We start from the raw sequence: 1,086,035 nt of genomic DNA, 5'->3' as shown, positions 1-1,086,035 counted from the left end.
CAGTAGCTGCGGGCCAGCGCGCCCACCCAGGCTCCCTCTGCGTCTCTCCAGGCAACGCGGTTCCCTGCGTCCTGAGCTGCGTCCCGCCGGCAAACACAGTGGGCTGCTAGCTTCTGGTCCTGGGCGTCCATTCCTTTGGGCTGCGCCCTGGTTCACCCCTGTAAGAAAGTGGTGCTGGTGTGCGCTTCGGATCAGTTCTTTTGCATACACCGTTCTCAAAGGGGTGCCCGTCCCGTCCACCTCCTCTCTGTCCCCAGACACAGACGAGCATCTGACGGGCACTTGGAAAACTGCCAGCTGAGGAAGAGGTTCTGAGAATCCTAAGAGGCCTGAAGGCCCTTCCCAGGAGCTGCTGACTGCCAGCTGGGAAGGCTGCCAGGGGGGCAGCGCCCTGAGCTGACCGGTAGGAAACCGAGGAGGAGTGAGCGCAGGGAAGCTTTGGGCCCAGCGCTTTACCCTGGCGCTGTGCTGAGCGAAGGATTAACAGTTGAGGGAGAATCCAAACAGGTGGGCAGCGACTTGTAGGCAGATCGCACATTGTTATCGATGAGCTTCAAACGCATCTGAAGGCTGCCCGACCCTGGACACAGGTTCCCTCCAGGGCTCAGGCCTCACGCGGTCGTCCGGAGAACGAGCTGCACTGAACTTGAAACTGCCAGGCCAGAGTTTCTCAACCCATGTCCTCGGTCGAGGGGCAAAAAAATGTCCCTACCCACTCCTGCTGTCCCCATGAGATTTTATAGGAGGCCACCACCACCATATCTGCTTAATTCACACCACACACGCGCACATACGCAGTCACATGGGCGCGTGCAGGAGAATCAGCTTAGGCTAGACAGGCTCCTTGATACCACATAGTTCTGGAAAATGACCGGGACTGAAGCAATGTTCCTCTTACCATGAGCAAGACAACAGCGCAATGAGATGTGTGGGGGCAGAAGGAGCTTGAAAGCACTGTTAACAAAAAAACAGAACACTTTGATGTGAACTGCCGGAAAAGGAAAGACCAATTGGGCAGTATTTATGAAGCAAATGCTCAGACCATAATCGTTCACAAAGCTATGCTCTTCAGACTTCAGAAAATTGTCTTCACATTGGCACAGATGAGCCCTGTACTTATTGTTTTCTGCTCAACAAAATCCAGATTATAATCTCATCTAAAATTTCCCCTTGAAAGTGCAGTAACTACGCTTAGATCTTGAAAACAAAACGTCACAGAAATTAAATCTTAGTAGTTCTGTTCGGCTGATACTGTAGTACAATTAATGCTGAAAGAACTCAGCAGAGAATGCAGGATCAAGAGAATGGAACAGCAGCGCTGCAAATCAATTCAACAGGCTTCTGGAGGACGGGACATGGTTGCAAGGCGCACAGGAGCTGCCCCACGGACAGGGAGCTCTTTCCGTCCCTTCATCCATTTCCCTTCTCTGCCAGCTGTAGATTCATAATAATAATTGTGACACAACATCCCAAAACATGTCTCATACACCAGTGACAATACCCCTGTGATAGTTACTAAAACTTCTATCGTACAGATGAGAAAACTGGAGTTTAGAGAGTTTAACTATCTTGATTGTGTTTCTGGGTCGTGTTTAAATAAAACACGTCTGATTCCAGAGCCTCGGCTCTCAGTCATTATGCTGCATGTCCTCCTCTAAGCAAAGCACTTGTCCCTTTATCAAGAGGCCTGTCCGCACACCGGGTACAGGCCCATGACCCAGGAGAACAGGGTTTACTGCTGCGAAATGAGGTGGCAGGAGCCACGCTACAGACACTCTGTCTCTCCCGTGTCTGTGAGCAGGAGCGTGAGGCTCGGTATCAAAGTCAGGTTTTAATCTTTCTCTGAAGTCCTCAGAAGGCCCAGGGCTCATCCTGATGACTGGTCTGCAATTAAAGGCCAGACAAAAAAGATGTGAACAAGATTCTGGCACGTTTCAGGAAGGCAGCATGATCCTAGGAACTGTGAAAACTCAGCATGAGTCATGTGCCAGCCCAGACCCAGCCGAAGATTCTCAGACAGCAAAACTGAATTAAAACAGTCCTCACAGTTTACAAAGCTATAGCCCCTCTAATGATACATTCAATGCAGATTCAGCAAAGATAATCACCAACAAAACCAAAGGAAAACCTCCACAGTGATATAACCCATGTAAAAAAAATGACCATCTCCTAATACTAATATTTGTGCAATGATATTGGATGTTCAGAGAGCAGATTCATTTCCATCTTCCTCTTTGATCCTCCCAACACCTCAAGGACACTGGAAAGGTAGGGAGGGGTCATTACCATTTTTATTTTATTACTATGTCCTCATCATTTCGATTTTTATTCATAAGATACTGATTTCTGGTCATTTGCAGCCAGTTTATACAGCTGTTAAACAGCAAATGCAGAATTCATTCGTGGCTTTTCCATTGTTCTGCTTATTATGCAGAAACTTTAAACTATACCAGGCATTCACCTTCAGGAAAACAGCAGAAATTGTTGCCTGCATAGGACATTAAACTCCATGCTTAGTATTTGGGAGTTACTCGGTAAAATAGCCTAAATTGGCCCACAATGGGTATCACTCTTATTTTTTAAGCAGTTTCTTTAAGCATTAACCACAAACCTTAGGCAATTTACATTTTGCAATCAGTGCTCCATTTCTTCACATCTTAGCCCCAACCAGTGTACATGTGCTTGGAATGTATATTGCTGCCTACCTTCCGAACCTATTTTCTAAGCTGGAGACCACAGCTGAACACTGCTTTTATATTTGTACATGTTGAGAAAAATGAGGAAATCGGTGTAACTGAGTGCCTACCAAATTTAATTATTACTGCTGAGTATTTTTCCCTAAAAATACTGTATCATTTAGTTATTCAAGAGAAATCAACATGAACCATCTTAGCCTACTAACCTCTGTACATATGTTAGGGACATGCTAATATGTCCAAAGACAAATGAATCCAAAATAATCTTCCAACCTCTGAAAGAAACCATCAGTTGTGAGAAATACAAAGCAGAAATTAGTCACTGATAAGTGAATGTAGAAATAAAGCCTAACAAATCTCCATTAACTAAAAACGCTCAGAATAATATTTTTAAATACGACTGTACAACTTCTAAGTGGTCAGGACTGGAACCTAACACCTAGAAGAGGAACAGACAATGAAAATGTAATGAACACACTGTAGAGAAACAAAAACCAAACAAGCAAAAAGACTGGCTCTGAAAACCAGTACTGCCTTTTACCGGTTTTGTGACTCTGAGCAAGTCAATTAACTTCATCAAGCCTAAGCTTCCCCCCTGTAAAGTGGGAATAAGAATTACAATCTTTTATTGCTGGCATCAGGGCTAAAGGAAAGATTATGTGTGAAATAACCCATCACAAAGTAATTGTTCAAAAAATATTAACTAACTCTCCCTAGCCGAAGCTTACCCTTCATGAGCGAATATTTTATTTTAACTTCAGTCTTTTAGGAAGATGCTCCTAAAATGCATCCCTGTGTACTTAAATGGAGTTAATGATCACAACTGAATTTCTACTGATGAATCAGGCATTGCTGGGAACAAGAACCCACACCATAGCCCTGTGATGTCTGGGAGTCCATTGACAACGTCAAGTTTGTCCCTGCACTAAACGATCCCGAAGAGGCCAACATTCTCCATGACTGTGTCTACTTTCTAGAGCTTGTCAGTCTCTTCTCCTGCTCTCATATTTCAGCTGTCGCTGACTAGCCTGCTGTTTTGGTTCTCCTCTGATCTGAGGAATTCTGTAGATGGCTTGGAATCACTAGGACTTGACTTTGGCTAAGTGCCTAGGAGTTCTTGAAGAAGTGAGGTATTTCAGTTTTAAGTAAACTCCATGCTGCCTGTCTAGGATATTCAGAGGCTTTTCTTCCCTCACGTCCTGCTTCTTTGGCTCTGTTCCAAAGTTACTCTTGCCAAAGAAGCGTCCTATGAATGATAAAGTGTGATTGAAGATAATGTTTGAGGATATATACTGTTAGGCAAAAACCTCTTTGCTTATGCTGCCAGATTCTCTGGACGGCTGCGGTAAACAAAGAAATCGAGGTCAGCCTAGCCTGATGCTGCTGAAGCCTTTGGGTGCCCTGAGATGCTTGGTCCCCGCCCGCCCCTCCCCTGCTCCAACCCCTCTGTCACCTTAGGTTCCAGGGAGCATTGAGCATTAGCCTTTAACACCAGACCTTGTATTCAACTTGTGAGCCACTTGAAATCTCCCTCGACTCCTGTACTTTTACCTGACCCCTCACTCAGCCTCTGCAGCCTGGGCCAGCGTCAGCGCTGAGCACAGCGATGTTTTGAAATGGATGGATGACTGGCTCCCTGGGAAGCAGTGCAGCCAAGGGGATTCCCGACTCTCCTCTCTTCTGAGTCCTCACGATCCAGCTTGTTGTTCACAGCCTGTGTGGCCTTGAGTCAGCACGTTAGGCTCCCGGCCCTGAACCCTGAGCGTCCGGGAAGTCTGTTATTTATAGGACCAAAGTAGGTACTTGCTTCTGTTCCCCTGGACCTTTTCCTAATGTGCCCTTTCTGCAGTGTTCATGTCTAAACAGTTTTCCATCATTATTGGTCAAATCTCTCACAGTGTCCTGTAAACAGCTGAGATGGTCACAGCAGAACACTAGCGGTCCTCGTGTCAATCGCCAGTCTCCAAGAAAGGAACAGCAAGCTTAGTCGGCCACAGGACACTTCTTGTGTGCCTGGCACAGTCCCCAGAATCAGGGCTCTCCAGATTCACTTGGGGGAAACAGCACTTTTGCTCAGGGAAACTGATTCAACATCCAGCAAATACTTGCTGAGGGGCTTTTATGTGTAAAGCGCTCTTCCAGGGGCTTGGGCCACACATCAACCACAAACAGACAAAAACCCCTCCCCTAGTGGGGCTTGCACCCCGGCAGGGAAAGACATGAAGAAAAACACAGAAAATAATATTACTATTTCAGAAGATAAGTGCATAGCATAAAAGAAAAATGCAACAGGGTGGATGGGAGCAAGGTGCATAGCCTGCAGCGTCTAATAGGGGGGGTCATGGTGGGTGGGCCTCATTGAGACGGTCACATTTGAACAAGGACTTGAAGGAAGCATACGGTTAACCGACATTTCTGGGCAAGTAACATTCCAGAATGGGGAGCTGTCCAGAGTGAAGGCCCCAAGACAGAACCAGGCCTGGTGGGGTGGAGAAACATGAGGCTGGCCCCAAGGCTGGAGCAGAGTGAGTGAGGGGAGAGGGAAGGAGACAGGCAGAGAAGGGGAGCCGGTCCGTGGGGACCTGAGGGGCCTCTGAAACAACCATGGCTGTTCCTAGGATGGTGATAGGGAGCCACTGCAGGGTATAAGCAGAGGAGAGTCCAAATTCTTTAAACTACTACCTTTAGCCCTGGTAACCACCATTCTGTGTTCTATTTCTATGGCTGACTACTTTAGACACCTCATGTAAATGGAATCATGTAGGATTTGACTTTTGGTTACTGGCTTATGTCCTCAGGGTTCATGCATGTTGTGGCATGTGACAGGAGTTCCTTCCTTTGTAAGGCTGAACAACACTCCATTATATGCATATGCCACACTTCATCCATTCATCCATCCATGGATATGTGGGGTGCTTGCACCTCTTTGCTATTGTGAACAGTGGTGTTATGAATGTGGGGTGCAAATATCTCTTTGAGACCCTGCTTTCAATTCTTTTGACTACATCCCAGAAGTGGGAATGCGGGACCCTATGGTAGTCTCATTTGTAATGTTTTGAGGAAGCATGATACTGTTTCCCATTGCAAGTGTGCCATTTTACAATCCCACCAGCAGTGCACAAGCCTTCCAGTTCCTCCGCATGCTCACCAACACTTGTGATTTTCTGTTTGTTTGTTTTTTAATAGCAGACATCTTACTGAGTGTGAGACTCTATCTCACTGCGGCTTTGCTTTGCGGTTCTTTGACAGTTCGTGATGTGGAGCTTCTTTTCATGCGCCTGTTGGCCATTTGCATTTCATCTTTACAGAAATGCCTGTTCAAGTCCTTTGCCCATTTTTAATCAGATTATTTGATTTTTTTGTTGTTGTTGAGTTGTAGGAGTCCTTTATATATTCTGAATATTAATCTCTTACCAGATACATGATGTGCAAATATTTTCTCCCATTCCACAGGTTGCCTTTTTACTCTGTTGATTGTATCCTTTGATGAACAAAAGTTTTAAGTTCGATGGAGTCCCACTTGTCCCTTTTTACTTTTGTTGCTTGTGCAATTATTTCAGCTTATAATGAAAAATTTTAGGTGTTAACTTTAAAATGTAGGAGCAAGTGCATGGTTTTTCAAAATTCCTTAAGGGAATAAATGAACAAAATATTTGAAAGCCAGTATATGTGCCCTTCCATGCATCATCCCCTCACAAAGGTAACAATTATTACAATTTTCTATGTATGTACTTGCTCCTTTTTGTACTTTTACCATATATATACACACATATATACATATGTTAGCTGGTTTTGACATCTAAATAGGAATTACTGCCATTACTTAATGAGATTTTTTTCACTCAGTATGTTTTTGAGGTTTAGCCATATAAACATGTGTTAAAAAGCTCAATCATTTTCACTGCTATAGAGCAGTCCTTTGCATAAGCCATACACAAGTTCTTTAACAATTATTTGGTCCATTTGACATCTGGAAACAATTGATTCCAGATTTATGCTTTCCGAAACACTAACATAACAATGCATAACAATTCTGTTATGAATATTCTTGACTCCTAGTAAATACGTATAAGGATTTCTCTGTAGCACAGACCTGGGGGCAGATACTGCTGGGTCATTAGCTGAATGCGCATTCGACTTAACAAGTTGTATCCCAAAGTGGTGGTACCAATTTGCCTCCCCAACAGCACTGGGGCTCCCAGCTCCCCACATCCTCACTAATGCTTGGTGTTGGCAGCCTTTTTAATTTTCATCAAACTGGGGAGCAGAGGTACTTCGATTATTTTTTCTCATTAGTGATAAAGTTGAACATCTTTTCATTTGTTTAGAGACCATTCATGCATCCTTTTCTCTGAAAGATAAATTCATGCCTTTTAATTCTTAGGCATGTTTCATATGGTCTAGGTACAAATACTGAACATTATCAGTCAATGATTGCTGCAAATATCTTCTCCCAGCCTATAGCTTATATTTCATTCTCTTTGTGGTATTTTTAAATAAATAACCTTAATTTAAGTTTAGTCCCACTTATCCATCCTTTTTATTATTGTATCTTATTTTCAAAAATACCAGAATTTTACCTAGACTTCACAGGTAAGCTTATTCTCTCTTGTCTTCTAAATTATTTTATTAGATTTTTTTAGAGCAGTTGTACATACACAGAAAAACTGGCTGAGAACTACAGAGAGTTACTACATACCTCCTCTCCCCACAGCCCTCAGTTTCCCCTTTTACACCTGGCATTAGTGTGGTGCATTTGTCACAATTGATGAGCCAATACTGATACATTATTATTAACTAAAGTCCATAGTTTACATGAGTTCGTGCCTTGTATGAATTCTATGTGTTTTGACAAACGTATAGTGATGTGTATCCATCACTACTGTATCAAACAATACAGTTTCCCTGCTCTAAATATATTCTGTACTCCATCCGTTCCTCCCTCCCTCCTCCCCCAACCCCCAACAGAAATCCCAGGACCAAGTCCCACTAGCTCTGGGTGGGTCATGTGCTCACCTCTCCACCCAGCAAGGACTGTTCCACCCCGAATGGCCAGGCCTGTACCACCTGCCCATCCATGCAGCCTGAGACTGAATTTGCTCAACCCAATCCTCCTAGCCTGAAAGTGGGGGTGGAGTAATTTTCTAAGAAAAAAATAAAATAGGGTCCTATCACCAAAAGAAGGGAGAATGGGTTTCAGGCTTTCTGTAAAAATAAATGTCCACTTCAGTACTAAATTTCAGATCAACTGAACCATTTTTCTCATTCCTATGTTGATATCTTCACTAGTGGCACAGCTTTGGTGTGATTACTCAAGCCCTTTGAGTTAATTCGTTCATTATGAACTGAAGGAGAGAGGGAGGTAAAATTGTCACCAAAGCTGTTTCCATTCTTACTTCCCTCATTTCCTGATGTATATGTTAGGTGAGTGGAGGAAAATGGTATTCTTTCAATGTATTCTCAAAAGAAACCAATGGTAAACTTAAAATTCCTGTGGCTATAAGGTTTCTCAAGTACGCTGGCTCCCTGGGAATCCCTAAATTAAATTCTAAAAATCTTCATTGAGTGCCTGCTATCAATATATCAGCAAGTACTCCTCTAAATGGAAAAAGGGCTTTTGGGAAACATTCGAGAGAGCAATTCCAATTTCATGATTGCAAATGATCCCAAAAGGGGTGGAGTTGGGGTGGTGGGGATCTAAAGAAATAGTTTCAATGCGTGCTCTATTTAAGGCATATTTTTTAAGAAGATATTCAGGAAAGGGGGAAGGAAGGAAACAACCAAGCACAACCAAAATGTGACATTGACCTATAAGAAATAACAGGAAGCCCCAAATTCAGAATTATTAGAGACTTGCCTTATGCGATGCAGCATGTAGTAGAGAAGAAACACAGGCGCCTCTAACTTAGAATGAGATGTAAAGGCCATCTCTTCACCATTTGCTGGCTTAGGGGTTCTGAGCAACTCACTAACCCATCTGAGTCTATTTCATTATCTGTAAGATGGATATAATGATTTTTCCTCAAGAGAGTGGGATTATATGAAATGAAGCTTCTGGCAGCAAGGAGTGGCTCAGCGGATTCCCCTTTTCCTCTAACAGGCCTCGCCTTAGGAACATTTTCATCAGTGAGTTGTCTGAAATTATGGGGACATTCACTTGACGTCACAAACGGTATCAGACTAGAGGGACAGGAATCATAGGATGAACGTCAGAGGGCAGAAAGCTTTCCCACTGCGTGGCTGAGGATCTTTTGCATCTGCTCAGCGACATGAACATCAGTTGCTTCATCTATAAGCTTAAGATGATTATGTTTACCTAGTTTACAGACCGCTGTGAAGAGCAAGCCAGGTCACTTCTGTGAAACCTTGTCTAAGTGGAGCCCTGTGTCCGTCGGTGATCACCAAAGGGCGCCATGTGCAGTGATCACCTGGTGGGCTGCACAGAGGGCAGCAAGTAAGGGTACCACTCCCTGCATGGACAGCGTAGATTTGCACATCTAGCGCAACAATTTTCCGACTGGTGGCAACAAAGAATCTTGTACTACAAAAATTGGCACATTATAGCAACTTTCCAACAGAAGAAAGTGATGTGCCTTGAAAAGAGGGAGTCTTTTATTCTCATTTGCACAAAAGCACATTCTAGGCTAGCAGTGTCCCTGTGACTAGCTATTCTACCTCCAAAAGACAGAATAAAACTGGTACATAAAACCCAAGGAGAAGAGGGTTGTAACAATAACTTTGAAAACAAAATTGACACAGTGAGCTTCCTGTCCCTCGGAGTATTCAAGAAAAGGGTGACTCACCATTAAGAAAGGAATTATATCAGAAATCCCTACATCAAGTAAAAGAATTGATCATCTCTGTAGAAAAGAGAGCTAACATTTATGAAGCATCAGCTATGTATTGCGTCTCTGCTAGAAGTTCAGACACTATTATTTCATTGAACCTGAGAAGAGCCCTTCAAAATTGTATCATTATCCCTGTCTTGAATAGGAGGAGGTCAAGTAAGTTGGCAAAATCCCCGTGAAGCTGGTAAGTGGCAGTGCAGAGACTGTCAGGCCCCGTAGTAGTTTCCCACTGCTTCTGTACCAAATTACCACAAACTCTGTAGCTTCAAACAACAGAAATCTGTCCTACAATTCAGGGGGGTCGGAGGTCCAAAACAGCCTCCACTGGGCGAGAAGCAGGGCGTCATCGGGGTCGCGTTCCTTTCCAGGGACCCCAGAGGGAAGCCTGCTTTCCTGCCTCCTCCATCCTCAGTGCGTCCCCCCAGCTCCAAAGCCAGCAGCGGCTGGGCAGGTCTTTCTCCCATCGCGTCGCCGTGCCGCTGACCCCTCCACCTCCCTCCTTTATCTTTCAGAGTACCTGTGATTGTATCAGGCTCATTAGCATGACTCCCTACTTTCAGGTCAGCTGACCAACAACCGTAATTCCATCTGCAGCCATAATTCCCCCTTGCAAAGTCACCCAGCAGAGTCACAGGTTCTGGGGATTAGAACGGGGGCATCCTGGGGGCACCGACTCCAAGCCCTTCTCTTTGTATCACATGCCCTTCCCTGCACACCTCTCTCGTCTTTTCTAATGTCCAACGGCAATTATGGAAAATGCAGGAAAAAGTCCAAGACGTGGTTCCAGCTCTTGAGGAGCTTCCGGTGAAGCAGGGGTGTCAAGACGAAGTATTGTAAAGCGCCGCACTCAGTTTGGGTCGGCAACCGGCAAAGCCTAGAGGACGCCCCAGCGAAGCGTCAGTTCGCGGGGTCTCTGGCCGCGGAAGGCCGGCCCTGGCGCTCAGTTGTGTGGCTGCTGTGCTCATGAAAACAACACTGCGATTTCCTGAATGTGACTGGGGTGGCATGAAACTGGTTTGGGGCAGGGAGGCGCAAAGGAAGGGGTATCCCAAAGGCAGGGGGGAAGGGCCATGGGCTGGGGAGAAGGAGGCAGGGCCAAGTCCCAGAGGCCGTGGAGGCCCAGGGGAGGGAGGCTGAGGGAGGCAGAGGGCCTCGGGGGGCCAGGGGAGGGAGGCTGACGGAGGCAGAGGGCCTGGGGGGCCAGGGGAGGCGGCAACAGGAGGCACGTGGGGGCAGAAGCGCTTCCTAGAGGACACCTCGTGGGCAGCCAGGGCCTCGGCTCCCCTCCTGACACCACGGGCAAGAAGCCGGCCCCGGGGTGCGTCTGCCTCATCCGTCAGGATGGCAGCAGGTCTGGAGGAGGGCGCGGGGCAGGTCAGGTCGGCCAAGGTGGGCAGGTTCTCGGGGGCGCCGTGCGGACTGACCGGGGAGGCCTCCGTGGCTGCCAGCCGGGCAGAGCGGGCCCCAGGTGGAGCGACGGGCATGGGTCAGAGGGAGAGGGCAGTGAGGGGAGCGCCCCCTCCTCAGGTCCCACCCCGAGGGCAGGCGCCTGGGGTGCTTCTGCATAAATGCCCATCACGGGGACTCTATGTCGGACCTGCTGACCAGAAGTCTTCATCGTCAACAGGGTTCTCCAAGGCAATGAAACCGAGGTCCAAGGCAGCCACGTTGTTCTTGGCTGAGAAGAGATGAACGCCAGCCTCCGGGGAGGGTCAGGGGCCTAGGGCAGGAGGCAGAAAATGTGAGGAAAAAGGTTTGTTTCCCAGCGCCGGGGCCGCTGCAGAGAGCGGCCTGGAGAAGCTAAGTGCGGCTGCCCACAGACACTGGGCCTACGGACCCATTTGCAGACCCAGACTTCTGTGGCACCACCTACTGGGTAAGCTGTTGAGGACAGAAGAAGACTGTATTTTCTGCTGAAATGGTGTTGTTTTCACCATTCTGTCTTTTTGAGAGCTCTAGAAATAATGTGTTAATTGCAGTGGCAGGTGGAGGGGCTTGTTGGAGGTGAAGATCAACATAAAGGGGCAGATCTTCCCTCAAGTACATACTCACATGGTTGCTCTAAATTATAGGCAAACTGTAAAAAAGAAAGAAGGAAAAAGGAATAACATTGATGCTCACTGGATACAGCTAAAAGGTTTTTCAGTGAAAAAAAGGAAATAAAACAACAAATGTATTACTCTATCTGCCATAATTGATTTTATTCCAGATGAGCTTCTTAATGTGGTTTAGGATTCAAAATACCTTGAGCTGACCCACCTGGGAAAATCCTTTAAACCTCCAACACTTCTTTTTATCACCATCTGCAGAGAGGAAGAAATGCTTCTACATCACTAAGTGGCACCACACACCACACCCTTCTGGAATATTTGCCTCTAACAGGTGTGGCAAAGGCTACACCTAAGTCAATTGTGTGTTCAAGCCAAGCGAGAATTCTGTGGCCAGAGACCAATTCTTACCATTCTTTGGAGCTTCATCAGACTAGTTGAACTACTTTTTCAAACCTAGGACTCCCCTCCCCCGATGCATTTGATGAAAACTACAAAGCCATTAAGAAATTGCTATTTTTCTCTCCTCCTTTCTTTTCTCTAAATTTCATTTCATGGTCCATTTCCTCAGAAGATCCCACATCGTCTTCAAACATTCAAGCCAACGCTTGAGTCTTGTATTCTCCAAGGGCAATTTTTGGTTAGGTGTGTCTGTCTTTAAACCAAAGTTCACAACCTTGCCTATATATCAGAATCACCTGGGGGCTTTTATAAATTACTGATGCCAGGGCTTTATTCCAGGCCAATTAAATCAAAATTTCCTGAAATGATCCCCAACAAGACACAGACAAGCTTATTTTATTCTAAAATTTATGTGGAAAGGCAAACGACCTAGAATAACTAAGGCAATTTTGGAAAAGAAGAACAAAGTGTAAGGAATTACTCCACCTGATATGAAGGATTATATAGCTACAGTAATCAAGACAGTGTGGTACTGATGGAGGGATAGATACACACAGCAAGGGAACAGAAAAGAGAACCTAGAACTATATCCACGTAAATATGCCCAACTGACTTCTGACAAAGACAGAGTAATTCACTTGAGAAAGACAGCCTTTTTAAGAAATGGTGCTGGAGCAACTGGACGTGCAGAGGCAGAAAATGAATCGGAAACGAAACCTCAGACCTCACACAAAAATTCACTCAAAGTGGATCACGGGCTTAAATATAAACTGTAAAACTATAAATCTTTCAGAAATGAATGCAAGAGAAAAATCTTCCGTATGTAGGGCTTGGTGAAGAGTTCTTAGAGTTGATCAATGCCAAAAGCATGAGCTATAAAAGGAAAAAATGGAAAAAATGGGTCTCATTGAAATAAAAAACTGTTACTCTGTGAAAGACCCTCATAAGAAAACTAAAAGGCAAGCTACAAAGTAAGAGATGTATGTGCTAAACATATGCTCAACAAAGGACATGTTTCTAGAAAACATAAAACACTCAAAACTCACAGTAAAAAGTAAACAAGCCAATTTAAAAATGGGCAAAAGCCATGTAGGGACATTTAGCTCAAGAGGGATATACAGATGGCAAATAAGCACATGACAAGATGCTCTATATCATTAGCAGTCAGGAAACTGCAAATTAAAACCATGAAATATCACCACACTATCAAAATGGCTAATAAAAAAAGTAACACCATCAAATGCGGGCAAGGATGAAGAGAAACTGATCACTCATCTACTGCTGGTAGGTATGGCCACTCGGGAAAAGTTTGGCAGCTTCTGATAAAACCATACACACAGTTACCACATGACCCAGCAATTCCACGCCTGGTCACTTATCCCAGATAAATGAAAACGTAGGTTCACACAAGAACCTGTTCGCACATATTTATGTCAGCTTTATTTGAAACAGCCACAAACTGGAACGACCCAAATACCCTTCCGTGGGTGAGCGGTTAGATAAACAGCGGCACATCCTCACCAGGTGTCTTGCCAAGGGTTTCAGCTCCGGGCAAGTTCACTATGGATTCAGTGAGAACGAGGAATGACAGTGGAACATTCTTGGGGTAAAAGGGTTTATACCCAACTTTGTTTCCATGGTGGGAAGTCAATCTCTAGAATCCCATCCACTCAGAGCGAGTCTGCATGCAAGTCGGTCTCTGGCTCTGGGCCCCTCTGCCCCTGCAGCCGTCTCAGTCTCTGTCCTTGGCACTGCCACCACTCCAGCCTCTGCCCTCCTGTAGCCATGCAGCTGACCAGAGCACTAGGCGGAGCTCTTTATACAGTCAGTAATAACGTACTGTCCACACAGGGATAGTGAGCAAGCTGACCAGGGCCACGTGAGAATCCTGGCCACAGGAACCTTCACTTTCTCCACATCATGGCAGCCACACAATTAAAGGGAAGAGATTCTCACACATGCAGCAACCTAGAAGAATCTCAAGGGAATGATGCTGAGTGAGAGGAGCCAACCTCAAAATGTTACATACTGTATGATCCCAGTTATGTAACAGTCTTGAAATACCAAATTATAGGGATGGAGCCAGATTAGTGGTCCCCAGTGGTTAGAGACGGGAGGAGAGGATGAGGAGGCTTGTGAGGATGGTTCTGTATGCTGACTGTAGGGGTGGTTGGTGAATCTACACATGTAGTAAAAATGCATAGAAACACGCACACACGAGTATACGTAATACTTGGTGAAATCTGAACAAACTCTGTGGACTGTACCAGTGTCGTTTCCTGGAATTGATACTGTTCTATATGCAAGACTCTCATTAGGGGGGAACCAGGGGAAAAGTATGCACAGGGCCCCCTTGTGCACCTTTATTTTTTGCAATTTCCTAAGAATTTATGATTATTTCAAAGTGAAGTTTTGAAGCAAAAAAATAAATAGATGAAAGTTCACTAACAAAATACTGATGCCTACGTATTCCAGGCCAAATAGATGGAAATCTGGGATGGGACAGGACACCAGGGTTGAACCAGTCTTTTAAGCAGAGATTTCCAAAAAAAATATGTAAATTAAAAAGATGATAACTTGCTTTATAAAAAGATATTGCTCTAAAATACAAAACTGATCACAACTAGTCTTTCAAATAGTGAGCCTTCTCACATTTTGACACATACCTTTTAGGATTGCATGTATCTATTGTTCATGCTGAAACACATGACCAGTGACATGGAGGCATTGCTATCAAGAAGAATATTTTTTTAAGTAGATGTACCTCTGCAACTGGGCGTTGCCCTTGGTGGTTATCTTTGGCAATATTACCCTCATGACGACAGTGCTCGGAACAGTATTAGAACCTGTTCGTCATGAGCTCCAGACCCATTCCCACCACGTGAACGGTCTGGAGCCAGAGCGCAGATTGAGACTCACATACTGTATCTCTAAATAATTATAACTTATAAATCAAAATAACTGTTAAATGAAATACGTTTCATCCTTCTCACTTGATAAATACACTTTCATAATAAAAGAAAAAAAACCTACATGCAAAGCCATGGTTTTTATATGATTAAAAGTCAGCAACATAGCAAAGGCAACTTATTAGTTATTTTATTAGAGTTTAATTATTATTGCTTAAGTTTGGATATTTGCTGACGGGTTGGCAAACTTGGATGAGTTAACAAAAATAAGACGTATAATTTATAAATTATTTATTTCAGAAAACTTTTTCTTCCCTACCTGTCAGAAAAAAAAAAACACTGGTTACATTGTACTAACCAAGATTTTCATGTAATTTGTTTTCTACTGATGGCAATGATTTAAAGGATTAAAAAAAATGAAATTTTTTGTATTCAAAGTCCATATAACTTGAATGCATTTTCATGAAAATGTAAAGTGAGTCAACATCAAAAAGTTATTATTTACATATGTACTTTAACCAAATGTCACTTTTCTTCCAAACTTTTAAAATTATCTATTAAAATAAATGACATATCACAAACTACAATTAATGAGTATTAAAATGTATGTCAAATTATTTAACGTTGAAATTTTGTATTTTTTGAGATCTTAATTGAACACTTTTAAATATTTATGAAAATATAACCACTCACAATTTTAGTCTTCAGTGTCCATTTAGTAGCTAATGTAAAGACTTAGAATCATACCCCACAGCTAGACCTACATAGGTTTTTAAAAGTAAAATGAATTGCTTCCTATTGCAGAACCTTTCTCAGCTGCTGTGTGTAATTCTCAACTGCTTCCTCGACCACAAATTGTCACATGAACAGAAAGGTGAATGCAGAAGCTTGATGCCACATGGGAAATTATAATTGCTTAGGTGAGAATCCATTGCATTCAGCTCATTGAGACAAAGTATTTGATGAGTTGATTATCATTTCTCTTATCTAGGCACCTCCACTGCTCAGAACCGCTTTGCTCCCTGAAGCAGTGGTGGAGGGTGCCTCACAGCACTCAGCCGTCCGTCTTTTGTTTCAGGGATGCCAGGGTGCTGCGCAGAGACTGCTGAGAACTAGTTGCCTGGGGCCTGCATGCTGTTAATCATGAGGGCAGGTGTTCTGAGGACACACGTTGTAGGGGCCAGTGCTGGGCACTAGGCCCTGAGTAAGCGAGATTTCTTGTGTTCTGGCTTCAGTACTTGTGTGATATATGCAGGGGCCTCCAAATCATGGGCCCGATATCAGGGCTCCTCTTACCCGGGACGAAGTAGGGCATACATTCCGTAATGTAAGTCTCGTTTCAGTGTTTCTCTCAGTTGTGTGTGATCCATTCAGTTACTGACTTTATTTACCATACTAGGCTCAGAGTAACTTTTGCTCTAAAAACTATGCCTGTCCACAAACGACAGTCATGGTAAGATTTTCAGTGAATATGCCAGAGACTCAAGGGGAGAATCCAAGACAACCTGAACAGTGACAGCATCCCCCGGAATTCCGGGGTTGATTCTCCAGGTAAAACATTACAGAATAAAAATACTGATTTTGTATTACATAGAGTATCGTGTAAAAATCTGATCTTGAAAGCTCACGAGTGCCTGGCTGCAACCCTGCAAAAACCAGATGCTGCTCAGAAGTTTCAGAAGAGCAGAGAGGCTTGAAGGTCATTACAAACGTCCGCGCAAACTCCCAATGTTATTGCAAAGCTTCCAGATAGAAGAAAGTGGAGCTGTGGGAACCCTGACGCACAGGGCCACAGGGCAGGGCCACAGCAGCCACATGGTTGCAGCTACCAGCTGCAGGGAAATGCAGGGTCCTCAGGGAGCTTCACAAAGATGAGAGACCTGCACACGTGCACTGAGGGGTGGACAATGTCCCCAAGGACAGATGATGACATGGGATGCAGAGGAGCAGCCTTGTAGAGATGGAGGGACACCTCACTCCAAGGCTAAAGCTGCCACCTCGCCCTCTACTCCACCCCCACGTCCCCACCCCAGCTCCCTAAAGAAAGCACATAGGTAGTTAAAGTGTCCAGAGATGCTTATGAAGGAAGGGGAGGCAGCATGGAATATTTCAAAGAATATAACCTGTGGCTCAGACAGCCCTGGGTTTAAATCCTGGCTCTACCATTTGCTCAGTGACTTGTCAAGTTACCTGAGCTTCTGAGCCTGTTTCACTGTAATTAAAATAGGGAAGAAGAAACTCCCTACCTTAAAGAACAGTGTGAGATTAAATAAAATAACGCAAAGGAATGCGTGGCACTGGAACTGTCTCATTAGAAGCACTCAGCCTCTCACACAGATGCTAAGAACAGTCCTCACCTATCTTACAAACGTGCCTGAAACTGAACCTGGTAGCTCTGAGGAACTCCAAGCCATGCATATAATAAACAAATTGTGCTGGGCGGAACTGTCAAATCGCAGACACCAGTGGCAGACAGAGGGCACCCTGGGAGATGCGGACACCTTCTGAAGGGCCTTCTCTTTAACCACTGTCCTTTCAGGGAAGGCCTTCTGCAGCCCAGTCTCTTGCCCCCACCTCCAAACTGTCCTGTGAGACAGGAGGACAAGCTATTAGTAAAAGGTGGCCAGGTGTGCCAGTTTGGCATCATTCGTTTGCCCTTTCTTCCCTGTATCTCTGAAAACCTAAACTGGATGTGACATTTCACAAAGTGATTGACAGCTGCCTCCCCACCCCAGGCCTGTGGTGAAACACGGCTGCTTCCCTGGTAGCCAAGTCCCCTCAGAAGGAGCCTGGCCAGCACCCTTCAGTTGGAGAATCTGCTCTGGGGGAAGATGACCACACAGCCCTCCCTGGCCTGCCCCCACCACGCCTCTCCCCACACCACCAACACCCTCCACAGCCTTGGGGGCCTGAAGAACAGAGCCCTTGCCCCTCCAAACTCCCACCCCACCAGCCACTCCCCTGCCTCCACTAAGGGGCTGGGAATTCTGGCCACCACTGGCCATCATGTTTGCGGCATCATTTCCCCGGTGGTAAATCAAAACACTGACATAAGACCAGGTGTGAAGGATGGTTTGATAACTTATGAAAATAATCAGGTCTTCCTGCAGCCTGTGGGCAGGTATTTTATCCTGAGTCATTTCAACAGTAAAGGAGAGAGAACAAAATAACGGACTCCCAGTCGCCACCATCAAGGCCGTTCTCATCCCCCCACCAGCACCCCCTATTTACCTCTGATGCTTTTAAGGAAATAAAATGCCACCAACACAGTTGAAATCCTCTTTACACTCTTCTCAGAGTTGCCACTATTATTCTTATTCTTGTAATTTTAACCTAAACGTTAGGTTGTGAGCATGGTAGTAATAAATAAATGAATTTTCAAAGGCAAAGTGAGAATTTTCGACTCCTGTTGCTATCGGCTTCAATATAGTCTTACAACATGTTTCCTTGTCATTTATAGAGCTTTTTAAATTTTTGATTTTTCATAGCATCACAAAACCAGAATTAGAATTCATTTTGCTATTAATTTGTGAACAAAAAGCAGATCTAAATTTATTCTGAAATTCCTACCTGCCTTCAAACCAAGTTCTTAAAGTTTAAAAAGCCTAAAGATCGTACGGAGTTTCTCCGGTTAAGATACTAGATTTTGAATTTATGTCCCAGAGGGCAGCCATTTAAAACTGCAAAAATCCATACAAAAATAACTGAGTGTGGCTCCTCCCGGGGTGAATCTCTTCCTATTCAGCTTTCATTCATTTCCATCAAAATATGAATGTTACGTACCTTTTCATCCAAATTTACATAACTCTGGGTGCGAGCGCTTCAAATGCCAGAACTGTGTTTTTAGTTATTAACTAAATTTTTACATCCTAGAAGCCTGGACTGTTCAAAGGTCTAGAAATTTTTTGTTATTTTCCAAGAATCCAAATCCCCCAACTTCCCCTCAAGTTCATTGATCCAAGTCATTCTTTGATGAAGCCTCAAGCCCACCTGGAGAGGGACCCTGCCTGGATGGGCTCTCTTTCCCCACCTACAGGTCAGAGAGTGAAACAACTCGGAACCGTCCCAAGATCCTACCCTTTCAGAGTTCTTAAACCTTCTACACTACAAAATTAGCTTATTTTCCTCCAGCACAGGAACTCCTGTAACGCTTGATACTTCTCTTTATCTGTCACTACACTAGAGTCACTTGGGAACAAGCCCGTGTCCCCTTTTAAACACTGGATATCTTCAAGCCAGGTCTGTATTCACCCACTCTTTTTATCTCGCCTAGCACTGACTCAGTACTTTACACAGAGGAGAAGGAAGGAGCGAATGGTCAAACAGGACGACGACAGCGTGGGGCCAGGCTCTCGCTCATCCTCATCTGGGCTTGGTTATGTAAGATGACAGCCGTAGAAGATGCTTCCTGGCAGCGTGGGGGAACGGGAGGCTGAGAATGGAAAGAATGTGACCTTGAGGATCGCCTTTTTCAACCGTGGCTCTCCCACTAGCCAGTCAAGGAATTGTGGTTAGTAACGATTCTTCCTGGCCTTGCTTCCCTCTCTAAAGAGAATAATACCTAACTTCTGAAAGTGTGTGAATAAGAAGTAATACGGCATAAGGGAAAGGGCTTTGCTCTCATAATAAATAATAATTATCACGATTGTTCTTGGAGAGGGTGCTTGTTCACAGAAAGACAGAAGATCTAGACCCCAGGCCTGGCTCTGCAACAGGCTGACCACTGTGCAGCCTGGAGCAAGTCATTCACCCTCTCTGAGACTCCCTTTTCTCATTAGTGAAACTGAAAAATTGTATGCATAATCGTTGAGGTTGTTCCCAGCCCTGAAATTTAGAAAACAAGTGTTTAATGTAATCATTCATTATCATACTATGTCTGGATTAAGGAACTCCCTAATTTATCTTTAAAAAAAAAAAACAGCAACACAGTTACAAAATTTGTAGTAACCACTACTTCTAAGTTTTGTTTCGCCCATTAAAAAAAAAATGGGAATCCAACTTTAAAAATAAAAGCCGATGCATCTTTCAGAAGGACTGACTCCCTAGTTGCCTTTATATATGACACCATCCGTGAAGCATGTTTTATGCTTCAACAGTTTTGCTGAATGAATTGGTGAATGACGTTTTAGTGGGTGTTTGCCAAAAGCTCCAAGAATAACGATTCCTATCCCCTACTAGCTCTGATTCCTTTCTAGGCAGCCAGCTTAACTCTGTTTTTCTCCCAACATTGGCTTTGAGTCACTGATATGATTCATGACTTTAAAAAACAGGCTGAACCTGGAATTGCCCTGGCAGGAAAGGGGCTAAGGAGCACAGTGCAAGTGAAAAGCATATGCCCCCACCAGAGAAGAGAGTTCTTGCCTTTTTCTCATGCCCAAAAGGAAAGGAGGAAATTTCAGCAAAAAGCCTGTTTTCATCTGGCTGCAGTGGTTGGAATAGTAAAGCCAAAGGCGAATTGCAGAGTGATTAAATCTCCAGAATGCAAAAGGCACGGTTTTTCAGGTGTAGCCGGCTGGCCCAGAGGAGTTAGTCCACAAGAGTGAAGCAGCGGAAGACGAATGAACAGTCTGTGGGCAAAAAGGTACAGACCAGGTTTCAGGTGATCCAGGTCAGTCCGTGGGCAAGAAAGGAACCACTGATGGCGGGCAGGGAGATCCTGATGGCAGCAGCTAAGAGAGGACTATCAGACCGAGCTGAGGATGGCCTCGCACAACCAGCCCTGCTGGTATCCTCTGAAAGGGAGGAGGTGGCAGAGGAGCACGGTGCACAGGCGACATTGGGAGTGGGTGGGAGTGGGGGTCTAACCAACTTAGTGCAGGATTGTTACAGAAAGTTTGCCACGTTTTGAAGAAGGATCCTAAAAGGTAAGAGGATGGTTTCAGGTCCCTACTTGCAATATCCTCCCTGCAACCCAAACTTCCAGTAATATCTGGAAGCCACTTGGTCTTTCCCTGGGACATTTTCCCACGGATACTGGCACATGCTAGTGTTTGTCCAGAAGCCCGTAGAAGCAGTCATGCGAGGGAAGCAGACAAGAGCTCTGGGAGAGCGTGACCTGCCAAACAGGACGAGGAGCTTTCAGCCCTTGGTCAAATGCGAGGAAGTGTCCCAGTACCACCCTGTGGTGTGGGCAAAAGAGCCTCCTGCCCTGGCCCCGTGCTTTAGAGAGCTCACACTCGCCCTTGTCCGATCATGCCCTCCCTTCGTGACCAAAGGCACACACCAACCTGGAGCTCATGGCCTCTTGCCAGGACCTTGCTCCAGGGCCCCGCGGCCCTGAATTCCCTCCTCCAGGGCCTGCACTCGTCTCTTCTCCAGGTCTGGCCCAAGGGCAAAGAAAAAGCTAGAATACTCATCCTACCCTGCGGGTGGCCCCGGGCAGCTGTCAGTAAGGTGACAGAGGGTGGACAGAGCGTGTGTGCGCAAGGCTAGGCTGTCCACACAGGCCATGAGCACTGTCCCCCACAGCAGAGGACAGAGCTGGTAGTGAGAAAAGAAGAGGGGTCTCCTGGGGGCTTGTGGGCAAACACTAACTGGTCCAAGAATTCCCAATTTGGCCTCACCTTCCAACCATGAAAGTAGATGGAAATAGAAGGATAGAACATACTTTGTTCAGCAAGATGGCTTGGTTTGTAGCATTGAGACCTATGACATGTGGGCCTGCCTCCATTTGTACTCTCGCCTGGGCCCAGCAAGTGTTGGAAGTGGGGTAAATTCACCATGCATTTCAACCCAAGATGAACTATTTTTTGCTTTTATGATAATCAGAGTGATTTGAATTTGGTCAGTAGTGATGGATTGTTCTTGGATACAGATCAATTTTTCAGTCAGTCAAAGAGATTGTTATGCTCTGCATCCCAGAGCAATTTTTAACCTAATGTCAGTAACTCACAACAACACAGAAGAGGGGTTATAATTTTTAATGTAAAGGAAAATAAAGGCGTCAGTTTGGATTATGGTGTCATGAGTAACTCTAGTGACAGCTGCTCATTTTATTTAAATTCTTAGACACTTTACTAAGCATCTTTATTTTTGAAAGGACACTGTGAGGTCTGAGTATTTAGCAAATTAATAAAATTTATTTTGGTAAATTGCATTTTGGTTTATTTTAGTGAAAGCACTATCAAAATATTTAAACATCTCTAATTCAAAAAAGTGTTTAGTATATCTCAAATTTTGCACCGGTCATTGCTATGGAAACTCTCTCAGGCCGTTGTGCTCACACACCTTGCTGTGCTACAAACTATAACTGCGGTCTCACTAAATGCACCCTGACAGACTCTAAAATTCAGTTTTATAGTCTGTCTCTAACCCTGTCTAAGGGGCTTAGCTGCCGGGGAACCTTGTTATCACAGAATCTTGCTTGTGCTCCGGTCCTAACAGCAATCCTGAGGAAGAACATCCTTGTAAAATGCCAATTCCCATAAATAGAAATGTTTTGAAAGTCTTCATTCAAAGGGCATAGGATATGTCTGACGCTCTCAGCCTCACCGCCCTGTTACCTCGGCTTTGTGCATTCAGTTAGTGATGTGCAGCGGACACCGCATTGCATCATTTTACTGGTCTGGCTGTGCTGTGCAAAGCATGATGGTAAAGGAATGTCCTACGGGGAACACAAGCTCACTTGCTCCCCAGGCAAGGCCCAGCTCTCTAAGGGCGATGCCTTTCCAGGGACAAACACTCACAGCACGATCCAAGGTCTTTAGGAGAAGGGGACAGATGGCCCTCATTTCTCCCCTTCCGCTGGAGTGCATGTACCCACGTGACTCCCTTCCAGGCCCAACTGTGGTTCCGTCTGCTCCTCCCTGCCTTGCGCCCTCTCCTGGCTGCCAATTTGATGCCAAGCTGGCATGGAATGCCAGAACAGGGGTGCGGCTGTCACAGCTGGGACCACAGTAAGGCTCCTCTCCCTGACCCTTGCAGGCACTGCTGAATTCCACCTGCACTGGCTCTTTCTCTCTCATCACACTAGCTCCTTGGAGAGGCCAGGGAAAGAAGGGACCTGTGGCTGTAGACTTCCTGTGGCCTCATGCGGATCCTGGGCATTGCCCTGTCACTGGAGCAGTACGAGCCGAGGCGGTGATCAGCCCTTCTCCTCAGAAGGCCGGAACTGTTCCATTCATTTTCTCTGACTAGCAGGCTGTGGTGTCCTGCCCTCCAGGACGGTCTTTTAGTATCCTCAGTCCCTTATAACACTCATCTATATCTCTTTGTATTTATAGTCCACAAGAGCTATGAGGGCAGCGGGTGTACCTACCTTGCCAACTATGATATCTCGAGTACCCAGTCCTCCCCCACCATGAATGCCCTATAACTGTTCCTTAATCTGAACTGAACCTCAAAAGCTCAGGGCAGAAGCCGCACAGGTGTCTTTCAACACTACAGTTGTAGTGCTGCCTGCAGACCCTCTTCCCCAGCCTTCACCCACCTTCCAGCCCAACGAACCATGATCACAGAGGAACCCCATTCCCCTGAGACTCTTGGCTCGGCCTCTCACAGCGCACGCAGGCGCTCTGCATGGCTGGGGTGCGTTTCAGTCTTGGTGGCTGAGGTTTTAAAACTACTCAAAATGAGGGTGTGACTAGGAGAGGAGGAGGCAGCACATTTCTGTCTGGATCTACAAGGGACACAGCAAAAGCTCCCCGCTGCAAAAGCCATTCTCTCCATTGCAAGAGCTTCAGCCCCACTGCATCGACTCGGCTGTCTTGGGTAGGTGGTGGAAAGGGGATTGGGAGAGATGGGTACCCAGAAGCAGAAGAGAAGAACAAGATGAGAAGAGGTATGCTTACATGCTCATTTTTAATTCTAATTCCAAAAAAGTTATAATTAACTAAACCATAGCTCCCCCTGTCTCCTGATGGGACAATTCTGCTCTCCTCTGGCATTTGGCATTTGTAGGGACAGTCAGGGACCCACTTGCCCTTGGCAGAACCATCTTGACTGTTTAGAAATCAGCTTCTTTAACACAGAGCCTTTGTGAGTTAGGCTGCTCTCTCCTAACAGTGTCAGGCATGGACTCAGCTACAGTTTCTAGCCACCAATAAGTAGCATTATTTTAAAATTTTCTTCAGAGAATAAAGTTTTTCTTTTGTCTTTCACCTTGGTGTGTGTGGGGAAAATGGAGGTTCCTGTGGCCAGAATCCTCACCTGACCCTAAACTACTCGATGATGTGACTGGCCTGCTGCTGGGCTACTGCTTTGACACCCTAGGCAGTGAGCTCCTACTGACTGAGTCACTAGATAAAGAGCTCTGCCCAGCGCTCTGGGCGGAGGCAGAGACAAGGTGAATTGCAGACCTGCAGACAGCTGGATGCAGATGTGATTCTAGTACTCAACCTACTGCCAGGAGAATAAAGCTGGGTATAAACCCTTTCATTTCAGAATAATTCACTTCAGAAAAATTCAGTATCACAATAATAGCAGGAGAGAACAGATTAGATTCTACTGATCTAAGGCAGAAAGGTATTGACCTTCAATTTATCATTCCACAACAGCTATGGGATATTTAGCTGGGGTCGTGCCAGGTGGTAAAGGTGGAATATAACAAGACTTAGTTTTTGATCTTGAGTAGCAAATGGTTTAATATGGGAGAAAGACTCAAGTAAATCAGCAGTTACAGCAAGTTTATCTGGTAGATGTTCCGATAGGCTTGTGTTTGTGTAGGGAGGAATATCTGGAGTATAAAAGAAGGGCATCCAGTCAAACTGAGGGAGGTGGTGTCAGGAAAGATTTCCAGGATTCATGCATACAAAGAATAGTGAAGGTCAGGTGTGATATGGCGAAGGTGACTGGGGAAGGAGAGAGCAGGGGCATTCTGAGGAGAGACCTTAGTCTCACAAGCAAAGTCATGGAGGTACAAAAGCTTGATATATCCTGGGAACTACTAATATGGCTATAAAAAGGGTAAGGTTGGGGGGTGGTGGGGGATGGGCTAAACAAATCATGTAGAGCCAGACCATGAAGAAGCTGGGGTACTAAGCTCGATTTAGAGGACCAGGTTGGTTTAGGCTGTCCATTGTACTGTACATGGCATCAAGGGCAGAGAACATATCTTTCTTGTGCATTTCTATATCCTCAGTGACTGGTCCATGGTAGACTCTAAATAGATGTGTGTCAGGTAATTAGGTGAATCCATTGATTAAATCTTGCCACTGGGAAAAGAATATGTTTTTATCAATAACATGGACAATTTTTTTACATTAACATATAGTTACTGAGGAATGAAGAAAAATAATGTAAAATACAGAGATACTTTAAATTCAAAATAAATTATTTTTTGTTTGAAATGGCAAACAAGATTGACAAACTTTTAGCTAGACTTACCAAGGGAAAAAGAGAGAGAACTCAAATAAAATCAGAAATGAAAGAGGGGACATTACAACTGATACCACAGAAATACGCAAGCTCATAAGAGACAACTATAAAAAATTATACTACAACAAATTGAGCAACCTAAAGAAAATGAGTAAATTCCTACAAAAATGCAATCTACCATGACTGAATCATGCAGAAACAGAAAAACTGAATGGAAAATTACTAGTAAGAAACTTGACTCAGTATTCTAAAACCTCTGAAAAAACAAAAATCCAGGAGCAGATGGTTTTACTGGTAAATTCTAGCTAACTTTTAAAGAAAAATTAACATTAATCTTTTACAAACTCTTCCCAAAAAGTTGAAGAGGAAGAAACAGTTTCAAATTCATTTCACTCTGATACCAAAACTAGACAAGGATGTCACAAGAAAAGAAAATTATAGGCCAATATCCCTGATGAACATAGATGCAAAAATTTTCAATGAAATATTAGCAAACTAAATTCAACAACATGAACAGAATAATGAACAAAACTCATATTATCATCTTAATAGATTCAGAAAAAATATTTGACAAAATTTAATGTTTATAATAAAAATTTTAACACAGTGGTTATAGAGGGAATGTACCTCAACATATTAAAGGCCATATATAAGAAGTCCACAGCTAAAATCATATTCATCAATGAAAAGCTGAAGGCTTTTCTTCCAAGATCAGGAACAAGACAAGAATGTCCACTCTCACCAGCTTTATTAAGATGGTATTGGAAGTCTTACCCAAAGCAAGAAAAAGAATTAAAATACATCCAGGTCAGAAAGGAAGTACAACTCACTTTTTGGAGATAATGTGATGTTATATACCAAAAAATGCCAAAGGCTCCACAAAAAGACTGCTAGAACTAATACATGAATTCAGCAAAGGTGCAGAATACAAAATCAACATAAAAATCCATTGTGTTTCTATACACTAACAAAATATCAGAAAGAGAAATTAAGAAAACAATCTTATTCACAATTGCATCAAAGAGAATAAAATGCCCAGGAATAAATTTAACCAAAGAGGTGAAAGACCTGTAGTCTGAAAACTATAAGACATTGATGAAAGAAATGAAGAAGACGCAAATAAATGGGAAGATATTCCATGCTCACAGATTGGAAGAGTTAATATTGTGAAAATGTCTGTTCTACCCAAAGAAATCTGCAGATTCAATGCAATCCTTCTCAAAATACCAATGGCATTTTTCACAGAAATAGAATGAACCAACCTGAAATTTGTATTGAGCCACAAAAGACCCTGAAAAGCCAAAACAATCTTGAGAAAGAAAAAATCTGGAGATACAATGCATCTTAATTTCAAACTATATTGCAAAGCTACAATTGATCAACAGTATGGTATCGGCATGAAAACAGACACATAGATCAATGGAACAGAATAGAGAGCCCAGAAATAAACCAATGCACATATTATCAATTAATTTATGATAAAGGAGACAAGAATATGCAATAAGGAAAGTCTCTTCAAAAATAGTGTTGTGAAAACTGGACAGCTACATGCAAAAGAATGAAACTAGACCATTGTCTTACACCAGACACAAAAATTAACTCAGGATGGATTAAAGACCTGAATGTAAGAACTGAAACCATTAAGCTCCTAGAAGAGAACATAAGCAGTAATCTCCTTGACACTGGTCTCGCCAGTGATCTTTTAGATTTGACACCAAAAGTAAAGTCAATAAATGCAAAAGAAAAAAAAAACAAGTGGACAACATAAAGCTCAAAAGCTTCCTGCACAACAAAGGAAACCATCAACAAAATGAAGAGGTAATGTACAGAATGGGAGGAAATATTTGTTAAACACATATGTATCTGATAAGGGGTTAATATCCAAAATACAAAAACAACTCATACAACTCAATAGGGGTAAAAAAATGGATAAAAAATGAGCAGAGGATCTGAATAGACATTTTTCCAAGGAAGATGTACAAATGGAATTTGCTGTCACACAAAATTCTGATGTATGAAGATTTATTTTTGAATATATGTTCAACAACTAAGAATTTTTAAGTTTTGAAAAGTTGTATATTAAAAGTGATTCCCTCTATCCAGGGATCTTGGTATGAGAGAATTAAACGCAGAGAATGAAAAAGCGAATAAAATGGGTGGCTAGTCGGCTTATTCCCTGTATTGGGGATGTATTAGAGCCTCATGCAGTGTCTGCTGAGTCGAGTTGGACCAAGATAGGGACACGAAAGTTTCTGTAATGAAGCAAAGAAGAAAATGTATTAAAAAAATTTTTGAGGGAAAGAAAACACAGTCCTTAGAAACTATTAGGAATGAGAAGCCTTGGATTTAGTGGGTTTTCTTTGTAGTTTTATTCTAGTGACATTTACATTAGTAATAGTGACATGAAAGCTTTCATATTCCAGGCTTGTTCTAAGGGTTTTATGTATAATAAGTCATTTAGTCCTATTAACAACTCTATGGAATTGGTGCTATTATTATTTTCATTTTATAAACAAGAAACAAAAGAAACGGCTTGGTAGTGAAGGGTGGGGTAGCCCCTTGGTGGGGAAGGGTGGGGTAGCCCCTTGGTGGGGAAGGGTGGGGTAGCCCCTTGGTGGGGAAGGGTGGGGTAGCCCCTTGGTAGTGAAGGGTGGGGTAGCCCCTTGGTGGGGAAGGGTGGGGTAGCCCCTTGGTAGTGAAGGGTGGGGTAGCCCCTTGGTGGGGAAGGGTGGGGTAGCCCCTTGGTGGTGAAGGGTGGGGTAGCCCCTTGGTAGTGAAGGGTGGGGTTGCCCATTGATGGTGAAGGGTGGGGTAGCCCCTTGGTGGGGAAGGGTGGGGTAGCCCCTTGGTAGTGAAGGGTGGGGTAGCCCCTTGGTGGGGAAGGGTGGGGTAGCCCCTTGGTGGGGAAGGGTGGGGTAGCCCCTTGAACCTGGTCAATCTGACTCCACAGGCACACACGGGCCCCTGGGGTGGGGTTCTCCCTCCTCCTCAGAGAGGCACTAGAGACAACCAAGGTGAGAAGGGGGTGGAGAGGGAGGGAGAGGGAGGCACTTCTCAAAGCTTAGCTTTGCAGACACGTTTTGGATTCAAACTGCCACCTCTCTAGACATCCCCACTTTAATTACTATTGCACAAATCTAAGGAATGCAGAAATGCCGAAGTGCTCCAGAATTTGGGCACTTTTTCTTTCCTATGATGGAAAGCTTTAATCCTGGTCTTTGAGCAGAAAATGAGTCACTTACAGATAAAGTGCAGGCTGGAAAATGTTGTCCTAGAGTCTGTCCCTCTTTAACTGATAGTCTATGGTGTGACAGCTGGGGTTAAGAGTTAGCTACCTCCTTCCTCTTGGAATTCTGTTTTTTAACTATTTCATCTCCACCATACGTGAAACACAGTAAATATTTTGCCTACAATACAGCTGATTTATAGCTGTGCAGGTCTTCTCTCCCTCCGCTTAAATTTTAGTAGACCACATTGTCTCTACATACACAAAATGTGATGTGCTTGAAAGTGTAGATTAATGAATCAAAGACATTAACCAAGAAAGGCTGAGACTTAACACTCCTGCATTATTTCTTACCATAGTTTTGAAGTAAGTTAAACCTTGGATTCCAGCCAAGTTCCACCTCATCAGGCCTCACTTCTTCGTGTACATGACAAGCGACAGAAGCCCTGTCCTAACACAGGCAGCCTCCCTTCAGGTCGACTTCCAGGGCTCTCAACACGGACACAGGACGCCCCTGTCCCCCTGCTCCCGGGGGCTCTGAGGATGAGCCGCCACCGCGGCCGTCGGGAAAGTGGTTGCAGGAGAAGACCTCTCAGGATGCTGTGACCACGCTGTCAGTCGGTAAGTCTGTCCTGAGAGCCTCTTCGGGGCCTTCAGGAAGGAAACCAATGCCGAGGACGACAGAGGAAGCCAGTGCCTAGGGGTTCGGCTGCCCCACCAGCTCTAGGGGAAACTGCAAAATGGGAGAAATACATCTGCCTTCTCTTCTGTATGGTCTCCCCCACTCTCCGTACCTATTCTTTTTCTAAAGTAACTAAGTGTTTTTATGCTATCCCACCCACACCCCCAGACCTGCCGTTCACTCATTCCTACAGGCACACATTTACTCATTAGATAAATACATATTAGGTACCCACTGGGTACTAGGCACTGCTCTAGGCAAAGGTGACACAGCAGGGAACCCACAAAATTCCTTGGCCCTCAAAGAGTTTATATCCTGCCAGTGGTAGCTAGAGAGAAAGAAATACATAATAGATCAGGTGTTGAGGAGGGCGGTGGGGAAAGTTCACTCGATTAAGGGCTCTGGGTGCTACTTTTTAAATTCACTATTTACGATTATTATTTTTAAATTTCATTTTTGGTCAAAGAAGGTCCTACTGAAAATGTGGTATCTGGGCAAAGACACAGCAGACGCAAGGGGGCCGAGCCACGTAGACATGGGTCAGCCGGAGGGACCCCAGAAGCGAAGCCCCTGAGGCAGGTGTGGGAACAGGGGGACGGTGTGGCCGGGGCCCCGCAGCCGGGGGAGCGGGAGAAGCAGGCTGGAGCCACCTTTACATTCTAGTAAAATCACTTAGGCTGCTGTGTTGGGAAGAGATCGGCTGGGGGTGTTGAGGAGGAGACTGGGGAGGGAAGGGGGTGCAGGCTACTGCATAATCCAGGCAGAAAATGGAGGTGGCTTTGAAGATCTGGAGCAGTCAGATTTGGGGTGTCTCTTGCTGGTAGTGCCAATGGGGTTGGCCGATGGAGGAGAAAACCACACACGCTTTATTCTATTAAGAGAACAATTACAATGGTGGATGTTTACCACACACAGTGGAACCGTAGGAAAATCTGTGCCTAGATCTCTGGCTAAAATATGAGTTCTCCACTGAAACATAAACTGTTCAACAGTGTCCTAAGCTTCTAGAAAAGGGCCAGGTATATAAAAGGTGCTCAATAAATGCTCATGTTGAATTCCATTGGAGTAGTAAAGACTTTACAGAGGAGAGGGGTTTTGAGCTGAGGCTCAGAGGGTAAAATTCATTTTCCAAATGACAAATGGCCCATGAGCTACATTTGTCAACCATCCTGATACCTGTCCCCACCCCCAAAATAAAATGGTTTCTCCTAACTTAGTACAAACTTGGGGAAGGAGAGGAGAATTTAAGTCAGAGATCTCTAAGGTCTAAGATGTTTACGTCAGTAAGTATATAAGAACAGGTGTTAAGAGAAAACAGGAAGATGTATTTTTTACTTCAGAGTTAGGAAGAAATCCATAAACAAAACCCAAAAGCAAAAACCACAAAGGAAAAGACTGATTAATCTCTTGGGTATATTAAACAAAGTGGAATGACACAGAAGGGAAAAAGATATTTTGAAAATAACTGAAAAGGGATATATAAAGATGACTAATAAGTCAATGAAAGACAACTCTATATAAACTGAGCAAAGGATATGTTATAAACTGTCAACATCCAAAAAGGAATTCCACATGACAGATAAACATGAACAGATGCTCAGTTATTGGTTATCAAGATGATGCAAATTTAAAGAAGAGGCTGGTACTATTTCTTACCCATCCGAAAGGTAAAAAATTCATTTGCTGGCACCAAGTGTTGACAACAAAGTGGAGCAGCAGAAATTCCTAACTTGTCGCTGATAACATGTCACAAGCATTCTGGAGCCCAATTTGGAAATGTCTCATGAGGCTGACATATCATTCCTAGGCTCCAGCAATCTTGCTCTTAGTCATATAGCCTAGAGAAAGTATATAAATATTTGCACAAGGAGATAAGACTAATAATGTTATAGCAGGATTAACATGAATTTGAAATACCCTAAACATGCAAAACATCTAAATGTATAAGTTGTAGACTTTCTATTTACAGTATAACTATCTAGGTAGTCTAAAAAGTCATCTCATTGAAAAATACCCACATACTGGATTAATTACCATTCTTTTTAAATGCATTGCTACTTTCTGAAAACAGAAAGAAATTCTCATGGCACCCCCATATCCCAGAAAAGAAAATACACAGGTTTCTGAAACCAGAGTTAAAATATGAACAGAACTAGGGCTTCCCTGAGGGCAAATGCTAATTCCATATGTAAGATAAATTCTAGCCGGAATAAGCAGGCAAAGAGAGGCAGCAAAGGGCCAGGTAATTTATTTAAATACCCCCGGGTGAGGTTCTATGGCCTTCTTGCCTGAGGCCAGAGAAGTCACTCCCAGTTAGGGAGGTGGGGCGCTTATAAGGGGTTAGGAGGGGGAGGAGTGGGGGTGTTGAGAGGAGGTATGATTGGCTAAAGGTGACATAATAGTCAACTAGAAACTTTTTTCCTTCCAAGAGGGAGGAGGCTGACATCCGGGTCCCAGTTGGCACATCAGGATGGAATTCAGGGAGAGCTGTGCCCTTTCCATATACAGCATGGACTTTGGGGTCTGGTCTGTTCTCCCCCTATGGCATCTCTCTGTTCTGTTTGCATGTCCTTGTTTTTCCTTCCTCCAGCCTAACATTCCAGGCTTTTGGTCATAATGGGCGATGACTCAATCTGGCTACTTCTGGCTGACAAGGGGCGTCATGGGGGTTTGAGGCTGGTATTAGGCTGAAAGAGGGGGTCCAGTGGGAGGAGGTGCGTAACAGTGAAGTAACATCTGGTTGGTGGCGACCCGGGTCATCTGGGTTAGCTGCTGTTGGAGGAACCTGGGGACACAAGGGGCAACTAAGAGTAAACCACAAACTGTTATTAAGGTGCCCAGTAAGGGCATTAGCCAGGCTATTATGCGGGACTGGAATTCTGGATTGAGTTTACATCTCAATGACTAGTATTGGGATTTAGTATAGATAAGACTGCATTATTGAAACAATACTTTTCTCTAAAATCACCCTTATTTTTATTAGAAGTAGTTAGATTAAGAAAATAATTAACAGTTGGCTTGATTATTTGCATAAGTGCAGCAAGAAGAGCAATTGATTACATGGGCTCTTTTAAATATGCTTTGCTGGAATTTTTTGTAAGGAATCTCAGATTGAAATTTTAAGGGCCTCTTGAGGCCAGAAAGCCAAGCCAGACTTGCCATCAGGTTGTGCCTGCAGTACCTGTTCATTTGGGTGAATTCCTCTCTTCTTGAGGTTCCTGCACCTGCCAGGAAGTGACCTTCCTTACTCACCTGGTCAGGCTGCTGGGAACCCTGTAAGCAAGGTACCAGGCCAGTTCTTCCAAGGGGCTTTGTTGGCTTTATAAAGTCAATCTTAGTTCCTTAAAGCCGTCTGTTCATATCTGAGTTTACACATGTGTCTCTCAGGTATGACGTTCCAGTCAAAGCCTTGGTAATATAACCAGTGATTTTAATTGGTTCTCTTACAAGGAAAGCAGATTCTTATTGAACTTGTGCAAATAAATATACTGCCATGAAATATAAAAATAGTTACTGAGAGTTTTTAAATTCTGGAGGGATCAGGTAGAAAGAAAGATAAAGTTTCAATTCTGCTTATAAAGGCAGTCATTTACTAAACTGTTGTCAGCTTAAGAGAAAAAGCTTAAAACACTTTATCAACAACATTTGAAACAAAAAGCCACAAAACCATCTTCTTTAGCTTACTTAATCTTATGTAACTAATACCTGTTCTGCTGAAATCTAGTTCTTTACTAGCTTAAGAGTAATAAAACAGTGACTATAAATGGCAAAAGACTTACAAATGACTGTGATTAACGATCTGATGAGAGCTTACTGTAAGACAGTTGACATAAGGAAATTCAGATATTTCTGTAACACAAAACATTCAGTAACAAAGTTTAGCATCATTCTCTTTGACAGTACTTTCTAGGTAATTAAGCAGGTAATTATATATCAGATAAATAAGCCAAATTAGTCAAACATTTTCCTTGATGAGGAGAAGAAATTCTACTGATATGTTCCAGGGGCCCTCTGGAAAATATCAGTTAATTGAGAGGTAAAAATACCTTTTTAAATTTGGTCTTGGGAAGTTGTCAAAAGTTTTTAAGGCACTTGCCTAAATAGAATTATTGTTATTAAATAACACTTATTATTTAACCAGAATGATAATAAGTTTAAAAACAAATACAGAAGGTTACATAGTTGTTAACACTTAGCTTACAGTCCTTTTAATATTAAGATCTCATTTTCTTAAATACTCAGACAATTCATTAAGACTTTAAGCATAAGAAACTGTTTTAATAAAACAATTAGAGAACCCTTTGCAATCTTTCAACATTAAGAGCAGACTAACAGTTAAAGAAAACTGACTTTCCAACTGAAAACAAAACTCTAATTTTGCTGTATACTTGATACTGAGACTCATTTGCTTTAACTTTATATAGCATGACCATATTAAATTCTTTTACAAATTTTTTACAACTTTCTTTTATCAAAAGACATTTTTTAGCATGCAGAAATGTTTTCCTTACTACTTTAAGTAGTTTTGATCAGAATTTAAAACTATTACTTTAACCTTCAGTGAACACTGAAAAATAGGCTACTGTAAACTGTTACACTAGCATTCTTCAGATTGATACATTTATGAATGTATATTATCATTTTTGGAAATGTGCGTTATAGCACAATTTCTTATTAGGCACAGAATATGTCTATATAACTTAGCAAACTTTAAGAATTTTGGTTACTACAAAAATTCTCAGGCTGTTTGCATATATGTATATATATACTGTTATATATTAATATAGTATTATTATTAAAATTTATTTGCTAGGCTTGTTTACTTATTTTTAGCAACTATGCTAGATTACTTACAAAACCTTTACTGAATGTTAGACAAAGGGAAGCCTTTAAGCATTTTATTCTTAAAAGATTTAGCAGATAACATGACTTAAAAGACTTTAGGTAAACTTAGGCAGCTGATAACAACAAGGACATGCCCGCTTCAGCTAAACTCAAATTAGCATTCATGCTTAACATTTTTTACTAGATTCTCTGGAAGTTCTAGAATGCTCAATCTTCACAAGCGCTTGTTTTTAAATAAAATATTTTTCATTTATACACTTAGACACACAAACATACAAACTGTGATACAACGACTACAGTCAGCAACACTTTTCATATAAAAACATACACAGACAAACCGATACAAAGACTTAAGTTACTGATATCCAATTGCCGTCTCTCTTCTCAGCTTCTTGTCTGTGGCTTCTGGAACTAGAGGGCGGGAGGGGCGTGTTCGGGTGGGGGAAGAGGGCGGTGAAGGTGGAAGGAGAGGGGAGGGGGTGGTGCAGCCACGGGAAGAGGAGAGCAGGACGACGGCATGGCTGGGAATGCAGGACTTTAAGATGGAGGCGACCCGTGTGAAGACAAAGGACTTAGAGATGGTGGTGGAGAGACGGGGAGGGGATTGCGAGCTGAGGGAGGCAGAGACTGAGGTTTTCTGGTGAATCTGAAAAGGAAGGACTGAGCAGAATAAGAGGCTGACAGTCTTTAACTGGAGATCGGGCCAGGAGAACCTGAGCTGTAGAACACTTAACATAAAGGTCTTGACGGGAGTGCAAAGTCCAAAAAGCCTGCACATGTGGGATTTCATTCTACTTTCCGCTCCGGTGGCAGTAATTCATTAAGCCGGTGAGGAGGCTAAAATCAAAAGTTCCCTCAGGGGGCCAGCGAGATTGGTTGCCCAAGGGATACTGAGGCCCGGCCTCAGAGCACAGGAAGACTAGCTTCCGTGTGCGGACTTCCCGGGACAAACAGAGCAGCCAGATTAGAAATGGGACCCCGCAGCGGGGTCTGAGCCTCTGCTCTCATGGGCTGGTTCCTCACGTCTGCGACCACTTCCCAAAAAATATCCCGCTGAGAGGAGCGCCCAGCGTCCCAAGCGCCCCCAGTCAGGGGAACCGGCCTGGGAGCCTGGGTGAGGGTCGTCTCCCCCACCGCAGGGCCAGGGGCGGGTATCCCGGCTACTCGCAACGGATGGGCTGAATGCCCGGCCCTGGACGTAGCTACGATTTCAGACGGACCAGGTGAAATGGAGTTAGGAAGGGAAGTTGACCGGGGAAAACTGAGGGACTCACTGGAAAATAGTCCACGCAGTGGAGAGCAGGCTGAGGTCCCAGGTGGGGAAGGAGGGGGCGGGGCCACCGGTGGCCGGTCGGGGCCTCGCGCTCACACTCCTCCCGCATTTCGGCACCATATGTAAGATAAATTCTAGCCGGAATAAGCAGGCAAAGAGAGGCAGCAAAGGGCCAGGTAATTTATTTAAATACCCCCGGGTGAGGTTCTGTGGCCTTCTTGCCGGAGGCCAGAGAAGTCACGCCTGGTTGGGGAGGTGTGGCGCTTATAAGGGGTTAGGAGGGGGAGGGGTGGGCAAGCTATCCTAGGGGGTCTTGGGAGATATGATTGGCTAAAGGTGACATAATAGACAACTGGAAACTTTTTTCCTTCCAAGAGGGAGGAGGCCGACATCCGGGTCTTAGTTGGCACATCAGGATGGAATTCAGGGAGAGCTGTGCCCTTTCCATATACGGCACGGACCTTGGGGTCTGGTCTGTTCTCCCCCTATGGCATCTCTCTCTTCTGTTTGCATGTCCTTGTTTTTCCTTCCTCCAGCCTAACCCCATAAATGTAAAGTTTGAGAATCAACAGTCAGCTGCATGGGGGACAGAATACTAGGCCATGTGCTCAAAAGGTAGTTTGAGGGGTTCTGAACCTGAGACCCACAAACACACATAGATCTGGGAACTGGAAAGGGCCTTCTCTCTGTGAAAGTGTAAGCCAGGACAAACACTCTGCTTACAGCAAAGAGAGTCACTAAGAAAGTCTATCTGTACCAAGACAAAAGGGAAAAAAGGAAACCCCCATGAGAAATTATATCACTAAATTTATCTACACATGGATCTGGGCTTTGAATTTAAATATTTGTGCAACTACTAAATTTCAAATCAAGAAATTAAAGTGGTCTCAGGCGACCAGTACCACCCAGAGCCAAACTAAACAGATGCGAATCCTCTCTGCAGGAAAACACCTTCATCTGAGGTTTCCCAGGATTCCCACAGATTTGCTTCCGCCAAATCCTAGTTTACAGCCAGAATGCACGACCCCCCTGGGGGAGGAAGCCTCCTGAACAGGAGTCACGGAAACAAAGGGGAGATGTGACACCCCCGAAGGCTTCCAACGCTGGAACTACGAGATGCTCTATTGTCAGAGTACAAAATAACTGTGTACAATGTTTAACAGCATAAAAGTCAGAATTTTAAATTGTGCAAAGAAACAAGTACCATTAAATAATCCCTGAGCAGATTTGAAAAAGAACGTTAATAGAAATTCTGGGAAAGGAAAGTTAATCACTGAAGAAAGAAACTGAGCAGATGATGCAAAGCAGGTGAGAGCTGAAAAGAAAACCGGTGAACGCGAGGTTCTAGGAAACTGCCCACAATTTAGCATAGAGTAAAAAGCAGATAAAAATACAAAAGAGAAGCTAAGAGACATATATTTTAGAGCAAAAGAGCCTAAAATATATGTAATGAGAGTTCTGAAAAAGAGAAGAAAAATCATAGTCTTGTCTTGAAGACATAATAGCTAAGAATTTCCTGTCATTGGTAACAGATGTAAATTCTCAAACTTGAGAAAAAAATTAAAATACACGTGGACATAGTAGAGTGAAACTTCAGACAACCAAAGAGAAAAGATCTTAAAAGCACCCCTATTGCTGGAGGGGATGCAAACGGGTACAACCATTTTAGAAAGCATTTAGCAGTTTCTTGGAAAGGTAAACCATACACTTACCATAAGGCCCACCAATTTTGTTCCTAGTTATTTACTCAAGAGAAATTAAGATACATATCCACAAAAGCCCTATATGTAAGTACTTATAGCAACTTAATTCACAGTCGCCAAAAACTGGAAACAGTTCAAATGTCTTTCAACAAGTGGAAAAGCAACTTGTGATACATCCATATGATTGGACGCTACTGAGCAATAGAAAGGAACAAATAGAAAATACACAGAACATGGAAGACCCTTAAGCCATTATGTTAAACAAAGGAGGTCACACATAGAGGGACTCCATTTATATGATAACCAGGAAGAGCAAAACCATAAGGACAGACCAGCCTTGGCAGGAGTTGGGAACAGGGGAAGAAATGTGATTCTAAGAGGGCGCCAGGGAGCTTTGGGGGGGTGATAAAAACATGCTGCATCTTGACTGTGGGGATGGTTAAGTTATATTTGTCAAAATTCATAGAACTTTATGCCAACAAAGGGTGGACGTATCATATGTTTATTATACTTGTTAAACCTGACTTTTTTTAACGTTTAAAGAAGGTGGGGGGAGCCTCCAGAGAGAAAAGATACATCAGTGTAAAGGAATTAAAATCACATTTCCAGAAGACTTTTCAATAATAACAGGAAAATCCAGAAGAAGATACTGGAAAAATAAATGCTGAGAAAAAAATAACTGTATGTAATCTAGAATTATGTATCACCCCCTCAAAAAGAGAAAAAAAACATATCGCAATTGATGGTAAATTTTCAGATTAAAAAGAAGAATGAATCTTCAGAGCATAGAGAGGGACATGTGTGGAGTGCTGCAGACCCATTCCCCAGCAAAACTGGTGAAAATTATTACTTGTGAAAACCCAACTGTTTAAAGTCACTTTGGTCTTATTTCCAAATATGTCTAACCTGAGATTCCAGGGAGACATGAATTCTAAGGGGACATTATTCAACTCCCTACAGTCCACAGGGAGTGACTGCTAACAGGTATGTGCTTTCTTTTTGAAAATGTCTTAAAAGTGACTGGGGCGATGGCTGCAAATATTGTGAATATACTAAAATACATTTAATTGTACGCTAAATGGGAGAATTATATGGCATGTGAATTACATCTCAAAAAGGTTATCTAAAGAGCAAAAAGAACCAATTCAATGAACCACCAGTAAAGGAACTTCTACAAGATGTACAGAAAAAAGGAAAATGACCCCAAAATTAAGATATGAGGTGCAGGAAGGAACAGTTAACACGTGCTGGAGGTCAGACTTCATGTCGGCCATTTCTTGGGCCCCAGACCTAGAGAAGGTGTTCATAGAAGTATGTGTTGGATAAATGATGAGCAAAGAAATGAGTAAATAGGGGCATAAATCTAAATAAACATTTTCATTAAATAATATCTAATTTTATGGTAAAAATCAGAGGAACAAGCAAGATAAAAATAGTAGGCGATGGCATGTAAGCTGGAGATAGCGTGTTCAGAATTTAAGCAATGAAATGTTTTGGCATTTTTGAGGCATAGGCTGAAAATAACTGATTAATTTTGGACTCTGTAAGTTGAATATGCATGAAACTATTTGAAAAGGGAACAATTAAGAGAATAAAGAGGGTATAACTTTCTAGCTAATTGGGCAAAAACTTGGAAGAAAAAAAAGAAAGGGAAGTTTAGTTAACCCAGGACAGTGCTGGGAGGAATATGTAGATAACGTGGGACAATAAGAAAGCAAAAAAGATGAGAGGTCAGGAAAAAATCCAGGTACATCAGAAGTAGATGTAAGTAGATTAAGTCTTCCATTTAAAAGATAGATTGTTATATTGGATAAAAAAACAAATACTGTTAAATGCTTCTTGAAAATACATGTCTAAAATACAAGAACACAGGGGGGAAATATAGAGATATATATATCTATATATACCCTTAACTCAAACCCTAGAAGCAAATGTTTCCAAATTCAGATTAATTTTGACTTAAAAAATTAGTGCAGGGCATATGTTGTATATGACATATGCCCTCAGTGGTGTTTGAGAAAGCGTATCATAATCAAACAGTAATATTTCTGGAAGACACATAAATATTCACACCAAGTAGAATAAGTGAGGATTACAAATAGCTTCATATCATCAAAGATCAGGTTTTGCTGCCAAGTGGAAGCTTGTTTTCTGAGCTTCCTGGTTTTCAGAACTGCAGATATGAAATGACATACCTGAGCCTGGCAGATATTAGCTAGAACTGACATGCCTGTAGTAATTAATATCAAACAAAACAGACACCAGGGCAAGCAACGTTATTAGGTGTCACCAAATAATTTTTTAAAGCTTCCATTCACCAGGAAGATGTAACAACTCTAGATTTATATACATCAAGAAAAATTGATAGTACAATAAAGAAACTTTGGTGTACACACCAAATAATTTTCAATTTATTATACCTTCTGTTCAATATTCCAGACAATGTGTCTTATCCCTGCCAGGTTACAGTAAGCCATCGGGTGGGTGTTTTCATGGCGGGGCGCCTTCCCAGTGAAGGCGCTGGGGGAGGCTCCTTGCATTCATGACCTCCTTGTAGCCACACGGCAACCCCAAGTGGGGACTGGTGTCCCCTCGTTGCAACAAGGCAGATTAAATAAGTTACCCCAAAGCACACTGCTGGGTATATGAGTTTGGATTCAAATTTAGTTCTGTTTGATTCCCAAGATCCGAGAGCTTTTCAACGTATCGCGAAGTATGCATAAAACATTGCCTCTCGAGTCAATGAAATTAGAATGGCAGCCGTTATTCAGAACTAAAATCGGGACTAGGCGTGTATACATAGTCTATTCTTGACCCTTGTCCAACATTGGTTTGAACGGTGTGGGTCCACTTATATATGGTTTTTTTTCAACAAATATATTGGAAAAATTTTTGGAGATTTGAGGCAATTGGAAAGAACTTTCTCCTCTCCAGCTTACTTTATGGTAAGAATACAGAATATAATACATACAACATACAAAATATGTGTTAATCGATTGTTTATGTTATTGGTAAGCCTTCTGGTCAACAAAGGGCATTTAGTGGTTAAGTTTTGGGGGAGTCAAAAGTTGTACTCAGATTTTTAACCCCAGCATTGTTGAAGGATCAGCTGCATTATCCTTTTCCAGGAAGCATCCAGGGGTCCATGCGTGACAGACACATGCTGAGGCCTTCTCCTATGTCTTCCCAAATCTTGCCATTTTCTTCCTGACCTTAAGACAGCTTTGAAATGAGAACAGCTCACAATCTCAAGACAAGCTGATATTTCCCAGCCTTAAACTCGTTATTATGCTTTTAACACAAAAATGCAGGGTTGTTTGCTAAGGACTGCATTTAGAATTTGAAACTTAAAGCCTTTTTAAACCTATGTAGAATGTTTTTCTACTCACGTTCACCGATTATCCTCCGTGAAATGGAGACAAAAATTGCAACTAAAATCGGTCACACGAACAGCAGTTGGCATAAAAATATGGTGAAAAATGAAGTCTATAAATAAAAACATCTTTGCCCCTCTGTTGAAAGAACACGCAGAGCCCTCAAGTCAGATCGCACCGGGCGCACGTGGGTGTCCCGGGGACCTCGGAGGACGCCCCCCCAGCCACCCAGGAACACGTGGCCGTCGCTGACAGACAGCCCTGGAGCAGGACGGAGACGTGCAGACTCGGGCTGCGCCACCAGAGGGCGGCACCCACGGGGCGTGCGGGGCTCCCCTGCCCTAAATGCGCACCGGAAGGGTAACCCCCTGCCTTGAAGGGGCTGGAAATAGTTTTACAATCAGGGCCCGCCGCTAGGTTGGTAAAACATTTATCCAAATTAAGATTTTTCTCCGGTGCAGTTTTGTCAATCCCATTTCCACAGTGAATTCTGAGAGATGCTATAAAAAGGATAAATCGTCCTTTCTGTATGGTTAAACAGAAACCCAGTGAATTGTCTGCCTGGAACAATTCCAGTAAGCATCAGCATTAAGAGAATTTTATTTTAGGTGGCCTTTACCAAAAATTGGACAATAAAAGGGAGTCAGCCTGCATTTCCCTTTTAGAAAGGAATATGTGAATTTAAACTTATCTCTTCTAAACTTTAAAGAGTGAAAAAGTTCAAATTCCAGTTTTACTACCTTTCAGCTGTTGCCTTTCATGACCTTTACTCCCAAGCAGCTGTCTCAGCCCCATTGTCCCTCCGGAGCCTGAGTGCAGGGCTGCTCTCCGTAACTCATTCCTTTGAAGGGCCTGCCTGACAAATCCACCCTGTAGATGTGATGTGTCAACAAAGAATCTGCTGGGCTTCCGGGTGCCTCCCAGCAGAGGGGTGGTATTGACCGGCCTGAGCAGGCTGCGGGGTGAGGCATTTCTGAGCTGAAATGCTGGCTCGACCTCTCAGCAGCTATGCGTGACCTTGGGCAGTCTTTTAATCTCCCTCAACCTCTCCTTATCTGTAAAATGGGAATAATAGCAGTACCTACCCCAGAAAGCAATTGGAAGGACTCAGTGAGCTAAATAATGTGAAGCATAAAGTGTTTACCCTAAGAATATGATCAATACAATTATCATAATTCATTTATTGACAGATATCTGTTAAGCACCTAGTCAGGCCGGTACCGTTCTAGGTGCTTGGGGTGCGTCTGCGAGCAGAGCTGCCAAGGACACGCTGTGGTGGGCTTGCATCCCAGCAAGGAAGGCAGCTGCCAAGTTCAGCATCCTGAGTAAGTGGGCTGGAAAAGGGGCGTGAGCAGTGTTGAAAGACAAGTGCTGGAGCAGAACAGAGACGCTGGAGCAGCCAGGCACGGTTTTAGACAGGGGGGCTGGGTGGGCCCCACGCAGAGTGGGCCTGCGTGAGGAAGTGGAGAAGGCGGGGGAAATGCCATCTAGCTGCCTGCATCCCGGGCAAAGGGAATAGCCTGCTCAGAGCTCCGCAGGCTCAAGAGAGCAAGGGAACCCGGGCAGCCCGAGTGCCTGCCTCCGAAGCAGACGGCCTCCACCCAACTGTGTGGGTCCAAATGAAACGCAGCGCCCACCCCCCTTCCAAACCTTCTGTATTTATTTCCCCTTTTTATTAATGTTGCAGTCTTCCAAGATTATAACTCTGAAGTCATTTTTCATTCCTTCTTTCGTTCTTTATAATCTCTTAATCTTTTCTCTTTTTAGTGTCTTTGGATTTCTCCTTTTCTTTCCATCTCTGTTGTCATACAGGGAAACAGACTGTGTCCCAGACCTAACGCTGAAAATGTAGTGTCCTCTGTACGTTTCAAGGGTCTGTACAACTTTATGAAAGCAAAGGATCCTCATTTTTAGGTGCCCCTGCGCTGTCCCCGCATGTGTGCTTACTCTGACTCTCAGGCATCCAAAACTGCCACCTCCCAGTCTGCATTCTTATCCCCCACCTCACTTCTAGATTAGTTTGATTGTTTCTTAACTCATCATTCCCTTCAGTACCTTCCATCTGTAATCTATACAATACAAAACTTTCTGATTGACCTAAGATGTTGCATCATTAGTCATCTCCACACTTCAGGACTTCTAAAGACCATGTACCATTTACCAGATAAAGCCTAAATGGCAATGCCTGTCTTGGAATTATGAACAACTTAAGGTTAGAAGCCTAGTTTTAAACATGTGTTGCAGTCCGAGAAATGCTTACTTAGCATGGTGGGTGATACATATAAACACTCAACACTTACAAAATTGATGTGAGAAGATTAAGCATTAAATTCACATACTGCCAAGTGCTCCTAGCTCTGCGGACCCTATTGGTTTTTGGGGGTCAGGTTTATTGAGGTTTAATTTACATAGAGTAAGAACTGCTTTATATAGTGTACAATTCTGAGTTTTGACAAATGCATATAGTTATGTAACCACTATCATAGTCAAAATTTTAGGACAGCAAGGGCATGCTAAAGCATTCCGTGTCCCTCTGCAGCCAAGCCCCCGCTCTGCCCCGGCAGTTATCGATCTGTTCCAGTGCCTAATGGCTTTTCCTTCCCTGCATGTCATATAAGTGGGGTCATCCAGTGTGTGACCTTTTGAGCCTGGCTTCTTTCACTTAGCATAATGCATTTGAGATGCATCCATTCTGTCACATATATCAATAATTTGTCCCTTTTTCCATTATATGGATGGACCGCAGTTTGTTTATCCCTTCATCAGCTGAAGAACATTAGATTGTTTCCAGTTTGCAGCTGTTCCGAATAAAGCTGCTATAATCATTCACACACAGGTTTTGTGTGAGCATATGTTCTCATTTTTCTAGAATACATACAAGTGGAATTTCTGGGGCATGTGCTGTGCTTAACTTTTTAGAGAGATGCTGAACTGTTTTCCCAAGTGGCTGTCACCCTTTTCCACTCCCACCAGCACCGCCGGAAGCCCCAGGATTCCAGACCCTCACCAGCACTTGGTATTGCCAGTTTTTCTTTTCTTTTTTATTAATTTACCAATTGTAAAAGATACAGGTTTTAATTTGCATTTCCCTAGCGACAATGTTCAGCATCTTTTCAATTTCCAAAATATCTATTCAAATATTTTGTCATTTCTAATTGTTTTCTTACTGAGTTTTGAGAATTCTTTATAATTCTGAATATAAGTCCTTTAATAAGTACATGTTTTGCAAAGATTTTCTCCTAGTCTGTGGTTTGCCTTTTTTAAAAGATTTACATAAAATAAAATTCACATTGGTTTATTTCACATAAAGTAGAATTCTAGGAGTTGCACCTGCTTAGAGTCCTGTAATCACTCCCGCAAACAGGACACAGAACATTCCAACACACTAAAGAATTTCCTCATGTCCTCTCTTTGGTTAGACCCTCTCCCAGTCCCAACCTCTGGCAACCTGTTCTCTGTTTCTATAATTTTGCCTTTTCCAATATCTTGAATAAATGAAATCATGTGCTATGTAATCTTTTGATACCGGCTCCTTTCACATAGCGTAATGTTTCATAGCAGTACATTGTATGGATATACCACTGAGTAGTGTGTTTGTTTTATTGAGGTACGGAAAATAAAATGCACAAATCTTAGTGCTCGGCCCAGTGAATTTGGGTGTGTATATACACTCAGGTAACCATCATCCAGATCAAGAAATCAAACATTCTCACTGTTTTTTCCCCTTCACCTATTTCACCCATTCCCCCCAGCCCCTCCCCTATGGCAACCGCCAGTCTGTTCTCTGTGTCCAAGAGTCTGTTTCTATTTTGTTTTGGATATATGACAGGGTTTTTTTTCTTTATCAATTTGCTCACTAAAGGACATTTGTTTCCAGTTTTGGGCAATGAGGAGTTTTGGAAAATAAATGCAAATCTTATGATAAACAAACAAAATATTAGACACTGTTGAAGGATGTAAGCGGCACTGCTAAATCTGAGAACATGAGTGAAGAGGGGCTGTCAGGACGGTGCAGAGAAAGGCACTCCCAGGCCCAGCTTGGTCAGCATAACACACCCATGGGGATGAGAGAAACCAAAAATCCGTCCAGGGAGCCCGGCGGCCAGGAGAGAGCCCAGGTCAGCGCTGGACCCTGGCTTGCACTTAAACGCAGGCAACCTGTTGCAGACATCGTGAAGGTACAACCGTATTAACTATTTTACTTACATTTTGTAACTTCACCTTACTTCTCAGAAAGTATTATAATAATAAAAAGCTATTTGCATGAAGAAGAGCTAAAACCTGAATCAGAAAGAAAGTTCAGAAGGCAGTCCGAGGCAGAGACAAGGAGAGGAACTCAGCTGAGAACCTGAAATGAGATGCTAATTTGTTCTCTGAGCTTCTTACATATATTCCAGGGCAAAAAGAGGCATTTTGTATTCTTCTGGTTGTTACTTGAAGGAAAATCAGTTTTTCAGGAGAGGAAAACTTTTTTCCTGTCACTCAATTCTCAGATAAATTTGTCACATAATTTCTTATATAAATGACACATAAATATTAAATAACATCATGAAATCAACAGTTTTGCAAGAGATATAAAAATGTCTTCCCAGGAAATTGCATCGTATCCACCTTTAGCATTATCTATCAGAACAAAGCATGTAGATGTTGATATTTTCAGTGTCTTAAACGTGGTCAGTGGTATCATCTGGGGCTACTTGATACCATATGCAAATTCCTAAACCCTATCCCAGAGCAACGAAAGCAAAATTCAGGAAGGCAGCCTAGAAAAGTTTGAGAAACACCTCCCTAGAAAAGCCTGGCTGCCGTTAGGTCATGTCGCAGTGCAGAAGTCCAAAGGGGGAGATTTAGGAAAACAAATGATTAACTCTTTAAATCGCTTCTCTCGGTATTAGTCATTTCCACTGCGCTTTGGCGGCCAGTTGAGAGCTGACTTCTTTGGAAAATACCTGGGCTGCAAACCTTCAGTGGCATTACCTGAACCTGGGTAATTTAAACACTTTGAAGGAAGTTTACAAAAGCTGTACAATTGCTCATCTCTTAAATAACTTGATAAGCATATTAATAAAGAAAAGAAGAGGGGCGTCGTAGTTTTGTTCCCTTTTGCCAGCAGTCTGCCTTAATTAAGCACACCAGGACCCTGCACACTGGTGTCTGCACTGTCCATCAAAAATGAGACATAAACACAGACCGGGGGCCCTGGACTTGGAAACCCCTTGCCTGCAGCTTTAGTTTACGGATGTGCCTGAAAGTCATAAACTACACTTCTTTAAAAACAGTCTCGGTTTTAAAAAAAAATGTGCCCCCACAGTTAGTTGAGGTTACCGAAGTGTTACAGTCTACGTTTCGTGAATCTCCTTATTCTGACTTCAGGAAACCACTAAAGGATTTGGCAATTTTCTCTTTAAAAGTAGGATAAATGGAGGAAGCTGGCCAGTGAGACATAAGTGGAAGTTTCAAGACAAGAAAACATATTGCATTTATTTTATAATCCCGTCTATGATTAGTTCTAACACATGCCCCAAGATCCTGATATCCATGTACTTCCTGGGAGAAGATGCCAGCCTGTATAACAAAATCCACAGTCAACATCTGTGTCTGGCAGCAAATAGCATTTGTTAAGCTCCTGTGGGCATGTGTGAAATGCTGTGTGTATTACAAAGCCTCTATAAGAGTTTACATTTTGGGGGGGGAAATAACACTACACGAACATTGAAAGGCATGTTTGAATAACTCAGATTTCTAAAACCCAATAGGAAGAATACTTCCACTGAAAGTAACACAATAATGAACTTTAAGTCCATAAAATTAAAAGCACCATTTTGCCTATCAGAACATGCAAAGAAAGTCAGTAATCACCATTGTTTGCTTTGGAAAGATTAGAAAAACAAAATATCTGAACATTACATTGGCCTTGCTGATTAAACTTTCATTTCCAGTTAACCTGATCCTTTTTGTCTGAAAAATTCCAATTATGTTTCTCATTCAATGTGGGCCACCCTTTCTGGCCCCCACGTCCACCTTCAACTCTCCAGGAATGTATTTCCTTCAGGAATGGTGGTCTGCGTTCCCATTTTTGCACTGTACACTGTGTTATATAGACACAGAAATACTCACTTTGTGATGTCGGCCCCTAAAAAAATTTAATTCGGTGGGTTACCTGAACACTGGATCCCTTTTCAATCATGCGGTGGGTGAGAGCTGGAAGTTCCCCTAGAGTTCCCCGATTTTTGAACATTAAATCTTTCAGACTCATTCCAGACCATTTCCTTGCCTAGTCCTCGACTCTTTCTTGAAATGACCCCTTTTAGTTCAGCCAAATGTAAACAAAACTGAATTTCAGCTCTGCTCTTACAAGAGCTGTGTTTAGACTAGGATTTGCTCCAAGTCATTGCATTTCAAAGGGGAAATTCTGATCCCTGGGGGTCTGTGAAGGTGAAAGACCCCAGGGAAACAGAAGGCAGGATTTTAATACACATATGTGTTTGTCATTCATAACTGAAGTTAGAGGGAAAAAACAAGATTTATGAGTAAAAATGCACCTCAGTGTGGAGGACCATTTACATAATTCAAAAAGACAAAACTGCCCTACAACTCTTTAAAATAACTATTTCTTGTACCCTCATCTGTTTCAAAATGGATCTTATTACCTGATTCCATTTATACGAAATGTCCAAAATAAGCAAACCCATAGAGACAGAAAGTGGATTGGTAGTGCCCAGGGCTGGGAGGGGGGATGGGAAGAAATGGGGAATGGCTGCTAATGGCACAGGGTTTCTTTCAGGGGTAGTGAAAATGTTTTAAAATTAGGTAGTGGTGATGGTTGCACAACTCAGTGAGTATACTAAACCCCACTGCGTTACGTATCTTAAGGTGAATTTTATGGTTATGTGCATTATATCCTAATAGAACTGTTGTTTTAAAAAAATGGATTTACATAGTTCCCATCAGTCAGTAAGATAATAACAATCCAATAGAATATGAGCAAAGGATATGCATTGGAAAATCACAGAGGGGGACCCACAATTAGGCAAATACGTATAGAACCAGACACATGGGCACAAGTGGCTGGGAAAAACACCAAACAAAATCACAAGCCATTTCAAACCCATTATGTTGGCAAAAATTATAACAACTCCCAGTGATGGCAGGATGTGAGAATGAGAATCTCATGCATAGGTGGTGGGAAGGTAAACTGGTACAACAGCTTTGGAGGGCAACTAGGCAACATCTCAAAATTAAAAATAAGCACACCCTACGGCGGGGCAGTTCCGTTCCTCAGCGTACTCTCACCCGCTGGGGTATGAGACATGCGCACAGGGACATCCACCAGCACCATCTGTGAGAGTGAAAAATGGGATCAACCCAAATACCTATCAGTAGAAGGATGGAGAATTAAATTATAGGACATACATACAGTGGAATGCTACACAGCCCCCAAAATACGTACGTTCAGTTCTCTGGGGAGGGAAATGGATTTGCAAAACACAGGCCACAGGATTTTTTAAGGGAAGCAGAAGAGGAAAAAGATGAAGCGAAGGGTTTTATGCACAGAATGAGGCTTGGCTCACGCACTAGCCCCAGGTCACATTTGGCTCTAAAGGTTTAGCAGCCGGTGCAAAAAGGGAAATCTGATCGACTACAGAATTCGACTGTGAGGTAAAAACAGAAAACTGTTCCTGACACTAAGATCAGAGAGAAATTTCCTCCAGCACTTCCAGAAAGAGGCCACCACGTGAGGCATGTGTTCTTCCGGTACCCACCCCTCCCTGAGACCTCTAAGTGTCCGGCTTTATCAGAAGACTTGCTTTTGAGAGCAGGGGTTGGGAACTGAGGCGCCAAAATATTTTGCTTGGCCAGCACCATATTTAAAGTCTTTGGATTTGAATGCCTTGGATTCAGGGGACTGAGGGCATCCATCCCTTAGACGAACACGGCCGACAGAACTTTCTGTGATGGTGAAATGCTGTATGGCCCTGTCCCATGGAGCAGCCAGAAGTCATGTGAGTACTTCTTTCAATGTGGCTGATTTGTTGGCGGAACTGAATTTAGATTTTATTTGACTTTAACAAATTTTAATTTAAACAGTCATGTGTGGCTAGTGGCGACCCTGGTGTGCAGCGCTCTAGAGGTGCAGTTCTGGATGACCAGTGGGTCTCACCGTTCTCTATTTCACTAACCTTTGTCCCTCAGCACCACCCAGTTAGGTTATCTGGCCCCTGGGGGTGTTTTTGTCTTGAGCAATGGCCAGATTGTAATTTTGCTGTATACCCTCCTTTGTTCCCTTATGCAATAGATACTCTCTCCTCCTGTGAGGCATTAGGTCTGTGTCACACACAGATCTTACCTTCCCAAGGGCAACACAGACCCACCTATGACAGCGTGGCAAGGCCAGGTGATGCACGACGTGGCAGGGCTGGCAAGGTCTGCGGAGCGTGCAGGGTGGCAGTAGAGAAGCTCGCCTGAACTTGGTGGCAGAGAGGTGCCCCGTAGAGGAGAACCAGGAGTAAGTGCGCGTCAGCTGGGGAGGGGGCAACGCATACATAGTGTGGCCTGCTCTAGGGATTCAGAGAAATTCACGCTGAAATGTAGAACATGGGGGCAGGAGATTGTGAAATATTGGCAAGGCTGAGGTCATGCAGTAGTTGGAATCATGTTAAACTGACTTGGACTTTGTCCTGAGGACAAGAGAAAACCACTGAAACCTTTTAAGCAGGGAAGTAGATTCCTGTCACCTCTACATTCAAAATAAACTCACAAGAATTACCATTGAATCCAGCAATTCCACATCTGGGTAGATACACAGAAGAATTGAAAGCAGGGACCTGAATAGCTATTTGCACACTCATGTTCATAATAGCTCTGTACACAGTAGCCAAAAGGTGGAAATAATCCAAGTGTCCGTCAACAGATGAATAAACAAAATGTGGTCTGCACATACAGCAGACTATTACTCAGCCTTAAAAAGGAAGGGAATTCTGACACGCTACAACAGGGGTGACCCTTGACAGCATTATGCTAAATGAATAAGTCAGACACAAAAAGACAAATACTGCATGTTTCCACTCCTATTGGGCACCTGGAAAGGTCAGATTCACAGAGACAGAACGCAGAGCGGTAGCTGTCAGGGCTGGGCAAGGAGAGATGGGGAGGTGCTGTTTGGTGGACAGCATTTCAGTGGGGGAAGATGTGAAAGCCTGGAATGGATGGTGGGGATGGCGGCACAGAGATGTAAACGGACTCCAAGTCCCTGAACTCAACACCGTACTGAACACTGGTTAAAATGGTCAAGTTTATGTTATGTGCATTTTACCACAATCCAGAAATAAATCCTCCATCATCTCTGCCCAACTGTGCCCAGCCTCCTAACGTACCTCCCTGTGACCGTTCCCGATGCCTCACACAGCGGAGGGACGGTATTGGGAGCAAGGAGCTTTCCGAGGCCGCACAAGCCTCCAGTACCGGCCCCTCGTCTCCTCCCTGGCCTTACCTCCTCGCCCTCCCTCCAGCCCAGCCCTTCTGGCCTCCTTGCTGCTCTTTGGACTCACTGAGCAAGCTCCGCCTTTAGGGCTTTCTCACCCTGGAATACTCTTTCCTCTGATATTCCCTAATTTGCTTCCTCACTTGATTCTGGTCCAGAACCACCCCTCAAACACCTTTCTTGGCCATCCTATCCAAAAGCATGCTCGCTTGCTCTTCTTTACAGCACAGCATTTAGTCTCCTGTACGCCCATCAGCTCATTTGGTCACTGTCCGCCTCCCCTGCAAGGTAAGCTCTGCCAAGGCCAGGGCTTTGTTTGCTACTGATCCCCAGGGACGGAAACAGTGTGGTCATGCGGGGAATGTACTGATCCCCAGGGACGGGAACAGTGTGGTCATGCGGGGAATGTACTGATCCCCAGGGACGGGAACAGTGTGGTCATGCGGGGAATGTACTGATCCCCAGGGACGGGAACAGTGTGGTCATGCGGGGAATGTACTGATCCCCAGGGATCGGAACAGTGTGGTCATGCGGGGAATGTACTGAATCCCCAGGGATCGGAACAGTGTGGTCATGCGGGGAATGTACTGATCCCCAGGGACGGGAACAGTGTGGTCATGCGGGGAATGTACTGATCCCCAGGGACAGGAACAGTGTGGTCATGCGGGGAATGTACTGAATCCCCAGGGATCGGAACAGTGTGGTCATGCGGGGAATGTACTGATCCCCAGGGACAGGAACAGTGTGCTCATGCGGGGAACATACTGAATCCCTGGTGACCAGAACAGTGCTGGTTATGTAGGGAACTTTCAGTATGTATTTGCTGAATGAAGAATAGTAACACTTGTGTTTTAGGAAGACTATGCCAACAGATTGCAGGGGAGAGCAGACAAGGAGAAAGCAGCTGGGCAGTCGCTGCAGGAATCCCACAAGAAGTTGTGATGCCAGGGTGGAGGCAGCGGTGGTACTAAGAGAGCTGGGGACACGAGATGCTTAGAAGAGATAATCAGGATGCTGGGTGGAGGGCTCCTTCACTGAGCTAGAAAATGCCGGCAGAGGGGCGGTGCTGTTCCCTGGAGATGTCCAGCGGGCAGGTAGTAGGGTTCAGCAGAGATGTGAGCTAGACATGTAGTTTCAGCAGTTCACAGTAAAATCTTGGTGGAAATTTTGGTAACTGCTGAACAGCAGTCAGTTGGAGGCTATGCTTTTTGAATAAGACTTGAATGCACATATTCAATGCTGCCAATTCACTTCTGACTCATGGGCTGCCACAGTGGGACAAGTTGGTCGTCTTTTTAAAGCTGTGTATGGAGCGCAGGAAGTGAAACTTCTATTTAGGGAAAGGTTAAAGTATCGCTACTCTTCATTTTCACTGCAGCCGGGCCGATTTCAGTGGATGATATTCAATCCTCAAACTGTGTATTCTGTAATCCATCTTAATTAATTAATGTCCAGCCTTATTGGGAACACCGTTTTCCTTTATACCTAAAAGCGATCTCCTACTCCAACTTCATCATTTCACACTTGTGGAAATAAAATCCCGCAGATATTCCTGGCTTGCCTAAGTCACACAGCTGCCCAGTGGCAGAGTCAGAACAAACCAAATCTCTCACTCTGTTTCTAAGTGGTTCACAATTAGGGGCACCATGTTTTGATTTCTGTTGTGGTCTCTCCTTGGAAGGACTCCTTCAGATTCATGCACTACGACGGTGCCCCAGACATGCCCCCATCCACCTTGCACTCCACCCTGGGAGGCTCTGGTCAGACATTCTTTAGCAAGTCTAACTCGCTCTTCAGTGTGCATTGGAACTGCTTGCGAATAAGGATGTGGCCTCCAAGACACGTTCAGAATTCACATTACTAAAAAATATAGTCAGTTATGCCTTCTAGATTTAAAGTCTAGACAGAGACCATTCTAAGTTGTTCTTCTTGAATGAGTTTCTTATTCATGGGAAAGAATTGCTGGACAGAGTCCTAAAGGACCAAAATTCAGCAACCACTTTCTGCCGTGAAAATCTTATGTTAGAGGCAGAATAAAGTACCATCTCAACTGTGATGGCCAACAGCCAGGGCTAGTAATATTTCTGAACATCCCAGAAACTACCTGTGGCAGGTTCTTTGAATGGCTTCCCAGAAGCCTTCCCAACCTCTTCTGCTCATCCCTTCCTAGCAGCTGGAGGTGGACAACTGATCCAGTTCAGACCCATGAGACCTATGCAGAAGTCTTCTAGGCAGCTGCGAAAATTGGCATTACCTTCTTCCCCATTCCCTTTCGTCCTTATGGACAGGAGGGCTTTAGCTATGGCGATTATCTTGCATTTAATAAGGAAAAGTCCATGCCACGTGGGCCTTGCCACTGTCTAACTGAGGAACCAAATCCACCGACTCTGGATTTCTTGTGGTGTGAGAAAGTTATTCTCTTCCTGTTTCGGCCTCTGTAGATGTATTTTCCATTCCCCACATCTAAATACAATTGCAGCCAAAACACCCATGAAATAATTCAAGTTGAAAGCGCTAGGGGATGAGATGGGCCCCACCCCAGCTTTACATACATAAAGCATACACACACACACACACACACACACACACACACACACACACACACACACACACAAAGGCCCCAAACACTTCCTCGCCTGTTTGGGAATTACTTGTAAAAGGCTTTCTTAATTGGTCCAATTTTATGTCTTTCACCCAGACACAACCAACTCAGAAAGCTCATACCCAAAGACGACTTCCAAACTCATGAAAAATTCTCTAATTTGGAAAGCTCTGAATATCACCAAAAAATTTCAAAAAATGTCCCAGGAGCATGAAATTCTACAAACCATTAGAGAGACTCCCAGGGAATTTGTGGAGCTGTGTAGGGCTGAACCCCCGTGACCAAGTGCCGCGGAGATTAGGGGAAATCTGCTTAGGCAGCCCAGGCTTGGGCTCCACGCCCGTCCTCACACGACCCTGCTGCAGCCCACTCCCTCGTCTATGCAGAACATGGGGCCTCGGCTGACTAAGCATTGGGGAGCTGGGCTCTGTCACTATTAGCGCCTTGGCCACGTCACTGTGAGCCACCTGCTGGCTTTCCCTGCATCCATCATTCTGCAAAGATCACAGTTCAGTCTGAGTCTCCCTGATTAATAATGTTCGTCAGCCCATAAGCCAAGATCCTGCCAGCCATGGGTTGTTTCTTAGACCCACTGTGGTTCCCCCAAGTCTTACAGAAAACACTGATAGGAAGCCTTCAAAACCGAGAAGCATTTCCTTGGTTCGTCGACTTTGAAGAAACAGCCGGGCAAATGTCTGAACAATATTCTGTCCTCCTTGAATTTACCACTAGCCCAGGAAACACTGACACGGGTGAAGCTGGCCCTTCCCAGCACCTTCAGAGCCCCCTCTTCCCCCAGCTGCCACGTGGTGGTTCTCTGCCTGCCCAAAGCCACCCCTGGGAAGTCTACACACTTCTGTTCCCAAGGCGGTCATCTGCCACACTGGCGAAAGTGGCACCTCTTGAATAAGCTAGCCTAGACTTAAGGTTTAATACCATCCGGGCACTGGCCCCTTAACAACCACCCCAAATCCAAAGGAATGCACCTAGTGGTACCATTTCGGGCACCAGGCACAGGCTGCCGGAAGACACTCCATGGCAATACCAGCCGCACAGCCCCGGCACACCTGGGCCCAGCCTGCCTTCCTGGGGGATTCTGGGCATGCCCACTCTTGGGGCCATTTTGATTACACTAGTGCTTAAAACTAACAAAATAAAAATAAGTACAATCTGTACATGTTTAATTTTCCTCTTCCTACAATCAGCCAGTTCTTAAATCAAGTCCCCTCTCTTGTTAATCACAAGAGTTGGAACATGGTGTTGATGCAGTGTTCACTGTGGTGGAAGCCCTGGAAGCGCAGACAGCATTGCGGTCACACAGGCAAAACTTGCTGTCAGAACAAGCCAGCAGGCAGCCCACTGGGTCACTTTCCTTCAGACTAGTGGCTCTTCCCAGTGGTCACTGAGGTCTGGCTGGTCTCTCAGAGCATGAACATTCTCTACTGTGACCTAGTCTATATTTTTGTTTCACGAGTCAATTTCTTTGTTTATTGTTGAATACAAATAAAACATCACCTGGTTGTTCTCTCATTAAGTGCATCATTAGACTCCCCCGCTAATTCTGCAAATTATTTTTTCAGTGGTATGTGGAAGCTGGCAGAGTCAGCGATCTGTTCAGTATTTGTCCTGTTGCAGTGGCTTATGAAGGAAAAAGCAGGACAGTCAAAAGTAAGAGTGTTTTGGGTACTTAAGGCTGATGTCATAACTAATTTCAAAAGTCCTTATAATCACATCCCCTCTTATACCTTCCGTCAAACCTTTTGTGTCCTGTTAAGAGGGCCTCTAAAATCATGGGAAGTGTGTTCAAGTAATTTAAGGAAACAAACTTTACACCTTTGCAAAAATAGCCCTCTGGGAATAGTTGGTGTCAGTTCCCAACCCCGACAGCCTGCCTGGTGTGACGTTCACCTGCCACCTGTCAGTACACCCCGATTGATTCAGGGCAGACTGGAAAATAAACAGGAGAACTACAGGAATATAATCAGAAGGGGACCCCTTGTCCCATGAGTATTTTTCTATTCCTTCCTTGCTTTCTGCAGAATGGGCTCCCAGCCTAAGAATGCTACCTCCCACGAGCTTAACAAGCGACGGGCAAGTGCATTCTTGTCTGTAATGCAAACAAGCCCACGCTGTTCATATTACAGGATAAAAACCAACCACCATGCAAACAAAGTGCATTAGCAGGCATATGAAATCATGGATGGAAGTTTCACCTTGGAGGATGCTTCGGTCATGGGGCGGCAGGTGCACAAACGCATCAGTCCTGTTACCCAATCCTGCTGTGTGCCCGTATCTCCCTGGATGAGACATCAGAGGAAGCCTCTGCTCTTCCAGGTGGGAAACAAACAATCATAACCTCACACAGTAGGCATGCCACTGAGGACCAGCCGTGGCCACATCACTGTATAGTGTCACTTCACTTGCCTGCACCTGCAAGCCCCACACGGGACGCTGTCTCTTTCCCTGTGTCACAGCCGCTTTTCCTATTCATGCTGCTAACGTCATCTCTCTAGTTCCACTGACTTCATCTGGCAGCCAGTACTTTCGCACAGAGCCAGCCCTGCACGGTTTGAATGGAGGTCACCTACTTGTCCTATACATCTCTCTTGTACTTTGATAAAATGAGAATCTCTGAACATCATAAAATGATTACTTTTTAAGGTTACATGTTCAAAGGTCAAAAAGAAATACAGGGGAAACTTTTCCAGTTTCTTTTCCAAGCTGTATGCTTCCAAGCAATCTGATGGCATTGGGATTACATAGTTAACTTGGGTAAGAAATAATTCTGCATTGCTTGCCTGCTAACTGGGGAAAATATAGGGGGGATGGTAGTGCTAGAATGCAATGGATTAGTTCAGACTTAAGTTTGTGCAATGACTGCTGTTAGGTAAATTATATCCTCCAGTACTTTGAGGGTTAGGAAAACCCTGTGCTGGAGGGACGAAATGCTGCCAAACAATGCCAGCCCCGTCAGCATTTTCCCTTCTCCTTCTGAAGGGAACCAGACTCGGTGTTCATTTAGTGACAAGGTTTTTAAAGCTAGGATCAAATCATTGCTCCTCAAAAAGTCTTTGAGAAGCAATCTATTTAACAATACAATATTCAGAGGCAGCGTTACCTGGTGGGAAACGCTGAGCAATCAGGTATCAGACTAACAGAGATTCAGATCTTGACTCCGCTTCTTTCCGGCTGTATGCACTTGGGCAAATTACTAAGCCTCAGTTTTCTGGCCTGCAAAAGACGTGTGAGACGACTTCGTTTTGAGGTTTAAATGGCATTATGCACATAGAAGAGGCAAAGTATAAACAGGGGAGTCACTGGCTTGGGATCAGATCCTGGCGCTGTTGCTCCCTAGTTACACAACTTTGAGCAAATCAGAGCTTACAGGGTGCTGGGACACACATCTCACAGGGCTGCTGTGGCATGGAATCAGGCTCAGTTGCACAGTTAAATTAGGGGTCAGCTAACTTTTTTTAAAAGGTAAGATAGTAAATGTGTTAGGCTTTGCAGGCCATACGGTCGTTGCAACTACTCAACTACGCCCTTGTCCCACAAAAGCAGCCATAGGTAAGGAAGGAGCGTGCTGTAGTCCCATAAAATTTTACAAGCCATGAGTCAGATTTTGTCCAGAGGCCATACTTTAGTAATTCCTGGTCTACTGGATGACTGGTAAATGATAAAACTCTCTTCAGAAAAACAGTCTTCTTAATTGAGATGATTTGATAATAGATAAGAGAGAAAGAGAAAGGACTGACATTTCTGGTCTCGCCCCTGACGTCTGTATGCTTTCACCCGGTTACCCCAGGTTAGCTATTATATGACTTCAATGAACAACAGTGCAGGTCACATTTTTTTTTTTTTGACAAATTCCTCTAAAAAGCACACATAGTTATAATTTCTGGGAAACAAAAGGAAAATAACAGCAAAAACAAACACAGAAAAGACAAGCTTTGTTTCAATTAAACAAATCTAAATGTTTTAATTACAGGAATCAAAAAGAACTTCAACACTGAAGGGGCAGCAGTCACGGAAAACCAAGTATGTACAACGGTGGCACTGGTGAGACCCCCCAGAGACAAGCTATCACCTGATGCTAACCAGGCGAGGAGAGGCCAGAGGGCTACAAAATAAGCCCTACAGCAATACCGCAACACTGCAGTGAACTTGTAAACACTGAAACAACAAAACAAATCCCGGAACTTGTAAAGAATAATACTAATGAAGCCATGGTGGTGCACTTAGAAATCAAAACACACAGCTAAACAGCACAGCAGTGGACAAGAATGGGACAATGGATGGCAAACTGAAAGAATCAGAGGATCCGACTGAAGGATGACAGAGGAACTGAAACAGCCAGAGAAGGCCAGCCATCGGAGAGGCCACTGCGTGCGGCGCCGCTGGCTGCCAAGTCAACGGCCACGCCTGTAAGCATGCAGGAGCCACGAGGGGCCTCTGAGTATGATGGAAGGTGCCCGGGCGACATCACGCAGCTGACATCACGCAGCTGGGCCACCCGCCTGGGGCTGCCTCCATGCCCCTTGGCACTTGATAGAAATAAATACGTTTCTGAAGCCACTAGGGTTCAGTTTCTCTTACATGCAACTGAATATAATCCCTAACTGATGTTCATACCACATATTATCAAATTTAGTATTTAGCTGGAGAAAGTGAGGCACCATTATTTTGTGCACAGCATACTAAGAAAACAATGTGGCCAGTTATACTGTGACACAATGCCGTGACAGCGCCGTTAGGGGAATTGGCCATACCTGTCCTTGCTTTGAAATTTCTTTCATCTATTGTGAAGAATTTTCCAGTTTCTCCTGCTATGCATTTCACTGCAGGGGGATGATAAGCAGTCTTTTCACACACATTCCAGTGGCCAACGCAAACCTACTGGTAGCTGTATTTTGTCCAGAGGACCCACAGAGCACCTGCTGGTTGTTTTTCAAGGCTGCTGGGTATGTCTGTGGTCTGAGTTTGCACAGAAGTACCTGACCAAGTGGGGTGAGTGAGGGCCTCAATCTTGCCCAAATTCTAATCTTCTGGCACATAGCTGCCACCAAAAATAAAAACACCTGCCTGGAGAGGGGCCTTTTTTGGCTTTGCATAGGGTTCCATGCATAGGTACTGCGGCCCTGGCACTGGGTGTGCTGGAGGGACCTTCCTGACCTTAGCCCTTCAGGTCTCCTGGAGAAGAAAGGCAGCCACAACGAGGGTGCAGGTGGGGAGAAAGGGGGGCCACTGAGGCTCTGGGGCACCAGACACGTGTTCCTGCAGAGCTGAGGGCCCAGGGCGAGTTAGCTAGGCATCGGGGAGGAGGAGGGGGCCGCACGGGGGTAGGGCAGGAATGAAAGGTACATGTTGAAATTGAGGGGAAAGTGCCTTTCTAAGAAGAACGTGGAGAGGGATATTCAGTAATGGTGGGAAAACGGTAGATTACTAGGCAAAGTCCAAATAAAGTGGAGTTGTGTGGGCCATGGTAAGGATTTTAGACTTCATCCCAAGGCCAGTGAGCCCTCCTGAAGGGCTTAAAGCAGGAGAGTGGCAGATTTGCAGCTACAGTGTGGAGAATGGTCCAGAAATGTTAGGAATCTATCGCATCGTCCAGGTGTGACACAATGATGGTGCAGACAGAACTGGTAGCAGAGGGGACTTGAGAAATATTCAGAAGGGACCCTGGACAAAACAATGTTAGATTGGCTTCGGGGAGAAGAAAAGCAGGTGTGATCGAGGGACAGCAGGCTGCCGTCCCACACGCTGGGGCTGAGGGACCTCCAGCCCCTTTGGACGCACACTTCCCACTCTCCTCGGGTGCCCACCTCCTGCCGTGCCCCTCTGGCCCGCTTATCTCTTCCTCCTAGTTCCCTTAAGTCCCATCAGAGGAAGCAAAAAAAGATAAAAACAAAAGAAACAATAAGGATGTATAACACAATACTCCCTGGAGAAGACATTAAACAATTTAATATCAGAGTCTATAGCATCTACGTCAGTTGGATTATGTCCACTGGCCTGGAGCTTCCCATGAAAAGATGGTTAGTGTTCATTTTATATCTACTGATTAAAAATGGTCTCCGAAGGGATCTTTCTCAGAACACAGCAAGAAAAATCACTGAAGGGTGAATTCTGTCCTTCCAGGTGGCACCAGCGCCCATTCACCCTGGCAGGAAACATCCAGAACGAACTCCATGATGCTTACACGTGGTGTTGTCATGGGCCCCGTTTGGCTGAGGACAGGTTCCCTACCAACAGGCCCCGAGATGAAGATTCTGGTGCCAGTGATTTGTGGAGGCAGAGCTCCTAGAGGGGTGCAGGAAGCCGAACAGGGCAGGTGGAGAAGCTGAGCAAGCCTGTGGATTCCCAGGGGCCAGGAGCAATCTACACAATCTACACGACAAGGCTCGTTACCACTGGGCGACCGGCAGCCTTCTGGATCCCATCAGCTGCTCCCTATCAGCAGCTGGTCATTGGCCGAGGGCGCCTGAGAGGGGTTGTAACCTCCAGGCAGCTGCAGCTCAGGGCAATTCTTTGGTCAGGGGGCGGCTGGGGTCATAAGCAGCCAATGATCCATCAGCCGGGGGATGAGCACACCAGGCCGGGTCAAGGGAATCTGGGCAGTGAGGTGATGGTGTTGTTAAAACAAAATCTTGTCCGGAAGCCTAACAGATGTAAAGTAAGAGCACACACATACACAAACACACCCACACACACACACTCACACACACCCACACACACACTCACACATACACACACACACACACAAATACTTCTGGTGAATGGCACCTTTCACAGAAAGCCCTTTGACTCCTTATCACCCCCAGAAAGAGAGGGCTCACCAGTTTGTATGAGACACCTACAGACAGAAATGTAAACACTGTTACATAATTCATGTTTTAATGTTGGAAAAGTAACCAAATTAGGTAAGATCTTCATCATCTTAAAAAGATATAAAGAGCTCAAAGCACACTTTCAAAACCCTATAATCAAAGGAGAAATCACACAGACACATTTCACAAGAAGATGAAAAAAAAAAACACATGCCTGGTTCAGTCACTGAACCCAAGGCACACTGAGCGCCTAATACAGACTCGGCAACTGAACAGAATAAATTGAGTATCCCCAGAAACCACTATTCACTGAATATTTAACTTTTTAAATTAATGTTTTGAAGTGACATATGAATTAACCCATCTCAGAATGTGACCTTATTTGGAGGCAGGGTCTTTGGCAAGATAATCAACTTAAAACAAGATGGGCTTTTACTCAGTACAACTGGCGTCCTTAAAAAGAGGGGAAATTTGGACGCAGAAGAACGATATGAAAAGACAGGGGAAGATGGGCACCGATGCCAAGGAGAGAGGCCAGGAGCAGACCCTCCCTCACAGCCCTGAGAAGGAACCAGCCCGCCATCCCCGGATCCCGGGCCCAGCCTCCAGAGATGCCTGTTGTTCACGCCCCCTCCCCTCCCCCAGTGGCAGTACTGTGTTTTGGCCGCCCCAGGAGATCAGCGCATAGGCTAAGATAGATGCTTGGCAGGGAGTCCTGCAGAAGGGGGTAACAGGGCTTACCTGCTTGATCAAAACAAAAGTAAGAGCTACTATTTCACTGATTTCAAAGTGAAGCAAATAAAGTCATTATATAATAATAGAAGGTACAATAAACAACAAAAGCTTGAGAACACCAGAACACCACTCAAGGGAGGGGGAAATAGAATTGCTATTGGAAATGTCAGTGTTCCACACAACACATTGGTAGGTTCCAGACTTAATGAAGCAAGTGCGGAGTTGATTAGTATAATAAATTAAGTGGAATTAACAGACATGTAGAATCATAGAAGCTAATACATCTTTTCCAGTGTGATGAATCATCAAAAACATCAATCAAATAAGGCACAAACATTTCCTTCAGATAAAGAAAACAACAGACAGATTCTATGTAGCACATTTCCCTAGGAAAAGGCAGGGCAATCTGAAATAAGGAACAATGGCAGCATTGATTAAAACTTGTAGCTAATCTCTTAAATGGTAACGAACATCAGAGAAGAAAGCCACTTCACAATTCTAATATATTGTAAACAATACATTCATATTGTATGATGCACACATATGATCAAAACTACGTAAGCTGTACATAGGGCTGACACATAATTATGCAAACAATATGCAAGTAAATGCATCAAGATGACCGCAGTTGTCTTGGGTTGTGGGATGGAACATAATTTTTCTTATTTTATCTATTTTCCAAATTATTTGCTTTTTAAAAAGGAAGAAAAATATCAAGCGAAAGTAGAAAGAAAAGAACTAATAAAACTGAGCATAAACAAAGAAGGGAAGAGTTGTAGAATTAGTAACAAGAGGTTCTTGGATGACTTTTACAAAGTATCAATCATCTAAATAAGAGAAAAACCCAAACAAGGAATATTTGGCACAAGGGAAAAGCCATTATAATTCAAACCCAACTTGTTTATTTCACTAGAATGAACGAATATTATTTTCAATTATGTTAAAACACTGGATAAACAAAATGAAATGGATGAGATTTCAGAAATAAAAGCTAACGGAACTAGCAGGCTAAATGTAAGGCCTTCACTGGTACAGCCTCCTTCAGAACATCTCACGAGGTCTGCTGAGAACTTCTTTAAAAGTGATGTCCAAGCACCCTTGAGTGAAAAATAAACAGGAGGTGATTTATTCTATCTACTAGGCGTATGATAGTAGAGAAAAGAAAAGCCAACAGAGCTGGGGAAAAAAAACAACAGGAAAAGCTGCTATAATGTAAGGAAAAGAAAGGAAGAAGAAAGGGAGAGGCACCTGCCCCTGTGTGACTTGCAGGCCCCTCAAATGAATGATTCTGTCCTATGTTGTTACAAAAAATGTTTCCGAACTGTCTTTATAAGTTAAATATGGAGCCTAACTCCAATATAAAAAAGAACAGACCCACACAGAGAACAGAATTATCAGCAAAGATGCCAAGAAATAAAGGGAAGCAGTAGCGAGAGGATAGGGAAGAAAAGGAGGGACAGAGGAAGGAAGGAAGGAAAAACGAGATCATTCCAAAAATCTAAAGACAAATTTTCACTGATGAACAAGTTAGGTTTATTTCAGGAAAGCAAGGTTAATATAATATATAAAACATTATCAAGGCAATTCACTGTATCAATAGGAAAGAGCAAAGAACATGTAATTGGATGAATGGGCACAAAGAAAGAATTAGACTAAAAACAAAATATTTTCTTGATTAAAATTCTAGTTTTCTTTCTTGATTTGATAAAGGTGCATATTTAAAAGTGATAGCAACAATCAGACTCAGAACAGAACATTAGAAATGTCCAGCTTAAAAATAAGTCAAAATGTCCCTTCGCCATTAATCCTACTTAATATTGTACTAGAAAAGTTGTCCATTGTTATTTAAAATAAAATCAGAGATGCAAATATAGAAAAAGGAAAAAAAATAAATGGCTTTTTATAAAACAAGTGAGTTTCACATAGAAGTAGGTTTTAAGGAAGACCCGTACATTTTAATTGAATCGTCATAAATTAGTGACATACCTTAAAAAACAGCCAATGAAGTAGAAGCAGAAGTTTCTTCTAGAAACCAGAAAACAATGATAACCGAAAAGAACACATACCAAGAAAAGGAGTCACTACTTAATGAATACTCTTGGGATTAATTCTTGGGATTACTATCAATATGAAGAACTATGTGAATTACTGCCTATGTTGTACAATGAAATAAAGCCTTTCCTGAAAATCTGAGCCTATGAGAATATTACCATTCTGGAAGGATTGCAGTCACCGTTGTCTCAGAGATAAGGTATCAGAGGAGATGCACAAGTGGCATGAGAAACACGGCAAAGCAATACATATAAAACTCACAGGCTTGCCATTCCTTACGGAAACCAGAACTGAACTCTGAGTGGATACCCTTTGAATTAGCTAAAATTGAATTACATAATAAAAATCCAGTACATAGGGACTCTATGCTGATAGGTGTACTAACACCAGCTGGTAAGCTACCAAGTGGTATGTCTTTCCAGAAAGCAATCGGACAATATCTGAAAGCATTATTAAATTGTTTTTTACATGTTGACAGAACAGTCATGACTTGGAAATATGGTCTCAGTCCCCACAAAACTCCAAATTTTAAAAACAGCAACTTATATGAGAATATTGATGGCAGCACTTTAATAGCAAGATTTTACAAACAGCCCAGATGCTCAGCCGTAGGTAGATGTTTAAGCGGACGGTGTAAGGTATCCTTTCTCTTTCATGCTCTCTTACAGGGAATAACAGCACAGCCCACACAGTCCCCCAGCAGAAAACCCCAAGGCTTCTTCCTGAAGAAGTCTCTTCTTCCAGCCCTTCCTCCACCTGTCAGCTTCTGAACTGGTCTCTGCCTTCAGTGTCACTGTGCTCCAACTCATTTTCCTCAGTGGTGTCAGGGTGCTAACTCTTGAAACTTGAACCTACGTCACGTCCTATAATGCCCCATCCCCTTCTCTACACGTGCCCATGAAAGCAAGGCATCCCGAGTCCTCTGAGACCCGCCCCGCCCTCCCAGGTCGCCCGCCCCCCTGTCCGCACGCTACCATCTCTCACCAGCAGTTTTACCGTCCATCACGCCTCAGCAACACTACGCCTCTGCCTGGAACGCCCTCCGCTGCCCTCCTGTCCTCTGACAAACACTCGTCTTTAAACCTTAACTCAAGCTTCGTTTCCTTATGAATCCTTCCTAATACAGCAAGGTTGAAATGCATGTGTGTCAGCTCAGACATGCGAAGATACATTACTATGTTTATTTTATGCAAATCTTACTATTCCTGCTGATAGGAGCAAAAGAGGAGGGGCACCCCAACTTGCCAATTAAAGGTGATCCAGTCTCTTCAGGTTGAAAACTGTTGCTTTCAGGATTTCTTTCCTTTCTAAAGAACGTATGCACCCCTCCCCCACGCTTCTCAAGAAATACCTGGTTGCAGGGGAAGTACCAACTCACTGCGGTGAGGTGACATGCTTCTGTCTCCTCGACGGCTTTGCTGATGTCCCTCGCCTCATCAGGGTTCCAAGGGGCACTGCCCTGGGAGCTGAGATACAGCTCGTCCCCTTGGCGGTGGGGCACCGTGACCATGCCAGCGGCAGAAATCCACGGCCCCGGCATCACCTGCGTCCTGCCAAGCCTCCTCGTTCTGGGCCCAGAGGCCTGTCCAGTCCTGGGATGCGCGGCCCTGCCACAGCCCTGCTCGGGGTTGCGGGGCGCCTCCGGACGTACTCAGCACCAGGTGCAGGCTGCGGGCACAGGGCGTGCTCTCAGACTCATACACGCGCCCCGTCCTCTGCCCAAGCTCTTCCGCTGTCCTGGGGTCACTGCACAGAGAGGAGATCTGCCCCCCGCAGTGCCTGGAGACCGGAGCCTGTCCCCCGGGCAGCGCCGAGAGAAGGGCCCCCATGCTCGCGGTCGCCGCAGCGTCTCTGGCTGTTCCTACACCCTTTCCGCACCCCGAAGAGTCCCTCGCCACCAAACTCCTGCCCGTCTCCTCCCTCCTCAGCACCTCTTCGTACTGGAACTTCCTCCTGACTTAGAGGAGTTATTTACACCCACACTTCTCAAAAGCTGATGTGAACGCAAATCACCTGGTGACGCTGCGGGACTGCAGATGGGAATTCAGTAGCTGGGCCATGGGGCCTGAGAGTCTGCGTTTCTTAACAAGCTCCCAGGTGACCCCAACCAGGCTGGGCAATGGCCCCGCCGAGAAGCCAGGCTGATGAATCCGCTTCCCTGATGTATGTGCCTCGCCCATCCCACTTACCTGGGGCAGGAACCGCAGATGAGGAGCCGGGCAATGGGAAAAGCCATCAGGCGGTGTGTCCCAAGGATCATCTCAGTCACACTGACCACCACCCGCTTTCCTCACCCACTGGAAGCCCACTGCTTTTTGGAGCCCCCCTGTATGCTATAAAAATTTCAGCCCTTGCAAAACCCAAGTGTTTGATCATACAGGTTTGAACTGTGCTGTAATTTTCTTGAAAGTGTGGAGCAGAATTCCCAAAGCGGTGGCGGCAGGCTGCATGGGGCTCCACAGGTGTTTTGTTTCGCCATCACAGTGTTTCCAAAGTACATGGATTGGTTGCAAATGCAAAGCTCTGTCGCCCTCAGCTGCGCATCACACCTGGAAGACTTTCCCAAACCTTGGTACCTGAGTCCTACCACTTAGCGGCCCTGCTTTAATTTGCCTGGGAAGGGCACCAGACATCGGTGTCTGTTTTGAAAAAACTTTCCATTCTAGAACAGTCGGAGATTTACAGAATGATTGCAAAAACAGTACTGTTTTCCTATCCCCCACACCCAGGCTTCCCTCTTGCCATCATGCGTTACTATAGTCCACTTGGCACAATCAGTGAAGCTTATTGGTACATTATTATTATTAACCAACAGACTTTCTCCAGATTTCCCTGGGTTTTCCCTAATGATTAGTTTCTGTCCCTGGACCCCTCCAGGTCACCCCATTATATGAGTCTACGTCACGCTCCTCTCGGTCATCAGTTTCTCAGACTTACCCTCCCTGTGGTCCCGAGGAATCCTGACAGGTTTCTGCACAATGTCCCTCACTCGGTATTTGGGGGATGTTTTTCTCACTGTTAGACTGGAAAAGACATCAGTCTTTTTAAAAATCCTGTTAGTGTTAAAAACTCGTTAAGAATGTGGAGCGTCCACATGAGCCCGGTTCTGGCTTCTCCTGATGTGTGAGAGTCCTGAGAGCACAGAGACTTCAGTCCTTCAAGGAAGCTGTTGCCCTCACTGCCGGCCCTCATTTCACCCCAGTTAGACTTTACCTGTGTCCTTACACACGGCACCTATGTGGGAAAAGGCACAAAACAGGCACTTAATAAGTGCTTGCTAAGTAAATGAATGAATGCATGCATTGATAAAAGAAGGACCACAGAGTTACTGAAAATGGCAAATTTGTGCTTCATACGATCAAGCTAAAATATTGGGGCAAATATTGCCAGTTGATTTTCTCAACAGTCATTCTAACCTACTGTCTATGTGACAGAGACTTGAAAGCTAAACACTGTAATTCCTACACCTCCACGGAGCTAGGTTTCCTCCTGGGGGGTAGTCTTGACAAGCTCACCTTGCCAAATGTGGAAGGAGGGATGAAGCCATGGATGGAGGAAGCCACACATAGGGATTTTTCCAGAAAGCACATTGGTGGAGCCCAGCAGTGTCCTGGGGTTCCGGAGTCTGGAAGCAGCAGCCCCCTGAGCAGGCCAGTCCTGCAGTGTGCTTCTTGGGAGTTGTTGCTTAACCATCATCTCCTTGAGTCTGCTCTTTCACCCTCCCAACAATTGCTCCATAAATTTATAGGATAAATTGTTATCTTCGTTTACTCATCTTGAACGATACAATAATTGGTCAGAAACTACTAACCACCTAGCTGGCATCCATCCTCCTCCTAACACCTACATTTGGGAGGTATAATGACATCATGCTTTAGAAACTCTACTTCCATAACCCCCCTGCTGAATGAAGGGCCAAGGAGATGAAGTGGAAGACTTTGGACAAAGGCGTCTGCTCAGCTGGCAAGCACTCATTCGTCCTCGTCTGTCCTCCGACTGGGATGTGATGTTTCCAGCACCCACAGCCCCTTGTGGCCATGGACGCCTCATGTTAAGGATGGTAGTAAGCCAGAGGGAGGCTGGGTATTGGCGCCCCTGGGGAGCCATCTCACCAGCCCTTGACTTCCTGCCTCCAAATTTCTTGTTATGTGAGAGAACAACAAAATTGTCTTAAGATACTTTTATCTGGGGGTCTCAGTTCCTAAGACTTTAAAGCAGTTCCTTAATAAAATACAGTGTAACAAAATATCCAGCGAGAAATTAAACTTTTGAGTGTTTTCAGCTCTAGGGAAAGGGGTACTAGAAAAGTCACCTACCTAGTCTGATCTCCTATGAGCCATCAAAAGTGTCTCCCTCCACGTGGCTTCAGAGCCAGTTTAAGGTCCCTGGATGCTTACCTGGGTGTTCAAGGCCAAGAGGGTAAAGGACAGGACCTGTCATCTGGCAAGGGGATTCATGTTTCCACAAATCTAGTCAGAGCCCTAATGGGAAGCTCTGCATTTGTTCATACCGTGCTTCCAAATATTCATGGTGTGTCTCATATGCCAGACACTGTGTAGACATTGAGCAATGCATGAAAGATCAGGTCTCTGCCCTGGAGGAGCACACACTCTGGCCAGGTCTCTGCAAGGAAGCCGAGCTGGGTTACAGTACCAGCTGAGGGGAGGTGAAAGGAGAGAAGAAATCTGCCACCTGACAGCCAGCTGTCACTCTACAATCTACCCTCCCCACTGTGAGCTTGGAGAAGAGGATGTACAGATCTGGTTAGATACTTATAATTCTGTCTCGATTTTTAGACACAGTATTCAAACATAATATATGCCTGACTATAAACATTTATTTTAAAAGAAACATAGAATATGACGAGCAATGTGTGAGGCACTTGACCTCATTCACTTTTCACAGAAACCTTCGAAGTGAAGTACTATTATTTTCATTTTATGATGTGATCAGTGTTCAGAGAAGTTAATTGTCATGATTGGGCGCAGTAAGAAATCAAAATAGGTCCACCTGACCCCAAGATTCTGTTCTTTCCACTTCATTATCCTGCCTCACAAAACATTTGTAAGGGCTGATTCTTACTGTGGAAGGGGCTTCCCTAAAGAGAGAAAAATATTTTCTCATGCCATTCTCTCCTGCTCCGTCTTTGACTAAGCCTGTAGGGTCTTCGGCAGGCAATGTCCATGGAAACGCACAGACTAGGGGAAATTGGGGAAGAAAGGACTTGCTGGCATTTTTTTCCAGACCCCTGGGTCCTCCCACAGATCATCGGCCCGAGGCACGTGGGTGGGGTGACCGCATGTCTTGCGGCCGGTGGGGTGAGGACTGCTGACCGCTGCCCGCCTCCCCGGGCCGAGGACCCGACCCCCGACAGCGCCAGTCCTCTGTGTCCCACCCGCCCCCAGGCAGAACGTCCTCTAGATCCGCACTTATGCAGATGCCACCTCTGAATCAGGAACCACGTTCTTCATTTATGTCTCTAAATCCCACGGCCTTAACCCGGGCGTGGGAGGTGGAGGTCACGCTCCTCCAGGGGAAACGCCGGTCTGCACCCGGAGGCTTGGAGCACCTTCCAAAACCCGCTTTTCTCTGTTAGCGCCGCCTCCCGGCAAGGGGCGCACAGGCAGGACACTGGTGGAGCGCCCACCGCACCTCTGGGCGGACAGTCCCCTGAGGGGCCCACCCAGCCGCACTTCCGGGTTTGCAGTCTTCCCCCCGCCCCCACCAGGGGCCTCCCCAACTGCACTTCCGGGCCGGCAGCTGCCCCTCCCCTCCGCCAGGCCTCCCGGCCTCACTTCTGGGTCGCAATCGGCAGGCCTCCCCAGCTTCCCGCGCAAGTCCTGCCTTCGCTCTGATTGGAGGACCCTGAGCGGCTCGGCTGCCTCTGAGCCAATCACCGGTGAGGGGCATACCGTGTGGTGATTGGCCAGCCCTGATGCACGTGGTCCTCCCATCCCAGAGCCACGTGCAGAACCTGTAAGTCACCCCGAGTGTGCGAGGCCGCGTGGAGTGGTTCCCTAAAGATACTCAGGGGGTTGCTCCCCAAAGAAAAGGTGGAGGAATAGCCAGGAACCAAAAGAACACATGTCCCTGCGGCCTCCGCGCTGCCTAAGGGCAAGGCCTGTGCCGGAGCACAGGAGGCTGTTCAGCGAATGGTGTGCAGGCTCGTTGCCACTCCCCGGGGTCCCAGCTCCCGCCTGGTGGGCTGCACCTGATGCTTGTAATAACCCCATTCCACAACACGCCGTCTGTTTTACACCCTTAACCAGTCCACCCTCTTCCACTGAGGTAGAGCTCTTTGGTAGAGCATGATTTGGGAGGCAAGGCCCGAGTTTCCTGCTTCCCTGGTCTACACATTTCAGCTGGCCTGGGGCAGGATGAAGGCCAGAACTGAAATCCTAACCTCTAGGTCTCCCATTCCAGCCTCTTTCCAAGCCCGTGGCCTCTTTTCCACAGTTTATCCAGCGATCCTCCTGACAGTAAGGCCACGGGCCTTTCAAGGTGGCCACGGTTAGTGCCTAAACAGTTACAGCGGCACTGGCCAAGTTTCTTCTCAATGTTGTTACTAATTGGCCAGGAAATAACGGTGCCCTTGAAATAGTAAGTCAGTAGCTAGACCCGTCTAACCTGTGAGAAGACACTCGTTTCCAGGCTGTCATGATTTGGGAGGCAGGCCTCTCCTATTCCCAGGAGAGCCTGGAGTTGACGAACTGCCCTTACATTATAAGACTCATATGCTAAATTAGCATAACAGGATGCTAGCAGTCCTTTTTGTTTTCCTACAGTAATAATTTTGCCTATATTTCTACCTAATCAGTGCACTCATTAAAAACATTTACAGTATGTATAACAACGATTGAACTTGATCATAAAAAACGTGCTCCACAAAACAAAGCTTCCAGTTTCCTACTTTCACCACCTGTATTCTTTTAAATAACCTGAAATTCAAAACACTAAATATAGATATGTATTTCATTTCAGGCATCATATATGAACCATAGAATAAATCATAAATTTTTTATTTCTTATGCATTCCAAATAACTTGAAAAAGAGAATGGGGAAGTAATCACCCAGGACAGGGAACTTATAATAAGTGCTTGAAGATTTGTCTGTTTTAGAGGAAACCGGAAGTAAAACATAGCTTATAACCAGAGATGTAGTCCACATCTGTCCAGAGATTTCTTCATAGCATTTGGTAACCCTTATCCTGGTGATCTTTATAACCAGAAGAGGAATTGAGTAGGCGGTCAGTGACTCCATTTTACAGATAAAGAAACTAAGGCACAGAATAATGGAGTTTCTCAAAGTCACATACATCAGAGATAAGCTGGGAATCAAACCCTCTCCTAATTATCAGTCAGTCTGGAACTTCAGATACTCATATTTTTAGAAGCAAAGACACGCCCAGCTTGGTTATTAACCTTTATTCTACACACTGTTGTTCTGTCTTATTTTCTTCACAGATACCATTTTTCTTCCCGACACCAGAATTTTTTTTTCTAATCTTCAGTTGTCTCTCAGTATAACTTGACCTCTTGTTTGTGTCCCTGAATCTCATGAGTGCATTTATTTTACTAAAAGATGGGAGCCAAAATCTTTGTGACATACCTTGAAATGCAGTTGTTGAGGGGAGCACAAAATGTTGCAAAATCAAAATACAAAGGCTTATGGGTCCCTAGTGTATGGATTTTGGGCCATTCATCACTGATTTCCAGAAGGCACATGTCTGTCCTTCCCAATGAACATCTAAATTTGACCTTTTTTTTCCAGCCATTGTTAAATAACTATTAATTTCCTAGGAACATAATTTGCCTTAGGAATTCTAGTGAAATGTCTTTGCAATGCTTGGTCATGGTGAGGTGGCAGACAAGTTGAATCTTCAGTTTTTAAATATGCTTTGGACAGGCACTAAGTGAATGCTTCCTATGACTGCACTTAATACCAAACTCTTGATGGTATCATTTGTTCTTAATCACAGTGCAGCTTCCAATAGGGGAAGCATTTATGTAGTATGTAGGGCCTTCTAGACCCTGTCTTCTAGATGCAGGGCATTCTAGATGCTAATTGAAGATGTTATGTTGAAAATTCAGTACAGAGAATAAAGAACCAATATTTGATTTGGCCTTCGAGAGGAAGGTAGAGCATGGTGACTGACCGTGTGGGCTTCAGAGAGACATGGATTCAGAGCTTAGCTCTGCTGCCTTGGGAGAGTCACTGGATCTCCGCACTTGTCTCCTCATCTACAAAACGATGCTAAAAATGTCCACTTCTAGCACCCAGGTGAGGCTGAAATGAGATGATGCATGTCAAGTGCTCATTATACTCAATGAATAGCAACTACGTGCAGGTATATTCAAATGGAAATAAGGCTGTTAATTGCCCTCGTGTGTATGAGAGTATTCAGGTCCTCTGGCACCGAGGATTGGGATAACGTGAACGCTGCATGCCGCTGTGTTCACTTCACCTGTGTTGGTGTGGAGCCGACACAAGGTAGCAAGCCACCAGGTATCCGTTTATAGTCTGAGGGAGGACAGTTTGGTTCTCTGAGCTGCATGGGGGAGAGCGTTATGCTTCTCTAAGAAAGGAGAGAATTGGTTTTCTGTCCTGACAAAGAGGAGGGAGGCGGAGCTCTCTCCATTCCCTCCGGGGTCACAGAGAGGTAGTTGTGTATCCTAAAGACTGGTCACCTTTTTAAAAAAAAATCTTTGTAGGTGTGATAGTATTGAACTTGTCTATTTTTGCAAATGATCTAATTGGAAGCTCCATGGTTAAAGCATAGAAAGGAAGAAAACCTTCACTAAAAACTGAACTAGAGCTTATTATGCGTCCTTCAACACCGCACTGGCTGTGAGGCCACTGAACCACAGGGCCTTGGATACAGCCTGCACTCAGGTTCCCCTCCGTGTCCTTCTATGTCTCTCATTACTGGGAACCGCCATGCCAAGTGTGCATTAGGAACAAGCCAGGAAGCGTGGGGATGTGGGATGACTGACGAAGCAGGAGGCAGAGAAACCGACACGACATAGTGCTGGTCAGCTCTTATCACTTCATTTAAACCACAAAATGTACTTGTGTGAACAAGAGGTCAGAAAAATTACCTAGTGTCTATTGAGCGATGGTTTTGATGACAATACTGAGCTGATGTGATTGGAAGTGCAGTAGAAGTGTCTAAATTCCAGCCTGACTGGAGTACCATGGCTTCAGAAAGCCCACCGACACCAGAGGAATATTCCCCTGGTCCCACCTCCCACTCTATTTATTGCCTACCGAAAGGGTTCATACCCCTTACAGCCATGTGCTCTTTACTGAGGACAGAAATTCTGCAGAAGCCAGTATGGACCAGGGATAGTCACGGGGGCTCTGGCGGCAGTGGGTGTGGCAGCCTGGTGTCCCTCCTTGATAGCCTGAGGTACCCTGGGGTGCTGTGGAACAGTTTGAAAATGACTTGCTTGCATCATTTATTTGGCAGTTCGCTGGCATACACTATCATAAGTTTTTTCCCAGATCCTTGTAGATTTGCCAGTTAGATCGTAATGCTAATAAACTAGATTTGCAATCTAGTTAGATTGCAAATTTCTAAAGGGCAGAGATTCATAGGGAAGACAACAGAAACAGCAGGGGTGGGAGTCTGGCCCTGGCATTGCCACCAGACAGGCCTTGCACATAAGCCCACTCAGTGTGCTGGGCTGCAGAGGCCAAACCAGACAACATATAAGAAATGGGAGCATAGTTCCCAGTTCCCCAGGACAGTCCTAGCTTATACTTGCTATAGACCAACTAACTTAACATTACTTTTAGGACATAAAAATGTATACGCTTTCACTCTCAGAAATCTCCCCTTCGGGTGATTGGTCCCAGGGCCTCCCTGCATGTAAGGCCCTGTATGATGCTGTCCTTGCCCAGTCACACCACCCCAGAATCCAGTGTGGGGCTGGGGACACAAGAAGGAGGCAATATATATTAAATGAATTCAAGATGGGACACAGTCACTAACCTAAAGGGGCTCGAAACCTAATTGAGAAGATGACTTACACATATGAGGCCTCTAGAAACCAACGCAAGCCAGTGTGTGGTGAAGGGGGGCACGTCGGAAGACAGATGAGAAGGGCCGTAGACGGATGCCATGTTCTCGGCTCAGCACGCAGTCATTGCCACCAAGCACAGTGGAGTTTGAACATCAGAGCCAGGGAGAGAGGCCAGGTGAGGAATGGCTGGGACCAGATACCCAGCAGATGGCGTGGAACATACCACCGGGGCCACGGGGGTACAGGGTGACGAGTGTGAAGGAGGCAGGGGTCCAGCCCGCTGGCAGTGCTCCACAGAATGAGGCCATCAGAACAATCTAGGCAGGCGGTTGGTGCAGATGGAGCAACAGCAGTGGGGGTGCTGGTAGGGGAAAGCCAGACACTGGGTCCCGCCACCCCCATGCCACATCATCCTGGAGAAAGAGCCCTGAGCAAGAATGGGGCTCAGCAGCCCTGGCAGAGAGTTTCCGAAGGTCAAGGAGTAGGTGCTGTGATTTGGGCGGATGTGGCTGCAGAGCATGCTGGGATCTCAGTGATGGTTGAACACTGAAAGAATGAGCTGAAATTCGGCAGTGACTGAGCTAGATTAGTTTGGTTTGGGGCACGGCCCCAAGGAGAGGAGCCAGCTGTCCCAACCACAAACTCGGGTCTGACATGGGTTATGCCAGTGCCCATGCCCACCAGCAGGAGCCCAGTGCTTGCCTTCCCTGTTAGGTGGGAGTCAGACAGGTCCCCCCAGTTATGGCAGGCCACTGGGCATGCATGCCTCCTGCGGGGCGATGGGCACACGTGGGAGGCTGAAGGTGGAGAACAGAAATTGTCATGTCTTAGCAAATCCAAAACTGGGCCATCAAACAAGAGTTCGATCCAGGATAGTTTCTGAGTTCAAGAGCCCGGTGGGAGATCGGGAAATAGGAAGAAAGGGATGAAGAGAAGAAGGTCAGGACCCAGGACACAGCAAGAGCGATTTCATGACAAAGCGTGAGCCCTGTGTATAAAGTGGACGGCTCTATATACAGCAGTCCCTCCGTGGGCTGGAGCACATGCGCCGGAGCCACATGAAGAGGAGCCGTGGTGCAGGGCAACAGCCATCTCGAGGGGGAGGTCATGCACAGGAGGGGTTCACAGTCCGGGGGGAGTCCGGCCAGCCAAACACAAGATGCCATCTAGCAACTGGAGGCAACAGGGCAGGTGCAGCCCCTGAGAGAGGCAGGAGGCACGGCTCACAGCAGCATGTGACGGCCTCAGCAAGGCAGACCGGGAGCAGTGGGGCATGTCAGCCCCAGGACTCAGGCGGAGGCGCACTCACATAGGCAAGGCACATAGCGCGAGGTGGGATGGGAAGCTGGAGCGTGTTGGACGCCTCCAGGCCTACCAGGTAGACCAGGGGCAGCCAGATTGTGGGGATGGCATTTGGTCTATGCTCTGGACTCAAGACTAATTGGAGTTTTAATCTTGACTCTACCCTTTGCTGGCTGTGAGATCATCTGCTAGTTAATTAACATCTCCGAGTTGTGGTTACCTCATCTTTAAGATGGGACAGCGACGTGCACCTGGCTCTGTGGAGATCAGGTGATGGAATGTGCAGGAAGCACCAGGCTCATTGGTGCCTGGCATTACAGAGGCTTCATAAACAGAACGATTACTACCATTAAGACAAAAGCCAGCCCCACCCACAGGGAGGGCGGCAGATGGGGCTCTGACGCGCTGCCAGGCTGCTCCACATTAAAGCATCCTGTGCCTTTTGGCCGTGAGGAGCTCAGGTTCTGGGCTAAAACCCTCTTGTCTAGATCAACAAACCTGTTCCAGCTCCACCTCTGGGACTAGAAAATTAGTCCTTTATTAGATTAATAAGGACACAAACTACACCTTGTTTCTTTAGTCATTCAACATGCATTTGGTATCCTAGCACTGACATGAAGAGCTGACAGAACAGACCTCTGGTTCTGTCTACCAGCACCATTTGATGAGTCTGTCCGTCCTTCCTTCTCGAAAAGCCTGCTCCACGTAGCCCCTAGACAGGCCTTGGTCTGTTTCTTCATACTGTGCTGCACACTCCCCTGTCTCCTCCGCCAGCTCCTAATTGCCACTGTCTTTGAATATTGGATTGTGTCGGCCTCTGACCTCTTCTTTCTTATTGTCATGGGCTCCCTGGGTCGCTACTCCAGCCCAGTGGCTGTAAATACAATCTGTGCACTGACATCTCTTCTCCCCGCGATCAGAGGCCTCGTCCCAACTTGCCCTTGGACCCCAGACTACAGAGCCAGCCCCCTCTCCAGCATCCCCACTCAGGTGTCTAGCAGTCACCTCAAGCACAAGAGAGCCAGAGCCACATTCCACTTTCTCCTCCAAAATCTGCCACAACCTAGAATATTGAGAATCTGTGCTCCCAGCTGCTTAGATTTTTTGCTTAATTTTGGAATCATCCTTGACTTGTCTTTCTCTCACATCCTACTTCTAAACAGCAAATCCTACCAGCCCCACTTCAAAGTATATCCACATACTGACCGATCTTTCCACCTCCACCGCTCCTCCTCAGGCCAAGCCGCCGCCGCCTCGTGTGGTTGCCGCTGCACGACTCACTGCGGTCTCCCCGCGGCTGTCCTCGCCTTCCTCTGCAGTCTTTCCTAAAGCAGAGTGGCCCTTGAACAATGTAAGCTGTAAGTCGTAGCGTATCTTCCCCTGCTCAGAAGCTTCCGGCAGCTTTGATCTCCTTCTCAGTGAAATCGGAAGTACCGACCGACCCACCGGGCCTGCATATCCTCCCTGCCTGTCCAGTCCCGCCACGCTGGCCTCCGCGCTCTCTTCAGGCCCCCAGCCAGGCTGCCCCCACGTCACAGGCTCTGAACGGGCCGCCATCTCTATGTAGGAAACTCTTCTCCCAGATACCTGCTTGGCTTCCTTACGCCCTGCAGGTCTCCATTCAGATGTCGCCTTCCCTGGGAGGCCTTCCCTGACCACGTCTTAAAAAGGAACCCTCTGCACCATATCTTTCTATCCCCTTGTCCCGCTGGGTCTTTGTTCCTGGTGCTCATGCGCTGTCCACGCACCTGCAGGTGTGCTCTCTGACAACAGCAGGTCCATCGTCTTGTTTATGCTGCCTCCCAACCTCTGGTGCCTCATAAGTGCTCACTAAATATCTCTTGAATACACACAGGCAAAGAAATGGCTTTCCTTCATGAAGATTCTAAGAGGCAGACAATAAACAAATAGAATGAATACATATCCTTACAAAGTGGGATGTGAGTGTGAGGAAACTAACTTATACAGTGATGGAGAACGTACTTTACACAGGGTGGCCTGGGGGAATCTTCTGAAAGAAATGACACCTAGCTGACAATTCGAAGGATGAAATGAGGCCAGCCCTGCTGGGAGGGACAAGTGGCATATGCAACCAATCTGGGAGGGACAAGTGGCATATGCAAAGGTCCTGGGGTAGGAATGAGTTCAATATCACCAAATAATTAAAAGGGGGTGGGTAATGAGGAAAATGATAAGAGATGATGTTGGCTTTCCAGTGGCAAAATCATAAAGGACCTGGTGGGCTCTGGTAGGGTTTAGACTTTATTCATGGTTTTGTCCAAGGCTAGTCATGTTAGTAACAAGTAGAGACTAATATTGGAGATGGTGTCTGGAGGTGGGATTTGGATCTTTGGACCATTAGCTTAAGCTTCCGCATGAAGCTTCCCTGATAGGCATGGTGGGGCCTTCGCAAGGAGAGTGCAGGCTAGTCCTCCGGCGGCACAGCTTCCAAGCAGGAAGTCCTGCTTTCTCCCTCTGTCAGAAACAGCCCCCAGCGGCTCCAGCTCTCCTGTTGTTTGGTCCCCTTAGATTATGCAGCCTGTTCCATCTCCCACTGTGACAAAATATCGCACATGCCATTTCCAGTGCCCTCCCCATTCTCTTCTCTACGTCCTGAACTGTTCCCCTGGGAAGAAATGCCCTGTATGTCCTCCGGGTCTCCAGACCCAGCTCTAGTTCTCAGCTAACCAGCAGGATATTTATAGGCCTGGGCCATGATTCAAATTTACTTTTTAAACTAAAAAATTACTACAGCAGGCTGAAGAATGCCTGCACCCCGCCCAAACATGTCCAGACCCTGACCTCCAGAACTTGGGGATATTACTTTATGCGACAATAAAGGACTTTGCAGATGTGACTGAATTAAGGATCTTGACATGGAGAGACTGTCCGAGATCATCTCAGTGGATCCTAAAGGCAATCACATGTACCTTTATAAGAGAGAAGCGGAGAGGGAACTCAGACGGGAAAGGGGAAGGCAGCGCGGCCACGGAGGCAGGGGCTGGGACTGCGCAGCTGCACGCCAAGGGGCTCCAGCAGCCCCCCAGGGCCGGAGAGGCAAGAGACCACTTCCCCGCACAGGCCCTGAAGGCATCGCCGCCCTGCTGACGCCCGGGTTTCAGCCCACTGACAATGATTTCAGATTTCACATCTCCAGAACTGTAAGGGAGTGAGTTTCTGTTGCTGTCAGCCCCCAGATTCGTGGTGGTTTGCTACAACAGCACAGGCAGCTAATGCCGTTACCCTACCCGTTACCCCGGTATCTCGTCCCTGCAGGCCAGCACTGCTCCCCACTGGCTGTCCTGGGGAGCCCCCAGGTGTTTTCTGCTCCCTTACCCCTCTTGTGTTGCACCCACTCATGCGGATCAAGTACTAGTTTCACAGGCTTGTGTAGGCATTTTCTTCCTCCTGTTGTCTTCATCTCAAAGCCCAGTGCCCGAGCCACGCAGTCCGCAGGCGCAGAGCTTCTCAGCGTGGAGGGCAGGTGGCGCTGGGCAGGTCTGGGCGAGTGAGGAGGCTGGCTGAGCAGCCTGTGAGTGAGGTGAGGGGTGCCAGCTGGTCAGTGTTTGGAGCTCACTGGGGTGTTTTGGTTTCCTCACCTTTGACAAGGTGCCTGGAGCTCTGATGACTAGAGGCGACAGAACAAGGCCCTGGGCACCACCAGGGATTTGGGGGCCCGAGATTCAAGGACAGAACTGACAAGGCTTGAAGGCCGAATGGTCCTAGGGGATGGAGAAAATAGAAACAGCAGGCTTGAAAACTAAATCATCAGGCAAATAAATAGCATGTGGAAACATTAGGAAGCAACGAATGTTTTGTAGAGAAAATCCTGAATTCTGTATTTGAAATGCTGAGCCTTAGGTAAGTGGCAGTTTAAGGTCATCTCCTTAAAGGACCACTCGAAGGTCCTCCCCTTCCAGGAAGTCCCCTCACCAGCTCCGCGGCTTCCAGAGCCCTCTGGCCACGCCTTTCCTGGAGCCCTGATAAGGGCACCGTGTGTGCTAGCTTCCCCTTCTGTGTCTCCGGGGAGTCTGGGAGCTCCTGAAGAGCAGAGATGGTGTCTTAGTCCATCTCACACCAAATAGACTACCTGGCTCCCAGCAGATGCACAATACACAGACTTCAAATGAATTAATGGGATGGAGCTCGGACAAGAGGTTCAGGCTGGAGACGAAGATCTTGGAGTTTAGAGCCCACGTTCACAGGGGAGAGACGGCGCCCTGACAGACAGCACGGCTGAAGAGAGGGCGGTTTGATCTGTCACCAGCTGGGTTCCACTCTAACAGGAGGTAGTTCTAGCTAAGACTTCTAAACTTTGACCTAATATTCAGATGTCAGGGATCAAAATAATCAAATACGGAAGAAGACAGGAGTCTGAGTCATCTATCCAGGGCTTTCACAGAACTAAAAGTGATTTTTCACTTGCCAGCCGGTTCAAGGTTCACTCACCCTTATCGCTGTTGTCATGCAACATTATAGGAAGTGTCGGTCAGAGCACAGAGATATTCTGCACGCAATGAATGCGTCTGACTTCCAGACACTGGTGATTCTGTTTCATGCCCGGTCAGAGGTCTGCTCAGGTGGGAATATGCCTGTTGTTGGCTGTTGTTACTCCCAAAAAGTTGCCAAAGGCATAGAGTGTTCTTCAGGCATTTCCAGGGCTACTGCGAAGTGCTTTCCCTCGTATTCCCAGCCAGGGCTTTCTCTTACCTCCTATAGGCGTCAGAATATGGGGGCAGCTTTGCCTGGAGGCCAAAAGAGAACAGTAGGAACCCTGGCTGCTCTAGATGCTGCTCTTACCTTCAAAGCCTGGACCTGCACTTGAATTTCCCTGGGAAGTTTATGATACACTGGGTGAACCTGATTCCGTCAAGGACCCATTCTCCATCATCTGCCTTAGCAGACTGTACACAGAGCTGTTGAATTCGAATTACATCCACTAAGTCACTAAGGCTAAAGCCCTGTGTCAGGCCTCTGCTAGACACGAAGATGCGCGCAGTCCCTGCCCTCCACAGCCCGCCGCCTTGGAGCAGTCAGGGCGTATTCACGTGTAATCCAACCCAGGAAAACTGAGAAGAGCCCTGCAGATGAAATGTGAGGAGCTATCAGCCTTATTACAAAGTTTGCCGTGACTTACGGGGTTGAAACAGGAAAGCTTTGAACGGCTTGGTTGAAATCCTAATGACTATCTGCGATCTTGAAGCACTTGTTCTTCGAATAGAGCAGGAGGGTCACTGACTCACTTGCTACTGTGCACCTCAGTCACCTCCTTCATGATTGACCCTGACGCGTTCTCCTGGTAACCCCCATTCTCGTTCCTCCACTTCTGGACGTAGTTTGAACGTACACAAGAGGACCGGGGAGCACTGTTAGGATGACCTTGGGTGGCTTTTCTTTCTTTAGCTGCAGAATCCCTTTTCCGCGTTCTTTACTTGATTTCCAGTTCCAATGATTCAGCACCACGTTATCCGGAAACTTGTGACCATTGCTCGTATGGCCCCCCTCCACAGGGCTCTCCCCGGAACCTTCGCAACAGCACGTGTGCTGAGGTGTCCTCCACAATTACCTCCCACTCCTTCCTCGTGAGAGACTAATGTTCTCATATGTCTCTGCCATGGCCAAGGCTCGAAGCCAGGTGTTCAAGAACTGCATGAAACCAACTTTTCTAACAGACTTCATTCCACTCATTACGTTTGAGGAAAATCATAGCTATTCTCTGAGAATATCATTTATATAATTCTTCATATAACTTCAAGGTAAATGGTACTTGATTTTATATATATTTGTGTGGGGGTATATGTGTGTGTCTGTATCCTAATACCTACATTATATATGTATATATGTACATATATATATATATATACACATACACACTGTGTGTGTGTGTGTGTGTGTAAACCTGTAATTTTAAACTTCATGGTTATTATCAGAAACTGTGCCCGCAGTTACAGCGGACCGCAGCTGGGCGGTGTGTGCTCTGACTGCATCTCACAGGCTGCCAGACTTAAATTGCACGTGTGGTTAATTTGGAAAGAGATTACCATGCCTTTCCTCACACAGTAGTTTGAGCAAGTTGCTTAACATAAGTCTTAGATACTTTTACAAAATGAGAATATCTGCCCTTCTGAATTTCCAAGGTGGTCCTGAGGAACAAACCAGAGGCTGACTTTACACAAAACAGGGAGTTGTGATTATCATTATTCAACAGTGTCTCCTGGACCTTTGGGTCCTTTGCTGTCTGTAGATCACCAGGCAGCTTACCTATTGCGGGTATTGAAGGTGGACTTCTTTGTGTCTTTCCACTACTACTGCTTGTAAACTTGGATCCAAAACATCTAAGACCTTAAGTTATTCTGCTTGGAAAATTCTAGAACCTTAATTGTCATTTATTCAAGGAGTGTTTTATTCAATGTTTCTCTGGGCCAGCCCCAGCAATAGACCTTGGAGATGCCGAGAAATAATGTACAGTCCACGCCTATGAAGGGCTTGGAATATAGCTGAAAGAGACAAACAAATGCAATAATTTTATAGGTGGTGCATAGGAGCATGTATGGAGAAGAAACGGCAGGGAGGAGGGAGGGGTCGAACCCAGCAGTGGGTGGGGAGTGTGACGGACGTTGCTGATTGCCTGCCTCGTGACGATCCTTTCTCTTCCCCCACACCACCTCCCACTAAGTAGACTTGAAAGTCAAATACTCCCTTTCTTACCCTGGCCAGCAACCAAGCATGCAAGTGGCATAGATGTGTTCAAACAGATGTAAGTGTACATTTGCTGGGTGGGTTCTGAGAAAGGTCGCTTTCTTAATAAAAGGGCTTGAGGCAGACTGCAGTTTTCAGAGATGGCCACAACAGTATCTCCCACATTGTACGTGTGCTCTTCCTACAATGTGACTTAAAGCTCCTCCCATTAAGAGATGGGGTCAATGTCCTCTTCCTTGATCCTGGCATGAACTTTGCAATCATCTTAGCTAATCGTGTATAGTGGACATGACACTGTGACATCTGCAGCCATATCACAAAAATGCCATATGTTTCCACCTGTGGAAGCCAGCAGCCATGCCGTGAGGAAGCCCAAGCTAGTCTGTGCCAAGAGACCACACGGAGAGGCCGTGTCTAGCTGTTGTGGATGACAGCACAGTGGAGGTCCCAGCCCACAGGCAGCACCAACTGTGAGACATGAGTGAGGACATGTGTAAGTGATTGCAGCCCCCACCATTGCACCACCCAGCCTTCCCTTGATCCCATGCGACCCGCTGAAGTACTCTTCCCACAGTGATCATGAATCTCTCATACATCCTTCCCTCTCTACCCCAGAACTGCAATCATGCCTGCAGTGTAAGCTCCAGGTTAATCTCTGGGATGCACTTCATGGGGCAGAGGTTTGGTAGGACCTCCTAGCTGAGACCCCAGACATTATGAAGCAGAGCCAACCTTTCCCCACTGTGCTCTGTACAGATTCCTTCAGCAGTAATTGTTCCAGTTCCACCCAGCGCGGCCCTCTCTGTCTTCAACTAGTTTCAAACTCTTGGAAATTTTTTAAATGGGCTGGTTTCATGCATGCAACAGTTGCACAAGGACCTCATGCTTGGAAGGGCTCCATGTTTGATTTAATGCCCCCCATCTCTGTCCTGGAATCCGTAAGAATTTTTGAACAAGGGGCCTCATGCTTTCATTTTGCACTGAGTCCTGCAAATAATGTAGACACTGCTGCTCAAAGTGTCCTGCTCCCACTGTCCACTCGAGAGACTCAAGAGACAACTTGGACTCTTGTTACCCTGGAGCTTTGGCTTAGGGGCGCTGTATTCTTCTGTTTTTAAAAAACATGGCATGTGTTGTCATACAGACATGTCCTCAGATGGCCATCAAGACAGTGGCCTTTTCCATTTGGGAAACTTTCCAACCCCATGGAGTTCTGGCCAGATGATCGCAAACCCAGTGAGCTTCCTGTAGCTCCTTAATAACCCTGCCGTTCAGGTGCCTGGATCCTCTGCCCAGCAGCTGCACCGTGATGTTCAAAGGTACTGGTGGGCCTGTGAGTCAATTCTTCAAGAACTATGCCTCTGATCACCCAGATGACAGACAGCTTAGTGGCCCACCGCTGAGTCACACCTCCCATGCGACCCGCTGAAGTACTCCTCCCACAGTGATCATGAATCTCTCATACATCCTTCCCTCTCCACCCCAGAACTGCAACCATGCCTGCAGTGTAAGCTCCAGGTTAATCTCTGAGATGCACTTCATGGGGCAGAGGTTTGGTAGGACGTCTCTAAAAAAATGCAGCTGATTAGATGGAATGACCTTGGTTGCCACACTCTTCATATATTTTCTCCCTCCAGCTTACCAGAAGCCTTAGGATGTCTCTCTGAGGAGACGGATAGCTAAAAATTGTCAAGCAAGTGATTTGGTCAGCTCTCCCTGATGTGGGTGAACGCAACACCGTTCTCTCCTTTCTGTGTCGAGACTGCCAGGACCTGGGCTCTCCAGCAGGCACTGCTGAGGTGGGTGCAGGGAAAGCAGAACATTCTGTGAGCTGTCATTTGCACACCACTGGGTAGGTGCCGTGACTGTAGACCAGCCTTCCAGAGGCAGAATTCATTCCCTTTCTGTTGCAGGCACGGTGATCAGGCTCCAGCCACCTACCAAAAATAAAAGCCAGGAATGGCACAAGCGATCTGTTGGGTACATTGGTCACATATGGTGAGGGTTTGGTTCAATGGAGAGAGGGCTGTGGTGGGGTCCATGAGAGTGTCCAGGGCCTGTGTTCCCCAGAAATAAAGCAGCAGCCGATCGCCAAGCTCCCTCATCCTCCCCACCTGAGCAGGTCGCTGCTGACACTCAGCGCCGGAGTTTTTTCCACTGGCTCAGGGCCCGGAGAGAGGCCGATGGCTATTTCCAACTGGGTGTGTATTGCTGTGAGCTGGGGGCAGTGGGCACAGGAACTTACCTCCCCTTCCCTCACCTCTTCCTATGCTAAGGAAAAAGGTGGGGGTGAATTTATGCTTCCACTTTTATAGCAGGGCTCAACCACCATTTTTAAGAAATAAAATTTGCATTTGTTTTTAATTACAAATGGAGAAATATTAGCAGAAAACCAAAAAGCAAGAAATGGAATTCTAGTTAGAAAAAGAGCTGGTAAAAGCCCTGGGTGTCTGCTATATATGCTTAGGACCTTTTTCCATGTCCAAGACAGAGAGGCCTCATCACTCAGTGCCTGCACGTCAGAGCAGCCTGAAATCACTTTGGCCCAAATATCTCGAAGAGGCCTGTGGTCCACAGGCATACTTTCCTACATTCCCTTTTTTCTCCCATCCACTGTCTCCCACCCAAGAGTTCAGCTCTCGCTTCTCAGATGCCTTCAGAAAATATGCTAGCCACTGGACCTGTTCCTCTCCCCCCTTCTTCCTTTCTCTTAATTCTCATCACAAAAGCCCAAAGTGATTCATCTGGCAAGGTGGGTCCTTCCGTAGAGAATGGGGAGAGAAAGAAACCCACCGGGCAAAGTTAGAAATGCAGGTGGAGAGAGGGTAAAGCTGAGATTGTATCATGGTAGTCATTTTCTTGTCTTATATATGCACTTCAAAAGATGAGTGCTTTTCTACATCAAGAGTCTTCTGTGTAATCATTTTGAATGACTTCATAGTATTCCATTATATAGATTAAACTATAATTTCTTTAACCAAACCACTATTCTGTTCATTTCCAACGTTCACATTAGGTCTGGGCTGAATTTCATTGTTACTTAAATCTGCCCATAGCCTTGATTATTGATTTAGGATAAATCTCCAAAAGTAAGGACTCTGATGCACTCATTAGGATGCTTTTGGCCTAATCTGTGTGACATGCAGGGGCTTAAATAACATAAGAGTGTACTTATATCCGCAATAAAGTCAGAGCTGGTGTGGTGAGTCTACTCCATGACGTCAAGGACCCAGGTTCTTTCTGTCCTGTGGCTCTGCAGACCCTAGATATTGCTCTTACCCAAGTGATATAAATGCACATCTGTACTCCAGACAGCAGGACAAAGAAAAGGAGAAACAGGAGACCACACCCCTGCCCTTTTAGGGCTCTCCTCTAAGGCCAAATGCGTCCCTTCTACTCACACCATTAGTCAGAACTTATTCCCGTGCCTCCCAGGCGCAGGGGAAGCTGGGAATGTAAACTTTATTCTGAGTAGCCTGGCTAAAAATTCTGTCACCAAGAAGGAGGAGCTAATGAGCATACATATTTTTAAAGTTTTTGATATATACTACCTTACTGATCTACAGAAAGACAGTGGCAATTTATGCTCTTATAGTCCTTACCAACACAGGACATTTAAAACATCTCGCCAAATTCATAACTGACAAAAATGATCATGGCATTATTTTATTTTGCATTTTCTTAATTCCTAGTGATATCCACACCATTTTTTTTCTTGTAGAAATCCATCTCAGAAGTGGCTTCAGCAGTTGATTCTAAATGCAGAGTTAAGTGGGAAGCCCATATTTCAAGATTATAGACTTCGAGTAGGATATGCCAGTTGGCCTGTCATCTCCAGGGCCATCCCGTCACAGACAGCTCCGACCCTGGGTAACAGGGGTGGCCCCTCCTCCTCCCCCAGGTGTGAACCTGCTGTTGCCAAGCAGGTCTGCCTTTGGGTTTTACTGTCTCAAAGATGTCCATGGCGTGGTGAGGCAGCCCTTTTGAAGTTCAGGGACTTATTCAGCCCTTGAAAGGACTCTTCCTTCTGGGAACCCCAGCAAGATTAAGTTCAGTACTATCATTTGTTCATTCAGTGCTGCAGGTCCCCCAGGATCACCAGTCTAGACTAGGTAGCTTGATCCAGGGCCACAAAAGCTCTCGCCAGGTCTGGGAGACATGCAACTGTACTTGTCAGGCGGGGCTAGGGTACGCTGAGATAACAAACACTCCCAAATTTCAGTGGTTTAAAACAAAGTTACATTATTGTCAATCTTGGGTGGGTGCTGGGGGCTCTATTACAGGTCACCCTGATCCTGGGATCCCAGCTAATGGAGCCTCACCATCTGGAACACACCAGTCATGATCATGGCAAATCATGCATTCACTGCTAAAGGCCTTTTCTCAGCAGTGACGTAGGCCAGAGCCACTCCCATCTTACTGACCAAAGTCATATGACTACAGTTACCTTCAGTGGGGAGGGAAGGACAATCCTACCATGGGCCCTGAAGGAGGAGAACCAGAAATATTGGGGAGTGGCACTAATGACTACCAGACCCCGGGTCCCATGGAAGTGGGGTGGGGAGGGAGGACCTCAGTCTCAGGAGTCTCCAGAGCCATCTTGGTCAGTTTTCTAAGGAATACAGCCATGTTTTCCATGTCCTTATGCACCCATAGGCTCTTTAAAGACAAAATCTTGTCTTACTTGCTTTGGATCCCAGCACCTGGCACATAGTAATTGCTCAGCAAATTTTTATGGAATGGGAAATGAGAGAGGGAACAATATCCCTGGAATGACTTTTATATAAATAGTGCTGGAGGCTGGAGAGCATAAGACCACAATGCTAGGAGGGGCGCTCCGTGCTTGGGGCACTCAAGTCACCATGTGAAAGGAGCCGGAAATAACAAGTCCATATAATAAAACTAGAAGGTGAGGGTGAAAGGGTGGGTGGCTCACAAGGATGGAGAGATGCTGACCTACTCTTCTCATCATCACACAGCCAAAACCCTGCAACCCTTGACTCACATGCACAATCCCAGTGTGACTGAGTTAACGTGTGTCAGCCTAAGTGCCAGTTATCATGTACCACCACGTGTACACATGCACCTGCGCGCAAATACTGCTAGCACCAGCTGACTATAAATGCCTTGTTTATTCTCAAAAGGAGCTCAGTAGTAGGCACCTAGAAAAAAGTGAGAAGAAGCTAAGAAGTTTCCATGAACTAACTCTTCATAGGCAAGAGGACAAAATAAATTCATTCTTTATGTTTTACCTTGTTGATCTTATAAACAAAACAAGTAGAAATGTTCTGTCAGTAAAGATATTTTTGTTGCAAACCCCCAAATCAACTCAGGCTAACTTAAACCAAAGATAAAACAAATAGAAGAAACTGGGTAACCCTGAAATCAGAGTCACTTCTAAAGCCTCAATAATAGCAGAAACCGAGGAAGTTCCAGAGGTCTTCTGTGACACTGCCAACAAAAGAGTCGACCCCCCAAGCCATCCTATATCTCTGTACCAACATTCAGATTCCAGGAGAGTATCCTAGTGGCCAGGCCACCATTATGTTGGCGGAGGGGGCGGAATGGGGACAGGAGAGGTGAGGAGGGAGGAATTCTCTCGGTTCTCAGAATATCCAGGACCCAAACGAAAGGACACTGATTAGAACACAAGTAATACATGTTTATGACGTGCTTAAATTTTCTTAAGTAGACAGTAAGTATACAGAAAAAATTAAAATCTTCTCTATTCCCACCAGAAAACATATTTTGGTACATAGGCTTCCAGACATTTCTCTAGTTACATATGATTTTTCTCCTCACAGAAAGTGAGTATATCCTGCATTGTAATTTGTCTTTTTTTTCCACTTAAAATAACTATATAAATAGTAACAGGATCAAAATATAATTTTTAATTCAGGGTAAGGAGATTTAAATGAATTATAATCAAAGACAGTAATCAGCAGTTGAATTAATCAACATTATAGTAAGAATCTTGGAGTCATGATTTCTAGACCTATAGTCCTACCCATGAACAGCTACTACCAATGTATCTGAATTTCCATCTCTCCATCTATGTATCTGTCCACCTGCATACACACCTATCCATCATCCCACAAGCTACCCAGTGTACCAGTCATGATGGACCTAGTCATGCTCCAGTAACAGGTAACTCTGAGTCTCAGTAGCTGAAGAGTGTACTTCTCTATCCTACTATGTGTCCAGTACAGGGTGGGAAGACTGTTCATCCAGGAACGTGGGAACCAAAGTAATAAAAGCTCTATTACAGCCCACAGAGGCACAGAATATCGCGGATCATTCCCTGCTGTTCTCAAAGCTTTGCCCAGAGGTGACACATCTTTTCACTGCCACTTGCAAGTCATTGGCCAAGTCAAGCCTGATGGCCAAGCTACCCTGAAGCAGCAATTCTGCCGTGTGACCCTGTGGTCCCCAGAGGAACTAGCATTGTTTGTGTGGCCAGTGGCAAAAATGACATTTCTTTTGTTTGAGTTTATAAACAATTTAGTCATAGAACTTGGGTTGGAATGGAGAATAAAATCTTTCCTGATTTGCAAATCCTTTAAGAGGATCAAATGATTTAACCATATTAGAGCTTGCATCATAAACCATCTCCATTTCTACCGTGAACTATATTTCCTGTCATATCAAACAAACCAGAAAGTAGGGACATAGGCAGCAGGTGCTGGTCACTCACCCGGAAGCTGATTTTGTGATATGCCAAAAAGCGTGGTATTATTCATTGCAGGTGATCTATAGCAAAATAAAAATAGTTTTAATTACTTAACCCATTTTTAAAATTTTCCTAAAGAACTGAATATGAATATTAGAATTCTACTATCTATGATTCAGACCAGGAAACTATTATGAAAATACCAATAATAATATGTAGCCTTAGAACCAGTTGATTTAAAGTGTTTCAAGTGCTGCCTATGGAACGTATTAGTTGATTAAATGTTTGAAGCCTTTTTAAAAAAGTCATAGATAGATTATGGGAAAACTACATTTCTAGCCACAGTATAGTGTCCCTGGGGTATACTAATTTGTTACATTTATTGATGGGTCCAGAGAGACCATGGCCTTGGGGAAAAGAAAACTGGAACAGGTCACCCATCAGAGGGTACCGGGGCCCAGGACAAGCGGGGGGCCCCCGGAGCCACAGGGCGCAGGCATCTGATGTAGGTGGAGGCTGAGAAGGAGACAAAGGCAGCCTTCGGGTCCTACTGAAAGTTACAGACTTGGGGCAGCCAGGTTCCAGGGGTGACCTTTGAGGAGAGGGGACACCAATGCTCCTTTGTGACAATCTCAGCACCTGGCAAGTGTGCGTTGGGCACAGGAAGAACAAAAAGGGAGAGATGACGGGACTCCAGGGGCGACAGTCTGCAGCCCTTGGAAAGGGGAGCTGAGCCAGTGATGGGCGCAGCAGGGGCCGCCGAGGCCAGGCAGAGGCGTGCAGGGAGCTGGGCAGGAAGGGGCCGCTGCATGTGGAGCAGAGGAGGACGTTTCCTTAGAAAAAAGCCATGAAGACTTACGGAAGAGCCAGAGTACATTGCAGAGGAAAACTGTCAGCTGGCGGTGGAGGCCGGGGCATGGCTCCCTTGTTCTGCCTTCTGCTGACTGACCACCTAGGGAAGCTAACAGTGTCCGTGTCACACACACTCTGTCCAGTCCCTAACCACCCTGAGTGGAGAGGAGGAGGCCTCCCAGCCCTGAAAATGGAGGGGACGGGCTGAGGGAAGAGGTACAGATGGGGCAGAACTGGATTCAGAACAAACACCACCAGCCCTGTCCCTGTTCCGTTAGTCCGTCCCCCTTTGGAGTCCAGAGGGAGTCTGTTTGGTGATATAAATGCAAGTTTGATCAACTCAGTATTTTTTCAATTCTATATAGCAGGCAAAAGTATTTTTTCAAATGCACCAAATATGTTGGAATTCCCCCAAAAATTGTAATTACAAGAAAATATTTGCAAGTTGTAAAAATCTTTGGAAATCCGGAAACTATAAAGAAAAAAAAATTATAAGTATCCATAAGCTCACTACCAGGAGATGGCTACTGTTACTGTTTAATATATTTCCTTCTTATCTATGCAACTTTCAACAATTTAGATTTATAAAAACCTTTTAGATTATGTTATATATAATATGAGTCTACATTCATCATTTTACATCAAAATGTGAACACTTTCCTGTGTATTAAAATGGCTTTTAAAACGTATGTTAATGGCTTTATGGCATTTACATAATGGTTCACCAATGTTTATTCATTTTCCTATTGTTCATCAGTATGTTTATGTCTAATATTTCATTATGATAAATTATACTGAAATATGTAACTGTTAAATGTGATATAAATATATATGAGCACAAAACATCCACATTTTGAATTATTTCATTAAGATAAATTGGCAGAGGTAAAATCACTGGGTCCAAAGGCATAAAAACAATGAGCCAGTTTTGAAATGCCCTCCGGGTTCTCTGACACCCCTCCCGTGGACAGCCGGTGTCTGCTTCCCCTCCCCCGGCATCTGGGCAGGCCTGTGACAACTTCAGCTGACTGAGTCAGCAGAACGGATGCTGTGTGTCTGTCTCTGAACTTTGATGGCCAGAGAGTCCCATCAGGAGCCTGAGCCACCATATAACCAACCCGGCCCCCACAAGCCCCCGGGCAAAGGGAAAGCCAGCCCACCCGGAGGCCCGACGAGGTGCTCCTGGGACCGTTCAGGCTTTTGCACCTCTCAGTCCAGGCACCAAACTTGAGCAAACAAACCTTCGAAAGCTTCCAGTCCCCGGCTGCTGAGCCACCCCCAGCCTCCAAGTCTTACCAGCTGAGACCCTGCAAGTCATGGAACAGACCAAATGCCCCTACTGTTCAAAATCCTGATGCACAGAATCTGTGAGCTTAGTAAGATGGTGTTTTAAGCCAAGGTTCTGGGTAGATTTCCGTGCAGCAATAGTAACTGGAACAAACATTTCTAGGGTTCTTGATACACCAAATTGTTTTCCAGGCAGCGTGCAGCAATCTGGCCTCCCACCTGCAGCTGGGGAGAGCTCCCATCCCACTGCATTGTATCCACACTGACACACCTCAGGGTTCCTCTCTGACTTTTAGATTTTTACTATGGAAAATGAATATTCACAACAATGAGAAAATAGTAGATGAACCAACACCATGCACCCATCACCCAGCTTCAATAATTCCCACTCTTATCTCATCTCTCTCCCTTCCTACTCCCATCTCTTCTATCTGCAGAGTTGCTGTATTTCTACATCACCTAAAGCATATTTGCTTCTCTTGGTCAGTGAAGACCAGAACTCGGAAATAGCAAGATTAAACAATAAGCAGTAATGCAGTAAGAACAGGAGCTAATAGCTACTACATATTAAATAGTCACAACAGGCCAGGTACTATTTTAAATACATCACACATACCCGCTCATTTAAACTTCACAGGGACTCTAAGAGATAGATGAAATTATTATCATCATCCCATTTTCCAGATGAGGAAATAGAGGCCTTGCTCAAGTTCGCACAGGTAGCTGCAAAGAGGTGGAGACAGAAAGTGAAGCCAAGCGGTCTGGCTCCAAAGCCCACGTGGATAATCCCTCGACACCCCCTGCTCTTGAGGAGGCTGATTCTTACAGCAAATAGGTTTGTACGACATGCTGAGCTGATTCTCTGATCCCCAGTACCCTGGTTAATGAGGAGAATATTTGAAAGTTGGAGACAATACATGGTGCCATTTGACCTGATGGCCCATGTGGAAGTTTCACTGGCTTATGTGTGGGGCCTTGTGAAGAAAAATCCAGGCCAGAGAAAAGGCAAACGTGTCACAGCCCAGTAAGGCCAGGTTCCTACTGAGGGTGGAGTGGAGCCATTCATAGTCAAAGGAAAAAATACAACTTCTAGATTAATATGAAGGAATAAGGCTGTCTCCCAGGTAATTCCTACAGAAAAAATGCAAAACAAGTCAAAGCAAGTGTTCCAAAAATGCACCAGCCACAGTCCAGCGGGCAAAGCAGCGCACTCTGCCACCCTGGGCCTCCCGAAGGTGGTCCAGGAAGGAACAAGGGCCGGAGCCGCACAGCACAGTGTCCTGACGAAGCTGCCACCCTCAGCTCCTCCTCCCAGGAGTCAAAATCCTAAGCATTCTTCTCAGTACTCAGATCTGCATAGTCCTTCTGTGTGGCCATCCTTATTTTTCCTGTTTTCTGATTACAGATGGAAAATGACTTGCTGGGGTGAAACGGGGTGAAATGGCACCCGAAGTCCCACAGAGGAGAAAGCTTCCCTCCGAACTGCAGAGCGGCCCAAGCCTGTGGAGATGGAACCACCAGGTGAGATGGGCTCTGAGGCAGCGGCTGCAAAGAGCTCCGGGCTGCCAGGGAGGGGCACAGCCAGCCTTCCCCGGGCCCCCTGCCGTGCCCACAGGGTGCAGGAAGACAGGAAACCGTGAGCCCACCAATCCCAGCCCTGGGGGAAACACACTGGTCCCAGGCACAGTGGGAAGGCAGCCACGAAGGCACCCACACTCCATCAGAGCAAACAGGGGGCTTGACGGAGCTGCCCCGGCTTGAGCAAGATGCCAGTCAGCTCAGGCAGGCAGGCGCCAGCGGGGACGGGGGCGGAAGGAACAGGCCGAACAAGAGACACACGCAGCCAGAGTGAACGTGGAACTCAAGGAGAGGAGAGTTGTCCCTGCCAGAGTCTCTGGGACAGGGCAGAGCACCCTGGGATCAGGGCCTTCAAGAGAGACTGCCCTGTCGGGGAGGGACTGCAGGGAAGGAAGCCACTGAGAATCGCAGGCACACCCGCCCTGGCCCAGCTTGGGAGGCTGCAGACCTTCTGCTCTGGTGCAATTCAGGGCAGGGAGCCCGCTCGGCCTTTAGGACCCTCGCCGAACCCGTCAGCAAGAAGACAGCTATGGAGCTCCTCGGCGGGTGAGGTGGGAGGCTGTGGTCCTGTATTAATCATCTAGCTTCTTACAGCAACCCTGCAGACAGACCCAATCATGATCCCACTTCACAGACGGGGAACAGAGCCCAGGGCCCCCGGGTACACGGCGGTCTGGGTGCGGAGGCCGTCCTCTTAGCCATTATCCCCTCTGGCTCTCCTTTACTCAAAAAGGAAAAGAAAGAGGTTTACTGTTCCTCTGGACCTGAAGGAGCCCGCTTGGCCTCCCAGGTAGACCCAAGTCCCACGTGGCCCGGCCAAGGGGAGCTCGCAGGCTCTTTGATTCTCCCCCCCATTCCTGTCCAGGGAGCAGCCGAGGGGGGAGAGGGGCGCTGCCACTGGTGACACCCTCTTGGCTCACAAACCTTAGTTTACATGTTAATAGCTGGTTGAAAGTAACATGATCTCTATTAAGTGTTAAGTTCTTTCTCTTCAGTAAATGAAAATCCCTTCACCAGCAGGTACAGCCTCCCCCGCTGGAGACGACACCCCGCGTGAACACCCACTCGGGCACACTGAGCTCGCAGCGGTGTTTTAGCACAGACATAATTATGACTCACAAGTAAGCATGGCTGGAGCATAAAACGCTCAGCCAGAAGTTACATAAACGTGGGTGACATCCATTTTCTACAGAGCAGTACTGACGTGACACTCAGCAGACTGGAGACTCAACTCAGAGACGGCGAAAGAGGCCGTGTATCATGGTGCGTTTCTGAGGGAGGGTCTGTTTTGTGCTCACGAGTCCTCTGCAGGGAGTGTGATGTGCCACCACTTAACCGACACTCAGGGATGAGCCCAAATGCTGCTTCCAGAGAGGCATTGGGCCTGCAAAGCAGCAACTGGCGTCCTCTCTGCACCCCGTATCTTGTGTTCTAGAATTGATCACCCTGAAATAGTTCCCAGGTGTGAATACGATGGGTCTGATGACTCTGAGAAAGCCCCTGAACTGCATCAGACACTTCAAGTCGAGAACAGGGAAGGAGGGCAAAGCCAGGATCGCCTGTCCAGAGGCCCCAGGGAAACAGGCGAGGCCTGCAGCACGCAGGGTGGCGGCGTTTGGCCCAGGCATTCCCGTCTCCTCCCTGTCGAGCCCCTTCTGTCTTATTTGCTCCTGGTACTTCTTTAAAATTCTCGATGTGTGCATGTATGGAAAACCTGTGAGAATCGAAGGGGTAGAGGAATTGATCCTGGCCTGCCTCCAATGGAGCGTGGTCTATAAATGCTTACCTAGCATTGCTACTAGTATTGCTTTCTCTGTGTGCCCCACCTGTTGGCACAGGGACAGGCGTTCGTGGTGCAGGGAAGACGGAGAGCCCTGGCCCCGGGGGGAAGATCACGGCTGAACGCTGCCTAGGGTGCAGGCTGGGCGCGGGGGGCGGCCCCCTGTCATGCGGGGCTCCGGGCCTGTTCCTGAGGCGACCACGGGGATTCAGATTCTGCTTAGAGCAAGTCCGCAGGAAGCGCTGCCCTTCGGAGCCCCCTGGGCGCAGTGTGCTCTGCCCCCACGTCACGGAGGCAGGAGGAGGAAGCGCCTTGGCGGGGGGGGGGGGGGGGGGGTTAGGAAGATGAGCGGCGGGCCAGGGGGGGCAATTCCACGGAGGCCAAGGAAGCAGAGGCTTCCAGGAGGGAAGAGGAAGGTTTAAAGTGTCCAAATACTAGGATTCTTGAAACTTTTACTTCTTAAAAATGGTCCTTTCTGGATCCTATATGTTCCCCCCAATCTCCACCCCCAGCTTCTGTCCAGCCACAGGCCTCGAGAGGGGTCCCCCGGCCTCTCCCCACCCCCACCCCATCTCCAGGCAATCCCCCCTGCCCTCACTGTGCCAGCTTCCTCTCACCTCCACGCTCGGGACCCCCAGGGCCACCCCTCCGGTCCAGCCCCTCTCCCTATGGTTAGGCCCTTGTTTCAACCACGTGCTAAACAACTTCACCTGAATGTCCCCCCCCCTCCACCAACCCTTCATTCTTCTCTTCAGCCTGCAGCCCTCAGCTGTGCACCCCATTATGCAGCAATCACCCGAGCTGGGAATGTGCGGATCATCTGGGCAAACCCCTCCTTCACCCTCATTTCGGATCCCCGAGACTTGCCACCTGGGTCTCCTAAACATTTCTCCAGTTCATCACCCCTTTCTAGCCCGAGTTCCTGCCACCTCTGCCCTCTCCGTGGTCTCCCTCTTCCCTCTCTCTGTGATCCTCCCTTAGTTATCTCCCATCTCTGGTCTTGCGCCCCTCAAACCCACCTTTCCCATATCCTCAGAGTCACCTGATTGCCAGGTTCACCATTTCACTCTCCTTTTGAAACCGTCCATTTGCTGCCCCTCATCCATCAACACTATGGAAACGACCTAAGTGTGCATCTGTGGATGGATGAGTAAGGAAAATGTGCTATGTATATGCAATGGCATGTTATTCAGACATAAAAAAGAATGAAATCTTGCCTTTTGCAGCAGCATGGATGGAGCTTGAAGGCATTCTGCTAAGTGAAATAAGTCAGAGAAAGGCAATACCATCTGATCTCACGTATATGTGAAATCCAACAGAAACAGAAAACAAAAAGAGATACAATACAGCAAACAGATCAGTGACTGTCAGAGGCAGGGGGTGAAGGGTCGGAGATACAGGCTGTCCTGGGTCAAAAGGTACAAACTCCCAGTAATAAAGTAAATGAGTCATGGGGAGGTAATGTACAGCATGGTGACTATAGTTAATGGCACCGTATTGCATATTTGGAAGTTGCTAGGAGAACCGATGTTAAGAATTCTCATCACAAGAAAAAAATTTTATAACTGTGTGGTGACAGATGTTAACTAGACTTTTGTAGTAATCATCTCCAATATATAGAAATATCAAATCACTGTGTTGTATACCTGAAACTAATATAACATTACATGTCAATTACAGCTCAGTTTTTTAAAAAACTGTCGCTACTGATATGAGAGATGAGTTATGGGAGATACAGAAAAAAGTCCATTAGCAGAGAAGGCTGAGTTGATGTTAGCATTTTTTGCATTGCACAAGTTTCTGGTATGCTAAGGCAGCAATTCTCTGACTTGGATGCAAGAACAAAGTCAAATAAACATTGTCCTGAGCACTCTCACATGCTAGGCCTTGTGTGAGATCTGCAGACACAGTGATGCTTGAGGCACAATTCCTATCTCTGAAAAGTTCACAGTGGAGAGAGAAAGACAAGCACACAAACAGATCATTTCAAGGTCATCTGGTAAGTATTATGATCTGTGGGGAGTGCCAACAGCCTGAGGAACAGTTCTCCAGCCCAGCCTGGGGGACAGGGTGTGAAGGAAGTCCCCGAGGACTTCCCGAGGAGGTGATCTCTGGGGGTCCTGAAAGAATCAGCCAGATAAGGAAGGGCAGCCTGGCCTGGGGGTAAGTGCAGTGAGCAGGGGAGAAGGACAAAAGGGTGCGAAACACAAGATCCATACAAGCTAAGACAGCAATTCTCTGACGACACCAGGCCCAAGGTCCAAACAGTATGGCCTGCTTGGAAAACTCTGTTGTCTTTTATCATTAGTTGTAATTACAAAACACACCATTAAAACATGTCTGTAAATCATTCAAAGAAACCAAAATTAGTTTTCAGAGTAAAATTAGAAAGTGTCCCTCCCCCTTACCTTCCCCCTTACCATCAGCCTGTCCCCTTCCCTCTGTTCCTCAGAGGTGAACCCCAGTAACAGGGAGGCAGGTGTCCCAGTTTTCTATGTGTGGTGGAATAACATTTTGGTGTATTCATAGGTGTGGTTTTGTCTTCCATATCTGTCCTTTTTGTTTCTGATTCCTTTTTCACTCCTGTAGTCATATTTCCTGCATATGCCCACCCTTAAAACAGGACCACAAATCAGGGGCCATTGTAGGAATCAGGGCGACTCACAACCAAAGCCTTAGATTCCAAGAACCTGAAATAAAAATACTCTTGGTTCCCGGGTCTTGATGTTATGTATCAAAATCAGAGCCCTGAAATATTTGGGGCTAGAGGCACAAACAGTAAGTAGTTTGGAAATAGAGCGGATGGAGAGCCAACTCCCTCAGTACCAGGGACCAGCCAGGAGGTGGAGTAAGCGGGGGCCAGGGCCTGATGGGGGCCCATGCAGCTCAGGCTGAGGGCAGAACGTAAAATACCACGCTGACAAAAAACGACACTCCACCTTCGTCCCTTGTAAGCAGCGAGGAGCCACCAGAGACCCAGGCGATGTCTGCAGAGGGTCCAGCAGCCATCTGGGGTTTTTTGATTTTTATAGTAAAATAAATGACATTTTTATTTAAAATTGGTGATTTGGAGTTTGTTTAAAAACAATTCCTGACCACCAACTCAGGAAAATAGTTGCCAATCTTATCTTTTTTTTAATGTTACAGATCTACTGACTATATTCTCTGTGCCGTACTTTCATCCCCATAACTAATTTGATTGAGATTCTGTGCCTCTTTACCCCTTCACCTATTTCACTCACCCACCCATCCCTTCCACCTTACTCATCGCTTCTCAGTGTCTATGAGTCTACTCCTGTTTTGTTCATTTCATTTTATTTTTAGATTCCACATATAAATGAACTCATATGGTATTTGTCTTTTTCCACTAGGCTTATTTCACTTAGCATAATACCCTCTAGGTACTTCCATGTTGTCTCAAATAGAAAGACTTCTTTCTTTTTCATGGCTGAATAACATTCCATTGTGTATATGTACCACATCTTCTTTATCCATTCACCCATTGATGGACACTTTGGTGGCTTCCATATCATGGCTATTTCAAATAGTGTGGCAAATAGCTTAGGGATGTGTCTATCTTTTCTAGTCAGTGATTTTGTTTCCTTTGGGTAACTTCCCAGAAGTGGAGTTACTGGTATTTCTATTTCTAGTTTTTTGAGGAAGCTCCTTGCTGCTTTCCATAGTAATAAGCAAAGTCAAGGACACATTAGCTCTTCTGGTTGCCCAGTGGTGAGGGCTTCCTATAAACAGCACCCACCTGGGCAGCCATCAGTTTTTCAGCAGATGTGATGCCCATTCATGTCCCAGAACATTGCCCTTTTCAGAGGGCTGTGCCATTTCTAGGCCTCCAAGATGGACAGTGGAGCCGGGATGCGTAAGAGGTGGTGATGTGCTAAGGAAGCCGCAGCATGGCTGCTGGGTGGCCTGAGGATGGCCAGCTTGAGCGCCTCCCCGCCCGGACAGAGGGGACCAGAGCCCAGCACACACTCACACACAGGTGTACCTCATTGTCTGACACTCACTGATCATATTACGTAGACTATTCCAAAGTGTAATAGTTTCAACTTTCAGCACCTGGAACAGTACGGACAAAGTAAGTCCTCAGGATGTATTTGTGGAATAAATGAATACATATGGATTATCTTTCCATGGAGCGCATACAGGCTTCTGCTATTCTTGTTAATTGGCTACACAGTACTGTGTCACATGATGTAATCTATTTAACTATTTCCCTGCTGCGGGAGTTGAGCAAGTGCATTTCTGTAGACTGGATACAGGGTGCACCTGCCAAGACGAAGTCTGCAGACATCTGACAGCCACTGCCATGCCGTCCTCCCACCGGGACACGCAATCCGTGCTCTTTGCAAAGGTGAACTGGTGATAGCAAGGTTGACGGAGTTTACTGTACCCAAGGCAACCTCCTGAATATTCTACATGGATTGATTGGCTTATTCCTTAAAACAGCCTTATAAGATAGGTTATTTTTGTCTTCATTTTACATTTTATTTAGAAGCTGGAGCATAAGCAAGTCAAATAACTTGACCAAAGTCGCAGATTAGTAAATCGGACTCCGGAGTGTATGTCCTTAACCATGGGCCTCCCTAAGGAATGGTATCTATTTCCGCACATCTTCACTGATAATAAAAGTTTATGATTTTTGTCAATCTCTTATGAGATAATGTGGGTGAACATACTTTACGAGCTCTAAATGGATATAAAGGATAAAAGATTAGGAAGTTGACTCCATGTGGCTACTTCTCCAGTTTTTAAATATTTTTTGTGACCAAACAAAATGTCCTAATGTTCTTGCTAACAGTAAAAAGTACCATTTAGGGACCTGAGCTGCAGGCAACAGAATCTACTCTAGCTTTGACAGAAATGGGAAGTTTATAGAATTTCCAAGAGGGCCAGAAGCAATTTAACAGCCGCACAGCCAGGAACAGTGCTGCCAGGAGAGCCACTCACCCACTCCAGGAGCCTGTCTGGCCCCAGGAAACTTCTCAGCTACTGCTGAGACCCCTGGACGTCAGACAGCTGTGCCACCATCCAGCTGCCTGGGAACAGTCCCTGCCTCAGGGGCCTCTGTCCCCCTGGGCCGCCAGCTCACACTGTTCGCTCTGCCTTCCAAGTTTCTGGTGGAAGCTACTTGTAAAGGAGTCTGAGACATGAATTCTTAGCTTGCTAGCCTCTGAGGTACAGTCCAGAAGGGTTTTGTGTGAGTAGATTCTGCTAACATATATTTTTATGTAAACATATATTTTTCTCCCCATGGATTTAACAAAGTCTTGCCCTCTGTGAATAAAGAAAAAAGAGATGTGACCTAGAAATATCTTTCTGCTTCCCCGCTGGCCCTCTTAAAGTATTTACTAAACATGCAGACAGGGCTGTGAGCAGCACCAGAGGCTTCAGCTGTGAGGAGCACAGAGCGCAGCACTGGAAACCACCGATGGTCCGGCATCCCCAAACCAAGACCACTGGTCACCTACTACTATAGATATGACAGTGGGGGCCATCAGCGGCGTTGCCCTGCAGGATGGTCTTCTCTGCCCCTGGGAGTGCGCTCCCCACCACCACTCCATCTACGTGGCCGTTAGAGAACCCTCCTTAGTCATGTATGTCTGTATCGTTCCTGCACAACTCCATCTCCCCTGCCGACTGTGACCAGCCCAGGCGTGGGTGCCTGCCTCGAGCCAAGACAATGAGTGCTTTTACTGGTGCTTTGGAATGCGTGACTCAGCGCTGGAACACGTAAGATATGAAACTAAGGAGCTATTGGTAGCTCTGTTTCTTGCATGTAGCGGAAGCCAGTCTGCAAATGAAGCCACCCCAATGAGGGAAGCATGGTCACAGAGAGTTCCAGAAGTGTTTGAGTCTGTGGTTCACTTGGTACCCGAGACCCAGCTGCATTGCCACCCTTGTGTGAATTTCCACATTGAAGACACCATCAATTAAAAGATGCACCACTGTGTTACGTATTATATGGAAATACACTTGCCATTAATCTACAACATGCTTTCAATTAGACTCATTTTGTATCAGAAGTTTTTAATTGTAATGCAAATTTTAGAATCAATGAAATAGAATAGTTATTCAATTCCTCCTTGATATCTAAGCAAATCCAAGTTGCCTTGCTTGAGTTACAAGAATAGCTGATGCATCATGCACAGACTTACATATATCATGCACAGACTTACATATATCATGCACAGACTTACATATATCATGCACGGATTTACATATATGAAGATGGTGCAAAGATAAGTTCTGGGCTGGGAATAGGATAATGTGAAAAAGATAGAGAAGCAAGTATTTCTTAAGGGAAAAATTATTCCATGCGAGAATTATAAAGAACATAAATTACTCTGGAAATAATGATGATAGCTAATGTCCTCATTTGCTCTGGTGTTATTTGGAAGCACTCTAGTGACCTATCTTGAGATGAAGAATTAATGACAGTAACAGCAGTTTCAAGTAAGTCAATTAAGATGTTTTCCTATAATTATCAAACATAAACACAACCTTCAGTATTGATTAATATCGCCTCTCGAGTTAGGAAGTCCCCAGAACCCATCCTCCTGGCATAATTAAATCATATTTTAGGAATTCACAATGATACAATGATTCAAACTAGAGAAAGCTTTGAACCTCCACAAATGAGAAAACTTTTTTGGTAACAAAACACTATGGGAACTCAGATATACCTCTGTCAGTGTGAGTAAAGGGCCCTCTGGAAGAGCCCAGAGGTTTCCACACTGCTAAAGGTGGGAGCCCCACCACAAAAACGTATGGCACTGAATGAGGATTCATTCTTACGGGTGCAGTAGTCCCGGAGCCCAATTCTACCTTACATTTGGCTTGCGGCCTGGCTTCTGTCACAGTGGGAGTTGCGAGCTCACAGGCAGCTGCCAGCTAGCAGTGGAGAGCCCATTGGCTATGCATCACACATCCTGATCAGAACTGAAAGAAATTATGCTCAGATTGAGGAGAGATGCTTGAAAGTAAGGCAAGGATTAGAATTTTCTGGATTTTTACAAAATATTTCACATAATCATTGTCTGTAAGTAAGCCCATTCTTAGGATCTGTGGACCTAAATCTGGAATAACTTCTAAAAGGACTTCTTTCACAGTTTGGGTCAAAATGTGTACCTTCCTATGATATTCACTGAGAACACCTTAGAGCTGGTGCTCTGTCAAGGTCATCTCGAAAAGTCTGGGAATCAGGGTGTAAGCTAACACACTAAGTGTTGTGCCTTTCTGAGGAGGTCTGTTCTTTGAGAGGTACTGGTGAGAAAATTTGAGAATTCAGTTACAAAGGAAGTTTATTAGAATCTTCAAGAGAGCACGTTTGATGAAAATAAATGGGAAATGCACTGTATAAATACTGCTGATGAGGAAGATTTTAAGTAGTATTTTGAAAGGAGTGAAGGACCCAAAGCTTGTAAAATATTAACTGTGAAGTTTATTATCTTTGAAATAAAATATAAGATTGTGTTTGTTGCTCTACAAAATCATGAGATTGTATTGTAACCACACATGGCTAGTTTTCCACTAAGTAGAAGACATTTATAGAAGGGCTTGTTCTAATGTACTTTCCTGAGAAAAGATCTTCCTTTCTGCCTATTCAAGAGAGCAAATCCCTGTAAATATTTCCATGGAAGCCATTTGCTTTGAATTTCTCAGTTTCCCCATCTATAAAGTAAGAATAAAAATGCACATCTTTCCCCACCCACTGGGCAAGCTGTGAAGGAAAATGTCAGAGAGACATTTTAAAGGGGGAAAGCTCTGTCTCAGAGGAAAAGAAAGAAAAAATCTCTTTCCGCCCTCTCCCCACATTTTCTGAGAAAGCTAGACTAAATTAGCAGCCATGTGCTGAGCGTCTATGATGACTCTGACAATCCTTGTAATCCAAAATCAGCTCGGAAGGAAGCTTAGACGACCGTGAACACACTGGGGAAGACGCTGGAGCCTAAGGTGAATGCAGCCCTCTAGTTATGAGGGGCACAGCATGTAGACCCCCTGCTTTCAGGGGCATCAAGCCTGGTGCCCAGGGGACCTCTGGAGCTGTGGTTTCCGAGCCTGGCTCTGCGTCAGAATTGCCAGTGAAGCGCTAAGGAAACCCAGTGGCTGGGTGCCTCCCAGACCCCCCGCCCTGGGGCATCTGGAACTAAAGGCCTAGACTGGCAGGTGACTGGATGATGTGACTGGACTTCCCATTTGAATTTGCATCGGTGCAGCTCTGCCCTTATTGATGTTCTGCATAATTTTGTTTGAACAGAGAATTCAGCATATAAAGCAAAGCAAAACAAAACAAAAACCAAAAAACTGTTGATTTTGAAAAACCATGGGTTTTCTAATGGGTCTAATGGGTTTCCTCAAAGGCAGGAAATTGTCTCTGGGTTTTATTTCATTTACTTATTCAACTAATATTTATTGTACGACTGTTGTGGCACCAGGGTGTCACTGCATCCACACCCAGCCCCCAGCTCCCCTGTGGGGGAGGGAGTTCTGTCCCACAAGGCTGCCTCCACCCAGCCCACAGGTGTCAGTAGGAAGCCCCGGTCCTCGCCTGTGCGTCTACCCACTGGCTATTTGCTGCGGGGTCCCACGCCCCTCTCCTTGGGTTGGATTAGTTTGCTAGAGCAGCTCACAGAGAAACATTTAACCTAGTAGATTACTAGTTTATTATGAAAGAGCATCTCAGGAACAGTGGATAGAGAGATGCATAGGACAAGGTGTGGGGGAAGAGCTCGGGCTTCCACACTCCCTCCAAGGGCACTGCCCTCCCCAAATCTCCAAGTGTTCACCAACCCCAAGCTCCCCAAACCCTGCCCTTTGGGGTTTTCAAGGAGGCTTCATTACATAGGCACAATTGATTAAGTCATTGGCCACTGGCAATGGATTCAGCCTCCAGCCCTCTCCCTTTCCAGAGCTTGGGGGTCGGACTGACTCCTCAGGCACAGTCCAAAAGGCACCTTTGTCACTGTCATCACTGAGCAAATTCCAGCAGTCTCAGGAGCTCTGTGACAGAGACGGGGACAGAGAGCGCATACACACCATGTTCCAAGTCACTCGGTCGCAGCTCTGTACGGCAGAAAGGACAAAGTCCCAGCTCCTGGGAAGCTATCGCCAGCATACACTGGATGGCCTGGGCCCAGGTTTCATTCTTTAACTGAACCAGATGTTCTTTCCACAATTCCCCACATTCTTTCTTACCCTACCCCCTTCCTGCCTTACAGAAAGTCACTTCTATTTATCCACAAACACAGATTTTAACACTGGTCATCTGAAGTACATTGGTCCCTGTGTGCCTCTGCCATTGGACCTGACCCGGGGGCTGCGTAAAACAAGGGCATCTGTGTGACATGTGCTTGTCCCCTTGCTCACGGTTCTTCTGTTTTATACTCAACATGATGTATGGGATATACGTCTTGGAGCAGGGTATTTACACATACATATCTTGGGTGGGTGTGACTTGATGCACCTTGGACATAATCAATCAATTGACAAATATTTAGGGAGACAGTCCTAAACATAATAAAACAATGTCCTTATTCTTCAGAAGCATGTTAAGCTTCCTGTAAGGGGCAGCTCTGTAAAGGTAATGGGCCAGCCCTCTCCCTTCAGTAATCTGAGATAAGAAGGAAGGATTTTCAAGGTGCAGGCAAATTATCTCCTGCTGGAGTCCAAAGCCAAAGTAATGACTGCCTCATAGTGAACAGCTTCACATAAGGTTCCACCAGTGTGCGTGCATGCGTGCCTGTGGGTGTGTGTGTGTTGCAAGATGATTAAGACTAATGAGTAGCTAGAGGGATATCACTATTCCCTGTTGATATCTCACCAGCTTTGGGCAGGACGAAAATAAGGTCAACTCTAGATAAAGCAGCTACAGGGAAGGTCTGAGTACCCTTTTCTCCTTTGTTCCTCTCGCTCCCCCTCAGCTGAGCTTTCTCATCATGGTCGCTGATTCTCATCTTTCTGCTCCTGGAACACTGTTGCCCAAGGCCCCGCTGGGTGTCCTGCCTCCTCACTAGGCATGAGGACACAGCTTCAGTGCCACCTCCCACCTCTGCCCGTCCAGGGGCCACCCCAGCTGCTCCTTGGGGGTGGACCTTCTTTCTTGCCTGCTCCAGAATGGCCCTTCTAAAGCTGGCTGGTCAAAGGGAGAGGATGACCTTCCCAGATAGAGGAGGACCACTGTCCACATAAGGATGTTGTCCACGTGAGCGGTTTGCTGGTCTCCCAACAACCCTCCAAGCTCTTGTCATTGTGTTTTCCCCACCACCGCATTTAGCCTGTTGGAGTTGGATTCTTTGATATTGCTGGTAAATTTTAGCAGATCAAGTAAATTATTCCATGCCAATTGCTAATGGGAAAAGAGCTGCAGAGAATCCGAACACTCGCCTTTTACCTCTCAGGTAGCGTCTGTGAATTATTACAAACTCCAAAGATAATTGTCCTGACCTTTGTTCCCTAGTGCAAAGAAATGACTCGAAGGGAAGGAATTTTAGGCCAGGGTGAGAAGGATGGGAGATAATTGGCCCTGGAGGGACCTTCACCTCATACTATTACATACAGGTCGTCCCCACCATGAAACTAGTTCGACAAAAACAATTCTGTGGCCTCTTGCAAGCCCTCTTCTGCAAGGAGAGAAGAAAATTGATATATACTTCAAGGAGACTTCATGCTTTATAAATTTTCTCCCATGGTTTAAGTTGAAAAGGTTTTCATACAACCATATGTTTGTGTATTTCTCTATACATTTCCAATAAAACAGCTTCAGAGTTTAAAACATTTTACAATAAAATGTTGGGGAAAATAACCTTAGGGATTACATACTGACTATTTGCTCTTACCAAGGACGTATTACTTTTCTTTGAATTCTCAAACTATCATTGAGTAACTGAAAGATAAAAATCATATTTCTGACTTTTTAGAAGTTTTTGTTTTGCTTTGAGCACTTACGATATAAACAGAAGATGTTATTATAACCAAAAGAATGTGCCCACTCTTTATGAATGAGTTGTTAGCAAAGGCATCTACCTTTGTTACGGATCACTTACCTGAGGGCATCAGTGTCCTAGATTGGCTGTAACTGGGGGGCTTAAAATAACAGAAATTTATTGTCTCACAGTTCTGGGGCTACAAGTGCGAAACCAAGGACCAGATCCTTTCTGAGCCTGCAGGGAAACCCGCCCTTCCTTCTGCCAGCTTATCTCCTGGTGGCTTGCTGGTGCCCTTGGGCAGCCCTTGCTTTGCAGCCGCTCCACTCTGCACCCATCCCTCTGTCTCTGAGTCTTCACACGGCCACCTTCTTATGAGGACACCACTGGACTAAAGGCCCATGCTACTCAAGTATGACCTCCTTTGACTTAACTATTTCCACATCAGGGCAGATTCTGAGATACTGGGGGTTAAGACTGTGACATATCTTCTTTGGAAGACACAATTCAACCCGTAACATCTGGGATCTGCAATTTTATTTGAGACTGACTTCGAAACGGAATCTGGCTCTTGGGAAAAGCTGGTTACTCAGTTTAAATGAGTATTCCATGTTCAGAGCTGGGTCATCTACAGGTCCCTGGGTTCCCGCTTTATAGAACAGTGAGCCGTAGAAGGATCGTTGAATCAAGAGCGCAAACATACAAGTCAGAAATTCAGCTCTGCCGTCCCGCAGGTGTGGGGCTCTGCGCTCGGCATGTGGTATCTGTGACCCTCCTGTGTTAAGGAGGACAAACATACCTAGGTTTCTCAGGTCAGAAATCACCGAGCAGAAAAGCCCTTAGACTCATTGCTCACTGTGAATTTAAAAAAATTTTTAAACAATATATTCATATCTTGTAAAGTCAAAATAACTTAATGTAAAAAGCATAGGGCTTTATAATCTGTAAAACACTCACCAGTTAAGAAATTACTACGTTTAATGAATCATACCCAATATCTGAATGAGTTAGCGTCCTTCCCAAACGCCTACCGCTCACCCTGGATTTCCCCTGCGCAGTGACGGCGTCTCAGGCGCCTGTCCACGGCGCTCCCTCAGCTCCAGACTCTCCCCCCTTCGTCCTTCCCCTTGCTTTTGCTCTCTGGCTTTTTCCCTGGTGTTTCCCTGAGGGCTTCCCTCCCCACGCCAGGGCTTTCCTAAGAACGCACAGGATGTCCCAGTCCAAACACCCACCCTTGACATTAGGTTCCACCTCGTGTGTGTGTGTGTGTGTGTGTGTGTGTGTGTGTGTGTGTGTGCGTGTGTGTGTGTGTGTGTGTGCGTGTGTGTGTGTGTTGGAAGAGCAGGACTAGCGGGTACCAACAGAGGTAGATTTTCACTTGTTGTCAGACATCTTCCCAGCTTTGGGCAGGATGAAAGGAAGGTCAGTCTAGACACCCAGCTAAAGGGGAAGATGGCCCTGTGAGCCTCCAAGCACTACCCCCAAAGGTGACTTCCTGGCCAGGCCTGGCTCCCAGTCCCTCCCTTAGAGTGGAGGTAAAGGGGCCCAAATTCATCTGCATCACCTGGATCCTGCAAGTGGGGCAGGGCAGCCAGCTAGCAAAGCAGCTGATGCTTTCTGTATGTCTACCTGTGAGCACCATGCCCACGTAAGGCTACAGGCATCTATTCACCCAACAGACATGCACTAAGCATGTACTATGTGCTAAGCACCAACAAGACAAAGTTGACTAAAGGAAATAAATCTACTTTCAAGATGTTCACAGTTGAGTGGAAGAAAGGAAAAGTGAAAAACAGTAAGAAATCAAAAGTATCATTTTAATTCACATACTGTGGAAAAGGAGAAGAGACATCTGCGTGCCTCGGCTGTCTGGTCTAATTCACTTTGACGCCTCTCTTAGGTGGATCAGAGGCTGGTAAACTTTTTCTGTAAGGGTCCAGACAGTAACTATTGCAGCTCTGTGGGCTGAACTGTCTGTCACAACTGCTCAACTCTGCCCTTGCGGCCTGAGAACAGCCATAAACGATATAAACAAACATGCGTGGCTGTGCTCTAATAATGCCTCATTCACGGAAACCAAACTTTGGGTTTCATTTAATTTTTCACATGTCATAGGATATATTGTTTAGATTTTTTTTTCAGCCATTCAAAAAATGTAAGAAGTACCAAAATCACTCCAGATTATCTACAAAATCATCTACATCTCGCCACTGTCCTGGCCCCTCCAACACATTTGCCATACTGTGGCCAGAGGATTCCCTCTCAGACCAATCTTCCCATGTCATACATCTGTCTCCTTGACTTTTTATTGTCTTCAGGATAAATTCTAAATGTCCTGTTTATTTATAAGGTTCTTCACAGTCCTCTGCTGCACCACTTTCATTTCCTTCCACAAACTGAACATTCATTCTCCCTGCTCCCATTCTATATGGCCTAAATAATTACTACTCTTTCCTCCCCCTTTTTCCTCCTCCAGGAAGCCTTCCCTAAACTCTGCTCCAAGCCTGGGTTAGGTGTCCTTCTGCAGTGTTTTGAAAGCACCATGTATTGCCTCACATCATAGCACTTACTGTGTATTATAACTAATATTATAATATATAATTATAATATATTATTATTGTAATTCTGTTTCTTAGCCTGTTTCTCCAAGCTTGATGAGGACACCCTTACATCTGTTTCTCATTTACATGCACAGTTTCTAAATTGGGATCTGGCACAAAGTAGATGCTTAATAAACATTTATTGGGTAAATGAATAGTATTGGGAAGGAGTGATGTGAGGAGGCTTCACAGAGAGGGTGTTCCCTGAGCTGCATCTTAAAAGATGAGTAATAGCTATATTCTGACAGGAAGAGGAAGTGATTGGCATTTTCAAGCAGAGTGACAGCCATGTCAGATACTGAAGTGGGAGAGAGCCATTGAGGAGCTCCAGGTAGTTTGGTAAGACTGGTGTGCTCTTTACCTCCTGGAAAATGATGTAACCTAAGACTACAGAGATAACCTGAGAACTGGCAGGCTAAGATGACACACTCAGTCTTAACTCTTCAATAATGGGGAGAACCCAGAAAGGCAAAGTTTGTCAGATTTCCATTTAAAATTTCACTTAGATCTCATGGCCCATGTACATAGTCTAGATTCAATTGAAGTGTCTTGGAATAAAGTAGACAAGATTGTTTTGGCAGTAGAGTTGACTGGAGCTTGAGGCCAACTTCACATTAGGAAATAAATTTGGAGCCTGCAGCAACTGTTTGTATAAGAAATGATGACCACGTGAATTAAGGAAATGTTAGTGGAAACATAGTCAAAGTATGTATTTGAAACTCAGGAAAAATGGCCACATTGGAAATACAAAATTAGAAGAAGTCACAACCCCAGGAATTCCACTCCTAGGTATTTATCCTAAGACTGCAGGATCCCAATTTAAAAAAGACAGATGCACCTCTATGTTTATCGCAGCACTATTTACAATAGCCAAGAAATGGAAGCAACCTAAGTGTCCATCAGTAGATGAATGGATAAAGAAGATGTGGTACATATACACAGTGGAGTATTATTCAGCCATAAGAAGAAAACAAATCCTACCATATGCAACAACATGGATGGACCTAGAGGGTATTATGCTCAGTGAAATAAGCCAGGTGGAGAAAGACAAGTACCAAATGATTTCACTCATCTGTGGAGCATAAGAACAAAGCAAAAACTGAAGGAACAAAATAGCAGCGGAATCACAGAACCCAAGAATGGACTAACAGTTACCAAAGGGAGAGGGACTGGGGAGTGTGGGTGGGAAGGGAGGGAGAAGGGGAATAAGGGGCGTTACAATTAGCACATATATCATGAGGGGGGCACGGGGAAGGCAGTACAGCACAGAGAAGACAAGTAGTGACTCTATAGCATCTCACTACGCTGATGGACAGTGACTGTACTGGGGTGTGTGTGGGGACTTGATAATGGGGGGAGTCTAGTAAGCACAGTGTTGCTCATATAATTGTATATTAATGATACCAAAATAAATAATTAAATAAATGTTAAACTGCAGTTGAAAAAAAAGAAGTCACAACCTATAGGCACATGGTGTCTGATTCACGAGCTCACAGTTTAAATTTGAACTTAAACTAAGTGGGTGAAAGAGGTCAAAAGGTACAAATTCCTAGTTACAAAATAAGTAAGTTCTGGGGTTGGGATGAACAGCTTGGCGACTACAGTTAATAATAAGAGCATATTGCAATAAATAAGTAAATACATAAATCTGAAAAAGTCAATTCCTTAGTCACACTAGCTACATTTCATTTGATCATTCGCCACATGGGTTTGACAGTGAAGAATTACAGAACATTTCTATCATTTTATAAAGTCCTGTTGGACAATACTACATGAACCACAGTTGAAGTTGTAGCTAAGGTCAAGATTGTTCAAGTAGTTCTTCAAGAAGTTAAATGTACAATACTACTATATGACTCAGAAATTCTATTTTTTGGTATGCATCCAAATGAACTGAAGGTAGGGACTTTAAAAAAACACCCAAATACTTGTACACTAATGTCACGGCAACATTATTCACAAGAGCCTAAAAGCAGATGCAGCCCGAGAGTCCGTCAGCAGGTGAAGAGATCAACAAAATGCAGTCTGTATGGGCAACGGGGTATATTATTCAGTCATAAAAAGGAATGAAATTTTTAAGTATCTTACAACAGGACAGACTCTGAAAACATTATACTAAGTGAAATAAGTCAGATGCAGAAGGACAAATACTATATCATTCTACTTACGTGAGGTACCTAGAATGGGCAAATTCATAGAAACAGAAAGCAGAATGCTGATTCCCAGACAGATGGAGAGATGCCTGGGGTGGGGAGGTATTGTTCAGTGGATACAGAGTTTTTGTCGTGGACAATAAAAACCTTTTGGGTATAAGTAGTGGTGATGGTTACACAACATTAAATTTAATGCCACCGAACTGTACACTTACAAGTGGTTAAAATGATAAATACTGTTATGTATATTTTACTATAATAACAATAATAATAATAAATATTGCCTAGAGGGAATGTAGAGAACAGGGAGAGGAGAAAATGGGCAAGAAATTTTTAAGAGAATAAAGAAGAAAATGAAGCCATCAAGGGGATCCAGCAAGTCGGAGAGTTTGAATGGGAAACAAGAGGGAATGCTGTCAAGAAAACCAAGAGGGGAAAGAGCACGCGATTTTCTGCCCCCGCCATATGCTGCCAACAGTCTGCCCTGCGTCCAACCCGCAAGAAAGAAGCAAAACCAGATTGCCAAGTGTGACGAGGGAGCTTGTACTCCTCCGCTTTCTCCCACCCTAGAAATCCCAGTCATTGCCCAAGTGAATTAACTGCCTCAATTCTCTTCTGCAGCTCACCTTTCAAGTTCTATCTCATAAACTGGAAAAAAAAAAAAACTAGCTCATAACTTTCCTTTCCCTTAATGCTTTGTGGAAATGTGTGCCTACCTGATATTGTTTCGATGACAATCCAATATGGTAGATTCAAAATCAGGAAAGGAAGGTATAACACTGAAGATGGAGATGAGGCAGCATCCTTCTTCAATCTCCCGTCACCCCTACATGGAAACAGAAAAACCAGAAACCCACAGGCAATATGTTCAACAAAATTTTGTGACAGAGTAACCCCACAAGTCCCCAAATACAAACGACTGGGAACGAACCACCAACTGCCACGAGAGCTGTGTGGTACCGGCACCTGGGGGTGAGGAGGAAGGGAAGAACTGGGTGGTACCTACTGACCCTAAGAATAGGAAGAACCCCAAGGAGCCAGCAGGCTGTCACTGGGGAGTGAGTAGGCTGATGGGAAGCCCTCCGGAGCAGGTGGGAGCAGGCAGGTCTGAAGGGACTGCACCTGCCAAGCCCATCTCCTGCTCAGAACTGGCCCTGGGAGCCCCCTTTTATGACCCAGAGACACCAAGGAGGAACTGCTGGCAGTGGAATCAAAACTGAGTGGGACAAGGACAAGACAGGTGAAGAAAAGGGAAGGTCTAGAGTGGCCTGGAGTAGGGGTGGAGGGAGCACAACAAGGAAATATCAGAAAGTAAGCCTCTGTGTTCACGACAGCCACAGAAGACGGAGCTCTGTGTGGATGGACAAGTTTGTCTGAGCCCTTCTCATTCTTAAAGTCCAAGAAAACTAATTTAATACACAAAGGAGCAACAGAAACTATTGAGCACTAATATCCTAGAAAAAAGAAAACAAGGAGCATGAATATTGCTAAGATCAAAGAACAAGGGACAAGCAGATGTTGCCTGCCCCAGGTTTGCCAAAGGAATCAAACCTGAGTTGGATCTAGACTGAATTCTGCAAATCTGCAGGCAGTGCAGAGGACAGAGGAACATAGTAACCTGTACCATGAGCGTGCAATCTGCTGAATGCATGAGGTTAAATGACCTGGGTTCTTTGAATGAGTTTCCTGGAGCTGCCATAGCAAAGAACTACAAACTTGGTGGCTTAAAATCACAGAGCTTTGTTCTCTCATGGTTCTGGAGGCCAGAAGTCTGAAATCAAGAGTCAGCTGGGTTGGTTCTTGCCAGAGGCCCCTGTGAATCTGTCCCATGCCTCTCTCTGAGCTCCTGGCAGCTGCAGGCAACCCTTGGTATTCCTTGGTTTGCAGACATTCTCTGCCTCTGTTGCCACATGATCTCCTCTGTGTTGTGTTTCTTGTCTCTTCTCTCATAAAATAACTGCCATTGGATTTAGGTTCACCCTGACCCAGGATCATCTCATCTTGAGATCCTGACCTTAGTTATTCTCCCAAGATCACTTTTCCCAATAAGGTCACATTCATGGGGTTCTTTAAGAGGGGCCACCATTTAACCCACTACATTCTTCAAAATAAATTGTAAGGAAAATAAAAGGATGGATGAGGAACCATAGGTTAAAAGAGACTTGAAAAGAAATAGCAACACTTTTTTTTAAATAAGCAAGGCTAAACTGTAGCTCCTGAAGATGCCTATATATGGCTGAGGAAACTTTTTAAAAACACAAGGAAGTGAAGACTAAGAATATCAGGGTAATGGTTAATTTTGGTGGGAGTGAAGGAACTGTCAGGGCATATGAATGGGGCTTCAGGGACACACATTCTGTTTCTTGACCAGGGTGATGGTTATAATGGTGTTCACCTTATAATAATTCATTTATCCACACATTGGTTTTGTTTGGTTTTCTGCATCTGTATTTTTTTTGTTTCAATAAAGATCTGTTTCAAAAAGGGAAGAAAACACACACCTTTGAGATAATACCTTTCTTTTCCATCCCGTATATTTTGTCTGAATCACATTACTTGTTAACTGAGCAGGAAGAGCTTTAGTAAAAGAGGCAATTTGCAATCACAGAACAGTCTAAATAAATAGTTATGGCAAAAATGCTAACATTAGTTGCTCAAAAGATACTAATACAACACATGAGAGAGTTTCTATACCATAATTGCCTAAGAAGCCAATTTATATGGCAGTGACTGTTAGGTTGTGGATGCTGGTGGCAGTATTTCTCAAAGGGTGTTCTGTGGACCACCTGCATCACAACCATTCTGCTTATAATGCAGATTTCTGGACTCCAACCAGAGATTCAGATTCAGTGGATATGATTGAGAGCAATGCTCTATGCCAAAGTTTGTCCTAGATTTATTTAAAAACACAAGAGCTCTATCCAAACAGTACCTTCCTGCTCAAATAACTGAAGACAAGAAACTCTATACTGGTATCTAAACCACTATCCATAATAACTATAATGGTTAGTTTTCTAGGATAAGCACCTAGAAATTCTATTAGTGTTTAATGTGATTATGGCTTAAGGATATCCTCTCCTTTCTTCCTAAACAAGAAGATAAATCAGAGAATGTTATTTCTATGTGGGTAACTAATTGAATTGCAGTATAAAACACTTAAACTCTTTTTTCTTATTTTGGTATCATTAATATGCAATTACATGAGCAACACTGTGGTTACTAGATTCCCCCCATTATAAAGTCCCCACCACACACCCCACTGCAGTCATTGTCCATCAGCATAGTAGGATGCTATAGAGTCACACTACTTGTCTTCTCTGTGCTATACTGCCTTCCCCGTGTCCCCCACTACTAATCATATGTGTGCTATGTGTGCTAATCATAATGCCACTTATTCCCCTTCTCCCTCCTTCCCACCCATCCTCCCCAGTCCCTTTCCCCTTGGTAACTGTTAGTCCATTCTCGGGCTCTGTGATTCTGCTGCTGTTACGTTCCTTCAGTTTTTGCTTTGTTCTTATGCTCCACGGATGAGTGAAATCATTTGGCTTATTTCACTGAGCATAATGCCCTCTAGCTCCATCCATGTTCTTGCAAATGCAGGATTTGTTTTCTTCCTATGGCTGAATAATATTCCACTGTGTATATGTACCACTTTTTTATCCATTCATCTACTGATGGACATTTAGGTTGCTTCCATTTCTTGGTATTGTAAATAGTGCTGCAATAAACATAAGGGTGCATCTGTCTTTTTCAAACTGGGCTCCTGCATTCTTAGGGTAAATTCCTAGAAGTGGGATTCCTGGGTCAAATGGTATTTCTATTTTTTTGTTTTTTGGGGGAAGCTCCAAACTGCTTTCCACAATGGTTGAACTAATTTACAACCCCACCAGCAGTGTAGGAGGGGTCCCCTTTCTCCACATCCTCACCAACATTTGTTGTTGTTAGTCTTCTGGATGTTGGCCATCCTAACTGGTGTGAGGTGATATCTCATTGTGGTTTTAATTTGTATTTCTCTGATGATAACCGATGTGGAGCATTTTTCATGTGCCTGTTGGCCATCTGAATTTCTTCTTTGCAGAAGTGTCTGTTCAGATTCTCCGCCCATTTTTTATTTGGATTCTTTGCTTTTTGTTTGTTGAGGTGCATGAGCTATAAGGTGTCTTTTTGTTCTACTGATGGTGTCCTTTGCTGTACAGAAGCTTTTAGTTTGATATAGTCCCACTTGTTCATTTTTACTTTTGTTTCCCTTGCCCAGGGAGATATGTTCATGAAGAAGTTGCTCATGTTTATATTCAAGAGAGTTTTCCTATGTTTTCTTCTAAGAGTTTTATGGTTTTATGACTTACATGCAGGTCTTTGATCCATTTTGAGTTTACTTTTGTGTATGGAGTTAGATAGTAATCTAGTTTCATTCTCTTGCATGTAGCTGTCCAGTTTTGCCAACACCAGCTGTTGAAGAGGCTGTCATTTCCCCATTGTATATCCATGGCTCCTTTATCGTATATTAATTGAGCATATATGCTTGGGTTAATATCTGGACTCTCTATTTTGTTCCACTGGTCTATGGGCCCATTCTTGAGCCAGTACCAAATTGCCTTGATTACTGTGGCTTCGTAGTAGAGCTTGAAGTTGGGAAGCGAGATCCTTCCTGCTTTATTCTTCCTTCTCAGAATTACTTTGGCTATTCAGGGTCTTTTTGGTTCCATCTGAATTTTAGAACTATTTTTTCCAGTTCGTTGAAGAATGCTGTCAATATTTTGATAGGGATTGCATTGAATCTGTAGATTGCTTTAGGCAGGATGGCCATTTGACAGTACTAATTCTTCCTACCCAAGAGTTTGGGATGAATTTCCATTTATTAGTGTCCTCTTTAATTTCCTAAAGAGTGCTTGTAGTTTTCACTTCCTTGGTTAGGTTTATTCCTAGGTATTTTATTCTTTTTAATGCAATTGTGAATAGAATCGTTTTCCTGATTTCTCTTTCTGCTAGCTCATCATTAGTGTACAGGAATGCAACAGACTTCTGTGTATTAATTTTGTGTCCCACAACTTTGCTGGATTCAGATATTAGATCTAGTAGTTTTGGAGTGGATTCTTTAGGGATTTTTATGTACAATATCATGTCATCTGCAAACAGTGACAGTTTAACTTCTTCCTTACCACTCTGGATGCCTTTTATTTCTTTGTGTTGTCTGATTGTCATGGCTAGGACCTCCAGTACTATGTTGAATAGAAGTGGGGAGAGTGGGCATCCTTGTCTTGTTCCTGATCTCAGAGGAAAAGCTTTCAGGTTCTCGATGTTAAGTATGATATTGCCTGTGGGTTTTATCATATATGGCCTTTATTATGTTGAAGTACTTGCCTCTATACCCATTTTTTTTGAGTTTTTATCATGAATGGATGTTGAATTTTGTCAAATGCTTTTTCAGCATCTTTGGAAATAATCGTGTGGATTTTGTCCTTTTTGTTGATGTGGTGGATGATGATGGGTTTTTGAATGTTGTACCATCCTTACATCCCTGGGATGAATCCCACTTAATCATGGTGTATGATCCTCTTGATGTATTTTTGAATTCAGTTTGCTAAGATTTTGCTGAGTATTTTTGCATCTATGTTCATCAGGGATATTGGTCTGTAGTTTTCTTTTTTTGTGGTGTCTTTCCTGGTTGGTATTAGAGTGATGCTGGCTTCATAAAATTTCTTTGGAAGTATTCCCTCCTTTTCTATTTTTTGTAAAACTTTAAGGGGAATGGGTATTATGTCTTCTCTAAATGTCTTATAAAATTCAGCGGTGAATCCATCTGGTATAGCAGTTTTTGTTCTTGGGTGGTTTTTTGATTACTGATTCCATTTCACTGCTGGTAATTGGTCTGTTTAGATTTTCTGTTTCTTCCTGGGTTAATCTTGGAAGGTTGCATTTTTCTAGAAAGTTATTCATTTCTTCTAGGTTATCCAGTTTGTTAGCATATAGTTTTTCATAGTATACTCTAAAATTCTTTGTATTTCTGTCGTGTCTGTCATGATTTTTCCTTTCTCATTTCTGATTCTGTTTATGTGTGCAGACACTCTTTTTTTTCTTAATACGTCTGGCTAGGGGTTTATCTATTTTGTTTATTTTCTCAAAGAACCAGCTCTTGGTTTCATTTTTTCAGTTGTTTTATTCATCTCAATTTTATTTATTTCTTCTCTGATCTTTATTATGTCTCTCCTTCTGCTGACTTTGGGCCTCATTTGTTCTTCTTTTTCCATTTTCAGTAATTGTGAATTTAGACTATTCATTTGGGATTGTTCTTTCTTCTTTAAATAGGCCTGGATTGCTATATACTTTCCTCTTAGAACTGCCTTTTCTGCATTCCACAGAAGTTGGGGCATTGTGCTGCTGTTTTCATTTGTCTCCATAAATTGCTTGATCTCTATTTTAATTTGGTCATTGATCCATTGATTATTTAGAAGCCTGTTGTTAAGCCTCCGTGTGTTTGTGGGCCTTTTTGTTTTCTTTGTACAATTTATTTCTAGTTTTATACCTTTGTGATCTGAGAAGTTGCTTGGTACAATTTCAATCTTTTTGAATATCTGAGGCTCTTTTTGTGGCCTAGTATGTGGTCTATTCTGGAAAATGTCCCATGTGCACTTGAGAAGAACGTGTATCCTGCTGCTTTTGTGTGGAATGCTCTATAGATGTCTGTTATGTCCACCTGTTCTAGTGTGTTGTTCAGTGCCTCTGTGTCCTTACTTATTTTCTGTCTGGTGGATCTATCCTTTGGAGTGAGTGGTATGTTGAGGTCTCCTAGAATGAATGCATCGCATTCTATTTCCTCCTTTAATTCTGTTAGTATTTGTTTCACATATGTAGGTGCTCCTATATTGGGTGCATAGATATTTATAATAGTTATATCCTCTTGTTGGACTGACCCCTTTATCATTATACAATGTCCTTCTCTATCTCTTGTTACTTTCTTTGTTTTGAAGTCTATTTTGTCTGATACAAGTAGTGCAACACCTGATTTTTTCTCCCTATTGTTTGCATGAAATATGTTTTTCCATCCCTTCACTTTTAGTCTGTGTATGTCTTTGGATTTGAAATGAGTCTCTTGTGGGCAGCATATAGATGGGCCTTGCTTTTTTATCCATTCTGTAACTCACTGTTTTTTGATTGGTGCATTCTGTCCATTTACATTTATGGTGATTATCGATAGATATGTACTTATTGCCATTGCAGGTTTTGGATTTGTACTAACCACAGGTTCAAGGGCAGCTTCTTTACTGTCTAACTATCTAACTTAATTCACTTATTATGCTATTATAAACACAGTCTGATGATTCTTTATTCCTCTCCCTTTTTTTTCTTCTTCCTCCACTTTTTATATGTTAAATGCTTTATTCTGTATTCTTTGTGTTTCTGTTGACTGACTTCGTGGATAGCTGATTTTATTTTGCATTTAGTTAGTATTTAGTTGGACTACTTTCTTTGCTGTGGTTTTATTTTCTCTGGTTACAGCTATTTAGCCTAAGGCATACTTCCATCTAGAGCAGTTCCTTTAAACTACATTGTAGAGATGGGTTGGGGGAGGTAAATTCCCTCAACTTTTGCTTATCTGGGAATTGTTTAATCCCTTCTTCAAATTTAAATGATAATCTTAGTGGATGGAGTATCATTTGAGGTCCTTCTGTTTCATTGCATTGAATACATCATGCCACTCCCTTCTGGCCTGTAAGGTTTCTGCTAAGAAGTCTGATGATAGCCTGATGGGTTTTCCTTTGTAGGTAATCTTTTTTCTCTTTCTGGCTACTTTTAATACTCTGTCCATGTCTTTGATCTTTGCCATTTTAATTATTATATGTCTTGGTGTTGTCCTCCTTGGGTCCCTTGTGTTGGGAGATCTGTGGACTTCCATCACCTGAGACACTATTTCCTTCCCCAGACTGGGAAAGTTTTCAGCATTTATTTCTTCAAAGACACTTTCTATCCCTTTTTCTCTGTCTTTTTCTTCTGGTACCTCTATAATGCGAATATTATTCCATTTGGATTGGTCACACAGTTCTCTTAATATTCTTTCATTCCTAGAGATCCTTTTTTTCTCTCTGCCTCAGCTTCTCTGTATTCCTCTCGTCTGATTCTATTCCATAAACAGTCTTTTCCACTTCATCCAGTCTGCTCTTAAATCCTTCCATTGTTTGTTTCATTTCTGTTATCTCCCTTCTGAATTCATCCTTAGCTCTTGAATATTTCTCTTTAGCTCCATCATCATGCTTATTACTTTTATTTTGAATTCTTTTTCAGGAAGATTCGTGATTTCAATCTCACCAAGCCCTCTTTCTGGTGTTTGAGGGATTTGGGGTTGAACAAGGTTATTCTGCCTTTTCATGATGATAGGAGTGGTTGCTGGTGAGTGGCGTGTGTGTCAGCTGGGAGAACAGAGTCACCTCCTGCTTGCCGGTCACCTTGCCTGTCTCTACTGTTTGTAAGTTAACTGTGCACAGGGAGCAGCCTCTGATTAATCCCCTGAGCTGCCATGTGCAGGGCAACCATCGGGATGGCCTAGGGCACTGGCGGGGGTCGCAGGCCAGCAGCGCAAGGACAAGGCCCCTTCGTGCCTCCAAGTCTCTGTACCTGTCTTGTCTGTCTGTGCCTGTCAACCGTGTGCAGGGAGCAGCCTCTGGGTTAATCCCCTGATCTGCCGTGGGTGGGGCTACCCTTGGGATGAAAAGCCTTAAACTCTTAAACCCATCTTCTCCAGACCCTAACATTTAAACTGTATACCCTAAATCCAATATGGTAACCAGATTTGGCTGAACTAAATTAGAGGCACATTTTAAACTTTACATGTTCCAAAGACTTTCTGGGCTTGTGAGCAGTTAATCTCCTAAACCTATAATTTTTCTAAACATGTAATATTGAATTCCCATAACTTGTTTAACAGTATTATTTCTTGGGAGATATTTATTTATATAAAACTTATGGATGTTGGCAAAATTGTATTCTGAAATTGAAAGTGAAGACTTTTAGAGATTATAATAGTAGTACCAAACTTTATATACATAATATGTATGTACATACATATGCACATGTGTATATGGGCATATGTGGTTATGTGTATGTGTGTGAATAGGAATTCAAAGCTTGTTATAACTGGCAGGATGAGGAGCAGGAAGAAGATTAGAAACATCCATCGAGGCATTTAGGCACCAGAGAGGCAAGCCTAGCTGTAGCAATGGGAAATAATGGGAAGAAGTCCCAACTCATACGGCTGACTCTGGCCCTCAGTGTCCAGTGCTTAAAGAACTATCTGGAGGGACTTGTTAAATGAGATTCTTGGACCCTGTCTCAAGGAAATCTGATTCATTCTGCTGGGGTAGGGCTCGAATCTGCATTTTTATAAGCTTCTTAGGGGAGTCTGTAGTGGGTGGTCAACAATCATGCTGTGAAACATCTTCAGCAGGGGCAATAGCTCAGGTTGGCAATTAGCATCATCGGTGTCCAGCACGTTATGGTATTTTGGCAGCAATACAAAACAAGGAAAGTAACAGCTAAGAGGTTTGAAGTTCAGGGAGGCAGGCTAAAGAGACTGTATTAATTTCCTAAGGCTGCCGTAATACATTACACCACCAACTAAGTAGCTGAAACAACAGAAATTTATTCTATCACAGGTCTAGAGACCGGAAGTCCAAAACCCAGGTGCCGACAGGTCTGTGCTCCCTCCAGGGGCTCCCGGGGAGCATCTGCTCCTTGCCTCCTCCAGCTTCTGCGGCTGTCAGAATTCCTTGACTTGCAGCTTCTTATTCCAGCCTCCGCCTCTCCCCTCCTGGCCTTCTCCTCCTGTGTATCTCTACTCTTGGTGTCTCTAGTAAAGACACCAGGCAATGGATTTTGGACCCACCCAGACAATCTGGAATGATTTTATCTTTGGATTCTTAATTCCATCTGCAAAGGCCCTTTTTCTAAAGAAGGTCATATCACAGGTTTAGAGATTAGAACGAGAGACATGAATTTCAGAGGGCCACCTTCAACCAACTATACAGGCCAATTCTGGGACAACTAGCTGCCTTGGGCCGCTGGCAGAGCAAGGGAAAGGGGGGTTAGTGATGGGCAAGAGCAGCCTGGCTCCATTGCTTAGAGTAGTCTAACCTTCAAGGGCAGGGCAGGGCAGGAGGGCTCAGACTTGGGAGCTGGCAGAAGCTGGCCACTAACAGGTGAGCAGGTCGGGGTGGGATGAGCAGCGGAGCCGGCTTCATTACCCTCAACTTTGGAGTCAAGAGTCTGTGATCCCTACTAACTGGGATATGATTGTGCTCCTACTTTGGGACAGAGCTAACTAGCCACAATTGGACATCAAGGGGCAGCAGGAAGATTAGAGGCAGGCTAGCAGTCAGATGGGACTGCAAAGTGCTGCAAAGCATATTCCACAAATAAACAGAATCAACAGCCACCACTTGATCTCCTGATACATGCCTGGCTCTTTATATTCATCATGGCCTCTTTTCATCATAACCTTGTACTATGGCTATGGCAATATGAGTTCCCATTGAACATATGAGAAAACAGATTTTTAAAGATTAAAGTTATATAGTGAAGAAGTGGCAGAGAGAGAATTTAAATCCAGATCACTCTGGCTCCAAAATCCATTACCTTTCTACTAAAACATTCTACCTCGCCACAAGTTAATAGTCAACCTCAAATTGTAGCATCCTATTTTCCTCTAGGAAGGTAAACTCTTCCCTTTACCTCCTCACCCTGGGGTTCACTAGACATAAAAGGTAAAAACATTTGTTTGCTACCAAATACCCTACATTAAAAAATGTAACTTGTTTAAAGTAGAATCAGCGTTTTGAAGCTCTCTAGACCACAATTACGGGCGTGCACCTGGATGTGGGCATGTGCTCGGTTATGATGGTGTCATACTCATCTCACTGTAATCACTCATGGGGAGCTCTCACAGGGATTTTGTGCACGTCTCTAGTCCTAGGCTTGTCTCTAGTCTTAAACTGCAGGTCTGTAAGGACTGTGTATGTTGTACCACCCTGCCCCCACAGCCCTCACCCCCACCACCAAATGCACCCGCCAGTGCTGTCCTACCGGCGGTAATACCCAAGTACTCCCCGTGCTGGGTCTCCTCCGCAATGACCCACAGCCCCAGCAGCACCGGTGGAACAAAATCAAGGAAGTCGCTAATACATTATGTCTTTGGTCCAACCAGGAACTGAGCCTTTTAAGTACCACCGAATCTGCCCTAGAGATAGTGTCAATTTTTTGATAGAATGCCAATAGATGTTTGGATACTAGGCTATGAATCCTCAACTAGCTTGAATGCAAAGCCAACATATTCCTGAGCCAGGTGCAAGGTTTAACAGTGCTTTTCACTCATCCTATTTCCAACAAGGTAACGGGGCTGAAGTATTAAGGACTCCTAGCCTGAATGACAAACCTTGTCCGGCCTCTCCTAAAACTGAGTGTATGAGTCAGGAAATTATTATTAATGCCGATGGTAATAATTATAATAAAGTTTTGCAAAAGAGGTTGAGGTACTGCGATCCTCATCACCCAGTAAGCACCAGTTCAGTAGCTATTTTGTGCAATGCTCAGTGACTGGAGCTGTCAGTGGCGACCTGATGTACACCTTTCCCCACGTTCCTCAGGATCCTTTTCCTGCTCAGTCTCACAAGAGCAATCTTCAGTGTCAAGACCCACGAATACTTGCACCAATACAAAAGTCAGTTTGGCAATAATTTAATATTTTTTTGGTGGCAGCTTCTAGTTAAGTAAAAAAAGTTTTTATCGTTACGTATAGGTTTGGGGCACCGTGTTTGCTTTTAACCAGAGAACGCGCTAGGAAACCAAGGTTGCGAAGTGCTGGTGCCCTGGAGGGTGGCTTTTGCAGGGAGCAGGCTTTCCTCGTGGGAAGCGCACGCTTCTTCGGGTACGCGCTGTGGGATTAGAAACCCGCAGATCACTCCTCAGCCCCCATTAAACTGCCCTGGGTGCTTCTGGGCCAGTAGGGGTGTCTGCTGGGCTCAAACCGACACTCGTGATAAGATTTCACTCAGTGAATTTTTACTTAAACCCAATCCCGGCCAATAAGGAAGCCCCCGGGAATGCTCTGGAGTGTCAGCCGAGCGGCGCCCGCGAGAGCGTCAGTCGAACCTTCCGCCCCACGGTTCTGTTCGCCCACATGCTTCTGTCTATCAGGCTCGGCCTGGGATCGGCGCTCGCCGCCACACGGGCTGCATGTCAGGAAGGGAGAAGCCCACGATTTAAAGGGCTCAGCCGCCACTGCCAGGAGCCGATCCCAGGTCCAGCTGGCTTTGGGTGCATACTCGGGAGAATCTCCCGCCGCTGTTCATCTATTACACCGACTGGTCAAAGTAAAGAGAATAACCGAAACTGTCCCCTTGGTCACCTTGACCATTTGCAAAAGCGAAACTTGCGCTCCAGCCGAGGGCCGCACTGAGCCTGCGGGGAGCGGAGCCCCCACCCTGAGGGCAGGCGGGAACAGGGCGGAGCCCCGGACAGGCGTGGCCTACCGTGGGAGAAACGCGCCGGCTTGGCCCACCTCCTAGAAACGTTTCTCTCTCGCAGCCAATCAAGGTGGCCTATGCAAATAGAGCCCCTGTCGCCCCGGCAACCGTAACGCACTACAGCCAATAGAAGTCAGCCAGTCGCGGCCCTGCTCCACGATTGGGACTGAGGTAAGGAGATAGCGGCCCAATGGGCTGTGGGAACGGTCCGCGGCGGACTGAGGGGCGGGGATATGCAAACATAGTTTGAAAAGCCGGCGGGAAATCCGAGTTTCGCGGGAGGACCTTGGCGCGTAAACCGTATCCCTTCATTCATTGTCAGCAGCAGCTTCCTGGAGCCATTTTTCAGCTGCCGGCCGCAGCACCCAGGCTGCCGCCGCCGTCTCGCAATCCGTTGCATCGGCCGCCCCCGACGCCTCCATCCCCCCTCGAGGCCCGACATCCGTGCTGCCGGGACCCCCCTCTCTCCAGGGCCCCGACTATTTTTGGCCCCCGGGGCCCGTGCGGTACGGAAAAATTAAGGGAGAAGGGGCTCGGAAGCGCCGGGCGGGGAGGAGAGGAGACTCGGAAACTCCGACTGCAAATAATAAAGAAATTGAAAACAATACATTAATATACCATAGCAATAAAAAGAGCAGGAGCGAGATGAAAAAGGGGATCCAGCCCGCCCTGGAGCAGTACCTGGTGACCGCCGGGGCTGGGGAGGGGGCGGCCGCCGCCGCAGCCTCCATGGACAAAAGGGCACTGCTGGCCGGCCCCGGCTTCGCCGCCGCCCCCACGGGCGCGTACATCCAGATCCTCACCACGAGTGCGTCCACCACCTCCTGCTCCTCCTCTCTCCAAGGCGGCGCGGTCGCCGCCGGCCCCCTCCCCAGTGCCCCCGGCGCGGAGCACACCGCCGGCAGCCTCTACGCCACGCCGCACGGACCCTCCGGCAGAGCCGCGCTGCTGCAGCGGCCGCCAGCGCCGGGACGCGGCGGCGGCGGCCCTCCGGTAATGCCCTCCCGTCCCCACCGCGCCCGGCCAAGGCGGGGGGGGGGACTCGCGGCGCGGGCCGCGTGGGGGGCGCTGGCCGACCTCCGGGCCACGGCGGCTGCCCCTCCGGCGAGGGTTTGCTTAGATGCGAGCGCCCCCCTCCACGTCGCCCCAAGGGCTGGGGGCCGCGCGGGGCGCCGGCGTGGCCTCGGCGCGAACCACGTCCCAGGCTCCGAAACTTTTCGCGGCCCCCCTGCTTCCCCTGCACTTTCCCTACCCCCACCTCCCCACCCCTCCGGCGCGAGGCTTCCTCTTTCGGGCGTAGGAAGGGGTCACGCCCCGGATGGAGAAGGGTGGGGGAGGGAGTAGCGCCCCGGGGAGTGGGGGCTGCGGGCGCCGGGGGCACCCGCCGGGGTGGCCGCTCCCCGGCCCCGAGGGCCCGTGGCGGCCCAGGGTCTAAGGCGTGCTCGGGGCGCGGGGACCCTGCCCCGCTGCGCCCGACCCGTTGTGGGGCCGCTGACGCCCCGCAACAAAGGGGCCGGCGGGGACGTGCGGGCCGGGTGGGGGCCGCCGGGCGCCCCGGCCTGGGCGCATCCTGGCGGCGGCGCCCGCGTGGCCGAGCGGCTGGGCCTTCTCGCCGGCCCCGGGCCTGCCCTTGACCCGCCTCTCCCCTGCCCCCGCCCGCCCGGCCCCCTCCCCGCCCCCGGCGGCGGCGGGGGGCGGGGGCAGCCGGCTCCCGTCCCGCCGCCCGGCTCTGTCCCTCTCCCCGGGACCCGCCGGTGACGTTTCGCACACGTGCGCGGAGGACGCGCCTGTGACTGGGGAGGAGGCGGCGGCGGGAGGGGGCGCTGGAGGGGAGAGGGGCACCCACTTCCTCCTGCTCGCCGGCTCCCTGCCTGGGACGGTCCCGGCGCCCTCGCAGCCGCCCCGGCCCGGCCGCGCTCCCCCGCCGCCCCCCCAGGCGCCCGCCCGCGCCCCGCGCCGCCGGCCCACTCGGCCCTCCGGGCCCCCGTGCTGCGCGCCCACGTCCCCCGGAGCCGGGCCGGGCTCGGAAATGCCCTTACAGCAGCAGGTTAGTGGCCGGGACGGCCCGGGGGCCGCTGCCGCCCGCGGGGCGCGGGTCCTGCCGGGCCCGCAGCCGGGAGGGGAGGCGGCTGAGCGGGGTTCCGAGTGGGAACGGGGGGTTGGGTGCTTGAGGGAAATGAGTAAGCAAGAAAAATCTAACTAAGTAAATGCCCCGGCCTCCGGCGCTGGAGTGCCCGCCCCGGGGGTGGGTATGGTGGGGACGCGTTTTCTTCCGAGGGGGCCGGTGGGTGGGCGCGTGAGAGCCGCGGGGGCTTCTCGCCGGTGGCCCGGTGGGGCTGTGTTCTTCCTTCCCTTGGGCCGGAGGGGGAGGGGGCGGGCCGGAGGGGAGCGTGTCTGCAGGATTCCCAGGCCACCCGCCACCCCCTCCCTTTGTCCCTGTAATTTATAAAGCGCCTTTGAGGGATGGTTTAGGTCCGTATGCGGCTTCCCTTTTTGTTGATACTAGAAAGAAGTGTGGCCGGAGGTTTATTCCCCTTCCTCCCCTTCCCCGCTTCACTCCCTCCTCCATGCCTCCTGTCTTCATCCTCGTGGCGAGGCTCGGCCCCCACGAGGGAGGCTAGAAACGACCTGGACTCCTTTGGATAAACGGTTCATGGGTCATACCAGTCTTTGACCTCACCTTGTCTCAGCTCTAACTGGGTTTAGTTTTGGAAGAACCAAGATTTTGCAGGGGTCTTTAGGAAGTCAGCACATTGGGTGGCACTTCGGGAAATAGATGGGTTTTGGAATAATGAAAATTTTTGTTTCCTTAACTCTTCCCAATTTCTCCCCCGTCTCGATCTTAACTGCTTTCCAGCCCCAGAGATACTTGCTGGAGATGTGTGATAGAGCCTCAGAGGCTCATGGTTTTTAGTGACTAGGGTCTGCCAGCAGGGGGGAAACAGTACAGTACCTGCTTGCACAGACAGAATCCAGGGTGCTGGAATCTCAGTCACCAGAATATTCCACGCTTTTATTTGCATTAAATACTATTACTGGCTGGACCTAAACATGCATGGACATATTTTAAGCATATTTGCCCCCTACGCAGTACTGTTACTGTATCATAAACCCAATCTGAACCCAGATATTGACATAACGTCTTGGATTGGATTCAGATTTACAGGAGAGGAGGTTTGATAATGGGAAATTCTGAGACCACCAGATCGCCTTTTTTTTTTTTTTCCCTATTTTTATATATCAGCCTGTTTGGGGGGCCAGGTCTACAAAACTGTCTAGCCAAACTTGTATGTAGTTCCATGTATTTTAAAGTATAAAAACTTGCCCTCACCCTCTTCCAAGTTATTTCAAGACTTTATCCTCCTTGCAGCTTCATAATAATCATGAGCGCTAAATATAAAGGTTGATTTATTTTTTGTTTTCTGATCAAAATTATGTTAGACTTCTCTTTAAGTCTTGAAATTTTCTTGATATTCTTTTCCTAAGCAGGAAGGCAGCATGGTGATAGCTAAGTGATTGGCAGAGCAAAGAAAGCATTTAAACACTTTCTGTCCAAGAAGAGGTTGCCAACCTCATATTCAGGTGGCCAGAGTTGCAGACCGACCTGGTTCTGATTCTCAGGAACATCTCAGAACTTAACCAGCAGCGAATTCTTCACCTTTTTCCAATGGGAGAAAAATATGTGAATCTTACCTTACCAGCTCTATTGCCTGTATCATTTACAAGTTGCATGATCTTAGGCAAATAATTTCTCAAAACACAGTTTCCTCTTCTGTAAAGTAGGGACAATAACAAGACTAACTTTAAGGCATTTTTAAGAGTTACATATGATAGTGCATGTAAAACACTTAGCATAGTGCCTGGCAAATAGTAGATGCCCAATAAGCAGTCAGATGTTATTTTTTATAACTTACAGAAATAATGTAAGACCATATACATACTGCCCCTTTGTTTACATGGGTAAAGTGGTTAAAAGTTTTCTGAAGTGATGCGTGACCAGTTATTTATACCCAGTTCATTTGGGTTTATATGTCTACAAAATATGGCTATCCTAGCCATGGGTAAAATAGGGACATGTCACTATGACAGGACTATGTAGAGATGGTGGTGGTAACCTGCCTGAGCATGACCTTGTGCTTTGAGTTGTGACAAATTTAGATCAGTTCATCTGCACTTTTTGCCTGTCTTCCATTCCTCTCATGACTCCGTGGACCTGTCAACTTTTGGGTGAAGTCTATGCTTAGTGGCTTTTGTAGAACTGAACTCTGAATATTCACCAAGTTGGACATGCTCTAGAGAAATTCAGTTTTAAGTGGTGAACTGTTGGAAGTGGAAGAGCTCTAGAGAAACCACAGTCAAAAGTGCTATTTTCTGGAACAAATCTGGGCTTCATCATTTTCTGCATCTTCTAAAAAGAAGCTGAAATTATTTCATTCTAAGAAAATGTGGGATCTATTAATGTATGAGACAATCACCTGTCACATCTGATTTAACTTAATCCAGTCAAAGCAACTTCTGATTATATTTTGGGAAAGAATTTGCAGTTCTTGAAATTTCTGTGTAAGGATGGAGGAACTATCGGTGGTATAGTTGGGTTTCTTTTTTTCCTGTAGAAGTATAAAAGAAGAAAAATGCCAGGTTCCTGTGGTTCTGTACTCAGGAATCTTGTTGCTGCTGAGATGTATGGTGGATGCCAAGTTCAAGCTAGGAGAGAATTTTTAGTCTACATACCCCAAAATGGAAGTTTCAATATAATGCAGTGACCAGACTGGAGCAGTACAAATAGATCCCCTATAATCAGTGCCATGGGTGCCGTTCTGATCATCCTCTGAAACAAAGCGCCCTTAAATGTGGCCCTGTGAGCCAAGGAACCCAAGCTTGTGAACAGAAAGGATTTTTTTGTTTTTCTGTAAGTCGTCACCTTGTGTAATACTTGGAAGAGTAGATTCTGAGATTAATGTGCTGTGTACAGCTAACTTGAAAGCAGAAAATAATACTCTAAGCTTAGACATGAATAAATAGCACCTGGAGGTTTAAAGACTAGGGAAAAGTTGCTTTTATTCTCATGTTGCAAAAATATAATGAAGTAGTTTTCTTGTACCTCTTCTGTCTTTATTGCTGTCCCCGAAGACAATACCATCCACGCTTTTAACCTCTTTCCAAGGGACTTGGACCCATTTCTCAAAACTTCAAATATTCAGTGTTAATATTCTGACTGGTTTTCTAATTTAATTAATTCCATTTGTATATCCAGTTTACAACCACTTTCCCAAGCTAATCGACTCCCATTCCTTTTTAACCACCTATTTTCTACTAACATTTTTAACTAGCATGAATAAAAATCAGCAATTGCTTATGCTTGTCAAATCAGTCAAATCCATGAAACTACACCAAATAGTGCAAGGGAAAGCAGGTGATTTCAGTTCTCATCAGAGTCTGTTTCATTTGGTTTTTAAGGAGAGAAACTTCCCTGAATTATTTGAGATACTAACCATGTGACTTAATGCATATTTTCATGCTTCTTAGCAGCTTAAAAATAGTTTTAGGGACTGTATTTACAATTGCTAAGGAATGTTTTTTCTACTAATCATTTTTCATGGAACTAAGAAGGGAAGATAACTGGCAAAGCAGTAAATGTAGGAAACCACTAATGGTATCTCCTTCCTCCTACTCTGATCCCCTCTTCGGCTTCATAGAGTGACTTGGAAAATGTATCTTAACACAAAAAGTAATAAAACAGAAGGTACACAACAACAGCTAAGATGGGGACAGGAAACTTGGGAGGGTTGGGGGGGTTTAATTTAGAGGGATAACGCACATAGCTTTTGCTTCAATAAGAAGGAAATTCATTTTTTTCTCACTTTCAAACGCTCTCCCCCAAAAGCAGTGTGTATTTAGAACTCACTGTGTAAGTTGCAAAAATGCATCCTCTGTCTCCTGTCAACCTTAACTGGGAGTCAGACTTCCACAATCTTCTGCAATATCTACAATATCTGTTTAAATAAGAAGAGAAAAAACAAAGCCCACGGGTTGCTGGATTGTTTCACAAAACCCATGCACTTTGCTTTGCTGGAGAATCTGAACCACTGCTTACCTTTTTGTAAACTAAGGCAGTTTATGTCAGCAGGAGTTGATGGCTGTGAGCATTGACAGCTGATGGTGTAGGGTGGGGCAAGAAGAATAACAAGGGATGGGAGTGCCTCCTCCCCCCCGCCATGTATAACTTTGACTCCCCAAAAACTTTGCTAATAACCTCCTGTTGACCGGGAGCCTTACTGATAACATAAACAGTCAATTAATGCACATTTTGTATGTTATATGTATCTTATACAGTATTCTTATGATAAAGTAAACTAGAGAAAAGAAATTTGTTCTTCAAATTGTCACAAACCTCTTAAGAATTTTTCCAATGTATTTATCAAAAAAAAATATGCATGTTAAGTCAGACCCATACAGTCCAAATGTGGTTGTTCAAAGGTCAACCATAATTGACTTAAATCCACTTTCCATTGCTATATCCTAGCTGTGTGGGGCCAGTTGTAGTGTCCAGGCAATGTTCTTATAACTTGACAGTCCCTGAAAACTATAAGTTAGCATAGACAAACAACTATTTCGGATAGCTTCTGAATCATAACATTTGAGCATGTAAAGCAACAGAGTCATCATCTGACCCCAAACCCCTTCATTCTGCAGGTGAGGAAATAAGACCCAATTCAGTTAAGCTGCTTTCCCAAGGCCACAGACCAGCTTGATGGCTAAGCCAGGGCTGAAACTGGAGACCGGAATTCTTAGAAGAAACCACATTCACCAAGAGAAAGTTAGCTATGTCTCATGTGTCCCTTATGAGAAAATTGGGATGTTGACAGTACATCTTAGATTGCCTTCAGGAGTGGTTACATTTTAAAAACGTACACATGCAGAAGTGCCCTTTGAACAGTTGGCTTTCTGAGTAACAACTCATCCTCAATGATATAAAATAAGCCAAGGGACTGTAGATGTCAAATGAACGCAATTTTTTTAAATCGAAGGAATGATTGACTCATAAAAACATGATAGTAATACTTTTAAAGCTTTATATGTTCCTTGCAAATTTGGTTGTTTTCTGGGGATATGGTAGTTCTGGTGTTCAAAAAGCAAAGCACACACTTCACAGAGAAGAGAACCTGAGAGGATTTCTGAAACTTTGTTCAGGAGAGGGGCCAGTACTGGAGGCTTTGTGCGGGGCCTTCCACATCCTGAGAGCCTGTCCTGGTTTTCCAAGGTCCCTGGGCCTTTGCCCAGTACCGCTGGACTGGGTGCTCTTTCTCCAGAAAGATTTCTGGCTTAACAAAGTGGCTGATGAGTTAACTTTCAGTGGAAGTCACCATCCCCTACTAGCCAGTACTAATTTCCTTAAAATGTCCTCTTTTACTCTTGGAACTGAGAAAGCTTAAAAATAGAATCACTTCAAGCCCTGAAGCCTAAAAGTGAAACATAATCCAGCGTGGCTTCAGTTCATCGACTTGTTCGGGGCAGGGATAGATCCATGCCCGGAAAGGTGCCTCGTGTGGCTCTGGGTGTTCGGCTGGTGAGCAGTAGGCAGCAGCCGATGGGCGTTGTGACCAGTGAAGCTCTTCCCCTGGATGGCATTTCGGTGGATGCAGCCGTCCTTTGGGGAGCGCAGGGGATAAATGCGGCTGGTCCCCCAGCAGGTTTCCCCAGCCACCCCGGAGACCCTGGCCTCCTCCAGCGGGCTCTGGGCTGCGACTGAGAAGGGCTTCTCCACACCCAAATGTTGTGGCTCTAGTCACTGAGGGTCATGGGAAGTGATCTCAGATCCTCTAGATTTTCTCCGTCCCTTGCCCTTTTCTATTTTCAATGCCTTGGGGCTCCAGAAATTTATGACCAGAGCAGCAGCCCTGTGGCCCCCACCATCCCTGCTGAGTGAGCCTTCCTGGTCTGGCACCCTTTGGAGAGGAGGAGGCTCAGAGGCACCTACCGCGCACCCTCCCCTGTAAGGCAAGGGAAGGTCAGCTGAGTACGAGAGGCAGGCCGTGGAGCCTGGACCACACCGCTTGATTCTCCTGTGCTGCCTGCTAGCTCTGAATCTCACATCCTCACCTGTGAGACGGGGGAATAACAGTGCCTACCTCCCGGGCAGTTAGGAAGATCAAACAAGTCCCTTTTTGCAAAGGGCTTGAACCAGTGCCTGGCAGGAGGGAAGCGTTCTATGGCAGGTGGGTGTGGATAGGACTGCCCTCCCCCTCCGCAGCCCTACCTGGGCTGTCCTTGGTGGCTTACCAACTAGCCCTAGCGTTCATTTAAACCCAATCACACCTCTAAAAACGGCGGCGATGTGGAATAACCAGTGGGGAGTTCTCTCCTGACATAACCTTTAGGGTCCTTGCATCTTTTTATCGGCTGTCCGATGACTTGGGAGGAGGAACCAAAGAATACGCTTATCATAGTAGCAGTATCAGTAGTAGTGTCATAACTAAAATCTTTACTTCTGTGATTAAATGTGTTAAGTTGCACTGTTAACATGACTTCTGGGCAGTAAACTGTGGCTTCCAACTGCAAGGCAGATTGGGGGGCCCTGGCAGGCTTGGAGGCCCCAGTAGGCAAGGGGCACAGTGAGGGCCTGGCTTTCTTTCTGGAGTGCATCTGTCGCTCCTCCTCGTCCCTTGCCTCTCCTTTTCCCTGGCTTTGAGGGTGTCGGAATCGCAGCCTTCACTGGCTGCTTCTGTGGCTTACAAATTAATCACAACCTTCTCCCGAGCGTCCGAAGTACTGTGAAACCTCACCTTTCCCGTTTTGCTTCCTGTTCCTCCCGACTCAGGCGCTGGCCTGGCACAGTGGTGAAGGTGGCTGTTGGCTTCCCTCCTGCGCATTTATTCACTCAAGGGTTCTTTCTCTTCCCACACAGCCTCCATGCCACCCACTGCCACTCAAGGACACCTCCTGCAGGGAGTCTTCCCTGATTGCCCAGGGGCTTGGGCCCCTCCCTTCCTTCAGGTCGCTGCTGCCTTCCCTGTAGCACGTCTTGGTCAGCCTTTATCCTCGTGCTTGGTGCTCCTGCCTCCCTCCTCCAGACCCACAAATTGCCTGGGCCTTTCACCGTGTGGCACCCGCGATGCCTTTGACATTGGAGACTCAAATATTTACAAAGAGGTGTTTTCATTAGACACCTGCAGTCTGCTTGGTGCTCTAGTTGTCCAGTTGGGGCTCAGAAGAAATAATGAGGCATGATCTGCCCACTCACACTGAGTCCGCTTGGGGAGACAGGCGTGAACGCAGGTGATTCTCCAGCAAGACTAAACAGGAGGCGGGAGGAAAACAAGGCCCATCTAGTCCTCAGCAGTCGCGGAAGTGCGGCTGGGCCGTGAGGTGAGCAGCGTGACTTCCGGGCTGTCACCCTTGGAGCACAGGAGGGCGCCCATTAGAATCCTCTGTGCACTTTCAAGAGAATACCAATACCTGAACCCCACCCAGACCAACTAGGATCTGTGGGAGTGGGATCGTGGTGTTAGGTGTCCTAGATCATTTTAATGAGCACTCTGATTGGAACCACTGAGCTAGATGGAGTGGGAAGATTCAGGGGACTGTCCGTGATGACGAAGGCCCAGCATGGGTATGGGGTAAGATCGTTCTGGAACAGAGATTGCCTTCCTACGGGGGCTCTGCCGGTGCGTGTTGGTGGGGATGGGTATAACTGGTGCGGGGGCTGTGCTTGAACAAAGAAAAAATGCCCTATCAGAAGGGGGCCGTGGGACCCTGCTCCAGGTGGTGGCTGTCAGGTGGGAGGGCAGGCCCCATGTGTTGCCTGATCTCGAACCCACTTAAAATGCTGGAAATCTACTAGTTTTAAAATGTTGGCTCAGTGAAAGAGGGAAATGTGCAGGCCAAACAAAATAGGTCTGTAGGATAGATTTGGCTGAAGGGCTGCCACTGAGCGGTGTCTGGTCTGTGGGATAGTAACAGCTAATGTTTCTCGACCATGTGCACATGGAGGGCACAGAATCAAGTGCTGTACACGCATTAGCACGTTGTTCACAGCAAGCTGTAAAGTGGGCATCATTATGCTTGCCCTGCACAGCAAGGGACAGACGGTGAGGGGTTGAGGGGCTGGCTCAGGGCCCCCCATGGGGAGTGGGGCAAGTGAAATTGAACCCGAGGGGCCTGGCTATAAACTCTCAGCTTATTCTGGGCCTTTATCCCCTGTGGTCCCATATGAATTCCGTGGTGGGGACCCGAGGTGCCTTTTTCCGAGCTCACCTGCCGATAAGAATTGCCTGAAGCACTTGTTCCAGATGCATTTTCCCGGAATCCACCTCCACGGGAGGAGATCTTCTGATGTGGGAAACACTGCTGTGGGGAGATGGACACAAAGGGTCTTGAAGCTGGACTGACCAGGCGAGAGTGGAAGCTGCCTGCAGAATCCAGGCACACTGCTCTCACCCCCTTCCTGCTGGGAGAACAGCCCTGCAGAGCCCCGGGACCTGGGCCAGGTGTGTTGTGCCCCGGACCCACCCTTGTGGTACCAACATCATCACGAAGACACACTGTCCAAAGGTGGTCGCCCAGAACCTCGAGGAGGTGAAGCAAGGACAGGGTGAGGGTCTTAGCTCAGGAGGCCCAAGTGGGCACTCTCACTGCGTGCCAGCCCCAGCCCAGCCAGGTACAGGGCCCTATGCCGGACCGCTGCCCTCGGGGTTTACTTTGCCCTGTAGCAGAAAGGCTTTTCATTCTGTTGGGTCTGGGCCTACCTGGGACAGGTTACCAAGTGGACAAAAAGCCAGGGGTGTCCGGGGGAGAGAACCAGGGCTTGCAGTTCAGTATGTTCTATAGAGCTGATTGTCTGGATGCTGGATAGCAATCGTGATGGCGTGAAAAGGCAGGTGGACGTGCCGCTGCGGGCGGAGGAGATAGAAGGCCTTTGGCTCCCCAGGCGTTTGGCTCCTGGGGCCGAAAGCAGGGATGAGGCTGCGCATCTCCCCCACTGGGGTGTGTGCCATGGAGGGAAGGGTAGTTTGGTAGGAGCTGGTCGGGAGTGGCACTGCAGGCCACTGGCTTCCTAAGAGGCTAGGGTTGCGCCCTGCAAGTGCAGCGAAGGCAGAGGTCACAGTGGAAGTCTTGAACAATAGTGAGCCAAGAACTGGTCTCCCTAGCTTAAAAAAGAAGAAAATTAATGTGGTGCCACAAAAACCTTTCATCATTTTCACTTCTCCCTCTGTAATATGAAAACGAGACAGATTCATCAGGTTGATTTTTAGCGATCGATACTGTCAGGGCTCCCAGAGACGAGCCATCAGATGTTATTTATTACAGGCCTTACCAGGTCCATGCCCGGCTCCTGGCTGCTTGGAGAAAGCCGCCCCCAGTTTGCAACCTGAGAGCCGGCTGGAGACTCCTGTGCATAAAGGAGGGCCACGTGATGACGCCTTGAACTAAACATGACGTTCTCTGGACCATTATTTCCTATGTTCTTATGATTTCCTATGACTTTGCTGATTTAAAAAGAAAGATCTTGAATTTTCTTAACTTCTGGCATATTAATGTTCAAAAGTGAGAGTCTTTGAGTACTTCTCTGGAGGAAAAAGCCTTGTAAATTTTAACTATCTTTATAATTGATTTTTCAACTTGGTGACATGTGTTTAAGCCTGTTTGCAGCACTCCTGGAATTGGCCGATTTTGTTGATGTTTGGAGCAACAATACTTGTGGAAATTTTCTGACCTTTCATGTTGCTGTTCTCCTTGTTAGCATCTTAGACACCCTGCTTCTGGGACTGGTCTTCAAGAGGCGAGGTTTTCGGCACTGGGGTCCCACGGCGTGTCGGTGGGCTGCATAGGGAGGACCATGGACTGGAAGATCTTGCTTTAGGATCGCGCTCTGTCATTTACCTTCTGCAGATTGTTTCTGTGAGCTGCACTTCCTGAACATGGTGTTCCTGTCTCCTTCAGTGGTTGGAAGGATTAAATGAGATGTGTTTATGGATGTGTGCCATATGTTCCCCATTCAGTGTGTGCCCCCCTCTCCGTCACCACTGCCATGGAAGGATCTGCCTGAGTGTTGGTCGAATCTGAATTCGCAGCATTTTTACCCCCTTTCAGGGAAAATGAACTGTCGGACAGACACTGGCCACCCACCTGGTGCGGAATGCAGCAGCCAGTATTCTGCAGGTTTTACAGGCGGCAGGGATGCTCCTGCCCTCACCATGTTCGCCAGGACTTGGGAGAGGTGAGACGTGTTCTTCAAGACCTGAGACGATGAAAGACAGCAGAGGCCACAAGGGAATACCGGTGGGGTTTCCTAGGCATGCATCTCGGTGAGGGGGCCAGGGACGGCCTCAGGAAGTTTGAAACCAGAGCCGCAGGGTTTTGGCACGCTTCCTCGTGGGGGAAACGGCATGGCCATTGTTGAGTGGTCAGCAGCAACCCTGGGTTCCGCTCCCAAGGAGCCAGTAGCAGCCTCCAGGTAGACAATCAGAGTCGTCTCTGGACAGTGCCAGGTGTCTCCTGGCAGCAATCAACCCCATCCCTACCTGCCCTGCCCCCCCGCCTTTGAGAAGCACTGAACTGGACCTTGAAGAAATGCAGAAACGGAATCCTGTGTATGCGTTTGCTATACAATATACATTTCAAAATAGGGTATGAATTTTTCAAGCAAATGATTTCTTTTAAGTGGATTTTAATCTTGGCACACGTAACACCGGCATGGAGCCCCAGCACTGGGCCCGCCGCCCCCCCCCCCATGGCGCCTCCTCGCCTGGGAGCGGGGAGAGCGGGCCGGGCCGGCACCCAGCGCCCGATGCGGGGGAATGCTGACTGCGGCCGGCTACGTGTGAACACTCCACTGGGCTCGCCGCGGGCATCCCCGGGGTTATCCTGCCGTCGCCATGGTTGCCCCGTGGCTGTAAGGTGGGCCTCCCCTGCAGGGCAGCACAGCGGTGGGCAGCCCCTGCATTGGTGGTGGGCGCATCTAACCACCTGCCCTTGCTCGCCCATCCCCATGCCGGCCGCCGTGTGCACCGCGGAGCCCACTCAGGTGGCACACCCAGCAGATGTGGACGGAGCCCCTGGCGTCCACCAGTCCCTGCTTTGGCGCTGGGGACACAGCAGCGTCAGCCCAAACTTGCCTACCTTCGTGTGATGAGGAGTTCGCCACATGAGAAATACCCTGTGCTGTCTCTGATGGACTGCGGTCTGTTTTCTTTAGGACAGTGGTTCTGAAATGTGTGGTCCCAGACCAGCAGCGGGTCTTGGAAATCTTCATTGCAAAGTTTCAGGTCATGCCTAAGACCTGCTGAGTTAGAAACCTGGGTGGGACCAGCCATGTACTTAGAGGTGTTGAGAGGAGTAAATGAAATGGAGACCACGGGAGAGCGGCCAGCCTGGAGCTGGACACAGACTGGCCGGCCACAGTGTTGGTGCAACTCCCGCCTCTATCCCCAGCTTAGAAAAACCGCCTAGGGCATTAAATAGATACCACACTTCTTTGTAAGAAGAGCTTCTGACTACCCACAGTTTGCATGGGTGTGGATGACATCACAAACATTAGAACCAGCATCATGGAATCAGAAGTTTTGATAAGTTAAAACATTCATGAAATATATATGTAATGAAGTAAACAAATTAGAAACCAAAAAAGAAAAAGATGTTACCTGAAGTTTAAAATTATTTTTCCACATGAAGATGAATGAAGAAAAGCCCACATCAGAAATTCTTACGCACTAGCCCAGACCCCGGTCTGCTTGTGAGTGACCCGCCCGTGTAATGTAACGGCCACTGTCACCTGGCAGGCACCGATTCATTCCAGCCGTGTTACAAGGAGTGTTTGGGAGGGCTAGTGGCTCCTTGTGTCCTGGAAATGCACGTGGCGGGGCATAAGGCTATTTAATGGCCCCAGTCTGTCATGGCGGGTCTCTTCTACAGTGCCTCTCTGGCCACCGGTGGGCACTTCCTGCCCCTGTCCACCCACCTTCAGCCAAAACAACTCGTGGCGCCAGTGACGGTGTTCAGTTGGCCATTGATAGTCGATTGTGTTGCAGGGTCTGGAAGTAAAGGCAGACGGCACTGGTGAGGGTCAGCTTTCCTACGTCCCTGGCTTCTGGAGCCACTGCCCTGTACAGTAAGGGTGGCCAAGGTGTGGCCTCAAACGCTGCCGCCTCTGAGGCTCTCGCGTGGCTCAGCGCCGCTCTCCTTGTGGAACCGGGGACCTGGGCGTGGGCCTCCCTGCCTCTGCTGTGGGGGCTCAGAGCCGTGCTGCCTACGTAGTGAGCTTCATGGATATTGTTTAGATGGGCCCAGCCAGACCTTGTTGCCGAGCGTAGAGCCCCCCTGAGCCGTGCTGTCCGGTTGCTGTGATACAAGAATGGCGTTGGGGCTGCCAGCTGTGGGCTGCCGCTTGTAGGGCAGGTAGGCCTCCTGTTGGTTTCACTTCAGAGAAGAGACCTCAATAGGAACATAAAGAGGCCCCAACCTTGCATGATCGGGAACTCAGATTTATCACTTTCAGGAGGGTTTTGCGTGAATCAGAGTTCCGAAGGCTGGTGAACTAGTCTGAGAACTTACTGATTTACCCTGAGAAATACGACTGCCAAGTGGGCAGCTGCAGAAGTTGGCGTTGCCTTGTGTTCCCGGTCAGAAGGTGATGAGCTGAGTCAGAGACAGAGTGAAATGATCCCATTAGCATCCTCCCGTGCCACCCCTCCTCTCTGAGCATCACGCCCACAGGGGCGGAGGCCGGCTGGCCATCGGGGGGCATGAAGGACACTGTCACTCGGGGACCCAGCGATAACTATCCGGAAACTGACATTGTTGCCTTTTTTGTAAAGAAAGTACTTGTTTTTAGTACAGGCTTGTTATTTAAAGAAATCAAAGACTGTATATGCCAATGGGGTAGAATTTCAAAGAGCCGCTCCACCCTCTCCTGGTCCTGCTTCCCTTCCCAGAGGAACCTCCACAGCAGCCTGGCCTTTCCCCTTTACATTCATTTGCAAATGTATATTTAATATAAAGGTGCAAATGGTGGCTTGTGGTGTATCCTTAGCAAGTACCAGACACATGTCCGCAGTGGTGTCACCGCTCTTTGTGATGGCTGCGCTGTGGCATTATGTGGCTCTGCCAGAATGTAGTTTATTCTCCCCATTTACTGTAATTTCTGTTATTTCTAATTCTAACTTAGTATTATAACTGTGCTACATTGACTATCCTTGTGCATGTCTGTATTCCTACAGAGGCTGAATTTCTGTCTATTGACGTTCTGTCACGGCACAAACAGAAAAATGCCGACAGGTGAGCCAACTTGTCCTCCTCAGGCTGGACGGGTTCTTACCCCTCACGCTAGCGAGGAGAGGGTCCGTTGTCTCGTGCTCTTTCCATCGTGGGACATTAGTCTGTAGACTGGCTGGTGGTGCTAGAGGGCATCTCCTGATTTCTGTCTCCTGTTTCCTTAATTATCACTGTTGTTCACCACCACTCTGCCACTGTTTATTGAGTGTTTTTATGTGCCAGGATTGTTTCACGCACTTTCCGTGAAAAGTACTACTTTATAAACGTTAATGTCCCTATGCATTTTGAATGATGATTGTCCTCATTTTACAGATGCTGAGAGATGGGTTAGTAAATGTAAGCATCTGCCCTGATTTCTATTTCTGTGAATTGTCTCTGAATTCTTTACCCTTTTTGTTTGCAAGGCTATTTATAATTTTCTTATTGAATTATTGGAACTTCCAGTGAACTTGTAACAGATTTGGACTCTCTCTGGGGTATGTGTATGTATATTTTGCCCCAGTTTGTCATTTTTATCTATGAGATGTATTTCTCTCTATGGAAGTTTTGCTCAGATAGACAGATAAAACTATAATCCTAACATTTTAGGACTGGTGACTTATTTTGAGAAAGCTCTTCCTAATCCCCAAATTATAACAATATTCTCTATTCTCCTGGCTTCATAGTTTTATTATTTTGATCTCTAGCTTCTTTGGAAGGGTGTGTGTGTCTGTGTGTGTCTGTGTGTGTGTGTGTGTCTGTGTGTGTGTGTACTGATTTCTATTTTTCCCAGATGGATAGCCAATTACACTAGTGCCATTTATTGAATGGTTCAGCCTTTCCCCTGAATTTGAAAGGCCACTTTGATCGTATTAAAGTGTACGTGTGCATGCACACACACACGAGCCTCTGTCAGTCTGTATCTGGACCTTCTGCTCAGCTCCGTTTCTTTCTAAGGAAATAGCACCCGGCTTTAATACAGTTGGCTGTATGGTATGTTTTGCTATAAACAGGGAAAGTCCTGCCTCCTCTCATCTTACACTTGTGTTTTGGTGGGGTTTTCTTGTTTTTTGTTTTCACTAAAAATTACAGTTTCCATCATTGCACTTCCTTGCCATTTTACAGATGGTTTCTATCTCCCCAGTCCACTGTGAATTTAGGGTAAGAAGAAAGCTGCTATTTGCCTACCTTATGGAATAGTTCTGTATACCAGACGTGGCAGTGAGTATTATGTTATTTCATCTGATGGTGCAGCACTTCCACAGCTGGGGTGAACCCCGTGAGGTTCTGTGGCTCAGCAGTTTGTCCCCAGCTACGTGACTAGATGATGCTGGAACCAGGACTCCAGACCGAGTGATTTCAAACTGCTCTTTCTGACCCAGGTGCTACCCAGACGCAGGGAGTTTCCTGACGGTTCATGACAGGCCTGGCCCAGAATGGGTCCTTAGGCTTCTCTCTTCTTTGGGGCAGTCAGCGGCATTTACAGAACGTTTATTGTGTAAAGCGAAAGACTTGACAAGACCTCTCCTAAGGACTCATGCCCTGGCACAGCACAGGTTGAAAAATTCAGCTCTGCCAGAATATTTGGTCCTATTCAGAATGTGAATCAAGGTGGGACCACAGTGCAAAATGCAATGAGGAGAGAAATCGTTTAGCATATGTTTCTTCTTAAACAGACACCTGTTTAAGCCGCAGCTCTGAGCGGTGGGTCTGGGTATGGTTTTGAATGCAAAGGTGAGGAGGACACAGCCCTGGACATTCAAGGGCGGGGCATTCTGGTGGGCATCAGCACACCCTGGGAGTTCCTACCTTTTGAAACAAAAGGCAGCACAAGTTGTCTGGTGGGGGAACAAAGGTGTGTGGGTCTGGGAGCACTTCGCTGGAGATGAGCCTGTACACCCGGGCCTCTTCCTCTGTGCCTGGATCGATCTGCCCGCCTGTCTGAGCCACCTTCCTGCAGGTGGTTGCCCCTTGATGTGATTTATTCCTGGTGGCTTGTGTTGGTTCTTAAGGGTGAATATCAGGAAAATAATTTTCTTTGGAGAACTTTGAAACTGCCTCTGAAAGTGGAGTCCTGCTGAGCCTCCCACCGGGAGCCTGGGAAAAGTAATCCTACTTATTAATGGTAGTATATGGATTTTGTGTGTAAAATAGGCCCAGAGGCCTGTGACAATGAGTCCACTCGAAATTATAATTTAAAATATCTAACAGAAGGGCTGTGCAGAAATGCTACCCCAGAACATAAACGATTGGGTGCTTAATGAGTTTCTCACATGCATGTAATTACATGACAGTTGATAGGTCAAGTTTGTTTTCATACCCGAAATCCTTTAATTTACCTTTTCTTCAGTCACTGGTTCAAGAATAGAGGAAAAGCCACTAAATGTTACCAGTCTTAACAAAACCATATACTTGTGCTTTGCTGTTCATTTATCTGTTTATTCAGTCCACGTGATCTTGTGTACCCATCGAAGAATTCTCCTTCTCACTGCATGACTACATTCCTAATTTTGTGTAAACCTACAAGATTTCCCTCTAAATTGAAAGGTGAGTGTATAATCATTTTTATTGTTCATGTAGCCCATGCCTGCCTGGCCTTGTTTCTTAGTCTGGTTTTGTGTGGTTGGTATGGTGGCCCCACTCCCAGCCCCTGGGTCCCTGGTCTCTCTCTGGTCATCACCTAGTGTTGCTCTGGGATTGTGACCACAGGTGGGCCTGCCAGGGCTGTGCCAGTGGTGAGCTGGTGCCAGTCACCCACGCATCCTGGCATTGCCTCAGCTGACCGGGGCTTAAGCTTTAACTCTGTTCGCCCTGTTAGCAGTTTTTCTCCACATTTCCTTTAAAATATGCTTCCACTTCTTCCTTGCCATGCTCCTCAGCACAGCTGTCCAGGCATCCTGGATTTTTCCATTCTTGACAAATGATCTGGCTACTGTAACTGTAGCTCTGCTGTGCTGGTATCTGTTGAAATTAGACCTAGAATCTAAATGCGACTTCATGCAATGGTCGATGAGACATTTTTCTCTTCAAATAGCCTGTGGTCAGCTGGCACTCCAAACCCCTTATCTGTGCCTTCTCCACAGTGATGTTGCAGGGAAAATGGAGTAATTTGCAGTTGAAAGTGATTTAGAATTAAAAGTTCTAGGTAAGGTGCAGTGTGAGCTGTTTTTGCATCTGTAATAAAGTGGAGAGCTGTTCACCACCACTGCTGTCTGCCTCCCCTAAGTGTGTTGAGCAACTTCAACCTAATTGCATTTCTTATCACATAATGGAAATCAAGGGCCTGCCTGTGTTTGGTTCTATAGCCACTTCTTACCCTAATAAAACTTGTAACCCAAAGATTCACCATCTCATTTATGCTTCATGGACTAAGCTCCCCAAACACAGTATCTGGTCCTTTTCCTCTTAGCAGTTCAAAATGATAATTTGGTCCTGAAACTTGGCCTGTAAAACAGGTACGTGACAGGTGTGGCTCCGCTTGTGCTGGAGGTGGGCTGACTGCGTGGTGGTCATGTACAGGGAATGGGGTCTGCTTGGGACGGGGGTTGGCCTGGGCCTGGGCAGCAGCTGGCTTATTGGGTCATCAGACTTGGGGACCCGGGATCTGGCAGGGACAACGGCCTGGATGGTTCAGGCCCTGGGTTCTTACTGTCTAATGTGAGTGATGTTTGTGGCCCCCTTCCACTCAGCCCTCCTGTGACTTTGTCCCCTAAGCCATAGGGACTCAGCACTGTGGCCCTAAGGTTCTCGGGGGCCTTGGGATGTTTTGCCGCTCCAGGGATCTATTGACCTGCAGCCCGCCTTTGGGGTGCTGTGGGAGGAGGCCCAGGCCTGGGCCGCGTGGGAACCCACCACGGGCAGCCTTCCTCCTGCCACTGGCCACACCCTCGCCGTGCCGGACTGACACCTGGGGCTCCTCCCCTCAGAGTCCCAAGGCTTAATTAGGATGTTTACATTCGCACTCCTGACGGCGCTCTTCCAAAGTGAGTTGGCGCCAGTTGGTTTCCAAGGCCTAAGTAGGTCCCAGAGCTGGGCGTGGGGGTTCTGGCCTTTGCATTGGGTGCAGGAACAGATGAGTGCTGAGCAGCCTGCCTGCTGGATGCCGGGACTTTGGTCCTCCAACAACTCACTGAACTGCCTTTACGATCTTGCCATGATTCTGAGAAATACTGAGAAATGCTGTTTCCGGGTTACAGGTGAGGAAACAGAATGGTCAGAGATGGTTGGTGACACTTTTTTCCCTTAAGATGAGAGAGGTAGTTAAAGGGGTAGGACTTTGGAGTTACATGCGTTTAAAATCTCATGAGCTGTGGGGGGCTCAGGCAAGTCACCTCACTTTTCTAGACCTTGATTTCTTGAATAACATGGCACAATTAATGACCTACCTCTCAGGGCTGGTAGAAGTGATCAGAAAGGTTAGCTCTTACCATACATGGTGAGCAAGGGGGAGGGATGACTAAAACCAGGTCTTAGGACTAACCTGTATTAGCACGCAGCTTCCCATGCGTAAAGAGAACCAGAAGCGTCTGCAGATAAACCTGTTTGCCTGCATCAGACTGTGAATTCAGAGCAGCTTTGATCAGCATGGATTTGGTGCAGACTTTGTTGTAGTTTTTTTCTCTCTTGTTCCTCTAAGCTGCCCTGTTACGGCATTTTAAAAAATTGCCGTGAGCTCGGGCCTGTGTAACTGCCAGGCGAGAGCCGAGATGCTGAAGGTCCTCGCAGGCCAGTGGTGGTCACCTGGGGCATTTTTGTTGTCGGATCTGGGGGTAGGGAGGATGCTGCTGGCATCTAGTAGAGGCCAGGGCTGCCGTTAAGCTTCCTACAGCTCGCAGGACTGCCCCCCTCACGACAGAATCACTGCGCCCCAAACGTCCGTCTAGAAGCCATGCTCTCGGGTAAGCCTGCCCTGTTGCAGCTGGCCTTCGCCTCACTGCTTTCATTTTCTAAGCTATGCTGGTTTTCCATGTGATAAGTCTTCGAAGTCCTGAAAATCCAGGACCGCTTCTCAAACTGTAAGGGGAGGAGGAGGCTGGAGAGGAAACTGCCTCACTTTTCCATTTAGCTTCAGGAACGCAGAGCTTTCAGATCCAAGCATTGTTTTTCTCAATAGCTTTCTTTTTTGTGTTGTTTTTCCCCCAGTATCACATAACCCATATTGATACTAAGTTTTTTTCTTTTCATTTTTTATTAAGTTATGATTGATATACACTCTTATGAAGGTTTCACATGAAAAAACAATGTGGTGACTGCATTTAACTGTATTATCAAGTCCCCACCCATACCCCAATGCAGTCACTGTCCATCAGTGCAGCAAGTTGCCACAGATCCACTATGTCCCTTCTCTGAGCTACACTGTTCTCCCCGTGATCCCCCCACCATGTGTACTAAACATAATACCCCTCAATCCCCTTCTCCCTCCCTCCCCACCTGCCCTCCCACACCCCTCCCCTTTGGTAATCACTAGTTCATTTGTGGAGTCTCTGAGTGCTGCTATTTTGTTCCTTCAGTTTTGCTTCATGGTTATACTCCGCAAATGAGGGAAATCATTTGGTACTTGTCTTTCTCCGCCTGGCTTATTTCACTGAGCGTAATGTCCTCCAGCTCAGTCCACGTTTTTGCAAATTGTAGGATTTGTTTCTTTCTTATGGCTGAATAGTATTCCATTGTGTGTATTTATATGTACCACATCTTCTTTATCCATTCATCTACTGATGGACACTTAGGTTGCTTCCGTATCTTGGCTATTGTAAAAAGTGCTGCAATAAACATAGGGGTGCATATGTCTTCGAATATGAGAACTTGTATTTTTTGGGTAAATTCCAAGGAGTGGGATTCCCGGGTCAAATGGTATTTCTATTTTTAGTTTTTTGAGTACTCTCCATATTGCTTTCCACAGTGGTTGAACTAGCTTACATTCCCACCAGCAGTGTAGGAGGGTTCCCCTTTCTCCACACCCTCGCCAGCATTTGTTGTTCTTAGTCTTTTCCATGCTGGCCATCCTTACTGGTGTGAGGTGATATCTCATTGTGGTTTTAATTTGCATTTCCCTGATAATCAGTGATGTGGAGCATCTTTTCATGTGCCTGTTGGCCATCGGAATTTCTTCTTTGGGGAAGTGTCTCTTCATATCCTCTGCCCATTTTTTAATCGGGTTATTTGTTTTTGGGTGTTGAGGTGTGTAAGTTCTTTATATATTTTGGATGTTAACCCCTTGTCAGATATGTCATTTACAAATATATTCTCCCATACTGTAGGATGCCTTTTTGTCCTGTTAATGGTGTCCTTTGCTGCACAGAAACTTTTTAGTTTGGTGTAGTCCCATGAGTTCATTTTTGCTTTTGTTTCCCTTTCTCAAGGAGATGTCTTCAGGAAGAAGTTGCTCCTGCTTATATTCAGGAGATGTTTGCCTATGTTGTCTTCTAACAGTTTTATGGTTTCATGACTTACATTCAAGTCTTTGATCCATTTTGAGTTTACTTTTGTGTATAGGGTTAAATAATAAATAATCCAGTTTCACTCTCTTGCATGTAGCTGTCCAGTTTTGCGAACACCAGCTGTTGAAGAGGCTGTCATTTCCCCATTGTATGTCCATGGCCCCTTTATCATATATTAATTAACCATATATGGTTGGGTTTATATCAGGGCTCTCTAGTCTGTTCTATTGGTCTAAGGGTGTGTTCTTGTGCTAGTACCAAATTGTCTTGATTACTGTGGCTTTGTAGTAGAGCTTGAAGTTGGGGAGTGTAATGCACTCAGCTTTATTCTTCCTTCTCAGAATTGCTTTGGCTATTTGAGGTCTTTTGTGGTTCCATATGAGTTTTAGAATGATTTTCTCTACTTCATTGAAGAGTGCTGTTGGTGTTTTGATAGGAATTGCATTAAATCTATACATTGCTTTAGGCAGGATGGCCATTTTGACAATATTAATTCTTCCTATCCATGAGCATGGGATATGTTTCCATTTATTGGTATCTTCTTTAATTTCTTTTACGAGTGTCTTGTAGTTTTCAGGGTATAGATCTTTCACTTCCTTGGTTAGGTTTATTCCTAGGTGTTATATTTTTTTTGATGCAGTTGTGAATGGAATTGTTTTCCTGATTTCTCTCTCTGCTAGTTCATTGTTAATGTATAGGAATGTCACAAATTTGTGTGTATTAATTTTGTATCCTGCAACTTTGCTGAATTCAGATATTGGATCTAGTAGTTTTGGAGTGGATTCGTTAGGGTTTTTTATGTACAATATCATGTCATCTGCAAACAGGGACAGTTTAACTTCTTCCTTGCCAGCCTGGATGCCTTTTATTTCTTTGTGTTGTCTGACTGCCATGGCTAGGACCTCCAGTACTATGTTGAATAGAAGTGGGGAGAGTGGGCATCCTTGTCTTGTTCCCGATCTCAGAGGAAAAGCTTTCAGCCTCTTGCTGTTAAGTATGATGTTTGCTGTGGGTTTGTCATATATGGCCTTTATTATATTGAGGTACTTGCCCTCTATACCCATTTTGTTGAAAGTTTTTATCATGAATGGATGTGGAATTTTGTCAAATGCTTTTTCAGCATCTATGGAGATGATCATGTGGTTTTTTCCTTCTTTTTGTTGATGTGGTGGATGATACTGATGGATTTTTTAATGTTGTACCATCCTTGCATCCCTGGAATAAATCCTGCTTGATCATGATGGATGATCTTTTCGATGTATATTTGAATTCGGTTTGCTAATATTTTGTTGAGTATTATTTCGTCTATGTTCATCAGGGATATTGGTCTGTAATTTTCTTTTTTTATGGTGTCTTTGCCTGGTTTTGGCATTAGAGTGATGCTGGCCTCATAGAATAAGTTTGGAAGTATTCCCTCTTCTACTCTTTCGAAAACTTTAAGGAGGATGGCTATTAGGTCTTCACTAAATGTTTGATAAAATTCAGTGGTGAAGCCGTCTGTTCCAGGGGTTTTGTTCCTAGGTAGGTTTTTGATTACCGCTTCAATTTCGTTGCTGGTAATTGGTCTGTTCATATTTTCTGTTACTTCTTTGGTCAACCTTGGAAGGTTGTATTTTTCTAGAAAGTTGTCCATTTCTTCTAGGTTATCCAGTTTGTTAGCATATAATTTTTCATAGTATTCTCTAATAATTCTTTGTATTTCTGTGGTGTCCATAGTGATTTTTCCTTTCTTATTTCTGATTCTGTTTATGTGTATAGACTTTCTTTTTTTCTTGATAAGTCTGGCTAGGGGTTTATCTATTTTATTTTCTCAAAGAACCAGGTCTTGCTTTCATTGAGTCTTTATATTGTTTTATTCTTCTTGATTTTATTTATTTATGCTCTAATCTTTATTATGTTCCTCCTTCTACTGACTTTGGGTCTCATTTGTTATTCTTTTTCTAGTTTCATTAATTGAGTTTAGACTGCTTATATGGGATTGTTATTCTTTCCTTAGGTAGGCCTGTATTGCAATATACTTTCCTCTTAGCATGGCCTTGGCTGCGTCCCACAGATTTTGTGGTGTTGAATTATTGTTGTCATTCGTCTCCATATATTGCTTGATCTCTGTTTTTATTTGGTCATTGACCCATTGGTTATTTAGGAGCATGTTGTGAAGCTTCCATGTGTTTGTGGGATTTTTCATTTTCTTTGCATGATTTATTTCTAGTTTCCTACCCTTGTGGTCTGAGAAACTGGTTGGTACAATTTCAATCTTTTTGAATTTACTGAGGCTCTTTTTGTGGCCTATTATATGATCTATTCTTGAAAATGTTCCATGTGCACTTGAGAAGAATGTGTATTCTGCTGCTTTTGGGTGTAGAGTTCTGTAGATGTCTATTAGGTCCATCTGTTCTATTGATACTTAGTTTTTGTAAGCACTAAGTAAAAAGTGCCAGGCCATACTGATAAAAGGTGTTCTTACTACATTTTAATTGCTCTTTTTTATACAAATAAGCATTGCTTTTGTTCTAATGCATTGTTTTCTGGGGAATTTCTAATATTTATCTCTAAACTGTTTTATTTCTTTCAAATCAAGCTACCCTAATTGTTAGGCAGAACCATCAGTACTAAAATTAATTGTCTGTTAGAACAGCTTCTAACAAGTCAGGCTTTGAGCATTCTGATATTGTCAGTTGAAGTTAAAACAGGCAGTTTATATTTTGAGTAGAAATTCTACTTTTAAGTTCTAATTTTGCTAATTTCCCATTCTAGAATATTAAGACAGAACTGCCATATAAAATACAGAAAGCCAAAATCAATGTGAACTCCAGATAAACAACACTTTTTGTCTACATATGTCTACACTATTTGAGGTTTACTTGTAATACAAAATTATTTGTTCTTTGTCTGAAATAATTTAACTGAGTGATCGGCGTTTTTATTTGCTAAATCTGGCAACCTTAAAGATAGGACTCAGAGTATTGGAAAATAGCAGGAAACACCACTCATGTCTGGCACCTCCCTGTACAACTTCACCTTGGATATGGTTCTTTATGGAAGCGTCAATAGTAAATCTCAATCGTTTACCAAAGAGAAGGAACTAACTGTCTGAAGATAATTGAGAAAATTTGTTCTGCAGTCACATTCATTGGGCTTTCAGGTTTGCTCGAATAAACTGGTGTTAGAAACCTCATACCTTATGTTCAGAAGTGCCAGATATTTGACCAAAACACGCAATTCAAGCGGTGAAAACCTGGGTGGGAGAGAGCACCCTTTTTCTGGTTTGGCTTTCAAGGGTCACCTAGACCTTAAAGGCAGCGACTGTGTATAGCCGAAGTCTTCCTGCTGTGCCGAAGAGGTGGGGTTCGTGCTGGAGCCGAAGGGCCAGTTACAGTATGTGGAACAAGCTGATTGTCAAAAGAATTAGAGGAGCTTCAGGCAGCAGCCGAACTCCCAAACAGTTCTCACTGGAGCCCCCAGTTGGAAGAGCACCGCCAGCCCGCAGTGGCTGTGACCCTCCGCACTCAGCACCATGCCGTTTGGGGGGTACTGCGGCCACTGGCATCGCTGTGCCTGAACACCTGTATGTCCCCGGGGCACTGCATCGGTTACAGCCATTGATTGTGCCTGTCAGCGACCCTGCCTCTGCAAGCCCCCATCAGCACCCCCACCACCCTCCCCAGTCAGGCCCACCCCAGTCAGACACCCCTCGCCCCCAGCAGTCCCCCCTCCCCCCTCAGCACCCCTCCATCAGCCTCACCCCCACCACCCACCCAGGCAGCCCCGTGCCAGGGACCCGCTCACTGCAGTTGCAGGCAGTGCCTCCCCTGCCTCTTCCGGGGGCTCCTCCCATGCCCACCCCGCACACATCGCAACCTGCGAGTCAGGGTTCACCCACCCTTGGGCATGGGAGGAAGCCAGTGGCTGTGGCCCTGCCTCCTAGAGCAGTTCTAGAGGGCATACTGGTGCCTCCCAGGCGGCCTCGGCATAATGGAGCCCCCATTGCCGAGAGCCAAGACTGGCTCCCCGCCCTTCAGTGATATATCCCTGCCTCGTGCTCCCTGCTCCTGCTTCCCAGGATCATGCCAGGTGAGCTATGGGCACCCAAGTCCTTGCCTCAGTCTCTGTTTTTGAAACTCAGTTGAGACCCCTGTGGCTCAGGTGTCCAGGGCTGCAGCGACAAATCAACACAGACGGGGCGGCTTATGGAGCAGGACTTTGCTTTTCAGTCTGGAGGCTGGTGAGTCTAGGATCAAGGTTGGACTCAGTCAAGGCCCCCTGGGCTGGTTTCTTCAGGGCCTCCCCTGCCTGGCAGGTGGTACGCCTGCTGCCTGCCCACGGTCCCCGTGCATATGCACCCTGGTGTGTCCCTGTGTGGCCACATCTCCTCTTGCAAGGACACAAGTCAGACTGGCTTAGGCCCATGCTAGCAGCCTCATTTAACTTGGCCACTCCTTGGCGGCCATGTGTGTGGATACAGTTACATCTGAGGTTGGGGGTTGGAGAGGCATCATGCAGATTTTGAGGTGGTCACAATTTAGCCCATAATACTTAGGAAGAAAAAAACTCAGTCTTGCATCCAGGTTACCCCACCGTAAATATTTGGTCTCCACTTTGTGGCTGTTTTCACCCAGCTTGTCCATCTTATCTACTATAGACCTTGTAGAGGTGGATCTGTGAACTTGGAGGGGAAAAAATTAGATTGGTTGGCTGTCTTCCTTTAAATCTGTCAGTCAGCCTGGGCATCCACTTCTGTGTATGTTTTGGAGAAGACATGCCTGGCGAGGCTGCTCTTCTGAAGGAGCTTAATGTCTGCAGAAGAAAATAGGACCAGCAGACGTATCAGCAGAGAACAGCTATGTCTGAGACAAGCTGTGGGACAGCCCGTACGCTCAGAAGGTCAGGGCGTGCTGCTAAAGTGGGCTTGCACTTCCTGTCCCCGAAAGAACCTCCAGGTTATTACAGGTGTGCTTGAATTAGGGGCCTCGCTAATGGAGAGATTGGTGTGGCCTGCAGTATGTGGAAATGGGATCGGTGAGGTCTGAGAAGGGAAGGTCAGGAGGGAAATGACAGAGCTTCTCCTGGTGTCTTGGAGGAGACTGAGGGTTTGTGTGGCAGGCCTGTGAAGGGAGGAAATGTTGAATGAGATGTGGTGTGGTAGGTGTGTTGAGGAATGGGGACCTTTTCAGATGTTTGAGCAAGGGAAACCATTGTCCACATGTGTTTAAGGGAGATGTATCGGGCAGTGCGTGCAGGAGGGGAAACAATCAGTCAGTTAGGAGGTCGGCGTGGCCAGTGCCAACCCCCTTACAGCCTCAGGACCTTTGGACTTTGCCTGGAGGGGCCATGGCCCCCAGCTTCCCGTGAGACCTTGCCTCCCTATCGTTGCCAACTCAGGTGACCCTTCAGAGGGCCCTTGCCGCCCTCCAGTCTAGAGTTCCCCTCCCCCATCAGTCACTCTTCATAGTATTTTGGGCTTTCATTTTCTTAGCATTAATGACCTTCTGAAGTTAGGAGCTTTTGTGTTCAGCCGGCACGTAGAATGTTGCCTGGCCCTTGGTGTACCATAAGTATTTGCTAAATAAATGAAGAACATGCCATAGGCTGGCTAAGATTTAGGAGTTTGCGAAGTCACCAGAGATTTCCTCAGCCCCTTCCTAATGTTTTCTGCTTTTGTTTCTCAGTCAGACCTACCTGTTGACTCAGTTCTGATCAGGCATTTACTGGGGACCTGCTTTGAGCTGTGCCTTGTTAGATCTCAGGAATCAGAAATGAAAATAAGGCCTTAAGAAGATGATATTCCAGTCCAGTATTTAACCTGGGTCTCTGAGCAGAATTCCAGACACTACCTCTCTATTTCTACAGTCCTCCAAGGGGACATCAGGCTCCCTTCCATTGTGAATGTAGGCGCAGCCCATAGGAGTCCCCACCAATAGCTAAGCCCTTGTTACCCACAGAAATCAGGGGCATTTCCATGTCGCATCACACTTGATGGCAGACACCTTGAAATACTGTGGGTGCCCAGCACAACTTCGGAATCACAGTAATTTTCTGACCTGCTACTGGATCTTTTTATTTACTGCATTAATGGAAAAGTACATACATTACTGTACCACAACTTTCTTCTTAACATTTTGAATAGCTATATTTCAATATGAAGTAATTTTACCAAAATGAGTCCCATGTATGAAATAAAACCCTACATATTTTAGTTTAGGTGTGTAAGAACATTCGTCTGAAAAGGGGCCTGAAGGCTTCACCAGAAGGCCTAAGAAGTCCATGGCACAGAAAGGTCAAGCGCCCTGGGTGGGACTGTAAAAAGAGAGGTGCTGTCATCTCAGCTTAAATCATGTCAGTGAAGATTCCTGTCCAAGATCTCCCTCCTCCTGCTCTGGGCTCCTGGGCTCCCTCTGAATCTTGTCTTACTTCGCTTCCTCTTGGGAATCTCTGTAAATTTCGGGACAGACCCGCGAAAGGCTCTTTTTTTCCCTAGTTCGGTGGGAAGAGGCGCTCCTTGTCAGGACTGTAGGAGGACGTCACAGGCCTCGGTGACGGAGCAGGAAGAGCTTAGGACAGCTGGCCAAACAAGCTTGTCGTGCCTTGTGGGAGGGACAGCGCTTTCCAAATGATCTTTTGCTTAAGACCTTAATTAAAAACAGCCTAAATTCACTTGTGGCAAGAATGTATTAAAGGAAAATAACCACGAGTGAATCTCTGTTATGGAATAAAAATAAGAGCCCTCCAGTGGGAGTCGGGGCTTGACTTTTGCTGAGCTTGGCGCAAGGGAGCCAGAAACCTCGGACTGGTTGCTTAACAGTTCGTGATCCATATAATTAGGGGGTGGGTTTGTGGCTTAATTAGATACAGTTTAACCCATATCAAGGTATCTGAAGAAAATATACAAGTGATATGTCTCAGTTTCGCTTCTCCTGTGCTGCTTTAATCTTAGACCCACTATAAGTGTCTAAATGCATCACTGGATTTTTTCAGTGTACTGCGTTCTCTTTCTCTAGCAAGTACACAGAGAAACAGGTTTCTCCCAGAATGCCCTTACTAAGGTTTACCATCAGGCCATGGAGTTTCCCCGTGTTGCACTAAAGGCCAGAGGGTCCATGTGGCCGAGTCTCCCTGCCTGGACAGCACACTCACTGCTGCAGCTCCGAATCGCTCGTGGTCATCCTTGGTGTGAGTGAGCACTGGGGCCCGACCGCAGGGCGTGGCTTCTGCTCTTGGAGATTGCAAAGGTTCATGGTATAATCAGAGCATGGCAGATGGCCGGGGGTGGGGATCCAGAGTGGCCAGTGCCCGCGAGGGCAGTGAGTGGAGAGGGCACAGCAACACTGTGGGAGCTGGGGCAGCGCACCTGCCCGGGCGCCCTGCATAGCGCTGATGTGCGAGGGGGTGGCTTTGGGTGGGTGAGATCCTGCTGGGTTATTTCAGAGTATTTGGTGGTGATTTTCATTTGTCCTTCACAGCAACAGCTCTTTGAGGTAGTTGGTGTTGTATCCATTTTACAGACGAGGAGCTCGAGGCCTAGGTTGGTTATAACTTGCCCAAAATCATGTAAAAAAACTAATGTTCAACCCTAAATATGCGATGACCCGAGTATGGTTCGGCCTTTTGATCTGATAGCCAGATCGGAGCACTTTGGCATAGTAAAGTCATACAAGTTCAGGAAGCCAATCTGTTAACTTCAAGAGAATGATGAACAAGACTAAAATTCACCGACGTGCTGAAGCCCTAATTAAAGGACACGGAGTCAGAATGGGTTCTTGTGTGAGCACAGAACAGCAGCGGCAGCGATCATCCTTACGGTCTGTCCTTGGTTTCCTGTCCTCTTGACCCCCCTGGGGAGCAAGAGAACCTTACCAAACTAAGGTCGTACACTGAGGATCTGTCTTATGAAAAAGAAATGTTTAAGTTTCCTCTTGGACGTTTACGGTCAAACAGCGATTCTAGATTTTCCTCCTCTTTCTCTGTCTGTGAGATGCTTTCCCCCACTAGGGACCCCATTTCTCCTCCACCTCTAAACAAAAGTAACAGGCAGGCTAGGACAGCAGAGAGCTGGAGGGGACTCACTGTTTGTTGTCTAAGCCCTGAAGTCAAGTAAAGCTCAAACACAGACCAGACCTACATGAATGTGCAACAACCTGAGGGAGTGGGAAAATGTTTCCTACTTTTTATTTTATTTTTTTCCAAACTGTCTTCCAAAGTGGCTGCATCATTTTACATTCCCACCAGCAATGTGTGAGGATCCCAGCTTCCCCACTTGCTCTTCAGTGTCACTTATTATTACCTGTCTTTTATACTATAACCACCCTTGTGAGTATAGTACCTCATTGCAGTTCTGATTTGCATTTCCCTAATGACTCATACTGTTGAGCATCTTCTCATGAGTTTATTGCCCATTTGTGTGTCTTTTTTAGAGAAATGTCTACTCGAAATCTTCGCCATTTTTAAATTGGATTGTTTTTGTTGTTGGATTGTAAAAGTCCTTATATTCTCTGGGCACTAGAGTATAGATAGGTTGATACCTGATACCCGAGATAGGATTTGCCAATAAATGATCTACAGATATTTTCTCCCAATCTGTGGGCTCTCTTTTCACTTTCCCATAGTATTCTGGGATGCACAAAAAGTTCTGATTTTTGTGAAGTCCCGTTTATCTATTTTTTCTTATGACTTGTCCTTTTGCCTTTTTTCTATTTGAAATGTTTTATTTTAGAATCTTTTTAAATTGAGGTACAAAAATGTACCAGTCTTAGTGTACAGCTTGACAAATGTTGACGTGTGTATAATATGTAACCAGACTAAGATATCCAACATTCTTACTTTCTCCCCCCTGCACCTGTTTCACGCATCCCTCCTCTCCGTCTCCTGTGGCATCCACAGGTCTGTTCTCTGTGTCTGTGAGTCTGTTTCACTGTTGCTTTAAAACATCCAAAACCAGTATTTCCACATGGGATGTGTTACTAAGAGGTAGAAGTCTATTGGTTGGACCTACGTTATGTGGAAAGTAAAATATCAGTCATTGCCAAAGGCAGGTGATTGGTAATTTTGCAGAGAACTTACCAATTCCTGAAATGGCTTCACTTTAAAAGGAGTAGTTTTTGTCTCTAGGACAAGGCTATTTTCTGGCCTCTAGTACCCTTTGTCTATCTGAAGAGTATAAAAATTGGCTGATGCAGATCAAGTTTGGAAACTCAATTAAGTAGCGTTAAATCATTCTAAAAATGTTCTGTAGTGTTTGTGTGTTGTTTTACTTCTTAGGTTAGGCAAAAGGTGGTGAAATGCATTTTAGAATGCTGTTTTCATTTCATCAGGGAGAGCAGAGAGCCGCTGGCTTGGAGAAGCGCCCGATACCTAGGAGGGCGCAGGTCGGCCCTGACGTCTGAGTAGGAGCGGACACAAAACACTGAAGCCACTTAGTTTCAACATCAGCTTGACCTTGAAGGGACTTGAAAGATTCTCTTTCTCAGTCCTTTGGCCTTACGAGCTGGGAAGCCCCGTCCAGGCAGAACCGTTCGCCCGCGGTCGGGTAAAGCCAGTGGAGGGCCCCCTGCATCACTGCTACATTTCTGGTGCAATCTGTGTTCTCAATCTGTGCTTGGTTCTAAGATGTATTTAATGACATGTGTTGACTCCAAGACTACTTGTGATGGCAGGTGCCGCAGATTTGACGCAGTACTCTGATCTTCTTTATGTGCTTTTAAGTTAACTTTAGCCTTTAGCATGGTGAGATGGAAGGCCACTAAACTTGGATTCTGAAGGCTTGGGTTCAGGTTGCAGCTTCACGGTTAGCTCTGCTTCAGCAAATCCGGGGGCCCAGTTTTCTTAACCCACAGGATGGGACTGCTTCTGCCAGCTCACCTACCTGGCACAGCTGTGAGGTTGTGAAGAGTTTGTAAAAGCAGACAGTGCTGTCTGTGCGTAAGTGTATTAACCTCACGTCTTTGGTGATAGGCTGAAGAAATCTTTTCAACTTTGGCTACTCTAATTTGCATAGTTTTACAAATTATCTCTTTCTACTCTGAGTATTTTTCCCTTTGGAGTTTCTTTATGCTGGGGGTCAGCATCTCTTCCTCTGGGCTTTGTCTTGAGGTCTATAAATGTAAAGCTGTACCTCCAGTGCCTTTTATCAGCCCTCTGGCCTACTTGAAATTTTTGATACTTTATTCGGTAAATGGTAACCACATGCTCTAAGGCCATAGGATGCTTAAGCACACGTTCAGCCTTCCATTGCAAAGACCCTAGTGTGCTCTTCCCTGGGGAACCGGAGGCTTGGGCACAGCCATCGCCTGCAGACACGCCGCGAAGGCACGGATCGGCGGGGCCTGTAGCCCTTCTGTGAATGCGGCCCGTCTGGGCAGTTGGGTACTGGAGTGAATTTTTAGGCATGAATTATCTGGTTAAGTTAGGCAGATAAATGCCAGCTGTCTCCTTTGCTCTGTGCCCTGTAGACCCTGGCCTCAGTAATTGTCTTGTGTTCACTCACGCAAGCAAGTTGCTGGTTTCCATTTTCAAACAAAAACGAACTACATATGAGAGTGGTGCTTCGACTGAGCTATTTTTGCTGCTGGTTCCAAGACTCCCCCGCCCCTTGCCAGAGGAGTTCCCTGGATCAAAACCATTGATTCAGTAGATCGGGGGGCTTCCCTGTTGACTTGGGGGAAGACTTAAATACGGTAAAAGAGATGCGGAAGTTAACGGAATATGGTTTTGTGAAACATTCAAAACTTACCTCTAATTCTGACCAAACATTTTTCTCCTAATTTTCTTTAACTAAATGGAAACTCCAGCTGTATAAATAATGATTTTGGTTTGAAAACATTTCTTCCCTTGTTTTTAGAAGCATCAGGGGAATTAAATTATAAATAAGTAGCAGCGAAGAACCACTTCGTTGATGTGAAACCGAGTGCAGACTCGCCCAGACTCTGCTGCTGCTGGAAGGAGGGGTCGCCCTTCGGCGCGGGCTGACAAGCGGGCCGCGCTTCGGGGAGGACGAAGCTCACCCAGATCTTTCTTTCGCCTGCTCATGCCCTTCTTTCTCTTCTTGATTGATTTGCCCACGTCTCTCTTGGACCTGGTAGTAGTGCTGCAGTTCCTTCCATACACTGTGCACCGGGAGGAGGCGCGCTGACTGTCCCTCTACAACCATCATTTTTTTTCCGTTCCATTTAAATAAAAAGAAAAGGAGTGTTCCCTTCATCGACCTCACCAACCGTGTCCTACTTAAGCTTACGTAAGAGAAATAATTAAACTTATGGTCGATACTGATACTTTTCTTCTGCATGTTTGTGTTTGGACTGTAAATGACAGCGAAGCTCACCAGCCTAGGCAGGGCCCCTGCCTCCTCCTCTGGCCCCTGCGTTGTGCTCGGTGTCGAGGATCTACCCGTGTCATCGACCTGTGCGCGTCATAACATATTTTGAACTCATCTTTTGCTTAGGGGAGTTGTATTTACTATATTCTTAATTCTACAAATATGTAACCAGTGTGTGTTTTGTGACAGGTACATTACTACCAAAGAAATCATGATAGTTATTTAAGTTGGTGTGGGGAAAATAGAACTTTCTGAGAAGGATTCCTGCCTGGCCATTGTGTATATGATAAGAGCATGTTTGCACATTTATGGGATGTTTACCTTGGTTATCCAGAAAAATTACAGTAACTCGGTTAGTAGTGTTAACGTATCTTATATTGAACATTTTTCCAGAATTAATGGAAACAAGTGGCTTCTGTGAATTCTTACCTTAGCCCCAGCCTGCTTCTGATCAAGGCAGTTCTAACTAGAGAGACGTGTCCATCACTCCAAAGAAGAGAGGAGAAAGTTTGGCCCGTGACTCAGGGTCTCCACGTGGGAGTCTTGGCCCCTTTCCAGCTCCTGTCCCCAAGGCTTCTTGTCAGGAAGTTAATGCTACCAGGAGAAAAAGCCCGTGAACATGGGTGTAGAAGTATCTGTGTGAATCCTGCTTCCAGTTCCTTTGGTATTTCCTACGATTTGCTCTGCTCTCTGGAACCCACTGGAGAAACTGGTTTTCTTTCCACGGTGATCTTAAGTGTTGGCATCACTGTCTCTGCAGGCACATCAAGAATGGCTTACTTCCCTTTGTAGGGGAGGTCCCCTGTGTCGCTCACAGCAGAGTCTCAGGACCAGCAATCATCAGCCTCTGGCTGTAACTCTGGCTCCAGGATTTATTTGCGCCTACTGCTGCCAGGAGTCATTTCAGGGACATCTTAAAGGAAGAAATGAACAGATGGTCCAGGGAAGGGGAGGTGATCAGACCAAGGATGGGAAAACCCCGCAATCCAGTGTGGACAGACAAGGAAAGGACCTGCCGGAGTGAGGGCACCCTTTGGGGCCTCACTTTGTTTATTTCATTGTGGTAAAATATACATAATGTGTAATTCAGGGATAATAAGTATATTTATAATGCTCTGCAACTGTTTCCAGCATTTTTTCACCATCCCTAACATTATCTTTGTCTCCATTGAATGGTAGGTCACACACCCCCAGCCCCTGGCCCCTGGTAATCACTGTTCTACTCTCTATCCCTGATCTGATTACTCCAGTGCCTCGTAGATGTGGAGCCACAGAATACTGGCCTCTTTGGGTCTCCCATTCCCCTTGGCATAGTGTCTCTGAGGTTCATCTGTGTTGTGGCATGTATCAAAATTTTTGTTCCTCTTCATGGCTGAGTAATATTCCATTGTGTATCTGTGCCCCAGTTTGTTCTCTGTGCACCTGTTGATGCAGTCTTAGGTTGTTCCCACCTTTGGGCTACTGTGAGTGGAGCTGCTGTGAACATGGATGTAGAACTCTGTGTGAGTCCTGCTTCCAGCTCCTTTGGTATTTACCCAGAAGTTGGAGGGCTGGATCATAGGGTAGTTCTGTGTTTGACTTTTTGAGGAACCACCACACTGTTTTCCACAGCAGCTGCACCATTTCACTTTCCCGCCAGCCTGTTCCTGAGGTGCAGGGAGGCTTCCTGGGGCTCTGAGTGCCCAGGCACTCTGCTTCGTGCTCTTAAGTGTCAAGGGAGCCAGCACAGGAAGGTGTGCACACCGGCCGCCTCCACAGACAGCCTGCCTTTGCGTCTTTTCATTCTGGTTACCATTGTCTTAATGAAGCCTGGTTAATCCAAATGAAAAATTCATCTTGTGCTCTTCACCCAAAGGACAGACTTCTCAGATGTCAGATATTATTTTACCAATTATCTTGGTAACTCCTGCACTTTTCATTTCGGAAAGCAAAGTTTAGAGTTATTTGAGTTTCTGTAACATTCACTTTTTTGTACCATATCGCTGTGTAATAATACATTAAGCAGAGTTTAGAATTATTGAAATTCTGTAACATCTTCAATTATGTATGTGTTTGTGTGTGCATCTATTTATATCTGGACATAAGTCTTTTCATTGACCAGTGTAGACAAAACTTTTAGTAACACTTAGGTTTCTTGACTAATCATCTTTATAGAAATCGCAAATCCATGTTTTAATTTAACCTTTGAAACATTTGTGTGCAGTAGGTGGTTGGGAGCACCATTGTCTTCTTCTGTCCTCTGGCAATAAAATGAGTGTGTCTGTGAACCAGAAAAGCTGGATGTGCCCAGGAATCCCACTGGGGTGCAGTGCGGGGGGGCTGGTGCCGAGGGGACCGCTCCGGGGCTGCGTGCATGGCCGGGAGGCAGCGAGGGGGCAGAGATGTCTGCGTTCGCTTCTGTGTCTTCTCGGCATGGCTACACCCTCCTCGGGTGTGTGCCCACAGGGGTTTCCCTTCTTCCCCATATAGGTGTTGTGTCGGATGTGTCCCAGCTCATAACTTCCCCACACTTTAAGCCCTTTCCACAGAATACACTTTGCTAATCTGAGATCCCAGCAAGTGGTTGTAATGAGGTTTTCTGAGAACTAGTCTTCAGACAGTGCCTTGGCCTGTGTGAATTCCAGCAGCTCCCTGCCTGTGGAGATGATTTGACAGTTAATTGTGTACTGATTTGCATGTCTTCCATCGAATTAAAAGTTATTTTATTAGTTTTACTTTAAATTCCCATCAGCTACTTTATCACTGCTAAACACTTCCCAGCTAGGTTGTAAGCTTTTTAGAGATAAAAGTTACAGATGAGTGTCCCCAGGTTATCCTGTACATTGTAGACACACCACGTTATTTATGACTTGACACAGTCCTTCTTGGCAAGGGTATTAGTATCAGCTACTCACGATCGGTAACAAGTTGAGTCTTGATGAGATGAAGTTCATTTATATCCGTGAGACCCCATTTACCAGTTTGGATAGATTACGGGTTTGTCTACGTCTTAATTCATTCCTTCGTGAGACAAGAACACCTTGGCTCTCAAGTGACCGAGTGAGCTCTCAGAAATGTCGGTCTCCCCTTCTGCCTGACACTGACTCGTGGATCTGTCCTCTGTGTTTGTTATGTGCCTCTAGACAAAAGTGAGGGTGGCCCTTGTGCTGGGAACAGGCCGTTTCTATCCTCACCCAGAAGCAGGGGCCTTGGAAATGAAATGTTACATCAAAAACAAACAAAACAAGAACAGAGAAAACCTATTTTCTTTGCCATTCAGTTCATGATTTCATCAGGTCGTGGGAAACAGTGCAGTCAGTCCAGGGGCTGTGGGAAGCCCCGAGTCATGAATGGCCGTGGTGGGGTCCGATGTGCTCCTCTGGGCTTTGGTTCTGGTGCTGAGTTCCCCGGAGGTGGTAATCACATCGTGGACCTGGGCTAGCACAGTGCCTGTCCGTCACAGGTGCGTGATTCCTGCCATTCTTGGTCCCTGGACACACGACAGTTTTCTGAGCCTCAACTTCCTCCTCTCTGGGGTGAGGAGTGGGGAGCAGGTCACAGTGAATCATTCCTTTTTTGTAAGAATCAGTATATTCTCTCCATTTTCCAAGACACATTATTTTTTGTGTGTCCTATGTATCTTACCATTTATCTCCCTACAATGGTTTATAAAATGAGGGTATATCTTGCAGTCAGAGACTTTGTTTTCTCATCGCTCATGGAGGCAAATCGGATATTAGAAAGATGGGTTCAAGTCTCCGCCTGGCTACTTTCTAGCTCACGTTCCTCCTCAGTGACGTGGAAGTGTAGGGAAGGTGAGATTGGTTAGCACAGCAATCAACTTTCAACAGAACTCGGTGTCTACGAACTATAGTTCTCTCACCAAAAGACTGAGCACTCACACTTGAAGGCGTTAGGTGTCCACTACTTGACTTTGACACGTGCAGGTGTGTGTACCAGCACAGGCAGCCCCGAAGGCTGGAAGCCTGCTGACCCATGGTGTAAAACACCTGTTCCTGGGTGTGGAGATCAAAAGTGAGATTTGTAATCTGCCCTCTTTATTATTTTTGAAGGGCTAGACAACTCACACACTTAGGTTCCCCAGAAAGTTAAAAACATAAAAAGCAGGTTCATGAAGGGTCCCTGTTACACTGAATCTTTACAAAGAAAGGTTGCCACCTTGAACCCAGAAGATGACAATTTAAAAATGTCTTTCTAGGCTACTTTCAGAATGTAGTGTAGTAAGTCAGATGAACACATCAGGTGTTGATAAAGGTAGGTCCTCAGCGCAGAGGAGAGGGCCCTCCATGCTTCCTGTTCAGTGTTGTGTTGAGGGGCGGGGGACCCACCAGTGCCTGCTATCCGTAGCTTTGGACACGGGTGGAGGAGGGCACTGTTCTCAGGAGGATTCCTGCCCAAGGGACAAATGAGCGAAGCAGTACTGTGGGTGTTTGCACATGTGTGTGTGAGAGAGAGAGAGAGAGAGAGATGCACCCAGGCAGAGCCAGTGTCTGGCCATTTTGCTTTGTGTCTGACAACCCACCCCGGCCCCCAGGGAATCCTGACCCCATGGCCCTGCTTCTCTGCTTGAGCCTCTAAACTTGAGCAGGTCTTGGACTAGACCAAGACCCACAGCCATCTCTGGGATCTTGTTCTGAATGTCAGAGATTTGTACTGATCCAGCCTCCAAGGACAGGGAAAAAGATGAAATAGAGAAGTTATTTTCCTATGACGTCATCTTGTGCAGAGATGGTCATACAATCAGGAGTCAGAAACCCAAAGGATAAGGCTGTGAAGTCACTTATTGTAAGTCTCATTCATTCATTGTAAGCAGTTGCCAACAGAAAAACCACAATCATAGCAGTAATTTATTCTTGCCAGTAAATCGGGCTTTGAAGGGGCAGAGTGTGCCCACCTGGAGCCCCAGGCTCTGCTCATGAGTGCGGAAAAGAGCTTTACGAGATCTCGCCGCGTCTCAGAGATGAGCAGGTGGAGGCGAATGTGACCTGCCCAGGGCCACCCGTGTCGAGGTCCTGTCGAGGACCAGAAAAGGCCGTTCCTGATGCTCCATCCTTGGGTCTTTCCATTCCACCTCCTGGGGACAGTGGGTAGGATTTTACTCGTGTCACTCCTGCGGGTTGATAGGAAAGGTTTTCCATGTGTGCAGCCCATTCCCTTTTTCCAGGCAGATTACAGGTGGTGATTTCAGCAACTGATCACTGGAGGCTGAGAAGGCTGGTGTGCAGAGCGGGCTTTTTCTCTGATTCAGTTGTCGGGTGTCTCCATGCATAGCTTACATGCATCTGCAGACACAGGAAGCCGGGCTCCGAGCGGTGTGGGCGCCGAGTGGGTGTTCCTCGTGCGCCCGTGCTTCCCGGTGCAGCTTCTCCTGTAAGTGCCTGGCCTCAAGAGGCAGACGGGGGAGGCCCGCTGGCTGTTTTGTCTCAGTGACACATGACAGTCATAGAAAAGTAACGGTGCCTTGACACATGCCCAAAGTAAATGAAATGTATTTATTTGTCATTATTTAAAAAAATTTATGTAACACATATGTAAAGTTTACATAAAATTTTTATAAATTTCCTATAATAGTCTGAACGTAGGATATGATGTTTTAGGGCATATGTAAAACCCGGACTCTTCAGGGAGACACGGAGGCACTGGAAAATTGTGACCACCCCGACCTCTGTGTACTCCGCGTGGCGTGCTGTGTACAGTATTTAAAGGTGCATCCTCACGTTGAGTCTGATAAAAGACAAAGTTGGGACGTGGGGGAAGGGTGAATTGTATTTCTTGTGCAGTCAGGGGAATTTTATATTCCTGAAGTCTGTAAGTGCTTGTGTTGTTTATTTATTAAAACAAAGGTGGGGAAGAGTGCCACAGTGTAAAAAACATTCTGTGGCAAATGGCTGAGCGTCACTTAGAAGCTTGGGCTGCAAGGAAATGGACACTCGTCGGCTTAGGTGGGCGAGTGCTCATGGAGACTGAGACCCAGCGGAGCCTGGAGCCTGCTCCCGCACCGTGAGCTCTGCCCCTGACGTCTGGGCTCCTCCAGGTTGATGACTGTGCTCGACCCTAATCACTTCACTCCTTTTAACTAAGTACTTACTTTTTTTAGCTTTGAGTTGTGCTGAAAGCATATAAAGAAAAAAATGTTCGTATATACCAAATTATCTCAATTAAATAGTTAGACAACTTTATTTCAATAACTGTTATAGAAGAACTTTAATAAGAAGGTGCACTTGAAATCTTGCTCTCGGGCCTGTTCCCATCCAGCCTGCCCTCCTACGCCTTTTATAGGTCACCATTTGCCTTAGTTTCTCATGAATTCTTTACTGTTCATGCAAATTCAAAAAGCGAAATTATTTATATTTTCTCCCTTTAGAAAAGATGATAATTGTATGTTAGTCTGCACCTTGCTTTTCATTAATGACATACGTGAATAAGCCTTCTGTGTCAAGACATAGTAGAACAGCCTGGTCTTTTTCAGAGCTGTGTGATATTCCATTATATGGCTGTATCGTTAAGTCCATCTCCTGTGGATAGACTCTTGGATTCTTTCACTTTTCTACGGTTAAGAACAAGTTTGCGTGTGCACCACTTCCTACCTACGCAGATACATCTATAGGGTGGTTCACAGGAAGGACTGGAATTCCGCCCAGAGGTTATATACGTATGAACTCCGACAGGGTTGATTGCCCTTCCTTAGGATTATTTCATTTTGCGTTCTTCCCACCAGTAACTTATGAGAGCTTCACCAACAGAATGGGCTTTTGGATGTTTGACAATCTGATATGCAAAATAGAGTATCTCAATATGATATAAATTTATACGCCTTTTTAAAAATAATGTGAGGTTGAGCATCTCATGTTGGAAGGCCATTGTGTTTTATGAACTGACTGTCCCTCTGCTTGACTTAGGCTTCTATTGCATAATCGGTCTTTTTCATACTGATTTGTAGGGCTCTTTCTATAACACAAAGATTAATTAGCTCCAGGTCCCTAATAGGCTCTCCAAATATTGTCCAGTTTATCATTTTCTTTAGTCTTTGAGGTTTTGTTTGCCCCATACAGACATTAATTTTTATGGAGCATATTTTTCCTATTCTTTCTTTTACGGCTTCTAGAGTTCAGTCGGTTAGAAAGCACACACCACTAACCCCTTCCATGCACACATGCAGAAGTTGACCCCTTTCTTTCTTATTTTTTTTTTTGCAGAATCCCTGAGTAGCTTTTTTTAACAAATATTTGCTCCATTTGAGGTTTATCCTCTATGTGAAGTACGGATTCAACTTTTTTTTTCAGGTATTACTCAGTTGCACCCTAACCACTTAGTTAAAAAGCCCACCTTCACCTCTACCTAAAGGACACATTATAAAATGAACATTTTGTAAGTGAAAAATAACCACTATTCCCTTGTGAAACAAGAAACCGTAGGTGAGTGTTTTGGGGGAAGACTGTTTAGGTCCTTCTCTTCTAACTGAAGACAACTCCTCCGCTTTCTCCCCCAAGGTTATGTCCACTCAGGAACGAATAAATGAAGAAACCATCTGTTCCTCTCTAGGGGGGTGATAAAATTTTGCTTCTTGGCATAAACCGCAAGTCATATAATGTCTTGTTTCACTCGAAGTGATTTGTCTCTTCATAACAAAGCATAAAAGCAAGATAGAAACATTTCTTGTTCCTCAAGGGTCATGCTGTTTGTGAGCCCTTAACACAGGGGTTCTCAAAGTGTGGTCCCCAGACCCATAGCACGAGCATCACCTACCTGTGACCTTACAGAAAAGCAAATGCCTGTCTTTGACCTACAGAACTGGAGACCCTGTGTGTTGGGTGAGTCCAAGCTTTCTCGAGTTTGAGACCCATGGCCTTAGAAGTTACATGTAATCACTCAGTGGGAAATTGCAAAAATCCTGTAGTGCTGCCTTCAGGGTGGATAGGTTTGGTCCTTATCTTTTTGGCACAAAAGAATGTAAAGACAAGCAGGAAATGACAATATCTGTGCTTTGACACTGGTATTCTTAGGGTAGGAAACTTCTGGGTTTGCCCAGAAGTCATTTGGGCCAGTCCGGCCATCTTACATCCATAAAATTCTGCCGATTGGGTTAGTGATTCCCTTTGTCATATAATAAAAAACCAGCAAAACTGGTTTCTGCAATATGCTAGGAAGTTTTAGCATTGAGGACTTGGCCCGCCCTTACAAAAGTGTCATTGTTACCTCTCATCCCTTGCCCCTCTGTCTTTAAAAATAATTTCATATCAGAACGGAATACATATTTGCCTCTGATGACTTAGGCATGCCATCCCTGTGTTTACATCTGGCAGGTTGAGGCAGACTTCCCACAAACAGCAGTACCTCTGAGCCTAGTCGCCAGCCGGGGTTCAGCTGAGATAGAGCAAAGGCTCTAGAACTTTGCTGGACAGCAGACCCAGCGGGGCAGCTGTTAGGGCTCCAGCCACTCAGAGCACAGCATTTCCTGATCAGTGTTTGAGGGGTGCGATCCAGGCATCAGAAGTCCGAATTTCCCAGTCAGTTCTGACATGTGTACCCATCTAAGAACCAGGACTTGCATTTGGCACAAAGTGATTTGGGTTATAACAAGTGTTGTCATAGAAACCAAGTACCTCATGCAAGAAAGTGGTTCTGAAAATCAGGGCCAAACACACACAAGAAGAAATTGTTAGTTGAAATAGCAACTAGCTTGAAACTTAAGTCCCCGCATTGTGGATGACTTTCTCACCTGAAGAGGAACCCAGGCCATGGCACACGTGTCCCCCTGAGTCCTTTGTGCCCCACTGCTAGTCTTGCTGTTTTGTTGGCTGCAGGGAGTGTGACAAGGCGCCGGGAGTCTGGGTGGGCCTTTCACCCTGGCTCCGCTTTGGTGCATTTAGCTGGTCGGGTCAAGCCCTGTTTGGAAACTGTTGATCTCCAGAATCTTCTGTCTCTGAGATCCCCTGGGAAAGCTGCAGTCCTTTTTGGACCTGTCCCCCCTTTTGCCCGCCACACGTTGCTTTCTCTGCGGCAGCAGTCACCTGTCCATCCTGGAAGCGCACCTTGTTAGCTGGCCCTGCTGCTGCACGATTTCCCCTGTAGCGAGTCATAGTTGGCTGCCAGGGAGGGTGAAGACTGAGCACAAAACTTTCTAAACACCCCACTTTCTGCAGTGAGGCAGGGCACTGCTCATAATAGCGTGAACATCCTCCACAGTGGCCTGTGGCGAGGGTGTCCTACGTGCTTTGACAAGGGTGCCATTTGGTCACAAACAGCGAGGTAGTAGGGTGAGGACAGAAATTCTGTCACCCCGTTTCCAACTGCAGGCGGCCCTAGAACCGACCCCCGGAGCCCCGGGAGAGCTGGCGGGGTGGCGCAGGCATGGGGCGCGCCTTGCCTCCGCTCCCATGGTTGCAGCAGCTGGCCCAGGGCTCGCGGGTCTGGCTAGACGGGGTCACGGGGCAGGAGCCCTTGGTGCTCTCCTCTGTTCGCTTGGGGTTCTGGGACGGCCCCGGGGGCGCGTTCCCCTCCCCTCGCATTCGGAACCGAGGCGGCCGCGCGTCGGGGAATCAGCGTGGGCCCGCTGCGCCTGTCGCCCATTTGTGCAGCCCGTGGGCACCTTTCCTGGTGGGTGAGGCGGCTGAGCCTGGTGGGCGCTCGGGCCCTGGTGGTGTCCAGGGATATTCCCAGCCCTCTGTAACCTGTGTACAAATGAGGGAACTGGGGCCCAGGCTGGCTGTGTGATTTGGCCAAGCTTACCTGTCATACCTCCAGTTTCCCAATTTAAAAAAATTAAGTCATATTTTGGAAACTGACAAAAAAGTATGTACCAGTCTAATGGAAATAACCACATTTTAATGTATCTGCTCTTATAGTTTCCTATTTTATTCATCTTTATAAACCATTCAGGGATATTTCCATCAACATCGTTCTCCTGAATTGGAATATAATTCAGGTGACCCTCTTTTCCTCCCTGGTTTTTGTGAAGTGCCTTCCTGGCACACATGCACACGTATTTCAGGAAGCAGCGCAATGTGTGTACGAGTAGAAACAGAATTTATTAAAAATTGTCCTCTTTTCCTCCCTGGTTTTTGTGAAGTGCCTTCCTGGCACACATGCACACGTATTTCAGGAAGCAGCGCAATGTGTGTACGAGTAGAAACAGAATTTATTAAAAATTGTCAGTCCATTTGTCAAAAATACCAAATTGATTACAATATTTATTAATTACATGTTTAAAAAATGATCAGGGTGTTTTTTAACTGGTTAATTTTATTTCACAATGCTATCATCCTCAGATCTGTAAACTTCTAGTGATCTGTAGAGATTGCGAAGTTTTTTTATCACACAGATGAGTGTTTGTTATTTTTTAGTAAGGAGGTGCTTATTTGGCATTTGTAATGGTTAGTTGTAAAAATGGTAATACTGGTAGTAAGAAATCTCAGTAAGACCTCACTCAGAGCCCTTTTAAGTTCACTCGGTCATTCATCAGGAAAAGCAATGCTTCTCAGTATGTGGGTTCGTTCACCGCAGGTGAGATTCTCAGGAGGGGGGCAGCGGGAGGAACGGACGTATGTAGGGCCCCGACATGGAGAGCTTCCCCGGACTCGTGATACAGTGAACACCCTCCACGGCGGCCTGGAGGCCACCTGAAACATCTGAAACACCGTACAGTATCTCAAAGTAAGTCTAGACTACAGAGAAAGGGTTCCCCACATCGTCGGGTCCAACCAGGGTGCTTTTTGAGGTCATCATTCTCTTCAGTCTCCCAATTAACAAATACCTGTTGAGGTCGCTTGTAGTGGCTAGAATTGCTCTAGAGGTAGGAGTAAATAAATGAATTAGAAAAAACCATGCGTAAATAAACAAGTCGACAGGCTATTAGAGTGGCCCTTGCTGTAGCTGCTCCGGCTGTAGCTCCTCCCTATGGCTGCCCCCCCTGCCGTGGCTGCCCCCCCCCTGCCGTGGCTGCCCCTCGCCATAGCTGCCCCCCCGCCGTAGCTGCTCCCCACCCTAGCTGCCCCCTGCCATAGCTGCCCCTGGGAGAGCCTCCTTGGCTCCATGTGAGCTTAACCCCTGTTCAAATAAATTGTTGCTTTTCCTGTAATCATCCAGCCGCTGAGCAGAGCCAGGTCTTTGATGAACTTAGAGTTTCACACTGATTTTATCATTAATAAAGAGAATCGTTACCATCATCTCTTCCCTATACAACACACAAGCATTCTTTTTTTTAAAACTCATTTAGGTGAAGAACATTTTTTTTTTGTCTGCACGTTCATTGAATTCAGTATGATCTGGTTTGTGTATTTTCAGAGCTATTATCTCCACTGTTCCATCCCACATTTTACACAGCATTTATTCCAGCAGTGTTTTCAAGATCTGTTTATGTGCCCTGGAAAATGAACATGATGTCATGTGTCTTTATTGGCGTCACTGCCAGGGGCTCTTCTAGTTTGATTTTTCTTCTGTATCTCAAAGGTCGTGGCTCATGATGAAGTAGGAAGAGGCCGAGACCTCATTCTGAACCCTTAGTGCGTAAGCAAGAGGCGTCAGAATCGTGATCGTTTATCAAAACGTTTGCCCACCTTAGCGTAACAGGGAGCTGAAGTCCGATTTGTGTCAGAACCTGCGGAGCACATGCGGAGGAATTCGACTCTGTTTTGATGGCTGTGTTGTTTTGCTACACAGATGGAGGGGGTACACATCTTGGGTTCTCCGGGTGGGGGGAGCTTTTCGTTCCTACGTCAAGTGGGACCTTTCAGTGCAGGAGTCACTGCAGCCTTAGCAGTGCATTCCGCGAGCTGCCCTCACCGGCCAGGCCCCTCCGCCTGGCTCCCAAACCATTTCCTCAGCCTTAGGAAGCTCATGGCTGGTCCTGTTTGGTCGTAAAGTTCTATTTTTTGTTGTTGCTCTTGAAAAAGTTGAATTCTCATCTTAGAGCCCAGCGCACACATCTTACCAGTGTAACTTTACACACTTGCCAAGGGTTCTGATCTGCCCTTTAAATTCTGGGAGATTTCTCAGAATCAGGAAGCCTATTGGTAAAACGCTATCATTACAAAGGAGCAAAACTTGCTTTTCTGTGTGGGTGGGATGTTTTCATACTCTGCTCCCCAGAAACGGTTCCCAGGTGCTTCTCCGAAAGTTCCTGGGAGAAAACAATCAGTAATGCAGGCTCCATCTTCTGCCCAGCCCGGGTGTTTCAGGGTGACTCTCCCACCTTGAAGGTTGTTGCTTGATCCTATTCTACTTGGTTGCGGTCTGTATAAGGTTTCCCACTGGCGTTTGCTCCCTGGGGGTCTGGCCTGCAGGCCCTCCAGCGGGAAGAAGAGTGGGCGGAGTGGCCTCCCAGGGCCCCTCCGCAGAGGTGCATCCCCCGCCCACCGCCAGGACCAGTGACACCAGAAGAGAAACCGAGGACCGCCCTCACTGTGGAATGAAGGACCCCTGCCCTTCTCACTCTCCATGCGTCGTGCCAAGTGCGCTTCTGCGGGGCCAGTGTGCCTGACCACTGACGTCAGTATGTTTAACCACTCTTTTTAAAAATAAAAACATTCTCATCCTAACGAATGAAAGGTTCAATAGCGGACCCACCCTTCCTTAATCAAAATAATCTATATGAAAGTACACAGGCACTGCATACATTTTAGTTTAGTTTCCCTTCTGAAACTTTGGGATCACCAACTATAGACAGTAACGGTGAGTGATTTGCTAGAAGTGGTCAGTACCCGAAATTCTGAAGGCTGCCCTTACCCGTTCCCTCCTTTCTTCCTTCCTCCCACGCCGTCTCTCCTTCGCTCAGCTCTGTTCTCGGCTGTTCCTCGCTGAGGCTTCCCCGCGCCCTCCCAGACGCCCAGCCGGCCCGGAACCGCATGGTTCTAACTCACCTCCGACTCCTGACCCCGCAAGCTTGTACCTTCCATCAGAGGCTCACGGGGTGCGTGGACTGCCCCTCGCCCTCCTCCTCGGTGGATGGCCTTCGAGACCTTTTCTACGTGTCTTTTCAGTGGTCGTGGTTTTTCTTTTCACATAGGATCTGCTTTTTTCCTTACCAGATAAAGCCAAAGAGTGGCCTCCCCACAGAAGACTGAAGCTACATAGAATTCTGTAATGTGTCTAATAAAGAACAGTTGGTATAACCATTCCCTTATTCATAGAAAATGGACATGTAGGGCTTTTTGTTTTCCTCAACTTCCCTCTGTTAAATATAATGTAGCAGACATCCTTGTACATGCCTCTCTGTGCATGTTTTTTTTTTCTCTAGGATAAATTGGTTCCCAGAGTACAAGTGTGGGGTCAAAAGGACATGCATGTTTAAAATGTTGGAAGTACTGCCAAATTACCCTTGCAAATGATGGTCACTTACCCACACTTCTCCGCAGCTGACTCCCACTCCATTTTTACTTTCTTTTAGTTTGCTGTGTCATATTGCAGATACAAGGGGTAGAAAGAATAACACCATGTGACATTAACAATACAGTGGGAGGACTCTTGTCCTCTCCCCAATTGTATTGTTCCTTTTTTCTCTATTTCTTGTGTCTCATGTTTCTATATATGTATCATATATATATACTTTTACTACATACATATCGTCTAATGCTAGTTAATGTTTTCAGTGTTCTGAAATTTCACATAAGGATACCATGTCCATTCTGTGTTAATTTTTTTAACTCAGAATTTGTGTGATCTATCGGTGACTGTAATCTGTTACTAGTGTTGTTCTGCAAATCCTTGTTCATGCCTCCCGGTGCATAATGCAAGAGTTTATGGTGCATTCTGTGGAGTTGATGCTTCTCACTCACTGTTGATAAAACTTTCCTCCCAAGGCAATACACCTACCCTCCCAGCAAGGTAACCATTAGCAGGCTTACAAAACTGGGTATTTTCAGACTTTGCAATTTTTTAGTAAGGAGGTACTTATTTTGCGTTTGTAATTAGTTGCGAAAATGGTAACACTGCTAGTAAGCAATCTCAGTAAGACCTCACTCAGAGCCCTTTGAGTGTTAAGGGTGAAAAGGTTATTTCATTTCAATTTACATCTCCCTAATTGCCTATTTTAATATGCTGACCATTTAGTATCCTCTTCAGGGAATTGCCTATTCCTGTCTATTATGAATTTTCTCTCTTGAGTTGTAGGCCCTTTTCTTATCAGTTTCTAATTCTTCATCTTTTTTTTATGTTATAGTTCTTAGGAGGCTATCTGCATTGTACGTATCTTCATCTGTGGTTTGACAATCTTGTGGTCTCTTGATGGTCAGAGTTAACTCTAACACAGTTTTTTCAGAAATATGAGTTGTGCATTTCTGTCTTGTTTAAGAAAACCTCATCTTCCAAGAAGTCAGGTATTTTCTGCTTTATTTCTTCTCATAGCTTTACAGTTTTGCTCCTTTGATTTGGGTATGGAGTTGAATTTTGTGTGCTTTGAAGTAGGGAACCCAATTTTCTTTTACCTTCCTGGATAAACAGTTGTCCCAGGACCATTTGTACATCGTCATCCTTTCCATTGATCTGTGGTGCCCCATCTTCAATGTATGACTTTTCCATGTATGCACAGATCTGGGTTTCCTATTCTGTTCTCTTGGTCTGCTTGTCTATCCCTATGTCGGTGCACATTTCCCTAATTACTATCATTTTACAATAAAAGACCAGATATCTGATAAAGCAAGTCTCTTATTTCTTTTCTTCTAAACTTCTCTTGGTTATTCTTGACTCTTTGACTTACCTCTGCTCATTCTTTAGATCTATATAAAATCATACCACTTACCTTACGGTAATATACTTCCATTTATCCCTCCTAGCTGCATAATATAATTTACTCTTTTTGTTTAGACAGTAAATTATCTTTTTACAGATATTTAAATATAAGGGGGAAAAGCTCACATATACCCATGTAGTTACCATTTTTTGATACTCTTAATTCCTTTGTGTAGATCCTTATTTCCATATGGCATCATTTCCTTCTACTTGCAGGACTTAAAGAATTCTTTTGGCCTGTGTATCTCTGAAAAAAGCCTCTATTGCCTTTGGATTTTAAAACATTTTTGCTGGGTATGGAACTCTAGTTTGACAGTTTCTTTTCTCTCAGTAGTTTTAAAGATGTTGTCCCGCTGTGTTCTGGCTACATAGTTACAAATGAAAAATCTTTTTGTTTCTCTGTAAACTCATTCCAAGCAGATCTGAGACTTTCTCCTCACTGATGTGACTGTGATGTGCCGCGTCACAATTTTCTGTATGTTTCTTGTGTTCGGGATTCATTGAGCTCCTTGAATCTGTACGTTTATATCATCCATGTCTTTACTTAACTTTTTGAACATTTGGAATAAAGTCACATTAACTTTTTTCTATGTCCTTGTCAATGAGTTCTATCACTTGTGTTGGCTCCAGGTCAGTTTCAATTGGTTGATTTTTTTCTCCTGAATATGGGTCATATTTTTACACTTCCTCAGAAGCCAGATAATCTTTTCTTAGATGATGTCCACTCTTGGATGGTGGACATTTTTGTATTTCCATAAATATTCTTCAGTTTTGTTCCTAGACTGTTAAGACTGTGGCATGTTTCTTAGAAGCAGCTTGATTTTTCCGGTCTGGCTCTGTGGAGTAGGACCAGAGCAGCATTTATTCTAGGGCTAGTTTTGCCTCAGTCATTCGGCAACACCCTTCTCAGCACGGCACCGGAGCCTCGTGAATGATGAGAGTTGGTTCTTGTTTTGTTTCGTTGGGTTTTTTTTTTTTTCAGTTTGACTACAAGGAACAATGGTAGGAACACTGTGGGGACTCTAGGCACTCTTTTCTGTTCCTAGCAGGTGTTTGTTTCTCCTGGCCTCGCATCGTTTGGTCACATGCATGTACTGATCGCACTCTGCTGCGTCCTCAAAAGAGACCTTGTGCAGAATTCCAATATTCTGCCTGAAGTTCTCTCCTTATCAATACTCTGTCCAAATTCTAGTTACTTTGATCTCCCCAGACTGTTGGCTCCATCAGCTCAACTGCAGGAGTTTATTGGCCTCCCCCTGTATTCCTACTTTTACCGCATTACAGCCTGGAAACTCCCAGCTCCCTTATACAGGAATTAAACTTGCCACTAAATGAAACTTGAGTGAGCAGGAAAACAGCAGTCCGTGGCCTTCAAGCCCATTGTATAAGTATTGGCTATTCCTGACATGATGTAAGACTATCAGATGTCAGCTTTCAGTTCTCTGTATTTCTTAACAGTAACATTTTACTACTTGAAGAGAAACTTCTTCAATAGTTCTTAGTTCATAAATCTTCCAGAAGTATCCTTCCTGGAGTCCATCCATCATGCTCCTCCACCAGGGGACAGTTGGTGCAGCTGTGTCCGTTGGGGCCAAGTGCCCTGTCCTCTGGAGCCAGGATGATAACTGAACACATGCTCTTTTTCTGAGATTAAGGTGCTGGCGCTGTCTGTCCTGAAAGCCGTTTTAACAACTACATTCAGAAGTTAGACTCTGAACCACTGGTTAGGATTTGGAACCATTACCCTGATGTGTCAATGGTAACTCAATGGGAAAACATTTTCTGAGAGAAGATTTTTCTTGGTACCAGTTATGAAGCAATTGAATTACTATTCTGTAAAATTGATCGGGTGGACCCATAGTAAGAGTTTATTTATAGCTTTCAGTTGCACCTGTAAATTATCTTTTTAGCTATGAATGGTTAAGGACATAAAAAGGAGTATAGTGTCTATATGTGTTTGATTATCATTAGTTTATGTGGTAGGATGAGGTCCAGCTGCTCAAATGGAGAATTCAAATTTGCTTTTATTTCCAGTGTTTGATTCTAGTCTTCACATTAGTGAAGTTAGTCTGGTCTTAACACAAAGCACGACAGAGATGCTCTATTGCCTGAAAAGATGACTGACTTTCTCCCTTGATGAAATTGTAGTATTTGGTATGAGCAATATAGATAGCATTTTTAAAAAGCATAAGTAAAACAAGCAGGAAGTTTATCCCATGATTCCACAGGCCAAATACTGCCCACTGCCTATTTTGTAAATAAGTCTTACTAGAATACCGTGAAGCCCATTCATTCATGTAGTGTGGTTGTTTACTTGTTACGGTAGCAAAGTTGGGTAGCTACGACTGAGCTGTGCCCCTACGGTCTACAGTATTTACTCCCTGGCCTTTTGCAGAAAGTGTCAACTCCTTGTTTATGTTATTAGTGTTGAAGCGAGGTAAAAATCATCTTAAGTCCAAAAACTAGGAATCAGAGAGGAAAGTGGAGATGAACTAAATAGTACCCCACTGGGAGAGCCCAGCGCACTCGAAGGAAGACCTCTGAGCAGCAGACTGGAGCTGAGGCTTTGTGACTGCCTGTTGTTGAATGTATTTTAAGTGCCTTTGCCAGCCTCCATTTGGGAATTCAGATGTCTGAAGGGAAGAATTCTTAAATTCCATATGACGGGCAGTAACTACATATTTAAGATAAGCAGTAATTTAAATGAAAGAAAAATATGTTATGAATTTGGTGATATGAAAAAATTTAAAACTCAAATTTTAAGTGAGTGGTTTAGTTGTACAGTTTTCCCTTCTGTTTATTTTTCTGTAAATGCATGTAAAAACTTAGGCTTCAAAGGGAATAAGAAAGCTCACTCATCGTATGGGAGATAGAAACCTTTTGCCTTCTCTGAGTTTGAGACCACTGTGAGTCACAGTTAGAAAAGGGCATCATAGCAATTCACATTATTAAAAATATGATTCTTTTTCTCTTATTTTATCTGAGTAACATTAGGTCTATGTAATCTATTAAACCAGGCCCTTCTCCTAAGCTTCTTATCCATTTATTCTTGATACAGATATAAACATAGATATCAAACTAATCTGTAAAAGGTTTTCAGATGTTTTTGCTTTTTAAGATCAGTATTCAATTATTGGGGTAGACTTGGGTCAGAAAGATTGTTGGGTTTTTGCTCTTAACCTGTAAAAAAGAAACCACTGCTTCTATGACGTGATCACCTCTTACAAAAGTGCTGAGCGCAGTGTCTCACACGTACTGAGCCATCAGTATCGCTTGCTGACAAATGAGAAATGAATACATAGCGGTCCCTTTTGGTTCAGAAACAAAGGTGGTAATGCATGTTCAACTCTTTCCCTTGAAGCCCTGTGAACATAAGAGTAAAGAGTTGTTTTTTTTTTTAATGAGAGTGGGGCCTTGAGTGGACAAGATAATTCAACAGGTTTCTGGAATACAGAGGATGGAGGAATGGCACTCAGTGAAGTAGAACAGAGGACACTGGCCAGAGAGTGCCTGGCTGCCCCGGAGAGCCGCGGAAACCGGTGAGACGAGGCAAGGGCAGCCATGGGGCCCCCGTGAAGGTCTTCGTGCAAAATAAATACCTAGAATCTGGGAGTCTTTTTCCCAGGAAAATTATCAAATAATCTTTGAGAAGTCTATATAAGTGGATCGACCCCATGAGGGAATCACCTTAGCCTGAGTCATACAGCCCCAAGTTGGCATTATGTTGCTTTATTCTTAGACAGGCATAGACACAAAACTCGGTTAGACATTTGACAAAAGACTACAACATTACAGAGTGAAATCGAGATTTTCTTTTTTTTTTTTTTTATGTTAGAAAAGATGACAGTCCAGAAAACAGATTAAGTGGGGAAAAAAGAAGACTTTAAAGAAGCAAAGGCATCAGAGATGCTCTCCTCTTCAAAAATGATGACAGGATGCTATAGAAAGTAGACTGATTGGAGAACAAAACAAGTGTTCTGGGAAAGTAAAAATCTATCCCAAATTTAAAGAAATTAATGTTGAAGCTTAATTTGATATAAAGACAAGTAAGTAGAACAAAAAAGCAAAGAAATGGAAAATAGAAAAAAGAGCTTTTGTAGGCTCATTCCAAAAGGAATAGGAATTGTAGAGAGATTAGACAGAGACAAGAGGGAATGATTTACAACATAAATATTTCTCATAACTAAAGGCCAAGCATGTAGTTTCTGGGACCCATGAGTTCTTCGCACAGCAAGTGAGGAAAGGTGCACACCCGAATGCATGCGTGGAAGTTCACAGGGAAGGTAAGACGGGCCTGGAAGCTTTCAGAGGTTAAAGATCGAGCAGCTTCAAAGGAACAAGAACCTGGCTGTGGGTTGTTCTCACCATCAACCCTGGGTGTAAAGGCCGCCAGGGCTGTCCCTTCAGAGTTCAAAGTCAGCTTTAAATCCTTTACTTAGCCAAACCATTAAATGTCGAGGTGAAATATACACTTTGGATCAATAAGGACTCAGATTTTCTCTTCTACACTACTGTTGAGGTGACTCCCAGGAAAAGAGCCGATTCACCCTGGACTCAGGAAACTGACTGTGTTGTAACAACAGACACCAACTCTGGCCGGCATAAGCAGAACAGGAATTTACTGAGAGAATGTCAGCCAGTTCACTGAATTCCTAGGAAGATTGGGAACCAGGCTTGGAGAGCAGGAAGGATCGGTACCCAAAACTACAGCCAAAATGTGAGACGACAGAACAAGCCCAGCAATGCTGGCCATGCCTGGTCCCCCACAGCTGTCACCATGGGTCTGCTTCTTTGCAGGGACAGCTCCAGATTCCAAGTCCAGGATGGGGGGGCGGGGTGCCCATCTTAGCCTAGGTAACAGCCCCAGAGTAAGTCCAGGAAGCTGGGTGAGAGCGCTGGGAGTCGGCATCCGTGGTGCAAAGGTTGCTGTGCCCCCCACCAAGACTAAGTGGGGAGCTTCCTGACCATAGGAGGGACACTTAAGAAGCCAGGCAGTCAAACAAAATGATAGGTGTCCTCACATTTCAACACCATGTGTAGTGAGGGTATATTGCAGAATGGGAGCCGTGCAACAGGCTTGGGCAACAGTCAGTCTAGGGTCTAGACCTCAGGCAGTCCAAGAGCTTTAGGCACAAGAAAAGCAGGGACTCGATAGAATGTCTGACATGATGGAAAGTCAGAAAACGCTGAGGGTGTGAAGGCAGGTGATGCCAAGAAGCAGGAAAAGACCGTCAGAAACTGCAAAGCCAACAAGCTCCGCAAGAAGGAGACGCAATCTCAGTGCACTGCCTGACCCTCGTGAACTGTTTGTGTAGTCAGGGTGCACAGCACGGGTTTTAATTTAAACAAAAACAGTGATAGAACTATTAAGAGAGATGGGTGTGGTGTCACTGAGGACGTCTACACAATAACTGAAACGGCTAAGCCAGGAAAGAGCTGCGTAAGCTTATTCCTTAGAGATACGGGGGCGACCACTAGGGGAACTAGTGCCATGGTGTCCCCTCGGGAGGTAATCCTTATAACCCCTCTGAGCTAGTGAATTTTTTTAAATCATGTACATCAATTTGTTTTTAAGTTTTAAATTATTCTTAAAACAACAAATGCATGTAGACTTAGGTCTGTAGTTTAAAACTCAAAAGAAGAAAGATGGCCAAGTCTGGGGCCGTTCTAACAGTCCAGGGAAAGGAGTGCAGGGCATTTATCTGGGCAGGAGGTTCTCTGAGAGAAGGGTCTGCCCCACCACCTAGTGGTGGCGGGCTGTGGGCTCTAAGGGGGAATCTTCGCCAAGGTGCAGTGCCCGCTGGCTCCCCATGCTTCTGCCAGGGCTTTCTGCAGACCTGCCCCGTTCACCAGTTCTCTCGGATAATTTAGTTTCTGATTAGGCGTCTCACCTAGTAGCTCACAGAGATGCTTCTGGTGTTAGATTCTGAACCTGCCTCCCACTGGAAAAGCCAGAGGAGACTTTAGAGCTCTTCATCTTACTACCCTCGTCTCAATGAAAAGTTGACAAGAGTGCAGTGAATAGCATGGCCTGTAAGGGACCCTGAGCTGGAACCTTCTCCGTCTGCACCAAAGTCCTCCCCTTCCCAGCAGTGACTCCCAACCAGAGCCCTCCCAGGTCTCTGCTCCGTGCTTGGACAGGGCACGTGGCCCCCCAGCACCCACTCCCCTCTGTGCAGGACAGAGCCCGTGCACCTTCCAGGGCTCAGCTCAAGCATCCCCACCTCCAGTTGCTCCCCCTCCAGGTCTCCACCCCTTCTCCATCCACCCTCCTGCGCCCAGCAGGGAGCTCGTGGCGGCATTTGTCATGCATCTCCCAGTATCTTGTCTGTGCAGGCATTGGTACACAGCAGGCATTTAATAAGAATGGTCAGCCAGACTGAGTTAATGGATAGTCACAATTGGAAACTAGGTATTCTTTTCTTAGGGTCCATACCCTAACCCACTGACCAGTGGCCAGAGCCCAGGTGAGCTCCAGCTGTGGCTGATCTCAAGCTGGGGGCTCCCTCCCTGAGGTTGCCTCACTAGTGCACTTCACCTGGTCCTCACTCTTTCCATTTTCTTCTCTTTCCCTTCTTCATCTGTTCAAAATGCCCTGTCCAATCTTTGGCTTTGAGACAAATGTGTCATCTATCTAGTTGTTCCCCTTACCCAGATCTCTTACTCACTGGAGTAAAAGGGAGTTTGTTTTTGTGCTCAGTTTGTTAACCTGCAGCAGACCATGCCGTTCTCTTGATTTAATTTTTTTTTCTGTGGCTCAGCTGAATAGTGGATAAGAGCACCACTTCCCTTCCTGCTGTGAGGCTGGGATGCCCTGTCTAGTAATACATCCCATTTCTGCCTTGAACTTGTTCCCATACTGCATGGTACGTAAGATGTTCAACAATCTAAACAAGAAGCCTGCAGACTGGTTTTGTTTAACCTCAAGTGAAAGTAATTTTGGTTTTTCTGGTTATGCAAGTGATCCATACTCATTTATTTAGAAGTGCAAAAAGCTAAGAAAATGAAATCACCATAATCCTAATTATTAATACTTTTAAACTATTTGGTATGTATCCTTAGATACTTTCTTTCTATGTGTATAATTTCTGCACAGAAATGTAATTTTACTAACAGTTTTTTTTAAATCAGTATATATGGATGTATACCATTAATTGCATGACATTTCATTATATAAATATACAGCAACTTACTGAGTTTTTCTCCTGAGATTGGACATTTATTTTGGACATGTGTAGGAAAATATAAATGTTCAAGGAAATGGCTGTACTGTTTTTAATAGACAGACCCTAGAAATGACATAAATGTTTTCAGAAATCACTACAAGAAGTAGAAGTGCTAGTTTGAAAGGTACCGATTTAATATGTATATAGAAATATCACTTTGTAAAATATAATCAAATATTACAGGTCTATAAATATGAAATCATTGCCCACATTTAATTTTCCTTCTCAAAGATAACCTCCATTCGTGGGTCTTTCCAGACTTTTTTCCTCTATGGATACATGGAAAATTTCATAGTGAGGTTCATAGTTTTACAGTTTTTTTTATCCCTATGATCGTATTATACATATCATTCTGCAACTTTAATTTTTCCTCTTTATATTTCCTGAAAATCTTTCCAAATATGTAGAGATTGCTCCCTAGTACATACATATACACATTGACAGTCACATACATGTATATCTGTTCAATATCCCCCTTACATGCTGGTCATGTTGGATCTTTGGTTTACCTGTCAAGAGACTTTTGGAGTTTATTCCATGGTTCATTCAAAAACCAGTAAGTCAATGCATTGACTGCATTCATGCTGTATGCAAGGTCCTGGGGAAATTAAACTGCTGGAGACCTGAGCTCATGTCCCGTGAGGAAACCTAGCACAAGTAGGTGCTTGATGACAAAATCGTGCCCTGGCAGCAGAGAAGGGACGTCCGTCAGTCCAAGGAAGCCATGGTCACGGACAAATTACTTGAACAGACCTGGGTTCCCATCCTGGTATCTGTGACTTATTAACTGAGACTTTAGGTAAGTCGTTAATTTCTCTATCTTGGTGTAGGAGGGACTTAGTAGTGCCCCGCAATGCCGCCACACATAATCACTGGAGAAATGGCTACAGTAGAGTAGTGTTGGAAGTCCATTAGTAAGTAGGTGGCTGGTTAAGGAAACAAATTTAACCTGGTAACATTGTTCTGCAGCTATGAGAAGTCAAGTTACTCTGTATGTACTGTTAGTGCTTGAACTCCGAGAGGTGTTGAGAGCAGTATGTGGTTTGCTACCATTTGCGTCAAAGTATAAGGTCCAGTGGTATATATCTACATGTGCTTACATTTACATAGACCATCTACAGGGATGTCAGAGTCCCTTGACAGTGCCCACCTTTGAGGATGGCAGCTGGGGGTCAGGGGAGAGAGACGTTCGCTTTCCACATAAACCCATTTGTGCTCTTTGAATGACCATGTGCATTTATTATTAAAGGGAAGTTTTTTGCAGTTATGATCTGGGGGAGACCTGTCCTGCTTGTAGAGGCAGCATGGCCACCTCAGTGTCCATCCTCCGGGATGATGTTCCTTCTTGAACAGCTCATTTCTTTTTGGTGCTGATTCAGGCATTTATGATGGATTCCCGTAGAAGCTGAGATCTGGTAGACCTTTGCTTTCTAGACTGAAAGATTCTGTGGCAATGGAAGTGCCTTTCAAATGTGGCAGATTTTATATCTAGTATTTAGATTTGGTCACGCCACAATTTGGTGCTTGGTAACCACAGTCACACATCCTGACTAGTCCTGGTCCTTGAAGTTAGGTCTCAGTTCCTTAGCAACAGATCTCTGGCAATTTCCCCAGCCCGCAGCTTCCGTGGGCCACGGCCTCAAACCCATGTGGGGTCTCTGGCTGGTGCCACTTCTGTGTGAACATCACTGACAGCTGTACAGTTACTTAAATGACTTGTCTACCTGTGTTCCCTAAGCCCAGTGCCAGTACATGAAGACACTACAGGGGCATTAAATTAAATTTAAAACTTAGGCAAGGACTTCTCATTTGCTGGATTTGATGCCAAAGTGGAGAAAGTAACTCTAGTTTGAAACCGGAGTGTTCACAGTGTTTGTTATTCTGATGAATGACCGTCCGTCGTGTGTGACTGGTCGTGTTGCTATTCAGTCACTTTCTCTCATTGAATATGTACAGAGAGAGGTGATTGAACACCTACAGAACCCCAGGCTCTGTGCCAAGCACTAGGTGCACAGAGATAAATGGGGAACAGTTTCTCTGCCTTAAAGGAAACGAGAAACAGATAAGTAAACTAGCTCTTATAACCATTAAGTATTATGATACAAATAAGCAGTGTTTGGGGGCCAGAGAGAAGGGGGTTCACCCCAGTCAGAGTTGGAGACAGGTAGAAAAGTCTCACTGGGGAATTTAGGTTCCATGGCGCCTGCTGTTTCCTTGCCTAGCTTGGGCCGGAAGCCAAGTCAGTGACTGAGAACCGAGTGGCTCCTGAGCCCAGTCCTGAAGGGTCACTGCATTTGTCCATCTGAATGTAGATGGGTAACCATTGCAGGGGACGAGGGAGACGTTTGCATGACGTCCCAGTTCCAGAGGCAGAGCCCTAGGCTGTGGGCAGAGCTGGCAGGAGCCTGCAGCATTTGGGGGGGCCAGTAACCAATGGTGGACTTCCTTATCACAGGCAAAGCGAAGGCTGGAGCTGGGAGAAAGCGGACATCAGTACCTCTCAGATGGTCTAAAAACCCCCAAGGGCAAAGGAAGAGCCGCAGGACGGAGTCCAGACAGCCCCAAAAGTAAGGATTCTGTCATCCCTTCTCCTTGCGAGGGCTTCCCGACTGTCCGGGCTTGTGGCTGAAGGAATGCCGAGGTGTGATTACTTTGGCGTGTTGCGTTCTTTCTCATTACTTTCTGTGCCTATCCAAAAAATAAACACACTGTCTGCAGACACCCAGCAAAAGGTTTGGTCGCTCCGGTACCTGGTAACTGACGTAAGGGGAGGCCTCTTTCAACATGGCGGTTCCACTTTTCAAGTCGGGATACCAGCTCTTCGGCCGCTGTATAATCAGACTTAATGTTGACTTCCCTTAGTGGACATCACTTTAGTGACTAAGGCTAACTGGGTGTGGACAGCTGAGCCTTGAATCTCCTGCTCAGCAGATAGCAGCGCAGGCATCGATGAGACCGGTAAATGCCAGCTAGTTTCCCTTTCCGTTGAATCTGACCGTTGCTGCTTTTGGGGGAGAAAGAAAAGCAGGTTGGAAGTAGCTAAATAGTTCTTTATGTCTCTGGCATTTAATGTAAAGGCCCAATTAGACTTCTTCTCTCTGTTTCTTAGGTTATAAATCAAGCAATCCACAAACTGTGTGTCATGCTTGATTAAACCCTTGACCTGTGCACTTACAGGGGAATAAACACTATATTAAATAAGGACATTTCCTTCAAGAGGGATGGAGAGATTGGATTGATAGACTTTTCCAGTTATGTTTCATTCAAATGAAGCATCGTGTAAAGGTGTTAAACGAGTCACACATGTGCGTTGGGTCTGTCGGAGGCCCTCGTGTGTTGGAGGGACTCATAGCCGGGCCCTGTTGGGTTCAGCTCCACAAGTGCTGGTCCCGTGAAGCTACTGCAACGTCTCATTCATTCCGCAGATGTTTTTGAGCACCTGCTAAGTGTGAGACCCTTCACTAGACCCAGGGAGGGGGTAAGCCAAAATAGGATCAGCTGAGAGTTCAGTCGGATGCTTTAATCGGACAGAAGCTTTTACTGTCCCTTCCTAGTCTAATACAGTGATTCCATAGCTTTCTGTAACTTAACCAAAAACAGCAACACACCTTGGCTTCTGGTCCTAATTCCTTGGGCTGCAGTGGGAAGAGGGCTTGCCTGACTGCAAAGAAACCCTTCATTCTTTACCTTTTCCCCTATTCCCCACCCGCTGGATTTTTGTTTTTCTTTAAGCTCCAAAATCTCCCTCAGAAAAAACACGGTATGATACATCCCTTGGTCTGCTCACCAAGAAGTTCATCCAGCTGCTGAGCCAGTCGCCCGACGGGGTCTTGGATCTGAACAAGGCCGCAGAGGTGCTGAAAGTGCAGAAGAGGCGGATTTACGACATCACCAATGTCCTGGAAGGCATCCACCTCATCAAGAAGAAGTCCAAAAACAACGTGCAGTGGATGTGAGTACGCATTGTGGCCTCGAGGGGGGCCCTTCCGCCGCCCTGGCGCCTTCCCCCCCACCTCCTCTTGGCACCCACGCTTCGGGTCTCCACTCGCCGGCTCTTCTCTCCTCCTCTCTCGCCTCCTCAAATCCTTAGCTAGGAGGTCAAAGTCTCTTTACAAAGAGACCTTGTGTCTAGATATTCTCAGAGATGAAAGGGTCCATGTGCGATGAGCCTCAGGGAAGCGGTCCTGGGGTCCAGCGCACTGTGCTCACTCCCGGGTTCCACCTGATGAATGCCTACGCACGTCTTCGGCTTGTGTCTAAAAGAATCTGGGGCTCTGTTAACACAGCCGTGGCTGTGTGTTAACATGTCTGTGTATGTGCACAGCTGCTGAGAGTCTGTCCATGGCTCTAAGGCAGATTAACTCACTTCCTGTGAAAATTAAGGCAAAGACCTGAGAGCCTCAGTTCCTTCTGGAAAACCGGGATTATGGCACTTGTCACCTTCACGGCCGCGTGCGTCATCAGATGTGTGCAGGTGTCCCGTGTGACTGGGCAGAGTACCTGAGCGGCTGGTATTCAGAAGGAACTATTAAAGCTTTATTGGAAAGAGTGAATCTGTCATGGGGCCTTTGACAAACTACTGCTCCAAGCGTAATGAGATGAACAGGTAGCTCCTCCGTGGGGTTCGGGGTTTTGTGGTGGTTCGGTGATCCCAGTTTAGAGAATCCTGTCGCCGTCTTTGCTGCTGCGCATAGCACGCAGCACGGGTCCGTTCCCTTAGCTCCCTTTCCCGTTTCAGTTGCTGTGTGAGACCCTCAGAAATTACCTGGTTTTTCATGCTGTCAGGATGTTTTATTGAATTCTGAGTCATCTTCCAGGTTTTTCTTCCGATGTCTTCCTGTCCTTTATCGCCTTCCTTCCTTTCTCTGCCCCCTGGGAGCCTGTGGAGGGAGAAGCTGCCTCCTGCGCCCTTTGCGTTGGAGCCTTTTGAGGAAGCAGGCCTCCTGGAGGAAGGGATCCTGGGAATAGCAGCGTGTTTCTGTGGTGTGAAAAGTGGAGGACTCTGTGTGTGAAAAGATACATATAAATGTTCAGATTTTAACACCTGGCTAACAAGCTGTGGCCTCCTGTACCCAGAGGGGACACTTACCGTCCCCCACCTCCCGCGCTGGCCTCTGGAGTGGCCACCAAGAGTCTGTGTTTGGGCTTCCAGGGGCTGCAGTCTGTCTGAGGATGGGGGCCTCCTGGCCCAGTACCAAGGCCTGTCCAGAGAAGTGACCGAGCTCAGCCAGGAAGAGAAGAAACTAGATGACCTCATCCAGAGCTGCACCCTGGACCTCAAACTGTTAACCGAGGAGTCAGAGAATCAAAGATATCCTTTGCGCCCCTGTTCACTGGGGGTTAGTGCATTGTAGAGTCTTCCCAGAGGGGCCAGTTGGACTTGTGTGCACAAGGTAGAGTGTTACACTGGTTTTGTGCAAGCATGGGAGAGGTGTGTGTGTGTGTGTGTGAACTCCCTTGTGTGTGTGTCAACTCCCTTACCTTTGCTTATAAACATGGGAGAGGTGTGTGTGTGTGTGTCAACTCCCTTACCTTTGCTATAAGCGTGGGAGAGGTGTGTGTGTGTGTGTGTGTGTCAACTCCCTTTCCTTTGCTTATAAGTCAGTATTTAGGGAAGGCTAGTCGTGGGACTGGATCCTTATCATACCTATTGTAGTAGCCAGATGGGAACTGTTTTTTAGAGCATTTACTTCATGTGTGGTTGGGACATGTGGATACACTCATAGTGTAAGGCTACACTATTATAAGATACGTAAGGTGCCAGTATTAATATTAATGACAACGTTCAGCAGATTCATCGTTGGCTTTCCAGATTTTTGGTGGGCGTTAGCTGTCACGTTGGGGTTCTCACGTTCTATTTTCTTTTCATCAGATCCCAGAGCAATTGGAATTTGCTGAATGTGATTGAGCTACAGCTGCAAGAATTAAAAGTATAGGAAAGTTGTTCTGTAACTTTTAAAGTGATCACACTGATTCACAATACCAAAAACTCATTTCAGAGGTATCTCAAGGTCTAGACATCTCAACTTACCCATTCATCTACAAACATTGGTCCTTGGAAATAAAAATATAAAAAGCCAGTTCATTCTCTGTGCCAGCTGACAATCTGTTGACCATCTCAGGAGAATTTACTGCATCATCTCACTTCAGATGAGGGAGGAGAGAGATCACTTCATTCTGTTGACAAGGAGATTTCACGATACTCTCAGTTATTAGCAGAAGAAAAAACCACTATTTTAAGTTACCCCATCTCTAATTTTAGTTCCCAACTTCTGATTATTCCACATTTACCTTTGTCAGATATGAAATAAAATGTGTCCTGTCCAGTTTTTCCCATGTATCAACTCTAATAGGCTTTCCTTTGGAGGGTATGAGGACATTTATTTTCCAACTTAGGCCGTTTTTTGAAACTGCAGTCACTCGGTTCCTGTTGACTGAAGGGTCAGCCTTGTCAGCTGGCACTCAATGAGAAGAGGCGTGTGACTGGGGCCCCAGTGGTGGCCAGAGCAGGTTTGCAAGAGAAGAAACAAGATTCTCTCTAGTGAGGCTGTTGCATTCATTGTTCAGTTGGGAGCCCCATCGAGGAGATGTGGTTACGCCTGACTGGCAGCTCTCTGGAACATGTAGCTTACATCACTGTCACCTAACCCTAACTTTCTCTGGGGCTTTTGTGGCAGGAAAATAGAAGCTTCCTTGCAGGGGGCTGCTAACCCAAGAAGCAGATTCAGGAGCACAATGGAAGTACTTCTGCATACTTCTAAGTTTGTAAGATTAGAGAGTGTGTTTGCACAATTTATTTCAATTCATTCAGTTCCGAGTTTGGTACAGCTTGTTCACAAATGTGTTGAAATTTTCCTTCCTGCAGCATGTTGAGTAATTGTAGATGAGTTTTTATTTTAATAAGTTCTTGTCACATAGCTTTTTGACAGTGGGCTGTGGGCTAAGTACCTGACTATCAGTTTCCCCAGTGTTCTCAGTAAAAATTCAGAACTGTCAAATCTTCTGCAACGGCAGCAGTTGGCTTCCTTAGTGAGACAGATGGTGACCTAAAACCCAGAATCCTGCATAGGCTGTCCTCTCGAGCCCAACACTGAATTGGCTGTTGTCTCACTGGTGACACTTAAGAGAGGCTGTGATAGAGGCCCCCCTAACTATACATGTAGATTTGGGGTGAATGTGCTTTCTTCTGGACAGTAGGTTCATACTCTTCAATTTCCAGTAAGAAGCGACTATTCTAAGGGACATTATTTCCTCTGGCTCCCTAAGCTCTGTTTCTGTCTTAAACATGTTAGCTCACACACTCTTTTTGCTCTGTTACCTGCAGAAATGCCTTCATTGAGTTGTGATTTGCTATTGTATCCTAGGCATTTTTTGTGGGTTAACATACAAAAGCACTGGCTAAAGACATTGTACACTAACTGTGTTCCTCCGAGTCCCTTATATAAGAAAGCTATGCAACCTCTTCTCTTTTCATGCCAAGTAAAAGCCTGTCTCTTTAGGCAAGCTTGCATGAATATTTTTATCATATAATGTACCATATTCTTCATGATTATCCCCTAGGTTTGGCTGCCAGGGCTCTTAAAAGAATTGTTCAGTTCTCAGGGTAGGAGTGCTATTTCTTATAAAAATACTTACAAAATACTATTCACTCTTTTCCCCTAAGACAGTGTTTCTCAAATTCATTCAGGCTGCAGAACATCTGAGAGCTGCTTTCCTCCTTGTGAACATTGAAGTATTGATAGTTAATAATGCACATAGGACAATTTTCTAACAGAAAGAATGACGCTCCTATCAGCAGGCAGTACTATGGTCACAGCCAGCCAAGGTGCATCTAACGCGCGTCTGCCTGAGCTGTGCGCTGAGTCTTCCCGCTCGTGTGTCTGTTCGCCACACATGCGTTCTTCTGGGTGGCCGCTGACACTTGCTCAGTCAGGTGGCAGAAGTTCCTGAAATTTCCAAACAACTGGTAAATAAAGCTTACATTTTTTCCGTGAATGGGGATCTGCCATCCTTGAATCGGAGCAATGGGACACTCAGCTGACGTTCACGCAGACCGGTGCTCCAGAGGCACCTGGCTTGAAAATCCCAGACCAGATTGGGTTTTGGTTTATCTTTTGATAGTTTGACTATTCTGTTTCTGTGCTTATTTTAATATTTTAAATAGCTATCTCATTTTTAGAAATGGGCAGGGAAAAACTATACATTTCACTTGTTTAGAATGCCTACCAGAAAAGAAGAGTCGTGGGAGATCTCATATATCTAAAGACCTAGAAGGAGATACTGGTATATTCTTACAAGTCAAAAGATACTTGAGATTTTTACTGTGTGTCTATTTTGTTATATTCATACTGGTTGCATCTGAGGCCGTTAGCTGGAATGTTTCCTTAACCCTTGCTACATTAGCTTATGTTACATATCAAGATATTCGAAAAATCAGTGGCCTTAAAGACCACACTGTTATAGTTGTGAAAGCCCCTCCAGAAACACGACTTGAAGTGCCTGACCCAATAGAGGTAAGGAGACAGCGTCTTTGTTCATCTGCACGAATCCTTTTGTAATGCCTGGAATTGAAAAGTCATGGAACTAAAAAGTCTATATTATCCTAAAAACTTGATAGTTCTTTCCCATCTACTTTACTTAATCCTCACTTTAAAACATTGCAACAGTTTGACAGGTATTGAGGGTCAAAAACATCTAATCGTAGAAAAGCAGGGCATTCAAAGTAGTTTGTGACGCCCTGCGCTTCTTGTACTTTCTCTTTCTTATAATTTGTTATCTGGTGGTTCACATGGATTTGAACCGTTGGGGAGTTTTATGTGGATTATCCTGGATACGGTCCTAATCATGAGAGGCAAATATTTTAAAGTGTCTCCCTACCTTAGCTTATTTTAAGACTTTTCATTTATAACATGTTCACTTTTAAGAAATGAAATGGGACTTTGAGTTAACTGATAGCTGCAATATTGTAGGAAAGGAGGGAGCTAATTTTTGTGACTGGTTGCAGTGATAGTTTGATCATATTGGCCTAGGCTATGTAAGAGAAAGAAAGATAGTAAAAAAAAAAATGCATAGGAAATAAAATAAGGATGAAGCCTGCAAGCTCCCATCTAGAGGTGAGTTCTCACCTTAAATGGTAATTATAGCTCTGTGATCTGGAAGAGGAATTCCAAGCATTGGTGCGCTGCATTCTCCTACCACACTCAGTTCCTCCAGCTTACAAGTACTACTTATCCAGTGGCTGTTAAAGCTCCGTGTCAAAAAGCTGTGCCTTAAGGGAGTGATAGTGTGGAATATACTGTATTTGGCATCCTTAAAGGGCCTTTCAATAGTTTGCATGAATGGAATATATTTAAAGAACACAGTTCACCTCCTCTAGGGCAGGAGTCAGCAAACTTACTCTTTACAGGGCCAGACAGTATTTTTGGCTGTGTGGGCCACACAACTGCACAGCTCTCCGTTACAGCATGAGAAAACGCCACCAGAGGCAATACATAAAACACGGAAACGGGCTAGGCAGCAGTAAAACTTGATTTACAAAGCCCGTTTGTTGGTTGTCTGGATTTGGCCCCCAGGCTATCGCTTACTGACCCCCGCTCTGGAGGACAGCAGCCACCAACAGAGGTGGACAAACAGTGAGGAAGCAAAAGGAACAATGAAAATGACCCTTACTTAACCATTTTTAGGTGGAAGTCACTGTAGCTGTCATCTGTCAAAAAACTTGCAGTTTAAACTCGTCGTTTCCTCTGTCCCTAGAGCCTGCAAATACATTTGGCAAGTACCCAAGGACCCATTGAGGTTTATCTGTGTCCAGAAGAGACCGAAACGCACAGCCCAGTGAAAACAACCAACCAAGACCACAATGGGAATATCCCTAAACCCACTTCCAAAGGTAAGTGTTGCCCTTTGTCATTTGGTAACTGTGTTACATGTGACGGTGGCAAGAGAGCCACAGCCTAGGCAAGAAGCAAACCTTCTGTTACTAATGTTATTAAGGTAGCTTTTTAAAAAAGGCATTCTGACTAGTTTCCGGAGTGAAATAATGATCTTGAGTGAAGGGCTCCTCTGGCCCCTCGTAGAGTCCCTTCAGCTTTTGCTTTTGGTGGAAGCCATTCCCTTAACAGCGTTTCTGAAAACCAGCTCAAATGAGGACTGAAGCCGTGAGCTGTCTGGGTGAATCATCAGCTACATGTGGCCACACACCTTTGAATGATGCGCAGAGAGTATCAGAGAGGGAAAATGAAAAAAGTTTGGCGAGAAAAGCCTTTTGTCAAAAATTTTATTTTAATTGCCTTCCCCTTACCCCTCAGTGTGATGGGGAAACGGGAGGCAAACCCCAGGAGAATAAATCTGTTCCCTCCGCTGCGCCTACAGCGCAGGAAGCTCTTTGCAGTCCCCCCCCCCCCCACCCACCCCGGGTTTTAGGCTAGGGATATGCATTTAGGTTGTTTTCCCTACTATCTCCCAATAAAGCAACAAGAATAGGAGTGATTTACATGCATAGGTCTGAGTTAATACCGAGCCAAAAAATACAGTGTCTCCAATGGTAAAACAAAAGACCATTTTTGTCATCATAGAAATTCAAAGTGGATATGTCTTATCACTTACATGTTTAGAGGCATCTTTGGTTCAAAAAAGACGGAGCTAAAATCGGTGAGTCTCTCCCGAGGAGCCAACTTTTCTGTATGTTTTGCTGTGTTTTGTTGTAAGCGGAACAGTGACTAATTAATACCAGACAGAAGGTTTTGAACTTGTTAGCCTCTAATCTTTGAAGCTATTTGTATTCTTGTTTGCTAACAGTAGGCATTTTAAAAGATGAGCGAGTGGACCATCCAGGCTGACGAGTCACCGCTAACGGAGCTGGTCGGCAAAGAGAAGGCAGTCTGTGTAGTAACGCTGACCATGTCTGTTCCCACTAATGTTGTCCTTTCAGACTTGGCTGCAACCAACTCAGGACAGAGCGACTGCTCGGTTTCTATGGCGAACCTCTCCCCGCTGGCCTCCCCGGCCAACCTTTTACAGCAGACGGAAGACCAGATTCCTTCCGGCCTAGAAGGGCCGTTTGTGAACTTGCTGCCTCCCCTGCTCCAAGAAGACTATCTCCTAAGCCTCGGGGAGGAAGAAGGCATCAGCGACCTCTTCGATGCCTACGATTTGGAAAAGCTCCCGCTGGTGGAAGACTTCATGTGCAGTTGATTCTGCTTTGTGGGAACCCCCTTATAACCCCATATTTTTTATTATGGAACCAGAACATCTGTCATGCAGTGTCGTCCCTTCCCACCTTCTTCCTCCAGGATAGAATCATGAAGTAAACTGCAGACTTCAGAACAAAGCTAATGTTTTAACGAATTAAACAAGAAATTGTCTAAACGCACAGTTGCAGGCTCCCCGGGGAAGCCCTGCTCTGCCCCAGGCTCCAAAATCTCCTGGACGATCAGCAAGCGAGAAATGTGCAATCAGGTGTCTCTCACCCGTGCTTCCCTCCCTTCCTCCCGGACTGGCTTGCTGTGCCTAACGGATGCGCTGTAGAATGGGGTCTGGCCGCCTGGCCCGCTCGGAAACAGCAAGCTTCCTTAGCAGCATTTAAAGCCGTGCCTTCTCCGCAGAACGCATGTCTCTGGGGTCCGCTCGCGTGGAACGGAACGGCAGGGACTCTGCACTTGAAGTCATGCAAACGTATGGAACGGATTTCTTCAGCTCTTCTTAGGAATATTTAAATTACTGTCATAACAGCCTAAGCTATTGACCATGTGTCCCACTCGGAGGTCAGGAGGACCTTCGCAGCCTTTCGGACGAAGACCCTGTGTTCAGATACTGGTTGCAGATGAAAAGGGTAGATAGAGGTCGGCCTCTAGGCTGCGGTGGGTTTCCTGTCTCCGTAAACCGCTCCTGCTCCCCTGCCCCCACCCCATTTGTGAATTTAAGTTGATTTGTAGCAGATGCGGACTTAGTTCTTTGTGGGATTGTTTTAGACTTATTTTTTTAGCTGCCATGTAAGCATTCCTGTGGCACCATCACCATTTCAATCTAATTGCCCACTTTGAAGCGGTTTTTTTGCTCACTCAAATAGTTTAAGCAGAGGTAGAGAACCTCTACCGATCGGAGTGTCCAAACCGTGTGGTCCCAGGTTTCAGAGCCCCTGCGGAAGCGGTGCCCCGCGCCTGCTTCCCGGGAGGACAACCGGGCCTGGCCGCGGAAAGGGCTCCGGCCGCCGCACTCAGGGACGCAGGGCTCCGGGAGGGGCGGGCGGAGCTGGCGGAGCGGGATGCCAGGGTCGGTGGCGGGGGGCGGCGGTGCCCCGGTCCAGGCCCCGCCCCCAATTCCGGCCCCGCCCCGGCCAGCAGATCCCCAGGGCTTCCCGCTCGCCCCGGCCCCGGCCGCTCCCGCTGCGGGCGGCCTCACTGCCTGGCGCCCACTCCTTGGATGCCGAAGCCCGCGGGAGTGGGGGACCCATTTGTAAAAACCTCAAAACGAACAGTTACATTGAAAGGCCCTATGCCTGACACAGTAACCCTGGAACCACGTGTTTGATTGAATGGAAAACATCCCTGAAGGAAAACAAAACGCAGCGGAAAACCAGGAGAGCCCCCCAGCCTTCTCTCGGTGGGTTTTCACGGTATGCAAAGCGGCGGTGGGATCAAAACAAGGACCCAGCACTTTAAGCTGTTTGTGTGGGTGTGCGTGGGTGTGCGTTTGGGAAGGAAAACAAAGGTGCAGATCACCCTCCTTTTTCTCCGGCCCCCATCCCAGCCTCCTCCCCTCACACACACTGGACCCGGTACAAAATATCCCGTGTGGTGGAGAATCCCTGGGGCGGGGAGGGAGGGAGCTTTGTGTCAAGTGCCTACTGGAAATGCACTGTGGGGTTTTTTCCTGTATGGGAAACCACTTACGCCAAGCTTTTCCCCAGTTCCCATATTTATCTTGTCCGGTTAGCTGCCTCTGCTTCCAGCTCTGTGTGCTTCTCCTTGCCAGCTGCACAAAGCTGATTTTTTCCCAAAGTCTAAAGACTGAGCTCACCTGGCTAGGTTGTTCGTGTGTTCTGTTGAATTCCTCGTTAAACCTTTTCGTAATGTAATGCCGTATTTATTGTTTTAAAAATGAAAGGAATACTAACAAGTCTTAAAAGTTCCTTCATGCATAAGATTTTTTCCAGTTAATGGGCATAACTGGTGCACATGAATTAGATGTTCATACTGTATTCCGTTTGCATTAGTCATTTTCTCTTTGATAAAGTGTCTGGCACACCAAGTGGGTTAGTGCTACAGGATTTGTGTTACTTTAAGTACTAAGTATGCAGGTTTCCTGGTACCATTGAGTTGCTGCTATTAAAGCTCACACATGAAATGGCTAAAAGTTACAAATGTGCGAATTATGACTGCGTGAGCCTTAGAAAATAAAATGTGTAAAGGGTAAAGGTAACACATGAGCTGTCAGTGTTAGGTGTGTGTGTGTATGTACAGAGCTGTGCATAGCAGTCGTTTTATTTAAGTTGGTATGTAGTCTACTCACGTTTTCATTATCTAGCAGTTTTGTAAAAAAATAGCAATTAATTTGTAAACACTGCCAGAATATTTTCTAGGTGGTTTGTAATTTTTTTAATTAATATTTTCTTGTGTTTCTTCGCTGTGGTTCTTGTTTTCATTTTTGTTGTAAGTGTAGATCTGTAAATAAAATTGCAGTATTTAAAGCTTTAGCTTTCAGGAAAAAGAGAGTGAGAACTCAGTGTGTGCATGACACGTCGTGTGTGTGTGAGAGGAGGGCTCTGAAGGAAGGTGCCCCGCAGAGGGAGGGCGGCACATGATTTTGTCAAAAGGAAGTATTCCTCCCAAAACTGGGAGTAGGCAAACTACTAATCAGTTTAGCTTTGTGTTGTATGCTAGTTTAAAAAGAAAATATGTAATATAATGTAAAAAAAAAAAAAAAAGCTTTTATGATGGATTTTGTAAATAGATTTGTTACAGGGTAACCTGTTCTCTAGCTGTGATCTTACCACTTCAAATGGGTGTAATTTGAATAAATTTTGTATGGTAAAGGATCAATAAAATGACTTTTTTTTTTTAAGAGTTCAGACTTGTAAATGGATTTTCGTAATTATTTTGTGCTTCTATATTAATTTCAGTTTTAAAGACATGCTTTAACAGGTTACCCATTACTTGGGACTTTGGGAATTGAACAAATACTGATTGAACAGAAGAACTTGCCATGTCTCTGACCACCTGCAGAAACCGCTCCCAGGTATTGAAGGGTTTTTACACCAGAAAGTGACAAGTCAAATTTTATTCCTCATCAAGAGTGTGAAGCCAGCAAGTTTTCATTCTCAAGATTGATAATTACCTCCCTTATTCTAGATTCTGTATTTCTTGTAATGCCAAATTGAGCAGATGAGGACTTTTTTTATTGCCATGTCACCCTCTTCACTCAGCTTACCATCTGAAACTCCAAAATGTGTATTGTACACATGCACAGCGCACACCCACACAATCAATACACAAGAGTATATGTATAAAAAACAGACCATCCCTGGTGCCCTAATATAGTCATCCCAGAGGCAACCACTTTTCTCATTCTTCTTAAGTGTATATTTGTAATCCATTTGTTTTCTAGGCATGCATGTATATTTTAAATTAAATCATAACATGCTCACCTGTAGCTCTTTTTTTTTACCATATATCTTGTATATTTTCCATGTTGGTACTTACAGCCCATGTTAACTGTCTTCAAAGGCTGCACAGAATTCCAGTGATTAAAAACTTATTTAATAATTTATTTCCCTAGGGAATTTCCTGTTTGAAAGATATATTTGTTTGTTTTGCCATAAAAAATAACTTCTAAGGCTTATTGAATAGTATTTTAAATGTATAATGCCAGTTTTTTTTAATGTGGTAAAGTACACATAATGTAAAATGTATCATTCGTTGCAATCACTACATTCACTATGTTGTGCAGTGATGACCACTTTCTAGTTCTAGAACATTCTTCTCATCCCAACAGGAAACTCCATACCCGTTAAGCAGTCATTTTCCCCATCCCCTGTTACTTCCAGCCCCTGGAAACCACTAAGTCTGCTTTCTGTCCCTATGGATTGGCCCATTCTGGATATTTCCTATAAATGGAATAATAGAATATGTGACCTTTGGCATCTGCCTTTTTTCACTTGGTATAATGTCCCCAAGTTCATCCATGTTGTAGAATATGCCAGTATTTCCTTTTTTATGCCTGAATAATACTCCATTGTGTGGAGGGACCACATTTTGCTTATTTATTAATTAGTTGATGGACTTTTGGGTTGTTTACACCTTTTGCTCTTAGAATGACAGGTACTATTTTAAGTGCTTTATATGAATGCTCCATAGTTTTCAAAACATACCTCACTAGCTAGTACTACTATCTGTTACCTCGTCTTCTAGGATGGAAGCTCAGTGAGGAGAGATAACTTTGTATTGTTCACTATTGTGTCCCCACCTCCTGGAATAATGCCGAAAATAGTTAAATGAATTATTCCTATTTGGCAAATGAGGGGTCTATGATTTAAGAATGTCAAAAAAAAAAAGCCAGAAGGCAACACATTGTTGTAGAGAGTTCAAAGGCTTTCTCTGTCCTGTCCACAACTTTCTCATTCTATACTGGCCTTTTGTTTTTTTTAGAATTAGCATTTCATCAATTTTACTTCTGCCCAGAGTCCCCTTTTCCCATTTGGGGCACCTGATTTGCAATCCAACAAAACTGCTGTCCTACACAGGGATCTCTGTATTTGAACCCTGATGTCACGAAAGAAAATGACAAGTGTAAGTGGAAGACCATGCACTGGGGTACTTGTGAGAATTTCTGCACTGGCTATTTAGAATCAATCAGACTAAAAGAAGTAATATCTGTCATAGGAAGTTGCCAAGATCCACAGAATGCAACGAGCGAACTTTCCATTGTGTCCTTAAATCTAGGACTTGAAGACTGAAAGACAAACAGGACAATTTATTAAAATAATCAGAAATGTTTGTAACAGCAGATATTACTATTATGCTTTGTGTGTGTTTGTGAAGAGCTCTATTAGAAAGTTAAGGAGCTCCTTATGCGGGAGATTCTGGGACGTGCCACAGGAGATGGAAGAGACAGGTGCCATGGTATCAGGAATGTGCCTCAGGAAAAGTGCTGGGAGCTCCAGTAGTTGCTTTTGTTGGTGACCTCCGGACTTTGTTATATGCCATGTGATAGAACTGATAGTTCCTAGGGGAAAGGGAGGGTGTAACATCTGTCCTGCATCAGCTACAGTGACTGACAGCACACAGATTGGGAGCACGGAAACGTGGGAAATCAACATAAATCAAAACCATCAAAGCCTGGTTTTCCAACTCAGACAAAGCCCTCTCAACTGGAGGATGCTCTTAGGACCACAGAGTTTCAGTTGGAAGGCGACCTTATACCACCAAGTTGCTAGCTTCATCTTATGCCAATTCAGCAATTACTTCTTTTTTATCAGGAGAAAAATTTCCAGAATCCTAGTCCAGCGCTCTTTCTGCTGCACTCATAAGGTCTCTTACCCTACTCAGACATGCATATTGGAAACCTGCTTCTTCCCAGTTTTAGCCCCAAACCACAGCCTCAAGGTCATGTTTAATTCATCATTTTGAATTATTACAAGCTGTAGGTTCCCCATCCATACTGCCCACTAGCAGTGTAACTCCTACTCTTTCGCACATTTCGTGGGTTTATGCTGTCGTCCTCTGTGCCTGTGAGCATAACAGCAGATTGGGAGGGGCAAGCACCAAACCAGAGATCCAGGAAGCTCACGAGACACCAAGGAGGACAAAAGATCTGCACCTAGGCATATCCTATACAAACTGCAGAAAATCAAAGAGGAGACCTTGAAAAAGCTGGAGGGGAAAAATCCTTACGTATTCAAGAAAAAGGGTAGGTATTACATATTGGACTTTCCAGAAACCATGCAAGCAAGATGAGAGTGGAATGAAATATTCAAAGTGTTGAAAGAAAAAAACTACCAACCTAGAATTCCATATCCAGAGAAATTATCCTTCGAAAGTGTAAGGGAAATAAAAAATTTCTCCAACAAATAAACATTGAGAGAGTTCAATGCCAGCAGTCATACCTGACAAGAAATATTAAAAGATATTTAAAGAGAAGGAAAACAATATAGGTCAGAAACTCAGATCTAAATGAAGAAGAATGTAGAGAAGGAATAAATGAAGGTAAATTATTTTAATTTTCTTATTCACAGTTGAGCTAACTGATAGCAGTTTGTCGAAAATTATAATAGTAACAATATCTTGGGACATTAGAGCTTATGGGTAAGTGAAATGAATCATAGCAATGTTATAAGGTATGAGAGGGAGGTATTGGAATGGTGTGTCACAAGATCCCTGCACTGCATGTGATATAGAATAGTGTAATTTTAAGACGGACCTAGATTCATTGTAAGTGTATACTGCAAACTATGCAAATCTAAGTCATCTTGGGTTTGGTGAAGCATTTTGAAATACAACACCGAAAACATGACCTGTGAAAGAATAGTGGTAAGTTGAACGTAGCCTAATAGAACAGGATTTGTGCTTCATTCTTAAGGTAGGTGGTTAGTTCAGATACTCATTTTTTTAACTAAGCATCCAAATTTTCATGCTACCAGTATTTTTTACCTATATTTTTCATTTTATATATAAAATTATAAAAGTTGACATTTTTTGCCTAATGATGTGCCCCAAAATGGCAGAAGGATACAGGGAAGTGATTGACAGGCCCTTTGACACAACTGATAGATGCCAAATGTGATCTTTCTCGCCCATTGCCCATTGGATGTACCTGTCCAGCTGTGACCTGCCCCCCTCCCCAACACCCCAGCCCAAATTCCCTTCTACAAGCCAGGGTTAGTATTTGGCATCTTGGACCCCACTATTCCAGCTCTGGCCATGCATGCAGGTGATGAAGAGCAGAGTCAATGAAACTATTCAATTAAATATTGTCTAGAAATAACTACACAACTCAGTTTAAAACCTTCAAGACTGCTCCTTTTTTCTTATTTATTATACTTTGTGGGAAAATGTCATGTAATACATAGATAAATTTCATCTGTTAATTATTTAGCTTCATAAAATTACAAAGGTATTTTTTTAATAATGAAGTTACCCATTTTTCCCTCATATTTCCTTTTGGCAATTATTTGACAATTAAAATAGATAATACTAAGCCATCTGTATTTCTTTGGAAAAATGTTTAAGTTCTCCACCCATTTTTTAATGGGGTTATTTTGGGGAGTGGTATTGAGTTCTTTATATATTTTGGATGTTAACCCCTTACTGAATAAATAATTTATGAATATATTCTCCCATAGTGTATGTTGCCTTTTTGTTCTGCTGATGGTGCCCTTTGCTGAATAGAAGCTTTTAAATTTTATGGAGTTCCAGTTGTTCATTTTTTATATTGTTTATTTCCCTTGCCCAAGGAGATGTGTCCAGGAAAAAATTGCTCAGACTTATGTTCAAGAGATTTTTGCCTATGTTTTATTCTAAGAGTTTTATAGTTTCATGACTTACATTCAGGTCTTTGATCCATTTCAAGTTTACTTTTGTGTATGGAGTGAGACAATAATACAGCTTCATTCTCTTACGTGTAACTGTCCAGTTTTGCTAACACCAGTTGTTGAAGATGCTGTCTTTTCCCCACTGTATATTCATGGCTCCATTATCATATCTTAATTGACCATGTATGTGTGGCTTTCTATCCAGACTCTCTGTATTCTGTTCCATTGACCTATGAGTCTGTTCTTGTGCCAGTAGCATACTGTTTTGATTACTGTGTTTAGTAGTATAGCTTGAAATCAGGGAGCATGATACCCTCAGCTTTGTCCTTTCTCAGGATTGCTTTAGCTTTCCAGGGTCTTTTGCAATTCTATATGAAATTTAGGATTATTTGTTCTAGTTCATTTAAAAATGCTGCTGTTATTTCATAAGGATTGCGTTGAATCTGTAAATTGCTTTGGGCAGGCTGACCATTTTGACAATATTAATTCTTCCTACCCATGAGCACAGGATAGATGTCTATTTATTGGTGTCTTCTTTAATTTCTCTCTGGAGTATCATAGTTTTCAGTAGTTGGTTTGATTTATTCTTAGGTATTTTATTCTTCTTGATGCAATTGTAAATGGAACTGTTTTCCTGATTAGTCTTCCTGCTAGTTCGTTCTTAGTACATAGGAATGCAACAGATTTCTGTGCATTAATTTTGTATCATGCAATTTTGCTGAATCCAGGTATTCTAATAGTTTTTTTAGTGGAGTCTTTAGGGTTTTCTGTGTGTAATATTGTGTCATCTGCAAATAGTGACAGTTTAACTTCTTCCTTACCAATCAGAATGCCTTTTATCTTTGTATCTTGTCTGATTGCTGTGACTAGGAGGATCTCCAGTAACATGTTAAATAAAAACAGTGAGAGTGGGCATCCTTGCCAAGTTCCTGCTCTTAGAGAAAAAAGTTTCAGCTTTTCTCCATTAAGTATAATGTTAACTATAGGTTTGTCATATATGGCCTTTATTATGTTGAGGTACATTCCCCCTACACCCCCTTTGTTGAGAGTTTTTATTATGAATGGATGTTGAATTTTGTCAAATGCTTTTTCAGCGTCTATTGACATGATCATGTGGTTGTTATCCTTCTTTTTGTTAATGTGGTTATGATATTGATTGATTTATAAATATTATACCATCCTTGCATTCCAGTAATAAATCCCACTTGGTTGTGATGGATGATCCTTTTGATGTGTTTTTTAGTTTGGTTTGCTAATATTTTGTTGAGGATTTTTGCATTTGTGTTAATGAGAGATATTGGTCTAAAATTTTCTCTTTCTGTAGCACCTGTCTGTTTATGGTATTAGAATGGTGCTGGCCTCGTTAGAATGAGTTTGGAAACATTCCCTCCTCTTCTACTTTTTGGAATACTTTCAGAAGGATGGGTACTATCTCTTCTTTAAATGTTTGGTAGAGTTCAGCTGTGAAGCCATCTGGTCCTGAATTTCTGTTTGTTGGGAGTTTTTTTATTATCAGTTCAATTTTGTTACTGGTAATTGGTCTGTTCAGATGTTCTGTATCTTCCTGGGTCAGTCTTGCAAGGTTGTATTTTCTATAATCTGTCCATGTCTTCTAGGTCGTCCAATTTATTGGCATATAGTTTTTCATGGTAATCTTTAATAATTCTTTGTATTTCCTTGGTATCCATTGTGACTATTCCTTTTTTTCTTTCTGATTTTATTTATTTGTGTCGTCTTTTTTCTTTATAAGTCTGACTAGAGGTCTATTTTGCTTCTCAAAGACCAACTTTGATTTTTTTTCTATTGCTTTATTCTCTATTTTATTTATTTCTATCCTGATCTTTATTATGTCCCTCCTACTAACTCTGGGTTTCATTTATTCATTTTCTAGCTTCTTAAATTGTGAATTTAGACTGTTTATTTGGAATTGTCCTTGTTTCTTGAGGTAAGCCTGTATTGTTATGTGTGTCCCTCTTGAACTACTTTTGTGGCATCCCACAAACTTTGAACTGTCGTATTTTTGTTTTCATTTATCTCCATGTATTGCTTGATTTCTGTTTTGAGTTTTTCATTGATCCATTGATTATTTAGAAGCATGTTGTTTAGCCTCAGTGTGTTTGTGAGCTTTTTTGTTTTCTTTGTGTAATTTATTTCTAGTTTCATACCACCGTCGTCTGAGAAGCTGCTTGGTACAATTTCAATCTTTTTGAATTTAGTAAGGCTCTTTTTGTGGCCTAGTATGTGATCTATTCTGGAGAACATTCTGTGTACACTTGAGAAAAATGTTTATCCTGCTGCTTCTGGATAAAGTGTTCTGTAGGTGTCTGTTAAGTCCATTTCTAGTGCATTGTTCAGTGCCTCAGTTTCCTTATTTATTTTCTGTCTGGTTGATCTATCTGCTGATGTAAATGGTGTGTTCAAGTCTCCTAAAATGAGAGTTGTAACGTATTTCTCCTTTTAATTCTGTTAGTATTTGTTTAACTTATTTAGTTGCTCCTACATTGGGTGCATAGATATTTGTAAAGATTGTATCCTCTTATTGGACTGACTGCTTTATCATTGTGTAATGTTCTTTGTCTCTTGTTACTTTCTTTGTTTTGAAATCTATTTTGTCTGATTCAAGTACTGTTACTCCTGTTTTTTTCTCCCTATTATTTGTGTGAAATATCTTTTTCCATTTTTTCACTTTCAGCCTGTGTATTTCTTTGGGTCTGAAATGAGTCTCTTGTAGGCAGCATACAGATGGGTCTTGTTTCTTTATCCATTCTGCCACCCTGTGCCTTTCAATTGGTGCTTCAGTCCATTTACATTTAAAATAATTATTTATAGGTATGTACTTGTTGCCACTTTATTGATTGTTTTCTCATTGATTTTGTAGTTCCTCTCTGTTCCTTTCTTCCTCACTTATACTCTTGGTATATGCTGGTTTTTATAGTGTTGTGATTAGATTTCTCTTTCTTAATTTTTTATGTGTCTATTATAGGCTTAGGTTTGTGGTTACCGTAAGGTTCAAGGACAACTGCCTAAGTATATAACAGCCTATATTGAGTTGATGATTGCTCTATTTCAAGCACAGTCTAAAAAAGTACTTCTTTTTTCTTCTTTCTCCTCCACACTTTAAGTATTAGATGTCATAATCTGTATTTTTTTGTGTCTATCCCTTGACTGATGTTGTGTGTAGGTGGTTTCACTATTTTTGTTTTGTTTTCTTTTGTTTTAAGTTTGTACTTGCTTGGTAAGTAACTGGTTACTACCTTTACTGTGGTTTTATCTTCACTAGTAAAAACTATTTAGACTTAGAACATTTCCATCTGCAGAAGTCCCTTTAACATGTCCTGTAATGCCAGTTTAGTGGTTGTAAACTCCTTCGGGCTTCCTTTATCTGGGAAATGTTTAATGTCCCCTTCAAATTTGAATGACAGTCTTGCTGGGTGGAGGGTTACTGGTTGAAGGGCCTTCTGTTTCAATACATTAACTATTTCATGCCACTCCCTCCTGGCCTGTTAAGTTTCTGCTTATAGCCTGATGAGGTTTCCTTTATAAGTAATCTTTTTTTCTCTCTCTGGATGCTTTCAATATTCTCTCCTTATCCTTAATCTTTGTCATTTTAATTATTATATGTCTTGGTATTGTATTCCTGGGGTTCCTTTTTTAAGGACTCTATGCTTCTATGACCTGAGTGTCTATTTCCTTCCCCAGATCGGGGAAGTTTTCAGCAATTACTTCCTCAAAGAGACTCTCTAACCCTTTGTCTTTTTCTTCTGCCTTCTGGTACCCCTATTATGCAAATATTGTTCCATTTGGATCGGTCACACAGCTCTCTCACCATTCTTTCATTCCTGAAGATCCTTTTTTCCCTCTGTTCCTCAGCTTCGTTGTGTTCCTGTTCTCTAATTTCCATCTCACTGATCGTCTGCTCTACTTACAATCTATTATTCATTCCCTCCATTATATATTTCATTTTAGGTACTGTACTCTTCAGCTTTGAGTTGCTCTTTTTCAGCCGTAATGCCTCATTATAGCAACTGTCAGAAGGTCTGTCTGAGAACCGCAGTCTCCTCCCAATGTGTTAGCAGACTGCTCCGTCTCAGGGTAAAGGTCTCAGAATGTTTTTTTCTAAGCATGGCAGGTAGAGTTAGAGTTTTAGTTATCATGCACATTTGGGTCAGAGGGTTAAGAAAGAGCCAGAAGTAACTAGGCTTTGGCCTAGACTATAGAGGGTGAGAAATTCCAAAACTGAAGTTATCACTGCCCTGTAAATAGAGCAGGTAAGTAGGAGGCCCACGTAACAGTAAGTTGCCTTCATAACCACAAGGCAAGCACAGCCTTTTTCTCTCTTTGTACATATATGTGTACATATTGTCTTTCTACTTTTGCAAATACCCCTTTATAACAACATTTTTTAAGTGTTCAAATCCAGAGTAAAATATCGGTGATGTCTGACTTTAATTAGTATTGCACAGGTCTGAATATTCTGTTGATGGGCCAATCATGTTTAAATGTATAAAAAAACTATAATTCATAATAATTAACATATTTATTCTGTGACACTTATTTTCTTTGACCATTTCAGCAAAATCATGAACTCTATTATTATAATCAAGATTTTCACATAGTTTGCCTTCTATTAACAGTTATTATCTGTGGGATCAAAAATAAATTGCAATTATACCTAAAACGTACAAAGTTTAAGTTACTTTTATCAAAATCTACAAAGTAAATGTGAAGATTAGTTTTCATGTTTCAAAGATGTTTTCTCTAAAATATTTAAAATTAAATGACAAACTACAATTAAAGTTGATGGATATTGAATTTTTAAATTCAATATTTAAAAAATTGAATTCAAATTTTAAAATTATTTTTAAAGCTGAAATTTAAATTTGAATTTTAAACCTTTTAAGTGCTATTAAATTTTAAAGAAAATACATTAAACACAAGTCACAAATTCAGCTTTCATTGTTTATCTACTTGTCAATAGAATCAGCATCATGCTACATGTGCATTACATCTAAACATATGGATATACAAATGTAAGAGTAATATGCATTACTTAATATGGCAACATTTGATTCAGCTGTCACATACAATTGTTTCAAATATTGAGCTAATTCAAGAGAACCTCCAGATCCACAAAGCAAGAAACAAAATGGATGCTCAGCCCTCTTAGAGAAAAACCCTTCATTATGCAAGAAATTATTGCATTCATCTTGAGAGTAAGGACCTGTCACCATAATTAATTTGCATTTTCTCTTCAGCGTTTCTGCCTCTCAAATCCTCCCTGCTGAGACAATACCCATTTCTGAAATCAATAGGGCACAATTCACAAACCTTCATGGCATTTGGCCAGGATTGTCTTTTTTTGTTTCAAGGTCATGGACGTGAAATGAAGAAAAGTCTTTTTCTAGGATTTGAACAGTGTTAGCACGAGAACAGATGTTTAGGGATTCAGACTGTGCTGGGGCAGAACCGAGTGCCTATCCTGAATGGGAAAATCACCTATATGTTCTCTAATAATTTATCTTTGTAGAGAGTCATTTATGCCCAGGTCTCAGAGTGTGAATGTCCCTCCTCTTCAGCATGTTGCATGATCCACTTCTCAGCTACGATCATCAGAGGATGTCTTCTGTGATCAAACTGATAGGAGACATAATCATGAACCCACTGAGAGGTGACCGAGTCTCATTTGGGTGTGGAAATACACTGCTCAATCTAGTCCCACACAGCAAATATTATCAAGAAAGAACGAAATAAAACTAAGCTGATCCACAAAACACCTGAGAAAATACAACAGCAGGAGAGACACGAAATGCAACAATTATGAATTAACAATTAGATATTTGGCATTAATAATAGGAGAGGCAGGCAATGACCAGCTTCTGACAGCCTCACTGCTCACGCCAAGGACAGTGGAATCTAACATAGCTGTCAGAGGGCCACTGAAAGGTTTTCATCCAAGAATGGCTTTATCATATTTGTGTTGAAGGCAGGGCACTGGCTGCAGTGTGAAAAACAGTTTTGAAGAGAATGAGATTTGAAGCAAGAAACAATTTAGGAATCTATTTAATAGTCCAGATGGGAGCTGATGGAGGCTGATCTAAGGCAGGGTAAGTAGGGCTAAAGAAAATAATCTGAAAGTACCTAGTAGACATGAACAAAAGACTATCGTGATTGATTGGATGTAGAAAATGAGAAGAAAATCAGAGAGAATACCCAGGTTCCTAGTGCTGTGACTGGCTGGATCATTGCGTCGCTAATTGGTTTTGAAAAACAGGAGGATAAGCAGATTTGCTTACAATTAAAACTTAAAAATAATAGCTAAACAATACTAGCAAATAATAATGATGGATGACATTTATTGAGTTTGTTCTACTACATGCTATCTATGATTTCTTTTTATTCTTTAAAATATCAACAAATGTTCTGGCTAACACTATGAATATCCTTAGTCATTAGTCCCTTTCGTCAGATGAGGAAACCGAGGTGTAGCAAGATTGTCAAAACCCACAGACAATACCCTTAATACACAATGGTGTTGTTATGGTAGCAAATTGTTTATTAGGATTGTTTCTTATAATGTTTAATATATTGCTGCTTAACAAAATGCCAACAGTTTCAATTTACAACGGCAACCATCATCTCACAGAGCTTCGACGCACGAGGGATTCGGGAGCAGCTTGCGGGGTGGTCCTGTCTTGGGGTGCCTCAGCTGGGTGCAGTCAAACGTCAGCCAGGGCGGCAGAAACCTCGGGCCGGCTCGCTCCCGTGGCTGGCCGAGGGTGCTGGCTGCGGCGGGGGCCTCAGTTCCTCCCTGCTGAATGGCCTCTGGACATGCTGCTGACCCCCCCGGGGTGGAGAGCCAGGAAACAAAAACATGGAAGCCACCACGTCTTCTATGTCCTTGCCTCAGAGATCACACGCTGCCATCTCCACCGTGTCCTGTTGGTCACACAGGTCAGCCGGATTCAGGTGGGAAGGATCCATATGAGGGTGAGCACCCCTGGGATCATCTTGGGTACCGGCTGCCACATGTGCTCTAGTTTGGCCGGGTGGTATTAAGTCCCAGTACCTTTCATCAGAGTCTAACTCAGCTCATCTGACTTAACCCACTGACATGCACTCCCTACCCTTAAGGCAACCCTTTATTGATAATGTATCTGTCAGCTAAGCTTGAGTCATTGCTGAGCATCAGGAAATTTGACGTTGTAACCCTGACAAGTTACTCGAGGCCAGTAAGCCTCTCTTGGAGGTTAACTGTGCCAAAGGCCTGGCATGCTGATCTCTGCCTACTTCCACCCCTGATCTCAGACCACTCCCCCCTCACTCGTGCGTTCCGGTGTCGCTGGCCTTCTCCTGACCTGGGAACCTCTGAATCAGCCTCTTCCTTGGCTGCTTTTTATTCTAAGTTTCAGCTTACAAGTCACCAGCGCAGAGAGGATATCCCTGCTCTCGGGGGACCAGATGTACCAACAGCCTCTCAGAACTGGGGGCCCCGCGTATGTTCAGCTGTGGAGCAGGCAAATCTGTTCTGTCAGAGAAAAACAGCTCATTTTGCCCCATCCTGTGGGAGGCAAGGGTGCCGCTGTTACTGTTGCCAAGAGTAATACTAGACAGTCATTGCTTCTGCTTGCCAGCACTAAGGTGCCAGTTAGCGGCACCCTCCACCTCAGCTCCTTCAAGAGGTCACTGGCATGAGGACAAGTGACTAAAAAGGACTTCACTGAAGTTGTCAAGGGAACAAAAAAATACCCCCCCTAGTTATCCCTATTCCAAACCAACTTTCTTTACTGATAAGATAGGGGTAGTTCACCCAGTGTTGTCCCATAGCTGTTCACCAAGCAGCTCCTGGGGGTGGGAAGAGCCCATTTGTGGAGTTGTCGGATATTGTGGTGTGAATATTGCCACCGTGGTTGATTTCACACTGCCAGCGTGATGTCGCTGAACACGGAGCTGGGAAGAGACGCCAACTGCCAGCCTTGGGGAGCCAGTAGGAGGTGGCCCCAGTGTGCCCTGGCCCCTCGGCGCCCACTCAGGGACACGTCTGCCTCGCACACCTGCCCAGCTTCTCAGCAACGACCAAACCCTGTTCACCATTCAGAAAAACAAAGGCCTTGAGGTAAAGCTTGACTTTTGGGTCTTTGTCCCAAGAGCACATCGAAGTATTTCTTCTAAGTTCACGTACTAGATCACAAGAGTAATTCAGGAGAATGTTATTTCCTCTCTTGGCTTATATGTACATCCTCTCATGTATAATCCCCGTAACTGTCAATTGGAATATTGTTAATCCCATTTTTCCAATTAGGAAATTGAAGTTCAGGGAGTTTAAGTGACTTGCCCAAATTCGCTGTATCAGGAAGCGGTGTGACTAGGATTCGAAGGTAGAGCCATTTCCCTGTCTGAGCCCTCGGTCCTCGCCTGCCCTCCGCACACCTGGGAGCCGTGCCAGCTGTCGCCCAGCCCAGGGAGCTCAGATTCGGCTGCTTCTCAGTCAGCCACGCGGCCTTCCCAGGATGGTGCTGGGGAGTTACAGAATTACCACTGTGACGTGAATAAACAAAGTGAGTCGTAAGTGAGGAAATTCGTAAGACTTTCCTCTTGTGTCAGTTATGCACAAAACCCAGAGCCAGATATAGCTGTGGGTACAAACTACAACCCAAATTTTTTGCAACATTTGTAGAAAAGCAATGGATGTGTTGTTTTAGGTCACATCTCCTAGGGTGCTCATCTTGGGGACAGCACAGGGGACAGTTGTTGACCATGCAAAGCTTCCATATGCTGGTGAGATCCTCAGAAGATCAGTTCATATGACCTAAACTCGGTTTTTGGTGGCCAGCATCCATTCACTCTTTCAATAACCATGCCTGTGTTGTTCTGGGAAACCTCATCTCCCTGCCTCCCAGTCCAGATGCTTAAGGTGGCGCTAATTCCATGTCCTGCTTCCAAAGAGTTCACACGGGGTGAATATTATGGTATGTGAGTTATATCACAATAAAGCTGTTATTTAAAATATAGAATTCATGTGACTCAGTCTGGCTAAGTAGAATATTACATTCTCCTGGCCACGGTGAATTTTTTCAAGGACAGTTATATAACCCAATCAAGCTAATAAAAAGAAATGAGTCTTTTCCTGGGATTGTTGAAAGGCAATATTTTTTTTAAATTGAATCTGGGTAGATGATTCTACAGACAGCCGTCTCATTACCCCATGGAGCCAGAGAATAAGCCCAACCTTCAAAAAACAGGAAATTGAGATAGTATTTCCAGATGACATTTTGTTTAACCTTCCTCCCAAGAGCCTTGACTGAAGTGAGATCTTAATCAAGACTTTTCAGGAACGTAAGTCTATAACTTATCTTTATTTAAGCCAATTTGGACTGTGATTTCTGTTCTTTGCAACTAAAAAGAAGTTCTAAATGGTGAAGAAATTCATACCAGAATTGGAGTATAAAGGGCACTAAAGTATAAATCATCTACAGTAAGGGTAGTTTCACCAAAAGTGAAGGCCCTTCTTACCTTCATCGGAAGTTGGGTAACTCTTAACCCTTAATATGAAGTAGGAAATAGCTGGTCAAATGACTATCATGTATTTTATCTTGAAAATTGGACCATTTATCGACAAAGGATGGAATGTTTAAACAGTAGAAAAATATCCGAATTTTAGAGAGCGTTGGTTATTTCTTGTGGCCTATGTTTTGGTGCTCCAAAAAGGAGGGCTCAGTTCAAAAGTGACTCATCTGAAAGCTAAGAGCTGAGCATCAATATTTTTAAAACACTCTTGATCCCATAGGTCCCATCCAGCCACCTCCCTTCATGTGCTTCCGCCTGACGAAGAGGACAATTACCATTTACAGAAAGACGGCTGGAAAGCAGGCTGGGAGCTGATCAGCCTCACCTACCTACCCCGGAACATTGCTTTGAATTCCTCAAGACAGTCGTGGAGCTGAAGGCCAATAAGCTAAGGGCTACGGAAGAAGAACAGAGCGCTGGAGTCCACTGCTGAGAAACGAGCCCACGGGACCAGCTCTGGACTCACAGTTGTCTGGCTTTGATTTTGAGGCCAGAGACCCGCAGGGAAGCAAGAGCTATCTAAAATCCAAGTCTGCCGAGCAAGGACGAGGGACTATTTCACTTTGAAGTCTCTTGCCACACCGTTAGCAGCTAAAGAGGTTTTCTTTCCTCCAGGAGGGGGGATCCTCCCCAATGTCCACCTTACATGAGGCCCTGGAGGAAAAGGGGGACCACTTGGCCACTCACGGCACGCCAGCGTTGGGGACCTTGCTGTGCCCATCCAGCGGTGACCACTGTATTTTTCCTGCTCTTCCCTTTCAGAAAAAGGGTTGATGGAGGCTGGGTTACAAAAGCAGATGACTGACAGGTCACTGCTCCACTTTTATGCCTGATTCTGTTCCCCAGTTACTTTGATCCTGGGAATAGAGTGTTGAATTGGTTCCAGTCTCTCAGGAAGCAGATGCTGCTGAAGTTAGGAGCATGGAAGGTTTGTTAGGGAGTGGGGAGAGAATCCCCAGGGAAACCCCCTGCAGCCTTATAGTACTCAAAAAAAAAAAGGTTTATTGGGAGTAATACCTATAAAAGATCAAGGAGAACAGGTTGGAATCAGTAGGGAAAGCATGTTTCAGGCATGTGCATGGGGTGGGTCCCAGAGGAGCTGCTGATGGAGGCTGTGAGCAGGCTGCGCCCTTGGGAGCCAAGCGGCCTGCTCTCTCTGGAGGGCACGCCTGACAGCTGCACCTGCGCGTGGCTGCGGCAGTGTGATGTGCGGGCCATTCGACTATCGAGGTAATTTTGTTCCCTCAGTACCATTATTACCATTACACCTTGGGTGTGTTGGTGTGTGTGTGCTGTGTTACTTTTATCATTTAAATTGGGCTTTGCTAGATTTATGGTCACCCTGAGGGCTTAGACATGTATTTCAATGGAGCAACTACATAGGGCTTGAGTTGTCTCATTTGAAGGATGGAGTCGGTCGCATGGGGTATTCCAGGGAGGAGGTGTGGGCATGTTTAAGGCCTGTGCATGGGGAGAGTGGGTGGGAGTGTTGAGCTGCTAAGAGGAACGGACTGAGTGATGAAAATCCATTTTGCTACCCAGCACCCCATTCATCATTCTTCTACTGAAGTATCCCGATTTTCCTCTCTGAAACCAGCCTGCCTCCCACAGACAGTCCCGGGGCCTTAGAGAGAGCCTGTCCCTCCCTTGCTGCAGGGCTGGCATGGTCAGCCTCAGCCAGTTGGGGCACTGCCCTCCCTGAACCACCTGCTTCCACAAAGGTGGGCGTGAGACCCAGTCAGCGCCGGTGACAGGCAAAGAGACATTCTGGAGGCTGTGGAATGAAAAGTACATTTCTTTTCCTCTGGACTTGAATCTGAAAATTGGCCTGGAAGCTGCTGACAGTCATCTTGACACTTTGCAGAGTCTGAGAACCAAGAGGAAGTCAGAAGGCGCCGCAGAGCCCAGAGGCGGGAGAGAGACAGGTCCTGGGCGACATCACCTGAGGCACTGAGTCGTTTTTCCCCGGAAACATGATCCATCCTGAGATTTAAACATCCTGGTTTACTTAAGAAAATTTGATTAGTAAACAAATTAGTTTTAGTTTTATTTAACTCAGAATTTAATTTTTTCTTTCTAAGATCTTAAACGGAATGTTTTTTCAATTGTCTATAACTTATAAAATAACTTAAAAGCATATAGTTTCATATTCATATACACATCACCTTCCAGATACACACATTATGTGTGTACACACATATACACACATGCTATTCTGTTTATATTTACTTCTATATATTCAAGACTGACATCTCCAATTCAAATCCAATATAAGGGTCATTCTTATTCTGTCTCTTATTTCCAGTTCTCTTATTTGACAGGAAGAAACTTGGCTCCCATTACCTTCAACGTACTCACTTATTTGCTTGATCCTCCCGTGTGCAGCCAGTCTCCCACTATGGCCGCCTTGCCAGGGTCCTCCCCTGTCTGAGATGCCCTTCTCACCCTACTTGGAATCTGACACCCCCTCTTAACATGTAGATGCCATTCTTACTCCGCCTGGGCTCTCATACTTTGCACCAGGCCGGTCCTAGTGCTGAACTGTGCAATGTCCTCTTCACCCAGCCCCGCCTCTGACTCCTAAGACGGGTCACCGCGGCTGAGTTCCGTGCCCAGCATGGATGTACCATCGCTTGTTTAACCACCCACCTGTTAAAGGTCGTGTTGGTTATTTCCAGTATGGGGCCCTGCTGTGAATGGGTGTTACATGTTTTTGTGTAAACGTAGGTCTTCATTTCTCTGGGATGAAAGTCCAGGAATGCAATTGCTGGGTAAGAGCATGTTTAATCTTTTAGAAACTGCCAAATTCTTTTCTGTAGTGGCTCTACTGCTTGGTATTGTCACAGTCTTTTCTTTAGATTGTTCGGGACGGGCCGGGCAAGGAAGAGAAGACAAGCGAGGGAAAGAGGAAAAGGAAGAGTCAGTGATGAACTGTCCCCTGTAAGTCTATTTTTTCTTTTGACCTAGATTTCTGTTTTCATGCTATTGACACATCATTTTAATTTTTATTGCTATATAATACTTTCTTGTAAAAAAAAACACTTTTTACCATTCTTTTTAGCATTATTCTTTAATATCTTGTCCTCTAAATTTTTTTAAAAGCCAGGTTTACTGAAGTGTACTATGCATACAATAAAAAAATCACCTCTTCAGTGCATAGTTTTAAGAGTGTTTTAAAAGAGTTTTGACAAATACATAGAATTGTATATAACAACCACCACTATCAAGATATGGAACATTTTTAGCACCTGAAAATGCTCCCTTGTACTGCTTTATAGTGAACCTCTCCCCTATCCTCAATTCCTGTCAATCAATTGTCTATTTTCTGTCCCTATAGTTTTACATTTTCCAGGATATCATACAGATAGAATCATACAGTGTGTAGCCATTTATGTCTGACTTTCCTCATGCAACACATGTACTTGAGATCTGCCTACATTGTGTCAATGAGGAGTGTGTTTTTCTTGCTGAGTAATATTCCATTCATTGTATGTATGTGTACCAAACTTTAATTATTCACTAGTTGAAGAGCTTTGGATTGGTTTTCTGATAGCTTTTTTAAGTGAATTTTTAAAGCATATCCTAATTTCTGTGAACATTTTTTATAATATTACTTTCCCTTATAGTTTCATATTCCTTTAGATTTACTTGCCTTCTCTGCTTTTATGCTTTTAATTGTTTTTCTCTTTACTGTATTGCATCTGTCATTTGTTTATTATATTAGTCTCTTTAAAAAAATCAGCTTTTGGTTTTATTTGCCAAATGTATTTTAAATTTCTAAGTTACTTATATATGTTTTAGTTTTACTTAATTCAGGATTTAAAAATTTTCATTCTGAGATCCTAAATTGAGTGTAATTGCCTGCTAGTTATAAAACAATTTAAAAGCATATATTTTCTTCTAAGAAGAGATGCCCTGCATTTCAGTGTTTTTGAGAAGTACTGTTTTATTATTTTAAGTCTTTTATTGTGTTCTTAATTTTCTCTTTAATAAGTCTATTATTTAGGAGAATTTAACTTTTTTCATGTTAATGAACATTGGATTTTTTTAATAGTTTTGTTATTAATTTCTGCTTTTATCACAACTAATGGCCTAGAGAACATTTTGTATGTACTATACATAGAGGCCCTCTATCTCCTTGAATTTATTCCAAATATCAATTCTTTATTTGGAGACATCAGGACCTTTTACACAGTACTTTATCCACTCAGTCTCTCATTATTGACACTGGAGAATTAAAACCTCCAATATAACTTTGATTCTGCCAATCGCCTGTATTTCTAACAAACACATGTACACCGGAGTTTGACGCTTGGCTCTGCCTCACGCCGGCCGCTTTCCTAGGTAAATTAGACAGTCCGGTTCTCAGTGTCAGACTTCTTATTCTCTATTCCAGTTTACTTCCTTTCAGCAGCCCGCCCTCCGAGCCGCATCCCGGACCTTGTCACAGTCAGGAACTCTCTGCGTTTGCGGTGCCACTGTCTGACCACATCCTTCCCCTCCATTCCTGGCCCCACAGAGCAGCAAAGTCATCTGACCCTGGTCCCCAGCCTCTCAGTCCTTTCCCAGCGTCCAGTTGGTCTTGTCCCCTTTCGGACTCTCTTTCTTCCCAAGCCGGCTTGACCCTCATTTTCAGCCACTTTAGCTTCATTCTCACTGGAACCTTAAAGTTCCCTTCTCTCTTGTCTTGCTACTGAGTCTATCCTACAAATCCCCAAACCTGGGCCAATGTACTTTTGCCTTCTCTGCCACTACCTTCCGGGACTGCAGAATTAGTAAAGATTCTCGGCTGACAATGAAAAACCTACTGGAGGTAACTTCAAAGGAAGAAATTCCCATGAAGATTCAAATTTGGACCCTCATAGAATGAAGGTTCTAGATTATAGCCTGGCCTTTAAAGGACCGGGATCAGAACTTCTGTCGTCTCTGCTTCTCTCTTCTCACTGCTTCTTTTTTCTCCCATTCTCTCTTCCTGCAGCAGCTTTCTCTTCTCACATTCTCTCCAGAATAGCTTTCTCTTCTCCTTGTCACATGGAATCTCCCTGATTCACAACTCCTCTGTTAGATGTCAAAACTGATACTGGGACTCTCTTAGCCTCGATTTCAAAGTCATAGGAAAGAGCTCTGATTGGCTTAATTTTGGCTCGGGGTCATCTCTGGACCATTCAGCTAAGGCCAGAAGGGCACAGTCGTATTTTATAAAAATGGCTGCTGGGAACTGAGAGTTGTAACCATGTGCTCATGCATGAACCCATTGCCCGGGAGGGTAGGATATGCTGCTATGGCTGGTTAGAGTTCTGTGTACGCATGAAATTCAGTATCATGGGCAGAGGGTATGGGTTCCATTTGAACTGGTCTTAGTTCATTAGTAGAGGCTGAAGTAGTCCATGGCTGCCTGAACCTCACAGAATTAGAGTGGGTTCTTCTGGACAAGGAAAAGCAGTGTATCTGACATAGTCTCTACCTGATGGGTAAAGAAGCTTAGAAACTATTGATTAATTACCATCTTTTATTGCAAGTCAAATATGTGCAGGGCCAGACTATGTGCTGAATAAGCTTTAACTCAGTGTGTGTTCATTGCTTTGAAGTTTTAAAAAAATCTTTTTTAAAAGTTTAAAAAAAATCTTACAGTGTTAAGAATTTCCATATTCATTGCTAAATATTGAACTTTTCAAAGTAAAATATAAATGATTTAAGATTATTTTGGATTAACCACTTTGTTGTTTCCCTCCATTAGCCAAGATAATCAACAATCAGTAAATTTATACATGCCATTTGTCTAATAATACATCATAATTATATAAAAATGAATAAACCTCAGGGAGTACCTTTTTGCTTTGAGCATATTCACTTAGAATATGAATTCTGCCCATATTTATACAAAACATAATTAAATGTATGCTTTGAAAATATATGCTATAATCATTCACTGAGTGCCTTCTTACTGAACATTTTTATCTGCCTCCTTACAAATGATTTATTGAGAAATCATACTGGGGAAATATAAGAACACAACAAAATAATAAAACAAAGAGTCTTGTTTCCTTTATTTTGCCCCAGCTTGTTTTTTCTTTTGATCTCTGATCTTACTCTCCTATTGAATGGGCAACAAGTCTTCAAGAAATTTAGAATTACCAACTAAACTAACTGAGCACTCCCTGTCTTTCCTTCCTTCCAAGCTGTTGCAGTTTAAACCTGGTTCCTCTGGAGCTTCAGAGGGTAAATTCTTATGAAATCAGCTGCTGCAAGGTTTGAGGTTTGTGTTCTGTTTTCTGGCAGCGTTTCTGACTAGAAAAGCCCTCTGTGGCCTTTGTTATTCCCACCACTCACTCTCAAAGAGATTTGTTCTCTGTGGAATTGCAAATCTCTGAATTTCTCCTACAGATTTATCACTTGTAGGAAAATATTTGGAAAGAAGCCAGTGGGAGATGTGGCTGATAGAGAGCATTTAATGGATGCTTTTTTTTTTTTTTTTAAAGCAAAAGTCATGAGTGTCCTATGGCTAAAAAAGTTAAAAAAAGAAAAGAAAAAAGTATTTTTCTCTTGCATATTCCTGGCAGTGACCACATTCTGATACTTGCCAGCGGAATCTATTTCCAGTGGAATATTTTAGTTGAGTCTTGATGGTTACTGCTAACATCTTATTAGAAAGCTCTAGTTTAAAAAAAAATCACATTTCTTTAATTCTGATTTTTAAAATAACATCTGCCATATGTGATTGATTTTTTAAACTAGGTGAACAATATTTATTCTGCAAATATTTCCATCTCAGCCACTGCGACACACGCTTACTGTCCTTTCTCAGAAATAACACCCCAATATTTCCCCCTCTCTGTACAATATCATCAGTCTCCCCATCTCTAAGGAACTGTTCCTAGTGAGTGTGTGAACATGCTCTTGTTTCTCCTACCTTAAAAAATCTCCTTTTTGAACCAACTTTCTGCATGGCTGCAGCCCCGCCTTTTTGTTCTTTGTCTCAAAGCTCAGGGAGTGGGAGTTGTCAGGAGGAGCCGTCTCGGCTCTTCTGGGTCTTTAGCCTTGAATCTATTTCATTCAACATTTACTCCACGCCACTCTACCAGAACGGTCTTCCTAGTTGCTCAATCCAAGGATTGATTCTCACCCTTCATCTTGCTTGACCTGTAGCATAATTTGACATAGTTGATCACTGGCTCCTCCGCGCTGCACTTTTATCATATGGCTTCTCGGACCTTAACTATTTTCTAAAGTCTCTTCGTGCCTCACTGGTTGCTCAGTCTGAGCGTTCCTGGCTGGCTCTCCTCTTCTCCCCAGGGCTCTTCTGGATGCCCCAGGCCTCAGTCTTTTTCCTCATCACGATTTATATTCATTCCACAGCTAATCTTGTCTAGTCTTGTTGGCTTTAGATATCACCTGTATGCCAAGGACCCCCAGGTTTGTATCTTCAGCCCAAACTTCTCACCTACGACACATAAATCTAAGTGCCACGTTAACAGTCCAGTAGGCTGTCTAACAGGCATCTCAGTTGAACAGGTCTGAAAGTGAGCTCCCGAAGCCATGGCTCCAGGAGCAAGGGGCGCACCTCATGCACACGCCTTGGTTCTGAACACCATTTCCCGGTACAAGGAACCATGGCTCCTTGCACAACTGGCTGATTACAGGGATGTGGCAGAGAGTGCAGGTTGATCCTGGAGAATCTAGTGATTCCAGAAAATAAGGAAGTGCTTTAAAAAAAGTGCAGACATGTCAAAAGAACACAGAGGCCAACTAGGAGGCCAATGGCCAAATCTGGGATAATTTGAGCATCAAAGTCATGCCATAATGAACTATGAGCCAAAGGATAAAATAAATATCTATGAGTCCATACTAATACAAATAAATAATCAAACAGATAAATAAATGATGGGAAGGAGCAGCTCATCTAATGAAGTAGAGGGACAATGGGATTGGAAGACTGCCATTTGGCAAACACCACTGTAGAAATTGTTGCCCACGAGAATCATTAAGGGATGTGAAAACTAGTGGACAAGTGCACACTGAGAAACAAGGTATTTGTATAATGTCAAGGTATCTTCATGTAAGACAATTACTAATAACTAAGGGAAACATAGTAACTTGGTATGGGAAGAACCAAGCATTCAAAGTGCACCGCTGGTGATGTGACCCAGCAAGCCCAGGTGCCTTTGGAGGTGACGCGTCCAGGGAGGTACACACCACTCCTAACGGCAGCGCCGAAGTTCCGTGACCTAGACTTAGTCCCGGGGTAACGTCAGACCACCTCACACTGAGGGACCTTATACAAAACAACTGATTAGTATTCTTCAAAACGGTCACGGTTATGAACGGCAAAGAATAAGAAACTGTCCTAGATGGGCACAGGTAGCAGTATGGCGTCAGGGTTAATTTCTTGGTGTTGATAATTATACTTTGGTTATGTAAAGTGTAAACTCCTGGGGCAGCTGGGTGATGGTTACTCATGAAGTGAATGTGATATTTTTATAACTTAAAAAAAAATTGAAATTGTTTCAAAATTTGTAAAAAGTAAAAAAAAAAAGAAAGTTCCTGAATTTTCCTGAGCTTCCCCTTTAGCAATCTATTCCATCTCCAGCAGTGGCAATTTCATTCTTCCTGTAGTCCAGGCCGAAACTTTGAAATCATAATTTATTGCTCTCTCTCTTTTTTCACATCCTAATGCAATCGACAGGAAACTCTACGGGCTGTATCTTCGACCTGACCACTTCTTAGCTCCCCCGCTGCTCCTCCCTGGCATAGGGCGCCGGTAGTGCCCGTCCGGATCAGCGCAACGACTCCCCGACTGCCATCCCTGACCCACTGCTCTCCTCCCAGCCCTCTGATGGCGCCCGTTTCTTTCAGAGTAAAGGCACAAGTTCTGGCTCCGGCCCACGAGGCCACACACAGTCTGGTTTCCTTCCCTCTCTGACCCCCTTTCTTACTGCACGTGGACTTACATGCTTGCTGGCTCCATTCCAACCACTCTTTTAACCCCGTCAGGTGTCTGCCTCTCTTAGAGACTCTCCACTGGCTGGTGGCTTCCCCTGGAATGCTGCCCTTGACCCCACTCCTTGGCTAACCTCCTCATCTTAGTCAGGCCTTTGCTTAAAGGTCTTTTGCTCAGTGAGTCTACTCTGACCACCATCCTGAAAACCTGCAAGCCCTCACCCTTGGCTTTCCTTAATCTGCTCTGGTTTTTGGGTTGTTTGAATCACCTTTGAACACGCAGGTAATTTTATTTATTGTGTACTGTCTGTCTCTCCCTGCTAGTATATAAACTCTAAAGAGGGCAGAGATCTTGAAAGATCTGCTTCTTCGCCCTGAGCATTTAGAACAGTTCTTGGTATAATATATACACTCAATAAACATATTACTCTGGGACTCCGTAAGTTTGCTATTTATTGAGTCATATATTACTGATAGAGAAAACATAAATGTCTCCTTTCCATAGCTACTTACAAGCAAGGAGGGAGTTGGACAATTTGTAAAAATACAAATTATTATTATTATTTTGAAGATCTTATAGGCCTTATTAAGCAACTCATGAATCAGGCAGTGTGCCAGGTACAGGCAGCATCCCCGTTAGCAAGTAGGGAGATTCTCTCAGGAGTCGTAAGAAGTGGAAGATTTTTTTTTTATTAAGGTATCATTGACATACACTCTTATGAAGGTTTCACAAGAAAAACAATGAGGTTACTACATTCACCCTTATTAATGAGTCCCCCCCATACCCCATTGCAGTCACTGTCCATCAGTGTAGTAAGATGCCACAGAGTCCCTATGTGTCTCCTCTGAGCTACACTGTTTTCTCCATGACCCCACACACATGTGCACCAATCATGATACCCCACAATCCCCTTCTCCCTCCCTCCCTATGCGCCCTCCCCAACCCCTTCTCTTTGGTAACCACTAGTCCCTTCTTGGAGTCTGTGCGTCTGCTGCTATTTTGTTCCTTCAGTCTTGCTTCATTGTTATACTCCACAAATGAGGGAAATCATTTGGTATTTGTCTTTCTCTGCCTGACTTATTTCACTGAGCATAATACCCTCTAGCTCCATCCGTGTTGTTGCAAATGGTAGGATTTGTTTCTTATGGCTGAATAGTATTCCACTGTGTATATGTACCACATCTTCTTTATCCATTCATCTGCTGATGGACACTTAGGTTGCTTCCAAAACTTGGCTTTTGTAAATAGTTCTGCCATAAACATAGGGATGCATATGTCTTTTTGAATCTGAGAAGTTGTTTTCTTTGGGCAAATTCCTAGGAGTGGTATTCCCGGGTCCCTCCATATTGCTTTCCACAATGGTTGAACTAGTTTACATTCCCACCAGCAGTGTAGGAGGGTTCCCCTTTCTCCGCATCCTCGCCAGCATTTGTTGTTCCTAGTCTTTTCTATGTTGCCCATCCTAACTGGTGTGAGGTGATATCTCATTGTGGTTTTAATTTGTATTTCCCTGATAATTAGCAGTGTAGAGCATATTTTCATGTGCCTGTTGGCCATCAGAATTTCTTCTTTGGGGAAGTGTCTGTTCATATCCTCTGTCCATTTTTTAATCAGGCTATTTGCTTTTTGGGTGTCGAGGTGTGTGAGTTCTTTATATATTTTGGATGTTGACCCCTTGTTGGATGTCATTTACAAATATATTCTCCATACTGTAGGATGCCTTTTTGCTCTGCTGATTGTGTCCTTCGCTTTACAGAAGCTTTTTAGCTTGATGTAGTCCCATTTGTTCATTTTTTATTTTGTTTCTCTTGCCCAAGGAGATGCATTCAGGAAAAAGTTGCTCATGTTTCTATTCCAAATTATTATTATTATTTTAAATCAAGAGAACATGTAAAAGTAGGAAGTTTAGCTAGGACTCTTTTGGTGGCAAGTAGAAGGAAATCACTCAAATTAGCTTAAGGGATTAAAAAGGGGACATTTACTTGTTCACAAAACTGAGCAGCTAAGAAGTAACCCTAGTTCCAAGCAGCTGGACGGCTGGACGTGCGGGGCTTAGAGTTGCCTTCAGAACTTACTGATTTATTTCTCCCTTTGTTGATCAACTTTGCTTTCCTCTGAAGTGGCTTAGGTGTCAGGCAGGTGTTCTCCACATGGTAGCCCCAGAACTCCAGCCATGGATGCTCCCCACTGACTGAGCGCCCAGAATTCACTTGGCGGGGTGGGGTCACGTGCCTGTGGCAAGGGAACATGGTGCTCTCATTGATCTGGCCTGGACCACAGGCGTAGCCCCCAAACCGCTAACACTGGGATCAGGAGAATGAAAAAGTAAAATTAATTACAGAATTGAGCCAACTCAATTTGTGTAAACTGATAGAAATGGCTAATATTAGAAGTACAGAACTCTGACCCCTAGTGGTTAGATTACATAGAGAAGCTGCAGCGTTGGTCTAACCACAGCAGGTTAATTTATTTCTCATGTTTTTATATGAATTTTTTTCCAGTTTATTTAAGAACATCAGTGTCCTTCCCTTTTACCCTCTACACTGAGTCATTCACTCATTTAGGGCAAATTTTCTTTTCACATAGTTCTTGTATCTCTGTTCTCTATTTCAATCGTCACCATCTTTCTTCTTGGGTTCATATTTAGACTATTGTGATAATGTCCTAACTTATTTCCTTACCTTCAATCCCTTATGAAAACTAATAACTGGAAAATCTTCTTAAGAAACTGCATTAGTTGTGTGGTGTCCAGCCAGGGAATTTCCTCTGACACTTAATTAATTAGATCCAATCAAAAATCCTGGGTCCAGCATTAACTTTCCTGGGTCTTCCTCAGGCTTTTTGCTTAAGAAATTACAGTTAATTTTCTGACACATGCAATGGGAAGCAACAATAAATAATGATGTATTTGCATAAATGTGATGAACTGCTAAACTTAAACAATTGAGAACTTATTATTTATGCTTTATTTCTTTTATAAGAAGATCAATCCATTTTAAAATTTCATTCTGAATTTATCAAATATTCTACACATAAATTTCATGTATACTTATCATTTTTCAAGAGGGAATTAAATGCATGATTTATTTATCATATAAAGATGTTGATTGGTACAAATTTATAAGTATACTGGCTAATTGCTCTGATCATAAACTAAATCTAAACAATGTGTTCCTAAATCTTTATAATTTTCATATTTATTCTTTCTGGGTTACTGGTTGAGATAGTAAGAATTCTTGAACTTCATTATGCCTACATTTTGTCTTCAATTTTCACTGCAAAGACTAACAAAAAATGGAGTTGGTCACTTGGACGGCTTTTAGATTTTGTTTCACATTTCTCTTATTATTCTTTTTATTCTCCAATATTTTTGTCTACTTGAAATTGTGCAGTCGTAATGAAACTATATAGTGTTTTTCTTGTGAAATATTCAGATAGAGTTGTTAAAAAAAAAACTGAAGTAGGACTGTCTAAGCTTTGGATTTCTCCTCTATATAAAGAGCATAGTGAGGGGATAATAATAGTGATCCTGATTTATCAGATTACTTAGTTATTGTGATGAATACATTTATAATTCACATCTAGATACTGTGGATACTGGCACCCATTTATAAGTTCTCAAAAAATGTTAGCTTTTACTATTATTTCATAGATTTGCTTGCATTTTCAGTGTGTCTTACTAGGTACCAATTGTTTTTTCCACCAGCAAACATTTATAAAGCATTTAATGTTATATTAGGAGCTGCAAATCAATAAAATGAAGGGTCTATTCTTATGAGGTTTACAATATAATTTGAAAAGTAAAGCATAAAGATTTAAAATTTATAAATGAAATGTTGTATATACATATAATGGAATAGTATCCAGCCTTAAGAAGGAAAGGAATTCTGACAGATGCTACAACATCAGCATAGTTGAAGACATTATGCAAAGTGAAAGAAGCTAGTAACAAACAGGCAAATATCTTATGATTCCAATTATATGAGGTCCCTCGAGTGGTCAGAAAGTAGAATGGTGGGTGTCGGGTGGGGGGAGGGGAGAGGGGAGCCATTGAATGGGTGCAGAGTTTGTTTGGGAAGATGAAAAAGTTCTGGTGATTGCTGGTGGTATGCTTGCACAAATAGGTGAATGTGCTCAATCCTACTGAACAGTACACTTAAAAATGGTTAAAATGGTAAGTAATAAATTTACCACAATAAAAAAAACTTAAAATTTAAATATTTTTATGAGAGAAAATCAGAATTCAGCACTGCAGTGTAACAGATAAACTGGTAAATTATAAATTATTAAATGTCATCAACTTTATAAAATGTACCATTAATTCTTTTGAATAATACATTTGCAAGATACAAAAATAAAAGGTACAACAGTACACAGGGAAAAGTAAATCTTTCTGTAGTCATTATACACTATACTCCCATGTAGCCATTGCTCATTATATACACATACTCCTATGTAGCCATAACTATATTAATGCACTGTATACTCTATATTGAAACTTTCTTTTTCCTTTTAAAAATGTCTTGGATATTAAAAGCAACCGTGTTCTTTTTAAAGAACTGCATAGATACCATAAATATATTGAACCAATCCCCTATTGAGAAGCCAGAGAGGGCTCCAGTCCTGCTATTACAAACAATGTTTCAAAAAAAATATGGTACATACATCGTTTTCGGTAATTGAACATTTCTATAAGAGAAATTCCTAGAGGTAGGGTCACTGGCTTTTCAAATGATTCACATTAAAAGCATCCTTCCTTCCCATTTTCCCCTTCCTCACAGCCAACAAGTCAATTTAGTTGTTCACTATTTCTTCATGTCTGAAGAGTTGTCCTCAAACATACCCTCCTGACACTTCATGTTACCCAGTACATCTGGGATTAGGTCTAAAGTCTTCACTTTAGTTAATGAAGCTCCGCTTAATTTGGTCCCTGCACTCTCCCTCTCTGGCCGTCTCTACCATCAATCATCCAACTCGACTCTTCTTGCTTTTACAATATACAAAATAGCTCAGTTTCAAGCTGCCCTGCATTTGCTCTCACTGTCTCCCCAGCCCGGAATACCTTCGTGCCTTTCCCCTACTTCGCCCCGTGGCAAGTCTTAACCTCCCCACGTAAGAGGAAGGGCCCTCCCTTTGGGCTCCGCGGCTTGCCGAGCGATCATCTTCCACGGTGACTGATATTCTTCACTGAAACTGTATCCTTGAAGCAGCCTGAAATAGTGGTGGGGAGTTAAGTCATTTTCCTTTCTAGCTCTGCATCCAGCACAGTGCCTGAGGCCATGTGGTACGCACTCAACAAAATTTCTTTAACTGGACCTCGGGGAAAGAGGGTGGAGTCATTCATTCATTCATTCAACATGTTTATTGAGAGGCTGTTAAAAGCGAGATTATGTGCTAGGTCATGGGATGACAAGAAGAAGATAACCCAGGGCCTACTTTTGGTCTAATGAAAAAGTTGGGGCGACATAAACATACAGTTCCAATTCAGTGCTGGGAAAGGACTGCGGGAGGCCCTAAATGGCAGTTCAGATTTTTTTCATGAATATGAATGAGAAAAGGGCGGCATTTTAATAACAGGGAATGGCACTGGGAAAGGCATTTACAAAACAGGGTAACTGCCCGAAATCGCTGTGAAACCCAGAGTCAGGCAGGCATAAAGCTCCTCTGTCTTGTTTCCTGTTCACGGCCTGTGCCTTCGTTTTTCAAAGTGGAGATGCTCTTCCGGTTACCCGGGTCCAGAACAGTGTTTTGGGTGAAGAACAATAAAGTGAGATAAGATGTCAGGCAGCGCGGTGAGAACCAGGGCACTGCAAGAAGTTCTCTTTCTCTGCCAAACTGCCTTCTACGCATTCCGAATAACTCGCGCGGCGTTAAATGACTTCGTTCATCCGTTCCTACTCTCCTCTCCAGCAGGACCTCTTCCCCCAGAACCTTGAGGAAGCGCGTGCCGCGGTGGGAAGAGCAGGTTCTTCGGGAGTCGGCGGAGAGGACGGAGGGCGGCGCGCCCCGCTGAGCCTCTGGGCAAGCACCTAGACTCCAGTTACCTCTTTTGCGGAAAAACAAATAACAACCCGGAGGTAATGTTCTGTAAAGCGCTTCACGGAATGCCTGGCACCAGTAAATGCGCAGCAGGAGTCAGCTGTACGCGATTCTCACGGCTCCCGGGGGTGCATTCTCCCCCTTGCAACCAGAGGAACCGCAAGTGACGCACTGCCGAGCGGGTTAAGCCCGAACGCGCACGTCAGCGAGGAGGCACTTTGACCCCTGCGGCCGCCGTCGCCGCGCATGCGTGCAGGACGCGGCGGGACGGGGTGTCATGGCGCGCGCCGTGTGAAGCTCGCGGGCTCCGGGCAGCGGCGTGCGGGGACCCTCTCCCGTCGGGCCGGTTTGTTCCTTCCCGGCTGCTGGGCGGGGTGGCGGCCGGATCCCTGCGCGGAGCGGTGTTCCCCCGGTTTCAGTTTTTCTCGGCCGTTTGCTGGCTTGTTTCGAGGCTAAACGGGGACTTGGCGGCGGGGCTGCGCCTGGGCGGCGGCGGCGCTGCGGGAGGCGAGCACCGGGTCGCTGGCCCCCGGGGCCGCAGGGCCGCGGCGTTCAGGGACCCGATCCCCCACCTCTGCGCCGGTGGGCTGTGGGGCCGGGCGCGGCCTTCGCGGCCGTCTGCTTCCCCCGAGCTGCCTCCCAAGGGTTTCAGCTGAAGTTGGCAGGAGGAGCAGGTGTCCTGCCTTTTCACCCTCTGCTCTCGTTTACTCGTGAAACCCCTGGGTCTCGAGGCGGCGCACCTTCCGCGTGGTGCTGAGTCGGGTGTCAGCCTCGCTGCCTCCTCGCTGTGTGGCAGCTGGAATCGCTTGGGTCGCGTAGAGCCGTAGTAGGTGTCAGGGCGGCCGGGCGCTGGGTCGCAGCCGTGGCAACGAAGGTGGCCGTCCGCACACCTGCCCTGATCAGTAAGGTCTTAGCTGGGAACAGGATGGAACATCATTAACCGTGCTGTGCAAAATAGTCTTTTGTGGAGTTTAATCCCTTTTAGGTAGTTTTTAAAGGGTCTTTACTGTGGGCTTGTGAACTTGTGCTCTTGCTTTTTCTAATCGGTTTTTATTTTCCAGACTCATCTTTCAAGAGGATTTGAGACTAATTGCAGATAATCAAGGTACTCATTTATTTTAAAACTTTTGTGTCTGAGTGACATGTTACACAGTAGAGAGTTCAGAGGAAGCCTACTTTCCTTGTCATTTTGCCAGCGTCATTATGTGGGATATCATCACCTCTGCATTCTGCCGTATTACTAAATCTAAGGGACATTTTTAGTCATTTCACTTTTCATCTACATTCAGCAGTCCTGACCTTTGATATGCCCCTTTCCTATGCCTTCCGAGACACTGATTTTCTTCTCTGGTGGCTGTTTCTTGGTCTACACGATAGGCTTGTTTTCTTCTATTGGTAGTTATATTTGGAGTTCCTCAAGGCTTGGCCCTGTACCCCTTTCTCCTCTCTGGGTGATCTAATCTACATACTCCTCAATGCTGTTATTATGTGTCTCGTTAATTTTAGCTATCCCAGTGGGTATGAAGTGGTGTCTTGTGTTTTCATGTGCACTTCCCTGATAGCTAGTGATATTGACATTTTTTCATGTGCATTGGCCAAACATCTTTGGAGAAATAGCTAGTCATATCTTTTGCTTATATTTTACATTGGGTTGTCTTGTTGAGTTGTTTGTTGTGGATAAAATGAGAGTTTCTGTGGCCAGGATTCTCACCTGGCTGTGGTTGACTAGCTCACTGCACACCTGTGGGCAATACATGCCTGTTGACTCTATAAAAAGAGCTCCGCCCAGTGCTCCCGGCACATCACGGTGGCAGGGCTGCAGGAGAGCAGAGCAGAGGCTGGAGTGGTGGCAGCGCCGAGGACAGAGGGGCCCAGTGGGGCCCAGAGGTAGACCGGTTTGCTGCATGCAGACCCTCTCTGAGTGAACGGGATTCTAGTGACTGACCTGTCACCTGGAAATAAAGTTGGGTATAACCCTTTCACCCCAAAGGGCGTTCTGCTGTCAATTATCTTTGGTCACACTGAATCCATAGCGAACTTGCCCGGGGCTGAAACCCATTGGCAAGATAATTGGCGAAAGTTGGCAGGGTTCACTGTTGACCAAGGAAAAAGACAGGCTGCCCTTATGGGAGGGGTGCTTCAGAGGGCTGCCCCTGTGAATGGGGAGACAGTGGATTGTCCCCCAATGGGTATGTGGTCTGAGGTGGCTTGCCTCCTAGAGGACTGGGCCCCACCCCAGGACTGGAGGTAAGTGGAGGTGACACCTGAGGCAGTGGGGATGGCCCTTGGTATCGTAAGCAGATCCTTTGAGAAGCATAGTGCCCGGGAGGCAGCGGGGACTGTGGGCTGGCTGCTTCTCACAGTCTTAAAAAGGTCTACAGAGGAGACCCAAGAAATGGTGGCATGAGAATGTGAGCTGCAGACTTCAGTAGATTCCCTGAGGAGGGAAGTGGCATTGATGCAAGAGGCGGCACGAGAACACGGGCTGCAAACCTCTGTGGATGCCCTGAGGAAGATGATGGCCTGAATGCGGGAGGAGGCAGCACGAGAGCGCCGGCAGCAAGGAGCCATGGAAGACGAGAGGGCAGCGCTGCCAGGTGCTCTGAAGGAGGAAGAGGCCATCAAGGAAAAGGACGAGCTCCTGAGGGAAGCACAGGTGGAGGTGGCACGAGAACGTCAGCTGCGAAGCATTGAGCTGAAGGTAAGAGACCTTCTGAAGACCGAGCTGAGCTGTCATTGTTGCGAGGCACTGTAGCGGGGGAGGGAAGAGAGAGGTGCCATCAGCCCCGGAAATGGAGGTGCTGGGAAAGGATGAAGGGGTGGTGCGGGAGGCACTGACGCCTCCTGTATTGAAAGCACGTCCCATGCTTGTAAAGCAAATACCAGCAGCTGGAAGTTCCCCAAGGAGAGGAGCAGTCCCCTCCCCAGGTCGTGGAGCACTCTATGCTCCGCCCCTGTACTCAGGCTGAGCCGGGGGCTGTGGGACTTAGGGGTAGATGGAATTGTTCTGCCGGGATCAGAGATGGGAACGCTGTCTTCCCTGACAGTGCAGCCCGCCTTGAGGCAGCGATTACAAAATGCAAGGTGACACGTACAGTAGCTGAAGCAACAAGAACCCGGAAAGAAATAAGACTGTTACAGGAGGAATTTGAGGGGTCTCATGAGGGTTACGAGGACCCAGATGTGGGTTGATTTGATATGGTCAGGCGTAGAAGTTAGGCGGGAAGCCCAATAGGATCTTACTGGAGCTATGGCAACAGCTGAAACCAGAGCAGCAGTTCCAGCCATGAAGACCAAAGAGGCAGAGGCCAGAGACAGAGCCACGAGTCCCGCCTGTGTGTCTGCAAGACTTTTTGCTGGAGAGGCTGGAGAACAATGTCCGAGCTTCCCTGCACAGGGACCATTGCAGAGGACTGAGGGCACATAGACCGAGAGGAGAGAATCCTGGAGGGGTGGAGTGTGGATAAGATGAGATGAGAGTTCTTGTGGCCAGGATTCTCACCTGGCCCTGGTTGACTAGCTCACTGCACACCTGTGGGCCATACATGGCTGTTGACTGTATATAAAGAGCTCTGCCCAGTGCTGTGGGCATAACACAGTGGCAGGGCTGCAAGGCTGCAGGAGAGCAGAGCAGAGGCTGGAGTGGTGGCAGCACCGAGGACAGAGGCCCAGAGGATGCCTGGTGCAGGACGACTGTGCAGAGAGGCCCAGAGGATGGCTTTGCACAACGGCTGTGCAGACAGAGGGACCCAGAGGCAGACTGGTTTGCTGTATACGGACTCACTCTGAGTGAACAGGATTCTAGTGACTGGCCTGCCACCTGAAAATAAAGTTGGGTATAACCCTTTCACCCCAAGAGCTTTCTGCTGTCAATTTTCTTTGGTTACGCTGAATCCATAGCGAACTTGTCCAGGCTGAAACCCATTGGCAAGACATTTGTTAATGTATTTTGATACTAGACCTTTATCAGACATATGATTTGCAAGTATTTTCTTGTCTGAATGTTGTGGAATGTTACAGAATGGAGTGGAATGGGGTGTAATGTGATGCAATAGACGGTTCCTGAGTGGTTTGGGAGCGAATGGGGACTACATTGATGGAATGGAACGCAATAGAATGTGATAGAATGTTGTGGAATGGAGTGGAATGTGGTGGAATATAGGGAAATGGGGTGAAATGTGATGCAAGAAAGGGTTCCATTTTGAGTTAATTTTTGTATATAATTTGAGGTGGCTCTAACTTCTTTCATTGCATGTGGCTGTCCTGTCCTTGCACTGTTTATTAAAAAGACTATTCTTTCCCCCATTGAATTTTCTTGGCACCCTTGTTGAAAATAAGCCGACCAGGTAATGTATTTTTGATAAGCATTACAGATGATTTTTATGGAAGAGTGACTGTGGGACAGTGTTTCTCAGGCTGTAGCATGCGTTAGAATCACCTGGAGAGCTTTGTTAAAGATAATGGCCTTTCCTCAGAATATCTGATTCAGTGGGTCTGAAGTGGGGCCCAGGAATGTTCATTTCTGCCAAGTTCCCTATTGATGCCAACCATGCTGATCTGCGTACCACACTCTGAAAACCACTGGTGCAGGACTTTGACTCACACCTGTGGCTACACACGTGAGAATTACTGGCAAGTTTGAAAAAAAGAATTGCTCAGGCTCTGTTGCCAGGATTGATTCCTCTGGCCTGGGGCTTGGTTGCCGGGCATTTTCAAAAGGCCCTCAGGTGAATACATTGAACACTCAAGGTTGAGAACCTCCGCTATAGATCCATTGTGGTTCTAAGTCAGGGGTGTTCAGTGGGATCATCGGAACGGGTGTAAGTCCTCATCCTTGAGTTCCAGTCTAGGAGATTCTAACTCAGAGTGGGATCTGGATATTTGACATTATAAGAGTTCTCCTATTAAGCCACCTGTGGAAGGACAGCACTGTAGGATCTTGTAATCTTTTTTCATCTCTTATTTTCACTGTTCCCTTTTCACTGATTCTGTTTTTATTCCCTTTGTTGAACTTGGTTTCCTCTCCCTTTGAGAAAAAACCGTACATGATTTTTTTGTTTCATTTCGTGATTGCCATGCTTTCTTTTTAGTCTCAGACCTTCATTTCCTTATTACTCACTGATGTAAACGTTTCTGAGGGCTAACCATTCCCTCCACCAATTTGCTGGAAGCAGTACCGTTACTATTAATAGTGATGAAGATTGTTAAGGTGCTTATGATATACAGGCAGTTTTAAGAACTTTCTCATTATATTTGTCTCCTTTTACTTCCTAGAGTGAATTTCTAGATACGGAATTACTGGGTCAAAGGATGTATGTTTCAAGGTTTGATGTGCATTGCCAGATTGCCTTCCAGAAAGGTTTTACCAGTTTTATCACACTTTCAGCTAACAGTGGGGTTTTCTCTCAGTTTTTTTTAAAGTGGTGTAGGTGAAAAATAACTTGTTTGCAATTCTTGCTGTTAGTGTGGTTGAGCATTCTTACCAGCTCTTGTTGGGTATTTGCGTTTCCTGAGTGAGTGGCCTGTGTTATCCTTTGTCCATTTTTTCTGGAAGGTGTTTATTTCGTAGGGTCTCATTAGACTCTTGCATTGTATGCGCTTTGCCATTGAGGCAGAGCCGTATGGGAGAGCTTGGTGTTGAGAGAAGGCCTGGGTTCTAATTCCGGCTCTGTCAGGGTGCAAATCTTTGAGCTACTGGACTTGAGTTCTATAAAAAGGGAACATTGCTAAGCCTCTCAATCTCCCTAACTGCATGGACTGCACGGACTTCTCATGTTTCTTCTAACATTCTATTTCCCTTTCATAGATCTATACACAATTCTGGATGGGATGTGAAAATTGTGTAATGTGAAAACAGGGCTTTTAATGTGTCATTCAACAACCCATAGTCCTTCAGTAGTTCTTTAGTAATGGTCAAGGGCACTGCCTGGGCTAGCCTGTCTGACTTATTTCATAGGATAATGGTGATAGAAGAAGCTCTTGGGAATTAGTATTTACTTCATCCTACCCAGTGTAAGTTTTCTCCTGTGTTATAGAAAGGCTAGCTAAATTCAGCATAAGCATTCTATTTGTGCAGTTAGTCAACAAACATGGTGTGCCTGCTGTATATGCCAGGTGTTGTTACAGGTTTTGTAGATAGAGTGGGAAGAGAGAATGCTTTTTCTCTTCGTGGCACTTATACTATGGGAAAGACAGATGCAATTATATATATGGTGTCAGGTAGGCACATGCTATGAAGAAAAATAAAGCATAAAGCAGTGTTAAGAGGTCACTGAAAATATATGAGATGCTTGGTCAGTGTGTGGTTGTTTTAGACTATGGTGTTTACGAAAGGCCTGTTGGGGGAGGTGTCATTTGAGTAGAGAAGTGGACAGCAAGCCATACAAATATCTGGGGGGTGATATTCCAGGCAGAGGAATAGCAAATGTGAAGGTCCCTGAGTCAGAAACTAGTTTGGCACCCTGGGGGATCAGGTTAGTGAAGTTAGGGCGGAGGGTGAGGCCAGGTCGGATCTTGTCAGGCCCGGTCGTCGGTAGGACACTGTGCCCGCCAGGGACCTGCAGCATTCAAGATGCTGTTCTAGGCCTCTCCTGGGGTAAAGTGGTGAACACAGAATACTAAACCTTCGCCTGTGTGGAGGTTACATTCTAGTAGAAAGAGACGGTAAAAATAAAAGCATCCAGGCAGGTGGTGCAGAGCTGTGGCAGGAAAACCTGGCAGGGTAGGGGTGGGTAGTGTGTGTGTGTGTGTGTGTGTGTGTGGTGAGGCGGGAGCTGCACAGAAAGGTTTAGTGGTGACATGAGCAAAGTCTTGAGGGGCTTGGTGGGCATGAAATGGCAGGGGAGCCCTGGAGTGGGGGGAATGGGGGAAGAGGGTGGGAAGTGGGGCGGGAGGACGAGCAGGGCTAGTGCATGCACCCTTGCAAATCTTTGTGATCTCGGCCATTGACTGTGAGGTGGACGACCTTTGGCAGGTTTTGGTCAGAGGCTTGAGACGAATTTAGGCTATAAAGGGATCCTGGGCTTCTGGGCTGAAACTGTCCCTCAGGAATTAAGGCGAGAGGCAGGGAGGCTGACTGGCAATGATTGGGCGGAGTTGAGGCTGGTTGGGACCAAGAATATAGCAGGTATGGTCGGAAGTAGATTCTGAATATATTTTGATGATACAGGCAGCAGGACTTTGGTGGCTTGGCTTTAGGATGAAAGAGGGGCCAGGGGTGAGGCTAGGAGTTTTGGCCTGACCAGGTAGGTTGGGATGGCCTTTAAGTGAGATGGGGAAAGTTGTGGGAGGAGGTGATGCAGTTGGTTGGGTAAGGTGGGCAGAGGATCAAGAGTTAGGTCTTAGAATTTTTAAGTTTGAAAAAACTATTAAACATTCAAGCAGGGGTGTCGAATAGGCAGTTGGATCTCAGAGTGTCAAGTTCAGGGAGGGACTGGGGCTAGTTGTATGTGCATATAGTGCCACTTTAAGGCTCTGGATGAGGTCGCTTAGGGTGTATCTGCAACCAGAGAAGTCGTGTAATGGAGCCATGTGGGCATTCCGCTGATGAGAAGTGGGCAGAGGGCAGACAAAGGGGACCAGGGAGTGGCTGATGGGGTAGGAGGAGGGCTCAGCGGGTGTCCCAGAAGCCCTCAAGAAAAGTGCTGATGGGGTCACGTAAGGTAACCAAGACTTGGTCAGTGTGTATATCGTTGGAAGTCATTCAAATCATGACAGCAGTTTGGGGTGGCAGTGGGGGTGGGAGCCTGGTCCCTGAGAGAAGGGGGGCATTGGAAAACGAGGTACAGATCTCACAAGGAATTTTCCTTTAAGGGAGAGAAATGTGATGGAGGTGGTAAGTGGAGGTAGTGGGGTCAAGAGAAGGTCTTTGTTTTCATAAGTGGGAGAAATACCAGTATGTTTGTTTAGTCATGATTCAGTAGAGAGAAAGTGGTGGTGCTGAAGAGAGAGTGTCGCTGGGTGCTGTGCTTAGGTCAGAGTAGGAGATTGTTCTTAGGGAGCCGATGGTTCATTCATAGAACAGATCGGCAGGCAGGGCACAGGGGCAGAGAGCCGCCTTCGGCTGTGCAGAGCGAGGGAGGGGACTGCAGAGGGCGCTGCGTCCGGGCCCTCTGGTTTGGTGCCATCTGTAGCCTCGTATAGGCGGGATCTGTGAGAAACTAATTTTCAGAAAATTCCTCAGATAAATGAGTTCAAATGTATTTGCTGTGGTTCCTCACAGCCTTTGTTCTGCTAATGCATATGTGGATCTGTGCGGAGGCAGAATTTTCTCTGTTCATTGGACTATGGAGATAGTTAATATCGCAAATGAGCAGAAGCAGTTTGACACACTAAGCTTCTGTCTGTCGGCTGCGTTGGCTGGGGCGGGCATTCGCCTGCTCCGGTGCCTGGGCGGACCACGGCTGCGTCCGGCTCGGGCCTTGGCGGGGCCCAGGTGCTCCAGTAATGTCGGTCTGGCCTGCCACCTTTCCGGCTCTGCCTACGGTTCCTTCCCTAGAGCGGCTTCTGCCCCACGGTGGGCAGCCTGCGCCCCAGCACCCCCTCGTTGGCATCCTCCCACCTTAGCCGCGTCATGAAAAGAGAAGCCATCTCTCCTTGTAGCTTTGGCATAGAAGTCCCAGTGATTCCGTGTGGCTGGGCTTGCCGTGTCCTACACCGAGCCAGCCAGTGTGGCCGGGAAGTGGCAGGCTGGGGTCGTGTGCGCCATTTCTGTGTCTGGGGAGGAGGAGGCCTATGATTGACAGTCCCACCGGGACCGTGTGGTATACGTTACCTGTAGTTTAACCAGGCCTCAGTTGACTGCCGCTTGGGTGGTAATATCTAATCGTTTGCTCTTGCAGTGGAGGGCTGGCTGAGATTTGAACACAGGTCTGTCTGATGTATGGGGTGTGATTTATCCTAGTTTTAAAGAGTGCCTTATAGTAAAAGGCACAAAACAAAACTGGCTGGAAGCCCTTCTGCTCATTGAAAGTAATGGGAAGGTGGTGATTTGGCCAACAAAGAGAAGGAAAATTCATCAGAAAGGCTTGAGACCAAGAGAGTGTAGGCGCCTTACCACTGGCCTAGGCGACCCAGCTGAGGCACATGGCCCTTCCACCCCCAGCCTGTCCTAGGGGGACCCCACGCGTGTGGGCCGCGTGGCCTCAGGCTCGTCTGGGGCACAGGAGGGACGTCTCTGGGTTTTGGGTCGCCCGTAGGGAGAGGAAGGGCCGGCTGTGGAGTCGTGAGCACCCTGTGGGCCGTGCGCTTCCTGCCTGGACACGGGATGGTACTGTCGCTAAATGTATGCAAGTACTCTTTTTTCCAGATAGGATTTTTTCTTCATTCAGTATTTTATTTTAACATAACTATAGATTAACTTATAAAAATTATGTGGGGAGGCTATATAATTTACACAGTTTTCCCAATGGTAACATCTTGCAGAACTGTAATACAGTATCACAGCCAGGGTACAGACAGCGAGTCAGGATGGAGAGTGTTTCCGTCGCCCCAGGGCCACTCATGCTGCCCTTTTATAGTCACACTCCCACACCTTCCTCTCCTTATTCCCTGGCAGCCACTATTCTGTTCCCCTTTCCTGTAATTCCCTTATTTCAATCTCAAGATACAATTGAATCTCAATGATTCAAATGTAATCATACGGTATGTAACATGTTGGGCTTGGTTCTGTTCACTCACTTAATTCTCTGGAATTCACTCAGATTGTTCTGTGCATCAATAGTATGTTCTTCTTTATTGATGAGTAGTAGTCCATGGTTTGGATGTATCATATTTTGTTTGATCATTTAATCCATTGAAGGGCATCTAGGTTGTTTCCAGGTTTTGGCTATTACAAAGAAAGCTGCTATAAACATTTGTGTTCAGATTTTTGTGTGAGTATAAGTATTTCTCTTGGATTAAACTCCCATAAGTACAATTGCCAGTTTGTGTTGTGGTTGCATGATTAGTTTTTAAAGAAAATGCCAAACTTTTTCAGAGTGGCTGTACCTATTATATTCCCACCAGCACTGCATGAGTGATAAGAGTTTCTTTGCATCCTGGCCAGCATTTAATGTCCTCACTGCTTTTTATTTTAGTCACTTTGATAGGTGTGTAGTGATATCTCATTAAGATTTTAATTTGTATTTCTCTGATGGCTAGTATTGTTGAATCTCTTTTCCTGTGTTTGCCCTCTGTATATCCTTTCAGGTGAAATGTCTCTATATAATCTTTTCTCCATTTTCTAATTAGATTGTTTTTTTAAATTTTTTTAAATTTATTTTTTATTTTTTGAGAGGGGATCTCTCATATTTATTGATCAAATGGTTGTTAACAACAATAAAATTCTGTATAGGGGACTCAATGCACAATCATTAATCAACCCCAAGCCTAATTCTCGCCAGTCTCCAATCTTCTGAAGCATAACGAACAAGTTCTTACATGGCGAACAAATTCTTACATAGTGAATAAGTTCTTACATGGTGAACAGTGCAAGGGCAGTCATCACAGAAACTTTCAGTTTTGATCACGCATTATGAACTATAAACAATCAGGTCAAATATGAATATTCGTTTGATTTTTATACTTGATTTATATGTGAATCCCACATTTCTCCCTTATTATTATTATTATTATTATTTTTTAATAAAATGCTGAAGTGGTAGGTAGATGCAAGATAAAGGTAGAAAACATAGTTTAGTGCTGTAAGAGGGCAAATGTAGATGATCAGGTGTGTGCCTGTAGACTAAGTATTAATCCAAGCTAGACAAGGGCAGCAAAACATCCACGGATACAGAAGATTTCTCTCAAAACGGGGGGGTGAGGTTCTAAGCCTCACCTCTGTTGATCCCCAATTTCTCACCTGATGGCCCCCCTGCGACTGTGCCTGTCTTAGGTTGTTCCTCCCTTGAGGAATCTTACCCGTCTCTGGCTAACCAGTCATCTTCCGGGGCCATACAGGGAAATGTAAAGTTGGTAAGTGAGAGAGAAGCCATGTTGTTTGAAAAGGTTAGCTTTTACTTCTTTGCAGATTTATGCCCTGTGGCTTTTATGCCCAGTATTTGTTTTGAGGTATCTTTACCACTTGGAAGAATTATGATACTCAGTAATTTTGTTATGAGGCACAAATTCTACTTATGGGTTGTAATTAGGAAGGAAGAAGAAAAGCTATAGAAGTAGCAGACGGAAGAAAACATGGGAAGATTGATTATTTCTTTGACATACCTTCTGGTAGAGTAACATAAGCATGTATAGGTCTTAAACTACTAATTAAATTGCGCACACACATTAACATAATAGGAATACAGCTACATAACCAAAGCAGACCTACAATTACCATCCACCTCCAGTGAAACCAAGAAAACCGGTTAGGCACCCTAGGCATTTGTGAAAACTTACCAATGATATGATGGATATTGTCTAACTGAATTTGAATAGTTTGAGAAAAATCAGACAAATTAAAACAGCACATTCCTGGGAACTGTTCATATCCCATATGTTCTTTTAACAGTAGATAGTCTGTAGCACAAGATTTTGGAGCGCTGCAACTTGCACTTCTCCTAATTATTGGTTGAGTTCCGACAGTATAGATCCAATCAAATTTGTTGTTTTACTGTATGCACAGGCTAGCTTGGATATCTCCTCCTTCATTCCAATGGCAAGTTCAGGAACCGGTGGGATGAATGCAGCTACAACTGTAACAGCACCAGGATCTTTGTTGAAGTTTTTGATGATCATCTTCTGGAATGACTCTTCCAGAGAATGTTGATGTTGGAAGTTCTTCTTCATATCGTATCTTAATTCATTTTCTGGGTAGCCAAATTAGGCTTTGGTCCTCTGTATAAACACAAACCCTTTGCCCACACTTTGATATGCCCTTTATATCATTGTGAAGAACTTGTTGGAGATCACCACACAGGAACTGCTTTTCTTTTTTTTTTTTTCAAGAGAAAGGAATATTATCAGAAAAATGTACTTCCATAGCTGATCATCCGACACCCTTTAAATGATCAAAATTAAGGATATTTAAAGCATGCATCAATCATTGATTTACAGTTTTATCCTATCAGGGAGTAATCCCCCTTTTCTTTCTTTTTTGTTTTTTTTGTTATCATTAATCTATAATTACATGAGGAATATTATGTTTACTAGGCTCTCCCCTATACCAGGTCCCCCCCACAAATCCATTTACAGTCACTGTCCATCAGCATAGCAAAATGTTGTAGAATCACTACTTGTCTTCTCTGTGTTGTACAGCCCTCCCCTTTCTCCCACCCCCCACATTATGCATGCTAATCTTAATATCCCCCTTTCTTCCCCCCCCTTATCCCTCCCTACCCACCCATCCTCCTCAGTCCCTTTCCCTTTGGTACCTGTTAGTCCATTGTTGGGTTCTGTGATTCTGCTGCTGTTTTGTTACTTCAGTTTTTCCTTTGTTCTTATACTCCACAGATGAGTGAAATCATTTAGTATTTCTCTTTCTCCGCTTGGCTTATTTCACTGAGCATAATACCCTCCAGCTCCATCCATGTTGTTGCAAATAGTAGGATTTGTTTTCTTATGACTGAATAATATTCCATCGTGTATATGTACCACATCTTCTTTATCCATTCATCTACTGATGGACACTTAGGTTGCTTCCATTTCTTGGCTATTGTGAATAGTGCTGCGATAAGCATAGGGGTGCATCTGTCTTTTTCAAACTTGAGTGCTGCGTTCTTAGGGTGAATTCCTAGGAGTGGAATTCCTGGGTCAAATGGTAAGTCTATTTTGAGCATTTTGATGAACCTCCATACTGCTTTCCACAATGGTTGAACTAATTTACATTCCCACCAGCAGTGTAGGAGGGCTCCCCTTTCTCCACAACCTCACCAACATTTGTTGTTGTTTGTCTTTTGGATGGCAGCCGTCCTTACTGGTGTGAGGTGATACCTCATTGTGGTTTTAATTTGCATTTCTCTAATAATTAGCTATGTGGAGCATCTTTTCATGTGTCTTTTGGCCATCTGTATTTCTTTTCTGGAGTACTGTCTGTTCAGTTCCTCTGCCCAGTTTGGGGAAGTTTTCAGCAATTATTTCTTCAAAGACACTTTCTATCCCTTTTCTCTCTCTGCTTCTTCTGGTACCCCTATAAAACGATATTGTTCCTTTTGGATTGGTTACACAGTTCTCTTAATATTGTTTCATTCCGGAGATCCTTTTATCTCTCTCTATGTCAGCTTCTATGCGTTCCTGTTCTCTGGTTTCTGTTCCATCAATGGCCTCTTGCATCTTATCCATTCTGCTTATAAATCCTTCCAGAGTTTGTTTCATTTCTGTAATCTCCTTCCTGGCATCTGTGATCTCCCTCCGGACTTCATCCCTTAGCTCTTGCATATTTCTCTGCATCTCTGTCAGCATGTTTATGATTTTTATTTTGAATTCTTTTTCAGGAAGACTGGTTAGATCTGTCTCCCTCTCTGGTGTTGTCTCTGTGATCTTGGTTTGCCTGTAATTTTGCCTTTTCATGATGATAGAAATAGTTTGCAGAGCTGGAACGAGTGACGGCTGGAAGAATTTCCCTTGTTGGGTTGTGGCCTTCCTCTCCTGGGAGAACAGCGACCTCTAGTGGCTTGTGCTGGGCAGCTGCGCGTGGACAGGGCTGCTGCTTCCTGTCCGGCTGCTACGGAGTTTATCTCCGCTGTCGCTGTGCGCATGGCCTGGCTCGGGCTGCTGCTCCAAAATGGTGGAGCCCTGTTGGAGGGGGAGCGGCCGGGAGGCTATTTATCTCCGTAAGGGGCCTCCTTGCTCCCTGCTGCCCAGGGGGTTAGAGTGCCCAGAGATCCCCAGATTCCCTGCCTCTGGACTAAGTGACCCACCCTGTCCCTTTAGGACTTCCAAAAAGCACTCGCCAAAACAAAACAGAACAAAACAAATCAAAAATTAAATAAATAATTAAAAAAAAAAGCCACCACTCGCTTTTCTTTGTCCTCGGGCGCTGGCCTCAGGGATCCGCTCACCAGTCCTGCCCCCTTTCCCTAGTATTGAGGTCCCTGTCCCTTTAAGACTTCCAAAAAGCACTCGCCAAAACAAAACAGAACAAAACAAATCAAAAATTAAATAAATAATTAAAAAAAAAGCCACTCGCTTTTCTTTGTCCTCGGGCGCTGGCCTCAGGGATCCGCTCACCAGTCCTGCTGCCCTCTTTCCCTAGTATTGGGGTCCCTGTCCCTTTAAGACTTCCAAAAAGCACTCGCCAAAAAAACAACAAAAAAAACAATGGCCACTCCCGTTTCTTCTCCAGCGGTGGCCTCAGGCACGCGCTCACTGGTCGTGCCACCCTGTTTCCCTAGTATCCAGGACCCCACTCATGCTCTGTGTCTGCACTCTGGTCCGGATGGCTGGGGCTGGGTGTTCAGCGGTCCTGGGCTCCTTCTCCCTCCCTGCTGACTCCTCTCCTCCTGCTGGGAGCTGGGGGGAGGGGCACTCGGTCCCGCCGGCCAGGGTTTGTATCTTACCCCCTTCGCGAGGCGCTGGGTTCTCGCAGGTGTGGATGTGGTCTGGATGTTGTCCTGTGTCCTCTGGTCTCTATTCTAGGAAGAGTTGTCTTTGTTATATTTTCATAAATATATGTGGTTTTGGGAGGAGATTTCTGCTGCTCTACTCACGCCGCCATCTTGGCTCCGCCCCCTAGATTGGTGTTTTAAATGACTGTTTTAAGTTCTAGATATGAGTGCTTTGGCAGATACATGTTTGCAAATATTTTTTCTCACTCTGAAGCTTGACTTTTAATTCTCTTGAAAGGGTCTTTTGCAGAGCTAAAGTTGATAATTTTTATGTCTGGATGTGTTAATTTTCCTTTCATGGACCATGCTTTTGGTATTTAGTCCAAGAACTCTTCACCCAGCTCTGTCTTGAAGATTATCTCTTAATGATGTTTACAAAAAGCTTATAGTTTGTTTTACATTTAAACCCATGATACATTTTGAGTTAGTTTTTAAGGTGTGAGGCTTAGGTTGAGGTTAATTTTTTTGTCTGTAAATATCCAGAAGCTCCAGCACTAATTGCAAAGTCCGTCTTTCCTGCATTGAATTACTTTTGCACTTTTGTGAAAAATCATCTGGGCATATTTGTGTGGGATTATTTCCAGGTTCCCTGTTATGTTCTGTTAATCTATATGTTTATACTTCCCCCATACCTCATAGTCTTGATTCCTACAGCTATTTAATAAGCCATAAAATTAGGCAGGCCAATTCCTTCCAATCTTTTCTTCCCCCCATAATTGTTTCCATACACATTTAGAACAATTGTGTCTATGTCTACAAAATATCTCTCTGGGATTCTGATAGGAGTTTGACTGTAAACTTGCATATCCCTCTGTTTGTTTTTCACAGCTGTGGCGGGGTTGGGGTGGGGCTACTTTACTGGTTCTTGGCTAGTTTGGAAGTTGAGGGTTTTGCTTGGGCCTCTGATTTTGCCCTGGTGGAGGGTGTTGGGCGCCTTGCTACTGCCTCAGAAGGGTGAAGTTGGGGCTCTCCACCTGGTGTTTTTTGCTTGTCTGATTAGTGTCTTGTGGTGTTTGTTTGAGTAGAGGGGTTACTGTGCAGAGCTTTCTGTCTTGCTGGGCTGCTGTTTTTCTGGTTCTTGGATAAGAGAACAGGCTTTTGTTGGGAGCTTCTGTCGTGTGTGCTGCTGGCTTCACAGCTCCAGGCCTGGGCTGTCGGAGGCAGATGCCAAGGAGCTCTGCCTTGTGGCCCCTCGCCAGCTTGTCTTCTCTCCACCTTCCCAGGCCATCTTATGTTTACCTATGTGTGTGATGTCTGGAGTACCCCCACATTTTCTTTTCTAGATTATAAAAATTTTGAACATTGAGGAACATAGGGCAATGAATACCAACAGACCTACTTTTTCCTACATTTGAGAGTTGTAAATGTTTCCCCATATGTCTTAATCTGTTTTTTATTGTTTTAAAAGTAAGTTAGACATAATGACTTCACCTTCAAATATTCAATATGCATTGCTAAAAAAGTAAGGTTTTTAAAATAAAGTAAAATTTCTATGTCAAAAAAATAAGATTTTCGTTCATAGGGACAGTACTTTATATCTAATGAATTATAGTAATATCGTAATATTATCTAATATCCAGCTTACACTTCAGTTTTCCTCATTGTTCCCAAAATGTCTTAGAGCTGGTTGAACAGTGAGATCTAATCAAGATCAAGAATTCAAGCTAGTTGTTAGGCTTTTAAGTGTCCTTGAAGAGTTCCTCTCCTGCTTTTTTCTCCATGACATCAGTTTGTGGAAGAAACAGTCACAGTTTAATCCTGGAATACCCTATCAATAAGATTTGTCTGATTATTTTCCTGTCTTTCTTTACCGCCTGCATTTTCTGTAAATTTGACAATAAATCTAAAGGCGTTATTAGATTTAAGTTTGGCAAGAATATTGCATAGGTGATGCTGTGAACAGATTTCCTGAGGGACTCAAGCTTGTATCGTTTGTTAACTTTTTTATGTGATGAAGATGCCTTCTGCATCCTGTAACATACTACTGGATGACATAGAAGATATTGTGTCACAGGAAGATTCGAAGCCACAGGACAGGCATTTTGCAAGAAAGCACATTGTTCCAAAAGTGCGAAAGCGAAATACCCAAAAACACTTGCAAGAAGAAAGGCCACCAAGTGATAGGTAAGCTCTTTTCTTTTGAAGTTAGTATCACTGGGGAGAAGGTGCCACTACTGGTCTGTGTGGTATACACAATGTCTCTTTTTAAAAAATGTTGAACTTTTGAGAGGCAATATATAGATTTATTTTTTTATTTGAATGGTTTCAAATTTAGCAAAGTAATTGGTTAAAAAAGAAAAAGAGGTCAAATTGCATGTTCTTCAAGGCAGGGTGTGGGATGGTGTTCGGCGTGAAGATAGGCACCCCCCCCCCCTGCTGGAGCTCTCTGATGTTACTCTAGTTGGTATGTAATTTTGTGTTACTTCCAAATTAAAATTTTTGCTGGAATTTCTGATTCCTATGAGACAGTGGTGGTTTGAACATTTGATTTTTCTTAGCAGATTTACAGATACTTATGAATCAGCTGAAGACATTGGACACAAATTATTGTGCTGTTTACACTATTAGGTCTCTAGTGAAATTCTAATACAACCTAGCCAGGAAGGATTCTGCAGTTGTGTAGTTTAATACGCTTATATTTGTTAGTAAGTTGTTGAAAGTTTTAATACACTTATTTTCTTTGGAACCTTAGGCTTTTAAAATCTATGGATTTAAAGTTAGCTTATATTTTCTTTGCTGAAGTTTATCAGATTTGTCCTGAATGTATCAAGGTAATTTCTATTTAGTTACAAATTACTAGGGCAATAGAAATTGAAAGTCCTTTGTTTTCTTTCCTAAAATACTACATTTTTAGAATTCTATTTTTATATACAGAATACTTTAAATAATACTGTAGCATGACAGTTTTTTCATTTTGATTATTTATGTCTATAAAATAAAGGTTATAGGTAGTGTATAGGAGTCTGTTTTTGGGCGGATAGATAGATGTACCTACTCTTTCTTTCTTTACTCTTATTGCTAGAACCATTTTCTTTGCTATTGCTATTTGTATGTATTTTCAGGACAGTGGTAATATGTTAATAGTACTGAAATTAAAATACAATTCAAAGAAGAAGGAGATTTTTTTGTAGAGAGTCTTCACTTCTTAGACTGGTTATTTTATCTTGATTTTAGATTTTGAGGTAACAACCCGTTATTCTGAAGTTGGTGCATTTGATGGATAGCTTGTGAATGATTTGTAGTGTCTGCATTTTTGCCTAATATTCCCAGAAGTCATCTAGTGCTTTTTATTAAAAATGCCTTAATGAGACTTTTTTTTATTGTTTGATAGCACTATTCCCGGCATACAGAAAATTTGGATACGAACATGGGGTTGTTCTCATAATAATTCAGATGGAGAATATATGGCTGGACAACTCGCTGCTTATGGATATAAAATTACAGGTAATGAGATCTATACTATATTTCACTGGTTAAATTTTCAGAGCTAAGTTTCTTATATGTATTCTAGGTTCAGCAATTGAAGGATATTTCAGCATAACTTCATGATTTTAAGGGAGAACAAAATGACAGCTATTATACATTGCCTATATCATATTTAAAAAATTAAAAAACTATTGAAAAAAGTTTAAACTTAAAGAAAAACAGTAAAATTACAGAGACTTGTCATATGCCCTTCATCCAGCTTCCTCCAATGTTAACATCTTACATAATTATACTTAATAAACTACGGAATTAACATAAGTGCAACACCGTTATGTAAACCACAGATCTTACTTGAATGTGCCAGTGTTCCCATTTGTATCCCTTTTCTGACCCAGGATCTAATCTAGGTTGTCTCCTTACAGGATTTGTATTGTTTCTGTAGTCTCTGGGGTGTGACGGTCCCCCAATCTGTTCGTTGTCCTTCATGGCCTTGGACTTCTGAAGGAAACTGTTCCCTAGAAGGGCCCTCTCTGGGTTTTCTGATGTTTTCTCATGATTAGAATAAGGTTATTTGTGCATTTCTGGCACAGCACAGCTGATACTGTCGCCTTGGTGCATTACACCAGGGCTCATGGTAGACGTCAGGATGTCTTACTGCTAGTGCGCTAACCCTTGTCTGCCAGATTTCTCCACAGTGAAGCTACTGTTACTCTCATTGTAATAAGTATTCTTTTTCTCCTTAACTTTGGCCTTCTAGTTTTGGTATCTGTAATTGTAGTGTCTGTCAGTGGATCTTGTGTGTACCAGTTATTATTGTACTGTTTACCATTGATTTTTTGCGTGATTTCTTCCACATTTATTAATTGGAATTCTTCTCTAGGGAAGGGCTGTCCTCTCTCCCCTATTTGTTTATTTATGTCAGTATGGGCTCATGGATTTTCCCCCCCTATGGTTTATAGTCTGCTACTACTGTTATTTTGCTGCTCATATTGTTCCAGCTTTGTCCACAGGACCTCATTCGGGCTGGCTCCTGTGTCTTCTGAACATGCCCCTTTCTTTTGGAATATTTCCTTATTTTCTTGCACCACAAATTGTTCTAGTCTCGTATTTGCCCCTCCCCAGCTTTGGAAGCAACTGCTTTGGCGAGGAGTCCCTCTCCCTCTCCCTAAGAGAGTGGGGTTTGCACCCAGAGCACAGCTGCGGCCTCTGGGTGTGCTCGCTGTCACCGTGGAGTGACAGGGCTTCTAGTTCTCTCAGTGACTGAGCTGGGCGACGTGTCTGTATACTAACCAGCACATACACGTGTTCACATCTGTTACATCAGGTATCTGTACGTGTATTAAATGGAACCATAGTTGGAATGCTTTGGGACAGGCAGTGGTTCAGTGTGTGCTGTCTGTTACCGTGCTTCGTCCTTGTGAGGGGAGGAAATACTGGCGTTCCTGCTGTGCAGGTGAGAATAGAGAGGTGGTGTCTTCTCTTTCGCCCCAGAGGCAGGGATTCTCTTTCACCCCAGAGGCTGCTCTTGACCAGCGTCCAGGCCTTGGAGTTGGCTCTGCATATGTAGTTGGCAAGTTCTAGCTCGCAGTTCGCATGCGAGGATTAGGGAGGGTTGGAAACTTAAATCTTCATAGCGTCATTTCCTTTAGCAGCTAAGTGAGCATGTGCCACTAACTCTGTGTTTTTGATAACTTATTCTTCAGTCAGCATAATCAGTCTTGATACTTTTGTTCTTTAGGTAAAAATACTCAAAATATGCTTTTAGAATTACTTCTCTATTAGTGACTTTTAGTATAATTTAGCTTGGGCTTCCCTTCACTTCTGACGGTGAAATGTGAGTATTAAAATAGTCTTTAAGATAGTTCCTAAAATAAAACAAAATCAGATTTTGACATTTCGTGGGTGGTATTAAATATTGAACACATTTTACTGTACATTTTAGTCCGTTAGCTTTGTGTGTGGTCTTACAACTGTATTTGTCTGTGTAAAATAACAGTCCTGATGTGTTTATGCAAGAATATAAAGCTTTGTAGTGTATACCTAGTTTGGCCTTCGTATTTGTGAATAGTCAGAGGGGAGAACTAAGGAAGCAGTCACTTGAATATGAAATTTACTTTTCTTACTAATGTGTATGTTACTTTTATGTACGCATTACTTGCATATGTTTATATTCATTTCATATACTGTTGATTGTCTCCATTTTAGAAATTCATGGCCAGTTTTTACCTCCAGCCTGGCTGTGCAGCAGAGTGTAGGGCTTTACTCCCTTGGCCAAGAGCTCTCAGCCTAGGAAATATGAGCTGTACCAGCTTCTGTAAAACATTTATGAAGCAAACGTCTAGAAATTTTATATTTTGATTAGATTTATGAGATGAATGATTTCTGGATGACCTCTTTATTGTGGAATAGGGGGAGTTTATAAAAATTATTATTGTTTAATAATTTGTAATGTTCTGTTAATCAGATGTAGACCTAAAATATTTTCACTTAACTGTGTAATTGATATGAAATAGGTATAAAATACAGATTGTGTATAATGTATTCAGGTTATTGAAAGTGTTCCATAGAGAAATTCAAAATTAGCTCTCACCTATCAGTAGTTGATATTTTTACTGTTTGGGGAAAAAAAGAGATGATGTGGGTATATACTTGAAATGGCTGCTTTTAGCTCTGTGCACACTCAGGACTGATGACTCCATAGTAAAATCTCATAGAGGCTTGGAGCAGTTAGCTCTGTTCATTGCCTCTTGCAGGCCCTCTTTGATTATAAAGATGGCTCCTAACATAAAATAATGCCTGCTTGCTTCTTATTTCAAAGAATGAACCCTGAGGAGAAATGATGTCATTCCCCAAACTTAGGACAGTTAATGGTGTCGCGGGTCTTTGGATGCAGAATGGAGTTACACTGGCACGAAGGGGGGCAGCTGGGCTGTCCCTCTGGTGCAGAGGTCCTTGCTGCCTGTGGTTATTGTTCCCGGATTCTTTCTTTGGAGCTGTTGGCACATTATTTTCAGTGTCCTCACTCGTGGCAGATCTTCATATTTTTAGAGTATGCTTATCATTCAGATAGTCACAGGCCACTTGTGGCCAAATGCGATGGACAAAGTATGTGCTATGATGTTGAAAAATGCTGCTTTAGTTAGAGATAGGGCATTGTTTAAAAGTAAGTGATTCTGCAAACTGTTCTCTAACAGTTCCAAAAAATGTTTGTAGCAGCAATTCTTAGACTTTTTGGGCCTCTGCAGACCTCACAAGTCTTAACACAGCTTCAGTAAAGAACTCATAACCATCGCTGAGCCCAGTGGTGGAGTCAGGTATTTCTGTCATGGTGTCTGCTGTAGGGACAACCCTTGTTTAGATGCAGATATGGTCAGATGTGTTAAACAGAGTTGTGTCAGAGACAGAGATTGGGAGAGATGTTCAGCTTGCAGTCATTCCTGCTGTGAGGAATGTAGCATGTACTTTCTGGTTAGTGGAAAAAGCCCATCCAAGGCCACTGACTGAGTGTCTAGGTCGTTAGGGAGTCACGTTTGTGAAGGGTTTGTGATAAGCTTACCTAAATCAAAATAGGGCAGTTAGCTTGGGTGCCCACGGTTTCAGAGAAGCTGTTTTAAAACTGCTTGTCTGTAACAGTTTTTGATGCACTGCATAGGGTTGTTTGTTTGTATGTAGTTTAGTCATTCAGCAAATGTTATCAGAGCATGATATGGGTTACAGGGTGCTGCATGTGTTACAGGCTAAGAAGGGTGAAGACACGTAATGAACTAGATGTGGATTCCAGCAGACAAGAAGGTTATTGTTTTTTGGCAAAGGAAAATTGTGCGTACTGTGTATTTAATTGTAGCAGTTATTTTAGTAAATGGTTAAGTTCCAACGTATTTTATAATACAGGGGAAGTAGGACCTGATTTATTCAAAGAACTTGTACAATTTGTATTTTAGAAATGCTTTGTGATAATGTCAAGTCAGAATATAACATTTTTATGTTTGAATTTAGAAAACTAATGTCACTCTGTAGAAACAAATACTAGTTTATTTGGTATAGGAAGTTGTACATGACTGAACACTAACTATTTCTCTGACCTGGCAATTTAACTTGAAGTAGCTTTAAATTTTAAGACTGAGGTCAGTGGAATATACTAGATTGATATGTGTAAATGTTTGTGTAAGGAACATATTCAGGGACCACACTTGTGGTCAGTAGAATTTCAAGGACATTAAAGTTACCCTTTTGTGCTTAGATTTAGAATTTTGCAAGTTGCACTTGTACGTAAGTCAAGTATTAGTTGCATGTAGAACTTCATGAGAAAAAAGTACATGATCTTATCTCTTCTTTCAGAACTGGTGACCATGACATTTCTCATCAATATCTTGAGTTGACTTACATAATAAAAGACATTAAGATGAATAATTCTTTGGGATGCTGAAAAAGCAGTAGACCCCCAGCTTCTTCAAAATTCAATTGAAAGGTAGATAGTCTATTGTGCTTCCCTGAGCACAAGACAGTGCTTTTTCAAGGTACAACACAAAACAAAATGAGTTTTGTGTGCTGGCTAGTTCTAGGTGAAATCAAGATTTTTGTGCACATTTTCAGGGAATTGGTTAAAGGCCTACTGTGTGTTCGGCATTTCACATAAGTTATTGCAAGGATCAATGGATACCACTTTGGCCTGAGGTTCCTGCGTTTTTTCAGACAAGGGGATCCAGACGGGAGAAGGAGGGCGCATGACTGACAGCAGCTGTCCTGACCTCACGTGTAGAGCTGGTTGAAACGCATCTGTTGGTACGCTGCATCGTCTCTCTGAGCTGGCCTTCCAAAGGTGGCTCAGGATGGAATTCAGTAATGTCAGTGGCTTTTACTAGGGTGGGCTGCTCTGCTGCCATCATTTTAAAACTTCTTTTCTTCTTACGAGTCTTACATGGGATCCTTATGAGGATCCTTTCTTTTCTGGTGGAGGGGTGAGGGGTTCTGCACCCATGGGGCCCACACCACAGCAGTGTGCCCAGGTCATTAATCTCAGCACCGAGCCAGGAGCTGGAAGTCAGCTTTCTCCTTGGTTACAGAGAGCAGCCAAGCCGAGAGCCGCCCAGTCCAGTCCTACCTCCTTAGTGAATGTACGGTCATTTCCCCGTGGATCATAACTATAACATCTTGATTTTTGTATTCTTGAAACTAGTGGAATTCAATAATGGAATCAGCTCTCTCAGTGTAGGGCTCATCACTTGCCTTCTACATCGTTGCTCCACCATCACCACGGTTACTCATGTGTATAGTGTCTTGCAATTTAGAGAACACTCTATTGCTGATTTTATGTAGCTGGTACCTGAAGATAAAGACAGAACAAAGATATTGTTAACCTCGACTTCTAAAGAATTATTAAAAAACACCCTGGTGTTCAGGTTTCTGACTTAAATACTCATTGCTTAAATACTTATCATTAATACGTGTAATTTACGAAGAGCTGTTAGTTGTGTGCTGAGTGGAACATTTTTCTAAGCGTGATCCAGAGTTTGCAGAAATTCTCTGTTCTGTAGTCGAACGTGAGGCCTTTTATCTAAAGGTTCTGGAGGCCATTTGGAAGTTAGAGGCAGAATGAATTCTGATGATTTGTGGAGTGTCTGATACAGAGGGGTGACTATCAGCTTATAAACATGGTTGAATCTTAGCAATATTTTAAAGCTCAGAAGTTAAACATAGAAAGGGTTATAGAAAGAGAAAAAAAAGGTATATAAAGAGAAACAAAGTCTTTTGTACCTTAAAATATGAACTATATCTGATGTGTAAAGTTTCCTCCCTGTGGGAATTTCAGGCTAATTTTATAAGCTTTTGCTTTTTATTTATATCCTATGTGCTGGAAAACTATAGGCTTAAGATAATTATCTAAAAGTACTTCCTTGCCAGTAATTTCACTTTCCCTTCCTAGTTACTATGGGAATATTCTTATATTTGGTTATTTGCATGAACTACTGAGAATATTCTTCATATGGCTTAATATTTTTCTAGTTATTTTTGCCACTATTATTTCACATGGAAAGCTGGGTATTTTATTAAAAGCTGGCTTAGAATGAGGATTTGACAGCACAGGGCAGGAGTAGATGCTTTTCCAGGCTGTGACTTCCCACAGAACAAAGGTGACACACCTGTTGTGGCAGAGGTGACACTCGTTACTGGATCATTGAGGTGTATTCTTGCCACCAAGTCTCTCTGCCGCACTCAGTTTTCAGGGGCAGACCCTTCTAGGGGCTTGATAGCTTCCCTGCCTTTTACCTGCCCAGGTAGCAGGTAAACTCAAAATTGTAGAATTTGGTGTGTGAGAGTAATTTGGAGATGTCCAAGTGAGAAAGGAGATTTCTTGGCACGTGCTGTCGTCGTATGTGTAATAAACATCCATTTGAAACAGTAAATGGATGAATTACAGGGTTTGTTTTTGACCAGACCTTGTGTTATATGTAAGTGGGTGAACTTTTGGAATCCTATTGTTGAATTTTAGAATGGCTCCCCTGAGTCAGGAAGACCCTTGGTGATGGCAGAAGGCCTGGGTAATGGTGCTCTTCTCACCGCATTTCCCTTCTGTTGAGGAAAGTGGGCTGGGGGTGGGGACAAAACCAGGAGATGCCTTGTTGAGGCTGAGGACGAGGAGCTGCAGTTTCAAGGGGTTAAATGATTTTTCAAGTGGGAATCTTAAGTGGAAGAAAATAGCCTTGATTTCCTAAATAAAACCGAAGAAGTAAATGAAGGTCAAAATGAAGAACATTAATTAGTGTGTGTGTTCTTAGTGTGTGTATTAGTGAAAGATTCCATTTGTAAGGGTATAGACAAATGTAAATGAAAAACCATTTTTTAAAATTGGGTCTTAAAAATGCTTCAGTTTGGAAGGCTATTGATACATGTGGTATGTTTCCATTGTTATACATAACTTGCTGGAAAACTGGCTGTTGCCTTTGTGGTCTCAGGAATAAATACACTTTGTAGAAGGTGTAATGTTATGTCACCTGAAAATGGACCCGAATATGTACATTTTTCAAGGAAAGCATTGTGGTAAAATAAAGATTGCAGAACTTAATTGGCATATTGTGATGAGTGTTTTTCCTGTAAGTCTTTCTTTTGATTTAAACAGCTTTAATGAAGTATAACACATACTTACCCATAAAATTTACCCATTTTACCCTCTTGTAAGGAGGTTGTCATTATTTTTAAATGAGTCCAAGAAGACTGAGAAATGGGGAGATTGCTTTTCATTACATATGGACTTATATTATGGTTCCTATTTTAAAAATGGAATGATTCTCTATTCAAGTTCCTAAAATTTAAATTTTAGATGCTAAATGTCTTGTTTAAATTTTGCGATGTTTTATTGGAATGTAACATTTCAAAAAGATGTTTCAATACACTTTAAAAGGGTGTTGGTCCCCTTTCTGTGATATAAAATAGGATGAATGCAAATTTTTCTGATTTCTACATTCTAGTGTTTTTTTTCTTTAAAAGGGCAGGGAAATATTTAGTTTTTGTTACTTTTCATCTTGGCCCAGGAATCTCTTGTCATGATAGGAAGCACAAAACTACATGTGTTTGAACCAACAGTCTGTGAGGAGGCACCCATTTTGGTTTTGAACTAAACTGTGTGTTATGTACAAACTAAGCAGTGTCAACCTTTTTTAAAAAAATCCCAATCTTAGGTTTGACTGTGAACTTGCGCGATTGATTAGAATCTTTACCTTTTGAAGAGATAAAGAGAAAATCTAGTTCACTCCTGTGAGTCCTAAAATATTTTGCTTCCAGGTCTGAATTTTTCTTAGTCTGTCCAAAGCGAGTGCCCAGAAATAGCATGGCAATTGTTTTGATAAAAATTTTAAGCTCTTTTTCTCAATTTTCTAGCTAGTAGATGTGTTTTAAATTGTCTCTCTCTGGGAGCTTGAAGATCATGTTTCATCCTGTTCCATTTGGCCTGACCTCTTTGGTTCTCTTAGACTTCTCATCTGCAGTTGTGGCATGGAAGGAGCAGTGATACTTCAGTTCATGTGTTGTTGTGTCATTTTTTGTGAATAAGCTGCTGTGGAGTGTTAGATTGTTTTAAGATGATCAGTCTTTTCAAGATTGCTGGCATTCTGGTATTTTTGAACAACTTAAAGTATTTTTTACTTTAATACTTTAGAATTTTTACTAGATATAATCAGCTAAGGCCCATAGATTTTCAGAAACTTGATATTTGCTTAATTGCTTAATGATTCAGATTATCTTTTGAATTCTTGTAAAACTTTTGATGATTCATCCAAAAATAGCCTGTTTTTCTTTCTTTTAGAAAATAGGTAGATGATGAATTCCCATGAAAAGTTCACTTAAAATGCATCTTTGTCATTGTCCTTTTTGATTTTGGGGAAAAAATTTTGATACGTTGACACTTGAATGTGTAAAATAGTGTTAGCTCATTTTGTTTTTTAAAATGTCAGTTGGAGCCAATTAAAGACATGATGTAATTTTAGCTCTTAGACAGTAGATGGCAGTACTACATTACATGATCACTGCACCTGTAATATATGAAAAGTAAATTTCATGTTAAAAATAGTTCTGATAAAAATTATTAGGAGTCATTACATTAGTTAAGACTTTATTTCCTCCCTATTTATTGCTCTTCAAACTTTTTAGTAGTATTTATATAAGTAAGAGTTAGGAAAGCTGACCTTTCAGAGGCAGCGTGACCCCGTGCAGCCTTGGGTTGCTCCCTGTGCTGGAGCGCGGATGTCCAGTGGCTCCTTCGTGGACCGGCTGCTGGGCAGTGCTGCTGCCCCCCTCGCGCTGACTGCTTGTCCTAGGCCGTGGTCGCCACCCTCTGGCCCGGAGGAGCGCACCAGGCTGGAGCCTGCGGGCAGCCTGGCTGCTTTACCATTGCACTGCCCTTGCTCTTACTAAAGCTCACCTTTGTGTAGGACACAGCTCCGATAGCTTGTCAGTCCTCAAGTCTGCTGACCTATAGGAAGGTGCATGAGGCTACTGCTGCTACGAGAGAACGGAGTAAACTACGGCCCTGGAAGATTTCCCACCCATTCCCAGCTCACCAGCCTGCGCTGAACGGGTATTTACGGGGAGGTGACTTGGGTGTCAGGCATTTGCACTTTCCTTCTGGGCCCTCCTTCCTTGGGGCAGGGGATTCTCAAGTTGAAGAGTCTCCCAGAACTTGGGTACAGTGTTAGAGACAGGTCCGTGTCATCACATTCATGGGGGACGGAAGGGCTTTCTACTTTTACATTTTTTGGCGGCCCTCGTGCCTGTGCATCTGTCAGAGCATTTTAGATCTTTCAACTCCAGTGTATGTATGTGGTGTGTGTGTGCGTGCATGTGCGAATCCCTCGAGTTTCTCAGTAGAATCCTATTTTGGCTGTCAAGTCCAGTCTGCCCAGTCCTGATGTGTCTTGGATAAGATCCTCATACTATCACTTTTTCTGACATGGGCAATACAAATTATGTGGAATCAGAAATCTAATTTAGTCCATTCTTAATAAATTGGAGCAGTGATTGCTTTCAACTTAATGGGATTGAATTCAGTATTAGAAATTTTGATGTTCCCTCAAACTTAATAATATTTGATTATATTTGTCCATATATCTGTGTGTATGCCTGTGCACTTGCAAAGAGAAGCGATCTTGGCATACTGTATTCAAATGTTGAGTCATTTGCAGCAGTTGCTAGTGGGGCATCACGTAAGGGTGGCAATGAGAACGGCGCGTTCTCATCCTTTTCCCCCTTTCTACCTAGGGAATAAAGCAGAGAGACATGAAACTAAGGGCCTTCAAAGGGGGATTTTCATCCACTCAGAGATAGGGGAAGGAAATTAAGACCCTCTAGAGAAGATCTGGAATGTTGTTCACTCCTGAGGTGAGCATCCAGCCCCTAAATGATGAAAAAGCTGTGGGGTGAAATGAAATCCTTCAAAATTTTATTCCTAGCATGTTTATCTTTAATTTCTTCCATTAAATCACTTTTAGAAATTGTTAAGTTTACCAACTTTGATGTCTTATACTGTGTTTTCCTTGAATATGCTATCAGCAAGAGGCGAGTCAAGAGCTAAATCTGTTTCTGAGTTAAGCTCTAACTGCTTTTGCTCAGAGTTCCATTCCACAGGGGATGCCCTGACGGGTCTCCTTCGGCTCGCGCTGGGCCTCCGTGCTTGCAGTGTTTTCAGTAACCATGTTAGCTACCATCTCAGTAGCTATTGTCTTCTCTTCTTTCTTGCCGTCTTTTTTGAGTTGTTTTGTAATTTAAGATGGGATCACTACATCTTGACTGATTTTGAAATCTCTATAAAGAACTACTTGATGACTTCAGATTGAGTAGAATTCATGGAAACAAGTGAATCGAATAGGTCATTGAGAATATTTTCCGCTTTCCTCATGAGAGCTGTATTGTTAGCTGGCTTAGAAAAATAAAGGCACTGCGAAGGTGTTCTAGGATAAATATGTTATGGTCTAGTAAAACTGTTCAGGAAATTACTGAAAGGTATAAAAGCGGAAGACATTGAAGATGGTATATGCAGCATCTAAAATAGAGATAAAATTAAGGCAAAGAACCATTAGGGAGGCTATTTGGAGCTAATCATTCCCATCTTTTGTAGCAGCTTTTTATCTTGTAACTTAGGTGAGTTGCAAATTGTGCAAGCCATACACAAGGGCTTTGCTTCTCCTTAGGGGGAAAAGAAAAAGAAAAAGTGTGCAGTGTTCAATGAAGGTTTTTTTCAATCAGCATAGAGATAGGAAGAATATTATAATGGATTAAAAGTTGTGTTTGTGAAACATAAATAGCTTTGTGAATGTAGTCAATGTGTATTCTTCATGTTATAATTTAAATGTATCTTTCTTTCCAAGTATATACAAAAACCATTGTAAACACAATAAAACTATTTTGCAAAATCTTATGCCATGTAGAAATGTGTGCTTTATTTGTAACAGAATAATTACAGATTTGGCTGATGCAGTGTATCAGGAATTAATGTGGGTATTAAGAAACCAACAATTTCAATCCAATGGTGGCTTAACAATTCTTGGCTGAGGGAAATTTGGATCAGTCATTAAAACTTTGAGGCTTAGTTTTTTTTTTTTAGAAATGAAATGCTCTACCAATCATGAAATTGAAATGAAAATGTATAAATATGAATTAACATTTAAGGTCTTAAAATAGAAACTTAAAAATAACTTATTGGCTTTAAAGTTATTAAATTGAAAACTGATGGTTTTTGAATTCCTTTCTTTCATTTTGTTAGTTTTTGTTTTTGTACAATTTAGAAGCTCAATTCTTAAACATACCAAAAGGTGGCACTGTTTACCTACGTTTAATTTTAATTTGCTTTTTGATGGAAAGATGTGTTCTATCTGCAAATGTATTAAATTGAGGCTGTATTTTTTTACATCTAATTTTCTGTTTGTAAAGGGATCTTTAATTCATGTAAGGTTATACTAGGAGCAGGTTTCAATTTTTTTGAAATGGTTTGGAAATTCAGATATTTAACAATCATTTTGTAGACATGAACTCCTGTATAATTAATGATAAAACCTTGTATTAATGTGACAGCTAATGTTTCATGGAAAACATAGTTGCTTTTGTAGAGCCAAAGCATTAACTTTTTTTAACCTCCTAAAAACAATCCAGTGATTAAGACATAGCCATGGATACATGGTCTGTGTGGTTTTTAGGTCACACCACATAGGTTTATTCATTGTGGAATGTTATTTTATGTTAAAAGTACCTTTGAAAATTTAGCTAAATCTTTGATTACTTGAGTTTCCTGCTGGCAGTAGTGTGATGAAAGAGAATCTAGGTTTTCTGAATAGCTTTTCTAGGTGAGAAATGCAAAAATTAGGTAATATGAATTTGACTTGAAGTAAGGATTATTATATAGTAGGATGTGGTGAATACACTTCCCATACACTTAGGTGAAAACCTTGTGATTGTTCGTTCATAGGGCATATTACATCTAACATGAGTTTATGATCCAAGCAAGATAATGTAAGTAGGATATTTTTATGTCCAATCAAAGCTATCTCTAGTTTTTCAATATAAACAGAATTTACCACTGCTTTTATTTTAAGTAGAAAAGCACATTTCTGTTACTAACATATAAAATGCTTGACTCTTTTAGGGGGTAAGGCCAAGAAATCTAAGATAATTTATTTTGGGGTGTGCTTCCACTATTTCCTTTATTTAAAAGTAGAAAATGTTTCAGATCAACATAACATACATTTCAGTTTTTGTTAATTTCCATAAAAATCACTTTTTAAAGTACTAATCCTGAGAAATAGTTTACATCATTTTCTTGTGAAAACGCATCCTTATAACTCTGATTGTTACTAAATCTGTGCAGTTTGGAGTAGCAAAGACACTTGGCAGTTAGATGATCGCTGTGTTGCTGAGAGTGTAGGGCTTAGGTGTGAAGGTTCACTCCTGCTGTCTTTGTTGGTGTTAGTAATGTGATACATATGCGATTTGTCTGAATTGTTTAAAAATGCATAAGTAAAGGAGGATTAGATTTCTCGACAACCCTTCCAGTAGCTAAACGCTATCATTTAGACATTTTCTTCCACATTTGACAGTTATTCTGTGAGTTGTGCGGAGTATAAAAAAAGAGGAGGAATGTATCGTGACACTAAAATGCTTCTGAGCCTGTACGCTTAGGGTGTTAGAGATCAAAAGGCGGTGTTTAATTATTTAGGAAGAAACTGGTCTGCTATTTCACCTATTCTTTTTGGAGATGTTAAAATTCTGTGTATTTGGTTAAAAAAAGGTTTATTTTACTAAATGACTGTGTGTTTCCACATTTTTGTAAGGAAATTAGAAAAAGCAAAAATGCACTCAGAATGACTTGGAAAAAACAAACCCCAAACCTTTGTTTCTGGACAGGAAATGGAGAAAGATAGCTAAGGGTCCCCAAAATGCTTTCAACAGAATTCCCCTCTCTCCCCTCCCCCGACCCCACACATGCCCCCAGGATCTCCGTAACTTCAGATTTGCTTCTCAGGGTAGGAGCAGCTGAAGTAGCAAAATGTGATATTATACAAGCAATATTTTTTTCCCAGATAATACTTGTGATTAAAAGCGATCTAATCAAATACCATTATATATTCGTTATGAAAAAGAGGATCTATCATGAAGATTTTGTCTGGCTCCTTTAGATGCCTTATAATAATGTGCTAATTTATGCTGATGATCTTGCCTCATGACCCTTCTCTGTGGCCTAGATATGTTAATAGGTTAGAGTTCTTTAATTTCAGTCATCTATCTGTGTTAGTAGAATATGATTGTCAGTCCATACTGCCACTCACTGGCCAGTCTGTCCAAGGACTGGAAAAGAACAAGAAAAATGTATGTCAGAATCAGTTTTGCCAACCATGCTTTAGTAATGGAGGAAATTATAAAACAGACATACTTTTAATAAGACTATTAAATCTGAACATTCACTGAAAAAAGTAAGTATTCCTACTACTGTAAGCTTTAATTAGGAAAGTGAGCTGGGTCATTGGGATTAGTAAGCAAGGGTGATTAACATCCCCTTTTTTTTTTTTAAATATGAAGGAGAAAATATCCCAAGAATGAGAAAGAGGCAGTTTTTAAGAAGTAAATCATTTTATTATACTCATCGTTCTATTCTGTGAACGTTGAGGGTTATGTGCCTGAAAATCCCCACGGTAAGAAAACACTGTGTGTGGCTGAGAGTCTCAAGGCCTGTGGCGCTGGAGTGAGGCCAGCTCGGCATCTTGCATCTTTTCCTGATGGTGAGTGTTATTTAGGAATTGAGCCAAAATAGATTATCGAAGTCACGTGTGATAGGTGGCTTCTTTGGGGGAACCGGTGAGGCAGAACAGGGTGATGTCATAGGAAGAATAAGGGATCGGGAGCTGCAGGATTTGAGGTCTTGCTTCAAAGAGACGTTGGTTATTAGTGAACTCATTTTTCTTTTCAGCTTTTTTATTCTCACCTGTGACATAATGTATTTTGTCCAGAAGTGTGAGGGTGGGTCATGTTCTTTTGGGTGAAGCACTGTATTGGGAAGTGTCAGGTGTGAAACCGTCCTTGAACGTTTGTGACCCTGCTCACAACCAGGCCCGTCCTTAGCCCGCGCCACTGCGGCAGGACTATCTCCATCTCCATGCGTAGCACTTGGCTCGGCTCTCTTGGAGCCATTTGCTTATATCACTGCCTACTTTTAGACTGAACTTGAGTACAGAGATAACCCCCTTTCTTGTATTCATAGTACCTATTATCAGATTTGCTTATAATCACTCAGTTTTGTTGAATGAATTTGTATTAATATGTTGTTCACGAGGAACAAGTAAAATTTTCATAGTGATTATATAGAGTACGAAGTTGGTTTTTTATTTGTGTTGCCCTTCTTTTTGCTGTTAGGTGAAACGCTGATGATTTCTTACCACCTGAAAGACTGGATTTGGCATTTTTCTAGTTCAATTAGTTCTTTTGGAACTTTCTGAGACCCTATTTGAGTCTGACCACAGTAAATGGCCCTCTTGGTGCTTTTCAGCGCTATGACTCACGGTATCCCGAGTAGAGATTTCATGCTCAGGGTGACTCGATAAAATAGGTACATTGTTCTTTGTAAGTTTCTTCAGTTGGTTCTTTTAGTTTTCTTGTTCTTACTGGTGATGCCCGAAGGCAGTTGGCCAGTGCTCATTTCTTCCTGACTCCTCATTCCTCTGCCACCTGCCACAGAAATGTTCTCACTTCCTTACTGGTATAGGTCACGGACCACCTCCTAAGTCTAACAAGCATGCCTCACTAACTGGCATGGACTCTGGTGCTGTGCTGTTTTAAACCTAAAGGTAGGTGTTGTGGAGGACAGATACGTTCTTTATCTGAATAGGAACCTAAATTAGAAGATTCTTAACTCCCCTGCCAATACAATACCCCTTTCCGTGAAGTTCCAGTAGATGGTATTACATTCACATGTGTGGAGTCTTTCAGGATCACTAGAATTTTTTCCTTAGCTATAATTAAGTCATCCCTTTGAGGTAATTTAGAAAAGAGGAAATTGAGGTTGTGAATTCTCTGTGAGAAGGAAGAAAAATGGCTGATAGGTTAAAACCTCTACATACGACCTTTCACCCTGGAGACAGCGACACTTCTGGGTCCTGGTACCTGCCACGGTTTGTGTGGGAGCTGGGAGGATGCTGAGATCGTGCTGGAAGGTGCCTGGGGCTTCGTGAGACCCCAGAAGATGGGAATAACTTTGAGTAAGAAGGGAAATGATTGTATTTATAGAAGTTCTTGAAACCATGGAAGCTTCTTAGAATGTATTTTATCTGGTGCAAGTCAAAAGAAATTTACTCACATTTGAATGAAACAGTAGAAGGAAAATCCTGAATCTTCTCTAGAGCAAGGGATGGTTAGAGACCCTTACAGTGCAGCATCTGTCATTGTGAACTGAAAGCATAAAATCGTACTTACAGCCCTTTCTTATAGTGCAGTATTTTTATTATACTGTAGTAAATTAAAAATTTGATGAGGCTTCCATGTGCTCTTTTTCTGCCTTTGTTCTTGGGGGTGAGAGGTGACAGACTGGGCTGGAGAAAGATCTTGTTTAAGTTTAGGTATACCAGCTATAAATGAAAAAGATTTATCCTTGACATTGAAAGGTGCTTAAAAAAAGTGAACTTCTTAGGGGTGGTTGCTCTTGTATATACAAGATGTAGTCAGATGTAGTTTTTCTGTTTCTAGGAAAAAACCTGTTTGGTCTGAGTTAGCTCTAATATTTTGAACTTTATGCCTTCAGACTGGAGAATTGAAATTTATTATGTCACAAAGGGGAAAAATAATTTGAAAAGAGTTGATAAAAATGACAAATAAAATTTTACTTAAGAAATACAAAGTGAGGCTTCCAAAATGCAGAAAAATGTCATAGTTGGCTCTTAGATCTAAAGTGATGCTCTGTTCCATCTTTACAGGTTGGTTCAAGAGTGTTTGACTCTGTTGAAGGCAGCCAGGTTGGCTTCATAGAATTTAAAACTCTGACTTCTCCCAACACACTGATGAGAGCAGCTACATTTATTGGGTATTAGGTAGCAGGAGTAGGTTCAGTTTTCTCCAGACATGTGACAATTAGAGGTTGGTTCTAGCACATTCTATTGCTTAAGTTTCAAGGCTACCTCTACTGGAGAGCTGGTTTGGGGAGATAACCTTGTAACACATACATCCTAATGAGTACATTTCTTTTACCACTTGCTGAAGTAGACTTGGAATGACTGCTGACCTGAAGTGAGTGCCTGTGTTCAGTATTAATGTGGCATGTCTGGGTCCAGCCAGCAATCTTTCATTTTGACATGCACATAGTCAAAGAAAATTAATGTTTAAAACCTGAGCACTTTCAGTTCAGCTAGTGTGCCTTCCATAATAATCCTTCAGAAGCAGTTTCCCTGGAAATGCCGAGTGCTTCCTTAGGCTTTACCCGCCACGCAGCCCGGCCCGCAGCGCCGTGCTGGTCCCCGGTCTGCCCGCTGCTCCTCTGGTGACTCACTTGTCTTGCACCGGCTAAAGAGATCAATTGTTTTAGGATTTAGTTCGTTCATGTTTGAAATAAAATTACACTGTTTTTATATATTCATGCTTGGCAAGACAGTAGCCTAATGTCAGTTATTTTTAGATTTTTTTTTAATCGAGCTAATTCCTTACCTTATTTCTGCTCAGTCACAGGGGTTTGAAGTATAGTAGTAATTTTTTAACAAACTAGGCCTGGAAATAGTGTATATTTGTGACTGTGTCACAAGGATGTTGGTGGAGGATCTTTCTTTTTTTCCTTACCTACAATTTTCTAAACTTGCTTTTATTGGTTAAAAAAACATTCACGGCAGATGTAGTAATGGGGAAATTATATTAACATTTGAGTATTAAATTAGCTTGTAGCCAGAGTCTCCTACTAATATGATGACATTTAGTAAGTTCAGGATTTAAGGACCATGTTGTACAACTCACTGTTACATGTTTCCTGTTTGCCTTTTTAAAAAGTATGTTAGATCTGCTTTGTCGGATTGAAAATTCCCATCCGGGATTTCCGTGTTGTTGCTGTTTTACGTTGCTCGCCAACGTTTGCTGTTATGTATTAAGAATATGTGTATAGTGACCATCCTGAGAAAAGAGTGTGAGTGGTGCCGTGTGCAAACAAGATGGTTTTCATAACGGTTTTACAGTTTAATTTCAAAGAAAATCTCAAGTTATATTTCTTAACAAACATTTCACCTAGGGAGTTTTTCATTCTCCCAGAAGATGGCAGATGGAAGTGAACCTAATATGTGTTTTAAGAAAATACGCTGCATTTAAATTACACCTCTTACATCAGCATGATGCTTTATATTTTGTCTTAGAGTTATAGTAAATGCTATGCTTCTGTAAAAATCAAAATTAGATTTCTTCCACGTTTGATAGAATTTTTTTTTTTTGCTCAGAAATATAGTATTTAGTTGAGGATATAGACCGTCAAATAACAGTTGTTAGATTGTATTTAATACACTTAGAGGTCCCTGAATGGTAGCTGTCCCCAACAGCAAGAAAAATATGTGCTTTCCCCATGGTACAGTGCATTTAGGGTGGATTTGGAAACCTGGTACAGAGAGCCCCTGTCGTTTCTGCTGAAGGATGTATGACATACAGAGATGAACTTTTTGACCCACTGCTCTTCCGGTAGTAATGGATTTGCACTGATTTGAGCATGGTGTCTCAGTGGGCCCTGGGTTCAGTTCTCGTATGTGATGGCTGGATGGCAAATTAAACAGCTGCTTTGTGGCTCTGGAAGGCAGTGTAACTAGCTGGTTCATTCCAGTTCAGAGTTACAGTGCTGGCTTGATTGGTATTATGTTGTTACTACTTGAATTAACTCGGTATGGATCAATCGTCTATATCATATGAACATACTCATATTTGTTCTGCATGGGGAATTTTTTTCCTCATGTAAGGTTTCATAAAAGGTTATATTAGTTTGGATTAATGAGAAAATCAGCATTTTAACACCATTTCTCCCCCAGTCATAGAGACTTTGTGAGTGATTTCTACAAAGAGAGACTAGGTAAGAGATTAAATGATCTTACCTATTACTTCTGATCTGATTTTAATTTGCTTTTATAATTTTTCCACAAAAAATAGCTATATTACACCTCTAGAAAGATGAAGTTTCTCCGCAGTGTGTGTACACTTAGGTTTTTATGGTGTCTTACACACGTGGGCTAACACACGAGAGAGGAAGTGTATTCTGTTGCAGTAACATGGCCTCTCAGAAGTAAGAGGCCCCGTGGCATCCTCAGAGGTCTTGGCGGTGCTGATGGAAGCTGCCCTTGCGCCCCCATGGACAGAAGTGTGACAAGGCAGACGTTTTCCTTGGCGAGAAGTAGTTCACAGCACACTGCGATACCCACTCTGGCAGCTCCCCCGTGGACTTAATTCAGAGCGCTGCTTACTGAGAGCAAGATGTGTGCAGGATCACATACAATCAAGGCTAATTTTTATCAAGGGTCACCATGTTTCTGCGATGGTCTGACAGTCATGACCTACATTAAAAGAGCCCTGTGGGTCTGTCTGGTGTGTTTTTGCTTGATGTCTGGGTAGTTTATTTCAGATGCTTGTCAGTTTCATTATGTATTATCATTTGGGGCTCTTGCTTGTTGAATTTCCAGGTGCACCATAAAAACAGTGCTCTCTGCAGTTACATTGTCGCGAAGGAGCTTCTGTTTTACAGTGTAAACGTTCTTACTCTTGAAGGATGAGTAATTTTGGGGACATTTTCCATTTGGTTTTGTGTTATATTCAATAGGTAGATTATTTTGAAATAGAATAGACTTTAGACCTACACCCAAGATCCCAGATTTGTTCACAAAGTTCATTCTTGAGTTAGTTCTTCTTGGGGAAAGTGTTTTGGTGTTTTTAAATCAAATCCATTTTTTCTTAAGAAAAATCCTGATGAGTAGTTTACTTCACAACAAAGCAGCTAAATAGGATTTATAAGACAGAAATTTACAAATATTTTCCCCTTTTGCTGGTACACAGGGAATGGTGGGTAGTAGTCTTTTTTTTAAAAAATGTGATTCAGGACATTTTGATAACTCAAAGACAAAACTTAATGGTTATTAAAACTGGGTATTTGGTTTGGTAGTTTTGAAATCATATTACATTTTGGCCATATCTAAGTAGTTTAAAGGATAAACAGTTCTAACAGCAAGAAAAAAGCAGTTTGTGTTTTGTCAGTTTTCAACTTATCAGTAAATCATTGCTGTAGCCTTCTTTATCTTTTGTTTGCACAAAAAACCTGTTAGAATTATGTCTGAGGGGACCATCTGCTGTGGTTCCCAGTCTTGTCAGTACGATAAGGGATAAGCTGTATAAATAGGGGCACCCACTCCCTCACCCCCGCCAAAAAAAAAAGAAAAAACAGGCTGTTTTTAGGAAGGGAAAAGTATGATGTGGATTTAATTTACAATATAGACACACAAAGTCATAGGATTTTGCTCATAGTCTCTCAGGACTGAGGCTATAATACATTTAGTGAGAAACCACAAGCCCATGTTACTTGAATGGTTTATCTTCACCTTACTGTTAGATCTTCCTTTTTGATTATAGGGTTCCTATTTTGGAGGTCAAGCTTTTAAAAGTTCTTTGAAAATATTTCAGTAGGGCACTTGACATTGCAGTGTTTTCCAGATTGTCTAGTTTTTGGATTTTTTTTCCCCTAGCTATTAATTTTTCTCTGAATTGAATCCTCAGAAATCATCCTTTTCCTTTTTCATTTGCAGTGAGGTCATTGTGCTTCTTAAGGAGAAAGCCAGTTATTTCCATGGCAACACACTATCAAAACATCACAGATCTCTCTCGCCCCTACCTCTGAACTACCAAGTCCAAGAGGAAGGAGGTGTGTGAGCAGCAGCATCGTTCTTACAGCTGATGGGGGGAAGGACAGCAAAGTTGACTGAAAAACTCATCTCAGAAGTATCTTAAATTCACTTAGCTTTGTGTGTATGTGTCTGTGATTTATTTTACATTGCAGTAGACAGTTTATTTAGAACGGAAAAATGAAGATTCCAAAAAACTGAAGAGTAGTCATTCAGTGTCTGTGAGAACAATAAAGGAGCCAGAAGGAGCCTAGTGACACCACACATGGGAACATACCACGCGGTTACTCTAGTCGTGAGAGGTTTGCCTGTGCTTGAGGCTCCGACAGCCCTGTCAGTCATTCGGCTCTAGGCAGTGTTATTTCAGCGTGATAGTGGCACCTTGAACTCCAGAATTTTGTCTTTTTTTTTTTTTTTCCCCTACTAGGAAGTGCTAGTGAGATAATGTGATGACTTGTTTATGGAATAGGAAAACAATTGCTGTTTTATCATTACTGAGACTTTCATATCCTTTTATTGCCATATTATGGAGCATAATAAAATTAATATTTAACAATTAAAAATAATTTCCAGCACATATTTTCTTTCCCATATGTATCTTGCAAAATTTCCGAGGTTTATCGGCATGCCCTGTGGAGATGGTAAAGGCGCTTGCTGCTTGTCCGCACTCCCTGCTGCAGAGCTGATCAGCTGTGCCCGGGGGTCCGCCCAGCTGGCTTCTCCCGTTGGACTGCAGGCGGTGTGGGGGGAGCCTTCTTTTCTCTGTATGTGGAATGGAGCAAGTGTTTAATAAATGTGGGGAAAATAGTGATCCGAATGAATAGAGCTGTTTGTTTGTGGTAAATTATTTTTTTCTATGGCAAAGGTATGCATTCTGATTTCTTCCTGTGTTTGTGTAAAATGAAGTTGGAATGTGTTCTCCATAGCGGTTTTGTATCTGTTTTACCACATATTTTGATATCCTGGGCCCACCCCTTTGTGCCTGTCCAGTCCACTGACAGCTAATACAAGAACTCAACCTTGTCTCTTTTCCCCATTGACCTTTGTTTCTGATGAGCTGACCTGGCAACTCGAAGCTGTTGTGGAAGAAGGAGATGCTGGTAGTTGGTGAAGATTTTCAAAGTCTATGGATGCTACTTGGTGGACTGCATTAAAAATTTTTTTATGATGAAATACACACAGAGAAAAGGACTAAAAATGTAAAGAAAGTTGTATGCTGTCTACCCATATTTAGCAATAAAACATTACTGATACAGCTGACACTCCTTTATGTGTGGAGTGGGGATTAGGTGGGAGACATTTTTCATTCTCTTTCTGCCTATTTACCCCAGAAAAGCTTCAGCCTTTAGAGGAAATCTTCCCCTCTGTGCTTTCATTGGACTCCCCAGGCCTGTGTGTATCATTGAACCTGCCAGTGTATTGTGACCATCTGCTCAGATGTCTGTCACCTTTGCCAGGCTGTGCTTCATCTCTGTGTCCCCAGCGCTGTGCACAATGGCCGGGATGGAATAGGTGCTCAGTAAGTGCTTGTTGTGTGAATGAGTGAATAGGGACAATTCTTCCCTGACGAATAACATTTGAATGCAGGATTCTCTTCAGCAAAACTATTTCCTTGTCTAGCCTGTGGTTATAAGGCCTTGCTGTTCTGATTTGAGCAAATTGAATTAAACATAAAATCCTGCAGAACAGATGCAGTTACAAATCTCGACTCACACAGCTGCTGGTCTATTTAATAAAAACGTTGCTGTTTTGATTGAGTATTCATAGCTTTCCTTTTTGTGGACTCTGTTAGTGTGGGGGTGTAAGCAGAGACTGTAGACTCTGAGAGGAGTGGAAGAATGAGCCAGTGATGAGAAGTGAGACAATAGGAGGCAGAGGGGATGGTGTAAATCTGATGGATGGAGAAAGGTTTTATTTTTAGGTGTAGTTTTAAGAAAAAAATAAATACATATATTTGTCTTCCCTGGGCCATAACTTGAAAATCTTTGACCCCATATTTCTCAGGCAGTTATTCTAATGTTCCCTCTCCTCAATCATCTGTGTATAAGATTCTTACTCTAAAACTACCAAGAGTATATACAGATGCATATGCTTTAAACATGTTTTTAAAAATCAGGTCTGATTTAGATCCAATAAATGTACAGGTCTTAAATGTTCAGTTCGATGAGCTTTGTTCCCGATTTACACACCCATGTCCCACCACCCAAAGAAGGTGGAGAATATTTCTATCACTCCAGTTTTGTCATCTCTCTTTCTGATAGAGCCTCCCTTCCCTCTTCCATCTGCAGCAGCCACTTTCTGATTCTGTCCCCACTTGTTTGCGGGAGTCACATAAATGGAACAGTATATAGTATGTATCCTTTTGTGTATGGCCTCTTTCGCTCAACATACTGCTTTTAAGATTCATCCATTTTGTTGCTTGTATAAATCCTAGTTGCGTTTAAAAACAAAAATGTATACACTAGCAACAAATAAAATTTTTTTTTCTATTTCTACCTTAAGACAGATTGAATAATGCTCTTTTAGGAGTGTTGTTAATAGAATGAATCAATGACAGCTCATTTATGGAGTGGCAGCCTCTCTGCTAAGCGCTTTCCATGCGTTATCTTTGATTGTGTCGTGTGATCATCTGTTTACTTAGTTCTTGTTGGCAGATCTATTTGGTCAAAGTATTTGATATCTGATGAGGGACTTGTTTGCTAAAAGAAACTGTTTTCCTTTGTAAAATTCTGATTGTGTCTCTCAGAACTAAGCCCTGTTTATGGTGGGTATTAAGCTAAAGTGGAAAAGGGGGTAAGGGCAATGGAAAAGAGGCATTGGGTAGGAAGAAAGCTGTGCGGTAGTTGCTTCTAGTTTCCCATTACAGGCTGCAAAGAAGTAGCCTTTGCATAGGTGAATTGCTGGGTTACGTCTGACACACTTGCTGCTGCTCAGAACTGTATCAGCACAGCTTTGGGTTTTTGTGTCGCATACTTACCATGCGCCAGATGCTCTTCTAACTGCTGTATGTATACTAATTCTGATAACTCCACCAACTGCCATTGTTTTTCTTACTAGTCTTTGAGAGATTAATGGACAGGACCAAAGTCACCTAGGTAGTTAGGGTAGAGCTGGGATTCTTGCCCAGCAGGCTAGTGTCAGCTTTACCTGGGGCCCACAGCCCCCAGACTTAGCCACACTGCCTGTTTTCCCTTGACCCTGGTGATGGAGCCACGTAAGCACGGACACCCAAATAGTAAGGATGGTAAAAGATCGACAGTGTCCAGACACGTGCCAATGACTGGGACTTAACTTCTGTGGCTTATATAACCCATGAAGTGGGTCATGAAATTGTACAGTTCTTTATTTTTTGGTGTGGGGACGATGCTTAGGAAGGAACTATTTGTAGTCTTAAATCTGTGGCAGTCATAGAGTGAGTACTTGAAGCCTCAGCGAAGCTAGTCATGCGGCAGTGTGTTTGCTCCAGTCGTGGATGTAATGATGCTTCTCAGCTAGTCACCTGTAGACGCGGGGGTGAGAGACTCACCAGATTCACTGCAGGGCAAGTCTCTGAAGGTGTGTGTGTGCTCAGTCATTGGTGGTTGAGAGTGTTACGCCATCATGTGGGGTCTGCGCTTTCAGAAACATGGCTGCACCAGGCTAGGCCCTTGACGTCTGTGAATTTAGCATATGGAGCTGTAATAATTTTTGAGCACCCAGAAAAGCTATGACATTTAGTAGTTCGTTATCAGAGGAGTCAGTTTCATAGAGTTGTGGTGCTAAGAAAATCACATAGACATAACGTATGTAGGAATTAGCTGTCGGGAGGCAGGAGTGCACGTTCTGGTCACTCGGTCAGTGAGGGGACTTAGCAGAGGCCCCACCTGTCTGTCTCGCCTCTGACAGTCTTGAACTTGGACGGCCCAGAACGCACCCATCTGCCGTGCCAGGGGCGTGTTGCCTCTCCCGGTCCGTGCGGGGGAGTCTCTCCCTGCACGCAGTCTTCAGGATTACTTCTTCCCTTTATCCTTCAGGGGGCGTTGCCTCCTGCCTGTGTTCAGTCTGCAGGTGCCTGGGGCCCCTTGTTTTCCTTCCTGGACTCCCTTCTCCAGGTTGTATCAGGCTGTTGAGTGGCCGGCCGCCTTTCTGGGCTGTGGGTTAAAGCACGCAGGGTGTCGCTTCCCTTTCGCACTGTAGCACAGCCCATGTGTCTCTCTCAGCTCTTGGCTAAGGTGGTTTTGTTGATACTTTCTCTGCCTTCTACTGTTTTCATCTTAAAATACATTATGAATTTTTCCGAGAGAAGCCTCCAGAGCCTCAGTCACCCCTTGATATAGCCGATCATCCCGTGCTTCCCACCAACTTGGCACATTGGCTGTTGTGAACACCTTGAATGGCATTGTTATAACACACACTTACTTTTTAAAGTCAGACTTCCGTTTTGCTGTACTATATTGTAATTTGAAAAAAAATTGGTTACCACACATACTTAAACAAAGATGCCATATGCCCTGTCTTTGGTAAAGGCTGCTCTAGAGGCACACCCCTTTTGTAAGTTCCATATACTAGCTCATAAGGTGTGCTGCCTGTATTTGGGGTAGGAGGCAGCCTTACAATTTGCTAGGCCACCCAAGTCACATCCACAGGGCCGTCCAGTGCTGTCGGACCACGTGGAGGTGCCGAGGTGCCCCTTGGAGTCCCGGAGGTGAAACTTTGTCCTTGGTTCATATAAAGCTTGCATCCTTTTGAGACTTGAGGTGTTAGTGTTTTGGGCAAACCAAATAATCCTTTTGTTAAAGATTAGGTAAATATTTGAAGAAAAATTCTATAAACCATGTTAAACTCTTAATTCATCCCACGTGTCACTAACCTTCACGTTAATGCTGCTCCTCGTGAGACGTGAAATGCAGGTGCTGGAGATGCAGGGAGTGTGGCAGACCTAGTGGTGGTGGCTGCTTTCACAGCTTCCAGGGACAGTTACAGCCAGTACCGAGAGCTTGTGGCCCTTGTTAATGTACAGTCTTCAGTTCAGGTGTTATTTTACTTATCTGTGATGTATGAGAAATACCATGACATTACAAGTTTCACCTTTTGCAATACAGTGTAAGTCTGGAAATAATGTTATAACCTTTAACACCCTAGTTTTGCTTTCACAATTCATGGTACTATCTAAAACATACTTAGCTTTTACTGTGTGCTGGGCATTATTCTGAACACCATACATACATATTAACTTCATGTTAAGGATTAAGCACGGTTTTCAAAAGGGAATACTAAATCTTTTTGGAAAAATGTAGCAAAGCTGTCTTGCAGACCCCAGATTTGGAAAGCCCAGTTTCCCCCACTCCTTTAATAAGCATGTGCATACAGATATAGATAAATATATTTTAAAAAATTAACATATAGCAACTTTGTACTTGCTTTTTGAGGAGGAGGTATTTTTTTCATGTATCTAACCCATAAAATATGCTGATGGTTTCTTTCATGACATTTTACAGAGACCTTTTAATTTACATGAAGTAAATTTTAACATTTGCTTAACTATTCAACATATCTGTGAGACACAATGCTGGGTGCGGTGGGAAATAATTCAAAAAATGACAAAAAATGGTTCTTGTCTTTGTTTCTTATCACAGTTGGCGAAATGGATAAACCCGATATAAGATGATGCCCACATTTTTCCAGTGAGAGGATTAAATAGTGCTTTTTCTAACTGGAATATATAAACTTCAGGAATGAAGATGAAATTGTCTAATACCCTTATATTTAGTGAAGTTATACTTAATATTTAAAATTACATTATATAAAATGATCTTAAATGTTATTTTTCTCTCCTGGCTTTCATGAAGCAATTTTATTTAAACTCTTCAAGGGCATCTGCAATCCACGTAAGGGTTTTTTCCTCTCTAGAATAACTTTTTGAGTTGTCCGACAGTGTTCTAGATTTCACTTCCATTTGACTTATTTGAAACCCAGCATTATTTTGAATCTGTCTGTGATGGAAATTTTCTCCCAGGTGCCTGTTGTCATAAATAAAGAACAGGGCTTTGTCTTTCCCCCTGTAGAAGCATATAAGCTGGTCTCTAAAGTGTAACCATCTACTATAATGCTTTTTAAAAATTAATCTCTCAAAGGCTTGTTCCAGTGAAACCCAGTACTTGCCAGTGTGAGGTTATATCCCCAGGAGTCACATCAGGGTTACATCTCATCGCAGCTCTGTTTACTGACTCAGGTCAGTGACTCAGGTAGTGACTCTAGGCTTCCAGGGGTCCTGTGACTCAGGCTAATGTCTTCTCCAAGTGGAACTCTCTTATTCAGAGTAAGGGAATGGGGAGGATAAGAGCTCCTGGTAAAAAGAAAGGCTTATATGGACTATTAGAAATATAGAACAATTCCATCTTTTTTAAGGGATAACTTTTTTGGGAAAAATAAACTGTGCCTTACATCTGGGTATTTGTTTAGTGGCTAGCTAAGCCATCTTGGAGAGAGGAGACAGACTGTGTTTTAGTCCAGTTTTTCTTCCTATGTCGTCGCCATTACATACTGCTTTTGCTTACCATGAATTTAGCTTTTTTTAACACCCTTTTCTTCATTTTCACATTTGTTTCATATTTCCTTGTTAGATTTTTTCCATCATAAATATCTAACTCTTATTTTAATTAATTAATTTTTTATTTTGGTATTATTAATATACAATCACATGAGCAACACTGTGGTTACTAGACTCCCCCCATTATCAGCTCCCCACCACACACCCCAGTACAGTCACTGTCCATCAGCGCAGTAAGAGGTGATAGCGTCACTACTTGTCTTCTGTGCTGTACTGCCCTCCCCGTGCCCCATCCCACATTACGTGTGCTAATCGTCTAACTCTTATTTTAGGTGTGAGTAATGTTCTGATGGCTAAGATTCTACCAAGTTTACCTCAAGTGTACATTATATTGATGTATTTTTGGAGTGAATGTGCCTGTGATCCTTGCTTGCAAATTAAAACTTTAATATTTGAAATCAGATCTGTGCAATTTGGAAAGACAGAACACACTCATAAAATATTTGCATGATAATCTAAAGAACAAAAACATTTCCTGGGAGTCGTCATAGACTCTTTCCAGGATCAACACTTGAATGCTATGGGAGAGCAATTTTTTTTTTAATGGATGGCAGGTGGCAGAGTTGAAAACAGGTTTTTATAATGGAAATGCTAAGAGTCTTAGCTATAGTGATGTGAATAGTATTGTTACAATAGATATAATAGACGTATTGCATTATCTTATCTAATCAGACACTTTTGTTAGTAAAAGCTACCCCCTTCCAATTAGGTTCTGCATGCTTGTTGCACAGAATGATTCTTCTCAACAATTTTAGCTACTTAACACAATCTTTGAGAGACTAAGGGTATTTTTTAAAAATCTTTGTCAACTTTAGCAGATTTAGAGGGTCCAAATTTATTTCATTAAACAGCTTACAGCTGAGAAAGGAAGTATAAGAAATAACCCAGGTGTGTTCCAGGTCAGAGCGTGTGGCCTTGCCGGTCCGTGAGCGTTGGCGGTGGTGGCAGGGTTCTGCTGGCCCCCTTTTTTGTGTTTCAGTGTTGCCAGTATTTCATGTTTGATTTGTTTTCAGCATCTTTGACTCTTAGAAAGGGACTCAGGAAGTTGAATTACATTTTATGTATTTAATTTCAAATCTCATCCTTATTTAAAAAATATGTACAATTTCTAAGGGCTTTTGCAAACAGCGGTCTGTGTTGTCTGTAAGTGTGGGAGGCTAGGAGGGAGTTTTCACACACAGTGGGGTTTGATCATGGGGGGAAGGCACTCTGTAGTATGCTTAAGGCGGAGGGACTCCGTTAGAGTCTATAAACAGTTGGTCTGTTCTGAGTGAACCAGTGTTTCAGAGGTCAAAGTAAAAGTGGACTTTTGGAGTTGCCCTTTGGAGACTTTTATCCAACTGGCAGGAAACACTTTCTGCACATGCAGGCGGGAGTGGACGCAGTCCTTCCTTCCTGTCCAAGAGCAGCAGCCATGTGGGCTGTTGTTGGTGAGAGCTGTGACCTGCCCAGGGTTCCCGGTACAGAGCTGACTGGTGAGTCCTGCACAAGGCAAGGCCTATGCAGAGGCCCCTGAGTTGCTAGGTGGTTAGGAACATACTCGTTCAGTAGAGATCTTGACTAAGTTAACATGCGCCAGCTGCTAGAGTCGGGGATGTGAAGAGGGCTGAAGCAGCCCATTCCTTGGGGAAGCTGTCAGTCTGGTGAGGGACATGGCTGTGCAGAACCATCAGGAGGGATACCTGGGCAGCCCCCGTACCCTGGCTGCCGGGTCTGCTCCGCTGCTTGTGCTGTGGCCCCCCAACTGCCGCCCTGGCCAGATGCCGGCTCCGCCCCACGCGCCCTCGTCCCTCCCCTGCCCCGGGGTGTGCTCCTTGCCCTTCCCACCGGATCTTTGCCATCATAAGACCTGCTGTGTTGTGTCCTACCTTGTAATAATCTCCTTGACGCCGTATTCTTCTCAACTATTCTTTCTTCCTTTTTGTAGCAAAACTCTTTTTAAGATTTCTCTCAAAGCAGGGGGAGGTGAGGTTCTGAGCCTCACCTCTGTTGATCCCCAAATTCTCACCTGATGGCCCCCCTGCGACTGTGCCTGTCTTAGGTTGTTCCTCCCTTGAGGAATCTTACCCGTCTCTGGCTAACCAGTCATCTTCCGGGGCCATACAGGGAAATGTAAAGTTGGTAAGTGAGAGAGAAGCCATATTGTTTGCAAAGGTTAGCTTTTTACTTCTTTGCAGATTTATGCCCTGTGGCTTCTATGCCCAGCACTTGTCTCAAGGTATCTTTACCACCTGGAGGAATTATGATACTCGGTAAATTCGATATGAGGCACGAATTCTATTTAAGGGTTGTAATTAGGAAGGAAGAAGAAAAGCTATAGATGTAGCATACGAAGGAAACTTGGGGGGATTGATTATTTCTTTGACATATCTTCTTGTATAGTACCTTAAGTATGTATAGGTTTTAAACTACTAACTAATTTGCACACACATATTAACATAATAGGAATACGGTGACATAAACAAAGCAAATCTATAATTACCATCCATCTCCAGTGAAGCCAAGAAAACCATTTAGGCACCCTAGGCATTTGTGAAAATTTATCTATGATATGATGGATATTGTCCAACTGTACTTGAACCATCAGACAAATTAAAGCAGCCCATTTCTGGGATCTGTTCACATCCCATATGTTCTTTTAACCATAGATAGTCTATAGTCATGAGATTTTGGAGTGCTACAACTTGCACCCCTCCCAACTCCTGGTTGAGTTCCAACAGTACAGATCCGGTCAAATTCGTTGTCTCACTGTATGCACATGCCAGCCTAGACATCTCCCTCCTCATTCCAATGGCAAGTCCAGGAGACGGTGGGCTGGATGCAGCCACAACCGCAGCATCGTCCGGATCCCTGTGGAGGCTTTTTGATGATCATCCCCCGGCACGAGTCCTCCAGAGAGTGCTGATGCCGGAAGCTCCTCCTCATATCGTATCTTAGTTCATTTTCTGGGTATCCAAGCTAGGCCTTGATCTCCTGCATAGAAACAAACAGACCCTTTGCCCACACTTTGACATGCCCTCTATACCACTGTGCAGAACTCATTGGAGGTCAGCACACAGTAACTGCTTTTTTTTTTTTTTTTTTTAAATTAAGAGAAAGGAATATTATCAGAAAAGAGTACCTCCATAGCTGATCATCTGACACCCTTTAAGTGATCAACATTAAGGATATTTAAAGCATGCGTTGATCTTTGATTTACCAATAGTTTTATCCTGTTAAGGAGTAATCCCCCTTTTCCTTCCTTCTTTCTTTCTTTCTTTCTTTCTTTCTTTCTTTCTTTCTTTCTTTCTTTCTTTCTTTCTTTCTTTCTTTCTTTCTTTCTTTCTTTCTTTCTTTCTTTCCTTCCTTCCTTCCTTCCTTCCTTCCTTCCTTCCTTCCTTCCTTCCTCCCTTCCCTTCCCTTCCCTTCCCTTCCCTTCCCTTCCCTTCCCTTCCCTTCCCTTCCCTTCCCTTCCCTTCCCTTCCCTTCCCTTCCCTTCCCTTCCCTTCCCTTCCCTTCCCTTCCCTTCCCTTCCCTTCCCTTCCCTTCCCTTCCCTTCCCTTCCCTTCCCTTCCCTTCCCTTCCCTTCCCTTCCCTTCCCTTCCTTCCCTTCCCTTCCCTTCCCTTCCCTTCCCTTCCCTTCCCTTCCCTTCCCTTCCCTTCCCTTCCCTTCCCTTCCCTTCCCTTCCCTTCCCTTCCCTTCCCCTTCCCTTCCCTTCCCTTCCCTTCCCTTCCCTTCCCTTCCCTTCCCCTTCCCTTCCCTTCCCTTTCTTTTCTTTCTTTTCTTTCTTTTCTTTCTTTTCTTTCTTTTCTTTCTTTTCTTTCTTTTCTTTCTTTTCTTTCTTTTCTTTCTTTTCTTTCTTTTCTTTCTTTTCTTTCTTTTCTTTCTTTTCTTTCTTTTCTTTCTTTTCTTTCTTTTCTTTCTTTTCTTTCTTTTCTTTCTTTTCTTTCTTTTCTTTCTTTTCTTTCTTTTCTTTCTTTTCTTTCTTTTCTTTCTTTTCTTTCTTTTCTTTCTTTTCTTTCTTTTCTTTTCTTTCTTTTCTTTCTTTTCTTTCTTTTCTTTTCTTTCTTTTCTTTCTTTCTTTTCTTTCTTTCTTTCTTATTTTTAATCTACACTTACATGAAGAATACTATGTTTACTATGCTCTCCCCTATGTCAGGTCCCCCCTAACAACCACATTACGGTTACTGTCCATCAGCTTAGCAAAATGTTTTAGAGTCACTACTTGTCCTCTCTGTGTTGTGCAGCCCACCCTCCCCTTGCTCCCTCCCTCCCTGCATGCTCATCTTAATAACCTCCTTTTTCTTCCCCCCCCTTATCCCTCCCTGCCCACCCATCCTCCCCAGTTCCTTTTCCTTTGGTACCTGTTAGTCCATTTTTGGGTTCTGTAACTTCACTGCTGTTTTGTTCCTTCAGTTTTTCCTTTGTTCCTATACTCCTCAGATGAGTGACATCATTTGGTCTTTTTAAGCAGTTGTTTATACCTGCTGCTTCCCCATCTGTCACCACCTTATCCCAGCCCGACACCTTCACTAAAAGTGCCCTTGTCAGGCTCACCAGTGACCTCTGGCCAAATGCAACTCCGAGCGACCTATCTCAGTATGTGTCTGTAGCATTTGACATGGCTGATCACGCTTCCCTTCTTGAGATAACTTGCCTTGGGCTTCCTGGACTCCATGCCCTCGTGGTTCTTAGTTCTCTGCTGCAAGAGCCGTCTTTGCTGGCTCCTCATTATGCTGTCTACATGTCGCAGTGCCCTCACGCACTTTACGACTTTATTTTCACACTTAGATGCACTCTTTGGGTTTTTATGGAGCTCACAGCTGGTAACTCTCCATATTCTAAAACTTCCCAAATATAGATCGCCAAATTGACTTTTTGCCTTGAACCTTGGGCTTGTGTATGTATCCTCTGAATTTGGATTGTTAATAGGCATGCCTGTTTAAAAATGTCTAAAACTCCCAGTCTCTGCCCGCGTCTGCCCCTCCGTAGTCTCCCCGTTTCGGTAGACGGTCAGCCTGGGCCCTGCCTGTCCGGACCAAGGACACGCCCACTCCTTTCGCAGGGTCTCCCGCAGCAGGTGGTGCTGGTCCTGGGTCCTGCCCTCTGCTCTGAGGCTGCCGCCTTGGTCCGAGTCAGCTGCCTGACTTGCCCCTGTGCCTTTCCTCCCCGAACCTGTTTCCACAGGGCATTCCGATTCTTCGGGCCCTTAGGTCAGGTTCTCTCGCTCCTGTGCGCCAAGCTGGCAGTGCTGCCCCAGAGACTTTCTGCACTGATGGAGATTTCCTGTTTGTACGAATATGCAACCGGGAGGCCCTCGAGATCTGGCTAGTAACCAAGGAGCTACTTTTTTTTTTTTTTTTTTTGGGAGGGCATCTCCATATTTATTGATCCAATGGTTGTTAACAACAATAAAATTCTGCATAGGGGACTCAATGCACAATCATTAATCAACCCCAAGCCTAATTCTCAACAGTCTACAATCTTCTGAAGCATAACGAACAAGTTCTTACATGGTGAACAAGTTCTTACATAGTGAATAAATTCTTACATGCTGAACAGTGCAAGGGCAGTCATCACAGAAACTTTTGGTTTTGATCACGCATCATGAACTATAAATAGTCAAGTCAGATATGATTATTCGTTTGATTTTTATACTTGATTTTTATATGTGAATCCCACATTTCTCCCTTATTATTATTATTATTATTTTTTAATAAAATGCTGAAGTGGTAGGTAGATGCAAGATAAAGGTAGAAAACATAGTTTAGTGCGGTAAGAGGGCAAATGTAGATGATCAGGTCTGTGCCTATACCTAAGTATTAATCCAAGCTAGACAAGGGCAGCAAAACATCCACGGATGTACAAAATTTATCTCAAAACAGGGGGGTGAGGTTCTAAGCCTCACTTCTGTTGATCCCCAATTTCTCACCTGATGGCCCCCCTGTGACTGTGCCTGTCTTAGGTTGTTCCTCCCTTGAGGAATCTCACCCGTCTCTGTCTAACCAGTCATCTTCCGGGGCCATACAGGGAGATGTAAAGTTGGTAAGTGAGAGAGAAGCCATGTTGTTTGAAAAGGTTAGCTTTTACTTCTTTGCAGATTTATGCCCTGTGGCTTCTATGCCCAGCATTTGTCTTGAGGTATCTTTACCACTTGGAAGAATTATGATACTCGAATATGAGGCATGAATTCTACCAAAGGGTTGTAATTAGGAAAGGAACTACTTTTAAGTTTCATTTAATTTTACTTTATTTAAGTGTAGCCACATGAGTGAAGGCCAGAGCCTTCATCGAGCCTGTGGAATGTCAGGTGGAGCCCCTCTCACTCCTTGGGCACCATCTCCTGTCACCACTGCCACTTCTCTTGCTGTTGTTTGAATGTGCAAGCATGTGATCACACTTGTTCTCTCTGCCTGGATTGTTCTTTCCCAGGTATCCACTTATGTTCCCTCGTTTCAGGTCTTTGGTCGAATGTTACGGTATCAGAGAGCCCTTCCCTGACCACTGTGTATAAAATAACCGTTGTTCCTCACCTTCTCTCTCTAGCCTTCTTCATTTCCTTCGGGTTGGTGATCATACTGAGTGTCTGTTTGTTCATGATAGGTTTCTTCCTCACTAGAATGCAGGCACCACACAGCAGGGGCCTCATGGATACTGTTGCAGCCCCAGAGCCCAGAACAGTTGCCAGCTGTCAGTAGGCACCCAGAAAATACCTTGTTAATGAATAGTGGTTAGAGTGGCGGGGATACACTCTTGTCATGTGAACGGAGACTTCTTGCAGTTGGAGAATAGGTGATGACTCAGCCTCAGGACTTGGGAACGCTTCATAGAGGCTTAGAGTTTGAATCAGGCCTAAAGTAATGAACAGGAATTTGTCTAAAATTAGAGATTCACATTATGTGAGCTAATAATATTTCAGTTTTACTTTGTTTTAAATGATGTGGACATTTACACACAGATGAGTATTTGGATGGGCACTTTGCTGGGCAAGGCCTGGTGATACAAAGAAGAGTTAGGTTAATAAGATGCTCTGAATTCCATAGGGAACTCAGTGTATCTGGTAATACAGTAGCATTCACTAATTGGAAATAAAGTAGTGAAAAGTTCAAGTTTATTGGCATTTTAAATGGCATATTTAGCTAATAAGAGATTGATATGTTAATTTAAAAAAAACATTAAAAAAACAGAAATGTGTCTGATTCTATCAGTACCCATGTGACCATAGCTCCTAGTAGGTGATTTGCTCCACTGTGTTGCTGGGGATCAGCTCTTTTTCCATCTACATCCTCTTTTTCTCATTATGGGATGGAAGTTCTGTAGCAAGCTGAGACAATGAAATTTATCAGTTGTCTACAGATTTCAAAAGTTACAAATTGAATTGTTGAGATTTTCATTTTAAAAGAGAAGCTCTAGGTCTATATGATCATTTTGGACTGCTACAGAATAGGTACTATGTGAATGCTTGAATTTAATGCTTGTTAAAATTGAATAGAAATAAATTAAGACTGTACTTTAGTTCCCTTTTTATAGCATGTTGTGGTTCACTTAGGTGTTCTGGGTGATGAATGATTTTTCAGAAATATTCTTTCTTTCCTATAGCCCACAGAGTATATTCTTCACAGCCACCGTCTGCATCACTCCCTCACCCAGGGCAGCTCATCCTTCCTCCCAGCGGCCTGTGTTGCTCTTATTGTATGAGCACCTTTATTTAAATTTAGGACTTGTAAAATTACAGACATCCATAAATGTTTGATCTCTGTCCATGGCATCGCTTTAGAAATCTTTGGTCTCTGAGGTGAGGCGGTCAGGAGTAAGGCGTCTCTGGTTCCAGCGTCTCTCTTTCAGTTTTTCCCTCTAGCACTCCTACTTCCAGGGGCTCAGAGGGGTTTATTTTTTTTTATTAAACAAATTTTTTCCCCCTTTTTCTTAGGTCTCTTAGGCAATCTTTCGAAAATTCAGAGGCAAAATAAGTAAAATATTTGAATTTTGTTTATTGTTTTCAAACTCTGCTTTACTTCTAAGATAGTTGTTTGGAATAGAAAGAAATCTCCTTTGAAAATATTTTCATCTAGTTTACATTTTGTTTCTGCTTCTGTTGTAAACGTAATAGTCCTAAGAATTATCCTATTTTCCTTGACTAGCCTGGAAAGCTCAAATTAATCAAGATGTCTTGAGTCTAGTTTAACTATCCATTTTTGTTTTGAAATGAAAAACTTGAAATCTTATAGTAGGGAATTTTCTTTTGTAGTTTTATATGAATCAAGGAGTAATATTAAAAATCTCCCTACAAAGAGAAGGTACCTTGCTATTCGTTTATGCAGGTAACCTTGTGTGCAGTAAGGGGTGGTCTTTTTGTCTCCATGAACGTTGACTTTGCTACACTGAGAAACTTGCTTTGTCTTTGTTACCAGATGGACGGACGCATCATGAGGGCCTGGGTCAGACACCCCAACCAGAACCGGTCTGGTACATGCGTCATGATGTCTTCATATTTATGTTGGGCTTTACTTCAGCTGTGAGTTTAGTGTTCTTTCCCCTTTATACCTAATTTAGTGCGCACACACACACACTTTCTGCTTAGAGTTTCAGATTGCTTCCTATTTGATTTTAAATGTAATAGATACTCTTACTGAAAGCCAGTGAAATTGAAAGGTTTAACTTTGTTAAGTAGAGTTTTTGTTTCTTTCATTCTGTAATTAATAATTATTGGTTCTCAAGTTTCCTTTGGTGGGTATTCTCATGGAACATTTCAGGGTCCTATAATGATTCTTGTTTGATTAGAAAATGATTCATTACTTGCCTCTGAGTTCTTGAGGAAAGTTGAGGGCCACCTAATTCACATCAGTGAGATTGAATTTCAGAGAAAGAGTATACCATGAAGAGTACTTTCTTAATTATTTTATTGGGTAGTTTTTCTCTTACTTCAATGAAATACTGCGAATGAAGTCCAAATTTATGTTGTGAAGTTTTACAGTTATTCACTGATGTGGAATTGCATTGCTTTATTTTTCAATTTTTATGTTTTATTGGGGTATCATTGATGTACAATCTTATATTGGTTTCAAGTATACAACCCTAGTGTGTATGGTTGTTAGGAATAATAAATGAATTTAAATTAAAATATTTAAGACACTGAAAAGTGCTTTGGAAGTGTATTGAGAAGAAACACGCAGTACAAAGGCACTACTATTCTATTGTTTCTGGCTAGTATTAGCAGGTCTGTGTTTGAATTCTTGCATTGTGTTTGACTAGTTAAGTGAGTCTTCCAGCTTACTTTACTTCAGGTCTGATACTTCATCTTTAAAGTGAGGGTTATATTATGTCAGACATAATAGTTATCCTGAGGATCACAGACAGACGCAAGTGACCTCCCATGGACAGACTAGGGGTGCCATAGTTTCACTGAAGTAGTTGTAGTCATATTTTTCTCCTGAACACCCTGCCTGATACCTGTTTTCTCTTTTCCGTCACCTGTCGCTGTGTTTAAGCACGTCCTGCTAAGTGGATGTCTAGAGTGTTCCTGAGAGGAAGAGCTCTCCCGGGAGTCAAAGCTTTAGAGCCGGTTGAGGCGGGTGCTGCCTCTCAGTTGCAGGCTGTGAGAGGCGCGGTGGGGTCGCGACGGTGCCCCCCCCCCCCAGTGTCAGGAAAGGCTGAGAGTGCCGAGCCCGCATCTCCTGTCCGTCGTTTGCTCCTCCCTTTCCACTAATGTTGTGTGAGGTGGTTTCGGTGCAGGCTCCATAGGGCCTGCAGTGCGGGTCGCAGGCCTTTGTTCTGGCGTGATGGCTTGGGGGCCATGGAAAGCTGTAGAGATATTAAAGGATTAAAAGAGTTTCAGGGGCAGTGTTAGAAAGATGAAGTTGCATTTTCTTAAATTCTTGTATTTGTAACAGTTATAGTTACAAAAAGTATGGAAGGCTGTGGTGTGGGCTAGTTTGGTACCAAAATTTGCTTTTGCTAATGTCACGTACTGATTTTCTTTTACCAGGAGGCAAAAATGTTTCTAAACAGGAACTCAGCTTACTGAGCTTAAAATTGGTTTTGAGGAGTGTACAGTGATGACTGGAAAAATAGGTTATAGTCATTTTTGTAAAAAAGTATACACTGGAACTTTTATGTTACGTGTGGCATGTGCTATGTGTCTGACACATCTTGCTAAAGTGAGTCATTAATGGCATGACCTCGGCATGAGCATAGACACATGTCTCAAATTCATAAATGACAGCCTACTGAGAAATGTCTACTGTGTTCATTAAAATATACATATGAAACTGGAATCAAATCAAATATTGCAAATAGCTAATTCTATCAACTCTTAATAATTAATTAATTTTTAGCGTGGAGAATAAAGGTAATTAAAATAGATTTACTACCTGCTGTAAGATTCTGCCTCAAGAAGATGAAAGGGGACATTCGTTTTTCATATACTTTTAAGTATTGGCACTTCTACTTTTATTCTCTGGGGGTTTTGTATAACAAAAGAATGTACTGATTTTTTTTTTATTATAAAGCACCTTTAATACTTTCTAGTCTACCTAAATTTAATTACAGTCTTTTGGAATGTTAAAATTCCATCTTTAACTTCTTCAGTAAGTAAAAAAGTATTTTCTGCTGCATGGTGTATTGTCACTTTTTAAATTTTTGTTTACATTTTTGTTTATTCAATTTTTAGAGTGGGTTATATCTTCACATGGTTGAAATACCTAAAATAAAAGATTTACAGGCAAAAGTTTTGTTCCTATCTGAACTCCTTATTTGCTCAGTTCTTATATCCTTTCCAGGTAAAAACATTTATTCATTTCTTGTGTTTCCTTCTAAATTTATAAAAATGTAAACAAACACAAATGCATCTCTTTATATTTCTCCCTTTTATCGCATTTAAAAAAGTAGAAATCCAGAGATTTGAGATAATAGGTAATAGATGTTAGATAATAACTTGCACAGAATAAAGCCACTTATACTTGGAAATCAGTTCATTCAAATACGTGTATTCCGCTCACCCAGCCCCTGTTATTTCAGGATGAGTGCACATGTTTGCTTCGCCTTCACAGTGAAAAGCTCCGGAGAAGACCTGCCCTTCCTGGAACTGTTTCTATCGGACCGACCTGTCCTATGCAAACTTACTCCCTCATGCAGACACCGGGTGCTTTATACAAATATTACCACCTGTATTTTTTATTTATGTTTCTCAAAGGAGTTTTTGCATAATGACTTGGCTAATTTAGCTTTGTATATTGTTAAGAGTTCAAATGCCGTGGCTCTGAAAGATTATAGTGTGTACATATGAAAAGGTGCTGAGATAGGCAGTGTTCTCAGGGTGACTCTGTTATAGGTATTCACATTAATTTGCATATTAAATCTAGACCTGTGACTATTAACCCAACTCCATTTACTGTTGATGAAAATTTGCATCAAATTGGACTTCTTGAGAGCGAAATGTTAACCCCTCCTGTAGCTTGTGTGACCTACTGTTGTGATGAAACCCGGAGCACAGTTGGTACAGACAGTCTTCTCTAGAAATGAGCAGTGGCGGATCAGTGTGAGAAACCTGTCTAAAGTTCACCTTTTCACACTGCAAATGGTGGATGATGTGTTTCAAACGCAAGCCACCGTGCTGCATCACGTCCCTTCTAGGGGGATCTCATCAGGCGTGCCAGTCAGGAGTTGTACTGTGGCTTATGGGATTTGTTTCATAAAATTAGTATAGTTTCTTTCAAAATTATTCACTTTATGTTGATTCTTGCTTCTTTGTAGGCTTTATTTCTGGCGTGAACTGATAACTTCCCAATCATTTGGTATTTTGCTGCTGTTTGGAGAAGGGGATTATTCTTATTAAATGTTGCGTGGATGCATGCATGTTTAACGGTTTCTGGGGGGCATCAAGCTGATACAAATCTCCTTTTCTGATGAAGTTCCTGGCTATTTACAAAGGTCAATTTCTTTGACTTGTTAATGGTCTCTGATTTGCAGAGGCAGAAGAAAATCGCACCTCTTATTTTACCTTGCTTCATCTGTGTTAAGCCTACCATAAATGCATTGAAGACGGTGTTGGGCCATGGAATAGGCTCTGTATTTGAACAGCTTGGTTGTATCCATTTCACTGAAGTCACTATTTGTAGAACCTCAGGATGATACCACCTTTAAGGTACAAAGATCAGTCCTTAAATAATTTTCTGTTTAAAGTTTTCTCCTTTTTATCATATGAGTAGTCTCTGTGTAAACTAAGTTTTCAGTAAGATGATAATGAATTAGTACTCAAGTTACCTAATTTTGTTTCTAAAGTTTTAGTTGCCACAAGCAAATCTTTGATGTATAAAGAAACTGGATGGATGGAGATATATAACATTTTGTAATATTTTTCAGTTGTTTCTGGTCAGCAAGCACCCAGAGTATATTTAAAGTATTAGATTTGTAAAATTTACGCTATGTGCAATATTAAATTAGGATGTGTGTTGTAAAAGTGAGGCATGCCTTTGTGAAGCCGGGCATGTTTTTTTGCTTCCCAAACTCTGTGGCGTGCTGAATGATACACAGTTACGTTTTCGGTCAGGTTGATCCTGGATTCCCTGAGAAGTGGCAGTGTCCCTTGGGTGGCATTGCTAGATGTTCAGTTTTCTTCCTGCCTTGCTGCCCCCGTGGCCCACACTTAGGTCAGATTACCGAGGAAATCTGTTATTGATGAATGCTTTGTGCCTGATTCCAAAAGGCTCAGAGCCTGCGAAAGCTCAGGAACACGTGATTACATGTGAAATGGTGGCAGCTGGTTGCCTTGTGAGCTAATGTAGGTTAATCCAGTGCATCGATCACTTGCAGGTACCACTGTCTGGGGTCCAGCTCATACAGACCATAATGATTCTTATATTTTCTTTTAGATAAATTAATATTTGAGGCTAATAAAGCTGTATTAAATTTGAACACAAGTGTTTTGGAGGGAGAATGGTAAGTGGTGATCAAAGTTTTGTGTTTGATAAATGGTGGGAAAAATATAAACTTGAGAATTGATGTAAATTTGTTGTTAGAGAAAAGGGGCTCAGCATTCTCAAGCCTTCTCCTGTGGCAGTGAGCTGGCAGTTGATGGAGTTGAAGATGATGAGGTAAGCATATGTCTGGAAGGATCAAGCACAGGTATATTAATAACACAGTCCTAGAAATTTAGTACATGCTTCTTGCATTATAGAATTGTAATGGAGGAAAGAACTCTTGACAACATTTAACTCAAACACTTCTTACAGTTAAGAAAACTGAGACCAATAGAGAATAGAGAACTTGTACCAAGGTTTTAGAGTTAATGGCAGCCTGGAGTCCAGGTCTTCCTTATTCAGCCTGCTACCTTTTTTTGTGCTGTTCTCCTTCCATGTTTAGTGGTTATGCACAATTATTTTTGGGTTGCCAGATGGTCAGGTTGGATTGAGAAAGGAAGTAGGAAGACCTAATGCAAAAGTTTATTTGCAGTATGCTGAAGACCGGGGCTGCTGACAGTCAGTCAGCATTAGTAGCTAATGTAACTTTGAGGGGCTGGCTATGTGGGAGGCATTGTGCAAAGAGCTTTACATGTACTTACAGGTCATCTTCAAAGGAGAGTTACAAGTAGCTGGCATTATACTATTTTGTGGATATAAAAGCTGAGTCTTAAAGACTTGAAGTAATTAGCTAAAGATACATACTGAGTATGGAGTGGACTTGAACTCCTGTTATATTCCATTATACTTCCTACTGTATGTCAGTCAGCATCTAAGACAAGGCCCTTGAACAAATCGAAGCAATTTTCAGTTCAACCATCCAGTGACCACTGGATTTTAATTTTACTTTCCCATTAAAAAAAAATTATCTTTTCACTTATAGTACAAAACTTAGCTAATTTGGTCTTGCTCTAGCTTCCAAGAGGGTAGACTTCTTCATATGGTAGAATTCATTCCAGAAGGTCTGACAACCCTTAGAAAGGAAGGAATGAGGTTAGCTTGCCGTCATTTGGGCCTTGGGATTTCAGACTTTCCCCCACTGGTTAGGGATTTCTTTCTGAAGTGGTCTTAGACCATCTTTAAAATGGTATAATTACACATTTTGAGGATTGATGGCAAAATGGACAAATTACCCAAGTTACTTAGCCTGGAAAATTGGGATACTTGCCTACCTCTTGTCTTTCTGTATTTGCCCCTTTCTCTGTGACTCCTCAGCAACTCCTGGAGACTTAGCAGCTTTACCCGCTTGCCCTCCTCACCCGGGGGCATCAGTTACTGGGCTGGTTGTGGGTTTAGAGCAGCGAGGCTCTTGATTCTTCTTACTCTTCTTGACCTCTAATTCTTTTTAGCCACATTTATTGTGTTTTCTCATCTGAAGGGGTCACATCCAGTTTCTCAAGGCAAGGAAGAATAACTCACTGTAATCTTTTCTCAGGGTGTCCTTTATTGATTGGATTGTAGTCTTGTCATGCTGATGGAATCTCAGAGGGGTGAAGATGGAGGGATGGCATTCACTTGCTCCCACCAGTGTTTGGGAAGAAGGAGGGCGACGTGGGCAGGCTTGTTCTGTGGCTTTTCCCCCTCCTGCCTTTTCCTTTTTCCCTGTTAATTTGCTGCTGCAAAGCACTAATAGGAGAATCGCAATGCAGACCTCAAGGATTTGGGGACAAATCTGTGTCCTCTTCTGCAGATTATGATTCTTCTTTTGAGAAACAGCTCTTGGCTTGTGTTGGGCTTTGCCAGAGACTGAATACTAATCATGACATGTGCATGTGGCCTGAGCGCCCCATCATCAGTTGGGTGTTGTCTGACTCATTTATCCGTAGACTGGAAATGAGCAGCAGCAATCTGTTACCAAATGGAAATAGTGTGCAGGAAACCAAACTTGGGGAGGTCTGGAAGGTGTAGGTAGGTTGTATGAGCAGGCAGCTCAGATGCCCGTTCCGTTGCTCTTCTCCTTCAATCCAATCCTGTGGTCTCCTGGAAGTTCCTCATGACAGTTAAGCAAAAAGAACATGAGCCTGGTCTACAAATGGGTCTGCATGATGAAAGCGGACACTGTAGCGCTGAAGCCCCGCTGAAGATGACTATGAATGAAAAAATGAGCAATTGAAATAGTTTAATCTCTAGAGCTAGAAAATCCTTCCAGTGGGCAGAACTTTGAGCTGTATGTTTTGTTGCCTGTTATATTTGGAGTGGAAGATGACCAAAGAAAAAGATGTACATTGACTAAAGGGCAGTTGCTAATATTTTTTTTGGATGGTCAGGGATTTGAAAGAATTGGATTTGAAGATGGGTGACAAAGAAGTTTAGGGAAGAGGTGTGTGGACGGACCACTCTCAATACCCACAGACTGAAGATTGTGTCCCTTGTGAATGCCCACCAAAGGGCATTTACTGCAAAGGACAAATGAGGGGGACAAAATGACGTGCTCTGTGGATGTCAGTAGCCTGTTTCTCCAGCTTCCCCAGGACTTGCTCAGTGGCCACTTGGTAGGGCTGGAGGGTTCATGGTTCAGCGACATGGACTTTCTGTTAACAAGAAGCAGCAGTGATTCTCCAATATTGAGTCTCTGATATGGCTTCATTCTCCAAGGCAACCAGCCAGCCATCTGTTGGTGCTTGATAACATCGGTCCTCTTCTGTCACAGTGAGGGCAAAGATTTATCCTCACTGGAATAGTCACATATTCTGCATAGAAATTTGCTTTCTCTAACACCTGCCAGCACCACCGTCTGTGGGCTCGCAGAACACTTCATCTCCTGTAATGATGTTCGGATCATGGAATGCATCCCGCAACAAAGAAGGTGTGGAATGGGCTCATGCCTGTGGAATTAACTGCTCTGGCAGTTAACTGAAAGGTGGAGTGGCTGACTATTTCATTACAGCACCAGTGAAGATGCACTATCATGAAAAGCTGGTGCTGTGTTTTATAGGACACTGCTGTCTCTCCCATTGTCAGAATCCATGGCTCTGGCAGTCAAGGGTTGGGAGTGAGAATGGGTTTTCTCACTGTTATACCTGATAACCCACTCGCTTAAGTTTGCTACCTGTCCTGGGAATACTGAGCTCTGGTGGTTTGGAGAGCTTAATCCTCAAGAGGAGAATATTCCTACTGGGGAACACAACAGTGGCTACTGAATTGGAAGATGAGGCTGCCACTTGGTCATTTTGGGGTCCTTTGGCCACTGAACCAATTGACAGAAGAAGAGTTTAGCTTACTTGCTGGAGTGTTGGTCCTGATTACTGAGGGGAGAATAGGTTTCAGTCATACAGTGGAATCAAGGAGAGGAAATCTGGAATCCGGGGATTTTCTGGGCTACTTCTTAGTACGTCCATTCCCAGTAGTAAGGATTAATGGAAAACTACACCAGCCAGAAAAGGGCAGAAAGACAAATGACTCAGATCTTTTAAGAATGAAGGTTTGGGTCACTCTGCCAGTTGAAGAACTCAGAGCAATTGAGATAGTTTCATCTCTACAGCTTCAATTTGAGTCTCTCTCTCTTTTTTTTTAACTCTTTCAGGTCTATGCTTAATTTTTGGGAGCACAAGTAATATGGTTATAGCAACTTTTTAATGTTTTTGTCTGCTAATTCTAACATCTGTGTTGAATTTTGGGTCAGTTGTGATTTATTGATGTTTCTTCTCATTATAGGAGAAATTTTCTTCACTTAGTTTTTTGGAAAAAATTATTTTCCTTAGTTTTTACATGCCTGGTAAGTTTTGATTGGATGCTAGACATTGTAAATTTTATGTTTCGATTGCTGGATAATTTTGTGTACCTGTAGATATTCTAGAGCTTTGTTCTGGGATACAGTTAAGTTCCTTGGAAGCAGTTAGGTTGTTGTGCATGACTGGAGCCATGCTCACTCAGGGGTTGCTGCAGAGGCAGGACCTTCCTGGTACTTGACCAGTGTCCCGTGAATCACCATGTTTTCCCATCTGGCTTGAGAAAACAGGCGTTAGCCCAGGCCTGAGTGGCCTCTGAGCACCGTCACCTCTGTCCTCTTGTGGCCATTCTTTCCCTAACTTCGGGTAGTTTCCTCACATGTGTGCTGGTCGACACGCAACTGAATATGTGAAGAGCACCTTCTGCAGATCTCCGGAATCCTCCTGCTGTGTCGCTTTCTTCCCTCTGGTACTCCATCCTGCGAATCACAGCAAACCTTGGTTTCCCCAAACACTCAATTCTTGTTTTCGAACATTGTTGAGTCCTCCGGACTGTCTTGGTCAACTACAATTCAGACTGGAAACGGTCAAGGCAGCAAGCTCATTTGCATCCTCTCTCTTGAGACATCGTCTTTCATTGCGTCATGTTCAGTGTCTCGAAAACTGCTGTCTCACGTATTGTGCACACTATTTGGTTGTTTCGGATGGTGGACTTTCGTGTAGGGTTTGAGGCCGCATATTCATGTAATATTTGATAGGCTAAGTTAAACAGAGAAAAACATGTTTATTGCTTAGAAAGTTAAAAGAAAACTCTTCTCCATAATAGGAGCCTGCTTTTAGATAGTTTTAGATATTTTATGAAGCTCTTTATTGAAATTGTGTCTCCCCAGATTTTTTCCTTATAAATTGTAAAACATAGAGAAGACAGAAAGCAGGTAAGATTGATTTGTCTCTGCAGGTTTGTGTACACAGAAAAGTTGAATGTGTAGAATTTCAAGGAGGTAATAGAGAAGTCTGAGAGTAGAGTTTATCTGAACATCATAGAATTGTTTGCAAATAGATGCAGGATGAGAGAAGCGAAGAATCAAAAGAGAAGCTTTTGAAGCACTACATTCCCAAAGTCTTCTCTTAAAGGATATATCTCTGTGTTTATTTATTGATTTGAGGTCTGCTTAGTGTATGTTGGAAAATTTCTCAGCTGAAGGAGTTGATCCTAAAGTGCTGCAGAAAAGTTGAATATGAAATGGGAAAGAAAGCTAACTTTAATGAAATTTTTTATAGAATATTTCAACTGAGGAGCGAAATTGCAAAACTGTCTTCCACTGAGATTTTGAGGGGGTATTCTGGCTGTTTTTTTGTGAGTCTTATGATGTGAGGTTTTATTTATTTGGCTTGTTTTTGCCTTACTCTATGCCAGGTTCTCTACATATATTACTTTATCTTGTCCTCTTGACCAATCCTGGGAGGCATGTGCTGTTACTCTCCTCTAAAGATGAAGAATTTGAGGCTTACATGGTTGAGGTGGTTTACTGAAGGTCACTGCTCAGAAGTAAGCAGGAACTGAGCTTGGGCTTGACTGGTGGGCAGGCAGTCTCTGCACCTCATCATTCACACCGGTGTTTATAGTTGCTTTTTCTGAACATAATCAATGATGCTGCTTTCCTTGGGTGAGGAGCAAACACTGAAGGGCTGAAAGTACTTCATAGGTTCCCAGTTTTCTCTTGTCACCAAAGTTGACAGAAAAAGGGAAGTATCTGTTGAGTAGTCTAGCCCAGGTTTTGTGTTTTCCTTTTTAACCTAACATAATTTTTGTTGAAATACTCAGTTTCTTTGTTGAAATGGCCATTTATGTTTCTAAATAAAGTGTTACATATTTTAAAATGAATATTTTAATTAGTTAATTATGCATTTTATTAAATGATTTATAGACTATCAGATTTTTATATCAAATGGCCCTTGGAGTCACACATAATGTATTATGAAGGAAGATTCAGAGATCCTCTTTAAAATAAAATCATCTCATCCTGAAGCACGTAAGTTTAAATAACAGGATATAAAAGCAGTTATTAAGAGAGGGGCGGTGGCCTCAGGTATTTTTCCATTTTTCCCGGGAGCAGGGGGATTATAAGAACAGCGTAGAGTTGAACACATCCCGTGCCCATGTGTAGTTTTGTTTATTTAAGCCTGTGGCATTATTAAGTACGTTAAGGAACAATATACTGAGATAGCTCATGATAGTTTATGGTAATTTAAATTTTGTGTGTTCTCTTGTTCCTGATAAAAGTTAACTTATTTGTAGTAGATTCTAAGATATCACCATTTGGACAGAAGTTTACTGAGCAAAGGAAGAAGCTTAGCATCCATCATAATAAATGATATTATTTCTGATAATGTCTACAGACTACAACCCAAGCTGAGAAAGTTCTTGGGTGAAAACAATTCTCATTGTTTGATCGTGAGACTGGAATCCTTTGGTATACTCTGTGCCCTTTAGGAAATTGCAAATTTAAGGAGTTGGAGATCTGCTTCTACTTTCTCACATTTTTTAGGTTGTTCCTGGTTCCAAGTTAGTATCAGGTTATATAACTGTGTCGTACTACGTTCTCCTCTATACAAACAGGTGAATAAAATCCAGTGCATTATATCCTTGACAAGAACACTATTTTGTTGCTGACATATGGTTAGTCATTAGTCGTATCAGTACCATACCTTCATTTAATGGCACCATCTGTTATAAAACTATGACTGATACCAGTAGAGAGGAAGCCAATTATTTTTGAGTCCATGAACATGGAGTAAATGAGAATATGTCTGAAGTTGCAGGCAGTCAAAAACTGGTCTAGTCAAGCAATTGGAGGTGGTGCCACCTCAGGAAACCGGGTCAGGAAAGAACACAGTAAAGCTTGTTAGTGTCTTTATCTACTCTGGGCAAGGAAATATGTTTTAGAAAATAAATCATAATTAGGTCATTCACAGCGATTTGCATGATACACTTTTTTTAATGCTGTCAAATTACTGGTGTTTGGGATTGTGATTGCCAGTGGCATCATGAAAGTTGGAAAGGGTTTTCACAGTGAGGCAAAAACCATCACAAGAATGACTTTTCATAGACTTGGAATTGGGACAATTTTGTGCTGATAAAATAAATCTTAAAATTCTCAGATAGTTATAGTTGATTTCCTTTTCACATCAGTGACTTTATGTTGTGAATTAAAGTTTTGCTTTGCACGTGTGGGCCCACAGCAGGATTACTGGCCTTGTGGAGGGCAGGGGTCCTGCGTGTGTGTGTGTGTATGGTGGAGGTGTGGGGCAGTGTGTGTGCTGTATTTGTGGGTCGTCTCCAATGGAACACTTTTATTTTACTCTTTGAAAATAGTTCTGACTTTGAAATCACTCATGGTTGTGGTTTTCCTTGGGATCCTCTCCACCTGCGCTTCCTGCCCAGACCCATTCCAGGGTCAGTAACGGCGTTCCTGCCGTCTCTCTCCTCCGCGTGCCCCCTTTCTCCCTTCTGTGAGTAAGTGCTGTCCAGATGATGAAAACAAAATCAGCAAAGCATAAAAGGTAGGGAAAATGGTGACAGAATTCAGCTTGGATCTAGAATTTGCCTGGAAGAATTGTGTCCGAGAAGGTGTGTGGCAGCCAAGTTCTTTTTGCTCGCGCGTGACCGAAAGGGTGTCCTTCTTGTTGGAACGTGTCTGATTGTTTAGGTTGGAGGTACTTTCCCCTCAGACCTTTGAGGTGTACTTTCCTCTTATAGACAACAAGTCTGATGCCCTCCGCCCTTTCCCTATCGTCCTAGGTATCTTTTCCTACTTGCTGTTTCGGGGGGTGCTGAGGACCTTCGCTGCAGCATTGGTGTGAAATAGCCGATGGGTATTTCCAGGGGTGGCCGATTTTTCAGTTGTGTTTGCCTGTGGATTGTTAGTCAGAAGGTCATGTCGGAGCCTTGGGAGATTTTTCTGTTTTGTTCTTAATTTCCATAGCTTCCTTTTCCTTTTCTGGCATCCCTATTATTATGTGGTAGCCTTTGTGGACTGGTCTTCTATGCCTTTTAACTTTTCGGTCATTGTAAGTCCAGGGAGAGGAAATCCCAGGGCAAAATACCTCTAAAACCAAAATCAGTCAAAGGGAGGAATAAAGTTTAAAACCCATTTATTGCTTACAAACTGCAGTCTGGGGCTGTTTCTCTCTCCTGCTCCAGCAGAAGTCAACCTGCCCTCCCCTTAATCTCTCAGGTTCAGATAAGCCCTCTTTGCCCAGGAAATCACCTATTGCTAAGGAGATGAACTGTCTCCACCCCTGAGGAATGCCTGTTGATAATGCAGATGCACTAAAGCCATACTTCTCTTCACCTCTGAGGATGCACTAAAGCCAGGCGAGATATTCTGGAAATATTACAATTTTACCCACAGTCATGTTTTCTATATTTTTTTTTGCTTTACTTCTTGGAATTTGACAGTAGTACACTAAAATATACATGGTGTATATATAAAAATCCGAATGTTCATCAGCTGTTCCAAAGGCAGTCTGTTTTCAGCAGTCTGTGTTTTCCTGAAGATTATTAATATATTCTTGAATTTATATACATATAAATATAAATGGTACAGGCTAGGATGACCACCTCTTCATTTTACCTGTAACTTCTGGGCTTGTCATTTACACCTCTGGGGCATTTTGCTGCACCTCTCTCCTTGGATTATTATTTTTTTAACCACGTAACTGCCTTTTACTTTTGTTCTCTCATTTCTGGTGAGAGAAGGTGCAGTAGTTCATGTCTATGCAGCCGAGAATAATTTCCTCCCAGTTATGACCATTTTATCATCTTTAGTATAGAGAAGAATTGCAGTTAAACTTTGTATTGTTGCTTGGAACTGTAGACTAGTAAACATAGTGGACAGTTTATTGTGCCTGCTACCTCTCTGGATGTAGGTGTCCTGAGTCTCAAAGGGAGCTAATTAGAGATTAAAGATTATTTGAAGTGATAGTTTGATATTTTAGGAGGCTGACTCCTTTATTCATATGTTTTGGACAGGGAAGGCTTTCTCTGGGACCCAGAACCAACACAGTTGTTAGATATTTCGGTTTAAAATTAATAGTATAGGTAACCAAGATTCTGGTTTAATTATTGCTGTCATGTTTTTGGGTCAAAATAAGAATATTAAAAATTTTTTTTGAATGAATAATTTGTTCATATGGAAGAAGATTCTAAAGGAACCAAAGGGTATACAGTACTAAGGTTATACACATCTGCCCTAGTGTAACTTCTTGGGGGGAAATCCCAGGGCGGAAAATCCCAGGGCAAAATACCTTTGAGACCGAAATCAGTCAAAGGGAGAAATAAAGTGGGAGAAACTCATTTATTTCTTACAAGCAGTCATCCTGTCTCTTGCAACCAGGCCGAAGAAGAGGCCCCACCCAACTTCCCTGGTCCAGATAAGCCATCCCTCTCACCCTTGTGATTTCCTATTGATACGGAGATGCACTAAGGCCGGGCCAGAGAGTCTGGAAATGTAAAACCCCACACCTAGCTACTAAGTCTTTCTGAAGAAACCCAGGGTTACAACTAATCTTTCATTCTATAAAGAAGGATATGGATTTCTAAGAATAAATGTACAGACACAAACACACACCCATGTTTTTGCTTCCTCTTTTACATTAAAGCTAGCATGCAGTGCACATGACTTTGCACCCTTTTCTTAGGACAAATGATTTGCTGACCATTACCTGGTCACTGCAGATCTCCTAATTCTGTTTTTTTGAACTAGTGTCGTATTCTATTGTATGGATGTAGAATGACTAAGCAGACTCTTCATTCTAGATTTTTATGTTGTTTCTGTTCTTGTCTTTCGCAATACCAGCAGTGCCACAGGGATACCCCATCCCTCAGTGTGTGTCATTTTGCACATGTATATCTGTAGAATAAATACCTGGAAGTGTAACCACTGGGTTAAAAGGTATATAAGTTTATAATTTTGATAGCTGTTGCCAAATTACTGTCCATAGGGATTGTACTAATTTATACTCCCATTAGTACTGAATGAATTTGCTAGTTTCCCCAGAGCCTTGCCAACATGGTATGTATTACCAGCTTTCTTTGATCTTTGCCAGTCTGATGAATGAAAAACAGTATCTCAGTGTCTTTTCATTTGCATTTCTCCTAGAGCGTTTTTATTTCTTTGACCTATGTGCATACCTTTCGTCATTTCTTCTTAGATGATACCTGTTAATAAGTAAGCATTCTCTGGGAAGATCCTTTGTGGTATGATTTCCAGATTGTCTCCTCTTTGGTGTATTGTTGTTTACAACTGCTTTTGCTGTGAAGAAAGTATTTTTTTTTAATTAAGGTGTCAATTGATATACTTTTTTATGAAGGTTTCACATTAGCAATATTGTGATAACTACATTCACCCATATTATCAAGGACCCCCGCCACATAACCCATTGCAGTCACTGTCCATCAGTGTAGTAAGATGCTATAGAGTCACTGCTTCTCCTCTCTGTGCTACACTGCCTGCCCTGTGCCCCACCCTACATTATGTGTGTTAATCGTAATAGTCCTTAATCCCCTTCTCCCTTCTTCCCTCTCTCCCTCCCCACCCATCCTCCCTACCCCCTTTCTCTTTAGTAACGGCTAGTCCCTTCTTGGAGTCTGTGAGTCTGTTGCTGTTTTGTTCCTTCAGTTTTGTTTTCTTGTTATACTCCACAAGTGAGGGAAATCATTTGGTACTTGCCTTTCTCTGCCTGGCTTATTTCACTGAGCATAATACCCTCTAGCTCCATCCATGTTGTTGCAAATGGTAGGATTTGTTTTCTTATGGCTGAATAGTATTCCATTGTGTATATATACCACCTCTTCTTTATCCATTCATCTACTGATGGACACTTAGGTTGCTTCCATTTCTTGGCTATTGTAAAAGGTGCTGTGATAAACATAGGGGTGCATATGTCTTTTTGAATTGGGTTCTTGTTTTCTTTATGTAAATTCTTATGAGTGAAATTTCCGGGTCAAATGGTATTTCTATTTTTAGTGTTTGAGGAACCCCCATATTGCCTTCCACAGTGGTTGAACCAATTTACATTCCCACCAGCAGTGTAGGAGGATTCCCCTTTCTCCACATCTTTGCCAGCATTTGTTGTTTCCTGTCTTCTGGATGGTGGCCATCCTAACTGGTGTGAGGTGATTTGTCATTGTGGTTTTAATTTGCATTTCTCTGATGGTCAGCGATGTAGAGCATCTTTTCATGTACCTGTAGACCATCAGTATTTCTTCTTTGGAGAAGTGTCTGTTCATAACCTCTGCCCATTTTTTAATCAGGTTATTTGCTTTTTAGGTGTTGAGGCATGTGAGTTCTTTACATATTTTGGATGTTAACCCCTTGTCGGATATGTCATTTACAAATATATCCTCCCATACCATAGGATGTCTTCTTGTTCTGCTGATGGTGTCCTTTGCTATACAGAAGCTTTTTAGCATAATGTAGTCCCATTGTTCATTTTTGCTTTTTTTCCCCTTGCCTGAGGAGATGTGTTCAGAAAATCATTGCTCATGCTTATATTCAAGATATTTTTTGCCTATGTTTTTTTCTAAGAATTTTATGATTACATGACTTACATTCAGGTCTTTGATCCATTTCAAGTTTACTTTTGTGTGTGGGGTTAGACAGTAATCCAGTTTCATTCTCTTACATGTAGCTGTCCAGTTTTGCCAACACCAGTTGTTGAAGAGGCTGTCATTTCTCCATTGTATGTCCATGGCTCCTTTATCATATGTTAATTAGCCATACATGTTTGGGTTTGTGTCTGGGCTCTCTAGTCTGTTCCATTGATCTATGGGTCTGTTCTTGTGCCAGTACCAAATTGTCTTGATTACTGTGGCTTTGTAGTAGAGCTTGAAGTTAGGGAGTGTAATCCCCCCTGCTTTATTCTTCCTTCTCAGGAGTGCTTTGGCTATTCGGAATCTTTTGTGGTTCCATATGAATTTTAGCATTATTTGTTCTAGTTTGTTGAAGAATGCTGTTGGTATTTTGATAGAGATTGCATTGATTCTGTAAATTGCTTTAGACCGGATGGCCGTTTTGACAGTATTAATTCTTCCTATCCATGAGCATGGGGTGCATTTCCATTTACTGATGTCTTTAATTTCTCTCATGAGTGTCTTGTAGTTTTCAGGGTATAGGTCTTTTACCTCCATGGTTAGGTTTATTCCTAGGTATTTTATTATTTTCAATGCAATTGTGAATGGAATTGTTTTCCTGATTTATCTTTCTGCTAGTTCATCGTTAGTGTATAGGAATGCAACCGATTTCTGTATGTTAATTTTGTATCCTGCAACTTTGCTGAATTCAGGTATTAGATCTAGTAGTTTTGGAGTGGATTCTTTAGGGTTTTTTATGTACAATATCATGTCATCTGCAAACAGTGACAGTTTGACTTCTTCCTTGCCAATCTGGATGCCTTTTATTTCTTCGTGTTGTCTGATTGCCGTGGCTAGGACCTCTGGTACTATGTTGATTAGAAGTGGGGAGAGTGGGCATCCTTGTCTTGTTCCCGATCTTAAAGGAAAATCTTTCAGCTTCTCGCTGTTAAGTATGATGTTGGCTGTGGGTTTGTTGTATTTGGCCTTTATTATGTTGAGGTACTTGCCCTCTGTGCCTATTTAGTTGAGAGTTTTTATCATGAATTGATGTTGAATTTTGTCGAATCCTTTTTCAGCATCTGTGGAAATGATCATGTGGTTTTTGTCCTCTTTTTGTTGATGTGGTGGATGATAATGATGGATTTTCATATTTTGTACCATCTTTGCATCCCTGGAATAAATCCTGTTTGATCATTATGGATGGTCTTTTTGATGTATTTTTGAATTTGGTTTGCTAATATTTTGTTGAGTATTTTTGCATCTATGTTCATGAGGGATATTGGTCTGTAATTTTCTTTTCTTGTGATGTCTTTGTCTGGTTTTGGTATTAGAGTGATGCTGGCCTTGTAGAATGAGTTTGGGAGTATTTCCTCCTCTTCAACTTTTTGGAAAACTTTAAGGATGATGGGTATCAGGTCTTCACCAAATGTTTGATAAAATTCAGCAGTGAAACCATTTTGTCCAGTGTTTTGTTCTTACGTACTTTTTTGATCACCAGTTCAATTTTCTTGCTGGTAATTAGTCTATTCAGATTTTCTGTTTCTTCCTGGTTCAGTCTTGGAATGTTATATTTTTCTATAAAGCTGTCCATTTCTTCTAGGTTATCCAGTTTGTGACCATAAAAATCTTCATAGTATTCTCTCATAATTCTTTGTATTTCTGTGGTGTCCGTAGTGATTGTTCCTTTCTCATTTCTGATTCTGTTTATGTGTGTAGGCTCTTTTTTTTTTTTCTTGATAAGTCTGGCTAGGGGTTTATCTATTTTGTTTATTTTTTCAAAGAACCAGCTCTTGCTTTCATTGTTCTTTCTGTTGTTTTGTTCTTCTCAATTTTATTTATTTCTTCTCTGATCTTAATTATGTGCCTCCTTCTACTGACTTTGGGCCTCATTTGTTCTTCTTTTTTCAGTTTCTTTAATTGTGAGTTTGCATTGTTCATGTGGGATTTTTCTTCTTTCTTGAGATTTGCCTGAATTTCTATGTACTTTCCTCTTAGAACTGCCTTCGCTGCATCCCAGAGAAGTTGGGTGTTGAGCTGTTGTGTTCAAGTATTGCTGGATCTCTGTTTTAATTTACTCATTGATGCTCTGATCATTTAGGAGCATGTTGTTAAGCCTCCATGTGTTTGTTGGCTTTTTTGTTTTCTTTGTACAATTTATTTCTAGTTTCATACCTTTGTGGTCTGAGAAGTTGGTTGGTACAATTTCAGTCTTTTTGAATTTACTGAGGCTCTTTTTGTGGCCCAGTATGTGATCTGTTATGGAAAATGTTCCATGTGCCCTTGAGAAGAATGTGTATCTTGCTACTTTTGGGTATAGAGTTCTGTAGATGTCTGTTAGGTCCATCTGTTCTAATGTGTTGTTCAGTGCCTCTGTGTCCTTACTTATTTTCTGTCTGGTTGATCTGTCCTTTGGAGTGAGTGGTATGTCGAAGTCTCCTAAAAGGAATGCATTGCATTCTATTTTCCCCTTTAATTCTGTTAGTATTTGTTTCACATATTGGGTGTTCCTATGTTGGGTACATAGATATTTATAATGGTTATATCCTCTTATTGGACTGAACACCTTTGTCATTATGTGATGTCCTTTGTCTCTTGTTACTTTCCTTGTTTTGAAGTCTATTTTCTGTGATTCAAGTGCTGCAACTCCTGCTTTTTTCTCCCTACTATTTAGATGAAATATCTTTTTCCATTCCTTCCCTTTTAGTCTGTGTGATAAAAGTATTTTTCGTATAGTTCTCTTTATCGGTGTTTTCTTTTATTCTGAGATAATGATCACAATTTCTTAATTATTTCTGTTATTACTTCTTTAATGATTGCATTTTCTTACATTTAAATATTGGAGCTGCATGGAACTTATTTTCACTTATGTGTGATGTTTGGCTGCAACTCTGCCCTCCTCTGGATGACTAACCAGTTCACCTGACACTACCTATTGAGTCATTTAGTCTTTCTCTTCTAATTTGAAATGTCACCTTAACGACACACTAAATTCTTGTATGAATTTGTATTCTTTTTTTTGCCTTTAAGAGCTATGTTAATTATGAAAAAATTCAGATATGTACAAGTGCAGGGAATAGGTCAGTGAACCCCTACACCTATAAACAGATTTAATTAAGATTAATCTTTCCTTTATTTCTGTTTTTGCTGAGGATTTTAAAGCATCCAGTTATGTCATTTGATCCTTATATAACTTACACATGCAGTTCACTAACATTTGGTGTCACTGTGGTCTGACTGATAATCAGGTGCTTTACAAGGTGATGCCATATTAGTCCTTCAGTTGTTTAGTGTTGTGTCCTGAAGCTTGTGTTTGAGAGGACTCGCCCCTCTGTACCATGGGTATTGAAGTGTCCTGTAAGTGTGGAGGTGTCCAGATGATTTCCCTAGTGGGCCCCACACTGAGCAGTCTGTGCAGGCTGTATGACTAATAAAACTGTAAGTAGTGGTAAAGTGAAGTCATAAGTATGGATGGAAGTAGGGGGGCAGTTCAGCTATAGCTTAATCTGTTTTTGGCCCTGTATAGAAGGCTCAGTTTAGAAATTGATAACATTTTGATCAAGTTCATGACTCCATTCTCTAGAATTAGGGTATCAGGGCATATGTCCTATTTGATTCTACAATTATACACTGAAATGAGTGCTTAGTTTCACATTTGTCAGTTTCATGTGAGAAAATCTACTTCATGGTGCCAGATGGGTTGAACCATTTTACATAAGTATAATTTTCAGTTTAGTTATGTTTGTCAATTAGATCCCATGGACAGTATGTTTCCTTTCAGTTTAATCTTCTTGAAACTAAGCTAAACTCATAGGCCTTATTCTGGATAATCCAGTTTTACCCTCAGATTTGTCCTCCAAAGGCAGCTTCAGAAACTTAAAGCACGGTTCATATTCTTGTACGTGGATAAAACTCTTTGGAAAATGAGAGGCCATTTTCACCAGATAGCCGTGATATTCACCAGAATTTACCAAACATCTTGAAGCGATATGAAATGAATATAGATCCTGTTTTCATTTGCACCGTTTGTATGGCCAGTTTGACGGAGAGGAAATCCTCCTTGTTGAGCAGCCTGGGTGCCTTTACGCCCCCTGTTTCAGTGTCTTTATATGCCTTATTACATTCGGCTACCACCTAGTTTCTTTTACCATTGGACTAGTTAGGTCTTCCAGAGCCCTGCAGTCCAAAAAGGATCTGAGGAGGCACTTTTGTTTTTATCTCATTGGTTTTTACTCTCTAATAATTTGATTGAATTAAAATAAGTCTACATGTTCCGCTTCAGCTTTTAAATAGCCCTCTAACTTGTGTGTGTGTTCAACTGACCTGGAAAGGTTACAGCACATTCTCTTAATGAATAATTTAATGAAAGCTAGTCATACCTCCTATTTGACTTGAATACATGGTTACAATCTACTTTTCTCTCTTTTGTTCAATATAAACAAATTATGGCAAGTGTACTCTGTTTTTCCATGTTAGAATTTCTCAGTTTCCTTCTGGTAGATTTTCAGCCCTATTATTAATGCATATATGTGGGCTAAATCGAGTAAACAGTTTTGGCTAAAAATCTTACTGTCCATGTATATAAAACCTTAGTTTGTATTTCAGGAAAAAAAAACAAGACAAAAGCACCTCAGGCTGTTGGAGGGAAATGGTAGAATCTGGAATAGTATTACCCAGGTAGTATGTATGTAACAAGATACTAAATGACCTCTTCTTTTTGTAAATATAACATCCTTTTAGAACCACCGAATTACTGAAAATAAGAATTATTCCAGATTCTTATAGAATCTTTAAAGAATTTAGATATTTATACCATTGGTTAAGTTTCTGTAGTGTTCTGGACCTGTCCCAGGAGCAACTTTTGCATGTATCCTCTTGATAACAAACCCACAAAGTAAAACTGTCCCCATATCATAGATGAGAAAACTGAAGCTCCAGAGGTTAGGTATCTTGGGTAATGTCACACACCTATATGTGATGGAGTGAAGACTTGAAGTTACATTTCTGAACACAAAGCTCGCTCTTTCTTTTCAACATTTGATGGTTTCTGTTGAATTCATGAAGGTGAGAAAATGAGTACACTTTTATTTACTGCACTTGTATTCCTTGCATATCTGACACCTATTTTCTTTTTTTGGGGGAAAGGAAGTTTAGAATTTATAATAGATCAATTTTTTTTCTTAATAGACTTCATTTTTTTTGGACAGTTTAGACTTAAAAGTTGAGCAAATGGAATAGAGAGTTCCTGTGAATGCCCCTTTTCCCCCATGGCTTCCCCTGTTGCTAGCATCTTATGTTAGTTGGTGTATTTATTACCATTAATGAGCCATTATTGACATGTTATTATTGACTAAGGTCCATAAGTATTCAGATTCCCTTTGTTTTTACCTGATGTCCCTTTTCGGTCCCAGGGTGCCTTCTAGGATATCACATCACATTTACTTGCTGTGTCTCCGTGGGCCTCTCATACTGTGATGGTTCCTTAAGGCTTTCCTGGTTATTGATGACCCTGACAGTTATAAGGCCTCCTGGTCATTGTATATGGTAGGATCTTCCTCTGTTGGAGTATGTCTGGTGTTTTTCGCATGATTAGACTGGGATTATGGGAGAAAGAATACAGACGTGCCATTTTAATCAATCATGTATTTACGATTGTTGATTTTGATCTTGATGAGCTGCCTGAAGTAGTGTTTGTCAGGCTTTTGCGCTATCAAGTTACTCCGTCTCCCGCTTCTGGACTGTCCTCTTAGGAAGGAAGTCACTGTGGCCTGTATTAAAGTGTGGGGAGGGATGGGGAGTTACGCTCACCCTCCTTTAGGGTAGAGTATCTGCGTAATTTATTTGGAATTTTTCTCCATGGGAGATTTGTCTCCCCCATTTTACTAATATGTTCAATCACTGATTTGTAGCACTATGGATGCATGGACATTTATACTTGGGGCTATAATCCAGTGTAACTATTTGTTTCTTAAATTTTGGTGATTGGGAGGACCTTTCAGGTGCTCCTGTGTCCCTTTGATGTACCCTCATCAACTTATTTTCTAAAGTCTTTAAAATTTTCGAGCACTTTCTGGCACTACAAGATGCTCCAGGTTCATTTGTGTACTTCCTGCCCTATTCCTAGCATCAGCTGTTTGTCCCAAGAGAGCCGGTTCCTTCTACTGCAGAATCAGAATCCGGATCTAATTTCTCTTCAAGCCTCTCAGATGGCCAGCCAAGGAAATACACACGTGTCTACTAGAGACGCATATATGTGTAAGGATTTTTGTGTTTATCTGTATTAAGTGAACTCTTACTTGTCTCCAACTACAATTCAATACAACTTCTGTATTTTAAGTGTATTTTTTTTTAACGTTTTACAAGTTTATGGCAATTTTATCCTGTCCCATAATAGATAACCTTTCCTATTCAGCTTTGGTTCTGTGTTCAGATGGACTCGGTTATCACTCTGAGCTGTTACGTGTCGGACTTTCCATCTTGAACCAATTTCATTCTTCCATAAGTTACTTTTTATTATACTCAGTTACCCACCCCCAACCCCTTCCCAGATACTGTATTTCCTAAGTTCTTACTCACATGTTCGCAATTGTATTCTTTTTTTTTTTTTTTTTTAATTAAGAGCTGGGTCCTGTCAGTGAGATGTTGAAGTTTATCCATTCACTTTCTCATCTTCATAGTATGGCTTTTTGTTTTTTGGTGGAAATTGTGGGCAAAGGGACTGAGAATAGCATTGGGTTGATTATTGAAATATTTTTTTCTTAGTTTTATTTGTTTACCCTGCTTCCAGATGGCCTTTTTCAAAAGTTTATAGATTAAGTTTGGCCCCTTCCCAGGGTAGAGCACTTGTGCTTTTCTTCACTGATTTTATTTCCTTTGTTTTTGTTCATTGGGGTTCGAAAAAAAATAGGGTCTGTGATTCTGAATTATTCTGTCATCTTTTATTTTGACCAACACATTTTTTGCCCCAAAGCCCTTTCCCCTCTACTGCCTCCCCAGATTTACTGTTTACATTTTAGCATAATTGTAGTATCTAGTTAGGTATCTTAGCCATTAATCTAGTAGAGCTCCCATTTTAAAAGGAAATGTAATGAGCTGACATTTGCACTAGAAACTCAGGCACTGATTTTGTTTTAATTAAAAAAAAAATTTTTAAACTAATGTGAAACAGAAAGGAGACCACATGTATTTGCCAGGCTTTTTTTCAATTAAATGTTTTTGCACCTAAGTATGTTTGTGGGAACTAATTATGTTGTTTTTGTATTGATTTTGGTGGGGAAGAAAAATGTGTATTAAAGGTGTCTTGGTGAGGCAGTGAAATATGAATCTATGTGTATTTCAGGGCAAAGTGAACATGGCTCCTCTTCAGGTAAACTTGTAGTCGGGCTTCATTGAAGCCCATTTGTTTTTTTGTAACAGCAGAAAAAGAGTTTAAAGTTGTAGTGAAATATATACCTCATTTTAGAATAATGGTAATTTTTAGAAAATCTTAAGAGAATCGGTATGTAAGCTAGCTTTTCAAACAAAGAAAGCAAAGTACTGAGTTTATGCAGTGATGCATCTGGGATAGGGGATGGGATGTAACATAGCCTGCCCACCTAGACTTCCTTTGTAGCATTTACATCATCCAGTATATTAAAGGTTTTAAGATGGGATCCTTTATAATGTACTTTGCCAGATGCAGTGGGGAAAGGGAAGTTGCTGTGTGTGTTCAAATCTTGTTAAAATAAACTCTTACTGCTGTAGTTTAAAAGAGTGGTATACTCCTTCAAAGTTTTTTTATGCATTGGAAGCTGCTTGCTATCTATGTTCTTCAAGGTAAATCAAGGTGGAGGTTAGTTATTTAATAGGGGAGGCTTTGTTGGTTTCCCAACCATGGTGCTTGACATAAAGAAAAATAATGCTACGTAACAGACTCCTATTTTATTACTGGTATGTTTTGATGTGTTTTAAAATACATTTGACAGAGCTGGTGATTCAGGTTGCAGAACCTGGAGCCAGATTCCTAGTTCAAATCCTTGTTTGCCATTTGGTGATGTGTGACCTTGGCCTGGTTACTTAAGCTCAGGTTCCTCATCTGTAAAACGGAGATAATCGTGTCCCTGCTTCGGGTAGGTTAAGATCAAGTGTATTGTAATTGTAAGGATTGAATGAATTTATGTGTATGAGGCTCTTAATAAAAAACATGCTCAATAAATGGTAGTTATGATTATACTGTTTTTAAAAGGAATATTGTGTTGGTTTATTAATATGCTTTCTTTGGGAGACAGGAGAACCTTTCACTTGTAATTGTTTTCTTGAGATTAGATCCTGTGGAATTTGGGAGATTCCACTACCTAATTCAGAGTTTATGAGTAGACATTTGGCAGTTTGGAGTGACCTAGGATGAGGAGCTCTGGAAGGGAATGGCTGCAGACACCATGTTTTAGGGGTGGAGTGGTGGTGTTCGTAGCTGAGCCCCGTGGAAGCAGCGTCCACCACACCACACAGGCATTTCTCCCCGTCATTGGTCAGTTAAGAGACCCCACTAGAAATGCCATGTTTTTGTCTGTCTGTGCTCAAACTCTCCCTCTCTGCTAAAGATGCTTGTTATCTGCCGGCTCAGGAGGGCTGGCCAGATGGCCGGCCGGGGGTCCCACTGCGGTGCCGTCCCGTGCGTGCAGCGCTGCAGCCCTGCCTTGACGCTGTTGGATCCCAGCTTCTCTTCACCCAGCCCTGTTTGAACAACTGCTTCAATTAACATGAAGCTGGGCTGTTTGATCTGAGGGCTAGAAGTAATTTAAAAACATCCATTTCCACAAATGAAGTAGTGGGGAAAAGTGAGATAAACATTTTGAGAGGTATTTCATATTATATGATTACTTAGTACTAAATTTTTTTTCATAAGCTCCTATATTTAATTCTGCGTAGTGCTATACCTCTACAGAGTATACAGAAACCAATTTTTTATCTGAGTTTATTATATGCACATCAACCCATGCTATTAGAGTAGGCTATAGAATAGGAATGGTTTCTTCCTAACAATGATTGTGATGACACAAAGTTCTCTCTCTTAAACTTCTTTGCTTTTTGGCTAGACCTTATAATTATGGTTTATAAAATATTCTCACCTCCTCTCTTCATCTGTTTTCTGAGTAGTAACATGATTTCCCAGAATACTTAGCACACTTAATTCAAAAGGTCAGTATTCATCTTTGCTCTGGTTGCAAAAAGATAAAACTCTGAAATGTTCTGGATGAAGACAATACAAAAAGTTAATTCGTGGGAAAAATTATTTTATTTTTATTGGAGAAGGTAACAGCTTTTTGTAAAGATGAACTGTAGATGAGACTGTTATCTGTTGTCATATAACTGTAGTCTAGAAATATTTACATATTTTATTTATTTCACTTCAGCAAACTTCTTTTGAATATGTTTGTAAAACTATTTACCTAGGTTCTTTTTCCTGTCAAATTTAAAGACACCTATTAGAGGAAAATGTATTTGGGAGTTAAAGTGTTCAGTCAGTTTGTGTCCATTTACCTTCTTTGCAGTGGTTAGTTGAACAAGAATCCAGAGGTGTATTTATTTGCCTACGGGTCCCCACAGTTCTCACCAGGGAAATATGTGAAATTCACTAAATCAAGTGAAAAGTTTTGAATGTCTCTGTAACTTAGGACACATTCCTGAAAATCAGGGCTTTCTAATGAGTCATTATATGGGTACTGTGTGAAAAGTCAATGTATTGCTGTAAGGTACAGTTGAACAAGCATTTAGACATATTTGGCTCAAATTGGTTTTGTGTATTTTAACCCTCTTAAGTGATTTGTAATATTTAGATCTATTTTCTCTCGAGTTAGGTAGCAGTAGGGCATTTACAGTCAAGAAATTGCTTCTGGGTAGAGCTCAACGTAGATTTTTTCTGTAGTGGAGATGATAAAATATCATTTTAGAAGAAAATATGGGCTGTTATGTTAAAAAAAATAAGTCATATTCTATAAAGTGGTAATTTGGAGACTCTGTATACCCCTTTGACCAATTTTAGCCCGTTAGCCTTTCTTCCTGTCTCTAAGTCCTGCCTCAGTTGTGTTCCCCCACTTCTAACTTACAAAGTCTGATTTAGGATCAATAATTCCTTTGCTGCAGTTACTGTGATCGGGGTGGGACTTGAGGATGTGGACTGAATATGGCTTTCTTCCTTCTTTTGATTTTATAATTATTCAACTTCTGACTTCAGTGTTAGAACTTTCTTTCCTCTCCCAGACTCAGAGTTCGAGCGCTCTCATGCAGAAGCCCCTTCCTTTACTGTTGCTTTTCCCTGATGCCTTGTTACACATAAAAGCTAGTTGCATTGCCTCTTAAATGTTGGTGTTAGGAAAGGATCACTTCCCACCTGTCTCACTGTGCACACAAGCTTCCTGCTAGAGTCAGCTGGACGGAAGAGGCCTTGACTAAATTTTGATCACCACCTGTTTTCCTATCTTGTAGAGGAGTGCTTTAACCCACAGTAGGCACTTAAAAATACATGTTAAACGAGAGGAAGGAAATGAGGTCCAGAGAGGCTGTGAAATAATAAGTGGGAATGTATGTTGTAGCATAGATTATCATAATTAATATTCATTATAAAAGTACTATAAAAGGTTTAGAATGATGAGTTATTTGTTAGTAGTAGCATTCATGTGTTGGTAAATCATTATCCATATTTAAAAAATTGTTATTAGATAGTGTGCCCTGTTCTAGTGAGGGATGCTTTTCAATGTATGTAACGGAACACCTAATCAGCAGTGGGTTAAACTACTGAGGATTTATTTTTTTACATACGAAGAATGGAGGTTGGTGTCCACTGACATTGGCCTGGCAGCTCACGATGTGATGCTCACTTCCTGAATTTTCTTGGCCTTTTCTTCACGGGGTCAGGATGGTTGCTCCTGCTCTGGGCATCACCTCTGTGTGGGGCGCCGCCAGGGGCGGGACGGACAGAGCATCTCTCTTCATTTTACCAGGAAAGCAGAAGGCTTCCTGGAACATCTCTCTTCATTTTTCAGGAAACTGAAAGCCGTCCTGGCAGCCTGGCAGCCCGGCAGCCCGGAAGACTTGCCCTTCAGTGTGCTGCCCACACGGGCACCCCTACCTGGAAGGAGGGCTGTGGGGGTGCGACTGAACTTCTCCTGCCTCCGATAGAGGTGGGGGGAGGGGAAAGGAGCTCGGAAGTCGTTGTTGGGTCTGCAGCCAGCAGTGTCTATGGAATTTATTTTGGCCGAAGGGTAAAGACATCCTTCTTCTCGTGAGCTCATTTTGTGGAGAGTACATCTACCGCCTCTCCACGGGGGTGACATCTGTTCCCACCCGTAGCTGCCTCTCCCTCAGGGTCCAGGATGTCAGCTTGATGTACAGTTTTCTCCGTCAGGTCTGGTTGTAGCTTGTTGTCCTCTGGTGACCTACAGCTAGTGGAGAGAACCTGTCCTCCAAGTACGTTCTGCAAACTTCTGTGGATGAAGGAACGTAAGTGTAATAAATCTTTCCACCTCGAAAAGGAGAGAATTAGGAAGTTGTAACAGTCACTGGTCCGCAGACATACCATACTCGGAGGCCCTGAGCAGTGAAGATTCCTGTTGAAGGGGATCAAGTTCCTTAGTTAACCAGTCGGCTGTCCTTGTCTATGTTCCCTGGAAAGATCTCCTTTAGTCGCAGAGGTCTGACTGCCGTAGCTCTAAGTCTTGACATTGGGTAGACTGATTCCTTCCACTTTACTCTTCTTTTTTAAAGTCATTTGGCTACTTTAGGAATTCCTTTTCCATATACGTTTTGGGATAAATTTGTCTATGTCTGCTAAAAATCTTGGTGGGATTTTGATAGGAATTGCATTAAATTTATAGGTTTTGGGGAATATTGACATCTTTTCTATGTTGAGTCTTCCATTTCACGAACATGGTAACTCTCTCCACTGATGGAGCTCTTTAACTTCTTCTGACAAAATTTTATAATTTTCAGCATATAGGTACAGTATGCTGAAGATTTCATATTTTGTTAGATTTATACCTAAGGAATTTCATTTTCTCTGGAGAAATTGTAAGTGGGTTTGCTTTTTTGATTTAAGTTTCACTTGTTAGTTGTTATTATATACAAATGCAATTGATTTTTGTATTTCTTAGTAAAAATTGACTTTAAATTGATATTTTATTATATATGATGCAACACATTTTTGTTCATCTGGTATTTTTTTTTGTTTTGTAGAACTCATTAGTTCTAGGAGTGTTTGGTAAATTCCTTGGGATTTTCTACATAGATAATCATGTTATCTATAAAAAGGGTTTTTTCTTTTTGATTGATATGTATTTTCTTTTCTTGCTTTGTTGTGCTGTCTAGACTTTCCTTGGCATGTTGAACTTGAGAAGTGAGACTGGACATCCTTGTCTGGTTCCTGATCTTAAGGGAAGGAATTCAGTCATAATGTTAGCTTTCTGATTTTTGGTAGATGCTCTTTATGTTTTTGAGGAAAATAGCACCTGTTGCTAGTTTATGAGTGTTTTTATCATGAATGGGTGTTGGATGCATTATAGATATTTAAATATACTATGAGGGAAACTGCGTTGTTCTCTTTTAGTTGGAAATAAGGTAGTACATGAATAGTAGGATGATAAAATCTGAGTATTATGTAATACATACAGTATTTAAGGCACCAAATGCATTAACTGGCTCTAAATCAAATTCACTTATTTCTGTATGTATAGGAAAGGATTTATGACTGTATTTAGGTATATATATTTTTTCCTCTTTGGGTTTTAATATAAATGTTCCTGTTAATGTAAACATTTTTTAGAAACCCACTTTCTCGATATCTTTATTGGTCCTGTCACTGAGGTTGTTTCCATAAAGCTGACCCATATTTTCCTTTCAGGAAAAAGTACCTCCATCTGGGTAAAGAGTCATGTTCCATATTTTACAGTGCCTTCCACTCTCTGGCAGTTTTTTTGTGACAGCTATGTATTCTTTTTTTTAAATTGAGATATAATTGAAATACAACATTATATTAGTTTGAGGTATACAACATGATTCAATATGTGTACATATTGCAAAATGATCATCACAAGTCTAGTTTACATCTATCATGTCTTTTTTATTTCTTTTTTTTCTTTTAGTATCATTAATACACACTTACATGAGCAACATTGTAGTTATTAGATTCCCCCCATTATCAAGTCCCCACCACATATCCCATTACAGTCACTGTGCATCAGTGTAGTAAGATGCTGTAGAGTCACTACTTGTCTTCTCTGTGCTGTACGGCCTTCCCCCTGCCACCCCCCCCACATTATGTGTGCTGGTCATAATGCCCCTTTTTCCCCTTATTCCTCCCTTCCCTCCCATCCTCCTCAGTCCCTTTCCCTTTGGTAACTGTTAGTCCATTCTTGGGTTCTGTGATTCTGCTGCTGTTTTGTTCCATCAATTTTTGTTTTGTTCTTATGCTCCACAGATGAGTGAAATCATTTGATACTTGTCTTTCTCCACCTGGTATATTTCACTGAGCATAATACCCTCTAGCTCTATGTTGTTGCAAATGTAGGATTTGTTTTCTTCTTATGGCTGAATAATATTCCTTTGTGTATATGTACCACATCTTTATCCATTCATCTACTGATGGACACTTAGGTTGCTTCCATTTCTTGGCTATTGTAAATAGTGCTGTGATAAACATAGGGGTGCATCTGTCTTTTTCAAACTGGGATCCTGCATTCTTAGGGTAAATTCCTAGAAGTGAAATTCCTGGGTCAAATGGTATTTCTATTTTTAGTTTTTTGAGGAGCCTCCATACTGCTTTCCACAATGGTTGAACTGATTGACATTCCCACCAGCAGGGTAGGAGGGTTCCCCTTTCTCCACATCCTCGGCAACATTTGTTGTTGTTTGTCTTTTGGTTGGTGGCCATCCTAACTGGTGTGAGGTGATACCTCATTGTGGTTTTAATTTACATTTCTCTGGTGATTAGCGATGTGGAGCATCTTTTCATGTGTCTGTTGGCCATCTGAATTTCTTTGGAGAAGTGTCTGTTCAGATCCTCCACACATTTTTTAATTGGATTATTTGCTTTTTGTTGAGGTGCGTGAGCTTCTTTAATTTCTCTCATGAGTGTCTTATAGTTTTCAGGGTATAAATCTTTCACTTCCTTGGTTAGGTTTATTCCTGGGTATATTTGGGATGTCAGCCCCTTATCGGATCTGTCATTTATGAATGTATTCTCCCATACTGTAGGATGCCTTTTTGTTCTATTGATGGTGTCCTTTGCTGTACAGAAGCTTTTTAGTTTGATATAGTCCCACTTGTTCATTTTTGCTTTTGTTTCCCTTGCCCAGGGAGATATGTTCATGAAGAAGTTGCTCATGTTTATATTCAAGAGAGTTTTTGCCTATGTTTTCTAATAAGAGTTTTATGGTTTCATGACTTACATTCAGGTCTTTGATCCGTTTTGAGTTTACTTTTGTGTATGGGATTAGACAGTAATACAGTTTCATTCTCTTACATGTAGCTGTCCAGTTTTGCCAGTACCAGTTGTTGAAGAGGCTGTAATTTCTCCATTGTATATCCATCTACATGGATATACATTAATTGACCATATATGCTTGCGTTAATATCTGGACTCTGTAGTCTGTTCAATTGGTCTGTGTGTTCTGTGCCAGTACCAAATTGTCTTGATTACTATGGCTTTGTAGTAGAGCTTGAAGTTGGGAAGTGAGATTCCCTCTGCTTTATTCTTCCTTCTCAGGATTACTTTGGCTATTCGGGGTCTTTTGTGGTTCCATATGAATTTTATAACTATTTGTTCCCGTTCATTGAAGAATGCTGTTGGTATTTTGATAGGGATTTTATTGCATCTGTACTTTGCTTTAGGCAGGATGGCCATTTTGACAATATTAATTCTTTCTACCCAAGAGCATAGGGTGAAGTCCCATTTATTGGTATCTTCTTTAATTTCTCTCGTGAGTGTCTTATAGTTTTCAGGGTATAGATCTTTCACTTCCTTGGTTAGGTTTATTCCTAGGTATTTTATTCTTTTTGATGCAGTTGTGAATGGAATTGTTTTCCTGATTTATCTTTCTGCTAGTTCATCGTTAGTGTAGAAGAATGCAACAGATTTCTGTGTATTAATTTTGTATCCTGCAACTTTGTTGAATTCAGATATTCTAGTAGTTTTGGAGTGGATTCTTTAGGGTTTTTTATGTGCAATATTATGTCATCTGCAAACAGGGACAGTTTAACTTCTTCCTTACCAATCTGTACACGTTTTATTTCTTTGTGTTGTCTGCTGTGGCTAGGGCCTCTGGTACTATGTTGAATAACAGTGGGGAGAGTGCGTATCCTTGTCTTGTTCCCAATCTTAAAGGAAAAGTTTTCTGCTGCTTGCTGTTCAGTATGATATTAGCTGTGGGTTTTTCATACATGGTCTGTTATGTTGAGGTACTTGCCCTCTATTCCCATTTTGTTGAGAGTTTTTATCATGAATGGATGTTGAATTTTGTCGAATGCTTTTTCGGCATCTATGGAAATGATCATGTGGTTTTTGTCCTTTTTTGTTGATGTGGTGGATGATGTTGATGGATTTTCGAATGTTGTACCATCCTTGCATCGCTGGGATGAATCCCACTTGATCATGGTGTATGATCCTCTTGATGTATTTTTGAATTCAGTTTACTAATGTTTGTTGAGTACTTCTTGCATCTGTGTTCATCAGGGGTATTGGTCTGTAGTTTTCTTTTTTTGTGGTGTGTTTGTCTGGTTTTGGTATTAGAGTGACAGCTATGTATTCTTATATTGCTGAGCAGCCTGTCTCTCCAGTCTCCTCCTTGTTTCAAAAGTAAAACTTAAAAGAAGAAAAATGTTGCTTATAGCGAGGTCATGAGAACACAACAGAAAATCTTTTTCTTTCCTGAGCCCTTTGATAGTCAGCTCTTCACTCATGCCTCCTCTCTCTGAAATACTGTAGTGTCTATTGTGTCTACTTCCTGTAAAGTTATTATACAGAACCACACCACAACCACCAAAACCAGGGAGTTAACCCTTATGCATCACCACCACCGCACCCTCAGACCGGTCACGCTCTTCCCAGAAGGTCCTTGTGAGCAGGAGGCCCCGTGACCACATTTGCATGGAGATCTGGACCAGTTTTTGTTGCTTTTTTTGCCTTTTTATCTTTGACATTTCTGACGAGTACAGACCAGTTTTTTGAATGATTGTGCCTTGCTTTGTGTCTGTAGTCTCTCCCCAGGAGGCCACGTGCGCCTCGCAGGGTATCTCCAGAAGTCAGTGAGTCCTGTCCAGTGGCGCCTGACTCTGTCTCGTCCTTGGTGGTGCTGCCCTGGATCGGTTGGCTGATCTGGTGTCTGCGGAGGCTCTCCACTGTCAAGTACTTTCGTTCCCGTTGTATCTGTATGCGTTTTGCGAGAATGTTCTACGGGGCCGCGTACATTTCCTGTTCCTCATTGAACTTTGACCCCTGGGATCCCGGTACTCTGTGCCTTGCTGCCCCTCAGCAGCGACGCCCCGCCACTCCTGGAATCCACCCCTGGTGGGCACCCTCTCCTGAAACGGTCCAGTGGTGGCCACCTGCGCGCTTCCGCCCCTCCCATCCCTCACCCCCAGTTCTGCTCTTGACAACAGACGTGCTGGTGCGGGCCCCCACCTCCACCTCTGTGGGCTTTGCCCCCTCGGCCGGGCTGCCTTTGTGCACGTGCCCGTCTCACTGCTCCTGCCCGGACACCCCGCCCTGGCTGCCCTGCAGGGTGCGCTCCTTGCTCCTGGGGCTTGGGGCCCTGTGTGGGCTGGGCCGCGCTGCCTGCCTTGGTGGGCATCCACCCTCCGCAGACCCCAGCACCTCATGTTAGACCAGTCTCCTTTTTGACCTCACCCTCTTGTTTCTTCGGCACTGAAACCCTGTGCGGCGGGACCCCCCCACAGATAGCCTCCTCACCCTGCTTGTGCCCTGGCCCTCTCCCCCCTTGGGTGGGCTCTGATGCGCCTCCTTAGCCTGCCCCCTGCCTCCCCAGCATGACTGCCGGCGTCGTGCAGCCCCACGTACTGGCTTTGAACTGGTATGGAAGGGCAGGGAGAAGGGGTGCTCTGGCCTCCCTTAGATGTTCCCGTCTTCATCAGCCCCCTGTTTGCGTTCTCACCCCTTCTTTCTACTTAGCTCTTTTCATAAGTAGAGATAATTTATAACATTCTAAATGTAGAGTTTATTTTCCTGTGAGAAAAAAGACTGTAATTGATGAATAAAGGCACCAGGGTTAGTTATTTGGGGCATCAGTACTGTACATGGGAGTAGAGACACCCCACCCCACAGTCCCTATGGTCAGATGGAAATGGCTAGTGTAGATTCAGAGTGCTTCACTTCAGCCCTTATGGCCAAAGGTCCATCTGGGTCCTGCCCCCAGTCTCCAGCTCACGACGCCCCTACGAGGCACATCTTCTCACCCCTGAACCTCACCTGTGAGATGCGGACAGTGAGCACCTCCCTCATGGGGCCCATGGAGGTTTCGGGGGGCGGGGGGCAGTGCATCAGATGGTGCCATGCAAGCAGTGAAATGCCCTGCAGGTGTGGTCATTGCTTCTTACTGTGTTGAGAGTCAAGCATTTTAGTTGCACTTGGGACTTGCAGACAGATTGCCTGTGACTCAGGAGGCAGAGGAGAGGCCAGCATGGTTTAGCTTTTTGCGGCCACTTTAAGTCCATGGTTCTGTCACCATTACTCAGGCAAACACTGCTCTTTTGAAGTCCTGCCATCTCATGATGCCTCGGTGACACATTTCCACCTTTTTGATAACTTTTAGCCCTGGTGTACCTTAGGTCTCCTCAGCCCAGCGCCTGCTGTCTGTCATCCTTGTTGACGTCAGCATCGCTGACCTTATTTGAGTGAACTTCATGCATTTACAGTTGCTTGTGGCACAGCCCTGCTTGCACATGTCGGCGAGTAGGTTTCTTAGAGTGAACATGCCTGGTGTTAGGTTCCACTCCCCTCTGACCTGCTCCTCTGCAGCGCTCCCGTGATGCGCCTGTTGTCACTTCCATTTGTGTGACCGGTGTCACTCTTTGTATCAGTCTTCCAGGCTAGAAACCTTTCAGTCTTTGCTCTGTCACTCCCCATGTCCGGTCAGTTACTGAGTTCTCTTATTTCCACAAAAATCTCGTTCCCACTTGAGCCTTTGTTCTCCCGTAATGAACAGTCTACCTCTGGTCCTTATCACCTAAGTGCAGAACGATTGAAGCGGCCTACTTCAGGCCACACTGGCTTTCTCGCCCCTTCTTTCTACTTTTTAGCTCTTTTCATAAGTAGAGATAATTTATAACATTCTAAATGTAGAGTTTATTTTCTTTTGAGAAAAATAGACTATAATTGATGAATAAAGGCACCGGGCTTAGCTTGCCAGGCCCAACATGGGCCTCTGTTGAGTAATTGGATGGAGAAGACATCTGGGGCTTGAGCCGGCCCTCTGAGAAGCCAGCCCTTCCAGCTGAGCTTGTCAGCTGCTGTAGGGCTTGTGTCCAGAGGCCCAAAAGAGCATCTGCAGAGTAGGAGTGGGGCTCCGGGAAGATCTGCTCCGTCTGGTTCAGACTTGTGTGAAAGCCTCTAGAATCTAGGAAGACCTGATCTCTAGAACACGAGTTACAGTATCTAAATAGAGCTACTGTTAACATTTTGGTACATTTTCTTCTTATCTATTTTTAATGTGTAGAGTTTTGTTTTTTCTGTTACTTTTTTCTATAATTATAACTATATATAGAGTTCCATAATGTCTGTTGAGTGAAAAAAAGATTTTTTCATGATGTTTTTATAAGTGCAGTTTTTAAAAAAAATATCAGTGCACAGTGAACGGCTGCTGCAGTCTTTCCTCCAGTTAGAACGAGAGTATCACCTTGAAGCAATCCTGGCTCCTCCATCAGTGCTTGACCCCAGCTCCTGCTCAGTGGATTTCTCTGGAGCTAACTGATTGCTGACAGCAGCCATCTGCCTGCCTCCCCCTCTGGTCTGCATGCCTACTGCACGCTCTCTGCCTCCGATCCTAGTGTCTGTCCCCCCTCCCCCCCTGCGCGGTGAGCGCACACTCCCCTCTCAGTCCCGAGCTTGGCTCTGGCGAGGGAGCCAGTTCATTGCGCTTGTGGGGAGACAGTTGATGAGTCTTTGCTAGGATGTCCTCCAGGCTCATCTGCGGGCTCTCCAGAGGCAGCGCCTTACTCTTTCGGAAGAGGGTAGAAAGGCTGTCCTGGTAGATGGGAAGTGGTATCTTTCTGTAGTTCTGGTTTGCATTTCTCTGATGGCTGATGGTGTGGAGCATCTTTTTTCATGTGGCAGTTGGTTATCTGTTTATCTTTTGGAGAAATGCCTGTTGAGATCTCAAGAGCATTTAAAAATTTTAAAAGGTGGTAACATTAATACATTATGCAAGGGTTTCAGATGATTCAGTACTTCCGTCCTCAGGAGGTCCCCAGCTACTATGACAATAGTGAAGAGTAAAGTTTTCCAATGGTTCTTCTTTCTCAAATAGTCCTGTAAGGCAGTTATTCTTCTCTTTGTGGGTACTTATATTTTGTCTTAAATTAGTGAATCTATTTATAATTTTAGAAAATTTGATACTGTGGTTTTGGGGGTATTATTTTGAATATTTTCTGGCAGTCTGTTGAATAAGAATTATTGGATACCTGCTGAGTATACAGGTGGCTCATTTTGTTTTTGTCTGGGGGTGTTATTCAAGATATCTAACATGGGTATGGTGTGGACACTGACATGTCAGAGTGGATGGTGGCCTTAATGTACTTCTCATTACATTCAGTTTCAGTATTTCATTCATAGATGTTTGATGTTACTCTTCTTTGCACTTTGAAGTCTAGTGACCTTATGCCTAGTTCATAGCTTTAATTTTGATTAAGGTCATTCTTGTTTTGGCAGTTTCCTGTAGGTATTTTTCTTTTGATTACCAAATGGGTGATTGTTTTGACCCAGTAAATTTGTGGGTTAAAATTCAGAGGTAACTCTTCTGTTAGAGGTAATATTTAACAGATAATCTAAACTTTACTTCAAGGAGACACCGTACTGTAGAACAGACTGTGAAAATAAAGTGTAGAAAGGAATTGGTCAGTCTTAGCAGGTGACTCGAGTCACTGATCTGTGCTGAGCAGCCGAGACTCGTATGTGACCCTCAGTGGAAGCTGTTGTTCTGCAGAGGAGCTGGAGAGCAGTCTGTCCTGGCTGTCGCGACTCTCTCACTGACTGACCAGAACTCTTTCCAGCACATCACTTTTAAAATATTTGAATCAGGAAGGAAATGTTTCATACAATGCATGAATTTAAGGACACAGTTGGACTGGTTGCTGAAAAGCCATCTTTGCACTGTCTCCGGGCCTGGCTCCTTCTCGCTGCAGCCGCGCCTCCCGCACCGCCTCTGCTGATGTGGATGCCGGCAGCTCTGCTGCCCTAGTCCCCAAACTCTGGGTTTCTTATTGACCCACTGCCCCACCGAGTCAGACATACTGTGGACACCAGCTCCAAGGCCACCACCAAGGACCTAAAGGAGAAGGAGGACGTAGTGGAGGAGGCAGGGGGTGTAACAAGCTCCTGCCAGTGGGGGTGCTACTGGGAAAACAGGGATAGGAGGCCACTGATGAGGTGGGTGGGAAAAGGGGGAGTAGCTGCAGGAGGCAGAGGAGCTGGAGGAGATCAGGACGAGGAGGCTGAGCCTGCTCCTGGCAAAGCGGCAGCAGAAGACCACGAGAAGATGACGATGTGGACACCAAGAGGCAGGAGACTGGCGGGGACGGCTGGACGGCAAAGAAGGAGAAGCCGAACGAAGTGAAGCAGACAGACGGCCGAGGCACATCCCGCCCCCACTGCGCGCCTGGGAACCTAACCGGTCACCTGCCCATAGAGTCACACCTGCTGTGGACAGTGCCCTCCCCACCACGCGAATTTGCAGCAGGGAGGAAAAAGGAGCGAAAACTTCCAGGCTCTACTTTTGTTCTTAAAAGAACTTTTAAAAGGAAAATTTGTATTTTTAATTTACATTTTGTATGTGTGTTTTCACGGGTCAGGGGTCGGGTGTCTGTGGTGACCTGGGCCACCAAGCCAGCCCCCGGAGCCTCGTCCGGCCTCCTCTGACGGCTTTGCTGTGCCCAGCTGCGTCCCAGTCATGCAGGGGAGAAAAACTGTGTGAAAAGGCAAAACAACAACAAAATCTTACGCTGAGCATTCCAGTTACTTTTTTTTGCATGTGTACTTAGCTTTACTGTGTTGGTTTTATGAGATGGTTAAAAAGGACAAAGATAAAAGGTTTCATTTTTTTTCCATGAAGCTGCTATTTATTTTTTTGTCCTGTTTGCTGTATGTGTGAAACAGTGTTGTACAACAATAAAATGGAATTTTATTTTGCTGAGTTGTTCATTAAAAAAAATCATATTTTTAACAACTGTATTTTTTTGCATGTAGCAAATTCTCAGTAATGACTTACTTTATTATCCCTTACCAAAATATAGTTTCAACTCCCTGCCAAGAGATGCATCGAATTCAGCCAGTTTTCAGTTGCCGCTGTGTGTAGATCACCTGTGACCATCGGTGCAGCCACAGGGAGGCAGGAGGCTGTCGGGTGGTCGGGGTGGTTGGGGTTGGATACTGGTGCCTGTCTGAGGGAAGTGGTGGTGCCGATAAGGAACAGATGTGGTCACATTGTTTTGGAGGCAACACCCTTTGAGGGCTTTCCGATTTGCTGCAGGAGATGGTGAGGGAAAAGGAGTGATTTGTGAGACAGGAGAGACTGTAGGCGGTAGGGTTAGTGGTTGGTCTGCTGGCTCTCACACTCAGTCCCTGGACTTCCTCTGTTCTGCTTTGTGTGCCCAGAGCTGCATTTCAGTGTTACTGACCTCACTGTCCCCCCATGGTGGGTGGGCTTGTCCCTTCACCCTTTTAGTCACACCTGTAGATTTTTTTTCTGATGCCTGGGGTGGTTTCTTTTTTCCTAACTAGAACTTGATGGATATGAGGGTGAATATTTGGGAGTGCAGCACTGGAAATGCTTTGTGTCGAGTTTTAATACTTCTTTGATGCATTCCCTTGGAGAAGTTACTAGGGGGGTTGGATTAGATGGATGTCTGAACTGGAAAACAAATCTGGGTATCATCTCTCAGCGTAATGGTAGAATTTTAAATTATGGGAGGAGTGGTTGGATCATCTAGCAAATAGATGACAAGGGACCCAGAATCTGTGTTCTAAGGGGCTGTGGTCTGTGGAGAGCTGGGGGAAATGGATGAAGTCGAGAGGCCATGGAAGCAAGTGGAAAACAAGAGTGTGGCGCTGTGACCCCGTCAGAACGGCGTGTCTGACTGCGTCGTGCCGTCTGCAGCATTTGGTATCAGGTCCCTTGACGGAGGCACTCAGAGAAGTGGTGAGTGGTTGGAGGACTTCAGAATGCAGTGGTGGGGGAGTGGAGGTGACTGTCTGGCTGGTAGGAAGAGACAGTTCTTTGGAGATGTTAACTATGAAACGGGGTGAAGAGATGGGGATGTAGCAGGGGATAGTCAAGCTACGATTTTGTACAATTGTTTTTTCACTTTGAAAAGACTTTATTTTTGAATAGGTTTAAAAATAAAATATAAGTCATACAAGGAAAAGCCTTCCTCTTCTCTTGTGTCCGTCAGTCCTGTTCCCACGTCCTCAGCCTAGTCCCAGCCACTGCCATTCGTTCCTGGTATGCACCCAGAGGCAAATGTGGTCATACGTTCTAGATTCCCCCTTTTACCCCAGGGGTACAGGCTGTATGTATAGTTTAGCTGCTTTTTCTTTGAGCAACATGTCCTGGAGATTTTGCTGTATTAGGACTTAGATGTTATTCATTCTTTCTTTTGTGAGCAGCATTATAGGAGTCCCAGTGTTGAATACACTAAGGTGTCTTTCCCAGTCGCCTTTTGCTATTACAAGGAAATTGCAGTGAATGACCCTGAACACAGGCCAGGATGTAGGTGATAGGCTAACTGCTTAGCAGCGGGGCTTCGCGTTGGCCTCGGTGTCCGGTGGCTTACGTTCCCACCTGCGGTGCATGCGAGTGTGCATTCACTTACAGTCGTCAGCACAGTGTGCCATCAAACTCTGCGGTTATTGACAAGCTGTGGTTTACCCATGAGCAACATGAGTTTGAGCTATAAAATACGTGTTTCTCTTATTGCGAATTCTCAGTTCATATTGTTTGCCCATTTATTGTCTATTAGATTTTGTTCTTCCAGTTCTTGAATTCTGCTTACAAGCCCTGAGGGTTCTAGAGGCCCAGGGTGGCAGGAACATCGTCTATAGGATGGGCTTGGTGAGTGGTGGTTTGGGATGGAGAGGTGGTGACAAGATCATAAAGTGCCCTGTAAAACCCACTGCTGTATATATTGGCTTTTCATTTATAAATCTGTTCAACATGTAGACATAGATGTCCATTAGGGGTTCTTCAGATGCAGTAACTCCTAAACTAATTATGTATCAGGGTCAGTAGAACAATTTAATTTCGAATGAGAATGGGGAGTATTAGCAGTGTTATTTTCTACATGGTAAAAGGTCTGTTTTGCACTCTGATTTTCATTTTGACCAGCTCTACCTAGCTAGGTAATTAATTTTCAGTTGTTATTGGTAGAGTTTTGCCAGCTATTATTTCTCATTAAAAAGAAAAAACGTCTTCTTTTCCCTTCATGCAGTAAACAGAGTCCAAGGTGACCCTTGGTTTCCTCTTCTTATTTCTGTGAAGAGCTCAGCAGCACTGTTTTAAAAGAACGAACTCATTATGTGAATAATCTCCAAGAAGAAGTGCCGCCTGGGAGGAGCTGCTGTGTTCTGTTCCGCCCGGAAGCGCGCCAGCAGGCGCGGCCCTGTGCAGGGGGTTCCCGGCCCTGTGCAGGGGGTCCCCGGCCCTGTGCAGGGGTCGTGTCTTGCTGATGTCTCTGCTCCCTCTCTCTCCCCCCTCCCTTTCTCTCCTTTTCTCTCCTGCTCTCCGCTCCTCCCCCTCGTCCAGACTGAGCTGGTATGTTCTCCTGGGTTACTTTAATTGCTTTTGTAAAACAGATGTTGGAAACATGCTTACGCCATGCTGTGCATTACAGTCCCTGTAAAGAATAATGAATGAAACGTAGAAGAAAATTAATCCACTGACCAGAAATTTTATTTTGCCTTTTACTGGTTTTAAGAAATTATTTTTCAAGATGCACCTGAAAGATGCTTTTACATTCTCTTACTAAAGTGTATTTTGTTTCCTGTGTTTTTACTAGGCATCTGTGATTTGTATTACATAAACTTCTCGGGTATGATTGAGCCTAGTGGATGTTTAAACTGTTTGGGTTTGACTTGTCTGGCAAAGAAATTGCCCCCAGAATGCTGTTGGGTCCAATTTTCTTCTCTTCATTTTGTTCCCAGTGAATTTGTTTGTATCGCCTGCTTAAGTGCCTTGCTTAAAGCTACGAACAGGCCCTCTTGCTGCTCTGTGCTGACTCTGGTTGACTCCCAGAGCGTTCAGGTGGCAGGAGTGCGGGGGTGGACCGCACAGGTCTTAGCCCCGCCCTTGTGCAGAAACCGGCAGGGGAGGGGAGGCCTGCTTGCCGGGAGCGCGGGCCTGGGCTCCGGGATGAAGACCCTGCACTCGTTGTCAGTTCTCCTTGATCTGCCCCCTCCCACTGATTGCAGAAGCCCAAGAGCTGACATGTTCAGCCTCTTGGTAGTTTTGGAAATAGCCCCTTTAAAGCCTGATTATTAGTCTTCTTAGAAATAGCATGAGGCAACCTCAAGGCCATGTAGTACTTCTTTATTTTGTTTTCAGATATAGTCTGCATTATTTTTCATCAAGAGGTAAAGAGCCACTAGTGAGGCCTTCATATTTTCTTAGATTTATGGTCTCTGGAGTCAGTCTGTCCGGATTTTTAAGCCTGGCCCACCTCTTACTGTATGATTTTAGGCAAGCTACTTTTCCTTTCCAAGCTTTAGAGACCCCGTTGGTGAAAGTGGAGTAAACAAACCCACCCCAAACTGGGAAGATTAAATGAAGAAAAAAAAAAAAAAGAGGCTATGAGAGGCTTGGCTCTTTGCTGGGTGCACGACATGGACGCCGTAATGTTAGCTGTTATCATCACTTCTAATAAGATTTTTATTACCATAGATTTAAAATATCTTGGGTATATAAAGAAATAGTTTGGAAAGTAAATGCATTTTGATCAAAACAAATAATAGTTTGTTTCTCTATCCTCACACTCCAAGTGGGTGGTGTGTCAGTGACCATCGTTTCTTTGGTTTAGTGAGGACAACAGCTCTTGGCAGTGGGGGGAAAAGCCCCTTAGGAAAGGTCAGTCAGGTCCCCTTTCCCTGGTGGACCCCAGCAGGCGATTTTGTTATGTTCTCACCTTAAAATTAAAGAACAGTTTTGGAGTCTAAGCTGTATGGAAAAGAAAACTTAAAAAAAAAATAAGGTTTGATTAGTTTTCCTAAATGAAAAAACAATACATACTTAAAAAAATTCAAGCAATTTGGGTAGATATAAATCAAATGCTAATGTGTCCCGTGCAGCACAGAGAAGACAAGTGGTGACTCTGTGGCATCTTACTGCACTGATGGGACAGTGACTGCAGTGGGGTGTTGTGGGGGGCGACTCGATAATATGGGTGAATGTAGCAACCAAATTGTTTTTCTTGTGAAACCTTCATAGGACTGTATATCAATGATACCTTAATAGAAAAAAAAATATGACCAAGTAAAAAAAAAAATCAAAAAACAAAAAAACGCATGTATAGTGAAACACCGGGCCCGGCTTTGTTACTTGAGAAGAGACTAGTACTAGGACAAAACAAAGTGCCAGGAGGAGGGAGGCTGTTTAAAAAATTATATTATGCCTTTGGACCCCTTAATAAAGATAAGGCCTATCTACTTCAAATATATATATATATATATATATATTAATGTGTCCCTCTCAGGATTAAACTTTATAAAAATTATAAAAGTAACTTCTGTGCAAGCTTAGAAAAAGAGAAGAGAAAGAGTATAAGATATGCACTGAAACGCAGCGTTGGAGGACAACTGAACCTTCGCCTTACTTCCCAGGGCGAACACCTGACGCACTTTCATATATATAAATATATATACATACACATATGCTGCTAGAAATTGTCTTTGCTTTGAATAGAATTTCCCTTTTTTCTCTTTTAAAACGCGAAGGCAGGGGACTCTCTTGTCCCCTCTTGGCGTGAGCCAGGAGCTCTGTCCTCTCGCTTTATCTCTAAATAAAATCATCTCACTTGTTCTTCTAAAATAAAATAAAATAAAAGGCAGACACAAAAAATAAATAAAACACAAAGGCAATACAAGACCTACTCTTCTGCACCTTACTTTCACCTGATAATATGATAAAGATTATTATAAATGAGCACTTAGAGATTTATGTTGCTTTTTTAAAATGGCATTTTAGCTGCAGTCTTGTAATTTATTCAGACAGTGTCCTTATAATGGATATATAGGCTTCCTTGGTTTCTTTTTTTTTTTTTTTGTTGATCTCCAATGAGAATTAAAAAATTTGTGTGTATATGTCTGTGTATGTGTGTGCATATGCATGCGGATGTATAAATATGTGTATGTGGCTCAAGTATCCTACAAGTGTGTGTTGGCGAAATTATAATGCACATTTAATTTCTGATAGCTCTTCCCACGTGGCATCCCAGAGGGTGTCATTGGTGTGGGCTGCTATCAGCAGAGTGCCAGCTTGCCAGCTTCCCCCCCTTTGCTAGTGCTGGGTAGCGTCGTTCGTTTAAATATTTCTCAATCTGATAAAGGATTATAAAATCTCATTTCATTTTGCATTTTAAAAATGTATATCCATGTGTATCAGGAAACATTCTCAGTAGATCAAAGGTATACATATAAACCCATATGTGTATTTAGGAAAAACACAAGTGAATTCTTTAGTAATTTGGGAATAGGGGAAGCCTTCTAATTATGACTCAAAATCCAGAAACAATAAGAGAAGAGGTTGATAAATTTGATGTCCTAGAAGTAAAAATGTATGAAGAAACCCTATAAAAAAGTAAAATGACAAACTGGGAAACATACTGTAACTTACATCATAGAGAATTAATTATCTCCTATGTGTGTGTATTTGTGTGTATTAGTAATTAAAACTTGAGATGAAAATGACTGTTTTGCCTGATTAAAAAAAAAAAGGACAAGTGAAATGAACAAATGTAAGACAAAAAAAAAAGACCAAATTGCAAATAGTCTTTAAACATGAGAAAATACTCTGCTCACTCAATGTAGAAATGCATATTAAAAACTCACTGGGATCCTGTTTCTCACCGATTGGCAAAGGTACAGAGTTTTGCTAGCACATTCCATAGGTGATGCTGTGGATCAATAGGTGATCTCATGCATTGTTCATGGGATTGCAAAGTGGCGCGCCACTTATGGTTGGGAATTTGGCAGTAGTAATGGAATGTCATATGAATTTATCCTTTGAACCCCAAATCCCACTTTTCTGGACATGATTCCAAAGGTAATCTGGGGAAAAATGCAAAATGATATATGCACAATGCTGTTCATTGCAACACTGTGTTAATGAAAGACTGCACATTATCAGATCTCTAGGTCTAGTTGCACGTGGCTAGCCTGAAGTTAGTTGCTCCAGACTAATCCTGACAGTCCAGCTCTGGCACTGGTGATAGTTCTGTGTAGATGATTTTTAGCTGCGTTTCAGGGGTTGACAGTGCTTTGGACCAGATCTCAGCTGGGTAGAAATCTTTTCTGGGTGCTCTCCAAGTCTGCCTCCAAGCTTGGTGCCGTCTTGCTGCTGTTCCCTTCCCTCGTTCATTCTCGCCCGTCTAACATGGCCCTTCTTGCCCGGAAGCGCTCTTCTCTGATACTGCGTCTTCCCCCGAGGTACTCGGGAACCTGGCGTGAATGCTCTCGTTAAGGCAGACCAGGAGATGTTAACCCTCTCTTCACAGATGTTTGATCCAGCAGCCACGTCACGTGCCAGTGGTGGTATGTTTGAACAGTTTCTTTATTTGGGTGGTGAGGTTCTGGGAAGGCGGATTGTCTGGTATTGATTGTTTTAGATGGTACCACTCCCAGGTAGACATGTTAAACTAGCTCATTTCTGTTTCAGATGCATTTCACCCCCACCCTGCCGCCCAGGGATGGGATCTTAAATGTTTGGAGTTGGGGTCTTAAAATTGGCCAGAACATGAGTGTAGTATTCCACCCCTATTGAACTGTTACAAAGTTCATATTATTTCTTAAAGCTGATGGCATCTTAGAACATAGGAGTGGTGTTGATAAAGGGGTAAAGTGTGAAATCAGCATTCTTTGTTGGCAAAAAGCCATATACAATTTTCCTCCTCCCCTTTTGTGGTGATTTGTTTTCTGTATTTTTGTGGAAAAGCGCCTTTGTCAGTGATGGTGGATTGGCACCCAGCAAGCAAATAAAAACTGAGAAGAAAAATGCAAAAGTGTAGAGGATCATCCTATCCATTTGTTAATAATACTAACATTTATAGGTACCTTTCTTGAACTTTTAGCATTAAACGTATTTGATTACTCCATTTTCAAAAGCGTTTTTCTTTGGATTTCTGGGACACCATGTTCCCTAGTTCTTCTGTCCTTGGCTGCACCTTTTCAAAGCCCCTTTCTCATCTCAGCTTCTCTCCCAGACCTTGGAGTGACCCAGGGCCCTGTCTTCTCTTTGTTCCTGTGTTTTCTCCTTAGGGAAGCTCCTCTGTCCCTGTGCATTCAGAAGTCCCCGGGGGATCTTGCTCCCCCCAGCTGTGTCTCCAGCCCGAAGGACCCCCTGAACTTCGGCTCCGTGTGCCCCTGGCCAGCTGGTAGCTCCAGCTGGAGAGGTGACAGGGATCTTGGCTCTAACGTGGGTATGGGGACAGCCAGGCCCCACTGACTCGCCGACCCCACACCTGCTCTCGCCAGACCTGCACCGTGGTCAGTGGCAGCAGGATGGCGGGTGATCGAGTCAGCACCCTGTGCGTGTGCCGAGGCCCCCTCCTCGACTCCTTGACCCATCATAGCTACTCCGAGGGTTTCTGGCGGCCGTACCCCCAGAGCGACGCCTGTGTTCACGGCCCATGTGCCCCCGCTGTAAGCCCGGCCCTGGCCCCGGCCGCCCACTGCCCTCACCCAGCGCGTCAGTTCCCAGTTGGCTTCCCCACCTTCCCGTGCTTCCTCACCACCTTTACTTCGGCCCCATCGATGGCCTCTCCCGTAGCCCCCGCACGCGGGGCTTTCCGGCCCGGACACTGGCTCACGCTTCCAGCCCCTCGTGCCCGCTCATTATGCTTGGGATGCAGCGTAAGGTGGCTTCAGCATGACCTGGGCCTGCCCCGTAGCCCCTCTGGTCCCCCGGTGTCTGGGACACTGGTCTTCTCTTTCCAGAGCATCACAAGCGGGGTTCCGTTTTGTGGCCTTTGCACTTGTGGGATTTTCTCCCCAGAATGGTCTTTCTTCGGATCGTTCCCCGGCAGGCTGCTTTCCAATATTTAAGTGTCAGTTCAGATTTGAACTTGCACAGGAGGCTTGTCTTGGCAGCAGCCCCCCGATTATTCTTTGTCCATTACCCTCTGCCGCTGTCGTAGTGTCACCAAGCAGTCCCTGAAGTTATTTTGCTCGTTTCTGTTTCTTCTTTTTGTCAGACGTCTTGTGTGAGGCCACAAACCCCGTGAGGGCGGAAAGCCCTCCCGGCCAGGGCCTGGCACGCCGAGCCTCACAGTGTGGGTGCGGGCGTGGCCGGCCGGGGCCCGTAGGAAGCGCTGTCTCCTGGTAGGGCCGCACTAAACCGGGTGCCCAGTGCGGAGCTGAGTCCGGAGGTGACCGGGTAAGGAACTCCCGCGTCCCTCGGGAGGCGCTCTCATCGGTGACGGTCACTGAAGCGTTAGGTGACTGGGGGCATTCCAGGCACAGGATTCACGTTTACAGAAGTTCCTGGGTCACCAAGTGTAACACTCACTGTCTTGAAAGTCAGCACATCCTGGCGCTGGCAGAGCTCAGTCACAGCATCTGGTTTGCGACTGGAGTTCCCCTCGGGAGGACTTTGTTGGGGTACGCTGAGAACTTTCTGGATGCTTTATGGTGCTTGAACAGAAGGATGTGCCAGGATTCAAAGCTGGCATCTGGCACTGATGCTCCTGTCTTTAGGCTTCCGTTGGCTTATTTTAACTAAGTCTCTGCTTTTTTATCATTAGCTGACAGACATCTGGACTTTTTATTACCTGTGCCATACAATGCTCATGGCCCAGCTTTGTCTTTCAGAATTCAGCATTTGTTCCTTAAATGTCTAACTAGTATCTGCCATGCGCCAGACCCTGTAATCAGTGCCAGGGTACAGCTGTGAATAATAATCTCAGCCCTAAGATATCGGTTAGATCAATGGTAACGTTCTTCACGCTAACTTCAGAAGGTTGACACAGACTTGAGAGCGTTGAGGAGGTTGGTGGACGTGCCACAGGCATGTGGTCCCACACACGGTCCCTCTTGCCGTCCTTCCCTCTTCTGTACCTATGGGCACACTGCTTAGTATTCCATGGCTACTTTAGTGTCTGTCCTGTGCCCATCACTGTGTTAGGCACTGGGCATTCAGAGGGCAGCAGGTAAAAATGTCTTCAGTGTCTCTTACATCGTAATGAAGAAAGGTGGGAGAAACCAGGATTTTAATGCTGAATATGAAGTGCTGGAATAGTCTGTATGCAGTCTCCCGTGGGAGTGCGAGGAAGAGGCTGATGAAGCTCACGCTGAAACTGAAGACGGCATAGGAGTTAGGCAGGCAGAGGGGTGTGTTCATTGTTCTGTGAGGAAAATAAAGGTGTCTGGCCACATAGGTGCAAGGTTCAGGAATTCCAGGTGCGTTGGTGTGGCTGCAGGGGCAGGTGAATGTAGGGAGAAGGTAATAGTGAAGTTGGGGAGGTGGCTACGGCTGGACAGGCCTCGTCCACCAGTGGAAGCCGCTGGAAGACTGAAGAGCACTGTGGGACTAGGGACCGAGCCTAGAGGGGCGCCTCTGGGGCGGCGGTGCCGGGGTGACCCGCAGGGAGTGTACTTGCCTTCTGAGTTGGAGCAGGAAGTGGCACAGTAAGATTTTTCAATAAAAGGCCATTCTGGCTGCTGGGTGGGGTGTGAGTGGAGGAGGGGAGACAAGTGAAGTGGGGCCATCAGCTGACCCACAGTAATGAGAAGCTCCCCTTCCCTTTTTTCATTGCAAGAATTTCTTTATCTGGTCTCTTTTTAAGAATACCATTTTCATAACAAAATGTTGGGGGGTGGGGAGGATTGCCGAGTTACCATGGAGCTCTGTGCTCACCCTCCCTTGAACATCATGCTCCCGAGTTCCATCCCCAGGCAGAGAGCGTGCACACCGATGTCCGTCTGTCCGCTTCGCCTTCTCCTTGTCACGACCTGAGCTTCTGTTCTCACTGAAATCCACTGGGGTCGATGGAGTCGGTTTCCTTTCCAAGGTGGTGAGGACGATGGAGAGACAGCAGGTAGTCGGACGAGCCCCGAGCACTCCAGGCACATCTACATTCCCTTCAATCAGTGTGACGGGCTTGGGCCGTTTGCACTGTGAGTTTATTACAGCGCATGTGCCCCCCCTTAGCCGTGCCTTCATTTGGCGTCCAGCTGCGGCTTGGAAGCAGGTCCTGAGGATAGCCAGGCCCGCAGCCGAATGCCACATCACGGTGCCTACGTCATCGCCTCACTTCACCGCACACGTAGGCACTTTATCACCTCATGTTCGCACAAGAAGGTCAGTACGTCACAGTAAGGTCCTTTGAGAGAGAGAGAGACACCATATTCGCATGACTTCTGTTACTTCGGTATATTATAATTGTTTTATTATTAGTTCTTGTTAATTTCATTACTGTGCCTAAGTTATAAATTAAATGTTGTCTTAGATATGCATAAGGGAAAATCGTAGTACATAAAGGGTTCGGTACTATTTGGTTTCAGGCATCCATTGGGGTCTTGGAACGTACACCCTGCAGATAAGGGGGAACTACTGTATGTAACGGTACTTAACCAAATTGGTGACAGGAATAGGAGGCTCACTTTGAGATAAATTATTGACTTTTTTGGGGGAAAAAAAGTATTTTTTTAATAACTTCTCAAGCTGAAGAATATTCAGTGTATGATAATACATGTACTTGGAAATATTAACACACAGTCCATAAAGGGGGCAGTTAGTTTATGTAAGATTAGGCCAGTTTCATTTTAGTTTTTGGAAGTTGTGGAGTGCTCTCAAGAATTGAAACTGAAGGAAGAAAATGCTTCTCTCTTTATTTATATTTTAAATGAGAAGTATAGCACAGGTTATATGTTTTCACATTTATTTTTCAGGAATGTTTCTATATGGTAACAGTTACTTACCGTCGTGTAGCTGCCTGTTTATGTGCCTCTACCCACAGCCTCTCTTAGCCCTTCCCCAGAAGTCTCAGTGCCATCTGAGGGAGCACTTGGATGTTTCTGAGTGATTAAATGTGATACTTAACTTTTCTTTTTCATGTTCATTTTCTCTTAATAGAAAATGCATCTGACGCAGACTTATGGCTCCTGAATAGTTGTACAGTAAAAAACCCTGCAGAAGACCACTTCAGAAACTCAATTAAGTAAGTGAAAGTTGGTTTTTCCCATTTTTTTCAAATAAATGTATCAAGAATTTCAGGAAATCAGCTTTTTTTTCTTCCTTCCTGCCTTCCTCCCTCCCTCCCTCCCTCCCTCTCTCTCTCTTTCTATTTTTTAAGGTATCATCGACATACACTCTTATGAAAGTTTCAATGTGGTTACTACATTCACCCTTATTATCGAGTCCCCCCCCATACCCCATTGTAGTCACTGTCCATCAGCGTAGTAGGATGCCACAGAGTCCCTATTTGTCTTTTCTGAGGAAATCAGCTTTTAAAAAATCCCTGATGATGTAATTATTTAATGTGTATCAATGTATGAGTTGGCCTTTTAAGATGAAACTGTTTTGAATTTATCTGATAAGAGTGAAATTATAATGTGGACTTTTCTAATAGGCAGTTTGACTATTGTGACGTCAGCCCACCGGTGATGTGACTATTTGTTGGGGACTGACTGTGCGCTGTTCTCCAGGCGTCCAGGCCATGCCTTGGGAACTGCCCGTGGCCGGCCTTCCTTCTTTTCTCTTCCCACCGGTATGTGGCTCTCGGTGTCCACAGTGCCCGGCTTCCAGGGAGTTAAGGTTTGCGAGGGGAGAAGCATGTGAGTCCTTGCTTCTTCCTTCCTTCCCTCAATTCACTTCAGTTTGGGTGGGAGAAGTACCCGTTTTTCACATGTGCTTCGAGGCTTATCCTGCTCCCCTTCTTAGAAACCTCACCTGTGAACTGCCTCCTTCCTTCCCCGTATTTTCAGCCTGCCCCATCCGGTGGTGCCTTTGCACTGGCGCGCACACTCGGGTTTGGTCCGTCCCGTGCTCCTTCCAGCTGGCGTCCTCGTTTTCTTCCTGCTCTCCCAGCCAGACTTCTTAAGATGCTTTACTCTCCAACTCACCCCGCAATGCTTTTCTTATGAAATACACATACACAAGAGTTTATGAAACATGTACAGTTTAAGTAACAGTAGTGAACCTAACACCTATGTGTCTACCACCCAGCACATGAAATAGGTCATTTTCAAGACCTTAGAAAACCCCTTATGTTCCTCTTGTACTCAAACCCCCAAGAAGTAATCCTTATCCTGACTTTCGTGAGCCATTCCTTACTGTTATTAGTAAATTCGTCAACCATTAAGTACATCTCTAAACAATGTGTTGTTTACTTTGGTTCTGTGTTAAGCTTTATTTATTGGACTTACATTATTTGTGTACTGAGACTCTTCTCCAGCACTATGCTTTTAGATTTATCTTTGTTGATGGATGTAAAGTAACTGGCTGTTCATATTATTACACTGAATGAATGTTGCAGTTTATCCATTTTGTTGTTGATAGAGTTTTGAGTTTTCTCAGTGTTTGCTTTCATGAACACTGCTGCTATGAATATTTTGCATGTGTTTTCTGGTGTGTATGTGCAAAGACTTACTTTAGGATATGCACGTAGGCATTGAATCATCCATCACAGGTGTGTACATATTCAGACTTCAGTAGGTAGTACCAGACTTCCTCCCAGATGGATGTACCAGAGGTGGATGTGTGGGAGCTGTTCTCTGTTCTTGCTGCTTCCTATAGTCAGACTTCTGAATTGTTGTCAGTCTGGTTGTGGAAATGGTATCTCAGTGTGGTTTTAATTTCCATTTCCATGATTACTAATGATATTGAGTGTCCTTTTTTTTAATTGTACTGTATGTATTTTTTATTTTGTTATCATTAATCTACAATTACATGAAGAACATGTTCACTAGGCTCCCCCCGTCACCAAGTCCCCCCCCTACGCCCCATTACAGTCACTGTCCATCAGCGTACTAAGATGCTGTAAAATCACTACTTGTCTTCTCTGTGCTGCACAGACCTCCCGTGCCCCCCTACATTATACATGCTAATCGTAAGGCCCCCTTTCTTTTTCCCCACCCTTATCCCTCCCTTCCCACCCATCCTCCCCAGTCCCTTTCCCTTTGGTAACTGTTAGTCTATTCTCGGGCTCTGTGATTCTGCTGCTGTTTTGTTCCTTCAGTTTTTCTTTGTTCTTATACTCCACAGATGAGTGAAATCATTTGATATTTGTCCTTCTCCACCTGGCTTATTTCACTCTAGCTCCATCCATGTTGTTGCAAATGGTAGGATTTGTTTTCTTCTTATGGCTGAATAATATTCCATTGTGTATATGTACCACATCTTCTTTATCCATTCATCTACTAATGGACATTTAGGTTGCTTCCATTTCTTGGCTATTGTAAATAGTGTTGCCATAAACATAGGGGTACGTCTGTTTTTTTCAAACTGGGCTGCTGCTTTCTTAGGGTAAATTCTTAGAAGTGGAATTCCTGGGTCAAATGGTATGTCTATTTTGAGCTTTTTGAGGAACCTCCATACTGCTTTCCATAATGGTTGAACTAATTTACATTCCCACCAGCTGTGTAGGAGGGTTTCCCTTTCTCCACAAACTCGCCAACATGTGTTGTTGTTTGTCTTTTGGATGGTGGCCATCCTTACTGGTGTGAGGTGATATCTCATTGTGGTTTTAATTTGCATTTCTCTGATGACAAGCGATGTGGAGCATCTTTTCATGTGTCTGTTGGCCATCAGAATTTCTTCTTTGGAGAACTGTTCAGCTCCTCTGCCCATTTTTTAACTGGATTATTTGCTTTTTGTTGAGGTGCATGAGCTCTTTATATATTTTGGATGTCAACCCTTTATCGGATCTGTCATTATGAATATATTCCCCATACTGTAGGATACCTTTTTGTTCTATTGATGGTGTCCTTTGCTGTACAGAAGCTTTTCAGCTTGATATAGTCCCACTTGTTCATTTTTACTTTTGTCTCCCTTGCCCAGGGAGATATGTTCATGAAGACGTTGCTCATGTTTATGTCCAAGAGATTTTTGCCTATGTTTTTTTCTAAGAGTTTTATGGTTTCATGACTTACATTCAGGTCTTTGATCCATTTCAAATTTACTTTTGTATATGGGGTTAGACAGTGATCCAGTTTCATTCTCTTTAATGTAGCTGTCCAGTTTTGCCAGCACCATCTGTTGAAGAGACTGTCATTTCCCCATTGTCCATGGCTCCTTTATCGTATATTAATTGACCATGTATGTTTGGATTTATGTCTGGAGTCTGTATTCTGTTCCACTGGTCTATGGCTCCGTTCTTGTGCCAGTACCAAATTGTCTTGATTATGGTGGCTTTGTAGTAGAGCTTGAAGTTGGGGAGTGAGATCCCCCCAACTTTATTCTTCCTTCTCAGAATTGCTTTGGCTATTCGGGGTCTTTGCTATTTCCATATGAATTTTTGAACTATTTGTTCTAGTTCATTGAAGAATGTTGTTGTTGGTAACTTTATAGGGATTGCATCAAATCTGTATATTGCTTTGGGCAGGATGGCCATTTTGACGATATTAATTCTTCCTAGCCAAGAGCATGGGATGAGTTTCCATTTGTTAGTGTCATCTTTAATTTCTCTTAAGAGTGCCTTATAGTTTTCAGGGTATAGGTCTTTCACTTCCTTGGTTAGGTTTATTTCTAGGTATTTTATTCTTTTTGATGCAATTGTGAATGGAACTGTTTTCCTGATTTCTTTTTCTATTAGTTCATTGTTAGTATATAGGAAAGCCACAGATTTCTGTGTGTTAATTTTGTATCCTGCAACTTTGTTGTATTCCGATATCAGTTCTAGTAGTTTTGGAGTGGAGTCTTTAGGGTTTTTAATGTACAATATCATGTCATGTGCAAATAGTGACAGTTTAACTTCTTCACCAATTTAGATTGGTTGTATTTCTTTGTTTTGTCTGATTGCCATGGCTAGGACTTCCAGTATTATGTTAAATAACAGTGGGGAGAATGGGCATCCCTGTCTTGTTCCTGGTCTCAGAGGAAAAGCTTTCAGCTTCTCACTGTTCAATATGATGTTGGCTGTGAGCTTATCATATATGGCCTTTATTCTGTTGAGGTATTTGCCCTGTATACTCATTTTGTTGAGAGTTTTTATCATGAATGGATGTTGAATTTTGTCGAATGCTTTTTCAGCATCTATGGAGATGATCATGTGGTTTTTGTCTTTCTTTTTGTTGATGTGGTGGATGATGTTGATGGATTTTCGAATGTTGTACCATCCTTGCATCCCTGGGATGCATCCCACTTGGTCATGGTGTATGATCCTTTTGATGTATTTTTTTTTTTTTTTTTTTTTTTTTCTTTATACATGCCCTCACGTAGTAGTTTTTTTTTTTTTTTTTTTTGAGAGGGCATCTCTCATATTTATTGATCAAATGGTTGTTAACAACAATAAAATTCAGTATAGGGGGGTCAATGCTCAATGTACAATCATTAATCCATCTCAAGCCTAATTCTCGTCAGTCTCCAATCTTCTGAAGCATAACGAACAAGTTCTTACATGGTGAACGAATTCTTACAGAGTGAATAAATTCTTACATGGTGAACAGTACAAGGGCATTCATCACAGAAACTTTCGGTTTTGATCATGCAATATGACCTATAAACCATCAGGTCAAATATGAATATTCATTTGATTTTTGTACTTGATTTATATGTTGATCCCACATTTCTCCTATTATTATTATTATTTTTATTTTTAATAAAATGCTGAAGTGGTAGGTAGATGCAAGATAAAGGTAGAAAACATAGTTTAGTGCTGTAAGAAGGCAAATGTAGATGATCAGATGATCAGGTGTGTGCCTATGGACTAAGTATTAATCCAGGCTAGACAAGGGCAGCAAGACATCCACGGATGCAGAAGATTTCTCTCAAAGCAGGGGGGGTGAGGTTCTGAGCCTCACCTCTGTTGATCCCCAAATTCTCACCTGATGGCCCCCCTGCGACTGTGCCTGTCTTAGGTTGTTCCTCCCTTGAGGAATCTTACCCGTCTCTGGCTAACCAGTCATCTTCCGGGGCCATACAGGGAAATGTAAAGTTGGTAAGTGAGAGAGAAGCCATATTGTTTGCAAAGGTTAGCTTTTTACTTCTTTGCAGATTTATGCCCTGTGGCTTCTATGCCCAGCACTTGTCTCGAGGTATCTTTACCACCTGGAGGAATTATGATACTCGGTAAATTCGATATGAGGCACGAATTCTATTTAAAGTTTGTAATTAGGAAGGAAGAAGAAAAGCTATAGATGTAGCATATGAAGGAAACTTGGGAGGATTGATTATTTCTTTGACATATCTTCTTGTATAGTACCTTAAGTATGTATAGGTTTTAAACTACTAACTAATTTGCACACACATATTGACATAATAGGAATACGGTGACATAAACAAAGCAAATCTATAATCACCAGCCATCTCCAGTGAAGCCAAGAAAACCATTTAGGCACCCTAGGCATTTGTGAAAATTTATCTATGATATGATGGATATTTTCCAACTGTACTTGAACCATCAGACAAATTAAAGCAGCCCATTTCTGGGATCTGTTCACATCCCATATGTTCTTTTAACCATAGATAGTCTATAGTCATGAGATTTTGGGGTGCTACAACTTGCACCCCTCCCAACTCCTGGTTGAGTTCCAACAGTACAGATCCAGTCAAATTCGTTGTCTCACTGTATGCACATGCCAGCCTAGACATCTCCCTCCTCCTTCTCATGGCAAGTCCAGGAGATGGTGGGCTGGATGCAGCCACAACCGCAGCATCGTCCGGATCCCTGTGGAGGCTTTTTGATGATCATCCCCCGGCACGAGTCCTCCAGAGAGTGCTGATGCCGGAAGCTCCTCCTCATATCGTATCTTAGTTCATTTTCTGGGTATCCAAGCTAGGCCTTGATCTTCTGCGTAGAAACAAACAGACCCTTTGCCCACACTTTGACATGCCCTCTATACCACTGTGCAGAACTCATTGGAGGTCAGCACACAGTAACTGCTTTTTTTTTTTTTTTTTTTAATTAAGAGAAAGGAATATTATCAGAAAAGAGTACCTCCATAGCTGATCATCTGACACCCTTTAAGTGATCAACATTAAGGATATTTAAAGCATGCGTTGATCTTTGATTTACCAATAGTTTTATCCTGTTAAGGAGTAATCCCCCTTTTCTTTCTTTCTTTCTTTTTTTTTTTTTTAAATTTTTAATCTACACTTACCTGAAGAATACTATGTTTACTATGCTCTCCCCTATATCAGGTCCCCCCTAACAACCACATTACGGTTACTGTCCATCAGCTTAGCAAAATGTTGTAGAGTCACTACTTGTCCTCTCTATGTTGTGCAGCCCACCCTCCCCTTTCTCCCTCCCCCCCATGCATGCTAATCTTAATACCCCCCTTCTTCTTCCCCCCCCTTATCCCTCCCTGCCCACCCATCCTCCCCAGTTCCTTTCCCTTTGGTACCTGTTAGTCCATTTTTGGGTTCTGTAATTCTGCTGCTGTTTTGTTCCTTCAGTTTTTCCTTTGTTCCTATACTCCTCAGATGAGTGAAATCATTTGGTATTTCTCTTTCTCCGCTTGGCTTATTTCACTGAGCATAATACTCTCCAGCTCCATCCATGTTGCTGCAAATGGTTGGATTTTTCCACTTCTTATGGCTGAGTAGTATTCCATTGTGTATATGTACCACATCTTCTTTATCCATTCATCTACAGATGGACATTTAGGTTGCTTCCAGTTCTTGGCTATTGTAAATAGTGCTGCGATAAACATAGGAGTGCATCTGTCTTTCTCAAACTTGATTGCTGCGTTCTTAGGGTAAATTCCTAGGAGTGGAATTCCTGGGTCAAATGGTAGGTCTGTTTTGAGCATTTTGATGCACCTCCATACTGCTTTCCACAATGGTTGAACTAATTTACATTCCCACCAGCAGTGTAGGAGGGTTCCCCTTTCTCCACAGCCTCGCCAACATTTGTTGTTGTTTGTCTTTTGGATGGCAGCTATCCTTACTGGTGTGAGGTGATACCTCATTGTAGTTTTAATTTGCATTTCTCTGATAATTAGCGATGTGGAGCATCTTTTCATGTGTCTCTTGGCCATCTGTATTTCTTTTTTGGAGAACTGTCTGTTCAGTTCCTCTGCCCATTTTTTAATTGGGTTATTTGTTTTTTGTTTGTTGAGGCGTGTGAGCTCTTTATATATTCTGGACGTCAAGCCTTTATCAGATCTGTCATTTTCAAATATATTCTCCCATACTGTAGGGTTCCTTTTTGTTCTATTGATGGTGTCTTTCGCTGTACAGAAGCTTTTCAGCTTAATGTAGTCCCACTTGCTCATTTTTGCTGTTGTTTTCCTTGCCCGGGGAGATATGTTCAAGAAGAGATCACTCATGTTTATGTCTAAGAGGTTTTTGCCTATGTTTTTTTCCAAGAGTTTAATGGTTTCGTGACTTACATTCAGGTCTTTGATCCATTTTGAGTTTACCTTTGTATATGGGGTTAGACAATGGTCCAGTTTCATTCTCCTACATGTAGCTGTCCAGTTTTGCCAGCACCATCTGTTGAAGAGACTGTCATTTTGCCATTGTATGTCCATGGCTCCTTTATCAAATATTAATTGACCATATATGTTTGGGTTAATTTCTGGGGTCTCTAATCTGTTCCACTGGTCTGTGGCTCTGTTCTTGTGCCAGTACCAAATTGTCTTGATTACTATGGCTTTGTAGTAGAGCTTGAAGTTGGGGAGTGAGATCCCCCCTACTTTATTCTTCTTTTTCAGGATTGCTTTGGCTATTCGGGGTCTTTGGTGTTTCCATATGAATTTTTGAATTATTTGTTCCAATTCATTGAAGAATGTTGCTGGTAATTTGAGAGGGATTGCATCAAATTTGTATATTGCTTTCGGCAGGATGGCCATTTTGACGATATTAATTCTTCCTAGCCATGAGCATGGGATGAGTTTCCATTTATTAGTGTCCCCTTTAATTTCTCTTAAGAGTGACTTGTAGTTTTCAGAGTATAAGTCTTTCACTTCCTTGGTTAGGTTTATTCCTAGGTATTTTATTCTTTTTGATGCAATGGTGAATGGAATTGTTTTCCTGATTTCTCTTTCTATTGATTCGTTGTTAGTGTATAGGAAAGCTACAGATTTCTGTGTGTTGATTTTGTATCCTGCAACTTTGCTGTATTCCGATATCAGTTCTAGTAGTTTTGGAGTGGAGTCTTTAGGGTTTTTTATGTACAGTATCATATCATCTGCAAATAGTGACAGTTTAACTTCTTCTTTACCAATCTGGATTCCTTGTATTTCTTTGTTTTGTCTGATTGCCGTGGCTAGGACCTCCAGTACTATGTTAAATAACAGTGGGGAGAGTGGGCATCCCTGTCTGGTTCCCGATCTCAGTGGAAATGCTTTCAGCTTCTCGCTGTTCAGTATAATGCTGGCTGTGGGTTTATCATATATGGCCTTTATTATGTTGAGGTACTTGCCCTCTATTCCCATTTTGCTGAGAGTTTTTATCATGAATGGATGTTGAATTTTGTCAAATGCTTTTTCAGCATCTATGGAGATGATCATGTGGTTTTTGTCTTTCTTTTTGTTTACGTGGTGGATGATGTTGATGGATTTTCGAATGTTGTACCATCCTTGCATCCCTGGGATGAATCCCACTTGGTCATGGTGTATGATCCTTTTGACTTATTTTTGAATTCAATTTGCTAATATTTTGTTGGGTATTTTTGCATCTATGTTCATCAGGGATATTGGTCTGTAATTTTCTTTTTTGGTGGGATCTTTGCCTGGTTTTAGTATTAGGATAATGTTGGCTTCATAGAATGAGTTTGGGGGTGTTCCCTCGTCTTCTGTTTTTTGGAAAACTTTAAGGAGAATGGGTATTATATCTTCTGTATGTCTGATAAAATTCTGAGGTAAATCCATCTGGCCCTGGGGTTTTGTTCCTAGGTAGTTTTTTGATTACCGCTTCAATTTCTTTGCTGGTAATTGGTTTGTTTAGGTTTTGTGTTTCTTCCTTGTTCAGTCTTGGAAGGTTGTATTTTTCTAGGAAGTTGTCCATTTCTTCTAGGTTTTCCAGCTTATTAGCATATAGGTTTTTATAGTATTCTCTAATAATTCTGTGTATTACTGTGGGGTCCATCGTGATTTTTCCTCTCTCGTTTCTGATTCTGTTGATGTGTGTTGACTCTCTTTTTCACTTAATAAGTCTGGCTAGAGGCTTATCTAGTTTGTTTATTTTCTTGAAGTACCAGCTCCTGGTTTCATTGATTTTTTTCTGTTGTTTTATTCTACTCAATTTTATTTATTTCTTCTCTGATCATTATGTCCTTCCCTCTGCTGATTTTAGGTCTCATTTGCTCTTCTTTTTCCAATTTCGATAATTGTGATGTGAGAGTGTTCATTTGGGTTTGTTCTTTGTTCTTTAAATATGCCTGGATTGCTATATACTTTCCTCTTAAGACTGCTTTTGCTGTGTCCCACAGAAGTTTGAGGTTTGTGTTATTGTTGTCATTTGTTTCCATATATATTGTTGGTTTTCCATTTTAATTTGGTTGTTGATCCATTGATTATTTAGGAGCATGTTGTTAAGCCTCCATGTTTTTGTGAGCCTTTTGCTTTCTTTGTACCGTTTATTTCTTGTTTTATACCTTTGCGGTCTGAAAAGTTGTTTGGTAGGATTTCAGTCTTTTTGAATTTACTGAGGCTCTTTTTGTGGCCTAGTATGTGGTCTATTCTGGAGAATGTTTCACGTGCACTTGAGAAGAATGTGTATCCTGTTGCTTTTGGGTGTAGAGTTCTATAGATGTCTATTAGGTCCATCTGTTCTAGTGTGTTGTTCAGTGCCTCTGTGTCCTTATTTTATGTCTGGTGGATCTGTCCTTTGGAGTGAGTGGTGTGTTAAAGTCTCCCAAAATGAATGCATTGCATTCTATTTCCTGTTCTAGTTCTGTTAGTATTTGTTTCACATATGCTAGTTCTCCTGTGTTGGGTGAATATATATTTGTAATGGTTATATCCTCTTGTTGGATTGAGCCCTTTATCATTATGTAATATCCTTCTTTATCTCTTGTTACTTTCTTTGTTTTGAAGTCTATTTTGTCGGATACTAGTACTGCAACTCCTGCTTTTTTCTCCCTGGTGTTTGCATGGAATATCTTTTTCCATCCCTTGACTTTTAGTCTGTGCATGTCTTTGGGTTTGAGGTGAGTCTCTTATAAGCAGCATATAGATGGGTCTTGCTTTTTTATCCATTCTCTTTCTCTGTGTCTTTTGATTGGTGCATTCAGTCCATTTACATTCAGGGTGACTATTGAAAGATATGTACTTATTGCCATTGCAGGCTTTAGATTCGTGGTCACCAAAGGTTCAAGGTTAGCTTCTTTAGTATCTTACTGCCTAACTTAACTCGCTTATTGAGCTGTTATATACACTGTCTTGAGATTCTTTATTTCTCTCCCTTCTTATTCCTCCTCCTTCATTCTTTATATGTTGGGTGTTTTGTTCTGTGCTCTTTTGTGTTTCCTTTAACTGCTTTTGTGGGTAGTTGATTTTATTTTTTGCCTTTAGTTAGTATTTGGTTGGTTTTTTTCTCTGGTGACATCTGTTTAGCCTTAGGAGTGCTCCCATCTAGAGCAGTCCCTCTAAAATACCCTGTAGAGGTGGTTTGTGGGAGGTAAATTCCCTCAACTTTTGCTTGTCTGGGAATTGTTTAATCCCTCCTTCATATTTAAATGAGAATTGTGCTGGATACAGTATTCTTGGTTCAAGGCCCTTCTGTTTCATTGCATTAATATATCACACCATTCTCTTCTGGCCTGTAAGGTTTCTGTTGAGAAGTCTGATGATAGCCTGATGGGTTTTCCTTTGTAGATGACCTTTTTCCTCTCTCTAGTTGCTGTTAAAACTCTGTCCTTGTCCTTGATCTTTGCCATTTTAATTATTATGTGTCTTGATGTTGTCCTCCTTGTGTCCGTTCGTTTGGAGTTCTGTGTACTTCTGTGGCCTGAAGGATTATTTCCTCCCCCAGTTTGGGGAAGTTTTCAGCAATTATTTCTTCAAATACACTTTCTATTCCTTTTTCTCTCTCTTCTTCTTCTGGTACCCCTATAATGCGGATATTGTTCCTTTTGGATTGGTCACACAGTTCTCTTAAAATTGTTTCATTCCTGGAGATCTTTTATCTCTCTCTGTGTCAGCTTCTATGTGTTCCTGTTCTCTGGTTTCTATTCCATCAATGGCCTCTTGCGTCTTAACCATTCTGCTTATAAATCCTTCGTGATTGTTTCATTTCTGTAATCTCCCTCTGAATGTCATCCCTTACCTCTTGCATATTTGCCTGCAGCTCCATCAACATGGTTATGACCTTTATTTTGAATTCTTCTTTGGGGAGATTGGTTAGGTCTGTCTCCCAGATTCCTTCTCAGGGGAGGATGTCTGGTTTAGTCTGGTCTGTATCTAATTCTTCTGCCTTTTCATGGCGATAGAGGTAGTTGTGGGGAGCTGGCACATGTGTTGGCTGGGAGAATGTCCCTTCTTACTGGTTTGTGACCATCTTCTGGGTGAACAGTGACCCCTAGCAGCTTGTGCTGGGCAGCTGCGTGCAGACGGGGTATCTAATTCTTGCCCTGCCTCTGTGAAAGAAGCTGCCCTGCTGCTCTGGGCGTGGCCAGCCTTAGGCCAGTGCTCCACTATGGTGGAGCGGCATCGGAGGGGAAATGGGTGGGAGGCTGTTTATCTCCATGAGGGGTCTCAGAGCTGCTGCCCAGGGAGTTAAGGTGCCGGAGTTCCCTGGGATTCCCAGCTGCTGGGCCAAGTGTCCCGGGACACTTCCGTCCGGCAGTGGGGTCCCTGTTCCTTTAAGTCTTTCAAAAAGCACTCGTTTTTCTTTGTCCCTTGGGCACTGGCTGCGGCTCCTCGCTCACAGGTTTTATGTGTCATTTCCCTAGTTTTCAGCACCCCACGCACTGTGTGTCTGCGCTCTGGTCTGGATGGCAGGGCTGGGTGTTCAGCAGTCCTGGGCTCCCTCCCCCTCCCACTCTGACTTCTCTCCTCCCGCTGGGAGCTGTGGGGAGGGGCACTCGGGTCCTGCTGGGCCGGGGCTTGTATCTTACCCCCTTCGCTAGGCGCTGGGTTTTGGCAGGTGTGGATGTGGTATGGCTGTTGTCCTGTGTCTTCTGGTCTCTCTTTTAGGGATAGTTGTATTTGTTGTATTTTTAAAAATATGTATGGTTTTGGGAGGAGATTTCCGCTTCTCTACTCACGCTGCCATCTTGGCTCCGCCCTTTTTTTTAACTGTCTTAAGTGTCTTTATATTCATATTGGACACTTGGATTTTCTTTTTTTTTGAAATGGCTTTTAAAATATTTTTTTCTGTAGAGTTTTTATTTATTTGTAGGAATATGTTTTGTATGGTATATATCTAACCTTACATGTCCCACATGTTGCAAATACAAATTTTGGCTTATTTTTTTACTTTTTTAATGGTATCTTATGATGAAGAGAAATTCTGTTTAATATGTATCAACGTTTTCCTCTGGGCCTGTGCTATTATTGTTTAGAAAGCCTTTTCTTACCTTAAATTTAAGATATTCTCCAATATTGTCTTCTAATAGTTTTGTGGTTTTTACTTCTTATACTGAAGTTTATAATATAACTGGAGTCGATTTTTTTGGTGTGGTACCACAAAGGGGGTCACATTAAACATTTTTTTTCTATGTAGATATTACATTTTTCCAGTATCATTTGTTGTTCTTTTAAAAATCCTCCTTTCTTCTTTTAGGTATGTATTACGTACTCACTCTGTCATATGTTGAGTGTCCATAGATGTTTGAGTTTGTCCCTGGGCTGTTTGGTTCCATTGATCTATTTCTTTATTCTGGTAGGTATTCTACACAGTCACCAATTACTATAGATTTATTTGTAAATCTAGATATTTGCTAGGTATCGAGATTGTCTTTTGGCTTTGCTTTGTCTTTTGCCCTTCCGTATAAATTTAATATGAGGTTCTGAGTCCAACATGAATCCTGTTGGGATTTTGATTGTGATCACACTGAGCCTCTGGATAACTTCTAGGGGAGAATTGGTATCTTTGCACTGTGAGTTTTCCAGTCCATCAGTAAGGTATGTAGGTCTTCTTTGAATTTCTAAGAACTTATAATTTCTTCATATAGCTCATGCACATCTTTTAAATTCTTTTCCCTAACAACATATGGACAGTTTAACTGTTACAGTATCATTTGTTTTTAAAACCACCTATCCTTTCTCCTGTAATCTGTGCAATATTTTCTATCTTTTACTCTTATAAAATGTAAATTGAAAAAAACCCCTCGTTTTCTAACTCTGTTGACTTCCTTGGTCTTAGAGAAGTAATTCTTGCAGCAGTGGGAAGGATGGCTGGCGTAAGGAAAAGCACAGATCAGGGGCCCATGAAGAGAAGAGTTGCAGGATTGACGTCCCAGGTCCTGACAGTTGTGTCTCAAGTGGAGGCACGTGGAGTCAGAGGGAAGGGGTAGCCTAGAGAAGGGAGAATTCTTTATACTTTGAACATTGTTATGGAGTCCTAACAAAATGACCCCAAGATCTTTGGTTAGAAGGAAATAGGAAATTCTAAAAGGGAGTTTATTTAGAGGGAGGACATGTTTTGGGTTTGAACTTGCTATATTTGAAGTCACAGCTAAATATTTTAATAAAATAATGGATAACATTTGAACTTTATTGAGTATGTCAGTTGCTGTTCAAAGTTCTTTACATTAAGTGAATACTATGTAGTGTAATTCTTTTTTTTTTTTTTATTATTATTATTTTTTTTTGAGAGGGCATCTCTCATATTTATTGATCAAATGGTTGTTAACAACAATAAAATTCAGTATAGGGGGGGTCAATGCTCAATGTACAATCATTAATCCATCTCAAGCCTAATTCTCGTCAGTCTCCAATCTTCTGAAGCATAACGAACAAGTTCTTACATGGTGAACGAATTCTTACAGAGTGAATAAATTCTTACATGGTGAACAGTACAAGGGCATTCATCACAGAAACTTTCGGTTTTGATCATGCAATATGACCTATAAACCATCAGGTCAAATATGAATATTCATTTGATTTTTGTACTTGATTTATATGTTGATCCCACATTTCTCCTATTATTATTATTATTTTTATTTTTAATAAAATGCTGAAGTGGTAGGTAGATGTAAGATAAAGGTAGAAAACATAGTTTAGTGCTGTAAGAAGGCAAATATAGATGATCAGATGATCAGGTGTGTGCCTATGGACTAAGTATTAATCCAGGCTAGACAAGGGCAGCAAGACATCCACGGATGCAGAAGATTTCTCTCAAAGCAGGGGGGGTGAGGTTCTGAGCCTCACCTCTGTTGATCCCCAAATTCTCACCTGATGGCCCCCCTGCGACTGTGCCTGTCTTAGGTTGTTCCTCCCTTGAGGAATCTTACCCGTCTCTGGCTAACCAGTCATCTTCCGGGGCCATACAGGGAAATGTAAAGTTGGTAAGTGAGAGAGAAGCCATATTGTTTGCAAAGGTTAGCTTTTTACTTCTTTGCAGATTTATGCCCTGTGGCTTCTATGCCCAGCACTTGTCTCGAGGTATCTTTACCACCTGGAGGAATTATGATACTCGGTAAATTCGATATGAGGCACGAATTCTATTTAAGGTTTGTAATTAGGAAGGAAGAAGAAAAGCTATAGATGTAGCATATGAAGGAAACTTGGGAGGATTGATTATTTCTTTGACATATCTTTCTTGTATAGTACCTTAAGTATGTATAGGTTTTAAACTACTAACTAATTTGCACACACATATTAACATAATAGGAATACGGTGACATAAACAAAGCAAATCTATAATTACCAGCCATCTCCAGTGAAGCCAAGAAAACCATTTAGGCACCCTAGGCATTTGTGAAAATTTATCTATGATATGATGGATATTTTCCAACTGTACTTGAACCATCAGACAAATTAAAGCAGCCCATTTCTGGGATCTGTTCACATCCCATATATTCTTTTAACCATAGATAGTCTATAGTCATGAGATTTTGGGGTGCTACAACTTGCACCCCTCCCAACTCCTGGTTGAGTTCCAACAGTACAGATCCAGTCAAATTCGTTGTCTCACTGTATGCACATGCCAGCCTAGACATCTCCCTCCTCCTTCTTATGGCAAGTCCAGGAGACGGTGGGCTGGATGCAGCCACAACCGCAGCATCGTCCGGATCCCTGTGGAGGCTTTTTGATGATCATCCCCCGGCACGAGTCCTCCAGAGAGTGCTGATGCCGGAAGCTCCTCCTCATATCGTATCTTAGTTCATTTTCTGGGTATCCAAGCTAGGCCTTGATCTTCTGCGTAGAAACAAACAGACCCTTTGCCCACACTTTGACATGCCCTCTATACCACTGTGCAGAACTCATTGGAGGTCAGCACACAGTAACTGCTTTTTTTTTTTTTTTTTTAATTAAGAGAAAGGAATATTATCAGAAAAGAGTACCTCCATAGCTGATCATCTGACACCCTTTAAGTGATCAACATTAAGGATATTTAAAGCATGCGTTGATCTTTGATTTACCAATAGTTTTATCCTGTTAAGGAGTAATCCCCCTTTTCTTTCTTTCTTTCTTTTTTTAAATTTTTAATCTACACTTACCTGAAGAATACTATGTTTACTATGCTCTCCCCTATATCAGGTCCCCCCTAACAACCACATTACGGTTACTGTCCATCAGCTTAGCAAAATGTGGTAGAGTCACTACTTGTCCTCTCTGTGTTGTGCAGCCCACCCTCCCCTTTCTCCCTCCCCCCCATGCATGCTAATCTTAATACCCCCCTTCTTCTTCCCCCCCCTTATCCCTCCCTGCCCACCCATCCTCCCCAGTTAGTTTCCCTTTGGTACCTGTTAGTCCATTTTTGGGTTCTGTAATTCTGCTGCTGTTTTGTTCCTTCAGTTTTTCCTTTGTTCCTATACTCCTCAGATGAGTGAAATCATTTGGTATTTCTCTTTCTCCGCTTGGCTTATTTCACTGAGCATAATACTCTCCAGCTCCATCCATGTTGCTGCAAATGGTTGGATTTTTCCACTTCTTATGGCTGAGTAGTATTCCATTGTGTATATGTACCACATCTTCTTTATCCATTCATCTACAGATGGACATTTAGGTTGCTTCCAATTCTTGGCTATTGTAAATAGTGCTGCGATAAACATAGGGGTGCATCTGTCTTTCTCAAACTTGATTGCTGCGTTCTTAGGGTAAATTCCTAGGAGTGGAATTCCTGGGTCAAATGGTAGGTCTGTTTTGAGCATTTTGATGCACCTCCATACTGCTTTCCACAATGGTTGAACTAATTTACATTCCCACCAGCAGTGTAGGAGGGTTCCCCTTTCTCCACAGCCTCGCCAACATTTGTTGTTGTTTGTCTTTTGGATGGCAGCTATACTTACTGGTGTGAGGTGATACCTCATTGTAGTTTTAATTTGCATTTCTCTGATAATTAGCGATGTGGAGCATCTTTTCATGTGTCTCTTGGCCATCTGTATTTCTTTTTTGGAGAACTGTCTGTTCAGTTCCTCTGCCCATTTTTTAATTGGGTTATTTGTTTTTTGTTTGTTGAGGCGTGTGAGCTCTTTATATATTCTGGACGTCAAGCCTTTATCAGATCTGTCATTTTCAAATATATTCTCCCATACTGTAGGGTTCCTTTTTGTTCTATTGATGGTGTCTTTCGCTGTACAGAAGCTTTTCAGCTTAATGTAGTCCCACTTGCTCATTTTTGCTGTTGTTTTCCTTGCCCGGGGAGATATGTTCAAGAAGAGATCACTCATGTTTATATCTAAGAGGTTTTTGCCTATGTTTTTTTCCAAGAGTTTAATGGTTTCGTGACTTACATTCAGGTCTTTGATCCATTTGAGTTTACCTTTGTATATGGGGTTAGACAATGGTCCAGTTTCATTCTCCTACATGTAGCTGTCCAGTTTTGCCAGCACCATCTGTTGAAGAGACTGTCATTTTGCCATTGTATGTCCATGGCTCCTTTATCAAATATTAATTGACCATATATGTTTGGGTTAATTTCTGGGGTCTCTAATCTGTTCCACTGGTCTGTGGCTCTGTTCTTGTGCCAGTACCAAATTGTCTTGATTACTATGGCTTTGTAGTAGAGCTTGAAGTTGGGGAGTGAGATCCCCCCTACTTTATTCTTCTTTTTCAGGATTGCTTTGGCTATTCGGGGTCTTTGGTGTTTCCATATGAATTTTTGAATTATTTGTTCCAATTCATTGAAGAATGTTGCTGGTAATTTGAGAGGGATTGCATCAAATTTGTATATTGCTTTCGGCAGGATGGCCATTTTGACGATATTAATTCTTCCTAGCCATGAGCATGGGATGAGTTTCCATTTATTAGTGTCCCCTTTAATTTCTCTTAAGAGTGACTTGTAGTTTTCAGAGTATAAGTCTTTCACTTCCTTGGTTAGGTTTATTCCTAGGTATTTTATTCTTTTTGATGCAATGGTGAATGGAATTGTTTTCCTGATTTCTCTTTCTATTGATTCGTTGTTAGTGTATAGGAAAGCTACAGATTTCTGTGTGTTGATTTTGTATCCTGCAACTTTGCTGTATTCCGATATCAGTTCTAGTAGTTTTGGAGTGGAGTCTTTAGGGTTTTTTATGTACAGTATCATATCATCTGCAAATAGTGACAGTTTAACTTCTTCTTTACCAATCTGGATTCCTTGTATTTCTTTGTTTTGTCTGATTGCCGTGGCTAGGACCTCCAGTACTATGTTAAATAACAGTGGGGAGAGTGGGCATCCCTGTCTGGTTCCCGATCTCAGTGGAAATGCTTTCAGCTTCTCGCTGTTCAGTATAATGCTGGCTGTGGGTTTATCATATATGGCCTTTATTATGTTGAGGTACTTGCCCTCTATTCCCATTTTGCTGAGAGTTTTTATCATGAATGGATGTTGAATTTTGTCAAATGCTTTTTCAGCATCTATGGAGATGATCATGTGGTTTTTGTCTTTCTTTTTGTTGATGTGGTGGATGATGTTGATGGATTTTCGAATGTTGTACCATCCTTGCATCCCTGGGATGAACCCCACTTGGTCATGGTGTATGATCCTTTTGATATACTGTTGAATTCTGTTTGCTAATATTTTATTGAGTATTTTTGCATCTACATTCATCAGGGATATTGGTCTGTAATTTTCTTTTTTGGTGGGGTCTTTTCCTGGTTTTGGTATTAGGGTGATGTTGGCTTCATAGAATGAGTTTGGGAGTATTCCCTCTTCTTCTATTTTGTGGAACACTTTAAGGAGAATGGGTATTATGTCTTCTCTGTGTGTCTGATAAAATTCCGCGGTAAATCCGTCCGGCCCCGGGGTTTTGTTCTTGGGTAGTTTTTTGATTACTGTTTCAATTTCTTTGCTTGTAATTGGTTTGTTTAACTTTTGTGTTTCTTCCTTGGTCAGTCTTGGGAGGTTGTATTTTTCTAGGAAGTTGTCCATTTCTTCTAGGTTTTCCAGCTTGTTGGCATATAGGTTTTCATAGTAGTCTTTAATAATTCTTTGTATTTCTGTGGAGTCTGTCGTGATTTTTCCATTCTCATTTCTGATTATGTTGATTTGTGTTGACTCTCTTTTTCTCTTAATAAGTTGGGCTAGAGGCTTATCTATTTTGTTTATTTTCTCAAAGAACCAGCTCTTGGTTTCGTTGATTTTTGCTATTGTTTTATTCTTCTCAATTTTGTTTATTTCTTCTCTGATCTTTATTATGTCCCTCCTTCTGCTGACTTTAGGCCTCATTTGTTCTTCTTTTTCCAGTTTTAATAGTTGTGATGTTAGACTATTCATTTGGGATTGTTCTTCCTTCTTCAAGTGTGCCTGGATTGCTATATACTTTCCTCTTAAGACTGCTTTCGCTGCATCCCACAGAAGTTGGGGCTTAGTGTTGTTGTTGTCATTTGTTTCTATATATTCCTTGATCTCTATTTTGATTTGTTCATTGATCCATTGATTATTTAGTAGCATGTTGTTAAGCCTCCATGTGTTTGTGAGCCTTTTTGTTTTCTTTGTAGAATTTATTTCTACTTTCATACCTTTGTGGTCTGAAAAATTGGTTGTTAGAATTTCAATATTGTGGAATTTACTGAGGCTCTTTTTGTGAGCTAGTATGTGGTCTATTCTGGAGAATGTTCCATGTGCACTTGAGAAGAATGTATATCCTGTTGCTTTTGGATGTAAAGTTCTATAGATGTCTATTAGGTCCATCTGTTCTAGTGTGTTGTTCAGTGCCTGTGTGTCTTTACTTATTTTCTGCCCGGTGGATCTATCCTTTGGGGTGAGTGGTGTGTTGAAGTCTCCTACAATGAATGCATTGCAGTCTATTTCCCTCTTTAGTTCTGTTAGGATTTGCTTCACATATGCTGGTGCTCCTGTATTGGGTGCATATATATTTAGAATGGTTATATCCTCTTGTTGGACTAAGCCCTTTATCATTATGTAGTGGCCTTCTTTATCTCTTGTTACTTTCTTTGTTTTGAAGTCTATTTTGTCTGATATTAGTACTGCAACCCCTGCTTTCTTCTCACTGTTGTTTGCCTGAAATATGTTTTTCCATCCCTTGACTTTTAGTCTATGCTTATCTTTGGGTTTAAGGTGAGTTTCTTGTAAGCAGCATATAGATGGGTCTTGCTTTTTTATCCATTCTATTACTCTATGTCTTTTGATTGGTGCATTAAGTCCATTTACATTTAGGGTGACTATTGAAAGATATGTACTTATTGCCATTGCAGGCTTTAGATTCGTGGTTACCAAAGGTTCAAGGTTAGCTTCTTTAGTATCTTACTGCCTAACTTAGCTCGCTTATTGAGCTGTTATATACACTGTCTGGAGAGTCTTTTCTTCTCTCCCTTCTTATTCCTCCTCCTCCATTCTTCATATGTTGTGTGTTTTGTTCTGTGCTCTTTTTAGGGGTGCTCCCATCTAGAGCAGTCCCTGTAGGATGCCCTGTAGAGGTGGTTTGTGGGAAGCAAATTCCCTCAGCTTTTGCTTGTCTGGGAATTGTTTGATCCCACCATCATATTTAAATGATAGTCGTGCTGGATACAGTATCCTTGGTTCAAGGCCCTTCTGTTTCATTGCATTAAGTATATCATGCCATTCTCTTTTGGCCTGTAGGGTTTCTGTTGAGAAGTCTGATGTTAGCCTGATTGGTTTTCCTTTATAGGTGACCTTTTTCTCTCTAGCTGCCTTTAAAACTCTTTCCTTGTCCTTGATCCTTGCCATTTTAATTATTATGTGTCTTGGTGTTGTCCTCCTTGGATCCTTTCTGTTGGGGGTTCTGTATAATTCCATGGTCTGTTCGATTATTTCCTCCCCCAGTTTGGGGAAGTTTTCAGCAATTATTTCTTCAAAGACACTTTCTATCCCTTTTCCTCTTTCTTCCTCTTCTGGTATCCCTATAATACGAATGTTTTTCCTTTTGTATTGGTCACATAGTTCTCTTAGTGTTGTTTCATTCCTGGAGATCCTTTTATCTCTCTCTATGTCAGCTTCTATACGTTCCTGTTCTCTGGCTTCTATTCCTTCAATGGCCTCTTGCATCTTATCCATTCTGCTTATAAATCCTTCCAGGGATTGTTTCACTTCTGTGATCTCTTTCCTGACATCTGTGATCTCCTTCCGGACTTCATCCCACTGCTCTTGCATTTTTCTCTGCATCTCATCCCATTGCTCTTGCATTTTTTTCTGCATCTCTGTCAGCATGTTCATGATTTTTATTTTGAATTCTTTTTCAGGAAGACTAGTTAGGTCTGTCTCCTTCTCAGGTGTTGTCTCTGTGATCTTTGTCTGCCTGTAGTTTTGCCTTTTCATGGTGATAGAGATAGTTTGCAGAGCTGGTACAAGTGACCGCTGGAAGAGCTTCCCTTCTTGTTGGTTTGTAGCCTTTTCCTGGGAGAATAGCGACCTCTAGTGGCTTGTGCTGGGCAGCTGTGCGCAGACAGGGCTTCTGCTTCCTGCCCAGTTGCTTTGGGGTTTATCTCCGCTGTTGCTGTGGGCTTGGCCTGGCTGGGGCTGTTCCTCCAAAATGGTGGAGCCCCGTTGGAGGGGGAGCAGCCAGGAGACTATTTATCTCCGTAAGGGGCCTCTGTGCTCCCTGCTGCCCAGGGGGTTAGAGTGCCCAGAGATCCCCAGATTCCCTGCTTCTGGTCTAAGTGACCTGTCCTGCCCCTTTAAGATTTCCAAAAAGCACTCTCCAAACCAAAACAACAGCAGCAACAATGAGAGAGGGAACAGAAACAAAGAGAAAAAAAAAAGGAAAAAACAAGCGATTTTTTTTTTTTTTTTTTGTCCTCAGGTGCCGGTCCCAGGCACCCGCTCACTGGTCCTGCTGCCCTGTCTCCCTAGCACCAGGGTCCCTGTCCTTTCAAGGCTTCCAAAAAGCACCCACCCACCGGTCCCGCAGGGAAGGAACGCTCAATATTCTTTGTCCTCAGGCACTGGTCCCAGGCACCCGCTCACCAGTCCCGCCGCCCTGCCTCCCTAGCACCGGGGTCCCTGTCCCTTCAAGGCTTCCAAAAAGCACTCGGCAAAAAGAGAGAAAAAAAAGGGGAAAAACGCTCGATTTCTTCCGTCCTCAGGTGCTGGTCTCAGGCACCCACCCACCGGTCCCACAGGGAAAAATGCGGGATATTCTTTGTCCTCAGGTGCCGGTCCCAGGCACCCGCTCACCAGTCCCGCCGCCCTGCCTCCCTAGCACCGGGGTCCCTGTCCCTTTTAGGCTTCCAAAAAGCACTCGCAGAAAAGAGAAAAAAAAAAGGGGAAAAACGCGCGATTTCCTCTGTCCTCAAGTGCCGGTCTCAGGCACCCGCCCACCGGTCCCGCAGGGAAAAACGGGGGATATTCTTTGTCCTCAGGTGCCGGTCCCAGCCACCCGCTCACCAGTCCCGCCACCGTGCCTCCCTAGCACTGGGGTCCCCGTCCCTTCAAGGCTTCCAAAAAGCGCTCGCCAAAAAGAGAAAAAAAAAAAAAAAGGGGAAAAACGTGCGACCTCCTCCGTCCTCAGGCACCGGTCTCAGGCACCCGCCCCCAGGTCTCGCAGGGAGAAACGCGGGATATTCTTTGTCCTCCGGCGCCGTTCCCAGGCACCTCCTCACCGGTCCCGCCACCCTGCCTCCCCAGCAACGGGGGCCCGTCCCTCTAAGGCTTCCAAAAAGTGCTCGCCAAAAAAAAAAAAAAACCGCTCCGGTTTCTCTCCACGTGCCGGGAGCCGGGGGGAGGGGCGCTCAGGTCCCGCCGGGCTGGGGCTTGTATCTTACCCCCTTCACAAGGCGCTGGGTTCTTGCAGGTGTGGATGTGGTCTGGATGTTGTCCTGTGTCCTGTCGTCTCTATTTTAGGAAGATTTTTCTTTGTTATATTTTCATAGCTCTATGTGTTTTTGGGAGGAGATTTCCACTGCTCTACTCACGCCGCCATCTTGGCTCCGCCCCTTGTAGTGTAATTCTTAAAGTCTATCAGTTAATTGTAGATAACAATTTTATTCCTGTTTGCAGATGGAGTATCTGTTTTACAGATGAAGTTCTCTAAGGCTGTTGAGTTCATAAGATGGAGGCTGGATTTTAACCTAGGCAGTCTGACTGGTCTGTGCCTTTAGTACCATTTTAGTACTATGCTCCTTAGATGCCAGATAAACAGTTGTAAAATTGAGGCAGGTATCAAAGAGACCAACTCTAGAGATAAAGATTTCATACTGTTTGCATAGAAGTGATAGTTGGGCCTGATGGCATCCTCAACTCAGAAATTATAGAAGGAGCAGAGAAGAATTCTTACTTCAACTATGGTGGGAGGCAGTGGTGGGTGGTCCTGATTTGGGGGAGCAGGGGAGTTAGGGTCATATTTGGAGCAGGAGAAGGAAGAATTAAATTAAGCAGAGAATGTTTATCAGATGTTGCTCATTTTCAAAGAATGCTCCTTTTTAAATGAGAAGTCTGTAATGTTCCCAGATTATCATTTTTCCCTCTATAGGCAAGGTAAATAAGTTATAAAGATTTTTTTTTTGCTACTGAGACCAAGTGCAGAAGAGCCTGGAGAATTTAATTTCTGTGACTATCAGTTTTATAGGTGATTATGCGATATGCTTCTAGACTGTTTCTAAAAGTTTACTTAAAACCTCAGATCTAAAAGTGTCAGTGGGTTTTGTTACATATATAAGCCGTGTTGTGAATGCGGTTTAGAATAATGATATGGTGTTTGAATGATGAAGTGAGTCCCGTAAGAAAACTCATTGTATCATAAAGCTAGAAGTTGCAAGCGTAGGTTCCTTTAATGCAGTATTCTGATTGATTCAAAGAAAATTTAAAAACAATATTATAGTTGACTTTGAAAACTTTTGATAATCACAACTAGTTTTTAACATAACATTTAAACTAGTATTCAGTTTGTTTCCAGAATAAATATAATATTGTAAAAGGCATAGTAACAACATTGAGAAAATGTCAAATTCAAGTGACACTCAGGTAAAGACATGAAGTAGTAGATTACTTACTCTTGTCTAGCATTTTGCTTTATTTAGATGCTTCCCCTTTATGATCCCTATCTCTTAATAAAGAAAAACAAAGACGAATAGTTCATAAACTTTATTATACCGTAACTCATGCTACACATTTGTCTTCTCTCATGCTCCCGCCCCGTGCTTGCCCTTCAGCCTCCTCTCTCGTGTGCACCTTTCTCATTTTTAAATGCTAGGCAACATTAAATTCAGGACAGTCTGATAGGATGTCTCCACCCTCCTTGTTCTCTTGCAGCCAATCTTTTTTTGTTTTTAGGTTTCTGGAGAATTTTTTTTAAAATTTTGGTATCATTAATATACAGTTACATGAGCAACACTGTGGTTACTAGATTCTCCTCATTATCAAGTCCCCACCCGACACCCCATTACTGTCACTGTCCATCAGTGTAGTAAGATGCTATAGAGTCACTTCTTGTCTTCTCTGTGCTATACTGCCTCCCTGTGTCCCCCCATACCCCCCCGCACACATTATGTGTCTTGCACCCAATCTCTTATGCTCAAATTCAGAGATTGACGAGGGTGGGCTGGCCCTGTTTTTTTCCCTAACCTGGACCCCCTAAAAATAATGATTTGCTTGACGTTGCCAATCATTCCTGAGTGTTTGTCATCATTTCTAATCATCTGCTTTTCACTTCCAATGTATTCTTGGTATTTAATAGTCATCTTTAATTACTTACTGCCTCATTTTATCTCTCTTGAGCCACCTGGCAGTAGACCATCTCATTTTCACATAAATAAAGATAACTCTGAGGGATTTACCATCTTTCATGTGATTCACAGAATCTCATTGAGTAAGATCTATAAATCTTGAATTCCTGACAGGACAGCCATGGACTGATTTTCTTTTTTTCCTTTTTGGTGGTGTGGTCTAAATTATGAGTTTTGCAATTTCACAGCATAATAATACTGTGGGGAGTATTATTTGATCTTGGCCAGAGAGAATATTGGTTTAAAATTATGTGGAAATCTTCATTTTGTAAACTAGTGATGATAGTAGAATTATCTTTAAAGAATTCTTTAACCTAGTCACAGTAATGCACCAGATATGAAAGTGCATGTCTGTATTCATCTGTAGGCTGTATTGCTTAGTATTTTATACTGACATTCTGCTAGTTGATCTAATTACTAAGGTTTTACAGTTTGTGTATTATTGCTGTTCAGATTGATAAGTAGTTTAAGTAGCAAATATGGAGTTAAGAATGATTTTTTTGGCTGCCTTTTGAACTTTGCAATCTTAAATGTTATTACCTTTAGAAATACTGAAAAAATTGCTAATGAGCTCCTTGTTTTGTGATGGCAGCCTCTTGGATGCCTACTCTGTCCTCTTGAGCATTTGCCAGTTGTCCTGTCCTTGTTTTTTCCATTATACCAGTTTGATTTAGACAATATGGCCTATAACTTGGGTTCTTGAGTAAATGAAAAAGATCAAAAGTTTCAAAAAAATAAAATTTTCTCTTAATGAGGGTATCAAATAAGAAAACTCATTTGGTTAAAGCTTTATAGAAATGTGGGATCTTTTCCATGCCACCTAAAGAAGGTCATTCAGAGGCTGGTGAAAATAAACACATCTTGTGTGTGTATATAAATGACAGAAAAAATAGCCAGCTTGCTTTGATCATAGACTGTCAACCTCTGTTTGACCTTGTGCATTATTAACCTAAATGGGCGCTTTGGTTTAGCCATACTGATAGGGGACAGACAAGAGTCCCTAGTTCTTTGAACCCCCTTTGCCTGTAGAAATAAATGGTGGTGTTGAAGGGATGGTTTACGTATTTGAGTGGAATTACTTGAAAGAGCAATTGGGGTTACGAGGAGGAGTGGACAAGGGAGAGAAGTCTGTGTGGGGGAGAGGCTGTCTGCTTTGAGTAACATCTTCCGCCTCTAGGGGAGCTGCTCATGTAACATTTTGCCATCATTTGGATGGTCATTCCTATTATAAAAGTTCTTTGTTTTATGTAGACTTAACCTTGAGTTCTTCATTGTAAATTGAAGTTTGGAGAGGTATTATTTGAACTTGAATTTGTAAAATGCCTTCAAAAAAGCTGACTTATTAAGAACAATGATGTCCTTGACCTTGAAGTCAGTAATTAGCCAGTTTAAAAGAAAACAAGGAACTCGACTGATGCTATTGTTAAGTTAGATCGGCTAGTAATCAGGTTATCTTTTTCTTTTTCTAATTAAAAAATTTGGCATTGGAAGATAAAAGTAACACTGGGTTTTAGTTGGGGCTTTCCCAAAAGCTGGCTAAGTAACACAAATTGTTTAAACTTTTAAAAAAATATTTCAGGTTGTGGATTTTTGCTTAAACTTAGATGTTTTAATTTTGGCTTTTCTAGTTGTATGGAATGGCTTTAATTCAATATCAGTTTTATGTTATTGTTTAAAATATCTGTAGTACATGCAGTGACTCACTGCGTTTACCAGTCAGTCTCATTGTTTCAGTTGTCCTCGCCCACCCGGAAGTTCCCTCTATGTGGAACGTGAGTTTAAAACATTGGACTTAATACGTGTTAGAGATCAGGTGTTGTTTAATAAGAATTTTTCTCTTAGCTGTGCTTAATAGAAGTTCACATTTCCTCCTATCATTTTTTCACTTCCTTCTATTGTTTCGATACTGTCTAGAGGCTGATTACTCCCAGATTTCTGTTTCTGAGCCCAGTCTTTCCTTTCAAGACCCAGTCTCGTATGTCCAGCGACTTGCTGGCCTTCGGGTTAGATGACCCGCCGACACCTGGGCTCGTCCCGTGAGAACCCCTTCCTTCCTGGCTTGTGTTTCCGGGGCAGAGCTGTACTGCTGCGGTCGGCTCGCGCAGGCGTCTACCCAGTAGGCTGTGAGTTTTATTTGCTTCTCTTTCCCTCTTCTCCTTTCCACATCCTTAATTAAGGATTGTCTCTACTTCGAAGTCTTTTCCTCCCGCCCTTTGACCCCTTCCTCCTCGTTGCTTTTGCCCAGTGACACTCGTGTTTCATCGCTTGTGTGGTAATAAACGTTCCTCTTAGAACCTGCAGTGAGCCACTAGTGTTCTTCTCATGTTCCGTGAAAGTGCCACGAACTAGACAGGACCTCGGAGTTCATCTTCTCCCTCCATCCCTGTTGCTGTGAGGTCTTAGCTAGAATCCTTGTTTGCTCTCACTCTTAGTATTACTGTAGAATGTTAGCTTGTTCTTTTCTTTTCTGTTCTAGTCCGTGCTTTCCTCTCACTCACAGCCTGTAATGCTTCCTTCTCAGTAGCAGAATAAATATATAATTTCTTAGTGTAAGAAGGTCTTCTAAAAAATCTGTTTCTTGCCTACCTCTCTGGTCTCTTTTCTTGCCACTCCTGCACAGAACCTGCTCCCCCACATTGTATGATCGTCCACATACCCGATGCGTTGCCCGTGCTCTCCCTTAGCCCTGGAAACGTGCATGTGTGTGTGTGCGTGCAGCTGCGCACACTCATGGCCTGAGAGCCCTGCCTGGCAGTCTGTCCTCTGGAACTCCTGTCAAAGGTACTGTCACCTGCAGGTCTGGGGGGGTAATCCCTTGTTCTGTGCTCTTTATCCCATACGAACATCTATTGTTGCATCTTACAGTTTATTATTTGCGTATGTGGCTGTGTGTAATTTGTGAGTCTTGAGGTCAGGGTATTGACCTCAGGAAAGTCCTTTTTTATGGAGTCTTTGGTCATCGGACTCCACTATGTAATGACTTCCTTCCTTTTCTTGGAAAACAGATGCCATTAATAGAGTAAGACGGCTGTCAGCTGTTGTCAGAATAGTCCCCCGTGGCCCCTGTGCATCCTCTGTTAGAGACAGCCTGTATGTTTGCAAAAGGGAAGGAACATCTTATTCTCATACCTTGTGTTCAAGGGCCCTCTTTGAAGAAAATACATTGTTTTGCTTGCTATATTTTGCTTATAAACTAGAGAGAAACCTGCCTCTGGTGTCCTAATGAAATAAGAAGCTTGTGTTTGTCGCATCTGGTCCCTGGGTTCCCTCCAGAGGAAGCCGTGGAGGGCTCACTGTCACTCTCCCTGCTTGGAATAGTCCCGGGGCCCTGCTGGCAGCTCAGCTATGAATGGCAGGACCTCGCCGTCCCCACCAAACGACTGGGCCAGGCCTGCTTCAGGACACCAGTCATTGGATTAACTGAAGCATCTCATCTAAGTCAGAGGGAGGGTAGGAAAGGTGTAGAGAAAGCCTGCTCGTGTCTGGCCTTGTGTTTGACACATGACTGTAAATTACTCAATACATGTTTGTACGATTAGGTTAAACTGATTCTTCCTTTTTTGGGAAGAGAGTTTAGCATCATTCAGCTGTCAGGGAATCAGCAAGTCATTGTTAATGTGTTAATTTATGTGAAGTATACTATATATTATTTATTATAACTATATTACTATCATTGCTGTTGTTTTATATCTGAGTACCAAATTGTCCACTTCGGTGGATTAGAAGAAACATCAGATATACCACCAAAGTGAACAAAATCAACCTGGTTGTTGCAGTGGAGGAAGTAGGAGAGTTGGAAAGATGGGCTTGATGCAGGGTCTCTGGAGAGGAGCCAGACAGTACGACCTGTGCAGTGACGCCCCACTTCTTTGCTGAGGGACGCTTGGTCTCTGTAGGGTGCCTGGTGCACAGCTGTCTGCGTTAGCCACTGAGCTGAAAGCTGGTTTGAGGAAGAACGAATTTCTCTGGGTACACTGCTGTTTTGGGTTGGGTCATCCTACCCACCATATGTAAATTCCTATTATTCAAGTCTTAAGTCATGGTTCTGTTTAGTCTGTTTTCTTTTGTTGCTAGGACTTTGCATTCTTTTCTTTGTCAGCTAGTCTGGTGTTAATAATGGTACTGGAGGAACATATTTTCTGCAAACATGGATGAAGAGTTCTCTGTTGATTCCTAACGTGAGGGGTGAGAGCTATAAAGGTCAGAGCAGATTTTTGACCATTTTCCTATTACAAGCTTTAACAAGTTGTTTGTTCCCTAACTGTGGAAAAACAGGGAAGTTATTATGTGACATAGCCCAGTGAGAAATTTGGTTAGAAATAAAGGCGAAAGTATATTTTAGGGCTAAATTCCTGGTTGGCTTTAAAAAAAAAAAGCATTTAAATGTACAGATGAAAGATTAGTAACTTATTTTGCAAATTAGGAACAAAAAAGTGGTTCAGCTGTAGTTAAATCATTTTAAAATGCAAAACTGAGTTTTGTAGTTACCCAAAATCTTTTTGAAGAATAGTATTTTGCATATTTCATGATTGCAGTTACATCAACGGTTGCTTTGCTTTTGTTGTTTTAAACAAGAGAGTAAGTGAAAGAGGCCAGTGTATTATGTGCTGGCAACAGCTGGCTGATAGCGTTGAACACCTACTTAATTAAATATATGTGTTGGCTCTTGTCCTAACAGCTCAGTAGGTGGAGGCCCCAGAAAACATGCAGAAACTTGCTTTTGCAGGACTAGAGAAGAAATCAACGTGATCTAAGCCTGTACTTTCCGCCAAGAGTGATTTCCTATTGTTTTGGTTTGAAAGACATTCTACTTACTCTTGGTGTGTGGGTTTATACAACACAGAGAAAAAAAGACCCATCTTTTTTTCTTCTCCCCTTATGGTATGCTCTAAGTGCGAAAAACACAATCTTTCTTAATTTTTAGTCACTCATGAGTGTTGTTTAATAGCTGATAAATGAAATAAACCCCTAGGACCTGATAGTAAAGTAGGAAATGCTGTGAAGGTTTCACATGAACAACACTGTGGTTTCAACATTCGCCCATATTATCAAGTCCCCCTGCCGCACCCCCCATTGCAACCACTGTCTGTCAGCAGAGTAAGATACTATAGAGTCATTGCTTCTCTTCTCCGTGCTGCACTGCTGCCTTCCCTGTGACCTACCTATATTATGTGTGCTAATTATAATGTCCCTTAATCCCCTTCTCCTTCCCTCCCCGCCCACCTCCCCAGCCTCTTCCCTTTGGTAACCACTAGTCCCTTCTTGGAGTCTGTGAGGCTTGGGCTGTTTGAATAACCCTATATTTTAGTCATTTCTTTTGTACTCCATTTTAAAGTTCCTTAAGGGCAGCCACTATGTCTTTTATTTGTATCCCAGCATCGAATAGAGTGGTTGACAATGATAGTTGAACAAATGAATGAATCAACTCATGTTTGCTTCTCTGTGTTTATCCTCTTGACTCCCCCACCCCCTGCCTCTGTCAGAACTAGTGTCTTCCTCTGTGGCTTTTAATAGAACCCTATACGTGTCTCTCCTATTAGACTGCATTATTTAGAAGCCAAGTTCAGCTGCATGCCATAGAAAACCTAAAAAACAGAGGCTTAAATAAGATGGGGGAATTAATCTTTCTTACATAACGGAGAGTCCATGGTTAGGAAATTGCGGGCTTTGGTTTACCAATTTAGGGATGTCAGGGCTAAGTCTCTGCAGTTTAATTCTTTAATCTTTCCATTGTGGTGTAAGATGGGCATTACTCTCCAGGCATGATACGTACTTTCCAGAAAGGAGGAGGTACCAAAGGGGACAGCGCTGTCTGAGTTTATCCCTCCTTTAAAGGAGCTTCCTAGGAAGTCCCACTCCAAACTATGTGCTTGTATCTCATTGGCTGGAACCACATCACATGAGTACCTTTATTTATAAGGGAGGCTAGGAAATATATTTTCATTTGGTTTAGACTGGTCACATTGTTGCTCCCAACAGAACTGGGTCTGTTTTTAAAGAAGAAAGTGGGAGTGTTTTCTGGAAGCTAACTTGATGTCTCTGCTGCAGGTCACAATCTTTGAGACAAAATATGTATTTTATTTATCTTTGTCATTTATCAGGATCAGTATATTGGGCAAGGTCCTCAACATATTTTAGAATAAATGACCCCTCTAGCTTTCTTTATTCAGATAGTATAAGAAACAATGTAGTTGCAATTTGAGAGCTTTTCCTTTTTGGTTACCCTTATCTGTCTCTTAACCAAGAAATAACAAAATACATAGGAGAAGCCCGTGGCTTAGATGGTCTACACACAAATAATAATAATAATTAATAAAAAGAATAATAGGGACTGTCACATATAGTCTGCTTTTAAAACCTGCAATGACCATATTTGAAATGGAATATATAAGCAAGTATCTCATTATTTCTGAGATCCAGTTTTATGTTACAATAATTACAAACCTGGTTTAGAAACCAGAAGTTTTAAGAGAATTTAGACAGAAAACAAAAGTAGAGTTTAAAATTATCATAGAAGGCTTTAACCAACTGGAACACAGGTTGAGACTTGATTCTATAATTGAATGTTAGAAAACAGTGTTTTATATAATTTTAAAAAGTTTGCTTCAGCTGAGAACAATGTTTCTTTTTACTATAGTGGAAATTTCATTTTTTACATTTAACTTGGAAAGAAAAGGGAGAATTAGATGTAACTGGTGAAAATATAATCAGTAGGAAAGAGCTCTGTAAAACTTGCTGTAGATTCTTTGTGGGCTGCTGCCAACAGCTATTACTGGAGGAAAGTTGAAGATACCAACTTCTCATCCTCAAATACAAACTGAACATTGTGTAACAGCATCTTTTTTCTGTCCCTGCGGAGACACGCAGCTGGCCTATTGTCGTGAACTGACCAGAGACTCAGGTTGCAGTGCCCCATCCTTCAGGGGTTTTCTTCCTTTGTTGAACGAGTGTGTCTTTAAGATGCAGATGCTTTAAGAAAGAAACTGGCAGAATCACATGATGGAAACTGGGGACAAATACAGAGGAAGGTCTATGTCCAGGAGCTCTTTTACAGTATGTTTTAGAAATGAACAGCTCATCTTTTGTGCCTGCCAATGATATACTTTGTAGCTCATAAATTTCTTTTCTAAGAAAGATCAGATAAGTTTATGGCAATGCTCAAAAATTTAATCTGATGCTTTCCTTAAATGCCTGTCAGTCTTTTGATAGTTACTGAAGGAAAAGACTTGTTTTACTTTAAATGAGAAAGTGTTTTGAGTCAACATAATTTATGGATTTTTGGTTATCCATAATTGAGGCATTACTTAATTTACTGTTTTGCTGTTTTTACCATTTCAATAAATAACAAAGGTTTTGGTATAGTTGATCAAGTAAGTTTAAAAATGGTAATTAAAAAACCATTAAAAAAAATAAACCTACTGGATAATTAAAAAACCATTGGATAGAACTGATGGCTATTCCATTGAGCAAATTCTGGGCATGTGGATATGTTTCTGGTCCCTCATTGTCATGCTGCCTAAATAACACTGGGCTAGTGTTAGGGCCTCAGAACTGGGTGCTAAAGGAGAGCCTGATGCACCTAGGGTCCTGGGTGTTAGGAGGGGATGCACTGTACAGATGGGGCTAAAAGAAGGGCCTTCACTCTAGTCCTAGTGGGGATGGAGAGGAGAACCAAAGACCTAGAATCTGGGGGTCTTTCCTCTCCTGGACACCTGGGGTGGTGTTTCCCAGCCTTTCCGGTCTCAGTGACCCTTTTGTGTAACAAGTAGTTTGCAGTGTACCCTTCGTTATTCAGAACTGAAAATCATAAGTAATGTTATCTACGTACATGTAATTAAAAATAACAGTGCTTTGAATATAATTACTGTAAGGGGAAAAAACCGCAACAATTGATAATGTAATATGTATTTCAAACTATAAATGCTTAGGCACAGATATACTGAAGACCTGACGAAGTTGCCCATACATGGAATTACAGCGAACATAAATAATGAGTGCCGTCCGCAACGGGTATGGCCGTAACAGCTTAAATACCAACTGGGACATTCCTAGTGATGCACCTGTCCTGAATAGGTGGCAACTCTTGATGAAGTTCTTAATGAAACAAAGTATGTTTTTCCTGCAGTTTTCACAGAACTTGGATATCCGAAACTGCATAAGAAATGCATTGTGTTTATATGTAAAATTTCTGTGTTGTAAATATGTTTTTTACCTACTTGAATGTTCAGTGGGACAATCAGAACTCATGCAGGACTTGTGGAATACTTTGTACAGAGACGCATGTGCATTAAAGACGTCTAGTGCCTCTGACTGTGGCCCACTAAATGGCATTGCATTCTCCACTCAGTATCATAATCAAAAAGATTTGATTGATTTAATGACACAATGATTTCAGTTTCTGTATGGCCTGAAGTGCCTAAAACAAACAAACTATGGAGATTTGGTTATGTAAATAATTTATATATATTGGATGTATATATAAGTGAATAATGTCAAAGAGCTCCTTAAATAATAACCAGCTTAGTTGAAGATTTTATGGAAAAGGAAATGCATGTGGCAAACGAACATGAAAGATTTTCATCCTTAACGGTGGTCAGAGAAGTACAAACTAAACTGAGATATTTTTTTGCTGAGTAGTGTGGAGGTGTTTTTTTATTGTTTTTTCTTCAAGTAGAAATATTGCTTCTAAGATTGTGGGGAAGTATTTACTCTGATACATTGCAGGTGGGAGTTTGAATTATGACAGTCTTCTAGGAAAGTACTTTTTTGATAGGTATAAAAATATGTATGCTCTTTGATTTAGCAATTATGTGGTTTATGACCCTCTCCTACAGATGTAAAAACTTGTCCAAGGATGGGGACATAGTCATTCATTGCATCATTGTTTTTAAAGACAAAAAGTGTAACAACAAATCTTAGCCTTCTGTCCCTCTGTCTTTCCTTCCTTCCTTCTCTTTATTCCTCTCCTCTTCTCTCTCCTTCCCCCTTTCCTTCCTCCCTCCCTTCCTTCAACTATATGCTGGAATAATTTCATACCAGTGTGTATAAACCTTCCTCATTCTTTTATTTATAGATTCATGGAATACTTTGTGCTCTTATACATGGATTCATAGTATTCTGTCTATACATGAAATTTAATTTAACCACTTATCTATTGATGTACATTTAGTTTTTTTCTAATAATTGGCTATTACAAATAGTTTATAAACATGTTTTACTAGAATTTTATAGACTGTCCATTTTTTTTTTAACTTGCATCTTGAAATAATAATCATACTTCATGGAAAGTTGCAGAAAGAGTACAAAGACTTCCCATAGATCTTTTACCTAGCTTCCTTTGTTTAAATATCTTACAAGTATCAAACCAGGAAGTTAATATTGTTACAATACTATAAATATACAGACCTTATTCAAAGTTTGTCTTTTTTTTTTTATGGTCTAGTACCAATTTAGGGTCCTCACTGTATTGGGTTGTTACGTCACAATCTCTGCCGACCTGCGATGGTTCCGCAGGCTTTGTCTTTCATGGCATTGACCCTTGAGGAGTATGTTCAGTTATGTTGTAGAAAGGTGCCTAGTTTGAGCTTTTCTGATATTTCCTCATCATGAGATTCGGATGTACATTTTACCAAGAGTACAGGAGTGACAGGTACGTGTCCTGCTCGGTATGTCACCACAGGGAGTTCAGCATGTTGTCACATCTCTTTCTAGTTATCTTTAACATATAGTCAGGTGTTCCGTTTATTTAACTAAGGTGGTGGCTTTCCGCTTTCTTCACGGTACAGTCACCGTCTTCCTCTTTGGAATTAGTAAGCTGCTTTGTGATCACCCAAATCCTGTTTCTCCTCCTGGTCTCATCACTGATTCCAGCGTCCTTTGACGGCTCTTGGCTGCACTGGTTAATGCTGTGGTGTTTATCAAGTGGAGACTTTTCTGTTTCCATCAATCATGCCATCTACATTACTTACTTAGCATCTTATTGTAAGGAAGACAGACGATATATATACTTATATACATGAATTTATAAATACAAAGAGAAGGTGGGTGGGTGTATACATATATTTGTTTATTTGGAGAATCCACGGTTTTTATTCTGTCTGCCCTTACTGTCATTATTTTATTGCTTAGATTGTTCTGGATTTGGCAAATGAAAACTTCTTTCGGTTGGCTCCTTACCGTCTGGCACCGTAAGACGGTCTGCGTTCATCTTGTACGTCCAATGCTTCAGTCCGTGTTGAGCCGTTTCTCCCCGGAGCCCCGGTTCCCTTTCTTCCGTGGTGTGTAAAGAACCCAGATCTGCGGGAGGCGCGCTCCGTGCTGCCGGGATGGCAGGGCCTCAAGGCACTTCTGTCGGCAGAGCGAGGAAATGTTTGTCTCGTGCGCCTGCCTGCCTGTGTACCTATGAGAAGGCGCGCTGTCGCCCCGCTCCCCGTGGGTCCCGTTCACGTGCCTAGGATCTATTTCTAGCGGCAGCCCTCTGTTCTTCTACGTAACTCTGTTTACGACCGTGAGAGATGCCGCTCTCATTTTCCACAATGTATTTATGTTATTTGTTCAATCCTATTAATCAGGTAGAGCAGTTTCAGAATCACTAACCCGTCCACCTGTGAAAAAATTGTTCACTGACTGGTGTACAGAGCTCAAGCCCCTCTTCATCATGAATCTCACCGCCTTAGTGCTGTGAGAATGCAGCTTTCCAAAGTGACTTAGGTTAGTTCTTGCTTCGCCATGCATTCAGTGTGGTTATGCTCTTAATTTGTAACTCAATTAGGTTAATTTGTTACCACTTGTATTCATTATGGATTCTGCCCATTTCCCGTCTGGTTTTATTTTTTATTTTTTTTTGAATATCTGAAACACCAGCGTAGTTTTCAAAGTCAGAACTATGCTACTTTGCTCAGGGAAGTACCACTGTGCGCCTACCCTTTTAGCACCCCCTGTTCTTTCTATCCTGATCCCATCTGTCTCCTGTTAGCTTCTGGTTTATTCCCTTTTTGCACATACAAGCACAAATCAAGTAATTTTTCGGTATCATGCTTGTTACGTTTATTATGTGGAATTTTACTTAGAGGAAGAATTGTTTTTTTTCTCCCCCACTTATTCAGTTATTTATTTTTATCAGAATAGGATAGTATATCAGTAGATTTATAATATCAGTGTTTTTTATAATCCCACAGAATGCAGAATTCTGTATACAGAATCCTTGTAAATGTTGTATTTCTTTTTGTTTTTTACATTAATGATAGAATATTTTAGATGTTGTTTTATCTCTCACTTTTTTGTGATTCAGCCCAGAAGCTCTGCGTCGCTGATAGAGGCTGGCCTCATTCTTCCGCGGGCTCGCAGTGCACCCCTGAGTGGCCGTGTCATGGTTCCCCCACTGCCGGCCTGTGTGTGGGCATGTAGGTTGTTTCTAGGAGTCCGCAGTTTCAAATAGTGCTGTAATAGGTAAACTTCCACACATACATTTTTGTATGGTTGGAGGTATGTTTTCAGGATAAGTTTCTAGAGATTGTTAGGTTGAAAAGTAGGTGGATACATAGTAGGGGGATTAAAATCCTCTCAAAAAGGGCTGTAGTAATTTGCATTCTTAACTGGCAGTGAATAAAGATTGGGTGTTTCTTCACAGCCCCTCAGTGTGGTGGTGTGGTGTCACCATTCTGTAGAGTGAATGGTATCTCAGGTTTCTAATTTTGAGTTAGAATATCTTTTTATGTGTTTGGCCATTTTTATATCTTTTTGTCTATCATTTGTCTCTCTAAAAATTTTTCATCATTTCTTTCCATTTTTATGAGTTTTTTGAATGTATTATGGATAGTGGTGATACACATCACAAACATGTTCTTCCAGTTTTTCACTTATCTTTTGACTTTGTTAATGGTTTTTTTTGATATAAGAAATATTTTTATCATTGAATTTATAACATTGTTTTCTATTTCTGGATTTTGAGTCATGGCTAAATCACAGCCTTTCTGTACACTGAGGCTAAAGAGAAGTTTACTCATGTTTTCTTCTAGTATTTGCATGGTTTTGTTTTTTCACATTTACATCCCAGATCTATTTGGAGTTTATAATTATGTATGGAGTGTGAGGTATGGACCCACTTTTACCTTTATCTGAATAGTTACTTAATTGTCCTGGCACTCTTTATTAAAAATTTTGTCTTTACTGCAGTGTTCTGAGAAGTCACCTTTATTTGTTAAATTTCCAAATTTATGTGGGTCTAATTTAGGCTTCCTGTTTTATTCCACAGGTCTGTCTATTTGTTTTTCATCCATTCTGTTTTTGTGGAAGTTTTATTTATGAGTTGATGTCTGCTAGAGTTAATCTCTCCTTGTAGTTTTTATTTCTTAGTGCTTTTTTTTCCTGGATATTCTTGCATGTTAGTTTTACAAATGAACTTTTATCACCTTGTGAACTCCATGAAAAAAGCTAGTTGGTACTTTTATTGCCAAATTAAAAATTAACTCATCATAAATTAACTTGGTGAGAACTGACATTTTTATGATGTTTATTCATCCTGTCCAGGCACAGAGATGGCTTTATCTTTACTCAGATTTACTTTTGTTTCTTCCAGAAGTGTTTTAGCCTTTCCACCAATACAGGTTTTGAATGTACTTTGTTAAGTTTATGCCTATGAATTTTAGGTTTTCTGTTGCTATTTCAAATATTTTCTCTACTTTTGATAAAGGTTTTTTCTATCACTTTGTCCTCAAATTGGTAAATGTGTATATTACTTTGTATTTTGTTAATTTACTAATTTTTTTTGAAGTTTGAGTTAATTTTTTTCCCCATTGAATTTTCTAGCTGTATTGTCATTTCAACTGCAAATAGTTTTATTTCCTCTTTACCAATTCTTATCCTGTAATTTATTTCTCTTGACTAATTACATTGGCAAATACCTGATGTATGGTGTAGAATAGCTTTGGAGACAGTGGATAATCTACTTTGCTCCTTGTCTTAGTGAAATGACTTTGCTATGTTCCCATTGAGTGGAATCCTAGCTTTTGGATTTGATGTATTTTTGTTAGGAAACTATCCATAAATTCCTATTTTCCTAGAGTTTTATCAGAAATGGGTAGTGAGTTGTGTTGGAAGTTGTTTCAGAAGAGAATAGATTTTCTGCCCTTAGATAGATTTAATATGATGTGTAATATTATTGGATTTCCTAATATTGAACCAACCTTGCATTACTGTAGTGAATTCCCTATGGTGTGTCATTTTCTTACTGTTGCATTGAATTTTCTGTGAAGAAAAACTCAGAATATTAGCATTGCTAATCATTAGTGATATTGGTCTATGTTTTACATTTTTGAATTGTCTTTATTTAATTTGGGTATCACACTTGCTTCATGAAAAGAATTAGGACATTTTTCTTCATTTCTAATACTATGGGACATTTTATAGATCATTGGAATTACCTGACCTTTAAAGGCTTGGTAGAATTGCTCCCTGTGAAATCCCCTGGGCCTTTTCCTTTTGATATGGTTTCTAAATAAATTTCTGTATACCTTCTATGCAAATTGGCTGTTTACACTTTCCATCTCTAATAGTGACATTTTATTGTAATCTGTATTTCAGCAAAAACTAATTTGCATAGAAATCTGCAAAAGTCATGTCTTGTGATTTTAGAACAATTTTTTATTTTTATAATTATTTTATAATTTTTATAATTATTTTCCCCCTTTTAAAAAAATTTTGGTGCATTTATACTTTTTCTTAAGCTTTTTTCTTGGTTTATTTTATTCTTTTGTTTTTTGAATTGAATATATAATTGTTCTTTCATTTTTACTGATAAATGTTTAGTAAAAGTAAGAATTTTCCTCTGGTCAGTACTTTCAACATATCTCATAGATTCTAATATATACTGTGCTCCAAATAACTGTTTTTTAGAAATCTTTGATTTCAATTTATATTTTCCTTTTCACTCAAGAATTCACAGGAAGTTTTTTTTATTCTAGTTTTATTGCATTGTGATCAGATAGTATTGTTTTTAATTTTTCTACTTCAACGAACTTACTGATATGCTTTCTTGTGATTTATTATATCACTGCTACTGTAATGTATTATGTCATTTTATCTTGCTATTTGTAAATGTTCAGGGAGTTCTTGAAGAGAAGGTACATTTTCTGTTAATAGGTATAACATTCAGCATAGCTCTAAGTCTATTTTATACTAAAGTCTCTTATTCTTAGTACATTTCTTATTGTGTGAACCTAAGCAAAGAAGTAAACAGACAAGCATGAATTACCAGATTTTATTTGGAAATTGTAGAGGAATCGCAGTTCAGGAAATGTATGCTCTAGCAGGCTGTACACGAATCTGCTGAGGGTTTGAGGTGAATGTATTCATGGGGAAGGAGAGCAAAAAGGGGGCAACTTTGACCAGAGTCCCGGAAGTATGTTCACAGGCTTGTGGGTGGGGGCAGATTCCTGGTGGATGTCCATTGGTTAGGAAATATGCTGTGGGCTTATGTAAATCAGGCCTCTATGGGAAATCAGTCTCTCAGTTCTTAAGTTCTGGTCTTCTGAGGGCACATGTGTGAGATTCATTTCATATTCTTAGGTTCCATTTTAGTTAAATCCTTTCACACTTGCATCTTGTGCTTTATGAGAGTGGCTCATGAGAGGCACACCTTGTTTTATTGTGCTTTTGTTTACTGCACTTTGCAGATAGTGCTTTTTTTTTTTTTTTAAACAAATTGAAGGTTTGTGGAAACCCTTCATCTAGCAAGTCTGCTGGCACCATCTTTCCAACAGCATTTGCTCACTTCATGTCTCTGTGCCACGTTTTGGTAATTCTAGTAATAATGCAAACTTTTTATTGTATTTGTTATGGTGATCTGTGATCAGTGGTTACAACTCGTTGAAAGCTTAAGTAATGGTTAGCATTTTTAGCAATAAAGTATTTTTTCTTTAGGTATGTACATTGTTTTTTTCATTCATAATGCTCTTGCATTGTTATAATAGACTCCAGTATCGTGTAAATGTTACTTTTATATGCACTGCAAAGCCAGAAAGTTCATTTGACTCACTTTGTTGCTGTAATTGCATGATTGCAGTGGTTTGGAACTGAACCTACTATGTCTCCAAGGATGCCTGTATTTGGTGCATGGATATTTACGAACATTATGATTTTCTTGTCAATTGTGGCTTTAGAATTAAAGTGCTCCTTCCATGTTTAATCCTTTTGACTTGAATTCTACTTGGTCCACTTGCCTTTTATACCTTTGTGCATACCTTTAATTTGAACTCTTCTGAACTATTTTGCCTAAGATGTGTCCCTTGTATATAGAATAGAGTTGGGGCTTGCTTTATGAGCCAAACTGAAAATCTTTTTCTTTTAATAAAAAAAGTTAAACCTCTTTACCTTTGTGGATATGACTGATTTCTTTGGTGTCAACTCTAGCGATATTTCATAATTGTATGTATTATTTTATATTTGCTGTGTTTCTTCATGAAAAATTTTTTTATTGGTGAAATGTTACTTAGGAACATTAGTATTGTAGTGATTATCTTTCTGTTTATACTTTTTAAATGCCTGTATTCCTCTGTTTCCTATTTAATAATTTACCATCTGTTGTGTTAGAGGGTTTTTTAAAATTAAGGTATCATTGATATATATACACTCTTATGAAGGTTTCACAAGAAAAACAATGTGGTTATTACATTCACCCTTACTATCAAGTCACCCCCCCATCCCGCATTGCAGTCACTGTCCATCAGTGTAGTAAGATGCCACAGAGTCCCTATTTGTCTTCTCTGAGCTATGTTGTGTTAAGAGTTTAATGGTATCCTTAAATCCTGGCTTTTGCCAACCAGTGAACCTATTTCACTTTCTTGATTCCTGTCCCATTTCTTTACATTTTTGTGCATTATTTTTCTTTATTACCATGTATAACATTTGTACATAAATTGTCAGCTTTCAGAGTTTAATGTTCTCCCTTTATTTGGTCTCAGATCTGTAGTTAGGTATGTGAATGAGCATATTCCTTTTTTTCCAAAATTTCTCTAGTGTTCTGCTGGTTGCATCGAGCTCATCCTGGAGTAGGTTCTTCCAGAAGGGGTCATGGATTCTTGTGTTTTTCAAACTGTTTTTACGTGGCATTGATTCTTGAAGGATATCAAATCCAGTATTCATACTTTCTTTCAATGAATTTCTAAAGAATGCTGCTCCATTGTTGCCTTGTATTGTATTTTAGACAACTCTAAACTTTCAGTCAGTCAAATTTGTTTGCCTTCGTTCATTATTTTTTCTTTTTGGCTGGAGACCTTGAGCTTCATTTCTTTATTTTGAAGCCTAATGTATGTTTGGGAGTTGATCGCTCCAGGTAAGTTCTTCCAGGCATTGGCCCTTTTAATGGGTAGATTCAGATTTTTTGTTTCTGGAAAGTTTTCCTGGATTGTAATTTTGAATATTGGTTCTATTTCTTTCTCTTTCTCATTAAATCTTCTGAAGGGACTTCAGTTTTATGGATGTTACTCCTCCTTTCTTGTTTTCTAATTCTACCACTTTTTCTCTTTCGTTTTTTTTAAACTTTATCAGTTTTATTATAATTGACACTGTCTTTACAAGGGCTCATTTTTTAGTGGGCTAGTTAAAGCTTTTTAAGGGCCTTTCGAGGTCTAAATCTAGATCTCAAGTGAGTTCTGCAGTGTTTAATCATCGAGAAGGATATCCCGGAAAGTGCAGGACAACATTTAGACAAAGACCTTTGTATGTTATTTTCTTTGCCACTCCTACTGTAATTATTCTGGTTCTAGCCCTCTTTGGGCAAAACCTAGGTTCTTCCTAGGAATGGAAATTATATGTGGGTTGTGTTTTGTTCTGTATGGAATTAGCTGACAAAGGTTCATTATGATCAATGATCAGTAGTAGTGGATAGAATAAATTAGATGAATTATTTTCCTGTTAGTAATTTGTGGATATGACATGCAGTGAGTGGCACTGTTGTCCATGGTATGGGCCACCTTGCCTATTAGGCTCCCGTATGGGGAAAGCTTTTCAGCCGTTTCTTCAACAAATACTATCACTCACCTCTTCTGTGTGGGACACTGTGCTGGGCCCTGGGGACATGGCCATCCTCGCCTATAAATAAGCCTCTGCAGAGGAGAGCTTTAGATCTAGTTCTCCTCTGTGTTGAATGGCTTTTTAGGGAGATTCAGGTGTAATGAAAATGTATAATTCTTAGAAGATGAATAATATATTTGAAAATTAATGGAAGAACATCTTTTAGAATAAAATGATGCTTATCACTTCAGTTGACTTAGAAAATTTTTTATTTTGTAATAATTATAGACCCCCAAGTTTTAGTGATTTTAAAGATATGACATTATATTTGAAGTTAGTTTTCTAACAGATATGTCTAACAGATATGCCAGATTGAGGAAACCTGAGGATGAATTTCCTGACAGCACTGCTTGCGGTGCTTGATTCTTTACATTCATTGCTCCAACCACTACCATTCTAGGACTAGTCTTTTTTTTTTAAGATGGTTAAAACTAGGACAGGTTGTCACTTGTCTGGAATTGTTTTTTTCAATAAGCAAGAGTTTACTGAGTATTGTCTTTCACTGTCTACACCTGTGATTCTCTCTGTTCTGATTGAAAGAAAATCATTACTTTCTATGTAAAGCTTTACACAGAAATCTGGCACGGCAGGGTACTTTTGGATCAAATCTTGAGCCTTAAAATACATTGAAGAACGTAACATGAATTTAACGATGATCGTTCTGTTTATAGCAAGGCAAGGCTGTTTAGAGCAGGGCAGAATTTTACGTATTTTTCTTGTTTGATAGCCTGCAGACATGTATCTTGTTTTATCATCAAAGTTTTCTGACTTCAGTTTAAGAAGAGAAAGTAGCAGTTTTTGGTGCCAATGATACTAAAGTATTTAATGCCCAAAATGAACTATCAGAATTTTGTGAGAAGTGACAAAACAGGTTAGGAAGGACACGTGGTTTCAGTTTTGTTTGTGGCATACCTTAGTTGGGGACATTTAGCCTCTTCCCTGTTTGCCTGCGTTTCCTCCATTGTTTCAGTGTTGTCATGAATGCATTTACTTGCTCATTTAAAAGATGGCCTGTCTGTGCAGATGAATCCCTATAAAGGACATTATAGAAAGTTGCTCTAACTCCTCAGCGAGATCTGGAGTCTAGAACGCCTCTAGGCCACAACAGCTGTGTGCAAGCTGACCTTTGGGAAACCCATTTCTTTCTGCTGCTTATTTGTGTGTCCGTCCCCTTGCCCACTACCCACCCTCTGTGACTGGGCTTGAACCAGTATCTGCCTGGGTCTAAATTCTATGCTCCTTCCATTTTACTATGCTTTGCAAATTATTGAATTCCTACTTTATGTGAGGCACTGTGTTAGGGGCCAAGGATATGAAAACGAATAAGGCAGAGTCCCGTCTTCTGTCTGATAGGAAAGACAGTCTGCCATTTCCCAATTTATTGTTTCTAGCCCAGTCTAGCCTTCTTCACCTTGCTTTGTGGGACTGAAACTAGACCCTGTAAATCATTCTCCTTTGTTGGCAGCTGCCATGTCAGCTTTGTCCGTAGAGTGCGCCGACGGGATGCAGCCAGGTGATGGCAGTGGGAGAGCAGTTCCCTCCTGGGTCGCGTCCTCCTTCCTTTCCAGGCACTGCGGGGGCAGGTGTGGGTGCTGGGAGCCCGGACAGTGCAGATCCTACCTCTTTTCTAGAAGCCCTGGTTCTGGCTGTACCTGACCACTTGCACTCCCCTCATCTTCTGTTCCTTCTCGCACTGGATAGCATTTATCTTTCTCGTGCAGGTTTAACAGCACTTCCCTCTTGAAGCCTCCCTAAACTTCCAGCCCTTACCCTTCTTAACTGCACTCCTTTAAAGCATCCTGTATTAACTGCAGCTGCATTATCCTATCAGAGCATTGTGATATTTACTTGGCTTGTGTTTCTCTCCCTGAAAGCTGTAAGCTCTTGTTTATTTCAGTGTACCCAGTGTCTAGCATAACCTCTCAAATGCTTTACTGAATCGATTTAAATCTGTTCTCTTTAGCTCTTCCTCCTACCTAGTGAAATATTCTTTCTGAGGGAGAATAATAGCTGCCTTTTGCAGAGTAACGTGTGAGGGGCTTCTATTTATGTTGTCTTATTTAACCGCTTCTAGACTTGAGGAAACAATGTGTTTAGAAGGATAAAATATGTTGTCCCCAGCTTGACATGCGCGGAGGTGATGGGGTTGGTTTTTAAACCTGGGGTTGTCCCATTCCAAAACTCTTCAATATTCAGACAGTGTTTAAAGTTAAGTAAGTTTTTGTATGTTTTCCTTTCTCTTTTTTATGTTTCCAGTGTATATTTTCATTATAGTTACCTACATCCCTTAAAGTACCATAGTAATCCAGCATTTGGTTAAAAATTCCTAGTTTTATTTACACTTGAGATTTATCTGTTAGAAGAAAATTGCTTATGGATAGTCTCTTGTCCTCTTCAAAATGGGAATTAATAAAATGGTTCTTTTCTCTTTCATACAGTGATTTTTAAGGGGAGAAAATCTTAGGGGAAAAACCCATAATATCCATTTTATGACTATTACATTTTTCTTCCCAGGAATAAGTGGCCTTTTCTTTGTCACTGATCATTGTTTCTTAATGATCTGTGTTGTGGCATTGATTCTTTCAAAGTCATAGATGCTTTTTTACCTCAGAATCATTCAGAATAGAATGGTAAGGAATTTTGTTTTTATTGTATAAAGCCTATGTTTCATAAAGCTGGTCTTAGCGTTAAAAAATAGCTGATTTTCAGAAATATGATGGTTGATTCATAGACTCTGAAAACTGCGTTTTCCCCAATTATAGAAACGTAGTTTGCAGATTCTAGAAAACTGAGGAAAATTGAAAAGTCACTTGTAGCCCCTTATGGACTGGTTACCATGGTTACCATGCTGGCTTATGACTTACCAGTCTTTCTCAGGAATAGCTTCTCTCTCACATAGATGAAATTGTTTCGTGCTATGTTTGTATTCCACTATAGAAATAAACTAAGTCTATTACCTGATATAGTAATAATTTTAAATGGCTATGTAATATTTCATTTTATGGGTATAGTGTAATTTATGTACATGCTTTGACATTTGTCTTTTGTCAAAAATAAATTTGATGTTTATTGTATTCACTACAATGATTATAGCCATCAGATAATGAATGAACATCTTTGGGTATCTTTATGTTCATTTCTGGCTATTGTTTTTTGTAGATCAGATTTGTGAGGGTGATGTTTTGAGTTAGTGAGGTTAAGAACTCTAGATACATGTTGCATTGTTGTTCTCTAGAAAAGGGTGCTAGCCCCCTGCCCACAGTGTGGGAGTGAGGTGCCTTGCACACTTTTCATATTAACCAGTTTTACCTTGCTAGTTTACTGGGGTTTGGGATGGTAGCTGATTGTTACATATGTGTTTCTTTGATTATAAATGGAATTGAACATTTTTATCTTTATTTGGGTTGGTTGCCATTTACATTGTCTTTATTATAGACTTTATGTTTTTCAAGTATACTCGTATGAGCTTCTTGGATATTGAGAATCAATTATAAGAGGACCTTTAAAGTGAGAACTGCTTTATCATGCTCATAAAAACAATAATCAAGCATAAATTTAACCTCTTGAGAGGTTTTCCAGATGTAACGTTGATTAATTTAATAGTAATCCTGGGTACACACCCTTGTTAGCTTGAGTACTTTCATCAACATAAAACAAAAAGAAATTGAGATCTCAATGTGTTGTGATATTTTGCTCATTGATCGTAAATATTTTTAAATAAAAGTATTCTGTGCAACAAATACTATAGTAATAGATTAAAAAAAATAGGAACTATCCAAGGGTATAGGCAGTAATGACTTTGACACTCTTTAGGAAAAACGGGTAAGCTGCGTTATGGCCGCTCCCCGCCGAGGTTCTGTGGCTCACTCGCCTCTGAAAGCTGCCATTTGCTGTCCTGTCTTTTTCCCTTGGCTCTCTCCAGCTTTTCTACCTGAATCTCTGGACTAGTTCCTAAAAAGCATCTACATTCGTGGTGGTGCCCTCTGGGCCACGCCATCCCTGGGCCAGCAGCTCCTGAGCAGCCCCGGCTTGCTGAGAGCACGTGTGCGTGCAGGTGGTGTGGTGGGGCAGGAGAAGGTGATGGATGACGCAGCTCACCCTGCGTAATGGTCTGCAAGGGGCGCCGGGGGAGCAGGCCACGATCTTGTCAGAGCTGGCACACCGGATTGCGTTTGTGGTTTGGTCACGCTTCATTCTGAGTGCCCTTAGCCAGGGGCTGTGGGGCTTGCTCTTTGCCTCACCTGTTCTGTTGTCCTGTATCCTGAGGGAGGTGTTGGTAACAGACACAGAAAGGGCTGGGAGCAGCGGTCCTGAGTTGGAGAAAGTATTCAGTTGTCAGTGCTTACGTAACAGCGGGCATGGCCCGGCGGAGTAGAGGGCGGTCATGTGTGCTCCAGTCTGGTTTCTGTCTTCTTATAGTTGCCTCTAAAATGAAGTGTCTATTCCCCACGGGTAATAAAACAATGCATCGAGAGGTGGGCGGGAAGATATTACTAAAAACTTCATTTTTATCTCATTCTTCTAGGATTTCCATTTTTGTGTGTCTTTTATAATGTATACAATCAACTTGTGCAGCAGTGTAAGCATATAGTTTATGAATGCATGTTTATTTATTGGGGATGTATGCTCAAAAGTTTTTAGTTTTTAAGTTCACAGCACGCAATTTTTAAATTTTGCAGGACTTTATCTTGTGGGATTTTTTTCTATATGTATGGCAGCATTTTCTTATTCTTAATGCTGGTACATTGGGACATTTACATAAGATTACTGTCTACCTAGTCGGAGGCTTTTTTTTTTCTCTTAGTGAATCACATTTAACATAGAGTACATAGGAAGGGCATGAAGTCAAGAACAATTCTTTGCCAGGATTTTATTTTGAATTTAAAATGTCAAAATGACTAAACACTTGAGATGACTCCTGTAGAAGTATTTTCAGTTTGTTATTTAACTCCAAGTTCCCCTTGAATTTTATTATTGCTTCAGGCTGATGCTTATTTGCAGCCCCAAACATCATGAGATGTTCTTGTGAATTTTTTCTACAACTAATAAATAAGTGTAATGATAGCAATTTGTGTCTGGTTTTCTTCAGCATCTTTTAAATGTTTGTATGTAATGTTTGAAACCATCCTCGGCTTCTACTTTGGTTTTCCACAGAATTTATGTCTGGATCACAGAGGGCTTAGTTATTTTTAGGAACTCTGAGATGTTGTTATTTGGGTGGGTTCAAAAATCATGAAAGCTAAAGGAAAACCATTGTAGAAAGCTTGAGGATGGGGAATCAGCTATGAGGATATATAGTTATTATCATTTTGTATTTTTTTCTTAGGGTTATTTATTTTTTGAGGCCTCACTTTTAGTTTGTTCTTTCTAGCAGCCCTGAACGCAAGAAAGGACAAACAACTCTTTTGGATAAATTTGGAAAACCAGTATTTTGACAGTCAAAATTCAGGGAGGATGGGAGCTCCCGGCAGCGCTGAGGGTTGAGAGAGAGCAGCGTCTGCACCAGAGCAACAGGTCGGGTCTTGGCTGCCGGCCGGGCAGATTCTTAGACCGCCTCTCACTTTTCGCCTTCTGTTCTCATTTCCTTAACAAATCGTAAGCTTGCAAATGTTTATTGCCTTTTCTGGCTAGTCAGAGATAATAACCATTTCTTAAAATTTACTTGAGATAAGGTAATTCTTATGATTTGCTTCCAGGTCACTAAAATCCCTTTGAGACTAAACTTCCAGAACTATTAGCTTTTCGAACTTCTGGTGTGTGTTCTACCAAGGGGAGGAATAGTCATTTTCCTCTCTCCCAGAAACAGTGAAGAACAGGACAAACAACTGAATCATCTTCCCAGATAGATTGTTCTTCCAGGGGCAGAAGTTCTGTACTTAGTTCTTCTTAGTTAATTCACTTCACACTGACGTGTGCCTGGCACCGCTCAGCACAGCAGTGTCATGTCGCTGCCTACTGCCCCCAGGAAGGTCCAGGCCGCAGGAACACCTCTGCCTTCTCTTGTCACATCTTGTTCATTTATGAGGATGACTGAGGTCTGCTACCAAAAGCTTTAAGTATAGTTATAGGTGAACTTGGGATTGCTTTACTCAGAAAAGTTGCTAGTTGAAGTAACTTGTAATTTGTCATGCTTGATGTGCATCTTAGGGGAGCCTGCCAGTGACTTCCACGGAGGCCCCAGTTTGTACTGTGGCTGCAGGAAGACCCCTTCGTTCCACAGAGAAGAATGGAGTCTCTCCCTGTGCGTCAGGTCGTCATCTTTGAGTTGTGCAGAGAAGGTTAATGAATCCACTTACATGACTACGTGGACGAACTCAACAGTCAAATTCATAAAGACAGAGAGTAGAATAGTGGTTTCCAGGGACGAGGAGGAAAAGGGGATGGAGAGTTAGCGTTTAGCAGGCACAGAGTTTCAGTTTGGGAAGATGGGGAAGTTCCAGAGATGAATGGTGATGGTCGCACAGCAGTGTGCATGTGCTCAATGTCACTTCTCTCCCACATCTTTTGCATACTCTCCAGATTTATATTAATTTTGTTCTGAAGCATCAACTCTGCAGAGGTAACAGAAACTACAGCTATGTTGCTACCAGGCTAAAGGAGCCCCTTCTCCCTTTCTCCATACACCCTGTGCAGGTGATGAAATACGTCATGAGCCATATAGTGAAATACACAAAAACAGAACGAATGCCTCGTCCACTGCTTTCAGCTCTAGTGAGAAGGCAGAGGTGCTGTTCCGTCCCTGACGGTGCAGAGCTGCTCTCTCCTGCCCAGTAGTTTGGACACATGCAGCACGTGCGTCTGGGACTGTCTGGGACAAAGTCGGGCTGTCCAGTGCCTTCAGAACTGGATGTTCTCAGCTGCTAGACAGAGTTTGACACTGATGGGAATATCCGGAGCTGTTTCTTAAAAGGTATCTGGGATATTTGGCCCAGCAGCCCATGGCCCGTATTGTCTGTTAGATCTCTTCCCGTTTCTTCCCCCTGGGTGAGGGGCTCGCTATCAAAGTCATCCTCTGGACTGCCCAGGTGGCAGGGCGGTGCACATCTTCATAATGCCCTTTGTTTTCTCTCTGAGTGGAGCCCTGCTGTCAGGTCACAGTCAGGAAGTGATACTCTGTGCACGAGGGGCTTCAGTTGCTTCCTGTCCCCTCCGGCAGTTGCACCGGCCAGTGTCTTGATGCCGTTCCTACTATCCCGTCCCTCTCTGGTCGTCCACCTTTTTTCTGGCCATGGAGATACACTGGATTGCCGCCCATTCCGCAGGATTCTATGTGCAGCACCCCTGGTTTTCATTGATATGTTATTGTGGTTAAAAAAGGAAAGGTTGCCATTTTAGCCATCTTTAGTTATGAGCACATTTCACACTGCTGGGCAGCCACACCACCATCTGTCTCCAGAACCTTCTCATCCACCCAAACTGAAACTCTGTGCCCGTTCAGCACTAACTCCCCAGCCCCTGTCCTCCGAGTCCCTGGTACCCACTGATCTACTTTGCCTCTACGAATCGGCTGTCCCGGCACCTCCACGGACTCAGGCAAGTGGATTCACCGAGACTTCACAGATAGATCGGAGGAAGCCGTTGCCACATTCTGGAATGCGTGGCTCACATCCCCGGGTCAGTTTGCATTTCTCTTTTAACCTCTGGCCCCAAAGGAATTCCTCCGTGACTGGTCAGTTCAGAGCAAGAGGGCAGAACACTGGGTGACCCCAGAAGTGAGGGCTCCCCCATTTAATAGAGTTCTTTCTGTATTTGGCAGCAAAGTTGTACTTTAAGAAAAAAAAAAAAGGAGAATTTCAGGTTACTTGGCTTCGGCTCCAAGGCTCCAGAGATTTTAAGAGAGACTGAATTATTCAAGCAGTCAGGGAGCAGCTAAAGGCATCTGAAATTGGTGAAGGAATAAAATCCATTCTTTAGAAACAGAAATTAGAAGTCAGCCTGACGGCAAAGACGCTGTCCTCCAGTTGTCTCTCTCACGCTCGTGTACAGGCATCTTTACTTTGAACTCCTATCTCTATCTATTGTTTCATGCTTGGATGAGAGAACAAAGTAGTGTTTTAAAAATTTTAATAGTTTTAAGGTAAATATTTTAACACAATTATTTAAAATTTGACCATATATTGCCAAAGTTATTTTTAATGTAAGGTATTACCATGGAGTTAGAATAACAACTTAAGTATCACTGCATAATTCTTTCATTAAATTTGGTCAGAAGCCTATGACCCTGTCTGCTGCTCGTGACCTTCCAGCTTTCCTCAGTTAAGACCTGACTCAAACAGTGTGTGTTGAAGAATATTCTGTAGGACACATGTCGTCAGCAGGCATCTTTCATGGTGTTCATCATTTTCTGTGTGTGCTCTTGAGGATTAGAAAAAGAAGTCCTGTGTATTGCTCTATCAGAAATTTGACTACTGAGATTATCATGTAACCTTCAGCAGCATTTCTGATGAGTATATAGAATGCTATTTCCTTCTATCAGTTCCTTCAAGATGAAAAAAGAAAATACACTGGAGAGGCGCAAAAGGAAATAAAACGGCCATTCTTTTCCAGGGTTGGATGACCTGGAAACGAGATGAGGTAGTGCAACACCAGTATGAAGATCCTGTAGAACATGGGTGAAATAAACTGATTTTGTTTAAAAAACAAAGCCAAACCAAGCTCCACTGAGAAGCGTAAATCATTTACATCTTTGGGTGAAACAGTTCGCAATGAAAAATGCATTGTGCAGCATCATTTGAAAATAATGGCTTCTTGAAGGAAGTGTTGATTTTTGCTCTGGGTGGAATGTTTGAAATGTCAGGTGAATTGTATTTCCTAGTGTTAACATTTTATCTGTTTTTTGAAAGGTATGTGATATTTAGATCAAGTAGGAAGGCTACTTTTTTTTTTTTGAAAAGATAAATTATATAATTTAAGGGAAAACTGAATTCAATGGGAAAAAACGAGGATCGTTGGTTGGCTTATGATTAGTTGGGGTCATGGTTCTTAGTGATTTTTGAGTCACAGATCATTTAAAAAATCTGAGAAAAGCTAAGGTCATTCTCCCCCTGCCAAAAAAGCAGCCCAGTCACCAATAGTGTCAAGTGTTCATAGTGTTTCAGTCATATTTCTGGAGGGCCATTCCTAAGTGTCAGGTCAGAAACTCAGTCAGGTCTGTCATTCACAGCATTGAGTTTTTACCCAGCAAGTTGGGAGGTGGGGGATCCACTTCTGTGTAACACTCACACCACATTCTGCCACACACAGATGTTTGTGAATCATTCATTAGTGAAGCAGGCTCAGAACAGTGCAGTTTGTTACACAAGCTTGGTAAAGGCTGGGAGCTCTCTCCTTTTAGGTGCCTTGACTGCTACACTGTATGCACAGTTTCTCCAGGGAGACCCAGTAACATTGTAAAAGTTGTATTCAGTTACCTTTATATTCAACACCAGGCAACAAAGAATCCTACTAGACCCATGACTGGACACAGCACCTTTCCGAGGTTGCTCTGAGAGCTGTCCTTAGCAGGAAAGGCTGTAGACCTCACTCATTCTTAGGCCCTGTTATTCAGAAGTGTGGAATGTCTTTAAATATTTTAGTCAGTCTGCATTTCCTAAGTACCTTTACTTTAATAAGTGAAAATCCATTTCTTGCACCAATCCTGCCAATCAACAAGCTACTGTTTTCACCAATAAAAACTCATTTCTCACATTTATACTGATCAGTAACCTTAAGTTGTTACTTGAGATATTGATGATAGATGTATTTATAGTAGCCGATTCTGAAATTGGGATTCTCATTAGACACCCTGGCTCTGCATTCCTGACCCGGGCAACTGAATGCCCCTACACTTGAAGTCTGCACGACATAAACGTACCTTCTTCCTTATGCTCAAGTCTTCTCACAGACATTGTAATAGCTGATGATAAGTTACATGCTTTATATCATGTAAATTAAAAAGTGAGGTGCTTTGTTCACACCCACCTGCTTCTAATGATTTTCCTGCTCCTGGTGGATTTGAATCCCATTTTGTGGCGGTCCAGTGCGTGCTTGCATCAACCGTCCTGTTGTGGGGCACACTGCACAGTATAGTGACAGGCCCATGCGTTTTGGTTGAATAAATGAACATTCAGAATCTGCACTGAACAAATTTTTACACAATTTTTTATTTTGGAGCAATTTTAGATATGCAGAAAAGTCGCAAAGGTAGAGTTGATGTATATTCTTTACCCGGTCTTTCCTCATGTTAACATCTCACTGCAGTACATTTGTTACCACAAGGAAGTTAACTGGCACATTGCTATTAACTGAACATCACACTTTATTCAGATTTCACTGGTTTCCTCCACGTCCTTTTTCTGTTCGAGGAACTCATTTGGGGCATCACATTGCCGTTAAATGTCACGTCGTCTTCGTGTCCTCCAGTCTGTGGCAGCTTCTCAGGCTGTCCCTGTGTTTGATAGTTTTGAGGAATATGGTTTTGTGGAATATCCGTTGTCTTGTAGAATGTCCTTTGGTTTGCATTTTGTCTGATGTTTTTCTCCTAGTCAAGAGTGGGGCTATGGGGTTCGGGAGGAAGACCACGGAGGGCGACGTGTCCTTCTCACCCCACGTCAGGGGTACGTACTAAATAGTTTTAGTTTTAATATTTCAGTCTCACAGTGGAGACAGAGAGCAAGAAGGTGGAGTTTAAATCAGTTTTGCAATGATAAAGATTGTGGTAAAGATAAGATGAGGGAACTGAGTCTAAAAGAAAAATTTAAATTTATCTGGGGCAGTTCAGTGCTTGGTATTCATCATGCACCACTTCAGGTGTTTGCGAGTTGATAGCACTTACTTTAAAATACTTGACAGATATAAAAAATATGACAAATGAGAAGGCCAGTGGTTTATAGACACACATTAAGGCAGAGTTGCAATAATTTTTAAAAAATCTCAATAATTAATTTTTTGAAGTGAGAAAATCTTTAATTGGATTTTTTTCCCTTTTCCTCTGCGGCAGTGTTTTTTTGCATTAGGGTTTATGTTTTTCAAGCTGAGTTAATATTATTGAGAAACATTTCAAAGCGTTTGTCAGCAGAATGGGTTATTCCTTAATTACTGGTGAGGTGGTTCTGCTGACAGGGGACACACTTCAATATATTACAGACATTAATCTTGTTAGTTATTGATTACTGATGAATATATTACTGCCATTTTTAATCATCAGAAAATTTGCTTTGAGGATGATTAATCAGATTCATGTATTTCTTACCCAGTGTAGGATTATCATCTTTTTTTAGTTTCAAGAGTGAACCTGCCTGCCTCTGCCCTGGGTGAATCCAAGAGAGAGGAGACTCTAGGTTTGCATTTTGATCTTTACTTTTATTAGGCAGTTGAGAAGTGTACTTGTTTAAAAATTACTTCAAACTGCCTTTCCTGTTGAGTAGGTTTTGAACTACCTGCTTGACAGATGGCATTGGAATAATTACTGAAATCGTGTGTTTACCTGTGCGTGGACATGTGTTCACCAGATGTGCCAGTTTCCTCGTGCTGCTGATTTCTTAACGAGATACCTACCTTCCGGATGGCGCTGCCTGGCTTGGAAGAGTGAAGGCCCTGCCGGCTGGGGCTCTCAGTCGGGGCCGCAGCATCAGCTGTGGGTGGTGAGGTGGACCACTTATGCCTCCTGCTGAGCCGTCAGGTCAGCCCCAAGAACAGCTTTGAGTGTTACCTTCCTCTCTTTTAATTTACTTTTACCTGTCTGCTGAATTACTTGCCAAATAGCTCCCCAGGTTGCATCCCAGTGATCAGTCTTCTGACATGATGGTTATGGTTCCTCAGGTTGTTGAATTATTTGTACTCCATGTTTTAAAAGACACATTGTCCAGACCACATGTTCAAGATGTACCCATCCTCTCCATTTCTAAATTCTGATTTTAGAGGTTGGACTTCTGGATTTAGCATTCGTATTTTTATGACAACTCATAGGTATTCCTATATCCATGAGGATTGAGAATTTGAGAATAGCTCCTTCAGTGTTTTATTTATTAACCATCTAAGCATAATTTATATTTTCTACCTCATTTCTATCTTACTTCTGTTAAAAATTTTTTTTAAAAAAACTCAGTGACAGCAAACCCTTTGACCTGGGTGCCTTAAGTGCCTCATTTTGGAGACTGAGCACATTTGACTGTCTATAAACCCTGAGAAACAAGGAAAGTCATTGTTTCAAGGTTTTGACAGGTGCAGGACTGTAATAACTGCAGGCCTGGGCAGAAACTGGAGCAGAAGCCACATGCAGCTGGCAGGCCTGACCTGTGACAGGTCTGACCCGAGTTAGCAGCCTGGATTTCATGGCAGGCTCAGATTTGTTTTGTAGTATGGAATTCGCCTTGTGGTGCAGAACGATTCTACTGATTGAGACTAAATATCAGCTGCAGAGGGAGAAACACACACAGAATATTGATGGAGAAAACTGCCCATTGAATTACCTTTTGTGTGACTTCAGGGCCAGATGGAACTTGTATAGATGAGTTTTAAAATTGATTTACATGCTAACTGAAATAAATCACTCAACACCCGATGGTATACAGCAGTGACATCTGAGCAGGGTGTTCAGTTTTGTTTTGTTTTTTAACTTTTTATGTTACCTTTTTCTAAAACATTTCATTTTTTAGCCTTATGAGCATATCTGGCTTTTATACAGAGAAAAGCTATTTAATCATACCTGGGGAATACTTGAGTAGTATTTTTCAATGTTTTCAAAGAGAATAAAGCAACATTTTAATGAGGTTTGATCACCTTCAGCTTCCATTATGCAGTTCTGCACCTTCAAAATACTGGACTTGTTGCTGACGTGTGAAGAAGCCCCTTCCCCCTCGGCACATGGGGCCATTGCCTGGCAAAGCTGCAATTTGGGAGCACGGGGTTCTGCTAGAGCAGAAAAAAAAAGCTGATGCCTTGTGGGGCCAATCTAACCCCATAGATAAGTTTTCTCTGGCAGGCTCAGCGTTTTAAAACATTGACAATTTGACATTTAAAGCTCAGTATTTCTAGCTTTCTTGGAAAGCCTGCTGAGGTGGCGGCCCGGAGCCTGCATTCCTGCAGCTGGCTGGGGCCCAGTAGCAGCTGCCCCATCCTGCTGTTGGGTTGGCTCCCGTCCTTATCACCCCTGTTGTTTATTCACTCCTGTCACCTGCCTGTCGCCGGCTGAGTTAATGACCCCTGGATTGGGAGACCTGTGGGGTTAGGAGTGGACAAGCCTGAGGAGAAAGGACAGCTTCCCAGAGAGACTTGTGCCTTGGTTCAGTGGGGACTGGTTTGCCCTGCGCTGTGTCCCCTCTGGGCTCACCCCCTTTTATCCCATTTAACGCTGGTGCTTTTTTCTCCTCACTGTTAGGAGATTAGTACCTGTTAGAACATTGAGTTCTGTCCCTCCTAACCACTCATGCTTAATAAAGTTAATATTCCAGGTACCTGGGGTAGGAGTTTCTGAATGAGTATCTGCCCTCCAATCCATGTGCTGACCTTTTGGCACATAGGTGACTCACAAGTTGGCTTGTTCTGAGTTTTGTTAAAGTTACTGTAGAAAGAGTGGTGCAGGGGTGGGAGGTTATAGGCTGCAGAACAGATCAGCTCGCCACCCGTGTTTTGTAAATAAAGCTTTATTGGGACAGAGTTACCGATGTAAGTTTGCATACTGTCTGGCTGCTTTGACGCCGTAGGGCAGAGTAGCGACGTCGTGACAGACCATATGACGCGCAGGACCCGGCGGATCTAACACTAGGCACTTTACTGAGAAGGATGTGCTGACTCATGGTGTGAAAGGCTCTGTACAAAAGAGAAAAGAACAGCCCTTTTATGCAGTCTTAAGATATTTTTGTTGAGAACAAAGGAATTAGACATGTGATGATTTTTAAAATTTATATGGCTTTCTAGTGTTTTTGCAAACATTTTGTAGAGTTATTAGTTCCATTTGAATGAAATGAAAATATCTAGGACTGCAGTTGGGCCATGATTTTACCGTGGCATTGACTACAGCTGTTTCTGGGAAAGATGATGATTGCTAACAGGAAAACATGAAGTAATATAGTTAACAAAAACATAATTAGTAAAATAACAATTTTGTTGACTACAACTGTTCTGGAGGGAAGAATAGAATGGCAGGTGAAGTATGAAAACATGTTATGTAATTAGTTTTACATTTAATATTTTCAGAAATGCATTTGACATGCAAGATGTACACATATGGCCCATTATGGTGTTAATTTAAACTTTGAAAATTGCTAGAAGTTGTAGTTATTAGGGAAATAGTGAACTTTCATTTAACAATAAAATTTAACATTAATAAACTTACAGCTTTGATTTCAATTTTGAGAATATTTGAAAATAGGCCTGTATTATAGATTCATTCAACATAATTATTGAGTATCTCAAGAACCGAGCACTGTTCTAGGCAGTGGGATTTCAGCACTACATAAAACAAAATATTTAGTGAGCTTACCTAAGCAGGGGCAGAAACAAATAAACATTCCCTGACTAAATTTTTTATTGAGCTGTACCAAGTGCTCTTTTAAGTCCTGGGGATATTGCAGTGAGGACAGCAAATTTTTGTCTTTTGTGTGGTTTAAATTGTACTTGGCACAGGCATGTGGGAATGAGCTAAATTCTGCATGAAGTGACAGCAGTGTAAAGCTAGAAAATAAGGATCGATCTATGGATGATAGCCTTACACCAGAAGTCAGGAAATAATAAGAGTTAATTTGCTCATTGTCCCTCAAATTAAATTCACTTCTGTGAATCTCCTTGTGATTTACTCTTCCAAAGTGGAATTCGATGTGGTATAGTCCAGTGCCCTGAGGCCTGTATAAATTGTTGAATTTATGGTGTGCCAGTACCCATTACAGGGCGGCCATCCGGTTAATTTGAAACAAAGAATATGAGTTTGGAATAAGTGGGTCAGAAAGCCCGACTCAACTGAGAGTACCGTTCACGTTCGATTAAAATGTGCACAGCCTGCAGTGGCTTTTCATTGCACTCACACTAAGGGGGCACAGAAGTAGGACGGTGATTAATAGTTGTAAATTTAAAAGTCAACTCTATTCCAAGTGTTAATTTTTCCTGGAAATGTTGTACAAAATGGTCAAGTTCCTGAAATGTGATATTTATAATTATGAGACATGCTAGGTAGCTGACCCCAAGTGTGAACTAATTAACTCAGGGTAATGTGCTTTAGCAAAGTAGATCTTTAAAAATAATAATTGACTTGTTTTCTTCTTCACTTTCCATTTATTTTAATATCACTGGGTACATTTTTGTGGGGATTCTTTCAATTTTAGCACAGATATCAATAAATGAAATTTTGTTTTTGGTATAATAAGATTGTTATGTAACCTTACTCACAAAATACATATTTTACAAAAAACATCATCGGTAACAACTATTATCAAGCTGCTGTATTTAAATAGTAGTTTTTGAAACTCATCATTTAGTAGTGATTATGGAAATGGCATACAAAGACAAAAAAATTAAATGTGTACCATTCAGAGAGCTACTTCACCAGGAAGGCCCCCTGCCCCCGTCTTGTCCCTACCACACACACACACAAACACGCACACACACATTGGCTTTAAAAAGTTCATTTGCAAATACTTGCTGGTTTCTGGACTCATTTTTACTCAGGAGTAATAATATATATGGTAAGTCAATGTCCAGGCAAACCCAAACTGTTTCAGGAATCTCTGTGTTTCATGGGTATTAGAAGACTTCGGTACTACTTTTGAGCCCATTTGATTTCCAGTAAAGACCTATAGCTTTTCTTTTCCTTGGTGTGCATGTTTCAGCAGCACACTCTTCTTGAATCATTGAGGTTTTTTCTTTTCTTTTTGCTGCCTGTGTCTCTCTGTGCTGTGTGGTAGGTGAGGTAGTCTGTGCCCATAGAGGGCTTGCTTTATGAGTTGGCTGTACAGGTGAGGCTATTACTGACATTATTACTTAATTCTGTCGCTGGCTCTTCCCAGGACAGCAGGTCTTACCCACGGGTGCTGTTCCCATGATTATCAGCCACAAGAAAGATAAGCAATGGGGGGCTGTGTCCCTGGCTACTCGCTTACTCCCCTTTTTTATAGATCAATAGGAGGTGGTAAGGCCAGACACCCTGGGGTGGGACAGGTGGGCCTTCTCTGCTGAAAGCTGTGGAGACTGCTTGCGCTAGTTCTGGGCTTGTCCGGGGACCCTCACCACTCTCACTAGCCTTGCCTGGTGTGGGGGGGCAGAGCTGTCTGGGGCTGGACCTCAGCTGGAGGCTTATGTGGTGGGGGAGAATTGCAAAGAAGGGAAAAAAAATTCACCGAATCTAACTTTTTTTACTTTCCATTAGGTTTTTGTTTTTGGTGAGTTTGAGGCAGTTTTCAGTTGCCTAGACCCAACCAGCTTCTGTCTGCTTTCCACTCTTAAATTTCGATCAAGTTTTAATGAAACTGGATGCACCTTTCTCCTCCGTACTTCCCATTTTCTTTCAGGCTTGTAACATTTTACTTTTATTTTAAAACCAAAGTACTTATTTAATTTGGCCCCCAGTTTTACAGCAGAGGAAATGGAACACTATCAAATATATAACTATATTTAAATATATCCATGTATATCTGTGTTTATGTGTTTCATTTGTGTGTCTGTTTTACAAAGTAATAATCCAGAAGTATAGCATCTGTCTCACCTGCTGCTCTTTATGATGTGAAGTGATGAGTCACATGAGTAATTGCATTACTTGTGTAAAGTACTTGGAAGACAGTTTCACTTGCATAAGTCCTGTGCTGCGTGTCATAAAGATGAAAAGTTTGAGCCATCTGTTACTTGAAAAAAAATTACCCTAGTATACCACCTGGTGTTTAACTAGGCTTCGGGATTTGTTCCAGATACGGCACTGCTTCACTGAACAAATATTGGGGTGAGAGTGGGTGGGGTTTGCTGGTTACTTCTGTGACCCGGGAGGGGCCCCTTTCACTGAGTCTTGAACATTGTTATTTGGAGCACTGTTAGTTCCTATTGTGATTTGCCTGTCATTAAAAACAATTTTGTCTTAATTTTGAAAATTGGATATGAGGAGTAACATTACACAAAAACAACATTATACAATAACAGAGATAATGTTCCGTGCAGCATGATCTGATTTGGAGCAGTGGTGGCCACCTGCTGGCCTTTGTTCAGTCTGGCAAGCAGCCCCGGCGTTTGGGTCCTTTTGTTGGTCTCCTGGCTCTTGGGATCTGCCTGGGGTAGTTGTGAACCTTTAATCTGGTAGCACAGAATGATAGAATATTTGACTGAGTGTTTGAATTAAGAAAACAAATCCCTTTTAAAATTATTCAGCAATCACAAAATGCTTTTAATGTGTTGATATAACATCTGAGTCTTTACATTTTATCTAGGGGTAGTTTATTCTTATCTACAACATAGAAAAGAAAGCTACTAGTATTTGGCATCGTGGTAACTAGCTGCCATGTAGCAACTGTCCGCTTTCCCATTGTGGTGGGTGACCGTGTAATTCAGTGACTAGCCCGGGAGACTTTGGAAAATGACAGCCACTAACTAATAATGATGCTGGGATAAGAGGTATAGGCAAGGACATATGGTCACTCTGTTTTTAAGGAATGGCCATTTTTACCTTCCTCTGTGATCAAGAACGACCAAATATCCCATATTTATTTAAGGATGATTCCTGTATTTAAATTGCATTAATTGTGGTTGGTGTGGTACCTCATACAAAATAGGCACTCGGTCAATATTTGCAAATTTGAATAAATGTTCATGTTTAAACAAAATTAAGGCTTTAAGAATGTACATTTGGAAACAGCTTTGGATTAAAACCCTGTATATTCCTGATACTGAGACGCAGTCTTAGGCTTCTCCATAGCGGTATTACCTGTTGACCGTGATTCGAACACTGAACCCATCTTAATACGTAGTCTGTTGTGCAAGCTGGGCAAGTACCTAAAAGTTGCAATTGCCTGTTGTTCTGTCTGGAAGAACTCGAGCTGCATACCGGAGGAGTGAGCCGCTTGGTCGAGCGCTCATGACTGACCCGGTGACTTGGTTACTCTTGCTTGTTACTTGAGGTCGTTAAACAATTCAGTGGCTGCTGAAATTTCTTCTGAGGAAGTAAGGGAGGGAAGGCGTTCAGTTTAGCTGTCTAACAGTGTATGGGAAGATTTAAGTTTTGGATAATTTGGATCATTTTGGATAGTTTTAATGCAAAGTTTTAAGTTTATTTATCATTTTAGAAACTTTCTTCTTACAAACTTCCCCTCTGTAAGTCCTGTTTATTACATATACATAGAAAGGGGCCTAGGAACCTCTCTCCTTTTCCATTTGAGGTAATGAAACGGTGCTCTTTGCCTGCCTGGCCATCCCCTCAGAGAAGCGACGGAGCTCAGCCCTAGAGTGTGGGTTGCCACAGGGTGGGCTCTGGAAAGTCACTTGTGCTACAAAGGGATTCTGTGATGTGGGCTGAGAACCTTGGGGTTTTCTTCCAGTCGAGGTAGGTTCTATTCAAAGAGAGGTGTTGGAAGATCTTGGGTTTTATACCATGTTAATTGGGTTACCATCCCACCTGTCCCACTCTCCCTTTTTCTAATACAAAAGAGTTGAAGAAGAAGTTCCTTAAATTCTCATTTCATTATTCTGTGTGTGTGTGTGTGTGTGTGCGCAGGTAGGTGGCTAGCCATGCACACTCTGGTGATTTCACAGTCTGTTCTTTCTCCATCTTTCCCTCTTGCTTTTCTACAGTTCTGGTCTCATTTCTTTCTCTTGATCTTTCAGTTTTTCCTTCTTGCTGTCAGGTCTTGCCTCTCTGACGTCGTTTCACTTGAGGCAAAGAGTTCATGGAGTTTTCCTGTTCATTTCCGCCCTAATTGTTGATTGTACGCAGATACTGGTCATGACAGAACTTGCGTGGGTGCTTCACAGTTTTTCTCCTGTAGAACTAAATCCATGAGAGACGTTTAATTCCTGTGTGAATTAGCTTTTCTCCCTTTTGCAGTGGGAGCTCCAAGGGCATCCTGCTTAGTTTATTGCTGTATCTCCAACCCTGGCAGTGTACTGGGTGCCTAATAACCATTTAAAGAAACGAACAGAAGTGCTTTAGCTTCCCAATAGTTTACGGAATCATATGTCATTCAGGGAGGGTTGTGGGGTTCCTCTGCTCCGTAAACAAATCCCCGCATGTCGGCTGGTATTTGAACCAACTACTGAGGGAGTAAGTACTTCGAGGTGACTCTTCTTGTATTAATGAGGCTTTGAACCTCTTCCCTTTCTAGCGCTTGCCATCCCTATGATTTTACTGCTTTCTCAGCCAAGATCCGTTTTGCTCCAAGCAGTAGAAATCCCACCTGAAACTCACTTCAACAGTAAGAGGTGCGTCCTCTGACGGCAAGTCCAAGAAGCCTTCAGATTGAGTTAATTGAACTCAGTGCTGTCATAGGAGAAGCAAGTTTTTTTGTTTGTTTGTTTTCTTTTCCTCTCCCTTTTGCATTCTTTCTTGGTTTCATTCTAAGAAATGCTGGCTCGGCTCTTCCTGTGGTTATGAGGACAGGAGCAACAGTTGAGTCCATGTTTTCCTGGTTTATATCCAGTGAGGAAGAAACGCTTTTCTTTCCTTGAAGACCTGAGCAAGACTTTCTTCACGTGTCATCGGTCCAAGTGGGCTTTGAACTGCTCTCTCCTCAGCATTGGCAAAGGAGGTGGAATTACAGCAATTGATTTGGACTAATCATCTCAAGTGAAATAAATGGTGAAATCAACTGCAACCTCTCTAAAATCCGATAGGAATTAACCTTTATAAATAAACTTCTAAAGACTGTTGATTTCCTGAGCTCCGAGTTAAGACTTCCCAGAGTAATTAGGTTCATAACCAACAGGATCCTGGGTGAAGTCAACATTATGATAATTGCTTCATCAGGGAAATTACAGCATTTAATGGAAAAAGTGACAATTTTTCTTGTCTTCCCAAGTTTAATAAATAGGGCTTTACATCATTTTTGTCAAGCAGAAAGTAGGTATGTAAAAATTGGTTGGAACTGTGACTCCCTGTTAAGTGTGTTTGTGGTGATAACAATTGTTAGGTTTAAATTATTTAAATAAAATGTGATCTGGTTGACTAGAAAAGTGGAAAAGAGAGCTAGGACATAGTAAAGCTTATTTAAAAAATAAAAAGTCAATATATAAAGCACTGTGTCACCTTAACTTAATAAAAGGTTTTGATTTACTTGAACATAACAGTAATGGATTATTTTTCTTTGCCCAAGAGTTTTCATAAACATTTACTAAGCATCTTGGTAGCATTATGATATTGTGGAGAAAGCACTGAATTAGGAATTGGAATCCAAATTTATACATCTGGTTCTGGCCCTAACTCTTTGTATGATTTCTAGGAAAACATTCAAACTCTGTGAGTCCTCATGTCTCTATCTGAAGAAGAATTCCCCTTTAGTTTTCTACAACTGTTTTATTTTCTTCATTGGTTGTGACCACTCCTTTCCTGGGTATTTAAGGACATATCTCTTTCCTTTAGAGGTTTGGCTTTTTAGTGGAATGAAGATCAAAAGTGATCTAAGTTTATTTGAGCCAAGAGGGAGGGGGCATGTGGAAAGCGAATCAAAGTCGAGGGATAGAAATAGATAGGTGTCTGTCCTCAGTGCATATCTGCTCGCAGAAAGGAGTACTTGTGTGTTGAAGTACGTGTGTTAATTAATTAGAGAGACAAGTATTTTGTAGGTATAAGCACATTATATTTTCTCCCCTACTTCTAATACTTCATTAGCCAACATGGGCCTCTCATGATGTCTGGCATTTGGAGTGGTGTCAGACTAATAAGTTTGTAAATAAAATGGAAAAGCATAGATTCCCTGAATAAACTGTAATTCAGTAAAAAGAGGTTTGGATTAAGAGTCACAAGTGTGGGTTGAAGTCCTGGTTCAGCTAGTTAAGAAGAAAACCTGGTAGTATAAGTACAATGACACCTTGGACACTTGATCAAGCAGAGGTGAGAATATGTTTGGTTTTACCACTCAAACTGACATTTTGATGAACGGAGCTATTTCACTTTGCATATTTGGGCTATAAGTAGCAGAAGATTCAACTGAAAGTAGCTTGGACCATGAATTTTATCGTCTCACGTAACAAGTCTGGATTGGCAGTTCTAGCTTGATGAGTATCATGGCGTGATGTCATCTTCTGTAAAACCAGGGCCGGCCGTCTCTTGCTGCCGTCCTTCTGAGTCTGTCGGTGGTAATATTGCTTCAGTAGGTTCAGACAGTATATGCAGTCGCTACGACAGCCAGTGAGGAGAGGTGCGGCTCCCTTAAGTCTCTCTTTAGTAGGGAGGGGATCTTCCCCCCACGCTCCAGTGCGCACCGTTGGCTAGAACTGGCTCCCAAACTCAGACCTAAGAGCTGCTCACTAGCAGGGAGAATGAGGCCGTCATGACTGACTTGGACTATTTTTTACCTACTTTGGGACTTTGGGGTGGGTGAGGCTCTTTCCTGAGCACAGTGCCTCTCTGGATGAACAACAAAATCAGGTCTCTGGTAGCAAGACAAAAATGGGGTGGTCTGGGAGGAGGGACCTGAGTTGGCAGGCAACGGTGAGCACCCTGCGTTGCTGACAGATGAGTAGGAGATGCACAGAGACCCAGGAGGAGTGAGGGCAGACTGTGAGACAGCCTGCGGGGAGGTGCGGGGAGCTCTGCGGGACAGGCCGGAAGTCGCAGAGGTCAGAAAGGACTTTGGGAGGACATGACATCTAAGCCGCTACCCGAAGGAGGAGTGGGAAGCAGGCAGGAGTCAGTCACCAAGCAGCACACCCTTCTTCCACAGGTAGAGGAGGACAAAACCTGGCTGTCCTGGTGGATCAGGACTATTTTGAGATAACTTTTAGTGAAAAACATGGGTTCAATACCCAGTCATTATCTATAGCCATAACAACTGATGTTCAAAATGATCCTTATTCTTGAACAAAATACAAACTTTTAAAATGCTGTGTGTTTTCAGTGTGAAACACTATTTCATCTTTGTAAGATTCTAGTAATCCAGGACTTGTTAATTGTGCTGCTGTTCTGTACAAAGTGGCCGTTACTAATCCCATAGTGAGATTAGCGGCCTGTAGTGAGAAGGGTGTTCCTTAGAACAGAACGAGGCGGCTCGTATCACTCAGGAAGCGCAGGAGAGCGGCTTTTCTCCTCTGACTTTGATGCAAAGCAAATGCCCGGGGTTAAGCATTCGGAAGTATTATTTTATCTTTACTTGCATCCTTTAAAGCTTTCTTCTTGAGTTTTGATTGATGTATCATTTAATTTAGAAAAGAAGTTAGACTAACAAGTGTCTTTTCTTCTGATGAGTAAGTAGGAAGTGAGGTTTCATTTTCTGTTCTCTACTAGTATTTTTTTTTACATGTTTTCCTTCTCGTTAATAACAGTTATCTTAAATTCTTTAAAAACGAGACTGCTTCCTAAGAAGAGCACATGACGTGAATCATTTCGGTTCCTATTCCTTATTGTCCACAGGCGTAGATGTTGTATTGGGAGATTGATTCTCTGATTTTTTATCTTATCACTGGGAATATAAAGCTCAGTTGTATTCACGGACAATGTTTGCAAAGCGAACCAGCAGATTTTTCAGGTAAGTTAAAAAAGGGTGTGGTGAACATTTTACAAATAAATACTTGATGAACTAGCGTTCATGTAATGTATGTTGATAGTTCCTAATTAAGAATGTATAAATGATACTACCTTAATGTTTTAATTTTCCATTTTCTCTTCTTGCTGCAAACCAAAAAATGTAAGCTCAAGAAATGTATTAATGAAATAGAAAATTCAGGTCTGGTCTTTATAGAGCTTTAATATGCCTTCTCACAAAATACTGCAAGAGCACACATGGGCTAGGCACATCTGGGGTCCCCTGTGCGGTTTGGCACGTGTAAAACCCACATGTAGTTTCTGAATCTACTTTCTGGACTTTTATATTAGCAGGCTATTTTTAAAGTACATCTGTGATACAAATTTTGATCATATTTGTACTTTTAATAAAATTACCCTCTCTTAAAAAAAAACAAAAGAAAATGTAAGTAAAGAAAATGATTTATAAGATATCCTTTAAGCATGTAAAACATATTCTTATTTTCCCCTAGTTAGTATTACTGACTTTTCTCCTCTCTAGGGTGCATGTGTTGCTGTTGTAATAAACTGAAGCATTCAAAGAAACTTCATATTGAAAACATTGGAGACATTGTGGAACTTAACCGTTTTCTGTGGGTCCAGTTCACTATTTTACTATTCCATTCATAATTTTAGTTTTTTAACTTACATGAGAAGAGGAATGAGAAAGAGAGGGAAGACCGGTCATATATAAATCATATGATAAGACAGTTGGATAGAATTTCAGACATTTGACACATACTTACTTAGCATCTGCGATAAGCTCAGCGCTGTCGCGTGACGATTAAGAGAGTTTCTCAGCCTTGTGGAGAGGGAGACAGGAGACACAGATGGCTCAGGGGGCCCGATGGTAAGGGAATAAGGCAGGCATAAGAAAACGGGGAGGCAAGGGGTCAGAGGAGGCCTTTGCTGCACAGGGTGATCGGGGGGAGTGTGTGGAAGGGGGCATCTGCGCCAGGGCAGGGCTTTGCGAAGAGCTGGGAAAGGCTTTTAAAGTGACCGTGCCGGGGACACAGTACAGATAAGAGATGACTGTGGCTGGGATGGTGTAGTAGCAACAGAGAAGAGAAGGGTTGGGGCTTAAGTCCTGTTTCAGACGTAGAGTTTTGTAGGCAGAGTGAATGTGGAGTGTGAGAAAAAAGCATGATCAAGGGGCAGCTCCTAGTTTTTTTGTGGTGGGGAGGAGGCTGGGGAGAGGGTGAGTGTCAGGTCACATCAGCCCCATTTATCCACATGAGATGACACAGGATAGCAGCGTTTTTCTGTTTGTTTTACATGGAGTGGGTTGGGGATGGGAAGTCAGAAATTCTGTTCAGACGATGCTTAATTTGAGATGCTTACCAAATGCCTGAGTTGATATGTTGTATGTATGAATGGGGTTTACGATGTAAGTACGGGAATCGTCATCCTGGTGTGCAAAGCTGCGAGGTGGGGGAAGACCATCTAGGGAATCGGCTAGACAGGAGGGGACAGGCACAGGAGGCTCAGCTGAGGTGGAAGAAACCAGGTGTTTTGTCTCAGAGGCTGAGCCCAGGATGTGTTTTAGGAAGAGGGAGAGACCGGCTGGGTCAGAGCTGCGGGAGACCCAGTCCGGAGAGGAAGATGGTCTGTTGGCTGAGGAGGGAGCTGCCGGCACCTGATGAGCAGCTCCAACGGCGAGGGAGGGATATACGGCCGACTCAGTGGATTTGAAACAGATAAGAGGCCGGGAGGGAGACACAGTACCGACTGCATCTTAAAGGAGAGTTGCTGGGAGGGCAGGCAGACGTGGAGCCGGAGCTGAGTGGGCGCGAGTAGAATGAAACCTCCTTGCTTTGGGTGGTTGGCCTGGGTGTCGCCACATGTCTGCATGCCTCTGGCCGTGATCCACTCCAGAAGCCAAAACTGGGCCATGGAGGGAAGGGGGTCGTTCAGGAGCAGAGTGCCCAGGAGAGCCTGCGCTTGCGTGGGGTGAGGGCAGTCGATCTGCTTCACCAGGTGGGAAGGCAGCTGTGTTGGCACAGAGTAGGCAGCTTGAGAGAGATGGTGCGAGGAAAACAGCACTTCTCTTCTGATGCTATTTTCTCAATGAAACAAGAAGTGAAGTCATCTGCTGAGCCCCTTGATGGGCGCAGCCGTGTTTGTGCAATATAAAATGTTAGTTTTACTTTCCATGTAGTACTTGAGACACATATTCTTCCCTAGCTGCTGATTTTGTTATTATGGGGGTTAGCAATCTGTGCCCAAATATATTTCATTTAAACAGAGAGGTGTCTTTCGCTGGCCCTTGCATGGCATAAATCAGGCGCTTTTCACCCATCTTAATAGGGAGGATGGCTTCAGTTAAGTATGGAGCCAGCTCGCTGACCTGTTCTGCAGCATCTGTTTGCTTCTGAGGCTTGAGAGTAGTTCATACTCACTCAATGGACCGTTCCATCTCCTGGAACTAATGGCTCTACTCTTCAACAGAGGCCCAAGTGGACACATTTCCTTGGTTCAGGTTTTAAAGTGGAGTCTCATCTTTCTCCATCAGCAGATACAGATCTCCTATGTCTATTGTATTTATTTTTTTTTTTGAGTGCCTCCAAGTGCCCCTTTTTGCTTTAGGCAGCAGACACCAGTGTTAATGCATCTCTTGTGCTTGTATGCATTTTCCTGTTCTAACCCTCATTTTCCTCCTTTGTAAAGTAGGGATCCCTCTGTTAACTCTCAGCTTCTTGATGAGGATCACAGGTGGCAGCATGTGATGCATGTGAAAATTCCTCTGGAAAAGCCTGAAGTGTAACAGAAAGCACAGTCCTGTTGTCGTGCGGTGATTTTTGTCCTTCTGTGGAAGACGTGGATGATGGGACAGGCCCGTCTCTTAGACTCCTATCTTTCATCTTACAAAGATAGTCACTTCTCTCTCTCTTGCTGTTAGAGGCTTAATATGGTGACTTGGGTGTTTAGCATTTTGACATGTGGGGCTGAAGTTTGAACACCACAAACTGGAGGTGAAGGAAAGGAAGCTGAGTTTATTTATTGTCTGTCTTCTAATAGTGCATTTAGTATTTCACCTTAAAACCACAAACCTTCCTCTCATCACTCTCATCACAGTTTTACAAATGGATATGTGAAAGAATAAACCAAAAATTTAAAACATTAAAATGAACTTTATTATGTTTTCATGTGCTAATTTTCAAATCTATAGAAAGTTTCTTCTTGTATCAGCTGTGTGTAAAAATACTGAACACAGATTGTAGCTTTTGGGAGGCGTTTTCAAAGAAATTTTACTTCTTTATAATTAAAAAAATACTGCTTGGAAAATAAAATAATTTCTAATCATATTATTTGCTACCATGGTATTTCTTAATCTTGTTGGATTTGGGTGGCACAGACTACTTTTTGGGGGCATTTATTTCCTATCAGAATCATAGATTTCTTTAGTGCTAGCATACGTTTCAGAGTTTATCTTACTTAATCATTTTTATGTATATGTGAGAATTTAAGGCTCAGAGAGGAAGGAGATTGTCTTACTCTCAGTTCATGGCACAGCCGAGATCTGAATTTAGGCCTCTGAACAGTCACTGTAGGGTTTTCCTTCTTGAACCACCCCGTCTTTTATAGCTTGGAGTGGTGTTCCAGGCAGAACAAGTGAAGTTGCCCGTACACAGAACAGGAAAGCAGACAGACGTGTGTTCTGTGCACTATTTCGGCTTTTAATTTTCCTGTCCTTTCCGTGGTGTGATTAACTACTATAAAATATAGAAAAGAAACAAGTTCTTCTGTGGTGTTCTCTTCAAAATCTCATCAATAATAATTCTGAATTACTTGATCTTTTCAGTGTTATTCAAGTTAACTGTGACAAGTCTGGTCAGAGGACAGAATGTGCTTTTGTTCCTGTGCGCCTACATCGGTGTTCTCCCAGCTAACGGTGACTTCCTGTTTATATGCCTTGGGTTAAAACCACGCTCATGTGGGTTCTGAGATATACAGATATATAGCTTCAGGAGCCTTCAGAGACACCTGCCACACTGTACACTTCTCCTACTTGTTCACTGTTAAATTTCTGGTTATGTAGTTGTAGAGTTTTTTCTTAGATACTCATTTTATATTTAATACCTTCATTGTAAAACCCAATAAAAAATATTAAAGCCACAGAAAAATGTGCAGGTGAGTGAATTATTGTAAGTCAACCACCCTCATAAACTACCACCTAGTTCAGGAAATAACACATTGCTTGGCCACTCTGGAAACCCTTTTATATTTTCTGTACAATTGCAGCTCTTGCCTTCCATTTGCAAGTGACCAGTATCTTGTCTTTTATAATAATCACTATTTTGTGTTTCCTTATGGCTTTATCACCCAAGTTTTGGTCTTAGTAAAGTTACAACATCTTGCCGATTAACAAAAACCTGATATTTGTTTAAAAATCCCTTCTGTGATCTGTATCTCTTCCCCCTCCATCTCTTTCTTTTCCTTGTAATTTACCTGTCAGAGAACCTGCAGCTGTTCACCTGTGGGTTTCTCGTGGTCTAGATTTTGGGCTGAGGGTATATTCAGAGTGCACGTAAACATGTTCCTCTGTCTTTCCTGAAAATTGGTAACTGGCTCTAGAGCCTTGGCAGGACCTGTGATTGTCTTGTATCGTGTCCTTTTGTTGGGAGGTGCGTAATGTGTGGTTGGTTGTTTCATGATGCTGCGAGCCATTAGTGCTTAATGCAAGATTAATTATTTCTTTGGGGTTTGGAAAGTGGTGATACTCTGTTTTATCGTCTTGTCATAAATGAGCTGTAGTAATTTTATAAAGAGGTATTTCCACTCATCTGTTATTTAGTCGTTGGCACACTTAATAGAGAAAGGCAGAAAAAATTCTGGATTCTTTACCCAGTTTCCAAAATAATGAATTAGTTTCCTGTCATTCTCAGAAGGTAATTGATAACCTCTTAAAAAATGAATAGAAACTCATGAATTTAAACATACTGGCCTTCACTCAACTGCAGTTCTTAGCCACATTCAAATTGCCCTTTCTTCAGCCGGTGATTCCCTTCCCGTTAGCTGCTGAGTCCTTCGGACATGACCCCGGGATTCTTCAGTAGCTTTCCTGCTCTCAGGTGGTATAGAGTGTTCCAAGCTCATTTTGTATGTTTCTGTTTCAGACCTGGGTTAGTCATTTCCCTAGGAGTCCCTGGTTTCTATTAGTGGGAAATGGCATTTCATGACCACATCTGGGTGTTTTGCTTCTTCTATGTTAGTCGTCGTTTTTAGGCTTTTTTAGTCTTTGAGTGGCAGGACACACACACACATTTTAAGATAAAATACCTCATCAGTTCATATTGACATTTTCAATTTATATTTAAGATTATAGGGTTTTAAACTTAATCTCTTAATTATTACATATATATCTTTCCTTCTTCACTAAGAGTCCTAGTTCTCAAGAACATAGAGGAGAATACAATTAGAATTATCCCATTGTCCTTACTAGCTTTATCCCACTTTGCACATACGGTAACTTCAAAATAATAATAATACATGTGCATGTACCACTAATCATGATTACTGAAAGTTAAAAGAATGTTTTTTGCAAATGCTATTCTCATTCCTCCCCAAGGTATTTTAAATGGGAGCTCTATTACATTTTTAGATCATATAGTCATTACATACTCAATCTCTCTCATTTGTTATTCATTCCATAAGTAACCATATATTTAGTGTTTGCCATTAGACCTTTTGTAGATATCTTCTTAACTTTTCGTTGTGTGATGCATATTCTTAGGAGGTTCCTTAGGAAGAGTCCCTTAGTTGTGTAGCACGTTGATAACAGTACCCTTTAATACTTGAAAGTCAGTTTTGCTGGATATAAAATCCTTTGCTTGCACTTTCTATCTGGCAGAGAGCACTGCTTTCGAAGTCTGGGGGCATGTATGTTTCCTACTTGTAAGTCATGTGCCCTTTTTGCCTGGATGCTCAAAAGATTTTTTCTTTTTGGAGTCCAGTAATTTTATTTAGCGTGTGTCTTCATATTGGTTGTTCTGGGGCAGTATTCTCAAGTGCATAGTATGATTGCGATATACAGTCAAGCCTTTCAAAAGTTTATGTAAGTTCTCTTGAATTACAATTTTTAGTATTCTGTCCCATTGCTTAGGGTTTCTTTTTCTTCTCCAGGAACTCATCTCATTCACAGGGTGGATTGTCTTTGCCTGTCTCTACTGACTGTTACTGTCTCTCAAATCCTGTGGTCTTGCTAACCTAATTGTTAGTTCCAGTAGCTTTTTAGTAAATTCCTTTAGCATTTTGTATATATTTAATAATTTCATTTGTGAGAAACCTTTTTGATCTTTCCCTCAGTTGTGTGCCTTTTTTTATGGCACTAGCCAGGCCTCTGGTACGGTGGTGAATAAAAGCGGTGAGAGTGGGCCTTCCTGTTCTTGTTTCCCATTTCAGGGAGAACACATGACATTAGCTCTTGGTTTATTACGGGTATCCTTTCGCAATTTGAAGAGATTCTCCTCTAATATTAGTTTGCTGAGAGTTTTTTTATGAATGCATGTTGAATTTTGTCGAAGTCTTTTCTACTTCTGTTGAAAATTTGGGTTCCCTTTTTCAGTATGTTAATATGGTAAATGTGGTTCTATTTTGATGTGCTTAGAGGTTGTGTGCATAGGGGGTGACAGAAAGAATGACAAGATCATGATTGGGTGTCCTTTTGGGAAAAAGATATGGGAGTTGCTGGTCTTTTAGGTGTGGTGATGTGGGGGACCCTGTGGTGGCTTTAAGTCATTCGGTGGCACTGCCTGCTTGCCTGGTTGTGGTGCTAATGCTTAGAAGCCCATATATAAGACCTGCTTTATATTAAGACCCGTACCGTGGCCTTAACTTGTAGTTAACTCTGCAAGCCAGTTCCTTTGCGGGCATGGGGGCGCCTCGGCCATCCTTTATCATGGGGGTCAGCTCTTCTCAGCTCCTTCCCCTTTGCCTTACGGGTTAGGAAACGTCATCTTTTCTTTTGAGGTTTTATACAGTTTGCACCATAATTTGGGTTACTCATGGTCCTGTTCCCAGTTTTCCATCAATGTTATGGATGTACATATGTATTCTTGGCAGAACTTCTGGAAGACACGAGGTTTTTTTTGTTTTTTTGTTTTAATTTGGTCATCTCATCACTCTGCTGGGATCAAACTCCATCACTTAGCTTTACCTTTTAGAAGGACTAAGAAGATAGCAAATCACACACTTACTCACTGTATTTTAAATAAAGCCCTGGGGGCACTGGTTGCTCTAAATTGGTCCCCTACAGCAGTTTTTCTGTAGTAATTCTGAATATAATTCTCTTATTTTTTTCAGCTTCAAATTTCCTTTGTTTCTAGTTTCAAATTAAGTAGTTTCTGTATTGCTTTGACCATGAAAATCTAATTTTTTATATGTATAAAATATAGATAATATATAGTACTTTGCTTATTAGTTCTGTGTTTAAATTAGGTAACAGTCTAATGGATTGTTGGTTTTCTTTCTGTTGCTCTCATATATATGTTATGTGTATGTATCAGTAAAATACACAGTTACTTGAAGGACCAATTAATTGATTAGTTTCAGTAGAAGTCAGAGGAAAGTCTCTGGAGGGAAATGGAGCCGTGAATACCCAGGCATGTCAGGTCACCTTCACAATTAGGAAAGCACCGCAGGAATGACATGCTTTGTCAGGACAGATGAAGTGGAATGGATAATCAATGGGAGTATGTAGTTAAAGCAAACCAGATCTCTTCTCTTCATCCTGAACATAAATAATTTTTTACCCAAATATTCATGCTTGCTACATAGTGACTGTTCAGTAGTGATTAGTTGATTGTGCAAACACTTCTCCATTCCCATAGTCCAGTGCATTGCCTCTCATGGGTGCACACAGCCTTTTTACCGCTGCTGTTCCTCACGGTGACCACACTGCACGCAGAGACGCCGGGCACGTGCCTGCCTTTTCTGCGGCTCAGAGGGGCCCGCAGTCGCTCCCTGTGACCCCCTGAGCCTTGGTTTCTTCCTTGTAGCAGGCGGTGGTGACAGCGGGGCTGCCCTTCGGTCGTGGGTGACAGCGCGCTCTGCTTCGTCGCGTCGCCGAGGGCTGAGTGGCGTTTGCGTGGTCATCCAGCAGGTGGCCTGGCTCGGGGGTCAGTGTATGAACTCGTCCCCTCGCTGGCACTGCAGAGCACGGGAGCTGGACAGGCGCGTGACCCCACTGCCGTGGCTCCCGCCTGTCCGTCCCGTCTGTTCCGGGGCATTTCCCTGGCGCCCGGGGCCGTGCCGTGTCACTGAGATTGTCCTTCCTCGGATCACAGTGGGCGGCGGCTCCAGGGGGGTCCGTGGCCAGCCACACTGGTTGCTGTTGTGAAAAGACATTTTTTTCCTTGTATACGTAAAAAAAAAATGTTGCATTTGTGATGAATACATTTCTGATCTAAGGTCAGATTAATTATAATCAATAGCTGTATTACTTTTCTGAAGATAAGATGGAAATGGAATAGTTTTGTTTTTGTTACTTTGCTTTTTTAAAGGAGTGATGGAACAAAGGAGAGAGTTGAGGGAAAAATTGTGCCGTTTAAACACTAAGAGAATATTTGTTAAGAAAATGATAGTAATTCTTATAAACTTTGTGAGAATGAAAATCCTTTGAAGGTTTCTTATATAAAATTCAATCGTATATAAATGGTGGTGACAATAATCACATGTAGCTCCTCTGATTGTATTATCTGTATTTTTGATGATGAAAAAGATTTTTGTTTAATGGTGGCTTTATTAAGTTTTGGGAGATGTAAGCATGGCTGTTAATCACAACTTTAGTTAATGGTTGATTCTAATATTATTTCCCAGCGTTGGCTTTTCTTTCATTTGTTAAATTGTAAGAGCTTTCTTGAAAATGTTCTCAGGTGTGTAAAGTGAATCATAAGTAGGTACTGCCCTCAAGTTGCTTACAGGCTTTTAGGGGGAGATGTGTGTCTGAAAAAGCTATAGTGCTGTAAGTCAGCTCTGGGTGTTATAAGTCAGCGGCCCTGAGTACAGTACAGATGATTTAGGCCAGTGATTCGTTCTGAATTAACTACTTCAACCTGGAGTGTGTTGCCGTGCCCTGGAGTTCTCGCAGTCTCTGCCTCTAGCCCCTCCAGTGAAGCCGCTTGGTCAGCAGGAGTCAGAACTTTCCCGAGCCCAGCTAGGGCAGCTCTGAAGGAAGCTGACCTCTTCTGTCACTTCTGCCCTGTGGGTGGGGGTGCGTGGCTCTGAGTCAGGGAGCCCTCGTGCAGCTCCTGGGTTTCCCAGCATGCAAGGGTCTTTTGCTTGACTGCTTTTTATTATATTATTTGAAGTAACAAAGCACTTTTCTGTTACTGCCTTCAAAGGATCAACTTTTATATTAGCTAATGCTTCTTTGGAAAAGTGATTGAAGAAGACATAAAAAACTTGAAAATTTCGAGGAACTTCTTATAACTTTAAAACAACATTTTATTCCGACAACATTGCCTGTTCTAGGTTCTCAGTATTGGTTGGGTCTCCTCCCGGAAACCTGGCTGGGATCTAATACACTGCAGCTCAGATTGTATGCAGAATGCAGCTAGAAATAGGCAAGGACGCATTTTCCTTTAAAACTTCTATTGCTTCAATTTAATTTTTAGTTGGAATAAAACTATAAATTTTCCTCATTCATTCCTCAAAATAGAACATACATTCATGTTGTGATTTAATTTTAGTCCTCCGTGAATGTGATGACTGGAGTACAGTGAGCTGTGCAAGTCGGACGGTGAGTCGGGTAAATGCAGCAGCCGAGCAGGACGTCTCAGTGTCCCCTTACTGAGGTCTTCAGATAAGCAGATTCACTTTTGTGTCTCCTTTTTTCTTTCTTTTTGCCTTCCTCTCTCTCTTTTTTTTTTTTCCTTTTTCTGTCCTTTGTGCCTTTCCTCTGTTGAAGGATAGTACCTTTCTCAAGTTCATGCTCTGAGTGGAGTATCAGGATATTGATCTTTGTGGAGGTGACCTAATTATAGATTGGCTTTTAATTTTATGGACATACTCCCCATAATAGGAATATACATCTCATAACCTCCTGCTAGTTTTTATCGTACTCCTTTTAAGGAAGGCATGTTTTACTAAACTAGCTTAATAAGAAGGCAATGACTGATACAAACGCTAAGTGCTGTGCAAATCGTGAGTGTCTTTAAGTGTAGTAGGTTTTGAGGGTAGTGTAGTTGTAAGTGTAGTGAGGGATCTTATATACAGGGCCTGCTTTTCATGAGCCTCACTCATCTTACTTTGTCTTGGATTATGGAAGTTACACAAAATACGAGAACCTTAAACTTCATGGTAGGGGAGGAAAAGAAAGCACACCCTCTTTGTATGAATCCTCTTAGGTCCAGCCGCCAGGGCCTGGGGACCAAACTGATACAGGATTAGCAGGGAGAAGAAACGAACAAAGAGGTCTCACTGCGCAGGGGGGTCACAGAGGAGTGGGACGCAGGAGGCAGACCTTGGAGATTATGTTCTGTTTTGACAAGGGGATTAAAGAGTGGAGGATTGGGCAGGAGAAGAGGGTTTTGGGCTTCTTGGGGAGAAGTGGGTTATGGGAAGGCGGTTAGAGAGTACATGGGAAATAGGTAAATAAGGTTGTTAAGTAGGGCATTTGTTCCCTGAGAGTCAGGCCCAAGAGTTGCCTCTGGAGTAGTTTTCTTTCTGGTAAAGGAGAGGGAGACACCTTTGACAAATGGGTGTTTGCTTTCTGCTTTTAGCCAGGTGGGGAGGAGAGAGTTTTTCCTGAGTTTGGTGTTTCTCACCCGTACGCCGACATGGCATATTTTGGGGTGGTATTCTGGTCCTCAGTGAGTACAGAAGGTTCCGGGTGACTTACACGCTAGGTGCTATGAGGCCTACTGATCCTCTTTTCGAGCTGGTGGTAACTTATGCCCTGTTCGAAGTCGAAACAGTAATTGTCCTTTGCAGTATTTCATTTAAAAAATCCTAACGTTAAGGTATGTTTTATAATGTAAACAACATATTAATATATTACTACATGAGTACGATTTGTATATGATTGTATGTATTTATGTATTGGGGTATCTCTCTTCACTGGTAGATACCTTGATAAAAAGCTTGGGGGCCAGTTTTTCAAGTCCGAAAATAATTCTTTAAAGTTATTTGTACTTATTAATATACTAACATTGTACTCGGTGTTCATTTGTATTTATTTTCAATTTGCATACCTCAATTTTTTTTTTCAACCTCATGTATATTCCTTGAAGTGCAAATTCTTATTGATATCCAGCAGGCCTCTAAGGATGGATTTTACATGTAATAGGCAGAAAATATTTGATGAATGAATTTGTGAAAATCATATATAAAATGAAGTTCATTGTCCTCATCGACTCCAGAAATTTTCATAGATTTGTTACATAGCACGTAGCAGTGATAGTGGCAGATCGACTAGCCGAGTTAGAAATGACGTTGAAAAGTAACGTGACACAATGAAAGGGAGGAATCCACATATATGGCTCCCTGAGATGATTGATCATGGGGCCACACAGCCTAGTGGCTCTTGGTAACCCCCAACTTGAGACACCATGGCGCTGAAGCAAAGGGCAGGGAAGGGGGACTGTCGGCACTGTCTCTTCACGTCGACCTCACACAGGCAGTTTCATGTTTCTGATCCTCAGCTTCCTCTTTTCAGAAATGAAATGACGTGCCCGAAGGTGTCACGTGTCTCTTACAGATGTGAAATTCTGTATCTACAGGTTATCTAAAGGCATCAATTGATGGTTCAGCTAGATTCACCATGTTTTGTATAATTATAAACATAATCAGTCTCATATTTTAGAAACATTTTCTTTGGAATGGTTGTGTATTTTTTGACCAAGCATGATTTGGGATGTAGGCCACTGGAAGTGATAAGAGAAGGGCCGCTTTGGGTGCCTAACTGGAAGCTTCCTGCAGGTAGAGTTTACTGAGAAGAGCATACGGGCCGAAACAGGTGGTCAGTGATGTAACAGGAATAGTGGAAGTAGTGGCCTCCTGGCCTCTGAGGAAGTAAAGCAGACCTGCGTGACCGCTGATCAGAGATGCTGTAGGGAATGTGGGCTGCTTGGTAAAATCCGTTCCACCGAGCAACCGTCACACCCAAGAGGGGCTGGACCAGCGGGGGCCCCTGGAGGTCGCCTGAAGCAGTCAGGGGAGTGAAGGGCTGGGCGCGGCTCACGGCCGTCAAGGGGACTTGGCCCGGTGCCGCCTCCCCGAGCCTGTCAGGATGCTTCTCCCCACCCCCTGGAAGTTCTTTCTCTTCTGGGTTTGGGGTAGAGCTTTTCAAGAGCAGAGTTAGGAATGGCCCCTTCATTTTCTTTATTCCTTCTCCAGCAGAGGTAGTTGTTAATTACAATTTGGAGTATTTTCCTTTCAGAACCCGTTCTATGCATATACCTTCTTACACCTTCTTTATAAAAATAGGGCATGGCTTATTCATATCCTGTTCTGTTACCTGGTGTTTTTTCAGAATCATATGTTGCGAGCATGTATCCCCATCAGTACTTGCAGATCTCCGTGATTCTCTTCAATGATAATGAACGTCTTATGAAGGCCTTACTGTGCGCCAGTGTGAAAGTGCTTCTCATTAACATATTTAGCCCTCCTACAACTTCGTGGGGTAAGAACTTATATTTCAGAGTCGGAGCTAGAGCCCAGCGGGGGAGAGACCCGCCCGCGGCCGCCCTGCGGGGTCCCAGGCAGGCGGGGGCTGAGGCGCGCGTCCCTCCACCGGCCCCTCCGCCGGCCGGCCCCCCGCCCCCCGCCTGCTCGGCTGGGAGCCCGGCTCTGGTGCCCATGGCACCCGCCTCGGGGGGAGGTGGGAGAGGACTTCACGGAGGCGGCGGCGGGGGGCGCGGGTCGGTGCGGTGCCCCCGCAGCAAAGGCCTGGCCGGTATGAGGACGCGCACCTGGGTGGAGGAGGGCCTCCCGCGGGGGAAGGAGCCGTCGGAGGGGCGGGCGATGCGGCCGAGGGTGCGGCAGGGGCCTCGCACGTCGCGCAGAATCCTGGCTGCCCTTCCAGGGAACGATGGCCTTTGATCCTGGTGGGACAGTGACCCCCGAGGAGGTGCTGAGGCCGGCGCTTTAGGAAGATCGTCCTGGTCGCCGTGTTGAGACCGAGGTCTAGGGGAGCAGAGGTGGAGGGGAGCAAGGGAGAGATGGCGGCGACTTTGACCGGCCGCAGGGGGCAGAAGTGGCCGGAGCGGGGCTGTTTCCAGGGCACAGCCGGCAGGGCCTGCTGACGGGCCGGGTGTGAGGCGGCAAGACGTGCAAAGGGTGATGCCAAGGTTTTTGGAAATGATAACTCACAGGAGTGTCTTGGTGTGGAATTTCTGAAGAAGGTGACAAACCCCCGGCCTTCAGCGGTTCCCACAGAACCCATGAGCCACCAGCTGTAGAAACAAGGTAGTATATTTGAAATTACCTTGTAGGATTTGGGTTTCACTTTTACAAAATGCAAACATATGTCTAGCTGGCCTTTTAGGTGACAAGCTAGGTGTCATCAGTGTTTGTCAAGTATGATCCTTAGTTTTGCAGGTTCAGAAATTTGATTTGGTGGATTTCCCTGGAGTTAACTTGGCGCAGGGATGAATTCATAGGCCGAGTCGCAGCAATTCAGTCTCTCATGGAAGCACCTCTGACCACGACCAACAGCAGCCAGATTCCCAGAATTAGAGGGTTTTCCCCTGACCCTCATAGCCCTTCAGCCTTGGCAAATGCTAATTTCCTGACTTGCGGGGAGGGAGACTGTTAGCATCCAGCCTGGCAGGATTCAGAGAGAAGCATCTTCTAGAAGCCTAAGGATTCATTCCCATCCCATGCAGGTGATTCCCTTTGGAGTCAGAGGGCTGACCAGGCCTGCCTGGTACTTCCATACTGTTTCTTGTCCTCTACGCAGAGCACACACTTGTCCCCACGTTCTGATTTCTGCAGGAGGCTCTTCCTTCTGTTCCCTCCCATCTCTCCTGCCTCTGGTCTCCTCCCCTTCCCCCATCACCTCCCCTCAGCCTCTTGTCAACCCTTTTTACACTTCTTACTGAAATTCCTTCTTCTCTAATGACCCAACTTTCCTTAAGCCCTTACTCACTGAAGAGTCCATGCGCTCATCAGTTACACCTCAGTGAAGCTGGGGAAAAAGTCTTTGACCTGTTTTCACTTTCTCCCCCTTAAAGTTGAAGAATCCTTTCTTCACACAGCAGCTTTCACAGACCCGAGATGCATGAAGCACGGGAAGGCACAGTCACGGGTTGCCGTGGAGGAGGAGGAGGATGCTGGTCCACTGCTCACCTCCCCTGTGTCCCTGGCCTGGCCCCTCAGCTTTGGAGTCAGGGTTACACAGCCCTGCTCATAGGGGAAGCTGCCTCTCCTTAGCTTGGAGGAAGGCCCTTCAGTGTAACCGGTGGCTCGCCAGCCCCTTGCAGGGTGCATGCTTGTTCCCTCCCTCGGCTACGCGCAGCTCCCCGGCCACCTGCCTCCAGACCTCCTGTTCCCCTTCCTTGGAAGAAGGGTTCTCCAGCCCATTCTGTCCTCTCGGTAGACTGTGAACTGCTTGAGATGGGTGACTGCCTTTTTCTTTGCCTCGTGCCTGGCATGTGGTGAGTGAATGAGTGGTAAGATGAAAAACAAAAGGCTGAGATACTGACTTTTATATGAGCAAAAATTCTTACAGGTGAAGCCAGGATCTTGTGAGGGCAGTTAGCGCCGTAAAGGAAACCTGAACCTGGAATCAAGTGGGGATTTCTTGACTGTTTTTATATGGCCGGTTCATCAGGGTGTGGAAGTGTGGTCACCCACACACTGCGTACACTTTGAGGGCTGACAGTGCTGTGAGCCAGAGCCTCCCGGAGCCCACTCTGCTCGCTGCTGTCACGGGTGTTGGCAAGTCTGTTACCCGTTGGGCTCCTGTTTTCCGAGAGCAGCGAAGGGGACTTCCCTTGTCACATTCTGTTTCCTCACAGGACATAGAATGTGCAGTTATGTTTGAGGTTTTTTTTGGTTAAAATGACCCTGAGTCTTGTGATCCTGAGGTTATGTCCTGGTTACTGTGGCTTTGAATGTCTGCTGATATCTCTAGGTACATACTTGAATACATGTTTGTATTTTTTTTTCAGGTTGGTAAATCCCATAAAGTTTTAGACTAAGTTTATTTTTGAGTTTGGCAGCTCCTGGCCTAATTCTCTGCGTCCTATAGGTGAACAAGTGCGTTGCTGCAGGCTCTGTCTTCCTTGACTGGTTGTTTCATGATCTGGGAAAGGCGTCATGGCTGTTCAAGTGCATCACAAGCAGAGATCCTTAGTTGTTTTCTCCTACATTGTTTTCTGAGGTGTTCTATGCATTTTGCATGGCTATGTGCCTGTACAAAAGTACTTAAGAGAGGTCTTCTGTCACTTGAGTACTTGAATGCAGAGAATCTCACATGTGGGGAAGCTGGGTGTGCTTGCTTGACGCAGAGGCACACCGGCTCGGCTCCTCCCAGGGCTTTTACCAGTATACATTAGACTAAAAGTCAGACACATATTTAAGAACTGGTTTTTCTTGAGAGGAACTTTTGACTAAAGATTTAATCATTGTTAATGAGTATTTTTATATAGGTGATCTGTCCGTTTGCAGGAGAGACACAGAGAGCGAGAGAAACAAGCATGTAGAAAGCAGCATGTCTTCCCTACCTGCTGCCCAAACAGAGAGAGCTGTGTTTCCCTTGTCTACGGATTTATTACCTTTCTATTAGACTATTATTTTGTTCATAAGACTCAGGAAAACAATAATGGTCAAATACTGTGTTTCTACTTTGAAGACATTCGATGTATATAATCTCTGTAAATTTCTGTCATCTTAATTAAGAAATGCTTGCTTCATTGTTGATTATGCAGTAAAAAACCAAGTTTGATTTATGTCCTGAAGTATAGTAGGAGACATGTAACCAGGAGACCTGGGTGTTCATACCAGCTCAGAGCGTGGAACTTTGAGCCTCAATCATGCATTTTCCTGAATCTCAGTTTTCCCATCTGTGAAATAAGCAAATGATATTATGCCATCTTTATATATTTTTTATGGTTCTGTGAATTTTAGGATCTGTACAAATTATTCAGTTTCATTTCAGTTAACATTTCAAGACTGTTTGAAATGATGAAATTCATACCATTTTAAGGTTTCGAAAGGTATTAATCTTATCAGTATTCATATTTTGAAGGATAAAAGCTTTTAAAGATGTGCAAAATGTTCCTAAAGAAATTTTGTATAGGCTTTTATTAACTGAGCAAAGCTCACTAAACAAAGAGAGAATATAAGGAAGGGAGTGTTTAGAACAAGAATACGTGGAGTAGCTGCGTTAAAATTTTTGCTACTTTATTTTATCACATAGAAAGCGTGACATTAGTATTCCATAACGGCTATGATTTTTGGCTGAGAATATAGTTCTGGTCTATGCTAGAATTTTAAAAGCAAACTCAGTAAAAGCATGAATAACATTTTAAATAAATTATTTAATCAAGCATCTCTATTTTGAACTTTTCCTTTTATTTTTCTGGTGTTCTTCTTAATCCCCTGAAATCAGCCTTGGACTGTTGCCTGACTTGATCTAATGTTTCTAACGTCACCAGAACATTTCCTGGGTTGTTACATGCATTGGCTGCGCTGTTTGCAGAGATGTCGCAAAACTAACTACGGCAGTGGTTAGCCTGAGAGGTGCCGCGTAAGTGCGCGCCCCGATTGTTGTTGTCGGTGCTCATGTTACCTCTTCTTTGTTTTCCACACTAATCTTTTCATCTTGTGGAAATGTTCCTGCATCTTTAAGGAACCTTTGAGTTTTCTACTCAATTGGGATCTTTCCGTACTGTTGGGGGTTACTGCACCCACTGTCATCAGCTGTCGCATTGGAATACATTTCCCAGATCTCCCCCCAGCTTCATTCCCAGGTGGCTGACCTGAATTTCCGGAAACTTAGTGGGCGTTAGCGTAGCCTCCGGTTTCGTGTGTCCTGTGTGGTTTGTTACCTTCCAGCTCAGTCTCTGCTCGCCACCTCTTTGGACCACATCTGACCTGCGGGGGGTTTGGGGACACAGAACACACTCAGACACTTAAGTTGTCGAGTGTCTAAGATGCCTGACAGTTTACTGTCTGGTCCTTGTGGAAGATGCTTGCTGATCCCTCTTAGAAAACCCCTTGGTTTTCCCCGAGTTTTTTCTAGCAGAAGAACTAATTTCCTTTTCTTTTATCTTGCTCTTTTTGGATCATCCACATTCAGACCCTCGCACTCTTTCACCTGGGGTATTAATTCCCCCCCTGTCGGCTCTTTTTCCCCTTATATTTCATTTCACACCTTGTCACAAGTGTCATGGTGTCACTCTGTGAGTTCGGCTCCACTCTGTGTCCACTCTGTGACCAAAACTTGAGAGATTTCCCCTATTGCCCACAAAATTAAACAGACTCTCCTGCCCCTTAGGGCTCCAGCCACAGTGTGAACCCTCTTGGTCTCCCACACCCGGAAGTTCCTCCTGTAATGAGGTACTTCCCCCTGCTTCCCCCCGTCTTGTCTTTGCCCCACTGTAGCCACTGCCTGGGGCTTTCTCTGCCTCCATTTCCACCCTATCCTACTGAAAATCCTGCCCTTAAAATCCTGCCAAGTTTCATCTCGAAGCTTTCCACCACCTTTTTCTGCCTTCATAGTCTTTTTTTCTGCATGACATGTTTGTTGCCTGTGCATCTTCTGGTCACTAAGGGCATTTTACTTAGTGCTGTGTTACGTCCTTTAACATCTCATCCACTGTAAACCAGAAGCTTGCCGAGTGCAAGGCTTCCTACCCAGTGTGTTCCACATCATGTCTTAGAGGTGCTCAATGATTAAGTAATTGAGTCACATTATAGGAAGCAGGCTCCTCAATTAGGATTTAAGTATTGGTGATGTCACAGGCTCTTGGATACTTGGCAATGATTGTAGGTATTAGAGTTTAAACTCTTGAGGAAACCAGATGTTACTTCCTGTATAGGTTCTTAATAGAAATGGACACATTTTTTCATTGATAAGGTGTTTCACTTTTACTACAAGAAACCTATTGTGTGCAGTGATGTGCTTGGTGCCGATAAAACAGTAAAACCAGCTGGCAGAGCCTGGTAGTAATTATTTTGGGTATGTGAAGCAACCTACCAAAGTAAGATTTTTTTTTATTCCATTTAAAGTTTTTTTCAGGATTCCAAGTGGAAAAATTATAACAAAGTACTGTAAGAAGTTACTGAAACACAGCCCTTATAGGTGCTGTTAAACTAGTATTTTATACTCTATTTGTGTTGTGTTAATCATTCCCTGCACACTTCCCAGAAGGTTATGATGTGACTGTTGATCTCAAATTGCTGTTGGTCCCAGTTTTTTTGGCTTCTAGTACTGAATATGTACTCTCGATAAACCCGACAGAAGTGAAAGTGTGCCAGGCGTGGAGGCGGTTCACCACGCAGTGGTTCGGTTTCACAGCTCCATGTGCAGAAACCGGGTCACAGCTACCCTTACCCTCCTCAGTTCATTTCAGGAGCTGAGAGACTGCCGGGGGCAGAAACGGTTGGCGCATCAAGTGCAGTGTCCCAGGCTTCCAGCAAAATATGTAAACAAAGCGTCATAATTCCCCACACCCCGCAGACTGGAGAAGAATTGAAGACTTGAATATCAGTTTCAGAATGGCCAAAGAATCTGGGTAGTTTCTAGGAAAAGATACCAGCTCTGCCTGGGTCACCCTGTCTTCCAGCCCGCAACCAGTGTTCGCTGTGTACATGCAGCCCTGACGGTCGAGGGATGCTCGCAGGACATCCCAGACCCTCCCAAGTAAAGAAATGCTTTATAAAATAACAGGCGTTTATGCCTTCGCACTGGTATTTGTACGTCTTAGAATTTATGCTAAGAAAATAATTAGACAGCTGAGCAAAGATTTCACATTTAGGTTTCCATAATCCAGAAATATTTTCTCAAATACTCAGAGATCTCTGTCCATCGGCATAGGTGTGTGCATGTGTGCGTGTCTGTTTGCATTTTCACTGTAAAGCCCTTTTTGTCTTACAATGTAATACTAGCCTCAGGTGTGAAGCGCAGTGACGCGACATCCGGGCACACCGTGGAATGTGCGGCAGGAGGAGTGTGGCCTCACCATCGCCACACAGTCACCACAGTATGACGACTGTGTCCCCTGTGCTGTACTTTCAGTCCCCATGGCTTACTTATTTAATGACTGGAAGTTTTTACCTCTTAACCCCCTTCATCTGTTTTGCTCATCTTCCCCACCACCTCCCCTCTGGCAACCACTAGTTTGTTCTTTGTATTTATGAATCTGTTTATGTTTTGTTTTTTAGATATTACATGTAAGTGAAATCATATAGTATTTGTCATTCTCTGACTTACTTTACTTGACATAACACCCTTTACATCCGTCAATGTTGATAAAAATGGCAAGATTCCATTTTTTATGGCTGAGTAATATTGCATTGTATATACAGGTACTCCATCTTTTTTAACCATTTGTCTGCTGATGGACACTTAGGATGTTTCTGTATCTTGGGCATTGTAAATGCTGCAGCGAACATAGGGGTGCATATATATCTTTTTGAATTAGTGTTTTTGATTTCTTCAGGTAAATATGGAGTAGAATTACTGGGTCATATGGTATTTCTCTTTTTAAGTTTTTGAGGCACCTCCACACTGCTTTCCAGAGTGGCTGTACCCCTTTACGTTCCCACAAACAGTGCAGGAGGGCTCCCGTTTCTCCACATCCTTGCCGACACCTGCTGTTTCTTATTGTTTTATACTAACTGTTCTAACTGGTGTGAGGTGGGATCTCATTGCGGTTTCGATTTGCATTTCCCTGAGGAGTAGAGATGTGGGCCATCTTTACATGTGTCTGTTGGCCATCTGTATGTCCTCTTTGGAGAAATGTCTATTCTGGGCCTTTGCCTACTTTTTAATTGTATTATTTTTTTGGTGTTGAGTTGTAGGAGTGCTTTGTATATTTCAGGTAATAGCCCCTTATTGGACATACCGTTCGCAGGTATCTTCTCCGGTCCTTCAGGTTCCTTTTAGTCTTGATGGCGCCTTCAGCGAAAAGCTCTTTAGTCCAATGTATTCACACTGTTTTGTTGGTTGGCCTTGCCTGAGCGAATAGATACAAAAAGGTATTGCTAAGGTTGATGTCTAGGGTGTTTTCTTTTAGGAATTTGGTGGCTTTAGGTCTTACATTTAGTTTTCTAATCTATTTTGAGTGTATTTTTGTATGTGGTGTAAGAAAAGGGTCCAGTTCCATTCTTTTGCAAGTAGCTGCCCAGTTTTCCCATCAGCGTTTATTGAGAGACTCTTTTCTCCCTTGCAGCTTTTATGATTCTTTATCTTTAACTTTGTTTTCTTTTTTGAGAATGAGCTCCATGCCCATCCTGTCCCCTCCAGTGGCTTCTAGGCTGCTGGTTTTCACCACAGTTGCAGGCTTTGTATTTTTTTTTAAATCGAGACATCTTTGACATTTTAATGATTTGGTCCTCCTTGTGTTCTTCTTGGTTGGGGTTCCCTGTGATTCTGGGACCTGGATGCCTGTTTCCTCCGCCAGGTTATGGAGGTTTCAGCTTTTATTTCTTAAGTTTTCAGACCCTGTCTCCCCTCTCCTGTTGGAGCCCATACAGTGCGAGTGTTAGTGTGCTTGGTACTGTCACCTACCTTCGTGTTGTCCAAGTCCCTTTCCTCTTTGCGGTTCCTCTTGGATGATTTCCGCTCCCGTGTCTTCCAGCTCACCAGTCTGTTTTGCATCCTCTAATTTGCTAATTCCCTTAGTGTGTTTTTCTTTTTACCTTTTGAACTTTTGGATTTAAAATTTTTAAAAATTCAAGTATATAAAGGTGACATAGAGGACTGTATTAGTTTCTGTGGACAATATAGTGATTTGACATTTATATAACATGAAATTTTGTGTAGCTGTCATCTGTCTTTGTAAAACGTCATTACAGTGCTATTGACTATATTCTCTGCTGTTTAATCCCTGTGACTAATTTATTTAGTAGCTGGACGTTTGGGCCTCCTGGTCCCTTTCACCTTTGCTCTTATCCTCCCACCCTTCTTTCTACTCACAACGACTAGTTCTCTGTATTTATGTCTGATTCACTGTGGGTGTTTTTTTTGGCTATTTTGTCTGTTTTTTTCCATCCCGCATGTAAGTGAAATCATATGGTATTTGTCTTTCTCTGATTTCACTTGGCATAATGCCCTATATATCTATCCAGATTTCATTATTTAAGGGTAAATAATATTCCACTGTAGATTTATATCACATTTTTTTTATTCATCTGTTGATGGACATGTAGGTTGGTTGTGAATCTTGGCTGATTGTAAATAATGATGCAGCAAAGATAGGGGTACATATGTTTTTCTCATTACTGTTTTCATGTTGTATGGGGAAATACCCATCGTATGTGTTTTTTAATTTTATTTTAATTGTTTAGGACCCCTTACTGGTTTCCCCAGCAGCTATACGGGTTTGCATTCCCACCAGCAGTGCTCGGCCCTCCAGCGTGGCTCTCATTTCAGTGACTGTAACCTTCAGCGCCACTTGGCACTTGATGTTCTGTCTCTGTGTGGAGGTTCCTTCCGAGGCACCTGCTCCCCTGGAAGCTTGAGGGAGCGCGCTGGTGGCCGGTACTCTGATCTCTTTGTCAGGTGGTTCGTCTCCATTTCGTTTAGCTCTTCTCTGGGGTTTTATCTTATTCTTTACTTTGGAACACATTCCCCTGTGCCCTGTTTCTGTGTGTCAGGCCAGCCGTGTCTCCTGGTCTGGGGGCTGTGGCCTCGCGGCAGGCACTGCGCAAGCTCCAGTCACCAGAACCCGGGCTCCCGGGGTCCCATGTGGGCCACCCCTGCCCTGCAGCTGCCACTTCTGCGCTGGCCCTGCCCCATCCCCAGAGCAGCAGTCGCCGGGAGGGAGTGCTGGTCCCCGGCATGGCAGGGTGGAGCCCCCCCTGGAGGTTGCCTGCCAGCCTGGCTGGATCAGGCGGGTCAGGTCTGCCGGGGAAGCTTTGGCCAGGCAGGCGGTGCTAGCAGGGCAGATGCAGGGGGTCAGGACTTGTGCTCCCAGCACTGGGCCAGCTAAGCCAAAGTAGGCAAGGCAGACAGCACCTGCCAGGGCTTCTGTTCCCAGAAAATGTTCCTACAGATCCCTGCCTCTCCAGGACCTGCCCTGAGATGAGTCAGTACATGTCCTTCAGGTGCGGTCCGGGTGCTTCTCAAACTGCTGCCACTGTAAGTGAGATCGTATGTAGGCCCTTTAAGAGCATTTCCTGTAGCCCTTGATTCTCCTCGAGTCCGGGCCTCCTGGTCTTCATAGCTTCTGGAATCAAGCCTCACTGATTTTCAGCCCAGAATCATGGGGGCTTCTCTTCCCCTTGCACATCTCCAGGGCGGCAGGGTGCCCAGGGTGGGGCTCCGGACCCCTTGCTCCTCAGGAAGGACCTTGGGCCTGTGCTACCCCCCTCTGCCCCCCTGGGTTGCTTTGTGTCCTCCCCCCCGCTCCGAGCCTTTAGCCATGGAGGCACCTTCTGTTGGTCTCCGGAGGTCTCTGGTCTCTGGAGCAGTGCTGTGTGGAGTTACAGCCTTGATGTGTCCATGGGAGGAGGCGAGCTCAGGGGCCGCCTGCCTAGCCCTCCTTCCCTGGTGAAACTAAAACCATTTGTACTTGTGAAACAGTGGAAACAGTCAAAATGCTGACAGAACAAAAATAGTGAAGTATAATGTATCTAGGTTATAATGTTTCTGAAGGATCAGGTTGATCTTTAAGTAAAGATGTGAAAGAAAAGATACAAGATGTATTGGATGGAAGTTATAAAACAAAGTATAGTTTCGCCATTGTGTATATACAGTGGGCACAGGTCTACGTACACATTATACTTGCATATGTGAGGAATGGTCTGGAAGAAACAGCTGATAACTGGAGATGGTCTCTGGGAGCAGACCTGGGATGATGTGTGAATTCTCAGGGTAGAGGAGGCATTATATTTTTGTTTCTTACTCTTGTGTTTGATATTTTAAATGTATAATTTACCTTTATACTGGGCAAAATAGAAGGAAATCATGTAGTAAGTTTTAGGTACATGTTCATTAATATTTAAAATAAATAACTTAGTTGAATTGTTAACTTGTCTATCTGGAAAATGTGGTTTCCCAGAATGATTTGTATACCTGAGACTTCTGTATAAGTAAATTATTTCTGTTTTGTAATGAGACAACAATGAAAGACATTATCAGACTGGACTGTTACTGTGTTCTTTAAAGGCTTGGTAAATAGACATAGTTCAGAAGTCTTACTGTAAGATATTTTGAACCAGTGTCGTGCTAGATGGGCTTATTCTTTGGAGAACTTACATACACTCACATGAGTTTCCATGGCTAAAAAGAGCAAAAGAGGTCACAGTTTTCTCTTCAATCTTTCAGAAAAGCTCAAGAGGAGAACAAGAAGATCGTGCTGGCAGGATGCGTCCCTCAAGCCCAGCCCCGCCAGGACTACCTCAAGGGCCTGAGTGTCGTAGGGGTAAGCTCCCCGAGGGCAGGAAGAGAAGCATTGTTAGAACATGTAAAAGGCCCCATTTCATTTCCTATTTCTGTGTTACTTACAAGTTGTGAGGTTGTCCTCAACATACTTCCCTGTTGCTGCTGAAACTTTGTCACATCTGTGTGACTTTTTCACTTTAGCACAGAAGCATACTCTAAGTTGTACACTGAAAAAAACCCTAGCAGTAAAAATCATCCTATGCAATTTAATTCCCTCGGTAATAACCTGGTGTTTGTCTACCTGTCCAGTTCCACCTCTTACCACGTCTTTGTAGTTTTCCCACTCACTGACTGACTTCTCACCCCCAGGCACAGAGAGAGAGATCCCTTTTCGGAATGCCCCCCTTCCCCTGTACTCAGCCACAGGTTCCAGGGCACCCCGCACAGGTCAGCTCCCTCTGACGGCTCTGCAGGCACTGGCGTCCTCTGTCTGGGTCCCCTGCTCCCTGTGCAGCTGCCTGCCACTTGTTCTCTCGGCATTTCAGTTTACTTACCCGATTTTTTTGTTAAGGCCGCCTCTGTATTTAAGTGGTTCACTTCACAGTGGTGCTTTTCAACTTCTTTTTAAACTCTTGCTATTTTTCCCAAGCCTTTCCCACTTACTGTGTGTGGTGTGCAGTAGACACATGACACGTGACTCAGTAAGTGCCTGACACACAGTAGGTAGCGCATGTTTGGTGACTGACCGAACGGAAGACTCTTCTATTATGATCTTACTGCCGGCATGCTTTCCTCCCTGTTGGGCGGTTGGCGCTGCAGCCAGGGGGCGGCTCTTCACGCCCTCTTGCTCCTGTGGTTGCCACTATTCACTGTTCACACTGTTCAAAAAATGCCCAAGGTGCGTGGCACTCGGTCGGGATTTGCTGCCCATGTGCGGTGCTTCCTGCCTCCCAGCAGTCTAATAGGGCTATTCTCACAGGCTCACATGATCTTCTTTAAAAAGGCTTTGTTAAGTTTTAGAGAGTATAAAACACTGTGTACTCATAGGAAAAACTATGTTGAGTCATTGGCATCTGCCCTGAGATTTATTGGGTTCTTCCTTATTTTATCTATTGTTGACAGATTTTTATACTATATTCTTATTGTAGTGAACTTGTTCTCTACTGTGAGCTCCTTGCCCCACTAGCAAATTTAATAATCTTTGAACAAACAGTCGTTTTAAATAAACAGAACCTAAGTGTGTGGGAACTTTACTTAGTTTTCACCATTTGTCTGTTTATATTTTCATTTCTCTTGGTTTAAGGAGTGAAATGAATATGGACTCCTGAGTTATCTTAGTGTGTCACAGTAACTTTCCCCATGAACACAATCTTGCTGTGTTAGGGAAATAAGAAACTAGTTAGAAATTCCGTTTTTGAGATGGAATGTGGTAAAGGCTTGGGATTCATTTCAGATTTCATCTCAAGGAATCAATTTCCTGGATGAGGGGAGCTTAGCCTGGCCTAGGCCTGTCCTCTGTGCACCTTATGGTGACATGTCCTGAACTCCACGTGTGCAGAGCAGAACTCAGTGTGTGTCACGGTGTTGGGGAGATTCCCAAAATGGCATTAGGGAGGGTGCCCACTGCGGGTAAAATATGGATGATAAAAATGTGTGCTTTCCCAGATGATATTTTTCCCCCCTTGAATTTAGCACTCTTTTTGTTCTGCCACCTAGTCTCATTTAATTACCGTTAAAATCATTTAGATTTATTTATTTTTTCTCCTTCACAGTTGGAGAAATAACCTAAGAACATGTTTTAAAATGTGAAAAGAAAGGAAAATATATAATTCCATTATCCTAATTCAATAATTATAACTTTGTCTTTCCCTTTCAGACTTGGAAACTTTGCATATTTTACTTAATTGTAATCTCCAAACTATTTTGCATCCTTATTTTTCCATGAGGTTTCAGACCATTTTAAATCCTGCATTAATAATCTGTTGAAGGATATACCACAATTTGTTTAACTAAGTCTTAATTGTTGGATATAAGTATTTTCTAATTTTTAGGTAATAATCATAACACATTAATACCCACAGAGGGATTTTTGTTTTAATTTAAAATCCATAGTGTTGTGAAAAGTTTCCAAAAGTGTAATCTCATTATCAGCAGCAATGTTTGAGTTGTAGTTTCAGAATAACACTAAATACTGAAGCTGTAATTAAACTATATAAGATTATTCTTTGTCAACATCATTGTATAAAGAGCACTTTTTCCCTGTGTGCAGCTAAGTAACATTTATCATAACTGACTGTTAGCACATAAAATTTATGTCCACAGAACCTAAAATTTAAAAAAATCAGAGTAGGACACCAAAAATCATCTATCATTGGTGTTTGGAAAGACCTGTTTCTGAATATGATTGTTAGAATTGCTTCAAAATCAGGAACCTTCTGAAATATAGTGAGTTATAATGAAATAAAGGAATGAATTATATTGGTGTATACAAAGAAAAAAATTCTGAGGTATAAAAAAAAATGCACAGATGCTTAGATTCAGTGACTTGGGGAGGTGATCTAAAGGATGTGGGGAATTGTGTTGTCGTTTCTTTATGGACCAAGTGAAAACTTGCTCCTTCACAGAATTTCCACGGTGGGGGGGCGTTAGCAGAGGTCGAAGGATGGACCTGTGACAACATTCTGTGATTTCACCACCTGCCGGGGTTTGTGTGCGGTACCCCACAGTGCAGGGAGGATGTGTCCTTTCTGTTGACGGAGGGAGGGAAATAAAAAGCTGCCTGTCGGTGGGGATCTGTGAGTGAGCAAGCTGCTTACTCCACACCTGAGTTAAGAAGATACGCCGTCCCCCGCTTACAGGCGCTCGTGGAATAGACATTTCAGAAGATATTAAATGAGTGAGAAGGATACCACTGCCACCGTAACATGCTCTGTCTATCCGTGTCAGCCTTTAGAAATGAGGCATTTGATTTTTTTCGTAGTCAGAGATAGTGAGGTGAGGGCAGAGGAGTTGGTGATTTGACCCCTGTGCCTTTTATCATCTATCCTACTGTCTCCTGAAATCTAGTTGTGGTTAATATTATTTGTGTATGTTGCACAGAGAGACAATAACAGAGTATCAAAACCAGAAGTTAAACCCATTCTCCGTTGGGTCCAGAAGGACTGGCCTCCGTGGCAGTCAGCCCCGCCTGCCCATCTCATCCTGAGCACAGAGCCGCCTTATTTCTTCACGTTGGCAGAGGGGAGGGAATAGATTGGAAAACATAGGTACCTTGGATGAAAAGATCTTTTTTAAACCAAAACGTTTTTCTTAGCATGATTAAATGGAGTTTCTATTTTATGTCTAGAATATATGTATTTGTGGGTAATAAGTACAGAATCAAGATCTTTAAAAGTATTTTTTCAGTATCTTAAAACATCTTGCTTCGTAGTGAAAAATTTCATTAATTTTTTGGCAAATAGTTATGGTTGAAATGAGTTTTCATGCAATGCCATTTTTAAAAATCACTGCTATTACTTGTTTACTCTGGTTACTCTGTCTAGCTGTGTGTAGTTCCCAGGTCATGTGACTGTCACCACCGAGTGCTTCTCTCCTCTCTCAGCTAGTGTGTTGCGGGAAGTTCCTTTAGAGTAGCGGCCAGAGGCTGGGTGATCTCTTGTGAGGTCTGGAAGGAAGCGGAAGCGTACACGTTAGGACTCAGAGAGTGTGGCTTCAGATCTCAGGGCTGCCACTACAAAGACAGCCACAAAAGTGTATGTTTTGTGTTGATTGTCATTCTTTCCTCAGTTCAGCAAGTACTGAGTGCCTGCTCTGTGCTAGCTGCTAGTCCCAGTGCTACTTACTGTTCCGGGAGTGCAGCCATGTATGAAATCATCAAAGAGCCCTCTCCTCATGGAGATGACTTTCCAGTTCTTGGGGAGAAACATCTTTGAGCCTACGACATCTCCAGCACCACAGAGAGATTGATTAGTTGGGAATTTCTTGCCAAGGCGCAGGTGGAGATAGCTTTTATGTCCACTAGTTAGGAGCTTTGTCGGGGGCAGATGGATGAGCATGCACTTCACCTGCTTGAGTTCTTCAGGCAGTGTGTTTCTCAGTTGTGCAGGTAGTTCTCATTAACAGGTGGGCCATCTGTTAGGAAGGTTGGTTTTCAGTTTGTTGCCGGAAAAATCCACAAAATTGTACGTTCTATGCTGATTTTCTGTGCTAATAAACAAGGACTACATTCGAATGTGGTCTTAGTGGTGGTTCATCAGGCTTCTTTTTACCTGGGTACTCGCCCTAGAAATCCTAAGTAAACTGTGAATCAAGGCATGGCTGCGACATTTTAGAACATGCAGTTAACAGCAGAATATATGATTTGATGTTGAAAATTTGTAAGTGACCAAACTTCCTGATGTGTGGGCTGTGGGCCCTGCAGGCAGGTGCACGTTTTCTTTGGAGAGCTGAACAAAAAACGTGGTCTAACACAGGTCCTCTCAAGGGCTACCCAGGCTGGTGGGCAGCAGTTCGACACCTTTTCAGGCTGCTCTAATCCTGAGAAGTCAGACAGCATGATGACGATTTCAAATCTCAGAATTTTAATTTTGAGACTTATGTGTATAAATACAACAGTGTTTGAAAGAGGCTGTGTTTGAGACTATTTCTATCACATACTACATTGCAAAAAGTGAATAAATCATGAAGGGGAATGTGTCACAGTAATAGTGGCATTGATACTGAGGGGGCTGCTGTTGGACCTCTGCCTTCCTGTTTCTCTCTACCTCCTAGCTTCCAGTATTTCTTCTTGTCATATTCCATTCTTTTATTTTAATTACCAGAAAGGCAGTATCATAATAGAATGATTATGGAGCCCAAGACTTTAACTTTAGTTGAAACTTAAGTTAAAAGATTAAAAGCCATCCACCTTCCTAGACCTGTTTGCACTTTTTTGTGGCTTCTTCTCCTTTCTCCTGTGTATTGCACACTTTTCACCTATTGGATTGTGAGACAGTAGTGTGTCACAGGAGTTTAGAGCATATTCAGGAGCTACATTGCATAGGTTCATATCCCTGCTGTACCACTTACTAGCTGTGTGACCTTGCGCAAGTTACTTAACCTCTCTGTACCTTGGTTTCTTCACCTGTAGGATGGAGATGATAATGGAATGTAACTGAGTTTTGTAAGGGTTGAATCAGTTAATGCATGTAATGTGCTTAGCACGGTGTCTGGCACATAGTGCTCAGTATTTGCTTTTTAAATTATTATTATTAATTCACTTGCTGGCATAATCAACACTGAGCACAACTGTGTGCCTGGAACAAAACTCTTTGCTAGAGATACAGAGCAGCTGAGTAAAAGGTGTCTGTTCCCCAAAGCCCATGGCCTCTGAAGGAGAGGCACGAAGAATCGTGATACATAGGCACAGGGCTGTGTGCCTGTGGGCGGGCATTCAGGGCCAGGCTGTCCAGGCCTTGGGCTCCAAACGCTGAGTAGTGGTTGAACCAGAGGAGAAAGGGCTTTGGGGCAGAAACAACAGCCTAGCTAAGGGAAGTCACGTGAGCTTAAGGACGCCTGGGAGGGGGAGGAAGTGGCAAGAAATACATTCTGACTTGCCTACGTCGGAGGGAGGGCCGGGCGACAGACGGTGGGAGTCAGAGAATGGAAAAAGTGAGCGTTCGCAGCAGGATGATCCAGTGGTTTTTCTCTATGCCTTTTATTCACTGTTAATTATTTTCTTGTTATTGATACCAACTTTTTTTCTTATTTTAAGTCAAGTTTATTGAGGTATAATAAGCATGTAGTGAAATTCACCTTTGATGAATTTTGAAAAATATATACTGCTGTTTAAATATCACCACAGTGAAAATAGAACATTCCCATTGCAGCAGAACATTCCCTCTTGTCCTTTTGTGGTTAACCCCGTGCACCTTCACCCCCACCCCCTGCCCCTGAACTAAACACACATACCCATTGTCCCTGGTGAAAGGAAAAGAGGGGACGCGCGAACCCCACAGTTCCGGCAGGTTTATTGCCAACCCTGAGAGGGCCCCTCTGTCCTGGCCAGCAGAACAAAGAAGGTGTCTTACAGGCTAAGAGGCTCTTTATGGCCAGGGTATTTGGCGGGCTTGTGAGGGGAGGGGTCAGGGGAAAGGTGGGCTTGGGGCTGCTGACGTGTCCTCTGGAGGGTGCTTGCAGCCTCAGGAAGATGAAGCCTGGGTCTCCCTGAGGTGCCGGGTGGGCTTGTTCAAAAGGCGGGCCTCCTGTCCGGGCTCTATCACTTGGCAACTGTTGTTCTGATTTTTGTCCTTATGGTTTTGACTTTTTCAGAATGTCATGTAAATAGGGTTATGTGTGTTACCTCTTTCTGTCTTTTTGTTAGTTAGCATAATGCTTTCAGTATTTATCCATGTTGCTGTGATTATTAAGTTTGCTACTTCATATTGCCTAGAATTATTTTGCTGTGTTTGTCCGTGCACCAGTTCCTATTTGTGTTGTTTACAGTCTTGGGCTCTTAAGAATAAAGCTGTTAGAAGCGTTGGTGCCTATGTCTTTGTGTGTATATATGTCTGCATTCTTTTGAGTGAATCAGGAAGGATATTGCCCAGCCATGGGGAGCATCTGCTCAACTATTTGGGAAGCTACCTGAGTGTTTTCCAAAGCAGCTATACCATTTGGCATCTCCGCCAGTAGCGCCAGCTGCTTCGCACCCTCACCAGGGCTCGGTACTGCCAGCTTCTTATTTCAGCAGTTGTGCTGGGTTTGGAGTGGTTTTAACTCACTTTTCTCTCTTGTCTAATGATGCTGAGCATACTTTTCTTGGGATTATTCGCCATCCGTATGTCTCTGGTAAAGTGGTCACATCTTCTATCACTTTCCCCCCTTGTGTGGTGGCCTTGCATTAGGAAGCTGTTTCTTAGATGGGTGACACACACATGAAACTCTTTCATCCGACTTAATGAAAATTAGGTACTTTTGTTCTGCAAAAGGTACTGTTAAGAAAATGAAAAAACATGCCACTAATGGGGGAAATATTTGCAAAAGACATAATCTCATATGGATTAATATTCAGGGTATATAAAGGAGTCCTACAATTCAGCAGTGGGAAATCAACCTATTTTTACATGGGGAAAGATTGCCTTTTTATTATCTTTTTTGCCTCTTAAAGATCTGATATACTAGAAATATAGTGGAATTTGGGTGGGGAGTGGGGAAGTGGGTAATTTCTTCTGTGATTTCAAAACTTTAAATTTATGTTTAGGATCTAGGAACAGGCCTGATAAAGTATCTCTTTCCCTGTCTCTCCTTTAATCCTTTTTTAAAATATGAAAAGGATTTATTCAACTCTGCAGTGCATTTGCCGGTTACTTAGTGATACAGGCTCTGAAAAGCCACAGCTTTTGTTTGCTGTCATTTTACATTTTCTTAATCTTACATTATTCACTGTGCATAGTTCAGTGTCTCACTCAATAAGTATTTGACGAATGAATGTTAAATGTAAGGTGTGCATTTACCTTAATTTTTTCCATATTCTCACTACAGCAATACATTAAAAAATTTTTTTTCCTTTCCTTGTTTTATGATTCTAACTCTATCCTACCTCTGTTTCTTAATTAATGTATTAATTTTGTCTGCTATATAACAAATTACCAGAAACATAGTTGCTTAAAACGTGTGTCTATCATCTTTCTGGTTCTGGAGATCGGAAGTTGAACATGGGTTTAACTGGACTAATAATAATGGTGTTGACATGGCTGCATTCTTTTCTGGAGGATCTAGGGGGCAGTATTTCCCCTGCCTTTTCCAGCCTTTCGGGGCCACCTGCATTCCTTGACTGGTGGCTCCCTCCTTCCATCTCTAAAGCCACAGTGCCGTCTCTCTTGACCCTCCTTCCATCATCTCCTCTCCTATCCACAGATGCAAAAGACCTTCTGCTTTTAAGGCCTCATGTGAATGAATAAGGCCCAGATGGATACATGCTCATTTTGTCATTCTTAGGCCCTTAAATTCCATCACATGAGCAAGGCCCAGTTGCCATGCGAGGACAGTTACTCACTGGTTGGAGGGGATGAGCCTTGAACATTTCTGGGAGGCCAGTATTCTGCCTACTACGTACAGCATTGTTTATTAGTTGAGGTTTTAAATTTCTAATGGGTTCTGTTTCAGTTCTTGTATTACTGTTTTTAACTTTAATATCATGTTAAAAATTAGTTTTTTACTTTATAACATGTCCTGTTATTTAATATGAGTATATAACATTCTAATATCCCAAACAGTGTTTCTCTGTATAATTCAGTTTACCATGTTGAGTTTTGCTACGTTTGCTGAAAAGTTTTTTTTTTCACTACCAAAACTTTTATAGGTATTTTAATTAGATTTAAGAGGAATAAGTTCCTGGTACTGATACTCATTTTGCTGGCATCCACCCAGCCTGCCCTCATCTTTCAATTAGTAATTTTCATCTCTCTGCTCAGTGTTAGTCACTTACTGGTACCATCCAGGTAGAAAATATGCTGTTAGTGCTGCGTGGAATGTGCTGTCATGTAACTTTTGATGAAAGGGCTATTTCTGTTGTCGGGGAAGAATTTTCTCAATGACGAGATGAAAGAAGATGAAAAATACTGGGAGCTGAGAAAGTTTTGTTGAGAAAGTCAAACCACACGTAGCATCGAATGTTCTTTTGTGAACTCATCGCCCAGCTTGTTCACAGGCTTGTACACTCAGGAAAAATCTTCCATCTCGTGGAGTTAGCTGAACGACTGCTGTGGACTTCCCCCAATTTAAGAGATTTGGAAACTGAGCTTTCCTGCAACACCGTTTATAGAAGTAGGACCTTAATCTAACAACTTGGAGAAAAATTTTCAGAGAGAAAAATATGTCTCTTACAGAGAGTTAATATTGAACTTGTCACATGTTGATATTGGATCAGACTCATTATGGGAGAAGTGAAAAGTTTGAACTTTACATCTGATAGAAAAGGCTTCTTATAGTTTAGTTCTTTCTTAACAGAGATAGGAGGGCATTTTGCTTTTCTTTCAAAGATTGATAGAGTTTTAAGTCTTAAGGTTGGATCTGAGATTTCTTCATTAGAATGATAATGACAGGCTGTCCTGGTTTGACATTAAAATTAGAGCTCCTGAGATAGTCCTTTGTATCTGTATTTACGTGTTCCTTTCATGGGTTAACCTCTCTTACCTGGAAAGGAATTGGGTCATCTTGGGCTAAAATCCAGATAGTGAAACCCCAGCCACACTCCTGTGGGTGGTAATGGAGAAATGTGGTTAAAGAGTTCTGCCCACTTACAATGGGATTAGCCTGCTATGGGAATTACTCTGTTAGCCGTCCAGTGATTTCCTTTTGCAAGTGGAATAAAAGCTAAACTGCATAGCGTGAGTTACCAGGTCCACGAAATGTCTTCCTCTCATCTTCTGATGTCGTCTCTACCACTGTCTCTCGCACATGCCATCATCTCTCTCAGCCCTTATGCTGTTCAGAGGTTTACCGGGGGCGGGACTGCCGTAGCGAAACTGCCACTTCCTGCCAGTCCAGATTTATTTTCTCCCTCGCATCTGTCATCAGGGGAAATGAACAGTTCAGGTGTTCCTGGTTGCCTCTCCCAGTCAGGACATAAGCCCGTGATGCAGGGGCTTTGTGTTTCTCACTGTTACACCCCCAGCTCCTAGAACAGTGCGTAGAGTTCCTTAGTATTCCATAGGGACTTGTCAGGCAGATGCATGCATGGCAGGGGTGACGTGGTGGGGAGCAGAGCTGGGAGAGTGTTTGCTGGGTCCCCTGAACGCCCAGGTTTAGTGGATAGCATCCTCTGGTCATTTAGTGATGACCTCCATTAGGAAAAGGGAATTGCATGAACTATGCCACCTGTGTGCCATCCCTGGATAGGAAGGACTAAGAAAGCTTGTCCGGATTCTAGCTGGATGTCCTTGTCCTCAGTTCCCTCAGCCTGGGAATGGCAGCGGCATCTGCTGCCAGGAATCCGGTGAGGATGACATGAGACGGTCCGTGCGGCAGGCTAGCGCAGAGCCTGGGCTTAGTAATCGCTCATGAAATGCTGGTTGTCACTGTGCTGTTCCTAGTCACTAACTTAACCTCGCCGCTGCGTGTGATGAAAAAGATCGGTACCTGCTACTGCGGAACTTCTGGCTGCGGACAGCATCGGCATCGCTGCTGACGGGGTTTTGTTTGTTTCAGCCCAGTTGGCAAAATCGTATTTGAGGTGTAGGCTGTGCCCAGGGCCACCGTAACTTGACCGCGAACTGCTCGGCTCTCTTGGCCCTACTTCCCAGCCTGACGGCGGGAGCCGCGTGTGATTGCTTAAATCAACCAAAGTTCGGTTCCTGCGCCACAGTGTCCGCGTGCCAAGTACGCAGTGACAGTGGTCGCCCCGTGGGATGGCGCAGCGCCTGGGCGGCGTCTCCGTCACGGGAGGGGTTCCGCCTGCTCTGCTCCAAAGGGTTGGGAGGTGCAGACCTGCGCTTTATTTCCTTAGGTGCCTCTGTATAGGTTTGTTTGTTTGTTTAATGTGTGTTGAGTTATAAATTTATAGTAGTTGAATAACAGTCGGATAAAATATTTTAATGGGTTTCTTCTAAAAGTTCTGCAGCAGAATGACGTGACTCATTAATGTTATTTATGCATTGTTGATTCACGAACTCCTTCATTGTCGGGGACATATGGAGTCAGCATGAGAACATACTGCATGTCTTTTTTTTCCTGTATATTTATAACTAAGTGCCTGAAGGACAGAAGATACTGTTTTGTTTATTTTATTTGAATTATGTGCTAGAGACCAAGCTTTTGTGTATTCAGGGCTACAATTTACAGTATTAATTAAGAACAGCTTTCCTTTTCTCCCCAGAAAGAGTTGTGTTTCCTCCGTGAGTGTGTGTGAATCTTGGGGGCTCCGTCCCCCAGGACAGCGTTCTTCTCTCCCTGCCTCCAGCTCACACTGCTTTGCCCCCCAGGCTCCCCTCTTCCATTTAACAACCCCCCCCACTCTTCTCTCCTTTTCTTCTGTTTCCTCCTCTTTCCTTCTCTCCCACTGCTTCCTCCAGTATCCTCCTTACTAGAAAGGAAAATGACGTAATATACTCTTTAAATCATTTAATGAACTTCTCCTCTTGTTTGTAATCACAGACATTTTTTTCCCCTTGAAGTTTGATAGACCCTTCTTTTTAAAGTCCTGGAGCTCCCCCCACACCACCCCAGTCATTAAATTATCATGTTTAGGCAACATCCATTTTTCTGCCATAGAAACAAATATAATCAAGTACTTGTATAACATCAGAGGATGTATTTTCAGCTGTACACCCTCAAGCACATTCTGACTCATCAGTGAAGAGAGAGTCTCTGTATCTTCAGTACATACACACATGTGCATATTTGAACATTTATTTTGACATAATTTCACATTCACAGAAAAGTTACATAAATAATTGGTTACCATATACCCTTTACCCAGATTCCCTAGTGTTAATATATATATTTTTAATTTTGGTATCATTAATCTATAACTACATGAGGAACATTATGTTTGCTAGACTCCCCCATCACCAACTCCTCCCCACAAACCCCATTACAGTCACTGTCCATCAGCGTAGTAAGATGCTGTAGAATCACTACTTATCTTCTCTGTGTTGCACAGCCCTCCCTGTGCCCACCTCCCCCCTACATTATACATGCTAATCATAATGCCCACTTTCTTTCACTCCCCTTCCCCTTATCCCTCTCTTCCCACCCATCCTCCCCAGTCCCTCTCCCTTCGGTAACTGTTAGTCTATTCTCGGGCTCTGTGATTCTGCTGCTGTTTTGTTCCTTCAGTTTTTTCTTTGTTCTTATACTCCATATATGAGTGAAATCATTTGGTACTTGTCTTTTTCTCCACCTGGCTTATTTCAATGAGCATAATACCCTGTAGCTCCATACATATTGTTGCAAATAGTAGGATTTGTTTTCTTCTTACGGCTGAATAATATTCCATTGTGTATATATACCACATCTTCTTTATCCATTCATCTACTGATGGACACTTAGGTTGCTTCCATTTCTTGGCTATTGTGAATAGTGCTGCGATAAACATAGGGGTGCATCTGTCTTTTTCAAACTGGGCTGCTGCATTCTTAGGGTAAATTCCTAAAAGTGGAATTCCTGGGTCAAATGGTATGTCTGTTTTGAGCTTTTTGAGGAACCTCCATACTGCTTTCCACAATGGTTGAACTAATTTACATTCCCACCAGCAGTGTAGGAGGGTTCCCCTTTCTCTACAACCTTGCCAACATTTGTTGTTTGTCTTTTGGATGGTGGCGATCCTTACTGGTGTGAGGTGATATCTCATTGTGATTTTATTTGCATTTCTCTCATGATTAGCCATGTGGAGCATCTTTTCATGTGCCTGTTGGCCATCTGAATTTCTTCTTTGGAGAAGTGTCTGTTCAGCTCCTCTGCCCATTTTTTAATTGGATTATTTGCCTTTCATTTGTTGAGCTGTGTGAGCTCTTTATGTATTTTGGATGTCAACCCTTTATCGGATCTGTCATTAATGAATATATTCTCCCATATTGTAGGATGCCTTTTTTTTCTATTGGTGGTATCCTTTGCTGTACAGAAGCTTTTCAGCTTGATATAGTCCCACTTGTTCATTTTTGCTTCTGTTTCCCTTGCCCGGGGAGATATGTGCATGAAGAAGTCACTCATGTTTATGTCCATGAGATTTTAGCCTATGTTTTTTTCTAAGAGTTTTATGGTTTCATGACTTACATTCAGGTCTTTGATCCATTTCAAATTTACTTTTGTGTATGGGGTGACACAGTGATCCAGTTTCATTCTCTTACATGTAGCTCTCCAGTTTTGCCAACACCATCTGTTGAAGAGACTGTCATTTCCCCATTGTATGTCCATGGCTCCTTTATCATGTATTAATTGACCATATATGGTTGGGTTTATATCAGGGCTCTCTAGTCTGTTTCATTGGTCTATGGATCTGTTCTTGTGCCAGTACCAAACTGTCTTGATTACTATGGCTTTGTAGTAGAGCTTGAAGTTGGGGAGCGAGAGCCTCCCAACTTTATTCTTCCTTCTCAGGATTTCTTTGGCTATTCGGGGTCTTTGGTGGTTCCATATGAATTTTTGAACTATTTGTTCCAGTTTGTTGAAGAATGCTATTGGTATTTTGATAGAGACTGCATTGAATCTGTAGATTGCTTTAGGCAGGATGGCCATTTTGACAATATTAATTCTTCCTAGCCAAGAGCATGGGATGAGTTTCCATTTGTTAGTGTCCTCTTTAATTTCTCTCATGAGTGTCTTGTAGTTTTCAGGGTATTGGTCTTCACTTCCTTGGTTAGGTTTATTCCTAGGTATTTTATTCTTTTTGATGCAATTGTGAATGGAATTGTTTTCCTGATTTCTCTTTCTGGTAGTTCATTGTTAGTGCATAGGAAAGCAATAGATTTCTGTGTATTAATTTTGTATCCTGCACCTAGTGTTAATATTTTAATGAATTTTCTTATCAGTCTCTTTTTATATGTGCACATTTTTTTCTGATCCTTTTGAGGGTAAGGTACAAACATGATGGTCCTTTATTTCTGAATACCCTTACACTTCAAAAACAAGGACATGGTCTTACATCACTGTAGTACAGTTACTACAAAACTTAGGGAATTAACACTGATGCAGTAGTGTAAGTTAGCCTGCAGACCTTATTCAGATCTTGTCAGTTGTCCCATAATGGCTTTTATAGGAACAGAAAACCCAGCCCTGAAGTTGCATTCAGTTGTCAGGTCTCTTGAGTACCTTTTAGTTTGGAACATTTACTTAGTTTTCCCTTCAGTTTCAATGCCTTGTGCTAAAACATTTGACCACCTTCAGTCTTTTTTCTTTTTTTTTTTGCAATAACACCTTTTTTGAGATAGAGTTCACACAGTGTATAAGTTATCTATTTGAAGTATATAATTTAATGGTTTTAGTAATGGTTTAGTATAATGGTTTTAATAGTTTAGGGTGGTCACAGACTTTTATGACCATCACCAAATTTTCGAATATTTTAATCACTCTAAAAGAAACTCCTTAGCTGAGCCTCTCATTTCTTTCCCCACCCATCCTTAGGATATCGCTGATGCTGGTCTGTGGCGAGCTCCCTGTTCGGCCACTCCGCACACATGGAATCACACAGTACTCGGCTTCTCTTTCACTCCAGCTTCCTTGCCTTGGCAGAGTGGGTCAGTGCACAATAATGCCCCCATCTGCAGGGAGAGGCGCCGAGACCCTGTGGTGCCGGCAGCCATGGGTGGCATCGAACCCTCTCTCTACTGTGTTTTTCCTATACATACATACATATGTACGATAAAGTTTAGTCTATAAATTTGGCACAGTAAGATATTAGTAAGAACTCATAATAAAATAGAAAAGTATAGCAATATTCTGTGATACAAGTTATGTGAACATAGTCCCTCTCTCTCTCTCTCTCAAAATATCTTACTGGCCTGCATTCACCTTCTGATGATGATGATGTGAGATGATAGAATGCCTGTGTGATGAGGTGAAGTGAGGGGCGTGACATAGGCGCTGTTCCACAGCTTCAGGGCTATTGTTGACCTTCTGACAGTCAGTTGGAAGGATCACCTGCCTCCAGACTCTTGGTAGTTAAAACTGAAGAGGTGAAGCTGGGGGTCAGGGGGGTCCCCTCTGTGTCAGAGCTTCATCCCCTCGGGCTTCATGGTGTCTCCTTGTGCGGACACACGGCCTTTTGTTCATCCATCAGTTGAGGGGATGTAGGCTGCTTCTACCTTTTGCTTATTATGAATAACGCTGCTCTGAGCATTGCCGTAAAAGTGTTCGTGTGGACATACGTTCATGGATACACACCTAGGCTTGAAATTGCTTTGTCATCGGGTAACACTGTCTTTATCTGCTTGAGGATCTCCCAGACTGTCTTCCAAAGCAACGGTGCCACTTTACTACATTCCCCTGGCGGTGTGTGAGGGTCCGGAATTCTCTGCAGCCTCACCGTGCTTGTTGTTTGTCTGACCTCTTGATTGTAGCCCCCTAGTGAGTACGAAGTGTGGTCTCATTATGGTAAATACACTAACACAAATTCACTCTTTCAGCCATCTTCAGTGTGCAGTTCAGTGGCATGAAGCACACTCACGCTGTTGTGCAACCATCACCACCATCCGTCTCCAGAACATTTTCATCTTTCTGAACTGAGAATCTATACCCATTAAGTAACATCTCCCCATCCCTCCTTTGGGGTTTTGATTTGCAGTTGCTGGTTGGCTAATGATGTTGAGCATCTTTTCATGTGTGTGTTGGCCATTTGTACGTCTTCCTTAGAGAAGTGTGTATTCATATCTTTGATGCGTTTTTAAGTATCTTGCCTTCTTATTATTGAGTTGTAGGAGTTCATTAGATATTCTAGGTACAAGTCCTTAATGAGGTTTGTGATTTGCAGTGTAGGCTTGGTATTTTCTTGATGTATACACCAGAGGTTTTAATTTTGATCATGTCCAGTTTATCTTTTCTTTCTGGTTGCTTATGCTTTTGGTGTGATGTCGAAGAAGCCATTGTTTAATCCAGCGTTCTGGAGATTGGTATCTCTGTTTTCCTCCAGGATTCTGTCATTGTGGCTCACCCTCAGCCTTCTCCCTATCATGGTTCCTCCTGGGGCTCCTGCAGGGATGGTGCCTCCTCCTCAGTCCACATGGTGCAGGGCAGGTGGTCCTTGCGAGCCACCGTATCTCCAGCTGCAGAGGAAAGCGTTTTTGTTTTGGTCCCATCATTGAATTATCTCGCACTGCACTCTGCGTATTTTCTGGCTTCTGTCCTCAACTGATAACTTGTTCATTCACCCACCTTCACTGCGAAATTTGACCAACTCTTCCTTCTTACCCTACCCATGTCTCCAACACTGTGGGCAGTCTGAGCATCCACACATGGTGTCTCCCAGCATTTATCCTCTCACCTCTGTACTTCTCACCTCGACTGGTTATCACCTTCTTCCTGTTTTAGAAGCTTGTTCCCATGACCAGGTTTTTTTTTATTAAGATATCATTGACATACACTCTTATGAAGGTTTCAGAAGAAAAACAATGAGGTTACTACATTCACCCTTATTAATGAGTCCCCCCCATACCCCACTGCAGTCACTGTCCATCAGTGTAGTAAGATGCCACAGAGTCCCTGTGTGTCTTCTCTGAGCTACACTCTCTTCCCCATGACCCCACACACACCATGTGCACCAGTCATGATACCCCACAGTCCCCTTCTCCTTCCCTCACCATCTGTCCTCCCCCACCCCTCCCCCTTGGTAACCACTAGTCCCTTCTTGGAGTCTGTGAGTCTGCTGCTATTTTGTTCCTTCCGTTTTTCTTTATTGTTATACTCCACAAATGAGGGAAATCATTTGGTACTTGTCTTTCTCTGCCTGACTTATTTCACTAAGCACAATACCCTCTAGCTCCATCCATGTTGCTGCAAATGGTAGGATTTGTTTTCTTCTTATGGCTGAATAATATTCCATTGTGTGTATGTACCACATCTTCTTTATCCATTCATCTACTGATGGACACTTAGGTTGCTTCCATTTCTTGGCTTTTATAAATAGTGCTGTGATAAACATAGGGGTGCATATGTCTTTTTGAATCTGAGAAGTTGTTTTCTTTGGGTAAATTCCTAGGAGTGGGATTCCCAGGTCAAATGGTATTGCTCTTTATAGTTTTTTGAGGAACCTCCATACTGCTTTCCACAGTGGTTGAACTAGCTTACATTCCCACCAGCAGTGCAGGAGGGTTCCCCTTTCTCTGCATCCTTGCCAGCATTTGTTGTTCCACCCATGACCATGTTTTGAACCTTGCTATTCTTAAAAAATACTGCTTGTATCCATACTCTAATTATAACCTCTTACTCTTTTCTCCTTTGTCTCCTTTCTTTCTCCCTCCCTCTTTCCCACTCTCCCTTTTCTTGCTTCCTTCTCCCCTTCATCCTCCAGCCACTTCATTTCTCCTTTCTGGCTCTGTCTCTGCCTCTTTCCCCTTCTAACAAGTTTTCCAAGCTTTGTCTTACCAAATGCATAATTTCCTTTATTCCATATCCTTCAAGCCCATCCTGTAAATCTCTCGGCCCTCTTTCTCCAGTCCTTTGAACCGATCTGGTGTATGCTTGATGTTCAAGAAATGATGAGTGAATGAATGAATTATGTAATGGAAAAACCTTGGATCAATCCATTTATCTAACCGGGCTCCTACACGTGAACTGCTAGGCACTGGGAAACATTAGAGCTGTAAATCATTGTTAAAAATTCATGGTTTCTAATTTCAACTGGTATCTCAATACTTTCTGGCAATTTTTACATGTTCCTAGTCACTCTTTTTAACAGGTATTTTAAATATTCATTCTGTTCTTATTTAATAATACGTTTTCTCATTCATAGCAAATAAACTTGCCTCTTATTTCACTGAGAAAATTGAGGCCTACAGGTGGGAAACTTGCTTTGCATCCTCTCTGACTTCTGTGCGACTCCTGATGCTTGCTGCCGGCTCCCCTCTGCGCTTCTGCTTCAGAAGCGGCCTGTGCAGCTCCTCCCGCGCCCTGGGCTGTGCCTCTGCCTGTGTAGCTTTCTGTAAGAGCCATCTGTATCAGCTGTCACCATTTTCTTATTGATGATCCATTATACTGAGCTCACTGGCACCCCTGAGTTCATCGACCCCCTTACTATTAATAGGCTCGCCCGTCTGAGTCTTCACGGTACTTGTCCCTGTAGCATTTGACACTGTGGCTTCCTGCTCCTCTTTGAGCTCTTGCTGTCCTGGCTTTGATCACATCCTCTAAGGAAGCCCCGTGGACTCTCTTACCAAAACCAGAACCTAAAGGGCCCAGTGGTTCTGGGTGGACCCATCTCCAGTTGTGGATACGTTGTTTGGGCCTGAGGAGCCAATATTCTCTGAGAATCTCTTTACCTTTGACAATTTCTCTATAATTATTACGACCGCTACCATCGTGCAGGGCTGAGTGGTCAGAGGCAGACCACTCAGGCAGGTTCCCGCAAGTCTTCCCTATTTCCTATGAGACGCTGAGGCCGAGGAAGTATTTTAAAGAGATTTTCTATTGCACTTTCAATAAAGTCTTTAAAAAAGGCTCTCATCTCAGTTGAGTTCATTGCAGCACTGTTGTATAATAATGAAAAAACTAGAAATAGCACAAAGGTCCTTCAGTAGGGAAATGGGTAAATGCATGATGGTGTGTGTACACGAGGTGTGCTAGGCAGCTAGTAAAGTGAGTGCAGTAGACCGATACGTACTGATGTTTTATAGAAAGAAAAGCTAAGGGGCAGGTCTGCTGTTGCGTCCATTTATTAATCCATCTACTTAGCTCATAATTCGTAAGAACAGGATCATATATATATAAATGTTTAGCACTGAAAAATGCATTGGTATCTAATTAAACTGTCGTTTAATTAGACTATTTCATATGAAGAGTGAAAGTGGAGTGCAGAGGATGTTAAGCATTACTTTATTTCCTCTGTGTATTTTTGTTTGAATTTTTTCAGTGAACATACATAATTTCTGTAATACAGTGATCATTTGAGGATTTTTAAAGTAGAAGGAGTAACAATGTATGATACATTCTTTCTTGACATTCTCTCTTCATTTAGGTTCTTGGATACAATCTTTGTCTCTTTCATTTTCCTGCTGAACTCTAGCCGCTCTAACTCAGTCTCTTTCTGGGGCTTCTCCTGCCTTAATTCTGCTTCTCCCTGCAGAGTCGCCTTTGGCCCCTGAGGCAGCATTCCTGGGCCAGTTGGACTTTAGTAGCCTGGCGTGTTTGCAGGGCACCTCGGGACCTTCCCCGGTCACCGGGGCTGGGGGCAGGACTGTGGCTACTTGACCTTGTGTTCCACGGACCTGACCACAGCACCCAGCACATGGTGGAAATTCATTACAAGGGGTTTCAGTGTTAAAATAATAAAGCACAGAACTTGGGGTATGTCTTAATCCCAGCGTGTCTTTTTGTGTAGGGTGCCATTTTGTGCCATTTTCCTTGAAATTCCGTGTAATGAGATGTGTTTAACTTGGTTTATGCTTCAGGACATGTTAAGTTTGTGTTAATCTGCTAAGCTAACAGCACTGCAGGAAGTTGATTTAAATATAATATGATTTCTTCAATTGATATTTGGAAGACAGAAGAGTGATAATTTTATACTTCATTGTAATGCACAACATTAATATGAAATATTTTTATAGTATCTCTCAGTGCATTAATTAAAGAAAATCCACATTCATATGTTTAATAAATGTGTAACATTGACTCAGGAAGGATAAACACAAATTAATTTTTCTTCACCATGTAAATTGCTTATCTGACAATTTGTTTCTTTTTAGGTTCAACAGATAGATCGAGTGGTAGAAGTTGTGGAGGAAACAATTAAAGGTAATTGTTGAAAGTGAGATAAGCAGAAGTATGTATTGTTTGAACTAAAGTATAAAAATAACACCTAATTAACATTTGTTGAATATCTTTATGAAAATTTGTTTTAGATTTGAAAATCATAATCATAAAATTTTGTCCTTGTCCACTTCATGCATTGACAGGATGCATATATTTGATTGGCTTATAAATCAGATTAAGATGGAATTTAATTTAAAAGTAAGGAAGTGATTTTATTTACATATTTTTCTGCAGTTTTATTGAAATATAACTGGCATTTATTTGCAATGCCTTTTTCATATCACATAATTAGGTTCAGATATCCTTTTAAAAATTTTTAAAAATTTGAAGTATAGCTGACATACTAGATCAGGTTTAAAACAGTGATTCAACATACATATTACATTATTAAATGTTCACTGTGATTGACAGTGTCATCATCTGTCATCATACAGATTTATTATGATACTATTTACTGTATTCCCTGTGATATACTTTTCATCCTCATAACTTACTGATTTTATAATTGGACGTTTGTGCTTCTTAATCCCCTTCACCTATTCTGCCCATTCCCTCAACCCCCTCCCCATTAGCAACTACCACTTTGTTTTGTTTGTTTATGAGTGTGTTCCTGGGTTTTCTTTTTTGTTTGTTTTGTTTTTTAGGTTCCACATATAAGTGAAATCATATAGTATTTGTCTATCTCTGTCTGACTTATTTCACTTAGCATAATATTCTCTAGGTCCATCTGTTTTGTCATGAATGGCAAGATTTCATTCTTTTTTATGGCTGAGTAGTATTCCATTGTGTATATGTACCACATCTTTATCCATTCTACTGTCAGTGGGCACTTAGGTTGCTTTCCTATCTTGGCTGTCATAAGTAATAAAAATAACTTTAAAAGGGGTGTACATATCTTTTTGAATTAGTGATTTTGTTTCCTTTAGATAAATTCCTAGAAGTGGAATTACTGGGTCACATGGTATTCCTGTTTTTAGTTTTCTGAGGGAAAACTTGCATTGCTATATAATCCCTCTCAGTACTGCTTTTGCTGTGTCCCATACCATAGATTTCAGAGTGTTATATTTACATTTTCATTTGTTCCATGTATGTTTAAAATTTCTTCCTTAATTTTTTCATTAACCCATTGGTTATTTAGTAGCATATTGTTTAGCCTCCACGTGCTTGTGTTTTTTCTAGTTTTTTCTTGTGATCAATTTCTGGTTTTATACTATTGTTCTCAGAAAAGATGCTTAATATGACTTCAGTGTTCTTAATTCATTGAGACTTGTTTCGTGGCCTGACATATGATCTGCCCTGGACAGTGTTCCGTGAGCACTTGAAAACAATGTACATTCTGGTATTTTTTTGGCGGGGTTGAGGGTTGAAATATTGTGTATGTATGTTAAGTTTATGTGGCCTAATGTATTTTTCAAACCGCTGTTTTCTTACTGATTTTGCCTGGATGATCTATCCATTGATGGAAGTGGGGTGTTAATGTCTCCTTGTTATTATATCATTTTCAGTTTCTCCCTTAATGTCATTAATATCTGCTTTGTGTATTTTGGTGCTCCTGTTTTGGGTGCATAGATATTTAAAATTTTTATAATCTCTTAATGGGTTGATCCCTTTATCCTTATGTAATGTCCTTTGTCTCTGGTTTCTTTGTTTTAAAATCTGTTTTATCTGATGTCAGCATTGCTATTACAGTTTTCAGTTTCATTTTGTTCTTTTGCTTCCATTTGCATGGAGTACCTCTTTCTGAGCCGGCACTTGCAGTCTCTAAGTGTCTTTATGTGTGAAATGAGTGTGCAATAGGTGTGCAATAGGTGGGTCTTGTTTCTTTAATGCATTCAGTCACTGTATGTCTTTTGATTGTAACATAGTTCATTCACATTTAATATAATTATTGATATATTGATATGTGTCAGCTTACTGCCATTTTGTTGGTTCTTTGGGTTCTCTGATCCTTTCTTCTTGTGCTTTTTTCTCTTGTTATTTGATTACTTTCTTTACTGTAATGCTTGGATTCCTTACTCTTTATTTTTGTGTATGTTTCATAGGTTTTTGCTTTCTGGTTACCATGAAGTTAATGAATTGCATTCTACATATAGCAGTCAATATGGTTGCTTAAGTTTAAACACAACTTAAAAGCATGAATTTTTTATTCTCCTCTTTATAATATATATAGCTTGAGTAATTTTTATGTATATATTTCATTTTAATAATACTTTTACCTGTTGAACTTCATTGCTTTGTAAGTGATTGATCCTGTTACCTTTATTGAATGTTTTTTTTTACCAGTGAGATATTTCTCGTTTCTTGATTTTCTTACTTGCAGTATGGTCTTTTCTTTTCTACTGAAAGAATCCCTTTAATATTTCTTATATGGCTGGTTTAGTAGTGATAAACTCCTTTAGCTTTTGTTTGGTGAACTGTTTTTGTCTCTTTCAATTCTGAATGATTTCCTTGAAGGGTAAAGTATTCGTGATTGTAGGTTTTTTCCTTTCTGTTCTCTGGAAAGTTTATGTGGCCTAATGTATTGTTCAGAACCTACTCCCTGCTGACTCCCTGCTGAACTGCAAAGTTTCTGCTGAAAAATCAGCTGGTGGCCTAGTGGGAGTTACCTTGTGTGCAACTGTTTGCTTTTGCTAATTGTGAGGTTCGCTTTCTACCTGTAATTCGTGCCATTTTGACTATTGTGTGTCTTGGTGTCACCCCTTGGGTTCATCTTGTTTGGGTTCTGTGGTTCCTGGACCTGGGTGCCTGTGTCCTTCTCCAGGTCAGAATGGTTTTCAGCTATTTTTCTTCAGATAAGTTTTTTTGCCCCTTTCTTTCTCCTTTCTTCTTCTGGGGGCCAGTTATGTGAATGTTATTTGCTTGAAGTTGTAGCAGAAGCATCTTAAACCCTCCTCGTTTTTTAAAATTCCTTTTTTTCCCTTTTGATGTTCAGCTTGGTTGCTGTCTGCAGTTACCGTTTTAAAAGTATTTTTAAAAGTAGTGGTCAATTTTGATACTACTTCTACATATAATTTTTGTAGTTACAGATGAAAAAAAGAATTAGGGCTTGATTCTTTTATTAGCCAATATTCTTTGAAACAGATCTTACTGAAATCACTGATAAATAGGCCATCCTTAATTCTGTGGTTTAGTTTTTAAGTATTTATAATCTGTTCCCCTCTGTTAGTTAGTGGAAATGAAAATCAGTAATGCGATTTTGAAACATTCAGTTATGCGAATTGAGGTTCTCCCTTAAAATTCTAAACATTTTGGTATAAATGGAAATTTTGTGTCCTAAAAAAAGACTACTTATCAAACTGGAGATTTTTAACCATATATTTTTCCTGCTTGCTTGTATCTAACTACTTTCCACATACTGTTATTTGCTTTTAGTCTTTATTTATTTGATGTCCACAGAATATGCAAGTTAGTCTATACCTTAATCTTCCCTGAAATTCCAAAATAAAATGAAATTTCCTGGCAAAAAATTTATAGCAGTGATCATTTTGATAATTTTTTTCAATCTATCATGGAGAATCTACAAGTACTAGTATCTGTGGTGCACTTACAGTGTGATAGGCAGTATGCTAAGAACTTCACATGGGTTCATTCATTTATTTAATTTTCATAGCAGTGATGTGAAGTGAAGCAGGTATAAACAGTTTTCTGATTTTTCATATGAGAAAGTTGCGACATAGGGCCATACATCTAGTGGGTAATAGAGTTTGGATTTGAATCATGAAAGTGTGGCTCCAGTACGTGTGTTCTTAAACTTGACACACATTCACACTTGCTGTGACTTCTGTGCTCTCCCTCAGTTGAGAATTCCTGCCGTAGCAGTTGTTTGAGCTTTTACAGTATTACTTCAGCAAGCCTGAGGGTATTGCTGCCTTACTCCTTGTGTCTTGAGTACCAGGAAGATACTGGACACTCAATGTTTTGAACTAATGGTGATGAAGATAACACAGGAGAACATCTAGGTAACCTCGGAATGTTGACTTTTTAGATGCAACACCAAAACCATGGTCCGTGAAAGAAATAATTGATGAGCTGGACTTCATTAAAATATCAACCTCTTTGAAAAAATTACTGTCAAGGGAATGAGGAGACAAGTCACAGAGTGGGAGAAAATTTGTACAAGATATATATTATGAGGGACTATTATCTAAAATGCGCAAAGAACCCTTAAAATTCAGCAATAAGAAAATAACCGAATTTAAAAAATGGACCAAATAACCCATCAGACACCTCACCAAAGAAGGTATATGGACAGAAAATAAGCATATGACATGACACTTCACATCATATGTCATCAGGAAAGTGCAAATCAAACCAACAAGGTACTACTACACATGTCTTTGTGTGGCAAAAGCCTGGAGCCCTGGGACCCCACGTGCTGACCAGGCTGCAGAGCCACAGGGAGTCACGTTGGTGGCGGGCAGCAGTGTGGGAGGGCTCCGCCACGTTAGGGACATGTTTGGCAGGGTGCTCTTAACACCATCCAGCAATCGTCTACTTTTACATTTACCCAAAGGAGTTGAAAATGTGTGTTTATACAAAAACTTGTACATGGATGTTTGTGGTAGCTTTATTCATTGTTGCCAAAACATGGAAGCAACCAAGCTGTCCTTCAGTAGGTGATGGATAAATAAACTGTGGTACATACAGATAATGGACTATTATACAAATAGTGCTGAGAGAAATGAGCTATCAAATCATGGAAATACAGACGAAACTTATATGCATGTTACTAAGTGAAAGAAGCAATCTGAAAAGGCCACACAGTTTATGATTCCAACTGTATGACATTCTGGAAAGGCAAAACCATGGTTCTCAGTAGAAAGATCAGTGATTTCTAGTTGTTATGGGGGCTGGAGAGAGAAGAATGAATAGGAAAAGTAGAAATTTTTAGGGCAGTGATACTCTTTTGTATGTTATTGTGATGGTGGTAGATACATGTTATTATACATTTGTCCGAATCGATAGCATGTACAGCACCATGAGTGAACCAAGATGTGAACTGTGGACTTTGGGTGCTAAGGATGGGCCAGTGTAGATCCATCAGTTGTAACAAAATGCACTGCTGTGGAGGAGATTGTTGGTAACTGAGGAGGCTGGGTGTGTGTGAGGAGGGGGCGGGCAAGGGTATCTGGAATGATCTATAATTGTTGAATTTTGCTGTGAATCTAAAACTGCTCTAAAAAATAGTCTTTTAGGAAACAATGAATAGTAATTAACATTGTGCTCAGAAGGCTCCAAATAGCTTACAAAGCTTTAGTTTCTGTAGGAAATCGTGGAAGGTAAAGGTCAACTATGTTTTCCTGTACTCAGCACTTTTGACACCTAATGTGTAGGTTTTCTATACCCAGCAATTCTGTCACTTAACTGCCCAGAGTTAGTGCAGACCTCCATTAGAGTCCTAGGTTAAGGGCTCGGTCCCACAAGGCTGTCAACCACTTGAGATGCCAATTGCAAGTCAGATCGTCACCTGCACTTCTGACAGAGCAGACAGAAACTAGGCTCCCACAGCTGCTGTTTAGGCTTGATAATTTGCTAGAATGGCTCATACAACTCTGGAGAGACTTCCATTTATTATTACTGGTTTATTATAAAGATCACAATTTTGGAAAACTCAAATGGAAGTAGGGCATAGGGTGAGGTTTATGGAAATGCCTGTGGAGTTTCATGCCCTTTCTGAGTGGGTCACCCACCCAGCCCCTTGATGTGTGCACCAACCTGGAAGCTTTCCGAGCCCCATCATTTCAGATTTTTTAAGGAGGTTTCATTATGTAGGCATGAACTTAACATCTCACCCCGACCGCCGTCCCCCTACAGGAGGTTGCAGGGTAGGCTGGAGGCTCCAGCCCTCTAACAACATGATTGGTTGTTTGGGAAACAGCCCCCATCCCGTAAGAGTAGTCTCCTTAGCATAGATTTAGACATGGTCGAAAGGGGCTTACTATGAATAATAAAAGAGGTGCCTCTTACCCTTGTCACTCAGGGGACTGTAGGGTTCTCAGGAACTCTTCCCAGGAGCTGGGGATGCAGACTGAATACCTGCTTCCTGTTGTGTCGCAGTGTCACAGAAGGCCCGGCATCTCTGTGTCGGGTATATCAGGGCGGCTTCCCACAGCAGAGTTCGGGCTTGAGTGGATTTTGTGGGGAGATTGTGACTGGATTTAACTGTGCGTCTACAGCAGGAGATGGGTGAAGGTGATGTTGACAGAGATGTTCTCTGGCAGGCTGGTTGGACGGTGGAGAGGCTGATGACTTAGATCTTAGAAGCACAACAAGAATTTCAGAGAGGGGAGAAATAATTTTGGTAGGTGCCCTTTGTTTGCAGGGAGGAAGCCGGGCTAGAAAGGGGTAAAGTGACTCATCTGAGATCTTGTGACGGATCCGGGCCTGTCAGTGAACTTACGTTCTCCAGTTGCTGTTTCTGTTGCCAGCACTTCTTTACATAGACAGTGTGACTGCGAGCAGGTAACTAGCTGTTGGTGGCTCTTCAGAAACTTCCTTTTCTGAGGCTCAGTTTTCTTAATTTTAAGTGGAGTGGATTAAAAGGGTGAGACTTTTGAGATATCCAAGGTGTGCCGCGGCATCAGTTCATGTTTGCGTTCATTTCTCATACGCCCTTGGCACCTGGATGGCTGGGGCTGTCAAACAGACTTTGCTGGGAGTGACTTCTCCTCTCAGTCTGCCCGTGGGCGCCGGGTGCCATGCCCCTGCCCCTGGGGTTGTTTTTCTCGTCCGAGTGCGTACCTGCAGTGGTAGCCTGTCAGCCACCAAGTTAGTCTGTGACTCGTTAGAGTGATCTGAATGATCTTCTACCCCATTCCGCCGTTTTCACTTTTCTTCCATTGATTCCCTACTCACACCTTTTCTCCAGCTCCGCTTGATGTTTTTGGTGGTTTGATTGCCGTCTGAGGCACCTCGTCTTGGGGCCCTGCCGAAGCCAGCCCGGCTTGCCCTTCCGGAGCCGCTGCGCGCCTGTGTCCCCTCGCTGTGCGCCCGTGGGTCCGCCAGGTGACCGCCTCTGCGGGGTCCTGCTGTCCGGCGTCCGGTCGGGCTGTGACGCTGGGAGCGGAGGTGCGGCCTGAGCACGCGGTAGGGGCGCGTGTGCCCCGCCGCTGTCCCCTTCCCTGCGCATCCTCCTCGGCTGCCTCCGGGCCCTGCGCCGTCAGGTAGCCCTCTGCTCGTCTCTGTGTCTGGGTTCCTGTAAGCTGTGCCCCTCCTTTGAATGTTCAGGCCGGGGAGGAAATAGCACCCCAGTGCTGCTTGCCCGAGAGTATTATTGTATTGTCTCTCCTTGGTTTTTTTTACCTTGCCAAGCTTGAGTGAATAGGCCCTTTATTAAAATCTCTTCAGTCACCCAGTGTGCACCTGCTTTGCTGGGACCTGACCGATAAATGCTCTGCGGAGAGACCCGGCTGTTCCCAGAAGGGCCATGAGGGACACAGCCTGGCAGGAGGGTTCGGCTGTGACCGTCCTGCCGCCACGTTCGGTTCTGTTGGGCTCTCCCGTGTGTTTCCTCGAAGGGGGTTTGGACAGAGCCTCTGCCGCAGCTGGTTTGCATTCTTGCTTATTACATTAAACCAAGTAATACCTAAAAAAAATATTGATAAGATACAGTTATGCTGAGAGCACTTAAATCTATTGTAATTACTATAAAACCATATGCCACATATATACCATTTGTATCTATTTTGATTGGAACAAATTGGAAAATTTCAAGTTACTCTGAATGAATCGTCACAATTGCAGCAGTGTCCTGAAAATTACATCCGTTTATAGTATTTGCTTTAGGTCAAACCATATAACAAAAATTTTAAGATTTTCTTCTGTGTCATCTTGATAATTTAACAAGATGTGTAATAATGTGTAATAATCTAGGGAAGGAGTACAGTGTTTAGAGGATTTGCATTCCTTTCTTTCATTTAAAAGCACTCACATGACCTTAGTCTTGGTGGGTATGCTCACTGAAACTTCTTTTCATTTTTGGTATAAAAGCTCTGTAGGGAATGTAAATCTGTATTTCTTATGATATGTGTACATGAAGTCCTCTAAACCAAAAAATCTATTTAAAAAATTATTGTCTTTGTAAAAGATATTCTAATTGGATAATTTTAAGACACATGATTGCAAATAAATATTGCCTGTTGAAATTAGGATGTTTTTTGCTATTAAGTCATATTTCTTCCCTAGTCAGCCTCTAATAAAAGAGGCCTCTGTGGTCATTACCGTGTTGCTGGCATTTCATTCAGTTGGAGTCCAAACGCCCCCGACCCCCCCGCCCCACCTCCGTGCTGGTGTAAGACCCTCCCGATGAGGTACATCCTGCAAGCTGATTGGCTTCCGCCTCCCCTGACTTCTCAGGCACTGATGTGATCTTGGGTTACATTGAGCTGAATTCCCAGGCTACTTCACCAGACAGCTCTTCTTTATTTAACACATTCCTACAAATCTACACTCTGTCACAATTTTTATTTTGCATTATCAGAGTGTAAACTCTTTGTAAATTGAGACTGGAAGGCAGAGCTGTAATAGGTGTGGTCTTACCCGTGAGAACCAGGCGTAACCTCCCTGCAGAGGTCAGTGGGGATTGACTTGAGGATGTCTTCCTCAAGTCGTGAGCAAGTGAATTGAAAGTGGAAGTGAGAACGGTACATCTGAGATGATATTGAATCATAAAAGCACATCTGCCCTTTCAGTATTTGCTTTTCAATAAAATAATTTTATTGACTTTCAGAATATGCTTTAAAAGGGCACTTCACGTATCCTACCATCATGTATAATCTCTGATACAGTTACTGTTGTCTGTATATAATGGGGAAATTGGCCACTGGTTTTACATATGGGGAATACTTTCCACTTTCATTGGTTGTAATTCAATAGGTACTCAACGCTATCTTCTAATAACCACAGGATCCAGGCATTTATTGATGTTATTTATTTAGTTTTTTTCCAGTGTGCCTGTCTGTTTTATGTACCATGTTAGTATGTGATTACAGTTCGGTGAATGTTGCATTTTTCCACCTAAATGTGTTACTTTGTCTTGCTGTCTTTTCCTTTCCCTCCTTGGGTTTCCCCAACTTATCAATTGGATTCTGACTCTACTTGTCTTCTGTACTTCTATGTACATTATCTCTAGAATGAATTTCTTTTTATTCATTGTAGCTCTTTTAGATAGAATTTTTTGAATCACAGTAGTTTTAGAAATAAGAATAGAGAAATTTCTTTCCAAACAGCGAAGTTCTACCAAAGGATTTTAGGTTGATGATTTGCATCACTTTTTTCTATAGTGGGTGGTTTAGAGTAATGGCTTGAGAGGACTGTCTGCTAGAGAAACCAGCATGTCTTGTCTATTTCTATAGCTTTATAACCTCATTAGTTATCAGTCAGGTTTCCAGCCACACACATGCTGAGCAGCCCAGTATTATTTATTTGCTACAAAATATCTAATAGATTCTCTTGAGTTTTCTTCATAGGTTATAAATGGTCATATTTACTGTTTTGTTTGGCTTTTAAATAAAACTAGTTCAGTAACTTTGTTTTTCTACTATTTTCAAGCCATTAAAGCTTTTAAAACTTTTAAGACTCCAGTGAATTTTTAAATGTGCCCCCTCCAAGTGGGTTCTGATGCTTCATGATAGCTTCAGAATTGTTCTGTGTGTTTTTGGTTAGTCTCAGATTAAATTCCACTGCTTTAGTATGGTCAACACTTACATTTCTGTTTCTATTTAAAGATGCATTTTCTCAAGATTTGAAACTATCTTTTATTTTATTATAAATGTTATGTATGAAGACTTGAGTGTTTCATTAACTTGATTTCTTCATTCTGAGGTGGTAGGAGGGGGAGGGTACATGGTATTAATAGTTTGTAACTAAGCTGATGGTCTTACTGCAGCTTTCACATAATACACTGTTATAATGGTTCACTGAATTTGATTGTTAAAAACAAGGAAAGGAAATTACTTTAAGCTTGAACCTCTCCAGCTTCCCCTGAACCAACCCTTTTGTTAGTGGTCCCACTGATCTGTCTGGTAAAATAGCCCCTTCCTTCCTTGTTTAAATATTAACAAGGATTTGCCTACTGTGAAAATTAGGCTTACATTTTAACTTTTGCAAATCTTTGTTGTTTTTTTAAACACAGGAAGGCCCATGCCCCTACTTTACTTGAGCTTGTGTGGTGTCCCCCCTTCTCACTCAGAGCGGTGGGCGAATCGGTGCAAAGACCAGCGGAGTCGGTGCGAGCCGGCTCACCCCTGGCATCGCTGATGTCTCTCCCGCAGCGCTTCTCCCTCCCGGTTCTCTCTTGGCCGAACTGGTCTTCTTGATATTTCTTGTTTTCCCCAGTTTTATTGATAAATAGTTGCCATATATCGCATAGAAGTTTAAGATGTATAGTACAATGGTTTGGTTTACATATACTGTGAAATGTTAACCATTATTAAGTTCAGCAAACATCCATCTTCTCATACAGATACAATAAAAAGAAAAGAAAGGAGAAAAGAATAAGGGGGACAAATTGTTCTGTTGATGAGAACCCGCGAGACCCACTCTGTTGACACTGTGCGGTGCAGCGCGGGGCCCCGTTGGCTGCAGCCCTCCTGTTGTACTTTCCAGCCCTAGAACTTACTTATCTTTTAACTGGACTTTGCACCTCTTAACCACCTTCCTTTGGTTCCCTCTACCCTCTTCCTCGTCCCAACCTCTGGTAACAAGTCTGGCCTCTTTTTCTGTGAGGGTTTTTTTTTTTTGTTTGTTTGTTTAGATTCCACGTGTAAGTGAGGACATACAGTATTTTGTCTTTCTCTAATTTATTTCATTAGCATAATGCCTTCAAGGTCCGTCCATGTTGTCACAGATGGCAGGATCTCTGTGCTTCCTTCATGGCCAATAGTGTCCTGGTGCATGTGTATGCCCCTCATCCGCAGCCGCTTCATCCTCAGGGCACACTGAGGTCGCCTCGGTGTCTTGGCTGCTGTGGCACTACTCCAGGGAGCACGGTGCAGTGAGCCCACCCTCATGCTCTAGGGCTCGCTCAGGACTGTCTTGTTCTTGAATAGATGCTAATTCTTGTGATGGGTGCGAAGTCAGGACTGGCCTATGTCACCATCTTGGTGACGTCACCTCTCTACTCTGGAAAATCTTGATGTTACCTTGGAAGGTGGCATGAAGGTGAGACTACAAGTTTTAGTGAATTGTCTGAAAGTGTATAAGTGTAGTCTAGACTTTTGTGAAAACTTAGTGTAAAATAGTTTCTAGTTTGAACATCCTGATTTTCCTGTCTGTATATTAATCATTTTTATTTCAGGTAAAAAACACCAAGTAGATCAGTTATTCGTGCTTTGAGGCTTTTATAGATAACATGAAAACTAATATAAATTCAAAAATTTTAATATACTTAAGAACCTTATTCCTCACATGATGTACCTTCATTATAACTAACTTTTAAGAGAATTGGCACATGGTACATGCTTTTTTACTCTGTGCATAGAATGTATCTGGAAAAGTTTTAACCATCATTTAGAGAATATGGTATGTTCTTTAGTAAAGAATTAGTAAAATATAGTGAGAATTGTTAGGACTAAAAGGCTAGAGAAAAATAATACTAACAGCTTGGTTACATTTTTCAAATATAGTTGAGGTTGTAGCTTAATTGTGGTGTTTTCTGTTTTGGTTTGACTGTTCTTAATACAACAGTAAATTGTATTTGTAAATCTTTAGTACTTTATATATTAGCTTCCTAAAAAAAAAAAAAGAAATATACAAGGGAAACCAGGACATTTTAGAGGAGCAATATCTACATCTTTCACTTTTCTATTATCATCCTTGAAAAATGTATTTTAAAATATTTTATTGTCATAAAATCATGTATTATACCATAGCCCCCCAAAATTGGTAGCATAGCGTAATTTGATGGCTCAGATATGAATAGACAAGAAATTCAAATCTGATATTCTCTTTTTCTTGAAAATTTTAACAACTAGAAAAACTTAGTTGTGGTATTTATTAGATGATGCCACGGACTTTTCCTTAGAAAACCTAGTATTAGTCATTGGTGTAGAGAAAGGATACTTGATTGCTTTTAACGTTTTGTTTCTTATGTTTGGAGATGCACATCTTTTCCTTGAACATTCCTTCTGTAACTGTGTACAAAGCATACAGCATGTAGTTACTTCTGAGACTGGGACAATAAGTAAAATTTCATTTACTTACCAGTTTGAGGGAGAAGAAAAAACTCAGTTTCAGAATCTCCAGTTAGATATCAACTGTGGTTGGATTTTTAAGTAAGTTTATCAGTACTACTATTTTATAATAAAGCAGACGTTTATTGAGTAATTCAAATGTCTTTGTAAAAGCGGTAGTGATTGAAATGCCCTTATAAGACATGGCTTCTAACACATTAAATCGTATTGGAACTGGGACAGTTCAGCGCACCCTTTGTCTGAGTGGCACCCGGGCTGCGTGGGGCCTCCTGCGCCTGCTGTCCTCTGGGCTGGCGGCCGGGGGCTGGTGTTTGTCCGCCCCCCCACGCTGAGCTTCCGGCCAGTCCCTAGGGCGCAAGGGTGGCATTCCAGACGGCCACCCCTCGCAGAGGGGACAGGAGCCTGGCTGGCGGCCCTCGAGTCCTGATGGTGGCGCGGCGGGTAGCACTGCGCCCCTCCGCCCTGCTTAGAGGGAGGCGCGGCCCCTGTGCGGCCCTGTCGCCTTGGGGGCCTCTGGGGGAGCACCCCATCCCCCGGCGTGCTGTTCTCCTCGGAGGAAGCTGCCCCGTCCTCGGGATGGGTAGGGTTTGAGGGGGCCGGAGAGGCCGCGGAGGCCGGGAGAAACTGGGGAGTCTGTGGAGAGGCAGGGGGAGGCCGGGAGTCGACGGAGGCTGGGGGCGCCGGGCCGCGCTCCCCACTTGCCCGTGGTGTCTGGGGCGTCAGATCACAGGGCGTGACCCGAGATCAGCGTCACTGTATGTGTCGTAAAAAATCATTCACAAATTTGATCGTCATTATCAGTGCATTTGGGACCTACTTCCCTGTCCTTCAAAACCTTAAAAACCGTATTTGAACATTTTGAAAGCCTTGCCTTATATTCTGTATATTCTGTCCTTTTGCCTTCGAGCAGCGTCCTCAGCCCTGTAGATCGTGACAGCATCACAGCCGCCCAGTGAGGGCGGCGCGTGTGTCCCCGGGCGGCCTCTGCGCCCGGCCTCTCTGTGCGCGTCCCGCCTTCTCCCTGGGGCCCTGGCACTGCTGGCGGCGCGGGTGGGCCGCCGTGTCCTGTGCTCTGGAACCTAGTCCCTAAGCCCCTGTCTCTGCACCTGTCGGGCCGCTCACCCGGGCTGAGGGAGGTGAGAAGGCGAGACCCCCGGGGTGTCACCTCCGCGCCTGTCGCTGCGCCCCTGCCTCCCCTTCCCACTCGTGCCCTCTGGTGCGTGTTTGCTCCTTCACGGTCCTTCCTTCTTCTTTGATCTTTTTCCCCTCTCCTTCCTCTCTTCAGTTTATTTATCAGTTTATTTTGTGCCAGAACCCTTTGTTTTTGGTAAGGAGTTAGTAAAGATTTGTTTCATTAAAAAAATTTTTTTTGAATTGAATATTTCAGTGTTACCTTACTGTGAAGGTGCTTGATTTAGGATGTGAGCAGCAGTGTTCTTTAACTGTAAGCAACCAGGAAAAAGCTGACCTGACCAATTAAAGCTTAGGTCGTGGAAATCCCTCCATATTTTTAAAGGATATGCCTTATGCTTTAGATCCTGGTTTTGTGTTTAGGCCAGTAAGTCTTGAAGCTGTGACCAGGAGGATTCTCATGTCAATGACTTTCAGTTTGTAACACATTTCATAACCAACTTTAATTGTAATTTCTTTAAATTGCATTTAAAAAGGATCAGTCTTTTGATTAGAACTAAGAATACAGCTCAAGCCTATGTAATTTCTACTTCGTGAACTAGAAGACTTTTCATTTTTGAAGGTGTGGTTTTTCACAGTGGGGCTCCTTCATGCCAAGTCTTAATAAACCTTTTCAGTGAAATCTGGTTTTGGCAATAGTCTCTTAACCAGATTGTTTTTATGAAGTGGAAAATGAACAACAATCAGGAATTTTAGCACAGAACTGGGCTTTTTGTGTTAGCAGTATTGTGTTCAACTGTGCTGTGAAATACACATAACCATGTGCGTGAACTGCCCCGCTCATCAGCCCCCATGCCAGTGTCTGGTGGAGGGGGGCAGGGTGGATGTGGTCTTCAGGCTGCCAACACCGCATCCGTTCTGCAGCCCACAAGTCAAGGAGTAATTCTGACTTTCAGGTCTTAGTATTTAAGGAATACATTTCATAAGAGTATAGCTGCCAAAGATAGTGATTCCTCGGAGGGATCTGGGAGCAGCAAATTGAAAACCTCTGGCAAGGATCCATCATTCTAGACGCCATTAAGAACATTCATGGTTCATGGGAAAAAGTCAAAGTGTCAGCATTCATGGGTTTGGAAGAAGCTGATTCCAGTGACTTTGAGGGGTTCAGACTTCAGTGGGGTGAGCGATGGCAGATGTGGAAACAGTGGGAGAACTAGAGTTAGAGGTGGGGCTGACCTGCTGAATCTCTGGATGAAACCTGAGCAGACGAGGAGCTGTTTCTGCTTCTGGTGGACGAGCACGGACGGTGGTTTCTGCTCCTGGTGGAGGCTGTGGAGATTGTTCAGATGGCAGGAGAGGATTTAGAACATTACACGAGGTTATCAGCTGATGAAGCAGGGGCAGGCTTTGAGAGAATTAACTGACATTTTGGAAGAAGTCCTACTGTGGGCAAAATGCTGTAGAACAGCATCAGCTGCTACTCAAAACTGTGTGAAAGGAAGAATCAATTGATGTGGTGTCATTGTCGTGTGTTTTAAAACACTGCCACAGCCGCCCTTCAGCGGGCAACGCCCGCATCAGCCAGCAGCGTCAGCGTCGAGGCGGGACCTCTGCCAGAAGGATGAGGCTTATAAAAGCTCTGGTGATGGTCAACAATTTTTAGTGATAACGCATTATTTAATAAAGGTATGGACATTATTTTTTATCCATAATGCTATTGCACACTTAAGAGACTACAGGATAGTATAAACATAACTTTTATATGCATTGGGACCAAAAATTTCTTTTGACTCACTTTATTGCAGGCGTCTGGAATTGAAGCCACAGTATCTCTGAGGAATGCCTGTATTTTCCAAATATGTGGCATTGTAAAATGGTAGGGTATCATTATATCAGAAGATGTAACTAGATACAACAGATGCAAACAGAACAGAAAATCATAAAAAATTAATCTTGGAAAGAGTTTTCACAAATAATGTAAACATCACATCTTCCCCCCCCTAAATAGGACTGAGAAATTGAAATTCATTCCTTTTTTTCTAGCACTCTCCTTTCTTTGAGGTAGAAGCGGTCCGCTTCCTCTTGAGTACTTCCACGCATGTCTGACCCCAGGTGCTCCGGGAACTTAGGCTCCCAAGGACCTTACTTCTCATTTGGTTTCTTTCTTCTTCCCGTAGTTATTTCTGCTGAATATAAAATCATCTATCTATGTGTTCTCAATATTCAATTTGATGTGATTAAATTTACTTAAGTGAGACTTGATGGCCACAGTTCATTTACTCTTTTTTAACGTTGTGCTTGAATTTTCTGCCAGTCTCCTCCTCGCCTCTGCCCTCTGCATGGTGTCGCATTGCTTTCCTGGAGATTTCCCAGCAGGCTGCCCCGGAGCTCGGCGTTCAGACGGGTCTCTGCATGTGCAGTTAATAGGACTGCGTCTGTGTAAAGCGGGAGCACCTGCTGAGGGGTCAGGAAAGCTGGGCACAAGGCTCTCTGGTGCTGGAGGTGGGCGGTCACATTTTAAGGGAACAATGCATGGCCTTTAAAATTAGGTGTAATGAGTGAAGTATTAAAGGAAAGTCTGGCTGTTTATAGAGCCTTTAAAAGAAAAAATAACTAACGTGGAAAAAACACCCAGCATGGGTGGTTCTGTGTTACTTGGTGATATTCTAAAGCTCATTTGTTTGACCCTTGTGAGCTTTGAGAACCGGAAGAGGGAAGATTTGTTTATGTGTCAAATTATAATTAATAAATTACATTTTGTAGGTAGTCCTGTTTCCCTCACCCAGTTAATGTATGTGCTGTACTCCAGAGGCTGGTTCTTTTCCCTTTGTGAGTGACCATCATGACTGGTTTCCTGACATGCTGATGGGCTGGACTGCCTAATATATGCAGTGCGATGTTTTCCCTTAGCGTTGGTAGTGGTCAGCGTGGTTGGCATGGTGGGATTTGGGAAATATTTTTCTGCTTTTGAAGATCCATAAACAACACTGACTGTTGAATCAAATAGTATAGTGATTATTCTGTAAAACAGGCACGTGTTTTTATTTTCTACATAGATTTTCAGTATTATGAACTCACAAAAATGCATACAGTAATGAGTTATATAAAAAGGACTAGCTTTTGGTTCAAAATTTTGCAATATATAATGATTTTAGCTAATATAGCATTTACTAACATTCTTTAGTGGGTTAGATCAAATGTAAGGACCAGCACAGAGCCAGGGTTTTGTAGCTGGTTTGTAAGTAACTGCTGAGAGTCTCAGGCTTACAGTTAAATTTGGCTTTAACAGGTCTGAGTTTTATGTGGCACTTTTAAGTAACAGCTTACAGAGGTAATTATTAAAGGTTAATAAACCCACTGAGACAGATTTGACCATTATTTAGAGGAGACAGTGTGCATTTACATTTAAAATGGAAAAGATAAGAGATCTGAAATAAAGCACGTGAGTACGTATGTCCCTTTCTCCGTATAAGGCAGTCTTCCTTTTTCATCCTGTATTAAGATTGCATATCTCTGTTTCAACGACTTCACATGTTTATCACTGTGTCCTCGGTGGTCGCATGTTATCAGTTGACCTGGTCACACTGAGCATCAGTCTTCCCAGCTGTTCCTGAGAACGCCCCCTCCTTTAACTTCCTGTTACATGCGACTGGAGTGATGTAACAATGGGTATTTTCCCTCTCTTTTTCATTCAAACTCTGTTGTCCTGATTTCTTGTTATCCTCTTTCTCATCAAGCTGGTCACAGAGGGTGGCAGTGCCACAGAGTAACGTGGTGCTCGTGGAGCAGCCCTTTTGCATCACAGTGCCGGGTATCGCGTGGTGGGATGGGACCAGCATGGGCACCATGTGTGGTTGCTCTTGTGCGTGGCCTTTGCTTCATGGTCCTACAGTGTGTTCATTTTTAGTGTAAATTTGCTCCAAAGATTTCCTTTTTGCCTTTAACATCTTTATTCCCTCAGTATGTTTCCCTGTTCGTAAGTCCTTATATTCTGTCCTTTTCTTCCTAAAGATATGCCTTCTTTAAATACTCCTTCAGTTTATTTTTCCATTTTGTCAAATTTCTGTTTGCTTTAGGTGGTAGCAGTACTGGTAACTGCCCATATAATAGGTACTGATTTACAGTATATGTTTTTACTTTATGGTCTATACACGGAGTTAATTTGAATCAGCAATTCTGTTTGCCAAAGGATTTTTGAAAGAGATGGTATATAAAAAAAGTTTTATTCTCCTAGTTCATCTTTTAAAAAATGATTGTTCTGTGGTCGAATTTCCTTCCTTTCATTGTTGGCCGGATATAATGAGGGACTTTTACGTTATTTCCTACTCTGTTTTTAGTGCACTGTATTTTTCAATTAAAAAAGAAACCCAGACTACAGTGAGGTTTGCCACTGTTTAATGAATCATTGGATTGGAAAATAACTCATTATATCATCAGGCAGAGGTATGTTCCCCTATTTGCATGTAGATAGTGAAGATGAATAATTTATCAAATGTCATTAGTGCAGGCCGCACATTACTGAGTCTCAGCAGGACATAATGAAATTTGTCTCATGCTAGTATGAAAAGAGTGTGTCTTTGCAGAGTCATTACTGAACTGCTGGCATCTCTCAGAGAACTATTACGTTATCATGCCCGTCTGGCTCACCTCTTCATTAACTGGACTTCTGATCGAAGAGCTCAACGGATCTTGGAAGTCTGTGAAATCTGTCAGTCCAAATGCTTGCTTCCCTCTAGCTTTGTTTCTGCATAGAATAAGAATTCCCAGAACGAGTGAAGTACTTCATGTTTCTTCTTAAAGTACTGAGTGCAGAAAGGCCATGGCTAGTGATTTTATTCTGGCCGTGAAAAGCTGTCCGTAGAGGAGATGTTTAAGTGGAGTATCTTTCTGAAATGAGTGGCAGTGAACCGTGTGTAATTGCTTAGCATGTTTTAACTGCATTAGTTATACATTTCAAGCAATAATTGTGAATAATTGCTTTAAAGAAGTTGGCTTTGATTTCCTTGTGGCATGATTGTGTGAGAAGGTCAACAGATTCTACAAGCTGGACAAATGGTTGAAAACCAACAATTTTAGCACTCTTGAAATTGACTAATAGCATTCAGCAAACTAAGTATTTTATTTGTGAAAAAATCTTACCTTTGGGTTAAGAGCACCTTGAGTCTGTGGTGTTTGTGCCTGGGGCTCCCATTTTCCTCCCTTTCCCCGAGCCCCCCCACTCTGTGTGTGGGCTGGGCTGTTCAACCAGGGTGGGGCAGCCTGTAATCCCAGGCAGACTCAGTTGATGTGGAGAACTGTGGAAATTTTGGTGCCAGGTGACAAGGAGGGTCTATGGCTCAATCCACCATGCGCTGTTGGCCTGTGTGGTGCACAGAGTGGGTGGGGACTAGCCAGGGCTTTAACAGGGACTTCAGGCAGGTGAGGCAGTGATAGGAAGCCTGGCAAGTCTCCAGAGATATGGAGTGGGCCCGAGCCCCCTTTCTGCCTGCCTGCACCTGCATGCACATCTTGAGAAGGTAGGCGAGGACTCAGGAATGCCCAGGAGAAAATAGGAGGTGGGGCAGATGTGAAAATGGCCCTGACTTGGACTGCCCTCACCAGCTCACACACAGACTCATCAGCAGGTAGTGGAAATCTTACTGACTAAAGGGATTTAGATAAATGTGTGACCTGTCTTTGCCGAACAAAAAGCTATGCAGATATAATAGAGTTGATCTGGGAAGTCATGCCTGGGGGGAAAATACCTACCAAGAAACTAAGCAAGGCCATCAGTGACCATTCAGCATAGAGAAACTTCATAGATTTAGTCCAGGTAAGAGACTGAACAAAATGACAGCAACCCTTGGTGGTTGTGAAGGAGCTGAACTGAGAGTTGCTACAGTATATTATTTAAAATGTGCAGTATTCAACAGAACATTACGATACCTGTAAAGAAGCCGAGTTTAACCACATCCAAGGGGAAAAGCAGTCTCTGCAGATTGTCTTTCAGTGACCACAGGTGCTGGATTCAGCAGAGACTGCCCTATACTAAGTAAAACCATGTTAAAACAACTTAAGGAAAGAATGGTGACATGATGTGGATACAGAATTATAAAAAGAAATTATAAAAATTAATGGTAAATCTGGAATTGAAATGTACAATAACTGAAATGAAATTTTCATTAGATGGGCTTCATTATAGATTGGAGGTAGCAGAAGAAAAAAATTAGTAAAATTGCATAGAAATTGTCTAAGAACAGAAAAGAATTGAAGGGCCCCAAAGACTTGTGGGACATCTGGTACACAACAGGTGTGTCATGGGAGTCACAGAAGGAGAGGATACTGAAAAAGTGTCAAAGTTTTTTTTTTTTTTTAAGAAATAGATGGAAAACTTCCCAAACTTGGTGAAAAAATGTTATGGATCCAAAATGTCACATGAATTAATGTACGAAAATCACAGAGACCCACACCTAGAGACATCACTGTCAAAGTATTGAAAGACAGAAAATCTTGAAAGCATAAAGAAAAAGTGATACATTATGTACAGGGGAACAACAATAAAATTAATACTCATCAGAAGGAATGGAGATCAAAGGCAGTGGAATGATTATTCAATGCTCAAAGTAGAAAACTGTCAAATAATAGTTCTATATCCAGCAATGATATCCTTCACAGATGAAGCAAAATAAAAATATTCCCAAATAAATAATTTGTTGCTAGCAGACTTCCTTTACAAGAAATACTAAGGAAGTTCTTCAGGCAGAAAGAAGTGATGCCAAATGACAACTTGAAATCTCAGGAGAAACGAAGAGTGCTAGAAATGGTAATTATATGGGTCGATGTAAAATACTCTTTTCACTCTTTTTAAAACATAATGTAATTGCATAAAACAATTACAGCACTGTATTTTTGGGTTTACAAAGCTATGTGTTAATATGTGTGACATCAATAGCACAAAGAAGGAGGAGGGAAAAGAAATGGCACTTCAGTGGAATATTCATATGCAACAAATAAACTGAGATCCTTACTATTCACAAAAAGTAACAAAGTGAAGCCTAGCCCTGAAACAGAAAACAGTAAAACTCCTAGAAGAAATTGCAGCACAAATCTTTGTGTTCTTGGGCTAAGCAAAGAGTTCTTAGATACAGCAGCAAAAGGATGATTTATGAAAGAAAAAAATTGATAAAGTGAACTTCATTAAATCAAAAAAATTTACTTTTCAAAAGATAGCATGTCTAAGTGAAACTATAAGCTACAAACTGAGAGAAAATGTTTACAAATCATATCTGATAAAGAGCTTATAAGCAGAATATATGAAGAATTCTTTCAATTCAATATTAAGACAAATAGGCCAATTGCAATATTGTCAAAATACTGGAGTAGACATTTGTGTTAGTGAGGGTTCTCCAGGACAGCAGAAGCAGTGGGATGTGTCTGTGTTTATAAAGAGATGTGGGGTAAGCGGCTGGCTTACACATTTACAGAGGCCAAGAATCCCAAGATCTGCAGTTGGGAAGCCGAAGGCCCAGGAGCCACTGATGTGTGGTTCCAGTCCAAGTCCAAAGGCCTGAGCGTCAGGAGAGCTGTCGGAGTGAGTCCAGGTCTGCGGCTGGGCAGGCGGGAGATGCCGGAAGAGCTTCTCTCTCATTCCCGAGTCTGAAAGCAGGAAAGCACTGCAGACCCGGCTCAGCATTGGCCAGGAGGAATTCTTTCTTCCTTGGCTGCTTTTCTCTAATGATCCCATGATAAGGTGTTTGGCATCATCAGTCATTATGGGAATGATATTCATTCAAGCCACAGTAATATGCCACCACACACCCACTAGAATGTTGTCAAGGAGAAGGTACAGTATGAGGTCTTTGCAGCAGTGTGGATAAACTCAAACCCTCATACCTGGCAGGATATGAATGGTACCACCACTTTGGAAAAACAGTTGTTTCTTACAAAGTTAAATATAAATTTACCACGTGACTTACCAATCCCATTCCTAGGAATCTATCCAAGAGAAATGAAGACATATGTCCATATAAAAACATGTATATGAATATTCATAGAAGCATTATCATAATAGATACTGGGAACAATCCAGATGTCCATCAGCTGGTCAACAAAATGGTGTATTTGGTATGAGAGCAGAGATGGACTATAAATAAGCTTGAGGGAATTTTGGGGGTGATGGAAATGTTCTAAAACTGGGTTTTTGTGATGATTGCACAACTATATACATTTATTTAAAATCATTGAATTGTCTACTCATAGTGGGTGAATTTAAGAGGATGTGTATCAATGAAATTATAAAAATAAAATGTATTATGTTATCGTATTACATGTGTATTGCAAATGACAAAATAATAATTAGGGAATCTGAAGGGGATGGGAAATCTTTGTACTATTCTTCCATTTTTTCTATAGCTCTGCAATTAATTCTGAATTTCAAAATTATAAAAAATTTTAGTGATGTCTGTGGTCTGATTCTTGTTTGTCATGTTTTCTAAAATAAGTCAGGAAACTTCTGTTTTTTTAAAAATACACACTAAAATGTCATTTGACCTCAGTACTTTTATTCTTACGTGATTTGCTGTTTGCTTTGAGCCCATAATCTGCTTTTCTGTATTTTCCCCTGTAGTGTCAGTAGGCGGTAGGCCTGTGCGCATGTGCTGTACGTATGTATCATACATGTATTTGGTCTGTGCTAGGGAGCATTCATATCTTGGGGAATGACATTCTGAGGATATTTCTGTTTCATCTGTGCAAGAGAAATGTGCAAATATAAGCAAAGCAGTTTTGCTTGCAGGACACAAACACAGCTGTTGCCTGCTGGCAGTATTTCTTAGGTTCAGTGATCACATCTTCTCCAAGTTGTTTTTTTTTCCATGAAAGAAAAAGTTGAGTGTAAATATTAAAACATTTCTTGAAAGCAGTAAATTTGAGGGAAGTTGTGTGACTCCTGCTAATGTGTATCATATGCTTTATTTGTAGGTCATTCTGTGAGACTCCTGGGTCAGAAAAAGGGTAATGGAAAGCGGTTGGGGGGAGCACGACTGGATCTGCCCAAGATCAGGAAGAACCCACTGATCGAGATAATTTCCATCAATACTGGGTAAGCTTCCCTCAAAACTTACTCATAAAACACTCAGTATACTCCATGAATTTGTTTTTTTCCCTGACATGTAACATAGAAAAGTAGTTGATCATTTTATTGGGTAAAAAAAATCAAAAAGCTCTCAGGCACATGAATATAGTTCCCCAGAATGTTCCCTGCATACAACTTACACTTTCATTTGCAGCAGAGTTTTATATCTTTGATTAATACTATTCTAACTTCTCCTTTTTGGTAATAAACTGGATTTCATTTCTAGCTATGCCCTTAGTTAACATCTTATTTAAAGAGTATTTCATTCTGTGTAATAGTTAAAGCACTCATCATCTTTGACTATTTTTTAAGAAGAGTTATAGTAAATATTGCCCAAGATACCAACCATGTTTTGATTATTAACTATGAAAAACATTTTAAATGTCACTCTTATAAGCTTTAAAGTGCAAGTAAGCATCAGAACTGAATATTAAGTGCTCTTAATTTGCATGTCTTAATCTGAAGTGTCTCTGCCTGATTAAAACTGTTGGTATACTCATTCATACTTGGTTTTATTTGCATTTATTGAACTTGATTCCTTTAAATTATGACTCCATCTCAAAAAGTCACTTATTTCCCACTTTATGTTATTATAGTCTGAAAGTTGATGAAGCCCAAGGCTCCTTATTCCTTAAAGCACTTCTGATTTCATCTTTCCTGTTTCTGAGAACTGCCCCCTCCGTGCCGAGCCAGCGAGTGCGCCGCCCCTACCCCCCTCTAAGCCAGTGCCTTTGTTTCTCCCGCACTGTTGCGTCGTCAGTGGTCTCCAGTCTTACACCTTCAGGTTGGTACTTCACGCTGCTGCCAAGCACTTGGGAAGGCTGAAGAAGTCTTTGGTTTTCCCCAAAAAACCTCATGGGAAGACTTTCACTTGACTCGGTGAATTTGTCCTGAACCCGTGTCTGACCTTCAGTTTTGAAGATTCAGGATCCTGGACTCATCAATCTCGTAGACTGGGGATTAGATCAGAATGTAACAGTGAGAAATGTAGTTATCGTCTTGACTAGAGGATCTCATCTCCCTCTCGAGCCTGAGCCAAACATAAGATGAGGCTGTTGGTCAGTCCCTCTTTTTCAGTGAAAATGATCCTTCCTAAAGATGTTGCAATTAAAAAAAAAACTCCTGCATGAAATTGCAGCATGCCTTCATTTTCTCTCCTCCACATGTGCCTGCTTTTCCTCTGTGACCCTTCTTAGCCTTGAAACCTACATGAGCTCTTGGGTACTTGGCTTCCTTCCCTCGTGGGCAAGTAATCAACTCCATGGCGGCAGAGGGCTTGGACTCTCTTGTTTACCATTGTATCCTTAGTATACAGGAATGTACATGGTGGAGATTTAATAAACATTTACTTAATGAATGGGTCATTGACTTACGTAATTCGAAAATTTAATGGGGTCGTGCAAGGTTCCTTCCACAGTGCCGATTGCCTTGCCAGCCAACTGGACAATGACGCGTGGAGTTTGGCTAAGCGTCCTTTCTCCTGAGCAGTGTGCCAGTGGGGGGCAAAGTTAAAATGTTGCTGAGAATCTCTCTCTTTTTGAACACTCAGAATTGAGCAGCCTGTTTTTGACTGAACACATTTCTTAAGCAAGTCAGTATTCTGGAGTCTGCCAAGTGTTACTATGTTAGGTAGGATCCATGTCATCTTTTCAAGGTGACTTTGCAGCTGCCCATGACCTCTTGAGCATCGCTTCTCACAGTCTGTTCTCGAAGGTGCTTTGTTTTCTGGATTCCATGGGCTGCTTGTCCATTTTCTTGCTGCCCACCTCACACCGCACCATCTGTCATACTGGGCTACTTGACGTTCTCAAGCGCGGGGTCCCTCTGTGCCTTGAGTCCGGCCTCCGTGTGCTCCCAGGCCCCCTGGGCCGTGGCCCTTGGGGGTAGCAATCCAGCTCCTTGCAGCCGAGTACTCCTCCCTTCCGTGACGGGCTACGTGCATCTCCTCCCTCTGTGCATTTAGAGCATCTCGATAGTGGTGCTTCCCCGACTGTGTGATTTGTATTTTCCACAGAACCATAAACTTCTTGGCTTCTGAAAGTATTTCAGTTGTCACTATATTATTGTCACTGAGTTCATTGTCTAGTACAAAGTGAGTCCTCAATAAATATTTGTGAATAAATGCTTTTTAAGAGTCATATAGTTAAAAAAAATTGCTTTAGGTTGCCATTCTAAATAGCATTAAGTTAAATTTTTTCATGTGTATTATTTGAATTTCCCTTCTCTTGGATTTAGTGTTTCTTAAAATGAGGAAACACCTAAAATGAGCCTTTTAAAGTCCACTGGGTATTTGCTGCACTCTCTCAAAGTATAGAATTGATCCTTAATAAATTAGCAAATAACATTTTTAATATTCAGATCATTCATTCCATGCTTTCTGCATTGAGGTCAGATGTTTTGACCTTCTCTGACTACCAAGTGTTTTCCTGAATCAGTGGCGCCCTTATTATTGGCTCTCGGATGAAAGTGTCTCAGTGAGGTTTTGTCCACAGTATCACTCTTAACATCTCAGCTTGGATTTTATTTTATTTTTTATCTCTGATGGAGTATGTTGCCTTTTTTCACTTACACTGAAATGTTTTAAAAGAGTTATACCCATAATGATATCTTTCAAGAGAAAAATCATCCGTCCCATCAAAATCATGACACTTTTCAAAGTTTTATTGCTTTCAAATTAAATATAGACACATAAATTTCATATAAATTTTATAATTTTCATTTAGGAAAAGAATTTGCATTTGCCCTAAGTTTTATTATATGTATTACTAAATTATTGGAGTCACCATTAGACTCAACAAAGTTGTTATGCTTTGTTACATTTCTGACTTAAAATGTAAAAACACATTAGTTGCTTTGGCCAATGAAGTTGAAAATTTAGGTCATGCTAGATTTTGGGTGAGCTGAGAGGGTTATTTGGTCATACTGCAAATAATAAGGGTACCGTTTATTTCTTAAATAACATTTATCTTTTCCCTTTATATCTTCTCTTAATTTTATGTTCAATTATTCCTCTTTATTTGTCTGCTATTTTGAGTATATAACTTGTAGTCCACTTGGTCCGTCGTTCCGCTTCATGGTGCTCGACTTGTTTTCCGAGCTGAGCTTCATGAGGTCAGCTGCCTCTTGTCTAATGCAGCTCTTACTTCTGGACTGTCCCTGGTATGCTGACGACTCCCTGCAGTGGCCACGTGATAGGCATTTGTCTGGCTTGTGATAAAACATCGCTAAGGACCATGCAAGTTGTTTATGAAGAAGGTAATTTTGTCTGTTTTGTCTGGAGTTTCCAGGATATATAGGAAAAGTGGGATAAACTGTCTTTGGTGTGAAGGATCTAATTGCCCCCAGGATGAGAAATTACACTTAATTCAGTCGACAAAGAAAAAGGAGAGCCATCTGGGTTTGGAGCAGAGGCGAGGAATAATCAGAGCAGCATTAGGAAGGCAGTGCTGGTACCAGCTTGTAATGTGGGTTGGTGTTGGGAGATACATACACGGGACTGTGTAGGAAACCCTTCCAGTCACCTGGCCAGGAAGAACCGAGTGCCTCAGCGGGAGTTTGGGAAATGGCAGCAAGGATGGCAGAAGTGTGTAACGGGTCAGAAGATGTGCTTTGGCATACTCCAGTGGAGTTATTTTTAACCATGGATTTTGAAGTTTTCTGAGAACGGTCAGAAACAAAGGGCCGTTAGAAAGCTTTAATTAGAAAGGTGAGAGCAAATGGGGTCACTGAGGGTGAGTAGTCAATGCCTATGTACAGGAAATGGGAGGAGAGAGAGGAATCATTAATGAGGGGGATGTAGTTGGAGGTGAAGCTCTTATGAATTTGCAATGTCATGCTATCAGTTGCTTCACACCAATTAATGGAAATAATGCTGGGAACCCGGTTAGAGATTAGTTAAGATTTGCTACAGGAAAATTACTCCTTGTTGGGGCTTGTTTAGAGGAGGAGGGGTTACATGTTAGAAATCTGTTGACAGTAGAAACTGTCTAAACAGTTTTATGTACATAGTTAGAAAGGTAAGCATTGGAAAGGGAGGGGGACCGTGTGCGTTTCCGTAGGGGCAGGAGAAAAGGCGCAGATGTAAGTGTAGAACTTACTGGTCTATTTTCCTTGAGGGATCAATTTAATGTAGAGAAAATTCCTTCATTCTGTCAGGCAAATGGAAGGCAGTGTTCATGGAATTGTGTCCCTTCATGTTTTAGTATAACACCATTTTTTGATGACACTGACTTGAGATATAGCCTGTGCTGGACTGGGATCACTGTCCCCCCCGACCCCCCAGATTTGTCAGTGTGCTTCCCCCACCCACCCCCTCCCTCCCTTTGCTCGTGGTGGTCAGCTGTTACTCTGCACTATGTATTTTCTATAACCTGGAAGCTAGCTCATGTTAGATTCTAATTAAATATTTGCCAGACATAATCTGGTTTCTGAGGTAAAGATATGAAATTCAAAGATTCATGCCCAGAGTATTTAATTCCTCTCATTAAGTTAGTGGAGTGAGGTCATAGTTCTGAAGCACAGCTGAGTAGGGTATGTGTGGTTATTTATGTAGATTTGGAAAAGTATCAACCAAGTGCTGTGGTCAGTATAATAAAGATTCAGCATGTTCATAAACAAGAGAAGTGAGCTGAGGTTAAAAAGCTCAGTTTTTGTCAGGTGACTGCATTTGTGTGATTGTCTTATTTTTCCTGGTAGAAGATTGGAGTGTGGAGGCAGAAAGTATGGGGTGATGTAGGGGACAAAAAGTAAAAAATTTGGAAACTGGGCCAGAAAGAAAATCTGCATTTTATTTTGCCTTCCCTGTCACTATTAAAGTCATCATTTTTGACAATCCCTTGGCGATTTTCGTTCTTTTAAATTCAGGAGTCAGTGCCGCCCGGCAGTTCTGTGCGTCAAGTCGTTCGCAGACACTGCGGTCAGATCGTTCCTAGGAGGGGATGGTCCTCCCGGCAGAACTCCTCTTAGAAGTTCTGGGACTTTCTCTTTTAAATGTTGCCTTGTCTTGTTATTTGCCATCTGTCAGACGTAAAATGATGGTATATGGGTCCCTTGAAGGGGAATATAATTTTCTTTGAGATTACATAGTTGAATGTATTACCATTTTTTAAAGTAACGTCTTAGCTCTGGGGAGTCAACCTGACTCCTGTGCTTTCACTTTCTCTCTGTAATGTCCAGAGTTTATCATTCCAGTCCCAGTGGGAGCTGTCTAGGTGCGCTGTAAATATCTAAGTGAATTAATGAAAGACCAAGAAATGTGAATTTACTTCACATAAGTAAAGTTGTTTTTAGAGCAACATAATAACTACTAAAAATATTTTGTTGTCTTCCTGGTTCTAATGATTAAAACATGAAACAGTTGTTAACTTGATGTAATCACAATACCTCTGAAAATAAAATTATTATGTACTTACCATGTTACCAGGTATTGTGATAGGTATTACATATATACAAATGTAAACATTTCCCAAGTCAACAGGTGACTAACACTGAAATAATCCAAAATACGAATCTGTAAACACAGAGTTAATGGGGAAGAGTTGAGCCCTGTTCTGTTCTGTACTCTGGGGGATGCTTTTAGGGCCCAGCATGACTGTCTTTATAGAGGTGAGGGTGCACAGCAGCTACTCCTGTGACCTCTGAACTGAGAACCGTGATCTACTCAGTGTCCTGCCGCTGCCCCTCTGTGAGGTGCAGTGGCCACAACAAAGTAAAAAGTTCTTCTTGACGTTTGCCATCAAATGACTGTTGCCATTGTCAGCACATGTGGGAAGTGTGAGTCTCAAATGCTGTCTTCTTAGGTTACTCGCCTATTAAATTACATTCTGTTAAAAAATCGTAGAAGCATTTGGTCAGAAGTGCTCTTAAAAAGCTTGAATTAGGTTCCAAAGAGATCCTGTTAGAAGTTTGAATATACATTACAGCACAGTTATACTAGGGTTAATGTTTTTAATGTTGTGGGAGGATAAAATCTGGGACATCTTTAATCTCTTGGAAATGACTACGTATTTTAGTATCTTCAGTAATGACTTATTGAGTCCTTATATTCTTAGCATGGTGTCTAGAAATAACACATTCTTTTTTTTTCAGTTCATGATAGACTTGTTCATGCATCTTGATGATACGAACCATGGCCCTATTCTGGACCTGCTCTCTTGGGAAATAGCTCTTTCAGCCTGGGTGTCCCCCCCAGAGACAGCTGTTGGAAGGTCACAACACCTTTCTGCAGGAGGCGGTGTCTCAAGATAAAATATTTTCCAAGAAGAAGTTAGCAGACATCATAGTCATTCACTTACTTAAAACTTAAGGGCTGATATCACTTCTTTATATATTGGTCATTGATGAGTGAGCTTGACATAAGCCAGTTGTGTCATGTGCTCTTAGGATAGACAACAGTAACTACACATGGGGATTAGTTGCTTCCGTATGACTCAGCCGTTGGGTCATAATGAAAGCAAGTCCCAGGCCAAGATCAGTGATAAGCTGGCACAGTCCAGCTGTTCCTGTGAGTTGGAAGTCTTAATTCTCTCTCCTTTTGGGTGATTAAATCAAACCTTGCTCTAAAGGTTCTCTTGAGCTAGATGAGACAATAACGTGAGCCTCAGACAACCAGAATCCTCTACCCAACGTCTAGAGTGAGGCCAGAGTAGACATCAAGCCAGAATACTATCCTTAATGGTCCAAGCCAGTGCTACCTGAAATGTAGTGCATGGATGGGCCATTAAGTGTTGACCAGTGTCCGTGACAAATAGGAAAATTAATGCAAACATTTGGAAACTTTTAAGGCAATTGAGTATTGCTGCAATGTCCTGTAATTCATTTTCATTGTATTTTACAAAAATACTGGTTCATAGAGGTTGGAAATAAAAATTGATCTGTCACTGTAGTTGGAGAGGCACTGGTCTCAGCAAGGCTAGTGTATTGTGAGATTCTTTACCCTATTCTAGAAGATACTTCAGTCCACTTATCTTGTGCCAGTGATTTCACTAATGAGACCCCATACTATCTTTTATGCTGTTAGTTAACCTGTGGTTAGTAGTTAACCACCACTTTCACAAATGAAACGTACTTCTCTTTTATTATGATGATTTGCAGAGAAAGCCTTTGCTGTTGACCAAAGATAAAAGCTAAAACATGCCAGTAATCTCTGCAAGGTCGCTGTTCTGATTAAACACTAGCGAAGAGAGACAGTTTTTGGAGTTGTATCTGAAAATAACTTACGTTTTTTATTATGCTTTCTCCATTAAAACCTTTCAAAAGTAAATTACAGAAGTTCTAGCATGGGGGAGCTTGAATCCAGAGGTTACAGCTCTAGGCTGAGCACATCCCTAAGATGGGTAGAGAGCTGTTCCTACTCTTGCCTTTGATCTTTAAGCTTTCGGAGACCAGGGACCTTATCTGTTAGTTATGAGCTGGGATATGGCGCCTGCCTCTCCTGGGGAAGCCAGTGGAGTCCATGGTACCCTGGGCAGAGCTCTGCACTGGGGCCTGGAGTCATAGACACTTATTCTCTAGCCTGGTGACTCAGATAAATTAGATCGCCTGAGACCTCATCTCTTTCCCAGCATGGCCGCGTGCTCCTGCCTATGTGTAGCTGGCACATTGTGGGCACTTCTGTGGGTGGGTTCTGTAGTCAGTGCTGTGGGCTGCTGTGTCCTGACTCCGCCAGCTTCTCCAAGACCCCTTCTTCCTTGCTCTTCGTCCTCTGCACCGTTCAGGCAAGAAGGTCGCTGGTACTAGAACTGAATGTGAGGGGTCATCCAATTCATCATGAGCCCGTCAATCTTCTGCTTCAGTTGTTCAGTTTTACCTGAATGCTTGACAAATAAACTTAAAAAAAATTCATAGTCTGTCTTGTAGTTTTTAGTGCATTGTCTTGCTCAGCATATTCACTCCATAAATATTTTAGTGTTTGTGACAGCAGTGTTACTTAAATGCAGAACTTTTTCTGGCTGAGATGGAATATCATTCTAATTACTTCTTTCTTGCTATAGATGATTGTTTTGTAGAAAAAAATATGTTAATTTGGACTATGAATGAAGTGAAACTTATCTCAAACAATTAAATGTGTGAAATCAAAGTATTTATGGCAATTTTGAGCTTGTTACATTTTTGCTTTTATCCAAAAACCAGTCCTGAAATTTTCTGCTTTTTTGATAATTTAAATGAAACCTCCAAATATCTTCACTTATAATATTTTCACTTAAATATATTATACAAATGAAATGTTAAAGAAATCTTATTTTTAGTGCAAATAAAACTATTTGGGCAAGATTGTTCATAAGAACAGTGGGTGGCACTATTGGCTCATACCTGTGAGTAATGACCATCAGAACTTTCAAATGCTGGTTAATAAGTCTCTTTAAGTAAATAGCCCAGTGAAAAATTTTAGACAGTATTAACATGGGGATTTAATCTTACATTTTGTAATTTCCTCTTTATATAATCATTTTATTTAAAGTTTGAAGTGAACATATAACTTTCTTAGTGAATATATATAAAGAAATGGCTGGTTGGAAAAAATGATTTCAAAATCTAGCATGTTTAAGATGCCATTGCTCTAACTAAAAAGTGTATCTTGCTTACCACTTTCCTGGTTAACAGAATTAGTTTGAGGAAGAGTGAATAACTGAATTTGCATAAAAAACCAAAAATTTAAAGATGCTCAAATTTAGGCACAGTATTAAAGAACCTCAGATTGAAGAGTAGAATGGTCAACACTTTCTTTAGGTTAGTTCGTGGATTGTATGGTGGGGATATACATTAATTATAGTTACTGATTGGAAAGTTTGTTATTTTATGTGTAAAGTCTGTTGTGTTTGCTCTTAAGAAAGAGCTCTGAATCTGGACATTCATTTATTCAACAAATGTGGTAGAACATTTGTTACATGTGGAGGTTTTTTTTGGTGTTTGGCCTTGAGAATCCCACAGGCCAGAGAGTGAAACAAGCATAAAACAGTTAAATTGTCCCGTTGTGGGGATAGTAGTATGAGAGTGAACAGAGTTGTTTTAGGGCCGGGATGGACTGTGGGGTGAGTTAGAGAGGGCTTCCGCAAAACGCGGCCATGGAGGCTCTGACTCAAAGTTTATCTAGTAGGTGACTTCGGTGGCAGTTTAAGTAGGCGGTCCCCTGCCCCCTGTGCATAGTGGCATTGAACTGTGAAAGGCCATCCTTATACAGAGAATGATGAGTGCAGAGGTGTCCCGAATAAGGGAATGGGAGGAGGAAAGACAGGAAGAGGCTGCTTGCGATTGCTGGGGTTCACACTTCCTGGGGTACTCACTTCCTCATTCGCTGTGTGACATTATGTCAGTTAATCAGCCCTTCTCTAGGTCTCAATTTTCTCATCTTTTAACATGGGGATAATAATAGTGTTATGAAAATTAAAAGAGATCATCTGTTTATAGTACTGAACACATGTCTAGCACCTGTATCTGTTTAATGTAATTAAGGTTATTACTGTCACAACGGTGTAGAAGACAAACCTGAGGCTTCATTGGACTGCATTTGCTTAAGACAGGGAGCAGCAAGTGGCAGAGTTGTGACCTGAACCACACCATCTAACCAGTTCTTTTCCCAAGAAACCACAGGTCAGTGGTCTCTAGCCTTACTTTCTATCCTTGCATTGAAACTGTAGTTGTTTAGTTGAAAGGAAAGCAAATTTGAGCTAAAGTTTGAGTCTAATCTAGAGGACAGTCTTACTAAACCTGAGAAAGATAATATGGACGCCAGATTTTTACAAAGAGAATCCAAAACCTGGCCTGTCAGTGGAGATGGGCCAGGAGACCTTGTGCTGGGTACTTAGCCTGCACTGTCAGAGGCCTCTTCAGATGCGTGGAGTTTATCTGGGGAATTGAATTTGAATTTCTTACCATCATGTCCCAGGGTGGGGGTGCTTAATCATACAGATGTTGGTACTATAGTACCTTCCTGTCCTTGCTAGTCTTAAACTAGGACTTGAGTTAGGGGGGCATGAAAACAAGCTGCAGCGGAAGGGCACGGGGGGTGGGGGGCGACTGGATGTGTTCAAAGAGCTGCCATCTGTCACTTTTCCTGTTGGTTCAAGAAAGCTTGTTCTCCAGCCCTATCAGGAAGGGGAAGAAACCCCAAACTTGTATAGCCCAGCTTTAATTTACTATAATTGGATACACATGTGATGGTGGATAAAGGCCTGTCATTTTTTTCATTACAAAAATAATATGAATCTCCTATTTATTTTTGAAACCACTTTGCTTTTATTTTGCTACATCTCAGCGTGGTAGCACAGTTGTTTCGTTTTTCTATCCTTGACAAAGCAGAATATTTTGTTTGGCTTTTTAAAAAGGCAATTGTGCATGTAGTTAAGACCTCATTTACTTTATCTGATGAAGTAGTCTCTGAGGAATGTCTACTTCCCTGCAAATCCACTAAGGAAACTGAGTTTAAAGAAAGGTCATGTTCAAAAACTCCTGGTTTCTGTTTTTAAAGCATGTATGTAGCTTTGTGATTTGTAATGTATATTCCTATGATCGTTTTTATTTTATTACAATGTATTAATTGTGAGAGATACCAGGGGTTTAGGAAGATCTTTCTACCTTGTGAAGTACCTTTTATGTATTGTTCAGTCACTGCTCTTCAGGATGACATGAACTGTCTATAAAACTGGATTTTCAGTCTGTTCTCTTCCTTGCCGCTTCCTTTTCTCCATCTCTGCTGTTCTTTCCCCCCATGGGTCTGTGTGAATTGAGAGAATAAGGTGTACAAGGATGAATTTATTTATTTAGGACCAGTAGCCCCTTGTGACTGGAAGATATTCCTCATCAAGACTGAAGGTCTGCTTTATTAACTGGTGTCCCTTTGTTGTTCCCAACTCATTCACTCACTCAGCAAACATTTGCAGAATATCTATACGGATCAGTACTCCACTAAGTGGAATAAAAGAAAGAACCCTTAGCTATTTTACCACTGCCGTGCCAGTCTCAGAGTCTAGTGTATCTTAGTTAACTGGTAAAAATCCTGTTTCAGTTTTCATGGAATGTAACAGTCGTCAGTTCTTTTCATGTGTGTGAGAGTAAGAGTTGTGTACCCAGAGATGACCCCATACAGAGAGCACGCCTGAACGAGGACCTGTGTAATACGCGGTGGCCGGCGTGGGCTTGAACAGCGATGGCAGAACATGTGTAACTTGGTAGCTGGTGGGACCTCCTTTCATAGCTGGTCACTGTTGAGAATCTGTCGCCGTGTGAGATGTTCCCGCTCCGGCAGTCAGGCGGCCCGGGGCCTCTGGGTGTTGGTTCTCTGCATGCTCTGCTGAACTAAACACCTCTTGATTTCACTTCCACAACTCCAAAGACTTCACCCCTTTTGGATATTTGATTTATTATTATTTCTATTATTAGGTTTAGTTTTCATTTTCCTGCCTCAATTCTCAATTACATGCAAGTAAGAAGCAAAGCAATAAAAATAAAGACAAGGTGTCAATAGCAACGCTGATGTTGATGCGTTAAAGACATTCTCGAAAAAGAAATGCCCTTCTGTGCCAAGTGCCCATGAGGATAGAAGGGGCTTGAGGTTCTGTGCTGCTGGAAGCAAATCTTGGTGATGCTGAGTGACACCGGGCGGTGGTCATGTGTGATTGGCGTGACGCCGGGCTTCCATGTAACTCCCTGGGCTCACACTTCCATGTCTTCCTTTTTACACGGATATCAAATAATTTCTTAATTTTATTAAAGCTTTGTTGTCCAAATGCATTTGGAATATAACTGGCACACATTAATACTCCATAGATTTTTAAAGGTGAGGGAGGGAGGAAAGACTAATGTGAATGTTTCATGGTTTGTTCTTGTTTTTATTTTTAATTTGATCAGCTTATATTTGCATACCCTAACTCAGAATTCAGCTGTAATCAGGACTCACATATAGAATCGTTTTCCCGTACACCCCACAAATGCTCGTCGGAAGCACCAGCACTGCGGCCCGCCTGCCTTCCCGTCTCCTTTCTTCACCCCGGCGCTGCGTCGCTGCTGTCTTAGTGGCTCATAGGCAGCTCCGTTCACTGATCCTGCCGTGTCTGTAGTTTCTGGTGTCCCTGGTCTCCGACCTCTTCATCTTCTTTGAATTATTGCTTGGTTCCCTCCCCTTCTCCCATGTTCTGGGTCTCCTCTCTTCTCATGAGGTGCCATGACCTTTTGGATAATCTGAATCCTGGAAGAGTTTTGAATTCTGTACCACTGAAGAGCTATTTTGTTCTCTACATCTGACATAGAGTTTTTAGTTTCTTTTTTGTTTGAAGACTGGACGCTGGAAGAGCTTTTTTCCTTAGTTGAGATATATTGGCAAAAGCCAAACAATAACTTCTTTGATTTAGACTATATTATCCATTCTTTCCAGGTACAGTACTTCATAAATTTACATTTGTCTTTTAATTTCTTTCTGTTGTGATGGTCTGAGCTGCAATTAATGTTGGCATGTCTAACATATACTACATATTAAAAATATGTTTCAAATATATTTCATAAGGATGAATTAACAGAATTGGAGTTACTATGTCAAGATTAAGAATGGGTCTTGGAATATAAACCTAAAGTGCTTTCCAAAACATTGTCATTTATAGTGCTAACAATTAAGAGGATACATATTTTATTCTGCTGTAGCATTTTCATTATGATTCGCATTTTGTGGTAACTGAGGTTTTAGAGATTAAATAATGTGCCCAGAACTGCCATCTTATTATAAATGTAGCTAAAATTTGCAGCCTCATTTATTGCATGTAAGAGGCCAGTCGACGTAGTGTTAAGAGCATAATTCTGGAGCCAAACTTCTTGGGTCCAAATCCTGACTTCCACACTTACTGTGTGATTCTGGGCAAGCTTCTGTGCATCAATTTTCTCATCGCTAAAATGAGATTCGTGATAATGTTTGTTTCACGGGCTTATTATGAGGATTAAGTAGATCTGCATATAGCTTAGCATATCATCTGGCAAATAGTGATTGCTATATAAGGGATTGCTGTTATTGCCCTTATTGATTAGACTCTGCTCTCTTTATTTTTTTAAACAATGTATAATGTTTATTCTTCCTAAAACAGCATAGGTGTTTGTGGTAATCAAATTACTGAACTATTCATTTGTTTGAGTCAGTGAAAGAAAGAAAGGAAAGGAAGAGAGGGAAGGAAGAAAGAAAAAGACAAAAAAAGGAGGGAAGTAAAGAGAGAAAGAAAGATATTCTGGAACCCATATCTTCAACTTTTACATAAATTACAATGTTTTATTGAAAGCTTTCTTATTTTGGTGCAGTAAATGAGAAAGAAATAGTTGCATTTAAATATACCTACTGTAAATACATGGATTTGTCATTTGTACGATTTCCTTGTCAAATATTTGGGTGAGCAGTAGGGTAACCTGGCAGTTTGCATAGTGAGCAGCAGTTTGATTTAAGCTATTTATTAGTGGGTTATACAGCATAAGATCTTTTGCCAACTTAGGAGAATGATCTGAGGCCTTGTTTATAAGGGATGGAAAAAACCTCTTAATTAGGAATAGACTTTGCAAACTATTTAATAAGTTTTTTTATTATTTGTAGCCTGATGGCCAAATACCAGCTGCCCACACACCTTCTTAACACAGATCTATTCTTGGGTAATTAAAAATCCTTTTGTAAGATTCAGATACTTAGAGACTGGTAGAGCTGGAGAGGATTTTAGAGATTGAAAATCTTTGTAGACGATGAAGCCGAGGGCCACTGGGCCTAATCGCCCAGAGTTAGCTGGCCTGCATGTTGTGCTTGTAGAGAATTTGGGCCGTAACAGGAGGAGGCCGCTCTGGCCGGGGGTCCCCCACCCCTTCGGGGTTTTGCCGCTCGCTGAGGGCGGGAAGCTTTTGTGGTCTGTGAGACATCATAGAAATGGTGTTTTATGTTAGCTTGTATTCGAGTATATATATATAGATCAAAATACCAGAAAATGGTATGTCTTTGCACATTGTTTGGTGGATAAACAATGGGAAATAGTACATTATCTTTATACTGAGTGACTTGGGTGAAGAGGCTGCTGGGACTTAGGACTTCTCTTCTGGGGCGCGAGAATCCTCACAGGGGCCCCACCCTCCTGGTCGCCTCCTGTTCCTCTGGTGTTCACTCGTGATTTGCCTTTGTATCTATATTTCTGGTTCTGCCCCTTGCCTTCCTTTTATTCCTCTATGCTTGTTTCTGTCCCCAGTGCCTCATGGTGATTGGCATATTGGAAGCTCTCAACAAAAAGTTATTGTGACTCAGTTTCCAAGTGCTGCTGGTATGTTTTCATTCAGGGGCCAACTCTGTTCGAGGGAGAAAGTGGTGTCACTGTCAAATTGTGCTAGAACCACTGGGTAATGACACAGAAAATGAAAAATATTTTTAGCTAAACCTCACATATATATGAAATTTAACCCAAAAGGGTCAAAGATTCAAATATAAAATTTTAAATCATAAAAATTCTAGGAGAAGACATAGGACATTTTTTTGATCTGTGGTTGGTCAAGGAGTTTGTAGGCATGATGCCCAAAGCCTGTCTGTGAAGGAGAAAAGGGGGCTTCATCAGAGTGAATATTTTTTTGTCTGTGAATGATACTATTAAGAGAATAAAAAGCAAACTACAGACAGAGAAAATCTTGATATACCCAAGCAAAGAACTTGTATCCATAATATATAAAGAACTCTCAAAAACTCAATGTGAAAACAAGCAAACCTAAAACAAAAGCAGGCAGAAGGCTTGAGCAGACATTATGCCAAGGTGGCTATTCAGATGTCACGTAAGCCCAGGGAAGGTTTCTCAGCATCGTTAGGACTTAGGGGCACTGCAGCTCCCATCCTAGGACGGACGCGGAGAATCAAGACAGGAGACTGGAACTGGCAGGATTATGTCATGATTTTCTTTATTAAATAAAACTTTTAATTACCTGGTGTCACTTCCCATTAAGAAGACTCCTTTTCATTTTGGTGATTCTGCCAGTTGCCTTTTGTCGATCAGAAGACGACTTCTAGAAGTAGTCAGTGGTTGGCTGTGGGAATGCGCAACGGTGGAATCTGGTTGTGACAAAAATATTGCCATCGCAGAAGAAAGGGTTTGGCTTGTAATTAAGCTGATGCATGTATATATTCTGTCCTTATCTTTATGCATGTGTGCACACCAGCCTTGCAGTTTTTCTTGCTACTTTTTGCATAAAGAGATAATCATTGCTTTAGAACATATGCCTATAATAGCTGCAGAAGTCTGACCTCATATGCCTACCTTGACTCTCATAATGATTTGTTTAAATTTAATGTTTTACTTTCTGAATAGTTATTGTAAAATCCTAATCAGGTCCTCACGTTCACCACTTAATCATCTTGACCATATATTTAGAAGAATTGCAAATCCCCCTTTTGCAGGGGCTGTGAAAGTATCTAAAATGGAAAATCAACAGTGTGGATTCCCCACAGCATCTCGGAGCATTAAGCCCTGTCATGCTGTTGGACCAGCGTATACATACCAGCTGCGGTTGCCCCTTTTTTTCTTTTAATGATCATAGAAGCTTTTTAATGATGCAAAAGTGGGATAAATCCAACGTCCGTCACCAGATGAAAGGGCAGACTGACACAGGCGTGCAGAAGAATGCTTCCTGGCAAAGCAAAGGAATTAGCTTTTGATACACACAAAAGCATGGATGGAACTCAAAAAATTATGAAGAGCAAGATGACCCAGGCAAAACCATTATATGTTACATTATACCATCCAAATAAAATTGCAGAAAATGTAAGTGAATCTGTAGTTAGAGAAAGCAGATCAAAGGCTACCTCAGGCAAGTGGGTCTGGGAGGGGTTACCCAGGCCCGCAAAGAATCTTTTGGGGGTGATGTGTATGTTCATTATTGCAGTGATGTTTCCTATATATGAAACACTTCTCAAACTGTCGGGCCCAGCTTCCTTAATTCTTTTGACGCTTAATAGGAATTTAAGTATGTTTTAATTATATCATTCTTTTTTCTTCCCTAAAAAAATTTCCTATTCTCACCCACTGCCCTAGTATCTTCCTTAGAATATAAAGGAAAGAAAAATCAGAAGGGAGGTAACAGGGAAGACAACTAAGAATAATATCAGCTGCATTCCATTTTCCTTAGTAACAGGCTGCAGAATCTGTCTTTATTTGCCTCCCTTTCCCGAGCTGTGTGGGTGTATGTGTACACGTGCTCGCAGGGCTTTTGTGTCCACGCCTCTTAGGCAGTTTTGGCACATGAGAGGCTCTTAGGGCCCACATAGCTGATAGTTCTGATGCTGAGCTTCACAGGAACTCGCCCTCTTCGCAGAAACCATTCGTAACCCACTGAGTGCTTGTCATGGGGTGTAAGTAAGAGAATGGTGTGCAAGTGAGGGTATCTTACACAGTGTGGAAAATTACCATTAGAGATAATTCAGCCCAAAGGTCATCCACAGGCAGTTACTAGAGTCCTCCTCATAAATCCTTTACTATGTAACATCTATGTCTGTGAGTACATTTCAGACAGGAGTTTTAACCAGTTTTACTTAATATCTCGTGGGTGTAGTAGACCCTTTCATTAGGGAAAAAGGAAAAGGACACATGTTTCTGTATAGTTTGATAGAATCACAGAATCCTGGAAATCCGTACATATACCTGTAGGGATTCAGGAACCCACGCGGAAAACCTCTGGCCTAGGAGATGATGTCCACGATGTCCTTCCTCTTCCTGCCTGGTGCCTACTTCTCTTGGCTGGCCGGAGTTCCCAGCCTGCGATTTCCCATACTTTCTTTCTGAGGAATCTGGTCACTGGTGGGCTTACCTACAAAGGGTCGTTACGGTCTCCTGCTAATTTTTACCATCAGACGTAGTAATGCAAAGGGTGCGACAGAAGGTCCTCAGGGGTGCACTCCCATCCCCATCTCCTGGACGGGGAGACTGAGTCTTCCCTCAGCCAGCATCAGTCACCGTCTCCACTTGTTCCCTGTGACATCTGGTGGCGGGCTTGGCTTTTGGTTTGTGGACATATTATCATGACACTTAAGGGACGGAGGGATCCTGCGTACTATCGACTCTACCAAGTCAGCTCAGACTCACAGGGAGTTGGAAAACCAGAGTGGGTCATCACTGGGGTAATTGTCAGAGCCACTGCCCGACTGATACCTCCGTGTTTCCAGATCTTTGCTGCAGGCGTGAATCGAGTGTATTCCGCATCCTGTAAAATGGGCTATGGGCCCCCCAAAGAGGATCCGCAGGGGGCACCATAGCAGCCTTGGTTACATCCTTCCCAAATTTTATCAGGAAAAGTTTCAAATAGCAACATTGCAAGAGTTTTACAGTGAATACCTGTGTGCTCACCGTGAAGGTTTTATCAATAACTTTACTCTCCTTATGCCACATGTTTATTCACCCGTCCATCAGTCAATTTTTTCAGCAAATTTCAAATTAAATTGCAGACATCCAAACACTTCTCTCTAAATAACTTCATCAGACAGGCCATTAATTGTGGTCAATATGTTTACAGTTTTTTATGTAGAATTAAGAAACAATGGAATATATACACCTTAAAGAGTATGCATGCTGAGTTTTGACAGACACGTATACTTGTATAGCTCCCATCTCAGAAAAACCATGGCCTTGGTGTTACATAATACTGATAATGCAAATGTAGTCATCCCCTTGATTTATGCGAAAGTGTTGGCAGGTATTCTGTATATGCTGTGTTATGAGAAAAGCTCAAACCTGTCTCCTTGCCTTCTTCCCTCCCTCCCCCTGACCCCGTGGAAGTGATGGGTCACTTTAGTCAGTTCTGGGGTGTCTTTCTGCACTGTGGAATGGACTTCTAAGCATGCTACTGCTACACAAGATACTTAATAAGATAATAGTTTCTTTAAAGTTGTGTTTCCTTACCACTGCAGTATTGGCTGTTAACCCTTAAAAAGTGGAAATGAGTTAATTTTTCTTCAGAAGACAACATTCCAGATCTTACAAAATACTGAAGGCTTGCCCATGTTCTCTATGCGATGTCCTATACATCCTGTACCATGAACGCGTAAATAGAAAAGAAAAAGCTACTTCCTGAAATATTCCCATTAGGGAGGTAGGAGATGATTTTATATTCAGGAGAAAGAGCTACTGGAGAAGAGAGAAACCGAATGAGAAGCAAGGCTCTTTGGAGACCAAGTTCTCAGTGCACGTGTGATCAAACACCAGTGGAAGTGCCTGGGATGGTAGATCTCTTCTCCCTCAAAGGCAGGAGAGCGCTAGGAGATGAATGAATTTCAGTTTTTCAGTCCTGCTTAGGAAAAGAGAAAACCTATGAAGATTTAGGAATTGCAATATAGTATTGAGTAAGAATATATTCAGTGCTCACCGCGTGCTAGCCGCTGTGCCAGGTGTAAGGATACAGTCATGAGTAAAGAAGGGGTTGTGAGTGAACTGCAGTAATCCAGAAAAGAAGTGTCCTTAGTGTGAACTCAGGGAGGCACAGGAGGAGGAGACAGGCGAGCGGCACTGGGATGAAGATCTCAGGCGGTTGGTTATTCGAGGGATCAGAAAACTTCAGCCTGCCTCTGCTACCCTTGTTGGTACAGTCTGTGACCCGAGAATGGTATTTACATTTTTAAATAGCTTGGAATAAACTAATATGAAGAACAATATTCTATGGCACATGAAAGTTACATGAAATCCAAATTTCAATATCCATAGATTACATTTTATTGGGCAACGGCCATAGGTTCTTTTTTTTTTTCCCTTCATTGTGACTGCATTTCGTGCACCAGTGGTGGAGGTGAGCAATCCTGGCAGAGAGTGTGTGGGACAGTGCCCCACACTGCGTAGGGAACGGTTAGTGTGAGAGATGTGGAGCTCCCGTGTTTAGAGGGGCCTGGTGGGGTTTGGGCAGAGAGAGAGTGGGACTGACCCTTTTTTGGCATCCGCAAACCTGGCTTTAGAGTTTTATCTAAGTTGGTAAGACTGTTTTGCCTGCCCAGCGGTACTGAACACCCGCTTCCCTCCTAGAAGCCTGCAGTTTTGATAGCCGTGACTTGTCACTGTGCTTCTGAGACCAGCCCAAAATAAAACACTGGGCTAGGGTCTCAAGAAGTAGGCTCTCTTAGGCTGAACTATTGCACACATGTCTTCCTGCATTTCAGTCCCGGAGAAGAGCGCCTTCTGGATGGCTTCTCCTGCGAGGGAGAGCGTGGGGGGTACGTGCAGGCCCCCCTCAGCTGCTGGGTCCTTTTCTCTTGCCGACTGCTGTAATAAACTATGGCTGCGAGTGGGACCTTCTCCTGAGTAGCATGAGTCCTTCTAGGGAATCATCAAATGTGTGGTGGACTTGGTTCTCCTGAAACAGGAGCTCAGTGATTGCGTGGCTGTTCAGCACATTACACATGGCGGTTATAATTAAACAGTGTTTTGAGTGGTTGTGAGTTGCTGCTTTTATCTATTACTGGGCATACCCATCATTCCCAAACACAAGAGGCCAGAAGTATACTTTGAATGTCTCAGTTTTAAGGATCAATGGAATATGGATTATTTTGTTATCAAATCAGATGGCAGAGCATTGTGTTTATTATGGGGTGACACCTGCTCCAAGAATAACATGTGCCATGACATTACCACGCCAGGTGCCTACCACAGTATTCCCAACTCACAGGACAGCAGCAGTCAGAAAAACTGGGTAGTTTAAAATAAAGTTTCTGTTGACCTCAGGATTTCTTTACAAAAATGAAAAAAGGTCACAACCAAATAAATTTTCTGATTGGCACTTTTGTTAGTCAAGTAAGAAAAACCACTTATCAATACTGATTTGATTAAGTCATGTTTGTTTGTGGTAGTTGAAGAAATGTGTCCAGGGAAAATAAATTTGATTGTTAGACAGGAGGTGAGAATGGTTGTTCACAGAGTCGAGGACGTGGAGAGCTGCATTGATAGGTAGTTAGAAACAAAGTGAGAGATTTCAAGTGGTGTTTTGGTCCTTGATTAGTTAAGAGATGTTTCTAGTACTGCTCAGTTGTTTAGTAGAGGAGTCGATTAATTTGAAGTGACAGAAGAATTGGCCCCTGGATAGCTTGCATGGAACAATCACAGGTGAGAATATTTACAAAGAAATTGAGACAATACTAATTCAATACCAGTTGAAGTAGTATCTGCCAAGATGTGTTACAACTTACGGTAAAGAAATGTGTAGAACAGATAAAGTCTTAGACAAATACACATATTGGGAAAATGTAGGGTATTTAAAGCATGTAGTTTTTCTTTGTATTATTTACCAGCGGATACTTTGAGGAAAATATTTGTATCTGTCATGTTTCATTGAATCAGTGGCGTCACTGGCAAACTTTTTTCAGAAACTAAAACTAAATACCTTGACTTGACTTGCCTTCCTACACAGTAGTTGGTCACTTAGCAGTAGCAAAGCTTTACTGTAGTTTTTTGAAGTCAGGAATTGAAATTTTTCTTAATGAGAAGAACCATTCTCAACTACTGTTCCTGACACTAAGTGGCTCTGGAAGTTAGGCTTTAGTAAGGATTTGATAATATTTCTTAATGAAGTTAATCTAAAATGTAAAGTTGAAATGAATTTATATGTAAAACTCATATTGGAGAAAAGTCATTTTGATAACAACAAAAGTTTGCTCCACAAGTAATGTCGGGCTGCTCTGTACATTTCACACGCTCTCAAAACTTAAACCAAGAAACAGACTCTCCTTTTCTCTCCAGACTTGTGGGATACGAATTTTCTGAGCTCAAGCTGTAGTTCTAGCAGCATTTTTTGGATCTCAAAAATGCTAACATAAAGGAAGTTTCCTTATTTCAAAATCCATTTAAGTGTGCGGTGAGGAACGTCCTTCTAACTTTCACTGGAAGTGAGTATTCTGCTTTGTAATGGTGTTTAAAAGGTGAATGTCAAGAACAGAATTCTCTAGATGCCTTCCAAGTGATGAGTATGCTCAATTAAAATCACATGCTGGTATGTAGCTATCACCTATCTGTGAAAAGACATTTTCAAATATGAAATAAGTAAAGTCCCTTCACATATCAATATTATTAGTAAGTCAACATTTGTAGCAAATTTTGATGATGGGGACATTTACTTTGACCCCAAATTAATTAGAGTACTATTCTCCCACAAAGAAAGAGTTCCGTTCTTCTTATTAATAGAATTGTATTATTAAAATAATTGTGGTCTGTTATTAAATCTTGAGTTTTGTTGGCAAAAAGTGTATGGCAATGTGTTTTATTACATAAGTACCTACGTAATAACCTTGGTTCTGCCTTTTGGTCTGAAAAAATAGTTACTATCTGAGCCCTTTATAGAAAAGACCTGCTACACTTCTGTTACTTGATTGAGTGTGGAAAGCGGGTGGTGGAGACAGGGAGAGTTGATGTGCGCAGTTTCTGGCATGGACGTGTGGCCCCTGCTTGCAGTGAGTTAAGAGAGAGGAGGCTTGGTGATGAGACAAAGATGAGAGATTGAAGTTTGGACTTTTGTTTGGGGTACCAGTGGGACATTTTCAGCAGCCAGTTGAAAATTGTGGTCCAGGTTTCCAGAGAGAAACGGGGGTGAGATAAGCTCTCATTAGTATAAGATGGTAATAGATACCATGGGGTAGAGTTTTTAATATTCTGTGTTGCTTTAGAAAACAAATGGGTCTTTCTGCTGTGTATTCGATTATGAAACAAGGCTAATGTTTCATAGAGTTCCAGAATACAGACTCTGATCGCTAAGTAACTATTGTTCTTTAATTTTATACTAAGGGAGATATTTTACATTCTGTTCTTGGCATCATCATGCAGTTCTTCCTTGCGGTGTGCAGTGTCAGTCCTCAGCTGCCACATGTAAAGTGGAATCCAGAGGAGCTTTTCTGAAGGTGAAAAGCATGCATGTGTTCGGCTCCGTCAATGTTGCCTGCAGAAACCACAGTGTTTTTATCAGAGGGAAGCAAAAACTTGTTTACAGTGGAAAGCATAACCAAATCTGTGATCTTTTTGCCTGAGGACTCTTTCCAAAACAACTTACTGTAACAGACATGGAAGGTCAGTATTTCCTCATTAGGACTATTCGGCTAGAACTGGAGCACCCGGTCCCAGCTATTACTCACAGGGCCATTCCTTCCTTACACACACACTCCTTCCCTAATACAGTGTGTATTTCAAGTTACTGGTCAGTACTTGGAGGCATGCCTTTTTTAGCTTAAAATAATAGGATGAAGATGTTTTACTTCATATCAGTAATGTTTTTTGTTTTTTTTTTGCCTTTTCCTGAAACCCAATTTAGAAATCCAACATGCTGAATAGGGATATCTCTTTGTTAGCCAATTGTGGGCAGAGCATTTCATGTATTGATACTTTGGTGCATTAGGAGTAATTTTGTATCTGCACTAGGTGGGAATGTAGCACTGGCCTGAGGAGGCGACAGGCTTCTTTCTGAGTTGTTCTTGCTTGTTCTCATCAGAATGCCTCCTTCTAGCAAATACTTAGCGAATAATTGTTCAGCTGAGCTCAGTAAAGTTGCCAAAATAGGAGTTAACAAGTTAAGAGTAGATAACTTTGGAAAGGAAGAGAGAAGACCTACCTGAGCTGCTTGAGTTCTTGAGAACCTGTCAGGGACAGAAAATCAGGGGTGGTTTGGCTCATGTGCAATTTTATTTCATCCCTGACTGATGTTTTCTCTTAAGATACATAACTCCCTAAAGAAAGATGTTTTTACTTTTAATGTCTTGTGAATAGAAATTACTTGGGAATCCACATTATGTGGAGTGAAGTTCGAGAGCCGAGGCCCAGGGACGCCCCGGGCAGCCTCGATTCTTCCCTCCTGTAGTCGTGTAATATGAGAAGATCTGATAAATATAAAACAGCGGTGCAACCAGTTGGTTTAAAGATGGTTTGAACTTCTGGACGGACATCCCTACTACCGGATTGTTCTGAAGCCCGTTCCAGACATTGTGCTGTTTAACTGGTAAAGACATCAGTCACATACTTCTGATGAAAAGATCTTGTTCCTTCTCTTAATAGGAAAAGGACAAAAATCAGAAACCCACTCCAATACCATTGTCACACCTAAAATAAAACCAGTGGGATTCCTCTGCCGGCCACTGCCCAGCCGCCTGTCCGTGCCCCTCCCTCTGTGCCCTCCTCCCCCACCGCCGTGGCCGTCGGTTCTCTCGGGCCAGGATCCGAGGGTCCCTGCACACTGCTCTGGCCACTGTGACCCCACCACCCCAGCCTGGTGTCCAGGTAGGCCGTCCACTCTCAGCTGAAGCGACTGACCTGCCGCTGCTTTTACTCGGACCCACAGACAGCGCGAGGGCAGGAGGCCAGCAGGCCAGCCTCCTCTTCATGTCAGGACGCCTGGCCTGCCTGCCCGCACGCACAGCTCCTTCAGCCCGTGGCTGCCGTGTTCGAGAGCCAGGGCCCAGGGATGCCCCCGGGCAGCCTCGGTTCTCCCCTCGTCTCTCCCACACTCTGCTGAGGAGGCCCAAGGCCTGCGTGCCCCTCACAGCCCCCCAGCCTGGGGCAACTCCATCCGGCAGATGGTCCGGACGGACGTTCCCGAGGAACCGAGCGCGAGAAGAGGCCGCTGCGGGGGGCCCGGAGGAGCCTGCGCCTGCCCGGGCCGGTGGGACCCTTTCCTCACGTGGCCGCGTCAGCGTGTTTCACCTGATACTTGGTTTTTCTCTTTCTTTCTTTATGATTCATTCTAGGAGACCATTTCATTTGTTCTGGGGTTACATTTTGGATTCCGTGGATTGTAGTCTCAGAGTGTTGTTCATATGTCTCTTCATCCCCAGTTTCTGCTATAACCTGAAATTTAGATCTAGAGGCTCACAGTTCAGAATTTTGGCAAAAACATTTAATAGCAGGTGGTGAGTGCTACTTATTGCATCATCTCAGGAGGCCCATGTCTAGTTATGTCACCTTTGTTAATTTATGCTGTCTTAGCCCATTTGGGTGGCTATAAAAAACACCACAGACTGGGTACTTGATAAACAACAGAAGTTCATGGCTCACAGCTCATGAGGCTCGGAGGTCCAGGATCAAGGCTCCAGCATGAACGCTGAAGTGCTGAGGGCCTTCCTCACGGTTCATGCCTGTGGCCTTCCTGCTGGGCCCACACATGGTGTGAAGGGCAGGGGATCTCTCTGGAGCATTCGAATTGTGAGAGTACCGATTGCATGCTTGAGGGCTACACTCTTAGGACCTGTTCCCCTCCCAGATGTCTCACCTACTGATATCATCTCCTTTGGGGGTTAGGATGTCAACATACAAATTCTGGTGGCAAATGAACGTTCAGACCATAGCATGTGGATTATGTCATGTGTTAACTTAATCCAAACTTTATGAAGTTTCATCAGCTTCTTACCTAATGGTTTAAGAAAAAGGCTAGACAGTTGGCTAGATCAGGGTAGATAAAAACATACTCTGTAGAGTTAGATAACTCTTTTAGTCTTTGTGGGTTACATAAGATCTCTCTCAAATAGCTTTCTTTGCGTCATTTTACATCCCTTTACAAACAGAAGTGCCATTGTGAGCTCCCTGGTCCTGTATAAACAGCATGGTCCAGATTTGATCAGGGGGCTATAGATTGCTACCTCTGCCTATAGCTATTATTTTCTAAAGAATTGCAAAATGGTTAGATTTTTTTTCTCCCAATATTGCTTCTTCACCTTTTAGTCAGAATTCCACTAAAAATATTTTTCTCACAATTACTTGGTTACCCTGGTATATAGTTCCCATAGAAAAGGCAGGAAGAATGCCTGGATCTTTCCTTTTTAGTTACAGGTATTGAAAAAATGAGTTGGTTCCCCAGTATTTTCCAAAAGTAACCACTGAAGTTTTGCTTTGTTTTTAATTTTTAACCAAGAATCATCACACACTTATGGATTTTCTTTAAAAAAACAAAACTTACGATGTGTTTTAAATCATCGCGTATTGGCTGGTGGAAGCTCTTTCAGGTTGGCTCTTGGCCCTTGGCCTTTCCTGACGTGGTGTCAGTAGTCTTTCTAGGGTACTGAGTGGAGAGTCTGACATATATGTACACTCATGAGACCATTTCCAAAGTCACAATACTGAATATTTTACCCCCAAAGTGTCCTCATGCTCCTTTATAATCCATTCCTTTCTCCGTCTCACTGAGCAGACAACTGACCTGCTTTCTGTCATTATAATTTGATTTTTTCTAGAATTCTATGTAAATAAAATCTTAATATGTTCCATTTAGAACAGCCTAGATTTTCAGATTAATTTATATTATGTATATGATCATTCATTTCTTTTTATTGCTGAGTAGTATTCCATGGTAGTAATACACCAAAATTTGTTTATCTGTTCACTAGTTAATGGATATCTGAGATATTTCTGCTTTCTGATTCCAAATTAAATTGCTTTGAACATTATTTAATGAGTCTTTCCATAGATAAATGCTTTCATTTCCTCTTGGGTAAGTAAGTAGGAGTAGAACGGACAGTACTGATTGTACCGATTTATATTCCCGCTAGCAACTCATGACAGGTTCAGTAGCTCTGCACTGTTGCCAACACTTGATATAGTCAGTGTCAGCCTTATGTGGGTATGCTGGTACATCTCAAGGTCGTTTTGATTTGTAGTGATGTTGAACATGCATGGATCTTTTTAGGTCAAGCACTTGTACAAATCTTTTGTCCTTTTTAATTGGCTCATTTGGCTTGAAAGTTAGTGAAAGATTTCAGTATCTATGTTTGAGACAAGTGCTTTATCAGATACATACTTCGTAAATTTTTCCTCCCATTATATGACTTGTCCTCTGATTTTCTTAACATGTTTTTTGAAAAGCAGCAGTTCTAAATTTTGATGAAGTTTATGTTATTATATTTTAAAATGTAATTTGTTCTTTTTGTGTTCTATTTAAGAAATCTTTGTCCAATCCAAGGATTGTAACAATTTCTCTCTTTTTTCCTAGAAGTTATAATTTTAGCTCTTATATTTAGGTCTGTTGTCCATTTCTGGTTAATTTTTTGCTTGTTGTATGGGGTAAGGGTTTATTCTTTTGCACATGGATATACAATTGTTCCAGCACCATTTGTTGAAAAGAATGCTTTCCTCTTGTCTTGGAACCTTTGTCTGTCGTCACTTGGCAATGTATGTGTGCATCTGTTTCTGGGCTGTTCCGTTTCACTGACTTCTGTCTTCCTTTGCACCAACACTATACCGTGTTGATTGGTGTTCATTGAAACAACATAGTTTAAGTCTTTCAACTTCATTCTTCTTTTGAAAAATAAGTTATGCTATTGTAGATCATTTGCATTTCTATAAATTTTGAGACTCATTTTCTCAGTTTTTACCAAAAACCACCACCTATTTTATGATTTCAGAGAAGTATTGAATTGATACATAATTTTGGGGAGAATTGACATCTTTATAACACTTGGGTTTTCTAATCCATGAGCATGTTATATTTCTCTATTTAATTAAATCTTCTTTAATGTCAATAGTGATTTGTAGTTTTTTGTAACAGGTCTTGCACATCTTTTGTTAAAATGTCCCTAAGTGTCTCTTTTTTGTGGGTGCTATTATAAACATTATTTAAAAAAATTTCAATTTATAAATGTTCTTTACTAGTATATATAAGTATAATCGATTTTTATATGTATCCTACCATCTTGCCATACTCATTAGATCTAGTAGTTTTTTTAGAATTTCATACATAGATAATCACGTTGTCTGCAAATAGGACAGTTTTACTTCCTTCTTTATGATCTCTGTGCCTTTTGCATCTTTTTCTTGACTTATAGCACTGGCTGGGACCTCCAGCCTAATAGGAGCATAAGGATAAGAATGCTAGCATTCTTTCTAATCTCAAGTGGAAAGTTTTGGTTTTTAACCAGTTAATATGATGTTAATTGTGGGTTTTATGTGGTTGAGGAAGTTTGCTTCTATTACTAATTTGCTGAGATATTTTGCCACCAGTGGGTATTCAGTTTTGTCAAATGTTTTTTTCTGCTTTTATGTGGGTGATCATATGCATATTTCTTCTTTATTAGTCTGTTAATATGGCAAGTGACACTGACAGACTTTTCAACGTTAAACCAACTTTGCTGTACTGGTATAAATTCCGCATGGTTATGATACATTATTTTATTGATTTTTGGCTCCAGTTTGCTAAAATTTTACAAAAAGATTTTAAATCTGTGTTGATGAGGATTTTGGTCTGTAGTTTTTTGAAGTCTAGGGTTTATATCAGGGTAAGTCTGACCTCATCTTTTTATTGGTGTGTTTAGGCCATTTAGATTTAACGTGGTTATTGGCATACTGGTTATAATTCTTCCATTTTGCTATTTTCAATTCATCCATGTATTTTTTGGTTCTTGTTTCCATTTCTCTTGCCTTCTTTTACATGAAATGCGAATTTTTTTATTGTCTTTTGCCTTTATTTTGGTCCCATTTTCATAGTGGTTGCTCTATAGTTTATACTATTTTTATTTAAGTTACTAATGCCTTCCAAGTTATACCACTATAGATAAAATTTATGAAATTTATAGCAGTATTGGTTCCCTCTTGGTTCAATTGTTGTCCTACATTTCACTTTCTTATATATACTAGAAACCACATAATATGTATGATTTTCTGTCACCCCATTCTTGGCCAGAAGCAAAAGCCTTTTTGCCAGTATTTTATTCAGCAGTTTTGCATCAGTATTTATGAGAATGGTTGCACTTCTCTTTTTTCGGTTTTGTCAGATTTCAGAATTATTGTCATGTTTATTATTTTCATGTCATATTTAATAAGAAAAATACTGAACAGTTTCTGTGTTTTTCTATTTTAAGAATTGTTTAGCACTTGAATGTCCCTAAATGCTTAGTAGAGGAAAGAGTGCTTTAAATTCTCTATTTCTGCTATAGTAATTGGATTGTTTTGTCTTCCTGTCTTTTCTGGGATCAGATTTGCTAAGTTGCATTTTTCTAGAAAATTATCCATTTCATCTAGAGTAGTAGAATCATTTAGATATGTTTGTGCAGTTTTAACATTGCATACTTTTTATTTTAATTTAAAAAAATTTTGTTTTGATAGTTGGTTCTTTGCCCTTTATAATTTTGCATGATTTTTGCCTTTATGCTTTGCTTCCTGATTAGTTTAGTGTTTACACACTTAATTTTTAGAGTTATCTTTACTGGCTTTTATTCTGATTTGAGCTGTAAACATGTTTACCAAAAAATGTTTAGAAAATTGGGAAAAAGTACAAATAATAGGATAAAAATTAGCTGGTCGGCCACATAGAGACAGTCACTGTTAACAGTTTGGTCACATTTCATGTGTTGGTAAGCCTACATTGGCATGTGATTTAACACAATTGAGATCAGTTTTCTTTGTGTGTACTTGTGTCAGTGTCTGAGGACTGTGGTAACAAAGAGCGACAAACCACATGGCCTAAAGTAAAAGGAACTCACTCCCTCGCCGTTCAGAGGCCAGAACCCTGAAGTCACCATGGAGGCAGCGCCGTGCTCCTGAGCGTGACTGTAACCTCTGCGCCCATCTTCATGTGGCGGCCTTCTTGCCGTGCGTGTGTGTTCAAATCTCCCTTTTCTTGTTAGGAAACTTGTCATTGAATGAAGGCCCATCCTAATCCTGTTTGCCCTCCTCTTGATTTTATCTGCAAAGACCCTATTTCCAATACGAACCGTCACAGTTTTGGGGGGATGTAAATTTTGGGGGTATGCCATTCAGCCAAGTATAGTGTTGTCTTGTTATTTCCCCTCCTGTGATTATTTCAAGTCCTTCTTTGTACTTAGATTTTTCTAAGTTAATTTTAGGGTCTGCTGCTTAGGAAAATGAGTACTAAGGTGTATCAGCCTTGTGAGGTGCCAGCAGCCAGCTGTGTTGACAGTTTGCCCATGAACACAAATTTGCGTCATTACTTATCAAAGCATCATCATAGAAGAGAGAAGTGAGGAGCTTATTAAATCTCCTTAGAGCTTGTATCCTGGTTAATTTTAAGAAATGAGAATGTTCTTGCTTACATTGTTCTTGCAGATCATTTAATTTTATCATATATAAGTGAATGAAATGAAAGTGGTGTTTTTCAAACTCAAATTAAGAATCATATAAAAAGCAAATAGAGTTAATGTGCCATTGGAAAACAAAAAAATATTAGTGGCTTGAATATTGATTGTTGTTGGTTTGTCCACTGTTCCAGGACCTTTTTCATGATATTCATCCTGGTCCTCACATCTCATGATTTCTAGTCATCTCCCACATTTCTTTAACAAATGTTGATCTACAGTCTCTATTGCTGTTTTTGTATCTCAGAAGTCAGTGGCTGTTCTTTTTTCTGAAGAGTTAGTAAATATATCACTTTGCAAGTTAATTAGTCCAGATGCAGGGTGTGGGCAAGAACCCAACATGCTTTGAGGATGCTGTGTAATGAATGCACTGTGGACATTACGTATGTTATTTTTCCTTAATCCCTGGAAGTGTCTGAAAGGGAAGTAGCACACACATTGTAAGTATTAGGAAAAGCGAGACACAGTCATATCACTAGTTATTGGTAATACTGGAAGTAGAATCTTGGCCTTAATTTCCAAGATTTTGCTTAAGCACTGGTTCTTTTTATTATCATATGTACTCGTGAAATCAAGTGCTGAGTCCTCTATGAAGTGTTCTGTGGCAGCCCATTTTTAGGAAATGATATTTTGCCCAATTACTTTTTATTTCTTTTAATCATTTAAATTCTCAGTCATGTACTATCTTTTTATAGTGATTTATAGGTTTAAAAAAGTTCTTTATTTGTCAGAAGGTCAGAGAAGGTAGATATCATGCTCTTTCTCAAAATGCTTTTATTTTATGCTACTGATTTTTTTCTTATTGGTTAAATAATATGGGGACTTTTTGGTGTTGTAAAAACCTTTCTAAAAAGAATTGACTAGTAATTGTTTGAAGGGCAGCAATGACAGCAAGTTGTCCTTTATGCCCTGAAACACCCAGGCACGTCGCGTAGCCCCTCAGCCGGCTGTGACCCAGGAGAGCAGAGGGCTTTTATGGTTCACATCCACAGGCCGCTTTATCATGGAATTTTTGGGGAGAAATTGCATGACCTTATAGAATACTTTATGGAAATAAATGCAGACTGGATGAACATGAGTATAACCTGAAGCACCCGGCTCTCATAGACGCTTCCTGTACGGGAAGAAAAGGTGTTTTTCGTCTTTTCCAAGCCTCGCACCTCTGCTGCTCACCCCCGTCGACACTCTTACCCAGCAGCCATTTCCAAACTCATGTTACCACGTGCTTTCACGTGCTTTTCCCGAAGGCGCTCTCCTCAGACTGCTGAGTCATTGCTGTGACGATGGCTTATTTCAGAGCTTTCACAGTCTCTTGTTTGGTCTTGTGGGACTAAATACTACAGGGTCACAATCCAGGGTTAGAGGATCACTGCTAACATGTCTCGAATTGGAATTATCGGTTTCCACCTGAGGAGTGTTTTTAGGTTGAATCCTGGGAACTGTCCTAGGATATGCATTTGCACCCCAGTAATTACTCACATTCTATAGAACAATGAACTCAAATTATTATACAATTATCAGATTGTCAATATTACAAATAGTGATCCAGTATCAACCAGTTATCTTTTTTGGTCTGTTTTGAATCTAAGAAAGTGATGACTCTTAATTAAAAGTGAGCAAATGTGAAATCAAAACCACAGTATCACCTCACACCAGTCAGAATGGCCACTAGCCAACAGGCAAGAAATAACAAGTGTTGCGGAGGATGTGGAGGAAAGGGGGCCTCGCACACTGTTGGTGGAAGGTCAGTTGGGGCAGCCACTGTGGAGAGCAGTTGGGGGGGGTCCTCAGAAAACTGAAAACAAGAATTCCATGCAACCAGTAACTCCACTTCTGGGAATTTACCTGACAAAAATATACCTGATTCAAAAAGATGTGTGCACCCCTATATTATTGCCACATTATTTACAATAGCCAAGGTATGGAAACAACCAAAATGCTCATCAGTAGATGAATAGATAAAGAAGAGGTGGTACGTACACACAATAGAATATTATTCAGACATAAAAAAGAAAGTAATCCTGTCATTTGCAAGAACATGGATAGACCTAGAGGGTATTGTGCTCGGTGAAATAAGCCAGGCAAAGAAAGACAAATACTGTATGATTTCACTTATATGTGGAATCTAAAACCAAAAAAACCCCAAATGAACAAAACAGGAGTAAACTTATACACCCTGAGAAGTGACTGGTGGTTACCATGGGAAGGAGTTGGGGTTGTGGTGGGGGGATTAGGTGGAGGGGATAAAGAGGCATAGAATCTCAAGCATAAAATAAATTTGTTATGGGAATGAAAAAATGAAAGTACAGCATAGAGAATATGGACAATAATTCTGTAACATCTTTTTATGTTGACAGATAGCAACTACATTAGTTGGGGTGAGCATTTAATTATGTAGATAACTGTCAAACCATTATGTTGTTTATTTGAAATCAGTGTGACATTGTATCAACTATACATCAATAAAAAGTATCCAAAAAAAAGTTGAACAAATGTTACTTTTCTACCTGTTAAAATTGAAATCAATTACCTTAAAAAATCGTACATCTGTATTATGACCCCCTGAAAATAAAGAGAGTGATTACTTAATTGCCAGTTCTGGGCATTAGCTGTATAAAGCTTCATTCAGAATGGAAGAGTAGGTTTTGTTAGAACAGGTACATTAAATTTATGTAAACATTTAAGAATTCATAGTAAAACTCTTATAAATATATTCTGCTTTTCCAGCATGGTGCATTTTTTTACAAAAGGGCTGCTCTTGCTGTGAGGTGGCAGGGCGGTGAGGTGATGCCCTAGGGGCAGGGACAGCGGCTTTGTGCATCCTCCTGCGACGTATTAGGATCACTGCCTGTGCTTATGATTTAAGTTTTATAGGATGTTTTAAAAATCTCCTCCTCCTGTGGTCTTAGCTGATACAGGAGGGTGTTTTTCTTCAGTTTGTGGAAGGTGCAAGTGCCTGGCTGATCTGTGATTTGTTTCAAAAGGAGTTATTTGTGCTTGTAAGTTACTCACATTGACAGGTTGTTCAGAGCAGTTTCTGATAGGACCATTTTCAAATGGTGTTTACTATTTTTTGCCCTTCTGTGTAGTTAGGATACATTGTTGCAAAACTTTATGTTTGTGTATATTCCCATGTTTTGTATACTTAAGTGTTTACCTAGAGTATATGTTTTTCATTTGTGTTAATGGATAGTTTGGCCAAGATAGCAGTGTGCTGGGCTGTCCTAAAAAGCTTCAGGCGGGCTGTAAGCAAACATGTCGTCTGGTGGGCACGAGGAGGTGTGTCGTTTGGAAGTCCGGCACGGGGGCCTTGTATTTTCCTTTTGACTCCAAGTCTCTGCGAATATAATGATTTTCACTTTTTTAAAGTAGTGTACATAATTGTTGTTTGCAAATGCAGTTTTTTTTTCTGTTCATTTAGAGCTCTCTCTCCCATATTCCTGATGCCTGAACTTTGCTTCATATTTTTAGTGACAGAAAACACTACTGAGTAGATATTAATAAGATGACCAGGTATTCAGGCATGAAGGGACTTTAAAGTCATGATGCAATAAATCTTATGCTGTATTAAATGATTTGATCACTAAACAAATGACTTTTTTCTATACTGAAAATAAATGACAAGGAATTGGAAGGTCATAGGCCTAAAAAGGAGTCAACAGCCTTGTCCCCCCTCAGGTCCTCACCAGCCAGGGCTCATGGGTGCTTCAGAGGAGGGGGTGGCCCCTGGCTGTGCTCACGCCTCCCATCGCTGCCCCGGGGTGTGTCCGTGTGTTCCTTCTGGGGCGAGTGAGAGCAGCGGGGGTGCTGGGAGACCTTGCGCCCTGTTGGTGGGGAAGTAAATTGGCGTGGCCACCTTGGAAAGCAGGGTGGCGGGTGCTCAGCAGATTGAACGTAGAACTGCCAATTGACACAACAACCCCACTTCCCAGTATTTACCCAAAGAAAACTAAAACAGGAAGTCAGAAAGATACGTCCACCCTTACGTTCGCTTTAGCATTACTTACAATAGCCAAGACATAGAAACAGCCTAAGTGTCCTTTGGTGGATGAATGCACACAGAAATCGTGGAATATTATTGTGGAACATACTCGGCCGTAAGAAAGGAAGAAATGTTGTCGATTGTGACAACATGGATGGATCTCAAGGCACTGTACTAAGTGAAACAGGTCAGACCAAGAAAGACAGATACTGTGTACTCTCTCTTCCATGTGGAATCTGAAAAAACAAAAACAAAGGTCATAGATGCAGAGAATAAACTGTGGTTGCCAGAGGCAGGGTCAGGGGGACGGGAGAAATGGGTGTAGGATGTAAAAAATGTATTCAACAATAAATAAACTCATTAAAAAGTAAAACAAAAAAAATAACGTTTAAAAGGTACTTGTACTGTTCCAAGCCTTTTCTAAGTAAGTCACAGACATTAAGTTGTTTATTCTTACCCCCCATCCCAGGGGGTGGGGCCTCATGTTATATATAATATAAATTTATTATATGAGGCAAAGAACCACCAAGTAATTTATTTGCTTAAGGTCACACAGCGAATGAGACACCAGGCTGGTGCTCCCCACAGCAAGGACGGCTTGACTGGAGGGGGTGGCCTGTCTCCGTGTGCGGACTCGGTGCTGCCCCGTGTGCAGCCCGACGCCGGGCCCTGGGCGGCCATCAGCCAGGAGCAGTGACTCTGGCCTCCGGCAGCCTTACGCTCAGGGCCCCGCATGGTGCTTCCCTGCGGCTTGGGGAAGCAGGTCCTTTCTTCATAACATGGGACTGCCTTCATGTGTTCTCCCCAGGAGGCTTCCTGATGGCCTACTGTGTGCCAGACACGGAGCTGTTAGGACGCTGTGTTGGGGACTGAGTCACGTTCTCGTGGAGCTTAGCTTCTAGTGAGGGAAACAGACAACAAAAGACTGCATAGAATTATGCGGCAGGTCAGTGTGATGAGGAGGAATCAGGTGCAGGAGACACAGGGCACAGCGGGGCCAGTCTGAACAGAGAAGTTGCAGGGGTGGCCTTCACGGTGGTGGTGTTTAATCTGGGAAGGGAGAAAGTACAGAGAGGACCATGTGCGTGCCTGAGGAGAGCACCCCGGGCAGACGCTGCGCAGGCCTTGGCCCGGGAGGTGCCAGGCATAGAACTGCGAGGCGGTCAGGGTGGTCAGGTGGGAGACGGAGGCAGGGCCTGAGACGGGGTAGACCTTGGCTTCCTTCACGCTGTGGACTGGCGTGAGCAAGCGATTGGCATGGCCTGATGGGCATTTTAGACGGTGGGTGGCGGGGCCGGAATGGAAGGCCAAGCGCCTGTTTATTAGGTGTATTGTTATTGACGTCCATCACTGGCCAGAGCGTTGCTCCCCAGGGGCAGAGGTTTTTCTAGATTTTGCTCTCCACGTTTGTCAGGTGCCCTGGACAGAGCCTGGCTTGGTAGATGTCGACTGAATGGTTGGGCAGGTGGCCCAGGTGGTGACAGAGGCGGTGAGAGGATGTTGGGCTTAGGGTGTATATAAAAGGCAAAGCTGGCAGGATTTTCTCCTGAGCGATCTTTGTTGTTCATCTAGATTGGAGGTAATGAACTTAGCTGGGCACCTGAAGTAACAAGAAACTGGAATAAGCATCGATATACTTGTATCATCGTAACTCTAACGGTCAGGAAAGGGTTACATTTCACTCTTTTAAGTGAAAGTAAGTTAATGAAAGAAAATGTAGATCCAGGTCAGCAATCTGTGGCCTATGGGCCACGTCAGCCAAATCCAGCGTGTTGCTGTAAATAAAGTCTCATCACAACACAGCCGCACTCGTTAATTTAAGGCTTGTCCTGGCTGTGTTTGCTGCACGATGATAGAATTGAGTAGTTGCAACAGAGACCATATGGCCCTCAAAGCCTCGAGTATTTACTCTCTGCTCTTTACAGGAGAACTTTGCCAACTCCTAATACTGAGCAATATACTGAGCTCCTGGTGGTACCTATTTCACAGTAAAGGCCGTGTCGCCATTTTAAAAGTTGTTACGATGAAGAAATGTTGAAAAGCAAATAGTGAACAAGTATCCCATTTTTACTCGTGTCATCCATCGTGAAGTGGCATGGTTTGCTTATTTCTATTTGAAACACTCATGACTGTTAAAGTGGTGTGTTATTTGATAACTAGTGAAAAGAAGACTTGTTAGTTCTTCTAGATAGGTCGTAATATTAGTAATTCTACCTAATTTTATTATTGTACTTTTACTCTTTCCTCTGTTCCCTCCCAATTCTTCGAATGAGTAGGGTGGGGAGAGGTGGATCAGGTCTGGGCTTCTTGATAGTCTAAAATCTGTGGATCCCCTCTTCTGCTGTCCCACCTTCTTCAGTCCCGGGGCCCCTTCTCGCTCCCCTTTGTTCCTTGGCAGGCTCCTCTCCTGGGTCATTTCATTTTCTATTATTTCAATTTCATCACTCTGTATTCTCCATATAGCATTTATATGAATAGTGGGTGTGTGTCGGCTGTACGGTTTAAACAGCTGGATAATGATTTTGACCTTGAGTTAGTAAGCCAATGGGTTCAAAGGATTGGTTACAGGTCTGAGGCAAGATACGCAGGGAAATAGTGTTTTCTGTTGTATAGTCAAGTATTTTGTTGTTTGTGTTATTTTTGTTACTATAAGTGATATTACATTGTGTCAAGCCCTATGCTTTTATGACAGCTCTTGTGAATTTTTGTTAAACGTACTCACGGAAGCATGACCCTTAGTGGCAGGCTGTGTTTGCTGTTGCTGACAATACAAGTTTAATTAGTGAATTTTAAATGGGGGTCCCAGTTACTGATACTAAGCCACATTGATTATTAGTTGTGACTTAATGAAAGGATTGCCAGATTCCAAGTCTGAGCAGGTGAATAGGCAGCCCCTGCTCCTTGCAGTCTGTCTGTATGTTGTTTCTTGCTTGGATTTTTTTTATCTCCTCTTCATTCTACTTTTTAAGACCGATTTTGGAAGATTACTACATTGCATTACATTACATTTTCGGGAAATTAACCACTTTCTTTTTACTCACAGAGAGGACTTGAATTTGGTCCCAGAGAGGTCTTCTTGTACATGTGATTATTTAATGTCCTCTTTTAACAGAATCCATGTTTAAGCAGGTGTAGCACCACTCAATCTTTCCATAGCCTTTCTCCTTTGAGATGGAAACTGGAGTTTTCAGTGTGCATTTTTCTAAATGGCAGCCCGCCTGCCATGCCCCTGGACTCACCCCAGTTACCTGGAGGAGAGAGTGGTTGGCCTCGCAGGGTTCATGTAAATACAGAGGAGGGGAACCTGCTGAATGAGCCCTGTGCCCAAAACACTTGCTACGTTTGTCTCCCTAAATATAATAGTTTCTTGCTGTAGGATATTTTATCCTGACTTAAAAAGTTTCCTTTTTGTTTTTCTTTCTTGCTGTTTTTACGAAACTTGGTATTTTCAGGTGTTTTGACTCTTGGAGGGTTATAAATGGACCTGTGTATTTCAGAGAAGGTCAGGTCTAGAAATCATCACTCATCACATGCCTCTCTCTCCCTTTTATTTTTAAACGCACATGAGTGTCTGACTCGCATGTGGTGTTTCTTGCCTGGCAAGCTGGTGCCAGACTCAGTGTCTTTTGTTTTTAAGAGATAAACGTCTGGTGGTTTTTGTTTTGCTATGACACACATATGAGTCATACTCATCATGAACTCTGTCCTTCCTCCAAACCTCTAATTATTTTAGATAGCTGACCTATGCCTCAACATCTAGAAGCTAATAGGTTAAAACTTTCAACTGTGTTTCTGTTTGTTAAGGCTTGGTTAGTCATTTGTACTTTTCATTTCTTTGTAGGTTGATATAATTATTTCTTGGTTGAGTAAACTGCCAATCCTGTTGGCACCAGCTTTGTTTTTCTACTTGTATATTGATTAAAAAGTTAGGAAAAGATGAAAAAAAAAAACCTATCTCTCTCAATCTCTCTCACCTGTATTCTTGTTGCTCATGGATAGTACCAAAAATCCAGAGTTCATAGTGTGTTTAATCCGGTGAATTATAATCTCCAGTACAGTGGGTCATAGTGTTTAAAGAAAGCAAACAATACTCTGATTAAAAAGATAGCTGAAATATTTTATTTTATGTTACTGAAGAGCTTGCTCAGCATTATCAAATCATCTTTATTTCCCTAATATGTCATGACAGGTAGGCTTGTGTAATGGCTGAGAGAATGGATGTCAAAGCCACAGCCTGTCTGGGCTTATATATCAGCTTTCCCACCGAACTGGTTGTGTGGTGTTTGCGATAGTTGTCCAGGTAATCCCTCTCTCCATTCCTCAGTTTTGTCTCTGTGCAGTAGGGAGTAACAGTAGTGTCTAACTCATAAGGTTGTTTCAGGATTAACTTAATTAATATATTTAAAGTGCTTTCAACAGTGCCTGGCCACTGCCTGGCAGGTGCACATAAACCTTACCTATAATTAGTCACCTTTTTGATCGTCTAGGTTTACAAATCATTTGTTAATAAGAATAAAAGTTATATTGAACGTATTTACTAGGATTTAAGTTTTTCAAAGCTAAAAATGGCCAGTAGAAACCACTTTTCATCTCTAACTCAAGCATTGAGCAGTTGAATCTAAACACTATCAAGGGCTATTGTGAAGTAGTGTTTTAAACATTAAAAAAGATAAAAAGATTGTCCATGGAGTTGTGAGGAAGACCAAATACTGGGGTTCTGCCATTTTTAACATTTTGTGTTCTTTTAACATCATACTAAGTTCTGGTTGAAGAAATAAGGCAGGTGATTTTCAACAAAGTAGCTACCAAGTCTTATATCTAGAGCTTTAGTTTTCATTGAGTTGCCACTTAAGTTCTCTTGATTGTTGATCTGCTTCCACATTATTGTTTTAAATAGTCTCATTATTGGGAATGTTTCCTTGAACATTCACTTAGAGTATCAAAAGAAGTTTTTGTTTGTGGTTGGAAAAAATGTCTTCAACCTGCCAACAGAGCTTAAAATTGCATAAGAAAATGGATGTTGATGCTGAGAAATCGTGTGTAGGCAGCAGATCTCTTGTTCTGTCTGAAAACAGTGATGAAATACAAACAACAAATGTGGCATTGCTGTTGCTCTATTTTTGTGTGGGAAAGACAACTTCAGAGTGGGAGAGAAATGTCCGCTGTTTTAATAAACTTTTATTACATTGAGGCATGGGGTTTTGTTGGCAGTCATTACAGGGATCAGGGAAACCTAATTTCTATAAAAAGGACTGTGGGGTCTGTTTCATTATATTTGTGTTGCAATTTAGCAGGAGTTTATAACTTGGGGGATTCATCGTTGATCTTTAGGTGATCTGCAAACTCTTGAAATTGTTGATAGAATTTTACTTTCCTTTTGAAGCTTTTATTATGCATTATCATTAACCAATCTTTTACTCATTTTTGCTTTGTTTTATTGTGTAAAAAATATATAAGAAATGTTACCATCTTAACCATTTTTAAGAGTATAGTTCTGTAGTGTGAAGTACAGCTGTGTTTTTGTGCAACCATCACCATCATGCATCTCTAGAACTTTTCCATGATCCCAACCTGAAACTCTGTGTCCACTGAGCAACCACTCTCTGTCCTCCCCTCCTGCACCATTCAACTTCCTGTCTTAATGAATTTGAGTACTGTAGGGACCTCATGTAAGTGGAATCTTAACAATATTTGCCTGGATCATCCATGTTGTGGCATGTGTCAGAATTCCACTTTTTAAGGCTGAGTAATATTCCATTGTATTTATATACCACATTCTATGTATGTATTCATCTGTTGATGGACATTTGGGTTGTTGCACCTTTTGGCTCTTGTGAATAATACTGCTGTAAAAATTGGTGTACAGATATCTGCCTAAGTCCCTGCTTTCAGTTCTTTTGTCTATGTACCAAGAAGTGGGGTTGCTGGATCATATGGTAATTCCGTGTTTAGTTTTTTGAGGAACCAGTATACTGTTTTTTCACAGTAGCTGCACCATCTTATATTCCCATCATCTGTAGAATTTTGTGTTGTATGCATATTTCTTAAGAATCAGTTATTAGATTTCATCAAACCTCAGAGTGACCCACTGTTCTACTGTTTAGTCAACAGATTCATTTTAATGAATATTATGTTACAGATATTAGTTATATCAGGCCTATCCACTTATTTACTCATTCCACCAAAATTTCCTTGAGTGGGGGAAGTGCAAGTCATTACCTTTCAGTTGCAGTTATATGGTTTAACATCAGAACAGGTAACCCTAAAATTAGGTAGAATTTTGTGTTCATATAGTCTTGAAAAACAGTATTATTTTCCAAGCTCACTGAAAGACTGACATGACAAGACATAAAATGTAGCATCAAATATTTTATCTTAGGTCCTTTTAAATTGAGAGTATGGAAGTAGGCTGGTATTAATGATTTTGATTTCTCAAAATGCATGGAAGAGATTGTAGGTCAACAAATACTGTGTATCTTTAGGTACTTGGATAAACTATTTTCAGTTTGAATATGTAATGAATTTGTGTAAATGGATTTAATAGCTTTTTGTTGTTTACTTTAAAATAGGTTATTTTCAAGAAATGATGTTATCATAGCTCAGAGGCTTTTCACCTAACTTCAGAATGATGATTAGCAGAAAAGTGGATAGTAGAGGTATGACTCTCTTTTCATTTCCTTAAGGCAAACGAAATAAACCCAGTGTCAAAGGCCATCAGTGTCTTTTGTCCTGTGTCCTTGTGGCACTTTACAGTGATTTTACGCACTTGAACATGACAGAGTGGGGTACTCTTCAGGATTCTATTCACTGTATTTTACTTTCCCAGGTAGAGAATTTATGTGCTGGAGGTTTTTTAATAAATGGATTTTAGAATCATTTCAGGACCAAATTTGAAAATCCATAACAAACTAAAGAAAATTGCTTATAACATCTACTGTAATAAGGCTACAGGAGACCGAAGACGTTGTCCCCCCCACATCAGCAGTGTCGCTCCCCCAACCCCCCACCCCACGTCTCCTCTGCCCTCCTGCCCCCAAGGATTGCTCTTGTTGAAGGGACTGGGGCATATGTCAGCATTGTCTTTGGGCAGGAGGAGAGGTTGACAATGACAAATACAGAAGTGTCAGACTGCATGCTAGAAAACCCGGGTGTAGCTTCTTCAAGTGAAGTAGCTGCATCACTTGGTCTCCATTTCTTCTTTGTAAAATGAGAAGTGTGACCTACAAGGATGTACTTTTTGAAGTTCTTTCTAACTCTGAATTTTTCTGGTGAGGGGATGATTCTGGTATCTTAGCAACACCCAAAATTCAGAGACCTAACAAATTCCCCAAACAATCTTTATAGTAAGTCTGTATTATATCTACCCCACAATTATTTTCTAGTTTGAAGGTGGGGACTACCATCCTGGAAGCCTCATGTCTCCCAGTCAAGACATTCCTCAAAGTTGGGAACTAGAAGACTGCAAATGCAAGGAAAATTGTCCAGGTTAAGGAAGGTATAACACTGTGGCAAAAAGCACCATCTAGTGGGTTCTTTGAAGCTCTTAGTGCGTTTTGGGTGGTGCATTTAGTTGATAGGTATTTATAATTTGGATCCATACGTTTCAACTACAGATCATAGATAAACTGATGAATATAATGACTGGTACAATTCAAAGTTGAGAGAGACACCTTAATTCAGTGGCTTTGTCTGCATTTTTCTGTGATTTCCTTGGCTATACTTTTCTCTGGCTTTTACCCTCAGGATCAAATGGTCTTGAGTGCAAAGCTGAATTTATTTATAAACTCCAGCAGACAGGGGCTATATTTTAAGAACAGAATAATGTTTCCCCAAAACTCTCAGTGCATTTCGGTGATAGGACTTTTATCTCTGTACATAATGAATTCATTCCCGTTTCCATGAGAAGGCCCTGTGTTGATTGGCTTAGGTCTGAATTCCTAGACTGAGCCTTTTTTAGACAAGGAAAAGGTATTTCACTTTGATTAATCATGCCCTACTCTAGAATTCCTGCTAAAAGCGAGCTGCTTTTGAGCTTTATAAGGGAGCAGTTGATTGCTTAACAAAACCAGTATTCTTTTAGAAAGGGGAGTGGGAATAACTCCAGGGTAGGAGTCCAATAACAAACCTTATAGTTCACCCATTTCACTTCCAAACATCCCTGTACATTCTTACTTTTATACATGTTCTTTATTAAAACTTGCCCTTAGATGAAACATCCTCACTACCTCCCCAAATGGACTTCTCAGCCTCCTCCGGCCGCAGGACCAGGATGCCTGGGTGCTGTGCAGTCCTGGGTGCTGTGCAGTCCTCTGCTCAGTCCGGTGGAGCTGCTCGGGGTCTCGTGACCTACGGTGAAGGGTACTTGTGCGCGTCCGTTCCTAATGCTGCACCAAGTGCGGAGGATCGCGGTACACGTCCCCACTTTTAAAGGCGATCACGGAAAACTGCATGCGGCGGTCGCGTTTGCGCCGTCGGGGTCGGCGAGGACGCCCGCGCTGGCGGGGAGCTGCCTTCCTAGCGGGTGTGTGTGGTAGCAGGTGACTCGTCCCCGAGAGCGTGTCCCCTTCCCTTCTCTTCTGTGGCACGTCCGCCGTGGCCTTCAGGAAGGCCTGCCCCTCGAGAGCCTTGCCTTCTGGTACCTCTCAAGGCGAAGCCGTGCTGCGAACCAGGGGTCTTGGGTTGCCGCAGAGCAGTGCTTCTCCCCGCGGCCGCAGGACCAGCGCGTTAGCATGACCCGGACGGTGATTCTGGGGCGTCACCCGAGACCTGCTGACTCAGCGGGGCCCCAGTGCCCTTCCCCTGCACACCTCCCAGAGCATTGGATGCAATCCGTGGGTTAAGAACTGCTGATTTAGACGTGAGTAGGTTTTTGTAGGGTTTTTTTTGGGCACATAAGCTCCTTAAAAACTAGTGGACTACTAGTCGGGTTATGGTCGGCTCCATTTGCAGTAACCACAGTCACAGACCTGAGGTGAGCATCGTTTCTGAGCCTGCTGGGGCATGAAGTCCCCACACACTTGTGCCCTGGGACCCTAGTTTAAAGGCGCCTGCCCTGTCCTGGCTTCTGCCTGTTTCTTGCCTTAGGCTGCATCTGAGCTGTACCCTCACAATGCAGTGCATTGTCTCCTCCGCCAGGCGAGGGCCTGCCTGTCAGCTGGCGGGGCTCTTCTGGGAAAGGACAGCTGGGGGGTGGGGCTAGGCGTCCTCTGTGCTCCAGTACCGCCTGCGGAAACTCCAGCTTCTCAGCTTGTTTTCACAGACCTTAGCTTGGCTTCCACAATGTGGCTTTTGTCTGGTTGTTGTGCTTTTGTTTTAATCCTGCCGGAGTCCACATGAGTCTTTTAGGTTTTTGGGGTTATAGAGGCAGAGAAGACCTCTCATATCAAAGATCTGTTTTCTCCCCTCTTTACTTCCCGTCTTGGCTTATCTTTATCTTGGTTACAAGAAGCAGTAACACATTTCATTATCCCTAATTTTTGTACCATTTAAGTTTCTTTTGTTTGAAACACCCAAAGGAAATGCTTGGAGTAATCGTGACCTGTAGGGCATTAGCTCACTGCTGATGTTAAACCCTCCCTCTCCTGGCTAGAGACTTGTGCCACCAATGGGCAGGAAGCAAATAAGAAAAAGCAAGTCCTTCTCTTTCTGTCTAGACTTTGTTTCCCTCTTTACCCCCTACTGTCAGGGCCTCTCCTGGAAGAGTTGACAAAGCGTGAACTCCATCGAGGATCACTTGGCAGTAAAAACAAGCTGCTGAAACTCTACGTATAGGCAAAGAAGAGCACATACTCTGATTCCAGTTATATAGAATGTCACACACATAATTTGCCATGAATCATTTATGTGAAAGAAGGGATCGGTGCTGGGTACTGGGGGGTGGGGGGGTGGACGGACTGGAGGGAGAGGTGACAGCCACACAAGAAGCCTTCAGGATCGATGATCTCACAGATGTGTTCATAGGTCAACATTTATCAAACTGCACGTTTTAAATATGTGCAGTGTTGTGTATGTCGACTTTACCTCCAAAAGCTGTAAGATTATTACTATACTTACTCATTAAAGTAATACATATTAAGCTCAAACAGCAATAACAAAAAACAACTCCTTGAGCCTTTTATAAGTAGGAAGTGGGTGTACACACTAGTCCTGGCTCTTAATTACTCTGTCCTATAAAACCTTTCAGCTTTAGTTTTCTAATCTTCTTAGCTTCTACTAAGAAACTTCTGCTGCTTTTCTCCTCTTCTCTTCCACCACCTGCACCCAGGGTACCTTCCCAGGAGGCCCTGCATGTCAAAACTGAGCTGTGAGAGCGCATTGTGTCCCACCCCTTCCTTCTCCTGGGTGCGGAAAGGCTACCCCGGGGGTTTCTGCTCTGGTCCTCTTTTTATCTGATGTAGATGGACGAAGAAAGGGTGAGTATGACCTAGGATAGGCCCTTCCCATTTACCTGCATTTTTTGGTAGTGAATTGCTGGAGTAATTGTGTCACTAATTGGGAGGTATGCTCAAGAAATGGCAATGAAAAAAGAAAAGGCTGGAAATAAATCAAACTGATGATTGTGTTACAAAGGCTGTTTGATTTGCAGAATTTCAGTCATTATATTACTACAAATGTGATAAATTTGCATAGTATAAAAATATTTTCTCAGAAACATAAGGCAACAGCACTAAGGTAGTCACACATAGAAATTCAGCTTAAACTGCAGCTATCTGTGGCAAGTTGAATGGCATTATCATCAAAAAGAAACAGAAGACCCCATTCCTGGGGCACCGTTCCTGTGAAGTATGCGTCCCGGGACTGACCTGCAGGGTCTGCAGCTGTTCCCTGTTAACACTTACGCAGTTCACAAGTGACTTTTCTTTAAATAAGGACAAAAACCTTGTTCATTTTCTCAGCAATTAAAATATACAAACTGTAAGTAGTTTCTCTGAGAATTTACCATGTGTTGTACGTTTGAGTCCCTTTTAATGAGAGTTTTGTTTTTTATGGTAAAATGGAGGTGCCCGAGGGTTTGGTATTTGGTTATTGACATCAGCACGTCAGTTGAGTCATGTGCATTAGTCAACACACAAATTTTGACTTTGTATATTGAAATGGTGTGACCTCGGGCTTCTTATTTCAAATCCCAGCCCCACCACTCAGAAGCCTTTAATAAGTTACCAACAACATTTGCCTCAGTGTCCTCATCTGTACAAGAGGTCAAGAACAGGGTCTCAGGACGTTGCTGTGAGGATTGAAGTGATTCAGTACATGTACTTAAGATAGTGTCTGTACAAAGTAAGCATTGAGCTGTTAGCTCACTATTTATTATCATGCCAGCAAGACTTTTATTTTTAAGACTTTGTACTTGGAAAGGTTATTCCTTTATACCATCATATACAAATTGAACATTTTTAAGATAAACATTACATTGGAAATAGAGTTATTTGGGAAAACTATGAGGCCTTTAGCACATATTAGTGGCTTTGTCTGAGAAAAGTTACACTGGTTTGCACGCCTATCAGTGATCTGTGAGAGTCCCTAGAAATGGAATTACTAAACCAAATTAAAATGATTTCATCTTGAAAATCTTGAAATGAACCAGTTTTCCCTATTTAATCTAGAAAAAAAGTCAAGTAGGACAGGAGATATTTGGAAATAAAAAGAAAAATGGTCTCTTAAAAAAATAACAAAATAAACACTGAAGGGTAGGAAAAGAATTTACTCATGGAAATAGCATTTGTATCATTGTTTTGCACTGCTTAGAAGCTGTGGGCACAAGCACCTGCCAGATCTGTAATACCTTGATGAACTGTCTTACTGTATTACCTCAGTTGTGTTTAAGCAAAAGTGTCATTGCACACTTTGGTGTGTGCCTGTGTGACTGGTCCTCCTGGGGAGCCAGAAGTTTCTTAGGGTTCACTTCTGCCTCCCTTGGAGTGTGGCTTCTTTAGGGTCACATACCCCCTGCATATCACCACCTCTTGGGGAGGGGGTTCTCCTCCCGGTATATTGCTTGTCTCTAACACATTAGTCTTTAGGGTCTCCATTCTGGTTCTTAAATTGACATATTTCCTCCATCTGAGGTACACGTTTCCTTTTCCATCCTAATGTTACTGGAAACAGTGTTTTTTTTTTTTAAATAAAGGATTGAAATCTCTGTTTATTGGGGGTAGCTTTTATCACTTCCTCTTTCTCTTCTCCCTCCTCCAGTAAAGAAAGAAAAAGATCTTTTGTTGACTTGATGGGGTTCTTTCAGTCAAGGAAATAAGGTGTAGTGTGTGTGGCAGAGAGTGCCCACGAAGCCAGGGTGCCCCCGAGGCCCCGTGGGAAAGCTTTCCTCTTAGGGTGGTTTGGGCAGGCAGCCTGGTAGCAGAGACTGCGTGTGGCGGGCCTGCTGGTTCCCTCCTCTGATCTCTGGTAAATGGTGTTTCTCTGCCCCGCCCTAGGTAGGGAACCCCACGAGTTAGAGAGAGGCACTTGCGCTGATTAGAGTTGTGGCTCTGGAATTTAGAGAATTTGTTGAAATTAAAATGGTGTGTAGTTGCATAAATGCTTAGGCGTTATTTCAATTTAAACACCATTCATTTATTTCTTTGCATTTCATTTTAAACACCTTTTCTGTCTTCATTCTGCAATTACTTACACCAGTATTTGATCCAAACAATTTGTTTCCCACAGAGGTTAGACAGTTACCCGAACTTAGCTTTCTAGTTTGAACAGTTGAAATATAAGATTTTTTTTTTTCTTTTCTCAGGATGTTTTGACCTGTGTTAGAACAATACCTTTTATCTCAGGTGCCAAAATATGGCACCTGTAACGTTACAGAATCAGCTTCAGCCAGTGTTCCCTGGGAGATCTCACCCTGGCAGACATCAGCCTCTCCAGCCACCAAGGGAGCAAAACAGTAGCTCTGGTCGCTGCTACTCCTTTCCTTTTCAAAGTTTTGAGGTCTATTTTTCAGGTTTTTTGGGTTGTTATGTTGAATATGTGGATAGTCAGACCTGCAGGAGATTAGCCCTTAGCTACCTCTTTGCTAGAGGTCACTGGCAACGTGATATCCGTGACAGTGAGCGTTAACTATTGATCCACAGCAAGTAAGTAAATGTTTTTTCTGATACTATCACGTAATCTTGGTTTCAACCAGGCATAAAATGGTAAAAACTGTCTACAAATACGTATTCCTTGGTGCCTTTATTCCAGATCCTGATGCAGTAAGTAAGGTCAGGGGCTGGGCATCTGCACCTAAAAGGAAATAGAGCAACCCAAAACAGAACAGAACAAAAGTCAAACTCTAAAATGGCGAGGACATTTAGGTGAGGAAGCGGGAAGACTGCACGTGCGCGCGCGTGTGTGTGTGTGTGTGTGTGTGTGTGTGTGTGTGTGTAAGTACTTGGATGCTTGTGCTTTATATATAAATATACATCTATTTGGTTTTATCATTTATAAAAGTATGACTGCTTTTTTGACTTTATGGTATATTGAGAATATGTTCCCCATGGCAGAATTATACCATAAAAGGATAAATCATATATGTGTATGGAATATATACACACTGTGTGAATTAAGTTTCCTACTATGGTGCTTCCCGCCGTAACGCCTGATTAGGCCGAAATAAACTCCCCAATAGGGCCCCCAGGGTCCCTGTTCATCTTCCACTCGGACTTTCTTACGCCAGTTCAGGTCCGTAGCAGGCTCAGCCTGTGAGGCTTTTCCAGCTCCGATGGCCAACCAGTTGTCTTTATGTCACTAGCAAACACCGTTTGGTGGCTGCAGCTCTTCAGTGCTGGCTTTGAACAGTGTCAATAATAGCCCTAATTTTTTGTACTGCTGTCATTGTTTTATAAAATTAAAAATGTCATTGTAGGTGGAGCAGGGAAAATTTTGGGAATATGTGCAGTTTATGGCTGACAGAATCTCGTCCTCTCACCAGGCTGTTTTGGTTAATAAACATTTTCCAAAACAGTTGTTGCTAGTCAGGGTGCAGGGCTTTGTCACCCAGCAGTAAGCCTCTAGCTACAAATAGAACATGCTGAAATCCGACTGAAATTGTTACTGTTACTTATTAATCACGTTTCTGCTTTTTATCAGTTGATGTGTTACTGGCTCAAGCTAATACTCAGTTAAATCATTTGACTGCTATTTTATCTGTCTACTCTCAATTTTAAAAATTATCAAAGAAATGTAAGGGAACTTAGGTAGGTGTTAAAGAATAATCTGCAGCAATGTTTCTGTAGATATTGATGGATTTTTGCTCTGTTGAAATGCGAATATATTGAGTTTTTCATGAAGTTTAATGTGTGATCATCATGACATTACTTTTTCTGGTTTTTTAAAACAGAATAATGTGTATGAAGCATAGTTCAGCTTCTTAAAAATGTCTTTATTTGGCAAAATAAGAAGTTGGCACACTGTTTGGTGGCCACATATAAGTGTGTGCAATTTAAATTTGACATTGCAAGGTCTGGGAAATACGATGGAAAATGTTCAGACAGTTCTGCCGACAGTGGACGGTCTCTGATAGATACTTTGGCTCTTTGATTTCTCTTGCTGGGTAGTCTGTTTGGCGTGGCGTACACATTGTGTTGTGTTGACAGGCTGTGCAGGACCCCTTGCCTTGCCGTCAGGTCTCCAAGCTTTAGGTCACTGTTCCCAGATGCCTGTCCCAGAAGACAAGTGCGCTGGTCCTACCGCCTGGCAGCATCCATGTCATCGCCTGCGCCTGTCCATTGCTGACTCCCCGCCCCTGCCTTGCCGTATCTGGATTTGTTTCTAAGCAGATCCATTTATAACTGCCAGCCCACCTTTCTGCTTATCACTGCTCTTGGCTCTGTGACCATGTTTTGGCTTGACAGCTGGTCTGGCCCACTGTGCAATCACCAGTAGCCTGGAGTGTTTGATACTCTAATAGTATACAAGGTACAGTGTAAGATGATTCAGCAGATGGGAAGACGCGTAAGATATATGCCTGTTCCTCAAGTCTACTGTGATCCAAAAGTATTTAACACAATCATATATTCTCTTTTTCACTTTTGAAAAAAGTGGTAAAAATACATAGATTTACCAACTTAACCATTTTTAAGTGTGCGGTTCACTGGTATTAAATACATTCACATTGTTGAGCTACCATCCATCCCAGAACTCTTTTCATCTTTTAAAACTGAAACTCTATACACATAAAACAGTCACGTCCCATCCTCCCCTCCCTGCGGCCCCTGGCAGCCCACACTGTGCTTTCTGCCTCCGAATTGGCTGCTCTCAGCACTGCGTGTAAGAGGGGTCATAGGGAATTTGTGTGACTGACTTATTTCACTCAGTCTAATGTTCTTAGTTCATCCATATTGTAGCAGATTGCAGGATTTCCTTCCTTTTTAAAGCTAATTAATAATACTCCATTGCATTCACTTGCCCATTCATCTGTCAGTGGACCCTTGGGTTGGTTCAGTATTTTAGTTACTGTAAATAGTACTGCTGCTATGAATATGGGTGCACAAATCTCTCTTTGAGACCTTGCTTTCAATTCTTTTGGATTTATACCTAGAAGTGGAATTACTGGATCAAATGATAATTCTGTTTGTAGTTTTTGAGTGTTTTTCACAGCAGCTGTACCATTTTTACATTCCTACCAACAGTGCACAAGAGCTCTGGTCTCTTCACATCCTCACCAACACTAACTGTTCTCTTTTTTTTTTGATAGTAGTCATCCTAATGGGTATGAGCTCGCATTTCACTGTAGCTTTGATTTGCATTTTCCTAATAATTAGTGGTGTTGAGTATCTTTTCATGAGCTTTTGGCCCTTTGTGCATCTTTAGAGAAATGCCTGTTCAAGTCTTTTGCTCACTTTTGAATTGGGTTCTTTTTTGTTGTAGTTTAGTTGTAGGTGTTCTTCACATATTTTGGGTATGAATCCCTTATCAGATATATGCTTTGCAAATATTTTCCTCTGATTCTGTATGTTGCCTTTTCACTCTGTTAGTGTCTTTTGATGCAAAAATTTTAAATTCTCTAGATGTCCAATTTGTTTGTTTTTTCTTATTGCTTGTGCCTTTGGTGTCATATCTGAGAAATCATTGTCAAATGCAGGGTCAGGAAGCTTTTCGCTTGTGTTTTCTTCTAAGAATTTTATTTTTTTAGGCCTTACATTTAGATCTTTGATCCATTTGGGGTTAGTTTTTGTATATGATATAAGGTAAAGGTCCAGTTTCATTCTTCTGCATATCCAGTTTTTCTAGCACCTTTTGTTGAGGACAGTGTTCATATCCTACTGAATGAACTTGGCACCTTTGTCAAAAATCACTCAGTCACATATTTGAGAGTTTATTTCTGGGTTCCCAATTTTATGCATTAGTCATATGTCTGTATTTATGCTGTTACCACATTGTTTTGATCACTGTAACTTCGTACTAAGTTTTGAAATTAGGAGGTGTGAGTGCCCCAGTTTTGTTCTTCCTTTCAAGATTTGGCTATTTGAGCTCCCTTGAGATTCCATTTGAATTTTAGGATGGGTTTTCCTGTTTCTCCAGAAAACCTCATTAGAATTTTGAGAGGGATTACATTGACTCTGTAAATCACTTTAGGTAGTGTTGACATTTTACACTGTTATGTCATCTTGTCTATGATCATGGCATGTCTTTTACACCCATCATCTTTGGTTTCTTTCAGCCATGTTTTATAGTTTTTATTGTGAAAATCTTTCACCTCTTTGGTTAAGTTAATTCCTAGGTATTTTATTCTTTTTGATGCTATTGTATATGGAGTTGTTTTAAGTAATCTCCTTTTCAGGTTGTTTTGTTCTTGTATGGAAATGCAGCTGATTTTTATGTAATGACTGTTTTCTGATACTTTTCTGGATTCATTTATTCTATTTTCTGGATTCATTTATTCTAACAGTGTATGTCTGTATAAGTTTTGGGATTTTCTACATAGAAGATAAATTATCTGCAAAAATAGATTTTACTTCTTCCTCTCTGATCTTGGATACCTTTTGTTTTCTGCACTTGCCTAGTTGCCCAGGCTAGAACTTCCAGAAGTATAGAGAACAGAAGTGGAACAGTGGGCGTTCTTGCCTTCTTCCTAATCTTGGAGGAAAAACTTTCATTCATTTACTGTTGAGTACGATGTTCTGCTGAATTCTATTTTTGTTAGTATTTTGTAGGGGATTTTTGCATCAGTGTTCATAACTGATACCAGTTTGCAGTTCTCTTTTCTTGTGGTATCTTTGGCCTTAGTATCAAGGTGATGCTGCCCATAGAATGAGTTAGGAAGTTCCCTCGTTTTCAACTTTTTGGGAAACATTTGAGAAGGATTGGTATTAGTTCTTCTTTAAATGTTTGGTAGCATTCACTAGTGAAGCCATCAGGTTAAGGACTTATTTTTATAGGGAGATTTTTGATTACTTATTCAAGCTCCTTATTAGTTACAGATCTATTATCCAGATTCTTATTTCTTCATAATTCAGTCTTGGTAGGTTTTCTGTTTATAGGAATTTGCCCTCTTCAATTAAGGTTATCCAATATGTTGGTGTAAAATTGTTCATAGTACTTTCTTACAATCCTTTATGTTTACTTAGAATTGGTAGTAATGTTCCATTGTCATTGCTGATTTTAGTAATTTGAGTCTTTTTTTTTTAAATCTCAGTCCATCTAGCTAAAGATTTGTCAGTTGTGTTGATCTTTTCAGAAAAGCAACTTCTTCATTTTTTTCATTTCCTCTAGTATTTCTCTGTTCTGTGTTTCATTTATCTCTTCTCTAACCTTTATTTCCGTCTGCTAGTTTTGGTTTTAGTTTGTTCATCTTCTCTTAAGTTATAAAGTTGGATGTTGATGTAAGATCTTTTTTCTACTTTTAAGTGTTTGTAGCTATCAATTTTCCCCACAGTGCTGCCTTATCTGCATCCCATAAGTTTTGGTATGTGGTATTTTTGTTTTCCTTCATCTCTAAGTATTTTCTAATTTCTGTTGTGTGTGTGTGTGTGTCCTTTGGTCCATTGATGTGAAAGTGTGTTCATTTCCACAACTGAATTTTCCTGTTATCCTTTTACTTCATTGTTTTATGGTCAGAAAAGATACTTTGTATATCTATCTTTTTTAAATCCATGGAGATTTAATTAGCCTAACATATGCTCTATCCTGGAAAGTGTATCATGTATATTCTGTTGTTGGGTAGAGTGTCCTGTATGTATCCATTAGATCTAGTTGGTTTGTTGTGTTATTTAGGTCTCTTGTTTCCTTACCTTCTGTCCAGTTGTTCTATCCATTATTGCGAATGTACTATTGAAATCTCCAACTACTATTATAGAACTGCCTATTTTTGTCTTCAGTTATGTCAGTATTTGTTTCATAGTTTGATGGTCTGTCATTTGGTTCACAATGTTTGTAGTCATCATGTCTTTTTGCTGTATTGACTCTTGTTAATATATAATATCCTTTGTCTGTTATAACCTTTGTTGATCTAATGTCTGTTGTGTCTGATACAAGTATACCTGTCTTTTGGTTACTGTTGGCTTGGAATATCTTTTTCCATCCTCTCACTTTCAACCTGTTGTGTCTTTAGACCTAAAGTGAGTCTTTTGTAGACAATGTATTAGTTGGATCATGTATTTTTATCCATCCTGCCAATCTGTGTCTTCTGATTGGAGCATTTACTCCATTTACATTTAAATTTACTGATAAGGAGAGACTTCTTTCATTGTGCTGTTTGTTTTACATATGTCTTACAGCTTTTTTGCATGTAATTCCCTGTATTATTGTTTTCCTTTGTGTTCAGTTGATTTTTTTTGTAATGAAAAGTTTAAATAACTATCTTGTTTCCTTGTGTTTATATTCTGTAGCTTTTTTCATTGTGCTTATCATGAAGACAACATTTAAGATCCTAACATTGTAACACTCTACTTTGAATTTATACCAGCTTAACTTCAATAATGTACAAAAACTGTACCCCTTTACAGCTCTGTCTGTACCTCTTTTGGTTGTTGATGTCACACAATTACAGTTTATATGTTTTCTGCCTCCAGACATAAACTGATAGTTCTTCTTAATGCATTAGACTCTTAAGTTATGTGGAAAACAAGAGTCACAACCTGAAGTTACAGTATTATCACCTTTTACACTAATAATTGTTTCCTTCTTTAAATACATTAATTCCTTTAATCATGTAGAAATCAAAAAGTGAAATTATGAACCATTATTACTGTAATATTGGTTTCTAAAATTGCCCATGAATTTATCTTTATTGAGATCTTTTATTTCTTTATAGGGCTTTAAATTACAGTCTGGTGACCTTTAATTTCATCTTGCAGGACTCCCTTATGCATTTCTAGGGCAGGTCAGCTGGTCACAACCTCCCTCAACTTCTGTTTGTCAGGAAATATCTTAATTTTTCTCCCTTTTGAAAGACAGTTTTTCTGGATATAGGTTTCTGGTTTGGCTTTTTCTTTTATTTTTAGCACTTTGAATATATTGGTCCACTGCTTCTTGTGTCAAAAGTTTCCGATAAGAAATCTGGTGGTAATCTTACTGAGGATCCCTTGTATGTGTGAATTTGCTTCCTTCTTTCTGCTCAAAAGTCTTCGTCTTTTGAGACTTAATTTATAATGTGTGTCTGCATGCATCTATTTGAGTTCATCATACTTAGGCTTCGTTGATGTTTTTGGATATTTATATTCATGTGTTTGATCCAAGTTAGGACATTTTCAGCCATACTATCTTCAAATATTCTCTCTGCTGCTTTCTCTCTTCCCCATCCGTGACTCCCACAATGCATACAGTGTTCTGTTTGCTGATGTCCCACAGGTCCCTTAGGCTCTTTTTCTCTTTTCTTTATAGTCATTTTGCTTTCTGAATTTCAGGCTGGACATTTACCTTGTTCTATCTTACAATTCAGTGATCTTTCTTCTGCCTGCTCAAATCTGCTTTTGAATCCCTCCAGTAAACCTTTTTACCCATTGGACTTTTCACCCTCAGCATTTCCTTTGGGTTTCTTTTCAGGCTTTCTGTCACTACACTTATATTCCATTTTTCTCATACACTCTTTTCTTGATTTTCCACATCTTCTTTTAGTTACTCAAACATCTTTAAGACAGCTGTTTTAAAGCCTTTGTCTAATATACCTGTCTGTCTTAGGCCTTTTTTTAGGGACAGTTTCTGTTGATTTATGGTTTTTTTTTTTTTTCTTTTTGGGCCATAGTATTTTTCTTTCTTACTTTTTTTTTTTCGGTATGCCTTGCGATTTTGTTCGACCCTTGAAATTTGAGTCTACTAATGTTTTAACTCTAGAAATCAGTTCTACCTCCTCATAGGTTTTGCTGTGTTTTCTTGTTGTATTGTTTGTTTAACTGTTTCAGGCTTTGTCTTTGCCGAGGATTAGCCTGAGGCATGACCTCCAGGTCTCCCTAGGTCTCCCCTCACCTGTTCTCTGGGCGTGTGTGGTCACTTTCTGATTTTCCTCATATGTGCAGTTATTTTATTTATTTATTTTTCCTCCTAAATATATTTTTAATAAGCAATGTGTTCACAATTAAGTACAAATTCTATACCTTTTAATATTCCCTGGGTTCCCTAAATTAGGAAAACAATGCCCCTTCTCCTGATTTAAAAAGACAAAAATCATGTAGCTCTGGGTCTAATAAATTCTTTTTTTTTTTTTTGAGAGGGCATCTCTCATATTTATTGATCAAATGGTTGTTAACAACAATAAAATTCTGTATAGGGGGGTCAATGCTCAATGCACAATCATTAATCCATCTCAAGCCTAATTCTCGTCAGTCTCCAATCTTCTGAAGCATAATGAATAAGTTCTTACATGGTGAACGAATTCTTACATAGTGAATAAGTTCTTACATGGTGAACAGTGCAAGGGCAGTCATCACAGAAACTTTCGGTTTTGATCACGCATTATGAATTATAAACAATCAAGTCAGATAAGAACATTCGTTTGATTTTTATTCTTGATTTATATGTGGATCCCACATTTCTCCCTTTATTATTATTATTATTTTTATTTTTAATAAAATGCTGAAGTGGTAGGTAGATGCAAGATAAAGGTAAAAAACATATTTTAGTGTTGTAAGAGAGCAATTGTAGATGATCTGTGCAGTTATTTTTGAGTGTCCTGATTTTTAATGTGCCTGGCTCCCAAAATGGGAAAAATTGAAAAATGAAAGGGGAAAGAAGGGTGCAGCCCTTTACATCTCCTGGCAATCACTGCAGGTGGAGGGAGCTTTAAGAGTTTTAGGCACTGCGTCATTAGATGATGCCTCTATTTTATTTTGCACCTCTGTAACCAGAGGCAGCCATCAGAGCAGAGATCCTGATATTTGGGGGGCAAGATCCTTTCTGTTCACTCTAATTCTCACATGTGGTGTACAGACTGCTCCTGGAATACATATACAGCCGCCTGCTGTGTGGCTGGGGCTAAGGGATGAGTAGCTGCTGCTGGGCTAGGAGCTGAAAGTGACTGAAATTACCAGCACATTACCATCTAAATCTTCCCCTGGAAGTCCCAAAATTGTTGCAGCAGACAGATTCTGCCAAAATGCAGTTGCTGTTGAGATGAGGAGACAGATTTCTGAAGCTTCCCACTCTTCCATCTTCTGGAATCTTCCCCAACAAGCATGTATTCTTACATACAGTAGGTTATTATATCTTAAGAAAAGTAATGTACAACCAGGGGTAAAAAAAAAAAATCAGATAAGATTGATTCATCTTTGATTTGGCAATCTGTGTAATTTGGGGTAAGTGTCTTAATCTTTATCAGCTCTAGTTTCCTGTATAGAAGTTAGAGATAATCATACTTAAATCAAGATTGCTGTGAGGATAAATGAAACAATGTAAAACTTATAGCTGGGTGTTTGACAAGCTTTCAGTAGCTGTTTTTTACTATTGTAAAAATAGTATCCCACTCCCTTCCATCCTCCAAGTGATTTTAAGGTTGTGATGCTTTTTATACAGGTTGATGGGTGGTGATGGCAAAAATAATTCTCTCAGGTAAAGGGATTAAGAAATAAGGGTGCAGAGTTTAAATATATTGGAGCAACTTTTGAAACAAAGGCTATATATAGCACAGTAGCTAATTAGGGTAGAATAAGAGAAATGTTGCTGCAGTTGTTTCTGAGTTTAGTGTGAGTAGAAGAAAAGTTAGCACTGCCAGGCAGACCCCTGAACCCCAGAGCTGAGGAGAGAAGATCGTGTTAGTAATCCAGGCGGAGAGATTAATTAGGAGGAAGGAGGCTTTGCCACAGGAAGTTTAAAATTTAAGGATTTGGAAGTATGTTATGCAAATTTTTTAAGTATTTTGTTTTTCCTTAGTTTGCTTAGGATTTTAAACTTGGCAAACAAGTATTAAATTATCATTTGAAGATCTAATCAGATTCTGCTGGTATATAAGTATCTCCCACATTTGTTTTTTAAAAGATCAAAAACTTTGTAATTTTCCTGGAAATACTTAGAAAACCAAAATGAGGGCTCACAGTAGGCTAAATTTAAGAGTCCAGTCTTTAAATGGCATAACCTACAGTGTGTAAACCTTTTGTTTACCAAATGTTTGTTTTTTCTTTGCTTCATGTTGCTTTAATATGAAGAATGTGGCCAGACCATAGAATGATTTTCCTAAGGTTTATTTTTATGAAGGGCTTGCTATTTTGTAAATTTGAAGCTTTCAGAAATATTACACACTCTCAAATGATTAAAAATAAATAAGGATTAAATTATTTTTAATAATTGTTGCGACAGATTCTGCCAATGCAGAATATGCTACTTTGAAGTGTTAATGTTTGAGTATACAATAGCTTTTGCATTTAACTCCGTGCAGAGAGAAGCAGAATCCTGAACCATCCAGGCTTTCCTCCCATATCCTTCATAAAAGACTGATTTTTAAATTATTCCAGACCTGTGATATCTAAAAGTGCTCTTGAAAAGAAAAACCTCAGTGCCTCAGAACTTTATTTTTTCATTTGCTTTATGTGGTTCAGATATTAAATTGATATTTTATTATACATCTGAGCCCTTTGAAATAGTTTAATTTGTGATAGTTCATGGGTATTGCATTTCTTTAGTTTCTGTCCTTAAAAATATTCTACCACAGAAGTTTAAGACTCCGGTTATCTGTTAAATTAAATGCTTAAGCTGTCCCTGCTCTGGGGCTCAGTTACTCCCCGGCCTGTGGCTGTCGGCACCCCGAGGGCGTGCACCGTGCTTGCCCCGTCCTCTGCCAGGGCGCAGGCGCGCTCAGTGTCTTCGGCGTCGTCGCGGTCCGGCAGCCACCTGCCTCTCCGGCAGCAACGATCGGCCTTCCAGGATCTGTATCCTGGCAGCGGAAGAAACTGGCTCCATGTTCTTTCTCTTACACAATTATTTAATTGTTTACAGACAACTGAAACTACTCAAGGTTTCTGTGATGAATTGCTTTATTTTATTGGAGGCTTGTCATGTCAAAATGATTGGTCGCCATGATTTCTGGTGATTGAGAAAATTGTTTTTAGATCAAACAGCATCAAAAAGCGCATTCTTTCTTTTCTGATTCTGTGCTGCATATTTTTCCTGTGTGTTGTAACAAATCTCTTTCCGTTTTAAACATGACACAGAAGATTTAATGCTTGAGGTAGTGCTGGTATAACATGCTTAAGGAAATACACAGAAGAAACAAGTTTTCATTTGATTGAGATAAAGTATTATTTTGGTAACTGTAGATAAAGAGGAACCCATCTTATACAGTAAAGAGTTAGAGCCCAAGAACATACTGCATCAGTAGCCTTATCCCCATGGGAGCAGTTTAGTGAAAACTATTTTAAATTTATACATAGTGACTTACTTTGATTTTTATAAATGTTTCCAAATATCACCTTGTCTTATTTAAATGTTTTAGTGCATTTTCATGACTGGGTTTCCATGGGGATACATTTCCATCTTTATTAAATAAGCCAGTAGGAAAATATGATTTGGTTTCCGCAGTTGGTTGAGTTAACTTCTCGGCAACACATGTGCTCCGTAAAGTTGGGTCCGCCTGGAACCTGGGCACGGGTAAGTCTTTCCATACAGAACTGTTTCGAGCGGTTGTATTCAGCAACCCGTGTTTGCCAGTGCCTGATCGCTTCAGACGGAGGCACTTTCTGTTTTACATGTGTCAATTCATTTATGTTATAAATGTTTAAAAGAGATGTTTCCCTTCTTTCCTTCATTTTCTTCCCCTTCTCCAGGCTGTTGTCCCTTAAGACAGTTGCTTTTAGGAAACAGCCCAAGTCAGAAATTGTAGTAGCTTCTATCAAGATTCTCCATTTAATCTGTGGATCTCTCCATTGATAATACAAGAAATAAGAGGAAGAGGCCGGGAGCCCTGAGTAGCATCGGGAGGCAGAGAGAGCGGATTCCCTGGGCGGGTGCTGACATAACAGGTGCCGGCCGGGCACGGGGAGGAGTCACAGGTGGGCGCGCAGGGCCGCGGCAGAGAGGGGCCATGGGGCCGCTTGAGGAGGAGGGCAGAGGGCAGTCAGCTCTGAGAGCCGGAGCAGGAGCGTTTAGAAAGACAAGGCAACTCAAATGAGGTGACACGTGTAGCCACAGAGCCAGCAGGAGGAAGAAAAACAATTTATAAATAAGGATGAAATCACTAGCTTGGGCCAGTGGCTGTTAAAGAAGCCTAAACATAGTTTTCCAAAGAGTAGAAGAGAGAAACACATGTTTTCAACAAAGTGCTTAATACACAAACGGATGAGTACTGTTCCTGTCTTTGATGACTGCCTATGTTACTATTTGCATTTGTGCGTAGCTAGGCTGTTAGGCACGCTTTTTTTTCTGGGAAGGCAGATGGGTATGGAAACAGCATGATGTTTGAAATTTGACAGGACTAGATTTGAATCTCAGCTATTATATCTTGAGTAAGCTACTTATCTGACTCCCCCTACTTCCCTCCAGTCTTACTGATATGTAATTGACATATAATATTGTATAAGTTTAAGGCATTGAACATAAGTATTTGATATGTTTGATATATGTGTGTATTGTGAAATGCTTACCACAATAAGCTTAGTTAACATCCATCACATTATGTAGTTAAACACTTTTTTTTCTTGTGGTGAGAATTTTTAGAATCTGCCCCCTTTGCAACTTTCAAATATAAAATACAGTATTGATAGTTATAGTCACCATTCTGTACATGGCATTCCCAGAACTTATGTATCTTGTGACTGGAAGTTTGTGCCTTTAGACAGCCTTGACCCATTTCCCTCACCCTCCTCCCCAGGCAACCACCAATGTATTCTCTGTCTCTTTTAGTTTATCTTTTATTTTTTAGATCCCACATATAAATGACATCATACAGTATTTGCTTTTTCTATCTGACTTATTTCACTTAACATATTGGCCTCCGGGTTCATCCATGTTATCACAAATGTAGGATTTCCCTTTTTTTATGGCCGAATGATATTCCATTGTATAATATATACTGTACTTTATTCATTCATTCATCTTAGGTCATTTTCATGTCTTGGTTATTGTGAATAATGCTGCAGTGAACAGAGTACAGGTATCTCTCTTCGATAGTGATTTCGTCTCCTTTGGACATATGCTCAGAAGTGGGATTGCTGGGGTATTTCTATTTCAGATTTTTTATAGAACCTCCACTCTTACTTTCTATAGTGGCTGCACCAATTACATTCCTACCAGTTGTACACATGGGTTCCCTTTATTTTCTCCAAATCCTTTTCAATACTTATGTCTTGTATTTTTTTTTTTTTTTTCTGGTGAGAGACTTTCTGACAGGAGTGAGGTGAAATCTCATTGTGGTTTGATTTGCATTTCCTTCATGATTATTAATTGAGAACCTTTTCATGTTACTGTTGGCCATTTGAATATCACCGCTGGAAAAATACATATCCAATTCTTTATAGATTTTAAAAGTGAATTATTTGCTTTTTACATGAAGGTGTATGATTCTTATGTATTGTGCATGTTAACCTCTTAATCAGACATTAGGATTCTCTTATGGAAAAATAATCAAATATTATTAGTAACTTATTTTATTATTTTTTTATTAAGGTGTTATTGATACACACTCTTAGGAATGTTTCACATGAAAAACAATGTGGTTACTACATTTACCCATATTATCGAGCCCCCCCCTCACCCCAGTGCAGTCACTGTCCATCAGTGTAGTAAGATGACACAGAGTCACTGCTTGTTTTCTCTGTGCTACACTCTCTTCCCTATGATCCCCCCACAGCATGTGTACCAGTCATAATAACCCTCAGTCTCCTTCTGCCTCCCTCCCCACCCACCCTTCTCCCACTTTGGTAACCAGTAGTCCCTTCTTGGAGTTTGTGAGTCTCCTGCTATTTCATTCCTTTAGTTTTGCTTTATCGTTATACTCCATAAATGAAGTAAATCATTTGTTACTTGTCTTTCTCCGCCTGGCTTATTTCACTTATCATAATACCCTCTAGCTCCATCCATGTTGTTGCAAATGGTAGGATTTCTTTCTTTCTTATGGCTGAGCAGTATTCCATTGTGTGTATGTACCATATCTTCTTTATCCATTCATCTACTGATGGACACTTAGGTTGCTTCCATTTCTTGGCTATTGTAAATAGTGCTGCAATAAACATAGGGGTGCATATGTCTTTTTGAATCTGAGAAGTTGTATTTCCTAGGAGTGGAATTCCTGGGTCAAGTGGTATTTCTATTTGTAGTTTTTTGAGGAATTTCCACAATGGTTGAACTAATTTACATTCCCACCAGCAGTGTAGGAGGGCTCCCCTTTCTCTGCATTCTCGCCAACATTTGTTGCTGTTGGTCTTTTTGATGCTGGCCATCCTTACTGGTATGAAGTGATATCTCATTGTGGTTTTAATTTGCATTTCCCTGATAATTAGCGATGTGGAGTGTCTTTTTTTTTTTTTTTTTGAGAGGGCATCTCTCATATTTATTGATCAAATGGTTGTTAACAACAATAAAATTCAGTATAGGGGGGTCAATGCTCAATGTACAATCATTAATCCATCTCAAGCCTAATTCTCGTCAGTCTCCAATCTTCTGAAGCATAACGAACAAGTTCTTACATGGTGAACGAATTCTTACAGAGTGAATAAATTCTTACATGGTGAACAGTACAAGGGCAGTCATCACAGAAACTTTCGGTTTTGATCATGCAATATGACCTATAAACCATCAGGTCAAATATGAATATTCATTTGATTTTTGTACTTGATTTATATGTTGATCCCACATTTCTCCTATTATTATTATTATTTTTATTTTTAATAAAATGCTGAAGTGGTAGGTAGATGCAAGATAAAGGTAGAAAACATAGTTTAGTGCTGTAAGAAGGCAAATGTAGATGATCAGATGATCAGGTGTGTGCCTATGGACTAAGTATTAATCCAGGCTAGACAAGGGCAGCAAAACATCCACGGATGCAGAAGATTTCTCTCAAAACAGGGGGGGTGAGGTTCTGAGCCTCACCTCTGTTGATCCCCAAATTCTCACCTGATTGCCCCCCTGCGACTGTGCCTGTCTTAGGTTGTTCCTCCCTTGAGGAATCTTACCCGTCTCTGGCTAACCAGTCATCTTCCGGGGCCATACAGGGAAATGTAAAGTTGGTAAGTGAGAGAGAAGCCATATTGTTTGCAAAGGTTAGCTTTTTACTTCTTTGCAGATTTATGCCCTGTGGCTTCTATGCCCAGCACTTGTCTCGAGGTATCTTTACCACCTGGAGGAATTATGATACTCGGTAAATTCGATATGAGGCACGAATTCTATTTAAAGTTTGTAATTAGGAAGGAAGAAGAAAAGCTATAGATGTAGCATATGAAGGAAACTTGGGAGGATTGATTATTTCTTTGACATATCTTCTTGTATAGTACCTTAAGTATGTATAGGTTTTAAACTACTAACTAATTTGCACACACATATTGACATAATAGGAATACGGTGACATAAACAAAGCAAATCTATAATTACCAGCCATCTCCAGTGAAGACAAGAAAACCATTTAGGCACCCTAGGCATTTGTGAAAATTTATCTATGATATGATGGATATTTTCCAACTGTACTTGAACCATCAGACAAATTAAAGCAGCCCATTTCTGGGATCTGTTCACATCCCATATGTTCTTTTAACCATAGATAGTCTATAGTCATGAGATTTTGGGGTGCTACAACTTGCACCCCTCCCAACTCCTGGTTGAGTTCCAACAGTACAGATCCAGTCAAATTCGTTGTCTCACTGTATGCACATGCCAGCCTAGACATCTCCCTCCTCCTTCTTATGGCAAGTCCAGGAGATGGTGGGCTGGATGCAGCCACAACCGCAGCATCGTCCGGATCCCTGTGGAGGCTTTTTGATGATCATCCCCCGGCACGAGTCCTCCAGAGAGTGCTGATGCCGGAAGCTCCTCCTCATATCGTATCTTAGTTCATTTTCTGGGTATCCAAGCTAGGCCTTGATCTTCTGCGTAGAAACAAACAGACCCTTTGCCCACACTTTGACATGCCCTCTATACCACTGTGCAGAACTCATTGGAGGTCAGCACACAGTAACTGCTTTTTTTTTTTTTTTTTTTAATTAAGAGAAAGGAATATTATCAGAAAAGAGTACCTCCATAGCTGATCATCTGACACCCTTTAAGTGATCAACATTAAGGATATTTAAAGCATGCGTTGATCTTTGATTTACCAATAGTTTTATCCTGTTAAGGAGTAATCCCCCTTTTCTTTCTTTCTTTCTTTTTTTTTTTTTTAAATTTTTAATCTACACTTACCTGAAGAATACTATGTTTACTATGCTCTCCCCTATATCAGGTCCCCCCTAACAACCACATTACGGTTACTGTCCATCAGCTTAGCAAAATGTTGTAGAGTCACTACTTGTCCTCTCTGTGTTGTGCAGCCCACCCTCCCCTTTCTCCCTCCCCCCCATGCATGCTAATCTTAATACCCCCCTTCTTCTTCCCCCCCCTTATCCCTCCCTGCCCACCCATCCTCCCCAGTTCCTTTCCCTTTGGTACCTGTTAGTCCATTTTTGGGTTCTGTAATTCTGCTGCTGTTTTGTTCCTTCAGTTTTTCCTTTGTTCCTATACTCCTCAGATGAGTGAAATCATTTGGTATTTCTCTTTCTCCGCTTGGCTTATTTCACTGAGCATAATACTCTCCAGCTCCATCCATGTTGCTGCAAATGGTTGGATTTTTCCACTTCTTATGGCTGAGTAGTATTCCATTGTGTATATGTACCACATCTTCTTTATCCATTCATCTACAGATGGACATTTAGGTTGCTTCCAATTCTTGGCTATTGTAAATAGTGCTGCGATAAACATAGGAGTGCATCTGTCTTTCTCAAACTTGATTGCTGCGTTCTTAGGGTAAATTCCTAGGAGTGGAATTCCTGGGTCAAATGGTAGGTCTGTTTTGAGCATTTTGATGCACCTCCATACTGCTTTCCACAATGGTTGAACTAATTTACATTCCCACCAGCAGTGTAGGAGGGTTCCCCTTTCTCCACAGCCTCGCCAACATTTGTTGTTGTTTGTCTTTTGGATGGCAGCTATCCTTACTGGTGTGAGGTGATACCTCATTGTAGTTTTAATTTGCATTTCTCTGATAATTAGCGATGTGGAGCATCTTTTCATGTGTCTCTTGGCCATCTGTATTTCTTTTTTGGAGAACTGTCTGTTCAGTTCCTCTGCCCATTTTTTAATTGGGTTATTTGTTTTTTGTTTGTTGAGGCGTGTGAGCTCTTTATATATTCTGGACGTCAAGCCTTTATCAGATCTGTCATTTTCAAATATATTCTCCCATACTGTAGGGTTCCTTTTTGTTCTATTGATGGTGTCTTTCGCTGTACAGAAGCTTTTCAGCTTAATGTAGTCCCACTTGCTCATTTTTGCTGTTGTTTTCCTTGCCCGGGGAGATATGTTCAAGAAGAGATCACTCATGTTTATGTCTAAGAGGTTTTTGCCTATGTTTTTTTCCAAGAGTTTAATGGTTTCGTGACTTACATTCAGGTCTTTGATCCATTTTGAGTTTACCTTTGTATATGGGGTTAGACAATGGTCCAGTTTCATTCTCCTACATGTAGCTGTCCAGTTTTGCCAGCACCATCTGTTGAAGAGACTGTCATTTTGCCATTGTATGTCCATGGCTCCTTTATCAAATATTAATTGACCATATATGTTTGGGTTAATTTCTGGGGTCTCTAATCTGTTCCACTGGTCTGTGGCTCTGTTCTTGTGCCAGTACCAAATTGTCTTGATTACTATGGCTTTGTAGTAGAGCTTGAAGTTGGGGAGTGAGATCCCCCCTACTTTATTCTTCTTTTTCAGGATTGCTTTGGCTATTCGGGGTCTTTGGTGTTTCCATATGAATTTTTGAATTATTTGTTCCAATTCATTGAAGAATGTTGCTGGTAATTTGAGAGGGATTGCATCAAATTTGTATATTGCTTTCGGCAGGATGGCCATTTTGACGATATTAATTCTTCCTAGCCATGAGCATGGGATGAGTTTCCATTTATTAGTGTCCCCTTTAATTTCTCTTAAGAGTGACTTGTAGTTTTCAGAGTATAAGTCTTTCACTTCCTTGGTTAGGTTTATTCCTAGGTATTTTATTCTTTTTGATGCAATGGTGAATGGAATTGTTTTCCTGATTTCTCTTTCTATTGATTCGTTGTTAGTGTATAGGAAAGCTACAGATTTCTGTGTGTTGATTTTGTATCCTGCAACTTTGCTGTATTCCGATATCAGTTCTAGTAGTTTTGGAGTGGAGTCTTTAGGGTTTTTTATGTACAGTATCATATCATCTGCAAATAGTGACAGTTTAACTTCTTCTTTACCAATCTGGATTCCTTGTATTTCTTTGTTTTGTCTGATTGCCGTGGCTAGGACCTCCAGTACTATGTTAAATAACAGTGGGGAGAGTGGGCATCCCTGTCTGGTTCCCGATCTCAGTGGAAATGCTTTCAGCTTCTCGCTGTTCAGTATAATGCTGGCTGTGGGTTTATCATATATGGCCTTTATTATGTTGAGGTACTTGCCCTCTATTCCCATTTTGCTGAGAGTTTTTATCATGAATGGATGTTGAATTTTGTCAAATGCTTTTTCAGCATCTATGGAGATGATCATGTGGTTTTTGTCTTTCTTTTTGTTGATGTGGTGGATGATGTTGATGGATTTTCGAATGTTGTACCATCCTTGCATCCCTGGGATGAACCCCACTTGGTCATGGTGTATGATCCTTTTGATATACTGTTGAATTCTGTTTGCTAATATTTTATTGAGTATTTTTGCATCTACGTTCATCAGGGATATTGGTCTGTAATTTTCTTTTTTGGTGGGGTCTTTTCCTGGTTTTGGTATTAGGGTGATGTTGGCTTCATAGAATGAGTTTGGGAGTATTCCCTCTTCTTCTATTTTGTGGAACACTTTAAGGAGAATGGGTATTATGTCTTCTCTGTGTGTCTGATAAAATTCCGAGGTAAATCCGTCCGGCCCCGGGGTTTTGTTCTTATGTAGTTTTTTGATTACTGTTTCAATTTCTTTGCTTGTAATTGGTTTGTTTAACTTTTGTGTTTCTTCCTTGGTCAGTCTTGGGAGGTTGTATTTTTCTAGGAAGTTGTCCATTTCTTCTAGGTTTTCCAGCTTGTTGGCATATAGGTTTTCATAGTAGTCTTTAATAATTCTTTGTATTTCTGTGGAGTCTGTCGTGATTTTTCCATTCTCATTTCTGATTATGTTGATTTGTGTTGACTCTCTTTTTCTCTTAATAAGTTGGGCTAGAGGCTTATCTATTTTGTTTATTTTCTCAAAGAACCAGCTCTTGGTTTCGTTGATTTTTGCTATTGTTTTATTCTTCTCAATTTTGTTTATTTCTTCTCTGATCTTTATTATGTCCCTCCTTCTGCTGACTTTAGGCCTCATTTGTTCTTCTTTTTCCAGTTTTAATAATTGTGATGTTAGACTATTCATTTGGGATTGTTCTTCCTTCTTCAAGTGTGCCTGGATTGCTATATACTTTCCTCTTAAGACTGCTTTCGCTGCATCCCACAGAAGTTGGGGCTTAGTGTTGTTGTTGTCATTTGTTTCTATATATTCCTTGATCTCTATTTTGATTTGTTCATTGATCCATTGATTATTTAGTAGCATGTTGTTAAGCCTCCATGTGTTTGTGAGCCTTTTTGTTTTCTTTGTAGAATTTATTTCTACTTTCATACCTTTGTGGTCTGAAAAATTGGTTGGTAGAATTTCAATATTGTGGAATTTACTGAGGCTCTTTTTGTGAGCTAGTATGTGGTCTATTCTGGAGAATGTTCCATGTGCACTTGAGAAGAATGTATATCCTGTTGCTTTTGGATGTAAAGTTCTATAGATGTCTATTAGGTCCATCTGTTCTAGTGTGTTGTTCAGTGCCTGTGTGTCTTTACTTATTTTCTGCCCGGTGGATCTATCCTTTGGGGTGAGTGGTGTGTTGAAGTCTCCTACAATGAATGCATTGCAGTCTATTTCCCTCTTTAGTTCTGTTAGTATTTGCTTCACATATGCTGGTGCTCCTGTATTGGGTGCATATATATTTAGAATGGTTATATCCTCTTGTTGGACTAAGCCCTTTATCATTATGTAGTGGCCTTCTTTATCTCTTGTTACTTTCTTTGTTTTGAAGTCTATTTTGTCTGATATTAGTACTGCAACCCCTGCTTTCTTCTCACTGTTGTTTGCCTGAAATATGTTTTTCCATCCCTTGACTTTTAGTCTATGCTTATCTTTGGGTTTAAGGTGAGTTTCTTGTAAGCAGCATATAGATGGGTCTTGCTTTTTTATCCATTCTATTACTCTATGTCTTTTTATTGGTGCATTAAGTCCATTTACATTTAGGGTGACTATTGAAAGATATGTACTTATTGCCATTGCAGGCTTTAGATTCGTGGTTACCAAAGGTTCAAGGTTAGCTTCTTTAGTATCTTACTGCCTAACTTAGCTCGCTTATTGAGCTGTTATATACACTGTCTGGAGATTCTTTTCTTCTCTCCCTTCTTATTCCTCCTCCTCCATTCTTCATATGTTGTGTGTTTTGTTCTGTGCTCTTTTTAGGGGTGCTCCCATCTAGAGCAGTCCCTGTAGGATGCCCTGTAGAGGTGGTTTGTGGGAAGCAAATTCCCTCAGCTTTTGCTTGTCTGGGAATTGTTTGATCCCACCATCATATTTAAATGATAGTCGTGCTGGATACAGTATCCTTGGTTCAAGGCCCTTCTGTTTCATTGCATTAAGTATATCATGCCATTCTCTTCTGGCCTGTAGGGTTTCTGTTGAGAAGTCTGATGTTAGCCTGATTGGTTTTCCTTTATAGGTGACCTTTTTCTCTCTAGCTGCCTTTAAAACTCTTTCCTTGTCCTTGATCCTTGCCATTTTAATTATTATGTGTCTTGGTGTTGTCCTCCTTGGATCCTTTCTGTTGGGGGTTCTGTATAATTCCATGGTCTGTTCGATTATTTCCTCCCCCAGTTTGGGGAAGTTTTCAGCAATTATTTCTTCAAAGACACTTTCTATCCCTTTTCCTCTTTCTTCCTCTTCTGGTATCCCTATAATACGAATGTTTTTCCTTTTGTATTGGTCACATATTTCTCTTAGTGTTGTTTCATTCCTGGAGATCCTTTTATCTCTCTCTATGTCAGCTTCTATACGTTCCTGTTCTCTGGCTTCTATTCCTTCAATGGCCTCTTGCATCTTATCCATTCTGCTTATAAATCCTTCCAGGGATTGTTTCACTTCTGTGATCTCTTTCCTGACATCTGTGATCTCCTTCCGGACTTCATCCCACTGCTCTTGCATTTTTCTCTGCATCTCATCCCACTGCTCTTGCATTTTTCTCTGCATCTCATCCCATTGCTCTTGCATTTTTTTCTGCATCTCTGTCAGCATGTTCATGATTTTTATTTTGAATTCTTTTTCAGGAGGACTAGTTAGGTCTGTCTCCTTCTCAGGTGTTGTCTCTGTGATCTTTGTCTGCCTGTAGTTTTGCCTTTTCATGGTGATAGAGATAGTCTGCAGAGCTGGTACAAGTGACCGCTGGAAGAGCTTCCCTTCTTGTTGGTTTGTAGCCTTTTCCTGGGAGAATAGCGACCTCTAGTGGCTTGTGCTGGGCAGCTGTGCGCAGACAGGGCTTCTGCTTCCTGCCCAGTTGCTTTGGGGTTTATCTCCACTGTTGCTGTGGGCTTGGCCTGGCTGGGGCTGTTCCTCCAAAATGGTGGAGCCCCGTTAGAGGGGGAGCAGCCAGGAGACTATTTATCTCCGTAAGGGGCCTCTGTGCTCCCTGCTGCCCAGGGGGTTAGAGTGCCCAGAGATCCCCAGATTCCCTGCTTCTGGTCTAAGTGACCTGTCCTGCCCCTTTAAGATTTCCAAAAAGCACTCTCCAAACCAAAACAACAACAGCAACAATGAGAGAGGGAACAGAAAGGAAAAAAAAAAGAAAAAACACGCGATTTTTTTTTTTTTTCCTCAGGTGCCGTTCCCAGGCACCCGCGCACTGGTCCTGCTGCCCTGTCTCCCTAGCACCAGGGTCCCTGTCCTTTCAAGGCTTCCAAAAAGCACCCACCCACCGGTCCCGCAGGGAAGGAACGCTCAATATTCTTGGTCCTCAGGCACTGGTCCCACGCACCCGCTCACCAGTCCCGCCGCCCTGCCTCCCTAGCACCGGGGTCCCTGTCCCTTCAAGGCTTCCAAAAAGCACTTGGCAAAAAGAGAGAAAAAAAAGGGGAAAAACGCGCGATTTCTTCCGTCCTCAGGTGCTGGTCTCAGGCACCCACCCACCGGTCCCACAGGGAAAAATGCGGGATATTCTTTGTCCTCAGGTGCCGGTCCCAGGCACCCGCTCACCAGTCCCGCCGCCCTGCCTCCCTAGCACCGGGGTCCCTGTCCCTTTTAGGCTTCCAAAAAGCACTCGCAGAAAAGAAAAAAAAAAATGGGAAAAACGCGCGATTTCCTCTGTCCTCAAGTGCCGGTCTCAGGCACCCGCCCACCGGTCCCGCAGGGAAAAACGGGGGATATTCTTTGTCCTCAGGCGCCGGTCCCAGCCACCCGCTCACCAGTCCCGCCACCGTGCCTCCCTAGCACTGGGGTCCCCGTCCCTTCAAGGCTTCCAAAAAGCGCTTGCCAAAAAGAGAAAAAAAAAAAAAAAGGGGAAAAACGCGCGACCTCCTCCGTCCTCAGGCACCGGTCTCAGGCACCCGCCCCCAGGTCTCGCAGGGAGAAACGCGGGATATTCTTTGTCCTCCGGCGCCGTTCCCAGGCACCTCCTCACCGGTCCCGCCACCCTGCCTCCCCAGCAACGGGGGCCCGTCCCTCTAAGGCTTCCAAAAAGCGCTCGCCAAAAAAAAAAACTGCTCCGGTTTCTCTCCACCCGCCGGGAGCCGGGGGGAGGGGCGCTCGGGTCCCGCCGGGCTGGGGCTTGTATCTTACCCCCTTCACAAGGCGCTGGGTTCTTGCAGGTGTGTATGTGGTCTGGATGTTGTCCTGTGTCCTGTGGTCTCTATTTTAGGAAGATTTTTCTTTGTTATATTTTCATAGCTCTATGTGTTTTTGGGAGGAGATTTCCACTGCTCTACTCACGCCGCCATCTTGGCTCCCGCCCCTGTGGAGTGTCTTTTTATGTGCTTGTTGGCCATCTGAATTTCTTCTTTGGAGAACTGTTCAGATCCTCCACCCATTTTTTAATTGGGTTATTTGCTTTTTGGTTGTTGAGGCCTGTGAGCTTTTTATATATTTTGGATGTTAACCCCTTGTCAGATATGTCATTTACAAATATATTCTCCCATACTGTAGGATGCCTTTTTGTTCTGCTGATGGCAGCCTTTGCTGTACAGAAACTTTTTAGTTTGATGTAGTCCCACTTATTCATTTTTCCTTTTGTTTCCCTTGCCTGAGGAGATGTGTTCAGGAAATGGTTGCTCATGTTTATATTCAGGAGATTTTTGCCTGTGTTTTCTTCTAAGAGTTTTACGGTTTCATGACTTACATTCAGGTCTTTGATCCATTTCGAGTTTACTTTTGTGTGTGGGGTTCGGCAGGAACCCAGTTTCATTCTCTTGCATGTAGCTGTCCCATTTTGGCAACACCAGTTGTTGAAAAAGCTGTCGTTTCCCCATTGTATATCCATGGCTCCTTCACATATATTAACTGACCATATATCGTTGGGTTTATATCAGGGCTGTCTAGTCTGTTACATTGGTCTATGGTTCTGTTCTTGTGCCAGTACCAAATTGTCTTGATTACTGTGGCTTTGTAGTATAGCTTGAAGTTGGGGAGCATAATCCCTCCAGCTTTATTCTTCCTTCTCAGGATTGCTTTGGAATCTGTAAATTGCTTCAGGCAGGATGGCCATTTTGACAATATTAATTCTTCCTATCCATGAGCATGGGTTGTATTTCCATTTACTGCTGTCTTGTTTAATTTCTCAAGTGAATGTCTTGTAGTTTTCAGGGTATAGGTCTTTCACTTCCTTGGTTAGGTTTATTCCTAGGTATTTTATTCTTTTTGATGCATTTGTGAATGGAATTGTTTTACTGATTTCTCTTTCTGTTAGTTCATCATTAGTGTATAGGAAAGCCACAGATTTCTGTGTATTAATTTTGTATCCTGCAACTTTGCTGAATTCAGATATTGGATCTAGTAGTTTTAGAGTGGATTCTTTAGGGTTTTTTATGTACAATATCATGTCATCTGCAAACAGTGACAGTTTAACCTCTTCATTGCCAGTCTGGATGCCTTTTATTTCTTTGTATTGTCTGATGCTGTGGCTAGGACCTCCAGAACTATGTTGAATAGAGGTGGGGAAAGTGGGTATCCTTGTCTTGTTCCCGATCTGAAAAGAAAAGCTTTCAGCTTCTCGCTGTTAAGTATGATGTTGGCTGTGGGTTTGTCATATATGGCCTTTATTATGTTGAGTTACTTGCCCTTTATACCCATTTTGTTGAGAGTTTTTATTATGAATGGATGTTGAATTTTGATGAATGCTTTTTCAAAATCTATGGAGATGATCCTGTGGTTTTTGTCCTAATTCTTGATGTGGTGGATGATGTTGATGGATTTTTGAATGTTGTATCATCCTTGCATCCCTGGAATAAATCCTACTTGATCATGATGGAAGACCTTTTTGATGTATTTTTGAATTCGATTTGCTAATATTTTGTTGAATATTTTTGTATCTATGTTCAGTAGGGATATTGGTCTGTAATTTTCTTTTTTTGTGGTGTGTTTCCCTGGTTTTTGTGTTAGAGTGATGCTGGCCTCCTAGAATGAGTTTGGAAGTATTCCTTCCTCTGCTAATTCTTGGAAAATGTTAAGGAATACGGGTATTAGGCCTTTACTAAATGTTTGATAAAATTCAGCAGTGAAGCCGTCTTGCTTAGGCAATTTATTCTTAGTTTTTTGATTACTAATTCAATTTTTTTGCTGGTAATTGGTCTATTCATATTTTCTCTTTCTTCCTTGGTCAGCCTTGGAAGGTTATATTTTTCTAGAAAGTCCCTTTCTTCTAGTTTATCCAGTTTGTTGGCATATAATTTTTTATAGTGTTCTCTCATAATTCTTTGTATTTCTGTGGTGTTTGTAGTGATTTTTCCTTTCTCATTTCTGATTCTGTTTGTGTGTGTAGACTTTTTTCTTGATCAGTCTGGGTGGGGGTTTATCTTTTTTTTTGTTCTCGAAGGACCACCTCCTTCTTTCATTTATTATTTCCATTGTTTTATTCTTCTCTATTTTATTTATTTCTGCTCTAAGCTTTATTATGTCCCTCCTTCTACTGACTTTGGGCCTCATTTGTTCTTCTTTTTCTAGTTTCGGTAATTCTGAGTTTAGACTGTTAATGTGTGATTGTTCTTCTTTCCTGAGGTAGGCCTGTTTTGTAGTATACTTCCCTGTTAGCATGGCCTTTGCTGCATCCCAGAGATTTCACGGTGTTGAATTATTGTTGTCATTTGTCTCTATATATTGCTTGATCTCTGTTCTCATTTGTTCATGGATCTGTTTGTTATTTAGGAGCATGTTATTAAGCCTCCATGTGTTTGTGGGATTTTTCATTTTCTTTGCGTAATTTATTTCTATTTTCATACCTTATGGTCTGAAAAAGTGGTTGGTACAATTTCAGTCTTTTTGTGGCCTTGTATATATGATCTGTTCTTGAAAATGTTCCATGTGCACTTGTGAAGAATGTATATCCTGCTGCTTTTGGGTGCTGTATTCTGTAGATGTCTGTTAGGTCCATCTTTTCTGATTTGTTGTTCAGTGCCTCTGTCTCCTTACCTATTTTCTGTCTGGTTCATCTGTGCTTAGGAGTGAGTGGTGTGTTGAAGTCTCCTAAAATGAATGCATTGCATTTGATTTCTCCCTTCAGTTCTGTTAGTATTTGTTTCACATATGTAGGTGCTCCTGTGTTGAGTGCATAGATATTTAAAATGGTTATATCCTCTTGTTGGACTGACTGTTTTATCATTATGTAGTGTCCTTCTTTGTCTCTTGTGACTTTCTTTGTTTAGAAGTCTATTTTGTCTGATACAAGTACTGCAACTCCTGCTTTTTTCTCCCTGTTAGTTGTGTGAAATATCTTTTTCCATCCCTTCACTTTTAGTGTGTGCATGTCTTTGGGTTTGAAGTGAGTCTCTTGTAGCCAGCATATAGACAGGTCTTGTGTTTTTATCCATTCAGTGACTCTTTGTCTTTTGATTGGTGCATTTAGACCATTTCCATTTAGGGTGATTATCAATAGATATGTACTTATTGTCATTGCAGGCTTTAGATTCATGGTTACCAAAGGTTCAGGATAAGTTCCTTAGTATCTAACAGTCTAACTTAATGCACTTAGTATGCTTTTACAAACACAATCTAAAGATTATATTTTTTATCCTCCTTTTTCTTACTGCTGCTTTGTTTATATATTACTTATATATTATGTAAGTTATATATTACTTATATATTTCTTACTGCTGCTTTGTTTATATATTACAGATATTTTTATCATATCCTGTACTCTTTGTGTATCCCTTGACTGACTTTGGGGGTAGTTGATTTAATTTTGCATCTGCTTAGTAATTAATTGTTCTTTCTTCATGGTGGTTGTGTTTCCTCTGGTGATTGCTGTTTAGCCTTAGGAACACTGCCATCTATAGCAGTTCCTCCAAAATACACTGTAGGAACAGTTTGTGGTAGGTAAATTTTCTCAGCTTTTGCTTATCTGGAAATTGTTTAATCCCTGCTTCAAATTTAAATGGTAATCTTGCTGTGTTGAGTATTCTTGGTTCCAAGCCCTTCTGCTTCATTGTACTAAATATATCATGCCCTTCCCTTCTGGCCTGTAAGGTTTCTGTTGAGAAGTGTGATTTTAGCCTGATGGATTTTCCTTTGTATGTGATCTTTTTTGTCTCTCTGGCTGTTTTTGATAGTCTGTCCTTATCCTTGATCTTTGCCATTTTAATTATTAGGTCTTGGTGTTGTGTTCCTTGGGTCCTTTGTGTTTGGATGTCTGTGCATGTCCATGGCCTAAGAGACTATCTCTGTCCCCAGACTGGGGAAGTTTTCAGCAATTTCCTCTTCAAAGACACTTTCTATCCCTTTTTCTCTCTCTTCTTCTTCTGGTACCCCTGTAATATGAATATTTTTCCATTTGGGTTGGTCGCATACTTCTCTCAATATTCTTTCATTCCTAGACACCGTTTATCTCTCTGTGCTGCAGCTTTTTTCTATTCTTCTTCTATAATTTCTATTCCATTTGTAGTCTCTTTCACTGTATCTAATCTGCTTTTAAATCCCTCCACTGTGTTTTTCATTTCTGATTCTGTATTCCATAATGTTTGAGTCTCCATCTGGAATTCTTTTCTGAGTTCCTTGAGTATTTTTCTGAACCTCCATGAGCATGTTTATGATTTTTAATTGGAAATTTCTTTCGGGAAGATTGATGAGTTCAGTTTACTTGACCCTTTTATTGGTGTTTGTGGGATTTTGGTTTGAACCAGGTTTCTTTGACTTTTCATATTTCTATGTGGCACCCTCTATTACCCAGAAGCTGTACTCTCTGGATCTGCTCAGCCCTTGGAGCGATGTTGGGTGTATTGGGAGCAGCGCTTATGCCTGGGGAGAGGAAAGAGATGTTTCCTGCTTCCAGGCTGCTGGGCCTGTCTCCACTGCCAGAACCAGTGGGTCGAGCACAAAGGTGGAAGCCTCTGTGGTCTGCGTTTGTAGCTGCTATAGGCGGAGTTTCCCTCTGGTGCCCTGATGCTAGGGCAGTGGCTGCCGGTTTGCGAGCCAGGTGTAGGCTGGCTGCGAGGAAGGCGAAGCAGGCTGCATATCGCAGTGGGGGGCCTTGGAGCTGTATCGCCAGGCCGGGAAATGGGGCGTCTGAAAATCCAGGAAGTTCCTAACCTTCTTGGCAGAGTGCGCATGGACAATTTTGTCCGCCTTTCCTTTCTTCTGGGCATTAAGCTCTGTGAAATATTTGCCCCTTTAGCAGCCCTCTCATTGTTAGGAAGTCTCTCAGATTGCCCACGCCTTTCTTTTGTCCCAGAGCATCCAGATATGGATCCCTGTTTTCCACGAGCAGCTGGAATCTCAGTCTCTCCAGGTATTCCACCTGTCTTAGCTTTCCAACCCCACTAATCACCAGAGCAACATGCAATGTAGGTTCGTGCTCCCAGAGAAGATCTCCAGGGCTGGGTGTTCAGCAGTCCCAGGGCTCCACTCCCTCCCTGCTCTGTTTCTCTTCCTACCACCAGTGGTCTGTGGTGGGGGAGGGGCTTGGGTCCCGCCGGATCACAGCTTTGGTACATTACCCTGTTCCGTGAGGTCTGTTATTTTCTCCAGGTGTAGACAGTCTGGCACAGCCTTCTTTTGTGTTACTTTTTCAGTAGTTTTATTAATGATATTTTCATATTATATGTGGTTTTGTGAGGAGTCCTGTGTCTCACCTCTCACACCGCCATCTTTAATCCTATTAATCACTTATTTTATGAATTATCTATGTGGTTTGAAAATATTTCCCTCCAATTCTGTTTTCTGGTTTTTTATTTTATTGTATAGAAGGTTTTTAGATGCATGTCATTCCACTTGTTAATTTTGCTTCTGTTGATTTTGCTTTAGGTTTTGTATCCAAGAGATCTCTGCTAAGACCCATCTCAAGGAAGTTTTTTTGGTATGCTTTTTCTAGGAGTTTCATGGTTTCCTGTCTTATATTTAAGTCTGTTTTTTATTGTGAGTGGTGTAAGATAGTGGTTTAGTTTAATTCTTTTGCCATGTGGATATCTAATTTTCCCAAAATCATTTATTGAATAAACCGCCTTTTTTCCATTGAGTACTCTTGACTCTCTTGTTAAGGATTAATTGACTATATATACTTGGAATTCTCTTCCATTGGCTGTTTTTATAGCAGTGCCAGACTCTTTTCATTACTGTAGCTTTGTCATACAGTGTGGAATCTAGGAAGTGTGATGCCTTCAGCGTTGTTTTTTTTCCTGTGGATTGCTTTGGCTATTCTAGGTTTTTTGTAATTCCAAATGAATTTTATGGTTTCTCTTTATTTTCTGTACAAAAATGCCATTGAATCTTGATAATGACTGCACTGACTCTATAGATGGCTTTGGGTAGTATAAGAATTTGAACAATATTAATATCTTCCAATCAGTGAGCATGGAATATCTTTCCATTTTTTTGTGTCTTCAGCTTCTTTCATCAATGTCTGATAGTTTTCAGTGTACAGATCTTTCATCTTCTTGGTTAAATTATTCCTAAATATTTTATTATTTTTGATGCTATTTAAATGAGTTCATTTTCTTTAATTTTTTAAATCAGATAAATTGTTGTAATGTATAGAAATGCTACTGATTTTTGCATGTTGATTTTGTGTCCTGTAATTTTACTGAATTCGTTGATTAGATTTAACAGTTCTTTGGCCGATTCTTTAGGATTTTCTATATGCAAGATCATGTCATCTAAAAACAGATAATTTCATATTTTCCTCTGATTCAGATGCCTTTTATTTGTTTTCTTTGCCTAATTACTTTAGCTTGGACTGACAGTACTATGTTGATAGGAATGGTAAGATTGGACACCTTTGTTGTGTTCTTAATATTAGAGGAAAAGCTTTGAACCTTTCACCGTTGAGTATGATATTAGCTGTAGGCTTGTCATATGTGGTCTTTATTATGTTAAAAGACAATCCTTCCCTATCCAGTTTGTTGAGAATTTTTGTCATGAATGGATGTTGAGTTTTGTCAAATGGTTTTTCTCAATTAGAATTAACATATCCTTCTTTTCTATTAAGGTGATTTTCTAAGGTTTTCTATCCTTCTTTCTATTAAGGTGATTTGTATATGTTGCACTGTACTTTTTTCCCAGGAATGAATCCTAGTGACCATGGTGTATGATCCTTTTAATATCCTTTTGAATTTGGTTTGCTAGTATTTAGTTGAGATTTTTTGCATTTGTAATCATGAGGGATACTGACCTGTAGTTTTCTTGTCATGTCCATGTCTGGTGCTCAAGCAAGGTTAAAGAAAAGTGCATTACTTTCCCAGTGAGAAGCCAATAAGATAGTTTTTTCTTTCCCCTTGTTATGGAATAGACGGAAATTAAGAAGAGGAGACATGTAACAACTGAGAGACAAGAATCTCTGTTCACAAGAGAGAGCCTGAAATTTTCATTTTTTAAAAAATGTAAATGACTTAAGAAAGGAGTGTTACTTGTTTAACATTTTGTAGTTGGTTGAGCAGTAAATATCTTTTCAAAATGTGTGTTCCTTACGAGTTCCTGGCAAAAGTAATCAGAGATTAAGCATTGTATATTTGGTGAGTACAGTGATGCATACGTATTTTAAAGCTATATATTAGCAATGTTACCCTTTGGCCAGGTTCTATTACTAAAAATTCCATTTTTCTCATTCTGAAGTTTTAAAGCATTTGTGTAATGATGGTATTTTAAAACCTTGCTTCTTGTTGTGGCGGCTGAATCACTTGAAAGATGTTCTTTTTTGTTTTGTTCACTGTTGCTGAGCCTTATCATTTTGGTATGGGACTAATTTGTCAAATTATAACTGTTTCTGTTATAATGATAAAATTTTCTTAAATTGTATTTTAAAATTACCAGAATAGAACCAACGTTTTAATTTTTAAGAGACCTTACGATGTCAAAAAACTATTGGGAATAATAACATTTTAATAAGTAGAATTTAATAATTATGTTTTAATTTTTCAAAAATGTTTTCTTTCTGCTTATGTACTTTGACTAATTTAATCCTGCACAGCATTCAGTGAACTTGTTTTAATATTTTTTTCTGATTTCAAGAAGTGAAAACAGTATCTGAAAATTTCTAGCAGAATGTTGTGTTGCTCATTTATTCCTGTGTCAGTTAAAAGTTAATTGAATATGCTTTGTAATATCTGACTAATGCAGTGTATATAAGCAATACTAAAATTGTAGTTTTATGATGGCCAAAGAAGTGTCAGTGGTTTAAAAAGATGTGGATCTTAAAATCCTTTTGAGTAATCATTGTAAACATTTATAAGCTTAATTTTTCATGGATATGTGTATTTGAAGATAATATGATGTGATTTGTACAGCCATTTTTGAATAGTTGAAACTTAAGAGAATTGCAAATTTCTGTGTCTGGTGAAAATAAAATAAATATGAAATATGGTAGATACTTTTTTTTTTGTCTTATGTAAACTGACAAATGTTACTAAAATAACATTTTAGTATATATTTTGGTTTTTATTTTTTCCATGTTAAGTGTGCATGGTCTTCAAAAGTTTACCCCTCATTTGTTGTTATAATTCGAACAGGTGTCTCAACTCTTGTACCTACTGCAAAACTAAACACGCCAGAGGGGGTTTGGCCAGTTATCCAGTTGATGAACTAGTAGACAGAGCCAAACAGTCCTTTCAAGGTAAGAGTTTCTACAGTTACGCACGATTTCATCTTCTTAATAAATCCTAGCAGTCTTCTAAGTAACGTTTTACTTTAGAGACAAGCTTTTTAGCTCCCTGAGGAGCTGACAAGTATTTCGGCCCATCTAATAAAGGATGTTCTCGGATTCCGTCAGGTTATAGTGTCCACATTACTTACTCTTCTTCCCACCACGCTTCCATTTTCTTACGACTCTAAGGTGAGCGATATCTTTAGATTCCATGCAAACCATGAGAAAAAAACAACAACAGCCAATCCATGATCTTCTTAGGTGTGGTAAGACTTTGTGAACTGAGTAAAATACTTTTTGAGACTTCTGCCTTTTTCTTTGTTAGTTTTTGGACCATTTAGAACTACCAGGGGTTTCTCGGAATCTTGGAAGAAGGTGGGTCTTGCTATCAGCCTGTAAAGCTAACCCTCTGCGCCCGCAGCACTTTGGACCTGTAAAGAGCGGAACCGTGGAGTCCTAATGGGCATCACCCTGTGTGGGCGGCAGCCACTTCTGAATCCTCACCCGCCGGGAAGTGCGATTGTCTAGGCATCTCTCAGCATATAGTCGAAACTTCCCTTTCACACGAGTCCCGGTTGCAGTGACACATACGGCTGAAGCCATAAATTTCCTCTTTAGTCTTGCCTATGTGAATGTGACATTGGCGTGTTTTTAAAGCCAACATGAGGTGACCTGTTGCCTCATCATCTGTGGTTAACAGCTGTTGGCAATGTGCGTTTCCGTTGAGCAGGTGACTTGGCACACTGCCTCTGTACCTCACACCCTGAACCTCGGAACGTATGAGTTCCAAACACAGGTCTTTATTTAGTCTATGTAAGGCTTTTATCAGCATGAATTTGGAATGCTTTTTATACTAGAAAAGTTCCCTTGATTGATTTATTAGCATCACCCAGCAACTTTTTCTCCCTTTTTGTTCTTAGCTCAGTCCCTCCTCCCTTCACATTCAAGGTGTGTTGAATGAGGAATGAAAGGGAACTCGTTGCCTCTTGCCAGTGTTCTGCTGTAGAGCCAGGAGATGATCTAATCCGAGGACAAGTCTGGGTGGTTGTCTTTTCTGCAACATGACTACTCTACGAATTTTTCAGAAGGGGCATAAATTTGCACAGGAACCTGTTCTATTTGAAAAATGATGCCTTTGTGGCATTCTTAATGGGTGTTTGTTTTTCCACATACCTGTGAGATAATCAGGATATTAAAACTGCCAGATCTATCCAAACCCTGCAGATTGGTAGCATAAGAATTAGTTCCTTCAAGGTACTTTTTCAACATTATGCATTTCTAAGTGTAACTACATAGAATTTTTTAAAATCTCATTTTACTCTTAAGATTTATTTGAAGAATTGAAAACTGTTAAGTTACCATGTAGGAAGTGAAAATATTCTCATGGCTCCCTCATATGTATCCTCACTTGTAACCTGTACTAACACTTTGATTGTTTCATGACTTAATATGGACACATTTTGTATTATATGTGACTATAAACTGGTTGTAGGATTTTCTAAAGGCATCCAACATAGCTATCTGATCTACCTTTAGAAATGCCGTCTAAGCAATACAGGCATAGTGTGTTACTGTCAGACTTGAGTTATTAATTAGCATTGTTATAATCAAGTAGGTTGTGCTGGTTAAGGTGAATGATGTCAAAGACTACAAGAGGTTAGCGGTGACTCTGGCTATTTATAGGTACAGTATTAGAAGATACTTAGTGCTTTCATCATCATCAGTGTATATGTGTCTGTGTCTGTGTGTGTGTGTGTGTGTGTGTGTGTGTGTGTGTGTGTGTGTGTGTACATAGGTCTGTATGTGCCATTTTATTGCCAATCGTGGGACGTTTGCAGTGTGAGGTTTTTCTCTTGTCTTGCTTTCTGTATATTAGATTTGAAACTGAATGCTAGCTTTTAGACTGGTGAACTCATTTGATTGATATGTGTTACTGTTACTAAAAGATTGAGGCCATAACTTCTAGGTGAGCCATGTGCTTAGGAAAATTTTAAGTCGTCCAGCATTTGGTATTTTTTGCCATAGGAGAGAGTGAATTTGAAACGGCACTCTGCTTACTACCCACACGATCTGAACGAGGCCCGTGGCCTCTCTGGGCCGCAGTCCCTCTTTGCGACGTGAAGTGTTGTTCGTTGATCAGATTTGAGAGGACTTATGTGAAGTTATTGGTTGTGCCATTATGAGGAAGATATATTGCTTAAACTGAAGGAATTGAAAATGAATCCAGGAAGTCTAATTTTGAGTGAGAATATTAGAATGTAATAGCCATTAATGACTAAAATCAAATGACAAATTTTTGCTTTTAAAATTCATTCTCTGAAAATGTTTGTTATAGATACAAACTATTAAGTATGACAATTGCCTTTCATTGTCTTAATTTGAGAAAAGCCAGTTAATGCTAACTGTGGCCTTTTAATCCCTTTCCACTCCAGGAAATATTAGTCTCTAAGCTCACATTTTAAGGACTGAGGTCATCCATTGTCTTTTTTCCTGCGAACAGCACTGGGATTTTGATAGTCTTACAGAATTTCTATGTTTGAGCTTTAAAATTGTGAAGCATAGTTATATATAATAGAATAAATAACTTTTTTTCTCATCACTTTTGCTGCTGCTTTTGTAATTTAGGTGTGAAGAATATTCTTTGGGCCAGAACCCCCCTTAAATTCTACATTCCATCATTATTAAGTTGTCTGCCCAATAATGAATGATAAACATTATCGTTCTTTGGTTATTTTAAGACGAAAAGGCTAAATATGCTGCCAATAAATTTTAGTATGTGTAAAAGTGCTCAGTGAGTTGGAGTTAAATTTCCCACTCTGAAATTTACATTTCCTTTCTTTCTTTTAAAGCTAATGACTGTTGGAAACACAAAGTGATTTTTAAAACCTCTGAACCAGTTGTAGAATGGGGATTAAAACTCAGGTTGCCTATCATTTGATACAGTAAGATAACAATTTCTTTCTGAATAACATGTATGAAACATTTTGTATTCATAAAAATTTATTTCTTGTAGTCTAATAAGGGCTAATCAAAGGCAAGGGAACATTCAGAGGAGATTCTGAAATAATCATGAAATATTCTGAATGGAAAATGGTTTCTCAGAACACTAAAAATATGCTGACTATACAGTCAGCTGCCAAAAATGAGAAAGGGGCTCATCAACTTGAATGGACAGCTTTCAGTGAAAATTATTTATATTTTTTAATAGAATTTTTTGAAGTTTACCTATTACAAAAATTGCAAATATATATTTAATTGGTTTCCTAGATTTTTTGTCCTTCTTTCTCACTTAACTGAGGTGCCTTGACATTTTCATTGACTATTTTTACCTTCTCAATGTGTTTATCATTTCTGTGGGCAGTTCTGTTTAAAGGATTTACCAGGTAACCTCTGGATATCATCTCATTGTTCTAACCAAATGTTGGGAATTCTTCCCCCTTATTTCCTCACCTCTGCGGAATTTAGGTTTTAAAAATTCCTAGGCATAGCAGTGTTTGGGCACTGGACTTTGACATGGTTGCATTTTAGATATCTAGAAAAACATGTCAAACAGTGACCAAGACTCTGCTGGGGCCAGAATGAATTTACAAGCTAATGTTTTCTAGGATATTTGTATTGATTTTTCTCTAGCAGCTAATCCATCAGCTTCAGTTGTATAAGTGATGGAACAACCTTTTTAAGTGTGCTGGTGAGTGGTGTGGAAACACTACCTTTCACTGCTGTGTCTGGAGTCAGACGTAGAGATGATCGATGAGCTATTTTTATAGCTATTGTGTGCTTTTCTAGAGCTCATTTGTGTTACTACCTTTTTCTCCCTCATCAATCTGAAAAACCCCCATAAGATAAGTGGCACAAAACGGTTATGGAAAGGTAAATAAAGTAAGATGAAAAATTCAAAGCAGGGAGAAAATTTCTTGGTTCTTAATGATTTCAGTATTAATGTTGGAATTTTAGAAAATGAACTCTGATTTCAAGACTTGCAAAGATACTGTCTGTTGTGTGTGAGATTAATTGTGAAATACAACTGGAAAATATTGCTTCCTGCCCTTTTAGATAGGAAAGGACATGAGTAATATTTGATTTTCTTGTGTGTAAACCTCACATTGTTGTGTTGTGTGGTGTTCATCAAGCTGCATTTGACTAACCACCATTAGTAATGATTACTGTGTATTGATTTGGATCAAAGCTCAAAAGGCCAATTTATTGTGTCCTGTTAATTTATTTTTTATTTTTTATTTTGATATCATTAATGTACAATTACTTGAACAACACTATGGTTACTATACTCCCCCCATTATCAAGTCCCCCCACATACCCCATCACAGTCACTGTCCATCGGTGTAGTAAGATGCTATAGAATCATTACTTGTCTTTGTACTAGACTGCCTTCTCCGTGTGTGTGTCCTGTTAATTTTTATGGCAGTTATTTAAATGTCTCTTTTATTCCTTTATCTTTTCATTTGTGCTATGTTCATGTAAAATTTAGAAACCTATTCTATAGGATTAATAGTGTTATTTTACGTTTATTATATATTGTCAACGTCCAAAAAAAAATTTTAGGCAGCTTACATTACTATATGTAATGGATCATGAAAATGAAAGCTGTATGAAATGCTGTATTGTGTTTAGAAAGAGGGCAGGTAATTTTACCAACTGGTGAATCCTGGCTTTCCAAAAGAATAAGGAATTGGGGTGATTTATATAATTTGAAATGAGTGTATAAAAGGAAGTATGTAGTTTATAAAGAGAAATGTATATGTTTCTAAGCTCTAAACACACTGCAAATTGTTATTTTCATGCACCCTTTCCCTGAAGATAGTCAGTGATGGAATAGAGATGGTGAGACATAGAAATTCAAGATAGCATCTCTATATGGCCTACTGATTCTTACAAAACTCCAAAACATAGTATTAAAATGTGACTTAAAAATTATGAGAGAGCTGAATAAATGTTCTGTAAATAACTTGATAGGGGGATATGACAAGTCGCTAGTTATTAATCAGATATTCAGTTTAAATACTGCTTTGTTTTCAGAGAAAGCCAGTTGAGGCTATCCATGGCAAAGCAGAGGATAGTTTACCTTGCCTTTTCCTGTTCAGATCTCTGAATTTCTAAGTCAGTGGTGGTCAAACTTCTAACAATAAAGGGAGCCCTTCAAATGAAATATGAATGGGAAAAGCAGAATCGGCTTGGCTGAAGTAGGGGTGGGGCCCAGTTTCCTGAGCCCTTGCCTGTGGGCCTTTCCTTGAAACCTCTGGGTCCGGCCAGAGCTGCTGGTTTTCAGACTAGAGTGTTCCTAGGTACCCTTTCATAAGCCAGAATGGCACAAAGTGAACAAGCAATACCATTACTTTTTGTGGAACAATTTTTTACCATTACCAGACCCCAAAAATAACCTCTCATAGGCTTTTCTGACCCATCTTGCTGAGGGATGCACACAACAAATTGAGGTAAAGCCAGGATGCTGAGTCGCAGACACAGAGCCGCCCCGAGCAGCGGAGGGGTCCCCCAGGGCACACGCCTCCCAAACACACCCAAGGGCAGTTTTCACCTGCCACCTTTTCTTGTGAAAGCAAAAATCTCCTTGGACTTCCTTGTGTTAGTGAAAACAGATCCTACTGAAAGTCTTGCGTAAAATGAGCTTTGTTATTCCCATGCTGTCATTAAAGGGGCAACTGACATTAACTGAGTACTTACTGGGTTGTGTGGGAATTAAGAACATGAAAAAGCCATGCCCTTGATTTGAGGGACCTCTTCCTAGTTTAGGAGGACAGAGAGTAGCGTGCTGGACTCAGGAACGCCCAAGTACACGGAACCACAGAGCAGGGGTCGGGGAACCGGAGTAACTAACACGAAGAAGCACCTGTGGACGGCGAGCTCGTCTTGTTTTCTCTCTAGGATGACATGGTGGTCTGACTGTGCCTACATCATCGGCCCCTCGGGCCTCCCCGGCTCCTGACAGTCATTCCTAATCACAGCCCGGGGCTCGCCTGTCCCTCTCCAGACAGCGTTCTTGTTCAGCCACTGTCATTTGGTTATGCTCAGGATTCTAGGTGAAATCTACTTCCTTTTTGAATCTTGAGGTTTATGTAGGCTAGGGGTTTATGAAAAAAAAAACAAAACCCCAAATAGTGACTCTTTAAGTAACTATTGGAACTATATAGGTGTTATTCCATTCATTCAGCAAATAATTATTGAGTATTTATTAGAAACAGTTCATGTTTCTGCTAGTAGGCACATGCTTTAGAGAAGTGGGGCTAACAGTACGGTATTATAATGAGCCTTTGATTACTTCTGCCAATAAGATAGGGCAGCCAGTGGTGAGGTTTCCTGATAATTGGGCAAATAGCATATTTTGTGCTTGGGAAGCAAAGATGCAGCCCCAAAGGTGTCTTACAGAATGACATTTGTTCATAATTCTCTAAGTTTTCATAGTTCAGAGTACTTATCATCCAAAGTTCAGAAAATTGGGAGCTTCTGGGAACATTTTTTTGAATCCATCCTTAGAAACACTGGAGTGTAATCAATCCCCTGCTATTATTGGTGAATTTTATTCTTTTACTCTATTATGTTCTACAAAACAACTTGCAAATGTGCAAGATAACCTAAACATATATGGAAAATAATGAGAACCTGGGAAAGCAGATTAGAAAAGTCAGGAGGTGGGTGGACTTGGACACGGGCAGTAGGCCACAATCACATTTGCAGTTCCGACTGTGAACTTTGTGAAAGCTTATTGTCTATAAGGAAAAAGTCCCCTGCTTGGCATTAGATTTAAAAGAAGATTTTCATGTGTGAGTCCTGTAGGGAGGGAGTACTGAGAGATGTACTCAACAGCAGTCCTTCAGCACTCAAGTTCACAAACTATTTCTTGAAGTGGTGTATTTTGGCATTCCTTGTTAAAACTTGCATCTGTGCCCCCAAAAGCATAACACTCTGAAAGGATTTCTTGGGAGGCTAAGACAATACATTCCAAATACTCGTGACTCCCTCGGGACCTGGCTGCACTCCCATAGCCACTGGGCACCTCCAGGGAGTCCCACCGTGCTGGTGAATAGCTTAGGGGTTTGCCCACCCCAGGTTGTGTCATGAGGTGGTACATTTGGCGTGTAGGAAGAAGATCTTAGCGTTGTATTTATTTCTGTTTCCCCATTCCTTAAAATTTTCTTTCTTTTGTATTTATTTTATATTGTACATACTAGTACAATAGTACATGAGTTTAATGAACAAATATACATCTATGGGGATGCATTCTTAAATTTTTTTACTGGTTGAGGAAAGTGTTTTTCAAAATGTGGAACCCTCTGACTCAGAGGAACAAATCGCCTGCCCATTTTCCTCTGTAAACCTAATCATTTCAGCCAGGCATTAGGTTTGAGCAGGGCAACTGAGTTCTTTGTTCTCTGTCAAGGTCCTAAGGTGCCCATATTCTGCTTTGATTAAGTGCAAATACATCTGCTTTTGCAATCAAATAAGCAAATAATAAAGTTTATGTCCTTTGGAGGAAAACTAAAGTACTTAGCGGATACTCTTGCCATGCAGTTCTGCTCGATGGAGAGACGCCTCGTCTGTGGTCGCACGTGTCCTCTGTCCTCCCATCTGTGCCCCAGGTCCCTGGGAGGCTGAGCCAGGAGGGCCCGAGTCAGGCGTATGTGGCAGTGTGTGTGCGGGTGGAGGGGGTGCTCAGTAAATGTTGGGTGAGTGGCTAATCCTGAATTGATTATGCCTGATGAAATTCCATATGCGACTTGGAACACGTAATGAAAACATAACCTGGAGAAGCTGTATTTGTGAAATGGGCAAGAGATATTACTTAGTTTCAGCTGCCCTTCAGGCACAGTTGAGCACTGTGTCTTACAGCACAGGCTTGATATTATTGCACCAGATATTTAGTGGTGGTGGTTCCCCAAGATGTGCAGACAATTACTTTTAAAAATGATTTCTGGGTTAACAGCTATCTATAGTTTCGCTAAATGGGTATGTCCATTTAGGCCCACATTTATAGTTCTAAATAAATACATATTTGCTTTGATATTTTTCTTTCACTAAAGAGAATTGTACAAATGATTTTTGGTGACAAGGTGACAAAAGTTAACCGAGGGGTTACTTTCAGAGTTTGAACTGAGGGTGATCTGTCTCTGAGATCATTTGGTGCATGTTTTGGAAGGTTGTTTAGTGGCATTTTAACAGCTCTGGAAAGATGTGAAAGCAATCCTGCTACCTGGTGGTTTGTAAAGCTGACCTTTGTGAGATGTTTTCTGGGCAAAGGTATGACTTTGTGACGCCAGCAGCTTTATTGATTCTGCGGAGTCTGCTGTTTTCTAACACTAACTGTCAATGCATTCCAGCTGAAAAATTATTAAATTTCTTCTCCTGCTTGTGTGGGTATTAAATTGCAGTAAACATACGTGCGTGCTGTCAGGTACAGTAAGCACAATTTTCTGCAGGAAAAAAGTGTTAGTGGGACCTTGGCTGTTCTGCAGAGGTTATAAATTTCTGTATTTCTCCGCATTTGTTGCGCTTGGTTTTTTTTTTTATTTCTCTTGGTGACTTCCAGCACATTTCTTGTTATTTGTAATATAAGAAAGAAGAGTTTGATTTTCATGGCTGACTTTAAAAAATATGCCCTTTAAGTCATCACATTTGATAGTGTCAGCAAAGAAGGGTGTGAGGACCTGGAAGTAAGAGGATTTAACCAGAGAAAATGTAATTGGGGAACAATGAGAAAGATCTGATGAAATGATGGATTCACTGAATGAGGAAAAGAGTGAATGATTAGATGACCATATGCTCCACATGGATCTTTGGGATTTGCTGAATTTTAGTTAAGGGAGGTGAATGATGGGGAGATAATAATCATCAATTATGAATAATAGTGTTTACAAAGTTTATAATAACCTGGAAAATGTTTCATAAATTTGGTTAAAATCACGATGTAAAATCATATGTATTAGGCAATCACAGCCAGTTTTAATAAGATATAAGCAAAGATAATTAAGGAAAAAAAAAGGAGAAATGAAGCCAAAATGTCACGTTTCTTAGAGGGACAAAGAGGATATTAAAATTTTTTCTACTTTTAATTTTTCTGAGTTTTCTGTAAGTAAACTTTAATTAAACTACTTAAACTTCATTTTTAAGGACTTGCGTATTATCAGTTTAGAAACTAAAATCATGTATATTTGATATACAGTCACTTTAAAATTTTTTTATTAAGATATAATTGATATACATTCTTATGAAGGTTTCACATGAAAAAGCAATGTGGTTATTACATTTACCCATATTATCAAGTCCCCACCCACACCCCAATGCAGTCACTGTCCATCAGTGTAGTAAGATGCCACAGATCCACTATGTGCCTTCACTGTGTTACACTGTTCTCCCCGTGACCCTCCACACCATGTGTACTAAAGATAATACTCCTCAGTCCCCTTCTCCCTCCCTCCCCACCCGCCCTCCCACACCCCTCCCCTTTGGTAACCACTAGTTCATTCTTGGAGTCTCTGAGTCTGCTGCTATTCTGTTCCTTCAGTTTTGCTTCGTTGTTATACACCACAAATGAGGGAAATCATTTGGCATTTGTCTTTCTCCGCCTGGCTTATTTCACTGAGCATAATGTCCTCCAGCTCCATCCATGTTGTTGCAAATGGTAGGATTTGTTTCTTTCTTATGGCCAAATAGCATTCCATTGTGTGTATGTACCACATCTTTATCCATTCATCTACCGATGGACACTTAGGTTGCTTCCATATCTTGGCTATTATAAAAAGTGCTGCAGTAAACATAAGGGTGCATATGTCTTTTATGTCTTTTTGGATCTGAGAAGTTGTATTCTTTGGGTAAATTCCAAGGAGTGGAATTCCTGGGTCAAATGGTATTTCTATTTTTAGTTTTTTGAGGAAGCTTCATATTACTTTCCACAATGGTTGAACTAGCTTACATTCCCACCAGCAGTGTAGGAGGGTTCCCCTTTCTCTGCATCCTTGCCAGCATTTGTTGTTCTGAGTCTTTTCAATGCTGGCCATCCTTACTGGTATGAGGTGATATCTATTGTGGTTTTAATTAGCATTTTCCTGATGAATAGTGATGTGGAGCATCTTTTCATGTGTCTGTTGGCCATCTGAATTTCTTCTTTGGCAAAGTGTCTGTTCAGATCCTCTGCCCATTTTTTAATCGGGTTATTTGATTTTTGGGTGTTGAGGTATGTAAGTTCTTTATATATTTTGGATGTTAACCCCTTTTCAGATATGTCATTTACAAATATATTCTCCCATACTGTAGGATGCCTTTTTGTTCTGTTGACGGTGTCCTTTGCCATACAGAAACTTTTTAGTTTGATGTGGTCCCATGAGTTCATTTTTTGTTTTTGTTTCCCTTGCTTGAGGAGATGTCTTCAGGAAGAAGTTGCTCAAGTTTATATTCAGGAGATGTTTGCCTATGTTGTCTTCTAAGAGTTTTATGGTTTCAAGACTTACATTCAAGTCTTTAATCCATTTTCAGGTTACTTTTATAAATGGGGTTAAAAAATAATCCAGTTTCATTGTCTTACATGTAGCTGTCCAGTTTTGCCAACACCAGCTGTTGAAGAGGCTGTCATTTCCCCAATGTATGTCCGTGGCTCCTTTATCATATATTAATTGACCATATATGGTTGGGTTTATATCAGGGCTCTCTAGTCTGTTCCATTGGTCTGTGGGTCTGTTCTTGTGCCAGTACCAAATTGTCTTGATACTGTGGCCTTGTAGTAGAGCTTGAAGTTGAGCAGCAAGATCCCCCCTGCTTTATTCTTCCTTCTCAGGGTTGCTTTGGCTATTCAGAGTCTTTTGTGGTTCCAAATGAATTTTAGGACTATTTTCTCTAGTTCGTTGAAGAATGCTGTTGGTATTTTGATAGGAATCGCATTGAATCTATAGATTGCTTTAGGCAGGATGGCCATTTTGACAATATTAATTCTTCCTATCCATGAGCATGGGATGTGTTTCCATTTATTGGAATCTTCTTTAATTTCTCTCATGAGTGTCTTGTAGTTTTCAGAGTATAGATCTTTCACTTCCTTGGTTAGGTTTATTCATAGATATTTTATTCTTTTTGATGCAGTTGTGAATGGAATTATTTTCTTGATTTCTCTCTCTGCTAGTTCATTGTTACTGTATAGGAAAGCCACAGATTTCTGTGTATTAATTTTGTATCCTGCAACTTTGCTGAATTCAGATATTAGATCTAGTACTTTTGGAGTGGATTCTTTAGGGATTTTTTTTTTTTTTTTTTGAGAGGGCATCTCTCATATTTATTGATCAAATGGTTGTTAACAACAATAAAATTCAGTATAGGGGGGTCAACGCTCAATGTACAATCATTAATCCATCTCAAGCCTAATTCTCGTCAGTCTCCAATCTTCTGAAGCATAACGAACAAGTTCTTACATGGTGAACGAATTCTTACATAGTGAATAAATTCTTACATGGTGAACAGTACAAGGGCAGTCATCACAGAAACTTTCGGTTTTGATCATGCAATATGACCTGTAAACAATCAGGTCAAATATGAATATTCGTTTGATTTTTGTACTTGATCTATATGTTGATCCCTCATTTCTCCTACTATTATTATTATTTTTATTTTTAATAAAATGCTGAAGTGGTAGGTAGATGCAAGATAAAGGTAGAAAACATAGTTTAGTGCTGTAAGAAGGCAAATGTAGATGATCAGATGATCAGGTGTGTGCCTATAGACTAAGTATTAATCCAGGCTAGACAAGGGCAGCAAAACATCCACGGATGCAGAAGATTTCTCTCAAAGCAGGGGGGTGAGGTTCTGAGCCTCACCTCTGTTGATCCCCAAATTCTCACCTGATGGCCCCCCTGCGACTGTGCCTGTCTTAGGTTGTTCCTCCCTTGAGGAATCTTACCCGTCTCTGGCTAACCAGTCATCTTCCGGGGCCATACAGGGAAATGTAAAGTTGGTAAGTGAGAGAGAAGCCATATTGTTTGCAAAGGTTAGCTTTTTACTTCTTTGCAGATTTATGCCCTGTGGCTTCTATGCCCAGCACTTGTCTCGAGGTATCTTTACCACCTGGAGGAATTATGATACTCGGTAAATTCGATATGAGGCACGAAATCTATTTAAGGGTTGTAATTAGGAAGGAAGAAGAAAAGCTATAGATGTAGCATACGAAGGAAACTTGGGAGGATTGATTATTTCTTTGACATATCTTCTTGTATAGTACCTTAAGTATGTATAGGTTTTAAACTACTAACTAATTTGCACACATATATTAACATATAGGAATACGGTGACATAAACAAAGCAAATCTATAATTACCATCCATCTCCAGTGAAGCCAAGAAAACCATTTAGGCACCCTAGGCATTTGTGAAAATTTATCTATGATATGATGGATATTGTCCAACTGTACTTGAACCATCAGACAAATTAAAGCAGCCCATTTCTGGGATCTGTTCACATCCCATATGTTCTTTTAACCATAGATAGTCTATAGTCATGAGATTTTGGGGTGCTACAACTTGCACCCCTCCCAACTCCTGGTTGAGTTCCAACAGTACAGATCCGGTCAAATTCGTTGTCTCACTGTATGCACATGCCAGCCTAGACATCTCCCTCCTCCTTCTTATGGCAAGTCCAGGAGACGGTGGGCTGGATGCAGCCACAACCGCAGCATCGTCCGAATCCCTGTGGAGGCTTTTTGATGATCATCCCCTGGCACAAGTCCTCCAGAGAGTGCTGATGCCGGAAGCTCCTCCTCATATCGTATCTTAGTTCATTTTCTGGGTATCCAAGCTAGGCCTTGATCTCCTGCATAGAAACAAACAGACCCTTTGCCCACACTTTGACATGCCCTCTATACCACTGTGCAGAACTCATTGGAGGTCAGCACACAGTAACTGCTTTTTTTTTTTTTTTTTAAATTAAGAGAAAGGAATATTATCAGAAAAGAGTACCTCCATAGCTGATCATCTGACACCCTTTAAGTGATCAACATTAAGGATATTTAAAGCATGCGTTGATCTTTGATTTACCAATAGTTTTATCCTGTTAAGGAGTAATCCCCCTTTTCCTTCTTTCTTTCTTTCTTTCTTTTTTTTTTTTTTTTTTTTTAATCTACACTTACATGAAGAATACTATGTTTACTATGCTCTCCCCTATATCAGGTCCCCCCTAACAACCACATTACGGTTACTGTCCATCAGCTTAGCAAAATGTTGTAGAGTCACTACTTGTCCTCTCTGTGTTGTGCAGCCCACCCTCCCCCTCCTCCCTCCACCCCCATGCATGCTAATCTTAATAACCCCCTTTTTCTTCCCCCCCCTTATCCCTCCCTGCCCACCCATCCTCCCCAGTTCCTTTCCCTTTGGTACCTGTTAGTCCATTTTTGGGTGCTGTAATTCCACTGCTGTTTTGTTCCTTCAGTTTTTCCTTTGTTCCTATACTCCTTAGATGAGTGACATCATTTGGTATTTCTCTTTCTCCGCTTGGCTTATTTCACTGAGCATAATACTCTCCAGCTCCATCCATGTTGCTGCAAATGGTTGGATTTTTCCACTTCTTATGGCTGAGTAGTATTCCATTGTGTATATGTACCACATCTTCTTTATCCATTCATCTACCAATGGACATTTAGGTTGCTTCCAATTCTTGGCTATTGTAAATAGTGCTGCGATAAACATAGGAGTGCATCTGTCTTTATCAAACTTGATTGCTGCGTTCTTAGGGTAAATTCCTAGGAGTGGGATTCCTGGGTCAAAAGGTAGGTCTGTTTTGAGCATTTTGATGAACCTCCAAACTGCTTTCCACAATGGTTGAACTAATTTACATTCCCACCAGCAGTGTAGGAGGGTTCCCCTTTCTCCACAGCCTCGCCAACATTTGTTGTTGTTTGTCTTTTGGATGGCAGCTATCCTTACTGGTGTGAGGTGATATCTCATTGTAGTTTTAATTTGCATTTCTCTGATAATTAGCGATGTGGAGCATCTTTTCATGTGTCTCTTGGCCATCTGTATTTCTTTTTTGGAGAACTGTCTGTTCAGTTCCTCTGCCCATTTTTTAATTGGGTTATTTGTTTTTTGTTTGTTGAGGCGTGTGAGCTCTTTATATATTCTGGACGTCAAGCCTTTATCGGATCTGTCATTTTCAAATATATTCTCCCATACTGTAGGGTTCCTTTTTGTTCTATTGATGGTGTCTTTCGCTGTACAGAAGCTTTTCAGCTTAATGTAGTCCCACTTGCTCATTTTTGCTGTTGTTTTCCTTGCCCGGGGAGATATGTTCAAGAAGAGATCACTCATGTTTATGTCTAAGAGGTTTTTGCCTATGTTTTTTTCCAAGAGTTTAATGGTTTCATGCCTTACATTCAGGTCTTTGATCCATTTTGAGTTTACCTTTGTATATGGGGTTAGACTATGGTCCAGTTTCATTCTCCTACATGTAGCTGTCCAGTTTTGCCAGCACCATCTGTTGAAGAGACTGTCATTTTGCCATTGTATGTCCATGGCTCCTTTATCAAATATTAATTGACCATATATGTTTGGGTTAATTTCTGGGGTCTCTAATCTGTTCCACTGGTCTGTGGCTCTGTTCTTGTGCCAGTACCAAATTGTCTTGATTACTATGGCTTTGTAGTAGAGCTTGAAGTTGGGGAGTGAGATCCCCCCTACTTTGTTCTTCTTTTTCAGGATTGCTTTGGCTATTCGGGGTCTTTGGTGTTTCCATATGAATTTTTGAATTATTTGTTCCAATTCATTGAAGAATGTTGCTGGTATTTTGAGAGGGATTGCATCAAATCTGTATATTGCTTTGGGCAGGATGGCCATTTTGACGATATTAATTCTTCCTAGCCATGAGCATGGGATGAGTTTCCATTTATTAGTGTCCCCTTTAATTTCTCTTAAGAGTGACTTGTAGTTTTCAGAGTATAAGTCTTTCACTTCCTTGGTTAGGTTTATTCCTAGGTATTTTATTCTTTTTGATGCAATGGTGAATGGAATTGTTTTCCTGATTTCTCTTTCTATTGATTCGTTGTTAGTGTATAGGAAAGCTACAGATTTCTGTGTGTTGATTTTGTATCCTGCAACTTTGCTGTATTCCGATATCAGTTCTAGTAGTTTTGGAGTGGAGTCTTTAGGGTTTTTTATGTACAGTATCATATCATCTGCAAATAGTGACAGTTTAACTTCTTCTTTACCAATCTGGATTCCTTGTATTTCTTTGTTTTGTCTGATTGCCGTGGCTAGGACCTCCAGTACTATGTTAAATAACAGTGGGGAGAGTGGGCATCCCTGTCTGGTTCCCGATCTCAGTGGAAATGCTTTCAGCTTCTCGCTGTTCAGTGTAATGCTGGCTGTGGGTTTATCATATATGGCCTTTATTATGTTGAGGTACTTGCCCTCTATTCCCATTTTGCTGAGAGTTTTTATCATGAATGGATGTTGAATTTTGTCAAATGCTTTTTCAGCATCTATGGAGATGATCATGTGGTTTTTGTCTTTCTTTTTGTTGATGTGGTGGATGATGTTGATGGATTTTCGAATGTTGTACCATCCTTGCATCCCTGGGATGAACCCCACTTGGTCATGGTGTATGATCCTTTTGATATACTGTTGAATTCTGTTTGCTAATATTTTATTGAGTATTTTTGCATCTACATTCATCAGGGATATTGGTCTGTAATTTTCTTTTTTGGTGGGGTCTTTTCCTGGTTTTGGTATTAGGGTGATGTTGGCTTCATAGAATGAGTTTGGGAGTATTCCCTCTTCTTCTATTTTGTGGAACACTTTAAGGAGAATGGGTATTATGTCTTCTCTGTGTGTCTGATAAAATTCCGAGGTAAATCCGTCCGGCCCCGGGGTTTTGTTCTTGGGTAGTTTTTTGATTACTGTTTCAATTTCTTTGCTTGTAATTGGTTTGTTTAACTTTTCTGTTTCTTCCTTGGTCAGTCTTGGGAGGTTGTATTTTTCTAGGAAGTTGTCCATTTCTTCTAGGTTTTCCAGCTTGTTGGCATATAGGTTTTCATAGTAGTCTTTAATAATTCTTTGTATTTCTGTGGTGTCTGTCGTGATTTTTCCATTCTCATTTCTGATTATGTTGATTTGTGTTGACTCTCTTTTTCTCTTAATAAGTTGGGCTAGAGGCTTATCTATTTTGTTTATTTTCTCAAAGAACCAGCTCTTGGTTTCATTGATTTTTGCTATTGTTTTATTCTTCTCAATTTTGTTTATTTCTTCTCTGATCTTTATTATGTCCCTCCTTCTGCTGACTTTAGGCCTCATTTGTTCTTCTTTTTCCAGTTTTAATAGTTGTGATGTTAGACTATTCATTTGGGATTGTTCTTCCTTCTTCAAGTGTGCCTGGATTGCTATATACTTTCCTCTTAAGACTGCTTTCGCTGCATCCCACAGAAGTTGGGGCTTAGTGTTGTTGTTGTCATTTGTTTCTATATATTCCTTGATCTCTATTTTGATTTGTTCATTGATCCATTGATTATTTAGTAGCATGTTGTTAAGCCTCCATGTGTTTGTGAGCCTTTTTGTTTTCTTTGTAGAATTTATTTCTACTTTCATACCTTTGTGGTCTGAAAAATTGGTTGGTAGAATTTCAATATTGTGGAATTTACTGAGGCTCTTTTTGTGAGCTAGTATGTGGTCTATTCTGGAGAATGTTCCATGTGCACTTGAGAAGAATGTATATCCTGTTGCTTTTGGATGTAAAGTTCTATAGATGTCTATTAGGTCCATCTGTTCTAGTGTGTTGTTCAGTGCCTGTGTGTCTTTACTTATTTTCTGCCCGGTGGATCTATCCTTTGGGGTGAGTGGTGTGTTGAAGTCTCCTAAAATGAATGCATTGCAGTCTATTTCCCTCTTTAGTTCTGTTAGTATTTGCTTCACATATGCTGGTGCTCCTGTATTGGGTGCATATATATTTAGAATGGTTATATCCTCTTGTTGGACTGAGCCCTTTATCATTATGTAGTGGCCTTCTTTATCTCTTGTTACTTTCTTTGTTTTGAAGTCTATTTTGTCTGATATTAGTACTGCAACCCCTGCTTTCTTCTCACTGTTGTTTGCCTGAAATATGTTTTTCCATCCCTTGACTTTTAGTCTATGCTTATCTTTGGGTTTAAGGTGAGTTTCTTGTAAGCAGCATATAGATGGGTCTTGCTTTTTTATCCATTCTATTTCTCTATGTCTTTTGATTGGTGCATTAAGTCCATTTACATTTAGGGTGACTATTGAAAGATATGTACTTATTGCCATTGCAGGCTTTAGATTCGTGGTTACGAAAGGTTCAAGGTTAGCCTCTTTAGTATCTTACTGCCTAACTTAGCTTGCTTATTGAGCTGTTATATACACTGTCTGGAGAGTCTTTTCTTCTCTCCCTTCTTATTCCTCCTCCTCCATTCTTCATATGTTGTGTATTTTGTTCTGTGCTCTTTTTAGGGGTGCTCCCATCTAGAGCAGTCCCTGCAGGATGCCCTGTAGAGGTGGATTGTGGGAAGCAAATTCCCTCAGCTTTTGCTTGTCTGGGAATTGTTTAATCCCACCATCATATTTAAATGATAGTCGTGCTGGATACAGTATCCTTGGTTCAAGGCCCTTCTGTTTCATTGCATTAAGTATATCATGCCATTCTCTTCTGGCCTGTAGGGTTTCTGTTGAGAAGTCTGATGTTAGCCTGATTGGTTTTCCTTTATAGGTGACCTTTTTCTCTCTAGCTGCCTTTAAAACTCTTTCCTTGTCCTTGATCCTTGCCATTTTAATTATTATGTGTCTTGGTGTTGTCCTCCTTGGATCCTTTCTGTTGGGGGTTCTGTATAATTCCATGGTCTGTTCGATTATTTCCTCCCCCAGTTTGGGGAAGTTTTCAGCAATTATTTCTTCAAAGACACTTTCTATCCCTTTTCCTCTTTCTTCCTCTTCTGGTATCCCTATAATACGAATGTTTTTCCTTTTGTATTGGTCACATATTTCTCTTAGTGTTGTTTCATTCCTGGAGATCCTTTTATCTCTCTCTATGTCAGCTTCTATACGTTCCTGTTCTCTGGCTTCTATTCCTTCAATGGCCTCTTGCATCTTATCCATTCTGCTTATAAATCCTTCCAGGGATTGTTTCACTTCTGTAATCTCTTTCCTGACATCTGTGATCTCCTTCCGGACTTCATCCCACTGCTCTTGCATTTTTCTCTGCATCTCATCCCACTGCTCTTGCATTTTTCTCTGCATCTCATCCCATTGCTCTTGCATTTTTTTCTGCATCTCTGTCAGCATGTTCATGATTTTTATTTTGAATTCTTTTTCAGGAGGACTAGTTAGGTCTGTCTCCTTCTCAGGTGTTGTCTCTGTGATCTTTGTCTGCCTGTAGTTTAGCGTTTTCATGGTGATAGAGATAGTTTGCAGAGCTGGTACAAGTGACCGCTGGAAGAGCTTCCCTTCTTGTTGGTTTGTAGCCTTTTCCTGGGAGAATAGCGACCTCTAGTTGCTTGTGCTGGGCAGCTGTGCGCAGACAGGGCTTCTGCTTCCTGCCCAGTTGCTTTGGGGTTTATCTCCGCTGTTGCTGTGGGCTTGGCCTGGCTGGGGCTGTTCCTCCAAAATGGTGGAGCCCCGTTGGAGGGGGAGCGGCCAGGAGGCTATTTATCTCCGTAAGGGGCCTCTGTGCTCCCTGCTGCCCAGGGGGTTAGAGTGCCCAGAGATCCCCAGATTCCCTGCCTCTGGTCTAAGTGACCTTTCCTGACCCTTTAAGACTTCCAAAAAGCACTCTCCAAACCAAAACAACAACAGCAACAATGAGAGAGGGAACAGAAAGAATGGAAAAAAAAAAAAAAAAAAAAAGGAAAAAACAAGCGATTTTTTTTTTTGTTTGTTTTTTTGTCCTCAGGTGCCGGTCCCAGGCACCCGCTCACTGGTCCTGCTGCCCTGTCTCCCTAGCACCAGGGTCCCTGTCCTTTCAAGGCTTCCAAAAAGCACCCACCCACCGGTCCCGCAGGGAAGGAACGCTCGATATTCTTTGTCCTCAGGCACTGGTCCCAGGCACCCGCTCACCAGTCCCGCCGCCCTGCCTCCCTAGCACCGGGGTCCCTGCCCCTTCAAGGCTTCCAAAAAGCACTCGCCAAAAAGAGAAAAAAAGGGGAAAAACGCGCGATTTCTTCCGTCCTCAGGTGCTGGTCTCAGGCACCCACCCACCGGTCCCACAGGGAAAAACACGGGATATTCTTTGTCCTCAGGTGCCGGTCCCAGGCACCCGCTCACCAGTCCCGCCGCCCTGCCTCCCTAGCACCGGGGTCCCTGTCCCTTTTAGGCTTCCAAAAAGCACTCGCAGAAAAGAGAAAAAAAAAAGGGGAAAAACGCGCGATTTCCTCTGTCCTCAAGTGCCGGTCTCAGGCACCCGCCCACCGGTCCCGCAGGGAAAAACGTGGGATATTCTTTGTCCTTAGGCGCCGGTCCCAGGCACCCGCTCACCAGTCCCGCCACCCTGCCTCCCTAGCACTGGGGTCCCTGTCCCTTCAAGGCTTCCAAAAAGCACTCGCCAAAAAGAGAAAAAAAAAAAAAAAAGGGGGAAAAACGCGCGACCTCCTCCGTCCTCAGGCACCGGTCTCAGGCACCGGCCCGCCGGTCCCGCAGGGAGAAACGCGGGGTGTTCTTTGTCCTCCAGCGCCGTTCCCAGGCACCTGCTCTCCGGTCCCGCCACCCTACCTCCCCAGCAACGGGGGCCCGTCCCTCTAAGGCTTCCAAAAAGCGCTCGCCAAAAAAAAAAAAAAAAAACCGCTCCGGTTTCTCTCCACCCGCCGGGACCCGGGGGGAGGGGCGCTCGGGTCCCGCCGGGCAGGGGCTTGTATCTTACCCCCTTCGCAAGGCGCTGGTTCCTTGCAGGTGTGGATGTGGTCTGGATGTTGTCCTGTGTCCTGTGGTCTCTATTTTAGGAAGATTTTTCTTTGTTATATTTTCATAGCTCTATGTGTTTTTGGGAGGAGATTTCCACTGCTCTACTCACACCGCCATCCTGGCTCCGCCGGCCTCTTTAGGGATTTTTATGTACAATAAATATCATGTCATCTGCAAACAGGGACATTTTAACTTCTTCTTGTCAGTCTGGATGCCTTTTATTTCTTTGTTTTGTCTGATGGCCGTGGCGAGGACCTCCAGGACTATGTTGAGTAACAGTGGGGAGAGTGGGCATCCTTGTTTGGTTCCTGATCTTAAAAAAGTATAATGTTGGCTGTGGGTTTGTCATATATGGCCTTTATTTTGTTGTGGTACTTGCCCTCTATTACACATTTTTTTGAGAGTCTTTATCATGAATGGATGTTGAATTTTGTTGAATGCTTTTTCACCATCTATGGAGATGGTCATGTGGTTTTTGTCCTTTGTGTTGATGTGGTGGGTGATGCTGGTGGTTTCCGAATGTTGTACCATCCTTGCATCCCTGGAATAAATCCTACTTGATCATGATGGATGATCTTTTTGATGTATTTTTGAATTTGGTTTGCCAGTATTTTGTTGAGCATTTTTTTATCGATGTTCATCAGGGATATTGGTCTGTAATTTTCTTTTTTTGTGGTGTCTTTGCCTGGTTATGGTATTAGAGTGATGCGGGACTCATAGAATGAGTTTGGAAGTATTCCTTCCTCTTCTTTTTTTTGGAGAACTTTAGGGAGGATGGGTATTAGGTCTTCACTAAATGTTTGATAAAATTGAGCAGTGAAGCCATCTTGTACAGACGTTTTGTTCTTAGGTAGTTTTTTGATCACCAGTTCAATTTCATTGCTGGGGTTGGTATTTGGTCTGTTCAGATTTTCTGTTTCTTCCTGTGTCAGCCTTGGAAGGTTGTATTTTTCTAGAAAGTTGTCCATTTCTTCTAGGTTATCCAGTTTGTTAGCACAGAATTTTTTATAGTATTCTTTCATAATTCTTTGTATTTCTGTGGTGTTTGTAGTGATTTTTCCTTTCTCATTTCTGAATCTGTTTATATGTGTAGCCTCTTTTCTTGGTAAGTCTGGCCTAGGGGTTTATCTATTTTGTTTATCTTCTCGAAGAACCAGCTCTTGCTTTCATTGATTCTTTCTATTGTTTTATTCTTCTCGATTTTATTTATTTATGCTCTAATCTTTATTATGTCCCTCCTTCTGCTGACTTTGGGCCTCATTTGTTCTTCTTTTTCTAGTTTCATTAATTGTGAGTTTGGACTGTTCATATGGGATTGTTCTTTCCTGAGGTAGGCCTGAGTTGTAATATACTTTCATACCTTTGTGGTCTGAGAAACTGGTTGGTACAATTCCAATCTTTTTGAATTTATTGAAGCTCTTTTTGTGGCTTTGTATATGATCTATTCTTGAAAATGTTCCATGTGCACTTGAGAAGAATGTGTATTCTGCTTTTGGGTGTAGTGTTCTGTAGATGTCTGTTAGGTCCATCTGTTCTAGTGTGCTGTTCAGTGCCTCTGTCTCCTTACTTATCTTCTGTCTAGTTGATCTGTCCTTCAGAGTGAGTGGAGTGTTGAAGTCTCTTAGAATGAATGCATTGCATTCTATTTCCCCTTTTAATTCAGTTAGTGTTTGTTTCACATACGGGGGTGCCCCTGTGTTGGGAGCATATATATTTATAATGGTTATATCTTCTTCTTGGATTGACCCCTTTATCATTATGTAATATCCTTCTTTATCTCTTGTGACTTTCCTTGTTTTGAAGTCTATTTTGTCTGATACAAGTATTGCAACTCTTGCTTTTTTCTCTCTATTAGTTGCATGAAATATCTTTTTCAATCCCTTCACTTTTAGTATGTGTATGTCTTTGGGTTTAAAATGAGTCTCTTGTAGGCAGCATATAGATGGGTCTTGTTTTTTTATCCATTCAGTGACTCTATGTCTTTATGTCTTTTGATTGGTGCATTCAGTCCATTTACATTTAGGGTGATTATCGATAGGTATGTACTTACTGCCATTTCAGGCTTTAGATTCATGGTTACCAAAGTTTCAAGGTTAACTTCCTTAGTATCTAAGAGTCTAACCTAACTCACTTAATATGCTGTTACAAACAGAATGTAAAGGTTATTTTCTTTTTCTTCCTCCTCCATTCTTTATATATTAGGTATATTCTGTACTGTTTGTCTATCCCTTGATTGACTTTGGGGATAGTTAATTTCATTTTGCATTTGCTTAGTAATTAGCTGTTCTACTTTCTTTGCTGTGGTTTTATTACCTGTGGTGACAGCTATTCCACCTTAGGAACACTTCCATATATAGCAGTCCCTCCAAAATAGACTGTAGAGATGGTTTGTGGGAGGTAAATTCTCTCAGCTTTTGCCTATCTGGAAATTGTTCATTCCTTCATTCAAATTTAAATGATAATTTTGCCGGATAAAGTAATCTTGGTTCTAGGCCCTTTTGCTTCATTGCATTAAATACATCTAGAGTCACTTTTTACTAAATAAAATATGGGAAACAGAAATTTGACTGTTGGAATCATTTGACAAACTAAAGCTTACCTGTAGCTAACTGAGAATTTACCTCTTGGAAATAATTAACTACATCATGACGGCTTCTTCAGGAGAAATCTGGAAGCCGCCTGGCCCACCCTGTTTCGTTTTGCATCAGCTCCGTCATCTAACTACAGTTCTTTGAATAAATCTGAGAATTGCAGACGGAGGAGCCTGTGCAGTTGTCTTGCAGCCTTCGTCTCCAGATGAGGATCAGGAGGGGCATATGGGGGTCTTGCTCAGGTCCTGTCCACGGCCCCAGCCCTCTCAGCTGTACTGGGTCTTCTTCAACTCCATGCGAGAGCGCTGGGAACATCTTGGAAAGTCAGTTCAGAGAATACGGGACGGGGAAAACATGTGAGTAGGAGTTTAGGGACAGGAAAGTTACAGACTGGATCTAAGTGGTGGTTTCTTCAAAGAGGAGAGACTCGAGGCCATGCAGGGCGGTCTGCGTTCGGAGGAGAGTGCAGAGGCCTTTGGATCAGACCCCCCAAGGCCCTGTGCGCACTGGCTGTGCCCTCCTCCCAAGCTCGCCTTTCGCACCGCCTCTCCAGCCTGTGGTCACCCGCCGTTCTCACTCAGTTCCTTGGACGGCCCCTGCTCTGCCCTTTCTTTGGACGGTCTGACCTGTGCTCTCTCGTGGCCGGCTCTTCCGTACTGAAGTGTCGGTTTCAGCGTGTCCTCCTCACAGGGCCCTTCTTTGGTCTGCCTTTCTGGGGGAGCCCTTACCCTCTTACTTTCTAGCCTATCACATGCTTCCCTCCAAAGCACATATCCTAATAATTTGTACTTCACAGCCATTTGTTCATTTTCTTATTTACTCTTTGTTCTGAGAAATTAGTGAGAATGCCTGTTTTTTTCATCACTGGAGTCTTAGAGCTTGGCAGAGCACAGGGGATATGGTAGGCCCATAGTACTTGCTGAATGAAGGCATGAATAAAAATGAAAACATGAATTCACAGAATTCTATGGAATTTAGATCTATTTAAAAGCATTCTTAGATATGCTATTTTCTTTTTAGAGCAGAGCATAAGCATAAGCTACATAAATGGTTGTCTACATCATATTGCTAGAAAAACATACTTGCTTTCCCTAAATACACTCCCCAGTGGGTGTGAAGCGGGAGGCTTCAGGGATGGGGGTAGACATTGTAGCAGTGTTCCCTGAGTCAGGCCTGTTAAAGGACGTGTGTGTGTGCGTGCATGTGCATGTGCGAAGATACACACACACGTGTGCACCAGATAGACCAGAAATACAGTGGAGCCCAAAGTCAAACCTAGAAGGGCAGCCTAGAAAGTCATTGAAACAAAGAGATCTGAGTCAGAGGTCAAAGAGTGTGAAACCAGAAGAGCTGAGAGAAATAAGCGCAAGCACATGGAGAGCAGGTGGAGGAAAGTGCCAGCCAACCAGATAGAAGGGGCTGCATCGCCTTGCCACGGGCCGAGTGCTGTGTGCAATGGACAGAGCCCACTTTTGGCATAAAAGTATTTGCAACACTTAAGCCTAGTTGATTGTATGTTTCATAATTACTTACAGATTTGGTAAGTATGTTTTAAGAAAAAAATCTAATACTTGATGCATCTAGACGGCCAGCAGTTCCTGTTTTCTTCTCTAAATGCCATGTGGATAAACTTGAAAAGTTCTGGTAGACTGTCACTTGGTGGCCCCCAGTCAGATCACACCTCCCAACATTCCCGCTTTGTATAGAGACCCCTCCCACCTGACTCCAGCCTGACAGTGGCTACGGGAACGTCAGGCAGCGTGATGCGGGAGAGGTTTGATCGGCACTCGCTCACACGGGCTTGTTCCTGGGGCTTGTTGCTCGTTGCCCCGAGCCCCCTCAGAGGGAGGTCTGGCTACTCTCCTGGCAGTGTCGTATGGACAGAGAGGTGCACAGCCAGCCCACAGACACTCTAGTTTCCCAGTTGGGACTCCAGATGTGTGAGTGGAGACCACATCGATCAAAAGAACTGCCTGGCTGAGCCTAGCCCGCATTGCAGAGCAGTGAGCGATACTCAGTTATTTTTTGAAGCCACTAACTCGTAGTGTAGTGCTCTGTGTTTATATGTTTATAACCCAAGCATCCTGGGTTAGATATTTTTAAGAATGTATTTTAATATTGAAATGTCAAAATGCCTCTAATATATTTACAATACTTTTAAGATTAGCCAGATACATCCAGGATTGTCTTCCACTGAACTAAATATAGTGGTAGTAATAGGATAATGGTTTTTTTTTCCAGTAGGATCATGTTTTAAACAATTATTGGCATAGCACAGGAATCTAATATGTAAACCATTATATTAGTGGTAAGAGCTGTGATTCACATAAGCCTAAGATATTGTGACATTTTGGTAAAAACAGAGTAAGTTAAATTATGTTTCCATGGTTTATTAGTTCTGTGGGCTTCACAAAGCTGTTTGTTCTTTCTCAGCCTCAGTTTTCTCATCTGAGAAATAGGGATGCAGCGTACTTACTAGATAGTCAGCATGTATGTTAAACAGGTAGCAGTAAGCCTGTGATACTTCAAGAATACTTAATAAAAATACTTTCCTTATTATTATTGTTCTTAATAGCATACTGAGAGGGCAAGAAGAGGGAAAAGGAACAGGAGAAAATAGGTCCCCAGCTAAGGAAATGCTGTTGCCATTTTCCTCGGCTTCCTTTGTTTTCCAGCTCTGTTCTGTATGTATTTGTGCACATTCCCACATGCCTTCCCGGGCCTATGCATGGAGCGTTTCTAAGGAGAAGCACTGCACCGTAAGATACGCCTCTCATGTTTTAAAGTGTATCCAGAGCACCTGGGGATTTTGTTGACATGCAAATTTTGTCTCTGGGGCATGGGTGGGACCTGAGAATTGGCATTTTAGGCTCCCAGGTGCTGCTGACGGGTCCTGTTGGTCTAGAAGGGGTCTATAGGATGACATTATATTTATGACCCTTCATATTTTGGTCTTAAATATCTTCATCAGCCATCATCTCTCATCATTCTTCACCACATAATTTGTTCTTAAATCACACAAAATTTTTTCTTCATGTGTCTGTGATAGTGCTTGCCAGGTTTAGTTGAAGTGATTTGTTTAAATGTTTTTATTCTCCACTTTTCTCCCTCTGTGATAAGGACTGCTTGGGTCTTACCTTGAAACCACAATTAAATGCCAGTAAATGTTTTTGCCTTGCATACTCTTAACCATTCTCATAACTGTAGACGGAAAACTTCAACTTCTGTCTTACTGACCGGAAGCAGTGAGTGTTCTCAGAGAGAACCTTCCAGGTATTTGGCTGTGACTCTGGGAGTTTCAAGGAATAGTCAGCAGGTACCCTTGATTGGCAGTGAGAGCAAGATGGATTGTTCACGAATGTGAGGTAACTTAGGCAGTATAATGCGGATTGGGCACAGTTAAGACTATTTTTGTGTGTGTGAATATTAATGTATGCCCATCCTATGTTATATAAGCAAATAATAATAGCAAAAAACTGACAAATTAGATAAGATTTGAAAAAAAGTTAATGTTTCACATAGGAAATGTTAAAAAAAGACAGAATTTTAAAATACTATATTCTTTGAAAAATTGTGATTCTACATATTGTGAATATGTTTCTGCTTTTACATCTATATTCATTCACTCTGGTTACATCTGTGCTTTATTTTTCAGACTTGAAATAATTTATATGTAATGGTCTGACCTTCAATTACAGTTGAACTGACTTGAAGATGTAATTCACTATGTAATTAGCTTTAGTGAAAAGAATGGGGGTAGAAGAAACTTGGCACGTGTTAAGTAGAGAATAAATTGAATAAAGATTTTAAAAATTATTCCTCTAACTGTCTTAGTTCAGCATTTGAATGTTTTCGGCAATATTAATTCTGCAACAAAATTTTCAAGTAATAGGTGCTCTTTGTAAATTCATAAATACTGCAATCACATGAAAAACATACCTCTCCTTATGAATTTTGAAAATCTGCTTTTGCTCAGATTAATGAGCATTTTGCATTTTATTATATACTTCTTGGCTTAAAACAATGACATTGAAAATTGCTCACTGAATAAATATGAGAGAATGGTTGAGTTTTTTTCTAATAGATTGGTCAAAGTTAGTATGCAGTTTTAATCTCAGTTGTTACTATGCTGATTTATTTAACGAATATTTGCCAAGTACCTATTAAGTAGAGGATTTGTGATGGTGAAATGCTGTTTACATTTTGCATTTTTTGAAGCGAGTGCTGTAACATTAGAAGAAGCAATTTGTAATTTGTAAGTATGACTGAATAACAGTTTTCTTTACTACAGTATAGAACTGACTAAAATATAAGATGCTACCTAAAGATGGCTGGCTTGTTCAGAATGATTTAAATGAAAGGAAGACTAAATAGAAACTTAGATCAGTGTATTTTCTGCAAGACAAGACATCTCTCAAATTGCGTATCAGCTCATTCTTGACATTTTGACATCTATCCAGCCACCATGTTGCCGATTATTCCTCAACATGGACTCCAGGAAGCAAAACTGCCTTCCCTAAGTAAACGGAAATCTATTTTGTATGCTGCATAGTATTGATTATATTCTACCATTGAAAAACATGCAACAGAAAGTTTGCACATCATTGACTTTATTCCTTGTTTTATTTTCATTCTTAGTTGTGACAGCGATTTTTTTCAATGAATGCAGGTATGATTATAACTGTAATTAAGACATTATGCTTTTTTATGGCCCTTATATTATTAATAAAATTGCCTAAAAAGTGAGTATCAAATAATTTTCTTTGTGCTTTTACTTCTAGCTTTTCATTTCATCCTTACATTCACCTGGTAAATTATAGCTTGTTGTGCTTGTTGTCCCTGTTTTACTGAAGCCCAGAGAGATTACACTGCAAGTCTAAGGGAGAGAATTAAAACAGAGGTTTTCTGATTGATGGGCCCAGGCCCTTGGCACCATAGCATGCTGCCCCTAGGGAAAATGCTGTACTCAGATACTTGCTATTGCACATGCATTGGTGGTATACTGCAATTTAGTTTATTATGGTAACTGGGGTCATTTCATCAGTTGGGATCATTTTGAGAGGAGCCCTTGGTGCAACTGCAATCATGATGTTCTTGAATGGTGGCCCTGACATAATTCACAGGTCTGCTGTTTCAAAAGATTAGATATCTGTTTGCTGAAAATCAGATCCAAGCAATAAATGTAGGCTCCAGAGTCCTTACTCTCCTAAGAGAGAGCGTTTTAATATATGTGTTAGTAATAAGACTACATTTTAGTACATTCATTAAGTAGTCCATTAAGGTACATTTAAAACTGCTTAATTTGTAAAAATAGCTACTTAAGTTTGGAGATTAAAAATGCTTAAACGATAACTTTGTATTTCATATTTTAGAAATGTATATAAGCTGGGCAGAGTGATCACTGTGATGCAGGAAGATTAGTTCTGCTTCACATACCTATTAACTGGAGGCTGGGGTCCATGAAGGTGCTTGAAGTTTCCAGTGTACCATTCCAGAGTAGCTTGACTGCCTGAAATCTATATTCTTCTCATGTCTCAGACTTGCATTAAATGAACTGAGGATTTTTGTTTGAAATGTATTTGCAAACCAATCTGTATTTTAAAAAACTGGATTTTATTTGAAAACTGGGCACTTCAGAAGTGCCCAGTAAATCCAGTTTATCTTCACTTGCCAGTTGTGCCTGTTTTTAAATCTAAGCAATTGCATTTGTGACCCACTCTTGTTTTGATTCACTTTTTGAGAACCCGTGCTCCAAAGAAAGAAAAAATAAACCCACTTTTGTTCCCAGTTTATTTGCAAACCAGGTCAGACGCCCTTGATTAGCTCTCAGTTGGAGGATAATTTGAACCTTGACAGATTGAACCCAAACAGCAGGGTTTCCCTAGACTGGCCAACAGATAGAAAAAAAAAAAATAAAAGCTAATTCCAGTTCGCAAGCTGTACAACAGGACTGGATAAATGTGCAACTGTTAATGAATAGCTGTTTCCAATATTTACAAAAGGCCCAAGAAAAAAGAAAAGATTAGCATCTTAGGCAGCTGTTCTAAGGGAAACCTATTAAAAATAAACATGATAAATGATGCTCGAGAGCTAATATATCTGTCAAATAACAAATACACTCAAAGAAAAAACACAGTTTCAGAAAAAACTGTTAAGACTCTTCTGGGCACAACTATCTTGCTCTGTGGTTTACACGAGAAGTTCTTATTCTTTTTAAGATTCATCTTGTCTGACTCCTCAAATATTCATATGGATATTATTTTATAGATTGTAAGGCCATGGTAAGTGAATGGAATCAGTTGAGTCGTGTCCATTGTGATTAAATTGGTTAGAAGCTTTAAAATTGACCATTTGAACGAAGACATAGTTAATCGTCACTTTATGGTACTGCAGATGAGTTAATGGTGTGAGTATAAGAGTGATGCCGTCTCAGCGCCACGGCAGCTGTGCCAGGAAATGCTACATAAAATGGAAGCTGGTACAGAGGTGGTGAGGGGGTGGTTCCAGCCCTGGCACGAGCCCAGCAGCATCGCCTGAATAACCTTCACGTTGACCACCCTTTCTGCAGGTAGCTAGAATTAAGGCAAACTGTGTCTGCCGTGCGGTAGTGACTTAAGTGGACTCGCATTTCTTACTACTTCTTGGTAGCGGGAGATTCTGTGGGAAGAAGCAAGTGGCGTTTTCTGCAGTTTGAATTTGTGTTTGAGTAGCTGTATTGTGAAGTGGAAGATCCCATCATTGTCCGATGAGTGGCTTTAGCCAGCAGCTCGGCATTTGGGACCCACTCTCGATTTCCTTCACTTTATGAGAACCGGTGCTCCAAAGAAAGAAAAAGTAAACCCACTTTTGTTCAGAGATACAGAAAGTCTCCCGCAGTTTTTTAGTCAGAAATACCAAAGCCTTTGTTTTGGTGTCCACGACGTCACCTAAAGGAAAGCTGAGTGTGACCTTTGTGAATTTGGAGATGTGTGGATGATAAAAGATCTACTGTTTTAATAATTGAATATTTGAAAAAGTTGAAAAATACTTATTCTGATTTGAGGTCACTTCTAATTTGTAGCGGTGAGATTCGTTGCCAGTTGTGGGAGGGTCATTTTGTGAAAGTTGGGGAAGGGCGCTCTTGGGGAGGTGTACCCTGGGGGGCGAGAAGGCAGTGCTGTCGGTGGCACATACAAGGAAGGCAGTTGGCTCATAATTCCACCGAGCAGTCAGGTCAGGGCTGCGGACGGGGCCCAGGGCCACTGTACGCTCTCAGGCGGGCTCAGAGCCGGTGCGGGAGTGTGGCTGTCCTCTGCCCCTTTTGAGAGGGTCTATGTTACTATGAAGGCTGACGGAGAACCTCGGGGCTTCGCCATCTGGCCCTAGCCTGTTGCTCTCCCTTCACGTGCCATTCCTGTCCAGGGCACACTGTTCCGGCAGTATCTTTACTGATCCATTTCCCCTGTCGCCGCCCAAACTGGCCTGATTCAGTGCTCCCTGATCACCTGTCACCTGCACTAGCCTTTAATCACTATTAATTCATTTCTGGCCACTAGTGTAAGGGTTCAAAAATGGAAGGGAAATGACTAAAGAACATACAGCGGATGGATTCAAGGGGCAGCAGAGCATGAATAAGTAGTAAGGAGATGAGGAAGGCAAATTAGTTTTTTCTTTTGAGCCACATGTTGCATCTGTGTAATAAACAATGTTATTCTTGTATTGCTGTTTAGATCTTTGAAATAGACACACCACATACATGCACCAGGGCAATTCTGATTTACACGTATAAGAAGGCAGTGTCAACACAGTGGGTATTTCTAATGATGGCTTTCCTGTTTCCACTGTGTGGAAAGGGTAACTCCATTCTGAAGTTGGTTTCAGTGAAATCTAAAAGGGTCTGTTCCTTATTTAGAAAATACTTTGGTTCTGACCCCACTGATGACACTACATTTTCCTGCTGTTCTGCAGTTGGTTCAGACCCTTAAAATTACACTGTCTTTGTACTTCGTCTTTGTGATTTACACACTGGGTCGGTGCATTCTCTTCCAGGCCGTTTGTCCTGCGCCTCCAGCTGCTCCCCAATAGCCGTGCTGAATAAGCCCTTACTCCACTGTGTCCTTGATACAATTAATGCAGGCCTGTGCCGGAGCCGCGCGGCAGCTGCGGCGCCTTACGGAGGCCAGCTTCTGCTGAGCATTGTGAGCAAAGAAGTAGTTTGGAGCTGGAAGCTAATGTTGGCTTATTTTTAGCATAAAAAGAGTTGCACCTGCCCGGGCTAGCCGAGGACTGAGGTTTGTTGATTACACGTTCTTGTTAGTGCCATTGTTATTGGTAAATGGGGATGATGTCATCCTTATCAGACTGAATTGGCACCCTGTAGAGTGACAAATAATTCACCCTCCGTGGTTTTACCAGCATGGGCTGCATGTCGGAAGCTACTGGAGTGCTGAGTTTTCACAGCTGAATGCTGTGGAGCTGCATCGGTGTATGGAAATGAAAGGGATTGATACTTGTAATCAGCGCACATGGTAATGGCCAAGGTGTAGTGAAACGTAAGTGCACATCTAGGGTCATTACACCGGTACCATGTGGGGCCCTGGGGCTTTGCATGCTTGGGAGCTGCCTGAGGTGGGGGGTGTGCAGGGGGCAGTCTGCAGCACCATCTGGCAGCCTCTCGTTTTCTCATTATTCTCCTGTCCGCGCAGTCTGGGCCGCACTGACTTTGAGCAGCTCTTCGTCTGTTCAGTGTGTCATCTCATTTTAGTTGGGAGCTGCTGTCGGCAGGGGTACTGACATGATGTAATGTGCTATCTCAGCTGTGTGAATACGTTAAATCATCACGTTATTTTTTGTTGAGTGCAACTAACTGCCCTTAGTGACGTCTGCAGGGCCACCTGATTCTGAATGAGTCTCCTCTACTGAAGTTATTTTGTAATAAAATTGCTAGGACTGTTCAGATTGGCCAAGTGTACCTTTTCCTCCAAAATAATTTACAAATAAAAGTACAATGTGTATTTAAAAGAGTAGTTACAAAAGTACATTTTCTTTGATCATTTTTAAACCCATCTGTTTTATTTCTATAGGCTGATGTAGTTTTTGCCTCAAAAACAACAAAAACTTATTTTTCAGTTAAGCTTAAGAATTGGAATTATGGTTGTACAACAGTATGAATTCTTAGAGCTACAGAGCTGTACACTTGTGAATGGTTAAATTGTCTTAAAAATAGGAAAGTGGTATTCACGGTTGTATATTTTGTAAGGAAGTACTTTAAATGTACTAAATTATTTTTGAGTATTTTCACATAATATTAAGAATCATAGATTTAAGATATCTAACATAATGTGTAGGAAGGGTAATGGAACCTGTAGTATACATATAACAAATAGTAATAAAGTGGCATCTAATGGCTGATTTTTTTTATACTATATATTTTATAATAGAGTATGGTGTACCGGAAAGGTGCCTTTCTACAGTCTGTGGTTGCATTTAGCTGACATTAGACTGCTTCCACAATCTTCTTAATAAATACACATGTATTTGCATACTCTTGAGTTGTTCTTAAGAGCTTTCTTTAAATAATAATAAAAAAATCCCTATTAAAATTTTCCAAGTGAATTCCCATGCATTTTGTCATTTCCATGAATTTTCCTAAAAGGAAAATGAGAGAAAAACATATTAGCTTCTTCCAAAAACTACAAGCATGCCCCCGGTGATGTCCCTGCTGTCAGTATTGGCAATGTGGTGGCACCGAGGCTGAGAGAGCTCTCCTGTCAGTGTGACGCTGGTGCCATGTGAGTGTCCCTTCAGTGGTTCCCAGCCTCTGTCCAGACACCTCCCGCTCCAAGAGAGATTATAAGCAAGTGAATACTATAAAATGCCCAACCAATTTTTTTCACATTTACCTTGTAAGTCTCCTAAAAGATTAATATAATGTATCCCATTTCCCCCTCCTTACTGTTTATATAAATTCACTTATGGCAGCAGATGAGAAGAGGTTGAAACTCCTGTTATCTCTTGGGAGATTATTTGATTACTGCTTAGTTATGGTGTGGTGGGCACAGAATGTGTGTCAGCAGTACCCAGTTTCTCTCCTGAATGTTTACTCACTTGTGCTTCGAGCACTAAAATATCAAAAATTTTTTCTCATACATTTAACAGACATTAGCTCAATCATCCATTTTCCAGGCTGTGAGCTTAGCAAAATCTTGGGCATTGAGGTCAAACAGTTTGAATCCTGGCTTGGTCACTAGCCAGGTATGTGACTTCGAGCAAGTAATTTGACATTTCCAAGCTCCTTGTTTATAACCCGAAAATAAAGATCCTTTGCCTTGCATAAATAAATTCCTAGCACAGGGTCCGTGCATAGGCACCCCATAGATGGCTGCTGCTGTTATGGTTCTTTTTAGCAACAAATGATTAAAAGCCTGTGCTCTGATATTCAGATTATCTTCACAGAAGCATTACCTAGGAAAACACAAGAGTAAGTCATTATCCTGTGTTTACCACGCAGTCCTCAAATGCAAGGGTGGACACACATGTACATGTTCCATGACACTTAATTAACAGAAATGGCAACTGAGTGTCATTCATCAATTAGGGGCAATATTCATATATCCCTTTTCATGGTGATAGTTTTAAATGCATAAAATAAAATATATAGAATTAGAAGAAAATTGTATTTAAATATCATTATCAGTGTATGGAAAGGACATTTTTGTGATGAAGTTATACAAGTGTTTTTTAATCAGTGCATTAAGAAATAAGATGCAGCTGTGTGTCTAATAATTATCCTAATTTCATAGTAATATTTCAAAATACTTCATAATATCCAGAGTAACTAATGTGATAGGAAAGTGCATTTTTCTAATGCACAGCATCACAGATACTGCAGATAACCACCTTGTTGCCTACATTCATAGCCATGGAAATGCCAAGTTTTGGCAAGTGAGCAGTGACAACAAAGGTGTGATTTTTTTTTCTCATCCAAGTTCAAGACATTCTTTCCCCTGCCCCCTCAACTCTGCCCGTGAGTAATACCTTCAGCGTTTCTGTGCCCAAGGTAAGACCCGCTGAGGGAGTGTAGGTAGCTTTCAACGAGCTTCATTAGGGAAAAAGATTCAGCAACAGAAGCTAATAAACACTTTTCAATATTAATGTAATAATCCAGAAGTGATTCAGAACAGCAGGCCCTTGACTAAGACCCCTGGTTTGTGGGCCCTTCAGTGCTGCCTCTGTCGATCCCCTCCTACAAGTTTAGCTGTCTTAGAATTTTATACTAAGTAATTCCTTGTTTTATTGCTTAGTATTCCAAATGCACTTACTATTTTATTTGAACTAAAGTACATATTTTTCATGAAATTTCATATAACTTCCTGTCAGATCTGTGTCACAGGCCTATAACATTCAATCATTTACAAACAGTTATGAACAAACTATGCTTAAGAACACCATCAGCCTGGCGTCCTCCGTGAGCTTAAGCAGTGCTTAAGGTGAAATCTTGAAATTATTTTGCCCAAACATAATCCAAGCACAATCCTTGTAGATGGTGGTTGGATAGTTTTATGTCTTTAATTATAGAAGAGAATAGTCACAAAAGTATATATCATATTTTTAAAAACATGCTCAGCAAACTTTATTATTGAAAATATTTTAAAGTGTGTATCTTAGAGCAGCAATACTTTTTTTTTTTTTTTTTGGTATTCTGAAAGCTTGCTCCTCCTAATACACACTTTCTTTTTATCTCTTCAGAGGACTAACCATTATTACAGGTTTGATTATCAAAATCGTGCTCGGATTACAGGAAAACTAACCTAATATAGCAAGAGCCATCAGAGTGCAGAAAAAGATGCAGCCCTTCACGGTGGCGCAGCGTTAGAGGGGAAGCGCCTCTGAGCTGGGTTTGGAAGGACGTGTGGGCTTTGGCCGATGGTAATATGGGGAAGGACATTCCCATCACAGGCTGGAGGAGTAATAGGAGCAGGTGGTGGAAGAGGCGGCGCGCGTGCCTGAGTTGGGGGCACCGTGCCGTCCGAATAGCGCGGGCGCTTGGCAGCACGTGCCGGGTCCGAGAGAGGCTGAGCTGTCGAGGCGTTAGCCCACAGCTAGGAATCTTAACCATTGTTTGTGATTATTTATTGGGAAGAAATTGACTTCCCCTTTTTACTTTTTATTCAGAGGGAACACGAGAACACACCTACATTTTAGGAAAATAATTCTGGTTGTGATACGAGTGGAAAAGGGAAGCAAAGGAGGCTGTTAAAGCTATTCAGATGGTGCAGGTGGGGGTCTTGAACTTTGGCATAGGAAACTTTGAAAAGAGTGGTTTAGAGCCAAGGGCTATTTTAGAATAAGGATTTTGAAAAATTGGAGGATGAAGAAAAGAGTCACAAATGACTAAAATTTGTAACCTGAATGATTGGAAAAGGTTGTCTCAGCAAGTGGAAGTGGACGTCAGAAAAGCAGCAGCTTGTTTCAGAGGAGGGGACGGTTTTAGGCTTGGGCTCGGGGCAGCGTTGGAAGGCTTTTTTTGTAGAAAAGGTATGCACTCCAAACTCTCCTCTGAGGCTCTTAAAAAGTTCAAGCTCCATGAAGTGTTGGGTGTCCTGCACTGGGCCAGGAGCTGTGAGCAGCCCGGTCCGCAGGGGTCGGCGGGATAGGGTTTAAGGAGCTGTCGTCATGTGACGTCAGGACCTCACTGAGCATCACAGGCAGCGGTTTCCCTGGAGTGTTCATTCCCAGGCTCCAGCTGTGCAAGAACGACCTCGGGAGTTCGTCACGAATGTGCACCTGGAAAGGCCGTATCTCAGGCCGCTGGGACCTAGGCAGGGCCTGGAGTTCTGCTTTAATAAGCGTTCAGATGGTGAAGGCAGTTGTAGCTGATTTATATATTAAGGGCTTACTGTGTGCCAGCCATTGTTTTAAGTTGATGTATCCATAATCACTTCTCCAAAGAATGCCATGAAGTGCATACTATAATTTCCCTATTTTACAAATGAGAAAAGTGAATCACAAAGAGGCTAAATAACTTGTCCAAATTTACACAGCTAGGAAGTGGGGGCCACGGCCTGTGATCCTGACGACCGTGTCACCCCCAGCCAGTGCTGACGTTTGGCGCCTCGGGCCTATCCGAAGTAGCCTGGGAGGACCACTGACCAGCCTCATGGCCTCCAAGGCCCTTGCTCATGGTGTCTATTTCTGTGGATTTTCTGAAAAGGCATTGCTTTGTTTCATGGGGCAATTCTTGTAACACTGTTTAGAGCTTGCCTAATTTTTAACGTTCTTTGCACCTTAGGAGTTAAATGATTAGCTTCTCCTAACTTTGAAGAGGCCCTTGGTGAGTGGTTGCAGGGGAATTTGGGCTGCAGTGAAATCACTAGCTAAGGAGAGGCAAGGAAATGAACGCCAGGGTCTGCAGGTAGGCAAGAGGCTGGCCAGTCCGGAAGTTGGCGTGGACGGAGCTGAAGGGTGGCAGGCCCAGGGGAGGGGCTGTGATTTTAAAACAAGCACACATTTTGACTTTGCTTAGAGTCAATACTTGTTTGTACTGCTCTGAAGGGCATTGGGCCCAGGATACAGAAGTAAATAACTGGGGTTGGGTCTGTGGTCAGGGGGAGATGGCTGAAGTCCCATAAAAGCTTCCCTTTGGTGCCCCCGACTATGGGGAGAAGAATGGAAATGGCTGTGGTAGATGACGACATTGTATGGACGTAGCAGTGTTTTTACAGTAGAGACTGTCGATGCCTGTTTCCGGATGGCAGGGAAAGGGGAGTAGAAAGGTTTTGATCCGACTGGAGAGGTGGGTCTTGTAGGATGATAGTGATTTCAGAGGAGACGAGGAAAGCTCGTATAGGTGAGAGGAGCAAATGGGCGGGGACACTTCCTACTCTGACACAAGCAGGGAAAAAGGGGAGTTTGTGTTGAAAAAACAGAAATTTTGAAGTGTCGGGGGGAAGGTTTAAGACTTATCAATGACTGTTCTGTAGCTCTTCTTGTGAGAAGTTAGCGAGGTCATGGGCTCCCAGGAAGCCCGGAGGATTCGAGGAGAGCAGTTGTGTATCACCCCATAATTACGTATCTTTGCAGACCTTTGAAACTGTTAAGAGGAAAAAATAATAGAAGCTCTTAGAAGATGGTTCAGGATTTAGATTTAACATATTTCATCTTCACTATTGTTTCTGAGATGTGTGTTGGAGGGGGTTGGAAGACTGATTCCAGGAGGGGGCAGCAGTGTTATAAACATTTAATTTGGGCGGGCGTTTCTGTGTTCACTTGGCTTTAAAAATTAAATAATAATGTGTTTTTTGTACCTATTGCCTTAGCTAATGAAAAACAAAATACAGTCTGTAACGCTATTTAAAAATCTCATAATTTATTAATATATTAGCCTCACATTACTAAACATAGCAATTGTGGGAAATATAAAGGTACTGAAAATTATCCTTTTACATAATAGTTCTTACTTGAAAAGTTTTTGTATGATTTGGGCCTCATCTTCTCTGATCTCTGTGTGTGGTTTGTGTAATAAGAAATTCAAAAAAGGCTCCGCAGCTTAAATAGGTTCTAAAATATAAACTGTGGGAATATAGGACTAACTGTGGGCTTGTTGAAAGAATTTTTAACGCAGAAACATTAATTTTTATTGAGCATAGAGTGAATTGAAAAAGCCTAACTTACATGTTAAAATAATTCGGCAATTTCCCTGCAGATTCGAAATTTTTGAAAATGTAAATAAATTAAAATGTAGGCAGTGTCTTGCCGTCTGTAGTGAATGAGCATTCCACTTTCACTAGCTGCTGTTGGGGTTTGAAGCTGACGCAGGGTCCAAACACGCCGGTAGACTGCTGCTGAGTACGAGAACCTGTACCTGAACTGACAGGGCAGGAGTGATGATGTGAAGAGTCATCGAAGTTTTTTTTTCCCTTAAAAAAATTTTTTTTTTAAGGTATCATTGACATACACTCTTACGAAGGTTTCACAAGAAAAACAGTGTGGTTATTACATTCACCCTTATTATTGAGTCCCCCCCATACCCCACTGCAGTCACTGCCCATCAGTGTAGTGAGATGCCAGAGTCCCTATGTGTCTTCTCTGAGCTACACTGTCTTCCCCGTGACCCCACACACATCATGTACACCCATCATGATACCCCACAATCCCCGTCTCCCTCTCTCCCCACCCTCCCCACTCCCACCCCTCCCCTTTGGTAACCACTCCCTTTTTGGAGTTTGTGAGTCTGCTGCTGTTCCGTTCCTTCAGTTTTGCTTCGTTGTTATACTCCACAAATGAGGGAAATCATTTGGTATTTGTCTTCCTCCGCCTGGCTTATTTCACTGAGCATAATACCCTCTAGCACCATGCATACTGTTGCAAATGGTAGGATTTGTTTCTTTCTTATGGCTGAATAATATTCCATGTGTATATGCACCACATCTTCTTTATCCGTTCATCTGCTGATTGTCGCGACCCTTCAGGGACCAAAGCAACACGCCCAAGGTCTTGATTCTTCTCTAGGCTTTATTGTCTAATCCCTCGCGGCGGTTACAGCAGTTGTCAGGCAGCTCTCTCCCTCCCGGTGGGCTCCCTTATATTCAGTCACCCAACCAATCCGGGACAGTATCATGCGTGACTTTTAAGCGGATAGGTGTCACGCGCCACTCTAAGCGGGCAGCACGAGCTGTGCACGGGTACGGAAGTCTGCTGGGCCAATCCCCAACAGGGAAGCAGGCGCCATCTTTAGGGCATTGTCCAGCTGGAGTGGGGCTCAGCCTCAGCCGTAGGCCAGGCCTCCACATCTCCCCCTTTATTGTTTTATAACCAAAGGGCTGTTGGGATCATGCCTGTCTTAGGTCGTCCGGAGTCTGTGGCATTCTTACCCGTCCTCAGGCAACAGACAGCTTAGTTCTGCGCCCTGTCTTAGGTTGATATGCGCAGCTCCCGATCTTACCCGTCCTTGACTACTGATCCAGCATAAGCCATACTCTAGGGGAGATGCCTTCCTCTAGCGCTGCCATGGCCTGCAACAGGACCTTCCGTTCTCCCCGTTGCTGTTTTTGTATGGAACAGACTTTCCTCCCAAGCACGAGGAGGCCCACAATTAGCAATATTCCTATGACACCTACACCTGACCAGGCTTTGGTGGCATTTAACATCTTGCCTAACTGTCTGGACAAGTTGGCAGCTTTAGAATAATTATGAAAAGGAATACCAGTAATACACCCTCATATACACAGCCCACAGACAAAACCTCCCCCAACAGGTCCAATTGTTCTTGAAGAAGGTTCAGTGGCCTGGGACAGACCATTCAGCGTCTCTGCCGTAGGAATGGTGATAGTCAGCGTGGCGGTGGCTGCAGCTGCAGCTCGGCTCCGCCGTCGCCTGCTGTAGGATCCACGGCAGGAGCAGAAGCAGTGTGATCATCTTGTACCTCCGCTCCGGGGTTTTCCACTCTGCGTATCAGACGTTCAGGCACCCAAACGGGGTTCTGCTGGTCCTGTGGAAAAACAGAAACCGAGCCTTGGGTCCAGATTATCACTGGGTCCGGGCCTTTCCATGTTCCTTCCAACACATCCTTCCACAAAACTTTAGGCATGTGTTTTGGATTGGATTGTTGGCCGTGCCGCTCTGCTGCACTGCGGCCATTTTTGTCCAGTGTTCTAAAATCTCCTATTCCCCCTTTTTGTTTATATAAGGCATTCTTGAGGGTGAGGTGGGTGGGTTCCACCATACCCTGACCCTGAGGGTTGTCTCTAGCTCCCTGCTGCTCTCATGACACAAAAGGATGTCATCCATATAATGATAGATGATTATCAGGGGAAACTGTTTCCTGACAGTTTGTAAGGCCTTCTTTACATACACATGGTGGGGCTATTAGCCATGCCCTGTGGCAATAAACCTTTGACAGTCTCTGGGGTGAAGCGGGATGGAGAAGAAACAGTCTTTGATAATCTCCACTTACCAGACTTTTTCCTAATTACAAAAGTAGGTGTGTTCCATGGCGAGGTAGAGGGCTGGAGATTTTTAACCATGGGGCATGATTCTCTGTAGTGTTCAGGAATGCCCTGGCAGTCTTCGTTTTCAAAGGGGTTCCATGAGCTCTAAGGAGCGCTTTCCAAGGTTCCTCGGCCCTAACCCTAGAGGCCTCCGTCCCCATCCTCTCTCTAAAGGGGCAAGTATCCTAGTTATAATTTAGATGGACTACGTCGCTAATTCCGCGAACCTTTTGATTTCGTCGCCACTCTGCGAACCTTTTGATTTCGTCGCCGCTCTGTGAACCTTCACTGGCGCCTCCTCATTCCATATATTATAATAAACAATGTCACAAACACTAACAGGACACACACACTACACATAAACACCCACTGCAACTGCCTGCTGTCTGCCCTGCCACGTATACTTTCAGTTTACTCGCCGATCCACTCACCCTCCTCGGTTCCCTCTCCCAGTCTGGCCAGCCGACCGAATGGCGTCCAGCGATGTTCCTGAAGAGTTACAAGCTCAGGCGCCAGGGTCAGCAGATCAGGTTACGACGAAGTTTAGCGATTCCCGGGGTTTGGCACCACTTGTCATGACCCTTCAGGGACCAAAGCAACACGCCCAAGGTCTTGATTCTTCTCTAGGCTTTATTGTCTAATCTCTCGCGGCGGTTACAGCAGTTGTCGGGCAGCTCTCTCCCTCCCGGCGGGCTCCCTTATATTCAGTCACCCAACCAATCCGGGACAGTATCATGCGTGACCTTTAAGCGGATAGGTGTCACGCGCCACTCTAAGCGGGCAGCACGAGCTGTGCACGGGTACGGAAGTCTGCTGGGCCAATCCCCAACAGGGAAGCAGGCGCCATCTTTAGGGCATTGTCCAGCTGGAGTGGGGCTCAGCCTCGGCCGTAGGCCGGGCCCCCACACTGATGGACACTTAGGTTGCTTCCATTTCTTGGCTATTGTAAACAGTGCTGTGATAAACATAGGGGTGCACATGTCTTTTTCAAACTGGGCTGCTGCATTCTTAGGGTAAATTCCTAGGCGTAGGATTCCTGGGTCAAATGGTATTTCTATTTTTAGTTTTTTGAGGAACCTCCATATTGCTTTCGACAACGATTGAACTAGTTTATATTCTCACTAGCAGTGTAGGAGGGTTCCCTTTTCTCCGCATCCTCACCAGCATTTGTTGTTCCTATTCTTTTCTATGTTGGCCATCCTAACTTGTGTGAGGTGACATCTCGTTGTGGTTTTAATTTGTATTTCTCAGATAATTAGCGATGTGGAGCATCTTTTCATGTGTCTGTTCGCCATCTGAATTTCTTCTTTGGAGAAGTGTCTGTTTTTATCTCCACCCATTTTTTAATTGGGTTATTTGCCTTTTGGGTGTTGAGGCATGTAAGTTCTTTATATATTTTGGATGTTAACCCCTTGTCCGATAGGTCATTTACAAGTATATTCTCCCATACTGTAGGATGCTTTTTTGTTCTGCTGATGGTGTCCTTTGCTGTACAGAAGCTTTTTACCTTGATGTAGTCCTATTTTTTCATTTTTGATTTTGTTTCCCTTGCTCGAGGAGATGCGTTCAGAAAAAAGTTGCTCATGTTTATAATCAAGAGTTTTTGCCTATGTTTTCTTCTAAGTTTGATGGTTTTATGACTTGCATTCAGGTCTTTGATCCATTTTGAGTTTACTTTTGTGTATGGGGTTAGACAATGATACAGTTTCATTGTCTTACATTTAGCTGTCCAGTTTTGCAACACCAGCTGTTGAAGAGGCTGTCATTTCCCATTGTATGTCCTTTATCGAATATTAATTGATCATATATGCTTGGGTTTATTTCTGGTCTCTTTAGTCTGTTCCATTGGTCTATGGGTCTGTTCTTGTGCCAGTACCAAATTGTCTTGATTACTGTGACTTTGTAGTAGAGCTTGAAGTCAGGGAGTGTAATTCCCCCCAGCTTTATTCTCCCTTCTCAGGATAAAAGTCAGTGAAATTTTAAGCAGTAGCAATTCTTCCACTTGGTGCAGGAAGTAAGGATGTACGTTGTGTCCAGATGTTGCCAGGATATAGAGAATGGGCCTCTTCCAGCTGCTGCGAAGGTGTGAGGACAGTCAGGAGGCCACCACTGTGGAGTGTGGAGTCATCCCTGGAGAAAAAACCAGCAAGCATCTCTTACCTAGTGGGCATATTTTTGGTAATATGTAGATATCTGTATGTTGCAGGGAATTATTTTATACTCTAGATTAAATTCGTTAATATTTTTTCTTATTATATTTCATTTCTAAAGATTTTACTTTGACCATAGAGGAGATGATGGGTTTGGGGAAAGAATTTGAAGTCAGACCTGCCCAGATGGGAATTCAGACGTGGCCGCCTTTTAGGTGCGTCATCTGGTCAGACGAGCTGCTTATACTTTCTGAGTGTTGGTTTCCTCACCTGTCCAGAGGGATAATGTATACACGGTTCTTAACCCTCGAAAGCTGCTTCAGTGTGATACTGTTTCTGTGGACCTTAAAACCTGTGAGTAAAGGTAGAAAATCAGCACTGGCGTCTTTTTGGGTCCCTGTGCCTTTTGAGGGACTGCGGCCCAGCCAGGTGATTGCTGAGTTCCCAGGCGAGGTGGAGATCTGTGACCGTGAACAGGAGCCATGAGACAGATGTGAAGAATGAGCGTTTGCTATGTAATAATGTGTCCAGATGGTAGTAGATGCATTTCACAGTTAGGAAATTACTTCTGTGGCTAGTACCCTTTTATCATTATTTTTTCTCTTGGTGTAGACTTATCAAAAGGACAGATTTTTAATAAAAGTTTTTTGCTTCAGAATTGAAACATTTTGGTGCCTTAAATCCTTATGTTGTCAGTGGCATGCAAACTCCATGTATTTGCTTCTATAAGCAGTAGCAGAGATCTAGAGTGCAGTGTGTGATCATGAAGCAGACAGGTTTCTTTCATCCTATTGAAGAAGACAGTTTTGAGTGTTTTACTTTAGTACTTTGAAGTAATGAAAATAATTAGTTGAAAGATTGACCAGTTCCCAGTATGATTACACACATGTATGCACTTGTGTGTTTATCCCTCTTAACTCTTTACTGTCAATATTCCACATTAGCCTTCTGGATATTATATATTTACATGCTAGCCACAGGCAGCTTAAAGTCAATATACTTAGTTCAATCAACACATTTATTCTGTGTATAATATATGCTACGCATTGGAAGACATAGTGGTGACACTTCTGACCTCACAGAACTAACAATCTGTGGGTAAAAAGAGAGTTCCTGTGGCCGGGATTCTCACCTAGCCCTGGCTGACTAGCTCACTGCACACCTGTGGGCCATACATGGCTGCTGACTCTATATAAAGAGCTCTGCCCAGTGCTCTGTGTGCGACAGGGTGGCAGGGCTGCAGGAGAGCAGAGCAGAGGCTGGAGTGGTGGCAGAGCTAAGGACAGAAGTCCAGAGGACGGCTGTGCAGACAAAGGGGCCGAGAGGCAGAGACCAGCCTGCTGCCTGCAGACTCACTCTGAGTGAACGGGATTTTAGTGACTGACCTGCCACCTGGAAATAAACTTGGGTAAAACCCTTTCACCCCAAGAACGTTTCCTGTCAATTTCTTTGGTCACATTGAATCCATAGCAAACTTGCCCCAGGCTGAAACCCACTGGCAAGATACATTCTGATAGGAGTGGGTGGGGGGACAGTGTGGCCCGCTGTGAATACAGGAGAAGAAACAAGCATTTACTTGTGGTCTGACCCCTGCTGTGATAGGGAAGATATGCAGTTATGGAAGTTTCCCTGGAGGATGGTGCAAGTTTTGGGAACACTTCACCAAAACTGTGTTTGTAAGCACCATTATGACTCAGAGATCTGTAAATGCCTCATCTGATGAAAGAGTTTAGTGATTGTGTTGCCAATGGGTTTCAGCTCCGGGCAAGTTCACTATGGATTCAGTGTGACCAAAGAAATGACAGTAGAATGTTCTTGGGGTGGAACAGTTATACCCAACTTTATTTCCATGGTGGCAAGTCAGTCAGTAAAATCTCATCCACTCAGAGCGAGTCTGCCTGCAGCAAGCCGGTCTCTGCCTCTGGGCCTCTCTGTGCTGTCCTCTGGGCCTCTGTCCTCGGCGCTGCCACCACTCCAGCCTCTGCTCTGCTCTCCTGCAGCCTTGCAGCCCTGCCCCGTGTCACCCAGAGCACTTGGGTGGAGCTCTTTATGTAGAGTCAATAGCAATGTATTGCCCACAGGTGTGCAGTGAGCTAGTCAACCAGGGCCAGGTGGGAATCCTGGCCACAGGAACTCTCATTTTACTCACAGTGATTCTGACTCTGAGAGATTTGTGCAGGTCATACCCAAACCTTTGCACCCTAAGATCTGACTATATTTAAGGAATTTTTAGTCCAGTATAGTAAAAGTATCCTGGGGTTTTTTAGATCTTTCTTTATCTAAAACTGCAGTCCTGTTCCCACTATCACAGAATCTTCAGGGGTGGCAGGCTTACCCCGATGGAGACAGGCCAGCCGCGCTCCCTGCGCAAGGGCCAAGGCGTGCGTCACTGATTTACCCGGGACTCACCATGTGTCCCTCTGGCCGGCCTGCCTCCGCTTCCTCAGCGGTGGCCGTGAACTCAGAGGACCTGTTGGTGACCCTGATTTGGTTCGTGTGCCTTGCTTACTGTGGCTCATCCACTCGTGACTCACGGCGGTGTTCGTCTTCAGCATGAGCTGTGGTCCCCCCTCGTCGAGTCCTTCTCCTGGAAGCAGACTCTCTCATCCTGTTCCGACTCAGCCCTGGACTGTTCAGAGCGTCCGCATCTGGGTCTGTGTGGTTCTGATCCTTGCTCGTGGCCTGGGGATTCAGGCCATTTGTGGTCTGTCTCCAGCCTTAGCTCTAACCGCCCCACTTCAAAGTGCTCCTGCCAGACTCACCTACTCCCTCTTCTCCAAAGCTTTCCTGCCAACACTGGATCTTCGCCGACCCGGTTTCCTTCCTTCAGCTTGACCTCTGCAGGCTGAGCTCAAAATTGCCACGTTGGTTTTGGAACTTGTGGGGATTTCTTCTGCCAAAAATAATCGCTCCCTACTTGATGCTATCATGTATTTTATGATTTTATGTACGTGGCCAGCTTTGCATTATAGTTATTTGTGTTATGTCTTATGACCCCAGCTGGACTGGAAGGTGTTCTTATCCATGTCCCAGAGACTGTCTCATAATTTAGGTTCTAAGTAAAATTTTCCTATCAGAATGGAGTGGGGACCCAGGCTTTAGATAGTAACTGAGAACAGCAAGACTGAATGCTCTTCTTACCTGTTCTTATCTGGTAAGCTTCTTTCTGTCCCCCCGTGGACTGTGATCCACAGCAGCCCGTCCTGTGCTGAGCACCCTCAGAACCTGCCCTGCCTCTTTTCCTACACACAACAGCTTTACGCTGCCGTCCTGGGCTCTTCCAGGTGTTTCATGAATAAACAACACATTTTTAAGGCCAACTGTAACAGCCTTACCAGTTTGCAAATAAATCTCTTCCGCAGTGACTGTTCCAGCACTAAGAAGGTGGGCTGGTACCTGCACGGCCCTCAGGCCTATGTCCGGGTGGGCGCTCTTTCCACCTCTGCGGACCCAGGAGGCCGCTGCCAGGACCACCCAAAGGCAGGCTCCCTCACAGGCAAAGAGTGCAGTGGTGGCAGGAGCGAGGCGCAGTAGGACTCTGCGCTGGGTTTGGAGTATCGGGGGCCCCCTGCCCAAGGGACAGAGTAGACCCCTTGGCCTTGGCAGTGCTCATATGTGCTTCAAAAAACTCCCAGTGGACATTTCTTGCCTGTTAAGTACAAGGCACTTTAATAGTTTTTATGCCATGTCACCTTCAAAACAACTGTTTGTGGGTAATCATTATACATGCTTTCATAGATGGAGAACCTGAGATTCATAGATAATGCAAGAAGCAAATGTGCGGCCCGGGGTCAGGCGTAGTAGTGTCCTCTCTGCCTGGTGCTCCATTCCCCTCCAACACTTGGTGTCAGCAGGTGCCCTCCTGTCCCTGCTGGGTCTCCCGACTTCTCACTCCCGACCCCCGCTGCCCTTCCCACCACCCTGTTCTAACAGTCGCCCCCATTCCTGGGACTCCGGTGCCCGCTCTGCGTGCTGCCCCTGGTGCCCGAGTCCTGTTCAGGGAGCGGACCCAGCCCGCTGGCACGCGGCCTCCGCCCGGGTTTCCGAGCGCAGCCTTCTCCTCCGTCGGTGAAAAGGTTCCCCTCGAGCATCCTTCCTGAATCGCAGTACACAGTTTGGTACCGATGATCTTCCTTAGGTCCAAACCATGCTCGTTTTCCGTTTGACTGCATTTTAAATCTGTGTGCCTCTTGTCTTGCTCACTTTGAGGCCCCTTGAGGCTCACATGGATTCTCTGCCATGTTCCTGCCATCACCTTTCTGTCAGAAAACAGTGTCTTATTCACCAAGATAGTAGTTTTAATTTTCTGAGTTGTGATTTTAATAGCGGAGTTATTTTTTAAAAACACTTTTGTAAATAAATTCTGTGACTCTCACGTCATGCACAGAGACACACTCAGGTGTATTTATTCTACTGGAACTTCTGTAAGTACAGCCTTCATGCCCAACTGAGGGCTTTTGCCAAGGGCTCTGGAATAGAATGGGGATGTCAGGTCAGAGTGGATGGTTCTTCATATTGTATATGATGGGTTTTTAATCCCATCAAAGAGCTAAATTCTTCTAGTTTTTACAATATTTAAATGTACAAGCAAGAGGTCCTAATATATCATAATACTGGTCTTTCTGTTACACATCTCCCTGTGACCATCTCCTACTGTAGACATGAGGCCCCTGAATTCACATGTGTAATGTGGGTCTGAAAATAATTTGAAAGTTGTTTATCTAAAAGTTTAATAACTGAGTTATATGTTATAAAGGGGAAAGAGTTGCTGAGTAGTTCCCATGAAGCTTTAAAAGAAGATCCTGGAACTTCTCGCTGGCTCGCTGCACCCGAACGGCCCAGCAGGTCGGGAGACCATTGGCAGGCCGCCTGGCTGGGTGGGTGCAGCTTCCTGGGCCGGGGATCGCCAGCTCTCCAAGGACTGGGGAAGTTGTCCAGGCATTTTCCTTGACGACTCTTTGTCCATCTGGAACTTACTGCAGGATATATGTGGAAAGAATGAGGATTTAATATTGTGTCCTTCAGGTGGCCACGCTTGCCTCTGTCCCTGTTCATCACAGAGACTTGTGACCCAAACCGGCAACATCAGTGTCTTGATTCTCGAGTGTAAGGGACATCACTGTCACCTGGAGGGCTTGCTACCAGCAGGTTGCTAGGCTCCCTGCACAGAGCCGGTGATTCACTGGGCCTGACGTAGGGCACAAGGGTTTGCATTTCTTTCAAGTTCCAAAGTGATATAATGCTGCTGGTCCAGGATTATACTTCAGAAAACTCTGAAAGAAGGCCTTCCTTTTTCCGCTGGTGTATGATTACTTCTTTATCATATATATTTATATGCATATATTTTGTATATATGATATATAAATCTGTAAGCTTTCATTTTTTATTCTATATCCTGTACATTTCTTTAATATTAAGAATTCATTTTTAGGTCACTCTTCTTCTGAATGGACTCCATTTTTCTGTTATATTTTCTAACTTTTATGACTTATAGATTTTTCTGTATTTATCCAGACATTTGATTAAACTTTTTTTATTAATTATTAAGTCCTGTAGCTTTTTTGGTGTATGGCCGTATTATTTCTGTTTTTCTGTCTGAACTCTGCTTATTCCTAAAATGATACTCTGTGAAATGTTTTTCTTATATGCTAGCATTCTGCTGTTTCCTTTTTTTGTTACAGTTTTCTTTCTTAAGGCTCTCCTCTTTAATTTACTTTTATGCAATCTCAAATCTCCATTTTCTGCCTCAAAAATAGTTTAAAAAAAATTACATACGTATAAAATTTATTCCTTTGGGAATTGTTATTGCCAGTACAACCAAGAGGCTGAGTAGTTGGTTTGCCCACAAAGACGCCCTTCTTAGCCCTTTGTAGTCAGGTCCTCCTCTCACTGGAAGCCCGTGTAACCACAAATTTGTTTTCTGCCCTCGTGGTTTTGCCTTTTCTGGAACATTATATAGATGGAATCATATAGTATGTAGCCTGCGAGTCTGGTTTCTTTCACTTAGTAGAACATATTCAAGATTCATCTATGTTAGGCACTGACTCCCTTTTATCGCTGAGCAGGATTCCATCATAGGAATGCACCTCATTTGTTTTTCTGTTCGCCAGCTGAAGGACCTTGGGTCATTTCAGTATTTAGTCCGTTATGAATAATGCCACTGTAGACATTCACATATGGATTTTTGTGAGAACATATTCAAGGTAGCTTCCGATTTTCCTCACCAGTTTTCATTTTCATGTAGTCTTTACTTACTGTGATGTATTTTCTATGCACAATGGTTTCCTCTGATTTCTAGAGTTAGTATCCTTCTGTGTGTTGTTGAGAACAAGTTTGAAAAACTGAAAAAACATTTTCTTAAAATATACATCATATTGATGGGAATTAGACTCTGGGACTTTGCTTTGTTTTTTTCTTTTGCTGCTGAAATTTTTATATACTCTGTGTTTCCTAGTTCATCCTTTTTAAGAAAGAAGTCTGCCATCATCCATGAGGTACGAAATTAGATACTATATTACCATGAGTTCATACCTAGATTTGTATAGGGCCCCATCTAAGGTTCTTCCAGAGGATCTTCCCAAGTCCATCCTGAAGGAAATAAGAAACCCAGGTCTGGGCAGTGGCCGAGCGGGACATGAGCACCGAGAAACGACACTGGAGCCACAAGTCTGAGCTGCTTCTATCTTTTGCATGCATTGTTTTCCTGGTTGTTAGGCTTTAGTCAAGACAAGTATGACCAATTCCAGGCAGCGGCCCCTTCCCTGTACGTAGCAGGCAGAGTTGAAATATGGCCCCCCCAAAAAATTCTCACCCTGCGCTGGACATACCTGTATTTAGTTTCCCCTCCTTGAATGTGGGTGGAGTCTGTGGTTACAATGGGGTATTCCTCCAGGGATTTTGTAGGTACTCGCCACATGTGGCTTTGAACATTGAAATATGGCTAATGCAACTGAGCATCTGAATGTTTTGTTTAATTTTAATTAATTTAAAAATAAATAGCCAGATGCAGCTAGTGGCAGCTGAAATTAACAATGTGCTTGTGGAAGGAGTTGGAATGAAGTGTATTGCTGGCTGTATCTTACTCTGAAATACATAAAAAATCACATGGACAGCCGTATGGTAAAGAAGTGTAATAAAATGTTTCTCATAGAATCTAGGTGGTGATTTTATGGGATTATTGTAAAAGCATTTCAGCTTTTTCTGTATGCTTGCAAAGTTTTATAATTTCATGGGAGGAAATCTTTCCTCAAAGGACTTTACTAAAAAATAAAGAAAAGTCAAATACCAGATGCCTTTACTGGTGAACTCTACCACACATTTAAAGAAAAATTAACATCAGTCTTTTTCAAACTCTTTCAAAAAATGGAAAAGGAGAGAATTTTCTCTAACCCACTCTCTGAGGCCAGCATTGCCCTGATACCAAAGTGAGAAAAAGACATTAGAAGAAATTGCAGACCATTGTCACTTAGGAATACAGATGCAAAAATTCTCAGCAAAACTGCTAACAGGTTACATCCCACATATTAAATGCATATTAAATGGATACATATATCAAGTGGTATTTATCCCAGGAATGCAAGGTTGGTTAAACATAGAAAATGGATTGGTATAATCAAGAAAATAAAGCCCCTGTCATCTCAGCTGATGCAGAGATGCATTTCACAAAATCCAGCACTTCTTTCTGATAAAAACCACTAACAGCAACAAAATCCTAGAAACAGAGGAAAACCTTCAACTAACATCATACTCAGAGGTGAGAGGATGAGTGCTTTCCCTGGAGAGTGAGAATAAGATGCACATGGTCGAGTGACCTATGACAATGGAGGCCAGAATCTGCTGGGGAAAAGACAATCTCTTCCATCAGTGATGCTGGGAAAACTGGACAGCTACATGCAAAAGAGTGAAACTGGATCCCCATCTTACACACTACATAAAAAATAAACAGAATGGATTAAAAACCTAAATCCATAAAACTTAAATAGAACAGGCAGTAAACTCTTAGACATTGGCATTTAGTGATTTTTCTGTAGATAAGTCTTCCCAGGCTAGGAAACAAACGCAAACCCTCCTCCCCAAACCAAAAATAAAAGCACAAGTGGGACTATATAAAATAAAAAGCTTCCCACAGTAAAAGAAAACTTTTAACAAAATTAAAAGGCAACCTACTGATCATGAGAAGATATATCCAGTAAGGGCTTAATATCCAAAATATACAAAGAAGTCATACAACTCAACACCAAAAAAAAAGCAAAGCATATGATCAAGAAGTAGACAGAAGATCTGAATAAACATTTTACCAAAGAAGACATACAGATGCCGACAGACGCGAAAAGATGTTCAGCATCACTAATCATCGGGGAAACGCATCTCTGAGACGTAGAGAGAGTATACCACCTCACACTGGTTAGAATGGCTATTGTCAAAAAAGACAAATAACAAGTGTTGTCGAGGATGTAAACGAAAGGGAAGCCTTGTGCCCTGTTGGTAGGAATGTAAATTGGTTCAGTCACTATGAAAAATTGTCTGAAGGCTCCTCAAAAATTTAAAATAAAAGTACCATACAACCCAGTAGTAATTCTACTTCTGGGTATTTACCTGAAGCAAATAAAATTACTAATTTGAAAACATTTATCTACCCCTGTGTTTATTGCAGCATTATTTACTATAGCCAGGAAGCTATATATGGAAGCAATCTAAGTCTCCATTGAAAGATAAATGGATAAAGAAGATGTGTGTGTGTATGTGTATATAAAATGGAGTGTTATTCAGCTCTAAAAAAGAATGAATCTTGCCATTTATGACAACATGGATGAACCTTGAGGACATTATGCTAAGTGAAATTAAGTCAGACAAAGACAAATATCATGTGGTTTCACTCATGTATTGAATCTAAAAAACAAAGCAAAAATAAATAGACTCATAAACACAGAGAGCAAATCTTGGAGGGGGTCAGGGGTGAAATAGATAAAGGGGATAAAGAAGTACAAAGTTCCAATTATAAAATAAGTCATAGCGATGAAAAGTACAGGATAGAGAATATAGTCAGTAGTATTGTAACAAGTTAAAAAAAAAAGATTAGGAATAACACTAGCATGCTTGCCATCAGTGCTACTTAACATTGTACTGAAATATTAGAGCAGTTAGCCAGAGCAATTAGACAGGAAAAAGGAGTAAAATGCATCAAAACTGGAAAGGAAGAAATGAAACCTGCCCTGTTCACAGATAGTATGATCCTATATAAAGAACATCCCAAAAATCTTTTAAGAAACAACTAAAGCTAAGAAATGTTACAGCAAAGTTGTGGGTAACAAGATCAACACACAAAAGTCAGTTGTTTCTCTATGCACTAGCAGAGAACAATTCAAAAATGAAGAAAGCAATTCCACTTATAATAGCATTAAAGAATGAAACACCTAAGAATTAATTTAACCAAGGAAGTAAAAGAATTGTGTACTGGAAAGTATGAAACATCACTGAAAGAAATTAAAGACCTAAATAAATGGGAAAACATTCATGTTCATGGATAGAGAGACTTTATAGTAAGATGTTAGTATTATCCAAAGCCATCTACACATCCAGCACAATCCCTGTCAGTATGTCAACACCAATTTTCGCAGAAATGGAAAAGCTGATCCTCAAATTTATATGGAATTGTAAGGGGCCCCAAATAGCTAAAACAATCTCAAAAAAGAGAATAGAGTTAGGAGAGACACTTTAAAATTTTCAAGTTACTATAGAGTATGATGATCAAAGCTATGGTACTTCCATAGGAATAGACAAAGTTCAGCAAAATAGAACTCAGAGTCCAGGAAGAAACCCATTTCTCCATTGCCTACAGATTTTTGTCAAGGACACCAACTCCATTTAGTGGGAAAGAACAGTCTCCTCACCAAATGGTCCCAGGACAACAGGTTTTCCACATGCAAAAGGATGAAGTTAGACCTCTGTCATGCACCATACATAAAATACATAAAAAGAGTTAAAAAAAATGAAACTCTTAGAAGAAAGCATAAAGATAATCTTCATGACTTTGGATTTAACAGTGGATTCTCAAGATATATATCAGCAAGAGCACAAGCAGCAGAAAGAAGGAAAACTGGGTAAATTGGACTCATCACAATTTACAACTTTTATGCCCAAAAGACATTGTCAAGAAGCGGCAAAGACATTGGGAAAAAATACTGACAGATCATAAAGTTGATGAGTTTAATACCCAGAATATATAAAGTACTCCTTCAAGTGACAACAAAAAAGACAAACCAACTAGAAAATGTGCAGAGGACTCAAATAGATATTTCTTTAAAGATCATAAGCCAATGAAAAGGTGCTTATTTAAAACATTAGTCATTAGGAAAATTTAAAATAAGATTCCATTCCACACCTGCTAGGATGTCTGTGTTTTAAGAAATGGAAAATAGCAGGTGTTAGTACATGGAAACATTGTTAACACTCATACACTGTTGCTGGGAATGTAAAATTGCCCAGGTACTGTGACTCTTACTCAGAAAGTTACACATAGAATTATCACATGACCTGGCGATTTCACTCCGGGGAGGTATGAACCCCAAGGAATCGAAAACAGGGACTCAGATACTTGTGTACTGATGTGTACTGCAGCTTTATTCACAATATCCAAAAGGTGGGAACAACCTAAATACCCATCAACAGACCTGTGTGTAAACAAAAGTGTGGTCTATATATATAATTCAATATTAGCTGTCAAGAGGAACAAGTTCTGATACATGTTACCAGATGGATGAACCTTGAATACATGCTAAGTGAAATGAGCTAGACACAAAAGAACAAATATTGTATGATCCCAGTTATATGAAGAAATATCTGGAGTAGGCAAATCTGTGGAGACAGTAAGTAAGTTAGAAGTTATCCTGGGGCAGAGGGGGAGGAGGAATAAGGGGTTATTGCTTAATGAACACAGTTTCTGTTTGTGATGATGAAACTTTTTGGAAGTAGATGGTGATAAACATTGTTCAGCATTGTAAATGAAATAAATGTCACTGAAATGTAGAATAAAAATTAAGAAACACTGTTAAATAGCCAAGCCATAGACTGGGAGAAGATATTTATACTACATTTGTTTGACAAAGCATTGCTATCCAGATAAAAGAATTCGTACAACTCAATAATATAAAGACAAACAACTGAATTTTAAAATAGGCAAAATATTTAAACAGATACTTCACAAAAGAAGGCAAATAACTAAAGTCTATTAAAAAGTATTCAGTGTCATGAATCATCTGGGAAATGCAAATTCAAATGACAATAAAATACATTCAGTGCAGTTGCCAAAATTTAAGATTGACAACATTAAATGTTGATAAGAATATGGAGCAACTGGAATTTTCATACATGGTTTCTGGGAATTGGAATTCACAACCACTTAAGAAAAGATCTGACAGTTTCTTAGAAAAGTAACTATACTCTTGTCCTGTGATCCAGCAATTCTACTCATTTACTGAAGAGAAATGGAAACAGGGTCATGAAAGATTTTACAGAAATATTTACAGCCATTTTATTCATGTAGCCAAAGAAAATGGAAACAGCCCATGTGTCCATCAGTAGAATAAACAAAATAAAATTTATTTACACAAAGGATTACTATTTAGCAGTTGGAAGGCATGAACTACTGATAGAAGCATGAAAAGGGATTTATCCCAAAAATGTGCTGTGTGAAAGAAGCATTGCACAAAAAATGCAGAGTATGATTTCCTTTATTTGACTCTTTACAACAAGTAAAACTAATTTATGGTGGGAAAATATTTAGTATGTTTGTCACTCTGGGTCGTGGAGGGGTGGGAGTGGTGGCGATTGATAGGGGTGTGGGTTCGCCTAGTGGAGAGTGCTAGTGTTTTATATCTAAAGAGTTTTGCTTATGTTTGCCAAACTCACTTAAGATCTGTACATTTCATTTGATGTACATTTTGCATAAAATTAAAAACTAATGATGTAAAAGAAAATAATTTTAAGCTTTGAAGGTAGTCAGGCAGTGGGTTAAACAACTGCGTGCTTTCTGGGGCTGCCACCACTGGCCCTGGGCCGGTAGAGCCCCATGCTTCACAGTGCGCTCAAGTGTCTGCTAATGACCCAGTGCTGAAAGCTACATCCTGGTGTTCCCTACTGCCTAAGTAGCAATTTGTAGACTCTAAATGCGATGCACAGATGTGGAGGCTTGCTTTCCCAAGAACTTCGTGTCTAGTGGTAAAATCACTGAGGTCCAGATTTGAACACGAGCAGTTGTGAGGAAAAAAGTGCTCAGCAGTGTATGTGGAAGAAACAGTGTGCCGTAGGTCATTTGATATATTTTTAGGAAGAAAATAGTCTTTATAAAATCACATTTTCCTATTCATGTCTATTGTAATTTTCAAACAATCTGATGGGAAAATAAATAGTCATGAGAACCTTCCGCCGATACCCATAGTTTCTCTCCTCGGCTTTCAGTGCTTCTCCAGCATTGACTAAGTAGGAATCACCTGGAGCGTAGGTACAGGATGTATTTCCTGCACTCCTGGAGATTCTGCCTCGGGGTGGGACCAAGACTGTGGTGATGTCTTGCCAACAAGCTCGTAGATAATTCTCCAGTTTCTGGGAAACATTGCTGTCAGATTAGAAGTAAAGGCATCAAATGAGAAGTACTCTGGTTATTCCTAGTGGTGACCAATGACAGCTTAAATATGCAATGTAGCAATAATAAAAAATATTATTACTGAATATTTATAAAGCAGTTACTGTATTCCAGACAGCCTTCTGAATGCTTTGTTTGTACCGCCTTATTTAATCCTCACAGAACAAGGAGGCGTGGTTGTCTCACACTCCAGAGGAGATGGGCTGGGAGGACGGGCAACGGCTGCAGCCGCCGAGCAGGGCATGCGGGCTCGGGCTTGACACCCAGAGCCGGCCGGGGGGCCCGTGCTTTCCCCAGGAACTTGCTCGGCTGCAGTGGGGTTGCAGGAGGAGTGGCTTCTTCATTCCGAGGCGGGAAGACCTTTCTCCACTGTGGAGTACTGGGGCGTAATGGCAGGCCAGCGCCCCAGGCCGTCCTCTCATCCCCCCTTACTGCCCGCACAGGGTGGCAGGCTTTGGCTTGAGCTCTGACAGGGTCACTTGTTAGCAGGCTGGCGGGCAGGCATGCTGCAGCCTGTCCTGTCCGCCAGGGACTGCCGCTTGCCAGGTGTGTGTGCCCCAGGAGGTGGTGCCAGGCGGCCTGGTGGCCCGCACACTGGTGCCCCCGGGAGGTGGTGCTAGGTGGCCTGGTGGCCCTCACGCTGGTGCCCCGGGGAGGTGGTGCCAGGCGGCCGGGTGGGTCTCATGCTGGTGCCCCGGGGAGGTGGTGCCAGGTGGCCTGGTGGCCCTCACGCTGGTGCCCCCGGGAGGTGGTGCCAGGCAGCTGGGTGGGTCTCACGCTGGTGCCCCTGGGAGGTGGTGCCAGGTGGCCTGGTGGCCCTCACGCTGGTGCCCCCGGGAGGTGGTGCCAGGCGGCCTGGTGGCCCTCACGCTGGTGCCCCGGGGAGGTGGTGCCAGGCGGCTGGGTGGGTCTCACGCTGGTGCCCCCGGGAGGTGGTGCCAGGTGGCCTGGTGGCCCTCACGCTGGTGCCCCCGGGAGGTGGTGCCAGGCGGCTGGGTGGGTCTCACGCTGGTGCCCCCGGGAGGTGGTGCCAGGCAGCCCAGTGGCCCTTGCTTGCCCTCATGCTGGTGCCCTCTTTGCTGCCCAGGTGGCTTATTTCTTGTGTGCTTATGGGGCTCAGATGCATTTTTACTGGTCCTCTATTTTTCTTTTTAAAGTTTAGTCTTACAAGGTTTTCCCAGCTTTGCTTTCAGTTCTTGGAGCATCTTTAAAGGGGTTGTTTTGTCTCTTCCCTCTTCTTTAGCACTTTTGCTTGTTGTCTGTTAAAAATAAATGTTATCACAACCACCCATGAGGGAACGTTTCTGAAGAGTCAAGCTCAAATTTGGCGAAAGTAATTGTGGGTAAGTCCGAGTTCCTACGGCCAGGATCCTCACTGAATGTAAACCACCTGATGAGGCAACTGGCCTGTTGCTAGGCTACCGCCTCCACACCCGTAGGCAATAAGCTACTATTGCGCTATACAGAGAGCTGGCCCAGTGCTCTGGGCGGAGGCAGAGACCCTAGTGCTGGACTTACTGCCGGGAGAACAAGCCGGGTAATAAACCCTTTCACCCCAAAAAAACGTTCTACTGTCATTTCTTTGGTCACACTGAAACCATAGCAAACTTGCTGGGGGCTGAAACCCATTGGCAGGACAATTGGCATCATTGGCAGGATTCATTGTTGACCGAGGAAAAAGACAGGCTGCCCTTATGGGAGGGGTGCTTCAGCGGGCTGCCCCTGTGAATGGGGAGACAGTGGGTCATCCCCCAATGGGTTATGTGGGCTGAGGTGGCTTGCCTTCTAGAGGACTGGGCCCCACCACAGGACTGGAGGCAAGTGGAGGTGACACCTGAGGCAGTGGGGGTGGCCCTTGGTATAGTAAATAGGTCTTTTGAGAGACAGAGTGTCCATGAGGCAGCGGGGACTGTGGGTTGGCTGCTTCTCACAGTATTAAAAAATGGACAGTCAAGGCCATGCAGGCCTAGAGTGTGATAGACCCATCAAGGCCCTAAGAGCTGGATGTTCATGTGACTGAAGACCGTTATGGCTGGGGTCTCTGGCATTGGCTTGAATGAACTTGGCAACCTATTGGATTCTGGTCACAACTCTGGAAAGGGGCAGAGGTACGATACACTTTGATAGAAAAACAACTGGCTGCTGTGTATCGCCTTGCTGGCTACAGAACCCGTCACTGGAATGGCCCCGATAAAGGTAATAACCACCTATCCCATCTTGGGGTGGGTATGAGACTGGACCCAAAAGCCAAGGAGTGGTGTGGCACAAACGCCCACACTGGCCAAGTGGGGTGCTTACCTAAAACAGCATGGTGCCCTCTCTAGTAGCCCCTTGAGTGAAGAACTCCAGCACTTGTTGGGGCCGGTGACATACACTCGTGAAAAGGAGGAAGAACTTGCTTTTGAACCATTAGCAGCAGAGAGTCCCTATCAGGAGGGAAAAGCCCCTATACCCAAAGATGCACGGTACACAGACGGCTCCAGCCATGGGCAGCCCCCAAAATGGAGGGCCGTAGCTTTCCATCCTAAGACTGAGACGATATGGATGGAAGATGGGGAGGGGAAGAGCAGCCAGTGGGCAGAGTTGTGGGCTGTGTGGCTTGTGACCAGCCAGGAGCCCTCCCCTAGAGTTGTCTGCACTGACAGCTGGGTTGTCTATCGGGGCTTGACCCTGTAGCCACCAACCTGGTACCATGCCAACTGGCTGGTTGGTCACCGACCCCTTTGGGGGCAAGAAATGTGGCAAGACTTATGGGCCTGTGGTCAGACTAAAATAATTACAGTATACCAGGTGACAGGTCATTTGCCACTGGCATCCCCAGGAAATGATGAAGCAGATAATTTGGTACCAGATACGTTGGTTAGAAGGAAAGCCTGCCTCTGATGTGGCCCAATGGTACATCAGCATTTGTTGCATGTGGGGCAAAAGACAATGTGGGCTGTAGGCCGTCGGTGGGGCTTGCCTTTGACCTTCGAAGAAGTTAGGAGATCCCAGCAGGAGTGTGTCGTGTGCTCCAAAAGAGACCGAGTTCCACAGCAACATGGAACAATAGCTGAGGGGCCTATACCCCTCGTCAGATAGACTATACTGGGCCTCTACCTGAGTCAGAAGGATATCGGTACATGATGACTTGTGTGGACACAGCTACTGGACCTCCGGTTGCTTTTCCTGCCTGTTGTGCAGACCAGCAGATGACCGAAAGAGGCCGGGAGCGTCTCTTTGCTGCCTGTGGCTGACCACAGGTAATTGAGAGTGACCAGGGCACCCATTTTACTGGACATACACTGCAGGAATGGGTGCAACAGCTGGGAATCAAATGGAAGTCTCCTGTGTCATGCAGTCCTCCCACGGCAGGCATGATAGGAAGGCACAATGGCTTGTTAAAATCAGGACTAAAGTCAGATACCAATTGTCTGCGGGGATGGTCAGTCTGCCTATGGACCATGCTATGGAGTGTGAATGAGAGACCCCAAAAGGGAGCCCTGAGCCCCACAGACATGTTAACACATGTGGCTGCCTCCCCTGTACAACTGCAAGTACAAACCAAGGAAGGATCACTGAAGCCGAGGTTTGGCCACCAGAATAACATCCTGCTGCCAGCACCAGCTGCACTGAGCCCCGGAGACTCCACTGAGTGGACGTGGCCTTGGACCTTTCAACACATGAACCATCGATGGCTGGCTCTCCTGGCACCTTGGGAACAAGGCCTGGAAGCGGGCCTCCTGTGTATTCCTGGAATAACAGCAGAGTGTCCCCAAAGGTCACAGTAGTGTATCCTGAATGGCCAGAAGGTAGGAGCATCTTCCCGGGGAGTTTTGTTTTATCACTGTGGCCAGTGCATGCACCTCCAGTAGCACTATATATAGACCCTTCAGGAACCCCCATGGGGAAAGGAGTAAGAGTGTGGTATCGTAGACCTGGAAGGGACCCCCTTCCTGCTACAGTCCTGTCACAGGGCCACTCTCTTGCGTGCATCCTACCTGATGGACAAGATTTGCCTATGTTGGTGGCATTAAAACGTGGATACCCTCTTATCACCCCTAAGGTCTTTCTCCGCCCTCCCCCGAGTGCCTCCACTGCTACAACCTTCACCTTTTCTTCCGTGCCTCGCAGCAGTGCCAGCTCGGTCTTCAGCAGCTCTCTTACCTGCGCCTCAGTGCTTTGCAGCTGGCGTTCTCCTGCCGCCTCCGCCTGCGCTTCACCTCCACCTGCCTCCAGTCCCGGGGTGGGGCCCAGTCCTCTAGGAGGCAAGCCACCTCAGCCCACATACCCACTGGGGGACCATCCACTGTCTCCCCGTTCACAGGGGCAGCCCGCTGAAGCACCCCTCCCATAACGGCAGCCTGTCTTTTTCCTTGGTCAACAATGAATCCTGCCGACTTCGCCAGTGGGTTTCAGCCCTGGGTAAGTTCACTGTGTATTCAATGTGACCAAAGAAAATGACAGCAAACGTTCTTTGGGGTGAAAGGGTTTATTTATTACCCGGCTTGTTCTCCCAGCGGTAGGTCAGGTAGGTCAAGCACTAGCGTCTCTGCCTCCTCCCAGAGCACTGGGCCGAGCTCTCTATATAGCACAATAATAGCTTATTGCCTAAAGGTGTGGAAGCGTTAGCCCCACAGGACAGTTATATCATCAGGTGGTTTAAGTTCAGTGAGGATCCTGGCCACAGGAACCCCGACTTCCCATTACAGCTGATATTTTTGACTTGGCATCATAAAAGAAGCCCATTAGGACATCTTAATAAGGCACTAAATTCTCTGGGGTTCTGACTGGAGTTAGTGAGATGATCATGACTCATTCTAGTTGTTGGGTTGAGTGCAGTTGGTCTTGTGCTGCCCCGAGGTGGTTGTCTGCCTCCGCTCGCCTCCCAGCCAAAGGACAATAGGGTTCAGTATACCTGCCTCCCACTGTGGAATTAAATGGTTCCTGGCACATTCACTTTACATTTCATGCCTGTAACAACTGTTGTTCAATAATTACGACCAAGGAAGGGATATATGTTACTGGTATCAGGCTGGATTATTTGAGTGGAGGCAGGGGGGGTTGACCTTAGAGGACAAATAGTTCAAATTTTAGAGTATATTTAGAGCATATGCCCTATGTCATATTTTTTTATGTACGTAGCTGCACTGGTCTCTTACTGTTCAAAGTCTTCTGTTTGGTAGTACGTAGAATGTATGATGGTTAAGCACTTGACTTCTGCAGTCCAGTGAATCACTGTTCGTCTGTTCATTCACTGAAGCTTTGTGACTTTGGATAAGCTGTACAACACCTCAATTCTCAGTCGCCTGTCTGCAAAGTGAGGGTAATACTGAACTGACCTCACAGAGCTGTGGTGGGATCAAAGGAAAGCACGCCAAGGGCTTGGGGTGGAGTAAGTGCCCAGGGACTGATGGAGGGGCTGGTGGGGGAGCACAGGGGTGTGTGAGCAAGACGCTTGGGTGGGTCACTTTAAACGTTTCTTATTAAAGTAAAAATTAACATTAATTCATACTGACAATATAGACCTTGCCAAAGCATTCAAGTTGTGTGATTATAAATGAAATATAAATACATAGAAAAGAAACATGTTTCAAAGTTTTGACACAATTGTGTACGAAAGTACATTTTCATCAAAAGAAGATGCATTATTGTCAAGAATATTAATAGTTCATTTGCAGGCTAGGTATCGAAAAATGTTATTTTGGAGTCAGTCTGATGCGTAATTTCCAGTTTCAAGTATTACTGACCTCAGTTCTTTGATTTTTTAAATAGTCAGCTTTACTATTTTTTAGTCAAATATTGTTTTATGAATTAGTATATATCTTACTTGAGGGTTTCAGCCGTAGGCAGGTTCACTGTGGACTCACTGAGACTGAGAAATGACAGTGGAACGTTGTTGGGGTAAAGGGTTTATACCCTGCTTTATTCTCCCAGCGGTAGGTCGAGAACTAGAATCACTTCTGCATCCGGCAGCCCTCAGGTCCGTAGTCCACCTTGTCTCTCTGCCTCCACACAGAGCGCTGGGCAGAGCTTTTTACAGAGTGGCTCAGTCAGTGATAGCTTATCACCGACGGGTGCGGAAGCAGCAGCCCAGCAGCAGGCCAGCTACATCATCTGAGGATTCTGGCCATAGGAACTTCAATTTTCCCTACAGTATATACATATTCAACAAAAATTATTTTACCCTTACCATACTATTCAGATGGTTGGTGTTCTTGAATTAACAGTGATGAATTTACCAGCATTAGAAATTAGGAAAATTAACCTCTGATCTTGTGCTCTGCACTCTTGTATTTTGCTATACTTTCAAACATACAAGAGATAATTCTTCAAGTGATATCAGGGAAAAAGCACATTAACACCTTAAAATTTTTTTAAGTCTTAAATTTAAGCTGTTTCATTTCTAAAATAACTGCAGGTCATAATCTTTGTAAAGGCTACTTTTCTGAATCAGAGATTTTCCACTTGGCAAAGTTTGAAAAAGGTCATTTATTTCATATTTGAGTGTTACAGATGTAATTACTGACCCCAGTTATTTTTAGAGATAAAAATAATTTTATTGATTTATAGTGATAACCATTATCTTTATTTCTACACTAAGTTTTGTACTATATAACTTAAGTTTGGGCAAATAATAAGGTAAAATATATAATGTAATACAGCAAAAACTGGCAAATTTCCCACAGTCAATGATCAAATGTTAGTATAGCCACATGCTCTTTAGAATTTTTTTAAAGAAATAAGCTATTACAGGTAAAAATTAGAAATCCCCTATCATTTTCTACTAGGTTGTATTCCGCTTCTCTACCAGAAGTACCTGCTGGTATGGATTTGATGTCAGTGGATCTGCATGTGTGTGTGTCTGTTTTATGAGTTCATACCATTAAGTGGTTTCATACTCTCAAATAGTGTTTAACTTTTCTCTTTTCACTCAACATTTTGTTTTATAGGGCTCTCCGTGTTGGTCCATGTATCTGTTTCACTTGCTTTCATAGCTCCCCAGTATTCCATTAATGCATTTACAATTTATTTGTTCATCTGATGATGGGCATTTGGACTATCTTCTAGTTACAAACAGCGGCATTGCAGTTATCAGCCATGTTCTTATTTCTATGCCTGCCCACGGTAAGAGTTAGTTCAGGATATATTATCACTAAGTGACATTTTGGATTAGTGAATATGCTTATTTTCAGCTTTGTTAGATATTATCTAAATGGTGTCATACACCCCTCCCAGCAGTGTCTATGTTCACGTCCCCACAGCCAGCTTTTCCTTTTTAGAATTCAGAATCTAAAATGCCTATCTGAAGGATGAACTTAAAGGCACTGTATGCTTGTGAGTCTGTGTGAGATTGACAGACACATAGGTAAATAGAAAGACAGAAATGCATTTGTTCAGGAGGTATTTATCATCACTGTGTTGATAATTTCCATTAGCATATTTCAGAATTTTCCAATGACATTCAACATAAGCATTTGTGAGGTCTGTCAAGTCTGTTTCTTTAGCTTTAACTGCCATTAATGTAATCATTCCTGGAAAGAGAGCAAATGGCCTCTCATAATAATCTACCCTAGTGCAGGCACATTGGTGCCCAAATATACGCTGAGGTGCATGACTGCCCTGTGGAAATAGGTGTTTTTTTATAGTTACTCCTTGAAATTGTGTTCCCCCACTTTCTTTACCCAGCAGCCCTTTGGGGAAGCAGAACCTCTTATTTCTCTCTCTACTGGTTTCTGTTGTGCCTCCAGTTCGACCTGGTGTCAGCCGTCAGTGGGGGTGTCCGAGAAAATGGGCTTCTGGGCACTGATGGAAAGGGATACTGACAGGTAAAAATTAAAAGATTGGGATTTGCAAGTGGCTTTTTTGGGGAAATCTCATGAAATTTAAATAGGGGATGTGGGAGTATAATAGGAAAGCCTTGGTAAAAGTAAATAAATAAAACATGTCCATTTGATTTATAAGGTTCATATTTTCGCTGTTGCTTAGATGAGTGTTTTCCACCGTTAAAGAATAAAGGTTGTTTAAAATCAATAATGAAAGCCACAGATTGTGTTTGGTGGTTTAGAAATAAACATATGTAATTGGCTTTGATTTGTCAACTCATCAAGTTAATGTGGTTCTTTCATTTAACATTTAATTTAGTTTAGGTTTCTGGATCGCACTGTTGGAGACTGGGGCTACTAGATGCTCCCAAATTGGGCACAGGGTGGGGGTGGGGGTCGCCAGGGTGAGAACCCCCTCCCTGACTGTGCCCCCACCTTCCTCAGGGCGAGCTGTGGCCTTGGGGCCCGTGGTGTGTGGCCTCGCTCAGGATAGACTGTTCCTGCGTTCAGAGGATGGTCTGAGACATTACTTTTCACTCATTCCTGCTACTTCCAAAGGAAACCAAAAAGGACTTTATAGTTGCAACTTGTTTTGGTAAAAGTACATGTTTAAAACCATTGCTATTTGAAACTTACTGTTAAAAGATGGGTGATTATGTGATATGATCTGCCAGGAAGAGTGTTGAAAAGTGTGGCTGTCTTGGCTAAATGTGTCTAATGATATAGAAACCGATTTTTAAATTTTGTTTTCACTACTAATACTGATTTGAAATGGTCCCAGACAATGTGTTAACAGAAAGCCCACTTTCCACTGGAGACACAATTCTCTTAATGGAAAAGATGACCTTCTTCGGCCCAAACTGACTGAGATGTCAAGGGTGGATGAGGATGAAGGGTGGTGGTGTGCTCTCCAGCTCCTAACGCCAGGAGCCTTGAGAAAGAGCCAGGAAACCCTGTTTAGGTTATTTTACATTGTTGGCTTGCGCCTGCGTTTCCCAGAAACCCCCAATCTGTACCTTCTGATCGAAGGTGATCCTATAGTGGACATGTGTTCAGAATTGAGTTCAGTCGAATGAGCGTCACAAGAGGTGCAGCTGTATCTTCTCACCTCTCGCTGAAACGAGAGCTCGTGAACGGGGATGGGGAGGTGCAGGCTCAGACGACGAGCTGACGAGCATGCTGTGCCCCCTAAAGGGGAGGCTGTACCCGCCCCTCAAACCGGATTGTAAGTGAGGCCACACGTCATGGCCTCTTTGACCTTGGGCATCTGGTGGCAGCCAGGTGCCTCAACAACATATATCCACAGTATAGGAAAAACAAAACTTATTAGGAAAGTTTTCCTGGAAATAACTCTAAATTTTGTGTCTCTGTCCCACCAAATCTTCAGATTTCTAATCTGGTGATGTCTACTTTTATAGTAAGAGATCACAGTCTTATCTCAGTTATTTAAGAAAAAATGATGTGTCCTTATGTGTACAGAAAAAAGGTTGGATTGAAATAAAATATACCTAAGTGGTTATGTGTCAGTAGTAAGATTTAGTTATTTTAGTTTTATGTTCTATGGAAATTTTTTACAGTGAGTATCCATAATCTTTTCTCCTGTAATTAGCGTGAATTAGCCTTACCCCCTCTAGTTACAAAGTAATTAAAAACACATAATTAAAGCACTTAATGCTTTTAATGCTACACAGATAATAGGAGGATATGTTGGTGGCTATTTCATTTTGTGTTTTAGTTACTCATTTTTCAGTTGATGGCTTCATAACTAATCAGTCTGTTTAAAATTGGATTATATGAATGAGTCAGTCAGAGCCTGTTGAATTGATGGGATTTAGTTTCTAAATCTATAGGGAAGTCCATGAAAACACAGCTACTCCTTAGGGTACAGTCTTGTTAATAACAGATTTCCACTCATTCACTCGTGAGCGGGGAGGATAGCCCGGCTCCTCTCGGGGGTGTCTGGGTGGAAGCTGGGTCCTGTCAGGGAGCCATGCGGGCTGTCGGCTCCTCTGCGCCCGCCTCTCTTTCTTCTGGCCTCCTGTCCATTTCTTTATGTCTTCCCGTCCTCGTTGTCTTTCTCCAAACCTCTGGATGTTCTTTTGGCCCTTTGTGGTGTTTGCTCCTTCCCTCTCTGTCACCTTCTTGTTCCCGAGAATTTTGTGTCCCCCTCTAGTAGGAATGTCCTGAGTGAGACTCTAGGCAGACCAGATGGTAGTGTCTGGAGCAGATGCACTAAGAGTGACGTCGTTCTGAGAGTGGCTGCCTGCTTGGCTTCTGTGGGTTCTGCTCAGGAGGGGGCGCGTCTTCACGGGGATGCTCTGATCGTTCTAAAGGGGCGTGCTCTTGTTGAAAGACTGTCTTGGTATCTGAAATCTAAGAGCTAGAAACCTAATTCCTCCTGCTAATGACTATGGATTCAATACAATTAGTAGCACTTACTGAGAGTCCTGGTAAGCACGTAAGTGTTATGAAAATTATTGAATACAGTTTTGTTATATAAAGTCAGGCATGTATATTTTCTTATTCTCCTAACAATAGCATTGTATATCAAAAATAATTCTATGATGAAAGTTTTCATAAAATGATTTCCTCTTAATTTTTATTTGCTCCAAGTAGCTTATAGTAAGATTAAATGCTCCTAGGTTCTCCCATACAGAGTATCACTGCCAGGGAACGCTGTGGACATCATCTCACTGAGCTCCGCATTTTATTTGCATAGAAATTGAGAGCAAAAGGGGCTGAGTGGCCCCCATGGTACGTGTGTTAGTTCTCGTAGACTCGGCGCAAGAAGACCCAGAATCCTGGAATCCTTCGTCTTCTGATTCTTCAGCTACCACATTGTCCTATTAATGGGGTGTATTTTCAGGGCAGACCGTGTCTTGTTCCAGCTGCAATGAGTCTTATTAACAGAATGATGCTGCTTTTTTACAGCCATTTATTGGGGACATAATATTCCAGATATTATGCTAAGCAGTTAACTTACATTAATTTCATTTTTATTCGCACAAGAACCCTTTGAAGTTGTTACTATTATCTACATTTTATTGGTGAAGAAACTGGAACAGAGAGGTCCTGAGAGACTTGACCAAGGGAATGTCAGCGTTTGCTTTTTATGACCAGGCCATGTCAGCTTTCAGTGCTATCGAACGCTCAGCCGCTGGCGATGCTGCCTGGGCCCTCTGCTCCCGTTACCCTCGGGAACAGTTTAGGAAATGCTCGGCCTTCCCAGTACTCCGGTTCTTAAATTTTACTTGAAGTGAAAATTCAAGAATAAGTAGCTCTCAGAGAAGGACAAGTACCAAATGATTTCACTCATATGTGGAGTGTAAGAACAAAGGAAAACTGAAGGAACAAAACAGCAGTAGACTCACAGAACCCAAGAATGGACTAACAGTTACCAAAGGGAAAGGCACTGGGGAGGACGGTTGGGAAGGGAGGGATAAGGGCGGGAAAAAAGAAAGGGGGCTTACGATTAGCATGTATAGTGCGTGGGGGGCACGGGGAGGGCTGTGCAACACAGAGAAGATGAGTAGTGATTCTACAGCATCTTACTACGCAGATGGACAGTGACTGTGAAGGGGTATGTCGGGGGGACTTGGTGAAGGGGGGAACCTAGTAAACATAATGTTCTTTCTGTAATTGTAGATTAATGATACCAAAATAATAAAAAAAAAAGAATAAGTAGCTCTCTTCCCTTTCATTTGGACCCATAGAGAATCTGGCACACTACCTCAGAGTGCTCATGAACAGTGGTAAATAAACACATACCGAGAATCACACTAAAGCCATTTTTTAAGACAGGTAAAATGGTGTCCTGAATACAATTTTTGACATACCTACTGGTATATAAAAGGGTGTCTCCAAGTGCTATAGTGAGGTATGTCATTGCTGATGATATTAATTCTTTAGTAAATTGGGCAGTGCTCGTGGCTTATATCCTAATCAGCTGTACGTGGCCTGCGGTGTCTTCACTTACTGCATATGTTCTGATGCAATATGCAAATTGGAGCACCAGCACATAAGTAGATATTTTTGCTAGTGGCACCTCATATATAGGGTGAAAAAGGCTGCTGTTTAATTTAGTGATGACGCTGAGTGTCATTAACTCTATGATTATTCAAAGAGTTTCCTCTCGAAACACCTGCTCCCTTGTCAGACACGTCACTTTCCAACACCTGTAGGGCAGAGCCATTTCCCACTTGCTCTGCGTGGAATCACCTTGCTTTTGCTAATGAATTTCTTGTTAAAGGAGGAAAGCACAAACTCTGTTTTTCAAAATCTTGGTATCCTATCTCTACCTAAGCAATGTGCTGTAAAATGTAGGGAAATGGGCAACATTCCTTTAGGAGATCATTCATGAACATGTGATAGAATGTTTTAACATTTGTGTAGATCTTCTTTTCCTGGCAGTTAAGTACTAAAATTAAATAAAAAAATCATCATCCTGAAGGGTTTGTATAGTTGACAGTAGTTCAGTCCCCATCACATACTGAAAATCAGTGGGACATGTCCTTTCTTAGTCAGGATGACATCATTTCCATTGGCACCCACGTGTTAAAGTGTGATCCAGAGATGGCAGCCTCCCCAGCGTGTGCTCTGTGGGTGAGTGGGGGATGGGGGGTGGTGGGGGGCGGGTAAGGAAGGAGGGAGAACTGACGTGCGGGCAGACTTGCTCCAGGACACGTGTGTGTTGAGTAACATTTTAGTGATGTACAGGTAGGAAGATGGCATGTTTACTTTGTGACTATTGCCTTTATTGCTATTTTTCCCCCTCTGCTGGACTTCTAATGTAACTATTCAAGCGTAACACATAAACAAAAAATAAATGCACAAATCTTAAGTACTAGTTGACATTCTTTACAAACTTAAACTGAGAAACGTGAACGGTGTAACTAGCATCCAGATTAAGAAACAGGGCATTCCCAGCAGCTGAGAAGTCAGCTTCTCGTCTCCTAGTTGTCCACCTGGAGTGACCACTATCCTGACTTCTGACAGTACGGATTAGTTTTGCCTTTATAAATGATTAAAGGTTGAGGATTTTGAACTTTATCCTAAGAACAATGGGAAGTAATAGCAAAAGTTTTGGGGCAGTGAGATGGCATCTTACTTGGATTTCCAAGAGGTGATTAGCTGCTTTTGATGGGGTCCAGAGTTTAATGTGGAGGGACCAGGTGAGAGGTTATTTGATGAAATCATGTGGTGGCTTGACCAAGTGCCATGACAGTGAGGATGGAGAAAAATGTATGGATTCAAAAAATATACGTGCACACACTCAGGCATGCAGGTATCTTTAATGCTGAATGTCTTAATTTTGATTTCAAAGCTTTTCTGAGGATGTTAGCCTTTGAAACACTATCTTCTTTAATCTTCCAAGGATCATTATTTAGAGATGTGATCTTGAATAAAGTGCTACTGGAATTGGTAAATGCCTGTTCATTACTTTATTTTGCCTGAGTCCCTCTGAGATGTTATAATTGCGCAGTAGTAATATGCATCGTTGTAGAAGTCTTCAGAGATTGATCTCGATGCTCCCTCTTTTAGCTTAGCTGCTTTTACAGGGCCGTTCCATTTATTGAGAAGATGAGATGGTTTTCTGCTCCTATACGTGACGGTTTGATTGCTCAATCATGATCCTACTTTCCATGTACTTGAGCATAGTAACTGAGAAGAGAGAATTCTGGTAACAAAGGTGCAGCTTTTAAATAGAAAATGGTTTATTCAGAAGTGCTTATGACCACCCCTAAGGAACAGATGAAACTCTAATGTCCCTGTGTTTTCACATCAAAGGACAAAGTGGGGCTTGCTTTATATTGTCATGATAAACACAAGTTGTTTGGATTCATGTTTTAGAAAAATGTAGTCTTAAAAGTGACTATGAAGACAAATGTAGTAAATGGGAAAAAAAACAAACAAACAGAGTAAACTCTGGCTGATCTTCTTGCAGTTGTGTAGAAGGCACGTGAATCAGCCGAGTCAGGGCAGCCGGGCCACGGCGGTTACGGGACCGGGTTTGTTCCACGTACGGTGCCTCCCGGGCTGCGGGTGCAGGGCGCGGGGTACGAGGCTAAGCGCGGCTGCCGGGCGGAGGGGTCCCCGGACGGCTGCGGTCACTGCCCCGCAGGGCGGCCGCCTCGTGGGTTTGCCGCAGGGTCGGCGCGGGGTGAGTGGGACGCGCCTGCAGCCCGTCGCGGCAGCGCTGGTCCGGGGAGCAGGGCCCGGCCTCCCGCCCACCTCCAGGCCCCACGCGAGCCCCTCTCGGGCTCTTTCCTTGCAGCCCCCCGGGAGGGCTGCCCGGGGCTCCAGCTGAGCTGTGACGCGCAGTGAGCCACATGGGCAGCCTGGGCTTCTGGAAGGTTCCAGGGGCTCCTGGACGGTGGCGCCTCTCCCCGCGCCTCTTCAGTCCCAGAATGTTTTTCTAGAAGACAAATGATAGACTTGATCCTGCGGGATCCATGTGAGAATCGAGTAATGTCCATTTTTATTAGTTTTGGATGGGCCTAAGAAGAATTACTCGGACATATTCAGCATTGATTTAAAATGTCACATTTTCCCTAAGATACATGGAATCATAAATACAAATCTAACGGAACGATCACAGCGCGTCCCTTCCTACGTCTTCGATGGCGGGCAGACGAGGCCGCGCCCTGGACTAGACGTCGCTCCGTCTGGATGTTAATGCTGACTGTGTTTCAAACCACCTGTGTGATTTGATATGTTTTTTTTTCTTATCCTTATATTCTTTATTTATGAAGATTAAAATAAGTAATGTATATGAAAACTGAGAGGTTTATACAATCTTGCAATATGACCAAGCCTATAGGAAAAAATGTTTCCTCCGATTAACAAGAGGTTAGCTTACATAATGAACATTTTTTTCCCCAAGGACCAGCCTTCTTTCTGATGGACAGTCTCCCTGCATTACATATTAAGGCTGATTCCACTGAAGTCCGTCTCGATACAGTTGTAATGTGACAGAATATTTTTATTAAAATTTAAATACTCATGTCTTGGTTTTTTCCTAAGCGAATCTTCATTTACATCTTTAGTGATTGTGCTGGCTTAGGTGCAGTCATAAAAATATTATTCATTCTTGCCACAGAAATTTTATTCTCGGGTGTCTCATCACAGTGTATGTGAATGCCTATTACACATCGGATTGGTTTTCATGAACTGTTATTATTTTCTGGTTGTTTCCCCTTGTTGCTGCATCTTTTCTTGATCAATTAAACTGCATTAAATAACAAGTCAAATACTATAAATTAAAATCCAAAAGCCAAAATAAGCTGTAATGAAAACGTGTATGTATCTGTGTGTGTGTGACTTGTTTGTGTGAGACATGTAATGCTTTTGTTGAATTTAAGTCTCTGTAGGACAGAGTCCAAGTATGCAGAGCTCAGAACTCATTCCAAACATCTAGTACAAGAAGAAAATCGGGATTAGATAATCAGGGTCAATGAAGGGACCGAAAATAGGCCGAGGAGACCGAAGACTGTATCCCGGTTCCGCACCTTCAGACTTAATCCAGCAGGTCTTCACTTACTCACTGTTAGTTCCCCAAACTAGTGACACTTTGCCTTAAAAGATCTGTAGTCATATCTAAATATTACCGCATCTGCAGTCCGTGAGATATATTTACTTTAGGTGTTTCATTTAAAGTCAACTTAAAATACAGATTTTATTTTAATGTGGCATTTGCCTGGGTTTTGCTTGTTATTTTTTTCCAGTGTTTGAAACATATTTTAGTACTTTGAGCTGCACCCAGACCACTTACAAGCTAGGTGCAGTTCTGCCCTTCATTTCCCTACTTGGGTGGGGGAAGCATATCTCCCGTGCCAGGGAGGCTGAGCATCAGGCCGCTCAGGTAGCGCTGAGGTAACACTGGCAGGCTGGGCAGCAGGAGGCCCCCGCTTCTGCCAGGAGGGGCGCCCTAGCCGCAGTGGCACTCTGGGCTCAGCAGGTCTCATACCTGGTGGAGTGGGCGCAGGGGACCAGTTGGACTAATGCAGCTCTCGCACCCTCTCCCACCTCCCCAGAAGGTGAAATGTTCGTTACTTGTGGCTCCTTCATCCTGTTTCCTATGTTCTCATGTTCTAAATTAGAAGAATGTCTGTTATTTTCAGCTGCTTATTGCTAGATTTTGTTTTTTACCCTCTTTCCTTGGAGTTCTTGTACTAACCCATCTTCAACTTTCTTTGTCCCCATCTAACCCATTATTTTCCAAATGTCCGATAAGAATCACCTTGGTTACTGGTTAAAGCAGTAGCCCTTCGGGCTCCTTCCATGGAGGGTCCGATTCTGTGCGTCTGGGACGGAGCCTGGGAATTTGTGTAACAGGTGTACCACAGGTGATCTGATCCGGGGAGTTGAGGCCGTGCTGCCTGACCTTGAGCGACTAGCGAAGTGTGGCAGGGTACCAGCACCGGCCAGTGGGGAGGGGCAGGGCGCCCGCTCTGGCAGATGCGGATGCAGGAGGCTCGCGAGACATGCGTATCCTGAAACTCCAGTGTGGCTGAGTGTTCTACATGGCAGTCCTGTCTGTGGAGACGGTAGGTTTGTGCTGCAGAAACAGCTGTTTGACCTTGGAGCCCAGGGACCACAGGAATTCTAGCCAGGAGAGAGTTCTCTTGGGCTAAAGTGCTGGTGCCGTGTCAGTGTGTGCCCTGATTTGCTTTTTTGATGAAACGTGGTGGTGTGGGTTAAGCTGCATCCCCCTGAAGTTCACATGTTGAACTATTACTGCCCAGTACCTCAGAGTGAGCTTACTTGGTGATGGTGTCTTTACAGGGGTAACCAAGTTAAAATGAAGCCATTAGGATGAATCTTAACCCTGTGTGACTGCTGTTGTTATGAAAGGGGCGTTTGGTCGGCAGACTCGTGCAGAGGGCGAATGCCATGCAGCGATAAGGCAGCTGCTGGGGTCATGCTTCTGCAAGCCAGGGAGCCCTCTGAAGGTCCACAGGCATCAGGTCATCCCCACAGCCCACGGGAGGGACCTGCCCTGCCAACCCGGCCCTGGAGGTCCGGCCTCCGGAACCAGATCCCTGTTGGTAGAGCCCCAGTTTGTCGGGGCAGCCCTATGAAAGTAGCCAACATGGCAGTAGAGAAGTGAGCTGCTGAGCTTCCCTCATCTGCCTGGAGAATGTTTGGACTGTAAGCTGGGCAGGTAGCCGGTTCTCCATTTACAGATGTGGAAGCTGAAGCTCAGAGAGGTTAAATGACTTACCCGAGCTGATCTGGCATGTCACTGGTTAGGAGTTCATATTCACCAACATTTATTAGCATATAAGCATGGAGTGTATGTGTAGTGGTGACCTTTGTGGAGGTTGCCATTGGCATGCATGTGCATGTCTAGTTTAACCTTCAGGAGAACCAGTGAGTGTGGTGCTGTTTATCAGCTCCATTTTGTGGATGAAAACTGAATCTCTGTCAGAGAAAAGTGTGATGTCATCAGTTCGTAGCTACCACGTGATGGATCCAAAGTCAAGCCAAGTCACTGGTTCCAAACCCTCTCTACTACTAGGCAGGAGAGTGCGCGCAGGTTACGTCACTCCGCAAGGGCTGAATATGAGAAAGTCTATTTATTTTGTTGGACTTTTTTTCTGTTTTGCTCTAGAATTAAATGTTTTAGTTTACATGCTACTTTTGCATATGTGCACATGAATCACTAATCTTTAATGATTATTATTAGATACAATGATTGGATTAGATTAGAACAGGGTTACCCCAAATGTCTTTGTTCATGAATTTTACCAGGAATCCAAAGAATTTGATGCAAGTAGGTTTTCATATCATTGCAGATATTTCATTTATACTTTTGTTTTGCCTTTAGCCCAGGATAGGCTTAGTCAAATCTAATTTCTGTGCTTAGCAGTTTCCCTGAAGGATTGCTGGCAATAGATTCTTTCTGACGCAGGAAATGATGTATCACACCTCCTCCTTTTTCTGTGTCTTCCCTGAACCAAGATCTGTGTGTGTGGACTTTATTCCTTTGGGCTTCCACTGTGTGGTCTGTAGTTCAGCATTTTAATAGTCAATGTCCACTTAGTACATTGGAAAGGAAAATTTCCCACCAGAGGTGATTTCTGGTCTGCCAAGTGTGTGGCTTCTGAGATTTATTATTCTTACAGGGTGGAGAAGTTTCTCCAGGCCATTTCTGTGAATGAGAGATCAAAATCAGAAGGATCTGATAGTTTTCCTCCCAGAAAGACCACCCAATAGTTTGATGGTTGTATTTTCTGCCGTGTGGTGATCCATGGTCCTGCGATCGCTGCCACGTTGTGTTGAATGAAAGGGTGTGAAGAAGCCGCTGTTTCTACTGTTCATTTTTACCAGGAAGGTATCAGGCAATTTGGTTATTATCGTTTCATTCAAATTCATAAAAATTGCCAGTGTTCTCTCTCCAAACCCCAACCTCTATTTTGCTATTTGTTTCTTTTCCTTCATCTAACGTGTGGAGCGCAGCTGAGCCTACTGACTCGCCCTGGGTGGGACAGCCGGCTTTGCTGGACTGGGTCCGTGATGGGTCCAGCCCCACCTGCGGGGCGTTGCGCTCCTAGATCCTAGGTCCTGCAGGCAAGTGGGCTTCTGAGGGAAGCGGCATGCTGGCTAGGCTGTCAGGTCCTAAGCAAGGGCAGGCATGCGGGAGTCTAGAACACATGAGCAGTGGGAATGATGTCCTGATTCAGGAAAAGCTGCATGAGCAGGAAATCCAGACTGAAGCCAGAGGCCCCTTGTGAAAACCAGACAGCCCAGGAAACAGGTGAGCTGGAGGCCTGAGCGGTCCCGTAGTGGAACTAGGGTCAGCCTTATTAAAAGGACATTTCTGACCATCCTCATTTCCATCTCTACTTGTAGAAGGACACTGCTGGCCTTAAAGAGTCTATTTTCACCCAAATGTTACCTTCTTGGGGATATCCCAGTCTTAGGGTACAAATTAGAGTTCTCTGGAGAAACAGAACCAGTTACACACACACACATATGTGTGCACACACACAGATTGAGTGACTGATTTTAAGGAATTGGCCCAAACGACTGTGGGGACTGGCAAGTCTGGAATCTGCAGGGCAAGTGGCCAATCCCAGCAGGAACCGGGAGGCAGGACTCCTTCCTCTTTTGGCAATCTCAGTCTTTTGTCATAAGGCCTTGAACTGATTGGAAGAGACCCATCCACATTATGGAGGGTCAGATGCTTCAAAGTCCACTGCTTCAAGTATTAATTATACCCAAAAAAGACCTTCACACCAGCCTCCAGACTGGCGTTTGACCCAGACAGTTGTGTCCCATAGCCTGACTGCGTGGACGCATAGCAATCAGCTATCTCAGGGAACTTAGGACCCAACAGGCCCACTCCTGGGTATTTGCCTTAGAGAAATGAAAATCTAAGTTTACGCAAAACCTACACATGAATTCATAGCTGCTTTTTTGTAATAGCCCCGAACAGGAAACAACCCAAATGTCTGGCGGGGAGTGGGTGGGTAAACGAGCTGCGCCCAGCCCGTCCAGCAGGTGCTGCTGGCCAGTAGGAAGGAGCGAGGCAGCGACGCAGGCAGCGACCTTACTGGCTGTCAGGGGCATTATGTTGAGTTTTTAAGGAAAAGGCCATTCTCAGATGATTACATTCTGTTTGCGTTTTATATAGAGTATTTCTGAAATGATAAAATTATAGAAATGGAGAACAGATTAATGATCGCCAGGAGTTAGGGGTGGGAGGAGTCATGGCTATAAAGGGACAGTACTCGGGGTTTTTTGGGGTGAATGGAACCGTTCTGTATACTAATGGTGGTGGCAGTTACATGAATCTATACAGACAATGAAATCTATAGAAATCTGCTCCCCCCCCCCCCCACAAAAGGTGAGTTCATGGAAAACTGGTGATATACAAATAAGGGCTATATTTGAGTTAAAGGAATCATGAAAATGTCAGTTTCCTAGTCTTCATTGTTTTGTATGGTTGTGTAAGGTGGTATCATTCAGGGAAACTGGTGAACGGTATGAAGCTCTACAATTTTTGCAACTACTATGTGGGTTAAAAACTATTTCAAAATTACAAGTTGTTTAAAAGGAAGAAAAAGAAGTGAAATATCTTCAGATATTAGAGAAGTCACTGAAAATGGCAAATGGGTGGGCAGCAGAGAGGGAGAAGAGATAGTGAGCTAAACCCTACAGTTGGGCTGCACACAGTGGAGGGAAGCCGGCAGGACGGCCTGCTGAGCCGGGAGTGTGTGTGGGGAGGTAGGTAGAGAGACCGTGAGGGCAGGGCCTCCTTGTGGACCTCAGCTGCGTGCTTAACATATGTAAAACCTTATCTTTAAAGGAGAAAATGGGGAGTTTTCATAAGATTTTTCACAAAGTCAAAATTCAGTGTAATGTAAAAGGGCGTTTATGTTTTAGGTCTGAAAAATGGAAAACGTCAAAAATGGTACTTGAGATGCTGGGCTTCAGGCCACCGCTGAAGTATGCTAAGAGCATTCGTCCATTTGGGTCTTCTTAAGTATACTTTTTGCATACTTTTATCCCAAGATAGGTTTTCACATAGTAAGATCTTCCTTTGAAGGAAGGACTTCCCGTGATAATAGAAAAAAGATGGCAGAAGCGATCCAATCCGGTGACTTCCAGGTGGTAGGCTTTAGTGTACACTTGCTGAGCTAACGAGTGAGTGCAATTTTATACTGTATGTATTTGCTGTATAATTGCTCATAGTTACATTTTCACTACACATATATTAAACTTTAAATTTAACTTATTTTTGGAGGCTTAAACAACAGAAACTAGTTTTTTCATAGTAATGGAAGCTGGCAGTCCAAGGTCAAGTGTTAGCCTTGGTTTCTCCTGAGGCTTCCCTCCTTGGCTTGAGATGGCACCTTCTGTCTCCTCTTTGCGTTTGTGTGCCAGGTGCCTGCTTGTGTGTCTGAATTTACTCTTCCTACAAGGACACAAGTAAGATTGGATTAGGTTGCACCATAAGGCCTCATACCGATGCATTCACCTCTTCAAAGGCCCCATCTCCAAATGTAGTTACATTCTGAGATGCTGAGGGTTAGGATTTCAACGCATGACTTAGGGATACAATTCAGCCTATAACAACCATTACATTATTTGCAAATAAATACATTTTTCTTCCTCTTCTCCAGTATGTATGTCTCCTGTTTCTTTTTCCTGCCTTATTGTACCAAGTAGGACTATCAGTGGAACATCACGTAGATGTGGATTGAGCAAATCCCTTCACTTGTTCACAGTCTCTTAGGTGAAAAAGTATTCACTTGTTCGCATTAAATCTGATGTGTATTGTAAGTACAGAGTAAGCCCTGCAGGTCAGGCCAAGTTTACTTCCCCTTTTCAGATGTTTTTTCAGTATCACAGTCCCTGGTAGTATACTTTATTCTGAATTCTATTTTTTTTCTGGTATTTTTATAGCCACTCCAGCTTTCATTTGATTAGTGTTTATAAATCTTTTTTCTGTCCTTTCAACTTTTTTTTTTAAGGCTCCATAATTTGTATTATGGTTTACTCTTGAAATTGTGTGCATTCTGTGAGTTTGGACAGATGTATAATGATGTGTGGCATTGTTTCAGTGTCATATTGAGTGGCTTCAGTGCCCCAAACCCTCTGCTACCTGTTCATCCTTTTCTCTTCTTCCCCCAGTCCCTGACAACCACTCGTTTTTTTTTCTGTCTCCATAGTTTTGCCTTTTCCAGGGTATCATGTGGTTGGAATCGTACAGAATGTAATCTTTTAAGATTGGTTTCTTTCACTTAGTGTGCATTTAAGTTTCTTCTGTATCTTTTCATGTTTTGATAGCTTATTTCTTATCAGTGCTGAGTAATATTCCACAATCTAGATATACAGGGTTTATTTCTCCATCACCTACTGAAGGACATCCTGATTGCTTTTGGACTTTGGCAGTTATGAATAAAGCTGGTATAAACACCCACGTGCAGGTTTTTGTGTGGACACACACTTTTAACTCCTCTGGGCACATACCAAGGATCACAATTGCTGGACCTTATGGTAACAGTGTGTTTGTCTTGAAGAAACTGCCACACGGTTTTACGGAGTGACCGCCATTTGCATGCCCACCAGCTGTGTATGAGAGTTCCTCTTACTCCACATCCTCCCTGGCATGTAATGTTCTCAGTGTTCCAGATTTTTGCCACACTAGTAGATGTATAGTGGTATCTTGCTGTTGCTTTAATTTGTATTCCCTGAGGACATATGACAAAGAAATGGAGCATCTTTTCATATGCTTATTTTCCATCTATATACCTTCTTTGGTGAGGTGTCTATTAAGATATTTGGTTCATTTGAAAAAATGGGTAATTTATTTTCTTGTTGTGGAGTGTTCAGTTCTTTATTTTAGATAATAGTCCTTTATCAGATATGTCTTTTGCGAATATTTTCTCCCAGACTGTGCCTTGGCCTCTCATTCTCTTGACATTGGGTTTATTTTGCAGAGCAGAAGTTTTTAATTTTAATGATGTCTAGCTTATCAATATTTCTTTCATGTTGAATCTAAAAAAAATCATTGCCATACCCAAGGTCATCTAGGATCTCTCCTATGTTATCTTCTACCAGTCTTTCAGTTTTGCATTTTACAATTAGGTTTATAATCCACTCTAGTTATTTTTTGGAAAGGGATAATGCCTATATCCATATTCTTTTTATTGCATGTGGACATCCAATTGTTCCATACATTTGTGGAAAAGACTGTCTTTTCTCCATTGCATCACCTTTGCTCCTTTCCTAAAGGTCAGGTGACTAATTATTGTGGGTCTAGCACCCTTTGTTCTGTTCCATTCACCCTTCTGTCTCTCCTTTCACCAGTACTGTCTGTCTTGGTTACTGTAGCCTTATAGTAAGTCTTAAAGTCAAGTACTGGCAGACTTCAAACACTGTTGTTTTTCAATATTGTGTTGGTTATCCTGGATCTTTTTCTCTCCATATTAACTTTAGAATCAGTTTGCATGAGTTGCTGAAGTTTTAATTGGGTTTGCAATCCATCTATAGATCAAGTTGGAAAGAGCTAACATGGACAATATCAGATTTTTCTATTCATGAACACAGAATGTATCTCCATTTATTTAGTTTCTTCTTTGATTTCATTCATCAGTTTTGTAGTTTTCCTCATATAGGTCTTCCTCATACTTTGTTACATTAATAAGAACTTAATTTGGGGGGTTAATAAAAATGATATTACATTTTTAATTGCAAATTCTACTTGTTCATTGCTGATATGTATGAAAGTGATTAAGTTTTGTTTAATTGACCTTCCCGTATACAACATAGCTATGATCCTTTATTAGTTCCAGGAGGTTTTTATTGTCCATTCTTTTGGATTTTCAACAGAGATGATGTCATCTATGAACAAAGTTTTATTTTTTCTTTCCCAATTTGTATACCTTTTATTTCCTTTTCTTGTCATATCGAGTTAGCTAGTACTTTCACTATAATTCAGAAAAGGAATGGTGAGAGGTTGCATGGTTTCTGACCACAGATATTTTTAAAGAGATTGAATATGTCATTCAGATATGAAAAGCTTTACCTAATTTAAAACTTTCTACAGTAAATATACTTGCAAAAGCATTATTTTTAAAAGGAAAATAAATGAGAACCATAATAATCTTGAACTGGACTTTGTTGAAAGATATGATTATGGGCTAATTATACTGGGGGAGACTGATAAATCTGCCTATTTTCCCCCTAACTGAAGAAGTGTATTACATGCATATTCTTGCACATAAAAAGAAAAAATCACAAAGGAGGATAAAACATAATTATTCCATAATTCTGCCTAGATGTAAGCACTGTGAAATTTTGTGTGTGTACCTTCTAATCATTTTTTTAAGGCACATAAATGCATATTGCTTGATTCTGGACTCTAGCCTAGAGATGATAATTCTCTTACTACTTCTCCTACTTGGTCTCTTATATTCCTATTCCTAAATACAGTTACAGTTAGCGCAAGGGAGGCTACATAAAATGATGTTATGTTACAGGACATTAAGAAGTAGCCATGAGCCCATCTTCATTGGACTTACCCGTGCAGGATGCAGTAAGCGGTGATGCCAGTGCCTACTTTTCGTGGACATTCCTACCTTCTAGTTATTGTGCATGTCATACCCTGGAATTCCTCATTTCCTGAGTCAGACCAAAATGTTCATATTATAGAGGTGATTCCACTTATGTACACATGGTTAAAGCTGACAGTGTTTTTCTGAGAATGCAGCAAAACTGGTATGTCAGTAGTCATTGAGTTGCTGAAGGTCAAAGGAAAAGGAGGATTACAGGGCACAGAACTGGCCCAGGTGTACGAAGTCCATACAGGGTTCTAAGGCATCAGTTTTGCCCATACAGCTTATAGAGCTGAAAGATAACTAATAGATATTGGACATGTTGGCACTAGTTAGTTGGAAGCAGTATAGATTTTCACCTTCATTATTCACAGTAGACTCAAATTGGGATTGGAGGCATCACTGTAGCTAAAGCATATCTGTTTGCTATACTTATGACTTAAGTATTTGCTTTAAAACACGTCTCTTTTCTAGGGTGAAAGGATGAAGACTGTTCGTTTTCTTCTTTACATGGGTGTTCGTCAGGTTTTAGCAATTTGTAACCCTGTATAGTTGGCATTAGTTGTGTTATCTGGCTGCCCAGTACCTATTGAACACTCTTGCTATAATCTGGTGCATTTCCAACTTTGTGGAAGTCACCTCCCAACAATGGAACTCAGAAAACTAGTCTTCTTTGCTCCAGGTTACAGGAGCGTACCCCAGATCCCACCGACAGGTCCCATCAGCAACCTGAGGACGGACGCTACCCCAGAAGCCGTGTCTGCCAGCCAGAGCAGCGGTACTGGCAGCCTGCCCTTGGAGGTGGCGGTGGTCATGGGGGTGAATTCTGTGTACAGCAGGAACATCGACCCTTTTCTCATTGGGCCTCTTCTGCATTGTGTTGCACACTGTTCCTGAAGCTTAGTGTTGAGCCTCATTCTCAACATCCTTTTAATAAACTCTGTTTCTGTGTGATTACTCGGAACCAGCTCCTATTACTTACTGCTATGAAGTTGAAGGTTATCAATTCCCCGTTAGCACTGTGGAGCATCTCAGTGGGGTTCCTAGACTAAACTTGGTCTGACTGTATTTCAGGGGCAGGTTGGGGGCAGAGGAGGGTCTCATCTCAAAACCTGAATAAATGATATCATTTTTAGGGCTAGACCTAGAAAAGTAGGCCTATAAATGAGGAGTGAGGATGGAGTTCATTGTAAAGGTTCTGAGCTGACTGTAGGAAAAAGTGACTCCTAGATGAGGTGAGGGTGGAGATCAGCGTCAGTGAATGAAATGAATAGGTTAAATTCATGCTTGATTGACAAGCTGAAATGTATGTAATGTTTGTCTTGATTTTAGGAAATTTGAGATTTCAGTACCATGTTTGGACTCTGACTTCCCTTTGTCATATTTCCAAGATTATAAGTTTTAAAACGTTTCAGAGAATCAGGGTCTTTGTCTACTGTATACAGAAGTGACTAAACTAGAATTATTTGGATTGTTTTTAGAATTATGTCCTGCCATCCACAGTTCCGTTTAGTTAGTATTAAAGTAATGATGCTGATTTTCTAATTGTTAGTGAGCAGTACACCCAAGAAAGCATTTATAATGAAAATATGCCTCTGGAAATTGTGGACTTATGAAGTTATTATTCAGATACTCTTAGTTTAGCAGATATATCCTCATGTTGTTTTACTTACCCTTTATATGGAAAATTACTAACCCGGTAATTTAGGAATACGGCAGTCAGGAGGCAGTGTTTCTTTAACAATGTGGTCCAAGCTGCTAAATGTCTATCTTTCTTGAGATTCAGATGGTTCTCTATATTAAATCCCTTTCAGACATACATAACTGAAAGTTTCCTTCTCAATTTTTTCTTTTTTTAAAATAAAATGATAATAATAACATCCACTAGTTCTGTGCTGAGTTAGACATTTTACATAAATGATCTTTTTTTTAAACAATTTTTTGTAATTGAAATACCATTGATATATATAATCTTATGTTAGTTTCAAATATGCAACACAGTGGTTCAGCAGTTACCCATATTATCAAATCCTCACCCCACTACTGTGGTTACGGTCCGTCAGGATAGAAGGGCGTTACATAAACATTGAGCCGTACAATATCCTGCCAGACAAGCTGTTCTCTCTGTCTTATAAAGAAAATAAGGCTCAGAAAGGTGAAGTGACTTGCTCATGGCTCTCCAGGTCTAGTGTAAGTTGATGTTTCAGAATCACTTTAAATGATACAAAAGGAGCCTGTGGTTCTTTTCTTAGGACTCTTTAATTATTACTTATCCTAAATTGATGGAGTCTACGTAGAATGGCTCTGTGGCCCCTCCTAGCTGGTATCTTCCGAGAACTGTTGTCCTCAACTGGTGGGCCAGCTCTGCAGCTTGATTTCACTATTATTTATCTTTTAGCAGCTGACTGTGACTACTAAGAATCGCTTCATTTCACTCCCGGTTGGTGAAGTAATTTCTCAGCCCAGAGCTTTACTTTCTCTAGTTTCCATTCTTCACACATGGCCAAGACAGCAAATGAGTAAAGAATGCTCTGTGGAGACTTTAAGCCTTCTTTGACTAGTTTCCGTAACAATTGCAAATATCTCTATTATTTTCTTGATTTAGGAAGCAGGAATAAGTCAAGCGTCAAAACCTCCCTCATGCTGGGAGGTGGCAGGCCTCATGTGCGGTTTCTGTGGTCTTGCTATGTTTGTTGGCTGTGACCGCATCAAGTGCCTCAGATAGATTTTCCAGAGCTGTGTATTTCCAGAGCGGGATATTTTGAGTAAAGATTAACAGGATATTTGAATGAAATTCAAACTGGTTTTGGGATAAAGGTGTACATTCTGAGTCAATGCCGAAGGGAAGAATCATTATCAAACTTCCAACCTCTGGTGCAATTTGAGGAACGAACTTTGTACTTGAATAAATCGTTGCCCCACTGACGTTCAGTGGGTCCACTGCACTTGCTGTGATCAATCTCATATTTAAAATGCAGTCATGAAAGGAAGAAATTTAAATCTTTTTCTATTTTAGGCTATGAAGAAATCCTGGTTTTGAAGTTTTTCTTTCTTGATCCTCTTACAGTATTCCTGACTGCTGGGAAGTTTGTGTACGGATAGGAGAGGAAATTAACAAAAGTGATCTGACCCAAGAAATATAGGAGTCACTAAAAGGGGACACCGTTTCAATGAAGATTTTGGGTGATTTTTACATGCAGAAGCAGTGTGTGTGTGTGAACAATTTTGTGGAAAGTGATAGGCAAGCTGCTCTACTACAAGAATGGCTGGGGTGAACGGGGGGTGCTTAATTCCCTGGGCATTGCATTCAATGCTGGGCTTTAATTGTTCGAGTCTAATGACTCTATGCTTTCTCCCCCAGAGCAACAGTCTGCAGTTTATACGGTCTGACTCAGGACTGGGATGAGAAAAACAAATAGGGGCTGGGCTGTATAGCTTGACTTTATTTAGGCAGTAACTCTCAGGAAGCTTTTGTTCATTACAAAAACAGGTTGTTGTAGTGAGTCTAAATATTACACAGAAATTTCCATCATTTACCAAGTGGTTTGTAATTTAAACTCCATCTATAGGTATTATGTGAACTGACCTATGAAGATGAATTAATACTGTATTTATGTCAAAGGTGTATGTCATAAGCAGTAGGCATAAGAGTATTTATTGAGTGGAGTAGTATATGACTCAAAAATGTTTCATAAGGCAAACTACAAGTTATAAAAAAGATAAAGTGGTTTTAAAAGGTATTCTTGGGCAAAAACGTGCACATGTAAACTCTTAGGTATTTAAGATATTCAAAATTCTAATAGAGAAAATTGCTTTAGGAACAGACTGACTTGTGTTAGTTAACTATTTTACATTATAAATAGTACATTAGTGATGTACAGAGATGTACATAATTATAGGATATAATGTTAGAAGAGCAAAAAGCCAAAATACCTTTTAAAATAAATTTTAGGGTGCATTGATTTTTACATTTAAATGATGCATTTACTCTCATTTTACATCTAAATGAGGTTGCATCTTATAACTAAGGGAATTTGATAATTTTTGGAAGCATTTTTGTGGGATTTTTTTTCCTTAGATCTGTATTTTATAAAGTACATTTTTTTTACAGCTTTATGGATATATAACTGACATATAACAAGTTGTATTTTACATTGTTGGTGTCTTAGATTCCATTATATACAAGTGTCGTCTTTTAAGTAAACATATCTACAAATCATGCCAACTGTAAGAAGTAGGAAGATATTAAAACCTCAACAGTAGTCAAAATATCAAAGCAATGATACTGGTTGGTAAGTTCTGTGACATTTTGAAATATACTTCTAATAATTCTGTTTCCCTGTTTTATGATGGAGTGATGGGCTGTTTAAAAATGGAAAAAGAAATTTTGAACTATCCAGCAAAAGTGGGAATCTTGTCAAGTTCCTATAAGAATTTTAGGAAAATGAATTCATACATGCTGAAGGATATTCTACAGGCTGTGTTAATAGCCTGGATATGGTTTTGTACCAATAACATCATTTTCCTGGAACATTACTGCATTTTATTTAGTAAATGGAATGAACACTGTGCAAAGGGTATTGATACGTGACATCAATATGGGAGAAACTGGTGGCATCAAGAGAATAAAAGAATCCAAATCAACTGTGGAAGATTTGGTCAGAAACATCGATAGACATGTAAACAACATATAAAGTTGTTCTATGTAAATAACTGAGGCTTGGTACTAACCACCGGGACAAAAACCTGGGCAGCACACTTAGACGATGTCAAGGATACGTTGTTCTTGTAAGAGTTCACATTACTTTGGGGTAAACTATACAAATATTGAAAAGTGTTTTATTACACTCTTGAGAAATTAAGTGAAAATTCTTAGAAAAAAGACAAATTGTTTGATTTTATCAGAAGAATCAAGAGATTAGCAGTTATAAGGAGAAGTAGTAACAGCTGTTCTCCATTGCTGCTAACAGAGAGTGAGAATAAATGGACATTAATGAGAGTGGAAAATATGCAGGTTGGTTGTTATAACAGTGCCAGAAAGAAAAAGGAGCCTCTTTTCCTTAGAAATGTTAGATGCAGTATATAAGTGACCCTGATAATAACTGTACAGTCCTCCCCTGTTAACCGCAGGGGATATGTTCCAAGATTCCTAGTGGATGTCTGAAACCTCAGATGCTACCAAATCCTCAATATTGATACACACACTATGATTTTTTCTATGCATACATATCTGTGATAAAGCTTAATTCATTAATTAGGCACAGAAAGAGATTAACAATAAGAGGTGATAATGAAACAGAACATTTATAACAATATACTATAGTGAAAGTTCTGTGAATGTGATCTCTCTAAAAAATACCTCACCCTTCTTGCGATGATGTGAGGTGGGTAAAATGCCTACGTGATGAGATGAGGTGAATGACATAGACCTTGGGTCACAGTGTTAGGGTGCCAGTGACCTTCTGATAGGTCAGAAGGAGGGTCAGCTGCTTTGGGACTGCAGTTGACTCCGAGCAACCGAAACCACGGAAAATGAGGCTGCAGACAAGGCAGGGCTGTGGGCTGCGCTCATTTGTCCAACAAGCATTGAATGTCTCTCACAGCAGAGTCTAATGTTAGGCATCGACTTCTGTTTGAACACAGGGTACTGAACCAGGGTCCAGAAATAAGGTGTCACTTCTAGTTCTGGAACCTTCATGAAAGCTGTTCGCAGGCTGAGTGAGACTTCCTGAGAAATGGGAAACGTATATGGTACCCTTTCAATGGGATGGAATATCAAGATGCTATATATAGTGAAGGATGCAGTGGCTCTGTAGAGATAGTCACCCTTTGATGTCAATTAAGCTGACCTTCATATCTAAGTGTCTTTTGCCTGTTCCCTAAGAAATGTCAAGGGAAGCAAGAGGTTAGTAATGCTGCTCAGATTTTCATTGTCATTATTAAAGTATATTGTGTACACAGTGTAATCCGTCAGCCAACTTTAATTTCATAAGCTATTCATTGTGTTTAAACATTGCCTTTCTTATATTAAATATTTATGACAGCCTGAGAAGAATACATTAAAACGGCAGATGGGGGCTGTTTTAAACATTTCCTTGATTGAAGGAAAGGGACCCCCCTTGTGCATTTATAGTATGCTTTGAAAGAAAGTTCACCATGTCTGATAATAATCCAAGAAGGCGAGAATTCACCAGTTCCCAGCGCTGTGATTTCAAATGGGAAGGGCTGCAAACAGCCCTCAGGCTTCAGCACCTCCTGTTTGGAACCGTTGGCAAGGGCGGGGGTGGGGGGGTGGAGGGGATGGTTAGCAGAACCTCTACAGCCGCACTGCCTGTCAGTAATTCAACAGGAGCACACCTCTTTTGCATTAATATTACTTTTTCATTGATTTTTAACCACAGTAACACAGGTAAGTGGAAAATCAAATTTTGACCTATTATTCAACAGGAAGCAATGCCGTCGATCTTAGAATTCCAGAGCCTGAAACGTACTTTGGGAATCACACCCTAGGCTTCTTTAAAGACAGAGGTGTTTTTCTGTTTTACTATTTTCTTTTCGCTTTGGCCTCTAATAAGCCTGAATCCAAGAATAATGTGGCTTCCCCCACCTCAGCACCGCGTCTTCTAGTTGAACTTACAGGAGCTGTGCATCTTGAATCGCACCGCTTTCTTTGATGGTCATCATGACAGCTACTCTCTTTAGTAGGAGCTTTACTGCACATAAAATTTAAATGTGTGAATTATTACTAAAAGCTTGGAAGATTGTTGACTCTGTCATTTGACTGCTGATACTTGCTGCTTTCTTAACCAGTCGTATTCCATTTTCTAAGTGTGCAGCCTGTGTTTGATGTAAAGGAAAATGATTGTCCCTGAAAATCTAATTTCAGAGATAGCTGCTTTAAGCAGCTATTTCATTTATGTTTGGTGAGAGCTTTAAATATAGGAAGCCAGAGAAATGATGACTTGTAGTACTGAAGTCACCTTGCAACTCAATAGTGGCTGTCCTTGGCTGAAAGAGTGATCATTTCATAATTATACAAAATATGTGGGTCTTTGTGGAAGCCATGGGCAGGCTGGTAGTTTCAGAGTGCCTTCAAACTTATATTTTGTAAGTAATTGTCCAAAGTTACTAAGGAGGGATGTGAAGAAACTTATGTTATAGTAGTAAAAATTATATATATTCATTTTTTAAAACAGCTTGTTATATGCCCTAACGTTGGCATCACATTTTAACAAATGGCCCAGAATTTTTCCACAGGTGTGCTTTGGAATCCCCTGAAAAAGTGAGTAAAATGTGCCACGTGGCTTGTGTTTGGACAGGAATCCATCACTTCTGTCATTTTCAGAGGGGCTCTCTAACCCAAAAAAGTTGAGCTTAAATAACCTGGTCTAATCTTATTTTCCTGATGAAGAAACTGAGATTCAGCAAAATCAAGTGATTTATTTAAAGTAAGACAATCTTAGAAGAGATACAGTTAAAGTCCTTTCTACTACTATAGACTGTACCTCATGTTTCCAATATTCCGTTAGAAGTGAGACGTTCAAAACCTGGAATTGAAAAAGTTATCAACCTTTTCCATGCAAAAATCTGTTCAACCCCAAATTCCTATGACTTACAGTCCATTTTAGCTTAAAGATGTTGTCTGTAGAAGCAGCCAGTTTAACAATTTATAAGTAAAAGTATGCCTCCTCCCCTGCCTAATTTTCTTTTTGTCTTTTTAAAGTATAGTTGACATGCAATATTTACATTGATTTCAGGTGAACCACATAGTGAACCCACAGTTACATACATTACAAACCATTCGCCACCATGAGTGTAGTTAGCATCCGTCAGCACACAAAGATGTTACAGTGTCATCGACTATATATTCCCCAAGCTGTACTTTTTAACCCTGTGGCTGGTTTATTTCATATTTGGAAGTTTGTACTCTTTATCACCTTTACCTATTTCACCCTTCCCCCAGCCCCTTTAGCCCTATGGTGATTAGCAGTTTGTTTTCTGCATTTATGAGTCTTTTTCTGTTTTGTTTCTTCATCTTTTTTTTTTTAGATTCCACATGTAAGTAAAACTGTGTTACACTGTCTTTGTCTGATTGACTTAGTATAATGCCCTCTGGGTCCATCCATGTCATTGCAAATGGCAGGATTTCATTCTTTTTATGGCTGAGTAGTATTCCACTGGGTATCTGTACCACCTCTTCTTCAGCCATTCACCTGTCGGGGGACACTTTGGTTGCTTCCCTATCTTGGCTGTTGTACATAATGCTTTATCTTTTTGACAAATATCAAGTGCAAATATCTTTTTGAATTAGTGAGCTTGTTTTCTTGGGGTAAATACCTAGAAGTGGAATTACTGTGTTTGTATGGCATTTCTATTTTTAAGTTTCTGAGGAACCTCCATAGTGCTTCCGCAGTGACTACAGCAGTTGACATTCCCACCAACGGTGCATAAGCGTTCCGTTTTCTCCATGTCCTCACCAACACTTGATATTTCCTGTCTTTTTGTGACTGTTGTGAGGCGGCATCTTGTTGTGTCTCAGATGTGCATTTCTCTGATGATCAGAGATGTGGATCATCTTTTCGTGTGCCTGTTACCTGTCTGTATGTTGTCTTTGGAAAATTATTCAGATCCCCTGCCCATTTCTTAATCAATTACTTGCTTTTTCTGGTGTTGGGTTGTATGAGCTGTTTGATATGAGCCCCTTACTGGACATGTCATTTATGAATATCTTCTCACTTTCAGTAGGCTTCCTTTGCTGCACAGATGCTTTTTAGTTTGATGTAGCTCCACTTGTTTAATTTTGCTTCAGTTTCCCTGCCTGGGAAGACATGTCTAGAAAAAAAATTGCTAAGACTAATGTCTAAGAGTTTACCAGGTATGTTTTCTTCCAGGAGTTTTATGGTTTCAGGGGTTATATTTAGGTCTTCAACCCATTTTGGGTTCATTTTTGTTATGGTATAATATGGGGGTCCAGTTTCATTCTTTTCATGTGGGCATCCAGTCTTCTCAACAGCACCGATCGAAGAGACTGTCTTTCCACATTGTACATTCTTGCGTCCTTTGGCATAGATTAATTGACTACACAGGTGTGGGTTTATTTCTGGTCTCTCTTCTGTTCCACAGGCCTATGTGTCTGTTTTTGTGCCAGTGTTGTACCGTTTTGATTCTAGAGCGTTGTACTATGGTTTGAAATCATCTCCTGCCTAGTTTTAACCCTATACAGTGGAAATGAAATGTAGCCTTTCCTCCTTCTAGCATTTGCTAGAAAAAATCCTGGCATTTCCAGACGTGGAAAGTGTTCCCAATAGACATGGAAAGGATCCTCCCTTTACAGTCCGAGCTTATTGGGTAACTCCTGGATGGGTGGTGGTAACAGGTGGCTTTTATGTATTGACCACTCACTTGCTGGGTTTCCTTTGTGGGAATGCAGTGGACTCGGGTCTCACCCCCTTCTTCCCTGTACTAGAGGCGAGCCCTGCAGGTGAGCACAGCCGTCTCCAGGGCTGCGCAGCATGCGAGAAACAGGAGGGGGAACACAGGACAGAAGGGACGGTGCCCAGCACGGGCAGCCGGGAGGAGGAGTCAGGCGCAGCCAGCAGGCAGGGTGATGGGGATGCTCTAGCAAGAGCGGTATTCACGGGAAGGAGTGAGGGCAGGTCGGCTCTGTATGGTATGGTCTTAATCCTGCTTACTTTTCAAATAATCTTCCTGTATTTTGATGTTCCTAGCAGTGATTTTTGCTTTCCATTTTACACTCCTAATCACCAAAATAGGCTTTTGTTTGTTTTAATAGCAGGCAGGACCTGGGCTGGCTTATTGTTTGTCCTTTCAGTTTTTGCTGGCTGACACCAGCACTGAAGGTCTGGCCGGTGCCCCTCCGCGGCCTGTGCCCGGTGGGCTCTCCCCCACAGGCGGACGGGCTGTGGACGGCCCCACCGCGCACGTCACCCACGAACCAACTCACAGCAGCATCTCCTCTTCAGACCATGAAGAATACAAGGAAAACAGGCTCCAGGATTTCAGCCCTTGCTTTATGATTTTAGTGCTTGTTTAAATACTCTTAAACCATCTTTTCCTGTTTCCTTTAATTTTTACTTCATAAAGTTGGTTTTTAAGAAAATTTATTTATCAGCTTGACTTGCATTTTCCAGATCAAAGCTACAAAAGCTTCTAGACTTCTGTCTTGACAAAAAGCACCAAGAAAAACTGCATGAAAACAACAAATCTAATTTTAAAATCACCTAATGAGCCAGGAAAAAGACTTAAACCAAACTAATGAAAGCTCTTTAAGAGGATTCAGTGGAAGTGGTTTTAAGCATTTATTTCATTGCTTTTTTAACTCCCTGACTGTTAACACTAGAAACGTGAATTTGAGAAAAATTAACTTGGTTTTGAACTCTATAAAAAGTTTTTTTTTCATTTAATTAACTTTATTGTTTTTAAAGCCCTTGATTGAGCTCTATTTCTGTGCTTGGGTAGTTCCCATTTGCAAATAGCAATTTCGGCATATAGGTCTGAACAGGCTATGCCACAATTATCCTTTTTCTTGTAACTTTACTGTCAAAGAAGTAGTTTTCTTCTCCAAATGGAAACTCCAGAGTAACTCAAATGCCTTAGTGGACATATCGTCATTCCAGTTTCCAAAGGCAGTGGTCCCTGGTCCAGCAGACAAAGCCGCGCTGAGACATGGCATGTGGGTCCATTTCACCTCACTGTTACTGTGTACTGTAATGCATAATATTAACAGTTGCTAGCATTTCTTGTCTACTTTGGGCCTGGCAGAGTAGGGGTTGCTTTGTATGAACTACTTCCATTGTGGATTATCAGCTCTGTGAGGATTGGGTATGATTATCTCCACCTCATAGCTGCAGGAAACCTAACCGAGGGCCACCCAGCAGTAACGGCAGAGCCAGAATTCTAACCCAGGGTAACTCTAACCCTTACGCTGACGTGCGTGGGCCATTGTGCTAGACTTACACATGAGGATGTAAATTTATGGATACATATGAAATGTTTTTCTAGTCACAAGTCACCTCTGAAGCCACTTCAACTTTAAGGATTAACTGTATGTGCAATAATTTGCCTTGCATCATGTATCAGGTCCTGTGCTGAGTTCTTTGCTGGAAAATCTGCTGTCACTGAACTGTAGCAATGCAATGTCACTCTGCCCGTTTCACAAACAAGACATAGGAGGTATTAATCTGCTCATTGTCACTGGCTGGTTAAGAACCTTGTCTGATAGCTGGTACCATCCAAACGAAGAGATTGTACTATACCCGGGTAAGAACTACTCAGATCACTATGCAAAGGGATTCAAGTACAGTTAAGTTCCTTTTAAAAAATGTGTGTGGTATTTGTCTCTGTGGCATCTGGTTATCATTAAAACACTTTCTAAAAAGCGATCTACCTACCTACAGAAATAGTGGTAAAATTTTTTTGAAAAAATTTCCCCTTTTGTAGGTTAAATATTTGAAGCATTTCCCTACTTTTGCCTCATTGCTCTGCTTCCTGGAGCAGGGATTAGTTGAGTACTTACTGTGTGCTCTAATCTCGTGCAAGGAGCCTGGAGCCCCTAAGTCAGTAAAACACATATCCTTACCTGGAAGTAAGACCAGGTATATTTTGAGTAACTAATTTGTACTGCTTGCTTTGAAGTTTACAAATAAAGGAATAAAAATTCATAAACCTTCAGGGGATTGATTTTATAGCACACATTAACTCCATGTATTTAATATGCATGTTGAGTTCTTTCTCTGTGCTTTAGTACCCGCACATAACCTTAAAACCTTGTCGTCGTATTCCATGCTTACCCCTCCCAGTTCTGTGTCACTTTCAGCTGTAGCGGAGAGCTTGTATTCGTCATGGTGACACATAAAGCATTTGCAAGCTCTTTTTAATAATCTGGAGCCTATGTTCCTTTTGGGAATCAACAATTGGGAAGTGTGACATGTAGTGTGACTGTGAACTAAATTTACGGGGGATTTTAAAAGTCTATGGAAAGCATGAAAATCCCTCCTGCTTTTTTAGGATTTTGAGGACTAAATCTTCTTGAGTTGCTGCCGTACACTCTCACGAGCCCTCACCTGGCAGTCCTGTAAGCGTGGTCATCAGGATTGCCAGGGAACATCGCCTCAGACGTCACCCCGGACCCGCCTCACCGCCATCCTGCCTGCCCTCCTCCCACTTAGAGCTTTAACATGCTTTATGGGTGATTCTTAAACACACTGCTCAAGACCCATTTTCTTGTTGATTTTGTTTGTATTTAAGTAGAAGCAGAAGCGACTGTGGTTTGGGTAGAAAAGAAATTATGGAGGGTTACGTGATGTGCCCCTGGTGAGCCATAAAGGAAGCCTCCCGTAGATGTGTATAAACTGACTCGACACAATGCCATCTGGCCCAAAGACCTTCTTCCTTAACAGAAGGGAGTCTCTTCAGCGGCTCTAAGTAGGATGAGGCCAGACTTGCTTAACACCAAATTGCCGCATCTTGAAAACACTGACTTCCTAGAGAATCTAATTTCCCATCCAACACCAAAAATGTTCCCTTGAAGAAAAATGGAGGGAAGTTGTGTTCTTCTTAGACCCAAACAGACCCCTTTTTCTAGTGATTTCTTGGAATCCTCATAAGCCCCTCCCGGGGGAACCCAGCAAACAGTGTTGACTTTTATTACACATTTGCTTTGAGCCAGATCCTCTAGTAGATATTTTTTGTGTTATTGAATTTAACAGTTATGTGAGATGGCTATTATTTATCTTTGATTAATTAAATAAAACCCAAAGACATTGAGTCAATCATCAAAGAAGCTAGGAACTAAACCTTTGTTGGCTGAATTTCAAAGCTATGTACACGTGTTCCTAGCAGAGAAGACTTGGAAGGCAGAGCTTCCCACTCTGAGTCACAGACACTGCATCCCGTGAAGCCACCTCCTTCCAAACTCAGTCAGCAGCGGAGCCCTGAGTGAAAGGACTCCCCTCATCTGTCCCTGAAGAGGAGGCCTCTCCTTTCTGAATCTAAGTTTAACCTCCTCCCTGAGAAAATAGTACCCTTTGGCTCAGGCCAATAAGATAATGGTTTTGGTTTTAAAGATCTTTTCTTCTGGCTCTCACAGGATTGGAATAATCAACATTTGAGGTGCATGTCAACAAGGTTATTTAGCCAGATCGGTGGCAGTGTCAGTGTGAAGGATAGTAATAGTTGACTCTAAGAAGGTGATATTTATGAGCTAAAACTAGAGATTCAAAATTAAGAATGCCTGTGTGACTGTAACTTTAGCACATTTGCCTGAATGTTGTAATGTATTCACTGTAAAGTCTAGAAGCCTTATAAATATATGACTGGCAGTTGCCGCAGGCAGAAATCTTTTACTGATGCAATGAGATAAAAGTAATTAAGCTACATGTAGACTGATGGGTAATTAAATCCATGTGAAGCATTTTGTAACTAATTGCTATGTTCTAATCACAGATTGCTTTCTGTTTGTCAAGGTAAGTGTTACACAGTCCTTATTTTCTTTAATCTGAAATCATCCCAGTTGGGTGGATATTTTTAAGCACTCTGAATCTTAGAATATTTGGTACATTTCTTGCATAAATGTAATTTGCGGGCCTTTTCATAGTAAAATAGCTTTTGGTGTCACCGACAGCAATTCTGTGGTCAACAGAGATTCCTACAATTTAGGTTCATTGTTCATTTTTAAATTTAGTTTTTTTTATAGTAAAGCTGGTTTGTTATTTACTCAATGCCAGTAATCTTCAAAGCCTTATATGGACTGTGGTATTAATCACAGTAGTTTGAAAAGACCAAATATCAGTAAAATAGGATATTTTGAGTGTTACAGGTAAAATAAATAAATGGGTTTGGGGGTGGGAGAGCCTTGGCAGCAGGGAGTGTGTTGCTCGGGCATGGGCACAACGATTCGGGGTCTCCTGGCAGGGCCGACTGTCCGTTTCCAGAGCCAGGGCCAGAGGAAACCTCGTCTCCTGGTGGGAAGAGAATTTTGGATGTAGACACTCACTCAAAGCGTGGTCTGTAAGCCCAAGTTGCCTCCGCCACTGTGTGACGCTGGGCAGTAGGTTCATGGGATGTAGGACCTGGGTCCTGCCTCTGTGTGTTCTAAGCGTGGTGCCTGGCACGTGGGTCTCACTTGGGCAGTTTCTGTGGAATTACTGTGAGTAACATTGACCAGGAGGAAATCGAAGATCATTTTCTGCAGAAGATCTTCATTTGGGAACTTTCCGTTCTCATTTTCTACTTGGATAGACTGCTTTAAGGCCTTGAAGGCATATTGTAAAGCCACGGCAATTAAAAAAGTATTTAATTCACTTTATACATACTTCTATTAAATTATATATATAATGTTTTTTATTGCTAATGACTTTTAATAGCTTTGTAATTTATAATGAATATTCTTTACCTTTCTAAGTGGTAACGAGGCATGGTTTTCTAAGACTAAATTGTAATATGCAGTTGACTTTTGAACAATGTACACTTGAACTGTGCAGGTCCACTTACACATGAAGTTTTTCAATAAATACACTGGAAAACTTTTGGAGATTTGAAACAACTGGAGAAAACATTTTCCCCCCTCTATTGTAAGAATAGAATGTATAATACGTATAACACAGCATATGTGTTAATTGTGTTTATGTTATCAGTAAGGCTCCTGTCAACTGGAGACTATTTGTAGTTAAGTTTTCAAAAGTTGCACACAGATTTTTGACTGAGTAGGGGATTGTCACCCCTAACCCCTGTGTTGTTCAGAGGTCAGCTGAGTTTGTTAGGGGAGCCAGATGATTTCCCCTCGTTTCTCCCCCGCCTTCTCCAGCTGCCCTGCTCCTAGAGCCTCACGGCAGACCTGCGGCCCCGCCCTCCTCTGCGGAGGTCACACTGGAGGCTGCCAGTGATTGGATTCTTTTTCTCAGCTATAAATGTTGTGTTGGTCCCTTTACACCATTGTACCTCCTCCCATAGCATCTCCTGGTCTTAGTATATACATATCATAATAAATATAGATGTAATATATTTTATCTTCATTATGTCTAAGTTCTTCAAAAACATAGGATATTCTTTCCCCTTGCCTGCTGATATCATTTTCACAACTCCCTGGCCCGCCCCTTATTGTTATACTTCCTATTTTGGAAACACTGCACTTAAAAAGTTTCTGTGCATTAATTTTCTCTAATTCCCTTTCATAGCTGCCAGTTTTGTTCATATGTGCGTTGGGGAGCTTTGCACAGGGCCTGGTCGTAGCTGCTCATGTCCTGTGTGGTGATGATGGCGCTACTGTGATCCGTTTCAGAAGGTGGCCTTTTAATTGCAAATACAGCATATAGTAGTTTTCATTTTTGTGTAGTGTAGGAGACTTTTTATTTGAAGAAGCATGTGTACATTTGATGAATTTTTTTAAAGTAAGGTGCTCATTTTTAGAAGCATCCTGACATTAGCTCTTGAATCAGGCAACCCTACTCAGTGCCGAGGGAGACGGGTTCTGGCTTTGCATTAGACGAAGGCTGCGCTGGGCCTGCCCTGAGCCAACTTCGCCCGGAGCCTCTGAGTAAAGCTGGTAAGCAGCGGTTTCCCCACACTCAGTCTCATGTCCTGGCTGCCAATACCCTGCCGGGACATTTCTCTTTTTAACTTTCATTTTGAAATAAGTCTAGACTTATAAAAATGTTGGAAAATAGTCCACAGAGTTCACATTGATCTTTCATCCAACTTCCTCAAACGTTAATGACCCTAGTGCAACGATCAGTCCCAGAAAACTAACACTGGTGTGATACTATTATGTAATCTACAGACCTATTCAGATTTCACCCTCTGTCCTACTAAGATCCTTTTCTGGTCCAGGATCCAGCCCTGGATGCCAACATACTTTCAGTTTCATGTCTCCTCTCTCTCTTTACCTTGAATCTGGGACAGTACCTTTGTTTCCCTTATTCTTGTTATTTTTGAAGGGTACTGGCCAGTTACTTTATAGAACCTCTCTCGATTTGGACTTGTCTGATATTTCCACATGTGTACATTCTGGGTATTTTTTCCACAAGAACGGTACTGAAGTGATGCCGGGCACTTTCCATGGCATCCGGGCTCACGATGCTCACATGTCTCGTGACACGTAGGGCTGACTTCTATCACTTGGTTGAGGTGCTGACTGCCAAGGCTCTCCATTGAAGTTACTGTTTTTCTCAATTAATAAGCATCTGATGCGGATGAACCTCAAGACTATAGAAATATCCTGTTTCCCTTCCTACTTTTCCCCACTGACTGTAACTCCCATTGTGATGCTCACCTGCAGCGATCATCACCCTGGTGTTTGCCACGCGGTGATTTTCCCGTTTCCTCAGGGATATAATTCAGGGATAGGAATTATAAGGAAGAGTTGTAATTTTTCCCTTATTTATTTATGTAAATGTGGACTCAAGGGTATTTTTTTTTTCTCTGTGCTTCAAATTCCATTTCTATTGTGGGTAAAATTGTAATATTTCCAGAATATTTCGCCTGGCTTTGGTGCATTTGCATATCCTCTGGGGTGGAGAGTTCATCTCCATATCAGTGGGTAGTTACCTGGGCCAAGAGGGCTTATCTGAACCTGAGAGGTTAGCGGCAGGGCTGGTTTGCTTCTGCCGGAGCAGGAAAGAGAAATGGCTCTAGAACCCAGGTTGTAAACAATAAATGAGTTTTAAACTTTATTTCTCCCTTTGACTGATTTTGATTTCAGAGATATTTGCCCTGCAATTTCCTTGCCCCGGAGTTCATCTAGCGTAGTTGGCAGGATCTCTGAACCCGAACTCTGTCATAATGGGTGCGACCTTTGGGAGGGGAGAAGTGGTGCCCGGGCCAAGGGATGTGTGTCTGGACTCGTGTGGTCGTGAAGATGCCACCACTGCCGCTGGCCGTGCTGACCCTGGCCTGTGGCCCGAGCTGAAGGCTGCTGCTGCTCCTGCTCCAGCTGCCAGCCGAGCCCTGCAGGCCAGGGAGGCTGAGGAGAGGCCCTGAGCCCGCAGAGAGGAGTGCCTCGTGTGCTCTAAGGGGGACTCACACCGAGACCCGCAGCAGCATGGGACAACAGTAAGGGGGCTGGTAGCCCTCCGCAGGTGGAAGGTAGACTGTTCTGGGCCTCTGCCCATACCAGAAGGATATCGGTATGCCATGGCTTGTGTGGACACAGCCACTGGACTGTTCTTTGCTTTTCCTGCTCGTCATGCAGATCAGCAAGCCACCAAGAGAGACTTAGAGCATCTCTTTGCAGCCGGCCACAGGTGACTGAGAGCGATCAAGGCACCCACTTTACTGGATATGTGTTACAAGGATGGGTGCAGCAATTAGGAATAAAGTGGAAATTTCATGTACGGTATAACCCTACCAGGTCAGGCATGATAGGGAGGTACAGCAGTTTGTTGAAATCTGCCCTGAAGTCAGACACCAGTAGTCTATGGGGCTGGTCAGTTCGCCTATGGACCATGCTACAGTGTTTGAACGAGAAGCCCCGTGAAGGAGCTCCGAGCCCCGTGGATGCGCTCACGCACCTTGCTGCCTCCCCTGTACAACTGTACGTCCAAACCAAAGAAGAGTTATTGAAGCCAGGATATGGCCAGCAGAGCAACATCCTGCTGCCAGCCCTACTGCATTAAGGCCTGGAGACACGGTTGAATGGACGTGGCCCTGGACATTTCGATACATGGACTGGTGATGGCTGGCCCTTCTGGCACTTTGGGGAAAGGCCTGGAAGCTGGCCTCCTATGTATTCATGGAGTAACAGCAGAGTGGCCCTCAAAGGTCACGGTTATTTTCTTCTACAGTTCCTGTGGCCTAGATGCACCCCCTGGCTGCAGCTGCCCCGTGATGATTGCTCTGAACCTTCTACCTCTTAAGCTACTGCCTGCTGGAATGGATAAGCTACAGACTTAATCTGTATAAGACTTTGAACCTAGCTGAATCCTCTGGCTTGAGGTTTATCATGATTTTATTGCTGTTGCTATTGTATGTCATTAGTCTGGTCACAGTGCTCCAGTTTTCTCACCCAGGGACCGTTGGAGAAGAGGGGGAATGAGCAGATTGTAAGGGAAGATTTCTGGAGGGGTGGCTTATGGGTAAAATTGTAGTATTTCCAGAATATCTCACCTGGCTTTAGTGCATCTGCATATCAACAGGCATTCCTCAGGCTCAGGGGTGGATAGAATTAGTTAATCTCCATATCAATGGGTAGTTACCTGGGTGACCGAGGGCTATTCTGAACTTGAGAGGTTAGGGGCAGGGCTGGTTTGCTTCTGCCGGAGCAGGAAAGAGAAATGGCCCTGGACCACAGTTTGTAAGCAATAAACGGGTTTTAAACTTTATTTCTCCCTTTGGCTGATTTTGCTTTTAGAGGTATTTTGCCCCGGGATTTCCTTTTCCCAGAGTTACAACTGTCATTACTGATATTGCTCGACTTGACCCAGATTAGCCCTTGGGAGCTTCTTCAAGGTGTTAACCTGTGCTGTTTTGTTAGAATTTTTTGAGCATTTTCCTCCTTTCTGGCACCAGAAAATGTTTCAAGCTCATTTTGTATTTTTTTCTGCCACAGCCCTAGAATGAATGATTTCTCTAAGCAAACTTGTTGTTACTTGTGGAGAATGGTGTTTAGAAACCAAGATCTGGACACTAGTTGTGCTTACTGCTCTGGTGTATCATCCTTTGGCTTGCTCTTTTGCACTTCAAAGGTAGTGTACTTCTGTATAAACTAATGCTCTTCAAATGATTCTGTAGTGAAACTCTGCTTTTTTCTTATTAAAATAATGTTGGCTTTTTATTTTCTCTCAGAAGGAAAATAATGAGTTAATGAATAGAATCATCTCAGTTTTCAGTATTGTCTGAAAACTTTTCTTATTGTTTTGATAGCTTCTGTCTACTTGGCTGGTTGTATAAAAGATGACAAAATTGTGCATTTTGAAACAAGTATTAACAGAAGCTCAAACAGTTTACTTTGATTGTTCTAAAAGTCTTCTGTGGGTTTTTTTGTTAAATACACATATTTAGTACATTTTAGGCATTTTCTGATTGTGTAATTTCTACTCATGGGACTAAGCATTTATATTTTGTGTTCCCTTTGAAATACTATGACTTGCTTGTGTTCCTGCCACTTAAACAAATTTGAGGACTTCAGTTACAGCTCCTAGTCAGTTACACATGTTCTCATCCTGCATCATCCCCTCCTCCACCCCTGTATGTTTTCCTTTCTTTCTAACTTTTTTATTAGTTAAGTAACTGAAACAACACATATTCAGTGGGTACCTGCTATGTCTCGGGCGCTGTACTATTGCAGGAGATACATCAGTGAGCAAAACAGATGAAAATCTGTCTTATATATAGCTTGTATTCTAGTTGAGGGAAGGGCACAGAGACAATATACAATAAGTATAATTAGAATTAAATTATATAGTATGTTAGAAAGAAGTACCTTTCTCTATTTTTCCTTCTCCTGCTCCTTCCTCCTGATGCTTCACTGAGTAACTGCAGATCTTTAAAATAAAACAGTGAATGAAAAAGACCTTAATCCATAACCAGCTGAAGTCAATGAAATAACAGAAAGAATGAGGGAATTTAAGAATACACAATAAATTTTTTTTCACAAGGGTTATGTAGATCAAGTGAATTCAACTTTGAAATACCAAAGTTGTGTTTCCTGGAAGAGATTTGGCAGACTTAATAGAGGTAATTAAAACACTTAAAAAACTTAATACACATACGGAAAGTTAACAAAATGATTTTGCTGTAATGGGTTGAGTTTAGGCCAGTGCAATTACCACAAGTACTCCATTTTCTTTTTAAATCATTCCTGCATAGTTAGAAAATACCACAGTAATATACTGGGTGCAGGGACGGGAGATCATAGAGAGTTTTGTTATAATGATTGCATAGAGGTGGCTGGGTAATGTTAGTTTTTATTAAGTTATCATGTGTATTTGATATTTCATTCTTTTCAAAAGGATAAAAATTGTGTAAATCAGAAATGGAAATTAGGAGCTCTTTAAAAGATTATAAAAAGGATTTTAGGATCAACTCATATGTTGGTTAATAACAGGCAAGTCTCATATCTAATCCATTTTCTATGTTTCCTCATTTTCAATCATGAGATAAATAATAGTTTACAATCAGAAGCAATTTGTAGATCTTTGAATTTATCAAAGCTGAGAATGCCATCTGTAGTAAAAACTACATTACTTGAACATACATATATTAGTAGTAAGAATTAGGGATTAAGGAATTTCTAAGTATAGTTTTCAATAGAATATTAGTCCTGCTATTTTTTTGGATACTATAAACTATATAAAATGAACATGTCAACTATATAAAATGAACTTAAACATAATACACAGACTAGCTGAGTAGATTTGGGAGTTTGCTTATGGCATTTTTTATTTATTAACTTTAATATTTTGTATAATTTAATAAATTAAAGCCAATCAATCAAATAAATAGAAACAAACATAAGTCAATGAAGTATAAAGTGTATAAGATATAGCATCTTTTATCTATTAATCAACTGTGAAGACTTTTTAGCTTCTCTTGATTAATTTCTTAGAAAAAAGTACAATTTATTAATAAGTTAAAGTTCATGTTAATATTTCAGTTCTTCATTATAGACAGCTCTATATTCTAGAGAACCATGTTGTCCAATAAAATTATAATGTGAGTCATGTATGTAATTTAAAAGTCTCTAGTAGCCATGTTAAGAAAAGTAAAAATACACAGGTTAAAAATTACATTATTTTAATTAACCCAATATTTCCAAAATAATTGAAAAATTCTTTATGAGATATTTACACTTTTTTTCATACCATTCAAAATCTGTGCATTTAACAGCCCATATCAGTTTGGACTAATCACATTTTAAGTGCTCAATAGCCGCATGTACTTGTGTCTATCACATTAGGTAATTAGATAGTGCAGATTTATATACTGTTAATGCATCTCATGTTATTTATGCATTGTTTGGTTTTCTTCATTCTGTATTTCTAATGCTACTGAAGCTTGCTTTTCTTTGAGATTTTAGTTGGTTCTTCTCATGTTGCCATAATTATAGCCAAAGTTTTATAGGTGTTCTCCTTGAGTCACTGAATTGGCATACAAAGAAGTATATTGGAGTTCCTCCCTCGGAAGTTAAAAGATAAATTCTTATCTGTGCTCTGGTACTGGTTATTTTATAACTTTGGGCAAGTTGCTTAACTTTTCTGACCTTCAGAGTATCTGTTTATAAAATGAAGTGTATAAAGCCCCTGGCATTTTCTAACTGAACAATTCTGATTTTTAAAATTCTCTTTGTGTTTGTAACTCTGATCCATTGATTAATTCCCCCAATGTGCATTCTGTTAGGCATAGTATCCCAAACAAAAACCATCTCCTGGAATCTATTTTTAGTGAACCGTGATGAGTGGCCTGCTGATAGACCATGAAGAGACGGAAACAGCCTTAATTCACTCTCAAGTCAGAATTATCAGTCATATCATTTCTGGGTACAAATTCGAGAGCCCCTAGTTGCAATAATTGGGGCAAGGAGGGTGAGGTCAAGAGAGCTATTGGTTTGTTTTCCTCATTGTCACCAACCATGTTTTATCTTTTTTTGAAAAGTTGAATTATTGATGGTAAAGAATTACCATTTTTCTCCTGCAAGATAGCTATTTTAAAATGGTATTCTGTTTCCCCTTAGGCTAGAGGAGAGTTAATATTCTATTTTAAATACTGACTATGAGCCGTCTAGATTAGCCTCACATAGCAAAGTTTAACAAAGGTCATTGCACTTAATTATGCTCATAGAATCACTTATTTTAAAGCACACTGACTTCATTGGTTGGTTTAACTTCTTTCTAAGTGGTTTATAAAACAGAAAAAAAGATGGACTTTACCAATATTTATTTAATCAGAGGGATTATTACCTGTCATTCAAATTTTAAATTATAAAATGTTTCCAAAATATAAAAAACTATAGAAACTAACACAGTTGAAAAAATAAAGCCCAGTTACTAGCTGTATCAATTCCTAACATTTTACCCTATTAAATTCAGACCTTTTTTTAATGAAGAAAGAATTCAAGGTAATGTTGGAGCCTCCTGTGTGTATCCTGCCATGATTCCACTTCACCCTACTCCTCTAGGGTTCACGATTCCTTATAGCCCATCATTTCTTTGTTCCTTCTTTCCTTTTGTCCTGCTTTCTTCTCGATAGAGTGTTATGACTCCACTTTATCTCCACTATCGCTTTATTATAACTATATCCCTTTGTTTAAGTGATTGTTTGACTGGTGGTTGTCTAGGGTTTAATATGTTTAACTTATTGCAGTCAACCTAATAATACTATGTACTCTTTCAGTTATAGCATAAGAACCTTACATCGTATATTTCCATTGCCGCCTTCCTCCTAGCCTTTGTGTTATTGTCACTTTTTTTTTTTTTGCATATAGACCCCATAACACATTATTATTTTTGCTTTAAATACTCAATTATATTTTAAAGAGATAAAAAGAAAAATAGCTTTTATGTGTACCCACACATTTGTCATTTCTGGTACTCTTTTTTTCCTTTTTGTGTTTCAGCTGCTGCTTTTCTTTTCATCTGGAAACATTTCTCTTCTGCCTACAGGTCTTTCTTAGTCTTTAGAGTAGTGCCTACTGGTAATGAATTCTCTCAGATTTGTCTGAAGTCTTTATTTTGCCCTGACACTGGATAGCTGTTTTCATATTTTCACTGAATACAAAATTCTAGGACAGTTTTTCTGTTTTGAGGTTGTCTCTCCACTACATACTGGCTTTCACAGTTCCTGACAAGTTTTCTGTCATTCTTACATCTGCGCTACCCAAACTGCTTCCATCAGATTTGGAAAAAATTCAAACATTATTTCAGGGATTCTAATTATACATGTGTTACCCAGTTTGGTATAGTTTTGCTCTGCTCATTCTCATTCTTTCTCCCCTTTCTTCATTTTGAATATTTTGTATAACTAGGTCTTCAGCTTCATCTTTGGAAGTTCCAATAGTCTTTTCCAACATCTTCTATTTCTTTTCTCATGTCCATGTTTTCTGAACACATGGAACACATGGAACACATTTACAGTAGCTGTTTGAATGTCCTTGCCTGCTAATTTCATTATCTCTGTCATTTATGACTGTTTCTATTGGCTGATTTTTCTCCTTATCATATCCATATTCAGTATCTTCTTTTTTATATCCATGTATGGTAATTTTTGTTTGGATGCCAGGCATTTTGAATTTCATGTTGCTGAACATTGGGTTTACCTGTGTTGCTTTAAAGAGTTTTGGGCTTTGTTCTATCATAGAGTTATTTGAAATTTGGTCTTTTCAGGCTTTCCCTTAAGGTCCAAGCAGCTTCTCATTTAACACAAATTTGTCTCCACGACTAAGGCAAAATCTAAGGACTCTTTTCCACGACTCATGCATTCTAAGGTCTTTCTTTTGACTTGTAAGAATACAAGCCATTTCTGGTACTGTATGACTTCTAGGAGTTGTTTGGGCTGCTGCTCTCCTGTGGTTCTTTCTCCAGCCTGTGGATTCATTCCCTTTCATGCCCAGGTAGCACTCAGCCGAAAATCTGAGGGAGGCTCTCTCTGATCTCTGAAGTTCCTTCTCTGTGCAACTCTCTCCCCTATAACATTTAACCCTGTAAATTGTAGGATTCTGGACTCCAATCTTGGTGTAGTCAACTCAGCAAGCTCACTGGGCTGTATTTGGCTTCCCCTTTCTGCTCTGTGACCTAAAACATGCCTCCCAGCAGTAGGATGAGCAGTTAGAGGACTTGCCTTGGTTGCTTTTCCAAAAAGCACATTCCCACACTACCTGTTTTTCCTTGTTTGGTGATTGTTTTTTCATACATTTCATCAGGTTTTCTAGTTGTTTATAACATTAAAACAATCCTGTAACAGCTAATTCTTCATGTGCAGAAATGGAAGTCTTCACAATATTTCCTTTTAATTAAAATTTTCTGATGTCATTAATATGGCCAGAGCCCACAATTTCTATGAATATTACCCACCCCTCTACAGAAACAGACATGTTGGTAGATGTAATTTTAATTAGCATAGCTTAGTCAACTTACAGAATTGTTTGTTGGTATATATGTTCCTCTATTGTAAGAGATACTAAATTTGCCTTTTGTTAATACCACTTGCAAATGTTTGTAGTGCTTTGTCCTTAGAAATTTTAAGCCAAAGAGGGCGGTGGTTATTAAATCCTGTTATCTGGTGTATCTGTCCTATTCCAATTATACTTCTTTCCCTCAAGACACGACTCCCAGCTTTTCCATAAAACTCCAAAATTTTTGAATAATTTTTGAACTGGAGTTGCACCTTACCCTCTCATCATGTAGGGACAGTGTTCACCCTGCTCCTTTTTTTTACTTTGTATTTACATTTATTTGCCAAAAGGCAACTATCCTCACATCTCTGGGATACCAGGCTTGGAAAATGTGCAAGTTACATAGTTTCAAGACTATTTTAACTAACCCACTTTCTGGTCAGTTGCCAATTACAATAATTGAAAATGTTAAAAAGTAAAGATGATCATTATAGTCACTTGATGTGAGAGTAGTAGATTCTTGATGGCGAGCTTATTTTTTCTTCAGTAAAGGAACAGTGAATATTTCCTTTCCTTTTCCTGCCTCGAGAGAGGATCCTATTTTACGTATTCTTGTATGTCCTTCCTTCTGAAGCTCTTCCAGTGACTCAGCCTCTCCGAAGACTGAATCTGTGACAAACGTTGGTTTGTTGGACATCGACTTAAGTAATGTTAGTGGGGAAGTGGGGCAGAGTCGGAGTGCCTGGGCTCCGTGCCCGGGCAGAAGGAGGCAGGGACAGGACAGGAGGTAAGAGGCTGGCACCACGTCTTTTCCCTCAAGGGGCTGCCAGCCAGGAAGCAGGAATGTGTTGCTGGGCTCTGGTTCCTTTATCTTGTTTCTATTTAAATTTGTGAGTCTTGTTTCATGCATTTTGGTCAATTATAGTAAGTTCCTCCTCCAAAACAAAGCAGCAAATTTCTTCGAGAAGGACCAGACACGGGCATTGTCCGTCCCTCCCCTTCCTGGCCCTTCTCACGCAGCGGACAGCGCTGGCCATTCTGAGCCGGCCCCGAGGGCCCCGAGGAGAGCTGTCCCTGGCGGGGGTGGCCGCGCTCCCTGGGGACAGCAGCGCACGGTCACCGGCCCCGGTGTTCGCTCCTGCGGCTCTGCCCTGGGGGCGTGGGTACGAGGCTCTCGGGCCGCTCGCCTGGCCACTGGCCCCTAGCGTGTAATTCCTTTTCTCCGCAAACCCCCCGCTCACCCGCCCCAAGCACGTTGACGTCCGTGGTTCCCCGGGAACTGTGACTGCGCGCGGGCTGGACTCGGCGCTTTCGTCCCGTCCGCCTCGGGTGGTCTTGGCCCGGACGCTGCGGGGCGCGCCGTGCGGCTCATCCAGGCCCGGGTCGCCCTCATCGTCCCCAGCTCCTCCCTGGCAGATCCGGCCCTGCCCTTCCCCGGCCACTTCACTCGCCTTTAACTGCCTGAGAAGCTCCGTTAGTGCTTCCACTCCTGACACTGTGTCATGTAACTCCTCGGTCACCGCGCCCCTCTCTCTCAAATACATTTCACGGGGGCAGAGACCTGGAGTCCGAGGTCCAGCTTGGGGGCGGGCATGTCCCCCTACGAACACTCGCTGGAAGCAGGGGGCACGCGTGACGTTTTATTTGCATTAGGACATCCTAACTATACCGGTGCACTTTCAAACGGAACGTAAGAATAGAATAGAAAATAGACAGTTATGTTTACTGTTTAAATACTTGAAATATTAACTCGTAAGTTTTATATTCAAAGTCAAATTTCCCTAACTGCAAATACAGAATTTCAGGTTCTATTTGACTGTAGGTTTGGTGCAGTTCACTGCTTTAGGACCATAAAACATTGGTCCAAAAAATATTCTGTCTTTTCAAAATTTAAGTTCTATTTGTTCTTAATTGTGTAATTGAGTGTCCTCAATAATGCCACATCCTTTGTTTCTTTAGTTTCCTTTTCTCTCCACACTCTCCTGTAACTCTTTAAGTCGGTCTGCGTCTAGATAGACTTCTGTCAGCATGATCAGCAGTGCTAATCTTTTCAGAGAACCAGGCATTGGATTGCAGGTATCTAGATATTTCTTTTTTGCCCTCTTCCTGTTGCCTTGCTGTAATGTTTGGGCTGCTGGGACTTCAGTCTTTTGTGGCTTTTTAAAGAAAAAGAACATCTCTCTCTCCGTCCTGCTGGAACAGCCGAGGGCCCTTTGCAGGCACTGCTGCCTGCACTCTGTCTAGGGGTGGTAAGCCCACACGTGGAACAAAGCGCACTGTAGTAAGAGGTTGACCTTGCCCGGCCTCGCCAGGCCTGGCTGCAGATCCCGGAGTCCAGGGAGGCAGGAGCCCTGTTTTCAGAAAGTGTGTCATCCTTCTGGGGCATTTAGGTTGTTTTTAGCTTTCCACTACTTAAAAATTCTTGTAGAAGTATGAAAATAATCAGTATTCTCCCCAGTTATGGCCTTTGAAAAGAAACAGATTCAACAGGTTGCTTTTGCTTAGTGACGACAGTACCAGTTGGTGCCAACAACTTTTTTTCTGCATATCACTATAATCGAAGATGCAGGATGTTCTAGAAATAGTCTTTTTGCTGACTTTTGTTATTAAAGCAGTTAGAAAGAAAATTTTAAAGTCTGTTTCATGGGTACTTGATCTATCTGAATGTACCTGTAAGTAGGAAGTGTTACTTCTAAATACAACGACAGCTTGTATTCACTTGCTGTGCTCCTGTAGGACAACAGAGAGTTTTAAGCAGGCCCGTTAGCTTTGTGTAGAGGAGACTGTGTGGCACACATTGTAACATTCAGGCTATATTTCCATATTGCCAAGATAATTCATTTTTATATTTCCTTATCAGTTCATACACCCCATAGTGTACTCATGTGCATATTCTGTAGATGGACATACCTGTGAATGTTTATGTATGTACAGGGAACCAACATTTATGGAGTGCTTCCTATGTGCTATGCACCATAACAGGTCCTAGACGTATCTGTAGGAATAAGATTTTTGCGCCTCTGCCCAGAAGATGCTGAGAGCCTATCAGGGAGACATAGAATTAGATCAATAACTATAACACCTTGTGATTCAGAATTTTGCTCAAGATGCTTGGTAGCACAGAAGAGGAGCGCTAAATTAGTCTGGCTGGCCAACGAAGTTTCTTGGAAGAGGTATTCATTATGCAAAGAAGAGTGGGAGGCAGTTTAGACAAAGGGAACAGCACATGCTAAAGCCCAGAGGCCTGAGTTACAGTGACCTGCACAAAGAAGCATGAGTGACCGGTCTGACCACAGCAGGCGTGCCGTCCAGTGTTGGGTCTGTCAGGAGCTGTAGTTGCATTGTGATTGTGATTGTGAGTGAGAGTTCTTGATCTAGAAGATCTAAGCTGACGAATCTAGATCTAAAGGCCATAACGCCTGCAGCTTTTTCTCAAGCGTGTTTGCCACGTGGATAGAGTCCCAGAGTGACAGAGTGGGGCGCGTGCGGGAAGGAGGCCCAGGGACCAGCGGCCTGCTCTTAAAACGTTTCTGTAAATTTAACATTGTTCAAAGGAAGAAAAAAAGACCTTCAGGTCACTGATTATTTAAGTTTACAAAAATAGCACAAGTAATGGTATAATTGAAGAATTAGGTAATTAACAGTTGTCTTTTATGGTGGCCTATTAATTGGGCTTTTATCAGTGATGCATCATTTTTATATAAAAGATAGCCTTGGTTGGCCTTGTTATGCTATAGTTAATAAAGTTGTCAGGTAAGTCTTTTTTATCTAAAAGGAAAACATAAAACCCTGAGTGTTCAATAATAAGATTAGAAAGGACCAAAAATATTATATTGTCTGATTCGGTATTAACTGAACAGTCTAACTAGCAGAAGGCTGCCCACCTCCCCACCCCTGTGTGTGTGTGTGTGATTACTTAGAATCATCATGATTGAAGAAATTTCCATGACCTTTCAAATGCTTAGAAAGTCATATTTATTTGAGTTTTTAAGATTATTTTCTTAAGAAGAAAGAGCCTGTAAATATCTAATTAATATGCACTGTGACCCTTAAAAGAGAACATGGGGAATTAAGAGCAGAGAATTTAATGCATATTAAATAACTATAACATATGTAGGTTTCAGTCATATTTCCTTGGCCTTTTGAGTAAATGTAGAGTGATGGCTGGAGTGGGGTGGTGGAGAAGCCTTAGGGGATGGGGTAAGAGGAAGAAGGGAAGACAAAGGTGAGGATGGGGTGAGCCCCCAGACAGAAAGGGGGGCACAGCTTCCAAGGAAGAGAGGCTTAGTAGATTTTGAGGTGATTTTCAAATGATTAGTTTAGTTAATGTGGATTTTCCTGCCATCTAGTGCCCTTTAACTGTTGAGCCCAGTAATCCTTGTTTACAGTTTCCATGTTTTTGTGGTCTTTATTTTTAGACTCTACTCATGATGGAATAATTATAACAACTTATTCTGGTGGAAATTTTCCCCAATGATAAAGCAAATATCATTTCTCTGACCAGATGAACTGACTCGGCCTTCACCCCATTCTACTGTATTACCAGGAGGCTTGTGCGCAGGAGGAGTTATATTGAGTCATGGCCTTTTGAAATTGAGTTTTGGCAGAGTTTGGTTTTTCAAAAGGGATTTTCTTTGTTGTGAGACTGTTTTATTGAGGATATTATCTCTCTTTTATTATTAGCCCCTCATGTCTTCTACTTTTCCACCCTCTACTGTCTCAGATGACTGTAGAACAGAGACCAGAAGCCAGCTGTGGAGGTTGATCTCTATTCAGGGGAAAATAGCTGTGTGCTTCAGCTATAGACGCACCTGTAATTACTTGGGTAAAATGATAATAGATTCTAATAACTAAACTTCTTAAAGGCTTTTCCCTTGTAAGGTGCACTTCATTTCTTCCTATATTTGCTTTTCCTTATGCCAAAATTAACACAACAGAAGGATGACAGAGGATCTGATGTTCATTAGATGTTCTTGAGAAAAGTCAGGTGGATGAACAATTTTAGGAAAAGGTCGAATTTCTTTTGGATGCTTAAAAAGGCTAATTTCTGCCTCCTGCTTTTCCACCACCTTCTGTTGCGTGGAGTTATGCTTACAGGCAGGGGAGTTTTTTCTGGGAGTTCACTTCCCCTTATCTCAGTTTTGGCTGCTTGCTCCTCATTTTCATTTTCGTGGCTTTGTTTTTCTGACAGGTATTAATCAAAGCCCATGTTACAGTGCAGACTGGGGCTAATGTCATACCCACCTCGAGGCAGCCCAGGACACCCTGCCTATTGGTCTCTAAGGCTGTGTTCTCCAACTCCCAGCCTGCTGCATGTCCAGCACGGACAGGGCTGGACGTGAAGTTCACAGGATGTCTGTCAGTGCCCCTTGCCAGCTCCTGGGTCCTAGCTGATACTAGGTCACAGAAGTGTAATGACCCATCTGGGTCAGTCAGGAACTGGAATTGCTACAGGGCACATAATAGGTAAAGGCCTAATAAATGTTTGACGGGTGAATGAAGAAACGAGTGTGCAAAGGAATATAGCTCATAAGTGAAGTCCTTAAGGATTAAAGCTGTTAGGCAAGCAGTTAAGCATGCAGAGAGAAGCGTGCATGTGTCCCAATATCTGCTCGTGATTAAAGACTACAGTGCTCAGTTTCCCAGCTTCTCAGGTGAATCCATACTCAGGCTGACCTGGCAGGAACTGCTCGCTCTGTGAGTGACCACAGGACTCCAGGGCAATGACATCATGTCTGTGGTTCCGCTGTTAGCTTTATGTTGAGTGTGAAATGACTGTATCCTATTTGAGGGAGCAGCTCTCATTAGAAGTCTTCAGATAAAGCCTTACAAAATCTGAACTTTCTCACATTATTAAGAACAGAATCATCTTTTGATGAAAGTTCGGACTGAGTTGGCAAGGAGCAGTTCTAAAGTCCAGGGGCTTGGTGGTTTGCACGTGTTCTTTGTGTTTTAAGCCAGGCTTCTGTGCTATCGAGCATCTTAGCAGCCCTGATCTTGCAGAGATGGAGACCATTATTCCTGTTGTTGCTGATTTAGGTTACAGCTGCTTCCTCTTTATGTGGTTTAATTTGAAGTTTCAGCCCCCCAGGGCCTTGGTCCCCACCACCGCGGCTTGCGGAGCCGGCTGCTGTTTTCTGCATGGATGTTGTTTCCATTCCTGTTCACAGTGATTTTTCCCCTTCTGTGTTCATCTAGCAGCAGCGATGTTCCAGGAACTCACTCTCTCTACATAAGGGGTAACATGGAACCATTTGGATGGAAAAATTATAAATTAAAATTATTCTGTTCATTTAAAAATATTCATATTGTGTTGCTCAAGTACCAGTAACTGGAAAATCAGGGATAATGTCCTGTTTTTATAACCTCTTTCAGAGCATTTTAAAGTCCATTTATGTTGTTACTCAGCCATCTCGTTTCCTGGCGTGGATTTTGCGATAAGAATTTTAAAAAAAAGGTTTGAGTCCAGTGTCTGATAGCACATGCAATATTAAAGATGATACCACTAATTGTAACCCATTTTTTAAAATATAAAAATGTTTACTCTAGAGACAGAAACTATTCATAAAATTATAAGATCAGAAAAGTATCCTCCAAATATGGCAGACTATTTCTTTTGGGAAAGAACTTGTTATTAAAGCCGAGCAAAGGCACTACATGTTTAATTTATAGTAAGATAACCCATATATTCTCAGTACCACTGATTTTCAAATACTAAAAACATCTCCAAGTCTTTCAAAAGAGCAGTTTTGTTTTTTTTAATGCCTCCTGTCCTTAGCCTCAGTCACTGATTCTTTGATTTGAGGACACTAAAGTTTTATTTTTTACCCTTGTATTTTCTGTGTTGTATGGGTGTAGGCGAGGATGTGCGTATCTCAGAAAGGCAAGTGGGGAAAAGTGGACATGTTTTTGTGTGGTTTGGCTAGTTTTTTTTCTAAGGTAAATATATCTCTTATTCTAGTGGAAAGAATGGTGATTGGAGATCTTATTAAGCTCATGTTTTTTTTTCCACCTCTGGAACACATTAAAGAGTGTGAGTAGCTTTACCTTTTGCTTCTTTATTCTGTACATTTTATGTTTGTGTTTATACAGTAACTGTGTTTTATTAGTTATCCCCCTTGGCTAGGAGTATTTCAATGTATTTTTGAAAATCTTCTGTCCAGTCAACTAAAGACAATTTAAAATGATAAGTTGTAGACTCTTTCTAGGAAATTACGCTTTTGGTTCCGTTTTTGTTTATATGCCTTGTGTGTGTGTGGCAGTTCTTCAGAGGCAACAAATAGGGAACTTACGCTTGAGCAAATTTCTCAGGCCCATTTCAGGGTTGGTTTTAACTTGGGGAATCGTTTGGTCTTTTAAAATAGGCTAATCCTTTAACTCCATATGCATCCAGCCAGATTCTGTGAGCCTTGAAAGCCACACATGGCTCTTGTCTCTCTCTTTTTGACTTTGGAAGGATGTTATTGTTGGCTTAAATATTTGAAGTCAGGGTTCTTTATAGCAACAATAACAACAAAATATATATACATTTTCCTAAAGTTGATTGTTGGAAAACAGGAGCTAAGTTGCCCGTAGTCAGGTTTTCCAACACAGCAGCCAACTTCTTTGAACACAGTCATACGCTGCAGGCAACTCTAATTGAACAAGAAAACAGAACTGTGGCTGCAGGAGAAAGGGTACCTCATAATTAATAATTTGTGAGTTAAGCCATAACTCCACCTGACATTTTTCCTTGGGCTGGTTGACAGACTGATCAGTGAGGAGCAGCTCACAGTACTCGCTCCGCGGACTTCCGTTCTGTGGCCTACGGTGTTTAGTAAAATAGGGATTCGCTGTGCTGGGCCCAAAGCTTTAGTCTTGATCTCGGTGCTTGGGAGGAAGCACGGTTGAACAGATTGGCCATGAAGTTTACTCACTCCGTGGGGCGCACTGATTATTTACAGCTTTGTTGTAACTCTCTGGGTGTTCATAAACTGAACTCAGTAGCCCAGTGCCACCATGAGATATGCTGCTTTTTCTCGGCGATTGAATTCCCAGGTTGCCTGCATACTGGGGCTGAGAAATTCTGCACTTACAGAGCAGGCGGCTGTGGTGCTGAGGAGCATCTCTGCAACAGGTTCGTTAATTATCCGCTTTAATTCACAGAGGGCGTTTGTGAGATATGGTTGACCAGCGAAGACACAGGGGCCTACGGCAGAGATATTGGCACCAGTCTCCCCACGCTGCTCTGGCAGCTGGTTGAAGTCATCCCGGAGGGAGCGATGCTGAGGCTCGGCATGACGAACCCGCCCTATATTTTAGAGCATCTGGAGGTAAGGAAACGTGGCCCATTTCCGGGCCGGCACAGACACGAACCAATTCGGTGTGGCCGCCTCAGCATCTTCACGGGAGGTTCATGCAAATCCACTTCCACATTTTTTTGTGGCCTTACACTGTGAGAGTGAATCGAGGGTTTCAGATCCTTCTCGTCCGTGTGCACACCTTGTCAGTGCTTCTGCATCCTTCGTTGGTGCTGCCGAGATTGCCCGGCGCTGCCGCCGTGCCCCAGTTCTTTGTTTCTTTTTCGCCGCCCCTCAGTTTTCCATTGCGTGGATCTGCCTCGGCGCCTTGTCTTCTCTCATTCAGGACTGCTAATGCGGTGCTTTGATTTTTCCATTAGCAGTGACGTCACGATATCTGAACTACCATTAGCCCTGTCAGGAAGGATGCTGAGCTGTAAGTTTGGGGGTGTTTTAAATTCCAGGCTTTGTCTGGAGGTAGTTAGTGGTGAAGTAGAATCAGAGGCACAGAGGTGGTGGTCTCCCCCTCGATTCCCTTGTGGTTGCTATGAAAAAAGGAGTCTCGATAATGTGAGATCTCTGGTTTCATTTTTATACCTTCTGCCGGCGAGGATGCTCCCCACCGAACTAGAAAAATGGGTGTGTGTGCAAGTAGCTGTGGAACCTGATGGCGACTGGCACGAGAGAGGAGACACTGTGTGGACAGGGGCGCGAGCCACCCTGTAAATGAACAATTGCCCACCAGGGTCCCTGACTGTGACCTGAGGCAGAGTGTCACGTCAGGCCGTCCTTCCGGCTCAGAGACCAGGGGCGCTGTTGGAAGTCCTCTGCGCAGCACAGAGACGAGGCGCTTACAGTCTGAATCTGTGTGTACCTTGCGGTTTGTACAGAAACATGACGTTCCAAATATCCCAAAGCGGGCCCAGCCGCTGGGATGCGGAAACGCGAGGACTCAGAGACCTGATAGTTCCTGCCAGTGTGACTCGAGGCCTGTACTTGTTGAGGTTGTTGCTGAAAAGCCTCCATAACAGCAACAATGTGCTTTTAAAAATCCCAAGAACAGCTGATAGTGGTCATTAATTATATTAATTAATTAATTATAAATATGTTATGATATAACATGTTATGATATAAATATAAATTAATTATAAATATGTTATAAAAAATTTATATATTATAAATATATAAAAATTATATAATTTATAATTATAAATAATTATAAATATGTTATAAAAATTATAAATATCTACATATCTTCAGTTTTGTCACTCACAGTTTCCTGGCCAGATCTTCTCAGTAAAGGTTTGTGGTCTGTGTGTTAGCTGTGGTGCGTTGTAAGGTGTAGGACAACCGTGACTGGCCATTTAACAGTAAGTCAGAGGCTTGTCAATTTTTACTTAACCCTTTGACTCAGCATTTGAAAAAGCTAGAAGACTCTGTAAACAGGAGCTGTGCTCAGCGCTGCAGTGCTTTTGCCCTGCCTGCAGCACGTGTGAGGCACACGTCGTGAAGAGCAGGAGATGTGTAGATGTGTGGTGGGCAGGAAGAGAAGAAAGCCCTACCAGTGTGTGGTTGGTGACATGCCAGTTCTTTGGATTTAAAAATAAGATCTCATCAAGGATCAAAGGAACCGTAGAAGCGAAAGTCAGACAGTTTCAGGTAGGAAATAAACAGAGGGGAGCAAAATCGTGAATTGCCTGTAAGACAGCCATACCTGTTGGAGTGGATTCAGCTCTTTAATAGCAAGATTGCAGAAACCAATGCCAAATTCATAGCCAGTCTGAATGCCCAGCAACCTCACGTAGGGCTAGAGTTGTTGCCCTTCTCATAGATGCCCTAGGAGAGCTTCTAAAAATCAACAGAAGATGGTAAAAATACCTTTACACTTTACCTGGAAAAACACCAGATTTTGTTTCATAGACTGTGGTTGAGTGAAAAGTTCTGATAAGTGGTAAGGTCTGATTGTGGTGACACCGCCTCTGAACAGTTCTTGCGGAAAGGCCTCTGTAACACCGGCCGTCCCTCCTACGTCACCGTCCTCGTGAGGCAGGGACCTCGTCATATCCGTCCCTGTGTCTCCCCACCCAGCAGTGGCTTGATGAACGAGTGAACCGAAGAATGAATGAAGGAGCGACTTCTGCATAAAGTCAGTCACAGAGCCCATTCTGTAGTCTTGGACTTTGAAATCTTACCATGATGGTGGGGAAGAGGCGGCCGATGACAAAGTAAATGAGCTTCCAGCGTGAGAGTTTGTCCCGGGGAAAGCCACCCGCCCCAGGCACTGGGTAGAGACGGAGAAGCCCCGTCCTGCTGAGCATCGGGGGAGGAAGCCCCCCAAGGGAAGGCAGGACCCGCACCACCCAGGAGAGGCAGCCTCGGGAGCCACCCACTGCGGCCTCGACGGGGCCGCCCCGCCTCGGGGACTCCTCCAGGCGGGGGCTCCCTGTGTCCTGTCCGCGCGCCCCGGGAGAGCTGAGGGAGCCCGCCTGCGGGAGCAAGGGGGCAGGAGTGGGGGTGGGAGAAGGGGGCACCGGGGAATGACGGGGGACAGACTGTGGGCACAGGAGCCCGCTCCTGAAAACCGTGCTGGCGGGTCACGGCCCCCCACGGGGCTCCCCGGGAGTCGGGTCGGCGGCCCCTTTCCCGGGCTGTTGCCTTCCTGGGCACCCTGCTCACCGCACGTTCGCCTGACTCCTGAGGTCTGTTTTTAAAGCAGCTTTTTAAGAAATTGAATAGTTTAAAGGAACAATCATTTGAAAGAAAATACCAGTGTTCCTACCGTTACTTAAAAGTATGGTGTGGAAAAGTTGGTCTGTTGATAATACACCTTATTACATCTCCACAGGAACAGAAGATGCCTATTACACTTAACGTAGGATGCACTTTTAAGGTTTTATCAAGATTTAACATTATATGTGACATTTCTATAGTGGAGATTGAATAAACGTGTAGTGAATAAAAGGAAAAGCGAGTGAATTTTTAATCCCTAACAGGCAGGCAAGTAGTCGAGTGTGTGGAACATCTATGCACACTATTTTTAACTTACCACTCCCTTAAAAAAACCAGCACGGCATGGGTTCATTTAAAATAGTAATGGCATAGCTGACAAAGAGATATCTCCAACATGTGTGTGTGTGTGTATAGTGGAAAACACAGTATTTAATGAATTTGGATGTGAGGTGGAAACAATAGATCTAAAAATATCTCACCTTGTCTTAAAGGTAATGCTTCTCTGTCATCCACAGAGTAAAAGTTAGATATTTAGCATGACATATAGGGTCCTTAAGATGCTACTTCCCTTATGTCCCCCTTTTCTTGTTCCCTTAATACCCTCTTGATGTCTCCTGATAACCTGTTATTTGTTTGTTTTCCATTCCATACTTCTAAAATTTTACTTTGTTTTTCTCATTCCGTACTTACCACTTGCTGACTGTTGGTGATGAAGAGGTGGTATTTGCTGGTATTTGCTGGTATGTGCGTTGCTGACCCATTGCCCCTATAGTGGCAAAGAAGAGGCACTTTCCCTGTGTGATTGCTTACGTATCGCTATTGCCAAGGTAATAATCTGGCATGTTTCTCTTTCACGCGCTTTGACCTTTCAGAAAGCAGAGCAGCTTGTGAATTTCATCATCACTCTTGGAACTTCGTCACCGAGTTTTGCCCTCTTAGTTGTAGGCGACCCACAGCTGAGGTATTAACTCGGAGTGAGCATACGACACGTGAACCCAGCGAAGTGTGATGAGGCCGGGCTGTGAAATCCCTGCAGCTGTTTTCAAGACTGTGTAATAACAACAGCAGCAACAGTACAATCCACTAAGCTGTATTTTCAAGAAACCGTTCTGATGACTTTATGCACACTAAGGCTTTTCCTTTTTTACAGTAAGCTAGCTGTACAGACAGTTTTATCTTCATTTTATTGATTGAGAAGCCACGTCTTAGAAAGCTTTAGTAAGCAGCTGGCCTGGCGTCTGCTCTTGTCTTACTCTAAACGCCTTTGGACTTTACCGCCTCTTCCACAGAGCCCTCCCGCTCCCAGGACCCCCCCCCCCCATGCTGTCAGTCTCCGTCCAGGGTGTCCCTGTTGGCGCTCATCATGGTGCACAAGGGTTACTTGCGTGCATGTAAAACTGAACACAACTGACCATCTTCAGGGGGAGGCTGTCTTGTCCACCTGTGCATGTCAGCACCTGTGGCAACACGCACTTAATAGTTGTGCATGGAGTGATACGGTGGCTCTGAGGTTAGCTCTTCCTTGACTGCCTGTCTTATATATTGAAATATCTTCATATCTGCACTGAGTACCTGTTTTGGAAGAGTCTGTGGATGGTTTTCATATGGGTTTTTCATCTGAGTCACACTTTAGTGACACTGAGCCAGATGGTGGGGGAACCCCATCTAAGGGAGGTGATTTATTCACTTGCACTGCGGGAATATCAGTGATAGGTGGTGTCTGAAGAACCATCCAGAGCAAATGTGCTCATGGTGCCATTACTGAATTTGTAGATTATCTGAGCTTGTGGCTTCTTTCTCTCCTTCCTGCTTCTTAGCTTTCATGGCATTTTATAATCTTCATCAGGGAAATCAACAGCGGGTGGAGAAATTAAAATCAGGCCATTAGTCTTGTTTTTAGTTGTATGGGTTGGCTCATAGGAAAGAGATAGTAAGCTGTTGACAGTAAGGAATATGGAAAATATCTGCTTCTTGTGCTATGAATGATTTAAAATAACCGGTATCTCCCTTTAAGATCACTGTATGTCTTAAGATTGTAACCGAATTCTACTGTCTGGCTTGCAGCCTGGCCCAGAGGGGGCAACGTAACCCACCCGGAGGGCATGTGCTTGTGATTTTGGACTTACCTACATTCACACTGTGAATAAAGCACATTCTTTACTTTTAATTTGTATTACTCTGTAACATATTGCCGAAAATATTGACACTAATATTCAGAATACTATATGACATTTTATTTAGTTTGAATTAAAATATAGTTTTTTAAAAAGATTTATATTTAGGATACTTAAATATATATATTATATTAGGGAAGATTAGTCACAAATAGTAATAGTTTAAGTGTTTCTGGTTGAGAAATATTGTAATCACTACAATAAATCAGTTTTCTGCTACCCTTGAGTTTTTTATATTTACTTCTGGTAAAAAGACCTTATATTCTAACTTAATTGTACGTTTGCATACAATTCCCCCGATCCACACTTGTTCTCGTGTTCGGCCCTCAGCCCCTAACACCAGCCCTGCCCTAGAAGCCCAAGCTTTGCCCCAACTCAGCGGCCCCTCCGGGAAGTTTCCGTGGCTTATTGCTTCCTGGTCCTGAGCCTCAGTTTGTAAAGTTCAGTCTGGGCCCTGGAGCGTCATGATCGCCCTCAGGCCCGAGGACCCAGGAAAGAACGAGTCAGTCTCAGCAGGTCACTCTTGTCGCTGCCCTCACAGCCACAGGCTCACATGGTTTTAGGGGCTTTATTTTATGTTTATCATCCCAGGTATGTTTTCAGGGGAAAATGAACTATTTTGGGGGTGATGTTTCTCATGTTGAAATTATTGGGTATCTCTGTCCTCCTGGGGAGCACCGTGGAAAAGGCCATGTGTAAAAATTCTCCTTCTGTGCCTCTCAGTAATTAATGCAGGCACCCCTGAGGTCTACTGCAGCGCTCAGTCCCATTTCTGAATTAGCAGCTTGCATGCTCGTTGTCTAGACCCAGTGTGTGGAGATAAATGGTCAGATCACTTTTGGTTCTCATGAAGTGCTTTACTCTGTGGTAAGAACGGTATGGACTTCTCAGCCACTAATCTCATCATTGGCCTAAGCTAATGAATATTGCTCATGAATCCAGTGACATATAGATAGTCATTCCCAAAGAGGTGATCATTTTCCTGAGAGGAGAAGAACATAGGAATAAAACATGTATCAGAATGACGAGTTAAAAGGCCTGAGTAAATGCTTTCTTAGAGAAACTGATGTCATAGGCAAATATCCGGAACCATGTCTGTGTGTGTGTGTGTGTGTGTACATATTATTTTAATTTTTTAACGAAGCAGAATACTTAAAAATGTATATAAAATTCTAGGGTGCTTGAGTAGTACTTGAGAAGTACCTGGAGATTTACGTTATTTAAGTTGTGGCATGCAAATATTCCTATTTATCTTTTAGTGCTCTAGTGTACATTTCAATTTCTAAAAGAGGGTGTTAGGTATGTATGTGATGAATTTGCATCCTAAAAGGCATTTCCCATTGCCATTCCCCTGCATCCTTAATTTCACTGGAAATTAAGGCTGAGAAAGCTTCTATGTCCCCTGTCCAAATTAGTGTAGTTCAGACTGCACAACGCACCATCTGTGGGCTTTGTCCTCATTAGTTTAACAGTCAATTAGGCACTAACCACTGAGAAAGCCTGCCTTTGACTGCCTCATAAGCAGAGACCTGCTAACACATAAGGCAATCAGTATAGATCCCTTTACACTTTCTTTTGATTCTAGGACCGTTGCTGTGTTGATTTCTTTGCTCTGATAGCTTATGAAAGGCTCTCTTATGCACTTGCTAATTCAGCACTTAGTAAAATGAAATCCTCATCTTTTCTATCAGGTGGGTAATGGAATTTTCAGGTGACTCATGGTGTTGAACAGAAAGGTTGATAATGAAATTAATGTTTCATAGAATAGTTGAACATTCTGCATACTTTCTAGAAAGTAAAGATCAGCTCCTTAGTTTGTTTCTATTTATTTCTAATCTACTAAATTGTTGCTTTTAGGTCCAATACATATCTGTTGTTTCCCACATCTTGCTTTGCCTACCACAAAATAATCCACATGAAAATGTTACGCTTTTGAACTCTAAGCCCAAAATTCTTTAATGTCACTTAACGGTAAATAATGATTGTGTCCTAAATTGGAAACAGGGTTTTAAAATTATTACTATTTAAAACTCCTTTGCTTGCATGTTTTGTTAAGCAGAACTGTCAGATAGATTATAATGGACATGTATGGTCTATGTGTAATGAATCATTTTTAGCATTTGAGATGCTGCATGTGGGCCAGAGAAAAATCAAACTGTTTAGAGCAATGTGGAAAATTCTCAAATCTGTCATTAGTTTAAGGAGAAAAACCTATTCTTTCTTTTTATAGTGTGTATTTTTGTGTGTTTTTAAAAATCACTGAGAAGTTTGCTGCATGTAAAGTGTTATTTGATTAGAGAAAATATTGTGGCTACATCTGTTTTTAATATATGGCAACAAAGGGGTAACTTTCATAGTTACATGTTAAAATATATCTAAAGGGCAAGCTTTCTGTCTACTTCAGTGATACACTGTCATGTGGATTGCGGCCCACATTCCGATCAGCTGAAATTTCAGACAGTGTCTTTTAATGAATTTGCTACTACCTTTTGAGCCTTCTTTTTCTCCCACCTCAGAAGAGCCTTGTTATTTTTTCTTCCTTCATCTCACTGGTACTGCCCTTGTACTGGTTTCCTAAGGTTGCTGTAGCAAAGGACCACGAACTGGGCTCTTAAAATAGCAGAGATTTATTCTCAACGGTGTGGGAGGCCAGAGCCCAAAGCCCAAGCACCGCCGGGCTGGTCCCGCTGGGGGCTGTGTGGGAGAGCCTGTCCGCGGGTCCCCAGCCCCGGGGGCGGTGTCCTTGGCTGGCAGATGCTTCTCCGCAGTCTCCGTCTCAACGCGGTGCTCTCCCTGGTCTCTCCCTGGGCCAGACGTCCTCTTCTTACAAGGGCACCGGTCACTGACTTAGGGTATGACTGCATCTAAACTTGATTACATCTGCAGAGACCTTATGTCCATATAAGATTATATTCACAGGTACTGGGGGTAAGGACTTCAACATATCCTTTATAAGACAAGGTTCAAGCCACAGCAGCCTTCTGGGTAAACAGATGTTCCCCCTGTGCCATGTTTGTGTGTGTGTGATTTTCTTAGGGGTTGCTTTACAGATTACAATTACTATCTAAATTTATAATACTCTCAAGTTGAATTAACCAAGTTTATAACAGTATAGAAAACCTTTACTCAGTTCCCTCACCCCTTCTTTGTGCTGTGACTGTCATACAGATTACATCTTTGTATAACATATGCCCATTAAAACATGTATGATTAGTGCTTTATGCAGTTCCCTTTTTAATGAGATACCATCAAAACTAGAGTTATAAACAAAAAACACATTTATACGGTTTTATATTTACCCTTATAGCTACTTTTACCAGAACTTTTTATTTCTCCTCTTGGATTGGAGTTACTGTCTAATGTCCTTTCATTTCATCCTGAAGCACTCCATGTAGTATTTCTAACGCAGGTCTGCTAGCAACATTTTCTATGTTTTTATTTATCTGGGAATATCTTAATTTTTACCTCATTCTTGAAGGATGGCTACTCTGGACACAGAGTTCTTGGTTAATAGTCAGCACTTTGAATATGTCACCCCACTGCGTCTGGCCTCTGTGATTTCTGATGCAAGCTCAGCCATTCCTCTTACCGAGGTTCCGTGGCACAGGAGTCACCACCACCAGGGTCCCCCTCTGTCCTGCAGCAGTCCGATGAGAGGTGTCTAGGGTAGATCGCTTTGACTTCAGCCTTCTTGAGTTCATAGAGCTTCTAGGATGTGTCTGTAATGCTTTTCTTCAAATTTGCAAGTTTTTGGCCATTGCTTCTTCAAATATCCTTTCTGTCTCTTCTTTCCTCTCCTGGAGCTGATGTGTGTGACCGCTGGTCCCAGTGGTGCCCACAGATTTCTGAGGCTCTGCTCCTTTTCATTGATTCTTTTCTCTGTGTGCCCCTCAGACCGGGCCCTCGGCCGGCCTGCCTTCTCCTCTGCCGATTCTTTCTCCGGCTTGCTCAGATCTCCTGCTGAGCCCCTCTGGTGCATTTTTTATTTCAGTTCTTGTACTTTTTAATCAGAATTTCTATCTGGTTCTTTTTTAATAATTCCTATCTTATTATTAATATTCTTTATTTGGTGAAACATCGTTCTCATGCATCCTTTAGTCCTTTAAACATGGTTTTCTTCTTTGAATATATTTTAAATGATTATTTAAAGTTGTTGGCTAGTAACTCCAATATCTGAGCTTTTACAGGGACAGTTTCTATGGAACATACAGCTTTTTTCCTGTGTGTTTTGAATGATTTATAACTTTTTGTTGAAAATGAGACATGTAAATATACATGTAGATATGATGTAGCAGGTCTGGAAATCAGATGCTCCTCCCTCCCCAGGGCTTAGTGACTTTTCTTAATTCTGTAAAGTCTGTACTCTTTGTTACATGTGGCCAAGTGGAATTTCTACCTGATTAGCCTAGTGGTCACTAATGATAGGACAGGGAGCTCCTTGAATGCCTGAACCTGTAAGCGTCTCAGCCTGAGCAGAGGGGCTCTGCGCGCACTGGAGCCTGTCCTCAGCGCTCGGTCAGGCGGCTGACCACTGCAGCCTTCTCGCTTTTCTTGTGCAAAAACTCAGGTTTAGCCGGAGGTGAGAGAGAGGTGAGGCCTTCTCCCACCTTTCCTGAGCATGTGCACAGCCTGTGTGTGCACGCGGCCTTCTGGATTCCCAGGAATATGCCATTGTTTTTTAAAGCTTCCTCTAGACATCACATTCCCTAACTTTTCCTTTTAAGCTGTTTGGTTCGCTTATCATTTGCCCTGTCATTCGCAGCCTCAGGCAGCCATGATTTTAAATAATTGCTGCTGATTATTTTTGACAAATGACCCTGGAAGAGGCTGTTCTCACTGGGTGAGTATCAGTCAGGTTACATAGGCAGGCTGTGCGAGTGGAACCGCCAGACAGATCGACTAATGACAGTTCTCTGGGACTGGGGCTTGGAAGCTACTCCAGGCCTCTTCTGCCCCCTCCGGTGGCTGCCCGGATGTTGGTTTTCACCAGAATTGACGGATGTTGGTTTGCAAGGCTACACAGAACTGGAGAGTGGGAGGTGAGAAAAGGGCAGATTTAAAACACCACATCACTTGTTGTTTTGCCGATTCCTCTGTTTTTCTTGAATAAACACTCCCTAAATAGCTGTAAGTCTATAATTTTCAGAGTTCTGAAGAAGTTGATTCTGACCATTTTTGTCACTATCCTCATTGCTTTTATGGAAGAGAAGGTTTTCAGAGGTCTTTACTCTGCCAGTCCTGCTAATGTCAGTAAATATTATTTATGCCTTGAAATGGGCTGCCTTTCTATCTGCCAGGCCATTGAGGGTTGAGTCAGTTTCCTTGCCTAATTTTTGTGTTCCATGTCAAAGATGCCATCAATCACTTAGGGTGGCATCTGCCCTTGCAAAGCTTTTGAGGAGGAACTCATGTCATTAGTAGTTTATTGACCGCAAAAGATCGCTATTAATTGAGCCTCTCAGTGGCCGGTAGCAAACATCACCCTCACAGAAGGCACAGAGGTTCACAGACCAAAGTGTATAGCTCACCAGACACTCACAGCCCTGGCATCACATGGGAGGCATGCGGCATGCATAGACTGAATCTTGCCTATGATAATGAGTTGCTTCACTCTCTTCTAATTGATTCTTTTGTTGAAAACCGTATCAAATGTTACTTTATGTTATTTCTATTTTAATAGTTATCTTGATCGGTGTCTCCTTAACCACACCAGGCTCCATCATCTGCCCAACCTCAGAAAGCTTTGCACGTCAGCTGCCTAGGCATTTGTCAATCAACTTGTGAATCAGAGAAAAGGTATTTGCTGCTGGTGTTGGTTTACAATACTAAAAAGATACCAAACTTGTAATTAATGCCTGTGAAGTCTAGAATTTGCAGTAAACCACTGCAAGATATTGGTAGTTTAGGGATACTTAGTTCCAGGAGTTAAAGAGTCATTATGAAATCTGCAGTGCACTGTTTTACTACCATGGAAGTGAACACAGATTTGAAAAGTGCCTCAGTTTTATTACCAACATTTTTGTTTAAGTGTCTTTATGATATTTTTATTTATCGTCCTTCTAACTGAGTGAGTCACTGAGGGAAAATGGAAGTTCCCAGGGCCAGCACAGTCACCTGGCCCTAAGCTACTTGCCCGCTGCACACGTGCCATGGTCTCAGGCGTGCACTTGCACACTTGCTGGTAATGAGGTATTACTGACTGTATTGCTGTACAGAGAGTCCCACCCAGTGCTCTGTCTGCACGTGGAGGGGCCCAGAGGCAGAGACGGAGGCAGACGTGGTTCCAGCATTCGACCGGCCACCGGGAGAATGAGGCTCAGTATAAACACTTAGCCCTAACATTCCGTTGTTGTTACTCAGTGTCATTGAATCCAGAGTGAATTTGCCTGGGACTGAAACCCTCAAGTGAGACAGCCATGTTTATACGGAAGTGTTCGCAGAAGAAGACCCACGTCTGAATCAGCTTTGCCATTAATCCGGCAAATTAGTTGAATCTTGGTCACTCCATTCATACCTTCGTCTTTTTGAAAAGGGAAGACCGTTTTGAAGGTATGAGCTGAGTGAGATTTTAAATTTTCCATTTAACCTCTAATTCTGAGTCTTCTAAAATCTTTTCAAACTCATTTTACTTGATGTGACCTAGAACATGAAAGAAAAAGCAATAGCATTTTAAGGAATTGTGCCATTTTACAATCTGATATTTGTTGTGAAATAATGGTCTCAAACGTGCTTTAATAGTTGTGTCATATTTGTGTGACCCCATGTCCGAAGGCCTGGAGCACAAACACTTTGTTTCTGGAGTAATAAGCGTGGGGAATCAATTACTTGACCTGTATCCTCCACTCAGCACCTGAGAAAGAAGCATTTCTTTTGGGTAACAGCCTTCCTCACATGCAAATGCTTTTTATGTTGCAAATACTACTATAAAAATTATATCTACAGAAAACATATCAGGAAGATTTTTCCGTTGTTCTGTCGAAAAATTCTTGTTCCCTTCCTGTGGCCCTGGAGAGGCGTGGGACCATGTTGGTGGCTGGCTCCGTGAGGCCTCACACACCCCGTCTAGCGTTCACTCCCAGCCATGCTGGCCTGGGGCACCCCCACTCTCTGCTCTGAGTGAGCCTTCAAAAGTCTCCCAGGGCACTGGCTGCACTTCTGCTGCATATGCTTAGTTTTGTCAGGGGAAGCCCATCACTGTCTTTGAATGTCTCTCTTTCCCAAAGCTCCTACTCTTTCTGGAAAGACGTTTCAAACAATAAGCTAATTCTCTTCCTCTGCTCTTAACAGCAGCCTATCCCACCTTCACCTCTATTCACTTCCTCAGTTTCAGGTAATTTCCTGCTTGGAGCATGAGTTATCAGTGAGTGAGCAAGTGGGCCTCAGTCCGGTGTATCTTACAGGCCTCTCTTCTTTTGTCTTAAGGAAGCGTTCTTCATTTTAGAACTCAGAGTACATAAAAGCAGAACTTGTTGCTGACTGTGTGATGTCAGGGCCATTGTTTGATGCAATTCTGGGTATGCTGCTCTGGGTATGCTGGGTGGCGGCTTTCCAGGGGCTGTGGGTAGAGGGCGGCTCTCTGGTAAGCGGTCACTGCAAGCAGGGCTGGAGGGGGGCCAGTGTTCACCTGGGCTTCCGCCTTATGCTGCCCCCTTGTCTCTGCCCGGCAGGATGTCTGTGAGAGTCCTTGTGTTGTTACGTGTATTAGGAATTGGTTCCTGTCCCACTGCTGTGAAGCGTCCCGTTGTGTGAATCCACCACAGTTTGTCCAGCCACTCTCCTGTTGAACATTAGGATGATTTCCAGAGTTCAGTTATTATGAGGAAAGTTTGTGTGGACATCACCATGTGTGTCCTTTGCGTATATGTACTTGTGTGTGGGTCATAGGTAGGCCTTATGTTCGGCTTTAATAAACAGCCAGGTGTGAGAGCTGCCGCCGCTCGCTTAGGCAGCCAGCCATCTGAGTGGGATGTAGCGACACCACCAACAGGCAGCCCAGGATAATAGTCCCCCCAAAGCGGAAGTGTTTGGAATTGGTTAGGAGTCGTTTTTTTTCCCCAATAGGTAGTTGATGTAATGCCTATTAAAAGGATGTAAAAATTCACAATACAGAGGTTTTGTTTATGTTAGATATATGATGATACATTGAATAATTGAGCACATATTCTATTAGAATGCATTTTGGTATAATTTGGTTAAATCTGCAGTTTAAAAGATTTTATTATAAAGTCTGTCATAAAATTCAACTGGTTAGAGTTGTATTTCCGAGGACACTGTTCTGAAAGTCTGAGAACCTTCTTTCTAACCCTAACTCTAGGACCATATAACTGCACGACCTTAGGCAAGTCATGTAACACTTTTAAATCTTTACATCTTTGTCTGGACCTAGTTGTGGGAGGGGAACTTGATGTCTTCATCTCTTAGGTTATGTTCAATTTTCTCACTGTATGATTTCTTAATAAGTCACTTAAAGCTAGTTAATGTGTTCATTAATAAATTAGTCAATTCCCACTAACTCAAGGAAGAGAAACAGACTCAAAGATACGGAAATGAATTTGAAATTTTAGACTACTCCGGTAGCATAGGGTTCACTAAGCCAAAAATGCATGTTCTTAAAAAAATACTAATTTCACTGGCAGCTGCCTTTTGTGACGTGTCACAGATGCAGCCCCAGCTCCTGCGTAGTCAGGACCCGAGAGGACATTCCAAACAGAACGCTGCCAACGTTCAGCTTTGGTCTGGGTTTCGTGAAGTTAGCTTGGAACAGATTCAGCCAGTCTGTGGGCTCAGATCCTACACTGATTCACAGTTTCTGATGTGGCTGGTGTTTTGCTTCATTAATAGTAAATGCCACGGTGTAGAAAAAAGGGCAATCAGCTGCTGCTGTTATGATTAAAGAGAAGTTGCCTTTCAGTCTGGCCAGTTCTAACTCTGATTCCTTTATTGCATCCAGATGGGACTAAAGGCGGCCCTATATTGTATTCTTTCTAACTGCAGAATATGTAATTATATCTGTTAATGCAAAATACGTTATGAACATATAAACAGGAAACAGATGTCAGGTCAGATACACAGAGAACTGTACAGTTGAGCTGTGCTTGAGATGACCAGGTTCTCACACTCCTTTTGGGTTATCAGTTAATCATTTTATTACTAAGTGATGAAACTATATTCTTTTTGAAATGGACTATGGGAATTTCTTCATCAGGTTGCACATCTTAATGCTCAGTAAAAAATTAAAATGAATTTAATCATTTTATTTTTGGTTGCTGCCTTAGAGACATGAATATTAAATGCCTGGTGAATGTGGAATTCTTTTTTTATTTTCAAGGAATGTAAAGCTTTTATGTGTTCAGAACATGTCCTCATTTGGACAGGAAAATTAACATAAGATGGGGCACTGAGCATTGTATTTGAGTAATATCCTCTGCTTCTAAATTGATTTGCCATATTATGTGACCTTGTACCTTGTTTATCTTTTTTTGTCTTCATAGTTTTTAAAACTTCAGTGCATATTCCTCCATATTTTTGGAAATATTCCTAGGTATATGTATGTACTTTTTAAATTGAAGTAGAGTTGATAAACAATCTTGTATTAATTTCAAGTATATAACACAGTGGTTTAACGGTTACCCACCTTATTAAATCTTCACCCCCTCTAGTGTACTTACTATGTGTCAAATAGGAAGATGTTACAGAATCATTGGCTATATTCTCCCTGCTGTACTACCATCTCCGTGACCAACTTATATTATGATTGAGAATTTTTTGCCCCCTTTACCCCCCTCATGCTCCCCACCTACCCTAATGCCTTCATCATGGTAACCACCAGTCACTTTTCAGTGTCTCTGAGTCTACTACTATTTTATTCATTTTGGGTTGCTTTGTTATTATATTCCACAAATAAGTGAAACCATATGGTATTTATCTTTCTTTTCCTGGCTTATTTCACTCAGCGTAATACCCTCTAAGTTCATCCATGTTGCCACAAGTGGAAGGATTTTTCTTTTTTACGGTTGAATAGTATTCCTTTGTGTATATGTACCATCTTTTCTTTATCCATTCATCTACTGATGGACACTTAGGTTGCTTCCATATCTTGGCTAATGTAAATAATACAGCAGTAAACATAGGGATGCACATATCTTTTTGAATGAGGGATTTTCTTTTCTTTGGGTAAATTCCTAGAAGTAGAATTGCTGGGTCGTATGATATTTCTATTTTTATTTTTTTGAGGAACCTCTATACTGCTTTCCTCAATAGCTGTACCAATTTACATCCCAACAACAGCAGAGGAGGGTTCCCTTTTCTCCACATCCTCACCAACTCTTGTTCTTTCTTGTCTTTTGGGTAGTGGCCCTTCTGACTGGGGTGAGGTGAGATCTCACTGTGGTTTTGATTTGCATTTCCCTGGTGATAGCACTGTGGAGTAGAGTAATTGATCTACTACCTTTACATTGGGTTTATTTTCACTGATGAAAAATATTTAAGCTTAAGACATGTCCATCTACAGAAGTCCCTTTAACATATCCTGTAATGCTGGTTATAATTTCCTTCAGTCTTTGTTTCTCTGAGAAATGTTTAATCTGTCCTTCAAATTTGAGTGGTAATCTTACTGGGTAGGGGATTCTTGGTTGAAGGCCCTTCTTTTTCAATACATTACATATTTCATGCCACTCCCTTCTGGCCTGTAAAGTTTCTGCTGAGAAATCTGTGATACACTTATGGGGTTGCCCTTATAAGTAATGTTTTGCCTCTTTCCAGCTGCTTTCATTACCCTCTCTTCATTCTTAATCTTTGTCATTTTAATTATTGTATGTCTTGGTGTTGTCTTCCTGGGGTTCCTTTTATTAGGGGCTCTTTGTGCGTCCAGGGCCTGTGTGTCTGTTTCCTTCCCCAGACTGGAGAAGTTTTCAGGGATTATTTCTTCAAAGAGACATTCTGTCCCTTTGTCTCTCTCTTCTCCCACTTGTGCCCTTATTATGTGAATATCGTCTCATTTGTAGTAGCCGCACAGCTCTCAGGGCCCTATTGATTCTAGAGAATTTTTTCCCCTCTGTTCCTCAGCCTCCTTGTGTTCCTGGTCTCTAATTTCCATCTCGTTCATCGTCTGCTCTACTTGTAGCAATCTGTTATTCATTCCCTCCATTGTGTATTTCAGTGACTGTGTTACTCAGCTCTGAGTGGCTCTTTTCCAGCTCTTCTGTCTCTTCGTTGAAGTCCCCCGGAGATCGTCAGCACTTTTCTGCAGATCAGTGAGCGGATATTTCTGACTTTGAAATCTTTATCAAGAGGACTGGTAATCTCTGTTTCATTTAGGCCTCTTCCTGGTGTCCTATCCTGTTCTTTTGTTTGAAACATATTCCTCTACCTCCTCATTTTGTCAGGGTTTTGGTGTTTCTTCCTTTGTGTCAGATGGATCTGCTGTGCCTTCTGATCTAGAAAGTAATGGTTTATGAAGGAGGCGTCCTGTGGTGCCCAGAAGCCCAAGACTCTTTACTGCCCAGTGCCTGGTTCTCCTTTCTTGTAGAGCCGCAGTTGTTGGTGGTGGGCTGTGGGCAGGGCCACCTTTCTGTCTGCTGACAGTGGCCAATCCCGTTCCTCAGGCTGGCAGCTTGCCTCAGCTGGCCCTTTCTGAGGCATACAGGGTGTGTCTGTGGGCATCGTTGTGGGTGGGGTGGGGGCACAGGGAAGCGCCTCAGGGCTGAGCTGCCAGTGAGAGGGATGGAGTGTTTGGGGCTGACTCCTGAGATCACCTGACAAATTGGGCTGAGGGGAGGGCTGGGGAAGCATCATGTACCTGCCCTTTCTCCTGTGTAGAGAGATCCATCCAACCCTCAGCCCTCTGGCACCCTTCCCATTTCTGGTAAATCTGGCAGGCTGCCACCTCTGTGTTGGGTCTTGGTGGGACTGGCAGAGCATGCCTGTCCTCCACAAGGGGCAGGAGTCTCTGCCTCCCAGAGGCTGCAGCTCTCCCTGGTGTCCAGCCCCACTGACCCCCAAACCCAGTGCAATGAGGACTCGGGTTCCCAGAGCAGATCTCCCTGGTCAGGTGTGCAGAGTTCCTGGGCACCTACCCCTCCCTGCTCCATTCCTCTGCCACCCGCTGCCTGTGGGCTGGGACCGAGGAAGATCTTGGGTCCCTCTAGATGTGGCTCTGCCACTTTACCCTTCTCTGTGTGGTCTTCTCTTCTTCATCAGGTATAGGTGGTCTGTTCTGCAGTCTTCAGAGTGTTTTCAGGGTCAGCTGCATTTGATATAGTTGCTTCCTTGGTGTGTGTAGGAGGGGCTTTCCGCCTTGCCTTTGTACCCCCCCAACTTTTTCACCAGAAGTCCTGTGTCTTATCTTAAAAAGGGTTTTAGTTTCAGCCTCATATCATTTCCTAATACTCATGTGATTAGTCTTTCATAATGCAAATGATGACAAATTATTTTCGGTTCATTAAAAAATTGTCCTGTAAAAATTAAGATTATGATATCACTGACAGATGAGTGGATAAAGGAATGTATATGTGGCACATTGGAATGGATATTACTGAACCATAGAAAAGGAAATCCTGCTGTCTCCAGTAACCTGAATGGGCCTTGAGGACATTATGCTAAATTAAATAAGTCAGACAGAGAATGATAAATACTGTATGTGGATTTTTTAAATTTTATAAATGAGCTCATAGATACAAAGAACAGATTGCTGATTACCAGAGGTGGCTTTTTTTTTCAATTGAGATATAATTGACATAACATTCATTTTAGGTGTACAGTACAAATTGAATGTGTATATTGTGAAATGATCAACACAGTAAGTCTAGTTAACATTCATCACCTCACATAGTTATCTTTTTCTTGTTAGTATGAGATATTTTAAGATCTACTCTCCCAGCAACTTCCCAATTTATAATACAGTATTAGTAACTGCAGTCTCCATGCTGTACATTACATCCCCAGGACTTATTTATTTTATAACTGGACTTTTGTACCTTTTTCCCACCTTCACCTATGTCACACATTTCCCAGCTCTTTGCCTCTGGCAACCACCAGTCTGTTCTGTGTACCTGTGAGCTTGGCTTTCATTTTGTTTTTTAATTATGCATGTAAGTGAAATCATATGTTATTTGTCTTTCTCTTGTTTATTTCACATAGCATAATGCTCTCAGAGTCCATGCAGACTGTCACAAATGCTGTGATTTTATTCTTTTTTATGGCTGCATAATGTTCTATGTGTGTGTGTGTGTGTGTGTGTGTGTGTGTTTGTACATACTGAATTATTTTTTAAACTTCATATCTGTAATCAGCAATTGTGGAAATTACTTACTTATGGAGAAAGTAAAACACCCAGAAGGGTATATCCCATTTGCTTGTAATTTTTAATGAGTAGGTTTAATGTGTATTCTTTAAACTTCTAAGGGTTTAGATATTCCTTTCTTCATTTCCCTCAACTGAAGACATTTCAGAGTTAATTTATTGAGGCAGTCTCTGTACTTGGGAGACATTTCTTCATCTTGAATGTGTTCTTCTACATTTTGAAAAATTCCTAGTTCTTTCTATGTATTTTTTTTGAACTGTGCCCATGGGGTAATTTTATAGAGAGAACAGTTAGGAGCCCTCTGAGGATGGGAAAAGAGGAAAGATCCAAACATTACATAGAAATCTGTTGATGATTTCCATCACCTTCCATCCTGGCACATGTCAGCATGTTGCACATTTTGTTAGATTTATCTTTGCCATAGTTCTTTCTTTTCCTGTCTCTTTTTTGTATGCTCAATCTCTAGCTAATTTTGAAATATTAAAAGAAAAAGTACTTGATTTGGAAAATCACTTTTCTCACCTAAGACATAAAGGAATTCTTAGCTTATAATATGATACATTTTATCATCTTAATCATTGTTATTGAGACCCATGTTGATCCAGTTCTGAAACCAGGTGAACATATACATTAGTATAAATACATCTGATCATTAGAAAGATGAAGTTCAAAGCCCGCTGTATTTCTTTAAAATAGAAATACTATAACCCCATAAAAATAGCAAAATTTAAAATCTGAGGAAACTTACCTATCAAATGATTGCTTCTGTTAATCATTTGGCAGAACATTGCAAAAAGGCACATCACATATTTTTATATTTGTAGAGGCCATGAACTTTGACAGAAAGGAAGAAAATAAAAATCTTCATTTTCCCCTACAGTCTGCAGAAATGTGTTTTAATTGTATAGAATTTTAACTTTATTTGATTAAAAAAATAACAACATTAAAAAAAAGTTCAAGTCTTAAAAGGAAAATCTGGCTCATCACATGGAAGGTCTTCTGGTCTTTCCATGCTTAATAAGCAGTCTGATTTTATTTCTTTGGAGCCATAATTCTTAAAAACGCAGCAGGTTAAAAATCTCAGAAAATATTCTGACAAGGTGCTCTTAGACAAGCTAACCTACCAGGCAGTAACTGGTAATGCTTTCATTTCAGTTCCAATTAAGGAATTGACATGTGAAGCCAATTTTACCAGGTGAAAACAATTAAAGAAGAACCGGGAGGAAATATGTGCCTCTTTGTTGCCTTTTAAAAATGACATGCCCATTTACCAGCTTGAAGTCAGATTCCATGTTGCTCAGTAGCAAAGACTGTAAAGATCCTATTAATTTATTACCATCTAAATTGTAAGTAATGTAAAAAGAGACATTTAAAAAAAATACACACATTTCTAGTAAATCCAACATGAAAAATTTTCAAACTAACACAATTTTAAGTGTCTTTGTGTGTGTGCATGTGTGTGTATATACCTATTTTATATATATAAAATGTCTTGTTTTGGAGAGGCCTCTCTCCACTGCTTTCCATCGCTGCTCTCAGAAAGAATTTGTTGTTAACATCTTCATGTGAGTTAGTTTACCTATTTCTCAGGAATGATTTTTGGTTTAGAGAGAATCACAGATCAGTCTGCAGAAATCATGCTTTCTGAGGCACATTTGATGGAACACTGTTTAAGGGGGGACACTTATTCCTCTACCCACCGTAGGTTCTCTGGGTGAGGGTCTGTTACCTCAACGGGTCAAAGATAGATGAATAAGAGAAAACAGCTGTCGGTTCACATGGTGTCGTACATGCATGGAAGCAACCGAGATCAGTAACCCAAAAAGCACTTGGTCATGTACCATCCAAGACCAAACCTGAACACAAGGGATTTGGGGCTCCTGGGTAGGGGGACATGCATGGGAAGGTGGCCAGGAGAAGAATGGCAAACAAAGATTGTTTAATAAGGTTTGTTTTGCAGATTTAATACTTGCCTTCGCTTTTAAGAAGAATTTTTAAAAGTCCTTTTCTTAGTAAGATGCGTATTTGCATCTTTTTTCTTTCCAAATTTCCATCTTTACAAAAGAAATTTCCTTTAGAAAAATAAAACAAAGTTTTTAGAGTTTTCCTGGGTCTGCTGTTTCTCAGGGGCCTTTGGTTCAAAATAATACAAATGCCAAAGATGTGCATTTTGGGGCAGCGTATTCGGGTGCCCTGCAGGGTCAGGGTGACTCTGTTTACACTCCGACTCTGTGTGGGAGCGGGGAAAGGTGTCTATCCTGCTTTTCTCCTTTTCTTGTCATTCTCGTTGTTACATTCTTTTGAACAAAGAAATTTCTTCCATGTCCATTTATTTTCCCAGTCTTGCATCTTAACTCCAGGGCCCACATTGCTCCATGGCATGAACTTCCTCAGGGGTGATTCCAGGAAGCATCCCCGATCACCCCTGGTTCCGCCCTGCTTGCTGTTACATTCAGAGGCCCTCCGGTTAGGTGATGTGCCAGGTGACTGCTTGCAAGAAAGGTTTTCTTCTTTCATTTTTGAAGAAATGAAGATCACAGGAATTAAGTATTATCAACAAATATTATTAGCTTAATATCTGGCCTTTGAAAATCATTTCATATTTTCTAAACCCACTAGAGAATAGCAGATAAAATTTCATAATTTAATTGTTTCAAGATGATAGTAAGAGCAGTGACTTTTTCTTTTCATGATTGCTTTACTATGATTAATATTTCACATTCATTTTTGTTTTCCAAAAATCTCATAAATGAATATGTATTTTATAATACAGAAAAGAATTTTTCTTTAAAGAGCAGTGTTTTTTCATTATTTTATGTACACTAATTACTTTATGCATCTTTTTTCTAAAAGTATGTGACAGGTTCAGCCTTGTAAGAACTATAAGCCAAACCCCTCAAATGATCGATTCTCCCTTTTAAAATAATTTCAACAGGAATGTTATGATTGGTATATTTGATAAAAGAGTAAATAGGTAGAGAATCATTAAATGGTCCCCAGCATACTTCTTGTTTTTCCAAGTGTACTTTAAAAGGTATAATTTATATTATTAGGCTACAAAAATCAGAACTGATATGATAGTTCACTGGGTTATTTTACAAAATACACAGCCTTATATCTCAAGACACTGGGGTATTATGGGTGACCTGTTGTAGTTTACCTGGAAAAGTTGTGTTTCTCATACAAAATCGAGTTCCCTCAGGCTGCGACCCTCTGTCGCCTGTTTGGCGGCCCGTCTCTTCCTCTCACGTTCTGCCTTTGTAGCTGGTGCGCGTTCTCTTCTGCATTTATTGGAAGTGGGTGTAGACTCTGCAGTCTCACAGGGTCAGGTTCTAAACCTGGTTTTCTGATCGGTGTTCTTCATTGTGGGCACATGATGTTACATGCCTCCAAATGTCAGTTTTCCTCATCCATAAAATGACACTGTGTCAGTAATCCTGCATTAGGATTTGTTGTTTAGCAAATGATCTCAAAAATCTCAATGGTTTATACCAACAAAAATGTGTTTCTTGCTCACATTGCATGTCTGTCACGGAGCAGCTGAAACTCTATTCAGGTTGTCTCCATTTCAGAACTTTGAGGAAGAGGGGAGAAAAGGAGAGATGCAGAAAACCACTGGCTTTAAACCTTCTGCCCTGAAATAACACCTGTCATTTCTGCCCACATTTCACTGGCCATGGCAGTCACACAGCTGCTCCTGAGCTTACGCTGAGACTATAATACTCCCACAGGGTGGGGAACCAGAATTTTTGGCAAACAGTGATGTCAACTACTACAGAAATAATGAAAATCCCTACATCCTAGAGTGGGGAGTCAGTGAGGTGCACATGAAGTGCTCAGCCGAGTGTCTGCCAGTAAGCGCTCCATCATCACAGGTGCAGTTATGTGTTTACATGTTTATTAGTACAGAGGAGGTTATCTTCTCTGTGTCCCAACCCTGGAAACACAGCCTAATGATTAATAAATACTTGCTTATCAGCATCATTTTACAGACCAAGCAAGTCTAACTAGAGCACTTAAATCATAGAACATTTTTACTGTGTACCACCTAACAAATGAAACAGAGTTTATCTAGTATTAGCCTCATTGTGAATAATCAGACTATAGACAATGAGAGTTAAAGAGTTAAAAATAAATCTTTGACATCTGACTTTCCATTGGATTCCCTAAGTAATTATTTCATGTTTTAGATAAGCCAGTAGAATCGTCTGATCTGAATGCTTAACCTAACTGGGCTGTACTTTCCCCATTTAATTGATCAGGTATTGATTTGTTCTTTTAGTGTTTAATAGACTTGGTCTTTTTTTTAATGGAAAAAATAGGCAACTATATGTATATTATGCATTTGTTTTTTTAACATATATCTATTCATATTATATAGTGTTTTTACTGTAGTTTTCTTTGTTATTTTATTTTAAAATTAATTAAAAACAAAAAAGTTGACTTTGTGTGGTCAGTTCCATGAATTTTAACACATGTATAGATAAATTCATGGAACTGTCACCGTTATCAGGAGTTATTTAATTTTATTTTTTTTATTTCTTGACTTTAGTAGAGCAGAATAAAAAATAAAAAAATAAAACACAGATTACATCAATTGAAAATAAATGTGTGTATAATTACAACTCTTGGCATTTTGATATTAGTATTAATGTGTATTTTTACCTTTGTAATGTAGAGTCTATTGACTACGACACTAAGGTGAGGCAGTGATGATAAAGGAGCGCTTAAGTCCTTTCCGCATTTCCATGAAAGCTAATTAGAACAGACATTTATCTCAACTTATTTAATGAAAATACTGAAAATGTTAACTCTTTGCAGTGTAGATGTGAATTTCCTGTTATAATTAAGTTATAGATCAAATGTAAATTAGAATCTGTTCACAGTATCTAATCCTTTCCATTTGGGACATAAGGATTGGAAGTGTTCTTATGCTCCCTCATTCACTTTCTGATGCAATTAATGATAATGTATTTTTAGATGCTGAGAGTAAATGTAGATGCTGGCAATTCACTTAGTGGCTGTTACAGTGTCATTAATGAAATAATGGATGAAATACGACTCTGGTCTTATTTTATCTTGACTTATCTAACTTTTGGAGTGTTGAAGGTGAATACAGACATTGGGTCTCCTAGAACACAGGAATTGCTGTTCTGACCTTTAGCTAGAAGTCTTTGTAAGATGTAACTTCTGAAACCACCATGTTGATTAATTGATTGGGTCATTCAGTCATTCATTCATTCACCTATAACTGAAGTACTGAGCAAGGCAATGGGGAGATACAGATAAACAAGATACACCCTTGGGCTATGAGCATGTATGGTAAAATTGTAGGACAGGGAAAGAAGTGCTAATGGAAGTCTGAACCGTGTGCTCTGGCACTGAAGGTGCAGCTACCAAGTGCCAGGGAAGGAGACACTTGAAATAACATAATATTGTTGCAGCAGGTGTGAGCTTTGCGAACATCATGCTAAGTGAGATAAGCTAGATGCAGAAGGGCAAATGTGTGTCTTCATTAACCGGAGGCACCTAGAAGAGTCCCATTCCTGGAGACTGAAAGTAAGCAGTGATTGCCAAGGGCTGGTGCAGGGCCCCTGTGGCTGATGGGAGATTTCATGTTACATATGTTTTGCCACATTAAAACAAAATACAATAGGAACCAAAAATGTATCACTTATAGCCCCCTAATTCCTTTATTTTAAAGAGAACCAGTTTTTTAAAGGCAATTTTATGATACTTCCTCTCTGTCCTTCTCCCAAACTTTTCTGTTACAGTTTTCCCAATAAGATCTTATATGGAACAGTTAATCTGTATCAAATTGATGCCATTAGTTTGTGGCGGTGTATTCTATATGTATGGGTGAAACTTCCTTTATTACCTTCATCAAGCTAATAATATTCAGAATATTTGGAGGAGTTTTACATGAAATGGCATATTTAATGAATTCTAAATTGCTTTGTTTTATTTAGCTGGAAAAATTCCTACATGCTTCAAAATGGATGACCCTTGAAAACATTTAAAGTGAAAGAAGCTCATCCCAGAAGACCCCATAGTGTACGATTCTATTTCTGTGAAATGTCCAGGTTTCTAGAGCGAGAATGTAGATTGAAGGTTGTTTAGGGCAGTGGGATTGTGGAATGGGGACAGTGACAAGAGGCTGCTAGCGGGTCCAGGGGTTGTTGTAGGGGGAATGAAAATTCTCTAAAAATTGGATCATGGTGATGGTTGCAAGATCCTGTGACTATACTAAAAAAACATTTAATTGCACACTTTTATGGGTGAATTGTGTGATATGTGGATTATATCTCAAATAAGCTATTTTTAAAATAAGTAATGGTATAATATCTCTTTTTTAAAGTATTTTCTTGCTTCATCATATATTTTAGGTTAGTTGAAAACAATATAGCAATGTGAAATTTAGCATTTTAAATATGCATATACTTCCTAACAAAGCTGTAAGCTGCAAAGGGTTTCTGACTGATAATTGTCAGTGTGAATGCAAAGACGTCAGAATGTGACTGTTAATGTATTTGATAGACACTCACACTGAGTGACCTTGTGAAGCTGGTGGTGTGTGTGTTCAAAACCAGGTAGAAGATGATGAATTGGATGACTGCAAGACAATAAAAATGAAACTTAATATTTATTTTAAAAATGTGCCCATGCATACAATTGTTTTTTTTAATTAAGCTCATTTTCATTCAATTCATTATTTTTTTTAAGTTCATAAAACAAACAAACAAACATTGAGGTCATTACCAACTTGTAAAGGGTGAGCTCTGTGGAAAAGCATCAGACGTAAATACTGTTTGTTGGCTAGCCGTTCTCTAGTCCCTGCTTAGGGAGTGATCGTCATCTGTATTCTGCACTGCCTTGGTGCAGCAGCCCGTGAGTGACAGATGGCCGTGTAGCCCAGAGGACGCTGTGCCCGTGCTGGTCGCTGCCCGACCTGCTCCGCACGCAGCCTCCCTCTCGAAGACGTGCCGGGCACTCAGGCTTTCTCGTCCTGCCCAGGGTTGCTCATGGCTGCCTCATGTAAGCCGCGTGAGCCAAGTGCTCCATTTTCCTTTGGTTAACCTGGACCCCACACATCCTTTATAAATCACTTACATAAGAAAAAAACCCAGTGATTCCAGTCCAAAGCGCCAACATACTTTCAGAAATATAACCCATAGCGGGACTACCTAAAAAGTGCCTAATTTTTACTTATGTATATATGATATGTGCACAAATCATTTCTGCTTGTTTCAAAACTTCAGGAGGGTCGATCATGTGCTTGTTTACCTGCTTTGGTTAAACAGAAGTAACACTAATTGAAAGTTTGTGTTCCTGTCCAACAGCAGATGTGGTCCAGACAGCCCGTATCTGTGTTGACACGGTAGCTGGTGTGCTTAGCACGGTGCTGGTCATCGTGGAGACCAGAGTGGAGTACAGTCTCTGCCCTTAGGGAGCTTCCACCTTGGAAATTCTTGAGCACATTGCCAGGTCGGGCCAAGGCGGCATGGCGGTGACCCCGGTCATGGCTGCCCAGGGCTTTCCCAGGCCCAGCTCTCCTCTTGACCCACGACTGTGAACTGAACGAGGAGATCAGAATCTTGAAAGGTGAAGTGACCACAGGTTATCCTTAACCAGCAGTGTGAGTGAGAAGAGGCACAGGACTGAAAACAAAATGAAAAATAGCTACTTTGTCTCTTTGCAGTGCATTAATCTCTGTTAAGTCATTGTTCTTTAGGTAGGAGAAAGATGGACCTCAGCTAAGGGGCAGGTATATTTTTATCTTTATTCTGGCACCTACCGTTATGAAGTCATGAAAACCCTCCGTAGTGTGAAGCTGAAGGTAATTGCTAGTGGGAAGTCTTATTTTGAAAGCCAGAGGGAAAAAAACACCAAATTTGTCTTGACTTGTTTGCTATTGACATATTAAGTCGTGAAATGTCATTCTGTAATGCACAGGGCCTTGTTTAGCCGTCGGCCACCCTGGGTGTTCCCGGGAGAAACAGACTCAGCCTTCCTGGCCAGGGGTCCTGTGTGCTGTGAGCCACTTTCAGATTTATTTGATGTGAATCGGTACAAGTCGTCTTGCCTTACTTACTAGTTAAGGGAACTGGCTTATTGAAAAGCCATCCTGCTTATTGATATTGTCGCATAAGTATGCATGAGAGCGTGTTACCATGAACTCTGAATGCTCTGTGGCAAAAGGATGTCAGGTGGTTGGTGCTCATATTTAAGCGCATACTGGGTCACCTCATTTGTTCTCCCCAACAGCCCAGTAGTTCTTTGAGGTGATTTTTACCACTATCTCCATTTCACAGATGAGAAAACTGAGGCAGAGATCAAGAGTGAAATTTCATTTCACAAATTGTGTGATTTGTTAAGGTGTTATTTTTACTGTAGTAGATACGTTGAAAGTTAGCTAAAGCTGAGAGGCCTGCCCTTTTAGGAAACACAGACTTTTGCACAGTTATTTTTCTTATACTTTGGGAATCTTGATTTCAGGTGTGAAAAACCTGAAAGGCAGGGAATCCTAGCAAAAGGCAACGTGCTTACCAAGGGATGCAAAATAAATGTGTGGATGTTCACAGTCAGTGGAAAGAAAATGGAGAAATGTGGCATGGTTGATATATACGCACGACCGCCCCCTGGATAACTAAGAGGTGACTGTGGAATTCGCTGGCTCTTGACTCCAGAATGCCCCCCAACAATGATGCTCTAAGGGCGGAACAGCTGGAAGAGCGCCCTGCTCCGCAAACAGAGTCACTGGACGCAGGCTCGTTAAGAAAGAGCGAGCAGCCCCTCTCTCGGCAGTTTTACCCCTGCTCCGCTGTGTGGCTCTCTGCCCCGTCCCTCCGCTGCCTTCTGCACCTCTCCTCCCCTTCCCCCAAGCCCTCGCTGACTGGGGGGCCCTCCGCCTGCAGCAGCAAGGGGGTTAAATCACCCACTTCCTAATCGCTCGCGTAAATGGCCGAGTTGGCACAGCTTTCCTCTGACCAGTCTCTTCCCACTTGCTTTACATCCTCGGAGTTGTTTTCAAACACTCTCTGGCTTTCCTAATTTATTTCACTTTGCTTTAACTTTGCAAGATAGACTCTTCTTCATTTTCTTCCCTTCTTTCTCGTCCTTTGCGCCCCGATGTCAGTGTCAGGAGGGGACCCGGCAAACCGGCCAGCGCCGTCACTGGGGCCTTTTCATGACAGATACTCAGGAAATACGTGCTCATCAGCAGAAACAGGCGGCTTACATGGACCTTTTCCTCCTTCAGTGTTAAGAAAAAGGAAGTATTGACTGGCTCTGAATTTAGAAATTTCATTCAAACACCGAGGGTCCTAGGGCCTCCCCTGTCTGCCCCAAGTACCCTGGGTGTCTCTTGCTGCCAGTGTAGCGAGGCAGGATATGAAACTTCCTTAAGGCGCAGGAGGAGTGGTGTTTATTTTAAAATACCCAAAAACCGTTTTGCTTTTTTCTCATTACATGAGTTTATCTCCGCTTTGTCCTGAAAGATGTCTAAGATGGTGAACATGAGGAAATAGCTCATATCATATATGGAGTCCCCCAAAAGTAGCATTGAGTCCTCACACGTCACGGTGCGGTGTGGGCGGCCGACACTCACTGTGAGCCCCGAGGGGGCCTGTTTGCAGCTCTGCTTACTTGCCCGCACTCGTGAGTCTTGATCTTTGGGAAGCCATTCCCTGGTTTGTTAAAATGTTTTCTCCTTTCATTTTTTTTAAAGGAAATGGCCAAGATCCTTAGTCATCCCAGAGTGTACGCCTTTCTGCACGTCCCGGTGCAGTCCGCCTCCGACGCGGTGCTCGCGGACATGAGGAGGGAGTACTGCGTGGCCGACTTCAGGAGGGTGGTGGACTTCCTGAGAGAGAAGTAAGTGTTAGTACTTGACAAAATCGCCCCGTCTGTCTTTGAAAAGCATGCGCAGAGACGCACTGGTGGCCGCCACGGGGACAGGCGCTGTGAGAGGAGGCGGCCCTGCACGCTGTCAAGGCCTCGGGCCCCGGGGCGCCCCTGGCGGGGTCTCTTCTCCGCCTGCCGTCTGTGTGTGACACCCCATTACTTGTGCAAGACTGCCCGTCTTTCTACACCGACAGGCACTGTGATCACTTTTATATCTGGCCTAGTAGATGGAACCTGTGCTTTGCTCTGCCTAAATCTCCTTGAATGTGATTTTTGGAAGTTGTAAGCTGGTTTTGACATGGAGGTAGGCCGAGTCATGTCACGACAAAATAGGTAATTTTCTACCAAGTACCATTTTTTGAAGAGTATCTGGAAGCCTTTGCTTGTACATGCTCATCTCTTTCGTTTACTTCAAGAATTGTGATTTACAAGGTTTTAGGATCCTATTTTTTAAAGTTCACAGTGCAGTTGACCAGAAGTAAGGTGTATTTACACAATATTACCCATGAATGATCGTCGCGTTTCCACAGAAAACACCTGCAGCCCAGGGTGATACCCTTCAGAACCCCACTTCCCGCCATCCCCAGGCATTGCAGGCCTCCTGGGGTCGCACAGGGCAGGCACGGTGCTGGCCGGGCCCAGCCGACCAGAAGCGCAGGGTGCTGTTCGGTCCCCACAGGGCAGAGTCACTTACCCTGATGTGTTTGTGGTACGCGCCTTCCTACTTCCCATACTTTTTCCTCTTGTTTTTCTCAATTGCCATACTTTTTATTTCCATCTTCTCTTTATAATTATGTATCTCTGCTCCATGTCAAAGTACTTATATGGATGTCATTGCTTTATACAAATGTAAGCAAGTATTTTTTCTCCCTTCAATCATTCAATCTTTTAAAATCTTTGCCTGCTGTTTATTTTCTCCTTCCTGCCTCATCTTCCTTTGTGTGTCTAATTTTTTTCCCCTCCAGGCATTTCGTGACCATCCTAGACACTCGTGCACACCCAGCAAGTGCTGCTAATGGTTCAAATATTTGAATTAGTGAATGGAAGCTGTATTTATTCCAAGATTTCCTAATGGAACCATTGAGTATATAGAGCCTTCAAAGTAGAAAGCAGAATAATGACAGATCTCTACCATCTCTAATAGTTTCTGATCTTGAACAGAACTGAGGTCAAGACAAAAGAGTAAGGATTTTTATGCTAGGTGCCAGCTGCTGGCCGGTGTGCTTCCTCTGCGTTTATTCTAGCTTGCTGTGGGAGTCCTTTTGGGCACGCTGGCACTGGTGAATGGAATGTTCTCAAAATTGCAAATTGTTGCACCTGTGGAGTCTTTTCCTCTCTCTTGCCAGGACACTAGCAAATAATGCTCGCAGTTCATGCCTGTTGCACAAGATTTTGCCAGGTGTAGACATGCATCCTGTTGTGCAGAATAGACTGGAAAGGGTTCCTTTCTAAATGCAAAAATAGTTTGTTACTTTGATGTGGTTCAGTGAAATTAAGGAATCACCACTTCTCTTTTACCTCCACTTGGGTGAGCACTGACTTGGCTGTTTGGAGAATTACTGTGGCTACTTAACTGGCAACAATTTCACAAGTTCTAGCCCTTTATGTTGCTCCAAAGATGGGCTTTTTAGATCTGTTGCATCTTGAATAGCTTCAACAGTATGCTCCAGAGATGATCACCTCAAAGCATCAGGAAACAGTCTCCTCCTTTATGCGTGGTCTAAGCTCGCTGTCCTCCCTTGGGAGTTGAGTTACCCTGAGGTATCTGTGCAGCTTGTCTAGAATTATTTCAAGTGGCTGGAAGACCCCAGAAGCAAGTACCCTCCCTACGGATCTCCAGGATTTCCAGCAGTTTCAGTATTTCTGAAATACCAGAAATCCCTTGAGAAGATATTGGAGATGCCTTGAGAAGACACCCCTTCCCACACCCATCCATCCTCAGGCTGGTTCGAGTGCCGTGAGGCACGGGAATTGGAGAGCATGAGCCTGGCCGGTCAGCCCCCCAGGAGACTTTAAAATTCACTGTGCATCGTGTGTATAGAGTGAGGGCAGAGCAACCCAGGTATGCAATTTCACGCATAAATTTTGACTTAATAGCTTATAATCATAAGGTGCACTGAAAAACTGTAGATACATATGGTACACCTGGTGTATAGAGTAGGTGATGCAGGAAACACATCTCCTTTGGAAAAGAAGAAGGCAGATTATTACTGTTTCTAAGATGATCCTTGAGTAGTTTTAGACGGTCCATAAATGAGAAGCGTAAAATTTTGTATTTTGTCCAGTCCCGTTGCTTCTGAAGAATAGTCATATCCTGCGAGGACAATATAGGCCAGCTTTGCTCTTTAGCATGAAAGCTTTCCTGTCCCTCAGGGAAGTCCACCATCCAGTGAATGATTTGCAACTATAATGGACATGAAGAATTAAGGAAATCATTTTACTTAAGCCGACGTCTGCTCTGATATTTTGCATATTTCTTCCCATAAAAACTAATGGACATGAAGAAGTAAGGAAATCATTTTACTTAAGCCGATGTCTGCTCTGATATTTTGCATATTTCTTCCCGTAAAAACTAACGTAGCTTTATGCCAAATAGATCAGTGCTTATTGGACACACTGAAGTTTGAGGGGGTCTCATAGAACCCCTCATCTGGATAGCTGACCCAGCACCGGATTGTTTCATCCAGCGTCTATTAAAGTCAGTACAATATCGTTATTCATGGGGGTGGGGGGCGATCCTGTCACGTGGCCCTGTCTTGTGCGTTTCCAAGGAGGCGTGGACCTAACCGGGTTTGGTGCGCTCTTCCGCCTGCTTTTTAGCTCCTGTGTAAATGTGACTTTTCATCTGTACCTTGTGTCCTCTGAAGCCTTTGAAGCCTTTTCTGTAACGAGCCTTTAAAAATAAGAGTCTTGTTTGTATTTTTCCTGCTCTCAGTGTGAGGTTTCTCAAATATTCATGTTATGAATTAGCGATGAGGCATTTCCTAGTCTGTTTCCTCAAAAATTCTAATCTTTAAAACAACCTGCAGCATTTAGGACTGAAATCCTTACTATAGAGTTTACCCAGAGCTGCCGGCTTTGAAACTACGAATTCAGCGTTATTTGTGGTGCCATGTTTCTCAAACAGTGGAGATGAAATCTTTTTAATTAATTTTCTTTACAGTTGAAACTGGCCTGTACTTTAGCTGGGAGCAATGCAAGTTTGCTTATAAGCCAACTGGAAGCTGATTCATTACTCTCTTCAGTTGTTTGAAAGTTGGCAGCCACCCTCATAACAGCAGCTGGATTGAAGATAACCTACTAGTGTTGGCACATGTTGAGGCATATGGGAATTTATCAAATCATGCAGCCTTTGCGAAGAAAAGTGTCTGAATTACTTAATAGACTAATTTAAAACAGCTGGTCATGAGCAGACAATCATGACTTAAATCATTCTATGCAGGCTTATTAATCCAGTTGGAAAATCAAGTGATTTGGTATCTTTATTTAAATGGATAAGATGATTTCTTAAAATGTATAACGGGATTTGTAGGCATATGGCAGAAAACTACCTAGAACAAAGCAAGAGGTGCAGTTGTGGATTTTAGAAGGTACATGTTTTATCATTTTTAATAAATACCACATAAATTTTATTACTTTCATTAACTGTCACTTAATTGGTTTCTCTTATCTTTTTAACATATTAGGACTTTAAAAAGTATAAAATTTGAATCACTTATTTTTATTTTTCCATGTAATTTTGTAGGAGATTCTTCCCAATGAGAGGATTTTTAACTTTGATAGGCTATGACTGATACGGTCAGGGTTCCCAGGCTCCCTGGGCTGTAGACTTAGTCAGGCACTGACATTTTATAATCACTCACCAACATTAACCGTACGTTCACATGTATTCAAGAAATGACAACATGCAGAGGTCTTCTCTCAAGCATATGTTCTAATGTTAAGTAAGAGAATCTTAGTTCTCAAATCCACACATTAAAGTGTGCATATATTTAGATGTATTAAATATAAAATAGATACATTTTAAGAAATGCTACAGTTTATATATCAAAAGACCCATCTGTTTACACAAATTATTTTGTTGGAAGTCCAGTAGCCTTTTGGTTTATGTTACTAGACCTTACATTTGGGAGACATGCTCCTTCTCCTTCACTCAGTAAATACACTTTGAATGAATGAATGACCAGTCACGTCTTACCTGCGAGTTGCACAGACCTGAGGGAAGGCACGCCTTATACTGGCATCTCTGTGTTAGCTTTTAGCTCTGTGGTAGTGTCATCTCAGAACTGTTCAGTGTAGTGTGTGTTCTGGTTTAATTTATCTTCTTATAGAATATTGACCCTCTGAACACTGTGAAGTCCATTCACATCCCTCCCACCCCCCAAATTTGCTCTCCCCAGAGATTGGCTAGTGAAGTGCCACAACCAATAACTAGTGATTACTCAGGGCTAAAGGGAAATCTTCTGGGGGAAAACAGCCCAGGGGAGAGGGGTGTCAGCCTTCTTCTCAGATCTCTCCACCGTGCAGTCAGACAGCAAAGGCGCATGAGGGCACAGAGCTGGGATGGCTTTGGCAGGATGATCTCTGTGGGTGAGTCCCAAGAGTCATCTCATGCCCAGCTTATCGTGTGACCTACTTTTCCAGTCTCTCTGCAAAAAAAGGTGCTAACCCACTAACTCCCTGAGTTCTTTTTCTTCCTTTCATTAGTCCTAGTCATCCCCATGTCTGCACTAGGACACTCTCATAAATGACAAGTGATGTTAGGTTTGTATTTTATTCTGTGTTTTCTGTCTAGTTTTATTCCTAGTGGCTTGGAAACAGGGGCAGAAATATTTGTCAGGATAGAAGAAAAGAAATTGCAAAAAAAAAATTCAGGAAGGTTTAGATAATGAAGTTTTCTTCCACATGCATTTCCAGATGTGTTTCTGTTCATTGAATAAACACCTCCAAAATAATTTAGGCAAAATGCTTCACTCAAAGATGTTTTCTGGCTCTATTTCCCCTTCTCTAATGCCTTTACCTTCGTGGTGGTTCTGGGTGCCCCCAAGGACTCGTTCACTATTCTTCTGCGTTCTTCCGAGGCACTGAAGTTCTATTCTTTCCTTCTCTTTCCCTTTTAAAAATTTTTTAGGAAAATGAATATATACCATTAGAACAGTTATTTAGTAGAAAAACATTTCCTTTTTTTTTTTGTCAAAATGATATTTGTATTTGGACGATTTTGACATCATGCCTTTATTATTCTGTGATTACTCCAAATTTGATGCGCTGGTTTGAAGGGACTGCATTTTCTGTTTGTCTAGCTTTGCATCTGCCTTCTTACTGGGCAAGAAGGAAATCTCATCGTTTCTAACCTTCCACCTCCATCCTTCCTTTATGATACAATTGAGTTATTCCTCTTAGAAACTGAGAAGCTGCCTTCTCTTAATCCTTTGCATGTTTCTCTGCCTCCATGTTGTATTGTAAATGTAAAGGTCAAATCACACATCTGTGGAGTCATACGCAGTGGTAAGCATTCTTTCTTTCGTTGCCAGAGTGCCGTTCACCTCCCATAGGACTTGTGTATTAGGTCATGATGTTGTCACAAAAACATACCCGAGTATGTAGATGGGTATTTTTAATCTGTACTTCATAGAGTGAATGTCAGGGTCCTGCTGGTTGGAAAGACTTGCAGGAAGACCGTAGTGATTTAATTCTGATGGGCCTAGATCCTCAGTTGCTGTGCAGCGATCGTCCCACTGATTCTAATAATACCTGTTGGTGACATGAACCATTTTCTCATCAACCCATTTTGTGCCCAGCACTGTAGTAGATACAATAGTAACAATAACACCACCAATGATATGTTGGTGATGAAAACCAGCAGCTCATGGGTCTGAGTTTTTCTTCTGTGCCAAGCCTGCTGTGAGGCAGAGGCGCTCACGGGCCTGTTCGGTCCTCAAGCCCAAGGACGTTAAGTGATCTGCCCACGGTCACACGGTTAGTGACAGACCCGTGACAGGCACTCCAGCCGTGTGTCCCCGTGCCCCTGCTCCAGGACTGTGCCCTGACCCAGGGCGTGTCACCATCGTGCCAGAGGCAGTAGGCTGGACTCAGCCAGTACCGAGAAGACACACCCTGCAGTGTGCACTTTGAAGGGAGGTTGAGGAAGGGACGCGTGTCAAGGACGGGTCCTTGGTGTCTTATCCCAAGACATAGTAGAGATGATGTAATTAACCGAGAGGCGTGACGAGAAGAAGGAAGAATTTGGGTGGCAAAGATAATGGGTTTGGTTTGGGACATACTGATTTGAAATGCCTGTGTCAGAAATCCCGAGGCAGCCCCTGGAGGCTGTAGAAAATACAGGGCGAGCGCCCAGTGTGGGGCTGAGGGTCTGGGGGTCAGTGCTTGTGAGGAATCAGCATTTGAGTAGTTGATGGTGCTGTGTGTGAGGAGATCTTCAGGAAACAGAAAGCAGAAGGCGGAACACTGAGGACTGGGGAGCGGCATATTGGAGTGATGGAAAAGGTAAAAAGAGCCTATGACAGAGGTTGAAAAGGCATCATCAGGCCAGTGTAGGAGGAAATGACACCACAGAAGCCAAGAGGTATTGCAGTTTTAGGAAACCGAAAATGCTTAGGGTCAAATGTCAACTAGATTGCCTTCTGTAAGCAGGCACTGGGCTGGGTGCTCAGGTTATGCAGGTGATCAAAAGTATTGCTTTTCTTTTTCTCCAATACTGGTAAGTCTTCAAAAGTGATTGAAATGTACTGACGTCTAATGTGGCCCTTCGCTGCATCCCCAGTTCCTAGCACAGAGCTCAGTTTGTCCCTTTTGAGCCCCATATTGCTGCCCTGTATACACAGCTGCAAGGGGCACACAGGCAAGAGGCAGGGGTGATATGTGCTTGTGGCATACATGGCACTTCTTCTGGAGCCAGGAAGATTAAGGCTTAGAGTAGTATTTTTCAGTCTGTCTTAATTAAAGTTCTCTTTTCCTAAGCAAGAAAATCCCCTGCTCTTTGCAAAGAAGCTGATACATGCCCCTTAGTGGAACATGTACTCTGCCTTCTGAGAGATTCTGTGTTCTGGGAACCCCTGCTGGCTTATTGCTAACAATAATTATGAGGTGATATTTATTGAGCATGTAATATGTTGCAGGCATGTAATATGTTGCAAGTAATGTGTGCTAAGTACTTTACATGGATTAACTCATGTAAAATTCTCAGTGGCACATGCTAGATAGGAAATACTCATCCCCTCTGTCTGACAGGTGAGGAAGCCTCGGTGCACAGAGGTAAGGCCTTGCCCAGAGTCGCTGTGCTCATTGGCAGAGTTCAGCTTCAGGTGCCAGCCTGTGAACCTACAAATTTTTTTCATTGCTACTGTGGCATCTAGCCTTTCCAGATGGAGTAATTTTTAGAAACATCAGGGATGATCATAATTCTCTAATTAAAAACTGTACTCTACTATTTACTAGAAAAATTCAAATTATACGTATCTTCTCTTAAAAATTGAATTCATCTCTATAAAGTCAGCATCTCCTCCATTGCTTTCACTTCCCATCCAGGTGGGGAGGCACCGGGTGAGGGCGTGACAAAGGAGCTGACTGCTTCTTTGATTGTGTTTGATTATGTCCATGTGGAGAAGAACTGGGTTCAGAAGTGCTGAGGGGTGTGTCTGTAACATTGTGTTTATACACTGCTGAGTTTCTGCATGAAGTGTGTGCAAGGGAGGCACTGTACTCATGGTTACGGGTCACAGAGCTGTCTTCCCGCGTGATCTGCTGTGTTTCTAAGCCCTCATCTCTGTCCCGCTTATCCTTCAGCCCTAGAGCCGTTATGTTAGACTCTTGACCATAAACAGCCCTAGGCCCTAACACTTACCATTCGCCACCTGCTGCTGGTGCTGGGAGACAGTCAGTGACCGGCCACTCTGCCTTCCCCAGCCTCACCCTGCCGTCATTCCTGATGGACATTTACAGAGTGATTGTTCTTAAACCTTATGTTCTTACTGAAAACAGGACGAAATAAAGGGAACAGGTACAGTGTGTGTACTTTTGAATGTTCTCCTAGACTTTGCTGTTATATCTCAAAGGTATCAAAACGAAGTCAGTGGCACACAGTGAGAAACGGGCTGCGTGGTGTAGCCCACATTGTTTTTAAAGAGTGAAAGGTTATTAAGATCAGACCACTTTGAATTCTGGAAGTAACCATGAATTAATATTAACTTCAAACTAGCCAAAGTCTGGCATTTACTTAATATTTATTGTTTATAGACATATTAGGTGTAGAATATTAAAAGATTAATAAAACTTGGTAACTGTGTTACAGGGACTGACACTCGTAAATCATGGTTAATATTCTATAAATACTTTCAGACATAATATTTGATAAGTATAGTAAAATGCCAGTGTTAACTCTGGTTTGGGGGTAGGTGGAGTATAAATGTTTATTATAGGCCTTCCGTGAATAAGAAAAAATTACCAAATTACAGGTCTTACATAAAAACCAATCTCCTTTCTTTGGACAATTATTTGTAGATTTTGCCTGTGCTATAATGATACTACTGTAGGGAAAATCTTTAACTAGATTATAGTCAAACATAAACATATATACACATATTTATGTATATAAAAGTTTGTAAGTGACAGAAAAAAAGTAATGGCTTAAAGAAAGTGGAAGTTTATTTTTCAGTCATGTAAATGAAGTCTAGAGCTAGGCAGCAGGGCTATGTAAAGCTCCAGCATAGTGGGATGAAGGGTGCAGCCTCCATTTCATGGTCTAAAATAGCTGCTTGAGCTCCAGCCATTGGATTTGCATTCCAGTCTGCAGGTAGGTGAGGGGCAGAGAAGGGTATGTGTTCCTTCCCTTTGCCTTCCGAACGTTATGTGTGTCATTTTGGTGATGTCCAATTGATCAGAACCTAGTCACATGTTTGCACTTAGCAGAAAGAAAGGAAAGCCGTGTATTCTTTAGTTTGAGTAGCCTTGTGTCCACTTGCAAACAAGGGGCTCTGTTGGAAATGTGGGGAGGAGGAGAGTGGGGACAACTGGTGGTCTCTGCCGCAGCCTCTCCCATCTGGCCCCTCTTCTTGCTGCAGGCAGAACTTAGCTTCATCAGGGACAGGAGAGCCCCAGCCCTGTCCAGCTGCCCTGGCCACTGCACATCCATGATCTGTGGTTGGTATTCTGACCTTTTCAAAGGTCCAGAGGTGGTTTTCTGTGGACTGATGGCTGTGAACTGAAGGGCTATCCCAAATTCCCCATTTATCGAGTAGATATAAGATAATTATAATTTTTAAAAAGTTTCATTTGAAGAAATGGAAGGGAACAAGGGGAAACACACATCAGCTCCAATTTGATGGGAATTATCAAATCCTGGTTGGTAGGAATCATGAAGACTTTCTGCACGAGTCAGCCCCCTCTGATGAGCCCTGATATCGCCGTGAGGGAAACCCCGTGGGTGACTGTCCTCCGTCGCACTGTCCCTCACGGCCGTGTCCGAGGAGGCATCAGGGAGTACGTGGTCCTGGATGGCCTCTGCGACGTCCACACCTGCCTCCTTCCACTGCTGGGTCGAGACTTGGAAATTGTGCTAAGAGCTGTGCAAAGCCTTCCCGGCATAGCTTTGGCGATCGGGCTCCTTTGTAAACTTAGTATTTCCAGTGCTTTTGTTTCTTGTCAGTTCCATGAACAAGTGTAGTCAAAAGTCACATCTGGACATAGTCTAAACCTGAGACTCCATCGGTTATTTACTGGCTGCTGTCCTCTGCCCGTCTCCCTCCCTCTGAGCTCACCGATGACTCCCTCGTGGCCATCTGAAATGCTTTCAGTCCCTTCACTCCCAGAAGACCGGGCCGTGTCTGACAGGGCACCGATTCTCCCTTTGCAGGTGACCATGGCCTTGTGGCTGATGCTGTGGGTAATTGCTTTGCTTGGCTTTTGCAAGCCTGCAAACCTCAAAGTCACGGGGTTCTCAGTCAAATTAGATTGTAATTCACAAACAGAGAGTTCCTGAGCAAAGCTGTTGTCTTAGATCTGAGTTTGCGCTACCTAGTCCTGGTCATTTCTGTGCTCCCAGGAGCAATACGAAGGAACCAGCTAGTAGTTACCATTCTGAGTGTTTGGTAACACCTGTAGTGTTATCACTTGGTCTATCTTCCAGGGTTCAGCAGGCAACAATTTGACCAAATATTTTTTTTTCCAAAATACAACATGGAACTAGCTTTCCCATCGGCAGAATGATTCCGTACTACCTGCTGCCCAGCTGAACTAATTCCATACCTTTAGGTTCTGTCACATGTCACACTCCACTTTGGGTAGGATTGGTTTGGCCTGTGAATAACCAAAACAGAAAATAATGCCTCAAACAAGATAGATTCATGTTACTCCATTACACTAACAAGAAAAGAAGCATGAGGTGTCCTTGTGCTGGTGGGACGGCCCACGGTGGCCCGCCCAGCCATCCTCAGTGTAAGTTTCTATGTCATGATTCACGATGACTGCTTGGAATCCATCCATCAAGTCTGCATTCTCACCAGCAAAAGGGAGAAGGAGTTGGGGAAGCGTGTACCCCCAACACCTTAAAAGTTACTTTCTCAGAAGCTGTACGTGGCAGTTCCACTTACATCTCCCTGATTAGAATATGGCTCCCCTACCTAGAAAGGAGGCTGGGAAACGAGAGTGTCCCCCCCAGACATCTGTCCAGCTGACAGTTTATTTGTGTGGGAAGTGGAGGGATGGACATGGAGGAGCCACTGACAGTCTCTGCCAGTACATGTTCTTCGCAAAAAGTTCCCGTGTTCAAGTTTGATAACGTCCCCTAAAAGGAATTAATATGTAATCATAATTTCAAGTGGCTACTTATTTTTTCTGAGGTATCATACCTGGTGTTTCACATGAGCCAACTGATATTCTTTATTTTTATTGTCACTGGAGATGACATTGGTTTCAATTTTTAAAATGTGTATCTACTGAAACAACCTCATAAACAAAACAATATTTTGGCATTATTATCAGCTGTCTATTTTGAGTGATTATCAGCAATTACCATTTTATGAAAAGACTTAAAGAAATTCTGTCCTTTTTTTTCTGTCTAACATTAAACAAGATTCCATGTTAGCTCCCTTTTTTCTTGTCCTGACGTCTTTCTTTATGTGTGCAGCGGTTGTGTCAGGCTCACGCCGAGCCCCGTGGTAGGGACGGTACCTGGGCCCTGCGGCACGCACGCCCTTGCCCCTGCCTCCATCACACCGGGCCAGTCTCACAGTGCATTCCTCCAGGTCCCCCTCCGATCCAGGGTGCCCAGTATTGGCACTGATACGCTGCCCGAGCTGCTGAACAGCTTCATGCTTGAACAGAGACAGAGGGGAAAACATCACATGGCTTTGTCTGAGCAAGCTTAGTTCTCCCTTCACCAGTATTTCCTCAGATTTGCATGGGATCAGTTGTATCATGTGCTTTTGCTTTGATTTATCTAGGCATCTTAGATGCTTAAGGGAATTGTTTCCTCATAAACTAATCTATTTTTGACCAATGAAAAGTGGTTTCTTGCTAATAGCTTTTAAAGTGAGCAGATTTCTCTTCCATTAACTATTATTTAGAAAAAATTGTTTTTAGTCTAACCATGTAAGTAGTAAGACCAAGCATCAAACTCTTTTTAGGAAATTCAGTCATCCAATACTGACTCTTTCATATACTTTTTCCTGGTTTATTATAATTCAATCTTTTAATTGTATCATTGGAAAAATATTGTTTTGAGTTTTTTCCTTGAAAAATTTGATTTCATTGTCCAGTTTGTCCTAGCTCTTATCAACTCTTCTAAATGGGTTTCATTCATATTTCTCCCTTTTAAATAATTGGTGCTTTCAAGAATCATGATAGAAGTACATCTTGAAGAGTGTTTTTCTACTTATACGAAAGTCAGATTTTACCTTAAAAACTTTTATAATATAATTCCCTGAATTTTACTTATAGTGATAAAGGAAACTAAAACTGATGGCAAACCCTTTAGTACTTTAAGAGTCCTGGTGCCTGAGGAGCTTTAAAAATATATATTGATGAAATCGTAATGAATTTTAAAATAGTATTTTTGGGCCTAAGAGATGTTTTCCTTTTTTGTAGACGAAAATAAATCTCCATTTTTTCCCAGATAGAAAAACAGCAAAAATACATAAATAGAAGTATGCACTAACATAAAAGTATTTACCCATAGAGTCATATGACTTTTTGTATATGTATTAATACTTACTGCCTTCAAATAATAATTATATTAAGTACTATAATATTTAGTGAACGTTTGAAATGTCCCCATCACTATTCAGATTAGTTTATATATATATATATATATATATATGCACTCATTTTATTCTTACAATAACCCTATGAGGCAGGTTCTTTTGACCGCCACATTTTATAGATGAGGAAACCGAGGCACAGAGAGCTTGAAGTCACGTAGATAGTAGGTGGTGGAGAGAAGTTGGAACCCAGGCTGCCTAGTTAGAGAGCCAGAGCTCCATGACTGTGTGCTGTCCTCTCCCACATGCTACGCCCTCAGTACGTGCTGCTCGCAAACCGGCTCATAGACCAGCGCCCGTTGGCTGGTTCTGTGTCGTCTGCGTACAAGATGACTGAAATGGAAAGTAAGTGCTTAGAAACTTTTATACAATTTAACATTCCCCAGACATCAAATTTATGATTGTTTTTACGTAAGTCATTTCAGTTGTATTTTAGAAATAAATCAGTCCACAATGAACCTCTGGAAAACTGGTTATTCGCCACAAACAGTTCGAGGAGTGCTGCCCTGAGTGTGTGCTTGTGGCTGTTAGGTGCTTTAGAATTCAGGATTTCCTTCAATTCTCACAGTAACCCTCAAAGTAACATGGTGCTATTCCTGCGTTTTAGGCTGTGAGACCAAAGATCAGAGAAGGTGTGTATGTGGTAGCTCTGGAATTCAAAACTTCATCGTTATTTCTATAAAATATAGAAACTGTCCCTGGTGACATTCACGTTGGAACATTTAATTACCTAAGTAAATTTGTTAAAACTTCTCAAGACGTTTTTTCTTTATGCCAACTATCTTTATAATGGCAACTTTGAATGAGGAAGAACTTAAAAAAATTAACACTCCTTAATGTAAAGGAAATAATACACATGGTCACTTATTAATCCTTTGTTAAGGAATTACTTTTATTGTGAGTTATTAGAGGCAAGTCTCACTTTAAACGCTTTTTGGCAACCCCAACTTCCCTTCTAGTAAGTATTTCTTAGAATGGGAAACTGGGACCTTTTTGCTGCTGCCCCTAGTTGTAATGGCAGAGTGTGAGTCAGCATTCTCTGTTTCCTCATCTATAAAATAAAATGGACGAGCTAATTATTTTAAATTCCAGTCTAACTGAAAAATTTATTTCTTTTTCTTCCCTTAGCTCTCTCCTGATGAGTTTTTTTCTCCCCTACTTTCCGGTTCCCTCTGTTCTCAGGAGCCCGGGATGCCGTCTGCCCTTGTCCGCACTGCACTTCCTCCCTCCTCAAGGCACAGTTGCCCTGGAAAAATAGTAGGTGGGGGAGAGAAGTTGGAAGCCAGGCTGCCTAGTTGGAGAGCCAGACCTCCCCTGCTGCCCGCCGTCCACCTTCCCCACTTGCCATCCGCTCCTGACCCTCTGCAGTCTTCCGTCCTGGGGTTTCTTCCCTCTTATGTTGGCCGACGCCTCCTCCTTGAATCAGTTTTGGTGTCAGGCCTTCCCGCAGCAACCCCTCCCCAGCCCCAACCTCGCCGTGCATCTGTCTGCCCAACCGGCCTTTGAGTGACAGCTTCCCGCTTGGCTGTCCCCCGAGCGCTCAGCCCCGCCTCCCGTGCTTACCCCTCCTGCCGTCCCCTTCATCTCTGTAAAAGGCCCCACCGTCCGTCCAGCCGAACCGGAAACAGGGTCTTTGGACTCACCTCCACCTTCTCCTAGCAGCTTGATCTGCCAACAGGCCCGACGAATTGGGTCTTCCAAATGCTTTGTGTCTGCTCATGTCCGCCGTCGCCGCCTCCTTTTCATATGTCTCTTCCCTGGCAGCCCACCTTCATGCATTGCCAGGGGTGTTCTTTCTAAAATACAGGTCTTTATTTCTTCGTCAAAATTCTTGCATAGCGCCCCAGTTCCTATGGTACTGTGAACAATAACAACAGCAGTTAAACCACTGACCACTCGCGCATTTGTGCAAAGTGTTGTGCATACATACTCGCCTCAATATCTCACCGTTGCTCTGTGTGTGTGCGTGTGTCTGTCCTCTAGAGACCCCCATATAACCTCACGAGTCTTTTCATGCGCATGCTGCCTTCAGCACGTACTGCAGTGCCTAAAACAAACGATCACGTCTTTCCAAGTGAAAGCTTTCTGTTGCTGTTGTCCGAGGACCGGCTCACGGTGTACGACGTGGAGCTCTCAGAACCTCGTGGTAGAAGAGCCTGCAGGAAGGACGGCCACGGCCTTGCTGGCCTGGGTAGAAACAGGCCTGGGTCAGAAGAGCCAGCGGCCCCGTTCCCTGGTTCTTTCAGGGGCTCTGCCTGCGTCATCACCTAGATGCAGCAGGACCGAGAGTGGGTGCAAACGGCTGGCGCCATAGGTGGGCTACTGCTGGCGGCCTCGCCTATGTGCACCATGCTCTGAGGTAAAATAATTGTATTCCCTAGACAATGGCCTTGGAAAGCCCGTTGCCGTCCTGGCTGATTCTGCACTGCTGACCCTATTCACTGAGATGTAGTGATTTCATTATGATTGTGGTAAGATAGCTTTGTCTTCCGAGATACCATAATTCTTAAATGATCACCTTTCACATAGCATGGTATTCTGTGTTTAGTAGCAACAACTGTTCTTAATTCCCTTTCTTGGGTGTTTAATTTAAAACATTTAAAATTTAATTTAATCCTTCCACTTCTGAAATGTTTTAAGGGGTGTAAACTGAGGTCACAAACACTTTAAGTCAGGTTACCAATAAATAGGAGTTTGACATTTGTATGAATAAAATGATACCAAGTTACAAAAGCTAATATAGAATTGCAAGAACTATCAAGCTCTGTGCTTGAGGCTGTAAATTGATTGCCAGCAAGGGTCAAGCCGCAGTCTGACTGCTCCGCCATCTCCCTTGGGTGGGCCTTTGCGCTGGCAGCTGAACGCACAGAGTGAATTTGCACCTTCTGCAAACAAATGGCTGGAAAGCCACTGCCTAAGAGAGGTGTGGATTAATAGTACTTCTTATTTAGACAGCTAGACATAGAGCCCATATTTGTCTAGAAATAGTAGCAAGCCAGGGAAATAAACCTAATAATTTGCTAAGTATATGCAGAAAGGCTTTATTTGGCCCACACTGTCTGTTTGAAAGCAAGGTTTCATATCTCTGTTTTTGCTATAAAAAGCTGCTGAGAAAGATAAAGATGATTCCAAATGAACTAATTCTGTGCAAATTACCTAAAACAAAGCGCCAAAGCCAAAGTTGATCTTTAAAGTATAAATGTGTATGTTTTGCAGTTTTTGCTTATGTCTCTTTTATTTCATGTCACCTTAATGGAATGTATTTTTTTAATTTGTTTATTTATATTAAAGTATTCTTGATATATAGTCTTCTGTTGGTTTCAAATACATAACACAGTGGTTCAACAGTTAACCCTATTATTAAATCCTATTAAATAGATAGTTACTATCTATCAGCGTAATAAGATGTTACAGAATCACTGACTGTATTCTCCGTGCCATGCTGCGGAATGTATTCTCGTAACAGTGAAACTGCTGCATGTTACTGAATTTTGGACTAAGCCCCTATGTAATTTAAGTTATAATGTAGGTGTCAAATGAAGGATCGTCTGCCCTTTTGCACATACTGTGTCGTTGGGTTCTTTTGGCAGAGATGAACTCTTACGCAAACTTTAAGGACCTCAAATTAACTGATAGATGTTTATACATTATTGTCTTGCTTCCAGTCATCACTCCTTCCCTTGTGGTGAGCTTTCTTGCGGTGGGGCAGGAAGTGAGTGCTTCGCGGTCTACATTCCCTCACAGGTTATTTAAATGAAGTTACATCCACATATGAACTGTGTTTTTTCTTAGTGGCAAAAGGGGGCTTGTAAGTGGCCCACCTCTTCTTGGCTCTTTGCTTTGTCGTCTGTCACACGCCTCATTTGTTAGGCCTTTTTTTTTTTTTTTAACTAATTGGTGTCTGTTTTCCTCATTATTGAGTCATCCTTTCCTCTCCCTCTCAGTTTTAAGAGAAACTATTTCCGCAGGTGCCCGTCTGTGACAGCCGGCAAATGGGCCGCCTTCTGTCCTCATCACGGTCCCGTGTGCTGTTCTCTCTGCTGGGTCACCTGCCGGAGTGGAGGGTCAGGGTTACTAAAGGAGTTCTGTCATGCTTGACAAACAGGCTGGAGGCCAGGGAACATAAATGGTAGTGGTTTAGGCTGTGATTCGACACAGGAAATTTAAATGCCACCTTTCCCAGAAGCCTTCGAAGTCACTTAGTTGTAGGAGGACCCTGGGGCTCTGCTGCTGTGAATGATAAATTGCTGTCTTGTACAGGGGGCACTACTGTGATCTTTGTAAATTTTTTTCTCATTCAATAAATTGGATATACATAGGAATCATCATCTATACAGCAGTAGGCAAAATATAACCTATTTAAGCCTACCCTTCAAAATGTCTCCTGTGCCAGCAGGTCACTAGGAAATGCTAGATAACAATATGGCCCTTTAATTTACTTGTTTCCACTAGCATTAAGGAAAGAATCTTACAAGTTGCTCCTAGCTTAATTTTTACCTTTTTACCCTTTTTCAAAGCTCTGTATTTATACAGGGGCCATTATGTCATTTTGCCCCCTTCTTTACTCAATAAATACTTTGTCTCCAAAATAAACCTGCTTCTCTAACACCAGTATCCTGAGTGGTACCATTTAGAAGTCTTAGAAGTGGAGGTGCTAACCTCATTAGAAACAGATTTTTCTTTCTCTTCTTTTTCTTCCATTCTCTTCTCCAAAAAGAAAAAAAAATTAAGGGATGAGATAGGTGAGTTTTTTTGCTAATTTAATGAGTATAATCATGAAAGTGCGGAATTAGGAGGCAGCTTAGAAATCATAGTCTGTCTTCCTTCATTTTCAACCCAAGCCTAGACAGGTTAATTGCTTTTTCTATTGCACGTGTATGGAATGGGCGGGGCAGTCCCTGGTTTTCCTGGGCACCACCTGGCTGCCATGAAAGGCTCATTCTCTGAAAAGGTCACCTAAAATTATGTAAGCTGGTTATATTGGAGATAGCCTCATATCTCTACCTAGTTTTTCTGTTTTTGACAAAAGGGAACTCTAGCCGAATGACCAGGGACTGTGAGGCTGAGAAACAGAAGAACCACAGAAAAAGAATTGAAGCTCAGGTACCTTATAACTCAGCCACTCTGGAAGGGACACTCCAGCGAGGTGCTGTCATAACTTCTTTCAAGCAGGAAATCTAGTATGGGAGTAATCAAAATCAGAATACTGGTGATAGAGAATTTAGCTCAGTAATGAGAGCACAGGTGTAGGGTCAGCTAAACTCTGTTTAGATCCTGTGCGATACTGACCAAGTTCCTTAACCTCTCTGAGCTTGGTTTATTATCTTTAAAATGAGGATATAAAACCCTTTCCTTAAGTTCATAAAAATTAAGTGAGATAATATGCCTTAAAATAGGCATATTAAATGATTGTTGCTACTTTTTCTTCTAACAATAATAATAGCAACAGAACCCTCACCACACAGAACGCAGTTAGTTACTAAGTGATACCTAAAAAATACAGAAAAAAATCGATTCATATTAGGTGGAAACCAATCTAAAATATACAAAAATCATTATGAAGGAAAAAAAAGACATTGAAAATATTTTTCTGTTTTATTTTCTTTCTGCCGATTTTTATGAAGTATCCCCTAAGACTAAAGGTAGAATTGACTTGGCAGAACTCCTCCGAGAGATGGAGAAGGCAGGGTCAGTGTGCAGCAGTCACATAGCCATCAAGGCTGCTGCTGTCTCCAAGGATGATGCTGACGGGTTAATTCTGTATAAAGCCATTCCAGTTGAGTTGCTGGTTGATACCCCTAGAATCTTCTTTCCTAAGTAAAATTTGCATTTGGCTGGAGTCTTTAATGTCTTAAAGGAAAAGGAGAAATAACAGAATAGGTTGGGAACTCCGAAGGGCCAGTGTGCAAGGTATTTTTGTTCAGGAAGATGATTCCGCACCTGTGCCCCGCGACCAGAGGCCGTGTGCTTCTGTAAGGGACCCACCCAGCATGTTTGGAAAGCCACTGGCGTGTGGGTGGCTCAGACCCCAGCATCGCCTCCCTTTTTCTAGGTCCCAGGTTTGAAAATTGATTGCATTTGGAATCAGAATTAGTTCTCTATAATCTCTGTACAGTATAATACATTATCTTGTTTCACTACTGTTTAAAAATAAATACATAAAAACAGCCCTGAGTTGTTCCACAGGCTCATGCCTAGTGCCAGAATTAGATTTCAGCATAAGTTTCAGGGGGTAAATTATCTTCAAGACTCTCATGGCCTGGCTGCTGCCCAGAGCCCAGGGAGTTGTAATCAGTTTCAGTTAATCCTAAACAATAGAGTGTGGCGGCAACCCCGGTGAGCGGCGGGCCGACTGCACCCACACTGTTGGTTCAAGTTGCCAAGAGAGCTTGACTCATACTTGGACCTGACACCAGTGCGGTCAGCGGGCTTCGCTGGAAACCACCCCCCGTAAGCTGTGCTGCTCTGTGAGTGAGGGGGGAGGGGACGGCTCCCCTCGACATTCTGCACTTCCCCCGGGGCCATTGGGCACACACCCAAGGGAACTGCCAGGACGCCGTGTGCTTTGCTTTGTGTGAATTCTGTTCATTTCTAACCCTTGTTGGTGATGTCTAATAAGAAAAATATTTGTGGTCACTTCTTATGTTCACATCTAGGTAGTACTTAATGATTTTCATAGGGAACTCATATCTGTCCTATATATTTTAGGCTAGGATAGGGTAGGAATTCCATTGCATCAGCATTAATCACCCTTGTTACCTTTTGATTAGCTCATTCAGATTAAGTACTGCCTGAATGAGTGATCTAAGGTGCAAAGCATGAACATAAATACAGTCAAACATTAGCAGTTTGTTTAATGGCTTCTTTTTAAGTTTTGAAGGTAAATATTCTCAATACATAACTCATTTTTTAATACCATTAGCCTGTGGAAGTAAGCAATAGCATTTAAAATGTAGACACATGCCAGTGGAAACTTGTTAACCCTTGGATCTTCGAGGTGATTTAAAGCCCGTACATGGCTGTGTTTGTTTCAGTAGGTCCGGTGGAAGGTGTATCCAAGTTTAGTGGCGAGGCTCTGTGAGGAGCTGCCACCTCGGGCGATCCAGGGTGAATGAGACCCCACCCCTCCTGGTGGAACCTGGTGGAACCTGGCTCCAGGCGGGGCACCTGGCCCGGCTTTGATGTGGATTGCCTTTCTGTTGTCGCTGTAAACTAGTTGTTGGTGTGGAAATCCAGAAAGCTCAAGCCCTTCAGTACGCGAGTCAAGTCATTTTCTTCTTCCATACCCTTATCAAACTTCTCTACCCTTGTCTCTTTCCTGTTATTATTTTGAAAGTCTCCACATCATTTAAATGATTGGCTTCTCAGTTGTAGATGGTTCCATTTTCTAGTGACTAGAATTTTGTCTTCTCGAGAATGTCTGCTAAAAATTTCCCTGGTTTTTATTTTGCTTTCCAGTTTAGTTTTTGTTATCTTAAAAAAGAGTGCAAATGGTTTTCACGAGAATAAAAATGATAAACAGAATGGCATATATTTTTATTTATCCTAGATCATATCCATTTAACTTCTCCATGGCAGAATGGGACCCAGTCCGTCCGGCTCTCTCCATCATTTTATCTTGTGTCATGCGCTTGAATGGGGCATGTCAGTTACTCACCTGTTGTGACATGGGAAGGTCACCCTTAACACTGCAGCCACCCAGTCCCTCTTTCTCTGGGGTGCTCTTAATGGGGAGAAGAGTTGATTTAATTACTCATTGGTGCATTTTCTGCCCATTGATGCTGACAGAGCGCCTGGTGTGTGTCTGGTACTCATTTTCTACTACTGTGTAACAACCACACGTTTGCTGGCTTAGAGTGACACACGTGTTCTCTCACCGTTTCTGGAGGTGAGAAGGCAGCACAGCGCGGCTGCTGCTCTGCTCAGGCTCCAGCTGGGCTGAGACCCAGATGCTGGTGGGGGCTGTGTTCTCATCTGGGGCTGGGGTCCTCTTCCACCCTCACTGGTTCCTGGTAGAATTCATTTCCCTGTAGTTTGATGACTGAGGTCCCGGATTCCTGCTGGTGATACCTGAGCACCATTTCCAGCCTCCGGGAGCCGCCCACCATCCCTTTCTGGGTGGCCCCCGCAGGCTCACAGCGTGGATGTTCGCTCTCCTCCAAGCCGGCCAGAGCACTTTGCTCTGACTCGGCCTCCTGCCAGCGATGGCAGGACACATTCCACTTTCACTGAAGGGCACCTGATTAGGTCGGGCTCATCAAGATAATTACCTTAACTTAAGGTCAACTGATTTGGGGACCTTAATTGTATCTGCAGGATCCTTTCACAACAACCCCTAGCATTTGGTTGAATAACTAGGAGAGGGTCTTCGCACCCCAGGAGTGGGAAGTAGGGGGCATGTTTCTGCCTGCCACCCTATGGAGTATGCTTTATCTGGGCTGCTGAGGGCTGGACTTGGCTAGGATAGAAGGTGGAAAACAGCATCTTAGAAGGTCAGGGCTAGAGGTGGCTGGGCCCAATGAAGCTGATTGTTTCCATGACTGTAACTGGTATGTAAGTCGGCCCCATGCTTCAGGGATCAGACAACCCCTCCATCTCCTGTGTTTTTGTGCCCATACCAAGGCTCAGTCTTCCAGTGCCTTATTTATGACTTTTGAACACTATTTGGAAGGTTCTCAGGGGTGTGGAGTCACCTAGCCGTTCATTCCTCCATTACCTGTGATGACCTCTTTCTTTGTTTGCCTCGGACCATTCTGCTTTGTGCCCGTTGCCCTAACATACACACCGATAGCACCCCACCTTCACTCAGCAGTGTCTTTCACGCTGCCCACACCGTTCAGGCTCCTGCAAGGCCCTCTGTCTCAGCTCCTCCTTTCTGCCACCCCCATGCCTTTATGCACTGCAGCACCTGGACCTTAAGTTCACCCATCACATCATTTGTCAAATGAGTAATTAAGGCAAAGATGGTTAATCATGTCAAATACAGTAAGTGAGTCACTGGAATTAGGACAGAAAGTAACCTTTGTGGATTTGTGGTGGGAGAAGTCCCACCACTGTGTTGGGGCAGGAGCCAGATTTTAGGGGGTTTACTGGAAGTTACTAGTGAGGAAGCAGAAGCAGCCATGGTAGGCTGTTCTTCCAGAAGTCTGGGAGGAAAAGGAAGAAGGAAAAATACCTGGAACCAGTTAAGGAAAGGAGACGAAGCCACTGGGCCAGACCGTCTGGGTTGATTGGTTCCTTAGCATAGGGCAGAGGATGGCAGGGCTGCAGAAAGAAGCGAGCATTAAGTGAGCGCCGATGTAGGAAAGCCCAGGGGGTTCTACAAAAACGGGATCCAGAGCACAAAGAAAACAGCAAATGTGTTCCTCAGAATTTGGGAGGAACATTCGGAGATGAAACAGCTCTGCTGAGATGTGTAGATGACGACAAAGGTCTGGGGCTGCCAGGTGGCCTCTGTCTTCTCTGTTAAGGAGCTGGTGTGATCTTCTCTAGGCGCTTCTTGGCTTTGCAGTGCTTATTCTGACTTCCCCAGCTTCACCTTTGAGCCATGGCTTATCTCTGGAGAGATAAGTGTCTTTAAGTATCTCTAATAAAAATATTTATAAAATAAAATCAATGTTTGGAATTATACCTGTTTAATTTCAAATAAGTGGCCAATTAAAGCAGCTCATAGATGAGCTAGTCTGATAGGTTTTTTTATTTTATAGAGATGAATATAGTTTTTTAAAGCACACATGTGACTTGATCCCAAGGCTGGTCTGTGCCTAATAAAGCTAACCCAGTCACTAAGGAAAACATCTGCTTTGTTATCAGGCCGATATAAACTGCCAGCACATAAAAGACTTGTTCATGTGAACATAGGGTTAGCTTAGTACAGCTATTCATACACCCAAGCAAAAATTGGACAATCTAATCTCAGCAAATTATTTTTGTTACTTCAAAAATAACCAATTTTGTTTGACTTGATAAACACAAAGAAATCAAATGTAAGCGATTCATGTATGGCATTTTCCCTATCTAAACAAAAGGCACAAGGGTACAAAATTTCATTTTAGGAATTTTATTTGTGAATTCTAAAATAAATTACTTTTAAAATCTTTTAGTCTATAAATTTTATAATATGGTAGATTGTCTACACATAATGTATGAAGACATAATATCTTTTTCTGGTGTTCCTTTTAATGAAATACAACAAAACTGAAATAGCATATTAAGACCTCTTCATGTTGAATTATTCTGTTAATGTTCCTGCATGTTGATATTTGTGCTTGAAATTCAGTATGGGTTTCATTTCTGTATCTTTGTCAACAGCAATCTTAGGCAATCACAGGAACATATTTAATATATAATTAACATTAAATATTGTCTCAAGAGTTAAGTTCTCAATAAGTAAGATTCTGGGACCCGTGATTGGGTACTGGGCTTGTTTAAAACCCACTGAAATTATCTGTGTAGACTTATTCAGGGTAAAGTACAGGCAGTCCCTGAGACAAGGCATATCTGGCCTCATACTTTGCTGAGTATCTCCTGTGCTCTGATGCTTTTCTCTGTTGTTAAAAAATGTGATCTAGCAGCCATAAATTTTGTTTTGACCATAATTCATAGTTGAGATGAAAACTTTACTCTTATGTATATTTTCAACAATTTAGGGGTCAGCAAGCTCTTTTGGTAAAGGGCTGGATAGTATTTTAGGCTTTGTCGACTGAAAAACAAAGGCAAGGATTGTCTGTCTACCTACCTACCTATCTACCAACCATCTACCTATAAGGAAAACAAGTTTCCACAAATTCATATTGATGAAATTAAAAACATAATAATAATGTACAATATTTAACATATAGACCTACTATCAAGAAGAGTGGAATTACTTTATTTGGATAACATTTCACTTAACTGGGGTTCAAAGTTTAATGTTCTCTGTCATTAAAATCAATCTAGTGTTCAGTTGTCAATGTTGATGTGTAATGAGATTTCGTGTATTTCTTTTTGGAGACACTTAATGCCAAATATCAATTCATGCTATTAGTTTGTCATGGTTTTAATTGAACGTACTTATCACTTGGAAGGCATTTTTAGAATTCTGTTAGATTATTTTCTTGATATCTGCCGTTTATCAGATCAATCACTTCTAATTGAAGGTTAGGGAGAAACTCCTCACAAGCACACAGTTAAACAGATTTAAAAATATGGAGATTTCTTTTGCACTTGTGTTGAGAGCTGAAAATGCTGCTGGTGCTGTAGCTGGAAGTCAGAAAAAAATATCTGCAGATTTGTTGGGGAATGGAGGGCACACTTACTGTTTTAACCTTTTGATAGCATGGTAAATGTGTAAAGCACATTAGGTGTGATTTAAATGACTTAGTTATTATTAAGTATGTCTTTACTGAAGTAGAAGTTTTGTGTAAAAGCAAAAGTTGCCATGTAATACGAGGTTGAACTCATTAAGAAGCATTGCCAAGTCTGTAACAAAAGCTAATTTTTGAGACCAAACAATAATAGTGGTTGAAGGTGGTTGTTTTCATTTGAGAAAAATTTAAATTATCAGCCTTAATTTAAAAAATCACAATTTAACTTTACCACTGGTAAGCATTTGAAGTCGTGTGTGGGAGGGCAATCCAAAGTATTTAGCTTCTGTTTCTTAGAAAAATGTCGTGGAACTGATAAGAGTCAAAGGTCCACGAGAGTGAATGAAATTCACTGTTGACACTACTGTCTCAATAACATTTAAGATTCAAATATTTCCACAGAGTACCTATTGATGAATAATTCATATTCATTCAGACTCCTATTTTCATAAGTTTGTAAATTTGTCTACCTAAGTATTTTTTTGTATTTTACACATATTTTCAGCCACCATCATTTGTGATACATCATAGCAGTTTCCACTTCAGGTTGTGACAAATTCGTGTTTTCTCAATTTCTTTGAAAAAAATCTTGCCTATAGTTGTTCCATGAGGATTGTTCATAAAGGCTAATTTTCAGTCATTTCAGGTTTGGCATTGACTCCACAAATGAACAAAAATGATTTAGCAGTATTGGTAACATTTTTTGATTCATCAAAGGCAAGCATTACCGCTGAAAATCACTTCCTTTGTTTTTAGTTGACAGTTGATGTGTGGACCCAGTACCCTAACTCAGTGTGGGCAGACCATTGAGAGGAAAGTGGCGGTGAGAGGAGATGAGTCCGGAGGGCCTAGGTCAGGACGGGCCTTGCTTCCTTGCTGTTCATAAAGGCTGGAGACATTATCTTCTAGGATGTTGGGGTTTTTGGACTTTGTTTGCTTGGCTTCACAGCTCCTTCTTGGAAACAAAGAAAAAACCTCAGGGAGAAACCCAATATATAACAGTTAAATCTGAAGTTGTTTTGGTTGAAAAGTGAGGCGCTGGAAGGCCCAGACCCCACAGTCCTGAAGTGCCACTCAAGCTCTTTACCCTTAGCCTTTCTTGCAGAACAGTTTGAAAAACATTAAAAAAAAAAACACACACAAGTGGGGAGCATGTGATAAGACTTATTTTGAGCAAAGTACATTTGTATTATGAGAGGAAAAAAGAGGAAGCTTGTTTGATCACCTGCTAAGTATCAGACCCTGAACTAAGTCTTTTGAAATATCTTATTTAATCATCACAGTGACATAATCAGTATGTATCACTGCCATTTTGTAAAAGGAAGAAAAGGAGGTTCAAATATATAGTTATAGATATTTTTTTAAATTTATAATATCATTTTTATAGGATCTCAACTCTCTAGAACAGTACTATTCAATAGAACTTTCTACAACAATGAAAATGTTACATATCTGTGCTGTAGAATCTGGCAGAAAGTAGCCATATGTGGCGATGGAACACCTGAAAGGTGGCTAGTGTAACTGAGCAGCTGAATCTTAAATTCTTTTTTACCTTTAATTCATTTTCATTTAAATAGCCACAGGTAGGAACATCTGCTGTATTGAAAAGCATTTACTATCCCGGAAAGTTTAGCTCTAGTTAATAATCTCATTCAAACTGGTTTCATTCTCATTAGAGAATGATTGTGTTTCACTTTGCCACTTGCTTTGAAAGATTATTATGTAGTTTATATTTCTTCTAGAGTATTTTGTTAAATGTAACACATAAATGTTTTATTAAGCATCTACTTTGTGGCAAGTGCTGAAATGGACCTTGGGAATGTAGCAGCGTGAAAGACAGATGGGGTCACTGTCTTCAAGGAACCTAATAGTCCTAATGGGGAAAACTCTAGACATAACAAGCAATTATAATAGGGCACAAAAAATACAGTTTGGCAGGTCAGATAAGGCGCTGCATATAATCTAAGTTCAGGGAGTTTTCCTAGAGGAAATGCTCTGTCCGTGGAGGCCTGAGAAGTGAGTGGGATTTAGCTTTGCTAAACCGATACGGAGGAGCAGGAGGAAACTGTTTGCCTGTGGAGGCCTGCAGATAAGAGTACGGTGCTCGGAGAAGGGGTGGAAGTTCAGGGGGGCTCGACTGTAGTGTGTGAAGCCTGCATGGAGCTTTCCATGAGTGTTAGTCTTGTGGGCACCTGGAAGGGCAGAGGGGGCAGCAATGGCTGGTCGGGGGCAAAGGAGGACAGAATAATCAGCACAGATTATAAATTTGGAAAATATTTAGGAGTTTAATTTTTTTTTTTTAAGTCCACAATGAAATAACTACACCTCTCACTAGCCATGCCTAGTATGTGTATTGCTGTCTCTTGGTGACTTAATTCAGGCTTTGTAGAGTTTTCTGAACCTGTCAGTAAAAAGTGTAAATCTAAACCCCTAAGAGACTAGATACACTCTGATTTTCCTCTTGCGTTTCAGAGATCTCCTTTTTGTATAAATCCGAATTGCCTTTTGAAACAGTCATTCCTTTGCTTTTTTAAACTGCCCTGATGTATCAGAGTACCTTAAAAGTTTGAAAGATGGCCAGTATACACAGCTTTTCCTCTTACCGCTTTTACATTTAGTCCTTACTTTCCTCATCTGCAAATTCAGAAAGTATCAGTTGAGCAGTATTTCTAGCGCTGGTTTAGATAATAGTACTAGCTAAGAATGAATATTCACAAGTGAGTATCATATATTTATTCCCACATTCAGCCTCTTCATTGAGAGCTGAGTCTCTGGAAGCTGCTTATATATATATATATCTCCTGTAAAACTGTGTAAATTCATTAGATGTTTGCTGGTGAAATTGATAATTAGGAATTTCACTTAGAATTAGTTTTCTTCTTTTTATTTATACTGTTCTAATGGACAGGAGGCAGTCTTCTCAGCAGCTCACCATTAAGCTTTATATCTGTAGTGAAAAGCCAGCGTAGAAATTAGCACCTTGTGAAATAACAGAGAACATTTGAGATGTACACATTTTAACTTGTATTTTTGTTTAACTTCTTGCTAAACTTATGTTTAATTTCTTGCTAAACATTGAAGAACTTCATAACCCCAAAAAGATTTAATTAAGTTTAATTTTTGGAAGCAAATCTGTAAAAAAAATGGAATCAGAGCAAGTATTATGCCTGCAGAAATCACTCAGATCTTTTTTTCTTAGAGAAATGCAAAGTAGGGTGGTTGAAATATGGGGGACTGATGCATATGAATCGATGTTAGTCAATAGACATGCCATAGAATTTTCTCTATTTTGATGTCTCCTATTCCATTTTTTTCTGTCCTTGCATGACAATTTTACTGTTTTACATGGAAGGTTGTAAAAAATTAATTTCAGTGGCTGATTTTGTGCAGCAACCATTAAGTTAGTTCCCATGACAGCCCCTGGTGCAACCTTTAGTAAATGCAGACTTTATTTTTAGTGATGACCTTTCGTAATGTGAGCCTTGATCCGTTGAGATGCTGTTCACTTTTGATGCATCTCCAAATCCCTTTTTTTATGCATTTTAAATCAACACACACTTGCTCTGAATTTATGCATGTGGATAGACGGAGACGTAATTTAAACACATCTGTTCAAATATGCATTTCAGATCAACTTGGTGCCGGTTCTCATACTATGATGGAGTTTTTGACGGGTATTATATCCCTAAAGTACACAACAGATGGCATTTATTAGAGAATGAATAGAAATGAAGTTTAAGGCTGTTGAGCTTTTTGTCTTAAGTCACTCATTTTTTGGCCATAAGACAATAATGGTCTGAAGTCCTGTGCCCCTCTGAGAAAGATTTGTGTGAAGAACTGTTCTGTTTTAGATGAAGTGAGATTAAAAATATTTTTTGTTGAGCAGTCACCATCATCGAGCAAGTTAAATGAGAAAGAGTAATAGGCTATTAACAACTAGATACTAGCTACAATTAATACTTTATAAGTCATGTAATAATGGATTTAAATTAGACTGGATAGCTCCATTAAAGGAGTTAGTCACTTTAGGCATATGTTGGTGAAATGAACACTTTCAAATTTATCTAAAAATATTGTTTCACTTTGGGGTTAAAATATCAGTGCCTAAAAGTAGATTTCTTTATTAATCTTCAAAGTTAAAGTTAACCTCTTCTCTCAAAATATTTATACTTAGAAGAAATGACATGATAAATCCATGATATGTAACCTAAAGTTAATATAAGAAATTCATTGCCTTTCAGATTTACCATTTTCAGTTGTGAGCTATACCTAAATGATTATCATTTCAACAAATATAGAAAATGTGAATAAGCACGCGTTGCTTTTCCCCTAATCCCTCTCACCTCTTGCTCTTTCCGGCGTCATGGACCTTTTTGCCCACACCTGCAGGTGAGGAGCGGACGGGGCTGCGTCTGCCTGTGTGGTGATGAGCCCTTTGGGGGGACAGTGACCACGCAGGGTTGTAATGACTAGCTTTCAGTACTGCCTCCTTCTCCAGAGCCTCATCAAGGAGATTAAAGAAAATCTGTGTATACATGCCTTTTGCTTGCATTTGATAGGAAGCTGTATTCTCACGTCTGCAGTCAGACGCTAGTAAACCAGACTGAGATTACTTGTGAACCATTATTGTCTTCCATCAACACCACACAAATAAGTCTTATTCCCAGAAATTTAGACTGAGGGAGCGTAAAGGGAAGGCGACAATCTGTAAGGTGACCTGCAGTTATGTTAGGCAGTGATAGAAAACATTTAAAAATATTTGAAATAATATAATTACTTTGTACTGGGAACATGCATATGAATAAAAGATGTTAGCAGGTGTCCTGCTAGTATGGAATCTCACACTGTTGTATTTATTGGAAATATGCACATAATCAGCAGATTTTAATTTGTAGAAAGTAATCAAAACAGAGGTATGAATGAAAAAACCCAGGCTAAAAATCATATAACTCTTTTAAACTCAATTTCCAAGTTAATAAATACCTTTTTGTATCGAGTTACCTTTCTAAGATTTTTTGTTGTTACTCTGAAAATCATATTTTTCTTCGTATTTCAGACTTTTTGCTCTTAAAATAGTTTAACACATAATGTACAAAACTAACCTATAATATTTGATTTGGCCATGTCATAATTTGATAAGGGTTTCTGTAATATTTTTAATTTTGGATGAATAGTCTTAATGCCTAAGGTATCTCTCGGTTATAATTTTTTTGGTTAGCATACAGACTTGTAAACACCACAGTGTTATAGTCAAGGTACAAAGACATTTCTTTGTTTCATGTTCATCAGTAAAATTGATTTTAATCAATCAACTACATGGATAACACAGTTTTAGCTTTTACATAAAATGTTAGTCACCTAGAATGCAGCTTGCTTTCTGGTAAAATTAGTTACCCATTTTTTTTTCTTTTTCATTACTTCTATCCCTTTAATGATGTTTTTAATGACCAAGGAAAATATGGACCCAAAGTGCTCAAATCTTCATCCATTTTGACTCTGCGGTGGCTTCCTCCCCAACGTTCCTTATAGCTCGGTCCCCGCAGTCAGCTTGCCCCCGTCCTGTTACCCCTGCTCCCATTCACCCCACGCCTGCCCCTGTACCAACTCCACTCTTTTAGAACCTCTGCATCAGGCCCTGGGGAGGTCAAAACTAGCTGTGACCTGGTCCCTGCACTCACAGGTCTCCGGTCACACGAGGGACCCCCCTGCCCTCCCCCCCCCCCCCCCCACCTCCCACCCCGTGACACCAGGCACTCTGGTACCTGTCGGGTTAAATGCCTTCTCCTCCATCCAGGCTTAGCGTCCTAGAATCACCACAACGCCCTCGATCCTGCCTCCATCCCCTCCACCACGCCGGCCCCCGCCCAGGCCTGCACCAGGTCACTCACAGCCCCCACGGCTGCGGCTGCGTGTGGCCCCATCCCCTCCCGCGCCCCCTAGGCAGCCCTCGTCGGGCATCGCTGCCCGTGCTCTGTGAGCTCTCCTCCTTCTAGGTCATCCTTGAAGGTGCGAGCGCCAGCATGCTGACATGCACGTTTAAAGGTGTTGCAGTTCAGAAGAGCCTTTGCTGGCTCCTTTTTGACGAACTGATACACGTTGATCCCGGACCGCATTCAGCTGCAAGTGCCCTGCATGCCGCACCCGTGTGTTCGTTGTCCCGTCGTGTTTCAGCTGCGCGCCGCCGCTCTTGCTCTTCCTTCCGGGCGTTCACGCACCTTCTCTCTGTACCTGCGCTGCCCCGGACGGAGCCACGGGTGTCTGCTGAGCACGTGGAAGGCAGCAAGGTCTACGCTGTGTGCAAAGTACATACTACAGACGTAAAGCACGTACCAGCTTTCAGGGACTTGGTGTGGAAAGAGAAGTAAGATATCTGATTGATATTTATAGTGATTGTATGTTCTAATGATAATATTTTATGTGCATTGGGTTAACAAAATACTGCCTATTTTGCCCGTTTCTTTTTGTAGTGGAAGTACTGGGAAACTTAAAATCCCGTTCTCTCGCCTCCCACCTCCTTTGGGCAGTGCTGCCTCTGCTCCCTGCCTGTGTCCCCAGAGGCTGCTTGCATCTCTGTGCCCCCCACCCAGCACGACTGTGAGCTTTGTCTGCAGTGCCTCCTGCGGCACCTGCCGCTGTCCCCGGAGTCACCGTTACTGTCAGGAGGCAGCGTGCCGCTGAGCGCCGTGCTGGGGGTTGGAAACCAAGACCCCCGGGTTCAAACCATGGCTCTAATGTTGACTGACTTTGTGACCCAGGGGATTTCCATCATCTGTACAGTAGAGGTGGTAAGAGCCCCGCCTTCTGGAGGGCTGGGAGGGTCCGGTGCGTCCACGTGTGGAAAGCGCTCAGCGCCCTGCACAGCCGCTGTGCGTGGTCCCGGTAGGGACCCCTGCTGCCCCTCGCCGGGGCCCACCCGGCTGTCTGGCTCAGATCTCTGAAGGTGCGCAGCCTCTTACTGTCCCTTAGGTACACGGCTGGGACCTAGAGGGTCCTCCTCCTATGCTGTTGATCAAATTGAACATTGACTGACTTTACTATCGATCTTTATTCATGCTGTTGATTGAATGAATTGTCCTTGGGAAGTCATCAAAGCCCAAAGGGACTCTTACTCCCACATTATTTAAAAAATGATTTCAGTAGAGAGGTAAACTGGATGAACATTTAAGGTTCTTTCAGTCCCCAGAATATGTGTAATAATAGTTCCTTCTCCCGTTTTCGTCATGCTTGGTGACAGTCTCGGTGGCACTCTTGCAGGCGCGTCCCAGTCTGCCCGCCTTTCAGAAGGCATTTCAAACTCACTTAAGAATATGTCACGTCTGACTCTTTCCGCCATTTGTCTCTGCACCTTGATACCTCTGAAAACTATTCTGCTCATAGCCCTAGTTTAGAGGCAGCACATGCTTTTGCATCTTGTTATTTCAGTGTCATTGTCTTGTGATTTTCTGTTATGTTCAGTTTGTTTATGTTCACATTTTATAAAAGTATCATAAAGTTAAAGATGTCTTATTCATGGCAGCCTGAAGAACGTGGCCTTTCCTTGGGAAGAGATGGCTTTGCGTGGGAAGCCTGTTGTCACTGACCACAGGGCTGTGTGTTAGACCTTTAGCTGTGAAAAGATAGCCATTAGCTGTGTTTTACCACCTGGGGTTTCTTCATTTGCTTTTTTGATCAGAAATTGATCTTTTAAAAGCTGTTTGCTAAAGGCTAATGCTTACTGTAATTGAAACTACATACGTAGATTGAAGTGAGTGTAAATTCCAGTGGTGTCACACTTAGTGTCAGATCATGTCAGCAAGTTCTGCAGTGGGAGGTGGCAGTCGGGGCTCTGCGCCCCTTGCCACGCCCACAGGCCCCTGCAGGCTTTCCTCCTGTCTTCTCTCTCCCATGTTATGACCCCTCTCGCCCCTCCCTCCCCCACTGTCCCCCCCCCAGCTCCTCATCTGGCCCGTGGCCCCCCACCCCCACCCCCGGCTCTGGAGCCACGGCACTGCTTACCCCCACTGGTGGCTGGACATGCTGCGCAGCCCTGGAACATACACAGTTCGGTTTTCTTGGCCCTTTAGTGGTAGGGATTCGGTCATCGTCCATTGGATTGAATCAAATTATCTTTAAATCTGGCTTTCATCACTTTACCACCCTGATGCCCGTCAGAGAGCATCATGAATTTACAAACTCACCCTTTACACTGGTGCTCACAGACAAGTGTCCCCTCCACTGGTCTAAGATCATAGCACCAGAAAGCGCTGCATGAGCGTTGTTCCTGAAATTAGTCAGTGTAGCAGGTTTGAGAAGCAGTAGTCAGTGTTCAGATCCTGATTGCCCCGTGCAAACTGTTCACCTCTCTGAACCTTTGCAGACTAATCTCACCCTTTCCTTCCCTGATGGTTGTTGATGTCTGTGAAATACCATAGAAAAGAAGTATCAGCCTGTGACCCCCTGGGAGTCTTTGTGGCCATTAATCGGATCTGAGTTACACGAAAGTTAGAGATACTGTGGTTTTTCTGCCAAGCTGCGAGCGGTCCAGGACTGGGTATCAAGCACCACTGTAGTTATCTGACTACTCTTCAGATTATTTTGCCAAAAGTGATGTAATTGGCATTGCTTTCTAGACTTTGCATGACTGGGGACATGGTGTGAAATGTTAAAAATTATCAAGAATTTTTGTTTTCTCACTGCCTCTCTGAGCTAGTTATGTCTGTTAAGGTTTCTAGTCTCATGAGGTCTTATCTCCCTCTCTCTCATTCGGGCATGGCTGAAAATGTGGGTGATAAAATCTGAGCCTTCACAAACATCTTTCTGTTGGCTACTGATGCAGATAAGCTATCTGGTGAGGATTTTTTTTTTCTACATTTCTTTTCATTAGCTAAAAGGATAAATACATGAGTAAATTTCTGGGTGTCAGAAAACCTAATCTCAGGCCTTCTCTACATAACGTAATCTTAGTGTCTCTGTTTTTTGACACGAGACTGATAATATTCTAGTAACTGAGGCATGAATGAGAAGCTGTTGTCACGTGGGCACCTGGTTCCGTATGACCTGTCAGGTCTTGTGATGGCACTCGCACTGCTGGTCGAGAGGCTCCAACAAGTCACTCCATGGTGGCACCTGATACCGTTTTTGAGAAAGGAGACCTTTTTGGAAAAAAATACATCTGATGCTATTCGAAAATCACTGCTCTTCATCAGTGGAAGGCAGTGTATCATTTAAAAATCATAGACTCTCAAAACAGGGTTCAGATCCAGAGTCTACTGCTTATTGCTGCGTGATCGCAGGCAAGTTACTTAATCTCTGTGCTTCCGTTGCCACCTGTGTATGACGGGGAACATATTAGCTGCTTTGAGGAGTAGGTGATACGAAGAGCACTTAAAAGAGTGCCTGGCACACAGGGCCTGCTCAGAAGGCTCTGCGTTTTGGTGCTGCCCAGTTTCAGCCTGGCACTGGGCCCAGTTCGTGTGTGGCTAGTCCGTGTCTGTTTTCTTCCTTAAGCTATGACTTTGGAGATTGTTGCAGTGTCCTGAAGTCTCCTGATGTAGTGGCTTGGCTTTGGGTTTTGAAGTGTTTGTCAGTTTCAGAGCAGCCACCAGAGCATCTAAGTGATGCCCAGATCCCAGCAGGACAGAGCCACGTGTGCAGGAAGCAGGCTGCCTCCCCAGCGCTGTTCTGTGAGGATGAGCTGGGTTGGCACCGTCAGGAGGAGCCCCCGAGTGTTTTAAGGGTGGATGAAGCCAGCCATGGCAGGAGACGGAACTAAATTGCCCTTTTGGAAGGGGAGATTTAGGCCTGCTGGGGATCCGACAGGTGGTGGCGTCGAGAGGGGACAGGCCCTTCACGTAAAGGCTCCGTTGTCTAACGAACAGACACATTGCATTTGAGTTTCCATGTGAAGGACTCTTGGCCGCCGTGGCCTCTTCCCCAGCTGCCCTCAGAGCTGTTGATTATCATGAACTTTACTGAGAACATATCCTGTTAATCGACGGTTTTTGAGTGATGGGACCCACCACTTTCAGAATAGAAGACGGCAGCTGTAATGCGGAAGGAAAACTCCTCTCCGGGGCCTCGCGAGTCTTGCTTCAGCTTCGAGGATTCCACCTTGAACCCCTGGCCCCTACTTTTAAACTCAAAGTTGCAAATAAACTCGAATCATTTAAAATAAGCATTGATCTTGCGTCAGCATTTTAATTATTTCTAGAAATAGAAACTTAACTGTTAGTTAACTGCTACATTTTTAAAGCCTCGGTGGAGAAACGATGCCCTCCTCGCGGGCAGGCGCGTGGGCTCCGGGCCGGTGTCCAGCAGCTTGGGAGCCCCGCGCTGCGCGGCGGCCTGTCGCCCACAGCGCCCTCCCGTCTCCTCCACTCCTTCCCTGCCGGAGGAGCACGAAGAGAAGCTCGCTTCCAGGGCTTTAAAGTAGATGCTGAGGCTGATGCTGGACAGCTGGGTCAGTCACGAGCCGTGTGAAGAAAGCCTGTCGCGTTGAGCTCGCCTGTTCGCTGCCTTTTCCGCTGTTCCCCCCTGGCCCATCACCTGTGATTCACTGGACACCTTTATTAAGCCTCAACTATTTGTGAGGCTGTTGCCCCATCACTACAGAGTATAAAATATAAATACGACCGCATCCTGGTGCCCCAGGTGCTTGTAGTTTCCTAGGAGGCAGAAGGCAGGAGACAAATGTGTGATGTACCAGGCAGGTAGAACTGGGCCACCGCGGGTGCAGGGGAAGGACTGGGAATGAGTTGGGATGTGGGGAGAAAATCAGGAAAAAGTTTTCATCAGCGAGGTAGGTGGGCCACAGGGAAGAATACTATGAATGGGTGCTAATCAGAGTGTGGACCAGGGCAGAAGTGCTGAGAGAGGAAGTATTCTGATGTGAATTTGGTGGCACTAGCAAGGTTGATTGGGACTGCATGTTAGAGAGTGTCAGATGCCCACTGTCCCGCAGACACACCCTGGAGTCTCCCTGGGGGTACTTACTGAAAATAAATCCTGGGCCTGGTGGTTAGAATCTCTGCAGATGATAAATATTTTTGGCCTTGTGGATCATACAGTTTCTGTTGGCAACTGTCACAATTGCTCAACTGTGCCCTTGTACCAGAGCAGCCTTAGAGAATATGCAAATGAATGGGTGTGGCAGCGTTCCAATAAAACTTTATTTACAAAACAGGCAGTGGTTGAATTTGCAATAGTTTGCCAACCCCCTGATCTGATATTTAGCGTAAGCTGAACTTAAGCAAAGCAAAATGTAAGTAAAACTAACAAGTAATAAAGAAAGTAATTGTGAATGATACTACTGTGTTCTGATGGCTTCTGGCTCTCACCACTGTGTGTGTGTGTGTGTGTGTGTGTATTTTCAGTATTATTTATGATGACACTATATGAATTGCATTTTAGGATGGCAACAGACCTGCAATGTGATGTCTTTGAGTACCATTTCTGATGATGTTTCCATTAAAAGTAAAAATTTGCCTCATTTCTTGGGTATAGTGGCCTTAATAGTGGAGGCAACTGCATTATGACTGTATAATTTTATAAATTATTCTTCTGAGAACTGATGTTTAGTCACTTTCCAATTATGCTTTCCTATAAAGAGTGCTATGATCTGGGTTTGAGTCTCCAAAATTAAATGTGTTGTTTTTCTTTCAAAGTTTAATTTTAAAAGATTTAAGAAACTTGCCCAACTTTATAGTTTTTGCCCTGTCCTGATATTCGTTTAATTGGTTGTGCTACTGTGAATGTCCTTTCAAATATGAAAAAAATAAAGCAAGAGGGAAAAGCTGATTATTTCTGTAATTGGATTTTCTCTTGAATAAAATGATTTCCCCACTTTATCTTCTGACTTAAAGGGTGGGGGGAGGGACGCGTTTTCTTTCATACTGTAGTCAAAAGCAGACAGAGGTCTGTTCCAAGGTATCCGAATACTGGATTGGTTTGGGTTGTAATTAATTACTGATGCTGAATGTACTCTGGCCCCTGCTTTCATTCCCAAATCTAAGTTTCCACTGTGTGCAAAATAATTCCATCCAGAAAGAATTCTAATTACTTTAGTAATTATCATCTTATCTCTAAATGGAATTCAGACATTTGCTGCAGTTTATGAATGTTAGAGATGTTTCATTTCCTTTTCACCTTGAATAACAGAAAAATACACATTACTGAATCTGGCTTCATTGAACCTTATAATTCGTGTTACTATAGAAACAGAAAAACTCATATAACAATTGTGTTACCAGTCCATAGATAGTAAATATCTTTACTTTAACCCGCAATATCATAAAATGATTTTAATAACAGATGTGTAAAAATTCTGTGAGATTTAATATGTTTCCTTTAAAATATTATCCATTATGCTTACTTTTAATTTTTAAAGTAATATCTTTAGTCTTATACAAGGCTTTGTGCTTATTCCAAAATATTTGCTGTGGAATATATGAGCATAGTGTTACAGGGTAAACAACTTAAATAGTATTTAATTTTTAGTTGATTCACTTGATTTTTGCTTGAAGCCAAACTGTATGCTCTGGGTTCATGTCAGGTATAGAAATGGGATGGATGGCACTGCATGTTTGGTGCCCCCTGCCTCTGGTTGGCCCTGGTTGTTTGTTTGTTTGTTTGTTTGTTGTCTACTTAGCAGTCACTTTTCTTTCTGAGTTTCAGAAACACCTTTCCCATACATTTGATCCATTTCTGCCATAGCCATTTAATAGTTACTTATTTTTTACTATTTTCAATGCTAACTTCTCAGAATATCCAGAAATTTGCAAAGCTTTAACAAGTCATTTGTCATGTTATTCCTATACTTCTTTCTTCTCTTGTCTCATACATACGATTTCACTTTAAAAAGTAAAATTATATCAAATTTAAATAAACCACCTTTTTTTTAACTTATTAAAAATAGTTTTATTACTTCCAAAGAGAGGGAATAATTTAATTGCTACTAAGTTTTTCTCAGGGAGAGGATTTGAAAGGCTATGTTTGATTATAAGTATCACTTACAATTAATATGTAAATTATATGTTAGCATATAGATTTTGACTAATATTTGAAAATAATTTCCAAACAAGTAGAGGTAAATTCTTCTCTAAAGGTCAGAAATTTTGTGTGTGATACTTTATAAAAGATAACATATACTCATTTATAGGGATATATTTACATGCTTATTATATTCAGTTTCCAAACAGATAGGGTTGAGCTTTTCCTAAAGCTGTCTTTTTGCCATTTATTTTCCAGTTCATTACTTTTTCCTAGTAGGATGTGGTCTGTGTAAATGTGACCTCATTAAGGTAAAGAATATGGACATTGGTGAATTCAGTTGTTGTGATCCAGGGTCTGATAGGATAAAAACAAACAGACTCTGCTAGGTATACCCCCAGAGGATATTTAATATAGGGGATTCATTGTACAGACGTTGAAGGCTGGAGAAGTAAAGGTTGGGTGATAAGGTAACCAGAGTGGTGCCTTCTGAAAGCAGGTGCTGCCTGTAGGGCTAGAGGAACAAAAGGGACGAGTGTGTGCATGGGAACCGGGAGCACAGGGCCAGGTGCTTCCTCCCATGCAGGAAGGAGCCCCTTCCAGAGACACAGAGCCGCTCCCGGCTCCTGCTGCCGCTCTCGTGTGCAAGCCTCCTTTCTCAGGGCCCAGCGGGCAGCCAGCTGACCAAAGAGCCACGTGTGCTTTGGGACTTGCAGCCCCTGTGGTACCGCCCAGCGCACACGAGTGTGAGTCTGCGGCACCGCAGGGGCAGCTCTGGTTTTCGTCATCTCCAAAGTAATTAGACGGCCAGCGCAGGACCCTTTTATATTACTGACTTTACATTAGGTTAGACTTTAAGAAGTTGATGATACCTGACCATTTTTGACTTGCAAAAATCATAATAAGTAAAACAGCAATGTATGGCTCCAATTCTAGAATCTATTAAATCTGCCACTACAGAGATGGTTATTTCACTCAGGTTAGTCAGGTGAACGTCACCTTCTCTGTTTGAAAAAAATATCTTATCTGTACTCTGTGTTATCAAAGATGACCTGTTGTCTATTTTTCCTAATATTTTTTGATTGGTTCAAAAGCATTGACCGAAATAGTTCCTGATTTTATTTGGGTCACAAAAGCTTTTAAGAATCAGAATAAAACTATAGTCACTTCCTTCTGAAATACATATGTACAATTTTCCATTCAATTTCAGGGGGTCCAGACTCCAAGAAAAGAAACCCTCTAGTGACATAAAGGGCAGTATTGGCATTGGCACTTCTTTTGTTTTGTGTTCCTTTAATTGTTACTCATTGTAAGAATGCCTACCTGAAATGCATACTGTAGATACCCAGCCCCTCTCCCTAGTTCACAGTAGGAGAGCGATTCTAGGAACTTAAACAGTGAATACCATCAGAAGAGAGATGGGTGGATGGGTGGATGGGTGCAAAAACAGACATTTATTCACTTGAGCAAACTTTACAAGGAGGAAGTTGTGTAAAGAACTTAGTTAAGCCAGCTACTTTCTAAGCAAAAACTTGTCTGTCTTTTTATTTTGTTCTATTTGTTTACATTGAGTTTTATTTTTAGTTTTCAACATCTATTGACCAGTTTTTGTGCATTTTTAACATAGCAAAAACTTCCAGAAACAAACTAAATGCTAGTGTGATTTTTTTATTAGATATTTTAGCACTTTCATCAGGCTGTTTTACAGCCAGAATATTGTTCATATCTAGGGCATTTCAGTATTTATTACACTTTACACATAAATCACTTCACCAAAAGTCAGCATCTTCTTTTTTTTGTGGTAAACATTATCAAACTGCTTATATCATGTAAACTATTTGTTCTTGTATATTGTGATCATAAATTCCTTCTGTACTTTTCTGCTAATACTTACCTGTGGCACCAGACCCAGCGGAAACGCGAGCGGCACCATGGGCCAGAGGCGTGTATGGCAGGAGGGGAGGAGCCGGTTCCAGGTGGTTGGCGCAGTGTCGCTCCTCACGTCCGTTAGTCCCTGAAGGAACACCCAGAGCCAGCTGACGTCTGTTAAGCATCTGCTATTTTGTGAATGCTTTATATTCATTACTTCACTTGGCCTCACAATAGTTCAGGAAGGCATGTGTTGTTATCCCCACTTGAGAGAAGACGCCCCGAGGCTCTGAACAGGAGGGTGATTTATGACAACATAGCTAGAAACTGGGGACCCAAATCTCCCTGAATTTAAGATCTGATTCTACCAATCCGTTGTTTCTTCCTTACCATGAGCCATCTGCAGACAGGAACAATTACCAGTACCTATTGATGAGTGATGATAATGCTAAAAACAAGGAGAACAAGATGTTAGTTGCCAGCACATTGCCTGGCACAGTATTATATAATAAATGTTAGTTATCTCTCTCACAGGGCACAATAATAATATCTAAAACATGTTGGATACTATGGGGCAGGCACTATCCTGAGCAATTATTGTATGTACTAACTCGTGAATCCTCTTATGTCTGAATCCTTTTTGCGCCCCTGTTTAAAAGAAGGAAAGTGAACATACTAAGGCTAAGTAATTTGCCCAAGAGCCTGCAGCTCGTTAGTGGCAGAGCCTCTTAGTGTTGCAAGGAAGATTTCTCTCCGGATATCCATGTGAAACGAGTAGGGATGAACTCCTGAGCCACACTAGTCCTTTCTTTGTCTAAGTGATTCATGACTTTTTAACCCTTATCTAAATGTTTCACGCCTTTTCTCTTTTCAGCCCATTCCCTTAAGAATTTTTTTCATAAAATTATGAAAATAAATTTGAAGCTGATGAAATTTTTCTTTATTTGAAGATATCATATTGGTTCTCCTTGTATTTCCTCTCAGTATGAACAGAATGATTCCTTGTATCACATATTGGTTGTTGGGAAATAGGTCTGAGTTTTTCTTCTAGTCCTTCATGATGTCACGCTCTGTATTAATTTCCTTTCGACTTAAACCTTGCCTTTAATTACCTTCCCTTTTCCCCTATTTGGCCATGTTTAGTTCTTTGACTACACCCAGTCAAAAGTTCAGCTGTTAGGACCACTTGGAAAAGAGTGTGCTGTGGAGGATTCCTGTCAAATCTTCTTCAGAAAGGGTTTTTTTTTTCACTTTTAACAGTTTATTGCAGGTATAATTTGGATACCGTACAGTATGCACCCAATGTAAGTATACAGTTTGAAGATTTTTAGTGAATTTATACATATGTACAGCTGTCATCATCACAGTTCAGTTTTAGGATGCTTTAGTGATGACGAAAATTTCTTAATGCCTATTTGGAGTCAGTCCCTGCTCCCAGCCCAACACTGATCTGTCTTCTGCCTCTATAGATTTTTGCTTCTTGTAGACATTTCATATAAATGGAATCAGACAATAAGTAATCCTTTGTGTCTCCCTTTCTTTACTCACGAATGTTTTCGGGATCCATCCATGTTAGTGCATGTATCAGTGGTTGGTTCTCTGTTATTTGTAAATAAGTTTCCACTGTCTGGATGGGCCGCCTTTTGTTTATCCATTCGGCAGTTGAAAGGCATTTGGCCTGTTTCCCATTTGGAGCTATTATGAAGAATGCTGCTGTAATAATCCGCACAGAAGTCCTTGTGTGCACATATGTTTTCATTTTTCTTGGGTAGATAACTGAGAATAGACTTTCTTAGTCACAGTATATGTGTTTAACTAAGAAGCTGCCAAACCATTTTCCAAAGTGACCACCCCATTTTAAATTCTCATCTACACTAAATTAGTCTCAGTTTTTCTATATGCACACTGGTGTGTTATTATTTAGTCTTTTCATTGCAGCCATTCTCCTGGATGTGTGGCATCTTACATTGTTTAGACTTGCAGTGCATTACCTTTAGTAATGGTACTGGCCATCCTTTTGTGCACTTATTTGCTTGTTCATATGTCTTCTTTAGTAAAGTTTTGGTACAATTCTTTGCCCACTGTACCAACGGTTTGTCTTCCTATTAGTGAATTACAGGAGTTCACTTCTTATACCCATTGTATTTTGGATACAAATATTTTTATCAGATATATGATTAGAAAATATTTTCTCCCAGTCTATGGCTTGTCTTCTTATTTTCTCTTTTCAATAAGTCCTATTAGTTACCCAAATAAAAAAAAATAGATTGTGTTTTTTCGATGGTGTTATAGCTAAGAAATATTTGCCTAGAGGTCACAAAGGTTTTCTCCTATATTTTCTTCTGAAAGTTTAGTAATTCTAGCTCTTAGATTGAGATCTGTGATTCATATTGAAGTACTTTTTGTACATAATGGAAGGTAACAATGTAATAAAGTTCTTTCTTTCTTTTGTGGGGCAGGGCACATGGTGTCCAGTGCTCTGGCACCATTTATTGAAAACACTGTCTCTTGCCCAGTTGTCTTGGTAATTTTGTTAAAATTAATAAACCATAAATTAGTGAATGTATGTTTGGACTCTCAGTGTTGTTCCATTCATCTCTTTATATGCACTGCCACGATTACTGTGGCTTTATAGTAAGTCTTTAAGCCAAGTTCATGCATTCTACCACCTTTGTTTTTTTTCAAAGTTATTTTGGCTATTCAAAGTTCTTTTCATTTCCGTATAAATTTTAGAATCAATCAGCTTGTCAGTTTCTACAAAAAAAATGCTGATGCTTTGATAGCATTGCCTTGAGTCTGTGTATCAGTTTGAAGACATTTGCCATCTTAACAATAATAGAACCTTCCAGTCCATGAAAAAAATGTGTTTTTCCATTCATTTAGATAATTTTTCATTTCAGTAAATTTTTTAAAAATCTCTTTAAACTCTCTATATCTAGGGTATAGTTCTTGCACTTCTGAAATTATTAATTTTTTAATGCTATTGCTAGTGCAATTTTCTTATTTCATGTTCTGACTGTTCATTTCTAATACATAAAAAAATACAATTCATTCTTGTATATTTGGCTTTAGCTTTGATTAACTCACTTATCCTAGTAAGGTTCATTAGATTCCTTACATTTTTTATGTAGAAGATCATGTTACCTGCAATAAAAGACCAACTTACTTCATCCTTTTTAATCTGTATGCTTTCAATGTCTTGTTCTTGTCCTTCTGTACTGACGGGAACCTCCAGCAATATGTTGAATTGAAGAAGTGGGAACAGAAATCCATGCCTTCTTACCAGCCTTGGTGGAAAAGCAATTAAACTTTTACTAGCAAATATGAAAATAGCTATAGATGCTTCGTCAGGTTGAGGTAGTTTCTTAGCTTTTATGATGCACGCATGTTGGGTTTATTAACTGAGTTATCTACATCTGCTCACATGCCCCATGGGGTTTTTCCCTTTTTTCTTTAGTACGGCTTATTGCTGTCAAACCAATTTTGCATTTCTGGGATTAAAAACATCATGATATACAATCCTTTTTATGTTTCTGGGCTCAGTTTGCTAGTATTTTGTTAAGAATCTTTGTGTTTATGAGGGATATTGGATATTCTTCCTCCTTTTTTTCAACAGACAATATTATATTTTAGCTGTGCAACTAACAGTTGATATTTATATACATTTTAATATATACTTTTATATATATGTGTGTGTGTACACACATAAACATGAAACGGTCTCCACAGTATATGTAGTTACTATCCATCACCATACAAAGTACAATAGTATTGACCATGTTAATATTACATTCCCTTATCTTATTATAGCAAGAAGATTGTACCACTTAAACCCTTCACCTGTTTTGTCCACCCCCACCTGCCTCTCTTCTGGCAACCATCAGTTTTTATCTGAATCTACTTCTCTTTCCTTTTGTTGTTCATTTATTTTGTTCTCTTTTTTATTGAAATATGCACAATAAAATGTACAAATCTTAGTGTATAAGCTCAATGAATTTTGATATGCATATACACTCATATAAACATCTCCCAGTGTTCATTTGTTATTTTTTAAGATTCCACATGTAAGGAAATCATATGCTATTTGTCTTTCTCTGTCTGATTTATTTCACTTAGCATAACACCTCAGGCCTCATCCATATTGTTGCAAATGATAAGATTTCATCCTTTTTATGACTAATATTCCATTGTATGTATATATAGAGAGATATACCTGTATATCTATCTGTGTCTATATATATATATATAGAGAGAGAGAGAGAGAGAGAGAGAGATACTGCATTCTCTTTATTTATTCATGTATTCATGGATCTTTAGCTTGCCTCCAATCTTGGCTATTGTAAATAATGCTGCAGTGAACATAGGGGTGAACCTCGACAATATTTATTATTTTTTTATCATTTTGATAATCATTTGAATAACCATTTGGCCAGATATATGATATCTCATTGTGCTTTTAATTTACATTTCCTTGATGATTAGTGATATGGAGCATCTTTATGTGGGCCTGTTGGTCATCTGTATCTCTTCTTTGGAAATATGTCTTTTTAGGTGTCCTCCCCATTTTTTAATTGGATTGTTTGTCTTTTTGACATTGAGTCATATGAGTTCTTCATATATTTCTGGTATTAACCTTTTATTGAATATATCATTTATGAATATCTTCTCCCATTCAATATATGCCTTTTTTGTTTGTTCATTGTTTATTCACTGTATAAAAGCTTTTTAGTTTTAGTCCCATGTATTTTTTCTTTTGTTGTCCGTATCTGAGGAAACAGATCCAAAAAAATATTCCTTATACCTATGCTCAAGGGTACACTGCCTATACCTATGTTTTCTTTTAGGAGTTTTATGGTTTAAGGTCTTATATTTAAGTATTAAATCTACTTTGAGTTTATTTTTGTGCCTGGTATAAGACAGTGACCCAGTTTCATTCTTTTGCACATGGCCGTCACTTTTCCCAACAATATATTGCAGAGACTGTCTTTTCCTTATTGTATATTCTTGCCTCCTTTGTCATAGATTAATTGACCTTATAAGTGAGGGTCTGTCTCTGGTCTCTCTCTCTACTGATCTATGGGTCTGTTCTTATGCCAGTGCCATACTGCTTTGATTACCATAGTTTTGTAGTATAGTTTGAAACAAGGGCGTGTGATACTCCCAGCTTTGTCTTTCTTTCTCAAGACTGCTTTGGCTATTTGGGATCTTTTATGGTTCCATACAAATTTTAGAATTATTCTAGTTCTGTGAAAAATGCCATTGGTAGTTTAATAGGGATTGCATTGAGGCTGTAGATGATCTAGAGTACTATGGATATTTTAACAATGTTAATTCTTCCAATTTGTGAGCACAGTGTATCTGTCCATTTATTGCATCACTTTCAATTATTTCTTTCATCAATGTCTGAAAATTTTCAGAGTAAAGGTCTTTCACTTCCTTGGTTAGGTTTATTCCTACATATTTTATTCTTTTTGAAACGATTGTGAATGGAATTGTTTTCTTAATTTCACTGATAGTTCATTATTAGTGTATAGAAACATAGCAGAATTCTGTGTATTACTTTGTATCCTGCAACTTTGCATCTATTTATTAGTTCTATTAGTTTTTTTGGTGGAGTCTTTAGGGTTTTCTATAAATATATATATGTATATCATGTCATCTGCAAATAGTGACAGTTTAACTTCTTCCTTACCAGTTTGGATGCCTTTTATCTCTTTATGTTGTCTGATTGCCATGGCTAGGACCTGCAGTACTATGTTGAGTAAAAGTGGTGAGAGTGGACATCCTGGTCTTGTTCCTGATCTTAGAAGAAAGACTTTGTAGCTTTTCACTTTTGAATATAATGTTAGCTATAGGCTTATCATACATGATATTTATTATGTTGAGATATGTTTTTTCTATATCCACTTTATTGAGAGTTTTTATCATAAATGGATGTTGAATTCTGTTGAAAGTTGTTTCTGTATCTTTTGAGATGATCAACAGTTTTTACCCATTTTCTTCATATACCATGTTGATTGATTCACAGGTATTGCGTCCCTGGAATAAATCCTACTCAACTCATGGTGTATGATCCTTTTAATGTATTGTTGAATTTGGTTTGCTAATATCATGTTGAGGATTTTTGCATCTGGGTTCATCAGAGATTTTTCTTTTTTGTGGTGTCATTTTCTGGTTTCATATCAGGGTAATGTTAGCCTCGTAGAATGAGTTGGAAGCATTCCTTTCTCTTCAGTTTTTTGGAATAGTTTGAGAAGGATAGATACTAACTCATTTAAATGTTTGATAGAAATCACCTGTGAAGCCATCTGGTCCTACACTTTTGTTGGGGGTGTTTTGATTACTGATTCAATCTCATTACTAGGAATTGTTCTATTTGGATATTTTATTTCTTCTTGTTTCTTGAAAGGTTGTATGTTTCTAGAAATTTATCTATTTCTTCTATCTTGTTCATTTCTTGGCGTATAATTGCTCATAGTAGTCTCTTATAATTCTTTGTATTTCTGTGGTATCAATTTTAATTTCTTTTTCATTTCTGATTTTATTTGGATCCTCTCTTTTTCTTAATGAGTCTGGCTAGAGATTTATCAATTTTGTTTATCATTTTAAAGAACCAGCTCTTATTTCATTGACCTTTTTTCCCTCTGTTTTATTTATTTCTGCTCTTACCTTTATTATAATTTCTTTTCTTCTATTAACTTTTGCCTTTGTTCTTTTTCTCATTCCTTTAAGTGTAACATTAGGTCGTGTATTTGGGATTTTTCTTGTTTCTTGGGGTGGCTGTATTGCTATTGACTTCCCTCTTAAAACTCCTTTTTCTGCATCCCATAGATTTTGGAACATGTTTCTATTTTTATTTGTCTCAAGGTATTTCTTTGATTTCTTTGTTGATCGATTAGTTGTTTAGTAGCATTTGTTTAGCCTCATGTGTTAGTGTTTTATCCAGTTTTTTTCTTGTAATTGATTTCAAGTTTCATACTGCTGTGGTCAGGAAAGATGCTTGATATTGTTTCAGTCTTCCTAAAATTTATTGCAACTTTTTTGGGTACATAACTTGTGGTCTCTCCTAGAGAATGTTTCATGTGCACTTGAAAATAATTTATGTTCTGCTATTTTTAAATGGAATGTTCTGTATGTATCTATTAAATCCATCTGGCTTAATGTGTCATTTAAGGTTAATGTTTCCTTACTGATTTTCTGTCTAGATGATCTATCTGTTGATAAGTGGGGTATAAAATTCCCTACTATTATTGTATTACTGTCAATTTCTCCCTTTGTATCTGTTACATATATTTAGGTGCTACTGTGTTAGATACATAAATACTTAAATGTGCTCTGCCTTCTTATTGGATTGATCCTTTATGATTATGTAATACTCTTCTTTGTCTCTTGTTACAACCTTTGTTCTGAAGTCTTTTTCTGTCTGATAAAAATATTACTACCCCAGCTCTTTTTTCATTTCTGTTTGCATGGAATATCTTTTTCTATCCCTTAACTTTCAGCCTATGTGTGTCTTTACTTTTAACATGAGTTTCTTGAAGGCAGCATATAGAAAGGTCTTATTTTTTTAATCTATTCAGTCACTTTGCGTCTTTTGGTTGAAACATTTAGTGCATTTACATTTAAAATAATTAATGATAAGTATGCATTTATTGCCATTTTGTTAATTGTTTTCAGTTATTTTTGTAGTTCTTCTCTGTTCCTTTATTCTTCTCATGCTCTTCTCCCTTATAATTTGATGACTTTCTCTGGTGATATGTTTGGAATCCTTTCTGTTTATTTTTTTGTGTATGTCTTAGTTTTTTGCTTTGTGGTTACCATGACATTCATATATAATAACCAGTGTATATAGTAGTCTATTTTGAACCTTGCCAGGTAGCCTATTCTTGTAAGTTTTTTTCCTTTCAGCACTTTGAATATATCATGCTACTCCCTTCTGACTTGCAGTGTTTCTGTGGGGGTTTCTTTACAGATCAGTTACTGCTTTTCTCTTGCTGCTTTTAAGATTGTCTTTAAATTTTTGGCATTTTAATTGTAATGTGTCTTGGTGTGGCTCTCTGGTTTCATCTTGTTTGGGACTCTCTGTGCTTCCTAAACCTGGATATCTGTTTACTTCTCCAAATTAGGGAAGTTTTCAACTATTAGTTTCTAAATTAATTTTCTGCCCCATTCTCTCTCACTTTTCTCTTTCTGTGTCCCTGATATGTGAATGTTAGTAACCTGGTGTTTTTGCAGGAGTCCTTTAAACTGTCCTCATTTTTAAAAATTCTTTTTGCTGTTCAGTTTGGGTGATTTCCACTACCCTGCCTTCCAGATCACTGATGTGTTCTTCTGTATCATCTGATCTCCTCTTTATTTCCTCTAGTATAGTTTTCATTTCTGTTACTGTATTCTTCACTCTGATGGGTACTTCCTTATGTTTTTGCATCTGTGTTGAAGTTCTCACTGTGCTCATCCATTTTCCTGTGTTCAGTAGGCATCCTTATGACCGTTACTTTGAGCTCTTTGTCACGTAGATTGCTTATCTCTATTTCTTCTTGTTGTTTTCTGTGGTTTTTGTCTTCTTCTTTCATCTGGAGTGTATTATTCCTCTTCCCCCTCATTTTGCCTCACTCTCTGTGTTCGTCCGTATGTAGTAGGCAGTTCAGCTGTGGTCTCACAGTCTTGAAGGAGTGTCCTTATGTAGGAGATACTCTGCTAGGCCAGAAGCATAATCCCTTCTGGCCACTAGAGCCAGGGATATTCCCTGTGGGGGCTGCATGCGCCCTCCTGTTCTGGGGGGCCATGACTGATGCAGGCATGATGGTGGGGGGCTGGCTCTGGGCCCTACTGGCCACAACTGTTGTGATCACACTGGTGCGTGGATTATCATTCTGTTGGCTGTAAGCCCAGCCCAAGGCACAGGGATGTGCAGGGCTCTCAGTGGCTCATGTCCCCTGGCATTAGCTGTCTAAATGGAGGATTTTTAAATGGCACCCTCCAGCACCAGAGTCAACATGGCAAAATGAGCTAGCAAAAAGTAGGTACCATCACTTCCTCAGCCCTGGGGGAGAGGCTCAGCTACCTCTTGCCTTTCTGGCAGGTGGTCCAAGATTATTAAATGGGTCTCCTTAATCTGTAGTCTGTACACTTTTTGATTGTGTGTGTGTGTGTGTGTGTGTGTGTGTGCACTAGTTTCTAAGTCAAGTGAGTCTGCATATGAGCCTTTTAAGAGCAGTTTTCCTTTCCATACAATCTAGAGTTTTCCAATGTCAGGTATTTAAGGGTCTTGTCTCATGTATGTAGGATTTCTAAGGTTGGGGTGACTGATGTGGAGCTTGACTCTCTCACTACACAGGGAAAATTCCCATACCTTTGAGGTTTTTCCCAAACACTGAAAGCTACCTAGGGTGTGTTTTTTTTTTTCCTAATGAGACCATGTCTGAGCCTCTTTTACCCATGTCGACTCTGTCCCTTGTTGTGGAGGTCTGTTCACCCAGTTTCTAGATCCCCTTCAGAAGGAATTATTCCATATATAGTTGTAGATATGCTGTGTCCCTGGAGGAGGTGAGCTCAGGATGTTCCTGCGTAACCACCTTGAACCCTTCCCTCCAGAGCTGATTTCATTTAGGGTGCTGCTGGATTCATTGAATTAGTTCGTTTCTAATCTACTTTTGAAATACTTTCTGTACAAATGGTTTTGCTCTTTGTTTAATTTTATAGAATTCACCAGCAGAGCCATCTGAGTCTAGGTTTGTTTATGTTTTCTTCTGTTGCCAAGATTTTTCATTACAAATACAATTTTTATAACATAAAAGGCTATTCAGATTTTCTGTTTCTTCTTGAGTCAGTTTTTATATTTTACGTAAATTCTTTCAAAGAATTTACCCAGTTTTTAATTTATTGACATAAAATTCTTCATAACATGCCCTTCCTATCTTCTTTCATGCCCATAGCATCTGGTGCCATCTCCTCCTTCATGTCCCAAGTTGGTAATTTGTCTCTTTTTTTCCTCAATCTAACTAGCCATTTAGTAATCTTACTGATTTTTTTTCAGTGATACACCTTTACTTTCATTGATTTTTCTCTATTTTCTATTTCATTGACGTTTTTTTTCTTTTACCTTTGTCATTTCCTGTCTTTGTCTTACTTTGGGTTTGATTTGCTCCTCTCTTTTAGCGTCTTCATGTTGAAATTTAGATTATTGAGCTCCCCTCTTTCTAGCATAGACATTTAAATCTATAATTTCTTTCTAAGCACTGCTTTCACTGCAACCAATTATTTAGATGTATTTTTATTTTCATTCAAGACTAAAAAATATTTCCTTTAATCATGTGTTTTGCTCATGCCTAATAATTATTGCAGGTCTGAACTGTTCTCTGATCATTTTTATCTCTTTCCTTTGAGATAAATAGCGTGAGTATTAGTCTTTTTTCACTTACGGAATTTGAAGCTTACAATTTATTGGCTAACGAAAGTAGAATAATCATTTTTATTTTTGTCTTTGAAATTTGGAAGCAAATTGCAGGCAAGAATCCTGAGAATGAATTAAAGTATAACATTTTAATAGTACTTCAAGTATAGTATAGGATGCATTTATGTGTATACTTTTTTCCTTAATATATTTGGGGCTTTCTTAGATCATATCCTTGGACCGGCAAATAGGTAGTATTCTCTTCACATGTCCCTGATAGATTTTTTTTGTAAGTCATCATAACACTGTTTCTGCCAAGGCAGGAGCATAATTGTAATCTTTCTCTTTAATTCCTTCCCCAAGTTATTTAATGAACCCATTTTGACAGTAAATAGCTTGTATAAGTCATAAAAAATAATGGGTCAAAATTTCTATTATTTAAACTAATTGAACATTTTCATTTTCATCTTTCAGAATTATTCTCTAATACTACTATGAAAATGGAAATGTAGAAGGTCTTTTAAATTTTAACAATACCTAATACCTAATAATTATATTCATTAGACTCCGAGGTTCACTAAGTTTATGGAAATGATCATTTTTTTTAAATTACAGTATTTTGAAAATTTACAGCCTCTTAAAAACAGCATTTACTCACAATTAGCAATTAAATATTTAATTAATATTCTAATTTAGACTCCTGATAATTTCTTCATAGCCACTTAGTTAATTTAGAATTTGGTCCACTTCAAACTTCTCATATACTGAAGATAATTATTTAGGAGGTAAATTAACAGTCAATATAAGGTTCACCTAAGGTGAACAAGTTTTTTTCAGAATATAAGTAGCATTGTTTGCATATGGAAAATTAATATATGAATGAGCCTTATGTAACATTAGTCTCTACTTTGAAAACATTTCATAGGCAAATCAGTTTATATTCTAATATACTTTAAAACTGTTTTTACCTTTATATACTCACATAGATCTTTCACTAATTCATAGTGGCCTACCTCCCTTGTTATGAGTCAAGTTTTTGTGTAGATTGTCAAAGCCATGCACTGAACATCCTGTTCCTTAAAATTTATGGTCAGTCCTGTTAAGGTTTGTCCTTTGTTCTGCACTGCGGACCATAAGGCCAAAGTAAGCAGGTGTCGCGTAACACCGAGCTCGGGGATACCTGATCAAAAGGCTGGTGGGGGAGGGTGTCAGCAAGGTGCTTTCCTCTGGGAATACCCCCTGATCTAGTTCCAAGTTATCCCGATTCATAGCCTAGGACAATAACCAGCTGTCTTTGTTCTGCAGTATTTCATAGGCAGTTTCTAATTTTTTTTGTTTGTCTTAATTTCCTAGAGGAGATGAACTCTTTTCAGTCATTTCTCCTGTGCTCTATTACTTTTATTTTTAATTATGAATTTTTTTGTTCAGGAATAGTTGATAAACCAAGTGTAAAAACTTGATAATTGAAACTATTGACGTAATTTTTCTATTCCACATGTTTTAGTAAGTCTAGAAAATGGTCGACCTTTGGCTCTCTGTAAAAGCATGTTTTTTATGATTTTCTAACATAATCTTGATAATCACCTTTAAAGAAGAGAAAATGTTTTTCTATCCCAATAACATTTTAAGTTTTTTTCAATGACTCTTGTTTCATTTTTCTCTATGCATATTACCTCTTTTTCTATTTATCATCACAGAAAAAGTTCCAGGCCTTGGAACTTATCTTGCTCAAGCTCAGCCAAATTAATAGCCAGATGAGATAAGTAGAAATCCAGAAAGAAATATTTTTAAAACTAAATTTTTCATTCTTGTTCACTGAGACACTAAAGTATTATGCAAACAGGTATAGAAAGCTGTCATTTTCAGGAAGCTGGTTGTTTCCAGTAGTTTGACTTTCCTCATCTTTCTATCCTTTGCTCTCTTACGCCTCCAAGTAGCTAATATATTTTAATGAGATAAGCTGTTTTATTCATCCATATAGAATTGTATTTAGTTGATAGAAAAACTGTAATTATAATTATAGGTAGTTATGCTATGATTTGAAACATTTGAGACTATTTTTTCTGTTCTTCATGGATTCAAATAATATTGGAGTTTCTAAATCTTAATGTTATTTTGTTATTGTTATACTGTTGATTTACAGTAGAATATTGTCACATACTTATTGAGAAACTCAGCAGTCACTGAAAAATGGCTTCCAAGACACTGACATTTGGGACCCTCAAAAACAAAGGCAGCTTGTTGCCCAGTCACTATGATGAAAAGCTTGTAGTGCTTTACCCTGAATATTAAAGGGCAGCAAAAATCACTATGTATTGGTAGCAAGTCTCAATCACGAATGAGAGGGACCAAAATCTGACCTCGAGAAATTAGACACAATTCTTGTGAGCAGAGGAAAAATTGTGAAAGACTTTGATATTGTCAGAGTGGGAAGAAGCTTTCTCTCTAAACAAAGCAGTAAGCTATAAAAAGAAAAACTGGAAAACAAGAAAGGACTCTTAGAAATCTCAAATACAATATTCAGTTCAATTTTTTTCAGTAGAAGAGTTGGAAGATAAACTCAAGTAAATCTTCCAGAAAATGTAACAAAGGACAAAGATGAAAAATAATAATGAAAAAACTTAGAGAGTCAATCTAGTAATTACAACACTCAAAGAAAAGGAGTCAGAGAGAGAAGAAAATGATATTTAAAAAATAAAAAAATTTCTAAGACCTAAAAAGACTGAGTGTCCGGATTGTAGTCTTTACAGGGATTGAAATACTCAATCCGATACCTGTTGTCAGGACATATAAAAACATTGAGAATAAACGTAATACCCTGAAAGCTTTCAGAAAGAGAGCAGAACACATACAGACAAGTTTGCATCAGAGTGAAGCTGGACATTTCATCCGCCACTTCGCCACCTTAACAGAAGCAGAGCGGTACGAGGTCCTGAGGGCCGGGCCTTTCCATTTTGGGGTTCTCTGCACAGCCACGTTATTACTCAGTAGTGTGGCTTCAGACACGTTCACACGTGCTGAAATGATAACATTTATCTGGCAGTGTTTCTGATGAAGCTTCTGAGAAAATCCTCCTGCAGAATTAAGGAAAATGGGATGATTAAGAATTAGGAAGACGTAGGATCCAAGAAAGAGATTGAAAAACAGGAGACCAAGGAGGAGTGCTCGGTGGTGACGACGGCTCCGTCGCAGACGCCACGCGCCCTCGAAGGAGGAAGGAGCGGTGTTTCAGAGTTAAAAAATGGAATTGGTGAATTACGTAGTACATCGAGCGTTTAGAAAACAGTATTAGTTTTTGATAGATGTAACAAAGCTTCTGGAAAATATTAGCATAGATTATTAGGCAGAGTTTTAAATAAGAGGCAGTTGTTGTGACAAAAGAAAACATACAGCAGTTGGCTGCGCAGTGAGCAGTATCTTTGCAGTTTTATCAGTGGAAATACTATGAATTTTACTAAGACTTGTGCAGCGATTATGTTTGGAGGGGACGGGGGCAGGCAGAGCCAAGACCTCCTGTAGCATAAAAGAGAAGTCAGTAATGTTGCCTCAAATCAAATAAGTCTAGAATTAGAATAAACATCTATTTTAAAATACAGAATGGAGAACAAAGAAACATCTAAAATAATTTAAAATGTCAGGGGCCACAGGTGTTCATAAACTTTTAGAACTTTGGGCTGTTTAAATCTATTTGCAAATGTCCCTTTCATAAAAATAAAATTCAATTTTTAAAGGAATAATGGTATTTAAAATGTCAAGGAAATAGAGTAATTGTGGATTGTAGTCAACTTTGTACATCTTTATCTTGTTTTCTAGAGTGCCTGGAATAACTGTTGCTACAGATATTATCTGTGGTTTTCCTGGAGAAACAGATCAAGATTTTCAAGAAACAGTGAAACTTGTCGAGGAGTACAAATTTCCAAGCCTCTTTATTAACCAGTTTTACCCAAGACCAGGGACTCCTGCTGCAAAAATGGAACAAGTTCCAGCAAAAGTGGTGAGATCTTTTTCCCTGTAAGGTGTGCACTTAGTCAGTAGCTAACAAATACAGCTGTGTCGCCCCCCTCAGCACAGCAGGCTCACGGCATGGCCCTTAAAGTTGAAAGTATGGGGAATTTTCCAAGTATGGGTCAGGGAGGGGTTGGGGGACCTTGGATGAATTAAATGACCTTAGACAAATATCACTTTTTTTGTAAGGTGGGGAGGTGGGTAAAGTAAGGGACACTAGGGAAAAAATTAGCTAATACCTAGTATTTACCTGTGTTTATAAGATAAATCCTTGGATGTTTCAAAATAAAGGCAGCATTTACATATCTGTGAACAAAGGAGGTTTCATATTTACCCTGCTTCTTAAGAGACCCTTTTCATGATTTGTTACTTACTGGGGAATCCCATCGGTTTCCTACTTTTCCATGGAACATATTTGATACTTGCTTTCTGTCTGTCTGTCTGCCTGTCTATTTAAGGTATGTATTGCTTTCAGAGTAAACCTCAACTTAATTTATTCCTTACTTGTTCATAAATGTATTAAAATAAGATGATTTAAATGTGGAAAATTGAGAGTGTAATTGTTAGGTCATAGAAATACAATTGATCTGCTTTACTAGATATTACCAAATAGTTTTTCCAAACAGTTGAATAAATTTGCAGTCCCTACAGCAAAATATAAAAATACAAGTAGCTCCATAATCTTGCCAACACTTGGCATTGTTATGTTTTGTAAATCAATCTGACTGTGGTTTTATAGTTCCCTGTTACTTATTACTTTGAATACTACTTTTATGTTTATTGGGCATTGGGGTATACTTTCTCATGAAGTGCCTGTTTCAACCTTTTGCCCATTTATCTATTAGCTTACTTTTTTGTCCTCACCCAACCAACTTTCTCCAATTTATAGAAATTATTTATATATTCTGGATACAAGTCCCTTGTTGGTTATGGTAATTTAAATATGTTCTTCCATTCAGTAACCAGTCTTTTCACTCTCTTAATGGTGCCTTTTGAAGAACAGACATTCTTGATTTTCATATAGCAGAATTCATCAATATTTTTCTTTTTCTTTTAGTGCTTTTTGGGTCCTGTTTAAAATTTCCTTACCCACACCATCATGAAGATATGCTTGGTGTGCTTTTCTACAAATCCTATGATTTTACCTTTTACCTTTAGATTTTCAGTCACTCTGTAATTTATTTTTAAGGTATGAGATGTTGAGGTCAAGCCTCTTTTTCTGCAAGATTATCCATTTGAGTCTCTACCACTTACTGAAGATCTCATCCTTCCCCCACTGTCTGCCTGGTCCCCTTTATCGTAAACTGTCTGTACGTGTGGGTGCCTTCTGGAGCTTTATTTTGTTTCTTTGGTCTGTTAGTCGATATTTCTACCAAATCACAGTTTCGTATCATAGCTTTACAATTAAGTCTGGATTCAGATTTTGAAGTATTTCAGCTGTTTATTTTTATTTTTTTTATTGTCCTAACTATTCTTGGACCAGCGTCTTTCTAAATTTGTCAATTTTCACACACACAAAAAACCCTGCTGGGATTTTCACTGAGACTATATTGATTCTATAGATCACTTTGGGGGAAATTGACATTGTAATAATACCACGTTTTCTCTCTTTGCAGAAGCGTACCACTTCTTTGCTCCCACCCTCTCTGCTCCCCCCAGTGACGCGCCGTAGTTCTCTGGGTACCAGCCTTGTGTGTCATAGATTTTTATTCCTGCATCTGTGCTCCTTTTAAACTATAAAATGTTTGATTTTCAAGTTTTAATTGTTGCTGCTATTTAGAAATATGGTTGGTTTTCATATATTTATCTTTCTCCCGTAAAATTTGCTAAATTCACTTACTGATTCTGGTAGTTTTCTATAGGGTTTTTTTCCTTTTTTTTTTTTTTTTTCAGATTTTTATATGTATGCAATTACATCATCTCCTGACAGTTTTGTTTCTTCCTTTCTGATCCTCACACCTTTCATTTCTTTCTTATTTTGTTGTCCTGGCTGGGGCTTCCAATACACTGTTGAGTAGAATTGGGTATCTTTCTCATCTTTCCAAACTCAAGGGGAGAGTTTTCAGAATTTCACGATTCATTATAAAAGTGAACTGTGGTTTTGGGATTAGGAAAGTTCCTTTCTATTTTATCTAGAGTTTATATGTGTGTGTTTGTGTATGTGTGTGTTTTAATCATAAATGGAATCCAATTTTTATTGCTTGCTCTTCATGTTAAAATAATCTTATTGTTTGTTTTTTTGTGTCTGAAGCCTGTGAATGGTTTTCAGGTGTTTAAATCAGCCTTGCATTCCTGAGATAAGCTTTACTTGGTCATGATACATTATTTTTTATGTTATTTCAGTCAGTTTGCTAAAATCTTGTGAAGAATTCTTGCATCTTTGTTTATAGGAGACTGTAATTTGCAGTTCCCTTCTAATGTCTTCTTAATTGTGCTTTGAGGATCAAGGGTGAGGTGTGAGCTGAGGAAAGTGTGGCCTCTCAGAAGCTGTAAAAGGCAAGGAGCACATCCCCCCTGGAGCCTCCAGGAGGAAGGCAGCTGTGCCTGCAACGTGACTTAGCCTGCAGCACCCGCTCTGGACTTCCTACCTTCAAACTGCAGCATCACACATTTGTGTTTTTAAGGCACTAAGTTTGTGCTGAGTTGTTACTGGAGCAATAGGGAACTATTACGCCAGCATGGGGGTGTTTTGATCTGAGCACATCTGCTGGCTTTCTGAGGCAGCTACTTGATCTTTGAGCTCTTAATGCTCCCCAGGGTTTGCTTTGCCATAAGATGACACGTGGTCGTTCCTAGGTCTGAGGAAGGTTGATGCTAGCCAAAGGCACAGTAATCTTCAGGCCTGATCATATGACATAACAGAAGTCACAATGAAAGTTAGCATGTATTTAGCAATCAGTATGTGCCAACATTGTTCTGAGCACATATGCATTACCTAATTAAATTCTCACAGCTCTGTGAAGTGAGGGTCCTGAGAAGACCAAGGCTCAGAGTGATGAGCCAACTTGCCCGGGGTCGCACAGCAGCTCCGGCCTCCCTGTCTGCTTCCGTCTTGCTGTTCCCTCCAGTGCACATGATGCCTCCATGCCTGGCTGTAGGTCGTTCCCCCCGTGCTCCATGCTCATCCCTTCCGCCTTGCAGCATTGCGGGCACCACATTCGGGCAGTAAGTGCATGACACCGCGTCGCTGTTCTACTGGTGTTGACGGTCTGGACGGCAAGCCGAGGGGTGGGCTGTTGTCAGTGACCATGAACTCTAGGCAAGACTTGGACTGAGACAGCTTTATAAACCTGTAAACAGCTTTTGACTGTCCTGTGGGTTGTAGGAGCCACAGAATAGCAGTCATCATAGTTGTTTTTGAAAGCTTTTTGTAGGTTCAGTGAAGGGGGAAGTAAGAGTCTGAAAAGCCCAATTAAGAGATTGTTCTGGAAGATCTGGAGACAAATAAGTGGACTTAAGAAATCTCTGGACTTACTCCTGAGACCTTCAAGAAATATTCTTCTTTGGGACTTAGAAATTCTAAGTCCTAGACTTAACTACATGTCAGCAAAGTTATTCTGTGTTTAATAGGGAATATTAATTTATTCTACAGAAGGTCACATAATTGGCTTTTGATTTACTCCAGGCTCCCGAACCCAACGGTGGGAGGCCTGACAGTCAGTCACAAGGAACCTTCAACATGCCTGAGATTTAGGGCTTTGCAGTTTGTTTCTGCCTCTTGCCCAGGCTGGTCCTGTGGATGTTCTGGCTCCTCGTGGCCATGTGATTGCCCCCTGGACCATCCTGAGCCTCTTCTGCTCAGAAGGACCAGTGCCAGCCCCTCCAGACCCCTGCCCTTGTTTATACCCCATCCCTCCCCAACCTGATTTTTTTTAAGGTTTTTTATTTTTTGTTTTTTTATTTTGGTATCATTAATATACAACCACATGAGCAACACTGTGGTTACTAGGTTCCCCCCATTAGCAAGTACCCCCCCACACATACTCCATTACAGTCACTGTCCATCAGCATAGTAAGGTGCTGTAGAGTCACTACCTGTCTTCTCTGTGCTGTACTGCCTCCCCCGTGCCTCCCCCTACGTCGTGTGTGCTACTCGTAATGCCCCTTATTCCCCTTCTCCCTCCTTTTCCACCCGTCCTCCCCAGTCAGCTGTTAGTCCATTTGGCAATAGTTGGTCCATTCTTGGGTTCTGTGAGTCTGCTGCTGTTTGGTTTCCTCAGTTTTTGCTTTGTTCTTATGCTCCACAGATGAGTGAAATCATTTGGTGCTTGTCTTTCTCCGCCTGGCTTATTTCACTGAGCATAATACCCTCTAGCTCCATCCATGTTGTTGCAAATGGTAGGATTTTCTTTCTTATGGCTGAATAATATTCCATTGTGTATATGTACATTGTCTTTATTCATTCATCTACTGATGGACACTTAGATTGCTTCCATGTCTTGGCTATTGTAAATAGTGCTGCAGTAAACATAGGGGTGCATCTGTCTTTTTCAAAGTGGGCTCCTGCATTCTCAGAGTAAATTCCTAGGAGTAGAATTCCTGGGTCAAATGGTGTTTCTATTTTTAGTTTTTTGAGGAACCTCCATACTGCTTCCCACAGTGGTTGAATTTACATTCCCACCAGCAGTGTAGGAGGGTTCCCCTTTCTCCACATCCTCACCAGCATTTGTTGTTCCTAGTATTTTCTGGTGTGAGGTGATACTTCATTGTGGTTTTAATTTGCATTTCCCTGATGATTAGTGATGTGAAGCATCTCTTCATGTGCCTGTTGGTCATCTGAATTTCTTCTCTGGAGAAGATCCTCTGCCCATTTTTTAATCGGGTTATTTGCCTTTTGGGTGTTGAGGCCTGTGAGCTTTTTATATATTTTGGATGTTGACCCCTTTTCGGACATGTCATTTCCAAATATATCCTCCCACACTGTAGGGTGCCTTTTTGTTTTACTGATGGTGTCCTTACTGTACGGAAGCTTTTTAGCATGATCCCAACCTGATATGATTTCTCCCCAAACTGTTCCTACAAGGCAGCTACAGGACTGGCTTTTTCCATATAGTCTCCTTTGTGTTTTTGTTGTTCCAAGCACCGTAAGATAAGCTTATCAAGTGTGTGTGTGTATGTGTGTGTGTTCCTGTACACAACCACTGGATTTGGGAACATTTGAAAAAGTTGGAGCTATGACTGGATTAGTTTTAAATATTTTTAATCTGAGCACTTCACTTCCCTTTTATCCTGCTCTCACAGTAAACGACTAAAGGAAAAGGGACGTTAATGTTCGGAGCTTTGAAGAATGTGAAAATAGCAGGAATTGCTAAGCCTCAGCTGCTTGAGGGGAGCTTACTGGTATCGCTGGTGCCTGGCCTGACCAGTGCTTCAAGCCCTTAGCTTGTTTACCATCTTGAAACTGAAATGTTAGTGGGTTTAACAAATGGGGCTAATTTGGAGTAATCGAGGCAGAGTGTCTTATCACGGTCTCGGAAGGAAGTGCCCTTGGGGGTAGGCAAAGTGCGCATGGACCTGGGCTGATGCAGCACCTCAGCTCCCAGGCAGCTGTCCAGCACAGCCCTGCCGGAGAGGTGCCATCGGGGGAGACCTCTGTTAGGTTTACTACTGTGGGTGCCTTTTTTTTTTTAAAGTACGCGTCTAATTCCTTTTACCCTGAGTCGTTCTTTCAGAAAACCCCAACCTTCTCTCAGAGTACCCTCACTGTCTCCCTAATTTTCTGCCCTGTTTCTCACTTCTGTACTTGCCTCGAGCACTGCCTACCTTAATTATTAAGTCCTGGTGTGGCACTGATGAAGGGAATCCCATTGTCATGTAAACCAGCTTTGTGTCATCAGACTTGCAGGACGAGGCATGCACCAGACGTGTGCACGCTCACTCCAGGACAGAGCCGTGCTGTTGTGGGATTGGCTGTTTGCAGGGTGATAGGACAGAAAAGAAACACACAGATGATTGTTGATACCCCAAGCCCTCTCCTGTGGCTGTCTTGTTAATTATAGGTCATTGCAAGAAAGAAATCAGGTGGCTGTACTTTGCAACCATGGTTTGTCTTGGAAGTCTTAACTTTTCAAGTTTTCTAAAATATCCTGACTTTAGGACAATGAAGAGTGAAGCATGACTCAGCCTTGCATTCAGTGACAGCAGTTTTAATTTGTACTTCATAGTGAACTTATAGGAAGTCGTTTTTTTTAACCTTCTGTAGAAAATGTACACTTAATTTGTTAAGATTGTTTAATTTTTGCTCTCCTTTTGGCATTAATTTTTATCCTGCTTCTCTTATGAATTTATAATTATAAAAAATAGGAAGATATTTGGTTAGAAGTTTTTCTCTCAGATGCTGAATGGTTGTGAGTATTGCAGTTGAGAAGGACTAAGAGGGTTCATATTAAAATATAAATCCTGTCCTTTGGAAAGTCATCTTTATTATATTTCAGGCTGACTTTATTTTCAGTGATGATTACATGCTTTGTGGTATATAAGTTTCAGAAAAATTACAAGGATCTACATAATTCCTTTATGCTTTTTATATGAACTTGATTTATTAAAATTGTAATATTCAATTTGAACTCACTTTTTATTACCTTAACAATTTGAGACATTAGTAGATTCTTCAGAGTTAACTTCTAAAGACAAAGAACTGTATAATGATCTTATTTTTTATCTTTTTCTGTAATAACTATGGTTCATTAATAACTCCATATTTATAACCTTGAAAGGACTTAAAACTGTAGTTCCAAAGTGTCAGAGCTAATACCAGATATGGTTCGTAATTCAATACCAGAATATATTTGGTAACTTAACACGGCACTCTTCTCTGACTTTTGCCTCTTTGAACCATGTTTATTTTATAATTGGGGCCCAAAAGGTGAAATATGAGCAAATAAACTTTCAGATTGACAAGGATTTTTTTTTTAGTGAACATCATTTTTATTTAATTGAAATACTATTGATACACAGTATTATATTGGTTCCAGTATACAACACAGCGATTCAACAGTTACGTACATAAATTAAGTCTTCAGCCCAACTAGTGTAGTTACTGTCTGTCAACATAGAGAGATGCTACAGAAACACTGGCTGTATTCTCAATGCTGCACTTCCATCCCATGACCAACTTATATTATGATTGCGATTTTTGCGCTCCTTTGTACCCCTCCCCCTCCCTACCCGCTCATGGTAAGCACTAGTCACTTCTCCCTGTCTATGTGTCTACTGCTATTTTGTTCATTTTGTTTTGTTTTGTTTTCAGATTCCACATAAAAGTGAAATCATATGGTATTTGTCTTTCTCTGCCTGGTGTATTTCACTTAGCAAAATACCCTTTAGGTCCATCCATGTTGTTGCAAATGACAGGATTTATTTCTTTTTTATGGCTGAATAGTATTCCATTGTATATGTGTTCCACATCTTCTTTATCTATTCATCTATTGAGTTATACTTTGGTTGCTTCCATATCTTGACTATTATAAATAATGCAGCAGTGAACACTGGGATGCATGTGTCTTTTATAATCACTGACTTTTGCTTTCTTCGGGTAAATTCCTAGAAGTGGAATTACTGGGTCAAATGGTATTTCTATTTTTAGTTTTTCTGAGGAACTTCATACTGCTTCCCATAGTGGCTGCATCAATTTACATTCCCACCAACAGCGTAGGAGGCTCCCTCTTCCCCACATCCTCACCAACACTTGTTATTTCTTGTCTTTTGGATAATGGCCATTCTGACTGGGGTGAGGTGACATCTCACTGTGGTTTTGATTTGCATTTCCCTTGATGATTAGTGATTTAGAGCATCTTTTCATGGGCCTGTTGGCCATCTGTATCTCTTCTTTGGACAAATGTCCAAAGGTTCACGTCCTCTGCCCATTTTTTAATCAGGTTACTTGTTTTTTTTTGGTATTGAGGAGGAGTATGAGTTCTTATGTATTTGGGATGTTAACCCCTTATCAGATAAATCATTTACAAATATATGCTACTCATAATAAAGTGCATTTATAGAAGTGGCATATAAGGTGAGAAGTTGTAAGGGCAGGGAAAACAAATTTCCATTGTTTGAATGTTAATATGTGCCAAAAACAGTCTACTTTTCCTGTACATATTTTCATATTATTCTTTCAACTGGTTGAAAGATATCTGGTATTACTTTTTACTTTACAGAGGAGTTACCTGAGGCCCAGAGAAGTTAGATAAACTTGCCCAAAGTTCTATAACTATTAAGTGAAACGCCTGAGGCTTAGACCACATTCTTTCTGAATCTTTGCTCCATGTTCTTGTAAACTATAAAATATCTATCCCAGAAATTCAAAATAATTTCAGAACATTTTAACCAAAAAAGTGTTCTTTTCCAAAGCTGTTTCTATTAGAGAAGTTATATTTTTTCAATTTATAGGCCTCAGAAAAATTTTCAAGTTCTTGAAAATTATTTTAAACTGAGAGAAGTTCTAAGAACATATCTCTTTAGTCCCCTTTAACCCAGACAGTTTCGTGGTCTTTCTTTCTCTTTAATGATACATTGACCTTTTTAAAGAACACTGGTGAGTTGTTTTATGGAGTGTCTCCCAGTATGGGTCTGGGTTTTCCTCATGATCAGATTCATGGTGTCTGTTTTGCCCTGTTAAGCTGAGTAAGTGATGTTATGTCTTTCTCCGAATATCACACCTGATGGCACATGGTGTCCGCGTGGCCTCCTTGGAGGTATTAATTTTGATTCCTTGGTTAAATTGGTTTCTCCACTGGTAGTTATCTATTTTTAGCATAAGAATTTTTAATTCCCAAGTACTTCATAGGATCACAAAGGAAAAAGTTGGCTATGAAACCTCAGAAATCTTTAAACACTTTTCCTTTTATGGTGGATGGGTCATCACAGTTGTGTAGTATGCAAGATTTTTCATTTCTTAGCTTTAATCGATTCTAAATTTTTGAATTATTTCTAACAGTTTTCAATCCTCAGACTCTACTTTTCATTAAACAAGATACTTTAAATTGAGTGTGCCGGCACAGAGAGGGGAAACTTAACATGGCAAAGGCAGGAATTTATTTCACCAAAGTGCCTGTGTATTTAAACAGCTGGTAGTATATGTAGGGCTTCTGTCCCCAACAATTCTGCAGATCAAAAATTAGTGTAGGTCAGGAGGAGCTGGGTAAATTCATGGGTGAAATATCTTTAATTCTTAGGCAGAGTGCATAGGTCATGAGTGAGATGTTTCTCCTGAAATATTGTGATTGTCATCGACCAACTCTATCTGGGCAATGCTTGGTGTCAGAGACACACTGTTGGAGTCACAAAATACTTGCCAGGTAACCCGTATTTCTTTTTGCCTTTCCTCTGAGCCTTTGTGATCTCTGAAATCAAGAAGTATCCTTTCAAACTGCTTTCTGGGTGCTTGGAACTCGTTATTTTAGGACAAAGAGATGCAGAAAGACAGAGGAAGACTTGTACACGTAGCATAATCAAGCACAAACACGTGGCTGGTATCACTGGGGCCCCTGGGAAGTTGAAGCGAAGCAGCGCTGTGTGCAGCTCCTCCCAGCTCACTTGACATTAAGTCTTATCAGAGCCCAGGAGCCTCGAGGCCCCGCAGAGCTGCCCTCTTCATTCTTCTTACCAGGTTAACCCAGAACCAGTCAGATCAGATGGCATTAAAATGAAAAGGTTATCCAAACGGCTGATACGTCCGGTGCCTAAAACCCTGTCTCATTAAAGAATCTGAAGACCACCTGTGAAACAGTTTGATTTGATTTTATATACTGTTAGCAGCTGGAGTTATGCGGGCAGCTCGGAAGTGGAGGACGGCTCTCTGCTGGCAGGTCGCACCAGCGCGTGGTAACCACAGTCGTCCCGTTACCCTTAATGGCCAAAACATGGCTTTGAGGACTAATATGAGTCTCTCAGTCACCTTAGCCATTAGGACTGCTATTTTTAAAATGAGAGTTAAACTACAGTTAGGATAACATTAATTAATTTACCTTCTGTCAGATAAGCTTCTCGAGGCAAAGCTCTAGGCTGGGAGCTGTACATACCAATGACTCTGGGGTGTTCCTTACTCTCAAGTAGCACATGACCCAGACAGGAAGAGAGTGATGCAAATCGTGGTAATACAGCTGTCCCGAGAGTGATGCAAGGGCTGTTACAATTTGAAAGCTTATGAGTGGATGATCAAGGTCATTGTCAGCAAAAAAGTAACTTTTAAGCTGAGCTTTACACTGTATACATGTTAGGAGTGAGGTACAAGTGTATGGAGTTTTTAGAAAATGGTAAGAATTCTAAAATACGGGGTTTATAGTGAATAGTAAAAAGAACTTTCAGAAGGTGGTTTGGGGCCAGTCAAGGGAATCTTGAGCTGTAATCACCAGCTGTGACAGCCTGGTGAGCCCTTGAGAATGTTCCTGGGGAATGGTGAGACACGCCGAGCCATCACAAGGGGACACCATCTGTGGTCCATAGGCAACGTGCACTGTGTAGGTGTTTTTGCACAGAGGAGTGACAGAGCCTCAGTGGGATTCCAGGAAGAGGGCATTGGGAACACGCAGGATGCATCAGAGAGGAGAAAGGCTGTGTGGGATCATATTGCGTGAGGCCAGAGAGGTCTGCGCTTTGCTGGGGAACAGAGAGTAGGTAGAAAAGAGTGAACCAGACACTTTGAAGGAAGACTCCCTGTGGCTTGTAAACCAGATGATGTAGGTGGCTTTTACCATCTGTCGGGCTCACCCGGTGCCATCACTTGCTTCTTTACATATATGATGCACTGAATCTCACAACCCAGGGTAATGACTATTCTTACCCTACTTTATAATTGAGGAAACTGAGTCGCAAAGAGCATAGTAACTTGATCAAACTCACATAGCTAGTGGTGGAGTTAGGATTTAAAACCAAGCATCCTGGCTATATACTCTGCTTCCTAACACCCAACCTATAATAAATTGCAATGGCAGGGAAAAAGAAAACCAGCATCTGAAATAAAGCTCTATGAGACTTAATTAAAATATAGAACCCTCAATTTCTGTTTTAAATGTATAGAAATTTAGAGCCAAAATTTTACTCATTTAACGACCAGATGCTTTAACCAACATGGCAGCATTAAAGATGTAGGAATCTGCACTCCCGGAGGCTTGGCGACATACGGTTGTTCACCCGTTGCTTCCTGGTGGGGCCCCAGTGTGGGAAGAGCCGGGGCCACACGCAGACACTGGTGCTGTCCGGCTGCTCCGGCCAGGTTCTGGCGCTGAGCCCCATCTGCCCCTGCCCCCAGTCATCGCCTCTGCCTTCCCACTCGTGACGGTGCCTTATTTCACCCCAGGTTTAAGTGAGCCCCGGGGTGCCAGTGCTTCCTGGTTGGGCCCAGATTCCTTTTCCATTTTGACTTCTTGCTAATCTCTGTGGAAAAGAGGAGAAAAACAAATGAAGATTTCAAGGAAATTTACAAAGGTTAAAAAAATATCATAATCCTTACTCTTTAATTCTTAAATATCTTGCTAGCTTTAAATGCCACTGTCCTAAAAAAAAAAAATACTTTTCAGCAACATTTGTATCTCAAGCATTGATTAGGATGGTGTCCTGAACTCTGTGGCCTACTGACTCCTCCGCCTATTAGTGTAGTGTTCGTCACCTGACTGTACCTGCTTACCCTCCCATAGGCCTTAGGGACACTTTCCTTTCAGCATCTAGGCCTGACAAAGCCTAAACTGCACAAAACTATGGGCAAGTTACATCACTGGTACTCTATCAGCAAGTGAGCAAATGATGCCAAACATCATTGGAAGTAGAGAGATGGGGAAAACAGTTTCCTATTGCTAAGTTTCTGCTAAGGGAGAGGGACTACATGTGGGTCAGAACTAAAACGATGAGAAGCCACCTGAAATGGGGCTTTCAGACTCCCAGAGGATTTAGCTATAACTGCCTTCCAAAGGGGGAGAGCCTAGCTCACTTCAGACCTTTTGAATTACCTAGTGGAGTGACCAAACCAGGATACCACCCTGCTCCCGTCTTCCTTCCTCCCACAGAGGGCTCAGGCGGTCCTCTCAAAACATCAGACATTTAAAGAATATTGGCTGCTATGGACACCAAATGAGTAGTTTATAAGAGACCTTCGTGATTTCTAATTCTAGGTAAATGGTTAACATCTTTTGAGAATCTGATGATGTATAATATTTACTATACACGCATATATGCATTCACACATACATACGTACTCTACTCAGAGAGAAGCAGATTTGCCCAGAAATGTCAGTCTGCCTTTGGAGTGCGCAGACACCCTGAAGCTGTGGGGGGCCTGCTAAGGACCAATGTGTAGAGTTGTCTGTGCCACCTGACAGGCTTTCTCCTGCCTCAGTTTGCTTTCTGTCCACATTAGAATAGCCACTGTAGGATGTTGCTTATAGATGGTGGACACCGATGATGCGGGACCATTGAATGAAAGATTAAATGTATGTAGACTGGCCACATAATTGCTGATGAAGTTGGATAGACACTAATTTTTAGAAGTAGGTTCATTCATGAGAATGATATACTTGACCATCTGGTTAGTGAATAATATGTTTCATATAAACCCAGTAGAGAAACAGGTCAAGAAAAAAGGTGGTGCTTCCAGAATCTGGGCTCACAGAGATGTGGGACAGAATGAAAAAGACACCACTACAACATTAGCACAATATAACCTGAAACTGGGAAAAATGCGTAGAAGCAGTTTATAAATGGTACTTAAATGTAAGTGAAACAGCACACACAACCTACAGGCTAAATAATTGGTTAGATTTTTTTGTTATTGTTTTGGGATTTTGGGGTGTGGAAGTTTTATGAGAATATAATCATCATTTACTAAGAAAAAAGTGCAGCCTGATTCCAAACAACCAACTTAAAATAAAAACAAAGTTACAAAGCATAACTTAACTTAGTTAAGAACTGCATTTACTATTTACCCTAAATTTCTTTCCTTAATGCTTTGTTCTACAGTGCTGCTTTTGTAATGGAATTGAAACTATGTTACTAAAAGTCTCAAAAATTAATATGATATGAAGAGTGTTAAATGCTACTTTCTGCATTGTCATTAGTAGATGCTGAATCATCACTATGCAGCCTTACAAAAATATATTGTGCTTCTGGGAATAGAAATTATAGCATTTATTTCTCTTGATTTTTAAAATAATGAGACAAACCAAACTGGCCTTCTTATGTGGTCAGTAAGTGGTGAGATGAATGTTCTGAAATTCCTGTGCTTTGAGGTGGTTCTCAAGGGAATTAAAAACTGTACGGCAGTTTCCTGACCTGGGTTTCTCCATCTGTAGACCTCAGAGGGTCTGGAAACCTACTGAATGTGTAGAACAGTGGAAGAATCTAGATGTATTTTTTTCCCTCTGTTGAAAGACTCACTCTTTTCATCAGATCCTAAAAAGGTGCCCTTATTCCACAAAAGGTTAAGAACCAATTATGTCATGTCAGTGTCTCAGTTTAAGAAAACAAATAAAAAATAGGTATTTCTATAAACCTGTATTTAAAAAATCTGAGTGCATTTTAAAGACCTTTTTGGCTTTACTGAATGACTCATGAATCGACAGCCAGTCCAGGAGACAGAAAGGATCTCTGAGAAGCTGCATAGATGAATGACTTCTAGATAGAAGGGATCTGTGCTGGTCAGACGAGTGTGTTCGTTGCTGCAGTCACCAGCCTCACGGGGGGCGGGAGGGGCCTGTCTGCCGGGCTCCGGAGCGCTGAGCAGGAGCCTCCAAGGTGAACTGGTGTAAGGTTCCCTCTCTGTGAAAGCCAGAGCCCTGGTTGAGCTTCTATCGGGGATGGCGTGGGGCTCACGTGGGTGACTCTGTTTGGGGCCATTTTCTTGTTTATAATACCTGTTTGTAGTTTAAATCATCAGTGATAGTAGTCGTTTAATCTTGACGGCCTGGGAAATGAATAGTTAAAAAAATTAACCAAAGAAAAATCTAAAAATAAATTTCTTTTTTCTGGTTGTTAAAAAAAAATAAGAAAACAAAATAAAATCCCCACACTTTAAAAGCTGCGTATCAGGCCCAATCCTGTGTGGCAGAGCTCACGTCAAGGACTCTCGGGACTGAGATGCGGGCCGAGAAGCCACACACGAGGGCCATGAAACCGGATGCTCCCCACGTGTTCAGAATGTGGTGGAAAGGCTTTTGTCACCCCTGATGTGTGATCACGAGGACTGCTTGGTGGCCGTCCTTCCCACTCATTCAGCAAGTGTTTATTGAGCTGCCATGTGCTGGGCACCGTGGCCGTGGCAGCGCTGGGAAGGGCCCTGTTCTCATGGGGCGAATGTTGTAGCATAGGGAGCAGAGCAAAGAGCACCCAAAAGTCCAGAATACCGGCAGCTACAGTATGGCCGCTTGAAATGGCTCCATATGACCAGTAACAGCTGGGTGAGACCTTCCTGGCTAGTGAAGGCCTCTGTGGAGGTGAGCTGAGTTCAGCTCAGAGCAAGGAGCTGGCCTTGTGACAGCCCTAGGAAGAGGATTCTAGGCCGAGGAAATGTTTCACACAAGGAGCCTCACAAGGGACGAGCAGAAACAGAAAGGTGTCCTTCGTGGAGGAGATGGGCACGGGTCGGGTCATGCCCCACTTTGTGAGCCGGAGTAAGGTACGTGGGGCAGGGGAAGCCGTAAGTGTCCTACCAGTTCTGGAAAGTAAGGCTTGAGGATGCTGGACTTCTTTTTTTGCTTTTGAAATTTTGAGAATATGTAGGTACGACCAGTTGAAGTTGTTAGAGAACAGCAGCTTCATGTCCTTTTCTAATGCTCCTGTACGTGTTAGTGCGGAGGAAATCAACATTCTTCGACTCTGTGGAGATGCATATCTAGTTGTTTGTCAAGAAAGTTTATGAACATCACCCCTTTGTAACTGTAGCCAAATAGACATCTGCTAAACTTCAGCTGGTGCTAAGATAATGAATTCAAGTGACATCATTGCACTGTAACATAGTCATGTTGATTGGAAGACTACAAGAAGCTTTGCATTGGCAACAGGAGCCGCCGTTTGCTGAGCGATCACCGTGCAGGCATCATGCCAGGCGCTTACCAACACACCATCCTATCTCTACGGCAGACCCACAGAGGACGGTGTGTATATGAAGGCTGTTGGTGAGGCCTGTCTGTAAGTGCCCAATTGGGCCAAAAGCATAGCCACAGCTTTAACACTGTTGATTGTTTTTCCTAACCAGAACACACAGTTTCTTCTGTCTTTGAACACAGTCCTCAGAAAACACAGAATCTGTTGTGTTTGGGTGGGAAAAAAAAAGAGTTATGAGACACCACTTTCCTAATGCCTTTTGCTGATAGATACTGTTCTTGTGGGTTTTGGGATTACTGACTCTTGCATAGTCTCCCGAACAAAGGAGCACTACTAGTGTATATATAAAAGATGCATAAACAATACATAAAAATAATTTCCAGTATTACCCAAACTTCTCCACTTTTATAGAGGGGGTACTAAATACTAATGTTAAATTAGCATATACTCTGTTCTTTATATTGATTATTTTGAAAGAGAAATGTATAAATTCCAACTGTGTAATATGTCTAAGTGAACTAAAGGGCTAAACTTTCTTTTTAGGAATGCTAACAGTTTTAGAAAGAATAAGTTGTACTTCAGGTTTGAAAAGATCTAATTTCATTCTTTCCCAAAACCTACTAAAACTACAGTGTAGAGATTTTATTACAGGAATTATTAATCCACAGGGATAAAGAAGACAGGAGAACAAACAAGAACAACAAAATTGCAGTGGCAGGAAGATAGACAGCTGACTGACCTCAGCACCCAGGGAAGCCCAGACACCAACTGGCAGTGAGGGGAGGCCAAGCACCAGAACCGAGAACTGACTTAAAATACGCCGCAGAATCCTGAAATGGCTCCAGAACTGGCTGGCAGTTCTGGAAGGGAGAGTGAGGCAGGAAGAGAGGGGGCTAAAATAAGGAAGGATGGAGACAATTTAATCAGCAGTTAGATTTCTCCACTCCCCCTCCACCTCAGGCCTCCAGGTGGTATCTCCTTACCTGCCTCCACAGAAGATGGGAGGCTTGTACTCTGGAGGGGAAGTGTATTGGGAATCTCCATAGAAAGAAGACAGTAAGGTATCTAAGTACACACACATGCACGTGGCACATCGACATATGGAGACCGAAGAAGCCCCAAGATCTGCAGCCAGAAAGGTGGAAACAAGGACAGCCGCATGTAGTTCCCGCCAAGCCCAATGGGCTCAGAACCAGGAGAGCCATGGTGTGAGCTGCAGCACTACATCTGCCAGGCTCCAGACCCAACAGGAGCTGATGTTATAGTTTGAATTCAAAGGCTAGAAAAGACCAGTGTCTCAGCTCACCAGTTAGGCTGGAGGAGCTCCCCCTCACTCAGTCTTTTTTTCTACTCAGGTCTTGAACTTACTAGATGAAGCTCCCCGACGTTAGGGAGAGCACTCCGCCTTACTCAGTTTACCATCTCAAATGTCAATCACATCCAGAAACATCCATACAGATACGGCCAGAATAATGTCTGGCCAGTCAATCTGGGTACCCCATGGCCTAGTTAAGTTGACACATAAAATTAACTATCCCAGGAAGATAGAAGGTCTCTGAGCTGTAAGACGCTGAGCACAGCTGTGGCAAGGGAGGTTTGGTCAATGTATATGGTTAGTGCGTGCTCTCTTCATTCATTCTTGTAGCTGTAATGCAGCTAAAATGCCTTTACCTTCACAGCAAGAGTTTGGGAAAGTTTCTGTGAGAAATCCGACCAGTCACTACTTAAAAGAGATTGACATCAGAGTTGCTGGAATCAAACAGCACAGCCAGATGGTTCTATAGCAAGGCTTATACTGACCAGCCCAGCCTTGGGCTCAGGCCTTTCGATCAGCTTTCAGTCCCTGTATTAGTCTTCCAGGGCTGCCATAACAATACCACAGATGTGGTGGTGAAAACAACAGGATTTTGTTTCTCACAGTTCTGGAGTCTGATCCACGATGAGGGTGCTGGCAGGGCTGGTTTCTGGTGAGATCTCTCTTTCTGGCCTCTCTGCTGTCTTCCCAGGTCCTTCCTTCTGAGTGCACAGGGTGAGGGGGGTCCTGGGGCTCCCTTCCTCACTGCATTGTGTTGCATTAAACACCCCCCCTATGACTTCGTTGCCTTTAACTGCCTCTTTAAAGTCCCTGTCACCTGGGGACTTAGGGCCTCATCATATGGATTTTGGAGAGACACAGCCCATCTGTAGCAGTCCATTCCCCTTAAACTGGCAGTCAGGGACTTCCAGACACTGAGGAAACCCACTCACATGAAGAATAGGCCAAAGCAAACAGACGGGGTGGGATGGGATCAGGGGAGAGACAGGACTTTTCAGGGAGAAGAGAACTTAAAACAAAAAAAAAATTTTGGTATTCCCAAAGGAAATGAGAAAAGGTATTATATTCATGAAACAAGATCAGGATGCCATAAAAAAGAATGGTTTCAAGAACAAAAACAATACTTAGAACTTTAAAACATATTTACAAAATTAAAAATTCAGTAGTGTTGAGAGATAAAGTAGAGGAAATCTCCAGGAAATAGAACAAAAGAAAGTGAGGCAGAAAATAGATAAAAAAAGGAAAGTTAAAGGACTAATCCTGGAGAGTGCAGCATTGAAATAATAGGAGTTACACAAAAGAATGAATTCCAAAAAAGCGTAAAGGACATGAATTGCCAGACTGAAAGCGGTTACCACAGACCCAACATTATGGAGAGAGAATAAACTAACACTAAGCAAGAGAGAAATGCCAAGTGCCATTCCAAGGATCAGAGATCAGGAATGGCTGCGGTCTTCTTCCCAGCACCCAGGGAACAAAGGAGTGGTGCCTTTTTCAGTTCTGAAGAAAATTACTTCCATCATAGAATTTAATACCTCACCAAGACATCAGTGAGGAAACCCCTTCCTGTAAAAGGGAAGCTTCTAGAAGAAGTTGTACGCATAATCAAAACAAGATGGAATGCTGAGAAAGGAGGGATGAGATGAAGGAAACAAGATTCAACAGATGAGAGGCGAGCCGAGGGTCCAGGTTGATGGTAAAGGGAGACCCACGCCTCAGGGTCGGAAGCACCCGGACCAGATGAGAGCGGCCGGAGGAGAAGCACGGAAGAGACGCCCTCAAGAAGACAAAACGGGGGCAAATCCTCGTGTGGATGAATTCTTGAGGGACTTAGCTAAGTGGAATAGAATTTAAGATTGAATCATTGGTAATACATAGATAATTGAGCAAATGGGAAAAGTGCCTTTAACTCTAAGGAAAACAAAGCATACAGAAAAGGATATGTAATCGTAGCCATTACATAGCTGAATTCTAAATAGCATTCCATGAATGATGTAACTGTAGGAAGTGCGGGTGAGAAATAAAAGTCCGTGGGGTGGGCAGTGGAAGGGACCAGCTTCCCTGGTGGGAGGCCAACAGACAGCACCCAACACCAAGAAGTCAGGAAGAGCAGTAAAGCCGTGTTACATAGCAGTACGGTGGCACATACCGAAGTAATGAAAGTGTTAAAGATAGTTATTTCTGGAGAAGCAGAAACGGGAAGCTGTTGAGGTGGTTGGCTCTTATAGATCACACGCTTGCATAACTGATTTGGAAAACAACTGAAAAAATAAACACTCCTCAGGTGTTTGGGATGGACAGTCGCTGGGACCAAACAGCACACACAGAGCAGCCCCAAGGCAGGCTCCTCCGGCCTGGAGATGCATCCCGGCGCCGTGGGCGCACAGAGCGCAGAGGGCGCTGGCACCGAGGAGGGAATCGAGGCAAAGACCGCACACTGTCCCCCTGGGGTCACCGGGCGAGGAGGGGCCTCCGACGTTCTGGGACAGGAAAATGAAGGAGGTGGTGGTTCTTGGCTCTTGACGGCAGAGGAAACCGAAAGATCCGGTCACTGGATGGAAGGAAGGAGATGAGTTGCTGATAAAAGGCATGGAGCTGACATGCAGCGAATTTTTGAGTGACGAAATGAATACTTGCCATTAAGAAATGGTGATAAGCTCTTTGAAAATATAAAGTGCTGTATAAATGTAAAAAAATGTTTGGCCTTGGCATTGATTAAAGTTACTTTAAGCATATGTCTTTTAAAATCATCACAGGCAGGTAGATTCTTGAACTTTTTCTAAGATACTGTTGTCATTTTGTATTGTAAACGTGTGTCGGTTAAACCTACAGGATCTTCTCCCAGTGAAAAAGCCAAAAGCGGGCCGCATGCGTCTATGATGCACAGATGGCAGGGCCCTCTCACGTGGCTCCTCCGTTCCAAGGAGGAACGGCAGGAAAGCGGGGCGAGCATGAGGGTTTGATGGGGGCGTGAGGGCAGCATCGGCGCTGAGCCCTGGCATGTGCCCAGGGACGGGCCTGGGCCCCCTGCAGATGGAGAGCCTGGCAGGGGGCAGCGGTGCCGCAGCCCGCAGGAGGTCTTCGGTGGGGGGCTTTACCTGAAGCGTCAGGCTATGCCTCCATTCTCGTTACTTACAATGGTGAGGCCCATCATTTGGTGCAGAAACCTACAGGCCAGGCACTTTTTAATCATGTGCGTGAATGTGGGTTCATGTCTGTGAACACGCTCGTGTGCCGCGAACTGCATGTCGCTGGGGTTGCTGGCGGCCCTGGAACGGGCCCTGGGGAACAGCTGCCACTTAACGCTCCTGCCGGCCCGCTCTCTCGTTCCCAAAGCCCACCCTCAAGCGTGTTCCTTCCCTTACCTGCCCCCATGCGTCCGGACCGGTGTCCTTCCTGCCGGAGCGGGACGTGCGGCTTGGCTTAGAGCCACCGTCAGATCCCCACCCACTGACTGGCTATGTAGTAACGTTGCTCCACAGCAGAACAAAGAACTGACTGATTTCTGAAGGGATGTGCAGGTGAGAGAATGGAGAAGATTGAGCTGTATATTAAATTGTCTCCTGGTTATCAAATAAAGACCCTCTATCATAAAAGGCCAAAGATAAAAAAGAAAATGTATATGTCTAGTATGTGGAACAAAAATAAGTCTGTTTTTGATGTAGTACTTGAGAAGATAGGTCAAAAAGCCCAGCACCTCTGAAATGAATTGTAGACTCTTATTATTGGTGCGACAGGGCAGAGAGATACCAGTGATAGAAGTGATTTTTTTACAGTAGGTGCTGAATTAGATGTGGAAAGTAGGAGAGTTATCAGACCTCCATTGTCGTGTCTGACCTCCCAGGTCCCAGTTGTGGAATCATAATAAACACAAGTTGTGGGCTTATCTGGAGATGCAGCAATAACTGGCATGGAACAATTTTCAAGCTTCCCTTCGAATGGGATGATGCTAGGGATTATTTGGGGTCATGAAGGAGGTACATTGGTTTTGATCAGTTTTTAGAACTATATAGCAGCTTATCTGTAGGTCAGAGGATTCTAGTTTTCTCCATTCCTTTTTCATCCTTTTTCCCCTTGGGTGCTGTGAATTAGCTTCTGGTATGAGGCTCTGAGCATTAATGGAGTTCGTGCAGATCCAGGCTGTGCGACTCCATATGCCACGATGTTGGGCTCCAAGCTCATCCTCACTGAATGTCAGATCCAGCAGAGGCATGTTGCCATCTCTCCAAAAATGAAAGGAAGAGACATTATTAATGGCAGTACAGAAGCGCACAGAACTCCAGGTGCTAATTAGAAAAACCCACCCGGCATTTATTTGATCCACTTGCAAAATACTACTCTCTCACCGTTACATCTCTATTATGACTTCCTATTTTTGCTTTTTAATGGTATACTTTGTCCTTACTGAAATAATTTACAGGTATCAGACATTATTATTAAGCATGTAGAAAAAAGTTAAAAACACTAGTCCCCAGCCTCACCCTAATTTCAAATAATTTGTAACCTAGCAAAACTTTGAAGACAAAAAATTATACAGCAGTGTAGTGCATAGAAGCAAATTTGTTGTCCCACACCATTTGCTGGGTTGTATTTATTTGCTCCACTTGCAAAATACTTTGAGAGTATTCACACTGTAATTACCCATTGATGTGGAAGTGAACTTCTCTCCACCCCCGAGGAATGATGCAAATGTACTAAAGCCAGACTTCTCTCCACCTCCGAATGCCTATCAATACGCAGATGTACTAAAGCCAGGCGAGTTATTCTGGAAATGTTACAGTTTTACCCACAGGGCCCCAGACATCAGTGTTATTGAGATCCCTAGGCAATCCCAACATGCAGCCAGGGCTACACACCAAGGATGTAGAGCAAGCATTTGCAAACGCTTTCTGTAAAGGCCCAAATGGCTTCACAGGCCATGTGGTTTCTGTGCAGCCGTTCAGCCCTGCCGCTGTAGCATGAAGCACTCAGCAGACGAGCCATGAATGGATGAGCGTGGCTGTGTTCCAATGAAACTTTATAGAAATTTGAATTTCATATCATTTTCATTATGTCACCAATATTCTTGTTCTTTGGGAGTGTCTTTCAGCCATTTATTTTTAAATATCACAGACTACAAAAATCAGTGACCAGCTGTATTTGGCCCACAGATCACTTCTTGCCAGCTTCTGATTTAGAGGATGAAAATTGCACCTAGGTAGTCCAGGAAAGAAAACATTACTACAATGATCCAGACAAGAGGTAAACTTGACTCTCTTTTGCGGTCAGTTAGGAGGGCAGAGTGAAAATAAGTGATATTGAATTGACACTAACAGCAACTCATGTTCTCACATGCTCCTTTTGAGCGCCCAGAAGCTACCGTGCAAAGGAGCTTGGAATGAGCTCTGGTGGGGGATGCGGACAGACTAGACTTTGTCTCTTTACTTGGTAGGGACTTGTTCTGCTTTGGGAGGTTGTGTCTTTTCTAACTGCTTGTAGTGGCTACTCATTTTGGCAACGCGCTTTCCTACAAAAGAGTTGTTCCGTCTTCCTTGCATGCCAGCCGCGCCTTTGTGGCCGGAGAATGACCATTCCTTGCAGACAAATGTTCTCTTCATGAAATAAGGTGAACACGAAACAAGAAGATATGGCTCCTTACCTTTTACTTTGTCAGCTGTCACGTGATCAATACATAATTCCATATTTGCATTTTCTTCCAGCATTTGTTACCTAGTTGAGGACTCTCCAGGGTAAACGGTAACTCCCGCCTCTCCACCACCCCCACTGTGAAAATGAGAGGCGAACTGTTGCTCCATCGGTTTCGCTAAGGTTATTTTAGAATCCGTAAAGCTGGAAGAAAGTGACTCCTACTGACACCTACTGTGCTTTAGGATCATGGGTGCATTTCCCCATTACCTGCTTATTTTATTTGCGTGCCGTTGCAGGTGGGTGAACAGATTCACTTTTCCTGTTTTCTGACTCCTGCCCCTGGAAGGCTGCTGTGTCAGTGTGTCCCCCACTGTGGAGGCTGGAGAAACTGCAGCACCAGAAAGCTGTCCTTGAATTTGCTGAGAGGAGGGGGGCTAGGCAGAGACAGTGCGGTTTCAGGCATTTCTGGTGCTTTGGAGATTTTACTGGAGAGCAAGCCGTGAGTGATGTGGTGTTTGGGAGGACCTGTTTTCCCTAGTTTCCCTCCCATCCTCACAGTAGTTACTTCTCATAGAACATGGAAAACAAAGGAAAAGCACATGATTTTTTAAAGAGTTTGTCTGTTTTCATGAGTATTTTTGAATATTTTTGATCACCAAACACATTTCATATCATTGATTTTATTTAGCTGATTCCTACATTTTCAGTTTCATTGTTTAAATTCCAGGGACCTGCTCTTCCTTCTCTTCGTGATCTTGAAATATTATCATCATCTCAGGGACACCATCAAATACGTACAATATGAAAGTGAGGTTGTGATTGAGTGCTGGTAATGTCAGGTGCTTTTAATCAGCTTTCTGGTGTTTTATACATTGATAAAAAAAGTTCCAGTTTATTAAATTAGCTTCCCATTTATTTTTCAGAAGCACTCGTGAAGGTGGGGACTGAATGTTTAACAGGAGCCTCTTCTCTGCAGCTGAGGCCTCAGGGCGCCCCGGCAGAACTCCTCAGAGTCCATTTTTAAGTAAAGAAAGAGGTCAAGAAATAAGGCAGAGCTGCAGCCTAATGTGGAGATGAAGAGTGAACGTACCTGATAGAATTCAGAACCCTACGGGGTAGCTGAGGCAGTGGGGGCGCCGTCTGGGAGAATAGAGGGGGGCACTGAGAAGAGCCCTTAGGGATCGTCTTGGCTGGTGGTTCTCAGCTTTGGCTGCATGTTGGGAAAAAACCCACGAGCCTTTAAGTAATGTGCTTGCCCAGATCCCATCATGCCAGTTAGATCAGTGCCGCTGGGGATTAGGACTGGAGCCCTGGGATACTTTAAAGGCTCCCCAGTGATTCCAGCCTGCGACCAGGGCCGGGAACCGCCGACTTCACCCAGCTCGCTGGTTGCACTGGTGGGGTCCGGGGCAGGCTCCTGGCCCGAGGTCGGGGAGGTGCCGCTTGCTTGAATTGTGACCTCAGCCTCCTCTCCTCTTGCCTCCTTTACTCTGGATCCCCCCTGTGTGGTCACCTTCCTCTCCCGCTTTAAACTATGCCAATAGGCTCCCGACTCCCAACACTATGGCCCGTATCTCGTTTCTAGCACCATCTCCTTCTGCCTTACTTCCTTCTGTCACTCCAGGTGTCTCCTAGCCAGCCGCCTCAAGCTCCTTATACCCCAAACTGAATTTCCTCCCGCTTCCCAGGCCCCGACACCTGCTGTTTCTCTGGGTCGCTTATATCCGTCAGGGCACCGCACCCGCCTTCGTTGTGTGAGCCAGCAGTCTCAGCGTCCTCCTCTCCTCGTCGCCCTCGTGCTCCTCTCTGACCAGTGCCCGGTGGTCTGTGTCCCGTTCACATCCCTCCCACCTGCCCTACTTGCCCCCAGCTTAGTTTGGGATGTCATCATCTTTTTCTGAACCATTGCAACGTCCTCTCACACTGCTTCCGGGCTCCGTCTTTAACAGCACCTGGAAGCTCTTTCTGCAACACAGATTGATCGTTTGGCACATTTCTTGCACCATGTGCTGTAATCATTTAGCCATTTCTTTGATTCCACAAAGCCACCTCCTTTTCTCTCTGGCTCTGCGTGCCCATGCTCGACGTCCTTTCTTGCAATTTATAAATGGCTTAATCTATCAATAGATTCAGTTACTTTTTTTCTGCTTTTATCAAAAAAATTACCTCTAGTAAAAGCTATAATATTTTCCTTCTTCAACCGAATGCTGTCGCATTACAGACTGAATTTATCAGGCCCAGCAGCGCCCAGAGCCTGACGGGTGGAACCTGCCCCTGCAGGGAGTGTAACAGGCGATCCCAGGGCGAACCTCAGACCGGCTCCAGCATCGGTCCTGGCCTTGGTCCTCAGCACCCCCCCCACACACACACACACAGCCCCCGAGGCTTCCCAGGCCCCTGCAGTGTCTTCCCGCTGCTGCTGAGCCCTGTGCTTACTGTGGTTCCCTCAGGTCCTCACTGGGTCTTCACTGCAGACCCCTTCAGCCCCCAGTGATCTGCGTTCGTCTTGGCCCTCTGGCTGTGTCGGCCCTTTTGCCTCTGGCTTCCGCACTGAATGCCTGCCGCTGGCGTTGGTGGCTGTTCCCAGCCTCGATCACCTGGAGGTCGTACTCCAGGCTCTTTGGAAATGTGTTTAGAACCTAACTCCCCTAGTCCCAAACGCCCTTGAATGGCACAGAGGTCAGCTCTTCGGAACCTGACCGTCCCGTCCCGTCAGTGAGTCGTCTGGGCTCCTGACCTTCCCACTCTCACCGGCAGCCGCCCCTCGCCAGTTGGTCGGTTAACCGCTTCTCAGGCTCTCAGCCAGAAAGGGGGCAGGAAGAAGCGAGTGTGTTAAAACTCTCCTTACTTAGTGTATCGTTATACTTTTTTTTTAACCTGTTAAAATGGTTTCCCTAGAATTTGCAATAAATATTTACAACAAATCCACATAAAAACAGTGCAGTTTCACATAACACGATACTCCTTCACAGGTAGCATGAGTACCGTATACTAACAAGACAATCCTAATTCTTCCTTCCATCTCTTCTACCATTGCTGTCACTCATTTCACATATATATAAGTACACATAACCAGATACATTGTTGCTATTACTGTTGTGAACAAATCCTCATCTGTTAGATAAGGATTTTTTTTTTTAAGTTTTTATTTTACCTGAAGTTATTCCTCTTTCAGTACTCTTCCTTTATGTAGATTGAAATTCCTGGCCTATGTTATTCCCCCTCTACCTAAAGAACACCTTTCAGCACCTCTTGAAAGGGAGGGCTGCTGTCAGCAAATTAGCTCAATTTTTGTTTGTCTGAGAAAAATCTTCATTTCTCCTTCAATTCTGACTGATAATTTTGCAGGGTAAAGAATTCTAAGTCGGTGGATTTTTTTCTTTCAACGCTTTAAATATTTCACCCTAGTCTCTTCTTGCCTGCACGGTTTTTGAGGAGAAGCCAGATACACTTTTTATCTTTGTTCCTCGGTAGGTAAGGCATTCTTTTCCTCTGGCTTCTCTCAGGATTTTTCCTTTCTCTTGGATTTACTGTCATTTGAAAATGGTATGCGAAGGTGTAGGCTCCTCGGCACACGTCCTACAGTGTTCTCTGAGCTTCCTGAAACTGTGGTTTGGTCTCTGACATTGATTTGAGGAAATTCTCTGTCATTATTGTTTCTCATGTTTATTCTGTTCTTCCTTCTCCTTCTGGTATTCCCATTGCATATATGTAACACTGACTTAGTTTTTCCATAATATTTGGATATTCTGTTTTTTTCAGCCTTTGTTATCTCTGTGTTGTTGTTTTCAAGGACTCTGTCTGTTGCTCTGTCCTCCAGCTCCTAGATCCTTTCCCCAGCTGTGTCTAGACCAGCAGTGAGACTGTTCAAGGCCGTCTTCATTTCTGTGACAGTGTTTTTGATCGCTGGCATTTCTTTTGATTCTTTCCTAGGACCTCCCTCTTTCTGCTCACACTGCCTTTCTGTTCTGCATGGTGTCTGCTTCGTCCACTAGAGCCCTTAGCGTATTAATCATAATTGTTTTAAATTCCAAGTCTGACAATTCTAGTATCTCTGCCGTGTCTGGTTCTGATGCTTGCTCTTTCTCTTCAAATTGTGTCTTTGCCTTTTGGGATGCCCTGTAATTTTTCTTCATAGCAGGACTTGATGTTCTGGGGAAAGGGAACTGCTGTACATAGGACGTTAGTAGTGTGGTGGAGAGGTGTGAGGAGAGAGACGTGTTCTCTGCTCACGTGAGTCACTCTCAGTCTGTTAGGGAGCCTCTGCCTCTGGACTGTGAGCACAATAAGAGTTTCCCGTCCTCACCTCCCGTGGGTGGGACGGAATGGCCAGATTGGAAGGCAGCTGGGTAGTTGGCGTCACCGGGTCAGTTAGGCTCTGGCTAACTAGTTAGGAAGGATGGAGTGCTCTGATGTATTTCAGACGCTTCCCTTTCCCCCTCCCCCTACCAAAGCCCATGGGGATTTTTCCCCACTATTTACTGTGGGAACCTGCTCAAGCTCCTGGAGGGAAAGCTCACATATTGTGGGCGCCCCCCACTGTCGGGTTCCCCTGGAGTTCCTCACTCTCAGGGCTGTCTGCGTGGCGCCCCCAGCTGCCTGTCGGTCCCAGTCCAGGCTTCCTCCCCAGCACTGGTTCCTGCAGCAGCTGTGTCTGTGAGTGTCCGCTCTGGGAAGCTGCATTCCCTGTGTTTGCCCACCAGTCCCCTGATTCTGGGGGCAGCAATCTTCCCTGCATCCTCCATTCTTTAGTACATCTAAGAAAATTTGTTGGTTTTTCAATTGTTGCTCCTTGTAGGATGGAGTGGTGACCTCCAAGCTCCTTACATGTATAGCCAGAACCGGAAGTCAGTACACTGGAACTTAAGCCTGCTTTTTTGACTTCTTGCTGAAGTGTGTGAAGGCTTGTGGAGGCATTTATATTTTATTGTAAAATACTTTCAACATACCAACTCTTCGGCAGCTGTAGGCGCTCATGGTTTGAGAGTCCTTATGTAGAAATCAAGTCCACAGTGTTACTGCAGGTTTACCTTACTGTAACACTATTTTACTTAAGAAAGCTTTAATCTACAATTGTAGAATGAGCACAGAAAGCATTGGATTAGTTTGGAGAACCAGGAGAAGTTAAACTGGTGAATATTATTACAATTTAATTTGATTGTATAACCTCACCTTCAAAATACAGGTTCTCATCACATGTGGAGTCTCAGATCTGAACTCTGTTCCATACTTTTCATAAAAATTGAAATGATTACATTGCCTGGAAACCTGAACTGTTCAAGTTCTCTCCTGGGGCCTTTCATTTTGCTTGGTTTGCCTGGAAATGAGTTTAATCTTCGATATAAAAGAAGCCGTCAGTGTTTTCTGTCCTTGGGGAGTGAAATACAAAGGCAGCTTAGGAAACACTGGTCAGATGGAGATCTGCAGATGATCAGCTTCTCAAAAATATAGACATTTTACCGAATTTGCATACAGCTTCATCTTTTAAGCCACCTGCAACCCACTAGACTGCAGGAGGACGCATGTAGTCGCTTTTCCGTAACCCCCCATCCCCGTGTCCTGCACTTGGGTTAATGGTGAAGGTGACTGGGACGCACCGTCTGCAGTTCTGGGAGAGGTGTTTGTGTTCTCACTGTACTTTGGCCACCCTCCTTACGAGTTCATCACACAACTTGTTTAACACGTTTACTTTTTAAACACTTGGAGAATTAACAGCTGACTGAGATGTTTGTTTTAACAGCTAAAGAGTGGGAGGTGATTTAGGCATGATTTAGGCACACACTATGGCGCAACAGGAAAACACCTGATTGTTCCATTTTTGGCTCAGCTTTTAGTTTCAGTTAAAACTGCTGATAGCAAGGCTCAACAGGTTTTGTGGCACAGCACTCTTAACATTGTCTGCATATGAGGGACTGGCTCACTCACAAGAATGACCGTGCCACAGCTACTGTACGTGAAACCCTCTATTTGGTTTCAGTGCTGGAACGTAGTAAAGGATCTCTTCTCAGAGTTTCTGTTATCAGCAAGGCCAGTGTGAATTCAGAAAGCTCTCAAAGTCCCGTATTTCTTTCAGCATGCAGTATTCTGTGTGAATATAGAAAGCTCAAACGTAAATCCCTGAGAGCAAGACAGCAAAATGCTCCTTTCCCTGTTATCTTCATCCAGTGCGTTAGGATGTGGGGTATGTTGGGTTCTTGAACTGTTTTCACTGAGTAGAAGGAGCAAGGAATTTTGTTAGATAATTAATTGTTCATTTGGTCAGGGGTCAAGAGACTGTAGCCAAAAGTAAACATAGTCAAAGACAGAGATTCAAAATCAGGGATGAATAGATTTTTTTCTATAAGGGCCAGATAGTATTGGCATACGATCTCTGTTATAACCATTTAACCCTGCTGTTGTGGTGTAAAAACAGTCATAGGCAATACCTAATTGAGCAGGTGTGGCTGTGTTTCAGTAAAACTTTATTTATAAAAACAGGTCATGGGCTAGATTGGCCCACGGCCCGTCATTTGGCCCCCCCTGTTCTGGGTTCTGGACTGCGCCCCTGGACCCTATGACTGTTCTCACAGGAGACGTAGCAGTCGTTTTCAGTTAACTGGACTCATACATACAACCTTCACTGTTCATAGCCAACTCTTCACTGCATTTGTATATAATAAACTTGTTGTCAGGGAAAAGGGCATTCTTTCCTCACTGGTTTCTTGGGGGACTAATCTGAATAATGTTATTTACTTATCATATATCCCTGACTTCCTTCCCAAAATAATTTGAGGTAGCTTTTAATAAAAGGCATATATAGGTTTTAGCTATCGAAATAGAGACGTAAAATCAAAACCCACCTAAAAGAGATCTCAGAAAACAGCCTCTGAGTATTTGACACGCACCTGCTGAGTCAGGCGGTGGCTCAGCGGGTCTGGGACTGAGTGGTGCTGGGTGCCTCCCGAGTGGAAGTCCCCCAAGGTGGTCTTTTCCAGCATGATTTCCCATCTGAAAGGAAAATTTCCCGTGTTTCATATTAAGTGTCCTACCAAAGGAAGTACTAATATCCCTCACTTTTCTTCTGACTGGAGGGTAAGCCAGGAGCTGTGACACCAACGAGTCAGTGTATTGAGAGGGAAGAGAAAATTATGCTAATGAAAACTGGGGTGGGCACACGCCCTGTTCAGAACAGGCTCCAGGCTCCCAGAGCCGAAGGACTCTTTCTGGTCAGTTTGAGGTGCACCTCTGCTCACTGGCGAGAGGAGAGTTAAATTAAATTCCATCAGAGTTAGATGGTGGGAAGCACACCTCAGAGGCGGACAGAGGAGGGGGAATTTCAGCTGAGCATCAGGCCGGGACGCCTTGGGCCGTGGTCAGAATGTGGGAACAGAGCCGAGGGATCTGAGAGACTGCCAGCTGGGATGGTGGCTCCAGAGGCAGTCCTGAAATAGGGAAACTGGTCTGTGGGAGAACTGTGTATGGGTACACGTGGCCCTAATACAAGGTTCCCATGAACACCACTTGGCCAAGCAGCTGCAGAAGATAATGTAGAACGCGGTCGGGGGCTCTGCTTAGGCCTCTGGCCGTAGGGAAATGGGATGGACATGCTCACACAGACATCTAAAGTTTAAAGGAAGGAAGCACTGCCATAGGAAACATGGGCAACAGGCAAAGATTCACTCACAGATGACGAGCAAAGGTGCTCAGTCGCCTGGTAGGTGGGACGGCAGCATCACGGCAGGACCAGAAGCAGGAAGGGGGTGGCGCTGAGGACAGACAAGGCCGCGCACACGAGCAGGGGTGAGGACGTGGCAGTCAGCTGACTCTATGATGTACAAGAAGCCAACTCTACAGTGGGAACCTGGGACGATATCTGATACCTGTTTTAAAAATGTTTTTTCTACTCTGTAAATGTAGAAATGTTCTTACCTTTAAATGGAAAAGAGAGATAAAGAGTTTCCAACTTAAGCCACAGTCCCTTCTCTTAGTCTCTATTGGTGAGGGGCAGGAGGGTGGTGTTGGTACCGTGTTTGCAGGACGGGCATGGGGCAGCATCTGTCAGGGTGACACATGCCTAGTATTTCAGTCAGCAGCTGCGCTTCCACAATTAAAAAAATACACACTCTCAAGCTGACAGAGGTGTTCGTGCAAAGATGATCATTATTGAAATGAATTGCAGAAAAAAGTTCAGATTTCAGAAGTTTTTGGATTTTAGAACTCCGTATAAGAGATTGTGGATCTGCATATACAAGTACCTAAGTTCAGCAAGGATAAAACATGAAGTCGTAAAAGCAAATTTTTACTTTTAATAAAAAATACATTTTACTTTTCAAAAATAAAATAATATTTTTCACTTTAAAAAATAAAATAAATTCCACAGTGTATATGGAACGATCCCCTTTCTTTGGGAGTAACAGTGGTAGGTTGTATGTGAAGATACATGCATAGAAGGTCTAGAACACAAAACTGTTCATGCAGTTACAGCAAGTGGACAGATGGTGTGTTTCTCGAGAAAACAAGCGGCTTGTCACAGTCCACAGTGGGGAGTGGACCCACACTTCTTCATTGCCGCAGATCTGGAGGCGAGGGAGGTGGAGAGGAGACTCCGGTAGTGCCTGAGTCCAGCTTGAGAAGAACATATCGTTAGAAGTGAAAATAGGATTCTCTGTGAAGCTTACGTGCCAGTATCAGAGATCCTTAGAGTCACATGCCTGTCTAACCCAGGCATATTCATTTATTCATTAATTTAGAAGTATTTGTTGAGTGCCCACTGGGTGGGAGGCACCGCTCACGGCCCCTGGGCTGTGTGGTCCAGCTCCCAGCAGACGGACCCACGCGCGCCCAGGAAGCCTGGAGGAGGCCCGCCGGCTGAGCGGATGCGCCCCAGTGCCCGGCTCAGAGTACCAGAGGGACTGCCCTTGGTTCTACAAGGATCAAGTGTCCTAAATGTGTCTGAGTGTTCTTTCCTTTCCCAGTTTCTTCCTCATTTGAGTCTGAGCTATGTGTACAAACAGAAAGTTTTATGATGATTAGTGTTTTAATTATGAAGCCTTGCAGCAGGAGGTTGCCTGGCTGCTCTGGGACGACGACCCATGTAGCCATCAGGGGCTTCGGTTTCTGCGTCGTGTGTCCAGAGGGGCCCTGCCGTCCCCCACCACGCACAGGAGGGGTCTCTGACAAACAGTACCTTGATGCAGGTAGAGACACAGAAAGGTGGAGGTATGCAGACAGATGCATGTGCACGTGTGTATTTTTTGCCCCCATCAACCCAAATGTTTGTGTTTTCTTCCACAGAAAAAGCAGAGGACCAAAGATCTTTCTCGAGTGTTTCATTCTTACAGTCCGTATGCTGACAAGGTAAGAGAAACATTCATTAGCACATTGCGTAGAACCTTCTCTGAGCTCACAGCAGGGTTTCCACCGTTATCACGACCTCGAAGTACACTTACCAATCACGTTTATATTTCCATTTTTTCAATCTATGTCTTTTAAAGACAATCGAAAATTTGCATTTCTGACCTGAAATAATTATATTCACATTAAAGTCCCTTTGAAATCTAGTTCCAGGTTGTCACTGAAATCTCAAAAAGTGTGGAAAGGCAGATTTGGGGATGTTTTTGTTTGTCCGGTGTTTTCTTTCCAAACACTGTTGTGAGGGATTTGGCTTTTAAGTTGATAAAGATAGTTGGAATATTAACTGCCAAGGCTTGGTTCTCCACTGCTCCTGAGAGAGGTATTTTTCTAGATAAAAACTCTCATACAAAACAATACACATCGTCTTCTGTGAGATACCCACTGCCTGGGGTTCTGTCCACAGGAGACCAAGCAGTGTAACAACTGACATGTCCAGTCCCACAACTGTACAGACCCGTGGTCAGTCTTGTTAAGTTTACACCCAAACTCTCCACGCCCCATATTTGAAGAATTCCCAGACATTTTTTCACTTGTAGGTATTTTACCGTATATTTGTAAAAGATAAGGACCCTTAAAAAAGAAAAAACCTGCTCGTAACTGTTTTTAAAGAAACCAGTCAACACCACATCTTCACAGGAAAATTTATTACAAGATTTCTGAGGCTTGTGCAAAACTTCTCTGTCATGTAAGGTTCCCATCAACCTGTTAATTCAAGGTGATTTCAGAAGCAAACAACGTTTTGCACAGTTGAAATGCCAATATAAACTTAAATCTTTATCTGTGAATTTACAAGGAGACATGTGGTGGGGATTTTTTAACTAGCCAAAGTAAGTAGCGTGAAAACTACTTTCCTCGGTTGAAAATACAGAGATGTCTGGATCCAGGAGGGAGAAACTGTGCCAGTTGTTCATAGAAGTTGAAAGAGTTTGAATAGCTTTTAGTGTTTCTGTAGAAACCAACTGACTGTTTATGCCCCATGTGACCACGGCAATATGCAGTATTAAAAATGACACCATTGCAAGTTACATTTTTTCCAGGTTAAATCAGTCCCTTTGCAGAATACAGCAACTGGTTTGAAGGAGGTTGAGAGAGCCAGGAGTGTCCTGACAATGCACATGGAAGGTGCAGACTGAAAGTACAACAAGAAGGGGAATGAGATTGGACAGATTTCTGAATGGGAGATTTGCATATTTTTTAGGAGGAAGCCATTTGATTAACATAAATGCAACAGTGGCTGATATTAACTGTTAACAAGAAAAGGCTGTGACAAATCAAAGTCTTTTTTGCCTGACTTGTCTAAATTTTGCCCACTTCTAACAGTTTTTAATTCACGGTTAAGGGAAATTCCATTATTCTTTTATTAGAACTCTTAATGGAACGTAGCCATTTGCAGCTTCTCCCGGCTTCCTCTTCATATCCTTTGTGGCGCTGTATCAAAGTCACCTCAGATTATTTTGGCTTCCCTTGTGAAGACTTCATTCCTCTACAAATTAGTCAGCAGGCGGTGAGGAATTGAATATAAACGCTAGCTGGAGTTCCTTTTGATCTTTGCTTCAAGATCGGTAATAAATTATTGTGAGTAGCTAGACTGCTTGATGAGTGATTTTTGAAGGCTCCCAAGGTTGGGGCCACTGGCTTGGGTTTCACTCTGAACGTGCAGTGCAGGAAGGAAAAGCCTCCTAGGCAGCTGCTGCTCCTTGTAGCCCTCTCCCATTTTTCCAAGGTCCATCCAGGCAAGTCTCACCCTGTTACTTCTTTTTTTAGGATATGATTGGTTCTTTAATCACTTTTGCATGTAGTTGACCCTGCTGCTTTTGACCTTGTCTCTCAGGGACCCATGTCCGCAGACACCAGCATCACAGGGACTGAGTAATGTGCATTGTTTTCTCGATCTTAGGATGTTCCTTTTTAACCCATATATAAAATAAGAGAGGTTTGTGATTCAAGTTACCCCGTCACTTTAATGACCCAGTTATATTCAACAGATTCATTTCCTAGGCAGATTTGTTTTGGTGTAAAATGTTTTACAAATTGTGGTTAAAGTTGGTTTAAACATCTCATACTGAGAGTTCTGAGTGACCTTTAGGTTAAATATATACATATATGGTCGTGAATGCTGATATAAAATAAAACATTGACTGGAATTTGCTTTAAAAAAGAATCCCCGGAGGGGAGTGGGTCAAGGTAGTAAAATCAGGTCGGCCGTGTGTTGAGGATCATTGGAACTGAGTGATGGGTGTGTGGGAGTTGATCATTCTAGTCTGTATATTTCTTTTATATGATTGAAGTTTTCCATAATAAAAAGAGGCAGAAAGTAAAATAAGCTATGGTCTGTTCCTGGGAGTGAATATTGTGGTATTCTTTTCCTCTCTAGCTAGGTGCCTTTTATTGTTAATGTTTCTCTTGATGTAAATTTTTACCAGAGAAGAACTTCTCCACATTTCAGTGGATTCGTTATGCTGAGTAAACTCAAATGCAACTCCTGTTCTAAAGTTGGCATAATTTCCTGGGGCGTCATCCCAAATTATAGTGGGTCACTGAAATGATAGCCTTGCCTAGTAGGAACTGTTGTAGCAGTTGTAATTACAAAGGGTAGTTAGTACAACCGTTTGGTTCCCACTGACTCAGTAATATTTGCTCTTCTTTCCTCCCCCCAACCAAGATTGCTCCTGCCTGACCCCAGACACAGGAAAGTCACTCGGTTAAGCAAACGTGTTGTTTGAGTGAAACCAGGTGCATTTCTTAATCATACTCTGAAGCCATTGTTTAGATTGTAAATGGTCAGTTGGTTTTCTCTTAAATGCTGTTGCAAAAAGCAAATAAAGCTTAGAGCAAAATGTGCACTCGAATGAGTCTTAAGGAAAATACCTGATCCATTCTTTATAATCTAAGACAAATTTTGCTGGAGACTGAAAGAATTTCATTTTGGACAGTTATCTCTTGTTCCATGTCCATTTTTTTAAAATTTGTTTTCAGGAATTCTTAGGATATAGGCTTGTACAGAAGGGCTTGACCACAGTTAATTCCCATTTATCTATCCTAATAAAAGGGAACATTGGTAAAGAGAATCCAGAGCAGCAGGTTGTCTGATTTTCTTTGGGTATTATATTGTTTCTTCGGTTCTTTTAATAAATGCATAGTAAACATAGCTTGTAATTCATAGAAACACATCATGCTAAGTACAGGAAAGGTTGTAGGGCCACAGGCTTTCCAAGCCTGGAGAGCCGACCTGGAGGAGTTTCCCTTCGGATAAGTCGTGGCTGAGCGGGGCAGGCTGTGATCAGAGTACTTTCCTTAAAGCTATGCAGATCGGCACATGCTTTCTGTCTTTGGCCTGAAGAAGATGCTGCCATGCATATAAAAGATGTCACTCTTTCTTATTTCCTTCCTTCCTTCTTTATTGTTAGATTTTTATCAGAATTATGTTTCAGAAAAAAATCTCAGCTTATGAGCTAAATGCAGATGTTTATAAATCTAATATAAAAGCTACTATAAAATATGAAAATGCCTGGAAAGAAAAAGTTACAAAATTCTGTTTAGGTCTTTAGTGCTTTTCAACACCTGTAAATTTGGATAAGGTGCTAAACACAGTTAATTTTGTAGGAATTAATATAGATTTGGCCATTCAAAGTGAGTCGTTAATAGACTGTCACTGTTATAGTTTCTCACAAAATACACTGTTATAGTATTTTGTGAAGTGGGTGTCTCATTTTCTTTAAGTGACTATTGTTATTTTAATAATTTTCTACATTTTGTAGACCTACATCAGTAGACACACATGAGAAGAAACGTTATTATATAACTCCTGTGTAGGTGAAGACGCTTTATCTTTTGATGACTCAGTGTTATTCTAGTAATTTCTATATATGTAGCCATATATCCATTGAGCTGTAAATTCACGTGTCCAAAAAACAGGTATGTACGAATGCTCTTGGCTAATTAGATAGAAAGTGGCCAGGAGCGCTTTACTCGGCCCTTGGCCTTCATGCCAGTCCCAGTGGACCCGCCACACAGACCTGCGTGTAAGCCAGCCTGGGCCCAGACTGTCAGAATCACAATTTAATTATCCCTCCGCACCTCATTACTTCTTCGATCCCCCATCCACAAACAGCCCACTTTTTTTTAAATAGTTTTAGCAAACACAGCAGCCTGGTTTCCCAAACCACAGTCAACCCCAGCAGCAGTTAGAGAGTGGTTATTGCTTCAAGAAGTTGGGGCACCGTCACGACGTGGCAGCATGCTGAATGGGGGCAAGAACAGGGCATAAAACTCTAAATCATTAACAGCGGGACTCTAAACGTGCAGCTGCCCAGGGCCACTTGATTTGGACACAAATACCAAATACTGCTGTGCATTTGGCTGTCCCGTGGTAAAATAATTGGGTCTCAATTACATCGAAGAACAGATGTTTTGTTTTAATATAGTATAAGATGTATATAGCCTATTTTTAGAAACACTGAAATTTCAAGGATAAATTTTATTTATCCTTGAAATTTCTCTTAGGAACAACTGTTGCTTAATACGGTTAGGTAAATGAGGTATTACATAGAGAGGGATTTAATAAAATAGAAATAGTGCAAGCATGTTTGAGCATGTGTTGGTACTTGGGTAAGGGAGAAAAATAAGCATATGACAATGAAAGATGAGGGTAGAATATTCCCCAGATTATTTGTTTATGTAATTATATATAACTATAAAAATATTAAAGTCTGAGAAGTATAAGGTATTTTATATTAAGTTAGGTTACTTTAGGTATAACTCGATGGAGTAATTTTAAGTGATGTGTCAGTACAATACATTTTCAATTGCAGTATGAAATACACAAGAAATGTTGGTATGTATTCCCATGACCCACATTTCCTAAGGCTGCCTTAAGGATTGTTAATACAAACACATCTGGAAATTCATATCTACCAGTGTACAGTGAAATATTATATAATAAAAATGAAAAATATTCCTGCCGCTTCATTTGGACAGAAGCATACAGCAAAAATCTCTTTCAAAAGTCTTGGAAAAAAGTCTTGGATTATACCACCATCCTTTCTTCGCTGTGAGACTAGTCATCTCTGTGACATCGAGTTTCCTAAATCCATATATCGTACCTTAAACACAGGGGCAGTTTCATTTTGGAAATCGTGTATCGATGTACATTTCTCCATCAGTCAGATTTCTCTGGTGATTTAAGACAGCAGAAGTCGCAGTACCCTGCTCCTGATGTTGGAAGAGTGATGGCGTTTGGCCCCGTCGTGAGGTAGCCACAGTACTGTCAAGCCCCGTTTCCCCCTGTGCCTTCAACAGACAATGTAGCACCAGTGCTTTGAGTTGTTCTTGTAGAGGGAGATGCAGGTTTGGAGTATTGCCTGCTGGCCCTGTTGAGCTTTGAGCTATCTGCTGTCTGGAAATAGCACATTCAGTGTTTAATGGATACGGCACTCTATGATAGCCAGATTTTTCATAGCACATGCAGATAAAGAAACAAGTTATTGATTTGGCATGTTTATGCCATGCTTAAAACAGTTCTCTGCAGCAGATTGTCCAAAGCCATTTGTGCACTTAACTCTATTCCTCATCTTTGACAAAGATTAAAACATGTTTAAAAAGTAATTTTAGGGATGTTGCTAAATATCGGGCATAATTGGGTAAATGTCTAATTGATCGAGTCCCCTGATTGTGTGACACATGTCATACTGAAACCATGCTTGAGTTATGATCTTGAAACACAGGGAAGTGAGCACTTCACAAATTTTTAAACCCACTTCATTGGCTTCATGGACTCCACTCTAAAGCCAGATTACTAGCTCATCCTCACAGTAACGGCCATACGAAAGAGCTCTTGGTGTAAATCTGTGCTTTCATTTGTCGCAGTATCTTCCTTCTCAAGGTGACTGTGTGACTGTCTATGAAGATGCAGACCCAGCTCCCCTGTCTCCCGCATCAGCAGTGACTGTGTCTGGCTGCCTTTGTTTCCTGATCCGTGCAGATCTGCTCCAAAAGCAGTCTCCTCATTTTAAACCTCCTCAGCTTTCGATTCAAGCTGAGTAGCAGATCATGTTTCCTTGAGCCTAACTTTGATATTGTACCTAGGTATTTTTCTCTTTTCCTTCTAACATGACATTGTTCAAAAAAGTCAGGCATTATTTTACATGTTTTTTTAATTCATTTTCTTGCCGTAACTGCAGGGATGGGTGGTACAGAAGGAGGTATCTGTAAATGGCAATATTTTAGTGTCGTTAAAATGTTACATCCAGGGACCATTGATCCAGAATTCTGCTCCGCCAGTTGCCCTGAGGACCGACTAGGGAGAGTGGAGTCTGAGTGAACAAGCGCATTGAGGATCCCATTGAATGGCCCCCCTGCACGCCCGTCAGCTGCGTCCTTGCTCTCCGCCTGGTGATTCACCGTCACCCTGGGCAAAGGAGTCTTCATTTAAGGGGCAGTCAGGGCTGCTGGCATCAGTCACAAGCAGGTTAGGCCCTGAGGGGCGCTCTGTTTCTCATAGAGTCCTGTCCAGCTTGCTTTCTTCCCTGACTTCCCTCAGTGGGGTCAGGTAGGAGTGGGGCAGGTTTCCAGCCCAGTGGTTCCAGCCTAAAGATTGGAATTCTTAGGACTCACACACACAGGATACATCCGAGCCAGAGAAACAGGGCCTGAAAGCCTACAGCACTGAGAGAGGTCAAAGGGAGAATCCACTAAAGTCACGGGACAGGAGATGGGGAGACGTCCTCAGGACAGGCTAGGGGCAGGTAGGGTGCTGGCCTGGCCTGTTTGCCAGCCAGCATTGGCAACTTCCTTCTTCAGGCAGGTGGGGTCGTGATGCAGGCGGAGGAAGGTTTCCCAGCCCATTGTTTAAGGATGTCCTATTCAGGAGCATATTCTGTCCCTTCCACCTCCCAAGCACCTTGGGAACATAAGTAGGGAAAAAGCAAAGTTCATGATCAAATCCTTTGCTAACATTCAGTCTGAAAGTATTGATTAAAAAGTTAATCAAAAGAAGCTCTACGTAGATATTGCAGTTACTGTATTTTCAAATTATTTATCAAGCCAAAAAGTATCTCATTTTCTACTGGCATGGTCGTGTACCGCCTCAATGAAATTCACAAGGAAGAAACAAGTAAAGAGGGGCAGAGGGATTGCATTGTTGCAGACCTTGAGTGAGTGCACGTAACGTAGTGCACGTAACGTCTGCGCCACCAGCCCGGGCTGCTGCTCACCTGCCCCACCAGCCACACTCCTGTTTGTCCTCCGTCATCAGTTGTTGCACCCGGTAAGATGTATCACCATCTTCACCCCTGGCGTCTTCACCCCCAGCGTCTTCACCCCCGACCCCAGCCCTTGTGCCTCACCGGCCTTTCCCACCCCCACTGGGACAGCAAGCTTGACTAGTACACTGTCCACTGACATGTGACATGTTAGCAAATAAAAATGGAGGACAAGTAGTTACATTTGAATTACAGATAAACAAGTAGTTTTTTGTTTTGTTTTGTTGGTGTTAGTATGTGGCGACCTGGATTGCTTGTTCATTCATATTTCACCTCCACGAATGGAGAGAGAGGAAGAGGAAAAAGAACATCCAGAATTGAATGAAACAAGATATTGTTTAAAACTTTCCCTGTATTTAATTTTAAGGACCCCAGAAAGTTTGTTCCCTTCCTCATCTCATCCTTATATAAGTGGCTGGCCTCCCCGTTAAAGGCAAGCATCTATTGTCAGATGTGGTTTTTCAAACATATTATTTCAATTAAGAAGATACATAACTTAGTCATTTGACTTTGGCCCTCTAACATCTTAGGATATTTTAAGCTGGGAAATCTGTCTGCAAAATTGTTTGGAAGGCACAAAGAGAAGTTAAATTAAAGAGCACCCAACACCTTATTTTCAAGGAAAGAGAATGTTTATATCCCTCTGAAAAGTGCACTTGGGTCTCAGCAATACATCTTATCATAAAGTATACCCAAGGACTTCTCTGTAGCTGAAGCTATTTTTGTTGAGATGTACTGAGAAACATTAATGTTAGTGATGCCTAAAACACATAATGCAGGCATCCAGTGGAGGAAAGAGGGAGCCGTTAACGGCCTCTTCCTTCTGTCGTGCTGCTGCCGGAGTTTTAGGGCTGCCAGGAGTCCTGTGATTGGTGGAGTGTGGGTTGATGCTGTCTGCGGAATGGGCTCCCGGGCCTGGCCTGTGTCTTCCTCAGCACATTATTAACAGCGGCTGAAAGCCCCCATCTGTGTGCCACCCCCGTGTGATCACCAACCTCTGCTATAGATTCTGACTTGCATGATTTCCAGAATTCTGTTGATAAAGAATAGTGGAATGGAAGTATTTCCATGGGCCAATAATTCACTATCTCTAAGGTATTTGTGTAAGATTAAGAAGACATGATTGCAGTTAGCATCTATGGTGCTTTTTTAATGTATACATCAACGCTGTCCTCTTGAAATTGGAAAATTAGAGAGTTTTAATATCTAGGAAGAAAGTAAGTTAACCACTTTGTTCTGATGATAATATTTTCCATTATTTAACACCCTGCTTTTGGGTGTCTTTCAGAATTCCAGAGATGTTTCAAATGCACATGTGTCAAATAAAAATAAAGGAGTTTTAACAACTCGAGTCCTTTTTAACTCTATCATTATATAGAACACGCTTGGGCAATAAAGGAGAATATTCCATTTTAATTACTGTAAAGTGTGATAGTACAGCTACCATGTATAAAACAGAAATCTCTCTAATTGAGTTTAGGCTTTTTGTTGGAGAGGGATAACTTGAACGCTGCTTGTTTTTATTCCTCACTTTTTATTTCTTGTCAACACTTTCTTTTTCTAATTTAATTTAAAATTAAATTTTCAGTTGATGTAGTAACGGTTTTGTGTCTGCCTCTCGCCTCCCCCACAGCAGGCTCATTTCTATCCAGTTTTTCAGTTGGTCTCTCAGTGCAAGCTGGTTATCTTCCCCATTCCATCCTTCGTTGTTCGTATTTTCTTAGTATTCCACTTACTTTTGCATTTCTCCACAGAATTTCTTTGGTGTTCTCTGCTCTTTACTCTCCCGGGGCTCCTGCCTGGGGAACCGCACGCAGGGAGCTCCCCGAGAGCCGAGCCTGGTGTGTCCTCCCGCTGCAGACAGTGGTAAGAAGACACAGGCTGGATCCCTCCAGGGCCTTAGCCTTAGCTGTAGAGCTGCACAGGCCCTGGAGTTCGCAGGGCACCCCCTCCCACCTCTGCTGAGCAGGTGGGGAAGACGGAATTCATCCTTCAGGGTTTAATGTCACCTGCACCTCTTTTCCGAGGCACTCAGAGAACTGTCCTCATGCCGCCACCGTAGCTCGTATGTGCCTTTATTATTTGACTTTGCCCACTTTCCATGCCTTGGGAATTCAGTTCCAGGCAAGAACTGTGAGTTTTCCCCAGGGCTCAGGCACAGTAACTGGGATAGGATGCTCAGCCCAGGGGGGGGCAGTCTAGTGGATGGTGACCAGCAGTGGGCTGTGATCACGTCACCCTGTTAGTGTTTACTGCTTCAGCCCACTGCACTGTGGGTGTTGCCAGGGCCGTGTCACTCATTACCTGTCTTCTCTCCCCTTTCCAGAGCAAGACCCCGAATTGTGGACTAGAATTGAATGTGTTATATACAGTATATGAAGTGCATTTTTATTTTTGTTTTGATCTGCATATACAGTGTTTACCCATCACTCCACAGCAAACACAGGGTTAAAACCCATCTTCTAATTCCAGTTTGTGTTCTATTCCTGTCACTTCATAGTCGGAACGTCCCAGTCGTAATGACCCCAGCTGTGGGAGCGGTGGGACCCACTCAGTTGTGATTATGAAATAGGCGATGCATGTGCTTAATACCACAGTCAGGAAAAGCCTCCCCCCAGCCCTCTCTCGCAGACCCCCTCCCCTCTCCAGCGACAACCACTGTTTTTGTTCTGTATGTACATTTCTAGAATTGTGTTTTGCACATATGAACACATACGTACATATGTGGTTTTATATAGGTACATGCATTTTTTAATTCAAATGTTAACATACTACAAATTCATCTGTTTTCTTTCACTTTGTAGTGTATCTTGGAGATAATGTCAGCACAGAAAGAGCTGCAGTGTATAATCTCACAAACATGTCACTTCATGCATGTATAAATATTAACTGTACAGTAAATTTCTAGAAGTGGATGCCTGGGTCGTAAGTGGATGCCTTTTAAATCGTGATAGGAGTTGCCAGATGCCCACTGAACAAGATGTTCCGGTGCTCATTCCCATCAACAGCAGGAACCTGCTTGTTTCCCCACACCCTCCCCCACATACTATGTCAGCTGACTTTTAGAATCCTTTCTGTTAGGGAAAAAATGGTATCTTACTATCATTTTTATTTACATTTCTCTTTTGAGTGTGTCCGCTCAGTTATTAGAAATAGCCACAAAAAAAGAATAGCTTGGTTTGCTACCTGCCCTTTCAAAACCAAGTTCTGACCCCCTTGCCTACCAGCCTTATGACCTTGCCAAGATACTTGAGTTTTCCTTACCTGTTTCGTCCTTTGTAAAGAGAATAGCGCTGCATTTTATAGCCTCTAAGACACTGTTCATGGTAAGACTTGCCATTAGCTTATGTGACACTAAGAAAGAAAGACACTGCCCATTATAATGTTGACACACCACTGATTCAAAGATACACCTCGAATCGAGAGATGCTAAAATGTAAAGAAGAGATGTACATTTCAGAATAAATGAAATTTGCTAGTCCCTGTTTTATAGGATTGGCATAGGATGAAATGGAAAGCATCTGTGATCACACCCAGCATGCAGCGCTCAATGAATGACTATTCTTATTCTTATAGTAAAATTACAGTGGCTGGAAGGTCAGCCCCACCACCACTACTCAGCACATAGTACAATCTCAGTGAAGAACTGGCGCTTTGGCTATTATCATCATTAATGCAAAATCATAGTTATTAGGATGAAAGCAGAGATTTTGTCTGTTTCGTTCAGTGCTGTTTCTCCAGTACCCAAAACAGTGAGAGACGTATCTATGAATAGTTCACTGAAGAAACGGATCTTCCCCCTCCTCCTAAGCTTCAGCAGAAGTGTACCTAGAAATCTTAGGTTTTCCCAACTAGCAGGCATAGGAGTCACAGGTCTCAGGGTCCTGTGGTCTTTAATTTCCCCGCCCTCAACGCCCAGAACTCTGGACCTTATCACAAACCACATGGTTTGGTTTTAAAAATAACTCAGTCCTATGGAGCTCAGTGTAAACGTTTAAAAACCTTTATTTATAAAACCAAAACCTTTGAATAGAAAGGACCCTTCATAATATTGTTGGTATAGTATTTTTTCTAAACACTACTCAGGCTGTGTTTTACATATCTGTACAGGATCCCAATAAGAGTTTTATGAGATTTGGTTAAGTCCTACATTTTAGAGAGTGAGTGCATTTTTAGAATACAATATACTCTCCTCACTACTGATCTAGTCTCGGACTCTTATTACACAGCGTATCCACTGCAGAAAGAATAAAGAAGTAAAGACTTTTTATTTTTTAGGTACTGTAATTTTTTTTAACTGAACGTGAGCTACTGCGAGAAGTTGTTTTTTCTTCCTGGTTCCAGGGAGGTGGGCTTCAGGAGAGCCGTGGCTACTCCCTAAACATGTCCCTTCTACTCTGCTTTTTAAATTGTAGTCTTTTCTCACTTTAGACGGCTTGACTCCATGGATTTTGCTTTATTTAACCTGATGATAGGTATTTGAATATTTCCGTGGGGCACAGGTCTCTCTGTTTTGAATCTTTGAAAATTTAAAGTGTAATACCAAAGACATCATTTTAAAGAGAGGAGAAATGAAATATAGAATTTGAGTCTTCTTATAAATATTTGTGTATATGTATGTGTCTATATTTAATATTTATATATATATATACATACATACATATATGAATAATGTGGGTAGACAGGTAAATAGATGGGAAGATGTGCATGCTCTTACTGAAATATAAATTCAGGCTAATAACAAGATTGGCTGGGATAACTTTAATTCTCCACAAATAACCCATGTTTTCTGGCTCATTACCTGTTTTCTTTTCCCACCTTTTAAGTGGCCTTAGAATTCTTTGAATGGCTTCAGGTGTACTCAGAGATTAAATGTGGGTATTTGCACCTTACATTCAGCTGCAAGTGTCCAAGGCCGAGCCCTGTGGAAGCGCGCCGTCCCTGTCGGTCAGTGTCGTGTGGCCTTGCTCCGGGGCCCTCCCTAGGAGGGAGAGGCTTCCTCTCTTGTATGAGCATCTTGAGGTGGACGAAGGTCACTCCCACATGTCACAAAAACCCACTTTTACACCAGACCGTTTACTGATGTGTTTACCTGGCTTTTCAGTCACTCACCTTTCTCTTACTTGAGGGAGATAAGGTCAAAACCCGAAAGTTTGCTCTGAAAAGTTGAGGCAAACATAGTTACCTCCTAGCCTCACCGTATGCAGTCAGGCTTAGCACGACGGGTTAACACTGCTGCCGAGCCGCCACTAAACGCGTGCCCCAGGCCAGCAGCTGCTGAGACTTCAGGCCTGTCAGTGGTGCCTCTCTGGGCTTTCCTTCTGCTTGCTGGGTCTAAGCCTTAACCACTTTTCACTTCAGTTATAACGTGCAAATACACTCATTTTTAAATAAAGACAAATGGTTTTAGCTCATGGATGGAAAATCTTTTTCAAAATTAAGCATTCATAATAATGAATTTTGAATGTGTACGAGACATATATTTAAAGTTTCCCTCAACGATGGCAAGCACTTGCCTAAGTATGTGATTTCCTTATATGTTCCGGGTCGTAGGTGATGCGCACACGGTAGCGTGTCGGTCTCCCCAGGGCTCCCCTGCCTGGTCTCCCCTTCCAGGCGTCTCCTCTGTGTCCCTTGGGTGTTGCCACTCACACGTGTTCTGTTCTTTGAGCACCCAGGGCTCAGTGTTTACTACCTCATGAATGTTAACATGTCTTCCAACTCCGAAGTCCACCAGCATGTCATCCTAGGCTGCTCCCTCGCCCCTTCCCCTTCTGATTGGTCGGATTCTTCCAGATCTGCTCCTGTGATCATCGAGCTCAGACCTCTTTGCCTTTGTGCAGGTCTCTGGCCGGGAGCTCCTCTTCTTTACCTTGCCCTCCAGCCCTGCTGAATTGTATGTCTTTGGCAAATACTCCACACTCTCTCTGGCCGCCATGTCTAGGTACAGGCTGTTTCCTATTTCTGGAAGCCACTGTTACTCCATTCGCCAGGTAATCTTTCCTCTTCAGAACTCAAAGCAGGGGACATGATGTTTGTCCAAAGTCTGGTTGTCTCTTACACAAGTGCTCTTGGCTGTGCATCTCTGAGGCATGTTCTGTATTCTGTGCACACACGGGAAATTTAAAAGTTTGTGTGGACAAGCAGTGGCTCCACTAGATTTCCATATTTCATGTTTAAAATATAATTTCCTATTCCTGGTTATGTTGCATTTATATATAATGAGGGAGGATGGTTTAAAAGCAGGGTCTGCTGTCTTCAACTGTATGAAGAGTGTGCAAGCGCCTCACAATGGAGTGGTGCCCTTCGTTAGCAGAGGATCAGACAATGGCACATTAGAATTACCTGGGGTGCTTAAAATAGACTGCGGCTTGGCTCCCACATGGCTGCACAAAGTGTGTGTGTGTGTGTGCTGCATTGCTTCCAAATGTTCTAAATGAGTAAATTATGCTAATTGCCTTCATTATAAAGTTACGCAGTCCCCTCTGAGCTGAGCCCTCAACCCCACCCCTTTCCGGCACCTGTGGTGAGTTCCTTCTCGACTCTCCCAGCGCTTCTGTAAACCTTTACCACTTTCCTCAGCTGTCCTACTTCACCCCTGCCTTAACTCCGCGCGCACACATGCACGCACCGCCCTTCATTAACTGGTCTTCTGTTTAGACTGCTCAAACAGCAGTCCTGAGTGTACCATTTTGAATTTATACCTAGTCTGATAATGTGACATATCTGTAAGGATCCTAACTGATGTACTGGATATTTTATTTAGGATGATGTTGTGAGTGACCCAACTCATGCCTGTTTGAACAAAGAGACGGTTTATAATTTCTTGGCTGCCATAATTAAGCTGTCAAGGTGGATTCTGCATTAAGCAGGCCTTGACTTGGGACTCAGATGGCGTCCCCACCAGCAGTCTTTGCTGAACAGTCCTCAGCGTGGCCCCCATTCTCCTGCGTGCCAGCTGGAGGTAGGAGGTGCTTGCCCAGCCGCTCCTGCCCCTCGTGCTGCCAAACAGAAAAAAGAAAGGCCAGGGTCCCAGAGAATCCAGCCGGTTCTGCCCGCCAGCTTCCCTGCCCTGGGAGTTACCATGTGGTCGGGATCCCCACCTCCTCGGGCCACGCTGGCCTGGCCGGGTGAAGGGGTGGGGGCCTCTCTGTGGAGTGAGGAGCGCCTGCAGGAAGGGCGGGGCCGCCGAGCTCCACGGCAGCGCGGATGCCCACGGTGGGTCTGTCTGCACCGTCCTCCGCAACATTCAAGCAGGATGTTTAATGTCAAGTGCCCTACATGAATATATAGTAAAATGCTGGGCCACATTGCACCATTTTGATTCTAGTATAGTGAATGTAAAAAAATTAGTTATGATATGTTCTGTTTTTATAAGCAATGCAAGAAATCACTGTCACTGAATTTATGAGGTTAATTATTTTTAAAAATATTGAAACTTCACTAAATATTAGGAGTGTAATATTTAGATATAATAGAATAAAAAAACTGACTTCGAATCAGTATTTTGTCATTTGACTTTGGGTCCGTTGTTTTCTGTGATCACTAATTCTGTTACCTGGTAGCTATGGCTTTGAGTAAAAGCTGCCTTCTTTAGCCCACAGCTTTTGGAGCAGATGAGATAATCTGTGTTAAAGGACATAGTAAAAAGCACCTTCACTACCTCATCAGGCTGAGTTTACCTGGCTGAAGAAAATATCATGCTAATTAAAATCTAATTGCATTTTACTAATGCATTGCTTCTATTACTTAAATCCTGCTTTGTTTTTATACTTGTTTTCGTTTTGTCCAAAGCCTCACAGTAGCTTATATAAAAGGTATATAATAAGGTATTTTAGGACAAAATAAGAGCAGTGCTGTTCATGCACAATATCTGAGTCATTGTTACAGTTGAAAATACAAGCCTGGCCTTCTGGGAGGCAAAGGAGAATAGATAAGCAGCTAAATGCACAACTTTCATTTTATAATAATGGAAAGTATACCGTTCAAGAGGAGCAACAACCTGTTCTTAAGGCAACTCTCTAAATAGAATGTATCCCATCATTCTTTCTGTTCAGGGGCACTGCACAGCATAATGGACCATTGTACCATAAAATTTATCAACTTCCGTAAGCTTTGAAAATATTTTGGACAGTTTTCGGTAGAGAAGCTCTCTTACCTGGGTTTTAGTCCTCCGTTGTTAGCTGTGTATCATGGGCAGTGTGCTCACCCTCTCTGAGTTCAGCTTTCTCATCTCTAAAATGGATATTTAAAAAAAATAGTACCTGCCCCATTGGGTTATTATAAGGAATAAAAAAGAAGATATGTTGAAGAAACTGACTGTTCGCTTCTAATGTAGTAAATGCTTAATAACTGTTAAATGCTATAATTACTATTACAAATTCCATCAGTAAACATTCATTGTTATAATTAGATATCTGTAAAGGAATGTTAGCATGGGGTAATTTTATTGTGATTAAAGCGTGCATGTGACAGGATACTAGAAAATATCACCAAGGTCCTTCAACTAGATAAAAATAGAACCAGCTGGAAATGTAAAGGAGGGAAATGAAAACATTGTTCTGGTATCTTTGGGAGCTAGGATTTTTCTATTATTTTTTAAAACAAGTCATTTTAGAATAGCACTGAAGCCTTCCAAGATATCCTAACAGTGCAAAGCCTGGAGTGGGGAGGGTCAGAAAGCTAGCTCGCATGTGTGAACTCAGCCAGGCCTTATGATTCACACTTTGAGCCTGTGTCTGCACCTTAGAATTCTGCCGAGATGTGTGTAGGCTCATTAACATAGCGCAGCCTCGTTGATGCGGTCCAGTCATTCCCTTGTGTGAACAGAATTGTCCTACAGGACGCTGTCTTTAAATTCTGACTCTAAATTTACCTCCCCCCCAAAAAGAAAGGACAGGGAGGAAAAAAGAAACAATAACTACTGATAACTGTGTATATAACCCAGAATCAGATCACCTAGAGTATTGCACGTGCTAATTCATTGGTGATAGGTGGGTTTTTACAGGTATACATCAGAATCACTTAATGTTAGCAATCAGAGGAATTGTAAGGTCAGTTTAATACAGGCCCCTCTCTTTTCTTTCTTTTTAATTTAGATATGGAAACCAAGTTACAGAGGATCAAGTCCCACAGGCTGTGGCTAATTAATAATAGAACTTCACGAGTCAGATTTGCTGACTCCTCGTTTAGTAGGTCTTTCACTTTGCCATAAGATGTTTTGGTTTTTTTGTGGGGTTTTTTGGTTATTGTTTATTTTTGTTTGTAGCTACTGTTGATTTTCAATATTTGCATTCTATAGAATATGGACTTTTATTTCCAGTTGTTCTGGGATTCAAAACTCCAGTATAATGCTATCTTTTGGCAAATTGGACTTAACATTCTAAGCCCCTGAGGTTCATGTGAACTTGGTTTGCTCCACTGAATGTGAATTTCCAGTTACTTGGCTTTATCAGCGGCCAAACAAACAGGTCACAGGAAAAGTGATAGTGTTATATGTGACACAGCCACTCCTGGATTATGCAGACCTACTGTGCGTTTGTATAAAAGAAAGCCACTGTAGCTTGCCCTTTTTATTGTTCTCTGATCGAAAGCCATGGAACCGGCCAGGCTGGGGGAGGTCCGTTCACCCCTGGCAGACCTCCATAGGCGGCACCCCTGGGGTGCGGTGGCTGGGGTGGGAAAGCAGGGTGACAAGCAGAAATGACTGGTGCTGTGGAGAAAAGGACCTCAGTTACGAGTGAATTGAGTTCTCCTCACCTTTTTCTCCCCCTGCTGCGTTAGCTCCCATAGCAGACCTTTAAAAAGCGCATTCGCAAAGACTGTTGATGATGCAGAGTGGGGCTCACCGTGGACCGAGGTCCGAGAGTAGTTCACACATGTCTATTCAGTGTGAGCCAGTATTGTGTACCTGTGCTTCTGAATCGTCTGCCTTTTATATATAATGTGGCTTTTCATAGTGAGGAAAAGGAGGGGAACATACTACTTTCCTTTAAAAAGGCCATGATGGAGCCAGAGAAAATTTGGATGACTGGATTTTTCAGAACCTGCGTGGCTTTATTTTCCTCTGTATTTTTCATTCTTGTCTTTTTTTTTTTAACTGTATCATCTACTTTAAATATAAATGTCACTGAATTTTGGAAATGCCAATTCTTCGTGACAGGTACTACCTTTTCGGGTGTTTATTTCAATTACATCTAGTTCTAGAAAGATACCCTGTTTCCTTATGAGTTTAAATTCCGCTCTCTTGTTGGTCCTTCCGATGGTTTGTTCTCCTGTGTTTTGACCACAACTGCTTTTCTCTCACACCCTGAATCCCCATTGATTCGATGTGGCCCGTATTATGTGTATATCAAAAAATCACCACGAATGTGTCAAAGGGAGCCGATGCGAGCCAGCCCATATTCAAGTTTTGGTAGAAGTAAAACAGAGATGCATTTCATGGGAGAAGATTATCGAGGAAGATTGCTGTCATTTAACATTTCTAACACTGGGTGGGAAGAGCCTTGATAACTAGATGGTTCCTCAATGATTCTGCTGATCAGAGCATTTAGTTAGTTATTTTAAATGTTCACTGATTTGAAGTAGTTTCAAGAGAGGCCTGAAGCTGCTTTAATCACACTGAACTAAGAAAGTATAGACATGTCTGTTTAATATGTATCCTAACGTAATGTAACATTGGCTATTTTTAAATATTTTAAAGGAATACGGTTTATTATTTTCAAGTAATTAGACAAATTCAGTATTCCAGGGAGGAGTACTTTGGGATTTTTTTTATGAGTATATAAGAATGACATATTTTCTAAGACATCAGTGAGATTTTAGAAAGGAAATGTAGTTGTTAACCACAAAAAAATTCCTAACCTAACTGGTCATTAAAAATAATACACATTTAAATTACAACAAAGTATTCTTTTCAACTATAAAATTGCTAAAGTTTTTAAATTGAGACTACTGAGTGCTGAATGAGACTAGAAATTTAAAAAAGAACCTTAAAGTTCATATCACTTAGCTCAGCAATTCAACTTCTGAAATCTACTCTAAGAAAATGATCTTAAAGACAGAAGTGTCAATTTTCACAAAAATGTTTACCGTATTAATAATAGGAAGGAGAGAGAAGGAGTTTACATGTCCACCATTAAGGGTGTTAATTATGTAAGTAAAGCATAGTATGTGTGTAGTGTAATACCCAGCTGATAAATGTTATTTACACAGAATCTGTAACAATGTGGAAAAAGATAGTAGCGAATTTTACAAAATTTAGGATGCCAGTCCTATTTTAAAACAACAGAATAATGAAGACAGAAAGATATACTAAAATTTAAGAATTTTCAAGCTCAACCATGGTACTTAAGGTCTTACTTATGTTAACGTGCTTGGTGACTCCTTTTTCATTATTGCTACAAAAGTAAAGGTAAGCTGTTCTCTTTCCAAATTGTCACCTATGTCAAGTTATGAGGGTCATAATTTTTATCTTAAAGCAGAAATGCTGTTAGATAACACATTTAGGTTTTCAAAATATTTTCATTTCCATTAGCCTTATAAATTTGTGGTTTTTAATATATTATTAAGGTATCTCATTTTGCTGCAAAACTCTTTTTTGCAGGAAGTTTATATTTCCTGGAATTTTCTCCTTCACTGAATATCTGTCTACCTTCTGAAATGCCACAAAATTAGAATTCCAAGGTGGTATTTCCATAGCTGTTAGCAACTGGGACTTACATATTAGTTTGTTTGAGGTCCTGAATGTAGCACGTGGTCATTGTTTTAACACTTTCCAAGCACACGTGATCCATTAACAAAGACAAAAAGCAGTTCGTGTTTCTATAGTTATTTTTGTGCAAAGCTGTTAAAGGAACAGGAAATGTCTTCAGACCACCTTTCTCCCTACAACTTCCCCAAAAATAGTCATTAGTATTAAGCAAAACAGAGACTAAAATTGTTTCCCATAGATCCGTGGAGAAAGGTTGCAAGCTAACACTAGGCACTCGGGGTTATTTATAATAGAGCCTGTGCAAGAGAAACGAGACGCCAGCTCACATGTCAGGCAGCCAGGGGCAGCTGCTTTGTCACTGTGTGGCTCAGTCCCCTCCTAAATCATACAGGGAGTGGGCACTGTTTGCCAGATACTGTCACCAGTCCAAACATTATTAGAATAATTAAAAAGCACCTAATGTTTCTCTTTTTTGTTAATCTGAAGGGCAGGCTGTTGGGTTTGCTGGGCTCTCCCACCTCTCTGGCTCAGGGCTCCCGCGACAAATGTTCCTGATCCAGATTTTTTATCCAGCCAAGCCTGAGCTCCAGCTTTTATCCCAGTGGGACAGTGTAGCTATGTTCTTGGCGTTTTCTGCCTATTACCGGTTAGGGTCTGTGAACAGAATCTCCATTTGTGAGAACCTCATTGTGGATAGCACGCCGTGGGCTTTTCATTTTGATTGATGGCTCTGGTTCTGCACCATCTGGCTCCTGATAGGCTGCATTAATCATATCCTGAACTAAGAAAGTGTAGACATGTCTGTTTAATACGTACCCTTACATAATGTAACATTAGTTATTCATTCCACTTGCAAAACAGTCATAATGTATGCAAGGTCTTTATATAGTAAAACATAAATATTAATATGCGACCCATTAATGCTGTTTTTACTAGTACATTTGCTTATGAAGATTGAGGAATTAAGAGAAAGACCATGTGCACATTTACATGAACATACATCATTTTGCTGATGTCTCACATGAATTTAGAGTGATGTTGTCTAATACTTTCCTACTCGTATTTACTTTACATATCTCCCTAACTGCCTCTTAAAATGCAGGCTACATGCAAGCTGCAGGGCAGATTCACTTTTTCTCATGTGAACTGCCTGCATCACATGTAGGCCATCCGTCTGCCCCGCCGCTGGAGGGGTCCTATGGCCCTGCTCTATTGTCCTGCCTCCCACTGGGCTCCCTTTAGACACAATCTGTTCCCTGCTGTGTAGTGACATCCAGAAAAAATGAGAGAGAGGCCCGGACAGTCAGGATAGGAATCCACAAGTCAACTTTGCTCCAGATTTAAGATGATCATATTTATCAGTAGCTTCAATTTGGTTTTAGAAATTTGCTAGGACCTTTTCCAGTCCAGAGAGATTTAGTGTAGTGTACATTAATCATAATCTGTTTGATACCTAGAAGAGGGAGGGTAAAGGAATTTAAATTCTCCTGGGAAGTTACCTTGCACAAAATTGCTAGAGCATATTTCTTGAGGTAGCAAATTAAAACCCTAACTTCATAAAACATTTTATGTTTTATTAATTATGTTTTGTCATAACAGCACTATATTCCTATGCAGTTACATCTTCTTGCATGTGCCCTGCATTGGAAGTCTGCATTTAATGAATTACAGGGTGGACGAAGGAGTGAAGATTAATGCTCCTGTGCTGCAGAATACAAATTGCAGTCCACACTGTAACAGTAATCGGTCATGGAGCAATGCATGAGAAATACTGTAGACAGTCATAGCTGCCGTTGAGAAATAAGGAAACACTGTTTCAATGAGGTTTAGCCACGTAAACACTGTGAGCAACACCATGGATACCATACATCCTTAATAGCAACACATGGATACAAACTGACATCTTCAGGAGTTTAAGGTATCAGGATAACATTACATATCAATCTGGGAGAAACCATTTTAGGAGTAAAATCAGTCAAGTTAAATATTCAGCTCATCCATTTCTTCTTTTAAAGCTATTTTTAGCTGTTCTTCCCAATAATTTAGATCCCAATATTGCTTAATTCATTCAATTAATTGATGTTTTTAAAAATACACTCACTGCCTAGAGCACTGCTCGACAGACTAGAGAACAGAAGATCTATAATGAACAAGCTTGCAACCCAGAGAACGCTGCTGTAGTTCTAGGAATTTGTGAAAAACACTGATTTTGCTATTAAGGATGGAGGGTTCATGTCTTGACTCTGCCATTCAGCAGCTCAGCTGGGTAATATTCAAAATGGGTTCAAACTGGCTGGCCTATTTCCAGATTAGCCTTCCTTCTAAGGTATACTAGTCTTAGTTAGCTTTTTATCTAAAAAAAAGAAATATCTTTAATAGCCTCAAACCTAATTTCTTATTTTCAAAATGGAGACCATCTCTGCTCTATCTATCTTTAGTGTTTGTGAGGGTCAGGTGAGGTGACACACATGGGTTATGAACTTTTCAATGCTATAAAAATATATGTACTGTCATTTTTGTTGATTAAACTCTCTTGGATTTCATCTGTTACATTCAGGGGAGTTCGCACAGGAACTCCTCCCATCACTGTGAATTTAAGAACCAGTGAAATGACAGACACGTTTCCTGGTACGTGCGTTCTTCATCTTGCTAAGTTCCCTCTAGAGTTACAACAGAGACTGAAAGTAATTTTTTGCCCCAGAACCATATGCTAGGGAAATACAACATAATTTAATTTCCTCCTTCCACTGACATATATTAGACTGAGCTTCTTCAGAATTAAGGACCTTCATTCTGAAGCTCAGACAGAACTGAAAGGGGTGGACTTTAAGCCAAAACATTTCATTAGTTCAGGGAGGTAATGCCAGAAAGACAGCCTCCAAAGGTCAGCGCTCCGCTCCTCGCCGTGCTGGAGTGGGGCAGGAGCAGATGGGCACCTGGGTGACGCGGACGGCTCGCTCTGTCCTGCAGAGCCATCCTGAGACTGACTCCACGTGCTGTCAACTCCCAAATGCCATGGAAACCTCTTTCCACTATGAAAATATAGAAACACAAGTCACTTTTAATTTGTAGCATTTTAATGAATCAGTGCTATTCTGTTTTCGCATTATCACGACTATATGAACATCTGCCTTATTACTGAATTGAAGTACTTTTTAGTGTTGCCAGCTTCTCTGAAGGGTAGTCCCACCAATGTGTGGTTCTCCAAATTGGGGAGAATTCACTCCCATTCCAGGCCACGTTCTGTGTCCACTTTGACTGAAGGTGGAATCGGGGCCTTCTGTTCACTCACTGTGCAGCGTATCGCGGAGCAGGGGTTTGTCTGTGGATCGGAGGTCCCGCTCTGATGCCAGCAGTGTGAATGGGGCTCAGCAGTCAGTAGGTGAAGTTTGTAAACCCCACATTCATTTGTTCAGCCGCTGCACAGAGGCACTGGGAACGCGACACGGCATCAGGCCGTCCGTGTAGCACACAGTGCTGGGGTGGGGGTGGAGGCGAGCAGCTAATATGCAGTGCCACTGACGCTAATTACTCTATGACTAGTGATAGTGTGCATAGCAAAGCATGAATCAAACATTTAAAGGAACCACATTATAAAAGTTTAATGGAAGGTCACTTGAAACTTGGAAAGCATGAGGAATGTAGTAGTAGCTTCACATTGGAAAACAGTTGGGAGAACTAAGACTCTTTGATTCAGATCAGTTTATTCCTCATTCCCCTAAGACCTAAAAATGGCTGTATTTTCCCCCTAACACCTGTATTTAGAGGTTTGTCTGAAAGTTGTGACCCTTGTGCCAATTCACCAATAGCATAATTGTACTAAGTGTACCTTTTGGAGTTTCACATGTGTCTTAAATTGTAACCAAAAAAAATGAGCACATTCCTGTGCACATAACTGTCCCATGCTTTTCCTTAATAACACTGCACTGTTGGATATTATTTCTTTTGACTGTATCTCAAATCAGAAAGATAATAGTGAGGAGTTACTTCCAAGCTGTCTCTTCTATACTGCAATGAATTATCTGTCCTCTACTCTTCCCAGAGGCCTCCAAGGTTATTGATAGTCCAGGCTGATGTGTACCGCTGCACTCCCCTCACCCCCCAACCCTAGGAACATGCAGAGCCATGGAATACAGGGACTGGAATCAAAGCAGGGAAGTCTGTTAGGAGAGGCTGCAGGTGCACAGTCATGCATCACGCAGCTGGTTGGCATTGATGTGGACCAGAGGCCTCCAGCGCTCGTCAGGTTTGTAAGGGGCAGGAGCGCTGGTCGGTCCCAATTTCATAGTCAACCAAGTTTGCAGCAGCGACTTAGCTTTGAGTTGAAGACAGTGTTCTTGCCAACAGGGCTGTTCTGAGCGATGGTTGAGGGACCTGTGTCTTTTTAGTTACGAGTTATTTCAGTTATGTACAAGCTGACAGGCCATCGCTGTCCAAGTTCGGTCAGTCACACAGAGCAAGCCATCTCTCTTCGTAGTGGACTTTCTTTTCCACAGCTTGTTAGTTTTCAAAAGGCAGTCAAAGCATGAAAAAGTCTTGAACTGATAAGTAAGCTGAAGCCTTCTAAATACATGAGATATTTATCTCTTGGAAGAGTCTTTATTTTTATGAGTTAGGGTTTTTTTAATAAAACATTAAAAAATAGGAATTGGTTTTCTTTTCTAAAGAAGAGCAATTTCATTAGAATTTTGCATAGAAAGAACCTATCCACAGGGTAAAATGACAACATGCTTGCTGTTTTAAGCTCATTATTTTCAGATGGCAGAAACATGGAATAACAAAAGGAAAGCCTATTATATTAAACGGCTAATGTAACTAATGTTAGACGAGATAGGAAGATGCTTGTCAGAATCAGATAACTTAGGGCCGTGGTGTCATATTTTTCCCAAGAGGGGAGAGTCTTAATAGCACAGCTATTCAGCTCCCCGTTGCACGTTTATTGTTTACAGACACTTCCAGAACAGCCGTCTGTGTCACGTACGGCTTCCTCCTTTCAGCCTCCTTTCAGTTTTATTCTTGCTATTTGGCTCATTTTCCCCTTACTCCCTTTAACATTCACAAAGCTATTCACTTTCATGCGTATCACTGGTCCTGGGCTCACGTTTCTGTTTCACGTGACGCCAGCGGCCGTGCCCGTCAGCAGGCCTGGGGAGCAGCTTATCTCAGCCTGCATTTTGTCTTGCGAAAGAAAATGGCCCCTCCACATGAATTCAGTGGCTCGACCAGCATCATCAGGGTGTTTGTGTGTGTGTGTGTGTGTGTGTGTGTGTGTGTGTATGTGTGTGTGTGTGTGTGAGTTTGGGGGGAAACATTATTTTATCTCAACCACAGACAACCACAACCCATAGCTTTTTAAATGCCCACCCTTTAACAAACGCAATTTTATTTCTAACATTTCTGTAATCCACATCTGCTAAAACATCTGAGCAGCATGGTCCCTGTCAGAAAGAGCAAATGCCTTGCGGGTCAGGTGATCCTGGCTTGGGAAGTGTTTTCTCTCATTTACTAGCTGTGAAACTTTGGGCACATTTTTTAACTGTCTGACCCTCCTCACATTTGTCTTCTCTAAAATAGCAAAAAATAGTATCTACCTTTTGTGAGAAATAGACCTCCGAAAACAACTGATTCATTGTAAGTAAGTACTCATAAAATCTCTTACCCATCTCTCTTCCCTTCCTTCTAAACAGTTACTATTTAATATGCTCAGTAGTCTAGACTCTTGGAAATACTAAATTATTAAACATTTCCATGTTTTATTTCTCAAGTCTTACCATAGCAGTTGAAAATACATTACAATGAGAACATATACGCATCATGGATTAGCTCAATGAAGCCCATCTTTATACATAAATTCAAAGTCATGCCTGACCCTGGAAAAAACTGTGAAGTCTGCCTCTCCCGGCAGTTGGCGTCTCCTGTCCCCTTTGCGTGACCTTTTCATGGCTCGTGACCTCCACAGCCTCTCGCTGTCTGCAGTCACCACAGGCAAGCCTGCTTTCGGGAAAGAACGCGGCAAACACATCCATCACAAGGTATAAATTATTGAAAAGGGTCAATATGAGAATCTCCCTGGCTATTGTCATTTTAACAGAAGAGACAAGGATTTAAGCCAGAGTATTAACTACCAATTGTTGAATCTCATACATTAGTGAAGCATTTCTCTAACAGACTTTCTGGAACTTGTCAATTACAATGTCCCTGAAAATCTGAAAATTGTAACTTGGAATTGACTTTTTCCTCTTGAAGAGTTTACTTTCGATGACTGGTGACCCTGGCAAAGAGTTCCACAAATCACCGGAAATGTTCCCCTCAGGCAGAAGCCTATTGCACTTTGTGACCATGTCGTCCAGTACAGTGTCATCAAGGAAGGGAACTGGGAGCAGAGCAGAGGACAGCACGTCCAGGACGGCCACCAGACAGTTACTTCCGGGCATCAGCACACCCGAAGAAAAGCCTAATAGGGCCGGAGAACGTAGAGAAAGTAACTTCCACCTTCAGTGCAAAGGCAGTGTTACTGTACCTTCCTAAGGGTCATCACTTACAGAAAAGATATAAAAGGGAGGGAAAATCTTGTTAGTCATTAGGTTATGTATTACAAGCAAGAATATCTTTATTTTTCTCAGTTAAATTAGCACAGTATTTTCTCCAAAAGCTGTAATAAGGGAGAGACGAGGAGGACTCATCGGTCATTGCTGGTAATTTCAGCTTCTTGCCGACTTTCTCTTTCTTTCGTAGTTACTCTTCTGGCACCAAGAGAATGTGGGTCAGATATGGAAGATCAAGGAGAAGGAATAAAGAGGAATCCACTTAATTGCTAACTGTTCCCATGAAACATGAATAATACTGTCCAACACTGGGTTATATACTGCCTTGTGTGTTCGCTAAAGTACTCTTAGCCAACTAGATTGTAAATTTCTCACAAGTAGGACTGTCTTATATTTTCAGATGCCCTTAAAGGAAACTTTTAGGTTCGAAGTAAATACTTGCTGAGTGGAATTGCATTTGTGGTAAAGTTACCTACAAATTTCTCATGCAGAGGCCAGATATAAACACTAGAGAGTCCGACATGACTTCTTCTGAGGACGCCTTGGACATGATGCCTTTAGAATGGCTCCTTAATCCAGGCGAGCTGCCCTTTCCTGGGAGAGTCGTCCAGCCACTGACCAAGCCCCCGTCTACCCAAGCTCTCAGCCGGAACTGGCCACCCACCGCGGGGCACTGGTGCACTGTGCCTGGGGCTGGGGTGCGAGGTGTCCTGACTCTTGCACAGCAAAACATTGTTGTGCTCACGATACCCTAGTATCCATCACCGAAAACAGTGGATTCTTAAAACCTTTGCCCTTCCCGCTATGCAAGCCTCATATTCACCACCACCTCCCACCCCACCTTGTACTTTAAGCTGAACTTTTTCTCCAGGGAATATCTTCTAATCCTTCCGGGCAGATGGCTCAGTCACATCACTTTTAGAAGCCTCTGCTTGTGACAGACCCAGACGGGGTAAGTGGCACTTTGGAGGGCTTTCAGAGCATTCGGGCCTCCTTCTGCTGTGACTTTTGTACCCATGAGTTGTGGCTGTTTACTTTCTGTCTCTCTCACTAGATTAAGAGCTAGTTAAAAACAAGCTGGATGTCCCAGGAACTTGCCCAGTGTCTGACACGTGCTGAGCAAGTAATAAATAACTTTTTGAATGAATAAATCAATCAGTGGCATTCTCAGAGCAAAATCAGGCTACTCGGCAAGCCTTTATTGTGTACCTCTTGTGGCAGGAAGAGCCTGGCACAGACATGGAGGGCATCAGCCCCGCCAGCTCGTGGATGGGGTGGAGGTCGTGTGCCGGGCGAGGCGGGGCGTCGGGAGAGGATGGACCACGCTCCTTACAGTGGGGCTGGCTCAGGCTGGAGGCACCCAGCAGCTCACAGAACAGGAGTGGGACGTGATGGCCGGAGGTATCGGCCCCACTGTTCTGAGCATGGTCTTCAGACCCAGCCGGCTCACAAACCTACTGATCTTAAGTGAAGTGACTGCACAAGTCGGAGTTCAACACTTAGGAATGTGACAGAGTAGTATTGGGTCTCTTAAATCATTCTAAAAACCTTGGGGCTTGTAATTTATGTATCTTTTTAATTCCACTTTTCTAGTCACCAATTTCTATTGTGTCTTATAAGTGAATAGGTTCCTGATGCATTGGAAATATTTTTCAGAAAGAAAAGGAAGAAGGGAAGGAGGGATAATATTTTTAAAAGCTGGTGGTTTTAGCGTCAGTGGTTCAGCAATGATTTTGTTTTGCACCAGAATCCAGGCCGGAGGCCAGAGAAGCAAGGAGCCAGCCACTGATTCCTGCCCTTCTTGCCTCTGCCCAGGCAGGGGAATGGCTGACTTGAGCTGCAGGCAAGAGGTTAGGATGAGGGCCTTTCCGAGTCCTGAGAGCTCTGGGTGAGACAAGCACCTGGCTGGAACTCCAGTGCCAGCAGGAAACCAGGAAGAACTCCACCTGTGTGGATGAAGCTAGTGTGTCAGAAGTGTCGGGAGCTGGGGCTCCACAGAACTCGGGGTGCCCAGTTTTCACGTCAGGCAGCAGGGTTTGTGACAGCACAGTTAATTCCAGCACCCAACTCTAGTGAGCTGGGGGCCACCAGCGTGCCCACCACCCTGACAGTGATGGGCTTGAGAACAGAATGAGTCGGCTGCACGCCGCGGCTGAGCACCTTGCGGGCAGCCACCGAGCAGGCGCAGGGAGGCAGCGGCCGGCGGGCCTAGCATGTGAGGAGCATTGTGCCAGGGACTGTGAAGATTCAGAGGTGAGCAGTTGTGTTGAGAATCTGAACCAAAAGCATAGACAAGAATATACATGGAAAGCTGTAGGAGAAAGGGGAGTAAGCTTGCAGTGAGGCTGTCGTGGTGAATGTATGAACTGGTTTGTATGCAAATTCAAGCAAGGAAACATTTTTACAAAATCATTACAAGAAGTTAGAGATGGTAATGGCAAGAGTACTCCTACTGACTGTAAAGCAAGAAACAGTATAACCCTCCTAAAAATTGTTTACGTATAGCAGGGTTGAAGTGCCACATACTGAAACCCGTAAGCTTACTTACAAGAGTTCTAACTAGCGTAGAAAAAAAATCCTGCCAGACAGCATGTCTGCTTTGTTTGGAATAGAAGCATAAATATCTAATTTGCCTTGTTACAGAGAAGAATGTGTGATCTCTGCAGTATGTGGCCAGATAATCATTCCATCGGGCTCAGAATGTAGGGAACATGGTTAATCTGCTGGTTCGGCCTAATCCCTATTCTCCGATGGTAAAGCAGAAATCTGTAAGTTCATATTTCATTTAGTCATAGTTTATTTCTTAGAAGCTAAAAACAGGGTTTTGCTAGAAGAACAGAAATGCAGGCAACCGGTAGTAGAGGTCAGTTTACCCTGATTAGGAATGTTAAAAACACGCTCAGTAATAGATTTCTAAAAGAGTGTTTTTCTCTCAGCATTTCTCTGCTTTGTAGAGTTTGTTTTTCTCTGTGTAAGTGTTGTGTCATCGAGCCAAGTGTGTCTGTGATGATAAATATGTCTCGCGAGTCCAAGGAAGGGCCCCGTAAGCCTTTGACATTAGCATTTCATCACAAAAGCTCTTCCGTTAATTTATCTTTTGAAGAGAAATGAGGGTGACTAACCATCTCAAACAAAAGTTTCGTGTTTGTTTTTCAACAAAATCGTCTTGGTGTTATTTAAATTAGAAATGGGTATTTTATTTTTTAAATCTGTCAGGCTCTTCCTTTTCAGCCGGCGTCTTGCCAGCCAGCTGCCATTCTTTGTTAAATGCTTCAGTTCCCTGATGTATTTGTAATAAACAAAAGCAAATACATTTTTATTAAACCATAAAAATGATCAACTATGCACTCTTACACAGAATGCTCTGTGCAGCATAATTGCTTAATACTGTTTTCTTTCCACACTGAGTCAACCTGAAAGACTATGGATTGTACCAAACACAGTTTCTTAACGCCGTAATTCTCCAGACCCGTGTCTCCAGGGGCCCTGGGCAGGAGGGTCATTGTGTGTCTTGCTGCTCTCTGTTGAAGGCCCCGCGACAGCCTGGCTGGAACAGCTCCGGTCGTAGAAGAGTGCCTTTCTCCGTGCTGAGTGGCCTGTGGTTCTGGGGTAAAGGAGGGTATCCCCTCATTTATGGCTAAGTGAGGAGGGAGTCTGAAGGTGGGAAGCACCAAAATTTTGGTAGGCATCTTGCACTCAGAGAAAAACTGAAATACCATTCTATGTGAAGTCGTAAATTTAGCTTCGATTTTTAGAGACGTGCCCGAATCAAAATCACTTTCATTTGTATGGTACTTTATTTACACACAGCATTTTACATGTGAATCTTCTCACCACCAAGCCGTGTTCTCTGAATGAGGTTTTTAATTTCCATGATCCTCGGTTTTCTGATGTGTGAAAATGGGCCTTAAATTGCAAATCGTCCCGTTGACCCCACAGAGTTGTGAAGGTCACATGGCACAGACCTGAGTGGAGCGATGGTATCTCTGCTCCCCTCGCTGATGTCACATATGCACAAAACAGCTCTTTCTAAAGCAGCTGCCACGTGGTGAATACCGTGCTGTGAGCAGGGCGCCCCATGTCCTGCCCTGGGAGTGGACCCCAGGATGGGGCAGTTGGCACTGACTCACCGGTATGTGTTGAAGTGAATGACACGAGACCAGGCCAGCTGGGGCTGGGCTGAGGAGGCAGGCAGGGGTGCCCAACTTCGCATTTCCTAAGGTTTCCTGTTTTGAGGATCTCATTGGCTCTACCTCCGAGGTTATACAAAGCACCTCAACTTCCTCACATGCCCAAAAATGAGTCTCCTGTGGGCTGAGCTTCAGCCGCAGGGCCTGTGTCCCCTCAGGCTGCCCGGAGCCCTCAGGCTGGAAACGTCTGCCCAGGTCCCAGGGGCTCGCAGAGCCGGGTGGCTGGGAGCCCGTCGGCCTGCGGAGGTTCCCAGCCCGTTCCAGGCCATCACATAGGCCTTCTCAGAACGAGGTTCGAGCTGCTGAAAGTATGCGGCTTTTCATGTGCTTAATAATGAGAAGCAGAAAGTCTATAAAAATTTTAAAGTAATAATGTAAATGTTTTCACTGACTGAATTGATCTTTCAAATTTAGAATAAATATTTCCTTTGTAGTAATTCCTTAAAAAGAAAAAAAAAAGATTCTAAAAAATTTGTGGCATTATAATTGAGAGGGATTTTTTTCTCCCACAAAACTATTAGCAGCAGCCCAGAGAACTGGAATTCCCTACTCACCCCTTGGTCAAGCATCTGTCCTGCTCACGTGTCTATATTGCCCCTCATTGTAAAGGAGCAGTTTATTCTTAACTTAATTCATAGCTTCTTGTCAGGGGGCATCCAGATTAACCTCAACAAAGACTAGGAAACCAGATTCTCTATCTGTGGTATTAGGGAGTAGAGTGTCACAGAGCTTGTCCTATCTCACCGCGTCATTCTGCAGTGAGGCCACCATGGCCGAGAGAAGCTGTGTCTGTCTGAAATCACACGGCTGATCTGTGGCTGCTCCTGTAGTTTGGTATGGCTGACACTAGGCAACGTAAAGAGCAATATTTCCTAAAGGTTATGGTGGACTTAAATGTAATATTTTATCTAAATAAATGCACTTAAAACCTGGCTTGGGTATTTTGCATTTCTAAACTGCTAGAATCCAATGTTGCATCTTTCTTCTGTCCTTCGTTGACCTGGGCTGTGTAACACGTTACCTGGCAGGAGGAAGCTCACCAGCAGCTCTGGCCTGGGAGTTGGCGCCAGGCGTTGGCCCACTCTGACGTGAGAGCGACAAGGTGGCTGACACAACCGACCTACTGCTTCTGTGGAGAACCGTTTTTCTGTAAAAATTATCAAAAATACTACATTTTATGTCCCATTGTCCAGAGGAAAAAGTTGTTTTTTTTTTATCTCCAACCCTAACCTTTCTCATCTATCCTACAAATTCCAAGGCAGCTTCAGCTCAAAGTAAATGTGGAAAGACCCAGCTGAGCCCAGTTGCCCCCACTCTCACCCTTAGGAGTTTGGAGTGAGGATAAAATGTGCAGTCATTCCTAGGGCCCCTAGAGCCACGCCCAGGGCGGACCAGTCCCAAGGAACCGTTGGGCCTGCCTTCCTCGTCAGGTCCCTGAGTATCTCCGCTGCCGTCCTCCCTCCCTCCTGTGCTTTCCCCTCCGACCCAGGCGCACATCGATATCTTTGGGAGCCCACAGTCGCCCTTGGCCCGTAATGGTGATGGCCTTGGATGCCATGGCCAAAGGCTGCTTTAGCAAGTACAGGTGGGGACTGGCTGGGGAAGCAGTCATGCCTTAGCACCTGCCACCCAACGAGGTTTTTGCTGCGAGTGTGTCACATGATCCAGGGGAGGACCAGTTTGGGTTATTTTTACCACCTGAAGTCATTTTATTGACATGCTTCTTGGCATATAGCAGAGAGTAGCTTCATTTACTACAGAGCATGCTTCGTGAGATGGAAGCCTGGAAAGGGGGGTCCTCAGCTTTGCAGTCTGCTCTTTTCACTTCTTAAAAGTGCTTTGATCTTCTGAAAAGCAGCACTGTGTGGGTGACCTCCTCACCACACTGGCAGAGAGGCTCTCGTGGGGATTAACGGGGCCTGGGGATCAGGAGACGTCTGCACTCCCCTCACTCGGGGGCACGGAGGCTCCGACCCTGAGCAGCAAAGCCCAGCTGGCAGCTCTTTCCAGGCTGGCCTCACGGACGCCATGAAGGCTGCATAAGCCTGGCTTCCCAGTTCGCGTCGTGTGGCCAAGCCCACCTTCCCTTTGTCCGGTCAGATGGGATTCTGAGTCTACCTTGACTTGTGGAGAAGCTAATTTTGTGTTGGTTTTTGGAAGGAATGAGTAATTTCTTCCATTTGATGGATATAATCTGTGGAGACAGCATTAATGTTTTACTGCCTTATGAACCAACATAAGAACGGGGATAAAAAGAAAAAAACTTGTATATTGGATAATACTCTTTTGCAACAAGCTATAAAATGATATATTTCATCTGGAATAATTAAAACCATTTTTATTCACGTAATGTTGCAATCATATTGCTAATACCAGCTTACTACTTACTTTTTAACAAATTCATTTTCTCATTTGTGGCAATCTAGAAAGGTTTATTAAATCTAATGACTGTTTTAGGATTAAGTAGGGGAAAAGCATGTTCTAATTACAGGGATGGATAAAGGCAAATTAATTAACCAAAAACGTGTATTTCCTTCCTCAAAGATGTCTGGTCAGCCATATCTGAGATGAACTCGGGTTACCTTAGCTCCTGAGTTTTTTAATCATGTTTACAGATTGCATTTTTTACACCATCTGTACTATTAACATGACTGTGATTTCTGTCACAGTTGGAAGCCTCAGTTAATATGTGTCTTGTGTTGGAGGGGGTGGGAAGGCAGAAAGAGTATGGGGTGTCTATGCATGAATCAGGAGAGGCAGTGCCTTGGGGCTGCAAAGTGAAAGGCTAGGCTCGTACACCTGGGAATCTGGTATGGCGCTTCCCCGTCTCACCTTGCAGCTGCATTTACTTGGGAAAATAGTCTTAAATGATCCTTTAAGAAAAAAAAAAAAGGTCTGTTCTAACAGAAACTGTAACCACCAGCTGGTCAAAAAATCTAAATAACCTCATTCATACACAGCAGGATAGATGGAGAAGAATACGCCATTATTTTGTGAAATTCAGAAGCGTTTAGTTTTCAATGTTTTGTGTGTCCTGAACAAAGCACATAGTCACAGTTCTATAGTTTTGAGTTCTAAATAAATGAGTTTGTCCCTTTTTAAAAAAACTACAGATTTTCTGGATATGCTTTCCTTTCTTGGCTACTAGCCAGGGCTGCAGGCTTTTTAAAACACTGGTTATGTTTTCAGACTTGGGGAGAACGATGCATTTGTAGAGCATCTGATTGTGATTTCAGAGAGTGGTGGTACACTGATAAAAGTGCCCAGGAGTAGATAATAAAATGGGGGGCCTGGGGGGAAAGACGCAGTGCAACCTGCAGACTGTTGGCCAAAAACAAGTGCATGTGCTTTTCAGATGGAAAGATCACCATCCATGACTCAGCCATTGTAACTATGTGATCTCAAGGCTGAGTTGTTAGTGATTCCTGGAACAGTCCATGTGACAGCAGAAGAGACGCCAGCTTTGCTGTGGGAAGGACACAGCCGTATATTCTGGCTGCCCTGTGATGGTGTTTAGCTATAGGAGCCTCCCCTGAGGGGCTTGCAGTGTAAGTAAGCATGCAGGAGATCAGAATAGCAAAATAGAAAATGTCGTTTAAAAAGTAGAAAAAAATTTTTTAAGGGGAATTTATATAATAAAATTGTTTTGGTTGTAGACAGTGGAAATAGCCCCTGACTTATCTGGTTGCAATCATTTGTTTATAGAGAGGACTTCTGACATTTGCTGGCTACACACCTCAGAGCCTCTGTGGATCCTCACATTCCCAAACAGCCTTAGAGCTTATGGTTGTCACCCTAAAGCATGTGAATAAAAGTAACCAGAAATTCAGCGTGCCTCCTGCAGGCCTTCCTGAAAGCAGCTGTCTGTGTACACTGAGCGTAAAGCCTGGTAAAGGTGCGAACGCTGGGGGGCTGGCTAAACTCCCTCTTTGAAAGCCCTTCCCATCTACCAGTGTGGGGGTGATTTGGGAATTCCAAACTGGGCAGCACTGCAATGACAGGTATATGTCCCAAATATCCCATGTCACATGAGTAGCGAGGATCTAAAGAATTCCCACATCACCTGCACATTTACACAGAGCCCACCTTCCAGGGGCGAGACCCGAAGTGGGCTGTGGCATTCAGAAGCCAGCCACATGGGCATTCCTCACGTGCCATGCTGGGAACCCAGGCCCCGGGGGTCCTGAGCACCTGGCGGAAGCTCGCTCTCCGGGCCTTGATCCAGAATCGTGTTCAGTGGAATCACTTTCTTCTTAATAGAACTTCTCCCAACAAAGAGGACAGTTGAGATGGGGTGCCTTTTGTAATGACAGTTTCCCTGTATAACTAAATCTTCACCTTAAAACTAGTCAGGATAATGGAGGCAGGAGCACCCAGAGCCTCCATGAGGTCTGCCTGCAACTTAGCTCTTAGTGTCAGCCAGACACGCACATCCCTGAGACCTGTGACCCTGGAATCGATCACACTGAGCGTTCAGGTCCACTTAGTACTTAAAATGCTTTCAGGTAATTGCCACAAAGTCTTATTAAAAACTGCAGCCCGTTTCAAGGTTGTCCTGTGGACTTGATCCTGACAGGCTTTACGTACTCCATTGCTGGCTCTCTGCTGTGTTCTCCACCAGGCTGGAATCAGAGTAATGAAAACAGTCAAACTGCTCATAAAATGTCACGTTACCATGAGAGCACACATGATTTCTACAGATACTTTCTGTCAGTCACTAGATCACTACTCAGATGACAGCGTGCCTGCTTGGAACACGCTTTAAAAATGACAGTCCCATTCTATAAAGACTACTCCAGCAGTAAAATTTACTGGTTTGTCCCTTTCATCTCAGCCTACAAAAGATACCAAATGTTACTCAGGAATAAATAAAACATTTATAAAAAGGGGGGAAAAGGTTATACGCTTCATTTTGCTTATCAATGTCATTTCCAAGCCAACAATTTTATTAGGGGTAGGGGTGTGGTGACATGTTATTTTTAGTTTGTGGGGGAGAAATGTGACATTTAGAACAAATGTCATAGCATTTCTTCAATAAAAATCCATGCTGTCAGCTGCCTAGCTCTAGAGAATTACAGGAAAGCTGCACTGGACCGACAGAGAAGCCACAACGATTTGACTATCAGTTTAACCCCCCCGACGCAGCCTTCACGCGGGTGGGCAGGAGTGGCCGTCTCTGTTTTTGGGCAGCTCCAGACCTGTATTTGCACAAAGAATATTTACTAAAAGAATCAATTCTGTCTACCTAAGAAATGACCCTGTGTTCAGCCAAAGTTTGTGGGGACCTGTTTTGTTCAGTGAACCTTGAGGAGAAGCAATTTTTTCACAAACAAAAGAACTCAGACACCTGAATAACTCTGCCAATTATGAAGACAGAAAATAACTTTAGTGACTGTACACAAGAAACACCACAAGCCAGTAGAGGAGATAATTGTAAGAGTTTAGTATAAAAAGAAATAACATGGAATGAATGTGGTTCTTGTCAGGGAGCATTTTGTCCTTATCTCTCCCACTTTTTTGGCATATACTCACATTCTTCCATGAAATTTGGGTTGTTATTTAACTTTTCAGGGACAAGAACTGTATCTGATGTTTCTCTAAATTCCCCACAGTGCCTAGCACAGCTCTTGATAAAATTACTGAACAATTAAAGCATTGGTTTAAGAAATACGGTTCACACCTTATTTTTTTAACTTTCTAGCTCCCCTGGGCACGCCGCCCACACCCCAAACACACACAAGGATTATTTTGGCCTTGGTTGTTTTCAGGACTTGGGTCTTGCTTACCCCCTGACTCGTGTTGCACAGGAAGAGCCATCTTTGCAGACAGTCGCCAGCACGCTTTGAAATGGGCATTCACATTACCATTTGCATTGTGGGGGAAAACAGAGATGTCTGTGGCCTGTGTGATGTTCTCTCCACCTTCCTTGCATGTAATTCTGCCCTTCGTTCGTGACCTGTGCCTTCCGTCCAGTCTCAGTAGAGGTTCCTCTCTTCCTTCAAAGCTCTTCCTTCCTCAGCTCTTGACGGCTCCCTTCAGGCTTTCTGGGAATTCGGGCAGTTGTCCCCCACAGGCTCTGTCTCCCCCTTTCCGGGACTCCTTCCTCACATGTGCAGGTGCACGTAGTGTCCCCACTTTAACACGTTGTCCTCTCTAAGTGGCCTTACATCTCCAAACGCGGATGGAGCGCACAGTGGGTAGCGGGTGAGCGCCTCTCGGAGTGAGAGTGACCACTTCCCTGACGCAGCCGAGTGCCGCTGCCCTGTAGCCTGCCTGCTCCCAGACATCCCGTCAGCACACATTTGACTCAGGCGAGTGCTACAATGGCTGCTGGTGGCCTTGCTCCAAGGGGCACCTATTCCTAGAGCCCGTCCCAGCTGTGCCTCCCGCTGTGACCTTGTACGCAGTGCCTGCCCCAAATCGTGAAGTCTGTTGTGGATATAGCCGTACTGCTTACTGCAGTTTTTCTTCAATGACTGAAAGTAACTTTGGAGGCAGAGATGTTTCCAAGAGTTGAATTACATCTGTTTGTGGTCATCCCCTGACAGAGTCCTGAACTCAGGGCCAGCGCAGGCAGCTGCTCAGGCTGTGCCCAGCCGGGGGGGACCAACCACACCCCCGTTTAGGTGGCCTTGTGCCTCTGTGCTCTGCACTCCAGAACTGTTTCTGTTTGGCCCCTATGATACCAGCAGTTTATGAAACACTGTTTCATTGTCTGAAGTTGTTTTTGAATCCTTTCCTTCTCCTCTCTTTAATCCCCCATCCCAATATATATAAAGACATGTGAATAATTCATATTCACTGATTCGGAAGTGGGTATTCATTTTTATATGGATTAGGTACATATGATTTAGTATATGCCCCCAGTTATATTCCTAACCTGTTTTACCTGACAGTGTTTTGACATGACTTTTGAACACTTGTTATGTATATTGACAACCTCACTGGCACAGTGGAGGTATGTGCTTTCTTTTTATCATTAAGCGCTGTCATTTCTAACCATGGATTCTCAAATACAAAGGAAAATAATTGCTCCCATATGGATTTATTTAAGACCTTAATGAATTAACCTGATGTCATTTGAACTTAGATTGCTCCTGCCACTATTCTGATAAGTCAGTGAACATATGTCAGCTTTGTTTTATTGTGGCAGCTGCATGATCATCGGTAGCCATAATTTATGTAATCATAATACAGGATTTGTCACCTCCGTGTTTGTGTGCATGTAGAGGGGGGAAGTAGTACTCTCTTAGCAACAAAATTCCTCTTAGGAATGAAAATAGCTTTGTTTAGGAAACTGTCTTCATAAACAATTTAATGGACAAGTCAGAACTTGAGGCCATGAGCTAGAAGGAAAGAAAGCTATGAAAGACAGAAGTAACTGGTTTGCTGTAGAAAAATGCAGGAAAATTTTCGCTCCGTGTGGATGAGGGAGAGAATGCTAAGAGGGGAGCCATGGGGGGTAGCTGATAGTCCGCTGTAGGTCATTTGCATTTCGTCCCTGTATGAACTGCATCACGAAGTCAAGTCAGAAGACGAGAAATGGAGCTGGGAAGTACCTTGATGAGCTAAGGCATGCGGAGAAGGGCTCTGAGACTTTCTCCTGGAGGCAAGGTGAGGGAGGTCAGAGCCTGGACCCTAAGTGGGCAGGGCCCCCACGCAGGCCCCATGCTCCACAAGCATTTGTGCCCGGCTTCACCTCCACTCCACCTTCTACTAGCTGGCCACCCTTGGCGTAGATACTTAATTTTTCTGTGCCTGTTTCCTTATCCATAAAACGGAAATAATAAAAGTACCTTTTTTTAATGGGCTGTCTTAATGATGAAATAAATTAATAGATGTGAAGAGATTCGAAAAATGCTTTACCTGGTAAGTACTAGGAAGTGCCATCGTCCCCCATCCTCATGTAGGCGCACACATGACGGAAGACGTGGGCTTCTTTTTGTGCATGTGCTCAGAACTTCATCACAGAAGCCATACACACATGAAACCATTGTGAGGAATCGGTTGGTTCAGTATCCCTTCTTTTTAACACCTTCACTTTTCCTCTAAATGTAAAGTACTTTATACCTCAAATCAAGTGATGAATGCTTTATTACCGATTACCAGTATTTTTGGCTCTACACATCATCATGTATTTTAGAAGACCGTACGTTTATCAGCCCTGCGACATTTTCTGATCTCTGCACATTTGCACTTTGAGAACCTGAGCAGTGCTTTGTCACCAGAGCAGTGGTGTGACTGGGGCGCGTCGGCCACTTTGCTCTCAAGTGTGAACTGGGAAGGTAGCTTCCCCTGTAGTTGTTGGCTTTGGTGGTCGCTAAACGCTATACTGTGTAAAATATTAAAATACAGGGGTAGCGACGCTGTGAGAATGTAATCGCTGTGTGTGTTGATTGCTTCCTTTTAAACCCTTTAAGCCATTTACTGCTGACCAGTTTTGATAGCTTTATGTTCATGAGAATTACTGACCATATTGATTACAATATATCTAGAACCTTCACTGTGAAAAAAACTGTGAATCAAATCTGTTTTTTCCCTAAGTACGTGCTTTATTTCACCTAGTTTTTCTCTAGAATTATTCTGGTTTTTAATCAGTGTCTATGGGGGGTGGAGGTGGGCAGCTTTAAGAAGCTGTTGTCTTCACTAGTGATTTCTTTTATAATTGGGAGGGGATTTTTTAAAATACTCCATTTTACCTCAGCTAAGCTAGAAATATGAATAGAAGACTTGGGAGGATGAGGGGAGTAGCTGTGGTGGCAGGAGGGGTGGGCAGCCTGACGCGAGGAGCTGGTGGAGAGGCCGGCCTCACCCAGGGTGCCCGGCCAAGCCCAGGACCCCCATTCCACCTCTGGACACTCTCCAGTCTCGACCTTTCTCTCCACTGTCGTGACTTCCCACTTTTCACAGCTTCTTGTGATTGGGCCCTTCATTTTCTGTTCTGATACAGACAGAGCTGAGAACGAGCAAAGACTGTGTCTAATTGCTGCATCCCCAGTACCCAGAACAGTTAGGGGTTAGTATTTGTTGAACGAATTAGTTGACTCACTTCTAAGTCACTCTGCAAACTGGAGGTTATTCACTATGTTCAGGATGCCCATTTCCCATGCATCAGTGCTTAGTCCTTCTGGGAATGAAATTTCATAAAATCTGTGAGAAGGCAACCTGACAGTATGCTCAAGGCCTTCCAGATATGCAGAGGACTAAATGTTACATGGAAACAGCCATGAATCTGCATGAGGGTATTCCTTGCAGAATTGCTTATAATAATAAAATGTTTTTGAAGTCCTAAATATCCAATAATAGGTGATGAGTTTTAAAAAATACAGTGTATTCATAGAATGTAATGCTATGCAGTCACTGAAAATCATGTTGTAAAAGAATATTACCATGTCAAAAATTGAAAAGTATTACAGGATAACACGTGTATACATTATGTATTATAAAAATACTGATGATGATGCAATTGCTTAGAAAAAATAACCCTTGTAAAATACAGTGTCAACAGTAGGTACCTCTTTGTGGCAGAAATCCTGGATGCTTTTGTTTTCTTTTTTGTGCCTTTCTATGTTTGTTAAAATTTCAAAAACAAACATTTGATGTTTTTCTAAAGAAGGGAGGAAGGAAGGAAAGTTCTCCGGTGCTGTTTTGTAGGGTGGAGGGACAGGTCCGTGAGGAAGGACTTGAAACAGGGGTGGAAGGTGGGAAGGAAAAACAGAAGTGTAAGGAAGATAAAGACAGGCAGCAGTGAAGAGTAGCGGCCACCCAAGACTGTATACAGTGGGATCAACAGACGTCCATAGCTGGAAAGGGGCGGCAGGAACCCGAGGGCAGGACGGCATGCCTGCCATTGTCGCTGCGTGGGCGTGGAAGCCTCGTACAAGCATCAAGCCATGTGAAGTAGGTGGGAAACAGAGGCCTGGGTGCCTGGTAAGCAATGCCAGGGGACAGGGCCCACCGTCTGCCTGGGCTGGTTTTCAGCCCGGGACTTACGCACATTTTAGCCCTGGGTTCCTTTGGCTCCCAGTACGAGTCTATTCATTCCTGTTTCTGCACCTTGTTCTTTGTTTCTGAAGTGGTCAGTGAGTGGAGTGGAGAGAGACGGGCCTCTGAGCTCGGTGCAATTCCCCGGATCTGAGTGGTGTCTGCTCTGCCACTTCTGGGCTGTGTTCTTGCCCTGAGCCAGTCGTTTTGAAACGAGGCTGACAACAGTCACCTGGCGTGGTTTGAACAAGGCCAGTGTGTACAGTCGCCAGCTGAGTGGCCTTCCCCAGAGTAGACAGCCAGCAAGCGTCAGCTGTGGTTCTCCGGATTGCCTTTTCTCATCGCCCGTGATTATACAAGCACAGTGTATCTTCATTACAAAACCATATGCTTGCGTTGCTGTCTTGTTTTTGTTTCTGTACATTTTTTCCTTAAGTAATATAAAGAAAAGCTAAGTCAGAATCACCAGTAAAAGCAAGCAGCTTTGTGGGCGTGAGTCACCCTAACCCAAATCAGTAGTTTGGTGGCACCTCTGTTTCATCATGGCATCTATCTGCCCCCTACACTGGCCTTCCTGAAACAAAACGGTCCCTGAGAAACGCAGGCACCTTGCTCATCAGCCTTGTTACGGAAAACGGGCGGACCCCTGGGTGTGCCCAGAGGGACTGTGATTTCACCTCTCACTCCATCTGCAACATCCTTCTGTTGTGAATTAAATCTCCACAGTCAAAATCTGTGTCTGCATGTGCTTGTTTATTTGGAAAAGAAATGTTATTCAGAGGCATTTTATTTGTAATAGACGTGGAGCAGTATGATAGTACGTGAGCTTAGTATTGGCATAGTGCTGTTTCCATGTGAAGATTCCTCATGAGCATTCGTTTTTCCTTCTGGCTTTTGCTATCATTTACTTTAGGCCAATGGATAAGTCAAATACTACACATGTGTGCGAGCATGGTGTTTTATATGTGCTTGTGGCATGTGTGAATATTGCATATATTCTCTGTGTGAGTTGATGTGCATATCTGAAGATATGCCTGTCAGTGAGCTGTTTTCTATTTATGTAAGGAGGTTTCTTTTTTCTGGTTTCATCCAACCCTACTTTATCCAGGATGGCAAATATCCTCTTATCTCACATCCCAAGCTGACTTCGGCATCTGGAGAAGCTTAAGGTCCCAGTGCATCAAATTATCCTGCTCTGTTGTTTACTGCAGTCCATTTTGTCCTGTCATTCTAGTGCCAGAATGTCAAAGCTTTTCTTTCCGTTGCCTTCAGCTTTTGGCATCTGCAGGGATCTGATATGCAGTTCCCACTCTCTTGGGGGTATGGGGGGACTCAAACTTGGGGGTAGGGAGGGATGCAGCCCCAGTTAACTCCTTTGTTAAAGCTTGGGGTGCATTTGTGCTCCCCCACTGCCTTTCCTGGACCTCAGACATGCAGTCCAGCTCACGGATCTATGTTAGCTTCTTACGTATGTCCATTTCTCTTCTTTTTAGACATGAGTAACCACAAGCACATCATGTGTAATGCTATTCATAGAAGTACTGACAGTTTAAGTCTGGAAGCACTGACTGCACGTATGTGAATTTTATCACTAACCACAAGTATGTGATCTATAATCTGAGTGATTTGCTTTAGATAAATGCAAATATTGTAGCCTTTAAAACTCAGGTCAGAATAACTAAATATGCACATGAATTTCCCATATAACTTCTTAAATCTTTAACTTTTAACCTTTATTTTTTTCATTTAGAAACATGTACCTAATTATGTATTGTTTTGTATAATTTTGTCTTATATATAATTACATACAATTTGTCTTTCCAGCATAGTTTTGTTGTGCCAAAAGACACCTTCATTTCTAGGATAGAAGGCAACTTCCTATACTCAGATAAGAGGAAATCTGCCAGTAGTGGAGAACAACACACTGATTGCAGGCTGACAAATATTTGTACGTCTCTCCTTAAAATCCGCTCCGGCAGGCATCCCTCCCCTCCTGCCTGGCCCGCCGCAGCCTGATGGGCCCTGGGCCCTCCTCGCTTCCCTCTCAGATTTCTTTGTCAGAGAGAAACTAGAATGATCTTCATGCTAGCAAGTCTGATTCTGTCAGTTCCCAGCTTCCGACCGCCCTGCGGCTTCCCATTACCTTTGAGGGAAGGGCCGCCGTGCCGAGTGTGAGTCTCGGTCTGTGCCACACGCCCGCGGCCCCAGTCAGGCCCAGCCCGGGCCCTCACCACCCCACGGGCCCCTCCCCACACCACCTGGGCCCCCTCCCTACCCCAGCCTCTACCGGGCCCCACCCACCCCACGCGCCCCTCCCCACACCACCCGGGCCCCCTCCCTACCCCAGCCTCTCCCAGGCCCCCTCCTCTCCCCACCCCACGGGCCCCCTCCCCACCCCAGCCCCACCCAGGCCCCGTCCCCTCCCCACGGACCCCCTCCCCACCCCACCTCACCCAGGCCCCCTCCCCTTCCCTCCCCTCCCCACCCGAGGGCCCCCTCCCCACCCCAGCCCCATCCGGGCCCCATCCCCTCCCCACGGACCCCCTCCCCACCCCACCTCACCCAGGCCCCCTCCCTTTCCCTCCCCCCCCCACCCCACCCCAGGGCCTCCTCCCCACCCCAGCCCCACCCAGGCCCCCCACAGAAACGCTCCCCCGCCCGTCACGCAGTAGCGCCCGTGCACCCCACAGACCTCCGCCAGAGCCTCCTGGGGACCCTTCCCGGACCCTACGCCCCGCCGCCAGTGTCACGGACCCCCCAGAGCAGCAGGCTATGTTTGGTCCCACATTTTTACTGAAACAGTGGCTAATTCAGTCAAGAAAAAACTACTGGAAAATTAGAAAATGCGGGTTACAGTACAGGAAGCCCCTTTTCCGGGCTGTGGAAGTGGGGCAGGTGGGACGGAGCCGCCCAGGGAAGGTGACCCGCCGACACCGGCCTGACCTGCGCGTCCTCCGAGCGGACTTGACGAGGCTCCGTTACTTTTCTCCCTTCCAAAGATACTGTATAAGATTGACGTTATCAGAATAAAAATAATGTTGCTTGCGATTTTTTTTTCTGAACAGCAGCAGATAAGCCAAGACTACTTTCTAAGTAACAGTGACTTCCTGTTTCATTAAAAGATTATTTATATTCTGTAGAAAAATAGTACTGAAATGGTAGTTTGAGCAAGCAGGCTGTATCTCTCTGATCAGCATAAGAGAGAAACTGTTCGCGGAGTAAAGAGATGCGCACCGAACTGAGAATATACTGTTTCGACACAAAGAATGTCCTGGTGGTTTTAATCGCTTTTTGCCTTCCAAGATAATTTACCCACTTAATATATTTATAGGAGTGGTCTGAGTTTCAGATTTACAATGTTTCTGAATATATGTTTTCAAAGGTACACATGAAAATGAAATTTAAAGGAAAGCGTCTCAAAAATCGCTCTCCCTTAAAGCTAACATACAAATTCCGCTTCTACATTGCTTCCTTTATGGACTTGAAGTAATTAAGCAGACATAATATAATACATAAAGGAATCTATTAGGCTTTTATTAAGGCTTGATAATTTGGGTTTCAGATTTTAAATCTCAAAGGGCTCATAATTGTCATTTTCTACTAAAAGCTACATTTAGGAACAATTTAAACCGCGGTGCTAAGGATAGGCGCCTTTGAATGCAAAGTCAGAGTACCGTTTTCATGAGCGAGCACTTGCATTCAGGCACCTCTCGTGCCTAGCATGAGGCTTTTAATGAGTAATACAGACACTGCTTCCGTGAGTTAATATATGCCAGTATTTTCTTAAAACAGTGTTAATTGCAGGAAGTAGAGGTTTGGGATTGAAGTATGCCTTGGCAGAAAGAGAGATTGGTTCCAAGCTCCAAAGCCCCCTGACCCATTTGCCAGACCAGTTTAAATCTTAGAAAGGTTTTCAGTTTGGTTACTGACTCCGGAAATACACTGACAGTCCCGGGACTCGGCAGCATGAATTCTGGAATGGTTTGTAATACAGACCAACCATCTTCCGCTTAAACAGTGTCCTTTCAGTTTTAACCTTTGGTTTAAACATTCTGTCTCAAGTGTGTTGGTGAGTGTGGGGTCTTTGGTCCTTCAGAATCTCTTTTCTGAATATTTGTTTGGTACTGAAATTCTATGTATGGATACTGAACTGTACTGACCCCACAGATGCCTTGAAAGTTTCCTTTAGAAAAACCCCTGATTATGAGCCTGGGTCTGCTGCTTTCTCCCGGGTCCGGAGAACACCCCGGAGCGTTTCCCAGCGGCAGGGCCGTCAGGACGTCGGGCACGCCTCGCATCTTCCCTCCTTGCCGACTGCTGGTCCCCGTAGCCCTCCATCTGGCTGGGGTGTCTCCTCGGGGAGGGTTTCCCCAACAGAGGCAGCGTTCTTCGATTTAGACCCCAGACCTGATGACTGCCTTTGGTGGGAAAGGGTAAACGGGGCCCAGAGCTGTGCGGGCCATTCAGCAGTTTTGCCCGGAACCAGCTCCAGCCCCGGGACATGAGGTGGATGCATTCTAGCCGGTGGAGAATGTGCCCCACCATCAAAAATAAGACCAAAAGCACCTGCTCAGTTGGGCTTAGCATCCCATTTGTAGCTGCCCTGCCTCCTGTTTGCTCCAAAGGACCTGGAGTAAGATTGTCTTGGCATCTCGTTTACTGCCCTCACACCTGAGCCCGGCTGTGACGATCCGTCAGCGTGGATTCCCCTCCCATGCAGAATGGTCTCAGGACGCGGCCCCCCAAGCCCCGGGGCCTGGCCTTCAGTTCATGCCTGCTGCTTGAAGCCAGCAGAGGGTCATTTCGCCTCTTCCCCGCTCTTTGCTGAGTCGTGCCTGGGGAAAAACTCACTTCTCTGGAGTCGGCTGAAAATGAAGTGATTGTTTATGGGCCCTAGTTGCCCCGGCCACCTCTCTGGGGTTGGGTATTGACCTCTGCTACTTCACCCCCCTCGGTAATGCATGGGCCTCACATAAACCAGTAGCTGAGTTAAACTGGGTCCTAGCCTCCTAGTCTTTACAGTAAAGCAGAACAACCCAATTTGGGGCAGAGAGTGGTCCCTCTGGAGTTTGGGGGTGGAGTAGCTTCAGGGTGTTGATTTCAGGTCACCGCCTTTCCCCCTTTCCTTGGGTTTCTTTTCTACCCTTGTCACTTCATTTCTTTCTCAACAGCTCTCTAGCCTGTCGGTCAAAATCCTTATTCTGGGGAGGCTCCTAAACCACAGACATTTGTCAGATGGAATCAGGAAGACGTACGTGGGGCTGAGCTCTAAAGCGAGTCTTGCCTCAAGGGTTGTGGCCCGTGTGGTGCTGGCATTCGGATAATCAGCTGGCCTCCCGGCCCCCCGTCTGGCCCCCAAGTCCTAGAATGACCTGTCTGGGTGCCCCTGACTGTCGGACCACTGAATGCTGGTCCAGGATGACATTCTTACTGATCCGACAAAAGAAATACAAGGACCGTACAGTACAGTCAGTCTAAATTCACTGTGTAAAAGGCTCTTCTTCAAAATCTCTCTCTATTATGAAGTGGTTGTGATCACAGATACTAAATTTTCAAAAAACCATGTCCCTGGGGGGAGTCTAGTAACCATAATGTTCTTCATGTAATTGTAGATTAATGATAATAAAATGAAAAAAAAGAAACCATGTCCCTACTTGGATAATAAAAAGGGGTTAAGCATATAAACCCACTGGGCTTTTATAAATAGCTTTCCCCCATCACACCACTGATTTTACTAGTGTTTAGAGTCCAAAAGACCAGGAACCATAGATCTATCCAGAATACAAACTCAGCCATGTCACTGCCATGCCTAATATCCTGTAGCACCTGCCATTATCTACAAAAAAAGCAGGTCCTCGTGGGTGAACACAGCACACAAAGGCCTGGACTGGCCGCTGTCTACCTTCCATCATCATCACCTCCCATTTCCTGTCCTGGAACTAAATTGGCTTGATGGCCTTCATTCCTCAAAGGACACCAGGTGAAAACCCATCAGTGGTGGGGCAGTGTGAGCTCAGGAGCTCTCATCCGTTGACCAGAGTCAGCCCTCCACATCTAAGGCTGGGTCAGGATGCTCTCTCCTCCTCGTGGCTTCTTTCTGCTAGCACCTGCCTCCTCAGCCTTATAAGCCTGAGGAACTTGCACGCATCCCTGCTGCCGGGCCACCAGCCCCACCGGCAGCGTGCCAGCCCCTGCCTTCTGTATCTGTGCTCACCACCTTTACCGACGGGGTGAACACACCATATTATGGAGTCTCTTCTTTATGCACGACGCCATCACCAAGCTAGAAAGTTCCGCGAGGTAAGGTGTCAGGCTCATCTTCATGACCTTAACACACACTCTGGAAACTGTTTGAACGAACTGAATGAATAGGTGGCTAAGATGTGGTCAATCAGTATGGAAGCAAAAACCCTTCCTCCCCTCTTCCTGCAGCGGCCTCTCCAAAGGAACGGAGTTCCCTCTCGACCGGAACCATGATGCAGGGTCACCGACCACAGTCCGGCAGCAGTGGGGATGGCCTTCTGAGATCCCCTTCTTTCCACTTACTGTTTCATGAAAGCAGGGACCGCTTTGTCTTTATTTAAATCGCCAGACTATCCTAAGGATTTCTGAACTCAGCATCTTCTCTATTGCCCTACTTTCCTAGAATATGATGCTACAGTTTTGTGTAATACAGGAAAGACATATTATCATCACTGTGGGTTCTAAGGTCAGATTATAAAGACCCAAAAAATAGTTGATAGCTAATTGAAATATTAGATTAGTCTTATTTATGAACAACGGTTTTCTAAAACAATATAACAAGTTAATAGCTTCTTTTTATCTACATTTCAAGATTTCTAAGAAAAATCTTCATGTTTACAATCCCATTTTTGTATTTTGCTTTATGAAGAAGGAATCATGGAGGTTAACACTCTGGTTTGAGAACCATTACAAGGAACTGGGTTACTGATTTACTGTGTTGACGTACTGTCTCCTTTTAACAATGTTCTTCATTTCATTCAACCCAAAGCTGCCCCTTCGGCTTCCCCACGGCCCCAGCTGGCAGCCAGTGCTGCTGAGGAGGGTGAACAGGCCTCAAGGAGGTTAGCAGGGGAGTTGGTGTTACGGAACATGCAGCAGTGGGCAGCATGCTGTCAGGGGGACAACTGAGAAGAGGTGTCTCATCCGCCTGGGGCAGGGGGAGACACAAGGGACGTTTCACAGAAGACGTGACACCTGAGTCCCACTCTTTGAAGGCCAGTTCCATGGTCAGGAGGAAATTGTGGAAGCAGACTGCCTGGATTCATATCTGGCTCTTTCATTTACTACCTGTGTGACCTTCAGAAAGCAGCCTGACCTGTCTGTGCGGGCGGTCTCCGCATCACTAAATGGAGGGGCGAAGCAGCGCTTACTTCATGGGGTTTGGGAAGTACTGCCTGTGGCGAGTGCCACGTCACACACGGTAAGCACTCAGAACAGTGCCTGCCACGGAATTGGCTTTTACCATCATCAGCATTGGCTAGTCATCAAATCAGAGGAAAAGGAGCAGGTGCAGACGTGCAGACATATGAGGAAGTCCGTTCAGGGGGCTCAGTGGGGGCTTCCGGTGTTGCCCAAGGAGGATGTATTACCCGTCAGAGGAAGAGGTGAGACGCGTACAGGCAGGTGAGATCTGGGGACAAGGCTCAGTCAGTGGTTTCAGGAGGTCGGATTGGACTTTGTAAAGAACATCCTCCCACCAGCTTCACGGCCAGAAAAGGAAAGCTTGGGAGAGGCTGAGAATGGCATGAAGCAGGGAATGTAACATGGCAGGCAAGACACAATGCAGGCGTACAGGAGGAGCCGGGGAGGATGCTGCGCCCGCCTCGGCTGTTCTGGTGAAGGCTGATTGCTGTGCTGCCTTTCCCTTAGGCCAGGTCCTTGGGTACACGAGTCATCGACCAAATCCAACATCAGTAGGAGCATAATGTCCTCGTCTTGAATGTAACTGTTAAAAACCCTTTAGATGGACAAATGCTTAGCTTTTAATAGACGAATCAAAAAAAGCATATCAAAAAGTTCCACTGAAAGAGAAAAATTTTAGAATACGAACTATTTGAATATGAACGATGGACTATATGAAACATGGATTTTTTTTAATAGAGTAATCAAATAACTCTGATGAAAGAGAAGCTACTGAATCTCGTGCCCCAGGTTGACCATCTCACGCGTTGCTCCTAAACAACTATTTACGTCTAGCTCAGCGCTTCTCTGTCGTGAGCCTGGATGTAAATGTGGAGGGTGGGAACCTAGACTGCTGGGGGCCGGAGTGTTTCACTCAACCTCTGCCAGCCTCCGCTTCCTCTTGTGTCCTGGACGTAATAATACTTAAAACAGTCGTAGTATATGATTGACTAGTCCTGGTGAGCGAATGCCGCGCCGTAGGTGAGAGCGGTGAGGTCAGAGCGACAGGACAGGCACCATGACCAGCCGAGCCGTACATCTAACTTGGGCTCTTTGGGGCTTTTATTTATCCTGTAGTTCTTAGGGGCTTAGTTTTTGTAGAATTTTTGAGCCAGGTATGAAGGAGTTTGGGTAGTAATGCTGTTAAATTTTAATTTTGTGTTGCTTTTCTGAACTATTTCTGTACTGTGAAAGCTGACAGTTGACCCTTAATCACTTCTGATGAACATACCACCAAAGTAACCATGGCTGATTCATATGCACCATGGAAAGACTATTTAATTCATACCAGAAAATATGTAATTAGCTTAGGAACAAAGACAGCAACCGATTTATAATAGGAGGAACTTACCTAACAAGAGCTATTCAATTCTCAACTTTCATCATTTTGCCTATGTTGCCAGAATTAGTTAACAAATTAGACCTCATTGTACTCAAGAATATATATACTCTGTTCACATCAAATTTATAGAAAGTATGGGGGTCTCTGTATTTTATCCTGTGACCTTCCTCTGACACCACGGGAATGCCCCTCTCAGATGACTACTGCAAAGCTTCTAAACTGATCAAGGGACCAAAATTCAAAGTCTGTGTTTAGTGGATAACCAATCGACAGCACCTTGTCTAATATACTCTTCATTGCCAAGATTGCCACCAATTCCATTTAATTTAATTTAATAAAATATATTTAACATGGAGTTTCATAAGACTTACATATGGAGACATGGGGACCGGCAAGCCGATGTCAGCAAATTTGAGCTTCTGGGACCTTTCATCTCACTCTACAGATGTCTTCAGAAGCCCCTGAAACTATTTAACTGATAAACCTGCATGCACATGCTCAGGAAGGTACACCAGGTGACAGATGGCCTCAGAAGGGTACACCAGGTGACAGATGGCCTCAGGAGGGTATACCAGGTGACAGATGGCCTAGGAGGTATACCAGGTGACAGATGGCCTCAGAAGGGTACACCAGGTGACAGATGGCCTCAGGAGGGTACACCAGGTGACAGATGAGCTCAGGAGGGTACACCAGGTGACAGAAGGCCACAGAAGGGTACACTGGTAGCACTGGTGGCCTCAGGAGGGTACACCAGGTGACAGATGGCCTCAGGAGGGTACACCAGGTGACAGATGGCCTCAGGGTATACCAGGTGGCACGTGACCTCAGGAGGGTACACCAGGTGACAGTTGGCCTCAGGAGGGTACACCAGGTGGCACGTGGCCTCAGGAAGGTACACCAGGTGGCACGTGGCCTCAGGAGGGTACACCAGTTGGCATGTGGCCTCAGGAGGGTACACCAGCTGACAGATGGCCTCAGGAGGGTATACCAGGTGACAGATGGCCTTCCAGAGTTGGCAAAGCATTATTGCTTGGCAGTGAGACTGAGGAATGGAGGTCATGTCCAGGCTGCTGTGGGGCACCCTGTATGTAGTCAAGGAGTGCAGTTGATGAGGGTGCAGGATGACTGATGACTCGTGTACAGAAGCCGAAAATGAAGTCAAGTCAATCTAGTTCAGATATTACCCACTTAAGGACTCTTCTAGGTTTCCTTTCTTTGTGAAGTCTGGACCAAAAAGTCATGATGCTCTTTCTGGAATGTTACAGATGCAATGAACATTTTCACAATAATGATATTTTTGTGTGGCAGGTAGGAAAATGGCATGCCATTTACAGGGGCTGGGAAATGTAGTGCCCTAACACCAAAACAGATCACCTTGCTTTTAGCCAGCACTCTCCAGCTGGTTGGAAGCCTCGCAAGTAACAGTCCATTTGCAGCTCTGCCATTAATCATTCATCAATATTCTTAAATTATCTTAACTAAGAAGCCAAAACAGGATTACAAGGAAAAATTAGCGTGGGGAGCAGTTCAGTGATCCATTTGAATACCCACCTTTTTGAAATACTTTAAAATAATTTTTATATGTTTGCCTTAAAATGCTCATTATAGAATATCTGTAAAGTTATTAAAAAATAGATATTAATCACCCATAGTCCCACCACCTTGAGTCAACAATTATGTTCTTTTTGGTGTATGTCCTTCCTGTAGACTATGTTCCTGTGTTTATTTTATGACACTTCCGTTACACTTTATGTACAAGTTAACTTACTTTAGGGAATATATTGCGAACATTATTTTGTGTCACCGAAGTTCTCAAAAACCTTGTTTTAGTGGCTGCGCACTACACCATGGAATAGGGGCATCGCTTTGCTGTTCCTCTCTGGTAGGACATTCAGGTCGTTTGTAATGTTTTGTTATTATAAATTATCCCCAAATAAATGTCTATGAACATGTTTTTTGTTGTTGCTGTTTCAGTGCCCATTTTCTTTAGATGTATTCGTGAGAGCACAATGACTAGGTCAAAGAGTGCAGGTGTTATTAGGTTAAAGAGTTCTTGAGAGAGATTGCCAGATTGCTTCCCAGAGGAGCTGTCCAGTCTATACTCTCACCTCAGAGTTCAAAGATTGTTTTGGTATGGATGAATGCTTCTTTCGATGTACTGTTCTGTTTATTTTACTTACATTGCATTCAGATTTTTGTTCTACATGTTTATTCAGAAGTAAGATTAGTGTATAGCAGTAGATCTTACTGGGGGCCATGATTCATTTAGGAGACTCATGAAAACTATGAAACTCCTCAGAAAAATGAACATCCTGACAAAATGCAAACTTGTACGTATTTTAAGGGACCACGGACAGTCCTCCCATTAGAATAATTGTTGCTCAGTGATGCTAAATGTTTTATGGATTATTTCATTTAACCTTCACAATTTGGGGTCCAGCTGGTAAAGCTGGGATTTAAACTCCAGAGCCTGTCTTCTTACCTGTGATAATACACTATCTTGAGGATAGAAACCCTTCTTGTTATTACTCTTTTCTCTCATTAGTTTGCTCAGGTTTTTCTAGTCATAGTAATGCTGGCTTCCTAAAATCTAATGGGTGATTTGCTATAGTTTCCCGTGCTCTGAATCTGTTCCTGTACCTTTAGTTTATCTGTTTCTTGAAAGTTTAAAGGAGTTCAGTGCTAAGAAGCCGTTCTTGCATGGAGTCTTTGAAGAGGAAATTGTTTCATAACCAATAATTGTTTCTATTTTTATATTTTCTATTTCTGTTTTTAATTATATTCCTTTCTTCTGCATTTCTTAGGGTGTGGTTGTTATTGAGGTTGTTCTTATTTTTCTAATTGCTGATGTTCAGTATTTATTTGTTTTATTCTTCCATGTGTTGTGTGTAGTGTTCTGATCTTTTTCATTTTTAGGTTGACTGACTTGGAGTCTTTCTTTCCTCCTTGATCCAGTGATTATTTAGGAAACTGTTCTTAACTTTCATATGTGTTATTTTCATAAGTTAATTCTTAAATTTTTGGACAGTAAAATCCCAAGTTAATTCCTTCAAGAAGTTTGACCATTGTAGGGAAAAATGAACATACACTGACACCCATGTATGAGAAGAGAAACATGAATGTATATTTTAAATTCTCTTCCAGTCAACAAATATTTATTGATCGCCCTATCTGTGCCAGTAGCTATGCTAAGTAGGGGGAACATGGCAATGAAAAGGTAGAAATAGTCCCCTTTGTCATGAAAATTTTAGTCTGGTAGCGAGTACAGACAAGTATACTAATAATTACAGGAAATATAAGAGCATTAACTGTAAAACTAATAAGACAGTTGAGTATGAAGCAACTCCAAGATTCCATCAAAACTAAAATTAACAAAAAAGGATAGTTGAAATAAATGATAAAATAAAATATCTGAACAGACCAATTATTAGTAAGAAGATTGGATCACTAGTCAAAAACCTCCCAACAAATAAAAGTTCAGGACCAGATGGCTTCACTGGAAACATCCATCAGATATTCAAAGCAGAATTAATACCAATCCCTCTCACACTTTTCCAAAACACTGAAGAGGAGGGAACTCTTCCAGACTCATTTATAAATGAGGCCAGCATTACCCTGATACTAAAACCAGACAAGGATGCCACAAAAAAAGAAAATTACAGGCCAATATCCATTATAAACATATATGCAAAAGTCCTCAAGAAAATATTAGCAAACTGAATTCAGCAATGCATTTAAAAGCATCATGCAACATGATCAAGTGAGATTTGTTCAAGGGGTGAAAGTTCAGTGCAAATCAAACATCACATTAACAGAATGATGGATAAAAATCACTTGAACATTTCAGTAGATGAAGAAATAAGTGTTTGACAGAATTCAACACAATTTATGGTAAAAACTCTCAGCAAAGTGGATATAGAGGGAATGTACCTTAACAAAATAAAGGCAAGCACACAGTAATGTCATCCTCAATAGTGAAATGCTGAAAGTTTTTCCTCTAGGATCAGGAACAAGACAACTATACCCACTCTCAGCTTTTATTCAAAATAGCACTGGCAGTCCTAGCCAGAGCAATCAGGCAAGAAAAAAATAAAAGGCATCCAAATTGGAAAGGAGGAAGCAAAACTGTCACTCTCTGCATATGATAATTATATGTAGAAAACTTTAACACCTCCAGCAAAACCTGTTAGAACTTATTAACAAATTCTGTAAAGTTGTAGGATAAAAAATCAATATATAAAAATTGTGTCGGCATACACTAATAATGAACTATCAGAAAGAGAAATTAAGAAAACAATCCCATTTACAATTACATTAAAAAAAAATACCTGCAAATAAATTTACCTTAGGAGGTGAAAGACCTGTATATTGAAAACTATAAGACAGTAATCTAAGAAACTGAAGAGGGCACAAATAAGAAGAAAGCTATTCTGTACTCATGGGTTGGAAGAATCAATTATTGTTAATGTGTCCATATTACCCAAAGAAATCTACAGATTCAGTGCAATCCCTACCAAAATACCAATGGCATTTTTCACAGAAATAGAACAAATAAACCTAAAATTTGTCTGAAACCACGAAAGATGCAGAAGAGCGAAACCATCCTGAGCAAGAGGAACAAAGCTGGAGGCAAGTATGCTCCCAGAGTTCCAACTACATTGCACAGCTGTAGTGACTGAAGCAGTGTGGTGTTGGCATGAACACAGACGTGTAGATCAGTGGAACAGAATAAAGAGCTCAAAAATAAACCCACACATTTATGGTCAATTATTTTGTGACAAAGGATCCCATCATTTACAATGGGGAAAGCACAGTCTCTTCAATAAATTGTGTTGGGGAAAATGGACAGCCACATGAAAAAGAATGAAACTCAGCCACTGCCTTACACCATATACGCAAATCAACTCAAAGTAGATTGAACATCTAAGTAGATTGAATGTAAGATCTGAAACCTTAAAAATCCCAGAAAAAAACATAGGCACTAACCAACCTGATATAGGATTTGGCCGTGATTTTTGAATCTGACACCAAAAACAAAAGCAAACAAGTGGGACTACATCAAACTAAAAAGCTTCTGCACAGCACAGGACACCATCAACCAAATGAAAAGGTAACCGAACGGGAAAAAATGTTTGCAAATCATTTACCTGGCAAGGGGCTAATATCTAAAACATAAAGAACTCAAACAACTCAACAGCAAGAAGTCAAACAAGCCAATTAAAAAATGGGCAGAAGATTTGAATAGACGTTTTTCCAAAGAAAGCATACAGATGACCAGCAGGCACATGAAAAGATGCTCCACATCATTAGTCATCAGGGAAATGCAAATCAAAACCACAGTGAAATATTACCTCATACCTGATAGACGGGCTATTATAAAAAAGAGAAGAAATAGCAAGTATTGGCAAGGATGTAGAGAAAAGATAAACCTTATGCACCGTTTTTGGGAATGTAAATTGGTGCAATCACTATGAAAAATGGTTCCTTTAGAAATTAAAAATAGGACTATTTATTGACCCAGCAATTCTACTTCTGGATATTTAGCCAAGGAAAACAAACACACTAATTCAAAAAGATTGTCAAGATATGGAAATAATCAAGTGTCCACTGATGGATGAATGTATAAAGAAGATGTGGTATACACACACACACAGGAATGTTATTCAGCCATGAAAAGAATGAAATCTAGCCATTTGCAACAATATGGATAAGAAATGGATCTTGAGGACATTATGCTAAGTGAAATAAGTCAGACAGAGAAAGGTAAATGCCATATGATCTCTATTATATGTGGAATCAAAGCAAAATAAAACCAAGCTCATACATACAGAGAACAGAGGCAGGAGGGAGGGTGGGGGAAACACATGAAACAAGACAAGCCCAAATTAGTTGTTGAAGCTGAGTGATATTAATTGGGCTTATTATACTAGTCTTTAAAAGAAAAGATCTACAGTAGTCCCCAACTATCCCTGGGGGATACATTCCAAGACCCCTAGTGGATGCCAGAAACCATAGATTGTACCAAACTCCATGTATACTGTTCTTTATTATAAATCAGGCACAATAAGACATTAACATCTAATAATAACATAGAACAATATACTATAATAAAAATTACATGAATGTGGTCTTTCTCTCAAATATCTTACTGTGCTGTACTCACTCTTCTTGTGATGATGATGTGAGTTGATAAAATGCTTGTGTGATGAGAGGAAGTGAGGTGCATGGTGATGTAGCGTCAGGCCGTCATGGACCTCCTGACCTCTCATCAGAAGGAGGACCGTATGCTCCCAGCTGCAGGTAACTCCAACTGTGACGCGTGAGGCCGTGGATGAGGGGGGATAAGTACTATGGGGTTCATGCTGTGGCATATGCAATGTGGTGTCTGCCAGGAGTGCTTCAACATCATGGGGAAGCCACGCCATACCACCAGACAAGCTGTATATATCTTGGTTTGGGACTCCTGTGTACGACTTAATAAAGAACTTTGTAACAGAATACTGTTCAAAACTAAACTAGCAATTAAGGAAAGTTATGTAACCACTTTTCTTTTTAAAGCTTTTACAAAATAAAAAGATGACTTAATTAAGAAGTCAGACCTGGAGGCACCCTCGGGTGAGTTTGTGGGAGGTTGTTTTCTCTAAATAGTAGATGCTGCATTCTCTGGACTTCTTAAAATCAAAATTATAAATTAATTTCTGTTAACTCTAGCTTCTCTTCTTTCCTCGCTGCTATAATGCTTCATTTCTAACTTTTCTGTCTTCCACCATAACCCTCTTGTTCCTTAATGTATAATACATTTGTTTTCCTGTCTGAGGGGTAAAGTAAACAAGTTTTAAGATAGATAGATGGGTGGGTAGACAGATAAATCCATGTATGTATGTCTGTGTACATGTGTGTATAATAGAAGAAGATTGCATTCACAATAGAAACTAAGCAAATACACATACCTACAAATAAATCTGACAAGAAATGTACAACAGCTTTATGATAATTAACTTTTTTGTAGAATATAGAATATATATTTAAATTTTAAAACATAACACATTCCTGAATAGGGCAATTTAATATAATAATATCAACTCTCCTCATACTATTCTACAGAGCCAATAACATTTTAACAGAAGCTAAACAGGATTTTCTCATAAAATATACTACAAAATAGAAGCACATCTATATAAAGAATGACTTCTATAACATCTATAATGATACAGTTAAAAGCAACAAACCAGGAAAAGATATTTGCAATAATTGTAATTCAGTAATCGTAACTCAAAAGAAGAGAGTGCAAGGAGTTCAGTAAGCGTGCAAGGAGTTCAGTAAGCGTGCAAGGAGTTCAGTAAGCTTGCAAGGAGTTCAGTAAGCGTACTGGGAGGTGTTCCATCCCAGTGGCAATCAGGAAAATAAGCATTACAACAAAAATACTCGGTCACCTTTTATGTTGGAAAAGGTGGGGTTTTTTTCATTGATAATATGCAGCGTTGTTGGGTATAGGAAAGAACACCCTTATATACTAAGTGGGGATGTATGAATTGATAAAGCCGTTCTGGAGGACAATTCAGTTGAATATATGAAAATCAGACACGTAAATATCTTCCTTTAACCCAGTCATTCTGCTCCTATAGAAATGCTCACCCATTTGTCCAAAGAAGCATATGTCATTGGTAATGGCCAAAAACTGGAAATAAGCCAAATGTCTATTATGAATAGGAAAGTGGGTTAGTAAAGTATGACATCTTCATTTTATGGCCTCCTGGGCACTAATTTAAAAAGTAAAGGAGGGCTTATTTGGCAACTTCCTCATGAGAGCAGTGCGGAACCACTGTAGGGTTTTAAGTGGAGGTGTGACATGACCAGACTTGAGTCTTTCACATCTCTCTCTAGGTGGATTATGGGAAATGGATCGGAGGGACATAAAATAGGCAAAGACCCTGTCCCAAGGCTGTCACTCTAGTCAAGCTTTGATGGTGGCCCTATGATACGGCACAGCTGAAACTGTTGTTTCACAGCCAGAAAATATTCTTACGTAGCCACACATTCTTGTGGTCTATAATGTGCGTGTTGGGTTGCCCCTTCATACAAACCACTTTCCTAGGCAAGTATAATAAAGTAGGTTTCCTGACCTAAAAATCTGTTCACTAACAGGTTAAAATGATAAATCTGTTAGCGTCATGAAGTTTGCATTCCAAACGAGGCCTTAAAGCTCCTCTTTTTGAAACGCTGCTGCTTGTCTCGGCGACCAGGCCAAGTCTTTTGTCTGGACTGTCAGGATGCTCAGGCAAATTGGGGGCTCAGGTGCGGTGACCAGTAGCTTACGTTTAAGGGGTGATTAGCTTCCACTCATCTTCCGAAGACTTAATCTTTTCATTTTCCGAAGCTGCATAGTTATGTGTCTTTTGATGTACACTGATTATCTGCTTTTAAAATTAGCCCCAAAAATTTATTAGTGGAAAGTTACTAAGAAATAAATGAACATTAAAGTTACCATTTTAGCTGCACAGTCTGTTTGATTCCTTGCTGACTTTGAAGGTGTCATTGGACTTTTATCCCCTAGAGTTGTGAATATTTCATAGTGGTTTAGCAAAGGTCTTTTGAGAAGAAAAGGAACGTTTTGACTCCACTGCAGGCCGCACTGCAGTTGTCAGTTCCTCAGCATTAATCAAGCATCGATAACATCGCTTTAGAACTGTAACTGGACTTTAAACCTAAGAGTTGGAATAACAGGTGGTGAAGAGCTCAGACTCTGGACCCAGACCCCAGGCTTTGAATGCCAGCTGCACCTGCCACTTACCAGCTGGGGGGCTGTGGGCAAGGGCCGTGGCGCCTCTGGGTCTAGGACTCCATATGCGGGCATCCCTACTGCAGGAGCCAGTTTTGAGCACTGAACTAGCTAATATTTGTAAAGTGCTATAGAAGTTTGTTAAGTAACAAATGTAAATGACCCTTTTCCAGGATATATCTTTAGATGGCACAGAAGTTTATTTCGTGTAAGATTATGTAATAAGAAGAGTATTAAAAGTATGCATGTATTCTGAAAGAAAATAGCATTTCTCTATACATCGATCAATTTAAAACCGCAGATTGTTTCTGAGTGTCACTGTTACTGGCGTTACTGTTGCGAGACCGAATAGAGAAGCTCAAAGTGAAGAGGCCAGGCTCATGGAGACGTGCGGATGAGGCGAAGGCTTCTGAACACACAGCTCACCCCCCCACAGGGAGGCTTTTAATCTGCTTGGCTTCGTCTTTGGTTTTTGGTAAACTTAGAGTCTAAATAAAGGACGCAAAACTATCGCTCTGAGTTCACAGGTATGGGTGCCGCCCGTACATGAAGGTGGCGTATGCGCTGGAGGCTAGTCCTAGGCACGAGGTGGCGAGGCCAAGGGCCTTCCTGCCCCCGTTGTCTGAAGCACCTTCACAGGGTGGGGTTCGTTTCTGAAAAGCAGTCCTCACAGTCCCTTGATGGTTTTAGAAGAATTAGGGCTTTAAAATCCACAACTCTGCTGTTCTGATGGACTATTTGCATAAGCAAAGCTCTCCTTAAATTAGAGTCACACACAAATACACTTTTTTAGACTTCCAGGTGTCCTCAGATGATTTAGGTAGACTTGAATGGAATAAAAATCCATAAAATACTGCATTATTTTTGAAACCAGATCTCTTCCTTCTACTTTATGTACTTTTCTCCACTTTATACGCTGACTTATTTCCGTTTTATGATATTTTGTTTCTATGCATCATAATAACTGTTTTGATGAATTGAACATCACCCCCCAAGTACACGTGCTCACAAACACACCCACACATTCTTTTGTTGAGACTGTATCTGTTATCAAATACAAGGAAGAACTAGTTCTCTTTTATAATGATTATGGATTTTTCATAGATTTTATTTAACTGCCTAATTCTGCTCATAATTATGTTTTGTTTTTTTGGTGGTGGTGGTGGTGGGTAGCTGGTTTGGAAGGATTCAAGAAAGTTCAAGCAACCAATGGAGAAAATTTGATTCTACAACTTCTGCTAACCACCTTGACTATGAGTACAGTTACTGCCCATCAATCATGTTACCTCCTCAATTATGTTATTTTTTCTACCATTAACTACTAAAAATGAATATGTGAGAAAAGTAGGTATTTTGAACAAAAACAGAACATTTAATTTAAAAAACCAAAGGCTTGGTTGAGAGAATGTGATACAATCTTCAACCTGGTTAGAATTACTTAGGGTTTCATCTCATCTTTTTTTTTTTTAGTAACAAGGAGATACATTATCTCAAAAATGACTGCTGGATCTACTTATCTATAAGGAAAATGAAGTCATCATTTACTGGTATTTTTGGTAATTTTCTGAAAAGAGAGCAAACATATAGAGTCATAGTTTATTTTTGATAAATATTTTCTCAGAGCTTAGCAACCTAAGCAAAAATGTTGAATAAACCAATATAAGTGAAATTTGTTAATATGTTGTTCTACAATACCTAGCTGACATTTTCATATCTGTCTCTTTAATTCTTAGTTTGGTAGTCTAGTCTGTCAAATAAGAAAATGGGGCTTAAAACAGAGTAGCATGCAGTGTTCCAAGCATGAGCAGCCGAGCAGATGCACCGTGAGCAGATGCACTGTGAGCCACTGCGAGAGTCGGGACAGGTGCACAGGACCCAGCGCAGGGCCCTGGGGAGGGAGGAAAAGGAGAGAAAAGGAAGCAGGCTTGAAATCGTATTTCTTATCTAAACCACGTGAGAAGGGTTGCACGTTTAAGGACCTCTTACAATGTGAAATTCTTGCTCAAAGCCACTGCCTACTGTTTCCCTGTAAATCCTCCACCGTCATGTCGCAATCCCACTGATAGTGGAGAGCACATGAATGCACAGGTACTGTGATGTGCCCTTTGCAATCGGTGAACTCAAATCATGGAGAGATCCTATAATTTAGCTTTTTAAAAAACTGGTTTTTAATGTTAATTTGTATATAGTGATTTTTAATTGGAAGAAAGGAGGGATTACTTTGTGAAAGATGATCTTGTAAAAAGCCATTGCAAAAGGAATTAATTTGACTGAAAATAGTATGGAAATAAGTTTCCAATGATTTATTCACTTGTACAACCCCCAGGCCACTTCAGCTATAACAGCAATAATATCACCAATGGCCTGTTCGCACACAGCAGTTGTTGGTGTTTTAAGAGGGATGCCCGCTGTCATTCGTTGAGAGAACTGGTTGTCGGGCGTCTGACCGAGGATCCCAGTGGACTTCCCCAAGCCCGGGAGGCCCAAAGCTGGGGCCCTGCCCCAGGCAGGTTCCCTGTGCACCCCCCCCCCCACCGCCCAGCAGAGAGGTGCTCAGCAGCAGAGCATACAGCCTGGGGAGGGGGGCCAGCAGGCCACATCTCTCTTACTTTTCAGCCAATCAACAACTCTAATTCACCAAACTCTTAATCAACCCAACAATTTCAACTCTAATAACTCTAATATTGTGGTTTACTGCCACCATTAGTTTTAGAAGTTCAGGACCTCGAGATTGCCAGCATCCCTGGTATCTTTTAATGTTAGGACAAAGCAAGAGATTGGCTCATTGGAAGGGAACCAGGTTTTCTGCTGTTGGCAGGGCAATGCTTGTCTTCCCAGCTCTTCTCAGAGTGACGAAAGGGCGCGGTACCTTTGCACAGAAGATATGGGGTTTTCAAAGGAAAAGGAGGGCTCAGGGACCTTCCTGGGAGTGGGGTGTGGTGGGGAAGGGGGGCGAGAGAGAGAATATGAGACTGTGACAGCAACATTACCTGAAATAGGCTTATAAAGCTAATTGCCCTGAATCAACAATTCCTTGTCATGGCTGTGTATGTTAATAGTCAGATGTTTCCCTCATTTATCACTCCGGGGCCTTTTGAACCAGAGGCCAGTGCTCAACAAAGTCACACACTGAACGTGAAAATGCCTGCTTAGGGGCAAGTAGTTCCTTGGGGGTTATTTCCCCTGTGTTTTCAAGGAAATGCTGAAGGGGAGGAGTATTTTAATAATCAGCAGATAGACATGTCATTTTTTGTCTACTAGATTTCTGAAGAATTTAGAAGTAATTATTCATCATAATATCTGGTTTTTTTTAATCAGAAATAAAATTTTTTGTGATTTAATATTTTAAGTTACTATACCTTCATAAAACAGCATTTTTGATTTGCTCCACAAGTCTCTGTGTATAATCCAAGTAAGAGGTTATTATCACTTTGATCTTTAGAACATAAAAAAAAAATTCACTCAGCTTTACCTTCTCGGTAGCCTGAAGGTGATGTCGGCCTACCCTGTACGGCGTTTGGTGGGAAGTAAGTCAACCTATTTCCTCACCAGAACAGAAGGAGTGACAGAGGCAGTAGTTGTGCTCGTAGTCACGGTGGTTGGTAGAAGTTAAGTTGGAGAATCAAATTTTCTCCATCTGCTGCATGAACGTTCTCATGAATTCTTCCAACCCAGCTACCCACTGCCACGTGCATAAACCCAAGAACTTGACGTTTTGAATCTCTTGCCAGCCCTTGAGGTGCCAGAGTGTATCGGCTAATAGACCAGTGGGCTCCGGAAAGGCAGCTCTCGGCAGCTCCAAGGGTTTTTAGAAGTAAGCAACTGGTCCCAGTTGTAATAATCTGATCTTTTACTGATTTCTAGGAAACCTCGGGGGGAGACTCCCTAAGCCAGTCTGATCCATAATGACTGTCACAGAAACCTGATTGACGTTTTGTATTTTAAAACTACGCAAGTACTTCTCTGCCTATGTATGGATGATCCGTGGGGCTACTGGTCCTGCTTCACTAATTTTTACTCATCTGGTATGTCCCTAAAAAGGGGGGAACAAAGTTCATCAGTGGAAGAATCTTCTGTGGTTTTGTCTTCTGCTCGTGGCCTGGTAAGCCAGAAACTGTCCCGTATCTAAGTCTCTTTTTCCCTGTGCTCCGGCCCCTGAATGGTTACCTGGTGCCTCGGCATCTTGCCCAAGTCAATTTAGAGACCTGATCATAAATCTTCTAAGAAACCAAGACTTTCTTAGTCTGCATTTTGATGTTAGCAGTTCCATATTGGATATGTTGTAACCTAAAACAAAACTGAGAACTTGAGGTGACTGTTCTGAGAAAATGTTTGGATTATTTTCCATCTTCCTCTATTGATTAGTGAATGATAGTAATGAAAATTCTTCCGTTTGCCCTCTTTTCCTGCTTCACTGTGTTGTGTGCCGACCCTAGAACTTACTATTTTCTCTGAAGGAGCCTGCTTTTTGCTTGCTTCCATACATAAACCGAGTAGCAGAGAGATGATGCACCCTTGTGTCCTGTAGGAAACACTGGTCTAGGGAGTGTGGCTCCTGGGAACTGTATCTAACAAAGTAGCCTTGAGCAAGTTACTTAAACTCTCTGTGCTTCATCTGTGAGTGGCATAAGTGCAAATAAAAAATAAGGAACTATTACCAACATCCCTGACCAGGGTGGTGAATTTGTTGTAATGAATGACCTTAGGTTGACACATCAATGGTGGAGGCTTGCACATGGAAGGGCAGGAAGCTATACGGGGAATCTCTGTTCCCTCCTCTCAGTTTTGCTATGGACTTAAAACTGCTCTAAAAAAAATGAAGTCTTTACTAAAAGTAAATAAAAAAGGAACTATGTAAGATAAGATTATTACAACTGCTCTTTGTTATGAAGCTGTTAACCAAAAAAATGCATTTCTTCTCTGTTCCTTAGAATAAATTACAGAATTAAATCCTTTGAGAACAACTTCACTGATGACTTGATTTCAGTTTAGCAATTTTTCAAAAAGTGTCAATGCATGAAAAACATAACTGCAAAAATATAACCATATACTTGTTAAAAGAGCTAGTTCTTTCATTCATTCATTCAGCAAATGTTTTATCAAGATCCTGCTCCGAACCAAGCATTGTATTCAGGACTAAGGCTATAGCTGCAAATAAAAGAAACAAAATCTACAGTCTCGTAAAATTTAGAATCTTGTGAGCCTTCATCTAATTTATTTATATCCCTTAAATTGGTTTAAGGGATCAGCTTGCTCAGGATAGGTAGGCTAGTTCCCTGCTCTAGTGCCTGAAGTACGGAACTGCTCTTAAACTTCACAGTAGCCTATGTGCTGTTTAGTAACAGAGAACTGTTTATTATGATGATTCTGATATGTTAATGAAGAGATACTCATTTGCAAATAACTGTTTAATCTGTAATTAAAATCTGGCAGCTCTCTTAAAAATAAAGACCGTTAAAATGCATAGTCACTGGCCTGCTGTATTGAATATGCAATTGAAAAACATTAAGAAAGGCATGTCCTGTTTATCACTTTTAATGAATCTTTCACCCTGGTCCCACTGTAAGCCTAGATGGTATTCCTGTCATCCTGTCCATATGCTTCTAAAAGCATTAACTGCTTGGGCCTGTGCATGCCTAAATATAAAATCAAAATCTCTAGGTTTTTTTGGATCTCGTATAAGCAAGTAAGAAAAAAAAAATTTCATCACCATATCCTCATTAAGATGATGAGCCCCTGACCATATTCTAATGTTTGCTTAGCAATCTGAAATTCATGTATGCAAAAGGAATTTTTCTTATCCTTTTGAAAGAAGAATGATAAATATTTATACAGCCTTAACTCTTTCAGGCAGGCATAGGATCATGTTTTAGAAATGACAAGAAGCTGCTCAGTATTTTTTTTTTCCAGCATAATTCATCTTCCAGTAGCTACTGAAAAAATGAATTGTAGATTTATCAATATTGGACCATTTTCCTCCTTTCTCCCCATTCAGTTTGCCTTGTCTTATGTCTCTGAATTCCTTTTGAGTCATGGCTTCAAAAAGGGAGCATAAGAGTTTCCCTTTGCTTTTCAGGCAGGACTCCCTCCAGCCCAACAGGAAGGCAGCAGGCCCAGCAGGGTTCCCACCGGGGCCCCTCATGGACCCGGGCTCCTTCTGCAGCGTCCTGAGCCCCTTAAGGACCCGGGCTCCTCCTGCAGCATCCCGAGCCCCTTAAGGACCAGGGCTCCTTCTGCAGCGTCCCGAGCCCCTTAAGGACACGGGCTCCTCCTGCAGCGTCCCGAGCCCCTTAAGGACACGGGCTCCTCCTGCAGCGTCCCGAGCCCCTTAAGGACACGGGCTCCTCCTGCAGCGTCCCGAGCCCCTTAAGGACACGGGCTCCTCCTGCAGCCTTCTACTTTGTTAGCATGTTGAACAGCAGTCTGGACTTTAGTCATATCTCCACATAGTGTTACTTTCTTAAAGTGAGTCCTGTTCTGGAGCAGTGATTTGCATAGCACCCCGAGACAGTTCTCTACTTATAAAATTAAATTTTTCTCCTGACTGTCTGAGTCAAGATGCCCAGTAGTAACACTCAGCTCATGAATGGGTTTCAGCTCCCAGAGCTGCCTTCTTAGAGTTGGTGGAAGATATGTGAGATTTGGGAACTCACTCCTGACGGCGGGAGGGCTATTGGCTGTGTCACCGATAATCAAACTTCCCAGCATATACGCTGACTCCCAGAAACTAGCTTACTAATCTGAAAATGCAAGACAGCATCCAGGTAATTATTACGATCATTTCTTTCAGATGGGTAAACTGAGACCCCTCAGTGGTGCTCCTGTTCATTGATTCATTCATCCTGGCCTTTGGCAAACATGGTTAATCCCAGACTGTGTCAGCTCTGAAAAGAGGGGACAGCGGTGGTGCCACTAGTGCCGAGCTGTCGGCAGGGGCCAGCCCCTGCCCGTGCCCCAGGGACACGCTGCTGCCCCGCAGCCAGCAGACCCCCATTCCACTGTGGGCCTCAGTGACCCCCAGGGTACTTCACTGGCCCTGCCTCCTCAGTGGAACTCCTACTTTAGAAACACCAGATGCGAGCCAGAAGTAGCCTTATGGGCTCCTGCTCTCAAGCCCCGCACCCCTTTTCTTCAGGTGCGGAAACAGGCGGGAAAGTGAAGTGACTTGCTCACGCAGCTGGTCAGCGTCAGGGGGAGACTGAAGGCCTCTTGGCTCCCTGGTCAAGTCTCGTCAAGTCCTCATCTTACTCACTCAGGCTGTGTCATAAAAGGAAAGGAGACGGAACCAAGGAGCCAGAAGCCTTTGGTGAACTGTGAGTCCATAGACTGGGGCTGTGGTGGTGAGATCTGATCACTGACGGGGGGTTAACGTGTGGAAGTATTGGGCTTCAAAATATAAAGCAGAATTGGGTTCCTGTGAGCGTGTTACACGTGCAGACTACCTTTTGGCAAAACTGCAAGGTGGAAATAAGCAAGAAGTAAAAATTACAATGTGATCTATCAAACAGGAAAATTCAGTGAGAAAGAGAATTTAAGAAATCCACTCTGCCTGTAGGATGAAAGGTAGAAACTGGCTCTTGAATGCTGAGTAGTTCACCACATAGAGAAGGGCTTTTTAGGATTTAAGTGAGTCCCAACTTTTATTTTAACTGAACACAGCCACATGCAGAGTGTGTGTAGCATTTACATGCCACCTGCCAGATCTCTAGACTATGAGGTTATTAATGACTTGAATATTCTTAAGGTCTCTCAGTTATTGCAATGCAGTAACCTTGCAGTAGCATGGAAAATCCAGACACCCTAAAAATAGTAAATAGGTTCAGTAGGTTTTCCCAGCAACGGGGTGTGTTGGCTGGGTCTCTGCTTTTTAGTCTCAGTAACGTTTGAAGGGGATCCTGTCTACTTCTGTGATAAACAGCTTTTCCTAGGGCCGTGTGCAGGCATGGCAGTATTCAGGTTTAAGTAGACTGTATCTGGCAGGAGAGGCCATTAAGACAAAAAAAAATCAAAGCAGCCCTCATAACTAGATTCTTTTTTGAAAGGTGTTACTGATCAAAAACCATAGCTCAGAGCTCAGAACTGGGGATGTTCAGATGAAATAAGTGCCCTCTTTTCATTCTCCTGCTCAGCCCTTCCTCCGCCGTAGATTGATAGGGGGAAAAGTACACAGAATTACTTGAAGCTCTTGTCTTTTCTTAGTGATCACCCTGTAAGAATGTGTTTTTATTCTTGGTTTAAGTAGAATCTTTTCATGGTTAAATTTATATGAAGACTGCCCACGTGTTCACCTGCAGCCTCAATTCCTTTGTGTTGAATTTCATTGTCTGTCATCGAGAGGAACTAGGGAAGGTCTAAACCGAACTACTTCCCTGTAAGTTCCACGCCATGTGTATGTGTGCACGTACACACTCATGCATACAGATCATAATTGGTTGCAATAAAACTTGGTAGAAATTCAGTGTTCAGACAGTGAAATAATATTAAATGGGAAAAATGTAAGTGAAGAGAAATAAAGAGATCAATTTTCTTTAAATAAAGACATTTTCGGAGGAACTGGTATTCATTTTGTTAGATCACTGCCATTTCTCACTATTATATTCCTATAAACCGCGTAGCAGGGCTTGTCTGCGCTTGAAGGAGCTACATTTTCGCAGCGGGAGAGGGAGTGGGGTGACGCGTCAAGATGCAGGTGCACAGCGACCCAAGTGGGCTCTTTCCCTGCAGCCTGAGCGCCTGGCCAATAAAGCAGACACTCTGGAGCTGTGCTCTCAGGGTCTCCCGGAGCTCAGCCAAGAAGGACTGGGGGGGTCTGGGGGCGCAGCGGAGAGTAATTGTTATTCAGTCTTCTTTAATGAGATGTATTGCCCACTGCTGAAAGAGTATGGCAGCGTCTTTTGTCATGATAATTAGACACCATTAGAACTCACTGCCTTTGATTTCTGCTTAATCCTTTCTGCCTCCTCAGCCTCAGTCCTGACTGGCGAATGGTTGAAAGGTTGGTGGGGTGTACTGCACGTGTTATTTATTGAGCACATCTGTGTACAGGGTTGATAACAAAAGATTAATCTTGCCAAAGGCAGTACGTGTTTTGGACATTCATTTTTGACTTTTTAAAAAATGAACTTGAGAAATGAATTGAGATCAATTTCTGTCTTTTTAGTCCAAACGCCATTTTCTTATATGGTTCCTTTTGCAGCTACCCAAAATGCAAAATGACAGATGAGAAAATTTAGATGGCTTCTCCTTGGTTGCCTGGATTTCCCTAAAAACAAAAGCAGGTTGATCATGCCTTAGTTTTGGGGGGTTGTGGGCGGAGGCCAACCAGAAATATGGAAGCAAGAATAATTTAAAGGTCAAAAAGAGAAATTAGCAATTCAAAATTCCTGCCTTTACAATTTATAGATACATACACATTCTTTCCCAAATCAGACTGTTGGATTTATATGATTGCTGCAATTTAGACAGTTTATGGTGAGTTAAAACACTTTTTTTTTTTGAAAAGTGACCAATATGGGCCTTTCTCCAATAGTGAAGTAAGAGATTTATGTTAAATCCTTAAAAACTAGATAATTATGGCTTAGAGCAGTCCTGTCCAATCAAAATATAGTGTGAACCACAGATTATTATTCTAAATTTTCTGGTAGCTGCACCAAAAAAGTAAAAAAGGAACAGGTAAAATTAATCTTAATATATTTTATTTAACTCATATCAAAAATATTTCAGCATGTAGTCAATAAATAATTATGACAAGGTATACATTCTTTTATTCATGCCAAGTTTCTGAAATCTGGTGTGCATTTTATACTGGTGTGTACATATTTCAAATGCTGAACCAGCTACGTTTGGACACTGGTGTGGACTTAGGGTGATTCATTAATTCACTTGCCAAAAAACTGTTGTCAGGATAAAGCCCATTTGTAATGATTCAGATAAATATTATGAACTGTATGACTTCAACCATGTCAATCTCTAACATTGCGGGTCGAGTTTGTTCTCAGTTCTTGTCCCCACGGAAACAAACAATTGAAAGGTGAAGACAAAACAGCGCCACACAGCAGAAGTTTTCTTTGAATCTGCTCCAAGCAGGAGCGGCCGCAGTCAAGGTGGACAAAGGTCCCGATCTTCCCCGGGAGGGTCTGCTTATCAGGTCCTGGCCAGAGGCGCCTCTTCGATGGACAGGGTGAGGCCATTTGATTGACAGCTCTTGTTATGCACCCAGCTCCTTGGTGCACCCTTGGAAAGAGGGGGTGGGGTGCAGACCACAATCTCGTTCCAATGAGACCGCGGTGGGGTGTGGTTCGCGCGCCTTGGGAGCCTGTTGCGAGGAGCTGGGGTTACCCCCAGCGGAGCCTCGCCGTCTGTGCGTGGGACCAGCACCCAGGTGGCGATCCCGGGGCCTCCGCGCCCCTGCTCCGCGGGGTGTGCTGTCCTCCTCACGTCCTGGGCCTTACTTTGCTCGTCTGCGCAGCGAGTCGGGACTAAAGGCTTTCCTTCCCCACCCATGCGCCTGCACTTCGAGGCTGGTGGCCAGGCTGGAGGCAGGTGGTCCTACATACCGTGCCTGCACCTTTTTACCCCGAATGTCGGAATCGTCCCTTGAGCCCCTCGGAGTCGGACGTCGTGTGGAGGGTGGAGGATGTGTTGGGTGGTGCGAGGCCGGGCGCCTGGTCTCCCCGTCACCCCGGCCTCCCCGTCACCCCGGCGCCGGGACCAGGGCCTACAGTGGACGCAGGAGTCGCTCTGGCAGGCGATCACTGCACGTCTCTGCACCGCATCAACACTCCTCAAGTCGTCATCTGTCTTTCTCTTTGTTTTTGTGTCATCGGTGAAACAAAATTCTAAAGACACTTTCCAGGAAGGTTCATCCGCTCAGTAGTCCTCAGTTGTAAGGATGGTCACCTTTGTGCCTTTACGAGAAGATTGGCCCAGACTTGCTGAGTAATGATAGATAGAGACTCACGTGGAAAGATCTGGAAGGAGGAAAGTGAAGGAAATAATCGTTTAGACTTAGAATTGAACTTTTAATAAAAATGTTCCACATGCACATCCCATATTGGTCCCCCTGAGTCATCCCATTAATAAGATCTCACGGGTAGAGATGCTGGCAGCATCTGGCTATAGGACCTCAGACTTCCTGAAGTGTCAGCACGTTCCGGGGCTGTCTGGGTGTTGTAGAGCTCATCTGGCGCGGGAGGACAGACTGACATACTTGTGCCAAGTCTGCGATACGGAAGGGCCACTTGTTTGGGTTTCTTAGAAGAGTAGATCTCATGTTTTGTGTCCTTACCGCAATTAAAAAAAAAAAATTCACCAATCATTGAGGGTAACACCTTAGAATTTTCTAGAATACCAAAAATGTACAAGCAGGTGGTTAAAACTTAGCTACTTTCTGAATTGGAAGCTCAATCGGGACCCAGGTGCAGCAATGTTAAAAAGGGGTCCGGTTGGCATTTGTCATGTTTGCGGCCAAGAGTGGTTTGAACCAGATGGGTAGGGGCTGCGGCTCTTCCGTTACTACTGCCTCCCCACCAGCAGGTGGAAATACGTGTGTTGCTAAGAATGAGATTTTGCTTCCAGCCGGGAAGAGATTCACCTGGGTTGTCTTTCCCTTCCTGGGGTGACGGGGTGGCCGCATGGCTGGACGGAAGCCAGACTGTGGTGTGAGGGAACAGCACCTGCGGCTGTCGTCCCAAGAAATTTGTAGTCTTTGATTCCAAAAAACACCTTGTATCTCACCTCAACTGGTTTGGGAGGAAGGACTTTGGAAGAACCAGATTTTTTCAGCTTCCTTGGTGTTTAGGGTTAGGTTATATCTGAGAGTGAGGAAGAAACAGTAGGGCCACAAAGATACAATAATTACTAAATGTGCATCGGTGAAATACTTACCATTACAGATATTCTACCCCAAAGGAACATTCACTCCCTTTTGAATAGATTTAATACTATTAATAAACAAAGCTAAAGAATATTTGTTTTTCACACAGAAGATGCTGTTCTTAAATAGTCATCATTTGAGAGTCAGATGCAAGTCTAGCCCCTTTGAGAATAAACTGTCCAACATCTCTCAGGCATCCTTAGGTAGACCAGTAAACTGATGGCAAGCATACTGAATACAATGGACGTTGAGTCTCATTACTTGTTTTCTATGCTCAGTCATCATTTTTGACACACATTCCTGTGTCAAGGCCCTATTTCATTATAGAATAGTACTGTGAAGGAAGGATGATATTAAATTTTAATGTTATTGCTATTATTACTGTTGACTGTTTTTAGCATTAGTATGCCTGGTTCTTTAATTCCAGCTTCTGCAGGGCCAGGAAACAGAAGTGTGCATAAACAATCGGGGAAATTACCGTATACCCTGGAGGCCCAGCATCGCGTGCTCTGCCTGTTGTGAATGATGAATCAAAATGGAAAGGTTATCATTTTCATTAGCTAGGAAAGAACAAGACCCTACTTTTCTCCAAGTGTAATTACAGGGGTGCGCTGGCAGCATTACACTGCAGTAATTAGTCTAAAGGTGTGTGTGAGGGCAGGCTTTTGCACAGACAGTAGGAATATTATTTCAGAGTTTAAGGTCACAGCCTTGTGTTTAACATGTTCCAGGCAGCTTACAAAAAAAAAAACTAATTTGACAGGAGCTAAAGGAAGACATTTGACATTTCCCAGAGTCATGCATTCAGAAACCAGTCAGGTAGAAAAACTGTATTTTATTATCCTCAATAAAAAAGAAAGAAAGAAAAAACTTGCTGCAAAAGTAGCATGTCAGAATATTTTATAGGATAAACAGATAAAATTCAAGTTTATTTGGGACATGATGTCAATAATTATGAGAGCTTTTGATATGTGTGTTTTAATCTCCATGTTTTTCCTGAGGCAATTGGACAGGAAAATTAACTGCTAGAAACTTTTCAGGGGAAGCAAAATAATTTCTTTACCTTTTAGTAACCGTTTCCAAGATGTAAGTATTTCTCTATGCCAGTCCTCAAATATGTATCTGCCCTTTGTGAATGTTTTTTGGATATTCTGAGCAGCTCCATTGAAATATTGAAATCTCTCTAACCCAACTATAGAAATTGAATTGAAATTATTTTCTGAAGCTCAGGTTCTCTGCTTAACTAAAACAAAAATGAGGTAGGGGGTAAAAAAAACACTCGTAGAGAGAAAGTAGACTTCACGTACAGTTTATATTTAAAGCCATATGTGAGTTCAAGAGAAATCTTTTTTTTCTCCTAGTCCAAGGGGTACTTAGACAAGTGGTTTTCTTACTGGGGTTAAAGGCAAACACCCACATGATCCGACGTCTGTGGTTCGTTTGGTGTTGTCTGCCTGTCTCACACCAATTTGTTTAGTTTCTCTTAGTAAGTCCTTATATAGTCACACCAAATGTTGTCTTTTAGGACAAATGGAAAAGTAGAGTGCATTGGGATGAGCATTCAGCAACCAAATCCTGTTGGAAACCACTGCTTTTTTAATGCAAGGGCGTGTTTCTGTGTGTGATGTGGCCATATGGTTAGCGCTGATGTTTCTCACAACTTCAGACACTTGGGAAATTTTCAGCGTAGATGTGACACAAATAACACAGCTAGCTGGTTATGTAACATACTGAAAAATCTACCCCAAAATTGAATTTTAAACATTGCCTTTTGTTGTCACAGATGTTTCTCTCCTCAAGGAAGAGTTGCATTCTGCAGCGGGAGCCGTGAGGTGGTAGGTTTTCCTCCGCAGTTGAACAGGAGGCACACGTGGCAGGAGTGGTCCCACAACTTCCTTTTCTGCTCTGACCCCCACCCCTGTGCAAGCTGCCACATCCGCAGGACCTCCATGTCCTCTGTGGAATCAGATCGCTAAGCCCTCTTGAGGTCCCTTCCTTCTTGTTCCGTTCAGGGGAATATTGCCTTTATTTTCCTTTGTGTTTCAAAAAAAAAAAATCCTACAAGAGCTTTTCTCACATCTCTTCCACAAGGCCTAGAAAACTGAGCCATACTCCTTCCTCAGCCACGCTGTGGCCCCAGCACTGAGGCCACCAGCACTGCAGGATCTGTGGGGCAGTTCTGTGCCTTCCCTCACGTCAGTGACCCAGTACGTAATGAAAGGGTGGCTTTACAAGGCTATTTTTTAATTCGTTTTTCATAAAATATCTTCTTAGAGTCATAGTAGAAGGGACTAACTGAAGTTCTGCACATCCCAGGAAAAGTTACTTTCTCCAGGGACATTTGATGAATAGATTACGAAGTCTGCCTAGCTTGTTAAAACAGGCACCAGGCAGACAGCCACTTTCAGAAGTCCTGACAAATCTCCTGAAGGTCAAACTTTGTAAGTAGGAACTGAGTTTCCCATAGAAATGCTTTTCCCATCCCAAGGTCTTAAACTCCAAAATGTTTAGGAATTAAGCATTTTATTTAATCAACTATACATTTCATGCCTATAAAGCAAATCAGAGGGAAAAGGGATGTCTTTCATAAGATTGTGAAGAAGTGGGGTGTTTTGGGGAGAATTTGACAGGCTTCCTCAAGTTCAGGCCAGTGCCTAGCTTTTTGAGAGACTCTGTAATGTTCCTTTGGTGGTATTAAAGATCATGTTATTACTTTAAAGGCAGCAAGAAAGCAGTTGAATTTGGAGAGGGCTCCAAGCATATATTCACTATAAGAAAAGAGAGCCTGGATTTATAGCACGTATGCCCTTCATCTGAAACCTGTGGGCATACCAGTCGCTAACTGCAGATTTGCCAGGAACCGTGACCTTGAATTTTGGAACTGGAAAATCCTCTCAGTGTTATAATCCACTTCTTCTTCAGCCCAGCAGTCCTCACCCTACCTCCGTCTCACTTCTACCAAACCCCCTTTTTTTTTTGATGAAGAGAGTGAAGGCCCAAGATGTAGTCCGATCCCTTTCATCGCGCAGGTGATTTCCGCAGCCCTGGTGTGCGCCCCCCAACCCCACCGCCCCTGGGTGCGGCAGTCGGCATCTCCGTCTGCTGGCCTCCTTCGCACTCCTGACACTCCACTGAACTACGCTTGCTGCTTCTCCCTCCAAATCGTCCTCCCCTCCCTTCCCGCCCTTGAATGTTCCAGATGCCTTGAGGCCACCATTCCTTGGGTTTTCCCTTGCACTTGCGTTGAATCATCTCTACTGAACAGCCGCAGCGTGCTACCAGTCACAAAGTTTGTGAAAGCATTATTTCCAACCTCTTATATATTCACAGGAGTTCCTTCATTTTTTAAAATACACAAGCAGTGCTCCAGTTAACCTCTCCGGCTGAGGGCTTGCCTTAAGCCTGCAACATAACCTTGCATTCCAGTCAGTAATCCAGCTGTTAGGTGGTAAATTACTGCACATAGCAGTTTTCCTGAATTGCTTTGGCCAATAATAGTTCGATACTCACCTACAAATAGTTCTCTGATAGGTGTTGGAAAGCCTGGCCCCCTATTCTATAAACATAGCAGTCTTTCTAATTCTGTGTGTATGTATTACTGTCATCACTATTACCTCCAGGTAAAATAAAGCAGCCCCAAAACGATGACTACAGCTGCATTAATTCAGAGGGAAGCAGCAGCCTACATTTCCATGGCTCTCCAGTCTCGTATTGTTGTTAGGCTGATTCCCTGGAAATGTAGTGGTACATGAAGTGTAATTGCAGATTTCCGAAAGAACTGTTGACAGATACTTACCCTAAGTTATAAGTGGCTCACACTGAAATGTGTGCAAACATTTAAGCTTTCTTCCAGTAGAATATACTTCAGTGAAGCCCAGTATTCATCAGTCTTTTGTAATAAACAGAGCCATTAATGCTCAAATAGAGATTGGGAAAACTTTATTTTGCTGATACATGATTTTTAAAAGAGATTAATGTTGCAGGAGCTTCCCTTGGTTTTCTGGGAGTGAATAAGTCTTCAATAAGTGTCATCCTGGAGACCTTACAGTCTTTGGCTAGGGAGATGCATTTTGATGAGATAGTAAAAGCGAATGGATTATGGTGTATTAGGTGTTGGCATTGTTTGGTGGGGAGTGGGGTTTGGTGGGGTTTTGTCTTTTTTTTAATTGTTAGGTAGTCTCTTCAGTGCAGCTGTGTTTATGTTTCCTGAATGGTAGCTGCCTGAACTTGGGGACAAGTCCCTACATACAAGAGAATAGGGAATTCTTTAAAAAAATGTTTTTGGCCAGTGTGCCTTAATGTGGAGGGTGTATTTATCAAGTTGTAATGGCAAAAATAATTCCAGGCACAGTCATTCAATACAGCTGGCTCACTACATAAGACATTTTGACAACCTTACAAAAAAAAGAAAAGTAATTGATACTTTAAGTATTGCATTTCACAGTGGAATAAACTTGGGAATGATAGAATTTTTTTTTTAGAATGGTCACATTTCTTTAACCAGTGTTTTGGCTGATTTAACTTTTTGGTTATTAAAAATGCATACTTAGATCATGAATGTGGATTGATTCTGTAGAGAATTAACATTCCCATATTTTTGCTTTCTCTTCAAAAAAAAAACAACAAATCAACATGGGGTCATGGCTGCAACAAAGAAAAACAGTTGCCTGTGACAGGAAATGTATGTAATGAGTAAATAGCTGTGTGATGGAATCAGTTATTTCTGAATCATATGCAACATGTGAAATGTTTAAGTGCAAGGATTTAATGACTAGCTTTTGAGGCATTTTCTTTAGTGTACATCCCTCATAACTCAAGTTGATGTTTATTACTACTCTTTCATATTGCCAAAATATTTTCATGAATTTGGATTAGAAGCAGCTTGTTCTGGCATCTTCTGCAACTTTGTTTCAAGAAATAAAGTGATATTTAGAAGATTTTTGTATGTCTTAGAAGCCTTAATTATCTTACTTATGTTGAAGTAGGAAGTAAGATCAAGTTTTGTTTCATAGTTAAGTAGGAAAATAAGATTTCATCCTATGCTAATTTTCTATTGCTACATGGATAATAATATCTTTCAGGGAATATCAATCAGTGATTCTGTATCAGCTATTAAGTGATTAGCAATCTAGAGTCTATTTTATTTTATTTTTTTTAAATTTTATTGTTGACATACACTCTTATGTTTGTTTCAAAACAGTGGTTCACCAGTTTCCCATTAGTGTCTTTTAAATTCAAGAAGACATGACTTACTGGTCCAGAACTCTTCAGAAGCTGCCATTTATTTTGGATTCTCAGGTGTTTGCCCTGATCTTTCCTTTTTTTCTCCCCTTCTCCGTGCAGATTGGTGAAAGACAACAAGTGTTAGTAACAGAAGAATCTTTTGATTCCAAGTTTTATGTTGCACACAATCGATTCTATGAGCAGGTAAGAGGCACTTCTGTATTCTCCAGTTTTCTCCAAAATGAGATAATAAATCAATTTAAACAAAAGAGACTTAGAAAGAGGGGAGGGTTGTAGAATGTCATTGCAGCCAAGCTGTTTTGTAGCGTGTAGCCAGCCAGGCCAACGTGGAGCTTCTCTTGTGGCTTCGTCCACAGAACGTTGCGCACAAAGAACAGGTGTGTTTCAGTCCTCATTAATCTTCCACAGGACCAGCCTTAGGCTTCTGGGGGTTCGGAACGGGCAGTTACCGCTGCCTGGATTCCCACCGGCTGGCACAGGACCGGGCGAAGGCCTGCCAGAGAGCAGGAGCAACGTCTGTGGGGGTGGCATCGGCGTGGACAGTCACAGCACTCAGCAGGTGGCTGGGTGGGTGCTCCATTGTTCTTTTCCTTTTCTTTAGTTTCAGTATTTTTTTTTTCTTAACTTCCTCTTTGATAAAAATATTGGGGAAAAAGGGAAACATCAGCTCCTTGGACTCAACTGAAACTGTGTGGACAACTCTGGAGACCAGGGCGAGTAAGGATCAAAACCCCTTCACTCTGAGGCTTTCCTGAGGCAACCCGAAGGGCACCCCTCTTCCGAGCTGCCCGGGTATCCAGCCTGCCTTACCCCCCACAGCTGCCAGATGGCCATTTCAGCATTTGGGATTCCACTTCCCTAGGTGCCGGAACAAAGTGGCTGAAGAAAACCGTGCCTCCCTCCGGGCACTGACCCTGGAACGGGCTGAGGATGTGGAATGTGCCACCTGAAAGGGAGACTCTTGTGGGACACAGGGATTCCATGGGTCATTCCTAGATTACAGTAACTTAATATCAAATGGGTTTCCCTAGTCTTTCATTCCTTTTTCATCAAATGGGAAGTGGTCATTTTTTGTGGGCGCCTTGGCTGGAATTCGAGCTCATGAAGGCTCTCAAGGCCAGTGTGGGCGAGTCAGCTAAGGGCCGGGCAGGGAAGCAGCTTCTGAGGGGGCCCCCGGCGCTGGGGTTCCCCAGGGACCACTCTTAGGCTGGGCCCGGGTCCTCAGGAGACTTGGGGGGAGCATCTCAAGCCCAGAGAAGCCTGCCCCGTCCCTTACCTGCAGGCTGAGGAGGGGTGCCCAGCACTGTGTTTGAGCCGAGGGTCCCGTCTCCCAGCCCACTGACTGATGACTGACTCCAGAGAGCCGCCTCCTACCAGGCCAGCCTTCTGTGCGGCTCTGGGCACGGGCTGGACTGATTGCGGTCGCCTCTCTCCCTTCTTTCTCCTGCCATCTGGTTTCTGCCCCAGCAGGGGACTTCTCCCTTCATGTTAAAGGCAGTGGCATGCCTCATGAGCTGTTTCCTCCAATTTAAAGCAGTCAGACTTTTTCCAATTATTAAAACCGGAGGGGGAGGCGACACTAAGCCTTTCATTGAGATCAGGGCAGCAGATCACAGAGTTATTTTCCTCCATAGTACCAAATCTCCCAGGGATAGTTTACTCTAGAGATTTTCTTGTTTTATAAAAACTGATTTGAAAGGGCTTTCATATCCTCATACCAAAGGTCTTACCGTGCCGTGAGTAATTCACCACCCAGGTGACCTTTTTCCTATACTTGGATGGAGCGTATTCAGTGGTCATAAGAAATCAAGCTCAGAAAGACCACAATCCAGTTTTGCCTGTCAGAGAAATTGGCTGTAGAACTAGTGGCTGGCTTGCATCTGATGTTTTGTCTCTACGACTAAGTATATCAAAGATTTCATATAGAAATTATTTTTAAATAAGATGAGTTCCAGAAGTGAAATTGTATCTTGATATCAAAGTATTTCTGGATTAGAATTAGTCTATTCATTTTGGATCCTGACTTGAAAAGATGGGCAGATAGCTACAGGACTGAAATAGAAGCGTGAGGGAGACAGAACGCACGCACACGGTCTGTCTGTCAGTCCCAAAGGAGGGGAAATGTTCGCTCCAGGTAAACTGATGCTCCAATCAGAAATCTCCAGTGGAAGGAGACCAACTGACAGTTTCCTGTAAACTGGCTAGAGTCCCCTTCAAAGTAGCTGATTCTATATGGATGTAGAGCTAACAAATACATGCATTTTGTAACAGAGCTCAAGAGATGAATGGCAGCCATTAGGTAAAGGGGCCACTTAGGTCCACACACCAACGTTTGGGATATTGAAAATGTTGCTTTTAAATGTTCTTCTCTTCTCCCAAAACCCATGCTCACACATCAGCATGTACACACACACACACACACACACACACACCATGACACACACACACACACACACACACACACCATGAAGGCCTTTATTTGAAGTGTCATCTCAAACCACTGCTCTGACCGCTAATGAGGAAGGTATTAAAAGTACAAAGCTTCCATCAGTGTTGTCTCCATTTTCTTCATTGCCTGGGACAGCCAAGAGCAGACGTCAGAGGCCTGTCCAGAAGTCACGGGCTGGCCGATACCGGGGGTCTTCCAGGTCTGCCTTCCACATGCCTTGGGACACCAGGCATCCTGCAGCCAAAGAGCAGGGCTTCCACTCCTCCCAGAAAATGCCCTCCCGTCCTACCAGATCCCAGATCCGTTGTCAGCTGGCAGATAGAGCCCACTTAGGATGGGATCCCAGAACAGGAAAAGGACATTAGGGGACAACTGAGGAAGTCAGAGAAAAGCATGGACTTGAGTTAACAATAATACATCAGTAATTGTGATGCATGTGTTCTGCTAATGCAGGATGTTAATAATGGGGCATCTGGACCTACAGTGGAAGTATATTATATAGAAAGTGTCTGTGCTATCTTTACAATAATTCTGTAAATCAAAACCTGTTCTAAAATGAAGGGCTGGTTTTAAAAATTAAGCTTTTGAAATTTTTTTAAAGGTTCTAGTGCCCAAGAACCCCACATTCATGGGGAAAATGGTCGAAGTGGACATTTACGAATCAGGAAAACACTTCATGAAAGGGCAGCCAGTGTCCGACGCCAAAGTATACACGCCTTCCATCAGCAGCCCGCTGGCAAGAGGGGAAGTCTCGGGCTTAACGGAGGTGAGTCTGGGATGCCTCCTCTCTGCCCTGCCAGCAGGCAGCGGCTGTGGGGGCACAGGGACCCAGACATGCTTCTGTCACCATTCAGGGTCCCTTCCTGGGTCTGCGTGAGGCTTCAGTGCTTTCTGACAGGCTGAAACCCAAATTAGAAAGATGCATTTTTGCTGATGCCTTTAGCTTTGCTTCTCCGCCTGCACCGGGAATAAGCTGTTCCTGCATCTAGGCTAGAAGCAGAGGGCAGCAGCCAGGACTTTCAGGTGAGAGATTAATACTGGAGACCGTCTAGTCCAGGATGGATCTGTGGCAGCAGACCCCGTGGGGAAGAAGCCAAGGGAGGGAATGTTTTCTTACTTTACGAAGCTGTTTATAATATAGAGAAAACCTCCAGTTAAACAGGCACTAAACCATGTCAGTAGATGTGGTCATGATGCCTTTCTCCGGGTGTTAGCCGGATATCTGCTTTAGTCGTAGGGAGTGAAAATTAAGCATTCTTTTCTTTTCAAAAAAAAAAAACCTAACCCCTATTTTATACCTTGGTAAATATGGCTGTTTGCCAAGCTCTCTCTTACATTTCACTGAGCTACAGCTGTAAAAGCTGATGGAGTGTGAAATGAAAATGTGTATCACATTTCTAAGCATCACTTGGCGTCCTTTCTCCAACACAGTTGTCACGTGCTCCAACAAGAGGTATGCAGCGACAACTCCACATACGGAACAAAGATGTGCTACTTATCTGGCCATATCGTTCCAAAATTGTTTTGATGTATGTATCATCTCTACCCTCGAAGGGAATCACAGAGGCATGCTAAGTTGACTTTGAGAGTAGTGACAAAGAGGGCACTTTATCTGTATTGTCACGTACTGTTGTGATGGACTCCGGCACCCAAACATGAGTGACACCTCTCGTGGCCTCGACCAGCTCACATGAGGAGTCCGTGTGCACCGCAGTCCACCTGCTAATGGAATGATGTGGACTAGCCTTTGTCAGAACCCCGCCAAGTGTGTCGCCCTGCTCAACCAGGGCCGACCACTAAAACTTGATAACCGTAACCATTAGTGTTCACTATTGTTTGAAAAAAATAAATCGCACTTGGGTTTGGGATGGATGGCCAGTATAATCCAGCAATGTAATTATATTGCTAGAGATTTAGCATTTGATGTGTTACTTGAGGAATTTTTAAAGGAAGTTGGCCAATTTTTGTTTGCCCGCACAGTGTGTCTTACAAGGTTGATTATTAAGTTGCCACCGTGAAAATGACTTCACAGCAAAGGGCGGCAGTGGGCAAAGGTGACTCTGGAGTCGCCGCCTGCTTTCACTCCCTCGTGTGCGCCTGTTGAAAAGGGTGGTTGTTGCTTTAAAGCATCACCATCAATAATACATAAGTGAGGAAAAGTAGTAGTGCCCTTGTATTAGTTCCTTAATAGTAATGTTACTGTGTAAATTCCATGGGGCAGCCGTCTCTGCTCTCCTCTCCCTCCAGCTTGGGAAAGGGGGTTCTCATCAGTCTACCGCCAGCTCTGCGCTGAGCCCGGACGGCCCAAAAGCCCTCACTGAGCCGAGGATCAAGGTCAGCTCACTGCTGGCCCTTCCAAGCCTCCGGGAATGGGAATCGTGACAGTGTGCAGGAGGCCAAAGGGTCAGAATACTGATTTGGGTATTTACATTAAGGGAAATATCAGGCAAGTCTTTTATCAGCATTTGTGACTACATTAAATTAATGAACATAACTTTACGCTTCATTATTTGTCAGCTTTTAAAGATAGGCCAAACTCAGGGTTTAAAAGGTTAAAAGCCTTCTTTAATGAATTTGTCCTGATGTTAGAAATGTTTTGCTAATGATATGAACCCTAATAAATTAGGAAAGAAGAGAACAGCTTCCATTTTTATAGGATTTGGGAGTAGATAGAGGTCGTAACCATGTCGTAGACATTTTGAGCTCTTCAAGCCCTAATAGAGGTGCTGGAACTATTGAATGAAAAAATCAATTTAACTCTGTGGATGAGGCATTGCCTGGGGTCAGACAGACCGGACTTGTGTCTGAACTTGTCAGTTCACCCTAGGTGTGTGACTTTTCTGAGCTTTAATCCGTTAAATGGGAATAATAATGTCTATTTCATAGGATTGTTGAAGGGAATACATTGAGTATGTAAACTCCCTAATATTATTCCTGGAATGTAGTAAAGTTTACTACAGGGTTGTTTTCCATTTCCTCCAAGTCCAGTTGCATCTAGACAGGGCAGTCTCTTAGGATGACCTGGTTCAAACAGTTCTGATTTTGTTAATTATTTTAGCCGTGAACATGCAGTGCGTGTGGTGTGAACGGCGAAAGGGGCTAAATTTCTCTGCTCAGTTACTCTGCTCAGTGCTGGAGAACCAATCTCAGCAGAATGTCTACCTTTCTGAGTTTTCTAGGCTTTTCCTGAGTCTTTCTAGAACATGACCTTCCCGCACACTTTGTCAGGAAACCTGGAAAGGTCAAAGCATCCAAAGCAAAATATTGTTAAAAAAAAGTATTTCCTCCTGGCTGAGAACTTATGATTGTTCTGTAAGTAATTGACCCTGTGCTCCACTGGACTTACTTCGTCTCGCTGGAGGCCCTGCTGACCTCTTCGGATGCACTGCCGAGAGGTACCACAGACCAGGTAGGACGCACAGGCCGTGAAACTCGTGGGGTCGGCGTTACGGAATTCTTGCATCTGCGCTGACGGCCTTTGTGACCTTTTGTGTATCACTTTGGTCCCTGAACCTCGGTTGTCTCTGTGATTGGGATATTTCATTTGGCAAAAATGGGTTGAACGCCTAGCCTGTGGCAGAACTTTGAATTCTATAAATATTAAAAGAAACCAGGTCTTGTTATTTTCAAATTAATGATGGACAGATCCCAGAACATGATGAAAAAGGAGAGCTATGATATAGTCAAGAGGTTAGTGTCCTCGGAGGAATCATATTCCAGCGGGAACTGCATCTGGCAACATCTTGTAGAAGTGGGAGATCAGAGAGAAGAATGGGAATGAGGGGCACATGAGCCTGATTAGTTTTAGGGATGATGGAAGCCAGAAAGCCTCTCCCTATCTGATAAGGAACATTTCTGTATGTTATATAGTAACTATCCAGTGAAGGCATCAGAGAGTTCATAGGGATAAATATAAATCAGAGAAAGGGTAATCATGCACTTTTGTGTAGAAAGTGTCAGGGGACTTTGTTCTTCAGAGGAAGAAGTGGTGGGAGGACGCAGGGGATATGTAATTTTTCAGGAATGTTTGGATAATAATTTTCAAGTGTGGTCCCCAGACTTGCACCATCAGTAGTAATACCTGGGAACTTGTTAAAAATGCAAATTTTCAAGCCTCAAACCAGACCTCAGTCAGACACTCTGAAAGTCGCATCCAGCAATCTGCGTTGTTACGCCCTCTGGGGAATACTGACGTTGCTGAAGTTTGAGAAGCACTCTTCTAGGAAAATGACTCCCAAGGGAGAGGATGTTTGATAGTTGTGAAAGCAATCTTAGTATTTTAATGTAATAATACCAAACTTTCACATTACTGACTTTAGAGGGTAGAGTTGAACAGCATCTTGGCTGATGGAGATTCTCCCTCATCCATGTATTAATAATTCTCCAAAAGGGGGTTATAAAAATGGTGGTGGAGACAGGCAAAAGTTGTGGGTGTGGGTGGGTAGGTGGATGTGTATGTGTGGGGAGGGGTATATGGTGAAAGAGGCAAGGGGAATGGGAACTTTGAGCAAAACGGTTTTAAGATGTTAAGAGCGTTGGTATTTTTACCATGCCCTCTCATGAAACCTTAATTTGTGGTAACACATCCTGTTCGATGTGATAATCTTATTATACAACTGTAGTTTCTTTAGAAAATCGCTATACCAGTCAGTCATTCTGTCTGAAGAGAACCCGTGGGTAAACAGGGCCTAACATCACCTGTACCAAATCCACGGCCATATACGATACTGTAAAAATTTTGATAATATGAAAAATTATCTGAGAGCTGTCATCAAAGATTGGGAGTTGTTTTAACTCTGTTATGGAAATTTTATCTTGCAGAAATGTCTGAGCATATACAAAAATAGAATACTATAATCTCACCATTGTCAGCTCACAGCTGATTTCATATCATACGTGGTCTTACTCACCTCCATCACTGCTGGCTATTTGGAAGGAAATCGCATTTCCTATTTATTTCATATCACCTAAATATGTCAGAAAATATCTGTAAAAGATGAAGATTACTTTACAACATAGTAACAATTCATTGTCACTTTTAAAAATAATTAACATCAATTCTTTATCCTGCAGTGTTCAAATATTGCAATTTTTTAAACAGTTTTTCTGAAGTTGGGGTGCAACTAAGGTTCAAGCATTGGAATTAGTTGGTATAGACATTTTAAAGCTGGAGGCTCTTTTCTCTTTTCTTTCCCTTTTTGGATTGTAATTTGTAGAAAAAAACAGGTTGTTTAACATGTGGCATTTTTTACAGCCTGGAGTTTGCTAATTGCATCCTCTGATATAATTTAACAGTTTCTCTAATTTGTTTTATAAATTGGAGATTAGATCTAGACGCTTGATGAGATGCAAGGTGAGTCTTTGACAAGATCATCTCACACGGTGTGCGTGTCCGTCGGAGGTGTGTCGTGTCTGGTTGTCCCTGTGGGGCCGGTGGTTGGTGAGCACTGCCTCGACCGTCCGAGGGATCAGGGACTGCAGAATGGTGGCATCTAAGTCTGTCTTTCCTTCCTCATTTATTAGCTCAAAGATAAAGAGAAACTTTCTCATCAGTTTTTGTTTGTCCTGAGTACAGTTCATACTGACAATGTGAGAAAAAGGCTTGATGCTTTTTCTCTGTTTACCAGTATTTAAAATTTTATTTGATTCCCTAGCATCCTCCTAGCATAACCAATGACAGATTTTTTAATATTACTGTAAACTTAAAGATTTTTACGTACCTGAGGCATTGGTTCCTCACGACCCAGGAGGACGTAGCCCCTGCGTCACTGACAGTCTCTTTGCTTCCCGGTGTGACAGGCTGTTCCAGCCTCACCTTGCCCTCTGCCCCAGACCTGGAGCCGTCCCTGGCGCAAATGAACCCTGGTTTCTTCTAGAGCAAAACTGTATTTAGAGACTATAGTATGGGCCCTCGATGCCACTGGTTAGTCATTGTGTTTATACCTTTCAGCAAGTGGAGCCAGAAAATCCTTTTTCCCCAATACCATCATTAAAGTCAAATTCAGGAATTTTCTGTTATATGTGTAACTTCTTTCTTCCATGCTGAAGATCTCATTTCCTGATGACCCGGCATAATTATTCTCTGGCTTTTTCCAGTCATGCTCACATAACTGTCAGTAAGAACCACACCATCACCACCACCACCTCGACCACTGAAAACAGTCCAGGTTCTTGAGGTTCTGTGGTTGTTTTTCTTGGGGGACGATCCCTCCAGAGATGTACAGGAAAGTGACGGGTTTAAGGTCACCCGAAGCAGTTCCTCTCCAGAGTTCAAGCCAACAAAGCCACATACAGTTAGGGGCATTTGTTTCCTTCCCTCTGTTTTCAATGTTTTGTAATTTTTTAGATTTAATTCTGTTTCATAATTATGTAAAATATTTTGCAATATTGAATCTATGAAAGTATGCTCTGAAAGTTCACCTTCTGATGACCCCTGCCCCCAGCCTGTTTCCTGTCTTACCTGTTTAAGGCATTTTTTTTTGTTTTAGTTTTCAGTTTCTTCTTCCAGTGTTTATCACAATATAAACAAACGCATGCATGTATTTTGTCGCCTCCTTCTGAGATAAATTGTGGACACTTGCCATTTTCATTTCACAGTATACCTTGATGGTTAACTGCCCAGCAGTAAATAGAAATTCAGTGAGTGTTTTAATGATTTTTGTTAGGCTTTTAAACAAAATAATGAAAGTCTGTATTGCTCTAGTATCTGAGATGACAAACGTTACCCTGTCTGAAACCAGACATCTTTTTGGTCACAGTAACATAGCCAGGGTCACCTTAAGGAGATCACTGGCTCTGGGCCTGCAGGAGTTGCCTGCAGCCTGCGGAAGGCCTTGTGTTCAGGTAGCCGGAGAAACAGTAGGCCAGGCAGAGGGTGGGAGTGGTCAGCCGTGTGAGCACAGCCAAGCCCAGAAGCCAACCCTGGCGGTGAACACCTGGGTCCCGGAAGAGGGGCTCCTTTGGCCAGGCGCCCTCAGAGAGTCTGGCGACCATCCCTCCGTGGAAATGACTGCATCGAGTCACCTTAGCCCAGTGCTGTGAGCCATCTCATCCGCTCCCCCTGAGTGGGTCCACACTTACCAGGCAAACTTCTGATGGCAATTTGCCTTCCTATGCAAATCTTCCTGAAGGAAATAAATAGGTTTGTTGTGTGAGTGTGCAGGTAATATGTCAGCCTTCTGGTTTTCTATGCTGGTCCCCTGTGTCTGTCCGTGTGGTCTCTTCTGTGGGTAAAGGTCAGTTTCTGAGCTTTCAAGGCCGTGAGCAAAACCTTGGGCCATGTTAGGTGCCTGGGGCAGCAGTCCTCTCGAGAGGTAGCGAGGGATTTCCCTCTCTCGGTGCCCGCTCCCCCACCAGCTGAGCACGCTATGCCCGCTGCTTCAGAGGCACTCGTGCAGTGCTTACTATGGGCCCTCTACTGTGCTGAACACCCTACGGGCACCGCTCAGAGCCCTCAGAACCCACAAGGGGGGCACTAGTGGAGCCACTTCTTCACAGGGAAGGAATCTGAGCATCCTTGACTCAGTAGGTACTTAACCAGAGGCACAAAATGAGGCACTAGGAGAGGTCGGGCAGGATTCACATCCAGTCTTACTAACTTCCAGGCCTTATTTCTGTGTTTGAGTCACAGTAAGGGAAACATAACAGAATGCTCACCACCTTAACCCCTGTCAGGTGTCCGGGTCAGTGTCCAGCACACTCACCAACTTAACCCCTGTCAGGCGTCAGGGTCAGTGTCCAGCACGCTCACCACCTTAATACCTCTTAGGCGTCAGGGTCAGTGTCCAGCACGCTCACCACCTTAACCCCTGTCAGGCGTCAGGGTCAGTGTCCAGCACACTCACCACCTTAACCCCTGTCAGGCGTCAGGGTCAGTGTCCAGCACGCTCACCACCTTACCCCTGTCAGGCTTCAGGGTCAGTGTCCAGCACGCTCACCACCTTAACCCCTGTCAGGCGTCAGGGTCAGTGTCCAGCACATTCACCACCTTAACCCCTGTCAGGTGTCCAGGTCAGTGTCCAGCACACTCACCACCTTAACCCCTGTCAGGTATCCAGGTCAGTGTCCAGCACATTCACCACCTTAACCCCTGTCAGGTGTCCAGGTCAGTGTCCAGCACGCTCACCACCTTAACCCCTGTCGGGTGTCAGGGTCAGTGTCCAGCACACTCACCACCTTAACCCCTGTCAGGTGTCCAGGTCGGTGTCCAGGTCAGTGTCCAGCACGCTCACCACCTTAACCCCTGTCAGGTGTCCAGGTCAGTGTCCAGCACGTTCACCACTTTAACCCCTGTCAGGTGTCCAAGTCAGTGTCCAGCATGCTCACCACCTTAACCCCTGTCAGGTGTCCAGGTCAGTGTCCAGCACGTTCACCACCTTAACCCCTGTCAGGTGTCCAGGTCAGTGTACAGCACGCGCACCACCTTAACCCCTGTCAGGTATCCAGGTCAGTGTCCAGCACATTCACCACCTTAACCCCTGTCAGGTGTCCAGGTCAGTGTACAGCACGCGCACCACCTTAACCCCTGTCAGGTATCCAGGTCAGTGTCCAGCACATTCACCACCTTAACCCCTGTCAGGTGTCCAGGTCAGTGTCCAGCACACTCACCACCTTAACCCCTGTCGGGTGTCAGGGTCAGTGTCCAGCGCATTCACTGCTGTGCCGCCGGCCTGCAGAGGTTTTCTCATCAGCAAAGCCAAAACTCACTGAACAGCCCACAATGGCCACTCCACCCTGTCCGCCTTGATGAAGGGTTGTCTTTTTCCGACCGGCTTACTGCACCCGACACAGTGCCCTCCAGGTGAACCTGTGTTGTGGCCCAGGTCAGAATTTCCTTTCTTTCAAAGGCTGAATAAAATTCCATTGTGTGGTGGCACCATATTTATCCACAGTCTGTCAGTGGGTTCCGGGGCTGCTTTCACCTCTGGCTCCTCAGACTGATGCTGGTGTGAACACGGACGCACAGACGTCTCTCTGAGGCCGTGCTTTCAGTCCCTCTGGGTGCACACCCAGGCGTTTAAGAACTAGGTCACACGGTACTTCCATTTTGATTGTATTGGGAACCACATACTGTTTCCACAGTGGCTGCACCGTTTACATCCCCACAAATGGTGCACAGGGCTCACATTTCCTCCACATCCTTGTCAACACTTACTATTTGCTGATTTTTTGTTACTAGCCATCCTGATAGGTGCGAGGTCAAGATTTGAGTTTTTAAGCCCAGGCCTCTACCGCCTTCCCCTTTTGAATTGCAAGGGTCTTATTTAGTAACTTCTGGACAACAGTTTCCATTTACATACCAGAGTCAGCTTACAGTCGATTCAAGAAAAAAGGGGGGAAAGGAGAGAAATGATTTGAAATGGACAATATTAATCATCTTCTCTGTGTTCTGTTAAAAGTGGTGTTCAAGGGATCAGTCTGTGTTCATTGACACAAGAACACGAGCGCTCCCTGCCTCCTGAAGGCTAACCCGTTTTACTCCGGATGTTTTCCTTTTTTATGGACCATATTCTAACCAACCACTTGAGTCCCTTTCTGAGATTGATAACTTAAGAAGTCAGAGCTATTTTGTACCTGGGAGAAGAGATATAAAAGAACAAAGTTCTCTCCTCATTCTAAACTTACAGGTAGTCAGTTTTATTCCAAAGTTTTTCTCTTTTTGAGTTTATTCCTAATAGTAAAGAATCATTTCGCAGAAAGAAGAGGTAGGTGTAGCTTTGTGAAAAGAGCTTGAGATTTGGGGTCTGTCAGGTTAGGATTCAAATCATATTTACAGTTCCTGTGACCTTTACCAGCTGACTTCCTTGACTCAGTTTCTTCACTTGTAAAATGGACATAACTGATTCAGAGAAGATAATGTTGGACAAAGTGCCTGGTGCACAGGAAGTATATTAATATTTCATGATGAGATTCTGTAAATATAGCTTAGAAATCCATGATTTTCTGGCATTTTTATTTAACTTTAATTTTTTTTAAAGGTACTCTGCTTCCGTTAGTTTTTACTCTATAGTTACAGCAATTAAGAACATAGATGCTGGATTCTGATTACCTGGGATTGAATCCTTGTTTCACCACTTACAGGAAATATGCCTGTGAGCAAATTCCTCAACCCCCGCCCCACCTGCCCCACCAGCCTCAGGCCTCACCTCTGTGAACGGAAGTAATAACAGCTCCTACCTCAGAGAATCTACATGGGAATGGCTTGCAATCAGTAAATGTCAGCTACTCTTAATATTATCGTTATTAATTTGTGATACATGCCAAGGCATTATTTTACTTTCAGCAACAGAGGTAAAATTGCACGACCTTTTATCACATCACATGTGACCGTCAGCCATTGATTTCCTACAAAAATGGCAGGTGGAAGCCGACCAGCTTGGGAGGCTCCTTCCAACAGGAGGAGCCTGGCTAGCAGCTCACAGCACGGGCTGTACTTTCTCCAGACACTTCTCCCTCTTCCTCTTTATGCCCCTGCTTAATGGAGAACATTCTGGAACGGAGAGCAGACCTGCCATTCGGTTTCTCCCAGAGAAGGGAAGGTGCCCCGGGCGGCCGGCTGCCCACTGCTTGTCATCCATCGGGACCTTGATCCTCATGATGGGTCCACGCGAGCAGCGCGGTAGCAGCACAGCACAGCCGACTGCTGGCGGAGCGGAAGCAGGGGGCTGAAAGGGGGCATATGGTCTGCCTCGTTCCCGGACAAAGGGCCAGCGGGATATTCAGGTGTCCTGAGCTTTATGTATAGACTCTGCTATATTTTTAGAGCCTTGACCCTTAGAAAAGCACGGTTAAAATGCTTTCCTCTCCATCTAACATTCATTTCCAAAACCAATGAAGCGAAAGGGTCTATTAGTTCAGGGCCAGATTTGAAAGCACATGAAAACTGCATTCATGAGGTTTTCAGAAATGGCTTAATAATTAAGTTAAAACAGTTGAAAGTGGATCTAATTTCAAACAGATCAGCTAACCGTGTTAGAAGCAAATGAGGGTGTGTTCCTTCCTACTTTTCCTTCCACCCCGAAATACTGGCTCCAATCCCAAGCAGTTTTTCTAGTTTCTTCTTTTCTAACTTTATGTAAGATTGGGTTCTTCACTGCCCATATGTCAAATCGGTGTCACAAACAATTACAACCATTGTACATTTAATATTTAGTCCATTTCTTCCTTTCATACTGCATCTAATTAGTTTCTTTTGCAGACCTGTTAGGACATATTTGGGCTCCCCAGTCTAGACATACAGCTTTTATTCTGTGCTGTAAAGCTGGGTTTTACTGGGCATTCCCGCTGAACTGGTGTGGATCCTGTCAGTTCAGAATGTGTGGGCCGTGTTTGTGGTCCCCTTTGTCCCTTGTGTGCCGATCCGGGAGCCATGAGGGCCAGCTGACGCTAAAGAGCTTTCATTTCACCTGCTTCACCAGCTGTCGGGTCACTGCTGATGGTTCTCTGGAGGCTTGTAGCTGGGGCCCAGTGAGGGGTCTGTGTGCATCCAGGCCGACTGTGCCTCGATAGTAAAAATAGCTGCCATTTAGTGAGCCTCCGCTGTGTGCTTGGGATTAAGGCTCTTTTTACCTGTATTCTTCAGTTTATCACCCTACCTGGGCTAGGGCAGCCGGGACACATGGAGCATTCTGCACACTGCTGTGCACACTCACAAGGAGGCATAATCAACATGGGGTTGGGCGGGCACTTGCCCTACTTCCGTGTGTTTTGTCCACACCGCAGGGAAGGAGTAGAAGGGAGCCTGGGCAGACTCCCAGAGCAAGGAGAGGCTGAGGGCGAAAGAAAAGACCACGGCCCCCGAGACGGAATCACACATGCCATGTGCAGGGAACGCCTGACGTATTGACAGTGGACTGAATATTGGAGATAGAAATGATGAATGTCATCTTGGCCTTGGAGACTTTAGTCTGGTTGTTCTTCTGGTAATATTGCCCACCTGTTGGGACCCTTGGAGGGAGGGTCCAGGGTGAGGAAGAGGGCCTTATGCAGGTATACCAGCTGCCCTGCGCACAAGAATTGCTCTGATGAAAGTGTATGGATGACTTCTACCAAATCTAAAATGAATTCATGAAGAACAAATGTATTCTTCATAAAAGCACCAAATGGCAAGAGCTTCCTTATGAAAACCAAAGCTGTATTTCAGCAGCCCCCAGACCTGGAAGGCTGAGTCTAATTTCCTGTCCCTCTTGGCTGGGACTAGGGAATCTCCAGGACAGTATTGTCACCTATGACAGTTCGAACCCAGGGGCCCAGAACTGCTCTTTGGTGCTCTCATTATAACTACATTACTTTTGTTTCAAATGTCTTTCTGTTTTTACTCAGTCAACAGCTATGGCTCTGTGACTCAGTTTGGGACAGTCCTGGTTTATACCTATTGTCCTGGTATAGTCAATAATTGCACCCTCTTAACACTGCTCAAAGTATCCTGGCTTAGCTGATAAATTATACTGTCATCCTATCAGTTCCTGAAGTAGACCCACACTGCTGGGGGTGCAGAGTCTAAGGTGGGATCCTTGCCCTTGAAGAGATGAAAATCTCGTTGGGAAGAGAAGATACGTGCTTAGGAAACAAAATCTATAATATATCAAGTGTTGAATTAGATACAGTCAGGTCACAGGGATTGGAAGATAGCAAACATCTGAAGACTTGAAGTATCAGAATATATGAGATTGGGCACAAAAAGGTTTACTAGATCATCCACAGAATTACTGGAAGGACTTTTGAGTGGACTCTGCTGTGTGTTCCAGAAAGGGCACCCAGACCACCCAGCAGCTGCCAGTGAGGGGGTCACCTCTGCACCCCTGCCCAGGAGGCGGAGCTTCCAAGCCCCGTGGGCCCCTGGAGCTTCCTTCGCACTCATGCCTCACCTGCACTGCGTCTGCGTGTGGGACCGGGCTCTCAGGCCTGTGCCCTAGGGACCAGGGAAGGTGGGAAATGTTCCCCGGAGTCTGTACTAGTGAGGGAGAGCGCCCATGTGAGGAGGGTGCTCAAATGATCTCTACTACGGAGGGTTCTGTGGATGTGGTTGGAGAAGAACTGGACTTTGAAGGTAGGGGGGAAGGACTTAATCAGGCAATCAAAAAGGAAATTTTTCTCAGTGCGAAAGGAACGTAAGTCAAGCGACAGAATGCACAGAAATAAATCGAGCTTTATTTGAGCACCTGGGAGCAGATACGGGCAGTTGGGAGGAGATAGAAAATTATGTTCACTATAAAGAGGGGACCTCTGGGTTCTGAAGTCAGATAGAAGCATTTATACCTAACACAGTAGACAATGATGCACATGTGTCAGTCAGTCCCTGAAGTGTTAGGCTGTGTTACAGTAACAGACTAACTAAAATCTCAGGCTTAACATAGCAATTTATTTCCTGCTCGAACTACAACACGTCTAGTGCCGTTTAGTGGGCATCTTGGAACCAGGAGGCCCATTCCACACAGTCACTCAGGGACCCAGGTTGGCTACTTGAAGAGAACTGCTGGAGAGCCAGCTTTTCATGGCCCCAGTGGGGAATGGTGTGTCATATTTCAGTTTTCCCCCCATTGGCCAGAAGTATTCACGTGGCTCCACCTAACCAAAGTACATACTTTGGTATGAATAAAGAGAAGATACGGGTGAATCCAAGACATTTCTGCCGTGCATGTTGGGATGTTTCTGGACAGGAGCATAACTGTGAGAGTCACCTGAGTGAACAAGGTCAGTCTGTTGACTCTTCACCAGCAGCTTCCGGCCCTGGCGTTGGTGCCCAGCTCAGAGCTGGCATTCAGGATATATTTGTTGAATGAACTTGGTTTTCAACAAAACACAGGGTGGAATGATGGTTTCTCAAGCAGAGGCAGGGATGTTGAGAGTACATAATAGGTTGAAATCTTCTGTTACTTTGACTTAGGACATTAGTAGTATATTCTTCAAGGGCTAAAAAACCATAGGCCACCCAACATGCTCTTTGAAGTCATTTGACATCTTGATAAGCAGATTGCAAAAGCCCCTTTTTAAGCTGATAAGAATCTTGCTAATTAAATTCTTTGCATGGGAACTGTAAGAATAAGTACTTTAGAGCCATGCATAACTTCCAATCGTAAATTTTAGTTTATTTGTTTTTTCTTTCTAATGATGAAAGTGACAGCTTATTTCTTGTGTCATACTCAGAGTATTGACTTTGAGTTATGCCTAAAATGACAGAACCACAAGTATCTTTGTTTTATAACATAGTTTGCAATGTTTTAAATTTAAAGAGCCTTGGAGAAACATTTTCTCCTGTCTGTATCTTCCCAGTGCAATTCTGTACAATTAACTGAGCAGCATAAATAGTGAAGCCGTATGTCAACCTGACAGTTACCTGGTAGGAAGTCAACCTATAAAAATGGGAAGAGCGCCTTTCAAATCTGCCACCGCTTGAGAGAGAAATCCAGAGGACCAACGAAGCCTGTGCACATTGCTGCTGGATGTCAACAAGACTGGCATTCTTCTAGGGGCTCCTTTCTCGCAGATATCCCTTTCAAAAGTACAGAGCGCCCCTTCAGCACATGAGCTTTGGCATCCCATGGTGGCTTTGGAATTCTGGCTCTGTCCCTTCGTAACTGTAACTGCCGGCTGGTTACTTGCCCTGTCTAGCCAAGTTCCTCCTCATAAATAGGGAGTATCAACCTGTCTGCTAGGGTGATTTGACAAGGAAGTGAGGTGTTGCAAGAGCGCAGGAGCACGCGGCACAGGGGAGGCGACCACCCAGCACACGCCATGGAACTGGTGGCCCAGTGACAGCGAAGGTTTCCCTGGTCAACCAACCTAGTGGTGCTGTGCCCATGGGCATGAGCTATGTTTTACCCAAATCACATATATACCCTGAGAACGGGACTTGATCGTTAATCTTCTCAGGTATATTTATAACCAGCAACAGCAAGTGTAAAGTGTAGCTGAGATACTTTGTGGCTGTGATTGAGGTTTCCCCATTGCACTGACTCGGGGTGGCTTTTTCTCTTCTGTTACACTTCAGATGAAGTCAGTTCCCCTGAACAACCACCGGGCATCTATGCAGAGGACGGGGTTCTTCGCGGTCGATCTTTTCCTTTTAAATATTCTATGGGAGGTGATTTTTCTCTGCTCTGCACTAGAATCTGAAAATAAACACCAACAAACTGCCTGATCATTCTCCCTGTCCTACTGTCCATATAAACCCCATCTCATCGCCCTTCTGCTCAGAACCAGCTAGGATTCCGTGGGATGCAGTGTATGTACCCAAAATTGAAAACAGGCAACAGTATTATTCACGATAATCAAAAGGTAGAAACAATCCAAGTCTCTGTCAACAAATGCATGGATAAACAAGATGGGAATATAAACACACAGTGGAGCTTTATTCATCCGTAAAAGGGAAGGAAGTTCCAATAGATGATGCCACATGGATGACCCACGAAAACATTATGCTCGGTGAAATTTGCCAGACACAGAAGCACAATTATCATATGATTCCACTTATATGAATGATCTAGAACAGGCAAATTCATAGAGACAAAATGTGGATTAGAAGTTATCAGAGGTTGGACGGAGATGGACAATTTCTCACATTTACAGAATTTCTATATGGATGAAAAAAATTTAGACATCGACAGTGGTGATGTGATGGTTGTACAACATGACATTTACTTAATGACAATTGTGCACTTAAAATGATTAAAATACTGAATTTCATTATATACATATATCTTAGCACAATAAAAAGAATTTTTAAAAACCACAACAACAGTAGGGTTTCCCATCCCACTCAGGGTGGCAATGGCCTGTGAGGCCTACTGCCCTCGCCCTGCCTCTGCTCCCATTGTCTCTGCGGCATCATTAGTGACCTTTCTCCCCGTCCAGCATGCTGGGCAGTCAGACCGCTCCCGTCAGGAGGGCCTCTCCACTGGCTAGTCCCTCTGCTTGGAGTGTGCCTCTCTAAGATGCATGAAATGTCTGTCATCTTCATTCAAGTCTCTGCTGAAACACCACCTTATGAGCGCAGCCCTCCTGAGTAACCCCTGCAAGAGAGACGCCACCATCCATGACACCCTGCTACCCCAGCCTTGCTGTTTTCCTCTGGGATGCAGCTCACCATCAGACATACCAAGTATTTATTTGTTTCTTTTCTCCATTTACCAAAACCGAAGCCCAATCCGTGAGTGCTGGCATACTGTGTCATTCATTTCCTTGTCTCTACTGTCTAATACAGTGTCTAACATGGAATAAATGCTTAGTAAATGACTCTTGAGTGAATGAATGAATGTATTTGTGCAGGAGATACATGTATATCCCTTACTAAAATGAGTGCAAGACCAAATACAGGGTCGTCCCATGTGTCAGTCAGCTGTCGCCACTGTGAAATGCCTGGTGACACATATCCACGGAACCACTGAGGGGTGCAGCTGCCTAGACGGGGCTCACTCACCACCTGCAGTCAGTGCTGTATAGCCCTTCCGATCCCGAGGGGGCTCACTGACTACTGGTAGTTCAGCGGGCAGATCGAGACCGCCTCCCTGCGACCCCTGGCCCTCTGCCCTCTGCCCCGCGTGTCTCATCCCCTAAGAGGCTGGCGGACGTGTTCTCATGGTGAGGGCAGAGAAAGAAGGGCAGCGAACAGTGCAAGTGCTTTTCAAGCCTCTGTATCTGTCCTCTGATGGCCTCCCAGTGGCCGAGTGAGTGACATGTCCAGGCCCAGGGAGGGCATGCGAGCTCACGTGACAGGCACAGGTTCGGAGTGGGGCCGTGCGGGGCCCTCGGTGTGTTCCGTCAGCTGTACCCCAGTGAGAGCCCCACTTTCTTGCTTATGAGCTGCACATCTTTGCATCCTCTCTCTGTGGCCCCCCAAGGAACCACATCTGCTTCTTCCTTAGATCCAGTCATTCCACCTCCACAACTCAGGGCCCTGTTTTTAGATCGTGCTGGAGGTGTTGCCTCTAGTTAAAGACAAAAAAACCCTCATTCTCCACATAAACGATCCCAAATCTAAATGTTAGTAGATGTTAAGGACTTTTCTCGTGGTCTCCTATGAGGAAACGTCAAGCCCTCTGACGTTTGGGTAGTGGTCTCTGAAGTGTGTGTACCCAGCCGCTCGACACTGTCCCCCTGGGGCATCACATCCTCAGCCCTGCGACCCATGAGCGTGTCGGGTGACATGGCAGGGGGATCGGCTGGCCTTAGGGAGCCCATCCTGGACTGCAGGGTGATCCCCAGGCGTGCCCAGTGTCATCACAGGAGCCCCTGAATGCGGCAACATTGCCGGAGAACCGCAGCCAGAGCGGGTGCCCTGCCGAGTGGGGACAGCCAGGGCCCTGGGCCAAGGAACGCGGGGCGGAGACGGTCCCCGACAGCCTCCAGAAGGCAGGCAGCACCGCCCCTGACTTAGTCCGGTGAGACCCGCCGGGGCTTTACAAGCTTCAGAACCATAAGGCGAGCAGTTTGTGATGTTTTAGGCCACTCATTTTTTTGGCAATTTATTAAAACAGCAATAGGAAATGAATGCAGGGACTGATTTTATCCCCATAGATTTCAAGTGAAAATGAGAAGACGTGATGGCACGTCAGGCAGCTGTCTGAGAAGACTGTGAATTCCAACAGCAGGGGCCAGAGGGGGCTGTCCGAGGGGCTGCCTGCCACACTCCTGTAGTTACACAAATGATTAGACTCTTAATATTAATCCTCATTATTTTAAGTGACTTTTGATAGGATCACTATTTTTTACTTTTTAAAAAACTCTCCATATTCAAAATAGATCTAGAGAAAAGGGCCATCCCTGGAATTGGTTTTTAGAAGAATGCATAATGGAACTTTGGAAGTGAGAGGAAAATAGAGGTATAAACTTTCTGCAGATGGCTGAGTTTAAGGTAGTTATAGTACGTAGGTACCATATAATTTTTCTTAACTAGTTCACCTGAATTTCCCAAGGTGAATAGCCATCATGGTTATCTGTAGGAAATGTTTTCCATGTTGCTCATCATTTATGAGATTCTTTGAGACAGAACAAAGCACCTGCCATCTCCTTTATCCATTTTATGCAGTTCATGGGCTTCTTTTCCATTTAAAACACAAACATCTGCCAACATGGTTACCTAGTTGGAAGAAATCCTTAGGAGTAATTATTTTGAGTTGAATCGATTACTTAAAGATTAACTTCAATACACCCACTTGTGATCTTCATTGACTTCCTGGTTCACGGCTTCCTGTGTACACTGCACGGAATGAGGATGGTGTCGGTTGCGGTTCAAGAAATCATTGAAAAGGCTTCTTCACTAGTAAAGCACCTTGACCTGACTCACTTTTCCTGCTGCGGCTCTGCTGCACCTGGGAGGCAGCTTTGGTTTGTACTCGTGCTTTTCTCCAGCCAATAATTTGGAGATGAGTTCAGATTTCTGCCATTATCATGAACACTGGGGTTATAGACTTCACAGATCCAAGTAAGTCTCTTGGTCCCTGCTTTGTTTCAAGGCCTGTGTGCGTGTGCGTGTGTGTGTGTGTGCGTGCGTGCGTGTGTATACTCGTCCATCCTGATACTTAGTTAGCAGGAAAGAGACCTACATAAGTTGCAGTCTCCAACCTTTGACACAGTAAATAACTCGGGTTTCCCTTAAGTGTGGCTAGTCAGAAAACCTTCTCTATATGACTTTTCTTTGGAGGAAAACTTTAAATAACAATGAAGAAGTAAAAATAAATGCATCTCCAGCTAAGATTCCAGATGATATGGTATCTGATGATAAACCTTTTGACAACACTTGCAACCTCTCAATTTTTGTGAAATGAAAGAGGCTATATATAAAGAAATGACAACATACCACTCTTGGCAAAGATTTTTTACTGTTATTAATTCTAGATTCGATTCTTCTCTCAAATGTACTTTGAATACAGAATGATCGTCATGTCTGAAAGCTGTCATCCTAACTGCAGCTTGATCCCCCCAAATACCAACTTAAGGAAGCACCTCTCAATGCAACTTATTTTGGTAAATATAACAAGCCAAAAATTAGGAAAATATAAGCCATTTGAATGGAAATTTGCTTTAAGTTAAAGAAAGAATAAGACGTTTAAAGAAGATGATAGAATTCATCTGGAAGCCCGCAACTGGGGGGTTGAGAAGCCCTTGCGAGGACTGAGCAGCCAGCCGCCTTTCTTCATTCCTTCATATCCGGGTGTGGAGAAAATGAAGGTTCCTGTGGCCAGGATTCCCACCTGGCCCTGGTGGGCTGGCTTACTGCACACATGTGGGCAATACATTGTTATTGACTCTATATAAGGAGCTCCATCCAGTGCTCTGGGCAACACTGTGGCACGACTGCTGCACGGCTGCAGGAGAGCAGAGACTGGAGTGGTGGCAGTGCTGAGGACAGAGGGGCCCAGAGGCAGAGACCAGCTTGCCGCATGCAGACTTGCTCTGAGGGGACAGGATTCTAGTGATTGACCTGCCATCGTGGGAATAAAGTTGGGTATAACCCTTTCACCCCAAGAACATTCCACTGTCATTCCTCAGTCTCACTGATCCCATAGTGAACTTTTCTGGGGCTGGAACCCATTGGCCAGACACAGGGATCGACACCGCAGTTTGCATTGAGAGGTGCTTCCTTAAGTTGGTATTTGGGGGGATCAAGATGCAGTTAGGATGACAGCTTTCAGGCCTGACAATCATTCTGTATTCAAAGCAAACTTAACAACAGCAAGAGATTTTAAGGATCCTTTCTGATCATGTTCTGTGCGGCATAATGTATATTTAACATAATTTCCTTGCATTGATCACATATTTGGCTTCAGTAGGTTTTCTGCAGAGGCCATATGTTCAGGCTCAGTTGAAAAAAAAGATGATTTTAAACTCTGATTCATCTTGAGTTACAAGATATCAAATGATTTTTTTCTTCATCCCTGTTAGCTTCCACTTCAAGCTCTTATAGTGCCTCCAAGCATGAGAAAAATTTACACATAAGAAATATTTTCAATCCATTAAAAGAAGTTCAGAGCTTAAGACCTATTTCCGTATTCCTTGAGTTGGGTGAATTGTGATCTTACAGAAAATAATAATTAGGTGGAGGACAGACGCCATGCTTTGGTGTTTGGTGTGATTAACTCTTTCTTTCATTGGGCGCAGTCCAGGTCAGAGCGCAGGGCATCCTGAGAGGGCAGGAGCACCGAAACCATGCAGGGGGGCATCAGAGCAATTCCTCTGGCGGGCATTGAGGCAAAATGACTCAGAATATAATATGAAATGCATTCGATCATATGGTAGTTGAATAATTTATGTTTGGCCTTATTAGCAAAGCCTGAGTTTACTCTGCTATCACCAAAGTAAGATTAAAAAAACAAAATAATAGTGATTTTTTTTTTATGTGCAGGTATATTCTGGTTGAAAATTTTTTCTTTGCACTTTCAACGACCTAATCACAATGACACATTTGAAGTGAAGGGGTGCGGGAAAAATTACATATGAATGTCTGATCCAGAATCGTTCTCACCTAAAAGTGATGCAGAAAAGCCGATAATGACGTGCACTCATCATGCGACTCTGACAGAGGTTTTAAAGTACAAATGTTTGAAAATAAATGCAAAGGCACAATTGATCCCAAGTTTGTCGGTCTTGTTATATGCCAGGATGACTGTGATGCTGGTCGACTACGCATGTAGCATTCTTTACATAGACTTCAACAACCAGAAAATACTAGCAGCTTCAGTTTACAGATCATTGGGCACTTCTACTTATATGGCATTAAGAGCTCCCGATTTGAGGAATTGTCAGGAAGAATAGCAGGGAAAGGTAGCTTGACACCCTTAACTGCTGCATGCCCTGGTGTCTGGAAATGATGTGAGGCCTGGGGACGAGGTGTCTGTCAACCCGAGGAAGGTTTCTGGCACGCGGAGCGTGGTTGCAGGGCTCCAGCAACGCTGCAGGTGTCAGGGACAGAAGAACTCATTTGGAAGCCGCACTGCAAGATGGTAAGACAGGCGACAGCTCTCTTACAGGGATATCTTTTATTTGAGCAGAACCAAACCAACTGTTCCTCATTAAAACACATTTTGCAACATGTTCTAATGTGAGCAGATCAAGTGTGTGTGCATGTGGGCGCGTGTGTGTGTGTTTGGAGAGAACTCCGCCATGTGCCATCGACAGGTCCCGTTCATGGAGTCTCGGTGTGGCTCAGCTGCAGGACGGGTAGTGGGCCGTGTCTGTGCTTGGCCAGGGGCCGGCTCTCCTGGGATGGCCTTCTGGAGAGAAAGACAGAAAACACCACTGCATCCGCGAGATGCAGCCACGGGGAGCATGGATAAAATCTCTTCGGTAGGAATCTTGGTCTAGATAATTATTTTAGCAACCACGCAGTGCCCTGGTTTTTCGCATTTGTTTATACTGCATTGCGAATGCATCTCTGATATGTACCTAAGGCTAAGCTGGCTGTGACTAAAGCCCAGCCCTCACCTGCGTCACCACTTACACCTACCACCTGTGAATTGGGTGAGTGCGTGAAGTTGGGACCAACTGGGGTCAGGAGGATTCAAGGAGAGGATCAGACAGAGTAGTTAGAATCCTGCCAGGCGCATGTGGACGGCCCATAAGCGTCGCTGCCTCCACTCAGAGTTGTTACTTAGAGCCTGCTGCCTGCCTGTCTAGCTGGATCCTTGCTTCTGGATCGGCAGCCATATTACGTATTACAACTTACAAACATTGTGAGGAGGCGGAGGAGCCTTTGGGCAGGCCCTCCATTACAAGGCCGAGCCGGTCGGCTCCCGAGGAAGGGATGCTTGCAGCTGCACGGAGGTGTAAATACCGAATGCGGGAACACGGAGAGATGCAAACATCCCTTCAGAGAACACTGACCGCCTCCCAGGTGCCCTTCCCTTCAATCCCTGTCTCTTTGGCCGACAATCAAAGTAGGACTAATGTGGGTGGCCCTGGAGGCCCGTTTTTCTGAGCAAGCAGCCGACTGCAGGCCTGCACTGGTGGAAGGAAGAAGCGTCAGCAGAGCTGAGCCCTGGAGGCCGCCGGCCTTCCTCCCCAGGCTGCCATTACATCTCAGCGGACTGACGTTTTCTCTTAAGTCTTCACTTACCTTTGACTGTCTGAGATCGGACCCCTCAAGTTTCTGAACCTCAAAGTTGTTTTTGTCTCGTTCTGTGTCAGTGTATATCCTTGATTCCCCTCTAACAGAGTTATTACTTTAATGGGATTTGATAAGCTATGCTCTTGAAAATTAAGAGAATATATTTAAGAATTTTAGCAAGTGAGAAATTAATCAAGGGAACAATGAGGTTTACAAAGTGGGGGGAAGCCGGTGTTACTCAGAGTTAACACTTTTATCAGAAAGTAGTTAGTCCACTGTAACTGAATCAATGCGTGGATCTTTCTTCAACAAAGGTCATACCCTGCCCTGTTTCAAATTTCTATCTGTTTTGAAAAAGGTGTGTCTAAGTGGAATGTGGCTTCGTAAAAAATACAAGTCTGAGAGTTGATATTTGGTAAACAGTAGTTTTAGAAAGCAATCGAAGTTCTCATGTTTGGTGCGTTGAAGTTTGAACGATGTAAGGGCATCTTGAACTGCGGGCACAGGTGCATTTTCTCTAAAGCCGGTTCACCTTAGGTTTCAGGGCCTCGTATTTTGAGAGAAGACCTTACCTAATTTTGTATTCATATTTTTTCTTTTAAAGAGAAAGCTTCATCCCCACAATACCAGAGTCTATTCCTGGAGAAGGTGTCAATGAACTTCCCAAAGTCATATGCAGAAGTGTGAGTGGGGCTGGGCACAGGCCCATCTCCTTCCTGGGCAGCCGTCTGTAGTCTTCATTGGCTTCTCAAAGCCATGTGAGACTCAGGAATGTAAAACTCAGGCCTGGAAGAAATTAATCAACCTCTTAATTGTGGTCTTGTAAACCCAGACTTAAGAAGTGATGGTTTAATTTCTAGAGGCAAGAACTCATGACTTACAAAGAACAGTGCCCTGCATACATCACAGGACACATAGTCAGGCATGTTTTTGATGAGCTACTCAGCTGGAACACACACTCCCGTGTTCAGCCATTCACCCATTTCTAAACTTGCTGGGCACCTCTCTGTACCAACAGCTGTCAGTTTACAGGATCCCAGACATGAATCGGGCAGCCTCACTGCTTTTGAGGAACCCACGGAGCTTCTGTCATTCCAGCTAGAGAGACACACTGTTCCCTAATGCTGAAATATCCACATGTGCACTGTCCTTGAGACCTTGAGGCCATTCCTAAGCAGCTGAAGTGAAAGCTTATCAACATACTTCCAGCTCCAAACATCCCCCAAAGCCAGGCTCACAAGACTGCAGTCTACAAGGCGGCAGGGGCACGTTCAGGGACACCACTCCCCTCTGGCACTGCCCCCGCTATGCAGGGAGGACACTCCTGCCTGTCCGGCTGCGGGGCTCTTTCCAGGGCTCCCGGCACAGCGACGCCAGCAGGGTGCATAAGGGTTTGGCTGCCTTTGGGGTCGAGAGACTTACCCTGTGGTTAGCAGCTTTATTAAGTGTGCAGTTAGTGTCCTACAGTCAAAACGAGGCTTCTTCCAAATCCGTCAGCAGCCGGTGGAAATCGGGTTGTGCAAGTTGTTTTTATCTCCCTGTTCTCTTCCTTGTACCTCTCGTCACCCATCCGTGTGAGCTCAGGTCCTGGGGATCATCCAGCAAGGCCGGCCACCCCTCCTGTGTGCTGCCGGCACCCTAACGTGGGCCCGCTGGCTCACCCGCACCCCCGACCCTCCGTACGGCTCCGCCCCAGCGCCTGTGCCCAGCACCCCGCCTCCCACCAGGAGATGGTCCGAGCCTGGGAGGGAAGGCCAAGCCCGGGACGTGGCCATTGACAGCGCAGCGGGCCCCCATGGCTCCATCTCCCTCGCGCAGCAGGTGCTGCCTCTGGGCTGCCCCTCCCTCCCCTGGCGTTGTGCTCCCGTCCAGGATTCCCCTTCCTCCGCCTTTCACCTGTGTGACTCAAAAATATTATTCAGGTCTCAGCAGGGGAAGCACCCGTTCTGAAGTCTGGACAGTAGGTGAGGATCCTGTGTAATGGGAATCTTATAAAACGGAAACACTAGAACCACCCTGAGGGCGCCAGGTGCCCAGCTCCACCCTCCACGCACCTGCTAGATGGCGTCATGGGGCAGAGACCCCCGAGAAGTGCCCTGTCTCCTGGCTCTCCAGACCCTCTCCCGCAGGATTTCCCACCCGCTCCGTGTTGGGCACACAGAGAACGTGGTGGTGGTTGAGGGGCGCACTGGGGGAACTGGAGGGGCAGCCTCTGGGAGCAGATGTCCCCACCCAGCCCTTCCCCTTCAGGGCCCACCGAGGGTGTGGGGTGGCCTCCTGCCGCAGAGCCCCGCTGGGAATCTCGACCCTGACGGACGTGTTTTCTGAGCAAACCGGCTTCAGTAGCTCCTTCGTCGTCGTTCCACTGCGTGAATTAGTAGTTGCATCCCTGGAAGTTACATTTGTGATACAAGTCCATTCTACATACATTCTGCCCTGCATGAATTCTGCCTTGATTCTCCATAAACACTGTCTTTTGTATAGTTTGTGTATAATCTGGAAAATCATGAAGTTGGTTTGACCTTCAAAGAAAGGAAATGTGATTTACTCACACCCAACTCGGGGCCACCTGACCAATGGTGGGTGTTGGAATGTGCCTATGTTGAAGGAGTAATAAATGAAAGCTGTTTCTCACATTAAGCTAAAAATCTTCTGCATAACAAAGAAAACCAACAACAAAATGAAAGGGCAGCCTGCCAAATGGGAGAACATATTTGCAGCTCAAATATCTGATTCCTGGTAAGGGGCTCACATCCACAGTATATAAGGAGCTCATATAACTCAGTAGCAAAAAAAATCTGATTAAAAAGTAGGCAGAGGACCTAAACATATTTCCAGAGAAGACATACAGATGGCCAGCAGGCACATGAAAAGATGCTCCACATCATTAATCATCAGGGAAATGCAAAACCACAGTGATATGTCACCTTAGACCTGTCAGAATGGCCGCTATCAAAAAGCCAAGAAATAGCAAGTGTTGGGGAGGATGTGGAGGAAAGGGAGCCTCCTGCACTGTTGGTGGGACTGTCAGTTGGTGCAGCCACTGTGGAAAACCATGTGGAGTTCTTCAAAAAATTAAAAATAGAAATACCGTACAACCCAACCATTTCTCTTCGAGGGTATTTATCTGAAGAAAATGAAAACACTAACTTGAAAAGATACCTACACCCCCATATTCATTTGCAGCATTGTTTACAATAGCCAAGATATTGAAACGACCTGTCAGTCAGTCAGTGAGAATGGATAAAGATGATATGGTGTACATATACAATGGAATACTATTAAGCTATTCAAAAGAAGGAAATCTTACCATTTGCAACAATATGGATGGACCTCAAGGGCAGTCTGCTAAGTGAAATAAGTCAGAGAAGGGCAAATACCCTGTGATTTCACTTATATGTGGAATCTTAAAAAATGAAACAAGATCATAGGTACAGACAACAGAGGGTGGTTGCCAGGGGGTCGGGGAGTCAAGGTGATAAGTGATGGAGTCAAATGGTACAAACTTACGGTTGTAACATAAATCCTGGGGATGTAATGTACAACACCATGACTACAGTTAATAAATCATGCTGTATTATATATTTGAAAGTTTCTAAGAGAATAGATCTTAAAAGATCTCATCAGGAGAAGAATTTGTAACTATGTGAGGCGACGGATGTTAGCTAGATGTATTGTGATCATTTTGCAGTGTATACAGACATTGAATAATTATGTTGTACACCTAATTAATACAATGTTATGTGTCAGTTGCGTCTCAATAAAGCAAAAGAAAGATAATTCCTTCTAAGGACCCATTATTTGATTGTTATCACAGTAGGGCTTTTTGAGCGTCTTAAAATCATTTTTTCCCCAATGCTTCTCTCTTTATAGGAATTCAGAAATAGGCTCGGGCATCGCCTGCACTGCCTGCCCCACGCCTCCGCTGCCACTCGAGAGGACCTAGCACCTAACCGAAGACTGCTGCTGAAGGACTGTGTGCTGAGGGTGTCTGCAGGCCTGGCTCTGTTTGCGCTTCTGTTGGCCTTTTTGGTCAAAGTCTACAATTAAAAACACAACTAAATGAAGCATCTGTGAAGAAGAATACATTGCCGATTAAAGTCTTCCGTGAACAGGAAAGCGAGCATACCCGCTCTCACAGGGCCATAGTTCATAGTGGTCTCACTGCCTCCCTTTTGGCCACAGTGTTCAGTGAGGCTGTCCCTGTCTCTTACGGAGTTGGGCCTATTGCTTACTTGACCTAAAATCTAAGAACAGCTGCCATAGCATATCTTTAAATTAAGCTCCTTCTGGTTTATTTTTATCAAGAAATGCAAGTGGTTGCATTTTCTTTACATCTTGAGTCTTCAAGTGAGAACCAAATGACCAATAAGTCAGGGCACCTTTCCCTAAGGAGGGAAGAATTTTCCATCTTTAATAAACATTTTTAAACGTATCTTTCTCTTTATGCTTTGTTTGGAGTCCTAATGCTACAAACATCTTATTTTTCATGGCAGATGCGTTCTTGAAAAGTTTACATAGAAGCTTGTTTGAGGACCAAGAATCCTTTTGGAATACAAAGGGAAAGCCTGCCAATTACAGGACTCTTGACAACATTTTGAAAAGTGTGAAAATTACCCACTTCTTTGGCGCCCACAAACTTCCAGAAACTGGACAGATTTGTCTAAAACAAGCTGTGCCCATTTTCTGACATTTTCAATCAATTACAGCAAATATTTATTTCTACCTGGTACCACTGGCCTTTACTAAATGAACTGACTTTTTTCACAATAAAAGGAGTTGGTGTAAAGTGCAATGACTATCAGAATTTAAACAAGCTGTTTGGATTGAATAGGCACAGAGAAAAAAGGTGCCCTGTGGTTACCTGAGGACAGTTTTCATCTTTAAACCCACAACCCTGATTAGCTCTTGCTATATCTCAAAATGTTTCAGCCTTTTATGTGTCATTTAAGCAATCCAACTTAAAATTTATTATGTCATCAGTTGGTGAGCTGAAAAAAAAAAGCTTTAGTGTTAGTGCATTTCTCCCAAACCTGGTCTGTGCTTCCAAAAGGAAATCCCATTTATAATTCAAAGGATCTGCCCGTACCCCTCCAGAGGCCTGCAGTGGGGCATCTACTTGGGATCGCCTGGCACTGCCTAGCAGGAGGGGGGAGATGTGTTGGCAGAGTGCAGAAGCCTGCTGGGACTTCCCTTCTGGAGATACACACAGCTGTTGCTCTGTTCATAAGCAGTGTGGTACTTACTGAACAAAAACCCAGCAGATGAGGAAATGGTGCCCAAAGCCTAGAGCCACACCATACAGGACATAAGCAAAGCTTTACACCTGCAGCTCACTGGAAACAGGTTTTTCTGTGCCCCTGTGCCCCTCGCCCCCACCCTTCCTCTCCTCTGGCTCTGTGCCTGTCTCTCCTCCACCGCCTTCATTTCTCATCCTGGGAGAGAACGAGAGACCCAGACGTCCGACAGCCCCGCTGCCCCCCGCCAACCGCACCGGCCATGCTTAAGGATTGTTTCGGCCGCAGGATTCTCCTGGTCCACGCGCTGCTCCAGCCCCCGCCAGGCTGCAGCTCCACTAGGCTTGTCCCAGAGGCTCAGAAGCCCTGCGGCAGGGACCAGATCGCACGTGGTAGCAGGCTCCGTCTCGGTGACGCGCTGGCGGGGAGCTGCAGTGGTCTGGACGTCCGGCTTGCTTTCTCCACGACCTGCTGGAGGGAGGGAGGAGAGCTGGCACGGTGGTGTCGGCAGCGTGCTTCCCCGTGGACAGACTCCAGACAAGACTGAGCCTGGGAGCCATGGGAGCGCGAGTGGTTGCTGGGAAAGCTGTCGCCTCTGCAGCCCCGCTCCTTGCCCCCCAGAGCGCAGCGGCACATCTCTGTGGCCCCTCTGGGGGTGGGCCTGGCTGTGGCCTGTTTGCACCCACATGAGAGGAGTGGGAGGGTCGTGGCTTTACCCGGGGCAGGCAAGTCCAGAGCCAGCAAGCACCTGCCAGGTGCTCCTCCCGCCACGGGTGCGGCGCGCTCATGTGTCGGGGTGAAGCTTCCCTCGGCCTGGGTCTCAGGGGAGTGCAAGGACCAGAGCCCCCTGCCGCCACGTGCTTGGGCGACGGGCAAGCAGCCCGTGCTGCATGAGACAGGACCGCGCCTGCCCTGATGCCTGCAGGGCCGGCTGCGGCGGGACGACCGCCCTGCCAGCTGTGAGCGTGACTCATATTGTACCTCATGGGTTCTTGTAGTTCCAGCCTTTTTTTTTTTTCAATGTGGCCCGCTCTGGTAAAGCAGGAGCCTGTGTCTTGTCTTGGTCCATTCACACTGCTTCAAAGTCAGCAAAGTTGTAGACTGTAAGATCAACACACAAAAATCACTTGTTTCTATACACCAATGAGCAATCCAAAAAAATGAAAAATCAGTTTCATTTACAATAGCATCTAAAACAATTAAATACTGAGTAATAAGTCTAACAGGAAGTAGAAGACTTTTAGGCTAAAAAATACAAAACATTACTGAAAGAAATTTTTGAATATTTAAATAAATGGAAAGATATCCCATGTTCATGGACAGGGTGACTTAAAATTGTTAAAATGCCGGTACTACCTAAAGCAAGTTATAGATTCAACACAGTCCCTCTAGAGACATTTTTTCAGAAATGGAAAAGCCAACCCTCAAATTCATGGGGAATCATGAGGGGCTCCAAATAGCCAAAACACTCTTGAAAAAGAAGAATAAAGTTGAGAAACTCACAAACAGTTCCCAACTTCAAATTTTACAATATAGCTACAGTTATTAAGGCAATACAGTACTGGCATAAGAACAGACATATGGACTAATAGAACACAATAGAGATCACAGAAAAAAAATCCTCACATACATGGCCAATTGATTTTTGTTAAGAATGGCAAGACCATTCCATATAGAAATGACAGTCTTTTTAAGAAATAGTGTTGGAAAAACTGATATCCACATACAAAAGAATAAAGTTGGACCCTTACCTTATACCATAATATGAAAATTAACTCAAAATACATAAAAGTTAAATAAACTTCAGAGCTAAAGTTGTAAAATTCTTAGAAGAAAACAAACATTGGGGATAATCTTCATGATACTGAATATAGCGATTTCATAGATGTAACACCAAAAATACAGGCAATAGAAGAAAAACTTTGCACTTCATCAAAGTTAAGAATTTTTGTGTATCAAAGGACACTATCAGGAAAGTAAAAAGACAACATACAGAATGGGAGAAAATAGTTGCAAGTCATATCTCTGACAAGAAATTAATATCCAGAATATATGGAGAACTCCTATAATTCAACAACTATAAAACAAACAGCCCAATTTTAAAAATGTATAAAGGACCTGAATAGACATTTCTTCAAAGAAGATACACACTTGACCAATAAGCAAATGAAAAGATGGTTCAACATCACTAATCATCAGGGAAATGCAAATCAAAATCACACTGAGATAATACTTCATGCACATTAGGATGGCTGCCACTGGGAAAAAAATAACAAATGTTGACAAGGACGACGTGGAGAATTTCAAATGCTCATACGTTGTTGGTGGGAATGTAAAATGGTTTCGCCCCTCTGGAAAACAGTTTGGCAGTTCTTCAAGAATCTAAGCCTGGAACTACCATATGACCATGCAATTCCAGTCTAGTTAGCTATCCAAAAGAATTCGAAGCGGGGACTCTAACCATGTCTTTATACCAGTGCTCATACTAGCTTTATTCACAATAGCCAAAAGGTGGAAACATCCCAAATGCCCATTGATGGATGAAGGCATGAACAAAATGTAGTACTTATACACAAAGGAATATTACTGAGCCTTAAAAAGGAATGAAATGCTGACACATGCCACAACATGCTTTGAACCTTGAAAACATGCTCAGTGAAATCAGACACAGAAGGAAAAAATGTCATACGATACCACTTACATGAGACACCTAGAATAGACAAATTCCTAGAGACAGAAAGTAGAATAAATATTATCAGGAGCTCAGGGTAGAGGGACAGGGGAGTTACTGTTTAATGAGTATTGAGTTCATATTGGGTATGATAAAACAATTTTATAGATAATTGTGATGGTTATACAACTTTGTAAAAATTTCTTCACCAAATTTTACACTTACTAATGATTAAAATGGTAAATATCATGAATATTTTACCAAAACAAAAGAGGTATTATTGTATAAAGATGCGTGGTGAATTTGAGAAATGGTATGGCTAGAGTGAAGGATATGTAAGAGAAACAACTGAAAATTAACTAAGAAATAAGCTCGGGTCACATTGTGAAGGGTTTGGATGCCCTTCTAAGGAATCTAGACTTTACTTGATAGTCAAGGAAGAGCCAGTCCAGGCTTCTGAAGAGGTTCCTAAGCAGTGCAGGCTCTGAAGAGTTCCCCTGGAGAGACGAGCTGTCACCATGCGGGGTGGCTGTTGATCCTGCGGACGCTGCAGCCACATGCTTCTCTTACCTTGCCCTGCACTGACACCTTTGGAAATGTACGATGATGGTGGAATCACTTTCTCAGGGACCAGGAAGCAAGGCTCAGCGAGAGTTCAATCTCTGTCTTGGGGTCTGGGTTTCTGGTCTGATTCCAAGCTTCCAAACTTGCCTTTTTCAGGAGCTGAGTCAGCAAGTCACTGCTTTGCCGGTTGGCGGTGTCTCTTGTCATTGTCATTGTACTGCTGATCCTGGGGTGGGTTTGTTTTGTAGTTGTGGCAGCACGTAGCTGGAATGGGATGTGTGAGCCCACCATTATTTCAGGAAAAAGCCTCAGTGTAAGAGTCAAGCCGCTTTCTTTGTAGGTCAGCATCTTTGATCCTTAATCTTTGCACTGGCACTGCCACCCTGAATGTCCTCTGGGGACCTAGCAACCCTGTACCCCTCCGGCACCTGCCACCTCTTCTGCTTAGCCACTGCGAATCAGATGAGAGTCCAGCTTTCTGGTTTTGATCTTCCGTATCTCAAATTCTGTTACTACACCTGTTCAGTTAAGAATTCATACGCTCTATTCTCAGTAAACATAAAGCCACCTGTGGTAAATGATCTCAGCTGCGATCTTACAGGGCAGATGTTCCTGGTTTTTTGTTTCTGTGTTTTTTGTTTTGTTTTGTTTTGTTTTAGCCACTGTGATTTCTGTGAATTTACTTATCATTTGACATACAAGGGAAGGGCTTCTGCCTCACGTAGATACCAAGGCATGGTCCACTACCACAGTTCCCAACTTCACAGGAAAACCTAAATAGCTAATTATTGGCCCAGTAAAGTGTTAAAATCTGCCATGTCTACAAGACAGGAAAAACGAGACTTCAATCTCAACTCCACGTTTTGGGCCTGAATAAGTAAACCTGCTTAAAGCACAGCCTCTCACCTAGGAAACAATGGTAAATAATCAATATCACATCTATTTGGTTCCATATCCAAGACTAAAATCAGAAGTCAAACAGAAAGTCAACCAAGAAATGGAGCTTATGGAGTCTGGGTCCCTCCTAGAGGAAGTAAAAGATCTTTTGAAATTTACTTTTAAGTGTTTTAAATGGTTTCCATACTGAAACTTTGAGGCTGGGCTGGGTTTTGTGTCATTTTGGAGAATGGTCTGCAAACCTCTAAAAGGGGCGGCTGCTGTGTCTATTGCCCGTGACCACTTCCCATCTTCCCTGTTTTTGTATCGTTTTGCCTCTGATTCTCCAGTAGTTTCTCTTCTCCTGCATTCCTCCCAGGTTTAAGATCTTACCCCATCCATGCAGGGTAAGAATTGCAAGTCTCCAATTAAGATCCCTCTTCTCATTTTCTCTCTTCAGAGTTTTGGTGTTAGAAAAGTTGAAAGTTCCTTCCAGTCTTACAAGAAGTAAAAGTGGTTGGATAGCGGTCTAAAAAAAATGTTATCAAACCAGATTTCCTTGGGCAATCAGAATTACACAAACTACAAGAAAATCCAGTAGCTAAAACTGTTGTATTTCAGGCTGAAGAATATTTTTAATGCCATTAAACATGCCAATCAAAGAAAAGTGGCAGGGGGTGGGGGGCAAGCAATCTAGCACCCGCTTTCCCTCATGCTGTGTGGCAAAGTCTGTCAGAGGAGCTGCCCTGAGTTCCTAGCAACATTAAATGTGAAACCTGTGTCACCCCAGTGTTAAAGTCACAGGTGTGAGCTCGCAGAAAGTCACCACCACATGCCTCCAGGTAAGCAATCATAAATACTCTGTTTCTCTGAAATGCGTGGGCAAGTCTAGAGTTTCTTGCAGTGATATTTGAAATGTGAGTAGGTGGCATGGGAAGACTGCTCGTTCTCAGTGCTTGATGAAAGGGGATCAGCCTGTGTCTCTGGGTGTCACCTCGGACCTGGTCTTGCCGGAAAAGGCAAGGATAGTGATCCCTGCAGTTCATCCTGGAATAAGAGCACAGAAACCACAGAGTCAGACTCCCTTGTCTGTAGGTGGAGAAACTGAGGATTGGAGGAGTTAAGCGACGTGTCTATGGCTGCACCTCGAGTTTGGAGCGTCAAGGACCAGGGGTCTCAGGTGGCCTCTTTGGTGTTGAAATGCTTTAGCACATAACCTGGGACCTACCTGTGCCCAGAAACGGAGTGTAACTGAACCCTCAAACCCCCCTCACAGCTAAGAGAAGGCCTGTGCAGCCCACGCTGCTTGGGCCAGAGGCGACCCCAGAACTGTCTCCATCCCCGACTTCTCAGTTCAACCCCAGAGAGACGGTGGTGGGCAGTGCTGTGTGGAACTGACCCAGGTTGGTTTTGTCTCTCCTGGAATGGGTTATAAAAAGTTGAATTATAAAAAGGAACCCAAGGCAGTTACAGGAAGGAGTTCCTATGCCTTGCACCTGAGTTTGCAGACTTTTTTGCAACCGTGGTATATTTTGTAGCACAGTAGTAATTATCCCTGGCTCTGGCACCTTGTGGAATCTGCCTTCCCTGCACCTGGAGTGGTGCAGACCCTCCCCTTTTCCTCCTAAGGCTGACCCAGTGGCTCTTCAGGGCCCGCAGGTCACGGACCACCCGCTGCGCTCACACGGCCCCTGGTCCCAGGTCTACCTGTTGTTTCGGGGGCTGAGTAGCTCCCTCTGTCATTAACATAAATGTGCCTTTCGTTATATATAGTTCATCTCTGTCGGTAGGGAAGATCTCTCAACACTTGGCAGGAGTTGGGGTTATTATGACTTGAGGCTTTTGTGAAGCGGGGCCACTGCAATCCGGTCACTCAAGGTGGAAAACACAGGGCATCTCAGGGCACGGGGGGAGCTCTGACGCAGACTGGGGCGGTCCGCGAAGGCTTTCTGCAGTGGGGCGAGCCCAGGGGGGCGGAGGCCACGAACGCCGGGCACGCTGACGGGGCCGGGAAAGGGTATCAGCCCGAGTGCTGGGGGACGAGCGGATCCCAGCACAGAGGTGGGGTGGAGTCAGGGGGAGGCGGCTGAGGTGGGATAATCCTAAGGGAAGTCAGCCCGGATGGGGGACCTGGGCACAATTCCTTGAATCAGAAAAGTGAAATCTAATATGTGAAATTTACCCTAAAACATCATCAAATGAGGAAAACTGAAGCCCACGTCCTGGTCTTAAACAAAAAGGCAATGCACAGACCCTGTTTTCCTAAGCAGTGATGTTCAGCCCCTCTCTTTCCTTTCCGAACCTCAGTAGGAAAAACAACCTTAATTTCAGAACCCCTTGGTACTGGTCAGAACCTCCCCTACCTTCTGAAGCTGGCAGGCAGCAAGCCCTTCCCTTTGCAGGTCGTTTCCTCTTTCTCCAGTGTGTTGTACTCAGGTGTGGTAGCTCCAAATTGTCTTTGTTCCAAACATGGCCAGGGAACAGTTTCTCAGATGGTTTAACTTTGATAGCAGGTACTTTTAATCCCCTGCGAACATCAGCCTGTCGCGGACGCTATCTTCATTATTCTAATTACTCTTTGGGCCACTTCCCCCACCCCCCATCCCCCACCCCCACTCTTTCCCGGAAGGAGTGAACAGAAACTGGCAGCTTTAATCATACCATGTCATGGGCCAGATAATTTTTTACTCAATAATGACATCATTTAGCTGCATACCTTAAGTAATGAAATTTGTTCGTGAAACTATCTTAACCGGAAAAAGAGAAGAAGTTACCTTTTGTGCTGGGCGGTCACCCACCTCTGTCACACTGCTGTCCGAACAGCTGACAGCCTCTGTTAATTTACTTCCATTCCCCATATGGAAACTGGAGCGATTTCTGAGAAACAGCAAGTAGTTCTGATGTGGCAGCCCCGTCGCTGAGCTTGGCCGTGGCCGTACCCAGCATTCCTCGCTTCTCCGTGGGAAGCAATTACAGTTTCACAGGCTGGAATTAAAATTCCCTGTGGTATTCAGTAGAGCGACTACCACTGTCAAAGTGATTTCAAGCTGCTAATCTTTTCCTGGAATGGGTGGAAATAGAGTTCCTCCTCATGGAAACGGACGACTTTAAAACATGAAACCTTCGGGATGTCGTAATTCGCACTGAGGTCAGCAGGCACCACCTCCTCGCAGCAAAACCTGGTACAGCAGTGGACTGTGCAGGACGGTGTCACCGCAAGACGGAGCTGAAGTAGGGCTCGGGGACAAAGCAGGGTGTGGCCGGGAATGGAAGTAATGGCCGGGGCCCAGGCGTGTGTGGACCCAGTGAGGAGAAGAGGAAACGGGGACACTGTGAGGTCCAGCCTGGGGAGGCAGCCGGCAGGTCTTCCTGGAGATCCCCTTCTCACAAATCAGAGGGCGCAGCTCCGCTCTGCCGGGAAGGGAAGAACCCAGAAGTAGTGAGTTGCAACTGAGAGCTCGGTGCTTCCGCTGTTAGCGGGGAGGTCGGGTTCTGGCTTCTCTAATGTGTGATCTTGTGCAGTGAAATTCATCCTCAAAACTCAGCACCCCTCTCTGTCCACTGGGGCTTGTAATGCCGACCTTAGTGGGTTGTGACGATCAGGTGTGAAAAATGCCCCTCACAGTAACCTATCCACCATAGATGCTGATTAATGTTGGCCAAGAGGGTTTTGTCCAGTCATGAGGTTTCTCACTCCCTGTGGCTTGTGTCATAGCCGAGCGCCTTGGCAGAACTTTACTAATAGTTTGCTTTCAGTCAGTCACTTTGGAAATGCAAATGTGTCTATTTTAAATGAAATTATTACAAAAATGGAGAATCTACGTCACTTGCTGCACATAGAAGGTTACCATTGAAAAAAGTGAAAGATAGAAAGTGTCAATAAATTCTCCTTTGCATTGCTGAGGAAGGCTCTGGACTTGAGGCTTACAGTGGTCAGTTAAAAACAGACAAAGCAGAAGGGAGGAGACAGAGCAGAGCCGGAGGGGGGCCGAGGCAGAACTGGGCCCGGGGGAGCGTCCTCCCGCCCACGCTGAGGTCCAGGTCCACCTTCCTCGCCCGCCATGCACCCAGCTGGGCCTGGCCGGTGGCACCACACTGCTTGGCTCACTTCCTGGAGTCTCGTCTCACATTTGAAAGTAGGGGCAGAAGCCCCACTGGGGACGTGAGCAGCCCTCTGTCCCGCAGACGGGAGTTTACAAGCGAGGACATGTGGGCAGACCTCACCTTTCTGATGAAGCGTGCAGCCCCTGTGACTGGGCCATGGCAGCCATCTGGCAGCTCCCATTTCTCTCCCGGGTGCCCTGGTGGTCGGGGGCCTCGGGGGGGCAGAGCCAGTAGGTGTCGCTTCCAGGCCCAGGGTCAGTCCTCATTCCTGTGTGGCCGGCCCTGCAGCCCCAGCTCACGCCCAGGTGGCCCAGGTACACCCCAGGTTAGTTTTGCTTCGGCTGATTTTTGAGAGGAAAATTATGAAGCAGTCCTTTCCCTTGCACCTCCCAAATCACCCTGTGAGGCTTTATCATTTATTCTCCAATTTAATTTCTTTCTTTCAAAAACGTTTTCCTATAATGTTTCTATTAAACCCCGGTCTGCACGGGGAATGACAACACCAGTTTCAGCTACATTTTAAAAACTGCATTTATTGAAAAGATCGTGTCTAGGTAAAAGTTGAAGGCTATCCTTGGGGTAGCTACATCAGTTTTCTGGGACAAAGGAGTGCTCAGATGATGAGAAATGATGACTATTCCTGCTGCCAGCCCTCGTCTAGCTCGTGCCGTCCCCTCTGCAAGCCTGACCGGCTCACACAGCCCCATCACCAGGCATCTGTGCTGCCGGCCCGTGAGAGGCACCTGCTCATCCTCGATCACATATCCATGATCTACAGGGGAAATAAATACACAAAGTAATGCAAGTATTTATGACATTGAATAAAAATTAGACTTAGGAAGGAAAAAGATACCACATTGTCCTGCAAGAGCGCATGTGCAAAGACCACGAGGTCCCTGAAGTTAAGTAGCAGATGGAATGTAATCTCATCTAACCCCAGGCAGTTCCTGGCCCGCGGGTTCAGTAAGTACAGAGGTAGAACCCCTTTCACTTTTCAGCCTGTTTGGGCTGCGTAGTGTCCGGACGTTCTCTGGCCGCAGGCATCTGTGTACTGGGGAGGGCATCTGTGCTGCCCTGCCAGCAGCTCTACCCCAGCGGCAGACAGATCTAATTGTTAATCAGAGTAGCCGCGTCAGGGATGATGTGTAACATCAAAATTCAGTCTGATTCTGCGGATTCAACTCAATTCAACCTCACAGGAGTTTTTCCTGAGGAAGGACTCTAGGCCTGAGTCAGCAGAATCCCATCAAAACTTTCCCTTCAAGGAGTCAAAGAGGCTCATGTGGGCGCAGTGTGTGTGGGCTCACAAAACAGTGGGTCCCGCAGAAGCTGGGGCCGCTTGCTGCATTTCCCCTTGCTCACACCTCTCCCACTGGTCACGGAGAGAGCACACAGGTGTAAAGCTGCAGATCCCCCAGGCTTCCCAGAGGTCGTCAAGGGACCCTGACATTGCCCTTCAGAATCCTTCCCCCAGTGGCTAGAATTCCACCTTCATTGTAAGTTGAGGTGAAATTCACATGATATAAAATTAACAATCGTAAAGGGAACATCCAGTGGCACCTTGTGCACCCAGGGTGCTGTGCAGCCATGTCCTCCGTCTATGTCAGATGTTTCATGGCAAGACAGAAGCTCTGCAGCCATGCAGTCGCTCCCTGTCTTCCCTTCCCCTTGGCGCCCGGTAACATCTATCCTGCTGTCTGCCCATGAATTTGCCCACCCCACCTTCCTCCTGGAAGGGAATCGTCTGATATTTGTCCTGCTGTGTCTGGCTCATTTCCCTTAGCGTAATGTTTTCAACTCTTGTCATAACATACATCAGCACTTCATTACCTTCATGAATGACCTTCAGCCATACGTATATGCCGTGTCCGGCTTATCCATTCGCCTGTTGAAGGCCACTGGGCTGTTTCCCCCTGTTGGCTAGCATGACTGGTGTTGCTGTGAACATGCAGTGGAACCTTTGGGTCCCATGCTGAATCTGTTTAATTTTTTGAGGAACCACCGAGTGGTTTTACTAGAAGTCCACCTTTGGCAACTCGTCCTGCTGGGTTAGGCATTTCCATGGCCTTAGATCCTCTTAACAATTTGCTCTAAACATGTTCAGACATAGCTGATGGTTTGGAGCACAGCAGCCCCAGGGCCTGCCGCCCGTCAGGAGCATTCATACAGGCTGCCGCACCTGCTCCATCTGTTTCCCGCACCTGTTGCTTCGCTTTAAGATTTTTGCTGGAGCATTTTAAAACAAACGCCAGACGTCAAACAATTTCCCAAAAAGAACTTAAGCATACAAACTCAAAATAGGGAGTGGTGTCTTGTTACATAACATAATTAACACGAGTTCTTTTATTTTAATTGAAGTGTAGTTGATATACAGTCTTATATTGGTTTCACATATACAACACAGAGGATCAACAGTTGCCCATGTTATTAAATCCTCACCCCCACTAGTGTGGTTACTGTCTGTTGGCACCGGAAGACGTTACAGAACCATTGGCCATATGCTCCAGGCTGCACTGCCATCCCTGTGACTAGTTTATATATGCCTGAGCCCTGTGCCTCTTTGTTCCCTTCACCTATTTCACCCACCCGCCCCAGCCCCTCCCCTGTGGTGACCACCAGTCACTTCTCAGGGTCTCTGAGTCTATTCAAAAAGATACATGCACCCCTATGTTTATTGCTGCATTATTTTATAGTTGCCAAGATATGGAAGCAACCAAAGTGTCCAATCAGTAGATGAACGGTAAACACCAATTATTTAGTATCAACCAATAAATGGTCTGGATTTACATTTCCCCAGTGGTCTTAAAATACTACCTTGTCTGTGATTTGTTTGAATCAAGATCCGTACAAGATCCATTATATCTGATTAGTTTATATCTGAAATGTCCTTTAAGTCAGCTTTAATCTCTTTCCTTTTTATCTATGTCCTTCACTTGTGAAAGAAACCAGGTCAGCTGCCTGACAGACGTCCCCATTCTGCAATGAGCTGATTCCTTTCTTGTGATGGTGTTTATATCCTCTCTTAAAGTAAACATTTTATTTCTGCAGTAGTGACACAGCTGAGTCCCGTGCCTGTCACTCTCCAGTTTAATACTGACCATGGGAATCACCTGTCGTTCTTCTTAAACTGCTGACTCCTGGCCCTTGTGCACCTGTTCCTCCTCGCTCCCCCAGGGAGCCTGGCAGAGGAAGTCTGGGCTGCAGGCCAGACATGTGCATTGTCAGCAAGCTCCTCGGGCAGTTTTGGTGCAGTGGGTCCCTGACTATAAGACAGAGGCAGCGCTCTCGGGGTGATGGAATTTTATGGGATCACCTTTGCTCCGTGATGGAAGAAACAGCTATATTCTGCTAAAGGAGATTCCAAAAGGTGTCCCAGGGGCTCAGAGAGGACAAACACAGATCTCAGCCTCTTCAAAATGTGCTCAGCTTCAGCCAACTCAGCTGAGGATCCTTCTGCTGATGCATGAAACCAGCGGGGGCTGCCCTGCGACTCTGGGGTGAAGGCCCTCTTTGGAGGGAAGTCACTATGCGCAGCCCACACTGGAGAAGAGGGAGGCATGTTCCAGCTGCCTGAGGGCAGACTATCTATGTGAATAATCTGGGGTTCTTCTAATCTTTCTCCCTCACTTATTTTTTGATTCCATCATTCCCATACATCAGTATAGGCCGTTATTTTATACTTTGGGCTCTAATCCAGTCCAAGTTTGTTTATTTTGTTGCTCAAAGCTGTGTAGCACTGGGTGCTTTTCCAGGTGGCCCCTGTGTCCCTTTGATAGTCCATCATCAATGCTACAGGGTTCTTTTGTTTTTTTTTTTATTATGCCCTTCCTTCCTTTCTGGCACTACAAGATGCCCCAGGCTCATCTTGTAAGCTTCCTGCCCCAGTCCTAGAATCAGCCGTTTCTCCCGGGAGCCCTGCTTCCCTTTATTAGCGAATGGTATTGGAGAACAAGGTCTGGGATCCAGGTGTGCTCATTGCTTTTGGGGTGCCACTGCTTCTAGGCTTTCTCAGCAGACAGAGCAGGGAAGACAGACTACTGAACCTGTATGTGGGAATTTCTGTAAGTATTTCTATATGTTACCATCTGTATCTATATATTAAGCCAAAAAGTGTGAGTTCATACTGATGTCTTCAACTCTATAGTATTACCATGCATGTCATTCTAGCCTCCTCTCCTTACTTACCTGTAAATTGTCACTCCAGCAGTAAGAAACCTGGCTCCCATCACCCACTGTCCATTAGCTTAATTGTCCAGTCCAGTGAACATATGTGACAGTAACAGAATTGGCAGCCTGTTCCCCTGTGGGAGGCCACTTTACAAACCAGAGTACAGCTCTTCTGTAGGGTTCCCATAGTCTTAGAGATTCCACTCATTTCCAAAGTTAATTAGCTAAGTCCCCTAATTATTCCCCCACCCCCTTCAATGGTATTGTTTCATACATCTGGACACGTTCTGATTTTTGCCATGTTTTGCACCCATCCCGGAATTCTCTGACCTCTGGAATGATACTTTTTAATTTGCATGTGTTAAGGTTTACTCCTTATGCTGTATCTTTCTGTGGGTTTTGACAGTGCTTCATACCTTTATTCACCATTACAATATTGCACAGAATAGTTTCACTGCCCAAAACATCTCTGTGCTTCACCTATCTGGCCCTGTCCTCCATTTCCTGAGTCCCTGGCAACCACTCATCTGTATAGTCAATATAGAGCTATAGTTTTATCTCATCTAAAATGTGTCCACTTGAAATCATATACTGCGTAGCCTTGCAGGCCAGCTTCCCTTGCTCTGCAATATGTATTTAAGATTCATCTGCGTCTTTTTATGGCTTGATAGCTCATGGCTTTTTATCACTGAATAAAATTCCATTGTATGGCCATGATTTGTTTATCCATTCACCTATAAGAACATTTGGCTGCTTCTGCATTTTCACAATTACCTGTAAACATTTATTTGCATATTTTTGCATGGATTTAAGTTTTCAGCTCATTTGGCTGAATACCAAGGAGTGCAATTATTGGAATGTATGGTATGTGTATGTTCAGCTTTGTAAGAAACCTCCAAACTGTCTTCCAAAGTGGCTGTACCATTTTGCATTCTCGGGCAGAGCCAGGATGGCGGCGTGAGTAGAGCAGCGGAACTCTCCTCCCAAAACCACATAGAATTATGAAAATATAACAAAGACAACTCTTCCTAAAATAGAGACCAGAGGACACGGGACATCCAGACCACATCCACACCTGCGAGAACCCAGCACCATGCGAAGGGGGTAAGATACAAGCCCCGGCCCGGCGGGACCCAAACGCCCCTCCCCCCGGCTCCCGGCGGGTGGAAAGAAACCGAAGCAGTTTTTTTTTTTTTTGGCGAGTGCTTTTTGGAAGTCTTAAAGGGACAGGGACCCCAATACCAAGGAAACAGGGCAGTAGGACCGGTGAGCGGGTGCCTGAGACCGGCGCCTGAGGACAAAGAAAATCGCGTGTTTTTCCCTTTTTTTTTGGTGAGTGCTTTTTGGAAGCCTTAAAGGGACAGGGACCCCAATACTAGGGAAACAGGGCAGCAAGACCGGTGAGCGGGTGCCTGAGACCGGCGCCTGAGGACAAAGAAAATCGCGCATTTTTTTCTTTTTTATTTTTCCTCTTTCGTTGTTGCTGTTGTTGTTTTGGTTTGGAGAGTGCTTTTTGGAAGTCTTAAAAGGGCAGGACAGGACACTTAGCCCAAAGGCAGGGAATCTGGGGATCTCTGGGCACTCTAACCCCATGGGCAACAGGGAGCACAGAGGCCCCTTACGGAGATGAATAGCCTCCTGGCCGCTCCCCCTCCAATGGGGCTCCACCATTTTGGAGGAGCAGCCCAAGCCAGGCCACACCCACAGCAACAGCGGAGATAAACTCCATAGCAGGTGGGGAGAAGCAGAAGCCCTGTCTGCGCACAGCTGCCCAGCACAAGCCACTGGAGGTCGCTGTTCTCCCAGGAGAGGAAGGCCACAAACCAACAAGAAGGGAAGTTCTCCCAGCTGTCACTCGTACCAGCTCTGCAAACTATCTCTATCACCATGAAAAGGCAAAACTACAGGCAGACAAAGATCACAGAGACAACACCTGAGAAGGAGACAGACCCAACCAGTCCTCCTGAAAAAGAATTCAAAATAAAAATCATGAACATGCTGACAGAGATGCAGAGAAAAATGCAAGAGCAATGGGATGAAGTCTGGAGGGAGATCACAGATGTCGGGAAGGAGATCACAGAAGTGAAACAATCCCTGGAAGGATTTATAAGCAGAATGGATAAGATGCAAGAGGCCATTGAAGAAATAGAAACCAGAGAACAGGAATGGATAGAAGCTGACATAGAGAGAGATTAAAGGATCTCCAGGAATGAAACAACACTAAGAGAACTGTGTGACCAATCCAAAAGGAATAATATTCGTATTATAGGGGTACCAGAAGAAGAAGAAAGAGGAAAAAGGATAGAAAGTCTCTTTGGAGAAATAATTGCTGAAAACTTCCCCAAACTGGGGGAGGATATAATCGAACAGACCACGGAAATACACAGAACCCCCAACAGAAAGGATCCAAAGAGGACAACACCAAGACACATAATAATTAAAATGGCAAGGACCAAGGACAAGGAAAGAGTTTTAAAGGCAGCTAGAGAGAAAAAGGTCACTTATAAAGGAAAACCCATCAGGCTAACATCAGACTTCTCGACAGAAACCCTACAGGCCAGAAGAGAATGGCATGATATACTTAATGCAATGAAACAGAAGGGCCTTGAACCAAGGATACTGTATCCAGCACGACTGTCATTTAAATATGATGGCGGGATTAAACAATTCCCAGACATGCAAAAGCTGAGGGAATTTGCTTCCCACAAACCACCTCTACAGGGCATCCTACAGGGACTGCTCTAGATGGGAGCACCCCTAAAAAGAGCACAGAACAAAACATACAACATATGAAGAATGGAGGAGGAGGAATAAGAAGGTAGAGAAGAAAAGAATCTCCAGATAGTGTATATAGCAGCTCAATAAGCGAGCTAAGTTAGGCAGTAAGATACTAAAGGAGCTAACCTTGAACCTTTGGTAACCACGAATCTAAAGCCTGAAATGGCAATAAGTACATATCTTTCAATAGTCACCCTAAATGTAAATGGACTTAATGCACCAATCAAAAGACACAGAGTAATAGAATGGATAAAAAAAGCAAGACCCATCTAAATGCTGGTTACAAGAAACTCACCTCAAGCCAAAGACAGGCACAGACTAAAAGTCAAAGGATGGAAAAATATATTTCAGGCAAACAACAGTGAGAAGAAAGCAGGGGTTGCAGTACTAATATCAAACAAAATAGACTTCAAAACAAAGAAAGTAACAAGAGATAAAGAAGGACATTACATAATGATAAAGGGCTCAGTCCAACAAGAAGATATAACCATTCTAAATATATATGCACCCAACACAGGAGCACCAGCATTTGTGAAACAAATACTAACAGAACTAAAGAGGGAAATAGACTGCAATGCATTCATCTTAGGAGACTTCAACACACCACTCACCCCAAAGGATAGATCCACCGGGCAGGAAATAAGTAAGGACACACAGGCATTGAACAACACACTAGAACAGATGGACCTAATGGACATCTATAGAACTCTACATCCAAAAGCAACAGGATATACATTCTTCTCAAGTGCACATGGAACATTCTCCAGAATAGACCACATACTAGCTCACAAAAAGAGCCTCAGTAAATTCCAAAATATTGAAATTCTACCAACCAATTTTCCATTTTGCATTCTCACTAGTACTGACTGAGAGTTCCTATTGCTCCACATTCTTACCAGCAGTTGATGTTGTCCATTTTTTGGAGTTTAGCCCTTTTAATACTTGTATATACAGTGGCATCTCATTGCTGTTTTAAATACGTTTTTTAAAAGACTGACACAACATAGAATTGTTTCTTGCCTCACAGAACATGCCATATAGATCTGGGCACTCATTGCTATAGCTGATCATCTGACACCCTTTAAGTGGAAAACCTGTTATTGGAACTTATCATTAACTATGTCTGCTCTCCCCTATATCAGGTCCCCCCTAACAACCACATTACGGTTACTGTCCATCAGCTTAGCAAAATGTGGTAGAGTCACTACTTGTCCTCTCTGTGTTGTGCAGCCCACCCTCCCCTTTCTCCCTCCCCCCCATGCATGCTAATCTTAATACCCCCCTTCTTCTTCCCCCCCTTATCCCTCCCTGCCCACACCATCCTCCCCAGTTCCTTTCCCTTTGGTACCTGTTAGTCCAATTTTTGGTTCTGTAATTCTGCTGCTGTTTTGTTCCTTCAGTTTTTCCTTTGTTCCTATACTCCTCAGATGAGTGAAATCATTTGGTATTTCTCTTTCTCCGCTTGGCTTATTTCACTGAGCATAATACTCTCCAGCTCCATCCATGTTGCTGCAAATGGTTGGATTTTTCCACTTCTTATGGCTGAGTAGTATTCCATTGTGTATATGTACCACATCTTCTTTATCCATTCATCTACAGATGGACATTTAGGTTGCTTCAATTCTTGGCTATTGTAAATAGTGCTGCGACCGGAAATGGCACACCTTTAATATAAAAATCTTATTTTTATATTTTTGAAGGTATTTTATTAGCAAATATCCAAACAACCACTAGCAGAGAATAGTCCTGCATCAGATCACACCAGACTCGCAAAAGCTCCACCCGCGTGGCCCCTTGGCCTGCCTGGATAGCAGTTTCCACTATACGTCTCCTGTGCTGTGACAAACATTATGATGACAGATACTGGGAAACACCAAGCCACTCTGCAGCCAGCCAGCATGCTCTCCGACCTGCACGGTTTTGTCCAGGGCGGAGCGGTTTGAGCAATCACAGTACAGACCATTCTGTCATCTGCACATTGAGTGAAAACATAAAAATCAGAAGAGAAGGAAACACAGAGAACACAAAGCCCCCAAACAATAAACATCGTCTGTGAAAACACATGCACCCAAACTGGGAAGGTGGCTGGACGCTCTCGGAGCGCGCCGCCCTCACGGGATTGCCCTGGGAGCTCTCCTCCCCTGACGAGCCGCCCAGGGGCCCAGTTCACACCGAGACCCGGGAAACGCTCCAGAGCTGCCGCACACCTGCCTAGACTTCTCCCAGCGGGGGGGGGTCAGTTGTCCCCAAAGTGACATTTTACTCCTGATAATTATGTAATTTATTTAAATTGTATTATGGAAGGGAAAGTGAGTTTGAAAAGCCGACTTGTGGGTATGATTTCAGTGGAAACTAAGCTGAAAGCTTTGTAAAGACATGATAAAGGTGGACTGGTAACAAAAATGGGAACAGCAAGGCACCTGTAATAGGGGATGAAGCTGTGCAAGAGAAGAAGGACGCTGCACCCGGATTTCTTTATGTCTGACCAGATTCTCTGTCCTTTGTAAAGAAACAGACACTGGGGATTGAAGATGGGGATTGAATGGATGTGGCGAGACAGGAAGGATGGTTCCAGTCAGTAGATGTACCATCAGAGAAAAAGCTCCATTTCTATAGGAAAACATTCAAATGGATGGACATTCATCTATTTTCAAGTCATTTTTTATTCCTCAAGGTTCGTCATGTCGTCCAGTTAGCCAGCCAGCTGACCGAGTGTTAGACAACCGCTGCTGGAATGCTCCCCAAGATAACGGGAGGTGAGCACCGGGGCCCCTGCTCCCATCAGCCACAGCTTGATTGTCCAATAAGCTGGCTGAACTCAGGTTCCCACTGGGCCGGCCGGTGTTGTTTCCTCTCCTTGAGGGACAGGGGGTGTCTGGGGCAGAAGCCTGGGCTGACCTGGCTTCTCAGTATGCCCCATATGCTGTACCACTATTCTCATTTTGTCTCTTTCTGCCATTTTTGCATATGTTGGTGTGAAATTGATGGGAAAGCATGGAAAGGGAGCTAAATCAGCATCTGACTAACCAGGCATGCTAATTAGTTTTTACTCCCATTCCACATTAAAATAAATAGTAGGCAGTAGACAGGTTATGTTAACTGATGTGGACAACAAATGCCATATTTTGGACATGGATATATACTCGATGTTCTTCTCTGAGTGTTTATAAGTAGCAGTTATTAATATTCAGTGGATTTTGGGGCATTTTCCATCTTTAAGTTCATGGAAATGCTGGCATGGCAAAGATTATTTGGAGTATCTTAACAAAGCCCCATTAATTATTATAAAGCTAACATTAATTGCCCAGCAACTATTGTTCCTTTTTTAATTTATGAAATCATTGCCCCATCAAAAATTACTCAGTCAAATAATTTAACTTATCAACACTAATCTTATGATTCATCTTCTGTGAATGAATGCAGCATTTGAATTGATGGAAAGCTTTAAAATGGTTTTGGAGATAACTTTCAAATTACCAATGGAGATTTGCCTTGAATTGCAATTCACTTCTCTGGGCAAAGAATTATTTTGATAAGCTCTTAAAATTAATGAGATTCTCTAAAGTAGGTTTCTTTAAACACCAAAGTCTGTATTTTATACTTATGAAGAACAGTACCTATGTTGGCATTTGCTATTACTGTTTATGGATTTGTGAAAAAAACTGTCTGTGAGATCATTTAATTTATTTAAGAACAACTCTTCTACCTACTTCCTAAAAGGATCTGGGGTTTTTAGGTCTTCACGTTGTCCCACACTCTCTATCCCTGACACTTACAAAATAATGAATTTACTTTTTCTATTCATCATTAGCTTTTTTCTAAGAGGTTTCAGTATCAGCACATTTCTGATGTCATGAGCCACAAAACATTAAGAAAAATCGAGGCTACGAGTTCACTGCCATTCAAGAGAAGAAAGCCCCAGGAGCGAGGCAGCCGCACAGACGGCCCAGAGCTGCCGGCCACTCCTCCTCGACGCTAGGACTTCCTACGACCTGGTGTCTGATTGTCAGACCAGATTAGAGGAAAGGAAAGAATTAGAGATGAAGAGAAAAAAAGGAAAACATTGGAAAATCAGAAAAAATTCCAACCTACTATTTAATTTCAGTGATTGCTCCCAGTGACTTTTTCACAGAATTTGCAATGACACAAGGCAAGATTAGAAGAGCTGGAAAGGTCCCAGCCCTGGCCGCTGCCTCGAGCTGCCTAGGAGGCTGCCCCCGGGAGGCACGCACTCTTAGCGGCCGAAAGAAAGAGGAAAGAAACCAACGTTCGCTTTTCCATTTTGCCAGGCCCAGGAATGGGCTCTTCCCTGCAGCCACCTCATTGAACGTGATCACAAGTCTTCAGAGTGATCAAAATGTGGAAAGTAGTTCCCTGTGCAGCTGTGAGACAGGCGCTGCTGGAGTGAGATAAAGAAAAGTTAAAGGTGTTTTCTCTAAGGAAACCCTCGAATTGGGTCAGCAGTAGCTGTGGTGGTCCTCGGGGTGCTGCGGGAAGACCTGCAGAGAGGCCGCTGCTCTGTGGTTGAAGATGCTGCTCTGTGGCTTAGACCCACTTGGCCTTGAATCAGCTCCGTTGTTTGCTGCCAGCATGGTTGAGGGTCCAGGCCTCTCCTTGTCCAAGGCCACTTCCTCACCCACGAGGAGGGGCCACTTATAACCTTCACATCAGGGCTGCTGTGACAGTGAAAGCACACGGCACGGGGCTTGGTCTATAGGAAGTGCTCAGGAAAGGGATCTGCTGCCATCTGTGTGGGAACAGAGAGGCTTCCGTATGGAGAATGAGGACAGGGCCCATCCCCGCTCAGGTAGCGCCCTTCTCCCTCCCTGGGTGGGCATTGTGGGCCAGCACCCGGGGCAGGTACCAGGGGACCTGTGTGTACCTGTCTGATTGCTCTGCAGGGAGGCCAGCAGGCAGGAAAGAACTCAGAGAAGAAACCTGTAAAATGTCCCTTATATAATGAATCATTTTCTGTGCATTCTGAGTAACAACAAAGCTGCCTTAAGCCAACTTTTACCCACGAGTAGCCAGCACAAGAGGTTGTTCTAAGAATGTTCTTCTGCATTAAAATTTTCCTCCAAAGAAGGGTCCTACCCCATCCTGGCAGACAAATCCATCCTTCCCCCTTCGTTGCTTCCAAACATTTAGTGACACCTACTGCGTGCTAATCTCTCTATTAGGTGACTGGGGGATATGAAGGTAACAGGCTGTCTTATCCATGGGGGGGTGGGGAGTCAACAGTCTTTATCAGGAAAGAAAGCCATGGAAACATGCCATTCATGGTGGAAAAGGGGGAAGATTGGGGACAAAGGAAATGTTCTGTGTTCAAAAATGATGGAAAAGCCTTGAGGATATTATGCTAAGTGAAATAAGTCAGAGAAAGACAAATCCCATATGATTTTATTTATATACATAATATAAAAGAATAAAACATGAACAAAGAAAGAAAGCAGAAATAGACTCATAAACATGTAGAACAAATTGGTTGCCATGGAGAGGGGCAGGGGGATGGGTGAAATTGGGGAGGAGGATAAAGAGGTTCATGCTTCCAAACATAAAACAACTCACGGGGATGAGAAGTATAACACAGGGAATATAGGCAATAATATTGTAATAACTGTATGGTGACAGGTGGTAACTCCACCTGTTGTGGTGAGCACTTCATAATGTGTGTAATTATCAACTCTATGTGTGGTACACCTGAAACTAATATAATATTGCATATCAACTTCAATTTATGTATATATATATATACTTCAATTTTAAAAATGTCAGAAAAAAAAAGTTTCACTTTGTTTTAAATGAGCATGTTTATATGTATTATATGTGTAGTGACATCTATTTTGCGCTAAGCTTTTCCAGAACTCACTCTATGACTTCCCCTTTATGTCTCATGGATCAGAGATCTCTCATGTCTACTCGTAGTATCCAGAAGCTGGGAGATGTAGTGTCTTTAATCTGGGCATGTTGTCACCATAACAAATTCAGTGTTCTGTTAGCAAAGAATAAAGAACATGGATATCACACAGGCGACCAGCCATGAACACCAGGCTGTGGCCGCCGGAAGTCCCTGGGGCTGGCCAGGGCAGGTCTCCTTTCTGCAATACTCATCTCCATCACCCTAGCTCGGCCCCATTGCTGAGGGCTTCCACTGGGAAGGTCTCAGCCCGTACGCATTTCCTTGGGAACTTTAAAAATCCTGTGGCCCAGTCACGTCCCAGACCATTCGCATCAGAAGCCCCAGCATGCTGGTTCTCAGCCTCAGCTGCGCACTGGAACCTCCTGAGAAGTTTTGAGAAGTCTGATGCCTGGCACCGCCCCGAGGAAACAGTGCAGTCAGTCTGGGGTAGGCTGGGCATCAGCTCCCGGGGATAACAATGCGCAGCCAGGCCTGGCATCTGCTGTGTTGGGGCAGCTACCTTAGCAGGAAGCTCGCTGGTGCTGGGCTGGCAGCTGCGGGGCTGCCTCAGCTGATCTTAACAGCTGGAATTTGGGGGTCCATATCAGTTGAGCCTGTACACAGACCACAGAGAGGAAGCTGTTCAAAGGCTATGAGTAAGAGAAAGGAATAATTCATTCTCTACAGGCCCGTGAAACACCAGTCACTGACATGAAGACTTGTGCAGGACTTGTAAGGAGTTGTCCATCCTGGACATTGTCACATCTTCCATCCCTTCTCTGCGTGAGGGCCCTCTCCGCGGCTGGGTGAGCGTTGCGGGAGTTGGGGCTGAGCTTGCTGTGGGGACAGTGCGGGAGAAGCCCTTCTGGGTTAAAGAATATTCTTCCTGGGAGTGGCCGGTGAGTTGTTCAGACTCTTATAAGGATTCTGTTTTCAATGAATCCTGTCTGTGGTTATACTGGTCAGCTAATTCTGCGAGAGTGAACAGAGTGTGTTGTGTTCATAGTCTGCCTGCTTTGAATTTTAAAAGAGATCAGAACAAATCATGAGATTATTTTTCCACTCATTTATAATTAATAGTAATTAATAAATTAATATTATTGCTCAATTTATGCTGAGCTGGATTTCACCTATGGCAGAATATGTCACTTCAGAGGACCTGTTACTGGTTCTAAAAATGCTTTCAAAGCATTTCCAGAGCTCAGCCCTGGGTCCAAAGCTTGCTTATGCATAGGCTAATCTAAGGCCCCGTTGGGAATACAGTCAGTTCCACAGCAAAGATGAAAGAGAGGAGACTGGAGACTCACCCACAGTCGCTGAGAAAAGAAGTCTGGACATTTAAGCCCATAGATCTGGCCATTTGAGTGCAGGCGGAGCCAAACGTGGGCAGGGAGTTTCCTGAGCAAGTCCCAAAAGGTTACCCGACACACCCCATGTGTCCCCCGCTCCTCCCTGGGACTCACCCAAGGGGTTTAGGGATGGGATCATTGTTACAACAGGTCCTGTGTACTAAGCACCTGTGTTGCGAGCCGGGCCCTGGCGTATGCCCTTTCTGCACACTATCTTACCTAATCCTTACACCACCTCATTTTATAGAAAAAATAATTGAGTCCGAGAGGAGTAAAGTGTCTTGAGTGACGTCACACAGTGTGTATGTGGCAGAGTGGGCATTTGAAGCCAGGTCTTCCCCCGAGGGGTCTCTGTAATTGCACTATTTGAAGAATGAAGTGATGGGAAACAAAGGAAAAAATCTGAGGAAGTGTCACAGAAATGATCAACCATCTGTGCCTAATTTTTCAAAGTATTTTTATTTGCTGACTCCCCCTCCACGTTTATTTCCAGACGTAAGACAGTCATTTCCTCAGCCGCGGTGGGACAGGGAGTCATGACAGACTCTCAGTGATTATGGACTGAATGCGTGACTGTGGTTGACGCGCTGTCTCCTCGGCGGCAGGTGCAAGCTAACGGTAGCCCACAGCAGACGTGCTCGGCCCCGGGTGGGCCCCAGGGCCGCCTGGCGCGTGCGAGGTTTGCACAGCAAGACTGAGGCCTTGGCAGGACCTGTAAGCACAGAGCTTTTCTTTCTGAGAAAATACTTTTTTTTTGTATCGTGGTGGAGCGTCCAGTCTTTGGTGGAATGATCAGTGGCAGTTAAGATTCAGAAAAGACAAATATGGCCTCATCATCATCCCTTCCCCTGGCTCCTCCCTCTGACTCTTTGAATTCATACTCAGTAGGAACTTATTTGGTGCCTTATACAAGTCCAGGACTATACCGGGCATTGTGTATGTCCTAATCACAATTTCCAAACCAGTAACTTTTCCTAAGTTTCTTTGTCTTTCAAAAAAGTCTCAAAGCTGAAGGTGATTTTTTGCGTCACTATCGGTTGCCCGTTGCTGACCACTGAGCATCCCAATACCTTCGCTTGGCAGGTAAAGTTCCCACTCAATGCGGCCAAACTGACTTTGCCACACTGATCCCTTGCCAGTCATTTCTATGGCAGCTCATTCCCGCTTCTCTTGAGATTTTCACTGATTTCTGTGCTGAGCTTTTCTGCGATGATTATTCTATGCCTTTGCACATCTGTCTTCTGTTTAGAACACCTGCCCCTCTCATCCACGTGGGGTGCACCTCTTCAGCCTTCAGCCCCTGCCCCCGCCTTGCCCTCCGTAAGGCCTCCCTGACTCCTTCTCTGTCTTCTACTTTCGCAGCTCTGTTCACATTTCTATGTCAGTATTTCCTATCAGAACTTCTCTCCTAATGGGATTTGAAATCCTCAAGGGCTGAGCCTATGTTTCATTTATCTTTGTCTCTTCCGTAACTACCTGTGGTAGGAATTCAGTAGAGGATTTGCTGAATAAATTAATGAAATTACACAAAATTGAAACCATGTCAGATAACCTGGCATGTGGAGGTATTTGTAACAGGTGGGAGAGATGTTGGAAAAAATACCATTTCTGCACACATCAGTTTTAACCAGCTTGGAGAGAGATGATGAATATGTAGGAAATAATCCAAGTATTTAAACATTTAAAGTGAATGTATTGTGTAGCATTTATAAATATAAAGACATCCAAAGTAGAGATGTGGTATCTTTTGACTTGGAATTATTTCTGGAGGCTTCATGGAAGAGGCCAATTTGGAGCCTGTGCTTGAGAGATGGGCAGGAAGGGTCTCTTTAATAGATGAGAAATGGGTCCAGAAGGCCATTTATATAGAAGAAAAAGATCATGAATCTGAAAGTGTGAATAGGCCAAGTGCCTGGCCCAGGCAAGTCCCAGTAAATGTGTGATGTTCTAGAGTGGAGTGTTCATCGCACGCCCATCCACTCATCTATCCCAGTGTTCAACTAAATGGGAGTGAGGGGACTACGCTACGGATCAGAGAGGAAGACAGTTAGCAGCTTCATTGCCCAAAGCGTGCCTTTCCTGAAAACCTCTGGACAGTGTGCCCTCCAAAGCCTAAGCCCCGGATGGACTGCCTGCTGGCTAAGTCTCAAAGCAGGAGGCTGGCCCCCATGTCTTGGAGGCCTGGGTCTGCCGTGAAGATGCTGGGAGCACAAAATGTTACAGCCACCTGGTGCACCAAGTCCGTGGCACAGGGAGCAAGCCAAGGGGAGAAGCGTGGGCTCCCAAGGCTGCTTCCGGCCCAGACCCTGCGCCCCGCACTGGAGCGAGAGCCACACCGCCTGTGCTCTGACCATCCCCCTGGCCCAAGGGGGCCCTTGGGAGAGAGAAGGGGAGGCTTCCTTCCCACTCCAGGACCAGAATAACCCCACCCACCAGCACCACGGTCCCCCAGCCCCAGCCTCTAGTCACGTAACCAACTCTTCTTTTTGGAGGGCGAGCGGGGTGTGGAAAGAGTGGCCGCTGTCGCTCACCCTGCACTGTCACCCCCTTAGTGGTGGGTCGAATCCCACTCCCTCTACACAAAGGCGGGTGGGGTACTTGTGCCTGCCTACCCCATGCTGTGAGGGGAGCTTGGGGCCTGGCCCAGCTGTCCTGGGAGCGGCAGAGGCTGGTGGGGGCTGATTGGGGGCCGTGGGAGTGAAGGGTGGCCCTGGAAGAGCAAAGGCCAGCTTTCGGACCTGTAACGCCGGGCAGCAGCCTGAGGAAGGCCAGCGTGTGTCTGTGCTGGGGGAGGCCCACTTCTGGGAGGGGAGAGAAGACCCGTCGGGGGCTGAGTGGGTCATCTGTCAGGTCTAAGAGTGCAGGGGGCGTTTGGATCAGTTCCCAGATTTGTGAAGGATTCAGGAACCCCATGTAACCTTGCCCCAGGCCCCTGGTATTGGCAGAATCATCGCAGTAAGAGCTGAAAGGGACTCAGAGACTGGCTGTTCCAGCTCATACGTTACAGTGGAGAAAACGGAGGCCAAGAGAGGTCCAGGGTCAGCCCTCACGGCTGCCTTCACTTGCCAAAAACATCGTCAGTCTCTGCAGTTGTCCTGTGGTGCAGCTCAGAAAGACCCTTCTTGTCACTTTCAGAAAGTGTCAGGTTTCACACATGGGGCACAAACCTTTGATTTGCAATCAGGCCTCTTCACATTACAGATTATTTCAGTTCATCACTGGCTACTGAGAACTTAAGGCCACCGTGGTGGGAAAGAAGAGTTGAACTGTGCAGTGAGTGGAAGGAGACTATGCTAAACTGGGTGTCTGAGCGGCTTTAGGCGCTGGGAAGTCAACTCCGATCTCTCATCACCTTGACAGGCTGTTTACGCAGAAGATAAGGGGGCCTGGCGGGCACTCACCAAGAGCTGGTGGGAGGGTCTGGCAGGAAGGAGTCACAGGAAGGGGGTCAGAGTAAATGCCCAGACCGCTGGGATAAGTGGCCTACGGACAGTGGAACTAGCGCTGTGTTTCTTTCCTCTGGAAGTCGCTCGTCACACTAACGTGGGACCAGGCTTAAGACAAGACGAGGGACACATGAGGAAAGGCCGCTGTCAGGCACCTCATTTTGCTTCCACCCTGCTGGTTTCCCACCTTCCCATCTCCAGGTGGTATTCCACAGATTGGTGCCACCAGCATTCAAGGGAAACTGGAAAGCCAGCCAGTTCCTAGCCATTACGGGTCCTCAGTGGCTTCTTCATACACCTCAGTGTCTCAAGCCTGGCTCCCTGCTGTGGTTAGAATGAGGCCCCCAATTCTGTGGGACCCTAACCCACAAAGGTGAGGGCTTCTGTCAGGTGGGGCTTCTGGCAGGTGTTGAGGTCATGAGGGCGGAGACCTCATGAATGGGTCAGTGGAGGTTTTTTCTAGCTTTATTGGGATATAATTGACATATAACTATAAGTTTAAGGTGTATAATATGATGATTTGATACACATATTATCTATTGTGAAATGTTGGCCATAGTAAGATTAGGTAACATTTCCTTCAGCTCAGTAATTATCATTTTGTAGTTATTATTATGGTGAGAACATTAAAGCTCTCCTCAGAGCAGCTGTCAAGTGTTACCTGGCAGTACTATTAACGAGTCTCTGTACTGTTCCATAGATCCCTGTAACATACTCATCGTACAGCTGGGTTTGTTCCTTTTACACATCATGTCCCCATTTCCTTCACCCCCCAGTCCCCTGACAGCTACCATTCTGCTCTCTACTAAAAGTTTGACGCTGTTAGATTCCACATGTGAGATGATACATTACTTGCCTTTCTCTGACTTATTTCACTTAGCCAAATGCCCTCAGGGTCCATCTACATTGCCACAAATAGCAAGGTCTCATTTTTTATGGCTGAGTAATATTCCCCTGTGTGTATGTGTGTGTGTGTGTGTGTGTGTGTGTGTGTGTGTGTGTGTGTGCGCGCGCGCATGCACACACACATGTATCACATTTTCCTTTCCATTATCACCCATCCACAGACATTACGTTTCTTTCATGTCCTGGCTATTGTGTATAATGCTGCAGTGAACATAGGGTGAATACTATCTTTTCAAGTTTTTGTTTCCTTCAAACCAATACCCAGAAGTGGGATTGCTGGGTTATATGGTAGTTCTATTTCTAATTTGGTGAGGAAACTCCATACTGTTTTTCTATAACAGCTGCACCAATTTACCTTCCCACCAAGAGTGCACAAGGGTTCCCTTTTCTCCACATCCTCACCAGCATTTATCTCTTATTTTTCTGATAACAGCTATTCAATCAGATTTAGTGATGCTAATGTTGAGCTGTGTATCTCTTGACTGTCTGTATGTCTTCTTTGGGAAAATGTCTATTCAAGTCTTCTGCCCAGTTTTAAATCCGTGTTTGTTTGTTTGTTTTGCTGTTGAGTTGTATGAATTCTTTATTTATTTTAGACATCACCCCCTTATGACAGGCAAATATTTTCTCCTCTTTGGTAGGTTGCTTTTTTATTTTGTTGATGGTTTCTTTTTTTGTGCAATAGCTTTTAGTTTGATATAGTCCCAATTGCTTATTTTGTTTTTGTTGCCTTTTTTTTTTTTTTTTGGTGTCAAATCCAAAAAGTTATTGCCAAGATCAATGTCAAGGAGCTTACTATCTGTTTTTCTTTTAGGAGTTTAATGGTTTCACGTCTTACATTCAAGTCTTTAATCCATTTTGAGTTAATTTTGGTGTATGGTGTAAAACAGTGATCCAGTTTTTTTCCTTTGCATGTGGCTGCCCAGTTTTACCAATGTTTATTAAAGAGACAGTCCTTTACCCGTTGTACATTCTTGGCTCCTCTGTTATCAGTGAATTGGCCATATATGCATGGGTTTATTTCAGGTTCTCTATTCTGTTTCATTGATCTATGTGTCTGTTTTTATATAAATATCTTATTGTTTGATTTTAGTATAGTTTTGTAATATAAAAATAAGGAAGCATGATGCCTCCAGTTTCATTCTTTCTCAATATTACTTTGTCTATTTAGGGCTTTTTGTAGTTCCATACAAATTTTAGATTATTTGTTCTATTTCTGTGAAAAATGCCATTGGAACTTTGATAGGGATTCCATTGACTCTATAGGTGGTTTTGGGTAGTATAGACTTTTTAACAACATAAACTCTTCCGATCCATGAACATGGGATATCTTTACATTTTTATATCTACTTTAATTTCTTTTATTAACATCTTACAGTTTTCAGGGTGTAGGTTTTTCACTTCCTTGATTCAATTTATTCCTAAGTGTTTTACTGTTTTTGTAAATGGGATTGTTTTATTTCTTCAAACAGTTTGTTGTTAGTGTATAGAAATGCAAATGATATTTGTATGTTAATTTTGTATACTGCATCTTTACTGAATTTATTTATTAGTTCTAGTAGTTTTTTTGGTATATTAAAGATTTCCTACATATAAAATCATGTCATCAGCAAATAGAGACAATTCTACTTCTTTTCCAATTTGGAAATCTTTTATTTCTCTTTCTTGCCTAATTTCTCTGTGTAGGGCTTCCTGTTCTATACTGAATAGTATTTGGGAGAATGGCAATCTTATCTCATTTCTGATATTAGAAGGAAGTTTTCAACTTTTCACCATTGAGAAGCTATGGGCTTGTCATATATGGCTTTTAATATGTTGAAGTAAGTTCCTTCTATATACAATTTATTGACTTTTTATCATAAAAAGATCTTGAATTTTGTCAAATGCTGTTTCTGCATCTATTGAGATGATTGTAAGATTTTTATCATCCATTCTATTAATGTAATATAACACATTGATCAATTTGCATATGTTGAACCATCACTGCATTGCAAGGATAAACTCTATTTGATCATGGTGTTTGATCCTTTCAATGTGGTATTGAATTTGGCTCGCCAATATATATTTTGTTGCAGATTTTGCATCTGTAATCATTAAGGACGTTGGTCTGTAGTTTTCCTTTCTTGTAGTGTCCTTATCTGGTTTCAAAATCAGGTTAAAACTGGCCTAGTAAAATGAGTTTGGTGGTGTTCTTTCTTCTTCAATTTTTTGGAAGACTTTAAGAATGGGCATTAATTATTCTTTAAATATTTGATAGAATTCACCCATGAAGCCATCTGTTCTGAGTTTTTGTTTTTTGGGGAGGGTTTTTATTACTGATTAAGTTTCCATACTTATTATTGATCTGTTCAGAATTCCTATTTCTTCATTATTCAAACTTGGTAATTGTATGTTTCTAAGTATCTATACAAGTTGTATATTTCCAAGTTGTCCAATTTGTTGGTGTATAATTATTCATAGTTGTTTCTTATTCTTTATATTGCTGTGCTATCAGTTGTAATGTCTCCCCTCTCATTTATAATTTTATTTATTTGAGTTCCCTCTTTTTTTCTTGGTAAGTATAGCTAAATCTTTGTTCATTGTTGATCCTTTCAAAAATAACTCTTAGTTTTATTGACCTTTTCTATTATTTTTCTACTCTCTATTTCTTTTATTTCTGCTCTAATCTTTATCCCTACCTTTTGTTAACTTTAGGCTTAGTTTGTTCTTATTTTCCTAGTTACTTGAGATGTAAGGTTGGGTAGTTTATGTGAGGGCTTTCTTTTATCTTAATATAGGCATTTACCACCATAAACTTCCCTCTTAGCACTGCTTTTGCTGTATCTTGTACGTTTGGGTATGTTGTATTTCCTTTTCATTTGTTTCAAGGTACTTTTTTTATTTCCCTTTTGATTTTGTTTTTGACCATTGGTTGTTCAGGAGTATGTTGTTTAATTTCCCCATATTTGTGAATTTTTCAGTTTATTTCCTGTTACTGATTTCTACTTTGATACTACTGTGGTTAGAAAAGATACTTAGTATGATTTCAGTCTTTTAAAATTTGATATGACTTGTTTTGTGACCTCACAAATGATCTACCCTGGGGGATGTTCTTTGTGCACATGAAAAGAATGACATCTGCTTGCTGTTGGATGAAATATTCTGTATATGTCTATTAGGTCCATTTGGTCTAAGATAAATTTCAAGTCCAATATGTTCTTAGTGACTTTGTGTCAGAATGGTTTATCCATTGTTGAAATTGAGGCATTGAAATTCCCTATTATTACTGTATTGTTGTCCTTTGCTACCTTCAGATCTGTTAATGTTGGGTACATATATAAATTTACAATTTTTATATTCTTTTGTTTTATTTCCCACTTTGTCATTATATAATGACCTTCTTTGTCTCTTGTTACAGTTTTTGAATTAAAGTCCATTTTGTCTAACTATATCTACCCCACGTCTCTTTGGTTTCCATTTGCCTAGAATATCTTTTTCTGTCCCTTCACTTTTAGTCTTATGTGTGTCATTGACACTGAAGTGAGTTTCTTGTTGTCAGCATATAGTTGGGTTTTGTTTTTTAATCTATTCAACTATTCTGTGCCTTTTGATTATAGAACTTAATGCATTTACGTTTAAAGGAATTATTGATAAAGAATTATTGTTGATTGTTTTCTGGCTGTTTTGTAGTTTTTTGTTCCTTTCTTCCTTTGTAAGTTTATGCTTTTCCATACTTTAGTTTGATTTCCTTCTCTTTATGTTATTTACTATAGGTTTTTGTTTTCTGGTTATCCTGTGCCTTACTGAAGCATATTATAGATAAACAGTCTGTTTTAAGTTGATAACAGCTTGAGTTCAATTGCTTACAAAAGCTCTACCCTATTAGTCCCCTCCTACATTTTATGATTTTTGGTATCACAATGTATATGTTTTTATATTGTGTATCCAATAACAAATTGTATTTACAGGTATTTTTAATACATTTGTCCTTTAATCTCTTCACTAGAATTCAGTGACTAACACACTTAGATATTTCAGTATTAGGGTATTCTGAATCTGACTAAATACTTAACTTTATCAGTATTATGTATTTGTATTTTTCATATATTTTCAATTTACCAGTTAGTGTCCTTTTGTTTCAGCTTGAAGAACATCTTTAAGCATTTCTCATAAGGCAAGTCCGGTGGCAATGAGCTCTCTCCACTTTTGTTTATTAGGGAAAGTCCTTATCTTGCCTCTATTTCTGAAGGACAACTATGCTGGGTAAAGTACTCTTGGTTGGCAGGGTTTTTTTTTTTTCTTTAAGCACTTTGAATATCTCATCCCATTCTCTCCTGTCCTGCAAAAGTTTTTGCTGAAAAATCTGCCAATAACCTTATAGGGTTACCTTATATGAGAGAAATTTTTTCTCTTGCTGCTTTAAAAGTTCTCTGTCTTTCATTTTAGACAGTTTTATTATAATATGTCTTGTTGATGATATTTTTGCATTGAAATTTTGGGGTAACTTTTGACTTTGATAAACCTGGATGTTTAAATCTCCTCCCAGGCTTGGGGTTCTCTGCCATTATTTCTTTAAATAAGCTTTCTCTCCTTTTTCTCCCTCTTTTCCTTTGGGACTTCAGTGATGCATAGATTGTTTCTCTTCATAATATTCAATATGTCCCATAGGTTTTTTTCATTCCTTTTTCTTTTTGCTCTTCCTTTAAATTATCTAAATTTTAGACAATTTAAAATAATCTGTCTTCAAGCTCACTGATTCTTTCTTCTGCTTGGTACAGTCTGTTGTTGAAGCTCTCTGTTGAATTCTTCAGTTCTATCATTGTATTCTTCAGCTCCAAAATTTCTGTTCGGCTCATTTTTTTTTGCTTTTATTGAAGTATCATTGATATATAATCTTATGTTGGTTTAAAATCTAAAACACAGTGCTTCCACTGTTACCCATACTATTAAATTCTCACCCCCTCTAGTATGGTTACTAGATATCACTGTTACAGAATCATTGACTATATTCCCCATGATGTACTACCATCCCCATCACCAGCATATATTGTGATCATTAACTGTCATGCCCCTGTATCCCCCTTGGGTTTACCTCCGACTCTCCCCAACCCCTCCCCCTTGGTAACCACTAGTTACTTCTCAGTGTCTGTTAGTCTACTGCTGTTTTGTTCCTTCTGTTTTGCTTTGTTTTTATATTCCACAAATAAGTGAAATCATATGGTATTTGCCTTTCTTTGCCTCACTTATTTCACTGAGCATAATACCTGTTTGGCTCTTTTTTTATGTTTTCTATTTCTTTGTTGAACTTCTCATTTTCTTCTTGTATAGTTTTCCTAATTTCATTAAATTGTTTAGCTGTGTTCTCTTGTAGCTCTCTGAGCATCTTTAGAAAATTATTTTTAATTTTCTATTGTGCAATTCCTATATCTCCATTTCTTTGGGGCCAGTTACTAGAAGTTTGCTGTGTTCTTTGGTAAAGTCATGTTTCCCTAATTCTTCATGATCCTTGAATAAATATATACACATTTAAAGAAAGTTACCTCTTCCAGACTTTTGGACTGACTTTGGTAAGGAAAGATGTTTACCTACAGGTGGAAGCATACTGGAGTGTGCTGTGACCCAGGTCTTTAGTAGATTAGGGCACCAGTGTGGAGAGATGTGGTGGCTCTGGGTCCTGGGGGACATGGTCACTCATCAGCTCAGGTTGCTTTGTTCAGAAGTGTCAACAACTCCATAGTCCTTGACCAGAGGCTGCAAGAGCTGTTTAGGGTCTCAGTGGCACCTCCAGGTCCAGCAGCTAGGGATCAGGACATGCATCAGTGGTGGCCAGAGCTGGTAGTGTGCACACACTTGACTGTGGGGGCCAGGGCAGGCAGCAAGGGCAGGGGCCAACTGCAGGCCCACTGGCCTCTGTGGGGCCCTGGCAGTTGGCTTGCACTACCAGGTGACTGCTGGTTCTCACCACAGGTGTACGCTAGTGGAGGCCAGTGTTGAGAGTCAGGCCGGCAGCATGCAGGTGCACAGCTGGAGGGACTGGCTATCAGCAAGCCCAGCTGTTAGCCTGCAGGCCTGCAACTAGGGAAAGGACCAGAACTAAGCCCACAAGCAGCTGCAGGGGCCCTGGCTGTTGTGCCCTCCTGTGGCTGCACAGTCTCTGCATGGGTGTGCACATGGCCGTGGGAGCTAGTAACAGAACTGGCCTGGGAATGTGCAGGTGGGTAGATGGGGGAGATCTGGATGCAGTTGAGCCCAGTGGTGCAGGCCAGTGACAAGAGACAGCACTGAGTCCAGGCCCACAGGTAGCTATGGGAACCTTGGCTATCTGCGTGCACATCCATGATGTAAAATCTTGCCATGGGTACGCATATAGCACAGCGGCTGGTGCTGTGGTGTCGGTCTGGTGGAATGCAAGTGCCCAGCAGGAGGGGCCGTCCCTAGTCACACACGTGGCGGTGGGGGTCAGCTGTGGAGATGTAGGCTGGCATCCTGCACTTGCACAGTGGCAGAGGGCAGGGGTCCTGCTGGCCCACCGGCCCTGGTGGGAGAGGGGGTGTGGCTGGAGCTAGGAGAGATTCAGGGGGCTGGTGTCAGTGCTCGTGAGTGCCTGTGGTGAACACCGTGAAATCTGGGGTGCTGTTGGTGGAGGCTGTGCTGGCCACTGGTTTCTTCAGTGGCAAAAGCTGCTGGGGTCCCCTGCAGAAAGGGGCACTGGGAAGCAGAGTCTCTCCCACTGTGTGGCTGATGCTGGTGGTCCTTGCTTTTCCTCCTTGTCCCTAGCTGTCCCTGTAAGCCTCAGCTCCGCTGGTGTCTGGGTGGGGTGAAACTGAAGTGGGTTCCAAAAGGCTGGGGGAGCTGGTCTCTCACCCCACTATCCCTTTCGTGGAGGGAAAGGTCCCCCCTTAGCACTGAGCAATGCCAGCTTGATGAATGAAGTAGTGCATGTGAATTGAAGCCATTCTTCCTTACTATTTTTTTTTTGTAGTTATTCTCAAGTTTTTTGTTCCACTGTGTTGCTGAAGTTTCAGTGGACTCCAGAGCTCTCCCCGAGCTGATTTCATTCGTGGATATCTGCCTAATTATTGATCTTTGTGGGGAGACAAAGGCTGGGGTCTCCTATCAGCCATCTTGGTGACGCCACTTTGGGATCAGTGCCCGTGTATTAATGAGATCCCGCAGAGCTCTCCAGCCCCCTCCACCATGTGAGGACCCGGCGAGACAGTGCCAGCTGTGAGCCAGGAACAGGGCCCTCACCAGAACACAGCCATGCTCATGCCCTGACCTCAGACCTTCAGAACTGTGAGAAATAAATTTCTATTGTTTATAAGCCACCCAATCTGTATTATTTTGTTATAGCAGCTTGAACAGACTAAGACATTCCCACTTCTCCTCCCGCCTGTGAACACCTCCCTTAACAGAACCTGATGTGTAGTTTGTCTATTCACTTACAGAGGACATGCAGGCTCTTTATTTTCCTGTCAATTTTTTAAACAAATTATTTGATTTGCTCTTCTTTAGAAGCCTGTACCTCCCAATGGGTAATTGGGGAAGCGGGAGGAAGCGGAAGAAGAAAGGTAGGAAGATGACCGTAACCCCATCCACACTAGGAATCTAGTAATAATGATATGCTAGCTGACATGTATTGAAAACTAAGGATGTGCAAGACATTCTGCTAAGCACTTTACAAATGTCAACTCATTTAATAATCATAACACAATTATACAGGCACCACTATTCACCCCTTATTACAGAACGGGGAAACTAAGGCCCAGAGGTCATATGGTGAGCCCAAGGTCACATACTGAGTGATTGGTGGCACAGATAAGCGGTTAGTCTTTGATAGTTCCACCCTTCCCCGTGCTCTTTCTGAATGTGACATCTAGGAAGATCTAGGGGAGGGCTATGGTGACAGAGGAGAGGCTAACCCCATATCCCCAAAGTGTCCTCTGTGTCCACTATGGTCTCTGCAGTGGAGTAGTTGGTCTGGAATGCTAGCTGGCCTGGGACCACCTGCCTGCCATAAAACTGGGCTTAACTTTACAACAGAAATTAAGGACCATCTTTAAAAATCAAGATATGCAAGCACTGAACTTACTGCAATCATAAGATCTGTAGAGCATATTTGTGGAAAATGTGGACCACAAATGTCTATTTCAGGCTAGGCTGAGCTAGTTGAGGACTTCGTTTGGAATTTAAGGATGAAGAATATAGCCTTCTTCTCGTAGAATGCACCATAAGGGACGTGCCATTAAAAATCCACTAGAATGACCTCAGGGATTAGAAGTTCCAGGGAATAGTGTCTTCTAGTCCTGTAGTATTTGCCAGAGGAGTTACAAATGTGTGCAGGCAGAAATCAATTCCAGTTCCAGTATATAAATATCAAGGCCCTTTGGCAAACAGACAGAGGCCACATGCATTTCTTCATGATCAAACAGGAGTACAACTGCTAGAAATTGTTTCATCAATGTGCTGTAGGGTTCCCTTGGGGGCAATTTTGGCTGAAAAAGGAATCCCATGAGAAGGACAGGTTTATACCTACGGGAATCTCTTCAAGGTCATTCATAACTAACAATTACATGGTGTGTTATAGTTCTAAACACAGTATGAAAATATGCAAAGACAAGCACAGAATTTTAACCACAAAAGAATTAAATATTTTATCTCATCACTCATACACCTAACGGTGGAAACACCCAAATGTTCATCAATAGATAAATGGATAAACAAAATGTGATATATACACACAGGCACACACAGTATTATTCAGCCTTCCATAGGAAGGAAGTTCTGACACATACTGCAACATGGATGGGCCTTGAGGACATTATGCCAAGTGAAGTGAGCCAGTCACAAAGGACAAACATGATTCTGCTTATATGCGGTCCCAAGCAGTGAGGTTCATAGAGACAGCCGGCAGGATGGTGCTTGCCGAGGCCTGAGGGAGTGGAGAGGGGGGAATTGCTGTTTAATGGGCACACAGTTTCAGTTTTGCAAGATAAAAAAGTTCTAGAAATGGGTTACACAACAACGTAAATATAGTTACTGTACACTTAAAAATGGCTAAGCTGGTAAATTTTATGTTATACACATTTTACCACAATTAAAAAAAACATTAAACCCATCAAAACTGAAACATACAGTTAACATTGTAATAATTTGTTTCTACAGTGAAGAAAAATGCCTCCTGGAGTATTTCTGGAGCTCTCTTTATTTAAACAACTTAAATCCACTTAAATTGTAAAACCCATTTGATTCCCCTCAATATTCTCTCCCCAGAACTTCCTTACAAAATTGTTCTACCTCAATGAGGGCCTGTTTGGAAGGGCTCGTGGCCCAGCACCCAGCGGTGGGAGCTCAGTAATGAAGGCCTGGAGGGAGTTTTGAATCGGTGACCCTCTCAGCTTTCTTTCCCCTTGGGGTGCTGGGCAGCCAGTTAGACTCAGGTTATGTTCAGGCCATACACATTCCCTGTACTTTCTGCCACATACCTGCCATCGTTTCTGTAAATCATGTCATGGATGACGAGTGCAGTTGGGTGAGGGTGGGTGGTCAGCACCCATCAAGCAGGGTGAACTGTCAGGGCACTGGATGTATTTGTTGCACTAATGAATCCAGGAAAGACTGAGACCTGCAGGTGACAGCCATGCCTCTGTGAAGGGAGGCAGTGTGGCGGGCAGGGAAGGAGGCCCAGTGCGTCCTTGCGCTCAGTCATGGGGTGCTGGCTGAGAACCGCACTCCCCAGTGCTAAAGCCCTCCCTCCCCATGCCGGCAGCTCCTCCCCACCCCTCCCACCATCACTGGATCTCTTGTCCATCAGGAAGTGACAGGGAAGAGCGTCTCCTCCAGGCAGCCTCGCCAAACACTTTCAAGCATCTCTGCTACTTTGGTGTTTGTCTTGGAGTTAAATTAAAGCAGCAAGTTCTTCTCTTTCTGGGAATAGCCTGGCGATTGAGGGTCAGAGAGACATATTCCTACCCCCTGTCCGTGCTGGACGCGAGGCTTGACGCTGGTGTCAGTGCACATCTTTGAGACTCCGGGGGGGAGGAAGGAGAACAGCTGGCCCTGAACAAGTTGGGGCTCTGGGCACCAACCCCCGACACAGTCAACAGTCCACAGAGAAGGTTTGGCTTCCCCAGATCCTAACTATCAATTGCTTCCAGTGTTGAATGGAAGCCTTAACTGATAACATAAAACCAGTTAACTCATAATTTATATATGTATTATATGCTATGTTCTTACAATAAAGCAAACTAGAGAAAAGAAAATATTTCTTCAGATTGTCTCAAATCTCCAGAAGTTTTTCAATGTCTTTATTACCTTTATTCCTGAATTCACTAAGTGGACCTGTGCAGTTCAAGTCCATGCTGTGCAAGAAGCACCATTATATTTGAAGAGATGCAGGACTGGCTTGTTCACCAGGATGTTGTGTCAGTTTCCTAGGGCCGCAATAACAAACTACCCCAAACGGTGTGGCTTGATGCAACAGAGGCTTCCTGTGTCCCAGTTCCGAGGCCCGAAGCCTGACCCGGAGGTTTGGCAGGGCTGCGCCCCCTCTGAGGTCTGCAGGGCTGGATCCTTCCCGCCTCTTCCAGCACCCGGTACCTCGGGGTGTTCTTGGACATGGGGCTGCGGAATCCAGTCTCCGCCTCTCGTCACGTGACCCTCTCCTCCGCGTGTCTGAGTCTCTCGCCACACCTACCGCCTTTCTCTTGTAAAGACCCTTGTCTTCAGAGTTAGAGTCCATCCGAAATCCAGGGTGTCTGATCTTGAGATCCTTAACTACATCTGCAAAGGTCTTTCTTCCATAAGGTCACACTCACAGCCTCTGAGCTCAGGACTCGGACATACACTCTTCCACCCACTGCTGATGGGAATGTTTCAGCAGCAATGGTTGGCAGTGAGCTAAAACCCCTTTGGAGCAGCGTCGCCTAAGTCCTGTTCTGCATTTTTCTGTTCTCCAGGCCCTACGCCCGCCCAGCCTGGGTCCAGGAACCCAGGAACCGAGTCTCAGCCCCCACCCCCCGCCACTCCTCTCCCCAGTCTCCCACCACCTTCATCCTCTCCCCTCCAAGTTAAAAATGCCCTTTTAAACACATGGACCTGGAAAAATGAAGCAGTTTGTCAAGGTTATGCTACAAATTAGCAGAGGCAGGCCTGGAGCTCAGAGTTCCTGACTCCTAATCCAATAACCTGAAACAGTTTTGTTTTAAAATCACGCTGCTGTGGCTGTAAAGCATGGGGAGTGGAGCTTTTGAATTAGGCCATTAAGCTTCCTGCCTTCCTGGCAGACTTTCCAGGCTGTTCCCAAAGAAACTTCTCAGCCTGTCAGCATCCTCACCAGCCCCCTCTTACCTTACCGGTGTCAGAGGCAGGACAAAGTGCAAACGCGCTTCTCACATGCTCCTCAGCCAGTAGCGATCCAGGCAATTTTTCATGTCTCGTCTCCAAGGCGTATGATGGCAGCAACTTTCAGGCAGCTGAACCACACACTAGCTCTGGGAACTATGCTGCCAATTTTTATTTTAATCCTCCTTTATTCACAGTTTGATTTCATTTAGGATTGGCCTCGCTTCCTGCTCCAATGCCAGGCCTGCGGCCCCATGCTGACTGGCAGAAGTATCTAGTCCTCACTACAAAGAACGAACTCTGCCCCTAGACTCTTGCAGAGGAATCTGGCTTCTGTGTTGACTCGGTCTCCCTGGGCAGCTCCCAGTCCTACAGCAACAGTCAAGAGAGAGCGACGAGGAATTCCATCTTCACTTCTGGTTGCCTGGAACTGCACTGGCTTGGGAATCGTTTATTTTTTTCTTTCTTATACCCAGTTTGCTTCCTCTTATTCTTGAGGAGTAGAAATAGGCAGGCCACCCTGTAGGTCTCTGAAATGGTAAGTCCGTTGAAAAGATTTTAAAAGGCATATAAAGTACAACAAGTCTGGCCTTTGAGTGCTTATGAAACAGAAAGTGCCTTCTTGGGTAAAGGATTCATCTCGGGTCAGACCTGGAGGCTCGAAGCTGATCTTCCCGCAAACGCTGAGTGGAAATGCAGCATAGAAAACAGGAATGGGGTGAGAGAAGCTGCAGTCCATTGCACGTGCAGCGGGACGTCCGGGGCCAGCAGCGGGAGCCGCACCGCAGCGAGAGCGGGCCCGGAGGCAGCTTTCTGGCTGCTGCCTGAGCAGACACCCCGGGAAGTCGTCCGGGCTCTGCCTGTGTGCTCCGGCTTTACTTGATGAACACTCACTCTCCGTGTCTGCGTCTTTGTGAAGCTCGTTTACAGTTGGTTTTGTTGTTGTTTTTTAAATCAGGGAGGTTAAAGCCTAAGAAAAGTAGATACAAACCTGAGATCAAATCTGAACCAACTTGGAAGCCCAAATTTTAGGAGCAGCCAGAGGATGAAGGGAGTGAGTTCCGGCCGTGGCCACCAGAGCAGGGCTGGAACCAGGTGGGACCAAGCAACTGGTGTGAAATACAGCTGGGAGCGGGGCGCATGCAGAGCCCGTATCTTCTCTGCTTCCCAGCCGGAGGCCAGAAGTCAGGGTTTGCCTACCCATGTGCACACTCAAGTCTATGTCAGGCAGGCCCTCTGCAGGGAAGACGTGTTGTTTCCCACACTTTCCAAGCTCAAATACTGTCTCCTCCTCAGAACCTTTCCAGGTTTTGCTCACTGTTTCCCAATCAGCAGTTTCCCCTGTGTACACCCAGGAAAGGACGTGGTACCTTCTTTGAAGCATATGGAAATGATGAAATTGAGACTCAGAAATTAAGAAACTTGCTAAAGTTCACAGAGTTAGTAAGACTCAAAGCCAAGGATCAAAACAAGTAATTCCAACTCTGTGGCCAGTGGCTCTTCTCTATTTTGGAAAAAAGATAAATATTTTAGGTACGTAGAGTTTGAATTGCTCACATGGGCACCTATTTGGGGATATGCAACAGATAACAGTAGGTCAAGATCTAGAGAAAAATTTAGGCAATACACGTCAGTCTGGGAGTCATTTGCCTGAGAGGTTCTGATGAGAATATTGGGGGAAGCAAAAACGTGTGACAGTGAGGCCTGAAGGAGTCCCTCTACTCGGGGTGAAGGACACAACGTGAGCAGGCAACTGAGGCAGAGGTGCGGGCAGAGCCGCGGGGCGGGGAGAGCCAGGAGAGGCTAGTGCTATGCAGACGAAGCCTAGGCAGGGTTACAAGGACGCAGGGGGGATAAGATCCGAGAGGAGTCCATTTGAATTAAAGGTAAAGAAGCAACTGATCTCAGAGGGCTTTGGTCTAGACCTCTTTTCTGAGTTCTGTGCGTGTGTGTTCATGTTTACCTGACTTCCACCAAGTACCTGAAATCATATATTGAGATGTGCTGAGCTCACATCTTCCTCCCTATACTCTGTGCCCCAAATCTGATGCTCTTCCATCATTCTTATTTCAGTGAATGTGTCTCTTATCTATCCCGTTATCCAAAAGCAACCCTTGGCAGCATCTTCTTTCTTACCTACTGTATACAGTCACTGTCTTCCCAGCTGCAAGGGAGGATGGGAAATCGGCTGGGATCGGCTTCAGCCAGGGGTCAGGAGTGTTCTGTGTAAAGGGCCAGATAGTCGCTGTCTGAGGCTTTGCGGGTCGTGCATTCTCTGGTGTAGCTGCTCAGATCTATTCTTGGAATGTGAAGGTAGCCATAGAGAATAAATAAATGAATGGACTTGCCTGTGTTCCAATATAATTTTATTTATAAAACCAGTTGGGATGCTGAATTTTGTCCAGGGCTGGTTTGCCAACCTCTGGCTTATACAAAACATGGTCGACTTCTAAGAGACAGGCACACCGTTGCTGCAAACGAAGGCTGGATTCTGTAAGCAGAAAGCCAACAGGGACTGGCTCTTGGTTCGGGGGAGCCATTAGCAGTGTCTGCCTTGTCCGGTCAGTGAGGTACCTCTCGGCCATGAGAGCTGCCCCTTCCCAGGACTCACAACTATAAACTATTGGCGGTCTGCGTGGAATTATGAAAGCTAGACGTTCGGTGTTTACTAAAGCGTGCAGCTGAATCTTTTTTTCCTTGGTGATTGCTGGCAAAGGGACTCACGAAGTCTACAAATCGCCCAAGTATGAAATTTCTAAACTGCTGCTCTGGCTCTTAACACTTGATGGAAGGAAAAGTGGGACTGAAATAGCCAGAGGGAGCTATGAGGCCAGAGCACCTGTGCGGGGGTGTATGTTAATTTGTTTAGAAATATTTATCTATGCATACATAGATGGTGTGCTTGATGAGTGACTATATTTGTGCTGCACTTACATGCTTTTTCCTCTGCCTTCAATGCAATCAGTGTGCATTATAGAGTCATGAATATGTAAATGTTGAATAAAGCTTGAATTTTTTAATTAAAAAAGCTAAATCAGGGGAATTATAAGCACCCAATTTAACATTTTAAATATGAAATGAAATGTTCTCCTTCATTCCCATTCATGGCCATGGATTTTGTTGATATTCAGCATAGAACTCGATTACTTCAGGCCTGTCTGTTTTTAAAGGAGCTGGCCTGGGTTCCGGTGAGCTCAAGAGGAGTGGGGGCAGCAGGGGCTCGGGGGTGGGGGACAGTAAGGCTGGGAAGAGAATGGCTGCCGAAACGACGCCGTTTCTTCCTGTCCTGGTTGATGTCATTGGCACACTCTTGTATACTTGCAAAGAGTATCAGCACATAAATGCTCGGTTGGGAATTAAATTTCCAAAAGGAAGCATTTTCCCCACTCAATTTTCTCTTAATTCAGAAAAATTACTTTTAAATTGATGTAACACAGCAGCTCATAGGAGTTACAGTGTTTTCCCCTAGGAATAAACTCAGGCTTTTCTCTGCTTCCTTTTCAATCCAGTAAACAAATGATCTCTCTTCAGGCTGCACTCTTTCTGGCTTGGGAGTGAAGAGTCCACACTGCGATCAGGTGATTATTTATTAAACACTTCCTTATGTGGGATGCAGTGCTATCCATAAGTAAATTACACAGACCTGTGCCAGGCTCTTTGGGATCTAGAATCTTCCGCACTCCAAGCAACCGGGTGGTCTTGGCCAAGTGGCTGGTCATGATATCAGCAGCGATGACGCCTTATAACCACGCAGCAGTTTATTCGAGCACTTCGGTCCGCCTGTGGGCCCCCATTGAATCTGAGGTCTGCCTCTGGGCCTCAGAAGGAGAATGGGTCAGGCTCTTCATGAGATCCTTTTGGAGCTGCCACCTTGAGTTGTAAGGTGTTCAAATGGGGGAGAAAAAGAAAGGGCCAGACTAATGATAATTGTACCAAATTGAACCCTAATCGATATGCTAGTGTGAATAAACAATAGGGAATCTAGCATATGCAGTGGCCAGACAGTGCTTGGCCCATGCTTGCCAGTAAGCACTCAGATTCTATAAAATGTGACTCAGGTTTCCTGGTTTGGGCACTTTATGAGGGAAATCCCTCCTGCCATTGATTTTATCCCTAGTATTTTATACCAGTCACTATCCTCATAATTTGAGGCATGCAATCTGGAATTTTCCAACAATTCTCTTCAAAGCTGAGGCGCTTTCAATGACAGAGGGGGGATACAGAATGCTCAAGCAGAGGCCCACTCTAGGCACTGAAGTCACAGGGACAGCAAAACGGACCCAGGTCTCCGTTTCCTTGTCTTTTCTGAAATCAGGACTGGCCAAATGTTACTTTATAATAGCCAGTTTCAATTAAATGTTGCTTTTATTTATACCCAAGTGAGGAAAATATAAATTTTTTTTAGAAAATGTTTTATTTTGAAATAATTCTACATTTATAGAAAAGTTGCAGGGGTAATAAGAGTTTCCCTACACCCCACATTCAGCTCCCCCAATGCTAACATCGGACATTATCATCACAGTACATTTGTCAAACCAAAGTGGCCAACATGGATACGTTCCTCCAGACTTTACCTGGATCAGCTGTTTGACACTCTTGACTTTATTTGGATTTCACCCGTTTTAGGAGAAAGCCCCAGACGTCTGAGTTTGTGGATGGTGTCAGCTCAGCTGTTTCAAATTCTATAAACCTGAGTTGGTGGGGTCGATGTCATTGAGCCACAGAATGGCATATTGGTAAAGAATTTTTGGATCCACTTAGTGCTGATGCATTTTTATAGAGGCACTGAGCTCTTTGGGGAACTGAAATCACACACTGCAACTTACTGCACAGCACTCTCTGCCCAACAGCTGGGCACAGTGGCCACGTCAGCTTGGCTGCCCTTTGCCTGGTGAGGAAGAATCCTTGAATACGCAGGCATACCCCCGCCCTTTTAAAATGAAAAGTCCCTTTCACTGTAATGTGCAGAAAGATCCTGATTCTCATAGTCCTTTTTTTCTAGAACAGGAGGGACCCAGTGGCATGAGCCATTGCAGAGAAGGTAGGTGTTGCCCATGAAAAGGGTGTGGCGGAGGCACATTCCCAGTTTGAAACAGCAGCCGCGGGGCGAGGCGGCCCACAGCTCTTCAGGTTTCCTGGGGCTGGCATTTTATTTGGGCTGCCTGTGTAGATGTGGGCTCCTCCCAGGTGCACGGAAGGTGGTGTGATCTTGCATGTCAACACAGCAAGGAGCTCAGGAAACACTCTGTCAACACGCATAACCGTCAGCCTGTCTAGGGCTGATGCCTCTGGGCCATCTTACTGAGAACCAGGGCAGCCCAAATTGGTCCCCCCCCGGCCCCAGTACAGATGGAGACCAGGAGGCTGAGCAGACACGCTCAGGCGAACCAGGCAGGGGCGCGGCGGGGTAACCGCGCTGGGCTCACACGCCTTCCTGAGCCGTGACGGAAGAACTCGCGGTCCCCTTTTGTTTTATCTGTGGCCAGGGCTTGGTCTCCTATTGTGACAGGTGTTTGCTTTTTTCTTCTAAGTATCCACCAACTTGCTGTGATAAGCTAATGGGCGGGCAGGACAGGCTGCCTGGGAGAGCTGGACGGTCACGGGCCAGGGCTGCTGTTCCTGCGGCTGCTACGAACCGGAGGGGCCCGGGGGGTCCGGGAGGGACCGGAGGGGGACGGGGGTGCAGGGAGGGGCCAGGGGGCAGCTGGAGCCCACCGCACGGGGGCCGGAGGGGCCCGGGGGAATCCGGAGGGGGGCGAGGGAGGACGGGGGGTAGTTGGGGTGGGGGGGCTGGGTGACTGCTGAGCTGCTCCCGCACTGCATCACGCCACGGCCGGCAGAGACCGAATGGCCTGGAGGGAGGGTGAGCTCAATTATTGAGGCTCCGAACAGCAGGCAGGCAGAAAAGGCACCTGCGGGTGTGTTTCATGTCCCAGTGATGAAGGCCGGGCAGGGGAAGGAAGCCTGTCCTGGAAAGGCTTGGGGATGGGGACAGGCCCGGCCCCCAGGCGGCTCTTCCACCTCGCAGAGATCGGAGGCGAAGGGTGCTGGCTGGGTCCAGGGCCCTTCGTGTGAGCTGGGAGGCGGTGGGGCAGGGAACAGCCACCTAAGCTCTTAAATAACTAGGCTTCCAGGGGTGGGGAGGCACATCTCAGGGCAGTTCAAGAGAAGCCAAGAAAAGGGTGGGCCCCGTGGAGAATGTATGAAGATGTGTTTCTGCACATGGTCTGGATTAAGTCAATAAATGTGTCCCCCTCAGAACAAGCTTTTTGAGGGCACACCCACTCTAATTGCCTTTCTCTCTCTAGTTCTGTGCACAGAACTCTACTCAGTAAATGTCCCACGGGCTTAGTTTTGTGGATGCTTCTAAATGATGTCATGCATCTCATGTGCGTCACTGGAAGGCAACAGAAAGAGACACTACATCCTCACAATTTGCAAGTGAAGATAGTTAGGTATCCTTGGCAAAGAGCATCAAATCAGGAATCAGAAACCCTGAGTTCTATTTACAGCCCACCTTTTAAACCCAGAATGCCCTTGGCCAAGATGCTTGACCTCTATCTGTCGCAGCTTCTCAGGACAGTTCTGTTTGATAGTGAGAAAGGGCGACAATGAGCTAGTCCAACTGCTCTGAGCTGTGTTGCCCTAACAGCTGCACCATGCCTGAGTCTGCATAAATCTACGTAAACTCACATTTTGAGGAGACTCTCTCGGGCCCTCCTTCCCTTATCCCCCAAAGCAATGAACTCCAACTGTGGGGATTAGACCAGAGGCATCCAGAAATGAAGATATTCAGGTGGTTTGGGTGGTGGATCCGTCAAAGTGTGAGATCAGCCCTCTTACACCCCCTACAGCAGCGCCCCAACTCTGTCTCTTCAGAGGGTCCGTGCTCACTTTCATCACTGAGCGTGGACAGTCCACTGGCCCTGCTCAGGGACCTCATCCCTGCATCCCGTAGTGCCTGCTTGACCTTTGCTCCCTGCCCCTGTTCCCAGGTTCCTGGACCCTCTGGCTTCACCTTCTGGATTAGGACGCCTCCTCAGGTCTGCCGTGTTTTGACGGCCCGTCTGACTCTTGCCAGCATACTAGTCTGTAGAACACCATAGGCCCAAAGTGGTGATAGAATGCGTCTTGACATATTGAGTTGATGCCTGCTGTTTGGTCAATTACTCTTGCTAAATTATTGATCAGGCCAGAAACAGAAGCATGGATTATAATCTCAAATCCAAGAGACTAGCTGACAAACTTGTAGAGAATCTAAGCAGGCTACGTTTGGAGAAGCCCACCAGGAATTTTCTTCTAGGAAAAAAAACTGGGGAAGAAACTATTCTGTGGCCCTGTTCTCCCCACTTTTTCAGAGGTATTTCTTTAAATCATGTGTCCTTCAAAAGTACAGACTGCTTTGTGACACTCAACTTCATTATTTGTGAACCACAGCGTATGGGTTCCTCAAAGAAGCACAACGTTGCGTATGAGTGAGGATTGATTCCATTGTAAGTTAGACTGGTTGGAGGCACCTTAATTTTCCTTTAAATTTAATTTGAAATTTGTAATTTCCTGTTCTTGAATCTTTGACCTATATTGCAGGCCTGCAGCACAGAGTGTAAAGTATGGATGTAGGCTGGTCGTTTTGACCAGAGATGTTAGTTGACTGTCCTGAAGGCTCCTCGGATTCTGGAAGTCAATCCACAGCTCATGTATTCATGTAGGTTTATCATGCAGATATTTCACCGGAACGACTTCAGATTTGCTGAAAATCAGTTTGGGAGTCTGAGTATGTATGAGTTGGGGATCGTGTTACCTCCCTGCACACACGGTCATTTATGTATCTCTAATGGGCTAATGCATTGTTTCCCAGCAGAAGATGCTGGAGAAGTCCAGCCCTTGCACGCCCATCAGCCCTTTAGTGGCGTTTCTAACATTGGTTGGGATTTGTGTTCATCTCCCAGGAGCTCCGCATTCGAGGCTGAACAAGCAGGTTGAATTGGCTCCGGGGTGTTTGGAAAAGCCCAGGAGTCAGGGAGCTGTTGGCACAGCCCTCGTGTTTTTTATTTCTCATCCTTATGATTCAGCAGAGACAAAGCTGGACTCCCCTTGGGTGGGTGCTGACTGCTACCTGGAAGCAGAGACAGTTACACAGAATGGGGGCGTCATGGCCCATTTCTGAGAAGAGTGTAAATGGCAGTGAGAGAAGCAGTGCAAGTGAAAGAGACAAGGTAACACACCTGTGGCGGCTAGCTTACCACTGCTCCCAGAAATAGCCTGTCCAGCAGACTGAGCCAGGTGGCTCATCACCTGCTTCCAGGGAGCAGGGCTGCCACGCCACCTGCAGCCATGTCCGGTGGGGTCAGCCAGCTGTCTGCTCACTAGATGGTGTTCTTCAAGCTGGGTAAATGTTGGCTACACACACTCTATGTTTGCAACTAACATTTCTGCCCTCTGGTTCAGGCCTCAGAATGCAGTTCACAGTATTTTAGACAAAATAAAGGAGAAGGGGCAAGGAACCAGCTCACGGTGTGTATGTCTTTGGGCCGCCCTCTAGCAGTCACCCCTCTCCCACAGGTTTTCTTCAGTGTAAGTGTGTAGGTGCAGTGAGAATATTCATTGGCCATTGAAAGGGAGTGAAGGGAATCCAGGTGGGGCCCAGGCCTCCTTGCCTGCGGCCTCCCTGCTGTTTATCTCCAGGCCTCTCTGGTGCTTCTCTCTCCCCTTCTGACCAGGTGCAACCCAGCCTCCTGGGAAACCAAACCTCAGGACCTCCAAGGCTCCTGGTGTGGCTGTGTCCTGGGGCTGTGGTCCTTTGGCTTTCCTCTTTCCTGACTGACTGGAAGTCCCTTCCCAGTTATCACCAGGGCTGTCTCACTGCCCTCTGCCCTTTACAGATTGCTCGGGGATGCTCGGCACCCTGCCTTTGAACCTCTCTCGACAGCACAGCCCAGAGTTGTCTCAAACAGTCCCCAGTGACTTTAAGGACAAGCAGACAAAGCCGTGGGCCTCTAAACTGGTGTAGAAAACCCAGGATGGGGCCGATGGGGGGGCTCAGCTGTGGGCAGGCACGGTGTTGGCCCCCCCTTGCACAACCAGCCCGTGATACTTGCCATGCTTGAGGTCACTCTGGTGCTTGTGAGGACTTCCCCTTGTAAGAACTGTACTGTTCTTCTCAGATCTTGTCTCATGAGCGAAATTCCCATTTCTAAACATCTCCTTCATAATTCAAGGGGTCTTTAATTCTAGGGTCACTTAAGAGTTTCTGGGTATTTTAAGAGACTCACCAAACAGGGGCAGGTGGGTTACTCTGAGGACTGGCAGAGTTAAAGCAGAGGCCAGTGAGAGTTCTGTGGACAAAACAGGAATGTCTAATGGGCATGGGTGGCAGGTGGCCTCTCAGTTGACCCCTGGTGGCCCCACCTCTAGTATTCTGGCCCCTGTGTAATCCCCCCCTTACGTGTGGGCTGGACCTAATGACTTGCTTCTACTAAATAGAAAACGTTATGGGATATCACTCCTGATATTAGTTTGCAAGAGGTCATGACCTTTGTTTGCATTCCCTCATTTGCCTTCTCTGTCGTCGGCTTGCTGAAGCCAGTTGGCATGTTATGATACACTATGTGGAGAGACTCCTGTGCCAGGGAACAAGGCGAGGCCTCTGGCCAGCAGCTCATGAGGAGCCAAGGTGCTCGATCCCGCAGCTCGGGAGGAAGGACTCCTGCCGCCAGCAAGCCCTTGCGTGGGCTCCGAGGCAGGTCCTCCCCCTGTCCAGCTTGCAGATGGCTGCAGCCCTGCCCGCATGCTGGGACTGTAGCCTGTCAGGGACCCTGAGGCCGAAGGCCCAGGCTAGCTGCACCTCAGCCCTGACCTGTGGAAACCATGAGATAACACATGCTGACTTCCAAGCTACTGAGGTTCGGGGTAGTTTGTTATGTAGCAGTGGGTCGCTAACTCAGCATCTTGAGTAGTTGACTCCTGGTATTCCCAGAAGACCTAGGATTTTGAGTTTTCAGGATTTAAAAAAATGAGGCTCAAAGGCATGGACTCTATTGATGTCTGAGCTGTTCTTTTTTTACCTTTCTTCTCTTTTCTTAAGCCCAATAAATAGTTGTGCTTATCCATTGGTTCATTTTTCTTTGTATTCAGGCTTGTCCACTAGCTGAAACTTATTAGCTGGCCAGAGAAAGGGAACTAATTCAGGCAAGAGTCTGAAAATTCTAGAATGTCCATCAGGAAAAGGCAGATGGCATCCAGTCGCTAATGCGGCGTGCTTTGCATGAGAGGTCAGAGCCCTCCCAGCCCCAGGAGGCAGCTTGAGATGTCACTGACGGCTTTGGGTCTGAGCGGTCCTGCCCAGCCTAGCCTAGTGTTTCCCCCTTTGGCACCAGCTCATCAGCCGGGTACCACGGGTTCCTCCAGTGGTCCGTTTGAGGAGCTCCTGCACTTGTTTTCTGCACATTTGTGACTGAAATGCCGTTGGTTCAGCGAAGAACGGCTGTGGTCACCGTGACTTGGGCAAGGTTTTGTTTCTGCAGTTCCCGGAGATCTGTTGCTCTGCCAGACCAACCCACTGGGTTAACGTTTTATATGAAGATTTCCAGTCTTCATTCTGAGAAACAGAGGCAAGTGCTTGCAAATGGTTGATGTTGCTTAAAAAATTAAAGTAGTTTGAAATGTAATCGATTTAAGTAAAAATCTCAGCACGGTGAACCAAATTGCCCTTCTTTCCCCGCCCGGCTTGCGGGCAGACTTCACAGTGCTCGGGCAGTGGTGTACTTTAAACCAGCAAAACGGTCTGGAAGACAGACCCTAAGGAGCTCAATCATGTGAAAAAGTCATCCTGTGCTCTTAGCATATCAAGTGCCTAAAATGCATTAGGAACAAGCCCAGCTGCCTGCTTATGCTTCTAAATGATGTTCTGATTGTAAGTTGTGACGAGCAATTTGCCTTAGGAGCTGTTTTTCTCTGGGGTGGGGGCAGAGAGAGAGCAAGGGGCCTGTGACATGGTGGGGAGCATAGCGGGTACCTTTAATACTGCATCCCAGTGGCTGGTGGCTCCAGCCGTCTCAGCCTTTGAATGTATGCTCAGCATGGTGGTTCTTATATTCCACTGTTTCCATTTGCAAATACTTTCACAAGAGAGCCTATTATATATTTCCTGTAAAACACTAAAGAAGAGAGATCCAAGGAAAATGGAAACCTAGAGGTCAAATCCTTTTTTTAAGAAAACGTGATAAAATACCTGTATTAAAACTGACTATTTTTGCCATCTTAACTTGGGCAATTTAGTTGCATTACATACATTCAGTGTTGTGCTACCATTAGCAGCGTCTAGTTTCAGAACTTTTCCTCACCCCAAAGGAAACCCCTTATCTATTAAGCAGGCACTCGCCACTCCCTCTCGCCCCAAACTGCTTTCTGTCTATGGATTTGCCTATTTTATACATTCATATAAGTGGAATCATATATATGTGGCCTTTTACACCAGCTTATCTCGGTATTTCATTCCTTTTTATGGCTGAATGATGCTCCACATGGAATATGTATGGATATACCACATTTGTTTATCCATTCATCAGTTCAACTGCTTTGATATTAATTAACAGCAACATTAACAAAGTATTTTAAGTGACTACAGCCACATGACTATTTTAGTAATAATGACCTTTGGGCTAACCATCAAAATTGGAGTGCTTTTCTTAGCCAGCAGATCAGAGGAGTGGACTACTGCTTATGAAAGCAAGATTCAAGATTCATCTTTATACTTTTCACTGAGACAGACAGAAAGGTGTCTGAAAGATGGGGTTATCTTGAGAAAATGGATCTATTTCATGCTGCAGGGTATTTTTGCTGGTTCTGGCATTGGCAGGCTGGAATTACTGGGTAAAGTGGGTGCCAGGGGCATGGTTGTGGAGAACTTCTTGGGAGGTCCCAGGAGGGAGGCCTAGGAACTGCCTTTTAGCTTGTGGGTATGTGGGTGCCCCATTCCTCTGCCGTTCTGGCTCGAGTCCTGTCAGCGTTCATCAATGGTTCTGCCTCGGGCATGCAAATGATCACCCGCTATCAGAGTTATTCTGTGGGTTCGGGTTCCTATTACTGGACACTAATGGGATCAGTGTTTCACCATTAATCCCAGTATGACTGCTGCACCTGGCACAGCTGAACTTGGAGAAACGGGTGCAATATAGGATGGCAGCCCGAGAGCTGGCTGTAGGTCTGAGATGAGCAGGTCAGGCTGCTGTGGATAGAGGCATCTCTGACCCACATTTATGTGAGGACAAGGCTATTCTGGCATGTAACCAGAAAGCTTATATTTAAAAATGAGCCGATTTGGGAACTTCTCAGCATAGGTAGGTGTCACAGACGAGAGGAATGGAGCACATTAGTTCCATAGTTTACACAGGCCCTGGCCAGTTTAATTGACAGCCTGTGCATTTGGAGACTCTTACATTAGTCTTCTTTTAAGATTCTTCTCAAACTCTGACATTTAGATCAGTACAGGAAAAAAATCCAGCTTCTTCTTAGACTGGGTAAGTGGGAATATAGGTGTTAGATATTGTACAATTATTTATACCTGCTACAGAGTTTATAAAAAGTCATATGTATCTTCTGATTTTGTAACAAATTCTGAAAATGTCCTACACAAGCCAAGCAGTTACACTTCAAATGGATAATAATGGCTTCTCCTTTTAGAAAAATAGCCCATGCCCTTAATTAGATTGCTGTGTACACCACACCACCTCTGTTGATGCCAGCCGGAAAGTCTAAGGGGAATCCTGAATAATCATGTCCTGCTTCCTGCACCACTGCACGTCCTGGATGTGGTCTGCCATGTCTACTATAATTTCGGGTGTTGAATTTCTCCCTGGCCCACCTCTGCAGTTACTGGGACAAGATCCCAGATTGGCTCATGTCTGCAAGTGGACATCATATGGGACAAAGTCAAAGTGATTGGTGAATGGTGACCGTGACCTAGGCGAGGTGGTGTTTGAGGGAAACTGCTTGCCTTTCGAGAAGGATGTTATCATCGTATCGCAGCCATGGTAACGCAGCACATCCCGGAACAAAAGCACGTGACTGGGTAGGACTGTGAGTGCGAAAGGAAACAGTACCTGGGACACAGCAAGGGCTCAATCCAGGAGCCTTCATTTTCAATGGGGTGGCAAAATCTATGACAGGAGGCCTAAAATATCTTCCAGGTGGAAAGGAAATAAACAACGAAGGCACAGCCCAGGCTTTGGGGCCCAACCTGCTGAAACATTTAGTCTGATTCCATGTGAATTCTGCACACCTCTCGAGGGGTGCGGGGTCCTTAGGACAGAGGCATCGGTGTTTCTGTAGTCCAGCCGAAGGTGTTTCCTTTCCAACATCTCCGCTGGGTGGGCATCCCGTGTGTGTCTGAACATCGTCACCAGCAGGATCTCACTACTGTCATTTCTGAAAATGAAAACATTTGCCCCATTTGTACTTTGTGCACAGCAAACTCACTAGCTGCCTTTGTTCCTCATAATTCTCAACCAGACCCATTGCATTAATGACAAATTGCTGGACTCAAGCTGCCCGTAAGTTCCTGTAACTTGTATTAGTTTTTCTACAGCTGCTGTAACAAAGCACCTCAGACTAGCTGGCTTAAAACAGAGATGTGTTCTCAGGGTTCTAGAGGCCAGAGCTCTGGCATCAGGATGGGGCAGGGCCACGCGTCCTCTGGAGCCCTAGGGCAGGCCCTTGCCCGGCCTCGGGCAGCCCCCAGTGTTCCTGGGCTTGCGGACACATCATTTCCGTCTCGGCCTCCAGTGCCACGCGGCCCTCCTCTTCGTGTGCATGTCTGCCCAGGCCTCTCACAGGACACCGGCCATACCATATTAAGGGCCCAGGAGACCCCGGTATGACCTTCTCCTCATGCAACTCATTACGTCTGCAATGACCCTGTTTCCAAAGGTCACATTCTGAGGCGCTGGGGGTCAGGACTTCAGCATATCTTTCGGGAGGACACCGTTCAACTCATAAGACCCCTCCGTCTGTTTCACATGTTCCAAAATGGAGCCCAGCCCTGCAGAATCCCCAGGGAGAAGATGCCCAAGAGATGCTAAGAACCAGGGAGGCTGAGTCTGTCCCTGGAGCCCCCGCACCCGTGGTACCGCAGAAGGCTTTGAGGAAAGGTGCTGGCTAAGGGGCTGCTGGCCGAGTGGGGTGATGCATTTCTATGAGTTCTTACCAGATCTTCTGTTCAATATGAGTTGCTTTTCAAAGACATATGCTTCTGTCTTGATCCTCTGTGTATCTCTGCCAGATGAACCAACTTCACTGAACTTTGCTTTTGATGTTTTTGTCAATCAACATTAGATCAATGAAATGCCTTTTGCAGCTACCCGTGTCTGGTCCCTGGATTCTGATGCCCTCATGCCTTCCTCTCCACCTGGAGAATTGCTGCAGTAATACACGCGGCTGTAATTCAGGCTGGAGTGGGCGCAGGGCTCATTGAAGAATTGTTCTATCCCTTTTTCTGCAGCTCCACACAGCATTCCGTCCCATGTCTGAGGACAGGTGCTTCTGCGCATGTTTAGTCCAGGCTGATGCTCTGTGCGGGATCGCGGGTGTGGGACAGGGAGAGTGGGAGTCAGGCGGGAAATGGAAGTGAGGGGCGGGGAGGCCACCTTGGTCGCCAGGATTAGCTGCATGAGCCCTGGAGGCCCTGAGAGGAGAGACATCGATCACTTCCCCACCCTGAGCTCCTGAGCTGTTTGCCTGGCAGGTGAATGGTAGGCTTTCTGGTCTCCAGGTGGAGTGGAAAGAGATAGTCAGACCCAACTGGGATGTCACGGAGATGCTGATAAGCAAGAAGGTCTAGACACAGACTTCATTCATCTGATGGTTCATGCAGAAGCTTTAGCGTGATACTGGTTATAGTAGATCCACCTTCCTTGTTTTTTGAAATAAAGTCACCACTTGCAGCTGACTGCAGGCTTATCAGTTATTATCTACACCATTTACCTCCTTTCTTAATGAGGCTAAGTGGTTAGGTTTTGATAACAATTTTGTGAATTAATGAGTGAAAACTGTGGTTATTGGAATAGTTTCAGCTAACACTGCTGAGGGAAAATTTAAGAACAAGTTGATTATTACTACTATAGTTCCACAGTTGCCAACCCCTGGGAACATCTGCCTCCTTTGAAAGGCTGTGCCCCACAGTCCTCCCCCCAGACACTTAGAGGCAGCCCTTCTGCTGCTCTGAGTCCAGTGTCTCCCTCTTTCAGTGAAGTGAGTCCTTTGCTGTAAGGAGAAGAAGTGAGAAGAGTGGGTGCGTGAAGCAGCAGGGCTGGGACAGCTGGGATATGCTTTCTTCTTTTTCCTTGGCAATTCCATTTAAATCCTGGAGAGGAAGCCCCGCCTGCACTCTTAGAGCCCCTGGAGGAATGGGGGAAGGTTGCTCCAGGAGGATTTGCTCTTCCTGACGCACTTTGCGGTCTTAGAAGCAGCGCCCTGCAGGGTGGACATAGTGGGCAGCCTAGTGCGGCAGAAGCCGCCAAGCCTCAGGGTGGATTCCTACGCTCTCCTTTGCCCTGCTTAGGACTGTACCTTGTGATTAGCAAGATTCAGAGCCCCTGGCACTTCCCCTGTACTAGATGCTAGAGAGAACTGGGAAACCTGGATTTATCTGCTGTATTCAAATACACGAACTAACTTGTCAAATCCTCTGAGAACTAATGAGAGTAAAATTATCATAATGTGGTCTCCACATTTAACAATGTATATACACATACAGTACAGAAGCAAGCAGTGTTTATTGCAGACTATTTAGAATGTGCAGCGAAGCTCTAAAGAGAAGATAAAGCTGTGTCACAGCCTCCCATCAAGTGATAACCGTTGACATGTTGATACATATCATTCATGAACACACACTCTCAGTGTGGACCGTGTCGCTCATACTGTTTTGTAACATTCTCCCGCTAACAATATTGTTAATGTTTTCTTGAGGTGTTACTTATTCCTCTAAAATGGATTTTAAATGACTACATAATATTTCACTGCATGTTTTGACATTATCTATCTCATCTTCTAATTATTGGATGTTTAGCTCATCTCCAGCTCTTTCCTATAACTCTTTCCTAAACTACTTTAGGAAACAGTACACATCCTTATCAGATAATTGCATTGTTGTGTTCTTCACATTTCTGCTATTTTCTCAAAGCATGTATTCACTTCACAATAGCAGTTTTAAGTTGTGCTCGTGTATTATACCAAGGAAGCTCTTGTTTGCTCCCATTCATGAAACAAGGGTATTTTCTATTTTAAAAGCACCTCTTAAATTTAAATAATTAGGATGAGCTTGAAATTATTATATTCAACTACAAAATGGATTTGAGTAAGGCTGTGTGTTAGTTCTCTCAGGCTGCCATATAATATCCCACAGAGTGGGTGGCTTACACAGTGGGTCAGAGTCTCCCCTTTATGACACATTTAACCTTGATTGCTTCTTTGGAGGCCCCATCTCCAAATACAACCACTGGTTGGGGGTTAGGGTTTCAACCCATGAATGGTTTGGAGGGACACAAACACTCAGTCCACAGAAGACCGAGGATTTTAAACTTAATAACAAGGCCCTATCTTCATACAGCACTTTTTATTTTTCAAGCACTTTTACATATAGTGTCCCATTTCATCTGAAATAAGCCCTGTACTCTTTAAAAATCTTCCTCCGGTTGCCTTCTGTGAAAATCAGGTTTTTTTTCAAAAAGTATTACATGGATATGGTTTCCAAGTTAAGTAATAACAATAAAGGCCTTAGAACAATAACACCTGCAATAGTCCCACCCTGCTCCCACCCCACCGTTCTTTCTGTAGGTCAGGAGTGCAGGCAGGCCCTCACTGTGTCCTCTGCTCAGGGTCTCATGAACCTGCCACCGGATGTCCGCTGAGCTGCTCTGCTCTGGAGCCCAGAATCCTCAGGCAAGTTCATGTGCTTGTCAGAGAAACTGAGTTCCTTGAAGCTGGAGACTGAGGTCCCTGTGTTTCTTACTGGCTGTCAGCTGTGACCTGCTCCCAGCTCTCCAAGGCAACCTGCTATTCTTCGCCACCTGGCCCTTTCGCTTCTTTCTGCAGAAAATCTCTTTACTTCGATCTAATTAATACAGGTCCATCAAGGATAATCTTCCTTTTGTTTACCTTGAAATGAACAAATTTGTGACCTTAGTTGTTTCTACAAGGCCTCTCCACCTCCGCTATGTCCCACTGGGTGGGGACGAGTCACAGCGCCCACTGCACCTAGGGAAGGAGAGCCCACGAGGGCTGGGACACGCTGGTGCTGCCTCGCAGTATCACTGCCATAGCCTGTGAAGCTCTGATCAATCAGTTTTAATATTGCTGAGTTCCTCGGCGATCCACAGGATTTCAGCTCTTACACCTCCTTTTCTTCTACCCTCCCCTCTCAACTTAGTTACATCACTATGTAAAAAATTAAATCCACGTGTGAAGCTTTTAGTATCAGGTGGGGCGAACTAGTGGCGGACCTTCGTCACACGCAGTCTCCTTGAGCACTGGTGCTGTTTTGGGGCATTGTCTGCCTAATGATTGCCCATTACTTTTCTCCGTTATCTTCTAGCTTCTAATGCTGTTTTTGAGATGCTTGCCATGGACTGATTTGTCCAAAACTTACATGTGGGAGCTCTGACCCCCCATGCGACTGTATTGGAAGATACGGCTTTTTGAAGGTAATTGAGATTAAATGAGGTTACAAGGGTGAGGTCCCAATCCAGTAGGTTTGGTGGCCTGGTAAGAAGAGGAAGAGAGACCTCTCTGTCTCTCTCTCTCTCAGCTCCACGTGCCCAGAAGGGAGGACCCGGCCGGAGGGTGACTCCCTGCAGCCGAGAAGACAGGTGAGACCCTGACCGTGCCGGCTCCCTGATCCTGGGCTCCAGCCTCCAGGCCCCGGACACGCAGTCAGGGCTCCTTCGTTACAGCGGCCGGACAGACCAGCACGATGCCCGGGGCTGCTCTGACTCCTGCCCCTCTCTGTTCTTTCTTTCTAGTGTCCTGAAATAAAGTGTGTCTTGACGTGGGTCATTTAAAAAACATGGAGATTCATCTTCATTTACTTAAAACTCTAGAATTTGTTCTTGTATTATTATGAGGTTCTCCTCAATGTTTTCTCTGTTTTCTCTTTCTGGAACTCCTATCGATTATTTGGGTATCAGACAATTTTGTTTAAACCCTTAACTTGTCTGTCTTTTTTTCCTCCCATTGTCCATCTTTATCATTTTTTTTAAAAGTCTGCTTTGTCTTCCAGTTGCTTTATTGAATTTGTTGACTGTATTGTATTTGTAAGTTTGGGTCTCACATTTTTAACTTCCAAGAATTCTTAAATGCTGCTGCTGCTGATTATTTTTGAATAGTATCCCCCTCTTGTTTTGTGAATGTGATATCTTGAAGTTCTCTTCTGCTTTCTGCATTATTTTTATGTCCTCAGAGTTGTTTGTTTGTTTTTGGTGGTGGTGGGGATTATTTCTTTATAGTCTTCTCCATTTTGGAGGTTTTCCTCAATAAAGACAGATGAGACAAGGTCAACTTGTTTCCCACGCGGAATTTCAATTTCCATGTTTACCTCCTGTCTCATACGTCCCTCCTCCATGCGGAAACTGGGGTCTCCAGTAGCTGAGCTTTTCCGGATTTCTGAGATGTAAAATGGCTTATGTATCGGCATCGTCACCCCTACCAACACTTCACTTTGAATCCTCCCCCACCCTGCAAAGTATTTGTCATTCCTCCATTTCCTTTCTGTTCGTCATATACTGTCTCAGTTGCAGATATCTTCTGGTTTCATCAAACAGAGACTTTGTGTTTCCACATCTTTGTTGTTGTTGTGTAGTTTGAGAAATTATGTTCAAGAGGAGGAGGTCACAAACATGTTTACTCTGCTTCGAGAATCCAGAAGCACCCAAGATCATTTCAGAAAGTTTTTCTACCTCCCTGGTGGGAAGGGCAGGCATTTGGAGTCCTTTGTCAAGATAATGAAATTTAAAGCCAGGAGAACGACTTTGCCTGCCATACGGAAGAGTGGATGTAGAAAAACACTGGAAAAACTTAAATCCCATCAAGGATTTTTCCAAAATGCAGAAAATGGATAAATGGTCTATTTGAATTATGGAATTTCCTGTTTGATAATGCCTGTTCCTTGTAAGTCGTTGGTCAAAATTAGATTTCACAGAAACATTATGTTTTGATTACAAGTGTTAGAATTTTACAGCAAGACATACAGTGAGATCTGAAGTCCTCAGATGACTCCCTCTCAGGCTGAATTTTTGTAAGCCATACTAAGCCATAGTAAACCAAAAACCTTGGCAATATTCTCCTGGCCAGGATGAAGCAGAGAAGAAATAACTGGATATCAGATTCAAGTTGGGGATGGTAGAATGCTGCTCCTTTTTTCAAAACGATCCAGGGGAAGACTAGCATTCCCCAGGGAACAATCTGGAACCTGGCTTTGGGCTTCTCTGGGGCTCAGAATGGTGTTCTGGTTCCCACTCTCAACTTAGAGAAGGGATAATATTTTAAAAGAAGCTCAGTTAGTTTGCATTTGCTCTTTACTGAACTCAGAACTGTGTGATTTGCATTAGCAGGACTCCTGCAAGTTGTGTGGAAGACATTTAAAACAATTCCCTACCTTGTATGAAAAACGAGCCCACGGTCCCTGGCTGCTCTGCGTCCCTTATGGGGGTCCTGGTGCAAAACCTTCTTTCACTCGCCCGGTTGGAATTATGAGCCAAGCAACATCTGCATTTAAAAAAATAAACATGTGGGTATAGAATTGAAATTTTCTTGTCCAGCCTTTTTTAGTGCTAAGTAGACGGATCCATCATATATACACACTAGCACTTAAAGAAATATTGTCAACAGATTTAAAATACATATTTGAAGAGGTTCTGTGGTAATGACTGTGCACCTATTTTGGAGTCAGGGTTCCCCGCTTTCCTTCCAAACACCATTTTGTGTTCAAGGCAAATTCCCTGCGGCTCAGGGTGCAGGTGCACACGGGCAGGGCAGTTCTTTCCCTACAGGCAGGACCCTTTGGGGTGGTTTCCGACACTCAGAGAATGTCCCTGCCTCTCCAAATAGTTGACTGGCAATACTAACCCCTCATAAAGCCTTTTATTCTACATCTAGAGATACATTCTGTACTTCAGCACAGAAGTAATGCCTTAACTGACTTTCCAAAGGCACAAAAGTCCCAGACCCAATTGTGAAGCCACTTCTTTGCCTGGCAGTGACTGAGAGCAGGAACTCGAAGTGTCATAAGACAGGAGGAAAGGGCCCAGTGAAGGGAGGGTTTTTTAGTAAGACAGGGACATGATCTGAAAACCACAAACTCCTTAGCTGTCAGACTCAGTTTTTAGAAGCCCGAAGCCAGAACAGCTGCAGACACCGCCGCAGGCGAACTCTCCACCTCTCGGTCTTGCAGAGGGCGAACGCTGCGAGCGGACTCGGGGCCAGAGAGGGGGCTCTTCCTGTCCCCCTGCCTGCCCGGAGCGTGCTCGCTGGCACACCCGGGCCTGGGAACGGGATTCCTCGTCTTGACAGTGTGGGTCCTTGAGGAATGGTGGGTCGCTCCATTCCTAGAGGCATTTGCTCACCTGTCCACCCAGTAAGTACCATTTCTTCTACCAGGGACAGGGAACAATCTTTGGCTTCTTTACAGTTAAGTGTGGATGGTTATTGAAAGTAATACTTCCGAAGCAGAATCCCAACTTCTTTGTCCAGGAGTAAAGATTCTGAGTCATCACATTCTCCCTCTTAAAAACGTTCTCTTCGTCCCCTTTACCTACCGCAGCGGCCCTTTACCTACCCGAATTCTTCTAAAGCCCTTCCCAGGAGAATGTCTTCGGGCATGCACGCACACGTGTGCATTCTTTACTTACAACTTTCAGGAGCTTTTAACATTTTCATCTGAAGAATGTTGACCTGCAGGAAAAATCCGGCTTCTGTAAGCCTGCACTGCAGAGCTTCTGTGACATGGCCCCGGTGTACTTCTCCATCAGGAATGACTTCCTTGAGACAGGCTGTGTCTGGAGAGTGTGCTGAGATCTAAGCCATGCTGATGTGTGATCATCTCCAGACACTATGCACGGGAAGGTATCCTGAGGGGGTGTGCACAGGGCTGAAGGGCACCAAGTTCTGTGACTTCCAGGTTGATAACTCCTAATGGGGAGCCTTGGGGGGGTATCACTGAGTCTTCGGGTCTGAGCTTCCTCCCCCGTGTAACTCGGGGTTCAGTGGTCTCTCTAATCTCTCTGAGCTCTGCGTTTCTTGACTTATGGCTGCAGCTTATCACCACCTCAAGAGGAGTCAGTCCCACTCCCAGGAATCATTTACTAGGCTTCCTGCGGTGTGAGGGCATCACAGAGGGTCAAAGCCACACAGCGCAGGACCCCGGCAGCCTCCTTGGGAGGAGCCAGGATGTGTCTGTGGTCCTGTGCTGCCTCAGGTCAGGGTTTGCCCCCAGTTCTCCCCTTCTCTGATGTCTCTTTCTCTGGTTATTTGTATTCTTGGCTGAGGAGTACCCACTGACTTACCACCAGGTGGACGCCTGCTGGCACACCCTCTGCTCCATCCCATTCCTTTAAGCAGTGACTTTCCTGCCTCTGAATCACTGATCTGCATGGCCCCTCCAGGCATATCCTCTCTTGGCGGAGATGTCTTGCCCGCCTGACTCATGTTGCCTGCTCCCCTTGGCTGCAGCAGCTCCCAGGGCCACCCACTTCTCAGTGGGGCACGGAGGTATGGCCTGAGGGTTACCATCCTTTCTAAGGGCACCTTTCTTCGTCTGCTGGGGCTGCCGTAACACATACCATAGACCAGGGGCTTAAACAAAAGACGTTTACTTCTCACAGATCTGGAGGCTGGAGGTCTGAGACCAGGGTGCCAGCAGGGCTGGGTTCTGATAAGAGCTCTCTTACTGGCGGGCAGATGGCCACGTCTCACTGTGTCCTCGATGATGGAGAGAAAGGGGACTCTGGTCTCCTCCTCTTCTATGGATATTACTCCCACATGGGTGCCCTACCCTCATGACCTCACCTAAACCTGATCACCTCCCAGAGGCTCCATCTCCAGATGGGAGTTAGGGTTTCAGTATATGAATTGTGGAGGGCAGGGGAATTTGTCCGGACATTCCCCTCTCTGACCGCAGACCCAAAGGGCCTAAGGAATGACTTCCAAAGAAGGAGAGAGTTGAGGGTGGGGTAGAGGATGAGGGCCTGTGGGTCTCTGAAGTAGCATTCACTGTTTTCACTGTTTCTAATTTTAGCTTTGGAGACCCTGGTGGGACCCTGTCCCAGCAGCCTGGTGAACATGTAACACCGAAACATCTCATTTGTGAGAGGTTTTCTGGGAAAATGTTGGGCTTCGTTTTGAAACAAATGGAATGGAGATGGTGGCAGTAACTGAAATAGAAATCCATAAATTACCCTCCTGCAGGTCCTGTAGACTTTCTTCTCGAAGAGGCATATACAAATTTCCTGCATCCTCTGGTGATACTCCGGCTGGAGATAAGAGTCCGTCATACATGACAAGAATGTCATCTCTAAATCATTCTGTCCTTGGCCTCAGCAGAACAGTGTTCCCATGGGGTCGCCTTTCTGATGAAGGTCAAGATGAGCAGAGACCACCGAGCACATTTCAAGAAGGATATTCGATTTCACTGGGAACTGGAACTCAGAAGGGAGTTATTAGATCTTTGTTTATGACACCCTCTAGCTATATCCTTAATTAGGTGGAACTGATAAGCTGGATACATTTTGAACTATTGCATTCTGTTTGCCAGTGACAACATATTATTGTGTAGGGTGTTAGTTATTTTCCGCATCAAGCCCTTTATATTTTCCTGAAGATATCATTAGTTTCCATTTCAATAGGCCCTTTGTTTAGAGGAAGAAGAATGTCTTTTTTAACATTTTTAATGAAAGCACCTAGGTGACTAATGTATGATTTCTTTAGACTTCCCTCTGAGCCCCATTCTCTATACTTCCTTCTCTTTAGGGCTACAAGATTTGCTTTCAGGTGATAATCAGATCAAGTAAAAGATTCAGACACAGTGGAAACACCAAAGACCCCAAATAGCCAAAGCAATCCTGAGAAGGAAGAATAACGGGGGAGCGGGGATCTCACTCCCCAACTTCAAGCTCTACTACAAAGCCACAGTAATCAAGACAATTTGGTACTGGCACAAGAACAGAGCCACAGACCAGTGGAACAGAATAGAGACTCCAAACATTAACCCAAACATATATGGTCAACTAATATTCGATAAAGGGGCCATGGACATACAATGGGGAAATGACAGTCTCTTCAACAGATGGTGCTGGCAAAACTGGACAGCCACATGTAAGAGAATGAAACTGGATCACTGTCTAACCCCATACACAAAAGTAAATTCGAAATGGATCAAAGACTTGAATGTAAGTCATGAAACCATAAAACTTTTAGAAAAAAACGTAGACAAAAATCTCTTAGACATAAACATGAGTGACCTCTTCTTGAACATATCTCCCCGGGCAAGAGAAACAAAAGCAAAAATGAACAAGCGGGACTATATCAAGCTGAAAAGCTTCTGTACAGCAAAGGACACCATCAATAGAACAAAAAGGCATCCTACAGTATGGGAGAATATATTCATAAATGACAGATCTGATAAAGGGTTGACATCCAAAATATATAAAGAGCTCACACACCTCAACAAACAAAAAGCAGATAATCTAATTAGAAAATGGGCAGAGGAGCTGAATAGACAGTTCCCTAAAGAAGAAATTCAGACAGCCAACAGACACATGAAAAGATGCTCCACATCGCTTGTCATCAGGCACAATGAGATATCATCTCACATCAGTAAGGATCGCCACCATCCAAAAGACAAACAACAACAAATGTTGGTGAGGTTGTGGAGAAAGGGGAACCCTCCTACACTGCTGGAGGGAATGTAAATTAGTTCAACCATTGTGGAAAGCACTATGGAGGTTCCTCAAAATGCTCAAAATAGAAATACCATTTGACCCAGGAATTCCACTTCTAGGAATTTACCCTAAGAATGCAGCACCCCAGTTTGAAAAAGATATATGCACCCCTATGTTTATCGCAGCACTATTTACAATAGCCAAGAAATGGAAGCAACCTAAATGTCCATCAGTAGATGAATGGATAAAGAAGATGTGGTACATACACACAATGGAATATTACTCAGCTATAAGAAAAAAACAGATCCTAGCATTTGCAACAGCATGGATGGAGCTAGAGGGTATTATGCTCAGTGAAATAAGCCAGGTGGAGAAAGACAAGTACCAAATGATTTCACTCATATGTGGAGTATAAGAACAAAAGAAAACTGAAGGAACAAAACAGCAGCAAAATCACAGAACCCAAGAATGGACTAACAGTTACCAAAGGGAAAGGGACTGGGGAGGACGGGTGGGAAGGGAGGGATAAGGGCGGGAAAAAAGAAAGGGGCCATTACGATTAACATGTATAGTGTGGGGGGGCACAGGGAGGGCTGTGCAACACAAAGAAGACAAGTAGTGATTTTACAGCATCTTACTATGTTGATGGACAGTGACTGTGAATGGGTATGTGGCGGGGGGGACTTGGTGAAGGGGAGAGCCTAGTAAACATAATGTCCTTCATGTAATTGTAGATTAATGATACCGAAATAAAATTTTAAAAAAAAGATTCAGACACAGATTATTTCTTCCTAATTCTCACTAGCATTTCTTAGCTTATGTGCAGGTTTTCTTTCTTTTTTTCTTCTTTAACCTGTGATCCTACTGTCAAGGAGCTCATATCTATAGACATTATATTCCTATTTTAAAATGCTCAGAACCCCCAGCCACCAGCAGTAACAAGAACAACAAAAAGGTAGAAAGCAAGTAGTGTTTACATTTATGAAGGGATTGTAAACATAGGTTTATACCATTAAGCAGAGAGGACATGTTGGAATATTTTCTTAGTGATGTCCTGAAACCATAATTAAGTCTTAATGAAATAGTCACGTTTTAACAGGTCCAGGAATTACTATTTCCCTGTTCCTTTGGAATGCACACTGAGAAGTCTAAGTCTTCAATTAATATTCCCGAGCTGAAGCAGTTTTGTGGAGAAGGATTTTTTCCCAGGGTGGCGTTTAATATAGATGTAAGTCTGGGGTTAGTCACTGCAAGCCAGGAAGAAATCCTCCTGCTAATAACCCCATTATTCACAAATCTCTAGGAAGACTATTCTAAATAATGACAGCTAGGGAATGAACCATCTCACTGAGATGTACAGGGAACACCTGGAGTTTATACCTGTACAGCTAAAGAGGTGGCCAAGAGTGTCTGGGGGAGGAATAAATCAGCTATTCTAGGGTGAGGCTCATGAGCTGCAGTAAGTTAGCCTCAGAACGGAAGGATGTGAGACGACAGGACCAAGCCCTCTTCTGTTTCCCACATGAAGGGTGCTTCTCAGAGGCTCTTTAGGAAGGTGGTACTTGAGTCCTTTTTGAAAGAGTTTCTTCCTTTCAGAATTCATATCAATAACCTGACTCCCAGATTGTCTTTCGTTTCAGGACGTTTTCTGTGATTATCACCATGTTTTTCGGGCAGCTGGGCCACTTTGGCAGATTGAAGGGGAGAACCTATGGGAAGAAAATAAATTTAGAGGTTAGAAATGACAAAGACATGGGTAAAAACGAAAGACTTTTTGAATTTATTTTTCTTCTCTTAAGTTCCTTCAGAGACACTTAAAATTGTATAAGTGATAATCACAGCACTGTATTGTTGGGTTTATGACCTCTGTGGCAATAATAACATAAAGGAGGGCAGGGGAAATGGAGCTATATGCAAGCCAAATGTCTGTATTTTACCAAATTAGGTCAGAATCAAATTGGAGTGGATTGTTCTAATTCAAGATGCACATTGTAATCCCTAAAGCAGCCACTTAGGAAAGAGCCCCAAAAAAGAGTCAAAAAATAAAAATAAAAAGGGATACACTAGAAATTATCTATTTAATAAAAAATAAAGTAAGAAAAGAGAACCAGACGAACAAAGACTTGAGACATGGAAAACAGACAGCAGAATGGGAGCTGTACCGACCAAATCAATGACATTATATGTGATGGACTAAACACCCCAATCAAAAGGTAGAGATTGCCAGAATGGATGAAAAAGCAAGACCTACAATATGTGTTCTGCTACAAACACACTCCACAGTCAAAGGCACAAAGAGATTGACGTAAAAACATATGTAAAGACAGACCATGCAAATAATAGTGGAAGACAGCTTGAGTGGCTCTCTTACTATAAAAGAAAATAGGCTTTAGTCAAAAGTTATTAATATTATGAAATGTCCTAAAGGATGCATTTATCCCTGAAGGGGATACCCCTGAAGGGATACATTTCATAAGGATTAAAAGAGTTGATACGTAAAGAAAATACAACAGGTATAAATGTATACATATCTGAGAACAGTGCCCCACATGAACTGAAACTGAGAGAAGAAATATCAAACTCAGCAGAGAGATCTCAACATTCCTTTCAATGATTTTAACTAAACAGAGAATTAGCAAAGATCAGAAGGCTTGAAAAACTCTATCAAACTTGACCTAAATGGCCTAAAATGAACACTTACAGAACACTCTGCACAATAATAACATAATATATTTTCAAGTGTAAAAGCAATATTTTCCAGGATAGACCATATGCTATGTCATAAGACAAGTGTTAGTCAATTTAAAAGGGCTGAAACCATTGAACCATAACAGATTCACAGTAGAAGTCTATAACAGAAGGAAAGTTATAAATGCCCCAAGTTATTGACAATTCACACAATTTTCAGTAATACACAGATCTAAGAAAACATGAAAAGGGAGACAAGGAGATTTTTTTTATTCATTATATTATTTATTAGTTACATTGCAGAGAATGTTTGAATCCCTCATGTGTTATTTTTTTATTAAGTTATCATTCATATACAATCTTTTTTTAAGGTATCATCGACATACAATTTTATGAAGGTTTCACATGAGTAACATTGTGTTTACTACATTCACTCCTATTATTGAGTAACCCCACACCCCATTGCATTCACTGTCCATCAGTGTAGTAAGATGCTGTGGAGCCACTATTGCCCCCCCCCTATATTATATGTACTGATCATGATACCACTTAAACCCCTTCTCCCTCCCCACCCTTCCCTGTTGGTAACCACTAATCCCCTCTAGAGTCTGTGAGTCTGCTACTGTTTTATTCCTTCAGTTTTGCTTTGTTATATTCCACAAATGAGTGAAATCATTTGGTACTTGTCTTTCTCCACCTGGCTTATTTCACTGAGCATAATACCCTCTAGCTCCATCCATGTTGCTGCAAATGGTAGGATTTGTTTTCTTCTTATGGCTGAATAATATTCCATTGTGTGTATGTACCACATCTTCTCTATCCATTCATCTACTGATAGACACTTAGGTTGCTTCAATATCTTGGCTATTGTAAATAGTGCTGCGATAAACATAGAGGTGCATCTGTCTTTTTGAATCTGGGATCTTATTTTCTTTGTGTCTTGTTCCCTATCTTAAAGGAAAACCTTTCAGCTTCTCACTGTTAATTATAATGTTGGCTGTGGGTTTATCATATATGGCCTTTATTCTGTTGAGGTACTTACCCTCTGTACCATTTTATTGAGAGTTTTATCATGAATGGATGTTGAATTTTGTTGAATGCTTTTCCCTCATCTATGGAGATGATGATGTGATATTTGTCCTTTCTGTTGATGTGGTGGATGATGTTGATGGGTTTTCCAATATTGTACCATTCTTGCATCCCTGAAATAAATCCTACTTGATCATGATGGATGATCTTTTTGATGTATTTTTTAATTCAGTTTGCTAATATTTTGTTGAGTATTTTTCCATCTATGTTCATTAGGTATATTGGTCTATAATTTTGTGTGTGTTTGTGTGGTTTTGGTATTAAAGTGATGCTGGCCTCATAGAATGAGTTTGGAAGTATTCACTCCTATTCTACTTTTTGGGAAACTTTAAGGAGGATGGATATTAGGTCTTCTCTAAATGCTTTATAAAATTCAGCAGTGAAGTCATCTGGTTCGGGTATTTTGTTCTTAGGCACTTTTTGATTACCAATTCAATTTCATTTCTGGTAATTGGTCTGTTCAGATTTTCTGTTTCTTCCTGGGTCAGTCTTGGAAGGTTGTATTTTTCTAGAATTTTGTCCATTTCTTCTATGTTATCCAGTTTGTTGGCATATTATTTTTCATAGTATTCTCTAGTAATTCTTTGTATTTCTTTGGTGTCAGTAGTTATTTTTTCCTTTCTCATTTCTGATTCTATTTATGTGTGTAGACTCTCTTTTTTTCTTGATAAGTCTGGCTAGGGGTTTATCTATTTTGTTTATTTTCTCAAAGAACCAGCTCCTGGTTTCATTCATTCTGTCTATTGTTTTATTCTTCTCAATTTTATTTATTTCTATTCTGATCTTTATTGTGTCCCTCCCTCTACTCACTTTGGGCCTCATTTGTTCTTCTTTTTCTAGTTTGTTTAATTTTGAGTTTAGATTGTTCATTTGGGATTGTTCTTCTTTTCTGAGGCAAGCCTGTATTTCAATACTTCCCTCTTAGACCAGCCTTTGCTGCGTCCCACATATTTTTGGGTGTTGAGTTGTTGTTTTCATTGTCTGCATATATTGCTTGATCTCTATTTTAATTTGGTCATTGATCCATTGATTATTTAGGAGCATGTTGTTAAGCCTCCATGTGTTTGTGAGCTCTTTTGTTTTCTTTGCATAATTTATTTCTAATTTCATACCACTGTGGTCTGAGAAGCTGGTTGGCACAATTTCAATCTTTTGAATTTACTGAGGCTCTTTTTGTGTCCTAGTATGTGGTCTATTCTGGAGAATGTTCCATGTGCACTTGAGAAGAATGTGTATCCTGCTGCTTTTGGGTGTAGAGTTCTGTAGATGTCTGTTAGGTCCATCTGTTCTAATGTGTTGTTCGGTGCCTCTGTGTCCTTACTTATTTTCTGTCTACTTGATCTGTCCTTTGGAGTGAGTGCTGTGTTGACATCTCCTAAAATGAATGCATTGCATTCTGTTTCCTCCTTTAATTCTGTTAGTATTTGTTTCTAACCAATAGCACATATTTAAATGCTCCTATGCTGAGTGTAATAGGTATTTATAATGGTTATATCCTCTTGTTGGACTGACCCCTTTATCATTATGTAATGTCCTTCTTTGTCTCTTGTGACTTTCTTTGTTTTGAAGTCTATTTTGTCTGATACAAGTACTGCAACTCCTGCTTTTCTCTCCCTATTAGTTGCATGAAATATCTGTTTCCATCCCATCACTTTTAGTGTGTATGTCTTTGGGTTTGAAGTGAGTCTCTTGTAGGCAGCATATAGATGGGTCTTGTCTTGTTTTTTTATCCATTCTGTGACTCTATGTCTTTTGATAGGTGCATTCAGTCCATTTACATTTAGGATGATTATCAATAGATATGTACTTATTGTCATTGCAGGCTTTAGATTCATCTTACCAAAGGTTCAAGGGCAGCTTCTTACTATCTAACAGTCTAACTTAACTCACTTACTACGCTATTACAAACACAATCTAAAGGGTTTTTTTTCTCTCTCCCTTCTTTTTCTTCTTCCTCCACTCTTCATATGTTAGGTGTCATATTCCGTACTCTTTGTGTATCCCTTGACTGACTTTGAGTATAGTTTATTTAATTTTGCATTTGCTCAGTAATTAATTTGTCTACTTCCTTTACTGTGGTTTTATTTTCTCTGTTGACAGCTATTTAGTCTTAGGAGGACTTCCATCTGTAGCAGTCCCTCCAAAATATACTGTACAGACAGTTTGTGGGAGGTAAATTCCCTCAACTTTTACTTATCTGGGAATTGTTTAATCCCTGCTTCATATTTAAATGATAATCTTTCCAGAAAGAGTATTCTTGGTTCAAGGCCCTTCTGCTTCGTTGCATTAAATATATCATGCCACTCCCTTCTGGCATGTAAGGTTTCTGCTGACAAGTCTGATGATAGCCTGGTGAGTTTTCCTTTGTGTGTGATCTTTTTTCTCTCTCTAGCTGCTTTTAGTACTCTTTATCTTTGCCATTTTCTTTGTTGTACCTTGTTCTTTATCTTTGCCATTTTAATTATTATATGTCTTGGTGTTGTCCTCCTTGCGTCCCTTGTGTTGGGAGATCTTTGCACTTCCATGGCCTGAGAAACTATTTTCTTCCACAGATTGGGGAAGTTTTCAGCAATTTTCCTCAAAGAGACTTTCTACCCATTTTCCTCTCTCTTCTTTTTCTGGTAACCCTGTAATGCAAATATTGTTCCATTTGGATTGGTTGCATAGTTCTATTATTTTTTCATTCCTAGATATCCTTTTCTCTCTCTGTGCCTCAGCTTTCTTGTATTCCTGTTTTCTAATTTCTATTTAATTTGTCTACTCTACCTCATCTAATCTGCTTTTAAATGCCTCCATTGTGTGTTTCATTTCTGATCATGTATTTTTCAAAGTTTCTATCTCTTTCTTGAAGTCCTCCCTGAGATCTTGACTATTTTTCTGTAGCTCTGTGAGCATGTTTATGATTTTTATTTTGAAATCTTTATCAAGAAGATTGGTGATTTCACTCACTTAGCCCTTTTTCTGGTGTTTGTGGGATTTTGGGTTGTACCAGATTCTTTTGCTGTTTCATATTTCTAATGAGTACTATGGAATAATAACTTTGTGTAGACAGCACCCTCTAGTGCCCAGAAGCTCTACTCTCTGGGGCTTCCCAGCCCCTGTAGTGATAGCGGGGGTCACAGTCGAACAGCCCTGGTGCCTTCTGGGAGGAAAGTGCTCTTTCCTGCTTCCCAGCTGCAGTGCCTGCCTCCACTACCAGGGCCAGTGGCCAAGTGCATAGGGAGGAGCCTCTGCATTATTCCCCTTTTGCTGCCATAGGCAGGGCCACCCTCTGGCTGTACTGGTACAATGGCAGAGACAGCAGGTTTGCAAACCGGCGTCGGCTTGGAGGAAGGAGCAGCAGGCTGTGCATTGCAGTGGGGGGGCCTTGGCACATGCCACCAACCAGGGGGAAGAATCACCTGAGGCTCCTGAAATTCCCCACCTGCTGGGCTGAGTGGCCCAGACTATTTTGTCCCCCTGTCCTTTCTCCTGAGCAGCAAGCTCTGTGTATTCCTTGCCCCTTTAGCAGCCCTCTCGCTTTTGGGAAGTCTTTCAACATGCCTGCCTTTCTTTTATCCTGGGGCAGCCAATTGTGGGTATCTGGTCTCCACAAGCAGCTGGAATCTCAGTCTCTCTGAGTATTCTGCCTGTCTTTGCTTTCCATCCCCTTCAATCTCCAGAGCACCATGTAATGTGAGTTTGTGCTCCCAGAGCAGATCTCCAGGGGTGGGTGTTCAGCAGTCCTGGGCTTCTACTCCCCCCCCACTCTGTTTCTCTTCCTCCCACCTGTGAGCTGGGGTGCGGGGAGGGCTTGGGTTTCCCTGGATCTCAGCTTTGCTACTTTACCCTTTCTGTGAGTTGTTCTCTTTTTCCCAGACGTAAGCAGTCTGTCACAGTCTTCTTTCCAGTCACTCTTTCAGGCTTAGTTGTTTTTGCTGCATTTTCATATTGTATGTGGTTTTGGGAGGAGATTTCTGCCTCACTTCTCACGCCACCATCTTTTCTTCTTTATCACTGATTTGAGACTAGGAAATATTTGAACTGAGTGAAAATGAGAATACAACGTACCAAAAATTATGGATGCAGTTAGAGTAGTACTTGGAGGCTAACTGGTAGGTTTACATACCTGTTAGAAAAGAGGTTCTCAAATCAATAATCTAAGCTTCAGCTGCAACCCAGAAAATGAAGAGCGAATTAAACCCAAAGTAAGAAGAAGGAAGGAATTAGAGTAGAAATCAATGAAATAGAGAGCAAAAACACAATAAGGAAAACCAATGAAATCAAAGTTGTTTCTTGAAAGAGATGAAGAAAATTGATAAACCTTTAGCTCAACTGACTGAGAAAAAAAGAGGGAAGACTCAAGAAGAGGGAAGACCAAAGTCAAGAATGAAAAAGTACACCGCTGACCCTCAGAAATAAAAAAAATTATAAATGGAACATTTTATAACTTCATGTCAATAAGTTAGACAACTTAGTTAAGATGGACAAATTTACAGACAGGCTTCAGTTTCCATAATCAGCATTAAAAAATAGTCTGAATAGACATGTAATAAGTGAAGAGAATTAAAGTAGTAACTGAAAAATCTCCCCACAATGAAAATTTCAGTGCCAAATGGCTGTACTTATTAATTCTATCAGCTATTTAGAGATAAAATAGAAGTAATTCTAGCAAATTATTTCAGCAAATAAGAGGAAGGAACACTTCCTGATTAATTTTCTGAAGTTAGTGTTACCCTGAAACCAAAGCCAAAGACATCACAATAAAAGAAAACTACAGGCCAATATTCCTCATGAACATAGATGAAAAATCTTTTAAAAATATTAATAAACATTCTAGCAACATCTTAAAAAAAAGATGATAATCCATGACCAAATAAAATTCATCCCTGAAATGCAAAGTTGGTTTAACATCTAAAAATCAACTAATGTAACATACCATGTGGTAAATTAATGATACTCTCATTAAGTAAAGAGAAAGCATCTGAAAAAATCTATTCCCCATTGATTATATAAACAAGGAATAAAAGAACTTCTTCAACTTCATACAGAGCAGGTATGAAAAATTTACAGCCAACAAAATACTTAGTAGTAAATTGAATGCTTTCACCACTTCTAATTAACATAATACTGGAGGTCCTAGAAGGTTAAATAAAGCAAGAAAAGCAAATTAAAGGCATCTAGGTTGGAAAGGAAAAAGTCTTTGCACACAATATGATCCTGTATAGAAAATCCTAAAGAAATTACAAAAAGCTAACCAAATGATAAGAGTGTTTAACAAGTTTCCAGAATGAAGAATCACTATCCACAAATCAGTTGTTTTTCTATGTTTTAGCAACAAACAACCCCAAAATAAAATTAGGACAGAATTCCATTTATAGTAGTTTCCAAAAGAATAAAATACTTAGAAAAAAATTAATAAAATAAGAGCAAGTTTTTTACACTGAAAACTGAAAACCATTGCTGACAGCAATGTAAGAAGATCAAAGTAAATGGAGAGATATTCCAAGTTCATGGATTAGAACACTCAGTATTGGTAAGATGACAAGCTGAAGCACTAAAACTACTAGAAGAAGGCATAGGAGAAAATCTCTGTGACCATGGGCTAGCCACTGGCTTCTTAGATAGACACCAGCACTACCTCGCATAAAAAACCTGATAGATTGGGCTTCATCAAAATTAAAAATCCTTGCTTCTCAAAAGACACCATTAAGAGAATTAAAGACAAGCCACAGACTTAGAGAAAATATATGTAAATCTGCAGAGGACATGTACCCAGAATACACACACACAAAGGATAGACACATAACTGCAAATCATGTATTTGTATATCTAATAGAGGGCTGTTATATGGAGTATATGTGTTTTAATTCTCTTACAACTAAATAATAAGACAATAACTCAATTGAAATTAGCAGATTTAAATAATCATTTCAACAAAGAATATATACAAATAGCTAATAAGTACTAGAAAAGGTGCTTGACATCACTACATATTGAGGAAATGCAAATTAAAACCGCATTAGATACCACTACACACCCATTCCAAAGACTATAATTAAAAAGTATACTAATACAAAGTGTTGATGAGGATGTGGAAAAATGGGAACCCTAATACACTGCCAGCAGGTATGTAAAATAGGAACAGCTATTTGAGAAAACGATTTGGCATTTTCTTAAAAGGTGAAACATAGACTTAACATACAACTCAGCAATTACACTCTTAGCTAAAAACATAAGTCCATACAAAGACTTGAGTGTGAATATTCCTAATATCATTATATATAATACCCCCAAACTGGGAACAATCCAAATGTCCATCCACTGGTGAATGGATAGACAAAATGTGGTATATCCATACAATGAAATTCTATTCAGCAATAAAAAAGAATGAATTATTGAAACATATTACAACATGGATGGATGAACTTTAAAGACATTACATTAAGTGAAAAAAAGTGATGCGGAAAGACTGCATGGTTCCATCTCTATGAAATGTCTAGCAGAGGCCAATCTAGCGAAAGGAAACAGGTCAGTGGTTGCCCGCGACCGGATTAGGAATGAGGATTGACAGCAGCCAGACCCAAGGGAGCTTTTTGGAAATGTTGTAGACGTCGATCGTGGTGGTGGTGTGATAATTACACAGTGACACAAATGTACCAAAGATCATCAAATTTTACACTTACCAAAGTCAAATTTTTGTAAATTATACCTCAAACCTCAATAGAGCTATTTAAAAAAACACTTTAACGTTATTCATGGAGGAGTTTTCTTGGTAAAACTATCAAAAAATTTTTCTAGACAACCTACATAGATGGAGAAAATACTTGCAAATCATATATCTGATCAGGGGTTAATATCCAAAATATATAAAGAACTCATACAAATCTATAACAAATAGTCTGATAAAGAAATGGGCAGAGGAACTGAACAGACATTTTTCCAAAATAAACATACAAATGGTCAACAAGTGCAACAGGTACTTGTCATCACTAATCATCAATTCAAAGCCCCAGTGAGATATCACCTCACACCTGCTAGAATGGCCATCATCAAAAGACAAGAGATAACAAGTGTTGGGGATGTGGAGGGAAGGGAACCCATGTCCTCTGTTGATGGGAATATAAATTGGTGCTGCCGCTATGAAAAATAGTATGGAAATTCCTCAAAAACTAAAGACAAAACTACCAGATGATGTGGCAATCCCATTTCTGGATATATATGCCCAGGAAATGAAAACAATATCAAAGGGATGTCTGTGCCCCCATGTTCATTGCAACATTATTCACAGTAGCCAATATACGGCAAAAATCTAAGTGATTGTCAACAGATGAATGAATAAAGAAAATGTATATATATATACACAATCAATATTATTCAACCATGAGCAAAAAGGCAATCCTGTTGTTTGTAACAACATGGATGGATCTTGAGGGCATTGTGCTAAGTGAAGTAAGTCAAGGAAAGGCAAATACTGTGTGATCTCTCCAATATGTGAAATCTAAAAAAGCTGAACTCGTATAAACAGAAACTAGCATGATGGTTACCAGAGCTGAGGGATGGGGAAAGGGGGTCAGTGTTGGTCAAAGGTACAAGCTACCAGTTATAAGATGATTAAGTTCTAAGGATCTAATAATGTACAGCATGGTGATTATACTTAATAATACTGTACTGTATTTGAAAGTTGCTAAGAAAATAGATTGTAAATGTTCTTACCACAAAAAAGAAATGGTAATTATGAGACCTGATGGAGGTGTGAGCAAACGCTATGGTGGCAATCTTTTTACAATATTTAAGTATATCATATCAACACATTGTACACGCGAAACTGACAGTGTTACACATCAGTTAAATCTCAGTAAAACTGGAGAAAAAAAGGAACTCTCTAATCCCCTTTGTCTCTTAGTTGGCTTTTAAAATGCTGGGTGTATCTGAAGTTTGCTCTGGCGTCAACCCTTACACAGCTATAAATACAGTACGTGGACAACAGTGTTTCAAAATGTATTATGTGATTGGGTAATTGGCACTGATGCTGATGAAAATATTTAATTCCACTGGCACATTTTCTTACAGCATATTTATCACCTACCCCCAATATTTTATGAAGTTCACTGTAGATTTTTAGAAATGACCTTTGCAATTTTGTAGGAGGACAGCTTTAGTGGACAATAGGAAAATGAAATCTATAGAGTGTAACTATTATCTTGTCCTTTACTGAATTGGTTGAAACCATTGTGGACCAGCCAGGAAAAGCTGTGTTGTCAGAAACAAAAGAAATTGGCCTTTCTCTGTGACTGTTTAATGGGATCTTGCGTTAAATGTGTATTCATGTATCCAAATCGGTATCAGGTTTTAAGCAGCAGATGTTTAGAAACTGAACCAAAGGAATCCTATCACTTGGTTTTATAAAAGTGAAACTGAACAGAATGGTTGACTGTGATGCGGCTCCTTTGCATGTACTGTGATTACCTTTTGTTTGGCCCATAATTTCAAGTATAATGAGATTCTAGGACTATTTCCTTCGGTATTGAGAGGTTTACTTCTGTGATTCACAGACTATTCTCAGGAATGGCAGTGTCTGCAGATATAGGACTGCCTCTCTCTGGAGATGGGTTTTCTAGTGATGTTGGGTGGAAGAAATCTTCTAGTCCAGCAGTTAGTTACCATGTGATTCTTGGGAATCATAAAAATCACATGATCACACGGAGTTGAGATTCGACACCCTGATGATTTTTTCGGAATCTTGGAGCGTCTGGAAGGGTCAGCACTCCTGCCTACATGGGCTGCCTTCTCCTCCTGGCCTCTCTTCCCAAAATGCTGCAGGTTGGGCTGCTTAAAAACAAACTCATTTTCTCCCAGTGTGGAGGCTGGGAAGCCCAGGGTCAAGCTGTGGGCAGGGCAGGTGCCTCCTGAGGCCCCTCACCTCGGCTTGCAGACGGCAGCCTCCTCGCTGCATCTTCGTGGCCCCTCCTCCGTGCGCATACCCCCAGTGTCCCCTCCAGTGCCCTCGTCTGTGCCTGTAAGGGCCCCAGTTAAACTGAATCAGGCCCACCTGAAAGGCCTCATTTTAACCTAATCACTTAATTAAGGCCCTGTCTCCAAATACTGTCACATTCTGATGTATAAAGGTTAGGGCTTCAACAGAGGACTTAGCCAGGCAGAGGACACAGTTCAGGCTGTAACACGCGAGGAGGCTCCGGCAGGGCCCCGCGGGAGGGCGGGGCGTCTGCAGGGATGCGGGGCAAGGACAGAACTGGAGGCTTTGGGACATGTCTTGGGAAGAAGTCAGCAGGGCTCAGGGATTATGTGCGTGCAGTGGGGGAGGAAAGGGGTCCTGGGTGACGCCCAGATTCCAGCCTGAGCTGCCGCATGGGCTGTGGTGCATTTGTTGAGCTGGGCTGCCTACCCTGCGTAGAGTGTTTCCCTGTGGCGGGAATTCCATTCGTGTGCGCCCACTGTCTACCCACCCCAACGCCCACTCAGACTTTGCCCCTTCCTCCTCGTTCTGGCTAACTCCTATTCTTCCATTAAAACTAGGGCCCAAGGGTCACCTCCTCGGAGACGCCCCTCCACCGCCTCTCCCACCCAGCGGGTGGGCGCCCCCATCTGCAGCCTCCGTGCTCCCGCTGCTGCGTGTGCGTGTGTGGAATGCCTAGCCTGGGCACGGCAAGCCCTGTGGCTTACTCATCACCTGTTCAGGGCCTGGGACAGTGTCTGCACGTGGCCCATGACAGTGTGTGCTGAAATGAAATGAAGCCACTTGCAAGGTTTCAGTGGTCACCATCTCATTTCTCTGCTGCCACTGGCACTAGCAAGTTCTGGCATTAGAGACTTTTTCCACTTACATCTTTTCAATGTTGACCGTGGCTGAGCCTTTTAAGGTGCTGGTCGTGTCCATTTAAATGTGTGTGTGTGTGTGTGTGTGTGTCTAAGACAGCAACATCTGGGGGTGGGGGGCGAGATAGGTGGAACAAGCTGAGATTATCGCCACGTCTCAGATCCCAGCAGATCCCAGATGCTTTAAAGACTTCTCAGTGTTGGTCATATTGATTGAAGTGAGATTTTCCATCACAGCTTTCTCTGCCTAATGGGGATTTTGCAAATGTGTTACATTCCCTTGTGGTCACAAGTACCTTCTGCAAAACCTAGAAAAGCTCATGCAAGGCCTTTCCAAACAGAACGTCTCCTGGCTTCCCCTGATTATTGTTTATTATGATGCTAAGTGCCTGCAGTGTGGTGCAGGCTGTGCACACCCAGGGGAGAGTGAGCCTTTCTCTTGGCCTACACAGATCATGTGCATGGGATGCAGTGAAATGTGCATCAGCATAGAAATCCACCAGTGCTTAGGGTCAGTATTATGAGCGTGAGACTTCCAGCCAGAGAATCTGCTCTCAGTTACCAGAGAGCTAATTAAACACTTGGACAGGTGCAACAAAAGCCCGTTCGTTCCTTCGTTAGTGCGTGTGTGGGGTCTCTGCTCTGCTTTCTCCGTCTGCCTCCTCTTTTCACACTTTTGTCCCTCACATTCCCTCTGGGCCTTTTCTCATCCCCCCTCTCTGTGTCCTCACTCACTCCCTCTGAGCTGCCCCTGCTGGGGAAAAATCAAGGACATAATTACTGCACATGTAATACATGACACATCATACACATATACATATATGTGTTTGTACATGTATCAGAATTCTGTGTATTGCCTGACTGTGTGGTATAGAGTTTCATATTTCCAGTTTTTTCATTTTAAAACTTAAAAATCTCTCCAAAGCCATTTTTCCTTTCTGCTTTTTCTTTCATTTGTGTGCCTTCTTAATTTGTTTGTTTTTCTTTCTAAGAATCCATTTCCCCCGCACCTGGCCCTCCTGCATTCCTGCCTCAGGCAGAGCAAGATGAGGGGAGAGGATGGGATGGCTGAGGTGGGGCTGGGCTGGGCAACCAGGTGACAGAGTGGGTCCCCCTTCCCCTTTGCACTTATCCGGACTAGAGCTGTGAACCAACGGCTTTATGTGCAACAGGGGCTGCGTTTTCCTCAACAAATATAGAAAGCCATCTTTCCCATCGTGCTTTGCTCTCACCGAGCTCCATTTCTCAAGGGCCGCTTGAGTTACGAGCTCAGAGCATGGTGCCGGGGCAGCCGTCCCCCAGCCACACTCCCTCTTGTCACTGCCAATGAACCAGAAAATTCTCTGAAGTGACAGGACTGGCAGATAGAGGCTTGATTTCTTTTGTGTGCATGTGTGTGTCATGCATAAGAAATCGTTATCTTCCCATAGGCTGGGGTCATTTTCTTCCCTCCTTTACTACGGACCTATAAATTTAATTATTTGGGCACTGCTGCTTTAATTATAAAGTCTTACTTATCTTTAGAGGTTTCCTTTTCTAAATTCCTAGAGATTAGGATTATCCACAGTGTGTCACCTCTGTTTATGTCCATATACTATATGGTTTCTTTAGGGATGTAAAAATGAATTATAGAGATGCTGGAAGATAATCGTATTCTGCATTTCTCTCCTAATAATCCCAGATTACATTAATCATAAATGTCAGCAGTGGCTCCAGATGACTTCCTGACTTTTGACAAAAAGCCTTCATCTTGGCCCTTTAAATTCCAAGGTCAAGGAGAATGTGACATTCAGAATAATTATCAGCATTATTTTCTTTGACATTTCATCCCCGCTTCCAGTTTAACATTCCACCCAGGCAATGAAGACGAATGTCACCTCTTGATTCACTGGAGGGAATTGTCCCAATTAGACCTGACTTAAAGGCTATTGGAAATGCTGTATTAATTTGCTGTTCTTCTTTAAACAGAAAATATTTCATGACGGGGAAGAATTTTCATTAAAAGCATTAAGGATTTACAGTGACATAAACAAGCAATTTTGAATCGCCTTTGATTCCTCTCCAGGCTAGAATCACAATGAGTGTGCCCTTCGGCCGGACCAGGGTCCCCGTCACTGAGCATCCCATTCATTGGGTGGCGCCGCCTCCTCTTCTTTATCGCTCACAGGCCATCATTACAGGTTTGTCATCGAGGATGACTACAAGCCTCCTTTAGAAATCTTGGCCTTTCTGTGTAGCAGGGTCTCCTGTCTGTGCAGTCTCTAGATCTCGCTGCTTGTCCCCAAAGTGTACCCCCATACATGCTTTTTTAAAAATGTCAAGCTACAGTTATCAGGGCATGTTGTAAAAAGCCACTAGTCCTGTATTTGCTATTGAAAATGGGGGGTGGTGAGCTACTTTCTTGAATGTAAGTGCCACGAAGATACAGAGCTCATCCTTCCGACTTACTGCTACACCTCCAATACCTGAAGCAGGCAAGAACTTCTGATGTGAATGGAAGAAGGCTATGAAACATGGAACGGGATGTCAGTGCCAGAATCCCACAGACTGGAGCTGTCCCCCAGTTTCATCATCTGCCAGCCTGTGCCACTGGCAAGTTAGGTCTCCTTTCCAAGCCTCAGTGTGTCCATCTGTAAGATGGGGATAAGAGCACCAGCTCCATGGAACTCTTAATCCTTAGTCAAGGGTGAGGTCATGCCTGTGAAGTGCCACTCTGAGCGCAGCAGACATGAACTCTTCCGACACAGGCAGTGATGGGGGAGGGCTAGTGCCTGCCCACCCCCAGGGTCTGTCATCTCCCGGCGAAGTGGCAGGCATTGCTGGAATCTCAGCACCCAGGTGCCAGTTGGCTTAGGGCCACTTTCCAAGCTTTAGCCGTGGAACTGTGGGACTTGAACCTCTTCCCTAGAATTCTAAGGCCAAATTCCAAATCCAGTCTGCTTGTCAGCACAGGGCTCCTATCCCGGCAGCCAGTCTCAGTTTCTGCTCACAGCAAGTGTGCATCCTGGCTGCTTGCCTATGGGATGCATCTCTGGACCTGCTCACCTCTACCCCACCTACACCTATCCCCCCTTGCCCTTCCTGCTGACCTTGGCGTGGTCTCTGCCCTTTGCCTGTGTTAACCTGCCTGACCCCCCATCTCCTGTGACTTGTGGTCTGATGTGGGATAAACCCACCCACCCTGCAGACTGGCCTGACTCCAAGTTTCCACCCTGCACTTAGCTCCTGGATGTCTTTGCACAGGTTAATGCCACCTCACATTTGAGCTTGTCCTAATGTCATGTTCATTAGTGCCAGGAGCAGCTCTTCCCTAATGCTACTTTGTCAGATAAACAAATACTTTGAAATACTTCAGATGTGCAAAAAAAATGCAGAGAATAAAATAGTACTGCCATTGCCATTTAACTGGTACACGTAAAGTCAGGTCCCCTTTCATGAGCCCGTCTCAGTTCCATTTCCCTCCTTTCTCCTTCCTTGGAGGGATGCACTCAGCTGAAGTCAGTCTTTCTCTCCGACTCACGTTTTTATATTTTCATTATGCATCTGAGTGTCCATAAATTATATACTGAAGTGTTCTGTGTTTTGAAATTTTATGTAATTAAAAATTTTACATATTATGCTGAATGTATGTCATGGGTTGAATTTTGTCTCCCTAATTCTTCTGTTGAAGTCCTGACCCCCAGTGCCTCAGACTGTGACCTTATTTGAAGAAGTCCATTGCAGGTGTCAGGGGTTAAATCACAGTGTGGTCCGACTGGGCTGGGGGAGCCCCTGTGACCAGTGTTCTTCTAGAAATCATGCCGTGGGAGGAGTCAGGAACCGGGGCTCGGGGAAGATGGCATGAAGACACGGGGAGATGACCTGGAGAAAGCCACGGGACAGCCGGGGCGCCGGGAGCCCTGAGCAGAAGCCGGCCCCGCCGACACCGTTGTCTCAGACCGCCTGCGCCCCAAACTCCGACACGGTACATTTCCTGGGTCCAGCCCCCTGCCCCTGGTACTTGGCAGGGCGGTGTGCGGGCAGACTGCGTCCGTCTGCGAAGCTGCTTTCTTTGCTCTTAGATACACTGACCAGATTAAGCCGTGCCGGGGGTGGCGGCCCACCAGCTCCACGTGAAATACCAAATGTGGGATCAGAGACTTCTTAAAAAGCACATAGCTCAACACCACATGCTGCGCCCGTTTATTCTTTCATTCAAGAAAAATGTACTGAGCGCCGAAGTTGTGCCAAGCCCTGGGGAGAGAACAGGGAGGGCTTGGCTGCTGGGGGAAATTCTTTTAGGGACGAAGGGAGGTGTCCTGGGACTCTGAACGTAATCCTGACCGGGAAAGGCAGTGAACAGGGAGTTTGATGCCGTGCATGTGGAGCTGGTGGCTTCCAGGGTGAGAGGGGGGCTGTCGGTGGGAAGTGTTGTACCCAGAGTTGCTGGGATGCTCATTCCTGTTCTCACAAGCCCTCTAGGGGGTTCTGATGGCTGAGGAAATGTGCGAAGCACCAGAACAGAAGGTTCTGGGCCCCCGTTAGAAGGTTTCTAATGCAGAAGGTCCAGGTGGGGCCCAAGAATGTGCATCCCTAACAGGCTTTCGGGTGGCGTTGGTGCTGCTGGTCCAGGGAAACACTTGCAGAACCATCGGTCTGTTCCATTTGATAACTGTCATTCTAGTTTCTTTATGTAGTTTGTGGTTTCTTGGTTTTCTTTTTCTTTTAAATTCATTTCCAGCAGGATTAGAAAAAAATCTGGCATGTCCTGAGTTGTAGAATTTTTGCTCTGACTTGTCTGTTTATTAAGTTTCTGATGGAGTTTTAGCGACCCTGTGCCCCTGGACTGGCACTTGGCAGCTTCTAGTTTCCCACTCCCCACCACGTTGATAGGCAGGTTCCAGCCCCCAGCGCACAGGCTTCACACTTGGGCCTTTGCGTCCCACGGGGGAGGTTCCCTCCCCACCGGCCGAGGCCCCTGATCAACGGCAGTGCGCACCGCCTCCCCAGGCCTGGGTGGCGTTTATCAGCACCTGTTACGGATTGAACTGTGCCCCCTGAATTCACAGCCCCGATCCCCAGCGCCTTAGAATATGGCTAGATTTCAAAATAGGGCCTTTCAAAAGGGAGTTAAGGTTAAAGGAGGTTGTACGGGTGGAGCCCTAATTCCAACAGGATGGTGTCCTTACTCGAAGATGAAGAGACAGCACGGGTGCGCATGCGTGCACAGGAAAGTGGAAGAGAGACAACGGGGGGCGCATGCGCACAGGAAAGGGGGAAAGAGACCCTCGGCGGGGGTGCGCATGCGCACACAGAGGAACCACCCATGTGGCCAGAGGGAAGGCTGTGCTGTGTCAAGGAGCATGGCCACAGGACCTTGATCCGTGACACTGAGCCTCTGGAACTATAGGGAAATTAATTTCTCATAAGCCACGCAGTCTGTGGTACTTCATCATGGTGGCCCGAACTGGCGCCCTGTTTGCTCAGAATCTCACCGCGCACCGCCTCTGTGGGCAAAGGCACCGCCTTACTGCCCTGGGCGAGGACCTCACCGCCCGATGCCTCGGATTGGGAAACGCTGGAGGCGCAGTGCTGCCCCTCGCCGGCCTCTACTCACTCCTCGCTTCTTTCACTTCCGGCGCCTGCACACTGCCTTTCCCCAAAGCTTGCCCCCCACCCCCCACCGTGCATCCCTGAGTGCTGCGTTCTATCCGATGTGTGGGTGTTGGAGCACCCAGGCCGTGTCAGGTCCTTCTGCTGCACTGCTGGCAGTTGAATATCACAGCCCCCGTGTACTACTTTCCTGCATCCGGTTTGGTCCACATCCCTCCTTATGATTTTCATAAGATGGTGGTACCATCCTCAGGTTACTGATGGAAAATTAATGGTCAGAGAGTTCGTCTTCCCAGCGTCGCACAGCTAGGGAGTAACAGACCTAGTTCCGGACCTCCCAGGGCCTCCTCCACTCCACAGCCAGAGTAACGGAGCATTTCTACAAGGTACAGAAATAACCTAGTTCTGCAGGATACAGCGTTCCTTAAAAAGCTATATTTGAAAACTCTCCAAATTTCAGAAAACACTGCTAACATTCTTCCAAGTAAAGCTGTGAGATGCTGTCAGAACATCCACATTGGACTGTTTCTCTTCCATGGATCTAAAAGCATCTTTTGAGAATCTGAGAAAACTTTCTCTTCCACACCACGCATGCCATCAATCCTAAGAGACAGATTTTCCTCTCTGTTTATGCTTGAAAGGTAGCAGAAATTCTATTTTCTTCTAGTGGATGCTAGTGCCAGCCTGCAAAGGATTTTCCTCTTTGGGAAGTAATCTTGGACCTCTTTTAAGTGCAATGTGTATTACGGAATGAGGAATATGGAAACACAGCTTATCTGGTGGGGTATAGATTCCAGGTGTTCAGCTTAGAAATAGATTTTTAAGGTGAGTTTTCTTCCTGTACCCACTGGCTTGGCTATAAAGTAGGTCCTTTCTGGAGAGGAACTTTCCTCATCAATGCAGCATTCTCTCCCGACCTGGCTGAGTCAGCCCACACTTTGCTTCCCTGGAATCTCTAATTCGGGCCATTTGAGTTGTCTTTATCCCTCACCCCCAGCCTGGGCCAAGTGGATTGCATACCGTCCTTCCACCCATAAACTCTAGAAGGATTCTCTAGCTTCGCTTAGATTCTCTCAGCTCCTGTCCTGGCTTCCTCCCATGTCCATTCATCTTCAGCCCTTTCTGTCTTAATCCCCATACACTTCTTCAGTCTCTGCCTTTGCTGAACCTCGTTTCCTGGCTAATCACAACAGTGAGTTTGTTTTTGATTCCTGAAATTGCTCAGCTCTCTGTGCCTTCACGTCAGCAGCTGGAGGGCCTCCAGTGTAATCTGCGGCCCAGCTTTCACCACACACTGGCCCTCACCACACATATTTCACAGACTGAAGTTATAGAGCCCACCCCATGGTTGCCTATCCTTCTGCAAATCTGATCCAGTTTCCTTACCAGCCTTTTTAGTTCTGTCAAAAGGAAATGTCAGATTGGTAAGAAAAATGTTTCCATGTCAGAAGCTTTCTCTAATGACTAGCTTTCATTAAGTAACACACAGACCTGCTTTATAAAAAAAAAAACAGCTTGTTAATGGGAAGTTATTGTTTAATGGGAATAAAGTTTCAACTTTGCAAGATAAGAAACTTCCAGACATGGCATATACTTAGCTCTTGAAATAAATACTAAAAAATGGTTCAGATAGTAAATTTACATTGTCCTTATTTTACCATGATTAAAAGAAAGCCCCAAAACAACTTGTCTTAAATTTTATCTATTTTTGTAAGCTGCCCAAATCCTTTTCGGAACAAGGCTACTGACAAATAAATACGCAAGGTGTCTGCATTTCCACCTTTTCATTTTTTTCCCCCTGACATTGGCATGCAAAGCCTGCCTTTACTTCTATACGCATCTGCGTTTTCGTGAACACAGAGCCACAATCACAGTGTGCATTTAAGGCTGGAGGGTTCTCCTGACCAACATGCCTCAGGCGCTGCTTTGTAGACCTCCCGGGCCTCAGAGTAACCCTGTCCAGACAGAGGCAGATGCTCTGGGCCCCTCGGCTCCTTTATTCTCCTTGGTGCCAGGATTGTCACGTCACAGGAGCCCCCGTCTGTGTCCTCAGGCTTGCACTCTGTGTAGATAATCAAGGAAAAGGAAGTCTATGTCTTTGGAGTCATGTCCTCTAGCTCTGTGTTCTTCTAATTTACTAAATGCGAGACAGTAAGGTGAGGGTTGAAGCCCACATACTCCTGTCAGCACAAACGGCGTTTCCCAGCAGAGCTGCGTGGGCAGCACGTGCGACAGGAGTCCTGGGGGTATCACCGAGCCTGGAGACGGCGTCCACAAGCAAGGAGCAGACGCCACTCGCGCCTGGCACGCGCCCTCCCGTCACTCCCTCCGGCTTCACCGTGCTGCGTACAAGCTCCCCACCCACACAGAGGGCCTCACTGTGCCAGGAAACTTTAATTGTCTACCATGATTTAAAGCTTCTCAGGAGATTCAGGTGATTATTTCAAACAGAGAAACTTCTTTTAAAATGTTTAGGGGATTAGAAAATGAGAAACATAACACTTGGATCATTTTTGAAGCCCATCTATTCCTGTTTTCTGCCTGAGACCATAATACTCTTGGCAAAGCCTGTCCCTGAAATGATAAATATCTTAAGCCATGGGGTCCAAAAGAAGACTGGGCACCCAGTGTGCTAGACAGTAAAGCGGGAAAACAGAAACTGAGGTTTGAGTGTTTGCCTGTGACTTCCAGGTGTGCAGGCCTGGGACAAAGAACTTTCTTCATATGGGAAAAAAAACGGGCATTTATTGATACCCTCTTACCTCACAGCAATGCTTGGCTCTTCACAGCGGCTTTGCAAATACACGCATAGGAAGTTACTGAGTTTCTCCATCTGCAGATTGAGTGCTCAGAGAGTTGCCTCTGAACAGCGAAGTAGCATGTAATGATGGCCTCGAAGGAATTTGGCCTCTCCGACGGCCTCAAAAGCCTGTCAGCTTAGGAGATTTCCCGTCTTTGCATTCCTAGCCCTGTTTGTTGGTGGGGAGATGGGCTGGCGAGCCGCTGTCCTCGCGCAGTTCACATTCATATCCTGCCTCTCTCGCACCCATTGGATGAGTCCTTGTTTTTGTGTTGCTGCTCATTTTGGGGCCATACTGAAAGGTTCTGGCACCTGGGTGCTGTTGAATCGCCAGTCACATTGGAACCCTTGTTAAGCGTTAAGGTTTTGGGGGTTTGTCTTTGTTTTTAATTTGTCCTAGTCCTTTCTGTGCCCTCAGGTGTTCAAAGCAGGTGACAATGGAAAATACTCACCTTGTGCCAGGGTTTGGAATAAATGACCCCACTGACCGTCCTCTAGGGGCTGTCGCAGTCCTGCAGAGGACAGGTGCGCAGGGAGGCTGCGGAATGGCCCCTGTTCCCCAGGTAGCCAGTGAAAGGGCTGGAGGGGCCCCGGGCCGTGCCCTTGCCCTGCACCGGACTAGCTGGGGGTGAGGGGCTCGGGCGCTGTGCTGGGAGTGTTTACCAACCCGTTCTGAAACAAACAAAAGAGTTTTGTTGTTAGCAGCAAATGCTGGTGATTCCATGATTCAGGACTCCCTCTCTGGCCAATTTTCGACAGCTAGTGGGAACTCAACTGGCTCCCAAACCTCCCCAGAAACCATGGTCATCACCTTTCATGAGCCAACAGGAGCGGTCCCAGCACAGCCTGTGGGCTCTGGGTGCAGCCCCTGGGCCGACAGCAGGAGACTGGGCATCTGGGGAGCTGTCCAGGGAGAGCTGGCTGCCTCTGCACCGGCCCCCGCTGGCCGGGCACCTTCCCCCCGTGACAGGGAGGGAGCCCTCAGGCCCACAGCCCTGAGCCCCCAGAGTCAGGGCAGGCCCCCAAGGCCCCCTCTGGGGTCAGGTGCGGGAGGACAGGTGGCAGCTTGCTCACGCAGACACAAACACGCCTGGGAAAGCAGGTGGAATCTTTTTTGAGGAAGGGTGAGGAGAGAAGGGCTGAGTCGCCGAGGGGAGGAGCCACCGCCCTCCAGAGCCCATGGGGACCTGGCCCCCAGCCGGCTCCATCCCGCCTCGTCTGGGTGTGGACTCCATGGGGCTCCAGGGGAGAACGGCCTGTGCCCAGAGAGCTGCAGTTCATCTGTGGCAGGTCCAGGGTTCTTGAGAAAAGGAAATGCCTTTTCAGAATATTAGTAGGGACAGGAATGAATACCACCCTCCGCCCAGGCTGATTCTCACTGACACCTGTCCACAGGACCCTGGGGGCTGGGGGCACTGAACTACCAGGATGACGCACAGCAGGAAGGGGCGGTGGGCCTCGCTGGCCCCGAGTCCACGAAGGGTGACATGGCTGCACCATTTCCATGCTTGGGGCTTCCCCTTTGAGCCTTGGGGACCGACCTTGTTGCTCTCACACTGTGTCTCCATACAACTGTCCTTGAGCCCTTGGGGCGGGCCTCGGCTTTACCGGATGGGATGTCCGTGAGGCCCTTAGAAACAGCTTGAATCCACACAAATGGAACCAGCGCCTGAGTTTCCTGAGGGCCGGGAGTCGGGGCTCTGCTCACGGCAGCCTCTGTCAAGGTCACTGGTCTGCAGATGGAATTTGGGGTGAGCACGCAGGAGACCAGGTGGGCTCTGTTGTTTGTCTGCTGCAGGGTGTGCTGCTGCTGCTGAGAGGAAACCACCTTCCTCGTGTGTTGTCAACGGCTTCTGTTTTCACAATGTACCGCTCGCAGTACTGCCTTCCATCTCTGCTCTCTGGAACCCAGTCTTAATTTCCACTGAGAGAAAAACTCATTGCGTTTCATATGACAGTAGGGGAGGGAGCTGCTCTGCGGGTGTGGGTGGGCAGGTGGGGGCCTCACCTGCAGTACAGGCCAGTGAGGCAGGAAATGGCCCTCTGCATCAGTGTGTGGGAGCTTGGTTCCAGCCTGGGGGCCGGGCCCCTTCATCACTGCCGCTGAGACTGGACAGGCCTGTTACCTAGCCCTCTTTCCAGCAGGTTCTCTTTGAGCACCAGACAGAATGATGAATGGCCCTTTGGGCCAACCCTAAAAGACTGAGCAGACAAATCTACCTCATTCATGGGGAAACAAGCCCCAGGACATCTATTATCTAGGAAAAATGAGATGGTCAGTGAGTTATGTTGTTGGGTATTTATCAGCTTTATTCCTTATTTTAGGACTCTATTTGGTTTTTATATACACGATATACACATGTGTGTGTATAAAGTGAGGCCTCTGTGTATACATATATACTTCTTGAATAGGGGTATACATACATAGTATATACACACATTATAATGAACAAGAAGAAAGCATGGCACACTAGAATATTTTTAAGGAACAGTTTTTTTCTTAGATTCTTATTACAAAGAGTAGAGGAAAATTAGATAAACGTAGGTATAAGCAAAAGAAAAGTAAAATAATCTGATAACAACCAGATTGATCTCAGTGATCAATAATAGTAACCACTATCAACAGTGGTTTGTATCTGTCAGTTATTTATCAACACATACAGAAACATTTGTACATACAGTATCATAATAGTCTTTTTAAATTTAATGTATTATGACACTTAAACAGGCTAAATTATAAGAAACCTTTAACATACTACCTTATAGTATCCACTAAATAAAAGCTAACTGTTATAGTCATCATTATTTTCTTTGTATATCAAATATCATTACCTACTCTATTTCTAGGTATAAACCAGACCCTATAATGAATATTTTCATGGGTATATCCTTTCATACAGACATTATTATTTCTTTAATAGAGTCCTGGGAAAATTGCTGGGTTGAAGGATATTGAATTAGTCATTAAGCAACTTTTTACTGAGTGTTTGCTATTTGCCAGCAACTATCTTAGGACCCAGAAATAAACACCAGAATAACAAGACATACTTGGTATCTGCTCTGGTGGAGCTTACACTTCTGGGAGAGAGGAAAACAATTACAGGGAACTAAAGAAAAGTAAAATCGAATGATCAATAAACACAGTAAAAGATGCTCAGCCTCTCCAGTAGGGAGGGAAATGCAAATTAAAATAGCAATGAAGTGTCACTTTATCCCCATTAGATTGACAGAAGTAACCCACAGACAAAAGTCAGCCAGGATGTGGAAGAGATGGGTGGTCATGGATTCATATTGCTGGTCAAAATCTGAATTATCATTACATCTTTTAGGAAAGTAATCTGGCAACATCTTAACAAAAATAATAAAATGCACATATACTTTAATTCCAGGGAATTTATCCCACAGAAATAATATTGAAGGACATACATTTGAAGAGGATCAGAATACCTAGGACAGTTGATTAGTTTTTTCCTTTTATACTTGTATTACTTTGGTAAAATATTACACATAGAGAATTTTAACAACTAGCAGTTTTATTACTAATAAAATATTACAGAAAAGACTGAGAGTGTTCTGGGAGCTCATAGCAGAAGCACCCAGTGCTCTTCCTGCAACTTGGTATTTATTGCCCATCTGATGCGTTAGTTGGGCCACATCCTTGTCCAGGAAAAAGAGGCCACATATGGCATGAGTAACAAATTGTGGCCATAATTACAGGCATTGTTTTTAAGTCTACAGTGAAAGTACATCTGTGCAGGTGAGATATTGTTCACTTGCACAGGCCCCATATCTTAGGCTCACTGTAGTTAGAGTTTTAACTGAGACACAGAATTTAAAATAGATGACATGTAGTGCAGAAGAGGGTTCAGCTGTCAACTCAGGGGCCTTCTACTCTCTGATCCTCAAGCATTTGTATGGTGGGACTTCCTGCCACCTCACGGGACTGTCAATAGGATCACATGAGACAAAACATGAAAACCCCTAGCACAAAGCTGGCACAAGCCAAATGGTCAGAATGTGTTCCTTGACCAGAAGCTGCCCCCTCCATCTACCAGAGTCAGGGGGAACTGGGGACCAGAGGGAGGGCACTCTGGAAGGCGTGAGCTGGGATGTAAAAGTGCAGCAACGAGAAGTCAGCGAGAGGCTGTGTGAGAACCCAAGGGCCCTGGTGGTACTTCAGCTCTGGGATGCGCTCTCTGCACACTGGGGCTGCGAAAGTTTAACCAGATGTGGGAATCTATTGCTCATCTAATGGCCAGGAGAATGAGGGATGGGGTGAAGCGAAACGCTCCGCAGGAATCTCTGGTGCAGAGTTCTTATTTCCAGAACTTTCTAGGACTGGCGAGTGTGAGATAGTGAGCCACGGAGAGCCTTGCCAGGGAGATTCAGTGCTAACTGCTGAGCATGAAGGGAAAGTCCCTTGGTGGCCCTGAGTGCTGCTAAGGGCAGGTCACTGAAGAAGGCACAAGAAACATCAGTTCCAAAAATCCTCTGCGGACATGGAGACTTGGCCGGTTGCAGAGTCGGGCAGCTCTGAAGTGTGGGCATAGCGATGAGACAAGGCCTGTCCCCGAGCCGCCTCTCTCATAGTGTGTGTGCACGCGGCGGCTCAGCACGGGGGGAGAGCCTGGGAGGAGGAAAGAGGAGAGGCAGGCCGGCTCTTGGCCATGAAACCGAAGCCTCGGGGCATCATCTCTCCTGGCTATGCACCCAACACAGCCCGCGCTCCAGCCTGCCTTGCGTCCACCTTTCTTCCTGTCCAGTCGTCATCTCCAGTCCATCTTCCTTCCGGTGAGTCGTCATTTCCAGTCCAGCCTTGCTTCCTGTCTGCCGTTATTTCCGGTCCAGCCTTTATTTCCGTGCCAGTCTCTGTCTCATGCTTTGCCCTTGGGGTGGAAATCTTGCAGACACACCAGCCCAGTTCTTAGGAGGCAGAGTGGCTGTGGAGCGTGGACGCACCGCGTGGGCACTCTGGGGAGGTTGAGGGTGGAGGGCGGAGGGCGGCAGGATGGGACGCGACCGAGCACGTGTACCTGGGTCCGGGGCTCGGAGGCGGCTCTCCCGCTCCGCGTTGCCTCGCATCCTCGTCGCAGTGCCAGTGCCCCCTGGCAGGGTCCACCGGGGACCTGCAGTGACCGGCCTCGGACAGAGTTGCCGCGCACCCTCGCGTCCTGTGGTGGCGGAGGTGCCGAGGTCGGCACTGGCTCGGGTTACAAGGCCCGTGGTCTGTGCGGCAGGAAAGCTGCAGCTGCTGGTCCCAGCTCCGTACTGCCCGGGCTTTACGTGAACAGGTATTCAGAAAACGGAGGCACTGTATTCAGTAGCTTTAAAAAAAATCATTAGTAAAAATGCTGGAGGTAGGTCGTCAGCTCTCTTGAGCCATTCCAGGCCCTTTCCACTGCTGTTCACGGGGGCGGTGCCTCCGCTTGCTCAGGCGCCTTCCCTTGGGTCACACCACGGGGACTGGGCGAGGGGATCGCCGTGGTTCCTCGTCTCAGAAACATAAATAATATATGTATGTATGTGTATATACATATATGTATGTTTGATGCCATGATTCCTCTGCCTCAGGCAGTGGTTCGGATTAGCAGATTGGGCGATGTTTGGGACATACCTGTTCTACAAATTCCTCTGTTTATCTGAAATTCGAATTAACTGGGGTCCGCACTGTATCTGGCAACCCCGCATCAGTTTAAAGGTCACTGAGAGGGGAGCAGCTGACGCCGGCTCCGCGCCCTTGCAAGGGGAACCCCTGGAAGGCGGTGTGAGACCAGGGCCCCCACCCCATCCCACTGGCCCCCCAGGCAGGAGAGTGGTAAGAGGCCCCATCAGCTTCTCTCTGATCAGGGGCACAGCAAACCAAATTCTCTCCAGTTCGTCTCAGGCAAAAAAGCGTAAACTTGTATTTGATTTGACCTCATTTCCAACCAGCATTAAAAAAAAAAACTCCGTTTCACTACAAAGACAATTTTTTCCCCTTAATTTAATTTAAATTAAATTCTAGCCCATGGCCGAGGAGGTAGGTCACTCCCCAGTAGAAAATCTTGGACATTGTGTGCACTGGCATAAAATTCACTCTGGGGGGGTGACACGACCCACACTGCCATGCAAATGGGAATACTCTGAATCAAGGGGCAGGTCTGCCATAGGAGGAAAAATGACATCTGTACAGCGCTGACAGCTTTTAATTATTTTTTCTTACATTGTTTGACTTAATTCTTACAAAAAACCCAATGAAAGGAATATTGCATTAGTTCCATTTTATGGGTAAGGATTTGGCCTAGGAATAAGTTTCTTACCCAAATCCCCCAGCTAGTAAATGGTGACTTTCCAAATCCCCCAGCTAGTTAGTGGAAGAACCAGGTCCTTGAGAATAGTTACCCTGTTCTCTCCCCTCTGCTGCCCTGCTGTTTAAAGATTTTTCTTCTAGAAGAGTCAAATCTTCAGAGGGTATCTGCGGAGCTTGGAAAGTTCCAGTGCTTTGCCATGCTTCTTGCAGATCAGTTACATGCCAGTCTCTGCCCAGACCCCGGGTACCCCCGTGCTCACGGCCTTTCCAGTGGACCACAGCGTCCAGGCCTCGGGAGCTGCCTGCTAAAAGCCATCCAGCCCGATTAGCATTATTTCAGCAGATGAGGAGACTGCCGCTCAGGCATTGCAGTTAGGACCTCGACCTGCAGGTGGGTGTTGCTGTTTCCTGTCCTTTCGGTGACTAAGCTGTGCCCAGCCTCGGCGCTTGGGAAGTTCTCAGAAGAGCTCGAATTCCGAGTAGGTGGTACAGTGCACGTTCCCTGGCAGTGGCTTAAGGAAACCACAGTGCACTCTCCTTTCTTCCGCTGCTGAAATGGAAACACACCCTGCATGTGTGCAATGGCCACTGGCAGTGTCTCAGTTGTCATCAGTCAAATTCATTTTTTGTTTCTGGTCAGATAGACAAGGCTTGAGTTCCAGGGGTGGTTTATGCCAGGAAACTGAAAAATTGACCAGGACTCCTACTATATAAGCTTTGCCATACTGCTATGAAAAGAATCAGTGGCTGGAAGGGCTTTGAATACTAATTCGTATTGTCTGGTATATGGATAGCCCATAACGTTTTCCTGTTGCATTTGAAAGTATGTGCTACTGATTTTACATCTTACTTCATTTTAAAAATATATACAATTATTTCTTTAGCCCCTGGAATATAAATCACTCTCATCCCCTGTATTCTGTGTGTATGACATTTGAATTTGTATTCATCGATCACATTTTTATATATTATTTTTGATCACTTATGAGGAAGACAAAATAAAAATGACTAAAACCACATTTGCCAAGTGACTTTAAAAAAACACAGACTAGCTGAGATTATGAGAGAATTTTTTAGTTTCTTCTTTCACTCATAAATGTAAAAACTCTTTTTTAAAAAATGTTTTTAAAAATCATAACAAAAAGGAAACCTTCATTGCCCAAAACTACATCTACAGACCCGTCTTCCCAGCCGCCTAACAGTCCCTCTTCCTCCTGTTGACGAACAGCACACATTCGCATAACTGAGATAATTAGGGGCAGTGCCAGGTTCTGTCCCCCCAACGGCTTCTGCAAGTCGGGGAGTGCCAATTTCCGCTCCTCCTAACAGCCTGAAGGCGTGGAGACTAACACCTACGAAGTGTGGCGGCTTGAATACAGATGAGGCAAGAGAGACAGGCTGCTTCCTTTGATTAAAACATTAGAAGAATAATTATTACAATAGTGAAATGGCTTCAGCCTTCTGCTGAGTATTTTTTTTTTCTCCCCCAGTTTACTACTTATCCCTGAAGCTTTTTTTTTCATTCCTCCATATGGCAAATTGCTGTCATTGGAAATCTTACCCTTCACGTTGAGAACATCTTGGATGGATTGAGTTGGTGGTCCCCAAGACAGAGTAATTTTCATTGTTGCTGAGGAGAGGGGAATATGATTTAGGGAGACCCAGCCAGCATTGTCTTAAACAATTGCACCAGCTGGAAACAAAGTATTGCCTTGATTCAAATCTAAAAGTCATATGCCTTCATTTCAGTGGGAAGTAAGTGCTGGCATTAGCCAGGGTTCTCGTGTTGGCAGATTTTAAACAGGTCAATCTAAACCCAAGTCATGACCAACATCGAGCCCACCGGCTGCTATTTTCACAAGGCTGTGATTGCTTTTAACCTAGAAGCTGATTCCACTGTCAGGCCACTCTGTCTAGGGCTCTGGAATGTTTATGAAGGCATAGACGGAGGGAGACACACGTGCTGAGCAAAACCCAAGAACATTAATGCATTCCTTCTCCAGCTGTGATTCCTACAAAACCAGTACATACAGACCGTTGCTGCAACCTCGGGGGCCATCTATGGTATGAGAAGTTTGCAAAAGACGAAAAAATGCTGGCCATTATTCCTAAAGGCCTTGAGATCCAGAACTTGGTTCTGTTCTGGGGTGGGAACCCGTTCTGCCCAGAGGAGCACAGGAGGTGTTAGCAGCTGCTCCCTCTGTCCTGTCTGCTCGGTGGGAAAACAACACCCACCAGGACAGTGTAAGCTGGAAGGGTGGAGAGAGCCACACGTTTCCAGGGCAGGGAAGAGAGGCGCCCCATGTATTTGTGGTGGGACTGGTTGTTTTGGCAGTAACTGCAGCTTCCTTTTCTCATTTTCTATGCATAATCTTTTTTTTTTCTCATAATGGAAAAATACAGCACAAGAGCCTGAAAGTTGAGAAGTGACTACTGAGAACTCTGCCGATCACCTCCTTCCTAGATACCTGTGCCTTCCTGTCAGAAACTTAATTGAATTGGGATTATTCAGATCCTGGGGGGAAAGTACCTTTGGGTCATTTCCTTCCTTCCATGCTATACATTTTGACCCAATTGATTAAAGCAAAACGCCCTGCATGTGACTGTACAAGTTGGGAGCCCAATAATTTTCTCCATGCAGCCATCCTCCCCAGTCCTCCCGCAAGGCCCAGTCTTGCCCAGTAGTTTCTCCAGAGAGCCGGGAATCAACTTTGGGTTAACAGGCAGCTTCTTCAATGATGAGCAGAGACAAACTTAGTATACAGTACTGGATTCGATGCGCTGGGGAAAGAAGGAGGTTTGCACTCTGCCTGCCTACTTCTAGTAGCCAGGAAGTCAGCTAGACAGAATCCCGTTTCAGTAGCGCAGAAACAGACTGTCCCGGAGGGGTCCCCACTGCCCTGAGCAGAGAGAGTTTGCAGCGGAGTTTGGTGGCACTGCCTTAATTCTTCTCTGTGAAACACAAGTCCCCAGTGGAAGTGTGTGACCGCCTCCAGGCCCACTTACCCAGGCTGGCTCGCGGGCTCTTTAAGAAGATCCCCTTTCTCTCCACCTCAACCCCTCCCACCCAGGCAGCCCTCCACCCTGACACCAGGGGAGATGCTTCTTGCCTGTTCCAGAATCCAGACAGACTGAGGTCAGGTTTGTGTGATGGGTGTGGGCTAAGGTCTTGGCCCTCGGAGGGACAGAACTGCAGAAGCTCGGTGTGAGGGACTATATGCGTGTGTATGAGCCTTTGAAATTAAACAGAAAATACATTTTTAAAAATTAAGTAGCTGTATTCACTTCTTGCGGTTGCTGTGACAATTTACTATACCTTGGTGACTTGAAACAACAGAAATTCATTATTTCCGTGCTGAGGGCGGGAAGTCCAAAATCGAGGTGCCGGCAGGAATGTGCTCCCTCACTGGCTCTGGGGGCGAGTCCGTCCCTTCCTCTTCCAGCTCCTGGGGGCTGTTGGCTTTCCTTGGCTCGTACTTGCATCGTCCAACTCCCTGCATCTCTCTCCACATTACCTTCCCCCCCGCGTGTCTCTGGAGGATGCCTGTCACTGCGTTTAGGGCCCACCTGGATCATGCATAGTGGCTCTTGTTTCTATGCGTTGCTGTTTGCATTTGTGGTCTCTGAACACGAGGCAACTGAGTCTAGTGTGCTGAGCTCCAGAAAGTCGCTGAGATGGATCTTCAGAACACAGACCTCACTGAGGGTTCCAATCTGACAGTGGAGACCCACTGGGCCTAACGACACGCACACACCAGGGGGGACCTAAGGGTGAAATGTTTGGCAGTGTCGCTGTGATGGTTCAAGGCTCTGTGAGGTTTTTGAGAATTGCTCTTGTGAGTGAACACCTATCTCTGGTCTCTAAGGGTTTTAGAAACTCGCAGAGACTCCATGCCCTCAGCGGCAACTGGCAGCCATGCATGTGTGATGAGCAGGCATGGCGCCTTTCCCGTAGGCCAGGAACTGCAGGCTCCTCGGCTCTGCCTTCTACCCGGCGGACCCAGCAGCCTCCCAGGACTGGTTGCACGTGTCCAGGCTTGCCCGTCACCCAAGTTCTTATTTGGAGAACGCCTATGTGTGGTCATCTTGCCACCTTCCTGCTCAGCCTGGAGACCTCGCCATCTGACCTCCTTGGCTGGAGAAGCAGAGCCACCCAGGTGCCCAGAGACAAGAACACACAACCAGGGCTTTGCCCTATGGCCACTTCACCTCTCAGCTTCCCACGTGAAGCAATGAAGCAGAGCCACGCCTGCCACATCTCTTCCCACAGACGTGACATGTCTTTGAGTATAAATGGTTCTTTCTTACAGGTCAGTGATCAGCGAACTTCTTCTGTAAAGGGTCAACGAATAAGCCTTTTGGGTGTTGTGGCCCTGTGGTTTCTCTTACAGCTACTCAGTGTGCCAGGCCAGGCCAACAGCAGCCATAGGAGGACAGTGAGCAAATGAGCATGGCTGTGTTCCAATAAAACTTTATTTACAAATCAGGCTGTGAGACAGATTTAGTCTGAAGGCCATTCTCCTGTTACAGTGAGTGCACATAACTGCTTTATAGTTTTAGAAGTGCTTTCACAGCCACATTTGCTTCCCACAACCCTAGCAGGCGGGTGGGCAGTGCTGTGCACGCCATCTACATGGAAGGCAACTGCAGCTCACTGTTCCTTACCCGATGCCAACGGCTAGGACCCCAGAGTGCAGATTCAGGCATAGACTGCCAGCCCCACACATCCCTGCCATGCCAGTGCCACCCAGAACACATCTCCCCTGCTCGCAGGAGTCACGTGGAAAAGGAGTTCTGGAGTCTAATAAGTTCAGGAAACAACACACTAAAGGGTAAAGTGGCTCTTAATGTTTATTATGAATCTCCAAGAGGGGATTATAACATGCTAAGTTTTCCAAACATATTACATGCCAGAACCTTTTTATTCTCCTTGTCAAAGCAGGTCTTAGGACTCATACTTCTTGGACCCAAGTCTAGGAAATCCTTCACTAGCCATAAATGTAAACTCAGAGAAGAAATTCCAGACTGAGAAATCAGACAGGTTAAGGCCCATGGCAGCCCACTTAAGACAGACAAGAGGTTTTGGTCAGACCTTGACCCAGCAGTGTGGTAACTGAACAAAATAGGGACCATCGTACCCTAAACCCAGGCTCAAAGCAACCAAGGTGCCCGGAGGAAGTGGGGAGGGGCATAGCTCGCTCTTCCCGCACCACATCTGCTTCTGCTTTTCCTCCTTCCTAGCTGGAACTGCTGGCCGGATGGATCACCGTCCAGGCTGAGGCTGGGGCCCCTTCCCTGCAGTTCCCTGAACTTATTTGACTCCATGTGACTCCTGCAAGCAGGGAGACGCATTCTGGGCAGTACTGGCCTGGCAGGGACGTGTGGGGCGTGGCAGGGACATGTGGGGCAGGCAGCCTGTATCTGAATCTGCACTCTGGGGTCCCAGCCGTTGGCATCGGGTAAGGAACAGTGAGCTGCAGTTGCTTCCATGCAGGTGAGTGTACACAGCACTACCTACCTGCCTGCTAGAGTTGTGGGAAGCAGAACTTCTAAAACTATAAGATCGTTATGTGAAGTTCGCTGACCACTGACCTGTAAGAAAGAACCATTTATACTCAAAGACATGTCACGTCTGTGGGAAGAGATGTGGCAGGCGTGGCTCTGCTTCACTGCTTCACGTGGGAAGCTGAGAGGTGAAGTGGCCATAGGGCAAAGCCCTGGTTGTGCGTTCTTGTCTCTGGGCACCCGGGTGGCTCTGCTTCTCCAGCCAAGGAGGTCAGATGGCGAGGTCTCCAGGCTGAGCAGGAAGGTGGCAAGATGACCACACAGGCGTTCTCCAAATAAGAACTTGGGTGACGGGCAAGCCTGGACACGTGCAACCAGTCCTGGGAGGCTGCTGGGTCCTCCAGGTAGAAGGCAGAGCCGAGGAGCCTGCAGTTCCTGGCCTATGGGAAAGGCGCTGTGCCTGCTCGTCACACATGTATGGCTGCCAGTTGCCGCTGAGGGCATGGAGTCTCTGCGAGTTTCTAAAATCCTTAGAGACCAGAGATAGGTGTTCACTCACAAGAGCAATTCTCAAAAACCTCACAGAGCCTTGAACCATCACAGCGACACTGCCAAACATTTCACCCTTAGGTCCCCCCTGGTGTGTGCGTGTCGTTAGGCCCAGTGGGTCTCCACTGTCAGATTGGAACCCTCAGTGAGGTCTGTGTTCTGAAGATCCATCTCAGCGACTTTCTGGAGCTCAGCACACTAGACTCAGCTGCCTCGTGTTCCGAGACCACAAATGCAAACAGCAACGCATAGAAACAAGAGCCATTCCTGGAAAGAAGAATGTTCACCACTTAGTAGGTAGGGGAGCAAGTTAGAGAAGGGCCTTCCCTCCAGGGGCTACATTACGGTGGTATTGCTGTGGCCCCTGTTTCTGGTCTCTGCAGTCTCGAGCTGCAAACAGCTCCTGGCATCCATAACTCTTGGTGGAGGGGTGCTCCCCAGGCTATTTCCCAAGCCTATCTCTGAGAGCCCATGTAAGACATCTCGTGCATTTTCCCCCTTTCTCCCCACCTCGTGTGGGGGTGTGGGCTATGATCATGTTTACCACGAGGGATGAAACATTTTGGAGAGTCACCGTGACATTTCAAAGCTCTGTTAATCTTGTGAGAATTTTTCTTGCAAGTGAATGCTTCCCTCTACTCCCCAAGGATTTTAGAAACTCATAGAAACAGTGAAAATCAAAACTTGGGGTCAGGCTAGCTAATTATCTTTCTGACTGTTTTGCCCCGCTGAGCAGTCAACTTTCCTCAGCAATTTGGAGGCAAATGGACTTTCCCATGCCTGGATTCCAGGTCCCTCTGCAATCTGGGGACAGTTTTGCTCCCCAGGGTTCCTGGGCCTTCCACTGCAGGCAGGTGGCTGCATCACTCCGAGCCACAGCGTCCCCCCCACACGCCTCACACGTGCTGTTCCCCCACCTGGCACCTTAAGCCAAGTCTTCATGAGGCCTTCCTGACATCTCTCAGCCCTTTTCTCTGAACTCCATCAGAACCTAAGCTCTGGACTACATTTTAACATTTCATTAGGTACATACTTAGAGTCTACTTAAAAATGTGTATATTTTTTACTCTCTTCTCTCCAGCAGGAACATCAGCTTCTTGAAAGCAGAGACCATCTACTTCACTTAAGTCTCCCCACCAATCTAAAATAGTAGTTAGTATACCTCAGTTTGTCAGTGAATGCTGTTGAAAATGATAATTTTGAAGGTGGGGGCCTCTCTGAGAGCATTTAGAAAAATGAACACATTTCAGAGAAATATAGTAAAAATTCCAGCTTGGGAGCGGGGGCTGTGTTCATGCTGGGACCCAGATGTATCTATAAGGCCAGGGCAGGCCCACCAAGACCTACATGCAGATGAGCCAAGGAGTCTTTGGGGAAGGACTTACCTTCAGGGAAGACAGCAAAGGGTCACAATGCCTGGACAAGGCCTGTAGGCCAGGGAGGGACTGAGGAACCCCTTAGTCTCCCAAGGCTGCTGGAGCAAAGTGCCACACACAGAGGGGCATGAGACAATAGAAATGTGCTCTTGCCCAGTGCTGGTGGCGAGCAGTCCACAGTCCAGATGCGGGCAGGTCTCAGGGCCCTCTGGGAGATGACACTTCCTCGCTGTTTGTGGCTCCCGGTGGCCTGGCATCTCTTGGCTTGTGGCTACCTCCCTCCGTGTCTGCATCCACATGGCATCCTCTCTCCTCTAAACACCCAGTCATACTGGATTAATGACCTCAACCTGATCACATCCTCAGAGACTACTTCCCAAAGGGGCCACATGCACAGGCACAAGGGGTTCGGGCTGGAACACATCTCTCTGAGAGGACAGTACAGTAGGCTTCTTTCATCCGAGTGTTGTATTAGTGTCTAGTACCATTCCTTTCTTCAAGGGCTGAGCTTCTTAAAGCCCTCGACGGGAGAAGTCAGTGAAGATGGACTTTGTAAACCGTTGGTTCCTGCGCTTACACTCTACCTGGCCTTGTAACCCTGCCTTGGGGCTGTACTGAAGCTCAGGTGAGAGTCCAGGCATTTCCTCCCCTGACGCCAGAACCTGCCGGAGCCCGGCCAGCAGCTGCCCCGCAAGGCTGCCCACCGAGCACAGGAGGTGGCTGGGAGGGGGACGGAGGCAGGGATGTGCCCACCCCGAGGGAGTTGGAGTCCCTGCTCCCTGGACCCCGTGAGCAGAGCCTGCCCTCCTCGCTGGCGGCCTCCCAGCCCCTGGTACCTTCCTCGGCTGTTCCCTACCCTTTCCTCATCTCTCCTCCCAGAGCTGATCAAGTCATCTCATCTAAGGGAGGAGAGAAAGCATCTTTCCCCTGTTGAGTGTCGTGCGTGCCTTGACAATCCCGCTGGCTCTCCTGAAGCAGTGGGTCCTGGGCCACAAGGCTGGGCCTCTGCTAGGCAGCGTGCTTGGGCCCCGTTACCCACTCGGACACCCTCGCCCGCTCGGACACCCTTGCCCGCTCGGGCACCCTCGCCCCCTCGGGCACCCTCGCCCGGGCAGCGGGTCAGCAGCCTGCTGTGGCCCTAGATGGGGCCCTAGGTGGGGAACACAGTCCCTAGGTGGTGCGGAGACCCCTAGGGCCCCGGGCGGGACTCCAGGCCGCCTCCAGGAGCACAAGTGCAGCCTGGCAACCCTGAGTGCCCTGCGCCCGGTGGGGCACAGCCGCCACCCCTGCCTCCACCCGCTGCCAGCTGCCTTCCCCGACCCCGCCGGGCGCTCTCCACCCATGTGACATAACACAGCATTATCTTCTCTGGGGTGAAGTAGGAACCCGACCCTGCCCGCGTCTCAGTCCTGATGTGCTGCTTGGGGAAATACCCAGACTGGGAGGCTGGACCTGTTGACAGGACCCACCGCCTGGGCCCTGCAGGCAGGTGCTCCTGAGCCAGGCCACGGAGGCTAAGCTGCAGCCAGGCAGCTCCTGCAGGGCCAGGCCCCTGGGGCTGGTGACAGGCGCCCAGCCCGCTGCTCTGCCCGCCCTCCTGGGAGGGCAGGGGCCGTAGGACGGAGAACGCGCTTGTGCCCCTGTCCCGGGCCCGCTGGCTCTGTGCTGTGCCCTGCCCACCTCCCCATCACCCAGGGCCTCGCAGGCCAGCGCTGACAGTGTACAGGACCTGTGGTCCCAAGCCTGCCCACCAGACCCCACCCGGGGCTCTTGCAGAGAGGATGCTCAGAGCATGTGGGGGAACTAGACAGACAGAAGAAGCAAAGGAAAGTCCTAAGATCTGGGCCAATTTTTAGGAATTAAAAACAAATTTTTCTAACGTGAGTGAGCCTATGGATGGCGCATTTGTGCTCATATTTACTTACAGAGGCTTCCTCATTAAATCACGTTATCCCCTAAAGATGTTCTCGGCAGCTACAAATCTCTTGGCGTGAGATATCATAGCAATAAAAACTCCTCATGACAGGCACGACGCTTCTGGAGTGTGTAAAATAAATTTTAAAAACAAGGTTAAAACAGTAGGAGGCATGATAGTCTAGCAGAAATAAAAAAGCCTCAGCTTGTCAAATCTAGATCTTCTTTTCCTGAATAATCAATGAACTATTTTTAGCTCCTGTTTTCTCAGTGTGTAAAAATGATACGGTTGCCAGCTCCTGCCCAGAGCCCCCCCATCTTCCTCAAGTCTGGACTCTATATAATGAAAAAAAGAAAAGATGACCATTAATTAATAGATTGATAAATTGATTCAAGAAATTGGGTTCAGAATAAATTACAGCAATGAGAGAGGAGGAAGGAAAACCTTAGGGATATGAAGTATACTTTCATGTTCCCAAAGAGTTTCTTATCACATGAAATTGTCTATGATTTTTAGCCTGTAATCAATTAGTCAAGATTAATAACAATATTGACAATTTGAATGGCCTTTAATGTGTGCATCCACATTGTAGAGGCTCTGTTCCACTAACTACTCAATTATTCACATCATCTCTCAGTTTTATAGATGAGTAAACAGAGGTTCAAAAGACTAGCTGACTTGCCTAAGGTCACACAACTCGTGGCTTTTGGAGACTGGCCAAAATACTGTGCAATGCGCTGTTGGAAATGTCACATATCTAGAATGTTGATGTTCAAGCCTGTGTGGTCTGTGGGCTGCTCAGCTCTCTGTCGCCTTCGCCCTCCCCTCCCCCACGAACCCTGCCCTGGCGCTGTGCCCCACATGATGCCTTCTGACTTCCAAAGCCTCAGGTGCTCATCCCAGCCCACGGGGACAGACTCGCCCTGCAGCCAGATCTGGGGACCAGATCAGGTCAGCGTCCCTGATGGGCCAAGCGCTTGCTCCTAGGCCTTCACACTTCCATCCAAAGGCAGGCGGATGGTTAGGCCACCCAGCTGGTAGACCCTGGGGAGTGTGGGGGCCAGGCTGGCACCCAGCTTCACATAGCCCTGGGCTTTCCATGTTCTGAAAGCACAGCCTGCAAGATACACAGATGTTAGTTTTCATCTCTACTGTGGAGTGGGTAGGATGTGCTCTGATCAGGGACACCCACCAGGGACAGTTTGTCGGTGTTCACAGTCCCCTAGGAGATGTCATGGTGTGTGGCATTCAAGGTGCATGGACCGGCTGGTGCATGGACAGGCTGGTGCACAGACGGGCCAGCATGTAGACGGTCTGCAGGCTTCCATGCTCGCACGTGCGAGGACTAGGGTGCCTGAGTCTGGTCGCCTGCACTCCACTGAATGGCATTTCGTTTGGCTCTGATGCTGTTACCTGATACCCACCAGCAAGTGACCCAAGGCCTGCTGCCAGGGCCAGGAATATGTGGAAGAAGGCGTTGTCAGAAAGTGCTTGTGGAAGGGCCAGAAAGGGCAGAGTCCTGGGGCTTCACCCACCTCCTCAGAGCGCGTGCTGTGAATGCACGCGTGCCTGTTTGCTGGCAAATGCTTGCAGAACCAGCCCGAGTGTTGCTGTTACTGTGACAGAGCCCTGCGGGTGAGTGTGTGTGCGTGTGCTGGACCTGCATGCACCCGCTCACACAGCTGGAAAGAGGTCAGTGTGCACACCCCTTCTCAACTGCGCATTCAGTGATGCCACAGACCAGCTTCAGATCCACCCTGAACGTAATGCCGCAGACGAGGCCTCTTCCCAGGAAAGCTCCTCGTGAACGTCCCCCACACACACTGCCTCCGGCCTCTGGAGGCTGATGGGGAAGGCCGAATTGGTTTAGGATCGTTTCCAGTGTTACTAAAATAAATCAACCTGTTAGTCCCTATTTTTAGTCCATAATGATGCTCAAGAAAGGTTTTAATTTGTCTTAGACAAGCCCTAGGGTTTTTTAAAAGGTATGTATTTAAAAACAAGGTTTAAAAATGATGAAAGCAACACTCCCTTATTACAGAATATCAAGGCACTGCAGAGAAGTAAAAAAGCTGAAAAACATTGCCCTAGGTTCTACCCTCCAAAGATAATACTTTTTAAAATAGACTTTAACAAAGTTAAGTTGCTCTGTTTTGAAGAAAGGAAGAAAACAAGGACGAGCTCTTTGTGTTGATGTCGCAGTGACCCTTGTTCACTGTGGAGGGCCGACTGGAAGGGTGGAATCTTGGTCTTTCATGATCTCTTAAGTTATTCACGATTCCAAAAAGAAAACCTGCTTTTCTGCAAATGTAAAATAAGCGGCAGCTGCCCGCTTCCTGCCTTGGATTCCAGTGTCCGAGAAGTTGTGGTATTTTCCAACTGCGGTGGGTTAGCAGGAGTTTTAGGGGCTCTGAAACAGTCAGCTAAGCTGTCCTCGGAGTTCTCACATCTGCTGCCTGGGAGCTCCCTGAGAACCGTGCTCTCAGACGAGTTCAGTCTTTGCGACCATTTAAAAACGAGGGCCTCCACCAGCTGCAGTGAGTCTGCAGTAACTGCGGTGTGTCCAAGCATCCGCAAAGGCAACTGCCCGGGCCTTTGGGCCTGAAGCACACACCACGGCACATTAACTGAGACATGTTTGCTTTGGAACTGGGTCCGTTTTAGAAATAAACTGAGGATCCAAATGTAATAAAAGAAGAGATGAAACTCTCTTCTTTTTAACCAGCACTTGTAACTGAGTACCCCACGTTTTGGTACTCTCGTGCCGGTGTGAGGTGAACCCTCTGCACCTGGCAACTCTCAGGTAAATACCGATCCCCCAACCGCCGGCCTCATGACCTCATAGGGCACAGCAGCCACCCTCGTCCCAAGGACTTGCCCCATGATGTCATGCAAAGAGCCCCTGAGGACTGGCTTCCCCTCGTTCTTGTGACAGTTCCAGAACTCCAAGATAAAGATAATCTTTCTATTCCAGAACTTTCAGATAAGGATAAGCCCACAGCAATAGCGCGGCAGAGTATTGAGGGCTGTTGGAATTCTGCAGAGCTCAGAGCTGAGGTCTCCGCCTTTGTGTTCAGACATTAGGGGGAGCATTGATTCATAGGACCTAGCAGAGCCCAAGTCGCAGAGCAGTTGTCATAAAACCCTGTGCTAGAAGTGCCTAAACTCTAGGAGGCACGGAGTGCCGGTTGAGTCATCACGAATGCACCCCCTGGTGTGGGCTTTGGTCGTGGGGGCTGTGTGTGGGTGGGGCAGGGGTATATGGGAGCTCTCTGCTTTCTGCTCAGTTTTTCTGTGAACTGCTCCAAAAATCAAAGTCTGTTAAAAAAGAAAAGTTTCCACATTCACAGGAAACTATTCCCAGGGTGGCAAGGGCCAAGTGCCAGGGCTGTGAGCCCTGCCTGCCCAGCCTGACTGTCGGAGGGACACGGAGTTCAATGCCCCCACACCATAACTGCGGGGTAGAAGCATCCATCCTACACCTAACAGTTCATGCTCCCAGCTCAGACTCAGCTGGTATGGAGAGGTGTTGGGTATAGAATCTGGGCTACAGCACAGCCCACGTGGCCCAGTGCACAGCCAGGGCAGAGAGCCGGCGCTGAGCCGGTCTGCTGCTCGGGTCTGTGTCATCTGTCTTCCTCCTTCATTGTTGACTCCCAGCAAGGTGTCTCCTGCTGCCCCTCCGGTCTGCCGGCATCCTGCCCTCTGAGGATTGCTTGTGTTGTCCTAACCTGCTGCCTACTTGGCCTCTGAAACTTGTATTGTCCTTTGCAAGCCTTCTTGATTATGGCCTTTCCTGGAGAAAAACCCACTCCTGTCAGAAGGCATTTTAGTGGAACCTTTGCTTCTAGTGAGCAGTCATGATTTTCTGATTCCTTCTTCAGCCTCTGGCCATGAGACCTCAAGCACAGAGAGCATTGGGCGGCACAGCCCCAGGGCTGCAGTGACACATCTGCAGGCCTCTCCTCCTCCTCATGGCCGCCTGAGCTCCAGACCCAAGGGGGACCTGGAGCGTGTGGGTGGCTTCCAGGCCATCCGCTCAGTGCCAACCCTGTGATGTGGACTCCGGTGCACCTCAGAACGAGGGTGGGCGGCGTGACCAGAGTATACACTCCGCCTCGGATGTGCAGCCAAAGGAGGCAGATGTTCATTCCGGATGCCCAGCCCCCACGGTGGGCTCCAGTGTGTCACCTCGGCCTCTCCATTTCACTGCCAAGGAAACAGGCCGCCGGGTGCGGCCTCTGGATTTAGAAACAAGGTAGGACTCTCATGTACTGTTCTTAGGCCCCACACACACCTTCCCCACCTTGTGTCTGGTATCCCGAGGCCAAGTTCTTCCTTGTGGCAGTTAAAAAAAAGAGTGAGAACTTTTGACACCTCAGAAGCTTTGGTTACAACCTCCAGGGCTCCTGGTCTCTTGCAAGTGAAAGGTCAAAAAAAAATTTAGAGGTTGTGAATGCTCCCTCCGAGATGCTCAGTCGCCTTTGACCACACTCTCTGCCTTAAAGATGAGAGCCATCTATACAACGCAAAGCCAGGGCTGCCCGGCAGAGATTTTCCGATCTGCAAAGCTAGCTTAGTGTCTCACAGGATTATTCCTTGTTTCTTAGGTGCTTTTGCAGTGTGCCCGTGGTGTTTTTCCTGAGCTCAGATTCTGTGACCTGCTGCACCAGCTCTAGGTCTTCAATCTGAAGTATGACCTTAAAAAACTGCATAGGTAGGGTGGTATTTAAAAGAACAAAAACAAAAAGCAAACAACAAAATCCCCAAACCCAACTCCCAGGTAGACTTAGTAAGTGACGTTTTCCTCGAAAGATAAGGAGTTACATATTGGCTAAATTAGACAAAAATGTTGTTTTAAGCAACTTTATACATTAACTCATTCTTTGTTTTATGTGAAGAACCCATACAACTTAACAATAGTTTTCTAGGCTTGCCCCCCTTTGTAAATACAAGGAGTGGTGCTTATTTTTCAAGAAACTGCAGTGGGGATTTAAAATTAAATATGGGTTTAGGCGCCTAGTGAAATTCAGTGAAATCAGTAAGAAGTGCCTTTTATTTGCATCTCAGCCTTGGAACTAAAGCTGTACCAATGCACATGCATTTCCCAGTCATGAAACTTCAAGATGTGCTTCTTAATGGAAGATAATCAACTGCAGGGCAAATTTAATGAACTGATTTTTAAATACAAACCAAATGCAATATCCCATGGAGAATTAGCCACGTCAGTCACCTGACTTGAGGACAGCCCACACCGTGCTGACCAGTCGGGCTCCTCAGATGCTCGCCGTAATGGGGCCGCCCTGCTCGGGTGTTCCGCCTGTTTGGCACACCCCACCGTTGGCCAAATGCTGCTGTCCATCCTTAATGAGGGTGCTGTGGAACCTCCAGGGACCACCCACGAGATGTCGGCCTCCATAGGCTTTGTGGAAAAATGCAAAACAGAGCAAACACTCCCCTGGTCTCATGTAAAGAGGAAAGGAGGAGAAGCCCCTTCTCAGCCAGACCCAGCTCCGGGTCACTGCAGGAGCCTCACTTCCATGGGACGGCTCCCCCGTCTTCTGCAGTCCTGCCCAAACCTTGGGGATCTTTTCTGATTTCCCCGAAGGGTAAAGAAATCCCTGACTCAGAAAATGGGACTGACTGTGTGTGCTGCACCTACCCTTCGGAGTGGCGCTGACTTCCAGGCAGTCTGCCCAGGGTTCCATGGCCTGTCCTCCGCCAAGGTCCCCAGAGGTGGCCACCTGCAAAGCACTTTTCTTTCCAGAGTAAAACCGCCTCCCACAACTGCAGGCACTTCACCACCACATGCCCCTGGGGCGTGGCTTGCAGTCGGGGGCTCCAGGATGCATTGCTGGCTCCCGTGACGAAGCACCCTGTGCCAGGTGCACAGGCAGTTGGACATGTAGGTCTGGAACTTAGGAGAGAGATCGCAGCTGGAGACGCCGCTGGAACTTAGGAGAGAGATCGCAGCTGGAGATCACCCCCATGGAGCTGCTAGCTGACATCACAGCAGAGAGTAAGGCTGTCGACCAAAAAGACAGAAAATGCAAACAAAAGTGCACAGCGCTCAGTCCCCTGGAAGGTGTGGGCTAGCTTCTTGGGGTCTCTCTCCTACATGTGAGGGAGACAGAAAAAAAAAAAAAGAAAAATAACAGCAAGCCACACCACGTAGAGAATACGTATCGCACAGAAAAGGATATGATGCGACCCTCTGCAGCTTTTCCCAAGTACATGAGGAAGACCGGTTATTAAGCCTTTTGAGGAGCATTGTAGAGGCAAGCAAAGCCTTCTGTAGAAGTAATTTATGAAGATTTATAGACTTGGAGCTGAAGGGCTGTAGCTGGAATAAGCACATAAGGGAGGGCTCAGCAACGGGCCTGGGGGCCAGAAGGGCCTGTTACCGCACCATCGCTCGCTTGGTGTGACTGCGGTTCACAACCGCACGCGGTGTATACAGTGGGATCAAGACTTGAGATGAAGGAACTGTTTTCAAAGCCACACTTGTGTTAAAGGTGATCTCCTCCTCTCCCCGCCCAGTTCCTTAGAGGAAAAAGAATTGGAAGCATGTATCAAAACCCCCTATGTAAACGTTATAGCCCCTGGTGTGCACTGAATCACAGCATGCCCTGTACACTAGGTCTGGGTTGCCAGACTTTGAGTATAAAAATACAGGATGCCTAGCTAGATTCAACTTCAGACAAACAATGAATAATTGTTCTTCTGTGTATCTGTCCCATGCATTATTTTAAGGGACATCCCTGAACTGGATCTAATGCTCACAAGAGAGCCATATTCAACATTTCAACATAACCCCGTTTTCCTCATAAGGACCCAAGTCAAAGCCCTTCCTGCCAAGTATGTCCCTCACCCTCTGAGCTGACCCGCTTTCCTCAGGGGCTGTACCTTGTGTCACTGCCCCAGCTTCCCTGTACAGTCTCCATTCCCTTGTTACCAGTGACTTGAAGAAACACTCCAGTCTCACCTCCCGGCCCTGCTGGATCCTGCATGTGGTTTCCTATTGTTGACCTTGTTCTTCCAGATTTTTCTCTTCCTTCTACCCGCCCCCAACCACTCAGCTTTTCAGATGGTCTCTTGCTTCCAAGGCAACCCTCCTGTCTGCAGGTTTCCTCTGCTCCCGCCCCACTGCTGGGAGCCAGTCTTGCCCACTTCCAAGTCATGCCTGACTTTGAGGACTGTGCCCAAAGCTGTGTTCAGCACCCTGCTTACCCCAGTTAAGAGACAGAGCTGATTGATCCTTCCTAACTATTCAAGTCAAGAATGTCCTGCCCACAGTGGCCAAGATGAGAAGTTCCTCCTGCTGTGTCTCCCTAAGGAGATCTTCAAAGCGTCCACAGTGATGGGTGCTTGGACAGGCCCTGTGGGGAGGGAGCAGCCAGATCTTAGCCACCATGTGGTTCAGGCAGAGCCATGTCTGAGAGTCCTTTGACATGATTTTATTTTGTAATATGAGGATTTGGGGGGAGGAGCATCACACACTCAAGCTCACAGCCTAATTCCAAAGAATTATTTTCTATTTATTCCCCCTGAGCTGACAATCTTGACATTTCATTAGCACTAAAATCTTGTAAAATCAATCATATCACCAGGATTGTTAATTCCAGAAAAGGAATAAAAAAGTATAACCAAACAGTGGCAGATTTCACCCGAGGGCTAAGGAGAGGCGCCTTTCTCTGCTGCTGATGCCCTCGGTGCCCGATTCTCCGGAACTGCCCTCCCTGGCTCTCCATGGCACTACCTCGCATTTCCTGTGACTCGGAGCCCTGAGCCGTGTTCTTGGTCCTCAGAGGCGCTCTACCCCTGCTCACACGGGCAGCGCTAAGTGCCTCGTCCATTCCAACCACAGGTCGTGTCTGCCAGGGTCCTGCTGAACTATTCCTGCCAGCTTAGGACCTGGATCTACTTGCTGCCATGGCCCAGGGTGGCTCGGATCTGGGCAGGGTCGGCGCAGGCTCCAGGAACCGCTCCCAGTGAGTTAGAGCATTATTTCCATATGAGCTAATGCCATTCCCACAGCTTCTTATGGAAACAGCTCCACGTTATCTAACAACATCTGGAGTGACGCTCTCTCTTTTCCCTCAAGTGTAAACGCTGTCTGAGATTTTTACCTCGTGTGACCATTTGCCCCGTGAACATGGTCATCATGGGGGCTGCATTTATCCACGTGGACCAGTAGGTTTGTGCATGTAAAAACCCCCAAGGCCGGGGCCACACAGGCCACCTTCAGAAGCACAGGCTTTTGCCACCCTCCCCGCCTTCTAGCTCACAGCTGTTTCTGCAGCAGGGTTAGAGTCTGGAGTTTTGGGAACACGCCAAAAGTTTTGGGTGTGTGTGGGCAGGCCTGAAGCTCTGGAAAAAAAAAAGTGAAAGAAAACAATTTTCCTTTATTTAGTTTCTAAGCATTTCTGTTCATCTGCATCATGTATGTGTGAGTTATGCTAATAATTGTTTTACATTTTGGGGAGTAGACTGTACTTTAATGTGCTCTGTGATCTTGCTTTTCCGTCCCTCGCAAGCCCTTTATTCTACTGCCAAATCACTGGCCTGTCTGAACCTTTGCTGCAAGGATAAACTCTGACCTTCATGGAAATTCCACCATCTCAGGAAAGGACAACTTGGCCTAGAATCTGGCAATGAAGGGAAGCTGAAATGTGATCTTTACTTGGAATAAGGTACTGTCAATGGTTTACTCAAAAAGAACATTTTAAAGGATTTCTTTTGTTAGAAAATTGTCTCCAGCATTATTATTTTGAAAGATGTAGCTTTAGATGGTGCCTGAAATTAAACTGTAAAAAAAATAGTAGAATAATAATAAACTCAATGTTTTCTCATAGTGTACTAAATTCAAATCCTAACATTTTATAGTAATGACTATAGCCCTTAACATCACGGATATGAAAGCTACTTCATGAATTATTATTTCTCTTTACTGTCTTCCCATCGCCCTTTCCAGTTCTGAAGAGCATCTGGAGTCACTGCGTGCATTGTGACATTGCTTTTCCGAACTGTGATTCCATGGGCTGTGGAGGGTTATTGAAACAGGCACGATTCCAAGTACCATAGAAAAAGTATTCTTTTCTGGGTGAAAAGTGGGTGGGGGTGGAGAGTTCTAAGCCATATGATTGCACTTACTGGCCAAAGTGTAATTTGAATTCCAGAAAGAATTTACTATTAGTCTGAGGTCAAAGAGTCTTCAGCCAATATGAAAGGTAAACTAGAGGTCTGCAGTCATTAATTTCAGACTCTAAGTTGTCTGTTACTGCCACAGGGATGGTGGGACTACCTTAAGGAAGAGCAGAATGGGACCCTCTTTGCAGACCCAGTCTGAGGGGCTCCAGAACATGTAGGGGAAGCCACTGTCAGCTGGCTTATCACATAAGGGTCCGCAGGGAAAAGCCATTGACAGGAGCCCCTGGCCCACATGTGTCCTGGCATTTCATGGCCCTCCACCCTCTCTCATCAAAGCAGGAGAAACAATGAAACAGGTGTCTGCCCAGAGCACCTGCTGTAATGCCATGAGCCACTTCAGTTCTTACCTTCCCAGCCTGGCTAGGGAGCTGTGCCACTGTACATGAACTCAGAGCTTGGCAAGGACACGTCCACCTTCCACCTGAGAAGTTGGTGACATGTGTCCCCTAGGATTAGACATCACAATGATCACAATCTCCTGGGAGCTTGTTAAGAATGCAGATCACTTGACTTCACCCCAGGAGATTCTGACCGAGTTAGTAAGACACAGAGTCCAGGAACCTGCATTTTCACGAGCACCCATGATTTCTGGATGCAGCCAATCAGTGCTGTCCTGTTTATGCTAGGCATCATCTGCTTTAAAAATGTTAGGCAAGAGAGATGGGCTCTAGATAATGAGAGTTGCTCAAAGTCTGGGCACTGAATGATAGTCCTGAGGATTAACGGATATATATATAAATTTTATGTAGCTTAGTTTTATAATTTAATTATATGTGTGTGTATATATACACACACACACATACACACATACATATAATAAGTAAGATACATATAGATACAGGTTTCAGTAAGGTTAGAAACTATTAACCCTCCTTAGTGAAGAGAATTATTTTTGTACCAAATGAGAAGTACTTTTAGAAAAAATTCCAGCAATGGGCTCTTTCATCATTCTGATAGCTAGATTCTAAGTCACTCAAATCTGCTGTGAAGGCTTCTTGTGGCAGAAAGTCTCAGGGGGTGTGTATATAAGGAAGTTGAATGCATGTAAGGAATGTGTGTAAATTGCATGTATATACAGGAGAAGGAGCAGAGCTCTGTATAGTTTTAATTTGGCCATTTGCTCCTCCAGCCGTGCATAAAGTACAACTGTTATAAATGAATGTGGGAGGAAGTTAAACTCCCTGAAAGAGGGGTGTCACATTCTTGTCACCGACGGCTAATTTGAAAAACTCAGCACCAGTCCTGTTTTCAGAATTTCTACGATGGCATAGATCTGAGGTGCCAGCTAGTTAGAGGAGGCAGATATATTAATAGGCTCAAGTGGCGCGATCCAAAGGCAGCGTGACTTTAACATTATAAATAAGAACACTGATTTTCAAAATGTCCCCCCATCTGTCTCCAGCCTCCCACACCTGTACTAACAGGTCGTAAACCCTCCAGCCACAGCTGAGGACAGTACCTTCCACTGAGAAATCCCTGCACATGTCAGCACCCGGACCGACACGCATGCAGAGCAGAAGAAGCAGACCTCAAGCCTTGCTCTTGGACGTGCTCCGGGTCTGGGTGACGTCAGGAATCTAGGTTTTAACAAACACCTGGCTGACGGGAGCTGGGCTCAGACTATGGTTTGAGCCTTTCTGCATCCAGCCACATGTGCCTGGATTCAGACTGTTTCCCCCAAAGTGAGAGCCCTTGGCATGCAATTTGGGTGAAGCACAGGAGATGTGCAAGCTCGGGGCGTGCCACCTCCATACCTCCTCTCAGGATGAGCCCTTGATTATCTGTACCAGGCTGGTATTTAAAATATAGAAACACTTGACAAGGAGCAGAAAAAGCTCTCTACCTTCTTAAGGTCTTAGGATGGGGCCACTTTTTACTGGGGGAGGAGGCTCAGAACCTTTCAGTCTGTAAATGTGAATAAGTATCAGCAGTTCCTGATCTGGAGAATGTTCCCTTGAACAGCTCCCCAGGAGGGCTGGGCACACCCATTCTCGCCCATTCTCCGCAGGGTGCATGTGCTTCCCCATGAGGAAGACTGCCCCGAACATGCGGCCGAGGCTGGGAGGTCTGCAGAGGGGGCTGCGGGGCTCCTTCCCCCAGGCCTTCCAGGAGCGACGGGGGCCTTGACAAGGCCGGTGCTCAGCCGTGGGCAAGTCCACCCTCAGGACAGGCCCCCAGCCACAGCTGAGGGGCCTAAAAAGAATGAAAGCTGACCCACCTCAGGTGAGGAGCCACTCCTTGCCTGGGGGAAGATGCAGGCCTTCCCTGGACAGCTGAGGGAAGGTGGGAGTGGGCCTCCCCCAGAAGGGCTGAGAGTCCTGGGGGACATCTCATGATGACACCCATAAATGTCCCTAGTTGCCCAGTAAAGTGCTCCAATCAAGCAAACTAGGGGAGTCCTGTGATACGTGTACCCCCAACCCTGAATGCCTGTGGTCCGCGTGTGTCTTGCAGTGATGCTAGCTCAGTCTTCAACAGCTCGCCTACCCACTCAATGCCTCACAGCTCACGTTCTCTCACTGCCTCTTTGCGTGCTCGCAGGGGTGCATCCTTCTTCGTGGCCTTTACGTCTTCCACAGCGCCTCACAGCAGTGCCATTTCATCCTTCAACAGATCATTCACTTCCTCCTGGCCGTTGGGTAGCTTAGGGTCGGGTGCGTGTCCTGGCCGTTGGGTAACTTAGGGTCGGGTGCGGGTCCTGGCCGTTGGGTAGCTTAGGGTCGGGTGCGGGTCCTGGCCGTTGGGTAGCTTAGGGTCGGGTGCGGGTCCTGGCCGTTGGGTAGCTTAGGGTCGGGTGCGGGTCCTGGCCGTTGGGTAGCTTAGGGTCGGGTGCGGGTCCTGGCCGTTGGGTAGCTTAGGGTCGGGTGCGGGTCCTGGCCGTTGGGTAGCTTAGGGTCGGGTGCGGGTCCTGGCCATTGGGTAGCTTAGGGTCAGGTGCAGGTCCTGGCCGTGGGGACTTCCATTTCTCCACAGCATGATACATAAGTATAGTTGTACCAACAAGGCTGGAATCGTGTGACTTGCATGTAAAAATCTAATTGTGCACATGATGTATTTTAGAGCAGATGTTTGAGTATATATTTGAAATCAGAGCTGGTCAATTTTAAAACAGTGGGGAAGAAATGAACTTTTCCTTTAGAAAAAGTCTATTGTGTACTGAAAGTAACTTTTTTTGAAGTAAGAAGTAAACAGCATGATGGTTGAAACCAGCTAACTAACCAGCTAACTTGTTCTATAAACAAGAGACATTGTCTTAGGTGTTGGGGGAGACAGAAACTAAAAGGCTGTGATTTAGTAGAAAACATCTGAACAATCTTCCTAATCTAAGTCATCAGATTCACAGATGAAAGAGTGGGGTCCTGGCATGGCCGAAGGGCCAGAGAGCAAGCAGGACCCCCATACTCTGACCCAGTCCATTGTTCTTTCATGGCACCAGGACCACCCTCCGAAGCCACAGCCTCAGAGGTGATGCCTGGAGAGGTCGTTGAGGCTTCCAGTCCTAACAGCACAGACAAGGCACAGTGGTTTGGAGAAGAGATGACAGGGAAGAGACTACCATCAGGCAGGGCAGCCAGGAACAGGGTGGGCTTCCACAGGACGGTGTCAAAGGGCTGTGGGGAGGAGCTGCTGTGAGCAGAGGGAACCAGAGGTTTGTGGAAGGTCCTTGAAGAAAGAAGGGGATGTAGAAGGCAGAGGGGCAAGCAGGGTTGAGGACAGGAGCCCAGGTGCTGTCGAGTGTACTCCTGTGGTCCCGTCTGCAGTCACAGATAAGGCTGAAAGGTGGCTGGGGACAGTCGTGTGCCAGGCTATAGGCATGTCCCTGTCTGTGTATGATCCAGCCCAGGTTTCAGGAAGATTAATCTGGAAGCAGCAGATAGGGTGGATTCTTGCCATAGTGAAGGGAGGTGTTAATAAGGGCCTGAACTAGGGCCGCAGCTGTTCTGGCCTCTGGGACGTGCAGACTGGATGTGCAGCTGGGCCTGAGGGGAGAACTGCGAGGTCGCCTTCAGACCCGGTGGAGGGCTGTCCCCAGGAGAACCTTCCAACCGGAGCCGGGGTGGAGGCGCTCCCTGGGGGAGTGGCTGTGACTGTGCAGCACTGGAGCCAAGGAGTCAGGGCATCTCAAGGCGGAGGGGGCAGTGAACCCGTGAGGCCCGAGCTGGTGAGCCTGGGGCTGGGGGTGCAGCTGGAGTCCGCAGCAGGCAGAGCACAGAGGCAGTCGGAGTCCAAGCCTTGGAGTGAAGGAGCAACTGAGGCTCACCCCATGGGGGCTGTATGCCTGGACAGAAGATTTTAAATACGGGCATCCATTCATTCACAGGACTGGGGGACACAGACAGAGCTAAGCTGGTCAGCAGGGGCTACAGGCGGGTGCAGAGGGGGACAGGCGCTGGCCCTCTCCTGGGAGAGGCCCACTCCCCCTTGGGCACAGGGTGGGGGTTGTGTGAGGGTACAGAGAAGGGAACTTAAAAGAGAAAGGTGTTTAATGGGGGCAGAGCTCAGCTTGGGGTGAGAACTCTCTGGGGAGTTGCACCGCGCTGTGAATGTACTCATGCCCCTGAACTGTGTGCTGAGAAACGGCAAAAATGGTAAATTTTATATCAGGAGATAACTCCACAGCATCGTGCAGAGGATTGAAGGGAAGGGAAGACCCTCTGAAGGCCTATGAAGGCGTAGCTTCTGTACGTGAGAGGTGTTTGATTAACAGGTCCCTTGCATTTAGGCCTAAGACCTCTTCCTTTGCAAAGGACTGTTTAAAAATACCTTGCCCAGAAGTAGACCCTCCAGCAGTTCCTTGATGGCAAAGCCCTCGTGGGAGCACCGCACGTGGAGTCTCGCTCACAGCCACTCTCTCTCCTTTTAAGTAACAAATGTTGGTTTTGGCACTTTGCACATTGGACATGAGGTGTTGCCTTGGGGGGCACAGAGGGAGAGCCATAATTTTCTGCCCTGCTTAGTGCTTCACCAATTTTAGCTTTCTGTTTATAGAAATTATTAGGACCAGTAGTAGAGGCAGCTTTTAGGGTGGTGTTTTGTTGAAATTTCAGCTGAAGCTTGAAGGAAAAAAAGTAAGATCAAAGTGAAGTCACGTGGGGAAATGTAAATATTAGGGAAATGGCCTGAAAGGGTTGATGGAGCGCCAGTCCACCGGCAGCATATTTCCAAGAAGAAATGTATTTTCACAACCAACTCACATGTAAATAGTCAACCAAATGGATCATTTTGGCAAAAGAGTTCAGAAAATCTGCCTGATGTGTTCATTCAACCCGTTTCGATTTCCTGTGGATGTCAGTGTTTTCCAGCACGTGCTGCATGGGCCCCCCCAGAGGGTGGGATCCCGGGCGGGAAGCTCTCCTAAACCAGCCTCCTTTGGGTAACGGAGAGGCAGTTCCATTCAGGGTCTTCTAGAATGTGTTTCAGTCCTGGCGATGACCACGAGACCAAAAGGAATCAGCTGATGCTTGGAAAGATCCTGCCTCCCTCTGTGACTCCCACGGAGCCCTTAGTGAAAGGTCTTACCAGGAGCAGATATTAACATGCTTAAGGGTTTCATGCAGAATCACTGCTGCATGGCAGAGAAGTGTTGATGTTAAGGCCCCATGAATCATCTTTCCTTAGTTTCGTTTGTATCTGTACAGAAGCCCACATTTGACAGGTTAAAGTAACAGCAGGAGTAGAGCAAGCTGGTTTTGCAGGAAGCAGAGGCTGACAGCCCCTCTAAGGAACCCTGTCGCCTTGTCTTCAAGGGCCTACAGCTGTGTGGGAAATAAATGAACCTGCTGAGAACCTGAAGTGGACACGACTTACTGGGGCGAATGACTGAAAAACAATCCATTTTGCTTTTAATCATCAACAATGAGATTTCTATTCATTACAGCAAGAATTCTCTCACATCGCTCCGTAAGCACAAGCTGCCCCTGAGACCTGCAGGATGCTGTCTGAAGTTTAAGTGGTCTTCCCTTCGTGACGGAGGGCCCTGTTTACCAATCATAGTGCTTTTAAGTACAAAGATGTGGCGGTTTTCCAGGGATGCTGTAACCTAGTACCGCACATGGGGGCTCAAACAACAGCAGGTTATTGTCTCACAGCTCTGGAGGCTGGAAGTCTGAGACCAAGGCATGGGTGGGGTGGTCCCTTCTGAGGCCCTGGGGGACCCCCTGTGCCATTCCTCTGCCCTGGTTTTCGGTGGTTCCTGGCAGTCTTTGGGGTTACTTGGCTTGAGGATCATCACCCCAGTCCCTGCCTTCACCTTCATGTGGTGTTCTCCTTATGGCCAAGTGTCTGGGCCCAAATTTCCCCTTTTGTAAGGATGCTAGTCACTTTGGCTTGTGCCTGCCTTACCCAGGATGGTAATTAACAGTCACGTCCACTGTGGCCCTGTTTCCAAATCAGGCCACACTCTGAAGCGCTGGGGTTAGAACCTCAGCCCATGAGTTCACAGGAACACAATTCAACCCTGGCGAGAGAGTTGGCCTCTGCGGAGCTAAGTTTAAACTAGTTAAACCAGTAACTACTTTACAGATTACACAGGCTTTCGATTTCTCCTTTCTGCTTTCTTTGCTGCCCAGTTTCTTATAATAAATGTTAGGTAAAGAAAGGGGGAGAAAAACAAGGCTCACGCCAGCGTATCTTACACTTTGCTGTCCTAGATGCTGGTAACGCGACAGGGACACAACGAGGTTTTTTAGTTTATGGTGTGTGGGTGGCTTCTCATCACAACGATAGACAAAGGGGTGGTGGCACAATTAAGTACAGAATGCCAGGCCTAGTTATCAGTGGCAGTGACAAAACGCGGGCTGTAATCTGCGTGAAGTTGGGAGCCCCAGCTTTAGCACGTCCCTTTCTAACGGGACCTGTGATCTGTCTGACACCTTCATCGAGTGTGTATCAGGGGCAGGTTCCGCTCTAGGCTGGCCTTGCGGAGCCATAGTGCAGGGGGCAGAGCGGTGCGTCCCCGTGGAGAAGCCCAGGAGCCAAGTGTGCAACATGCTGTCTGTGCTGAGACAGACACGGGCCGGGCCCGGGGCTTTCATCCCGACCACCAGGCTTGTCCACAGGCCAGAAGGTAGTGCAGCTCTTATAAGAAACTCCTTCCTTCCCACACCCATGGCCTCATTTTCAAGACCTCAGTCATGTTAGAGATGCTGCCTGGTCCCATCTTTCCACCTCAGTCACTTATTTTAGGGGAAATAGTTTTAACACTTTTAGGGAAACTATTCTGCAAGTTTGGCCACCATGGATTTTCCAGAACATTCTAGAACTCAGCAGTAACTTTTTAAGGTAACAAGGAGAAGATGTTTAGAAAATGAAATTTCATTTTAGTACCTGCCCCCCACCCCCCACCCCAGCGCTGAGTGGGCTGTGCCCAGGATCATGGGAGAAGGGCACCAGAGTGGATTACAGCACGGCCCTGACCTTTCAGACCCCGGCTGGAGCTCCAGAAGCAAAACCAGGCCCCATCTTACCAAACCGTACCTGCAGCTTTTCTGGGAAATAGCCCAGAACACGAGTTTGTTTGTTTTTCTGATGGTTTTCTTGCCTGGGAGAACAACCCCGGGGGTTGATGCAATAAGGTTCTCATACTACATGAGAGTCTTGCCTCCTCCAAGCGAGCTGGAGGCCTTTGTTCCCCTTTTCTTGAACACACATCAAATGCCTTAGGTCACAGTTTGTCCTGGGCAGGCTATGCAATTTTAATCTTGTAAATATGAAAATAAAAGGCATGATTAGAGCTTAAACAGGACACTTTATTTTTAGACCAAAGGAAACAAACACAGCAGCAGAGAAGAAAAGGGCCTAATTGGGACTGTCTCGGGGGCACATGTGCGTTTGTTCCAGGCCCCTGCGTCTCCCCGCTCTTCTCTCCATCCCTGCCCCGGTGCCCGCAGCCCCTTCATCTTGTCTCCCGTGGTGTTAGCCTTCCTGTTCTGATTCTGTCCCAGGTTCTTCCATGGAAATAGTGAAACGTAGAAAACACATTCACTCTAGTGTCTTTGTAACAGTGCGTTTTCCCTCTCAGGGTGGAGGGGGCTTCAGAGACGAGCAGACGCCGTTGAGCGCATCGCAGGCCCCAGGGTGGCAGGGGCGTCCTGCCTCATGTCACAGATTCTGTGAGAAATGATGGCTAATGTTTACTTAGCACTTCTATGTTCTTATGTTAATATGTGTTTATGTGTTAACTGCTTTGTGTTTTTTAACAATCCATAATAAAATGTAAAATGAGTTCATTTTATAAGTGAGGAATTTTATAAGTGAGAAATTAGGTTACTTCGCATGTTACTCAGCTCTCCTGGCAGAGCTCGGATGGGAAGTGGGTCTTCCTGACCAAAATGTGAACCATTCCTCTATATCAAATAACAATAGGGAAGAAGTGAGAGACCAGGGAGTCAGAGGCCACTCGGCGGTCTCGAAAGTGGGGTTACTCGGGACCTAGAATCAGAAGCGCCTGGGAAAGCCGTCAGGTTCTGGAAGAGCAGCCCCCTGAGCTGGGCTTTCGCTTTCGCGGTTCAGTGACCTCTGGCCATTCAGGGTCGGGGAGCCTGTGATGCTCCTTCTGGGCAAAGGTTAGTGGTTCCCTGGCGCTGTGGGGCAGCGCCGTGTCACTCACCTCGCTTCCTCTCCTCATGGAAGCATTTTACCATCGCACGTCATCCAAGGAGGGGGGAAGTCCAGCACAATGAGGTATTTTGAGAGTGAGAGAGAGACCACATTCATTTAACTTATTACAGTTTATTTTTATAACTGTCCCATTTTATTTTTGGTCATTTTTGTTAACCTCTTACTGTTCCTAATTTGTAAACTAAACTCTATCTAGGTATGTACATATAGGAAAAAACATAGCAGATATAGGATTTGGTGCTATCCAGGCACCCATGGGGTTCTTGGAACACATCCCTGTGGGCCAGGGGGACCACTGTGCTATCCATTCTCCTGCAGCCACGGGGAAGGAGGAGTGTGTTCCTGACTGCAGGTGAGGCTTGGGAAAGGCCAACTGCAGTTAACAGAGCAAACGTGTGCAAACAGTAGAATATTATTCGGCCTTGAAGAAGGAAGTGCTGCCGTGTGTGACAACAGGGATGAACCTTATGGATGGTATGCTGTGTGAAATAAGCCAGCCAGAAGAACAAATGCTGTGCGGTCCCACTGAGATGAGGGACCCAAACGGTCAAACCCTTAGAAACAGACAGCAGGGTGTGGGCGCTGGGGTCCTGGCGGGGATGGCAGCACTCAGAGCTGCTGTTCCACAGACAGTGTTAGCCATGCGAGATGAGCAAGCTCTTGAGCTCTGCCAGACAGCACCATGCTCATGGTTACCAACGCTGTATGGCCCACTTGAAAATCTCTTCAGGGGGTAGAGCTCATATTAAATGGGTAGATCTCATGTCCAGTGTTCTTACCACAATGAAAATGATTACCTCACCTGTGTAAGGGAGCCAATCAACTTTCCTCAGCAGCGGGACTGGGGTCAGAGGCAGGCACAGGTGGAGGAGGTCAGTGGTGTGAGATGGAGCCCTCGTGGGGATCAGAGAGGCAGAGACAAGAGGGCGCGGCGGGTGCTGGAGGGAGTGTGTCTGAGCTGCGGCGGGGCTTCTTGCGGCAGACAAGGAAACACGGCCAGGAACTAGTCTCGGGATCTCGGCATTGCCCCTCGCTGGCTGCCTCCTGGCTACAGAGCAGCTGCCGCATCCCGCAAACATGCCTGCGTCCCACGTACAGAAAGGATAAAGATGCCAATGTGCCCATCCCTTTCCACCAGGAAAACGCTTCAAGTACATTGCCAGCTGTCCTGGGCCCCTGGCCACCCTAGACTATAAAGGAGGCTGAGAACACAGGCCAGTCACCTGCGATTATGGCTGTGAGGAGGAAGAGGGTGGGCTGCCAGCCGCTGGACCACCAGCGGCTATTGTTCCTGTCCACATCTTGGTGTGAATTACCGATCAGTTGGCTTTTTACCTGAAATCCGTTATGCTACAAGAAAGGAATTTGGCAGGTATGTAAGATGGAAACAGACCCAAGATAAGGAAAAGGAAGGCAGTGCATTGTATGTGTGCTTTAGGAGAGCAGGTCTCTGAGAGGTTCAAAGTGCAGATTGCTGTTGTGGACAGAAAACAGCCAGGCCACTGGGGGGCCTGAGCGTGATGGGGTGGGGGTGACAAAAGCAGGCTTTGGTGCAGCAGTGATGAACCCAACCTATTTTGTTTTCCCGGGATTGGCAACTTTTCTGGCATGCTAGCCACTGGAAATCCTCCCCGGGGCCTTCTCACCGGGCAAGCCTGGCCTCACAGGTGCCTGCTGCGAACCGGCCGTATCCAGTAGCCTTTCCAGGCCGTTAGGACGCTGACGACGACCTACAGCCCAGCCAGGGCCACGTTGGAGGGGCCCAAGGAGCAGGCCCCGGTGTCTCGGGTCCCTGCTGCCTCTGGGGGTCAGCCTGGTCACCCCTGGGCTGTGTGGCCTCGGGGCGTGGCGCCATCTTGACACCAAGGAAGGACCATCCCTGGCTGCAGAGTGTAGGGCCCATCTTGAATCAGTGTGTTGAGAGCAAGGCCCTTCACAAGTTAGTTCAGCAGAAATGGCTGAAAGGAGGGGAGATTCCGAATCACTGCATTTTGTTTCTTTTCTCTCACTTTTTACAGTTAATTTTATTTCAGTTTCATCTTGCAAGTCCGTTTGGTGGCAAAGGCATGGGTTTTTGTCCCACTGTGAGGTCAGAGCACAGCTTTGGGCCCAGCGTGCACACTCTGCTCTCCTGGTGGGCAGAGCTGCTGGCGGCTCTCAAGGCTGGCACTGACTCTGTGGGCCCCGTGCCGGGTGGCTCTCCAGGGGTCACTTGAGGAGCTAGGGGAAAGCTGCCACCCTCGGACCCCCAAAGAAGGGCTTGCCTGTTGGTGTTATGTCTCTGGTCTCCACCTCAAGCATTTGGCATAAAATTGCTGGAAAATGATCTTTTAAACTCACCTTTTGTGAAGGATGCTATTGATTAGCATGTCACTGCTACCAATTCAGACTCTTGACGTGTGATTTGTGAAAATGTTTTTCTCCTCTAAAACTGTGATTTTTTGAAGAGTGGTGTGTTCTCCTCCTATGTACTCAGGAATGAGCTTAGATTCCTTGAGTCAACCATTCTCCCTTTAAAATTCTTGGCCGTAGGATTACTGCCTACTTTAAGCTCTACCTTCAAGGCCAGGTCATCATATCTGGTGATCTGATATTATATGCGCATCCTTGTTTACTATAATTTAAAAAAAACCACTAAAAGAAACAATTTGCAGACGTTCAGGTAATGAAGGCAGTTCTATTTGTTTTAGAATTTTTATGTTCTAGTGAGATTAATCTCTCTCTTTTTTTTTTTTCACAGGGGAAAGTGCGAACGCAGTCCCCCACTACCACAAATTACGCAGTCGAGTTTCCCACATTTGGGGAAATCGCAGGGGTCAGCACAGCCGGAGTGCAATGGATAAGCCTCGCCCTGGGAAAACCACCTTCGTGATCATGGTATCTCCCCTGCCGGGTAAGTATGAGATTAATCTCTTAAAGCAGTTGATTAATCTTCTCAGTCATCAAAATAAGTTTATCAGGTGCTGTGCCAGAGGGCTCCATTAGGCATCATCTAAAAAAACACACAATCTTTTAGGAAGTAGTTTTCAATCTATGGAATTAATTGTTATTTTCCATTCAAGACCACAGAATTAACTGCAAAGTGATTTGCAAGTTGATTGTTGTCCAGTCGACCATTTGGGTCCATCTCTCCTTTCCCTGAGGTCTCATGGGGCTCTGCAGGCACCTCTGCTGTGTCTTGTACCATGTTTAACTTCAGACATCCATTTGTTGGCTCGTCTCTTCTACCAGGAATTTTGGATGAATGAATAAACATCTAGGAATGGGAAGAAGAGGACAACTGAACCATTATAATAAGTTAGAGCAACTATCAGAAGGGTGGTTATTACTGGAACAGAAATGTAGTGTAAGGCACAGACTTACTAAATTAGCAGCATGAAAACACAGAAGTGTTTTGCATCTTACTCCCCCAAACTTAGTCAGGGCCCTTTGGGCAGTGGGAGGCAGCAAGAGGGACGTGAAGGTTGTGCTTTCCGACAGTCAGGGTGTGCTTCTCCCGCCCACTCAGACGGGCCCCATCTTCGTGCACGTCCTCGCCAGCTCTAGGGGTACTCCTCCAAGCTGGCTCTCCGACCCTTCCATCGGATGACCTTTCCAGGCTGTAGGCCTGGGTATGTCATCCTTCCCCTAAAACTACTTCCTCTCATCATCATCTTAAGAGAAACCCAAGCCAAGCATCAGCGTGATCCGCCTGCTGGGCCCCCACCCACCCATCTATCCTCAAACCGACTGCGTACATTAGCCATTATAAACTTCCCCCAGCCCTTGAGCCTGCCTGCTGCCTCACACCTCTGTGCTTTGCACATGCTGTTCCTCTGCGAGGCCCGTTCCTCCCGCCTTTGTCTTCCTGTGACTCCATCTTCAGCCTTTCACACTCAGCTCCAGGACTAAGGCCCCTGAAACCCCTCCCTTCCTTCCCTCTCTTCCTTTGTGACTGACTTTATCTGCTTCTGTTATGACGTCTCTTAACCCATGGGTGTTAGCTGTTGACGTGGTTGTCTCCCACGCCCCGGCAGGACCTGGGTCCAGTCCCTCTGCGTATCTGGAGGCTCCGCACAGCATCGATCACATTGTCAATACCAGCCTGTGGGGATGCCTGACTGAGGACGGCAGGAAGACCTGCGGAAGAGGTAGGATGGCCGGAGATTTTCAAATGGTGGGGGTGAGAGGTGCAGAATGGCCTTGAATTCCACAGGGTGTGTGAATTTAAGTTGCAAATACCATATATTATTTTTTGGGAAACCCCCATTTAGTCCTAAAGCACTGGTTCTCAAGGTGGAATTCCCCAGAGTTACCTGAGAAGTTGTCAGAGATGCAAACTCTTGGGCCCCACCCAGATCTACTGAGGCAGAGACTGGGGCTGGCACCCGGCAGTCTGATTCCGAAGCACACTTAGGCTGGAGAACCACAGCCCTGGGGAATAAGGGAGCCGGGATGTCACAGTACACTGGTGTCCCCAGCTGGAAGTCAGTGCGGATGGATGAGCTCGCACGGTGGTGTCAGGAAAGCAGCCAGTGACTGTCAGTGTACCGAAGTACCGAAGACCCTGCCCAGATCCACCCTCCTGACTTAAATTGCATTTCCCACAACCCTGTTTCTAGTGGCAGAACAAAGAGTTCTAGGAGATAAGATCTAGAGCTTTTGATTAACATGAAAAGATAATTCCAGAATGGAAAAGCCCTGTGTATGTTGGAGCAAGTCCATTAGCCTCAGGGTGTGTTGTACCCCTTTGGGGAGAGGGAGGGAGACAGCCGCAAGTGGTGGACAGCTCATGGCTCCAAAGTTAAGGGCGCCAGGGTGGAATCCTGCCCCCGGCACTTGGAAGCCGACAAACTCCTTGACCTCCGTGGGCCTAAGTCCCATCAAATGTGAAAGAGAGCTGATAGTCTCTACCCTCCAGGGTGCCGGGAGGGTCAGCCGGAGCACAAGGTGTGTAGGTGATCGGCAGATGCCGGCCCCCTTCAGTCCCCCCGCCGCCTGCAAAAGGTCCGTCCGGGCCACATTCCCAAGGGGGTTAAGGGTAGGGCAGAATCAAGCTCTGTTCCACTCCGAGGCCAGGCTGCCTCGTGGCCATCTAGCCAGGTTTGGTGACACAGGGACCCTGGTAGGGTTGCAAGATAAAACAGAGGACACTCAGGTGAATTTGAATTTCGGATAAACAATGGATACATTTTTAGTTAGTATTAGGGAGTCCGTTGCAATATTTAGGACATACTTATGCTAAAATATTATTCATCATTTATCTGAAATTCAAATTTGACAGGCCGTCTTTTATCTATATTCACTAAATGTGGCAACACAGGGTGACTTTAGGGTAGAAGCAGCCCTGTGGCACGGCTTGTCTCCTCCCTCCCCAGCGTCTTAGTAAGGCCTGTTCCTGAGCAGAACATGCTGGGCACACCGGTGAGGAAAGCCCGCACCAGAAGTGCTGGTGGGGAGGGGGAGGGTGGAAGGGGACCCCATCCAACTCTTGGGAATTCAGGGGCAGGGAAGGAAGAAGGGGTGAGGACTGACTGGGATGGGTGATGCAAGAATCGGAGGATTCTTGCCTCCAGAAGCCACCTCTCCCCGTCCTCACCACCACGTGCTGCTGGCCTGGAGCTGTGCTCTCTGTCCCATTTCTGTGTACTTCGTAAGACAGTGAAAGCAAAATCATCCTTTTTAGGACTCTGGTGCTTATTTTTATTTTCCAATTGGCTGATAATGTGGTAATGGGGCTTTAGTAAATCTAGCGAACAAGCTGGATCTGAAAGTCTTTGCTTATTTCCACCCCTTTGAAAATGTTTAGCAGTTTAATAATTTAAACCAGGAAGAGATGAGGGAGTTAGGAGGGCTGCCCGCCTCCGGCACAGCCAGGGAGGGTGCTAAATGTAGTTATCCAGAGATCAAAGTACCAAGGAGAGCCTCCTTTGATCCGGAACTTGTCAGAAGTGCGATCAGATGTCTGAGGCTCTGCACCTGCCACCCCTGCTTTGCACCTCCTCTCTTTCTTTGGGCCCCTGGAAGTGCTGGACTGAGCCACGCCCTAGAAAAAGCCCGTGTGGCTGTGGGAGATCTGAGTGTGCCCTGGGACACGAGAGGCATGGTCTCTCCCTGAGGAAAATCCCGCGTCAACAGGCAGTTGCTTTCATTCATTATTTTGAGGGGAAGACAGGCAGACTTGAGTCCCCGCAGCTGTAACCTGCAGATGCATGCCCCGTGTGTGTGCTGGTATGAATCATCCTGTAGTTTCAATGCTTTTCCTTTGATACAAACAGGAAATGTACCAACTGGCTGGGGCTAACCTTTATTTGCCTGGATTTTCCAAATGCCTGGGGCGGGGGTACCCAAGGGAGGGAGGCCAAATCCCACCTCTTCTGATCGTTCTGAGTTGTATTTTCTAAATTACACAGGATGACAGTGCATCTGGAGCCCCACCCCATCTTCCCTGTACCCCGAGAAGCTGCCTGTCAGGACCTTTTAAGATCTTATTTGAGGCAGTTCCCTGAGCAGCCTCAGTCTTATTCTGAGAATTTTACGCAACTTGGACTAGTCCAAAAGGTACAAGAATAATGGGTGTATTTCCACAGGTGGATGTATTTCCACATCCCTGTCAGTCTGAGCAAGATACGGAATGTCTGCGTTTTAGCGTTTGCTTCTGTAATGGACGAGCTTTGATACGTGTTTCCTGATCCCGAGCTATTGAAATATTGATTCTCACCCTGCCCTGGCCTCCTGGGATCGGAGCCAGTGTATCTGCATCTCTGTGCACCACAGTCAGACTGTCTTCCTGCTGCACCAGGATGAGATTAGATTTGTTTGGGGTGGAGAATGTACAGGCCAGTGAAATAGCCGGCTGGCCTCATTTCTGTTTGACAGAGCGGGACAGCCATTCCCGACGTCTCTGGCCAGTGTTATCATGCGTTTACCCTAATATCCTTTTCGATTCTTTTTTTCCCATTTAATTTAAATGTAAATAGGCTATACAGTGAAAATAAGAAATCCTAGCTAAAGATTTGTTTGGACTTCTGAATAGGAGTGTCTGAAAAATGTCAAGCATTTTACAAGGGATTCCAGAAAGATGAACAGTTTATGATATCGAAAATGTCTCCTGACATGGGAAACATGAGAAGCCTGCCCGTTCCTTCTGCGGTTTTGAGTGCAGATGGAAGGAAGATGGTTCGGATCCTCTCTCTCACTGCCTGAGACCAGGCACTGTGTCTCCCAGGCTGTAATCCCACCCTTGGGGAGGGCAGGGGCATGGGGAATGAGTGTGCCAAGTGACCATTCATTGGTTCAACCCCTTTGTGCCATGACAATGTTTAGGAAACAGAGCAAAGGTGACCCTGGGCAAACCGGTGGGTGTTCCCGTAACATGTTTAAGGTCCCCTGAGCTCACTTGACTCCTTTCCTTCATCCCTCTCTCTCCCACCATCTCCCTGCTCTGAACCCACACAGTCATTCGCCTGGACCAAGGTGATTTCCTATAGGGCCTCCCCTCTCTGTCTCTCAGTCTGGAAGCTTCCAATATTCACCGTCCATACTATTGCCAGACCGAGATTTTGAAAGTGCCTTCGTGTCAGCAGTCCTCTAGGGGCCCCTGTCACCCTGAGGCCCAGGCTCCTTCCTGACAGGTGCGGTCATGGTGACCCGACCCACCTCCCTCTGCAGACCGGGCTTCTTTCCAAACCCATCTTGAACTTCCCTTTCCAGAAATACTGCAATGTTATTTTCCATGTTTGCCTTGCCATGTAGTCCGTCGTTTTTGGAGGTGCATTCCCCTTTCCCTGACCCTCCCTTTTAGAGTTTCCCCTCAAGGACATCTCAGGAATCTGTCCACCTTGGCCATCTCTCCCTCGGCTAACTGCCCTTCCTTATGCTTCCCTGGTGGTATCCACATTTGCCTCCATCACTGCCCACACCCCAGTCACTGATTTGGGTCCAGCCGTCTCCGTGACTACACTGCAGACTCCGTACAGGGGGGCATTCCCTGTTCACCTTTGTATCCAATGATTTTACTCAGCTTGTGGAGCAGAGAAGGTGCTTATGAGGGTTTTGAGCTTAATTTAAGCCAGTAGGCTGAGAGCAGAAACAGAAAGAGCCAAGGCCAAGAGAAGTAGGCATCGCCATCTCACTTTGGGCAGCAGCCCGCTGAGGAAGGAATATTATCTCCATTTCACTGATGAGGAAGCTGAGGGTCACAGACAGCAATGGAGAGACCCCCTCGTCTGAGCATGAACACCTAGAACAGCTCCAGGAAAGGACTGAGAAGCACCAATAAATATTTGTTGAATTGCACTGGTTGCTTGAATACCTGTGAGCATCGCTCTTGAGCAGCTTCATCAAATCTCATGTAGGAAGAGGATCTTTAAAGGCTAGCTAGTTTGTCCGCTTCTTTCTGCAGGGTTTTAATCTGAACAGTACCAATTTGATAGAGTAAAATTAGGTGAATGTCCCCTGATTTTGAAATATTCATTCACTAATTCCTTCAGCAAATATTTATTTACTGAACACCTATTATATGCCCAGCACTATGGTAACACGTGGGTCTGATTTGGAGTGGGAAAACCTGCCCCAGGGAAGATTTTTCTGAAAAATAACCTGCCTAGAAAAATCCCTCCAACAATATGGAATTAACTTGCCATTGACTCACAAGCAGATAAGGCACTTTGTCAACCGGACACGTATCAATCTTCACAGTGATAGGCCCAAGTCACTGCAGCCAGAAGCATCTATGACTTGCTAAGATCTTGGAAACTTGGTAGCTACAGCAGAAAGGATTATACACAGAAAAGGAATTCACTGAAAAGATTAGTGGGCTCAGAGAACCCCTAGGCCAGCTGGAGGACCAGCTCAGGAACTGGGAAGAAACAGGGAGGCGACGCATCAGATTCCTGGCTACCATTCCACTGCAGAAGGGGCCAGTGGGGATGCCACTGAGGCCTGCCAGTCCCTGTGCTCTGTGTGGCTGCTGGGCTGAATTCCAGTGCCACCGCCTCCATTACCACCACCAGAAAAGAATCATCCTCTGTCCCCACACCTTACATAGGCTCCCATTCCTTCTGGATACATGGACTCGTTGAGCCCGCTGCAAATACGAGGCTGTGTCCCAGCTGGGAATGTGGCTGCCCCACTTCTGCAGCCACTACAAGGGTCAGGGGCTCCGCCTGCCTGTGCGTAAGGGGATTCCCCAGACATAAGAAGGGCACATGGACAGCCAGAGACATGGCTAGTAGCTACCACAGCCACTGATCAATTTTTTTGATCTTAGAATTGAGGTATCTCACCAATGGCCACATATCACAGTATGAAAATGAATGCATAGTTCTCTTTTCTAACACTACTGATTAAATACCTGAGCTGCCTTGGGTCATCAGCTTTAGTGTTTTATAGAAATAGTGGTCATAGTTTTATCACATGCCTTTCTTTCTGGAAATAATAAAAAAATGGAATAACAATTTATTGTGACAATATCTGTCTTCCCCTCTCCCTCCCTTTCCTTTTTCCTTCCTTTCTTCATTCCAAAAACATTCCTTTCTTCATTCCCTACTCTGTGCCAGGCACTGTGCTTGGTGCTAGGCAGTCAAAGCTAACTGAGAGATGTTCTTTTCCCCAACGTTGTGGGCTGGAGACAAACAAGGAGCAAATAACTGCCCTGCAGTGTGAGAGGTACCAGGATAGAAATCTAAACAGGATTTAGTCGGGACACAGAGGATGGGTGTTAGTCATCTTTACCATGTGAACTGAGAGGTTAGAAAACACTTCATGCAGAAGGCGGCACTGGAATTGGGTCTTCAGAGATACCGAAGTGGTCATCAGGCTGGAGGGCCCGGGGCTCCCCCAGGCCGGGGGGACTCGTGGGGAGAGGCAGCGAGTGCGGGGAGAGGCAGTGAGTGTGGGAAGAGGCGGGAATCGCGGGCGGCTGCGGACGGCTGTGGTGTGCATCTGGGGAGGGCGTAAAGGAGGCTGGGGACTGTGCCAAGCAGGCCTGAATGAAATACAGGGAGAGGCAGGTCCTGGAGGGCCTCACTGCGTGCAGAGGGCTTGGAGCTTTTCTTAATGGATTGTCACTGACGGAATACCATGACCAGATTTGCGTTTCCCGAAGATGACTGGCGGCAGAGGCAAACATCCAGGGGACCGGTCAGGGAGTGACCGCAGTCCAGGTGGGAGCTGGTAAGACCCTGAAGTGCACAGGGGCAGAGGGAACAGGACGGATAAATGGGGAAAATGAGACAACGCTTTAGGAACTGAAATCTGGAGGGCTTCGTGTGGCCGAGAGGAAGGTGGGCAGCGCTGTCGCCCGGGGAACTCGGGAGAAGGAACGGGATTTTGTCTGGGAAAGAGGGGGTGGGTGGAGCCTACGGTAACACACTGGGCCTTAGCCACGCCGGTCATCCAGGTAGGGACAGGAGCTTGGGACAGAGATGGGGACTAGGGTCAAACATTGGAGATTCGTCTCTGTAGTCGCCTTCCCAAGAACCTCCCCACTCTCCTAGTGACTAGAGGAAACCTAGTAACCCAGGTCCCAAAGAGGGAGACTGGAAAATTCAGGCTCAGTCCCTAAATTTCTAAGTAGAAGCTGAAGTTTGTACCCTCATAACTCTCAGGTGGTTTAAAGAGAACACTGCTGCATTCAGGGGGGCTGCAGATCTGATGATGGGGGAGGCGTCAGCTGTGTCTTCTGTACAAGCTCTACCCGGCAGTGCCTTGCCATGGGGGACATTAACCCGGACCTGATCAGTTCTCTGCGCACAGAACTCAGTCCCTGCAGCCGCTTCTGGTTCAAAATCAGCCAGAATGATTGGAATCCCACCTTGGGTGCATAGGAAGCCACATTCTCTTGTCTTTCAAATTCAGTCTAGCTTGGACTCCCAGCGGTCGGCAGGATATTCAGTCCCTCTCCTTAATTTACCCAGATTACTCAGTTCTGGTACTAAGTGCCTCTTGGAGGAGGAACAGCCACATGCCAGTGGTCCACCAGGTAGCCCGCTCTGGCTGCTTTTGCTCCTGGACAGCCTGGCCGGAGGCCCAGGACCTGGCGCCTCGCTCCCTCCTCTCCCGCTGCAGCGCCACTGCTGGCCCAGGTCTGCGTGCTGGGCAGCTCTGGAGGAAGGGCAGGGTGGTGGCTGCGCCAGGAGGACCCCAGCTCCTGGTTTGCATCTCCTTGCTCACTGCCCCCCACCCCGGCCCCATAGTGGGGCAGCACCGTCCACCCTGCAGCAAACCACCTCGCCAACGCTCACCACCGTGGAGCCTCAGGACCCCCTGTGCCACCATGGTGAGCCCCCCTTGGGGACCCTCGGCAAGTGTCCCTACCAGCAGGATGCAGTCAGTCCCCTCCAGCCCCCTGGGTCTAGTGTGTGGGCCGACTGGCTCACATTACGGTGGTCCCCCCAGTGCACAGCGAACCTCCGAGATCATTCCCATCTCTGTGGCAGACGCACTTGGCAAATTTTACAGAACTGTGGACTTTCATTGAAAAATAAAAGTTAACAATTCTGATTAACCAGGCACCCACGTAACTTTATATGTCCCTACAAACAATCGGACAGTGGAGGAAGGGGGACACAGATAGAGGACCAGGAGAGAACTCTGCCCATCAGCCTCCCATCGAGCAGATGCAGCCACTGGGAGGGCTGATCACCAGGACCCCACTTCCCACCCGAGGCCGTGCAGATTCTTGTGGCGTGTGTGCAGGGGGCTGTCCCCCCGCGGAAGGAAGGAGGGGCTGCGCACCACCCAGCCAGCCATCGGCCCCCCACATGTGCCAGCCCCAGGCATGCATAGCCCTTCCTGCCTCTCCGGGCCTCGTGGTGAAAGCAAGGGCCAAGCGGGCTGCCTGGGAGTGGGCATGGGGCCGAGTGGCACTGTCCCCAAGCGTCATAGAGGAGCGGGGGGAATAAATGGGAGGCCTCACCCGGTGATGTTCAAAGAGAAAGGGCTGCTTTGCAAGGCCACCTGGGGAAAGCAGCCGGATCTGCTGCATCAGGAGGCGAAACAGTGCAGAAAAACATTGCCCTTGCAGTCAGCCGCTGACTACGCCATGCAGCACGAGGCTGTCCACCCCCTCCGGCGCCAGCAGAAGGGGAACTGAAATGGGTCCTGAAAGCAGTTCCTCCTTCCTGCTGAGCCCAGCATGGCCTTTCACCAATAAGCGTCCCACAACGGGAACTGACATAATAGCCTGAAGTGGGAAAACTTTATTTTCTTCATAATCAGACAAACATGCTGTGAGTACAGAGCCAGAGAATAGGCTTCTGTGGAGGCTGTGGGGGCCTTAAAGTCCAACAGGCGCATTTTCTCCTTGACACGGACTGCACCAGTCTAGTAAACTTTTTGAGATGAAATGAAGGATTTGGGGAGAAATCTACATTCATCTCAAATGTGGTCCACCACATCCTCCACTTTGTCATTCTCTAAAGAGGGAAGAAAGTCCTCTTTGAGAACCAGGATGTTTCTGCTTCATACTCATCCCGCATGCCAGGCACGTCTTAAAGACTGACGGCAGCACGGACTGAAGCGCAGGGCATGAACTGCCCAAGGGGTGTGGCCCCAGGTCCCAGGACCATCCATCCCGCCTCCTGGGAACCTAGGAAGGTGACTTGCTGAGAAAGCCAGTTCCCGTGAATAGAGTTTGCAGCAACAGGCCAAGTCAACGGGAGAAGTGCATTCTTGTAACTAGTGGTTGCCGTAATTAAAGCGATTAGTTAAGGAAGGGCTGTTACTCTGGGCAAAACAATCATAAGGAAGTTTTAGCAATTAAATTCACTGGTTGTGAGCGGTTTTTTTTTTTCCTTTCTTTCTTTCCGGAAAACAAAGCCTCAGGCAAGTGTTCTGTATTCTCCAAGACCATCTTGACTCTGTGGCTGCAGAGCAAACAGTGGATGGTGAACTGTGCTGTTGACTCTACCAGCGGGATGATTATGGAAGCTGTTGGTGATGGTAACCAAAAGCCAGCACATTTTCAGTTCATATTGACAAATCTGCGACCTAGGCAGGCCTGCTGTTTGTTCGATACTAGGAAGACCTGCTGGAGGCGTTTCGGGGAAAAGGCTGACAAGGAAAGCTTAACGTCCAGGACGGGATGTCCCGTATTAACAGTATTAGCCAAGTCGAGTGTTTGAAATTACACATGCCTTCTCCGCTCCTGTAAGTCATGTAAGCGGGAGTGTTGGGGGCCTCAGGCTCGCTCTGAAGAGCCCAGTCCATTCGGGCAGAGAAATCAAGCGTTTGGGGACTGGGAGCTGGGCTCCAGCCTGGATCTGAAGCTGAGGGGCTGTGTGGTTTCGGGCAGTGGCTCTGACTCTCTGGGCTTCCATTGCTAGACCGTGTCTACCCTTAACACCATCTAGTCTCAGGAGCACAGCATGCCCACCTCTCCCGTGGAGCATCTTCCATAGGGGAAATCTGTTCAAAACTACAGTGTGGGATGGTGGGAATATTTGCCCTCAGAGCAGTGGAACCGAGTGGAACTACCAACCTCTTTCAAGATGGACTCTCCCCTGCTCCGCCTGCTGCTGGGGGGCTGGGCAAACACTGATGAGGCCTTTGAGAGGAGACAGGGCTGGGGGTTGTCCTATGTTTGCAAGTCCTAAAGTCAGACCGTGATCAGGAAAAGCTCCCAATCCCCTAGCTAAGCTTTTCTTTCATCAGCCTTGGGGTTAGCTGTCCTGCATGTGTTTCCATGGCCATGACTGATTCTCAGTCCCCCAGATTTGTCCCCGTGGAAACACCCTAAGTCATTTCCTCACGCCCCTGACGAGCACACATAACTGACAGGCTCCAATGGCAAATAAGAAAGCGCGATGCACTCAGAGCGATTCTCAGCAGTTACTCACCACCTCAGCAATGGCTCAACATAATTTCTTGAGGGCTTGACTGTCTGTCAATATTTTAGCATCTTTAGTGACCTGAACTCTAAATTTAGCACTGTAATGTGTTGGACCCTTTTAGAGTCCGGTGGTAAAGGAAAGATAGTGACTCCCAAAGGTGAGTTCAGAGATTTGATTAAGAAAGAAAACTGCATTAAACCCTCTCCCTCCTGGCGGTGCCTGGAAGCAAGGATGGCGGTGTGTCTGGAAGAGGTGGCTGAACAGCATACTGAAAACCCCGAAGGAAGTACAGGGAGGGACTCCTTACGAGTTACGTGGGAGGACACCGGGCACCCCTGGGAAGGTCTGACCAGGGCAGGGAGACGCGCGGGGTGGCGGCGACTGGGACGAGCAGAACCAGAAGGCTGAGCTCAGAAGGGGAGATGGATGTTTGGCTCCGGGAAACTAAATACACCGCAAGGTGGGTGGAAGCACATCTCAGAACCGCCGTGTGTCCCAGAAGGCTGAGAGGTGCCCTTCATCGCTGTGACACGGTGCCGGCCCGAGAGCATGGGGCCCTCCTGGGTTCTCTCTCCCTGCCGTCCTGGCCGCGCCTCGGATCTGCCTCATGGGATGGAGGAGCTGACCGTGTCCAGTCGGAGTGACCGTTTGGCAGGAGGACAGGTCTGGTGGCTCCTATCCGCGGGGAGGGAAGGCCGCTGAGAAGCTGGCGTCGTGTTTTTGACAAGCTGCTGCACTCCGCGCGCGTGTGTGTTTTCTCCATTTTCACAGATTCTTCTAAGTCTCTAAATATCAGACTCTGGTTGCATGATTTCCCTCCTCAGGCCTCTTCATGTCTGTGGAATAAAATCCAGACACCTCAGCCCATCCCTGGTCTTCATGATCTAGATCCACACATGTGCTAAAGAAACTAAAAAACAGAGAAACATAGAAGGGCTGTGATGACCGCTGGTCCCCATAGGGGCTCTCACTGGCTTCCAGCCCAGTGTCCGTCTCTTTTCCTTTATCCTACGAGAACCCGTATTTTGTTCAGAACTCCTTTATCCCACACTTAGAAATGTGTCCCAGGGTAAAAGGGAGGCCCTGATTGGTCTAAGATTCATGCGAACACCACGGTTGGTTCAGGAATGTGCCAGTCACTCAGTTCTGGCCAATGAGAGGTGAGGAAAACTGTGCTTGAGGCCGGAGGAATCCCTGCTGCGGAGAGAGCCTGAGCGCAGGGGCACCGCCTGCCTGTGGATGTTGCACACTTGGCTGCAATTCCTGGAAGGAAGTCATCCCGCAGGATGGAAAAGCAGACGGATGGCAAGAACCCGGGCCCTCAGTGGCATTCCCAGGCTGCTGAAGCAACTGACACTCAAGTCTGCCCCTGGAAAGCCTATGACACGTGACATATGATGTGATAATGATATTTTATTTTTAATCAGAGTCAGCCTAATACACGGCATACCTGTTGTACATCTATTTCAGCCTCATTTCAACCTGGATCTTTACACTTCAGGGCCACAACCAAACACCCTGTGTCTCTCTATAAATGGCCCCCATAACTCTCTCCCTCTGCCCAACTACCAAAATCCCAGCTATTATAACCTTACTAAGACGTCTTTCCTGATAACCTGCCCTCTCCTCCCAGCTGCCCGAAAGCCTCCCTTTCTTTGAATCCCCCAAACCCTTTACTTATACATCTCTACAGGCGTTTTTCATATTCAGGCATCTTGTTAGTTTGTGTGAATGTCATTTTCTAATTGAAAAGTCCCAGAGCATAGGGGTTATATCATATATTATCTTTGTATTCACTTCCCACCTGGAGTGGAGTCTGTGTTTAACATAAAGCCCATAAAGTTTGTTGAAGGAATCAGATATTTCTAGACTGATTTACCACCCACCCTCTGGGAGCTCAGCAGACATTAATTGGTACAGTAATAAAATAAGAACACTAATTGACAGTCAATATTTTTAAATGTCACCTCCATGGGAGAAATGTAAAAAAATGAAATTTTAAGAGTATGGCCCTTCTTGTAACTCTGACTGAGTGAAATTTAATAATAACAAGTGGCTGACATTGTAAACAATAGTATTGATTCACTTGGAAAGCTCTTTGCATTTGGAGTCCAAGAGTAAATCACCCAGAGAGCTTGGCTGTGGTCCTTCAGTTGAGTGAAACAGTCAGATGCCCACATTTCAGAGGCAAATTGACAGCAAGAACAGTGCAGAAACTGTTCCCAATTCATCGGATGAAATACTAGCTCATAAGATTTACAATACTGCGATGCACCTACAGATGAGGCAACCGCCCTGTCGGTTGGAGACGAGGGTGGTGCTGTGTGAAGTGGAGATGCGGTAAAGACTCTGCACTTGGAAGTCATGGTTACAAAGCTCGCCTTCCTCTTTTATTCGCCTTTGAAAACGGGGACAATATTTGCTGATCTCTGAGTTGAGTCTCACTGTAAAGATACAGCTCAGGCTAAAGAGACATTTGAAACTTCATTGTATGTTGTTTATTTCAATCAAATTTGAGATATTTTCTAAGCGCAGAAAAATCACAGAAGGTGCATTACACACACTGCATATACCCAGCGTCCTGGTTTGACATGATACTGGACACAGCTGCAATATTTACTTCATAGTTTACATCTCATCCCTTTGTGTGAGACCCAGAATAAATTTCTACTCAGACTTTGAGTTCACTAGTTCATTATGATTCTCTTGGATTTTATTGTTACCACAATTAATTTGCTGCACTTTCTTCCAACATTTCATGTTAGTCTTTTTTATTGTGATCTTTCTAGTGGAAAATAAATGGTACCTCGTGGTTTTAAATTAGGCAAAATTTACATAGAGTAAAATATATAGTTCATTAGTGTAAATCCAGTCTCTTTTGGACATACGCACCCATGTAAACAACATCCCTATAAAAATGTCCATTTTCATCACTAAAAACGTTGCTTATGGCTCATGTCAGTTGCCCTTCAAGAAGCAAATTCTGATTTATCTCAGTAAATTGTTTTTGCCTGTTCTTAAATGTCATTTAAATGAAATCATATCTTATGCACACTTCTGTGTCTGAATTCTTTGTCACAACGTAGTGGCTTGAAGATTCATCCATGTCGTCACATGGTTTAGTAGTTCTTTTCTTTATGTAGCTTAGCAGTGCTCCATTGTGTGAATAAACCACGATTACTTTATCTGTTCTGTTCAAGGACTTCAGAGCTGTTTACAGTTTGGGATTATTATTTTAAAAAGTCATGATGGACATTTTTGTGGATGTACTTTTTTTTATTTTCTTGAGTTAAATGCCTAGAATGGAATTACTGAGTCATAGGGAGGTACATTTTTTTACTTTATGAGAACTGACAAACTTTTTTCCGTAGTAATTGTGCTATTTTATATGCACAACAATGTATGAGAGAGCCAATTGCTGCAACTTTCTGCCAACATTTCATGTTAGCCTTTTTAATGGTGATCTTTTTAGTGGAAAAGAAATGGTATCTCATGGTTTTAATTAGCATTTCCTGTTGACTAGGAATATTGAGCACCTTTCATATATTCTTCTGACCATTTTAATTACTTTGGTGACACGTCTAAGTATTTTGTCCATTTGAAAATAAGCTTTCTTTTTTTTAAATGTTGATACATAGATTTTATGTATTTTGAATTCAAGACCCTTGTCATTTATATGTACTGAGAAGGTTTCACCTATTGTGTGATTTGCCTTCATATGTTTTTTATTAAAGTGTCATCGATGTACAATCTTATCACGGATTCACATACACAACACAGTGGTTCAACATTCACTCATATTATTAAGTCCCCCCACACACCCCATTGCAGTCACTGTCCATCAGTATAGTAAGATGCCAATCTCGTGTTGTACTGCCATCCCTGTGACCTACCTATATTGTGGTAGCCTATTACAGTGCCCCTTAATCCCTTTCTCCCTCCCTACCCACCCTCCCCCATCCATCCCCTTTTGTAACTGCTAGTCCCTTCTTGTAGTCTGTGAGTCTGCTGCTGTTTTTTTCCTTCAGTATTGCTTTGTTGCTATACTTCACAAATGAGAGAAATCATTTGGTACTTGTCTTTCTCCGCCTGGCTTATTACACTGAGCTTAATACCCTCTAGCTCCCTCCATATTGTTGCAAATGGCAGGATTTGTTTTCTTTTTATGGCTGAATAATATTCCATTGTGTATATTATCCATTCATCTATTGATGGACACTTAGGTTGCTTCCATATCTTGGCTGTTGGAAATAGTGCTGCGATAAACATAGGGGTACATCTGTCCTTTTGAATCAGGGATCTTCTTTTGTTTGGGTAAATTCCTAGGAGTGGAGTTCCTGGGTGAAATGGTATTCCTATTTTTAGTTTTCTGAGGAACCCCCATACTGCTTTCCACAACAGTTGCACCAATTTACATTCCCACCAACAGAGTAGGAGGGGTCCCCTTTCTCCACACCCTCACCAGCATTTGTTGTTTCTTTTTTTTTTGAATGTTGGCCATCCTGACTGGTGTGAGGTGCTATCTCATTGTGGTTTTAATTTGCATTTCCCTGTGGAGCATCTTTTCATGTGCCAGGTGGCCATCCATATTTCTTCTTTGGAGAAGTATCTGTTCAGGTCCTCCACTCACTTTTTAATCAGGTTTTTGTTTTTTGGGTGTTGAGGCATGTGAGTTCTTTATATATTTTGGATGTTAACCCCTTACCAGATGAGTTGTTTATGAATTATTCTCCCATACTGTAGGATGCCTTTTTGTTCTGCTGAGGGTGTCCTTTGCTGTACAGAAGCTTTTTGGTTTGATGTAGTCCCACTTGTTCATTTTTGCTTTTGTTTCCCTTGCCTGAGGAGATGTATTCAGGAAAAAGTTGCTCATGTTTATATTCAAGAGATTTTCACCTATGTTTTCTTCTAAGAGTTTTATGGTTTTACGACTTACATTCAGGTCTTTGATCCATTTCAAGTTTACTGTTGTGTTTGGAGTTAGACAATAATCCAGTTCATTCTCTTACATGTAGCTGTCCAGTTTTTCCAACATCAGTTGTTGAAAAAGTTGTCTTTTCCCCATTGTATATTCATAGCTCCTTTATCATATATTAATTGATCCTATATGCTTGGGTTTATATCTGGGCTCTCTATTCTGTTCCATTGATCTATAGGTCTGTTCTTGTGCCAGTACCATACTGTTTTGTAGTATAGCTTGAAGTCAGAGAGTGTAATACCTCCAGCTTTGTTCTTCCTTCTCAGGATTGCTTTGACTATTCAGGGTCTTTTATGGTTCCATATGAATTCTAGGACTATTTGTTCTTGTTAATTGAAGAATGCTGTTGGTGTTTTGATGGGGATTGCATTGAACCTGTAGATTGCTTTAGACAGGATGGCCATTTTGACAATATTAATTCTTCCTATCCACAAGCATGAGATAGATTTCCATTTATTGGTGTCTTCTTTAATTTCTCTCATGAGTGTCTTGTAGTTTTCAGAGTAAAGGTCTCACCACCTTGGTTAGGTTTATTCCCAGGTATTTATTCTTTTTGATAATGGAGTAAATGGAGTTGTTTTCCTGATTTCTCTTTCTGCTAATTCATTGTTAGTATATAGGAATGCAACTGATTTCTGTGTATTCATTTTGAATCCTGTGACCTTGCTGAATTCAGTTATTAGTTCTAATAGTTTTTGGATGGATTCTTTAGGGTTTTCTATGTATATCAGGTTATCTGCAAATAGTGACAGTTTAACTTCTTCCTTCCAATTTGGATGCCTTTTATTTCTTTGTGTTGTCTGATTGCCGTGGCTAGGACCTCTGGTACTATGTTGAATAAAAGTGGGGAGAGTGGGCATCCTTGTCTTGTTCCTGATCTTAGAGGAAAAGCTTTCAGCTTCTCGCTGTTAAGTATGATGTTGGCTGTGGGTTTGTCCTATTTGGCCTTCATTATGTTGAGGTACTTGCCCTCTATACCCATTTTGTTAAAAGTTTTTATCAGGAATGGATGTTGAATTTTGTCGAATGCTTTTTCAACATATATTGATGTGATTATGTGATTTTTGTCCTTTTTGTTGATATGGTCTATGATGTTGATTGATTTATGAACATTATACCACCCTTGAATGCCTGGACTAAATCCCAGTTGGTCATGATGGATGATCTTTTAATGTATTTTTGAATTCAGTCTGCTAATATCTTGTTGAGGATTTTTTTATCTATGTTCATCAGGGATATTGCTATGTAATTTTCTTTTTTTATGGTGTCTTTGTCTGCTTTTGGTATTGGAGTGATGTTGGCCTCGTAGAATGAGTTTGGGAGAATTCTGTCCTCTTCTACTTTTTGGAACACTTGAAGGAGGATGGGTATTAGGTCTCCTCTAAATGTTTGATACAATTCAGCCATGAAGCAATCATAAAGGCATTTTTCTCAAGTGTACATGGAACATTTTACAGAATAGCTCACATCCTAAGCTACAAAAATTGTATCAAGAAGCTTCTCAGACCACAATGGTATGAAACTAGAAATGTATTATGCAAAGAAAACAAAAAGCCTGAAAACACATGAAGGCTTAAAAATAAGCTCCTAAATAATCAATGGATCAATGACCAAATTAAAACAGAGATAAAGCAATAACATGGAGACAAGTGAAAACAACAGCACAACCACCCCAAACTATGGGATGCAGCAAAGGAAAGTATATTGCAATACATGCCTACCTCAGGAAAGAAGAACAATCCTATATGAGCAGTCTAAACTCACAATTAATGAAACTAGAAAAAGAAGAACAAATGAGGCCCAAAGTCAGTAGAAGGAGGGACATAATAAAGATCAGAGCAGAAATAAATAAAATTGAGAATAAAACAATAGAAAGAATCAATGAAACCAAGAGCTGTTTCTCTTGAGAAAATAAACAAAATAGATAAACCCCTAGCCAGACTTATTAGGAAAAAGGCCAGACTTATTAGAAAAGAATAGCTTAAGATGTGAGCTATTCTGTAAAATGTTCCAAGTACATTTGAGAAAAATGCCTTTATGTTTTTTAATGGCATATTTTGATTAGTATAAATGTTTAGTTTCCATTTCTCCTTCCCCCCTTTCTTCTGGGTTAATAAAATACTTTTTTTAGTGTTCTCTTCTATCAACTTTTAAGAAACATGTGTATTAAGGCATAGTTGACATACAATAAACTGCACACATTTCAAGTGTTCAGTTTGATCCGTTTTGTCACATGTGCACCCTTGTGAAGCATGGCCATGACCAAGATGACAGATCCATTGCTCCCAGAAGTTTCCTCGGTGCTGCTTTGTGACCTGTCTTCCCCCTCTTCCTTCCATGCAATGACGAATGATCTGATTTCTGTCTCTGTAGATTAGTTTGGGCTTCTTAGAATCATATACAAATGGAATCATACTATATATACTCTTTTTTTTTATCTGGCTCCTTTCATCAGCATAATGAATTTTGATTCATCCCTGTTGAGCCTACCAATAGTTCATTCCTTTCTGTTACTGAGAATTTATTCCATTTGTTTATCCATTCTTCTGATCGACATTTGGGTTATGTTCGGTTTGGGGCTATTAAAATTAGAATTTCTGTGAATTCTATCTGTGAGCACGCCTTTGTACTGACACAGGCTCTCAGTTTTCCTGGGTTAATATCTGGTAGTAGGATGGCTGGATCCCATGATAAGTGTATGTTGAACATTTAAGACACTGTCAGACTGCTTTTCCAAGTGGTTGTATACTTTTATATTGCCTTGAGCCGTGCATGAATGTTTCCGTTGCTCCACATCTTCACCAACACTGATACGGTCATTATAATTTTAGCCATTCTAATAGGTGTTTGGTAGCATCCCATTGCAGTTTTAATTTGGATTTCTTTAATGACTATGATCAAACACTTCTTTTTTTAAATCTTATTTTCATCTGTCTTATCTTCTTTGGTGAAGTATCTGTTCAAATCTTTTGACCATTTAAAAAAATTGGGTTGTTTTCTCACTACTGAATTGTGAGAGTTCTTTATATTTTCTATACACCAGTCTTTTATCAGAGATATGATGTGCAGATATCTCCTCCCAGCTGGTAGCTAGTCTTTTCATCCTCTGGATTTTCTTCTCATAAATGGCGTGAGTTTTTAATTCTGATTAAGTCTAACTTATTAATTTCTTCTTTTATGGGTCTCATTTCTGTTGTTGTATCTAAGGAACCTTTGCCTTGCCAAAGGTCACATGTATTTTCTTCTATAAGTCATAAACTTTTTGCTTTTACTTTTAGGCCTGTTATCGACATTAAGTTATTTTTGTATATGGTACAAGATATTGATTGAAGTTCACTTTTTCTTGCATACAGATATCCAATTGTGGCAGCAATATTTGCTGAACATCTGTTGACATTTTAGGAGTTCTTCTTTGTGTATATATATATATATTTTTTTTTTTTAATTGTTTCTGTGAGGTTTATGTTATACATTCTTAATTTATCCCAGTCCACTTCAATTAAAATTGTGCTATTTCATCTAAGAGAATCTTGCAATAGTATAATTCCTTACACCCCCACTCCATCCTTTATGAATTGTCATATGTATTACTTCTATATAAAATCCACAACACAATGTTAGTTAGTTTAAACAGTTAATGTTATTTTTTTTAAGATTGTAAATTAATAAACATTTATAAAAATCACTAGCCTAGGGCAATTAACAATATAAACTTGATAGATACAAAGCAGAAATGACATAATTACACAGAAAAAATAAAATTCATAACCATAGTGGAAACTCTTTTTTGTTGTTGTTATCATTAATTTACAATTACATGAAGAACATTATGTTTACTAGGCTCTCCCCTACCCCAAGTCCCCCACACACACCCCATTACAGTCACTGTTCATCAGCATAGTAAGATGTTATAGAATCACTACTTGTCTTCTCTGTGTTGCAAAGCCCTCCCCTTTCCCCCACCCCCCACATTATACATGCTAATCATTATACCCCCTTTCTTCTTCCCCACCCTTATCACTCCCTACCCTCCCATCTCCCCAGTCTCTTTCCCTTTGGTACCTGTTAGTCCATTCTTGGATTCTGTGATTCTGCTGGTGTTTTGTTCCTTCAGTTTTTCTTTTGTTCTTATACTCCACAGATGAATGAAATCATTTGGTACTTGTCTTTCTCTGCCTGGCTTATTTCACTGAGCATAATACCCTCCAGCTCCATCCATGTTGCTGCAAATTGTAGGATTTGTTTTCTTCTTATGGCTGAATAATATTCCATTGTGTATATGCACCACATCTTCTTTATCCATTCATCTACTGATGGATATTTAGGTTGCTTCCAATTCTTGGCAATTGTAAATAGTGCTGCGATAAACATAGGGGTGCATCTTTCTTTTTCAAACTGGAGTGCTGCATCCTTAGGGTAAATTCCTACAAGTGGAATTCCTGGGTCAAATGGTAAGTCTATTTTGAGCATTTTGAGGAACCTCCATACTGCTTTCCACAATGGTTGAACTAATTTACATTTCCACCAGCAGTGTAGGAGGGTTCCCCTTTTTCTGCAACCTCGCCAACATTTGTTGTTGTTTGTCTTTTGGATGGTGGCGATCCTTACTGGTGTGAGGTGATATCTCATTGTGGTTTTAATTTGCATTTCTTGTATAACTAGTGATGTGGAGCATCTTTTCATGTGTCTGTTGGCCATCTGAGTTTCTTCTTTGGAAAACTGTTCAGCTCCTCTGCCCATTTTTTAATTAGATTATTTGCTTTTTGTTTGTTGAGGTGTGTGAGCTCTTTATATATTTTGGATGTCAAGCCTTTATCATATCTGTCATTTATGAAAATATTCTCCCATACTGTAGAGTACCTTCTTGTTCTATTGATGGTGTCCTTTGCTGTACAGAAGCTTTTCAGCTTGATATACTCCCACTTGTTCATTTTTGTTTTTGTTTTCCTTGCCCAGGGAGATATATTCATGAAGAAGTCACTAATGTTCACATCCAAGAGATTTTTGCCTATGTGTTTTTCTAAGAGTTGTATGGTTTCATGACTTACATTCAGGTCTTTGATCCATTTTGAATTTACTTTTGTGTATGGGGTTAGACAGTGGTCCAGTTTCATTCTCCTATATGTAGCTGTCCAGTTTTGCCAGCACCATCTGTAGAAGAGACTGTCATTTCCCCATTGTATGTCCATGACTCCTTTTTCATATATTAATTGACCATATATGTTTGGGTTAATGTCTGGAGTCTCTAATCTGTTCCACTGGTCTGTGGCTCTGTTCTTGTGCTAGTACCAAATTGTCTTGATTACTATGGCTTTGTAGTAGAGCTTGAAGTTGGGGAGTGAGATCCCCACCACTTTATTCTTCTTTCTCAGGATTGCTTTGGCTATTCGGAGTCTTTGGTGTGTCCATATGAATTTTTGAACTATTTGTTCCAGTTCGTTGAAGAATGTTGTTGGTAATTTGATAGGGATTGCATCAAATCTGTATATTGCTTTGGGTAGTATGGCCATTTTGACGACATTAATTCTTCCTAGCCAAGAGCATGGGATGAGTTTCCATTTGTTAGTGTCCTCTTTAATTTCTCTTAAAGAGTGTCTTATAGTTTTCTGGGTATAGGTCTTTCACTTCCTTGGTTAGGTTTATTCCTAGGTATTTTATTCTTTTTGATGCAATTATGAATGGAATTGTTTTCCTGATTTCTCTTTCTATTGGCTCATTGTTAGTGTATAGGAAAGCCACAGATTTCTGTGTGTTAATTTTGTATCCTGCAACTTTGCTGTATTCGGATATCAGTTCTAGTAGTTTTGGAGTGGAGTCTTTAGGGTTTTTTATGTACAATATCATGTCATCTGCAAATAGTGACAGTTTAACTTCTTCTTTACCACTCTGGATTCCTTGTATTTCTTTGTTTTGTCTGATTGCCATGGCTAGGACCTCCAGTACTATGTTAAATAACAGCGCGGAGAGTGGGCATCCCTGTCTAGTTCCCGATCTCAGAGGAAAAGCTTTCAGCTTCTCGTTGTTCAGTATGATGTTGGCTGTGGGTTTATGATATAGCCTTTAATATGTTGAGGTACTTGCCCTCTATTCCCATTTTTCTGAGAGTTTTTATCATGAATGGATGTTGAATTTTGTAGAATGCTTTTTCAGCATCTATGGAGATGATCATGTGGTTTTTGTCTTTCTTTTTGTTGATGTGGTGGATGATGTTGATGGATTTTCGATTGTTGTACCATCCTTGCATCCCTGGGATGAATCCCACTTAGTCATGGTGTATGATCCTTTTGATATAGTTTTGAATTCGGTTTGCTAATATTTTATTGAGTATTTTTGCATCTACATTCATCAGGGATATTGGTCTGTAATTTTCTTTTTTGGTGGGGTCTTTGCCTGGTTTTGGTATTAGGGTGATGTCGGCTTCATAGAATGAGTTTGGGAGTATTCCCTCCTCTTCTATTTTTTGGAAAACTTTAAGGAGAATGGATATTATATCTTCTCTGTATGTTGATAAAATTCCGAGGTAAATCCATCTGCCCCAGGGGTTTTTTTCTTGGGTAGTTTTTTGATTACTGCTTCAATTTCTTTGCTGGTAACTGGTTTGTTTAGATTTTGTGTTTCTTCCTTGGTCAGTCTTGGAAGGTTGTATTTTTCTAGGAAGTTGTCCATTTCTTCTAGGTTTTCCAGCCTCTTAGCATATAGGTTTTCATAGTAGTCTCTAATAATTCTTTGTATTTCTGTTGGGTCCGTCATGATATTTCCTTTCTCATTTCTGATTCTGTTGATTTGTGTTGATTCTCTTTTTCTCTTAATAAGTCTGGCTAGAGGCTTATCTATTTTGTTTATTTTCTCAAAGAACCAGCTCTTGGTTTCATTGATTTTTTCTATTGTTTTATTCTTCTCAATTTTGTTTATTTCTTCTCTGATCTTTATTATGTCCCTCCTTCTGCTGACTTTAGGCCTCATTTGTTCTTCTTTTTCCAATTTTGATAATTGTGACATTAGACTATTCATTTGGGTTTGTTCTTCCTTCTGTAAATATGCCTGGATTGCTATATACTTTCCTCTTAAGACTGCTTTTTCTGCAACCCACAGAAGTTGGAGCTTTGTGTTATTGTTGTCATTTATTTCCATATATTGCTGGATCTCCATATTAATTTGGTCGTTGATCCACTGACTATTTAGAAGCATGTTGTTAAGCCTCCATGTGTTTGTGAGCCTTTTTGCTTTCTTAGTACAATTTATTTCTAGTTTTACACCTTTGTGGTCTGAAAAGTTGGTTGGTAGGATTTAAGTCTTTTTGAATTTACTGAGGCTCTTTTTGTGGCCTACTATGTGGTCTATTCTGGAGAATGTTCCATGTGCACTTGAGAAGAATGTGTATCCTGTTGCTTTTGGGTGTAGAGTTCTGTAGATGTCTATTAGGTCCATCTGTTCTAGTGTGTTGCTCAGTGCCTCTGTGTCCTTACTTATTTTCTGTCTGGTGGATCTGTCCTTTGGAGTGAGTGGTGTGTTAAAGTCTCCTAAAATGAATGCATTGCAGTCTATTTCCTCCTTTAATTCTGTTAGTATTTGTTTCACATATGCTGGTGCTCCTGTATTGGGTGCATATATATTTATAATGGTTATATCCTCTTGTTGGATTGACCCCTTCATCAGTATGTAATGTCCTTCTTTATCTCTTGTTACTTTCTTTGTTTCGAAGTCTATTTTGTCTGATACTAGTACTGCAACACCTGCTTTTTTCTCCCTATTGTTTGCATGAAATATCTTTTTCCATCCCTTGACTTTTAGTCTGTGCATGTCTTTGGGTTTGAGGTGAGTCTCTTGTAAGCAGCATATAGATGGGTCTTGTTTTTTTATCCATTCAGTGACTCTATGTCTTTTCATTGGTGCATTCAGTCCATTTAAATTTAGGGTGATTATTGATAGGTATGTACTTATTGCCTTTTCAGGCTTTAGATTCATGGTTACCAAAGGTTCCAGTGTACTTTCCTTACTATCTAAGAGTCTAACTTAACTTACTTAGTATGCTGTTACAAACACAATCTAAACGTTCTTTTCTATTTCTCCTCCTTTTTCCTCCTCCTTCATTCTTTATATATTAGGTATCAAATTCTATACTTTTCCTCTATCCCTTGATTGACTTTGGGGATAGTCAATTTAATTTTGCATTTGCCTGGCAATCAGCTGCTCCACCCTCCCTACCGTGGTTTTACTACCTCTGGTGACAGCTATCCAACCCTAGGAACACTTCCTCTATAGCAGTCCCTCCAAAATAGACGGCAGAGATGGTTTGTGGGAGGTAAACTCTCTCAGCTTTTGCTTATCTGGAAATTGTTTAATCCCTCCTTCAAATCTTCAAATTTAAATGATAACCTCACTGGATAAAGTAATCTTGGTTCCAGGCCCTTCTGCTTCATGGCATTAAATACATCATGCCACTCCCTTCTGGCCTGTAAGGTTTCTGCTGAGAAGTCTGTTGTTAGTCTGATGGGCTTTCCTTTGTATGTGATCTTATTTCTGGCTCTGGCTGCTTTTAACAGTCTGTCCTTATCCTTGATCTTTCCCATTTTAATTACTATGTGTCTTGCTGTTGTCTTTCTTGGGTCCCTTGTGTAGGGGGATCTGTGAATCTCCATGGCCTGAGAGACGATCTCCTTCCCCAGATTGGGGAAGTTTTCAGAAAATACCTCATCAAAGACACTTTCTATCCCTTTCTCTCTGTCTTCTTCTGGTATCCCTATAATGCGAATATTGTTCCACTTGGATTGGTCACACAGTTCTCTCAATATTCTTTCATTTTTAGAGATCCTTTTTTCTCTCTGTGCCTCAGCTTCTTTGCGTTCCTCTTCTCTAGTTTCTATTTCATTTATCGTCTCCTCCACCGTATCCAACCTGCTTTTAATACCCTCCATTGTGCTCTTTAACGATTGGATCTCTGACCTGAATTCATTCCTGAGTTCTTGGATGTCTTTCCGTACCTCCATTAGGATGTTAATGATTTTTATTTTGAACTCCCTTTCAGGAAGAGTCACGAGGTCCTTATCATTTAAATCTTTCTCGGGAGTTGTATTAACAATTTTACTCTGGACAAGGTTCCTTTGGCGGTTCATGTTTGTATAGGGCGCCCTCTAGTGTCCAGAAGCTGTAGTCTCTGGAGCTGCTGAGCCCCTGAAGCAATGTCGGGGGTCGCAGGGCAGCAGTATTGGTGCCTGGGGGGAGGAAAGAGCTGCTCCCCGCCTCCCAACTGCTGTGCCTGTCTCCACTGCCTGAGCCAGTGGGCCGGGCACACAGGTATAAGTTTTTGTCCCAGAGCCGCCAGATATGGATCCCTGCTTTCCACAAGCAGCCGGAATCCCAGTCTCCCCAGGAACTCTGCCTGTATTAACTTTCCAACCCAGTAATCATGCGAGTCTCATGAAAGCACCATGACATGTAGGTTTGTGCTCCCAGTGCAGATCTCCAGAGCCAGGTATTCAGCAGTCCCAGGCCTTCCACTCCCTCCCTGCTCCGTTTCTCTTCCTCCCGCAGGTGAGCTGGGGTGGGGGAAGGGGCTCGGGTCCCGCGGAGCCGCAGCTCTGGTACGTTACCCCGTTCGCTGAGGTCTGCTCTTTCTCCAGGTGTGTGCAGTCTGACACCGTCCTCTTTCCTGTTGCTCTCTCAGAGTTAGTTGCGCCAACTATATTTTCTAATTGTATCCAGTTTTAGGAGGAAGCCTCTGTCTCTCCTCTCACCCCACCATCTTTAATCTGAATCCCAGTTAATGTTATTTTAAAGAAATTTAAAAAATGTTAAAAGGCAGGTTTTAAAATTTTACCCATATGTTTTTTCTAACTGGTGGTATTGATTTCTCTGTATAACTGAGTTTCTATCTGTCATCATTTCCCTTCAGTCTGAAGACCTTCCTTTAGCATTTCTTGAAGTGAGGATCTGTTGATAATGATTTCTCTCAGCTTTTTTTTAGCCAGAAATTTATTTAGACCCCATTTATTGAAGGCTATTTTCATTGGCTGTAGAATTCTAGGCTAACAGTTTTCTCTCTGTTAATAGACATGATTCCATTGTTTTCTGATTTTCATTATTTTCAATGAGTAATCGTCATTCATAATTCTTATGTTTGTGTTCTGATGCGGTGTATCTTTCTTTTCCCTTTGAATGTTTTGCAATTTTATCTTTGCTTTTTAGTACTTTAATTATAATATTTTTAGGTATGACTTTCTTGATGTGGATGTCTTTCATAAGTTTTGGAAAATTCTCAGCTACAATTGCTCAATTGTTTCCTGTTCTTTCTTACCTCCTATTATATCTCCATTCACTCTGTTAAACACTTTATATTGTCCTACAGGTCACTGAGGCTTTGTTTATTTTTATTTCAATCTCCTTTATCTGTTTTCATCTATTTGGAAAATTTCTTTTGCACTGTCTTCAAGGTCATTGCACTTCTTTTGTAGTGTCCAATCTGCCACCAAGCCTATCAGAGGATCTTTTATTTCAGATTTTGTGTTTTTCAGTTTAGATTTCCATTGGCTCTTTTCATAGTTTTTGTATTTTGACTGAGATTCCCCATCTCTTACTTCACTTTTATTTGTGCTTTCTTTCATATTCTTAAGCATATTTATTAGAAGTATTTAAAAATCCTCATCTGCTAATCCCAACATCGGGGTCATGTCAGAGTCTGCTTCCATTTTTCCACTTGATTAGGGGTTATATCATCTGCTGCTTTGCAGGCCTAGTCATTTTTTATTGCATTCTAGACATTGTTGCTGATACATTGGGGGGGGATTGATTATGTTGTTTTCCTTTAAAGGGTGTTGAGTTTTGCTTTGAAAGCAGTTATACAACTGGTAGGTCTTGTCCAGTCAGACTTTTTAGGCTCTCTTAGGAGGCTCTATTATCATTTTCAACCTGAGTCCTAGGGCATGGTTGTCACTCTAGGACATAGATTTTACTCATAAGATGAGGCTTTTCCAGGGTCTCAGCCTAATGCCTCATGTTTTCAGTGGGAGTTCTCCACTCTGGCTGGGCCACAATCCCAGTATCTCCAAACTCTATGACATCTCTAATATCTCTGCTCAGCTGCCAGCCTCCTGCAGCAGGATTCACAGCCAAGCCCTGTGCGTGTGCTTCTCGGCTCTTGGCCCAATATCTGAGGGGAGTCCCCATGAGGGTTTCTTGCCTCAGCTCTGTCTCCCTCCATGTTCTGGCCATGCCCCCACCAATTCTAGCTGCCCTTTGAATAATGGTGGTAATATTGGGCAGCTCTAGCTTGTTTCTGACTTCAATGGGAACTTCTTTAGCATTTCATTATTTGTTAGTTTATGATAAATGTTCTATCTTGTTTAGGAATTCTCTTCTATGTTTCTTTTAGTTAGAGACTTTACCATGAATGACTATGGAACTGTATCAATCCTTTATCATATAATGGTATAATCCTATATTTTCTCCTTAATTTATTAATGGAATGAATTATGTTGATAAAATTCCTAATTCTTAGTCATTCTTGGATTTCTGTGATAAATTATTATTTTATATACTTGTTAGCTATGCTTCTCAAATTGTTGGGCCCTGAATATTTAAATTAATATGACAGAATAATGAGCTTTTAAATATAGGGCACTTTTTTAAAAAAAGAAAAAATAAGTTTCAGTCACTTTGTTTTACTTAAACATACAAAGGCAAGTTGGTTATTAATAGTAAAAAAGTCTATACTGCATTTCTCTACTTGTACTTCTAATAATCACATATTTTTTCAGCTTTTTCTCTGCCACTCATGAGCTAAATGACCTCATTTAAGTCATCGCCCTTGTGCAGCTTAAGTTCTCTGTACAGTGGGTGTGGAAATCACACCCAAGTAACACTGTTTTTTAGAATTGCTTTATTGTATTTCTTCTCCCCTTTTTATTCTTTCTTAAAAATTCAGAGGTTTTTTTTTTTTTTTGAAGCAGTTTAAGGCTCACAGCACAATTGAGAGGAAGTGATAGAGACTTACTGTGTCCTCCCTGGCCCCCACATACACCTCCCTGTTAGGAAGACCCCCCTGCCAGAGCGGTACGTTTGTCACAACTGATGAACCAACACCGACACCTCATTACCACCCACAGGTCCATAGTTCACACTCAGCGCCGCTCCTGGCGGTGCACATTCCGTGGGTCTGAGCGGGTGTGTAAGGACTCGCACCCACCAGTGCAGCATACAGAGCACTTTCACGCCTCCAAAAATCTCCTGTGCTCAGACTTCAGACAACTGCTGGTCTTTTCATTGTCTTGGTAGTTCTGGCGTGACTGTCCCTTGTTACCAGTGGGCCCCAGGGAGCGCACATCTGATGTAGGACACTCCCCGTTTAGCGATGGGCTGGGGGGAGGATTCTCTTTTGATCCCTGTTGTCACTGTCCACCATCGGACTCAGCGTCCCGAGCTGGGCAGCACCTCCTGAGGGTCCTGTTGTCTGGGGAGGCAGGAAAGGAAAGAAGTCCACTCTCACTTCCAGGGAAAGAGGGAGAAAGGAAAGGAGAAGAGAAAACTTGTCTCTTCTTGAGGAGGAAAGGAGGAGGTAAATATACAGGAAAATCAGTTCTGAGACTAGGACTGCAGCTACAGTGGAGTTCGCACCCTCATTCCAGAATCCGTTAGCACTATGTCACTGCTTTTGCCAAAGAGACGATGGCAAATGGTTTTAACGCTCCAACTGAACTGCCTTCAAGTTTATATAAAAAATTATGTTTTTAAGAAAAAACAAATGCATTCTGGATTTTTTAAAAAATAAAACCTTACATAGGTATTTTGTAACTTAAATCACCCTTCTGTAGCTACCCAGCTCATTTGTATACATCTCATCAGCTGGAGCTTGAAATGCCTGCATGTGACAATAGTGCTTGTGAAGGGAACAGTTTGTGGAAAGGGGGCTTTTGAAGGAATGATGACTAGTGATCAAATCTCAGGATATGTAGCAGAGGAGGACAGTATCCTGCTGTGGAAAGCCATGGACATATTTTCTAACAGTCTTTGAGGAGCAGTCACCCAGTCTCCTGCTGAGTGTCAGATAGCCCGGGCTGTCCTGACACCAGGCCATGAGAATAGTGGAGACTGCAAGCAATTTCAGACCTAAGAGTGTTTTAAAGAAAATTCCAAATAAGCTTATTCTTGCTTAGGTGGCCAAAGTTTTACATGCATTCAGACATGTTAATTAAGCAAAGGTGCACATCTGCCCTCAATCTGCGGCCCTGTGTAATAAAACTATTAAGCTACAATATTAAGACTTAAGTATATTCATTTGAACTAATTTAAACTTGTGTTTCAGATAATGGGTCAGTAAGGTTCCTGAAATTTGCCTCATGTTATTATTATATTTCGTTCCTTTGAATTTAACTCCTAGTTCACCTATGGGTTCAGTATTCTGGCAGATCTGAATTGCCTAAAATAGAGGTACAAAGAAGCCCCCTATATTTATAACCAGAACAGAATATGAGAGAAACATCCTGATGGCTCAGCTCTGAAGCACTGAAGACAGACAAAATCAAAGTTGGGCTGGTGGGCAGCTGTCTGGTCTGGTGGTGGCACGATACACTTAGAGGAGTTTCTGGTTTTCATCTGCAATGTTATCTGTTTGGTTGGAAGCCTGGCTCATTGTTTTTCAGGAAAAAAACTGCAAAGATAAATATATGCTTGCAGGTTGCTATTCCTTTGCTGAGCCGGGACACAAGTCTTCCTGTGGTTCCATTTGTCTCCCTTGGGAGACTTGAAATTGATTTATTAAGTTGAAATAGCTTTGGGCTGATGCCAAGAAAGGTCAGACACTACCAAAAAATAGTAGTGGGAAAAAGGTTAAGAAAACAAACAAACCCAAGATGGTGGGAGGAAAGAAAAAATCAGGAAGAGGTGAGATGATGATTGATGTGGATACACTGTTTCTAACTGAGAATTCTAAAGGCTTTAAAAATTGAGAAACCAAATTAATGACCTGGAAAGCACATTCAGATTAAGAAATATCAGATTGGAGAATAATCTTGATGGGGTGGAAGTTAAGAGAAACAGTGACCCTCCCCCCCACCTCCAGCCCCACCCCCACCGCCACCCCCAGAGAACATTGCAAAACTGCTTTGGGTAAGTTTTAATTCCTTCCACAAGCCTACCTTGATTTGCCTAAAACTTGGTGCAATGGCAGCAATCTGTATTCTATATGTGAGATGGGAAACTCGTGGGGAAAAGGCACATGTCTTCACTGCCTCTGGCTCCCAATGACTCTCTGTTTCCATGGAGAGCCTTGCAGAGCCTCCACTTCGATTGTTTTAGATTATACAGGGCTTAAACTAAAGTTGTTCTAAACATTATGAGTCAAATACTTATCTGGCTGACTCTAGTCATCATATTTGAAACATATACTCTCTTGAACTGTTATCCTAATAAGTATCTTCTCAAGAGTGTGCTGAATCAAAAGAGCTCTTGAATAGGAAAGAGGAAAGTTTTCAAGAGGAAGTGAAATGCAAAACATTTTCTTTCCTGATCCTTCCCGGGGATTCCCAGAATCCGTGCTACAGCCACAGTGGGTGAATGACCTTTTATTAAAGGACTGGGTGTGGTGCATAATTATCACACAAATAAAAGATAACAGTAATTGAGCATTTACTCTATACCAGATACTAATCTAAGTGCTTTGTATGTATAAATTCAGTTCGTTTTTACTACAATCAAAAGTGGAAGTATTGGATCAAGTTCCTGAGAAAGCCATGAAGGGCTTACTGGGTGTCTGAAAGTGTAATATCATTTGATCTTCACCCAAACTGTGTGATATAATAAAAAATTATTCCTTTAAAAAAAGTGTCAATATTATTATTATCCTCATTTTAAAGATGCGAAAAGCAAGCTAGAGAGGGATTAGGTCAGTGCCCAGGGTCATACAGCTATTACAAGAGAGGCAGGATTCATGTCTGAGTTGTTCTGGCTCCAGAATCCATACTTTCAACCAAAAAATCATGGTTCTGTGTTATATGAAGTGTAAGTCCGGGGAGAGGAAATCCCAGGGCAGAATACCTCTAAACAGTGACATCAGTCAAAGGGAGAAATAAAGTTTAAAACCCGTTTATTGCTTACAAACTGCAGTCCCGGGCTGTCTCTCTCTCTCCTGCTCCAGCAGAAGCAAAACGGCCCTCCCCTCCCCTCTCAGGTACCGATCAGCCCTCCATTGCCCAGGTAATCACCCACTGATACGGACATGAACTTCTCTCCACCCCTGAGGATATGCAAATGAACTAAAGCCACACTTCTCTCCACCTCTGAACACCTACTGACATGCAGATGTACTAAAGCCAGGTGAGATATTCTGGAAATACTACAATTTAACAACCCACATGAAGACACTGAGATTTTAAAATAATCAATTTCTGACCACTGGTGGAAAATATATTCTTTTATCCCAGGAATAGTTATGGTAGCAAGAGGAAGTCGCTTTTCTGTTACCCGTTTTTTCAAAAAATGAGTTTTAACTACAAAGCAGGTCAAAGCTTCGCACTGCCTGGAAGAGCAGAGGGAGGCGTGGGGCGTCGGGAGGGACTGGGGCCGCCTCCCTGGCCTGAGTCAGACCAAGTTTGCTATGTTCCTTTTTAGAAAAACATGGGGATAATTAATGATAACAAAATAAATAAATAGATGATAGATAGATAGATAGATAGATAGACAGACAGACAGACAAACATAGTCCCTGGTCTGGAAAAAAAAACAGACATGGGGATAAAATTTAAAGAACTGATCTTTTTAAAAATTATTTCTTTTTCCTTTGACACAATGGCCAATTCAAATTGCCCAGCAGCAGGGGTGATAACAGAAATTATTTAAATAAGGGTGCAGAAGAAAGAACGCATTTGGAGCCTCGGCATGTGTGGCGCCCCCTAGTTGCCAGGAGCAGAACTGTCTGAGGGCGGAGCGGTGAGTGGGGCACCACGCTCCCCGGAGCACCGGGAAGCGTCGCGCCTCCGGACCGATGGGTGTCTCGCCACCCAGGGGTTAGGAAGAGCGCCTCCTTCTTCCCCCAAAGAATAGTTGAGACGGCCTCCCAGCATGAGAGTGGCTGTGCGTGGGCCAGTGCGCCTCGAGAGGCGGAGGACACGCGTGGAGCGAAGCAGAGTAGGACGGAGGCAAAGTGGGAGAGATTCTCCCCCTGCAGGGGAGACCTGTGCAGAATCAGGAGCTCAGAAAGGGCGGTAGGAGAAGCCCAGGAGGGGCCCCTTCCCACCCACCTCCGGTGGCACCCGGCACCTTTCTCTTCCTGCTTTGCAAGGTGCCATGTTTGTCACAAAAATGGAGAAAGTATCCTTGTGAGTTTGAAGCTCTGAACTGGTGAGAGAGAGGCTCTAGGTAGCAGAGGTAAGAATTTAGGAAACGCACTGAAGGTGTGGGATTCCGTAAAAGCTCAGCAGTATGGCTGTACCTCTTGGAGGCCATTCTTAGGGTCAAAGGAATGCTCAGCTTAGATCTCTACTTGCCACGCTGATATTAGGAAAACTCTTTTCTTTCTTTTTACATTATCTTCCTCCTATGTGAAAAAAATTCCTCAAAATTGAGCGTGAAGAGAGATGGCCTAAATAACTTGAGGAGTGTGTCTTTTGGGAGGAGACAGTGTTCTTGCAATTTTATTAATTAATTGGCTTGTTATGTCATAGGTTAAAGCCACACTCAGTGCGAGTCCTGGTGGATGAACAGCTGACGGTGCAGGGATGATCACGCTGGGCAAGGAGTCCAGCTTCAGTGCTCGGCGACGGGCGAGGCAGGTACAGTGTCTCAGCAGACGCTTCTGTTTGTAAATGGAACAGCACTGCAGGTGCTTCCTAGTGGGGACTGAGGAAACGGCGGCGCTGAATGCACGCAGCCCCACGCAGCGCGAGAGCCTGTGCACGGAAACCGTTAGGTGCTGCAAAGTGAAAGGCATTCTTGGCCCTTGTGATTTTTTACATTACAGAATCATGCATAGCAGCTCTTACTGCAGATGAAGCCACTCAAAGGTGTGTTCTCCCCGTTGATGGTAACTCCCTGTAAATCAAGACTAGAGTCTGGGTTAGGTCTCCTGTGAGACAGGAGCTCTGGGGATGATTCGCACTTCAGTATAACCAACACCACTGCACTTTGCAACTGGGATAAAGACTTAAAATTCCACTAAAGATTTATGTTTTTGCAAGGTATATTCTGCATTTATTTTCCAAAAATACGCACTTTGTGATTTTATTGTAAAATGAATGCCTATTTATTTAAATGTAGAAAAACAAAAGTAACTAAAGGGTCAAGTACCTTGACCAATTCCTTAAGTAGTAGGAGGTATAAGCCAAGTTAGGAATTCAAGGACTGATCTTGAGCCAATTTTGTTTTTACTACATCACAGTTGAGCATTTAGCTATTTTAATATTTCACGCTTTTTTCCCCCGCTTAACATTTTGCTGAAAGCACATTTGATGTCAAACTTTCTTAGGGGGAGGCCTGGCACTCAAGCAAGTGCTCCAACAATGTTTTTGAACATTTTGAAAAATATCATGGGGAATATCAGTGCTTAGGGCGAAGATCAAGGACAGGGCTGTTTGTACTGTGGCGTCAGGACCCTTCTGGGAACACCTATGCAGGGACCAGCTCTCTTCGCCCCTGGCTGGGGTTTTGCAGTCAGTAGAAGGGGGCAATCACCACACCTGCCTATTTCTAGGAAGTCAGAGAACGGTGTCGTAAGTTTTGGCTGGGAGGAAAGTAGAAATCCTAGAAGGAATATTTAAACGGTAACAGAAATGGAAACATGTCCCGGGGAATTGTGAAGAAAGCAAGCATCTACCTAGCAGGGTTAAAGTATGTCTGCCCTGCGGCGAGTATGGGAGGCTGGGAAGTAGTCATTTTTAAACTTAGATCTGCCAGGAACTGAAAAGGAAGCAGGAAGGTGACTCAGCGTGATGCCCGCAGAGCCCCACGCGGTGACACGGGCACCCAGGTTGCTCCAGGATACAGATTTTACGATGACAGGATTGGAACCCCTCTGCCCCTTAGGTGTCCGCCTGCCCCTCCGAGGCTCCCCGCCCTCTCCCGGGAAGCTCTTGGCTGTTCCTTCCTGGAAATCTCTCGACTCCCCAGTTTCCTTCCAGGGAATCACTCAAGTCCAGCAAAGATGCAAATGTTCCTTGTCCTGGGTACACCTCGTATGTACATTTGCTCTGCAGTTACTGAAGTGTCAGCCTCCTTTTACAGGTTTTCAGTTGATTTCAAACTCAGTCTCAGCCTCTCAGGCAAAGCGGCAGCCCCGACCACGTGCCACCGGTAGCCCCCACCTCTGCACCCCTCAGCTGTCTGCTGGCTCTGCAGACAGACGCACAGGCTTCGCCCCGTGCCGACAGCCACTTGTCCTAGCATTGGCTAATCACCACTACATTCTGTTAAGTGAGATTCATAGATGCTGATTGCATTTATTGCATAAATTACTTCATTATTAAAATCAGGTCATTCGAGCCCCCAAGCCATTAACATGAAGGTTATTAACATAATTTCATAAGCTAATAAATCAAGCACAGGAAAGGAATTAAAGGGTTCTTAGTGATAAGTGTTTCTTCAGAGATTAAGGAACACAATTTTCTTATGCATATATTAACATTTTATGAGTGGATTCATGCAAGAGCAGTTTCCCCTTTCTGCATACATGACTCACACTTCATCTTTTTCATACTTGGCCTCTGAAGCTCATTTTCAGAATTAAGGATTATTTTCCATTTCAAATAAAGGAAAATTACTGTAAAGCAATTTTCAACTCGACCATTAGCCTTGTGTGATATGCACTACCTATAAAATTCTTACCTTTTCACACTTCTTAGACTGAAAAACCTCTGGGTAGGGGCAGGAGGCAAGCCGGAGTGGAAGGAAAATACCTTAGATTTGTCTTAGATAATGAGATTTTCATTCAAGGTGAATTTCAAACATATTCCTAGTCTTAAAAGGTTCTAGTGAAGTTCTAATTATTTCTCTAATTATAGCACATACTGAGGTTAAGTGTTCTTATCAAATGATGCATTAAAAATGGATTTTATTCCTAGGCTGGATCTAATAGGCTGAGAGACTAGCCTGAACACATGGAAATTGGTTCCCTTGTTCATTTAATGTAGCAGATTGTGGGAGACGCTGAGGGTTGGTGGAGCCATAGGGTCCGGGGGAGTGGGGTCCCCTAGAAACGAAGAGATGTTTCAGTGTAAATGAGACTGTGACAACTTCATCCTTGTGCAGTTTGTGGAATGGTTTTAGCAAACAGCAACTGATGGATAATAACTGAAACACGTGACATGTTGTCAGCAAGCACTGCATGTGGTTTCACAGGTGAATTCGGAAGATGGGTGGGACTGACAGTTCTTTCTATGAACAGGTGTAGTGGCCACACCACACCTTCCTCTACAATCTACACTGACTGCAAATATTCCCCTGAATCAAGTACAGACTTCCCTGGACCTCCTCCTGTCTACCTGGTTCAAACCTTCAACAGTTTCTCATTGTTCTTAGGGTTAAATAACGTGTCTCAGCCTGGCCTACAAGCCCCATGTGGTCTAGCCTGCCCTGAGCGGTCCAGCCTGTCTCGCAGCTAGCTTTGCCATGCTGCTTGCGGTCAGCTCTTCCTCAGTGCCGTTGTCCGTCCCATCCCAGGGCCTGTGCTCAGGCTTCCTTCCCGGTTATAATGCTCTCCTCTGCTTTCTGAAACGATTAACTCCCATTCATTCAGATGGCAACTCAAAAGCCACTTCTTCCAGGAAGCCTTCCCTGATTTCTCTCGTTAGGTCGAATCTTTCCTGCCTGTGATAATACCATGAATGTCTCATTCACATTTTTGGTCACCATTGCCATTGTAAATTTTGTAGTGTGGTTGTCTTTTTTAATTGATGACATGTTCACATAGTTAAAAAACCAAAGTGAAATAAAAGATATATACTAAGCTATCTAGCTGTGATTCCTTTTCTCATCCACCCCATTATCTCCCCCTTTAGAGTAAACATTTTTTCGATTGGTTTCTTAGTTATCTTTCCAGTAAAAAAATATATTACTTATTTCTTTCTTATTAAGTATCTTCTTTTTTTTCAAGGACAAATGCAAATATATATCTTGTTTTTCCCCTTTTTAACACAAAACATAACATACATATTCTACACCATGCTTTTTATTCCCTAACAATATACTCTAGAGCTTATTCCATATCATGACATAAGGAAACACCCCCTGTTTTCAGCTGCTAGAATTCCACTGTGTAACTCTTTGCTGTTTATGGAACCAGTTCCTACCCTGATTGTTGTTCTCAATCTTTTCCTCGTGGCAAATAGTGTTGCAGTTGTAACCACCTGGCTGTGCCTGTATGTTGTTTTATACACTTGCAGGTTATATGTAAATAGCCCCCCGGAGGATTGCTGGGTCGGAAGATGAATGCAGCCCGTCACCCTGCCAGATATCACGTCGCGCTTCCCTTTGAGCTGTATCATTTTGCACCTTCAGCAGGACATGATTTTCCATTTCTCCACAGCCCCACCAATAGTGTTGGCCAACTCTGGACTGGGAGGTGGGAAAGGGCACCCGGAGGAGTTTTAATGTGCATCTTTGGATTTTGAGTGAGGTTGAGAATCTTTCCCTGCATCCAGGGGCCTTTGTAGTTTTTGTGTGTGCAGACTGGGTGTTTCTGTGCCCCCTTTCTGTTGGGTGTTTCACCTTTCCCTTCCTGTAATCTAGGTGCTTTTTATCACAGAAACGAGCCTCTTAGCTATGCAAGGGATTGTGGATACTTCCCCCAGGTTGTCATCTGTCTCAGGACTTTCCATATGAGGTTTGGGATAGTTAACGTCTATTTCTCCTGCCCAGACACTAACGCCAGGGAGGGCAAGTCCCACATGCCTTTTGCTACCGCCCTGTCCCCCGAACCTGCTTCCGTATCTGTGAGCAATGTGAGCCTTGTTACAGTGTCTCCAGGACCCCTTCAGCTCTGAAATTCTAGGGTGCTCTTTCCCCTCCTGCATTTTGGTTCACCATTTCCCTCCTTCTGTCGCTCTGAGCTTGGGCTCAGGCCTCACAAACCCCGGGAACTGTGGGTTTCACAGTGTCACCCAAGAAGTGCCTAGACAGACCCCCGCCCACCAACGCTTCCAGATTTTCACTGGAAATTCCACCAGGAGTGACACATGCGGTTTTCTCCAGTCCCTGAGTAGGGCTTTCCTGTATTGCCCATTCTCTCATCCTCCAAGCTCTGGGCTCCTTCGTGACAGGGTCTCAGCCTACATCTTCACCGCGGGCCCCTCTGTGGCCCCCTGCCAGCCCCACACGCAGGCCATTCACCATCATCCACCACCATGTTCTTCACTGCCTCTGCTCCCACCTAGCATGTTCTTCTTTTATCCAGGCCTAATTCTACCTATGAAGTCTTACTCATTTCTCACCATCCTCCTTCCAAGCTGGGACTCCATTCTGCTTTCCCAGCACTAGTTTGAATAAAAGGTCATATGGTGGGTCTTCCTTGGGAGGGATGAGCGTGGCTCTCTACCCACCGGAGTGTAGTGCAGTGAGGGCAGACAGGTGTGCTATTAGTCCTCATCCGCAGAGGGTTCTGTAAGAAATAGTCTCCAGGGCATTTGTTGACTAGAAGTGAAGCAACTGTCACTCCTGGGAATTAATTATTAATTTTCATTTAATTTGCACAATACTCCTGGGATAGATGGCAAGCTAAGTCTTAAATGGATATGCATTAAATAGTTCAGCAGATTTGGTTTTTTTAAATTATGGTTCATGACATTAGCGTGTGTGTGTGTGTGTGTGCACGTGTGCAAACACCATTATGTGCTCATGGGAGGGGAATAGTGTTGAAAAGAAAAGCATGTAGAGTTGGAAGTGAAGGGCACTGGAAAGAATGTGTGTGACTTTACTGCTTGGCCACAGAGCAACTCAGCTCGTTTCTGAAGCAGCCTGTCTCATCCCACTGACCACCTTCTTCCTGTCGTTCTGGTTTGGAGCAGAACTTCCCCACGGAAACTTTTCCAGCTAACGCTTGCCGGTGCCTGCATGACCCTGGCAGGTGAACACAGCACAGATGTGTTAAGCAGGACGCGGCGGCAGCCCGAAGCGTGGGCAAGGAGGCCATGCCTGCTGCTCACCCGGCTCCGCTTTCACTCGCCCGCCCTGGCGGTCCTTCTGTGCCGTCCCACAGCCTTTCCGGAGAAGCAGCTCACGAACATTTGGCCGTGGAAGCTTTCTTTGGGAAATCTGATGTGGCTCCACCTTAAGTGCTCTCCCCCCAATTCCCTCATTTAGCTCTGCCCGCGCCAGCCTGGAACGAAGGCCACATTTTTCCAACCTCCCTTGCAGCCGGGCGTGGCCCTGGACTGCGCTCTGGTCAACGAGACGGAAGCAGGAGTACCACATAGTGCTTCCAGAAATGGTTTTAAAGTCCGAAGGTTTGGATCCTTTCTCCTCCAAGCGGAGAGGAAGGCCAGGGTAACGCAGGAAGCTTGGGCAGCCAAGTCAGGTAAGAGGCAGACTCCCCACACACACCAGTGGAAGCGCAGCACGGAAGCGACAGCCGGGCTCTGCGACGGCTTTCCGACACGCCCCCCCAGGCGTCCCTTACGGGAGGGACAGAGAGGACTTGGGTCTTGGAAGGGCTTCGCCGTTCAGCGTTCCGGCGTTCACAGCCTGACCCACTCCTGAGTGACCAGTCACAGAGAAGAGCAGGGCTTGGAGAACTACAAAAAGCTCTCCCACAAGACCCAAACCGATGTTCTGTCTGGATAATAATGATTTTAAGATCGTTAAAAGGGAGAGAAAGAAGATAAAAGTTGTATGCTAGAGGGCATGCCCCTTCTCCGTGCCCACCATGCAGTTGGAAGGCTCCGGAAGAGCAGGATGCCGAGCAGATAAATATGAGTATGAAACGAGCAGATCGATACCAGTAACATTTTCTCTGGTGCTAGATGATAATTTCCCTAAGCACAGAGCTACTCAAACAATAATATTGCTATTAAGATGGAAACCTAGTATGCTGTTCCTTTCTACTAAATCTTTCTGTTTATTGCTTGTTACAAATTTCTAACCCTGTGTGTGCCTGCAGACGCTAAATCCGAGGTGGAAACAACACGTCTTTGCCCATCGGGAGGTGTGCTGCTTCCACGGGCTCTCCTCTCCGGGCTTCAGGACAGTGGCCCGTCTCAGAATCTCAGCTTTTTACAATTGAGAGAAGCCTCTTCCTTCAATATATTAACAGTCTAATCTCTTCATTTATAAGTGAGATAAATTGAGGTCCTGAGAGAAGAAAGGCTGTGCCTAAGGTCACAAAGCTAGTTGGGGTTTTAGTAAGTGTCTCTTCAACTCCTTTTATATCTTTGAAGAACTGATTACAAAGAACCACACCTTCCTCCCTGTTTGTTTTTGTGGCCGCCCAGTGTCCCAGCTGAGAGCCCACGCTTAGAATCACGAATATGGTACACCAAGTATTGCTCCGTGCAACTTATCAAACCACCATGGATTTTTTTCACTCTGAAGGAGTGAAATGTGTCACAACCACTCCTGTTTGGCTCTCCCCGCCAGCCTCCCGTGCCCAGGCTGAACTGACGTCTAGGCACAGAGGTGTGTGTGTGCGGATGTCCTGTGCTTACAGCTAATCAGGAGCATTTCAGAGCAGAAGTGGACCTGCTAACATGACTGCATGTCTGTGTCACCCTGGTGCTGCCCACAGCTGCTGCTCCTGGGTGTCAATGGGCCCGACACGGCAGAGGCCTCAGCCGGGGCTGGAGAAGGCTCTGAGGGCCACCATGTCCCTATTTGGAGCCTGCCAAGCAACTGTGCTGGCCGCTGGTTTGCACAAACTGCAAGGCGCCTGAAGGGCCCTGGCAATGCCGGAGTAGCTCCCAATACCTTTGCAGACCTGCACATGGAACTAACTGCTGGTGCTCCGGGGGCAGCAGGTACGTGCAGAATGAGCCACCCTGTTAAGGGCAAGGAGCCGAGACTGTGGCCACCACGCTACCTCCCACCCGTCCCCCTGCGTTCCGAGAGTCGTTGGCCATGCTTCCATTCCTCACATGGAAGTTTCTGAGAAAACAATTGATTTTACAGAAAACAATTATATTTGACTGTAAAACAATGAAATTAATAGAATAGCATGCTTTGTGGAAAGGAGGAGAGATAAAGACATTAACATACGATTACCAAGAGGCCGTAAAATCCATGTCTGCTACGTATAATTTATCTGATCTACTACTGACACTATCCCTGATACATAAAATGACAAGAGTTGTGTTTGATGCATTCCAGGGAATTCAGTACTTTACTTTCACTGGAATCGGTTAGGATGTAGCACCTTCCACTTTTCGTTTCAGACATTTTAGAAGTGAGCTGCCTTTCCTTGCTTTAGCTCAGGAGAAACAACGAATGAATTAAGCACCCACTCAGCATGCCTGGGTCTGTGCTCAGAAATATGGGATTAAAACCTGGACCTGCACGATCCGTGGAGCACATTTTAGGCCTCACAGAATTCATGCAAATGCCTTGTTGAGTGCCGGTGCCAGACCAGGCAAAGAAGCTGTTCCAACATTACTATTTGGTGATTGCCACTGGGTGACCACCGTCATCCCTCCGTGCTGCCCCCTTCACAGGGAACACAAGCATTTCCAAGCCTTGTCACTAATGTTTAATGAAAACTAGCAGAAAATGATTGTCATGCAGAACACTAAGACTACAATTGGTTTCACAATTATTTAGTGCTCCTAAGAAACAAACCATAGAAACCCCTAGGTAAACATAGCAAATTAGAGAAGAAAAGATTATCCTTCCAATCCATCTCAAAGTCCTTCTAAGATGACAGTAAGAGGATGGAAAAGCACACATAGGTAAGGACTATGAGAACAAAAGGGGAAGCAGCAATATTTTGAAATCCAGAGAGCAGATGGATGGACGATAACTGATTTACTAGACACAAGGAAGCTGAAGGGCAAGAGCCTGTAAGAAGTAAAGCCAAAAACCAGGTTTAATGGAGCCCCAGAGGCCTGGAGAGGCTCAGCAGCAGGGGTACCAGCTGCCTCCAAAGGGGCAGAACTGAACCAGGTGGAGTGATTAAGTCTGAATGAGGAATAATTTGCCCTACATTCTCTCTGCTCCCAGGCACTGCCAGCGACTACCCCTTCCCTCCCTGGTGTAAGACTGGAGGCTTATTTGCAACAGAGGTCGAGTGAGAAGGTGCTGGCAGGGAACACAGCGTGGCTGAGGGCTCTTGTGAATGATGCATGGAAACCAGAAGGCTAAGGGGGCATCTGCAGTCCAAGTAACGGTGCTACCAGCACCATTTTTCTCTTGCTCCTAGAATCAGGCAGCCAGGCTTGCTCGTGTGCTGGTCAGAGGAGGAGGCTTCCTCTGGGGGTAAACTGATCAGTCACTGAGAAAGTATCTCTACTGTGGTGACTGTGGTAAGCGAATCACGGCCACATGCCAATCCCTGGACCTGTTCATATGTTAAGGTAAATGGCAATGGGAACTAAGGTTGCTATGACCTTGACATAGGGAGAGTCCTGGCTTAACTAGGTGGGCATTTTCAGACACTCAGTCTCAAAAGGTTGCCATTTTTCAGGAATCTACTAAAGGATATACTTCTCCAAGATGAGGAGAAAGTAGTAAAGAAGATGTTATTAGCCAAGAAAGGGTATTGTATGGAAGAAAGCAGCCAAGGGACCGTGGAGTGATCACCATGCAGCTGGCCCGAAGACCACTCAGCCCCAACTGAAGGAGAGGGACGGGGCCTCCAAAAGGGGGATCCAGGGGGATGGGGGGGAGTCTGCTGTGCTTGTTCTCAGGGAGTGTGTACTTACTGCAGAGTTGGGAGCTGACTTAGTGGTAAGTACAGAGAAAAACAGAAAAACTAAGCAAACAACTCAAAACGTGACAATTATTTACCCTGAGGATCAGAGCAAAACTCCTTATGTGAGAAAGAAAATACAATAAAAATACCATGAGATCTAGTGATAAATAACTGGGGTGAATACTGAGCACAGTTTAACTCCAACTGTGATGTGTAATATGATGGGGCCACATAAAGAGAACGGTGGGAGGGGAGTGCAGATGCGTGGATGTAATGTGTGTGTGGAGATTGCAAAGATGGCGACAGTTCTGTTCTCCCTGCAGCCTTCACAGTGTGGCTTCAGCATCTCTCCTTGGGAGCCGGAGTGTTTCCCTCCCCCTCAGGCCCAGCTGGCCTTGTGAGAGGATGCAGTGGGGGTAGGAAGCCAGTCCTGAGCCCGGGCCTCAGGAAGCTTCATGTGCTGCCATCTGGGCCACTGGAACCCTTCCAGCCTCCGTGTGCTGGAGGGTGAAAGCCATGTGGAGTATGGAAGAGCCGCCCACCTGCGGCCACGTAGGCCTGCCAGCCCCCGGCCGACCGGCGCCGACCACAGCTGCATGCATGAGCTCAGCCCACACCAGAGGACCGCCTGGCCCAGCTCAGTTCCGTTCAACTGCTGCTGCCCAGAACTGTGAGTGAATAAGGTGGATGCTGTAAGCCAGTACGTTTGGGGATGTACCTTGCAAATCGGTATTACGTATGCACACGCGTGCGTGTGTATGTCCGCCGGAAGGTGTTACCGCAGTGAGGCTCAGCTCTGGTTGCTATGATGGGAACTCAGTCCATCCAGCCACATCCAAAAAAATCAAGCAACATGGTGGGAGCAAGTTATTTGGAAACTCGGGGACAAACAGCGAATAGATTTTAAGGTGGATGTCCAAAGAGTGCAAAGTGGGTCAGGAGGGCTAGAGTAGAGGACTGTATTTTTTCATTGTGGGTGTCTTGCCAATGGGTTTCAGCCCTGAGCAAGTTCACTATGGATTCAGTGGGACCGAAAAATGACAGTAGAACATTCCTGGGGTGAAAAGGTTTATACCCAACTTCATCCCCCCGGTGGCAGGTCAATCACTAGACTCCCATCCACTCAGAGCGAGTCTGCATGCAGCAAGCCGGTCTCTGCCTCTGGGCCTCTGTCCTCAGCGCTGCCACCACTCCAGCCTCTGCTCTCCTGCAGCCATGCCATTGTCACCCAGAGCAGTGGGCGGAGCTCTTTATATAGAGTCAATAATGACGTGTTGCCCACACGTGTGCAGTGAGCTAGCCAACCAGGGCCAGGTGAGAATCCTGGCCACAGGAGCCTTCACTTTATCCACAGTGGGCTTTGTAGAACTGCTGAATTTGAAAATTTATGTACACATTTCATTTTGACTAAACTGCAAATGAGGTGGGAACAGAACAGAATAAAAGCTGCACTTGCCAGGTTTGGAGAGCCAGCAGACACCAGGTGCGTGGACATCAGAGGCAACGGGAAACTAGCTGCAGCCAGAATCGGGGCACGGGGGGCAGCCGGCCGTGAGAGCTGGTCCGCGGCGACACTGCTGAATCGGCATGGATAAACAGTGGGGCCGGTCACCCTGTTCCCCAGGGCGGAGTGTCTCCAAGAAACCACACACACACTGCTGCCAAATGGCTCTCGTCGGCGACCACACTGTTCTCCCTGACACTCACGCCTGTGCCTTAAATTCTCTTTGTAATGATGATTTTCATCCCCTGTGAGGTTGGGAGGAAGTAAGCAATGTTTAGAGAAGGCACAGACGGTTTTAAAAATAAGATACTAGATATTAAGGGGTGTGTTTGTTAGGCTGAGCTAGGGAGCGCTGTAGCGATGGAAAACCCCAAGTCTCTGTGATTTAATGTCTCGGCTCACGTATCCCAAGTGGGGCCTTCAGGGACTCGGCTTACATGAGCCACTCAGAGAACCAGGCTGCTACACCCTTCCACTGTCGCTTCCTCCCCACGCAGACCAGAAGTGGCCATATTTTGGTAGCCATTTCACACGGCTGCGCCTAAACTCAAAAGGGTCGGAAAATGCAATTTTGCCATGTTCAGACCTGGAGTATTCCTGACATAGCCAGACTCGGTCTGGTTCACTCCCTGCTGTTCATCATAGTCATACGTCACCCAGAATATAAATCAGTTATGTTTATTTTTACCCAAAGTATAGGAACTTTCCCAAGATGTGTTGTGCTCCAGAGAAGTGTCAGGCTTTAGAGGCAGATGATGAATCCAGCCAGCAGGAGGGCATGGGAGGTGATGCGAGGTCCGAAAGTTACGTAAAGCAACGTGGTTTCCTTTTTCCTCCTGTGGTCTGATGGTGCCACACAGTATTAGCCCACCAGTCCCAGACTTCCTTAAGTGGTTTCTATAACAAGCCCATTTTATTTCATCCCATCACTAACCCAGTGTATTTCTGCTTCCAAATAGAGACTTATTTTTGCCTGTATTTTGCTTAAGTCTGACTGTTGTGAATTTAAGGTAACAACAATTTCCGCCTGTTTTGAAGATTGTGAATTTAAGGGAACACCACTTTCTGTTCAAGAAATAACCTGAGGTGGCCTGGAAAGAAAAATACTGACCTCAAAGGAGAAAACCTCGCTTATCTAAATCTCAGAGCAACAGCTGTGCTCTGAGGAGAGGTTAAGGTGGGCCAGGCCTGCAGGTCTGGGGAATCAAAAAGGTACAGTTCTCAGGTGGGACACGGAACAGGGAGGGGTCGGAGGGGGTTTCCATCTCTGGGGGCTGCGGAAGGGAGCGCGTTTTCCTGCATTGTCCGTGAAGGACTTTGGTGATGAGCCCTGGGCTTCTTGCCTGCGGAAAGACGACAGACCAGAGAACTGCGGGTTCCAGACATTCGGCCACATTCCCCAGACCCTTTGATCCTACAACTTCAAGTATGTTGTCTATCACATCCAAGTGTGGTTACACTTCCTCCTTAAAAGCCAGACAGCCAGAAAGCTGAAATAATCAGAACTCTTCATCATGTTGGATCAAGAAAAAGCACATGGTAAGTAACCCGGTTGGAATCAGCCACCCCTGGGTTGGGACCCAGGTCAGCTGACTTCTTTACTTCTCTGCGCACCTGGCGCATTCAGGCAGAAATAAACTTTGCCGAGGTGAACCACTTTCCTAACTTTGCTCATTTTGCACTCTAAAGTCTTTATTATGGAAGGCTCCAGCTCATCTGGATTGTAAGTAATCAGGCCTTTCACATGGGAAAAGATCGGTGGTGTTTGTCGTGGATTCTTACACCCATGAGTCTGCGCCAGAAACTTCAAACCATCTATTAAGGGTTCTGAGAGCTCCCTCAGTTCTTCACTGACACGCTGGAGGCTCGTGACAACCAGGATCTGGAGGAATGATCTGAGCTTGTCTGCTCTTTTGTCCCATGCCACAGGCCTGACACACTTCTGGCCTCAGGCCCTTTATGTTGCAAATGGCAACTCATTGGTTATAGATTATTATATCATTTCATATTCTGTTATAGAGATAAACATTTGTAGGTATTCCCTTGTTCACTTCAAGCTCTTTTTATGCTTTATTAATTGATTTCTCTAGATCTAAGTTTCTCACTGTTGGTCCTATTGACATTTTGGGTGGCTAATTCTTTGGCATGTGGGGAAGGCTGTCCTGCATGTTGTAAGATGTTTGGCACCATCCTGGGTCTCTGCCAACCAGATCCCAGAAGCACCTGCTCCCTCCAGCTATGACAGACAAGAAAGCATCTCCAGATATTGCTGAGAGTCCCTTGTGGCCAGAATTACCCCCGTCTGAGAGCCACCAAGTTAGATCACCAACATCCAACAAAAACACACTGCAAGAAGCACGTGAGAGCCTCAGAAATAATTTCAGGTGTTCTAGTAGCTACATTAAACAAAAGGAAAAAGAAACCAGCAGAATGAATTGTACTGAAATTTTTATTTAGCCCAGTATATCCAAAATATTATTGTTCCAACATGTAGCAATATAAAAAATAATTCATGAGATACTTTCCAGTTTTTTGGTTTGCTTTTGTTTTGTTTTTTGCTTGCCAAATCATCAAAATCTGGTGTCTGTTTTGCACTCACAGCACATCCCAGCATGAGCCCCACTGTGCAGGCTGAGCGGCCATATGCAGCTGGGGGCTGGCTCTTTGGACGGTGCACGTCTAGATGGTGTTGGGGCTGTATTTTTGTGTCCCTTGAAATTCACATGTTAAAACCCTGTCCCCCAATGGACGGTATTCAGACATAAGTTTGGGGAGTTAATTATGTTTAGGTGAGGTCCTGAGGGTGGAGCCTCAGGATGGGGCTAGTGTCCTCAGAAGGGACTAGAGCTTGTCCACTTGGCCATGAGAGACCAGGTTTGCGGACCAGGAAGAAGGCTTCTACAAAGATGCTAGATCTGCTGCAGCCCCCATTTTGGACTGCGCCTTTAGAACTGTGGGAGGGAAACGTTTGCCACTGAAGCCACCCAGCCTGTGGTGCCGGAGGGAGCAGCCCAAACGCTTTCCTTTCTTCCAGTGTCTCCTGCAGGATGATGCCTGCTTTGCTTGTTGGCAGTTTGGACACCACAGTTCTCTTTCTCCATAGCTGGCATGTAGGTTCTAGAAGGTCAGGGACCATAACTGGGCATGTAAGTCCATTGCTGCAAAATCAGCACCGTCGCTGGATGACCGTGAGCAGACACATACGCCCAAGCGTGGTGCCTTCTCTGCTGACTGTCCTCTCGGCCACTGATAGGAAAGGAGCACAGACATTTCTGTTTAGTCACCTGAGGCCACTTGTAGACACATCAGCTCCTGAAGACCTGTGCATGGAGAGCTGAAGATACACCGCCCGTCCACCGTAGTCTTTGATTTATCCGAAAATATTATATTTGGGATATGTTTACTGTTAAATACACTATATGAATCGGTAACCATCTAATTGCCAATTTATCACAATGTTAGATTAATTAAAATTCTCTCTACCAAGCATTATGAAAGGATAGGAAGTTTGTAATTTTGTTGTTTTGTTTAATTGTATCAGGTTTTTGGATGAGTCCTGTTTTAACACTGGGTCATAGAAACATGTCTAACAAAAAAGGTTAAGAAACCTCAGTGATGACCATATTTCCCTGTTAAGAGCCTTTTTTCCCCAAACAAGACTACAGTGTGGAGAATTAAAACAGGTCACACAGTAACACTTGACTGTGCCTGCTGCAGCGGAGCCTTTTCATGCCTTGGTGAGAATGGTCCCCTCTCGCCGTTCATTTGTGAGTCTCGCCCTGACAGCCGTCTCCAGAAATGCTGACAAGGCAGTAAGACACCGCCAGCCCAAACTGTTTTCCTTTAGTGCTTTCATCCTAAAGCAGTGGTTTTGAAATCTTCTAATGCCATCTGCTTTCCAACCTCTGTAAGATCATCAAAATCCTTTGCGGGGAGCTTCTAAAAAGACTAACAGGACAGGATATACAGAAAATGGTAATGACAAAAAAAAACCAATAAGGAGGATTATAAGATTCAGGACATTTCCAAACAGGAAATAGAAAGCACTATGGAAATGTGTCAGGCAGCTCCTTGGTAAGCATGTTGCTTTTCTGGAAGAAGCAGTCCAAAAGGACTCCAACTCCAGAGAATATATTTCAATAGTTCTGGTGAGGGTCATGATCATTGCGTGTTTTCAAGCCTCAAGGGTGATTCTGATGATCAGCCATATTTGGGAACCAGTGGTTTGATTTCCTGTATGAATTAAAAGAGGGAGGATGTAATAGGGAGATGTATCCTAAAATCCTTTGTTTTTCTCCTGTGAGCCCTTCTCTGGGCTGAGATCTTGTCCAGTGGCAGGTGACACCCTGGACATAAAGGAGGGTTAGTGAGAAGTACTTTGAGCTGAAAGTGAAGATGGCTAGATTCATTTTTCTGTTAGATCTGTCTTGAAACAAAACACTTATCTTGCAGTCAGTTGTTCTGCCTAAAATGTGAATTTTGTAAAGCAATGACCCTTACCTTATATTTGTTGAACATATGATTTGAAATGCATTTAGGCTGCAGAAGGTACATTAATTAAAACTATTGTGATTATTCATTGATATATAAAATGAAAAATTAGATCTGTTTCTCAATGTTTTCCCCCATTTTCTTGCTGCCTTATTCAATTGGTAGAAGATCCCTTTTATTGTTCCTATAAGAAATCATCATAAGACTCAATCTGATAGAGATATAGACAAACATGGTAGGACCATAGAAATAATATAATATAATATAATATAATATAATATAATATAATATAATGTAATATAATATAATGTAATGTAATATAATATATAATAGATATAATATAATATATTAAATATATATATAAATATAATATAAATAATGTAAATAATAGAGATAGGCACAAATATACATGGTGTCTCTGATGGCAAGCAAAATCTCAAATTAGCATCAAATTATTTCTTATTTATAGTAGATTTTCAAATATATGGTGTTTTTGTTATTAGAGAATATTTCATGTTTAATGCATAGAAATTTAAAGCATTCCTTTATTAGTATTTTCTAAATGATAGGGTTAATTTCAATGAGTCATAAAAGAAAACTGTGTCTAATAACTAGTATGAAAACGTGGCTGGTTAGAATTAATCTGCATATGTAAACTTAATTAACACTTATTTTATTCAAATTGAGTAATTTGCATAAAGATGGAAGAGTATTTATTTTATGGCATATTTTCATTTTGTTAATACTTTATGTTCTGATACTTTATGAATATCCCAATGGCTCCAAACAGTTATTATTCTGAGATAATCAGGATATTATAACGATAACTCCAATTTTACGGTGAATTTATTCCCACCATAAATAAATCGCCATTATTATATAATGCATCAGGGGTGTTTAGGGGTCTTTGCCAGAGGCAACACATGCCTGTCCGTATAAAATCTCAGTGATGTGGAAAGTCAACACTGGGCTGTTTTGCAAGAGGATGCCCCTCGATTGGCTTCTTATCTGCCATGGGAAGTGGCACGCATGTGGAACTCATCTCCGATGGAAGCCAGCACCATATGCATCTTGTAAAATACCACCCTCTGAGGCAGTGGAGAAAAGCTCTTTCTTCCCATCTCCACCCCATTTCCTGCAACTTGTGTGAAGTCACAGAACTGGGGGAAACAGTGACGCTTCCTGGCCTAAGTTTCTCATCATCTGGGAACCAGAATGATCTGCCGCACTTTCATCTGCCACATTCCCAGAAATGTCAGCACCCGCAGGCAGGTTCCGGCCCACGCCGGCCGCCTGCCCCACTGGGGAGAGCAAGGTAGGCGATGCCGAGTGCGTCCTGCCCAGACCTCCTGGGCTGCTGCTGTTTGCCGCCACACACCCCCCCCGCGGGCCGGCTTCCAGGGCTGCTGGCGACGTTGGCTTGGCCCCCCCTGCCCACTTCTTTCCGGAGCCAAACTGGCCCCCGTGACCCGGGAACAGACCCTTCCGTGCCTCTGTCTTTATGACGTTGTCGCTCTCGCCCGTGGCCCACCCAGGGGCAGCCCCAGGCTCTCCTTAAGGCTTCCTGGTTCCTCCACCTCACGCTCACTGCCCCGCCCTCCGACCTCACCATTTCGCCAGTCACAGCATTGTAGCACCTGATCATGTGCACGATGGACCGTCCTTGGAGGCCCCATGTGTTCACTTCAGCACCACAGCTGAATGATAAGCTCCTTAGGATGACTTTCCTACGTGCTGACCTCTCCTTGCTGTCGCCTTCCCCTGGGAACCTGGACTTATTCATTATAAGCCCATCATAGGTGTTTAATGATTCAGAGTCTCAGAGCTGGGAACTTTTAAACCCAGATGGTAGATGGGCAGATAAGCTCTGCTCTCTGAGGAAACCCGGCTTCCATGGCCCTTCGCTCCTTACCCCTCCCTCCTCCCAGCCTCTGGTCACCCTCCTCCCCCTTCCCTCTTCCCTTCTTTCTCTTGCTTCCGCATTCATGGCAGAGTTTGAATGTCTCCACCTATAACTTCTAATTTACTCACTCAGAAACGATTCTCAAGCACCTTGCTAGGCTCTGGGGATACAAAGTGGCAAGGACCTGGCTCGGTCTCTTGAGAAAGACAAACACAAGCACGTGACACAGTGCAGCAGGATTAAGCTGGAGGAAGGTTTAACATGGCCTGGAGCGTCCGCGTCCCCGAGGGCCCCAGCCTTGCAGCCTGTAAGGGCAAAGCAGACGGTTCCTGGGGCTTGACTCCCAGGGATTCGGTCATGAAGATCTGCTACAGCTTCTCAGGGGGAAAATGACAAAGGCTGACTTGGGATCACTCACGAAGTCTGTAAATTTTGTACCAGTTGTGTCCCAACAGCTCATTGCTAAGAATATTCTTTGAACTTTGGAGCACCTTTTTCTAATTCAAACATAGTTTTACATCATGATTAAGTCCTTGGGCTAGCACATGAAAGCCTATTACAGCCACTATGTACCTAAGTTTAGCACAGCATAATATTAATACTATATAATCTAACCAAATAGAAATGGAATTTTCCGGAAGCAATAGAGCCCCAACTTTGCACACTGGGACCATGGCACCCTGCCTCCGGCCCACTTCCCTGTGTCCCCCTGTTCTTACTGCTATTCTGGAGGTGTGGGGCCCTATCCCTTCCACTTAGACCACACTGGACACCTCGCCTCTCTCATGGCCACCTGGGACCAAAGTTTCAAGGAGGAGCTAGAGAACATGGGAGAAGATTCCGAGAACCCCCATAAACCACAGCCACATTTTCTCATTTTAAAGTGGGAATAAGAAGTGTGGCATGAGATTTTTGGACCATTTCTTGGTAGATGAGCATCTTGGAGATGGTTTGTCACCAACTCCTGGAATTTCTAAGACGTCTGTCTTTTCCTGGGTTGTTGAGAGAATTTGAGATAATGTATGTAAAGTATCTACTTGTAATGACATTTATGAATAAAAGTTAGTATTTATGAGAGCTTACTATTCATATTAGGTACTGATTAGGTACTATTAGATATTAACATACATGGATACCATCCTAGGCTGTGTATTATACAACACTTAAAAATCACACAAAAACCCAATGTGCCATTATGGCCAGTTTACAGATGGAAGGCCACTCAGTAAATCACTGGCTCAGCCAAGGTGCGAAGCTGCCGTGTGCTGCAAGCCCAGCGCTCTGGCTTCCACTGCCGCTGTTTGCAGGGCTGGGAGAGGGAACACTCCCAGGGGAGACTGTCCCCGCAATCCCGGCTGCATGCTTCAGTAGCTTCCCGCAGTGGGCTCAGGGGAGGGAACAGAGGCCCCCTGTGGAAGTGCAGGAGGGGAAAGCAGGGGTGAAGAGGGTGGCTGGTGGCCTAGCAGCACCCTGTCTGTAGCCTCCCACCCTCTTGCCCTCACTCACCCACACCTCCGACTCACACTCTCCTGGGTCCATTTGAGCTCAGGGCAACCCCTTTTCCCTTATGCCCCACAGGCCTATTATCAGACCTCCAGTCTTCACCTGCATGGCTTTTAGAAACGGGTTCCTTTCTTCCTGATCTCAGGGTGTTCTGGTTGGCATCCTTGCATCAGACGCACAGCAGTTTGGGGCCCTTGCCACCCCCTCTGCACCCCGAACTTCACCTTTGACTTCAGCCAGGGACAGAGATAGATTCACTAGATAATAAAAGTGAGAGCAGGTGATTCTCCAGCTCCGCTGTCCACAGTAACAAGTGTCGTTCGTTTCAGTAGAATCCCGGCCTCAGGGCCCTGCTGAGGACTGGGTTCTTGAGCGGAGGAGAGAAGCATCGGGCTTTGGGGAAGCAGGGCTGTGGCCTGAGCACTGGGTGAAGCTGCCGGGGCGCCGCAGGGGTGGAAGAGAAAGGGAGTCTGCCTTCTCCCTCCCTCCTCTCTGCACCTCCTACCCCTGTATCTTCCCATGTCACAGGTGCCACCTGCCAGGGTGAGACGCGGTCGTGTGGACGGAGCGGACAGAGACGGCAAGGCCGAGGGCCTGGGGCAGCCACTCGGGCCTGCTGATGTGCAAGGAGTAGACGCAGACCAGACCAGGCAACTTCCTGCGCTATTTTAGTCACAAAATTCAAGTGACCTGCTGAACTTCTCAAATTAGACACACAGGGCAGAACCACTACAGAACAGTCAAGGTGGCGCTTTCCCAACCTGTTATTCCCTCCAAAAAATGGAACACCCGGTCATCTCAGCGGCCCACTCATTTGTGGCTTTATGCTAACTTCAGATTAGAGGGGTAATCTTAGATTTAGATTGTTCTGGGTTCATTAATATAAAGGACTTCAGTCACCCCTCTACTTCTCAGCCAGAAACAGAAAGTAGAACAAATCTGTAAAAATAAAAATAACAAGGCAAGACAAACTTTAAAGAACCAGCATTTTATTGTATTTTTTATTGATGTGTAACTGACATGCAGGCCTATGTTGGTTTCAGGTGTACAACAGTAATTCGACAATCATATACATTGCAAAAGCATTTTAATTTTTCCCATTGATGTATTCACAGCCCAGTTTCTTTCTCTCTTCCTCCCTTTCTTTCCTTCCTGTCTCCTTCTTGTTGGCAATGGTTTTGCTAAGCTATAGAGCAGGAAGCTGTCTCAGGAGCATTCCATATTGCAGCCAGTAACAGTGAAAGACAAACAAGGAATCGGGCTGGAATTTTATACAATGGAAAAGTAATTCCATTGAGGGCCACATGATACTAGGACAGAGGAATCCTGGAGTGACAACGGGGATTGTGTTCAGGTAACCGTGAATCCCCAGCGTTCTTGGGAAGAAGTGAAGGTGACGACTGCCTTCTGTGCAGAGAAAGGGGAAGGCATTGAGTCATACCTCCTGGCCATCAGGCTGACGCCTCAGCAAGAAAGTTGTGGGAGCCCTCCACCCCACTTGCATAAAGTGCGGGCAAGGGTTTGAGGAGTTGATGATGAATACAAGCAGAGCCACTCCTCCCATCGCCGGGAAGGTGTGTGGCCTGTTGGATCCCATTCTCGCTCAGGGAGTTTCAGTGACGGGCGTGGGGCAGAGAGGCTCTAGATTTGTACAAATACACTGTCTTAATAGGGATCTTGAGCTATATCCAAACCAAAGGAGTGAACACACTATGCTCTCTGGAATAAACGTACATATTTTCTTCGATTACTACTTACTGTGGGGCTATTCCATGCAAGGCACTGTACGAGGTGCCACAGAGAATAAAAACTGGGACTTGGCTTCTTAAGGAATCAGAGCTCTAGCACGAAATGTCTCCTGTTCTCAGTCTGCCAAGTAAACATGTAAGACTGTGTGTCATGATTGTGAAGATGGGGAGGGAAATCAACAAGGGACATAAACTCTAAGGTTTAAGGCCAGAGGAAATGATCTTCCTCTAGGTAAACACCATGTTTGTACTTGGAACCCCATCAGCCACAAGCCTGTTCTTTGCGTTGACTAATGGCAGGTAACCTTTTTAAAAAGTAAGATAATTAATGGAGGCAGAAGAATACAAAAAAAACTTCCTCCCCGGACTCCTGGATCTGTATATTCTACAGCGGCTTTCCCATTGCCCAAAAGGTAATTAAGAGGTGATAATGATCTGTATCCTCCCTTATCAAAGTCATTAACACATTATTATTGTTGTGAGGTGCCTGGTAGCTATTGCTTGGCGGTGAGCTGCTGCTTTGGGTGAAAAGGCTATTGGTCTATCAGGGATTTCTGCTGTGATGAAGAAATTACAGTTTGGGGATGAATTTGCAGGTTACATTCTCTGTGACTTCTGAATGTCTTATTTCTCCAAACCTTGCAGGTTTCTGAGACCCCCAGGGCCATTCTGGCTCTCAGTTTGACCTATAACTTTTCTCCTTTCCAAGCTGTTCTGTGTGAATCTGGAGTGAAACTATCTCCCGTTCATTACATGGCACATCTTTTACCCTTGAAGATTTGGCTCAAATTATACTCAGAGAAAGGTACTGCAGACTCCCCCAACGTCAATCCGTTTTTCTGCTCTGGTTAGCAAGCGCTCCTGTGCACAAACACTCGGATTGTGGAGAAGCTTTGTAGTAAATCTCTTAAACATCTTGAGAGAATAGGGGAGTATCTACACATGTAACTCTTTCACACTTTAAGCATTTCTACGGAATGGAGAGGAGAAGACGGGGGCAAAAGCATTCCGACTGCTTCTGACATCTCCTCATCTTTCTTGGATTAGAAAATAGCCTGTATGATTTTTCTGAGATTTGTGTTTAGATTGCATGATCCTTGAGGGCAGAAACATACCTACTTTGTTGATCATAAGCCTCCTTAGTTTCGAGTTATGGCAGCTTAATGTTTTTAAAAATAACTGCAAATTTATCCAAATTATGTATATGTTTGAAGAGTCAAATGTTACTAAAGGGCTTCGAAAAATAAAGGAAAAACCCACGGCAGTTCTCCTGCCCCACCTCCTTCATCACCAGTCCTTGCAGGCAGCTACTTTGTATTAATTTTAGCAGTTTCTTCTGATACTTACCTCTGTATTTCCGGGTAGCATATATGTCCTACTAGGTCCTTACTCAGTGATCGACTATTACAGTTGGGGAGGATTTAAGTCCCTATCCCAAAACACTGCTTCCATCTGTTCCCTTTTTTGTCTAAATCAATATTCAGGGTTTATATTATTATAACTATGTAAATAATGTTATCCGCTGAGCTAACCCTGCACTGTAATTACCTTCCCTTTCTTGTACAGCTCTCTGTTTTTCTTGGAGTTAATAGTTGCCTTTTTTTCCATCAGCCTGGTTTTGTATATAACTATCCCTAAGCTATGCCACAACTTGCAACAGTGTCCCTGAAACTTTCCACAGAGTACTACAGAAAAGAGAACCTGGTGGCATCCATAGACCTCCTTCCCAGGACTCTTTATTTCCCTTTTCCAGTCTTCACTGGTGTTTCCTTTGGGCCCCTATACCACTGTTTCCCAGAATTTCCCTCTACCGTCACCTTCTTCTATTCCTTTCTGTGTTGGAGATTCTGCCTCCCAGTTCCCATGTTTTCCTCTTTCCTGCTTTATTCTCTCATTCTGGTGGCACACACCCTTTCTGAGAAAGGGTGCATGCGAGGTAAGTTTACTGAGAACTTTCCTGCCTGAAAATATCTTTACCCTTGCATTTGTTTGGTAGCTTGGCTGACAAAATTGAACTCTAGGTTAAAAATAATTCTCATTCTGAATTTAAGGGCATTGTAGCTTTCAATGTTTCTCTTTATCAAGTCCAATGTCATTCTGATTTCCTGTGATTTTTATGTGAGTGCTGTATTTTCTCTGGAGTTCTTAAATTTCAAAATGATATGTCTTGGTTGAGTCTTATTCTGTTGGATATTCAGTGGTCCTTTTAATCTAAAGATCCATATCTTTCAGGTCTATGAGATTTTCTTGTACTATTTCTTCAATTGTTTTTTCCTGCCCCCTCTCCCCAATTTCTCTTATAGAACTCTTATTGGTCAGTTATTGACCCTTCTGAATTAATCACACACTTCCTTATCTTTTCTCTCCTAATGCCTGCTTTGTCTTTTTGTTTTACTTTCTGGAGATTGTGTCTATTTTATCTCCCAAACCTACTGTTGATTTTTTTAAATATCAGAACTCATATTTTTAATTCCAGGGAATCACTCATCTTCTAGGATTGTTCAATTTTTGTAGCACCTATTCTTGGTGCTATTTCAAGGATACAATATATTTTAACTTCCCTGAGGAAATTTGTCATACTTTATTGTCAGTGTTCTAATCCCTGCATTGGCTTTCTTCTCTGATTTGTTCTCAGTTCGTTGTTTTGTCTCTGTCTTTCATGTTGGACACTGTCCCTCAAACCTTGTGATCCTGGCTGTGAGGGAACCACACACCAACTAGATGTTCTGTGTGCATGTGTAAGACTCACCAACTGAGGGAGTCAGTGAAGAGCAGTGAAACCCTGTGGGGCAGTGAGCCAGCGTTTTCACTAGGGTGCCTTAAATTATACAGGTCTTTTCCTGAATGCTTGTTGTCTACAGAAGGATCCTCCAAATACCTTCCTGGGGATGAACCTGGCCATGGCCTCCTGGGTGGCAGGTGAAAAGAAGGAAGCTAAACAGTTTGATGATCAGACTTTTGCTAACAGGCCCTGTTTGTCTTCTATGTGTTGGGCCCCTGGTCCTGAGCCTCTCTGGGTCAGTTTTTTTAAGAGAGTAAGTCAGTTGTCTCTGGGGTGGGAGGTGATGCACAGATGGACCCGAGGAACTAACTGTGCTTTATGATGACCTCTAACCCCCTAAGGCCTCATGCCAGTATCTTCTGTGGGCCGCATGCCTCCAGTTCCTCAGCTTTCCCAGAATTCTGAAGGATGACTAGCTTGTTTCCTATTGGGCTGCCTCTCTGGACACATAGAAACCAGTGTTTTCTATTCTGTTTAAACTGTATAAACTGTTATCACTCTTCTAGTCATTTGCAAATGGCAGATACTTGCTGACATTCTTGTCCACTTTCGTCCTCTTTGCTGTCTGTTCATTCTTGTAGGCTTATACTTTTGTATACTTTTCCTGACACTTATGTGGGTTTCCAGGAGGGAATGGAGATGAATTAATTTATTCAATGTCTCACACTGAAGTGGATATGAATTTTTTAATTTGATTGATGATTACTTCTGAGTTATAGCTTATTTTTTAAGGGATGTTAGACCTTAACATATTGATAAAGTCATATTAATATAGCCCTTATTTTAGTGTTGTTACCTGCAAAAACAAGGTCTTCCCTTTTAAGTTAAACCAATAATATATGAAAGCTGGATAAACCAGCTAAGACCAGGGCCAAGACTTGTCTTGCTCGGTTTTGTGTTGACCATTCTCCTAGGACTTAGCACAGACTTTCCCCAATAACCTTAAAAACAACAATGATAACAATGAACTAATGGAGCCACAGTTTTCTTCTTTCCTTGAATAAAGATTTTAATGACCACCTGTAAAGTTCAGTGAATTGCTCTATGAACTGGAGATATCATGGTGAATGAAGCCGAGTCCTTAGCCCAGAGAACACCTAGTGAGAGACTGATAAGAAAACAAATAAATATTAGGTGATGTAATTAATCTTGCTTTAGAAATATGCCCCCATTGCAGTGGGAGTACCATGGTCCCTCAAGGTGATAAAAAACATCTAGGTCAGTTTTTGTGGATGCTCTTCATATAGGCATCCAAGATTCTGGCTGGTATGAAGTTGGAAATAAGTCCATTTAGCTATATGCTGTATCTCAGATATACAGCTAATGCTAGATATATAGATATAGATATAGATATAGATTAGATATAGATATATAGATACATAGATAGATACATAGATGTTACATTTTAGCAGGCCCTGTACCTTAGAGAAGCATTAGGGGAGGTGGGTTGAAGCTATAAATACATCTTCTCCTTAGGAGACTTTCCAAGCTTTGCCCTTCAGAGCTGATCCAGTGGCATGTGTGGATTCAAAAATGCTCCTCAGTGCTAAGAGCCCTACTAAGCCTTTAAAATGATGCTATTATTATGGTAATCATGTTATTGTTACTATTGGTAAACACATCTGTGTAACAAATGAGGACAGGTGGAATATCTTACTGCCAGGCAGTCTGGGGCTGCAGTGCAAAGAGCATGGTCTTTGAGGCCAGAGCAACTGGGTTTGAAGTCCATGTACTAGCTGTGTGACTTTGGCTAGGTTACTTGATCTTGCTACATGCAAATTTCCTACTGTGTCAGACAGAGATAATAATACCTAACTGATGGATTTATTGTATTAAGTGAGCAAAACCAGATAAAGAGTCATGGGCAATTCTTGATGGGAAAGAGGGGCAGAATAAATGATAGGTATTATTTCTATTTCCTTCACCTCCAGGCAATGAACTTCTTACATGCAGAGACCATATTCTGTTCTTACATGTAACCCCACCCTTAGTGTGATGCTGGACATGAAGCTGGAACTTAATGCATGTGTACTGAATGAATGAATAAATAAAAGAATGTTTGGATTCCATGGATGGCATATTTTCCTGCTATCTGAATCATTATTTGCTGCTTTCTTCCTTTACACAGCATCTCTTTAACTATTTGCTGATACTAATAAACCACCATTCTTTTCTGAGCCCCTGGATTACAAGAAGCACTGACATGACTGTTAAATACCCAAATGACGCCTCAGATCCCGCCCTGCTGGTGCTCACCACGGCGTGAGTATGAAGGGCCGCCCCTGTTGGAAAAGAGGGTCTGAAGCAACAGTTCGTGTCCACTCTCAGCTTCAGAGACCATGTGGCCATCATTTCTCTCAGCAGCTGCACAGGCAAGCGTGTCTTTGGCGGGGGGCTCTGCAGGGGGAGAAAAAGGCGGGAGGAGGTGGTGAGTCAAAGTCATGTATTTTTTCATGTATGTGTGACTTTCATCCACAGAGCGGGAGTGTGGCATTTTCTGTTCATGCCTTCCACTCACTATCCTGTTCATGATGTGGGAGGAATGTTTGCAAACGATGACAGAACCCAGTCCCGGCCTCAGAGCTGTGCTTACTGTGTACAACCCAGGCAGCCGTGCCTGTGCTCCCGAGGGACAGGTCCCCTGGTGGCTGCACCTCTGACCTCCTCCTGCCTCGGCTCCTGTAACTGGCACCATGCGCTTGGGCACTGGGCTTGAACGTCGCTCTGGGTTCTGTCCTCCCAGTTATGTCGGAGGCCCTCTGGGCGCTGAGACCAGACCTTCCCCATTCACCCCGCACTGTGCGTGCACACCCCTGGCTCCGAGGAGACCCCTCCAGCCAGGCCACTCACCTGATATCATTTCCTGAGCTCTTTGCAACAGCTGACTCTCTAAAACACCTCTTTAGATTAAACTCTCTCTGATCTAAAGGATTTCTTGAGTGGACGTTGCCTTTTGAGTCTCCCCGATCTCCAGTCTCATTGCTGATCGTGTGTTTTTCTTCACTTTTTTCCCCAGGAGAATCTCATCTTTTCCTCGGGCTCAAATTATGACTTCTGTGCTAATGACAGCCCGTCTGCAAACTCATTTCCACCTCTTAGGAAATTCATAATCAATATACCTAGAAAGAAATGCACTATCTTTTTGTACACATCAATTTTTCTCCCTTTTGGAATTTATTTTATTCTTATATTTATTTCATTAGTTTAGTATGTATCTCATGAATTTACACTCTCTCTGCACTTCTGCTTATAGATGTAAATATATGACCTATATCGGTGTCTCTCTCTCTCTAGGCATATTTGTCCCTATACCCCCATCACTTGGCCTATCTAGATGCCTAATGAATGTTTGATGGTTTATCTTGGTTCACTGGTCTGGCCCTTGTATTTAAATAAGGTCAGGTCAGAAGGGCAGCGCTTTGAGCTCATGAACCCTCCAATCTCTTGGAAGGACAGGTCCAGTGTTCTCCAGACATTATAGGGATTCAGACAAAACAAAACAAATATTTAAGGGCATAAACACACCATCTTTAGAAGCTGATTTTGTAAGGGGACTCATCAGCCATGGCCCCACCGTGATCAGCCTAGCTGGAGTGTCTGAATTAGCTCAAGGCTAGACTTGGGGAACATCTAGTGCTGAGATTAGACAGGTTTTGTGCAACCTTAAAAGAGCCATGTGTTAAATCACCTCTTTCAGAATAATCTTCAAGAATGCAAGTTTTCATTATTTTCAAGAGATTTCAGGGTGGCTCTTGAAACCCAAGGAGGGACAAGGAGATGGTTATGTTGGTAGTAAAGACGCATGTGATGGTGAGCACATGGGGTGAGACTCTGGGACATACCATCTCCAGTGGGTGCGGCCAGGGCCCTGTGGGGACTGGATGGAGGGAAGCCCTCTGAACTCACCTGGCCGAAGGCAGCCTGACTGATGGGGCTCACAGCGCCTTCGGGATGATCTCTCCCCTCGCCAGCTGTCATTTATATGGTGGCGCCTCAGGTTCACCAGTGCTTCCTATGGCCAAACTTCCCAGCTGTGCGGACTCACCAATCAGGGATTTGGAATCTGTCATTTCGAAGCTGAGGTGTCTCCTTGAGCCTCTGATCTGGTCTCTGTTAGACTGGGTCTAAAAATGCTAAATGTGATGCTTTTTCTCCAATAGACACAGGACAAGTGGCTGTGATTCGTACCATGACAAGTAACTCCTGACCACAGCGGTTCACAGCGTGTACATGAGCCAGCGGGCCAGCAGGGATTCCTGTGGATGGTCCGCAATGTAGAGTTGAGAACAGCTGGCTGCCTGTCTGTGTTCATGGGTCTGAAACGCTTTGGTTTCCTGGCACATCATCACAGGCTTCGCTGCATTTTCACGCAAGGTACATAATAGATGACATCTCCAAAAACCACTGTGAAGCTTCCCGGGATCTCTCCTTGTTTCACGTCCAGGCATCTGCTGCTGACCTTTGAACCCTTCTGGACACTTTCATCCAGCTCTCTGGCTAGAAAGGAGTGGTTTTCCAAAAAGCACTGGGTGGTCGATGTGACTGTAATTCCTCCAAATATGTTGGCACCGAGTCGGTTCACGAATGCCCGTGTTTGGCCAGAGAACAATGACTGTTCCTGCTGGTGATGGTGGTTTGGGTGGGATTCTCAGGCCTGTGCACGAACGGTCACATGCCTTGGTGCTTTTTATTAAACTGCAGGTATAGTGGCCAAGTCTCCAGTTGGATGCTACAGCATTTAATTTAGTTGGAGAAATTAGGAACAACAAAACTGTCCATCTGACCTTGAAATAAGAGCATATTAAGAGTCTAGCCTTCCGGCAGTATTTCTAAAAGGCCTGCCAGACAGTAACAATGCCAGATGGTTAAGCAGAAAGGCTGATAGATGTATACATCTTTTGAGTTCAGTCAGCACAGGGTGCGTTTCTCTGCTTCTTTGAGACTCCCTGTCTGTAACCAGACATAATTAAAAGATTAAAGAGACATTTGGAAACGTGAATCTGGTCACTTTTTAATCAGGGAGATTGATTTTCCAATCCCCATGTGAAGGTAGAACTTTAAATAATTTATAGGATAGAAATCAGTGGCTTGTCACAACTTGGCTAGAAGAATAAAGGCTGGGGGAAAAGAGAGACTTAATTTCTTTTCTTCTCTAAGTGCTTTATGGAAAGGAGCGTAAAATGGAGAGAGCCGTGTTCTGGCTGGTGGAGGCGATGTTTCCCAGCCTCTGTATCTCTGTAGAAAAATGAAGATCAGCCCCGTTCCCTCCCGCCTGCCTGTCTTTTCTCCCTTCGGCTGGGGGTCTGCACACACTCTCTTCACTATTCAGCAACATGCTCTTTTATCCAGCAGGTACCGCCAGGTTCCGGTCAGGTGAAGCTGGAGCCTCCTGAACAGGGCTGTGCCTGCAGTACAGAGATGCTCCCATTAGCCGAGAGGGTGCATTCCAGGGGCTCATATCAGAAACTGCATAATCAGTGAGGATGGGGGACCAGCTCGGGGCCTGTGCTGCTGCTCAGGGCACTTCTGGTGCTAGACGAGGCTTCCAGTGTCCCGGTAGGTTCCCACAGACACGCGCGAGAAAATGCCGTGGACGTGTCTACAAGGGGACGTGTCCCCTTGGTGCTCAGGGGAAGAATTGGCTGACTGATGGACTGGCAGTCGGAAACCAGAGGAAGCCCTGCAGGCAATCGTTTCCTGGGGCCGAGTTGCCATCAGTGCATGGCTGCATAGAGGGAAGGAAGTGACGGCAGGCCCTTCTCCACCGCCGATAGTTGGTGTTTTGTGTTCATGCTTTTTGTGTGTGTGTGTGTGTGTGTGTGTGTGTGTGTGTGTGTGTGTGTGTGTGTGTGTGTATGTTTTGCTGTTCCTGGGCAAGTAAAGCCAGACATTCCTACCTTCCTTCTATCATGTCCCCAACCTGGCTACTTGCCTATACCCGGAAGGCAGGGTTTCTCAGCCACAGCACAGCTCACGTTGGACCAGACAGTTCTCTCCCGGGAGACTGGCCTGTGCGCCGTGGGGTGTCTAGCAGCTTGCCTGGCTGTTGCCTAATGCCCACCGGATCCCGGTAGTGCTCTCACCCCAGGCGTAACGACCCAAAATGTCTCCAGATATTGCCAGCAGTCCCTGGGTGAGTGGGGCAAAGTGCCCACAGCTGAGAGTCACTGTCCTTAAGAAACCTATCATTTATTTTTAATTAGTAGGCCAACTATAAATCAGGTTGAATCTGCACTTATTTATTAAGCATTCCAATAAATAAAAAGTAAGACCACTTCAGGCATGTGCCTGTGGGTTCGCGCCATACCGGAATCATTCTCATAATTGTTACGTCCTCTGTTTGCGTCCTTGTTGCAGTACAGTCCTTCATAAAACTCCCAGCACACAGTTTTAGGCCACCACTTTATTTCAACTGTCTTCTTTTTTCCTCTTTTTGTGCCCCCCAACCCCATCTGACTTAACCATGATACCTCTTTGAAGAATGTTATCCAGAGAGCAATTGTTTCTGTAAAGCGACGAAGCACTCGTGGAGGACTTTCAGGCAGCCGCTCTGGCAGTCTGGGGCAGAGCTCTGCGAGGGAGCCTCTCCGGGGTCCTGACCTCATGCCAGGCAGAGGCCACCGAGTCCCTCTGTCTGTATGCATGGCTCTGTCAGACCAACTTAGAGTCAGACCGGCATCCTAAGGTCAGCAAGGCTGCGGCCACCCATCCTCCCGGTGGTGTTTCTGCTCCGTCTCCTCTCTCACTGCTGCAGGCCCTCTGTCCTCCTGTTCTCCTTGATCCCACCAAGAATTCCTCTGCCTCTGGGTCTCTGCCCTGTGACCTGCCTAGGCTGCTGTTTGCCCCAAGCACCCAGGCTTCCTCCCTCACTAACTGGGCTTCTGCTCAAATGCCAGCTTAGTGGTGAGGGCGTCCCTGGCTCTGAAGCAGTGTTTGTCCCTGTCTTCCCCCCACACCTCTCCACCTGTCTTCCCCCCGTGGCTTTTCTCGGAGGCGCTTCCCTTACACGGTGGTCCTTCATTGTCTGGTGTCTCTCACTCAGGGACCGAGGGTCAAGAGGGCAGGACTTCACTCTGCTCACGACCACCACCAGCGACTGAGTACTCGGTCCGTGTTTGTTCAATGAATGGCACCTGTAAATTCCATTTGGATGTTGCTTTTGTAGGAAACCTTCAATGGCCTTCTAGATCTGGGTTGAATGTCCACTGCTGCCCGTGAATCCCTGGCTGTAGTGTTTCCCACACTGTGTGGTGATCTCATGGCTCATTCAGGACACTCCATAGGGCTGGAGTAAGTTTATCTTTTGCACTGATGAATCCTCAGTAGTTGCGAAGTCTTAGTCCTGTTGTCAGCACTCAGAGATATGTGTAGCAAGACAGGGCTGTTATTTATTGAGTTAAAACTTCACATAACATGGATTTAATTATTTTAAAGTCTGGAATTCTGTGGCATTTTGTACACTCACAATGTCATGCAATTATCACCTCTTTCCATTTTCCAAACATCTTCACCACCTCAAAAGGAACCCCATACCCACTAAGCAGGCACTCCCCAGCCCCCAGTTCATCCAAGCTCCTGCCAGCCACTAACTCCATGTCTGTCTCTGTGGATTTTACCTACTCCAGATACTTAATGTAAATGAAATCATACAATATGGGACCTTTTTGGTCAATGAGGCTTTAGTATATGTGACTTAGAAAGTTTTTATTCTAGCAAGACTCTGGCTTTAAGCCCATTGGCATGTGTAGCAATAGGTTCAACCTGTTCTCTTTCTTGCTTTTAAGAACATACCGCTTGAAAAGGTGAAATGAATTAATGTGAAAACTTCCTCCCAAGGCACCACTGGTGTTTTACCAGCAGCCTTAGCGTGAGTGACGGCCAGTCCTTCAAGCCTTCACGTTCCTCCAGACCCAGCACGTGTCTTGCCTTCCATCTGACCACCGCCTGCCATCCTGCCTCCCACGCCTGCTGGGATGAAAGCGTCAGCGATGGAAGGCCAAGGCTGGGACCTGACGAGAGTCCATACAGCCATGAAAGGTAGGGAGAATCCGTATAAGAACTTGTTCTCCAAACTTTAGGCTCTTTCTGAAGCTAAAAGGAGCTAGTTTAAGGGAAAAGTGAAGAGCAGTTCCATTTTATGGAGTAGAATGGATACGTACAGAACTGGTCACCCTCGTGGAAAGATAAATAGCTTTAGGACTCAGACAAATGTACAGACGGTAAGTTGGTAACAGGCGTGGAGCGGAAGCTGGGGAGGGCTGCCAACACTGAGGCCGGTTCCCATTCCTGCACCCCAACGCCCCTCACAGGGGTGGGCAGTGTGCAGACGGCCAGGGGTGGGCGCCAGGGGACCTGATAACTGCTGTCCTCGGTCCTTCCAGTGGATTGTCTCTTCCTCAGAAATCTTCCCGGAATGACACTCAGCTTCGGATTTTTCAGAGGCTAATTTTGCAAACTATAAATGAACTTGCCCTGGGGTCGGGCATTAACAAATTCCTGACTTTTGGCTATTTCAGCACTTGGAGGTGAGAGGGTGGCAGAGGGAAAGAAAGGCACGGAATCCGATAATTTATTTCCCTTGTTACCAACAGTAGATTCGCATTTTATCTTGGAGGGGGCAAAAGTAAAGTTTTTTGATTACTCTAGTTTTCAACAGCCCAATTAGTGAACAGGGAACATTTGAGGATTAGCTGTATCATTTCAAAACTTTTATTTGATTAGACACCTTAAGGAAGAAAAAAACGCTTCCATTTCATGCTTTGACTTTAGCTTTTTCTTTTTCTTTAGATTCTGTAGTGATTCATAATTTATGTGTGTGTGCTGGGGGGTATTAACTTGATCCTGTCATACATAATTCAGTCTGCTCTAACATCCCAGCGCACCTGTCTAAAACCAATTTGGCCCCAAATATTGAATTTTTACTGGACTAATGTTAATATGTATGGTTTAAATTGGGGCACGCCAAGCCTGTTTGAGACGAATAAATGAACAACAACCTTTCCTTTTGCCAGTGAAAGTAGCTGTCTAGATGGATGGGCCAAAGAGAACCAAAACCCATGTGGTGAGATGGTTTAGTTCCAGAAGTTCAGGCCCCTGCAATAGGCAATTAGAAAATCTCATGGGAGTTTTGACTTCTGAAATTAGGGGCATGTTATTTTTCAATATGGTGAAATATAGTGTAAAAGTGTAAAAAGTATAAAAGTGGTTTTGTGTAAATCAAGGTTTCAGGTAGCATGCAGAGATTATTATATCTGGGAACAAAAGGCATGTGGCCAGTTAGAAGAATAATTTTAAACAAAGACTACAGCTTTCTCAGCAACGGCCGAAGCCCAGTTAGCTCTTTCCAGCTGGAACTGTAGTTTGTTCTTGCAGATTATGCAGTTTGGCATAATGCAAAACGAGTAAACTTTCTTAGATGGGGAAAGTAGGATCAAGAAATGTCATAGAGTAGCTGCCTCAGCCAGGATGAGTGACGGGAAGGGGCATTTGCTGGTTAAGGAGGACGTGCTAAAGCCCAGGGTACCACGTCACTTGAGAAGAGATGAGTCAGAAGACAACAGTTTTGGACTTGCATGGTTCGCAGCGGGAAGTAGCTACTGCAGTCACTGATCTGTGTAGGATCTAGTTCCGCCGGGCTTGGGACGGCTAGGGTGCAGGAACTTCACTCACTGGGGTTCATTACCCATCACCACCACCCCCCTCAGTACAGGCCTCACTGTGCAATGTGTCAGGCACTTCAGATCTGTTATTTCATTGACTGTTGGCAAATCCCCTGCAAAGGAAATACTATTTTGCCCGTTTTAAAAAAAGGAAAACTCATGTTCAAAGAGATTAGGAAACTTGCATAAAGTCTTCATCAGTGGTAGAGGGAGAGAAGGGCCTGGGTGCGCCCTCGGCCGACTCAGCACGCCATGCCTGCCGTGTCTGCGCGTGAATGTGCAGGTGCACGTGTGTGTATGAAACATGGATTGTTGAACCCTGGGCAATTATAGGGATGTCCGGGCCATTAGTGTTACCAGTTATCCCTAATTCGAATAAAAACCAAGACAATAAACCTTCAACTTTTCTCATTTGCCTCACATTGTCAGTTAACAGAAAATCAAATCAGACAGGTTCCCAGGCAATCCTCATTCCTCGCAGCCCAGAGCGTCAATGCAAACATCTTTTTAAAACTAAAAGCCAAAGATTCTACATTTTCAATATCTGTAAATCTTAGAATTTACTGAGTTTTTAAAAGTCTATGCTAAAACTTGTTACATTCTCATATTTTGAGGATCTCCCCAACTGTCTCTGCAGAGCCCTGTCATCAGTACATGTGACAGGTGTTTTAAGTCATTTTGAAAGTCACCTTCAGAGCTGCAAAATTATTTTTAATGTGCAGATATATTAATGGCCAGGACAAACATTTTATTCTTCCTAAAGCACTTCCTAAAAAGCATGTGTAAGATCTTGGCTAAAATGTATATAAGGGAACTAAATCTTTTCAGAAAGATGTAATTCACATACCATTAAATTCACCCTTCTAAAGCATCCAATTTAGTGTCTTAGTATATTCACAAAGCTGGTCGACCATCACATTCTCACTGTCCCAAACGGAAGCCCTGACCCAGTGGTGGCCACTCCCCATTCTCCCTTCTTTCAGGCTTGGCAACCACTGATCTATTTTCTGTCTCTGTCAATTTGCCTGCTCTGGGCATTTCATGTAAATAGAGTCACACAGTGTGTGCCTTTTGTATCTGGCTTTTCTCATATAGCATGTTTTCAGGGTTCATGTGTGGTGTGGCTGCATCAGCAATTAATTCCTTTTTATAGCTGCATCATATTCCGTTACATGACTCCACATTGTTTCTACAGTCATTAGTTGATGACTTTGTTGATTCCACTCTCTCACTGTTATGAATAATATTGCCATGGCCACTCACAGAAGCTTTTGTGTAGAGACATGTTTTCATTTCTCTTGGATATACACCTAGGAATTAAACTGGTTATATTACATGGTCACTACATTTAACTTTTTGAAGAAATGCCAAACTGTTTTCCACAGTGGCTGTGCCATTTTAGTTCCCCACCAGTGAGGTATGAGGCTCCAATTTCTCCACATCCTCCCCAATACTTGTTGCCTTTTTGCTTTTGAACTGTAGCCATCCTAGTGGGTGTGAGGTGGCGTCTCATCAGGGTTTTGATCTGCGCCCCTGAGGACTGGTGGTCAAGGGCATCCTCACTGGGGAAATGTCTGGTCAGGTCCTCCACCTGTTTTTAACCTGGGTTGTTTGTCTTGTTGTGGTTGAGTTTTAAGCATTCTTTATGCATTCTGGATATAGGACCCTCATTTGCAAATATTTGCAAATATTTTCTCCTATTCTGTGGATTGTCTTTTCACTTTCTTGATAGTGTCCTTTGAAGCACAAAAGTTTTTAATTTCAATGAAGTCTATTTTTTTATTTCCCACTCTGTTGCTGATGTTTTTGGTGTCATGCCTAAGAAACCATTGCCTAATCCCAGGACAGAAAGATTTATATGTATGTTTTCTTCCCAGAGATTTAGTGTCTGTGCCTGCATTTAGGTCTTCAGTAAATTTTTGTACATGGGACGAGGGAGGGTTCCAACTTCATTTTATTTTTCTATTGCTTAAATTGAACTAATTAAAATAATTTTCTGTTGCCAAAATTAAATGTCTCGGCAGAATAGCAGAGTGACTGCCAGCTCAAGCTCTCAAGTGCAGCCACTGGGTTCTAGATCCTTCTTCTTCAGTTGCTAGTTGTGCATCTTACCCAAGATCCCTGATTTCTCCATGCCTCTCCTTTCTCATCCGTGAAGAGGGAAAGAGCAGCAGCTGCCTCCCTAGTGTGCATTAAAATTCAAGTCACAGACATGCCATAAGATCGAGGCGGTGCATTTCAGGTGCTGACACCGAGGAAGCATTGATCACGAGTCTCCATCATCCTTACGTTTAGTCTCTTCGTCTCCTTGATCAGTGTCTTATCAAGACAAAGCCTTACCAAGTAGACTTGAATGTGCCTTGAAAGTTCCAAGAGGGTTGGATGTGGGCTGAGTTTATATCTATTCTCCCCATAAAATAGAAGCAGAGTATTTGGGGGAAAGGAATTTCCAATCCTACGTGGAACTTAACACAAACAGACTGAAGCAATGAAACTGTATCACTTTCCTAGTGCTGCTAAACCAAGTGCCACAGACTGATGGTTTAAACAACAGAAATGTAGTCTCTTAAAGTTTCTTGGAGCTAGAAGTTTGTCTCCTATTTCCTTTCTTATCCTTCTTGGTGGCCCTGCCCCCACCTCACCCCACCCCACCCAGTCCCATCTAGAGGCTGTTCCTCTCATACAAGCCTGCATCATTTTGATCACATGGAAAACCTGACACAAAAGTGTAATTCCTACTAATGTGCAAGCAACTTGAGATGTTACCTGGACACCCAGTGATGGACTTCTTACCAGGTGGTGCCCCGAGACTGTGTATTCCCAGCAGGGAGAAGCTCTGGAAGCCAAACACTACTCATAAGAAAGGATGCCACCCCGATTTGACCTTCCACACCCTCCCGAAAGAGTTCCTCACTGCCATTAGTCCTGTGCTCCCTGCAAATGAAGCCTCAGAATCCAGGGCCTGCTGTGCCTTCCTGCCTGTCTCTGCTGGGCCCCCATCCATGTCACCTCTTCTGGGAGAGGCACATTTTGATGCAGAAGCAAAGGCTGTGATTAACTCTGAAAAGGATGCATTTCTTGTGACATTGGCACCACGCCAGTGGCAGGAGTGCTTTGGAGAAGAACACATTGTGTCAACACCTGATTGCAGGCAGCTCACTGCCTTCATAGTGCATCATTCCTACTGAGATGAAAAAATCTTTAATTTAGGTAGTTTGTAGAAAATATTGACCGGGAAACTTTCAGTTCACATAGCAAGAGGCTCCCAGGTAATTTAGCATTACTGGGTCTTCTAAAGTGAAGTCAGTATTCTTAAAAAGAAAAGACAAGAGCTCATGCATCCTGAGATTCAGCTTTGACTAATTAATACTCGGCTGCTGCCTTTCACGAGGGGACTGGGGTGGGGGGGGCGGCAAGGTGTCGCCTTAGGGAGACTTTTGTCAAATGGATAATTCAAAAAAGTCATTCCTTTTGAGCTTGGAGTCATTAACTCCTCTAGTAACCAACTGTGAGAGTTATGCTTGAGCTTGTCTTGAAAATTGCTTAAAAAAATGGAAGAGACAAGGGGTTGATGACTTGCCTGCCAGCTTATTTGCACGTCTTCAGCAAGAAGCTGCATATACTTGTTTTAGGACGTCCTTGGAGTACTGCTGGCCCTCCGGTAATCTTGCAGGAGGGTCCATCTTTTTAGAATCAGCACCCACTGCAGGGTGGGTCAGGCACAAAGTTGTTACAGACCGTAGATAATAACTCATTCCCTCTCTCTTTAATCCAGGAGTAGTTAATATTTGAATCTTGGTATACTTAGTCATTTGAGTGGATCAGCTCAAAGGACACTGTTTAAGACACGCTCACTATCTGGTGCCTGTTCAGAGGAGGCAGCTGGGCAAAGCTGTCTCGGTTCTGCGGGCTCTGCTGCCTGTTGCTGGACAAGGAGGGCAGGGGGGTACGCTGACCACCATGGGGGAGGGGGCACGTCCCTTTGCAGGGGCTGCTGGAACCAAGTGCCGCAGACAGTGGATCAGGAGATCTTTGTCTCCCATTCCTGAGGGGCTGGAAAGTACAGGGTCTGCAGGGTTGGCCCTTTCAGAGTGAGTGAGGGAAGGATCCCCCCTACCTCGCCTCCGCGCCCGGGAGCTACCTGTGCCCATGTCTTCCCTCTCTCAGTGTCTCTGTGTCCAAGTTTTCCCTTTAATTAAGTCATCAGTCCTACTGGAGCAGGGCCCATCCTAATGACCCCATTCTAACTTGACCGCCTCTCTAAAGACCCTGTCACCAGTGAGTCACATTTCCACATATTGGATGTTAGGATTTCAGCATAGGAATTCTGGTGGACAAAATCCAACTCATAATTTACATGTCTTAAACAAGAAGCTGCATCTACTAAGTTCCCAGTATCCAAGTGGGGGTGGGAGTGTGGCATTTAGTGAAGACTCCAGTGAGACCCGCGCAGCGCAGTCCAGGTGGACCCAGTAGCCGTGCCGATTCCCTCAGCACAGTGACAGGCGCCTTTGTGTCCCAGCCTCCTAGAAGCAGTCAGATTCAGTCCACTCCATGGATTTAAACAGCTAACACACAAAAGGGTCCAGTACCTTTTGGAAAGATTTTCACCAAAAGGTGTAAACAGTTAAAAAGACTCAGTATTTGGAGGACGATCATTTTAATTATCAGAGACACTAACTTACATATCAATACCTTAGTCACCAACTTCTCATCCTGAATAACTGAGGTTCCTGAATTTAAAATCATGCTGTGGCCTATTTCATAGTTCTCCAGGGTGCCTAGGCAAACGTGACGCCAGCATGGAGTTGTGAAGACAATTTTAACAATACTTTGCCAAGATGCCACACTTTGGCCACGGATGGAGCTGCCTCTTAAAATTTGGATCACTCTGGGTGTGTCCCCTCCCCTCTCTGCACCTCTCTCTCTCTGTGTGTCACATGGCTTAGTAGCACCCGCTGTAGAGCAGGGAACCAGCCAGGATGGCATGGGTAGGCTCTCAGTTGGGGGTCTGATACCTTGTGGATGCCCAGCCTGTGGGAGGCGCTCCTGCCTCATTGTCATGCCTCGTGTCATTCTGTACCACGCGTGTGGATCCTGGGCCAGGCCTTCTGTGTCCCTAGACCAACAGCAGGTGGGAGGACCACTTGTCAGGAAGGGGAGCTTCCTGAGTCGGAGGGACGTGCTGTAAGCAGGTGATGCTCACAGTGAGGAGAAGGAGATGATAAAAGGTGAAGGACCCCTGCTTTCACCGTCCTGCACAGCTTGGTGACCTGCAGAAACCATGGCATCATCGACAGGACTGTGATCCCTGTGGAAGTTGGCATGATGTGGAGCATGGCATGAATCTGGTACAGGGCACAGAGCGGAGACAAAAGCTCAGAAGGGAGCAGAGACAGAGGAATCTACGAGTAAATAAGCTCTGAAATTACAGAGTATTACACCCTTTAATCACCGACAAATACAGGAACGAATGAATGAGTGGAACCACGTTGTTTAAGACAGGATTTCTCTACTAATATAAAATCAGAAACCCTCCTTGGTCGAGTCGCTTTCGGCTCGCCTCAGTCTACCGGTCCCTGGCTTCGTCCCCAGTCTCCCTTCCCGAAGCCCGCTTCCTCGGCCGCCTGTGGTCGTCTGGGTGTTTGCTAGCTGGCTCTGCATCTGCGCCACTGATCTCTGCGTGGCTCTTTCTCCTGAGGTTTAGGCAGCTGTGCCCATTGCTTCCTCCGTCCTTCTGGCTGCTTCCGGTCACTTAGTGTCTGATCAGGAAGAATGGGGAAGTTCACCCTGGTCATCAGACAATCCAAGGCCGTCCAGAAGCTTCCTCTAAACCATTTTTCTAGCCTCATTTACTGTCAATTGTGGCAACAAACCCTCCAATCAGGGCAAATAAGTGACTGACCAGCCCCCTGAGTTTCTGTTTTCCCTGTTGTTGTCCCCCGGAATGATGCCACTCACCCGCTCCCAGGCTTCCCACCCAAAGCACATACGCAAAACTGGAGTCTCCTGGTCCCAACTCAGAAAGGACCACCCTGCCCTCCCGGGAAGACACGATCCCACTGGTTCTCCCGTGGCATTTGCCTCCAGGTTCCATCACAGACGTCATCGAATGGGTTTTCCATCGTATTCTTAACTGTTTGCGTCATGAGCGGGTGGCTCCCCTCTCCCCAGAGCTACTCACTGCCTGACTTGGAGGGGGGAGCCATTCAGGTTTTAAAGGAGTAAAAGAATAAGTGAAAGTGAATAATAATAAGGAAAATCCCAAACAGCAAATAATCCAAAAATAATCTATATGTGACTTTGGAATTTATTTTATACACACATTCAGAGAACATCAAACACCAAACTTCAAACACGGCAACGAAGCCAGCCTGTGCAGGTCCCATCGGGGTGGGGTGGCCTGGAAAAAGGGTGGAAACCCTAACAGGAAGGGAGGAACCTCTCGCCAGCCAACAGCCCTTCCCCAGCCTCGGCGGCTTATCTAGAAATCCAAATGGCTCAGAGCTCAAGGGTACAGGGCTGGGTAATTAACAAGGGGCGGTAATGCCTTTGGAAATGGAAGTGCTGTATACATCCTAAATTACAATAATACAAAAATAATCATCTTTCGTGGTCTTCTTTAAAGATGCAAATGGAATACTCTTCTTAGTCTAAAGTGGGTTCAAGAAAAAGCAACCAGTTTGACAGAGAAGTGCACCAAAGGATCACGCAAGCCCATTCTGTTCTAAACACCATCCCTGTGCTGACCATCAGCGCTGGAACAAGCTACGGTAGCTAATGGTGGGGAATGGTAATTAGAATGTTCTTAGAAAACTACTTGGAAACAAAACCGTCAACAAAGACCACTCTAATACCGCTGTAAACAGCTTAAACAACAGAATAGTGCAGCACAAGATGTAGAACACATTCAGGCTCCCAAATCACCGTCTTCCAAGTGGTTATGTGCATTGGTTTTAACCTCAGTCTTTCTGGGTCATGATAAATGTGCTGGAGAGCCAAGTGCCCTTGAACATTTTGCTGTTTAGTTAAGTCTTATCCTGGCTCACTCGTTATGTTCTGGATAAGTCTCCCTTTCCCCTCTCCTTTGCATTTTTTGTTATCTTTGGCATTTGGTTTTGAAAAACATGTGCCTCACTTGGAACAAATCCACCAAAGCAAACAACCTGAGAACTTTCCAAACAGCCCGGCTGCTGGCTCCGCAGGCGCCAGGTCCAGGGTCGCATCTCCCAGGGCTTAGGGTGCCGGGGGCGGCCGAGGCGGGAGAGTTTCTTGTTCGCCCTAGTGGGAACTGACATGCACACAGCCCAGTCCTGGTTCCCCGGAGACCGGTGCAGCTCCTGTCTGTGATGAGCACGGGGGTGTACAGGCAAAAGACATGTGGGGAGGGGGGCTTGGAAAAGGACGCCCTACAAGCCTTAGGGCTGACAAGTGTTCCCTTAGGGCTTCATTAGTGATCTCACACAGCGGCCCAAATCTGAGGCGAGGGTTGCTTGAATAAATAGCCATTTTTTGCCCCAGAAATGACTGTAGTGCTCGAGGAGTGAGCAGTTCCTAGCTGTGTGTGTGTGTGTGTGTGTGTGTGTGTGTGTGTGTGTGTGTGTGTGTGTGTGGCAAGCACCAAAGCTGTGTTTTATGAAGAAACCATATTAAGTGGATTTCTTTCCGAGATGTGTATTCCACGTGTTTTTCTCTGACTGGACAAGTCAGATGTCTTGCTATTCCTCCAATGTCGTCATTAGATCCAACTGCCGTAGAAAATGCTAGAATACAGAGATGCCTGGCAGTCCCTACTGCCCTTTGCCCTCTGGGATGCGTCTTTTGGTACATTTCCTACACACGTTTTTGTGAACTTCAGTGTGCTGGCACCATCTATGTACACTTATATCCTGGTATTAAATCATTTTCAAAATGTGTTGGTCCCCTTTGGGGCGGCTTTCTCTCCCCCTGAACTTGACTGTCAAGCTGACAGATGTCACTTTGAGCAGCCAGCCCTCTTCTCAGCCTCCTGCCTCTTGAGGAGATTTGAAGGAGACTGACTGGCTCTTAGGAGGAGCCTGTGAGTTAAGTGCTGGCTTTGGAAATCATTTGCTTGCTGGAATCCTGTCACTTTTTACTTTTACCTGTTTCTTGACTACATTCAGAGATTTAAGGGGCCTGTGTAAGCAGGGATGCCACTGAAATTAACAAAAGGTGAATTTATAATGAGACTTAGGCATCTGAGGGAGATTCTATGAGAAGCTCATTTCAGTTCTTTGGCTTTTAACTTCACATTTTCAGGATGATACAGTGTGTTAAAAATAATATCTATTTTTAATTAATTTAAGTCATAAATTTCCACCAATAGAACAAATATTCATCTGTTGTAGAGAATTTGTTATATAGACAAAGAAACAACCAAAATTCCCCACAGTCCCTACTGCCCTTTGCCCTCTGGGATGCGTCTTTTGGTACATTTCCTACACACGTTTTTGTGAACTTCAGTGTGCTGGCACCGTCTATGTACACTTATATCCTGGTTTTAAAATGCACTTTTATTGACTACAGAATATTCCACTGAATAGCTATATAAAATCATCTCCTTAAGTAACTATTTTCTTATTATTTTGTGTGTAATTCATGATTACGTATGAGACATCCCCAGTTCTCTTTTCTTTGAGGTAGTCATGTATCATTTTATTGAGAACATCGGGCCTCTTCTGAAATGAGTTTAGGCTGCTTCCAGTTCACTAGAGAGAAATTTAGATTATTTTCAAATTTTTGCTGTCATGGTAACCTTGCAGTGACATTTTTCTGAACATAGCTTTTGGGATTATAGCCTTAGGAGTCCCAGCAGCGGACTTACATAGAAAAAGACTATGACAGTTTAGAATGAAATCTTAGAAAGTAAGGTTTTAGATGACAAGGGACAGCGACAGCAAGCAGGTCCTCAGCGGGTCAGCGCCATCCCAGAGGGAGAGGCGCCTGCCGGGACGCACGTCTCCCGGCTCTGCTGCGGCTCTTGCTAAGTGCACCGGCTGCTGTGCAACAGCACAGGACTTTGCAACGTTTTAAGCAAGAACATGTGAAAAGTGTACGTGAGTTATTGTTGAAACATGGCAGCTATGTGGAGAGACCTGTATTGTGCACGCCGGGTCAGGGTCATGCCTGGAGGGGAAAAGGTGAAGAACCCGTGGGGGGCGCACATCCTCAGCAAGGAGAGTGCACCCCCCGCAGGGACCTGGCCTTGGACCAGCTGGTGGCGGCTGATACCGCCCCCTTTACTGGGCGGCCTGTGAATGCGCTGGGATGATTGTGCCAAGTAATGGAAGATCCAAAAAAAAACCTCAAAGTGTTTTACCTCATTACTCCTTTATACAAGCCTCACGAAGTGACCCCAACCTGATATGGGGCGACCGAGGCACGGAGAAAATACTTCGCTAAAGGTTACATGAGCATTAGGTGTTAGTTGATAGGTGGAAGATCCAGAATTTAAACCCAAGCCACCAGCTCCAGATCCAATAGTTTTTGACTATTATAGTAGGACTATTCTTAAGTAGTTAATTAATTGGCTGCATAGCTTTACAAAGGATGGAAAACCCCAGTTTGACCACACCTACCATTTCCAGTTGGTGAACCCTGACTTGCCAGTGTACTGATGTTAAATATTCAGTCAATGACCACTATTCTGACGTGATTTCCAGCTTCCCACCTTCCTGTCTTCATCACGTCAGTGGTGTCCTTCCTCATGGTTGACGGAAGTTCATTAATTTGAAGGGTGACATGCAGGACTGATGCCAGCAAAGAGGAGTTAGACATTTCTCTCTCTCTCTCTCAGACGTTTCTATGAACTTCTTAAAAAGTATGTATATACAAATTTTAAATGTTCAGCTTGATGTACAGCTTGATGAATTTTTATCACAACACCCAGTTAATCACCACATAGATCAGGTTGTAGAACATTCCCAGTGTCTCACAACTCCTCCAAGATTCCTATAGCTTTTCTGATGGAATCCTCCACTATTCTTCTATTTTCTTAAACATGTTAATTGGAGTTACTTGTAATTCCTTAAGTCTGGTAGCTCCAATATCTTGGTTACCCTTAGGTCTGTGTATATTAACTGATTCTTCTTCTGTTTTTTTTTATCATTTGATCCCATTTCTTCATAGGCTGGTAACTTTTTTATTGAATATCAGACTACATATGAAAAATCACAAGGCTCTGGCTGACGACACTGTCATCACCCCAAGAGGCTTTCATTCTGCTCCGGAAGGCAGATGGGGTACGTTCAGATCCACTTGACCTGGTGAAGTGGGTCTTTGGGTTTTGTTAGGCTTGATCTTTTTACGGATTGTTTTTAATCCCATGCAGAGTCCCCTGGGGTTTCAGTGATATCAGGACCCTTCAATCCTGTTTGTTCCCAGCTTCAGCCTCTATCTGTTCATCCTCTTTGGAGACTCCAAACCCCAACTGTTTCTCACCCAACAGGATCATCCCTGGCCCCAGCTGACACTTTTTGCCCCTCCTTTACTCCCCACCCCCTTTCGTAGAAGTGGAGGCAAATGGGGGGCTTCTTTCCAGACGTTCCCTGTCTCTCTGGGATTTGGACCACTCAAGTCTTGTCTGCCTTGCTTGTTATTTTGTGCCTTTCAATAGTTGATTTAGTATTATTCAGCTTCCAAAGAGGGAAAAACCTACTCAGAATGCCTCCAGAAGAATTCCTCTTAGGTTCCAGTGGCAGGGGTTGCTTAAGAGAGTCAATGACACAGGGAATGAGACCATCGTATGTAGTTTAGACCAACTTGGCCTGCTGGAGGGTGGACCCCTGAGCGAAATAGAGACTGCCAGAAAAACATAAGGAGAACTGAGATTCCAGGCTATTTATTTATATGATGGTAGTTTTCCTTGCAAGGGCAATCACATTTTGGATGGCATGGGGCTCTCTACAATCTTAACCTTCTCCAGATAGACTCACTTCCCAATTCAGACTCTTCCTTTCTGCCTGATTCCATTAGCTTACAAGCTCCTCTGGACCCATTCTCTACCTCTGTGAATTCCCAATCTAAAATACTTCATATGATATAAAATGCAATTTTCTTATGCGAAACCAAAATAACATTAAAATTATGTTGAAATTGAAATGAATCACAAAACATTGGAATAATAGAGCACTTTTCTTCTCAATACCAGTAACTCCAAAAGGTATTTTGAAAATTTCTATGAGAAGTTTATAATATAGAAATCTATATAAATTATTTTTTATTTATTTTTTATTGAAGTATAGTTGATATACAATATTATATTGGTTTCAAGTATACAACATAGTGATTCAACAGTTTTATACATTAAATCTTCACCCCATCTAGTGTGGTTACTGTCTGTCAACATAGGAAGATGTTACAGAACCATTGACTATATTCTCTATGCTGTATTTTCATCCCCATGACTAACTTATATTATGACTGAGACAGTGTGCTCTTTATACTCTCCACCTATTTCACCCAACCACCCCAACCCTCCCCCAGGGTAACCACCAGTCACTTCTCAGGGTCTGTGAGTCTACTACTATTTTGTTCATTTTGTTTTGTTTTTATATTCCACATGTAAGTGAAATCATACGGTATTTTTCTTACTCTGCCTGGTTTATTTCACTTAGGATAATACCCTCGAGGTCCATCGTATTGTCACAAATGGCAGTATTTCTTTCTTTTTTATGGCTGAGTAATATTCCATTGAATATATGTACCACCTCTTTTTTGTCTGTTCATCTATGGATGGGGCTATTATACATAATGCAGCAATAAACATAGGGGTGCATATATCTTTTTGAATCAGAGATTTTGTTTTCTGAGGATAAATTCCTAGAAGTGGAATTACTAGATTGAATGGTATTTATATTTTTAGTTTTTTGAGGACCCTCAATACTGCTTTCCACAGTGGCTGCACCAATTTACATTCCCACCAATAGTATAAGAGGGTTCCTATTTCTCCACATCCTCATCAACACTTGCTATTTCTTATCATTTGGATAGTAGGTATTCTGACTGGTGTGAGGTGATGTCCCATTGTGGTTTTGATTTGCATTTTCCTGGTGATTAGTGATATGGAGCATCTTTTCATGTGCCTATTGGCCATCTGTATGTCTTCTATGGAAAAATGTCTATTTAGGTCCTCTGCCCATTTTTTAATTGAGTTGGGTTTTTTTGGTATTGAGGCATGTGAGTTCTTTATGTATTTTGAATGTTAACCCCTTATCAGACATATCATTTCTAAATAAATTCTCCCACACTGTAGGGTGCCTTTTTGTTCTGCTGATGGTGTCCTTTGCTGTACAGAAGCTGTTCAGTTTGATGCAGTCCCACTTGCTCATTTTTGCTTTTGTTTCCCTTGCCCCAGGGGACTTGTCCAGAAAAAAATTGCTCTTGCTGATCTTCAAGGGATTTTCTTTGCCTTTGTTTTCATCTAAGCATTTTATGGCTTTATGTCAAAGTCTATAATATGTACACAAAAAATTTAAAAAAAGAAATCCAAGAAAATCATCAAATAACAAAAGGACAGTATAAGAGAACAAGAAAGGATCAGGGAGGAACTACAAAGACAACCAGAAAACCACTAACAAAATGGCAATAAGTACATTCCTACCAATACTCACCTTACATGTAAATAGACTAAATGTACCAATCAAAAGACATAGGGCAGAAGAATGGATAAAGAAACAAGACCCATCCACATGCTGCCTACAAGAAACTCATCCCAGACCTAAAGACACATGTAGCCTATGTAATTATTCACAATTGGTCATATGTATACTCTTGTTAAAAAAAAAACTTGGTCATTAGAGAATGTTTGAAAAATTACAGAAATGCAGAAATAAGAAAAACAAAATTAACCTTAATCTCACCATTCTGGTATGCATCTTGTTAACTTTTTGGAAAATCTCCATCTGGTATTTTTTCCTATGTGCTCGTGTGTGTGTGTGTGTGTGTGTGTGTGTGTGTGTGTGTGCACATGTGCACAACATTAAATGTTTTTAACAGTGAGGGCATTGCATACATTTTCAAAATTAACTCTGTTTTAGTATTTGTTGATTTTTTTTAAAGATGCAGATAAGAACTATAGTATTAGATTATCTGAATATTAGGGCTTTTTATTTAATGAAAACAATGTAAAATTGATAACTCCCTGATATGGTTTTGACAATGTTTTTCTCCATTGAAGTCATATGACCACACATTGTTTGACTTTAGAAGAAAAAAAATAAAATAAATTTTATGAGAGTCAGGTCACAATGAATACAAACAAGGAATTCAAGAATAATCTGCCATGTTTCACACTGCCATGCTCACAACTTCACAGCAAACCTTTGAGTTTACATTCTGACATTTCCAGACTAAGAACCCAGAGCTCTACCCCCTCCTCCTCTTTTATTTCAGTGATGTTTGAGGATGTTGGGGGTCTTGTAAGAGAACCTGAATGGAGAGAGGAAAGAGCCAACATCAGTGATAGCCCAGGAAAAGAAAAACATGAAATCCTTTCTTCTAGCAGAAAATATAGATGCTCAGCCAAGATTAGTCATTTTTTGTGCCAGACCATGTATTGGGGTGCAGAAAGGAAATATTAAAATGTTATTTTAATTTCTTCATTACAGCATATGTTTCCTGTATTTTTCATATAATGATTAATTAATGCAGTAGCATATATACATATTTTACAAATGTATATGTATTGGGAGTTAGCTAGAATTTTGTTGTATTTACGCACAAGATGTATTTTCAAGAGGGAGGAGGATATGCTAGGAGTACGCAAACACTGGGAGGGCACCGATCATCTCCCTTCAGAATCACTGCCCCCCTGCGGTCCTGCAAGGAGTGGTGGCGAATTGTATCCTCCCTAGAAAATGTGCTGTTTAAAGTTACTCTTCATTTGTGTCTTTTTGACCACTGACCTACTTATGAATGGAAAACCCTCTTCCCCATCCCCTTCTCTAGACTGAGTCACTCTTTCAGCATGTATTGAGCGCCATTCTGTGGAGCGCTGTTCTGAGCAAAGTAAGGAGACAGAGTTAAGACGTGGGCTAGAGGATCGTCTGTCCTGCGAGGAGAAGTGAGACTGATGGGAGCGCGGGCTGGGTGCTGTGGGGGAGAAGAGGAGGGGGCTCTTCATTCACACCGAGTTATCGGGAGAAGACTGCGGCCGGAGGAGATTCGCACAGGCGAGGGCGCGCTGGCCCACCCTGGACTGGCAGCCAGAGCCCGTCAGCGTGGAAGCCGTTGGTCTGTTGGAGAGGCAGGACCCCAGGGTATTCAGGACGATAGACAGAGCTGCAGATGGGACTGCAAAGGAGGCCGCAAGGGCTCCCAGATACAGTGCTAAAGGGTCTGAGCAACAGCCTGGGAGTCCGTTATTACCATCCCTGTTTTTATATATAAAGAAACTGAGGTTCAGAGAAGCTCAGTCATAATGTGGGTAGGGAGCAGAGCAGGCCTCTGATCCTACATTCTTTTCACTTTAATTTATAACTCTTAGAAATACTGTAAGAATGCAGTCTAAAATGCTTTCCTGCATTATTGGTTAATTGCCATGGGGGTCTCGCAGAGGGAAGCTGAAACACCTAGTAAGACTGAGCAATTGTATTTTCAGTCCTTTGAGATCAATCTGTTTGAAAACTTGCTGTAGTGCTCACAACCGCAGTCATTCAAGTGTGAATGACAGAAGCTGAAATCTGCCCGCCTCTGACTTAGTGCCTGAAATAGTGTCTGGGCCACAGCAGGTGCTCAGCAAATGCCAAGAGAAAAAAATCTATTTTCATTCTAAAGCCAGGAGGTTCACTACATTTTAATTCAGTCAAGGAAGTGCATCAGAGAGCATGCACACGTATACATTTGAAATGAGTTTAACTATGAATTATGAATTATTTATGAAAACTAGGGTCTGAATGTCCAGTTGATAGCCACATGATTGTAATATTGGACAGAGCACAGGGGCGAGAGGTGCACGGGAGTGAGGAGTTAGATGCAGGTTAAAACTTGCTTCTACAGTTTATCAAACCTTGGGTGATTTCTAGAAGCTTCTGTTTTCTCATCTCTAACCTAGGGATATGAATATTACTTTGTAGGGCTGTTGGAAGGATTAGACATAAGTTATGCATGACGTCCTGTCACATGGCAGGCACTCAGTAAATTGTTTCTCTTATTGTTATTTTCTGTTTTAATATTTCAAAAACTCAATTGTACTTCCTGACAAATAGTCATTTTCTTGGATGGAATTCTAAGCTCGTGCTGTCTGCATGTTCTTTAGCCATATAATTCTCTGGACCTTTGTACATTAAAATTAAATACAGAATAACCCTGCAGGTATGGATAACTTCAGTTCACTTGTTTCGTATCTGTGGAAATATCACCACTTATTTAATAACTGGGGTCAGAATAGGGTTAAAGCAATCTATAATATAGTAGTGAAACGGGTTTAAACAAATCTGTTTGTATTAATTCCTTCCACTTTCTGATAGAACGAACAGTTTTATTAGAAAATAATCAGCATATGAATCTTTCTTTTCTGCACATTCTATCCTCCTTCACTACATAGACCCTTTTAATATCAATGATTCTTGTTGAGTTGGGTTATTAACAGGTAAAAATGAATTTTAAGCATAGTATTTATGGCATTCTTCATTCTGTGGGGAAATTGATTTGATAGGGAAATAGATTTGGAGTTCTCACCTGGGGCTTGGTGGGGAATTTACAGAAAGGACAGATAACGCGGCAAAGTAAACAGTGTCTTCAGAGAACTTATCATTTCCTCTCCAGAAAAGGCTAGCAGAGCCATGCTTTTGTTATGTGTCCTATTTTGTTAGAGATACAAATCTCAGTTATAAACTTGGTTGAGGACTCTGCTATGCAAATTTATAAAACACAGGCTCGTGAGTTCTACAAGTTCCCATAGGCTGGGAGCATTCGCCTCATTTCCTATTCCCTTGGGATGTTTTCATTAGAGGTTTGAGATGTGTGAGTTAATAGGGTTAATGATCTTGGTTTTTTTCCATGTAAGCTGGTCTCCCAAGAATATTAATTTGCACATTCTACTTCAATAGAGGCTTTAACACTAAAAATATCAAACTATTACCCACTGAAGTCTTGTCACTTATTAGTCAAGCCTCAGTTGTCAAGTCTCCCTTCACCTGAGAAGTTCGCATGAGATGAGTTCCAGCTTCTTCCCGTCGGTTCCCCTGCTGAGATCCAGCCCTCTGGAAATTCTGCGCGCAAATCTCAACCTGCAGGCGAACTTTCCCTTTTAACCTTCGGCTCCCCCTTCAGGAAAGGCAAGTTCCATCCTGCTTGGTAGTAGACATTAGTTCTAACAGGCTAGTCTTTTTTGCCTTTGTGTTATCAGCTACACAATTTCCCCAATTGTTTGCTTTTCTGGAAGAAAGGAATGAAAATGATGGAAATATCTCATATTGTGATGGGCTTTCATTTTGCAGCAAGAGTCTTTGCACAGCGCCCTTGGCAGTTTGCTGGGCGCAGGCCTGTGTCCCCGGAGGGAAGGCAGAGTGGGAGGGTGGGAGGGTAGGTGTCCCCACTGATCTCCTCCCTGCTTTCCGGCTGCAGTGGCCAAGCGCTCGAGGTCAAGGGGTGCGCCCTGCAGACACTACACTAGACCCCGGGTCTGAGCCTGGAGAGGCGATCCGCCCATTCACGAGAGAGTTTCCCTGACCTCAGAGGCTGACTGAAGTAGGTCCAGATGGGGAGTTGGAAGGCACGTACCAGGGGCTACACGGAGGAGGATGGGGAGCTGCTGTTTAATGGGGACAGAGTTTCGGTGAGACAAGGAGCAAAGACTTACAGAGGTGATGGTGGTGATGGTTGCACAATATTGTGAATATATTTGCTTCCACTGAGCTGTATGCTCAGAAGAGGTTAAGCTGGTATATATTGTGTGTACTTTACCATGATAAAAATAGATCAAAAAGAGGAGGTCCAGGGATACCACCCCGCATACAAAGGTAGGATGCAGCTGGTCACAGAGCAGAGTCTGGCCAGGACTGCGCTTGCTCGGGGGCCCGGCCGTCCATTCCCACCACAGTGCCCTCCAATGCTGGCTCTGAGCTTCCAGCCGCCAGGCAGTTGCTGAATCCTCCTGTGGATCCCTCTGTGCCACTCACCTTCAGGAGCAAAAAGTCAGAGCCCCTGGGTGGGTGGGTGACCCCAGGTCCCCAGGTCCCCTGCCTCTCCTGTGGCTTTGGTGGACTGGGTCAACCTGACTCCTCTCTGCGGGTCTCCATACCTAGCATGGTTTGGAAACTGCTCTGCCTTTGGGAAACCTTAATTTTAGGAAGTTTTTTTACTGAGGGAGAAGTTTTTTACTGAGGGAAAAGGGCTCGGATGCTCTAAACATTCAAGTTCCCCAACACCAAAAGTTTGCGGCAGCTTGACTTTCCCCTAACAAACCTTTCCTTGCAAACATTCAAAGGGAGAAACTAGCTCTGATTGATCTGCGAGCTCTCCCCCGGGAAGACAGACGTCCACAGATCAGACCATCCGCTCCTCTGCCCCACGCCTTTCCATGGTTTCACGCGCAGGCTGAGAACCAGAGGGACCAAAATGGTCTGTGGGCCCTGCGTGACCTGGCCTTTCGACCCTTCTAAGACCTCATGCCTCCTCCATCTTTCCTACTCCATCCCAGCCTCTGTGGCCTCTCCATGTCCCTGCAGAGCAGGTCTTTGCACACGCGCTGCCCTCCACCTGGAATGCTCTTTTGCAGAGGTCTGCATTGCTCACTCCATAGCATCCTTTACCTCTTCCCTCAAATGTCACCTTCCCAAGGGACACCTTCCTGACCATCCTCTCTGAAACAGCAGGTACCTTCTCCTATGCCCTTCCCATCCTCCTTTTCTGCTTTATCTTTATCCTTAGCACTTGTTACTGTCTAATGCACTATGTGTTTAAAAATGTATCTCATTACCTATCTGCTTTTTTGAAGGCAAGCCCATGACAGCAGGGGCTTCCACCCCTTTTGTGTCTCCAGCACCTAGACTAGTGCCTGGTATATATTACGTGCTCGACGAACATTTGTTAAATAAATGAATACATGAATGAAGAACAGTTGGATGGAGGGCAGGCTCACCAACATTTACTGCCATTCCTGGCTGTCCTCAGCCTGTCACCCAGCTCAGCCTTCCCCAAAGGCCCCGTGGTTCCAACCACAGCAGCCCTTCAGATGCACTGTAGACTGGCTGTGCCCCTGGAACCTGACGGCTGATGGCTCCTCTCGCCCTGGGTCACTGACCTGGGGTGCAGTAGGCGTTCCTTGGCTCTTCGTGTACATGAACTGAGTATCTCCAGCCTCACCCTCCTGTGCCTATAAATGGGATTAGATTTACTTTGAAATATAAATCATAAGGGGTCTCAGCTTCCACCTGCTGTAACTGCAGGACCTCTGCATACCTGCCACAATTTATTTCTGTTCATGCTGTTCCCTGCCAACCTTGTCCAGGCACCTGCCCACCTCTGCTGCCAGGGCCCTCTTGAGAAAGGTCCCCACTGTGCCCAGCACCTGAACGAGGTAGGGGAGCCTGTCTGCGGGCCCTGGAGAGGGATGCAAGGAGGGCAAACAGCTCTGTTTCTGCTCGAGACGTCGGTGACCTCAGCTCTCTGGGGCCTGGGTCTACACATTTCAGCACATGCTTTATGGGCAAGCCCCAGGCTGGTAGGGGAGTAGGGCACTTGTTCCTCTCCTTGCTCCCCTTGTCCTTCCAGGACTCATGCAAAATACCACCCTTGGACCCTGGCACCCAACACAGAGGTCACTGTGCAAACAGACACTGGGGACGGACATCTGGCAGTGTTGTCTGTGGGCCAGAAGGTCCAGTCTCTGACCTATAACCTTGAATGTCATCCACGTTCTTTTAGAGGGTCCCTTGGGGTGCCAGCCCCTCTGTTTCTGGCTCTTAATTCGTTCACAGTGGATCAGGGGGCAACTCTTGCTCTCCCTCTGGGAACACAATCCTAGTTCTTTCAGGGTTTCTGGGAAAATCTGCAGATTTCTGCACACAAACCCACTTCCCTCCTTTGTACATAAGCTCATTGAATGAAGCACAGACCACCTAGTGGATTCGGAGCCATTCGCCCATAATTCACAAGTTAGTGTCTTTGCACATCATAATGGAGAAATTCCTGGTAGAGAAAAAAAAACACTGTTGTGAAGCCCTCCTCCGTGGCATCTTCCTTTAGGTCAAAGGTCCGGCATCCTGCCCTTTCCATACCCCTCCCATGCACTGAGTCCCCTCCCTTCACCCACACAAAGCCCTATCAATTTGTGACACTCGACAGGCCTTGGGTTGGAAAAGATGGAGCTTAGCACAATAATGCACACCCTTCAAAAGGGAAGTGCTTTTTTCTGCACCTTTTAATGATTTGGGTGTAGATACAGGATGCCGATTAGATGTAAGCAGTGGGGCTAGATGTTGTTGTCCAGGTGCCCGACGTGTGGTGCCGACCTCTGAGCCATGCAGGCTAGTCCTGGGGTCACGGATCCTGACCTGCATGCCAGCCGCTGCCGGTCCCCAGCCCTGGCTGCCCGGTCGCCCCGCACTGCCCCTGCTGAGGCTCCTCCCCGTGGTACGAATGCTCTGCACACTCACCCGACTTTGCTGTAGCTTAAAGACAAACAGAAGCTTGCTAACACTCCTGACACACGCTTCTCTTTGAACATGGCTCAAAGCTGAAAAAACATTGAGGATCAGCTGTCCCCCAAGGAAGAAGAAAATAGGCGGGGCTTGTTGCTGCCTGGAAAAATGACACTAGGCTTTCACCCAGAATGGTGCACCATCCTTTCCTGAGGCTGGTTCTAAACACCCGGGCTGGTCCGCACAGAGCTGCAGACGGCCCGCCTCGCGGGGACGGCACAGCTTGGCTCAGGATCTCTCCCAGGACCCTGCCGGCCCCGGCCAGGTCCAGACAAACTCCTGGCCAGGGGCTGGTTTGCTCTGCTGCTGTCCTTCCGGCTCAGTTCGAAGTGTACAACCTTTTTAAATAAGAGTTTCTTGTGGAAAGGGTGTTTTAAGGTTACTGCTTTGAGAACCTGTTTTTCCAGAGAATGTGAGCTGTTGTTATTATCAAATGTCTTTTAGTCTCATGACCTGAAACAAAGTATCACAGAGGTTTGAATGTCATAATCTTAAACACAAGAAAACTGCATGCTCCAGCATTTTAATAAGTGAAACTGTCCATTTATAATTAAGGCTCAAATTCTTCAGCTGCTGAAGTGGCTGGCACTGATTGTACCTGGAACCCCTGCCGATCCATTTACCCCAGAGTTTATCCACCCACCCGCACCATTATGGCTCAGTGACAACAGAAATGAGCTTTGGCCAGGTCTGTGCTTAGTTTGGGGGTGAAGAAAATCAGTTTTGAAAGGCAGTGGGCATTGCTGATTATAGATTTTTATTAGAAACAGATGTGGGGCTTTGGCTGTTATCGGTGGACAAGCTGTTACTAAAACAAGCAATTGGCAAAACACCATACTATCCTTGTTTTTAGGAAAGAGAAATAGTAACAAATTGAACTCATCATTTTCTCCAAGGGATTGCCCAGTCATCAGAAAAAACTCTAAGGTATTATTCATGCACAAGTAGGGGCCGCTCTTTCTCTTAACATTGCTCCAGTCTCAAGCAGAGGTTTAGAAAGTCATTATAGAAACTGCTTTCACCCCTGGACTAAGGTTTCAGCTGCCCTTTCCAACAGTTCCATTCTCTTTGGGTACGTGGCGATGCCAGCACTAAATTACATACATATGACCGTCCTGTGCATTCCAGGGCAATTCCTCCTCCTTCCAGGATCCTATAAACATTTTGGATTACTAGCTGCCCGTGTTGGGCTGGGGCAGCGAAGGGGGAGACTTTAGACATTACAGGTCATTTCCATCCCTCCGTTTCTTCCATCCCGGTCGTCTCCAATCATTTGGGACCCCTTCATTTAAGAACACTCCCCAGAAATTTCAAATGACACTTCCACCCACATGCAATTGGCCAGAACTTACACGGCCACACTGGCTTCAAGGCATCTGGGAAGTGGAGACTCAGTCTGAGCCATTGTGGCCACCGCTTAAAGAAGCAGGGTTCAGCTTTAAGTGGACCAAGGGGAAATGGATACTGGGAATGAGTAGGAGGCGGTGACCACAGGCTTGTGCCAATTTACACTCCCATGAAGAGGCTATGGGAGCTCCTTTTTCTCCACATTTTCATTAAAATGTGGTATTGTCAGACAATTTGATTTTTGTCAAATGGATAGACACTTTTTTTCTTAAATACATTTCATACCCAGATCCTACTCCCACTCTCTGGCCCCTCACAGGCAAGCCATCTAATGTGTTCAATAGCTACCTCTGCTTGTATTATCCCTAATGGATGTTCATTAGCGTGTCTTTTGTAATTCTTTAAGTCATAAGATTATTGCATTATGACTTTTTTCCACTTAAGCCCTGTGTTTTAAGGTCCATTCGGGCCGCTGTGTGTGTACCTCTTCTATTGCTTAGACTGCTCCTTGATATTCTGTGATTTCCACCCACACAACTTGCTTGTCCATCTGCCCGGTGATGGACAGATTGCCTCTGATGTCCCAGTGTCACTCATGCCCATGTGATGAGTATTATCACTCCAGTTTTACAGATGAGAAAACTGAGGTTCAGGGAAGTTAAAACATTTGCCCCACATCTCATGGCTACTGCTCTCTACTGCCTTAGGCTAGTGGCCTCTAGAAATAAGAAAAGTGCCAGAGAAAAATCCCCTTGTTGGTGTAAAAAGCAGGTGCCTCTGGGCTGATTTCGGAGATTCCAGGTAAAGGGTTCCTGCTCCAAAACCTCTCTGCCGTTCGGCTTCAGTGATGGCTCAAAGCTGGAAGCACAGATCCTTTTCTTTGAATTAATGATTCCTCCCTGATCAGAATCCAAATTGCTGCTAAGCCCCATTGGTTTTCATGCTTTGTGGCTGAATTTTCAGCCCCTTTCTGGAGGTAAAGGATCGGGTGGGCTGTACAGCTGCTGACGGGTTAGAGGGCAGTGGATCCGCTGGACCGTATTCAGCTGTGAACACAGGAAAGCAGTGGCTCGAGCTGATGGCAGTTCAGTGATCCAAGCGTTCTTGGCCCGGGGCTTCTGGCCGGTGGAATGAGCGCCACCTGGGAGCCTGCGTCGGGCCCCCACCTCGGGCCTTCTGAATCAAACACGCCAAAGGAGGGGCCCAGAAACCTGGGCTTTAATGAGCCCTGCAGGTGATACAGATGCCTGCTGCCAGGTGGGAAGCGCAGGGACGGCCATCTAACAGGAAGCAGTACTCCGGCTGCAGGACGCCCCTGAGGACCCCGGCCCCTCCTCTCCCGCTGCTCGGACATGTACCACTCACGGCCTTCATCTTCCCGGAAGCACCATGTACTCGAGATGCCACACCTGCGTTCCAGGTAGGAAAAGGGGGCGAATCCAGTGTGGGTGGGGCCTGTATCAAGAAAACATAAATCTTTCCCCAACATCCTCTTCTTCTGTTCCTCTGCGACACGTGAGTGTTGCACGCCATGCCCAGCTGCTGTGCCCTGGCCGTGAGGGTGCAGAGTGTCCATGTCGCCCTTGTCCCTTTGACCCCCACCCGGGGTTCTGCTAGTAAGAACAGGGGAACCGTCCCAGAGGGCAGGCTAACCGCAGGGCTCTACTACCTGCACTGAAGGGCAGAGATTGGAGAGGCCAAAACAGAGCAGCATATGGTCGGGACAGGCCTGACCTGCCCACGACTGCCTTGCAGACTGGCCTTCTTAAGAGGGGAGGAGCTCAGCTCTCCTGCAAGCCCGTGTGCCCAAGAGGGGTTTGCCTCCCCGCCCTGCACGGCGGCAGCCGCTGCCTTGGGGCCTCAGGGAGCCCGAGAAGCCCCCTAATTCGCAGTGACTAAGTCTGAGGCCCTGGCCTCAGCCCTGAGAATGCATTCCACCCTGCAAAAGCCGCAGCAGCGATCAGCACGGGGACAGAAACAGATTACGGAAGGCCAGCTCCGTTGAGTTTGTTTACCGGGTTGCCCCCCGCAGCCCGGGGAGGGGCTCGCTGTTTATTCTGCGTCCTGGCCCTGAGCCTGTTTCCCCGAGTATCTCACTCTCATGCTCAGGGCGCTTCTCACTCACTTTCCACATGTACTTGGGAACTGGCCCGGGAAAGAAAAGAAAAGAGACGTCGGTCATCTTTTTAGCCCTCTGAGGGCCGCCTTTAGGCTGTGAGAAGCCAGGCCTGCCCCGTCTGAAGCCCCAGGAGGTTTCAAAGGGCAGGAGGGGGCTTTCCCCAGGAGCCCAGGGGAGCTGATGATTCCCGGCCCCTCGAGGGAGCCGTGCCCTCCACACCACAGGTGGGTCCCAAGCCAGTACCAAGCAAGCAGCTGCACAGCCCAGGGACTTTGCGCTGTTTGCAGCTCTCCTCTCTCTGAACCCCTGCCAGCTCACACACACCTGGGATCTCACCAGCTGCCTGCCCGCAGCAGCCCCCTCCCGCCAGGTGACCCAGGCCTGGCTGCACCCGCTCCTCCTCAGGGCGACCAGCCCTACCCCCACCTTGCCGAAATAAGGCCTGGGGAGCTTTGAACAAGAACTGCCTTAACGGCCGACTCCTACTCATTTCCTGGCACATTTGCGAGGGATTAAGGTGTCCTGTGAAAAAAAGCTGGAGCTGACAGTTGATCGGCTTGGCCATTTGGGGATCACATTAAATTGGACCCGAGACCTCTGCTCTAAAATGGAATCAAATTCTATGGCACGGTGTGCGTACTGGACTGAGAATTCTGATGCAGACTGTCCTCATCTTTCTTCTTTGCATAGAGATCTTGGTGTGTGTTTTTAAAACGCAGCGAGGGGTGCGGCGAATATTGCAGTTTGGGTTTTTTAACTGAATGCAGGGCTTCTGCTGAATTCAAACTTATTTTGTCCTTTTGTCTAAGAAGTCGCTCAGAGGCTGGGGCAATAAGTCTGAATGGTACCAGATATGTGTCTTTGGGGAGGTCCAACCCAGTTATTTTGGAAATGCTATGAATATAAATTTGCCATCTAGTACTAGAACTCTAAAAACGAGACATGACTCATCTGACTGGGGAGCAGAACGATTTTGGGGGGAGCGGACACTGGAGCCGGGCTTTGGAAGGTGAGTGGCAGTTTGCCTTCCCTGGGCAGATGCTAACGGCACCTGGGACCCTTCCTCTGATTGCGTGTGACACTGGCTGTGCTGTTATTGCTCCTGGCATTCTGTGTGTGACCGTAGTCCAAGGATGATGGCGGCGATCTCCTCTGGAGACTGCAGGCAAACAAGAATAACTCTGCTGGCGCCCACTTTTCTCAAGGAAGTAATATGTGCTCTTGTGGTGAAGGGCAGTAAGCACGGGAGTCTCTTCTGGCTCCCTCACTGCCTTGTGACTTTGGACATGAAAAATAATACATTGATTCATTGCTTTTACAAATGTGGTTTCTTTATGATTGTATTAGTCAATCAGCACATAAGTTGTAAGCTTACTGTAGGCTTGGGACTATTTGTTGCCACTTTTCTGAGTCACAAAGTACAGAAAAGATGGAAAATAGGAAACAGAAATCATGCTAGTGGCAACAGGTAAGTAAGGAAACGCCTTGTTCTTTTAAAAGAGTATCATTTTAAGAAATCACTGGAGTGACCCCTGAAGTTTTTATACAGTTTGCAAAGTTTAAAATTCTAATAACTTCTCTAGTAACTCCCAGAGGTCCTCCCTGAGGGCCCCCAGAGGGACACTGGTAGGTCAAACTGCTGCTTAGCAATGTCCCTGCTTCTCTTTGGGGAGCACATTGCATTTCTTCAGCCCTGGGTTTAGGCGTGGCCGTTTCTTGCTTTTTCCAATGAAAAGCGAGTGCAATAGCATTTTGTGTCTGAGCCAAAGCATGTGATCACCAGCGCTCAGTTACAGGAACACCGTCGACCTCAGCCTGTCCCCATAGGGAGGCCTCTGCTGATCCCCCACAGGAAAATAGCTTTCCTGCAAAGTCCCACAGACCTGCAGTGGGACTTAAGCCTTTGCTTAAGTGGAAATAAAACAATATTTTGAGTTTTCTTTGAAAGCCACTGAGATTGGTTGTTACTGTAGTCTAACTAGCCTACCCCAACGCAAAAGCTGATCAACCATTATTAACTGTGTGAACATGGACAAGCTGATTAGAACACAAACACCCCAGGGAAGCTGACACACAGTAGTCACCTCCAAGTATTTCTAAGCATGCTGAGGCCCTTTACATGCAGGCCTGTAGCACGTGCCATCCATCAGGGCACTTTAATCTCACACGGTCACTAGGATAGATGCTACTGCCCGCATCCCACGGGTGAGCGAATCGAGAATCACAGAGTTAAGTACCTCGCCCACGATCACACAGAAGAGGCCAGTGTGGTGCCAAAGCCCAGGCTCTTCCCTTTAGCCTCTCCCTCCCCCAGGAAGCTCCTCTAGACCCCTCTCCCCTGACTGTCATTTGATGTGGACTCACATGAAGCTGCCGCCAGCGTAGATCAGGTAATTCACTTCCCTATTTCAAGGGTCTCTAACCTCAGTCTCACCCACATTCTTGATCAAGTGTCTGAAGGGCGTCCCTGTCAAAGAAACCAGAGAAGGGAATGCAGACCGAATGCTGCACATCTGTCCCAACTTCTGGAAAAAGCAAGCCGGATCAGTGGTAAACAAAGCCGTCATTATGTAGGAGAACCAAGCAACATTTTTATGGGATGCATAAACAAACAAAACCCTGGAATCCCGCACTCAGGTTTTCTGGAAGAGATGGCTAAAATCCACTGTTTATCACTCCTCTAATTCAACAGCCTCCAGTAAGGTTTTCACAATTTCATGTGGTGATGTGTTCAGCCAGTAACCCCGGAGTGTGGATAAGCTCCCAAATTTGCATGTGGCCTTGCGGCCCAGCACGGGGTCCCACGCAGGACAGAGTGGTGGTCATCTGAGGGCAGAGACCTCCATGACCTTGTTACCTGATGAATCTCAGTGGCCAGCCTGATGCCTTCAAGGCGGTAAACTATTAGACACATTTGTTAACCAAATAGATGAAATTAGAAAGCCCATGACCCCTGACACGGACACAGGATAAACGCAGATCTAAGAATGTGGTTTTATGAAACGAAAGAAAGACTCGCTGTAACCAATCGCATGAAGGATTGTTGCCTAAGATCTGGCTGTGCGACCGTTTAAGCTGCATAGGTTTGTTTGAAGTCTAAATTCAAAAATGGAAAATGATTCCTCCATGTACATTTAAGCTGAAAACCTTCAATTTTTCTGTTTTATGTACGTATTAATAAGAATTCTATTACTATTCCTAATACATTCCTTTGTTGAAGGAAGACATTTAAATGGGGGCGTTTGGAAAATTTTGATTGGGGATCTGGACTTGGCTTTTCTAAGTGGAAACAAAAGTAGTGAATGACAGAGGATACACACCTCGAGGCAGGCAGCCCGACGGGCAGGACGCGGTGAGAGGAGGTGTGCCTCGTCTTTGAAGTGTGGTCACCCACCCAGCAACTAGGCTGTAAGAAGCGCCCACTGCTTTAAAAAAATACACAGTTCTTTATTTGGCAAGTCTAATTTCAGTGTATGTATTCTAGAGAATAGTCCCCAAGTATACACACCTATGTGGTCGATACGGCAGAGATGGAAGTGGTACCGCACACTCACAAACGTGCGTATGTGCCGCGGGCATCTGGCTGCAGGGAGCCGCTCTCGGCCGAGAACAAAGCTGCTGACTTTCATTAAGTCGACTCGGGACCCAAAGCTCAATTTCCTTCCTTTCTGCAGTTAGTTAACATGTGTGTGGTTTTAGGACAAGGATTAAATAAATGCTTTATTCACTGGAATCACACAGAATGGGACTATGGTCAGGGGGCATACATATGTCACCAGCCCATGACTTCCTTGCAGGCAGTGTCCACATCAGACTAGTTTCTAAGAATCCTACAGCACTTAGCTTTACATTAAATAGGTGTCTAGTAAGTGCCAGTCTAGTAGGCTAAACACATACTTGTACCCTGAGGTGACACTGTTTATATGAAGGCAAACTCTACAACTAGTTCACTGTCTGCTTTTTTTTTTAATTAAAGACAGTGTTTTTTAGAGGAGTTGAAGTTCCTAGCAAAACCAAGAAGTACAGAAATTTCCCCTTTCCCCTGGCCCTCGCACGTGCAGAGACCCGCGCATCATCGCCTCAGGACTCACTCACTGTTGTACACTCTGTGTGTTAAGCTGGCAACTTGGTGATTTTGCTTTTAAAATTTATTGGGTTTAGTTTTAGACTCAAAAAAATTGCTTCACTTAAAAAAAAAACTTTATGATCGCAAATGTACAGAGAAAGTACAGGTGCAAAGAACTTTTTGAACCTGTTGAGAGGGTAAATGCCATCCTGATGCCCATTACCCTGAACACTTTGGTGCAGACTTCTGCCTGCAGGCCCACAGGACAACCGCCAGGGTCCAGGAGCTGACCCGACATCCTGCTGTCCTTGAATCCTCAGAGCCCTTTCAGGGTTCTCCAGTTGTCTAAATAACGTCTCACCTCCATGGCAAAGGATTCAGTCCAGAACGGCACATGGCGGGTAGCTGCCACCCACCTGCACGTTGCCTCCGTCTGCAGCAGTGTCATAGTCCCTCCTTGGTTTTCATGGGCTGGACAGCTGTCCAAGTAGAACAGGAAAGATACTTTATAGAATCGCTGTGGACTTCCCCGTTGCCCTCTCAGATTCAGGCTGTGCGTTCGGCAGGAATTACAGAAGTGAGCTCTGGTCCCTCTGCATCCTTGTTGGGTGGTGTAGGGCTCCAGTTTGCCCCTCACACAAGCTCTGCTCAGGCCCCTTGCTTCACATAATGTTCTCCCAGCTTCTCTGCTGCAAGCATCTCCTTCTCCCCCTTTCTAACCAAGTAAGTATATAGTGGGGTGATACTGAAACTATGTAAATGTCCTATTCCTCGTCAAATTTCTATTTATTAACATGTAAAGATTCATAGTTTCCTATCTTATTTGACTTCCTTATATGACTCCATCATTCGTTGAGCACTTCCTTGGCTTCTGGCACAAAAGTGTGTCTCAGGCTGATGCTGCCCTAAACCCTAGAAGTGGCCATTCCTCTGTGGAGCCCTGGTTCCGTTTAGGACAGAGGCCTAGATCTGGACCCCACAGGCGCTCATCTGTACTGGTAGTGCTGCGCCAGGCACTGTTGGTGGACAGAGCCAGGGAGCATATATGCAGACACACATGTTGTATGCACACATTAATATCTGTATTTCTGTGCTTATATAGAGAAAACGGTAAGTTCATACCAGTTTCTCCACTTCCACCCCAACCCCACAGGTTCATTCTTGTTTCTCTGATTATGTGTTTATGATTTGTACCTCTCTTCCCTTGTCGTGAGAAATATGGTACTTTGGATTGAACTGTCCCCCTGAAGGCCCTGTGTTGAGGCCCTAGCCCCAGTGTGATGGTATTTGGGGAGGTGGCCTTCGGGAGGTACTTAGGCTTAGATGAGCCCATAAAGGTGGGACCTTCATCGTGGATACCGTGCCCTTATAAGGAGAGGAAGTGACAACAGGGCTGTCTGCTGTGTAAAGAGCCTCAAAAACAGTGGCTGTGTGTGAGCTGGGGAGAGGCCCCAGCCAGGCCAGCGCGTGACCTCAGAATCCCAGCCTCCAAAGGAGTGAGAATGTGGGGTCCTGAGGTCATGCCACTGTGTCTACAGTGCCCCAGTACGGCGGCCCTGGCAGATGGATACACATGGTTTCCAGCGCTCTTGATATGTTTACTTACTTGATCAGACCCCCACTGGGGTTCCAACGCCCCCATGTTGGGCTGCCCCTCCCTGGAGGTGCTTTCGTGGGTCCTGACTTCCCACTCTGGGCCATCAGGTGCCCTCCCCCACAACGCCCAACACCTTCCCTGTCAACTGTGAATTTACACTTTTTTTCTTCATCTGATGGCTTCAGGGCTGAATTGTCCAGAAAGAGGAGGAAATAGATTTTGCTTAGGTCCCTAAAATGTTACTTGATCATTTGGAGAGGTGTTTTATCAGGCAAAAGTCTAAGAAGTTCATTGTAATCATAAATTTGAAGCTAGAAGGGATCTTCAAGATAATGTAACTCAACCATCTTATTTTATTTAGTGCTTATTTCATTTCTAGGGATAATTTTTCTTACTTTGAAGAGAAATTGAGTCTTATTTAAAAAAAGCTTTTGCAGTAATGGAGTTGTGATTGTAAAGAAGCTTCTGGAGTCAGAACCTCCACTTTATAGAAACTCCCATTTATTTGTAGAAACTCCATGGTTACTGGGGATGATGGGAGAACGTGCGCTAGCATTTTAGGCAGCCCACAGCTGTCAGTGCAGTTTCTTCATCCCATTCAGTTATTTCTCTTGACCCTCCTTTGCGTTTCCAGCAGGGGACCTGGAGAAGATGGACTGCAGTATAGTTCAAATGTCTGTCTTGTGCAGAAGCTAAAATAGGAAGGGACGATTACCTTATTCTTCAAACTAATGGTGAACGAAGAGAAAATGATTAATTTTATTATTGTCTCCGCCCTCTCAGTCCCCCACATAAATCAGGACAGCTGGTTTAACAAGCGTAAATCCATTTACAGAGACTGTGCAACTGTAACCGAGACACATGAGAGAGGCTGGCAACACAGGGACCACACCTAAGTGTCATGCTGAGGAACTGTGTAGGGCCCAGTCTGGAGGAGAGACTGCAGACTAGGACGTGCCTTTAAGGATGGAGCTGAGGAAGGGACGGGGGGCAGAGAGGGAGGTGAGCCCAGGATAAACAGAGGAAAGAGCCGAGGAGCCAGTACCTTCCTGGGCCTGAACAAAGTGGGGAGCAAAAACAGAACCACGGGGCATCAGCCGGAACCTTCGCACCATCCCCCTCTCTGCAGGGGAAGCCGGGGACGTGAGCGGGTGGCCTTCCCAGCTTCTGCAGTAGGGACAAGAAGGGAAATGGTGATTAGGAATGGGCATCTGGTCTACCAGTCTATTTGTCTTCCCTAAGAACACTCATCAGTTGGTTTCCATTTACCATTTAAAAGACAAGTTTCAGCTGGATATAGGGAAAAGTTTTCTAATCCTCTGGTCAGGTTACTCAGGCAGACAGTGATGCCTCTATCCTTGAAGATCTTCAAGTTGAGAAATATTCACGATGTGTCTTAGAGGACAGAGGCATTCAGTTGCCTGATTTCATTAGGTCTATAATTATTTGACTCATGATTTCCAAGTGAACATTCCTGGGCTCTCCAAGCCCCGTGAAATACCAGAAATGTGCCCCTTCCCCCTCTGTGCTTCTCTCCCTCCAACTACTTATTGGAAGATTTCCAGCTGTACTTTGCTTTCAGAGCTTCAAAGGCTAATGCAGTTCCTCTTATGCAAAACTGGTGTCAGGTATGTAAGAAAAAAAAACAAGAACCAGATAGATGAGGTATAAGGAAACGATGAGGACATCAAGATTTGTTTAGTTTACCCAAATGCATTTTGCATAGAGCTAAAAGTTGATCCAAGATCCTATTAGGTGATGTGAAGCAATTACTTGAATGTGAGCATTTTACAGTAGAGTCACAGAGCTTCCCTGCAAATAATACTATACAAGATTATGTGTTCTGCTTGCTTTTTAAGTAAACACATGTGTAAATCACTTGGCAAATGTGCTTTGAGCCCATGGTTTATTTCTGCTTCAAATTACACTGTAGTCTTGGCTACACCAGGTTCCCTAATGGCAATAGCTAACCTTTTCCAGACAATCCTTCCTGCCCTGCAGCACAGGAGACAATGCCCCATTGTGAACTTACACAGACTTGCAAACATGGTGCAATTTTGGTGTGCAGTGGCCTGAACTTCACACATCCACCAAAGATTCTGGCTGGCCTGTACTTGTCAGCTAGAAAGCATGAGGGAGCCTGGGGTCAGATCCCTTTTTTTTTTTTTTTTTCATTTTGGTATCATTAATATACAATTACATGAGCAACATTGTGGTTACTAGATTCCCCCCATTATCAATTATCAAGTCCCCACCACATACCCCATTACAGTCACTGTGTGTCAGCATAGTAAGATGCTATAGAGTCACTACTTGTCTTGTCTGTGCTACACTGCCTTCCCTGTGCCCCCCATATTATGTGTGCTAATTGTAATGCCCCCTTTTCCCCTTATCCCTCCCTTCCCACCCATCCTCCCCAGTCCCTTTCCCTTTGGTAGCTGTTAGTCCATTCTTGTGTTCTGTGATTCTGCTGCTGTTTTGTTCCTTCAGTTTTTACTTTGTTCTTATACTCCACAGATGAGTGAAATCATTTGGTACTTGCCTTTCTCCATCTGGCTTATTTCACTAAGATCCTTTTTCTTAAATGTTTAAAGATGATCTAAAAGATACTTTCTTCCCCTCTAGTCTTTTATATGAGCAGAGCCAGGATTGGGGTTAGTTCCACAATAATCAAACAAATCTCTTTCATACACATTTATTTTTATTATACTACTAGTTTAGGGAAATGCACTAACTCTTGTGCTCCTGTAGAGTTCTGGCAGCTGAAACCTCTTGTTTTCACCACGTAGTAGGCTTGTGTGAGGTGCACCAAAGTCATCTCAAATTTATTTCATCTACTTGGCAGATTTCTATTGAGCACCTACTTACCAGCTGGTGTGCCAAGTGCTGGAGGTAATGCCATTGCAAACTCGCACAGCATTACAAGGTGATTATTATCTACATTGCACAAATTAAGAAGCTAAGGCCCAGAGATAAGAAACAACTTCTCAAGTGTCACACAGCTGATCCACAGCAAGGCTAGGTTGAAAGCCAGGCCTGTCTCACCTCAGAGTGATTCTCGCCCGTATCTCGCCGCCTTCCTGCTCTCAACAGGCCTTATCGTAAAGGCCCATCATTATAAACGCACAAGATCTTTTTTGAGACTACAATTCATGAGCATTTATAGTGACTCTCCCTAAACAGCTAAAGCTCATGGATGAGAATGAAAAGGGGGATGCTCCCTTTTTTGAACTTAGTATATAAAAACCCACTCAGTCCTTTTATTCCCGAACCGCTCAGCTCCCAAATGGGATGTTTGCAGCCCACGCTTCCGTCAGTTGCGTCTGCAGGCTGGCCTGGGCTGGGAGTGAGCTGGATCTCTGCGGGGTTATGTGCAGAGGGGTGAGGGAAGGAAACTCGGATCCTCAGTCAGGAGCCCCTGAGTTTCTGGTCTGCTTGCTCACCATCTGGATGACTTTACATTGTTTAAATTCAGTACATTCCAAGCTCAGGGTTGTGAGATGCAAATAAGATGGTGTATGTGAGAGTGGTTTGAAAACAAGAACGTAATATATAAAGAATGACCGTTCTTCTAGCTCTTAAAGCAGAAGGTATGGAAGATTAAAGGCAGCATGAAACAACACTTAAGTTCAACTCAACAAAATTTCTAATGAATACCATGTAGTTACAGGACTTCAAGGAGGGATAATGAAATGAAGCGTTTTCTGTCATGGCCACCTTCTTGCATCTGGGTGTGCAAGGTCCTGAGAAGCATTCAGTCTTTCTGAGTGTGAACACACCGGGTGGGAGTCAAACCTTCTTGCCTCACCAACCTTCTGAAAACCAAGTCTGATGGTTGAGCAGAGACAGCTGTCTACTGGGACTCGGTCGCCGGTTCCGAGTGGAAAGGCACACAGTAAGGAAAGGGCAGGGTGGGCAGCCGGTTTCCACCACGAGGATTGGTGGAGGCTGGGTCCTCCCATGGGTGATGATCAGAGGCAGGTTTTGAAATGTCCTGAGGCCGGGAGAGGTTGGCAGGGAGAGCGAGGCCCGGAGTGATTCTGGCTGACCTGCAGCCCTCTGTGGAAGTGGTGGCGCCAGTTCTCAATCCCCTTCCCAAACCCAGTGGCCAGGCACAGAGCTGGATCCCCCCTCACCTCCCCAAAGCACACCTCCAGGACCCTGGTCCCCGGTACACCTTCCCTCGCCGCCTGCTCCCCACTTCCACCCGCCTGCTCATTCGTCTCCAGGTTACATGCTGACACTTGTAACACCTGCTTGGTGGGATCAGCCTTAGTCAGCAGCACACACCATGCTGTCTACACTCTGCCAAGAAAGGTGGAGCCATGTAATGCCACAAAGCACCACCAGGAGGGGAGTGGGCAGGGCGGGGCCTCCCTTGGTGCTCCAGCATCCAGGGCAAGGCCTGCCGCCTCCCGGGGCCTGTTTCCACACCTGTGAAAGCAGGAAGTGTCCCTGCTGGTGTGTTCGGACAAGTCCAGTGAGATGGTGGCGAGAATACTTGAGCACATTGCACAAATATAAACAGTCTTCTTCTTCCCCCAGTGATCTGCTGACCAATGCGGTCATTTAGCAAGTGATTATTGAGTATCTGCGGTGGGCCACAGTGGGCTGGGCCCTGGAGGTGGGACAACAAATGCAGCATGCTCCCTGACCTCAGGGAGCTCACCTGGGGGTGCAGCATAGCTGTGTAAACGAGTCAGAATACTCTCTGCTCAGTCTCCTGAAGGAACATACATCGGGTGCTCAGCTCAGACTGAAGGGCTTTGCAGCATCCCCCAGGAGCTGGGTCTTGAAGGAGGGAAAGAGAGTCCCCTTAGGAAAAGAAGGGGGTGAAGGTCATTCCAGCAGTAAAGCAGCAGGTGCAGAGACAAGAAAACCGCGCGTGGAGCACGGCATGGGTGTGCACAGAGCTGGGCCACAGGCCGGGGGACGGAGAAGGACGCCTGCAGTGGCTGGCCGCCGCACGCTTGTCACGATGATATTTACACAGTGCTTGCAAGGTGCCAGGGACTTTCTAGTACATCACGTGTATTAACCCTTAATCTCCCAACCATCTTTGCTTGTAGAAGAGGAAACTGAAGCTCAGAGAAGTTGCATAACTTGCCCAAGGGCATAGGAGCTTTGCCAGGGAGCCTGAGGCTACTGAGGATGCACCGGAAGACTGAAAGTAGGGGCTGATGGACCCGTTCAGATTTTCTAGCGTCTGTTTCCAGTCTTTTAGATAATTTCTTGACTGCCTGCATAACTGATAAGAAAAGAATATGTCACTTTCTCCTGTGGAGATTTATGTTGTTTGCTGAAATACTTAATGATTAACTATCTCTCAGGTTGACCAGTAAAGTGATCCAGGAACTGAAGTCTCCTGGGATAGGGCAGATCGTAAATGGAAATTTACACCGATGACCAGTTAGCTTGGCTCCTTGGCTTCTCCTCCTGTCCCTAACAGTCTTTAGTGGAGGATAAACAGAAGAACCAAGGGACTTCAAAAATATGGAAACTTATAATAAGAGATGACAGAAGAAGAGCCTTGACCTGTTTGGGCTCACTCTTCCAGTAGTTCACTTCCAGGAACTTATCCTAAGCAGATAACCAGGCATACTAAGTCATGCATACAACAACGCTGTTACCTTGGTAACAGGCATGCGGTCCACCTGCTACCTGGCCACATATAATCTTTCTAATCAGATTGACTCTGGCTTGTCACCACCGGCCAGGGCTGGTGAGAGTGCAGTCTCAGCTCCAGCTTTCCTCCTGCATCTCTGGAGCTGTGGAGAATCCTTGGGCTTAAGCAGTACAGGAATTTAGGGGAGGGGGTTCTTAGGCATTTGACTCTCTGGGCTTCAGCATCTGCTGCCAAGACCAGCCCCGCTGCTGACGACATCACAGTGCTTTGGGCCGCGGGAATGCAGAGCAGTCCCCGGGCATCCTCAGTCCCTCACCCAAGGCTTTGCCCCCTCCAGGATGCCCCCAGCAGCTTCCTGCCATCGCCACACTCCTGAGGACTCCTTCCCTCCCTGGGGAACACACCTCTCCATTCCCAGTCTGGAATATTCTACCCTTCTGCTTCTGGTCTGGCCCTTTTCCCTTTTGACTCTAGAAGCTCAAAGCCTCCAGCCCTTCCTACCGAGGCCTTAGGGTTTACTGAACCCCCAGCTGACTCCTCCCTGAGCACCCACTTTGGAGAACAAGGGCTGTGGACTTTTTCTGGGACTGAGGGGAGTGCGGATGGCCACAGCTCAAAGCTCTCTGGGAGTCTGTGAAAGAAGGGAAGAAAGACCTCTGTTGTTTTATAAAGAACTTACAGCCTAGAAAACAGACCCAGTTTATTCTCAATATATTCTGCTACATTAAATCTTTAATGTCGTCCAATTACATCTATACAGTGAAAATCTGGAAAAACTTAAATGTCCTATTAAAGGCATTGTATCTTAGAAAAACATATGGCAATTAAAAGGCTCTGTTTTTAAAAACTATCTTAGTGGTTTGGAAATGTACTCTTGATATACTCATAAATGGTAGGTTTCAAAGCAGTCCAAGTTTTGGGATTTATTTACATATATGCATGATTGTATCACACACAGTCAGTGTCAAGAGAGGCAGAAGTATGGTCGAGGTTTATTTTCCTTTCTATGCCTCTGCTTTTTCCCGTTTCTTTCATCCAGTATGTGCTTTGGGAACGATGCTCACGGAAGAGGACTGTGGTGTGTAGGTGGCACTGGCCTCTCCCTGGAGTGCTGGGCTCCCCTGACAGACTCCCTGGTCAGGAGTACAGGCCGACTGGAATAGAGTGACAAAGGGAAGCAAAATACAAAATGCAAAAGAGGCAGGACAAAAACTTATGATACCAGGGTAACTATACCGGTAGGATTTTTTTTTTTAAGATCCTTTTTTTTTTCTCCTTTAGAGATGTAATTGATGCAAATTTTATATTTTTATTTTGGCCCAAATCAGCTCTTGGGCAATGTGTAATTTTCAGAAATATGCCTGATGTTTGAATATCCGTGTTGGGTGGTGGATGTTTTATTAATTCACTTTGTGGTTGGGGAACAAGTCAATAACCTCTCTGTAAGGCTTCCACAGCACCTACTACGTGCTGGACATTTTCCTAAGTGTTTCGCAAATACTAAGTTAATCCTTATTCCTAACCTATGAGGAGGGCAGTATTGTTTCTACCTTACGTATGAGGAGACCGACACCCAAAGAGGGGTTAGCAGTCACCAGAGACCACACAGATGGTGAGCAGCAGAATCAGGAGTCCAAGCCTGGCTGTGTGGCTCCAGGCTCGGTATCCGCCCTGGGGTTTGTCATGGGGCCTGAATGCCATCCACAGGTCTGTCATTTACTGCGAGCTGAACCCGTGCTCAGTCCCAGACACATCTGTCTCCACATTCCCCAAGTCTCTTTTTTTTTGTCCCCTGAATTTTCTTAGGAAATTCAGTTGAGAAAATGGTCACGTTTATTCCAGGCTTTATTTTATGAAACAATGACTGTCCCTCCATGGTGTACTAATTTCTTAACCTTTCTAAAATCACCCATTCAGTACTGATCATTGAATTCAGTGCAGTGAAAGAGAGGTGGTGACTTTGGGTGGCTGCATCAAGTGGCCACTTTGGACCCACATCCTGAGCCGCGGGAATGCCAAGTGACACCCGACCGCTCCCGCAGGCCGCCGGCGCCCCGGCTCGGCCAGACACACACCCCGGCTCACCTCTCTGATGTGCCAGGAGCAGGACAGAGGTAGATAGAACTATTTTCACTTGCTAGAACATAGTAAACACTAAAGCTGAACTTTCATACTTTTATAACTTGCTTATTTTAAAAATGTTTTTGCATTAAAAACTTCAACAGAAGAATGGGCTTCCTAATTTTAGACTATAGTGGGCTTCCTCCCTTTGCAACTGACAGTAAAGATTTATTTCTCCACTAATACAATTACCACCAACCAGTCACTTTCTCCGAGAACGGAGACCTCGCTGGGAAAGCCCACTCGGGCTGGGTCGGACCCAACACCTGCCGAGCTCGGGCCCAGAGCACAAACGGATACCTCCCCCACCACAGCGCCAGACCTCTCACAGTACAAGTCAGGCCAGCACGTTGCTAAATAAGATAAACTCTACTCTCTTACCTGGACAAGTAAGCCTTCCTGAGACCAGAGTTGAATCAAGGATGCTTGCTGCCCTGCAGGTGCTCTCGGGAAGCCTGCCTTCCTCCTCACCGTGGGTCCCCAGTGATCCGTCTGAGATCGCTCCCGGATGGCCTGCCCTGCCCCCTCCCAGGGCTGGGAGCGTGCACCGGATGCCCCGCGCACCACACCGCACACTGGACCACGCTGCGCTCCTGACCGCCCCGCACACCGGACCGCACCGTTCAGCCTTGGCCACACGGCTCTTGAGGTTCGGGGATGTTTGTGCTGGAACTCAGGACTGCAGGGTCCCAATACCCTACGCATGTTCGAGAAGCAGGGAACGCACAGACTCTGGGCGGATACATCCCCTCGACTGGCTACTTCTTGCTCTGTGCCGAGGGCTGGACAGGGAATGACAGCGGAGGGCAGAGCGGGACCCGGTGATGCACGGCTCTCCAGACTGAGGCCCAGGGCGGCCCTTCCTCCCCAGTGAGGGTTTTATTTCCCTGGTAGATACGCAGGCATCTGCTGTGCTCTGCGGGACGGACAGGATCAGGAGGAGATGGGCTAGAAAACGAATATTCCACAATGCTGCCTTTGACCTCCTCAAGGAAAAGGCCCTCTGCCTCTCCATCTTTTTGAAATTAAATTTTAGTTATTCTTGTAACTGTTCCATGACTTGATTTTGTAATACAGATTTCCAAAGGAAAACAAGGGTCATCTCCCAGGGGACGCCTGAGGAGACCTGGTGCCTCCCCTAGGAGGGAACAGCCATCACTGAGATCTGCTCGTACTGGGGGCCTTTAGACCTTAGGAGGGGGCGCTGTACTGGGGGGTCGTCAGGATTAGCACGTTTGGATGTAGGAGTAGAGCGCGGTCTGCTGGGATCTGTCAGACGGCCCCTCGGTGGAGGTCCAGCTGAGTTCAAGGACTCCGGCCCCGGGTGCTGACAGGATGATGACAAACACCACACAGGGCCAGGCACTGTGCTGAATATATTACATAAAGCTGATAAAATAGCATGCAGTTTATATATGTTATATATAAAGTTTATAGATACACAATTATATATTAAATAATACATAATCTAATTTAATACTCATAGCAGCCTTTGGAAGAAGTGAAGCCTGAAATGGTTCAGTGACTTGGCCTAGGGTAAGGTTGCTAGTTAAGTGGCAAAAGAGACTATAAATCACGTTTGTTTTGTTATGGAGCCTCTTAACCAGTCTGTTACAACCAATTGATACTTTATAAAAATAGGCAAATCGGTACAATTCCAGCCACAGATAGACCCAGCCTTAACTGATGATAGCTTCCATAGCTAATGAACGCTTAGGAAAGCTGAACTGGATGGGGAAATGTGAGCCCGCGGGGGAAGTCACCCTAGGATCATTGCCCTGTGTGGGAGGCCAAGGCCTGGGAAGAAAGCTTTGAGAATTTCCCTTCCTGGGGGCCAGGGCCAAGGCCGTAACTTAAAAAGTAGGCCTGGCGCTACCGCTAAATGAAATACTGTGGGCCAGAGCTACTGGCTGGCAGCTGCAGCCTGCAAACGGGATTTTGGAAGCACAGAGAATGTGCCTTCTGGGAGTTAGACCAGTACCAGTCTTAGAGAAGCTGGGTCTAGGCTTCAGTTAGGAGAGGAGTGGATGAATCTCATCCAAGAGATGAACCGGTGAATTGATCTTGAGAGGTCAACCTCCACTCATTTTTATTAAGACCCAAAGAAACTCATCTTCAAGTTGTGATTCTTTAGCACCCTATCTATGCTTCCCGTAACTATTTCTCTGAAATTGCATGTAGTAAAATGACTTAAGAAATGAAGAGATCTGTTCCCTTGCTCAAAGAAAAAAATTTAGTAGGAGTTGGGAGAAAGTGGAAAGGAGACAGCCGTTTGGGAGAAGTGGGGACGGGAAGAGAAGAGGTGGAGAAGAAGGAACCAAAGCAGACAGACCAGTGGCCTTTGCGGGCCGGCAGGGGGAGAAAGGAGAGCTGCTCCCAGGGCAGGAGGAGAATGGGGGCTAATCGTGCCTGCCGGACACCTCCTCGCCCCGGTGTGGCGCTGACTTACCCGCGTCTCCGGGCTGGGTGGACAAAGGCTCGGGGAGGCAGCGGAGAACAGGGCTGGGAAAGGGCCTGTTTCCTTCCCCCATGAATGTGGGGTCTGTACATCCCAAGTTACAATCAGTAGAGTTGGCATCCAGCCACTCATGGCATCAGAAAAAAAAAAAAACAGTCAATGCCTTATAAGAAATAACAGTGCATTGTTTTTCAGAATTCTATTTATGTCATATACAGATTTTACCTAAAGGAAAGGGCTATCAACAAACACTGAATTCTAATTGAACACTTACTTCAGTAGACGTGTCCTTGGGGTAAAGGACACTGATGTCTGCATCTTTGAAATGCCTCAAAATAATGTGGTGGATTGATGGATATGAACAGAGGGGTAGATAGTGGGATATACATGTCATCAAGCAAGGTATAGAGTCTAGGCGGTTGGTATACAGGTGTTCACAATTCTGCTGCTGTTCTATATGTTTGCAAATTTTCATAATCAAATGTTGTACCAGAGAGAAGAGGCTCTTTGAAAAGACAGTACATGCACACACGATTTTCAAGCCGTTTTTTAAAGTCCCACTGAGTGATGAGAGTGCTTTCTTATATCTTGACCAGTTTCTTTTGTCTCATCTGCCTTTTTCTCTTCGGCAGCCTAGTGCAGCACAAGTGTTGGTACTTGGAAAAGGCATGTTTCATTACCACATGCTTAGAACTGAAGGGGAAATATACTGTGCTGTTCTTACAGCATATGTCAATTAGAGAAATCTATTATCAACTATGAATACTCTATTTGACTATATGTGAAATGCATCTATTTACCACAGTATTTTTTAACTAGTTAACACATATTAAGTAAAGATTAATATATATCTCTGAAGAGTTTTTTGTTTTGTTTGTTCTAAGTTGGACCTTCATTTGGTGAAATCTAAAACACACTCATGCCCAGAAAAGACTACAATTATTAAGTAAAAACAAAAAACACATCCTATGTTAAAGCAGAGGTATTTTTGTGGATTCGGTGTGAGTGGTTCTGGGTGTTTCAATTTTAAATCACTTCTTATAACTGCAGCAGACGCCCTGCAGTGATTGGGAGTAAGGCGTAAGGAAGGAGGGGATAATTTTTTACAGACCTTTCGCTTGCTCACCCCCACCCCACAGAAAAGGAGCTACACAATATTGTTAGGCTATGAATGTCTGGAATTCACTCCAATTGATCCCTAATAGTAGACTTTCCAGTTGATTATTTTTCAAATTACCTGCAATTGGAGCTATCCCTCTAGTCTTTCCCACCTATTTTAGGCTTATCTAGAGCATCATAAGGGAGATATGTCCATAAGTAGTGAAAAAGTCAATAACAGGTTAAAAGGTATCTTATGTACTTATTTAAAAACACTCATTTACATTCAATGACTTAGACTTTGAAAAGAAAATTGAATTTTAAGGAAATAATGGAGCTCAGGATTAAATAGCAATTCTATCTGATGAATCTTAGCTTTTTTTGGGTGGCAAAACAAATGAATTCCAATATCATCCAGCACAAACACATGGTAGTATTAGTGGCATTTGTGTCCTAAGGAAATAAACCTCTCATTCTCCAAGAATATACAGTATAAATACTTGAATCATAAAGCTGTAAGATTCGTGTTTACTGTGTGTATCAAGTAAATGTAGTTAGTTGCAGAGTCCCAAAATAGTAACAAAAGTCCAATTGCCAGTTCTGCTTAGGTAATTTTAGGATACTCACATTATTTAAGTATCAGACCTGTAAACCAGTTCGCTCAATCAATGATCCCCTTGCTGAACCTTTGACTATTAAAGAGGCTTAAAATGCCAGAAATTAAAACCCACAGCAGAATATCAAGACTGTGTTTTAATGGAAAGGAAACACTGGCATACAGGCGGCGTGGGCTCGTGAAACGCCCTCTGTCACCAACAGCCCCTTTCTCAAAAGATAATACTAGGTTAGGTATCAGAAATGTGAGCCATCTAAAGAAAACAATATGGTAACATAATTGATATCTAGTGAATTGCTTACTGTTTTTAAACAAATTATTTACTAAGTAAAGCTGTTTTCCCTCTGCCTTTGAAAAGCATCAAATACATTCTGCCTTGAACGTATTTAGATGAAGGGAACAAAAACTATATTTAAATCACTTTTTAAAATACCACATTTTCATCCATAAGAAAAAAACCGTTGCTTGTTGACCTGAGAGTAATGAGAGTCACAGTCGGTGGGAAGTAACTACATAAACCACGACACCCACTGAAGCCAGACAAGGAAGGAAATAATCAGTTACACAAATGACTGGAAATGTAACTTACCTCCTCTGATGGGGGTGCTGGTGCGGAAGCAGGACAGCCCTGAGAACCCGTGGGTAAACAGCAGAGCTAAGGGGCTGGAGCAAAAACTCACATCAGACAGGATTGTTTCAACCCACCCTCCTCTCAAGGACTGTCGACCCTCTGAAACCCCACCTCAGATCATCAAAGCGTAAATCCCTGGGCTAGCAGGAACTCACAGCCCATCTTCATGTACTCAGAGTGGAATTCCAGAACTCACTGTGCCTGTTAGGTGACCGCAGTGTGTTCGCAGTGAGGTCTTACGAGCCATGCCACTTTCTTGGGTGGCATAGTCACCCTGCAATGGGCCACACAGCCTGTCAGAAAAGTTCTCTTTGGGTCAGATTCCCAGAGAATGAGCAGGTGCAAGCACAGCCAAAGCCGTGGCAGAGCTTCATTCAATCACTCGATGGAACAGAGATGCTTTTAATAAAAGCTGCACCGAGTTATTACTGTATGTGTCTCTCAAGCCTTTCAAGCTGAGATATTTTGTTTTGTTTTTTTAAACACATCCCCCAGGATTTTAATTCCCTGAGAGGCTCTCTGACCTGAAAGCAGACAGGGTTTCAAAAAAAAAAAAAAGAAAGGCACGTTTCACTCTGGCCACATGTTTAAGCTGCCCTCCCAGAACGGGATCTGTCCTTCCTTCTGGTGAGGACATGCTCACATACATTAAAATAAAGAGGGCGTGTAAATTAACAAGTCCATACTCTTCTGTATCAAAGAATCAACCCCAAATCCATGACAGGCTTACCACTTCCCCCAAACAGACATTTGGGGAATAGGCATTGGAAAAAAATAAAACCAGATGAAAGAGATGTTGTAACCTAAGAGGATGTTCTTTGCTAAGCTTTCAGAATCAAGATATTTATTATACACGCTGTCTCATTTTTGTCCTGGTGTGAGATAAATCCACGGGTGCCAGGCATGGTGACATACAATGGGCATTAAACCCACACAGTCTTAGCAAATTAGGTAAATTAGAGATCCTTTGATGGTATCCTGTTGTTGCTATTGTGATCACAGTAATTTTCCCTGGTAATGGTGCTTGGTGATGAAGAGCGGTTCTCACAGGATAATTGTGGAATATACCAGGAGGTTCAGGGATGCAGCATCTGGTTTTAAAAGCTCTTCAGATTCAAATTGGCGTTTCACTTCATCTTGAAAATTTATTAGAGATTCAGATCATGCCAGTTTAAATAGAAAGGTGAAAGCAGGGTAATTTCAATCTATGAATTATTCAGTCTCAGCCTCGCGAAATTGCCATCCATGGACCGATGCTCTGGCAGTCCTTCCTCAGAGCCGCCACCACGTTCGTCATTTTTATTTCTTCATCTACGATCTCTTTCTCAGTTACCGAACTTGCCCCTTAGGCTCGGCTTCACAAACCACAGTGTTTCAAACTGCAAATAACCTAAATGCGCTGCTGTCTCAAATCGCTGTCTCCACGGGCTGCCTTTTTTTCCAAATCATTAAAAACCACATCCCGGATGGTATCTGTTAGGCTTTTTGAGTAGATGAATAAGACAGACACACACATACACACACTCACGCGCACACACACACACGCGCAGGAGGGCATCACTGCCAGGAAGTTCTGTGCCGCTAACACTGCAAGAGAAGACAAAGTGGTGCTTTCTGCTTGCTTCTGTGTCACCGTGTGGCCGTCCTAGCTGTGCAGCCCCACGCAGACTAGCCAGTGCTGAGCAGGCTCACCTGGCGCCCTGATTCCCAGCCAGAGCAGATGAAGACTGCACAGAAGGCAGCCCAGTCCAGACACTGTGCTCTTAGCAAGCACCGTTATTTAGGAACGTGAGCAGAAGCCATCAATGACCGAAGTCAGACTGTCCTTCTCCCAGGCTCAGCCGCAGCAACTCACCGCTCCGTGGCTCCTGTGTCCCTGCTAATCGGCAGCTGTCCCCGCACCCAGAGGGGCTTGGGATTGGCTGGGCCGGTGAGCCTGGTGTCCCCTCTGCACTGAGTTCTAACTGCAGAGTGGGGGGCGGCGCCAGCCCCGTGAGCAGCCTGCGCTCTGAGCTGGGATCACACAGCTGCGGCTCTGTAGAGTTGCCTGCGCAGGCCCCGGCTGGACAAACCGCCGCGAGCATCGTCTGCTTTGTCCTCCTAGCCTTCGTTCCTGCAGGTACGGCAGCGCGGCTTACAAAGCCCCCAGCCAGGCCCGCGGGTGGCGGGAAGCCAGCCGGACTCCCCCGAGCGGCCCTGCTCACTGCCAAGTTAGAAGCCCATCGTGTACGTTCAGACCGCCCCTCTGCTCCGGGCTAGACAAAGGCCGGTGCTCCTCGTGCAGGCAGGACAGCGGCGCTCTGGAGCTCTGCCGCCCTGGGCCGGGCTGCGACCAGGAGGCTGCAGAGCCGGCAGAAGCCGGAGCTCCGGCAGCTGTGATCATGCAGAAAGCAGCCGCTATGACACCGCAGTCAGCTGACTTGCAGGGTGTTATCACTGAGCGTCCTCCACAGAATCAGGCCAGCTTCCAAGGTGGCACCAGTCAGATGACCTTGAATGTAAAGCGTGACTTGAAGAGGGCAGCCTTTCTCAACTCCCCACCTGGCAGGGACATCGCGCGTCGCTGTCTCCCAGGCAGAGTGTTTAACTCACAGCCTTCAGCCTGTGAGGGTGTCTGTCCTACTTGCTAAGGGGGGAGGCAATGATTCAACCAGTGCAGAAACAGGTGAACGTCAGCCCCAGCCCTATTGTTCTGGTTAGTTTCAGCACCAGAAGAACAGTTGTGGGAGCATTCCTGCCCCTGTTTTGGTTTTAAAAGCGCCCTACTTAACAGGGAGAAATCGCCTTTAGCTTCTTGTATGTTGTTAAGAACTAGTCAGTTGTCCCTAACAGAATGCAAGAGCGATAGGAAAAAAGTCGGAGGTCAGTGAGTCCGGCGCTGGCCTTAAATCGCGGTCCGGTTGCTGTGAAGCAGCCTGCGTGCTCCAGTGCTAAATGCAGGTTGCACATCCCAATTATCTGACAACGGAACGAAAGCCTCGTCTAGTTTCACCCCAGTGGTCCGAGGTGCTAAAATAAGAAAGCAGTCATTACCAGGCATTTGTTTAATGACTGTAATCATACCCAATTAATTTAACTTGCTGCCCTGTTTAACAGAAAGTCAGTTATAAATCTGTGCTCAAAGAATAAGCATATTAGGATGCGCGTAGTACCTTCCTCGGAGGAGACATCCTCTGAAGATGATCTCACATCCTGGGCGTTTACGGCGCTCTCAGAATGTGCGAAGTGCTGTGCGGGACGATCTGTGACCAGCTTCTCGGAGGACAGGCGCTCGCGGGTCTGCGGCAGAATGGCCCGTGCACTGCAGGTCTAGCATGCAGGCCATAGCCTCACTGACCGATGCTTGTCACTCTGCTTGGATTCGGCCTTTTCTTCCCATTTGTGTTTTATGAATGTTGTTTTTCTCTTTGCTTCTTATTTGGTTCTGTCGACTCAAATCCCTCCTTAAAAGAGGACCTTTTCAGGTAGCAGGCGGGAGGCCCTGACCAGACGGGATTGCACCGTCCATACGACCGCAGGGCTAGCGCGTCACGCAGCGCTAAGAAAGGGCAGATTCTGCTGAGGCGGCGGGCGGGTGGCCCCGGCTGAGCAGCGCTACCCGGGGAGCCGAACATTAGCACCCTTTTCCAGCTCTCACTAGAGAATTCGAGTCTTACATCGGCTGCCTTCTTTCAAAGCCTGCCATTATGAAATGGGCCCCAACGAATAACCAATCCCCTTCTGTGTAATTCCTCAGAGGCATTTACATTTTTGGAGAAAATAAAGCTTGCAGAGGAGGCATGGCTGTGTCATCGGGGAATTTCAAGCGCCAGCTCCCCAGGAAGGAAATCATTTCTGAGGGTCAAGGAGGCCTCCTCCAGGGGGGTCCCTCTCCTTTGCCTCTGGCTGACCCGTGCCCACGCAGTGTGGTGTAGGGAAGGCTCAGCCTGGAGCTTCCAGAGGCAGCGTGTGCCATGAATGTGGGTGGTCAGTGTGAGTTCCCGTGCAGGACAGTCTCTGGCGGCATCTGTCACCCTCCTCAAGGGCATCCCATCTTTTAGCCTAACCACTGGCCTTTTAAAAAAACATCCCAGGTAATTAATTCTGCCTTATACCCAAGCTTGAGGACTACTGATTAAATATACAATGGATTCCTTTTTTGCATGTATGAATTTGTGGTTGGGAATTCAAATGTACCATATATATTCTAGTTTAATATAAGAATGAAAGAATAAAAATGAGCCAGTGCTGTTAGAATTCTGGACAGACCTGCAGGCTAGCCCCCCCCGGGGGGTGACCCCTGCCACAGCCCCTTGTTCTGGCCTCTCTCAAGCACCCACCACCCTGCGCTGTGGCTCTGCACTCACCCAGCGCCCTCAGTGGACTGGGGAGCCCTCGGAGAGCAGGGGCTCGGCACATTCCTCCTGATGGCCCCCGGGACTTCCCCCTGGCCTGGCAAGTGCTTGTCTTCCCCGTGTGTGAAGGCAGTGAAGGGGGGCCAAGGCCACCTTCCTATCAGAGAAGAGAACTCAGACGTACCGCATTTCAATAGGCCGCCCAGCTTCCCTTCCATAGTAGGTTGTCCTGAAATAACATGCTTCCCGCTGCCTGAGGGAATGCTAGTTCTCACCCGAGGTACTGACGTAAAGGCTGTGAGGCGACTGATTTAAAAAGGGCATGTGGAGGGGGGAATGGATGACATGCTTTCTGAAAGTCCATTGAAACCCTACATGTATTTAACGGTTAGTAAGTTTCAGTTAATCTTAGCCGTTTATTGAGAAAAACAAGGCACACATTTAATCTTTCTTCACAGTTTAGAGAATGAGGCCAGGCAGGCGGAGGCCCCTCATGACTTTGCCTTCTCCAGTGCAGGCCGGGAAAACATTTCTGTCCCCAAGCCCTCTGGAAATCTCCACTTCGACCTGAGGACATCAGGTTTTCTTTTTGACACACATTCTCTGGCAGTCTTGTCAAGTGTATGGATCACTTCTCAGTAATGCTTTTATATGGATATGCAGTACAATAAAGAGGATTACAAAGGAAAGTAATGTATTAAATATCCTAGCTTAAGAAACTTTGCCTTAGAAAATCACAATACGTCCAAGGTGAGATTGCAAAATGACTGTCTTCTGTTCTAACTCTTATCCAATAAGAAGGCAGTTCATGAAGAGCCAAGATAAGATAAAGGGGTAAGAAGGGAATAGATGACTGTATTTATCAAATTTCATTAAACCTGAAACTGAATGTTTCTTCTCAAAAGTGACCTTTTCGGTGACAAGTAGATTCCTCATTTTCACATTAAAAAAAATATACTATACTTTCCAAACTGTCACAGACCCTTCCTAAGTCCTTAAAAAAATGTGAAGGTAATTCACTCTTTCAACTTTTTGTTTGACAGATGAGGGAGGAAACTGAAGCTCCCACAGATTGAGTCTAGCCACAGCAGCATGTAAATAAAGAGGCTGTAGAGCCCAGGGCCCCATTTCCTAAAGGTGCCTGAGCCCCTCTTATTCCATGTTTTGTCAGTGATGGGCAGGCATTTTAAAAGCTCGGTATGGAAACCACTGCAGCTTGACACCAGCCACAGTGGGAATATTTACACCAGAAACAGGCAAGCTCTAAAAATCAGGGTGGTTTTTCCCCCACAGAGCTGAATCACGTATTGTACCATACTTAGTGATGCTGACCTATAACCATGTTCCCTTTATTTCAGCCCCAGAATCTAAAATGCTTATGAATATAAAGCCCAGTCGGGAAGGCTAAAGCTTCTCAGGTTAGAGGGCCTTTGAACTCAATGGCACTAATTACCCGTGTGACCTTGGGCATGGTCTTCCCCTGTCTGGAATTCAGCTTCCTTCTTCATGACCCAGGGAGAATACTACTGGGAGCACAGGCTGTTGGGTGCGTTCATGACGTCGTGCATGTGAACTTCTTAGCGTGGATTCTCACACAGGCTCAGCTCCCCATGGCTGTTAGCCATGATTATATCCCCCCTCCCCCTCCCCTTCCCCTCCCCCTCCTCCTCTTTGTTCTTATTCAATAGGTCATCATGGCAGGTTGACATTACTTGTCTTGAAATAAGTAAAGATATTTTAAAGAGACCACAGGCGAACAGCATAACACCTGCACGACCCGCTTGGGATTCTGGAGAATGGAGCCTCATCCTGTGGTTCCTGACCCCTGGGGGTGATAGAGACTTAAAGGACCATGACATTTTTGCATAAATTCTGTCATCTAACAGAGCATCACAATTCAACAGAGAAATTATTGATGGACATAGTTTTGGCATGATTTTAGGAAGTTTGGGAAGCCAGATTAAAACCACACACTGTATTAGGAGTC

General features: G+C 43.3%; 2 protein-coding genes, 7 long non-coding RNA genes and 1 other non-coding gene across 13 annotated transcripts; 5 read left to right on the top strand and 5 right to left on the bottom strand.

Moving 5' to 3' along the window:
- Positions 1–31,011: 31,011 nt before the first annotated feature.
- On the bottom strand, positions 31,012–34,354 carry LOC140846788 (uncharacterized). Its single transcript, XR_012126196.1, has 3 exons — positions 34,299–34,354; positions 32,905–32,974; positions 31,012–31,910 (listed from the first exon to the last, which is right to left on the bottom strand). It is a non-coding gene; the product is annotated as an uncharacterized lncRNA (long non-coding RNA).
- An 86,638-nt stretch (positions 34,355–120,992) lies between these two features.
- Positions 120,993–189,414, top strand: E2F3 (E2F transcription factor 3). The gene is made up of 7 exons (XM_073224081.1): positions 120,993–121,409; positions 177,813–177,924; positions 179,090–179,309; positions 180,510–180,670; positions 183,758–183,870; positions 185,111–185,246; positions 186,288–189,414. Exons 1-7 carry the CDS (start codon positions 121,062–121,064, stop codon positions 186,548–186,550), a joined length of 1,353 nt encoding a protein of 450 aa, XP_073080182.1. The 5' UTR covers positions 120,993–121,061; the 3' UTR covers positions 186,551–189,414.
- Positions 189,415–218,675: 29,261 nt separating this feature from the next.
- Positions 218,676–851,920, top strand: CDKAL1 (CDKAL1 threonylcarbamoyladenosine tRNA methylthiotransferase). 4 transcript variants are annotated; one of them, XM_073224445.1, is made up of 17 exons: positions 218,695–218,770; positions 219,486–219,529; positions 220,788–221,125; positions 234,904–235,070; positions 236,278–236,390; positions 319,601–319,685; positions 407,037–407,133; positions 426,464–426,512; positions 448,811–448,931; positions 525,730–525,833; positions 636,179–636,345; positions 664,244–664,389; positions 717,081–717,261; positions 748,519–748,581; positions 823,094–823,177; positions 826,045–826,209; positions 826,875–829,440. In XM_073224445.1, the coding sequence occupies exons 3-17, from the start codon at positions 220,952–220,954 to the stop codon at positions 827,016–827,018; spliced, it is 1,860 nt and encodes a 619-aa protein (XP_073080546.1). In that variant the 5' UTR covers positions 218,695–218,770; positions 219,486–219,529; positions 220,788–220,951; the 3' UTR covers positions 827,019–829,440. The 4 variants fall into 4 exon arrangements, with proteins under 4 accessions (XP_073080547.1, XP_073080546.1, XP_073080545.1 ...); XM_073224444.1 differs by lacking the exon at positions 826,875–829,440 and adding an exon at positions 851,359–851,920 and having other exon boundaries at positions 218,703–218,770; XM_073224446.1 differs by lacking the exons at positions 220,788–221,125; positions 826,875–829,440 and adding an exon at positions 851,359–851,920 and having other exon boundaries at positions 218,676–218,770.
- LOC140846762 (uncharacterized) lies at positions 464,945–476,834 on the bottom strand. The gene is made up of 3 exons (XR_012126157.1): positions 472,208–476,834; positions 471,513–471,537; positions 464,945–470,846 (listed from the first exon to the last, which is right to left on the bottom strand). It is a non-coding gene; the product is annotated as an uncharacterized lncRNA (long non-coding RNA).
- LOC140846698 (uncharacterized) lies at positions 781,043–790,080 on the bottom strand. Its single transcript, XR_012126085.1, has 2 exons — positions 784,132–790,080; positions 781,043–782,967 (listed from the first exon to the last, which is right to left on the bottom strand). It is a non-coding gene; the product is annotated as an uncharacterized lncRNA (long non-coding RNA).
- An 8,235-nt stretch (positions 851,921–860,155) lies between the features above and the next one.
- Positions 860,156–877,712, top strand: LOC140846763 (uncharacterized). Its single transcript, XR_012126158.1, has 5 exons — positions 860,156–860,272; positions 864,940–864,998; positions 866,047–866,208; positions 870,557–870,638; positions 871,694–877,712. It is a non-coding gene; the product is annotated as an uncharacterized lncRNA (long non-coding RNA).
- Positions 877,713–938,370: 60,658 nt separating this feature from the next.
- LOC140846853 (uncharacterized) lies at positions 938,371–961,030 on the top strand. Its single transcript, XR_012126360.1, has 3 exons — positions 938,371–938,484; positions 956,232–956,605; positions 960,885–961,030. It is a non-coding gene; the product is annotated as an uncharacterized lncRNA (long non-coding RNA).
- Positions 961,031–972,913: 11,883 nt separating this feature from the next.
- On the bottom strand, positions 972,914–973,077 carry LOC118967619 (U1 spliceosomal RNA). Its single transcript, XR_005054825.2, has one exon. It is a non-coding gene; the product is annotated as a U1 spliceosomal RNA (small nuclear RNA).
- Positions 973,078–1,004,133: 31,056 nt separating this feature from the next.
- On the top strand, positions 1,004,134–1,020,990 carry LOC118967613 (uncharacterized). The gene is made up of 3 exons (XR_005054809.2): positions 1,004,134–1,004,274; positions 1,005,621–1,005,728; positions 1,015,105–1,020,990. It is a non-coding gene; the product is annotated as an uncharacterized lncRNA (long non-coding RNA).
- Positions 1,020,991–1,073,648: 52,658 nt separating this feature from the next.
- LOC108404239 (uncharacterized) lies at positions 1,073,649–1,082,547 on the bottom strand. Its single transcript, XR_012126159.1, has 4 exons — positions 1,079,826–1,082,547; positions 1,079,673–1,079,746; positions 1,075,293–1,076,281; positions 1,073,649–1,073,944 (listed from the first exon to the last, which is right to left on the bottom strand). It is a non-coding gene; the product is annotated as an uncharacterized lncRNA (long non-coding RNA).
- Between the last annotated feature and the right edge of the window lie 3,488 nt (positions 1,082,548–1,086,035).

This window comes from Manis javanica, chromosome 16, assembly GCF_040802235.1.
Source record: "Manis javanica isolate MJ-LG chromosome 16, MJ_LKY, whole genome shotgun sequence".
NCBI lineage: Eukaryota > Metazoa > Chordata > Mammalia > Pholidota > Manidae > Manis > Manis javanica.
This window is presented reverse-complemented; position numbering and strand designations above follow the sequence as displayed.

Excerpts from the sequence above, each read along its gene's own strand:
- E2F3 (XM_073224081.1), top strand. The coding sequence starts at position 121,062 with ATGAAAAAGGGGATCCAGCCCGCCCTGGAGCAGTACCTGGTGACCGCC. Across the intron at positions 179,310-180,509 it reads AAAAACAACGTGCAGTGGAT|GGGCTGCAGTCTGTCTGAGG; the intron begins GTGAGTACGCAT and ends TTGGGCTTCCAG. Across the intron at positions 185,247-186,287 it reads CCCTAAACCCACTTCCAAAG|ACTTGGCTGCAACCAACTCA; the intron begins GTAAGTGTTGCC and ends TTGTCCTTTCAG.
- CDKAL1 (XM_073224444.1), top strand. The coding sequence starts at position 220,952 with ATGCGGGAGGAGGCAGCACGAGAGCGCCGGCAGCAAGGAGCCATGGAA. Across the intron at positions 236,391-319,600 it reads TTATGGATATAAAATTACAG|AAAATGCATCTGACGCAGAC; the intron begins GTAATGAGATCT and ends TTCTCTTAATAG. Across the intron at positions 407,134-426,463 it reads AGGGCCTGAGTGTCGTAGGG|GTTCAACAGATAGATCGAGT; the intron begins GTAAGCTCCCCG and ends GTTTCTTTTTAG.